This window comes from Planococcus citri, chromosome 3 (assembly GCF_950023065.1).
Source record: "Planococcus citri chromosome 3, ihPlaCitr1.1, whole genome shotgun sequence".
NCBI lineage: Eukaryota > Metazoa > Arthropoda > Insecta > Hemiptera > Pseudococcidae > Planococcus > Planococcus citri.
In genome coordinates, this window is record NC_088679.1 from 32,001,745 (window position 1) to 33,099,219 (window position 1,097,475).

The 1,097,475-nt window shown below is 34.2% G+C and overlaps 41 protein-coding genes and 5 long non-coding RNA genes across 69 annotated transcripts; 23 read left to right on the top strand and 23 right to left on the bottom strand.

Moving 5' to 3' along the window:
* Positions 1-2,866: 2,866 nt before the first annotated feature.
* LOC135841994 (inositol-tetrakisphosphate 1-kinase-like) lies at positions 2,867-15,445 on the bottom strand. 2 transcript variants are annotated; one of them, XM_065359254.1, is made up of 9 exons: positions 15,072-15,445; positions 14,912-14,936; positions 14,313-14,402; positions 13,781-13,925; positions 8,243-8,335; positions 7,495-7,538; positions 4,714-4,876; positions 4,375-4,608; positions 2,867-3,994 (listed from the first exon to the last, which is right to left on the bottom strand). In XM_065359254.1, exons 1-9 carry the CDS (start codon positions 15,167-15,169, stop codon positions 3,738-3,740), a joined length of 1,149 nt encoding a protein of 382 aa, XP_065215326.1. In that variant the 5' UTR covers positions 15,170-15,445; the 3' UTR covers positions 2,867-3,737. The 2 variants fall into 2 exon arrangements, with proteins under 2 accessions (XP_065215326.1, XP_065215327.1); XM_065359255.1 differs by having other exon boundaries at positions 4,714-4,873; positions 15,072-15,444.
* Positions 15,446-15,729: 284 nt separating this feature from the next.
* Positions 15,730-19,417, top strand: LOC135841993 (X-ray repair cross-complementing protein 5-like). The gene is made up of 12 exons (XM_065359253.1): positions 15,730-15,910; positions 16,095-16,208; positions 16,287-16,522; positions 16,599-16,721; positions 16,806-16,902; positions 16,981-17,577; positions 17,652-17,794; positions 17,865-18,098; positions 18,182-18,324; positions 18,399-18,596; positions 18,666-18,814; positions 18,901-19,417. Exons 1-12 carry the CDS (start codon positions 15,890-15,892, stop codon positions 18,913-18,915), a joined length of 2,070 nt encoding a protein of 689 aa, XP_065215325.1. The 5' UTR covers positions 15,730-15,889; the 3' UTR covers positions 18,916-19,417.
* Positions 19,418-20,021: 604 nt separating this feature from the next.
* On the top strand, positions 20,022-49,578 carry slpr (slipper). Of its 2 annotated transcripts, XM_065358210.1 has the most exons (13): positions 20,022-21,068; positions 21,160-21,340; positions 22,085-22,233; positions 22,312-22,487; positions 28,494-28,713; positions 28,801-28,917; positions 33,056-33,241; positions 38,965-39,196; positions 39,274-39,362; positions 39,553-39,719; positions 39,815-39,920; positions 40,001-40,429; positions 43,269-49,578. In XM_065358210.1, the coding sequence occupies exons 1-13, from the start codon at positions 20,384-20,386 to the stop codon at positions 43,499-43,501; spliced, it is 2,970 nt and encodes a 989-aa protein (XP_065214282.1). In that variant the 5' UTR covers positions 20,022-20,383; the 3' UTR covers positions 43,502-49,578. The 2 variants fall into 2 exon arrangements, with proteins under 2 accessions (XP_065214282.1, XP_065214283.1); XM_065358211.1 differs by lacking the exon at positions 33,056-33,241 and having other exon boundaries at positions 20,023-21,068.
* A 4,299-nt stretch (positions 49,579-53,877) lies between these two features.
* On the top strand, positions 53,878-56,306 carry LOC135839094 (uncharacterized). Its single transcript, XR_010557535.1, has 3 exons — positions 53,878-54,038; positions 55,858-55,989; positions 56,121-56,306. It is a non-coding gene; the product is annotated as an uncharacterized LOC135839094 (long non-coding RNA).
* Positions 56,307-58,097: 1,791 nt separating this feature from the next.
* LOC135839095 (uncharacterized) lies at positions 58,098-60,303 on the top strand. The gene is made up of 4 exons (XR_010557536.1): positions 58,098-58,112; positions 58,229-58,478; positions 59,854-59,985; positions 60,117-60,303. It is a non-coding gene; the product is annotated as an uncharacterized LOC135839095 (long non-coding RNA).
* Positions 60,304-110,062: 49,759 nt separating this feature from the next.
* LOC135841570 (fasciclin-2-like) lies at positions 110,063-304,447 on the top strand. Of its 4 annotated transcripts, XM_065358579.1 has the most exons (17): positions 110,063-110,459; positions 280,089-280,254; positions 280,329-280,489; positions 283,276-283,541; positions 283,663-284,033; positions 284,119-284,281; positions 284,410-284,640; positions 284,724-284,865; positions 288,422-288,550; positions 288,644-288,915; positions 289,022-289,214; positions 293,688-293,711; positions 298,784-298,912; positions 299,008-299,077; positions 300,706-300,771; positions 301,896-301,976; positions 302,624-304,447. In XM_065358579.1, exons 1-17 carry the CDS (start codon positions 110,405-110,407, stop codon positions 302,706-302,708), a joined length of 2,604 nt encoding a protein of 867 aa, XP_065214651.1. In that variant the 5' UTR covers positions 110,063-110,404; the 3' UTR covers positions 302,709-304,447. The 4 variants fall into 4 exon arrangements, with proteins under 4 accessions (XP_065214651.1, XP_065214654.1, XP_065214653.1 ...); XM_065358581.1 differs by lacking the exon at positions 300,706-300,771 and having other exon boundaries at positions 110,064-110,459; XM_065358580.1 differs by lacking the exon at positions 293,688-293,711 and having other exon boundaries at positions 110,064-110,459.
* LOC135841104 (uncharacterized) lies at positions 259,576-262,825 on the top strand. Its single transcript, XM_065357909.1, has 2 exons — positions 259,576-261,060; positions 261,147-262,825. Exons 1-2 carry the CDS (start codon positions 260,163-260,165, stop codon positions 261,482-261,484), a joined length of 1,236 nt encoding a protein of 411 aa, XP_065213981.1. The 5' UTR covers positions 259,576-260,162; the 3' UTR covers positions 261,485-262,825.
* Positions 304,448-307,596: 3,149 nt separating the features above from the next.
* On the top strand, positions 307,597-313,121 carry LOC135840977 (uncharacterized). Of its 2 annotated transcripts, none has more exons than XM_065357752.1 (17): positions 307,597-307,739; positions 307,850-308,013; positions 308,115-308,227; positions 308,303-308,457; positions 308,535-308,665; positions 308,746-309,068; positions 309,139-309,317; positions 309,394-309,571; positions 309,649-309,825; positions 309,907-310,016; positions 310,089-310,235; positions 310,324-310,516; positions 310,731-310,819; positions 310,910-311,096; positions 311,219-311,461; positions 312,630-312,868; positions 312,954-313,121. In XM_065357752.1, exons 2-17 carry the CDS (start codon positions 307,914-307,916, stop codon positions 313,087-313,089), a joined length of 2,700 nt encoding a protein of 899 aa, XP_065213824.1. In that variant the 5' UTR covers positions 307,597-307,739; positions 307,850-307,913; the 3' UTR covers positions 313,090-313,121. The 2 variants fall into 2 exon arrangements, with proteins under 2 accessions (XP_065213824.1, XP_065213825.1); XM_065357753.1 differs by having other exon boundaries at positions 307,622-307,739; positions 307,895-308,013.
* Positions 313,122-313,502: 381 nt separating this feature from the next.
* Positions 313,503-348,917, top strand: Klc (kinesin light chain). 3 transcript variants are annotated; one of them, XM_065357754.1, is made up of 15 exons: positions 313,503-313,756; positions 314,002-314,055; positions 325,162-325,828; positions 326,417-326,648; positions 330,166-330,390; positions 330,526-330,625; positions 330,727-330,955; positions 333,450-333,537; positions 333,675-333,845; positions 333,924-334,128; positions 338,121-338,347; positions 340,922-341,065; positions 347,536-347,658; positions 348,355-348,406; positions 348,520-348,917. In XM_065357754.1, the coding sequence occupies exons 3-14, from the start codon at positions 325,800-325,802 to the stop codon at positions 348,385-348,387; spliced, it is 1,806 nt and encodes a 601-aa protein (XP_065213826.1). In that variant the 5' UTR covers positions 313,503-313,756; positions 314,002-314,055; positions 325,162-325,799; the 3' UTR covers positions 348,388-348,406; positions 348,520-348,917. The 3 variants fall into 3 exon arrangements, with proteins under 3 accessions (XP_065213826.1, XP_065213827.1, XP_065213828.1); XM_065357755.1 differs by lacking the exons at positions 340,922-341,065; positions 347,536-347,658; XM_065357756.1 differs by lacking the exons at positions 347,536-347,658; positions 348,355-348,406; positions 348,520-348,917 and adding an exon at positions 341,696-347,189.
* A 154-nt stretch (positions 348,918-349,071) lies between these two features.
* On the bottom strand, positions 349,072-350,798 carry Hus1-like (Hus1-like checkpoint clamp component). 2 transcript variants are annotated; one of them, XM_065356883.1, is made up of 6 exons: positions 350,494-350,798; positions 350,210-350,413; positions 350,028-350,140; positions 349,827-349,934; positions 349,559-349,742; positions 349,072-349,463 (listed from the first exon to the last, which is right to left on the bottom strand). In XM_065356883.1, the coding sequence occupies exons 1-6, from the start codon at positions 350,543-350,545 to the stop codon at positions 349,294-349,296; spliced, it is 831 nt and encodes a 276-aa protein (XP_065212955.1). In that variant the 5' UTR covers positions 350,546-350,798; the 3' UTR covers positions 349,072-349,293. The 2 variants fall into 2 exon arrangements, with proteins under 2 accessions (XP_065212955.1, XP_065212954.1); XM_065356882.1 differs by having other exon boundaries at positions 349,072-349,466; positions 350,494-350,790.
* Positions 350,799-354,448: 3,650 nt separating this feature from the next.
* dup (double parked) lies at positions 354,449-358,325 on the bottom strand. Its single transcript, XM_065356880.1, has 12 exons — positions 358,070-358,325; positions 357,751-357,795; positions 357,570-357,641; positions 357,442-357,498; positions 357,184-357,368; positions 356,789-357,112; positions 356,583-356,719; positions 356,187-356,287; positions 355,960-356,119; positions 355,703-355,887; positions 355,435-355,636; positions 354,449-355,359 (listed from the first exon to the last, which is right to left on the bottom strand). The coding sequence occupies exons 1-12, from the start codon at positions 358,169-358,171 to the stop codon at positions 355,205-355,207; spliced, it is 1,725 nt and encodes a 574-aa protein (XP_065212952.1). The 5' UTR covers positions 358,172-358,325; the 3' UTR covers positions 354,449-355,204.
* Positions 358,326-359,089: 764 nt separating this feature from the next.
* LOC135840377 (uncharacterized) lies at positions 359,090-362,338 on the top strand. Of its 2 annotated transcripts, XM_065356879.1 has the most exons (12): positions 359,090-359,337; positions 359,400-359,567; positions 359,638-359,879; positions 359,946-360,133; positions 360,210-360,404; positions 360,471-360,734; positions 360,819-361,017; positions 361,097-361,255; positions 361,321-361,486; positions 361,553-361,781; positions 361,886-362,029; positions 362,110-362,338. In XM_065356879.1, the coding sequence occupies exons 2-12, from the start codon at positions 359,448-359,450 to the stop codon at positions 362,145-362,147; spliced, it is 1,944 nt and encodes a 647-aa protein (XP_065212951.1). In that variant the 5' UTR covers positions 359,090-359,337; positions 359,400-359,447; the 3' UTR covers positions 362,148-362,338. The 2 variants fall into 2 exon arrangements, with proteins under 2 accessions (XP_065212951.1, XP_065212950.1); XM_065356878.1 differs by having other exon boundaries at positions 359,324-359,567.
* A 108-nt stretch (positions 362,339-362,446) lies between these two features.
* LOC135840376 (neuroligin-4, X-linked-like) lies at positions 362,447-745,339 on the bottom strand. Of its 3 annotated transcripts, none has more exons than XM_065356875.1 (11): positions 744,687-745,339; positions 422,181-422,330; positions 403,566-403,763; positions 403,209-403,487; positions 395,092-395,362; positions 385,764-385,986; positions 374,660-374,811; positions 374,007-374,128; positions 367,995-368,125; positions 366,536-367,001; positions 362,447-363,011 (listed from the first exon to the last, which is right to left on the bottom strand). In XM_065356875.1, exons 1-11 carry the CDS (start codon positions 745,093-745,095, stop codon positions 362,632-362,634), a joined length of 2,781 nt encoding a protein of 926 aa, XP_065212947.1. In that variant the 5' UTR covers positions 745,096-745,339; the 3' UTR covers positions 362,447-362,631. The 3 variants fall into 3 exon arrangements, with proteins under 3 accessions (XP_065212947.1, XP_065212948.1, XP_065212949.1); XM_065356876.1 differs by lacking the exon at positions 744,687-745,339 and adding an exon at positions 707,396-707,697 and having other exon boundaries at positions 362,449-363,011; XM_065356877.1 differs by lacking the exon at positions 744,687-745,339 and adding an exon at positions 705,612-705,886 and having other exon boundaries at positions 362,449-363,011.
* Positions 413,665-417,325, top strand: LOC135841049 (uncharacterized). 2 transcript variants are annotated; one of them, XM_065357836.1, is made up of 2 exons: positions 413,665-413,859; positions 415,372-417,325. In XM_065357836.1, coding segments are annotated over exons 1-2 (1,212 nt in total). In that variant the 5' UTR covers positions 413,665-413,857; the 3' UTR covers positions 416,582-417,325. The 2 variants fall into 2 exon arrangements, with proteins under 2 accessions (XP_065213908.1, XP_065213907.1); XM_065357835.1 differs by lacking the exon at positions 413,665-413,859 and adding an exon at positions 414,523-414,772.
* On the top strand, positions 456,218-463,810 carry LOC135838952 (uncharacterized). 2 transcript variants are annotated; one of them, XM_065354780.1, is made up of 4 exons: positions 456,219-456,376; positions 456,865-456,998; positions 457,259-457,389; positions 457,972-463,810. In XM_065354780.1, the coding sequence occupies exon 4, from the start codon at positions 457,972-457,974 to the stop codon at positions 463,402-463,404; it is 5,433 nt and encodes a 1,810-aa protein (XP_065210852.1). In that variant the 5' UTR covers positions 456,219-456,376; positions 456,865-456,998; positions 457,259-457,389; the 3' UTR covers positions 463,405-463,810. The 2 variants fall into 2 exon arrangements, with proteins under 2 accessions (XP_065210851.1, XP_065210852.1); XM_065354779.1 differs by lacking the exon at positions 456,865-456,998 and having other exon boundaries at positions 456,218-456,376.
* A 12,373-nt stretch (positions 745,340-757,712) lies between the features above and the next one.
* clu (clustered mitochondria protein homolog) lies at positions 757,713-783,641 on the bottom strand. 4 transcript variants are annotated; one of them, XM_065358809.1, is made up of 25 exons: positions 783,563-783,641; positions 783,177-783,304; positions 768,880-769,346; positions 768,628-768,789; positions 768,348-768,501; positions 768,138-768,268; positions 767,922-768,058; positions 767,420-767,649; positions 765,314-765,450; positions 765,045-765,239; positions 764,742-764,954; positions 764,487-764,661; positions 764,305-764,410; positions 764,108-764,231; positions 763,615-763,744; positions 763,331-763,536; positions 763,055-763,261; positions 762,882-762,980; positions 762,598-762,812; positions 762,388-762,526; positions 761,995-762,267; positions 761,786-761,911; positions 761,480-761,695; positions 761,200-761,408; positions 757,713-759,405 (listed from the first exon to the last, which is right to left on the bottom strand). In XM_065358809.1, the coding sequence occupies exons 2-25, from the start codon at positions 783,253-783,255 to the stop codon at positions 759,300-759,302; spliced, it is 4,236 nt and encodes a 1,411-aa protein (XP_065214881.1). In that variant the 5' UTR covers positions 783,256-783,304; positions 783,563-783,641; the 3' UTR covers positions 757,713-759,299. The 4 variants fall into 4 exon arrangements, with proteins under 4 accessions (XP_065214881.1, XP_065214880.1, XP_065214879.1 ...); XM_065358808.1 differs by having other exon boundaries at positions 783,499-783,641; XM_065358807.1 differs by lacking the exon at positions 783,563-783,641 and having other exon boundaries at positions 783,177-783,490.
* A 2,197-nt stretch (positions 783,642-785,838) lies between these two features.
* On the top strand, positions 785,839-789,700 carry l(3)72Dn (UTP4 small subunit processome component l(3)72Dn). Its single transcript, XM_065356115.1, has 15 exons — positions 785,839-786,226; positions 786,319-786,493; positions 786,593-786,661; positions 786,764-786,848; positions 786,931-787,129; positions 787,215-787,333; positions 787,421-787,579; positions 787,667-787,737; positions 787,824-788,039; positions 788,140-788,338; positions 788,414-788,514; positions 788,597-788,692; positions 788,767-788,949; positions 789,026-789,169; positions 789,250-789,700. The coding sequence occupies exons 1-15, from the start codon at positions 786,117-786,119 to the stop codon at positions 789,370-789,372; spliced, it is 2,049 nt and encodes a 682-aa protein (XP_065212187.1). The 5' UTR covers positions 785,839-786,116; the 3' UTR covers positions 789,373-789,700.
* Positions 789,701-790,974: 1,274 nt separating this feature from the next.
* Positions 790,975-791,540, top strand: EMRE (Essential MCU regulator). Its single transcript, XM_065357776.1, has one exon. The coding sequence runs from the start codon at positions 791,096-791,098 to the stop codon at positions 791,345-791,347; it is 252 nt and encodes an 83-aa protein (XP_065213848.1). The 5' UTR covers positions 790,975-791,095; the 3' UTR covers positions 791,348-791,540.
* A 56-nt stretch (positions 791,541-791,596) lies between these two features.
* fliI (FLII actin remodeling protein) lies at positions 791,597-798,252 on the bottom strand. Its single transcript, XM_065357771.1, has 22 exons — positions 797,958-798,252; positions 797,782-797,889; positions 797,476-797,714; positions 797,242-797,403; positions 796,951-797,171; positions 796,662-796,878; positions 796,349-796,590; positions 796,166-796,263; positions 796,028-796,095; positions 795,699-795,945; positions 795,444-795,629; positions 794,222-794,397; positions 794,011-794,149; positions 793,770-793,942; positions 793,448-793,697; positions 793,225-793,378; positions 792,975-793,152; positions 792,650-792,910; positions 792,448-792,580; positions 792,180-792,362; positions 791,986-792,099; positions 791,597-791,913 (listed from the first exon to the last, which is right to left on the bottom strand). Exons 1-22 carry the CDS (start codon positions 798,018-798,020, stop codon positions 791,779-791,781), a joined length of 3,747 nt encoding a protein of 1,248 aa, XP_065213843.1. The 5' UTR covers positions 798,021-798,252; the 3' UTR covers positions 791,597-791,778.
* A 531-nt stretch (positions 798,253-798,783) lies between these two features.
* Lis-1 (LisH and WD40 domain-containing Lis-1) lies at positions 798,784-842,495 on the top strand. Its single transcript, XM_065357772.1, has 10 exons — positions 798,784-798,987; positions 817,143-817,333; positions 834,255-834,408; positions 837,277-837,423; positions 837,723-837,879; positions 838,128-838,305; positions 838,405-838,540; positions 838,627-838,782; positions 838,877-839,072; positions 842,091-842,495. The coding sequence occupies exons 2-10, from the start codon at positions 817,296-817,298 to the stop codon at positions 842,162-842,164; spliced, it is 1,236 nt and encodes a 411-aa protein (XP_065213844.1). The 5' UTR covers positions 798,784-798,987; positions 817,143-817,295; the 3' UTR covers positions 842,165-842,495.
* On the bottom strand, positions 842,482-843,443 carry Rrp40 (exosome complex component Rrp40). Its single transcript, XM_065357773.1, has one exon. It carries the CDS (start codon positions 843,289-843,291, stop codon positions 842,596-842,598), a length of 696 nt encoding a protein of 231 aa, XP_065213845.1. The 5' UTR covers positions 843,292-843,443; the 3' UTR covers positions 842,482-842,595.
* A 371-nt stretch (positions 843,444-843,814) lies between these two features.
* LOC135840994 (uncharacterized) lies at positions 843,815-845,800 on the top strand. The gene is made up of 3 exons (XM_065357775.1): positions 843,815-844,015; positions 844,923-844,960; positions 845,220-845,800. The coding sequence occupies exons 1-3, from the start codon at positions 843,955-843,957 to the stop codon at positions 845,646-845,648; spliced, it is 528 nt and encodes a 175-aa protein (XP_065213847.1). The 5' UTR covers positions 843,815-843,954; the 3' UTR covers positions 845,649-845,800.
* A 627-nt stretch (positions 845,801-846,427) lies between these two features.
* On the bottom strand, positions 846,428-851,466 carry Ube4A (Ubiquitination factor E4A). Its single transcript, XM_065354984.1, has 14 exons — positions 850,787-851,466; positions 850,483-850,719; positions 850,272-850,415; positions 849,865-850,191; positions 849,496-849,800; positions 849,221-849,412; positions 848,839-849,148; positions 848,616-848,761; positions 848,384-848,533; positions 848,215-848,298; positions 847,988-848,147; positions 847,741-847,903; positions 847,458-847,662; positions 846,428-847,389 (listed from the first exon to the last, which is right to left on the bottom strand). Exons 1-14 carry the CDS (start codon positions 851,246-851,248, stop codon positions 847,254-847,256), a joined length of 3,021 nt encoding a protein of 1,006 aa, XP_065211056.1. The 5' UTR covers positions 851,249-851,466; the 3' UTR covers positions 846,428-847,253.
* Positions 851,467-854,677: 3,211 nt separating this feature from the next.
* Positions 854,678-858,523, bottom strand: LOC135840381 (carboxylic ester hydrolase-like). 2 transcript variants are annotated; one of them, XM_065356885.1, is made up of 12 exons: positions 858,364-858,523; positions 858,081-858,200; positions 857,763-857,970; positions 857,539-857,682; positions 857,280-857,436; positions 856,975-857,214; positions 856,590-856,780; positions 856,332-856,497; positions 856,050-856,237; positions 855,486-855,633; positions 855,060-855,180; positions 854,678-854,972 (listed from the first exon to the last, which is right to left on the bottom strand). In XM_065356885.1, exons 3-12 carry the CDS (start codon positions 857,934-857,936, stop codon positions 854,792-854,794), a joined length of 1,710 nt encoding a protein of 569 aa, XP_065212957.1. In that variant the 5' UTR covers positions 857,937-857,970; positions 858,081-858,200; positions 858,364-858,523; the 3' UTR covers positions 854,678-854,791. The 2 variants fall into 2 exon arrangements, with proteins under 2 accessions (XP_065212957.1, XP_065212958.1); XM_065356886.1 differs by having other exon boundaries at positions 858,289-858,424.
* Positions 858,524-859,471: 948 nt separating this feature from the next.
* On the bottom strand, positions 859,472-863,208 carry LOC135840382 (esterase E4-like). The gene is made up of 10 exons (XM_065356887.1): positions 862,545-863,208; positions 862,285-862,428; positions 862,063-862,222; positions 861,775-861,960; positions 861,047-861,237; positions 860,775-860,940; positions 860,470-860,654; positions 860,161-860,311; positions 859,914-860,040; positions 859,472-859,823 (listed from the first exon to the last, which is right to left on the bottom strand). Exons 1-10 carry the CDS (start codon positions 862,722-862,724, stop codon positions 859,625-859,627), a joined length of 1,689 nt encoding a protein of 562 aa, XP_065212959.1. The 5' UTR covers positions 862,725-863,208; the 3' UTR covers positions 859,472-859,624.
* Positions 863,209-864,156: 948 nt separating this feature from the next.
* Positions 864,157-867,811, bottom strand: LOC135840383 (esterase E4-like). The gene is made up of 10 exons (XM_065356888.1): positions 867,503-867,811; positions 867,279-867,419; positions 867,021-867,180; positions 866,747-866,932; positions 865,716-865,906; positions 865,461-865,626; positions 865,181-865,365; positions 864,922-865,072; positions 864,660-864,786; positions 864,157-864,552 (listed from the first exon to the last, which is right to left on the bottom strand). Exons 1-10 carry the CDS (start codon positions 867,680-867,682, stop codon positions 864,354-864,356), a joined length of 1,686 nt encoding a protein of 561 aa, XP_065212960.1. The 5' UTR covers positions 867,683-867,811; the 3' UTR covers positions 864,157-864,353.
* A 1,033-nt stretch (positions 867,812-868,844) lies between these two features.
* Positions 868,845-872,261, bottom strand: LOC135840380 (esterase E4-like). Of its 2 annotated transcripts, none has more exons than XM_065356884.1 (9): positions 872,051-872,258; positions 871,638-871,947; positions 871,044-871,229; positions 870,753-870,937; positions 870,463-870,628; positions 870,188-870,372; positions 869,917-870,067; positions 869,676-869,802; positions 868,845-869,565 (listed from the first exon to the last, which is right to left on the bottom strand). In XM_065356884.1, the coding sequence occupies exons 1-9, from the start codon at positions 872,231-872,233 to the stop codon at positions 869,367-869,369; spliced, it is 1,692 nt and encodes a 563-aa protein (XP_065212956.1). In that variant the 5' UTR covers positions 872,234-872,258; the 3' UTR covers positions 868,845-869,366. The 2 variants fall into 2 exon arrangements, 1 of the variants encoding a protein (XP_065212956.1); XR_010557733.1 differs by having other exon boundaries at positions 869,496-869,565; positions 869,676-869,743; positions 872,051-872,261.
* A 2,396-nt stretch (positions 872,262-874,657) lies between these two features.
* On the bottom strand, positions 874,658-877,847 carry LOC135840385 (venom carboxylesterase-6-like). Its single transcript, XM_065356891.1, is given in 11 exon segments — positions 874,658-875,086; positions 875,198-875,324; positions 875,704-875,854; positions 875,972-876,156; positions 876,246-876,411; positions 876,499-876,689; positions 876,783-876,840; positions 876,842-876,969; positions 877,105-877,261; positions 877,343-877,483; positions 877,580-877,847. Coding segments are annotated over 9 exon segments (1,296 nt in total). The 5' UTR covers positions 877,235-877,261; positions 877,343-877,483; positions 877,580-877,847; the 3' UTR covers positions 874,658-874,926.
* A 15,308-nt stretch (positions 877,848-893,155) lies between these two features.
* LOC135840387 (uncharacterized) lies at positions 893,156-893,834 on the top strand. The gene is made up of 2 exons (XR_010557734.1): positions 893,156-893,254; positions 893,553-893,834. It is a non-coding gene; the product is annotated as an uncharacterized LOC135840387 (long non-coding RNA).
* Positions 893,796-897,487, bottom strand: LOC135840384 (esterase FE4-like). Its single transcript, XM_065356890.1, has 10 exons — positions 897,193-897,487; positions 896,694-896,834; positions 895,997-896,153; positions 895,678-895,863; positions 895,366-895,556; positions 895,046-895,211; positions 894,784-894,968; positions 894,545-894,695; positions 894,292-894,418; positions 893,796-894,183 (listed from the first exon to the last, which is right to left on the bottom strand). The coding sequence occupies exons 1-10, from the start codon at positions 897,370-897,372 to the stop codon at positions 894,000-894,002; spliced, it is 1,668 nt and encodes a 555-aa protein (XP_065212962.1). The 5' UTR covers positions 897,373-897,487; the 3' UTR covers positions 893,796-893,999.
* Positions 897,488-897,822: 335 nt separating this feature from the next.
* Positions 897,823-900,482, bottom strand: LOC135840386 (uncharacterized). The gene is made up of 8 exons (XM_065356892.1): positions 900,194-900,482; positions 900,047-900,113; positions 899,806-899,968; positions 899,603-899,725; positions 899,471-899,526; positions 899,316-899,394; positions 899,112-899,240; positions 897,823-899,042 (listed from the first exon to the last, which is right to left on the bottom strand). The coding sequence occupies exons 1-8, from the start codon at positions 900,297-900,299 to the stop codon at positions 898,827-898,829; spliced, it is 939 nt and encodes a 312-aa protein (XP_065212964.1). The 5' UTR covers positions 900,300-900,482; the 3' UTR covers positions 897,823-898,826.
* A 10,753-nt stretch (positions 900,483-911,235) lies between these two features.
* LOC135840460 (uncharacterized) lies at positions 911,236-913,714 on the top strand. Its single transcript, XR_010557749.1, has 3 exons — positions 911,236-913,075; positions 913,164-913,285; positions 913,375-913,714. It is a non-coding gene; the product is annotated as an uncharacterized LOC135840460 (long non-coding RNA).
* A 4,925-nt stretch (positions 913,715-918,639) lies between these two features.
* On the bottom strand, positions 918,640-920,373 carry LOC135840401 (uncharacterized). Its single transcript, XR_010557737.1, has 3 exons — positions 919,224-920,373; positions 918,974-919,140; positions 918,640-918,895 (listed from the first exon to the last, which is right to left on the bottom strand). It is a non-coding gene; the product is annotated as an uncharacterized LOC135840401 (long non-coding RNA).
* A 7,029-nt stretch (positions 920,374-927,402) lies between these two features.
* Positions 927,403-929,659, bottom strand: LOC135840684 (uncharacterized). Of its 2 annotated transcripts, none has more exons than XR_010557769.1 (3): positions 929,474-929,657; positions 929,286-929,338; positions 927,403-928,115 (listed from the first exon to the last, which is right to left on the bottom strand). XR_010557769.1 is itself a non-coding variant. In XM_065357310.1 (3 exons), exons 1-3 carry the CDS (start codon positions 929,535-929,537, stop codon positions 928,506-928,508), a joined length of 390 nt encoding a protein of 129 aa, XP_065213382.1. In that variant the 5' UTR covers positions 929,538-929,659; the 3' UTR covers positions 927,403-928,505. The 2 variants fall into 2 exon arrangements, 1 of the variants encoding a protein (XP_065213382.1); XM_065357310.1 differs by having other exon boundaries at positions 927,403-928,778; positions 929,474-929,659.
* An 829-nt stretch (positions 929,660-930,488) lies between these two features.
* On the top strand, positions 930,489-932,255 carry LOC135840521 (GILT-like protein 1). Its single transcript, XM_065357116.1, has 5 exons — positions 930,489-930,698; positions 930,944-931,078; positions 931,361-931,522; positions 931,592-931,729; positions 931,879-932,255. The coding sequence occupies exons 1-5, from the start codon at positions 930,570-930,572 to the stop codon at positions 932,134-932,136; spliced, it is 822 nt and encodes a 273-aa protein (XP_065213188.1). The 5' UTR covers positions 930,489-930,569; the 3' UTR covers positions 932,137-932,255.
* A 2,445-nt stretch (positions 932,256-934,700) lies between these two features.
* On the bottom strand, positions 934,701-936,301 carry LOC135839620 (uncharacterized). Its single transcript, XM_065355723.1, has 5 exons — positions 936,105-936,301; positions 935,954-936,007; positions 935,797-935,855; positions 935,498-935,698; positions 934,701-935,395 (listed from the first exon to the last, which is right to left on the bottom strand). Exons 1-5 carry the CDS (start codon positions 936,166-936,168, stop codon positions 935,183-935,185), a joined length of 591 nt encoding a protein of 196 aa, XP_065211795.1. The 5' UTR covers positions 936,169-936,301; the 3' UTR covers positions 934,701-935,182.
* Positions 936,302-936,558: 257 nt separating this feature from the next.
* Positions 936,559-940,438, bottom strand: Aasdh (Aminoadipate-semialdehyde dehydrogenase). Its single transcript, XM_065355722.1, has 10 exons — positions 940,066-940,438; positions 939,664-939,987; positions 939,110-939,591; positions 938,938-939,026; positions 938,583-938,868; positions 937,965-938,505; positions 937,741-937,886; positions 937,425-937,582; positions 937,086-937,343; positions 936,559-937,008 (listed from the first exon to the last, which is right to left on the bottom strand). Exons 1-10 carry the CDS (start codon positions 940,302-940,304, stop codon positions 936,604-936,606), a joined length of 2,928 nt encoding a protein of 975 aa, XP_065211794.1. The 5' UTR covers positions 940,305-940,438; the 3' UTR covers positions 936,559-936,603.
* Positions 940,439-940,732: 294 nt separating this feature from the next.
* Positions 940,733-944,646, bottom strand: LOC135838347 (uncharacterized). The gene is made up of 10 exons (XM_065353931.1): positions 944,453-944,646; positions 944,016-944,252; positions 943,778-943,946; positions 943,469-943,705; positions 943,175-943,389; positions 942,807-943,101; positions 942,531-942,722; positions 942,311-942,454; positions 942,044-942,236; positions 940,733-941,975 (listed from the first exon to the last, which is right to left on the bottom strand). Exons 2-10 carry the CDS (start codon positions 944,201-944,203, stop codon positions 941,929-941,931), a joined length of 1,680 nt encoding a protein of 559 aa, XP_065210003.1. The 5' UTR covers positions 944,204-944,252; positions 944,453-944,646; the 3' UTR covers positions 940,733-941,928.
* Positions 944,647-944,972: 326 nt separating this feature from the next.
* Slu7 (Pre-mRNA-splicing factor Slu7) lies at positions 944,973-947,526 on the bottom strand. Its single transcript, XM_065353929.1, has 8 exons — positions 947,200-947,526; positions 946,911-947,099; positions 946,533-946,826; positions 946,224-946,462; positions 945,842-946,148; positions 945,475-945,762; positions 945,291-945,398; positions 944,973-945,219 (listed from the first exon to the last, which is right to left on the bottom strand). Exons 1-8 carry the CDS (start codon positions 947,329-947,331, stop codon positions 945,070-945,072), a joined length of 1,707 nt encoding a protein of 568 aa, XP_065210001.1. The 5' UTR covers positions 947,332-947,526; the 3' UTR covers positions 944,973-945,069.
* A 184-nt stretch (positions 947,527-947,710) lies between these two features.
* Vps45 (vacuolar protein sorting 45) lies at positions 947,711-950,569 on the top strand. The gene is made up of 12 exons (XM_065353928.1): positions 947,711-947,934; positions 948,022-948,220; positions 948,314-948,463; positions 948,531-948,667; positions 948,744-948,851; positions 948,921-949,055; positions 949,125-949,265; positions 949,347-949,484; positions 949,554-949,715; positions 949,792-949,893; positions 949,969-950,102; positions 950,190-950,569. The coding sequence occupies exons 1-12, from the start codon at positions 947,842-947,844 to the stop codon at positions 950,413-950,415; spliced, it is 1,725 nt and encodes a 574-aa protein (XP_065210000.1). The 5' UTR covers positions 947,711-947,841; the 3' UTR covers positions 950,416-950,569.
* A 2,472-nt stretch (positions 950,570-953,041) lies between these two features.
* LOC135840517 (uncharacterized) lies at positions 953,042-956,090 on the top strand. The gene is made up of 6 exons (XM_065357112.1): positions 953,042-953,469; positions 953,542-953,753; positions 953,991-954,123; positions 954,554-954,681; positions 954,810-954,975; positions 955,929-956,090. The coding sequence occupies exons 1-6, from the start codon at positions 953,415-953,417 to the stop codon at positions 956,006-956,008; spliced, it is 774 nt and encodes a 257-aa protein (XP_065213184.1). The 5' UTR covers positions 953,042-953,414; the 3' UTR covers positions 956,009-956,090.
* Positions 956,091-963,311: 7,221 nt separating this feature from the next.
* On the top strand, positions 963,312-1,065,306 carry LOC135841511 (phospholipid-transporting ATPase ABCA3-like). Of its 3 annotated transcripts, none has more exons than XM_065358502.1 (29): positions 963,312-963,335; positions 1,025,068-1,025,170; positions 1,049,051-1,049,281; positions 1,049,431-1,049,543; positions 1,050,119-1,050,261; positions 1,051,546-1,051,699; positions 1,051,942-1,052,204; positions 1,052,283-1,052,517; positions 1,052,616-1,052,789; positions 1,052,877-1,053,058; positions 1,055,834-1,056,044; positions 1,056,204-1,056,358; positions 1,056,489-1,056,716; positions 1,058,713-1,059,098; positions 1,059,230-1,059,369; positions 1,059,460-1,059,656; positions 1,059,741-1,059,893; positions 1,060,008-1,060,232; positions 1,060,320-1,060,596; positions 1,061,784-1,061,909; positions 1,061,995-1,062,165; positions 1,062,258-1,062,449; positions 1,062,538-1,062,646; positions 1,062,739-1,062,937; positions 1,063,232-1,063,419; positions 1,063,506-1,063,676; positions 1,063,784-1,063,962; positions 1,064,069-1,064,217; positions 1,064,304-1,065,306. In XM_065358502.1, exons 3-29 carry the CDS (start codon positions 1,049,061-1,049,063, stop codon positions 1,064,334-1,064,336), a joined length of 4,974 nt encoding a protein of 1,657 aa, XP_065214574.1. In that variant the 5' UTR covers positions 963,312-963,335; positions 1,025,068-1,025,170; positions 1,049,051-1,049,060; the 3' UTR covers positions 1,064,337-1,065,306. The 3 variants fall into 3 exon arrangements, with proteins under 3 accessions (XP_065214574.1, XP_065214572.1, XP_065214573.1); XM_065358500.1 differs by lacking the exon at positions 963,312-963,335 and adding an exon at positions 974,903-975,217; XM_065358501.1 differs by lacking the exon at positions 963,312-963,335 and adding an exon at positions 1,003,720-1,004,071.
* A 424-nt stretch (positions 1,065,307-1,065,730) lies between these two features.
* LOC135841512 (esterase E4-like) lies at positions 1,065,731-1,072,413 on the bottom strand. Its single transcript, XM_065358504.1, has 10 exons — positions 1,072,132-1,072,413; positions 1,071,893-1,072,033; positions 1,071,609-1,071,768; positions 1,071,358-1,071,543; positions 1,067,736-1,067,926; positions 1,067,463-1,067,628; positions 1,067,191-1,067,372; positions 1,066,686-1,066,842; positions 1,066,460-1,066,592; positions 1,065,731-1,066,334 (listed from the first exon to the last, which is right to left on the bottom strand). The coding sequence occupies exons 1-10, from the start codon at positions 1,072,375-1,072,377 to the stop codon at positions 1,065,935-1,065,937; spliced, it is 1,962 nt and encodes a 653-aa protein (XP_065214576.1). The 5' UTR covers positions 1,072,378-1,072,413; the 3' UTR covers positions 1,065,731-1,065,934.
* Positions 1,072,414-1,075,562: 3,149 nt separating this feature from the next.
* On the bottom strand, positions 1,075,563-1,080,066 carry LOC135839930 (esterase E4-like). Its single transcript, XM_065356201.1, has 10 exons — positions 1,079,788-1,080,066; positions 1,079,545-1,079,685; positions 1,079,259-1,079,418; positions 1,079,008-1,079,193; positions 1,077,542-1,077,732; positions 1,077,269-1,077,434; positions 1,076,997-1,077,178; positions 1,076,501-1,076,657; positions 1,076,271-1,076,403; positions 1,075,563-1,076,145 (listed from the first exon to the last, which is right to left on the bottom strand). Exons 1-10 carry the CDS (start codon positions 1,080,031-1,080,033, stop codon positions 1,075,746-1,075,748), a joined length of 1,962 nt encoding a protein of 653 aa, XP_065212273.1. The 5' UTR covers positions 1,080,034-1,080,066; the 3' UTR covers positions 1,075,563-1,075,745.
* A 3,346-nt stretch (positions 1,080,067-1,083,412) lies between these two features.
* Positions 1,083,413-1,088,035, top strand: LOC135839400 (esterase E4-like). 2 transcript variants are annotated; one of them, XM_065355406.1, is made up of 9 exons: positions 1,083,413-1,083,782; positions 1,084,157-1,084,294; positions 1,084,382-1,084,721; positions 1,084,831-1,085,021; positions 1,085,112-1,085,211; positions 1,085,438-1,085,622; positions 1,085,712-1,085,862; positions 1,085,950-1,086,076; positions 1,087,536-1,088,035. In XM_065355406.1, the coding sequence occupies exons 1-9, from the start codon at positions 1,083,591-1,083,593 to the stop codon at positions 1,087,732-1,087,734; spliced, it is 1,623 nt and encodes a 540-aa protein (XP_065211478.1). In that variant the 5' UTR covers positions 1,083,413-1,083,590; the 3' UTR covers positions 1,087,735-1,088,035. The 2 variants fall into 2 exon arrangements, with proteins under 2 accessions (XP_065211478.1, XP_065211477.1); XM_065355405.1 differs by having other exon boundaries at positions 1,083,416-1,083,782; positions 1,085,112-1,085,277.
* Positions 1,088,036-1,088,616: 581 nt separating this feature from the next.
* LOC135839399 (esterase E4-like) lies at positions 1,088,617-1,092,395 on the top strand. Its single transcript, XM_065355404.1, has 10 exons — positions 1,088,617-1,088,835; positions 1,089,148-1,089,294; positions 1,089,366-1,089,522; positions 1,089,606-1,089,791; positions 1,089,887-1,090,080; positions 1,090,844-1,091,003; positions 1,091,091-1,091,278; positions 1,091,352-1,091,502; positions 1,091,795-1,091,930; positions 1,092,038-1,092,395. Exons 1-10 carry the CDS (start codon positions 1,088,641-1,088,643, stop codon positions 1,092,243-1,092,245), a joined length of 1,722 nt encoding a protein of 573 aa, XP_065211476.1. The 5' UTR covers positions 1,088,617-1,088,640; the 3' UTR covers positions 1,092,246-1,092,395.
* Positions 1,092,396-1,097,475: the final 5,080 nt, after the last annotated feature.

Below are 1,097,475 nucleotides of genomic sequence, written 5' to 3' on the forward strand. Positions count from 1 at the left end.
CACTAAAATTAATCAGGTATTTATACTAAAGCTTGAAAATTGGGAAGTGAAACGCACTAGTAACTCAAATCAGGCACATGTAGCTCTCGAACGTACGATGGAACTTTCGTCTACAAAACTTTGACACGCGTGTGTAAAATACAAGTTCACGTTTTGAAATCGGGTAATGAGCTTTTATCCAGAAAAGAATTATAAACACCATACGCTAACCATAACCAAATTTTGCTTAGACGAACTTTTACAAACTGCGTTTTCCACCACGTAAGAATGCACTTCAAATCAGGCTTTTGGCTGGAACTCTTTTAGAAATTCGGGAGCGGCTTAATGAAATCGGGACCGCTTAATTGGGTGCTTTCACGAACTCTTTTATTAAAACAAGGCATATCGTGCTCTAAAATGGTCGTATCTTGGACAGGAACTCTTTTATTTACGCCATGAGTCATCCAAAACTCTACTTAGCGTCCTTTGCACCACGTGTTGCGTCATCTTTCGCATTCGGCAGCCATTACGTAAGTTTGTAAGTAAAATCGGGAAAAACGTATATTCCGTGTACTCAGGCAGTCGTAAAGTCCGTCAAAAGCATGAAATCGGGTTAATTACAAGCACTTAATAGCTAATTAATGAAATGCGAGGTATTTCAGAGTACCGGCAACATGTGCCGGCCGCTCACGAAACCCATCGCTCTGCTTACCATAACAGCAGCCACTTCTATTTATAAAATAAATAGACGACGAACTTCAGGAACAAATAAACGATATATTCAAAAGAAACAAATAATATTAAATCATACAAATTCGCATCAATTAGCCATTAACAAGGAACACGCAAATAATACAGTACGTACAGTACAACGAACATCAAGCAAGTGCGGCGAGTTTAGAAAGCGCGAGACGCACGTAGTAGGCTTAAGGCCCGGTTTACACAGAACAAGTAGTTAAGCGGTAGGGAGCGCAGCCTAGCGGCCACCAACACTAAATGTACAAATTCATATAAAAATCTTTTAAATTTAAAATGGTTTGATGTGAGTTAGAATAATAAATCATGGCTCTTTTCAGTTTAGAATTTTTCATTTTTTCAACAAAAAAACAAACATCCGATTTGTATTTTGTTATTCACAATTTATACGCTTGCTTCATTTTCTCCACCACCTACCCCTCGAAGGTCTTGACCATAAAAATTCACTTTGAAATTAACGTAAGTAGTTACGTAACATAAGGTACCTACATGATACTCCATGAGATCTACACAAATCAATCGATACCTCAAATAAAATCCGATGTTCACATGAAAATAGATTTTCTTCCTAATGAATCGTTTATTAACAAATTTAACAAGTGGATCTGTTTTCAAACGAATTGTTTGCAGATAAATTGATTTAATTCTCAGTGAGTGAATTGATTGTGACTTGTGAAAGTATTAATATTCATTTAAGGGAATCATTCACCATGAATGAATTGATTAATGTTTGAAAGAACCATTCGCAAACGAATTGATCAATTCTTCGTTTTATGAATCAATTCGTTCGTTCACGAATGATTCACCAAAAATTATTCAAGTAACTGAATCGATTCGTTCGCGAACGAGTCACTTATGCGAATCAATTCGTTCGCGAACGAGTCACTTATTGGTACAAATCAATTCGTTCGCGAATGATTCACTAAAAAATTCAATTCGTTCGCGAATGATTCGTCAACTATTAATCAATTCGTTCGCGATTGATTCGCCTAGAAATCAATCAATTTGTTCAATCACGTAATCACCAATCGGTTGTGAATGATTCGATTCGATTCGATTCGATTCACTTCGCTTGAAAACAGATCAATTCCTGGTTTCACAAAAAAAAAAGACAAAAAAAACGAATCAATCATAAATTAATTGATTCGTTTGCGAATGATTCAACAAAAAATCAATCAATTTATTTGATCACCAAACGTTCGAAAATTATTCGATTCGATTGTAAACAGATCAATTGCTAATTATATGTACAAATGTTTTAAAAAAATGATTCAATCTGTTCGTAAAAAATCATCAATTTTAGATCATAAACAAAGGAATAACTTGGTAGATAAATACATTCTAACTTTATTCGACCCCCCCCCCACTTTAACCTGAAGTAGATATTTATATGGATTTCCTTCAGTTTTTCATTATTTATCAGAAAGGAAACCCTCTGACAAGGACACTGAATAGATTTCAAAATTTTCTCCTGTGATTATTTTTGACAAAAAAAGCTTACATTTGGTTTTTTGACCTGCCAAGTCGATTGGTGATGGTTTTGAAGCGTTATGGAGCCTCTAGTAGATTTTGATTTATTCATTTTCTTCAAAAATAATTGAAAAAAATTTTGGATTTGAACAGGTACTAAAGATTTTGATATAATGCGCGCATAAAGCGATCGCGAAATGGCCGAAAAATGATAAATCCGAGTTTATATAATATGCTAAATTTCATTTTCATCCCATACAGCGTTTTTTCGGTACCTGAAAAAACCGAAAATCCGCTGGAGGCTCTTTTTTTTTAATGAAAGGGGGGGGGGCTCATCAAATTCTTCATAAGATCAGTATGAAAAATTGAAAACGAGGGCGTTGAGTAAATTATCAAATATTAATATGCTTTGAAAGAACTTTTTTTGAATGTGGTGTGAAGTTGATAAAAATAATTATTTCGACTCCCCGAATCGATTATTATGAACAGGTTCAAGTCGATCTAGAGCTTTCAGAAAAAGCTGGCTTTTCTCCAGCGCACTTAAACCCGAAGATGAGTTCAATTCATTCATCCACGCACAGCACAGTACATAATATTAGACGTCAAAACAACATCTAATGATCTAAAACGACTACGAGTACTTCAATCATCACGCAGAAAATAAAAACAAATATATAAGATTTATTTAACAAATACAAAATTTCATACAAAAAAATGTTAATTTTAAGCGTTATTAAAATTTTCTTTTTAGAAATGTATTAAAAGTTTACGAAATTCAAATTTTTAATTCCCAGAGAGCTGAAATAAATCTCACAAAGACGTCGTTACTAGCGATAGGTACTTTAACGATAGAATTTTTATTAAAAATATACAATTTTCAAAAAAGAAAAAAAGAGGAAAAAAATTGCACAAAATTACACCTAGGTTTGGGTCAAACTTAATCGTAAAAGGAAACTCGAGTTAAACCGAATTACAAACTTTTCTTTTGGTAGCCAAAACAATAACAAAATAAATACCAATGAATAGCTTACATAATCAAACAACTACAAAAATCAGTAGAAAAAAAAAGTTTAAATGCAACAAGGAAAACAAAAAACAACTTAGTATCGATTCCAGCACCTCTCTATTCGTTAATTGACAAAGATGAAATTACTATCGTAGAATTTCTCTAGGTGTAAAGTAAATAGGTACGGTACAATTGAAACGTACAAAAATCACATTTAAGAAAAAAAAGATCACAACAACACTCGGCCGAAAAAAAAACAAAGAAATACAATTAATGGCGGGATTCAACGCGGGTAAAACAGCCATGCAAATACAAAAAACAACGCAAGAAGTGTGATGGGATTAATATTACTATAGTGTATAATATTACGTTAAAATAAATAAAAAATATTCTTTTTTTTTTTTGTAAAAAAAAAAAGAGGAATACCGTAAAATATTATCGAATACTCGCAATACAAATAAATAGAAAAAAAAGCCGGTACATTATGTCTTTAAAACTTGGTAACAATCTCAGAACGTTGTACAAATTATGTGCGATTAATAATACCTTTCTTGGAAGCGACATTAGTTTTACTGTTAATTGACGACGATGTAAATAACTGTCTATGTTTACGTTCATCGCTCGAGTCGCACGTATCGAATCCGGAATCGTCTTGTTCCGGTTTCGTCTCTTTGCCCTTTAATTTGAAACTTTTGTTCTCAGCATCGCCGCATCTCTTTTCTTCTATTTTATTCTTAATGCAGTTCATCAAAGTGGAGAAAAAATTCGGAAATCCGTCGTATCCTGTAAAAATAGGCGAACAAACAAATGATCGACTTATCGTAAAATTTGCATTTTTACATCATTAACCTAACCTGGCTGTATTGTCACAAAGGTGTTTAAAATGATAACGATAACGCGCTGCTGATAACGATTAATTAATTACTCGTACACCGTGCGCAACGGCATCGTTCGAATTTATTTATAAAGTTAATTAAATTTTGTAGTTGATTAATGTTGCCAGTCGAACATTGGGGCGTAGCAGATAATTCGCGCAATTACACGAACGCTTGTCGAAATTTTTTCTTTTACGTAGAGGTGCTCGTACAATAGGAAGGAAGGTAGAGCCGGTAGAGGTGAGTCTAATAATTCTATAGGTACTTCAAGACGATTATTTTACTCACCGGGATATACGTTGATATCAATAATCGCGTGTCTTCCGGTATGATTCTCGACAACAATATCGATACCGAATAAAGTCAAGTTTAATTCTTCTCTTAATGTTTTTACAATAATGTCTAATTTTTTACTGTCGCTGCACGGTACGTGGGACTGATCTTCGGGATCTAATACACTGAGCTGGCTACTAGAATCGGATTTCGATACGCTATGGCTATCGAAAAATATCGTCGGATGGTCTGCAAAAAAAAAAATTATTAAATAAAACAAAACGATAAAACATTTGTATTTTCTTCCAAATACATTGAATAATTGATTGGAGTTTGAAATAGAAAATCACCTACCCGAAGGAAAGAAATTTTTCAACGATGGTCGTTCGACTACTTGGTATTCTTCACCCACTATGAATATTTTAAATAATAAAGCATTATGGTTGACGAAAGATTGGGCTACACAGGGTGGTTTGCAATCGGCTACTCCTTCTTCGTTGAATATTATCGCCATCTGCTAACGAGAATAAAAAGTTATTTATAGAAATTCTGGTTACAATACAATAAAGAATACAGAGTGTCTAATAAAATTTCCAAATCAAGATGTACAATTTTTGTAGAAACTTTTCAAATTTTTTTGCAGTGTTTTATTCCCCGTATCAACTCGAAGTCAAAATGAAATCGGGGTTTCTTGTTTCACTCGCCTTTTTACAAATTTCTTTCAATGGTTGAAACCTTCGGGGAGGGGAGTATGAGAATTAAGTAGGGGCACTAGAGAGATTTTAGGGAGAAGACAGCCAATTGTTCCATCCTCTCCCAATATTTTTAGTTTTTGATGAAAATGGTACCAAATGATGCCAGATTATCTGAAATAAAGTCTAATAAACCTTTTTTTCTCCTGTTTGACCGGGTTTTGTTTCCAGAGGAGGGGAGCGGAGAGGGGCAATATACTCAGGAAGTACCATTATTTCAAACCGCAGGAGGAGAGAACAAAATCGAAAAATATGGTCAAAATGTAAATTGGACTCTTCCAAAATCATCCCTTAGGGCACAACCAGTTTCATAAGTCTGTTAGTCTGTTTTATAAATTTGTCCTCACTCTTCAAAGGGTATGAGGAGGGGGATGGGGTTGAAATTTTCATGCACTCGCGATTTCTCGTGAAACAGTCAAACTTTGACAGACTCATACCTCGGGACTGGTTGAACTTGGAGCGAATTTGTTTTTAAAGAGGATATAATGAAAAAGTTCAAAATTTGAAAATCCCAAAATTGAACTTTCATGATGAAAGCTCAACTAACTTGATTAAAAAATTACAGCAAAATTTTATTTTTTTGAGTCTTTTTAATAAACTGATCCTTAAAATAAAAGATGTAGGTACCAAGAAAACAAGATCGAAAAAAACTTTGAAAGCACAATAGATTTTCGATTATGGCTGATTCGAAAGCTTTCATTGTGCGTTTTATTGGCTTATGTTTTCGATCTGACCGTCGATTCTGACCTCCCCCCCTCCTTCCTCTCCTAAACACTGTCTCAAATGAGGTCAGTGTCACTTTTACACCCTCCCCCCTCCCGCCTCTTAAGCCATTGAAGTCGAAAATGACTAATTCACAATACTTACAGAATTCTTCATTAGTTTCCCTCTATGAATAAGCCCCCCCCCCCCCAAAAAAAAAAATTCAGAAAGAAGTGTATTGAAGAAGTTATTTCTGTTGAAGAAGTTTTCTCAAATACGAAGTTTCCTTCAAAATGAAAACTTCATTTTTGAAACTTGAAAAAAATGAACGAATTTTGTTGTGACAAACAATTTTTGAAAAGAAGTTTTTTCAAATTGTGGACATTTTTTTCTCAAGAAGGTTCTCACGAGAGACTTTTTGTAAAGGCGAAGTTTAATAAAGTGTTATGATTATAAATATGTAAGAGTAGCTTTTGTTTCAAGAAGTTTCCATTTTTCCTTCAAAAATGAAGTTTTCAAAGAAGTTGGTTCCTATTTTATTTTTAAAATCAAGTTTGCATGTTTCCCTCAAAAACGAAGTAAAGATTTCATGTTCTATTTGAAAATAATTTTTTTAATTTCATTTTCAAAAACTCGAACTCTGCGGAAAACGTAAACCTGGAGTAAATTGCTCAATTTGCCCCCCCCCCCCATCTTTTCGGTGGCACTGGATATGGTCAAAATACCAGAACATTGGAAATATCATGAGATACTAATTCTTCACGAGACCTTGACAGTTTCGGAAAAAGGCAAGGCTTTTTGGCAAATCGGAGGAAAAACCGCACTTTGGGGCAACTTTCACAAAAAGGACCTTTTTTAGATTTGTTGCTAAAAAACAAAATTTTTATCGAAAAACGAGCTTTCTCGACCATTTTTGACAAAAATGAGGCTGACTGAAAACCAAGTTTTTGAGGTTGTTCAATTCAAATATCCTCTTTTATTTTGCAGAAATTATTCAACTCTTTACCCTCTCAATGTTTTCACGCTCTGAATTAAAAAAAAAAAAATAAGGCTAAACGGACATCGAGGTGATCTAGTTCGAACAATGAGTAGATAACTGAAACACTCTTAGTTAGGGTCTAAAAAGAAAAAAACCACGACTTTTTTTCGAAAATGTCCCTTCTTTGAGGACCCATATTTCCCCTCCCGAGACATCTTCGGAACTAAAATTTTTTCTGAGTGACTTTCAAACTCAAAATGAAGGCTTCCACTGAATTTGGTCACAATCCTTCGACTTTTTTTTTCTGGCGATCTACCTCAATAGAGTTGATCTACAGAACCTTGGGCAGTGTTTTTTTTAGATAATTACTTCGCCTCTGCAGTCTGCACTCCATTATCTCTTTTACTTTTCACAAATACACTCTTGATATTTGAGTGTTTCTTTTTTCATTCGAACACCTTCTCTCCACTCATTTCTAAAATTGTTTTTCAAATTGAGTAGGGGGGGGGGTGGTGGTGGTTAATTTTCAACCAATTATTAAAACAAAATGCAGGATTTTTCATTCAGTTGGAGAAATTTTTCAATTTTCAGAACATCTATGTCAAATATTTGACTTTGTAAAGCTTGTAAGACTTTTAAGATGTATTATACACCCTGGAATACAGTTTGCAGTTAGATATGTAAAAGCAGAGCATACATTACCTTATGGCAGTCATTTGTTCCTTGCGCTACATATGGTTTACAAACTGAAATTAAATGAAATAATTATTAAAATTAATTTTTTACAAAATATTCGTATTTCGTATACTAATGACTAGAGCTCGGATTTTTATGATTTGTCATATTTTCATTCATCGCAGAAGATCGCGCATATCCTATGGATTTTTGTGGATCATACAATTCTGAGTAAAATGAGCCCAACTTGTTAGCGCATATTTTGCATATTTTGGGTATAAATGCATATTAATGCATATTTTAGACATTTTAACCGCATATTTGTCATATTTTAGCCATTTTTTCCATTTTTAAGTCATATTTTAGAAATTTTGGCTAAAAAATTCTTTTTTGATAGGTTTTTTCATAAAAAATAGAAAAACTTGAAAAAATGATTTTAAAATTTTTTTCCATCACGTTGTGGCGATTTGTATGTTAACCTACATTTGTTTATCAAAAGTGAAATTGGAGACTTCGACCTCTTTTTTTGAATTTCTTAATTTTCTAGCCATCCCTTCCACTTTGAAATGAAAAATCCTTTCTATACTAGATACCCATATTGATGTTGCATAAAAGTGCATATTTTGATGGATAAGGGCATATTTTGTCATAATTTGATCAAAATAAATGCATATTTTATGCGCATAAAATGATTTTTTCAGCGCATAAAAATCCGAGCTCTACTAATGACTATGAATCACGTCATGTTTTCACATGAACATTGCACAAAACTTACCAAAGGGATAGGTAACACCGTAAGACTGTAGCTTAGCTACGTTTTCAGCAACATTGTTTGATGTTAAAACAACATAAGTAGGAGTGAAGACATCTGAAACAAAAAAATAAACACATTGCTACATTATTTTGCTTATACATAGGTATATGTAATGCTATTTTTTTCATTAATTAATACACAATTTTTTTCAAACGTCAGTTTAGTTTCATTTTGTAATATTTCAATATAATTTTCCGAATGTTAATGAATAGTTTTTAATCGTTTTCGTTATCAATTCGCAAATTTCAACACATTAAAAGATGTAATTTCTTATCATACAGGAATACTGTAATCAGAAGGCTTCGCTTGGTAAAAATTAATCTAAAACATAAAATGATTCAATGGGTTTTTTTTGACAATTTTACGTTAAGATCACCAGATGAAATACATATTACATAATATACTTTTTATAAAACAATTTCGATGAATTCAAACGTGATATCAGAAAAATATTTGGGAGAAACCGTGACGAACCAAAAACCCTACTTTTTGAGAAATCGTATGTCATGAAATTTGTCAAAAATTAGGCTTCTGAGGCAAAAATTTAATTACATCATGTTTGTGAATCATAATTCATAATGAATATATCGACTGACTGAATTCTCAAAAAATCATCCACAAAAGTGGCTCATCTTTAGCTGTTGCAATATTTATGTTTGAATTCTAAATTACATATTTTACGCTCTCTTTCCAACTCAGCTTATTTTTCTTCGCTAAAGCTATGTCAGCACTACGTTTTGGCGGTTACAGAAATTGTCTACCTTTTTCCTGTCAGGCGCAAGAGTCAAAAGACGTGCCCTTCAAAGTTACCCAGCGTTTGGGGTAACTTTGAAGGCCCCAAATAATTCGCCACAATTTTAGGTGACAAAGGAGAGAAAGAGCCGAAGTCCAAACTTTTGTAGTATTGGTCTCAAAATCTACATTTAAAATTGTATACGCCATCAGCCAAAATTTCAGAGGCTAATATTCTTAGGGAATCTGAAAATCCACTGGAGGCTCTATAGCTCTTCGAAACCATCACCAATCGACTCGAGAGGTCAAAAATAGGATACAAATCAAATTTCGGCGTTCGAGGTCAACTTGGTAAAATTTTATTTTTTCCGTAGGGCCTATTTTTGGCCAAAATTTGATTTTTAAAAATTCACCAAAAATCGAAAAATGAATTTAAGCGCACGAAATTTCGGCAGGTGGTGTATTTTGGGATCCTTTATTACCTCCTCCCTTTTGTACGGTTCAAAAATTTCTGTGCCGGTTGGAAGGCTTACTATTCTTGTTAAATGAGACAGATAATTTTCATTAGTTTATTGGAGAATGTTTTACATCGTAAAAGAAAAGAGTTCGAAAATACCGTGATTTAATGGTCTTTTCAACTAATTTTGAAAAAAAAAACCCTTGGCTCAAATCTGATTGGGGCTCAAAATGTTGAAAAATACAATTGTATAAGACAAAACCTAGTTTCTCTGGGCACAGCTGAAATTAATCAAATCACCGCAGAAGAATTGTTAATTAAAAAAATGATCAAAAATTATACATAAAATAAATTTGTTGATTTTGAATTTCATTGTAAATTTTAAAAATCGGTATCCTGGTACAAGTCAGAGACCTAAAATTTTTCTCGATGTATTTCAAAGCACCTCTATATTATATATATCAACTTTTTTCAAATCCTGTTACCGATTTTCCAATTGGGGGGGGGGGCAGATCTTCAGGGATAAAGAAACAATGAATCGCAATGAAACATAAATCGTTGAAAAAAATGAATCGCGGATCAAAAAATCGTAACTCTGAATCGTGATTTGTTATTCTGATAAATCACGTTTAAAGCTAAAAACGATTCATCAATTTTTTGGAATCATCCATTAGGTAATTATCCAATATACATCCCTCTCTCCATGAAGTCTATCTCGAAGAAGCTCGCATGTAATCTAATCTAAATAAATGAGTTGAAATTCGAGATACTTGAGCATTTCTAAAAACTCAATAAATCATAGGCCATGCGAATTTTTATGTACCAAAAAATTGAATTGGAATTTGAAATCGGCGACATTTAAAATATAAATATATCAAACGATATGTCACATGATTTCATTTTTTTTCTGCAAAATTTGACTAAAATTCAGGTGAGTGTGATTATGAAAAATTATCGAGCACTTGCCAGTGTGGTTCAAATGAAAATTCTTCAATTTATTTAAAAAAATGTGCTTTTACACCTTTTTTTAGGGGGTGCCTAAAGTGGGGGGCTCTGGAAAAAGGGTTCAAAATTACGAATATACAGGGAGCTTAATTCAACTTTTTCATCAAGATAATTGAATATATACCTCAAAACGTTACGTTTGGCGCAAATCGCAGGTTTCTAGTTTTCCAGAGGTTCCCAAAATTTCGAAATTGCAAAACAATGGAAAACTGGATTTTTGAGTACCAGCGGAAAATTTTATTGACTCAAAAGTAGGTAGGATGAAGGTCTTTCAGATACTAATAAACTGTAAAAATCTTGTTAGGGGGGGGGGGTCAAAGGGGTAGGTTCAAAATGGTGGTTCCAAAATTTTCCAAAAATCAACCCCCCTCCCCATTTCTGCACACGAGGGTCGAAAATAGGAAAATCACCCCGCATAACGTTTATCAAGTTCAAACAGATATTTTACGCTAAAAAAGTTTTTGAAAATAATGCTCAGTGGTTCCCAAAATTCTTTTTGTAATCACAACTTTGGGTACCCCTGGAGCCCAAAAAATGGTCATTTTGGGTTAACCAACCACCGATTCGTATTTTGAATATTTATTACAATATTTTAAGAGTGGTCCAGTCGATAACTGTCGTGGGGCCAAAAAATGACCTTATCTAGTCCGGCATATGACAATAGGAGTAATTGCACCCCCCGCCGATCCACCGGGACAACTTTTTTCTTAAAGGGAACATCCTAAGGAACATTTTACAGCAAACTCGTCAAAAAAAAAGTTGGCCTTACTTACAAAATGGCGGCCATTTTGATTGACAGGTCAGCCGAAGTTAGATTTTGCGTTTTAACATAGGACTTGCACGAACTTTTTCAAACTTTACAAAGGTAGATCGAAAGATCATGCAAAAATTTATCACCTGACAAAATTTCAAGTGCTAAAGTGCGTTTTTCGATTTTTGGTGAATTTTTGAAAATCGAATTTAGGCCAAAAATGAGGGAAAAAAATCAAAATTTTACCAAATTGACTAAGAAAGCTGAAATTTGGGATATACCCTATTCTCGACATGCCAAATCGATTGGAAATGGTTTCAACCCGTTTTGAGCAGTTCTGGAGCCTCCAGCAGATTTTTGAAACTCGAAATTCCCACAAAATTCCATAAAATTGGAGTTGTAAAGCTAAAATTTATTCTAAAAACTAATTTCAATACGCTACGAAGTACTGCAAGTAAATTTCAAGTCGTTTTGGATCCTCCAACGACTTTTTAAAAATTTCAGAAGCCTCCAGCAGATTTTTGAAACTTTAAATTTTCACAAAATTTCATCAAATGGAGATGGAAAGCTGAAATTTACTCTACACTCCAATTTTAACACCTTCTGAAGACCAGTCGATCCGCCGTATTTCAAAACCCACATATCAGTGAAAATTTTTTTTTCCAAAATTGTGACTTGGTCCGTTTCTGTTCTCACCGATTCAAGTTGAGTCGGAAATTTAAATTTTTCAAGTGACTGCGATTAGAAAAATCAGTGAAATTCTTCGAAAAATACACGCAAAGATAGAATAATCAAACTAATAAACAAAATCATAAATAGCAATTTTTGAAAAAAAAAATTTACCAAAAAAAAGTAAGCAGATAATTTTATGCAATTGCGTAGTCTACAGTGAATGTCATCGAAATATAAATTTACGAGGGGCTGGTTGGGCACCAGGCAGGTAGCATGATCTCATACCTAGAATGTGTCCAGCAGGGAAACGTAAATTTATTAAAATATTCATTGTCAACCGGAAAGATTTTCATCGTATTTTTCATAGGTATTTTTACACGAATGAGATTGTCTGACTAGTAACCCTCTCCTCTCCTCTTCTCTCCCCAGCAACATTCATAATCATAAACCATTGATGAATTAGGAAACCGATTATGAGTAATACTTTCTCTGTACTATGCAGAGTAATCACTGGTTGAATAAAACGAGGACGAGATATCAGTTTCAAATAAACGTTTCCGATAAAATCAAACGGAAGATTAGCATATTTTTTAATTTTTATAATTTTTTTTTTTGCAAATCAGCTAAAATAAATCTCATAAGTAATATTCAAATGATGAGCAATTCTCAAAACAACAAATGAGTCAAAAAGGAGAAAAATCCACCAGACCACTTGCAGAATAGAAGGCTATCGCAAAATATTTTGCAAATTAGAACGACTTTTTTTTCAATCCTCACATCTCGCGTGACAAAATAATTACATTCATCGTAAATTTTCATTAAATTTCCAATCCGAAGAAGAACCCGAACAACAGTGATTAAATAAATCACTTCAACGCCACTCCATTACTCTGTACTCCCTGCAATTGTACCTCACGAACAAAAATTCTGCAACGTTACACCTGTAATTTATATTTAATTCAATTCTCTTCTCGCACGAAGGCCAAGCTACCTAAATACCAAAATACCATCGACGAAAGCGGCGAAAAATATCACCCAGCAGAACAGCGAAAAAAAAAGTAAAAAGAATGTACCAAGCAAGGCGAAGATTAATCGCACCAAATATATCAACTTTGCTGCGGGTCAGAAAATTATAGTCGAGAGGATATAAATTAGCACAAAAATTTAATACGTTCTCGGTGTTTAAATTCTGCGAAAAAAAACCACCTCGGTGAAAAAAAAATTCTGGGAACGCGAACGCGTAATTCAACGAGATAGCCTAAAAAGAAGGGAGAAAAACAAGCCTGCGACGTCAGAAGATAACGTGTTACTCGGATGGTTCTCGATTCTTGATATCGAGTCAAGACACGTTCTGGCGCTATTTAAGTGAAAGACGAACGAGCTTTGGGATAAAAATTAACGAAAAATAATTAAAACGTTCGACGATAAATAACCCTATTTGGGTATTCTATTGGCGACGATAAGAGTCGTATTTCAAAATTTAAACGAGTTCGATTAAAAAAACAACAAAGTGAATAATTCACCGATGATTAATATGGCTAAGAATTCATTTCGAGGAAAAAATACATTTCTCACGATGTGGTTGTTTTTTTTTTGCCAATTTACCAAGTTGAAGGTTTAATATTCCAATTTTTTTTCCAACTTCCCAGTTTGTAATTCATGTCGAACAAATTAGCTATTATTTCCTTTAAGTACATTCGTCGTAACACTAATGGTTTGATTCATGAATATTTTAAAACTTTAACGTTATCGCGTCACACGCATCTAAAACGCTTGTCGTAGACTGCTATTAATGAATGAAATCGTAATAAAAAATTTACAATTGGCTGATTCGATGCATATAACTAAATAAAAACATTTACGTAATTACGTGTATACGAACCGATAGCTTGGAGTCCACTTTTTGCAGTCACTTCGTAAGATAGAAATCTATCGAGTAAGATCCGTACACTTTGAATTGGATCGATGACAACTATTTCAGGATGCGATGTGAGAAAATTTTCTACCGATTTAATAAGCGATATGGCCTGAAAAAAAAATCAAATTGTCTTTTAAATATTCACGTGACGTACATTGATGAATACATACTATTATTTACGCACAGACATAAGTATACATAGATAAGATTAACCAATGCAGGAACACTTGGTCATTCACCTAATTGTTTAAATACTATATCGAAAAAGATAACTTTTTTACGTATTGAAGGAAATACGTATTATCATGAGGTCATTTTATGTACCTATCTTCACACCTGTCCAATTCACTTTCAAAATATAATCTGCATAAAGGGGTCGTATATTTAAACGAATACAAGTTCGCATTGAACATGACATTAAAATGCATACCAAGTAAACAAGGTAACAGTTGAGTCATTCATTCGATACGAAAATATATACGATGAAACGACCTACCTCTTGATCGTTTCTAGCTATGTATTCGGTTAGTTTATGAAGTATAACAGCGAATGGTCCTTGTTCTTCTAATGGCCTCTCCAAGTCGATCTGTAAAAAAAAAAGAGATACAATTACTACCATTCGGTCATCGCAACGGTCAATTTATCGATGCATAACTCATATACAGAATGACTAACGCGGGAGTTAAATGACGAATTTCTCAAATAACTCGAAAATTTCAAAGGACGAAGTGTTTTGGTAATCGTTTTAACCAAATTGCCCAGGAAACCATTAAAATTATCGTCTCATAAGCGATAAAAATTTTGTAAAACGTAGAAACAGCGGAGTAAATTATTACAGAAAGTGAAAAACACGGAGCTAACTTCATAAACAAATTGATAAAAAAAAGAATTATCATCGAGATTAAATTTTTTTTGGATATTTCGAACGACGTAAAGTTTCAGACTTTTGTAAATATCCATCACGATTAGATAAGTAATCAATAAAATAAACGAAATTGAAAAATTTTTCGACAGTATTTTTCATTTATTAGTTGAATCTCGATATTCCCAGTTACCATATGTTACGAATACTTTTTACTTAAAAACGAGCATTACCTTAACTAATTCAAATCCTTCGTTCCTGAAACAAGTAAACGAAAAAAGGAAACGAAATTAGAAAAGCGATACGAACAGAGTACTGAATAATATGGTTATAAAGATGATGAAAGTGAACACCAATTTAGATGAAAATAAAGCGAAAAATAGTTCAGTTTACCTGCAAACGTTGCCAAATTCTTGCCAATTAAGCTTTTGTCGCTTTCTTTCGGACATCCAATACCCAATAATAGGGCGTTTTGATTGCGAGTCAGACATATTACACGAAACTTAAAAGCTGCCGAAATTACAAAAACTCACTAATGAACTTCATCTATTGATAACGTGTTTAACGAGTACAACACACGGAAGAAGTACCATATTACAAGTGTATACAGTGTTAATAAGTGTATGCTCCGATGGACAACTTATAAATAATGAACAAAGCTTTGCCATCAACTCGACCGCTAATTAATTCCAACTTTATTGCTCAACACAACTTTGAAAAATTTGATAAGAATATCACAACACAAGAGGTAGCGAAATGAATGAAAAGCGAGAATTATTTTGTAAGCAGTGTGACCACGTAGGGAATTTCTGTTTTTTGCGAAGAATTTTACTGCATCTTGCTATTTTTACAACGCCATAGCGAAACCGAAATGATTCATGAACTGAAATTTCATGATTCAATTCAATAACTGTTATCGTTCAAGATGAGCGAACATGTATAAAGAATGATTTAAGCCAATTTAATTGAACGAAATAAGCCATAAGTAGACTTCCCGTAAAAAAACTGCGCAGTAGAGTCAAGGAGTGCGCAATTGCGCTAAATTGCGCAAAACACTTTTGAAAATTGAATTTTAAAAATAAATATTAAAATACTGATAAAAGATAAAAAATTAATTTAATTTTCCGAAGTTTTGGTTCGAATTGCTTTAAAATGTTCCGTAATTTATGTATTTCTGATCCTGAATGACGCAGTATTATTCCTAAGTCACCATGGGTTCAAGAAAGGAAAAGGTAAAAGATGTCTCATTTTAAAATAAAAATGAAGGTAACCGATGATGAAGACGAATTACCGCTTCAACACGTCTACATTTTGTTGTTAGCTAGCTTGTAAAAAGAGGAATGGGCCTACTCGAGATATTTACGTTATCTTTCACATTATTTCAGTCACTTCATAATGTAAAATTTTGTATTTCAGGAAGTTATAGCTATGCTATTGGATATCGGCAGGAACATGAAAAAACTGTACGATTCCCAGAAAACATATTTAGAATCTTCGAAAGAATGTATTTCAAGAATTGTGGAACGAAAAGTAATCTAACTTCCTATACCATACCTCTCAACGGTTTTAAGTCACCGATGTAATTTAATAATTTGAACGTTTCTGCAGCTTTTCAGCGAATCGGTGGACGAATTAGCGCTTATTGTGTTTGGAAGTGAAAAAACAAACAATAGATTAGCTTCACAAAATGGAGGATATGAAAATATCGATGTTTTATCGGCACACCTGTCGGTAGCAAGTTGGGATTTATTGAAATACGTAAAGGACCTTGAAACGTCTTCTGTTACTGCAGATTGGATGGATGCACTTCTCGTCGCTGCTGATTATATTAAAAATGAAACCGAGTGAGATATTTACGTTGATCTGCGATTCTAATGAGTTGTAACGGTTGATGTTAATTATTTCGTTTATAATACGCAGGAACCGAGTTTTCAGCAAGTACAAGATTGTCGTTTTCTCAAATTTCGATTCAGTTGTAGACGAGTTTAAATTCGAATCTGTTATTCAAGCTCTGAATGATAAAACAATTGAATTGGTTGTAATGTGAGTGATATGGATGAACTTCATGTCAGATCTATAATCACCTATGTGTAAAATATGTTTTAATTACATTCTTTTCATATTTAGAGGACCTGATGTTCAACAAGAAGAAAACACTCCTGGTGAACAAAAATCAGAATCGCAAGTTGACGGAGAAATATTAATTTCCAATGTTGTCGATAAAGTAAAGAACTACATGATGAGAATTTTATCTCTTGATCTACCTATTTAATTTACGTTATTAAATTATTTCCTTTTATAGGTCGAAGGCAGCCTTATCTGTTCATTCAGCGATGCTCTCGGCGAATTAATGCATGTACAGCGTAGAAGTGTAAAACCTACACCCTGGAACGCTTTATTTACCATTTCGAGTAAAATTAAAATACCCATCAGCGCTTTTAAAAAAACAGACGACATAAAACCGATGAAATGGACATCGAAAGCGGTAGATGATCCGAATGCTGGAGTTATTCGTGAACGCGCTCATATGAAATACGATAAACAAAACGATGTAGAAGTTGAAGTACCTCAGGAAGAGACCGTCAGAGGTTTTTTATTTGGTTCTACGGTTATACCGTTTGGAGAATCGGAAGAAAGCATGGGTTATAAAAGCGGTCCGAAAGGATTATATTTGATAGGCTGCACATCCCAACAGAGAGTTCCTTTACATTTACTGACCAGCAAATATTGCTATATTGTTGTGGCTAAATTAGGCGACGATGTTGCTAATAAAGCGTTGAATGCTTTTATCGAAGGATTAAAAGAGCAAGGCTCTGTGGGTATCGCGCGAAGAGTTTATAGTGAAAATTCTTCTGCTGCGGTTGGTGCTTTGTTTCCGGTGATTACTGAAGAACACCGAGTAAGTGCAAATGGAGAGGAAATTTGTGGTATTAATCGGAGTACCTAGTTATAACATTACACTGTTATTTTCAGTATTTAGTCTATTCGGAACTTCCCTTCGCTGAAGATGAACATATTTTCAAATTCCATAGTTTGTCAAATGTAGATCTTAGCGAAGAGCAGTTACGTGCTGTCGATGATTTAATCGATGGAATGGACTTGGATGAAACAGAAGAGTGAGTGCAATTACACATATTTTTTTCCATATTGTATGATTATTTCTTTCTAATCGGGCTTTTTTTACAGGCATTCAGAGCTGTATGAATTGACTAGCATTTACGATCCTCGCGAGCAACATGTTTTACGTTGTATCACTGAAAAAGCTATTCATCCGGATAGACCCCTCGATGATGATTTATCATCTGCCGATGTCATTAAACCATTACCTCAGATTATCAAAGTCGTAGAACCCACCTTGAAAAGAATCAAAGATTTATTCCCTTTGCAACTTGTTGAACCGAAGAAAAAGAAATTCAAGAAGTAAATCTCGATTTCCGCATCTTACTCTAATCGGTACCAAAAATAATCTAGGTACTAATTAGTTTTGTATTTATTCTGTACAGTTTTTCGTCAGACGATTCTAAACCACTGAATGGTGATGTAAAACCCGACGTTGCATCTTCAAGCTCTGCGATTAAAATTGATCCAGACAACGCAGCTGAAGAATTTACTGCTCTGTTGAACGAGAATAAACCGTTGCGTGAGGGTATGAATTTTTTAATTAGGTATCTCTACAACGTTGATTTATTACTTAATCATACCTCTTTGATTTTTTTTTAGTCAACGAGCAAATGCAGATTATTATTGAAAAATTAGTATCGAATTCGAATGATAATGGTCAGATTATAAAAGCTTTGAAAGCCTTCCGAGATAGTTGCATTTCTAAAGATTTTAAATCTTATAACGAATGCATTACTAACGTGAAAAACATCGTCGTTGAAAATGAAAATTCAGCATTATGGGAATTAATCGAGAAAGGTATATAGTATCTTTTTTTAAACGCAAATTGAAAACAATCGTATATTGAAACAAACGTGTGTTTTACAGAAACGTTAGGATTGATCCCCAAATCAGAAGCAGACAGTAGCGATGTAACAACCGAGGCAGCTGAAGAATTCATGAGAATTCCAAGTAAAGAAACAGATAGTTTAGGATATGGTTCACTAGATACTGGAACAGGCTCCACAATGGATTTGGTAACATAAAAATACCATTTGTTTTTCAAATTTTCGATTCCGTATTGGGTATGTATGTAACTAATTGGGATTATTTCTTTTTGCAGCTGGATGAATTGTGAGCGTTACTGCTGAAAACTGAACCTCGCAGTGATGTATTAATATTATTCAACCTCGCTTGAGTTTATACATATTCAGTCTTTGGATTTGGTTTTATTGTTTTTATCACATTTTTTTGTTTAATCAATTGGGTTTAATTTCAGTATTCAACTAACGTACCGAGTGGACAGAAATATCGTAAACCCCTAAAAAAGTTTTCTGCTAAATTAAGCTAAATATTTCGGTTGGTCACAGTGAATGATATTGATGAATGATGATAGCATATGATTGGTTGTTTGACTGGATTGAGATGATCACTTTCCACCAACCATAATATGCATAAATTTCACGTTGCCAATCCATTTTTAATGAAAAACTTTCTCTGAGGTTCACGATATTTCTGTCATTCTGTCCACCCTGTATTACATGAGTTTGTTTCCTACTAATAACGGTGTTCCTCCTATTCGTTCCTTTTTCAAGTTCATTGTTTTTGAAATAAATAATGATGTTTTAAAATCTTAAAAACTTTTATTGAATCAAATGAATGAGTGAATACTGAATAGTGATGGATGGATCATCTACGAATACCACGAATACGTACCTAAATCTATGCTGTAGGCTACTAAGAGTTTTTTTCAGCAGTCTAAGTCTATAGCGCTGATAGTACCATATTCTACAATACATACTTAGTAGATTTACATTACTTCTCCCCTCCCGATGAAAGGCAGAGTTCCACTGAAAATTCAAATTGCAAGCGCAGATTTTTTCCTGCATCAGCAGATGCTGAAATTGCAAGAAAAAAGTAAAAATAGAGAACAACACTTTTGGTTTTGGTAACAATGGTAACTCTGCTCATGAATTGAATCGAATAATGTTCAATTTCAAAGCTTTGTTTTTATCGCGTTTCTACCTGTTTAAACAAACAATATTTATTCAATTTCACAAGTGTTTAAGATTTGATGATGTTTTTTATAAAATGTTTCGATTTTATTCTCTCATAATTTGAAAATTTCTAGAAATTAGAAAACAAATTATTCTTTTGCCTATTCGACAATACGTCGTCCATGCTTCCTTTTATCGGTATTTTTACCATCGCATTATTGTCAACACTGTTTCGTGATTGCATTGTTGTTGCTTTTTGTTCTTCGAAAAGTTTTGAGAACTTGGGAAGAGAAATGTGAAAAACAAATTCGATAAAGTGTTTCAATTGCGGATGATAACGTATTTGCGCGAATAAATCGTCATAGTCAGGTGAAACTGTGTTCGAAAGGTCGTCGATGAAATTTCAGTGAAATTCGCCAGATCATTTTTATTCGCGTACGTTGACATGAATTTATTGGTATTCGAACGGATTTGCTCGGAAACTAAATACCAATAGAAAGGATCAAAAGATGAATAGAACTTGTATTCAATATTCACACGAGGTTTGCACTCTACTATAACGTTGCTTCGAGTAATTATCATCATAAAAAAATCCAAATCTCATGACGAATGCCTCCACTAACAAAATCCATGGACCCAGTTGATTCACCTTATGGAACCCGAGACCACGATATAAATTTCGATACCAGATCTCTATGGATAGTGTTTTACGATTACAAGGCTCAAAATGAAGACGAGCTCGACCTGCGCCGAGGAGAACAAGTCGAAGTGCTATCCAAAGATGCCAAGATATCCGGCGACGATGGCTGGTGGACTGGCAAAATCGGCGATAAAGTTGGAATTTTTCCTTCCAACTTTGTTACCAGAACTGGCACGCAGATACCTGTCATCGATGTAAACGAATTGAATTTGATCAAAGAGATCGGTGCCGGAGGTTTTGGACGTGTTTTCGGAGGATACTGGAATAACGAAGAAGTGGCTGTGAAAATAGCTAGACATGATCCTAGCGAAGATGTCGAAGTCGCGATTGAAAATGTGCGACAGGAAGCTAACTTATTTTGGTTCCTCGACCATGAAAATATAGTTCATTTATTAGGTGTTAGTTTAGAGTTTCCTAATTTATGTCTGATTATGGAGTACTGTCGCGGAGGTGCTTTAAATCGTATACTAGCTGGCAGGAAAATCAGACCTGATGTTTTACTAGATTGGGCTATACAGATCGCCCGAGGTATGGATTATCTTCATAATCGTGCTCGTATTCCTGTTATTCATCGAGATCTCAAGTCGTCCAATGGTGAGTGATTGTATCCTGTACTCGTATTCGATTTCTCTTTACTTTTCAAAGATAACGTCGGTCTTATCTTAATACCGTTTGTACTTTCTAGTTCTACTCAAGGAACCTATAGAAAATGACGATTTGCAATTCAAGACGTTGAAAATAACCGATTTTGGATTAGCCAGAGAGATGAACCATACGACAACCATGTCAGCTGCGGGCACTTATGCGTGGATGGCTCCCGAAGTTATTAGTAAATCGCAGTATTCGACTAGTAGCGACGTTTGGAGGTAATATTCGATTCGCCGATTGATAATCTCTAGTGAGAGTAATCACGTTAACCAAATGATACTATCGTTTAAAATAATTATTTTATTAACGATTCGATTAAATTATCAAAGGTGTTTGCGATACGATCAGTATAATTTGCCTTTAATTGGAGAATATAAATCAAGATAATTTCCCCTCTCGATTTGTTAATTCAAACTTATCTGTATAAAAATTGGCGTATGTGATGATTTTTTTTTTCTCAGAAAAACATTGTCAACGTTTTGATAATTTTATTCCTAATCGATAATTTTATCACCCAAATAATGAAGAATTATTATTTCGCTAAACGATAAAGAAAAAAAAATTAAATCGAAGTGCTCGACTGGCCTTCAGTTTCTTCTATCATAAGTGTACGTAAAATGATAATTTGGAAAAATCTAAAATAACTCTCTTGTTTCTTCGTCTACCATCAATTGAAAAATTTTGTAGAATTGCGCAGGTAACTAACGTTATCGCGTGTCGAGTTGAAAATACTCGCCTTGTATTCGGATACAAGTATATAAGTGAGCTTTCACTTAATGTACCTATTGGTTATTTTAGAGTTTCAAGTATGATAATAGATGAACGAACCTGAATTACTCATGCCGGATGTAACATAACATGAAATATAACGTTTGATACTATGGCAAAAACATTATACGTTAAGTTTTGATTGTTTTTCTTTTTTTCGACTATATGGTTAAACCGAGTACATTTATTTACAGTTATGGAGTGGTACTATGGGAATTGCTAACCGGCGAAACACCTTACAAAGATATAAATCCGTATGCGGTCGCATATGGAGTCGGTATGAATAAATTAACGTTACCTATTCCGACAACGTGTCCGCAAGCTTTCAGAGATCTTATGGAAGGTAAAAAAAAAAGTTATTTTTATGGCAGACTCGAGCGTTAATATCAAAGGGAAACTTAAAATGATGAAATTTTTACAGTGTGTTGGAGTCCCGACCCGCATAAAAGGCCGAAATTCGACGAAATATTGAAGCATTTAGACGTCATTGTACATTCCACGTTTCTACAAACTCCTCATGAATCATTCCATACCATGCAAGATGGCTGGAAAGCTGAGATCGAAGAAGTTCTGCTAGGTCTTCGCAATAAAGAAAAGGTTAGTACGTGGAACGTGCTCGAACGTGAAAGAAAAAAGTAGCTAATGGTTTTGAAAAATTCAACGACAGATAGAATTTACTTTTTACGACCGACATTTTGGCTCAGGTAGCGTACTACGAGTTACCAGACTGGTGGAATTTCTCGACAATTAATTACACGGTGTAGAACGAGTAAAACGATGCATTATTAATGAATCTCTCGGTCGGGGAAAAAATATTTTTATTTTGTCTGCGACCACGTATCGATTTATTGGTCCATTTACATAGCTTACTTTAGAGTCTACACATCCTATCGTGATGATAATTACGCGATTAAAAAAATCATACTTTTAACCCGATTCGATACATACGAGTACGTGAAAAATGTTACATAAATAAATCCTCCTTTTTTTTATCGATATCACAGCCCGTCCAATTATTCGACCGTATACCTACACGTAAAATGTCATTTTGATAATTTTATTGGTACACGCCGTTACGACGCTGATGTATATCGCTGCGAAAGGTAATAAATTTTTATTACTCCCTAACGCGAAACTTTTCTTTCCAATTCGCGTAGCAATAAAGTATACGTAAAGCTCGAAAAATCCTGAGCTTTTGTTACGATCACTCGTGTCGAAAATTTACTCGAGTTTTAAACACCGTAGTTTTGTGGTTAGTTGTTTTTTTTTTGCTTGAATAGTTACTTACGTAGTTGATAAGGTTTCGTTTTTCTTAGGCTTTTGTTGCAGACTCGAGAATTTCTCGTAAAGTGACCGAATCGAGGTCAAAATTTAACCTTTAGAATGAGATTGATTTTGAAATTCGATCAAGACGAGTACAATTTTACAAGTTGTTAATTTTTATTCGATGAAACTGGCAATTTTTTGAACAAACTTTTAATTTTCTCGTTTTTTTTTCTATATTATGTAAATGAAGTTCCTCGAATTACGAATCTATGTGTAGTTTCCTTCTCGGCTTCCCAAGTACCGGAAACTAATTAAAAATTTTTTATCATATTTATTCGAATTTATTTTTTCACAGATATCTAGACTAGATACTGTAAAAATATCTCATTAGAGCACATATGATAACTTGCAAAAAATTTACTCAATTACGATGAATTTTATATGTACTAAGTATTAACTAAATGCTGGGAATAGTGAAACGTCAACGATTCAAAAATTGAACCAATGTGATAATTCATCGCAACCTTGGCGACCTTTTGCGTATAGAGTCATATTCATTAAAAACTTTCATCTTCGTGGAACTATAACATTATTTTGATAAAGTTAAATGTTTCGGATTGTGAAAGTAAATCTCGTAGGTGTAATATTGTAGCTGTGATACTTTTTGATCTTGGGTTTTTACATTAATCAAAGCTCTTTGAAAATTCCTCGCTATGATGCGAGTTTCTAAAAATAGTATATTTAAGCGTGCGTTTGATTTTTTTATCATCTTATTAATAGGAAAGGTATTTGTAAATGAGGAATTTCCGTCCAATACAAGTCTCGGTATTAAATTTTGTCGGTGGAATCGATGACCGTTTCGCAATAATTGTCGCGAGTGAAATATGTAGGTCAAAATTCCGATGTTGTCAATTGAAAAAGTTCAAGGGTTTAGATCGTACAAATGCATGTCTTTTTAATTCAATTCCAAATTTGTGTTTTTGGTATTTTGAAAAAAAAAATTAATGATTTTTGAGTTACAATTTTATGAAAATAATCTGGGCAAATTTCTGTGAGCTTAATTTTTTTTGTTGCAAAATACATCTTTTGTACAAAAAGGTCGGGAAAAGTCTCAATTTTTCGACAGAAATTTCGAAAAAGTGTAATTTTTTTTGCCAGTAGGGGTAAACTGCCCTATTATGAGACCCTGCCTAATATGAGACCTTCGAATTTCTCAGCTGTTTATTAACGAACTTTAGCGCTGATTGCATGTACTAGTAGGTATTTGTCAATAACTAGGCCGCACCTTCAAACTGGAGAGTTTCTGTGCATTGTTTTTTTTTAATCCCTGAAAACGTGTTTTTGACATCGCCAATGTTTTGAAGAGGTGTTTTTGGATGAGTATTACAGCTGAACTAAGCAACGTAATTTCACTTTCTTTGCATAAATATGTAGCATAGATGTTATATTTTATGATTCTGGCATGTTTGGTGATTTATTTTATGATTTTATGGATTTAGAGGGAATCAAAAAAAAACACTGATTTCCTAATATGAGACCCTAGGAGTTGCCTAATATGAGACCCTGTCTCATAGTACAAATTACATTGAGCTTTTTTGGAACAGGTTGAAAATGGCCATAAAACACTTCAAAACGCAATAAAATCATTTCAAAGTATTAAAATTGGATGAAATTTGAATAATGGGCCTGTGAACTATGTACAGCTGAAGATTTAGACTTTATGTGCTCAATGAACACCAAAACTGATAAAAATGGCATATATACCCAATAAAAACAATTTGTATTGTTTATTAACCAAAATATAATGTTTTCCCGTCCTATTTCCATTTTTTTCCTATATTAAAAAAAAAAAAACATAGGGTCTCATATTAGGACCACTTTTTTTTTGGTCAAAATTTCATTTTTTTTTTAATTGAAAAAAAATTCATATAAATTTTTTTTTGTTTTTTAAATCAACACAAGGGGGTTGTACATTGGAGTTTTGAGTACGTTTTAGTGCAATCAGAACTTGAAAATATGCAGTAGGTCCTAAGAAATAGACGATTTAGCTAAGGGGTCTCATAATAGGGCAGTTTACCTTAATCGAATTACCAAAAAGTCCTGCTTTCTGCTAAAATTGTCAAAGTCTTGCTTGTTACCAAAATTTGACAAAAATTCTCGCTTTTTTGCAAAATTGCTGAAAAATTTCACTTTTTTTTCAAAAAATTAACCAAAAGTTTTGTTTTTTTGCTGGAACAAAAATTTGCAAAAAGTGTCGATTTTTCGACAAAAATTGGGAAATTGCAGAAAAATTTCACTTTTTTAGGAACTACCCGAAAGTCTCCCTTTTTCCAGGAATTAAGTATCACTTTTTGGCCCTTAATTCCCACAAAGTACAGTTTTTTCAAGAATTTTCAAAAATTAATAAAAATTGTTTTTTTTTGCAAAAAAGTTTTGTAAGAAACAATCTCAATTTTATTCCGTAAATTACCCAAAAGTATAGTTGTTTTGCTAAAAACTAATCAAAAATTGACAAAAATTTTCGCTTTTTAACAAAATTTTTAAAACATTTCTTTTTTTATCTAAAAATTATTCAAAAGTTGTTTTTTTTATGGCACAAAAAATTGCAAAAAAGCTCGATTCTTCCACGAAAGTTTCAATTTTTTCAAGAATTATCTTAAGGTGTCGCTTTTTGCCAGAAATTGTCCAAAAGTATCCTAAAAATTGTCGTTTTTTTCGGAAAAAAATGTTCCAGAAAAGTCTTATTTTTTTTCCTAAAATTTTAAAAGGGTCTTGCTTTGTTCACAGAAGTTGTGAGAAAATATCATTCTTTGCCAAAAATTAACAAAAAATCTGATTTTTTGCTAAAATTGTACAAAAGTGTTGTTTTTCCTACAGAAATTTACAAAAATTCTGAAAAGTCTCACTTCTTGAAAAAATTGTCCGAAAGTATCGCTTTTTTGCCAGAAATTGTCAAAAGATCCCTTTCTTTTACTAAAGTTGTCAAAATTTCGGTTTTTTGCATAAAATTGTTTTTTTTTTTTTTACAAAAAATTGCAAGAATTTTCATTTTAAAGTCAAAAATTCACAAAAAGTCTCGCTTTTTTCACCAAAAAGTTGCAAAATAGTCCAACTTTTTTTCTTCTTTTTTTTGGTCAGTTTTTTCTTGAGTGTTTTGCCCAATGCTCACGTTTGCCCATTTTATGGTTATTTTCTGGTTACCTTTTTACTCTTTCTTGGTCATTTGAGTTTTTTTTTCAGCAGTAGGTACGACTAGGCCAATGTGAGTAATTATTTATGTACTTTAGTTCAACCTTCCAGTTCAAAAATGTTTAGTTTCAAGCCATTTTGTAGCCACCTGCAAGCTTTCAATTTTTTCCAAAAATTTCAATAGCAGTTATTCATTTTTTTTTCAGTTTTCAGTGGGAGGAGGGATGAAAAAGATTTACTGGTTGGTCAAAAATTCACTTTTGAACTTATTTACCTGGAATTTTTCGATAATCGCCTAAAATGATCGAGAAAAATAGTGTCAAATAAGCTACATACCAAAATTGTAGGTGCTTAGTTTAATTTTTTGACCCTTTTAGAGAAATTCGAAATTTTCAGAGCAAGTTGAAAACTCGACGCTGAAGGCTCTAGAAAATGGCCTAAAACCAGAACTTTTCGAACTAAAGGAATGAAATAAAGCTGTTACTTGAACTGCTTGTTTCATTTTTTTTCAATTTGAAAACCCACCAAAAATCTAGAAATAAATTTGAGCTCCTGTAATTTTTGTTATTGGGGTGGGGGGCTGGCTTTAATGTCAGGATTCGGGAACATGTTGTTCGGTCTTCTGGGCCTCGTCTGATCTGAAGTCCTAACTTCTGTACTTTTCAGTGTAGATATATGTATATTTTTTTTTTGCGAAATCGATAGACAATTTTTTAGAAATGAGCTTGTAGTCATGTTTACCTACATTTTCAGAATATTTGAAAACTTTGCATGAATTTTTTCTTTTTAAACAAAAGGTTTCTAAAAATTGTAAACAAAAAGGCGAATCATCGTAAAAATTGACAGAATAACAACTCTTGCTTTGAACTGTAATTCGAAAAAATGTGAGACTCCTCGATAAGCTTAGGCCTACCTATGTATGTATTTTCAATATTTAGTTTTGTTTCAAGTTTTATCAATTTCGTAAAAACAATTTCACATCACGATTTTCATGTTCTGATATTCGTGGAAATAGAATTACAAAAAAAAGCTCCGGAACAATATTTGTACCTCAAACAAAAGGAATAATTCGCGTATCTTTCTTTCACCTTGAATAATGAAAAAACCGCGAGAGATACGTGACCGGAAAATACACGAGCGGATTTTATAGAGTAGCATTCGCATTTCAAGTGCTCATTTTAACGTGTGAGTTCAATTCAATTCAATTCAAGTTTATTCGTGCAATGGGCAGCTATGCTGCATTTACAAAAGTCATCTTAAGTTTAAGTAATGCAGGTACAGCAGTTCAAATAGATGTGGTTAAGGATAAATATAGATAAGTACTACTAATGATGCTAACATTAAAATTTAAATAGAATGAAAGTATACACATAAATTGGTATCCTCAACAACAACAAAAAAAAAAGTACACGTGCAAGAAAAAAATGAATCTAAAAGCTCTACACACGTAGCGAGAAATTCCACTTTTGGTGACATTTAGAACTTTGCCCTACTTAGTTTAGTGGTATAGTTATTATTTCGTTTAATTGCTGGTATTTTCGAATTTGGCTCGAGTAAAAAGTATCCATACATACGACGAGTATATGTACATAATTTGTTGTTTTTCCCTTTCTCTTCCTCTTCTTCTCAAAGCGATGATAATTATTCGATAATGTAGACGAGATTTTTTTGCTCGCCTGATCTAATTATAATATATGATTACAGGCTTTCAAATCGAAAGAGGAGGTTAGTTACATGTAAATTGTAATAGCTGAATTCGATTATTTTTTTCATTCGCTTTGTACTTAGTTGATAAAAAAAAGGAGCGGTATGGTACGGGTCATTATTTTGATCCGTAATATCTCAAAATAGCTCTTCGTAAAAGGCTATATTCGATTTGATGAGCTTAATTTTAGAGCTTTTGCGTGATTACACGTCGGCCGCAATCAATATTTTATTTATTCATAAACATTACTATATTATTAATGTCACCGCAGTTTGGAAAGTTATTCTTTTACTCTCACTGTGTTGGAAAATTTGTTCGCTTGGATTTTTCCTTTATTATGTCACGTGATGTGCATGTTTTTGGTTTTTTGAAAATTTGTTCACTTCTGTACTTACCGATTGCTACCTTGTTTGATTGAAATGTTTGCTTTGTACTCGATACAGGAATTGCAATGTCGCGAAGAAGAAGTTCTCAAAGTAGCCGAGAAGATCAAAATCAAAGAAAAAGAGCTGCAGTTGAGAGAATTCGAGCTAGTTCAACGAGAACTTAACTTAATGATCCAGCAACAAGCTCCGACGCCTAAAAAGCGTCGTGGCAATTTTAATCTTAATAAGTTGAGAAAAATAATGTCCAATAAGAAACCTATCGTCAGTTCGCCGATTAGTAAGTGATCAATTTTGAGTATTTATACTTTATCGTGAAAATGATAATGGTGATGGATTTTTAAGCTAATATTTAATACCCGCGTAGATTTTCGACACCAGATTACCGTACAAGAAACCGTAGTCGGCGAGCGAAAGTGTTTCAACATGAGTGTGCCGAATTCTCCGCCATCCTCACCTGGGGTTCCGAGACTCCACATAGCGAGTAAGTCTGTCGTTTTACCTACTTACAAATCATTTTAGAACGTGGAAATGATTTTTAAAAATAGGTATATTATGTACTCGTATTCGTGAATTTTTCTCTCGCTTCGTAGATAATTTGTCGAGTAGTTAGTCGTACAAGGAAATGTGTGATTTGCACGTCTAGTACGCTGTTTTTATTTAAGGAAAATTTTTATATTTTCAAATGCTGATCGCTCGTGAATTTTTTATTTTTATCTTTGAAATTCACGTTTACGCGGCCAAAAGCAGCACTGGCTGAGTTTTTATTATTTTAGCGACGAGAGCTGTTTAGTTTGTTGCGAATTTGCCATCGATTAGGTGAGGTTGACTCGATTTTATGAAAAGAGATGAATTCAACTATGTAAAGTATTATTTTGTTAAACCTATTTACTTGTTGATAATGTGTCCGATATTATCGATGAATGAAAAGGTGAACGTGTTTTGTTAAATGACCTATTCTTTTATCGTAATCGTGAGGGTTTCTCGAGTAATGCACGTCGTTTTCATTGTTTGATAAAATTAAGCCTTCATTCATTGAAAAGAACGCGGTGATGAGATTTGATTGCATAAAATCAACATCTAGTGTACTTTACAAAATGATAGTAGGGTAATCGTCGAAATACCGACACTATCTAAAATATTACTCATGGGTTTTAATACATAAAATGATTTACTCATGATAGACCTTTGATACTTATTTGATTTACTGTCTATAGTGACTTAGTGACGTTTACATGAATGGGAGAATCCTTCCGGAATTAGGAAACTCGAATGAATAATTTTTTTTTTTGCTTTTTGAGTAGAGAAAAAATGAATTGTAGATGCTTATGTTATTTTTCTCATTGTTTTGTTTCATGTTCCTTCCTTCGTAAATTGATTTTAAAGAAAATTGAATATGACTGATGTTTATTTTTACGTGTTTTGTTACGAAGAAATGCCAGAAATCGTGAAAATATTGTCGTTTAATTATTTAATTCAATCGATCGGATTGTTTTATTTCTAGTCCTTGATTCGAACGACTTTTGTAATATGGCAGAGACGAAGTGAAATTTGAGATTTTGTTTCTGGGGCATGGTGTCTACTTTCAAAATGTCAAATTCTCCAAAAAAATACGCATATGAAGTCTCCTCTGAGAGGAAATTTTACATCGTGGATGTGTTTTTTGCTTGAAAATTGGAAATTCGTTGTTTTTTTTTCAAAGTTTTCGAAAGAGTCTGCTGTCATCATTCGAAATGCTGGAATTGATTAATTTTTTTTTGAATGCATTTTTTAAAAATCCGACTTGATGTCAAGCGTTTGTGCAATTTTTCGAGTTCTTAAATTTGCTCGAAATTATAGTTTTGGCTTTTCATCGTATTCTACGTACGAAGAACGTCCTAAAACTATCGTCAGTTGACTTACTGCCCCCTCCACCTTCCCTCCACTGTTTACAATCACAAAAAGGGTGCCAGATTCTGGAAATTGAATGTTTTCTTTTTTAAACATAATTTTTTCAAGTTGATGGATGGGGGAGGGTGGTCAAAAAGTTTCATGATTACCCTACAAATTTTTCTTGATAGATCCTAAAAATGTCTCGCGATTCTTCGGAAGTTTTTTTTTCAATTCTATGAGAATGGTTCCATTCATTTTTTGGGTTCGACTCCTGGAGATATTCTTAGTTCCGGATTTTGATAGAAATTCGGGGCCAGAGGGTCTCACCAAGGTATTAAATCCACAAAATGAATAAATATTCGATCTAAACGCCCTCAAATTATTAGAATCTTCGTGTTACATTTCGTACATTTTCGCAATTTGCTCAACTTTACTTCAAATTTGAGAAGCTGGAGGGTGATTGAGGGTTTATAATATCCGAAAAATGAGTAGATAGGTATTCGAATTTGATACCTTCGAATACTCTAAAATCGACACCTCATGTGTCACTCATCGTTTTCAATTTTCTGGTATTTTGACCTCATTAAAAGACACCGGGTGAATGGAGGAGGAGTTGAAGGGTATGAGATCGAAAAAGTTTATTGACGTTCGAATCCGAAGTTTTTGAGTTGGTATAAATACGTGAGTCATTTTACATTTTCAGTTTCAAACTTTCAATTAGTTGAAAATTAGAATTAAAAGGGTCCTAAAAGGTCGCGTCCAAAAAAAAAAAAATTTCAAGCTGGAAAAGATGAACCAAAAAAATGAACCAATATTATCATACTATCAAATTAAAAACAATCGAAATATTGTTTTGATTTTTTTTTTTAAATTTCTAAATCAAATGAATACATTGTTTGCATTCCTCACCCCTTGCCCCACCATTAAAAAAATCTGGCTCTATCTGACACCATTTTATCACTGAAAAAGTGCAGTTCGGGTGTGGATGGGGGAGCATGGGAGATCAACTGGTTATTTTTATTCTAAAACATTCTTTGGAAAGCCTTGAATGATGAAAATTTCAGGATCACGAAATAAAAGTTTCGATGTACCGTAATAATCTGCACTTCGAAGCAAAAAGTATGGAAGTCTATTTTTTTCGATTTTGCGAGGTTTGCAAGAGCTTTCCAATGATGTAAAAATCTCACAATCCAATAAAAATGGACTTCCATCATTTTCGCTCTGGAGTACAGAACTTTGCTGTCCAATTTTTTGAATATCTCATATTTTTTTTAAAAGAAATGTGATCGTTGGTTTTCGTTTATTAAAATTAAATCATATTTTTTTTCTTGGAACGGATTTTTTTTGGCTTCATTGACTTGAAAAAAGTCACCGATGCATTCCTTAAAATATGTTTCCAAGCTCAGCAACTGAACCGTCGATCATCATTATTCTCTTTGAAGAATTGTAGGAAGTTGATTCTTAATTTCTCAAGTTTAATATCTGGATTCTTGAAGATAGAAGGGAGGGGAGGTTGTTAAAGTTTGCAAATCTTTTGATAGTTCAATTTGTTTGATTTGCTAGATTCCTCAGGTTATAAAATTTGATTTATTTGAATTGACTTGTAGACACCGTGTGAGTAACCGGTTTCAAAATTCCAATTTTTTTTTGTACAAATAGACCTACATTTAATTTACTGTTGTCAACTCCTGCTGTTGTTTTGTTTTTCTTTTACAAATTGTAATTTTATAGAAATTTTTAATGGCTGAAATTCGAATTTCTGTAGTTAACATTTTTTTGTACTTATATATTCTTGTAGAAAAAGTGTAGTTGATGAATGAAATTTGAGTGTTTAAAGGATTTTTAATATTTGTATTTAAATTTTTTTTATGTCGCATTTTTTTACTTTCAAAATTTTAATGCAAGTTCATTTTAAAATGATCATTTTTTTTAAATTATCAATTTTTTAAGAATGGCTGTTTTTAAATTATTTGATAAAATTTTCGGAATATTTTTCTAAACTTGTTTAGTGCTTCAATAATTTGAAATGTTCGTATTACTTTGACTGTAGTTTCAAAAATATTTCAATAAAAATCGATTTGCTTATAATTATTGAAATATTCTCGAGTCATTTCGAACAGCTGATTTCTAAAATTTCTATTTCATATTATTTCGACTTTGTATCAACGGTAAACGTTTTATGAACCAACTTTCTGAACCGGTTTAATTGCAACCAGTTTTACGAAAGTTGATTTGAAATGGTTGATGAAATTCCATAATCATGCTTGAACGATATTTATTTTTTGGCATATTATTCTATTTATATAAGTCTGTTCATTCATAGATGATACTTTGAAACCGGTTTTAAGTAAATTTGTTTGCCCTTATAAATGGAGAAAATTCATATGCTCGCTTATAGCTGTAGGAGGAGGGTTTGTTGTAAATGTATCTTTTGTGAAGGTACATACTAAGTACGTACATTGACGCGACATTTGTCAAATTTTTGTGAATTTTCTATACGAATGTTGCGAGATCCTTTTCAAATTTAAGAATTTAGGAAGACGGGTTGAGTCGATCCTAATACGCGTAACTCGAAGTGTGAGAAAAGCGAAACAAATTCGAATTAACTCTAGCCGATATAAGAACTCAAAATATTAGTCAGGGAACGAGAAAGAAGACAGGGGGGGAGAAATCAGACCACGAATTATTTTATTAACTACTAACATCTGTGCAAGAAAACGTTGATAATCAACCCAGGGATGGGTGTTTAGTGCCTGCGGACGGACTGAAAGGAAAAACATGGGGTCCGAGTACGTGCCATCAAAAAGAACGAGGACAAATAATCGACCTCAGAAGCACCGTACCGGTTACCGATAAAATTTGGTCCAAATCAGCGCCCAATTTGGAGAAACATCAAGCCCATTCGAGATCAAATTTCGGCGTCCTCAGTGAAATAGGTACGGTCGAAGAAGACGATAAAGAGTTACTCGCCTATATCTACTTGTAACCCAATTCTTTTTTTTTTGATCTCTATTTCCTTTTAATCCACAACTTGGTAACGTAAGGTTGCGGGTATATATTTTCCTGTAACGCACACCTACAAATTAACCGCCGGAAAATTTTTAAAATATTGTCTAGGCGGGTACAGGATCGCTTTTTTTTTACGCTAGCACACGCTTTTTTTTATATACCTTTCCCCCTAATTTTTATGAGTCAAGTTTTAACGTATTTCGTAGTTTTATTATGGGTGCTGGATTTTGTAAATATTATGTAAATTGCACGATTTTAGTCGTTAGCTTTTGTTTTAAAATCGTTTTATTTTTTATTTTTTCGTTTTGTAATTTTGTATAATTATCGATAATAAAATTTCATCTTTTTTCCCACTTGTCGTTTTGATGTGTCTGCGGATACCTGCGTATATTTGATGGTTTGCCATTGTCCTCGTAAACATTTATATTTGTATAGAATAGTGTGGTGTTCGTGATATGTGGCTATAAAAAGTATCAGAATTTTCGTAAGCTGCGAAAAATCGTGTCTACACGAGACGATAAAATTGGCGTAGACTGGCGTTATTATATTCTACGTTGTACATATAAGTTAATTTTAGCTGATATAAGATATTATGTATGTACTTACACTTACGATATTGTAAATTGATATTTTCATCGTTTCAATTTGCTGCTATTTTAAAGTATATCTGAATTAAGTTTTTCACGGCCTCAACGCGAAGTTCATCAAGTTGATTGGCTGGACTGTGCGTCGAATTTGATGTAGTGGTGAGTTTTTTTGTTTTTGTTTTTTTTAAAATTTTTCTCTAAACTGCTCCCTCTTTGAATTTTTTTTCTTTCTTTTTTTTATACGTGTTTCATGTATTTACTTTAATGTTGTCGTTAATCATGTGCATACGTTTTTATGTTCATCTAATTGTGTATGTAACATATCGATTAGATGCGTATAAAGATCAGCCTAAAGCGGGTGTAAAAATTGGCATTTCTCAAAGGTGGAACAGATGAGCATGATTGGTATTGCATGATTATGCTTTCTTTGGAGTGCAAGTGCAGTGCATACCCGAACCCAATCGATTAAAAAGCTTTGTAGTAAAAGGGCCCAGGTTGAGTAGCATTTGAACCTTGATGGTTGAAATTTGGAGTCGTATTTGTTAAGGGGTTCAAAATGGGATGTGGGTGCTTGGCCAATACGAGTATCAGTGCAAAAGCTGGGGAGCCAAGGTTTACGCGTATGATTAGTTTATTCGTAATGTAGAATTTCATGGTTTAGGAATGTATTTTCATGCGGTAATTTTGCGATGGATGACACGATCATATTATTATGAGCACATTTGGTTTTCATTATGTAGCATCACGTCATGACTGTCATGAGGTACGGAATTATTGTGTTTTGTAATCCTCCCACCCCACTTTTATTTAATTTTTTTTTGAAAAATGGTGTAAATAGCTTGCATATGTTTGGTATTGAAGGGACTCGAAGTATTATTCTACTTATTTTCGTAATTTTTGCACAGATGAATTGAAAAAAATATCGAACTGAGGTTTTCTTGTTGCTTTAGCAAATAATTCGGATAGTATTTATTTTTTCTGGAAAGGAACGGAAATGCCATGTATTTTGCTTGCGAACGAGTGATTCAAATTTTGAATCGAATTGTATGGTTCTTTGTTAGTTTTCACTTACGAGTAAAATTATATATGTAATTCGTTCGCGAATGATTCAATATTTTTCAAATTGCTTTTAAATCCAAGTATAAGATGAATACTTTGTAATAATGAACCAATGAACCATGCTTGCATTTTTGATTTTGGGCGTTTGGTTGTGTGTTAAGCTCGGTCATTTTTTCTTTTTGCTTTCGTTATGAATCGTTCACGAACGATTCAACTCTTTTTGTGACTTATTTATTTTCGAATAATTAACCTGGAAAACTATTGAGAATAAATATTAGTCGTTGGTCATTATATAATTGGTATTTGCCCATGAACGACCTAGGTTTTTTTATTAATGAACGATTTGTTCAAAACCGATGTTTGTCGTTTGCGAATGAATAATTTTCAGAATCACTTATTCGGAAGATAAACGCGAATAATTGTTTGAAAATGTTTTGGATTGCTGTATTCTTTTCTATATCATGTCAAATTTCTGTCTTACGAGTTTGTGAATCGTTCGCGAACGATTTTGACGACTCTTTTTTGGCATACTTGATCATTATTCATTTTCATTTCTAAATAATTTGGCTTTGAAAAATTGTCGGGTGTTTTATTTCTTGGTGTTTGATTTACCCATAAAATATGCTGTATTCATGAACGATTGGTTCAAGTATCATTTTCGTCGTTCGCGAATGATTCACTCTCAAAATGAAACAGTAATCCAATTTTATAAAACCACAGGAAGTTATTTTTTTCATGAATTTGCCTAAAATAATAATGAACATTGCTGCACCCTTCCAAAAGTCTTGCTGAATTTCGTTCTTCCAAGTTTATGACTTATGAGTTGTTCACGAACGATTCGATTCATTTTTCGATTCAGTTATTTCCGCATAATTCGGTCTAATAAATGATAAAATAGTTAAACTACTCTAATGTGAAATTTTTCGGTTAGTTGATCATGAAATTTGTTTTGTTATTTGTGAACAACTTGTTTAAAAACCATTCTGTCGTTCGCGAATGATTCACCCTCAAAATATGTAAATCAAAAGATTGATTCCAAAAATTGGAAAGTTTAATTTTATAATTAATGTTTTATGATTTTGAAAGTACTGCCAAATTTCTTTTTTCAAACTGTGAATCTTTCGCGAACGATGTACCTATTACCTACCTACCTAAATTTTTTTTATCTAATTATTTCCAAATGATTCGGCATTAAAAAATGGTTGAAAATATCATAATTCATTTATTAATATTTGAGGTTAAAAAAGTTTTGTTTTTGTCCGTATTCGTCGTTCGCGAATGATTCAATATCACTTTCAAATTCTCATTCTCAAAGACGTGAATCAGTGAATTAGCGAAACATTGGAATGATTTGTTTGAATAGGTAGATTAGTAGTTCGTTATAGATATTGCCTTATTTTTCTCAAAGTGGTGCCAAACTCTTCCTTTCAGGTTATGAGTCGTTCACGAACAATTTGATTCCTTATTTTTGATCCAAATAAAATACTCATTTTCAAATGTAGGTAGATAATTTACGTAGTTTTGAAAATTTGATAATTTCAACTATTTTATGGTTCGTTATAATATTTTGTTATTTGTGAACGATTCGTTCTAAAATAATTTTTGTCGTTCGCGAGTGATTCATCTTAAAACGAGTCGGTGGACCAACACTTACAGCGAAAAAAAATAAAGATTTCTTTTCAAATAAAATAATATTGATTTATCCTTTCAAGTTCTTATTTTCAAATTATGAATCGTTCACGAACGATATGACTCTTTTTTAACTTGAGTCATTTCCAAATGATTCACTTTTAAATAATGGTTGCATATTCCGTATTGTTATTATTTGACCACGATCCACGAATCACGTTTCGTTATTCGTGAAAGATTTATTCAGAATCCGTTTCAGTCGTTCGCGAATGATTCATTCTCAAGATGAATCTGCAAGCTGAGAAGGAAAGACTAATTTAATATCAATCAATTTACTCAATTGCGAATACCCATTGAGTGCGATTCGGAGGGAATTTTCTCATCGTTCGTGAACGATTCCCTCAAAGCTCATTTTAGTCGTTCACGAACGATTCATTGAAAGAATTAACCGAATTTCAAATGAACTGGGGTTTTCATCCGAAAAATGTGGTTAGAAATCAGCAAATACAGTCTAATTGTTGGGTGGTGTTTTTCTACCTCTGGTGATTTTCGGTAAATTTTCTCGTCGTTCGTGAACGATTTTCTCAAAACTCATTTTAGTCGTTCGCGAACGATTCATACAAAGAATTGACCAAATTACTAAATGGGATTTTTTTTGAGAAGATTAAGTCATAAATGAGAAATTAGCAAATGAAGTTTAATTATTGTGTGTGGTGTGTTTCTGGTTGCTAAAGCTGTATGTATTTCACGATGTTGCTTTTTCTCTTTTTTGTAGCACTGTTTGTGAATGGAAGGTTCACTGTGTTGATTAAGTAATTCACAAGATGACCGAATGAAATCGTTTATTTTTTTTCAATCATGCAATTTCGATAAAAAGTTCTGCTTTTATTGAGAATGTGTGTTTGTTTGATTCTTGAATACATCTCTGAGAAGAAATTTGACGTGAAATGTTTCAATTCTTGCTAGTTTTTTGATTGGAGAGGAGGGGGGAATGGTTAAGGAAGACGAACATTGCTCATCTGATCTTGATATAAAGCAGTACCTACTCTAGATTGCCAATTTTTTTATTTCATTGATAGTGAGTTGAGTCATAGTGAATAAAGGTAGAGGGAAGGGAACAGGAATTGTGTTACATTAAGCACATCATTTGTGTTTTTTCATATTTTTATCAATGTTGATATCTTTCTTATAAATTGACTGGCTAGTTTTAAAAACATATAACATCAATTCGGAATTAGGTGCTCGTTATTAGAAAATTAATTATTTCATGGGTAGTTTAGTTAAGAAAAGGAGATATTTTTGTAATTACGTGGGGCTTCGCTTACTCAAAAATTAAACTGTTTACGAATGATTCATCTGGTCTAGAATTTCGAGGTGGGGGGGGGGCATACACGGAAAAATAGATTATCGAACGCAAAAAAATGTAAGTACTAAAATATATAGAATTGATTTCGATATTGAATTTTTTTCGTCTCGTTGCCATTTTATCTACTTACTAAAATTGTGTTCGAATTTATCTACATAATTTTAAAACTCATTATGACTCATTTGGTCTACATATTTTTCCAAATACTTGATTATTGTGCAGAATATACTTCCAATGCCAAGGTAAAAAGACCTGCTGATGAAAAATGCAATATTTGAGAGCTTTTATGAAAATAATTGGTATCTTTTGCTGAAGATTTCGCTATCGGGGGATGCCATAATGAAAGCTATATTTGTTGTATGTTTAAATACTTACTTACGTGTGATTTAATTACATTTTCGTTGTTTAAAAAAAAAATCTGTATTAATTTGGTTAAAATTTTAATACGTAAATGTATCATTAATTATAATTAATTCAGCGATAACGCCTTTTTCTCATAGCTTTTACTTTGCTTTTGTACATACATTTATACCGAAGAATATGAAATCCATTTGTGTAAGCTGCTACACGTACGAGTGATTATAAATGGTGAACATTTTCCGTTTGTATATAATTTATTTGTACCTATCTATTACATATTTTAAGATTAACCTTGTACATGTTAGTTTTGCTTTTGTAAATTGTAAGGTATTTAGCTTGCCTACTTATCAAAATAATGTAACTCATTTTCGATAATAATTAATAATTAGCGACAATGGCTTGTTCAATTTACGCTTTGTGGATGCCGCTTTTTAGTATTAATTTTGATGCTTGAGTGCATTTATTTTATTTTTTGAGAACTTCATGCAAATTATATCGCTGATATGTCCGCTTTATTTACATAAAAGTTCGATAATAAGGATTGATTTGGGATACGTTGTATCGCTCTCTATTAATTGGTATTAATTTAATACGAAATTACAGTTACGTATTTATTTGCATATTAAAATAATTTTGTGCATTTTTATAGATTACCAATATACACCCGCTGATAACGAATGGCTGAGCGACGAGTCGAGTACTGCGAATTTATACCATAGCTCCAAAGAAGATAGCCTTTTAATTAATACGAAATCGCAAAAATGCTCAAACGTAGAAGTATTATTATGTAATATGGCCTCGATGTTAGCCAGCGTGGCTGCTGGATACGATATACGCTTATCAAATGTAACCAACGTGCATCCTAGATTTGTGCCGGAACGGTAATGTATTCAATTTTTCAATTTTGAAAACCACTTGATCGTTGAAATGCTCATAAGGTGTTTGGTTTTCTGTTTAGGGATGAACCATCGCATCAGAGGTACTGGCAGGGTGATCATGCAAGACCATATTTAAATACTGATTACGATTATTCGTCTAGTTCATCGAGTAAGTGTTTTTTTTTCTCTCTGAATAAATGTAATGAAGAGATTGGAGAAGACAGTGTTCGATTCTGCATTGTTTTTGAATCATTGTACTAAAATTTTGATCAAAAAATGTACCATATTTAATTGGATTGTGGTTTCTTTGGAGTATTTTTTTCTGGCTACCAGTCTAACAGAATGAATGTATTTTACAGGTTATGCTCGTAATACGTATCACGGACCAGTGAAACATTACCGACCGTCGTTAACCGATACCATAGATTTTAAACCGCTTAGATTTACCGATTCTCCGCAGCATAATGTCTCATCGAAGCATAGTACTCCTAGAAGAAAAATTAGTAATCCTGGTGTAGATATCGAGGTAAATTTTTATAATGAATCATTCTTAGTTTTTTTCTCGTTACCAAAAATCAAAATCAACACAAATATTCTAATTTTAACCGATTATTTTTTCAGACATCGTATCCTCCTCCTCCTGCACCTTCGGGAGGCTTGACAGCGTACAGCTCTACCGATTCTAGTTGCAGATCTGACTATTACCGAAGTCCAGAACATCATGCTAGTGAGTTGAATAATTATATAAATTCTCATCGAGATTAAATCTTGCATCGTGGGTTAATTACTTTGTTTAATTTTTCACAGCCCCTTCAGGTTACCAATACCAAAGCAATAACGATTACCCCGCTTACGGCGACGAACCAGCATATCACTCTTATTACGACAATCCGTCGACGATAGCTAGTAACGGTATACGAAGTCCGAGACGTTCCTCTCATCGAAGAACTCCATCGAACACATCGAATAGTATAGGTATCAGCAATAATAACCCGGCTTATCCTCTCGAAGGAGAAGAAGGAGCGGAGATGTTTTATTCGCCGTATACACGAAGAGCAGGCGACTACTCGGGGTACTTTTCGCGTCAAAATTCAGTCGAGTCGTCGTCCGGCGAAAGGCCTAGTTTCTTGGATGTGGGATCGACGACCAAGTTACGTTCTAGTTTAAAACGATCGAATTACCTGTCACCGGCGCTCAGGGCACAGAATACTGGTGGATCTTCGTCTTCTGGTCCTGGTAAGTAGACGTACTACACATTGTGCAGGATGTGTGGAGACTTGAGATTTTCGTGGTCAATATTTGAGAATTGGATATAACTGACGAGGGAAGTTCTCGATTATTCAGTCACCGATTTCGTCCTGTTTTTTTTCTCCAGAGAATGGAGACCTATATAAAGCAGATCAAACAAAATTTTTGATCGTTCAAATGAAAAATTTTGTATTTTTAAAAGTTCCAAAATTGCCTATATTTTTTTTTTGGATAATTTTGGGTTTTTAAAATATACTTCTTGGTACTCAGTAAAAGGCTATATGTATGACCAGAAATGTGGTTTTCTGAGACAAAAACCTGATCATTTTGATCTTTTCCAATCAATTGGTGTGATTTTTTTGTCCATTTTGAAAAATTCAAAATTTTGCAGGGCTCTTAATTTTTCATTTGGGTTGCTGAATAATTTGTTTTTCGTTTTTTGAGAGAGAGGGCTACCATCTTATGAAAAAAAAACTTTATAGAGCTCCAGGCATGTTGTTTATTTTTGAATTAAACCCGGAAAAGGAAGGACATTTTGAAAAAAAATTGATAAAAAATTTCAATTTTGAACGAAGTGTAAAAAAAATAACTAAATTACGTTTTTTGCTCCATATTTTACGGTTTTTGATTTCATTTTTATCGATTTTCATGTGAAAGTCAATTTGAATGATTTTCCAATAATTTTAAGCCATTTCTTGAATATTTAATGCCAGTTTTGCAAATTTTCTGTCAATTTTGGGAACATTTTTTGACATAATTTTTTTAATAAAATTATTTTCAACCTTTTTTCCAACTTTACCTAAGTGATTTTTGTGTGGATTTAGTCAATTTTTCTTGAAATTTTGGCAACTTACGCAGTTGTTAGTTTTGTAAATTTTCCATTAATCTTAGATGCAATTTTTGTATTCATTTTCATCCAGAATTTTTTATAAATTTCTGCATAATTTTACTCAAGTTAATTAGATTTTGACGAGAATTTTATCAAGTTTTTTGAGTTTTAGGGTGGAGGGGGGAGTGGAAAGGTCTATTAATTGGCGCCAATTTCACCAATTTTCTGGAATTTCCAAGCTATATTGTCCTATTATTGTGTTATCTTCACAAAATGTTTACAAAAGTATTGTAATTCAGAGTTTTTATGATTTTAAGCTTATTTGGTCTGTGATATTGCTTAACTCGTGATCTTATATAGAATTTTATCCATTTTTTGGTCAATTTTTGTTATGCTCGTATCAATTTTCAATTCATTTTCGGTCATTTTAATGTAATTTACTCGATTTTTCGTGATTTTTTAGTCTTTTTGCAATTTTTTACTCAATTTTGATGGCATTTTATAAACGTCTCTTTCATTTTCAACTGCTTTTACATCAATTATTGCTGGTTTTCCGGTAATTTCGAGCAGTTTTGTTCAGTATAATTTTTGTTGATTTGTTTCCAACTTTTGTAATTTTTTTCTCCAAACTTGGTATCTTTTCAATTATAGTTCTATTTTTTGGGAATTTTTTCCATTTTCACACTATTTCTCAATTTTTATCAGTTTTTGCTTCATTTTATTAATTTTTGAATATTTTTAGTCAACTTTTCATAAATTTTTGGAAATTTTTGTGTAATTCCAACTATTTTTATGACATTCTGTCAACTATTTCCTGGCTTTTAAATAATTTTGTGTTATTTGTTCAATTTCTTATGCAATATCTTCGCAAAATTTTGTAAATTTTTAATTTTTTTGTTCATGTTTTTGTTCAGCTGCTGATTTCAGAAAATTTTATTGATTTGTGATTTTGGCTATGTTTTATTATTGTTTAACTTACTATTTTCAGTCATTTTCGCGTAAATGGTCAATTTTTTATATATTTGAAGGCAGAGTTATTTTTATGCCGTTTTATCGATTTCTTTTTTGTATGAGTACCAAATTTTTTTCTCCAATGATTAATTTTGTATCAATTATGCTGATTTTCTGTTCATTTTAAATTTTGTAGACCTTCAAATTTAATTTCGTCGGTTTTTTTTTTTGAATTTTTACTTCTTTCTCAGTAATATTTGTGTCGAGTTCAGTTGATTTTATACATTTTTCACGAAATATCTACAGCATTTTACACAATTTTGATGGTATGATGGTATTTTATCAATTATTGTTTCTTAGTTTTCAATTTATTTTACGTCAGTTCTTTAAATTTTCAAATAATTTCGAGCAGTACCGCTGCTGATTTTTCGCTATTCCGAATGTTTGTTTTTTTTTTGCAAATTTTGCTGCTGCTTGGTTTTGGAAAATTTTATCATTTTAATCGATAATTATTTTGGTCCAATTTTAAATTTTTGCAATATTTTCTCAAGTTTTAATAAATTTTAAGTCATTTTCAGCGTATTTAATTTTTTTTATAAATTTTTTCTTCATTGAAAGTATTCTTCTAGTATTTTCGTGCATTTTTTTAATTCAATTTTTGTCTAATTTTCGAAAATTTTTACGAATTTTCCAATATTAATCTGTTGTTTTTAATAATTTTTGCGTGAGTTTTGTGAATTCGCTGATGATTTTTTAATTTTATAAAGTCTTGTATTTTCTCGTGCAATTTTTGCAATAATGGTACTATTTATTTAGTTAGTCATTTTTTTTCAAGATTAATTTTCTGTCTTTTCACGTTTCAAGCTTGACAAAAAGTCACATGAAAAAATGAAACATGCTCTGTAAAGCTTTTTTGTGGCACCTCGTTGAGTTAAAATCTCGCATATTGACTACGTCTCCACAAACTCCCCGTATAATTGTATTGAATTTAATCCAAATTATGGAATATCCGAGCAGAAATAAAACTCCTGGTTTCTTTTTTTACAGGGTCGCCGACGAATCCAACGCCTCCGGAAAGTGTTACTAGCGAGGATAGCAGCTACATGTCAGCTAGAGATAGCTCATCTAACTCTATATCGCGAGTAAGATTCTCTCCGAATACGTTAATGGATGTGCCATGTCATTCGCAAGACTCGAGTCATCGTCGACCATACAGCAGAGAGTCATCGAGGACGAGAAGACCGTCGTATTCGGACTACGATCGTGATTATTTATCTTAGTGCGTACTACCTTCATAGTTACAGGGTTTTTAATTTACGAGCTTCAGTATTATGTATTTTATCGTGTTTTATTTTTACCTAATCACCTAAAAAGCTGAGAGTAGAGTCACGTGATTTTGATTTTACTTCCTCTATATACGAAATTTGATCAGCTTTCGTGCTGCTTTTTTTTCTACGGTGCCATCGTTGGCTAAATAATGAAAAAAGCGTTGTATTTTTTTTTTGCCTGCCTAGAGGGAGGGAAGGGTTGGCTGATTTTAATGTTATTTTAAATTATTTCGATTTTGTTCCAGAGTTTATGTTAACTAATGGGACAGTTTTTTTAATTTTAACGACGAGTCCGGCGTCATGGAGACAATCAGGTGAATTTTTAATAATTAATAAATCAACGCTTTATTCGTTATGATAAATTAATAACGAATACATTCATTTCATACGTTAACGTATACTAGAGCGTTGTTGCTTTTAAATATTTGATTATACGTACGTCCGATGTGTTTCATTTTGCATGACGTATACGCGAATCAAGTACGACAATTTTTTCATGTGATACTTGAAAACACCACACATTGTTTAACTTTTTGCGGCATTATTGCGCGAGCGAGCTTTTAAAAGACTTGATAGGTATATAAATGAAATACCTATGTATGTATTTTACAAGCATTCGAGGAGTCTATAAAGTAGCAGTATTAACGGTGAAGAATTCCTGCGGAATATTTGTGTTTTATATTATTTAAAATTAAGGTGTTTTTTTGAATTTTTTTTTTTTACCTACTCGTGTACGCACAAACGACGAAGGATTTTTTTTTCAAAATGTACGCGTGGTTTGAGTTTAAACGCGTCAAAGAAAAAGCTCGAATGGAAAATTGGACGAATGTTCATACGACCGAGTCGTATAGTCGTTATATAGCAACATATTATCAACTTTTTTTTCGTTTTATTTTGTTTACTGATGAAAGCAATTTTTTATCAAGCTATTGCCGAGCAGAATATTCAAAGGAGTCGAGTTAGCATTTGTACGAGTGAAAATGAAAACAAATTTTCATTATATTCGCTGGTATTCGTTTTAGGTATTCTTTTTGCGTTTGATTTTGATTTCTGAAAAAAAAAATTGAAAACGCAGGTTTTATAGTTTTTAATGAGTGGGATGAAGAAATGCGATATGAAGAACGAATAATCTGTTTTTGTAGTTTTTCGAAGGGAAAAAATGTCCATCTGATTGTCGAATGAGTTGGGGGGAACCTCAAGAGATTGTAGGAACAATTTTGGATCTTTGATTTGAACCATCACTTTTCTACTGGGGTTTCAAATTTTTAAATTTACACCGAAAAACAAAAAAAAATTTCGAAATTTTTTTTTGTGTTAATTGATCATATTACATCTACTTAGAAGTAATAAGACCGTTTTTGAATTTTTTCCCACCATTTTCAAGGGTTTCGCATGACTTGCAAAAATGATATCTAGACCTAGGTATTCAAAAGTTGTGTAAAATGACTTAAAATGATGAAAAAATTTCAAAAATAGTTTTCTTGTAAGTCGATGTAATTAATAATGATCAATTGAACAAAAAAAAAAATGGAGTAACTTTTTTTTGATTTTTAATGTAAATTTCAGAATTTGAAATTAAAGTGGAAAAGTGATGGTTCAGATGTGAGGTCTAAAATTTTTCCTACAGTCTTTTGAGATCCCCCCCTCCACAATTTTTTATCGTATCCCTTCAACAATTTTACAAAAGAATCATCAAATTAAAAATTTTTTAGTCAAACCCCGAAGTTCTATGCTGCATTTTTTTTCTTTTTTTTTTGGTATTCTGTGCCTTATAATATGTACCTACTTATAGTGTTTTTTTTATCGTGGAATTCAATTCATTTTTTGAAATTAGGAAAATAGAAGCATTATTTGATAATTCCTTGCTTGTGTACGAAAATAAGATTGAGAGAAGGGGACGAACCCTTAAAAAAATGCCCACTTTGATCAAAGTTGAAAATATTTTTAAAAAATTCAAATTCAACTTTGAAAATTTTTGAACACTGAAAATTGCATGGAAAATTGAGTGTTTTCTTTGAAAGCTCACTTTCAACATTTCGTGATGAAAAAACATTGAGAATCTCATTTAAAAATTTGAAAAGCCATCAAGTTTGTATTATTAAGAGTAAAAATCGAGTGTGGTTTTCGTTTTAGGACCCATGAACTGGAGAAGGAAGAGGAGCAGGAGTGGGTGGAGTGGGAGGGGGGGGTTGGCAGGCTTTTCAAAAATTCACGTCCAACAAAAAAAGTCGTGTCCATCTTTCTATTGGTATGTTTTAATGCTGAGTTCGATTATCGAATTTTTTTGCATTTCAATCCCTTTTACCACCCCCTCTTCCTGACCCCTGCAGCGTACAAGTAAAGAAGGATCTTACCCGTGGAGGTGACGAAATCAGCCCTTGACTTGAATTGGCTCAAAAGTAATCCAAAATTTCACTCGTGAATGTCTCAATAATTTTTGAAAAACACCTCCTGACAAAAAATGAATGAAGATGTAATTCTAGACAAATTTTTCAAAGCTTCAGCTCTCGTTTTGCTCAAATTATTGTTCAAATTTTCAAACATTTTTGACGATAAAAAATAAACTCGAGGAATTAATTGAAAAAATGTTAATTCTTTGTTCCAACCCATAATTTTTTTCAAGTTTTGATTATTCGTAATTTTTTGAACTTTTATTTGAAATTGTTGTTTTTGATCACCCTCTCCCCCCCCAACCATTCGGTCGTATCACCCCTGATGAATCTCTCTGGTGTTTTTTTTTTTTTTTTTTTTTTGTTTCCTATTCGATTTATTTATTTATTTTTAGCTCACTTTGTTCTCGGTCAAATTTTTGTGATCCTAGTTTGAAAATAGAATTCAGAAAAGAGCGAATTTGATTTTCCAAATGTTATTCTACGAAGCTCACGATTCATATTTCAAAAAAAAAAAAAACACAAACATTTGCAGGAATTAGTTTCTTGCATTTGTAATTTTAATTTTTGATAAGCACGTTTACGTGTGTTAATTCTAAAATATCAAAGACGGACATTTTTCATGTAGCCAAACGAGCCAGGGTGTCAAATTGACGAAGAACTTGAGAAATAGTTGCATAAATAATTATTGAATGAGATGAAAATGAGAACAGAATCATGTTCGGTATTTCTTCTCCACACCTCTTCCCCCTCCTCCGTCCACAAAAAATTGATTTTTTATGAAATAGAAAATTATATTTTATTTAAATGATTTTATCGTAATAAGAAATTCTGATTTTTGGGCGGGGGGAGGGGAGACGAAGTGAAATTTACAAAACTGAAAAACTTGGAGGTGAAAAGATGTGGAATCAGTATTTTAATTCCAGTTTTAAAATTCTTTGCAATTATGTATACTTTTTTGCCTTGTTTGTGACCCCCCCCTCTTTCAGAAAATTGATTTTCAAAGTTGAAATAAGTGATTCAAACATTTCAGGTTTTCAACCAATTTTCAGCATTTTTCAAGCCTAAAAAACTGGCTGGCTCTAAAATAAAAATAAGAGTCCTCAAAAATGTGAAGGGCTAATTGTGAAAGTCGCTTTAGTCAGCAGTGATTTTTGTACAAATCAATGAAAACATTGTTGTCCTGCTTCAGTAATAATGTAAAAACTTCATGGTCAAGTATTAAAAAAACATCTTCAACTATCCCAGAATGTATTACAATACTCATTTTTCCCTTTAAAATTGATGAAATATGAAAAAAAAATGTTTAAAGTTGTGTGAACAAAAAAATGACTAAGGCGACTTTCACAATTAGCCCTTCATGTGTATTGCACCCAATTCCCAAGATGGAAACTAAGTAAGATCATGCGTTTGAAATATGGAATCATTCGTGGGAAAAAATCCACACCCCTCTCTCCTTTTTTAAACTTCTGACCAATTTCATTTTTTTTAAAAATCGATTTTCATTTATCTAGACCATTTCAATGTTATATTCACCCTTTCCTCCTCTTCTTCATCCTTTTTTCACGTTTTACCGCAGAAAACATTTTAAACACGTGTAAAATATCATTGAAAAAAAATTGCAAATGTAAAAAAAAAATTAATTCAACTGCGAATGCGAGTAGATTAATTGCGTGATGAATGAAGTACGTTCCCTGGCGAGTAATTTATCTATGGCTTTTGGACAGAGTTGTTTTTTTACGCACATGCGACACTCGAAATTACCTATGAACTTTTGTACATTATAATTTATAATACATATAAACACAATAATTTGAGTACTAGGAATTCTGTTTTCTCAATTCGCGTAATTTTTTGTGCGACGATGGGGTATTTTTAATTGACACACCCCTTTGTTCAGACTCCGACTGTTTTTGAATATTCTGCTCGATTTGAAAAATTTCCCTCGAGAAAGCTCGATGCATTGGTTAAAAATTTTGAAAGAGAAAAAAAACCGTCATACCAAATAATTAGACTGAAATTGACTTCAGTGAAACGGTACTTATGTTTTTTTTGAATTTAATCAAAGAGTTTAAGTACCTCGTGTGTCATAATTGCATAAGCAATGTAAAATGTATTTTTAATGTTTGTATAAATTAACGTTCACAACGTCTACCATTTTTTAAAAAATAAATATTGTGAATGTATTATGTATATATAGACTTTCTCGTTATATATGATTCTTAAAATGTGTAGATTAATCAAAAAACCCTCAAAAAAAAGGAAAAAAATATAAGCGCGTATTATAAGGGATAGCTTCACGTACTACCTACTTCGAAAGTACAGCCATTGCTCAGAGTTTAAAAGCTAGAATGGTAGATATCATTTTTCATAACTTACCATCGAAACTTTATAGGGTGTTATTTTAAACCTAAAAAGGTGGCCTTTGTTATATACGAGAGTATATGACGCTTTTATGTATAACCTTTGAAAAGCCTTGTTAAAAATGGCTCTTCAACGAGGTCTAGTCAAATTTCATCGAAGATTTATTTACATTTATTAAACCACCTCTATACCGCGCCGTTGTCATTTTAACATGTAAACGTATTTTCCATTCAATATGTGTAATGTGTTTGCTTGTGATGTGCATTTTCTTTCACCATAAGACACGTTTACGTTTAACGCTTCACTGATAACGTGTCTGTTGTGTTTAAACTCGTATTGCCCGAGTATTGATTTAATCAAAGTGACATTTCTTCGTATTAGATTTTGCAAATAGTATATGTATTAGAGTACTCCCCCTCCCCCCTGCAAACCACCTCATACTAATTGAATATTTCTACCCTAATGTTTTTGTTTTTCTCTCTAAAATAGGGAGAAATCTGGGAACATTCGATCGACAAGAAAAATAAAAAAAATACCAGCAACTTTGTAATTAAACGTCGTCGTTATATAAAGCAACATTTACACTGCCAATGTTTTTTTTTGTTTTTTTTTTTAGAAAGAAAAAAATCATTTTAAGAAGTTTTATTTATTTATTTTTTTTTTACTTAATCTTGGTTAACCATTCTGAGCGGATTAAGAAATGGCCGTACACTTTAAACGAGTATCAAGTTGAAACATTTCTAAAGAAATTATTTTTAAAGGCTGTGTTTAAAGCGATAGCATCGTGTTTTATTAGGTACTTTAATTATTTTAAATATTTTTTTGCATTTTTCTTCCCATCTGTATAATGTGCCTAAAAAATTAATTATTCTGGTCTTGCGTTTTTTCCCCTCCTTAATCCTTAAAAAAGTGCAATATAATTAATCGAAGCTTAAGTTTTGTTTTTGTGTAAATCGAGAGTTTTAAAACATTATAAACAAAAAAACGCGTAATACATACGAGAATTTTTAACTACTTAACTGACGATACCTACTATACTACATTATGATGTTGAATACGTGTAATTAGCTTTAATTTTATTTATATAAAAATAATTTAGGTTTTTTTTTCTCTAGAAAAAGTAAGCGAGACATTCCAAAAAACGTGTATTTTTTGTTTGTTTATTTGTTTTATTATTATTTTTTTTTTATCGCGAAATTATTCGAAGAAAAAAATGTGTCAACGAAATGCTCAAAGTGTAAAGTAACCAGAATACATTCCTTTTTTTCAATTTTACCATCGAGATTTTTTTCCGTGTTTGATCAAGACAACTTATTAAGGTGTACGTGTTGACTCAGAGGGTGAATCTAAACATTGCTGCGCCGGTTACAGATCGGAAATTTAAAAGCTGATTTTTATTTGAATTGGGATTTTTATTAAGTTTCCAACTCCAAGACGAGAGGTTTTAAGCTCTTTGCGGTATTTTGATTGTAGGATGTAATTTACTGCGTAGTATTATGATTTGGGTAGCTCTAGCTACCTCTATACTAGAAGTGAAAATTATATTATGGACGAGGATTTGTTGTGAGTATAAATAAAGGTTCGAATCGTGCGACATCGAGTTTATCGTTGAGAAGATGAGGGCGTGAGAAGAGAGGATCTGGAACTGGAAGGAGGAATATCCAGGTCAATGTTGTGTTGTTGGTTCATGTTCATTTGAAGTGGACCAAAACAAAAATCAGATATTTTTCGGGGATATTATTTGATGTATTGCAAATACAGGGTGTTACGCAAATCGTGTGTCAATATTCAACTGTAGGTAGTAGTACTCGAGGAGACGATTAAAAAACGTTATTATGGCAAATTGCCCATCTTGAAAATTGAAGAGACAAACTTTCCAAATTTGGGATGCTTCGAATTTTGAGGATTTCAAAATTTTCAAATTGTGTTTGCGCCTTCAATTTTGAAGATAGGCAATTTGTCATAATGACTTTTTTGTTCGTCCATTTGAGCGCTACGGGTTAGTGAAATTGATTTAATGATGCAAACATTTTCTTATCATCTGTAAATTGAAGAAGTTGCACCATTTTTGGGGAAAAATTTACCGGTTTTGAAAAATTTGCTAAAAATGAGAAAATGTTTGGATTATTCAAGTGACTTTACTAACTCGTATATTCAAGTAGACGAACAAGAAAAGCTATAATGATAAATTTGCCATCTTCAGGTTTGAAGGGGAAAACACGATTTCAAAATTTTCAAAATCTAGGGCGCAACAAATTTGAAAATTTTGAATCATCATTCGAACAATTCAAACATTTTTTTATTTTTGATGATTTATTCAAAATCAGTAAAGGCTATAGGTGGATAAGTATGGCGAATTCGCCCCCTAGAGCTTCAGGGTTGATATTTGCATGGAAGGTGGGTACCCTTGAGCACCTTCCGTCACGAAAGTTTCAGACCCCAGACCCCCCCCCGTTTTTGAGAAACCCCCCTTTTCTGAAATTGCAATAAAAAATTTTTCTCAGCCCCGTGTGAATCGATGTTTTCAATTTTTTAGTATGTTGTAAACATCCATCAGAGGTAACCCCACAAAAATGTTCACCCCCCTCCCCCCTTATTTTCCCCTCAAAATGGAGTTTTTTTTAGCTGTGTTTACCCGTTTTAGCGATGACCATGATTCGGCACAACAATTGGAATAGCATTTTTAAGTGTGTTTTTGTCCCCTAAAAAACATTATTTTTTTCAAAAGAAATTTGAGGTGGGCCGTGGTCAAAAATTGAAAAAACTTACAGAGGGGGTAAAAATGGATTCTGGTGTAAATTATTGTTTTTGGTAAACGAGGTGTCGTTTCCATATGAATCGAACCCCCCGAACACGAATATGACGTCCAATTTAATATTACCCTCATCCACACCCCTCCAGTGCCTCTGCCCCTACCTCAATTTTTACTATATTGAAAGTTGAGCTATTTTCATAACGTTGATGTCATTTCCATATGACTCGAACACCCCGAATACGAATTTGAAGTCCAATGTTATGCTACCCTCATCCACACCCCTCCAGTGCCTCTGCCCCCACCTCAATTTTTACTATACCCTATTGAAAGTTGAGCTATTTTCATAATGTTGATGTCATTTCCATATGACTCGAACACCCCGAATACGAGTATGAAGTCCAATTTTATGCTACCCTCATCCACACCCCTACAGTGCCTCTGCTCCCACATCAATTTTTACTATATTAAAAGTATGAGCTATTTTCATAATGTTGGTGTCGTTTCCATATGAATCGAACACCCCGAACACGAATATGAAGTCCAATTCAGCTCTACTCTCATCTATCGCCTTTCAGGCTACAGCCAGCTCGTCAATTTTTATTATTCGAAATGTGTAAACCCATTTTCATTATGTTGGGTGTCATTTTGGCACGAATGGAAACCTCGAAACTTGAATGTTGAAGTTTGAACCTTGCGATGGTCATTTTTTACTCGCATTTTTAGCAGTTTTTGAATATCGTTGAGTTTTAAACCTTCGCGAAACGTACTTTTAAAAGTAATAACAACCCAAGTAATTATTGGTAGAAGATTGATCAGAGTTGGTAAAAACATTTATGGTGAAGACACTGGGGGGTTGTGGTTGTGGTTAGCATAAAATTGGATTTCATATTCGTATTCGGGGAATCGGGGTGTTCCAGTCATATGGAAACGACACCAACATTATGAAAATACTAGTAGCTAAACGTTTAATACTTACAGTAAAAATTGAGGTGGGAGCAGAGGCACTGGAGGGGTGTGGATGAGGGTAGCATAAAATTGGACTTCATATTCGTATTCGGGGTGTTCGAGTCATATGGAAATGACACCAACATTATGAAAATAGCTTAACTTTCAATATAGTAAAAATTGAGGTGGGGGCAGAGGCATTGGAGGGGTGTGGATGAGGGTAATATTAAATTGGACGTCATATTCGTGTTCGGGGGGTTCGATTCATATAGAAACGACACCTCGTTTACCAAAAACAATAATTTACATCAGAATCCATTTTTACCCCCTCTCTGTACGTTTTTTCAATTTTTGACCACGGCCCACCTCAAATTTTTTTTTGAAAAAAATATATGTTTTTTAGGGATCAAAAACACTCTTAAAACTGGTATTCCCATTTTTGTGCCGAATCATGGTCATCGCTAAAACGGATAAACAAAGCTAAAAAAACTCCATTTTGAGGGGAAAATATGGGGGGGGGGTGAAAAGTTTTGTGAGGCTACTTCTTATGGATATTCATAACATACTAAAAAATTGAAAAAATCTGTTCACATGGGGCTGAGAAAATTTTTTTTATTGTAATTTCAGAAAAGGGGGGTTTCTCAAAAACGGGGGGGGGGGTTGTCTGGGGGTCTGAAACTTTCCTGATGGAAGGTACTTAAGGGTACCCACCTTCAACGCAAATATCAACCATGAAGCTCTCGGGGGCAAATTCGCCCTACTTATCCATCCACCTATAGCCTTTCGAGTTTTGCGAAGCACATGGCTCTTTCAATTTACAAGATGGGCAACCAGTCATAGTAACGTTTTTTGATAATCTCGAGTGCTCTCTAAATTGAATATTGGCAGTTGACTTCCACAACACCCTGTGTAAATCGCCGAAATTTGTCGATTTTAGATTTTTAAAAATTCGACAAAAATCAAAAAATTCAAAAGCAAACTTTTAAGCAATTTTTCATTTTCAGAAAAAGTAAAAAAAAAAAATTGAATACGAACCACTCGATCAAAAGTAAGGAAAAGCATTAAAACTTCAACGTTTAATGGAAAACTTTTTCAAAAAAAATGATTTTATGTCGTTTTTAAAATTATTTTTATGCATTTTTATGTATTTTTTTTGTTTTATTTTTCCTCTTTTTCTAATTAAAATTTTTTTGAAGAATAAATCTTTTCGAGTTGAGTAATTTTGCATAAAAAATATATCTATTTTTGGTACTGTTTTTGATTTTTTTTTTAGTGATTTTATTTTTGACATGCTTCATTTAAGAGTAAAATATTTCGATGAAACCTTATAAATATTTTCAAATCGCTTTGGAGAGGTCAAAAATGAACTCGAGGATCTGTAAATTTGATCGGTACTTATTGAACACCCGCTTACCAGGTGATTTCCTAAAAAAAAAAAATACCAATATAGACGAATTAAATTTAGACAAATTTTGAACTTGTCCGGTTTTTTTTTTTTTGTGAAATGTACCTTTCACGCGGATTATTTGCGATAATTTTGCATATCTTTATTAAACTGACCTCTAGTTTATTGGTACTTACCTAACGAGTTTATTGATAATAAAGGGGGAAAACAGAAATCCCACTGCTAAATTCAAGTCGCAAAACATTTACAAGAGTTTGCAAAAAAACTGGGAATCCCACTTTTATATTTATAGAGTACGTATTACAAAACACCTAGATACAGGCTACCAGTACCTATTTGAGAAAAGACAGACAGGAAAACAATCATTGGATAACCTTGTTATCTTAGTTCAAAATTCTGAGAATCAAAAAATAATATTATGCAACCAAAACAAGCTTCATGACGCTCATGTCATATGTTGCAGTACCTATGATGCTCATCCCTGAATAGTATATAATAGGAGATTACCTAGCATTAGTATCATTAATCGTCAATATACCTTACCGGTACCTGATATTAATTTTTGATTTTTTCAAAGTTCAAACTCAACCTTCTTGGAAATCATGAAGCCGATTGTTGCTGTATTTTTCGGTAAGTTTTTACATTTATTTTTAAAGCTGCTTATAAATTTTACAATATGGTTATTTTGAAGAATTTTTGCAAAATCCTGAAATCTGAATTAAGTCACATTTAAATCCAGATTTCAAAATATGTCCAAAAAACTTGATATCGCGAGAAATCCAACTAACCAATTTTTAATTGAGAAATAAAATTTGTCAATGTTAAAATAATCCTGCCAAATTCCTGCTTTTCAACAATTTTATCCGAAAGTTCTGCTTTTTTTCAATCAAACTTCAAATTATCAATTTAATTAATTTTTCTCCGAAATGAAAAAATTTCGTAGAAAAAGGCCCTTCTGTCTTTGTCAACTTTAAAAAAACTTGAAAAATACACGTTTGCTTTTCTTTTTTAATTTTGAATTTTCAAAAAAAAAATCATTCGAATTCTATTTTTTTTAATGTCATTTGGAATACTAATTTTCGAGAGCTTATTAATTTCAATTTTGAATTTTTCAAAAAAAATTATCATTTGGATTTAAATGTTTTGAAGCAAAATACCTAATAAATTTATTAATAATTCATCACAAAAAAAATCGTTTTTTATACGTATAATTATCCTATTTGAAATAGATATCGATTTTCGAGATCTTTTGCCATTGCTTCGCCGGGGCCTGTTTGTTTCTTTCCATAATTAAAAAATTCTAGACTTGAAGGCGAAATTAAAATTTTTATAAATTATATGAATGCAAAATTATACCTTTCACCTTTCCAATGGAAAAATTGTTATTTTATCTCTTACTTATTTTGATTTAAAACTCGTCGTTTTACTTTATAAAATTGGTGTATATTTTTTTCCGAAATGTCGTTCAAATTTTCCAATAAGTTTTTGTGTATTTTTTGAAAATTCGTTATGTTGAAAAAAGTTCTTTATTCGGCTGATTTCATTACATTAACAAGAACCTTATAGGTGAAAATAAAATCAAAAATAGAGGTGATCAAATTATATTTTCGACATCCGCTTGTTTGAAAAAAATCTTGGAATGTTTGAAGACATTGGAAAAGCCAAAAGTCTGCTTTTTTATTTTGAAATTTTGTTAGACACCTCGCTTAATCAAATAATCGCTGATTATCTAATTCCATTTCGTTTTCAAATTCATCATAACAAAAATCTAAAATCGATTTAAAATGTTATAAAAGTGGATTCTGGTTTTTCAAAAATTTACTACAAATCTGTTCAAAATTTGATAATACGAGTAAAAAGAACATAGGTACTTTTAAACAAAATATAAATTAAATTGTAAGATTTTCAAAATGTACAATCCTAATTTTATAAAATTTGTATTAAAATAAAATCGTGCTGGTTTCAAAAATTTGCTATCAACCACAGTTTGGGAGCAATTTTAAATTTTACCAAAAAATGTAAAATTAACAATTTTGAAATTGGGGTACACATATATGGACCCCTACAAAAAAGTCAGCTGAGTAAAATAAATTTTCCATCTAGCAATATCACTTTGGTTGTCTTCCTCTTTGGAAGTTTTTAAAAAAATTTTTAAATTTTTAATTTGATTGGTTTAGAATAACATTGAGGTTCGTTATCGCATAGGTCAACCAATGTTTTGCGAATTTTTCTGCATAATTTTCCGAACTCATCACTCGAATCAATAAAATACTAGTACCTAGTTTAGAAAGTGAAATACTTTTAAATTATACCTACTTATATACCCAATTTGAAGTGAAAAATCAACACACTCCCGCAATTCATTTTCGATAAAAATTTCGAATCCCCTGAAATGAATAAATTACTTACCTACCTACGTTATTAATTTGTTATTTTACCCAAATTCCAGCTCTGATGGCTCTCTGCGTCGCTGTCAATTTCGTCGAATCTACAATTTGCGCTAAGGATCTTCGTTCTGGTGGTCCCCAAAATTTCAACGACATTAACGCGATGTATGCTGAAAACAGTCGTGGAGGAGCATGTGAGTACATTTTTTTACTCAATTTTATTAAAATATTGAATTTTAATTTTCTCGTACAAAAAAAAATTGTACAATTATTTTGTTTATAAAAGAAATAAATTATAGCATAATGAATGATTTTTTCCCCGCAGATGTTTACCAGCACGATGGACCTTGCTAAACATCGTTGAAAAACACTCCGTTGCGTACCATTATTCACCAGCAAGTGAAAAAATAGAAATGAAACAGATTAGTTACCTTTAAACTTCAAACCATGCTACAGAAATTTTGTACAATGTAAAATTAAAATGAAATAATAAACTTAATTCTTCAATTAATCTGGTATTGATGTTTAACTTTTAATACTGTTTTGATGCGAAGAAAGTGTGATAATATCGCTAATTCTCCGTCGCAAAAAGCTGACAATACGTACGAGTTCCCGAAAAGGCAAATACATACAATTGGGGCTATTATAATAGTTCAAATCTTACAGATGTAATGCAAGTTCTACGAAAAAATTTACTGAAAGGTTCAAGAAAATTTGAAGAAGATTTTGTACAGTTGAATACTTGCAGCTAGACTACTTCCAGAACACCTTGTGTAAAGTAAATCGCCAAAATGTAGTCGATTTTAGTTGTTTTTTTTTTTAATTCGACATAAATCAAAAAATTTAATCTATGTCTCCGAAATTTGGAGTTTGCATATTTCAAATCATCGTCTTTTGAAAAATTGTGGTCCCGTTCAAATGTGAGGCAGGCATCTGCATGGAGTAGTTCCCTGCAAGTTTAATGTTTTGCCAAACTATCCAATCGTTCAAATTGAAGAGGCAGCAACCAAGCTTGATCGAAAAAGCATGCCCTCAAATCCCCGTAATCAAATCTCAGGTCCTTATGTTCATTTTTGGGTTTTTGGCATTTTTGAAAATTTAAAAAATTCAAAAAAGCTTTCTTTAGGGTGATTTTCGAACTTTTTCATGAAATGTGAATTTTTTGAGCAATGCTAACCAATATTGAATATTCTCTTTGGTCCCATTTCTACACTTCAACAGCTACTACATAGTTTGGAGACCATTCTGGAGCCTTTAGCAATTCTTCTGTTTTCTCTGGAAATTTCTAATAGCTCTGGAAGAGGCAAAAATGAAATAGAGCCTATGCCTATAAGTTAAATCAATGCTAACTGGGCATTCTTCGAGAGTTCGCGATCGTTTCAGGTGGGTATCGTGGAATTGCAAGAGTGTCAGTTCAGAGGTGAATTTTTGACCAATTTTTCATTTTTAGAAAAAGTGAAAAAATTTAATTTTACGAAAAGGGACCACTTGACCAAAGCTAAAATTTTTAGGAAAAGCGTATAACATTTTCCGAAATTTTTTTGTAAATAAAGAAAATGATTTTATGTCGTTTTTAAATTATTTTTTTGCATTTTTGAGTTCCTACGAAAATTTTCTGAACAGAAATTTCAAATCGCTCTACAGAGATCAAAAACGTACTCAACGATCTGCAAATTTGATCGGTGCTTATTGGGCAAATGGGCACCCTTTTACCACGCAATATCTTAACAAAAAACCCGTTCGTTGTATTTTTTGAAAATTTGATTTTTTTCACTTTTTCTGTAATTTACAAACTGGTTAAAAATTCACTTTTAAACTACATTTCTGAAATCTCACAGAGACACGAAGGAATGTATTCTTTTTTGATTTTGTGTATCTTCTATTTAACCTTTATCAGATGGAAAACTGTCAAAAATTTACGCAATGGACTTCCTCTGTTTTTCCTTAGATGTGAGTTTTCAAAGTAGTTTTTTTTAAAGTCCAAGCACTTTTTTGATTGAAAATGAATAAAGTATCTTGTACTTGCCTAGTCCTTATCGAGACGTATCCAAAAATACCAATGTACCATAATTCAAATTAAACAAATTTTGATCTGATCTGTTTTTTTTTTTCGTGTACCTTTCACCTTTCACATGAGCTACTTGTATTTGCGATAATTTTGCATCTCTTTTATCAAACTGACAACTGACCTCTAGTTTATCGGTACCTAGGTATCTTCCCTACCCAACGAGTTTATTGAGAATATAATTAAGGGAAAACGGAAACCCCACTCCTACATACAAGAGTTTTAACAAAACTGAGAATCCCACTTTTATATGTAAGTATTCATACTTATTAGGTACAAAATATCCACAGGTCACTATAGTATTTGATAAGAGCCAAATTAGCAGACAATCAATAGATAACCTTGTTTACTTTGTTCAAAATTCTCAGAATCAAAATGCTGCAGATAACACAAGATGTACATAAAAAAAAAAAAACAAGCTTCATGACGCTCATGTCATACGCTGCAGTACCTACGCTGACATCCCTGAATAGTATATAATAGGAGATTACCTAGCATTAGCATCATCAGTCGTCAATACTCTTACCTGTTCGGTACCTGATATTATTTTTGATTTTTTCAAAGTTCAAACTCAACTTTTTTTCGAAATCATGAAGCCGATTGTTGCTGTATTTTTCGGTAAGTTTTTACATTAATCTTTACGCTGCTTATAAATTTTACAATGGTTACCTTGAAGAATTTTTGCAAAATCCTGAAATCTGGATTTAGCCATTAAATCCAGGTTTCAAAATTTGTCCAAGAAATCTAATACGAAGTATCGCAAAAGAACCAACTAACCAATTTTTAATTGAGAAATAGAATTTGCCAATGTAAAAATAACCATTTTTCTTGATCCACTTTTAAAAAACTTGAATTACACGTTTGCTTTTCTTTTTCAATTTCTAATTTTCCAAGGAAAAATCATCATTCCAATTCTATTGTTTTTATGCCTCTCGGAATACTAATTTTTGAGAGCTATTTTAATTTCAATTTTTTGAAGCAAAATAATATATTATATTTATTAATAATTCATCACACAAAAAAAAACATTGCTTTTTATATTACTTATACCTTTTGAAGTACTGAATTTCGAGAGATTTTGCCCTCGCTTCGCAGAGGACATGTTTGTTTCTCTTTTCCGTAATTAATAAATTCCAGACTTGAAAGCGAAATTAAAATTTTTTGCGTTATATGAGTACAAAATTATACCTTTCGAATGGAAAAATTGTTATTTCATTTCTTACCCTACTTATTTCAATTTAAAGCAAAATTTGAATGTAAGATTTTGTCTCGCCCACCTCCCCTGTTAAAAATCTCGCTAAAGTCTTGCTTTTTTATTTTGAAATACTGTTAGACATCCTGCTAAATCTCTGATTACCTATCTAATTCCATTTCGTTTTCAAATTCATCACAAAACACTGATGCTTAAAAAAAATCTAAAATCCATTTGAAAAGCTATAAAAAAAGCATCCTGGTTTTTCAAAAATTCACTACAAATCTGTTTAAAATTTGATATGTACAAACCAGTAAAAAGAACATACTGTTACACAACATATCATTTATAAATTGTAAAAAGAAAAGATTTTCAAAATCTTTAATTCTAATCTTGTAAAATCCGCGTTAACGAATATACTCGTAGCTTCTACAATATACCTACAAAAAAAAATGTTGATAATAAAAAATGGAAATGTAATTAGACTAATCTTTCTGAAAGTTTTTTTTTCCATTTTTTTTATCTTTACTTGATTTTTAATTTTTATTGGTTTAGAACAACATTGAGGTTCATTATTTCATAGGTCAACAAAGTTTTGCAAATTTTTCTACATAATTTTCTGATCACTCGAATCAATGTGATACGAGTAGTTTAGAAAGTGAAATAATTTTAAATTATACTTACGCAATTCAAAGTGAAAAATTAACACATTCGCGCAATTCGTTTTCAATAAAAATTTCGAATTTCCTGAAATGAATAAATTACCTACGTTATTAATTTGTTATTTTACCCAAATTTCAGCTCTGATGGCTCTCTGCGTCGCTGTCAATTTCGTCGAATCTACAATTTGCGCAAAGGATCTTCGTTCTGGTGGTCCCCAAAATTTTAACGACATCAACGCGATGTATGCTGAAAACAGTCGTGGAGGAGCATGTGAGTGGATTTTTTTCCTCAATGTTTATTGAAATATTGAATTTCAATTTTCTCGTACAAAAAAAACTGTAAAATTATTTGGTTTTAAAAAAAAATAAATTATAGAATAATGAATGATTTTTTTTCCGCAGATGTTTACCAGCACGATGGACCTTGCTAAACATGGTTGAAAAACACTCCGTTGCGTACCATTATTCATCAGCAAGTAAAATAATTAAAATGAAACAGATTACCTGAAAAATTAAACTTCAAATCAGCTATAGAAATTTTGTACAATGTAAAATTAAAATAAAATAATAAACTCAATTTTTCAATTAATCTGGTATTAATTAATTTTTAATACGATTGTTCTGATGTGAAGAAGGTATGATAATTTGTCGACGTGTTGACGATAATAATACGATCGAATAAGTAGGTACTTACTCGAAAAGGCAGATACTGTAGGTAGCTAATGCAAGTTCTACGAAAAAATTTACAGAAATTAAAAAAAAAAAAATCATGAGAAGAATTTGTTTTTAGATAGTAAGTATATGAATTTCTATTCTTCTGATTCTTAAATTTTCTCAGAAATATGTTTATGTACTACCTACCTCCAAGATGTTTGAAAAAATTGAAACGAAACATATGATTAAATGAAAGTGTTTTTTTTTTAATTTTTTTATTTTAATAAAATGTTTGAAAGTTTGAAATTAAAAAAAAATTAACATTTTCATTGACTGTTACCAGTGGAAAAAATGTGATGAAATCGCTTGTTTTGATGCAGACAGCAGAAGGTGAGGGGCAAAGGAAGGGGTGTATTTGAAGCTTACCCACTGTTTTTGAGTTCTTATAGCGCACCATGTTCCCTCTCCCTCCTCAATAAACCATATTTGGACCTGAAAATCTTTGGATAATTTTTAAAAATGGTACATAGACCTACTTAGAATATATTTGTATTAGTCTGCCTTATCAGTTAGATGATGACTGATTCGTTCAAAAATAAAATACTCGTACAAAACTCCAACTTGATAGCGCTCACTTAGCACCTTTAATATTTCCGATGGCAACTTAGCCATCATAACTGCATCATCGTAACAGCAAACAGAATCAATTTGAAGTTCAAAGTATCCGGAATTCTTGATTAATTACTCCGAGAGAAGCGTTTTAATTTGTAGGGCATTTTTTGCCGAACCCTTTATCGTCATAATTTATTAAAATTATTGATAAACCAACCAAGCGTTTGAGATGGAATAAACTCGACGCGGCGCGGCGGCTTAAATTTATTTTCCACGTTTTCCACAACGATCGCTTTTCACTTTGCATAAATATTTAATTATTTTTTACACGTATAAAAAATTATTAAATAACGACGTTCTTTTCTAGAGCTGATATATTACTCGAATCATGAAAATGCCTACTGCCGGAGCGGCTCGGCGCAAAATAAGAGAAACGTTTTTGATATAGCGGATTTGATAACTACATTTATCATGCTTTATCAAGACATCTAGAATCTCGTTATTTTGTCGGTGTTTATAGCCTAAAAAAGTAAAAACTTCGGACGAGTTGGCGTTCTACATGATCTGATGGCGTTTTCAAATGCACGGATTCGAGTTTAGTAAAAAATAAAACCCCTGGCTGCGTATGCGATTCGTTTTATTTACCTGATATGTGGGTAGCATATCCGGGCAAAAAAAAGGCGTTCGGGGATTTTTTATAAAACGAAAAACCTGTTTTTGTTTTTTTTTAACGAATTAGATAGAGATAGAGGGTATAATACGAATACGATTTTTACTCTCAACACAAATCACAACGCGATGAAAAATAAATTAAAGCTCACCCAAAGTGAATATAAATTTCCTCCTTAAACGTTGCATCCAACTTATTCCACGATAAGTCAAAAAATCCTTGTTTATTTTCTAAACGAAGAAAAAAAAGGGCATATAATTTAAACGCGTCCTTCCCCATTTAATTTGCCACCAAAATCTCTCTGCAGCTATTTACCATTTTTATGATTAAAAATATGCCTACTACGAAACGCACAGTGCTGATTTAACAGTTGCAGTCCGGGTCGGTCGTCGGGTCCGCACGCAAACCTATTTACGCCGAGAAGTTTTTCAAAAGGGAGCATCGCACATGGTGGCGGTGGCGTCGGTGTATCGGAAAACGAAAATCTAAACAGTCCTAAGAACTATTAAACTTACATTAGGAAAACTAATCAAGAAGAAATGTAACTAGCATCTCTGGAGGGCTGTTATTTTATAAGATTTTTGATAATATACGCCCTACGTTAAATGCCCACGAGAATCAACAAATCACAACTTCCTTATATATCGTTAATGATTTGTATGTCTTTCGATTTTAACAACGTCTTGAGCCAGTCTCGGTAAACCACCCGAGGAGGCCCATCTTAAATGACTTATTTTTATAACTGTCCGACGCCCAGCCAACTTAAATAATAACAAAGTTCTTTCTTGTAAGGTGGGCATGAATGGTGTAGGTTTTTTCCTCCAGTTTGGTGTTTTATTCTTTTTCGATGTCTTTTTGTAACAATCGATCAGTTCCCTTTTTTTTTTCTAATCAAAACTTCAAAATAGATGTTAGGTACTGTACTCTCGGTCATCATTGGATAGTGTCTCAATCATAGAGAAGGACCACACAGTAGAAACCTTGTTCCATATCAATCAGGTGTAAACGAAACTCATAAGAGATTACAATTCTCAGATTTTATTAAAATTGCCAAATACTTAGTCTTATTTCTTGCTTAGAAGTGTCACTTTTTTGCAAAAAATTCCAAACAGTATTCGTTTTTTCCTAAAAATTACCTAGCCGAAAGTCCTGCTTTTTGCATAAAAAAATTCCAGAAAGTCTCACTTTTTAACCGAAAAGTTAAACGAAAAAAATTCCACAATTCTTAACATTTTTCTTTTTGCTAAAAAATTTCCAAAAGTCTTGCTCATTATATAGGTAAGTACCAAAAATTTGCAGCAGTTTAGCAGTTAGAAAGCATCGCATTTTTATTTATTACCTGAAATTCGAAAATTACAAAGAAGTCATGTTCTTTTTACCTTAAAAGTACAAAAAAAAGTCTTATTTTTCGGTTGTCAATTAATGCCCCAAAATTTCTAATTTTGATAAAATTGTCAACATTTTTCTTAAAAACTAAGAATTAAAATATCACCGAAGAGGGGAAAAACTTCCTTACAACCTCAAAAAAGCACGGAGAAAAGTAACTTTTGACATAATATGTAGGTAATTTGTAAAACAATTTTTTTTTTCAAAAATTATTTAAAAGCCTTACTTTTTTGCCAATGATTTCGGAGTCTTGCTTTTGTCAAAAATTGTAAAAAATTCTCGCTTTTTAACAAAATTATTGCTGAAAAAATTCGTTTTTGGCAAAAAATTCCAAAAAGTTTTTTTATTTACCTATTTATTTTTTTAAATTGTCTAAAAGTATCGCTTTTTGCCGGAAATTGTGATAAAAAACATTTCTTTTGTTAAAATTGTCAGCCTTGCAATAATTCATCAACGATTTACTTTTTTGCCAAAAGTTGCAAAAGGGTCTCAGGCGATGGAAGATCTCAACGCAGGGCTCAAGCTTGGTCCGGAAAAAAAGTCAAAAACTCACTTGGTGACTTCTGGTGAATTTGTCACCAAGAAGTCACCAGAATTCACCAAGGAGTCACCAGACATTCAAGAAAGTTTTCCAGGGTCATGAGAACATTCTGATGATTTTTTCATCAAAAATTCACCTTTAAAAAAGTCAAAAACTCACTTGGCGACTTCTGGTGAATCTGTCACCAAGAAGTCACCAGACGTTCAAAAAAATTTTCAAAGGCCATGAGAACATTCTCGTGATTTTTTCACTAACAATTCCCCATAAAAAAAAAACAAAAAGTCCACTTGGTGACTTCTGGTGAATCTGCCACCAAGAAGTACTATAGAATTCGTCGACGAATCACCAAATGTTCAAAAAAATTTTCAAGGGCCATGAGGACATTAGAGTGGTTTTTTCACCAACAATTCACTACAAAAAAAGACATTAGACCCTTTGTTGAGGTCTGATGAATCTATCACCAAGAATTCACCAGGGACTCACTAGACATTCAAAAATAATATCTAGGGCCATGAGGACATTCTGGTGGTTTTTTCGTCATAAATTAACCTAAAAAAAATTCAAAAACTCACTTGGTGTCTTCTGGTAAATCCGTCACCATGACGTCACCTCGTCACCAGAATGCACCAAGGAGTCACCTAGACATACGAGAAAGTTTTCCAGGTCATGAGAACATTCTGGTGATTTCTTCACCATCAATTCGTCATAGAAAATTAAAAAAGACAATTAACCCACTTGGTGACTTTTGGCGAATCTGTCACCAAGAAGTCTGGTGAATTCACCGCGGAGTCACCAGACGTTCAAAAAAATTTTCAAACGCCATGAGGACATTTTGGTGACTTTTTCTCCAACGATTCGCCATAAAAAAGACAGAAAACCTACTTGGTGACTTCTGGTGAAGCTGTCACCATGAAGTATCAGAATTCACCGAGGATTCACCAGACGTTCAAAAAATCGTTCAAGGGCCATGATATGAGGATATTGAGGTCGTTTTTTCTCCAACAATTCACCATAAAAAAGACATTAGACCCACTTGGTGAGTTCTGGTTAATCTATCATCAAGAAGTCGCCAGAATTCACCAAGGAGTCACTAAACATTCAAAAAAGAAATTCTAGATGGTCATGAGAACATTCTGGTGATTTTTTCTTCAACAAATCACCATAAAAGAGACATTAAACCCATGCACTTGGTGACTTCCGGTGAATCTGTCAAGAAGTCACCAGAATTCACCAAGAAGTCACCAGGCATTCAAAAAAAAAATTATAGGGTCATGAGGACATTCTGGTGATTTTTTTTAATCATAAATTCCCCTTTAAAAAAGTCCAAAACTCACTTGGTGACTTCTGGTGAATGTTTTCAAGAAAGTTTTTAAAAACCATGAGGACATTCTGGTGGTTTTTTCATCATAAATTCACCTAAAAAAATTCAAAAACTCACTTGGTGTCTTCTGGTGAATCTGACACCAAGAAGTCACCAAAATTAACCGAGGAGTCACCTGGCGTTCAAAAAAAATTTCAAAAGCCATGAGGACATTTTAAAAAAAAAGGCCAAAAACTCACTTGTTGACTTCTGGTGAATCTGTCACCAAGAAGTTACCAGAATTCACCAAGGAGTCACCAAGGAGTCACCAGAAATTCAAAAAAAAAAAATTCTAGCATTCTGGTGATTTTTTTCTGGATAATCAGATTTGATTGTACCTATACTTGGTCAGATGAAAGTTTGGTAAGATTGTTTGAGTGTTTACGAACACATTTGACGGATCCGGACATCAATGGCCGGAAAATCTCAACACTAGGCTGAAAACAGTGAAAACTCGGTCCGAGTGATCATGCCAGGACAGGCCAGACTTGATCAGATCAAATTTTGTTACCTACAATGTCAGGCTGCGGAAGATCTCAGCAATCAGCACAGAGCTCAGGCTTGGTCCGGATCAGATAGAAGATCTGATGCGGATGATCATGTCTGATTTTACCGGCCGGTTAGATCACATTTGGGTAACTTGAGAAACCTGACAAGCGGAAAGACGTGCTTGAGAGGCCAGACAGGAGAACAGGTAAGTGAGATGACTTTGAGAAGCCAGACAGGAATGCAGACGACCTCGAGAGACTAAATGGTCGAGGGAGGAGAGGGAGGTAGGCAGGCACTAGGCAAACAACTGTGAGAGGTCAGACAGCAGGGTTCAATGACCTCGAGTGGCCAGACAGTCACAAAGACAACTATGAAAAGTCAGACGGACAGACAGACAGACGATCAGACCACCAGAGGCTACAGCTAGACAGAGACTGACAGATAAGTGAGATAGGTCAGCAGATTAGCTTCAGAGGCCAGATAGACAGGTCAATGATTGCTACTTACATACAGGGTGGAAAGAAATATCGGGTACCCCTAAGAAAGTTTTTCATTGAAAATATAGGTTGGCAACGTGAAATAGATGCATATGATTGGTGAAATGTTATCTCTCCAGTCTAACAACCAATCATGTGCTACCATTATTATCATTCACTGTGACCAACCGAAGTATTTAGCAGAAAACTTTTTTAGGGGTACCCGATATTTCTGTCCACCCTGTATTAGCCATTAGGTTAATATGAGGCCAAAAGTGCCAGAACTCCTGCAGCAATTTCTGTATTCAAAGGTCATATTTCATATTCATACTTTCAGCCCTTTCCTAAACCCGTTCCGTTCCTTTCCTTTAGTTCCCCTTCCCTTCATGCAAATGCAAATTTCAACATGTTTCTACATTTATATTTTTTGTTTGCAAAAAAATAAAAAAACGATTTTATAATTATCAAAAAAACGTTGGTAACACTGTTTATGGAACCACAAACCACGTGTCACGTGATTGGTTTGATTTGATTTGATATTGACTCTTGAGTACTCTAATACTAATACTCTTGAGTAGTGCCAAGTGTGATAGTGAATGTGAATTATAACCAGTTATAATTATTGTTCGTAATTTGAAAGGACAATGAGCAATTATTGTGAATTAGTATAGTGGAAATTCCTTGTAGAATTCTGTGATCTGTGGAACTGGAAAGTGGAAAGCTATCAAATCAGAACACAACACATGATCTAATCTATGATTAAATCCATTAGCCACGACTCCACTGTAAGTATTGATGCGTTATAGGTAATACCCAATGAGTGTACATAATTGATATCAGTAAATGAATTTGCAGTTCTTGAATGTGTCCAGTGATGAAATACTCGCGAATTCGATTCCATTTTCCTTCTCTGTTAATCGACTATCATCATCATCGCTTGATCCATCCACACTAATCCAGATATATCGTACTCATACTCAATCAACATGGCAAGTATACCCAAAGTAAGTGTTGGTAAAATTCACTTTAATCTCTATACCGACTACCGTGCCCTTTTCACATGATTAAATTGATATATTGAAGTAAACCAGATATCTACAGCAATTTACCCATAAAACTATCAACTGTTTTACACCGAAGCCGAAGCCGAACCGACAGCAAATCAATCTGCTCGCTTGTAATGGAAAGAAAATTGAAATTCTTCGTAAGTTAATATCGTATCGTGATCGTAACTGAATTGTACTCAAGTGACGCTGCTTAAATGCCGAAGGAAGGGATACGATAAGGATAATGTAAAATATTGGGGAAATGAAAAATGTCAAAAACGTTCTCGCATCTTTATATCTAAATACGAATAATTTATTCCGCAGAAATCCCACATAGTTCTACGTTTCACTAATTACTCGGTTTATCGAATTCGTCGGTCTTGGTCGCGAACAAAACACCATTAGAACAGTCATAAACGAACGTCAACAGCATTTATAACGCCTTTGTAAATTAGTAAATTAATTATTGCCTGCTACACTTGGTTCTCTTTTTAACAACCCTCGCGTATAATAAAGTTCGCCGAGTACAATAGCATCGCCATTGTTTGCGAAAGAAACAAAGTAGCCCCCTATCGACTGGTTTGCCGTCGCGAGTAATCATCTTATGATAAATATAACTTGAGAAAAAAATCTTCCTAACGAAATTTAACAAGTTGATAATTTCACGCTAAGTATTTTTTTTTCTCTTTGAATGCAAAACAAGACGAAAATAGTTTTTAAAAAAAAGAGGAAAAGTAAATTTTATATAAACTTTTTTCACAAAAATAAGTATCTGCGTAGGTCTAGGTAGTCCAAAAATATATATAAGGGCTACGGTATCAAAAGTTTGAACTTAACGTCGAGAGAAATAATTTGTACGAATACAAAGAAGGGACTTAGCAGCGAAAGAAACGAAGCCGGAAGATTGCAGTAACTGAATCACGTAAAAGAGGGATTGCAACGAAAGTTTCTCATATAGAAGAAGAAAAAAAAAGAAAATAAACGAAAAAAAAATAATAAATATAAAAAGAAGGGTAAAATACGTGTTACAGTCGAAGAGATATCCCTTTTATGAAACGAATAGTGGTGAAAAGCTGCGAAGATAATAAAACCTTATAGAGTGTGTATGACATTGACCCTTAGAGTAAACTGTTCGCTACACAGTTTCGTTTATCAGAGAACATTTCCTTAAAAATAAGCCATACGATGGAACCGGCTATAAGAATTTATTCGTTCGCAAATAACCCAACTACGACAAATAGTCCTCAACAAACCCAACAGCGCGGTATTTTTAATCGTAGACTTCCCCATCGCATATACGCTTTTCAAAATTTCTATATCCGCCGTCGAATACCTTTGTCACGCATCGGAATTAAAGATAAAATTGGCTTATCGGGTAATCGAGGAATTCATATATAGACGTGACGCAAGTACATACAATATACTCGAAAATCCCACACGCTTATTTTTTCAATACACACAGAAGCGAAAAACGCAAAAATTTCGAATAAAAAAAAGGCTTAGCTGTGCTTTAAGAAATGAATTCCAAATCTTCGGTAAACTCGATCGCTGCCTTACGCCGCCTTTAAAACCATCTCGTATTTCTACGTTCACTTTTTTCCTCTTTATTTTGTTCGCGCGATGAAAAATGTGAAGTTTTTTTTCTCATTTGAATCGACAAATTTATCGCATTTCGTAGACTGTATTCGAATGAATTGAAATGAAATTTACTTGATAAATTTACCAAGCTATTGGCTTTCGTCAATTGAAAACTCATTATTAATGTTACCGTCGATGTTATTTACGAATTTATCAACTTTCGTTGACATTTTTACATGTCATCGTCGATTATGTGTAAATAAAACCGAAGGTACAGTGTAGGTACCTACGTAAAGATTTCATATGAATAAGATCGTATATTAGGTGAAAATAAATACTCGAGTAATTTACTCACGTGGTAGCTACCTAAGCCAGTAGCTGCCGGCAAAACGTGAAAACTTTCTGAATTATTTATTAATAATCAGAGTAAACAGCGTTACATAGTGTGCCTTCTAAGAGTGCTTATGCTATCAAAGGCACGTGAATGTGAAACTAAACTAACTAAACTACAAAGTGTAGTAAAGAAGCAACCACAGCATAATGATAACGCGTACTACAGCGTAAGAGATTGATGATATTATGTCTCGGTGAAAAAATTGAAAAGATGATTCATTTTGACGATGAGGATGAAAATACACAGTATCGTATCACGTATTCTTCGTACTGTGTATGGGACGAAGGAAACAATTACCGTGTTTTTTTTTTTATTCTATAGAGATTTTTCGAAAGGGAAAGTCTTCTGCTTTAGCCTGTGTGTTCATTTATGAGCTTTTTTTGATCTTAATGTCATAAATGAAACGCCTGTTCGAAGCAAAGATCTTGAATGAGTTATGAGCACGGAGAAGCATGTGTTTTTTTTCATAACTGTGGACGCAGTTTTGAAGCAATTTTTATTTACGAGGGTCGTATGGGGACCTGAATCTCTCTGTTGGTAATTATTTCTATTTTCTGTGATATTTAAAATTTTGGGAACGTTACCTACACCCCTACACCTAATCGTATGTCACTTTTTTTTTTTTTTTACAAATTATGCAAAAATAATTTTTTGAAACTTTTTTTTTTATGTAAGAAAATGATTGAAGTTCCGCTTTTTACCAAAAAATTGCCAGTCTTGCTTCTTTTTTAAAATTGTAAAAAATTGTGGTTGTTTCAAAAACTGACAGTCGTTTTTTCAAAAAAAAAAATCAAATCAATTTTTTTAGCTTTTAAAAAATTGAAAAAAATTGTTTTTTTTTGACAAAAATTGCAAAAAATACCATTCATCTCCCTCCAAAAATCCTCAAACATTGCTACATTTTCCTGGAATTGTCAAATTCTTGCTTTTTGGGGAAAATTCTCGTTTTTTCGCCTTTAATTGTCAAGAAATTATGACTTTTATGGTAACATTAGGTGTAAATTTGGTTGCTTCACCAGAAACCAATTCAAAGAAGATTCAAAACATTTTTTGAAAATTTCCAAAAATTGAAAGTTGAGCTTTTTGATTTGAAGTTGTAAGTACATATTTTTAATGATAAAAAAAACTCTCTGCCGAAAAAAAATGCATCAAATAGGTATAGGTAAAAATTTGGAAATATGTATTTTATCACTTTTCCTCCCTCAAGGCTCAATTTTGAAAAATTTGTGAACAAAATTTAGATTTTTTTTTTCAATTTAATAATTTTTGTACTTTTGCTAAGTACTTTTGTGATATTTTACAAAATTTTATCCTCAATTATTTCAATCAAATTTTTATGTAATTTTCATCTGGGTACCTAATTCTCAAAAAAAGGTAAAAGTCGTGTATATGGCGAATTTCTCAAAGGTTTTAGCATGAAATTCGTTTGTGTTTTTTTTTGGTCCATTCAAGGATCACCCTGTGGTGTAGGATTAGGAATTAAAGAGAATTTTTGAACTAGGAACAAATAATGAGGAAAATAGGTATTAGGAAAATTCACGATTAGGAAATATTGGGATGGGTTTGGATTAGGATAAGACAAACCTACCTAACCACATAATACAAAAATGCTCTAATTTAACTAAAATTCACGAAGATAATTTCCAATCAATATTTCACCAAAGAGAAGGGGAAACTATTTACATAGTAGGTCGAACCTACATCTTACACAATCATGGTTGGAACGTATCCCAGTGTAATAAAAACTCGAATTGTAATAAAATTACGTACATTTCTAGACATTGCAAGCAAGTCGAAATAGTTGGAAATCTACTAAATCTATACCTAGATTATTCAGATTGAATCACTGTTTAAATCCTTACCTAGATCATTCAGATGAATTCTAACTACTTTACCATTAACCTAATCATTACCTTGACCATATCAATAGTAGTTCGGACTGAATCTATTCATAGATTATATCGTAGCCCTTTACTTTGAAATAAGAACCTAAATGCTGACCAACATATTGGCTAGAGGATTTCCCTCAGCCTGCCGGTAACTCGACCAGGAAACTTACTCCATTTGAATTGAAGTCCAACTAATTAGTGAAATAAGTTCATAGCAACACAAATAACACTCGCGTTACCGGAGAATTAGTTCATTTAATTAATTCAAAAAATAGTTAAACAAAATACTCGAATACAGCCATGAAATGGCAGGAAAATTTAAAGATAAAAAATTGCATACAAAAAGCGAACGCACGTTCTTAATCGAGTTGAAAAAACATACTGAAGAATAGGTAGGTATTACCTATTGTCATAATCACTCGAGTTTCCCACCATAGATTTTAACCTTGAGCCGGGCTCATTGAATTTATGTACCAAGTTTTGCCTAACTATTTCTATTTAGGCTCGTCTATAGCACATAATTTCTCCCCCTGCCAAAGAGAAAATCTGTGGAAGGGAAAACTCGAATGCAAGACTGGAAAAAATTACGTTAAACTATTGAAAAATTAACAATTAACAAAAACTATTGAAAAAACGTAACAGCTAATCTAAACTCGAGTATGATTAACAATGAAAAGGTAAAAAACAGAGAAAAAACAATAACAAAAAGAACATCATGAAAAATAGGCCATCGCCAAAGAACACATTACCCATAAATAATAATCGAGATACATATAGAATATTCACGGTAATACTAATAATACAACTCGAAATGAAAAATTCCAAAAGAAAAAACCAAAAATTAACGAAAAGGAAAAAATTTTGAATATACAACTTAATTTTTACTCGTCTTACGGATGAGATATTCTTCGACCGGGTAGAAATTATCTCGTACCTTGAAGCGATCCATCGCTCGTAAGCTTCGAAGGAGACCGATCATGCGAACTCTAGGTACCTTCTCTTTACACCTGACCGTTCTCGAATAAGGGACTGCTGGCGGTCCTCGAAGGTTGATCGAAACAGCGACAGGATCGTAAGTTTTAATCAATGGTCCGATGTCTCGCACACCTAAGATTATCGTACCACGATGAGCCTCGATTTTCTTGGTAGTTTGGAAATTGGCAACATAGCACGGAAACCAATGGACATCGTTCTTGTTGCGCTCGATACCGGGAGTTAATTTCAATGGTACGTTCACTTTTCGACGTACAACTAGCCGGAACTCGTCCTTCCATGGTACGTACACAACTTTAGGATGGCGGAGGAACTCGAAATCGAACGATACGAAGGGATCGAAATACTCAAGTGCGGCGGTGTTGATCAACGATACTTGAAGCGTAGGATCGATGATTATCTCGACATTATCATTAGCTATTTTTCCGAGAACTGTGACAAGATGTTTCATGTTGGTCTGGTTATCGTATGACCATCTCGGACGAAAAACATGTTCTCGCGGGTAAACCTCACTGCGAAAAGTCGAGCGGACCAAGTTCAAATGATTTCGCCACGTAACCGCTTCAATATCTATTCTGGGCCATTCGAAGGACTGCCGCTTATCATAGTACTCGAATCTTGGTACCACGATTTTATAGTGGACATAGGTTCCTCGGATCAAAGCATCCCATAGATTCACGGCAAGTTGTTCAAATACTCGATCGGTTGGATCCCATTGGAATATGTAAGGTTGGTAACTAGCCGGCCACTCGGTTGGTATGTACGGTCGGAGAGTACATACCGGAATATCATCGTCGTCTATTAAATCATGGCAGAAAATCTGAATACCATCGATCTCGGCATAGTTCAATCGAGGAAACTTTGCTGTGACGTACGCTGGTTGAGGTGGTGGTAATACGACAGGAGCGATAACATTTTCGACAGGAACAGCAGCGGCGGCAGGAGCTGCTTGTTGAGAAACTTCAGCTAATGGAGCTGGTTGGACCGATTCTTCGATGTTCTCGGTGACATTTTCGATCTGCATCGCTTCGCCTGCTGATTGAGTTGCCGTAGCCGAAGCTAACGTTGAACTCGAATTTGTCGAATTTGTGACGTCCTTCTCGACAGTGGCAGCAGTGACTTTAGTTGAAGTCATCGTAGAGCTCGAGTTATCCTCACTGATAAGTGACATCGATGGTCGGTTCTGCGGTGGAATTAGATCACGAAGATTAAGATCTGCCATGAGCGAATTTTGGCGTAGCGCTGATAAAATACTATCCACGGATGGATCATCCTCACTCGGTTTCGGTTGTTGAAGTGGGAAAGTCTTTGGCTCTGGAAAACGAAAACAAACTGTCTTTTTTTCGCCATTCACATCTTCTTCGTAACTGAGTTTTTTCGCTGGCGGTAGACCTTCATCGGGGCTCTTTAGCGCGCTTTTAAGAGGTGCAGGTAATCGAGTTAGCGCAACGGACAGATTTTCGTATTCAGTAGAATGCGTTACTCGAGCAGCATCACCGAAGGAAGAAATCGATAGATTACGGTTTGTCCGGTTGAGAAGGTCAGCATTATTTTCAAACACATCGTCGCTACCGCTATCGGAGATGTTGATCGGTTCTTCATCTTGCGTCAAGTCGATAGCAGGTTCACTAGAGTTCGCTGCAACTGCTTCGGGCTGTCTTTCTATGTATTCAAAACTCGAGGGTGGCAAGACCAGATCACTTTCCGAAAATGCTCGTCGAATCGTTGTTGGTTCAGGTCGTTGAACTGGAGTTGGAGACGCAGACAAGATTGGACTGACGAGTGTGTCCATTTGCTCGAATAAAAACTCGCTTAATCCCTCGATTTCGACGGCGATGGTGGACGGTAATTCATTCATTTTAGGTGTCACAGCGGGAATCAGACACCGTCGACATGGCGAAATACGATCGAGTGTAAATACAGCGACAAGATATTCCCGGATATACAATTCTACTCGCTGGATTTCGGATTCCTTCATGTGTCTCGCCAACGGTTCGGGTAGATCGAGTGCATTGACCGAAATATCGATGATCGCAGCAATCGGACAAGGAACTTTTTGTTTTTTGATGGTCAGCGTGTCTTCCTGATCGTTTCGTATTACGAACACTCGAGTATCTAGATCTTCGGCGGAAAACGGTTTTTTCAGGTTCTCTGGACTCGAGTCGACGATGGGGTGAATGTGACCTTGGCGACAGGTCGCGTACAAATCATTCTGTGAACATTTTAAAATCATACACGAAAATAGGTTAGAATATTTCTAAGAGCGACTTGAAACTTTTTACAAACTATTGAAAAATAATAACTAGAATAAATTAAAAATAAAGAGAGAAAGACATAGAAGACTAAGACGAGTAGACAAAGGCTCCTATTCTATCGGTGGTTGGACAGTATCGTCGGTAGCTGGGTTGTACTTTCGAAGATGACGGATATTTTCTCGAATAATATATCCTGGATTTTTCTCATCTTCGAGTTCGTATACGTTGATGAAAGGTTTGTCGATAACTTTATAGGGACCTTTCCATTGATGTGATAGTTTAGCAGCTACTCCTTTCTCCTTCGACGATACAGGTCTATTTTTCACAAACACTCGTTCACCAATATCAAGTATCACAGGTTTGTGAACTTTATGGAAATAATTTTGTCGACGTTCATGACTCTTTTTCTGATTTTCGAGTATTCGCTGATTTATATCGAGTGGTAGTTTTCGTTGTTTAATTATATCAACTAGCGGATCAGGTACTAAGCGTTTACGAACTGCTTCATAAGGTATGCAACCCGTCACAGTACTTTCCGTATAGTTTAATTTACGCTCGATATCTGGTAGTATCCGACACCATGATTTTTGTTTATCGGCGATATACTTTCTCATACTCGAACCAATTGTGCTCATAACTCTTTCAGCCGGATTACTATTTGGTGTATATCTAGACGTGTATCGTATTTGGACTCCTCTTTTTAACCAAAATTTTCTCCAATAACGAGAAGTAAATTGAGGACCGTTATCACTAAGAACAATTTTAGGTAGTCCAAATTCATTAATCCAAAGAATCATTCGCTCGAGTATATTTGCAGAAGTCACGACTTTTAATGGGTATAACTTGACGAATTTGGTGAAATGGTCTTCGATCACAAATACAGTATCGACGCCAGCTGTACTGCTTGGAATTGGTCCAAAATTATCTAAACACAATATTTCATTGAAACGCTCAGAAGCGAGGGTTTGGATAGGACCATATAATCGAGTTGTTGATCGCATTGAAATTTGGCATGAAATACAATCATTCACAAATTGGCAGACTTGAGTTGTTAATCCAGGCCAATCAAAATGTCTTCGTATAATGCGAATCAATCGAGTAATTCCAACATGACCGTATTCATAATGATAGTGTTGAATTATCTCGCGTTGTAAATTTTTTGGAATAAATATTCGCCATTCTTGGTCATTATGATTCTGATAAATAACCAAGTTCAATTTTTTATCAACTCGAGTTCGTTCAGGGTATTTCTTGATGCAAGCTTGTACAATTTCATCGTCATTCTGTATAGATCGAAGTCGTCGAAATTCGGTGAATAAACATTTTGGTGTTTTGTAATCGAATAGAAAGATGGTAAAATTTTTATCGTTTTCGGTAATGTTAAAGGTGTATCTTGACAAAAAATCAGCAATCGAGTTATCTGCTCCAGCGATGTGTCGAATATCGATTCTGAAATTATCTAAATACAGCAACCATTTCATGATTCGATTAGGTAAAAGTTCATTTTTCTTGAGATATGTCACTGCGATGTTATCAGTGTACAAATGAACTTTATTCCCAGCCAAAAGATAGTAATTCTTGGCGAGAAGGTGAATAATTGCCAAAAGCTCGAGCTCCATTATTGAATAGGATTTTTCATATCCTTTCAACACTCGAGAGGTGAATGCGATAGGCATCATTAGATCTTTATCATTCTTGCGACTAGGCTGCATTACTACACCTGCGATAGCTTTCGTTGAAGCGTCAGTGTATATGTAGAATGGCTTCTCGAAGTCAGGATAGGTCAATAGTGTTTCATTCGCAAGTTCTTTTTTAAGTAATTCGAAATGTTTGATGTTTTCTTCAGTCCACACTATTGCACCCTTTCCAACTGTAGTCAATGCGTAAAGAGGAGCACACAGCACGCTGATTCTCGCCATGTATTCTCGGTAGTATTGAAACATACCGAGAAATTGCTGGAGGCTCTTTACGTCTTTTGGCAACTCGAAATTTAAGATTGGCTCAATCTTTTCGGGATCCACTTGGACACCTTCGTCGGAAAATATCATCCCAAGATATTTTATTCGAGTTTTACACCATTGGGTTTTCCGAAGATTGAGTGTCATTCCAGCAGCTTTCACCTTTTCAAGGAATATACGAATATGTTCGAGGTGTTCTTCGATCGTTCTCGAGTATATTATGACGTCATCAACATACACACCGGTGAAATCTTCGCAACCACGTAAAACCAATCGAAGTGCGTAAACAAAAGCTGCCAAACTGTCTTCGGTACCAAAACCTACAACCGTCATAACGAAAGGAATACCATCGATGGTGAATGATAGAACGCATTGTTGGTCTTCTGCTAACTTTATTTGGAGAAAGCCATTGTTGAAATCAAAAATCGTAAAATACTTCATGTCCTTAAACTTCATCCGCATATTGTTGATGTTAGGCGGTTCAGTCGAGTGTCTGTAAATGTATTCGTTTAACGGCCTTCCATCTAAACATATCCGGACTTTTCCACCTCCTTTATCAACATAGACGAGACCTAACTTATATGGTGATTGTCTTTCAACTACTTTTCCTTCTTCTTTCCACTTACGTATAATTTCATGGACACTATCTTCGTAGCGGTGTGGAATTGGTCTAGACTTACACCATATCTTATGTGGTGGGGGAAGTTTATTTCCTACAAATGCGAATCGGTGCTCATAACAATTGCACAAACCGATTCGATTCTCAAAAGGTTCATAATTATTATGTATATGTCGTCTTAACGTACCTTTGTCTTTCTTTGAAAGGTCTGTACCCTCGACTGCTTCTTCGATTTTATACAGCAACTCGGTACAGATGACATACGATGGATTTTCGCTGATTGAAAATATCTCTTCTGGTTTCGTCGACATTATATACTGGACCTCTTTTAATGGATATTGCTTTGGATCTCTTTTTAACTCGAAGTTCATAGTGTTTTTGGCAGAATCTTTGTAGTGTATCTTGAATGTTTTATTCTGGAGGGATGTAACTGTTGGATCTGTCAACTCGATGTAATTCTTGGAAGTATGAATTACTAACTCGAATGAACGCATCAGATTTCGACCCAAAATCAGCGGTGTATTCAGGTCTTTGACGATGAATGCCTGAATATTAAATACACTCTTGCTCGGTTTTTGTGTCGGAAAACTCATCGGTATGTAAGCCATTTTCGTGATTTTTGGATGAGCTTTGGTTGCAGCTAGCGAAAACTTTTGTCCCATACCGTCAGCTTTTACTTCACTTTTCTTCAGTTCTGGGTACGCTGCAACGATTCGTTCATAAACACTCTCATTCATGAGAACATGAGAGCAACCATTGTCAATAAGTGCATCGACATCGATTTTACCGAACTGGACTGTTATTTTCGGCGATACGTCTTTATTTGTGTATTCGATGTCGACTGGATCGAGTACATCGAGGATGCTGTGGTTTAGATTGAATACCACTGGCTCATCTGATTTACCATACATACTATCGAGTTTTTCATCTTTTTTCGTATTCTTATATGGTTGTGTTTTAAAAATATTGATTCCACAATATTTCTTGAAAAAGCTACACATATCGTACTCGAGTTTATTTAAATTGAGAATTTCCCAACTTGCGTAATCTGGTTTCGATCCATGAGATATTCCACCAGGCTTGTATAATTCTTTCTTGATATCGTAAAGAATTGCGCCATCAGATGTGTATTTGAACCATTTCTTCTCAGTTGGAACAAGCTCATTTCGTTTGACAAATGGAGAAAACGCATTCCAAAAAAGACAACCGTCTTGCTTCGTTGCAGTGAAATAAATTTTTTCATTCACTTCTTCTAAATTTTTCCAATAATCGAGACTTATATTTGGAAAATTTACAGGAGCAATCAGAGCGAAAACGATATGTTTAATACGATACATGTCTCGTAATGTAATGACCAATTTCTGCAACTCGTTCTGGAACTGTGAACTATCGAAATTCTTTAACATCGATTCTTGCAATCCAAGATGAATTAATGCATGTTCAGTTCCAAAAGGTATATCGAATGTGTTTTCTTCGAACATTTGATTCACCTTTTTTACAGTCAAAGTGTCACGAACTAATGGGAATTGAGTGTGGTCAGCGATATTTTTATGTTCGTGAAATCGAAGAAATTTGTACATAACGTTACTCCCGATATATGCGATTCCATCACAGAAAAGATACATTTTCTCTTTATTCGGAATCTCAGGAACTACCGGAGGAATAACTGGAGCTTCTTTATTGTGTATTATATTAGCTTCAAAGGTCGGCTGATCGGAATTAGAGGTAACACTGCGACCTTCGGTGTTACCTAATTCAAGTTTAAATCTTCGAGTGGAATGGAAATATCGCAAGCGGAAAATTCTTCAAGATTCGGTGGATTTTTTGGATCATATTTCTGTAGATTATGGTCCATATCGATATAATGAACTGTTAGACCCGGTTCGTTGAAGTCAATCTCATTTACACTTGCTACTTTGGTAAATTGAGCTTTTCCACCTCTGTCAAAACGTTTTAGAATTTGACCTTTATCGAATTTTGTAAACGGATTTCCTTTCTTCGGTGGAGGATTTGATCGATTTTCACCGGAACTATTGCTTCTACTCGAGTTGGAATCATTTTTTGAACTTGATGAAGATTTCGATGATGAAGATGATTTCACTTTATCCATCAAAGGTTTCGCAACTTGGTTATAGTACGATTTGGCATTCACACTTCGCTTCTTAGTTATTCCTGAGTTTTCCATTTCAGCAATCGCTTCAATAATCATTTCGATCGTATCGGTAGGCTCAGTTTCTTTGAAAACTTCACGATATTCTTTACCAATTTTATCGGTTAAAACTTGAGAAACCCATTTTGGCGTAACGGAAGTATTCCATCTCATTCTTCTCAACCAAAAGGTACAGAAATCGACTACACTTTGATGCTCATTTTTTACTTCATTCTTGAATTCTTCGATGTCAAGTTGATGGTTCATTATGGTAGAAAACTGTTTAACCAATTTTATCGCGTTCAAATGCCAAGGTTCGTCGATCTGCAACGCCTTTTTATAATTGATCAGCTCGGTATGCTCGAGAAAATAGTCAAGACAGAGATTGTATTCTTGATTTGTTTTTACTAATTGGCGGATTTCGTTTTCAAATTCGATGAGAAATTCTTCGACAGTTCGGTAATCGTCACTAGCTTTCCATTTCGTAACTCGAGCTCCTTCGCAGATTTGCTTTACGTTTTTCTTACTGCCAGAATTGTCAACACTCGAAAATTGTACCGGAGAAATTACTAGCAACGAACGGCAATCTTCAATCGGAAAAACTAGCTGTTCATTTTTTGCTTTTAGATTAAAATGTCGTTGAGGTATTGTTAAACACGATGGCTGAGGAACAAAATCACGATTTCCGTCACCTCCACCGCGACTTTGTCTTGCGTGTATAGCGAATTGCTTGGCAATATTTTCCGATAATGTTTCGTTATTTATTTCGATAACGTCCATTAACAAAGCAGCAGATACTCCGCTTGTACCTTGAGTTGCTCCTTCTGAAGTTGAAGCAGTGGTAGCATTAGCGAGAGACATTCGTTTTGTAACTTTCGATTGTAGCTCTTCATTCTTCTTTTTAATCGCGGCATTTTCGGCTAACAATCGTTCGTAATCAGCTTGAGAGAATGACATTGTTGGAGATGATTGATCGTCGTCGAAAACGTCAAATTCTTCAGTTGGAATCTCAACTTTAATACCAGCAACGTCGTCGTCTGTTGAATCGAAAGTTTTTGGAACTTTCGAACGAAAACGAGATTCTTTGAAGAAACCTTCTGGAAATCGAGGTGATCGTAGATAATACAACGGAGTTGGTCGAAAAAGTTTAGCTCGTCGACGTTCTTTTTTCTCTTCTGGATCTAACTCGAGTTCTGAAGATGAATCGGAATCGAAATGATCGAATTGTCGTGATGTCTCGTTTAATCGATCTCGTACACCGCTTAACTCGTTATCGATCGAATCGTCAGCTTCTTGATCAGAATTGTCGAAATCAATCAAATCGTCGAGAGAAATTTCGAGTGCAATGTTACTGCTATCGATAAAACTAATAACAGCTGGATCGTGAAAATGAGCACTCGCAGAAGACTCGTTGAGTTCAATATCTGGTTCGTTTGAATTATTCACTGTGAATAAGTTTGATTAATAAACACTCGAGTTACCATGTGGCAATGTTGAGTCAGCATTATGGTCCCTAACTGTCTAAAAAATCCCTAACTAAGGATCCCTAGATTCCCTACAGACCAAGGTAATGATCTTACAAGTAACACAAATAACACTAAATCGCTCGAAAACATTTGACTATGCATGAGAAAACCAAAGAAGAGTACATACCCACGCAGGCGCCAGGTTGCGAAATACAACCAATTTTGGCATGTCAAATATTTTTGAAAACGAGACACAATACAAACAAGAAGAATCAAATCAAAAAGTAAACAAAATAACTAGATCTAATTTTACCTCAAAAGATGCCATAATCGTAAATACAGAAACGAGAAAATAATACTCCAATAATATAATCAGCTACGTATTCGGCTGGAACTTTCAAAACAATCGAATCGACAAGCTCGCGAATTACTCGAACTTCACTTCACTAGCGAATTCATTAATTAATTAAATCAAAAGTTCGAAACAGAGATCGCAACAATCGAATCAATTTAGCAAAAAGTAAAAAAAAATACCGCACTAAAAAACCATACGCAAACGCAAATTACTCGAGAGAGATGTTTACAGTACGAAAGAAAAGATAATACTCAAACCGAATGCGTTTTTAGATTGCGATCGTAGACTCGACTAGAGAGATAAGAGAATAACAAAATGGCGATTTACAAGCATAATACAATAGCGACTAAAACTACGTACGATTCCTAGAAATTTTGTTCAGCCCGATGCTGATTCTTCTACACTAACACAAACACATATCTTTTTGTATTTTTATTAATTTTCTTAGAAAAACACGCATCTTAATTCTAAAGGCATAAGCTGAATATGTGGATATTCAGACATATGCGGGAAAGGGGGAAGGAAATTTAGCGGCCTTTATCAAAAACCTATCCTAGCCGAAGCTTTACATAGTACCATTCGTAAAACTAGTTACAACATGTTTTATTATATGTGAATAATATACTCGATCATTTTTCTGGTACACGGAGGTCTTGATGTAATTACTCGATGTCGTTATCTCGTTGATGATGGTACATTTTATTACATGTACAATACCAGAACGACTAGTACAATTCGAAGCTGGTTTCTTCGTGTCTAAAATATGCTTTCTAACAAACATTTCCCTAAGTGAAGTAGGTACCTACTACCTATTCGATACCTACCCACAGGCGGACCGTACTTCTCATCAGGCGAAAGCATAGCACAAAAGATAACGCGCTCGAGTTATTATTCTAACGGCCATATAATATTGATTGAAAGAAATCTTCGTGCCGAACATGAAACACATGTTGAAAATGGAATTTTGACACAAAATTTTCTGAAGATGAATTTTGAATAATTAATACCTAAACTCATTAAGCCCTAGCCCCACGTTGGGCGCCAATTTTTATATTATGTGGTGTAGGATTAGGAATTAAAGAGAATTTTTGAACTAGGAACAAATAATGAGGAAAATAGGTATTAGGAAAATTCACGATTAGGAAATATTGGGATGGGTTTGGATTAGGATAAGACAAACCTACCTAACCACATAATACAAAAATGCTCTAATTTAACTAAAATTCACGAAGATAATTTCCAATCAATATTTCACCAAAGAGAAGGGGAAACTATTTACATAGTAGGTCGAACCTACATCTTACACAATCATGGTTGGAACGTATCCCAGTGTAATAAAAACTCGAATTGTAATAAAATTACGTACATTTCTAGACATTGCAAGCAAGTCGAAATAGTTGGAAATCTACTAAATCTATACCTAGATTATTCAGATTGAATCACTGTTTAAATCCTTACCTAGATCATTCAGATGAATTCTAACTACTTTACCATTAACCTAATCATTACCTTGACCATATCAATAGTAGTTCGGACTGAATCTATTCATAGATTATATCGTAGCCCTTTACTTTGAAATAAGAACCTAAATGCTGACCAACATATTGGCTAGAGGATTTCCCTCAGCCTGCCGGTAACTCGACCAGGAAACTTACTCCATTTGAATTGAAGTCCAACTAATTAGTGAAATAAGTTCATAGCAACACAAATAACACTCGCGTTACCGGAGAATTAGTTCATTTAATTAATTCAAAAAATAGTTAAACAAAATACTCGAATACAGCCATGAAATGGCAGGAAAATTTAAAGATAAAAAATTGCATACAAAAAGCGAACGCACGTTCTTAATCGAGTTGAAAAAACATACTGAAGAATAGGTAGGTATTACCTATTGTCATAATCACTCGAGTTTCCCACCATAGATTTTAACCTTGAGCCGGGCTCATTGAATTTATGTACCAAGTTTTGCCTAACTATTTCTATTTAGGCTCGTCTATAGCACAACCCCCCACACATTACGCATATGGTATTGAGATTTTTAGTCCTCCCTTTCATTGGTGTACATTCGATTTTGTACCCCAAATGTCCTTCGACTTGGCTGTCACACGCCATGTTTTTGAAAATAAATGTTATAAAGTGTCATGAACTTCATTTTTTTGGGGAAAAATTGACACATTCTCATTATCATAAAACACGAAGGTCCATTATTGTGCAAATTGGAATTGCAATAAGTCCATAGGAAGCTCACATTTCACATTTGAAAACTGTCACGCACTTTTTGCGCAAATTTTAGAGCAATTTTCAAATTATTTTTGGTAGCTTCCCAATCCAACATTTTTTTCTGGTGAGTGGCTGCACTGGTTCACTGTTCTCATAAAAATGTTACCCCACAACGTTATTTTCAAAACCTACGCAATGGCTCGTTCTGATCATACTTATCTCTGAAAATTTGATATTTAGAAAAATCGGTGTCTTTCGGCTTGCCTTTTTATTTACCCTGGTGAACCCGCCAAAAACGATAGTAATTGAGAAAGGGAAGTTATTCTACATGATAAGTACACATTTATTTCGTGATTAAAATCGAATAATGTCCAGTAAGTAAGGCTAGACACGAAAAAACGTTTGACATTATCCTTCGGCTTGTCCAGCGCCCATTTGTCCTTCGACTTGGCCAAATTTCAGACAGCTGTACTTTTATCGCGCTATAGTCGAGATATTACACGATAATACAAGCAAAATTTGACATTTTCTCCCTCCCCACGCCTCACTTCTACCCCTTCCAAAAAAATAAGTCCAGATTCGAACTCTGCGGCCTGAAAAACATAAATCGACATATTACACGATAATATAAGCAAAATTTGACATTTTCCCCCTCCCCACGCCTCACCCTCCGCCTCTACTTAAAAAATAACTCCAGATTCGAATTCTACGACCTCGAAAACATATCAATCGACATATTACACATCGATGAGGGTCGAATCCTAATTTTCGCCGTTTTAGGAGGTTCAGGGCTCACAGGGGGGGGGGATTGAATTGAGGCCAACACTAGAAAAGGGATCTGGGACACCTATAATTATAAATGATTCCAATTTTGATTTTTTTGAGAATTACCCAACTATTGAATGTAATTCTGATTAGTAAGTTTTTTTGGGCAATTATGTACAATTTTTTAGATTAATTTTGTCGTATTTTGTCAATTTTGTTTCTATTTTCAACAATTAATTCTGCGTGACTTTTGCAACTTTTGCGGTTAGCTAAATTTCTAGTTACTTACCAGTTATGCTGATATTTTGTATACCTATTTGAATTTTAATAATATTTGACAGTATTTCACCACTATTTCAACAATTTTTCAAGCAAATTTCATCCATTTTAAACCGAAGTTTATGAATGATCGCAATGAATTTCCAACGTTCTAAAAACTTATGCCTATCTAGGTACCTATTGTGAATCGTATAATGGCCTACTTATCGCCCCAATGGATTTTCTCGGTGTAAAATTATTTTTCAGAGTTCCAAAATTATCCGCCTCTTTCATTTTGTATTCCTTAGTAATCTTTGTGTTAATTATGATTACAGAATACTCAGTACCTGCTCACATTTCAATTTTTCAATGAAATTGGAAAAAATTTCGTCACGGATTGTGATTAATAGTCAAAAACAATTCAGTGCAGCTCCAGCTTGAAACTCAGTTGATTTCAATATTTCTAGTCAAGTGGAACCTCACTTATGATAATCATTCAGTGGTACGTAACAATTCTGCATTAATTGATCCCTTTTGATATATACGAGTAATCAGGGCTGTATCGAAGGAGGGCAGGGGGAGCTTCCCTGCCTAGGCGTCCGGAAAATGGCGATTTCGACTCGTCAGCTGGCAAAACGCTCCTAACTGGGGGAAAAAAATGAAAATTTTGATAATTTCAACTTAAATTCCAACATGAATAGTTGCCAACTGGATTTTGAAATACCAACTGAAAAAATTCAAAGATTTTTCCAAATAATTTCGCGTCCTCGCGTATTTTTACCAATCTCAACTTGTCCTAGATACTTTTTTACACCATTTCACCACATATAGTTACGTACGTAACAAACACGTACATGATTCGCCGTATGGACGACTAGAAATACTCGTGATCTATTGTGGTGCATGTGCATTCAATCACCAGTAACCTGCACTGGTACGTGACTAATACAATAGTTCAGAAAAGTCAACGTCCACCAAAAGCCACCGCTTCTTTTTATTTTTTTGAATTCTAGAAATGCTGGCGCCGATACAGTCTACATACCTAATGGTAAAAAATGGTTTTAAGGGTGCTGCCTTTGAAAATGAGACATTTAGGTATAATAAAACTTTTTACACGACTCACTTTTGTTTTTTTTTTGCCTCTAACTTATAAAAAAATATAGACCTGTGCACAAACCCTGGTGAAAATAGTACCATTCAGTTGTTATCCTTCGACATACTTAATCTTTATTACTTGATCATGAATCAATCATGAAGACTACTAATATTAAAATGAAAAGTACATGTGCATTTTTAAAATTTTCTGTGTAGGTCTGTAATCACACCAGCAACAGTGGAATCTTCTGATTCGATTTCAGAATTTCGAACTCGTAATTATATTCCGAGACTGAAATATTCATATTCACATCGGAGTAAGTTTTTTCCAATTCAGAATTATTTATATTTATCACTCTTTTACTCGCAGCGTAGCCTAGGTATTCTCTCATTATAGAGACCATTAGCTCCTTAATTTTTACGGAAGATTTTATTTCGTAGGTTACTAACGTTATTATAGTCAACATGCTGAAATTTCGTGATAGAAGTACGCTTTTTCTTTGTTGATGTTTTGTTTTGCCCCGTTTCGAGTGTTTACATTTCTCTTCTTAATCTCAATTCTATTTAAAAGACAATGGGTACTTGCGCTTGGTATTTCAGATTTTTATTCAATTTCAAGTGCATTGTTGATTCGAAAAAATTTTGATTAAATTGCAATTTCTTTATCAAAACCTAACGAAAGAGTCATCCAGTTTTATCACAATATTGTCGAAGGTTTAAGGTTTTACAATACTTTATAGTTTTGATAACACTCGAATATCTACTTTCGATATTTTTAAACAATCTGAATGAAATAAACTCTTATAACAAATAACTCACAAGGAAGAGAACTGCACAATGAACTCAAGAATTTTAAAAACACTAACCAAAAAAAACACACAAATCTGAATCGAGGATAGTCTTCGGGAAGTGCCAATGAATAAACCATATTTATGAAGTAAAAAACTCGTATTTTTACAACGCAAATAAATTATATTTGAAAGTAATAGCTAACGTAAATTTGAATAATAATAGCAACAGGAAGATTAACACGTGCCATAGCACTAGATCTTTTGTGCATTGAAATGAAAAAGTATACCATTATCACGATTCTATAAATCATCTGCATAAAGCTCACAAAAAGCTAAACTTAGCCTATTTAAATATTCCAACGTGTGAGTATGTAAGATAATTCATAGAGTTAGAGAAGAAGAAAAAAATCAACTCCCAGAATAACTTGTTGCTCATTTAATCAGAATTATGTCATCGTAAACAGTACCTATATGAAATAAGATGTAGCTTGTCTTGTATGTAATTTAATAACCGAGAATCAATTAGGTATTATGTAGCCTATTTTGCTTATCTTGAGGAAATTTACATTCGATACTTTGGATATTGAAACGCAGCATAATCCATTGGTACGAGTACTTCGCGACTCGACGAATCGACTATTATATGGGATAGTTGTGCATATACAGAAGTTGCAGAATAAGCCGATTATTACATACAGTCGTCATCGTCGTCGTCTTGTGTCGTGAGAACAAAAATACACGTATTCTTCATAACTCATGTCGTTATCGTCTTGACCATTTCCATTTATCGACTATCGAGTCCTAAGGACAATAAACATTGATTTTCTCACTCGTGTTTATGCCACGACGTGCAACAACCAAACGAACACTTTTAATTTCATATTTTTCTACGAGGTTTATGGCTCGAATGTACGTATCCGCAGCTCTCAAACCAAACCCCACGAACAACCAATCGTAAAGTAAAATTTTCATTTTCTTCAAGTAGCTATAGTCAAGACAAACAGAGTGTTTTGTGGTAAAGTGTTAAAAGCGTAAAACCGGTTGAATCTGGACGGTATTTACATAACTAATGGTGCCCTTTTCAAGAGATCACTTCTACTAACGAATTCCCAATAATCGAAATCTTCTTTACGTAGCCTATAAGAAGATTGTTGGTATCGTTTTAGTAGGAAAAAAAATATATAGAAAAATATGTACTGGTAAGTAGAGGTATACTCCCAAGTTGTAATTTTTCATACGACATAAAATAAGTGAACGCGTTATACGATACGTCGAATGATAAACTGCCGTCCGTTGGTTAATGCATTGCACTCGGAATACAATAAAAGTGCCAGCGCAACAGCTAACGAGGGAAAACTATAAATTTTTGGGGGTTGATACCCCGAGATTGTGGCAAGTTTAAGCGTACTTTACTAGACAAGGGTACTGTACAGTTCTTATGGCGCCAAAGTATTTTTCGCGAATGTCTGTTACTATGACAACCTTTACACATGTATATAGTTTCAGCATCGTCAATCGTGACGTTAGATTATCGTCGGTGTCCTATGAAGGCTGCTACGAATATGAAATTAATAAAAAATATTGTCGTGTAAAATTTAATTTCATTATTTTTCGTCGATGTTAATTAAGATAATGGGGTAATTACATTAGATGTATCAACCAGGGTATTGGATTAATGTATAGGATGCTGGATCTTGAAACTTAACGAAGTTGCTTGGAAAGATTTAGAAATTATTTTTTGAAATATTGCACTTAGGTCGGCGTCCTCATTATGAAAATTGTTCAAAATGGGTACTTACTGAAAATTTTGTACAAAGTTGAAAATGAGGTTATATTTTTGAAAACTTTGAAATGCTAGAGACCTTGTATAAAATGTTGAGAAAAATGTGATGATTTTATAATTAACTCGACTGTCTAAGAATTTGGAAGGTACCTACCTGGGTTTCGCGGTATACATCGTCTGTTATAGTTTTTTGTGAGGTATTTTACTTTAAAATCACACAGGGTTATTTTTTTTTGAGAATTTTAGTATTTTGAGCAATTTTTATATGAAGCATACGTTTCCAAACGACACGAAGTCCAAAAACATATTGATAAGAAATTCATGGTACTTACAAATTAGTACAGTTTGGAAACGTAGAAACGGCCTAAATTGGCTGATTTTTTGATATGTTGTAGCCAAGGCCCTTGGGCACGACATATCAAAAAATCAGCCATTTTGGGCCTCGAATTTATGCTAGATGGGGATGGCGTTGCAACCTCAGAAACCTTGAAAATGGACTTACAATAGTGTCGTTTGGAAACGTATGCTTCATATAAAATGTCAGTAATAGGGCATTTAAAAGTGACGTCACACCCGTCTGATAATCGAAGTGGTGTGCAAACGATGCGAAATGTACTAGGTATTGTGCTCGCTGTTTAAACTAAAATTACTCAAAATTTTCAACGAACACATTGATATTTTAATACAGCAAAATGTTCGTAGTTTTATCCTCTTTAAATTAATTTTTTCCCGAAAGCTCTACCTTTTACCGTTCAAAAGTTTTCGTAGTTTAAAGTTGAGAAAACAAGGCTAAAACCAGCTGCGGGCGGCAAGTATTGAACTTTGAACTAAAATTACTCAAAATTTTCATCGAACACATAAGTATTTTAATACGGTAAAATGTTCGTAGTTTTATTCTCTTTAATTTGATTCTTTCCCGAAAGCTCTACCCTTGACCGTTCAAAAGTTCTTGCAGGTCAAAGTTGCCAAAAGAGTTCATTACTTGCCGTCCGCAGCTGGTTTTTGCCTTGTTTTCGCAACTTTTAACTTCAAGAACTTTTGAACGGTAAAAGGTAGAGCTTTCGGGAAAAAATCAATGTAAAGAGGATAAAACTACGAACATTTTGCAGTATTGAAATATCAATCTGTTCGTTGAACATTTTGAGTAATTTTAGTAAACAGCGAGCACAATACGATTCTCCATTCAGTACTGTATATTATTCGACTTGGTTTACACACCAGTTCGTTATCACGTGACTTGGATGACGTAGTTTGAAATGCCCTATACTTAAATAACTATTTTTTAATAAATTTTGATTTTGTGCGAATTTTTCGTATTTTTTGGAAACTTCAAACTTGTATCATTTTTTTCTCGAATTTATTGAAATTTTTTGTAATTTTTCAATTTAGGTAGCCTACTTAATGCTATTTTATCAACTCATACGTAATTCTCTGAATTTAACAAATTTTCAACACGTATTGCTTGAATTTGTAGTAATTTTTCTGACGATATTTTTAGCGATTTTTGTAATTAAAAAAATTTATATTATTTTATTTTATTTACCTTCCAGTGATTTTCAACCTTTTTCGCAGTTGATATAAAACATTTTTTCTGGCATATATTTCAAGTGCAGTTTTTCCTTTTTTTTTTTATGAATGGCAAATTAAAAACCAAAATTTTCGTTGCACTTGGGAAAATGTTCCAAATTGATGGGTGACCTGTATTTAAAAAACAAAAAAAAAACAAAAAAAACAACAACATTGGAATAAAACAATTAATTTTTTTTACTTCATTTATTTTTCAATTTGTATTACATTATCGTAATTTTTTGGGCAGTCGTGGTTTCAAAGATGTCTTTTGCAATTTTCTTGGCAAAATTTGTCAAATTTTACTGAAATTTCATCAAGTTTCGATAATTTTTAGTCACTTTAATGATTTTTTAAATGTGTTTGCATCATTTTAATGTGTTTTTCAATTTTTCTTCATAGATTTCAACGATTTTTGTCTGCTAATTCTTATAATTTTTTTTCAAATGTTTTTTTTTGGTAACTTACAGTGGCTCTGATGCTCTTTTTCAATGCTTTTTATATCATTTTAACACGTTTAGATTTTGAAAAGTATCTTATGCATTTTTGGAAAATTTCGGAGAAACCGCATCACTTTTTGGTAATTAATTCAGAGATTTCAATGTTTTTTTTTGGGGGGGGGGAATTTTACCAAAAGTTCATCAGTTTTTTGGTAATTTGCAGTGATTTTGACATATACATTTTTTTTAATGTTTATGGATCATTTTCCAATCTATGTATTTAATCCAACAATTTTCCATGAATCTATTTTTAGAGATGGATTCCTCCGACCCCAACAGATTTAGAAAGGGAGGGGGTACAAACCCCTTGAAGGGATAGAACATCGTTGGAGCAAGTTAGAGCACCCAGTTCGGTGTTTGAGCTCTGTCCTCTCCTCCCACCACATTTTTGATAAAATCCTTTGGTAAGGCTGGTGAAATGAAACCTCATATCTCCAGGAAGAAAAGTTACATGAGGCTGTTACTATAATCCAGGATCGAGCCTTGAACAAATGGAACAAAATGTGGTTGAAGTCACAGCACGCACGACTATGGACCAGAAAACTTTACTATTCATCTCCATGGCAGAAATAAAGAATGTGGATCTAGGTGAGAGGCTGGACAGGTAGGTCAGTGATCTCGAGGGGCTTGATAGGCAAAAAACCAACCTTGAGAGGCCAGAGAGATGGGCCAGTGACCTTAAGAGGTCAGACAAAACAGAAAGACAACCTTGGGATACTATGCTGACAGGTCAATAATCTTAAGAGGCCAGACAAGACAGGCAGACAGACGACCTTGGGAAGCGAGACCGGACATGTAGGTCAGTGACCGTAAGGTCCGACGACTTTCACCTTCAGAGGTCAAACAGACGGGTCAATGACCTGAAAAGACCAACCAGATGCACAGATAGACTGACGACCGACTTTACGAAGCCAGACAGACACACAGACAACCTCGAGTGGTCAGACAGGCAGACAGATAATCTTGGGTGGCCATCCTGGCGGGTCAATGACCTTAAGAGGTCGGACAGGCACCCGTGAGACGCTAGATAGGTGGCTCATTAACTTTAGGGTCCAAATACTCGGGTCAATGACCTAAATATGTCAGACAGACATACAGACCCACCGACAACCTTGAAAGACTAGACAGGCAGATCAATAATGACCTCGAGAGGCCAAAAAGCAGGGGTTGAAACTGTTAAAAAACCAAATATAAATCTGTTTTGAGCAAAACTCAAAACAAAAAATGAAAAATATGTGATCAAAACCAATTAGGTAACCAAAAACCAAATATAAAAAATTTAAAATTTAAATCATCAAAATATGTGTAATGTTTTGACTTTTATGCATTACATAATTGACTAGTAGAAATGAATACAAATACAATAATTTAATAATACTAATACTACCTAGAATTAGGCAGCATAATGCGATAATTGGCATAAAAAACCCTGAAAACTGAAACCAAAAACCCAAAACCAAATGTACCAAAAAACTATAACCCAAAAACCAATTGTGTACGTGAAAATAAAAAGGTCCCACTTTTGAGGGTACAGTTTAGGAGTTACAGCCGTTTTTAGGTAGAAAAGTCAAATTGTGCATATTTGGGATTGTTAACGTTTCTGATGGAGTTAACCCTGCTCTTTCGAATGCCAGCGAATGCCGCAAACCGCAAGTCGATCTGATGTTGTGTTCGTGTTCCACGAAACGAAATGTGAACAATGAACACTCTCCTTCCCCACCATTACACAGCCAGGGTAATACTCGCGCATGCGCCAGTGATACCACTCTAGCTTCGCTTTACACTACGTTGCCAAGCAACATGACTGGTTGTATGTGTGAGACAGCTGTTTATCATGTGATAGGAGCTGTTTGTTGCTTTCTTCATGTTAAAATGGAATTATACGACCTTGAAGAGAAAACATTTCAAATTTGGGAAACAATTTTTAGTTTTATTTTTTTATTGTTTCATTAAAATTGATCTGTAGACGAAAAGAAGCGTCCAAAAAAAATTTCATGTAAACAAAGTTGTAGAGAATTAAATTTCCAATCGACGTAATGTCGTTAGTTTTTTTCTAGAATGCTTACTTTTTGAATTATTCTCGAAAAACTAAAATTTTATGATTACGCAAATTTAATTTTTTTTGCAGTTTTTGATTTCTACTTTGAAGACCCGTTGATGATTGCTCATTTGGTTAAATACACCAAGAAACATTATTTTGAAGTATATTCAGGCCAACGGGGATCATTTCGAGCACCTACTGTAAAAATTTTCACGCTGTAATTGAATTACAAGTTGAATTTTGTAAAAAAAAAAAATTTAAAAATTTCAGTTTTTTGCAAAAACTTCAAAAATTGTTTCTTTAAAATTGATCTGGAGGCGAAAGGAAGCGTCCAAAAAAAATTTCATGTAAACAAAGTTGTAGAGAATTAAATTTCCAATCGACATAATGTCGTTAGTTTTTTTCTAGAATGCTTACTTTTTGAATTATTCTCGAAAAACTAAAATTTTATGATTGGTAAATTAAATTTTTTGGTAGTTTTTGATTTCTACTTTGCAGACCCCTTGATGATCGCTCATGTGGTGAAATACACCAAGATACATTATTTTGAAGTATATTCAGGCCAACGGTGACCATTTCAAGCACGTACTGTAAAAATTTTCGAGTAAAAATTGAAATTAAAAAAAAAAAAACATCAAAAATTTTTTGGTTTTTACAAAAACTTTGAACCCGTTTTTCTCAAAATGGGGTTTTTTGAAAGTTCAACTTCAAATGCGTCTTTCTCAGCGATTTATGGACTTGGGAGGCTCCTTGAGGTCTCAAATGATTGGAAATTTTATCTAGTATTAGGAACTGGTCTTAACTCAATACCTCAAAAGTGGGACCTAATTAATTTCACGTACACAATTATTAAAAGGTGAAAACTGAACTGAAACCAAAAACCAAAAATCAATTTATTTCAGTTTTCAACCCCTGCCAAAAAGGCAGATAGATGACCTTCACAGACATTTCTGAAAAAATACCTCATTAGCTGAATATAGTAGAATTTAATTTTAATCTTTTCTCGTTTTTTAGCATTTCTAGACGGTTTTAAGTTCTTTTTTTCTTCAAAAATGAAGCCATTTTTATTTCAATGAATAAAAAATGGCGAAATAAGCAATAAAATTTGATACTAGATTTAACACTTTCTAAAATTTTTCTGGTTTGAACATATACAGGGTGCCCAGAAATATCGAGTACCCCTAAAAAAGTTTTCTATTAAAATACTTGGGTTGGTCACAGTGAATGATAATAATGATAGCACATGATTGGTTGTTGGACTGGAGAGATAACATTCCACCAATCATATGCATCTATTTCACGTTGCCAACCTATATTTTTAATGAAAAACTTTCTTAGGGGTACTCGATATTTCTGGGCACCCTGTACCTATACCTACCTATATTTATTTGTATTTATGAAAGTATGTAGTAGGATTTTTTATTTGTTTCAAGCTAAATAACGTTTAGCAAAATGCTTATACGTTACAAACAATTTTCATTATGCTATAGTCGTATAGTTTACTTAACCCAAATCCCTATTTAATATCCCATAAGTACCTATAGCTAATACGTATCAAGCTATTTAAATCAAACCGAAACTTATACTCTCGGAATTCTACCGTTGACTTTATACAGGCGAATAACCTCTTCATTAAAATTTATAATCGTCGTCGCAGACGTAGACATAGGCCTTTGAAAGTATAAATTCGCTCAAAGGCATTTATACACTTGTTGCAGGCCAGCGCGCGCATTTCCAACATAAATTACCCAAACAATGTCTGCATTATAGCGAAATAATAAACAAGGGAATGGCAAAATTCCCTCGAGAATTTGTCGTCGATAAAATGTTTAGGTAAATCAAACACTTTATACACTTGCCTCGCTCTACCTTCTTGCTCGTTGAATTATTCGTAGGCAAATATACACGCGGTCAATGGGGTAGCGGAATTTTTCCGTTTGGTTTGGTGGGTAGCTTTTTCGTTCGAGTGACTGAGTGTTTTCTGTTTTTCTCGTCCTACTCAGTTCCAATGAAGTGCCAGTTAAAACATTCGATCGGTATAAATAAATTAAGACCTATTATTTAACTTTGGCCTTTTCTTGGAATATCAGCCTTAGTTGCTATACTATCAAAAGTGAACGATGTGACGCTGCAGGAAGTTAATTTAAAAAACGTTAAGAGTCCTTGGCATAAAGATATACGAGTTGGTATCTGTTTTCCTTATCGCGTAGAAAAATTTCATCAAAGATGAAATTCGAATGATGTCAGCCGAATTCGAATCTATACTGCCTACTCTTGTACCTATTTTAGGTTCAGGTTTTTTCTGCTGTCATTTCTTGGGAATCTGCTCTACTGGCCAGAATGTCGATTAATATTTGCCGATGGTGTAATCTGATTTGAAACTTTTTTCGATAAAATTAATACGAAGCAAATACGAAGACTCGACTTGGAGATAACGATTGAATTTCGCTGGAAAAAACAACCAATCTATTTTTTATATCAATTCAATAGATACTGCCGATATCATACCCACCATTTCCAAAACTGCATCTCTGAACAATTTTAGGCAAATACTCATTGCAACGAATCATCGTTGAATTCCAATTCCATTTTATAATTTAATTCTTTAAATATCTTTTTTAAAAAAAAGCTCCGGTACAGAGAATACGAGAATAAAAAAGAAAGCTTTCGCCGTAACAGGTTTTTGCATTTTATAAAAGAATCTAATTTTGAAAAATTTATCAAGGGTTAGTGTAATCGGGCATAAACCCTTGTTTATTTTAGGGTGAAATTCGAGATTGATATTTCAAAATAAAACGCTCGTTAACTAAACTGTATTCGGGAAAAGTTATTCGTCACTGTTGCCGTCTTACTCGCTAAAGCAAACTTCTGCCTTTGCCAATGTTTATGTTCGTAACGGCGGCCTTTCGCGCCGGCGACATTTATTTTAAAAACCATACCGTCACTCGTACACTGATTCATCATCTTTTGCAGGAAATGCCTACATCAGAGAGATACGAGTGGTGGCTTTTACAAATAACCATCAACGTTCGTTCGGAAATATGTTACCCTACGATTTTCTTTACGGTATTTAAACGTCGCGAGCACGTTTTTTTAAGCGATTTTTTTTTTTGCTACTCTTTTCGCCTTCATTCGTTCGCGTGTATTCGAAACAAGTAAAATAAATGGGTATATCGTCTTGGGAATTGTATAGTATAAAGTTTTGGTAAAGTTTTTGCTTAATTTTCTCAACTTTTACTTTCTTTTTTTTTTTTTTTGTACATTTTGGTAGTGTATTTTTATTCTGTGTTTTAGTCGAGTTCGATTGTGAAAAAGGATAAAAAGTTGAACTCGTATAATTTGTTCAAGGTGTATACATAAAGAAGGATACGGTTTTCTTTTTTTTTTTTAAAGCTTTTTTTGTATTCATAAGGGAAAATAAAAGGGTGATGGAAATTTTTTACATATAGGTACACGAACATGTGCTTAGTATGTATTTGTAACTACGTACCTAACAAGAGGGAATGTGTTGAAAAGTAACTTTTTCATCGAAATTTTAAAACGAAATTGATTTTGTATCACACGTTCTACTACGTGAACCGTTTTACATTTGGGTATGTAGTCGTAATTCGTTCGATAATATTACCTAGGTATGGTGCCTATCTATAGGTTTACTTCATTTCTTGTGTGTCACCTTTAGTTGCATTTCCGAAGCAAAATATTAACTATTGCGTGCGATACCCTGGGGTATAAAGTACCGGTGTGGTAGGCGTAGATATGTTATGTAATGGATACAAAAGCTACCGTATCAAAATCGAATCTCGGAAAGTCAGGACACGTTTGTTCAAAACATCCGGTATACTAAAGGTAATTTCCACAGAAGGGTAATACGTTCCAATTGAAATACATTTCGTATACGATGCAGCACTCGCTCTCGAGGTGTAGGTGTATTAAATAAATGTACTCGTATGTTGATTGAATGGACGAACCTGTACTATATACATTATTATCTATGAAAAGAACATTGGCTTAGAAAAAACAATCGCCTACGCGTACATAATTATAAAACTTCGGACCCGTTGCACTTTTTGAATCAGGCAGGTGAGACATATAGGATCGATTTTACATGTATTCTACTGTTGGATTGAGTCGAGGGGAGGGAGATAAGACGTGAAAAAAGAGGCAAAAAGTAGGAATTGAATTGGAGTATTGATTTTTAGGGAGGGGGTAAAAAATGTTCAAAGGTGAAGTGTAAATTTTGATACGGAAATTTGATTTGTGCATGAAAGACAACCTCTTGAATCGTGAAGTTAATTACCATATCTATCTATACTTTTTCAAACTACATTTCATGGTGCTTGAAAAAATTAATTTCTGCTCCAGCCAGCCCAAACATTTTGGAAAGTATTGAGAAAAATTGTGAAAATACCTATCGTGTGATTTGTCGATTTCCACTAATTCGAAGTTGCTAAATACAGACATCATATATTTTTTGGATTAGGCTCCTCGATGTTCTCCTCACTGCTGATTGTTTTTTTCAAAATTTTTGAGCAGGAAGGACACTTGGGAATCGGGTCGTATGTAAAAAATGACTGAATGTTTGAACTCAGTGCCCTCTAAAAGTCGACAATCGAAGCGTCACACGTGATGTTAAAATTTTTAGTAAATATTTCGACCATGTTTCAAGAGTGCTGGTGAGGGAGGAGGTGTCAGAGACTTGGAAAGAAACAAACAAGTCAATATTTGAACCTAGAACCTTCAAATTAATTACATGTCATGTCACATCACTTTCAAATTTTTTTATAAATTTCATCAAAATTAAGGACTCTGATTCCCCGTTTTTAGGGACGTATTTACGTACACGCAGTGTAGGCTGTTATGTAAGACTGCAGATTTTAAAGGGCGGAAATTACCAAGCTCACGTAAAAAAAATATATTTTGATTCGTTTGCAACAAAAAAAAATACTACTTCAATTTACATTGTCCCTTTTTTTAAAACTTCATTTCTATACGTTCAAATCCAGATTCATTTTTCATTTTCTGTTTTTTTTTTTTTTTTACATTATTGTTAGAGGAAAATAGACCAGTAACAATAAAAACGGCTTTATAGAAAATTGGTCCTATTTTGATGTTTTCAGAGTGTATACCTAATATTGAAATTTTATTTGAGCCATTTTAAAAATAGCTTGTTGGAACTACAAATTCAGAAATCCCATTGAGGCTCTAAGGCACCCCAAACTTGCTTTAGTTGCTTTCATTTAGTTTGGAAGGTCAATGATATTATGTAAATTCAAACATCAGCTTTCTACCTAGTGATTGGATCAAGTTTTGAAATTGATTAATGATTAAAACATATATAAAATAAACATGAGCAAAATTGAAATTTTCAAAAAATGAAGAAATAAAAAACAATCAAATTCAGTAACTCAACTCAAACATTTTTGAAAGCTTTTTGTGGAAAAATTACAATTAATTTCCAAATTGGGAGAGACACAGTCATTATAACTGAATCAGATCATCGAAAGATAATTTTTAAAATTAAAAAAATTGTTGGTGTAATTTTTAAATAAGTAGGTACTAATAATATGTAAATTTAAAAATGAGAAACCGCCCTGAAAAATCGGCCTTGAAACAGTTTTTTGCATCCCCCTCCCTCTTTCAAAAATACGTAGGAAAAACATCAGAAACTTTCCCATCAGTGTATTTTATTCAATGCATAACCTTAGTTCTTTTATTTTGTCTACTTCACTACCTGTTGTAAAAAGTTGAACTTATCCTCAAATTTGAGTTTTTTGTAAGTTTCATTTGCTGCTTTCTAATTTTATGGGTATTTAGGTAGGCACCTATTTACATTTTTTTTTTTTTTTGGTGTTTTAACCTTACAAGCAGGCTTTCTCTATAAAAATCAACCAATCTTAAGATATGAGCTTTCGAAGTCGGACAATTTTGCAAGAATACGTGAAAATTACGAGATCCACTTTACTCCACAATTCCCGGTAAGGGCAGGGACGATATTGGTAAAAATAGAAAGGTTACACTGTGAAATTTTAGTGCCTGAAAAATAATGAAATAAAACCTAAAATATTTGGTGATGAATGATGATAGTTCTGATAGTTTTTTGATCCTCGAAGTATCAAATCCCTTCTTCAACTCTGTCTTTTCTCCTCCACCAATTTCTTTTTCATCTCAATTTTTTTTTCAATTTTAAATTTCATTCTTTTTTCAACTTATGAAAAAATTGCTATCACTCAAGTAACTTAAATTGTTTGTATCGCCACTCCACGTGTAATGTTAATTGTTCAATTTCTTCTGAAAACAGTTGAATTTTCTTACAGCCTAAAGACTTTTTTCAAAAAGTCTGCCAAAAACTCCAATACAATCTTGAAATAATGAAAAATTTCTTTTATGTGCAGAAAAACTTCCATAAAATCAATTTAAAATGAAGAACTTTCAAAAACAAATTCTAAAATGTACATATAAAAATTTTTAAAAAATTGGTTGGAAACGCATTGAAAATAGAGGCAAGATAATTCACAGAAATAGAAAAAAAGTTATCCAAAATTGGTTTGAAACTTTGTTTAAATTTTTTTCAAAATTATGGTATTATTAGAAATTATTGTATTTTTTGTCAATTTATCTCTTTGATATCTTAATTTTCCTTCTTTTAAAAGACACTGATGATGCAGAGGCAGACAGTAGTAAGATTTGGTAAAAAATTTGAGTTAAGGGGGAAAAACTTCAGTTGCTGAACAAGGGTAGGGGAGAAGGGGGCAGAATGGCATATTTTGCTGAGTAAGTCTTTGAAAACGGAAAATGACTGACGTGAGTGCCACTTACAGAGTTTTAAAAAAATTGAATTTTTTTCTTTAATCGAAGAAAAAAACAACCCTTTTGTACTGTACAAGATTTAGTTTTCAGTAAAGAAATTCAGCAGAAAAAAGTGCAAATATTTAATAACCTTACATTCAGTTTTTTTGTGAACCCTTTTGAGCCCCTCCCCCGCCACTCTCTTCGTTGAGGGTAGTAATTTGAGATTTTTCTTAGCCTATTTTGGTTGTGTCACTAAACACACTACACATGAAGAAAAAATATCGATTTAAAAAAAATGCAAATTTCTCGTACTTTTTGGATCATATGATGAGGGGGAGAGGAGATGTTACCTTTTCAGAAAGAAAATACAAAACAAAGCTCACAACTGACGAAGTAAACACCTACCTACCTATACTTACATATAATTAAATTATCGTCAAAAACATACGTAAGGAGACAGTACTTTTCATCGAAGGACTCTCGTATAAGAGTTTGTTCATTCACAAGTGGTTCCATTTACGACCATATTAACGTAAAGAAATGAATAATGAAAGCTCATTTATTCCGTATAGATATAAGCATAAGTATGCATTTATGTTACCGAAATTACGAGCACGTTCCACCATTCAGCCTATTCTGCATTATTAATATTTGATAATAGCTTTTTATACGCTACTATATGGTACGCTAGCTCTCTTCAGCCAAACATACATTATTGTTCTTCAGAATTTCCACGCGCTGTTTGGAATTTATTGATCAGACCTATAGACGATAAGGTGTTGTATGCATTCGCTGTATGCATAGTTTCATACAATGACAATGGCATAATTGCCGTAAAGTTTACTAATTTAAAAATATCCAGATATCAATTTCCGTATGATGGAAAAAGTTTTTTAATTACGCGAACTACTTTCCTTTTTAAATTTAAATTTTTTCCTACATCTTTCGAATGAATAAGTGAGTAAATATTTTGATAAATGCAATAAAACCTAACACATTTGCGAGCTTATATTCTCATACACATGTAGTCTATGTTCTCCGTTAAATTGTTCATTAACCCAAAAGCGAAGCATTGCAGCTGCATTACGATGCATGAATTGAATTACTTAGTCAATTGGTTTTATTATACGGCAAGGAACTGCATTTTATAGCACAAGTGTGTGAATATTCAGCTTTTTACTTTACTTACCTACTCTTTCGTATATGTAGCCTATTCTGTTGGTGAAAACTTTGAATTCTTTGTGCAATGAACTGTTAAACTTGATTTGTTTTTTATACGAAAGTAGTTGAATAGACTTTATTCGCGCGACTTGTGCAAATAAGAGTTTGTTTTATTGGCTGACCAAATTGAAATGTCAAGTCATTCGATGACGATGTGAAAAATATTAATGTTTCTTTATCGAATGAAAGAAAAAAAAGGCTACATTCGAAATTGTAACAGGTTCCGTTCTAGTTTGCAAAACGATTTTTTTAGCTTCTTTCATTCAGTCGTAGGTACTTTTGTATTGATTCGATTCGTTTTCAGATTGGACGATTAAATTTGTGATTTGGTCATCAATTTCATTCATGAATCTTTATTGAGAGATTCAAAATTTACATGCTGTGTTATTCGCACAGATACTATGTACTTTGATGAAAATGATTTACTTACGGTCTTTTTTAAGTTTTATTTTCCAATAAAGGAGGAAGGGGGAAGAGGGTTGATTGTTGGATCATGGAGAAGAAGCATGAGCAGTCGATTGATAAGACAGTAGTACATACCTACAATTTTTATTTTTTTTTTTAATTTCAAATTTTTCATAAATTTTTAAAACATTTGAACTGTTTGAAACTGGGCAAAATGAAGTCTGATCGATTAAAAAAGCTGAAATGGAAGTAAAATCTCAGAATTTGACCCAAAAAAGTTCAATTATAAAAGTTACAGGAAAAATCAAATGAAAAATTATCGAGCACTTGCTAGTGTGTTTCAAATATAAATTCTTCAATTTATTTGAAAAAATAATGCAAAAACGCCTTTTTTAGTGGTGCCTTAAGTGGAGGGGCTTTAAAAAAGGGTTTAAAATTACGAATATACAGGAAGCTTCATTGAACTTTTTCATCTAGATAGTTGAATATATATCTCAAAACGTTACGTTTGGCGAAAATCGCAGGTTTCTAGTTTTCCAGGGGTTCCCAAAATATCGAAATTATGAAAAATTAGAAAACTGGATTTGAGTAGGTACCAGCGGAAATTTTTATCGAGCTCAAAATTTGGTAGGATAGAGGTCTTTCAGATACTAATAAACTGTAAAAAGCTTTTCAGCGGGGTTCACAAGAGTAGGTTCAAAATGGTAGTTCCAAAATTTTCCAAAAATTAAACCCCCCCCCCCAATTTCTGCCCCAGAGGGTAGTGCTGAAAAAGTTTTTGAAAATACTATTCAGTGGTTCCTAAAATTATTTTTTTATTCACAACTTTGGGAGCCCCTGCAGCCCGAAAAATGGTAATTTTGGGTCAACTGACCACGGATTCGTATTTGGGACATTTATTACAACATACCCTTTAAGAGTGGTTCAGTCGATAGCTGTCTGGGCACAAAAAATGATCTTATCGGGACTCCTCTTTTTCCAGTTCTACCGACATCGTTTTTTCTGAGGAAAAACACAAACGTAATTTTTGAAAATATTTGTAAAATAAAAACTTTTTTTTAAATGGAAAATGAAAATTTTATTTTGTTTTCGAAAAGAGAATGCAGGCCTCATTTTTGGTGAGAAACTATATATGTACTTCATCGATCAAAAGCTATTAAACTGAGTTTTTGAAAAAAAAAGTCTCTACAAAGAAAAAAAAACTCTCCAAAAAATGATTGTTGAGTAACAACTTTCAAAAACAAAAACTTCAAATTTGAGAAAATTTCTTTTTGAATGAACTTTTTTTTGAAAACGAAATTATCAATTTCTGTTTTTCTTTGAGAAGAAGGAGAAAATTCTCCATATAGGGGAAAACTTGTCGACATTTTTTTGAAAAAAAAACAACTTATTAGTTATTTGCTGTTGAAGAGGGAAAAGGCGTGAAAAATTTTCAGGAGGACCTTATTTTATTCATCCTAGGCTCACATTGGCTCTCAGTGGCACTAATTTTTATCATTTCTTTAGTTAAGGAGGAGGTTAGGGTTTAATGATCAATAATATTCTCATTTAATTGTATGAGTGTTGTACTGTTTCAAAAAATCCTTAGAATAATTTCTGGATATTGGAGAGGGAGAGGAGGTGGTCGACTTTATTTCATAAAACGATTTTAAAATTTATACTACGTATGTACAATCAAAGATTTTTTTTTGAGTACAAATAAATGGCTTTGCAGAAAATCACTCGAAACGTCTTCCTCTCCAAAAAGTCGACACCTCGAAATTGATTACGACCATTTTTGAAGCAATTTGGGAGTCTGCAAAACTTTCTACACTGAGAAAAAAAAGTATATTAGAAATTACTATATTTTATATGGCAAGTGTCCCCCATGTTTTTATTGTAAAAAATAACACAAATTATAGCAATAATTACTATTTATAGTGAAATTTACAATAATATGTAGTATTTTTTTTACTATATTTTGTAGCAATTGTTACAATTTCTAACAATATTGCCACTTGGGAGACACTTCGGATATAAAATATAGTAATTTATGATATATTTTTCTCTCAGTGTATTTTCCCCTGATACTAAAATTCCTTCATTTTATTCCGCCATTTTCAAAAATTTTACAAAAATCTAAAAATCAATTTTCGGTACCTGGTTCAAAATTTGATTTTTAGAAGGTAGGTGATATGCTCTTTCAATGCGCCAAAGTTTAGTTAGTATGATTGGGGTTTGGAGGGTGGGGGGGTTGTAGAAATTTTCTTATAAGTGTGGATGAAAAAAGCTATCACGAGTTGGCTATTTTTGAAATTGAAGGAGCAAGTACCTAGCCTACCATATAAACTAAAAATTTTTGAATTTCTGTTTTGAAAGTCGTTTTTTGTTTGTCTCTCATAATTGAATCATTTCTATGACTTTATGGGTAAACTGAACTTGTATTTTAAAAAAGGGAACCAACCTCCCCCCTCCAAAAAAATTTGTTTGAAACATTGAGTGAGAAAACAATTGTTGATCGGTGGTAGAGAAGTAGTTTAAAAAATAATTAAAATTACTCTAACAAACCGCAAACTTTTTTATAAATGAAGAACGTGCTTAAAATATTAGAAAAATTGATTAAAAGTAATGAAAAAGTGAATCAATATTTTCAAAATTGTTCAAAATGTTGAAAAAATTCGGCAAAATATCCACAACGGAGTTCATTTTGTAACTCCTGGTATGCTCGTTAGATTTTAGACATTTTTTCGAAAAATGCTTGGATTAAAATAATATGTATTTGGTCTAAATTTAGGCCCAAGTGAGCATCTGTTCGTACAGTTCGGAATTTTGAAACGTATCTTTCCCATCCCTCTTCTCATTTATGGAAAAATGCATTATAATAAGGTCACATTTGTATACAGTGCAAATCTGTTTTCAAAAAAGTTATGTGTACCTATTCTATAAAATCCTAAATTTATCTGCCGAAAAAATTGGCAACGTCGCCTTTTATCTCACCGAAAGTATTTTTTCACTTTCAGTCTTCTTATAAGTATCTAATATTTTAACTTTGAATTTAAAAATCTACTCTACCCAGCTATTTTCGAATTATCTTATTATAAAAATCTTAAAGAAATAAACATTCGAAACGTCTGCATTATACGAAGGGGGAAAAAGGCAACTGTGGAACATATGGCGATAAAGATTACAATTTAATACCAGGTAGATAGCCAAGAACTCGAAGTCATCGAGTGACATGTTAATATTAACAAATCAATGTTGGGCCACGAAATTAGGGGTTTCTACACCTTTTATAATATAGGTATTCGTTACGGTTTAAAAACGAAAAAAAAAAAAAAAATACTTCGTTATAAAGATGACCCTGCGAACCGTTATAGAAGTTGGGCAGAGTAGAAGAAAAATATGTTTATCAAGATTTCAGAAAACAATCCGCGTATATTTCAAAAAAAAAAAAAAAAAAAACTCGAGGAAAAAGTAATAAAAAAGTGCCATAACCGTATAAACCTCATACATATTAGAAAAAAGTACCAACCGACCGAAGAAAACCCTGATAAAAAGTGAAATACCTACATAGTTTATAATGTTTTCCATATCTGTATCTAAATGCCAAAAATATTAGTAAAAGCTCGTGCATAAGTACGAAGAGTGAGAGAAAATTTGCAAAAATAGTACGTCAAACTCGAAATGCTCCCAGTGCTCGGAATCCTTTCAATATGAAACAAGATTTTGTGCAGTCCACGAGCCAAAGCCACACAACCCTAAGGTTTATGCATCCTTGCCTTTATCAGAAATGACATCTCTCGATACTATTTATTATTGCAAGGGGACAAACTGTCGTTTCCAGTTGCCACTGCTGGAGGGAGATCGAATACGATATAAACAATTCGTCGATATCCAATCGACCGACAGTCCTATGACTGATTAAATGCCAAAACGCCTTCGCGAGGATGATTTTTATTTAGATAAGTTTTACTCGCGTTTGCTCGGCTGCATTTTGCAAGTAATAAAAATCTGCGTGCGTGGTTGAGTTTTGTTGTTGTTGTTGTTGTTACTTATTAAGGGAAAATCGCGTTTTCGTGCTTTTTTTTAGGTTATTGGAGGAAAAAAAAGTAGCGAATTTTGCATCTTACGGTGCGATATTTTAAACGTCGACACTCCCCTAGATATATTTAAAATTTACGCTTCGGTCGGTACATAATAATACATTATTCAGCCGAGTATGAACATCAAAACTAAACTTGTTTGATTTATGGAACATATAAATTATTAAGTAGGGTGCTTCGAAATGCATCCGATAAATTGCATTTAAATCGTACGCGCCCGTTTTATCTACGTCTGTTATCGTTTAATAAGACATAAAAATATCCAAATTACGATATAAAAATGCGTAAAATTTAACGCCACTTTTTCGTGCAGCTAATTGGTAAAGCTTAAGGATTACAATAGTGATTCTTTTATTTAAGAAACATACAAAAGCCAACGTCTTATATGTACCCGTTCTTATAGGCAGTGTATAAGTGCAAGAGAGGCCAGGAAAGGTAGAGAGGAAAAGAGCTCTTCAATTTACAGACTACTTGAATAGCGTAGTATTTCTTTGAATATGCACCTAAACGGTCGCTATACCTAAAATTAGTGCACCTGTCTTTTATATTCCAGTTCCACGCAAACAAAGAAGGAAGGTAGCAGATAGTTTGGATGGGTAGTGGAAACAGTTGCTCTTCGGTGTTCCATTGTCCAGCTAGATGCTGATCACGATAGGAAAACGATGTACTATAGAAATACTATAGCTTTCAGTTACCTTGAGAATAATTTATAGTATAAGCGTAAAGTTGAGCTGATAAACATTTCGAAGATAATATCTCTCTTTGAGAAATCCTCCACAGATGTCATCCATTCGTCCTACAAAAAACACGATTGCTCTCGTTGAGCTCGATAATCTTATTCACTTTTATGCAGTCTTGAAAATTCAAGTCATGAAATTACCATTGCAAAATTTTTACTTTGATTTAATGCATCAAGTGTATGACAAATTGGCACTTTTGTTCCTGTAGATTTTAATCATACGGATTCAATTTTTAGCCTCACATAGCCTCGCGATTCTAGAGTATTAATCTATAGTAGTAGGCTACATCATTAAAATATGTTCTCTTCGTATCTTTTATATCGACCCTTTTTCTTAATTAATAAAGAAAGAAAATACGAAACTCGATACTTATGTAGGTTCTCTGCGGGTAAAACAAAAATAAACTCGGGGAAGAAAGCCTGATATCCGATTTATGTTTTAATTTAGCGTTTAAAAATGACCTTAATTTTCATCGTTATTATAAAATTTTTGTTGGTGGAAATTTGACTTAGCTCGACTTGATTTACTTTATCTACCGATATCATTTCGTAATCTATTTTTATCACCCGATTCGCAAACTTCTTATGACAATATTAAGAAAGAATGAAAATTTCATCATGGTCTCGAGTGCTTTTCAAATAAAGTTCCGCAAACATACTCGTGAAAATATGTCCGTATTGAGCTTAATACCTTATTCGTAAGATTTTTATTAAATGGTCAACTCTGGTATAAAATTATAGGTATTTTTTGAAAAAGTTTTTTCATTTTGTTCTTTTAATATTGAATACCTATATCATTTTTTTTAAAACTTATTTATTGGATATTAAAAAAATGAAATATTTCATATTTGTAAAAATATTCTGAAAGATTTCAGTCATAAAAGGCATTATCTTGATTATAAATGAGAAAGCAAATATTCTGAAGGATTTCAGTCATTATAGGCATTATCTTGATTATAAATGAGAAAGCAACTAGGTACTCTTTGTATCAATTGTGGAAACAATACAAGTTCATTTTTATAGTCAGTAACAAATGGCTTACATGAACTATATAGCTACTTATTCTATTAAAGTGGATTTTACAGCAAATTTCTCAGCTAATATTGAATCTTTGGAGTGAATTTTTGTCTTAATTAAACACTTAATTGGATTCTCGAGACATTCATACAGTATTGATTTTGTGTCTCAAAAGTGTAAAATTTCCATACAGTAATTGGAAAAATTACCGAAGAGATTCGTTGAGGAATACTTGAGTTACACTTGAGTTCTCAAGGGAATTTTTTAAGTGCTTGTCATCGTATGGTTTAGCTTTAATGGTGATGCATGGAACTTGGAAGAGAAGTAAGGATGGGTTTCTTCCTAGTTGCACAAATTTAGGCGCATAGAGGCTCATAATTTTTAAATTTATGTAAGGTAGCTTATATGTGAGGCTCTATCCATTAAAAAATTGTTCTAAAAAAATCGAGCTTTGTAATGTTGCTTGCAATATCTTGAATAAAGGTCTCAAAAATGCGCATAACATTTTTTTATAAGAGTTTTAGTTTTTCTCAAAAATCAAAAACAAATTCTCCATTAAAAAACTACCTATTAATTCGAGTTCAGCTTTTCAACTTAATCTCGAAATATTTCAGAAGCAAAGCTTCGTTGAAAAAAATGAATTGCATTTCATTGGTGAAGAATTTTGTACTCCTCAAATTTTGGTTTAGGTACTTTTTTTCGAAAAATTCTTGGTTGATTTTTAAGAAAAACTATAATGGTCCTTAGAAAAAAAAAATGAAAGGAAATAACTTGTAGAACATGGGTCTCTCGTCTCCACGAAAATTTTCAAATATGTGATTTCAGACAGATGGGTTATCCAAAATGAGAAAATAGAGAAGTTGATATTTTTATTTGTAATTTAGGTGGGCTATAGGATTTTATCAAGGAGGGCGGAAAATTAGATTTTTAGACATCAAAAATCGACATTCGAGACAATTTTTTGAAAATTCTTCATATTATGCAATTATTTTATTGCAATGAAGGTAAAATTGCTGCAAAAGAGAAAATTTTTCGAAAATATTGATTCGAAAACCGAAAAAATCGAGCTTGTTTGTATGTATGTTCTAGTTCACTATTCTACCAGAAATGGCAGGAGGGGGGAGGGTAAGTAGAACCTGAAAAGCTCTTATGTAGATATGCCACTGATTTTAGAAGTACATATACAAAATATTATCTGAATTACAAATCCGAAATTTGAACATTGATTTTTTGTAATAGATTAGGTATTTTTATTATAAAATTTTTTTTAAAAAAATAAAATGAGTAGGTATTTACATTTTAATGAACCAATTTTTTGGTTTTAAAAGAATCCAGTTTTCTTTATTTTTCATTTTTTGCTTTTGTTTGGGGGGGGGGACTTGAAGTTTTTATTGTTCGAGAACGCTATGAATTTAAATTTTAGTTGTGGAAGTAGGTAGAGCTAATAAAATAGTTTGAAAATCTGCTTAAAAATCATAAAAAGTCGAGAAATTGTCCTAAGACGTTTTTTTGAATTCTTTAAAAATGTTGAGCTTTTCCTCTGCCTATTAAAAAAGAATAAAAAAATGTATCTTTTTGAATTAAAGGTATCTTTGGTCTATGTAATCCCCCCCCCCCCATAAAAAGGATCAATTTTTTGTTGAAGAAAACAGAGGAGGTACAACACTGGAAATTTATGAAGAAAAAAAAACAATAAATATTTAAATACGTTTTAAAAACCCCAAATTATGCCTTTTTTTTTTTTTTTTTTTTTTAAATAACCACCTTTATGGGTTTTTTCATTTAGAATTATTGAATTAGTTACAAAGATGTTTAAGTTCTTGTGATTGTGAAGGAAATTGAAATTATTTCCGCTGCATCTGTTTGTTTAACGGGGATCCCCTTTCCCATAAGTATAATTATTATTTAAATAAATCTGGTCCTCTGAGCGATGTATTATGATTCCATCATCTGATCATAATTACATACTACAATTATTATGTGTGCCATTTCATGTTTTGTCGCATCAAGTTTGTTTTCTGCGAGTAAAATCTTTTTTTTTTCACTTTACATGTCGAGTGATTAAATTCAACGATGTCCCAATGGAAATTCTTATCAATGAAGAGATGTCTTAGTTGAAGAATGTTTGCACTACATATCTTTGTATGTTCTTTCAACAAACACTCGAACAGAAAATTTCTAAAGGCGAAATTGGAACAACAGGTGTATCCTGTTCGGTGCCTTTGAATTAATGATGTTCATACTAAGTGTGTCAGTTTTGTTTCAAAATGTGTATTTAAGTATACGTATGTAGATGTAGGGTACTCGTACTTTTCTTTAAAATAAATGAAATTATCTGATGTGAGTGAGGAAGAAGACTCATTCAAAAAAAAAAAGTTACCTGTAGGTTTCCAGATCTTTTGCTACCTATTCTTTTCCTCGAGTTAAGGAAATCCTACTCGTATAATAATTCTAACCCTTTCTCCCTCATTATGTACCTATACTACCTATATTGTTGAAGTTGAGTTGGAGCAATTTTCAACGTCCATGTATCTAGAGAATCATTTAATTTTATTGGAAAATTGTGGCGATAAGAAAAATGAGTGCAGTTGATTCTGTGTAGCTAAGCTACGTAAGTCTAACTCACTCTGTGTTGATGTTTTTAAAAAATAAAAAATAAAATCACTAAACTATTCTTTTAGGTGTAAGTAATCTTAATAAATTAGATAAACACAGGAATAATTTCAAGATTTCAGTTTCCAACATTATTTTCAAATTCTTATCATCGTCGCTAAAAACACTTCGCTTCTTCTTGCTCGTTTGATTCTAACATCCGAGTTAATAAAATTATACCACTTTACTCGTCAAGAAATAAATAATTAAATCACCTAATGACGTTAACGTTCGTTGATATTTTTTCGTCAAATAAAACTGTTGACATCTTGTCAACCCGGTAACACCATCAATGTCGATTTTCGACGATGACGATTTATCAGTCTAGACGAGATGTTCAACTTGACATGATGCGGGCTCTCGTGGAAGTTATTTTTCATGATTATGATCGCGAGAGACGAATCATCTTTCGATCATAATCACTTTTGAGTTTTCAACACCTGCTTTTGCTTTTATTTTTATTTTCAGCCTCGGTGTTTATTCGGTTGTTATATAAAAATAAATATGCGTGCCTACCTATATCGAGTATCTATGTAATTATTCTACCCGTTTATTTTATATATGTATATTACTTAATCATTTTTTAGAATTGGAACATTTCTAATTTTATTTCATTTTAGTGTTCTTTGTTTCTTTTAATACTTGAAAATAAAATAATACAGAAATTAATTACATCAAGTAGATTCTTTCAACACGTAATGGGGAATAAGATACTCCCTTCGTGTTGGGATAGCTGAAAAAAAAAAGTTCAATTGGGGAAAACAGCTAATCTACGGAAATGAGAATTTCAAACTGAAAAACAAAGGCATAAAAATAGCGTTTTTTAAATACATTTTAATTACGTTTTTCATATAACACGAAACAGTTTGTCTTATTTTATGTTGAAATTAATTTATATATTAGATACTTCTTCATTAAATTCTTCGTAAAAATGAATTTTTTGTAAACTTGCCGTAGGTTTTTCGTATCTATATACTTTTTCTTGGGAAATTAAAAACGATGGGTACTAACGTCTCAAAAGAATAATAAAATCATCATTCTTCGTTGTTCAAGTATTGAGATGAATTTTCGAATCGAATTCGAAGTAAATTTCATTAATAATCCAATTAATATACCCAATAACATCGAAAATTTTAAACCTATAACAACAATCGATGAACGTTTACTCGTTCAGCATGAGAACACTCTTCTGTGTATTATCACCGGTAGGTACACTTGTCTACCAGGATCTCGTTCTCGTTGTTAATTAGATACAGGTAAATACACACACAGGTAGTAGAAGGCCCAGTAATATGTATTCACGCACATCACATCCACCTAACTTTAACATTAGTTTTTATTTTTTTTTCAAAAAGAGCATAGAGAATTCGTATGCATCGGTGTTATTGTGTGGGTAGCTCGTAGAGAAGCCGGCATCGGCACCGTAACCTAACGACCGGTACCGAAAACACTCGAACAAACACACACAATGTGGTTTTGTGGGTGAGGTATTATGAAGCAGAGGTGGGGGGAGTTATCCAACAAGTCTGAAGTCATCGTTGTCGCTTTATTACAGTTCGCGGCCTCTCGTTCTTCGTTTTGTTATTTCCATCAAGTGGAAGCTTAGTGTGACAGAAAAAGCTGCATGTAGCTTTGGTTCGTGTTTTACGTACTCGTATAGCCGGCGTTTGTGATCGTTTTCTGATGAGAATTTTCGTCAACGTGGTGCCAATTTTTTTCTTATTGTAATTTTTTTTTATTATTAATTTTAATTGTTTTATTCGTCGAGTAGTGTTTCGAAAATAGTGTTCCTATTACTGTGGTGTTTTTTTTCTCAAACCAAAACTTTGGCGCGTTTTTCTACGTCGTACATTTCAAGTGTGTGTTTGTTCATCGAATGGATTCAAAAATGAGGAGTATTCTTGGAATTTATTGTCTGATACTTTATACAGGTAATTTGAATATTATTATTATCCGTCGAATGGAGATTAAAAAAAAAAAATCAAGTGTTTGGTTTGAGATTTCGAGTGTTTGAATTTGTAAATGACAGCTTTCCGGTGGTGTTACGACGAAGATTATCGTCGAACGTCGAGTACGAAAGGGATGATTTTCATGTACATTGCACTTGATCTATTTACTCGTCTATTATTATGCTAACCCGTATTATACACGATTTTGCCTGCGTATTATTTCACGCTTAACTTAGCTCGGGTATAATAAGAATTTTTATTTCTATTATGCCTTCTGTGTACATGGCGGATGATGGAAGATGACACGATTACACGTGTTTTTATCCTCATTCCATTCGAATTTATTCATCGTGTAATAATTTCCCGAATTCGAAATAACGACTAATAGATTTCTGTACAAGCCAGTTTATTATGAATTCATTTCGATCGTATAGGAATAATTTGAAATTTTCAAGTTTAGAATTTCCATTTTATATTATCTTATCTGACTCCGGCTATTGACGTTCCTCATTCGAGCACCGAAGAATCGAATTCCAAAAAAGTGTTTCACGTTTTCGCGTGCTTGCTTTTTTTTTTGTTCGTCGTCTCACAGTCACAATCACAATACCAAGAATCTCGACGCCGGCTTTCGTCTTATTTTATACATTATATACGTGAGATTTGAAAAGTAGGTATTCTAAACGTTTGATGAATAGAATTCTTCTAAACTGGGTATTCGGTTGTTGGTATTGAATTTCTAATTCTTTTAAAAACCTACTATCGTTGCAGGAAATAGCGATATTTTTGCTAGAATAGCGTCGGATAGGTAATGATGTCGACTTGACTTTCATGTGCTAGGTAGGTTTGTTGGTACTTTGATTGATGTTCGCGTGTTTCACGCATTTACGACGTTCTGATTTGTTGTTTTTTAATTTGGTTCGAGGTGTGAATGATTTTTTGTAAGCGAGTGGGTGTTTTTATTACGCGAATGTGTAAGGTAATTAGAGGTAGGTGTTGTGTGTTTGTTTCAGTATGTCAAGTATGTCAACTGACTAGTTGTGTGAGAAATTGGTCCAAAATTTATGAAAATGATGTTTGATGGTGGTAGGATTGAGCCACGAATTCGTTTTAATTGAATTAAAAATTGAATCACATACAGGGTGCCCAGAAATATCGTGAACCCCGAAGAATGTTTTTTATTGAAAAATATAGGTTGACAACGTGAAATAGATGCATATGATTGGTGGAATGTTATCATCTCAGTCTAACAACCAATCATGTGCTATCATTATTATCATTCACTGTGACCTACCGAAATATTTAGCAGAAAACTTTGTTTGGGGTTCACGATATTTCTGGGCACCCTGTAGGTATGAGTTAGGTTTCGACTATCGAATCTTGTTTTCTTGCTTGATGTACACCTGTGTGCTGAAGTTTGATTACTTGAGAATTGCGAAAAGCTTCGTCGAAGTCCGAAATGATTAACGAATAGTAGGTAGGATCATTTTAGGCTACATATTTTCATATTTTTGAAATCGAAATTTCCTTTCAACTGATAATTTTCTCGTTCGGCGTACCTAAATAATGTTGAAATAACTAAAATTAGTATAGCTGTTTTGCTTATATTTTTAGCGTTTTTTCTATGTCAACCACTATACTTTAGAAAGTTCTTGTTGTTATCTTATCTTGTATGCAACTTTTCAACTTTATGATGTTCATTTCTAATCGTAAGTACAGTTGCATTTCTATCTTGGAAAAGTGTTTTTTTTCAGCCATGAACGGTGTGGTCTTGAACTTTTTTTTCAAATAAATGAATGTTTTTCCAAAATTCCTCCAGTATAGAATAGATTTTTGATTTTTTTTTCAATCAACAAAGAAATGTTCAGGAGTGTCCCCTCACCACCTGCTTACACGTGCGAAATTTTGCCTAAACGTAGTATTGGAAGGGGTCAAGTGCATCTCGTATTTCGTATAATTGGTTTTTCCTAAAACTTGCCTAATCTTTAAATTGAAGAAACAGGTGCCCCAATTTTTGACTGTTTGAATTTTATTGACTTTTGACGTTGAAGGTGAATTCCAAGCTAACTTCTTGAAAAACTGATACGAGTCAAAAAATTATCATGTGAGATCTCTTTCTTTGGAAATTCATGGAGCTGGAGGCAAAGTTATTGGAATTTTTTCTGAGTTCTTGATGTTTTATTTGTTCATTACTCCTTCAAATTTAGAGATGGAATATTTTGTATAAATAAAAGCATCTTTCTATTCGCATTGAAATGTAATGTCAGTATCCATGATTGAAAATTCGATTTCTGAAAATTTAGATAGGTAAATAATTGCACGTCCAATTTTCAGATTTTTAAAAATGATACTGTGTTTGTTCCATCTTCTTGATAACACGTTTTTTGGGGGGATGAGGGGGCAAAAATCTCTCCCTTTCTGCGGCACCAGAGTATGTGATCTCTTACAATTTTGGGGGGAGGGGTAGGGAGGGGAGGAGAGGAGCAAGAAACAAGCGATGTAACGTTTTACAATGACAGTGACTTCAAAATGAACTGATTTTTAGATTGATCTTCGTTTCCTAATAGAATTTTATTTTGGGAAATATGTACATGTAGGTAATTAGGGACCAAGTCCATTTTTGACAGTTTTCACTTTTTTACAAGTATTCATAATTATTGTATTGAAGCACAGTGGATCGACTGGCGTTATCAGTGCCGGGAAGGTGGTGTTTGGCAACATTACATCAGCGTATTGAGTTTAAAAGTGTTAACTACAATAACTACATATTTCAAAAAAATTGAAATTTGATGAATTTTTTGAAAAATTTGTGGTTTGCTAAAAAAATATCATACATACAACTTTCGAAAAGTATCATTGTTGACAATTTTTGTCCTGCTTTATTCGCTTTGTTTCTGAAATTCCGAAATGAAAATTCTGTTTTTTTGCAAAAAAAAATAATATTGTTTTCTGATAAAAATGCTACAAAAATCCTATTTTTCCTTCTCTATTCCCGAAAAAAGTCCTTTTTTTGGTCAAAATGGTCAAAGATTCCTATTTTGTGGCAAAAAGTTTTAATTTTTGACAAAATTTCCAAAAAATTCCTACTTATTTGCTGAATTATTCAAGAAGCAAACTTCAGCTTTTGGCTTTCAGATGGAAATTTCAAAATTGAAACTTTTAGGTTTAGATTTCGGCTATCTCGATTTTTAAGGCTTGCTTTAGCCAAACTTTCGGCTTCCAATGGCTTTCCCTTATATTTTCAATCTAACAGCTTTCAGCTATATTTCATTAAGCTTTTAGCTTTAAACTTTTGACTTTAAACTTTTAGCTGATACGTCATCAATTTACAAAAAAAGGGAATTAAAAATTAGATCAGGTACATTGATTTCATTATTAGTGATAGTGGAGGATATTCATTGCTTGAATTATTTTCCTTTTTTTTTCATTTCACTAAATCGCATTAAAATAAAATTGAATGAAATTTTTTTCATTTTTTTGTTTTTTCTGAATTTAGAGAATTCAATTCTGCAAAAAAGCCTTTGAAAAAAGCCCAAAAAAATGAAACTTGCAAACTTTTAGATTTTGGCTTAGTGTGAAAATCTGTTCAGCTTTTCGGCTAGCTTTTCATCCGCCCATACCTAGATTTTTTCTTATAATTTTCCCTGAACTGCCAGTCAAAAGTCTTGGTTCAGTGTTTTTCTCAAAATAACCGAAAAAGTTCAGTCTTTTTGCTAAAATTGTCATGCAATCCTGTTTTTCACCTAAACTGCCATAGAAATCCTGTCAAGACAAATGTTAACATTTTTCAATTTCATGTTAGGTTCAAGTTCAACCTTAGACATGGAAAGCAGCTTTTACCTCCTCCTCTTCACTCCTCCTTTTTTCAGCTTGAAAAATATATTCATTTCATTTTCATGCCAGAAAATTGGGGTTTAAATAAATACTTATTATTGCGAGTAGGTATGTTGATTTTTTAGTGGATTTTTCAGGCAAATTATATACTTAAGTGATGCGAATTTTTTTCGGTTCATCCCTGATTTTGTGTTTTGATAAATTCCATGGAGGATTTGGGAACGCCTTAGAATGGAAAGTTGTAGTTGGAATTTAAAATAATATTTTTTAACATCCTTGGAAGTGATGTCGTTTTGGAAAATTTAAGTACGTACGTAGTGTTTTAAAACATCTGCAAACCCGAGAAGAAGATGAAGGTTAAAATTACCACATATGGTCTCGTGGGGTAAAAAATGAACGATTTCAAGCGTTGATTATTTTATAATTTACGATGGGTTGTTGTTTTTGATACAGTTTTTATTATATATGAGAAAATAGCAGAAGTGAATGTTGAATTGGAGGGACGGGATTTGAATTGTTATCACGTTTTTATACTTTTCAAACTTTCCAGCCTCCTCACCCTTCTGGTTACATTGTCTAAAAATTCAAAATTTAATCGAGCTTTCAAATTTTTTTCATAAGAGAGAGAAATATTTGTCTGTGCCATTGGGGGGGGGGGGGGGTGGTAAAGTCGTCATCGTGGTATGATAGTGTTAGAGGTGCAAATCTAAAGCACTCTTCGCTGCGGATTTAATGGAATTTCTTATCCCTTTGGAAAAATTTAACCGATGTTAAAATTCTATCAGAACCAGGTAAACAGTGAGCCTCTTTGAATTTTCTGTTGATAAATTGTCTGCATTGGAAATGAAGTTAGACCCAAAGTTCTGTCTTAGGTAAAAATAGAGAAATTCAGACGTTTTTTCAAGCACGATTAAAAATTAGGCGAACACTTTGTTTATTTATAATACTTGAAAGTACTTTTTAATCGAAGTTATTCTCCTTCTAAATGAATTTTCTTCCTACATGAAAATAATTTACGGATATTTTCCTCAAGATAAAGCACTCTATCAAAACTAGAGATTATCGATAAGCGTACGTTTACATGGTAAGTTTTCAATATGTATAGCGAGTACATTACGAGTTATATGTACATTATATTATCGTAATTTGAAATGTTGTTTTGACGAATGTTTTCGTCCTAATGTGATGTACGAGTAGTATGATTCATGTACTGAAAATACCTTGTTAGAATACTAGAATTCCCTTATACAGTACATAAATTGGGTACAAAGAAGAAGTTGGGGGAAAAAAAAGTAGAACCGCGGAAGTGTCACGTTTTCGATTATACGACTCTACTTGACTGGTTCTTTTCGCCGAATATCTTTCTAGATAAGTAACAATGTGCTGGGACATTAGTCACTATCATCGTTTTTAATTGGTATGATGAAGCATATCGACGACCACGGTTAAAATTATACAATACTAAATACTTTACAAACGAATAAGTTACCAATTGATATCTTAAAAAAAACTGCTACACAATGAAATGCCAAACAAAATGACGTCATCGGAGTACCGAAATTGAAATGCAGTTGGTGTTTGTTTGTAGTATTTTTGTTGGTATTTCATCTGTGTGTGCGTTGCGGTTTGCCTTGCAGGCCTTGATACGGCGAAAGTTGAACTTTACCATACGTATCGAGTAAATTGAACTTGCCTTTATCATTCATCGGTCTATGGTATTTTTTCTCATTCATCCAAAAAAAAAAGATATTTTTGTTTCCACTACCCTCGGAATCGCAGATAGAAGTTTTCGATGAATAAACCCAAACCCAGGATTTTTTGTTAACTTTGCAATACGTATACCTAGTGGATTAGATAGCCTGGCGTTATAGTGGTGGAAAAATCAATTCTTCCGTGTTTGTTAATTTAGAATTTCGATTGATATCCGATATTATATGCGTATATTGAATAGTGAATACGGACTCAGGCCCTTTCGTTTTCATCTTTATTACGTACTACTCGTATGTACGAGTTTAAATCTCCTACGAGAATTACCTATGAAAATCCGTATTCGGCTCGTTGTATGGTATTGGAGGTTTTCTTTTATTCTTTCGTCTTTTTTCTGGTGTTTTTCTCCATGTCAATTGTTGATGTGAATTTATGTCTGGCTAAAGAGGTGCTTTGTATTTTGTGATTTGAGTTTTTTTTTACATTTTTTTTTGGCGAATTTAAGTTTTATTTTCTATTGTCAAAAATTACGAGAATTATGTTTTAGTTTTCTGCGTATAAATTAAGGTGCAGTTCATTTTGATGAATATATAAAAAAAAATATGTAATTCTTTTTTTTTCCAAACAACAAAGAGAGCACAATCTTACGTGATTAATCATAAATTAGTACTAGTTTTTAGGAGAAAATTTTACATGGGGGGGGGGTTCACAGCCCATTGCCCGGATCCCTAATACAAGTAGTTCTAACTATAATCCAAAGGGTTGCTTCTCCAAAGCTTCCGAGGGCCATGAGGATGCAGCAGCTGGATTGCTTCGGTGTTGATGTAGCTGTGTAGGCGCTTCTCATGGGCATCCTCATAACATTCGCGTACTTCATCCACATAGGGAATACTCAAATCTGCATGGATATTGTCATTACATGAGAATCTGCACGCATTCACAATCATTCTCAGTATGACATTTTGCCTTCTCTGTATCACATGTCGATTAGACCTTTTTGCAGAGCCCCATAGCACCAGACCATATGTCCAGATAGGTCGGATAATCTGCTTGTAGACCAGGATTTTGCAGCTCAGGTCCAGTTCCAAGTGCCTTCCAATTAGCCAATATAGTTGCCGCACCTTTTTCTTCATCTGGTTGGACTTCATTTTCACATGGACCTTCCATGATAATCTGGAGTCCAAGTGCATTCCCAGGTATTTAGCTGAGTCAGCCTGTGGTATTGACTCGCCTGCAAGATAAACCCTCATAGAGCTGTAGAGTACGTGCCTTGACGCCTGATCATTTAGGGTAATCCTCCACTTTCTTGTCCAATTGTAAATTTTTTCTAGTGACTTTTGCAGTATGTTGTTGGCACTGCTCTGGTCTCTGCTCACAGCCAAGACTGCAGTATCGTCTCAAGCGTTGCTGTGGTGGTAGTTTCATCAGTAGGGAGATCTTCAGTATATAGCAGGTATAGGAGGGGGCCGAGTACACTAACTTGTGGTACTCCAGCCTGGAACTCGCCAAATTGTGACAATGCCTCTTCATGGCTGACTCTAAATCGCCTCTCATTCAAGTATGACTCAATCAATTGACAAAGGTTGTCTGGAAGAATTTTTGATAACTTGTAAATCTGTCCTTTGTGCCAGACTGTGTCAAATGCCTTCGCAACATCCAAAAACACCGCCAAGCAAAACTTTTTCTCCTCCAACACATTTTTGATGATGGTAAATTATGTAATTCTGAGAAGTCTAGACTTCTTATAAACATGAAAAAGTCAGGGAATTTTTAAAATTTTGAGCAATTTTCCTCTAAAAATCAGGAAATTTTTTAGTATTCATCTGTAATTTTTTAGTAATTCTATGTAGTAGTTTTATTGTATTTATTTTGGAAAAAATTTCTCTCGCGTCATTCGGGTGATTTCGTTTAGTTCGGGCTTGGAACCGAACATATTGAAAAACGTGATTTTTTTAATGCAAAGGAGGGGTAATTTTAAAAATACGGTGTTTTTATTTTGAAAAAAAAGTCTGGAAAAATGGAAAAATTGGTCTGGAAACCCTGAAAAAGTCAGGAAAAATAATTTCCAGAAATAAGTGAGCACCCTGTAATTAGTCCAGTTGAGTTGAACAAATGCCTTCTTCTTCAAAGGTATGCAATTGAAGCATATATTATGATTATCTATCATCCTAATTCATATCACGTAATCTCTGTTTAAGATCTTTGCATTCTAATTTCCGTTCATTGGGTCATTCTCTCTACAGAGACAGACACATTTGGCATTAATATTGCGATGAAGTACAACTATTTCGCAGTGTTCAAAATTACATTGGTACTGACAATTAGAACTCGTTATCCATTTTAAAATTCATAAGTAGGAAATCATTAAAATCTTAGAAATAGATATCATTGTAGTTTTTGTTTTTCGAAGTGTGGGTTTATTCTAATTAAGCAGATTATTTGCAGAATTTGTATTAATTGAACATTTTTTTCTTTCTAACCCTGAATTTTGATTTTGTGATGATTAATATCTTTTTTTAAATGGGGGATTTTCATATGTAGTAGACTGATGTGTTGGGAATTCGTCCGAAATCTTTTGATCATTGAGAGTTAATTTAAACAATTTTTGGTTTTTATTCAAATTAAATGATGATTTTCCTCGTTAAAAGTTTTTGCTTCATATCCTGCTATCTTTTCTCTTCGGTGGCATATTGATTGCCTCATCATCGTTCATGTTTTCTTCAGATTATTAGACGAAAATTCCCAATCGACTTTTTAAGCAGTTCTGAAATCACGTGTGATTGATAAAGCAGAACTATTTTAAACGAATTATTATCTGCGTTAAGTGGTCGATTAATATTATCTAAGCTGAGTCAGTATATTGTAGATATATCGTAGCATGATCTAATATCGATACAATTATAAAATAAGCCCGCTTACGATACGTTGACCTGCAAGACCCAAACCTATCAATTAGTAAATATTGATACTTCATGAATTGGTTAATGAATTCGAAAAAGATACATGTACCATTTTACATGCTTAGCCTACTAACACGAACTCACACACGTGAAAGTAATCACAACAAGAATTTCATCTAGGTACGCGCATTTCGTAATGATTAACTTCCCGCCTCCGCGTCTTGTTATCTCGCAATACGCAGAGAGAAGAGTTTAGGCAATAAAAAAGAGATCTTTATACAACCCAACGTACTATAAGGTGTTATTTGGCTCTTTATATAGCCTTTTTTTTCAAGCCAAATTCACGAAACTCGTTCATCGTTGCGATGCTTCTCGAATTAAATTTCATCTGGAATTCGTTAGTTAATCTGGATGACTCGGGTCTTGGGATGTAAAGGTACAGAGAGAAAGAGCGAGAGAGAGAGGCTAATAAAATAATAACGTAGTGAATTTGCACGCACCCTTCTCTATTCTGAATTTTATTTTTACGATCGTCCGACCGAAGTGACTCATTAACGAACGGTAATTTAATTTATTTGGTTTATGTGTTTTTAACAGCCGCGGGTCATTACCACATTAAAAGCGCGTTCTCGCGATATCATATTCTAAGGGTGTTACAATTGTCGTCGACCGAATGGTAGGAACGGTAGGCTACGTATTGTGGAGTGTTTGCACACGCATATTTTGACGTCGTCGTCGGTTCGCATGCGATACATAGTTTTGGGAAATTCGTAGGTACTCGCGTATTAGAGCAGGTGAAACACGACGACAAGAAGAAAATATGTCATGTAGGGTTCGTTTTTGGCCGCAAAAGTACCTATGCCTGTATTGGATAAGTGGTTAGATGTTGTTTTGTTACGTGTATCTCTGATTCTCTCTGGTATATCGTATGTTTATGTACCTACGTTAACGTATGTGTTAGTTGAATACGAATCAATAAAGGCGGCGAGTATTATTCGTTTATTTATAAATTGTACGTGACATTAACATATTCGACAATAGTCTTCGAGCTCCGATGTTGCGTTCAATTAACGCCCTCTCGTTACGATAAAACACGTTTTTGTTCGACAAACTCGTACGAATAATTGTAAACAATTCGGAAATTAGCGCATGATTCGATCGTGTAAAATTTTCGAGATAGAATTACATACCTACGACGACGAGCAACAGGAAAACTAGCTCGATGAAGGGGTTTGAAAGTATTGAGAAACTTTTATGTAGCTACCAAACTATCTCAATTCTTTCGACGTTATAGTTGGTTCGAGTAATTGGGAAAATTTTTCTAATCGAATGCTGCAGCTAATTAAGCGAGCTTTCTGTCTCGATGTAGGTATACGAATGAAAGAAAACTTGTCCAGGAACTTGAAAACTTGAATTACTCTCGTTTCTCGTCTCAATTTTTATCGATTGGTATTTTTAACGATTTAGGTAGGTATTTGTTAAAAATTTGAAATACCAGACTTGTTAGAAACGTATCCCTTATTAAAATTACTAAAATAACTATTGATTATTTCTTTCAAGATTTTGATTACCAACAAGGGAACCCTCCCACATGATAATCTCCGACTTGAATAAAACTTGGACTGGATGGAAAGAGGACCTCAAACCCCCCCCATCCCCAATTTTCAGCTGCTGAAGTTGATTTTTCGATTTTTGGAAAACGTTTGAAGTTTTGTGCATTTTTAAACTCTATTGTAACCACTTTTTCATCGTCGTCAAGTAGGGTTTTAAAATGCTAAACAATATGCAAAAAAAAATTAGCTACGTTTATTTGTTTCTAAATTCTGATTTCAATTCAAAATTTTTGTAGATAATATTGATATGAAAATGAAGATAAAACAGCGAGGAAGTATGTAATAAGCCAAAACTGAAATTGTAGATATGTTATCTACTTTCATTTTTTTTTCAACAACGAAAAACAAATCGAATCGTAAAATTTAACGATATTTCGTGTAGCAAAATTCCACAGGTTATTTTGAATTCAATTTTATAAAAATCTGGCATCTTTCTAAGTATCTATACAAGAATTGAAACGGTAAATTCAGAAAAATTAATTCACGAGTTGATGGTAAATGTCTGAGGTGAGATTATACGTATTTAATTGATCATACCATCAAGATTTATTGAAGAAATACTTATTCAAAAGATATACAAAAAGTAGGTAAATGCAAAAACTCTCTTGCAATCAGCGAATAGCTGATGGCTTGTTTATTACTTTCTCATGTTATGTGAAAAAATTCGATTTTCTGATGATAATTCCATATTTGGCCAACGGTAGTACATATCGATTAGGTATCAAGCATAGACCCTATGGCCAAAATTTCAGCTGTTGAAGTTCATGTATTGGGGAGAAATGGTCATTTTTCGAATTCAATCGTAACATGAGAAAAAACAGTAAAAAATCCTTTTTCTGAATGGACGGCCGGATCTGGCCAATGATGGTATGAGTCGATTTGGTATTCGACACAGACTGTTCGGCCAAAATTTGAGCCCCTGAAGTTCATTAGATGAGCTTAATTCACTGGTTTTTCAAATTTTTCAATGGCATTTATTAACCACCAGATAGACAAAAAATTTTGATTTCTGATGATAATTTCTGATCCGGCCGGCGGTAGTATTAGTCGATTAGGTATCAAGCATAGATCCTTCGGCCAAAATTTTAGCTGCTGAAGTCCATGTGGTGTGGAGAAACGGCCATTTTTCGAATTTACAGAACAACTTTACCTGTGTGTACACAAAATTTTAAACGCTTGTCAAAAATCGAAAAATCAACTTCAGCAGCTGAAAATTGGAGTTTGGAAGTTTTTGAGGTCCTCTTTCCACCATTTCAAGTTTCATTCAAATCGGAGATTATCATGTGGGAGGGTTCCCTAGTCAGATAACTTGAAAAAAATCAAAAATTCAAATTGTCTTACTAGTTAGTCTCACTTTCTGCCGAAAATCGCGAAAAGTCTTCCCTTCGTTCAAATTTCCTGAAGAGTCTTGTTTCTTGCTATAATTTATTGAAAATTGTTGTCTTCTGAGAAAAACTCCAAAGAAGTTCGCACCTTTTTTTTTTTGTCAACAATTACCTAAAAATCTTATTTGTTTACGAATCTGACATACTGCATTAACACACAGATCACTTTACTGAAAAATCCCTCAAAAAATGTGACACATGTACAATTATTAGTATTACATAACATACATGAAGATGAAGATGAAGAAATGTGTGTAAAATTGTTCTTGTTCCTAATTCGTGCAGATTTATGATTTGTTATAACTTATGTTTGTTAAATTTTGATAATTTGCTCAATCTAAAAATTTGATGTACACATAAAAATGACGTCATTTTTGTAAATACCTACATAAACTAAAAATCTCAAAGTGAATGGTATGGTGGAATTAACTATAAAAAAAATGTCAAATCGAAGTACATATTCAGAAGTAAAAATTAGACAATTGACAAAGAGGCCCCTTCTCCATTGAACTCCTCAATTGTAAATTGAAAAATAATCGTGTAAAGTGAGAAATCACATATTTAAATGAATTGTGTTATTCTGAAATAGATTTCAGAATTCTGTGGGTTGGAGAACGAGGTTTAAAAAAAATCGAAAATCCCAGTTCAGCACCCTCTAAAACCATGTTCAACAACGTTGTATAGGGGCTCAGCGAGATGGAGTTGGAAAAAACTACTCTCTAAATTTAAAGCAGTCAAATTTCACTGCTTAGCAGTCACGATATTTTGCCTTTTTAAAGCAGTAGTTTTTTTTACTGCAAAACAGTGAAAAATTACTGAATTGGTCAGTCAAAATGATTTTTTACTGACCAATTCAGTAATTATTCACTGTTTTGCAGTAAAAAAAACTACTGCTTTAAAAAGGCAAAATGTCGTGACTGCTAAGCAGTGAAATTGACTGTTTCAAATTTAGAGAGTATACATACTTTTCTTGGAAGTTTTTCTGATACATACTTGAAGGTCCTTGTATTATGCCTCTTCAGAGTGTTGGAATCTGAGTTTTTATTTTGGAATTTTTCAAATTTTAATGGTTGATTTTAGATCTCAAATTTGTTCTGTTTGAAGCCTCGAAAACATGATGAGCTCCAAGTTCAGTCTTCTCGAATTTTGTGTTTAAATTGAAGGAGTAATATGGCTCGAAACTCGAATTTTCAAGGGAACGATAATTTCAGTTAGGTAAGTACTTCATTGCTCCAAGCATCTTCAATTTTGATGCTGGGCCACTTATTGCAAAGCTTTCATTCTCTGTCTTCAATAGTTAAGTACATCAGAAATAATGTTCAAAACCCTAAAAGTTCAATTTAGACATTTTTTTTTTGAAAACTTGAGATTTTTTGAATTTACTAAATAATTTTGAACTGTCGAACTTCTTCAATAGTTATGCCAAAATTAACCTCACTTTCAATGTACAGTCGGCTCCGCTTATTGTAGATTCGTTTAATAGAATCACCCTTTAATACGATCAAAATGACTCGGTCCCGATTTTTTGTACCGAATTAAACAGAAAATCGCTCGTTTAATGTAATCCAGATCCCCGCTTTGCAGAATCATTTTGTGAGACGTGTATCCTTTCATAACTGGTTATCTTCGCTATTTTTATCGAGATGTTTCGTAATTCATTCTCGTTTTTGTAGATTTATCACCTTATCCGTATTTTCATTCATCGATACTGATTAAGTGATTGTTCTCTTTTCAAAACTTGTCTAAATTTTGATTTTGATAATTCAGTCCTTGGACAGTCGGACACCCTGTACATTTATCGTAACCGCACGTGTGTGATCTTCGACAATATACACATAAATCTAGATACAATAAACTTACAGAAACACTTGACAAACATAAACAAACTTTTTAATGAGTGGCGCTCAAGTAGAGAAGAACAGAGTAGAGTATTTATTATGCGGAATTACCATCAAAGTACCACAGTTTACGTACCTAAAGTAAGGGTGAAAAAAAACAATAACGAGAAAGATTCATCGTAGTACCTACCTATTCGAGAGAGAGAATTTTTTAATATTTTACCATTACCCTCATCGTTCGATGAATATTTAAAACTAAAATTACACTCGAGATGTTAATTGCGTTGTTAATGTAATTTGATGGTTGTTTAGCGTTATTGTGAAGTGATTTTCTCTCTGTCTCTCGCTTGTCTTTGCGTTTGACTTTTATCGTTGTTTATTCACAAATGCACTTTTGTACGTTTTCTGCAAAATAACGAGATATAATTAAAAACTAATCGATGACGATCTTCGTTGTTTATACAAATTATTTTCGCCATTTATACGGATTCGCTTTCGTATCGTTCTGTATAGTTCTTTCGTTTACCAGGTGGGAGAATTTTTCGGGGTTGAATTAATTGAATTTTTTCAACGTCGAATGCTCGAATCGTCGTATTGTCGTATGTAATGACGTTTTTTTTGTTCTCTTTTAGCCTTTTTCGTTATAGTTTTGGTGGTGATTGGAGTCCTTTTGACTGTGTTTACGTTTAGTAATGTATTACCTAAGCATTGGGATGTTGAATGATGAGGGGCGGTGTCCACGAGGTGTGGTGTAGGTGGCAGTGGAAATTTGGCAAAAGGAAGAGGAGAAAGAAACGAAGATTTGTATTTTTAATGAGTCCTGAATTATTCAAGTTACTTATATAGTTGAATGTTTACAAAATTTCCATTCACGTTTGCATTCTGTTTCAATTTTTTTTGTCCAATTCTCTAATTGCTGTTCAACTATTGGAATTTTTCTCAATTTTTTACCAAGAGGATTGACCATTGTTGTTCAGTTCAATAGGTCTATGCATTTTTTTCTCTCCATTGGAGATAAACTAATAATGACCCCTTCCCCTCCGAATTGAATAAGGTGTTCAACAAATGCAAAAAAATGAAAATTTCCAAACAATATTTTTTCTTCTTTTTGAAATGTTTTATTGTGTTTTTTTTTCTACTAAAAAATCATTTTGTAATGTTGGATTTTTTTCATCTGAATCATTCACGAACGACTGATTATTATATTGTATTGTATAATATTTCTGAGTTTCATAATTCGTGAATATTAAAACTAGAAATAATGAGCCATTTGCTTGCAAATGGATGATTTGTAATTTTCAAGGTTGTTTCCCTACTTTGTATTCGAAATTAAATGCGTTAAAATGTCGTAAAAAATATGTTTCAAACAATTGCCCATCATTTTAAATAATTTTGAACAGAATGGATTATGATCGTTAATGCAGAAAATAATTTTATTGTAAGCAGTTTTTTATCAATCTACACAAGAAATTGTTTAAAACTTGTGTTTTTTTATGATGACGAGAGGGGGAGGGGTGTTCGAGAAATGCATTTCAAAACTCTAGTTGGGGGGGGGGGGTGTTTCGATAAATGTCTTTGAAAACTCTTTCGTCGCTTTCATTGTGACCCCGCCTGACAAAATCGACCATTTCGACAAAAAAAAGTGTCCAAAATAATGACGTTTAAAATGAATCTTAAGGGTTGAAAGATCAGATTTTTGAAAAAAAAAACATTTTTTGAAATTTTGTTGAAATGGTCGATTTTGTCAGGCGGGGTCAAAGTATTAATTTACTAAAAACATTCATTGCCATACACATCCAATGGAAAAACAATTACCCATTTTCTCTCTATGAAACATGTATTGTATGTCCTGCGATTAGGTTAGATTTTGTTTATGATTGACCTGCGGTTATCTGATTAATAATTTTTGTTTGTTTTTTGTTTCAGGTTAGTACACATTTTCAAACTAATAACAAGATATGTGCCTGCCTACTATCAGAATGAGTAAGTTGCATATAGGTACTTGATATAATCATTGAAAGAAGTTGATATTATTATTGATTGATGCAGTTCTTGGTGGTTTATAGGAGAGAGAAAAATCTGTATTTTTTTCGAAAAAATGTCGAAATTATGAAACGAAAAAGTCCTATAACAGAATAGCCTATCCTATCTTTGAAATTGAAGAAAGCACGATGAATAGGATTTTTGAAGTTAGTGCTGAAAAAAACAGCATGCTCTGGAAAGAGGTCAGACTTGAGTGGGTATTAAAAATCAAAAAGATATCTTACAAAAACCGAATAACAGAAGCAGTGATGAAATTCATGAGTAGAACGACGCGAGTGAAGTGCATTTTTCGGGTTTTGGAAAATTTTTGAAAATCAAATTTCGCCCAAAAATTGAGAAAAATCAAAATTTTTCCAAATTAACCTAGTCCGATGAAATTTAGTATGAGCTCTATTTTCGACCTTCCAAATTCATTGGAAACGTTTTTGATCCGTTTTGAAGATTTCGGGAGCCTCTAGCAGATTTTTAAAAGTTGAAATTTCCACTACATTTTACTCAATGAAGTTGAACTTTTCTTTCAAAATTGATTTCTGCCAGTTCGAAATCGTATTATTTCTGCAACAATTTCATAATTGAAAATATTTTTGTTTTCTGGGTTAATTTGATAAAATTTTGCTTCTCTACCCATTTTTAACCAAAATACATGTTGATTTTCGAAAATCCACTACAAATCAAAAAATTTACTCGAGCACCTGAAATTTCAGCTGATGATGTATTTTTGGATGTTCTTCCAATTTAGCTTTGTCCGGGTTTAAATTTCATCTGTCAGTTAGGAACCTCGCTTTTCGGTCTTTTCTCACCTATTTATGAAGAGGAAAATTAAGAGTATTTGTATGGAAAAATTATATCTCTAAGTTTCTTCAGAATGATTCCGAACCATTTACGGAATGGTAATAAATTCCTGGTCCATAGTTCACATGTAATAATTTTCTCTGAACATGCTTCGTTTATGCACGTTTCATTGAAAATATAAGCAATATGACACGGTTTATTGAAACGAAATTGAACATAAAAGCGATGAACCTAAAAAAAAGAGGCATGGAAGATGAAAAGAGCAAGGGAGGGGTAGAGGACCATCATAATAGGTTTTACGAGGTAAAATACGTTCGCACAAAAATACGCACATTTATCGTACGTAACGTACTACATAGGCAGTGAGGACTGAGGAGCGTGTACCTGTAATTTTTGTACTCGAATCGCTGTTGAATAAACGAATTAAAAGAAAAAAGAATGAAAAAAAAAGTATTCATTAATTAAATCAACATCCGGTAGGTAACGAATAAAGCGATCAAAGTAATTTAATTACGAGATCTTTATTATGCTACTTATTATCTCATTTGAACCACCTGAACCCTTGGCTACTTTTTTTTGGTTTCCGAAAGGGGTGCGAGGGAGGATAAAATTGAGGGTATTTTTTCCTACGTAATGAAACAGACGCAGCTATGGATGAATCGACGACGATATAATTATATCAACTGATACAGTGTAGCGTCGGAGAGAAATTATATTATTTTGGTGTATACTGTACGAGGTTTAAATAATTAGTATGATTTGTTTAGATGCCAAGTTGATGGGAAAAAATAGCTACAGACTTTTACTCTATCGACGAGTGAAAAAATGGCGACTTGTCGATAGATATTTGTAAGCTACGTAAGTCGCGTCAGTCTGTCCATCGGATTTCTCAATGACGACGATGGAGTGAAGAAATCATCGTACGATCACGATAGATCGAGAAAAATGTACTCGTAAATCTATCGAAGAAAGGTGGAAGGTGCATAGTGCATACGTTTACCTCGAGTCTGTTTACGTTTTCAGCACATTCACCATCTCTGAAAGCAGCACGTTTTGATGTATAGATATAATACTCGGGTTTTATTCAGCTTACCTTTGGGCATTGGCATGGCAATGGCGATGGCAGGATTTTTATATAAATGCGAAATTGTTCTATTTTTAAAACGGCCTGCAGTACGAGTTTTTTTCCTCTTCTTTTTACCTACCTATGTATACTCTTTGAACACGATTGTTCGTTTCGTTATGCTTTTTTAATGCGAGTTATTTATAATACGCTGCTGTGGCTTTGGCTGGTCGCTCGACCACCAGTGCTGGACTGCACCTACCTACCTGTTGGTTGAGATAACTCGGATAGGTAAAGGCGTACCTATACGAGAATAGCCGGTGAAAATTTCAACCATATAGGAGAGATTTCACCGCAAAACGTCTTTTAAATCGAGTACAGAAGGAATTTGTGTTCGGCTGCTGAGAAGTTTTTGACGGGTTGAACGAGCGAAAGCATCGGATGTGTAATCTACTTTATTATTACATTGAGAGTAGAAAAGGTGGTAAGCCTTTTGTGTGTGAAGTTGTCGGTATTAGTGTGGTAAAAAGGGGTAGCTTTTTGTTAGGCCCTACGCTAGGCGGTGTAGGTGTACTACTCGTATATGTACACTAATGGAAAAGTTCTTCGTTTGGAAGACGAGACAACACGCCCGCTACTCGTCTCCTGTCTTGTCGAGTCGCTCAGCATGTTGTGTTTCCTGAAATGACTTTTCGGTTAAGAAGAAAAAATTTACAACGTTCGTATGTGCATTCGGGTTTGTTCTTGTTGGCGAAACGAGCAGCGAAGAAGTGTAACCTAGACCTTGCGTGTGTTATATAAGGAGTATTTTTCTGGTCGACGATGAGCCCCGAGGTAGTCCAAGTTGGCGATACTTTTCGCCGGTTTGAATATACATAATATCGTATATATATTCTAAATAAAACTCGACGACCTTGGTTTTGATGCTTCGAGTTTTTGATGATGGTAGTGTACGAATGAGTGTACATCTACATACACATAGCATAGCTGAGGTTGGTTTTTTATTATCTATTCCGAACCCCCTCTTTGCCCCTGCCCCCCGGTATTCTTTTTTTTCTTCTCCAGCAGCCACTAATTTCTTGTCATTTTTTAATCTCGGACGATTATCTAATTCTTTTGTACGTGCGGTTGAAATGCTGGTTGTAGAATGCGATCAGGCGTTGCAAGAGCTGCGAGGCGCGCGAGATTATACCAACGATGACGTTTATGTACGAGATTTAGAGGAGGTTGTTTTTACAATAGAAAATTATCGCGCCTTTTTTCAATAATATACGGCTAAACGTATGTATAGCTGTTGAACGTACGTACGGTGTACGAGTTATGCCCGGAGAAAGTGTACAGTTTGAGCTTTTGTTTACGAGGTGCAAGTTATAAAAAGAGGTACGGCCTGTGGGCTTGGGTGACGGAGGTGGAGATGGAGTTGGTGTGGCGCGACGTTGTCTTTTCAACGCGGATGTGCTGGCTACAGCAGGCTTGGTCTGGTCATTGTCGAAGATACGTACTAAAAATTTGACCCCAGTCAGTATGTGAGTGAGTGAGTGTTGAATGCAGGGAATATGTTGATGTGTGCCCGAAATCAATATGCTATAGTGTTATGGTGTGTTGAAAGAGTCGATGGTCGTGCTTGATCAGAACGATGTGTGAGATTGCTGAAATCCAAGTTTTAAAGCTAGCTGAAAATATGATGTGGTCGTGGAAATTGAAATATTTTTCCATTTATTTGTGAATGCCTTAATGTGATGCATTTTGGAAAAATGGTTTATAAAACAACTATTTTTGTATATTTTTCTATTTTAAATTTTCATCTGCAAGGGGCAGGGGAATCTCCCCAGTCGCCTCCCTTGGCTACGCCTCTGATGTGGTGAACAGACTCTTCTTTTTGGCCCCCTTTAAAAAATGAGGAATAATGGGGGTGGCTAAGACAGAAGCTTGAAACATTAATTCGAATGTCAGTGTTGATTAATCAACATCAAATTGCAAAAATTTCAAAAAGTTTGACCATTTTGGTGTTTTGCTAATTTTACCACTGTTTTCAGAAAAATTAAAAACCACATTATTTGTTACTGCAGGTACAAAAGAGCAGGGAAATCAGAAAATTTTCTCTCTTGATTCAGTAAATTAAAGAAAAGAAAAATATGCTACGAATATGAGAAAATTCATGAAAAACTTCGCATGATTGAACAAAACTGCGAAAACTGCTTTAAAATGTGTTGAGATGTTATAAAAATCGTTTAATTAAAGTGGCTCCAAATTTATGAAACATTGTGAAAATTGAGCAGAATGTCGCAGAAATGTTTATTGTCTGTTATGGAAAAAAAAAACTGGAAAATCAGAAATAATTGAATTTTTTTGTTATTTTCACCGCCCAAAATTGAATCTCAAACCTACGCAGTTTTTTAATAGGGTCGTCCAAACGTGAAAATTTGGCCACCCATGACCCAAAAGTCATCAGGAGGTCATCCTTTTCCATTTCTTCGATCTACTAGACACCTTGGTACCCTAATTTCGATTCCGAACCCCCCCTCCCCCCACGAATTGATTGGAAACAGTTTCGAACACTTCTGAAGCCTTCAGTGAATTATTTATAAAACTAGAAATTTCCACAAAATGTTATCTAATGAAGTCGAACAGCTAAAATTCACATTTATACCTCATTTCAAAATGCTGAGTCAATTGGAATCGGTTCAAAGTCGTTCTGGATTCTCCAGCCACATTTTGTGAATCCCAGATGATCAAAAAGTGCTATAAAAATTTACCAAATCAAACTTTTACACGTATAGACGTGATTTGTGCTTGGAAATTTCGAGTTTAAATAATTCGCTAGAGACTTCAGAATTATTCAAAATGATTCGAAACCGATTTCTATGGATGCAGGAGTCGAAATGAAGATACTTCAAAATTTCAGATCTTTCTTGATCAATTTGGTAACATTTTTGATTTTTTGCATGTTTGGGCCAAATTTGATTTATGCACCTCAGCACATGAAATTTTTATCAGACAATGATGTATTTTTGCTCGCTTTTTTACGATATAATCAAAAGATCTCAAAAAATGAAAAAAGTTGAACATTTCCTAATGTTGAAAACTAATTAGGGGAGGAGGTGAAATATTGAGAACAAACTTAAACCTCGATAGTTGATTTTTTGAAGGGTGAGGGACGAAATAGGAAAATCATAGTGTTCAAGATCATCAGAAATTCACACATCTTGGTTATTTGATTTTGCTGGACACCCTTTTGTCATGAGAGCAAATTTAAAATTAAATTTAATTTTTGTAATTTCTTAAAAATTTTCAAAGTGTATTTGGATCTTGTAATGAAACCAACTTTGTCGTGAAGGGATAGGACGGAGGAAATCGTCTAGAAATACCTTTTGTTATCTTGGAATTCAGTCTCTAAATCAAGAATATGACACGTGCATTGAGAGTACCGGCCATCTCCTGCAGTGAAAATACAAACGTTCAAGGCACTACTTTCTTGACAAAAAATTTGTCTTCAAATCTAAATCTGCGACCCGCAGGTAAATCGCTCTAAATGATGTATAAAAATGAACGATAGATAATTTAACATCATTCTACTTAACTCGGCTTCTTACGTTTTCTGCTTTCGTTTTCATGAAGCACCGTCGACGTTATTTTAATGCAAATATTGCCAAAAAAAAATTTGTTTGGCACTGTTCCGCAACATTTTATCAGTCTTCTGTGCATTCCTCCTCCTTTCATGTTATGTAACACTTCCAAATTCATCTTCGTAAGTACTTTCCCGTCTTTCTCCTCCCGCCGACATACTACTCATGATCGTTATAAAATATTTCTGAAATTATTCTGATTATTGATTTCATACTGCGTTAGGCATAGAAATATTTCAACTCGAGTGGATATTATTCTTCCATTTATTTTAAAATCTTTGTCGAATGCTTATGTAGGTACTTCATTCGATGGGCCATATTTGGTGAATTTCTTTACATATTTGGTAATAGAAAAAACTAAAAAGCCTCTGGTAAAAAAGCACACCCACCAGTTGGGCCTTTTTCTAATATTAGGAAGGCATGGTAGGTAGTTAGGTACCACTTACAAATTCGATTCATTTATACTTATCCAAAGGTGAAAAGGAAGTACTCACATAAAAAGTACCTGCCATCACAACACTATACCAACCTAGAGCTCTTGTTTTCAACCTAAGAATCCATTCACACAGGTTTCTATTTTTTTAAGTGTTGGTACATTCTTCCAAAAAAAAAAAAAAATCTACACGGTCTGTGGATATAAGTTCAACAGCTCCATAATGACCGTATAAAGATAAACGTGCATGTATGTTCAGGTACGTAGAGACGAGTGTTGTGTGTAATACATAACCGAGTAGAGGACACGAGAGAGTTTTGTTAGGTAGGTACCTTTACCTTAGAGTTAGACCTACGTAAAACAGCGAGTCGCGGGAAGATTAAAAACTAGTGTACTTTAGCCATCGGTTATATAATTTAAGTAGTTACAGGCCGATGAGCATGCATTATTTCATTACATCCCGTAAACTAGATCGAATTGAGTTGAAAATGTCTAATTATAGCGAATCATCGTGTTTCGTACACTACACTGGTTTATACGGACCCGAGTCTTAAGACTCATTGAACCGACAGTCGAACTCGAAGCTGAACTTTTCAACGTGCGAAAGTTCTCTTAACCACTGTTGAGTTGTATAGGTATCTTGTCAAAATGGACATGATACTGGATCCTGTGTTGTTGCTGAAACTTTAACGGGTAATTTTTCACGCCCTGAAAACTATCGGCGTGTGTATTTTCCGCTGATATGAGCACGTGCGGCTCAAAATGCAGGTATTAAATATCGTGAGCGATTATTACGAAAACCAGCATAAGTTTTTAGCTTGGGAGTTGCGCTTTCATACTGGTAGGTTTTGCGTTTAATAGGGTGAATATTATTTTCAAGTTTTAGACGTTTGACAACTTGAGTAAATGTTTTTTGTGTATTTGAAGTCGCTCTTATTTTTTTTTGGAGGGGCTGAAATTTTTTTCTCATTTGAATGTAGTTGGTAGATATTTAAAGGGTCTCAAAAATTGAAAAAATTGGTCTAAAAAATCATAACTGGGAAAAATTAGGGAAAATCATTTCTTCGAAGGAATGGACACCTTAATCCATCATTTATTTTTAGAAGTAGTGTCCCAAGATAGCACAAGCATGTTCAATGCAGAACAGCTCTGGTACAAAGCTCTTTTTTCATAGAATAGCTTTGCAAGTTCTGCATCATGACGTCTTGATCATGCGATGTCTTCAAATTTGAGTCAACCTTTCAAGGGAAGTAATCCACTGCCAGAAAAGTCACCAGATCCAATACTTCTTGGTTCTTTTCTTCAGATCTTTGGCTTACCCGAATCAACTCTTATCATGTATGTTCACTTATACCTACGTAAATACTTTCTACGATAGATAGCCATATAAAAACAGGTTCAATTTAGATGATTTTCTCATCATAGTGCGGTTTTAACGATGGCGAGCATCACCTTAATAAACACATCACTAGAAAATACGAGTAGCTAACTTATACCTCGTGTGTGCATCACCGATACGGCGGCTCAGGCCTATTCACTAATAGTATCCATAATTAAAGGTCAATATACTCGTATGGTATTTCTTTCAACGTATATCTCTATACCTTCCAAATTATACCGGCGTAGGTTTATTTCACTCGGATTCGTGATGATGACGATGATTTAGACTCATCTCGTTTTCGTTGCAGCATTATGCTATGTGATGTGATGTGGTGGTGTTGTTGTGCTTGTGCTGAATTCACGAAATGAAAAAACCAATTCTGACTTTCTATGTATGAGGCATATCGTGAAAATACCCTCCGACCCTTGTATCCGCAGTACAAAAGTACATAACGCGACCAACACAGAAGTAAATTTTCAATCAGCCATGCGTGACAGCTTCCGGCGATACTTTACCAGTCATCAGACCGGAGCAAAGCCCAAACCTTGAAACACTTTACAATAGTGTAATAAAACCAACCATATCGTCCGATTTTTTATACCCATGGACTGACTATGGATGGTTGCTGGTCTTAAATTCACCCTAAAATCCTTTTATTATATACTCCAACTCGGTTCTGCGTGTACGATTTACTGTACTTATGTTTTTTTTTTCCAAATCTTAAATATTTATGTATAATATACCACACAGACAATGTGTTCGTATATCTTCTTGAGCGCCAGTAACCTTGAGAACAATTTACACATCGAAGGGGAGTTCGCATATAAACGAGTGTATTAGATAATTTTAGCGCCGATTTATGTTTATCGTATTAGTAATTGAACGTTTGTAAATATTTTGTCGATATTTATAATTTTTTTCTTTTTTCATTTTCCTTATTTATTCGATTCTTTTGCAGAGCAGTGTTACTTCTATGCAGTATAGTGTTAAGGTAGATAATACATAATGTGTACGGTAATTACGATAATTTACTTCTAATCTCGAATGCGTAACACTAGAATTTCTCGTTATAAAGCAGTCGTCTTAAATGGATAGATAATTACACAGCACTCCCAATGTAATACTACGTATTATACGTACTACAGAGACGACTCATATGTATCTAACTACCTACCTATCAATATACAGTACAAGATGTATGTATCTTCAGCACTGCATCTCACAGCTCTTCCAACTTGCCTCTTTTTATATGTACGTTGCTTCGACTGACTAGTTTACACGAGTCCTTATTCATTTCTAACCGAGTACAAACGATTATACGATTATAGGTTTCTGTATACCTAATTAAACGACCAACACGAAGATAGGATTTCAGATCTTCTCGCTGATATGTAGTGTTATCTGAATACGCAGGTATCTAATATCTATCATCTATCCCTCTAATCGAAAAGTACCTACTCGTTTTCTCGTCAATTCTGAAAGTAAAAATGAACGAATACGAAGAGGAGACTCGAATTAATTGAATTGGAGAGCTGATTTGGTGATTTTTTTTTCGATGAAAATTCTAAATTAAATTAACAGTGGGAAGAAATTCGATCTTTTACTGGACCATAAATTTTTGTAATGAGCAAGAAGTTATGGAGAATTTTTTCCTCTGTTTTTTCTTCTGATTATCTTTCCTTTTTCGTCGTTCGATTTTTAAAATCTCATGAGAAAGATGACAAATTCATTCATTTGCACTTGAATTTATGTTACTCCAATGCTTTGCTAAAACGAATAATTTTTTGGAAATAGAAGACTGGGAGGGGGAGGGGGTGATGGAAGTGTTTGTGGGCTTGATTGATAAAAACAGAAGGATTTCAATTTCTGTGCTAAAAGTTTCCACAAAAAAGTTACAAAGACACGATAATTTTAGAAAAACAATTTTCACCTTCTTTTCTCCTTTCGTTTGAAGCCCCTTTACTTGTGTGCTGTTCAATTTGAAAATCCTAATGGTATTTTGAAAAATTAAATAATAGAAAAAAGGATAATTTGTACATACAGATTTCATTTCCGGAGATCTGAGGCACTTCAGTCAGTTTGTCACTTTCTTGTTGATGTTTTCTTCATAATGGTAAACTTTTTATTAGAATTTTATTTTCAAATATGCTCAAGTGATTTAGAAATATGACTGAGGTATTGATATTACAAGGACTGATCGTCCCTTCAGGCCTCCAAATGGCTCCAATTCTGATTCCATCTAATATGTTCTTCGAGTAACAATTATACAAAAATGGTCTTGCTTTGCTGAGGTAGTACTTATATTTTTGATTTTCCCTATTTCAATCAAGAATTTCAGGATTACTTTTTTTAGCGTAGCCAACATGCATATGTCCCCTCTCTCTTCAGGAATAATTTTCATTCGTGCCTTTTAATTTTTGTGCACAATGATCAGACTTCATGTTATATTTATTTTTTATTATCAATTGTGACATTTTTGTTCTTATTTATAATTTTTAAAATATTTTTTTCTAAAACTTTATTCATTGTTTTGTTGCAGGTGAGTGATCATTTTCAAAAAATATGTGATTTTAACTTACCTACATCAAGTGATTGTGAAAGGTAATACATAACGGGCCAAGAAGTTGCAAAATGATCAAAAGACGAACTTCGAGAGTTTTTACAGGGGTATGAAATCATGTACAGTAATATTTACTATGTAGTACCTAATTTCAGAAAATTCGTCTATCGGAAAATTAATTGCCCGATGAGAGAAAAAAATGGATGGATTACAAAAAAAATCGATGAGTTTTTAGGTATTTTATTCTCTGAAATTGACAATACAATTATATTATGATGAAACAGAGGGAAAATATTCGCTGGAGTTCCAACGTTCCAAGCTATTTGATGTTTTACCCAACAAGCTAACAGCTATTGCTGATTGCAAGATGGTTTTTGCTTTTTGCTTATTGGTTGCTTTTAAATTTCTTTCTTCAAACGTTGGAAGTTTTCAAAATATGGCTGCAGACTCCAAAACAACTTACATAAAACCACCTGTAATTGACTCAGCAAGTCAGCATGTGAAATTAGTGTGAAAATTAAATATTGTCAGTTTTCTAACTTCATTATGGTAAACTCTTGTGAAAATCTCACTTTCAAAAATCTGCTGGAGATTCCACAGCTAAGACTTAGAGTGATTTGAAACCGTTTCCAGCAGATTGGAGGATTTTTGCTGTCTGTCAATTCGGTGAAGATTTTTCAAAAATTCATTAAAAATTGAAAAATGCACTTAGCATCTGAAATTTTGACTAGCGATGTATTTTTGCATGTTCTTACTTCTTTCGATTTAGCTGTATCTAGTTCAGAAATTGATCTGCTTTTGATAAGTACCTCTTCTGTAAATAGGTACATAGACATACAGTACATACTAGTAGTGACGACAGGGGGCAGGGGCTAAAATGGATGTAGATGATATTTTACAAAAGAACTCTTTTCTCGTGTGTTATCTCTCTGGCTTATAAAAAAATTGAGAGCTATGATTTGAAATGAGAAGCTAATTAGGTAATGTGGACTTGTGAACGTTGAGCAATCCTTCTATAACTGAGAGATGGGTTAATAGGTTTTTCAATTGATTATATAAATTTAATTAACCCATCACATGGTCTACGTGAGCTTATCAAAAAAATTTGTTTTTAATATCATTCGAACTACCTATTAATATCAATGATTGTGCATAGCTGATGAGTGATGAGTCAGACCACGATTGATAATGAAACTTAATTAACCCATCACATGATCGACGCGAGCTTATCAAAAAAAAAATTATTTTAATATCATTCGAACTACCTATTAATATCAATTATTGTGCATAGTTGATGAGTCATCAGACCACGATTGATCATGATTAGGGTTGTCCACATTTACACAGCAAAACTTATTTTGTTAAATATTCACTGTCTCACCCGCTCATTTTTTTCCTTTAGGTGTAGATAGTACACAAAAAAATTTCAGCCAAATCCGTGAAGATTAACCCGTGCCCCCGGGCCACTCAATGTCCTTATGGGAATTAACATAGGATTGTACCTGTAAAAAACACAAAACTTCAGTTTTGACCGAATTTCTTTGAAATTGATGGTTTGGAGCATAAAAAGCAATAGTGTGAACAACTTTAAAGTGTTTTGACAAATTTTCAACTCCAAGGGGTCCATTATTGAGGAACCACAAACCCCCAAAAAACGCCAAAAAACGCAATTTTCACGATATTTGGGGGTTTGTGGCTCCTCAATAATTGACCCCTTGGAGTTGAAAATTTGTCAAAACACTTTAAAGTTGTTCACACTATTGCTTTTTATGCTCCAAACCATCAATTTCAAAGAAATTCGGTCAAAACTGAAGTTTTGTGTTTTTTACAGGTACAATCCTATGTTAATTCCCATAAGGACATTGAGTGGCCCGGGGGCACGGGTTAATCTTCAAGGATTTGGCTGAAATTTTTTTTGTGTACTATCTACACCTAAAGGAAAAAAATGAGCGGGTGAGACAGTGAATATTTAACAAAATAAGTTTTGCTGTGTAAATGTGGACAACCCTAATCATGATACTTAATTAACCCATCACATGATCGACGTTTGTTTATCAAAAAGATTTGTTTTTAGTATCATTCGAACTATACCTATTAATATCAATGAATGTGCAAGTGCATAGCTGATGAGTCACACCACGAAAACGCAGATAGGTTAGTGAGTTTTCTTAAAACCCTTTTTGTTTCTCTCGTCTATTCGTCGTCTATTTCCTTCGGGCTTCTTCTTAGTCTCGCATCGTCAGCAGCATTCAAGCGAAACAACGACAATGGTCATTGAATGATGAACCGAATCGAATCTTTAATACCACAAATAATCGTAACAAATGTACAAACTTCAGAATAATACAGATTAACGAGATGAAAAATTGTGAATTCGAGACGACCCTCGAGTTATATGTACATAATTAGACGATAACCAGAGAGACAAATGAAATGGAATCTTGAAAAATTATACAAGTGGTGGCAGTAAGATAAGGCGGCCGCAGAGACGTAGCAGTATTAAAATCTCATGTAAGGAGGATGCTCGCGTCGATGCTGTGACAATCCCCTCAGTATTTTGTATTCTTCTTATCATATCCTTCAGATCGAAACTTCAAAGAGAGAGAGAAAGACGCATTTGCATTGCAAATAATATACATGTTTGTTGGAATATGGTACGTCGTCGTCGTCGTCGTCCGGGCCCCCTTGTCATTTGATAAAAGTTATTAAAGGGTGGTATCCATCAGCACGGTGAGATGTTTGAAGAAAACATCTCTGTGGCGTGAGGTACGAGTAAAATTTAAACAATATTTTTTCCAGCAGTCATCACGTATTGTGGAAGTAATTTCGTGCATTATGACGAGGATTCCGTGTGGTGTGATGATGATGGTGGTTGGTGTTTTGATGCTGGCTGTAGGTAGGCTTACAAAAGGTTGGTTATATTATGTACGAAGAGAAGCGAAAGAAAGGATCAAGAGTCGCGAAACGATGTGTATGCTGATTATTATGTTATCAAGTAGTAGTAATAGAGCGAAAAATGGAGAAAAAAAGAGCTCGTAAAGCGGATTACCTACAAAGGCCGAAGTAGGTAACAGGATTGAAACATTTGACTGGTCACTTGACGTGTCTGTAACATTTGTGTTCGTATCATCTGGCTAGGTTCCCTTTTCATGCAGCGAAGGAGAAAGGTTTTAGTGCAGAATTTTACCCCACGGTATGCTTATCATGCATTGTTGTGTGTGTATGGATAGAGTACGAATAGGTACAACATACTACACGGTACGATCGAATGAGAAATATCTAATTTTGTATGACTGATGTTTCCCTATGTGTGTATAATACTCAGACACACGTATAGATTGTGTACAGATTCCGCATACGCATATGACAATCAACCGAAACGTATCCAAAGTAAATCCTCTTGTTGGACTTGTTCACTCCGTGAACCCTTAAACTGCTTATAGAAAATGATTTAATATTCGACAAAGCCCCTGCTTGCCGACGAACACACAATGTTTCAAGAGATACATACAAGAGGGTGTGTAACCAACATTCGAATTCGCCAGCTTCGGACTATACCAAACCGACCCGGTGCAAGACTAATTATAAATTTTAATCCTTCGTGTAGTGTATTTTGCAAGCTCCTCTTTTTTTTAGGTGAAAATTTCCTCGCACATGGGTAAGAGTTGATGCAGAAAGAGACGTACGAGTAAGTATAAGCATTTGTGAGGTTGTCGATGAGATGAGCGGTGAGCAGAGTTTGCAGTACATACTGCTTACCTACGTAGTAATTTCGTATTCAACAGATGAAAGTTTATTCGGTCGAGCGTTAAAAATACCACCGTAGAGTAGCTTATGTGGTCTGCACAGCAAGCCACGAAGGCGCTAATAAGTTAATACTTTGCATAACACTCGGTGTTTCGTTTCGGACGCCGCCGCTGATGACGACGGTGGAACCAGGAACGCGTCCGGTGCGGTACCCGTCTTACCCTAAGCCAACTTTTATGCAAATCACGTTAAAGCAACCCCTTTTATCACTTCATTTCTTCTCCCCCTTATTGCTGCGCACACCTACTGATGGTATGTATATGTATACGAAATCAGCAGTTTATGAGTACAACCTTAACAGCGTGATTTGATTAGAAGCGATTGCGGAGGAGACAGCGGCGAGAATGGTTGAAGTGTGCGACGTACGATGACGACGACGACGACCGTAAATCGTATTAATCTAAATTATACCGAAATAGGTTCATCATTTGTCCATTTATATTCCATCAGCGTTTCGACGGCCGTCGTATTACATATTAATTCTGATTTCTGGCCGCGCTTTGCCATAGCTATCGCGACCGCGGCCTTTTTAATTCCTATAATTAAGTGTCACATTCTTGTTATCCGTTTTACCGCGCTAATTGTTTGTCGGTGATGGGATACTTGCGCCGTGGAAAATCAATATCGCGGTTTGAGGTCGGTTTCGATGACCTGAGGTTGATTCGCCAAGTAATAAGGGCTGAAAGGCGAAAGAGCACTTGTATTGTGGCGAATTGGTTTTGGCAGCCAAGTTTTGCTTCGGATGTGAGGATCGAATGTTGTTTGAATGATGTGGGTGGTGTTTTGAGTTGGGTTCTTGACTTGGAAGACGAATGGAAAAATTTTGACGTCAATTTTTATAATACACTGTCAAACCATTATTTTTTTAAAAACAAAATGATCAAAAAAGTGGTTGAAAATACCTGAACATTCGGATCAGAATTCACAATGTTTACTGGAGCAAAAATAATGAAATCAAATAACCACACAACTGTAAAAGATACTTGAAAACAAAACATGAAAAAAGGCCAAAAAATAAATTCTGAATAGTGAATACAGGGTTTTCAAAAATATTAGATGAATCAAGGATTTTGCTCAAAGATCGTATGTTCAGAAAAATTCATTGTAATTTTTCACTTTTCAAAAACTTGTCCTTTGCTTCCCTTGGCTACTTTACATTATTTTTTATTTTTCTGAAGTTTCTGTGACAAATTGGAATTTTTGTCACTTTTTTGAGTACCTAAATAACAGAAGGGGGGCGAAAATTGATAGTTTTGCAGAAGAAGTTTTTTTTAATGATTTTTTTCATTGTATAGGGGAGGGGGAGGAGGGTGCAAAATTGATAGTTTTGCGAAAGCTGTTTGTCGAGAATTTCGCTTTCTAAAATTCGTGGATTGTTTGAAGATTCGTTTAAAATGTTTTTCTCAAGCTGCTGTGTAGTGCGTTGCAGAGTGTTTAGCTGTTTACAGTCCTACGAATCGTACAAGTTCTGATTTCTGCTTGATGTGCGTTTTAATATCTTGTTTTTTTTTCCAAAAGCCCTTCTTTTTTTCTCAATCAAACTTTAACCTTTTCGGTTCATTACCCTCTTTGTAAAATTTTAAAAAAATTTCATAGCGAAATTCTCTGTTTGTCAACTCGAAACTCTGTTCAAAATTTGCCAATTTTTCAAAACTTCTCGTTTACAAAATGAAAAATTGCAAACATTTTCTGCCCAAGCGTCAACACGTTTATTATACTTAGATCATTTTCGAAGAAAAATATTGTATTTTATAAGATAAATCTGTTGAAAAATTAATGTTCTGAAGGAACCAAAAAGTCTTCCAAAAATGTTTTACCTCGCTTTTTCGGGGTGGACTTTTTTTTAGAATCAACACCCATTTGAAAAAGTATGATGAAAATTTCATTAAATCGTTCAATAATAATTTGGAAAATTGAAAATGATAATTTTAAAGATTTGGCCCTCCTCTTTCCCCCTCCAAAAAAAGTTTTGAAGTGTTTACAAAACATCCTGCCAATGAAAAATCGAATCAGTAAAAGGTATTTTTTGATGCCCCCCCCCCACCTGATCAGAAAAAAGTTTTAAAAAATATGTTGTGATGTGTTTGAAAAAATATATTGTGATGTGTTTGAAAAAATGTCCTGTCAAAAGTCCTGCTGAAGACTGAAATCCTGCTTCTTCATTTTAAAATTTGTTGAATATTTTTTATGCTAATTGAGCGATTAAGAAGTTTCTGACAGAATTTCAGTAATATTTATGTGTTTAATTTTCACTCTCTTATTGCATTATTTTCAATCAGTGTTTCTTTCATTTCTGACAATTTTCATCACGATTCATCGAGTTGCAAAAAATTCATAATTATTGCGTTTTATCAAGTTTAGAATGATCACTTTCAACAATTGGATTTTTTTTCTCATTTTAAACAATTTTCGTCTTTTTTTCACTGAATTTTATTGGGATTTTCCTAATTTTGATGTCAAGTCACTCGTCTTTCATGTTCATTCAAATGTACTTAGCATTTCATCAAATTTTGTTTCATTCAGGCCTTTTTTTGTATTTCCTTCTTTTTGAGGGGGGAGGGGGGCGTTAAATTGACGTTGCAAGTCCCTAATTTTCATTCTCCGTCCCTCCCTCCCCCCACTGTGCTGTGAGAATAAAATCAAAAGGCCCTGGTTTCATTTAAACCCATTTTCACATCCATTTTTGCGCCGAACAGACAAATTCTTCTTGTATTTTAAACATATCATTTTCTTATTACTCGATTTTGAAAGCATTTTTTATGAACTGTTCATTAGTTTTGAGCTATTTTTGTGTTCATTTCAGGATTTTTTGTATTTTTTTTTCTACATTTTAAAACTTTTTTGATTTCGTTTTTCTCAATTGCCTTATTTTCATTCAATTATTTCATAAACATTTTTTTGCGTTATTTTGTTTCAAATTTGACGTAATGTTCAATGATTTTTTCTGGATTCTAATCATTTTTTCTAGCATTTCGTGCAATTCTTGTAATGTTTAATTCAATTTTAAAGATATTTTTATGAATTTTTTCATCATTTTCTACGTTGTTTGAGTTGGTTCAACCTCGTAGCCAGCTTTCAAAAATCGTAAATATTGATCTTTTCTCACTATATTTCGGTCAATTTACAATTAAGTGTGTTTATTAACATTATTGTTTTTTCATTAATCTTCACCTCCTCTTCGCCTTAGCTTCAGTCTAGCACAGATTGTAAATTTTTCTCATACTTTATATTGTTTTTTTTGGTCAATTTCAGTACTTGTGAGTGTCGGAAACACAGTTTTTTTCCTTTCCACGCTGTCGTCTCACCTTCCCCCTCCACCTCAGAAATGCCAATGACGCATTCGCCAGAGTGTTGAAGTTTCTGGCATCAGCAAAAAAATATATATATTTCTCGGGATACCTTCGGACGCAGCCGCATCGAAACTCTAACCGAATTAAAGACTGTTTCGCTCTAGTGATTCGGCAATTCGACATCGTGAGTTAGGTACGAGTATTTTTGAGAAAATATCCGAACTGAAGGAAACAATCTTGGAAAAAATTCTCTACAGGAGAGATAACCAGGATAGATATCTACCTTCATCGTACATTCGTCCTGTGTGAGAGAACCTTGAGAGAATATTATATTCCCAAATTAATCCGTTACTTTACTCGTACTTCGGTATCATATGCTATTGATTTTATACACTTACACTTGGAATCGAGACGAGCCTATTTCGTCAATTTTATTCCTCGCAAGTCGTTTACCTACGTGTATCCGCTATCCACCCTCCGTAATATTTTTCAATTCGAGTCGTAAAAACAACTCAATTCTATCAGTGTACGTAAGGTAGTAGACTGGGGCATACGTGTAAATTTGGACAGGACACGATAGATGGGAAATAAAATAAGCTATATTTTAGCGCTAGCGTGGCAGATGCGAGAGTCGATGTCACAAATTGTCGTCGAAAAGATCAACTCGCAATAAAAACGTTTGTAATCGTGTCAACTCTGTCGAGTCGTTTTTGATACGAAACGATATTCATCTGGCATCGTTGTTCGTCGTCGCCTCTAACATTGTTGTAAACACGACGACGACGACGCCGTGCCGCAAAAGCATACAAAGTACAATTGTGAATTGTTATGCACAACTTAGCACCGACGCCGAGTGTAACTTAAGCTGAAGAAAAGCGCAATCTGCTCGAGTGGGAATACGAACGAGCTCGACACGAGAGAAGGAAGATGAGCGGGTATTAGTACATAGTGCTCGACACTTCATAATTACAATAAACAAAATCTCCGCTACCTCACTCGTTGCGCCCTCCTTAGATTATAATGGAGAGACGCGACTGAGGCGAGGGCACTGGATACCCGTGAATAAAACCATCGACCACGGAGATTACACCGACGGCACTAGCACGTTCATTGTTTCTATATCAAGGACATTTTCAGCGTAATATCTAGCCAACGGATAAAATTCCCGACACGATGGTTTTAAATATAACGCTCGACGTCGTCGTTTAGGGCAGCCAAAAAGAAAGAAAAAAAATGAAAAATATACCCTGCTTGCCCGCAGCAGACATTCTATACCCCCTTGTGCTTCGCTATCTCGATCTCGTCTTAAATTAAAATACGCGAAAAATCTGGGCGACGAAAATAGGTGCATGGTGAGTACCACCATGCTCTATGTGACCGGAAAACCCGCGTACGTGAGCACATCGGCGACTAAAGTAAAAGCCACAAATAAATTTCATACCAGTGGGGAAAGAGACAAACTTCCGCAGTATACGAATTACTCGCTAAAATAACATCGGTTTTAGGGTCCCATTTATCACGAGCTATAGCGTCAAAAATTTCGGCCAGACGATTCGCTTCGATCTTTATATATAGTCGACAAAGATGTCTCCTCTAGAAGGATCTCTTAATTTGCTACAATGTAAACTGCCATATATCACCTAGGACTATACATATACTGGATGCTGAGCCGGTGATGTGGTGATAGTTGTTTTATTTTCTCATCCAATATTGTACGGAGTCCTGAAGTCTGAACAGAATAGAATGGCCGATGTGATAAAACATAATACTCTGGCTATATTGACGCGACACGAGGGCGATGAGCAGAGCACAAAATGGTCACCGCAGCCATCACATAAAAACCGCAACGTTTTGTCATCATTTGTTCTGCTTCGTCGTAGTCGTAATATTAAGCCAAAAACCAATTGAACTCAACCTAATTGAAACGTTGACCACATTTTACCTACATTAGGATACCTAATGGTGAAAAATTATACTGTATCCATTAGTCTTCTTTGCAGATATACTCAAAACCTCCTTTAGTCCTCCTCCTTCCTGTCGAATCGTTTTATAATAATGTCTTGCTTGTTTTCCTTTCGTTTTTTTTTTCAACTCATTGAGATGAGGAAAAAAGTCGTATAAAGAGGGACCTGTATAAAGCGGTGTTTTTTTTTCAGCTGCGCTATTAATGTAAATATTTACTCGATATGTAAATAAAGTATACCAACAAGTACCCGTAGTACACTTCGAGAGACCCGTGACAAGTCAACCGCATAGTAATGAAGCATTTTGATAAACGCCCGATATAGTATACCAGCGAAACACTTCTAATTATTTTCCACGCGTCGTCGTCGTCATCGTACGACGACGAGTAGGTATATACTTTTCCTCTCGACTACGCCATTCGAGCTTTTCAATAAGGCAAAAAATTCTTCACCATTAGTACCGTTACTTACCTACTTGGGAATAAATTGACTCGTTATTCGTATTTTCAAAAGCTTAATGTTCTTTATAATCAACGTCTTATGTATTCTACAGGTTCCCAATTTTTTTTTTCACCTCGAATAATTTTCTTGTTCGTGAAAGTATTTGGAATGTAAAAAGTAAGCGAGGGGAGCAGGTGTACATAAATAGAAAAAATCTCATTTATAGGGTTGAATATTTATTCAGGATGGAGTATAATTTGTCCAATGAATAACTTGATTGTAGGTACTTTGGTTTATATGGAGTGTATAATGAGCTGCCAAAAAAAGGTTTTGTAGAATATATCTTCTGGGCTGGAGGTGTTGTTGAATTTCAAACACTGGTAACTCGTTGGATAGACGAAAGTTTGTGCTACATTGTATGTACCATCGTGTAGGTATTGAATAATTTCTAAGAAATTATTGTTCAAAAATCTGGAAAATGTCAAGCAATTTTTAGAACTGATACTGTTGTTCAAGTTTACGGGAAATATTGTGGAAAAAATTGCTTTAAAACTTGTGAAAAAACGTAAACTTCGAATCTCAGAAATACATGCCAACCTAAGTACCTTTGTGAAAAAAAATGTCAGTGGATTTTGAAAGTGAAGACCTTTACATATTTAAAGTTGAAAGTTACTCAGAAAAATGTATAGCTCTGCAAGTGCCCCTGGGGAGGAAATACGAGTCCTCAATCTATCTAACCTGCTTTGGGAAAAATAGCTCTCTTTCCTCCAAAAAATGATAGTTAAGATTCTGCGTCGACCAAGACAACTGCCATGCCATCAAGATCCATGACTACTTTTAGGGTTCTATTGAGTGGTTGAAGATTTGCAAAATGTTTTTTTTTCGATTAAAATTTTTACTTTGAAAATTTTTCTTCCAAAGTATTTCACATTAAGTATGCCAAAATATCGAAAGATATCATTTCTGAAAGTGGGGAAATGTTTTGGAACGCAGTGGTCCAATTTTTCGTTCATCAAAAACTTTTTTCGTTTTTTTTTTTTTTTTTGGTAATTGGCAATAATGATTGAAAAATTGGCACCGCTGCATTACAAAATATTTTCCCAGTTTCAGAAATAATATCTTTCGATATTTTTGCGTACCTACCTACCTACCTACCTACTTAATGCGAAATATTTGGGAAGAAAAAATTTTCAACCGCTCAGTAGACCCCTGAAAGTGGTTTTGGATTTTGATGGCAATGAAAAACGAAGTCAACGCAGAATCTCAAAATAATCTTTTGGAACTGAGCCATTTTTCTCAAAACAAATTGGGTAGGAGCCAAAAGGGGAAAACCACGATTTATTGAAAATGCTTTTTCTTTGAGGATCCATATTTCCCCTCCAGGGGCATACGGGCACTTATGGCACTAAAATTTTTTGAAATGGATGTATAATTTGCGCCACGCGCCAGGGGTCTGTCCAGAATAAATTAATTGATATTACTTTTTGACATTGATGTATGTTTTTTGCGCGGGGGTTCCCAAAATTTGCATCACTCTGACTTTTGAAAACTTTTCCTTGGGAGAAAAATTAGTTGGTTTTCTGACATTTTGACAAACTCTTGAAAGCTTGAAAAAAAAATCGATCGACTTTTAGAGATGCTGACTTTTGAAAACTTAGTAAACATTTTATTGCAGTCGAGTCCTGATATTATGATAGACGTTTTAAAAAACGCTGAATTACGTGACTCTGACTTTTGAAAACTTGAAAAAAATATTGTTGACTTTCTGACATTATGTCAGAACTTTCTTACAATATTTCAGACATTAAAAACTTGAAAACAAAATCCAGATCAAACAGAATGAGATTGACTTTTGAGAACGGAAAAAACTGTTGATTTTTTGACTTTGTCAGACTTCTGGTAAAAAATCATGAATTATTGAAACTATACCAAAAATCTTCCCTTTCCAAGAAAGTTTTATATCAGGGATATGTTTTTTTTCTGTAAGTTGATTAAGTACCATATAAAATCTTACAAACTGGAACCCAATAAATTTTTTTGAAAGTTTTAGATGATTTTAACAATTTATGGATTCTTTTCTTCAAGTTCTAAGAATCAATCTTGATGACTAACGGTCTAATGCAATGGAACAATAGTTGAAAATGTCAACAAGACAAGATATTGTAAAATCTGGTATACTCTTTCCAAGTTTTCAAACCATGTCAAAATATATCCGGCTACCATAAAATATTATTGCGTTTAATTGCGTTATTCAAAAGTTGAACGCCTTTTTTTTATTTTTATTTTTTACAGAATTTGTTGATGATTTTTTTTCTTTTTTTACCCCTGAGGATAATTATACCACATTAACACCCCCCTCCTTAAAACGCGTCTTGACTTCTCTAATTGATTCAGAAGAATGATGAACTTATGAAGTGATTAAATTTCAGCTACAAAACTGGATTACCTTGTCTTCTTAAACATTTTCAGGGTGTCTGAAGGTCATGAAAATCATGGAAATCATGATAAAGTCATGAATTTTGCTCGAAACACACTTGCAAATTTGTTTAAAAGCCTATAAAATAAAAAAAATTGTTTAAAAAATCATAAAAAATAAAAACCCGTGCCTAATTTTTGATACAGTAAAAAGTGGCAACCCTGATTTAATTTTTGGGGAGGAGGAGGGGGTATTTTTACTGCGAGTTTTGTTAGACACCTTGGGTTTGAAATTACTGGAGAAAAGTCAACTTTTGCTGGAAGCTTCAGATTGGCTTGAAAAGTGTTACAATTCATAATCGATTTGAGCGGTCGACTTTAGCATAGAAATCGACTTTCAGATTTTCAACTCATCTCTAGATTCAATCTTTTTATACTCACCAAAGATCGAAAGCTTGTGTTTGAATCTTTCATTCCTCGGGCTTCCAAAGAAACCACTCGTAATTACGGACCGTATTTGGATTTGTGTTTGTTTGAATCTTTCATTACTCAGGCCTCCAAAAATCAAAAACTTCACTTGGGCGTCTCAAAATATGGCTCTGAGGTGTGGATGAAATGCTCTTTCAATGAGCCAAATTTTAGCTCAAAGTAAGTTGACGGATTATAAAGATTTTCTTGCCAGTTACTTTTTCTGTGGACAATAAGAATATGCTTATCTACTGATGCAATGCTTTCGCTGTTTTCAAAATTCCTTTAAAATTGAAAAATTAACTTCAGTAAGCAATTGGAATTATAATCTGAAATATGTATGTATAGGTGACGTCGCATGCTTCTTCAGTGTACCAAATTTTAGGTTTTCTTGTGAAAAGTAGTGGTATTCGTTGTGCACAATTCTAATGAGTAATTCGATGCTAAATATCCAGTCACTCGTTTGCATTAGTGAGACTGGCTGGAATTGGAATTTAAATACCTAAGTATGTACCTGTCACTGGGTACGATCTTCTGAAAATCATTACAATCTCGTCTATGGAAGAACCTGCAAGCACGAATGTCCAACTTATACAAGCGTTTATTTACGATCCAAGAAGTAAGAACAGGAAAATAATTTCCATTCTATACGTGCAAGGCTGTGTGCAAAAAGCGGCGATCGTGGAGCAGGCACGCCATAACCCCCTTGAGTTATAAAAATCCGTGGCGAAGAGAAGCGTCTGAAGTGTATGAAGCAAGCCGATCATATTACGTCATGGATATGGAAGTTGTCCTACTTAGATGCATTTGTAGTTTACTGTACAGAGATCCAACGACCAAGACAGCAGCCGCAGCATAAACAAAGAATTCCACTGGAAACTGGTAGGATTGGGTGTGAAGAGTTGAATTTACTCTTGCATATACACATCTTGAGATCTCCGTCGGTCACGACGAGGAAGAAAAAAATATGAAGAACTCGTAGCATGTATCTATGTACACCGACCCATCTAATGTATCTCTTTATGCAGTTTTGTTTTTAATTACGTCGTGGTAAAGGGTTCTGATCGACGAAGGGGAGCAGGACGGAGACTTTGAAAAATTATAATTGTTTTAATTTTCATTTAACTACTGCATGTTATACATATTAAGATATGGTTCAATTAGAAACGTCGTTGGAAGTCATACACGCCAAGCGTGTGCAAGGTCATCGCTGTATGTGTACTTGTGAGATGGAAAATATTCTCGTAATTAGGTTTTTGTTTCTGTTTCAAAGAGACTTATAAGTTTATGTGTGTGTGTACGCGAGTCTCTGTTTCCCTTCTTCTTCTTGTCGATGAACAAGGAAGATGTAGGAAAAATGAAAAAAGAAACGAACATTTGTATAGCTAGTCTTTGGAGGTAGTGAGTATTGGGTACCTTTTGTCGAAAGAGAATATTTAATTAAACCGATGAAAAGAGTAACATCTGTAAAGAGTGAGAGAGGAAAGGAGCAGCGGAAGAAACGTTGCTTCGAGAAACATTTAAGCGCGCCAATTTGTACGCGACGTTGAAGAAAAGAAACTTATGATCGAGTTTTTTGAGAAATAATCCGACGAAGAAAAGATTCCCTTTTCGTGTACTCCTAATGAGGGTAACTTTACTTTGTGCAAAAATCTAGCTGTAAAAGAGGAGATGAAAAAACTCACGAGTAGAAATGTTCACTGTTCAGTGTTGGGAGTTTTACGTACAAAAATGCACTTTTCTCATCGTATTACACCGTTGTAAAATTCATTAGCGTTGTTAGGTATAAAAATGTTTCACTTCGGATTGCTGTGAGCAAAGTAGCAGCCTTAGAAAGGCGGCGAACTTCGATATAATAAATACTCGTATTTGTCGGCTGCTGCGTTATGTTTTATAACGAGTGATAAAATCAAATAGTTGCGAATAAGTGTCTTAACTTGTACTACTCGTCGTCTTGTATAAGAACTTTCCAATGCAAAAACGTCTACGTATAGAGCAATAATGTTGAAAGTAAAAGCAGACTGTCAACAATGCATTTCGTATTCTGATGTTTCTCATTAGTACTCCAGACATGAGCTGGATGCTGAACTTGGACTTGTTCTCGTATTATCATTTCAGCCGACTAAGAAACGATATCGATGAGACTGTAGTTGGAAGGCATTACATTGAAAGAGAAAAAAATATTCTCAAACACGTTAAAATTATTTCAAGGTTAGAACCGCCGTGCACATATTTTTTTCTCATACTAATTGTACTAATTCGACGATCGAAAGAAAATTCCTGTGTTGTGAGTAACACCCCAAGGCTTGAAATTGCGCGATAATTCATCGTCATCGACTACTCGAGTGTTTGTTGGGTGATAAGTTCCATGAATTTTTTACACGAAGTGCTAGTTTATGGGGATGGGTGTGTTTGGGATGGAAGTTGAGGTATGTATTTCATTGCGATTAGATTAGGCATCGACGTGGGAAAGAATGGGAGCACGAAGGGGGATTTTTTTAAATGGCAATGTTCGGTTTCAATAATGCGAAGTCAATAGAATTTGAATAAATTATCTATTTTATTCGAGTGGCAATTGATTATTTGGTGTCATAGACTTATAAAGGTTAGAAAACCGGTGAAATATGATCGGAAATTGGTAAAAAAAAAAATCGTAAAAAATTAGTGTTTCTGTTCGATGCTTAAAACTGCAGCCTGTGATCAAAGAAATTGAATTCATGAAAGTCAGTACCTAATTTATTAAATTACTGAGACGATCATAAAAATGGATAAAATACCTTAGTAACTTGAAATCGAGCCAAAAAATGAACAAGTGCCTCCAGAGTATTCCAGTTTGGCCATCTCTATCTTGCTGTGTAGGAAAACTAAGCATAAAAAAAACACAAAAGACCAATATATACGAAACGATTCGAAACCATTGGGTGTCTTAACGGTCATGAAAGTCATGAAAAAGTCATGAATTTAGCTCGAACCACACTTGAAAATTTTGTTTAAAAACCCATAAAATGAAAAAAAAAATTGGAAAATGAAAAATTTGTTCAAAAAATTTGAAAAATGAAAAAAATGAAATACCTACTTGCCTATAAATTGAAAAAAATTCCTCGCAGTTTTAAGTTATTCATGGGGGGGCAGGGGGGTTGTATTTTCATTTGGTAAAAATGTGAAAAATAAGACATGAAAAAGATCATGATTTTTTGTCTGGGAGTTTTGTTGGACACTCTGCTGATTTCCAAACGATTCAGGGGTTCGAAATTGGGTTATAAACCAAATTTCAGTTTTTGTAGGTCAATTCAGCAAAATTTTGATTTTTTTCTATTTTTGGATTAAAAATTTTCCACCAGAAATTGTAAAACAAGTTGTTGATGTGGAAAGGGTTTCAAACACAACGCTGATTTTAATTTCAAATTTGTTTTCTACATTATGTTAATTTTACAGAAAAAATTCAAGAAAATTTGACGAACTAGGAAGTTGAGCTAAAATATTTTTTAAAAAATGCGTCATAAGTGTTCAAACGATTCAAAACCTTCCCCTCCATCAACATTTTTCGGAAAAATTGGTTTAAATATTGGAAATTTTTTTTAAAAAATGGAAAACCGTGACCAACTTGTATATTGAGCAATTATTTGGAAAAATTGACCTGAATATCCGGAAAATTTTTGCAAAAACATCGGAATATCATAAAAATGTTGTAAAATTTGACAATTTTTTTACTTCTTTTCCTTGGTTTTGTTCCAAGTTGGAATAGTACATATTTTATTATGTATGTGTACGCTATGATGATATTGATGATTGCCTGTTCACTAATTGGCTGTTTTTTATGTTTTTTGTTTCAGGTGAGTTCACATTTTTTCCATAACAGTAAGAGATCAATAGATCATGATATCAAAGTGAGTGATTGATTTATTATTATGTTATAAGTTATAAGAGAGTCGATTATCGATTCGCAAAGTTCAAAATTCTTTTACTTAATTCAATTTTCACACCATTTCCGATGATTTTTACTCCAATTTAATAAACTTTTTGGCCTTTCAAATTATTTTTGTTACTTTTTTATTCAATTATAATGGAATTATTTCATGATTGATGTCATTTGATTAAAACAATTTGGTCACATTTTGAACAATTTTTGGTTTATTAGAATTTTATGAAATTTTACATCATTTTCCACTACTTTTACATTTTTACGACATTCTCCTCGATTTGTGTGACTTATTTCATCAATTTCTGATGCATTTTCGATCGTTTCTACTTTATTTAACAAATTTTTTTTCATTTCAAGTGATTTTTATTTTATTGTACATATTTTAAAGATATTAAATTTCAATTTTTTTGACATTTTCAACGATTTTTCGCTCGTATGATGAGAATGCCCCTCCATTTAATACCGTTTTTGGAACATTTTTCAACGATTTTCATACTTTCGTAACAATTTTTTCGATTTCTTTGAGATTTCACCTGTTTTCATGATTTTTTTCCTGAGTTTTGAAGGTATTTTCCCAAATTTTACGTGTTATTTAAAAAATTTTTAGGGGAGAAATTGGCTTTCAAAAATTTGTTTTTTCCCTTGTCGTTTGTTTGAAATTGCAAACACTGATTCCGCAGTTACAATCGAGTAAAAAGCAATCTGCGATAAATGCGCCCAATACCACACCCGGTGGATTAATTTTTTCGTCGAATTATTTGACAAAAGTCTTAAAATTTGACTTCCTGTCGCATATTGCTCGTCGTACGTATTTCGATGTTTCGTCGATAAACCTCGCCAGACCGCACCGCACACAAGTTCGGTTTACTTAAAACGAAACTCGAGCATCGTGGAATTCTCGCCACCTGAGGAAGCATTAAATCCTTTCCATTTTAGAGAGCTACTCCACTCAGGTTATACGACTTATTCAAAACCATCACTATTGCTACAGCAGCCACAAACACCTCATACCAAGAAGAAAGGGAATTGGCGTACACAACGTAGCCCATAAATAATAAACTCACGCTGCGAACTTTCTTCATTTCCCCTTACAACTTTATTCACCTAATGAAGCTAATGTCAAAACACATTTTAAACAACACGATGTACTTCAACTTGGCCTTCTTAATGGTTTAAGTAACGCGACTCGTCGTGGTACTAATGGGTAATGCATCCAACACCGAGGCAAGGGGCTGATTCGAGCCAAGGGTATTAATGGAATTAGCTATTTTTTAAATACTACTTGTTGCATTATCGCGTACACCTAGTTCATTATAGAACACGTGAGTATTTATGCGCATATTCTCACGATATATTAACATTACAACAATGAATTACGGTCTACGACTCGCCTAGGAATACCCACAGCCTATACAGGTTGAACGAAAAATTGAAAAAAAAATCATAAGTTGATAGAAAAATCATTTATAAATACGTACGTTTTAAATTACTTTCTCGTTTACCGTTTAATTTTGTACCGAATTACGTATGTAAATCCTATTACCGCGCAAATACAGCGTATTCTTTTATAATATGTAGTATGATACCTTTAAATAAATAAAATTACCTACCTAACGTTAAAATTGACGTTTTACCTTATTAAAGTGGAAAAAGAGGAAATAAGCTGCCAAAATATTTCCGTTGCCCGTTTCCATCGCGATGATAATTTTTTAATTAATTTTTTCTCTTTCGATACCTCCATCAGGCATATGGCTTTCGATACCTAACGTTTCTTTTTCGATGTAGGTAGGTACCTATAGATGTAGCCAGCGACGTTCCCCCTCCCCCTCACCGCCCTCGCACACGCATCGCACAACCACAGGTGTTTAATGGTAAAATCACGACGTGTACATCATTGTAGTAATAATGGATCTTATTTTAGGCGGTTTTTTTCATTTCTTCTCGACGTTCACCTCATGAATATTCGCGTCATACTTTTTCAAAGAGAAGTTTTACTCGATCGTGATTTTCGAGAATTCGACGGGTATCCCGCGCCCCTCAGGGGTTTGACTAGGGCACTTAGACCAGTTCTGTCTCCTCTTCCGAGAGGTCGGGTAATCGCGTTGAATATAAAATGTAGAACTCTGCCGGAGATGAACTTCAATTTTTTTTTAAATTTCCGAGATGAAGGCTGATATCTTTTTCTTTGAAAATTCCAGACTTTTGACCCAAGTTGTTACCCTTCTTTATACTTCAGTTCAGTTTGTGTCGATTGAAAAAATACACTTTGTAGGTAGCAGAGTTGAAGTCGAAGGAAATCGGTATCGATGCGTAGGTCGAGATACTTACTCATTCTACGCGGCAAAAAGCTTAATTTACATTTCAAAGAAATTTGGAAGAAAAAAATCACTTTTTCCCCTTTCAAAAAGACGATGACGAAAACGTAATTAAATCAAAGCATTTTAAAGATTTGTCTTTTTAAAAATTAACTAGAACGAAATTGAAATAATCGATCGTAAATTGAAAAGAGCTGCCGAGTGTTTACGAGAAATGGTTTAGAGAATATATTTTCGGGGGAAAAAGTCAATGCAATGGGAATTTTGATCGTTAAATAAAGTAGGTATCTTAAGGTATTGATTTTAAAACGACTGGGGGAATTCGGTGCAGAAGAATTCGAATTCGTGGAAATATTGTGTCAAACCCCCATGGATGATCTTGGTGATAAATTTTGGGGAAATTTTTGAAGAACAGCCAACTTCTTCGATGGTCTACTATAGCGAACCATTTTGGTACACAGCCATTGGTTGGCTACGTAAAGCTACTCGAAGGATGCCACCGCTGGCGCGGGAGATAGGATTAACGGTATTTTTTGATTATCGCCCAAGATCGCTGTACACCAAACCATCGAGGCATCGACAAAACCTGTTCGCAGCCCCACATCAGCTTCCATTACTTGGCTAGAAGCGTAAATCTCTATTCTCTATCTAGCTATAGCGTTCGTTAAATTCATGGATACCTGTGCGTATGCGTACATTACAAAGCATACACACGCGGTGGTGGTAATGGTAATTATTCAATAGCCTTTCGGAGATTTATTTTATCGTTGTGTATTTTAATGCGATTAATCGTACAGAACTTACGAACCATACGAAGGCTGCTCAAGCTGCCTTAGGGTCAATAGAGAATCCACGTTTGTCGTATACCTATGCTGTGGCTTGTGGGAGGTGGAAACTTATATACTTAACGTCCGAGTTGTAAGTTGGAAAATATATCGTTTAGAAGACGCTGGCCAGAGCTTATTACGCGAACATTTTTTTAACGAGTTTTTCAAAATACCATATTACGCGCCGTTATTCTGGTAATGGTAACGAAAGGGTACTTTCTACTTTCTTCCGAGAAACTGAAATTACGTACTACTCGAGTATTATGATGAAAATAGAAAACTTCATTGATAGTAAAAAATCTAATAAAAAGAAGTTACGCAGTTTTAATTATAATGAAACGTATAAAATATTAACGACTTTTCTTCATTTTTTTTCTCTTTTCTTTTTTGTTTTCTTTCGTCGCGAACACGAGCTTGTAACTTATTTGGCTTCGGTTCGTCTCTTGTTTTTTTTTGTTCAACTTGGAAAATCTCACATGTTAACTCACCAATATTGCTAATTACCATTATAAAAATTAAATATTTCACTATATTTTGGTGAAAAAATGACTGTTTGTTGGAAATTTTCGGATTCATTTGGGAATATATGGGGCACGAATCCAAGATTTTGTCGCATGATAGTCGTTATGAAGTTAGGTGGAGGGGGGGGACTATTCATTTTTTATCGATGGGTTGTTAGATGACGAAAGTACGTTATTTCAAGGTTCATTCAAGGAAATTCCAAAATGACCTATATTTTTGCCGACTCAAAACTTCCTCAAACCTCTCAAGTCAGTCGTCCCCCCTCCCCCCGTATAAATACAATCACTATTGAACTGATCTGTAACCTCCAGCTAAGGTACAACTTGGAGATTTTTCACTTGAGAAAGCATTTTCCTAATTGATTAATGTTGTCGAATTTATGATGAAATTAAATTTTGAGCGGTCAAGTTGATTACAAGCCCATCTGGACCGAATTGAAATGGCTGATGAAAAGTCAGCCATTCCTGGAGGCGCTCCATCGGCTCGAAAATGGTCTCAATTGATTCGAAGGATCGAATTTAGTACCTATTCAAATCGAGTTTCAGATTTTTACCTCATGATTCACTTCTTACTTTTTTTGTAGAAAATTAATTAATTTTCAAAAATTCATCAAAAATCAAAAGATCAATTTTGGCTGCTCAAACGTGACGCCCTTTCATGAATTTTTATTAGTAATTCATTTAGCACTGTATTGGTCAGTTTGACGATTCGTATTTCCTACATTTATGTAATTTTTGTTATTTTTTCCCAATTTTTTACGTAATTTTTACAGCATTCTTCAAGTATTTTTTCACAATGTTTCAGTATTTTTTGGCCAATTTTATAACATTTTTTTTTGTCATTGCAATAATGGTCAAATTTTCATAACATTTTGTGCAATTTTTGCGAATTTTTTGGTAGCTTAAATGAAATTTTACGAATTTGTTGCAATTTGACAAATTTTTTTCGGGTGAGGGGGGTAGAAGATTGAATTTAGATTTTTTTACATTTTCAAGTAGGTATTTTTGTGAATTTTAGGTGTAATATTTTTTTTGAGAACGTGAATGCCATTTCTGTAACTTGGACTTAAATTTTCAACTGTTTCTTCTTTTAAGAATTTTTTTGTCTTGTTGGGGGTTTTCTCCATTATTTATGCATTTTGAGCACTTTTTCGATTTTTTCAAATAAGAAATATCATTGTTAGTATCTAATTAGGTGGTGTTTAACGTTGCTGCTGTTGTTGTTGGTTTTTTCTGTCAGTTCTAAGTACAATTTTTGGAGTACCTGATCTCCTGAGTTCTCAAATGAAATTTTAATTTTATTCTATTCTAAATTGAAAATAATTTTAATTTTTTTATTCAGAAACTAAAAAAATGATGTTTTGAGTTGAGAAAATTGGGAACAAATCTGGGTTTGAAATTTCAATCCTCTTTTGGTTCATTTTATAAGTTGAGAAAAAATTTAAGTGTGGGTGTGAAAAAATAATGTTGAGAGTTGAGAAAAATGTAGCTCCAAGTTTGCTGTGTATATCTACTTAGTGTGTGAAGTCGAAGGTAATTTTGATTTTAAATTTTAATAAATAAAAGTCGGTGATTTTCCATCATCTTCTAATGTTGTGGCCTCTGATCGTTGATGTTGTTCGTTTCAATTTTTTAGCAATTTGAAATTAGTACAAAAAAAATGTGTCGAAAATATTCGAAAATTTTTCTGAACATTTTATTTTCACATTCTGTCTCAATCCCCAACTTCGCCCCCCCCCCCCCCCTCAAAGATGAAATAGTCTCGACGTTGATACGAAGAAGAAAAAAAGGAAAACCTTACTTCCAAATGATTTCTTCATCGTGTTTCGTCGTATAAATTATCATCTTTTTCAATTTTTGCGTCGAGAGCAACGAAAACGACGCCAATGACGAAGATGACTGGCGATGATAGTATCGGTAAATGTGTAGCAAACGGAGTGTGTACATTATGGAAACACCGCCTCGATGCCATTGCCATCGAGTGAGAATAACGTGCGAATTCGAATGGAACATGAAGCGTAGCGTAGGGCAATGATGACCGGGGTACAGGAGGAAAAAAATTACCCTAAAATCGTTGACGGAATTACAAGTAGTACTATATGTGTAGTATTCTATTCAGTTTCTTTGATCTTTATCATATAACCACGTTTACCGGCACAGGCACAGTTTTCCCTTTTTTTTTCTGCGACGAAATACACGTTAACGTACAGACGAAGTCGATCACGTATTTAGACTTTGGAGAGTAGAGACGATGTAATCTTTCGCAAAGCAATGGAGAAATGAGAACCCTTGTATTCATATTTACGAGAAATAGAAAGAAAAATCGTTTATACTTATGTACGGGGTGTTGTGGGAAAAGAAAGCCAAAATTCAACAATAGGTGGGATTCGAGGAGATGAATGAATAATGTTATTATGATTGGTTGCCTGTGTTGAGAATTGAAGGAGGTATGCCATTTATTTAATTTGAAAACTTATCAATTTGGAAAATATTGATACTGATCGCTCAATTAGACTACGGCGAGCAATGAGCAAATGAAGAATGTTTTACGACAATTTGTCTATTTTTAAAATATTTGTTCCTTCAAGTTATTTTCTGAATAATTCAATTTACATTTTTTCCCATGTTCGTCAATTTTTTTTTGTAATTTTAAAATTTTCAGTTTCATTAATGACATAGTAACTCATTTAATTCAAGTTCGTCTCCTCGAGCACCACCTACAATTCAATTTAAGCGGATGTTTTCTGAAACACCCTGTTGTTATGAATCATTTTCGTAGTCTTCGAATTCGAATAAGTATGTATATACATAATATGCACATTTGCTGCTCCCTGATCCGAAATTTCAATTATATGACTGGCGACAACCAAGTTAGAGACAACACGACCTCAGCCCGGACGCCAATGAAATGTGTTTGGATGGAAGAGAATACACGCATCGGTGTTACAAATCGGAAATCTCGTTAAGATGGAGGATGCTTTGTACACGCGAACAAATACGATATGTATGAGTGATAAAATACGACGACGCTGTAATAACTATTGTATGGATATGAGTCCAGAATATACGTACATTGTACCCCTTATGTGCGTATTGTTGATGGTGTATTAAAGGTATACACTCGCAGTACCATTGAGAGTACGTCAACACGCGAACTGTGTATAAGATGATAACGAGATCGCGTTGAGTCTGCACGTACTTGTACATATCATCGCAGCTCGATTCTCGTATATTAATTATTCATTGATTGATTGATTTGAAACAAAGTGAGATAGAGAGACACAGCGGATAAATGGTACGTGCCGATAATGTCACGCTATTATAGCGTATCGTAGATACATACTTATTTATTGGTTTATTTATATGGTATATGACAGTTGTTAGAAGAAGAAAAAATATTACACCCGTTGAGTCATACTGAGAAGTGAGAGCCCCCTTTCTTAATGTGTACACCGGACCCAGGTGAGTATGGACTGTCTGAGTCTATATATATAGGCGTTGCTCGTAGAATTGATTAGAATCTCGCGTGTGTGAGAAACGTTGTTTCTCCACAATGTTACTGCTGTTGTTTTGAATTCTTAAATTATGCTATTACGGTATAGGGTGCTCGTGAGAGTTTGATTGAAATTTTGGAAAGGATTGGATGGATGTGCTTCAGATTCGGTTAAGTGGAGCAGTATTTTTATACTATTGATACGATGAGTTTGAGGTGATCTGTTGAGCGAGGTGATTCTTGTCTATTACTAATTTTTTCAAAAAAGTGGCTGTAGATAATTCGAAACTTCGATGACCATTGAAGAGTCGGAGAATTTTGACCAAATTTAGTGGAAGTATTCATTTTGCATTAGAAGTCACTCAGAAATTTGTTTAGCTTGAAAAATGTTCCGAGAGGAGAGTAATGAGTCCTCAAAGCAAGAGAATTTCCAGTAAAATTGTGGGGGTATTGCTCTAGACTATACTCAACCTGTTTTGGCTAAAATGGCCCAATTCCAAAATAAATATTTGAGATTCTACTTGGACTTGAGAAATTCTCATCAAAATCCAGGACCACTTGGTTCTATGTACTATGAATGACGAGGGAGGTATCCCAACATAAAGAAACATTTTTGAACCAGACAAAGTTAGATCGAAAAAGCGTGCGAAAATATACCACCAACCGAAATTTCAGATGCTAAAACACATTTTTCGACTTTTTGTGAATTTTTGAAAATCAAATTTGTGCTGAAAATGGAAAAAAATTCAAAATTTTATCAATTTGATTTAGAAAGCTGAAATTTGACGTATACTCTATTTAATACCCTCCCAATTGAAATATTGATTTTTTTTTCATTTTGGGTCTGATTTTAACAAGTCGAAAAATGCACTTTAGCACTAGAAATTTTGGCTGGTGGTATATTTTTGCATTCTATTTCGATCTAGCTTTGACTAGTTCAAAAATTTTTCTGTTTGTTTGGATGATTCTAGTACGATTCCCCGAATCCATTATAACGACCGGACATTTCCCCGAACACTCATTTCCCCAATAGAGCAGGAAAATAAGGTAAGAAAGCGAAGGCGAAAAGGAAAAAATTGGCACATTAATTTTTTCTTCGGGAATGTGTTCAGATGAACCCCCTGAACTACCAAAAAAAAAACGACTTTTTAGACACCCCTCTTGAGGGATGGGTATCGAACGTACATAGTATCAAATTGTAGAGAATTTGAAGGGGAACATTTTTTGTCATGGTACTTTTTATCGTAAACCTAATATTTGCGGAGTAAAACGCGAAAAACATGAATCGCAACCGGTTTTAGTCCCCTAAAAAAATTAGCTCCAGGTGTAGGAGGGTCGGGTTTTTTTTTGGTAGCTCAGGGGGTTCATCTGAACACATTCCAGAAGAAAAAATTAATGTGCCAATTTTTTCCTTTTTAAAACCGCTATTTGCCTGCTCTACAAGTCAGATTCCCCGCATTAAAATTATCCGAACGACTCTTCTTCTGAATGGGGTTTTTCTCAATTCGTATGAATATTGCTAAGCTCTTCGTAGGTATAGCTTTTCCCTTCAAAATAAGAAACTTGCCTGATTTTTAAATATTCCAGGTACTTGATCCAAAAACTTGGAAATTTTTCAAAATTATGGGTGGGTCAAGGACCTATGTACTTTGTAGATGAATGCATAAAAATTGTGTCGATTTGTTTTTTGAAGTCGAGAATATCGAAAATGGATTGATTTTTGCCTCATAATTTTATTGAACCTTTTAAAATGAAAATATTTTTTCAGAACCAAAAAAAGATGCATCACACTTAATCGAAAAATTGAAATTGGTAAAAAATACGCCCTAAGTCGTTTTAATCCTTTTTTCCCCAGAGCTATTAGGAGAAAAATTTTGAATTTTATCATTTCAAAAAAAAAGTTAAGTCATGATCAAAAAATTGACCGTACCCAGAGAAATTTGATCAGATCTAATTAAATTTGAGCGGATTCAATTGAATCTTTCGAGTAGTTGAAAATATGCAAAATACCTACATGATTTATTTTAGGTTAATTTCCTGTTTTGGATTTTTTTCCCTCAAATATTTCGCATTAATTATGCAAAAAACATAGGAAGATTTATTTCTGAAACTGGGAAAATACTTATTTTGGAATACAGAAAATCTGGAAAAATAGCCAAAAATGTTTCTATTTTTTTTTGGTTTGTTGAAATTGACAATAGTGAACATAAAATTGGCATTCCTTTGTTACAAAATATTTTAACGAAGACATGATGTGCTATCTTATTCTTTCAAAACTGAGTTATTGCTCTCAAATCAGGTTGGATAGTATGTTTTTGCTTTGAGGATCCATATCTCCCTTCTAGGGGTATTTCCTAAACTAAAATTTTTTCTGAGTGACTTTCAACTCGAAATGAAGGTCTCCGCTGAATTTGGGTCAAAAATATCCTTCAATTTTTTTTCGCGATTCGCCCGCCTGCAACATGTAGCCCTATTACATATTCAATTAATTATTGTTCATCTCGATAAATGTTACAAAAAAGTTCGTGTGCAAAATTTGAAAAAGTTGCGTGTGAAACCAACTATCGAGCTTTGAATCTCACCACCAGTGGCCAAAAATTATTAATTTACTACTCATTTTGTAATTTCGTCTGATAGAGTAGATCTCATTAAAAAAGTAATGCAAATTAAAAATTATGGCTCGTGGAAAAATATAGGTTCAATTTCCGAAATTGGGTGTCGAGAAGTCCTAAGAAGAGGAGGAGGATTGATCGTCTAATCTGGAGCATTTGGATGTTAGACATTTATGCTGAATTGCTCATGGCTTTCGTGCTCTTGAACTTACATTTGCTCTATTTTGTTTTTTTTTTTTTTTGCAAAAAATGACTGCACAGCCTTAGACTATAGACCAAGATTTATTTATCATCTGCGATCATCTATGTACCTAATTGACAATTTATTTTGTTTTCTGTTCCAGGTTAGTACAAATTTTCTGTCCATTGAGAAGATACTATCAAATTAAGTAGGTAAGCCACCTATTAGATGTATAATCAATTTCATGTGATTGGGTAAGGAAAAAGGATTTTATGTGGTAATGTCCATTGTCCATTTCAACCTACCATGGCTGATTTTTTTTGGAGCTTGTCAAAGTCGAAGTATTAATTACTCTCGAGAAATAAAAATCAGCCATAATTTTCGCTCGAACAAGACGCCATTTCAAATATTCTGTAGAGGAAACTTAGTTGCATGAGAAAAATGACCCCTTTGTTGCGTTTACCCTTTAATGGTTATTTGATGTGTTGGTCGAATCACCTAGAGGTCGTATTTACGATATGTATACGTGCACACTACACAGAAAACGATATAAATAGGTGTAATAGGTATGGCAAGTGAGACTTTTTTCATCTTTCACACCACGTAGGCTACGGTGTTGGATTGTTGGAGAATAGGTTGAGATTTGATTACGCCATTAACATTTATCGCGCTTGCAATGTTTACCGTTTTCGATGGCTACGTATGTACAAGTACTTCAAATAAATGGCACGAATTAAAGATAAAGTCTTGTAAGTGTTACACTAGATGCCATTACAAACGGCCAAGAAGAGAATTTCCAATTTATACAGAGTCATTTTGAGAAGTGGATGAGACAGAGAGAGAGAGAAGTCGAAGACCAGGCAAAAGCTACCGCGGTTATGCATTGTTCATCGTGTCGGTTATTAATAGATTTGGCGAAGTGCGGTGGTCGAGTGGCACGATAAATCATAATTTTTAACGATTTTATTGTTTCGAATAAATTGCCGGACGTGTTATCATCTGCGCGATTATCACGAAACAAATTAAGGTGTTCTTTTGTTACCAGATGATCCGAAGCGAAAAAAACAAACGTACGAGGAATATTTTCATTATCTTAATCTTCGACGTTTTGCCCTCTTCGTCCAACCATGTATAAGAAACTATATCCCGTGGCATCGTCGTGTAAAATATGCCACAAATTCTTCACGTACTCGTTGTAACGAGCTTTTGAAAACTAACCGATAAACCGAAAAGGATATCGCATTAACTGACCGCTACGGAATCCGGAACCCTAAAGGGCGAACCCACCACTGGATATTTCCGGCTTAAGGGCGAACTTTCGGATAATTTTTTATCAATTACCAAAGTTTTATTTGACAACGAAATCGCCTCGAATCGAGCTTCCAGTTTATGAACGTTAATACACGAACAATGTAAGGGGGAAAGTAATGTGCAAGTCGCTCGTAAAAGAATTTTTATAATTCCGCTTTAGGCGGATTAAGCTTCACGATGCGGCGGAGGTGATGGTGGCGGGGCAAACTCGACCATTCATTCGGGTTCGCCAACGAGCAGCTCCGATCCTCGGCTGCGGCTATGCCCTATATAACAAAACCTAATAAAGACGCGCGTAATGAAATTTCAACCGGCAATAATCGCCATTAATTCACCTGAAAATTTAATAATACTTTCGAAAAAACGTACCTAATCTCGGAAAAACCGAGTCATTTTTACGGTAGAGAATTTTCCTTCCCTTGGCCCTCGCCCCGTTTCGTTATTACCTTTTCTGTGTGTTGAGTATATGTAATCGATTACGGCGACATTTTCTCTCCCCTGCTCCCTGCACCCTGCATGCATACTATTTTGTCATATTTTTCATAGTCACTGCATACCGCCGTCGGTCGCAATTGTACGACATAAGGTACCTTTGAGCGAGGCGAAGAATTAATTAATTAAAAGACAATACATTGTCCGCGTTAACGCGCCGGTTAATTTGTTGGCGTTTTATACACGTGAAATATTAGCGCTGTAGCGTGTGTTATACAACGCTGTTTGGTAATTGTTCCTCGCTGTTCGTGTGCACGGTGCAGGGTGTCTGGTCAAAAATGGCTGGCGAAAATTTATCAAAATGTAGTACACGTCGAGTAGATTAGATATACATGCAGCAGTTCCATAGGCAGAGACACGCATGAGTTGGTATTGAAACTGTAAGAAGACTACTGGTGTGCCTGTTTAGTTATACTTGCGTGAATTGTACGTATCATGTATCAATTCGAGTGGCAAATGAGTAATTTAATTCGCTCAAAATGTCCTGGAAATTCGACACGATTTTCAAAATATCATTAATTGGATGAATTTCTGCTGGAGTTCTGTGTGAATATTGGATATTTTTTCAGAAGATCACTGTATCCGATTAGTCGAGTTGATCTGGATTTTCGCAGCTGCACATAAGGACGAGAGAGGAGCGAAAAAACAGATAAATCATTAAACAGCTCAGGGGCAAATTTTTTCTATAGGTCAGTTGTGCACACTCCCCTCCCCACTCCGAATATATGTTTACTACGGAAGGGTGGATCGTGATAGAAAAAATTTCGGAGAATTTTGACTAAATTCAGTGGAAACTATGATTTTTAGTTGAAAGTCACTTGGAAAAAAGTTTAATCTCTGATGGAGAGAAGATTTAGATCTTCAGAAAGGTGGCATTTTCGAAAAAATCGTGGGTTTTCGCTCCAGCTCCTACTAAACCTGTTTCGACGAAATGGCTTAGTTTCAAAATCATCAAAATCCAAGTCCTTAGAGTTCTTCTGAGCGGTTGAAAGGGTAAATTCGTGTTTTATAAATATTTCGTATTAATTGAGCAAAAACATTGAAGGTGTACCACTGAAACTGGGGAAATATTTTGCAATGCAGTGGTGTCACTTTTGATCAGTATTGCAAATTTTAAAAAATCGAGAAAACTAGCCAAAAATTTACGTTTCTTCGATTTTTTAAAATTTGCAATTATGGCCAAAAAATGGGAACCACTGCATTCCAAAGTACTTCCCTAGTTTTAGAAATGTTGTATTTCAAAGTTTTGGATCAATCAACGCGAAATATTTCACGAATTCCCCCCCCCCAACCCCCCCCCCCCCCAAAAAACAATTTCCAGATTTTTAGTCGCGCAGTAGAACCCTAAAGGTATTGGATTTCAATGTCAATGACCTATAGGCCGACGCAGAATCTCAAGTACTATTTTTTAGTATTGGGCCATTTCCTCAAAAAAAGATGGGCAGGGGCTGGGGCGAAAAACTCACGATTTTTTTCGAAAATGTCTCGTCTTTGAGACTCATGTCTCCCTTCCAGAAGAATCTCCGGAGCTAAAAAATTTGTTGAGTGACTTTCAGCTCCAAATAGAACTTTCCACTAAATTTGGTGAAAATCCTCCTGGATTTTTTTGGTGATATGTTTACATCAGCTAAACAAAGTGATATTTAGGCAAATTCAGCGCAAAAATGATACATAAGCGTCACCTAGTCAGTGATGCAAAAAAAAATCATATCATAGTCGCCCCCCCCCCCATAGAATCATTCGAAAGTGACCTTGCGACCTATCAAAATAGGTTGAAATCTCGCGAGAAACACAAGTATTTCAACGATAATGCTGTTCGAGCAATTTTGAAAAATTTCAAGTATAGGTACAAAATTGGGTTTAATTATGATTTTTGGAATTTTTTAAAAAGTGTCATGTGACCTATCAAAATAGGTTAAAATTTCGTAAAAAATTCAAATATGACGACGAAAATTTTTTTTGAGCGATTCTTAGGATTTTGAGCCCAATTATGAGGCATAAATCGTGATTCTCCGCATTTTTGAAAAATTGTGGTGTGACCTATAGAAATAGGTTAAAATTTCGTGAAAAATTCAAATATTCCAACGAAACTTTTTTTGAGTAATTTTTAAGAATTTTGAGCCCAAATTGTGGGACAGAAATCTGATTCTCCGCATTTTTGAAAAAGTGTTGTGTAACCTATCGGCATAGGTTAAAATTTCGTAAAAAATTTAAATATCCCAACAAAAATTTTTTTGAGTGATTTTTAAGAATTTTGAGCCCAAAAATTCAAATATCCCAACGAACATTTTTTTGAGTGATTTTTAAGCATTTTGAGCCCAAAATATGGGTCATGAATCGTGATTCTCCGCTTTTTCGAAAAAGTGTCACGAAATGTATCAAAATTGGGTGAAATGTTGAGAGAAAATCGACAATTTCGTATCTAAACTTTTTTGTGCACTTTTCAAAAATCTTGACTTTTGAGCTTGAAATTCTGATGATTATCATTTTTACTCTACGATTTCTAAAATAGATGCTGTAAGTGGCAATGCATGTCACACTTGCCTCATTTCAAAATCAAATATAGGCCACTTCAGCTTCATATTCCGAAATTTTCAGGAACGTGTCGGGTAATTTGTTCGTAAGTGAGCCATTAGGTACGATTGGTTTACTAGTCGTCATCGCTTCATTACCCTCCTTCTCTGAATTCACCTGCTCCATAGAATGTATCATTTACTCGCTTCGCCAGTATCCTATTATCGCTGGTTTTGGGCACTTGATTGTGAAAGCTCGAAAATGTAAGTGTACACTTTGTACACAAATACATTGTACATACATTAATGTGGGTTAGGTACCTCTACCTATCTAGTATCTATATAGATATACGACCATGCTTATGTACTCGTAGATATTACGTGTACAATACGGATACACGATATCATCGAGTATGCGCTTTTGAATTTCACGCTTCGGTAAACTTTTTCAAAGAGTAATTTACTGCTTTTTTTTTTTGTAAATCTAGATTTAGTATTCTGTGCATAAGTGACATACAGAGTGAATGAGAGTAGGAAAGGTGATAGTACATTATCAGGAAGGGGCAAATGGAAATAAATCACCATCGGACAAGGTTGATGCAGCATGTATATTTTTCAAGGTCTTGGAAATCTTACTGTTAACCCTGGTGGTCCGAACCGGACCCACGATAGTGAATTTTTTTCACCGATAAAGGATTACGAATCTAGTGCAGAACGTATCGGGAAAAGAAATCGCGAATAATTAATCATTTTTTTTCCTGATATCACATGTACGAGGGTCTTACACTACAATGCAACTTGCAACGTGTACGAGTATTTTTTTTTTTCTACATGAAGCTATGGAAATTATTGTGGAAATTCCTACACAGGCTATTAGTACGTTTGAAAACTGTTAAACCATCGTCCCTTTTATCGAAAACGTAGGGGAAATACGCAGATATGTACTTGGCACGAGGGAGGCGAACGACGGCGCTAAATCCGTCTAAATCGCCTTATATACGCTCAGCCTGGTATATGATAATTTGCCCGGTAGAATTGCAATATAGGTAGGTTGGCAATAGGTACTTACTGCGTACTATACACTTTGGTAAATACACTCTGGAGCGAAATATAGATACGTATGGCAGAAAGAACCAAGGGCCCACAGATGCGAAGTAACGAAAGAGAGGAGGCTAAGTTGACGGATACAAATGGTCGAAAATATTACATATTCTATGCGCATACATTACATTTTATGGGCCAATAAGTTTCATAAAAAAAAAAAACTCATAGCTTCTCGATAGATATCGAGTAAACCATCACCAAGTCGATATGTGTTTGTAGTATGGTGCTCGATGTGGCGCGTCAACCCATCAAATTCGAATGCCTTCTTCCTCCTGGCGATCGTCTGGGTTCCAAAATGTATAGAAAGATAGTTTATCTTGGCAGAGGAGAAAGTAAATCGCAGTAGCAGATTCGATCTGGCGATAAATCGGCCATATAGTTCACAGATGAACGGCGAAATACAATATAACGCGCGGCGATAGGATTAAAAAATAATGAAAAAACAATGGCGGGCGAGAAGAGAAAAAAAATACAAGTAATTTATCTGTATAAGAAAAGAGGAGGAAAAAAAACAATAGATGGTAGAAAGCCGAAAGTTGATTCATTACTTTCGTTAAATTACTTTTCGGCGCGTTCGGTTCGGTTCGCGTTCGGTCAATATGGTGACAAGATAAAATTGTTTATGCGTTTAGATGGATAGATAAGGTAGGAGAAAGAGAAAGAGAACCCTGCGGGGTGGTGGAGCGAGGAAAAAAAAGAGCCCCCTTGGTAATCAATCGCCATCGTTGTTCGGGAAAACCTACTAATTTAAGCATATAACCATCGACTACCGACGTGAAAAGCAAATTGCTAGGTACGTATTACGCGCACGCACTGTAATAATACTAATTACTCGTCGTCCTGTGTATATTTGTGGCCTATAGCCCGGGCCCGGACCCGGCGTCACACCGCAGCGCTTCTTATAAACACAATATCTCCTCCAGACAATGCGACGTTAAAAAGCCAAATACATACAACGGTATAAATTTAAATCGATATACCATATAAATTATGAATCTTCCATGTTCATAAATACAAATTAACCGTCCCATTATAGTCTGAATGTTCTATTGCACGTTACGTAACCCGGCACGTATCACGTACCGTGCGTGTCAAAATATAAAAACACAACGAATACGAAGTGTACACTTACTAGTTTTTTACTTTATAAACCGGACTTTGATCGAAAATTATTTTTTACCAGATTTTCGTTCGTTTTTCAACAACGATGACGTGTAAAAATTATATACTTGGAAGAACAACCATTTGAATACATGGTTCTTCACTCTCTGCTCGTGTACTCGTCGTAAGTTGTGATATGGATGGCCTTTGAACTGGTTCCTTTTGCGGCATGTATACACCGTGTAAGTTCAAGTACTAAGTACCTACCTAATGCGGAGAATTAGTCAGATGCCAGAAGGGAATTGTGCTCAGAGCGGTGGGTTTTACAGAATGGTCAAATTTTAAGGCCCGTGTTCGCCGAACTAGTGAAGTCGTGATTTTTATCGTTGCTCGGAAGTTACCCATACCCATGCCATACCTGTAGATGGATATCTACGGGTATAATGGAGTTTATCGGAATTCAAAGATGATTGAAATGTCTAAAATGGTGAATCTCGTTCTTGTTGTCGAATTCAAACACGTGGTATGAGAAATGATGAGATAATTTTGCCTCGTTGTGATATTGAGAAGATATCACGTACGAATGTGGAAAATTGTATGGGTTAGAGTTTTATACAAATCTTCGTGCGACTCCGTGAAGATTAACGTGAAGTCGAGAATAGATGTGGTGTTACTGTGATTGAAGTAGAATTACGTAATTTTGCTTTAGAGAGGAATTTCTGGTAGTTTTTCTCGAATGTGGTGTATAAGTTTTGGTCGATAGAAGAAAAAAAAAGTTTACGTTTTCGAGTCTGTATTATTTTTTTCTCGGAGTGAAACCTTAATTTCCTAGTATTTTTTTGGTCCCAAATTTTTCAAAGTTATCTGCTGTGAGTTTCATCAATTAATCTAAAGTTTTCGCTGGATGTTTATGAAGGGAGGGGTAGGATCACTCTTATTTTGAAATTTTGAATTTTACATATTACCCCAATACTTGGAGTGTGTTATTAAAAAATTTCATTTTCAAACATTTTGTTGTCGCTTCGACTTTTTTAGCTCTAAGAAAATTCTACATAAAAATGAGAGTATTCAAACTCCCTTCACCATACTGAGTATTTCAAGTCTATCGTGCACAAAATGGAATACCTATTTACATGTTTCAATTTACAGATCAGCGATTTTTAAATTGGTTAAATTTTCAAATTTTTATTTTTATTTTTTTTATTTTATGGGCTTATTAAAAAAATTTCAAGTGTGTTTCGAGCAAAATTCATGACTTTCATGACCGTTAGACACCCTGATAATTCTCTGAAAATTATTACTTTTGAGAAAGGGGAGAGAGCTACACGAGGCGTAAAAATTTTTGGAGAATTTTTTGCTTAGAAAAACTCCACATCTGCTCTTGGGGTTCCAAGGTAGGAGGAGATTCGTGGAAATTTTTTGAAAATTTTTCAAGCGTTTCTTTTTAGTGAAATGAGCATTTTTAATTTTTCGATGGTACTTTGATCGATACTAATGTTCCATTTGATCTTTCTTCATCTCCCCTCTTCTGTAGTAATAATCGACATGGATCGTTTATTTCGTTTGCTTCACATTTTTCATGCGAATGTCAATTATTTACCTTTTTTAAATAATTAAGTATCATTGCGGTTAAAAGAGGTAGTAAATGAGCATATTTTATCGTAAAATATAGATGAAAATTGTGTTTTAGGGTAAATTTCCGTGTGTATTTAGGTCGATTTCAATTTTCCTCCTGTTTCGTATTTCGATACGCTTTTTATTTGATAAAAAAAACTTCTTTGATGGGATATATTTGACATTTACGCGAAATATAGTTACCTATTTCCCGAGTATAATTTTTTCCCTCAACTCATCGTTCTCTTTTTTCCGCAATTTGTGCTGTCTCCGCGCGTCTCCCGTATCCTCGCGCGTTTATCTCTGGGTATAAAATGAAATATCGAATTTGGCATTAAAAGCATCTCGCGTATAGATGTACTACACTTAATTGCGAAAAAAAAAATGGTAGGTAGGTAAAAGAGGCAAAAGATAGACATTTTGTTCACCGCCAGAGGCATATCTGGTTAGAGATAATATGGGACGGGCAGGGAAGGAGTAAAAAATACACCGAGACGCGATCTCGACGTGCAATTTAATTTACCGCCGATAAACAGTTAAATGAAAAAAAATAAAATAAAGAAGCGCTGCGTTGACAAGAGATCTGAACATCGAGATGAGAAGAACATCCCGATGATGACGATGAACGAAAAAAGAAGAGAGACTCACACGGCAGCTCCATTTCGCTCGGATGCATTAAAAAAGATAATGTGGTATTGATTCGAGTTTAAATTTTATTCCGCTTCGCCAAAGTAAACGCGAGCAAGGTTGGAAGAGAAAACTTGTGTTCGTATAAGATAATGCAGTGATTTTATTTACTAGCGTTTACACGCGGATAAACGATGGCTGGCGTGGCTGAGGAGATGAAAACGTAAGCTGGAAAAATTCCGCCGATATGCCTATAAGGAAAATGGCACATATCTAGCCTCATAGGTACGTGATACAGCGAACGAGAAGATGAAGAAACAGCACCAGCATTCGCAAAAATACGTATATACATCGGGGGTCTGTTTCTGACAAGCAGATAACGACTCGAAGAGTATTCCCGGCGAGTACATTTTATTTCATTTTATTCGGGTAGTTGGACTATTCGGTACGGTATTTTTTTCTACATTTTTTTTTAATTTCGCCATTCGCCTATACCTACACTCCTATACTGGAGATCGGTGTACAAGAGTTTATCGGACTTGTGAGATTTATTTGAAACGTGTGGAAGTGAGTGGTGTGAAATGTGCTATAACTTGGGGGTTCTTTGACTGTGCCGGAGAATTGAGTCGACCACGTTGAAACAATGGCTAACGAGTATTGATGAGCTGAGTCATTAGTATACCAACTTCGTGCTGGTTGATGATGACGAGAATCAAGTTGCATATAGATCGATACAAATGGAGTACGACGATATCAAACAGTGTTCCTGTGTGTTGTTTGTACGTATGATAAGGTAAAGGTGACAATGGAGGTGAAATTCACCTTCATCATCGTGTATGTGTAGGTGTAGACTAGGTGCAGAGTGTCGTGTGTACAAGGAAATGAAAATTGAGAAACGTTACCTCTCGATTTCGTGCACCTATACGACGAATACGTAGAAGACCCCCTCGTTATTTGGTAATTTCTCACACGTAGTATACGGTAGACAAGAGACCGAAATAATAGCCAGCCAAGTGTTACTTTGTAAAAAAAAATTATCTCGCGTGGTTTGTGTCGAAGAAAAAGCGTGTTTGAAATGATAAATCCTAAGCCAAAGTGTGGTGGCCATGAAAGCGAAAAAAAGAGCTCGCAATTGCCCGAGTTCTCTTTGGAGTGAGAGTGTAGTATATGGTTAGGTACTCTTCTTTGTTCAAGGGTAGTGAAAATATAACCACTTGTGTTCAGTTTCACATGGAACTTCTTCACGTCGTCGATTATTTTCTCATTTAAAGAGGTTTTTTTTCTCTCAGCTATATACGCTACTTCCCTATCGTTTAGGCAGTTAGACATTTTAAGAGCTAATTTTCGCAATCGATAAATTTCGTATTATGTCGGTCGGGAGTATAAGAAGAGAGACGATATCGTTATTGCAGAAAGCGCAGACAGTTGGTTATATTTATAGTAGTGTCGCCATCAATTTAGAAATGTGTAATTGGTATAAAGTGCGTCTAAATGTTTATAGGGATAGTTAGTTTTGCACCATTTCTCTTTATTATAGCCGTCGCAAACTTATACTACTGTGTTAGGTGCCCATCTGAATTCACACAGTGATACCTTCGGTTCGGTCGTATACACTCCTACTCCGGAGGATTCAGGGGGTTTGGGCGCGACTACTCCGCATATGTGGCGGCGATCGCTTTTCATTATCGTATGGTACCAGTTCTCTACGACTACTGCTATTTGCCGAAGAAAAACAACCCTAAGCGTTGAGTTCGTGCCCTAGCACAAATACAGTAACATTTAATGTCTTAATGGGTTCATTTATATGGGTTGGTTGGTGCTGTAGCTACATTGCATACAACAGTAACGAGGAGGGTTCGAGCCCTCTATTTATTAAATTGAATTTTAAATTTATGCCAACGAATTGTCTTCCGCGCTATAGGTAAACCTATATAGTACAATGTACAGAGTGTAAGTGTATATGGGAGAAAATGCTGCCAAAATCCATAAACGAGTATAATTTACCTATAAAATTAACCACCTGGTTTGCCGATTTATAGGTGATGATGATTATGCCGATGGGTGTAAGTAAATGGTACAAACGTTGCCAAGTTTTCCTCCTCGAAGGGAATTCGTTCATATTTTGGAATCGTTTATGGTATTTTAGGCTAATAAGGTGGTACTCTTTGGGAGTAAGAAGGATGGTATCTTCGGCGATGGCTTAACTGCTCCGAAGTGTTGAGCAAATAAATGGTACGAATGTATTAGCTTTAGTCTTTCTTGGTAGCGTATTTAATTTGTGGGGAGGTCATGTTCATACTTATCAAGCTCTATCTTTTGCTTCGAGTCGAAACGTGTTCTATGTATCTACGTAAGTTTTCAACCAATTCAGAGATCAAGATGCAGGATCATTTTCAGTGATTTAGGCTTTAAACAGACAATCTATTTTTCTGCTACTCTGACGACAAAGCAGGAATTGAAATTCTGCAACCTTTAGAACCTGTGACTGGTAGAACGAGGGAAAAGAGGGGGTTAGAAGGATTTGCCTTGAGAAATATTGGAATATTCAAAGACGTTGGAAAAGCAGAAATTGACGTATAAAATTCTTATCTTTCTTCCCCCTGAGGAAAAAAACAGTCGTCAAATGTTTGCTAATGCCCTGCATCAATGAAAAATGTAAATGATGAAGGTATTTTTAACACCCACTGCTCTAAAAAAAAAAAATCGCAGAATATCTAATTCTAAAGACATTGAAAAAGCAAAAAATTTACGTGTAAAATTTTGACTTCTCTCCCCCCTGTAATTAAATCTTCAAGTGTTTGAAATATGTCCTGTCGAAAGTTCTGTTTTTTCATTTTCAAATTTTGCTGGACACTTTGATATAATTAGGTATGTATTTTTTGAAGAGTCTGGGGCATGATGGCTAAAATTCAGGTGAACCGTAGAATCCCTCAGAGTAAGCTTTTAAAGTACATACCTAAAAAAAATGCTTTCCTTCTCGAAACTACAAATAGACCAGTAGTCATTTTCTCTTTATTAATTTACTGACTCAAAAATGCTCACTGCTCATAAGAAGTTGAGTATCACAAATTGATGCATTTTACATGTGGGTTATTTTTTGTACAAATTTTCAAAAATTTTATTTTATTGAAATAAACCTTTGTCTTATGTAAAAATTTTCAAAGTCTTGCTTTCTGCCAAAAATTCCAAAAAATCCCACGTAGGTATTGTCAAAATTGCGAAATAATCTCATTTCTTGCAAAAAATTCCAAAAATTTTATTTTTTGCTAAAATTGTCAAACTTCCTTTTTGACAAAAATTGTTAAAAATCCTCGCTTTTTCAAAAATTTGTAAAAAGTTTTGTTTGCTCTTTGCCAAAAATTTCCAGAAATCTAAATTTTTAGCAATTGAGCGATTTTCATCTCAAATTGCCAAAAAATTTACCGAAAAGTCTCGTTTTTTCATCTAAAACTACTGAAAAGATTTTTTTGAAAGAAAAATATGATATTTTCCCTTCTCCCTCTCACCCATCATTGCTAAAACCCCCACTTTGACGAATTTAGCATGATCAGTAGGTCATCAGTTCCCAATTCCCATACTTAAAAGTGGACTGAAATCCACGGCTTCAAAATCTAAAAAAATCGGCCATTTTTGGAATTTTTCAATTTTTTTCACTTTTTATCATCATTGCTAAAAAAAAAATCGAAGAAAAAACTATTTCAACCACCTGAAAAATGAAAATTGTCGAAAAAATTATTTATTGGTTCAACAAATGCGCAAATGAATTGATTATCCAGCCATGGCAAATTTTAAACTTTCAAGAGTGTTCAACTTTTTAGATTTTTTTACTTTTCAGTATTTTGAGCATTGGAGACTGGAGAGTGATTTTTATTCAAGTTTGCCGTTGATTCTAGCTTCCTTGAGACTATGAGGTCTGGAATTTTTTCAATGTTCATTTGAGCATATTTGGCCACTATCGAGACTCAAAATTCTAATTCAGAAAAAGAATGCAAAATCAACTCATCCCACTACGCATCCTTTCATCTACACGGTTTTACAATGATTCGAAAAATACCTGTGGGGAAGATCCCGTTTTGTATAGAATTTCACCAGGTCATGTTATCGTATAGTCATGAATGAATCCCCCTTTTAGCCCGCATTTGATGAAAGGGTCAACACATTGTTGTCCATGTCCTTTTTCTCGTTTACAAAAACTGATGTTCAAAAAAAGAAATGAAAAAGGTATTTATAATCAAATTCTCTCTCGTCTTCTTCACGTTTCTCATGAATAAACTGGCGGTCGCATGAATGGTACTACCTATTCGATTCATGAAAATTGGCTATTTTTTTTTTTTTTTTTCGATCTCGTTATAGTGTAAAATTACTATTTTCGGTCTGTTGGCTTTACATTCTATGGAATGTTGGTGTGTTACGGTAGCGAACATCTATTGTTTTGTTACTCCTTGACACATTATGGCGTTGAAAAAAAAAATTCCAGCTTCCGTCGTCGCGTCGCGTCGGTCGTTTAAATATGCCCACGACACACACGTATACTCGTCGTAATACCTACCAGAGTACGTGTAAATTCATTCATCTATCCTCTTATACACTTGGTGCTTTTTATCGCCAATTTATACTAACACTCTGCCTATTTGAAGATTATTTGTTCATTTGTGCGGTGATTTAAGCGGTTGTGTTTTGTACTCGTAGTATTAGCCCTCCTCATTGACTATATAGTATAAAGTCTCGACTTGGTTGGAAAAACAGACGATGTCTCGAAAGCTTCTCCCCTTTTGAAACAGAGAAGTAGGTACTACAAGCACAATGAATTAGAAGATTTGTTCGAACGAGATCAAAGGTTGAAAATTTGTCTGGTCTTGGATTCTGTGTGTACGAGATTAGTGCATATATGAATGTAAACGTACTGTTGCTATATAATAATATTGTTGTCGTGATTAATCGAACGTGGAAAAAGTTTTTCTATCTGTTGGATAGCTCTTTTTAGAGCCTCTATTAATTAATCCGCGCCGGTTAATTACACGTATATTCATTAATCTTACGCCTCTTTTACGCTTATTTATCATCTTAATACGATCGTACTTATATTTACGACGCTTATCTACAGTATTTTGATTATTGAATAGCGGGTGTCTTCTCTGCCTATTTACTGTGTATCTACGATTATTCTGTTTATGAGAACTAACGAACGAACGTACGGTATTATTATGAGTACATGCGGACAACGAGTGATATATTTTTCTAAATGGTCTATTCAATCGGAGCATATTAATTGAAAATACGTGTATTCAATTCATCTATAGCACTCGTTTAGATTTCAATTTACGATCAACTTTATGACTTGCTAGAACTATTGGATTCGTGTACCTACGTAAGATGAAGACAAACGCTTTCGGAGATGCTTTTGTATTAAAGTATTACGTACGGTACGCCCGGATAAACGACTATGGGAAATTGAACCGCAGAGAGCGTAATTTAATTCGAGGTTATGCGCAGAATTTGCCTATAAATGTAATTAAGGAGCTGCAAAACGGCGAATTTTACGACAATTTCGCTTCGAATGGTGGCAAATATGTCAGCGATGTTTTTGAAAATTTTCATAGGCTGGGTCTTTACGAGTTGGCGCGGGTTACTCTTCTTTAATGGTGTCGTTATTTTGTTTACGAAGTTCCAAATTTTTTCATCGAGGTTTTCGGTTTACGAATTCGGCGAGTTTTTCCTCCGTCGTTTGCTCGATTTTATGCGGAGAATTTTTATGTTATGGATGATATTGAATGAGTGTTGTGGTGGAAGGATAAAAAATAGATTTAGAATTTTTTTGTTTTGGATAATTTTTGGCTTTGGTTATCTGGAATTTTTTCATTGTGCAAGGTGTTTCATCATTTGTGTGACATATTTCAGTTGAATGTGAGAGATAATAACAAAATATTGCGGCTCTCGACTGCCTGTCCCCTCCTATCTCTTCTCTAGAATGAGATTTAAGTCTTAAAATTTCCAGAACTACAAAAAAAGAGGCATCAAAAAATAATTTTTATATTTTTTTGTTGTTTCTTCATCAAAAAAAAATTTCAGAATTTCTTCTTTAAACATTAATTTATTTGTAGGTCCTGAATTCGCAAGAATTCCGCATTTTTGGTACCCCAATGTGATTTTTCAAGTGATTTTTTCTATAAAAATTTTTTCCAATTTTTGAAGCTTGACAAAAAATTCAATTGCATTTTCTCACGAACTTTTCCATTAGAAAAAAAGTAAAATGAGAATAAAGTAAGAAACATTCATTTCTACATTTTCTACTGCTATTTTATCAACTTTTTTTTCATTTTAAAATATTTCGAGTTCATTTGATGAATTTTCTAATTATTTGAAGCAGTTTTATCTATGTTTTTGCCAATTTTTCATGATTGAATTTCGGGTAAAATTTGCGTCAGTTCGCTCTGTTTTGATGAAATTTTCAAATTTTTCTTTAATTTGAAATAATTTTTGATTCAATTTTTTCGATTTTATGGCAATTTTATACGAAATGTATTCATAGTTAAAATTTTTCGAAGTATCTAGATTTCTGTCTACCACTATTTGTTTTTTTCCTGAATTTTATGCAATTTTCGCATCATTTTCCACTCAATTTTGCTGATATTTTTTGAATATTTTTCTTTTAATTATATCATGCCAATTTTTTTCGGTAGTTTTAATCTACTTACATATTTCTTTCGTGGTCCATTTTGTGAATCTTATCAAATTCTCCCAATTTTTTTACATTTTTTTCAACACTTTTTTTGCAAACTTTTCTTGATTTGTGGCGCAATTTTCATTATATTTTTTGAATTTCCACTTCATTTTCAGTTCGTTTACAGTTTACCTCGTACCTAGACCTACATACTTATGTCGTGGAATTGATTTAAAAATGACTTCAATGTTGAATAATCATTAACCACGTGCTTCAATTCTTGAATACCTTGAACGAGTTTATTTTTGTTGGTATTGTTTGTTGTCATTATTTTTTTTAGGAAAGAAATTCACGTTCTTGGCCTTGTTTTTATCACCAATTATCACCGAGGTATCATAATTATAGGTTCTTTTTTTTTCAACGGATAGGCTGAATTATTTTTGAACATCGCTCGAATGCCCTTAAAATACAGTATAAATATAATTTCGACAGATGATCTTTTTCTGAAACAAGCTTGAGATTTGTGAGAAAAAAAAATGACAACAGTATAACAAACCATAGAGTTTCGTCTGTTCGCTAATTATGTTTCCGGAACATAGTTGAAAATACTTGACTTAATTTAAATAAGCACCAGGCCACTTGACCTGACAGTCTAAAGGCGTATGACTCTTTATTACGGAACGCTAACAAGATGCTTGGTTATGGTTACATTATGGTTTCCTCTTTTTGTTCGTCGTTCGCGTCTTCTTCCATGTACGTATAATAGAGGATGGATATTATATTTTTGGATAGTCTGCGACACTATAGGCACTATTATGATAAGAATGGCGTCTAAAATCACTGGGTGACCGATTTAATGACATCGTTGAAATTCACACGATGTCTTTAATCGACTTCACGAGTAAGTAAGAACATATAAGAGCGAGAACGTGGAAAAAAGTAAGAAGAACGACGACCTTAGCATTGTACCTCTTTGAATGAGGAACTCGACTCGTCGTACTTTTTTCGTAATCACGCAAACGCGCGTAACGCCGAATCATCTCGCAAATATGCCACGATCAATATTTTTAATCGACCAGAATTCGTACGTCGAACCGGTTCCGAAATGCGCCAACCATGATGATTCATTTTATACACTCGTATGTGTGTGACTTTCATTATCAAATAATCACGTTTTTCGGGTCTATTGGGTCTTTCATCTCGTACGAGATGTTGTATTATGTGCGATTTTTATTTACGCAGGTTTCCCTCCTCCTCCTCTTCTCACACTCCGCTGATTGTATGTTTTTGTTCCGGTTCCACGATATTCGAGCCAGAAAATTACTCTATTTATAAAAGATACCCGAATGCACACGATGCATCACTGCCATTGCCACTACGGCGATCGAAGCGAGAGAAAAAATTTCTATGGATGTGGTTTTATGTAGTGGGGGGCAAAGGGGAATGAGACAGTTAAAGGACGATCATCGCGATGGTCAGTGTAGCAATGATGCGATGCACATAAAAAATCAACTATCTAGACGAGGCGTCGTCTAAAATAAATAAAAATACTCGTTACGAGACGGTTACGTTTGCCAAAATTTGACCACATCGTCGAGTACGAAGTCAATGTTTTGTGAAAAAAATCGCGATAGACGTTATTTATTTTACCACTTTCAATTTATGTGACTAAATACTTGCTCGAGTATAGTACAATATACGAGTATAATTATTCAGAGATGGAAATATGTATTATGCGTTAAAATTATTACGATTGTTTGAATTTAATGACTGCGACACTCTTCTCCCCCCCCCAAAAATTTTAAGAAATTATGCGTCGTCGACGGTAAGCATTTTTGATGTTTTTTGTGTTTGTAGAGTTTGTCACGAGTGACCTAAAAATATTTTTCGATTGATCATTTTTGGCAGTGTTGACAACTGAAAATCGCGGAATAATTTCTACTTCATAAGAGTTTACAAAATTTAAATGATGACTTCATTCATATTTACGATTCGAAGGTTTTGTGACGACTGCTGCGGTGGAGGAGAAGGAGGCAGAGTGCTTTCAAAATTTGATCAGTGTTTTAGTCATTTTTGCACTGTCTGTATCATCGCGGTTATTGTTTGACTTTTAAACAAGAAATTACATCAAAAGCGAACCTAAGAAAATAATTTTTACCCCACAGAGACCCAGTTAGGAGTGTTTAAGTTCCTCGAATTACTTGAAATCTGCGGAAATTTTCCCAATTAAGGAATTTTTTTGACTGAAGAATGAAAACGAATGATTTGCAGGTATTTGAGGCTTGCGAGTCCTCCCTCAACCTCTCACAAAAAAATGAAAAGGAATAATTAGAATATTAATAATTATTTGTAATATCTCGATAAAAATTGAAAGTAGATGAATTATTTTTTCATTTTTGTTGATTGCCTTTTCAGCGTTCCGGTTATCAAGCCCTGCTTTTGGCTAAAATGTCGAAATCTCGCTTTCTATCAAAAGTAGCAAAAAGTAGTGTTTCTTGTCAAAAATTGCTAAAAATTGTTGTTATTTGACTAGTTTGCAAAAAAATTCAAAATGCCTCACTTTTTTTCCAACAATTGCTCAAAAGTCTCGCTTTGTTGCCAAAAGTTGTCAAGTCTTGCTTTTTTTCTAAAATTGTCAAAAGGTGCGTTCTTTTTACCGTCAACTGTTGGATAATTTTTCAACTAGTTTATGTTTAAAAAATTGAGTTGAAACAGCGACGACGTCACAATTATTAAATTTGACTTGGTTTCCAACAAAACTCCTTTCCAAAAAGAACAAAAAACACTAAACTGTTGACTTTCACTAGAGTGCTGAACAAAAATCACGAGGTAATACATCAGATAAACATAAACAAACTCCTCAACTGATTCAACTAAACTTTCTAAACTGCTCTGGAGCAGTTTACAAAGTTGAGTTAAACTGTTAAAATTTTACGTAAAAAGAACGCACTCAACAGAAATCTGTTGAAATCCGTGACGTCATCGTTGTCAACAACTTTTTCAACTGAGTAAAAAGAACGACCAAAACTCAACTTTTCTCAACTTTTCTCAACAGTTGAATAAGTTGAGGTAAAAAGAACGCACCTAAAGTTTCGTTTTTTGTCAATACTTTCCAAACAAATGATTTTTTTACTAAAAAGTTGCAAAAAAAGTCTCACTTTTTCGACGAAAAATGCAAAAAAGTAGGCATCTCTCAGTAATTTTCAAAAAGTCTTGCTTTTTTTCAAAAATTGATAAAAATGCTTACTTTTTACCAAATTAATAAAAAGTTTCGTTTTGCACCTTAAAACACCATATAAATGATCAAAAAGTCTCATTATTTTGCTAAAAATTGTTGAGAAGTTTCATTTTCGCGCCAAAAATTACGAAACATGAACAGTTATCAAGTTTTTCTAATTTTGAGCTCCCATTGGGGAGGGGGGGATTTTTGATGTCCTCGAGTCATTTGACAGTGTTTTTTGCTATAGACTACAAGTACATCAAATTCAAAAATAAAGATTGAAAAACGACTCACCTTAGTTTTCTACTTTCATGACCCCCCCCCCCCCACCCCACCCATGAGATTTTATTTCCATTTCGTTTTTAATTCATGTCGTGTTTTTTATGCCTCTGCAATGCCCCCCACCCCCCATGAGATATTCTATTTATTTTTTTCGCATCAAAATATACCGTTTTTGATCTCAAACCTCAAAGCAGATCTTCGATTGAAAAAGCTTTTCCCTTTAAGTACAGGTACTTACGTAACTTGACGCATTTTTGAATCGATCTCGCTCATAAAACTGGATCATATCCCAAGACAAGCGTATAAGTACATATAGAAGAGCACCGAGCTCATTACGCCGATAATTAATTATTAAAATTCGATTTTCAACGTACCCATGTTACACGTTCAATTCAGTTAAGTATGCAAAATGTACATACTCGTACGTAAGAGCATGTGAAACGACGACGAATATACGTAGAGGAGAGAAGAACGAAACCGACGTCGGCATCGTCGTCATCTTTGGAGGCAATTCGGGCGCCACTTTCAGTAATTGAATTTAATTACGCGGCCTCGTCTACTTTGAATGCAACGATCTACGTACGGTACAGCTATTAAATCTCGATTTAAACATATCAAAAGTTCCTTCTCTTTCTCCGCAATCCGCGAACACGACCAAAACAAAGCCCGCCACCTCACCCAGTCGTTTATCGAACGTAAATTTCGACGCTATAAGCTCGCTAGCTTTAAACCTACTACAATAACACGCGTAATTGAGCTACATATCTTTCGGGCGCGAAGGCAAAATCGAACAGCCTTCCTTAATGGCATACCCCTGAAAAACTAACCAGGGAAATGGGTAACATCCCCGAAGGGCCAATTCGCCAACATGCCTTTGTAGAAAGCGACCGCAAAGTGGCTACTAGTGTTAAAAACTCGGAATTACCGATAAATCTCGGCGAGAGATTTTCGCGATGTGGGACGCGGCGGAGGTGGCGTTAAAATTAAATAAACCGCTACGGGTGGTCGTATAAATTGTGTCCTGTAAATGGCCCCGTACACGATCGAGGAGTTGAGAAGTAAGTACGGCAACTGGCAAGAAAAAGGAGAACGTCGAACGTGTCACCGCACCACGTCGAATTATCGATACGTGCTCAATCTTTTTGAACGAGTTGTAAAAACTTTTTAAAAACTCGGACAAATATATACGCCACTGAAGCATTAACCAATTTACACTTCGCAGTTCGCCAACGCCAACGTGTAGGACTAAAGTGCGGATTACGTAATGTTCCGAAACGAATGGCCCAATACGGAATTGGTCGTCAGAAATTTGTTGAAAAATGTCCGGATTATGGAGCTACTGACTCGATGAGGAGATCGGAAGCGATGTTGATGTTGCCCACGGCTACGAAGTGGATTTTCTTCGTGTGAGGGAGCTGAGAAACTGAATTTATAGATTTTGATCAATTTTATGACGATTTTTTAAAATGTAGAAAATTTTAAAATTTTTCGAAGGTTTAAAAATAGCTTGAAACCATTATCAATCTATTCAGGAGATCAAAAATGAGGTATGAACCAAATTTCAACTTTCTTCGTCAATTTCAACAATTTTTAAAAATTTAATTTCATGGAAAACGGGTCTAATTTGAGTATCCACAAATTCTTGAAAAATCGACTAATGAATTTAGGCTTCTGAAATTTGACCTGGTATCTAGTGTATTTTTGAGTGTTTTTACGACTTTTCTTTGTGTGGTCTGAACATTTTCCCTGTTGAAACACCTTCTTTATAAGCAATTTCAAAATAGTCGAATTTCATCAAAAAATTGAAAATTTGGGAATTTTTTGCGGAAAAATTCAGCTGAAAATCGCCACAACTAATGCCCTACAAACTGTGGCTGATATTTTTCCACATAAACCGGACACTTACCTAAGAAGTGATAAGAATACGTTAACGTTAGGTTTTTTTATGACAACTGTGTAACAAATTACCTACCAAACAAGGTGCTGGTTTCTTTTTTATCATACCATATTTCCGATCAAAGTTTCCCTCTCGGACGCAAAATTGTCTCTTTCTATCTCCCTTCCTTCCTGCTTCCCGCACAGATCCGGCATTTTTCCAAAAAAAAGCAAAACTACACGAAAGAGAACCATTTAGCAAAAGTTCGACTCGCCCAGTTGCATTGTATAATTCGATTATGTAGCGGAAAGCTCGGTTCGACAATTTCGAGGGTACGTACGCGTTGTATGTGCCTTGCACTGCGCTGCGTACTCGTAGTCGTGTATATGCGACCGGCAAACATAATAAATATTTCTTTCGGACTCGCAATCATTGCCATTTTGCTCCCTACGCTGTCATTCACTTGTATTGCTTTCTGCGCTACTTTAATGACGTAATAAAAAGAAACGAGCCCGCTACCGTCGGCTAAAGTTTTTCTTTTGCGGACTTCTTGCTCGGTTGCCCTTTCTTAATAAAAGCCCACTGAATTTAACCCTGATTAAGTAAAGGCTCTTACAAGTGTAATACAACCTTATCAAATGGCTTTCTCTGCCAGATTTACCAACCTCTGATTAAATTTAATTCGTTGTTTTTTCTCGTCTACCTCTACATTTGCCAGTGCGGTAACCTCCGACCGGGTTTGTTTTCTATTTACCTAGCGACTAATTGCTTTAAATGCAGCAATCGCCGCCGTGCACCTAATGGAAGGCTATACCTTTGTCATTTGCTTGCCGATGCTGGAATAAGGGTGCGAGCCCGAGTCTATTGCGTCTGCTGTAAAACGTAACAATAAAAGTCAGCCGAACGATTATAGTACAAGGTATCCATGAATATGTTTTGAAACAAGAGCGACGCCGACATCGATCGCCGCCTTCGGGGTTTAAAATGTAGATAAGAAAATTGCATCTTTTATTAAACGGTTTACTGCAGCGAATCCCCTCGGTTTTTTTGCGACGAAATTTTTAACAAGTTTGAAGTCAAGTTGTAAGAGAATGTTCGAATCAAAAGTTTCAGGATACTGAGATCAAATCTTTGAGTGGCTGAGTTATCTCAAATCTTGACTGCGAAAAAAGGTGATAGATGGAAATATTACATAGCTGGAGAACATTTTCAAACGATAATAATAGTCATCAGAGTGCGACGGGATTGGAAGCTAGTAGGGGATGAAAATTTTCGTTGCATAATTATGCTCCGAAAAAACGTATTTTGAAAAAGTTGACCATGTTTTCTTATTTCTACGGATTGTGATGAAATAAATTGAATTCCCATCTCTTGCATTATGGATATTACATGGCTATTACATAAGAAGATGGAAAGAAAAATGAAAAAAATATTCCATGAAAATTTCAGTTCCAAGTCTGGGAAAAAATTGAAGAATTTGGAAACAAAACTTGGAAGCACATGGCTCGTAGTCGATTTTATTTTTCTCCCAAAAAACTAACTTTAGTAACCGAAAAAGTCCAAAAAAGTAGCCAAAGCAATTTTCAGCAAAAACGTGAGATTTTTTGGTAGGTACATATTTTCAATTTTTTTTTTAGTAGCTACAACACAAAAACGAAATCGTTTAGCAATTCAATACATATAAAAATTGAAACTTTCGAATTTTTTTCAAAAAAACGACAATTTTTAATGAAGAAAATACTTTTTTTTTGGTTCAGGTTATCTATTGTTTGATGACCTCAATTACGTATGAATGTAAAGTTGTTCAATTTCAACAAAATTATCACATTCTGAAGAAAAGAACAATTATTTTAAGAACTTCTGAACTTGTCAAAAATTGACCTCGAGCTTTTTTAATGGATTAAACACGGCGATACGGTAGTACCAAACACATCGAAAGACCAATTCAAACCAAAAACAATTGCAAAAAATAAAGGTTCCAAAAATTTTGAATTTTGACCTCTCTTCGAGAAAGTTGAACATTGACCTCATAATCTGACATTTTTGAAAGTTTTTCAACGTCTGGCTATGACTTTTTTGCTCGGTTCCATCGCATTTCGAAGGAAAAAAATGAAAAAAGGACCCGAAAACAGCAGAAGCTCCATAAAAGTACATTTCATTAATTTGAAATTTATAGAAAAATGTTTAATTGTTGCTAGAAGATTGAAAAATGAAGTGAGTAATTTTACTTTCTGAATCAAAATAAACCTAGTAAGTATTAGACTGTCCCATGTGAAGTTTCTGACTACAGGCTGGTAATATCTTGATAAAAAATAGCCAAGCTTTTGCTACATATTCCATGTTTTGAACTTTTTTCCCTTCTTGTCCCTCCCTTTCCCCTTTCACGATTTCTCGTTTTCGTGATATGAGTTGAGAGAAAATATTGGTCAAATTTCCAGGAATATGGATTTCGTTACTTTGAAAGATGATTTTGAAAATTGCTGGCGTCTTTGTTGTTAATTATGTCAGCATATTTTCGTGGATATTTTCCAACTGTCGACTGTTCGCGACGACTGCTTTTTATCACGTTTAATGGAACCAGACGTAAGTAGTACATAAGGAAAAAAACCTCGCCTTATTTATTGGTTCTGTGTATAATATGTACTCCGATATTTTCTTCTTTGAAATAAGCTAGCTCTAGAATATTAGAAATAAGATGTAGATATTTAATTGAACATTTTCACGTTATTAATTTTGCGATATGTATTTTTTCAGGTTGGTATTCTATTTTCTTTCGAAATGACGACAAGTTGTACTAGTCATTGGCAATTGTATCTGGAGTGGAATGATGACGATAATGTTTGAAAATTCGTATACTACAACGAAAAAGAACTGGTAATACAAAATTCGTTTTATTTAGAAATCGGTGGTGTATTATTATTATGTACGTTAAAATGCGACAAATGAAATTCAGAATTCAGAAATTCGCCAGATGTTACCCTCGCTCGTCCGCAAAACAACGCAACGGCTGTGTTATTTACGATAAACTTTTGTTTTTACACGAGTGTTTTTTGTTTTTCCTTTTCCATCGAGTATAAATATTATAGACGAATCTGTTTGGGAGGTTTCAATTGTGCACGTGAGTCGTAGGGTATGAGGTTCAAAAAGACGCGTGAAAAATTGAAATATATTTTTTCATCGGTATCGATGAAGCGTTGAAATATTTTTAACCTAGTTGGCTTTGCACAAAGGTTGGCGAATGGCGATTTTCAACGATACGCGTTAAATTTAGTCCAACGAACGTAGGAGAGACGATGCTGCGTGGTTTATTCACGGGTGCGATTAGCCGACATTATTCTAGGACACATTTGACATCATGTGAATGAAATTTGGTACCTGTCCAACGATGAAGCAGTGTACAGAGATGGCGTTCAGTTTGGGTTTTAGTGATAGTATGTATGAGTATGATTATATGTGCGGTATATGCATATGGATAGAATAGGGTAGGGTACATTTCTCTGTATGTATATCGAAATCTATACGAGTTGAGAATTTATTTGATAGAGCGAGAGAAAAAATACACCAACATCGTATAGCTGAACCAGAGGCAAAAACAACGAGCACAGGACGAGATTACGATAGAAATCGTTTCGCAGGTCAATGTTTCGTGGTTTCGGGTCAACTACTTCGAACAGCTACAAAAAGGTGGCGGCGACGAAGGGAATAATTTTTTATGCAAATATAATAACGTCATTTTACCCATCTCTTCTCCTTTCATCCGCATCGTGCGACAAGTATCCCGAAACAGCGCCAATTTGCCGCGAATCGTTTTGTTTGAGAAGAACGTACGAGTACGAGTATTATCGATACACGCCTGCTTTGCACACAAAATCATCGCGTAGTCGTAAAAGGTGAAGTATTTTTGCTCGTGTGCTGAGCCAATGCAACCAGTCTGGTTAAGTTTAAATATCGTATTTCCTTTCGTTTAGGTTATACTCGATGACCGAATAATAGTGTTTTTCTGATCAGAAACCAAATGCGGAGATGATCTCCGCTCTCCGGAGTAGGATGTGCGATTCGAAACGGATATGGAAATTTTGCTAGTTCGATTACGTACGAGTATGTAGATGTACCGAAATGTTTCGCGATGAGGTGTTGAAGTGAAAAGTTTTGAGAGTTGAAAGTACATATTATCGAAAGGATTTCTATCGTGCGAAATTTAGCGCGAGATGTGATACATACTATGGAAGGGCCCTGGACGGGGTGAATCTGGCACTTGAGCCATTATTTTTGGTAGATTCTACTTATTTTTTTTTCAAATCTGTTTTTCGATTTTGATGCTTTACGTCGGTGAAATTTTCATGAATAAATTTCAATTGAAATGCATAATTCGATTTTATTCCCTCCCTCTCTACCTTTCATGGAGAAAATTGTAAATGATGATTGTAAGATACTAAAACATTTTTGGAGCCAAAAATTAATATCAATCTCATTCGATCAAAAATTAAAAATTGCCTTTAAAACACTAGAATTTTTGTTGGCCTTGTAGATATTGAATTGAATTCATTTCTTTCGCATCTGTAGTGACAAGTTATGCGAAATATTTTTGGCAAATGTCTTCCATCTTATTCGTGAATGACCTTTATGAAATTACTAAAAATATGTCGGATTTTGAAAATTTCCGTATTGCAGGTGACAGTTCATGAGCCAGAGTTGTAGTGAGAAGAGAGAGTAATAACAGAGAGGTAAGAGAGATGAATGTTGTTAAAGTTGACGAAATGTTTTTTTTTCCTTCGAAAGTTGGATGGATAAGATATCTCGAGAGTTGCGTTCAATCACCAAAATGACGTTTTAAGAAGCCAGATTTTACTCAAGTTCATTAACCCATCAATATCATTCAAAATTCTAAAAACTCATAGTAAGAAACCTTTTGAGGTGTCCGCCTACAAATTTAAAGGGAATCGTGATTTTTGGAAAGAGCACGCGGTTAGATTGATTTTTCGGTTTTTGACGAGGTATTGAGAATTCAAAATTGGCCACTTTCGACGATTTTAGTGCTAATGCTTGAAAAAATGTATGCTTATTCAGTAAGAAAAGATGAAAAATGTCAAGGTTATAGAAGTTTCAAACCATGGTGTTTCCAAAGAATTTCGGTTCCCTTCGAATTGGAGGGGGACACCTCGCAGTGTTCCAAATGGTCATAAAGGTCATGAAAAGTCATGAATTTTGCTCGAAACACACTTATCATTTTTTTAAAAGCTCATAAAATAAAAAATAAAATGAAAAATTTGTTCAAAAAATCAGAAAAATTAGAAAACTGAAATGCCTAATTTTTGATCCTGTAAAAAATGACAGCCCTGTTCGACAAGTAAATTGTAGAGGAGAAGGTACAATTATGGACCCAGGTACAAATATGGACCCCCTATGGTTTAGTGTACAACCACTAGTGCTATGGTCATGCTGGGTACTAAAAATTATACTAGTAGTGTAGTATCGATGATCCATCCATGTACTTATTTCGGATCCATGCAAACTTGGGTGTCTCTCATCAGCAATTGTTTTTTTTTGCGCATTATTTTCTTGCCAATGGAAAATTTTACAAGTTTTTCATTTAGTAATTCATCAACTTCAAATAAAGTTTGGAAAAAAAATTATTAGCGAAGTAAGTAGCTTACAATGTGAACTTTCAAAATATACTTTCATATTTGTCTGTACTTCAACTGATTTGCATAATTTTTTTCATTTTTCATAAACTGAGCCGATTTTTTGCATGGGTATAAATATGGACCCCTAAATTTTTTTTACCTAATTCTGATTCAATATTTTTTAGAATGTCGAGAAAAGTGTTATTAACAAAGAAGACAAGTCCAAAGTGTCGAAAATGGAACCATGATTTTTTTCATTTTTCATAAACTTGGCCAATTTTTTGCATGGGTATAAATATGGACCCCTAAATTTTTTTTTCATCTAATTTTGATTCAATGGTTTTTAGAATACCGAGAAAAGTGTTATTAATAAAGAAGACAAGTCCAAAGCATCGAAAAACATCTTTAAATAAATTTGTGTTCAATTTTCTGACATTTTTATTCATTTTTTGAGGAGGGTCCATATTAGTACCCGAGTCCATATTTGTACCATTTTATGTCACTTTTCTAAATTTCAAATTTCTCCGTGAGTTTTCAACAAAAAAAATATTTTTTTACACAATATACTAGGGTCTTTGGCCTTTCGAATGGTATACTCGAAAAAAAAATTTGATAATTTTTTCTACCCTTTAAAGCCAAAAAGCTAGAGGGGGTCCATATTTGTACCTTTTCCTCTACCTATTTACTGGGTAAAAATGTGAAAAATAGGTCATGAATAGAGCTCGGATTTTTATGATTTGTCATATTTTCGTTCATCGCAGAACATCGGGCATATCCTATGGATTTTTGTGAATCATACAATTCTGAGTAAAATGAGCCCAACTTGTTGGCGCATATTTTGCATATTTTGAGTATAGGTAAATGCATATTTTAGACATTTTTAGCGCATATTCGTCATATTTTGGTCATTTTTTCCATTTTGCTGTCATATTTTGGAAGTTTTGGCCAAAGCATCCTTTTTTGGTAGTATTTTTCATTAAAAATCGAAAAACTCAAAAAAAATTGAAGAAAAAAACGTTTTTCAAATTTTTTTACCACGTTGAAGCGATTTGTATGTTGACCTAAAATGGATTATTCAAAGTCAAATTGAAGACTTGAACCTATTTTTTTTTGAATTTCTCAATTTTCTAGCCTTCTTTTCAACTTTAAAATGAAAAATCCTGTCTGTAGATACCCATATTGATATTGCATAAAAGTGCATATTTTGATGGATAAGGGCATATTTTGTCATTTGATCAAAATAAATGCATATTATTTTTAAGCGCATAAAATCAAGTCATGATTTTTTGTCTGGGAGTTTTGTTAGACACCCTGCCTCGAGAAGTTCCCTCATCAGAACAAATTATTTAAGATGGCGAAAAATTGTTGAAATTGTGTGAAATTGACGATGTTCGTTTTTTTCCTGGTGTCTGATAAGCGATTAAATTATTCTTCACTAAAAATCGAAATGTTCGAAAATGTTTAAGGGATGCCCTAGAACAATATTGGTTGTTGACTTCTCGTTCACCTGCACTGCTTTCTGATAATGAAGTTTGTACCAAATTCTTTAAAATTCAACCTTCCTCCTTTGGTGAATGTTTTCGAGATCGATCAGACCGAAAATGAGGTGGTGGGGGGGGGGCTGGTAATGGTTTTTATTTCACAAGTTCATTCAAAATTCATTTTTTTATTAAATGATATTTTGAAGGTGAAAAGGACCAGGAGATAAAATCGAAAAATTGAGTCGAAATTTAAATTCATGGCCTCCTAATACTTGACCTGGCTAATGGCAATAAGTATACCCATTTATTTTTGAATTTTTTCGAGTTTTCTGCACACTCCTTTGCCAGGAAAATTTTTTAAAGTAATTTTTCAAATGTAGACTTTCTGAGGAAAAAAGTCCTTAATTTAAGAAAAAATCGAAAAAAAAAGGTCAAAATCATGTGATTTATCGAATAGTGGGTTCTTTTTCAAGAGATCGTGAACACGAATAAGATCTCATTTTTTCGATTTTACTATTTTCATACCTCCTTTATTCGAGTTAATCAGGACTCGTATACTCGGTTGCTCTATATTTAAGTACTAAAGTTAGGTAGTATAGGTACTAGAAGTAATCTTTGGTTACTTTCTCAAAATTTTGGTTACTAAAGTAGCCCTAACTTTTTTTTCAAAATTTTCATAAAATTCGGTTTTCCAAAATCTCGGCCCTGCTTGAAGAAAACACGAAAAAATGTCAATAATATCAACTAGTGAACAATTGACAAAATTATTCATTTTTTCAATTTTTTTCCAACTGGTTACACTTCCTTTTCAGCGTACAAAGCCTCTGAAGTTTCAACAGTTTTGGGATCGCGATGATACGTATCAATAGAAAACATTTTTTTGACCTGATTTCTTATTCAGGAAATGCATATCTATCTACCTACTTTCTTAAAATATTTGACACCTTCTTGTCATCTTTGCACTTGAAATTACTCACACGATTGCATTGAACAACATGAATAACATTTTCAAAGAAATTCATGATGAATTCGCGGCATTCATCATAGGACAGGCGTTGTTTCGTAAGATATCAATAAATACATTATATTTGTGCTTCTGAGCTTCTGCAATTCTGCATATCATTGCGAGTTTTCGTAATGAATCTGGCCGCCCTCGCACCAGTCCCATAACTCTGGGTCCCTTTGATGCTTCATTACACTAGGCAACGGCATGCTTGTGTTCGGGTTGAAAATGGGCTTAATCGATAGTTTAGACCCTAAAACAAAAAACAGAGTGGGATTTTTCAATTTGAATTGTTTTTGTGGTCAGGAGAGATGATCAAAGTTTCAAAAATGGCCGTTTTTGCCCTATTTCACGAGTTTCTGGCGACACCAGTATTGTTTTTCGAAAAAAACCAAGGTCATATTCGGATTCTACGCACTTTTTTAAGTAAACATCTTTCCCGGATTTTCGATTTTCGAAGTTTCAAGCGCATACGGACGATTTTTGTTTGTAACATATTTTAAAACTTGGAGCGAGAGCCTCGCCCGCGCGAACACGGTTCCGAGCCACGATTACGTGGTGGAGTAACGCCAGCGTCGCGCGCTCCGAGTTTTAAAATATGTTACAAACAAAAATCGTCCGTATGCGCTTGAAACTTCGAAAATCGAAAATCCGGGAAAGATGTTTACTTAAAAAAGTGCGTAGAATCCGAATATGACCTTGGTTTTTTTCGAAAAACAATACTGGTGTCGCCAGAAACTCGTGAAATAGGGCAAAAACGGCCATTTTTGAAACTTTGATCATCTCTCCTGACCACAAAAACAATTCAAATTGAAAAATCCCACTCTGTTTTTTGTTTTAGGGTCTAAACTATCGATTAAGCCCATTTTCAACCCGAACACACGAAAAAAGTCAAAAATTGTTGCCTAGTGTTATAGAAGAAAATTCGTCATCGTTCCTTTAAAAAAAAAGAACATTTTTCGTTTCATTATTCGGCAATTGCACGCCAATTACACGCTTTAGTAGGTGATGGAGACGAGACAAGGGAATACACGAATTAAAAATAGGAATAGGTGTAATGTTTACACGATAAATTCAGTACACCTACTTACATACACTCGAAGAGGAAGTAACGATAAGATAGAGAGGTGTCTCCGTTATCGATACGTAATCGGTAATTTACACAGCTACGTCAATATTTATATTAGTCGAAAAATATCCAAGTTTGATTGTCATTCTGGTGCAATAAACCATATTGTGTTGTATGAGGATAGAGATAGAGAATACTCCATGCTTAGCTCGTTCCATCGTCTACGCCGAAGCACCGGTGCATTAAGCTATGTCCTCCATTAGAAAAAAAAAAAAAAGGAACCACCGGCAACGTACGGCGGTAGTATTTTCGCGCCACAAGTTACTTTAATTAATTCGATGTACGGGTCATTAACGCAGTCGGCGCGGTAGAGGCGGCAGAGGCTGCCGAAGCTTGCTCATATACGATGTTTTTAACGAAATTAAGTGTTCTCGTATAGTAAAAAAAAATAGGAAACTGAGGTGAAGAGGAGACGACCAACAAGAAATTTCAATTTTTTTCTCCCTACTTGTCGACCATCATCAAATAATAAATCACTCGGATGGTTTTGAATTTATTCCGTGCTGGAAGTCTCCGGGTTCTTTTAATATAATATTTCGTACGTGCCGTAATGAATTTTTACCTCTTCTCTCCTCCTGTCGTGTCTTTTCATCTGGTTTATCTAGCGTATTTTCCCCTCTATGGGTTGCAATAACATTGTACTGTTGTCGGATGAGCTGAAGAGAACACCATAATGGAATTGGAAAGGTCATATTGATACGTTTCGCCGAGCTGAGTTAAACATCAAGGTGAAAAATGAAAAAAGGTGATCGCTGGACGATGTGCATTGCAGAAGCACAGGGTGCAATTTAGACTACAACTGTTCATCTATCGTGATGAACTCATGAAGCTGACGTTCGAATTACCCATTCATTAAGTTAACCATTTTATTACAAACTCTTTTTATTTCGAGCTAACGTGTATCTCTCTTAACACGCACAAAACAGCTGACAGATGATCGTTTAGGTTGATTTTATGCGATAATCAAATGAAAACACTATAGGTAGACAGACACTGTGGAGGAGGCACCCCTCATCGTATCGTTCATTGACGCTGATGTGTTCGTAGCTTATTCGATAATGATAAACTTTTTAACTGACAGCAGTAACATTTACATTGTCTGCATTGGTTGCGGATAGATAAAGCGAAACGACGAAGAGAGAGAGACAGATACAGAGAAAAAGGAAGCATAATGGTTCCACATTTGGTATATATACACGAAGACGTAATACGCTGCACAATTCCACCCTCACTTCTGTCGACACGACGAAGTTAAAAAAAAAACTCTGTCGAACGACGATGAAAATCGAACTTACGCAAAGGACACAGTTGTATTTTGTAATTTTTTCCTCCTCTCATACCTCTCGAACCATATTTCGAAATGATTTTTTCTCTTGTAAGTCAGATGGAGTTGTGGAAGAAAAAAAACTTTCTTTTTCGTTTAATACTATTAAGTTTCTTTGACTGGTTTGAGAGACTAGAGAGGAGGGTTTTTTTTTCGCAACGAACGAGCAAACGAGTTCTAAAGCTTTGTATATGTGAAATATGAAAAGTTTCAATTTGCAGTTGACGAAAGAGAGAAAAAAGGTCATTTTGGAAATTCAAAGAAAAACACACGGAGGCTGGTTTTTTTCGAGGTTTGGCATGTGAAGGGTATTGTTTTAGACGTGAGAGTGATATTTTTATACGATTGTCGTCTGGGAAGTATCGAAAACTTGGGTGAAATGGTTGGAAATTAGTATAGTTGTTGGAAGGCTTATATTCTGTGGAAATCTACGTGTTGCCTTTTCAATGTGTTCGAGGTTTAATAGAGAGTTTTTGTAACGATTTAAAGTTCTAGCAATTATTTTCAGCCAATTGACTTATGTTTTCAGTTCGAAATTGTTTTTTATTCGAGTTTGGTAGGATTATTTATTTCTCAACTGCTGATTCAAAATTATTTTAAAATTCCAAAAAAATTTCTTTTAGTTATTTTGAGCAAATTCGTTTCTGTTTTTAGCCAAAATGTGTTTTTTGTTCAACGTAAAAGTACATTTAAATTTATACTCTCGAGGTTAAAAAATTGATTTTACCAAAAAATTGACAAATCATTGAGCACATATTTTATTTTTCCTTCCCCCTCTTCCCCCCCACAATTATCGATTGTAGGGTTAGAATATCGATGTAATTTTTTGTTCCGATTACGACCTCTGCTCGGGTAATTTGTATTCAATTCTTTGTCTTTTCAACTTACTAAACGAATCATTTTGGCTTCTCTTTCGTTTTGTTAATTTCGTTACATTTGAACTCGTATAAAGCTGAGCTGCGAAGTAATAGGAAGGGGGGAGGTGAGGAGAAAAGGGCGGATATTTGTACGTGTAATTTGTTTCAACGTATACAGTTCTGGCACGTGGTTGTATTTTGTTAATTCGATTTACTCGAGTTTTAAGGTTTAAATTTCACGTGTGTGTGTTTCACTATTACTTTACGTTTTCATTCTCATAGAGTGAAATTCACCAACAAGATTGGGGGATGTTGTGAGTTTTTTCTCGGGTAACGAAACGAAGGTCGAATAAGGGTGATGTTTGGTTTGTTTTTAGTTAAGCTTGTGTAAAACGTTACGAGTAAAGGAGGATTTAATGAGTTGATGGGAAGCCCTCTTTGTTTACGAAATTAATTCGATATCGTGTCGTTTGTTATGATTTTTTTTTCAGCCATTTATTTCGCGAGTGCCTTTTAAACGGAGCTAATTTTTTTTCTTCTGTGAGACAGTTTTGTAGCTTCGGGAATTTTTTTAAATCGTTGTTTTCCTTCTGTTGATTTATATACTACTTTTCGGGCACTTTGATTTTTCGCGAAACAGCCGAACTTTGAAAGCTCATATCTGAAGACTGGGTAAACTTGGAGACTGTCTGGTCGTGGAGGTTTTGAGAAAAAACAGATTTGAAATTAAAAATCAGTAAATGAAATTTTTAAAAGCTCTCAAGTTGAATTTTCTAGATGAAAGCTCGATTTTGGATGAAAATCCGAGTGTTCAAAGCTGTAGAAGATTTGGAGAAAATTATGTTGGGGACTTTTGTTCATTCTTTTTTCAACGAACTACATAATTCGAAAATGGGTCCTCGACATCTATGAGGGGAAGCAGAAGCTTCCAATTTTGATCAAAATGTAAAAAATTTAAATATCGAAACAGCATATTGGTTCTTACTAATATTTGAAGGCACTCAGTTCAAATTTTGATTCATTTTTTCGATTGAATCTTTCAGAACCCAACACTTCCCACCATTCTTGAAAAATTGTGAGTGACTTATTGTATAAGACGTGCATCGAGAGGTCTGAGTTCGAATGTATTTTGATTTCTTTGTTACGACTCCTCAGTGCACCTCTGTCCTCAATTTTGAAATTTATTGAAAATGAGATGTGAGATGTGACGTGTAGATTATCACTAATTTGAGGTTACTGAAAATATATTTGTGGTCTAGTCCTCCCAGTTGTTGCAAATTTGATGAAGTTAGTGAAATTTTACTCATTTTTTCGATGCATCAATTACCCATATGATCAGATATTTGTCCAAATTCTTTCCTACTTGAATGAATTATGGCCTAAAATTTCTCATTTGGTCCTTTCACCCGTCTTTTCGAAAATTTTAATTTTAATTTGGGGCAAGAGGGGAAAGAATTAATTAAACTATTACTTGCTTCACTTTTTTAAATTCCGAACTTGAAAAGTTTATAATTTGGATATAAAGAGTGAAACAACGAAGTGATCAATCTAAAAATAAATTCAAGCACCTAATCAATTCACGCTACGAAATAATATCTACAAAATTAATTAATTACTTTGAAGCTAATTCTTCAAGATAATCTGTTCTTTGTTACCATATCAAAAATTGTCATAAAAAAACAACGCAAAAATGACTAGAAAAATCGATACAGAGAAATAATTATAAAAAGCTCTGGAAGAAGGAAAAAGCTTCAAAAATCAAATTCAAGGTCTCGTCAGCAGTCTCGCACGTTTGTAACTTATTGTTTCCAACATTGATTGAATAAAGTGCCAATGTTAGTCGAAATTCGAAAGGCACGTTAATTAAATATTCATCGGATCGATAAGTAAGGTTTTTAAAGTGTGAAAACAACGAAAAAAAAAAAAAACGCTAAAAAACCTACGTCGGCGTGTTTCCATCCATCCATATAGCAATAGCTGTACAAAAACGCCAACTCATTTACGTCGAACTTGAACTTGAGAAAAATATATTCCAAACGCCATTCACCTGCTCGTATACCCACAGATACCATAACAACGTAAATACACCAACAAACCATTACAGTGTAACTCTTTCGTTGTCCATCAAACGATACCGCGTGTCCAGACTATTTCAGCGACCCCTGGAATACGCCGGAGGTGAAGAGGAGGCCGAGAGAAAAAACCAACGTAACACACAGACCGCCAGCGATATTCTTGTACTTGAAAGCTAAACCATTCATGTGGAAAACATGTTTCCTGAGGAGAAAAATTACTGGAATAATTCTCGTTGTGTTCGTCTCTTCTGTAGTATGTACACCGTACACATTAGGTATTAAGAGTGAGCTGGAAAAAAGTACTGCAAAAAACCGCATGTTGTAGGTATAGGTACTCATATAACTCATATACATAGGTAGTAGAGGTAGTGTAACGTTTGGAAAAAATTACTCTCGAAACGTCAAGCTGAGTTATATATCGGAATACCATTCCACGAACTGGGTCATTATAAATTCCGTACACTCGGTATACCATGTACATATTACATATACATATATTGTGTACTTTTACGTATACGTAAAACGTATGTAGCTCTTCTACGAAACAATGCTCGAAGCGCAAAGAAGAACTTAAATCATTCGGTAAAAATGCCACTTTCTCGAAAAAATTACAATTTATTTAACCCCAATAACGCATACGTGCGTACGTTTAGGTATATAACTGTATGTAGTAATTGGAAGGGAGAAAAACAACGATTTACCGAGCTAAAATTGGAATGGTTTTTTTTTCAGTGTTCCTTAGTTTTTCACTTAGATAAACACGTCACGAGCTCGTATATACTGAGGCTGAAATATCGATGAAGTAGATACGAGTACATCGTGTTGTTTTTAAAGACCTATTTGGGGTATTTGAGAAGTTAACGTATACTTCTGGATCAGTTATACTCGTAGCAGCGTATGGCAGGTTGAACAGTAGGACTTTGCATGTGAAATATGGTATTCCTATAATCCGAATTCGCGTTCGAATCCTGTTAAACCATGCTGAAGAAGGTTGCCGCCGCGCGTAATTCATTAAATCGGATAAATCACGTTATTCAAACAGGTGATGAGAATACTCGAATGAGCGACGATTCGTGAAAATAGTATATTGTGCGGTTTATTATGCCGTATGGTTAATCAGATGTCTGTCATATTTCGAATTTGGGCATAATCTGGCACGAGATGCGAAACCTTTCGTGTGAACCGAGTGTCCTACGTGGAATTTGAAGGGTCAAAATTGATGGATTCTAAAGGATTGTATTTGAAAAATTAACAGGTATTTGAACTCGGCGATTTTGAATTTTGAGAATCGATTGTCGCATCATATTTTTGTAATTTGTTGTGTTTTGCCGAAATGGGGGGGGGGGGCTTCAAGCACTAAGGGATGGAATTCAAGAAACGAAAGAAAGTTCGAACTCGTAATCGATGCTCCCTAAAATTTAAGCGAGGACGTGCTATGCGTCAATTTCATTTTTTTTGGGGATTTTGACTGTGATTAATCAGAGGCACTAGTGGAGGAGGTGTGGAGGTGTTTACAGAGAAAACTGGTTTTTCTAATTTGCATTCATGTTTGAGGAAGTTTTTGAAAAACTACATTGGCTTGATAGAAAATTATCTCTATAATATAATGAAGGTTGAGGCGAAAGTTCACTGAATTTTCATTTGGCTCCTATTAAAGCTTAGCTAGAATTTTTTTTTTTTTTCAATCGAAAGCTCTCGACAAGTAGTTGCTCCTTGAAATATAGCAAGGGGTCCTTTCGCGTAGATGGTCTCAAAATCAACATAAAAAAAATTGAAAAATTGTTTTCTTTGTCTATATTGCATTTTTATTTTTAAATCGAAAATTTGAACCAATTTGGTCCTATAGGGCCCAAGTTATGCCCCAAAACTATTTTTTTTGAATTTTTGGACCGTCTTCGTCAAAATTTTGAAAAAACTGAAGTACATACAACCACAGCATACTATATGTATTGTGAAAATTTGAGCCATTTGACTATCTTGGAAAGTAATTACAAATTGACAGAAACCAAAAATCCTCATGAGTGAGGGCAAAAGTCAAAACTTCTATGAATTTTCATTTGGCTTCAATCTAGGAAACTTTTTTTTTTTTTAATCGAAAGCTTTCAAAGAGTATATTACATGAAAAATATAATAGCGAAGGGCAAATTTTGATTTTAAGTGCTCCAAATTTGGGGTGAGAGGTTCTAAAATTAACGTTGAGAAATTTTGGGAAAAATATGTTTTTTTTTTTTCAGAATTACATTTTAACCTCAAATCCCAAATTCGAACGGATTTGGTTTCATAGGACAGAAGCTGAGATATGTCTCAAAACTCCAATTTTTGGCCCCCCTACAAAGTTTTATGAATTTTCATCTGGCTCCGATTGGCTATTAAAGCTGAAGAGCTGATTTTTTTCAAATTAAGAGCTCTTAACCAGCACCTACTTCGCCGGAATAATATATCGAAAGACCTTATCTTCATTTTAAGGGGACCTTTTTAGCGAAGGAGAACTACATGAAAAATTGTTAAAAGGAAAGTTTTTTCTGAATTGTGTTTTAATCATAAATCCAAGATTGGAACTGATTTGGTCCAATAGAGCCGAAATCAGTAAACTCTAAAACGGGTTCTTAACTCACCTTTTTATTCGATGGTACTTGGTTTTTGATAAACAACGTTAGCGAGATGAAGAATCATTGCTTATAGAGTGGTTTCCTTTAATTTTAGTTATTTATCTGAAGTAGTTTATGTAAAACAGCTTCAAGATGGAGAATCGTGGCAGCTTAGACGATTTTTAAAAATATGAACATATCGTCTATGTGAAGTTATTTTTCAGAAAACGACGTTAGCTTAATGGGAAATTTCTGCTCATAAGGTGGTTTTTTAAGCATACTTTCCTATTGGGGTAGTTTTTGAAAAACATGGGTAGTTTTGATGAAAAAATCATAAGACTTGAAACGGTCTTGTTACTTTGGATCATGTGGGTACTTACTTGATACTTTTTCAACTTTTGCAGGCGTTTTCATTGTGAGTTGATTTCATCCCGTTTTATCAAGTTTTAACGAGGTTCTGTGTTTTTTCTCAATTGGCCAATTTACTAAAATTTTATCAATTTTTGGTAATTTTGAAAAATTTGTGTATCGTGTAAGTATTCAGTTTTTAAAGGTGCTTAATAATGTTGAAATTACTTCATAATTATTTTATCAATTTTTAGGTGTTTTTAATTGTTTTTATGCCATTTTCACTGATTTCAACAATGTGTCATGCAATTTTGGCTCAATTTCGTTCAAAGTTTCTGAAATTCTATCAATTTTGAAGTTATTTTTTTCGTGTCGATTACGCAGTTTTTACGACACTTTATGTAATTTCTACAAATTTTCATTTCATATTGATTGATGGTATTTGAACAATTTTTCGTCATCTTCAACCATTTTTTGTGAGATTTTTCTCGAATTTCGCGCTGTTTTGTGATCTTTTAGCCACGTTCAACTGTTCGTAAAACATGTCAACAAATTTTCAAGCTGTTTTTGCTGAATTTTGCTTTTTATCTTTGAGCATATCTACCTTAATCCAAAATGTAAGTGAACGCTATGGTCATATATGCGAGATACGTATTTAGGTATAGTCTTGCTTCATATTTCCCCCTTGTTTTACCGAAAAACTACGTACACTCGAATATAGATACGTGTAAGAATGTATTGGCGAAGAAAACCGATATACCCGTATACATACCGCAGATATTGTTATTGAATTTCCATATCCGAAGAATAGATTTCTAATAGGAAAAACGTCGTTGTCAAAAGCCAATAGGGACACATTCTCGGAGAGCATTTTCTGGTCGTTATATTAGCTTAGTCGTCGTTTCACGTCTGCCAGAACGTACAATATGTACGCTTTTCATTTCAAACGCCGCATATGCATACTACTCTACATGTACGTACATTATAAAGAGCTACGCGATTTTATATCGTACGTACGTATATAAAACAACGAACGAGAAAATTCTAAATATGCATCTCATTTCGGTATTATTACGAATTCTCGCAGACTATTTGCCAGAATACAAATATCCGTTTATAATTTATATTTTAGTTAAACTGTCGTACAGTCGTACACTTGAACGTCATTAAAGCGACGCTGAGTAGAAATTTTTACATTATTTAAAATCGTTTAAACTTCGTGTCTTGGTCGTTTTAAAAAGATGCAAATTTCTGCCCGCCTTACTGTCAATTACTCCTGCTATAAAGCTCCTTGCTAGACGCCAAGAAGGTTTTATTGAAAGTTTGCAGCGTGTGAAGGCGAGAGGTAGCAATTTTCTGTAGACACGTTTTCTCGAACGGTATATTATAGAGCATTTAAAATGTGGTTTATATATCTTTCTACAAGTTCTTAAGAACGGCTATAGTACGTATAAAATCAGTGTATTAGTGGCCAGTTTCAGAGGTACTTGGATTTGTCTCTCGACTCTTCGCCTCGATCCAGGTTACCTATCTAATCTAGCTGGAAATATCGTCTACCAGGTGTTCAGGATATTGGAAAGGTTTCATGAACACGTAAGTATAGACTCTGCGGTAATATAAGATGAGAGCAGGAGGTAGATCTATGACTTCGGTGTTTTGTGTATTAATCTTGCGTGTTCATTTAGGCTTCTGTTGATGGATTTAAAGCTGGCTTGGTATATTAACTTGGCAGACGGCGTATAATTTAGGTGGATTTTCTATCGTGTACTCTTCTCAATGACGACGACGACGACGACCGTAGTGTATTACGATATGATTCTTTCAAAGGGTTTCGTTTGGAAAAGTTTTTCTGGGTGGTTGATGTTGTTGAGGGAACACGTTATTTACTGGCATTGGAATACACTAATTTTCACTCATTACTGTTGTAAGGATACATGTACCGGGACAATACAATTGTAGAATAGTTAGGGTGACAAGTCTGCGTAGAAAGTGTTTCAATTTTTGAAGAGAGGGCGAGAGGAGGGGTTTATTATGTTAGTTTTTCGGAGTTGTTGAACTGCTGGGGTAAACACTTACACATGAAATGGTAAAGTTTGCTCGAAAGGTAAATTTCATTATTGTGTAGTCGCAATTTTTGGGTCGAGGTTTATTATTTAAGAATCTGTAGCTGTTAATTTGGCAAATTGCGTTTTGCTGTTCTTCTTTTTGTGGAAGGTTGTACCGAATTATTGTTGATTGGTTGTAACGTGGTCATTTTTTGTAATTGACATTCTGGAGTTGTTACTTGGTTGGGGTTTAAAGTTCTTGGATCTCTGTAATGTTTTATTTTTATAATATTTTGTGCCTTTTTTTTTGAAAAACTTTTGTTTTAAAGCTGATGTTTGATGCTTGTTTATTTGAAGTTTGGTCTCATTTGATTGTGTGTGCATATTTTGTGGACGATGTTTTGGGGTCTTGGATGGATAAATTTTCAAGTTGGAAAGAATGAAGAAATCCAGATTCTAGTTTTTCTGTTATTCTTTGAAGTTCGTCTGTTTTAAAAGTACTACATAGAAACCATTTGAATTACATTAGTATCAGAGTGTTTCAAATCGTTTCAAAATATGGTTTCAAAACTGCAGCTTTTCTCATCTGTGAATTTCATTATAGTCTCACCTTCGGAGTTCGGAGATAGGGGTCTAGTCTCTTAAGGTCACTGAACCGTCCGTATGGCTTATCAAGATCGTCTGTCTGGTCTTTAAAGATCATTGACCCGTCACTCACCTCCCTGTTTAGCCTCTCGTAGTTGCCTGACTGGTTGTTCAAGGTCGTCAGTCTGCGTGCCCGGTTTTTTTTAGGCTATTGACACGTCTGCCTAGCCTCTCAAGGTCGTATGTATTCCTGTCTGGCCTCTTAAAGTCATTGACCCGTCTGTCTGGATTCTCAAGGTTACTGAACCACCTGTGTAGCTTCCCAAAGTTGACTGTTTAGCCTTTAAGGTCATTGACCCGTCGGTATGGGCTCCCAATGTTGTCTGTATGGCTCCGTAAGGTCATTGACTCGTCTGTCTGGCCTCTTAAGGTCACTGACCCAAGTGTTTCAAATCGTTTCAAAATATGGTTTCGAAACTGCAGCTCTGCTTCTCTGTTGAACGGTTTCATTATACATATTATGTAGTCTCAACTTCGTAGACCGGTACGTAAGATCTAAACCTGCTAGATATTGCTAGGTGATTGGTTGTTACTTGTTTTGGTGTAGTTGAAATTGTTGCCAGTTCATTGTGTGTAAGTTTGTTAATAATCTTTGTTTGAAGTTATCAGTTTTTCAGCAACATTTTTGTGGTTTCGAAATGAATATTGGTGGTTCTTATATTCGTTGGTTTTCATTTTAGTTCTTCGTATGGTTGAAATTTGTGGTTTGAATGGAAACTGAACTACTGAAAATTGTTTTGTTGTACTTGATGATGAAATCATGCTTCTTCGAGTTTACAATGAGTAATTTGAAGGTCTAGGATTGTCTCATTCTTAGCTATTGTTCTCTCGATCAATCTTCCATCAGAATAGCCAACGTCAGCGAATGTTTTTTCGTTTCACTTTTGCAATCGTCTGCAACATTTAACTCATTTCTTAGATGCTTAAACGTGCCTGGCTAAGTTCTCAGAGAGCATAAATACATGATATGATTTATTGCTTTAAAATTGCTTTGACATGCGAGAATAGAACTCTCGGGCTCATGAACGTTGTTGAAAAAAGTGCTCGCTTAGCTTTACACAGTAAAGATATTACAAAGCATGCTGCGTTAGTTAGTTCTACGAAAATTTCTCGAAGGTTGCATATGTAATATGAGGCAGAGAAAATAATATACAAACGTGAGATAAGATCGAAACAAAACGCGTTAATAAACTTCCGGTCTCATTGCGCGGCGATAAGGTAAGGTAGGTATGCGCGGTTATTTTACCCACACAAATGGTCAACAACGCTTTTCAATGTATGTGAAGTCAAAATTGGCGGAATTATTGGAAATGTTGGCCGTCGTCGTCGGTTGGATGTTTGTTGTATGCGGAGGTATTGCGAGAATTGGCGTGTGTTGTACCGAAGTAGGGTCAAACGATTAGGTAAAGCCATCATCAAAGAAATGGAAATTAATTGGAAAAGGGTACACAGGTTTCGCTGTGTTTGTTTAGCAGACATAGTAATTTCACAGCTGTGGAAATCAATCTTCGTATTATCATCGCAACGGTGTAAGGCCTCAGGAAACATCTCGATTGTGTGCTTTCGATGAGGTATTGTAAAGGGAGTCCCAAAACTACTTAGAGATGCTCTTGATAGAACGACATTTTTCGAATTAAATGTGTTGAGCAGGTTTTATTTTTATTTTCATTTTTTTTGTGAAATATCTTCAGATTTCGAGTTTATTGTTTTTCAAGCTCGTGAGATAAAAAATCGTCCAATTTTTTATGGTCGATAGATTCTGAAAACATTGGGTGTGCACTATTGGGAGAAGTTCTATTCAAGGTCTGTCGTTTGATTTATCGCAATGGAAGCTGATGATAATGTATTATCTCGTACAAAATGAATTCCTTGTAATTTTGGGACACCCTATATGTATGCTTCGGTAATAGTAATTTCACTAGGTACGTAATGGGCTACGTATCTGTATACAGAAGGCTTTATGAAATGTATGTATGTGTATACGAAGCATCTGGAGGCGAGTACATAAGTGAATTGGCTTCAGCTTCATGTAGCTGTAGTATGTGCAAACAACAGCAACTGTAGCTGCGAAGGAGGAGGAGGTCGAGGTGGCAGTAGCCTCAGCGCTACAGCAGCAATAACAGCGAGTACAAAACCGGCAACATCATTAAAATCGGCTCAGCCCGGTCGCCGCCATCCATCGGCACTGCCGCGGACATCGTCAAATGAAATTCCCACGATGTGTACGCCCGTTTAGCTTATTTATTTACGCATCACGCTTACTCGTTCGTATTAAAATAGGTAGATTCATTGTTCGTATCATAACCTTTTTTGAAGTTTTATCTGGTCGCATCAAAGCACGCGGAGTCTATATACAGATAGTCGACTCGCGGATGCGGATCAGCAGCCGGAGCGAGGAGAGGAGTGATGCTGTTCGACGTGGTGTAATTTTTTTTCAGCAACGTGTAAGCGATCGCGAAAACAACGGATGGTGGATATTTATGGTGTTTTCCGTCTTTCTGTGTGAGTAGGGTGTTTGATAAAGTTAATTTCCAGAATGGGAAAAATGGACTGAGGACTCTATAGAAATTGTAGGGGCACGTGTTTGCTTCAGGAAAACTGGTTTTAAATGAATTTTCAAATTTTTATGTTCATTAACGTCCACTCACGTGATTCAGATGTAGATGTACCTGAATTTTTGAATGCGAAAATTTTAATGTTGAAGATTTCTTTATTACTTTTTTTTTTTTTAGGAAATCATCAGCAATTATCTAATTTACAATTTTATTTTCTGTTCCAGGTTAGTACCAATTTTCGAACTAATTGCAAGATACGCGTATCAGCGAATCAAGTGAGTTACTCATTTGACATGGTTTCAGTTGAAAAAGTTAGATATGTACGTTGAAAATGATGGTTGGCTTTTGGCAACATTTTTTTTAGGTTAAGAAAAATGAGAAAAATTACATTTTTGACGGTAATGCTCGATTTTCTGCCACATTTCCTCGAAACTCTACTTCAGATTGTCTTTGAATGAATGAATTTTGCAAAATTGTCACCTTCACTTCTCTGAAATTAACAAGTATTCGTGGATGGGCGTGCAGATTGACTTGAACAGTTGAAGTACGAAGAAAAATTCCCCTCTCCCTGTCAGTGTATGTAATAACAGTTTAAATGCCAATTGTACATATTCAAGTTCAAAAATGTTTTTAAAAAAATCGATTTTAATAAAGTATGGTTTCATTGGTTTCTTAATTTTAACACTCACCCCTCAGCCAGAGATGGATAGAAATAGGAGAGGGGGCATAGAAGGATTTTCCACCTGAGCTTCGAGGTTTGGGGAGAGATATGGTATTTCTTCTCATTATTGATATTTTTGTGATTAGATAGCCTTACTTACTTTTTCTTATTCATTTTTTAAAAGTTTTTTCAAAAGTTCGTTTGGTGACTAATGTTCTTTATTTATCGAGGTGTTTAATGGTCATGAAAGTTATGAAAAGTCATGAATTTTGCTTGAAACACTTGAAAATTAATCAAAAAGCCCATAAAATTAAAAAAAAAACAATGAAAAAATGAAATAAAATTTTTGTTCAAAAAATCAGAAAAAAGAAAAAACCGAAGTAGGTACCTAATTTTTGATCTTGTAAAAAATGGCAGCCCTGTTCGATTTCCTCGCAGTTTCAAGTCAGTCAAATTATTATTTTTTTTAGGTACCTAGGGGAAGGGGGATATTTTCAAGCGGTAAAAATGTGAAAAATATATCATGAAAAAGTCATGATTTTTTGTCCGGGAGTTTTGTTAGACACCCTGGTTATGTTGCTAAATTATTTTTGAGAAAAATTCTCAACTTATATTCATTTGTTTTGCTGGAAATTGAAGATTTGAGCTTTTTCAAAACTCATTTTTCGACAAAATTCTTGTTCGGAAGCTCAACTTTTTTGTGATTTGGCTAATTGTGCAGGGTACCTATTACTCTCTTCAAAGCATTTAAATTCTCCCACATGGAAACCTAGTAGAATTTTGGATCCCAGCCTCTCAAGATCAGGATCCTTACTTTTGAATTATGCTCTTGACAAAATTTGTAAAAAACTACCATTTGCAGAGCGAAGCAATGTCACTTTTTTCAAAAAAATTTGCTGAAATTTCATTCATTTCATGTTGATGTTTTTTTGGGGTTTTTTGAAAATTGCAGTTATTGGAATTTTTGAGTCTAAAGTAGGTAGGTAAGGTACCTAATGTGTTGATTTTGTTTGGATTAAAAATCTAAAAAATGTTAATTATTGGATTTCTATAGGTTATCGAAAATACGTATTATTTTTAAGAATTTCGCCTTACTTCGCTTGGGTCATTTAATGTTGTTTTTTTTTTGTTTTTTTTATGTATGAGAGAAAATAATATTTTGAATTTTGTTGTAAAATTTTCAGAATCCAATTTTCTAATGACATTTTTTTTGTATAGCAGAGTATTTTTTTCGCTAAAACACTTCGACTTTTTAAGATGAATCGTTGATTCTTCTCTCGTGAAATTTTTAGGGAGAGGGGTTGGGTGAATATGAAAGGTCAATTAATCGAATGATGTCAAAAATTTGCCTTTTAATTTTTTTTCTGACGATTTTTCACAAAAAACTCTATAAAAAGGGGAGGAATGCTGGTGGGATGGGGGGGGGGTCATCTATTTCTACTTCTCAAAATATGGAAGTATCTCATGTTTCAAAATCTAAATGAACTTAGTGATGGATGGTCATGTTTGATGTTTGTGGTTTTGAAATTGAATAATTTCTTGGAGGATTTTTTTTTCAAGAATGAGAAATATGTTCATCTTACCCTATTTCATTTTTTTTTTTTTTGAGATTTGTGGGTGTCTCGCGATATGACATTCACTTACCAGACACCCTGTGTATTTCATTTTACGAGTACTATTCGTATACAGGTCTATTGGACCAAACTACAAACACGTGAAATGGTTGATTTTATTTGATTTTTTTTTTGGTCGTCAAATAACCCCTATATGAGATATGAAAGTAGGTACTACTGGTATATTCGTTTTTAGCACGTTTGTGTATTAAAAGTAAGGATGGTCGAGGTGCATCTCTGTGTATAGAGTTCTTATGTGATGTGTGGAATTCGTTATGGGATTCTTGATTTAAGAAGAAGACCACTACGACCGCACGACTTACTATCTATCTACTCGGATGACGACGTTAGTGTTGGTGTGGCGAATGAAATGCTATTCTTAGTTTCTTTCATCGCCTAATTCAATCAACGTTTTCTCGCTCACCCTTGATATTTACTTTCCCCTATTTTGCTTTTTTGACAAATTCTCTTCGACATCCCAGCACAGCACCCAGAGTGCTTCTTCGTTCGCGTCATATTCGAAGTTTAATTATATTTTCATTAATTATACGCGTTCGGTGCGTCGCTCGTTGCTTTCTCGTCCATTTGCTCCGGCGTAGCGTGTATAGTTTTATTGTAGTACGACTAGAATAGGCTTTGTGGCGTGTTAGTCTGCTCGTTCGGTGTTTTGGAACCCTTGGATTAGTGTAGGCAGCGACTTTCGTAATCGTTTTTTCACCCTTAGAACTTTTTAACATTTTAAAAAACAAAAGCAAATAAGAAAATTCGTTTTGAAGAGTTGTCTTCGATGGTGCTTCCTCTCCTGTTCCTCCTTTCGTCCTCGATTGAGTTGGTTGACTCTTACGTTGGGGATGGAAATAATTTCATATTTATGAACATCGATTAAAAAACCAACCAACTTGTCTGTCCTGGACCCCCCCCTTCGTTGTTGCGAAGTAAAATCGTATCGTAGTGTACGAATTAGTTGATTTTTTGGTATATTTTCTCGTTAATGTTTTGTATTTTTTTCGGTTTTGTTTACGTCCGAGTCACGATATTGGAATTTCTAAGTAACGAAATGTACTTACCTACTCTCGGTATATCTATAGGAAGGAAAAAAAATTGTTAATAGAAACAAGGTCGCGAGCCTATAATCGAAAAATACTACGGCATAGGCGATAAACGATATAGGCACGATGTATATAGCAAGTGTTGTTCGTATAGTGAGTACATAAAATTTTACTTGGCCATATTTCACGTTTATGATCGAAGATTGTTCACGACTACGGGTTCGGCAGGTCGTTAATGGCAACTATTAATTACGATGATCGACCAAGAAGCGTCAGTTCGATCGATATCGAACGCTTCATTAATCATGCGATATTGCTAAAGATCGCAGATACTGTATGAAAAAACGAGTACAGGTGGGGGGTATGTTTAGTCGAACTCGTAATGTATATCTTTACCTATATAAAACCGAGTCGATGAAAAAGAGAAGGAAAAATTACACGATGATTTTTTTTTTCATTCTTTTTCAAAATCGTGGCACATCGTTTAAAAATGGCGCATTGGAAATACTCGTAGGTACATTAGAAAGTTGGTGGTAATCGAAACGTGCTATTTGGATTCTCAAGTACCTATATCGACTCATTATCGAAATTATTTTATCGGATCGGATCAAATGGCTGAGCTATTGATGGAAAATTCGACGTTAAATTAATACCTGTGAATTTTCGATACGTGGTTTTAAAGTATACCGTGCCCGCAGCTCGGTTTATTGTTATTGTTATGGTTCGACTCTGTGTCGTGTTTTATTTGGCGGAGTTCGTTGATGATACCTTTACGTTTGGTCAATATCTCGATGTTATGAAGTTTTATAGCGATAAAGTTGTCGGTAATGAAGGGTTTCATTTCCACATTTGTACTATGGAATACGAATTAGAAGCCTGGTGGAACTCTCGACGTGTATATGGTGTAGTTTCGATAATCAACTGCTAATTGAGAGGTGAAAAAAAAAATTATCAAACTCGGTTGTCTTGTCTGTTTGAAGGAAAAAAAGGGTGAATTTCTTTCTACGAGTAAGTATTCGAGAATTACAAGAGAGCTGATTCGAATCACTAGATGTAATTGGAATGCAATAGCAGCTTGTCTTTTCAACTTGCTAACTAATCCGAGGCCTGTGTGTGGTTCGAAGTTTCGCTGGCTGGTATTGATTGGATTGACTTTGTCAGTTCTTTAAGCCTGTCCAATCGATACAAGCTGGTGGAGCTGTTGAACTTACGACTGTGATTATCCATCAAGAGGATTATGTGTGGTTCTTGGCCAAATTCAAGAACAATATCACGTTTTGGTGTTGGAAGTTGGGATCGCATTGTTGTGGAATTTGCTGAAATGGTAAGTTAAAAGACTAATTGAAGCAGATTGAAGTATGGGTCGAGAAAAAAGTACAAATACATTCATTATGTTCAGTTTTAACCTACACACAATTTGAAGGTACATATTCAAAAATAGTCCTTGGAGATGCTGAATTTGATTTTAAAGAAAGTAGTCTCCGATTTGCATCTTTTTGCATTAGGAAGATGTAAAAACTTGAAATGTTTCATTTCAGAGGAGGGGAATGGGGATTGTTGTTACGTCTTGCATAATGGAGTTATTTATGTGGTGAAATCGCAAAAAATGTGTTTTTCCCCCAAAAAGATAATGAAACAATTTTATCTATTGGAAATTTTTGATTTTTGCACCAATATTCTTCAATAATCATCTTTCTTAGACAAGACTTCACCCAGCCCCCTCCCATTTCCATCAAAATTTGTTAATCAAAGTCTGTTATATCCTGAATAACCCTCTTTTTAAATAAATGCTCGCTTTGGACCCTTAAATTTGACTGACCTGGTGTTCTAGTATACAAAGCTGTAAAAAGTTGAAAAACATTAACAGAAAAAAATGAAATGTAGGTAAGTATAAGTACCTAATTTTTTCCAATATTTCATTTCCTGTTGAATTGCTCCTCGAATAACCTTTTCAAAAGAAAATGTCTCCTGATCCTGTCATTTTCGAAAAATTTCTCTCAATTAATATTTGCCACCTTTTCCCAACTGTGAGAGGTTCTACAAAGAAGACCCAACTACGTTTATGGAGCCAGGAAGATTTTTTCTCAGAAATGGTTTCATTAGAGCAGTTTCAACACTCAACAGCAATGACACATCTAAAAAAATTCTATCTCTATATTTGTGACGCGGCCAGCGATACCATACCATATATCGGCAAAAATTTTTTTCGTTTTATTGTGGTTTCTGGTAGTGTTTTTCTTCCTCTTTTCAATGGTGCAAACAGATTTTCAAAATATTAAAATCTGACAAATTTTCAAAATTTCAAAGTTGCGTATTTTTTGAAATTCAAAAACCAAAATTCTGAGAAAAACGTGTTTGAAAGTTTGGGTTATTTTTGTAACATTTTTAAAAATTTTTTTTTTTTTTTTTTTGATTTTCTTCATCTTTTAATGGTTTTACATCATAATATTTTTTGTTTTTTTTTTTTTGACATTTTTTTATGAAAACCACTTTTGTAAAACCGGTTTTTCACCACTAAAACGACGTGTTTGAGATCGGTGGGTACACCCATTCCAAAGTATAGGCTTCATAGTATATGAATCGACAAAAAAATTTTTTTTGATATTTTCTGACTTTTTCCATGAAAACGCGATTATATCTCAAAAAAAAGTTTTCCGACATATGGTATAGTATCGCTGGCCGCGTCACATTTTGTAAATTTTTTTTTCAATTTTTGGGGCTTTATGAAAGTGGCCTACGGGCCATTCCACGTCAATTGGACCAAGAAGTGGTAGGGGGGGGGGGGTTCGGTGATTTTTTTGAAATTTTTCCTGTGGAAAGACCTTCCGAAGGGATGACCAATGGCGCAAATCGCAGCCCTCTAGCCCATTTTTAAAGGCAGCCAGGGGGTGTCAAAGTTTTCAGTGAACCAAAAATATCATCCATTTCAGCAGTGGATTACTCGATAACCGCGATACCTACCAAAATGGTACATTTTCCCATAGTTAGGGGTTTTGAAAAGCTTTTTGGTGATATCATAAAAATCAGTGTTGCCACTTTTTTTCGTACAAAAAATTAGCTCAAAAAGTTTCGAAACGTAGTTTTCACATCGTTCCGACTCTCAAAAATTCTGAAAAAAATATATTATGGACAACTTTTCATGCTGAACAACATATTAAAAAATTGGGATGGTAACATCTTGCAAAGTTGATTTAAAAAAATTAAAGTTTGCGAAAAAATGTGATTTTTTGATTTAAAACATGAAAAAAAGTTTTGATAGGTGAAGTTGACCCATTTTACCCCTATTTTCACGTATCTGTTGAAAAAGTTGAAAAAATCCTTTCACTCGATGAAATGAACTCCTCACAAAAAAATCAAAATGAAAAAATTCAAAAAATGAACGAATTTTTATTTTTTTGTTGTGAGTGTAATTTTTATCAACTTTTTCATGAAATACGTCAGAAAGAGGTCAAAATAAGACAACTGAACAAATTTAAAGTTTTTTCGATGTTTGAAATTAAAAATTGAATCTTTTCGAAGTTTGATTTTTTTGTGAGGAATTTATTTCATCGAGTGAAGGATTAGTTTGACAACCCCTGGCTGCCTTTAAAAATGGGCTAGAGGGCTGCGATTTGCGCCATTGGTCATCCCTTCGGAAGGTCTTTCCACAGGAAAAATTTCAAAAAAATCGCCGAACCCCCCTTGAGAATTTTCTAACATTTGTCATCAAGCTCTGCTTTACTTCATTTTTCGTTTTTTTTTTTTTTTTTTTTTTTTTTTTCATTCAACATTGGAGTAACTTTGGATGTGTTGGAAACCAATATTGTTTGGAGAGCCAAAGAGGTTTTTTTTTATTGAAAAAAATGGGTTATTTTAGAAGAATTCCGATGCAAAAATTAAAAATTTTTAATAGTATTTTTTTAAATTTTGGAGAGCATTCTGCAAGATTTTATCAGTTGGGAGGGGAGGGGGCAGTATTTTTAGAGATTTTTCCCCCATGAAAACCAACAGCTTGAAAATTCATCAAATTTTAATCTCAAGTTCAGTTTTGTAAAATCTGATGAGTATATTAATTACTAACTTGAATAATATTGAGAATTGGTCAAATAGTTGCTTTTTGAGATCTGACATACTTATAATTTGAGGAATTTAACCCATTTCCAAGTTTCCGAAAGTCTAAAAAAAATGTCAAGAATTATCGCAATTTTTTTCAAGTTTTTAAAAGTCAGACTTGACATTTATTATCATTACAGAGGACTCGATACAAAATTTAGAATATTACTTTCCTCTCTGTGTTCCTTTGCACCCTCTAATTTTGAATTTCTACTTCGAAGCTCCAAAAGTAAACTGCGATCGAGACTACAATCATGAAAATGCCAACTCCCACTGCAACTGCTCATCTACTTCCCTTCCCCTTCCTCTCCTTTTCCATAAACTTGATATTTTAATGGTATTTACTCATTCACCGGACTAATACTAGCACTTATGTAAAGAGATACACACAAAAAAAAAAACGGACCATCTTAATTAGTAAACAGAAACACGACTCGAGGAAAAATATGCTCATTCACGGTGCAGAATAAAGGTGGAGCTGGAATTAAAATGCTAAACATTGTAACGGGTCTATTATTCGGCCTATGTGTCCGGTACGTGTAAGTATATAAATAAAACCACACGTAACGTAGATAATTACTATATACGTTCGGAAAACCGCGCAGTTTGGTGGGATAACAGTGTCGAGTTACTACAGGGACATACGTACGGACTTCGCTTCGTGGTCCACTGTGCAGCCTACTCCTTTTTCTGTGTATTTTTTTTAGCACCGGAGGGGCCTTCCGTTTGCTCGTGTGGCACTTTTCACCTTTCGAGAAGCATAGAAAGATACACTACAGTGCGCTTGCAACGGCATGGGCATGGCAAGTGCATCCTAAGACTTGAGGCGAGGGGAGCGCAATCAACGGAAAAGCAACCCTCTTGACATAATAATACAGTTTGAACTCGTTGGTGTTTCTCTTTTAGTAGTTCGTTTAATTAAAACGAATAGGTATTTTTATGGTTGCGACGGGGCGACCGAGGCGACGCGACGCGGCAGTGGCGTCGAGGCCTTTGTAACGGCCAACGACCGAGCATTTTCGTACAGTAATTTAGTCTGTTTTGTGTAAATCGAAACGATTAAATTTACTCGATTTAACAAGGTTTTCCATCGAACTCGGTTTGGGTCTCATTTACTCGCAGAGTTGGGCAACATTTGAAGAGAGTATGGGTTCGATTTGGTGCATGTGAATTTATCAAGCCAACCAACGCGATTGGATTGGCTAAATGCGCTGAAACTTGCAAGTATGCAGCATATAAACGAGTTATAAATGTCGTATCGCGAATGAAAAAAATAAAAAAAACAGCGGTAAAAATGACGGTGCTTTTTGGTAATAAAACTCGAAACCTATAATGAGCGATTACGGAATCGTTGGAATCGTCGCTCGTCGAGTCGTATGTACTTTGCATTAATTAAAGTATTCGCGGTCCCGGCCCGGCCCTGCCCAGCTCCAGACCTATCTACACTTTGCGCCGGTGAAACAAAATCAGCAGAAATTGTCGTCGTATAATGAGAGAATTTAAGAGTACATCGAGTCGAACGAGTATAGGTAAAAGTACTACCTATAGTATAATTCAAAATAATGTGTGTGGTGTTTGGTGTAAGTATTATGACGGCAGTCTTGTTGAGCAATTCGTACACCACGCGAGCATTTATACCTACTCGTTCGCTAGATTATATTTTGATTCGTTAAAACATAGCTTTATTAATGATAAGAGATACAACAAACATGAAAATAGAACGAGCATGTACGATGACGAGGTGCGAGGTGTGACAACTCTTCATGAGGTGTGAAACAGACACAGACACATCGCATAGCACACATGCAACAACCGCAACCATCCAGCGCCAGGCCACGCCGTCGTCGTCGTATAGAGCTCAAATAAACGTCATAATGAAGTAATTTCAAATCGAACCGGAAAAATTATGCTTTCGAGAAATGCTCGAATAAGACAAAGAAAGCTCATTAGGTTTTTATATTACGTACACGATGTTATTTATGATGCAATTTCTAATGCTCTAGCTGTTCGGCTCGCGAAAGAGGCTTTCAAAAAGATATTATTTTGTGTACACAATGTTGATATCACAAAGTGTAAGTCGAAGTACTGTACCGGTAATGTACTTTTCTGATGTTTTACAGATGTCGTGTAATATATACGAGTGTGATGTAATACGTAAGTGTTTCAGTTCCGAAAGAGTCGTTGAGATGTGTAACAGTGATATAAATTTTTTTTTTTTGAAGTGATAGGTTTATGGAGCTTATTTTTTTGACCTTTCTCATTTGACTAGTCAAGTTTACGTAACGGGAGGTGATCTGAAATATTTTTTACTTCAATTAGCATTGAAAAATTTGATCATTTTTTTAACCTGACGAATATTTTCTTGGACGAAATTGAGAATATCCAGAAATTAATCACAAAGAGAGAAACAGAACCAGGGTGTGTACCAGGTAGTGAAAGTAGTGAAAAAGTAGTGATTTTCAGCAATTTTGTTCAAAAGGTAGTGAAAAATGAAAAAAAAACCAGAAAATCCGATTTTCCTCACAAGTGAAATTTTTTAGAAAATGGCTCATATGTTGACTTTTTTAGAACTTGAATTACATATTTTTGAAAGCTTTTGCCCTCGCTTTGCTCGGGCTATTTACACTTCTTTTTCAGTATAAAAAACTTATTGTTCAAATTCAAGAAATGTTCGAAGTTCCAATCAGAAAAAATAAAAAAAATTTTTTTTACTTCTTGAAATATGAATTTTTGAAAGCTTTTTTGGCCTCGCTTCACTCGGGACCGTTTGCTTTTTTTTCAAGTTTGAATTTTAAAAAAATAATCATTCAAGTTTTAGAATATTTTGAAGCAAAAGTAATAAACTTCTTCATTCGTCGCCCAATAAAACAACGTCTTTATACCCCTCGAAATACTAATTTTCGATAGATTTTTCGAAAATTGGTATATTGTTTTCCAAATGTTGTTCAAATTTTCCATTAATTTTTTTTTCAATTTTTCATTTTGAAAAATTTTTTTTATTGCCCCAATTTTATTACAGTAACAAGAATCTTAAAAGTGAAAATAAATTAGAACAAAAAATTTCTGAATTTTTCTGAAAAATTATAACAGGGGGGGAGAGGCACCTGCTTACAAATTTTTTGGGGCAAAATTAGAGGACCTCCGAGCAAAAATGTACTTGAAGTGACCATTAATCTTGATTTCAATTTGTGAAAAAGGACGATTGCAGATCAGATTATCTGAACAATCGACTGAAATTGAAAATGCAGAAGAATTCACTACGATTACAATGGCACAAAACTTTAATAAAAATTCGGTAAATTTCGCGTGTTTTTTAAAGAGTAGGACGGTAACTAATTTTCATCAAATTTTGCATTTTGAAGGCTTCACACTAATTCTTCACAAGATTTCACTTCAATATAACTTTTTTTTGCATTACCTACCTCAATTTTCATAGACAAAATTTTGTGCAACGTTTTCCTCACATTTTCCAGGTATTTCAAAATACTCCGATCAGTTTAGAGCAAGGTGACTAGAAATGAACTTACTAATTTTGTATTCAAAATCTACGTTTTATAAAACGAAGATTTCCACTCGACCATAAAATGAGCTCTTCAAGAGGGAGGAGGGAGATGAAGATTTTCAAAATTTTCAGAAGTTGCAGTAACATTGAAATGAAAAATAATGTAGATTTTCGAGCTTGCTGATTCCGATTTTTCATGTGGTTTTATCCTTGACTCTGAACTGAAGTCCCCAACCAGACCCTCATCTCACTCCACTCTCCTTTCCTCTGGAGAATTTGAAGCAGGGAGAAAAAATCTAGATTTCGTTTTCATCCGATAATTTTCAAATGTTAGATGAGGATATTCTTCCAAAAATTCATCAATAAGTTGTTAGCTCACATGTTTCTAATTTTGACCTAAAAAGTCGCTATTGAACGGCGAATGGAATACAATCGTACATCGACATCTCGACAAATTAGTAGGCAATTTAAAAAATCAATAGTACACTTGAATTTCGATGAATTTGTACTACACATATTTGTACGATGTAAATAAACACTAAATAAATACACGATTGAGAGGTCTTTCAGTCTTTACCTTTTCTAATGCAATTCATTTTCCAGTCTTTCCCTTTCCTTCAAACCTTACCCTACCGAAGGATATCTTGCCCTATTTCTTCAAAATAATTTTTGCATCTATCGATAAGCATGCTACCCTCTTATTTTTCAACCTCGTTTCATTTAATAGAATGAGGAGCTCGATTCGAAATTATGTATATTTGAGAATTAGGTATGAAACAGAAAGTGCATACATAAGGTACCTAATCGCCGTACAACGAGTAAACACGAACTGCATAAAATCGAAGAAAGTCGCCAGAATTACGAAACGAGTACACTTACTCTGGTAGATAACCGTTTTGTGAGCATGAACTCGGCATGTGTATGTCTATGTAATGTATTTTATACAAATAAATATAGTAAGTCAAGGTTTACGATTACAAACGAATATTTTGTGTTTATAAAGCACACTTTTAAGTACGTATCGTATACAAGCCAGACATATTTCAATTTTAAATGAGGATAATGACGATTCAACGCTGTTAAAAGTCAATAAAAATTTTTTCCAAGTTCCGAATCGTAAATCTTCCATTAATTATTACCGTAAACCGGTGATTTGAGGAGGAGAGTGAGACAGACGAGGAATAAGATTTAAGGTAATCATATTTGGTAGGTATTTTTTAATGCGTGAGCTGTGCTATTGATGCATGTTCAGTTTCATGTAGAATCATAATTCTATTTAGTGTTCTGTTAACCATGGGCGTATCCTAGCTCAAGAAATTCTCAATATTTCAACTCTTCGTCGTCGATTCGCGAGTCGAGTGCGATGAGAATGTGAAAATTTTCAATCAGCGTGGTAGTTTTTCAAACACTCGTACACGACTTATGTGTATACTGCTCACTGCTCGTATATTTGCTGGCTGATAATTAGCGTAGTGCAAACTATAAGCGTTCTGGTAGGTAATTAAGAGAATATATAAGTTTGCGAACGCGCCCAACTACAAAGTACACGCACCTAAACGGTGATGTGGTGAATTTTGAGCAACGAGCGAAATAAATATTTATGACGGAACAAATGAAACTAATGAGGGAGATCTTTTTAAGAACTGATGCGAGGAGAGGGGAGACAGAACAAGGTAGTGAGATGATAAGGTAGAAGTGTCTTGAAAAATAAAAAATATTTATTAGTAGACGTAATATCTACTCAGTCTGTTTGGCGGTCCAAAAAATGCTAAATTTAATATCGTTCAATGCACGTGTATACGAGTTACTCGCGCGACAACGACGATTATTTTGATTGGAATGATGAGGATGATGATGAAGATGCAGCGAGCGGCGTAGCGCGTGAACGCGTTTGATACATGGTGTGGTTTTTTTTTCTCTTTAAAACGACGCTAGCTTTGTTTTTAATTAAAATTTCACTAATTAGTAACTAATTTATACGTCCTTCGTAGCTAGTTAAAAATAAATTAATTTGTATTCCTATACGGTTGGCACATTTCGCGTATAGATCGTGCATTTCGATTGTTAGCCTACTCCAGAGTGAGTATACTGGGATGTGTAGCACTTGGGATGCTACTATAGGGTGTTCCTCGAAGTGATTAATGATCATCGTCGTGTAACTTTTTGATTAGCAGGGGGAGTTCCGGGGCATGGGGGTAAGTTGATTATAGAATGGAGATTGCAAGATATGAAATTGTATCTTTAATTGGTCCAGTTTGATCTAGTTTTTTTTATTCGAACAGAGGGGTGGTTTTGGATAAATTTGGAGGTGGAGATGGTCAAGATGATTGTTGTGCTTATGTCATATTGAGAAATTTTTGAGTGATTTTGGAAATGATGAGTGCATTTTCTATGGTATTGGCCTGAGTCAACTTTTGGGCCGCATGAAAAGTGAATGAGAGAGGAGTACCTATTGCTTTTTAAAATCGCACCTGTAGTCGTTGAAATCAGATCTGAAACGAGGTCGATGAACTCAACTTCACTCGCTGTACAATTTTTTTTTAATTCAAAAGTTGAATTTTGGATTTTAAAACTGGTGTAAAATAGTACAAAATACTGAAAAATCAACATCCAATCGACGAAAGTTGCATGAAAATTGTGGAAAATTACTCAAAAATCAATAAAACATCATCAATATCTAATGAAATATTTTTCAAAGTAGTTTGAAGTAAGGTAAAGTGGGGTAATTCCGATATGGGGTAATTCCGATAGCAAGCCCTAGCTTTGTTGCAAAACACATTTTGGCACAAATGATGAAGAAAGTAGGTAGTTTTAGTGCTAACCTACACCCATTAATGATCAGATGGTTCATCTGCTCTGTTTTGTTAAGTCTGTGCAGTGTTCAAAATCTGAATGCTCAAATCCTTTGCTGCAAAAAACAGTGCACTTTTGAAACTCATTTTTATCGTTCAAAACTTGTTGAAAAATTCTGTTTAGAAGCTGATATTTGATGAATACGTGTTAAAGTGTCAGTACCTCTTTTGATTTTGCTTTTATAATTATTTGTTTGGTGGCATTGCATTATTAAACATGTCGATCATTTTTCATGCTGCGGGGTAATTCCGATAGCCCCAGCAAAATTGTCCTGCAATGTTTTTTTCGCTGTTTTGATGTATTATAGTTTTAGGGGGTCGAAATTATCAAAGAAAATCCTCAAAACGGGGCATTTTTCTCTAGTTGGTCTAGTTTTCAAAAATTATGCCTCAAAAATGCATATTTGTAAAAAAAAATTAATTTTTGTTCTAATGATTCAATTTACATGAAATAAAAACCTAAATATGCAATAAATGGTATATTTCAACATTACTGGCTCGGAATTACCCTGGGAGAATTCCTTTCCTTATAAAACTCATTATCGGAATTACCCCATTTTTAGGGTAATTCTGATAACTCAACCTTCCAAAATGTTTTTTCAATTATATGTATGAAGCCTTCACACAAATCACTCTTCAATATAGTCAATGTGTAGCTGAAGGACGCAGGAATAAAGTTGTTACATCATTTTTGCCCCAAAATGTACAGGAAATCCAAAAAATGAGAAATTGCTAAAATTTTGAATTTTGCCATCGGAATTACCCCACTTTACCTTACCTACCTATTGAGAAAATTGCATAAAATTGTGAGAAAGTTGATGAAATAAGAACAAAAAGGTTGAAAATTGAAAAAAAGTTGTCAACAATGATAAAACATTGCGAAATTTGCGCAAAATAATCGTCAAAATTTTCTGCAATTGATTCAAATGATGATGAAACTTGCATAATTTGTACAACCATGGAAATTAGCCAAAAATTGGTAAAATATCATCAAAATTGTAAAAAAAAGTTTTTTTTTGCGAAAATTGTTCGAAGTAAGTGATAGAAAAAGTGTGCAAAATTAACGAAAAGTTTGCAGAAAGTACTGAAAAGTGAAAGTGGTAAAAAAATGATGCATATTTAAGTACTTACATTAATTTTTCAGAAGTATTGCGGAAACTGCATAAAATACCTACCGAAAGAATTGTTTGAAATAGCCAGAAAATGTCCTAAATTAAAATCAAGGAGATGTTGAAGAAATATCACTAAAATTGACCAAAATAATTCAAAAGTGGTCTAAAATTTTTGAACAGTTGAATTTTAAACAGGTTGTGTAATGGTTATGAAAGTCATGAAAAAGTCATGAATTTTGCTCGAAACACGCTTGACAATTTTTTTAAAGTCCATAAAATGGGGGAGAAATTGCTAAAAAAATCAGAAAAACGAAAAAACAGAAATACCTACTTGCCCAAGTTACAAATTGAAAAAATGTTCTCGCGACGCAGTTTCAAGTTATTTAATTATTTTTTTGGTGGGGGGGGGGGTATTTTCATGCGGTAAAAATCTGAAAAATAGGTCATGAAAAAGCCATGATTTTTTGTCTGAGAGTTTTGTTAGACACTCTGTTGAAGCATTGAAAACGAAGCGAAAATCCAAAAAATAGATATAGCAAAAATTCACAAAAAATCGACTAAATTATTCTGAAGTAACAAAAACGTTCACGAAATTCACACTGAAATTGTGAAAAAAAAATGTGTAAAAGTCAACCTATAAGAATAGGTATAACTAAATTCGTTAGTATAAAATATTGCAAAAATTGGTTGAAATGAAAAAAAAAATCTAAAAATGGATTTAAAAATAGCAAAATTGACTATTAAAAAATGACTGAAAATTGATCAATGTTAAAAATTTATTGAATCAAGTACACTACTTACCTACTAAGGAAATGAGTTTCTAGTTTTCTCTGAGAAAAAATGTGGCCAAAAGTTCCCAAAACTGAAAAATTTGGGGACCCATAGGTTTACCCTTCTTTCACGATGGAATATCAATTATCATTTTTTCCAAGAGACGCCGCGCCCCGAACTCAACGTGAACCACCTCACAAGGGAAGTATCCCAACGGGCACAAAAATTTTGAACCGAGCGAAGGGGAATCGAAAGATAACCCCAAAATATACCACCAGCCAGAATTTTGAATGCTGAAACTCATTTTTCTAATTTTGGCGAATTTTCAAAAATTCAAATTTGGGCAAAAATAATTTGAAAAATTCAAAATTTTAACAAAATGACCTAGAAAGCTGAAATTTGCTTTATATCTTAGAAAAACGCTGTGAATGAGGTGAATATAAAATTCAGCAACCTATAATCTCGGGTTAATCACCAATGCGACTTTTTCGATCTTTTTGCACGGGTTCAAGTGCAAAATTTTCTTCAATGATTATTTTTGAAGAATTCAAAAAAAAAAAAAAATCAAAATCCGATCGAGGCTCCAGTACGGTTTGAAACCGTCGCCAACCGACTCCTCAAGAAGTCAAATGTAGGTTACAAATCAAATTTCAGCCTTTTTTGTTCACGTGTTCGCAAACGAAAATTTTTTCATTTTTTTCAAAAATAATCACTGAAATTTTTTTTTGGATTTGAACCGTCAAAAAGAGATTTTGATAATAGTACGTGGCCAAAAATCCTAGTTTATAAGTGCTGAATTTCATTTTCACTCTTGAAGTATTTATAGCGTCCTTTTCAAAAACTGGAGAAACCAAAAATCCGCTGAAAGCTGCAAAACGGTTCGAAACCATCACCAATCGACTCAGGAGGTCGAAAATAGGGTATAAACCAAATTTCAGCTTTTTAGGTCTATTTGCTATAATTTTGATGTTTTCTTATTTTTGCCTGAACTTAAATTTTTAAAAATTCGCCAAAAACGCCTAAGCTTGAAAAATGAATTTCAACATCTGAAATTTTGGCTGGTGGTTTATTTTGGGGTCCTCTTTCAATTCCCTTTTGTCCGGTTCAAAAATTTTTGTGGCAGTTGGGATACTTTCCTCGTCAGTGAATTTGATCGAAATCCAAAGTACATAAGTATGGTTTTTTTTTCTCGAACAACCCTTCCAATTTCATCTTTTTGGAACACCGTGTGGCGTGTACTTACTAAATGCGCGTCGATCTGTTCGAGTATACTCCAACGCAACGTGCATACAGCGCACGTAATCGTTAAGGGAAAAAAAATTGAATTTTTAACGACGACGACATTGCAATAAGCGTGGTAACCTGGAAATCTATTTAACTCTAAACGGGTATTTAGACGGTATTACTCGGTAGAATGGTACCTCCGGAGACCATATATACGATTATCGTAATTATTATAATATTTTTCACACTGGCAATTGCAACGACCCAGCCACGGTTTCCGTAGGTAATCTGTTTCTGTATAGGGTACCTCTCTACCTTGCCATAAATTAACTATGTACAACGCACGATGGAATTGACGTGCGCGATTAATTCTTTTTTTTCGCCATCGTCGTCGTCGTCGTCGTGTTTTCCAGACAGTATGAAAATTTTAAAGCTCGGTTTTAGCGTTAACTTATGAACAATACCGGGGGAGCTTATCACGTCAATGCGAACCCTTTTGGTAATTAGAGTTTCACGTCTTGACGCGACGACGACGACGACATCGTCAGTGTGTACGAATCGAGGAGACTTGCAGAAGCTGAGGTGGTGAGGTGAGATCAGACAGGATGGGCAAACATCCGGGAGCGGGGGGTTGGGGGGTAAAAAACTATCGAAGGTATTTTGATTTTAATTAAAATGTCTATTACAAGCGCAATTTCATAGCGGCGTGTATTTTCATTTAGCAGCTACTTTACGGCTAAATATAAGGCGCCATTGTTGGAATGAAAATTTTTACAATATCCTGTTCGATCTGGGGATGTTTCCGTTCCACGTACATAAGCTCGGGACGACGACGCGGACGAGGACGAGGCCGCTCAGGCAATCTACCAGAGCGAGAATTTTTTCACCATTTTGATGGAAATCTCGGTTAACAGATGCACATCGAGCTACGGTACGGTTTTTAATGGTGTTTACGCCATGACCGCGGTGGAAGGCGAAACGAGGGGGGGTACTCATCACGGTGGATTTTTTTTTCGCGTTGCGAAGCTTTCGTGGCGGTTTTTTTTGTAGCTTTAATCTGTTTTTAAAATATGTAAAAGTTTTCGATTCGAAGGAACGCGAACGATGATGAAGGCGAGAACAAGAGAGGAGAAAAGCTCCCTTTATAGTGTTCCATTCCGCGGTAGTAATTTTATTGCCTCTCGTCGCGCGATGTTGCCTCCCTGCCTAAGCCTTTTTCTCGGCTTCGAGTTTTGTGTCAAATTAAAACAGTGTTTAAATTAGCAGCTGACGTGGAATGATGTGTTTCGGTGTTATAATTCTATCATCTGGTCTCGCTACCAAAGGGTGGTTTTTTCCCTTGACCGTTATGAATGGCTCGGCGAGCGTCAAATTCGTGAAAAATGTAATTCTTTGGCGGTGGTGGCGTCGTTCGCGGTGTGTTTTTTTTTCCTCCCTATATTTATACTGCATTGATGCTGTAATTACGAGGAAAAATTTAGCGAAATTATAAAGGCCCCGGTCGTCGTCGTTGAAAACAGTCTGTGATAATTAAAGCTGTCGAGATGCGGCTTGTTGACTGTTGCGATGAGTTTTGAGTTCATTGTACATTGTATACACTACACATAGCGTTATACGATGGTACTCTTTTTTCCTATTTTTTAAAGACCTTTCCGCTTTGAACCGAGAATCCGCTGTCCACTCGAAAAATTGCAACTGAAAACGTTTCCGGAGGCAGTGAACCTAGAATCCGAGACATATGCCGGGTACAAATATACAAACCAAATGGCATTTCTGTGGCGGTTTCTTCGTCAACTCCTACTTTTTATCTTTTTGTACTATTTATTTTTTGAGGGGTTCCTGCCTGTGTGTTTTATACGATGAGAAAAAAGTCGTGTTAGAATTTGGGACAATTGTTAAATCCTCCTCGAGTGTTGTATGGTCGATGAGATAATTTACAGCGTGTATTAAAGGATTGCTGTAGACGAAAATAGACTTCTCTGTTTTTCGTCGTCGTCGTCGTCGTCGCCGCCATACCGACAACACCGCTGGTGAAAAAAATGTCGTTTTTTCTTCCATTTGAAAATGACGTCATTTTTCTCAGAAGTAAATTTTGTCATCGGAGGGATTTTCACGTGTTAATTCGAAATGTTCGAAATAAACAATGGAATGTGTTACAGCTTTATGACAACTCGTGGCGTAGAAAGGTGTCCTTTTTTTAAAGCTTCATGTGTACGATGCCTTAAGCCGTCCAAAATTACTTGTATCAAATGTCAATGGAAAATTTTAAGGATTTGCGAAGGTAGAAAGACGACTGTGGAAAATTTTGCCTCGTGGAAGTTTTTTTTTTTTGCTTTTCGAAATGAAACAATTTAGAAAACGTGTCTGTTTGGGAAGTGGATTTTTTTTTCATTATAAAAGTAGGCGAAACAAAAATCTGATTTCTCAGAATATTTTGAAAATCTTCATTCATGAAAAAAAATTGTAATGATGAAATGGGTTTGATAAAAAATTAAATCCAAAGTGAAAATATGTTGAAAATTTTTTCCACCCTTACTCCATTTCTGAATTTTATCAAGTACTCGTATTTCAATTTTTCAATTTGTGGTTTCACTTATTGAGTTTTTTTTTTGCTAATTTGTAATTTTTTTCCATCTTTTTGAGTTCTTTGATCGTAATTTTCAATAATTTTCTGACATTTTGTACAATTTCATGAAAATGACGTATAGATTTTTAAATATTTTTGCTGGTGTTATTTTATTGTTTCAAAAATATTAATGATTTAGACTTCAAAACATGAAATATTGCCTCAGTTCCTTCTTTTAGACCTTGTTTTAAGATGATCCTATCTTGAAAATTGGATTTACAAGGTTCAGCGAGCAAAATTACCTCAATTTTCAATCAGGGTGTCGTAACAATCCTGCTTATCCTGTGTAGTTGAAAAATGAGAAATTGAGATGTTGAAAATATTGTTCATCCCCCTCCCCCTTCCTCCGGGGAAACTATTGGAATATCTCATAACACTGGAAAATTGAAAATTTAGGTGTAAAATTTTGACTCCTTTCATCCTTTTCACACCAAAAAAGGCTCCAAGTATTTGGAAAATGACTCGTCGATGAAAAATTGTTACGTATTTTTGACAGCCCAGTCCCCCCCCCACACCCCCTCCGTAAAAATCTTGGAATGTCCAAAGACATAAATTTACATGTGAAATGGTGACCCCGCCCTACCCACTTTCAAAAAGAGTCGAAAAGTGTTTGAAAAATGTCCTACCGAGAGTCCTGCTAAAATCCTGCTTTTTCATTTTGGAATTTTGTTTGACACCTGGTCCCTGTTTTCCGCGACGATTTATCAACATTTTAAAAATCCCCTTTTCAACTTTGAAATCCGCAATTTTCTCTCAAGATCTATAATAATGATTATAAAAAGTATGACTCTGGGACTAGCAGGATTCTTTTTCTGCATGGGGGATGAAGTTTTCCATTTCTCCCAACTTTTACCAATAAGCATAGAAAATTTATTCAAATTTTTAGTTTTCAAAAATTATCTGTGAAATTTTTCATTTTTTTGTACAAAAACGCTGAGTTGATTGTCAGATTTGGATTGAGTTGAATTGTGTGTCCTGATGAGTGATTGGGCTATTTTAAAAAAATTTTCGCTCAGTTTCGGAAATGATTTGGCTCACTAAGCTGAATCTAGATACGACGTTTGAAAAAAATTCGAACGAAAGGAGTTGTCTTTAGGTCTATGGCCCGTCTGCCCCATCTGGAATTTCCAAACTGTGGCTGGAGGTTCCAGAACGCCTTGAAACTAATTCCAATTGACTCAATGTACAAAGTAGGGTTTAGTGAATTTCAGCTTTCCAGCTTGGCTGGGTAAAATTCTGTGAAAATTTCAATTTCAAAAAATCTCATGGAGACTTCAAACCTGCTGAAAATGGTTTGAAGGGATGGGAGGGGAGAGGGTCTAAAATAGGGTACATACCAAATTTCAGCTTTTTTCACTAATGTGATAAAATTTCAATTTTTTCCCCATTTTTGGCCCAAATGTGATTTTTAGAAATTCACTCAAAATCAAAAAATATTCCTTAGCATGTGAAATTTTGGTTAGTGACGTATTTTGCAAGGTCTTTTTATTAACTTTTGCTCGGTTCAAACAATTTTCTGTCAGATATCTCCTCTGTTGTCAGTAGCTCAGTACATTTTGCGAGATGGGATTTCTTTCAGCGCATACGGTAGAGTGAGGTCATTTTCAGAATTTCAGGACCAATTTTGAAGGTTACAAAAGCCGAACGAATTTGATGTTCCCAATTTCGCACCATTTGATGAAGTTCCCAAAATTAAGCGTGATTGTAGGATCGTAAAAGTCGCAAATTTTTTGGTCACACCTTACCTCCTTGTGCTAAGATATTGTGATCTTGAAGTAATTATTGAATCTTCCATTTTTTTTGATTACTTCTTTTTCTTGTAAGTTTTTCTTAAAATGTTTGAAGTGAAGATGAAAAATCCTCGCTAAAAATACACACCATGATATTATTTGAGAGACACCCTATACATAAACGTTCTTTCGTTTGTCGAAAAAAATTCCACGGTGTATCAACGATGAGGAAAAAATAATAAAAATATTTATCACGCGACTACGATTACATTATTATTATTTTCTTGAAGACAAAATAAAGAAAAAAAGTTCCGAGAAAAACTTTGTAAGTTCGACTCGAACTCGTGCAAACAAACACTTCGCTTGGTTACTTTGGAAGAGATGAAAAATTACGTTATCGTTTTTCTAAAAGGAGCATTAATGCAGCGACGTCGACGTCCCAACTTTAAAGGAATATTTTTTGGCATCTGGTAATTTCGTCATGATGGCATACAAGGATTATATGCTTTTCACTTTTCGGTGAGGTGTTTCGTCTGGCGAGTGACGTTGACCAGTTTTCTTTTTGATGCTGTTTGTAAAAGAGACAGGGGTATAGAGAGTAAAAACACGAATTGAAAAAATACTCGAACGTACCTACTATGTGAGATGGAGAGTATCGATGGGAACGTGGAATAAAATCGAAGGTGGAAATGTAATTATGTAGTACTGTACGTTGCTAAATGGTGTGCGAAACGAATAAATGAACTGTTGGTAATTGTTCACGACATTGTAAAGTGATGGATGCATTTGCTCGAACTCGAAGTGAATTGAAAAACGAATTCAAGGTCGATTGACATCAATCGAATCAAAGATACGAGTACCTACGTACATAAAAACGCTCAATTTCATTCTGGCCAAATTTACTTCTCGTTTATCAAACGATAGGGTTTTGTTATTCTCCACGTGTTTTGGCTACGAGTCGTCATAGGAGATGTTTTCGAGTTCTAATGTTTAATACGAGCTACACAAATTGTATGTACAAATGCATATATGGTATAGTAACACAATAATTAGTCATTAAGACGCGATGACCTAATGGTATGCCTTGTGTATATTTTATACGGTTATAAGTAGACTAGTAGTCGTTTCTTGGTCTTTCAATATGTACCCTGCAGATGACTAATTGTACGGCGTTAGCGTTTTATTAGGATTAACAGTAAGCTAATGACATATAACCAGTGTTTGATGACTGCTCCGATGTGCACTAGTGGCTAATCTAATTATACTCAGCGCCAACCAAGAAACCGGTTTCAATTAACGTGTGTGTAAATTATACATAATAACCCCTTGTACGACATGCTATAGCCCATGAGGGTATACAGGAACTGAAATGAAAAAAATGAGGGCGAATCGAAGTACTCGTAACTGTGAACCCTTGCATCGCATCAGCGTTAAAGTTTATTCAAAAGATTCGGTGGCTAAGGCTGGCGAAATTCCTAAGATGCTACAAGTGGTAAAAAAGATACGAGCTTCGGTATAAATCACGCTCCGTTGAAGGACTCGATTCGTATATCAAATAACCGAAGCGTAATTTTTCACTATAGCTTGGCATTTCGCTGAGGAAGAAGAGAAAAATGGACGAGAAGGAGAAAAAAAAGTTTATTAGCTTCGGGAGTCGACTTTCGATTAAAATTCAAATGGTATATAGTAAATATATGTATCTGGATGTACTCTGTATACGTAGCTGCGGTTAAAGTTTGACGATGAAGGCGAAAAAGATGTAGCAGCAGAAGTGAAGAGGCGTTTGTAAGAAGACGGATACGGTAGTATAAGATGTTGAAGGAGAGAGAAAACCTCGTTCCAGGCATAAGGAAAAACTTAGCCCTTTCGGCTGAAAAAATAACCCGACGCATCGCTTTTTCCGCCTTCGTATCGTTATAATTGCTAATGCTTAAGTTTTACAATTGGGCGAATGTGTATAGTGAAGAAGGATGGCGAGGAGAGGCGCGAGTGAGAGGCGTAAGTGTAAACTGTTAAAACGTCAAGAAAGAAAAAAAAGATCGATCACCGAGCGCCGCGGTGACACACGAGCTGGTGATTAATGCTCCTGCATTTATGCTTATAGGCTACCCTTTTAGTGCGCAACATCATTTGTTACACGCCATTGTTGATAACAGCTCTACTGGATGCTTTCATTTTCAAATTAACAGTCATTTTTGTTTCATTTAAACCGAACCGGCGAACGGTTTTGTTAATTTATCGAATCAACGATGATGTGTCGTGTCGGCAAAGCGTCATCGCGTCGCGACGCAGACAATTGCCGAGGTCTGCCGACCACCGACCGACTCTTCCGTATGCTGCGAATTTTTTAAGCTGGGCTAGGGGGTGCATGTGTACACTATACAGGTCTTTCGCAATGCGTCCGCATGCGGCAACATACCATACAAGGATGAACTCCATTTCTATCGTATATCTTCATTTAGCAAATTACCACCCGCCCCCTCCCTCCTCTTGCCCCTCGGCCTACATCTGCGTTGTCTGCGTAATAGATTTGCCAAGTTCTGACACCGGTTTATAATCGACATTTATCAAAGGTGAATGCGAGAGCCCGGATTTGTGTCTGTTGGAATTACGCAGCGCGACGTGAGCGTGAGCCTTTGCACCCTGCCCCATTCCGACTGTGTGCTAAGAGAACGCGACCGTTTTTCATAATATCCTCGAAATGAGTGCTGTGAAAGATAACCGCGTATGGGAGAAGGCCGAAGGGATATAAGGTAACAATTTGCCCGGCTAAATTATCCCCCGAGAAGATGCGTGAAATGAAATAATAAAGATTGACTTTGCCATAGAAGAGTTGAGGGTGCGTTTTTATGGCGTATTTTTCTCAATTTTGTGTGCATTTTGGGGTAAACCGTGCTCGTATTATATTGGAGAAGGGTAGGATGTGGTGTAGTTTTATGTAGGTATGTTTTAATGACTTGATACACCTGCTAGTTGTTTGATCATGTAATTATGTCAGTGTATGGTAATTTGATAGTGATGTTAATTTGGGTCTGTCTTTTTTTGTTTGTTTCAGGTAAGAACTGAATTTCTTAATGACATCGAATAAAATCGACTTGTTCGTGCTGCCTATGTGCATCATTAGTGGTATTTTGATTGGTTTGTTACTTCCTATGGATTTGACTTGGGCGTATACTTCAATGCTGATCATTTCTCTCCTGAAGCTCTAAGCTAAGAGACAATGGTTTGATATTAAAATTGCTCTCAATTTAGATGTAGGAATAAGTACATTGTTCAATTAGAACAATTTTATAACCAAAAATTGAAATTGAAATATTTGCATCTGACAGCACCCTTAGACAACCAATTGTACATATTTACGACCTTTTTATAAATTTAAGCACAGTTTTCGAATATCAGACTATTTCTGCGTAAATTTAATTCATACACTTATTTTGTAAGCTGATTGTTGGTGAAAAATATGAATCTACGAGTAGGTCATTAAGCAATTAAGCATCAGTAAGTTAGGAATTTGAAATACCTAAATTAAAAGAGCGTACAAAAATACCTACATCAGCTGACAGAATTTTCAAAGCTTGAGCTAATTTTTCAATTTTGTGGCGAATTATTAAAAATCAAAGGTCCAAAATTTTGAAGAAATCTGAATTATTCCAAATTTACCCAAAAAGTTGAAAAAAGAAGTTGTGATAAAGTCATTTTTGGGCCCAGACAGTTATGAATACGGATCATTTTTTTGTCATTTTATTGCAGAGAGAAACTTGCCTAAAAAGATAATTTCTGATAATACTGCACAGTTTATTAAATTTAAATCATTCATTGATCACGGTTGGAGAGAAAATTTAAGAAGGAACAACGAATTTCTTTCCTTCCTGCTTGAAAGCTATATCAAATGAAAGTTTATTCCTGAAAATGCTCCCTGGATGGGAGACATCTACAAATGTTCAATTTTGTTAGTGATGAAATTTATCTTAAAATCAGTCCCTGGTATGCTCAATTTTAAAAAAACATCTTGCGCAGTTCGCAAGATCAACCGACTTTGCTCTAAATATACCTCAGTAATTTACCAACATTTATCTCAGTAATTTACCAACATTTATCTCAGTAATTTACCAGACATTACTTAAAAATTTACAAATTTATCAAAATGCGCGGAAGTACCCAAATTTACCGATTTAATGAATACGAAAAGTCGAAAACATCGACAAAATAAAATAGTCAATCATAAGTAGCAATCATATTACACTTTTATGAAATTGATTTTCAAATAAAAATTAGCGTACTTATGAAGACGTAACCGTCATATTACAAGTGGAATAATATATCAGGAAAATTGTTGACAAAAAACAAAATTATTACCAAAATTTAGCTATTTACCAAAATTTACCAATTTACCAACATTTACCAATTTACCAAAATTTACCAATTTACCAAAATTTACCAATTTACCAAAATTTACCAATTTACCTATTTCCCGATTTACCTATTTACTGAAATTTACCTATTTACTGAAATTTACCTATTTACTGAGATTTACCTATTTACCAAAATTTACCAATTTACCAATTTACTGAAATTTACCAATTTACCAAAATTTACCAATTTACCAAAATTTACCAATTTACCAAAATTTACCAATTTACCAAAATTTACCTATTTACCAAAATTTACCAATTTACCAAAATTTACCTACCTATTTACCAAAATTTACCTGTTTACCAAAATTTACCAAAATTTACCTATTACCAAAATTTACCACTTTACCAACATTTATGAATTTACCAAAAATTACCCTATCAATTTACTAACATTTACCTCAGTAATTTACCAGACATTACCCACTAATTTACCAATTTTCCAATTTACCAAAAATTTCCCCAGCAATTTACCAACATTCACCTCAGTAATTTACCACACATTTCCCCCAATAATTTACCATTTTTTTACCGAATTTTTACCGACTTTTACCGTTTTTGTTATTTTTAGTTACCCCAGTAATTTACTGCCAAAGGTTTTTTTTTACCAATTCACCAAACTTTACCAATTCACCAAAAATAACCCTAGCAATTTACGAAAATTTACCAATTGGAATACCAATTTACCAATAAAAATTACGCCATTAATTTACCGAAATAAAAATTACCTAAGCAATTTACCAAAATTTTCAACCAACTTTAATTACGAGTAATTCACCAAAAATAACTAATCATTTTATTTACTAAAAATTACTATTAATTCACCAAAAAAAAACAAAATTATCAAAATTTACTGGCTATTTACCAAAAAATTAATTTTTTTTGTTGAAACAAAAATTACACTAGAAATTTTTGAAAAATTTTGATTTTTTATAGCAAAAAAATTTTGGACCGATAAAATTAACAAACAAAAATAACAAAAAAATCAACAAAAAATTTTCTGCTCTTGACTCGCGCGGGATTCGAACTCCCGACCTCCGGCGCACCAATCCGTAACCTACACACCCTAACCACCCCATCTGTTTGTTGGGGGTGAGCCATTTGCGAGATATAAGGGTTTACACAAATTTCTGCTTATCCATAACGTTGAAACACGCTTAAACGTTCATATCTCGTAAACGGCTGAACCGATTTCGACCAAATTAAAAATTTCTCTAGTTCAGTATCAAAGCAATATTTTGCCATCATCAGTTTCGACTTAAAGTTCGGAGCTTTTGAGTTCAGCGTGACACAAATTTATACATAAATTGATATATAAATATATAAATAAATATATAAATAAATATTCTAGGGGGTAAACTCGTAACTTTTTTATAGATTAACCAGCAAACTCATAACGTTTTGACAAACTCGTAACCTTTTTAGGACGTGACTTTTCGATGAGGTGCCACATGAATCTACAAGGTGTGGGGAGTCTACTGGCAAAGTTTGAGCAGGGACGTGAGATTGCCTTTTATACACTTTCTCTTTTGACTCAATTTTCAAATGAGTGCCTATCCTAAGTATTATGTACAAGGACATGAGGAAAAGGTGTTTATTGCCAAGAATCATTTTTTACGTTTTTTACGTTCTTTTTGGTGATTTTGGTGGTTGAAGATGTCCTCTTTCACATGGCGTGGTCAAAAATCGTCTAAAATAAATTTTTGACTGCTCAATTTTAATTTAGAGTTGATTATACAGGTCCGAATTTTCGTGTTTTTCAGTCTAAACAGTGATTTTATGGGAAAAGTATGCATCCTAGGAAAAAAATGCAATGAAGGAAATTGTAGAGAATAAAATTTTCTTTCTGCTCAGAGCTGGTTATTTTTCTGTGGGATGCTTTGTTAAAAAGCTATTTGCGAAAAACAGAGACGTATGGGACTTTCAAAAAAAGCTTTTCTGAAAAATTGATGTTTCGGCAATGAGATACCTCTCCACAGGTCACCCAAAAATCAAGTTAACGAATATAACGCGGCCTAACATCGAGTACTATCAGGCCTATGGGGTGACGCGTCGAGCGCATGCACAGCAACGAAGTTATAGGTGGGACGTGAGTTTGTATTTTATACAAAACGTTATGAGTTTACCTGTATGCGGCTATATATAAATAAATATATATATAAACTTATCTCGTTTTGCGCCATATGTCTTATCGTGATCAGCACACTCCAAAACGTCAAGAAAACCCACCCCCACCCAAATCTTCAACCATCATGACAAATACAATACCTTACTTTTCCGTTTCACGGCAAAGTCGGTAAAACTTGAAAACAACGTTAAAAGAAATTGAAAATGTATTGAACTCAAGGCTGCTCACATACACACATATGTGTCTGCTGATCTCAAAGAAGTCATTACTCCAGCTCATTTCATTTGTGATTGAAGTAGTATTTCAGTTGACAATGAATTGGGCGTTATTGTTAATGCAAGATCCAAATTGTTCAACATTTGGAATTTTTGTAAAAAAGTTCTACAGTCATTTTGGACCATGTGGTATGAAGATTATTTATCAATTGTACATAAAAAAGACAATTTGATGCAGAGAAATGCTGTTTGTCATATACCTAGACCTAAAGTTGATGAAGCAGTACTGACAGAAGATGACTCACAGGAAACATGGAGATTGTGTGTTATTGATCAGATTAATGTTAGTAAAGATGGGAATATTAATTCAACCAATGTTAGAATTAAAACTGGTATTACAGTAAAAGCTTGTTATAACACTCTTCAAGGGACTGAAAAAAAGAGCGTTATAAGCAAAAGTCTCATTTTAACACTGATGAGCGTAATACCGCTAATTCTTGTTTTACAGCAAAAACAGCGTAATAAAAGAGTGGAAACTTGAACTTTATTTTGAATTTAAACTACAAAACTGTTTTCTGTGGTCAAAATTTTCAAAAAGCCTTGCTTTTTTGTTCCAAATTTTCCTAAAAGTAATCAGTTGCTTACCAAAATTTTGAAAAATTTCACTTTTCAGTTTTCTTCTCAAGATTATGAGGAATAATCTAGAACTCTACTCTTTTGTAAAAACTTCAGATACTTACCTGCCTTTTTTGTCAGAATTGTAATCAAGCTTCTATTCGGCGTTGACATCTCGTGGTGGCGGCACCATTGACTTGCTGAAAGGGGGACTTTTTGTTTTTGTAGAGAATTGCATTCATTCGCATCTCGACAAGTCGTGTGTATGCGTGTGGAAGCGTGCGTGAGTATGGAAATGTCCCCCTTTCAGCATGATAACATGTATTTCATGCATTCCACCACCAGAGTGCAACACTTGTTCGTCAAAGCCAAATTAAAGTTTGATAAGGTTATCAAAAAATCTTACTTTTTTGGCCAAAATCGGAAATAATTTTACTTGTTTGTATGAACTGAAACTGTTGAAAGTCGAAAAACATATTTTTTACCAAAATTTTGCCATAAAGTTATTTTTACTTTTTTAAAAATCAAAACTGCAAAAATTGCAAAAAAAAACTGTTGTTGTGGCCAAAATTTCCAGAAAGTGAGAAAATCATTTTAAAAATGTGATTTTTCCTGTATTTTAGGGCGTTGAAACGCGATTCATAATCGCTCATGAGCGTTATATCGCGATTAATTTTACATTGGTTTAAAATATAGGATTGTCTAGGGACCAGAGGAAATCAGTGTTATAACCGAAAGCGTTATAACAAGCTTTTACTGTATATTCCAATTTTCCAATTTTTCATAATTTTGATATTTTGGGAACCCCTGGAAAACTAACCTATGATTTGCACCAAACTTAACGTTTTGAAGTACATACATACTCTCTAAATTTGAAACAGTCAATTTCACTGCTTAGCAGTCACGACATTTTGCCTTTTTAAAGCAGTAGTTTTTTTTACTGCAAAACAGTGAACAATTACTGAATTAGTCAGTAAAAAATAATTTTGACTGACCAATTCAGTAATTTTTCACTGTTTTGCAGTAAAAAAAACTACTGCTTTAAAAAGGCAAAATGTCGTGACTGCTAAGCAGTGAAATTTGACTGCTTTAAATTTAGAGAGTATAAATGAGGAGCTGGATATCAAAACGCCGTAAGTCCATTTTTATGAAAATTGAGATAAGAGTGTTTTCCTATGTAAAATTCAACGGGGAATCGATTGCAGCCATCGTCGTAAATCCATCCGCCATGCTTCACCTCGAAAATCCCACTCAAAGTTGAGATTTACTTCAAAACGCAGTAAAAACCAGCAATTTTTCTTCAAAACGCAGTAACTACACTATTTTTAGCGTTTTTTGTGTTTTAAGGTTGGTAAACATTGATTTCAGAAGGTGGTTACTGTTGGTAATGCAACTACAGACTTTTAAAAAATTTCCAACATATTGTTCATCATAATCACACTTGGCCTGAACATAAAAAACAAAATCTTGTGTCATGACTCAGTCACTATGGCAAACGGCGCTTTAATTTTGAATATTTTTTTTACTATTTATTGATAATAATCATTAAAATGGTTCTCTACCCATGTGTTTTTATTTCAGTAAGAGAGTGCCGGTGTATTTACTGCGTTTTGATATAAAATGTGCGTGATTTTTGTAGCAAGTTTCAGATCAAAACGCAGTAACTGTCTTTTTTCAAATCAAAACGCAGTAACTTTTTTTCTCCCCCTTCCCACGTTCCCCCCGGTTCTCAAAAATTTGGGCACTTTCATGTTTTGAGGTCATGGTGACTTCCCCTTTCCTCTGATACCACATTTGACCCCCTTCGACTCCCCCCGACCCCCCCACAGTTTTTCCTCATTTCTGAAAATTTTGCAAAATGGACTTACGGCGTTTTGATATCCAGCTCCTCAAATACATATAATACATGAGAGGCGTTTCGCGATATGGGTCCTTGTGGTGATTCGATGTTTTTTTTTTTTTATTGGCGATTTCGCCTATCTCATCAACTTCTCGTTTTAAAAATTACTTGAACATGAATAATTGAATACTCAAAAACTCACATTTTTGGGAAATCGAAAAACAAAGTTTTTCGTTTGTTTTTGATTTTAAAAAAAAGAAAAAAAAGGTCGATGGAAAAATTATTTAATTGTTGTTACCTACGTAAAATTTCATGGCGAATCCGAATTTCTCGGTATTTTTTTGCGAGGTAGTCTGTAACGTTGTGTAAATTTGGCTGTTCACCACAAGGTCCCTTTTCTAAATCACGGATATCAGGCGATGATGAACGAATTTCGTCAAAATTTCCCATCCAACCTATGCGCAAGACAACACTGCACCCAAAAATCAAAAAAAAAAAATCGAAAAAATCGAAGCAATTCGATGTTTTCTCTCTCCTGAAAAAATCGAAATATCACCACAAGGGCCCTTATCGCAAAACCCCTCTCACATATTGTTAATTTGTTCAAAATGTCAGAAACCCTCGAATTTAAGACCTATCGCAACGGCTATCATTTTAAAAAAATTTTAATTCACTCGTAGATATTGAATAAAAATTTTGGTTACTTTTTTGCAAGATTTATGTTCATCAAAACAAAAAGTATAAGAACTCAATCTTGAAAAATCACTCTTGACGATTTCAGCAGCTTGAAAATAAAATAAAACGTCATCCCCCTCCCCCCCTCCCACCCAAAAAAATCATAAAAATCATTAATAGTGTCAACTTTTTTTTAGATACTTACTCGTATACTATAAAATTTTGTATGTACGAGTACGTATAGTACTATCTATCGAGTTCTCTAATTGAAAATCCATTATGTTCAAGATTTTTGTCGCAATAATGCTACGGTTGGTTGGTTTCTTTCCCTATTTCTATCGTGTTAGAAATTACTTGAAATCTCCCTTAAAGTAAATTTTCATAACTTAAGTACCATACATTCGAGTATTTAAACGGTTCCAAATGTGATAGAGAAGTCGCGACACATGTTATAATATATCCGGCCATTGTAATTACATACGATGTGGGCGTCCGGTCTGGTGGCAATTTTCACACTGTAATATCGTATTGACGATATTTAAACGACGCGACGTTGAAATTCAGATACACTTCAGCTCATTTCTAGCCCCGTTAAACATCCAAATCGTAGTAATATGTTTTTTTCGGGATATCTCAGCGAACTAACAAATCTTACACTCAAATCGACAAAAATATCTACTACCTTTCTCGTCAAGCTGAAATCGAATAACAAAACGAGTTCCATTCTTTTCTTTTTCTAAAAAGCATAAGAAAAACAGCCAAAAAAAGGTTAAACATTACCCGATGAGCGTATAAAAAAAACAGCGCGCGATTCGCGTAGTACACGCGCCCCCGTTTTAAGAAAAGGGCGAAGAAGAAAGAAGAAGCGTAAAAAATTGACGTGAGTAGAATATATAGCTTTGTAAATTTTATTTGCAATTGAAAAATTATCATATTATTTTCGCTGGGGTTGGCTTTTTTTTCTCCAAAGGCGACGAACGCTGTAGGTCTCTCATTAACGACGTTAAAAAGTGGGGGCACGAAGAAAACGAGGTAACGAATGCTTCGCGATAACGTCTTTAAAGTTTACTGCAGCTTTCAGTCGCGAGGTATATGGCAATGCGTACCATGAGACGAGACGAGACGAGACGAGATGACATTGAAGAGAGTAATTTCGATAGGAGCTTTTTGAGCATCCCGTATACTAAGTAGGTAGTGTTACTATTGCCAAACTCGACTCTCGAGCCTATACAGTAGAGAGATGTCGTCGCATCAGCATCAGCGATAACGCATAATATGCTGCAACGTCTGCGTCTTCGAGTGAATTTTAATAATAATTTCGGTTTATGTAAATTGGCGGTGTTGGAAACGAGCGACGTGCGCGTGGGCTGATTTCCTTTAATCCCTTTTACGAAAGCTGTGTAACCGATTGCGTTAGGTGAAAGTAAATTAACGAGTGGTGGCATCAATTATAAGCTTTTTACAAAATAAAAAGCTCGATTTGAGCGTCGTCGTTTTCGCGTCGGTAGAAGCCTGAGGTATGTTTGATGAATGCGAGAGAATACAGTTTATAGGGATGTAGCGTAGACGTTTGTCTGCTTACCACAATTCTAGACAGATTAGTAGGTACTCGTAGGTAGGAATTGTTAAAGCTTGAAAGTATCTGAATGCATCGTATTTATGTCGTTGAGGTTGAGTCAATCCTGGGTTAAGTGAACGTGTAGTGACATAATGTACATATGTAAAATGGGTATACGAAGTATATATTGGAGCGTATGATTCGACCTATTGCTAAAAAATAACAGTAATGAATGAACGTTATTACTCGTTTATGCTGGTGAAAAAGGAGTGAACCCAACACTAGCAATCGTAACACCTGTTAAATTACCTAAACAAAACGTGCACATTTTGTCGTGCTGGGTATATAACCTAAAAAAAAAAGCGACGTCGTCGTACTAGTATCAGAATTGTATTCAATAGTCAAATTTTCCGTTTTAAAGTTTTGTTGATTTTTGTATATCTAAATAATTGCTAGTGGAACACAATTTTTTTCCTTCATTCGCAAAAAAAATGATCCAAAAAAAATCTCTGAAAAACTATGTACAGTATCTTTGATTTCTGCCTCCTTCCTCTCGATGATCATTTCATTTCACGACCATTTGACCCTTAGAGTGGGCAGGGTCAAAGTTGAAAATCACAGGAAGGTCATTTTCTCAGAGTATCACAATGAGGACCCAAATTGATAAACATGAAATTATATGGTTATCTGGAATGCAGCAAGAAAAGAACTGCGTGCCCACAAAGTTCACTGCGACCAATACATAGATTCAAATTTCAGCATCTCAGATCATTTTCACCTCATTCAAGGTGGAGAAACTTCTTTTTTCCTCATTTTTGACCCTCAGCCATTCCAAATTGACAAAGGTGGTCCAAATTGGCCATAATTAGCGAGAAGATGTCATAGTAAGTGACTTTTACGGTTTCCAAACTTATTTGACCCCCTTTCCACGATTGTAAAAGAATTTATATTTGAACTATTTTTCCTACTTTTACGTTTTAACAGCCAGCAACCCCCCTCCCCTCCCCCCGGTAGGAGATACTACAGATGTGCCATTTTGCGGATTTCTTTCATCGTGGATTTACAGGGTTCATACTCAATTTTTTACGCTAACAGTAACTTCCGTAACCAAAATGTAACCGAAAAACTTACAAAACGTTAGCTAAATAGGTATTTTAATTCTGTGTAAAAAATTACCGAAAAGACAGAACTTATCTATTAAAAATTGAACATAGGATAGGTAGGTCAAAAAAAAAAATTGCGATAAGAAATATTCTAATTGGGCCATAGGTGGATAAGTAGGGTAAATTTGTCTCCGAGAGCTTCAGGGTTGATATTTGCATGGAAGGTGGGCACCATTGAGCACCCTTCGTCAGGAAAGTTTTAGACCCCTCAGACCCACCCTATTTGAGAAACCCCCCTTTTCTGAAATAACAATTAAAATTATTTTCTCAGCCCCATGTGCATCGATTTTTTTAAATTTTTTTTAGTACCTATGTTGTAAACATCTACAAGAGGTATATCCCCACAAAAATTTTCACCCCCCTCCCTTCATATTTATCCCTCAAAATGGAGTTTTTTAGCTTTGTTTCTCTGTTTTAGCAATGACGATGATTCGAGACAAAAATGGGAATAGCATTTTTAAATGTGTTTTGACCCCTAAAAAACGTATTTTTTTCAAAAAAAATTGAGGTGGGTCGTGGTTAATAATTGAAAAAACTTTCAGAGAGGGGGTAAAGTGGATTCTGGTATAAATTATTGTTTTTGGTAAACGAAGTGTCGTTTCCATATGAATCGAACCCCCTGAACGCGAATCAGAAAATGGTTTTTATTGTAATTTCAGAAAAAAAGAGGGAGGTTTCTCAAAAAAGGAGGGGTCTGTGGAACTGAAACTTTCCTGACGAAGGGTGTTCAATGGTGTCCACTGCCCACCTTCCATGCAAATATCAACCCTGAAGCTCTCAGTGGCAAATTTACCCTACTTATCTACCTGCGGCCAAAATGAAACTTGATCGTGGTTTTGGCAATGTTATCGAAAAGCAGGACTTTTTGACAATTTACTATTGGCAAATAAATGATATATTTTTATAGTTTTTTTTTTTTAAAAATTGAGACTACATACTATTTTTTATAATTTTTTGAGCAAAAACCGAGATTTTTGACAGTTTCTGGTAAAAAAAAAATGAGATTCTTTGGGACAATTTTTGAAAAAATTTGGAAAAAAAAGTCAAACTTTTTCGATTTTTTTTGTCAAAAATCGAGAAAATTAGCAAATTGTTGATAAAAAATTAGGCTTATGGCAATTAAGACAATTGACAGAACTTCCTGCTATTTTTGGCCGAACACGAGACTTAGCAATGTTTGGCAAAATAGCGAAACTTTTTAGCAAAAAAGTGAGATTTTGAAAAAGTGATTTGCTAAAAAAGTTTTACGAGAAGGTCTTCTCTGTAATTTTTTGAATTTACGAATAACATCTCGCAATTTTCGCAGCAAATTATGAGGCCTCCCTCAGCCTTCTACTGATGGGAAAGAACGGAGATGGTGGCGGTTACCTTAGCAGACCATTAGAAAAAGCTCTAAATTTTTTTTGAGCAAAATCTAAAGATCCGAACTTGAAACTGGACTATTCGACGTGGAATGACCCAGATTAGGTGGGTTAGAGGGGAGAGGGGACGACGAAAACTTGATGCATATTGTGAATGTTAGTCATATTGATTCTTGAAAATGTCAGTTTCGATTTCAGAACCGAAAATATTCATGACCTAAAATAGGGACTAAAAGATCTTAGGGAAGGGGACGAAAGTTCAAAATGTTAAAAAAGGAATCGCAGGTGTTTAATAATGGGTTTTTAATTTGAAGAAGTTAGTTCTGATTTGACGCAGGACTTCCACATCTGATCCTAAACTAAAGAGAGAAACAGAAATGAATTCGTTGGCATGATTGGAAATTTTTTTTAAAATACTAGAGTTCTTTTTATGATTTAAAGTTTACTGCGTTATCTGGGAATTAATATCTCCACTCTGAAGGTTCCTCGGTACGATAAAATGCATCCCCTCGTCCCATTTACTTCATCCTTAAAATGGTTTAGTAGTCCGTATTAGGTTAGGAATTTTTCCATTTGTCGAAAGGGTACCATATACGTAAAAATCCGTCTGAGAAATATTCATTTCGAGACGTATCCTCGTACATTTGGGCGTTTCAACAATTTGCATGCAGGATGAAATGAGATTTGGAGCAAATTTGATTTCTTCTTAGAGGGGCAGGACGCATTTGCTTTTGCTTATTCGTATCGTATATACGAGTACCAAGTAGGCTTCGACTTATGCATTCTTATATGTACATTGGTATACTATCGTTGTATACGAATGTATTGTAGTAAGTATTATAAGGAAGAAGGGAGAAAAAAAATATCAAATCCAATATATTAAAATGAGCTCGAAATAAAATGATGGGAGACGAGCGACGACGACAGAGAAGGAGAAGAAAAGTTTAAACGATCAAATGAAAATTATCGGTTTATTTTATACATTCGAGTTAATAAAGAGAGCTGAACGTACGCAATGAAATCCGAGTATATTGAACTCTTGCGGGAAACTCGACGTAAACGTACGTATATAAAAACATGACTATACAACGACGACAACGACGAGGACAAGGAGAGCGAAAAATGATGACGACGACGACGACGACTACGACTACATAGCAAGAAGACAAATAAATATAAGGGTGGAGCGGCGCGACGCGACGTTATGCGATCGTCGTAAGAGAAATATTGCGAGATTTTTAGGCTAACGCCAGCACAATTTCATTCCCTGGAGCAATTTTGCCCGCCTGAAGGTCCCCGCTTTTTATATACTAACTGATCGGGGCGCGCTGTTGAAATGGGCAACTAGAGAGAAAAGCGCTGAATTTATCCTTAAGGGAGATATTATCGTGTCCAGGCTTCATTTTACAACAATTACTCGCGTATGTAGCGTAGCGCCGTCTTCGGCACCCCATACAATTGGCTTCGGCTTAAGGCGCGGCGGCGGTGGACCATCAGGCAGCACATAACGAGGGGGCACATGAAGACGTAAACCAAGAACAGGGATATCAGCACGCGTATTAATTTCACGCGAAGATATTTTTATTACGAAGTTTTGCGAGATTTTTAATAAAAGAATAGCGAAATCTCGTAAAAAAGATATAAACCGGCGTAGTTTCATGTAATTTTTAAGATGATTTTGAAATTAACCGGATCTGTGGTGGTGTTCCTCTTCGTAATGATGTCGATGACGTACACAGATAGAGTTGAATTATCTATGAGATTAAATAACGACGATTTTTGCCCATAATGGCACCTACGCTTTATGTGTACTCGTCGGTCGTCGTTCGTCGTGTCTTCCTCATCGTTGTACCAACACAGGACACCACCTACCTGAGATGACTTGCTGGTGACACGGAGGACGAATTTTTAATCAATTTTTATACTTTGTTTGCCGTTATCTGCTGTGTAGGAGAGGTAAAACAGGGCAGGAGTATGGATATGTGTGTGCAATGTTGCCAGTGGAGATAGTTTTGGAGGTGTTGGGCAGTTTTCAACTGCTTAATCAGGATTTATTTCGTTATTGTGATGAAATTTCACCATATCTGATCAATAATTTGACATTTTAAAACCATTCTTCAGGGCACTGGATGAACCAATAGGTACTAAAATTTTAGGATGAAAAATCCCCCCCCCCCCTTAATAGAAAAAAATACAAATCATCTTAAAAAATTGATAATTGACCTTCGATTTAATCATCATGTTGATCAATACACTTTTGCCAATAATTTGGCAACAGAATACTCGCGATGTTTGGGTTTTTGAAGACGATGATGATAGTGAAATGGCGGGAAAAAGACGTAGGTAGGTATATCGCGAATTGAATCACATCTGCCTCCGTTGTGTTCGCTGTCGCGATTACGAGCGACGTCGGCGTCACGATACGATTCCACGCAATGTAACGTTATATAAAACGCAAATTACACCAATACCTACTCTAATAGCGACGACGACGACGACGACGAGGACGAAGGAGGCGATGATTCTTAAGCGTAGAATTAAATTAGATTTTTCGAGGATTATGTCGACGAGCCAGCAGGAAAAAAAACGTACAGTCAACTTAATCGGTTCGTCTAATTTTCTTAATTCTTGCTTTTCGTTCGGGCTTCGTTTTACGTGAACTGAATCAAATTAACGGCTAAGATTACAAAATTTTAGTACCGGTATTTGAAACCTCGACCGAGTCAGTGTCGCCGTAAAGCACGACGCGACGCGACGCGGTGAATTTAAGGTAATCCGAATCCGGTCGAGTTACACCGTATAACCATATAGCCGAGTAATCGTTGGGAAAATGCTAAATTATATCGTTTACCGAACGAATAGTGGCTCGTCGCCGTTATAAGAGTAATAACCTCTCTCTCTCTCGTTATAGCTTAGGTATAGCTGAAAAACCAAAAACCGTGGTATATGAAGTACTTCTCTATTACCACCTATTAATGGAGATTGCAGGATTCACGAATGTCGAATGGGTCATTAGTCGACCTGAACTGAGGTCGTGTTAATTTGACGATTATATAGGTACGATCCATTTATCAGTTCTTTTTTTGTATCGATAAGAGTGGTACCTATGAATTTGGAATGGACCATGTCTTTTATGGTGTTATTTTCTGGATGCTTATTGTTGTATGATGGCTGATGATGAGTCATTGGTGGAGTTTACGATCACGTAATTAATGTCGAAGAATAGGATGTATTATTTAGAGTAGACTACGTACAGTACTTACGATTGTGCTTTTATTGTTGTTATCTCGATTAGTTCAATGTTTTCGTCGCGAAGTAGGGGAGAAGATATGAGGGGTGTTTGGCAAATTACATGATATACAAATGTATTACTTGACAGGTCGAATCAAAAGATCATCAGCGAAGATAAGTACGTTTTTTATTTCGGTTGTCAGCGAAAAATTATTGTATACGGATATTGAGTTATATTATTACGAAGGGGAATACCATAAAAAAATCGTTGTGGAAAAATCTGAAAACAAATAGATGCAGTTACTTACCATAACTTATCCATAAAAATCTGGAAAGGAGAGATTTGTTTATCTGAAAACATAAAAATTCGTACGGAGAAACTCCAGCCTAGTAACACCACTGCCCACCTTCTCACGAATTTAGAATTGTAACAACCGTATTTGCATTAATGGGAGCTTTGAAGAAGTTGAATCAAAAAATAAGTTGATATTCCAAGTTCCATGATTTTTCTAATTTTTAGGATTTTTTTTTGGGGGGGGGGAGGGGCATGGAGCGCTCAAGTAAGTGAATGAATCAAAAAAGCCAATGCTCATATTCAACGCTCGCAAAAATCTATAAAACGACATCTCTCATAACCTTCGATGTTTTCATCTTTTGACTAATTTTTTAGGTGGAGGGGGGTGTACGTGCCTCTCTCCTACATAATTTTGCGACTCTTATCACGAAAAGTTGACAGTTATGAATCCATAGTTCTTATCTGGCTAATCCTGCTTCTGTCTCATTTTTTTTCAACAAAATGTCCTGCTTTTTAAAATCAGACTTTAAATTTTCAATTAATTTCCATTTTATTTTTTTTTTAAGTTTTGAAAAAATTTTGTTGTTTTTTTCACTGAAAAAAATTATTTTGAAAATTTTCCGTCCTCGTTTCGCTGTTTGTATTTTTTTTTTTCGGGCAATTACATTGAAAACGTATAATAGACAATAGTAGTTTCATTAAAAATGCTCAAAAGTCAAAACAAGTTGAAAAAGGAAAAATTGGGATAGTAAAAATGTTGTCAACACCCCCCCCCCCCCCTTCAACAAAATGTAAAATCCCATAATAATGGAAACGTGAAAAATGTAGGTGTAAAATGTATACCCTCTCTCTTCTTTCACCTAAGAAAGGTATTCTTGACCACTTCTTCTCTCCAGGCCTCCAAAAAACCTTAGGATGTCCAAAGATATTGATAAAAGAAAAATTGGCGTAGAAAAATTGGCGTAGAAAATGTGAACCCCCTTCCCCCCTCAGTTGTGAAGTTTTTGAAAATATTCGACTAGAAGTTCTGCTTTTTGATTTTGAAATTTTATTAGATGTCTTGTGTTTTCAGATTTTTCAATTATAATTCTCACAATATTTGGTAAGCTTTTAAAAATTAAGACTTTCAAAAATCCTTTTTTTTTGGGGGGGGTGTTTATAATTATTAGATTATTACACCCTACGTCAGATTATATTGAATTTGTCAGGTTTTGTTTTTTAACAAGAGTAATAAATTTTTCTATTTCGGAGGCGATGTCAGGAATGGAGAGAGAATTTTCATCTATTTGAAGAGATAATCGATCTTGGTGTAATTGGGGATAATAGAATAATAGGTGTTGAACAGATATGGGTTCAAAAGAGCAAAATTGACATGATGGTTTAGGGGCTTTTAGGTAAAGATGGTTATTTGTGATTTTGGTGTGTCCAATTCTCAGTCTTGTCAAGATAACTTCTTCAAGTCTATTTAAGTGGGAGAGGTTTTTCCAAGGATGAACTGATTTTTTATGTTGAAAGAGCTTGTTGGCTGTTTGTTGGGACCAGAAAGTTTGCCAATTCATGTATATATTTTGATTGAGAAAAGATTTGATGTCGTCAGCTGTGATGATGGTAAGGGGGGAAAGAGTAGTTGCAGATTTTGCATAAGTATCAACAATTTCGTTTCCAGTGATTCCAATGTGGCTGGGAACATATACATAAACTGAATAATAAAGTGGGAATTTTGTAGCTCAAATAGTTTTTTAAGAATATTTTGAACTATAGGGTGATCAGAAAACAGGTTTTGTATAGAAATCAATGAACTTAAGGAATGACTCTGGATCAAAAAATGTTTGTTATCTGGTTCAGAGGTGAGTAGGTATATCACAGAGGCAATGATAGATAGCAGTGAGTTTAGCAGAGTAAATAGATGAACAGTTTGGGAGTTTGAAATTTGAAATTTCACCATTTAAATCTTGAACTTTTGAAATTTTTGAAGAATACTTATTTTAAAAAATTCATTTAGTCATCTTCAAGTGCACTACAAATTGTACTGTAGCAGTCTTGCGATGAAAAATTTCAACTGCTGGCATAAAACAAATTCACCCTACCAGTCGTATAGAGAATTAAGATCGATTTTCCAAACTTTCTCGATGTAAGGAGCTCACGAGAAATGTTCAGTGAAATCGGAGGACCTAAATCAAAAACAGGCTGATTTTACATAGGGTCATGAGGGTCTTGGAACACTACTTGGTGAAAAAGAGACGAATATGATTTTCTAAAAAAATTCAAAAGTACTATTTTTTCAAACATTTCAGAGTATTTTAGGCTTTGTCCAATTTTTTAATCAAACGAACTCCTTGAATCAAAAGATTCGTCTATTGATGAGGTATAGTGAATTTGAACTTGAAAAAAAACCGCCCCCTCCCCCCTCCCCTTCCCATTACCATGAACATACGATCTTATATATTCAGCATAAATTTTGTGTAATAAGTAATTAGTATCTAGGTACAATGCATCATTGATAACGTTAGAAAAAGTGTACCTACCCTCCCTTCAATTGTTTCAATTGTAGTTGATACGTATTTGGGTGCAATATTTAGGATTATCGCTTGAAAATTATCAACACATGAAAAATATGTTTTTACATTGCAATCATTTGGCATTATTCTCACGCTATCGAGCAATAAGTCATTTCCTTCTGGAGTATTTTTTTCGCTGTCACACCTATTGCCAGTATAAATGCATTTTCTCAGAATAGTTCGTATATTGAAAAAAAAAATACAGCTACATGCCTTTATTCTTATCGTGATTACGAATATGATCTCAGCATAAATACGTACGATAGATCTGAAACGCATTATAAACACATTTACTTATAGAACTGTTGCATCTGTTCTTCGTATGATACAGTTAAGGCAAAGCCGACCGATTGGGGTGCGATAATAAAGCGCAGACAGAGATGGTGCAAGATTGCTCACGTTGGCATAATCTACAAGTGTATAGCTCGATTGAAATCTTCATTCGTTTTCGTATATCAAAAGAAAATAATAAAGCGAGAAAGAAAATGTCCAACATCAGCTAAATTTTATTCGTAGCGATGATCTGTCTATATCGCGGTCTCGTATTACTCATACGGTGGAGTTTTACTGCCTACAGTGCCTACTGCCTGCTTGTTTTTTTATCGTGTATCGAACCCAGTTGTACATTGTACATATACCAATAGTGTGGTAGATTTGTTCAAGATACTTATCTGATCCAGATATGCTGATAATGCAAATACGATTTCATGATTTAAGAGTTGGAGACTGGAGAGTCGCGTGATTTACTGGACATTCGGTAGAGCTTACGTTCACCCCGCAGATTGTTTTTTGTTTCTTGTTCGCTTACCGTCGTCGTCTATCTCAATACACGAAGACATTAAGGAAACTTTTTTTTTTGCGGTTTTTCTAACGACATGACCGTCGCCTTCGTCGCTTCGAGTGACAACATTCAAAAGTTATAGATACACGTCTCGTTTGATGCAACGAAAGAGTAGAGTAAGAGCATGTAGTCTGATAGCTTGGCTCTGCTTGGCGGACGACGAGACGTATACGAACGAGATAGTTTTTTCAAAAGACTCATTAGCGTTGGGGAAAATGAAAGGAGATAAATTAAATTGACGTAGATTGTAATAACGCGGAGGAAAAAAAAAACAATGACTTGTATAATGAAGAAAAGCGAGACTGCGAGACTATGGTGTCAAGTGTGTGGTTGGTGGGTTTTTTGAATTTTTATGTGTGAGTGATGTGCGGTGCCTGATACACGTACTTCTTTAGGTATAGCTATAGATACAGAGATGACTCGAGTTGAGAAATGTACCCACTTAAGGAGAGTCTGATTCCTCAATGCCGACTTTGAAAGGAGGCACTGGAAGCAAAATCGCGAAACACTCTATATAGTTTTCCTCCAGCAGGCCTCAATGGTCCCAGACAGGGGTGCCATGACAGGGAATGGCTCAAATTCAGTTGTTGTAGTGAAGCAAATATACTTAAGAGCCTAAGGCATAGTGTATTGGCTTAAACACATTACAAGTAGACAACCAACAAACCAAAAAAAAAAAAAAAAAAAAAAAAAAAAGGTGGGGTAGCTCAAAGTTTGCTAGATTTTGTATTGATGCAATTGTTGAGATTGAGTATCGTGGTCATTGAAATTATGTGCTTGTTGCTTTGTTTGGGCGAGTGGCAATACATTTTCAACGTTAAATTTTTTAAAGTAATAATTGTTTGTATTCACTTTTAAAATACAAAAACAGAAGCGGTTCTAACATCTGAGTGGGGGGGTGAGGGTTCCAAAAAAGAAAAAATTCCGAATTATCGAATGGGTGATTGAAAATTTTTGAAAATAAATTTCAAGTTGATCTTTTCATTAAAAACTGGTTTTAAAAACATTATTCTTGATACACGAGCAGTCGATTTTCATTGTTTCAAAATTTCAAAATTCTAACCATTTTTTGAAAATGTAATGATTAAAGAAGTAAAACAACATTATTTTTTATGTGAGAAGCCAATTTTTCTATTCGTAACATTTTTAAAAATTCGATCGTTTGAACGAATATTTTCCCAATATTGAAGTAAATTTATTCAGATTGAAAAATAAAAATGATTCAACTTGTGTGGGCGGAAGCTTTTGGAAATTTATTATTCAAGAAATGAAAAAGAATTATTTTGGGGTTGAAAAATTTTCGAAGCTTTGCAGTATCTTACTTATTTGGCTAAATTGCAGTTTGAAATATTCATCGTAGTACAAAAATAAGGGAGGGCGAGTGACATGAAAAAATCCAAAAATTTGTTCAAATTTCAAGTTTTATGGATTTGAGGTTCTGCAATAATGTTCAGTTTAATTATTTATCTAATTTTTCAATTAAAAAGATCGCTCAAAAAAAATTAATTCGAAAATTGAAATGAAAGAATCTGCTGAAGGAGTGAATTCCTCGGTATTTAATCGATTTTTACATTATTTTCACCGATTCCTTAGTAGGTACTTAAGGTAATGCTTCCCAAAAATATTAGTAATGCCTCATTCAGTTATGCTATTTTGGAGGTATTTAGTTGGACTTCACCAATTTTTTTTTTCAATTGTTAAAGACTATTAATCACGTTAGTTTTGAAATTGTTTTCATTTTCACATTTTTTCTTACAGTTTCAATGATTTTTAATGTTTTTTTTTTCGTAATTTTCCATTCATTCCATTTTTTTTTTGAGGAAAAATTTCACACAGTTTTGATATTTAGTTGATTTTCCAGGCAATTTTATCGATATTTTATGCAAATTTTTCAGAAGTTGAAAAAGTTTTAGCCATTTTTGGAAACAATTTTTTTCGTTGTTTTCAACTACTTTTTTGAGCGTTTGTCTTTTCATCATTTCACGTAGTTTTATGACAATCTATCAATTTTATTATAATTTTCAGCAATTTTTATAATCAGTTTGGATTATTTTCTGAAAAAAATATTTTTTTGGAACCGTTCCGTTTCATGTAACTATTTTCAGTTTTATTTCTATTTCGACATTTTTCTCTTTTTTTAAATCAAATGATACTGTCAAAATTTTATTTAGAGCAGCTTGTGCAATTACAAAATGTTAGTTCAACTTTATCAATTTTTCTGTTATTTTCAACTATTTTTATATTCATTCTGTTTTTTCTGAGTCAATTTTTTGATTTTCAACCTTCAAAAAAATTGACCGATTGGATGGATATTTTGCGATCATGTTTTTTAATTTGCCTACATTATGACTATTTCAGCAATTTCTTTGTCAGTTTTAATAGTTTTTATGTGAATTTAGCTGTGCTTTTGGCAATTTGATGAAATTCTATTAATTGGTTGACAATTGATTAAAATTTTTGAGGCTCTGCTGCAGGTGCTGCTGAAATTAAAAGAATGTTTTTCTTGATGAGAAACTGAGGAATATTGAGAAGGGGTGTCAGTAAAGTGAAAATTGATGTTTTGAAACAGTTTCCAAATCTTGGTGCTTCGATGGAATTTCATCTACTTTATGGGACACCTGGTATGCAAAGAGTCTTTAACCATCCACTGTATGAAAAAAAATTTATCATGTGATAAATGCTTTTATAAGCTTATAGTACGTAGCTACGTACGTCTACGTACCCTTAAAATAAAAAGATCATCACGGTACGTTCATGCAAGAAAGTCTGCTCCACATGTGTACCATTTTATACCCACACAATACTGTACGAATTCTTAGAGAAGACTAAAATATATGTACGTTAAATGTACGACATTCCTCTTGATAGTGATAACAACGTATTATAAAGTCGTTGTAAATTAATATTTGAAATATTCGTCATATATACTACATACAACAAATCTACATATTCTCTCATTTACAAGCCATGGCCCTTCTCTTCGCTTATATACTAAAGAGTATCTCGCGCAGAGCGTGTGGTATTGGCGCTGATGTTGATGATGATATCGTTTGTTCGCACTTGGTTAAGTTTTTTTCACACTCGAACAAATGCCTGACACTTTGACGTCGAAAACAGTCGTGAACGATGAAAAATAATACTCATGTGCGTAAATTTTCTCATAATCTAATGGACCGTGTTGTAGGTTTTTTAGCACATGTTTTGTTTTTACGAAATCTGTGAGAGGGAGGAGGGAACAGAATGGCAAATACGGGGATACTTTTTTCGTGGTGTGGAAAAAATGTGCCCGGTAATCTGGAAGGGAATTCTTGGAGTCAGATGTGATAATTTTCGAATTTTTTAACGAGCTAGATACTAATTTTAAAGATTCAAGAATCACTCTTTCACATGATGATGATGAGGTTTGAAATTAGGTAAAAATGAAAGAAACGCGAATCTATTCGGTGTAAAAGAGTTCAGGTAGCTCATTACATGATGTGAATTGAACAAAAATAATAATTTTTCCTTCGTATACACAGTGTAGCCAGGCTACCTTGTTACCAATCAGATAAACGGATTATTTCCGGTTGGCGATGTACTACAAGTCCACTATTTAGAAGGTACCGCGATTAGGTTAGGTTTTTCAGAGAGAATTACTTGGGCAAAAAGCCGGCCAGGGATGCTACGATGCCGGTTCGAGTGAAATTAACCGTGAGTGTTTTGAAATGAGCACGCGGTAACTCGTTGATTCGTTCGATGAAAAATAGGGCTGCCGAAGGAGGTTAAAAATGTAAATCCTTTAGGTTTAAAGGCCTAAATCGAATCAGTCAAAAATAGAGGGTTTAAACTACGTATAGGATAGGAGATCGTTTAATCGGTTGACCTTTAATGGCTAGCATAGAATTAGATGAACCCTCTCGCGGTAATAAGGTTACAATATGAACGATTACCATGCCTATTGTGTGTGAGAAGAAAATCGACGAAAATATCAGATTACTCGTCCTATGTATAGTAATATGATAGACAATACTCGCTTATGTTTATTCTATTACGAAATTAAATTCATTCGATCGAATCGAGCGTCGTCGCTCGTCGTCGTAGCAATTATTAGGTACGAGTATACGTAACCAAAGAAGCGTTTCGAACTCGATTCATCAAACGAGCTTTTTTGGACTTGTAGACTTTTGAACGTGATCTTACACTACGAGCTAGGTCTGGGTAGCACATTCAATAATGTCGGTTGTCGTTGTCATCGTAAAAAGAAGAAGAAAAAGAAACAATAAAATAGCAGCGGATAAAATTGCGCGAATAATCAAATCTCAACGCTGCTATGTTGCTCGGGGAATTACGAAGTAATAAAAATTTAACGTTTAAACGGTTTCTCTTTACAGTGTTTCAGAAAGCGTGCAATTCATTTAAAAGCAAAAGCGAAAGAAATGCTCCTTTTTTTCAATTTTCTACAACTCGTCTAGGTCTTTCTAGATCTCGCTAAATTGAACCGAAGTGGATACGAAATGATGTTATCCTGTGTTTCACTGCCGCGATGAAAATGTGGTAAATTTTTTATTAAGGAGGCAAATTTTGTTAGGTTTTAGTGCCTTGTTGTGGTGAAATATCGTTGGAACTTGGAAGAGTGGAATTTTTTGAACGAAGATGATCGTCTGAGATGAACGAGTATTGTTTTGAGTTTTTGGTGGAGAGGGAGAGGGGTGAAAAGTTTAGGTGAACGTGTTGATAATGTTCAATGGGCTGATGAGGGAGTTGAGAGGTTGAAATTCTCTGAATTTTGGTTGTCATTTTTAAACTGTTGATAACTTTAATTTTGGAAGTAAGCCATTCGCTGTTGTAGTTTTGGTTGTCTTTCCACTGTTACTTTTCTTCAGGATTATCCTTGAAATTGTCATTTTTGAAAAAAATTTAGAAAATGGCGATTTTTTTCAAATTTATGCAAAGGAAGCTGTAGGGACTAGGGTGGTTTTTTTCAATTTTTTTTTTATTTTTGAAATTTGATGGAGTTAAACGAAAAATTGCGACCAAATGACCTCAAAAAGACGTAGAGAGAAATTCAAATTTTTTGGTCAATGTCTGAGCCTTCTGTTAATTATTTCAACCTTTAGCAAGGACCTCGTCACCTCTGATTTATTTGAAATTAGGCTCTCTGAAAATTCATTGTCACCCACGCCTCAAAACTAAAATTTCAGCTTCGGAATTTTGGCAAATTTTTGAAAATTGCTGAGATAGCGTACTTTACTGACAATCTTTTCATGAAAATGGTAAACCACGAGATACAAATCTGAAATTTGGTTTGAATACTGAAGTCGACCTCCCAAATCGATTTGCGACGGTTTTCGATACAATCTGGAGCCTCCAGTAGAAGTTAGTTTTCCTCCAGCATACTGGAGTCGCTCCAGAAAGCGCCGTAATCAACTTCATCAGCTGAAAATTTGATTCTGAGGTGTGGGTGTGACAGAAACTTTCAATAATCCAAATTTCAGCCTAATCGGAGGTGGCAGACGAGTTGACAAGGTTCCTTTGTAAGAAAGCTCAAAATTTTAAAATTTTTCAAGCAAATCATTATTTTCTATTTACTTTTTGGTGACCTTTTGATGTTCATTATCAGGGTGAGTTTAAAATGTAAATTAGTTCAGTTGCAATAATCACAAAATTATAATATTTTGAAGGAATGAGTTTCTATCTTGAGAATTTCTGAATTTGACGAAATTAAACGTGGAGCTTTTCTTATGGTTGAAATGTGATAATACATATTAAATGAAAGACTAAAGGTCATCAAGAGACAATTCAAGCCAAAAAATCCAGGGAAAAAATTGAAACATTTTTGAATAATTTTCTGAACAGCTTTAGTCGGGGAAGTTGATTTTTGATTTGAAAAGCTGACTTTTTTCTCGAGTTTTGTTGGAATAAAATAATCGCCAAACCTCATCAAATTTCAAAAAAAAAAAATTGCTAGATTTATCAATAGGTTACTTTTCTTTTTTTTCATGTAAAGTAGCTTTAGAATTTAGATTAAAAGGTACCTATTTATGATCGACAGTTATCTAATTGACAATTTATTTTGTTTTCTGTTCCAGGTTGGTACCAATTTTCAGCTCTATTAACTGGATAACTTACTAAGAATCAGAATATGTAAGTTAATGTTATTAATTCGATAATACGAGTAATGCATAAGGAAGGAAATTTCAAATCAATTTCGAAAATTGAAAAAGTTGACTATGCATATTTCGAGAATTTTTGAAAAATTTTGAAAATTCAAACTGTTGAACGAAGTGGTATGGTTATTGAATGTATTTTCAAAGATGTTTATTCCGATTTTAAAAATCGTGTACCCTGAAAATCAAAAACTCTCCCAAAAACCCAAGCATTTTGAAAAATATTTTGGGGTGTCAAATTCTATACGTTTGTGGATGTGCTGTTAGTCAATCTTTTAACTGTTTCTTGATGGTACCCATCCTTCCCCAAAAGCTCTCGGGCACCATTTCACCCCTCTTGAATACCTATACCTATGGTCTTCAGAAGGTTTATTGTGGTGAGGGGTGAAGCAAAGATAAGGTGCACTGAAAATTCAAAAGAGGTAAACAAACTTCAACTACACTCCTTCCCTCACCCCCCCTCCCCAATCCTGCTACCTTTCTCACGCCTTTCCCTACTTTTTTTCTTCAGATTTTCAATTATTTTTACACTTGAAATTCGAGGAAACTTCTTAAATGTAATTTTTCGACAAGTTGTCATTTTTTTTGCAAAAATTTTCCCTCAAATTTACGACTACCTGAGCAAAAGTTTTTGATAATTATTCCATTTTACTGATTTTTTTAAAATTCAATAGGTACCTTGAATTTGATTTGATTTTGCACTTTACACTTGGTAGGTGTTTATTGGTAGAAATGTGTATTTCTCTATTTAAAACTGCCCAAATCACTCCCAGAACCCAGAACCCCTCAAACAAGGGAGAACTGTCTGTATTTTTGTAGGGGGAGGAGGATGCTCTAGCTCAGAGAATTTTCGAATCTCGCTCAAATATTCCATTGATTTCAAAGGTCGCGAAAATAAACACATTTCACCATACTACATCGCTTCATACTCCACACGTGTATTATGTTGCATAATTAACTCGACGCAGGAGTACACCACGATGCAATTTCATTCTTAATCCGTACCTACGATAATTCGCGGAGCGTTCAAGCAGCGCAAAAAAATGCTGAACCCGTCACCGTTTAAGCTAAATTCCGTCGTCCCGAAAAACCCAACTCCGTAATTTCGTGAAGTTTACAAGTTCATTTTATTAAAAAGGTAAATTTCTCTCGTAATTAGAATAGCTGAATATAAAATTAATTAAAAGTCTTTAGTCCGCCAAATACGACGTACGTATCGAATAAGCAAGGGTACCAAAACAGTATACACGTTGCTTGCTATAGTGAAAATCCGTGCACTATAAATTTCACAATCCCCCTTGTTTTCTCATGCAAAACTACCAGATTACTAAGTTTTTTCCCCTACGTTTTCCTCGATTCTATTCTCCTCCGTTTGCAATGAACGAAAGAGAAAAATCAGTTCGGTACTTGGCGTCGAGTCGGCTAATTTTTTGGGAAAATACTTGCAAAAGTTTGTTTCAAATAAGCTAATCCATTGTAATTACGCATCGAATTGGTTCTGGCGCGTTTACAAATACACAAACGAGACGACCTACTACGATGGTATCCAATTTCCTATTCTCGTCTGCGGAACAATTCTTTGTATTTTATAAGTATTCGGTATAAAGTTGGGTACGCCGAATGTAAGTTGGGAAATTTTCTCTTCATTTTTTCAAACCGAGAGAGTTGCTGGCAGGAGGTACAATAAATTAGGAAAATTTCTTCCGAGGGTTTCTGGGTATTTTTTTTCCGTTCTGGCTCGAGAAGTCTGTGTAGTACGAGTAATTTCGAAGAATATATTTTAGTACGTCGATAGCTCGACATGATGAAGAATTAGATTCTATGTCGACGAAAAGTGAGTGTATGGTACTAACACTTACTTTAAATGCGTGCATTAGCCGCAGAAAATAAAGTTTTATTCGAAGAAACCCATTAGTCGATAATGTAGTCCATTCGGTGTCGTCGTCATTGGAGATTTGTGTGTTAGTATAATAAGTGTAGAGAACCACTGACTTAATTTCATGATGTTACAGGTTTCGGTCTGTCAAAACATATCGCCTCCCCCTCCACAAAAAAATTTCAAACGAAACCATGTGCCAAAGACGCCAAAGTTCAGAAAATACGGTTTTTTTGTTTGTTTTTTTTAGCAGGTACCATGAAAGAAATGAACTTACTTATTAAAGAAATTAATCTTCGGAAAATTTGAAAAAATTCTAAACCAGTTTTTGAAACGAAGGAAGAAGATCGAGGGATTGAGCCAAACAAGGCTTTCGTCACCTTTTCGAACTTGTTTTCTAGTATTTCAGGTGTTTTTTTTTCAACTCGTACTTTCTCCTAATTTTAAAATTTCTTAGGTAGTCAGAATTTTGCAAATTTTCAAGGGTTTTTAGTTTTTAAGAAGGATCTGTAAAAATCAATAATTTAGAAACCTATTTGAAAATTATTTAAGCAAGGAAATTCATTGGGAAAAACACTATATTTATGTACTTACTTGGAGATTTTCATTTTTGAACGATTCAAACTTCCCTTCGTTGTTGAATGATTACCAAAAATTGAGGAATTGATTTAGATGATTGACATTTTTTACCTTTACTGACTTTTCTGCCTCTTTTTTCCTCTTTATACGTACGTAGCAACATTGAAGTGGATTTTCATGACGTTTTTGTGGATTCTATTTCTAATTTTTTCCACACTCTCCAAATTGACCGAGATGGCTGAAATTTGAAATGTACGTACATTCAGAAAATATCTTACATATTTGTGTCTTTTGGGGGGGTTCAGCTCTTCAGCTCCTTCGTAAAGTTGAATAAAATTTTTCAATTCTTGTTTCAGGGTGTTTCACAGTAACAGTCCATCTAATCATACAAGTCGATTTTGTCTTGGTGTTTTTTCAGTCAAACTTGGAATTTTTCCATTCATATCGCTCCTTTGAATAGAATTAAAAAAAATTTTTTTGCGAAATGAATGCCATTGAAACGCACAAAAGATGTTTGAAAATTCTAAAACAAAAATTTGAGATGGTAAAAGATGAATGTCCAAAGACGTTGTAGGAGCGAAAAATTTGCATGTAAAATTTCGACACCCCCCTCCCCCCTCTTAGAAAAAATTGTGGAGTTGAAAAAGTAAAGTGTTTGAAAACGTTGTGCCAAAAGTTCTGCTCAAGTCCTCTGCCTTTTCACTTTGAAATGTTGTTTGACACCTTGTTTTTATAGATTTGAAGGAACAAACCTGAGTGAAGGAAGAATAACTTCTACAAAAATTCCTTGAATTTTCGACCCCCCCCCCTTCCCTCATGAAAAATTGGAATTTGGTTTGTAGGTATTGTGTTTTAGACCCGACCTTTTCAAATTGATTGGTGGAATTTTCGACCGCCATTATAAGGTCTCTAGCAAATTTGTGAATTTTCTGATTTTTTTTCTCCCTAAAGATATTTTTATGGTAGGTATGGTTTTGAAGTTTGAAGAACGACCGTGATTGTGTCTAAATAATAAAGGTACGTTGAAGACTTCAGAATGAGAGTTGAGTACAAGAAAATTGAATATAAGTGTACAGAGCTTCAGCTTTCTCTGTCTCAGTTTGATCTTCATTATTTTGTGGTACAGAAAATAAAAGTTTGAATTTTTGAAAAATTCATCTTGGCCTCTTTCCATGAGAAGGTGAAATCGGTTTTTGACTTGAAATTGAGTCAAAAGTAATCCAAAAAGTTACCTCCAAGTAAAAAGTCTTCATACCAATTTTTGAACTCCTACCCCCTCTCCCGCCAGAGGTTTTACTCCTAAATATCAAAACTTGATAATTTATCTCTTTGAGATGGATGCATGAAAAATTTGTGGAATTTTCACCGATCGTAGAAATTATGTAAGACTAGAGTTGAGCAGTAATTTTTGTCATCCGCTGTTTTTCACTTTTTTTGTGAGTTGAAAATTTTGAAATTTTTTTCAAAGGAGGGGGGGGTGACATAAATACATTTTTGGGTAGAAATTCTCTTCTGATTATGACCCAGTCTCGTGTCTTTGTCCTTCATGAGGAAAAAAATTGCTGTATAATTTGTTTTGATTTAGTGTTTTTTCCCTCTGTCTGAAAATTGAAATAGATGAACCTTTTAATTTTTTTTTTTGGGTAGGGCTCGGCAGTCGGCTGGAGAAGAGAATATGAATTTATTTTCTCGCAACAAGAACAACTTTGAAGAATGGGAGAAAAAAAATTGTATTTGTATGTTTGAATGTAAAGACTGAATTTTACGGTGATCAAATATGTAATCTTATGTCAGAATTTTTTCAATATTTTTGCTAAACCAACGTAATGTATAATCGTAGGAGGGACCAGTAGCTGCGTCATAGGTACGTAGGCTGAAACCGGCGTCTTCTCTGCAATATTACTCGCGTAATTTATAACGAACAAGTTCACGTATAAATTTAAACTGATCGCCAAATAATCCAAGGTTATTGGAACCGTAGAAGGAGAACAGAGGAGTGTTCGATTAAACGAGGAAGCTTTAGGAATACGTTTGTAACGTACCTATCTATGTAGTATCGAGATACGAGTGAAATGTCGAGAAAAAAAACAATCAAGCGGAACAAATACAATATACGTATAGCTGGTAGAGTCTAACTTTAAAATTGTTCACACTTTTGATCAAAGAATCGTCGAGCCAATTACAAATATATGGAAAAAACCTTCTCGTCTTCTCGTCCACGTAGAATTCGAGAAGAAAAAAACCTCCATTCTGTGTTGGTCGATCAAGGGTGGTCTTCTGTAGAAGAAAAGGTCACTTTTACCGTCTCGTCGATGAAAACGAACGTTGTTATATGCACGAATTTTTACGACCAAGTTTTCGTATTCGTTACTTCTCTTCCTTTTCCTTATTCTGTGGGCTCTCTGCAGGAGTTCCATAAAAATTGAAAACCTTAAGGAGATCGACGTAGGTTCTATACTATACTAATGTCATACAAAACCACGTATATCGTAAATCTTGACTGGGAGTACCAACAGTCTGGCGAGTTCGGCGAGGTTTGATAATTAAGCGATGAAATCTGTGTCGTAAAAACGATTGACATATACCTGGTGTACGTGGTCCTTTGACTGCTAAGGAAAGACGAAGACCCGTAAAGGGATACAAATTAACATTCAGTTGTGGCAAGTTTATGTGTATACCTATTGTCGATTCGAGTGTCGTATCGTGTTGTTTTTCTAACCGATTTTACGCCCTGTACTGTGTCGTAACACCCTATAGTTCTAAATTGGTTTCAAGGGTTGAAGAGGTAGAGAAACGTGAGAGGTTAATTTCACTCGTGATGGCAATGACTTTATTTTCAAGGTTCGGGTTTCCTTTTAGGTATTTTTTTTTCCTTACTCGTTTAACGATTCGAGATGAAGATGAGAAGGAATTCGGACGAAAGATGGGGACCAGGAATGTGTCAAGACGACGAAAACAATTACGAATAAAATATGCAATGTAGGGCGTTGATAAAAGTCTTATTGAAATACGCAAAAGACGCACAGTATTAAAATTCCGCGAAATGTATTTTTTTTTCAGCTCTACCGCGAGATAAATATAAAAATGAATATAAAATATTGAGTGAATTGTAATGAGGATGGAATATTACGTTTTTTAAAAATATTATTTTACTCGTCTCATCCTTCTGTTCGAGTCAGCATCGGATTCCGTTATTATTATTTTTATAGAGTTACGAATGCTGAAATGCATAATATTTTTCTCAAATGCATCGTTTTAAGTATTTTAATCCCTCGTTTGAAATGCTTTGAATAGATATATTTTGTAATTAAAATGAAATATACGATGTAGTTAGAATTCTTCGACGTGGAAAAAAAATATAAAAAGTGGTCAAAAACATCAAATTTCTTGAATTTTTGGAAAAAATGGAAACAATGGGTGAGGAAATTCACGTTAATATGCATTTTTGTATTAATTGCATTTACGTGGAATTGAATTACATTTACATATAAAAGACTCCCTTCTTTCTGCTCTTGGAAAATTGTGGTATCATCATTGTTAATGGAAAAGTTATGAGGAATAAGGTAATTGAAGAGAATTTTAATTGAGATTTTTCTAATTATCTTGCTCGGTAAACGAATACGTACTTTGTATGTATTGTATTCCGTAATTGTGGGTGGGCATTAATAATTCTAATTTTAAAATGTATACGAAGGTAAGTAATGTGGAATATGTGTATCATGTTGAATACACCTCATAAAACTCAGCATGATACTTGGATAAGGAATCAGTAATGAAGAAAAATAATACTCAGGTCTGCGTACGATGAATTGCCAGTATCATACACGTTTAAGTAGGTAAATAGTATTGTATGAGCTGTTCAAACGTGACATTGAACACCAAGAAAATGAAACAGAAAATTACCCATAAATGTACGTAACGTACATAACTTAAAGTAGGCAGGTAGGTAATTGTGGGTAATTATGAGGTCACTATTTCTTGTCTTTATGCCCATAACACTTTGGCTCGTGATGTTAAAGAATAGGTAAATTGAAAAGGAGAATTTTTCGACAACTTATCTATTGTTTTATTTTTCTATGCTGCTTTTGAAAATTTGTAAATTCTTGAGATTTTTTGAAAATGTTTGTATCATTAAATTAGTTGTTGAAAATCGCCGCAAATTTATAAAAAATCAAACAATGGAGCAAACTTCGCCAAAATTGCTTAAAATATGTTACAATGTTATGAAAAAAGCTCAAATTTGTTGAAATATTTTGAAAGAGTGAAATATTACAAACTTACTTATGGAAAATATTGGTGTTAGAACTGCTAAAATTTTTCAAAAAAATTAATGAAATTCCGACATGAGTATTTGAACGAAACTGTGTAAGAATTGATGAAATTGATGGGATACGATCAAAGTGTAATGAAATTCGATACCTACGAATTGCACGAGGCATGATTTTAAAAAAACGAAAAATAGGTGTAAGAATTACTGAAAATTGTCAAAAATTTAAGGTGAACTTGTCAAAAATTGCTTGAAACATCATTTAAAGTCGATGAAGTGTCTCAAAATTGGAATAAAAAGTTCGGAAAATAAAAAAGAGATTGACGAGCAAAAAAAACTGATTCGCGAAAGTGATTCATTGGCTCATAATTTTCACGAATCACTTCTGAAAAAAATGTTTTGAATCATTCCCAAACCCTACTGCAAGCTCTGAAAAAGTTTTGCATTTTACAAAATGATTTTGGAAATTTTGACGCAAAAATTCTGTATTTTTAGTAAAAATTTTATTGAAGTGTCATGTTTTTCCTCCCATTGTTTTTTAGAGCAAAAAAAAAAGATCAAGTTTCATTTTGCTTCAAGCTGAAGATGGCAGACATTGATTTGGTGGCCACCAATTTCAAGAATGAGATGAGGAGAGAAGGAAGTAAATATGAGAAAAACTGCTCTGCATAGAGATCCCAATTTTCTGAGTTTTGATGTATTTTCCTATGGAGAGGAATCAAATCCTCCCCTATCTTTTTCCTTTGTCTCTTAATCCTGGGAAAAAGTGTTCAGGAAAATTTCCTGAAAAATGTTGATACAGAATTTTTCCATTTCAGGAAACCGAGTGATTGCACTCTCAGATGTCCCATCAAGAGAACAAATTAGCAAAGATACTATGCTTGTTGATCCCCTATCAATTTTTCGGACCATAATTTCGTCGAAAAAACATGGAAAGGATTTGAAAAATTACTTCAGCTATGAATTATCTCCAATTCCATTACCATTATTTTCACTAACAGGGATGAGAAAAACGTCAAAATCGAACTTATTCAAGTTCTTCCCAGCTCTAACCAAAGTACCAAATCTTGAAAATGCGACCTACGTCATCGATGGTGGATTTCTGCTACATCGTGTACTTTGGATTGGAAACTCAACATATGGCGAGTTGTGTGATAAATACGTAGAATATGTTCAAACTTTTGGATCAGATGTTATGGTTGTCTTTGATGGTTACGAGGATACAAAAAATAGCACCAAAAATGCGGAACATCTTCGTCGTCTCAAAAGAAAAGGATCGAGTCCTGACTTGATAATTGACCAAGATCTAATTTGCACAATCCCACAGGAAAATTTTTTGACCAATACGAATAACAAAGTTAATTTTATTCGATCGCTGTGTTCTCGTTTTCAAGAGAAGGGAATCGATTGGATATCTGCTAAAAATGATGCTGATAAATTGATCGTCAATACTGCCATTCAAAAATCACGTGATGGTGAAAACGCGGTGATAGTTGGAGAAGATACTGATCTATTATTACTAGCCGTTGTATTATCCGAATATCCCCTTTTAATGATGAAACCTGCTCAACCGAATACCGTCGATAAATATTTTTCAGTCTTGAAAATCAAGAAAAAAGTTCCTAGTGGCCTTTTGTTTCTTCATTTATTTACTGGTAGTGATACCACGAACGCTTTCTATGGTAAAGGTAAAGGTTTTCCGATATTTTTCGTTGAAATTGATCAATTTTTGAAGGCACCGCACGCTGATTTCTTGTTTGTTTTTTTGGTATAGATAAAGTTACGGCGATTAGTATTCTGATCAAGAAATCATACTTGAGCCACGAAATGGATAAATTTTATGACCCAAATGCTGATCCGAATGCCATCGTTCAAGCCGGAGAAATTATCGCTGCGGCACTTTATGGTGCTAATAAAGAAAGAAATTTAAACGAGTACCGTTATAAATGTTTTGAAAAATTGTCAAAAAATAAGCGAGAGTTTGATCTATCACAACTTCCACCTACGAAAGCTGCTTTAGAGCAGCATAGTAAACGAGTTTACTACGAGCTGCAAAATGTAATCGGGAATACTCTAGATCCAGTAAAATTTGGCTGGCATTGCCTGTTCTAACAACCATTCCTCCTGCTCCCGAAGACATACTTAATACAGTGTTTCCTGCGTGTAATAAAAGGAGAAAATGTGGTGAATTGTGCGGATGTAGAAAAATCGGGCTGTATTGCAATTTTACTTGTTCTGATTGGAAGATTGGAGACTGAAGGATTGACCATGACGACAAGGATGAAGATTACAATAACGATGATGAAGAAAAATGTCAACTGGACATATATTGTACAACTCCAAAAAATTGTGTAGTTAGGAAAAAGTTGAGCAGTTCCAAAAAGTTAAGGTTTTTGATATTGATGAAAAACTACAATTAATAATTTTATTCGATTGTATGTTCGTATATTTTCTTATACTATTGGTGTTTTACAAGTTCACCATTTTTGAGCCGATTTCCGGGTGGTCACTTCCAGTGTGTTTTTTTTTGGACCAGCATATTTTATGAGAAAAAAAAATTCGAAAAATCAGAAAAAATCGTGCTTGAGGAGTCCACCTGAAAATTAGCTCGAAGGTGGATAATCTCATTGAGCAGGTTAAACAATTTGTGAATATTTTTAACAAGTTCAGATATTTCCAATTTCGCTGGAAAATATGTCCAGTCAAATGTGCCAAACAGGATTGTGAATTTCTCAAAAATTGTATCATGAACCTTAAAATTACTCGTGGATGATGATTGAATGAAGCAGGGGCAATGGATACCAAAAAAAAAAGAAAAAACACGAAAAACTAAAAATTACGTTGAAAGTAAAATTTTAGGGGAAAAAACTGAAAATGAAAACTGAAGAACAAGAAAAATGTATCTGAAAAAAGCTAGAAAGAAAAACTAAAAAACAAAAACCTATACTTACATGAAAAAAGCATAATTTAAATTCGAATTTCGTACCAGCTGGCTGTGAAAATCGAAAATTGACGCGTAAACGAGATTTTAAGAAAATCAATAGGCCCTCGCTAAATCTTTCGTTGAAGCCTTGCGTCAAAGTCTTCGCCAGAGCCAACTCCAAAGCCTATAAAAATTCGCCAAAAATCATAAAATCAACTTCACAACCTAAAATTTAAAGGAAGATTGGGATTTTTCGATGTCCTCGTTTGAACTATCCAAATTTCGTTTCGTTTCAATCAGAAATTCTAGAATCAAGAAGTTCCCTTGTTCAGAAAAACATGCAAAGATTTCTTCACTTTTTGTACTAATTTTTTTTTAGAAATTTTTGCTTTTGCTTCCTTTGAGTGCCATCTTCAATTTTCTGAAGAATAATTTTAAAACATGAGAAGTTTTTTTCAAAAAAAAACATCTCAAGGTGTAATTATTGCTATTGAAGTTGATGAAAAAGTATCATATCCCTTAATCTTGAAGATACATATTCAACTATCATTTAAACAATTTTTGTTAAGAAATCTTAAATGTGACTTTTTTAAAATCAAGTATATAAATTTTTTGTAAGTTTAGCTGATTTTTTATAAATTTTAGAGAATTTCGTTAAAATATCACGTTACAAAATTTTTTTTGCTCACTTTAACAATTTTAGTAATTTTAAACCATTTTTGGAGTAGTTTTGCCATTTTTATCACGTTTTCCTCAATTTTCAATCGTTTTTAATTTACTAATGTTTCAACAATTTTTAATGTATGTATTTTTTTTTGCTGTATTTTAAGTAACTTGATATTCCACGACTTTCTGTGATTTTCATCAATTTTTGGATAAATTTTATTCGTGTCAATTTTATCAATATTTCAAAATACCGAATGCAAAATTATGTGAAGAGCCGGGGGGGGGGCTGTTGGTAAATTTATTCGAAGGCTGCAGAAAAGAATGGACATTATAGGTCCGATTCCTTTTGAGGTTACAAAAATTGAACATTTGTAAGGTATCTGTTATAAAATCCAATGTGGATTAATTTATTACCTATTGAACTTTTTTTTGCGCTCTGACAGGGTATCTAACAGGTAGTGAAAGTAGTGAAAAATTAGTGAATTCAGTCAAAAAGGTGTATTGAAAAAATGAAGAAATTCAAACGAGCAACGAAAACCTTCAAATCATTGAAAAAAAACCTATTTTTGATAAACTTGGTAACAGTGCTAAATTTTTTTGCAATTTAAATTTTTCTTAAAAATTTTTCTGTGAAAAATTCAACTTTGTTAATTTTTTGTGTGTGGGGAGAGGGGGGTTGGATGGACGCTTTCTGAAAATTTGGTTTAAAAAGGCAGTGAAAAAAGTGATGAAGAAGTAGTGATTTTTTCGAGAAAAAAATTTTGTTAGATACCATTGTCTGACTAATCCTCAAGAAGAATCAACTCAGATGGAAATTATTGGTGGGTTTGTTTTTCAAAACCATGTTCAATTGAAGAAATTTAGAACTAAATTGAAAAAAAAACTCCTTTAGTCCTTTCATTTCCAATCTTGTACAATTTCTTGTCTTTTTTCCTCATCTCATGACACATCACTGAGCTTAATAGTCAACGTGCAAATAATTCGGTATAGACGGATAAATTATCAAGCTCATTCCTTCCTCTCTCCTTTACCGTGCTCTCTAATGAAACGTATTTTTCAAAATCAAAATCATCAAACCTCCCCCTCGTGTTGCTTTTCCTCTTTGAACTATCTAGTATCTATATACGAACCACGAATACTTGATTATGCGAAAATCTCACCTTGAATGTGCTTACCCCTTCGTAAATTTGGCATCCCTTTATCGAATACCGCGCCGTTTGTCTGGTATTCGTATACCATATCGTCGAATTGTGTGTAATTATAAGGCTTCAAAAATTCGATCTAATTGACCTTTGGCTCGATGCGCGTTACGCGGTCCCGATCCCGATCCCTTTTGTGACAAGTGAAATGATACTCGTACAACCCTGATTTGATATCTCTTTTTGCATTGATATAGCTTTAGCATTTTCTGACGACTCTTCGTTTATGTACTATACGATACAATTCGATGGGGTATGGATGGAGTAACAAGTGTAATAATGAATAGATCGTCGAAATGACAATCAGGGCGAGGACCGAGGAGTAGAGGGTGAAATAGAACGAGAGAAACGATAGAGGAGAAAAAAGTCAGCTTATTTTGAAACCCATACACGCGGTTACACCTTAGCTCGACAGATTTATAGGAAAAGGGTTGCGTATAGCGTAGTCGACGTAAGTGATTAATACTCCCTTGTAATACACAACTGAGCTAGAAAGGCAGACGAAGTCGATAGAGTATGGCAGGCGGTTTAAGCGATCATTTTTTCCTGATTGGGGGACAAGTGCGGAGTAAAATGAACCAATAATTCGAAAATGTCGAGTTATTACTCGCGTACTTTGCTGAAAAAAAAAAAGGCTACGAGGAGACGTTTTGTTCAGTTGCGCGAGATTTATGGACTTATTCTTCCATTTTCGCGAACTACGAGAGGTATTGATTCGAGTATATCGTATCGTGCATGGAATCTGCATTGTAAATTGTACGAGCTAGGTCTACGATAGGATGGACTGTGTACGAATTTAGTAATTGATTTATTTCTATTTGTATGTATGTATATTTTTTCTAAAAATAATATTTAAAGTGCGGTTAACTTAGTGTTCTCTCGTGGCATTTCCGGGTACATTACATACGTATGTATACACAGCCTATGTGTAATTCGATCGTATTTTTTTTTATTCCCGTATCGAAATCGAAGGCGCAGAAGAGCAAGGGAACTCCGCGGAGAAGAAAAAACATTTGTGTGATTACTTGTGCGAGTCGGAGAGTGCATGGCGTTTTGTTGCCAACGAGGGGTTTTGAAAAAGACCCTATTGTCGAATAAATGTTGAAAGCACGAATCAATTTATCCTGTTATCATACTTTAATATTATTTCTCCTAGTGCATCGTATACTTTATGACAAGTTTTTCGGGCGCGTTTATCATCGACGACCATTGTGTTATTCATCGAGCCCCCCTACCCCCCTCCCGCCGTTATGAAGCTTTTCTTTTCCCTACAATCGCGACGATTTTATGAGCGGAAAATTTTCGCGATTGGTGAAGACGCGACGCGTGTGTGAGAGGGATTGAGACTCTCGTATAAATACTCGTATAAGCATTAGATTAATTAGACGCGTGTATTTTTATTGTATTATTGTTGTTATTGATAAATTAATCCGGGTGCACGAAGATACATACACGTATACGTATGTAGACTCTAATGGATAGGGGTGCGCGGTGCGATAGGTATTTACAAGACGAACTCGTGTACACACGTTTTCCCATATACTCCCATCGTACGAGTAATAATTACGTATTCTAAGGTAGTAACGTGTGTGAAGAACGTGGCTCGAATATAACAGCTCTAGATAATATGCGGTGTTCATAAATCACAATCGAAGGATGGTGGTTTTTTTCACTTTTTCTTGCTCTCTTCTGGAAGAATTTTTACCGTTGGTTGCGATGTTGGTTTCTTCGTATTTTTTGGACGAATTTTCTTTTATAGAAATGGATATTGTAATGTTATGGATTGAATTGGATTTGGGAGAGAGAGATCGTAAAATTTCTTGAAAAAAAAAATCGAAAAATATGAGAATTGAGAGCGTTAATATTCCTAAAAAAAATTTTGGAAAGTTGAAAATATTTGATACCTTTTTTAATCTTTGAAGAGATCAGATTTCATAGTAAAAAACTTATTGCTTCCACCAAGTGAGTGTACTAATACTTTTAGTTGAACCACAATTTTCATTTTGAAAATATTTTTCAGCTTTTGCTTTGAAGCAGGGAGAGGGGGGAGATGGTGGGGATGGTGGATTAATAAAAGAGTAGATTTTTTTTTGAAATTCTGTAGATACAATAGATACCTATCGATACCTAGGTAAACACCTTGTAATTTTACTCAAGTTTTTCGAACAAATTTGTTAATGCTAAGTCAACTTTAATATACGTATGCTATGTATATCCATTTTTTTGATCAAATTTCCTTAAATTATGTGTTAATTGATCATAGTCAACTAATCCATTTTTTTTTTTTTTTTGTTTCAGGTGAGCTTGAATTCTTTCCAAAAGAGTGATAGAAGATGTATGGGTAAAATGATAACTTACTAAAGTTGGTGCATTTAATTGTGTCAAAATGTACTCGATTGAAAAACGTTTTTTCGAAAATTAGGTATATTTGTTTCAATTTGTACTCAGAATATGTCAAAAACAATGGTGTCTGAAGAAAAAATGGAAATATGCTCCACAATATTGCTTCTCGGCTTCATTTTTTTTTTTTTAGTAAGAAATTTACTTTTTCCAAGAAATTAATTTTTTGTAATGAAACAGCACCTCTTGGAAATCCCAAATCTTTCATTTCGAGATAATTGATTTTTGAGCATAAGAGGGTCCTAAAGAAAACAATTTTTCTCTCAGAAACATTGATTTTTACCAAAAAAAAAAATGTCGACTTTGCGAACAAAAATCAACAGAAACAAAATTGTAGAGTATAAAAAAGCTCAGCCGGAATTTTGAAACTAACCCAAATTGTTACCTTCGCAATAAACCATTTCAATAAAAATAATTCAGAATTGTGAGAAAATTGACTAATTAAAATGAAAAATTGAAGGGGAAATCAAGGAAAAATATCATCATTTTTTGATGGTGCAAAAAAAATGGAATGGACGAACTTGAAACCTTTGGGTCACTCGTTTAGCGATCCCGTTCATTATTTTGATGTATAGCTCCTAAAAGTAAACTTGAGTTGTCCAAACAGAAAATTCAGAATCTCATGGGGTTCCAAATTTTGAAAAAAAATGTCCCCAAATTGCATAAATGAGGCTCGATTTAAATTTTCCAAGTCAATTTTGTAAAATTTTGATTTGTTCGCGTTTTTCACCCAAATCTGATTTTCAAAAATTCATCAAAATTGAAAAATGCGTTTCAAAATCTGATTCTTGGCTCGCTGAATCAAAAAACAGCGATTCTCAAAATATGGCTGGAGGCTCTAAAACGACTGAATTATCTTAAAATGTAGAAATTAGAGTTAGTGAATTTTAGTCTTCCGGCTTCAGTGCAGAAAATTTTGTGGAAATTTCAATTCCCAAAAATCCGCTGGAGGCTTCAGACTTGCTGAAAATTACTCGAAACTTTCCCCAATCGATTCAGGGAATCGAAAATAGGGTGCATATCACATTTCAGTTTCCTAGGCCGATTTTTAAATTTTTTTTGCATTTTTAGCACAAATTTGATTTTTTAAAATTCGCCAAAAATCGAAAAATATCCTCGACTTTTGGAGTTTTAACTGATGGTGTATTTTTGTCTGCTCTTCAACATTTATATTAGAAAAAAGTTCCAAAATTTTGAATTGTGCGATTGAAAAATTACATTTTTGGAAATCTTACCAATGCATCATTTTAAGGGCTGTTTCGACAAGATTGATAGCGCATTTTTGAGCTCAACCCCCTTCCCCTTCCACCATTATAAAATACCTTACAATCTTGAAAAGTGAGATTGAGCAGCTACATCTCTAAAAAAATTTTTCATGCCATATTCTGGGAACTAAGGCTTTTTGAGGACCACTTCTGAAATAAGTAAGAAAGACTTTTTTTTGGATTGCCAATTTTTCCTGAAAAGTGATTTAAAATTTTGGGATTCCATATTTTTTAAATCACGTAATTTTCTCAACAAATATCTGAATTTTTGACATGTTTAACCCTTAAATGCCACACTTATATTTTTTTCAAGATTTTCTTGCACTGGACTGACGAGAGACTTGATATCATGGCTACCTGATACATGTGCGTAAATGTTCAGCCTTTCATTTGGCATGTTTGACACATTGCCTACTTTCATATTTTAAGGGGCACAATTTTTTGAAAAAAAAATAAAATTTTTTCATATTTTTTGATAGTTTTTTGTAGCCAATCGACAGCGACTGGAATGAAACTACCGCCTGTTAAATATTTATGTATCCATGCTCTACTAATTTATGTACAACAACTTGCCTATTTTTCTCATTTAAGGGGCAAAAAATTCAAAAATAATTATCATTTCACTCGTTTTAAAAAATTTCTGCCCCTTAAAATGAAAAAGTATGCAATATGCTCAACAGCGGAATTGAAGCGCAAGACATACACACACATGTACCAATAGTCGTTCCCACCCGAGCACTCTTTCCTGCCAGCGTAACGCATCGAAAAAACTGATGTGGTGAAATTCACCACCTTGTGGCATTTAAGGGTTGGGTAGCTACAATTCTAGAAATCTTCTTTACAGTTCACATTCTAACTATTTACCTACGCTTTTTGAGGGCCCCTTTTACATAGGTAGGTAAAAAAAGTGTATTTTTTGAGCTCTATTTTTCCTTTAAAATGCCCTGAAATCTTGAAATGTGTGACTCAGCTACTCCTTACCTAAAAAAATCTTCCTATTGGTCATAATAATACTAAATATGTTTGTTTTGGATTGAGAGCCATTTTCGATTTGAGTGAGAAAATATGATTTTTGAGGTCAACTTTTTCAAAAAAAAAAAAATAATAATAAAACTAAAAACGCGTTTTTTATTACACTTGGCATGATGCATATGTTTAGCCAAGTTTTACATGTATTTTACCTGATCCATGGAGGTATACAAGGAGTTGTCGAAGTATTGACTGAGGTGAAGATGTGTTGTTTGTATGTAAAATGTGTAAGAGAGCGATACGATATCGACACCGTATCCTACCTTTCACCGTTCGATCATTCAACGTTGTAAGGCAGGCAATACGTCGATATCGACAAATGCAAATGTGACGACCGACAAGACCGGATACCAATTTAAAATTTATTTTCGATAATAAGATTGATGAGGAGTTTTGATAATGTCTACTCGAGTACCTAAACGAAAGTGTGTATACCTCTATAGACGATAATTAAAATACGTTTACGTAATGTTCTGGCGCTAAAAGGTGGCTAATCGCTAATTTATGATACGAGATGCCAAAATAACGGATTTTATCGGCTATAGCCCTTGGCCCCGGTATCGTAGCGCATGGCGTGTACAAATCAGCCAAATTTATACTTGGCAATTGGTTTATTTATGTAAAATCGTGCCGCTATATTCGAGAATGTTTACTCTTCGGAGTTCTTTCTCTCTTTTTGCTTTCCTTTTTCTTATACTCGTGTGCATTTCGTATGTACGAGTATGTATCCCTGGTGAGTATTTGAGACGAGATTTATCGTTTATTTTGTGTTATTAGGCTAAAGTAATGGGTAGTTTTTTCTTTTAAATAACCAAAAAAAAAAAGTACTTATGTACTTGCTGTAAAAGGGTTCAAGAGAAATGAGTCAATTTACGCGTAGTCGTGATGTAAAAATCTGTGGGCTCGTTTTCATTTCGATAAACAAAAACAAAAACGTGACGACAGGTGAAGGATTCGAGCGATGACAGGACTTGTGTTTTTACATATGTTCAATTCGAAAAGTGTAACGTTTATTAATTGGGTACTTTTTTCCATATGGGATTGGTGAATGAACAGCGAAACGTACACGGTGTTCCAAAAGTAATGATTTTGCTTTCTCTAACTTCAGTTTTTCTGTCAAATTATACACCTGTAGTTTCATAAACCAAACCCTATTCTTGAATAATATTCTCTCGTTCTTCTCACACCCATCCTCTTACTTTCATTAGGTATTCCCAACGATGAAAATATTTTCAAAATGATTACTCGTATATGTTTATGCATCCAAATCCACGAGTCTATTTTGTTTTTAAGAATTCACCCCAAAAAAATCCAAACATATCGCAGGCAGGGTTACGTAATACGCACTCCGAGCTTTTTTTTTCATAGGGATGGAGACAATATAAATCGTCAGCTATTCAAAATGTGCTTGTGCCTAGCTCTACAGTCTACACCCACAGCACTTGGAACTTGAGCAAACCCATTACACAGCAGTATAAGACCTGTACGTTGAAACAGGATTAAAAATACATCGTTTATAGCAAATGCTGCTATACGTACGACATGGCAAACAAATCATAAGTTAGCAACACTATGTATTATAGGAAGGTAGAAACACGTTTATGTACCTAGTACAACAAAAGGGAACCGAAGCGAGAAAAAACTACACGTGAATTACATTTATTCGACGATTCATTTTCGCGTACCATAAATGCATATTCGCGACTATAATATCATATACGATTCGCTGACGTACGTATAGGTCGTATGTAGGTGCTAGCGAAATCCCCCTCACTCCACTTTTTCCTCGTATTCGAGGAAATTCTCTGTATGGTACTCGGTGTTCGTATTATAAGATCAAATCATTTGTAAAATGCAAATTCTCCTTATTTATTCGAACAAAAAGATACGACCATGAGGCAGAGGTAGAGGTATACACGATACGCAATCTAAAAATAAAATTCCTCTCTCGTAATCGCGTATACGTATAGTACATAATGACATTCCTCCAAATCATCATCCTTTATCCCTCTCTACTCCTCCGTAGCGAATAGACTTTCTAATTATCTGTAATTCTATTTCTTTCTCTCTTACTCTCCCTTTCCTTCTCACTCTTTCCTTCCACAAATCATCAAAAGAGAACACTATTTCTACTTCCTTTCACATTCACAAATCATAATATACTTAATCGCAGACGTAATCTTTACCACACGCATCTTCTCGTATATATGATCTTCTATCTCAGCATCGCAACTCCTCCCTAACAATTGAACATCAATCGTGCCGTAGAACAAGGCGAAATTAAAACAATTATTCTGCGTAAGGGATGCTCTATACGTATAAGTATGCAATATGCATATATCTACGTCATCAAATAATATGGTGATTTTTCAACTCTCAAACGTCGCGTAAAATTTAATCATTTTTTTCATTGCTTTAAAATTGAAATGGAAAAAACTTTAACGTATATTTACAAGATTTTATGTCGGGTTTTTTCTGTTGCTGAGTTCTCTGAATAATGAGTAAAGGGGAAATAGTTCAAAAATCAAATCTAGAGATGATAGGATTTAGGAAACAGAGAAAGAAAATACATAAATTAGGCCGAAGGGAAAATTGGAAAACAAAAATTGTTCATGAGCATATATTCGGCTGCTGCAAATCTCAGGTTAGGCAAACATAGATACTTGTACTCAGAATGGGTTGACTAATCTACTCACCAGTTTGATGGAGGGTCATTCGTTACGATAGGTACACTCTGCATATCTTTCATTCTCTTTTCATGAGGATTACTTTACTTACTTCATTTCATGGATTGGCGTCTGTGCTAATGGGTCAAAAGAGGTTAAACTTGGAAATGGATTTTTGGAGTGATCTAGATTTTATGGTTGAGGTAGGATAGTCTAGTTGAAAATTGCAGAACAATCGTTTTTTTCTTTCAAACCAGTATAAAAAAATGTAAAAAAAAAAGAAAATGAAACATGAAAAAAGTTTTTTCCTCAAAAAATGCATAAACTAACCCTTTTGCCCATTGTATTTTTCGATTTTTTTCATTTTCAAAAAAATCGAGATGTCGTATCCGACTAATTCGAGGTAGCCAAGTCCGAATCTGGTGTTCATTTGAGACGTGGGTCGCTCCTTTAGTGAAAAATTTCGCCTATTTCACAAACTACGTACTAGTTCAATTGCAAAACAAATGTTATATTGTGTTCAGCGACTTCAAATTAGTTAGGAAAAGTCATTTCAAATGCTAAATTTGACAACTTTTCTCTAGCTCAAGCTCAAAAATGTCCCACTTTAAATGAGAGAAAGCTGTCTGGAGTCTTGTCTGGCCTCCTTAGGTCATGTACCTGGATGTCTGGCATCTGGTCTTGCCTTCTAAAGTCAGTCAGTGATCTGTCTGTCTGGATTTTGAGAGGCGGCTGGAGTCCTGTCTGGCCTCCTTAGGTCATTTACCTGGCTGTCTGGCATCTGGTCTTGTCTTCTAAAGTCAGTGACCTGTCTGTCTGGCTTTTGAGAGGTGGCTGGAGTTCTGTCTGGCCTCCTAAGGTCTAGATCTAGAATGCTGACTCTTTGAGTATATCTGTACCTCTACTTACTCGATAGTTGTAGTTTCTTTTCATGATTGTGACTGTGATTAATTGTGACAAACCCTGGATAACTCCTTTACGGGGCTCATATATGTACTTCAATCTCACATCAATCAAAAAAGCAGAAATACGAAAATGAAGCGTTTTCAAAGACATCTTTTTGTATACAAGTCTTATTAGGGTGGATCGCGAAAAAAAATTTCGGTGACTAAATTCATCAAAGATCTTAATTTTGAGTCGAAAGTGACTTGAAAAAAAATTAGCTCCGGAAGTGCTCCTGCAGGAAAATATAGGTTCTCACAGAAATGACATTTTTGAAATAATCGTTAATCGTAGTTTTTTTTGCTGTTGCTCCTGCCCAACCTGTTTGGAAAAAAAATGGTACAGTTCCAAAATATATGTAGTACCTATTGGATATTCTATGTCAACCTAAGCCATTTCCATCAAAATCCAATACCTCTTTTGGGGTTCTATTGAGCGGTTGAAAATGTAAAAATCGCTCATTTTGGCGTAAATTCGTGTTTTGTAAATTTTTTCTCCCAAAATATTTCGTAAATATTGCACGAGGGTTCTTCGATTTTTTTCCAAATCAGATCATGTGTAGAGGTCATCAAACGATGACGAATGAAGCAAACTGGACATTTTTTCGATTTTTTTGACGGAGCTGTAGCGCTTCAAAGTTCTCCAAAATGGCCGGAAATGGAAAATTTCAGTTGCAAATTGCTCAGGTTGTATGTGGTATAGAATTGTGAACTTTTTTTCAAATTGTAGTACTTTGAGAGGGTAATCGACGAATGATGTCAAAATCAGTGTTGCCACTTTCTGAAACCTAAAAAACTCGATTTAAAAACTTATAATTTAAATATAACTTTCGATGGGCCAGTAAAAATTCTGAAAAAATTCTCAGTTTTAGTCCTTTTCATGTAGAATAACATATCAAAAAATTGGAGGGGCATTTTTTTTTCATTTTCGAGAAAAAAAAATTACGAAGTTCTATTTTCATTGCAAAAATGCCATCAGAAACCTAAAAATGAAATTTTTTGCATTTTTGAAATATTTTATCAATATGTAGATGAATATGTGAAAAAAATCCCCCTCACCCCAATTTGTCAACGGCGGCGACATTTTTTCAAAATCCGCCGATTTGGCATGGAATGACCCAGATGTCATTTCTGAAACGGGGAGAATATTTTGAAACGCAGTGGTACCAATTTTTCAATCGTTATTGCAAATTTCAAAAAATCGAGAAAAAAATTCTAATTTTTTGGCTCTTTTCCTCGATTTTTTAAAGAAAAATTGGCACCAATGTATCCCAAAATATTTCCCCAGTTTCAAAACAAACAAGTTGAGCTATAGCGAAAACACTACGATTTTTTAAAAAATGTCCCCTCTTTGAGAACCCAATCTTCCCGTAACCTTCAATTCAAAATGAAGGTCAGCACCGAATTTGGTCGAAATCTTTGAGCATTTCTTTCCGCGATTCACCCTAAACGCCGATTAATTGAACGTTAGGCAAACATATGACCATAGATTTGGTAAGTATTGAATAGCTTTCACTTGAGAAGCCTTCTTTCTATTATTAAATTTATTTAACACTCAGTATAAAACTTTTCTTGTACCACAACAGTTTTTTTTTATCGCCAGCTAACAGCATGTTCAAGTCTCATACAACTTGAAATTCACGACACCCGTTAAAAGACCCCTTTCTCAACAATATTTGCTGTTTGCCCGTCAACGTAGTAATGGAACTCGATCTAATGGAATCATTTTTCATATCCTAATGCACGTATCGCAGCTAGCGTTGATTTCTTGCCCATCGTCCACATAGAATCATATAACCTTCTATACTGATTCTAAATAAGTGCACTTTTTTCTGCGACATGATAATGTATTGTTACATATCTACCTAGCCTAGCCCTATTACACACATTCGTCGTAATACACATGCAACATTTACTTATCGTAATCTTCCCCTCAGTTTCACTCTGATTTCATCTGATAATCAAATGAATACTCGCGACAATTAAATAAGATCGAGGGAGATGATCGGCGAAGGAGAACCCTGCTCTGCTATAGTCGTTGCTCACGATGGGTTTATTCTCCTCTTCCACGACGAGCATACCAATATAATAAATCACAATATCTTGGAAACAAGCACCGTGTACAATTTCCTATTCGCATTTCCCGCGCCTCTTTTCTTTCCTTTTCCTTCTTCCATCAACATACATGTAAACTTGCAACAAAACTTTACAGATATCTATAGTAATAACAACACAATCGTAACAAATTCTCGTATAAGTTGTCGTCGTCGTCGTAGTACATTTACAACGACGACGGTCTCTTTCGTCGTTTGTCTGCCTTTTGCTAGTCGTCGAGCTCGAGCTTGCGAAGCGCGGAGGTCTCTTTTCTAAAAACTCTAACCCCATGCTGAGCTCGTATATAACCAAATTAATGAACCATTAAATGCAACTATTAACTCTCGCTATCCTATCCTATACCCAGACCCTAGAACCGCTATGTAGAGTGCATCTCTACGCATACGAGTATTGGTATCGTGATAGAAAACAGAGCGCCGTTTCAATATTTTATCGTCGAGATGTTAATTTACACTAATATCTGCGCGAATAGCCAACCAGCAACCGTCCCTATATCCTATTAATTAGAATATCTTTCCATAGCCTCTCTCTCTCTCTCTCTCTCTCTATAACCTCTCGCCTCATTTCCATTCAATCATCAGTCTTCGCCAGAATATGCGACCGAGCACGTGTAATTTTCACGCATTATCGTTAAAACGACACAGGTTCCACGGAGGTCTGAATTCAGGACTTACTCTTCTTCAATCACTCATATTTTGCATCAATGCAATGACAATGATGACAGGTTAGGAAGCTTTTAATCGTTCAGAGATCATTCCAGCGTGACCCTTCTTCCCACATCTCATCTTCTGTTTTTCCACCTACTGCAGCACTCGACGTAGGGTGCAAGTTACGATAAATATGTTTGAACAGCGCGAAATTCAATTCGCCAAATCAAATGTGCAAAAGATACGCGTCATTCTACCCTCTTCTACCTCATGCGTATCCTGTTTCGCTTGCATATGCAAACATACACACATTTCTCAGCTGTGCGAACAAATCATTTACAATCAAAGGGTACGTGCGAAGCGTATCAATCAACCTGTAAGCAGCTATTTCGCAGACACATCGGTGAAATTTCATTCGCACGTAGGTATATTATTAGATGAGCTCGATATCAGCTTACGAGTTACGACTATGACTGCTGCTATGTAAGTGTAGGATGAACAATGTACCTACGGATGGATCAAAACTAGCTTATAGGTAGTTGCTGCAGTTATCATAGAACATGCGAGGTGTCGTCATAAAAAGCTCAATTCATTTCGACAGAGAAGAGAAGTCGTTTTTATTTTTTCTTGTTCTTTTCTCAAACCATTGTTACCTACCTATATTTTCTTTTGAAAATTGTCAAGATTGTACGAATATACGAAGGTATACCTGGTACATATAAGATTACAGGGGAATGAACTAGCGAAAGAACAGTGTCGAAAACACTTCGTTTATTTTTTTCTCTCGTCTAATTCAATTTTTTCAGCTTTTTTCCTGCTAAAATTAGATATCGACGAAAAAAAAAATGTTCGGCGTAATACCCATATCTGCCTGTTTGTGAACTTTTTGAATTTTCATTTCAAAAATTAATCTTGGAAAATTGAAATTGATTTATGAAACTTGAATTGCTTCATTCCTCTATCCTTATTCCGATCAACAGGGCTCGGATTTTTAAGCTCGAGAATATTTTTCAATTATCTCCACGATTCATAAAATTTCCTGTAAAATGAGCCTGATTCGTTGGAGCATAATATATTAGCATATTTCATTATTTCACCATGAACCCATAAAAAAAATGTTTAGGCATTTTTAAGGAAATTTTTTGCGTTATTAGAAATTATTAAAAATTTTGGAAGGCTTTTAAGGAATATTTCGTAAAATCAAAAATTTCTTCCAAAACTTTTTTGGGGTAGTTTTGAAAAATTACAGCTTGAAATCTGATTTATTTTTGGACTTTAACATGATAACTACTTGAAAACTTGACCTAATTCTGATTTCAAAATTCTCCAAAAGTGCTCAAAAACATTCTTGTTGAAAGCTTTGAATTCTTCGAGAAATTTTAATTCGTGTTGATGAGTCACGTGACCCTTTTTTTGAAAATCTGGATTATCATGATCCAATTTTGCGCTCAAGATTCTTCAAAGATACTCAAAAAACATTTTTGTTGAAACATTTGAATTTCTCGCGAAATTTCAACATATTTTGATAGGTCGCACAGTGGGCTGTGAGCACCCTCAAAACGGGCGTAATTCAAAAACTTACAATGAACCCAAAAACAATTGTAAGATGATATCCTCCCTTATGTTTTTGGGGTCGCAGAATACGAATTTGACAATATTTTTTTGTATGGGTATTGGGTGGGGGGGGGGGTCAAAAATTTAAAATTTAGCCATAATGACGTGTGATATGTCGAAATGTATGTTTTCGAGGGTGTAGATTACGAATCTGACAATATTTTTTTCGTAGGGGTGAATGGTGGCGGATGAAAGGGGTGAAAACGGTGAATAATTCAAAATTCGATTATAATGACGTGTGATATGTCGAAATGTAGGTAGGTATGTTTTCGAGGGTGTAGATCACGAATCTGGCAATATTTTTTTCGTAGGGGTGAATGGTGGGTGATGAAGGGGGTGAAAAATTCAAAATTTGACCATAATAATGTGTGATATGTTGAAATGTATGTTTTCGAGGGTGTAGATGACGAATTTGACAATATTTTTTTCGCAGGGGTGAATGGTGGGGGATGAAGGGGGTGAAAACAGCGAAAAATTCAAAATTTGACTATAATGACGTGTGATATGTCAAAATGTACGTTTTCGAGGGTGTAGGAGGGGTGAAGGGTGGGGGATGAAGAATTTTCTGTTGGGGAGCCGTCAAAGTCCCACTAAGACAAAAATTTGTAACTTTTTAACAAAATTCACTATGATTTTTCACTAAAATCGACTGTGGGGTTCGTTGGGTCACTTTCGGTCAAAAATGGCAATTGACATCTTGAAATACACTATCTGAAGTATTACCAGCCTTTGGAATTTCCCGGCATCTACGTGAGAAAATTTGTTCTATTCCAATTTGTGCAGCCGAGTAGGAGAAAAACGGGGTTTCAAGATGAATTTCATCTCTATAATTACTTTATAAAAACTAAAATCCATTAAATTGATGGAAAGTACTTACTTTCAGTTGAATTATTCATACTTGGTACATTTTGACCTATCACACATCATTATAATCAAATTTTGAATTTTCACAGTTTTTACGCCATTCATCCCTCACCATTCACCCCTACGAAAAAAATATTGTCAGATTCGTGATCTACGCCCTCGAAAACATACATTTCGACATATCACACGTCATTATGGTCAAATTTTGAATTTTTGACCCCCTCACCCCATACCCCTACAAAAAAAATATTGTCAAATTCGTATTCTGCGACCCCAAAAACATAAAAGAGGATATCATTTTACAGTTGTTTTTGGGTTTATTGTTAATTTTTGAATTACGCTCATTTTGAGGGTGCTCACAGCCCACTGTGGGTCGCATGATACATTTTTGAAAAGCTCAAAAATCAAGACCTGGCATCTTTTCGGTATGCATAGCGTGTGCAATTTAAAAAAGAAGAAAAAGAAATTACAATTTTGAGTTAAAAGTCCTTCAAAAATGCTATAAAAAAATGAAAATTCTTCGAACTATTGACCTGTAAAAAAATTTTTTGTCTCTGTCTATTTTGAAAGTTGGCGGTTTTCAAGCCCTCTCTCTCTCTCCTTTGCCACTGCGAAAATTCAAGATAATATGTATTTTCTGAAATTCAAGATACATTTTTTGCGACTCAATTGTCAGTCAAATTCGATGTCTCGAGGACATTTTGGTAGTTGGGCTGTTGACAGATCAAATGGATCAAGATGAAAAAAAACTGTTAACCTACGAAGTCAACAAAAGGGGAATGAAAAATTACTTAAAATGATCACTGGATATAAACGAAGTTATCACTTAAGCTTAATGATGAATTTCAGAACTATCCGATAATATCCATAATAATTCGTACTCCCTCTTGTCACGAAACGGGACTAAAAATTAAGAAAAGCTGTCAATATTTCGTGATATGAACTCATTTGGTAAATTAAAACCTTTCTAAATTCGTGGCATTTGTAACTGCTGCTCCATTAGGGAACACCCTGTACGTAGACGTACACAGGCTACTTGCTGTTTAACGCTGATAGAAAATTCCCCTTTCGAAGTCGATATCATCACACAGATACGTACGATTGATATTGGTTAGGCTTTAAGCATACAAGCGGAGCACCTTCATGTATAAGATATAGAATGGCTGATAAAAGACACGTCACGTCATCATGCTGTCATCACTCGTCAATCGTCGAAGTCGAAAATCGACACGTGCTGATGAACACTTTGGTTAATTCGATTGGTTTTGGAAACCATAGATGTGTGCATAGAATACATAGAGCACGAATGTGTAGCAGTGTTTTCAAACAACAGGATTCGGGTTTCGTATTTCCTCACAGTGAAGGAGTAAAAATTTTGCAACGAGGCGGAACTGGCGGAGAGGTGTTCAATGTACTCGTACATATCTGGTGAAATTATGGGGGCCAGCGACCAGGGTGTATTTGTCAGTAAAAGATGCACTATTGATACACCTATGGGTAAAAAGATAGAAATGAATGAGCGAGTAATTAAAAAAAGTGAGGGGTGGAGAAAAATAGAGCCCAATTAAACCACTATAAGTACGTAGACTGTAAGCCTGTATGTATATTGACTGGTGTACTGTACGTAGTACGTACGTATACGTCTACGTACAGTACACATTGATTAATCGAGTCGATTTCTGTGGCTTTTTAATTTGTTAAACCGCAACGAGGCATTTGCGTGCCTTTGACAGGCGCGTTATAACAAATAGGCTCGTTATATGTTGACACACCCTCTGTCGCAACTGTTGCTCTGCGGGAGTATTTGAAAAATTTACTAATTTGGTTGAAATTATATTACACCAGCAAAGTGAGGAGGCGGATGGAGTCGGAGTCGGAGCCGGTGTAAAAAAACCTTGTCGTAGAAGGATATGACGGTACAATACTCGTGTGCCAGCCAGTGTAGTGTATAGGGTGGATTATGTAATTGTAGCATACATCACCTTAGGTATTGAAACGATGTAAACCCGCTGCGATAAATTTAATGAAGATATGGAAATCAGTTGATGATATGCACCCCTTTTTCTGACGACGACTCTGGTCCTGCACGAACGATATCTTCGAACTATACATAGAGACAGACGGATTGCATTTGAGAGAATGACGAGCGACGACGACGTCAGCTTTCTCGCATGACACACGTCTAATGTCAATATTGTGAAGTTTTTTCACCATGTTTTACCACAATAGAGGTAGAAATTTTTCTCCCGAGTATTATAAGGGGGTATGATTACGAATACGTTAAGGATACTTGGCACTGTAGTCGTACATGATTTGTTTGCATTAATATCAATACATAGTACATAAGATGAGTTGGTATGGTTCTAATGTCGATGGTGTTTTTACAGTTGCTGTATTCAGTGCCGAGATCTCAATCAAACCGATCGAAAAAAGACAGCTGAAAGCTTTAGGACAAGATCATGTGTTCACTTGTGTAATAACCGGCGACCGAAGTAATATAGCGAATTTTAGATGGATAGATCCTCGTGGAAATCAAATAGATGCGAATTACAGGTGAGTTTTTGCTAGCATTGGTGCTAATTGGAGGTTCCGAGGGTGATTCTAAAATTAACGTCGTGTTTATGCAGGAAAGCGAATCCGAGGATTTTTTCGCCGTCTATAAGCAGCTCCGGAACTCAGCTGCAGTTACTCATTAATAAATTGACCAAAGAAGACGGAGGCCAGTATTCTTGCCGAGCTGATTATGGCGCCGAGGCTTTGGTGGCTAATGTTACCGTTGACCCATATCGTAAGTATTATTTTTAATGTTTTTCCAAATTTAACTTTTTTAGAATTTTTAAAATTCTGCTTTAAATAGATTTTTTAAAATTGTTTTTCTAAAATTAAATTGGTTCTCAATTTTTGAAAAAATTTGAGATTATTTTTTTTTGTATAATGTACTTACCGTCCTGCGTTTTTTGAAAAGAATTTCGACCTTTTTTTTTAAAAAAAAGTTAAATTTTAAATTATTCAGTTTTCTTTTTTGAAGCTCTCACAATTAAGAATTGGTTTTTTATTGATTTTTTTTTTTAGAAGTACATAAATGAACTTTTAATGTTTTTGGAATGAACATTTTGTGAAGTGTAGGTAACCACCTTTTTTCAACGTTTGTTTGAAAATTGTCAATATTTTTCGTTAAAAATGTAGACAGTTATTTTAAAAAATAATTTGGTCTAAAAATTGAAAACTGCAGGAATATTAGCGAAAAAAGCACGGAATTTTAAAAAATTAGCGATACTCATAAAAAATTAATATTTCTAGGTATGTACTTGAAGTTCACATTACAAACATTTTGAGTGCTAAAGTTTATTTTTGGATTTTTGACGAATTTTTAAAATTTTCAGAATTGAAAAAGTTGTTTTTATGATACCAATTGTTTTCTTCCCTCCCTAGTTTTCGACAACTAGCTGTACAGTTTTAACCCATTCTGGAACTTCCATTTCAATTTTTTCCAGGAATTTCAAGTTATTCTGGAAAAAAACGGCTTTATTTTATTTGAAATTTACAAATTGGTCAAAAATTAATTTTCGAACTGGACTCAGGGTTGATACTGGTGCAAAAAAAATGAAAAATCATGAAAAAAGTGAAAATTTTCATTCAAAAACATGAAAAAGCACGAAATTTTGGTGTTGAAATTTCTTACATTAAAATTTTTTTCTCAAAAGCTTTAGTCTTTCACTTTGCTAGGACAAAATTGAAAATTTTTTTAAAAATTTGCTCCCTCGCGTCGCTGGGGCAAAAAAATTTTTCATCTTTTTGAATTTAATTTTTTTTAAGGTATAAAATCGAAAAAAGCACGAAAAAAACGAAAAGTGCAAATTTTTGATTTTTGATTTCGGTACCGAACAGTAGAATTTTCGGTAACTGCTTGCAATGGTCGAAATGGTTCCCAATAAGCTCCAGTAAATGTTCTGTAGATCCCTAAATTCATTTTTAGGTAGTTCTGGTCAATTTAAAATTTCAGCAGCCAATCGAAATCTCACTAGAGGCTCCAGAATGGCCAAAAACTAGTGGTTTGTAACTTTCGCAGGGGGGGGGGATTGAAATTAAGTACATGATTATGTAATTTATTCACTTTGGTTCATTTTGTTTGAAAAAAAATGTATCCAAATACAACATACATAGTTGAAAAATCAGCATGAAAACAATTTTTTTGAAAATATTAAATTTTGGAAAATTCGTCAAAGAACTTTTCTAAGTGCAGTTTTTCATCTAAAATTTTGATTAAGGTAATTTGTTCTATTGGTTTCGTTCAACGGGGGGGGGGGGGTGTAAATTCAGAAGGTTTCTTTATTTGTCCAACTCGTAAATTGTAGAAGCTACGAATAATGATTTTTAGAAAAAATATCACTAAAATGAACAGGTTTTGTTGCGATAACCTTTTGCCTTTCATTGAAATTTAAAAAATTATCAACACGTACCTGATGCCTAATCTTCATGGGTTCGCGAATTTTTTGGAATTTTTTCTGAATTTCAGTCCTAGACAAAACGTCTTCTGTACAAAATTTGTTCACTTGTGAAAGTTTCGTATCTTAGATTATGATATTTTTTTCTTGTAATTTTTTCATAGCTCTTTCAATTTGCGAGTCAGGCAAAATGTCATTAAAAGGCAGTTTGCTCGTTTTTTGAGCGCTACCCAGTCTCATGGCTGAGAAAAATTTTGTTGTTTACTTTATTGAAACGTAATTTGCCCCTTGTATTTTAAAAATGGACAATTGGACAACACTTTTGTGTGATTTTTTTTCCAAATCTTAAGTATCTGCATTTCATTTCCTGGCACTCTGTAGTGTATATTTACCAAAAATTCGTATTTCGAGTCAGTTGTGTGCAATTTACGTAATCTAAAAAGTGGGTTGAGAGGGAAGAAATATCCAAGTACATATGTAGGTAGTAGGTATGTAAGTAAGTACCAGGTACTCACTACTCGATATAATTTCGTATAAAATGATGAATGCGGTTCAGTTTGAAAATATTCGACGAATTTTTACGACGTTGAAAATCAAATAAAGTAGCTATCGTTAGAACAAGAGAACCGCAATTACGTAATTCTACCTTCACCTTTATTGATAATAATTTTAATATGCACTCGTAGTACATATTTGGACGAGAGACGCAGAAAATAAATATGGGAACGATGCGTGAAATTTTTCAAAAATTTGTGAACTTTCGGCGTATGGTCGATGTCGTGTTTTGGTCGAATGAGTTTTTGGGAATTGTTCCGCGTTAAAGGACACACAAGGCGATGCCAGTGACTCTGCATAATGAATTAAAAATAATATTAGATGGTTCCGCTTGATCTATTTTTTTTTTTTTTTTTTTTTTTTTTGGTGAAATAAATTGTGTAATCTTGGAAATTACCTACTGTGTAGGCTGTATGCATCGTTTTTACGATAATCACACGCAAAAGTCCCATCTGTTTTAGAAATTGTAACGCTGCCAAAGTAGTTGATACATGATTATAAATCCTTATCACGTGTGCATCATGTTCGACTTATAAATCTAGACGAATAATGGTTCGTTTAATTATTATTACAGAAACAATTACTTTCACGAATGCACCGACCGATCAATCGGCGCAAATTGGAACCAGATACAAAGTCAAATGCCAAGTCGAAGCTATGCCCCCGCCAACGGTCGAGTGGACCAGGAACAACATGAAATTGCAAAACAATCAGCTATACGTTTTGGAAGCCGACGGTCTCGTTATTAATAATGTCGCCGAATCGGACGATGGAGAATACCGATGCGAAGTTATGGTCATCGATACCGGCGAAGTGAAGAGTAGAGTTATCAATTTAGAGGTGAGTGCTATAACGGTGTGGCAAATTCCCATACATGTAATGTCGAATGTGTATTCTAATTTGTAAGCTAGGCGAATCTCGCATAATAATCGAATATCTCAAATAATATCTTATTGCGTAGGTCGTCGCTCCACCTAAAATAACCAACAATCGCGATATTATATGGGTAACCGAAGGAGAAAAAGCTCAAATTGTTTGTAACGCAACTGGAAAACCGAAACCTACGATTACATGGACGAAAGCGAATACGAAACAAGAAGTCTCGAAAGGAACCGACGGAATTTTATATATTGAAAAAGTCATCAGAGACGATACTACCGATTACGACTGTAAAGCTGAGAATAAAGCCGGAGAACAAATATATCATTTTCATTTAAGCGTCAGATCTAAACCAGAAGTATTCGATGTAAAGAATGGCACCTCTCGTGTTGGTGAATTTGGTCAAATCCAATGTCACGTGTACGGTAACCCGAAACCTTCGGTTATTATTCGGTAAGCAAAGCTGTTCTTCGTCTCGTTAAACAAAAGAGAATTGTTGTTGGCGTTTGGTATTAATTTTCGTTCGATTCTTTTGCAGTAAATTCTCCGCTCCACGAACGACTAGAAGCGCAGAAGAATTACGTACGATTGTCGAAACCATTGATCATCCTACCAGAAAACACTCGGTTATCGCTACTATGAATTTTACCAAAGTTGAACTCATCGATGACGGATTATACGAATGTGCAGCTCAAAATGACGTATGTATTGTGCTACGTTGATTTAGAAATACGTACCTACTACGTTATTGTACTTTATAATTAGTGCGTACCGTACACCTCGAAGAAAATCATGGACATATTTCAAGTCGTCAATTTTCAATTTGTAGGTTGGCACCAGCGTTCGCAGCGTACATTTGACTGTCCAATACCCTCCAATCATAGATCCGGCTGTTAATATTAATCAGACGTTCAGCTGGGACAGAAGACCCGTTAATTTGACTTGTGTCGCCGAAGCTATTCCAAATGCCACCATCGCTTGGTACTTTAACAACAGAATTATCGAAAGAAACGATCAAACTTATCGTATTTACGGAAAAGGGTCTCCTTCTACGTTACAAGTGAGTGTTTTAGACTGCGTTTGGGGTGAAAACAATGCCGAGGATTAATTATTATACGTATTTTTTTTTTATTCGTTAAATAGGTCACTCCTTTAGATAGATCAGCCTACGGAATTTACAAATGCAGAGCTGATAATGAACTTGGCCAAAAGGAATGGACTATCAATTTGAAAGAAGCGTTCCCTCCTCAACCTGTAGACAATTTCGAAGTCAACACGACAACTGGTGAGTATTGACGATAAATAACTAGCGCAGTTATTGATTTGACCCGATTTTTTTTTTTCAAAAGTAAGAAAACCTCTGAGATATCTAGTCCACCGCAAAATTTATTGCTGCCCAGTCTCAAATTTACGTATCTTACGGGCATCTGAGGGTCTCAAAATTTTGATTTTATCCCAAATCCACCAATAAAAAATTTGCCTAAAACAATAAAATAGTAACTCTCAGAATAATTATAATATCGTCAAGCGGCAAAAAATCATAGAGCTCATGAGGTGTTTTTTGGGCTCCTAATTTTCAAAAAAGGAGGAGTATCGATAAAGCAATATTTGGCACCAGACAGTTATCGACTCGATCACTCTTAAAATGTTGTAATAAATGTCCCAAATACAAATCCGCGGTTAGTTAATCCAAAATGACCATTTTTGGTCTCCCAAGGGTTCCCAATGTTGTGAATAAAAAAAAACAATTTTGGAAACCATTGAGTATTGTTTTCAAGAACTTTTTTAGCGTAAAGTATCTGTTTGAACCCGATAAACGTTATGGAGGTGATTTTCCTATTTTAGACCCTCGGGGGCAGAAATTGGGGGTGAGGTGGGGTTAATTGTTGGAAAATTTTGGAACCACCATTTTGAACCTACTCCTTTGAACCCTGCTACAAAGCTTTTTACGATTTGTTAGCATCTAAAAGATCTCTATCTTATCAAATTTTAAGCTTAATAACATTTTCCGCGGTACTCAAAACTCCAAATTTCCAATTTTTCGTAATTTTGATATTTTGGGAAGCCCTGAACAACGAGAAATCTGCAATTTGCGTCAAACGTAACGTTTTGAGGTGTATTTTCAATTATCTGATGAAAAAGTTTAATTCAGTTTCTTCTATATTTGTAATTTTGAACCCTTTTTTTAGATCGCCTCACTTTAGACACCCCTAAAAAAGGCGTTTATGCATATGTTTTCAAATAAATTGAATAATTTACCTACTTACATTTGAAACACACTAAGAAGTGCTCGATAATTTTTCGTTTGATTTTTCCTGTAACTCTCATAATTCAGCTTTTTTGGGTCAAGTTCTGAGATCTTACTTTGTTGAAAACCTCCGAAAAAACGTTAAAATCACGTTTTCACGATTTCAACGATGTAAAATCTCAGCATTTGACTCTAAAAAACACAATAAAAGTTACAGAAAAAATCAAAATTCTCAAAAAAATTTCCAAAAAAGATCGAAAAACGAGATTGGGCAGCTACAACGTTGGGAGTCGTCTTTTCTAGTCATAAGTCAAGGTTCCTAATGTTTGAGCGCAATTTCGAGTATGCGCATCCAAATGGGTATTTTTTGGGCCCAAAATTTTCCTGAAGTGGTCAAAAAATTCTTGATTTTGCATACTCGACATTATACTCCCAAACATTAAAAAACAAGACTTGTGACTAGAAAAAATTATTCCCAAAGTTGTAGCTGTCCATCGCATTTTTTTGCAAAATTTTTTGAGGATTTTGGGCCCAAAAAATACCTTATTGAATAATTTTTTGAATATTTGGAGCTTATTCAAGGCATTTGAAAAAAATGATGTGGATATCCAAGTACAGGTTTTCGAGTGCATTAATTCCAATTCTGAAAGTGAATGATCCTTCACTCCAAAATCAAGATTGACCTATTTTTCAAGAGGAAGACTTGAAGTCCAAAATTTCAAAAAAATGTTGTCACTAGTTTGACCCAAAATCCAAATTCAGTCTAGCAGAGGGAAGATTGTGTTCAAAAAAATTCTCAAGATTTTTATTGTACATAGTACCTACATTTATTTTGGAATTAACGAATTTCAGAATGAGAATCAGCGATCTTGAAACCCTACATTTCAATACCCATATTGTATTTTTCAAAACTTTAGGCTCAAACTCTTCTCTTAATAATCAAATGTGGTTCAATTTCGTCCCCCCCCCCCCCAACAAAACTGATTTAGAATTAGAAATTTGAAATTCAAAACACATGTTGCATTATTCAAAATTTTCGGCATCAAGCCTTCTCCAGGAAGCTGTTTGGGGGGGAGGCAGGGAGGGACTGATTTCAGAATTGAAATCAGCGCCTTGGAAACCTGTAATTCAAAATCTATATTGCATGTTGCATTTTTAAAAATTTTTTGAGACTGTGGAGGTGGGTTCTGAAATACCAATAATTCGACATAGTTTTTTCTCCCATAACAATTGACATTGTCGAGTAATGGAATCACTTGCTCCCAAATTTCAATCTGGCACAATCTTAGACCAGGGTGTCTACCAGGTAGTGAAAGTAGTGAAAGTAGTGAAAAAGTAGTGATTTTGAAAGTCGGTAGTGAAAGTAGTGAAAAAGTAGTGATTTTCAGCAATTTTGCTTAAAAGGTAGTGAAAATGAAAAAAAGTGGAAAATCCGATTTTTCACACAAGAAAAATTTTTTAAAGAATGGATCATTTTTGTTGACTTTTTTAGAACTTATTGAATTACGTACTTTTGAAAAATTTGTCCCTCGCTTCGCTCGGGCTATTTACTCTTTTTTCGGTATCAATAACTTATTGTTCAAATTCAAGAAATGTTTGAAGTTTCAATCAGAAAAATACTCCCTTACCTCCATAAAAAAAACTTTTACTTTTTTAAAAATTAATCATTAATCATTCAAGTTTTTAAATTTTGAAGCAAAAATAATTATAACTTCTTCAGTCATCACCCAAGAAAACAACGTTTTTATACCCCTCAAAGTACTAATTTTCGATAGCTTTTTTGAAAATTTGTTATATTTTTTTCCAAATGTTGTTCAAATTTTCCATTAATTTTTTTTAAATTTTTATTTTGAAAAAAGTGTTTTATTCGCCCAATTTCATTATAGTAACAAGAACCTTAAAGGTGAAAATAAAATGAAAACTTGAAACGAGAAAATTATATTCTCGACATCCACTTGCTTTATAAAAACCTTGGAACGTTTGAAGACATTGGAAAAGCGAAAAATTTTAATGTAAAATTTTGCCTCGTCCACCCCCTTCCCCTCTTGAAAAATTCCAAGTGTTTAAAGAATGTCGTGCTAAAGTCCTGCTTTTTTATTTTGAAATTTTGTTAGACTAGACACCCTGAAAAATCACTGCTAAAAATAAAATAAAAACTTCATCTTTCATATTATTTGAAATTTCGAGTTCGCTCATTTTGTATTTTTAACATGTACACGTGAGAAATTGTACAACTTGAAAAAATGTAGCAATTGTTATAAAATCGTTGAATTGATTTCGAATTGATAAAAACGTGTACTTTACTCCAATGTAAAAAATTACAAAGTGCAAACCAAAAAAAAAAAAAAAGAAAAATCGCTCGTGTCTTGGGGGGGGGGGGGTAAAAATATTTTGGAAGACAGTGATTTTTTTGAAAGGTAGTGAAAAGGTAGTGATTTTCGGTCAAAAAATCCCGGTAGACACCCTGTAGACTGAAGGAGGACGGGTGGTAAAACGTTTCAAATCGCGACTGTAATTTTTTGTTTTTCATTCTTGTCATATTAGAAATTGAACCGAGTCAAGGATTGAAATTTATATGAATTTAATTTTGCAGCTACTAGCATCACTTTCAAAATCCAAGATCCGATGGAAACTGGAGGATTACCGGTCAAAGGCTACGTTGTTCAATACATAACGGAACCGCAACAATGGAACGAAGCTTCAAACGAAACCTGGGCTCGTGGTATGTTCATCGTTGAGCCCTATAATCTTCAAAAATACGGTTTCGATTCGAGATACACGACTCGAGTAACTTATCTATTTGCGAAATTTTCAGGCGCTTTATACTCGATCCATGATTTATTACCAGCTAGAAGATACACGTTCCGTTTCGCAGCTATTAACGAAGTAGGTTTGAGCAGATGGGGTAAACAGGAAACCAGACAGATGCCCGATCAATCTCCGCCCAGCGAACCGATCATAACGAACGCCATCGACGACGGAGCTAAATTCATTAAATTAGACACCGCCAAACAATTTGAACTTAAATGGAAAATTCCATCCAGTAACGGACTCGATATCGACAGCTACATGTTGAGATACTGCGTTGTAAGTAAAGTACATACATAAAAAGTACACCGAAATCTGCCAATTCTTGACCTACAAAAACGTGTTTTCGATCTGACTTCGATGTTTGTTTTTTCTCTGTTAAAAGGCTTCCGAAGATGAAAAAAATGATTTGTTCCCAATTACTTCGGCGTGTGTTGAAAAAACGTTGGGCGTTAATGAAGTACTATCGTCGTACACAATTAAAGACTTAACTCCCGATACTTATTACGTGGTGCAGTTAAGAGCCCACAATGGTATGGGAGACGGACCCCATAGCGAAAAATATTTCAAAACAAGCAGTGAGTATTGAACTTTATTTTCATTCTGCATGGTTACCTCTAATTATCTAATTAAAAATGCTTCGGTGTAGCGAGATTAAAGCGTACTGTTGTGGTATTGCCGGTGATTGGGGTATAATTTTCTTGACTGGTTGTTTCTTATTTCATGTTCCTTTTTTTAAAGCTATCTAAAGTGCCACTCTTTTTTTTAAATCTTCAAAATAGGAGTAGGTACAGTTAGTGTAGTTCGAATAGTGCTGTATACGCGTTTTTTTTTTATTTTTAGCTTTGTTTCTAGTTTAGTATTATTGGTACCTACCTATTTAATTAGGCGGGATGAAAAACGATCGAGGTTGGTTTGTGATCCATTTGCGACTGTGTTTTGCAAAGGTGAAAGAAGTAGAGCTTTGTGAATTGTATGCAATGTTCAGGGCTGTAAAAACGATATAATATCGGCATCTTTTTTATTTTTAGTTTCGGTTTCGGTTTTTCAGATTTTTAATGGGTAGAAGTGCATTCAGAAAATGAAATTTTCCATTTTTCATATTTTTTTTTGGCATTTTTACAAGTTTTGAGGCCATTGGATTTCCTTTTTAGGTAATTGAAATTCGTTATCAGTGTAATCACAAATTCGAAATAACAATGAAAATGAAAACAAAAATTCACTATTCACATTTTACAGAATGATTTAAATCGATTAGACTCGTAAAAATTATAAAAAAACACATGAAATGACAATGTAGCAAAAAAACGAAAACGTAACGTTATTTTAACGGTTTTGATTTTGGTTTCGGTTTCGGTTTCCAATTTTTATCGGTTTCGTTTTCGATTTTTGATTTTGTTTTTTCACCAAAAAAATATCGTTTGATTTCGTTTTGGTTTAGTTTTTACAGCCCTGGAGATATTGTTCTAATTGGTTACATATAGGTAACTATTTTACGTGCAACTTGGTTCGATGTTTTTTACTATCAAATCTGATACTTATACGATGATGAAGAAATCCGTTTCACTTCTACGTACCTGCAGTATCATGAATATTTATAAATACGAATTTTACGGTATTCATATAGCCAGCTAAATTGCATCTGATCGTGAATCAGATACAATCTTCCAGTATATTTTGGAAATGTCAAGTTGCATTCCTTGTCCGTGACCATGGTAATGTTTTCTCAAGGATTGGTTGACGAATCTTGTTCCGTATCTATGCATAATTTCTTACTCGTACTTCTTTTCGATAACCCCCACCATGATGCTGTCCACGAAAAATTAATACAGCAGTTTCGATGCACTTTTGATTGGTGGTTTTTCGTCGTCTTGATTTATCATTCTGAATGCACCTTGTTTTTCGGTTTGAAATGCACTCGTGTAATTTGACGATATGTAGTTGTTGTAGCTAAATTTCGTGTCCAGGTTTAATTCCGATTGAATTAAAATTAGAAATGAACTCGAGGTGTAGGGAATTTATGTACAGGTTGTTTTTTATATCACATACCTACGTGGGAGACTTTAGTTGTTTTCGTTATAGGGAATGAAATTAGGCAACAATGTACTGTACAGCATAGTTGCATAATTATTCTACTGTACGAATACGAATTTACCTAATTTGGGACGTTTATTCTACGCGATGATTTATTGTTTTTTTTTCTGTTTTTTTTTTGACAACTTAGGTATTTTTACGAGGATTTTATCCTTCAGAAGTGACTTCCTTTCACCTCTGCGTTCTTGATTTGCTTCGTCCGTATTATTTTGATTTAGCATTTTGGTGAATATTTTGAGATTCTAGATTTTTCGGAGAAATTTGGAATAATTTTGTCAATTTGAAAAAAAAAATCATATTTCCAACTTGAGATGGGATGTTTGATATCTGATGGTCATAAACTGGTCATTTTTGAGCTCAAAATTTGGTCATGATTTTTTTGAGTTTTGCAATAGTTTCAAGAATCCTATCAAATTGAGTCAAAATGTTGTAACAAATTCAAATATTTCTACGAAAATGTTTGTTTTTTGAACAATTTTTGAAGATTTTTGAGCCCAACAGTCCATGATTTTTAGGAGTTTTTCAACAGGCTCAAGCATTCTATCAAATTGAATCAAAATTTTGCAAAATATTTTTTCAAAAATGTTTGTTTTTTGAAGAATTTTAAAGAATTTTGAGCCCAAAATTTGGTCATGATTTTTGAGACTTCTGAAAAAGGTGCCATTCGATCGATCGCAATGAGTTAAAAGTTTGGGTGAAATTTAAAATTATAATTATGTATTTGGACGAAAATATGCATTTGAAGAACTTTAAACCGAAAAGTCACGATTTTGAGGTTCTTAAATAAGTGCCATGCAACCTATTAAAATGAGTCGAAATTTCGCGAGAAATTGAAAAATTTCTACAAAATGTCTTGTAGAACATTTTTGAATAATTTTTAACTCAAAATAGAGTCATGTTTTTGGGATTTTTGAAAATGGTGTCATTACCTATCAAAATGGGTTGGAATTTCGGAAAAAATTCAAATATTTTGACTAAAATGCTTTTTGAGCATTTTTGAAGAATTTTGAGTCCAAAATTTGGTCATGATTTTTGGGATTTTTGAAAAAGTGTCATGCAACCTATCAAAAAGGGTCAACATTTCGCGAAAAATTCAAATATTTCTGCCTACGAAATGTTTTGTAGAACAATTTTGAATAATTTTGAGCGCAAAATAGAATCATGTTTTCGGGATTTTTGAAAATGGTGTCATACAACCTATCAAAATGAGTTTAATTTGTAGGAAAAATTCAAATATTCTGACTAAATTGAATGCTTTTTGAGAATTTTTGAATTATTTTGAGCCCAAAATTCGGTCGTGATTTTTGTGATTTCTGAAAGTGTCATGCAACCTATCAAAATGGGTCAAAATTTTGTGAGAAATTCAAAAATTCTACGAAATGTTTTTTTGAAGAATTTTGAACCCGTAATTAAATTATAATTTTTGGGATTTTTGAAAAAGTGTCATGCAACTTATCTAAATGAGTATGTTTTTTTTTGAACATTTTTGAAGAATTTTGAGCTCGAAATTAAGGAATGATTTTTGGGAGTTTTGCAAAAGTCTCATGCATTCTATCAAATAATTGAGTCAAAATTGTGCCAGAAATTCAAATATTTCTACAAAAATGTTTGTTTTTTGAACAATTTTGAAGGATTTTAAACTCAAAATTGAGTGTTGGTTTTCGGGATTCTTGAAAAAGGTGTCGTGCAACCTATCAAAATGGGTAAAAATTTCTGAAGAAATTCGAGTAATTTTACAAAAATGTTTTTTAAACATTTTTGAAAGATTTTGAGCTCAAAATTGAATCATGATTGTTCGGTTTCTCATTAAAAGGGCAATGTGACTCATCAAAGAGAATTAAAATTTCCCAAAGAATTTTTTGAAGAACTTTGAGGCTAAAATTGGGTCAATTTTCCGGGCAGTTATCATTAATCATTATAATGTCTAGAAACCAATTAAACAAGCTGTTATTTTTCAAAAATACCCAAAGAAAATTTTGAAAGAAATTTTCAATTGCTGCAACTAGGACTTTCTTAGAGTTTTGTTTTTAACTTTCTGATTTCTATAATGCTCTCTCATTCTTGCTCCCTTATTTACGTTGTTGTCGAAATCCTTATGAATGAGTGATCTCTCTGAGAGTAGGAAGGAGTGTCATCGCTCATTTTTTCATAATTGAAAAATTTCACATACTTTCTTATCCCGTGCCTACCTAATCATGTAATCGTTGATAATGGTATATGAGAATAGTTTACAAAACGGCTGAATACCTTACCCACCCTTAAGTGTAATCTTTGTCGTTGAATTTCGTTCCCAACCAAAGAATGATTGATGGTTGAGTTTGTTATACGAAGTCGTGAAAGAAATTTTTCGGTATGATTGGTGTTCTGCATTGGTCGACCTCGACATTCGATATAATATGATTACGAGGTACCATTTCGTAGCATTGTATATAGCATTGGAGTTGGAAATATTGATACGCGATCAAATGACTTCAACATCTAACATTTAAAATACCTACCAAAATATTTCGAATAGTAGACTTAGAGCTATAGCTACCGCGTATACTTGGACGAATAACATTTTTCAATAATAATACACGTAATTGTAACATAATCGGGCTATTATAACACGATGGCCAGGTGTTTTCTTATTTTTCGCTTTGTCAAATTGTTCATCTATACCTTACTCTTGGATATTCTTAGACGATTTATGGTACATTTATTACATACCTATCTAATTTAATTGAATCAGTAATTACTTACATAGATCTACACTATAGATTACCTTCTGGGTATATTAGAAACTTGTTAACACGATTATTTTGGATCTTGTACATTTCAAAAAAAAAAAACAAAACAAAACAAAACAGTATTTAAAATTTCTACCTATTATGATATTTTTAATAAATTTAGCTTTTACGAGGTAGTTGCTTGATAGCTTATGTTTGTACGTGGTACGTGTTTTTTTTATGTTCTAGATGTTGATTCAATTGCTACAACTGGTAAGGCATCATCGACTTATCGATTGTTTGAAATTGTATTTGTTGTTGTGTCTTTTACTTTGGGTGTTACTTACATTTAATAATTGTGTAGTTAATGTTTTGGATTGACGAGTTTTTTCCTTTATTTTTTTCTTCTTAAATAATTTTTAATCGCCAGTGTTTTATGTTGACTTCTTGTTTTGCGCTTTACGACGAACTAAAGACCAAAAAAAAAAGCATAAAAAACGTACAAAAATACTTTCGTATTTAAAATACTCATTTGTGAATGTTTAAGGGAGGGATGAATCTAACGTTGATGAACGTTTAATACTATTACACGTTGGCAGCATTGACCAACGTGAGGTTACTTATCAAAATATCATTGCTGAGATTTAAAAATTAGTTTTTGTACGTTACCTATTTATTATTATAGTGTTTTTATATGTATTGTAAATTATTTATTGATACGTAACGTTATCGAAAGTTTTTTTTGTGTATACGCTTAACGTATTTAAAATGCCATTTTGTTTTTAAAATTACGATGTATGTTTTGTATTAAGGTACACGATGTTAAATGTAGTTTTAATGTATAGATTAATCTATTTTTTTTTCTAATTTTGAAAAAGAAAAAAATCAATAGTACAATGCACTATTTTATAGCATATCGAGATGAGTAAACTTTCAATACGTTTACTGTGATAAAACAAAAAATTATAAATCCATTTTAGGGCGGTTTTTTTTCTATAAAAAAATTATTTAGGGGTAGTTTGTACAGTATCTCATTTTTTTAGCGTTTTAGATTATTAAATAGGTAGTTTTTTTTAATACATTTTAATTGTACCTCATTAATGTTTAGTTACACACAAAAATAATTTAAAAAACGGTTGCTAAAATTGAACTGCCTTGAAAAAAAAATCACCAACTGGCGCTTTTGTAAATTTTTTAATATTGGCCGGAAAAATTTAGACGAAATGCAGTGTGTACTTAATTCGTGTGTTAGAATTTTAAGTTCTTTTTGCATCATTACGTGATATTATGATATAAGTTGCGTTTGAAAAAAAAATTAATAATAAACACATACGAGAAAATTTTTGCTTGCTTTTGTGTACGGTATTATTATTATATGATAAGTTGTGTATGTACGAAGAGTCTCGAAAGATTTGGCACATCACGCTCGTTATATAAAATGTCTTCATATTGTCATCGTTATACTATAACTTAATAACTGGGGTTTTTAGTACTTACGTTGGGTTGCACTCATCATTCATTTTTTTCCAAAATACTTCTACCTAAAAACGCGTTAAAACTTTTCTACTCGAAGATTGGTAAATATGAAATTTTCTAAAATACCTACGCACCACATAAGCATGGTACTATAGTGTCACAATTTTTTTTCATTTCATTTTTTATTTCTATTGTGTTTAATACGGTGGTAGATATGGATAAATGTGAAGCGTTATGTTGTGATAACGTCCTTTTATTTATACAGCTTTTAAAACGTCACAGCGATCGGGATTTACTCAGCTTCACGTGTTAATTACGTACGGGGTTAAGTTAAGATGTATAAGATTTAAGTGGCAGGCTTATCGTAATGTTTTGCAAAAGGGTTGATGTGTTTTGTATGTTTGCACGTTATTTCTGCATGGCTTTTCAAAAGCGTACTACTCGTAGATGTTTGGCATTTGCAATTTGCATGACGTGTGATTTTTTTTTTTGATTTTTTTTGCTGTGTTGAGCTTTTAATAGAAGTATAACCGGTGATGCTGATAATTTAGTGTGTTTTATTGTTGATAAGTGTGTTGTAATGGGTTGGTTTTTTTGTTCATCTGTTGCGGGTGTATCGTTTATATTTGGTATCTTTACCTTTTGTGTGCGATCTTGCATATTATCCTACTGTTGTATATATTGAACAGTTTTTTTCAATGTATGGCTACCTATAGTTTTGGAGAAAATGACGGACTTGATGTATTTAATCTAAATTACGTTGATTCAATTTTGAAACTAGATTTTTTTGATGATGTGAATCTGGCTAGCATCAGAGTTGGGGTTTTGCAGAAACAAATAAGTATTTGTATGGTCAAAATGATAAAAAATAGTCCTGAAAGTAATATCAGCCCGACTCCGAATCTGAATTTTACTCTTTCGATCTATTTTAGAGCCTCCAGCGCGATTTTGAATTTTGAAATGGCTCTGAAATGGCTTGAAATTGTAAAATTTGGATTCGGGGGTTGGTTTTAGTTCAGAAACAGCGATTTCTGCGATTAAAAAATTTTTTGCGAACAAGAGATTTTGATTTTTCCCCCCACTTTTTTCCTTGAATTAAATTCGAGGTATCCGACTGGAAATCGACCCAATTATGGATAAAATCGTTAACCAGACCGAGTACAGCCACATGCTCGATTTTTAGCCGCCCGAGGCTATTTTCACGCTTCTTGGAGATATCTAAAATCGCTCTAGAGGCTCCAGAATGGCTCGAATGTGTAAAATTCGGATTCAAGGGGGTTGATATTAGTTTCAAGACTAATTTTCGATCATTTTTTGACTGCTGAATGAATATTAATGATTATTTTTTAAGCGTAAATTGACTGAATGAGTCAAATTTGGATTTTCAAATACTCCCCAAAAATCGAAAAATCAACTTGAGATCTATAATAATTTTGGTTGTGGGGGCTTTGTTTGAATTTTCTTGAATGGTTCCAAAAATCGCAGAAATGTATAAAAATAATTAGATGAACTGCAGTGATTATCTTGGGATACATATCTACATCTTCTGTGCTCATAGCTCACCTGAAAAGAGGCTCTGAAGCCCAATTTTTATGCCATTGAAGAAAATAGTATTTTCAGGGTCCCAAAAATTTTGTAAAAAATATTATTATGACTTAGCAGTTACAGACTACAGTCCTGAAAATTTTCGATTTTAGTAATTTTTCAACTACTGTCGCGTCGCACTTGAAGGTTCACTCTGTCAATATTGCATAGTAAAAAAAAAATATTTTTATGGGATGAATTTTTGAAGAAAAAAAAAGTTTTTAATAATTAAGTAGGTGCATCGAAAGTAAACTAAAACATGGAATGAAAATCGAGATACATATTACTCATCAAGTAAATTAACCACTCCAGGTGTTGTCCTTTGATTTAAATGAGATAACGATTTTTGGAGAGAATGGTCCGAAAGCCCACCAACCCAAATTTCAGCTGCTCAAATTGGTTTTTCGAATTTTTGCGAATTTTTAAAAATCCAAAATTGAGTATTTTTGGCAATTTTTTCCTTAAAAAACAAACAAATAATACAGCATATTTTCTCTAAAAAAAAATGATGGAAATTAGTCCTAAAATTAATATTATATCCCCTAAAACCAAATTTTACCATTTAGAGTCATTTTAGAGCCTCCAACGCAATTTTCCATTTCTCCAGAATTTGCTAATTTCTTCAAAAAGTGAAAAAATTAATTTGTGGAAATAAAACTCAAGTTGTTGCTTATTCTGAACTTGTTCGAAGAGTTTATCTAGATTCTAGTCGATTTCCAGGCAAACTTGTCAAGCATTCTTTTTTTTTTTTTTGCCAGCATACCTAAATTTTTCAACTAAAGCGGGGGGGGGGGAATACAAAAAAAATAAAATTTCTATTTGTAGTGTCTGAGTGATCGTTTATTATCAGAAACAAACTCACTAAATCGGAATTTAATCATTTCGAACCATTCTGGAGCTTCTAGTGAGATTCTGAATTTCTCCAAAATTTTTGAATTTCCCTATAAGGCGAAAGGATTGATTTGGGCAGTTGAAAATGGAGTTCTGGCTTATTCTCGGCTTGATTATAATTACGAATTTATCCACATTTGGGCTGATTTCCAATACAAGTTGACACTTCGAGTGTGATTTTTTAACCAGTAAATTTTTGATTAGGTATTCTTTTTTTTCACGCCTGGAAATCGTTCCAAATGTAGAAAAACTCGATGGAAAGGTTTAGAATAATCCGCAACTCGATTTTTAGCTGCTGAAATCGATCTTTGTCTTTTCTGGAGAAATTCAAAAAGACGTGGAGGAATCGGAAATAATGCTGGAGGCTCCAATATGGCCCAAAATGATGAAATTCATTTTCAAGGGAGTTTGATATATTAGTGTTATGGGAATATTTTTATCATTTTCACGCATTTACCGAAAATAGCCAATTTTGGGGCTTCAAAAATTTTCGGAAACCAAAAATTAATTTGAGCTGTCGAAATTTTGATGGGAGGAGGAGGGTGCTTCAAATAATGCTCTATCCGAAAATCGTATTCGAGTCAAACACCTCAAGTTTTTTTTGAGATATTTTTTTAAACTTTGACTCGAAAACATCCCCCTTTTTCTCTCACATGTTGGAAATGAAATGAGTTTGAAAACATGTCAGTGAGTGGGGAAAATTGCAAAAGGCTATTAGTACATATTTCTACAGTTCTAGCTGCTTAATCACAACTTTTTATGCATTTTTCACTTCTTTTTGAGAAATTTAGGTGCGCTAGTTAATAATCGAGTTGAACAAATGAGTCGATTTTTGAACAAATTTGGCAAAATTGATTTTTAATTAGTATACAAATTCAAATATATGTACAAGTTAAACTCGTTGATTTTTCAACTATTTTGATTATCGATTTTTGCGTAGATTCGATTATCGATGTTTGTGAGTATTTTCTCAAATTTTAATCTGTGAAAAGAATTTCTCTTCAACGTCAAAATTTGATCATAATATCGAATCATTTCTGATTCAAATTCGACCATCGATATTGTCATTAAATTTCAACTGAACGACCGATACATTTGGCCAAGGTCAATAATCAAATTGCTGATTTTGATTTTCTTATTATTGATCAGATAATCTTGTAAAATTTGCGAGTATACTCGTCAATGTGGTAGCCATACAGTCGTACAATTTAGCATCATAATGACGTACCTGTTTATACATTATACACGACATTTAAAAAAAAGCATGCGATAAATAATTTCACTAACTTTTTTAAAAAAATTTATTTTGTTCACATTGTATTATATTTTACCAATACAACTAATAAACTCGAATAATTAAATTGTCTCTAATATCGGTATTGTTCTTATTTCAGTTTCAACCGAACCAGTTCCAGCTGGAGAAACGCGAATGAGCAGCGCTGTGCTCATTTACATCGTAGTAGCTATTTTAATAGCCGTTTTAGTCATCGTCGATGTTTTCTGTTTCTTCTTCGGAAAAACTGGTACGTTTCCTGAAATTGTAATCCAAATAAGGATACATTTTTATATACGAGTACCTACCTGCATTTTTAAATGACCTACTTTTGTGTTGTTCCAGGTGTTCTTTACCTAATCTGTGGAGCTTGTTGTGGCAAAAAGAATAAGAATTCCGATGATAAATTAGGAAGGTACGTTCAAGCCGATAATTTTCGACTTACTCTAATTTTGGAATTTTTTACTTTTTTTAATTCTTGCACGCGTTTTTATTCACGTTATTATTTATTCATTTAAATTTATATAGAACGTAGTTAGGTTTACTACTTGTTTATTTGGGAGAAAGCGATGCGATGGTGTTAATTTTTTTTTATTAGATGAATAATATTTAAACGCGTGTAATTGCATGATAATTAATTAGGCAGATTGCGGTGTTGAAGTAGGTATTTATTGTTATCATAGTATAAATGATGTAGAATTTTATTGAGATCATCGCAAATTTAACCATATATACGCGTCTTGAGCACTCCTTTGTTTAGAATTAGGTAGTATTTTATGGGTAGTGTAATAATTGTACTCGTAATTTTATTTACGGAGAAAAATTGCGATGAATTACGACTCGATTTTGAGTTTGGCTCTGAAGATGTGTTTGGCTCTTTCTCTTTTGCTTGCTTTGTGAAATGATGGATGATGGAGTGAGCTATTGGGTTATGAGTGGATGGAAAAAATTGAAGAATTTGGTTCAAAATTAATTTTGCAAAAAAAATATTTTCTAATTTGTGTAAAAATCGTGAAAAAATCAGTGTTTTGCATTTTTGAAGGTTTATAAATATTATCCGTAGAAAAATTCTGAAGGAAAATCTAGTGCTTTTAGACGAGATAGATACTCGTATATACGGTAAAAATTTTCGTAATTCTGCGTTAGAGGGAAGGAGGGACCTTCGTAACTGCTTAGTATCTTTGGCAGTTTGAAAATTTTTTGTTGAAAATCACAAAAGATCAAAATTTTGAGTCAGAAATTTCAATTTCGTTCTTGGGAAAGGGGTGGATAAGAATGGAATAGCAGATAAAAATTCTATGCTTTTTCTTTTTCGTTTTTTGAAAAACTTGATTAGGAAAAAATTGCTCTGGTGGGAGATTTTTTTGTAGTAAATTTCACTTCTTAAAACTCTTGGGAAAAATCCTCTTCTAAAGCAATTTTTTTAAAATCCGAATGAAAATATTTTTAAAAAAATTGAAGAGAACTTCTTCGGAAAAAATTCTTTCTGTGGAAACATTTTTTGGGAAAATTCATTTTCTGTTTTTAGAAAAATTTGAAGAAAAAAGCTCCAGTTTTGAAAAAAATTTCTGTACTCATTTTGTAAAAAAAATCTTGCTCAAAAAATGATTTGTCCCAATAAAAAAAAAAGTAGACCTTTTTTTTAACTGAAAAACTTGCATTTTTTTGAAAAATGAAAACTTCTTTTTCTGGAAAAAAAATTTTTTAAGCAGTCTATTTTTGTGAAAAAAATTTGAAAATGGTTCAGGAAAGAAACTGTTTTTTAAACACAGGGTTTAAAATTTTGTGGAAAAAAAAGATCTATTTTTACTAATTGAAAAAATTTGCTTCTTTCTAAGAGAACTTTTTCCCAAAAATTCCTTTTTTGCTGAAAGACGTTTTTAAAATAAAATATTTTGAATTCATTCAAAAGGGGCGATTGAAATTGCTTAATCGAAGCATCAATGAAAGAGCCAAATGCATCTCAAAAGGGTCAATTCATCGAGCAAACAATATAAATACGATAGTTAATATTTTTAATACCTATTGAAATTCTTGGTGTAGGTCTCAGTCTTCCGTAATGCTTGTACCCACAAACTATGTCACAGTTATGACATTATTAAGTGATTCGTGAGTTAATTGATTGGTTAAATTGTTGTTATTTTTTTGTGGTCTTGTGTTTTAAAGTGTCGTCTACCTCTACCTACTAATTTTTGAAGCCAACTAACTCAAATTGTTTGAAATTGCTGTACGCCTTTTTTGAACCAGTAAAAATATATAAATAAATATCGAACCGTACCTATCTCCATTATGAACTCAAACTTGAGGGAGAGAAAAATTCTACGCTGTGCAATTTTTTATTTGAATGTAATTAAAGCTCATTTCTTACACACCCACACGAGCGAGGGGCTAAAGACTTATTAAATAATTGTGTAGTTGTGTGTGGCTTTGTAATACCTACCTACCTATCTTAATTAATTAATTGCTATAGATGAAGTTACCCTATCTAATGGTGTGTTTCGATTACATTAACATTTTTATTATCTATATGTTAGTTTATATAGCTGGCGTTTTCCTTTGCCTTATTGCGGCAATATAAATGGCGAATCTAGCAGCCATGGCGGTAATAGCTCCGTTAATTCTGAAGTCGAAAAAGTTCCATTGTCTGAAATGACTTTTGTCTTGTAAGGAATACGTAATCATACTCCATTTTAGCTTGTTTGGCGCTACGTGTCTTTTAATATAGTTGTATGAAAAATTTGCTTGATATTTCGACTGTCGTTTCAAATTCTTTTTTTTGGATGTTTTTTTTGCACCTCCTTTTTATTTTGTTGTTTTTTCCTGTAGTTTGCGTATTTTTGTTTCAAATTTTGTAGTAGTATTTTATTTTATTCAGTTTATTGAAAGGGAATGTAAATTACGAGTATAGTTCTTGAGATGAGATGAGTTTATGGCCCTGTTTATACGAATGATGCCATCTGTAGGCTGGTGCAAGAAGTAGCTCTCTATGTTCCTGTTCCTTTTATGAAAGGCTGATATTGGAAATTCTATTTTACAGACGGGGATCGTATTTTTGAGTATGTTTTTTAATGGAGCGTGGAATTATGAAAATTTTTTATCGGTTTAAGTTCCCTATAGGGTTTCAGAATTAATCTTTTGCCCGTATCTCGCTCTGTAGTTGTACTATTATATGCCTGAACAGCTTGATTAATTTGTTGCTGGTTAATTAATTGAATTTTTCTTGTCGGTTGCAGCGAAACGAAAGATTTGATCTCAAATGGACATAAGAAAATTGATATCGAAGAACAGGCGCCAATGATCAACAATACCGATGGGTAGGTATTTTTTTTTTGAAAATTAAAGGTGTGATTTAAAAACAACAAAAAAACAAAATTCTTGATTGGCCAAAAAGTATACGGACAAAAATAGATGTTGCAGGCAGAATTTTTTCAAAGTTTTTCTAGAAAAGTTGAAAAATTTTCAAATATGAAATTTTTGAACGGAATTCTCTCTTGAGAGAAATGGTTTTTCACAAATGAAAAAATCCTTCAAAAATTTTCCTACACTTTTTTAAGATTTTCCATAAAAATCAAGTGAAAAAATTTTCTTTTTAAAAATTAATTGTAACAATTTTGGTTAAAAAAGTTTTTTTTTCAAAAAAGTAATTCTTTTTCAGAAGTTTTGGAAGGAAAATTTGACTAAAAAAATTTTCTCCAAAAATAAAAGATTTTCACAACATTTTTTGTATTATTTGAAACTTTCATAAATTTTTGTACATTTTCAAATTCATCATAAAATCTTCTCTTGCTTCTTCATTGTTTAAATAAATATTTCTTGTACATCTTCATTTGTTTTTGAATGCCTCCCTCTCCATCGTTGTCTAGAAAGTAGATACCCGAATGTACTTGAAATTAATTAATTATTTACATACGTTAATATGTTTTCTAATTGTAAACCTTTTTCTTTAATTTTCCACGTCTAGGTCCAAAAAAGACACAGCTGTCGAATACGACGTGAAAAAAGGCACATCGCGAACAGGTTTTGTCGGCAAAGACTCAGCAGTGTAGAAAATAAGAACGACGTGAAGAGAATTAATATCATAGATACTCGACTTTTACTTTTGTTTGAAATTTTTTTCTTTTATCTTTTTTCTTTTTTAAATCATCATTTTACTGAATATCAGTACGTACTTTTTTTTGTTTTGTTACCATTGAATATTTTAATTGAATTTTAGTTTGTTACGCGCGTTTAAACGCGCGTTTTTAATGGTACTTTTTATACGTTTTAACGACAATTAAGTATTTAATGGTATATTCGCAAATCGCGATGATTGCTTGGTGAGATGAGAACATCACTGACTGTGTGAGAGGTAATTCTTTGCAGTAGGTAACCTTTGTCCTCTACCTACTAAGTATATTGTTTTTAATCAAGATATCGCGTATATCTTCTTCCTTTTTGATTACTTAACATTCAGATTTTTATGTCTTTCTTTCCCACTCGTGTGGGATTTTACTTCTATTATTTTATCTTTCTCTTTCATCCTTTTTTTTGTAACGTGGTATCATCTTTATTATCATTTTATTGGAATTTTTATCATTTTTAAAATTTATTTTACCTCGTATTTTTATATAATGTATATTTTTGATTTGATTCGCTTTCATCAAAATTTATTCTTTCTGTATAATTTACGTAAAATGTGTTTAAAATTTTCGTTTCCCCTTTCTCCTCTATTTTCCTTCATCATTGGTGTTATATGCGTTGTAAATTTGCTAAGGTCCATGTCGGTGTTAAGTTTGTGAAGAAAATGAAAAATCCAACTCGGAGGATGATGATTTTTTTTTAAATGTACGACGAGTGTTTGAAATGCACGGATTCAGTGATGTGTTTTTATGAGGTAAACGGTTATATGTAAATGTTTTAAAGATTTTCTCAATTCTATAATATTGAAAATATGATCGTCAATTAAGCGAATGAAGAAATATAATTCGAATTGAATACGACAGTAAAGACATAATATCTGCATTTATTTTAAAAAATAATACGTTTACCCGTTAAATGTTGCACTTTTAGTATGTTATGAATTTTATTTTTATTTTATATTGTATTAAGTTTATAATTTTTTTTCTTTTCTTTTTTTTCGGTTACATTTACAAATAAATAGAAACAAATTTTTTTGTTGCTTAGTAATTGAAACGACAATATGAATTTATTTTGTAAATGTACTTTTCATGTATTTTTATACTCGAATATTTTATAAATTCTTCTTTTGTAATTTGATATTTACGACTAGTCTGATAAGAATATTTTGTGTTGTATTTTATTTTACTTTTTTTTAATTTTTTTTTTTTTAATTTCAACGAATGTTTGGACCGATACTGTAAAAGCTAAAAAAAGATACAATAATAATTCCGTGTACAATATCATAAAACAATAGTAAAAAGAAAAAAGGAATTCCCGCCTGTGATTTTTGTACGTGTTTGGCTTATTTTTAGTATATTTGATAATGCATTTAAGAATTTTATTTTTAGTTTGCCACCATGTTATCTTTTTAAGGGTTTTCATTTTACGTGATCTACCACCATTTTGCCGTAATTTAAAATGTAATCTCTACGCTAATTATTATGGTTTAATGAGTTGCAAGTTTGGAAACGTCGTGTCGCGTCATGTCAGTCATGTGCTTGTGATGTATGTAAAATGATAATGCTGAGAAGTGATGCTGTATTATGTTACTATACTGTTTATGCGTGTAAGGCTTGAACGAATGCTTATTTCGTGTAATATGTTTTAATAAAAAATTTTTGGTTAATTTTGTATGCTTATTTGAGAACTGAATTGGAGATTGAGAGGTTGTTTTGCACTTTGTCTCATATGTAGTTCCTTGGGGGTCTTTTACAAAAATCAAATTCGTGTTCAGCGGATTCAAAAACGTAACTTTTGATGTATCACATGTTCTAGGTTCTCATTTTAAATTTCTGCACCTCCTCTCTAGAAGCTCGTTCGGGGGGTTTCGCAAAAATATTATTAAATTCGTACTCGGCGGATTCAAAAACGTATATTTTGATATGTAGGTACTTCATTCGCTCGTACGACTTATTTTAGAGTTTCACTCTCTGGGAAGAATTCTTTTTGAATAATTCATAAAAACGATCTCAAAAATGAATTCAGCATTTTCAGAAACTCTCTTATGCCACATTTGGAGATTTTTATCTCGAGCTCCCCTGAACGACAAAACCGAAGGAAATTAAAAAAATAATGAGAAACTCCTGCAAAACTACCTGTAGTCAACTCAAAACACTATCAATAAATAAATAAACTAGCATATGATACTTATTAGAATTTGAAATGACAACCAAAATTGGAAACTAACGTGAAAAAATTTCAATTTTTTATAATGTAAGTTTTTCCCCAATTTACAACGAATATTATTAACATGTTGAAATGACATACCTACAAATACATAAAAGAAAGGGACATCAAAATCAACAGAAAGTACCGAAAACTGAAGAAAAATATTGGCAAAATAAAACATCAAACATCACTTAAAACGACTCGAAAACGAGAATAAAAAATTAAAATCACAAAAGACTACAAAACAGTGGAATTTTAGTAAAATTTAAAAAACATTCTAAAAATTTGCATTTGCATAATACATCGCTGGAACCTCTCATGAATGCAAGAAAAAACATTAAAAACCCAGTAAGTCTAAGTACCTACCTAATTCGTCAAGAAATGATGAAATTTGAGTGAAAGGAGGAGTCTCGATAAGGTCATTTTTTTGGGTCCCGCACAGTTATCGACTCGACTACTCTTAAAATGCTGTAATTAATGTCCCAAATACGAATCCATGCTTAGTTAGCTCAAAATTATAATTTTTTGGACTCCAGGAGTTCCCAAAGTTGTGAATAAAAAAATAATTTTAGGAACCACTGAGAATTATTTTCAAAAACTTTTCAAGCGTAATTTTGCGCTTGTTTTTCAAAAATCCAATTTTCCATTTTTTTGTAATTTCAATATTTTGGGAACCCCTGGAAAGCTGAAAATGCGCGATTTACGCCAAACGTAATGTTTTGAGGTATATATTCCATTATGTAGATGAAAAAGTTTAATTGAGCTCCCTCTATCTTTGTAACTTTGAACCCCTTTTTTAGAGGCCCCCACTTTAGGCACCCCTAAAAAAGGCGTTTATGCATATTTTTTTCTAATAAAATTGAATAATTTACATTAGAAAAACACTAGCAAGTGCTCGATAATTTTTCACTTGATTTTTCCTGTAACATTCATAATTGAGCTTTTTTGCGCCAAATTCTGAGATTTAACTCTTCGAAAAAAACATTTAAATCACGTTTTCACGATTTCAACAAAGTAAAATCTCAGAATTTGGCCCAAAAATCTCAATTTTCAAAGTTACAGGTAAAATCGAATGAAAAATTATCGAGCTCTTGCTAGAGTTTTTCAAACGCAAATTCTTCAATTTATTTGAAAAAATATGCATAAACGCCTTTTTTTTTAGAGGTGTCTAAAGTGGGGGGGGGGGCTCCAGAAAAATGGTTCAAAATTACAAACATACAGGGAGTTTAATTAAACTTTTTCACCTAGATAATTGATTATATTCCACAAAAAATTACGTTTGGCGCAAATCGCAGGTTTCTAGTTTTCCAGGGGTTCCCAAAATATTGAAATTACAAAAATGTGGAAAATTGGATTTTTGAATACCAGCGCAAAATTTTATTGAGCTCAAAATTTGGTAGGGTGGAGGTCTTTCAGATACTAATAAACTGTAAAAAGCTTTTTAGCGGGGTTCAAAGGGGTAAGGTAAAAATGGCGATTCCGGAATTTTCCAAAAATTGAAACCCCCCAATTTCTGCCCCTGAGGGTCGAAAATTAATGGGAAATCATCTCGCATAACGTTTATCGGGTTCAAACTGATATTTTACGCTTAAAAAGTTTTTGAAAATAATACTCAGTGGTTCCTTCCTAAAATTATTTTTTTATTCACAACTTTGGGAACTCCTGGAGCCCAAAAAATGATAATTTTGAGTCAACTAACCACGGATTCGTATTTGGGACATTTATTACAACATTTTAAGAGTAGTCGAGTCGATAACTGTGTGGGGCCCAAAAAATGGCCTTATCGAGACTCCTCCTTTTCAGAAAGTGTGTCAAAAACTCATTAAAATAAAATAATGTGTTAAACACTCAAAACATGGCATTAAAATATTGAAAATTTATCAAGAAGTAGGTAATGAAAATTCAGAATAATTTACCATCGATAGATGAAAAAAAAGTGTCAAAAACGTGTTGAATTGATGTAAAAAAATCGAAACAAAATCAAGTATCAAAACTCAAAAGTGCATGAAAAACAATAACTACATAATTATTTAAAATGTGTTGAAATTTCATATAATCACGATTAATATCTTCAAAATTCGTTGTTCTGAAGTTTAGCTATGTACTCGTGTCTGCAGTTTGAATTGAAATTTGAATCAAACAAAAACTTAAAACTAGAACTCGAGCTGATAAAGTGGAAAACGACCCAAAACCTGACGTAGCAAAGGAGGGTGAAGAGGGCTATCACGATCACCCCCCTCCCCACCTGAGAGCGAAAATTTAAAATAAAACATGCAAAAATAATACACGTTTTTTGAGATCCATTTTTTCAAACAATTTTCGCTGTCGCTTCCATTGATCAGTAATTTTTTTCAAATTCATATAATTATTATCCCACAGTACGAAAGCTCTCCGGAAAATTACATCTAAATTTCGATTTTAGGAGCTTAAAAAATCTGATTTTGCCCTCTCCTTAAAAAAAAAAAAAACTCCTTGCAACACAACTGATTTTCATCCTCTACTTTGAACGTTGACTCCTGATTCAACCTTTGAATTTTGATCCTTCCTATTATTTTTCAATTTTCAAGCGAATTCGGAATTTCGATTCGAAATCTCGAATGAAACGCGAACGTAGCCGAAGATACCCGATTCTAATCGGTCGAAGTTCGTGTTTTTGTTTTTGTACCGTTAGATAAAACATAAACAATAGATTGTGTGATAATTACAACCGGTTTCATCGATTTCGAAACCGAATAAATTCATTTTGATAGGTAAGTTAAGTTAAATATTGGCACTTTCAAATCAACAGTTTGATTCATTATTTATTAGTCGTATAAATTTAAAACCTATACTAATATGACCCCCTGTGTCGAACTGCAAGCATGGTCGTAGTTTGCACTTTGTACCATTATTTCTTCGATTCCAGCAAGTTTTCATGTTGATCAATGATAAAAAGTATGTACAGCGAAAATAAACTCTCAGAGGGTATCAAATCAGCGATTGTTTCTGGAAGATTAGAAGTCGTCGAGAAGTTATTGAATCGGGGTAAGTTGAATTTTCAGTTCGATGATTTAAATAACTCGTCTGCAATATTCTTCATGCAGTTTTGTTACAGTAAATTATATGTATTTTTCTATTCTAATTAGTCGACAAATGGAAGGCCAGATGTCAATTAGATGGCTGTGATTGTTCGAATGTTAACCACCTGTTGAATGAAGTAGGCCCTGATGGTGAAACTTTACTCGGATTGGCCACTAAAGTAAGTTGTAGATACATAACGTTTCGCATTGATAGGTACATTACATGATCTTACATTATTTCGTTCTTGTTTTAGCTAAATAAATGCGAGATTGTGAAATACCTGCTATCCAAAGGTGCTAGTCCTAATGCCATGAATAAACAATCATTAACAGCCTACAATTTGGTACCCTCTGATGCCATGAAACAGCTCTACATCGATGAACTATTTTGGGCAGTTTGTAAGAATAAGTAAGTCTATCGTGATTTACTTTTAACTCTGACCATGTTTCTCACCAAAATTTACTTAAATATGTATTTCTATTTAGTTTGAAAAAAGTCCAAGAATTGCTGCTATCCGGATTGCCTATAAATTGTACAGAAAACGATGATACCGAAAATACTCTATTACACGTTGCTGCTCGTTACAGTAATAAAAACACCGTTATGTATTTATTGCGTAAGTGTAATCTGATGGGTATTTAATTTTCGAAATATTCCGTTGCTAAAGTTACTAATTATGATTGATTTACTGTTCAGGCTGTGGAGCTGAAATTGATGCGCTCAATTCGTGCGGAGCTACACCACTTCACGAAGCTTTATGTTACTCGAACGCTGAAGTTGCTGAAGTTCTGATAAACTACGGGGCTAATTTGAATATTAGGCCACACATGGGCAAATTTGCCGAAAAATCGATCGCTGAATTGTTATCTGAACCTCACGTAGAAAAATTATTCAATAAGAACGAGTCCGAACCAAAGAACGAGCTACCTCCAATTCCTTCTCCGAGTACAACGAAAACACCCGAACAGCAACTCGCTCGTTCAAATACACCGGCTAAAGCCAGTCCTCCGATGGAAGAAGTTAGTTTCTAGATGATACGAGGTAAACGTCCGATGTTCATGGATTTTTAAAATTACTATTTTGTTTTAGATAATTAAGAAATTGAAGCATTGGAAAGTATCGAGTGATAATACGAAATCTTTTGTTCAAAGAAAGCTGAATTTATTGTGGCCTCGTCCTCAGAAAATTGACGAATTGTTAGGATCGCCGTTTATATTCTCCGAAGATTTGTTTATCTCAGTGAGAACTTCTTCGGTGTCGTTTCATAGGTAAAAGGATCAGAATTTTTGCTGTAAAGTACCTAATAGCGGAGAATATTTTCTGTACAGTTGATCTTTGTTTTAGAATTCTGGATATATGGAATTTATTTCGGGATAGTTTCGCATCGCTTGAGATAAACGTTGTTTTGAAGGATATTCATCCGAATTCAGTTCCTTGCAATGATTCGCTTCTAGAATGTAATATAAATAGAGATCTGTTTTCCGGCGACGATTGTTATCAAATTCATGTCGCTTCTGATAAGGTATTTTGTACAAAAATGCTGCTATGTATTAACTAAGTAATGTTGCTAATCAAAGATGCATTGAATAATTTGTTCAGATTCTCATACAATGTGGTGGACTTACTGGCCTATATTATGCATTGTCTACGTTTACTCAATTACTCAAGATTAACAATTCGCTTTCATTATCGCCAATTTTAATTCAAGATTACCCACAATTATCTCATAGAGCGGTGCTTTTAGATATTTCTAACGAAAGTAAAGTTCCTATAATGGTAAGTTTTTGAATTTTGATTAAACTATGTAGAAAAACGACGTTAAAAATCTCATCTTATATAATAACCTAAATTTTTCAGGATCGACTGCTGGATATAGTTGATACATTATCAGTGTTAAAGATCAATTATATTCATATTTATGCCAGATTTTCATCTAGCTCTACGTGGGATCATAGTTACAAACAGAGGTATTATTTTTGATATTTTTAAAAGCCATTGATTCGTGAAAATAACAATTTTCATTTCATTTTATCCAACAGTGAGATTGTTTATTTGGATCGTTACACTCAAGACAGATTTGTGAATTTAGTTCCGGTGCTAGAAATAGAATCTCAAATCACAGATGAAATTTTACTTAAAATGTGGCCGATATTTCAAAAATTTTTATCATCTTTTAGTAATTTGAGGCAAGGATATTCTTTTTTGTTGAAAAATTCATCATGATTTTTATATTTTTTTAGTGTGCATTTGTAACTTTTAATTTTCCTTTTTCAGGTATGTACATATAGGACCCTACTTGAGCATGAGACTGGTGAAGAATATCGACTCAGATCCATTAATCCACGAAATCTATCATTTATTAAATATTAATCCGAGTATTACTCTACTGCTTTGTACCAACGAATTGAATCATTGCAAGGTGGTTCCTAAATTAACGAATTTTTTGTTAATTAACTACGATTTTCAAGTGAGTATTCCTCCTACTAATTGCCTAATTGGCTCTTATTGTCTGATCTGAAGGATTCGTTGTTTAGCTTAAACGAATTCTCTACAACAGACATAAATTAAACCAAGTACTCGAGGGGTGTTTTTCAAGTTAATGAATACCTGCGATTTTACTCGAACATCGACAAACGAGTCTTGTTAAACTGTATTTGTAATGAAATTTTGTTACTTTTCAGAATGGCAATTCTTTTTTCGATTCGATCGAAGCTTACAACAAGAATGGTTTCTTATCGATGTTTTGTACCGGTACATCAGCTTGGAATTGGTAAATAGAATATATCTCTCGTTCACACGGATGCTTTCGCCACCTGTAGAATTTGTTCGCTCACTTATATGCGTAATTATCACTGTGTAGTTTAGCTGGTTGTCCGGAAGTGTGTTTGTTCAATATTTTTCAAGGAATACGCGCAGCTCGTAAAGTAAACTCGATCGGAGTAGTCGTTGCTAATTGGCCAGGACTATATTTAATCACTCCGGTAGCTTTTGCTTGGCCTGGTTTTCTAATTGCTTCTGGTTTCAGTTGGAATAGCGATATCAATTTGGTAGAGTATAATTTTTTCACATTTTTAACCTCGACTTTAATACTTATAGAGCTCGAACTTACTCACTTTTTTAGAGCAAAATGAAGTACATAAAGTGAAACTTATGAGAGATTGTTTTTCAGGATGATTTTAGCAGCACTCTGTCAAGTTTGTTGGATATGCATGTTTTCGAAGCGAATAATAAAGATCAAGGAGTCGGTCACGTGATCACTGGATTAGGATATCTGGAATGTGAAGCTTTAAGAATGAATGATCTTAATTTCAATATGAATCCATCGGTGCCTCCTTGTGGATCTATTTTTTATCAATTATTAACCGATATTAGTCACGTTAATTTTAATAACTTCATGTCGAATTTTTTCGAAGTGAGTGGTATAATTTTAATACCTAATTATTTCTTTGTTCTAGTGCCCAAAAGTCAGTTTACGCCATCAAAAATCACGTATATGTAATTCAAGAACTAAGCCTCCTAAAGAAAAACTAATGGCATTGATAGGAAATTTTATCCTTTACAATTTCCTTATTGTCATTTTTCTCTAGAATGCACCGTTCGCCGGAAAAATCAACTTTTATGTCAAAAAACGCGAATTTAAAAAAAAAATGAAGATAATCGGAGGAAAAAAATTTAAAATCAATTCAGCAGTTATAAGTTCAGCTATTTCCAACATAATTTTTTTTTTTTACAAAAACTCCAGACCCTTTGAGGGGGGAGGTGTTACCAAAATCAAATTTTGTAAAAATAAAAAAAAAATGGAGTGATACTGATACGTCAGAATGTAGGTTTTTTGGGTCGTGAAATACGAATCTGAAGTCTTTTTTTCACTCAGCCCCTATGAGGAGGTGCTACCGAAATAAAATTTTGAAAAAAATCACAAATATTCGAGTAGTGTATCAAAATCCAGGTTTTTTGGTTGGGGGTTTTATTTGTCAGTTTTTTAATCATTCGAGATATCTCAAGAATGGTAGCACCTCCTCAATGGCCCCCGAGGGGTCTGAGGAAAAAAAGGACTTCAGATTCGTGTTTCTCGACCCAAAAAACTTATATTTTGACATACAGATTTGTTTCTCGACCCAAAAAACCTACAGTTTGACATATCACTCGATTTTTTTTTCATTTTTACAAAATTTGATTTTGGTAGCCCCCCCCAGATTCTGGCGTTTTTGTAAAAAAAAAATTTTGACGTATTTTTAAAAAAAAAATAATTTATATTTCATCAAATTATGGGAATCACGTTAAAAATAGCTAAACTTATAACTGCTGAATTAATTGAAAAAAATGTTCTCCAATTTTTTTCATATATTTTTTTAATTTACGTTTTTTGACATTCAAGTTGATTTTTTCGGCGAATGGTGCATCTTAGAGAAAAATGTCTGCAAAGAAAATTGTAGAGGATAAAATTTCCTATCAGATCAATGTTATTAGTTTTTCTTTAGGAGGCTTTGTTCTTGAATTATATGTGATTTTTGATGGCGTAAACTGACTTTAGGGCACCCCAGTATATGAAAAATTATTACATTTGTTGAATTTTCCAGAATACCATTAAAACGTTGAAGAAAACGCAAGATTACCTTTCTCAAGTTTCGCTCAAAAGTGCCACTTCGGATCAAGTGATTACCGAACTGAGTAATACTGTCGAATTGTTGCTGTGTGCTTGTAAAATTGGGCAAGGACTCTACGTAATCAATTCCACGTCTAATAGAAATGTTGAAATAGTTTCCTCTCGTAGTATTATCCATTTACCATCTGTTTTGAAATCGGATTTAATTGATAGGTATACATAATATTAATATGATTCGCTGGAGAATATTCGATCTACGTGAATGTACATAAATTAATTTACCTTTTTTAATTTTCAGATTACATTCCATACGTGATATTTATTCGGAATTATGGTACCAACAAAATTTACCTTCCGGATTACACAAATCCCTGAACTTTTTTACAAATATTTTACAAAAGCTGTCTGCTGAAGGACAAACGAATAAAGTATAATGTTTTTAAATAAAATGTATTTTAGAATTTTATATTCCAGTATTTTTTTTCCATCATTGTTCATTTTGTACTTCGAAGTTCGAATTGAAAATTATTTTTTCATTTTAGTCGAGTAATTTTACTTACAATATTAATGGAATCGAGGATTTAAATTTAAAAATCAAGATTCGATTACTTGAAGATTAGGGAAAATAAATTCTGCTCAAAAAGGTGAAGCTGATGGCGTAAACTTCGATGCTCATGCTGGAATTTTGAAAGTTTTATAAAAAAATATTTTCAAATTCCCAGATTTTTTCAGTTTCAGTGGTTTCAGTTATAGTTTCTTAATAGTTTCTGTACTCGAAGCAGTGTTACCAAAGTAGATTTATTCAGCTAAATCAAGTGCAGGAAAGCAAGGCAACATTGTTTCCCCCACTTTGTTCTTTTTATGGATGGCGTATGATTCATTGAAAAGAAAATCGAAGTGATGTGACTTTTTTGAAAGCTTTTTTAACTTTGAACTTGAAAACAAGAAACTTTTTGAGGTTTTTGAACTAATTCATTGCTCTTCTACATATTTCACATCTCGAGCTTAGTATCCTGGTGATTCACGTACCTTTCCCCATCTTTAAATGTGCTGGCGTTCTTCGTAGAAGATAAATTTCATTCATCCAAACATAAGATACAGGTAAGAATATGAATACTAATTAATGCTTTCGTATTACGAATAATAGCCAACAACTTGATAAACCACATTTTGGCGTTGATTAAAAACTGCATAATAATCTCAAGTTCTCTTATATATTTCACGTACTCGAGCTTGTTACAGATGATTAAATCTTGGGTGATTTACGACTATGGCGTACTCGTTCTAATTCTAAGGTTAGCATTTGTTTTACTCTCACTAAAATAGTTGTGTGTTTTGTTTTCTAGCATGAAAAGGCCAATGGAGGCCCGTTGCTGAAATATGAGCGCATCTTTTAATCCGTAAGTATGGAAATCTTCTATCGATTCTTGTTTACACGTATGTCTTGCTAATTTACGCTACGTTTACTGCGATATGCATCCTTCTTGTAGAATGCATTATCTTTCTATCTGTGCTATGTAGTAATGAGCTAATTTCTTTGAACGTGTCTTGCTTAGGAATGATATAACAAATTGCTGATTGTCTTGTTAGTCTCTCAGTTTTGGTAAATTCTTCTTCATTATATTGCATCGTCGCTTTAAAGTTCAACTACATAATGTGGGAAGAGACCCGAAGATATGAACTGGAAAGCTTTGTATTTTTTAGTTACCGTGAACCGTGAAAAATTGGCTTGTGTTAATTCATCTCTCACTCTATGCGTAGTACGTACTGTTATTCCATGATACCTTGAATGCTTCAACCAATGAATGAGAAAGAAGGTTAAATGTTCCATTTTCCCTTTCAATCTTTCCTCTACGCCAATCAAAATTTTTTCATTCGCGGAAGATTTCAACGTTATAACCGGAGTATCGGAAACGAGACCCTGAGTATATAGGATGACATTTTTTTATATTGAAAAAAGTACCTATGTAGTATGTAATCTGTGTATGATTTTACGAAGGTCCTTTGATATTGTCTGGGGTATAATTATCGACGGTCGATTGATGGAATGGATTTTATTACTGATGGCGTCGCGTTGTCTCGACTCGTAATCGATATTTTCGTGTTTTTGGTCAGTTCTGTGTTGCGTTTCGCCGAACTTATGTTTCGTCAATTGTAATTCTTTTGAATAGTTAATCGACTGAATTTTTTCTGAATTTCTATTGTGTATTGAAATACGTATTTTCTCAGTCGAGTTGATTTTACTTGATTTTCTCATGTTTGAAAATCAATTTTATAATGATTGGTAAGTGAGTTATGGAGGTTTTTCATATGGGTTATGTGTTGGGGTGTTCAATTGATATTGTTAACAAAAGATAATTTTAATGTACTTCTTAACCCACATCTTATTTGGAGGACTTCCTTTTCGAAGTTCGAGTTTTCATGCGTTGAATAAGAATGGTGTGAATCTTTCTTGAACCTTTTTTTTGCCATTTTTTTTTCATCAGTTTTTTTTTCGCTTCTTTCTGAAAATAAGAAATGAATATGGTTCTCTTTCAGTGAAATGTTGCATTGCAGCTTCGATCTTCTGGAAGTATATTTATTTAAAGGGTAAAGAATTCGTATAAATGTGTTGCAGATTTCCTGTAGTCGTATTGAAAGTTGTTTATCAATTTATTGTGAAACATTTTCTAGAAGTTGGACCAGCTATGTAATATGTATACTTGATATGAATTTCACCATACGAGTATTATTTCAAATAAAACTCTGGTTTACTACGGTTCTAAAAACATTTCGAAATCACAGCTAAAAATTCATTGATTCGTGTTTAATGTATTCTACCTGTACAAAGCCTGTACATACGCTTTGTTATTTTTTATTCTGTTTACAAAATAATTTTTTTTTTGATAATTAAATTTTAAAGGTTAGAAAACGTTGGGATATTTTCTACTTTCTGTCGCTCTGATTTTAAAATATCAATTCATTTTCTCAATTGAACTCTCAAAAATTACCCTTCCTCCCCCTCTCGATCTTCTTTGAAAAAATATCACGAAATCGAAGAAGTTTCTGGCGTATTGTTCCTTGTTCGTTATGCTTTCGATAAAGCTGAATTACAATACCGTAAACTGGGGTAACATTGAAATCGCGGGGTAACATTGAAGGGTGCGGTTTTTCATCATATTATGCTCCATGGCGGTGGAACTATGAAGTATGGAACAATTCTGACACCGGGAATGGATAGAGTACACTTTGGCGATTATTTTTCCTATTTTATCATTTTCAACTAGTGGTTCCAACACCAGTGAAAAAGCAAGCGAAAAAAAGTGCTGTTTTTATCAATTTTAATTAACATGAAAAGCTTGGTGTCTGGAATTTTGAATTTTCAAAGAACGAGTCAAGTGACATTATAGATGTGTTGGTACATCTCCCGACTATAAATTAGCGCATTTGTTCATGTGCCAAAGTTGTTCCCTGAGGAGTAAAAAAATAATATTCAAACTGGGGTAACTTTGAAGTCTATAAAAAAATCATGAAATTTTGGTAAAATTGGACGAAAATGCATGAAAATGCTTGTAAACTTGTTAAAAACGATGTGAAAACTTGAAAAACAGCTCTAAAATCATTAAAAAATCATAAAATTGGATCAAATTGGCCAAAATGCATGAAAAACGCCTGAAAACTAGAAAAATTCCAAATTATCATTTTGGAGCACTCTTTCATAAATTCAATTGTGAATATGGATCATTTTGTAAGTACTTGACGCGTATAAAGTGACCAAAAAGTGAATACTCATGTTTTTGATAATTTTTGACCTTGATTGAAGCACATTTCAAGGGGTCTTCAAAGTTACCCCAAACGCTGGGTAACTTTGAAGGGCACTTCTTTTGGCTCTTGCGCTTGACAGGAAAAAGGTAGGCAACTTCTGTAACCGCCAAAACGTAGTGCTGACATAGCTTTATCAAAAGCACCACACACATTTCCCCTACCTCCGCCATTCATACCTCTAAACATAAAAAATACTGAAAAATCCTTCAATGTTACCCCAGTTTACGGTAATAATTTTTGAGATTTGAGGTTCGAAAAAAATTTGATTAAAATTCCTGGTTTTTGACAAATCAGCAAAATTTTAATGCTTTTGAACCGTTGAAAATTTTATTTCGAGCAAAAATTAAAATTTTTATCGCGAGCAAGAATGCTAATTTTTTCAAAATCTATTTAAATTCAGATGTAAATTTTTTCTCTTGGAGAAATCTTGATTCTTCTTTTTTCTGTATTTAGTAGAATAGTATGAAATCGAATTTTTGTGTAAAAAAATTTGAAAAAAAAATATCTGGTAAAGAAAATTTTGTATTAGTCAAAACTGAATCGAAAGAGCCTACCAAATTTATTATTTTTCGATTCCATTTTATGTATTGATGGATTTAAAAAAATCAAATTTTGGCAACAAACTTAATTTTACCCAACATAACTTGGAAAGCTGAAATTTGGTGGGGATGTGCCTTGTTTCACTCCTTGAATCAATTGGAAACAGTTTCGAACCATTTTGAACACTTCTCGAGCCTCCAGCAGATTTTTGAAAATCGAAATTCCTACAAAAGTATTATCCAATGAAGTTGAAAAACTAAAATTCACTTTATGCCTTGACTTTATCATGCTGAGTCGACTGGGGATGGTTTCAGGTCATTTTGAAGCATCCAGAAAATGTTTGAAAATTTCAGTTTTCGAAAAATTGGCCAAAAATCAGTCCGATTCAACTTTAGCACGTGTGCACATGTGTACAATGTACATAATTCGTTAAGTAGGCCACTAACCAATACTTAAGTGAATTTGGACTGTTTTTATGGTATACTTTATGAAAATCTGGAATTTTCAAAAACTTGCTGGAGATTCCAAAACATTGCAGAACCATTTCCTGTCGACTCAGCATGTTGAAATAGGAGTATGTGAGTAAATTTTAGCTTTCGAACGTCATGGGGTTAAAATTTGTGGAAATTTCAACTCCAAAAATTTTCGAGAGGCTTCAGAAAACTGCTCGAAATTATTCAAACCCGTTTCCAGCCGATTCGAGGAGAGGGGCTTGGTACCTGTCAAATTTTAGCTTCTCAGGTCTAATTTGTAAGATTTTAATTTTTTTCCATTTTTGGCCAATTTTGATTTTTTTAAAATTCAAAATACATTTGAGCTCCTCTAAAATTTTGACTAGGTTTGTCTGATTCAAAATTTTCTGTCCATTCAGCATTCGAGCTGTGCTTTTTGTTAAGAACCAAGGTTTTCTTTTAGATTTTCTCAGTTTTCAAAAATTTTAGTGTTGAAGTCGAAAGAATCAAAAAATTATTCAGATATTTAATTTCGTGGAACTTTCGTGATTTTTAACCTCATATTTTGAAATGACTTTTTTTTTGAAATCCAATTAGCTATTTAGGACAATTTTTGCATGGAAATTTTGTACGAAACATTGAAAGCTTGAAACGTAAACTGGTTCAAGGAAGCTGATTATGGAGGAGAACAGGGGGGGTCTGAAGCATCCAATTGAAAAAATAAGCCAATATTTCGAACCCGAACCGGTGTCCATTTTGCAATTTTTGGATTGAGCAGGCATGAAATTCGGTCACTTGAAAAGTGACAAAGTCACTATTTCGGCGAAAATGGTCAGAAAAAGTGACCAAAGATTTGTCGTGTGAAAAAGAAAAAGTGCAAAATTTCAGGAAATGATTAATATTTTTCATGAAAATCCTTCAGAATTGTTACCTAAAAAAAAATTGAAAATCAACTGTTCAACATTGAAAATGTAAGACGATGTGATTGGATAGAGACGATTTTTCTAAACCGTACAAAGGTAGATCGAAAGATCAGGCAAAAATTCGTCACCTGTCAAAATTTCAAATGGTAAAGTGCCTTTTTCGATTTTTAGTGAATTTTTGAAAATCAAGTTTAGGCCAAAAATGAGGGGAAAAAAATCAGAATTTTACCAAATTGACCAAAAAAACTGAAATTTGGGGTATACCCTATTTTCGACACGCCAGATCGATTAGAACCTGTTTCAACCCATTTTGAGCAGTTCTGGAGCCTCCAGCAGATTTTTGAAACTCTAAATTCCTTTTAAAATTTCATTAAATGGAGTTGGAAAGCCGAAATTCATTCTGAAAACTAATTTCGATACGCCACGAAGTCGCAGGTAGATTTCGCAAGTCGTTTTGGAGCCTCCAGCGACTTTTTGAAAATTACTGGAGCCTCCAGTAGATTTTTGAAACTTGAAATTTCCCAAAATTTCATCAAAATGGAGATTGAAAGCCGAAATTCATTCTGTAAACTAATTTCATACGCTACGAAGTCGACTGCTGGTGGGTTTAAAGTCGTTTTGGAGCCTCCAGCGACTTTTTGAAAGGTTGTATGGCGTTTTTTGGAAAATTAAAATTTCCAAAAAGTAACTGGAAACTCCAAAACCATTTGAAACCACCATGCAGTCGACTTCATCTCGTACTGAAATTAGTTTGCGAAGTAAATTTCAGCTTGCTAACTCCATTTGATAAAATGTTGAAGTTGTGGGAATTTCAAGTTTCAAAAAACTGATGACTCCAGTAATTTTCAAAAAGTCGCTGGAGACTCCAAAACGACTTGAAATCTACCTGCAGTCAACTTCGTAGCGTATTGAAATTAATTCACCGAATGAATTTCGGCTTTCCATCTCCATTTATTGATGAAATTTTAAAGGGAATTTCGAGTTTCAAAAATCTGCTGGAGGCTCCAGAACTGCTCAAAATGGGTCGAAACAGTTTCCAATCGATTTGGCGTGTCGAAAATAGGGTATATCCCAAATTTCAGCATTCTTGGTCAATTTGGTAAAATTCTGATTTTTCCCCTCATTTTTGGCCTAAATTTGATTTTCAAAAATTCACCAAAAATCGAAAAAGGCACTTCAGCACTTGAAATTTTGACAGGTGACATTTTCACCTGGTTTTATACGGTTTAAAAATTTTTGTGCAAGTCCTATGTTGGAACGCAAAATCTGCGATTTCGGCTGACCTGTCCCAAATTGGCCTTCATTTTGTAAGTAGGGCCACTTTTTTCTGAGGACAAGGGTTAGAAATGTTCCGCAGGACTCCCCCTATAAGGAAAAAGTTGTCCCGGAGGATCGACGGGGGTGGGGTGCAAGAGATCCTTATGCGGGTTCAAAATTTTGATCACTTTTTTGCTATTTTTCAGTCACTCAAGTCACTAAAAAAATTAAATAGTGGATTTCATGCCTGATTGAGAATACTCGGATTGAAATTTCAAGAAATATTGGAAACTTGAAGGACAAAAAATGGGTCAAATTCGCATTGAATATCTCGATTTGTTCTTCAGCCAGTTCAATATAAGTATGGCTGCGAGGCATATAGTCTACTCAGTCGTGTCGTAGTCGTAAAATAGTACTGTATCTGTGTTCTGTGCTTGGTACATCATCAAATTAGAAAAAAAATTCGCTTATATGTTCGATATGAGCGACATACTTCATCATGGTGTCGTGTTTCATGTCGAGATAACGAAATTATTACGTACAAATATTTACGATAGACTACGGTTTAGCTCTTCATCGTCGCCGTCGTCGGTGACATATGCGTCGTCGTCGGGTTCGCGTGTTAAGTTTTCTCGACCCTCGAGCTACGTTTTAGTGATGAAAAAACTACATATCTTCATCGGAAAAGAGAAAAAAAACGAAGATACGTTGTAGTGCATGTTTCTTTACTGGAGAGAATCTCGAATTCAGATAAATGTACATAACACACACGTAGATAAAATATGCACCTTCTTATGTACCTATTACCTTATTGCCGAGTGTTGTTGACGTCGATTTGTTCGAAGGCTATGGTAGATTTTATTTTTTTACGATAAAAAAAATTCAATCGGCTTAATTAAAAATTCTGCGGCGTTGTCGCGTATTGTATAGTATTTGTTGTGGTATTTTCATTAAGTAAAAAGTACGCTCGTTTGATGGAATAAAATGAGACAACGAGGGGCAGTCAAGGGGAACGACCAAGTACTTACGTACATTAAGTACGATTATAATATAGGAGTTTAGTAGGGAAAAAACCACCGCCACAGATGAAACGACGCGATGTGGAGGTGAGGTACGAGTAGGTACTTTTTATAGTACGGTTTGTCGATGGAAATAGGTTATCATCGGGTTATCGTTGAATTTATATAGGTACTATTTTTCCATTATTTTAATTCTTCTTTGTTTTACTTATACACATTATTCTGCTAAACGCCGCATCGCGATACGATAAATATAGGTACCCTATACCCATCCTATACCTATCTCAGCACATTGCTGATGGGTGTACAGTACACAAAGAACACCTTTACGGTTTTCCAATGAATGAGTATACGTATTACGTACCTAGTGTTGTGTAGGCGTTACTACGGTGGTGAAAAAAACCACCACGTCGGGTCTGAAGGGTTGGTGGATGGCGGATTGGCGGGTTAACGACGCCGACGACCGGCGAGGACGCTTGTACACCCTGCGCGCTGCTTTTCAAGCTTTTCCCGAGCAAAAAGAGCCGTGTCTGTGTCGTGGATTCGCGTATATTGCGGCAGTGGCTGAGTGGCGGATTTTTTCGATGCATATGCTTGTTTTTTGTGGTGCGGCATTTATGTACGCTTCTTAATTTTATATAGTCGCGAATGCAGTGCTCTTATTCGTGTGCACGAGTGTTTCAATTTTTTTTCAACAGGCGTCGTAGGTTTGGGGTGAGAATGGGCGATTTTTTCGTGGTATTTTTAACTGGATTTGGAATTTGATGTTTTTTTTTTAGAATTTTTTAGTCTTTTTTTTGAGATTTGATGAAAATTTGATATTTTTGAAGATTTGAAGAAAAATCTCATGTTTTCAATTTTGAAAATTGGGAATTTGAATTAGTTGACAGAAGAAAATTTGTTTGGAAAATTGTATATGCAACAAAATAATTACATGAGTGATTCGATCGATTTTTCATTTTCCCAAAATCAAGATTCTCTCCTGTCACGTGGCATAAATCTGAATCAATGCTTACCAAAAAATAAGAAAAAGGCTGAAAACTACACAAAAAAATTCTAGTTTTTTTTTCAATTCGTGAAATTTAGTTCGAAGCATCAAATGAGTCTCTATGGTAGCGTATTTACAAAATTATTTTTTCTGGGTTCAACAATCCTCTCTCTCCTCTTCCACTGACGCACAAATTATTTTGTCAAATGTATCGAAATTCAATTTTTTTTCATTGTCAAAGTTGGTTGGGAATACTTTTCCATGCAACATTAATTTTTTTTCAGAAAAATGACCAAATTACTTTGAAGAATTCGAGAAAAAACGTAGATTTTGATCCTTAAGACGGCACTAAGAAATTTTCTGCGGGAAAGCTTGACTAAACGAGGGATAAAATAACATGAAATACGCATCAAATGAAACGAGAAGTCGAATTTGCCAAAAGTTATTTTTCCTCGGGCTTGACCAGCCATTTTTGTCTTATACTTTTTTTTGCTTGATTTCCATTAGTGACGAGTTTTGAAAAAAAAAAAAAAAAATGGCTCAAGTAGTGGAAATTCAACGAATTTGTCCAAATTCCGATTAAAGGAGAAATTGAAAAAATGAAGTCTTGATTTTGAAAAAGAAAGATAATTTTGATTTGAAATCGACTTTTTTCTACAGTTTGGTTTTGAAATACATACATAAATGTAAGTGCTTTTGGAAGCAGTATTTTTTTCGTCCTTTTCAGGACGTTTAGCAGTCTTGATAACCCTACAAGTCCTGTTTTTGTCCTGCATTTCTTCTTTTTTTTTTCTAATCAAATGTTGGAATTTTTTAATTCGTATGTTCTTTTTGTAGAATTGAAAATTTTACTGTAAAATTCTCAATTTTCCAACTCCTGATTCTTTAATTCACTTTCAGAACTTCCTCTTCAGCGAATGGAATGCTACGAAAATTTTCTTGAAAAAAAAAAAAAATGTATTCCTTTCCCCTGTTTCATCTTCAACAAACTGAAGACTACATGGAATGAACCAGACAAGTCGAAAATTTTCAAAAGTGAGTTTAGGGTCGAATTAAATTCACACTGAGGAGGGGGAAAATGTAGCCCATTTAGATTTTGAAAAAATTCGATTTCTTGTGGTAAAAATGGGCTTTAAGAAATAGAGGAGGAGAGAGAAATGAGCCAAGACCAAATCTGAGGCAAAAGGAAGAAAATTTCGACTCACTATGCCTCGAGTTGTGTTTGTGGGATGTTGTGTGATATATTTCCAGTGATTACTTTGATGCAAAATTCTAAAAATAAACTCGTTTAGAAAGTACGGATAAAAACACTGAACTTGTTTTTATACTCTGACCAGAAAATTTTTCAAAAATGTTACGTCTTCGCTTAATTTGAGCAAAAACGTATTGTTCTCTCTTCCCTTTTTCAAAAGTAATTTTTGATTTTTTTTTTTAGAACAAAATAAGTAGGTTGAAGGAAGAGCGATGAAAACATGAGAAAAGTGAAAAAGTTGACATGTAGAATTTTGACCTCTTTCCTCCTTCCATGAAAAAAGTCGTAAAAATGTTGCAAAATATCCTGAAAACGAACAATTCAAATGGTAAAGACATTTTTCTCGATCCCTACCCTCGAAAATTGAGAAAGCGAAAAAATTACTTGTAAAATTTTGACTCCCTCCTTCCTCTCCCCATATCAAAAAAGTAGTCGTTAAGTATTTTGAAAAAATGCCTACGTCAAAAGTTCTGTTGAAGTCGTGTTTTTTTTTATTTTAAAATTTTGTTTGATATCTTGTTAGAAAAATTTTCGAATTGGTTTGAGCTGGAAAGAGAAAGAGGAGGTTCTTCTGAAATTTTTGCGGAAACATAATTTGAGAAGTATCAATTTTTTTATTGGTTTAAAATCGATGTTTTTTTTCAGAAAGGTTTCAATAATAAATGACCGTAAATGGGCGATTTTTTCTCTTATATCTGAAATTTTCAAAATTTAGATCATTTCTGAAACTGGAGAAGAGAAAAAAAACATTTTAGAATTACAGTGGTGCCAACTTTCTGGTCATTATTACTGATTTCAAAAAACCGATAAAAGTTGATAAATTATTGGCTATTTTCCTCTGGCAATAGTGACCCAAAAAAATTGGCTCTGGTGTATTCCAAAAGATTTCTTCAGTTTCGGAAATCACATGTTTCGATGTTTTGGCGTAATTGATGCGAATATTCAAAAGAAAATATTTTTTTCAAAACACGAATTAACCCAAAAATAAGCGATTTGCAAAGATATACCTTTACCTACCTAGTAGAGTAATTGAGGCGAAAATGACTTCTTCTCGAATTCTGGTTTTTATGCTATTTCTCGTTTAATAATACCAGATGATGGTTTTTGAGCCTGCGAGCGGTTTTCAATCTACATCGCGGGGGGGGGGGGGGCGATTCTCAAGGGTTTTACGCTATCTCCGGCTGTTTTAAACCGATTGATTTGAAATTTGGGAGTTCAAGTTAATTAAGGGTAATGACCCTGAATTTTTTCAAATTTCCAAAATTTGGAAAAAAGTCAAAAAATTATATATTTTTACATTTTTAAGGGTATTTTCTAGCATTGATGACCTTTTTTAAAAATCCTATAATTTTTTTATGAAAAAATTGGATTTTACCATTTTGGGAACCTCTCTTCGGGTGACCTATATTCCTAAAATTCATATTTAGACTAATATCAACTCGAACTAGGAACATCGTATATTAAAACTTCAACGAAATGAGAAATTTTTGATTTTTTTTCTGCCTCATTTTTAAAAGGCTGGGCAGGGGTTAGAGTGAAAAAACAAAGATTTTTTTTCAAGAATTTCGCTTTAGAAGGACCCGTATTTCCCTTCAAAGGGCACCTCCAGAGCTAAACTGCTTTCTGAGTGATATTCAACTTCAAATGAAGGTTTCCACTGAATTTGTTTGAATTCTTACGTCATTTTTTTTTCGATCATCTACTTTAAATAAAGAGCATAATTATAGGTAATTCCATCCCTCCCGAAAACATGCCATAGTTGACCGAATTGATTCATCTAAACGTCTCTGCACAGAGACGACAGAAAAGAGTTGAATTTTCCATGTAATCAAATTTGTAACGAATTGCTTCAAAAAAACTTCTATTCATTCTCATTGAATTTGGCCGAAATTTAGTCTATGGTTACAATATTACCATCCCTCCCTCCCTCATTTAAAATTCTGAAAAAAGTTGAAATTTCATTTTCGTTTTTTCTCATTAAAAATCCATGCAGGACGACAGCTGCTTCTTATCCTTCCATCTACGACGTCTTTGTTTCATGTTTCTTTTTTTGCGTTTTTCTTTATTTTTTGTTTTGTTGTTTCAAACGAGCCTAAATTTTTTTACAAAACTTTTGCGTGCGTTTGTGTGCGTGTCGTGTTGTTGTTGTTGTTGTTGTTGTTGTAGTAGGCGTACTCGAGATAACGAAAAGAAATGAAAATATGCGGATAGCGATGTTAAATTTGAAATAGCTACATGTATTTTTTTGGTGATTTTGTATTGTTGGTATAGGAGCTATAGCCCATACGGTACCTACTACATGTTCGTGTTGCTCTTCTTCTAAAATACATACGTACCTACGTAAGAGGACGACGACGCCGGCGGTGCGCCGCCGCTAATTGGATGTTGGTTGGTTCTTGTACGATGCACAGCACACCTGAACTGCTCTCTCGAGTCTCGATTCCGAGGTACCTCTAAATAAGCGCATCGTCGGCGCAGCGGCGGCGGCAGCGACGACGGCGGCGGCTTCTCTTCCTCGCTAGAGAGTTGGAAAGTTATTGTCGTATAGACTTAGAGTTACTTACCTATGCATCTTCCTGGTGTAGTGTAATTACAAGCGCGGATCGCTGGTCAAATCTATCCTCGTGTCGTGGTTGTTGTGTAGGAGTCGAAGAAAACGAAAAAGGAAAATGAAAAACTGAACGAAATTCGATAAAAAACCTTACAAGTTTTTTCGGTCGATCGCGTAATTACTGTCGACGTTCGCTTCTACCTATAAGTAAGATAACCTATCGGTTGTGTGTACTTGAAAAAAAAACCATTAGTTGTGGTTGTTTTTGGACTTTGTGACAAAGGTATGTGTCGAACGGTGCGTTTATGCTGGTTCGGGCTTCGGGTAAATTCGATTCGCGATCGTATGGTTTTTGGATATGTCAAAAACGTATAACAGTTATCGGATGTAAGTTATCAAATTTTGATTTGTTTCATGGTACGTTGATCTTCCAGTACTGGGAGATCTGCTTGGTGGATGTCTAGCTGCAAGATTTGGATGTAACCAGGAGCAATTTTTGAGAAAAGATTGAGCAAACGTGGGGACTATTCGTAGAATTACGAGTGGCAAATATTTTTTGGAGGCAATTTCTTGGGTGAATGGAAAAATATTCTTGTGCTCACGATCAAAGTGGATGAACATTCATTTTGAAACGCACTGTACGATTTTAAAGTCATGTTTCTGTGGCTTTTGGTTGTTTCCAAATCCTGTGGTCAAGAATCCACTGTCCAGACTTCCTGTGTGGTAGATTGAACCTGTTTGACTGTTTTTTTTTCTTCTTCAATATTTTATGTTTATTATTTTTTAAATAAATATGTGCACGTATTGCTGTGCTATTGCAAGTAAAATGCAAGTGCACCATTTCTATTTGTATGTTTTATACTCGTATCTAGTAAATTTCCAAATATCTCCGATATTGGAAAATACACTTTAAGAACCGATGACTCGATCAACTAATCCTCAACTTCGGACTGTTTTGCTTTTCTTATGTTTTAGAAGAAAAATCGAATCAATCGGCAAAATGACAGTGATGAGTCAAGAAGAGTTAATCGTGAACACGAAAACGGTCGTTCAGGGCTTGGAAGCCTTGAAGACCGAACACAATTCCATTCTGAGCGGTCTGCAAGAAATCTCGTCCCATGTGCAACCATCGCCTTTGGTCGAAGAGAAACAACACATGGTGAAAAAATCGCTAGATATGATCGAACTCGGTCTCGGCGAAGCTCAGGTAAATTTACCCTAAGACGTAATACGTACGTAAGAAAACTCTGCCCCATCTTCCAAGAATATAGTACGTAGGTACATTTTGTTAGCAAGCTGTTTTTCATGTGTATCTGCTATACTTTTACTGCGTAGTTGGTCGTGGTGTTTTCCCCCTTTTTATTTTTACTTATTTTACACGTGGTGAATTATAGAGGAGTATTGGTGACCTGTTTTTTTTTTTCTCAACCAAGGATCGATTGCCGAATGTGTAAGGCTTCTTTTGTAATGTGTGGTGTCGTGACGTTGGATGGAACTGTCCAGGGTGAAGGAAAGTAGGAGGGAGTCGATTAGGAAGTGAACTTGGAACTTGAAAATTAACACGTAGCTATTGCAAGGTTTCGAAACGCGATGTTTTGGCGATGTTTGTTCCGGAGTGAGCCGAAATATTATGAATTTAATGGGGTTGAATTTGTGGTTGGTTAACGTTGGGTTTTTGGAGGTTGTTTTTGGGGGCTAGGCTGATTATGGTGTTTAAAAGTTGAACTTTTTCGAAGAGTCCTCCTTTCGATCATCAAAGGAAAAATTCTGAGTATTCCCCAAGTATTTTTTTGAGTGTTGATTTGGAAAAATCAACTCACAGTTTGTGAAAATTGTTTTGAATTCACTTTCTTTCAGTGCAGAATTGAAGAATTTTTGGCTCCATGTGAACTTTTTTTTTTTACACCGGCGCTCACTCCTTCCTCCTCCCCCCTCCACACTTCAAAAAAGTGTCCCAAACTGCAGACAATTTTTATATCGAGATAAAAAAGACGCCAAAATCGCTTGCAAACATTGTACTACCGAGAAAATTTTCAGTTGTCGAATTTCATTTTTAAATTTTTTGTGGATTTTTAAAATTCAATATTGTCTAAGTTTTTATGGAAAAATCGAAATTTGATAAAATAGAGGTAGAAAGCCGAAATATGGTTTATACCTTCTTTTTGACCTTTCACATTGATTTGTGGTAGTTTTGAGCTGTTTTAGAGCCTCCAGCAGATTCTTCTTATTTTATTGTGTTGAAAAAATTCGGAATTTCACTTTGGTTCATTTTTACGATAATTTTACCGAAATTGCGCCGTCTGAAAAACTGCTGGAGCAGATTTATAGAAGGATTCAAACTATCACTAGTCTATTCGAGAGATCAGTGATAATGATAAGACATGGACCAGACCTGAGACCTCAATCTTTTTAGATTTTGATCTTTGTCGTGGAAAATAAATAGTACCTACATTTTAAATTTTCAAAAATTCGTCCAAAATCGAAAAATTCAATTTTTTGATGAATTTTGAACATTTAAATTTGCTCTTTTCCTTCGAAAAAACCGAAATTAGCTCAAATTGAGGTTAAAATCTGAAACTTGATGTAGCTACATCTTATTTACGACCCGCCAAATCGATAGAGATGATATTAAACCATCGAACTTCTGCAAATTTTTGGACTTTTCAATTTTAAAAAAATCCCCTCCCCCACCAAAAAAATGCGAATGAAATTTAAAACCTATGAAACAGAAATCTGGGTGTCTAACGGTCATGTCATGAAAGTCATGAAAAAGTCATGATCGTGAATTTCGCTCGATACGCATTTGAAAATTTTTTTAAAAGCCCACAAAATAAAAAAAATGAAAAATTTGTTCAAAAAATCAGAAAAATTTAAAAAAATCCTCGCAGTTTCAGGTAATTAATTTTTGGGGGGGGGGGGGATACTTTTGTATGCGGTAAAAATGTGAAAAATAAGGTCATGAAAAAGTTATGATTTTTTATCTGGGAAATGAATCTCACTAGTGGCCTTTTTGATAGATTAGGAAACAATTTTGAAACAACCACAAATTGATTCTGGAAATAAGAAGATGGCTATGAAGTTCAAATTTCGAATGGTTATCTTATACTTATCTCTATTTGATCAAATTTTGATTTTTTTTTTGTAAGAGGTTGGGTGAAAGTTTCAATTCTCTGAAATTCGTCAAAACTTGGTAGATTCAATTGAGTCTGTGAAATTTTTTGGGTCACTTTTTTTTGGTCTCTTGTTGATGAAATTTTTTTGTCGATCACGATACGTTCTTGGAGAAACTGAACCAATTGACGATTTTAGTAATTATTATAGATAGATATTAACTATTCAAGGTATCTGCTAGATCATCAAAATCATCAAAAAGATTATCCTTTTGGTCATAAATTGAACACAATTTTTGAAAATGAATCGAATATTACAAAAATTGAATAATAATTTGTCAAAAATGTATTGATGAAAAATGTAAATAATGGAGCAAAAAAATTTTCAAAAATTGTTTGAGAATTTGTTGAAATAAAATTTACTAAAAATTGATGAAACTAATTGAAAATTGAGCAAAATTTTGCAAAAATGATCAATAACAAAAAAAGGTATAGAAAATTACGAAAATATTGATCGAATATCGAAATGAAATGAAATTGTGAAAAATCACATAACTCTGAAATTCCTAACAATCCCGACATGATGGAATTTCTTCATTATTTTTTCAGTGATCTGCGCGAAAAATTCTATAAAAATCGCTCAAAGTGAAATTTCAAACCTGTGTAATTTTTTAAAAAGGTCGTCTAAAAGTGGAAATATGATTTTGATTATCCTAAAATCATCAAAAGGTCAACCTTTTCCATTTTTTTTTTGATTTGGTAGACACCTTGCTATTATTCCTGCGATTACTCTCAACTACCGAAATTGTTTCATCTTTGCTCTGAAAAAATATGAAGCATTGAAAAAATCTTACCTAAATACTAAAATACCTGAACGAATGTTTCTAAAAATGTAAGTATCGAAAAAGAAAAAAAGCAAAATTGAAGCATTCGGAAAAAAAACCAGTCAGATGTAGAATTGAAATTGAAAATTCGTCGTATCAACTCCACCACGCGTATAAAATAGTTATAGGGTCGAGCAAGCTGCTGGAATTCGATTAGGGTGTATAGAAGTAGGTGCCTTTTTTATTCGAGCAGGGAAAAAAAAGAGAACGTAATTATTTTACATGTCAAAAAATAGCTCAACGATTGAATAGAAACGAGCGAATTTCATTTGATTAATAATTCATAATTCATAGATGATTTTCGTAAGGTAAAATGGAATCTCTTCCCATCATTTATGAATACCTCTTGGTTGTTTTTTTTTAATCCTTGGGACTTTAGGGATGGCGGTCGTACGACGATTATAATGCGTAATATTTTTTTATGACCGTTTATTACGTATTATTATAATGTCGTATACGATTTATCGATTGTATCAACTGGTGCCGTTCCACGTGCAAAAAATAATTCTTTTTTTTTTGTTTCGAACTTTATCGAGAACATTTCCTGGTACCTAACTATATACAAATGCGACTAGCGTAAAAAAAAGCACAAACTAAGCAACACCCTCGATAAATGATACACATGAAAATGAACATGTTCAATTTGAAACTCAACCGTATGTCTATGCACATTAACCTACCTATAATTTTGATAATTAATAATCACATACTTTGTTTCTCGATGGCTTAGGTAATGATGGCGTTAGCATCGCATTTACAAATAGTCGAAGCGGAAAAACAAAAATTACGTACGCAAGTTCGTCGCCTATGTCAAGAGAACGCCTGGCTTCGAGACGAGTTAGCCAATACGCAGCAAAAACTACAAGCGTCTGAACAGAACGTCGCCCAGCTAGAAGAAGAAAAGAAACATTTGGAATTTATGGATTCGATTAAGAAATACGATAGTGATATAACGGTACGTGGTAAACGCAGACGTGATGTGTGAAAGGGAAATGAGAACTATATTTCTTCACATCTTTTTTTTTTTTTTTTTTAATTGCTCACCTTCCTGCGACTAACGACCTATGAAATATTTTTTTTTCGCACGTAGGGTGATAACGAGTCGTCGAACGAAGCGAAACAAGATAGACAGAAAAGCGACGATCCTGTAGTCGATCTGTTCCCCGAAGATGAAAATGAAGAAAGAAATAGTAAGATCCGACGTCGGGATTTTGGACGTTTTAGCCTATTTTGAAGGAATTGATAAATTTTGAACGATTTTTTAATCATCGATAATGTGCTGTTTGCGCAGATATGTCTCCTACACCTCCGTCACAGTTCGCTCAACAAGTAAATGCCGGTTACGAAATACCGGCTCGGTTACGCACGCTGCATAATTTGGTGATACAATATGCCTCGCAAGGTAGATACGAAGTCGCTGTTCCGTTGTGTAAACAGGCTTTGGAAGATTTAGAAAAAACCTCCGGTCACGATCATCCCGACGTGGCGACCATGTTGAATATTTTAGCGTTGGTTTATCGGTAAGTGTGCTGTTGAGCTTTGAGCCAAGTTCAGGTTGACATCGAGTTGTGTTCTTGAAGAGATGAAATGAAATGAGGAGTAAATGTTCCCAAAATTGGAAAACCCCACGTTTTTAAAAAAATTTTGAACATTTCATTGTTGCTTTCAGCTCCAAAAATGGATACCATAAGACAGTGAACCTCTTATAATAATTTTGTCGCCTCCCCTGCAGATGCTGTAGGAAGGTGGGAGGTTGTGTGTTTTAAAATTTTTGAAAACCATCAAAATTTGCCTAATTGAAATATTTTTAATTTGAAAATTGAACTAAACTCGTATGATCCTTTTTAGGGTATGAAGGGCATACGCTGGGTAATAAAGGAACTCCCTGTGCCCAAAATTTCGATGATCCATATTTTATTTTGAAATTTTGTCCACATGAACCCTTTCAAGTTAAGTACTAAAAATGTGATGATTTTATTCGTGATTCCAAACATTTTCTCGAGTACTCAGGCATCTTTTTTTTCAAGTGTAATTTGTAGTATTCCTTGGACTATTTTACAATTATTTTGAGATACTTTATCAACTTCTAATGATGTTTCTGGCATTTGCTGCCAAGTTCAACTCAATTTTTCTTTTTATAAATTTCAGTCATTTTCGTGCCCATTGTACTGTTTTTATGATCCTTTTTGTAATTTTTGCCAAAAATTTCACTTTGATTTGATCTACTTATTTTATTTGCAATGTTTGAAAATTTGCTCAATTTTCAAGAAATTTTGCTCTAATCCTGAGATACGTATTTTTCAATTTATAGCCATTTTGATTATTTTTATGTAACATTACAATAAGTTTTAACGTTATTTCGTCCAATTTTGATAATATTTCTATTTGACCAATTTTTCGTTATTTTTAAAATAATTTTTTAATATACCTATTTTGGGCATTTTTGCGGTATTACTCTCAAATGTTCAGATGGTTCATCAGTTTTCGGTCACCTCCAAGCTGGTCCTTTTTTGTCACTTTCTTTGGGGTGGGGGGGGGGAGAGCACTAATTCTCGAAAGTTGTAAATCCATAATTTTTTCTACTCCCCTCCCACCTCAAACATCCATAAAAAATTGAATTTCGCCTTACATATTTGTTCAAAAATCTTCTTTTTATTCCAAAATTATTGTCAAACAAAAAGTCCTGTTTTTTGTCAAACTTGCTTATAAAGTTCGTCTGTTTTTTTTTTTTTGGCCAAATTTGCCCAAGTCCTAAATTGTTAATTTTTGTAAAAGATTCCAAAATGCCTCAATTTTTTTAAAATAAAAAGAAGTGTTTTCGCATGATTGTCAAAATTTTCAAATCTGGTGAAATTGTGAAAAAAATAGTTTTTGTCAAAATTGTTAAACAGTCCTGTTCTTGCCAAACTTGAAAAAAATTTGGTTTTTATCAAAATTGTCAGAGAGCGTCAATTTTTGGCCCTGGAAGTAGTTTTTTCTCTTAAAATAGTCAAATGATCTCAACTTTTGCCAAAATTGCAAAGAAATAGTTATTTTGTTTTTTTTTTTTTCAAAAACGTTCAGAAAGCATTATTTTTTGCTTTGCCTGCCTAAAAAGACCTCTTTTTATTTCAAAGTTTGCCAAACAAAAGTCCACCTGTTTTTTTTACACAATTGCTTAAAAGCCTTTTTTTTGTCCAATTTCATATTTTTCCTAAACTCTTTTCATTTTTTTCAATTTTATAGAAAAAATTCTTCAATTTTTTTCAATTTTATGGAAATTTTTCGATATTTTTGAAAAATTTTTTGGGGCACTTTGAAGGCACTCCCACAAAAATTGCTTAGTCTCCTAGTATTTTTATGACATTTAAAATTTTATTGCTCTGTCGTGCTGATTTCTTATCAATTTATGGTAATTTTCAATAACTGAGGACTGAGGAGCCAGCTTCATAAATTTTATTATACTTCTACAGTTTTTAACAAATTTTCATTCAACTGAGAATATTTGACCTCAACATTTCTCTTACATTTTGAGACATTTCCGGCGGTTTTGGCAAGATTTTATGAACGAGACATTTCATCGAGTTTTAGTCCTTTTTAGGAAACAGATGTCGTTTTATAATCATTTACAAAATTTTGAAATTTGTTTGAAATTTTGTACAAATTTTTAAATTAGTAAGCGTGTAAAATTATGTAAAAAAAACTTGAGTTTTTGAAAATGTTCAATTAATGTTTTTTCAATTTTTGAAATTATTTTACCTACCAATTTTTTTGAAATCAACTTAACATTCTTGAGTAAATTTTAATCAATGTTTTGTCAAGTTTAATGAGGTTTCCTGACGTATTGATCTGTGATTGCCATAATTTTTGCTGCTAGAAGAAGTAAAATGATATCATATATGTATTGTTCAATTTTGATCCTCTGACTCTTCCTTGATACTCGTCGCTTACCGAACTTCAATTAATCATTAAGATATTCATTCTTACCAAGCCACATGACAACGTTGCTAATTTTCTTCATTGTATTGTTTCCAGTGATCAGAACAAGTACAAAGAAGCTGCTAATTTATTAAACGATGCATTGGCTATTAGAGAAAAGACTTTAGGAGAAAATCATCCTGCTGTAAGTATGCTTACGTAGAGCTGAAGTTGAGTAAATTATTCGAAAAATTTATCGTACGCTTATTCGAAACATTTATCAACTGCTAATGTGTATTTCACAGTGTCTAATTAGCTGATATTTATTGTTATTTTCGACAGGTGGCAGCGACATTAAACAATTTAGCCGTATTGTATGGTAAACGCGGAAAATACAAAGAAGCCGAGCCGCTTTGCAAAAGAGCGTTAGAAATACGCGAAAAAGTATTAGGAAAAGATCACCCGGATGTTGCGAAACAACTGAATAATCTGGCGTTATTGTGTCAGAATCAGGTACTGTACTATAATGTTGGTTTACGTCAGCTTTGATATGTTCGAAGAGACGAATGTCTAATTTCGATAATTTTCCAGGGCAAATACGAAGAAGTAGAAAGATATTATCAACGAGCGTTGGAAATATACGAAATAAAACTAGGACCAGACGATCCGAACGTGGCGAAAACCAAAAATAATTTAGCTTCGTGTTTCTTAAAACAAGGCAAATACAAAGAAGCCGAAATTCTTTACAAACAAGTATTGACCCGAGCTCACGAAAAAGAATTCGGAACCATCGACGGTAAGAGTCAAATTTACGCTTTGTAGTCCCCGAACATAGCTTTACACTTACCCCCCTTCAGCCTGCGGTAAAAGGGAAACGTTTTATATTTTTTTCTCGGCTAATCAGATGAAGGAAAACAAAAAAAGACGACCGACTGTGTATTCTGATTTTCTGTATAGTTTATAAACTTGACAATGTGCTGTATAAATGTATATAGTTTTTAAATGATTTTTTTTTTCTTCCTGGATGGACAAATTTAATGACGCTTAGCGAATATTTTGCCCCTTCTTTTACCTGTGTTTATTTTTTCATTTTTAATTTGACAACTTTTTTCTAAAAAAAGTGAAATATTTCTCAGGTGTTCATTCCTCGAACTGTGGTTAAAGAGAAAAAACATTCCATTGTGTGAATTTTTTGTAACTACATTTTTTACGGATGTGTTTTTTTTATCCTTTATTTATATTTTAAATATTTTTCTCTTTTTATTCGTCTTTTGAATGATTAATTTTTTTTTAACGCGATGAATACCTACATGTCATTCATTAAGTTACCTAGGCCGACTTGATTGGCTCGTGTTATTATACGTACCTACTACCTACGTTGCCTGAATGCCTTTTGAATGAGTTTTCAATAAGTAAGGGTTGTTAGTAGATAGAATACGTAGATCTGTTTTTTTTCCTGTGTATTTTACGTAGTAATCTCTGTTTTCGCAATCTTGGTTAGTTGTTTTTTTAAATGAGAGGTTTCGTTTTGGAAATTCGAACGTGATGATTTTTTTTTGAATGGGTGTATTTTAGAATTACCTGAAAAGTGTTCTGAATTTTTTAACTGGGGTGTGCTTTGTTGTGATCTGAGTTATCAGTATTAATAAATGTGTTTGTTTCATCGTGGTCTTGTTCCTTTAAAAAAAAAACTTGATTTGTTAAGTTGGGGCATTTTTTAAGAGAATTTACTTAAATTCATTCAAGCTTAGAAGCATAAAAAATGAATCAATTTTACAGCAAGATGAGTTGAATTATATTTTGAGATGAACATGCTGAAATGTAAAATGACAAAAATAGCAAAATAATTTTTTTTCTTCAAATCTTAGATAAGTATTATTTGTCCCTTAATAATTGAATTGAGTACATACATATATTCGTATATTGTCTTTAAAAATTGATTAGTGATTCTATAATCAAATTTTTTTTAAATTACTCGTCCAATAAATTCTGAATCTTGGAAAATAAAAATGAGATTCCACTAAACACTGTTCAGATTTTTCCGAGTTCAAGTGAAACGAACATTCCTGATTTGAGAATCTATTGATCTCACGCGTTCGATTTTCCAAAATAGATAATTCTTTTTTCATTTTTATTTCTAATTTAGGAAAATTGAATACTCGTTTTAGTATTGTATTTTTTTAGTTTCGTGTTTTATGAGTTTCTACCTGGTTTACATCTGAACTAAGTTGAGAAAATTGATGCAATAAGATGGGTTGATATCAATTAAAGACACTTGCATCGTTGATTGTTTTCTAACTTTGATTTTTTTTGAATTTCGTGGTCATTTAAAAAAAAATGAAATATAGAAAATGATAAGTATGCTACATATTTTTATTTCGATTCGAAAAAACTTGAGAACTTGTGAAAAGTAACCAATGAGGTGTTCAGCTGTTTTGAAATTTGAGCAAAAAATAATGGCCAAATTATTTCAGCAAGTCGCTGAAGTGTTATCAACTCTAAAAATGTGAAAAATCTTACGTGATGGAATTTTTTCATCATTTTTTTCAGATCAAAGTAGAATTTGAAACCTACGTACCTACCTATTTTTTTTTTTTTTTTTAAAGTTCATCCAAACGTGAGAATTTGGTCATCCTCATTCCTCAAGTGATTAAAAAGTCTTCATTTTTCATTTTTACGATTGACCAGGCACCTTGTAGTTAAAGTTTGAAAAATTGAAAAATTTCCTCAAATGTTTCAACATTTTTTTCACAGCATTAAATATATTTAAACTATTACAGACGCCCAAAATTCATTTTTGTCAGGTTCAGGAGTTCTCTAATTGATAAAATAATTAAAATAAAAATAATAAAAATGAAAAAAATCCGAGTAAGTAATAGTTTTTCCCTTAAAATAATATCGTTTTGTGATTTTTTGAACTTTTAATTACCTATCGCCAGAGGGTAGATTTCTAAAAAAATAAAAATAAAGACCTATCTTAATGTACTGCACTCTTTTTCACCTTTTTCAAGAAAATAAAAGTAACAGAATTTCAAGACTATCACTTTTCAAGACATACAATTTTCAATTTGGAAAAGAGAATAACAGAGTGTACAAAAAAGTTGTCATTAATAATCTCAAAGAGCGAAAATTTGAAATTTTTTATAACTATTTCCCCCTTTCTCTTCCCTCTTCCCACCAAAAATTTGAAAGTTTGAGTATTTTTGGCCCTCTTGGACATGCTGCATGTAAAATTTCATCGAAGTTCCAGGAATAATGATCTTTTATAAAAATTTTTGGAAGGAATAGATATCTTGAAAATTTGTTAGAATATATGTATCTACATACTTTCATTTTTTTGGATCAAAATTTCAAAAATTTGAACCTTTGTTTGATAGAAAATTGAGGGATGGGAGGGAGAGGGTCATGTACTTATTGAAAAATTTTGAATTTCTACTACGTTTTTTTGAGTTGATTTTACTGCATGTTCTTGCCAGACTCAGTCGTGCAATGTTTTTCAAAAAGCCTGAAAAAAGTACGAATGTTTTCAATTTTTACGATTTTTGATGGGATCTTGAAAGACAGTTCAGGATACCAGCTAATCAAATATTTTGAAAACATACTGAACCATCCTGTATAATATTTAGGTATTGAAAACGTTAGGATTACCCAAGGTATTCCTTTTGGAAAAAGACCCGTGCATTATGTGGTACAGAAACTTAGTTCAGGTGTAAACATTATTGCTTAAATTACATAAATTTTATCACCCCTGCCCTGAAATTCAAACATCATTTTCAACCGATATCTTTCTTAATCTCGGTATCGATTGTTTATAAAATGTCTGCTTTAAGTGATTGCCGATTATTATCGTATTTAGCACGATACACATAATTATAATATCGTCGATTTATTATATCTATTTTTTTCTTTTATCACTTACCTAATACCTAGCTAGTAAAAATAATGCGGAGTTCCTTGTATACGGTCTGTTAATGCGTAGGATAAATTCTAATTAATTAGGAAGTAAAGATTTTGGGTGGATGAGATGTTTTTTTTTTTTTTTTTTTTTTTTTTATTCCTTCGTTATTGGACTGTTTTTTTTTTTAATATGAATATATTATGCTTTCTTGGCTGTATTTTTTCTTATAATGGATTTATTTGTAAATTGGCACAAGAATGTTTTAGCCTGTGTATTTTTTGTGTAGGTACCTATATATTTTAGTTCATTATCGCCTATGCTTTTTTAAAAAATATTTTAATTATAAGCGCACATACGTGAAATATGTATGTATGTGTATTGTTTTCATTACTTTTTTTTTTGTTTTCATTTTCAATAAAAATTTTTATCTTATTTTGACTTTATTACGTTTTTGACCTGTGTACTGGATGTATGTATAAACATTGTAACGAGTAATGTGAAATTGACATCGAATTTGATAAATAATTATTGGTACGTGTAGAGCTTTTTATTTTTTTTGAAATTTTTTTGTAGAACATCACCACCGACTTGCTGTTGATTGTTTTCAGAGGTTGTTTTTTTTTTGTTTTAGTTGCATTTTTTTTTTTATTTCATTGTGCGCTTTAAAAGTGTAGTGTGTTTCCCTCGTGTATAATAAATTTAGATAGGAAAAAACAAGGACTTCGCTAGTGTTACGATTTATGTACAACTTTCTATCTGTGTAATTTAATAACATATTAGAGATTAAGTTGGTCGTCGCGAAAAGTTTTCCCTTAAATTGTCAGGCTTAACCTCTGAAAACAGTAACAGGTAATAGTTGGTGACTAACTTGTTGTGTTTTGTTTTTTTAGGTGACAACAAGCCTATATGGCAAGTGGCCGAAGAAAGAGAAGAGAATAAGAATCGTAGCGCCGGTAATGCCCCTTATGGCGAATATGGCGGTTGGCACAAGGCTGCGAAAGTAGACTCACCTACGGTCACAACGACGTTGAAAAATTTGGGTGCGTTGTATCGTCGACAAGGCAAATACGAAGCGGCCGAAACCTTAGAAGATTGCGCTCTGAGGTCTAGAAAAGAGGTAGGAAAATAAAGGATCGAGTCATTAGACGTATTATATACGACATGATACCATACCCGGAGTAGTAGCTTTTCTTTTGACGTGATGGCCTTTTATGGCTTGTATCTATCGATGCAGCGTAGTGCACGTGCGTGCGAGCGTGCGAGCTAAAGCATGAAAAATAATCGAGTTGCCAACCCGAATTTTTAAAAAAGTCCCTGAAATCTCCTTACAAAATTTAATTTTGGAATACAGTGGTCCCAATTTTATGGTCATTATTGTCAATTTTTAAAAAAAATCGAAATAATTTAGTAAATTTCTAGCTATTTTTCTAAATTTTTCAAAATAAAAATATTGAATCGTGATATTTTGGAACACCTGATCATTTTTTTTTGGGATTTTTACAATAGGTACACCCATTTTTGTCAAACTTGATTCTTTCAGGACTCGGACTAGGTTACTTTTCGTTTTCAAATAACTAAATTACCAAAGATACTAAAATTTTTTTTTTTAATTTACTTCCTAAAATAACACTTTTTCTTGAATTTTTAAAAATTAAATTTTTTCAAATCTCGAGTCTACTTCTTAGCGCTACAGTTACAAGAAGCCCTGTTTTTGACTGAAATTGTCGAAGTCTCACTTTTTCCCAAAAATAGTCAAAAGTTACGACTTTTGTCAAAATTACCAAAAGTGCTATTTCTTGGCAAAAATTGCTAAAAAATTCTTTGCAAAATTTCCAATGTCCAACTTTTTCCCCCAAAATTGCCCAAAATCATTAAAAAAAAGTCTTGCTTTGTTGAAAAGAATTGCCAAAAAAACCTTGATTTTTGCCAAATTATCAACGTCTCGCTCTTTGTCAATATTTTCCAAAAAAGTCACTATTTTTCAAACAAAAAGTGGCAAAAAAGTTTCAGTTTTTGATAGCAATTTCCAAAAAGTCTTAAAGATCTTACTTTTGCCAAAAATCATTGGCAAACTTTTTCGTTTTTTACTAAATTTCTAGAAAATTTTTTTTAAGAACTAAAACTGCTAAAAATTACTAGAAGGTTTCACTTTTTTGTAAAAAATTATTGCAAATTATCGCTTTGTTCAAATTATTTCAAGAAACCTCAAATTTTTTTCCCAGAAATTTGCTTGAAAGTTAAAAGTCCAACCAAAAGTGTTGTTTCTTGCCAAAAATGCTGAAAATTCTTTGCAAAATTTCCAATGCCTCACTTTTTTTTCCAAAAGTTGCCCAAAAATCTTGCTTTGTTTTAAAGAACTGCGAAGTCACTCTTCGTCAACGTTTTCCAAAAAAGTCACTGTTTTTACCAAAAAGTTGCAAAAAAGTCTCACTTTTTGACAGTAATTTCCAAAAAGTCTTAAAGAGCTTACTTTTTGCCAAAAATCATTGACATTCTTCCTGTACTTTTTTAGAAAAATTTTGTGTTTTGATTTCAATTTTTCAATATTTCTTGAGCCTTATATGTAGCTGCTTTATGACGTCACATCTTAAAAATTGATGACTGGATAACAGATATTTGAAAAATTCAATTCAAAACAAATGAATTTCTGTTTGAAACACATTTGTGGGGTTCCATGGAAAAGGGGCCTTAGTAATTTTTTTGTTTTTTTTCTTTTACAATTTTGAATGATCGTATTAAAATTTTTTTAAAAATTAATTTCACCATATTCAGTGATATTAAAGTGTTCTTCCGTTAAAAAAAAAAAAAAAAAAAAAAAAATTGGAAAATGTTTGCTGGTAGAAAAAAAATTGACCAAGACCCCTTTTCCATGAAGCCCCTCATTTTAAACATGTTTAAAACACGTTTTACCCCCCCCCCCCCCCACAGTTTTAAACAAGAAAAAAAACCTGCTTTAAAATGAAAAAAAGTTTTTTTTAAACATAGTTTTGTACAATTCTGGCTTTTTTGCCAACTTTTGGTAAAATATCTCTGGCTTTCACTAAAATGGTCAAATTTTTGCTTTTTTTGTCCGATATTGTCAAAAAATTCTCACATTTGTGTCAAAAACTGCCGAAAGTTGCGAAATAGTCTCATTTTTCTGACAACAATTCTTAATAAAATATTTTGGCTTTTTTGTAATTTTTTTTCTCGTGTATTGACACGTTTTGTTTACGTCTCATAATTTTTTTGGTTACTTATTTGTAGATTAACTTTTTTCTGAAAAAATTTGGTACGATTCTTCTTATTTTTCAGTTTGGAAAAATGTGTCAACCAAAAGTAGGGAAAAATTTCTCTCAAATTAGGAAGTGTAGGTACCTACAGGGAGGGGTACCTCTTCCATTAAAACTGTCCATTTTTGAAAATACGATATTTCAGAGTAGCATAAAATGTAACTTGGGCCCTACTGTACTCAATATTTTTCAGAATTTTAAACAATCGATGGCCTTATATGTATCAAGGTGCATTTCTCAAGTTAAATTTTCATTAAACCTGTAGATTCAAAAATGCACTAAATACGATATACAATTCAATCCCTATAAATGAAAATGATTGATAAAGAAGCCCCTGAATTATCCGAGGTTCTCCCTCACTCCCTCCGGGGTTGGCAACTCCGAAAAATGGCGCGTATTTAAACGAGGCTTATGTTTAGGCTTTGGATAATATCGTGAAACAGACTAAAGTCGCACAAATCTTGGGCGGCGGAGGTAATGCCGGAGATAGAAGGAGTATCAGATCGAGTAAACTGATCGGATCAAGGGAATCGTTAGAATATGAGACTGGTGCTAATGAAGAGGTACGTATTCATACAGCGAGATATTTCCCGCTCAGCTCCCTTTACCTATTTTTTCTCTTTCCTATTTTGCACTTTAACACTCCGATATGCCAATTGCACCATCATTAAAGCACATAGCCTTTTTTGTATACGTTGATGCTTTTTTATATAATATTCTGTATTGTTTTTTTTTTTACTTTTTTTTCTTTTACTTTGGTACACGATAGCGCTAACGCTTTGTTTTTTTGACCGAGTGGCGCTTGTAATGAAGTCTTGTCGCTTGGCCATGTTTTCTTGGTGTGACGTTCAAGACGTAGGCTGTTAATTTTTTTTTTTTCAATCGATTACGTATCAGTGATGCGAATCGATCACTGAATTTTATGGGTTCATTTTAACGTATGGAACTTAATGAATCTGTAAATCATTAACGTATGCGTTCGATGCTGCGTGTTTCGATGGTACTACATACCTATACTACTACTCGTATTACAGGCCTCTTATCTAATATTAGCCTCTATACAACTGCAATACCTTTCATTTTTTTCCTGTTTTGAAAAAAATATGTTTTTTTTCTTGTCATGATCTTGAAAGAAATTGACTTTTTGGCGGGCTTTTGTTATTTTTTTGTGTTGTTTTTCTTTTCTGTCACAGAACGAGGATGAGGTTAGTCGTGTGCAAAGAACACCGTCTGATGTGTTGCAAGCAAGTTTGAAAAAGAAATTGTTCAACGCGTTAGGAATCAACAACTAAAATATAGTTATTATATTGTGATAATGTGTAATTCTGAGGGTTTCCTCTTTTATAGGATTGTTGTGTTACGATGTCTTTTTTTTTTACATTTTATTTATTTTTATCTTCTCTTTTCCCTCTATATATTTTTAAAAATTTTTTTTGTAAAGTGGCTGTACCTACTTTGTATGTCGTTCGGTAAAACGAACGTTAAAATTTTTAGATTTTAATTTAAACTATGTAGTGTTACAGGAGCTCAGGGTGTCTGGTGAGTGGATCTGGATGTATTGCTTAGGATTTAGATGTGATTGGGTGCCATTTTAAGAAACCATGTTGAATGATTGAGTTGCCTTTCTCTAAAATTGGAGGAGTTCAATTTGACGTTGAAATGACAAAATTTCTGATATTTTGCGAATTGATTTTCTAACTTTTTTTGTGGTTTGATTTTCAATTTTTTTTTTTTTTGGAAAGTGAGATAACGCATGAAAAAATTGTTGTGAAATAGTGTCGAAAAAAGGGGATGAAAATTTGAGTCTGTCTCTGTCCCCCCCCCTCCCAGTGGCCAAAAATTTAATTATCATCAATTGGTGACGGTTTCAGTCCATTCTGGAGCCTAGTGGAATTTTTGATTTTCCAATTTTTAAAAAATTGCCATGAAAAAAGGTTAGAATGAAATTCGTTAGCTTCCTTAAAGTGTAGCTACACCTCTTCTTGGTCGTTTAGACACAAATTTTCAAAATCTGTTTCTGCCCATTTAAATTTAAAAATTTTCAGAACGATCGATCGACCCTCTTGAGCTATTCAGGAGCCTTCGACAAATGTTTTGAATTTCTTACATCTCGAAAAAAACAAAATGAAAATCGAAATTTGAACAGGTAGAAACAGTTTGGGAAAATTTGTGCAAAAATCAATCAAAAATGGCCGCAAAAATGTGTAATCCTGGTTCATAAGTGCTGATTTTCATTTTAGCCCTTTTCAAGTAGGACAATTTTCTCAAAATTGAAAAAATCCAGAACTTTGATGAAAGGCTCCAGAACCTTTTAAACTACCATCAATCGATTTTAGAGGTGGAAAACATGTAAAATAGAAATCAAACTTTTATATTACTCGCTCAATTTTGATCAAATTTTGATTTTTTTCAAAAAAATGTGCCTTTTGAAAATTTTTTTTTCATAAAATTTCAGCTTGTGTAAATTCTCAAATTTTTTTTGCAGGGCTATATCAAATTTTGAATGAAATTGAAATTGATCTATCTTAGTAGTCTAACCCCCCCCCCCATTTTCACCTCTGTTCATATTTGTAATAATTTTTTCAACTGCTAATAATTCCTCTAATTTTACTGACAAGAAACATGTTTTTCGAAATTTCTTTCGTCGTTAAAGGTAACACCGACCTATGACTGTACGCATCCAAATCTGAAAGCTCGTGATCCACTTAACAAACACCCTGTAGAAGGATAAATTTTGACTGTGTCGTTACCAGAATTTCATTTTAAATGATTTATGAAAAAAAAGTTCGGTATTTTTTGTTATCGATAAGCTTTTGTTGGCTTAATACTTTTTAAAATTCGTTTTAATCTCTTATCATGTTCTGATGACGTTTATCGACTGCGATTGATTATTTTATTTTATCATTTTTACCTTATTTGTCTCTTGAGGAGAGGATGAGTGAGGAATATTTTCAATAGACATACCGACTTATTGAGATCGATTATGAAAACCAATCAATTATTTTCTGTGATGAATTAAGTACCTATCGAGTATTCAATTTAGAAACTGATTGATCGACAATTCAATTTTGAATTTACCGTTTTATAATTCGATTTTTCAAGTCTAATTTTCGAGTCGATGATTCAATCGGTCTTAGGTAACTAATCGGAAATATTTTTCTTGTTGCTATTCAAATTTTTTCTGCAACTTGGGTATATACGTGCACTTTTTTGAGAAATCAAAAGTTTGTGCTGCACTAGTCAAAATTCGTTTAATTATGGACTGAGGTAGGGAGTATTTTCGAAATTTAGATTTGAGATTATTGCATATCAAAAATATGTTTTTGAGGAGATGAATTGAAGTATTTTTTTCTCAGCTTAGTTCTACGTAGTATCCTTTTGAGGTTATTCAAATTTATAGCGAGTTTATTTTCGTTGATCGATTTTTCTTTTCTTCGAATTCTCGAGTGAAAAAAAGTGTTTTAAATATCAAGATCTAGCTTTTGATCTAATTTTACTTCCAAAGTGTTTTTCTTTTTTTCACTTATTAAAAATGTAGATACCATATCAACTTACATAATAATTATTAACACGTCTGTGATTATTTGTGAAAATAATATCCAAACATATTTTTTTTTAACCATCGAAATAACGGTTATGCGAATTCTTCGAGCGTGATTTTCATCGTTAACATATTTTTTATTTCTGATTTATTTATTAATTTTTCTTTCTTTATTAAAGAAGCATGGAATTTTCTTCGATGTACAGTCACTCTACATTTACATAAGTATTTTTATGTTTGATTATTACCTTACCAGTGTGTATCGACGTGTAATTTTTATAGCGGATTTTCGATGTTTTCTTTAACGATTTTGTACGTATCTAGTATAGGTATATTTGATAGGTAATTTTGAAAGTGAGAATTTTATGTATAATTTCTTTCCTCTGTCGGTAAGTACTGGTATACGATTAGTGATTCCTGGTGAATTGAGTGTTCATGGTTGTGTAGTTTGCTGCCAAGTTCATTGGGTGATTAATGCTCATCGTATGTACAAGTGTAGATAATTTATGTATTGTCAAATTTGAGATTTTGAAAGGGCGATTTTGTCAAATTTTGGATTTTTTTTGGATTCAATTTTTGTGGGTTGAAATTTTTTTATTTTATTTTTTATTTTTATTTGAAAGTTGCTTGTGTAAAATTTCACCTTTTCTGTGTTTAACTTACTCGTATTTGAAATAAAGTCATGAAGTGAGAAAGCTTTGTGACTCGATTTCTTAAAAAATGAAGATTATTACTGATCAACGTTGATCCAGATATTCCTTAGAATTTTCATCGGATTAGATCTATTCAGATTTGATCAGATTCAATATTTTCCTCTTTAATTCAACACATCTAATCAAAGTTGAACAGACCTTTTTGACTTGATCGGATCTGGAGATCTGTACTGATCAGATCCGAACATTCCTCAGAATTTTGGGCTAGTTTTAGATCTGTTAAGTCATGATCTGATGCAATATTTCTCCCTTAGTTTGGCATTTCTAATCAGATCTGATAAGGTCTTCTTGACTTGATCAGGATGGATGAGATCAGATCTGATCAGATGCAATAAATATTTTCCTCCTTGGTTCACTATTTCTGATCAGATCTGATTAGACCTTCTCGATTTGATCAGGTCTGATCAGATCCAGTCATTTCTCAAAATTTTGGCCGGGTTAGATTTGCGACCTGATAAGATCTAATATTTTCACCTTCACCTCCCGGATTCTTAATTCCTATCGATAGGGTTTGTTACATTTTTCTCTTGGAAACTTGAGATTTTTGAGATATTTTTGCCTCAGTTTAAAAATTTTGTTTTTCATTTTTGGTTGCAAATATCTTGAAAATTTAATTTTTCAAACCTTCAGACAAAAACTAACCAACTTTGTATCTATTTTTTCAATTTTTTTTATGCAAAAAATTATGGCTCAATGATCTTAATGAAACATAATAAAAAAATTTCAAAATGTTCGAGTTATTCTATTTTTTTTTCATTTTCATGGTTTAAGATATTCAATACTTACCACTTGAATGAAAAAAAAATCAAATTTTTCAAACTTCAATCACTCAAGGGGATGAGGGGAAGAGGTTAAACATAAAACAAAAAAATCAAAAATTTTTCCTATACATTTTTTCCCAAGCTAAATCCTATTAAACTTTGAAAAAATGTTTAAAATAAATGAGAAACGACCCGTTTTGGTGTAAGTATTTTTTTGCCTCGCTTGTAGGAATTTTTTCATACAAAAATTTCGTTTCAGTTCATTTTTTTGGTAAGATCCTTCGTTTACCTGAAAAATTGATTGATTTTTTTGTCAAAAATTGATTTTTATGGAATAAAGCGAACATTACTTAATGTACAAAATTTGATTTTTTGGGCAATCAAAGGTCCAACGAAAAAAAAAATTGTAATGAGCGAATTTTCCATCAGAAAAGTTCTATCAAGTAGGTATTTCTCTAAAAAACTTGGTTTTCGAGATATTTTTGCTCAAAATCCAGACGATGAAGTTCAACTTCTACCTTCTATCACAAATATTTCAAAAACTTTACGTTTTAGTTGAAAACGAATTGGACGTAGATATAGATATGTAAGTACCTGATAAAAAATCTCATGAGTTGCAATTTTTCCTCATTAATTTTTTTCTTAAGACTCTTTGTTCGTCGTAGAAAGAAATTTTTTGAAAAATAATAATCACTTTTTATGAATAAAAAGTAAATTTTTTGGGTCAACAAACAATTCTAGGTAGTAGGTACCAAAAAAAAAAATGAAATTTTTTTAAGAAAGCAAAACTTATTTTTTGATATTCTCTCTGATTCAAGTTCAGAAGTTCAACTTTTATCCCCTGCCTCAAATTCTTCAAAAACTGAGCTTCTTTGTGAAAAAAAAAATATTGAAGTTCTTTGGTGGGAAATTTTACAATTTATAATTTTTCTCTACATAATTTTTTTCAATGCTTCTTCGAAATCTCAATTTGATAATTCTGTTCACATTTGTGTGTTGTGAGCTGCTGAATCACCCGATGAAAGGTATCAAACTATAGGTGCGTTTATGATTGTCCGTAACTCTTACGGCTTGTTACAGAAAAGTAAAAATTTTTTTACTTTTCTGTAATTTTCTTTGTTCTTTTCTGTAAAACAAAAAGTTACGGTTACGGACAACGTGAACTACGCCATAAGAATTCTTGTATTTTACTTTTCTGTAACAGACCGTAACTTTTATTACGGTTAGTTACAGACAATCATGAACGCACCTTATATCGTTGAAAAATTCGGTACTACCTGACAGTTTTTTTTTCTTCTTCTCATTGTATATAGAGTATTTATTTAACATGCTAAGAAATGTATCGTGTTCAATGACTTATGCTTAATAGCGATATGCTCTCACCAATCGCACAAATTTTTTCTCCCCCTAATTATTTACCACTCTCGATATACTCGATAAATGGACGATTAGTCAGCCTATGTTAAGATTTATTTTATTAAAACGCGTCTACATGACATTTTATTATAATTCTCGTTTTTTTTTTGTTTTTCTCATACTATTTCGAATAACGCTTTTATATTTACGAATTTTTGAAAAACGATCGATGAATTTGGAGAAATGTAATATAACGTTTTGAAAAAAAAAAAAATGATTTTTGTGTTATTACCTACCTACGTTAACCAGCCTGTATTGCACGATCACAATAATTGACCAGCTGCAACGTACTCGTAGTGTTGTATTTTACTCTAACGAAGAAGATGATTAACTATGATATTATGAGCTCATCTTCAATAACTATAGAGCTGTTTAGTACGTTTAATAATTAATGCGAGCCGCAGTTGCTGCTGCTGCTGATGCCGCCTCTCATACCTTTGAGCACCGATATATAGGCCTAGTGCTGTTGCGCGAACCTCCTGAAACGGTGGTAATACTATTTTGATTCAGATGCGTGTTCTTTGCACTGAACCGAACGCAAAAAAAAATCGGTATTAATTTTTCAATGTGTATATTTAAAGAGAATTTTCTTGTTTCTGTAGCGTGGGGGTGTTAAAAGAACCCCACCGTTATCAAAACTTAAAGCTCTAAAACAATCGGGCGAACAATTATTCCAGAGGTTTTCAACCCCTTCGTTGCAACTTGCAACGTCTTCAACGATACAGGTAATGAGCATGTTTTAACTTTTGTTATTATTTTTTTTTCTACGTACCTACGATACAAGTATTTGAAATTATTTCATTTCGAATGAGAAATTGATTAGATTTTTTTTTTAGTTAGCATGAATATGTTTTTTTCCTTTTTTTTTGTTTATTTTGCCGAAGTTATGTTGCGTATTGTGCTTTTGAGTTGCCAAGCTCTTTATATTTTACTTAGAAATGTAGTACGTTCTGGGCACTTGAGCTTGTGTGAATCACGTGTAATTGTTTCCTGCTCTTTGACGATATATAAGAGAAGAGTGAAATCCAAAATCATTTATCTTAGTGTTAAGGTCGTTTAAATTAAATGTAGAAATTAGGTTACGTAACCGAGACACCTGGGCAGTACAAATGTCAAAATAGTAGTGAAAATTTTAACCAGACTAGATCAGAATCAGAATGAACTATGTACACTATTTTCTGGTGGTTGTTTTCATCTTGTTTGGTGTAATGTACGTTACATTCGTTAGATATAGGTACCTAATACATTACATTGGTGTACTGTGAAACGATTAATGGTGGCTTAGGTGACGGTTATGAAAAAATAATCGAATTATTTACTAAATTATGGTGTTGAGGATACGATTAAGTTTAATTGTTATTTCCATGTTGTCGAAAGAATAGTATATTCAATTAATGATGTATTTTTATTTGTTGTTACAGTCTGAAAAGAGCAAGTTCTCGATGAGATCTTAAAGCTGATGTTCGAACAAAGGTATGATTTAAATAATTTTTATGTACTTTTTTATGTTTTTTTTTTTACTCTTAATTTTAAGAATCAAGCATGAATTTTCTGTTACTGAGGTTGTAATTTTTTTTTATTTACAGGTGAATGAATGATTTAACTTAACCAAAGCGTGTTAATATACCTGGTACCCAGAAAATTCCTCCAGCAGCGTGAACTTTTCCATGTGTTGTAGCTCTCGTATAATTACAAATTTATTTTACGACAAAAAAAAAAATATAAATAAAAATCAAAAGTCGGGATATTTTTTTTTTCTATTTTTGTACATTGGTTTTTAAGTGATAGCTGTCTATCATTTGCTTTTTAATTTTACTTACACAGTAGCCAACGAACAAGTTGAATTTGTATGAGTCAAGAAGCACATGAAACGTATCCTGTTTGGATTATTTATTTGTAAAGCTTTTATTTCTTTTGTGTAATTCCTTGATTAATGTATTAAACGTGTTTGTTGGAAAATTATATATTTTTTTAAAATTGCGAATTTGTCTGATTCATTTCATTTTATTTTTTATGCTGATGAGACGAGGAAGTTGGTTTGGAGCTTGGAAGGGAGTATTTTTCAAACCGTTGTTTTCTCAGAAACAGTTGATGTTTTTTCATAAACGAAAAAAATTTTTGAAAGGAAACACTGACTATTAAAACTGATTTTATTTGGTAACAATTTTTTTTTTAAAGTTTCAAATTATAGGAAAAAGAAACACCGAGCAAGTAATTAAAATACAATACATAAACAATATTCACAAGAGTACAAAAACAACTCGGATTTTGGAACAAACATTAGTTAGTACATACAAATAAATAATTTTTAATTTTGAACAAGAGATTATCACAGATAGAATGGAAAACAAACGTAATTCTCATTCATCAATTCCTAAAAGATAATATTTTAATTGGAATCCGGTATGGCTCAAACATAAATTCAGCATATGATTGGTGACAATGTTGCAAACCATTGTGCTGGGATTGATTGCATCGCACGTAAGGAATTGAGACAATTTTCTGATATCCACACAAACCGATGCTGAATCTTCTACAATCAGAATATCTAATTAGTAATTATTCACAACGGTCAACGATGGTATGATGTAGTAAAATTACGAGGACAGTTTTTCCAATAAGTACCTGAAGTATTAGATGATTGAACGTTCAAGTCTTTAAAATGTGTTTCAATCGTTGCAGTTGTAGCTTTAACCAGTAATGAAAGAGCACCATCGGTTGTAGCGTTGATGATGACTTTATTATTGATTTTTTTCAGCTTATCGACTATATTCTTGAGAACCCTCGTGTTTGGCATCTGTGTACTTATCTGTAAAAATACTAGATTAATTTACGTATATCGAAATTGAACGAATAATTTCAGTCTAAACTGCATCCACGAATAAATAATTACATTAAAGTTATCAATTTCTGGTTCTTGATAATCAACCCAGTCTTGTTTCGATACCAAAGTTACCGGAACATCGTAAATACACATTTGAGAATTTGAATTCGAAGACGCCTGCAAACAATGAAGATATATGTGAAAACTCAAGACTCTGATTAGGTACTACAAATGATCTTCAAAATGAATAATAAAACTAAACAGTCTTACCAGTTCCAATTCTAATGTAATACAAGGAGATACTTTATGAGTAAGTTTAATTTTCAACGAAACAACGCTACTGCCTCCTCCTCTGATTGAACCACAAGAAGCTGCCAACATATCTGAAAAATACCACAGAAGATGATAGAGAAACAAACCAAACCATCAATTCAGCGAAAAACCAATCGTACCCGAGTTGAAGTTCAAGTAAATTTCATTCTTGTCTGTATCTCCTACCATTTCGTACGCATTGAAGAATTCATTCTTGTGTAAAATACACCAGACTGATATTTTATAAGGAATACTGTGCTCTTCAGGGACAATAAAATATAAACGATCTGCACATATCCTGAGAACACAGTTTTTAGCCAATTTCGATAACGTTGTGATGATATCTGTAATGTAGGAAATAATGGTACAAAATGCTTTTTATACGAACAAATGCATGCTGAATTCGTAAAGATTTAATGCTCACTTGAAAACTGACGCATGGAACCGGCTTCCAACAGCTTAGCTCGAAACTTCATGATTTCAAGTTTTGAAAATTTGCAGTATTGATGTTTTAAAGTTGAGGTTTCGTGGTGATACTAAATTTTGTTCGATGGGTGTATCTATTTCTTGAAAAAACCATCGGCGAGTGGAGTTTTTTTTTTTGACAAGATCAGTAAAGTAATTATCAATTCAAATTCAAAATCAAAAATCAAAATGCTTTGTTTTTGTTTGTTTTTTTTTTCAAAGAATTGAAATCACTGTTGTAATCGGTAAGATGATAAATTACCAAGTGAAATGATTGGGTAATTTTGTCAGCTTCAGTTGCAGAGACTGCAGATGGAAAAGAACGGTGAAGGGAAAGGGAGGAAGAGGAAAGGGAGGAAGAGGAAAGGGAAATGAAAAATTTGAATTTTCAGACGCGAACGAACGAAATGACGTCCATTTTCATTTTTCTGATTTTTAACAAATTACCAACGGATGGGATGGCTACGAATGGCCATTTCAGATTTTAAAAAACGGTGGACCGGCGGAGGGCAGGTCCGTCATCATACTTCAAAAGTTCAAAAGCTTAGTTCAAAAGTAAAGTGGGTAATGTTTTTTATGTTTCCTGCATTCTGATTTGTAATATAATGTTATTTTTTCTTTTTTATTTGCAGTAGGTATCAAAAACGGAAAAAAAATTCTTCAGAAAGGGGCTACCTATTCCAATTCCACTCGAAAATTTGCCCAATAAAGGAAGTGACCAATCACCAAATTCATAATATCAAGATAAAAGCTTGGTAGGAAGACGAAGTATTGTAAAATATGTAGTTTCTTTGGTTTATTTATCACTAACAGTCAGTAGCACTTGTTTTAAATTTCCACTACAAAATTCAATGAAATCATAATTATATGAAACTGATGTCAGTGAATTTGAATAATGAATGGAAGTATAGGTATTGCACTTTTACTTATACAACAGGATCAAAAAGCAGTTTGCCTTCGTTTTTAAAATAAATTGACCAATGAACATGTTAATTATGGGAATTCAAAAATGTCTGTAAAATTAGCTGCTCAGCCATTGAGTTGTATACTGTAGCAGACGCTATCAATTTTCTCCGCATTCAAGGAGGTGCAGACTTTGAAAATTCTAGAGAGACTTTCCCCAAGGGAATGCAAAAAATCAAATGAAAATATAGAATATAAAATTTGAATCATCAATTAGAGATCAAAATTTGAATACGTCTCCAATTAAAATAATTGAAAATATTTTTAAAAAATTAAAAAATAGAAAATAATATTTAAAAGAAATGAAAACTCTCCAGCAAGCTTTTTTGGAATAGAAATGGACATTCGTGATTTTTGAAATGAGTTAAATTATAAAAATTGGAAATTAAAAATTAAAATTGATCCCTTTTAAAAAAACGTGGAAAACGAATATTTTAAACAAAAAACAATAATGAATAATTTGTAAGGCTTTGTATCAGGTAAAGCAGCTACATGAAGCATTGTAATTTGTAGGTACTTCTGAATGTCTGAATACATTTTTGGTGTTCTAGTATATGTTAGCGGATGTAAGTATGAAAAACAAAGATTGCCTACTGGATGAAAGAGTCGACATTGGCGTCATTGCCTTCTGAATTGTTGTCTGGTGGAATTGTCTCTTCTAGGCTGATAATTGCAGTTTCGAAGCACCCCTTCACATATTGTATCGTCGTCTTTTGCAGCAGCAAGAATGATTTGCATTGTAAATATCTCTGTGTACTTGTTGTTGAACTGGACAGTAATTAAAATTTAAAACCCATCTTCGAGCCTTAGTTTTGAACTTTGCTTTACTAAAGGGCATTGTCTTCAATTAACTTACAATTTTTCCATTTTGGAATCAGTCCACCTGCCTACCTTTCACAATTAATGTTGTTAAATAGAATAGTATTCGTGAGGGAAAAAGTAGATACAAAGAGTGGCGCTAAAGTTAGTATTGTGATTTTCTAATTAAAAAGTTTTAGTTTTTTGTAAAACAATCAAAAACATATAAGCATCCTAGAAAAAAAACCAACGACATTATGCGGATTAGAAATTAATTCTCTACAATTTTCATCGATCTCAATTTTCCATACAATGCTTCATTTCCCCTCCAGACGGATTTTTAATTTGCAAACTGCTTTTTATAAAAATTGGTCTGGAGGCGGAACGAACCATTCTAATATGGAAAAATGAGGTTGATGAAAATTGAAGAGAATTAAATTTCCAATCGACGTAATCTTAATGTTTTTTTTTCTAGTATGTTTAGTTTTTGATTTTTTTTACAAAAAAACTAAAACTTTTTGAAATTGAAATTTGAAAATCGGTATATGTACTAACTTTTACGCTACTCTGTATGTGTATTCTATTAGTACCTATACCATTAGAAGCTGTAACTTCTTCCACTTGTTAGCTGTTGTTGAGATTCTAATTCCTCAACAACCAATTCTAACTGAGATGGCAGCTGTGTAGATGCATTTTAAAGTTCTGATTCAGAATGTTGAGGTTTATGCCCAGTTCAGCCCCCTTCTATCTATCTCTGCATATTAGGTTAGAAATGATATGGTTTTGATCACCTTGTAATGTGGTACGTTTCTAAAATAATAGTTATTGGCTGAAATCGAATTTTATTCACATTAATTAAAACAAACTTATTATTTTAAAATTTAAATAAGTGAAAATTAAAATTATTAAAAATCTAATCAAATTTATTGAAATTTGAAAAACAAACGGCATGTACACCTCAATCACGAACATGATAAATTTCTGAAAAACTGTTTGGGGGTTGGTTACTAAATGTAAATTATAGAACCTAAATTATAGAACCTCTACACCTTTATAGAGAGTTAGAAGGCACCCGATCGAACTTGATAATTATCATTTTGGACAATTGGAATTTGTCTTGAGAATAGTATTCTCACTATAATAAAATGAATATTAATGGTGTCAACCTTGAATAAATGGACTAATATTTCCAGCTTTAAAAATAACAAATAAAATTATGAAACTTTGATAAAATAAAAAAACTTGATTGAAAAACATAACAAATCATGATGTTGAGCAGCAAATAAATGAATAGTTTGAGATATATCAATTAGAAGTAAGAAGAGATCTACATAGTTACCTATGTCAGTAGGTCTAGGTACATCTATGTAATACTAAAAACATTATGAAAATTATATAAAATTAAAAATAATAGATTTGTAAGAAGTATCTGAAAATTATGGATACCTATAATTTGACATTAATACTCGTATTGGATACTTTCATAGTTTTTGAATATTAGTATGTAAGTAAACTTGTGAACTTGAGTGTATGTATGTAGGTAATTATTATTATAGGTATGTGTCAAAAATGAAAAAATAAAATAACTTATGTAAATTAAGAAAATAATATTATGCGTAGGTACTTATGTTAAATTAATTCAATAAAATTCATCAATGATTTCTTTTGTCCTTGTTTATTAAATACATACACATATGACACAATTCAAGTGCAAATGCCGAATGCGGTTTTGCATTTTCACACAAAAACTCCCTTGTTCGACACATTGAAACTAATTTCAGCATAAGAAATTGCAAATAAGAAAGCGTAACTTATTGTTATTCATGAATTGTTTTTTCAAAATTTTGATTTTTCTCATTTCTCATTAATTGTGTACATTAGTTTTCTTACAGGTATCATGTTCCGAATACATAGGTATGTAATTTTAAAACTACAAGTTCATAAGTTCGGGAAATGTATTATAATTTCAGCTTCATGTAGGTGGACGCACAGTAATGACTAGCAAAATCCCCTTTTTTCGGAAGGGTCCAACTAATTTATATTCGTAAGGTGTCATGGCGAAATGAAAGTTCTTGGAGATTCATTTACTTGGATTTGAACATATTTTATTATTTCAGCTTTCTAATCTCATTTCAACGCAAAAAATCAAGACATTTTAGTCATCAAGCAAATACGTCTTTATTATTAGCGCATGCAAAAAATCCACAATCCGGTATAAAATAAATTTAAAACGAAATACTGCTAAAAAAATTTAAAGATAGGTATATCCGATAAACGATCCGAAACCAAAAGCACAGGAATAAACGCTGAAATGAACACAACAATGATCTTCAGCTCATGAGAATTCCGCAATAAAATGGAATTAAATAAATAAAAAAAATCATAAAAAAAACTTTAAAAACCTTATAAAATAGGATATAATAAATTCGAGATTGAACGCGCGTTTTTTCCCTCCAATTAAATATCATTCAAATTTAAATCGTATGAAATTTTTAAAAAAATGAAAAATTCAGAACTGTTTGCGTAAAAAATACACAAATGCTCGGAGAAAGAAAATTTCGAAATCAAAACTTCAACATTTACGCGTTAACAACAAACTATTTCTAGAAAAAAATTCAAGACATTATCGTTAACGATAAAATGTTAATAATTAGAAGATTTCAAATCAATATCTTATAAATTATGATACGAATTAACAAACGAAAAATATACTCGAAAAAATTTCAAACAGATTTAAATTTGCTTCGAACATGCACAGAAACGGAGATATAAAAACTTGGGAGAATAGATCACCAATACGTACAACCTAATTTATCGATACAGTCTTCGCCTTTTATATTTCTTATAAATATATTTTTAAAAAATTGTAAATTGAACGTGAATAAAATGACGTATAAAAGAAATCGAAATTACGACGGATTTGCTAATTTCTGTAGCTTGCCGATGACACGCGTCATATCGGCATCTTTCGACAGTCGAATATACGAAGCATTGCGAACAGTGCAGAAATTCATCCAGCCCGGAACGTGCTTGGATATCAGTTGCATGTGCTGCATAAGATCGTCTAAAAAAAAAAAATATTTCATAGAATAAAATATGTTATCAAATCACAGAAGGTCACTTTTTTCTTTCTACTCACTTTGTACTAATTTCTCTCGATAACTGTGGCCTATTTTCAGCATCACAACTTCCACCGGCAAAATACCTTTTTTCTCATTGACAAAAACATTACGCATTATACGAGCCAACTCCGGCAAACGTGACAGCATTATGGCTTCTTTAGCTTCAGCTGGCGTCTGAGTCATTGTTTCAGCCGCCTTTGCAGCTTGTTTAGCTCGAATCTAGGGGGAAAAACGTGGTTATTTGGAATGAACAAATCACACAATATGTAGTTAAAAATTTCTTACTTTTTCTAACAGAGATTTTGGAACATTTTTTAGAGCTTTTTTCAATCTTGGAATATCCGCTGTGCTGGTCGGAGTTGACGGTGTACTGGGTTCTGATACTTTGGTTTCTTTGTTCTCTTCTGCTGCCACCGCTGATACAGCTCGTTCCATACGTTTGTTAACTGAGGTCAAGTCGTGAGCTCTTGCTGTACGACAAAATTCAATAATGTTGAAAAACTGCGAAGTAAAACGAGGAGAGAATTTAAAAAACTTCGTACCTAGAACACTTTTGGCTGTGAATACTTCATATTGAACGGGAGGTTGAGGTAGTGGCTCAGGTACAACATCGGGGACATTATCAAGCTCAAACTCTGCATGCCATTGTTTCAATTTATCCGATTCTACGACGATAGGTGGGTCTAATTTTGAAAGGAATTCCTGTAAAAAAATACATCATGAGTCGAAAAGTTTCGAAACTGACATCGGAGCAAAAAGGTGAGCATACTTGATGATAAGTCTTCGTTTTAATCAGTAAACGTTCGTGGAAAATTTTCAATCTTTCGGAATTTGTCAATTCTATTGGCTCAGAGTCATCGTCTTTCTTAACTGAAAGAAAAAAAATCACAATAGAAACAGTTCTACGGTTTTAATAGTAGATTATGCAACTAGGGAGGTAATGTGATTTTCAACAAATTTTGAGATTTATTTCCCGAGCGAAGCGAGGGAAGTAACTCAAAATGGTTGAAGATCACAATATCTCCCTTGTTCCATAATATATTTTACGTTTTTAAGGGAGAAAATCGCTAGTTTGTCCACCGAGCGATTAGCGAGCGGGAGATAATGTAGCGGATTACCTCCCTAGAAACGTAAATATCAATTACAACTCCAAAAATGAAATTACCTGTGTGAGATAGTCTATTAATTACTAACTGGTATCTTTCTTCGGTCGAACAAGCAACTTTGACGCGCTCTCTCGAGAATTCGTACGATTCAGGATAAACAGCTTTTATTTGACCCAGCCGCGATTCTTCGAAATTTCTACCAAAAAAACGACCGTTAGAAAAAGAGAATTCGAAGCAAAAAATATCAAGAGAAAATGAATCGAACCTGCTCAACATTTTTTGAACGTCTCTCTTTAGTTTATCGAAAGTGATCATTTCACCTCGATCTGTTTTAATCTTGGTGATGATGTCCACGGAACGGAATACCTCTTTGAGGACTAAATATTTATGAGGTAGTATCAAAGCATCTTTTCCAGAAGCTAACAAATGATTGTATCTTTCGAATGCAGCAGGTTTAACCGGAGTTGTTTGTTTGGGACCTTCATTGAGAAGTTTCTTTGGTGATACGTAAGGTAGATCTTTAACTGGAGATCGAATAGGACTAGTCCAAAACAACCTTTTGGGTTTGAGCGTTCCACATTTAACCGGACTGTAAACACATCGTAAACGCAATCAGAAAAAGTTCAGGTAGAAACGTATAGTAGATAGATTGAGCATTACCTTGATGGTACTTCGAGCTCGACTTTATCAAATTTCTTCAATTCAGCGGTGCCTGGTCCGGTTAGAGAATCTTCAATTTTCTTTAATCGAGATGCGGTTGCGTTATACTTTTCTAATTTCTTCTTCAAAGTGGAGTACTTTTTATGTTGTCGAATAACGTTCTTAAATTCACCTAAATGTAGTTTCTGCAAATTCCACAGTGATTGTTTACAGTCATGTAATACCAAGAGTTGCGTACGTGCTGACGTGGATACTCACTCGTCGTAATGATTCTTGAGTAGCTGGTGACTGAGTTGGGGTGGTTGGTCTGTCAGACTGAAAAGCGAGATTTATTAATATGCATATTTGATAATTCAACTCAAACAAGTAGATGATACAATACTAACCTCAGGGGTGGATTCTGGATTCGGCGGAGGAGTTTTTTCTCTCTGACTTTCATTATTATCTGTACGTTCGGTCTGTAAAATTAATGAAATTAATATCAAGAATTACACGAAACATTCAGCGTGAACCCTTCGCCAGTACAAAAATACTTATTCAGGGTTTCATCTCATTCCTGAATCTTACTTCTTCATTCCGTTGTGTGCAAACGTTATCTGCAGCAGAATCACCCTAAAAACACAAAATTGTAACGGTTTACTCATCATCGAACATCGAATGAGATATATTTAATAAGAGTGAAATGAAAACAACGAATTGAAAAGTACGAACGAGAAACAAGTAGCTAGAATAGTTGGAATAGAAAGTGAAGTTCATTACGCCCAAAACTGCTACAAAAGTATCGAAAATTACATTTTTTGATAACAATATCGAGTTCATGTTGTGAAAGGAACTGCTAGGTGTTTATACAATAAGGAAAATAATAACCAACGGTTTTTATACTCACGTCGAATAATTTTCTGGCGACCAATTTTGAAGGAAAGCCAGGAAGTTCATCGGTGGCTGGACGCTTGCGGGCTTTGAAAAATGTATCTATGTTCGTCTGCATGGTTGAATTCGCAATGACTAGTGAATAATAATAGTACAACTGATTCCAGCATACAAGCAAATTAAATAATACAACGAATTTAATAAATTAAATCGGTACAACGCAACACAAAATTAACAAAAGCTTGATGGTAATGAGAAAAGCTATTTGGGACAAAAAAGGCGCAAAGAAACATATGTTCGAGCAATGACGTATTTTGTGAAATACAAAAAATGGCTGAAAAAAGTGAAAGTTTCATAATTTTTAATGGTATTGCGATTTTATTGATGATTAGCATTTTTAAAAATTCAGTTTCATCGTGATTAGAATTTTTTACAATGAAAAATGAATTAAAATTCGAAATTTATAAACTACAAAAAAATCAAAATTTTTTTTATGGAAGAAAATTATGAAAGAGAAATGATAATTCGTTGTTTTACTTAAACTGATTAATGCCACCGTATTTTTGAAGTGCAAGTTTTTTTTACCTATTCGTGGAACCTATAGGAGGGGCTATACTGATACTGAATTTAACCGTAAACTTAAACTTAACCCTAGAAGTTAAACAAAGGCAAATTTTAGGTTAACGTACGTTAAATTCAGTATAAACCAAGCTAAAGTATAAGTTAAGGGAATAAGTATCCCCTTAAATTCAGTATAGCCCATCCTTCACTCTTTATTTTTCTCGTTTTTTTTTAGAAATCAAAAAGATAAAGAAAGACTGAATTTTATCGAATTTGAATTTTAAAACTGAATTTTTATTTTTATTTTAGGAACTGAAAGCTGCAATTTGCTTAAATTAGGCTAAAAGTTCATTCGCTCTGGTGCTTCAGTTTCGTTTTCAAAAAATTGACAACACTGATTGTGCGCGCGTGCTTTCAAAACAAAAACAAAACGAGGTGTGATAAGTTGATACCGGGTGACCAAGAATAATGGGTTTTGAAATGTTCTGATAAGTCAAAAAGGGAAAAAAATTTCCCTAAGTAAAAATTGGAAAATGGAGTAATAATCGAGAAAAAGTGCTTTCGAATTATTGTTTCGATGCAAAATGAAAGATTATTTCGTGTTTCACTGAAACAATCATTCAAACGCACATTTTTTACATGATTATTTAATTTTCTAATTTTCATCGTGGGAATTTTCTCTCCCTTTTGATAACATCGAAATCCATTATTCTTGGTCACCCGGTAAGTGAAGAAAAAATTGTAAAATTTTCTTCAAAATTTCAATTTCTATCCGATTTTTAAAGTTTTGATCGCAGGAGTTTGATGATTTCTTGCTCGGTATTTCATTTTTTATGATGGAAATCACAGAACTAGAGCGTCACAAGCTTACCAGCGCTTATACTCTTGTAGGATCATGTATATCTGTGCAAAATCTACATGCTGTCATTATCCGAACCGGCATCCATATAATGGTAAATTTTTTTCTTAATAAATGAACTCATGCATAGATATAGAATGTAATACATGTTCTCGACTTTGCAGGAAATCGTGCCGAATTTATCCTCCTCTGATAAATGTGTTACTATGCACCGATCTCTGATCAAAACACCTAACGATTTTCCGATACCAGATATCAGCGTTGACTTGAAAAGTCTCAACAGAGAAGAATTTTGCATGCTTCACTTGGATCATAAATTAGTCCCACACGATGATAAAATTACTGCACCTGATGTCTTCGTAAAACAAATTTGTTGGATTCCTGTTCAAGATACAACCATACGCAAGTTAGTATAGTTTAAAAAACACCTGGAATTTAAAACGATGTTTAAATTTGCGTTTCTTTTGATTAGACCTGCTTTAGGAATACTAACCAATCGCACAGCTTTACATTTATATCTCAAATCCGGTTTGACATGGAAAAAATTCGCGGATGTGTCATCTATATGGAATGATTACTGTTTCAAGAAATGGTTTCCTAATCCAACTCTAGATGCTTATGCTGAAATCGAAAAGAAATTCAAATATATTCGTATCTCAAGTATTACTCGTTCTCTTTTTAGGAATCTCATATTTTACTCTTTTTTCCCTCAAATTTTAATTCGATATTTTTTCAGATTTCACCTCATGCGATGGATTTTTATACCAAGATGGTAGTTCTTCGTTAATCGCTACTGTTTCCGAAAGCGGTATTATTGCCTTGTGGAGCATCCCTGAAAATATGAAAGAGAAGTCTCCTCATGTTGTAACAATTTTGGAAACGAATCTTTCAGTGCAGTACCTGTACTGGCATAAATTATCTAATAAAAAAGGTATATACGATGAATTTTATATTCTAAAATGTTTACTTTTTCGAAAAATTCAACGGTATTTCTTAGGTTGGTTAATTGTCGCTTGCTACGATGGTCTATTGAAGTTGTATTCCTGCGAAGAACACGAAAAAGAAACGCTGACGGTTAAATTCGAATACGAAGTGTGGAAATATGCCGATCTCATGGCAATTATTAATTTAAAAATTAAAGATTCAGAAGATGGTAAATCTTTGATGGCTTTTTCCAAAGAGAACGTTGTTTTATTATTTTCACTTGGCAAGGAAAACATTCAGAACGAACATTTTTACGAATTTGAGCAGAAAGTTGCTGGTGAGTATCAATCAAGTACATTTTGACGAGTACTTTACTTTTCCAACGGTCTCGTTTTTTTTTTCACGAATTCTATTTTTTCAGGACTTGAGATTTTGGACGATCGCAGAATATTCGTTGTATTGTGTAATAATAAGACTTACGAATTATTTCTCGGGAAATCCGAATCTGTTTCTAAAGAATGCTGTCCTGTTACATTTAACCACGAAACTGAAGTGGAACAATTCACATGCTACGGAGTGTCTTTTTCAAAAAATAAGCTCTGGGCTGTGTTCTACTTGAAGTAGGTTTCTTATTTACCGAGTTTATTTCCAAAAATTAAAGAAAACGAAAATTGGTCCTAAACGCATTTTTGTTTATAGATTTTCTTTGCAGTACGACCACTTGATTCTCAGAGATCCTCATTGTTTGTTATTATGTACTGTTAATCCGAAAAATCGAGTGACACCTTCGACTTTGGAACCACTGATTAAAAATCCCATCACAATTTACGATTTACACGATTATATCGAATATCTGAGGTATGTCGATAGTCATTTTAGTTCTCTAATTATTTTGATTCTCACGCAATAATTTTTTTTTACAGAATACAATGCTTGAATGAACCCGAAATCGGCGAAACTGATAAAATAAATATCACTTGGGATTATTTAAACGGCGACATAGAAATTTGTCGTAAATTTTTCCAACTTTCGTATATCCTAATGAAATGCTACTGTTTGAGTAAATCCAGCTATTACGAAGAAAATAAAGTAAGTTATTCATCTTTAGTGTTTGACTGGGCAATTTCACTGAAATAATCATCGTTTTAATTACAGAGTCTGATTACTTCCGTTGAAATCATCTTCATGGTGTGCAATTTCTTATTTTACCAAGAAAAAATCACGGCTATCAGAAAACAGTATTTTTTCTACAAATGGCTCGCCGATAATGTATCTAAATTACCCGACACGGTTTTGGAATACCAACGATTCAAGAAGATCAAAGATATGATGAATAATTTCACCGATGTTTGTTTCGATGAAAAATGTGACTTGTGCACGAGCAGTATCCTTTGATTATTTTTTCATCAGAATTATTTTTTAGAAAATTTTTAGGTGATTTTATTAGTTTTGATTTTTATCAGTATTTTCCTTAATCGCGTAAATCAGGTGTCAAAGATTATGGTAATCTGAAATACGTGATTTGTGACAAAGGCCATCGAGTTTTACGATGTTCTTTTAGTTTCCTGCCGATTACCGATAAACCTACCAAAGAATGTACTTTGTGCTATTCCACAGTTCTGCAATCCGAAGGTAAAATTTCACTTTTATGGCATATAATCGTATCGTAATTTGTCAGTTCATTCAAAATTAATTATTGTAATGCATTTCAGGCACCAATCGTTGTATGATTTGTGATAATGTATTTTAAATCGATACAATGAATAGGCATCCACTGAAAAATGTTGTTCGTTTGAATTCAAAATGACAGGAGGAACATTTGATGTCGTTGACCTAATTCAATTAATTCTTTTCTTTTAATTTAATTCAAAATTTTCATTGAAATATTCTTTGTTTTTTATGTGTGTTTTTTTTTACGAAGAATTAAAATTATGCTATTGATTTTTTTTTTACTTCAAAAAAAGTGAGTGAGCATAATTGATTACGAATTAGTTGTGCTCTTTTTCACTTCAGGTATTTGAATTTCCTAACCGAAGAAAAAAAAATGAAAAAAAGTTGTATTTATTAAATGAAATTTACCAATTAAAAAAAAACAACAATAACGTTCGTTATGTACATACAATAAAAAAGGTATTAAATAAGGAAAAGATATTAATAACTGATAAAATTAATCACAGATATATAAAATTCTCTTAAAATTCGTTCCCAAGTAACACGTGGTACGTACGTAGAAACTAGACTCGAATTCTACTAAAATCGTCTGAGCATTTCGATAACCCCTCCGTATTGACGGACTGATGCTTAAGAATAGATTTAGGTTGACGTGGTACGGTGCCCAGTCCTAGTTCGCAAGGACTTCTCGCACTGTGAATATCGTCGTTTAATTTAGACGACCAATACGATGGACTAACTTCGGTCGATTTATTACTCGTATGAGTAGATAATTTAGGCAGTGTTGAACACGAACTGCAGCCTAAATCTGGCATCTCGCTGCGACGTTTGAATTGGTGATCGTAATCCGACTGCTTGAGCGGTTCTAGAACGAACATAACGGATTGGTCGACCATCGAAGTGTTGATTGTTTCGTTTTTCGTTCTGTGACGATCCGAAGGGTCTGAAATGGAAAGGAAGTTTTAATAAGATTGAAATTTTACTAGTGATAAATGAAAACGAAATAATGATTCTCTAATAAGAAACTGATGAACTTATTCGGTGAAAAAGTAAGTATCAATCTAGAACTGACAAATTCAATACTTTCGAGGGAGAAAATTATTGAACCTCATCTCATCCAAATTTTTAAAAAAAACATGAGAAATTTTTGAAAATTGAAAATAGTACTTTTTGGCTTGGTCAACAAGCCACTGAATTTCATCTTTTGATTTTTTAAAAATTTTCTAAAAATTCAAATTTGGTCCATTTTTTTGAGAAAAAAAATCGAAATTAATAAATGATAAAATTGAGGTAAAAGGCTAAACTTTTATTTCATGCGTCCCATTTTTGACTACGCAAATGGATTGATGATGATTTTAGGAGAATCTGAAGTCTCCAATAAATTTTTTATTGTCTTAGTTCTCAATGAAAAATTAAAATAAGTATGGGTTATGAAAATATACTTCCCATGCAATTTATTTAAATGGGTTGAAATGTCGACCGAAAATAAACAATGTTTCCCATTAAAACTTTTTTTTGAGCATTTTTAAAGAATTTTAAGCAGCAAATTTTAGATTATGATTTTTGAAATTTTTGAAAAAAATGTCATGCGATTTGTTTCAATAGCATTTTTTTTGAAAAATTTCGAGTTCATAATTGGATTATGATTTTTGGGATTTATAAAAAAGGTGTCATGAGACTTATCAAAAATCATTACAAAATTTTGACAGAAAATCAAACATTCCTATCAAAACTTTTTTTGAGCACGTGTGATCAATTTTTTTAACTCTACACTGAGCTATGATGGTTTTTGATAAAAATTCTAAATGAGCTAGAATTTTGACATGAAAATCAAAAATTTTCTATCAACATTTTCCTGAACAATTTTGAAGAATTTATAGCTTAAAATTGTGCTATGATTTTTGGGATTTTTGAAAACGTGTCATGCCACCTATCAAAATTGATTAAAATCACGCGAAAAATCCAAATATTTTAACGAAAATGGTTTTTGAAGATTTTTGAAGAATTTTGATCTTGAAATTGGCGGATTGTGATTTTTAGGACTTTCAAAAAGGTATCACGCGACCAACCTAAACAGATTAAAATGCTGTGAAAAATTCAAAAATTTCTGTGAAAACTTTTTAAAAGCACTTTTGAAGAATTTCCAGCCTAAAATTGGGTCATGATATAATTTCGTCGAGGTTTTCAAAAAAAACGGTCATCGTGCGACTTAAGTATCTATACGAGTTAAAATTTCGACAGAAAATCAAAAATTTTCCATAAAAACTTTTTTTGAAAAGTTTTAAAGAATTTTTCACACAAAATTTTGGTTTATGATTTTTGGAATTTTGGAAAAAGTGCTCGTGCAACCTATCAAAATAGCTCAAAATTTTGCGAAAAACTAAAATATTTCAACGAAAACGTTTTTTGAGAATTTTTAAAGAACTTTGACCCTAAAGTTGGATCGCATCGTGGTTTTCGGGATTTTCAGAAAAAAATCATTCGATAATCAAAATTGGTTTAGATTTTGACAAAAAAACAAACATATTCCAATCAAAAAGTTTTGAAGCACTTTTAAATGAACGTTTAGCCCGAACTTGGGTCATCATTTTTTGAAAAAATTCATGTGACTTCTCTTACTTATTAGGTTAAAATTTTGATCATAAATCCACAATTTTCCATCAAAACTTTTTTTTGAGCAGGTGTAACGAATTTTAAACATTTACAAAATTTTGGGACTCGATTTTTGGGTGTTTTAAAACAGTTTTTGCAAAAAACCCCAAAAAAATGTTTTGTGAGAATTTTTGAACAATTTCGAGCAGAAACTTCGGACATGATTTTCGAGATTTTTGAGATAAAGTTGGTACCATGCAACCTATCAAAAAAGAGTTGAAATTTTAAAAAATCCATCAAAGCTTTTTTGGGCACGTCATTTAAAGAATTTCGAGCCCAAAATAAAAATAATTTCTCGTATAATTATGATTCATGAAAAATTGTTTTGAGACCTATCAAAATGGGCCACATAAAGAGAAAATTCAGAGCTGTATTCGAAATCTTTAATTTTTCCTTCTTTTAATGGCGCAATCCAATTAAAATATATATATATATAAAACAGAAAAATAATTGAAGAATTCGGTTCAAATTTAAATTGATGGGGTAGTTTGGCATCTTCGATTTTCTTATTTTGTGTTCACTCATTTCACATTATTTTTTTCGCTGTTGTTCCATTTTTTGCTTTGTTCCAATGTTCTTATTTGTTTGTATTGTTTTTCGTTGTTCTTATTTTCCTATTTTCTCCTCATTTCATCTTGTAAGTGTTCAATTTCATAGTTAGCTTTATGGAGGGAGGAGGAAAACTCCTCCGAGGGGGTGGAAATGAAAAATGATTGCAATTTTCGAGCTCAGCGCAAAATTGTGTACCATTTCGATGGATCATGTCTAAGTTTTAAAATCTATGTTCTAACACAGTCTTGAAAGGGGAGGGGAGGGGGTGGAGATTGAATGAAAAATTTTGAAGCAAAAATTTTCTCAAATAAATTGCATACACATAAATTCTCACCATCAACGCGAAATGTGCAAAATGTGTTCAATATCATAGTTGGATTCAGTTTGGGGGGGCAAAACGTCATCATGCGGGGGTGGAAATGAAAAATGTCTGCGATTTTAGAGTTCAGCGCAAAATTTTATACCATTTTGATAGGTCGCATCGATATTATCGGATAGATAATGCATTGTTGAATTCCGGTGGTGGGGGGTAGCTGACAAACCCATTAGTGCGCATAAAATCGCGTTGTGCAATTTTTTTTCACCGTTTTTGCGCAGTTGGGCTTCAAATGTCCCCCTTTAACACACGTCCAAGAATCCGTTGGTTCCAGGCCATACTCTGGTCATAAGAGCCGTTTTATGGTCGAAATTGGCCAAAAACGCATAAAAATTGCATTCAAAATGCCATAATAATTATGCAGTTGTGCAGGGTATCACGGAAAAAATCACATATTTGGTATCGGGAGAAGTCCCCCAACACAACCCCGTCGAGTTTTTGTGGTTCCGACCATCCCCAAAATCACCTTTTTGAGGGTCCACCCCCCCCCCATTTGTGCGAGGGAAAAATGTCAAAATTGCACTTTTCTGAATGGGGCACATAGTACCTTCATTTTGGCAGCGCGTTTTTTTGGTTCCCGAAAAAAAAATACAAAATCAACTTCTAGAGCACTTTTTCGTGTATGGATTGTGGTCTATTAGGTACTTATTGAAAATTTCATATTTCCATTTTTTTTTAAATTTAAAAAATCCAAGTTTCGATGTGACCAAATGAGCTTGAATAAAAATCCAAAAATTTCAAACTTATCTGAGATCCACTTCAGTTCATAGCCCTATTTATTGTACATACTAAATACACCAATAATGTTTCATTGTTTATCAAATCGCAAGCCTTCTCAACTTCTTAAGTAGGTAGTCAAAAATTAACTAAGTAGGTATTTCCCTTACCTATCGTACTTTTGATATTCAACGATGGTCCGCCATTCTCGGTGATCTTCCTCGAACAATGTGGTCCTCCTTCTATTCCCAATATTAAACTATTGTTACTGCTAATGCTACCAATACTGCCGCTATTCTTATCGCTATTCGATCTGGTATTATCTTTTTTATGATAAACAATAATGAACACAAGTACGTTGAACGTCAACAAAACGCATCCTATTCCGATGGTGATGATCAATGCGAGCGAATAATTCGAGAATCCGTTCTCCTTGGAGGTTAATTGTTCGTCGTGGATTACAGTTTCGGCCGCATCGTTCGGCGTCATCGCGTTACGATCGGACGACGAAGACGCTATCATTACGACAGGTAAATCGAACGTCGAATTGAACGATTCGTTTCGAGCGATTACCTTATTCACCGTGTTGGTTGTATTGGCGCTGGAAACTTTGAAAGACTGTTGTGGGTACATTATCTGTAAGAGAAAGGATCTTTATAGTATAGTTTGTAGTTCTAGTTATGGTATCTCATCGATAGCATATGTACCATAAGTAATCGAACACGTGAATTTCCAACCAAACGAATTGAATTGTGTTTTTATTTTCCTTCACCCTTTTTTTTCATACCTATATACGCATTTCAATCAACGTCTTCGACAATCGTACCGCACATGTACGCCGATTATACAAAATTGTCACAAACACTCTCTCGTATATATAATTTTCAAATGGCTTGCGGGGCAGTGACGTCCATCCGAGTGTACGTAAACGATACCCAAATCAAATAGAGGTACACGTCAACTATAGCTACATGTGCCATGCCATGGCCTACGCTTATTACACCAAGAATTCAACCAGACGAGAATTTTTTCCACCAACACAACGACAAAGAAGCTTTTATAAACGACGCTTTATTAACTGCTCGGCCAGCTTTAGCGGTTATACTCTCGTATTTCGCAGAACGGAAACCGGCATTAGGCCAGTAGGTACAGCTTGTACTACTTTTCTCTTAATTCCAAACATAGGTAGGATGGGTAAGTATATATACTCGTAGTAGGAACAACTGTACGAGGAAGGCAGGTAATAGGTAGATACGCTATACGTTTTGCAAGATGCGGCATGGCAGTCGTATCGATTCACCGCTGACGACGGTGGCCCAAGACCCAAGCTTTGGAAAAACCGCAAACCTTAGTCGCGCGTATTACTTTGCGAGAATATCGTTTTCACAACCGCAATACCACCTCACTTGGCGCAGTAATACGCGATTTACGAGCTCTTGTTTTACACTATACACGTATTTTTGCAACTAGCTCGCCGGGTTTTTATTTCGGACCAACAACGATACACGAATAGGTATATAAAGGAGGCACGAGGGTTGTGAAAAAAAAAAAAAGGAAAAGGATGACGAGTACGCGTAGGCTAGGCAGGTGTATCGAGTTGATTAAGTGCGCTGTTAAAATGTTACCTACCTCTTCCGGTTGGAATTGGTGATGCGACGGTGGTACATCGTCTGAGCCAGGTTTATGTAGTTCCGGTATCAAATTCAACCAAAACGATAACTTGTGAGCTCTGTAGTGATTTTTCAATTTTAATTTCGTATCTGTACAAACAAATCAAACGTAAAGAGATAGGATTAAAAACCGATTGAATGAGATGAAAAAACAAGACTACCTATAGATATCTACGATGAGCATTTTTTTCGACGATTTTATAGCAAGAAACGTTTTACTCGTGTTCATCATGTTTGACAAGATGTTAGGGGTCGAGAAAGATAGAGGAAAATCTAGGATTTCTTTTATAAATTGAGTCGCATAAAGATGACAAAATGCATAAACTAGATGGCAAATTTTTCTTCGAGAAGTCTTAATGAAAATTCGATGGAATATTGGCAATAATATTTATTTTAGAAAATTAAAAATTACAGCTACGAGTAATAAGGTTATTGAGAAAGAGCTCCAAACGAATTGAAAAATTTTAGGTGTGAACAAACCATAAAACCATAAATGAATATAAAAATACCTCATAAGCGTAAATTTTAAGGACTCGAGTTAATTTTTCAAATGTTAGGCAATTTTTGAAAATGAATTTCGAGCCAAAAGTGAGAAAATCAAAAGTTTACATAACCTATTTGAATTTATAAAGCCAAATTTTAGTATGTAGGGTACTCAAAGTATTAGAGCAGGAAAATAACGTAAAAAAGCGAGGGCAAAAAGGAAAAAATTTGCACATAAATTTTTTCTTCGGGAATGTGTTCAGATGAACTCCCTGAACTACCAAAAAAAAACCGAACCTCCTAACCCTGGAACTAATTTTTTTAGGGGGGCTAAAAACGGTTCCGATTTACGTTTTTTGCGATTTACTCCGAAAATATTAGGTTTACGAGAAAAACTACGATGACTAAAAATGTTCCCCTTCAAATTCTCGAAAATTGGATACTACGCTCGATACCCATCCCTTAAGAGGGGTGTCTGAAAAAAGGGATGGAAAGAGTAGGTGTTTAAAAAAAAGTCAGTCCAATAAATTGATCAAAGTTACCACTTAATATCATTCGTTTTCACTCAAATTTTTTTTACAAAGTCTACTCACCCAACTATTGATCACACCACCATTGATTGGTCTTCAACCCTCCCAAGGGGTTGGTGGGGGATGCTTGGTTTTTCAAGTAACACACAACTGAATCATGTATTTTAAAAACGAATCTGGACATGCAATGTATTGAATGGTATGTTTTCGAAGTCGCTGAATACGAATACCAACTTATCGTCTGTGTCCAACTCCACAAAGTCCCTCTGTGCCCCAAAAAGGGGGTTAAAATTTTGAAAAATCATGAAAAAACGAGTGATATATCGAATGGTATGTTTTCGAGGTCGCTGAGTACGAATATGAACTTATTTTTTGTGTCCCCCACAATGTCTCTCTGTGCCCCAACAAGGGGGCCAAAATTTCAAAAACCATCAAGAAGTCGAGTGATGTATCAAATGGAATGTTTTTGGAATCGGTTTTATCCCCCTAAAAAAATTAGCTCCAGGGTTAGGAGGTTCGGTTTTTTTTTTGGTGGTTCAGGGGGTTCATCTGAACACATTCCCGAAGAAAAAATTTATGTGCCAATTTTTCCTTTTTAAAACCACTATTTGCCTGCTCTATATGTAGTTTCAAGCAATTTTTTTGAACAGTTCTGGAATTTTCAGGAAAATTGTTGGAATTGCGATTTCCTCTGAATTTTGTACGTATAATGTAGCCCGGTTGAAAAAATTAAAATTGGTATAAACATGCACTCTCAAACTTACAAATTGACTGGAGGTGTGTTCGAGCCGTTAGTTAAGCTACCAGCACATTTTTGGGCATTCTAAATTAGATATCCAGGGGGCAAAACCCAGATTTTTAAGAATGACAAATCGAAATTAGACTAATTAGAGGTAATATTCTGAACACCCTCCGAAATAAGTACAATATGGTCTTTTTTTTTTTTTTAAATTAAGGCAAAATTACTTCTCTAGCGAAACCAAAGCGAAAATTTTTCGAAAAATGGGTCCAAAAACAAAAACCGTCCATTTTCCTCCCATTTTCAAATTAACTCGTCAAGGGCTCAAAAATATTACAGTTTTAAAAATTTTCAATTTTTTTTGACGTTTTCCTTTTCAATTTCTTTTTGATTCAAGTGAGCTCCTGATTGATGTTAACTGTCAGCTAGTTTATTACCTATTTATCAATACAAATTTACCATCTTAAGGAGGCAACCACCAAATTATCATATTATGTTGAAGGAGAAAATTAATTGATACTTTATCTTAAGAACTCCAGAGCATGAAAAAAATGAGCTCTAAACTTTAAAACGGCAGATTTTTTTTGTTTGAAAAAACGTAAAAACATTGAAAATTGATCATTTGAAGGGGGGGGGGGGTTACACATTTTCCTGAAAATTAGGAATTTTTCCCATGATAATTTGACCACAATTTGTTTGCTATGCTCATGTTCCATCAAATAGTGGGGAGGGGAGAATGAGAAATGACTCGCTCAACTGTGCATTTTTTTTTTTTTAAATAGAGACTTTGTAATATTTTTATCAAAATTCAAAACTGAAGATTCCAGAACGACTTAAAATTGCCTCCAATCGAACCACGACTCAATGAGGTTGGAACGTTGGTACGAAACAAAATAATTTTATTAATTTTTTTACTGCATGATTCTACAATTAAAGCAGTTACTTACTCAAAACGCTTTGAAACCTTTTTACGATTGATTTGACCGGTGAGTGGGGGTTACATATAAAATACTGCCAAATTTCGGCTTTTTAGTTCGAATGAGTAAAATTTACTTTTTTTTTTCATCTAAATGACCCAAATTTGATTTCGAAAAACATATCTTGACGTTGAGATACAAATTTGGAAAATCCTATGGAAAAATCAGAACCACAATTTTAAAACTTTTGCCAAAATGTGGGCCTTTTAGTAAATATTCTCGCTGATTTGAAAAAAATCTCGATCCAAATTTTAACAATTTTCAATAGCTTAAAATCATGCGCTCACTGCATAAAAATCCAATTAGATGTTCAAAATAAAAAAAGAGCTTTAGCTTTAGTTACGAAAAATTTCAAGTAGGTACCTATTCTGAAATGCAACTTGGGTGCAAATCCACTTTTTTGTCAAACCACATCCTTCGCTTCCTCTTATAAGACCCATTTCTGATTTTCCAAAAAAAAAATAATTCTTAACGTCAGTCATAAAAAAGTTCTATTCATTTCTAGAATTTGAAAGAAAATTTTTGATTCTTTAAATCTGACGATGAGCGCTCATTTAAGGCCAAATTACTATGTCGAAGCCCGGGAAAAACAAACGCAAAAGTTCAAGTGAGTATTCTAGTGATTTCAAAAGAATGAATTAAGATTGGCAATCAAATTAAAATGTCCAAATTTTAGAATTGATAGGTACCTATTTTAGACCTAATTTAGAGTTGATTGATTATAAGTCCAAAGAGGACACTAAAAATAAACATGAAAACCAAAATCAGCAACCTCAAACATTTCCATATTATGCTATATAAAGTTTCAGTCTCAAATTCGTCAAATTCGATTTCTAACCCAGCAAATTTCCACATTTTTAAAAAAATTGAGAACGGTATGGTACCAAAAAAATAAAATGTTTATAAAAAACAAGGTCGAGAGTTCTCCTTCAGTATTTTATGTTCTTGAGGTTTTAAAAATCTTTAAATTAATTCAATACGTACGAGTACCTGATAATACTATTCAGGAAAAATTTTAAGAGCAAAATTGGATTCAAAGGGGATTGATTTTTTTGAGGAATGAATAGGAGAAGGGGAGGGGTAGAAGAAGGAGAGGGGTAGGAGAGGAGGAAATGTGGTGGGAGGAGGAAGGCATCACAGGTCCTCAAATGTCACCCTAAAAACATAATTTTCATTTTATGCGTATTCACGGCAAACTGGGTATGCAACTTATTTTACATATTTTTTTACACCACCCTCCGCCATCTACCGCACGAATTCAATGAAAACGTTCGATTTTAGTGACCTGACGTGAGTTGTATGCAAGACTTATGAATCGGGATTTTCTTCAAACGAAATTAGACATTGAAATTTTAAAAAAATTTAGAAAAACATTTGACCATGATTATTTCAAAATTACAACTCATCTTCTCACCCTATTATCTCATTAAGTGAAAGCCTGAAAGGTTGAAACCAGGAGAACATTTTTTGGACATTAAAAAACTAGAACAGGAACTTGAATACACTACTAGAGAAAAATTTGAATTACGAATAATTATACCTAAGTATATTTGTCGAGTTTTGGTGAATTTTTGAACATTTTTGACCTAATTCGGGTTAATTCTCACGAAGAAGCCAACCTGGAATGCAGTTAAATCACATTTTTCACCAAATAAATCGAGTGATAGAAATTTGGAACCAATTTGGCGCCATTCTGATGCACCTAGAAAATTTTTGAATTTCCAGTTTTCAAAAAATATCAACCGCTCAACTCAGAAGGTCAAAAATAGAACAGAAAGAAACAGAATTTTCATTTTTTTTTTCTTTTTCAGGTTTATAAAAGATGGATTTTCTGAAAAAGTTGGGAGATGCTGAATTTCATTTTGACACTGAATCGAAAAAACCAAAAATTTTCTGAAAGCCCAAAAATTTTGACTTTATTTTATATGTAGTGAATAGGAAAAATTTGACTTTTCAAAAATTCTTCACCAATCGAAAAAAATTAGCATCTGAAATTTAAGTTAGTAGAGTATATTTAGATGCTCGGCTCTTTTAATTTTTTTTAATGCAGTCAGAAATTTTTTACCCTTTGTAGATTTTTCAATAAATTTCGAGTGAGCATAAAAATTATAGATAGGTAAATACAAATATCTGCAAAAATCAAAAATAATAAAAAATCGAAAATTTCATTCACAAAATTTTCTAGACACCCTGTATCTACCAGATCGTTATTCTCTTTGACGTTCGAAATACAAAAGCGAACCCCATCGATCCTTCCCATCTTCCAGCAACGATGGGAAACTTTTCACGGTAAATTTATCAGTATCCTACTAAAATTTCAATTCGAACCGTTTACGCGGAATTGTTTCAGCAACTTCCTATCAAATAATTTGCAGCTCGTATAGATGAGCTATGCTAAAAAAAAAGTATAGGTAATTATGAAACGTTGTTTTGTTTCAGAAATTTTCGCTATGCAGTAAAAAAAAAAACTATTATAGAGAAAAACTTTTCGTCGAATAATTTTTTTCATTCAGGTATACGGAGGAAGTTTTGTTTTTTCGGCACCGATTCGTATAATTTTTCATCTTTATGCTTTTTCGCTAATAAACTATAAACAGCCGAAGCCCGTTTCTCGTTGATTTTTACACTATACATATTTCCCTTCAGTACCTTCCCTTTCCCAAATACAACTCGTTTAACTGAAAATATACCTATATTTTATGTTCAGATATAGCTACGAGAAGTCGGAGCTACTTACGTACATTTTACCCAAAGCGAAAAGTCCACCGACATATTGTTTATTTTTAAATGTTTCCGGCTCGCGAAAATTTTAATCAAAAAAATAACAAAAAAGGTAGAAATTAATCTGATTTTTTAATCCGAGCTTTGGCGAAAAACTGAGAAAAAGTTCGTTCATTTTATTCGAATTGTAAAAGTGTCTCGAATTTGTTCGGCGTTTATTTCCATTTTTTTTTCCAAGGTGGGTGAAATTTTCCAAAAACCTTGTCGTTTATTTACAGGATGTCCTAGTTTTGATGGGCGAGCCGAATGGAATTTTTTAAAGTTTTTTATCACGATATTTTGTGTCGCCTACCTACTGAAATATTTTTCTTTTTTTTCGCATTTACAAAATTATTAAATTGCTGAAATAGATATTTTATTTTTTGTTTGAGAATTTTATTATTTTTCTCACCAACGCATGAGCACTTTTCCTGGTAGTGGTAAAATGAACCGAAATATAAATTTGAAAAATAGATTCTTACCTAAACTAAGATACTTCTTATGAACGGATTCGTACGGAGTCCATTCGATATTCTTCAGTCGTGCTCTATCAGGTAAAGTACTCCTTTGCGATTCTTGATTCGGTCCTGGGTCATTTGGATTGCTGCAAGTAGGTATACAAATTTAGATGAAGAGATTATACAAACAGCCGGAGGACTACGATAATTAATTCGAATAACACGAAGATAAACGCCAGATTCTAGTTTATACACAGATATCCTAATAATAGAGAGATTGCGGCTGATCGATATGTATATTTGAATACCTTAGCCTACATCTATGTACCATTACCGAGCACTATATTATTATGTTCTAGTACTATACGACAGTCAATTGGTCACCATCGCCATATATACGAGTACCTATATAGCATCGAAATACAGATGGGCGATGAAGATGGGTACTCGATATAAAACAAATACTCATCTACGTAAGGAGATATCGAAAACGTAAACAGAGACGATGGATGAGAAGGAGGCTGAATGGCGTTTCCATCGGTTAAACATTTATCTCGCTAATTCCGAACGGCTTCTGAATTTATGTTTAACCAGCTCAAAACGCCTTGTATTCATTACGTGTAAAACCTCGTGTTGTCCGATTAGAAAACCGCAATATACTCTCTGACTGTACTTACCCGGTACGTGCGAAATTACTGATGTACAGCATAAACGCTTCTGAGAGCGAAATTTCGGATTTCGTATAATTTTGCGGAAAGTGCTTTAAACCGTTCATCAGCGGAGCTCCGAATAAATACGGCAATTCTTCACCGTGAATGCAGCCTTGTCTCTGCAACAAATACCAATATAAATTAACGTCGTAGGTCAACGTGTTGTGTCTTCGTTATCTAAATCTAGGTACGCGAACCTTTCCAGGTAGGCTCAAAAATTCACATAAGGGACTATAAAGGCAAATTTGGCTTCGAGGGGAAAAGTAAAAAAATGTGATTGAATGATCAGTTGAAACTATGTAGGTACCTTAAAAATTTGATCATTGAAGTCGATTTTATGGAGCTTATGATTTTAGAAAGGAACTGTAGCGTTTTAAAAAACTGCTGCATTGACCTGACGAGGGAACCTCTTGAGGTTTCCGAATCCCATTTGAAAGGGTTCACGATATTTGGAAACAGGCAACAGCACAGTTTGAACCTTCCGTAAGAAGAATTTTAACAGCCTAAATTGATTTTTCGATTTTCGACGAGTTTTTCAAAATCCAAAATTGATGATTTTCGGTGATTTACTTAAGTATGCACGCATTATGCGTGAGAAGACCGACTTTCCTTCAAATACAAATCTTTTACGAACAAATTGAGTCACCTTTTTTTAGAACATTTGTATAGTAATTGATCTGTTTACAATCGAATCGATAAATAAATTGAATGATTTCCTTGGTGAATCATTCGCAAACGGATCAATTAATTTACGATCGAATCGGTTTTGTGAAACTATTGTAGGAATTGATCTGTTTTCGAGCGAAGTGAATCGAATCGAATCGAATCATTCACAACCGATTGAACAAATTGATTGATTTCTAGGCGAATCATTCGCGAACGAGTTGATCAATAGTTACTGAATCATTCACGAACGAATTGATTCGTATGAGTGACTGGTTCGCGAACGAATCGATTCATTTACTCAAGTTTTGATGAATCATTCGCGAACGAATTGATTTGTATAAGTGACTCGTTCGTGAACGAATTGATTCGTATAAGTGACTTGTTCGTGAATGAATTGATTCATTTACTCAATTTTTGATGAATCATTCGCGAACGAATTGATTCGTATGAGTGACTGGTTTGCGAACGAATCGATTCATTTACTCAACTTTTGGTGAATCATTCACGAACGAATTGAATAATTTTTAGTGAATCATCCGCGAAAGAATTGAATAATTTTTGGTAAATCATTCGTGAACGAAGAATTGAATAATTTTTGGTGAATCATTCGCGAACGAATTAATTCATATAAGTGACTCGTTCGCGAACGTGTCGATTCGTATAAGTGACTCATTCGCGAACGAATTGATTCGTATAAGTGACTCATTCGCGAACGAATTGATTCGTATAAGTGATTTGTTCGTGAACGAACCGATTCATTTACTCAACTTTTGGTGAATCATTCACAAACGAATTGAATAACTTTTAGTGAATCATTCGCGAAAGAATTGAATAATTTTTGGTGAATCATTCGCGAATGCATTGAATCATTTTTAGTGAATCGTTCGCGAACGAATTAATTCATATAAGAGTGATATAAGTGACTTGTTCGCGAAAGTGTTGATCCGTATAAGGGACTCGTTCGCGAACGAATCGATTCATTTACTTAATTTTTGGCGAACCTGGGTCAATCATTCGTGAACGAATTGATTCCTAAATTGAAGAATTGATCAATTTGTTTGCGAACGGTTCTTTTAAAAAAAAATCAATCAATTCGTTCATGAATGATTCCCTGGAATGAATTAAATCAATTTATACGTGAACAATTCGTCAGATCCACTCGTTAATAAACGATTCGTTAGGAATGGTGGAGGCTTTGAGAGATTTCAAGTTTTATCGAAATCGGTTCAGCTGTTTTCTACGAGTAGGTAATGACTAATGATAAGTTTTAAAAAATTGTTTTCGCTCGATGAACTTGGAAACTTTGAGCTTTTGAAACATGATGATGACGACGAAATGCTCAGCTAGTGGCCTATTGTGATGAAATTTCAAATTTGATCAAAATCGACTCAAAGGTTCCTAAGAAATTAAATTTTAAATGAATCGAAAATTTCCAAGCTGAATTTTAAAAAGTGAAATTCTACATAAATCACTATGCAAAAATGTATTTTAAAAATAACCAAAAAAATGTATTAAAAATTGCTACAAAAAATTTTTATTTGAAATAATCACGAAAAAAGTTCCAAACTAAAATCATCATTGAACACTTCTAAATCACCACAAAAAATGTCCTTGAAATCATAAAAAAAAATTAATTAATTTGTTAAATCCTCGAAAAAAAGTCATTAGAATTCAACACTAAAAATCAATTTAAAATCACCACGAAAAGTTCTCAACTGAATTTTAAAAAATTCAATTCTGAATTATTAGGTGAAAATTTATTCATTTAAAAATAATCACGAAAAAATACCAAACTAAATCATCACAGAATAATTCGATCATTACGTGTAAAATCACCACGAAAAAATATGCATTTGTGACCATAATGAAAACACATTCAACCAATGATGAAATATCCCTGACAAAATACATATTTTTTTCAATTTCAAAACCAAACATGAGGGAAAGAAAGGTGTTCGTTCTTAAGTTTAATTACTTAATAATTACCTATCATTATTGGGTGGAAAAATCACCAGAATGTTTTCATAGACCTTTAAAATTTTTTTCAGTGTCTGGCGATCCCCTGGTGAATTCTGATGGCTTCACCAAGGATTCACCATGTAGATTTCATATTATGTTTGTTCTTTGTATTTGATTTTCGTATTGGGTAAACCGTTCACAACTTTCACGAATTGACTCGAGTAATTGATTTCAAATCCGTACTTAATTGCTTGGTTGGTCATCTCCTCAAATTGAGGTTTAAAAAATTGAAAAAATTCAGATCCATTACTTTCATTACTCCTCCCACTCCTATCCATCCATAACCCCCGCTTGCCTCTGAGCTTCGAATTTGAGATCTGTTTTTTCTAATTTCTTCTAAAAAGAATTCATCTCCCTTCTCCATATTATTTTACTCGTAGATGGCCCAAGATGGGAAATAATAATCTTAGTTTGCAATAACGTGAAAACGTTGTGCTTCCAAATGAAATAAACTGAGTGAAAATTTCCTCAAATTGAAATAGATTTTCAAAAGCTTATATCATTAAAACAATTGCCATATCCTAAGGTACGATACTGCACCTAGAATAAATACGACTCGACGCGTAAATAAACGTCAGTTATAAGTGAATAGATAGATAGTTTGGCATCATTCGACGAAAATCTCAACTTGTCTAGAGAGTCGTATTCCCAGTACCTACTTAAAATAATTGCATTATTAGCAACGGGCGACAACGACGACGCGCCGGATAAGGATACCCATCCTGAGCGAGTGACGCCTGAAATAAAAAATAATTTCTTATAGTATTGCCACCCGAAACGATTCTACGTATATAGAGACGTGTTGTACCATCCTCCTTATACTACATGTGGGGGATACGAATGAGTATACGTATAGTATATACTGCTCTGTGCCGGTAAAAAAAAAGAAGTAAAAATTGCTAGAAAAGAAAAAAAAAACACACAGCAAGAAAAAAAAATCGTAGCGCCGTAAGCTTATAAAATAAACCGGATAACTGTGAAATTTCAAATAGGTACACTTTTCAGTTTACTAATGGAAAAATCTTTTCGTAATGTTGTTACTTTTGAAATGTGCCAATGGCGAAGTCGAGTTACAAAACGAAATTGAAGTAATCCGCTCGAAAATTAAATATCCGCCGGGATAGCTAAAGTGCGCTTCTTGATCTTTACACACAAAATGACGAATTTCGGTCGGTAATGTAGCGTATACTTTTCGTCCGTTAAAAGCATTATAGTCGTATATTTGAAATGATGATGCTTCGCGCTCGTAGTAGTATCGTAAATTGACGAGTATCTTTTTTAAACGCCTATAAAAAATATTCACGTGTCTGAGTTACCTTTCTGGGCATTTCTCTATGTGAAGGCTCGATGGATAAATTGAGGCATGTACGTATGTTATTCATGTACAAAGATTCTTATTTACTCAAGTGCATATATTTGCATAAGCAGTTCGTCGCAAATACAAATTTTCATGTGACCTGATCAATTTTTCATCAACTTAGACCGGAAATGAGATCCGACTTTTCAATTTTGCTCAACATTTTTCATTTTACTGTCTTTTTTGGAGACTAGTTTTCAGGACACAATAACCATTTTTTGTCTTAATTAAAATTCCAAAAAATTCCAAAAATTATGAGGTACCCAACTACCCAGTTTGGTTTTATTCAAATTCGAGAGTTCCAGTTCAAAAATTTTCCAGATTAGTAAAAAAAAAACAAACAAAAAAAACCACGCACACAGAAGGACAAAAAGTGATCTTCGAGCAGGAATTTTGAGGTGGGAAATTTCATTTCGTCTTCCTCTCCCCCCTCTCTAATGATAATTTTTTCATGCTGAGAAAAGTATTTGGAGATGAATGTTTATTGTTTGGTCACAATTCATGAGTATGAAGAGTTTTGTCGGTTATATTGGTAAATTTTTGAATAGAAGGCAAGCGGCTTCTGCGCCAGGAATGATAATATTGAACTTTTGGTTGGTTTTGAAATTGAGAAAACTATTTTGAGAGGGATATTTACCTAATCATTGGTAGATTGCGACTGAAGAGTCACGATGAAAAATTTTGTGACCCCCTCCCCTTAAAAAAATGAAAATGACATCGATAATCACGTTTTGAGATACAATTTCAATTTCAGCAAATTAACGAGTAATATTTTCGAGGACCAAAATTTTTCAAAAAACTGTAAAATGCTGAAGAATGCAAACAGACAGGTGCGCTTTTCTGGGAATTTCCTGTTTCCATTTTTAATTGAAAGCAAGGCGGGTTTCTGCATACCTACCATTTTTTGATAAATTCGATCCCAATTTACTTTTTCAAAAATAGTCTGAAAACGTATCTACCATTTGCTGGAATGACCAGAACAAAAAACATTCAGAGTTGCAATTTTTCTGAAGCTGCTCCCTTCCTTCCCTCTATCGGAGCCCTCAATCGCAGTCAAAATACAAAAAAAAATTGAACAATTTTTCCAAAGCTCTGAGTTTAAATATCTGCTTGTTTTTTGAATACAACTTCTTGAGGCCGCTCCAGCCGCCCAATAACTAAACTCTGCAGTCGCTTAAGTATCTAATACATAAATTTTACAATTTTTGGAGAATTTTTAAAAATCCAAAAATGACGATTTTCTGAAATTTTCGGCTTTTCTATGTTTTTAATTTTTGGAATACTTAAAGATAATAAAAATCAGTTTTGAAGCTAATAACAACTCCTACAAACCAAATTCTACCATTTCCAGACCTTCAGGGGCCTCCATCATAATTTTAGATTTTTTTAGAATTTTTGAAGTTCTCCATGTAGACGTGTAAATTACTTTGTAACTATACCTACTTACAGTATGACACAAAAATAGTGCTCGGTGGCTTTTATTTCCAAGTGGAAAGAGTTGGCGAGATGAAAGAAGCGGCGTTGAGCAGGAAAAAATTTGTGGCTTTCAAAAGCGACCTCGAAAATTTCGGGTCCATGCACAGGGTGTCCACAAATTGAAAAATCGGTTTGGTCAAAAAATTCAGACTGGTTTTTATTGGCGCAATGTATTCTACACACTAAGGCGACAAAAACGTGATATGAATTTTTTGAAACCGGTTCATTAATTTGCAACCAGTTCACAAAAAATACCCAAAAGTTGTGGATCGGGAAAAAACTTTGAAACAAAGAGTTGTAGAGCGTGAAAAATTGAACTATTTTCGCTGATCGGATTTTGAAACCGGTTCACTATTTTGCAACCAGTCATCAAAAATTACCTAAGATTGGAGATTGAGAAAAAAGCTTTGAACAAAAGTTGTACGGCGTAAAAAATAACACAATTCTGTTCAACCACATTTTGAAACCGGTTTATTGGTTTGCATTTGAATGGTGCTTTTCAAGAAGGTCCTATCGACAAAAAACTGGTTTTGAGAAAAACGCATTTTTATATTTCAGTGTTTTGCCATTTTGGTTTAAAATGATATAGCGAGCTCCGGTTTTTTTTTGTTGAACAGAAGCATCTTTCCACTATTTATTTCCTGCGTAGTAATTTTTTTTCCACCACCACCATTTCCATGGGAGCGCTTTACAAAAGAGACCTCGATAGGACCTTCTTGAAACGACAGGACCTTCTTGCGGTTATTCACCTAAAAATCGATTTTATTCCTTCTCAAACCCACCAAAAACATGAAATAGTCACTCTTGAGTAGTAATTTTCAACGCAGAATTCAAATTTTGAGTCAATTTTGCCCCTCGACCCCCAGGGGGGGGGGGGGGTGGTACCAAATGAAAATTTGGGGAAAATGTGAAAAAATCGAGTATAGTGTCAAAATCTTGATACTTTGAGTTAAAAACCACGATTTTTGAGTCAATTTCCCTCGTAGCCCCCCAGGGGGGTGGTACCAAATGAAAATTTGGGAAAAATGTGAAAAAATCGAGTATAGTGTCGCAATCTTGATACTTTGGGTTAAAAACAACGATTTTTGAGTCAATTTCCCTCGTAGCCCCCCAGGGCCAGGGAGGAAGGGGGTGGTACCAAATCGAAATTTGGGGAAAACAGTGAAAAAATCGAGCTACGAGGGAAATTGACTCAAAAATCGTTGTTTTTAACCCAAAGTATCAAGATTTCGACACTATACTCGATTTTTTCACATTTTCCCCAAATTTTCATTTGGTACCACCCCCCCTTGGGGTCGAAGGGCAAAATTGACTCAAAATTTGAATTCTGCGTTGAAAATTACTACTCAAGAGTGCCTTCTGGTATAGTTGTGATCAACCATTTCGGAGAAGAAGGTAATGCGCGCATTTTCCAGTTGCGTTTCCTAGCCAACTTCATTATAGCTGCTGTTTGTGAACAACACCACATGGAGCGCTGCGGTTTGCACCATCTTGTGTAGAAAACGTCAGAGATTCAAATTTCATGAACTCCTCAAAAAGGTCCTATCGGTCGATAGGACCTTCTTGAAAAGCACCATTCATTTAGCAACCAGTTTTTGACAATCACTTAAAAATTGAAGATGAAGAAAAAAGCTTGAAACAAAAGTTGTAGAGCGTAAAAAATTGAACCATTTTTGCGGATCGGATTTTGAAAATGGCTAATTAATTTGCAACCTGGTAACTTTCGAGGGCTAGCCGCGAATTAATCAACCTTGTGATGAGCAGATATGCCCTGACTGCCGTAGGTGGTCACTATTGTAACTATTCCTATAGTGATACTTCATATAATAACTGGTTTAGAGGTAGTGGGGAAAGGTTACGTACGTAAATTACCGCGATCCTGGGTCTGGACCAGGATGGCGAAAAATACCTTCTTCACTACCTGTGCAAGATCTCGAGCTCTCGGTACAGTGGTCAACCATCTAGACTATTTTAGGCTTCGGCCTCCTTGCACTTTAACCCTAAGTATTACCCGCTTGTTCGGTGTGAATTTGTGTCAATTAACGTAAACGTGATTAAGATTCAATGAATTAGCGCGATTTATGGTATTTTGGATCATCTCTCATTTGTCGACCATGAGAGTATGTACCCAGTTTCAAAATGTATTACGATATAGAGTACAGAATCGTCGTAGGTACATGGACCCCTTAATTGCAGACGATTAACGCGAATAGTTGGGTATGAGTTGGAACACTCTCCACCAATCACATTATTTATGCTTTTATTGCTAATAATGTAGAAGCGTCTCGTAAGTAGAGAACCTTTTCATATATTTTAGATATATTACCTACTTACGAGCAGAGTAAGGATTAATATTTATGATTAGATAATTTTAATCTGGCCTAAATCTTTAATTTATTCTCATGTGTGCCAGGATTAATCATCCTGAGTAAATTCGTCCCCTGCATAATGTAATCTAGAGCTAATCATCTATTTTATGATACCGTATTAATTCACCTTGTGTATTTTAGAATTAATACCTTATGATATTCACGACGTATTATACAGTGCATTGATATTTACTTCATCAATAAATCTCTATAGTATTGTTGTCTCGTAACTAATTTATTGGTTATGGAGTTCAGAAAAAATCTAGTGTGTATAGTGAACCAAAGGTAATTATGGTTGCATAGTAATATGTAATCAGGTATAGGAGATTTCTCACCCCTTAGGAAAGTATTTCATGCCATCATTCTCTAAACCAAACAGTCTCATAATTCTTCCTAATACCACTAATTACCTATCTCACTATTACAACCTCAAAATCTGATTAGCGAAAATTCCACACTCTACAACACTTATGTTTCAAACTTTTTTTTTCGATCTCCAATTTTAGGTAATTTTTGACGACTGGTTGCAAATTAGTAAACTGGTTTCAAAATCCAATCAGTGAAAATGGTTCGATTTTTCACGCTCTACAACTTCTGTTTCGAGCTTTTTTTTCTATCTCCAATTTTTAGGTGATTGTCAAAAACTGGTTGCTAAATCCGAACCAATGAACTGGTTTCAAAATGTTATTAGACAGAATTGTGCAATTTTTCACACTCTACAACTTTTGTTTCAAGCTTTTTTTCTCTCATCTCCAATTTTAGGTAATTTTTGACGACTGGTTGCAAAATAGTGAACCGGTTTCAAAATCCGAGCAGCAAAAATATGTAGTTCAATTTTTCACGCTCTACAACTTTTGTTCCAAGCTTTTTTCTCTATCTTCAATTTTTAGGTGATTGTCAAAAACTGGTTGTTAAATGCAAACCAATAAACCGGTTTCAAAATGTGATTGAACAGAATTGTGTTATTTTTTACGCCCTACAACTTTTGTTTCAAGTTTTTTTCTCAATCTCCAATTTTTGGGTATTTTTTGTTAACTGGTTGCAAATTAATGAACCGGTTTCAAAAAATTCATATCACGTTTTTGTCACCTTAGTGTGTAGAATACATTGTGCCAATAACAACCAGTTTGAATTTTTTGACCAAACCGATTTTTCAATTTGTGGACACCCTGTGCATGGGCCTGAAATTTTTAAGGTCGCTTTTGAAAGCCCTTATTTTTCCCAGCTCAACGCCGCTTCATTCATCTCGCCAACTCTTTCCACATAGAAATGAAAGCCAACGAGCACTACTTTTGTGTCATACTGTATATCTAAAAACCTAGTAATTTTTTTTTTTTGAAAATCAAAGGGTCAAAAATAAGAAAAAATCAAAACTTTACCAAACTGAACTAGAAAGCTGAAATTCGAGATGCGCCATATTTTCGACCCGCCAAACGAATTGGAATCGGTTTCGAACTATTTTGATTAGTTCTGAAACCTTCAGCAGATTTTTAAAACTTGAAATTTCTACAAAAATAATAGGTACAATGGTACATATGTATTTTACGAACCTTAATTTCAACATACTGAGTCGACTATAGAGGTAGTTTCAAGTCGTTTTGGAGCCTCCATCGACTTTTTGGAAATTCCTGCGAATTATCAAAAATTGCTGGTCAAAAAACCACCCTGGAAGTGTTCGGTTGGAGATGGGCTCAAATGTAGATAAACTTGTTAAACAGGTCGAGAATAAGCCAGAACTCGATATCCAACTGCCCATACTTACTATTGATTTACAAAGCTTCAGGCGAAATCGAAAATCGCGTTTGAAATTCCAGAATGGTTCGAAATGTGAAATTTGTATCGGAAGGTTTAGTTCTAGACAAGTTACAGCCATTCGTGCGAATTTCAAAAGTATCTCTACAAATAGAAAATGTTTGTTTTTTTTTTTGAATTTTTCTCTTCAAGTATGCTGCTCTAGGTGTTCGCCTGAAAATCGCCTTAAATGTGGACCAACTCATTAAAAAATTTTCAAAATAAGCCACTATTCGATTTTTAGCGGCTGAAATGAAATTCTTCGCCATCTTCGGAAATCTGAAGAGGCACTGTAGGTTCAAAACATTCCCTCATCAGCAAACTTGGAAACAAAAAATTTTCCAATGAGCAGCACCTTCGAATTTCAAGTTAGGCAAACACGCATACTTATACACAGGATAAATTGCCTACTCATCAATTTGAAGGCGGCTCATTTGTTACGGTACACCCTGTATAAGTAAGTAGGTGGATATCGAAACTCGACGCGTCGCAAGCCACCTCAAAATTTCCGTCGCCTCGCAATGAAATAAAAAAAAAGTAACAAAACAACTTCCATAGGAACAAGCTCGAGAATTATTTCACATCCAAAATAGAATTTTTTTAACGCATTCCATCACCACCCGCACCCTCAAACGGTTGTTGGTTTTTGTCGCATAAACCAACCATTTCGTACAATCATAACCATACGTTATCTTTGAAATAATGGCGAAAACCGCCTCCGTTTTGAAATTCGATAGTAAGCTATTTCGCCGACTATAAAAATCGCTCTTTTGAATTCGTATTCGTACGTACGGTATTTATTTGTTTTATTTTTTTATTTTTAAATTCACGCACAACGCAACGCGGCCCAAGCTAAAACACTTAAACGGATGATTTGTATAAATTGGTGGAAAATTTAACGCCTATACTAAGGGTAAAAATGGCAGACAATAAGGGCTCGTGCGGTGGATCGGTAAATTTGAGTTATTTATCCGCGACGTAGTGCTTTTTGCCATTGCTTTACTATGCAGAAAAATAAATTGCTCTTTAAATAGAATAACTTATCGGTGTACGTTTATCTCGTCGATAATATATTGAGCAAAAATCTCCCCGAAATTCTCCCGGCCTTCATCGTCGCGATTCTCTTATATTGAAATGAGTAGGTATAAGGTACCTCTACCTATACGTTTTTCTCTGTGTACACACATAAAAATTCATAAGGGAATATGCATTCTCGTACGTATCCACTTTCGCATACGAATCGTACGATTAAAGTGCAAAATCGATACGTAAATATGCACCTATTATTACCATAACGGTTAATCCGAAGCCGGAGGCATTTTATTATTGAAGGTTTTGATTTAGGTACGTAAATCTAATACCGAGGATGTTTTGCATTTTTTTTTTTTTTTACCTGTTGATAATCTCCGTATTTGCTTTGGTACTCGAATACGTAAAAATACGAGTTTCGATGAGCGGACGAATGCAAATCGGCGGTTTGCGTTACTGGAGCTACGTACTGAGCATCTGAAATAGCTTCCAGAGTTTCGTCTCTTATATTGATCGGATGCTGGATCGGACGTTCCCATTCTGTATATTCGTTGACTACAGTTGCTAAAATTTCCGATAAATGATATCTGTGAAAAAAATATCATCGGTTACATATACTCTCAAGGAACAAATTTTTTACTCAATACAAGAAACATAGGTAGGTAGGTAGGTAGGTAGGTAGGTAGGTACTCAACGAAGAAACATATATACGGAACACGAGTCTTGGAATTTCTTCATAAGTAGGTTATAAAAATCGTTCAACGAGAGAAAAAAAAACAACAACCTACCGATATCTAAAACGAATAAATAAAAAACGAATTGTCAATATCGAGATCGACTGTTTTTATTTTCGTCTCGCGATTGAAATAACTCGTGTTTTGTCTTCGAGTTATTATTTTTTGTTTTGAAGGCTACGGAACGTGAAAAAATATAAATTGCTACGTCGAAATTCTTGACAGTGGAATTTTTCAAATATTTGACTCCTGTTTAACTTCCATACTGATTATTTATATTATTTTTTCATAACGATCTTATTCTTATAGGTTTACTTATACTAGACGTTTTGACAGTTTAGCTACCAACTTCTTCTCACCGTTTCATTGAAAGTACGTATTCCACCAACCAAAATGTTTTAGTCGTTAGAATGATAGAATTAAGAAAATAAAGGCGACGGAAATGTTAAACGTTCTCAAGGATAATGGAGATATTCATCATGAAATATTAGACAAGCAGCTTAATTATCTGTGTACAATATTTACCATTGGGAGTTCAATTAGAGAGTGAGAATGAAAATATTGGAATTATCGTGGCCCCATCTGGGAGTATTAAGGCAGTTCTCTATTCTGAGAGTATTGATGGAAGGCCCTTCACCTCAAACAACTTGACTAAAAATCGAAAATTCCAAATCAGCCATGTGACTAAAATTTAGTAACCAATGGATCATATTTGAACGACAAGTAGCTTATGAAAGAATATGCCTACCTAATGAATGAATATTTGGGTGTAAACTTATCAGGAAGATGTAAGATAAAATCAAAATCATACATATTTCCAGGCCTGTACAACACATTTACTCGAGAAGTTTTGATTTGGTGCTTTTTGGAGACCCTTTGGATTATTTTAGGTCGTTACTGTTTCACCAAATCGAACCACATCCTCAGGTAAAAAATGAAGTTGGAACACACTTTTTCGATCGTTTAGGGAAATGCCGCTACTTGAAGAGTTCTGAAAATTGATATGTACCTACTTGTGGCATAAATTTAGAAATATTTGCAAAAAAAGTCCTTACAAAACTCAGCTTTTAAAGTCTCAAAGGCCTTCTGTTGTCCTTTTTTCCATTCAACAGGAACTTCACCTTTTGTAAGATGGTAAATAGGATTGACAATTTGAGAGTACTCAGGAATGAAATCGCTATAAAGTCCAGTGTTACCGACTAATGCCGTAATGCTAGGATATCATTCTTTTTTGAAAGTGAAAATTTTCAATTTTCCACGTTTGGTGTGTTTCTTTTCAGTTTCCTCTAGTTTTCTAATTTTCTCGATTTGTTTCCAAACTCCTTTGTCAGAAATTACAAAGCCAAGATGGCTGGCACAGTTTCTGAAGAACTGCGTCTCAGTAGGATTCAACTTTAAACCGTGCTCACTTATCAAATAAAAAACTTTCTCAAGTCTCTCTATAGTTTCATCAAAATTTGTACCTGAGATTGTGATGTCATTGACGTATTTTGTAATACCATCTTCATTGTCAATTACTTGATTGATCATAGTATTATGTACAAAATCACCTGATGAAATCTTCAGGCCATAAGGTAGCCTAGTGAACTAATACACTTGACCTTCTACTTAGAATGCAGTAAATTTACGCTAAAATTCATTTTTTGACTTTAGGAAGATTTTTAAAAATTAGAATTTGGGCAATTTTTCATGAAAAAATCAAAATCTACATGAAAGACTGAAATTTGGTTTTCATCTTGTGGTTGACCTCCTGAGTAGTGAAGCCTCGAGCAGATTTTTAGATCAGCTAATTTTGAAAAAAAAACACCGTAAGTAGGGTAAAAATGAAATTCAGCACTTATCAACTCGGATTCACCACATTTATGACTCTTTCAATTAATCCAAGCACATATTTTCAAAATCTTTTTGTGTTATTGGTTCAAATTCTAAATTTTCTCCAGTAATGATGTTTACAAAAAAAAAAATCACCAAAATTTGTTAAATACTCCAGAACCATTTGAAAGCCTATACCTAACTAATCAACTTGAGGTTGAAAATGAGTTACAAACCAAGTTTCAGCCTTTTATGTCAATTTACACTCAGTGGCGTAGTGGGTTGAGCTACGGCTTTCTGAACAAGAGGTTGTGGGTTCAAATCCTGCTAGAGACGCAGGCGTTAACGTGTAATGTATACATTGTAGTGCATTTAACATCTATTACACGTTAAGCTCCGAGCACCAGAACAGCAGAGGCAACAGAAATGCACTCAATCTGTTGCCGGTATCAAAAAGCTGTAACTGGTTGAGCAACTATAGGTAGCGGTGATTATGGAACTCAGGGTTGTAAAAACCCAGCTAGTGATGTATGAGCTACTTTGTAGATAGCGTAGAAAGCAACGGGAAACTACTATGTGAAAGCTCAAAACAACGTCGATTCCCCAGAATAATTGCAGTGGCAATAGACATTCGCCTCACCCTGTTAGGGTACCACAAAAAAGTGATTTCCAATGTCTTATAAAGGACAAGGAACCACGACAACGATGTCAATTTGGTCAAATTTTGGTTTTTTAAAAAGAGAAATGGACCAAATCTGAATTTTTAATAATTCACCAAAAATTGAAAAATTGATTTCAGCATCTGAAATTTTTACTGGTGGTGTGTTTTGGGATCCTTTTTCGATTCCCTTCTGTTTAGTATGTATGTACCTGTACCTATGTACCATCCTGGATCAAGCAAGTGCAGTGGTGGTAATGGTTAATCAGACATCAAACAGACTCTCTTTGATCAAAATGTGAACTGCTGATGTCCACAGGGAGGGAAGATATGGCTAATTTTTAAAAACCATCGTATAAAACAGCATTAAGTATATACAATATACATAGGTACCTACCTGTGGAACAAAAACGTCAAAAGTTCGCCAAAACATGAACAATTATTTTCAGCAGCTGAAAATTGGGAGGATGGGGAGTTTTGAGATATTTTTTCGACCTGTCCTGCAAGTTTCGTTCCAATCAGAAATCATCCCTCGTTAACTGAATCTTTGATCGTGAGAAAATGAGAATAAAAGTTGCAAGAAAAATCTCTAGCAAGAAAGGTAGCTGAATGTCAGATCAATTTTTGGAATCAAAAAAATTGAAGTGAAAGAGTATGCAAAAATAAACCGTTAACCAAAATTTTAAATGCCAAGGTGCATTTCTCGATTTTTGATGAATTTTTAAAAATCAAATTAGAACCGAAATTGGGGGGGGGGAGTAAAAATTTTGCCAATTTGACCTAAAATCTGAAATTTGGTATGTACCTACCGTATTTTTGATTCCTTGAATAAATTGAAAACAGGTTTGAATCATTTCGATCGAGTAGTTTTGAGAGCTTTCAGCAGATTTATTTTGATTTTTTTAAATTTTATTCTGATTTTAATTTTGATGTTTAAAAAATTCACCAAAAATTGGAAAGTGCACCATATCGTTTAAAATTTTGGATAGTGATGTAGGGTACCCATTTTTGTACCTAGGTATGTTGATTTAGCTTCGTCCAATTCAAAATTTTTTGTTCTGTCAGTTAGGATACCTAAAAGCTTATAGCCTACATTCACCACAAAAGTTAGGATGAGAAAACTCAAAAATTTGAACAGGTTTGACAATTTGAAGATAATTTTATTGAAGTCTTAAATTTTGTATTGTTTCCCATCCCCTATAAACATGAAAATTTCAACTACATAATATTATGATTTATGAACACTTCTTGAGATAGAAGAGCGATACCATTGTTGAAAGATTTCTTTCAATCTTTCTCGGTAATTTTTTTTTACTCGAAATGTCAAAAAACCTGTGCACTTTTTTCCCTTCTACGTAACCCTAACAGACATCTGTACCCCTGTTATAAAATACATATGCTAAAATGATATAAAATATCAGCAAAGCTACACAGCGTACATCGCATTCGCATCATGTTACAAAACCCTGCAGGGTTGCTTTTTCGTCTTTCATCCTTAGCCTTATTCCTACATTTGCAAACATTTCTACGGCGGTATATTGTCCGAGAGACATGGACACGAATCCAAACATCAACAAAAAAACTCCATTACGTGAAATTTCTTTTCATTTATAGCTTTTTTAACGGAGAAGCGAATTTTTCATTCTTATGCGATACGTCGTCGGTCGCGTCGCTTTTGTACGGGTTACAATGTGAAGTAATACTTCCGTATTGTACAATGGGGATATATGTATGTAAAATTTCGCAAACTACTCGTACATAACTCGTATCTATCTCTTCTCTCTCACACACGCGTATTCCTCCTCCCTTTCGCTTTGTATAAATCGACATAAATATTCGGCAACAATTTATTAACCTGTAGATACGGTTTTAAAGTGAGCCAGCGAACAGATCCACCATCGCGTAGAGTAGGTAGTAGGTACAATCTACCTATACCAATACCTACGTAGAACTCGACATGCTTTGCCTCAGCTACAGCGTGCGCTTTTATTAGGTTACATTTTATCCATCGATAACACCGCCAATATCGCTCGTGTGGGACAAATTATCTTTTTTGTTGGGCTACATATTATACCACCGTATAGGTATGTGTACGCCTTTTTCCGCATCGTCGTACGTTCTAAAACGTATAGAAAATGCAACTGAAGCAGCCACCATCAGCTTGATAAATGTTTGCTACTTTCTAAGAATGTAAATTTTACTCAAAAATAGCCCATAATTCACCTCGAAGATAACCATTGCGCCCAAAAGAACACCGATCCGATTAATAATTCACAAAAAATGACAATTTCGCTTTTTCAAGTACCTTTAACTTGTCTACATTATACCTATGTAAACGTGTACCTACCTAGATGTAGACGATGGTAATCGTCTCGTGTCTAACTAAATATTTAGCCTAAAATTCGATTTTGAAACGGAATTTGTAATTATTTTACCAAATGCGCGGATATTTTCAGGACACTTCGCGTTGTGCCAACAAAAACGTTCTAATCCCACGAGGTATACTTTTTCCAATTCTAATGCATCTCGAGATTGTATTTTTGGCGAATTTTCTACAAAATTCTTAGCTTTTGTAGTAATCAACAGATTACGAATTTTTGAGCATTTTCAGAAAATTGACTTATAAAGATGAGGAAGGGGAGGAGCAGAAACAAAGGAAATGCCAAATCATGTAGAAAAAAATATATAAGTTATAGGTAGATATAGGATTTTAATTTTATCAGATTTTTTCGTAAAAAATGATTATTTTCGCTTAGCTCTGGTATTTATAATTTTCACTTAACTGAACGGACAGAATTTGTAAAATTTCCGTTTCGTTTGCCCTTCCAGTATTTTTTTTTACTTTGGGGTTTTTGGAAAGAGGCCAAAAAAAAGTTTCAGAATCGGTTTAAGAAACTATAGTCCAATGATAAAAAGCGGGAAAAAACTTGAAAATTGAAAAATAAAACATGTTTCAAGTAAAAAACTTCAAAATCCTGATTTTTTTCAAACGAATTATTACAAAACGGGTTTTTTTGATTAAAACGAAAATTGAATTTGATCAAATGCAACGAATCAGAAAAATATTCTGCCAGGAATTCTCTTTTCGGTAAAAGTATTTTTTTCGAGATGGTGAATACAAAAATTCATTTTTAGATTGGATTTTTTATTTTTTAAAAGGAAAGAGAACCCATAGAGTAATTCATCACAAAATTTGTAGCTGCTCAATCGCAAAACTACAAGTCTCACAGAGGTCCAAAAGTCTTGAAATTCCATCAAAAGATGAAAAAAGGTGCTAAAAATAGTAAAATAGTGATTCCCATCATTATATCAACCCTCGAAAAGTTGTGGGGTCCATAAGGTAATGCATATTTGAAGAGTCCAGGGAAAGAACCAGGTAAGTCATTTTTTCAAATTTTTGAGTTACGGCGTTTTGAAGTATCAGAATGCTCCAATTTTGTAGGGAATTTGAATTTCATCAAGGTAATGACTGGAAATACATCACACAACATCCCACAAACACAACTTGAGGCATTGTTGAAAAAAAATGAAGAGATGGGCCAGTCACGACTTGAAAAGTCACTCTTTTCGTGAAAAAATCAAGCAAAAAATCGAAAAATCAGTGTTTCGCAACTACTTGAATTCGATAAAAATCGATTATTATGATGACATAATGAAAAATTTTTGTATTCTAAATAGTTAACGATGTTGAAATTTTCTTCTTGTCGCCTCACATTTGGTCTCGGCTCATTTTTCTCATCTCCTCTTTTTTTTAAAGGCCATTTTAACCATGAAAAATCGATTTTTTTCAAAATCTAAATGGACTACATTTTTCTACTCCTCAGTGTGAATTTAATTCAACCCTAAACTCATTTTTGAAAAAAAGTGACTTACCTGGTTCTTTCCGTGGACTCTTCATTTAGATCCAGATTTTTTGAAAAAATACCTACTTGAAAATTGTCAAAAAATGAGTGGAGTACCCTGAATCAACTTGCCAATCTTCAAAATTAAATTGTAGCTGCCCAATAGCATTTTTCGACCATTTTCGGATAATTTTTCAATAACTTTGAGCTCAAATAATATTCTTTCGGATAGATGTGCAACCTCATAATCGGGCCCAAGTAGCTGCCCAATCAAATTTTTCAATCATTTCCCAACAATTTATCAAAAATTTAAGGGAAAAAATCCCCCATACGCTTGATACGTATGTCTTTCCAATGTCTTTTCGTTTTTCCATCCGCCCGTCTTTTAGTCTTTTCGTCTTTTCGTCGTTTTGTTGTTTCGTTGTTTTGTCGTTTAGTCATTTCGTTTTTTCATCTTGTCAACATTAGGTAAATGACCCGAGTGAAGTGAGACAAAAGCTCTGGAAAATTTACAATTCCAACAAAAGGGCGACTCCATGAAGGAATCTATTTATCTAATGTCAACATTACTCAAAATTTAGTCAATAGTTTTTTGAAATTCCAAGGCTCGTACATTTTTTTCCCGAAAAAAGCGACTTCAGTAACCTAAAACGCTCAAAAAAGTAACCAAAAAGTAACCAAAAAAGTGACAAAACATAGGAAATACAAAAAAAATTATCAAAAAAAAACCGTAGAAACTTGTTCAATGTCAGCAAAAGGCATGACATTTTGGCAATTCCTTTTTCCAATTTTTGCCGAAAAAGTTGAACTTGTAAGTACAAAATATTTGGCAACTTTTTGATTGAGAAAAAAGAGATTTTTGTGGTAATTTTAGACCAAAAATTGAGAAGTTTTGCGATTCATGGCAATGAATATAAAACTTTTGACAATTTCAGCAGAAGAAAAGTTTTTTTTTTTTTTTTAGCAATTTCTGTTGAAAAAACGACACATTAGAACTGAACTATTATTGTAAAAGAGTGGAAGTTTTCAGATGCAAAAAACAACACAATTCTTAGCATCTTTTTCGCAAAAAAAAAGAAAATTCTTGACAATCTAGGCTACATACAATCGAGACTTTTTGCTATTTTTGACAGAAAACCAGACTTTCACAATAATTTCATTTAAAGGCAGATTTTCTTGACCATTTTTATCAAAAAAGCGAAACATTTTGGAGCTAAAGAGCGAGATTTATAAATGATACTCATAACTCATAAGTAGTTGATAAAATGCAAGACTTCAACAATTTTTGCAAAAAACAAGACTTTCTGGGAATTCGGCAATTTATGACAAAACCAACTAACGAAAAAATTGCCTGAGCAAAGCGAAGGTGAATTTTTTCATTATGAGAAATGGAAAAATCTGTTTGAAGTAACGTTTCACAAAATTCCCTGACTTTTGAGCAAAAAATGCTGTAAACATTCAAAATTCCCTGACTTTTCCAGGTTTTCCTGGCTTGTGGACACCCTGGGCAATAGAACAGCAGTAACCGTCGCTTTCTAAAAAAAAAAAAAAAAACTATCAAAAGTAGAAACAAAACACTCAAAAATGGAAAATATTTTTTTTCATTTTTTTGTGAGGGTGGTGGGGGGGGGGTTCTGATTTTGGAGCTACTTCTTCATTGATTTGAATTTCTCAGAGCGGATTTCAAAGTCATTTATATTCGGGTCAACATTTTAAAAATAAATTCAGACTTCAGAGTTATTAACCTTGATGTACCTAATCATATCTTAGGCAAACTTGAATTTTTTTTCGCAATGGCCAAAAAAATTGTGTTTCTTGATCAATTTTTAGTGCTTCAAGCCATGTTTCGGACAATTTTTGGGTTTCGAAATTGAATCAGCTGTTTACTTCTCCTGGACTCTTGACTAATACAAGAGTTTCACTCTTTCAGTTTTTGGTTTCAATCTGCAACAATATCTCTAGCTGTTTTCGTTTTTTTTGGGGGGGGGGAGGTGATTAATAATATTGTTTTCGTTTAAACAGGTAACTACCCCAAAAAATTGAGAAAGGTAATTTACCATTTTTTTCTCACAAAAATCGATACATGACGTTTTTTTTAAGAGGGGAGGGGGTAACCAAAAAATTTCGAACTTTCACCATCATTGTGCGGCGATTTCAAAACAATTTCCACAGGCTTACTTCAAATTTCAAGCAAACGCAAAATCAACCCTACATATGTCCTTTCAATTAACTTCATTCTTCTCCAACACTGCCTGTGAAAAAATGGGAAAATTCGGCTCTTGCGCGGCAGTTCACCAGCTACGCGTTTCTTTCGTTCTCGATTTGAGATGAAAATTGGTTGATTTGAGGGTAAACCGTGTCACATATCGGAATAGGTGTACACAGAATAAAAATCCATAACAATTTACGGCGCGACAACGCGACTGAATAAACTAAAAATGACAAAATAAATTTAGAAAACCTATCAAATAAGAAATTCCAGACATGCGTACCGTCATTCCCACACGTGTTAAGAGTACATACGTTTTTTCTCTTCGCGAAATAAAAAGTCGCTTTGAAATAAAAGGGAGAAAAAAAATAAGCGAACACGTCAATATACACACTACGAAGTATACTAGTATAGAAATAAGAGAACGAGAAAAAAACCTGTATGTATTTTTCACAAACGTCTTCAATATTTTCGCTCTTCTTTCTGGTTCTATGCCGTATTGTACGTCTTCGTTTGTGAATATGAAAAAAGACTCGGCTGGTACAATTCCCGTCATCAAGTCGTACCGCGAATACTTAGAAATTAATTTTTGCTTGGTTGCCGGATTGTTTAACATTGTAGAGGCGTAGTCACCCAGAGGAAAGTGCCCGAAAAAAGGCCATTTCACGTTTTCATGAGTTGAATCAACATTCGCAACATGTGCAGAATCTGTAACAAGATATGAGCGAAATTAAAAATATTTTACCACTTGTTTACCGCTGCCACCGTCGTCGTCGTCGTCCTTATCTTTGTCGCAGAGTAGTCAACCACCAACATGCGTATTGTCTCGCAGCAATTTTTCCGGCAAGATGTACACCATGCACAGCCGCAATCAACCAGTAAAAATTGTATTTAGAAGACAGACTCGATAGCGTGCAATTTCAAACGGTGAAAATTTTTCCTTTTTACGTAAATTTTCAATCTCGTCTGCGGAGAATTTTTTTGCACAAGCGTTCAATATACATATTCGCTGTTTTGACGAAATGAAAAATTCTTTATCGTGTTCGAACTTCGATGGCTGCCATATCAAAAGCCAATATTTTCCAACGAGGTAATAACCGACAAATACGAGAAGAAATTTTACCTCCTACAGTTTATTCTACCAATAATTTTGTCGTCAATTTGCTACCTTTTTCCGGGTTTCATCGCAAAAGTTCATCTCGTTAAAATCTCGTCTTCTGCTTCTTTATTTTTTGCCGATGGAACTGGAAACAGGTAAATTTTTGGGTCGAAAATTTGTATTAAAAAAAAATCAAGTTAAGTGGTGTGTTTGAAACACGATTGAAAGAATCGTTTGATACAGAATTGTTATTATTTCAATTTTTTTTTTTTTTACAAAACAGAGATTGTTGGTTGAACTAAAGGCCATCTAGAAAAAACAAAAAAATATCTTGAAAAATAAGTTTTTTTTTTCGGGATGAAAGGTTACATTTGAAATTCACGAAGAAAATTAAAAACTCACTGACCCACAATGACGTAAAAAGCAGTGGCGTTCTTCAGTCTCCCTACATGAGAATTATTTCAACTGGCACATAATTTTTGAACATGACAAAATAGAATCGAAAGAGTATCCAAAAATACACCACAAGCGAAAATTTCAAGTGCTAAAATTTCATTCGTCAATTTTTGGCGAATTTTTGAAAATTTAAATTTGGCTCTTTATTTCTTACGAAAAAAATCAAAATCTGATCGAATAGACATAAAAAGGCTGAAATTTGATTTGTGCTCTATTTTCGACCACCTGAGTCGATTAGTGATGGTTTCAAACTATTTTGGAGCCTCCAGCGAATTTAGATGAAATGATTTTAAAAATATAAATCGACGGAAATGATCACAAAGATGGTAAAAAATCCAAGTTTACACTCGTATAGGTGCTGAATTTCATTTTCACCCCATTACCTTATATGATTTTTTTTCGAATTGTAGAATCTGAAAATCCGATGAAGGCTCCAGAACGTTTTGAAACCATCATCAATCGACTCGCAGGTTAAAAGAACGACATGAATCACATTTCAGCCGTTCATGTTAATTTGATAAAATTTTTATTTTTTTCACAAAAAATGAGCCAAATTGAAATTTTAAAAAAATATTCAAAAATCAAAAAATGGATTTCAGCATCTAAAATTTCTGCTGATAGTGTATTTCCAGGTCCTCTTTTGATTTTCTTCAGTCCAGTTCAAAAAATTGTGTGCCGGTTGGGATACTTCTTTTGCTAAGACGTGGGGAGATTGAGGGAGATACCCCAAATTCTGAAAATTTTGGATGTTTTCCTAATTATTACACATTCAGAGCAGGTAATAAGGATATCAAGAGAACCTCTCGAGATGTCTGCCTCAAAGGGTGGTCTGAAACTTCAATAACCAATATTTCAGCTATCCAAATTGATTTTTCAATGTTTAGCATTTTTTGCAGCTTTTTGTGCTTTCATTTTTTGTTGGGAGGGGGATATACGTATTTATTTAGTAGAAATAGCAAACTGAATTTCAACATTTCCGGTCACTGTGGACGCTCCAGCGTGATTTTCGATATCTCCAGAATTATTTCAAAATTTCTACAGAAAGCGAGCAAATTAATTTGGCCAGCAAAAAATCGAGTTGTGATTCATTTTCAACCTGTTTGAAATGATTATCTTCATTCCATCCAATTTTTAGGTGGACACCTCAAGGGGCGTTCTTTGACCAGCATTGATCATCATTAAAGGATGTTATGGTCAAAAAATGCAATTGAAGTGCTTTTCTGGAAATCGAGCCAAATGCTGATAAATTCATCATGTGGGTCTATAATAAGCCACAATTCGATTTTTAAGCTGCCCAAATTAATTTTCACACCTTCTGGAGAAATTTATAATCGCGCTGGAGGCTCCAAAATGAGTCGAAATGGTGAAATTTCGATTAGTGGGGGGGGGGGGTGGTGGTTTTGAACCAGACAAGGCTTTCAAAAACTTCCTTTCGAATTGAAAATGTTTAAACTTTTTAATTTTTTCTTCGGCCAGCTATAAATTCTTATTGTTGCATAAAAAAACAAACTTGAGGTGTCTGCCAGGAAATTGGGTCAAATGAAGATGAATTTTTTATTAAATATGTAGGTCAAGAATAAGCCACAACTCGGGTTTTAGTTGCCCAAGTTGATGTTCAAAATCAAAAATCGTAGATGACTAGAAATAGCGAAATTCGGATTTTGGAAGTTGATTTCAGACGACACAAAACTATTCGTGCAATTTTTAAAAATTCTCTATGAACAGAAAATGTTTGAATTTTTTCCTTATTTTTGGTCAAAGAAATGCACTTGAGGTGTCCACCTGAAAATGGAATAAGTTACAGCAGCTCAAGGTAATTTTCACGCCTTCTGTCTGTAGAAATTGAAAGTCGCACTGGAGGCTCCAGAATTGCCGGAAATAGTGAAATTCGGTTCGAGTGAGTTGATATTAGTTTCAGGATAAATTTACGTTGAGTCTATTAAATAAAGTACCCTTATAAAATTTTTAAGAAAATCAAAAATTGCCGAAAAATGATCATTGAATTTTCAAAAATTCGCTTTTGGAACAGATGCCCCTACATTTTGTGTGTCTTAGTCTCGTTCTTCTATTTTTTTCAGCACCAATAGCACCATAGATCACTTTTTTGTGCTATTACTTACTAGAATTTGAAAAAAAAGAACAAAAACAGAAAATTTCAAACATGTTATAAAAATTTTACGAGCATAGCCTACTACGAAGGTGAAAACATGGTTATTGTTTTGTTTTGATTCACTTTTGCAACATCTTCAATCCCCACGAAGGTATTTTTATTAATTCTTGCTTCGTTGCAGCATGAGATAAGGAATTTTCATAAAATGAAGATACCTAATAAAATGGAGGAGTGTTGAGAATCAAGTTTTTTTCAATTGCTTCGCAGAAATGTTCCTTTTTCACATTTTAACTACCAGGGTGAAAAATTGACAAAATTTGAACCCCACTGTTTTGGCTAAGTTTCAATAATTGCCATCAAACTTATTAAAGGCTTTCTGCAGCGCTCGAGTTTATTAAAAGCGCAGGAAATGACAGGCTTAAAAATCGTTTTAAAATATATCACCGTTATGGGGAAAATATGACGCGACGTTTTAGAATTTCATCGCAGAAACGAGACAAATTCTAGTATTTCCGATTGTTTTTATTTTTTCATTAAATCCACCCTACGTATGTATGTACGTATGTACTACGTACGTTGTAGATATACTACAAGAAATACCTACCCAAGGATACGAGAGAGGGGGGAGGAGGGAACACGGAGAAAAAAACCCAACACGCACACATATTGGAAAAACTTGAAGAACACGGGTAGGTAGGCTGTAGCTATATATAGGTAACATGTTTCTGTATAATAAATTTCCGCCATGCGTTGGAGGAAAAAAAAAGCACAGCACTTGCAATTTTTTACATTTTTTGCCAGAAATTTACGACGACGAGGGAGGTTGGCCAAATATAAATTTCATACCATCGACGATCACGATAACGGCGGTATGGTAAAAAAATTCCGTCTCTTGACGAGAACTACTACACTACAAAGCTTAAGCGATGCTTTCGAGTGTTTAAAATTCGAATGAAATTCCGCAATCGCGATTTAAATTCTTGCCGTTGCGTTCGCGGTGGATGAGACGAGATTTGTATGTGCGAGGGCGAGGGGACGAATGGAAGCGGGGGCAAAAAAACCTCATACAAACACCACGTACGTATATACGTACCGAGCGCAAGTGACGTTTATGAAAAGAATATAGGTACGAGTCGCTTTAGAGAGTCGTAAAACTCCATCAAAGGGAAACGAATAATTTCAAATAGCAGAAAATACGAGCCAGTGAATTTTCTGTATGCGAAAAACTGTGTACGTAACGAAATATGAGAGTCGCTAAGAGTGGCTCAATCGAGCCTACGAAAAGCAATAAAATATTTTAATATTGCACATATCGTCGTAGTAGGTATACCGGAGATGACGAATAGGATGCAATACGAATCATTATTTTTGAGAAAAACGTGGCGTATCAAAAAAATCTTTTTTTTTTGCATACATGGCTACGTAGTACGGACGTAAGTAGGCTTACGTAAAAATATGTAAAGGTGGTTGAATTTTTGCTCGAACTTCAACGAAATCATGCAATTCGATTAATAGGTAGGTACTCTAAATATTCAAGAAATCCCATTACTGCATTTCCTGCCAAGTACGAGAAGGGACCCAAATGACCCAATTCTTACAAATGATTTGAAACCATCTCAAAATTGACTTGGCATGATCAAAATTGTACAGCATAAACCAAATTTCAATTTTTTTTTGTCAAACGACACCGCAGTGCGATGATTTTTTGAAATTTCCAATTTGTGAAATATGCTGGATAAATTATGTATGTACTTATGGTTCCGAATTGGAAGTAATCTATTTTGGAAAAATGGAATGCAATCGATGCGCTATAGGTGAATGACCAGCACCTATCATACTTATACCTGCTAAAAGCTGATTTCATTGAAAATCGAGAATTTCCTAAATATGGCTGGGTCTCTAGAATGGCTTAAAACTACCTCCCAATCGACTCAGCACGTTGAAATCAGAATAATTATGAAATAAATTTCAGCTTTACAATTTTATTGAGCATACAATTTTGTGAAAATTCCAACTTTCAAAAACCTGCTGGAGCCTCCAGAACGGCTCAAGATGACTCGGAAGTTATATTCAATGGATTCGGGGTGGGGGACGAGAGGAGTAGTAATCATAAAACAAAACCAAATATTATTGACGTGAACAAACATTTTTCAAAAAAAAAAAAAAAAAACAGTAGATAAGTAAAACTTTCTATAAATTTTTAGTAATTTGGACTATTTATTTTGGAATTTCACAAAAGAAAATTTTTTCAAAAAATGGAAAACTTTTGACAGTTTTGTAAAAAGCAAAATTTATTTGATAATTCTGGAAAAAAGAAAGACTTTTTGAAATTTTTTGAAAATTTTGACCAAAAAAACGAAACGTTTCCACAATTTTAGCAACTAAGAAAAACTACTAGAATATCAAAAACAGTCGGCAAAAGTCAAGAGAAAGTCTAGGAAATTACAGAGAGAGAGAGAGCTATGAAAATTTCATCACATTCCTGGAGCATGACACATACAAGTTACGACCAAAGGTGTATAAGATCATACTGGAGAATTGACACAAATTTCAACGAAAGAGTAGGTTTGCCAAAAATTAAAATCAATGATGCAAAGCCTGCAAAGGAATATTTTGAAGAACTCTGGAGTAATGAAAATGCACAAGATACAAAGATAGAAGATGAAATTGGAGAAACAGAAGACAGAATTTCATTTAAAGAGCTACAAAGCTTTGAAAACAGCAAAAAATGCGAAAGCTCCAGGAGAAGCTGGCATACCAACAGAGTTGTACAAATACGCAAGTGGTGAATTTAAAAGAAGACTGCTGGAATTCATAAATAGAATGTACCAAGAAGAAAAGGTACCTGAATAATTCAAAACAGCAATATTGTAATACCACTGTTCAAGAAAGGTGATATGTCAAACCTGAAAAACTACCGAGGAATAAGTTTACTCATCATCATCACCTGCTACAAGATATATGCGCAAATACCTACTGGAAAAACAAACAACTGGCAGATCATGCAGAAGAAAAGTTGTCAGAAAGTCAAAACGGATTTAGAAAATGAAGATCATGCACTGATACAAGTTATACAGTAAAACTACTGATGGAAAAAAGGATCAAATGCAACCTAGAAACACACATGTGCTTTATAGACCTGGAAAAAGCATATGACAGGGTCAATAAAAAAAAAAACTGTTTGAAGTCCTAAAAAATGAAGAGATAACATATACAATGTGAAAGGTAATAAACATCATACGAGTATATAAGAACACTATAGAATAGAGTACGAATTGGAAATCAACTCTCAGAACAAGCAGAAATAAACAGAGGCGTTTGCCAAGGATGCCCACTGTCATGTGTTTTATTCAACATGTACATTGTACATACATGGATCACATGGTAAAAGAATGACAGAAAATGAAGCCAAAAGGAATCAAAACAGACAGAAGGCAGGAAATATCAACAGTACTATTCGCAGATGATTAAGCAGTACTAGCCGAAACAGAAGATGACCTACAGAGATCAATGTACAATCTAACAAAGACATCAGAAAAGTATGATATGAGAATATCATCAGAGAAAACAAAAACAATGGCCTTCAAAGGAAAGAAACCAGTAAGAAGCAAGATTGTAATTAATGGAAAAATCATTGAACATGATAATTTTTTTCATTACAAAATGAGGTAGTTTTTTGGAAAAAATGTTTTGGCGAGGAATCATTTATTTTTTTAAGCATAATTTTTTTTTGCGATCAAAATTTTTTTGGATGTGGATTTGTCGTTATATGAAATTGAATTGTCGTTTGTATTACCTAAATTTTCATGCTGAACAATCATTAACAATTGTCGACGTTAAAATACCATATTTTATTGTCATTCGAATGTCCTGTCGTTCAAATCACTTTTTCTGTCATGCCATTCGTGATCTTGGAGAGGAGGGAGGCATAATTGAAAATGGGGTGATTTACACATCAAATTTTGGCTTTCTATGTAGGTCATCATTTTAGTAAAATTTCAAATTTTTTCCATTTTTGGCCCTTTGATTTTCAAAAATTTACCAAAAATTGAAAAAAAATGCATGCAATTTAGAATCTGAAATTCTGAGTTGTGATGTACCTGTTTTTGAATATTCTTTCAATTTATTTTATTCAGAGTAAGCATTTTTTTTCTAATTCAGAAACTTAAAAATTTTGTTTACTCAAATTGTAAAAAATTTCAGTTTTTTTGACAATTTTTTTTTGAATTTCAAAATTATAAAAAAAATTATGAGAGGGAAATTGGGAAAAATTTTCAGGTAATGAAATTTTATAGTCAATTTCCATCAACTTGGCCAAGTGGTGTTTCATCTGCTTCTCTAAACGTGGCTTTAGGAATCAAAACTGGTAATTATTTTGAGGATATAGAGAGAGTTCTTCATTTTCAAAGTGATAATGGTCACTTGAATTCATTTTATTTTTTCAACGACCTAATTTCTCAGTTCAACTCCTAGCTTGGGAAATTTGCTTTTGTAATGTGATCAAATGACAAAATATGAAAATGAAAAAAGAGTCAAGAGAGTTTGACCAACCTCCTTTCGGGATAAAAGCAAGAATTTTCATCAAAGAAGCTAGGCAACACTTATCACGTGCATGTTTGCATGTTTGCCTAGTCTTCAAGCCACAGGAGTAACAGTTAGCTTTCTCTACAATTTTCAAAATTATAAAAATATAGTGAGCAATTTTCAAGTGGCTATTTGTCCTTTTAATTTCTCAGAAGAGCAAGATCAACTGGCATGGGTAGGTGTTTTTTTGAATAGATAATAGCTGCTTGAATATTCGTATGTTTGTGGTTGAGCCTGCTTTGAATACTTAGTGAAAAATTAGGTAGGTATTTGTAGGTCTAATTATGAGACACGTAAATTCTTACCAGAAGGCATCTTGCGCATATCGTTCATCACTAAGTCTATCACAACACCATCGACATTAGGTCCAAAAGCTGTATTAAATTCGGGCACTTGAACCTTCGCTCCGATTAACGTATGAAGTGGTCGATCCCTTAAGCATTTGAGCAATTGTAAATGTGGCAGTTGAAAGGAACAGTTTACCGATTGAGCTACTTGTTTCGCATACATCGACGGCTCTTTGACCAGTGCCCAAGGGCTCAGTGATGAACCACTCATTAGAATGGCTCGGTGAAACAAAAGCCCTGCAAACAATATCAATAGGTAATATTACGTTTCTATAAATTTATCAATATTTTTTAAAAAACAAAATATTCTCTTACCTTCAGGAACAGCCGTAGAAGACATGAGAAAATTGACACACGATGCACCAGTTCCATGCCCAGCCACCGTAACGTTCGTAGGATCTCCTCCAAAATAAGCTACGTTCTCTTGTAGCCAATGTAGGGCTGCGATTTGGTCCATTAAACCGTAATTTGATGGCGATTTTTGATGTACGTCTGTGTTTGTGTTCAGAAACCCTGAAACATACATTAGGAAAAAATCAACTATGGTCTTCAATCATGAGTTCTCTCAGCTTGACGTATCTATTTCTATGTTCTATGATAATATTATTGATTCGGAAATGGGGGAATTTTTATAATCAACCATATTGATGTTAAATTAAATATTTCATATTGTTGATAATGTATGTTTTCCTTTGTTAAAATATTACTGATTTTTAATTTTTTCGATACATCCATAATTTCTTTATTTTTTTTAAAAATTTTAATTAGGTGCCTAAACTGCGAATTAAAAATCAGCCCCCAGCAAAATATTTTGAAATAAAAATCACTAATTGCCAATTGTCACGAATGAACACGAACCATTTGGTTCTAAACGAGTCCAAAAAAAGCAGGAAGTTTCCCTTTGGTACCAGATTTTCAATTCTTAAAAGAGGGTGCTCAACGATAATAATCATAATCATAAAGCGATCCAGCACTGGCAATTTATTGGTTGATAATTCTTCTAGTTAATTGTAAAAATTCACAACATGTCTCTCGATGCGACCGAGGAGTTAATGAACAAATAAAAAAAAAAAAAGACTAAAACGATAAATTTTTCGCAAATGCGCCGCGAACCCGCACACGCATATGGACGATGGAGTTGAGAATCTGGGCTAACTCTCCGGCGACGATATAAAAACCTTCTAAATTATGAATGCAACTTGAAAAAGAACGTTAACAAGCGTAACTTAATTTTGAAGAAAACAACAAAAAAAAAACTGTGCGAGAGAGAGAAAAATGACTCCGACGAAAAGCCTATTTATGAAGCGAGCCTGTTCTAGATTATATAACGAACTGCTATTAAAAAAGGAAACACGCCGCGGCAGCCAGCGGTTATAGTATTTTTAGTTTTGTTTCGAAACATAGCTTTTAAAAAAAAAAGTACTCCAATTTTTGAATTTACGTTTTAGCTGTTTCGTTTTCAAATTTCAATGCATCGTAAAATAACTCGAATTAATTGTTTTATTCTCGCTATTTTACGTTAATTTTATTGTCTCGCGTTGCATTATTTCGTCGTCGCTAAAAGCATTAAGAAAACGTTTTGGTTATTGTTAAGTTTTTCTCTCGTCGAATATCAGGTACCAACACTACTGAACCCCCCAAGGTAACAGAGTTAAAATTCGTCTACGTGAAATCGTTTCACTGTCTTCGTACGTACGGCTTTTTGACTGCAGTTAATTAATTCTAATGAATTATTTTGCCATCGCCTCCATGTCTGTACTTATTAGGTGCGGGGTTTTCGATGCATGCGTGATGCGTAGCTATCTAAGACGATGTGTTATAATAATGATGTTGAAAACAAAGAAAAACAGGCAATCTGGCATGATTTCTTACGCAAAATATGACGAGAAAAGAGCAAAGCTTTCAGAAGGTTGAGAAGGTGCTTATATCTTGCTTATGCGGTGGCATAAATGTATTTATTAGTGAGCTACAAAAACGGAATTTTTAAATTTTTATCGGGCTAATGAAATCGTTTTTACAGTCAAAATGGCATAAATGAATTTGAGGAGGTGTACATTTTGCCTAAATGGAGAGAAAGGGTGTCTTGTAGAAGTGACTAACTTCACTTGTTATTCGGATTCAGCGCCTCAACAACCACGATAAATGATATGTTACATTGTATTTTAATTTTTTTCACCTCTGGATCAAGTAGAGGGACCTGTGGGAGGGTATAATCAAAAAAATGAGTCGAAAATCGGACTCGGCGCCCTAAAAAACCTAACAAACGATATGCCACAAGGTGTCATCATTTTTTTTTAATTTTTGAACCAAATTAGGGTACAGGGTAAGTGTGTTGAAAATCGGATTCAGCGTTTCGAAATCCTTAACAAACGATACTCACATGGAATCATTTTTTTTTCACCTTTGAAGCAAATTTGGCTGCATGTAGTAAAAGTTGGAAGGGTTGGATCAAAAAACGAAGTTGATATTCAAACTCAACCCCCCAAATACCATAACAAACGATATGCCGCAAGACATTATCATTTTTTCCATCTCTGGACGTCTGGACCATATTAGGTACCTGCAGTGGGAGTTGGAAGAATAAGTCAAAGGCAATAATCCAACTCAACGATTATTTTTCTCCGAATTTTCAAATCTTAGCGATCAAAGGCCTATTTCCCACTAATCACATACAAGTAGGTAATTGATTGAAAGTTTTTAGTAATTCACCAAGATGTTACCTGTTATTTACCAGTAAATTACCAGAAATTACCAGTAAATTACCAGAAATTACCAAAAATTACCAGAAATTTCCAGTAAATTACCAGAAATTACCAGTAAATGACCAGTAAATGACCAGTAATTTACCAAAAATTACAGGTAATTTTTCAAAAATTACCAGTAAATTACCAGAAATTACCAAAAATTGCCAGTAATTTCAAATTTAATTCAATTTATAGGCTTAGCTGTGATATGTATGAGACACTCTATTGCGAACACTTATTCCATCATTGCCATAGTTATTTTGTTAAGCAGAGCATCAATAATTACTCTATTTATTTCACATTTCTGAATTTCAGAGAATGTAAGTGAGAGCTCACCATACCAGTAATTATGTGAAATCAGATCAAATAATATGTACTTAGTACTTACTCTAAGTACCGGAAGATGTCTAAATTCACACGTTATCTTTACCACTCACTGAATAAGTAGGTATTCAAAAAATACTACAGGTAAATACTACCTAATAAGTCAAGTAGGTATGTTTTGAAATCATTTTTACTCGCCATGATTAATTGTGCTTTCCAGTTTCCATTAACAGTCAAGCAAAACTCATCTTATTTACGAAAAAAAAATCAAAAACATTACTCGCGTAAAAAATCAGACTAATTTTCTCAAAACAACTCCAAGCCCTTATTAGACTTTGACGTTTACAGTTGAGCTTGAAAAAAAAAATAATTTGAGAAAATTACCACGGGGAATAATATCAAAAAGGAGGTTCCATTGTCATTAGTGAGACACCATTCTTTGAAAAAATAATGGCCAACTTTCGTGGCAAAGAAAACCGAGAGGGTAAAAAAAGAAGAATTAATTGATCAGAAATCCTATTTTGCGATAAAATTTACTCGCTTGCCAAAAATACGAGTACAACTTTTCGTTTCTTTGTGTCTGCGATTGGTGTACGTTTTAATCCGAAGAACAAAAAAATTTAATTACGAAAATTTCCAATGAGGTGACTACACTACATTTATACTTTAAGAAAAACCTTGACTTTGATTGAAGTTTTATGTTTGTTCACAGATTCTAATGTATATTTTTTTCCTAATCTTCTTCAGAATGCTATTGTGCTTTTCTACGTTGTCTGGGTGATTTTTTGTACGCTATATAAGACTAGGTAGGTACCTATTTTAACTCGTGTACTAAAGATATGAGTATTCTCCAGGGTTACGTGCACATTCGGTGGTTTTTTATTACACGTATTTAGTTTTAGAGAATTAGATGTAAGTAATAAAATTTTATTCTAATAAGAAAGTATAAAAGTCACTCTTTGGGCCAACTTGGGATTTGTGTTAATTTGAATAAAACTTCGAGTCTGGGAATCGACCCCTTCAGTTGAAAGTTTTAGTCCTAATTTTCTCCTCGCATCTTAATATATACGATTCGGAATTAGGAAATTCTCGGTTCATGAAATCGGTTAAAAATGTTAGTCGTAGTGCATTTGCCTCCTGCTGTCTCTCATGTATACCCCTGCTCGAGCTTCTCCTTTCACCTCAAGAGTCGAACAGTATACGGAATTCCACGCTCGAGAACCGAAACACGGCGATAGTGAGTAAATAAAACGTTAAAGGAAACATTTTCAACTTTTAATTTCGAAAACTCGGTTAGTGTACTAGAGAATTTTAGTAATTCGCGCCGGTAAGCGGTAACTTTCATGTATCGATGCACGTCAATAGTGTAATTAAAAAAATCCCTGTTCTTTTGGCTCTTGTTACCGTGTAGATGAAAGTTGACTGGCATTTAGAATGGATACTTTGATGAAATAGCTGACTGAAATAGTAATACCGTCGAAGGCTTTGTGTTAATTTTACGCAAGTATTTTTTTTTCAATTTGCTAAATGGTTCGAACAACGTTTTTTCAGATCTTTCGATATTGAAAGCTTTCCTTCCGAGAGTCCGATTTTAATTAATACGTTAAATTTCTCGAATCCTTGAACGATGCGATGGCAAAGGTGGAAAAGTTGGAAATTTGCCTTTCACTCGGTGAATGCGGTCTCAATTTATATATAGCTATCTGCTTTTGAGTAAGTTGACCTAAGACCCCCACCCCATCCCCGTCTGCTTCAGTCTACCCATCAAGACTACCTACATAGGTATATCTTTTGGTTGGGTATTCTACAATTTATATCTTTGTAAAGAGTAAGTAACTTAGGTACCTGAATTCACTTTATTCAATAAGAAAAAATCTTTATACGTATTGATTAAATGGAATTTGAATCTTCTCAATAAACACTGATGAGCAAAATGAGTTAATATGATCACAAACGTACTGTTATTGCATCACCATCAACTTTTCTTACCTACTTTGACACGTGTCCATTTCTCTCAATTAGGTATTTCACTTCATTGTACTCAAAATAAAGTTAATCTTCGATCCACCTCCTTCCCCCGAATAATTTAGGAAAATAAAAAAGTTGTTGTTGACGAATGTGGAATGATATTTTAATAGTTCGACAAAATGACAAGATTTTCACAAATTTTTGAAAAAAAAGCTAGAAAACTTGATTTTAATTATTTTTGAAATGCTGAAAAATTGTATGTAGCATCCCTCTGAAACTTTTCACCAGTGTCCTGTATCGTCCTTTTGAACATGGACAAAAAAAAATTGAATGAGTCGTTTTTCAGGTTTAAGTGGGCGCATGGCACTAACTGTTCAATAGATGCCCAATTATATTTCAAGTGAAAATATTCAATGGCTCAATAACCACCCAATTTTGAAAAAAAAAAATGAAAAATGAAAAATATGGCCTTGATATGTTGATTTTCCCAATTTAAAGTCTTCAAGTCAAAACATCGATTTTTTCTTAAAATTTCAAACAATAGAAAATTTTTTGAACTTGATAGAAAAAAGTTGAGAGAGTATCCTTGAATACACCACCAGGTCAAATTTCAGATGTTGAGTTTCATTTTTTTGATTTTTGGTAAATTATTAAAAATTCAAATTGGTCTCTTTTTTTACGAAAAACCAAAATTTGATCAAATTGAGGTAGAAATATGAAATCAAATCACATATGCTTTATTTTTGATCCCTCGGATTGATATGCGGTGGTTTTGAATGATTCTGGAGCCTCCAGCAGATTTTTGGATTTCCCACTTTTGGAAAAGTTGTCACGAAAAAAAGCCAAAATAAAGTCCAGTTTTGTCTCTGCGATTTTTTCGATCAATTTAAGCGCAAATTTTCAAAAATCGTTTCTATCTGTTCAAATTTACATTTCATTCATTTTTTTCCGAGGGTTAAAAAATTCAAACATCTGCTAGAGCAGATGGAGGCCCCAAGAAGGCTAAAAAATATCACCTATATTGATTTCAAAGGTCAAAAAAGGCCCATAAAAAAATATTAGTTTCTAGTTTGTAGATGCTGAATTCCATGTTACCTTATTTAGGTATGTAATAACAATTTTTCCAAAATTTGAAATCTCAAAATTTCACTGAAAGTCCAGAATAGCTTAAAACTATCACCAATTATTGATTCTGGAGACCAGAACACAAGACAAATTTAGTTTTCTTCCTTGAAATTTTGATTTTTTTTTCATCAGAAATACTTCAGTCAAAATTGGGCGTTTAAAAATTTAATTTTCAAAAAATCTAAAAATGAAATTCAACACCTGAAATTTGGCCTGGTGGTGTATTTTGGATGTTCCTCCGATTTTCCTTTTTTCATTTAAAAATTAATGTTTCTATCGGTCAAAATATTTTCCTTGTCAGTGTCCTATATTATGTAGGTACCTACATATAATCTTTCATTTGGAAGAGATTAAGTTGCCTGAAAGGGGGAGGAGGGACCTACAGTGAATGTTAATGTGCTATTTTAAAATGAACTTTGACAATATTTTGGATCATGCATCTCTCTCTCGGACTGACTTTCGGTTTTGGAAAAGATTTTCGAAAAAAAAGATGTATTTAGATAAATGTTTTTGGAAACCCCTGTCACAATGATCTTGTGTCGATATTTTTTTTCTTTTAGCTCCTTCAAGAATCATGGATAATTTTCGGTCTGAAGCATTACAAATCAGCATTCCTTGAATTCTCATTTTGGAGGGTGTGATAATTTTTAAAAATTTTCCCTTTCTTCTGAAGTTGATTTTCGGTCAAAATTCGAATTACTACGAGCATTCTCGAAATCAGACTGAATTCGGTGTTGCCGAAGTAGATTACATCGCTCTATGGAACAATTCCAGTGCTTTGGGTAGAAGAGGCGAACTCCAATTAAAAGCTCTAGATTGCCTTGAAAACGATCTAAAAAAAAAAGTGGGGACGAACAGAATTTAATTCTAAAATAATCTAAAATTCGAGTCAATTGGCGTTAACGAAGTACGAGTATAAAGCTCTCCTAGTTGAGCTCCGCGTTTCTAATTTGATTTCTGATACGACTTTGAGAAAATAGAACTATACCCTCATGGCCCCACTGTACAGGAAGTGTATCTCTCTACATCAACATTCCATTATCATGATGTTTCAGTGCTTACTTACTCATCGTTTCATTAATTTATTTTCAATTTTTCATAAAATTAAAAAACCGAACAAGTCACATCGTTTTAAAAATAATGATTCGTAAAATTGTTTCTCGTTACAGCGCATTTCATATACATTGTATTATTCCGGTGACGTTAAATTTCCGGAGATATCGTGCAGCGCTCCCATCATTCCAAAAAATTATCCGATAGAAGCGTCATATCGCGAGTAAAATAAAATATGTAATCGACAATCCATGTACATGATTAAAAAATGACACAAGCGACAAATACGTTGTATATTTTCTGATTTCAGTGATTTCTGTACAGAAAAAAACCACACAACGAATTGGAAACACCGCACGTAATCAGAGCCACGAGACGATTCCGATTGTTGCCTCGAATTTTTGACCCGCCACTTGCCAGTTCTGAGATTCGAATTCGGCTTTTGTACACGACATAATGAATCCACACACGTGAACGCATTTTCACTAATATGATAAAGCGAAGCGTTTATCTCGATGACGTACTCTTCACTTCGATAGGCTACACGCTACACGCGCGGGTGGCTAAACTGTAACAATAAATCCGTTTTAATATTCCGCCCCTCATTAGCACCCGCACCTCCGAATGTTTTTCGGTTTCGCGTGCCACCCGAGACCGAGATTTATAATTCGCGCCGAAATTCTAACGTGGCGTAACAAATGATAACGCGAGCATTGATTAAACGAAGGAAATAAAACGTATTTTATAGGGCAAATATATCCCCAATGATCGTAAAATTTAATAAATAAAAATAAAACGCTATAAAACGGTAAATAGCTTATAGGATTGAAAAACACAGCGCGGAGTTTAATTATGCGCGATTTCGACTCGATTCGCCTTACCATCCCGAAGGGAACAAATAAACAATAAATTTGTTTAAAAATTTGTACACGTTTTGAAAAAAAAAAAACACAAAACAACAAAAAAATATTGAAAACATCGTATCCCCAAGTTGGTGGTTCACTATAATACAACAGATAATGAAAAATAAACGCCGAACTATTTTATATCTAGGCCTACATGCCTAAATACTGATTTGTAATTCTCCCCTTTTTACCCGTCGTATTCGAATAAACGCCAACATTTCCCAATCACATCGTTTGTTTCTACTGTCAAAATGAACATACAAAATGTAACATTGGAGAAGTGAAGAAAAAAGAGGATAACAAACAAATCAATTAATCTAATAGGTATTTACTTTCATGATGCATAGACAATGTCAGAAGATATACCTCGATGACAAATCTTGGCTTGATCTCAGCAATCAAAGTTTTTTGGGAATTTGTTTCGTGGTGCCAGATGTTTATTTTTGTCTATTTTGGACATTTCAGATTCCTAAGAACATAGGCTATGAGTCGAAGCTATATCAACTTAGATGATTCGATTTAGTTTGGAAGTGAAACTTGTTACTCCAGAAAACGTCTTGAGATCCACGCTTTTGAGGGGCCAAGGCCAGGATGTTCTTAATAGTAACTATGTATGTAATGTTAAAAGATGACCAATTACTAAGTATGTGTCCATTGAGGATTTAAACTTTTAAACTCCAACCAGCTTCTTTCTAGCTTATCCCTGGAGCTCACCTTAACTGGCCCTCTGAGTTAAAATTCGTCATGCATCTGGAGGTGATATGTAGGATTTGATAGTTGGTCAACATGTATCTTAAATATCTGCAACTTTCCACCTTGTCCCCAGCATTAAGATTTGATCATACCTATACTCTATAATTGTTAATGAAGTTCTAGTGAAACAATATAATTGGAGTTTTTATGAATTCTAGATCTTTTAGGAAACGTTTTACCGTCACATTTCAATAATTTTTATATGCTACGGAGTCTTCTGGATAAAAAAAAAAGGAAGTTTACATCATACATGACTACATCGTTTCTGGACGTTCACAGTTTTAAATTATTTCATGAAATTGTCGATTCCCATTCCGTTAGAAATGAATAACAACCTGAATCACCCGAATCAAAACTGATGTTATCAGATAATTTACTCTTTGCAACAATGAAACAGCCCATATTTTATTGAAAAAATTTATGAGTATTAGTTAGACTGTGATGTGCGATTGAGCTCGAGGCTGATGAAATGTGAACATTTTTCCAGCAGGAAACGCTCCAAAATGTAAGTAAATTTTTTAATACATACGTAGGTCGTAGGTACATACATTATGTGTTTGTACTAATATTTCACTCTTAGAGCATAGCTCATCACTGCGTACTTTTTAATATGCACGTGCACTTATTTATGTACTCTTTAAAATAACACAAATATTTATTTATTTTTTTTGGAATGAATTTAAATGAAAGATTTTTTGAGATATTGATTAAAAAATACGAAAATAAGAAATTCCTCAGTTGATTTTTTTAACCAAAAATGTGTGAATAAACGAGTCACTCAATAAATCCCAGAATGCACGAAATTCAGTTGAATCATCATAGGGACGACAGGATGAACATTTGGTGTAATTTTAGCAGGCTAAATAGTGAATACAAATATGAGGATAGAAAAATTGACTGAAAGGGACTATCTTTGCAAGGGAGAAGTATCCCAACCAAAAGAAAATTTAAAAAAATAGATTCAGAAAAATCAAACAACATCTAAAAATGCGCTACTAAGCTAAATTTTAAATGCTGAATTTCATTTTAGGATTTTTGAAGAATTTAAAAAAATTCAAATCAGCCTCATTTACCATGAAAAAGTCAAAAATCAAACTTGGCCAAAATTTAGTTGTATTCTATTTTTGACCTTCTCACTGAAAGACATATTGGCGAGCATTTCTTCCATTCAGTCTTCGACAGATCAAACTTTCTAGTTCCTGCCAAGCCAAAGTTCCATGATGATGGTGAAATTAGCTTCAAACTGTATCCACTTTCGACCTCTTGAATCGATTAAGGATAGTTTTTACGTCACTCTGCAGCTTTCAGTGTATTTTTGGATTCTTCAATTTAAAAAAAAAAATAATGAAAAGAGCAGAAATTTTTTAATTTTTTTTGTTGCTGGACAAAAAACACATTTGAGATACCAGCGAGGAAATCGGTTTAAGTAATATAATGTTGGGTACCCACTCATCTAATACCTACTACCTAGTACCTACATCATGAAAATGGAAATGGCTAAATATATCTAGATAGCATATCAAAATTATATCATCTTTATCGAAGTATTTCCGCTGAAAAAATGAATAATATCCTGCTCACTCGCATTAGGAAAGGAGTTAGGTATTACCATGCATCTGATATTTTGTAATAGTTAGACAGGTACATCAGTTTAAAATGTAAAGTTCGGTAAAGGTTGACGTTGGTGAAAATTGGCGAAAATTCTTCGAACAGATATCAATTCAAACAATTCAAAATGTGAGTGAATCAGACCTATTAGTATTCGTATCTACCTATAGCTACTTAGATATATAAGCATTAGGGCGGATCGCCAAAAAAAGGTGGCGGATTTTGACCAAATCCAGCAGAGACATTCATTTTTTTTAGCTCCGGAAGTGCCCTTGGAGGAAAGATTTGGGCCCCCAAAGAGGATGCATTTTCGAAAAAATTGTGTTTTTTCGCTCCTGTCGCTACACAACCTGTTTTGAGAAAAATGGCCAAGTCTCAAATGAGATTATTTGAGATTCTGCGTCGATCTATGCTATTGCCGTCAAAATCCAAGATCTTTTTTAGGGCTCTACTGATCGGTTGAAAATTTGCAAATCGCTTATTTTTAGATGAACTCGTGATTTGAAAATTTATTCTTGGCAAATATTTCGCATTAGTCATGTCAAAATATTGAAAGATATTATTATTCCTAAAATTAAGGAAACATTGCTCCCCTCCAGGAGCACCTCTGGAGCTAAAAAATTTTATGAGTAACTTTCAACTCAAATTGAAGATCACAGCTGAATTTGATCAAAATCTGTCAAATTTTTTTTTTTGACGATCCATCTTAATAAACATGCCTACGCTTCTCAAAGGTACTTGACATACTTTGATTTTTTTTTTGTATTCATTTACTCTAATGGGTAGTGAGTATTGTGCTTAGTTCGTCTGGCATTTCATAATGACGGAATTCCAGGAGCCATTTTCAAAAAAAGAAATTTTCAAAAGACATGGATTCCGATTTTTTTTGTAAAGACATCGAAAAAAGGAACAAAGGCACTAACCGTTTACCTATCCCATTTGAGCAGAAATTTGGCTCCTCACTCAGGACCAAATTCTGAATCACTGAAGCAGATTTTTCGATTTTTAGTGAATGCTTGAAAATGACAGAAATAGCCCATTGGTAGGTAATTCTCAACAGAAAAAGTAAATATAGGGATAAAGATCTGCAAGTGGATTTTTGTAAGAAAAATCATCTTTAAAATTGATTTCCACTATTTTTGAGCCGATCTGGAGCCTCCAGCAATTTCAAGTCGCTCAAGAGATGTGTTGGAATGAACTGTAGCAGCTGAAAATGTAATCTTGTCATAACATTTTGAATGAATTAGGATATGTGAATCTCTAGTTCGAGGTGACGCTGACGTTGACAATTTTGGATTTAAAAAAAATGTCCAGTTTCTAATTAGAGCGAAAATCAAAATACACTTCTTACCTATTCACACGCCTAAATCGATTCGGGATGTCCAACTCATGATAGGATTAAGTTTTACGCCGTCGAAGTTGATTGCAACGACTCCCTGAACGATTTGAAGTCGCTGGAGAAACGTCAACTTTTTCTGGAGGCTCCAAATCGTCTTGAAAATAGCTAATGGTAATCGATTGTTATGGGGGGGGGGCAATTTTAAGGGATAGAAAAACTTTTGACAGATTAATTGTCGGAAGACGTGTTGATCATTGATTTTTTTCTTCAAAATAGAGATGAACAAATCGAAATGATTACAGGAATCAACACGGAACGATTTTCCTATTACTGCTGATATCCTCATTATCGGGTGACAACTTACCAAACACAAGTGAAAGTTCATTGCAAAGCAATGTAAGTACTATCGCGTCTGATGGCACAATACTCTGTGATCCATCTGTAAACAATTCAACATGCGCCACGACGACATCTACTGCAGCTCCAACAGTTACAGTGATCCAGCAGGAGATCGATTCAATGAGATTATGCTTGGCTTTGATATTACTTCTATTGGCTTTAACTTCCTCAGGCTTCCTTATAGCCTACTTGAGAACCAGTTTTAAAAAAAAGGGACCGAAAACTTTACTGCTTAAGATCACAAGTTCATATTGTGTTACGTTGTTATTCTTGTACATTGCTTCTGTAATATCGTTTATCCTCTTGAATGTACCACCATTAGAGCGCAATACAGATATATATTCACGGGTAGCCAAAACAATCATAGAATATAGTGTTTATAGTTTATTCTTATGGTCGTGCTTCATAACGTACGAATGTTGGCAATGCTTCATCAGATTCAAAGATTACAAAGTTGATTCTAATCAGTCGAAGAGACGACGTCAGATGGACTACTTAATTCGATGCTGCTTCGCCTGGATTACGCCGATATTAATGCCGATTAATTCTTCTTTCTGTCCGTTCCCGAACGCAAACCAACCCGACATCACGCAGTCAACCAACAATGACACACTAATGAGTTTTCTACGTTGTCCTAAAATTAATAACACTAACATAAACGACACGTTGCTATATTGGGCTGATTTCGTGGTCGATCAAAATTCATCATCGCCAATAAATCTAACGGTTACAGTTGTCCTAGCCATGTGTATTATACTTCCATTTGTGCACATCTGCGTTCGTTTTCGATCACTTCTTATAGAAGTTGGCGATGCAGATATGAATAACTCGAAGAAGAAGAGACGTTATCGGTACATAGTTTATGCAAAATTATTATGTATTACTGGCGCATTCTGGGTTCTAAGCTCTTTCTTAATTTTCTTGGATAACCTTTGCCCTTCTATCGGTATAGTCGTATGCTTTTTGTTAACAGCATATGGTATATTGTTATGTATTAGTTTGGGTAAGAAAAACCACTCGTTTTACAACATTCTTCGGGGGCATATGAATCGAGTTTTTATTCGTCGTTTTCCTGATAGTGTTAGTATGTCCCAAGTGCGCATGACAAGATAATGATAAGTAAATAGTATCAAATCAAGTATAAGTTGTACTTTAACCAAGAAAACAATAAGCACTTTTTTTTTCATTTTCGCGTTGTAAAAATGTTTATTTTCATAAAATGTCTAATGTAATGGAGATGATTTGAATAAACAACATTCTTCTTTGCTTAGTTTACTACAGTTTTGTGTAGGCCTATTGAAATGTAAGCAAATATTAAATAGGTGAGTATTTCTTTTAAATTAGAACATATATAAAAAATGTATCACAGGCTATTAGGCCAAGTTCATACTGAAATGTGTAACTATTTGTAGAGATTTTATTTAAATACGAATATTAACTACCTTCTGTAAGATTTTAGAACATTTTTTAAAATTGGATTTTATTCTTTTATCTTTATTACCCCTCATTATGTTACAAGTTTTGTATTCCTTTCTTCCTACCTCAAAAGGGTTAGGTTTGATAATGAATCTTAGTGATGGGTTACTTTGTTAGTACCTATGTATATACATGTAGTGAGGTATTCATATTCCAGAATTTGTTTACCCACTTCAGTAATGACTAGAATTCTGAAGTCCATTATAAGTATTGCTCTTGTAATTTTTTGTAATTAATTAAGAGAATTTGTTCATAATGATGTAGAATAACTTTTGTTGTGTTGATTCAAAATGAATTTTTATAAGATGATTTAAAATTACATTTTTTAGTGATTAATTTAATTTTTTTCAATTTATAATTTTTTGTGATACCTAATTGATTTGTGTAGATTTCATTTTTTTTTTTTTTTTTTTTTTTTTTTTTAGTAATTTCATGTAAGTATTTATATGACTTTTTTTATGTGGTGATTCTGAATGAATTTTTTTACAATTATTTTTAGTGCATTTTTTATTTTTTCACTGTCATTTTGATTACCTACTTTTATGTGTACCTAGTAATTTTTATTGGGAGCTTTTTTTGTGATTTTGATGCATTAATAGAATTTGATTTTTGATTTAGTTGATTTCAAATGTTTTTTTTCTTGTAATTTCAAAATTTTTTGGGGAAAAAGGAATGTTTTTGTGTTTTATTTATATGAGTTCATTAGAGTTGAATTCAATGAATTTTTTGGGGGTGATTTCAGAATAGTGTAATTTTTTGTGATGAATGAACGATTAATGTTGCTTTCGAATAAGTTATTTTGTAGTAATCGAATGATCTTTTTTTCCTTTATATTTTCCTGCAATAATTTTGAATTTTATTTTTTAAATTCACTTTGAAACTTCTGTGATTTTAAATGAGTTTCTTCGTGGTGATTTTTTTCTTGCTAATTTTGGATTTGAAGAGTTTTTAGTGCTGAATTATATTTGTGGGTGGCTAATTGAAATTTTGTAGGTACAGATTAATTTTATCGCGTTTTTAAATGTTTTGGGTGGTGATCTAGAAAACGTTGGTTGACGATTACGTAAAAAAGATTTCAGATTAATTGTTGTATAGTGATTTTTAATGAGTTTTTTTTTCAAATTAAGCTACACACACTGTTACAGCTGCACGGGGTTTGCATTTTCTTTTGCTAAAAGCGCCATGAAGAAGTCCCTCAGAGGAAAATTTCTTTTACTAATCAGTTTACAAAAAAAAATTCTACGTCATAAAATATAATTATGCAACAAAATCGACTGATTTATATTTCTTGAGATTGAAAAAAAAGTCAGCAATACTCAAAATTTTCGCAACAGAATATTTCAACAATGCATTCGAAAACTTTGCAAAAATATCACAAATCACTAGTACTCCGTATGGTCATAAGCTTGGGAAAGACCTTCACACTAAATGGAAACAGCCGTAGGTAGACTAATGTTTCGCGTGATCCAACACGTTTCCAACGAGCCACCTGAACAACTGTGAAAAGCTTATTAATCGATTTTTTCTTTCATCTTAAGAGCATCTCTGTATTGAGACAGAAAAAAAAAGATACTATTTCACGCGTTTAAACGCAATTTCAAATTACACCGTCGACGACGTCCATTTATTAAAGTTCCCTTTTGACTCACTACATCATATAATTAAGCATGCTCGGGTAAATTTCATTACTCAAATACGCCGCGTGTCTGGGTGTACTTTTGTACTGGTTTGCAGAGTGTCCGGACCATAATTAAAATTCGTTTTGAAAACGTGATCTTTTTTCTTTTGATATTTACCTTATGGTTTTTTTTTTTACTTTTTACTTTTTATCCAATCAGATGGGAACCATATACCATATACCTATAAACTTCTTCTACTGAAAATTGAAATGTGATATTACTCTCGAAATACTCAATAAAGAAATGTGTTATTTGAGGTGTTACGTAGTAAAATACTGTGTTGTTTTGGCGTCGACGAATTTTATTTTGAACGTAGTATTAAAATGCCTTTTCTCTTTCTATTAATCACTGGTACCTATACAGGTAGATGCTGGAAATGATGGGTATGCTATAGGTAAGTCAATTTCAATTTGTCTCTGTGTTTTCGACTCCAGCCCCATCAAGACTGTTTTGCAGTCTTTGTGAACTTACACGTGCATAAGTGTATTTTTTAAATGAAAAGTAATATGAGAAGTTGTCACATAAGATAAGTATACAAAAACCGTTTATAAAAGGATTGGTTTCATTTATCGCACTTATTTTGTTTCACGAATAGGTAAGTGCTTATCGAATGTTCATTATGACTACATAAAATAATTTGTTTTTCATAGTTGTTATCAATACTTAGTACGGTATTTGAAAAATGATTATTTAATCGTCAGCAAACGAATTTTTACGTAATTACATCGTTTTTTTTTTTTTTATCAATTTTGATTAAATCATTTCCGCAGGAAATAGCGATGGTATCCACCGATTTTTTAGATCGTAGTTAGAAATATGAAAATAACAGAGAAAAACATTTTTGAGAGCAAAAAAATAAAGCCAATGAACGCAATGAGAGCTGGCAAGTGAAGTACATAAAATTTGAGTAAAAGAGAAAAAATTGAAACAATATTTTTGAAACTGCCTCCTCTATTCTTTCGATCTTTTAACTGTTTTGCTACTCTTAAAAAAATGTTTACGCCTCACTCTTTGCTTCATATGGGAGGCTCACCTATTTATAGCTTCCCTATCGTATTCGAAATCGATTTGAAACAGTTTTTTGGTCTTTTTCAACAGTTCTGGAGCTTCCAGTTCAGCTTCAAAAATAACTACTAACTGCTTTAGGGTTAAGAAATCAGAAATTACACCGAACAAAGTTAGATCGACATTAGATCATGCAAAAATATATCACCAGCCAAAATTTCCAGAGCTAATAAGCTGCATTTTTTGATTTTTGGCGCATCCTTGAAAACATTTGGGGAGAAAATTAGAAAATATCAAATTTCACGAAATCGACCCAGAAAATTGAAATTTGAGATATACCCTATTTTTGACCCTCCAAATCGATTGGGAACGGTTTCGAACCGAAATTTTACCCGATATGAAGTTGGAAAGTTGAAATTCACTCTTCACCATAATTTCAACATACTGACAAGGATACCTCTTGAGGTGTCACACTCCGATTTGAACGGGACCGCGATTTTCGGAAAGAGCATAGTCTAAAACCCCCAAAACCAAATTTTCAGCTGCCCAAGTTCCTTTTTCGATTTTTGGCGAATTTTTGAAAATTCAAATTAAACTGTTTTTGGCGATTTATGCTTATTTCTAAAAGTACTTACTTGATCAGTAAAACTGGTCAAAATAAGTCCCAAAATTAATATTAATTACCCAAATCCAAATTTTACCATTTCCAGCCATTCTGGAGCCTCCAGCACGATTTTCAATTTCTCCAGAATTTTGAATTTGCTCCAGAAGGCGTGAATATGAAGTTGGGCAGCTAAAAATCGAGTTGTATATTACACTCAATCTGTTGAACGAGTTTATCCACATTTGAGCCGATTTTGAGAGTGACACCTCAAGAGTGGTTATTTTAGGTGTCACTCTCGCTCCAAAACGGCTGGAAATGGTAGAATTTAGGGTTAGTTCTTCAAGAAATACAGTTATTCGCACAAATTTCACAAATTTCCTCACAAACGGTTATCTTTTGATTTTTTGATTTTTTTAATTTTGAAAAAAGCTGGTCAAAAAGCCACTCTTGAGGTGTTACTCCCAAAATCGGCTCAAATGTAAATAAACTCATTAAACAGGTCGAGTATAATACACAACTCGATTTTTAGCTGCCCAACTGCATATTCACGCCTTCTGGAGCAAATTCAAAATTCTGGAGAAATTGAAAAATCGCGCTGGAGGCTCCAAAATGGCGGGAAATAGTGAAATTTGGATGGGGGGTTAGTTTTGGACAAAATACAGCGATTCGCGTGAATTTCAAAAATTTCGACACAAACAGGAAACTTTTGATTTTTTGGATTTTTTAATTTTGAAAAAAGCTGGTCAAAAAGCCACTTTTGCGGTGTCACTCTCAAAATCAGCTCAAATGTGAATAAACTCGTTAAACAGGTCGAGTGTAACATACAACTCGACTTTTAGCCGCCCAACTTCATATTCACGCCTTCTGGAGCAAATTAAAATTTCTGGAGAAATTGAAAAATCGTGCTGGAGGCTCCAGAATGTCTGGAAATGGTAAAATTTGGATTTGGGTAATTAATATTAGTTTTGGGACTTATTTTGACCAGTGTTACTGGTCAAGAACGTACTTTTAAAAATAAGCATAAATCGCCAAAAACAGTCAATTTTGAATTTTCAAAAATTCGCCAAAAATCGAAAAATGAACTTGGGCAGCTGAAAATTTATTTTTGTAGGTTTTAGACTATGCTCTTTCCAAAAATCGCGGTCCCGCTCAAATCGGAGTGTGACGCCTAAAGAGGTTCCCTGAGTCAACTGGAGGACGGTGGTTTCAAGTCATTTTGCAGCCTCCAGCGGCTTTCTGGAAATTCCAGTTTTCCAAAAAAAAACCACCATTAAATCTGTCCAAATCAACTCTAGCACGTAAATCTATTCCGTCTCAAACTTTCAAAAATACGATTGGACCATGAACCTGTGGTAATCTCGCCCTCTAAAACTCTTTATTACAAATCATTAATTTCAACCGAAGAGCATCAGAGCCGAAATTTTCCAGATTTATGACCCAAATTCATGCTCAACTAAAACGGAAACGTTAAGTTTATGTAAACCATAAGCCAAGTAATTTTAATTTCTTTTGAAACGAGCTCCCAAACGAAGAAAGCTAGCTCTAACAACGAACGAAATTTTTAATTAAAAATTTATTACGTTTCAACTACCGGTTTAAAGTGTACTTCCTGGTGACATTTCTTTACATGTAGATCCCCTCCTCATGCTAATTTTCTTTCGAATACGACACTGTCTTTTTGCCTGCAGTCTCTCGCGAACAACACATTCGAATAAGACGATAGCATCTAAATATAAATTACCGCTCGCTATATTATAAGCCGTTTCAAAAATACATTTCGTTGTTCGATTAAAAAAAATTAATTAAATTTCGACTGTGTACGAAATTCTCTCCATAAATAACTCGGCGCGTTGTAGAGAAAACGGTACGAAAGTGAGGGGTTGGGGAGGGGACGAGGGGACGGTAGGTGGTATAGTATTTAATATTACAGGAAAAGTTAAACGCTTACCCAGTACTCCTAAACGATAATTAATGGTTACCACCACCAATCCGGCGAAACTCGCGAGTACGGTGCCGTCGTACGGATTTCCTGAATTCCATTCATATGATTCTCCATGAATGAAAACCAAAACAGGATACTTTTTCAGTTCATCTCCGTCTGAAAAATAAACATACAGAGAAAAAATTCATTAATTCGATATGCACCGTGGCAATACTTTATAAGGGTTGGGGAAAAAACCACCGGCGACAACGTACACCACAGCTAGGTAGGTACCTACCTCTTTACCCAACACACACCACGTACCTATTTATATGAAATTTTTTCAAATAACACCGCAAATCGTACTGTAACCGTGCACACCCTTTTAACTCACCACAATCGTTTTTTTTTTTTTTTGAACAAATCTCGCTAAAATCCACCCGCCATGAATATAAAATTCGCTTTATATTGAAAAATGTAATCCGATGACATTTTACAACTGCGTTTACATTTCAGAAATCGCGCTCGCGGTCACCTTATAACTTCGTAACACCAGTCGAATTTAACTCGACGAGTTTGAATAATCCGTAAATTCAATTAAAGCGACTTATCGCCAAATCTTCGTTTTCGTATTACGAATGAAATGGAAATGTAAAAAGTTGTTTTTTTTTTTGGCCGAGCTTTTCCCACAGCTCGAACATGCATCGAAAAAGTTTATACTTAGATGAACTTGACTATTTGTTTATTACGAAACTTTTCACGTCTGAGAATTTTCTTTCGCTATTTGTTTTGGGGTCTTTTTTTTCTATCACGGTTTGTTTCGTTCGAGTCTTAATTAATATTTTACTCTCATTTTAGCCTAATTTTCCTTAGAATAAAGGAAATGTAAGGCTTATACAGCCTATCATGATTCTGGGATTGGGGGTGTAATCAATCTCAAAATCCTTTTTGAGACTCCAGGAGTCCAAATCCATCGATACTTAGCATGTCTAATTTATATTTATACATCTTTGCTGGAACATAAGTTGATCTTAGCCTGAAAGATTTCAACAAGATTCACTCTGGTTGGGTATTTAGGCTTGGTTTGGTGTACAAATTTAGGGGTTTGAGTGGGGATGATCTTGGGTCAACATTCGCAGATGTCCACAATTTTGAAAGGGGGTAGAGAGGGGTTAAAAACACCAAAAAAAGGGAACGAAAATCCAATCAATAGGGAATCAAAAGTTGCACAACATATCCAAAAACCGGTCTTCTAGAATGATTTGGAGGAGGGGAAACCAGTTTTTGGTGTTTTTTTGGCATTGAAAAATCTTGTGTCACACCCCTCGCCCCTCCAAATTGACCTAGGAGGCTGAAATTTTCCATGTACATCTGGGAGGTGACCTAAATGTGCCGATTGGGGGGTTCGACTTTTCCACCCCTCCCCATTCCTTTACAGCAACAAAAAAGTGTATTTTCGCTCCCTTTTTCAACGGTTTTGATTTTGTATCATCGCTGGAGTCTTCCCAAATTGATCTAGGAGGCTGAAATTTCGTATGTAAATCCACAGGGTGTCCTAGATGTGCCTTTTGGCGGTTTTCATTCTTCAAGTCCTCCCCACCCCTTGACAGATGCAAAAAATACAACCATAAGACGAATGAAAGGGAAGAAATCATTCTTCTGGGCGAAGCTCAGAAGGGGAAACAGAAAAAAGTACATACTGTTGAAAAGCAAAGACCCCTTCAACTTGATAAAAACATTTGCTGGAAAAAAGTTTTGATAGTGAATTTTTGACTACTTTTGTAGTGTTTTGTCTGGGGAGCTGGGAAGAGGCTAGCTATTGGAGAGGTGTTCGGAGTGCAGCGAGGGACGACTCCAATAACCCATTCCGAATGTAGAGGCGAGCCCCGTAGGGGTGAGCCATTCGAACAAAGCGAGGGGGCGTTCTGAGCGAAGCTAGGAAACGACCTATGTAAGCCAGCGATAGGAAAATCAGGCTTGAAAAGCATTGCGAAGCGATGTTTTTTTTTCTTCTTATACTTACGATAGTTTTATCAAAGTATTTAAACTTTTACGACTTTTTTTTTACTTTCCAACTAAACGTTTCCTTCCTTTTTCGCTACGACAATTTCTGCTTTCGGTGTAAAAACCAACACTTTGTTATACGGAAATTTTCAAGACTGCTATTTTCCTAACTCGTTTATATATCTTGATAATTATTATTGTTTATGTTCTTTTTTTTACCCTTTTGGCTCGTGATTTTATATTGCATCGGAGTTGGAAGTTTTAAAAAATAGATACTTACTGAGGGAAAATGGAATGGACGATTCAATGCATTGCACAGAACTATTGTGGAAGAATGATTTTCTAAAGGGCGATGTCGTATATTGAAAGCGTGTAGATTTAAAAAAAATGCAACGACTTCAAATTTTATGCATGGCTTTTTCAATTTTTGTACCATTAAAAATTCTAATAAGGTTCATTCAGGATTCAAAATTCAGTCCACATGACGATAGGGAGCCTTCATTTTGAAAGTTCAAATTGTATCACTCTCATTTGCACATTTTGCTATAGTATTGACTTCTTTAAAACTTAAAGAAAAAAGGTGTAGAGGGAGGTAAGGTGTCCCAAAAATTATTAAAAATGCAAACATTCGCCAGGTGAGAATTGGTTTAGTTGGCGATTTTTTTTTTTTACTAAAAGAAAATCAATCATATGTGGAATGTGAGGGTTTTGGAACGGACTATAGAGTAGGTATTTCCTTCATTTTGGTATATTTTGCTGCCGCGTTAACTTTTGTAGCTTCAAAATTGAAAATTTTGGAAGCAGTGAACGTTACATCGGCTTTGTCGAAGAATTATTTGGATTTCATAGAATACCTACCTAAAAAGAAGATTGTGTACTCTGGAACTTTTGAAAACAGGGCCAGTCAGACGGGTCAATGACCTTAAGAGGCCAGACAACCTTAGGAAACTAGATAGTTAGGTAAGTGACCTTGAGAGTCTAGACACATAGGTCAATGACCCTATCAGAGCAGACATATGGGTCAATGACCTTAGAAGTCTAGCTATACACGGGTCAATGACCTTGACAAACCAGACACATGAGTCATCGACCTTAACATACCAGACATCCGGGTCAATGACCTTGACCGTCTAGCCATGTGGATCAATGACCTAAGGAGGCCAGACAAACGGGCAGGCTTTGGGCAGGCTTTGGGAAGGCAAACAGACGGGTCAGAGGCATGAAGGGTTAGCTAGCGGCCTTGGGAGGTCGATCAGAAAGAGCAATGAACTAAATGGCCATACCTTGGGAAGCCACGTTGACGGGTCAGTAAATATAAGAAAAATCACTTTTACGAAAAAACACTGCGTTTAATCGCGGACCAATGACTTTAAAGAGGCCTTCCAGACGACCTTGGGAAGCTACACAGGTAGGTCAGTGATTTGAAAGTCCGGACAGACGGGGGCAACGACCTAAAGAGGCCAGACAAGCTGACAGACGACCTTGAAAAGCTAGACAGGTAGGTCAGTGACCTTGAGAGTCTAGACAGATGGATCAATGACCTTAATAGACTAGATCCCATCTCCATAGATGATTCTACATAGTGAAACTGTCTCACAGAGGAGAAAAGCTGCAGTTTTGATACCATTTTGAAAGCATATTAGGTACGTAGTTTTGAAACGATTTGAAACACTTCTCATATTGACATGGTATTAAGTATTTTGAAACCGTCTTGAAACTGTTTTGAAATCATATTAAAGTCTTGTGCGATTCTGGAGCCTTCTGCAGATTTTTGATAGTTGAAATTTCTAGAAAATTTCAAATATTTAAGCAATGAAGTTGAAAAGCAAACATTTACTTCAGATGTAACCTAATTTCAACATACTGAGTTGATTTGAGGTGGTTTCAAGCCACTCTTGTCCAAATTAACTTCAGCTTTCTAATTTCATATGGTGAAATTTTGGGAAAATTTCAGCTTTTTCAGCTTTTAAAAAAGCACTGGTGGCTTCAGAAGACGTGCGTAAAATAGTTTAAAACTGTTTCTAAGGATGCCTTCCTTCCTTGTGAGTATAAATTAAGACTACTCTAGCCCATTGTTATTGGTACCGATGATGAAGGATGAGTTAAGTGAGTGAAGGGCGTCTTACACTTCACGAGAAGAATTTTTGCAAATAATGTGGAATGCTCTATTTCTTTTCCTCCCAAGTTTAGCTTTTCCATCAAAAGCCCCCGAAAATTTTTGGGATCGTACCCAGCTCTAAAAGTTGCTCTTCTTCAAAGTACTCCAACAATTCAAGCATAGAATATTAATACTCGATCGATCACACAGCTCCTACGTTCAAAATATCAATATTTTTCAACCACTCCAGTTCACCCTCTAAAAAAAAAATAAATCTTATAGTTTTCGGCCACTTTAAATTCACAAACGCGAGAAAAATTTCGCTATCGAATTTCACCTTGGAAAACCAGCATATTTCACAGCACGAAAAAATAAGTATAAGTAAAAAAAGAAACGCGTAATGTTGTTCAACAAAATAATGAAAAAAATCTCGACGTTATTTTATTTTTTAATAAAATATACAAACAAGGTTCTCTGTTGCACTTTCCTCTTCGGACTGCCAAATATCTAAGAGAAAAAAAAAATACCGACGAAAAAAACAAGCATAGAAAACTTAGAACATTGTTAAGTCGGTAAATTTCAAAACTTTCTAACAAAACTTTACTTCGTAAATTTAGAAGTTTTTGTTTTCTTTTTTGAGGGGTACGAGACGAACGCCGAAGTAAAATAAATAACGTGACACTGTTGTCAAATATAAGCGGAAAAATTTCAACCCTGATTTTAAAAGATGTTTACTTATGCATTTTAACGACGACGATGCTCAAGTGTGACGATGACGACGACGGCTATAAGATGATAAATAACCAGGTTTATTCTACCAGATAAATATATCCAGTCAATTTTCCCAGTTTTTGAATTAATTTTTCTTCTCGTTTTCGTATTATTTAGAACTCGTCTTCGTCCTTTAATTCTGTTTTGTATAATTAATTTAACGAAATTTTAAAATTTATTCGAGAAATGTTTTGTTTTCAGAGTTTGTTGTTTACTTTGAAAAATCATCGTCGAAATGGAGCTATAGATAGGTATAGAATATTGACAACTGATTTTTCAGAAAAAATTTCCATTTCAAGTTAATAAAATCAACATATATATGTACGTCATCAAATTTGATCATATTCAAAGTTATACTCGATGCAAACTCTAGATCTCAATTTGGATTTAAAAATGAAAGGAGGAAAGTCTCAGTTTATTTCAACACAGAGTAACGACTAATAAAGTACTTTAGCACTATCCAGATAAATTAAAACGTTGAGTAAAAAGGTAAGCAAGGTACACACGATGACGTTGAAAAACACAGCACAGCAGGTCGCCAGGTCGGATTTAAAATACTCGGATCAAAAATCTATTCGTAGTTAGCATTTTGAAAACGCACGCCAGCCATGACCCATTATACTTATTTAAACAAAAGAACGTATCAAATTCATCCTTTAATGCGATTTTCTGGACCTTTATACGATACTAATTATCGTTTGGTAAAATATCCGTAAAATATTATTCTACGCGGATTAAAAAGGAAAGGTTTAATTATACGTGGCCTTATAGCATACTTACTGGTAGTAAAAGTATAAGGCAAAGCAAGGCTCGTTCTCTGTGCGGCGATTGAAAAAAGCCAAATTTCCATTTCTCGCATGTCGCCTACTAATGGGTTCTTGACAGTTCGTCGCCCACTTGCCTACTTCAAAGATTTATTACGGTAGACAACGCACACACACAAATGCATTACCTACGTTGGTACGTACATTATAACAGGCAACTGGAGAGAGAGAAGAAAAAAAAATAGTACCAAGAATAACACACGATGACGCTCGCATGACATACAGTTCGTGACAAAATCCTTGATACGAGTGCCGGCAAACAAACGACTCGCTGCCCATTATTTGGCAACTTTATGCGAAAGAAGCGCCACTACACAACGACTTGTCAGCACGGTCGTCATCGCAATAATTGTTGCCTGTTTTTTTTGCCCACCAAGCAAAAAATACTTTTCGCCAGGCTTCAGCCGAGCAGAAGTATTAGCAAATTCGCACGTACCGTATAAGGTTATTTAGCAAAGTTTTTTGGGCGCATTTTAATTCGCACTTGTTTAGCTCACATAACCCGGATCCGGATATGTCTAAAAATAAAGGTTTTCAATTATTTCGCTCCAAAAGTCACGTCGAATTTATTTCTCGACGAATAGGTTATTTTCGAGGGTATTTTTACGCATAGCCTACAATTCTCTCTTTCTTTTCGTTTTTTTTTCCTATAGCATTTTGGCCGATCGCGCGCCCGTATTAAGAAGTAAAAACGAGCAGGTAATTTTGTTTACTCGGTTTACGTTTGCTTAACCACTTTATACCACGTTGAGTCAATAAACTAATCGAATGTTCTACCGCGGTCGCCCTCTTTGCCTGGACGATATGCTGTCATCGCTTTTTACCCTGGTAATCTATCTAACGCTTTTTCACCTTTGTGAGAGCGATTTAAACGCACGACGAGTTGTCGTTCAAATTTCAAATTACCCCGGAATAGGTATATACGTACGAGTATCATCCTTTTTTCGCTGCTGACTGATTCGACGATAGCATTCTAAATGTTTGTTGTGTAGGTATACGAATATAACGGAATAGGTCCCTATTACTTTTATTTTCTTCTTTTTTTTTCCTGGCTGGAAAATATCATAGGATCGTTCATCGTTAGGATCGTTCGAGCGATTTTTTAGATTAATTTGGTGAAGTCACAGACCCTTATACATATATTGCTGACATACATGAACTACCTACCTTTGTAATATGTATAAATAACAGGTACTTGCCTAAGAGAATAAAAAAGCGGCGAGGAAGGTATCAAAATTTGCACAAACATTTTTGAATCAGACAAGGGTATAAATCGAAAAAGCATGCAAAAAAATTCCACCAGTAAAAATTTCAGGTCCAAAAGTGCATTTTTTGGTGGATTTTTGAAAATCAGATTTGGATTAGAACAATTTAAAAATTACAAAATTTCACCAAATTGACTAAGAAAGCTAAAATTTGACAATTTCAACCTAAGAAGCACCCATAATTCATGGAGACTTCGGAGGTGATTTCGAAAAAAATTAAGATATCAACTTACATAGCACCCATGATTTTTTGAGACTTTGAAGGTGATTTTCAACAATAAAATGTAGGCCTATACCTGAATTTTGAAAACTGAAAAATTCAAATTATGAAGCACCCATGATTCATGGAGACTTCGTAGGTTATTTTCAAAAAAAAAAATTTCAACCTACGAAGCACCTACGATTTATGGAAACTTCGTAGGTGAATTTCAAATAAAATTAGAAACTTCAACCTACTAAGCACCCATGATTCATGGAGACTTCGTGTGTTATTTTCAAAAAAAAATATTAAAATTTCAACCTACGAAGCAACCATGATTCATGAAGAATTAGTCGGTGGTTTAAAAAAAAATCCAGTATACCTGAATTTAATGTGAGGATCTTAAATTTCAACCTACGAAGCACCCATGATTCATGGAGACTTCGTAGGTGAATTTCAAAAAAAAAATATTAAAATTTCAACCCAAAAAGCATCCGTGATGCATGGAGACTTTGAAGGTGATTTTCAACCAAAAAAAGTTTACCTAAATTGTGAAGACTGAAAATTTCAGCCTACAAAGCACCCATGATTCATGGAGACTTCGTCGGTGGTTTTCAAAAAAAATTAAAAGAGTCACCCTACGAAGCACCCATGATTCATGGAGACTTCGTAGGTCATTTTCAAAAAAAAAATTACATTTTCAACCTACGAAGCAACCATGATTCATGGAGAATTCGTCACTGGTTTTCAAAAAAAAAAAAACAAAACAGTATACCTGAATTGTGAAGACTGAAAATTTCAGCATACGAAGCATGATTCAGGAAGACTTCGCAGGTGAATTTCAAAAAAAAAATTGAAAATTTCAAACTATGAACCACCCATGATTCATGGTGACTTCTTAGGTTATTTTCAACAAAAAAAAAATTAAAATTTCATCCTACAAAGCAACCATGATTTATGGAGAATTAGTCGGTGGTTTTATATAAAAAAAAAAAACCAGAATACCTGAATTGAAGACGTCATAGCAAAAAGGACATATGTATGAAAGTTGTATTTTGAGAAAAAACTGTTTGAAAGTTTGAGTGCTTGTGAAGTTTAGAAATGTGCATATTTGAACATGGTGACGATTTTATCTTATTTTCCCACTATCTAACTATATGAAATGCTATGCACCATCAGTCTGGAGGAAACTGTGTGTTAGCGGTAAGCGCTCAAACATTTCGAATTATATGTCCTTTTTGAAGCGAAAAATTGGCCAATTTTTTTTTTGATTTAAAAATGTTTTTAAGCAAATTTTTGGATTTAAACCGGGTAAATAATGGTTGACAACACAAAATCGACCATGAGTAACCCATTATCTCTGAAAAAGTAAATTTTTAATCGACTTCCCAATTTTAAAATGGCGATATCTCACTGGTTTTTCGACTTTGTGAAGTGGGGGTGGTCTCATATGATAGAGGAAGGTCTGAAGAATAACAATATGGATTCGCCTCAAAAAGGACATATAGGTATGTCATATATATCCCTTTTTATTATGACGTCTTCAATTGTGAAGACTGAAAATTTCAGCCTACGAAGCACCCATGATTCATGGAGACTTCGTAGATTATTGTCAAAAAACATATTACAATTTCAACCTACGAAGCAACCATGATTTATGGAGACCTCGTAGGTTATTTTCAATAGAAAACTGTATACCTGAATTGTGAAGACCAAAAATTTCAACCTACGAAGCATCCATGATGCATGGAGACTTCGAAGGTAATTTTCAACAAAAAAACCGAAATTATGGAAACTTTGAAAATTTTGACTTATGATGCATCAATCAATAATGGAGACTTCGTAGGTAATTTTCAAAAAAACTGTAAGTACCTATATAGGTACCTGAATTGCGAAGACTGAAAATGTCTGCCTACGAAGTACCCATGATTCATGGAGACTTCGTAGGTGATTTTCAACAAAAAAGTTCTTTTTCTATTCCGCTTTGTTTAGTCTAAAAAATTTTCTGCCGATTAGGATATATACCTCACTTGAAAAACCCTGGCAACCTCTCCAAATTATAGAGATGAAATTCGAACTAATAGTCCTAATGGTTGGATTTATGTCAAGTAGAAATACATAAAATGAAAAATCAAGTATATGTACTTGTATCAAATGACATTTTCAGGTCACAGTAATAACTTATACGAGAGGTCAATGATCCTTTAATTTTTCGGCATTCTGTACCAACTTATTTATTAAGAAAGATGTTGACTTTTAACCTTCCTCGTGCACCCTCGAACCATTAAATCAGCCCTTAGATGTGACGTCGTCGTCGGTTATTGGACCAGTTAAAAGTTGGGATTTCAAATATGTACCTAGATTCTCAAATGACAAGTTAACTTATGACAGGGGGAAGCGTACCTATACAACAGTAATTTCACACTCGAGCCACTCGTATCGTCCTAGACAAGTTGTTGAGCACAAATTGAAACGGTACGTTAATTTTAAGGACACGCTACACATAAGGCGTTTTTCTAACTGCCTTCGGGAGAAGAAAAACAACGACGATGGTACACAATTGTCGGATAAATTTATAAAATATCTTCCTCGTAGACTATATCTTCTTCGGTGAAAATATTTTTCTTTTACCTTAAAGACAACCCTGCTGCAGAAGGAAACATTCTACGAGGTAACTTGATTCGCGTAATTTAAAATCTCTGTAACAAAGATTTGAACAAACTCGACGCAAATAAATAAAATATAAAATAAAAACAAAATGAAAAAAACAAAACTTAAAACTAGGTTAAAAATAAATTTCTCAGCGTAGATTTGTTTATCTTGAACATAGTTTTTCGTATTGTTTAAACAAAAATAAGGGGAACTTGACATTTTTTTTTCTCAAAGACAAATCTGTAAATATATGTATAACGTAAAGTATATATTATTATTTCACGATAAATGTTAGGAGAAAACACGTGCGAATAAAAATGTAAACAAGGAAAATAAAATGAAAGGACTTTACAACGTCTACAAGTTGACAAAAAAGCAAACGATTCTCTATAACCTTTACCTAATGCTACCCACGTAAAACTTTATTTAACAAATAAAGAAAATATCTGTAGTTTATTTTTCGTCGTCGGCTGTATCATAAAAACACACACAGCTGATGACACGTTCGACGATTTAAAGTCACTATTCGTCCACATTTCGTGTTTATGACGTAGAAGAATTGAATTCTTTTTTGAATTTTTATTGAGTTCATTTAGAAAACACGCTGCGCCAGGCTAAAAAGCAAAGGGCGTAAGATAACAAGACGAAGAAAAAGTGAAATCTCTTTTAAAAAATGATCCTCATAAATGGGTTCATTTGATACTGCTCGTCGCACGTTCGGTGTCATCTACGTAGAGACGTAGAGCTCTCTCTCTCTCTTTTGCCAGTTTTTTTTTTTTGCTTTTTCCTTATTTTTTTCCCTTTTATATAAATGATATTACGTATAAAAGCGTTTAATTTTCAAGACTGTAGACCTTTTTCAGGATATTGTTCGATTTGAAAGCTACTTGTGTTTTTACTTTTAACACGTTTCTCTTATTTTGTATTTTTTCAATTACGCCTTCCCTTATCTCTTTGTGAACTTCTTTTCGTCGTTTTATACGTAATATACCGACAAACTAACGATTTTACTAAAGCTTCACCGTGAGATGGTTTCTAACTGCAGAAAAATTCCCTTTTCTTTGGTTAAAAATAAAAGAAGAAAATTAAAAAAAATAACGAATGCAAAATTGTTAAAATGTCGAGCGCGTTTGGAATACCGTTCGATATGGCTTGGTGTTAGTTTCTTTTTAAAATTTTCTATTTTCTTTACCGAACCAGCTTATTTCTTTTATTTTTTTGAGTGGATATTGCCATAATTACCACGAGGCAAATGTTATGAAAATTATTCGGATGGGATTAATTCGATGTCGATTATACTTTAACATCAGAAGGATCGCCGCCTTGGGCTGCATGCTCTCGAATTTCGTCTTATTGCTTTGTCGTAGGGTTTTCTATTCGATTTTATTTTTGTTCATTTTATCTAATGCTCATCCTACCAAGGATGGAAATTTCAATATCTTCTGTAAAGAGTTCTGAGAGGATCGCACGAGCATCTGTGCCTCTCTCCCTTCCTCATCCATCACTTCAAAATACAGTAAATTCAGCTCATTCGCAATTGATACGAAATACAGTCACTTTCCATTTTGAAACCTTTATTATTATTATCCTTTGAAAATTCAAATACTTAGTTTTGAAGTAGGAATTGCCAAAAAATTGCGACTGATGTTTTTTATTTTTGAAAACCGCGAGATATTCACTCTATTTTGGGTAAAATTTCATCGAAAATTCTGAAAAAAAGTTTTGTTTAAAATTTCTGATTTTCTGCCAATATTTCAACTATTTTTGATACACAGTTTGCGAAACTTTTTTTTTTTTTTCAAATGTTTATTTGAGGAACTGAACATAATTCATTAACCTAAATGTATCACATTAGAACAACACTTTACAAATTTTACAATTAAATTGTTATCAGAATAGTAGTGCATTTAGAGACTCAGGAGATCCATTGTATGGAGTCTCTTCAGTCTCCTCCTGTCGTCACTTTGATCCAGAAGCATCAGAGCTTCACAGTTTGGATGTTTATGCAGCCGGTTGACGTACGCATTCGATTTATGGCAAATAATTGAGGAGTTTGGTTACAAAGTTAGACAAACGCCACAGGGTTGATTTTGAGAAAATTTATGTTTTTTGTTACAAAAATATACAGCATTGTAAAGGCGGGGGATATTTGACAAATTGTAGTGATGATACCAAGTAACAAAAATACAAAAAATATCCTTCCACCATCACCCTCCACCACTAATAAAAAGAACCTGAAAATGCACTTGTCTGATTTTGAAACCAAGATGAAGATAATTTAAAATTGAAGCTGTCTAGATCAGTTAGGTTTTGATATGTATAGGATTTTTAACCCTCTTTCCATTTCTGAGGTCCCTTAGTTTCAAAATAGTACTTAAAAGGTCAGAAAACGCGATCAAAGTTGCGCCTTAGTTTCAAACACGGACATGTGAACATTATCTTAGTTTCAAAATGAGACATATCCTATCATCTTAGTTTCAAAAACAGACATATCCTGGATATGTCTGTTTTTGAAACTAAGACAATTTGCACATGTCTGTGTTTGAAACTAAGGCGAAACTTTGAGCACGTTTTTTACCCTTTTACATACTATATTGAAAATAACAGACCTCGGCAATGAAAAGAGCGTTAAAAATCCTATAAGAATCAATATCTAACTCGATTTTTGTAGAAGTGACGTTTGTCTAACTTTGTAACCAACCTCCTCAGTTACGTTGATTGGATCGAGCTGAAGATCATTTCGAAGTTGTTCATTCAAGACAAACCAAGGTGCCTTTGTTATAGCTCTCATGAACTTGTTTTGGAAATGCTCGATGACAAGGCGATTAGCTTTTTTCGCGACGCCCCAAATTTCACATCCATATGACCATACAGGGAGGAATATAGTTGTAAATCAGCCTTTTGTTAGCTAAGCTCAACTTTGAATGACTACCAATTAGCCACTGAAATTTATGAAGTTGTAAATTTAAAAAGTCTTGTTTCCTTTTGATATGCTCTTGCCAATTGAGCTTGCAATCCAGGTGTAATCCTAAGTAACGGGCATGCTGTGCCACAGGGATTGGTTGGAACATATCCGTGTTTCCGGAGTGAAAAATCAACACGTACAGATTTATTTTTGTTCAGCTGGATTTTCCATTTTTTTGCCCATTTTTCGATATTGTTCACAGCTGTTTGCAGAAGACCTACAGCTTTCTCATAATTATCATCACATGCAATGATACCAGAATCATCAGCAAAGAGCATGTTGGTAGTGTCTTCAGTAACTGGGTAATCACTGGTGTAAAGAAGAAAGAGCGTAGGTCGAAATACACTTCCCTGGGGAACTCCGGCAGAAATTGATGCATTTTGAGATGAGTCACAGCCCCATTGAACACTAAACGAGCGGTTGTTTAAATAAGATTTCAGAAGATTACATAGACTGTTAGGAAAATGATCTTGAAGTTTACTGATAAGTCCCTCATGCCAGACCTTCTCAAAGGCACAACTAACATCGAGGAAGACAGCTGGTGCAAACTGCTTTCTCTGAATTTTTTCAAAAATCTTGACCCATTTTGATAGTTTGCATGACACTTTTTTAATTTTAAAAATAATTTCCAAATTTTGGGTTCAACAAAAAACATTTGTATTGAAATATTCGAATTTCTCCTGAAATTTTAACCCATCTTGATCAATTTTTAGAAATACTGGAATAATGTTTTTGTCAAAATAATTATTTGAATTTCTCTCAAAATTTTACTTATTTTGATGGGTTGCATGATACGCTTCGAAAAAATCTCAAGAATCATTTCCAAATGTTCAGCCGAAAATTCTTCAGAAATGTTCAAAAAGCATTAACGTCGTAACACACTTGAACCCATTTTAATGAGAGTCGCATGTCTTTCTGTCAAAAATCCCAAAAATAATTTCCAAATTTTGGGTTTCAAGCTCAAAAAACTCCATCCCATACCACCAAACAGAATTGATTTTCGCCTTATCTGTTCTAAAAGTCCTTTTTTTGTTTAAAAAGTTCTGTTTTTTGCCATACTTACTTCAAGGTTCTGTTTTTTTTTCTGTCGAATTTGCTAAGTCAAGAAGTGTCAATTTTTGGCAAAATGTTCAAAAAGTGTTCATTTTTGGTAAAATTGTCAAAGGGCCCAGTTTTTGGCAAAATTCTCAACCAATCCTGTTCTTGCCAAGATTGTTCAAAAAAACCGCTGCTTTTGCCAAAAAGTTCAAAAATATATCTACCTTTTTTTTTGTCAAATTGTTAGAAGGAGTCAATTTTTGGTGAGTTGACGAAAAGTTGTAACGTTTTTTCGTCAAAATTCTCAGCAAGTAACTTTTGATGAAATAGTTGCCAAAACGTCCAAAAAGCATTGATTTTTACCTTGCTTGCCTAAAAAATCCTCTTTTTGTTTCAAAGTTTACCAAGCAACAAAAGTCCTGTTTTTTCTTTTTTTTTTTTTTTTACAAAATTGCTTTAAAAGCTTCTTCGTGTAGTCAACTTTCATTTTCTTCCATCGTTTCATTTTTTTCTGTTTTTATGGCAATTTTTGACTCATTTATTCACCGAGGGAGATGACAATTTCGCGGTGTGATTTTCTCACCCGAAGTAACACCTTCAGAGTATAGGAGCAGAAAAAACGAAAAAAAATTTCCACCATGTACAAATAAGATACACCCTACTCCAGAACAACTCAAAAACGTGAAATTCGGATTCGAACTTGGAATCTAGTACGAAGAAAGAAAATCCGGCTAAAAAATACGTACAATTTTCACGATGGCAGCGTGCCGCAGGTTAACGCGGTGTGAAAAGCAACTATACGACGATGTCGCGTTATCAAATAAGCTATAAAACTAGACACGTTAAGCATTTCGCTTGCGATCTACGCTCCGCACCGGCGGCCCGGCCGGCCAGGCTGGGACGCGTTGCTTTGTAGTTTTCATCGCGTTCACTCAACCGAAGCGTAATTATGGGCGCTTTGAAAAAGCACGCCAAGGCTAAAAAAAAGCACCATGCTCATCGTGCCGTTTGTTTGGCAAATTATCGGTAATTTTATTAACACGTTTGTATCATTATTTCGGGTAAAGAGTATGCAAATTTTGAGTAAATTCAAATGTTTGTTAAGTTGCATAATAAAACCGCGCGCCTATGTAACGCGTATTTAAAAAGGGCGTCATCGTATGCAATTTATTTCGCCGCCGAGTTCTGATGTAAATTATTTTAAATAAATTGCCATAAGTTGATGCCGCACCGTGCCCGCCCTTAATTGTCGATGGTAATTTCAGGCGTTTAGCTATGCAATTTAATTAACGTTATATTTACGGGCCTATACTAACCTAAGTAACTGCCAACGAAGCTGCTACCATTCCCGCCTGTTTCGGCTCACCTTTTCCACTTTCTTCACGCGTATACCGCATCGTATAATCTTACAAAACCGTAACATTTTTCCACCTGACCTTGAAACTACAGCGACGTTATAGAGCGAGCGTGATATAAATGATGAAAATGCCCTCCTCGCTCCTCCTGTGATGCTCAAGTTGGCCGGTGGCTGGAAGGAATACCACAATTTTCTATCAAATTCGTAGAGTTGGTTAATTATGATTTGCAAATCTTTCGTGTAGAATTTTGACCTGTCGGTCGTAAAAAGTGAATCGATATCTTCATTAATTTTTTGATTAAGATTGCATAAATTTTAACCAATTAGAATCAAAAATTTCAAAATCGATGGAACTGATTCGAAAATAAGTCAAAATTTGGAAAAAAAATAGATGCCAAAACTTGTATCAATTTTTAAGTAAAAATGGTAATTTTCTGACATTCTGACCAATTTTAGAAAATTTGTAACATGGACTTTTCATGAATTTTTCCCCCATTTTCATGATGACTGACGAATCCTGAAAAATGATTCTTTCGCGAACGATTTGATCAGAGGTGAAAATTCGAAATACCTATCAGACTATCACCTATAAATTATACCTGATGAAAGATTAATTATAGGTACTTATTTGCCTCTAAACTTGCTACTACAAATGTATCAACAAAAATAAGAGCTCATATTTTCCCAAACGATTCTCTCAGAAATGATGAATCGTTCGAGAACGACTGAATCACTAGGAAACCAAATCAGGTTACTCATACACGACGATACAAAATTAAATATTCTTCAATCTATCAATGAAAATTGTGAATGATTCGTTCGCGAACGATTTCTTCAAGGGAAACAAATCGTTCGCGAACTAATGCGAATCACTGAAAAAATCAAATCAATTATATGTAGATGATAATTATGACAAAGTCGGTAGTAGTTTTAGTTTAATCATGTCATCAAAAATTGGTCCCGATTCGTTCGCGAACGATTTGCTCAGAATTGAATAATCGTTCGAGAACGACTGAATCTTTACTAAATCAAATCCAATGAAAGAGATCGAGGAGAGATTGGACTGTTTCAAATACAGCAATAATAATCAGAGAAGATTCGTTCGTGAATGATTTACTCAAAAGTAAAAACGTTCGCGAATGAAAGAATCGCCAATGAACCCGACCAGATGAAGAATCGTATCTCAACACTTGATATTACAAAATCAACAAAAATTCGAGGTGATTCGTTGCCAAAATATGATTCTCTTAGTAATGATGAATCGTTCGAGAGCGATTTGAATTAGGTAAATCATTCGAGAATGACTGAATCTCTATAAAATCAATCTGGTGAAACAGGTCGAGGTATAAACTTCAACTCTTTCAAACCATATTCTAAAAACGAAATATGTAGATGAAAGAATTCGGAAGTTACGGGCTCGCTGTCAAGTTTTTCATCGTTTTCCTGCATTTTTTTTTTTTTTTTTTTTTGATAATTATAATTCATTTTCAAACACATCTATAAATGTGTATTTCGACACCTTCATTAACTAAAAAGCATTCCGTATTTAATGAAAATTTTCCAATTGAAGAATCGCAATTTTTAAAATTAAAATTACACCTGGCTTCAGGTTTTCACCATCTTCTTTTATTTGTCGAGTATAATGAAAAGTATCCATCTTCTATGGAAATTATACCGAATTGATTTATTTTCACCGAGACCGACGAAAGAAACCCCGCATTGGGATGTAAAAATCAGTACCGCATTAAAAGTAGATTTTTCTCCCCGAAGCTATTAACTCCACAGAGGATACTCAATCATAAAAATGGATGATTCTAATCAACGTCTCTATACTTTTTCGTTCCGTTCTTACAAACACCTCAGCCGTAAAATTAGAAAAGCATTAAAATTCCAAGTTGCAAAACTTTTTCAACTGTGAAAACGCTACGTTTAAATTACCGAGAGTTGGCAGTTTCAACGCAGGCAGGCATTGATACGTTGGTACCATATTATCATTAAGGACTCTCGAACTGTCAACATCATAACTAAAAACAGTGAGAGTTCAATCGGTCAATTAAAGTTGGTGGAAATTCCCTTCGAAAAAGGTAGATATTTATTTCGGCAACTGCAGCACAGTGTACATATACGTCGCGTCGCGTTGTTGTTAACAATTCATTGGAATAGAATATCACCACAACTAGCACCATTAGGGTGTCCCTTATTTATACTTGGTGAAAAAAAAAAATTCGAATTTTTTTCGGGACCCCCCCTGAGTTGGTTCGTATACATGAGAAAATAATGCCCAAAAATTTTCAGCCAAATTGGAGTATATTAACCTGCCCCGCATCGCCCCTCTTTGTTGAAAAGAGGAGCGCGCCCGAGCTCCGCATTACTCCACCACGGCGCGTGGCACACGAAACGTAACGTACGGGGGTTGATACGCGCCAACATCTTTCTACTTCTTCTTGTTTTTGTTGGTGCTTGTAGGCTTTGAAACTTTTGTTCATAACTCCTCGGTGTCTCTGATGAACAATGTACCATTCTATAGTAAAAACTTTGATTTTTTTTCTGCAGGGAAGCGCCTGTGATTTCTAATTTATGAATAAATTTCGCACTTTTTGATAAAAAATGAATTGGAAACCTGAACATGACTGTAATTATTAGAGTTTAATACAGAAATGAAATGAATACGATTCAATTAAAGAGGGAGACAAATTATTTGTGAATGTATAAAAAAATTCATATTTGTATCATCAAAAAAGAAGAAAAAAAGTCTATTGGAAATAGCAAAAATCAGTTCTGAACAAACGACTTTTATTTTGATTCTGAAATGCATTTTTGAGCAAGATAATTTCAGGGAAACTATTTTTCAAGTTTTTTTCTTTTATTAGGTACTATTTTTTTTAGAAATACTTTTTCCAGTCACTAATTCTTTCCAAAAAAAAATTGAAAAATTGAAAAAAAGCAATTTTTACAAACTTTTAATTTTATTTTCATGGAAACTAATTGTGATTGAACTATTTTCAAACCCCATTTTTTTGTGTTGAAATATTTTGGTCTTTTTTCAAATTTACCCATAAATACATATTGTAATAATTTTTATCGAGAATAACAAAATCTTGATTGCATAAAAAAAAGTTCCTTGAAATTGCCACTTCTGATTTTTGTTTTCCTGATGGGGGTGGGGGGGGTGGAGGCGGGAAGGAAAGCGGAAAAATTTTAACTGCCTATGAGCACAAAAAGACTTAAATAATTTTGTAAATTACTTGTCAAAATGCATCACGTTCTTCTAAATCACTTGAAGGTACAACTTATTATAATTATGTTGTAGTATCAGTTCCAAAAAAGTGCATTAAAGGCAAGAATGTGCATAATGAACAAGCAAAAGTGATGGGGAGACACTGAAGAGTTATGAACAAAAGTTCCGAGGCCTACAAGCACCAACAAAAACAATAGGAAGTGAAAAGATGTTGTCCCGTATAAACCCCCGTATGTTGCGTTTCGTGTGCCACGCGGCGTGGTGGAGTGATTCGGAGCTCGGGCGCGCTCCTTTTTTCAACAAAGAGGGGCGATGCGGGGCAGGTTAATACACTCCGATTGGGCTAAAAATTTTTGGGCATCATTTTCTCATGTATACGAACCAAACTAGGGGGGGGGGTCCCGCAAAAAATTCAAAACTTTTTTTTAAGGGACACCCTAAGCACCATGCACTAGGCTGTACTCTACGATTGTCCACAGAATGTTTTTTCTACCGCCATTAACCTCGAAATGCGGGAATAGCTTGCTGTCTGCTTTTTGCCTTTTGATTATACCGCATCGTTTACTACATAAATATACACGTGTACAATGTTCATGTGAAAATAAAAGCCGCTACGAGCGACGAAAAATGGTTACACATCAAAACCATAACGCCGGAGGATGCCTGGCCAGATACTCGATGATACGAGTACAATTTCCTTTGGCTCTATTACAAAAGGCAGAGGCAAAGGCGCGTCGGTATCGGCAGCGAATCGATTATGGACATTTAAATGTATCTCGTTCTTCGTTCACGACGCCAAGTTCGTCGAACTACGTGAAAATATCGTCATCTTTTTTCAAACGTCAGCAATTATTTTTCGGTATTGTGCAATTCTGTTCCATAAAAAGAAACTCATATTTACTACACGCGACTGCCGAATATACGCTGCAAAATTATTATTTGTACTTTGCTATGCGATCGAAGAGCGAGGACAAAGTAACGGTAAATCATCTCTGTGGAAGATAACGCGTTCGAGGTATTTTTTTTATCATTTTTTGTTCTTCGCTTAAGCGCGAGATGATTTTTCCGCGATCTTGGCGTCTAGGTAGGTACTCTTTTTTTTTTTTACAGAATAAGGAAAAAAACATTTTAGTCAGCAACAGTGCATTTAGAAGCGAATTTTCCTTATTTTTTCAAGGCGACGATGTGTCTCGCGTTATTTTCAGTTTTTGGATGTTGTGATTTTTAATCAGGAGTCCAACTGTCATGAAGTATTCATTTGGTTAGCTTCTTTTTAATTTTAATAAAAATGTTTTTTGAGTTTTTTAGACGAATTTTGAGCACAAAATTAGATTATGATTTTTGAATTATTGTGTGGTGTGTTATGATTAAAACATGGAATTAATTTTGGACACGAGGTTGTCAGTTTCAATTGTGAGCAAGTATCAAAAGTTGGTAGGTAGGAAAATAGGTATCAAAAGGAGAATTTCTACACAGGTAGGTAGGATCAAATTACATAGGAACTATATACAGGGTGCCCAGAAATATTGGGTACCCCTAAAAAAGTTTTCTGCTAAATACTTCGGTTGGTCACAGTGAATGATAATAATGATAGTACATGATTGGTTGTTGGACTGGAGAGATAACAGTCCACCAATCATATGCATCTATTTCACATTGCCAACTTATATTTTTAATGAAAAACTTTCTTTGGGATACCCGATATTTCTGGGCACCCTGTATAACAAACCTTAACACACCACATAAGCTTCTCGATAATAGCAAAATTCATTCTCAAAAAAAAAAATAAAAAGATAACGTCTCCTTAGAATAATTTAGAGCAAAGCCAAGAGGGAGATGAGATTGAAGATCTCATCTCGATAAATTTGTTCACAAAATCTAAAAATTCAAACTCAAAAGAAAAACGAATTTATCTCACACAAACCAAATCATCTTGGTAATTCGAAGATAGGTAAAAAGTAAAATCTCATATATCGAGATATATCAATCAATTTAGAAAGAAAAATAAACTCGATTCATAATTGAACCATATCAATTTATAAAGCAAATAAAAAGCTAGTGTTGAGTCCTATTTGACTATATCATACTATACAAAATATACATTAAAACCATATAATCATGGTATATCTTATGGGACGTTTGTTTGCTCACCTACTTAGGTCATGGCAGAGCCATGCCTACACCGCAACTTAGGCTTCCATATTTAGCCTGATGAGCACTTTGAATAATATTTAAAAATCACGAACTCCGAACACAATTAAATTCTAGATTCAAATCATAATAAAGTTTAATCTTCTTCAAAACATAACATCAAAAATCATAGCAAAAATAGCAAAAATTTGAACACATAAAAAGCACACATCTTTCTCTAAACGCGGTCAAAATACAAGTTACTGAGAACATAGAAGTTTATCTCGAAAGTCTCATATTTTCCCCCTTTACCTCCTCCATTTATCTCATCCAAAGAAAATAATGATTTATCAGTAAAATGAGAAATTACGAGGTAATACCCATTTTACAATAATTGAAGAAGTTTATAGGTAAATAAGAAGAATCGTAAGTCGATACTGTAATACACAGACGTGCTATGTCCACGTTTTATGAAAAATGAGTTTTTGATATCGTTGGATTTGTTATCAAAAGCACTACAACCTGCAAAAAAGTGCTTGGTCCAATATTGTTATCATCATCGAGTAAAAGTCTGTTCCATTTTACCATTAATACAGGAGTAAAGCAAGGAGAAAAACTTGTAATAGCTGTCCTGTAAAATTTCAAAAACTGGACATAGCACACCTGTGTATTACAGTATCAAAGTGTAGTAAGGATAGAAATCATCACTAGGGTGGTTAAGATGAGAATTATTCCCTAGAGGGGGAATAATTGTCCATGTCCTAGCTAGCTCAGTAGCAGTGTGATCTTTGTAGATATACCTATACACATTCAAAGAAGATAAACAATAAATAAAACTCGAATTTACTTATTATGTATAAAATTGTATAGGTATTTACACTATTTACAAAACATCATTAACATAGTACATATATATCATTACCTAAGTACACATTTTTTTCAATATATGTAGTATGCAAGTGAATGAACTTACCTTAGTTAAATAAATGATCTATCTATTTGTAGATGGTAGATTTGCAGAGAAATGGTAATAAATAAGTATTGCAGGAGACTTCATCCCTCTACACCGCAGGTAGATAGGCTGAGTAAATTAAGTAGGTACAAATAAATCTATACACGTTGAAATTAATGTCTTATTCTAATTGAATCCATACATTTCAACACCTTGGTATGAGAATCTATGAGAAAAACTTATAATTAATTAAGTAGTAGTATTTCACCACTTACTTGAACATAATACGCGTTTTCCATCTCTTTCTGTGCCCCCTCCCCAATACTAATGGAACTAAAAATTTCCCCTGTTTGGAGCCATTCTGGAGAGTCTCCGGCGCAATTTTTGATGTCTCCAGAATTTCGAAATGTCTCCAGAAACCGCAGTGTCAAAATCAGCTTGGGCAGCTAAAGTTTATACCCGACCTGTTAACCGATTTTATCCACATTTTGACCGATTTCTAGGCGAAAACCTCGAGTGCATTTTTTTACCAGCATTTTTACAAGAAAAAAAAAAGTAAAAAAATCAAAAATTTCCTGTTCCTGCAAAAATCGTTGTTTCTAGAGCAAAATCAACCCTCTGAATCCGAATTTCATAATTTCTAGCCATTCTGGAGTCAGTTTGAAATTCTGGAGAAATCGAAAATCGTGCTGGAGGCTCCAGAATGACAAAAAAATTTGAAATTCCGATCTGAGAAATGTATATTAGTTTTGAGACTAATTTTTTTTTAAAGAAAAACATAAGATTGTATATTAAGTACTACCTACCTAAAATTTGGATTCTCAAAAATTCGCCAAAAATCGAAAAATCAACTTAGACAGCTGAAATTTTGACTGAGAGGTTTCAAGCCATGCTTATTCCAGAAATCGCGATCCTGCTTAAATCGAAGGCGAGAGGTCTCCTTGTGAGTTTCACTCCCCTGTCCAAATAAAATCCTAATTTCGCTCACGCTGTCCCTGACATCATCGACTGGATGGTGTTTTAGAAAACATGCCTGCCAGGTTCGAAAATTTTACACTTCCCGGCTCCTCTCATCCTTCTCATCTCTTGCCTTCGGTACAGTAGAGGTAGGCATACGCGAATACTTTTCAACTGCGCACCATCTTTCCATATTGTAGACGCGCGAGTACGATAAGTTATAACGGTATTTAGGCCTTTTACGACGCAAAGCCCCAATTTCCATTACAATTTATCGTTAAAGTCGTTAAAATATTTTAATCTGTTCGTTTTAATTTCGATAAGGCGAGGTGCGGGCGAGCGCCTCGGCAGCTTCTGCTGGCGCTGAATCGGGCGCGATAATACACAAGTATTCGCAATTTTGCCTTCTCTTTTCCCTGCCTGCTGCCTTTCATAACCTTTCCTCGGTCTATTGTTCTTTCTCTTTTCAATTTTTTCCATCGATGCATGTAAACGTCTCTCTCTTTCACTCACACTGTTTGCAAAGCCACGATCCTGGTAGCGGTTTTTTGAGAGTCGTTGCCACCGACTTTTACGACGACGACGACGATGCGAGACGCGAACGACGACAAAACATTTATAGAATTTTCGGATAATAAATGCGCGTTGTGCGAAATTTTGGTATTTTAATTTGAACTCTCGTTGCTTCTTGGAAATCGGAAAAATACGAATACGAACGAATTATTCTCGATTAATTATTTTAGTATTACGGGATAAAACGTACGAGATGCGCGGAATAAGGGGGGGGGAGGGCGAGGAAAAGGGAGACTGTAGCCGGTAACTGGAACAAGGTATGGGTGGCGAGGGGAAGGGTATAAAAAAGCACAGGCGATCGGATACCGCCGAAATGAAGCCCCTTCTTTTTATCATAATAACCGAATCGAACGTGGAACGATAGCAAGCTGCAAGTGGGAGGGGGGTATAACTAGCGGCGGCAAAATGAAAATAATAAATAACCAACCGCCCCTTTTCCGCCGCAAAGACAATAAATTTTCGCAAATAACAATTACCGGCGAATTTGATATTCAAACCGACCAAATACAAACGATAGAGAATATTCGCCCAGATAAATCTGAATTTCGCGCCTTCGCGGGTAAAAATTGCGCCGCGCCGACCGAATTAATAGCCGGTTATTTGTCGGATGCGGTTGCGGGGATAAGAAGACACGCTTCTGTGCTGGAAATTCGCTGTCGTTTACGTCTATAAAATTTATAATAAATTAACCGGTACGATGCTCCTGCTCGAGCTGGGACAGGGACAATTTTACGTGCACAGATTTGACGCGTGCATGGTTCGTTTCTGGCTGACTCGAGAGTACACGGTTTAATAATATCGTCGTCGTACTGCCATTGCCACAGCATAGCCGCAACTCTGCCGTCTTGTCTTGTACCAATTTCAAAGGCTCGGGTCACCGCACAATCGAAAGCATTTGTTCGAGTATTGGCGTTGGCGATGAAGAAAGATGATAGTGGCGGCCAAGGGATAAGGGTAGGTTAGGTTAGGATAGGATCAGAGTGAAAGTATACACAGAGAGGAAGATTTATGCCATCGAATTGACTCCACTTTAGAAGATTTTTTTCAAATGGTTTTCGCGCCGCAACATCTAGTATTCCTCCACGCACCCTTACTCCTGCGGACGTTTTAAACACAGAGAAGCGAAATACGACTCAAATTGAATATTAATGCGTCGATGAAAACGAGACCCGAGACGGTAACGTGTACTTACAACGAATCTTCTGCTTCTCCTCGGTATTTTTGGCAACAGTTTTAAATTTATACTGACGCATTTACCAGCGAACGTTTTTGCCTCGATGGGTATATCTCTCTTTTACTCGTCTTTTGTACCAGTGCCATGAAGACGCGAGCTCGAGTACAAGTTGCAATGTTTATTTTTTTTCTGTTGATTTTTTTTCTTATTTTTAATATCGAGTACTAGTAGGTACTGGGTGTGTCTGGCGAAAAGATGTTGAAGCTGGCGAATGGGTTTACCTAACTGGATTCTGAAGCAATTTGATACTAATAACTTTCAAATTTAAAAGAGTAGTTAATCATTTTAAAAATTTGTAAAAGCACAAAAAAAGCTTGAAATGATAAGAAATAGGATTTTAAATAATGTTTGAATATTTTTTGGACAAATTCCATCATTTTTTTTTTTTTTTTTTTGACAGCATGGGTAAAATTGGGAAAATACGAAACCTTTCTCAAACTTGATTTCTTCTAAGTAACTGTTGAAGAAAAAATTAAATAAAATTCGACGACTTGAGGGTGAGACAGCACAAAAAAAGAAGCTTCAAAATAAGCACTATTCTCACCGAAAGTTGAACCTTCACCTTGGAAATTTGATTTTGAGCTTCTCTTCTTCCCCTTTCAGAGAATTAGGACGAAAATGTTGCAAGAAATTATGGCAAGAGAAAGTACCCATTACAGTCGAAAGAATCACATACAAATTTTGAACCCTAAAACGCTAACTTGAAAGAGTAGATGGGTACACACTACACAAAAGTACATCGCCAGCCCAAATTCTATAGGAGCTGACGTGAATTTTTTGATTTTTTTTTGAATTTTTGAAAATAAAACCAGGATTGTTAAAAATTCGAAAAAATCCAAATTTAATTAAATGGACCCAGAAATCTGAAATTTGGAATGCATTTCCTATTTTAGACCATACAGAATCGATTAGGAACAGTTTCAAACTGTTCAAAAAAGTTCTGGAGTCTCCAGCAGATTTTTAAAAACTGAAATTTCAACAAAAATTTACTTAAATGGAGTTAGTTATCTAAAATTTACTTTGTTCTTCAATTTTAACACGCAGAGTCGATTGAAGACGGTTCTAAGCCGTTCTGGGGCCTCCAGCTATAGGTATTTTGAGAATCGCAGATTTTCGAAAAAGTGTTATGACAATGGTCTAAATCAACCAAAAAGTTGTGTGAAGATTCTTAAATGAGTTAAAACCATGTTTAGTTGAGTTGATACATATGTCAAAAACAGGATATTTCTGAAAACACCCACTGATTTGAACAGTGTCGTGTGGGTCTCAACCTCAGGTCCTTACTTGGGTCTGAACATACCCTTTGATTTGAACAGTGTCTGTCTCAACCACAGGTCCATACTTGGGTCTGAACACACCCACTGATTTGAACAGAGTCTGGCCCAACCACATGTCCTTACTTGGGTCTGAAAACACCCACTGATTGAAACAGTGTCTGACTCAACCACTACCACTAGTGTTCTTTCTGAGTTTGATTTTGGCAAAGAATGAATGGAAAAATGAATGGAAGAAAGTAAGAAAGAGAAACCAGAGAGAACAGGCGACAAGAGGACAAGATGACAAGACGACAAGACAACAAGACAACAAGACAACAAGACAACAAGATGACAAGACGAAAAGGCAAAAAGACAAGAAGACGAAAAGACAAAAATACAAAAAGACGAAAAGACAAAAAGATGAAAATTGAAAAGACGACAAGATGAAAAGACAACAAGATGAAAAGACAAAAAGACAAAAAGACAAAAAGACGAAAAGACGAAAAAACAAAAAGACAAAAAGATGAAAAGATGAAAAGACGACAAGACGAAAAGATGAAAAGATGACAAGACGAAAAAACGACAAGATGACAGCAGTGTCTGACTCAACCACTGGTGTTTTCAATTCTGATCGTTTGATTTTGGCTAGAAAGTGAAGTAGGTCTCTTGTTGGCTATACAGCCATACTTGGGTCTGAACACACCCACTGATTCAAATAGTGCCTGTCTCAACCACATGTCCTTGCTTGGGTCTGAACTCACCCACTGATTGAAAATTCCAATTGTTTGATTTTTTGTTGGTTTTTTGAAATTTTTGGAAATATTGAATTTGAAACTGTCACTGTGTTTGTCTCAACCACAGGTCCTCACATGAATCTGAATTTTTAGATTTTCGTTGTCAAACCTTTTGGGCAAATGGATACTGCGAATTTTTCAAATTTCCTAGAAATTGCTGGAGAAATAATACATATTTATGCAGGTACGGTTTCGAACTAGAAGAAATTGATTTAGGAAAATTTGTGCTCAAGTTGAATTGGGCAGATTTTGGGACATTTTCTTGAAAACTGGAATTTTAAAAAGGTTACCGGAGGCTCCAGCGTGACTTAAAACCGTCTAAAAAGGAATGGAAATTGTAATAGTAAACCCATAAGGGACGAAGCGGAGGAGGGGGCAAGGGGGCTAGGGGCAGCCAGTCCCCCAGGGTTCCACGAAACTTGGGAAAAGTTGGAAAATTGTGAGGAATTCAAGAAAGTTGGGAAAATACAAAAGTTCCAACAATATTTTAGTTCTAAAAGTTTTCAAAAATTCAAATTTTTTACAATCATCAAAGTTTACCTATTTATCTGAGCAATCACTATAAATTAACAACTTTCCCAACTTTTGAAGCCAAATCTGTGACTGTATCCATGATTTTGCCAACTTTTGATTTTCATATACCTACCTAGTCGGAAATCTGGAAGAATGTCTGAAATTTTATCCACATTCTAGTACAGAACCTGATGAAAATTCGGAATTAGTCAACAAAATCGTTAATTTGCCGACAAATTCGCCGATCTATTCTCAAAATTCTTATTTTTTTCGAAAGCTTTTGCCCTCGCTTTGAAAAATGTTGAGATCAGAAAAGCTGAATTATTTTATCAAAATTGATGTTCTATGTACTTTTCAATTTAAAATCACACATTTTCCAAAACTTTTGCTCTCGCTTCACTCGGCCTATTAAAAATACTGCTTTCAAACATTTTAAAAATATGAAAATTAAATATAGATAAATTCCAGGAATATTCACAATACTCAATAAAGCATATAAAAAAATGGCAAATTTTTCATTTTTTCCCGAACAGATTAACTAGCTTTTCAAAATTTGTTGATACCACAGTGCTCAGCAAGTTAAAATGTTGATTATTGTCGGCAAAATGTCGTGATACAACCCCTCCTCACTACCACCACTTTTAACTACTTAATACCAATATCCCATTTTTTCACCCAACAATTGGAAACTTTCAGTCAAATCAATTTGGAATTTTATGCGGTTTTACCCCCCGCCCCCGCTCCGTCAAAATCATTTCGATACGTCCCTGATTTACCCATTTTCAATGCTCTGGTTAATTATAAAGCTAACTGCGCATGTAAGTAGGTAGGTGCACCATTCTTCTTTTTTGATCAAGTGATCATTCAACCCGTGAAAAATGCTAATGAAAGGAATATTCTAGAAAGAGGAAAATATCGAGAGAGAAAATGTTCACCTTTTGTATGAATAAATATTGACAGATATTGATAGACCGATAATATCTCCGTCGGACGTGAGAAAAAAATTCACGTAGCTATACGAAGGCACGTACACGTAGCACCTTTTGCGCCCTCACAAAAGAAGAACGTGGTTAATAAACATGACATGGTATTCGGCAAGCGAATAGGAAGTTGGATTATTATTGTATATTTTTCAATACACATTACACAATGTGAAAAAGACCAGACCGATGGAAAAAGTTCGTACATAGGTAGGTATTGGATAGGTACCTTAGAACGAGTGCGAAGAAAAAGCCTCGATCAAACGTACACGAACCGAGTAAATTTCATTGTGGAGTAGAAAATTTTCCATCGTAAAGGCGGCAAAAAGAGTGCGAGCTTTAGATAATTACGTCGAGTTTACTGCGTACTTTTTGCCAACAAAAGTAGCTACTTCTTGGTGAATTTCCGCTGTAAAACGTTCACGCTTACCGCTTACGAATTTCCAGCGGGAGTGGTTTTACTTACGTATATACTTACTTACGGAGGCAGCTAGTATTGCGGAACAATTCGATAATAATTACGCGACCAGCGTAGGTTGAAAATGTTTCGTTCAAGCTACGTTTACGTACTATAGTCTAAAGTTACCTGAGAAAATTCGTTACTCGCTGCCTTTAATAGCATAACACGCGTTTGAAATGCGATAAAGTAATACAAGATACCAGTTTCGTGCGGTTATACGCGTTATACCTTTACCTACCTATAGCGACGTCGAAGAAAGAAAACTTTCGTCATAGATTTGCAAAAGTTAGCTAGGATGTTAATAATTGAAACCCGTATTCCCGGATGAATTGGTTCGATTGATTTTCATACTTGAGAATAATACAGAAACCGAATTACCTACTTCATCGAGGAGAGCTAATTCAATCGTAAATGATAGATGTCCGTTTTTTCCCCATCCTAATTTCAAATTCTTCGCGCAACGGTAGCGTTTTCCAATTAATTTTTTTCTTTCTTTAAAGAAGAAGATAAAAGGTAGAAAAAAATTTCGCTACGATTGCTGCAACAACGCCAACACAACAACCCGAACTTCCTCAATCTAAGTTATTTGATTAAAATTGTGCGAGGAGAAAAAAAATAGGTAGGTAGGTACCTACTCGTAGTGAGGAACTTGGTGTTTCGTGGCGCGTCTTGGATTTCTTATTATTAGGTATCCTACTTGGTTTATTCGTTTATATACTCGAAAAAAAGCGTGTTTTTTCTCACCATACTTACTCACTACTCATACAATATGTACAGTTAGTTTGAATAGTTTTCTAACGATGTTAGGACTTGTCATCAGAGCGCGTCGCGGAGTAAGTAAAAGTATAATAATTGCGTGCAAAAGTTTTAATGGCGTAGACGCGAACAGCTTGCGAGCCACGTCGAGTCGCGTCACAAATTTCACGCTGGAAATAATGCTGCTGCCTTCTTCACTCGAAACCAAAATTGAAGCAATGTGGTAAATTCCTAACTAGTCGCGAGTGAGAACTGAAGATTCGTGGAGACTGGAGAGTGATATACAGGGTGTCCTATATATTGAGCGTTTTGTAAGTGTTACCGGATACGAGCCCAGATATTCCACAACAAGGCAAACTACAGGGGTTGGCAAAAGTCAGCTTGCAAATTTGCAAAAATTGAAAAATAAAATTTTTACATTTTAAAAAGTGTTAATATTTTGAAAAAAATTTGAAAACTATGCATCCTAGAAAAAAACTAATGACATTATTTATGACGATTGAAAATTTAATTCTCTACAATTTTGGTCATTTATGATTTTTTTATAGGACGCTTCGTTTCGCCTCCAGATCGATTTTTATGAAATTGAAGGGTTTAATTCCAAGTCGGCCTAAGTCCATTTTTATCATTTTTGAGTTAGCAGCGCCATCTGGTGGTACAGGTCGGTTAACACCTTTATCACCTTGTCCCAACACCTGGCGTTAATTTTTTCGCTCAGGAGCGCTGTTTTGCTGGCTCAAAAAAACAGCTGATTATTCCAAAGTGGCCTAAATCATACATTTTTTAAGAGTATTTGTATACAAGTGCGGTTGTGCCGGTTTTTTTCAAGTTTTTCAACGATTTTCGAGAGACGAAATTTGAAGGTGCTTCGAATGAAATTGTTTCAGAAATGTATTAAATTAATGATTCGTGAATTTTTTTTTGAAAAAACGCGTTTTTCAGCTCTTTTTCGAAATTTTTAACATCAGATAATTCCAAATGGGCCTAAGTCCACTTTTTCTGACTGTTTGACGCGCTCTGGAGCTGAAAATACGCAAAATTAAAAAAATACCAATACGGTACTTTAAAGCAGAAAGATCAAGCTTCACAACCATATAATCACATCATTTATTATTGAAGCGGAAGGGCGAGAAAAACACTTATTTGTGTTTTTCTCGAAACGGAAAAAATGGACTTAGGCCGACTTGGAATTAAACCCTTCAATTCATCGTCAGTTTGCAAATTTTTCAAAAGTTCATTTCAAAAAGTTTTAATTTTTTGAACAAAAATAAAAAATTAAGCATCTCAGAAAAAAACTAATGACATTCTTACGATTGGAAAAATTCTCTACAATTTTGGTCAGGTGTAATTTTTTTGTAGGACGCTTTGTTTCGCCTCCAGGAGCGGTAATCTGACGCATTCGCGATTGTCGATAATGCAAGCTGACTTTCGTTCACCCCCCCCACCCCTGTATTTCATTGCAATGCTCATCTTCAATTCGGGGGATTGGTTTTGGCAAATTTAAAAAATGGCATCACGAACAGAAAATGATTGAATTTGCAATTTTTTTTCTTATAATTTTGTGGAAATTTCAAGTTTCAAAAATCTGCTGGAGGCTCCAGGAATTTTTAAAAAGTCACTGGAGGCTCCAAAACGACTTGAAATCCACCTGCAGTCGACTTCGTAGCCTATTGAAATTAGTTTACAGAATAAATTTCGGCTTACCAACTCTATTGATGAAAATTTGTGGGAATTTCAAGTTTCAAAAATCAGCTGCATGCTCCAGAACTACTCAGAACGGTTTGAAACAGTTTCCAGTCGATTTGGCTGGTCAAAAATAGGGTACATCCGAAATTCCAGCTTTCTAGGTTAATTTGGTAAAATTTTGATTTTTTCCCTCATTTTTGGACTGTCATAAACGTGGGTAAGTCCGTTAAACAGGTCGAGAATAAACCACAACTCGATTTTCAGCCTCTCAAATTAATTTTCGCACTTTCCGGAAAAATTCAAAATTCGGAAAAAAATATAAAAAAGTTCCAGAGGCTCCAGAATATCTCAAAACAGTGAAATCCGGCGCAGGAAAAATTTATATTAGTTTCAGGACCTATATTTGCACTATTTTTACTGAATAAATTCTTTTTTTTTTATTCAAAGAATGAATCATTAGAAAATGGCCCATTCTGGATTTTCAAAAAATTGCTCAAAATCTTAAAATCAGTTTGGACACTTCGAGAGATTCCTTTGTAAAGTGAGAGGGAATGGGATGAGATGGTTCAATGCTTGATGTAGGAAATTTTTAGATTTGTAGATAAAAATCAAGTACGTATTTTGATCGTGTTTGGAGCATTAGGGTTCGAATAAAGGTTCGGGCGGGCAAAGAACGATCAGTCAAAGATTTTCAATTCAATCAATTTTAATTGTTTTTAAAGATAGCGTGGCATACAAATCTTCCAAATGGGTTTCTAAATTCTATGAGATAAAAATGATTCTCTGAGGTTCGTTTTCAACATACTCCCTGGGGTTTAAATCAAAAAAGAAATACAGTGTCAAAGAAATGGAAAAATCTTGATATCTGATATATTAATTGAAGTTGTATCAGTTTTTCGATTTTCATAATTCCACTCGTAGCAAATTGTCAAATTTTGAAGCTCAATTCACTTGCAACTTCTCCCTGTCTCACGTCTTTATGACGGCAAAAATTGTTTCTGGATGCTCATATATCATGAAATTTCAAAATTCATGCATAGTTTAAATTTTTTGTACATATTATGAGCCTCCCGGGGGGGGGGCGTCCTGCTGACAACCCTTCTTATTCCAAAAATGCACTACAGGAAGTACACCATATTCAAGGTTCCTTTATTGCACCTACCTACATATAATGAATTTTGAAATTATTAATTTTGGAGAAACAACTTTGTTTTCACTAGGTTAATTTCTGAAAGAAGTGAGGGGGAGGGGAAGACTAAGTCAAGAGGTGTAAATTTTGTTATGCTGATACATATTTTCAAGATTTTTCAAAATTTCAAAAAAAAGGCCTTCATAACAACTTGATGCATTTTTGCCACCGAATATCCAGATTTGTGTACGATCTCACTACTACTGCTCAGTGCCTACTCATCTGCTGCTCTTTAAACTCAAACCAGAAAATTTTTGCAAATCGATAAATAAATTTTTACCATTCAATTGATGGAATGAACACAATTTTACCGCCAAAAGTGCAAAAAAATCACTGAATTAAAATCTAGATCAGTAGAGGTAATCATTTTCTTGTTCGGAATCACTGATTCGATCATAAATAGGTAAATATCTGTTCTTGTTTTGTTTTTTTTTTCAAGTAGTTTGGCAGCGATTAGAGAAATCTTATTGATTAGTTATAAGCAATGATTCAATGTCTTCCATCTTGTTAATAAACTGCAATTATCATAGATTCACATTCAAATAAAAAAAAAACTACCCATAATAAAAATGAAAGTGTACAAAACTAGCTCGAAACAGAATACTCGTGCATGCCTAATTAAGCATAATTCAACAAAAATGTACTCATTTTTAAAACTGAATTCGATACCGAAAAAACAATCCCCTAACTTCATTATGTATATTCACCCTCAGTTAAACACAAAAATGATGTTCGCAAAAAAGATACTAAAAAAAAGAACTAATTTCAACACAACAACGGTTGACATCTCTTAAAACTAATAGACTACAAGATAGAGAGGAAGGATACGCTTAAACATAAAACTAAATTAAGTGTTAAAAAGCTTCGAAGCTTTGTAAAAATAAACGAGTTGAAAAAAAATCACCAAAAACGATCATTTATAACGTACGAGAAAGAAGCGTCTTTTAACAGTAAATTAAACGGATAATCATCATTAATTAGGTTTTCGATTAATGACGACAAACTTTTTTACATATTCAACAACCCTACATGATATGTAAATGCACATCTTGTACATCTGATGCACTCATGTTATATACACTGCAAATTCGTTGTTTTGTTAAAAAAAAAAAAAAAAAAAAAAAAAAACACGAATCTAGGTACCTATGTACATTGCACATTTGACATTATATGCAAAAGATTCGAGTGTGACACTTGTTACCAACTTAGCCTATAGCATGTTGGTTTATTTAAATTACAGTGCAGTAAGTAGGTATAGGTACCTATGATTAAAATGTATACTTATTCACCTATATTGGAAAGAATATGTAAGCTTTTATAATCATATTAAGTATACGTATATTTTACAGTATAAAATACTACAAAACATGTAACACTTGTATGCCTACGTCATCTGCCCCAAAGTAGAAGTACACGACAGCGACGCTGCGCAAAACAGGGAAAAAATATTGTAATAAAATACCAAGACGACAAAACCTTTCCGCATATTTTAGCATTAATATAATATATTTAGCTCGGGTGCGACACAAACGAATGCGTGATTTAAAAAATTTGTTTTTTAAATGTTAAATTTAATGTAAAACGTTTCTTTGACGTTAGAGCAAGTTGTCAAAATTAGTTTTAATACAGTCTTTGGCGGTAGTCGTAGATTTGAAACGGAAAATTGATGCGATTTTCGTGGTGCGACGAAGAAGAGCGAAAGACGATGTTATCAAACGAGAAGAAATCAACATTAGTCTTAATTTTTATTATACGTTGCAGTAAGTAATATTTTTTCACAGTAAAATATTTCGAGGAAAACGTGCGATTTTATACGATTTTGACAGATATCGTTTCTCTGTGAACCCTCAAATCATATTTAAGAGGAGTTCTTTTGACGTCATGAGGCAGATTTTTTTTTCTTTTCTTGGGTATTACGTCATCATAATCGAATTTTTTTGGGCAATAATTTTCATCAAAATTTTCTCAAGTTTCTTTCAAAGGAGTTTTCGTTATAGATGTATGTATTTAAAACCTTAGATGAGAAAATTTCAAGCTCTTCATTTCGGAATAAAGTAAAAAGATTATTTACTTCTTTTCAACGCACATGTCAAGGTAACAGATCTAATAAGTTTCAATGTGCAAGCACAGATTAGTTTCATGTACCTATTAGGTACAATCTCTGCTCATACAATCTCTAGTTGATAAGTGCTCGAATTTCTTCACAGTCGTTTGTATAAACAGTAGCTTGCCGTACGCAACTGTGATAATGTACTTTCGTCTAATGATAAGTATATGGCCCATAGCTTGTGTTAATTAATGTAAATCAACAAATCGCCAAATATTTTACGTCGTAAGTAACATTAATAATTATTCATTTTCGTACAAATATTTTCTTGTTTTCTTCATACGAGTGCAACATTACAAATGGTTGTTAAATCAAATGCAGTTTAAAAAATTATCTGAGTTCCAAAATTTTCGAAGCATTAGTCCAGCGTGGTAATAAAGTAGTGATTCAAGTTTTTATTCGATGTTATTTCGTACATAGGTTTAGGGCACCTATTGAAGTTTACTGTAATGTGGAAAAATTTTCAAAAACCCCAGAATTTGATCCAAACCCAACTTAAAAAAAAATAAAAGCATGAAAATATTTTCCACGCGCCTTTCAATTGCAATAAAAAAATGAAAATGTTTGATTGTATTAGAATCTGTTACTCAACGATATTTTTCCTCCGGATTTTGATGGCACTCTAAGTGATATTTTCAAAATAAATACATGCTTACAGCATTAACCAAAAGTGAAAAAGACCAATATACGTAATATTTCATTTTTCCTATTAGGTACACATTTCTAAAAATATTGCTCAGAACTGCAGTGGATTGTTGGGAAGCCTTGCAGTTGCAGAAGACCTCGAGACCTTTGAAAATTTCCTCAAATTTAGCCACGAACGAAACCAACGAAAATTAAACCAGAAGTAAAAAAATGAGCATTAATGGGGGTTTTCAATCATTAGATGAAATTTCTACTAAATTCTCACATTTTTGGAAGCAATCAACTCAATTTTTTTTAGTATTCTTTCGAGACATTTTTTTCTTCAAAATTACATATTTTAGAATCATTTTTGAGCATCTTGCTGAGGTAATTTGGAAAATTTTTGAGAAATACTCGAGGGATTTTCTATCCAGGTGGACGTTCTGTTATGCTCGTGAATAATTACAAAATACCATTTTTCAGACGTATTTACATTACATGAATCGATAGAAAAATTGAAAAGATCGCCCACCATTTCGTAAACAGCCAGTACCTACCTTTCGTCCCAATACCTACTGAAGTGAGGTAGAGAAGAGTACAACGTCGATGTTAAGGTAAATAGAAACTTGATTTTTTGAAAATGCAAAACAGATCTTGCACATAAATGTATAGCTAGGTATAGGTAAGTGTAAGGTTTGAAAAACAAATTCATTAGCTACACGAATTTGTTTTGATATAATGGGATTCGTGATGTACAGTAGATACAGATAGTACCTAACAATGCACACGTCAACTTATATGTATAGGTATTATAGGTACCTAACTTACAAATAATTTCGATATTCGAGGTATACTGAACACTCACTAATGAACATAACTAATTTCTCACTTCAGCAAGTTTTTTTTTCAATCTTCGTGATTAACCTATAAGAGAAAAAAAACTAGCGCGGATGCGATTTGAATGCAAATGTATTCCGGACATAATCTAAGAATCATTCATTTTCAATTCATTTTTATGAACAGCTAATTATCTATAACCGAATATTAAGTAGGTAGGCACTAGTGTTTGGTTTTCTTTTAAATGGAATGGTCATCGTCTTTTTTTTTCTTTCCTATAATCACAAGCAATTTTGAAAAACACGTTCTGCATTCTTTTAACTGATATGCAAATTTCATATGAGCATTCATTGTTGCAGATGCCAAAAATTGGACTCACAATCAACGAATGGAACGATCACATTGGACAGAATTTGAATGATGCCAAAAATGTTTTACTTGATTACCTTGATAAGATAATGGAGAAACATGAAGCATGGATTTACTACGCAACACCTGAACAAATAATATCTCAGTTTGACAGTTTATTACCTAGTTTACGAAATTCAGCGAGTAACCTGCCTCTTTTTGGTGTTCCATTTGCTGTTAAAGATAATATAGACGTAGCAGGTTGGCCTACCACTGCCGCATGCCCATCTTTTAGCTACATAGCAGAAGCTGATGCTACTGTGGTCTCTAGGTTAAAAGCAGCAGGCGCTATTGTAGTAGGTAAAACGAACCTTGATCAATTTGCCACTGGATCTGTAGGTACTCGTTCCCCATTTGGCATTGTTAAAAACAGCTTCAACCCCCAATATATCAGTGGAGGATCTAGTTCAGGATCAGCATGGGTTGTGGCAAATGGACTTGTTCCATTTGCTCTGGGAACTGATACAGCGGGGTCGGGGCGTATTCCAGCTGCTTTCAACAATATTGTAGGTCTTAAGCCTACTAAGGGTTGGCTTTCAACTAAAGGTGTAGTTCCTGCTTGTTGTCTAAATGATACAGTTTCAGTGTTTGCTCTAACAGTTGAAGATGCGTTCACTGTTGCAACACTAGCAGCAGCACCTGACCCAGATGATTGTTACTCACGTACTCATCCTGCAACCACACCAGCAGCTTTCCAAAAAATACCTGTGCTGGCAATCCCAGACAAGCTGAAATTTTTTGGTGACCAGCTGGCTGAAGCAGCATGGCTGGCAGCATTACAGAAAATGAATACTTTGGGTGTTGAAATCAAAACCATTGATTTTTCCCCATTTTACCAGTTGGCTGAACAGCTGTATGGCGGAGCTTGGATTGCTGAACGCACTGCTGCCTTGGGTGACATTTTGAACCATGCAACACATATGGATCCCATTGTTCATAGTATTGTGATGGAGGGAACTAGATTTACTGCAGTTGAGGCATGGAAAGCAGAATATCAGCGAGCACAACTTGTTAAACATATTCAATCTATTTTGGCTGAAGTAGATGCGCTGCTGGTACCAACATCATCAACTATTCGAACCATCAAAGAGATACAAGAAGAGCCTATTCAGTATAGTTCTCAGCTAGGAATATATGCAAGCTGTACCAATCTAGCTGATCTGTCAGCACTTGCACTTCCAGCACCATTCCGAGCTGATGGTTTACCAGCTGGTATCTCTCTACTAGCATTACCTTGGCATGATCGCGCCCTTGCAAATTTTGGCCAACACTGGCAAAAACATTTGGCATTGCCCCTTGGAGCAATCTCTCGTTCTAATCAAATAAAATTTAATCCACTCATTCCTTCACTCCAGCACATACAAATAGCTATACCTGGCAACTATTCAGTTGGTACATCTTCACTGCACACTCTACTTCGCTCCAATTATGCAGTACTTATCAAAGAAACCACCACAGCTCCTCATTATAACCTTCATGCTGTATGTGATGGATTTAACAAAATACCTGCTCTAACACACTCTAATGTTGGTAGCACAATTGCTGTGGAATTATGGGAGATCCCTTTGGGACTCTTTGGTCAATTTGTAGCCGAGATCCCTCCTCCACTAGGCTTAGGCAGTGTGACATTATCTAATGGCGAAGTAGTAAAAGGCATCATATTTTGTCAATTGGAATTGCCAAGTGATGCAGTAGAAATCACTGAAGCTGGTAGCTGGAGTAACTGGCTGGCTTCTTGTAAAAGTTCCCCCAAGAAATTTACAACTGTTTTGATTGCTAATCGTGGGGAAATAGCTTGCCGAGCTATTCGCACCTTGAAGCATTTAGGAATTAGAAGTGTTGCAATCTATTCTGACAGTGACCGCAATGCATTGCATGTAAAAAACGCAGATGTAGCTATTGCACTTGCAGGTGATAAGGTTAATGATACTTACACAAATATTGAGAAAATATTAGCTGCTGCAAAAACCAGTGCAGCACAAGCAATTTGGCCAGGGTATGGTTTTCTATCAGAAAGTCAACCATTTGCTGATGCATGTGAGAAAGCAGGAATTGTTTTTATTGGACCTACCCCACAACAAATCAGAGAATTTGGGCTAAAACACAGAGCTCGTGAACTAGCTACTGAAGCAGGCCTGCCTATATCACCAGGCACCCCTCTACTTAATACAATAGAAGAAGCACTTGAAGCTGCTAAGAAGATAGGTTATCCAGTCATGCTAAAGAGTACTGCAGGTGGTGGTGGTATTGGTATGACTCGCTGTGCTAATGAGTCCGAACTTCAAAAAGCTTGGGAAAACGTACGACATCTTAGTGAACAGTTCTTTGGCAATGCAGATGTATTTATTGAACGTTGCATTGATCATGCCCGTCATATAGAGGTGCAAATTTTTGGAGATGGTAATGGTAAAGTTGTGGCACTTGGAGAGAGAGACTGTTCCCTACAACGTCGCAATCAGAAAGTAATTGAAGAGACACCTGCACCCAACTTACCAAAAGCAACACGTGATTTAATGCTTACTGCATCAGTGCAGCTTGGCAAATTAGTGAAATATCGCAGTGCTGGTACAGTGGAATACATCTATGATGCTTCTACTGATGTATTTTACTTCCTTGAGGTGAACACACGCCTTCAAGTGGAACATGCTGTAACAGAATATGTTACTGGAATTGATTTGGTTGCTTGTATGATACAAGTTGCAGCAGGTGATTCTATTGACTGGTCAAGTTTGCAAAAGACCCCAACAGGTGCATCAATCGAGGTTCGTCTGTATGCTGAGGATCCAATAAAAAATTTCCAACCTTGTCCAGGCTTACTGACTCAAGTAATATTCCCAAAAGGTGAGAATGTTCGCATTGATAGTGGTGTTGAGACTGGTAGTGATGTTTCGCCACATTATGATCCCATGATAGCAAAGCTGATAGTGTATGGGGAAACACGTGATACAGCATTACAGCAGCTACAGGATGCATTATCAGCAACTCAACTGCATGGCATTACCACTAACCTTGATTACTTGCGTCAGATTGTGGAAACTGATGAATTTCAAAGTGGTAATGTATGGACAGGTTTTTTAAATAATTTTACTGCAACTTCAGCAGCAATTGAGGTACTTCAACCTGGAACCTTGAGTACTATTCAGGACTATCCAGGCCGCATTGGCTATTGGGATGTTGGTGTACCACCTTCAGGACCAATGGATGATTTTGCCTTTCGTTTAGCCAATCGTATTGTTGGCAACCATGAATCAGCTGCTGGACTAGAATTTACTCTACAGGGACCTACATTGAAATTTCGAGAAGATGCCATCATCTCATTAACTGGTGGTTACTGTGCAGTAGAACTTGATGGAAATAAGGTCGAATACTGGCAGCCTATATCAATAAAAACTGGACAAACACTAAAAGTAGGGCGTGCACAGAGTGGATGCCGAACCTACCTCGCAATTCGTAATGGTTTTGATGTACCTGAGTATCTTGGTAGCCGTTCAACCTTCACTCTTGGGCAGTTTGGAGGTCATGCTGGGCGTACACTGCGTGTAGCTGATGTTTTACCCATCTCACAACCTCAGTTGACTGTTTGCACTACACCAGCACCAATCTCTTCACCTCAAGCATTGGATGAGGTGCTTATACCAATTTATGGAAATATCTGGACTATTAAAGTCTTATATGGGCCACATGGGGCCCCTGATTTTCTCACTCAAGATTCTATAGATGAATTCTTTGCCACTGATTGGCAAGTTCACTATAATTCCAATCGTCTTGGCATTCGTTTAATAGGTCCCAAGCCCTCCTGGACTCGCGCCAATGGTGGTGAGGCAGGATTACATCCATCTAACATTCATGACTGTATGTATGCAATGGGCAGTGTGAATTTCACAGGAGACTTCCCAGTCATTTTAACACATGATGGCCCTAGTCTTGGTGGTTTTGTGTGCCCAGTAACTATTGCAAAAGCAGAATTGTGGAAAGTTGGCCAAGTAAAACCAGGTGACCACATACGTTTTCATCCAATCAGTGTTGAGGAAGCATTAGCTCTTGAACAAGCACAGACTGAAACCATAGAAACACTACTTCCAGTACATATGCCATTATACCCATCACCTTCCCTGGCAAATACAGAATTTGGTTCAGCAGCAATTCTAGCATTGATACCTGGCACTGCAACCACTCCTAAAGCAGTGTATCGCCAGGCAGGTGATAACTACATTTTAATTGAGTATGGTGAATATTCTCTGGATTTGGCATTGCGTTTGCGTGTCTATTTGTTGATGAATGCACTTCATAAATGTAATGTGCCTGGTATAGCAGAACTCTCACCTGGAGTAATTTCACTCCAAGTGCACTACAACAGCAATGAATTGAGTCAGTCTAAATTAATGACACTGTTACTGGACCTAGAAAAAACACTGGGTGATGTTAGTCGGCTCAAAGTTCCATCTCGTATTCTCTGGATGCCGATGGCATTTGAAGATAGTGCAGCACTTGGCGCAGTGCAGCGTTATAGAGAATCAGTGCGTGCTACTGCTCCTTGGCTACCCAACAATGTTGATTTCTTACAACGCATAAATGGTCTGCCAAGACGTGAAATAGTCAGTGATATTATTTATGCTGCTAGTTGGCTAGTTCTGGGTCTGGGTGATGTTTATCTAGGTGCATCCTGTGCTGTACCAGTTGATCCGCGTCATAGGCTACTCAGTTCAAAATACAGTCCTGCTAGAACTTTTACTGCAGAAGGCACTGTTGGTGTTGGAGGCATGTACTTAAGTATCTATGGTATGGATTCTCCTGGAGGATATCAGTTGGTAGGACGTACTCTCCCTATTTGGAATCGTTTCATGCAAAATCCGCAATTTGTAGATGGAAAACCTTGGCTATTGCGCTTCTTTGATCAAATACGTTTTTATCCAGTCAGTGAAACAGAACTAACACAGTTACGAGAGGACTTCCGCCATGGACGCACAACAATCCGCATAGAAGAAACATTATTTGATTTTGTTGAATATCAACATTTGCTTAAAGACAATGCCAGTTCAATTGAAAAATTCCGACAATTCCAAGCTGTTGCATTTGAAGCAGAAGTTGCATTATGGGCACAAGAAGAGCAGAACAATCCTGAACCCACAGGGAAGGACAATTCTGTGCCAGAAGTTGAAGAAGATGAGAATGCATTACCAGTACAAGCAGATATGAATGGTAATATCTGGAAAGTACTGGTTAAATCTGGTGATATTGTTGAGGCAAGCCAGACATTGGTCATTGTTGAAGCAATGAAAATGGAACTGGCAATAAATGCTCCACAGAAGGGACGAGTGAAGCGTATTGTCTGTCAGCCTGGTCACTCTGTCAGTCCAGGCGATACTTTGCTTTGGTTAGAATAGAAAAATCTCCCCCCCTTCCCTCAAAAAGATGGTGGAATCTGCACAGAAACATTGGGTACTTGCCTTCATTTTCCTTAGAATTTAAAAGTGGCAAAACGAGCATGTCACTTTTTCGAAATGTAGGTAATGAATGGGAGAATTTAAAACTTGAAATTCCATTCATTTCAATCTCTGATATCTGAATTTCCCAACAATCAAATTCTTTTTCAATAAGATTACCTCAGTATTTTATAAATTTGTGAATATTATATTGATTTTAGATGATGCTCCTTCATTGAGACACCCATACCTTATTAAATACCTATATGAGTATGAGTAACTTTCGAGTTGATATAATTTTAATTAGATAATAGAAAATACACTGTAACATTTATTCGCCAATTACACCTCCCAATTGGAAATCATCTTCGATGCATTTTTTATTCAGGTGTAAACTTTTACCTACTCAAAAGTAGGTATATCTCACAAAGTGACAAGTGTAGTAGGTACGTCGAAAACAAATACGTCAAGCGGATGTTTAGTAGAATTATTTTGGGGTCTTCTCTGTAAGTCTCGACAGATAAACTTTAAAGGCTTTTACAATGTATTACAATTCAACGTCATAGTTCACGTTTTATTGACCAAGTATTCAGAAGTTTTCAAAACTATAGGAGATGCTTTTAGCTAAAAAGTTTCCCGACAATTTAAATTCCGTATGAGCCATTAATTTTTTTTCATTTTTGGAAAACTGCATTTAGGGCTTTGCGGTGGAAAAGCTAGGTGGTTGTTCTGAGTGTCAAATGTCAATGTTTTGAACCCACAAATTGAACACCTTCAGCAGTGAAAAGAACGTTTTCGACGAATTACCAACTAATTGCAATGCATTTTTTGAAAAACAAAAGTTTCTACACACTGAACCTAGTGGTAAATACACATATCAATTATCAACTCGCAAAAAAACATTAACCATTGATTCGAATTGATGAAATTCTTTTCCCATCTGCTGTTTATTTAATGCGATAGATGCAGAGACAGTGGTTAAAGAGTATCCCTTGTGTGTATGTACCTATATACTTACATGAAGTGTATTGCGTGTGTCTCTGTCTACCTAATGCATTTCTCGAGTTGTTTGATCGAGTTATCAATACTAATAAAGGAAAATACGAGTACGTTCACATGAATACTTTCGACTGAATTTAATTACATCACGATGCCAGTGTGGTCGCTTCTTGCGCATATGGTCTCCTTATATTCGTGTTAATACTCTTAAACTCAAAATTCCATTATTCAGTAATTACCTCTTCAGATAGAGAATACCTAGAGTACAGATTCAATTAATATTTGGTCTAAAACTAATCGAATAGTAGTACCGAAGTTTCCAATTTCTAAAGCTAATAGCAGCAGTAGAAGTTTTCAAGACCAAGTTTGCGAATTACCATGATTTCAAAGAGTGGTATCAAAAATGTGATGACGAAAAAGATATTTTTACGAAAGTACTCGCGAGAAACGTAATCAATGCTATAGATATCGAAATATACGTACAGGTTTTTGAGAACATTGAATACATTTTTTTGAATTCATGTTTCACCCTACCTAGGTACAAAAATCCTATAGAAAATAAGTATAGATAGGTATGTATTTCAAGTCTGTAAGCCCTGGCTACTAGTACTATAGCTATGATTAATTTTCAACTGGTTACAGTTAAAAACTTGATAATTTAAATCATCACTTCGCAAAATGACTCAACTCATTTCTCAGCTATTTTCATGGCTCAAATACGAACGAATAAAATCACCGATATTTTGCCAGAATTTTCAAACTCTAGCTTGAAACGTGCAGCGAAACGTCTCATTTCGCTCTTTAAAAACAATATAGTAGAAAATTCCCCTCAAGAAGTCCGAGTTTTTCCATCGTTAACGTTATAAAAAGGCGAAGCTCGCCTACAAACGATGAGATTTTTTATACGCTTCATCATCTTATTAAAGATTTTAGTAGGCGTAAAATACGACGAGTTAGTGGCGGGTTTGGCTCGAATACAAATAACACGAGAGAAGGGTTAAAATAAAAGGAGAAAGTTTTTGCGCGGACAAAAGAATGATTTTGGTAAAAAGTGCCATAGAGAAGTACGCGACTATAGCCTGCCTATAGTCCTACGCTTCGAAGTAAGTAGGTAGAGGTACGTAGAGAGGAGAAAATACACAGTACGTGTGAATGAAAATTTTCTCATTAAGTACCTCGCGTTCGTTGGTTGTATTGAGTATGAAAAAGCTATAAGCGAAATGGGCTGCCGGATAAGGCGCGACGGATATGAGAGAGCAAGTCACTTATAGTATAGTATCCGTTGTAGTGGTGTTGGTGCTGGTGTACTATATATTATGAGATGCAGAGTGCTGCGACGACGACTGCATCTGCTAGGCTATACGATGATGATGGCGATGGTGCGGTGGTGGTATTGTAAGGCATTAATGCGTTTTCAAGTACGCGTATCACTTATGGCAAGAGAAGAGCAGAGGACAAGTCTCAAATAAAAATATTAATTTAGGGCACAGAGTCTCGGTTAAATCGGCTCGTTCATTTCGTTATTACGCGATGGTCTGGCAATCGACGAACAAGGGGGGGTTTCCTATTACGATAAGGGTAGTAGTTGGCGAGAGGAGGGGGGCAGCTGAGGAGGCATATATACGAACGAGGCACGTATACACAACGCACATAAAAAGGGGCAACGCGTGAACGCCGCAAGAATTCAAACAATGTCGTAAGAAGGGCAATACCGAAATGAACATTGTCCTCAGCCGTTACAACATTATTTGGCAGTACGTTTTACATACGTATATCTGGCTGCGACGACCTTTCGATATATGTACACAATACTCACGACGACGACGTTTATTTCAAAACTTTCGTTTATCTACGGTCTACGTCAGAGTATACATAAAAGCACAAGCACAGCCGTCGGCTGGTCCTTTGCATGCAGACTCTCCGATTGCAGCCAAAGTAGTCAATGAAACCGAAGAAGCCAAAGTCGAGCTAGTTCTCAGCATCGAAGCGCGCGTTAACTTGGAACAAGATGCTAATGTGCCCAAATTTAACCCCGTTGTCGGCTTAATAACCGAGCCCAAGCTGAATCTACAAGTTAGCAGAAGAAAACCGAGGCAAGTTTACGCGCTCTTTGTGTAAGTTTCGCATCTAAACATTGCAATAATTAACGTCAACGAGAAAACCAAACTTTCTACGCTTTCGATGATTATTTAACTTTCAGCAAAGCAACCAGAGAAATGATACACTTTTAAAAGGGACGTTGCCGTTGTCGCGTCGGCCGCGCGCATTTCACGCAACACGCTAATTAAGATTCTCCAACAACGAGTAAGTGTACACCATCAACAAAGCCAGCCAGATGACCGAGATTGTGCTAAAAAGTCAACCCTCCTCTTCCTCTTTCCATAAATTTGCCTACAAACCTACCCCATAGCTGTACGCAGTGATTGTATCCGACCAGCAGTCTATGACCACGTCGCTATTATCACCAGCTCTCGCTTACGAGAACAATAATTAATGTATACGTGGTACGTACTACGTAAAGTACCTACGTTTTTGTTCTCTACCATACTCTATATTATTCATCATTTCCGCAGATTGATACAATTTTCATGTCATCCCCCTTTGATAGCTTTTCCTCTCTTTCTGTCAAAGCTGATCTCAATTTGAAATGATGTATTGACAAATGCAAAATAATAAACGGTGAAAACTGTTTCATCTTTGCCCTACCTGTACGTTGATATTTGAAATTTTGTAAGGCAAATTGGTTATAGGCGTGTTCGTTATGTTCTTCTGCATGATACATATTTATTATTAAATTCGTAAAGACATGTCATGTACTTAGTCGTCGACTCGTTTAAATGAGCTTTTAGTTTGGCAATGAAAGGCCTTGTTGTAAAATACGATTCTTTAAATTTAATTCATCGATTCAGAATCGAAATTATTGATGAGAAATTCATTAAAACATTTTACAAGAGAACCTTTACAACTTTTCAACTCTCATTGAGCTAAAATTTGGCTTACTAAAAGAACATTTCACCCAGACCTCAGAACCAAATTTTAAGCCGCCAAAGTTGATTTTTCGACTAGTAACGAATTTTTGAGAATGGCGAATATAACCAAATGGTAAATAAATTTTACAAAAAGAGTGAAAAATATACCTGGAGATAGAAAAAACTGAAGATCGGTTTATATACTGAAGTTGACCCCCTCTGGATTTTCTCCTGCAATCTTCGGAAGCTGAAAATTTAATCCTGTCACAAGTTTGACATCTCGAATCGTTTAGAGCAAGCAAATCGAAAATCCGAAGTGACGTGCGAAAAAATATACTTTTACAAGTTGGAAATATCAAATTTTCAGAAAATTCTAAAATCTTCAATTTTTGCATTAAATCTTGAGTATCCTACTCTTCCAGTGAGTCAAATTTTCACACAATTGGAGCTGAAGGGTTGTAAAGTTTTCTTTGTTAGAACAGTTTAATCCGACAAAGGAATACAACATACCCACAGTAAAACTATTTCGTCACATTTGAGACCTAGAGATCTCAATTTTACTTCGAAGTTTTGTTTTTATGCCCTTTCCACTGCTTTAAAAGTTGTTGGATCTTATAAGAAAATACAAGGCCCTATTTTTTGATTTTCCAACCAGTTTTGAAAAAAAAAGTGCCAGGAGTTGAAAAAAAGAATTGAAAAAATCCAATCATAAAAATGTCAATGAAGAAATTTTCGAGATAGAGTTTGTAAATTAAACACCATTTCAGGAATATATAAAGCCACCTCCTGCCCTTCAAGCAATTTTGGCTTCTCTGTACACAGCCCCCATTCCCTCCCCCCAAATAATTGAAAAACTAAAAACAATTAAATCAAACAGAAAAAAGGTTGATTCATAAATTCTCAGTTTCTGTGTTGGAATTCTTCGAAATAGTATTCGTAAGAAACAATTTCCTCAGTTCTTCAAGCAATGTTGATCCCTGAACAAAGTTCTCAGTATCAAAAAAATAAAATAAAATAAAATGAAAGTCAATGAATACCTAAGAGTAGGTACTTATTTTTCAACAAATTTCCAATTCATTAAAGTTCCTCAAAATACTCCTACTTTCGAAAAATCTCAGTGCTCCTTCAACAGAACTTTCAAAATTTTTATTTTTTCAATTTTTTTTGTTTTTTTGTTTCACAACTGAGAGGCTTTGAAAAAACACAACATTGTTTAATAGACCATTTTCCTGGATAAGAGGGTAATTAAAGTGATCATCACAGAATAATTGAAATGATTGAAAACGTTTTTCATTTTGATTTTTCCGCTGTGGGAGGGAGACTTGGCTCGTTGGGTCCAAAATTACTGAGGATCTGGAGAAATTTTTTTGAGATGGGGATCATTCAAAGAAATTCTAAAACAGAAATTTAAAATTTTTGAAATATTTTCATCCACTTCTCTTTTGATATTTGATTATATTTTTTCATGCTTTTCAATTTTGGGGAAGCGTGCAATAGGGTCGGTAGTGCTTGAGAAAGAGGAGAGAAGGAGAGGAGTAGGTAGAGGGGTTGTTTAGAAGAGCATAAATTGAGAATTTTTAATAAGGAAACATTTCATTAGGTACTTGCATTTTTTTTAAATTTTTCATCGGGTGGAAGGGGGTTTTCCTCGCAATCAGAACTAATGAGTACTAAAATGTTCAAGAATTCGAAATTTTCACTTCCTTTTTGAGGTCTAATTTCAGACTGGTGCTAAAAAATGAATGCCCAAAACTCAGATCAGTGACCTCAAAAATGTAATTTGTGAAACCAAAATTGAATTTCGAAATAACGAAACTTCCCTCCTCCTTTAGAAAAAAATTCAAGTTCCCATAAAGAAACATTTTTCGAGAGGCAACGTAAGAAAGAAGAGGGAGGTAGGGATGGTGGAAAGAAGGGTGGTACTGATACCAAAAATATATTTTCATCGTATTTTCCATGATAGATCAGTTATGTATAGGTAAGAGGCTAACTTTACTACGTATTTACGGCGAACTGAGTAGGCAACATTTACATCACTATTTTACATAAGATTTCTCATTAGGATAGATTGAATTTTTGCAAATTTTTCTCGCAGCATTAAACTTTGAAGTATTTCTTGAAAATTCCCCAAAAAGTTGACAAATGATCACCTGCGCACTCGAAGAAAATTTCATGACTTTTGTCTGATATTTCATCAAAATTTTACACGACGTAAACAAACTCAAAAATATTTTGGTTTTAGAATTCTTTCGTCAAAATTTGCGACGTTTTTTCACTCATTACATTAATATTCTTTTCCCTTCTACCTCCACGTTAGCAATTTTCCTCCTAAGAGAAAGTTCTTCGATACTTCCCATATAAGTTCTGAATTTACTTTCCCAGTATCTTGAAACCAAACAGTATAGTGACCATGAACACTAAATTAATCAGATAATGATAAAATGTATACTTTGTGAAACCCACGAAATCTAAAACTAAAAAGATCAAAGACACTTCGAAGTAACCCAGTCGAATGGCATCGTTAAGACAATTAAATCAGGGTGAAAAAGTTGAAGATAATATTAAACGTACAGATAGACATTACGAATCACCTTTCCGAGCAATAAAAGCTCATCTCATAAAACCGGCAGCACTTGAGGCGCAATAAAAATAACACCTGATAGGCTGAAAAATAAAACGCTAGAGCAAACACATTCTTAAACGGTGTAATTTTCACTCACGAGTCCGCGTATAAAATTCCTACGGCGTTGGCGAAATACGTAATAGAACGAGGTAAAAAATTGTTTTATTACGATCGAGCCTTTGGGTCGTTTTTGTTTGACCACATTGTAAACGTGGTTACTAGCAACGAGCACACGCGTTTCTCCGACATGCATTAAACTTCGCAAACTAGATAACACTATCCATATTCAACATTTCGTCCATCAGCCTCCATGCCATCTCCAGCCGCATGGCCCAAAATATATAGAGATAGACTTACCACACCACCATGTAACTCTACGGTGCGTATCTCCACCACTACATACTACTACTACTACCACTACTTCTACTACAGCGAAATGCTAAAATATTGAAAGAGCAAATTTATAAAGGTTAGCTTTTTCCTCGATTCGTTGCCAATTTTTGTCTTGTTTCGTATTTCAACAGATTTTCTAACAATGGCTCGAGTTCTTAAGAGCTTGCTTTTTAATCACTTTAACAAATTTGATTTATCGTTATCGGCCCCAAGTTGGCATTTTTTCACACTTCGGTTGCATAATTATATCGATAATGTATTTCTTTTCTCAGCTTCCTTCCAAGTTGAGAAAATACTGGAAACGATAACGTAACTGTTCTTATCTATTTTAATCTCGAAGAATTATCAAATACCCATACAGAAGCAAAGTAATTTTTTCCAATTATTTAGCTTCAAAAACGGATGTACGAGTAAGTAACAGGAAAATAGGAGGCATTGGTTATTAAAGAAAAAATACCCTTATGTGTAGCTTTGATAGGCATATCTGTTTGGAGATAATTTCTACTTGAAACAAATAGCTGTTTGATTCAATTACCTTCCAGCTTTTGCATTCACTTTTAATCACACGATGAAAGTTCATTTGGTACTCACCTGAAACAAATGAATAAGTAAATGGCGGATTAGTCTCAGTAAAATACGTAGGTAATACAAAAAATATGGCACAATTGGTACAAGCTACAAAATATTCTTGAAAATGAGAGAAAAACAATGGGTATAGAACTAACATTGAAAAACGAATAAAAAAAACATGCTAAAAGTCCACTCTGAGAAAAATCTATTTTTTTCATACGTTTCGATATTATTCTTTTCTTTGTTTCTCTCATTCTTCCTCCTCCAACTTCTAAAAAAATTATAATTCATTTTTTTCAACTTTAAAAAAAATCAAAGATGAAGAGGAAATCATCAAAGCGATGAATAGGGATAGGCAACAATATTATTAATGTTTTTTTTCTGAATTTATGGGTTCGAAGTAGGTATAGGTACCTAAACCTAGTCATAGAGCTGAAAATTTTCATCCTCCCCCCAGATAATTCAACATTCAAGGAATTTTATGAAAGGAAAGTGTCGGTCTTGAAATGAGATTCAAATTTTAAGTCAAAATTCTTGAAAATCCACACACATTACAAATCACACAAATTTTTCATTTTTTTTTCTTCAAATTTGAGGTGAAGAATTTGTAAAAATATAGGTTGGCAACGTGGAATAGATGCATAGGATTGGTGGAATGTTACCACCTCAGTCCAACAACCAATCATGCACCATAGTTATCATCATTCACTGTAACCAACTGAAGCATTCAAGTGGCAGAAAACTTTTTTAGGGGTATTTCATTGTTATGACTTATTTTTTAAATTTAAAAGTACAAGCAGGCATATCAAAAAAGTATTAGAATGAAAAAAAAAAATGCTAAATAAATGGTAATCAAGTTTTCAGTTGCCGGTATAATTTTCAATGCCTTTTGGACCGATTTGAAAATTCTAGTAGGCTCCAAATTGGCTCAAAAATGATGAAAATCAATTGGGAGGGCCAGCTTCAGAAAATTTGAAAAATTTATCATTTATTTGAAAAAATTTGATAAGAGTGAGAGGGGTAATTACTGGGACAGAGCAAAATTATTTTAATTCCCATTTATTCTGGTCAAGTCAATAATTATTCCTTCCGGAAGGAATAATTACCATATCTGGGATAGCTCAGATAATAAGAGAGGTATCAATAAATACCATAATTTACTCGCTATACATAAAGTTATTCAAAAGTACCAAATCAATAGACATATTTGACATATTCGACGAGGTATTCATTATGTGATTTATTAGTATTAAAGAACAACTCAAAAAATACACTTTAAAGGTTAGTCAATATAAAATAAGGACGAGTTTATTTTGTAATAGATAAAAACTCTGGCTTATATCTTACAACTCACATTATAAACTAGAATAATCTTAATAATAATGATAAGTGCGAGCTTATTAATTATTAATTAGCGATGCGATGAAATAATATTACACTAATAGAATTTGAAGTACATAAATACTTACTAATGACACTGTACACATTTTCTGCCTCTTTTGCAGGTGCCCATAATCATAGACAATGTCGACAGAAATGTAATACACGAAGCTTCTTTTTGACGAGAGATATTTCCAATGGCTAGCAGGATCGGAGAGATATCCAATGTACCGCCATAATTAGACATAATTGGAATAAAAATCACGTTGTCAGCACAAATTATCCACTTAATAAAGTGGGCTACGACAGGAAAGAGGGGTGGAGGGGAAAAGCTCCACTGCCTATGCGTCTATAAGTTGACGAAGAACCAGTCATTGCGAATAGCCAAAACCAAGTGAAGTTGCTGGTTAGAGATCCGATGCAGGAGCCTTCGAGCTACGAGCCACAGATCTATAAATAGTTTCCCATGTTACCATACTTCCAGTACATAGGGATAAGGTGGTTATGGGAGAGATGCCGCACTGTTTTTTAATCTTGATTAATTTTTTTTCTAATTAACTTCAGAAAATGGTGATTGGACTAATCAAAAGGTATCCACGAGTACTTTGATAGATGATGAGGAATTTTTTTTGGGCCATATTTTTTGAGTATTTTCCATTTTCAAAAAAATGCGGCATCTCTCCTCAAAAAAAAATTGAGGAGAGATGCCGCAGGTAAAACATAATTATAAGTACACTATGGGGGAGAGCGTCCGAATCCAGAGACTGCAACACACAAACTAAACCAGGTAACATGCCGCAGTAGCGGGTATGGTTTGTAATGTGTTGTGTCGTTGTAAACTGCTGCAACTTTTAAACAAGATCGAGGACCCCCTTATTTTCTTATGCCATTTTGTAGAGAATTTTCTCCTCTTTCCAATGGTGTAAATTTTTTTGAAATCCTCATAACTTTTAATGGAGAAAATTGCGATTTTTCGAGCTGTAAGAGGTAGCTAGACTGAGGTTACTGGTTTGTCTACTTTATACTTTGAGGCGCCGTAACTTTTGAACCAGATCGGGAACCCTATCATTTTATGGTGTCTTTTTGTAGAGAAATTTACGCCCTTTCCAATGATATAACAATTTTTAAAATCCCCAAAATTTTTCATCGAGAAAATTGCGATTTTACGAGATGAAAAATTTAGCTACTTGCTATGGACATGGTCTATTTTCTACTTCAAAGAATCAGAACTTTCAAACCAGATCGCGGACCTCATCATTTTATGGTGTCATTTTGTGCAGAATTTCATGTGCTTTCTGACGATATAAAATTTTTTGAAATCCTCAAAATTCCTCATCGAGAAAAATGCAATTTTACGAGTTGAAAAAGGCCATATGGCTTTTTTTCAAGCTTTTTCATCTCGTAAAATCGCAATTTTCTCGATGAAAAATTTTGGGGATTTTAAAAATTGTTATATCATTGGAAAGGGCGTAAATTTCTCTACAAAAAGACACCATAAAATGATAGGGTTCCCGATCTGGTTCGAAAGTTACGGCGCCTCAAAGTATAAAGTAGACAAACCAGTAACCTCAGTCTAGCTACCTCTTACAGCTCGAAAAATCGCAATTTTCTCCATTAAAAGTTATGAGGATTTCAAAAAAATTTACACCATTGGAAAGAGGAGAAAATTCTCTACAAAATGGCATAAGAAAATGAGGGGGTCCTCGATCTTGTTTAAAATTACAACGACACAACGCATTACAAACCATACCCGCAACCGCGGCATGTTACCTGGTTTAGTTTGTGTGTTGCAGTCTCTGGAATCCGACGCTCTACACTATGGGGTGAGAAGGTGCGGCATCTCTCCCATCTGAGGTGAGATGCCGCACCTGAAATGAAGCACTAAAACACATGACTTAAAGATGCTGCGCCTAAGAATAAAGTAAAAAATTAAAAATTGAAACATTCCAAAGCAGATAAGGAAGTATTTATTCTCTTTGAGCCGCTATTTTCAAATTACAAAATTCTACTTTTTTTGAGCTGCTATTTTCTTGATACAAAATTTGCAAGTACAAATATCAGCTGTTTCTACAATGCCGGCACAACACTATGTACCCAAATTGAGTAATTTTGGCATATGAAATACGAACATAATAGGTGCGGCATCTCTCCTCTTTGCAGTGTTGTTGAAAAAAAAATTTTTTCTCAAAGAAAAATTGACTCAAAATTTTCAACAATGCCTTAAAATTAATCTACAAACCTTACCCTTTCCATACATCAAGGTTTCATTTCGATATGTTGCTTTCGAGCCCAGAAAATAATTTTTCAAAAAACATGAAAAAAATTTAATTTTTTTTTTACAAAAATTGCGAATTTTTGAAAACTATCAATGGCAGCACTGTCAAAACTTGATAGGCTAATAAGTAGGTAGTAAATAATATTTTTTAATTTTTAGGGTTCCCCCACCAAGGGGAACCCTATTAAAATCGCTCAGTTTTCAGTTTTTCAGTTTTTCAACACTTCGATACTAGCGCTATCTGGAATACCAATGTCAAATCTGAGACTGATTTAGAATTCAATTTTTAATTTGTTTACATACGTATCAATGCTTTTATAAATTTGAATGTTTAAATCTAAAAGAAATTGATCCGACTTCATTTCAATAAAACCATGTATACTCTTTTTTGAAAATTATCAAATAATTCCCAAAGATTGCATTATCAAAAATCGAAATTAATTTCGAATACTTTAGAGAATAATATAAACATGGCCAAATATTTCTACTATGAATGTGCATGAAAATGAAATGTCAACACTTGACCAATCAGCGATTATTATTTTCAATACCAAATCCGAGACTCCGAGACTGATTTAAGAATTCTATTTTTTTAGGGTTCCCCCACCATGGGGAACCCTATTAAAATCGCTATGGAGAATTCAGCGCCCCGCGTTATTTAGAAAGGTGTCTGATGTGATGCGTATTACGCTACCCATAAGACACCTTTTTACGTGCTTAGTGTTTTTCAGTTTCTTCAACAACACTCGTTGCTACGCATTTTCAACTTCGTTTTTATCAGCCAACAATTATTACTGTTTATGCAATAAATTTTTCTATTAGCCGCACATTCCAATTCTACTTAAATTTTTTTTTTTAAATTTCAAATTAAATATTGAAAGATGGAAGTGTTTACAATGAAGGATTTCAAAAATTTGTAAATACCTAAATGGAAATTTAAGTTGTAGATGATGAATGGCATTTTCAAACTAACAGCTTTTCAAAATTAGTAGGTCCGCTGTTGACGCCCTGTTGTTACCAAAAATTTGTTTTTCAGTTTTGCTGAAAATTTAGAGTGCTTGAATGAACCTAATATAATGTCTATGTGTAATGTAAAAAAGAATCACCAGATCGTCATTTCATTACTATAAGTATGAAGTAGAACAAACATAATCCAATTCCCAAGCTTAAGTACATGAATGTAATTCCTAAATAATTACTTTTGTTAGATCATATGAAAATTAAAAAAGAGAAATTCTTTATCCAAAAATGGGGAACCCTGTTGCCAGGTCCCGAGGACCTCGCTTGTTTTAAAATTTTTTGGTGAATTACCAGCTGAGATATTGAAGGTGCGGCATCTCTCCCCATGCGGCATCTCTCCCTTAACGACCTTATATTAATTTTATCCATCTCTATGGCGATGAAGGCATATTTCTTCATATCATATTGACAATTTTGGAATTTTTTTGAAAAAATTGACAATTTTGGAATATAAAAAAAATGACAATTTTGGAACTACAAATATTTGCAATTTTAAAATTTAAAAAAAATTGACAATTTTGGAATTTTTCTAAAATTTAAGATTTCAAACTTGTTTAAAAATACCTTTTTAGCTTCCGAAGTTGATTACAACACCTTCTGGAATGATTTGAAATTTCTGAAGAAATTTAAAAACTCGCTGAAGGCTCCAAAAAGGTCAAATTGAGATTGTTTTTGAGTTATGATTGTATCGTTTAGACACATCAGACGATATTTTTCCAAAAAAACCACCCGTTATAATAGATGTACCTTCTTTGGAAATCTTTTTGAGGAATTTTCAAATGAATCATGTTCATTTTTGGCCTTTCCACAGTAGGTAATTTGAAGTACCAGAAGAAAATTGAAAAAAATCACTGGAAGCTTCAGAATAGCTCAAAGTCAGGATCTGAGAGAGTGCTGCATTAAATAAATCGTTCACATTGGTTCACTTTGCCGAAAAAAATTGATATTTCATAAAAAAAAGTGTGAAAGTCGCCCTTCAAACAGTTTTTTTGAATTTTATAAATTTTCAAAAAATCGTCAAACTTTTAAATAGGAACTTTAGCACCTGAAATTTTGGTTACGCGGGGTTTTTAGGGCATCATTCTCTTTTGATCTAAGGTGGTTTTGTTCAAAGCAGAAGCCCTTGGAAAATAAACTTTTCATCAAAATTTGAGCTTGAAATTCACGAAAAATTTTTTCATGGGGTAGCTAATGGATGTTTTAAAATGGTCTCCTTTCTCAATTCTTGTCGAGTGTTTACTTTCGGAATTAGACTACCTACCTATCGAAACATCATAATTTACAGTAGCGTGCAAATTAGTTTGGGACAGCAGCAAAATCACAACATTACACCATTTTTCAAAATCTCGCTACAACAATACTGCTAACAATTTTGAAAAAAAAATTACAGGGGGTGAAAGCCCTATCCTTTACGAAAATTTTGATGTGTTTGAACCAAAAAAAATAAGTTTCTAAAAGCTCATAAAAGCTCACTGAAATAAAAATCAAAAAATTTTCAGACTTTTAGTTTTCCGCATTTACCGGGCGAACCGTACGTCCTAGCAAAAATCTGATGGCATTATGCTGAAAGAGAATTAAATTCTCTACAATTTTGTTAATATGAAATTTGTGTAGGACGCTTGGTTTCAAAACTGTACACCTTTGAAGTTGGAGTAAAAAAATGTTGCTGCAACTTTTTTTTAGTAAAAAAACCAACTTTTTTTTACTAAAACTTCAAAGACATGCAGTTTTGAAACAGAGCGTCCTACAAAAATTTCATGTGAACGAACTTGTAGAGAATTTAATTCTCTTTCAGCATAATGCCGTCAGATTTTTGCTAGGACGTACGGTTCGTCCGGTAACTGCGGAAAACTATAGTAGCGTGCAAACGTTGATTTTTCTAGTTAAAAAAAGTTGCAGCAACATTATTTTACTCAAACTTTAAAGGCGTGCAGTTTGGAAACCGAGCGTCCTACAAAAATTTCATGTCAACGAAATTGTAGAGAATTTAACTCTCTTTCAGCATAATGTCATCAGATTTTTGCTAGGACGTACGGTTCGTCCGGTAAATGCGGAAAACTAAAAGTCTGAAAATTTTTTGATTTTTATTTCAGTAAGCTTTTATGAGCTTTTAGAAACTTATTTTTTTTGGTTCAAACACATCAAAATTTTTGTAAAGGATAGGGCTTTCACCCCCTGTAATTTTTTTTTCAAAATTGTTAGCGGTATTGTTGTAGCGAGGTTTTGAAAAATGGTGTAATGTTGTGATTTTGCTGCTGTCCCAAACTAATTTGCACGCTACTGTAAGTATGAAATAATTCGAATTAAAACGTTACTTTGGCAACGTTTGGTCGTCGTGTGAAAGGAATCGCTCCAGGATTATCTTCGAATCGGTCGAATTTTCGTCAAATTTGGCGAATAATTTCGATCGGCGTAGGTACAGGGATGCGGAGCGGAATGAATTTCGTTCCGGGTTCAGGGTTCAGCTCCGACATAAAAAATAATTCTGTTCCGGTTTCCTGTATCGTTCCGCTCCGATTAAAAATATCGTTCCGTTCCGGTTTAGCGTTCCGTTCCGCTCCGATTTTTCTTTTTTGTTTTAGAGAAGGTTGCATTCAAAGTACATCAGAATTTTCATGTTCTGAGCAAAAATTGAAGTTGAAAATGTTGAAATACCTGAAATTTTAAAAAAATGGTTGAATTAGGCGCGTTTTAATGAAATTTAAAGTCCACCTCACTGCTCACATAAGAAATTTGAATTTTGATCGCTGAAAATTGCAGCTTTGTTCCAAAAGTACATTGTATAAATGGTCTTTTTCATGTCATTTACCATGTCTTTTTACAATTTTCTAGTTTATTGAGGTAAAATTTCAGCAAAAACACTTTTTGTTCACACTATAATCTTGAAAATCGTTCATTAAAGGTCAAAAAATTTTGTTAGGTCGGAGCTTTAAAAACCCAAATTTTTATTCCGGTTCGGTTCCGGTTTTGCTCCTGCATATTTTTTGAAAGTTGCTCCAGGTTCCGTTCCGCTCCGCCAAAATTCTCCCAAAAGTTAGGGGTTTAGCGTTCCGGTTCGTTCCGGTTCAGTTCCGCTCCGCATCCCTGCGTAGGTATTATGGGAATTTGATTGTCGAGCCAAGTGTAGTTAAGGTAGGACTATTCGGATAAATAAAGATTTTCACATTGACACGATATTCAGGACTATAGGAAAAAGTTAATTATCCATCGGTAGGGTAATAATCGCCTGAAGATATCAGCGTCGTCATCGCTTTCATCATTATTACCATCGTTATTCGAGCTTGTCAAGACGATAGGGTAGAAAAAAACTTTTTTCTAGTGCGATTAGTCATAATGTCTTTCCTTTCCATTTTACTTCGCCATTTTCCTCAACATTTGCGGAAGCGTTTTATCAGCGTTTTCCCGCTAACAGCGAAAAGGTGATACCTCCGAACTCGTTCGCTCGTCCCCCTCCCCCTCGTCTATTTTTCAGACATCCGGAACAAAGCACTTTTTTGTTCATTCTGCCTTCAGACGAGATGCTTTACCTATACGCGTTTCCCAAAGGCCGACTTTTACCCCTTTTACCCGGGTTTTAAAACACCACAATGTTTCCCTGCAGGCTTCTGTAGTATATGCGGAACAATGATTTATCACCTTATTGCACCTCGTCCCGAATACTTATACTCCGAGCAGCCGAGACTAGTGATAAATATATTCTTCTTATCCGGTATTTATGAAACTGTGGTCTTTGCTGAAAGGAAATTGATAAATGATTGCGCAACAACGAAGACTCGATGGCATTTATTAAACTAGCTACACTCGTCTCGTATTTATACGAGTACTTTTTCAACGTTCTAGTCGTCGTCTTTGTTGTTCCTCATCGTTCACTTGAGCACAGAATACACTCGTACAGCTCTTAAGCAATTGCGCCACGTCGTCTTAACAAATTCATCCTACAGTGTAACTCGAGCAAGGTGAACAGACGTCTTCGTGTCTTTTTCGCCCGAAAACATTTGAGATGAACTTTCCAATTGACCGGTACGAGCCACGGGATACGACGCGACATACCGAGATTTTTTCCAAATCGGTTTGTACGTCTTTTTGAACCTCTCGTACCGTGAAAATAATAGCCTCGATTATATCTCCTTCTCTACAAAGGTGCGTAGGCACAAAAAATGTTCTTTTGAAGCCAGCACCATCAGGCATAGGATACTATATACGAGACTAACTCTTACGGACCTTGAGTTTTTAACAGTTATCCATTATCGTATATAAGCGTGAAAATATTACCGTCCACGTGCGAACTAAAAGTAAGAATGAAAAAATCGTACGAGTGTTTTTTCATCGTCTGCTATACGAGAAAAGAATTTCACGTTCTAACCGAGCGTTGAGGTACCATATCGAAGTAAAATTGGTATCCATTAGGTATAGGTAGCGCAGATTTTAGTAACATGCGAAATATTAGATGCGTTTTTTTCTGCATGTAATAATTATTGACTTCTGAAATAGGTAGGCTCAATTATTGCATACAGCAGTCTTTATTATGACTGACCAGAATAAGAAGGCCGTAAGAGCTTACGGTTTTAATTCAAGTTCATTCATCAAACACGACTTTTTAATTTTTTTTTGTCACAAAAATTGATAATAGCGTTTCTTACGTACCGTCAGGTGGGGTCACTTTGATTTCGCGAGGTGACATTGATAGCGCTTATTTTTCTGCACGTTTTGATTTGTGGAGCGAGTAAAACGTTGAATTACATTTTTTTTCGAGCGAAGTGGTTACACTGATGTTAAATTGATAGGAACGTGTAAAGAGCGACGAGAGGGTGTCTAGTTGTCACCGAATGTATTGCTGTTTTTAGTGTTGGGGGGCGTTGTGTCCGCTCACCTCGGCTTCGCCTCGGTTGCGCGGGTCGCTTTGTTGTTCATACTATGTCTGTTAACTTCCCTCGGCCTTCGGCCTCGGTGAGTACAGTTTTTTTATAAACAACCGCAAGTGCTACATACACGGTAAATGTCCAGCCTCCGTCTGAACTCACCAAGGGGAGTAATGCTCATCGAGTGAAATATAAATTTTAAACGGCTCGGCTTCGCCTCGCCTAATTTGGCATGCCATTAGATAAATAATATTAATAAATTTAATCATTGTTTGAAAACAAAAAAAAATAATTTCATTACTTTGTCTGTAAAAATTCAACTCGTAAAAATAAAAATCGCGAAAAAAAATTTTGAAAAAATTTGTGCCGTACGCAGGAATCGAACCCAAGACCTCTTGTACAGCAATCCTTTACCATAGCCAAGCCGCCACGGAGGCAGCTTGCCAGTTTGCGTTTTTTAACCGTTTACAAGTTGTGAAACATGGACGAAAACTACCCCCCCACGCGCGCGCACGTATACGCGTAGGTACGTACGTGTACTCGCGTTCCCTCTCGTCGGTCTTTACACACTCCTTAAATAAGGAATGATAACAGTGTTGAGTTGGTGAATAATTATTTTTGTCCCTGCTTTTAATCGAGTTTTTTAAAAGTGGTAATTTTTCAAGAATTTTCATCACTCAACAAAAGTTGATGTTATAGTATTTTCAGATATGTAATAGAACATTGGCGAATAGTCTATCATAAAGCTACACTCCTTGGGAAATATCTCCAAAAATTTTGAGTTTCTAGGTTGGGCAAATCATCGTTTGCGCTTCTAATTGTTATCATCGGAAGCGCAAACGATGTATTTTTTTCAATCGTTTGCGCTTTTTACTAAAATTTCGTCAGAGTAGCAGTGGTTCCCAAAACAGCATTTAAATATTAATTTTTTGAGAATTATTTTCTGAAAGTTTCAGCATTTTTTCGTAGTTGGTGCTTTTTGAAGGAAAAAATGATAATATGTACCTATAGTTAAGTTCATAAAAACAGTTCTGTATTTTACTTATTATCAATTAAAAAAGTGCAACAACACAACGAGTAAAAATAACCAATTAAAAACGCGAGAAGATATGAAAAGCGAATTAAAATTCGATATAAAAAACACAAAACTTCAATAAACGTACAACAAATAGAAAATTAGTTAAAAAGGAACATGAAAATAAGTACCTATGCACATTAAAAAATCCGAATCAAAATTTGATTAAAATCTAAAGTAGGTATACTTAATCATAGGTAACAAAAATAATTATTTGATATCAGAGGTCCTGTTCAAATAACCAACTCTTTTTGTAAATTCAAGGCGAGACATTCGATTTTCTTTATACTTCGAAAATACATTCAAAATTTTCTAGTTATTTATAAGGGAAGAAAAATGTGAGTAGGTACCTATTTATGGGACTCTGTTGAAGTGAAGAAATGCTTCTGTATGTGTATTGTGTACTTACACCTTCCAGTAGGTGCCTAGATGTTACTAACAAGTTTGGGAACCCCTGCTTTTCAAAAGCGCAAATGATGTATAAAAGCGCAAACGATTAAAAGCGCAAACGATTTACGAAAAGCGCAAACAGTTAACAGCCCTAGGTTGAGGTGCCTCCGATCCTTGGCCCTTTGTTCTCAGTGGGGATGTTATCAATTTTTCATTTTTGAGGCTAAAAATTTAAGTTTTGAGACTAAAGTGAAAATCAATGCCATTTTCGGATTCAGAGTGAAATTTCATCCCATTTTGATAGGTCGCAAAGGTATTTTATTAAATATCTAAAAATTTTGTTAAAAAACTGAATTATATAAAAAATTTAGGAAATATAGGGGCTTTTATCGCTTTTTCAATAATATGATGACTTCCTCTCGGCCAAAATTGATGAAATTTTGTATGGTAGGTCTAAAGGTGATGAGAAATCGTTTTTTGAAAAAAAAAGTACCCCTATCAAAGTGACCCCATCTTGTGGGTGACTTTGATACGGCCTTTGAGGGCAATTTTGAGGCACAAAAAAAACATAAATCAGAAAACAAAAAGGTCATTTGGTGCGTTTTGACGTACTTTACACGCTGAGTGGTGCAATTTTTTCAAAAACATCTTTCTATGGCGTACAGAACAGAAAACTTTTTTTTTTATCAAAGCAACCTCGCCTGACGGTACTACATATTTATAGGTAAAGGTAAGTATAAGTATCAGGTACCTAGTCTTTTTTCCTTGACAGAAACAATAGATAAGATCCGATTGGATCTTACCAAAGTTTGAATTGATCTGATCAGATCCGGTTATTCCATGGATCTAATTTGAGCTGACAAGATGTGATGAGTCAATCAAACTTTTGATCAGATTAAATCTGGTTAGATCTGGTCAGATCCAATATAGGGGAGGTCTGATTTGATCTAATCAAGCCTAAGATATCGACCTTTCTAAGTTTGCTTTTAAATATCAACTGCATGGGAGCTGATTTTTCATTTCTTGATCTTTTTTATACGTAGGTGGTACCTGTACCTACCTTCTTTATTATAAAATAGAAAATACTTATACTCACACTCGGTGGCATAGTGGGATAAGCCACGGCTTTCTGAACAAGAGGTCGTGGGTTCAAATCCTGCTAGAGACGCAGGTGTTAACGTGTAATGTATACATTATAGTGCATTTAACATCGAAGTATTACACATTAAGCTCCGAGCACCAGAACAGCAGAGGCAACAGAAATGCTCTCAATCTGTTGCTGGTATCAAAAAGCTGAAACTGGTTGAGCAACCATAGGTAGCGGTGATTACGGAACTCAGGGTTGTAAAAACCCGGCTAGTGATGTATGAGCTACTTTGTAGATAGCGTAGAAAGCAACGGGAAACTACTACGTGAAAGCTCAAAACAACGTCAATTCCCCAGAATAATCACAGTGGCAATAGGCATTCGCCTCACCCTGTTAGGGTACCACAAAAATGCAATTTCCAATGCCCTGTAAAAGACAAGGAACCACGACGACGACTTATACTCACAACTTTTATTAAAATGAAGTCAAATAAATTTCTCGTAAATTAATACATTCAATTAAATAAAATCATTCCTACATGAATAAAAAAATATTAAAAATTAAATTCCAAATCAGTCCCAAATTTGGTTTTGATGAATATTAATTGCTGATAACCGTTATGTTAAATTACTATTTGTTGATTGGCTATAAACTGAAAAGTTCATAAATTTATTGTCATTTAAAAATTGTGTAAAAATTTCTGATGAATATGGTGCTAAAATTTATATGCATCCCAAAAGTAAACAATTGCTCGTTACTTTTTCAATTTTGGCGCCAAAATAATATTGCTAAGCATTTATGAACATTAATCGTTGATTGGCTTATCAGAAATACTGTTCGCTGATTGGCTATGTGTTGATCTGAAGATAAAATTAATCGTGTTTCTCGAAAATCTGATCTGATTTGATTAAATTTATTCAGACTTGATCAGATCCAATGGAGTTTGAGAATCTTTATGAATTATGAACTATTTCCACAGTACCTATTTCAACACATTCCATGCGATTTACGCGTAGCACTTTCTACAATTTTAGCAAATTATACGATTTTGAGAATGTTTTAATTGACTTTTATTAATCTAGGTGACATTGTTTGCAAAATCTCACTCAAATCGTGAGACATTTCATCAAGTTTCGGATTAATTAAGTTTTCAGATATATATTTTCACATCTTTCTAAGAAGTTTTAATCATAGTTTTGAGCGATTTTTGCAAAATTTCATCAACTTTTGGGAATCTGCAGGCAATTTTTATGACAATTTCTCAGTTTTCGTGATACTTACTCGTAGCTCCTGTCATTTTTTTATAATTTCATTTAATTTATATACCTAATATTTTATCAAGTTTTCGTACTTTTCGGGATTTTTCAAAATTTTTGAGAATTTTCGTGGTATTTTGATGGTACTAATTTACATTTTTATTGTGAATGTCATTATTAAAGTGCTTTCTGCATTTATGACAGATTATCATTCAATTTCTAGAATATTTTGGTGAATTCTTCGTTACAGGCATCCATCTTTCAGATCACTTTGGATATTTAAATTTTGATTTTCTTCTGAGCCAAATTACTTACCTATTCATAATTTTTAAAACTTTTCTCGTTAGGGGGTGACTTGATGCTTCATTTTTTAATAGCTATCAATGAAAATTGGCGAAATTGGCTTTAAATTTTCAAAAACCTCTCGATCGATGTGAAACAACCTACGTACGAGAAATTTTCCAATTTAAAATGTTATCTTCATAAATAATAATTTATCATCAGAATGTATCATTCACGATTACCATTTGGAAATCAACTACGAGCCAATAATTTGAATAGGAATTGGTTCGTAAACAATGCAACTCGGCACGATGAAATTCAATCGCTCGTGTATAATTTACGACATCGAGAGCTCGTTTCGCAACGTAAGAAAAAATTCTCCCGACTAAGGTTACTATACCTAGTACCTAAAAAGCGAGAGAAAAAATTGCAAATTTCTCGATGCGAATATCTGCAGGCAAAGTAGCCAATACGTTTCGTGTCAAATAAAGGAAGACGATTCTACAGCATTAGAAAAACTGATATTCGAATCAATTGAACACAAAACATATTATTTATGCCATAACCGCTGAACTGAACCGATAAGCTCGCGTGTTTGAATGTTCCCAGAAGAAAGAAAGCATTAAAAAAAAGAACGACTCGCGTTAAAGAAGATATTAAAAGGCTACCGCCCGAATTTCGCGAGCATATACGAAAAAAAAAAAGAAGAAGAAAAGAACCGAAAGAAAAATATACGGAAAATAAAAATAAAATGAAAAAAAAGTAAACGAAAACGAAAGAAAAGTAAGAGAAAGAGGGGAGAAAAAAATACAAAAAAGAAACCGATACTTGTGACATTGTAAATCGATGTCGTTTCTTACGAAAATCCGTTGCCAATCCGTTTAAATCTTGTTGAACCACTTGTCACGGTTTCAAATCTCTCACGAGTTTTAAGTTGTTTGGCTACCAGAGAATGTTTGAATTACGATTTGGATGATTGAGGCCGAAGTAAATTCGAAAAATAACGCAGCTCTGTTATTGAGAAGCTATTTCGATAACGAACTTCGAACCCGGAGAGAAATTGAAAAATTGTTTCGAATTGCGGATGTGTTCAGAGTACATATACCAACGTACGAAGGATAGATATACTCGCGTGTATACTCCACCTACGAGTATTACCTAAGTTATTTCGTGTGCTGTGAAATTTTCTACACATTTTGACGATGGGTACCCCTCTCTACCTACCTATAGTATACAGACTGGTGTTTGGTAAGAGTATTATACTGTATATGGTATATTGTACTTTGCCAAATGCTAGCAGAACTTCTGACTGCATACGATCGATACACAACCGAAGAAAAAATTGAATTATTCGATGGAATTGTTATAGTATTCTTTATGCTGTTGAGCTACTACAATTTGAATGAAGCTAGAATTTCGCGTTTTCTTTTCCGATATGATAAAACTCTCCATATACTTACGTAAATTGAAAATGAGAATTATAAATTAACTTCTTGATGATATATATCTATAAAGCATTTCTCGTCGTATTTCTTCCTGGTTATTTTGAATTTTTGCCAATTTAAAAGCTGAAAATTTTTAGCAGATTTTAAATTCATTGTATCGATTATTTAGGTCGTATTTTTCACCCTCTTTTTCGTTTTTTTCTCTTATTTTATTTCACGGGTCGATTGGCTGATGCGTAAGAGTGTGTAAGTATACGTGTGCGTGTGTTTTATAAGTTTGGAAAAATTTTTCGAATGTGTGAAATTTGAAGCAGGGTATTACATGTACGAGATTTGCGCAGAGTAAGTATCTAATTAAGTATGTTAAGAAGAAAATGCGAAATATAATATTATTTGTCAATATTTATTTACTAGAAATTAGTATTATCGTGATTACCTATAGGCGAACGCTGGACACAAAAACGATTTTGAGATTGGTAGGTAAAATCGTAAAAATGTAATCAATCTACAAATTTGTAATAAAAACGTGAATATACGTTCTTTGATTTTTGCAAAATGACGTGGGAAAATTAGTCTGTCTGAAAAACTGCCCTTCAAAGATGGATTTGCATACCTACGTAACAATCGCATCTTTAATATCTACTTACCTATGTGACTACTAAGTACACCTAGGCTACGTATGCCACGATATTAAAAAAAAAAAAAACTTTTTCGCCGTTCCGTTAAACAGAAAAGTTTTGATGGAGTAAAGCATATGATGGGGGGGGGGGAATGAACAATAATAATACCTAATAATGAAAAGAGAAAAACGAAAAAAGCGGGAAGCGGGGGAAAAATCAGACATGAAACAAAAATCGATGAACCGTCGAAAAAAAAATATTGAACAATGAAACAGGTACCAAAGATGGAAAAAAATGAAATACATAAGTAAACAAAAACAAGAAAAAAACAATAAAGTAAAAAATTAAAAATAAAAGATGAAAAATACTTACGTAATAAAAATGAAAAAATGGAATAATAAGTTGGAAAAATTGAAAATAAAAGAATAAAATCAGGTTTGAAAAGATCTGATCCGATTAAAATATTGAACTGGCCAGATCTGATTAATTGGATTCAGGAAATGTCCGGATCTGATCATGCTTGATTACATCTGATTAGATCCAGTTCTTTTCTGTTGGGTTATCTGCTCTGAATAGATCTAATAAAATCCTATCAAAATCTGATCCAATTAGATTTCGTCAGATTTAATTGGAACCAGAGAATACTCATAATTTGAAGAGGTCTGATCACATCTATTCAGATCTGGCCAGATTCAATCAGGTATCCCCCATTGGATCTGATCATCTGATCATGTCTGACGAAGCTCTGAACCGAATTAATCCAATCAAAGCCCTAGCCCTGATCTTTTTAGATTGATCAGATTTAATTGAATCCTGATGTGGTAGGATATGATCAGATAAAATCTTTTTCCGCTGTAAACATCAAACAAGTGATAGAAAATTACCTTCTCTCATTTTAATAATATTAAAATATAATTTTATCAAAATAAACTGGTTGAACTCTTTATCCTCCTTTAATTAATCAAAATTTCATTACATTAAACTTTATTATTTTTTCTTTACATTTAAATGGAATTTCTTCAATTTTTAGATCAATTAATTTTTAAAACTTGATCAAATATTATCACAAAGAAACTCCAACGTTAGCATGAAAAATTCTGAAAATTACCAAAAAACTGAAGAAATTTTGACAAAAACAATAATTGCGAAAACATTGACTTAAAAACAATTAAAAATGGCTAAAAATTGATAAAATGTCTCAGAATTTGAGTGAAATTAGGTAAAAAGTGCAGAAATGATAAAACATCACCTATCGATAAAATTGAATCATCACATCTAAGTAAAAAGAGATATGTATCACAAAATTTGAGTAAAACTTTACAAAAATCAAATGTACATAATACATAGATAAGTATTGTCTAATGAAGAGAACACAAGGAGAAAAAAACGATTCCTGAACGTGATTCACGTGTCTCATTCAGAGAAAAAAAATTGTCAGGAAAGTTGGGCTTGATAAGAAACGGAAACATGAAAAAAAAATTCTAATTACGAGATAAATGATCTCCCAGAATTACAAAACATACTTAAGACACACGTATACAGACATTGTTTTCACTTCAAATGTTTCAAGTAAGAGATGGTAACATGCCTTTGGCAAAGTTTCAAAGAAACTCTTAACTAAAAAATTACCAAGAACGTCACTCTAGGTTTTAAAATTTTTATCCAAGGTCTAACATACCACATTAGAACCGCTTATATACTTAATAAGGTTACAAATTAGCAGCGGAAAATTCCTCATTTTACGCACTTAACCTTCAAACACACAAATAGGTTTAAAATGTGTCGTGTTTCAGCGCTAGAAAATCCTATGTCAACACATACTTAACCACTAGTCAATCTCAACGTGACGTCAATACCTCAAAATTATTCTACGCTGAGAAATTCGCTTACTTACGTCTACACTAACGAACAAAGATCATTGCTCAGTCACACTTGAAATAACCGCAACTGTCAACTAGTTGCTGAATCGGCCACAAAGGGATTTCAGCGATACAAGATACAACATCAAACAGCTTACGCACGTTAACTTAACGTTATATCGTAAACCTACCTAGAGTACCTCTACCTATACAGTACAAACAGTAAATACTTGTACCTGCTACCTACTTACTTTATCCCGCAAATACTCGCAGTCTAAAGTGACAAGTTTAAAAATTAAAGATTTTTCTCGACGTTAGGCAGCCCACGAAATAACTTGGGGAAAAAATTACCTACTCGAGTACTTGACTTTGTAACTTGTTAGGTACTTATTTGTATCACCACATATATAAGCTTGATAAAAATACAAGATAAAATTCGCTTTTTATATTAATTTTCACATAACAAAACATATTTACATTTTCGTAATCTCTGCTTATACCTATTGTATAAAATAGTCCTAGCGAAAAAAATAAAAAAATAAGGAAGAGGAAAAAAAACACTATACGTAAGTATAAGGATAAAACATACTAATAAAAGCTCTAATACCAGATAACAGATGATAAAGTATATTTTTTCTAGTAATTTAATTTTAATATTTTTCAAGAAAGTGATAAACTATCCGAGAAGCCGGAGCGTCTTTTATAGAAATATTTTTAAAAAGCCAAAAAAATTTGATTTATCACCAAAAGTTTTACAAAAATGTAATTTATTTATTTCCGTTGAATATGAAATAATATTAAAGGTAGCATTTTTTTCCCTTTCTAACGTCTGTATATACTATACCCAAGCTAGCAACTTCAGCTTTGGCGTTCTCTTTCCTTTCCCTGCATACTTATTTTCTGGGAAAAACCATGTTGATTTCGCTTCTTTTGAAAATCTTACTGCATAGCTCGCGTACGAGAAATTTTTTACTTAATTGTTTCGTTTCTTCTTACTTATTCCACGGTACACGAAAAAAAAACAAAAAAAAACTCACGACGATATATCCTGCTGTTTTGTTTCCTTCGTCTGGTGGCGCACGAACGACGAGTAATTTTCAAACAGTTGTCATATCATTGAAAAATACCAACTTGGGTAAAATATTTACATGAACGAGAGAAGAAAAAAACACGACGAGAAAGTGTAAAACACCTCTCGTAATGATTTTTAAACACGACGTATTCAGTTTTGGCTTTTTTAAAAGTCGGTTTGTACCTATATAGCGACAAAGCGATGTCATTTTTATCGCGCACACTTTACGCTCATTATGATGAAACGCGTGGCGTGTTCAAAGTTGAAACTTGTAAACACCGGAATAAAACTTGTACTTGGTGTAATTATTTCATCAAAGTCTCTAACTTTACGCTTATTAAAAGTCGACGTAGGGTTAAATTAAAATGAAAATTTCAATAAACTTCGCAACACGGAAATCTTTATGCAAGTATCCGTGCTGAGTTTTTATCTGGCTTAGGAACATTTTACTGTGTAAAATGATCATCACACCCTGATCAGGAGGGGAAGGCTGCATAGAAGGCTTTCTTTACAACGACTTTTTGAAAATTCCTGGAGCCTCCAGCAGTTTTTTTAAACTTTAAATTTTCACAAAATTTCATCAAATGGAGATGGAAAGTTGAAATATACCCTACACTCCAATTTTAACACCCTTTGAAGACAATTTAAGCTGGGTTCGAGTCATTTTGGAGCCTCCAGCGACTTTTTGAAAATTCCTGGAGTCTCCAGCAGATTTTTAAAACTTGAATTTCCACTAAATTTTATCAAATGCCGTTGGAAGACCGAACTTTATTCCGTAAACTAATTTCAATACGCTATGATGTTGACTGCAGGATTTTAAGTCGTTTTGGAGCTTCCAGCGACTTTTTAGAAAGTATGGAAGCTTCCGGTAGATTTTCGAAACTTCGAATTTCTACAAAATTTCATAAAATGGAGTTGGAAAGCCGAAATTTACTCTGCACAGTACGTGCTATTAGTTGATTCGGACAAATTTTGTAGCATTTTTAAAAAACCCGGAATTTTCCAAAAAGGTGCAGGAGGCTACAAAATACGGATTGAAACTGCCACAAATCCATTTCGGAATAATGTCAAAAATAGGGTGTCAACTGAATTTCGTCTTTGTACCTCAATCGGAGGCGGAAGCGTGAATTTAAAAAAAAATAAAAAATCAAACAAGTACTAGTATGAAATCGATGCACAAAAATAAGTTTCAAACTGGTGTAGGTACACCGATTTTAAAAACAATTTTCAGAAATTGTTGGCTGCATACAGTAGCTCTTTAATGTTTGGTACTTAGTTTTAAGCATTGGAATTTGATCAGTCGATCTGTGAAAACTGAACCAAATAAAATTGATTGATTGAAAAAAAAAATCATTACCTACAGTCGACTTCGTAGCGTATTGAAATCAGATTTCAGAATAAACTTCGGTTTTCCAACTCCATTAATGAAATTTTGTGGGAATTTCAACTTTCAAAAATCAGCTGGATGCTCCATGCACTACTCAGAACAATTTGAAACAGTTTCTAATCGATTTGACCAGTCAAAAATAGGGTATATCCCAAATTCCAGCTTTCTAGGTCAATTTTGTAAAATTTTGATTTTTCCCTTATTTTTGGCCTAAATTTGATTTTCAAAAATTCACCAAAAATCGAAAAAGTCACTTTAGCACTTCAAATTTTAACGGGTGGTGAATTTTTGCCTGCTCTTTCAATCTACCTTTGTGCGGTTTAAAAATTTTTGTGCAAGTCCTATGTTGAAATGCAAAATTTGTGATTTTGGCTGGCCTGTCAATAAAAATGGCTGCCCTTTTGTAAGTAGAGCCACTTTTTGTTTTTTAGGACAACTGCTAGAAATATTCCTTAAGCCTTTTTTTTTTTTTTGGCTCACCATAGTAACACCTTGTTTTATTTTGAATCGTTAACTATGGATCATCGCCACTCTTCTTATTTACAACTTAACTTTAATAACATAAAATGTAACATTCTTCTTCATAACTTGAAACTAAAAGGTAACATATCTGTCCAGTGGTTGGCAGCTTGGTTTCCTCTTTGTCCACTCTGCTGCCGTCATCCTCTTCGCTGCTATTGGGTATTCGACTTGTTTGGTGGTGTTGTCACATTTCGGGTTTCTGCCTTTGACTATATATACATGGACTACTATCTTCATTGTTGCCGATGAAGCCGAAGTAATAGAGGTACTAGATCGGGAGCATCGGGAATTTTCATGCGCGCGCAGGAATCCCACCCACCCTCGCACCTTCCAATCACGGTGAACCACGGAGCGACGAACACCCTCCTACGTTCCAACAACCGCTACGCTCGTTGCAACGAAATCTCGCGCATGCTCAGAGCCCATGTCCCGATCTAGTACCTCTATTGCTTTGGCTTCACGATTCCCATTCAACAACAATAGGAGATAGCAGTCCATGTATATATAGTCAAAGGTTTCTGCAAGCTCCACATCCTCTTCATCCGCTTCACTGCTTGATGTCATCTTCGGATTCAGTGTTGTTGACTGCTAGCTTGGCTTCCTCTTCATCCGCTTCACTGCTGGGTTCTTCTTTGCTGATTCGATGATTTGCAAGTCAGGGGTAGCATGTTTGGCCCATGCATCTATAGACACTTTGTGTCCTTGATAGGCCAGATCTCACTATTAGCTAGCTCCTGCTGCGTTCGGATGCTTGATCATGCAGCATCGCTTTTGCTTTGCTGGCGTGTCTTCATGGTCAATGCATCACTGGCGAAGACTGAGAATGGTGTCCCTCCTTGTCCGAGAAGTTCAGGCAGTTCACAGGGCCATTTGTCCAACACCAGGGCCTGCTTGAGCCAGTCTCTAGCTTTGTTGTGTCTAGGACACCTCCACACAATGTGAGGAGTATCTTCGGCTTCACCAGTATTGCATCTCAAGAAGGTACGGGAGTCCCTCTTCTTGGGCTTTTCAAATAGGTATTGACCTATATCCCCATGCTCCGTCAGCAACTGAGTCACATACGTATTAACTACCAGTCCATTTCAGGGTCTATCCCTGATGTTGGGTATGAATTGTCTGGTCTTCAGCGCTTCAGAGTCTGTCTAGTCTGCCTACCATAGATTGAGTGAGTACTCTTTTTGCTTTCTCTTCATGGCCTTTGGTGTGGCAGCTGGCAGCAGCGCGTTCTGTCTTTGCCAGTCTATCTCCAGTTCGATTGGCATGATGCCAGCGATGATGTGACATGACTCATGACAAGACTGCCTGTACGCACCAGTCATCGGTTCCTTAGGACTATCCCTTTAAGAAAAAAGTTGCCCCAGACGATCGGCGGGGCGGGGGGCGCGCAATAGATCCTTATGCGGGCCCGCCACTTTTATCATACCTTTGATAGTGCAGGAGGAATCATACTTGTGTTTTCATGAATAAGTAAATGCTCCTTTAGTATCTTTTTGAAATTGTTTACCCAGTTTATTGTTCTCATGGTGTTTCAGACCGCCTATTTGCTAAGTTCTGAACTTGTAAAGCCCCCCTCCCCCCGCTGTCAAGAGTTCTAATTTCTAAGTGTAAGTACCTACATATGTATGTACGTGGCGCGTCATGCAAATTGATCAAATTTTTTATTTTTTATTGTTGGAAATTAGGAATATCCAATATTATTCCTAAATACATATTATATATGTATCTATCCGACTTATTTTTCGTATGTATCTAAATGAGGGAAGAATACGGGAAATTCGGCTCGAAATTCATTTTCTCGTAGAAAGACAAAGAGAGATGAGACAAGTGGATGGAGTTCAAAGCGTACGCAGCGTCTTTTCATTACACATCAAATTAGCTCCGTTATTAATTTAGCTACATCATGTAAAAGCTCAAACGAAACCATTATTCGCCGCCAAAGGCGCCAAAACGTGTGAAATTTTTCCACGTTTATACCGCTAATTTGATGGTTACGTGGTAATTATCGGCTGGTAAATATTCGCATAGTGGTATTGAGTTTAAACACACGAGCATCATCTCGAGTAGAGGTTAAAGAGGACGCAGATATATGTATCTAGACGTTATACGTACATACAGAAGAGCATCAGATAAAAACACTCGGGGATGTGTGGTGGCAAGGAGCGGAGGAAAGTGGTTGGATTCGGTTCCAGTGTAGAGTAAACAGTATAACAAACTAACATAAATCCGAAAAAGCAATTAAAATGTTTAATAAGGAAATAATTCCACCTTCCGAATAAGATAACATACGAAATGGCAGCGGGGGGTAGGTATGGTGTGTGATAAGTTTTGGAAACGCGATTAAAAATACATAGCGCGAATTACAAAGGCGAAAGTAATAAAACTTGAGTTATGAGTTTTTGGCACGTGCAGCCTTCCAAGTTATATTTCAAAATCAGAACGTATAACGATAGAAAAAAAAAAGCTTTCCGATTACCTTCAATTTGCACCACGGTTCATTTTTCGAAATATTCTATTCCGTTCTCAAATCACGTTTTAACTTATCTACATCGTTAGAAGAGGGTAACCCCAAAGAAGACCCGTGTTACCGTCGTATACGCGTTTATACGTATACGCGTATATACGAGTATTTTTTAACTTCGTCCGTATACTTGTGGTGGTCTGTATATGGAGCACCGCTTACACAAAGCTTTTAAAAGCTACTCGTCTCGTCGATATATATTTTTGTACCATGCTATTCTCCCAACTCCGACGTGTGTATACCTACCTCTAACACCCTGCATTTTGAATGATTATACACCTTCTCACTATACTAATTTAGGAACCATTGAAGAACTTCTCGCACGTGTTTCGTTAATAAATGTAATTATAGCTAGAAATTTCGAATCGATTACTAACGCAGTAGATCAAGACCTAATTACAAATTAGCCTTTTTTAAAAATGTACTTTCTTCTCTCGAATAAGTGTTAATAGAAGTTTACTTTTTGCCCGTATTACCTTTAATGACGGTTGTTAATTATTTGCTAGCGTTTCTCGATAGGTTTTTTGTCGTAAAAAAATAAGGCTGTTGGTGGTAAATTTCAACAAATCTATACAAAATTACAAATTAACCCTATTGCGAATTGAAAAGTGTTGTAATTAGAGCGATATTTCACCTATTAAGGTTTGAAAGTGCTCATTTAATTAATACCATCACTGGTGATGATTTCAGTTCGACTCGAAGAGTTTTATTTTCAAGTTAACTTTATTTATCTTTTAATGTGGTGCCTGTGGTAGTTTTTGAAACAGAAGTTCGAAATAGTGGAAAGATACGTAGAAGGATGTTTAGCAGTCGCTTACTCATCTGTGAAGATGTTACAAGTAGGTATTTGGTGTTATAAATAGTGTCAGAAGTTTTCCAAGCAAGAACTAAAGATACCAGTAACCTTGAAAGTTATGATAATTTTTTGCAAGTTGCGAAAGTAATGTTTGAAAAATATGACGTAGCTGGTTTGGTAGAGTTCAAGATCAATGAACTAAGGAAGTAATCGTGTTCCTCGAATCTCGATGATTTATGGTTTATTGCTGTGGGAAATACATATAAAGAAATACATATCTGAAAGCTGCTGCAGAGTAGTATAAGTATATCTTCAATTGAGGTTTCAGTGCCTATGGGTCAATAAGTTTATGATCAGAAATATATTCCATAACTACATATTTGTGGATAATTACTAATTTTCTGCTCAAATCTAATTGAGTGAATTCCACATTTTATTTGAAATAATTTCAGATTACGCACTGCGACCACGAACAGCTAAATGTGGTTGATCATTGTGCTATTCAATTAGAAAAGACAACACAAAATGATAAGGTGGGTATATTTTTCAGCGTTGAAAACCGTTTGAAATTTTGAATTTGAATTGGTGGTGATGGTGGTGATTTTCAGGGCCTATAAAAATAAGTGGTTCCAGGTTCTGGTTTTCAAAAGGTTTTCAAATGTATGTAGTTTTGAAATGTTTTTTTTTCTGACTCCAAAAGATAACTTTCGGGTTATTGTTCCAAAGTGGTTTTCACCTTTTTCCGAATTCAAGTGTTTTAGTTGTTTGTTCCCTTTGACTTCATATTCGTGTTCGGGGTATTTGATTCATATGAAAACGACACCAATATTATTATAAATAGCCCAACTTTTAATATAATAATAAAAATTGAGGTGGGGGCAGAAGCACTGGAGGGGTGTGGTTGAGACTTGAGAGTAGCATAAAATTGAACGTCATATTCGTGTTCGGGGGGTTCGATTCATATGGAAACGACACCTCGTTTACCATTAAAAAAATGATTTACACCATAATCCATTTTTACCGCCTCTGTAAGTTTTTTCAATTTTTGACCGCGACCCACCACAATTTTTTTTTGAAAAAAATATGTTTTTTAGGGGTCAAAAACACACTTAAAAATGCTATTCTCATTTTTGTGCCAAATCATGGTCATCGCTAAAACAGGCAAACAAAGCTAAAAACCGCCATTTTGAGGGGAAAATATCGCACCTCGGGAGTAATAAGGTCACATCTCAAAAAAGCGAAATTTTACAGGAGAGTGATTTTCTTTTTTTTGAAAACTTGATTCATTATTTTTATCAACTTACAATTAATTGTGAGGAATGAATAGCACCTCATTTTAAAGATCTGGTATCCTACCCTACCTTCATTTAGCATAAGAACACTTTGAAAAATAAAATCTTAAAGAGGAAATATTTCAATGTTTGGAAAACATTTTGAGTTATAACCTTTCATTAAAGTTGATGTGGAGGCGAAAGGAAGCGTCTAAAAAAAATTTCATGTTAACAAAGTTGTAGAGAATTAAATTTTCAATCGACATAATGTCGTTAGTTTTTTTCTAGAGTGCTTAGTTTTTGAGTAATTCTCAAAAAACTAAAATTTCATGATATGTGCAAATTCATTTTTCTGAAAAGTGATCAATTTAAAAAAAATTTTCCATTTGGTACAAACCAATAAAAAATGCACTCCTTGTGACTATTTCTGACTGACAAACATTCAAAACAATCAAAACTATTTGTTAACACTTTGTATGTACGAAATTTGCTCAAAAAAGGTGGAGTTTTTTGAGATGTACCCTTATAACTCCAAACAACTTGCAATGTTTTTGAGATTTTGAGTTAGGCCATTTGCGTTTTTTACAAGATCCACATAATGTACCCAACTCAAAGTGTAATTTTTGGTTGAGGGGGGTCATACAAACCCCAAAAATGCAAAAACATCAAAATCAATTTTTTTTGAGATGTGACCTTATTACTCCCGAGGTGCGATATGAAGGGAGGGGAGTGAAAATTTTCGTGGGGATAATTCTTATGGATGTTTACAAAATACCAAAAAATTAAAAAAATCGGTTCACATGGGGCTGAAAAAGTAATTTTTATTGTAATTTCAGAAAAAAAGGGGGGTTTCTCAAAAACGGTGGCGGGTCTGGGGGTCTGAAACTTTCGTGACGGAAGGTGCTTAAGGGTACCCACCTTCCATGCAAATATCAACCCTGAAGCTCTCGGGGACAAATTCGCCATATTTATCCACCTATAGCATTTCAATGGTAAGGGAACCAAAAAGAGCCAAACCGATTTTTGAAAAGGGTTTTGACGGTTCTTTTTATTGAAATAAGTTGTTCCTTTCCTCAAAAACCCAATCAGTACCAAATAGTTCTAAATTTTTTTCAAAATCATTTTATTTGGTGGTTCTAAACAATGATTTGGTAACTTTGGATCAGTGTCGTAGCAAAGCGATTTTACAAGGGGGTAAATTCTAAAAAATTCCAACTTTGAAATGTTGAAAATGCCAACTCTAAAATCGACGAAGCAGCAAATTTGCCAAATTTTTTAGAAAAATGAAAATTTTACTTTCAAAATTGGTAATTTTTTAATCTTTCCACGAGAGTGCCATGAGAGGAAAAATGTGAGAAACAGAAGTTATGAATTTTCACATTACTACTAATAATTACTCGCATTGAAAAATTATTATTTGTATAATTATATGTATGTAGTTTAGTCTTCACCTACCGAAGTTATCATCAAATGCACCTACATGTACCTATTTTCCTCATTTTTCTTTGACAGTTTTTTAACTTGAACAATATTTTCCCGATGAGCTCGAATAAAAAGTAGAATGGAATTGGCACGAGGAAAGCGAGGGCAAAAGCTTACAAAAATTTATAACTTGAGAAGCTGAAAAATGAATAAAACCCAAGCAAAGTGAGAAAATTTCAGGTAAAACAACATTATTTTTAATGTGAGAAGTCAATTTTTCTATTCTTTAATTTTGGTCGGAAAAAGGAAAAGGAAAATGATCTGGCCCGAGCTAAGTGAGGGCGAAAACGTTTGAAGATTAATAATTCAAGAAGTACATAAAACGTAAGGTTTTTGCTGATTCTTTGATTTTCCCTGCTTACAAAATTTCTTCCTAAATTTACCAAGTTTTTCCAACTCGCTCAATTTTCCCACAAAATTCCAAACTTTTCCCCCTAATCTTTCCTTCGGTGGGGGGGAGGGGAGGTGAGACGCGTCCTCACCCCCTTCCCACCTTTGGCACGGCTCTGCCTGTATGACAAGAAATAAGTTAAATTTACGAATTTGAAAGACATCTTCTAGCTGAATAATTTACCTACATGCAATATCTAAGATGAGACACCAGTCAAGAGAGTATAAATCTACCTATCAAAATATTCCTACTTTTAAACTTTCTGATATGGTTTGTTATTCTTTTAAAGCTGTATTTACCCACACACTGCGAAGAAACTACGAGTACCTACACTGTAATTAAAAATTACACAACACCAGCAGATGAACTCGAATATTTAAAATTAAATTAACACCGTTACAAGAGCTACATACGTACAACAGTTTAAGCCGACGTGTAATAAATTAACAAGTAAATTGAACTGAAAAAATTTAAATTACAAGGGTTTAAATAAAGCTGCACGTGAAACGTGATAGTACACAAGCCAATTCATCTCGGCTACAAACGAAAGAAAAAAATACGCGCGGGTGCCTTTTCAACGCGTCCGTCGTCTCTTCATTGTATATAACTCGTATATATTATTAAAATTTACAAAATTTATAAACCGAGCTTTTTCCTACACCGTTTGCGTTACTAATAAGTAGTGGGAATATCCAAATTAGCCGAATTTATCGCTCGGATAAGAAATATTAACAGGCGAGGGTTCCTTTTGGAAATTTTATCGCTACACGTAACGCCTCTTCGCCACGAGAAGACGTTATGCGATGATAGAAAATTGAGATTCCTAAAATGGCAGTACCAACTTTCGAGATTTTTAATTTTAAGCTTCGCTTCATCGCAGTTAATTACTATGGAGGAAATTGATGATTGATATTCGAGATAATGCATGGGATATATATTTTTCTAACAGGTGCCATTCGCCTTATTAAAATCTTAAGACGAGGTTCGTCGTAGCTGGGTTTGCTTTCGTGAAAATGAAATTCAAAACCAGAATGGTAAAAAATTTATCGAAAGTTGATAAATTAACTTGCACAGTAAACAAAGTACATAGGTAATTGAATTCGTGGCACAGAATGACCCTATAGGAATGCCCAGTATCTCAAACACCCGTCTTTTTGGAACTGGTTCATTTCCCCCAGAACTATTAGTCCGGCATATGACCATAGGAGTAATTGCACCCCCCCCCCCCGCCGATCGTCCGAGACAACTTCTTTCTTAAAGGGGGACATCCTAAGGAACATTTTAAAGCAAACTTGCCCAAAAAAAAGTTGGCCTTACTTACAAAATGGCGGCCATTTTGATTGACAGGTCAGCCGAAATCGCAGATTTTGCGTTTTAACATAGGACTTGCACGAACTTTTTCAAACTTTACAAAGGTTGGTCGAAATATCATGCAAAAATTCATCACCAGTCAACATTTCAAGTGCTAAAGTGAGTTTTTCGATTTTTGGTGAATTTTTGAAAATCGAGGCCAAAAATGAGGGAAAAAATCAAAATTTTACCAAATTGATCAAGAAAGCTGAAATTTGAGATATTCCCTATTTTTGACATGCCAAATCGATTGGAAAAGGTTTCAGCCCGTTTTGAGCAGTTCTGGAGCCTCCAGTAGATTTTTGAAACTTGAAATTTCCCCAAAATTTCATCAAACTAAGATGGAGAGTCGAAATTCATTCTGCAAACTACTTTCAATACGCTACGAAGTTGACTACTGGTGAATTTCAAGTCGTTTTGGAGCCTCCAGCAACTTTTTGAAAGGTTGTATGACGTTTTTTTGGAAAATTGAAATTTCCTAAAAGTAGCTGGAAGCTTCAAAACCAGGCATTTGAAACCACCATGTAAGGTAAGACCGCCTATTAGTACGCGGTTAAGGTTTGAGACGCTCCAGCTCCCAGAGTTGTGCATAAAAATTTATGAAATTTTGTACACATAAACTTTGAACCCTTGGCTACATAACTGCTTACTCACTTTTGAGTTTCCCATTGCTGCTTTTTTGTAATAACGCAAAAATGAGGGCAACTCAAATGCGTACTAATAGGAAAGTACCTTCCTATTAGTACGCAAACGTCCGCCTATAAGTACTCATGAGTAAATACACGTTGAAAATGGTAAACAAATCCAACAAAAAGCACTGAAAAAGTGTAATGGCATATTTAGAGGGAATTACTGTGAAGAAAACCAAATTAGCAATTCAAATATCCGAAAAAGCAAAGTTTTCAGATTTTAAAAAAATACATTTTTTTGACATCATATTTTTTGTTCATTTTTTTGAAATTAGCGTCAGTATCATGATCAGACTTCATAATCTTGAACTTAGATGGACTAAATACCAATTTCAGCTAATTTTATTCATTTTAATGCAAAATGATCAAAAAAATGAAAATTTACATGCAAAAATGATGCGTACTAATAGGACTTAGGAGGTGCGTACTTATAGGAAGTTTTTTGTTCTGACATAAAATGATGTCTAGCTCTATAATAAAATAATATTTTCGAAATGCCTTTTTTTTCATATGAAACTACATAAAATTACGGATCGATTGGTATAAGATACTTACTAAATAACATTATTTTAATATGTTCAATCTCATTTCCCATTTTGATGAAAAAAAAAATCCAAAACACAGTTTTTCATTCAAATTGTTCTCAGAGACAGAGTTTTCAATCAAACTGCGTGATTTTTTCGGAGAAACTAGGGTCATTAGTCAGCTACGTCATGGTGTGGTCAAATTTTCGATCAGTGTTACCAATCGCGAGAAAAACGCAATGCGTACTAATAGGCGGTGCGTACTAATAGGCAGTTTTACCTTAGTGTGCAAAATAAATTTCAGCTTGCTAACTCCACTTGATAAATTAATGTTGGGGAAATTTCAAGTTTCAAAAATCTACTGGAGGCTCCAGTAATTTTCAAAAAAGTCGCCGGAGACCCTAAAATGCCTTGAACCCACCTGAAGTCGTCTTCAGAGGTTGTTAAAATTGGAGTGTAGAGAAAATTCCAGCTTTCCATCTCAGTTTGATGAAATTTTGTGAAAATTTAAAGTTTCAAAAATTAGCTGGAGGCTTCAGGAATTTTCAAAAAGTCGCTGGAGGATCCAAAACGACTTGAAATTCATCTGCAGTACTTCGCAGCGTATTGAAATTAGTTTTTAGAATAAATTTTAGCTTTACAACTCCAATTTGATGGAATTTTGAGGGAATTTCGAGTTTCAAAAATCTGCTGGAGGCTCCAGAAATCGGCGGGGGGGGGGGTGCAATTACTCCTATAAGGTAGTCCATTGAATTTGGTAAAAATTTTTCAACTTTTTTTTTTTTACAATTAACCCTCAAAATCCTTCTCAGTGATCACAATTGACAAAAAACTCAAATTTATTAATTCAAACCTAAAGTGCATAAAATACAAGCAGACTGTAATTTCAGCATCATATTTATATTTCATTGCTAAAAAAAACCTACCGGCGGATTTTCTTTCAAATTCAAACCTCGTTTAAAAAAATGACACAAAAAATGCTTAATATATTGAAATTTATGCTATAAATATTACTTCGGCAGTTGACTTTTTAGAGAAAATAAAATGAAAATAATACACAGTCGACGATTTGGAAAATATAACTAGAAGAAAATACAAGAATGATCTCTGGTTAAAAAAAAAATGCTCTTACAACCATAAAAAGCCAACTCGATGTAATTAGAAGTGCAGTTCGATGAGCAATACGCATTTAATTAATTTCCACGCGAATAAAAGTAGGTATATCTGCCACCGAAAAAAAAAAAAAATACCCGTAGGATTTACATATAGACGAAGAAGCGATTAGTATTCTGTGTTTTTGTTTAGATGAGAGAAATGGTACGGTAGGTTTATTTTTTCAAATCAAATGTTACGCTCGGTGTAGTGGCAAGAGACGAATTGATTTATTTTTCGGTCGCACGACGCGAATGATATTTTTTTAAACGGCTCTCTGAATTATCGTGCCGTGTAATTCTCAAAGTTCTGAAAGGTTGAAAAGCTTAAAGTACTGGTGGGAATCGACATCGCGTTATATGGATACCATCGAATATGTAAATTAAAAAGAATCGACGTGTGTGTATCATCGTATAGGTCTAGGTATCGCATTCTCGCACAATACATTCTATTAGACGTATAGTGGTGTACCTATACCTACCTACTACTTAGTTACCTATAATGTGCTACTGCTATATAATACCTAATGTAGACGCTAGACGATCTGCACCGGATGGATAAGCGCCGCCGTTGGCAGAAGTAAAGGCATAGCAGCGGAGAAAAAAAAGGGCAAAGGAATGCACACGGGAGTGTGTAATAGGTTATACGCAGACATACGAGTATATACCATACCTATACCTACCTACATATGCACACAGCATAGAATTCGTGAGTGAACGAAAACTTTTCACATATTCGTCGAAGCGTTAAAAGAAAGTTTTGATTGCGTTGCAGACTCTCCTCGCTATACACCATAGGATAGATACGAATACATTAAGATTTTATTCTTGGAAAAGATGCGTCTAACACCACACCTCGTACCACCTCATATTCCTATGCAGCTTGAGAAAAGTCAAGGTCGTCGGTGTTAATTGAAATTTTAAACAATGAAAATTTTCATTTACACGCGCGAACGCTCACCATAGGCTTTCCTTTCGCTCAACGTTAATTGATAAGCCGAAATTGCTCCCGAAGGTAGGAAAAACCCTATAGCAGCGAGTAAGTAACGACGCTTTCTTGATCGAATTTTCTCGATAGACTTTTGAAATTTATATTAAAGTTTGAAAAATGTTTACTTAATGAGCTTCCATTTTTTGATTATTATACTTACTTAACTTTGATACGTTGTGATGAGAAATAACGTACATGCGAGATTGCACATTTCTTAAATACTTGGGCAGAAACTTTAACAAGCATATAAACTCTGGATAAACAAGCTGTAGACAGCTGAATATTTCTCAGCCTCTATAATATGAAAAAAATGTTACAGCGTAAGTTGTGTAGGATCAAAAAAGTACAACTTTTGGTTGTCATTTTGACAGTTACATAAATCAATTTTGATCTAATTGGATACGCTAGCTTGGATCGCGAAAAAGAAAATGACAGAGGGTCATTCCAATGCCAAACGGCGGATTTTTGCACGAGGGGTCTTCGATTTTTTTTTCAAAATTAGATCATGTGTAGAGATCATCAAACGATGACGAATGACGCAAGCCAGACTTTTTTTCGATTTTTTCTGGCGGAGCTGTGGGGCTTCAAAGTTCTCCAAAATGGCCGAAAATGAAAATTTCAGTTGCAAATTGCTCCGGTTGTACGTGGCACAGTGGGCCACAGACCCCCCCCCCAAATGGCGATAATTCGGATTCAACCCTCATCGATGTGCAATACGTCGAATAATACGTTTTCGAGGTCGTAGAATTCGAATCTGCACTTAATTTTTTCGTAGGGGTGGGGGTGAGGCGTGGGGAGCGGGAAAATTTCAAATGTTGCTTGTATTATTGTGTAATATATCGATCAATATGCCTTCGAGATCGTAGAGTTCGAATCTGGCGTTATTTTTTTGGTAGTGGTTAGGGGTGAGGCGCGGGGAGGGGGGAATTTGAAATTTTGCTTATATTATTGTGTAATATGTCGATCGATATGTTTTCGAGGTCGTAGAATTTGAATCTGCACTTATTTTTTTTGTAGTGGTAGGGGGTGAGGAGCGGGGAGCGGGAAAATTTCAAATGTTGCTTATATTATTGTGTAATATATCGATTAATATGTTCTCAAAGTCGTAGAGTTCGAATATGGAGTTATTTTTTTGGTAGGGATTAAAAGTGAGACGTGGAGAGGTGAAAAATTCAAAATTTTGCTCATAGTATCGTTTAATATGCCGTTTGTTATGTTTTTGAGGTTGTTTATATCATTGATTTGAAAAAATCATTTTATATCTCAAAGAATGTATTTCAATTAAAATTTAATCGAGTACCTATATCATGTTTCGATCTTAAAATTGCGATATATCCGCAAAATTGTGAAGAAAATTGATGTATTTTTAATAGAAAAATGAACCTGCAGAGCTTGTATACACTACTCTCTAATACACATCACTATGCAGAAGAGAACACACGATATTGCGTGATTATATGAGTTTTGTTACAAAATGTGTTCTGATTTTGTGTAAAAAACTGTAAACTTTAAAAATCTGTGGTATAAGAAAACATCAAAAAGTAAATTTGGAATTTTTCACTTCCCCACGTCTCATTCCCCACCCCTACAAAAAAATAAGTGCAGATTCGAATTCTACGACCTCGAAAACATATCAATCGGCATATTACACAATGATATAAGCAAAATTTCAAATTCCCCCTCCCCGCGCCTCACCCTCCACCCCTACCAAAAAATAACGCCAGATTCGAACACTACGACCTCGAAAACATATTAATCGATATATTACATGATAATATAAGCAACATTTGAAATTTTCCCGCTCCCCACGCCTCACCCCCACCCCTACAAAAAATAAGTGCAGATTCGAATTCTACGACCTCGGAAATGTATTATTCGACGTATTGCACATCGATGAGGGTTGAATCCGAATTATCGCCATTTGGGGGGGGGGGGTCTGTGGCCCACTGTGCGTGGTAGGCTACGGAATTTCGAACTTTTTTAAAAATTGAAACACTTTGAAAGGGTAATCGAGGAAAGATGTCAAAATCAGTGTTGCCACTTTCAAAGACCTGAAAAATCAAACCACGATCTTGGCGAATAAAAATTCTGAAAAGTGGACGAACATGTGAAAAAATCCCCCTCCCCCAAATTTATTAACGAATTAGTGAGAAATACCATTTTTGTACTTCAATTTTAAGAGTGAAACAAACTGAAAAAATTTCACCGCCATTTTAAACAAAAGCAGGAACCTAAAAATGAATACGTATGGTATGAGGAAATATGCCTTAATCACCCTAGATAGTGGTTAGGCGGTTACTAACATAATCCCCCTGATAGACTGGAAGTATGGTAATGTGGGGAACTATTTATAGATCTGTGTCTTGTAGCTCAAATAAGGCTCGTGCATCGGATCTCTAACCATCAACTTTACTTGGTTTTGGTTACTCGCGATAGCTGGTTCCTCATCAATATACAAACGTAAAGGCAACTGAGTTTTTCCCCTCTGTCCCTCCTACCTAGCTTAGCCCACTGTCTAAGTGGATAATTTGTGCAATTTAATGTGGTTAATAATTATGTTTATTAATTATACATTGGATATTTCTCTGATCTTATCAGTCATCTGAGGTATCTCTCAAATAATAAGGACTTCGTGTAATCCATTCCTGACTCCTGTTGATGCTCTTAGCCTGTGTAGAGCCCGTGAAAGGGACAGAAGATAAGTACAGTGTCAGTAAGTAGTGAAATATGTTTATTTAGTTCAATTTATGCACTTTTTCCTTATAGGTGTAGATCTTATATCCACCCCTATAACTTAAGACTTAGATGAAAGGCATAACCTAACCATATCTCACTATAATTTTATATTATGTACTTCATCGCTAATTAATAATAATTAAGCTAATACTTGACATTATTACTAAGATTCTTCTATTAACTAACACGAGTCATAAGATGCGAGGAAAGGCTTGTGTCCATTATAAAATAATTCTACTATTATTTTATATATTGATTTATCCTTACGCGTATTTTCAAGTTGTTCTTAAATCGTAATAAATCACTAGGTAGTACTAATATTTAGTTGATCTTGTGTATTTATGTGATATTTTTGAATGATTCTGTGCATAGAGTTACTGTTTTTATTGTATTACTCTACCTACTCCAGCTATCCAGGACAAGGCAATTATTCCTTCCCCAAGGAATTTATTGACTAAACCATCATACAAAAGAATTAAAATGATTTCTCTCAATCCCAATAATCCCAAGTCCCACCCTATCAAATATTTTTGCATTTTTGAAATATTTCACCCATATAAGTAAGTATGTAAGGTAATGGCCCAGTCCAAAAATGTAGTATTTGAGACTATGAGTAGACTTAGGCCATTGCCATTGAAAATTCAAGACCACTTTTAGAGAGATAGTTTTCGCCGGCCGTACCAGTTCAGGAGGGGGGAGGAGAGGGGAAATCCCCTTGAAGGGATAGAACAATGTTGGAGCTGGAGTACCCAGTGCGGACATTAGAGAGAGAGAACAGAAAGACGAGTCAATGGCCTTAAGAGGCTACAAGAAGACAGACGACCTTGGGAAGCCAGACAGAGGGGCCAATAACCTTAAAAGGCGAGATATAAGCAGACAGACGACCTTAATCGAGAAGCTAGACAGTGACACAGACAACCTCGAGAGATCAGACAAGTAGACAGACAGACAACCATAAGAAGCTAGACAAGTAGATCAGTGACTTTAACAGGCCAGGTATGAGGATGAACGACTTTTGAGAAGTCATACTGACGGGTCAATGATTCTAAGAGGCCAGATAGGCAGACAGGTCAATGATCTTTAGAGGCTAGACTAGCAGACAGACAACCTTGAGAAGCTGGACAACCAGAGCAATGACCTTTAGAGACCAGACATACGACCTCACGACCTTGCGAAGACAAACAGGCATGCACACAACCTGAAGACACCAGACAGGTGGACAAACGACCATGAGAATAGGTCAGTGATCTATGGAAGCCAGACCTACGGATAAATGACCTTAAGAGGCTGGATGGACAACAAGACAGACAACATTTGGAAGTATGACAGACTGGTCAGTGACCTTAAGAGGCCGGACATGAAGACAGATAAACTTGAAAGGCTATAACGGTAATTATTTAGTTACCTTGAGAAGTCAGACAAACGAGCCAATTGGTACCACTGCATTCAACTTCTGACGTGAGCAGAACCCTAAAAGTGATCTTGGGATTTTGATGCCAATTGCCAATGACCTAGGTCGACCACAGAATCTCCAATTCATCGCAGCATTAAAGTTGATAACAATTTATCGTTTTGTATTTTCATTTCTAAAGTTTTATTTGAGATTTTATCAAAATTTGAGGGCTTTGCCTCCCTCAAGGTGATGGGATGAAATTTTTAAAATTTGTTTTCCACAAAAAAAAAAATGAAAATTGCTTTTAATGTATTTTTTTATTCAGATTTCGAAATTGTACGTTCCAACTGTGTCCTCATGAAAAGTTGAATTTTTTTCAAATCCGAGCTTTATCAAATTTTTATTATTCATCCTAAATAATCCATTCCCCCTCTAGCCATCCAATTCCGAAAAAAAATTATAAAATCATGAATTTCTAGTCTACGAGTTCGATAAGTATTATTTGTGACACATAAAATCAGCATAAATCTCTGAGAGAATAAAAAATTTTGCAATTGAAATTTAGATCATTCAAACAGCAACAAGAGGAACAGAATACCCCGTTTTAAAAAATTTATACAATTTGAATTTTCCAAGCGTAGGTATCATGCACCTGAAAGAGAAACAAAAAAAAAAAAAAAAACGAGTTTGATTACAACAAAGTGCCTCAGAGCAGACACGAAAAAGGTCGTAAAATTTCTGCTACGTTGATGTTGATGAACGAAACATGATGTTTAAAATTTCAATTAGGTAATTTTAAAAAGGCGCGAATTCTTAATCAAAGCGAGCGAAATTTTCTTCGTAGGTGGTTGAAATTTTCGCCACACTGATTTAATTAAATGTACCTAACCTACCGTAGTAGTCGTCGAGTCAATGAAAGATGCAAACGTCTCCTCCCCGCCTAGCCTATCTATACTATAATCTTATGAACACGTACATATAACGAACATAGACATCGTTTGATGGCAGCTACGTAGGTATTTTAAAGTGCCGTAAAAATTTTCGTCAACTCGAACAATTTTGCAGCAGTTTAAAAGTGCTGGTCGTTATTCAGGTATAAAATAAGCTCTTAAAGCATTTATCAAGCGAGGCGTTACGTCTGCTCGGTTATTCCCTATAGGCTTATTTATTGTGAAATTTTTGACCATGAAAAAGTATTCGTAAAAATACGTTGTAAAAACGGAAAGCATTCGGTAAGTTGAATGGGTTTTAGAATTAGAACGCGTGGTAGTGCTGGGTATATACTAGTATACGAAAGCACGTCAAGGGAACAGAAGACCGGGGGGGGGGGAGAGTACAAGGAAGATAGACGCTTACAGTCGACGCTTTTTATACGCATATACTAAAATTCAATTCCTGTTCTTCCGCTTTTAACGGTAGAGACTCTTGAATTGTAAATTATTTTAGCAATATGCTCTCGCGCGCCAGCCAAGCCAAGTCGGCTTGTAATGTTTAATTTAAATTTACAATTTTTATTAAAATTCTATACGAACGAAATCGATCTGTATTAAACAATCGAAAATAACGATAGTGAAAAGGGTGCGGCTCGTTCATGGTTTTCTTTAATGTATTTCGCCTATATAGCTACAAAGGCTACAAGATTCTGTTTTCTTTTTTTCTTTCTTTCTTCTTTTTTTTTTCGCACCGCGGCATCTTTTTCCGATGTTATTTTGTTAACAAAAACAACAACAACCAAGACGTATAAAGATGTTATTTTTGCATAATTTATTCCAGATCTTATGATGTCGTACATAAGTTTGGCTCCGTTTCGTTCATATAAATTCTTAGTGGAGAGTTTTTTTTTCAAATTCGAACATTGTAAAAAAAACTGTACACAAAAAAAAATGCTCCTTTAATACATTAAAATGGGTGCTGTGGACCTCAAAAACTACACTTGAAATAAAATTTTAGTTTTGTTCACTTTAGTGGAAAAATTTCAGCTCATGAATCAAAATTGATCAAACTACATGAAGAATGTTCGCTCAATTAGTAAATGGGATATACGAGTATAAGGACTTGTCCACAAGATAATGCATGACTTTGAAAATGTTCCCAAAGTATAAAAGGACTGAGGAAAGTTTCAGAATTTTTTTCATCATCACAGAATAGAAATCTACAAAAAAAAAAAAAAAAAAAAACTGAAAAAACTGGCCTGCACCTCCCCTCTCACCGACTAGAAGGTATAATTGGGATTTTATTTTCAAAACCTCAAATTAACCGAAGTTCAAAACTGGATCTATTAGGTATAGAAAATGAATTTTTTTTCTTGATTTTTCTACCCCATCACGTCATATTATTTTTGGAGCACGAAATTCTTAAAAAGTTTATATTGTTCGTACCTTAATTTTTTCAATTTTTTTCATATTTTGAACTCTTTTAATATGTATTAATTTTTCAAAAAATTTGCACAGAACTTTTGCTTTGATTTCTTATTTTCTTAAAACAAATTTCAGAGATTTCATTGATCCTCGTCTGTTAGCAAGAAATGGACAATCAACTTTAAAATCTGAATACCTATAGAGGTAAATGACTGCTCAGTCATTCTCATTCCTCTTTCAAATGCTTAAGATTGAATGAAATCTTTTTTTATATGTACCTTTCTTCGTTTTCACAAAGTTACGAGTATCATGCTTGAATCGTGAACGATCTGTCGTAATATACTGAAAAATTCTGAAAAGAATTGCTCATCTGTTCGATAAATTCGCAAATTTACTTCATAAAGGAGGTGAAAAGTAAATGGATTTTCTTTCATTCGTACTTCAAGGTCAATTTCGTTTGTGAAAGTCAAAGTTCCTATTAATTTTTTTATATTAATATAAGAATTAATTTTCGTTGTAAGAACTTTTTATTTTTCTTTCTGAAAAATTTTCGTTTTTAAATAAACCGGGCTACTTTTGGAAGGTCAAGTATAAGTAATTTCTTACGAAGAAGGTAACCACAGATGAAAAGAGATGTAGGTGTATTTTTTTAGCTCCCGATTTCCAGATCAAAGCGAGTTTTAAATTATTATTCGTGAAAGTTTAATCAAATTTTGATAGGTTTTTTGTTTTTTATTTCTATTTCTATTTATTTAACAGCCCAAATTTACCAAACAAATACTCCGAATTTGAAATAATTCTAAACAAAACGCCTTCGTCAAGTACTTCCAATATAATAATTATCGATTTAAAAAAAAAAAATGAAATAAAAACCCACAAAAGTTTATAAAAGAAAAAGTCTGCCCAAAAATTCCACGGTATCGGCTCGAAAAAAAAGAAACCATTAAGAGAGCATCAAACAGTTTTTAAAAAACTTTCTTTTCGTAAAACGTTCGCATGTTTTTTTTCGCTATTTTTTATTTCACGCAATATTATGTTTTAATGAAACGCAGCGCAAACAGAAAAAAAAATTTCGAGGGAAAAAAATATTTATTAAGTGAAACTCGTCGTTCCAAAGTAGATGAGAAAAAAATCTCGGACCAAGTTTCCGCGCGTACCAGAGAAGTTTTAATCGTTAATGAAAAAAAAATTTCTTCAAAAGACTACAATAAAGTTACAAATACGTGATTTTTTACCAAATATCTCGTTTCTCTTTTATCAAAAATGGCTTATCGATGTAACGGCGATCGTATAAATGGCGACAGTTGAATGGAAGAAAATTGCCATAGAAATTTTCACATTTCACGTCAACGCGAGTAGAGTAAAACAGAAAAACTATTTTTATACATGTATAGCATTTTCTTTATACGAGTTTTTATATCGTGTCTCGCAAATCGTTGATTGAATGGAAAATTCTAAATGGTATTACGATCGCAAATTTTTTCCTTCGTTATTCTACTTTTGCGAATTTTGCTCTCAAATGATTATTTTTTAAAATAAAAACACGTAGAAAATTTATTTATAGATGCATTCGAATGAATTTTCTCATATATAAGGAGACAAATATTATTCAAAAAGTGGTTTTGCTTTTGACTTCAAATTCAATAATTCATCATGTTCATAACATAGAATTTTCAATCAAGGTGAGCCTGTTCAATTTTCTCATTGACAATACCACATGAGCACTCCCTTTTTCCCAGCCTTTTGTATTTTCAAGACTGCTTTAATCTGATGACGAAGATTAATTCCAATTTGATTAGATTTATTTGCATATTTTGTTTAATGTTTATCTGACATTATTTGTCCCTATTTTTTTTTTTTTGAGAAGGGTGAGGGGAAGAAGGGGACTGAAAACTTTTACAATTGGATTTGAGAAATTTCCGAGTCTTTCTACTCTCCATAAATTCTCATTTTACCTATATGTTATCGCGTTTGTTCTTCGACTATTCCAGTTCTTTTATTTATAAACCGGTCAATTCGTATAAATTTCTCTAAAAACCCATCATTAAAATACTCCGAATGGACGCGAGCATTCGAAAAATAATTCCAAGAAGTTATTAAAATTTATATAAAACAGAATAAGTTGAAAAATTCACGCATGCATGGCTCATAAATACGGCTACATGTATTTTCCACGGTAAGAAAAAAAATAAGGGTACAGAAAAATACACAATAAAAGTTAATCTTGGCAGACTAAGATCGTATAAAAGAAAAAGAAAAAAATCATCTCTCTGTTTAGTCAAACTTTCCATCCATACTACACCCAAGACGATAAAATACGAAGCAAAAAATAAGACACACATGATAGGTATAAAGCAAAAGTAAACATACCGAAGCACTTGATGTCACATAAACTATATTTACTATTGAATTATATTTAGGAAGGAAAAAAGAAAAAAAGGAAAGTAGAAAAGAAACTGTGATACGCTAGCGGCGGTATACTCTTTTAGTAAGTTTAAAAACATAACCACAACAAAAAAGAGCTACCAAAAGGGAGGAAACCAATCTTGTAGAAAAAATTCACAACTTTTTTTCTTTACAAGTGAACCCCTCAATTTAAAACCGGTAATTTTCTAATTTAAACGATGAAAACGGCGAAGAATATTCCGCATAAAACGAGCTTCTTTGATCATAAGCCCACTTTTCATAAACCTTATAACCTTTTTGTCGAGAGGAACGGAGACAGCGGCGGCGTTTACTGCGCTCGGTGAATATTCTCGTGTATATGAAAACGTGCATACAGGGTGTCCTGTCATGAATTTACTGCAATTGGAATTCAGATTTGTTTATTTTTTCAATTACGAAATACCTCGTACAAGAGTTTCTAGTTCGTAAATGACTGTCAGGAAATTGATTAACATTTTTCAAGTGTTTAAAAGTGTGACAAAATATCAAGGTGTCAGAAATTGGTCATTTTAAAAAGTCTGACAAAGGCTGAACATTTTCCCTCAAGTTCTTACTTTAAAAAAGTCTGACAAATTAGTTTTATTTGCTCCGAAGATTGAAAATTAATCAATTTTTTCGTAACCTTCTGATGAAAAATCGATCATGATCGAAATTCAAGTAATCGAGCTCCAAAAAATCGATACTCTGGTATGTATTTTCAATTTGATAAAACCGATCGACAAGAAAAATCAATTTTCACCTCAGAAATAGGTTTTCTGACTAAAAGTCAGCCATGATCGAAAATCGATTAATCGAACGTCAGAATTCGATCTATTTGAGATTTTCGATTTCGAATTATCAATCATGTTTGAAATGAAAAATCAGTTTTAGCCTCATAAACGGACTTTTCGATCGAAAATCGATTATAATTGAAACCCAAAAATCGATTAATCGAAAGTCGAAAATCGATTATTTTGTGATTTTCAACTTCGCATGATCGTTAATGTTTGGAATGAAAAATCAATTTCTATCTTGGACCTCCTGATCAAAAATCGATTAATGATCGAAAATCGAGTAATCGAACCTCAAAAATCGATTCATTTGGTATTTTCAATTTGATGAAATCGATCGACAAAAAATCAATAATAACCTCAGAAATAGGGGTTCCGATTAAAAATCAACCATGATCGAAAATCGATTAATCGAATGCCAAAAATCGATTCATTTGCGATTTTCGATTTCGAATAATCGATCACGTTTGAAATGAAAAATCAGTTCTAGCCTCATAAATGGACCTCCCGATCGAAAATCGATCATGGTCGAAACCCAAAAATCGATTAATCGAAAGTCGAAAATCGATTATTTTGCGATATTCAACTTTGCACGATCGTTTATGTTTGGAATGAAAAATCAATTTCAATCTTGAACTTCCTCATCAAAAATCGATCGATTCTCGATTCCGTATGATCGATTACGTTTGGAATGAAAAATCAAATTCAACCTTGGACTCCCCAATAGAAAATCAATCAAGATGAAAAGTCGATAAATCAAACTCCTAAAATCGTTTTTTTCTGATTTTCGATTTCATGATTGATCATTTTGCATTGTTTTTATTTGATAACAACTAATCAGAATTACGCTTTTCTCCTCAGCTAAAAATATTTAAAAATCGATTTTTGGATTTTCGATTTCGATTACATAAAGATATTAATATTTTCACAGATGATCGAGAGGTTTAATTTTTTTCAAGTTCTTAAAGGTTTGATACAAAAAGTATAAAAATCAACAGTGCTTTTCTTTCAAAATTTTTAAGAGTACCTACATGACAATATTAGGAATTCAAAAAAAAAATCAATTAGGTAAGTAAGTACCTATTTAAAAATCAGCGTCGTTACATGGATCGACGTGACTCAAATTTCGGACAGACCACCGGTGCAAAAAAAATATCCATGTCAAAAATCATTCTCAAACTTCACTTTCAACCCCCTCTCCTGCCTCATCACTCCACCCTAAAATTTTTTGAACACAAGATTCGTAATCTACGACCTTGAAATCATATGTACTGGTACATCACATGCTAATGTAGTCGAATTTAATTTTCAACTGGCTGGATTCGACGATGAAAAAATAAAAAAATATACCAGCGTGTATGAAAAAATTGAGGAGGGGGGCGGGGAGTATTTCCAGGCTTTATAGTAACGAAAATCTAGTCTAGAAATTCTGAGCATGATCAAAGAGCTCAATCTTATGACAATCGCAATATGGAATCGAGGCAGACTGGCTTCGTGTTCCTAGCGTTGGTATTTACGGCAAACTAGTTATGCAATTTTATTAACACCAATGTCATCACGAAACAGGACATGCCTGCAAAGTGCAATTTCAAAGTTTGAACAATACGACGAAAGTCGAAAACTACGGCTCTTATTAGGTGAAAAATAGCTCAGCCGAAAATGAATCAACATGATATTTCACTACACATTGATATAGTTTTTTTTTTTTTTTTTTTTTGCAAAAAATGTGAAATTATCCTAGTTGATACCAATTTATGATTATAAACGATAATAAATTAATTTCAATCATCATCACCACCCCTTTTCCCCATCTCCTATACCTCTTCTTACATATATGAACTTCGTATGCTGGAATAAAATGTCTTAATTTCGGAGTGTCTTCTACTTTCGAGTGGGAATTGAATGCTGCACCGTTAACAAACCGCACATTTCCTCTCTCACCCTCTCTTCATAATTAAAATCAGAAAATAATAATTCATCTGTGAAAGTTTATTTTTAAAATTTTCAGTCAATTTCTCAGAAATCTAAATGGGACACCTTGTATGAAAAAAAAAGACAAACGACGAAACTCTCTTCAGTGTGTCTACCCTGGAGCACTAATCTATCATAACACGGTACAACGTCGTCAAACAGATCAAAACATAGCACACACGAATGAAACGAAACATTTAATCTATCATGTTTTTATATAACATGCAGTACCTTATACATTCTCGGGCGCTGAGATACGATTAATTACTACGAGCTCGTTTACCACCGAAGATTGCTACATGTGAGGGATTTATCGTCGCGACAGACGTACACGGTGATTAAAGCCGTTAGCTCGTCTAAATGACATACCTTATTCTTCATCAGCCATATGTGCTGTCTTATTTGAGAAAAAGCTCGCAGAAAAATACTACGCATCTCGTACCTACGTTTAAACCATAGTAAGCCTACACACTGTTATACATAGACTTATTATGAACACATTGAGAGTGCAAGAGACGATGTATGTTTATACTACCAACAACATACCCATCTGTTCTTGGAACAGATCCTCATCTCTTCTTATTGTAGAACCCCTTGATCAAAAGGCACTGGTACAATTACGCATTGCGTAAAGAAAATTTATAACATGCAAATGACAGTCGTTTGTTTCATCTTGCCATTTGCCAAACGACGAAGAAAATTTAACCACAGCAAAGTAAATCCTCGCTACTTCGTTATCGCCATCGAAAATTACACTATTGACTGTTGGGATATGGAAGTTTGTAGAGCGAACGAGAAATTTCACCCTCAAACCCCAACTCGACAAAAGTTCATCTCTAGTTACTTAACACTTTGGAAAATTCCCAGAACGGATGGTAAGAAAGACATTAGCGTAACCAGAATTTGAATTTTATGACCGTATCATATTAGCATCGAACAAAACAACAAAATTCCGCGCGTATCGGACCAACAACATGATGCCGCGCGTATCGTTTCACGTTTCCAGATAACGCTTCAATTTTTTCGTCATCAGCGAGTAGAAATTTATCTGTAATATATGTAAACCGAAAAGCGTGTAACCGAAACAAGAAAAAAATACAACCGACTCTGATTTGAAAATCATGTACCAAGAATGTGTTATATTTGCCAAACTTTCTACCAACTTTGCAACTCTAAAACTTAGTAGGTAATTGATGACGAATCGTATGGTAGGTACATCGTCGTTTGTTTTTATGTTAACGTTCATTTTCTTTTTTAGGTAGTGGGTACTTTTGTAAAAATGTATTTCTTACCTCAATGAAGAAATAACAATAAATTGATGCTATGGTGCATTCTTTACGCAGGTATATATTTATTTAACATTGATGATGTGTTTGACAAATATTCAGGTACATACCTGTAACAAACAAAAGTACAATAAACATAGGATTAGTATTTGAATTAAAACAGACGAATCAAATTAGGTACTTTAACTATAACTATATAGGTAGCAATGTATCCTTTTTTCGATAGCTCTGATTAGTGAGTAAATCATTCACGAACAAATCTCATTTGATTCTAATCTGTTAATGGGGATTTGAAGAAGTCAAATTTTATCAAGTACTTTTTCACCAGATTTGATTAAATTTCTGATTCGTCAACCGCATTCTCAAATAATTTGTCCATTCTGAGCAAATCGTTCGCGAACGAATCGAATCCAGTTTTTGATGATACGCTTGAAACTGTCAAGTTTTACCATGTCTTATCATCTATAGGCATAATTTGAGGTTTCAGAGATTCATGCGTTCGCGAACGATTTTTTCCCTCGGAGCAAATCGTTCGTGTACGAAAATTATCAGCCATTTTTATTTATAGATTGAACTTGAGGAATGTTTCATTTTGTCTAAACGAGTATTATCTGATTTGTTTTACAAACGATTCAGTCGTTCTTGAATGATTCACCATTTCTGAAAGAATCGTTTACATACTATTCAGCTCTAATTTTTATTGGTTCATAGAGTATTTTATCTGGTGTGAATTATTGGTGATTCATTTATTACCGAACAATCATTTCACCTCTTGGCAAATCATTTACGAACAAATCATCTCCAAATCTCATTGATGGATTTGAAATAGTTGGAAATAGAAATTGGCACGCTTTCTTTCATAGGTAAGATTTAATTTAGCAGCAAATGATTTTTCGATTCAATTTGAGCAAATCGTTCGCGAACGAATCAAGTCTAATTTTTGGTGTTAGAATTGAAACTGTCAAGGTCAAGATTATATCTTGATTTGAATTTTCAGTGATTCATTCGTTTGCGAATGATTTTTCTTCTCTGAGCAAATCATTCGCGAATTTGTTGTTTATGAGTGAATCGTTCGCGAACGCATGAAATTCAATTTTCGTGAACGATTTGTAATATCAAGTTTCAATGTATGTAATGTACCTATACTAACTTGATCTTTTATCTGCTCTGATTTATTAGTGATTCATTTAGTCGTGAACGATTTTGTCATCTCTGAGTGAATCATTTCACAAATCACCTTCAATCCATATCGATGGATTCGCAATACATAGTTACCTTTTGTCATTTCCTCTTTTACTAGATTCAATTTAAGAGAGATTCAAGATTCAGTTGTTTTCGAATGATTTGTCAACTCCAAGCAAATCGTTCGCGAACGAATTCAGATCGGTTTTTGATGATAGGATCAAAACTAAGTTTCATCATGTCATTTACACTTCTACAGGCACTTAAGGGCCGATTCCGCATACACGATTGCATACCCGATCCGCCTGATTTTCGAGTGTTGAGATCTCGAGATCTATCCGACGAAAATTGATGAAATTTGAAATATAGATACTATGAAGCAATTAGAAAAAAATGTCGGAGGGGATTTTTAATTACTTGAATAGTTTTGGAATGAACAACGATTGAAAAGTGTTCAAATTTCGTTGATTTTCAATTTCAAATTCTACGAAAAATATTCAATCAAATGGAAATCCCATCCGACATTTTCTTTTAATTGTTTCAAAGTATAAATATTTTAAATTTCATTCAATTCTGTTCAGTAGATCTCCAGATCTGAAGATGCAAGGTGACAACTGGAGTTTACACGTGGCTAGTTTATTCAATTCAAACAACCGCAAGTAACTTGACTTTTCAATTAATTGGCGGATTATCCATTCCATTTCACGATGAAAAATAATAAATACAAGTAAATTTATTTGATCAGACATGATCAAGTACTTGAAAGTAAATGTACTTGAATTAAGTAAACTTACAACGTGTGAATTTTAGCGCCTGCTGCTTATGCAAAAAAGTATGCGGAATCGGCCCTTAATTCAATTTTTCAGTGATTCATTCGTTCGCGAACGATTTTTACATTCTGAACAAAACGTTCGCGAACGATTCACTCACAATTTTTTTTGACAGATTAGACAGATAGAATAGAAATATTTTGTTTCGTCTTGTCGCGTATTTTCTGATTCATTTGTGATTCAGTCGTTCTCCAAATGACTCATCGTTTTTAAGCGAATCGTTCGCGAAGGGATTGAGATCAGTTTAGAATCAAAGAATTGAAACTGTCGAGCTTCGTCATGCGATTCATACTTCATTCAATATTTCAGTGATTCATTCGTTCGCGAATGATTTTCACTTTTCGAGCAAATCGTTCGCGAACGATTCCCTCATTATTTTTATTTGCAGGCGATAAAATGTATTGTTTTGTCTTTTTGTGTGATTCTAATTCTCAGTGATCCAGTCGTTCTCTAATGATTTATTGTTTCTGAGCAAATCGTTCACGAACGAGCTAAAAGACAGTTTTTGTCGATTGGGTTGAAACTTGAACGATTTTCCCCTTCTGAGCAAATCGTTTACTAATGAATAAATTTATAGCTGATCATGAATCTTATTAAGACATTCCTTGTATGTACGAAAATCATGCTTTTCAATATTTTGATAATTATTTCGATCATCAATTTTTTCACTCCGCCAATGTTTTTGACACAATTTCTCTCCAGTTAAGCCCTCAAAATGTTGAAATAGTGTCGAGATTTTTTTAAGCACTCGATACGACAGACTGTCAAACATGAAAGAATTAGCAACAAAGCAAAGGCAGAGCAAATGTTCAGCTTTTTTCATTTTCTTTCGCCGTTAGATTTTCCAAATCTCTCGTCTGTCCTTTCAATTTGAAAATTTTCTGCTAGAAGAGTAGAGCTATACCTAAAATGAATCGTATGAGATCAAAGTCGGATTTATCGAAAAATTCTCCATCTCGGTTGTTACTTTGGAGAAACGAAACGAAACTAAACGAAACGCGAAGTAAACGCCTACGTGCACGTTAACGTTAGTTTCCCAACATTAATTTGAAAAACACTTGGAAAAAATTTCAAAAACGAGAGAGATAAGCGTACAAATAGCGTAGCCATTAAAACTGACCTTTAATTAAAATTTGAGCGTTAAAACGAGCGCGCGGAATCTTTCCAACTTAACTGTACTCAACGTGGTTCACTCTGTTCACTCTTCGTCGGCATACAAGAATAATACATCACTAATCAACGAGAGCGCGAGGCAAAAAGAAAGATAATCCGATGAAAATAATTCATCAGCTGATACTAATACAGTACACACCAAGTTGTCAAAAAAGTTTCGTACGAAATTAAAAGAAAACGACCTTAGCTATACTGTCATTTAAAGGTTATAAAGATTTCTGTTCGCTGGTCGGACATTAGGAGTAGAAGTTTTTCGGTGCGAATTCCTATTTTCCAACATGATAACGTAAAAGTTTTTCTTTAGCTCGGGATTTATGGCGGTAAAAATTTCTCCTTTTTCAACTCGCAGTTTTTATTACCTTTCAAAGTTCAATAAACATTATAATGCATCGAACAAAAATATCCCTTATTTCAAATAAGCGAACGGCCACAGTTCAATGTTACGTATAAACTTTTAATTCGTCTTAGCGTAAAAATCAAATTTTCTTCGGATCGTTTTACTTTAGCGAACGAATTTCTGTAGCGAAAATTTAATCTGGCGACGTGACTTGGGAAAATTCTCCACACTGTAACTCGTGAAGCTTAGGTACTTTTAAACCACATAAATATCTATTTTCTCGTCACGTAATTGGGTAATAATCAAATTCAATATAACTCATTACTCATCGATAGATAGTTACAGAATTCTATTTTTACCTAGCGCATTAACGCAGCTAGAGTGTTTAATTTCTTTTAGGTTGAGTAAAATCAAACCAACAAGATGAATATCTCTCGAGTTATTAATCTTTCAAAAGGTGTAATTATTACTCTATTCTTGGAGGAAACCCCACGTAGAGGAATTAATAAACATGAAAATCAAACGAATTAAACACGGATCATTAATATTTCGTCGATTTCCCAAAAAATTTACATAAGAGTGCTGATTAGAAAACTTTTGGAACATTTCAGCTCAGATATCTACCTATACCTATATGTCTATACCTAATTTGATAAAATTGATCGGCCCTGGAAATGAAAATTTTATTCTCTCAATGACTAATAATAAGTAAGCTCGAATTTAATCATTGATTTTAGTTCGGATAAATTAGTTTCGCAAATAAATTAACCGTTAAATTCAAATTTATGCCGAACTCGTTGCGATGCGGTTAATCATTTAAGATTCTTGAATATTACGGAATAAGGACTGAGGCGCGAACCTCGAAAACTTAGTATCGTTATTTTTTTTCTCTTTACTTCCTTTTTGGCCCATGAATAAGAAGATGATAACCGCATTATTGATTTTATTACTTTAAGGTATGTATCTAACGAAGCGTCTTATAGAAGCTATATCGCCTATACAAACCGCTATTTCTTCGAAATTCCCAAACAACATAGAAACTTGGATTTTGTGCTCTTGCTCAGATACTCGAACTGTGTATTTTTGAATAAATTCCAAATAGGTCTTGTTTATACTGTACTGATTTTGTAGTGCCCAAATTTTGTTTCGGATATACCTAATTTCATCTGAAATTATCGCAAAGCATTATAAAATTTGATGGAAAAGTATTAAGAATTTTGGGCAGTCGAGTTTTTTCGCTCCACCCTTGACTTGACCTGTTTTGGGAAAAAAGACCTAGTTCCAATAGATGGTATTTGAAATTCTGTCACTAAAATCCAAAACCGCTTTCAGTATTCTACTGAGTGGTTGAAAATTTGCAAATCACTTATTATTGGATATAAATGCGTGTTTTGAAAATTTTTTCTTCTCAAATATGTATTTCCATTAGGTAATGCCAAAACACTGAGGAGAATCATTTCTGAAACTGGAAACATACAGGGTGCCCAGAAATATCGAGCACACCTAAAAAAGTTTCCTACTAAATTACTTTGGTTGGTCACAGTGAATGATAATAATGATAGCACATGATTGATTGTTGGACTGGAGAGATAACATTCCACCAATCATATGCATCTATTTCACGTTGCCAACCTATATTTTTAATGAAAAACTTTCTTTGGGGTGCTCGATATTTCTGGGCACCCTGTACCTATTTTGTAAGACAGTGGTTCCTAATTTTTTTGGTCATAAAAATACCTCGATCATGGAGGCAGACCCATGTCATTGCTATCCAGAAGCCAGGCAAAGATTCAGATGGCCCTAAAAGTTACCGCCCTATATTTATTACCATGTCATCTGTATAAGATATTTGAGCAAGTGGTTCTAAATCGTGTAGCTGAGCATATTGACAAGAACCTAATCAGTCAGCAGGCAGGTTTCAGACCTGGGAAATCTTGTACTGGTCAGTCAGGTCCTGAGTTTAACACAGCACATAGAGGATGGTTTTGAACAGAGGATTGTTTTGAACACCGCAAGGTCACTGGTGCTGCATTTGTGGACCTCATTGCAGTGTTTGACACAGTGTGTTATTGGATACTTCAGTACAAGATTGATGAACTCACCAATGACTACAAATTTACAGAAATCATCAGGACACTGCTTCCCTATTGACAAGAAATACGCGTTTTAGTCTCACTTTTCAGCTATTACACCCACGTTTTTTTTTCAAATCCACTCCCTTTATTCAAATCTGCTGTTACTCTGTTCTACCTAAAACTGGTTTTGTTGATGTAGACCATTTTTTTTTTTTTTTTTTTTTTTTAAATGCATCCGCACTGCGTTTATGCCATCTCACACTCCAGGGGGTCTTTCATAAAAGCAATTTAGTACTGCGTTTATGCGATTATGCCAGGCATAACACACCAAAAAAGCAGTCTCATTTTTATGAGTCTAACTGAGTTTTTCTTGTCAGTAGGGTTAAAGACTGGAGGTTCTATGTGACTTTAGATGGAAAGAACAGCGCTTGGAGAAAGTAAGAGAACAGCTTGCCGCAGGGAAGTGTCCTGTCACCCATCCTTTTTAATATCTATGTACACCAATATGACCAACTAATTGGAGGTCCTGCACGTCGCTTCGCTTATGCAGATGACTTGGCACTCACAGCACAGTGTGACACATTTGTAGAGGTGGAAGACACCCTGAATCAGGCAATAGAAGAACTCGACGTATACTATATAGCCAACTACTTTAGGCCAAATCCATCCAAGACAGAAAACCTGTTTGTTCCACCTGAGAAACCATGAGGTCAAGAGACAGCTCAACATTAGGGCGGGTCGAAAAAAAACGTAGGTCTCAGAATTTTCTGAAATTCACATATGTGGTTCCTTTTGAGTTGAAACCACCCCAAAAAAAATGTTAGCCCCCCGCGGCACCATAGGGCTGAGCCACGTGGCCTCAAAGTGGGGCCATTTTAGCTAAAAATTCACGTTTTTCAGGTTTTAAGCTCCAAAATCGATTTTTAAAATTTACGGGTAGCACTCAATTTGTAGAGTTTGAGATGCTGAATCTCCCTGTGGAGTTCATTTTGTTATCCGGTGGTCGCTTACATCGGCATAAATTCGTTGAAAGTATGAAAATTGCTGATTTTAAGGTGTCAGGAAAACGTTTCCGCGAATTTATGCCCAAATGGTGTTTTGTAGGGGGACATATCGATGTAGTAAGTTGTATATGTAGTCGAGGGGTTAAATTTAGAATCATCAATATGCCCTCAGATCGCTGATAGGGTACATGATTCAACTTTTGTACAACATTTTAGGATTTCATAAATTTGACAATTTCATCAGATTGCTTCTAGGTACCTACTTTTTTCATGTTTTCAAAAAAATTTTCATTTCATTTTTTAAAAATTCAATTTTGAATGAGAAATGTATCTTGGAAATACACAAAACCTTTTTTGAAAAATGTGAAAATCATTCAAAAATATGAAAAAATGATAAGACAATCAAAAAACGACAAAAATTTTAGAAAATGTCTCATTCGCGTAAAATTTTGCACAGACTGCTTGGTTTATTGAAAAGTACCTACCAAGAACTAATCGGAAATTCTCAAAATTGAATGATGATTTGTCAAAACTGCAGAAAGTGTCATAAAAATTGTCAAAATTGAGCCAAAAAAAAAGAGTTTATTTTCAAAATTCAAAGTACAAATTACCCTAAAAAAGTTGAAAAAAAAACTCAAAGACCACAAAAATCCTTTTTCGATTCCACTTTATGCATCGCGTTGATACTTCTCAATTCATTTTCGATTTTTGTCGTTTTTTGATTGTCTTATCATTTTTTCATATTTTTGAATGATTTTCACATTTTTCAAAAAAGGTTTTGTGTATTTCCAAGATACATTTCTCATTCAAAATTGAATTTTTAAAAAATGAAATGAAAATTTTTTTGAAAACATGAAAAAAGTAGGTAGAAGCAATCTGATGAAATTGTCAAGTTTATGAAATCCTAAAATGTTGTACAAAAGTTGAATCATGTACCCTATCAGCGATCTGAGGGCATATTGATGATTCTAAATTTAACCCCTCGACTACATATACAACTTACTACATCGATATGTCCCCCTACAAAACACCATTTGGGCATAAATTCGCGGAAACGTTTTCCTGACACCTTAAAATCAGCAATTTTCATACTTTCAACGAATTTATGCCGACGTAAGCGACCACCGGATAACAAAATGAACTCCACAGGGAGATTCAGCATCTCAAACTCTACAAATTGAGTGCTACCCGTAAATTTTAAAAATCGATTTTGGAGCTTAAAACCTGAAAAACGTGAATTTTTAGCTAAAATGGCCCCACTTTGAGGCCACGTGGCTCAGCCCTATGGTGCCGCGGGGGGCTAACATTTTTTTTGGGGTGGTTTCAACTCAAAAGGAACCACATATGTGAATTTCAGAAAATTCTGAGACCTACGTTTTTTTTCGACCCGCCCTACTCAACATCCAAGGGGGAACACTGCACTGAATCACAATGACCACCCCAAATATCTAGGAGTGGCACTGGATAGATCACTCACCTACCAACAACACTGTGAAAAAACCAAAATGAAAGTGGCTGCTAGAACAAACCTGATCCAAAAGCTGGTAGGTAGCAGATGGGGAGCTAAACCAAAGATCCTGCGTACATCAGCAGTAGCGCTGTGTTACTCAGTTGCAGAATACACTTGCCCAGCCAAAAAAGTAGATGTGCCCCTGAATGAAGCCTGTTGATTGGTGACACGATGCCTCAGACCAACTCCACTTACAGCTCTGCATTGTCTCACAGGGATTGCACCACCGGAGGTATGTAGGGAGGTGGCTGCCAAAGCAGAAAAAACTAAAGCAACACACAACCCCCTACATCCCATGCGTGGGTACAACAAATTACCAGAGAGCAGACTAAAATCTAGACACAGCTTCCTGAGAACAGTGAATGAATTAGTGCTCCTGCCGAGGTTAAACGCTGTCAAATCTGGAACACAGCATCAGGTAGCAATACTATGAGCGAATCATTGCCCCAAGACAACCAACTGAAGTACAGCATCTGGAAAATGCTGAATAGAATTAGAAGCAGAACAACACGCTAAAAATCCAATCTACCTATATGAATGGCACTTGGCTGATGATGATCTATGCGAATGTGGCGAGGTACAAGATGACCGAAACTTTTTCAAATGTTGATTATACGGTGGCTTCGGTGCGGACAAACTGCACTGGACAATTGATGATGAGGGGATGAAGTTCCTAAAATATTGGGAGGACAAGAAGGAAGTTTAGATAGTATTCCGACCGGACAAGAGGGAAAAAAATTCCCAATTTCAAAAATGTAAAAAATTAGGAACCACTGTAATCTATATTTAATACAATTTCTCCAGTGGTGAAATATTTGAGAAAAAAAAATTTCAAAACACGAATTTATCCAAAAATAGACAATTTACAAATTTTCAATCACTCAGAAGAACCCTAAAAGTGGTCTAGGATTTTGATGAATATCAAATTGGGAGAGGTGAGAGCGAAAAACATCGAAAAAATATTACTCCAACAAGTCAAAGGGTTAAGGAAAATCTATTCGTAATTCTGAAAATGTATCCAAAAAAGGGCGTACGTCTACGTTCATGTCATCGTCACACGTCGACTAGAGAAGAGTACACACACAAGACAAGTATGAAGGTACAAAAGGACGAAAAATAATACGTAATCATTTAGCGCGCCGAAGTACGAGAAAGTTTTCGTGCCGAGGATTATACCATTTAACATGAAGCCCCGGTTACGACTCGGAACTTATCACATGGCCGGGGTTAAAATTTCACTGGTGAAAACTCGTCTCGTTCGTGTAGGTACCTTGAAATAAAGCCTTTAAAGAGTCTAAAGAGGGAAAAAAGTTTACGTAATTTTGTCAATTTATCGAATACACGAGAATCCATAACAAATCGTTTAAAGATTCGAAAAGACGATTGGAAATTTACGAACGAGCTTTACCATTTCTTTTAAAAAGCGCGGGCGCTTTTCTATGGCGAAATTTATTTTTCACGCGAGAATGCTCTCGAAAAACGAAGAAAAATCAACACTTTTTCCAAACAGAGCTATAATTTCTAACCCTATTCTGTTGTTCTTGCTATCCTCTTTTATTGTAATATCACCGTATCGATAACATACACATAACAGTAAAAAAAAAAAGTTTCTATATACGCCTCATATTTTTCACTTTACTGTTCATGAAAACATTTATTGTTTTCGTCATTTTTTTTTCGGGGTACCTACTTTATTTTATTTTTATTTTTTCATAATAAAATCTAATTTATTGTTATATTTTTCCTAATGGCGTATTTTTTAATTTCGCCATTTTACCTGAGCCGGAAGTTGACCGATAATCGAGGGTGATTGTTTGCTTTTGCAGCTTCGTAGCGTCCTAGAAAATACCTATAGAGCCTACTCGTATTTTATGATGTTTGAATTAATTTTCTTGCGGTTCTCGGTTGTGTTTTTTTTTCGTGGCCATGTTTTTGTGGTCGTGTTTTTTCGATTCATAGAGGGGAAAAAAAGATTAAATGTGTTTTTATAAACGTTAAACGCAAGCCGCTCGTTATGGGACTTTTTTTTTTTTTAATTATAATGAATAATTTTTTCAAGCGTTTTCACAAAGAATTATGTTCGATACGAAAGAAAAAGATGGTGATTATAATTTCCCTGCTCGCTATATTTGAATATCGGAATTAGATTCGTATTAATTAGAAAAAAAATCCCCAGTTTTTAAAAGAGAAAAATATTATGCTGGTATTATCGGCGCGGGAAAAGAAGAGTAGCGTTAATTTGAAAAAAAGAAGAGAAACGGAAGAGGAAGTAGGGAGAATTTGATGTAGGTAATCGATACGTGTCATTCGGGTTGAATTTGTTCGTTCATTGTGATTCAGTTAAGGTGAACAGAAGAGCTCGAATGAGAAGAGACATTTTTATTTTTTCAACATATTTCTGCAGTATTGTCAGTGTACCTCCATCATCGGTTTTAGTTTTAGACTTGAGAATATAAAATTATGAGTAGAAAAAGCACACAAAAATACACTACCAAGGTGAAATGAATTTTAAAAAACTCAAAATTTCCTGGTTTTACATTATTGAAAACTCGAAATTCGATCAAATTGAGATAAAAGGTTAAAATTTGGTTAGAATCCTATTTTTGTCATTCAAATCGATTACTAGTGGTTTCGAATCTTTTTGGAGCCTCCAGCAGATTTTTATATTTTCCTGTGATGAAAACGATGCTATGTAAATTTCATTTTGATCCTTTTTCACCATTTTTCCAAAATACTGGACAATCTAATTCAGTTTTTTGCCAAAATTGCAGGAAATCCTTTTTTATTTATTTATTTTTTTTGTTACAATTGTCTCATAAAGTTCTGCACTTTTTTTGTCAAAGTTGCCAAAAAATCAGTTTCTTCATCAAGATCATCAATAAATCGTACTTTTTTTGCCACAATTGCAAAAAAAACAACTTTTTTGTAAAATTGCCAAAAAAAACTTGGAAAAAAAATCAAAATTGCCATGTAAAGTTCTTTTTTTCGCCAAAATTGTAGAAAAAAACTTATTTGAATCAACATTTTCAGAAAGTCTTGCTTCTTTCGTCAAAATTGCCCCCCCCCCCCTCAAAAACAGTTTTCTTCAAATTAAAATTAATAACAAAAAAATCTCACTTTCTTCTGCCAAAATTGCAAAAATTCCACTTATTTGTTAAAACCGTAAAAAAACATTTAATTTTTACTTTTTGTGGGCCAAAATTACAAAAAAATCTTACCTCCTTTTTCATCAAAGTAAGTACAGAAAAAACTAGTTTGTTGTCAACATTGCCTAAAAATTTTGCATTGAATTCTTACATTTTGAAATTCACTTTTGGTAAAAATTCATTTGGGGGAATGGTCGTTTGGAAAATATCTATTGGAGAAATTGGATTCGAGAATTCAGTAGTAACAAAAAAAGTTCACGAAAAATTTATTTGAGATTTGGTTATTTGGGGTGATGACAGTTAGGGATTAGGATTCGAGGAATCGTCCCAAAATCGTTTCATTTCCCTCCCCTCCCCTCTCCCACTTGGGACATTTTAAAAATTTCATTCGTTGAATTTCTTTCGGATGATGCAATCTTGAAGTACATATTAACGTTCGTAGCACAAGAACTCTTTGTCTAGTGTCTATACACTTACATATGTACATACATTACATAGGTACTTAGACTAACTCATTTCGATTTCTTTACAAAATTTACACGTGAATATCGGTCTCTTGGTACCATTTAAGCCACGTGGTTTGCTTTTCAACCAAATATTTATCTCGAAGTAAAAATAATAAACAGAAAAATTGGTTGGTAAATGTCGTGAAACACCGCACAACTATTTTCATCTGTTTGGCTGGAAGCGATTTATGTGCATAGAAAAAGAGATACACAGGCGAGGATGAAAAAAAAATTATAAATTGAATTCATACCGTACATTTAACTCAAAACAAAAAAAAAGCAAAACAATAACAATAAATAAGCGAAATACCTCCTTTCAAACCTCTGTGAAACCTCCATTTGCAAAAGGTTGATAATCGCATTGCCATTTTTATTCTTCAATTCGTTCGTATTTCACTCGGATGCGCGATGAAAGAAAAAAAAAACACCCATAAAACGATTTGCTGGTATCGCCGAGTACACGTATACATATATAGCATATTGAAAACAATTTACAAACAAATAATGCAATATTTGCGAGAATAGATTTTTATATTTCATTTGGAATAGTATTTTGTGTACATCGTAAATACATACAAACGATACTCGGATCGTTGTAAAGTGTCAAAAAACAATTTCACGCCAGTGATGAATAAGTTGGCCAAAATCTGCTCGGGCTCGCGAATGTGTACGAGGGGAAAAAATACATAAGCTGTAATCGAGTTAGTATATTTTACGATGTTCTCGAATCGTTTAAGAATTATCAAAAAATTACAACCGTCCCAATGGTACAATATTAAACTACGCGTTTATGTCAAATACAAAAATAAACTCGTAAAATAAACTAACGCTAAGATCGAGCGAAAGAGGAAGAAATACAGCGAGGATATAGAACCCTATAGTATAAAATACTTATTTCTATACACTCAATAAGTTGTGAGAGAAAGAGAGAATTTTGCGTATTAAAACTTCATCACGGAGTAAAAGTCTCGCGATAATTGTATAGTCTTAAAAATTTCCACTATACCAGACTTATATGTACGAGTATATCTTGGATACTTGTACTATAATACGAAGTTTGGAATAAATTTCAGTTTTATGTTTTTTTCAATAAATGTGAAAGTGATATCAAATATATAATCGTAATTATAATCGAATTCAATAAACAAAGAATCAACTTTTCTTAGGGGAAAAAAATTATTCCAGTTTTAAAATTTTACGACTTGTTCGACCATGCTAATAAAACCTTATGAATTTCCTTTCACTGTAGCTGCAGCAACAAGACGCTGTACAGCCAAAGCTGCTGAAAAATTATTATCGTGCTATTATCCGCCGGCAAAAACAACCTGAAAACAACGAGAGGCTTGTTTCGTTCCAACAGAAAGCAACGTAAGCATAATACACAACCAACACCCACCCGTATACCAGTTAATATCTTTTACAAGTGAATTCTTATACGCCTACCACAGTTTTAAAAACGAGACAGCACGAAAAAATAGAACATAAAAAACAATTGTTTTTGATTGTCGGATTTTTAACATCTTTATAAATATACCAGCAGGTACAATGGGTAAATGTGGAAGATACAAGGTGTTGCTTTGTTGTATAGGGTGTCCTACAATTGAAAGAAATTCTTCCGGTGGGAGGCAGAGTAAATTGAATTACACTAGTGTATGATCGTGTGTCTAACCTCGAGTAACAAGAGTAAGAAACAAGTCGATAAAAAGTTTTTTCTTCCTGCCTTTGATACAATTGTCCAATTAGCATTTATTTTTTCACTTGTGATGCCAGAAAGAAGAAAGCAAGTACTTCCTTTCTATTTCCAAGTTATCTTATCACCTTGACACTCTCTTTTCTTTAATGGAATCAAGTGCAAGTTCTTCTGATGATTGCAAACAACACCATGAATATATTTTTTGCTAGTAATTATAGGGGTAACCACCTATTTTTTACCCCCCCCCCCCACGGACATTTTTTGGATTTTTTTGATTCAATGAAACCAGAGAAAAACCAATAAGCTCGTTGAAATCAGCCTAAATTGCTTAACAAAATTCAGTATTTGTAAAAGCTTTAATTTAATTAGGTTGGCAGAAAAAATTATCAATTACAAAAAAATAAGTTTGCTACTTTTCACCCCCTCCCCTAATTTTTTGCTGTGGTATTAATTGTAAAAATATATAATTTGAGGTTTTCTTCCACTAAAAAGTGCTCATTGCATTAGCAATTGGGATTAGGTAATGTATTCATGGCTTTAAAAAAATTGAAAAATCAAATTGAGAGTTTATAAAGACTATTTGCTCAAATTTCCATCAAAAATTTTCATTAGACGCATTTTTGGGGTTCAAAATCCCTATACCACCAGATGAACACGTTTTCCCCTCAAAAAACTATTTTTTGGAAATTTTTTCCGGACGAAATTGATCAAAATTTGTTGTGAAAGTTCTTGCTCTGATTTTATATTTCTTCAATTTTTTCTTCTTGTGTTTAGTTTGTTTTCATAGAAAACCTACATTCAAGGGATATCATATCATTTATTCATTTTTTTTGGACAATTGTTTACATTGATGCCCATCAACATCACATGTAGCAAGTGTTTTTGGACATCACATTTGAAACAGTTCAAGGCCATACATTTAAATACTTCACAAAAAATAAAGGGTGCAATTTATCGTTACTTTAAAAAAGGGGGTTAGCACGATAACAGTAGTGGGTTATCACGATAAATAAGTATTCACGATAAAAAAGAGGATTGCACGATAAAAAAGTGTATTTCACAATAAAAAAATGTATTGCACGATTTCTTAAAAAACGAACGATAAATTAGGTGGTATCCACGATATATATGATAGTAAGAACAATAAAAGATGAACAATTTCCACGAGATGTTTCTGACAGAAGGAACGATAAATAAGTGTTGTCCACGATAAATAAGGATAAATGAACGACAAAAAGTATATGATTTTCGCGAGTGAATAAAAAATTAAGTGTTCTAGTAAGTACCAATTTCAATAAAGCTTTACGAGATAACGCCGGACTACCTCGTTTACGTTTTTGACCCAATAGGATGGATTTTGCTGCCAAGGGAGAGTTGAAATTCGGTAAATTTTCGCCTGAGCCTAATACGTTTTCTCGAAATGTCCAGATTCTCCCCTAATTGGACTTGGAAAAATCATAGATTTTCAATGAAATTATGAAAAAATACTATATTTTTACCTATTCAATGACCTTTGCATCCTCCTTCTGTGGCCTCACTTGAGTTTCGAACCAAAATAACGTCAAAATTGAATTTTGGAGCCCAAAAAACGTACATATCAATACCCTACTCGACTTTTTCATAAATTTACCCCTTTGCACCCCCCCCCTAGGGTCCCATTTGGGTTTCGAACCAAAATAACCTCAAAAATGAATTCTGGAGCCCAAAAACGTACATATCCATACCCGCCACTCAACTTTTCCAAAATATTTACCCCTTTGCACCCTCCTCCTGAGGTCCCCATTTGAGGTTCGAACCAAAATAATGGCAAAAATGAACTCAGTGCCTCAAAATACCTGTGTATCAAAAAGATTGACGTCCAAATTTGCATTCATTTCTGAAATATGATTTTTGACACCCTAAAAAATGAATCTGTCCCACTGTGTGCGAGCGTTTTCTTTTGCCAATGAAAAATATCGTGCTAATCAATGAAAAATATCGTGTTTATCAATGAAAATTATCGGGCTAACAACCTTTTTCAATGGTTGAAAAATGCTGTGCTTACCACCTAAACTATCGTTACCAAGCCACGTTTTATCGTTCAAATGGTTATCGTGCTAACCACCTTTTTTATCGTTCGATTATATATTTCCCAAAAATAAATAATGTTTATCATCACACCACAGCTAAAAATTCCCAAAATAGGAGGATAAAAAAATTAGAGAACGAAAATTAATATAGAGTTTCTATTTTTTACCTGGGTAAAAAAGATTTAAAAAACTGAGCTTCAGGCTCGACGAATAGTTTCCCATTCTTTTTACCCCATTCCCTCCCCTCTTTTCAAGTTTTTACCACACAGTTCTGATGAAAAATAACTAGCTCATCTTATAAACCATATTGTGTAGAATTCAGTGACGAGCTTTTTTACATTTTTTTTTCAAGAAAATCGACGAACCATAGATATAAATATTAAACTGGATCGGAAACATCCATTTAAAATGTACAGGAAAAAGTGAAGCTAAAAACCAACCAATCACAAATCGCGTAAAACGCGTGATTTTTGGGAGGTGAAGGCTCTGATAGGTCGGATTTTTGGGGAGGGGAAGAATTTTGGCGACATGAGTTTCTGATCCTGTTTAATATTTATATCTATGCGACAAATAACACACGTATCACATTCTTCTAAGTCTCCTGAACCATGAACATTGAACAGAAAATGAAGCTTTTCAAGGCCATTGTGTTCCAAAAGAAGCACAAAACATGTTTTATGATTTTCAAATCAATTCACGACTTTAGTGGCCTTTTTTCAAAAGTGAGAAAAAACGAGATGAAATGAAACTTGAACCTGAAAAGATGAACTGGTCCTTTGCACGTAAAGCTAAATTAAGTAACAAACTTCTATTTTACAAAACCATCATCAAACCTATTTGGACATATGGTTGCTAACTATGGGGCACTGCAAAACCATCCAAATATAGAAATAATTCAGCAGATGCAAAACAAATAGGTACCTTTGTCGAATCATCAATGCACCATGGTACAGCAGAAACAATTAAAGACCTCCATCGTGACTTATACATATACAACAATTTGCAACTAAGCATTCATACAGTCTTCAAAATCATCCTAACAATGAAATTGAACCTCTCCTTGTACCAGATGTAACAGGACGTTCAAAAAGAAAAAAATTCTTTGAATTAATTTAGAAATTTTATACTTACAATCAATACTCTGCTTTAGGTAGATGTTTTATTTTTAACAGTAAAAGAATTAAGTAGGTACCTAAACGAAAAAAAAAACTTCAAGAAATGTTGATTTTGTAAACTTTTGTGGAAACATTTCTTTAAACAGAACATCTGTTTTATATTTCTAATAATAATTAATGTCCTTCGAGCACTCATCCAGTTTGTATTCACACTGAGCGAGCTCGTCTTTTGAAAGCTCGATCATTGGTTTGACGATAGACATACTTACACAAGTAAACCTGTACTATAGTTTGCAGAATTAAGTGGCAGTGGTGTAAATACTTGAGTTACCTACATGAAAAATTTGTTGAAATTAACAAGATGTTTGCTTTGCAAAGATGAGGTATACCTACGTTAAGAAAATATCCTTTGGCTGAGCTGTAAAGTATTACCAAAGTCAATTTTGACGTTGCCTAAAACGAAAAAGTAAACATTTTTGACTTGTAAATATTCTACGTAAATACCTTCTCATATAGTACATAGATAAGATAGTTAACTGATATGCTTATTTGTGGTAAGTAGGTACGAGGTGTAGGTATAATACGCTGGGGTTACTCGAGCTTCAACCTTTCGTCTCCGTCTAAAGCCGTCTCAAGTGAGCGAACGTTATTTTTTTATTCGTAAAACTTGTTTGCAAAAAGTTACGTAGTTATCCAATGATATTCGTGTTTTTTTGAAAATGCATACAAACGAAAGAAAAAAACGAACAACCGACAGGTGAACAAGGTTTATACATAAATGTGTGTAGGTAACAGGTACATATATCTACCAACTAAATGTTTTCATGCATGATGTAAAAAGGAACTATCAGTTTCAGTACCCCATATTGATAAGTCATTACGTTACAGTTGAATAGGTATCGAGACCGATCGACCTTTTTAATGCTCATTTGTTTTCTTTACATGCATAATTAGGCGAGTTCTAATTGGCTAATTATCTCGTTGGTACTTTTTTTAAAAAATAGGTACAGTCTGTTGATTATAATTGAAAATGCAGTCTTTAATAGGTACGAAGACCATAGTGGATTTTTTTTATCGTTCTTGAAGTGCCTAGATAATTTTAAAAGGCATTTTGAAAAGTGTAAAAAGAACAGAGAACGATGTTACTTTTTTTTATTGAACATATGAGATGTTTTAATAAGGTTCGAGATAGCTCGTTCGAACGTTTAATTAATTCATCAGAGATGAGATACGAGCAATATTTTTTCTCTTTGTTGAAAATATAATGCAGTTTACCTGTTGAATTTATTAGCGATTCGTTGAACATCGCTCGCCTTTTTAACAAACTTGAGTTCAATTAAGATCATTTTTTGTGTTTTGAAGTAAAAATCTCCATCTAACCATTTCAAATTTTGAGATATGTACTTGAAAAAATCATGAAAACTGAAATAACTTATGCATTTTCCATGCCTGTAAGCATTGGATACATTAATTTCCCAATCGGGGGAAATGCTGAAAAATCTGCCATGCAATCTGCCAAATATCTCAAATATTTTTTGTTGTCACCTTTGAATTCCCAAAAAATTGTCGCTATTTGAGAAATATACGTATGTTCAGCTTCTGAAATTTTGCACCTGAATTTAAAAAAAAAATTGCTGGTTGAGATGCCTCCTTTGAGAATATTTCATAAAACATTGATTTTTGAGAAATTATAACCTTCAATGGAACATTCTGCTTGATTATTTATGGTCCCAATCACCCCTCTTCATAGTCTCCATACACTAATGATTCAACAAGTATTTCTCATTCTATGAAAAGGTAGCTTCTTACACGTATCATGTTCCTTTTTCGATAGGTAGGTACCTAGGTACCTTTTCATTAATAATTCAATTCGTTATTCGCAAACGATTTGCAATAAAATTAAACATCCCGATAAAATGAAACAAACGTTGTGGAAACTTCGAAAATATCTTCAACAAGAGTGATACGACTTGGTTGAACTTAAGCCATGCTACATGTACTTACATTCTATATACGATGTTATTCAACTCATGCAGGTATACGTATCGTATACATACGATGAGTATGGTAAAAGACCCTCGTAATTTTAACCTTTCTCGGTAAGGTCAGGTCTAAAAGTAAGTGCTCGGGTACGTATAGACTATATACAGTGTCAGTACTTACGTATACGATATATGTACCTATACATAGATAATATAGGTACCGAAAGTAATATGTAATTTTGCTAGTACGCGAATGAAAATCGTGCATAGAAATATTTGAGAAAATCGAAGGATTTGCTTATGCTAAACCTCGCTTAAAATATAGCCTCAATAACGTAGAATGTTATCGAATGGCATGGCATGGTATGGTATAAAATGTTATTCGTTGCGCCGCACCATCGCCGAAGAAGCTTGTAAATCAACGTTATTTATTCGTTAGTCGTCTCAATCACACAGTGTATTACGTTATACAATGGTTGATGGTGGAGCTGGAGCCTCGTCGGTATCGAAAATAATAAATTTCCCCTAAGGCCAGTTCTCGCGTAATAATTGGTTCAATGAGGTGGATATTCTTATTAATTTCTTTACAGCGATGGCGAATTTTACCACAGTCGATTTATCGAGTGCTCAACTATGTACTATACGAGAGATTTATTGCGAAAATCGTGTTTTTAATGGCACCAAATGAACTGTTTAGGTTTTTTCAGTCTTCGTCGTCATCTTATTCAAGTAAAGGCTCGCGAAAGAACTGTAGTTACCCTTGATGTGATGAGAAGCAAGAGGTGGTTTTTCCCAGATAAGGAAAAAAAATCTGGAATTTTAAATTATTAAGATATAATAAAGAAGGGAAGAAAATAACGTCGGACGTCGTTGGAGTGTTCAAAGAAAACGAATAGTTTGCACGTAATTTATCTACTTACTCTTTCTTTACGAATCTTCGAAATGTAAACATTTATGGTTTAATTAAAAGCGGATCGTATTTTTTAAATCACTCGGTTTTTTTTATTTGGCTAAAATAAGTAAGCGAGAAAAACTTGTTTGATGTTTTAGTACTTGGATATTCCAATAAGCCTATGAAAGTTGATTTTTTTCTGAAAGAAAAAAAAGTAATTTCCTTCCTATACAAACTCCACTTGAAAGCGTAGAATTAACCTACTTATTTTTTTCATTAGTTTTTTTCTCCACCAACAAATGGGTAGTTTATAGTTGAGAGCACCGTAAATTACTGAAAGATACGAGATATTGGTTATTATTACATGAATTTCCCAGAAGATATCAATGACGAAGGGGGGGGGGAGATGGTGGTCAACCAAAAATTTGCCAGTATTCTAAAAAATTTTAGTTTTCAATTTTCAGAAGCCTCAAATATAGAATTTTTTATTTTGTAAAATAATTTGAAAATGCCTATTTTAGATAAGTAACTGAAAGAATAAAATGTTTCTTTATGACAGAAGGTTGATTTTTTTGTTTTAAAAATTTCAGAATTTGAATGATTTTTTTTCAGAAATTTCAGTTTTGAAAAAGATCTCACAAAAAACCAAGGCAATGGATTTTTCAAAAATAAGAAACAATCCGTAAACGATTGGCATTGATATTGAAAACACTCGAGTTATTTTTTGCTTCGATACGAAGCTAAGTTGGATGAAATTTCATAGTCTCCCGAAGCGAAATATGGTTTTGTTTACAACACTTCGTCTGTATTTACATTTCGAAAACTTCCAACTCGAAGAATTCTTTCGCTTAAGAACCTTTGGCCATTTAAACTGTAGATAAAATTACTCCCAACATTTTGTTATTTTTAGGCAGAAAATTTTCAAAACGATGGGAAATCGGTCAACTTGCGAAGATTACTGAATACAGCAGTTCAGTAGAAAGTGCGAAATTTCGTTCATTATAAAAGTGTAAAATTTAGATATTCGCCCAAGTCTTCAAATTAGCTAATCTTTCACGTGAAAAAAATTTAATCGCAATAAAATGTTCTATTACACAGATTTGCACAAGACTTGGCGATGCTTGCGATATTATTATTTTTTCTTTATGCGTATTTTCCTGCGGAAAAACCTCGGATGTCTCTTGTAGACGTGATATCGTCATGTTGTTGGGTTTTTAAAAAAAAGACAGCCAGATAAGGGTAAAGAAAATTATCTAATGCACGAGAAATATATAAGAAATTGACGAGAAAAAGTGTAGCGTTAGAGTTGAAATATTAAAAAAAATAAAAGATAAAATAACAGACAAAGGAAAACAATTCAGGAAGATATAAAAATTGTAAAATGTTACACGGAACTGGGTATTATTTTTATCGTGAAAAAAAATAAATGATTCTGGTAGGCGGCCTTTCTTATATAATATCTGTATTGTAAAACTATACAATACTCGTATATAAGAATTTATATTCAGCCTGAATAAAAATTGTGAAATTCATGTGGAGGATATTCCAGACAAATTTTCAAAAGAAAAATTCAGGATGAATGTTACTTTAGGGTGGCAGCAGAGTCTTTCATTATTTTTGAGTTTAAAGTTACTCAAAACACATTTTAGCTCCAGATGTGCCCCTAGAGGAGAGATTTGGACTCTGAAGGAAGGGGCATTTTCGGAAATATCGTGGTTTTTTCGATCGAGCTCTACTCAACCTATTTTGAAAGAAATAGCCCTTTGGCCCAGTCCCTAATGAAAGTGTATTTGAGATTCTGCGTTGATCTGTGCTATTGCTGTCAAAATCCTGGACCACTTTTTGGATTCTACTGACTATGAGCAGTTGAACATTTGCAAAACTCTTACTTTAGGTACATTAGTGTTTTGAAAATTTTTTGCAAAGATTTCGCATGAATTATGCCAAAGTACTGAAAGATATCATTTCTGAAACTGGGGAAATATGTATATTGGAACATTTAATGCCAATTTTTAGTCATTATTACCATTTTGAACGATATTGTATGAGGGGAGCATGGCCAATGTACGAATTAATAGAGAAACAATGTTAGAGAAATTCCACCCAGAGAGAGGAGTGTGACAGGGCTGTATTCTATCCCCGCTCCTGTTTAATCTATATGGAAGGGCCGGACTCAAGAACACGGAAAATTTAGCGGCCCTGATTTTTGGCTCTACAATTATTCGACCAAATTTTGTTCTCCCATTTTTTGAAGTGCAGAACACTGAGTATAAAAATTCATTCAGGAATTTTTCAAGTGGACCAGTTTTTACCTCGTCAGCCCAAATACGTCGTGGCCCACCGAGATTTTCTTGGTAACTCTGTGGGTGGGTCCGGGCCTGAGAATATATAATTCATGAGACACAGCAGCTGATTGTATCAGAAAGTGCTAACGACGATGGCTCAGGTGAGTGGCAGGGAGGAGTATTGATCAAAGGTGTATGTATGTCAAATCTTTGCTACACTGACGACACCACCCTCATTGCCTCAAGTGTCAAAATATGACCAGTTTTCTGAAATGTCTGGAAGAGGTCAGTGCAAAATATGGCTTGTTGATAAATAAGGCAAAAACGAAGATCATGGTTGTGAATCAGTCTGAGAACAACTCACCTAAAATCCAGGAAATTGGGGGAATTGAAGTGGTGAATCAATTTGTATACCTGGGATCCATTGTTGATAACAAAGGAGGCAGTGAAGCCGAGATAAGATGCAGAGCACAAATCACACGAAACACCATTTATGTCATTGTCACGTCTAAAGAAGATATGGTCAGATGCAGCAGTGAGCCAGATTCTGAAGATAAGACTTGTAAATGCTCTAGTTTTCTTGGTTTTTCTCTACGCGTCAGAAACCTGGACAGTACATGAGGGAGACAGCAGAAAAATTGATGCGCTCAAGATGTGGTGCTGTTGGAGATTGCTTCCGACCTCATGGATGGAGGAAAGGACTAAATACATCGGCCTAGAGTCAAACACATGTAACTCCATTGGCACTAAGGACCCTGTGTAAAACAGTTTTTGCACTGTGGTGCTCCCTATTGCACTTGAACGCTCAACTAAAAGATAGGTAACATCGGGTTAACACCTTGAGTCATCAACTTTTATTAACCTAGACCGCTACTCATACGCAAAATAACTCCACTGGTTATGTCGCCAACTCTGAGTAATAAACAAACGCAACAGCGCATGCGTCAACAACTGATGATGTACTGTGTGTATATGTACATGTGTGTATATTGCTGATAGTAGTTGAGTTATGCATGTGCTGTTGCCTTTGTTTATTACTCAGAGTAGGTGACAAAACCAGTGGCGTTTTTTTTGCATATGATTAGCGGTCTAGGTTAACTAAAAGTCGATGCCCCAAGTGACCTACCTTTTAGTTGAGCATTCAAGTTCAATAGGGAATGTCACAAGGCAAAGACCGTTTTACACAGGGTCCTTAGTGCCAATGGAGTTAAGTGTGTTTGACTTTAGGCCGATGAAATGTGTCTGTCCTGGGGGAAATTGGTGTCCAGAAGAGGCTGTTAGCAGTGGTACTCAATTCTGAAGATAAGACTTGTAAATGCTCTAGTTTTCTCAGTTTTTCTCTACATGTCAGAAACCTGGACAGTACATACATGAGGGAGACAGCAGAAAAATTGATGCACTTGAGATGTGGTGCTGTTGGAGGATGCTTGGGATCCCATGGATGGAGGAAAGGACTAATGAGTCTGTCTTGGGGGAAATCGGTGCCCACCAAAGGCTGTCAGCAATGGTACTCAGCCGAATCCACAAATATTCTGGCATGTCACAAGGCAGACGCGATGGAGTACCTGTTCATTAAAGGCAAGGTAGAGGGAACAAGAGGTGGTGGATACTCCCCCAAGAGATGGACAGACTCCATACGGAAGGCTATTGGACGCAGCTTCCCAGCATGCGTCAGGAGCACCCTAGACCTAGAGACAGTTAGAGGGAGCTAGTGTATCGTGTCACAGAAACGGCGACCGGAGCATTGTAGTCCCAATACCCCTTGAGGGTGAAACTGCACCAAGAAGAAGAATTACCATTTTGAAAAAATAAAAAAAAAATAATCTTGAAGTTGGCAATGAGCAAAAAATTGGTTCCACTGCATTCCAAAATATTTCCCCAGTTTCAAAAACGACATAATTATTTTGATGTGTCGGTGTAACATATGCGAAATATTTGAAAAGAAAAAGTTTACAAAACACAAATTTACTCAAAAATAAACCTCTTGCAAACTTTCAACCGCTTAGGCCACTTTTCCCAAAACAGGTCAAGTCAGGAGTTGAGCAAAAAATCATAATTTTTTTTCAAAAATGCCTCCACTTTGAGGACCCAAATCTTCCCTCCAGGGGAACCTCTGGATCTAAAAATGTTTTCTGAGTGACTTTGAACTCGAAATAAAGATCTCCACGAATTCGGTCAAAATCTTCCAAAGTTTTTTCTCATAATTCACCCTACAGAACCCATAAATAGCCTAAAAACTTGCAGGTGAGATTTTCAGCCCCTTAGTTCACCTCTGACCTCTCAATGGCAAAAGTGTAATTTCTGTTAAAAATTTACATCTTTGGCAGTTTAAAACCAATTTTTTTTAATCTACTGGAATTAATTCTACTAAAATTGCATAATTCCGATGAAAAAAATTTAATATTCTTCGTTGCTTTGATAGAAAATCAACTCCAGTGAATTTTTCAAGAAATTGAGAAATGAAAATGAGCATCTGAAATTTGATCTTGTGTTAGCCTAATTTCGATTTTCCTACGGGCAGTTCTAAGCTTTTTTTATCAGGGCTGGGGAATTGAGTACAAATATTTTTCTTGCAAAAAAAAAATATATTTCACGACCAAGTCTTCACACAATAAGACCAAGGACATCATACTCTTAAATGGACCCAACCACTTATGATGGAACACTGGTCGAAAATATATTTCTTTTCTTAGGAAATATAAAACACATGTCAAGTTGTAGGTGTAAAAAAAATATTATTATAACGATATATCTTATTTGTATGAGATGGCTAGGGTTTTTTATCGGCGAAATTTTTCGTAGGTATCTATATAAAGGGGCTAGCAATGTTCCTTGGAAAGTGCGTAATTAATTTCCAGCTGGTTGTATGTGCTCGGTTGGTCGTTTAATATTTACGAAGCTTTGATGGCGTAATAATGAGTAGCCTCCATTTTGAACACGTCGTAAATAAACGGATGTAATTAAGGCTTGTTACAAATTTTTAGCTCGGATGAAAATTTCAGCTTGAAATTGAATATAGAGAATTGAAAAACTTTACTGGTATTATAGCTTCGTAGTATTTTGCATGAGAAGGCGCGCGCTATGTTTTGGAGAAGGTACCTGCATACCAAATTTCGCCCTATTAAATTTGACGTTTATGGTTGAATGTTTTTTTAGACATTTTAAGCAGAATGCGGAGGCCGGTTTGTTTTTCTGGCTTTATGGTAAAGCTTATTAGAATTTTTGTGCCATGAAAATTAGAGACGACGTTTAGCGTAGTTTCGGTAGCTAATTTTTAAATTGTTATCATTTGAATACGAGCTATACTCGTAGTACGTATAACGAGTTCGGATGTTAGGATCCGAGCAGCAATTTGAAAATGCTTATTTTCAGATTAAAAGGTATTTAATTTATACAATATAGCTGTGAAGTTGGCGTAAAGAAGCCTCGTTTAGCCCATCTTCTTGATGCCTATCCGCTCCGGGCTCGGAATTTGTTTGTAATTTAACTTTTGTAATTCGTTGGCCGTGTTCATAACATCAGTTACTACGTTCCTTCGGTTCGGTTTCGTTTACGAGAGTGTAAAAAAGACAAACGAAAAATCATTACGTAATTATCCTTAGCCTTTTGCCTCCATTCGCGACAGATTGTTTTGTCTTATTTACACGATATGCCCATTACACCTACCTTCTCGTATACTTATTATTTGCACCAAAATTAAACCGTTTCATCTTTCATTTCATTTTTTACCATTTTACTTCCCAAATTAATCCTACGAAGTAAAAATAGGTAGGTATCGAAAACACGACAAAAACAAAATCTTACCTACTTATACATAATATTGCGACAGTTAAACACTAAACAGAGCTGTGCAACGAGTAGCTATAAAATCGCATGCAGATTAACTCGAATTTGAACTCAGACCAAACGGCTGAAAGAAAAAAGAAAACTAAGATGCTGCGGATGATTAGAGAAAGTAAATTATAACCTGAATTAAGGTGAACTTATTTTGCATACAATCCTATTACAGAAATCTGTTTTCTACTATTCCCTATTACGTAATTCTTCACGTAATGCGTTCTTAAATCCGACCCCTAATTCAAACGGAATTCGAAACAGTTTATGAGAAGTGAAGAATTGAATGGAAATTTTTGTTAAACCAACTTGAGCGTTATTGCGAACAATAAAAAGAAATTTTCGTGGCGTGTTATTTAATCGTATTTCTTTCATTTCGCAAAAATCGTTCCTTATTGAAAATCTTATTTTATGTATTTCAGCCAATAAAACCTGAATGAGTTTGCTTTGTGACTTACTCTGCTTCAAATAAGTCAAATTTAACGTTGATTTAATAAACACTTTCATCGTATTTCTATTCTTTTTTTTCCTGCTTCTTTTTTTTGATGAGAGAAAAAAAATTGCATTTTTTAAAAACAAATACCTACTTCCTTATATAGGATAGAAAAAAATCAAATAAAATTTTGTAAAATAGGTAACAAAAAATTATTTAAATTATTGTAAAAATTTTTTGAAAAGAGCATGATTTGAATCCCGGGTACCCAAAATTTCAGCTGCCCATAAATTGATTCTGGATTTTTGGCGAAATTTTGAAAACTCAAAATTGACCATTAGATATTTTACATAGTCGATTGTGTTCTTTCCAGAAAAAGAAAATAACTCAGTAGGTTAAAATGATGGAAATTGCCCCTGAACTGATACCGACTCTCTCGAATCCGAATTTCACTATTTTCGGTCATTCTGGAGGCTCCAGAGTGATTTCCGATTTCTCCAGAATTTCAGAATTTCCCCAAAAAGCATGAAAATTAATTTAATTAGCTAAAAATCGAGTTGTGGCTTTATTCTCAAAATTCTTGAAGCGTTTATCCACATTTGAACCTATTCCGGGCCGACATCTCGAGGGTGCTTTTTGACCAGCATTCTTTGGTCATCATCAAAAATAAATCTGCCTGGAAATTAGGTCAAATAAGAATAAAATTATTAAATGGGTGCAGAATAAGCCACAACTCAATTTTTAGCATCCCAAGTTAATTTCCACGCCACCCGGAGAAATTTCAAAATTCTTGAGAAATCGGAAATAGGTATCGGTGGAGGACCCAGAATTGCTCGAAATATGGTGAAATTCGGTTATTAAGGGGGAGGGGATAATTTTAGACGAGATAAAGCCATTCGAGAAAATTTTTAAAAATTTCCCTATAGTCAAGATTCACTTTCGTCTCGTTTCTTGCGATTTCCAGCAGATTTTGATCGCCTCTGAAGAGCTGTATTCAAACTTTACCGTCAGCACAAACCGTTTCCTATGTCTCATGGGAAATCATACGATCAGGCGAATCACACAATTCTCATCGTCACTTTACAAATAGAAAATTTAGAATTTTTAGAATTTTTCCAATAGATACGTATTTAGGCCAAAAAAAAACATTTGAGCCGTGAGGTGTCTTCTTGGAAATCTGGCGAAATGTAGAAAAAATCATCACCAAGTCAATTTCCAAGTGTTCTGAAAAATTTTAAAATTTTGGTGAAATCGAAAATTGCGCATGGATATTTTAGAATGACTGGAAATGGTGAAATTTGGATTCGGGGGGGGGGGGAGGATCGGGTTTTAGCTGAAAACAAAATCAAATACCCATAAATGTCAAAAAATTCCCCACGAACAGAATATTTTGATTTTTTTTGAATTTTTTCCTTATGAGCCTAGGCAGATTAAAATATTTTGGTGTAAAAAAAACGCATTTTGAAGAGTCCAGATCAATTTGGATAGGTAGTTGAAATTTTGGTTATTGAGGGTTTTAGGCCACATTTCACACACTGTTGATTAATGGCAGAATTGATCACAAATTTTATATAATAACATTAAAATACCATAAAAATAGTGTAAATAATGTAAAATAATGATAAAATTGATCAAGAATTCGGAAAAAAAATTACCAAATTTTAACAAAAATTCAACGGGATAGACAAAAAAAATATATCTACTTGAGATGAAAAAAAAATAAAAATAAAAAAAAAACATCAAAAACGACGGAAGGTGATAAAACACTGTAAATTACTTCAATTGTGAAAAACACTGCTAAAAAATGAGCAAAAAAAGCAATATTATTTTGAATCGAAGCCAAGGAGAGAAAATGTTATCAAAACCGGGCAAATACTCGTAGGTAGGTACATACTGCCTCAGGTATTATAAATATACCTAAGCCTACCCACTAAATTATTCACCCAACTGAAAACACTTCAAAGACAATACTTCTACAATAATTCTTGAGAAACCTCAATAATTACCTATTCATCTTAAATTAGTCACTACTTGTATTCCTAATTCCAGAACCTAAGATCAAACCTGCAAGCCACACATATCTACCCTAGGACGATACCTTTCTGCGTAGTTTATAAGGGGATGAACACAATGAAGAAAAATCGTTTCCTACACTTTAATCATACCACAGCAATGATTCGGAATAAGACACAATGACAAATTAATATCCTTACCTATTGTCGTACAACCTATTTCATTAATACCTCCAGTCTAGAAAACAGAACTTGCTACACATCCTGCTCAGTGGGAGCTCGTATACGTCGACGACAGTGACACATACACTTCCAGCTCTAGCGTAATTTTCGCTAATTACGCACTTGACGCGACTAAATTCGACGCGCTGAAGGTGACATTAGCTTTTCAAGTCATTCCGACTCAGCTCCGGCCACATTCGTCACCAAGGTGTAAAATCGTTTGCGGGCATCGTGTTGTCATTTCATTGATTACAAAAGAGGTATACTCGTACAGCAGACTGCTACAATTACACGTCGAGCGAGGTGATACTTCACCTTAGCGTCGACTAAAGAAGTCATCGCGTTAACGAACATCTTCTTATCTCTAGAGATGCTGCGTACCTACCTCGTGTAAGAGTATACAGTGTGTAAAAGAGACAGGCGGGTACTGCGCCAGGAGCGGGATAAACTCGAGACCTGAAACGCCTAGCAACAATTTGTTGTCTGCGGTAATATGTATAGCGTGTGTAGGTACAGTATACAGTATTTTACGAGGCGGGAAATTGTACATACGATGGAGAGTGGGTGAAGAACGAAGAAACAAATCATCATTGTTCACATTTGATAGGTACCTAAAATAAACGTCATGCTTGAAAAAAAAAAAACAACAAACAAACAAACAAACAAATCCATTACCCTAGTTGAACTCATTTTATAGTCCATTACATGGGAAATTTTATTTCATCGCCACGTTTTTTTCATCTTAGATGGGTATTTTATATTATCGCGATGGTAGGAGAATTTTTTCAAATTTTTCATCTCAATCCTAGAAAAAAGAGCCTTTCTGTTAGCGCGAGAAAAGCGTTGAATTTTTCATTTTTTTTCGACTCCAACAACTACCTCAAAATTCATTTTGGAAAATTTGAAACGTCTTCTTAAATTTTTCATTTTTTTTTCGACTCCAACAACAACCTTAAAATTCATTTTGGAAAATTCAAATCAATGCGGAGGGGTGTTCAAAATTTGGAAGACCTGAAAAAAAATAGTTTTTCATCTTCAAATCAAGAAATTGCTGACAGAAAAATGCAGAATTAAAAAAAAAATCCGGACTAGAAAAACAGCACATATTGCAGCTCACTTTCACGCTTTTTTATTTTCTTCTCGTCGCGATAAAACACATTTCACGAAGCGTTACACACGTTGATACGAGAACAAATGTAGAAAAAGGCCGTCTGAGAAAACGGAAATTAATGCCGTATCGTTGTAAATTTAATTTTTCGCTTCGTCGTCGTCGCCAACAAACCGAACAGATAGGTTGATATAATCGAAAGCAAAAATAATACAACTAAATCAACTAAATTGGAAGAAAAGTGTTGAAAAGGAAATAAGGTTCATCTTTATTGACACTTTGTACAGAATATAGCGTACGAGAAAAAGAGCAACTTGGGACATAGAAGATGTGAAAAATTTTCCACCACATATGGAACGTTTTGGCGACATCACGTTGTAATTTTGAAAGAAGAAGAAAAAAACCTTCTCGTATCTGTTTGCGAGTCGAGCCGAACGAGTAAAAAACATTCCGTTATTAAAAACCTCAAGGATATATGAAATCTAAAATCAACAGGAAAAGAAATATACCACCGTACTGTACACACTGATGCGATCGTATGTATGAACATACAATAATGTAGGTACCTCTACCTACGAGTTTTGCTTGAATTTTCATATTGTAATATGACAACATCGAAACGACCGCTAAGTGCGCGATAACTGTAAAATTGTTTTTTCCCGTCTCTCTTTTCATTTCACTGGTATTCTTCGCGAAAGGCGGCACGACCGCGACGCGACTGTTTTCGATGATAAAAAATTCATGTTTTTAGCGAATAAACATCGCAATAAAATCACCGTCTTGGTATTCCTAATACTTAGTACCATACGTGATGATATTTAAATATACATCGAGCATTATAACAATAAAAGTTTTCTTTCGCTGAAAAAATTTTCCATAATATACGGCACACTTTTGACGTAATTTTTATACTCTGGTGTAGTTTGAAAGTTTGTGAAGAGCGCGAAAAATAGATTGGCGAATAATTTCAACTTTTTAATTCAATAGGTTCCTCGATGAGAATAAAGAGGTCAAAAGGAAAAAACGGATAAAACTTTTTCAAAAGTTAAAATAAGTCTAGAAACATTTTAATACAATTTTTTCCCCTCTTCTCTTTAATGATGTAAACGTAAGTTTTTTTTTTCGTATACTTATGAAGCATTAAATTATACGTGGCAAATTTATGACCCTTTGAAAATATTTTTTTTCCAGTGTGAAATTCGTTTCTTGAAAATTTACATTATATTCGAGTGTGTATTTTATGAGGGAAAAACGCGAACGATGTGGTCACAAACTTATAGATGTCCTCTTGTGTCGTTGGTTCCTTGATTTTTTTTTCACAATAATGACACGACTATTCTACAAAGTATAATATTTTGTCAAATATTAACTGGAGGTACCTATAGGATCATTGCAGTTGAATTTGTGAGTGGACTACATCGTAAAAGCTAATCTCTCACCCCGCTTTACGCAGATATAATTTCGTCAATATGCATATTCTTATAAATAAATACAGCTGACTTACTCGGGCATTGAATTCTCTCACTCCATACGACAAAAAGATTGAACTCACCTGAAACAGAAACACAAAATAAAAAGTTGATTAGTGTCTTGATAGTCAATTAACAGTGACGGTTAGGACAATTTAATTAAGTAATGTCCTACATACATATATGGCACATGGGGTGGAAAATCAAAATTATAAAATCATGTGCATATAATTTGAAAAGACGATATCTATTGTCTACAATCGTCCTACCTCTGTTTCTTCAGTTATATGTAGGGCTCAGAAATTCACATTTTCACCTTCTCCAATCATTTTCAAAGTATAAAAAAATTTAAGTACTCATGGTTACCTACCAAAATTTTGAAAGAAAAATCAAAAAATGAAGGCTAATGAAATAGTATCCCTCCCAATGCAGCCAAAATCTGTGAAAATTATGTATAGGGATTTAGTATCGATAGGGATAGGGCTGTTTAGAGTACTTAGTCCAGATGTTAGAACACTTCCCTTTCCCCCTTGACACAGAACAACCAGTTCAGCTAAGTTCTGCCCCTCAATGTCTTCTCGTTTGACCGCCCGTCGTCTCAGTAAGGTCATTGACCAATATAGATATAGCTTCCCAAGGTCGTTTGTTTGTCTGTCTGTCTGTCTGTCTAGCATGTCGATCAAAGGTCACTGACCCAGCTCACTGGCCTCTTAAGGTCACCAACCCAGTATAGCTTCTACCCAGTATAAGCATGCTGTGACATCAATATCACAGTGATGTCATTTTGTGATGTGTATAGGGACATTACAAAGTAATATTCCTGTGACATTTTTGGGGCTTTAGAGTGCAAAAAGAAATATTTGGCCGCAATGTCTCAAAAATATAACTTTGATGATATCACATAGACATCATTAAAAGATATTACAGTGACACTTTTGCCTCAAACTATACCATTTTTACTTCTCGCAGATACAGTATGTTGACAGATTTGAGGCTGTTGACTCCGCCACGTTCGGCAAAGTCTCCAGCGCCCATCATTAAGGAGGGCAAATTCGTATGAGGCAGTATCTTCCTTATATACTAATTGTCAACATACTTTATCTGCGAGAAGTAAAAATGGTATAGTTTGAGGCAGAAATGTCACTGTAATATCTTTTAGTGATGTCTATGTGATATCATCAAAGTTATATTTTTGAGACATTGCAGCCAAATATTTCTTTTTCCATTCCAAAGCAATGTCGCAAAAATGTCACAGAAATATTACTTTGTAATGTCCTATACACATCACAAAATTACATCACTGTGATATTAATGTCACAGCATGCTTACTGGGTGAGAATTTGCCCTCATTGATGATGGGCGCTGGAGACTTTTCCAAATGAGGCAGAGTCAACAGCCTGAATTCTCAACTCCAAACTTCAGGAGTTGAGAGAAGAGAATATTTTTGCAGAAAATACGTTTTGTATTTTACAACATCACTCTCAAGTCTCAATAGACAATTTCAATGAAACGTCACAGTGACATCACTTGACGGACAGCTGTGCTGTGATTGGTCGGTTTCATTATCAACAAACAAATTTGGCCCTCGATTAGCATTACGTTAAATGGGGAATTTGAATTCTATAAAGAAATGAGGAAAACGCTAGTTAAATTCGAATTCTGCGTTGAAAAAGACCCTAATATCATACAACCTTTCTCCTAATTTCTTTATAGATTTTAAATTCCCCATTCAACGTAATGTTAATCGAGGGCCAAAAACGTTGTCAAAAGCGCTCTCAAACAATTGTCGCTACACCATTGGCCAATCACGTTGCAGCTGTCCGTCAAGTGACGTCATTGTGACATTTCATTGAAATCGTCTATTTGCTAAACTACTTGTAAAATTGGTACCCTATCATTTTATGATTTTAATTTGTTTTTTCAAATATTTCAGTGTAATATTTACATGACATTGCAAAAATGTCCCTACACTGGGTTGGGTGATGTCTTGGTGGCCATTTTGTTGGGTACATTTTATATCACCAGTAAGTCACGGAGACATTACAATGCAATATTACATTGCATGATGTCATAGTGAAATTGCAATGCTTACTGGGTAATGGTTGCACATTTGCCTGTTTGGTCTCTCAAGGTCATTTGCCTATCTATCTGGCTTCCCACGGTCCTCTCTCTACCAGTTTGGCTTCTCAAGGCTTTTGACCTGCCTGTCTAGCCTCTCATGGTCGTCTGCAGGTGCGGACTGGGTCAGTTGGGGACCCTTCTCGGATGCACCAAATTGGGCTATCAAAATTTTATTCCACTCCCTTAAGAACTATTCTGGTTTAGATTTTTTCCTTGGGGTTCGGATACTTGAGTCTTGAATGCAAGTTATGCCATTGATTTTTGTTTTTATCTTTTTATTCAATTTTGCAAAAATTAGTCAGCATAACAGGAAGAAAACTAGAGGTTTTTGGGGGGAAGGAGATGACTAAAAATTTGCCATGATGAGAACAAAATTAAATTCTATTTTTCCGAATAAAATGAAGTTTTTTGAGTGAAATGAGAGATGAAAATAATGACAATTTTAATTTTTTCTGCTGTAAAAAAAAGATAGAAATTGATGCGAGCAAAGCAAGGGCAAAAGCTTTTGAAAATTCGAATTTTGATAAGTAAAAAAACAATGTTTTTTAAAAATTTGTTCACTTTTTTCTTCAAAATCAATTAATTTTAATTGACTTGACAAATACATATGATCTCAATAGTTTGATGAACTATACCTGTAATAATGACAAAGTAAACAATTACCTATAATGATGAGAATTTTACATTCATTTCAACACTTTCCCTAATTTGAGAATTATCGAGCAATATTCTAAAAACTTGAAGCGATGACATCAGTCCAGATTGTTCTCGTAAAATTGACAATCTTGGATTCAGTGAGGACTTTGTTAGAATATCTGCCAATTGCTCTGCAGTTCTAACATGATTCATGCTGATCATGTTTTCTCGAATTTGGTCACGAATAAAGAAGAACTCCCTCTGGATAAGCTTCTTTTGTAGAGGGTAACGGAGGACCGGAAGTGCTCAGGTAGCTAGGGAACTTTATGCCCAAGCTCGTGGCTGCACTGAGCTCCGGCTCAGCGCGATCTGGTGGATTTATTCCTCCAAGCCACGAGCGGATTTGGCTGCCACGTATGCTTTGCAGTTTCCTAGAGTCGTTGAGAGTAGTCGCTCCTTTCACGAGTACGTTATAGGGAACGCCCATAAGAGCAGAACGGCATACTTTGTATGTGTAGTAAAAGTATCAGGTATTACCTGTATATATTTTGTATGTCTTGTTTAATTGAGTATCAATAAATGGTTGAGACAATTTCTATTGTTCTTATTTGTTATATGAGGTTATATGAGACATACACCCTGTTTGAGAGATTGGGGGGAAGAAAGCCGGACCTTTCCCAGAGTAGCAGGAGGTATCGTTAGATATTCTCTCAACACTTTCTGCTATGGAATTTGATGTTCTCAGCAATCTTAATGGTGTTTTTGTTATCCACTAGTAATACAGGAACATCGAGCAGATTGATTAATTCTCAAAATAATCTCTGTATCCAGATAGCTTCTTTCGATGCTTTGTTAGTGGTGATATATTCGGCCTCACAACTCGAGTCAGCTACCAACTGCTGTTGTTTACTGATCTAGAATATCGCCATGTCACCATATTTAATCAGAACACCCGTTGTTGATCAAGACGTAGTTGGACATCCGGTGAAATCTGAGTTGCTAAAACATTTGAGCTGTTTGGCAATTGGACCGTGTTTATAAGCCAACTTTACTATCTGCCTATAGCCTTCCATGGTTGTCTGTTTGCTTGTTCCCTGATTTTGCAGCACATAGGTTGTGCTGCCATTTCCGCAGTTCTACGTGAACAACGTTTTTTTTTTAATGAGGCGAGAGGGAAATGGAACTGTTCTAACGTCAAGACTGAGTGCTGTAAACAGCTCTATCAATGCTCTTTCTTTCAACATAATTTTGGCTGATTTTGGATCATATCACAAGCCCTGCCAACGAGGTTTTTCAAAAAAAAGGGGGGAGAAGGGAACTGTTTTAATGTCCAGACAGTGTGCTCCAACGACGCTCTATCACGTCAAGGAGGTTCCTCTTCCCCCTCTGAAACTGGTAGGTCCGACAAAATCTATTTCATTAAATTAAAGAGAACCAGCCGATATAACGCTTTTACGTATGTAGGTATGTATTTTTAAAAAACTTTTCAGACTCCTCAAGTCTCAACTTCTCTGTGGTTGCGGTCGGTACAGCGACGTGTAGATAAAAAATGATACCTAAAGTTTTTTCAACATACCCTTGCGGTTAAGACATTTTGTTTTCACAAAAAAAGACCTTTTCTATTTATGATAAATGCTGAATCAACTTCAACGCAAAAAATATGGTCTGTAGTCAAAAAAGCCAACATACTGCATTTTTTTCATTACCATACCGGAGGCTATTGCCGTCCATACCGTGTCGCGTCGCTTTTGCATGGAAGGCCCACCTCACTCCTCCAGTGTACATACCTATCCGTTCGAGAGATATTATTTTAGATAGGGCCATTGGTTATACTCGTAGGAGAAAAAACACATTTTCTTCAAAGGTTCCCTATAGTAAGTATATTCGGTATCAATTTTTTCTCCTCGACCGAACCAAGAATTTATGGCGGCTTAAATGATAACAGATGTGTCCATTCGGTCGAACAAATATTTATTTAGAGCCGAAGCTCTAGATACGGATTTGGAGACGGCGACGTGGCCTACGATTAGGCTTCTGTCTAGTTTTGTCGAATCGCCACCACGCTATCTTGCGGGATCACCGCGTAGAGAAAATTTTAAAGATTAAAACTAGACACATCTACGCGCCATTTTGAATTATAGTCGATCCCTTCGTTACCCTTTCGCCTTCGTTATTAGGCTTTCTCGTAACAGAATAGTAAGATAGGTCTTCGACGCCAACGACGCCAATTCCGGATTACACGCGGTCTATATATACAACAACGTGTCGTCTGCGTGTGTTTGAGCTTTCTTTCTTGACAAAATTTATACCGCCTAGGTGTTTGTCGAAGAATCCAGCGTAGCTGTTTTTCCCCCCTCCTTTGCTGTTCGTTTTCAAGTGATAGCGTCAGTTCGACAGTTAAAAAAATACGGCCCATGTATCGGCGGCTTTACAACTAAATAAAACGTTGCTAGATGTTTTCCGAACGGATTTTCTCGTGTCGAAAAAAAAACCAACTCCGCTAACGCTTCCGCGTAAACGGACCGATTTTACGTGAATTGTAACCTTTAGCTTTTCACGCCCGAATTTATGGTAACACGTTAAAAAAAAAGCTCCGGCAAAACGTGTAATCTACTTTTTACAACCTTCACTTCGCTACACTATGTATACGCATTGGAGAGGGAAAAAACACACATATCGCGAAATCTAACTCGTATGCGAGGTAATTTTCGAAATTAACCAACGGTTTTGCGGTCCAAGCGTGAACTTTAATTGAAATTCAATAAAATGAGAGTAGAAAAAAATACACAGCAGGCAAACTTCGCCGAGCAATACACGAATAGTGTGTACTTGGGTAAAGTAACTATAATAGCGCGCAAGATGTCTTTAATGAGTGCACGATTAACAGACGAAGAGCCAAAGATGAAACTTTCATTAATGCGGTAACTTTTATAGGCCATTTTCATTCATTGGTTCGTCCAATGCGTGAGAAAAAACACCGTTACAGATACTGGCTGAATTTTCAACGTGTTGGTCGGCAAAAAAAAATCGGTAGATTTTAACCAAATTCAGCCGAACCCTTCATTTTGAGCTCAAAGTTACCCACAAGAATTTTAGTTTCGGAGGTGTCCCTGGAAAGGATATTTGGGCTCCCAAATAAGGGACATTTTGGAAAACATTGTAAAGAGAAGAGTGAAAAAGATCAGAGATCGTGTTCCCTAGGGAGGGAATATTACTCTTCTAACTGATTATAGCTCCAAGAGTAGACTTTTAGATCCTTAACAGTCTCAACTACATCAGAAAGGTTTCAAAGTGAAATAAAACACCTTGACAGAACAGTTTCTTACACGTTTAATAATGTAATTATTAATTATAAACAGTCCAGCAAAAGTAAACTAAATAAATATTGAATTATAATAAATATTTATCTCGTGTGTGGACAAGGCGAATACTACCTTGCCTTTATGGTCAGATGTCAATCTGACTAGGTAAATGGAAACGTTCATAGGAAAACCTGCCACCTAGCAATTGCACAAAAAAGGTATAGCAGATCAATCAGAGATACAATTAAAGCCATATCTCTCATCTAAAATAATGAATTAATGACTGTTACACTCACCATTTCATTATTTTTACAATTAATTGAAGATGGGTGAATGCAACCCGTAGGAAAGGCGTTTCAATCTCCCCCCTAACACTGTACACGTTGACTGCCTCTCCCTTGCATCCCCTAATACTAGGTGCGGTGGCAGCTATTGGTAGAAAGACGACATGTAGAAATTGGATACATCTCTTGATGCCCGGATGATAGAGAGATAATCCGAGAAACCATAAATTAAATTGACATCACGTTAATTTATGTTAATTCCAATCACATTTTAACCAATAAATGGTAACATCACTATTAGGGGACGAGGGGGTGGCCCTCGCCTGCCTTTGTATTTACACCATTGACAAAAAGCATTAGCTTACTCGAGTCGCTAAACTAGTGGTTCTTATTGGTTTCACATCTTCGCATCGGACCGACGATGTAAAGAATTTAACAGGTATACCTGTTTTCCCACTCTTATGGAACGTCATGAACCACCTATGGCAGTCAAGGCACAACTGCTCATCACAAAATCCATGTTTTTTTGCTCCCATCATTACATAACCTGTTTTGGGAAAAATGACCCAGCCTCAAATAAAAATATTTCAGATACTGACCAGATCTATGCTATTACTGTAAAAATTCAAGACCACTTTTAGGGTCCTACTGAGCGGTTGAAAATTTACACATTGCAGCTATCTTTGGATAAATTTGTGTTTTGAAAATTTTTTCTTGGAAAATGTTTTGCGTTAATCAATAATCATGTTAAAATAATTATTGAAAGATATCATTTCTGAAACAGAGAGAAAATATTTTGGAACACAGTGGTACCAATTTTTTGATTATTTTTGCCAACTTCAAAAAATTAAAAAAATAGTACCCAAAAACTAATGAATTTTTTTCAATGTGGTGCAACTTTTTCATCCGTTTTTGGCCATTTTTTTTGTAGCTGACAAAAGTACCTACTGAAAAAATTGGCAAAATAAATTCTCTCAGTTTCAGGAATAATAATAAGTATATCTTTCAATATTTTAACATGATTAGGTAAATGATTAATACATAGAAACTATTTGCCAAGAAAAGATTTTCAAAACACAAATTTCTCCAAAAATAAGCAACTTGCAAATTTTCAACCGCTCAATGAAGACCTTGAAATGGTCTGATCAAAATTGACCAATTTTTATGAAAACTTTGAAATAGTTTGATTAAAATTAAACTGAATGATTATTTTCAACCAAAATCTTAACATAATCTGATCATAGTTTTATTAACGGTGATCAATTTTGATCAAATTAAATAAAAATCCTGTTTTATGTACTGTGCTTAAAGCTGATCAATTTTGCAAAAATCTTGACATGGCTTGATCAAAATTGACTCATTTTTATAAAAACCTGAATACAGTTTGATCAAAGCTAATTTTAAAATGTATGTAATGATCTCAACGTAGGTGGTTTCTTTTTTTAAATGAAAAATAAACCTAATCAGAATTTGACAAATTGTAAGGTACCGCAAGCGGCATTTACATAGTCATTTACATCGATAGAGCTTACAGAGCAACTTCACAATGATTAACAATACAATAAAATGAAATGAATGATATAAAACAAAACAAAACAAAATAAAATAATAAATAAAAATAAATATAAAAAATAATTCAATGGAGGGTTATAGTTTGCCCAGGAACTCATCCACACAATAAAATGCCTCCTTGATTAGCCATTTTTGAAGGAATTTTTTAAATAACTTAGTATTATGAATATCTCTGATTTGAGGAGGGAGACTATTGAAGATTTTGACTGCCATAGTATCTATTCCTTCCCTGTTGACTTTAGTCCTCATCTGATCTGCAAAGATTGAGTGTATCCCTCGGGTATTATAGTTATGGGTCAGTACTGAAGGCTGAATAATATTCTTTTTTATCATTATTGATACCTGCAGTATGTATAGGGATGGTGTTGTAATAATTTTTTCATCAATGAAGGTTTGTTTACAGGATTGGGTAGGGGCTAAGTTGAACATTGTCCTAATTATTCTCTTTTGGATAAGGAATATCCTATCTAGAAGCGTTTTATTTCCTCCCCAGAATGCAAGTCCATATGACATATTAGAGTAAAACAACCCATAGTAAACTACTTTTAGTGTAGCGATTGATGCTGTTTTTTTCAATTGATAGAGAAGGTAGTTGTAAGATGATAGTTTTTTTGTAAGCTTATCTACATGGCTAGTCCACTTCAAGTTAGTTTCTACAGTAATGCCCAAAAATTTTGCAGTGTCCCTGAATTCTGGTAAAGAGGAATTTCTAGGATTGTCCAAAGTGTGCTGTATGCCAGAGGTGAAGGGGACTACTACAGTTTTTTGTAGGTTCAGGGCCATTTTATTCATTTCAAACCATGAGGTGATATCAGTTAGTGCCTCTTTAAGGATAGAGAGTTGGTTATTTTTATCTACTTTCAGGAGAACAGTGGAATCATCTGCAAATAACGTTGATGGGTAAGAGATACAATTGGGTAGATCATTTATGTATGTTATAAAAAAGAATGGACCTAATATCGTTCCTTGGGGGACACCCTGTTTTGTTTCCAGCTCATCTGAAAAAACAACTCCATTATCATCATTAATTTCAACTATTTGTAACCTATTAGCCAAGAAAGATTTTATCCATGGAAGTGCAACTCCCCTAATGCCATACCTCTCCAGTTTTCCAATTAGGATATCATGAACTACTCGATCAAAAGCTTTAGATAAGTCGCAAAAGAGGGCCATTATCTGCTCATGATTATTGATTTAATGCAATACTTGATGAATCACATTGTAAATGGCATCCATAGTGTTCATATGTTTTCTGAAACCATATTGAGATGGATTAAAAATGTTGTTTTTTTCAATCAGCTTTTGGAATTTGGCCAGGGAGGATGATCTTTCGGGTTTTCTCTGTCCCCCTTGTTAATAAACACATTATTGTTGAATTTTTTCCGAAATGAGGCACATTATTGAATGTAGTGGTGCAAAGTCCGATTTAGTGGGTTTGAGGCAAAATAACTATAAGATCCTCCTCCCTTTTTTCGCAGTAATACCAGACAGCTCTCCATTCGTAGAATTTAAAAAAGAAAAAAAAAACTGCGTTCAATTTTGAAAATAATTCATCCGAATGGGAAAAATTATTGTAAATTTGAAACATTATAATTTATGGCAAGTATTTTTGTACAAAGCCCTTACGATTAGGACGAGCTTAAAAGATTTCAGGATAACGTTTCCATACAACTTTTATTCCTATTATTTTCTTTTCGGTATAGTACATAGATACAAATACAGTACGAGGGAGAAAAAAAAAGACACGTAAAGATTCGAAGCTCGCAGACTGGATAAGCGCAATCGAAGAAAATAATTTCCGAGTACAAAGGCTCGAACAAGATGAGAAGGAAAAGTCCCTCATCGTCAGAGGGATATACTCGTAAAAAAGAAGGCGTAGTTTTTATTGAAAAGCTTTCGCAATAGTAGGCCGGATAAATGTATCTGTCTGCTCGGGTAAAAGGTTAATTAATGTATATTTATTACGTTTAAAGACGAGATAATGTAAAATTACTACCAACTACAATATCGCAACGATTTCTAAAACGTACACGTAGCCTGATAAGATCAAAGCATTTGGAATTGTGATACCTACAATAGTAAGAGGAGCTCGTATTTGTATCAGCAATGTAACCGTTCTCCGTCTCGTTCTTCCTCTTAAGACATCTTCAAAGGCAATTTTTTTTTCGTGCGTGAATTCGTTAGTCGAAGGGCGCGCGCGTATCATAAACTAGAAAAGCAATGGTATCAGAGCAAGATGGAGCGAGAGGAAAAAACACGAAGAAAATCGTCGCTGCTGTTGAAAACAGGAAACAATTGGAAGTTCGTTACATAGCGAAAACTCCTTTTTCTGAGGAGCTTCGCTCTAATCGACTCTTCCCGCGCTACCTTAATAAAGAAACTAAAAGCGGCTTTTTATTGTACAAACAGTAATACAATACGTGACTTTGCTCGATAATTTCGTCCGACTTTGTGGTAAAACGCATTTTAAAATCTTTCGTCGACGTCCTTAACTAACAGGCTACCTCTAATTTTATAGCTTTATGTCTACGCACGTTACGTCGGTTGGGTTTTTTATACGCCGGTGAGATTTTTTACTTCGAGTGAATTTACGCGGACACGTCGCGGCGGCTAAAAATTAATAAATTTTTCAACCGTATTATCCCCTTAAATGGATTAGTGATGAGGAATTATCATTTCTTACATTTATCGGATTTTTGTACGCTTGAGAGTGCAGAAAAAACCAGTAAGCTACGTATCTATTTGATAAAGGGTGTTTGAATTTTTGTGAATTTTTTGAACAGGTAAGCATTTATTAAGAACACCAGTTCTCTGAAACTTGATAGGCCATTTATGAGCTGGAGTTGATTAATGATTTGGGGGGAAATGTCTAGATTAAAAGTGGTCAAAGTCAAAATGGATGAGGTAGTAAACTAAAAATTTCATTAGAGGAATGTAAGACTATAAGGGACAACTTCCAGTAGTTAGTTTAAAGACTTTAAGATACTTGATTTTGGTTCACATCCTATTTTTGACCTCACGCATCAATTGGTGGTGATTTCGAATCGTTTTAGAGCCTCTGGTGAATTTTTAGGTTTTTAAGATTTGGAAAAAATTGCCATGATAAAACAAAATGAAATTCATGCAGCAATTTGACTCAAATTCATTATTTTTGTGACCCTTTCAGTCAATACCTAGGTATGTGTAAATTTTCAAAATTCGTTTGACCAGTTCAAATCCAAATTTTTCTTCGGTAGTTAATTTTTTGAGGAAAATGAAAGAATTTCTGATTTACAAATATGTAGGTCAACACAAAAACACGAAACAATGAAATGATCTCCAAAATTGGAAGTTGCTTTGGAAGCTTCAGTTAGTTTTTAAATTTTCCATTTTAGAACAAATTGTCATTAGAAGAGCCAAAGAAGTCATGTTATCTACTCATGTACATATTTCAATTCCACTCAATTTTTTTTATAAAACATGCCAACTCCGCAACTGAAAAAAACTAGACCTTCTGATCACCTTTTGACCTTTGAATACATTGATCAGTGATCACTCCTCATGATGGAAATCGAAAATAGAAAAATCGATTTTTTTAAAGATCGCTCTGAGAAGAAATAACTCAATTTTGGTCAGTTTTCGTTCAAAAAAAATGAAGATGAAACGAGACTGAGTAAAACAAATGATAATTTCTAATTTTCTATCATGATCGGTCATTTTCATCGAATTCAACAATGTATCGACTTTTGAAGTTTGAGCAATCGATTTTCGATCATTATCGATTTTTGATGAAGGAGACTATTGAAGAGGCTAAAACTGATTTTTCATGTCGAACACAATCGATTATATGGAATCGAAAATCGCAAACAAATCGATTTTTGGAATCGATTAATCGAAATTCAATCATGATCAATTTCTGATCAGAAACTACGAGAAGTTCATTTCAGAAACTGAAATTGGTTTTTCATTTCGAACACAATCGATTAATTGTATGAAATCGAAAATCGCAAACAAATCGATTTTAGAAATCGATTAATCGAAATTCAATCATGATCAATTTTTGGTTGGGTTTTCATTTTAAACGCGGTCGATTATACGGAATCGAAAATCGCAAATGAATCGATTTTTGGGGTTCGATTAATCGATAATCGAAATTTAAATATCATCAACTTCTGATCGGAAAGCCCATTTTTGATGCTAGAATTGGTTTTTCAATTTCGAAAACGATCGATCATATTATGAAATCGAAAATCGTAAATGAATCGATTTTGGGAATACGAACAATCGATTTTTGATCACGATCAATTTTTGATCGAGAAGTTCATTTTTAGGACTAACTAACACTGGTTTTTCATTCCGAACATAATCAATCATACGGAATCGAAAATCGTAAATGAATTGATTTTTGAGATTCGATTCGATCAATCGATTTTCAATTACAATCAATTTTTGATCAAGAAATCTAATTTCAGGAAAATGCTAATGTTGATTTTTCATTTCAAATATGATTGATCATATGAAATCGAAAATCATCCATAAATCGTCTTTTGGGGTTCGATTAATCGATTTTCGATAATGAAAATTGAAGCCGAATTTTTCTATTGGAAGCTCAAATTTCAAAATGGCTTCACGAATTGGGGACATCGATGCAAAAAGTAATGCCTTATTATTGGTTAATCTTGAAATAAAAATTTGCATAGCTAGTTCGTCGTAAAAACGTGGCTTGTGTCATCACTGGTGTTGATAAAATTGCATAACCAGTTTGCCGTAAATACTCGTAGGTATGTTTACAAGTGATTCAATACATTGCTTTCCATACACGCATCGTCGGTACTTTGTGAAATCATGTATGTACCTACGTACATAAGTATTTCTTGCGATTTAAAAAGTCCTGAAATATTTCTAAGCGCTGCAACACTGCAGCAAGATGGTCTATGATGGTTTCAAGTGAAAACACGAGTAGGTTCAACTTATAGGTACTGCAATCGTTTACCGATTTAAAAACCTTCATTGACAATAAAAAAAAAATCCTTTCAAACACTTTCGATGTTAAAAATTTAATTCGCGAAACAAATTTAAAGCAGTGTTACACTACTTCCATTTATTTCACACTTTGTATATGTACTACCTAACTTAACTTGAACTAATTCGATGATCAATTCGAAGAAACTTTACTGAATTAACTCGTGGAATTATTTATTAGCTCAACAACTTATACCGTAATTTAATTTCATTCATGATTCTAAAACGTTTCGTAAACCACAATGAGCATTCACCTAAGTAGCAAAATATGTTCAAAATTTTGGTCAGCCTTCAGATTCGTATTAACTACCTATTTATGTATATTTAATCATCCATTCGATGCAATAATTTCTGCAAGTTTTGAAGTAAAATGCAATTTGTAACTTTATAATCGTCGAATTGCTATAAAACAAATATGAAAATGCTTTCTCTCTGTTTCTCTAAATTTTCTACTTATTCAAATGTGTTAAATAACATTAGGTTTATGAGGAATGAAAGACTCTACATTACAGGATAGAAAAACCATCCGCTGAAATACAAAATGCACCATACCTAGTTTGAAAATTCGTAAAATTCAAGATAGCAACATTTCCATATAAATCGTTGAAATAATTAAAACATCATAAAAGAGAATATTTCTTTGTATGCAAATACTCAGATATAAGCATATCGAAAACGCTGAAATATTTCAAAACATCAGTTAGGTAGGTAGTTATTTTTTGAAAAAATAAATAGGCAGGTATAATTTCTAAAATACCGATCGAATAAGAATATTCGAAAAATCAAAAATAACACAGAAATAGGGTCAAAATAAATTCACAAACACGTTAGAATGTTAATAATGAACACAATATTAGACAGGTTTTTAGTTACAACGCGAACGATTCGCTACATAGTGTACTTAATTAAAGTAGATTTTTTCGTTTCAAATGGTAAAACCCTTTGCTACACGTAATACCCTTATCGTTGACTCTATTTCGTTGAAATATGCTGACTTTTAAATCTAAACCATTGATATGTCAGACGTGAACAGCTTTCATTCATTTTCTACGTACGCTAAAGTGACAAAATATATACGGAGATATAGTCCGTGATAATGATAAGGATGATAAATGATATCAGCCGACGTCAAAAGTACACACGAAAATAACTCTCACGTTGCGAATAAAACACGATGCTGAATAACTTTTTACATTTTTGATTGAAACATTAAAAAGATTTTTCCTTCTTTAATACACACATAAAAAAAAACAGCCAAGCTATGAGAAAAAAATTTTACGCTAATGGAACTCGATCTTTTTATCATTATCTTTTAATAATTAGTTTTACTTTTTATTATCGTTTTTTAATTTTTTTTTTAACATCGACGATAATATCGTCTTAATTTTTACGCGCGTATTTCAACATCGTTATAATTTTCTTCTTACATTCTTCCCCCAATGCTTCTAAGTAGCTATAATTTTTTTTTTTACCAAATTTCGCATCCGTGAAATTGAAATTCGGCGACTTAATCAAATATTTGCTCGACTTTGCGAAATAATTAAAATCAATGATAAATAAGCCCGAATCTCGGAATCGATCCGACGACGTTAGTGTAAGTACGTAAACACAAACGCTATCCTACGATACTAATTTTGACCGTTTCTGGTGAAATTTTCTTTATTCTCGGATAAAAACCGCAGCACGAACCGAGAGAACGGACATTATTAAAAATATGCCATAAAAATCGTAAACTATTACAGCCATACCAAGTCGGTATACTATATAAAATGTATAAAAGATGAGATGTTGCGAAAACGATGTTATTAAATAATACTCAGGGTGTCTCAAAATTTGCTTCGTCGTTCGTTAAATCACGGAACAGGAACAACGTGGACAGAAATCACTTTCGTGTACTCGTATAAGGGTTATATTATGACGACGACGAGTAGGTACCCAACTACCCACCCAGTACCCACGAAATAAACAATCTCATCATTGTCATAATAACTAACCACCATTATACCGATTATAGCATACAATGACTATTTAACAAACAACAATACGAACGACGAACCTGATACATTTCTACAGCATGTTAATCTATGTAGTACCATTAGCTCGAAATAGTTTAATCGACCTTAGCTGGCGTTGTTTAATCATTATTAATTCCAATTCGTTAGTGAATATACTTGTCTCCGGGTTATTCGCCATTAGTTAAATTAACAAACACAGGCTATACGTAAATTGAAACGTGAAGTAAGTGAAAAACTTTTACGACCATGTTTTCTCAATGTAGTCAGCTGGAGCAAGAAGTTCGGGGGGAAAAAATTTAAATTGTTTTTTTTTTTCAAAATGTATCAATTGATAACCCATTTTATTAGTACAGCAATAAAGAAGTAGGTATTTAGCAATAGGGTTGATTTTTTTCTGAATAAAAAATGGCACTGAGTTGAAAGTTAAGCTTTATGAAGATTGGAGGTACATACTACCATTCAACTAGAACAAAATATCAATCATCGATATTTTTGCATTTTTCAATTTTTTGTTGAGATATCGGAGAAACAAATTTAGATAATCAAGTTTGACCAGGAACCCAATAATGTCACTTTTCAAAAAAAATTAATTCATCTCATTTACCTACCTGATTAACTTTACATTTCTCAACTCGAATCAAGCTGAAAGTTGGCTCACTGGAAGAGCATAATTATTCACTTTGCCTCAGAAGCGAATTTCGAGCTGTCGAAGTTGATTTTTTGATTTTTGCCTCTGGGAGAATTTTTGAACGAAGCAAAGACAGACAATTGGTAAGTATCTCCTCCTCAATTTTTCTCAAGAAAAAGTAACCTGATTAGTATTAAAAAATGAAATCGATTTTTGAACAATAGTGGATCTCTGAATCAGATTGCAGCAACTTTCAAACTAATGGAGAAATGGAAAGCCTCCAGAAAGAGTTCATTCATCTCTAGGATACTCGATGAATTACTTCGAGATAATCAACTTTATTATTGTTTGTGGCTCTAGATTGGCTCGAAAATGGTTGCAATATTAATTCGAAAGAGAGAAGGATCGAGAATTTGAAGTGATTACCTAAAATCAGGAAAGTTTTGAAAAATTCGCTCAAGATTTCTTTGTTTGTTTGTTTGCTTTTTTTTTTTGGTTTAATATTCACAGATTTTCAAATTGTGAAAGAGGCACTTTTCTACAGATAACTTCAGATTTGTGATTCTAGAGCCCCAATTCACTCACATTGTCCAACTTACAACTAGAGCTGCATTTGAAGCGATTATGAATCGCTGGAGGAAAGTTGAAGTTCTGCTGGAAGTAGACATAAGATCGACACAAAAAAGTTTACTTTCAATCGAGAGCAGCAAAAGAAAAAAATATAGATACATTTCAACTCTAATAATATTGTAAATTGAAAATTTTGTCATAAAAATCAAAGAATAAAAAACATCTCATTTATTAACAACAATTTTTTATCAATTTTTATCACCGCATTCATCCTTTTCAGCTTCTTAATTGAGTTTTTGAAATTCGATCGATTCCAAAAAGGAATTTGCATGAAAGGCTTCAAAAAGTGACATGATTTCTTAAGAATTAATTTTGATATCTAACGTATAATTCCTAGCTCTCCTCTTCTCCGATCTTCCCCTCCCTCAAAACCATCTTTAATGGAATCTAGAACCGCTTGGAATCAAAACGGATCCACAAAAAATGTAATTTTGGTCTCATGTGGAAAAATAAATCAACTCCAAACTTGAAGTTAATTTTTTTAAATACTTACCCGTTAAAAGTTGAAGTTTACCGGTGAATGCCCCTCTCATGATGACATCAGAACCTCTCAGTACACTGATCTTACAATCATCCTCTCTCCTTCCCTCCCTCCCAGTCACTCTTCTTCTTCCCCTTGTGTCCCTTTCTCGTCCCTTTTCCATCCAAGAAATTGATGATCAAAATAGGGCACGGAGTTCAACAAAATCTCAAAAGAAATGCTACCTCATCTCACCCTCCAAAAAAAAAAAAAAATGATCCTTTCAACATACTTATAGATATAGGTAAATAAATTTCAAAAATCTATAATTTTCAAAAAAATAGGTATCTGGGTAACTATTCAAAAAATATTAAGATAACACAGAAATTACATTGGGATGTTAAAACAATGAAAACAATCAAGGCATTAGGTCTACTATTGATAGCTACAGCTAGGTAGTAGGTACTAACTACTTCATAAAATGGAACGTTCTAACCATTTTTCACACAACAGTATTCTTTTCATTCCAAATTTTGCTATTTTAACGTTCCAAAAATGAAAAAAATACGATTTTTTATTGCTCATTTTTTATTAAAATGCAGTTTGGAAATTCGGAAAAATTGGAAGAAACCTTTGAACAAAAAGAAGTACCTTACTTTTCATATGATCGGAAGGACCTGTTAGACAGCCTCCAAATGAGCACTTTCGGAGAAAAATTACAATTTTTTTGACAGCCCTATTCAACATACATTTTCCACCAATTTTGGAATTTTTCCCAAAAGTTTCCATAAAAATTGGTATTTTTTCAGACTTTTGTACTCCTGACAAAATTTGAAATTATTTCAATTTTTTGTTAGAACTCATTTTGCATCAGTTTTTTTACATTGTGGACATACATACTTGTCTTTTTAAAAAAATTACAAATTTTTCGCATAAAACGTATCTCCCCCTTCTCTTCCCTTCCCCTCCCGACTTCCCACCCCTCTTCCTATTCACTTCAGAAAACAGAATTTTATAAAAAATTAAAAATTTCGTCTTTTCAGAATAAGAAAAAAAGTAAAAAGTAGGTAAGGTAGGTTCCTATCCACTTTTTCAGTTTTAAGAAAAATAAAACGCAGTAAAATTGAATACAAATTATTGCAGTATTATTTTTTATGATTCAAAAAACAAAATCCTTCATTGAAAATGAATCTTGAAATATCTCAAACGTTTCCTTAAATTTTTCTTGTCGACCTTTCGAAGTTTTTCTCCTTTTTTCTCTTCAAGTGAAAACTCGTCAACTTTTTTTTGTTTCAGTTTATTAAATTTCGATTGCATATAATTTTTGGCTGTTAAGGTAAATACCTGCCTACAATTAACCAAAAAAATGACAACAAATCAAAAATTTACACACAAAAAAAAACAAAACAAAAATTCCACCAATAAATTACGCCGCCACGAAGCAAAGTAATCGCGAATTTTAGGTTGATTGAAATCCAAGAAATTTTTATAGCCGTATATTCAATATTTTATACTGGTTCTTATGCTAAAAACTACTTGAGCCTATAAAGCGAATTTTACGACAGTGTCGGATACACTATGCTTTTAAACTTCCAAAATGAGTTCATCTTTTCAATTTAAGCTTTATCCAGCTTAATTTTACATTAGAATTTTCTTACGCTTTATATCGTCGTTTAATCGCAAGCCATTAATTCAGATATAGTTTTAAATTACAAATCTTTACACTAAAAAGAAGAAAAATCAACAACAAACTACTCGTAGCATATACCTTTTCGAAATACGTCGTTAAAAATACTTCAACCGTGTTTACTGTGCAGAGGTACTATACATATCTACATCTGCATACTTTACATTTTCTCTTCGATAAACAGTTTTAATTAAATGATAACAGTATGGGTAGCTAAACCAAACATTTCTCAAATTGGCAATAGGTATTTTCGAGGAACCTTATTGGAAACAAATTTCATTTTAATAAATTTTCCACAAAAAAGGTTTACTCATCGTTTTAGCCATAGGTAATCGACTAATCGTTGAATTCCGTTTCAACGAATTTTTTTAGTCCATTTTTTTTTTAATTTGAAAATTTAATTTCTCCAGTTTTGAAGGGGCAACTTACAGCCTCCAACTTCTCATAAAAGTTGTCGGCTCCTTCCTCAGAAATTCCATATTTTTCACAACATCTGCCGAGTCTCCTTATTTTTTAATCATAATATACTTAAATTTGATAAGTTCTTTCTGAGTATCGGTGCTTGCTTTCAAATCCATAATTCAACTATAGTCTCATTCTATGAAAAACTGACGTAATTCGAGTCGAAATTTCTTTATTTTTTCCCAATTTTCGCTACTGTAAAGTTTAGGAACAAAAAGATGAAGGGTGGAAAACAAAACACCTCGTAAAATCTCTTCATAATCGTTAATTTTTTTTTCCTATGAGAACCCCCATATCAACAATTAGGAAAAAGCTACTTATATCACGTCTGTAAAAATACCGCCATTCGATAATACAAATACTACTCGCAGTTTCCTCTATATAACTTTTCTTCGGCACTTGTAAAAACCATATTTTCAAACGAAATCGATTTTTAAAAAGGCTCGAACACTTTTGATTTCAAAATACGAGTACATAAGGTGAAAAAGGAAACGAGTCGAGTCAAGTGTTAAGAAAAATTCTAAAAGAGCCGAAGCATAGGTCTACGTAGGTAAGGTACGCGGGAGGAAAATAAACGGTGGAAATTTCGAACCCGGAAGAATTTTCATGGTTCATGAAATTGGCGCACAAACGCCAACGTCGCTATTTCTTCTTTTAGCTAGCCTGTTACACACACACGTATACGGGGGTATATGTTTATAAATTCATCTAGATACATCGTGTCACGCTCTCAACGTGTTGATGTCTGGTAACTTATGAAAATTTGACGCGAATATGAACTTTATAATGGTCACAAATACAGTGTAGATTTATGAACAAAGTTACAAAATGTGAAATTTATGGTTAACAGGCGGCGTTCTCCACATACGTACAGACCGCAAAATATACTCGGGGTACGTCTTCGAAGCACCTAAATGTACGTACCACTGCAATCTTGACACGATTCGAGTTCACATAGACTATATTCTCAGTACACACAACGTACCTTGTCGTAATAAGTTACCCCAGTCAAGTTACGAGTAAATTATATTCGGAAATTTCCTAATTAAACTTACTCTTTTGTAATATTTACTTATTCTTGGGTCAAAAGTTGCGAGTGAATTTTGAATATTTTTTCTTTCAAGTCGAGTAAAGCCTCTAGCACAACACGACGCCATTCCCCACACCGAACACAAGAAAAATACCAGCCAGCTACTTATACAAGTCAAATTACACAACGCACCCGAAAAGCCTGAAAGTTGTAGCTTATTATACTTTGAAATTACGGTCATTTAAAGGCTGCCGAACGATTTCATAACCGCGTTAGAAAAAAAAAAGTACACCGCCTCGAGCAGTATACGTAGTATCTCGATCGTGGAAAAAAATTTCCGCGCCTACGATACAGCTACCAAGAGATGAGAGAGGTTTTCGAATTATTATAGACTGGAGAAAAACGCCAGAGAATCGGCGAGAATCACAAAACAGCGAATTTCTTTACCTCCTTCAACGCCGATCTAATTTTTATCCTAAAGCGTGAGAACATACGCGTGAAACGATACGCCAAAAAGATGGCGTAAAAGCGAATACACGAGCACGAGGCGAGGTGTTGGGTGGCAATGGGGGGAGGAAAAAAGAACGAAAGAAACCCTTTTTTTTTTGGATCTACTCCATTAAACACTTTAAATTACCGCGTTACCTCGCTATATTGACTTTTCTACATTAAACAGCTATATACTTAATCGCGTTGTTGAAGAGTTGAAAGAAAAATTAAAAAAAGACAGAGAAGGAAGGTAGAGTGCGAGAGAGAGGGGGCGAAAGGTTAGCTATATTGAATTTGCTACGTATCGTACCTACATAATAATATAAGTTGAGTACGTATAGCATGAACGAATACGAGTAAATTTGTATTCTTTGAATAGTAGAAGGCCATAGCAGAGGAGAGGTTTTGAACGCGTATGAACGATACTTCGAGATAGCTTTTCAGTGAAGGAATTTTTCCATATAAGGTTTCACGTACTAATTTACAAAAATATATACCGAGTGTTTCGTTCGAGGTGACGAAAAATTCTCCTAACAATATAGCAACCCAGGATACACAGATGTAAATTAGGTTGCACGATTCAATAAACTGAAGGGGCGAAGTTAAGGAGTTTTGTGCCGGTTTTTTGGTATTGCATATTGTTGATTCTATAAGTTTGCATAACTTCATTTTCAATCGATTTGGAAGTCGATTTGGTAAAAGGGTATTTCTATTCCCATGGTATAATAGGTGAAATGCCCCTGTCCCAGATTTGGGCAATAATGATTATTATTTTGTTATAATTATAATTTTTTTTGGTGATTGTAATTGCATGATTAAGTATTATACACCCATCGTTGAGTACCTTAAACAAATTTTCGAGCTTAAATTCCGCACCCATCTCACTTCCTTAAAACCGGTAAAAAACAATCACGCATATGCGTGAGAAGATCGACTTTTCTTCAAATAAAAATCTTTTACGAACGAATTGATTCACTTTTTGTGAAACATTTGTATAGCAATTGATCTGTTTACAATCGAATTGAATCATCCACAAACGATTGGTGATTAAATAAATTGATTGATTTCCTGGTGAATCATTCGCAAACGGATCGATTAATTTTGAGTGAATCATTCACGAACGTATATTGATCAACTATTGGTGCATCATTCGCGAACAAATTGAATAATTTTTTGGTGAATCATTCGCGAACGAGTTGAATAATTTTTGGTGAATCATTCGTGAACGAAATAATAAGTAGATATAAGTGACTCGTTCGCGAACGAATCGATTCATTTGATTAATTTTTGGCGAATCATTCTCGAACTAATTGAATAAATTTTAGTGAAACATTCGCGAACAAATTGATTCGTATAAGTGAATCATTCGCGAACAAATTGATTCATACTCGTTCGCGAACGAATCAATTCATTCAATCAATTTTGGTGAATAATTCACGAACGAATTAAATAATTTTTGATGAATCATTCGCGAACGAATTGAGTAACTTTTGGAAAATCATTTCATTCACGAACGAATTGAATAATTTTTGATGAATCATTCGCGAACGAATTGAGTAACTTTTGGTGAATCATTTCATTCGCGAGAACGAATAGAATAATTTTTGGTGAATCATTCGTAAACGAATTAATACGTATAAGTGACTCGTTCGCGACCGAATCGATTCGTTTAATTAATTTTTGGTGATGTGAATCATTTACGAAAGAATGGAACAGTTTTTGGTGAATTATTCGTGAACGAATCAAATAACTTTTGGCGAATCATTCACGAATGAATCGGATATTTTTTGGTGAGTCATTTGCGAATGAATCGGATATTTTTTGGTGAGTAATTCGCGAATGAATTGATTCGTATAATTAACTCATTCGTAAACAAATTGAATAATTTTTGGTGAAAAGTGACTCCTTTTGCGAATGAATTGATTCGTACAAGTGACGCCTTCGCGAACGAATTAATTCCTAAATAAATAAATTATTCAATTCATTCGCGAATGATTCACCAAAAATAAATCTACTCGTATGCGAATAGTTCTTTCAAAAAATTACCCAATTCGTTCCTGAATGGTTCCCTTGAATGAATTGAAACTCTCACGAATAATTCACCTCAAAAAAGTTTTGACAGATATTCTCAATTTTCTGTCGAAATTTTGACCCATTTTATAGGTCACATTCACACCTTTTTCAGAAATTCTGGAAATCATGGCCCAAATTTGGGCTCAAAATTCTTCAAAAATACTCACAAACACTTTTGTTGAAATATTAGATTTTTTTTGTGAAATTTTAACATGATTGCATGGGAATTGCATGACATTTTTTCAAAAATCTTGAAAATCATGACCCAATTTTGAGCTCAAAATTCTTCAAAAGTATTCAACAAATATTTTCGGGGATATCTATGAATTTCTGGTGATAACTGATAAGTAGGTAGTAGGCTACCTGGTTTACTTTTCCTCTCGAAATCGGAAAGAGGTGTATCACTTTAAAATTCGACTGTGTCTTATTGTGCTAGTCGTTTTTTGTGAACTATGCTTCAATGGTCTTGGGACGAACCCTTTATGCCATGGAAATGGATTTTCTCAGGTACTCAACTTGATGACGCCTGCGTAATTTTTTAGTGCTGAATTTACAAAAATCAGTTAACAAATTTTGGGCCTGGACCATTTTTAAAGTTGTCGGTTTTTAGGTTCTAAATCCTCCTGTTGTGGAACTGCAAAAATTTGAAATAGGTACATCCTACTTCTAACATTTTAGACCCGGATCTACCAAAAACAATCTAAATTTTAAAAACACCTATTGGAGCAAACAGCAGACAGTGCAGGGTAGGTAATTGAATTACCTGCCTAGTTAGTAGTTTTCAATCAAAATATAGTCTGAATATTCGTGTTTTATGTAAATTGTTACAAGTAGAAGAATAGTTCTATCTACATTTCGACACGACATTCCAACTTAATCAACTTCGCTTTGCAACTCATTAATTTCTGGCTTGTTTTCTAATCTATATACGTAGTGTAGATATATTCCCTCGTGTGTAAAATGGCGTATTTTAATTATTACGCTTAGTTTGCTTCAATTATAGGAATTTCGTCGAGTCGTTCGCGATAAGGTCTTATATAAGTTTGAAAAATTCTTCCTCTTCGTGCTTTCTGTTGCAGACTGTACCGAGCCAAAGCACGTAGTTCGTGTTAATCTTGAAAAATACAATGAGCTATGCGACATTTTCATATCGTGGTCGTCTGCTCGATGTCCATTTTACTCGTCTTTTAATCGTAGTTTATTAAAGGTGTCGCTGTCGTCTAATTCCCACACCAATATCACTCTGTTGAGATTTCATTTTCTTCCCGGCTGGACTTCGTTGTCGGTCGTTTGACAAGTCGAACGAGTTTGCAGCTTCTTTGATTCTCGTAATTGCACATTTTTTCTTACTGAGTTTATACTCGTGTACGAGTATTTCTGCTTGCGTACTTCTACTTATACCCCTCCTATACCATTTTTCGCACTTGGTTATTTGCGATTTTTTTTCATGTGTCTAAACCTTTCAAACAGCCCATGAAAGTAAAACGATCTCACTCCACCTCTTCCACAAGAGTTTTCCTCCATAAAAAAAAAACAAACACTGAATTTTAAAATTAAGAAATATCGATCGCTGAAAGTCTTTCAAGTTACTGTACCGCTTTTTATGTTTTCTATTAATTTTTCGCGTTTAATTTCACTTCAGTTCAGATTGGCTGTAGGCATAACACGCTCTACTGAAAGTGTCCTGTACTTGAACACCACGAAAAAGAGGGGGGGAAATAAGAAAAAAATGTCCAGATATAATTCATCGACGGAATGAGCGTTTAATTTGGCCAACATTTGTAATAGAACAGGAGTTTAATTGGGTTGGTAAACAAAAGTTGAAATTTAATTAAATCGACGATGAGGGAGAAAAAATGAAGATATTTTAGTCATCCGATAGATTAGCGCCTAGCGTAGCGCTGCTGTACGCATCACAGAGCGCAGCCGGTACCTGCAGGCTGAGAAGAAGAGTTGTAGTGCGGGTATCCCGAATGTTGTGGTCTTTATGCTGATAAGGAAGTATATTTCATAAACAAGGAATGAGAAATGAATACTAAATATTCCGTTTGACCTCATTTCCGGGTAGGATTTGCTCTCGATTTGAGGAATTATTTATTATCTTTTTACATAAATAATCATTTTGATATAGAGAATCTCGAAATTACGAGTATGAAGAAATTCGTTTCTTACTTCTACCTTCTGGAAGAAAATCGAGTCACAATGGCGATAGATTACGTAGATGTAGAAGTTGTAAAATGACGAGGAGAGTTTTTCGTAACCATGAACAATGATGAAGAACATGACAATGTCATGCAAGGAAGATACATGTAAGTCTAAATACCTAGGGAGGAATATCATCTCAACTATAGCAGAAAAATATTTGAATTAGAGGTGGCTAAATCGAAAGAGCATTATGAAAAAAAGGCCGGAGTACATTTTTAAAAGTCAAATTGGGGTCAAAAATACAAAAAAATTCAAAAGAATACTCCTAGATAAAATAGGTGAAGTGCTCCTGCTCCCAGATTTAAAAAATTATCATGCATTATTGTTGAATGTAGTCTACACTTTTTTCAGAAATTACCGAAATCGTCTCTGAATTTTGAGTTCAAAAACGAAATTTTAACCCGTTTTGATTGGTTGCATTGCACCGATCACAAAAATTTGAAATCATGACTCAATTTCGAGCTCTCAATTCTTCTAAAATGTCCAAAAAACATTTTTGTAAGAAATACCTACTTATGTATATGAAGGAGTATCGATAATACCATTTTTTGACACCAGACAGTTAACGACTCGACCACTCTTAAAATGTTGTAATAAATGTCCCAAATACGAATCCGTGGTTAGTTAACCCAAAATGACCATTTTTTTGGGCTCCAGGGGTTCCTAAAGTTGTGAATAAAAAAAAATTTTTAGGAACTACTGAGTATTATTTTCAAACACTTTTTCAGCGTAAAGTATCTGTTTGAACCCGATAATCGTTATGCGAGGTTATTTTCCTATTTTTGACCCTCGGAGGCAGGAATGGGGGGGGGGTTCAATTTTTGGAAAATTTTGGAACCACCATAGTAGGTTGCATTAGGCACACCTTTTTCAAAAATTCTCAAAAATTGTAACCCAATTCTGGGCTCAAAATTCTGAAAAAATTTTCATAAAACATTCAGGTTTGATAAATATGAGGAAATATGCCTCGATCTCCCTAGTGGTTAATAAAATAATCCCCCTTATAGACTGGAAGTATGGTAACATGGGAAACTATTTATAGATCCGTGTCTCATAGCTCAAGGGCTTGTGCATCGGATCTCTAACCATCAACTTTACTTGGTTTTGGCTACTCGTGATGGCTGGTTCTTCGTCAACATAAAGATGTAAAAGCAACGGAGTTTTTCCCCTCCATCCCTCCTTCCTGGCTTAGCCTACTGTCTAAGTGGATAATTCATGCTATCTAATGTGGTTCATAATTATGTTTATTAATTATGGAACAATGGATATTTCTCCGACCTTGCCAGTCATTGGAGGTATCTTTAGTGTAATAAGGACTTCGTGTAATCCATTTCTGTCGATGCTCTTAGTCTGAGTAGAGCCCGCGAAAGAGACAGAAAATAAGTAGGTATAGTGTCAGTAAGTGGTGAAATATGCTTGTTTAGTTTAATTTATGCACTTTTTCCCTATGGGTGTAGATCATCATAGGTATCTATCTATATCTATAGCTTCCCTACTGACAAGAAATATGCTGTCAATCATGTAAATCTGAGACTGCGTTTTTTGGTGCGCTTACATCCGGTGTAATTGTGTAAACGCAGTGTGGAATTGTATTTTTGAAAGACCACCTGGAGTGTGAGCAATACCACCTATAGTACATAGAAGGCCTGAGCACTGTTTTGTGATGTCATCACTATAAGGGATTACTTACGTATCTATTGTATCTAAATACACTATGATATGAATGAAAAATACACTCAAACGAATTAATTCCTGTGAACATTTTTATTTTTCATATTTTATTCACATGAATAATGAATTTAAGATTACTAAGGAATGATTTAAATGAAAAAAAAAATGAAAAAATGAGGTGATAAACAACACTGTTTTTTAACATTAAAGATGAAAGTTATGCATAGACATGACAAAATTATACCTTCTGGAAGATATTATAAAACTCACTGGTGAAATATAATGAATACCGTCATTGGGGGTGAATCGGACAACGCGGGGTGATTCGGATTTTTGCGGGGTGATTCGGATGAATGTTTCCAGTGCCCTTATCGGTGAAAAAAAAAAGTATCTGAAGGTTCACAGGGAATGGTTGATTACCAGGCAACAGTTTTCACCCGCGAACGCGAAATTTTTTAATGTTTTCAAGGTACAGTGATAAGACAAATGTGAGGTGAAAATTTTTCGCAAATTTTTTTAGCCAAAAACAGAAGAATAAGTTATTTATGCAGCTTACATCAAATTAAAGGGAATTTTTTCAACTATGTACATCTATAGTGGTATCATTTAGCTTCAATTTGCCATAATAACATTTTATGTAGCTGCATTATTGAGTGCCCTAGGGCACATACAATCAAAACATCGAAAAACGCGGGGTGATTCGGATTTTCTGATTATTAATTTTTTCTCAACTTTTCAGATGCGTAACTATAAACAGGTCCTCTTTTCGTGTTTTTTTTTAAATTTTCGACTGATTCGTTGACTAATTTGTTCTTAATAATTTCTATTTTAGTCTATTTTCGTGTTTTTTTTAAATTTTCGACTGATTTGTTGTTAAATTCTATTTTAGTCTATTTTCGTGTTTTTTTGTCAGATTTTCGACTGAATTGTTGACTATTTTGTTCTTAATAAATTTCCATTTTCGTACATTTTCGTGTTTTGCATTTACAATATTTTTACCTACAGCAAAATACATTTTGAAAAAAAATTTTTTTGATTTTTTTTTTGAATTTTTTGAAGTATTTTTCAAGTTTTTTTGTTTTTTTTTTCATTAGTTCTTCCAAGTATTTCGTACAGAGAAATTCGCAATGCGTTTCCAATGTTTTTACAACAAAAAAAATTTTTTTTTTTGAAATTTTTTTCAACTTTTTTTTGAATTTTTTCAAGTTTTTTTTGATTTTTTTTTTTTTTTTTTCGGAATTTCTTACTGGCAATTATCCGAATCATCTCATTTGTTTTCCAGAATTTTTTATTGAGAAATCGCGATTATCCGATTCGCCCCAAAATCGGGGGTGAATCGGATAATTTTTGGGGGGCTCTGGGAGGAAGACGAGGGGGTGGGGGAAAATTTCAACATCGGGAATGGGTAGTGGTTGAACCGAAGTTAACTAGAAAAATTATACAAAAAATTTAGGAGGTCAATTAATATGCTTAAATGTCAAAAAACCACGATTTTTCATCCAATTCACCCCCGTTGACGGTAATTGTCGAATTTGACCAAATCCCACTAAATTAAAATGATATCAACTCTAATTCCAATGTGTGTATTCCATTTCCATTTTCAACTACAGGTAAAAAACCACAGGACAGGTATAACTGTTTAGTTTCTTCAAGTGATATGATCGATAAAAACGATTTCTCTGATTTTGCTGACCAACTTGAGTGATAAAATTGATGATTCGAACACTTTCAGCAAATTGGTTTGAGATTTTGATGGTTTCTTCAGATATCCATTGTAGTTGGATGGTTGTATTCACTATGCAGGTTTAAAACTCATTGTAGATTTTATGGTGCACTATTCATTTCACTGCAACGTTATTCAAGTAAAACACAGTCATTAGTACACATCAGTTTTCATTTTTATTCACTTCACAAGATATCTAGATCTACACATCCAAATCACACAACAGTCACAACACAGACAACAGATCGCAAAAAATTCACTTTTGTACAAAAATAAAGTAATCCAACACCACCAGTAGTTGAAAACAACAATATTTCATCACTGTACCACATTTTAGAACGAATATTAATTAAAATGACATCATTTTAATAACTTTTTCAACGAAAGGTTTACTCAATTTCACTTTGTCATTTAAAGATACGTTAAAATTCAAATGGTAAACACAATCGAGTCCCTTTTAGGTGCGACGTCACAAGGTGATAACGATTCAGCGCTCAGGACTTCTACTGTAGGTGGTGTTGGTGTGAGATGGCATAAATGCAGTGCAGATGGAGTAAAAAAACGCGGTCTACTTCAACAAAACTGGTTTTAGGGAGAACATAGTGATAGCGGATTTAAAAAAACGTGGGCATACTAGCTCAAAAGTGAGACTAAAACACGTATTTCTTATCAATAGGGTTAAGACTTAGATGAAAGGCACAACCTAACCATGTCTTATTAATTTTACATTAGTTCATCACTAATTAGTAATACTTAAGTTAATACTTACTTGACATTATTATTAAGATTTTTCTATTCACTAACACAAGTCGTAAGATGCGAGTAATTCTATTCTTATTTTATATCGTTTATCCTTACGTTTATTTTCAAGTTGTTCTTAACCCTCAACAGTCACATGCTATTTTTGACCCACCCTGGTCAAAAGTACTAAAATTAATTTTTTTTCGATTCACCCAGGTCTAAAATACCAAAATCAATTTTTTTTGACCTATCCGAATGGATAGTGTCTAAAAAATGTTTACTGAAATCAAAATCAAGTTCAATTTGTGAAATGTACCTAACCGGAATTTATTAATTTACAATTTTTCAGTACTTTTGACTGTGCGCCAGAAAGCGTTCAAAATCAGCATGTCGTGTCCGCGTACTTTCGACCAGGGTGGGCCAGAAAATGTTTGAAATCGGACTTAAGTAAATTCATATGCATTCGGTACTTTCGACCAGGGTGCGCTGGAAATCCCTTCGCGGAACTTTTGACCAATTTGCGCCTACAGAAGGGTTAAGTATTAATAAATCACTAGTATTAACATGTCGTCAATCTTGTGTATTTATTTGGTACTTTCAAATGGTTCTGTGCATAGGGTGACTGGTTTTACTGTATTACTCTATCATCTATCCACTCCGAGCTATCCAGAACAAGGTAATTATTATTCCTTCCCTTAGGAATAATTATTGACTAAACCACCTTACCAAAGAATTAAAATAATTTCCCTCAATCTCAATAATCCCAAGTCTCACTCTATCAAGTTGAAATATTTCAATTTCTCACAAAATTTCAACCCATTTTGATGATTGCATCTTTCTTTTACAAAAATTTGAGATTACGTCCCAATTTTTTGCTTAAAATTTTTGATCCAAATTCTAGGAGGCAAGACTTTGAACTTCATGGGTGTAAGATTAACTGTTTTATGCTATGGATATGATTTTTTTTAGCACCCCGAACTTAATGACTAGGTCTAAAAATCACACCTAAGGCACATTAGCGCCCCATTGTGCAATGTTCAACTTGCAAAGCTGAAGTACACGTACTGTACATTCGGAGTAAAAAAATTGTCGAGTACTAACCTGAAAAAAATGTTTGAGCCCGAGCCATTTTGAAAATTGAGGGTTTTAGGCTCCCCACCTCTTTTGGTTCATTTTTTTCAACCCTAGTATCTCTATCTACCTGCTTTTCTGAATATTTTCTTGGATAATTTTTTTCCCGAAGTATTATTCAAATTGAGGAAATGAGGATAGCTATCTGCTGTCTAAAACCCGAAAAGAAGCACGCAAAAGAGCACAGACGAAGAGGGTAAAAACGTAACGTATGTCGCAACGGGGGAATACGAGAAGATGGGAAATTTATGATGAAACTTTTCGATTAAATGTCTCGCTGGTTTAAAAATGAGTGAAAAGTTTTACAAATTGGATCAATAATTGATTCGTGTAGTAAGTATACTTTTGTTTCAACATATTTTATTCGATATCGTTCACAATTTATTGACGATATATAGCGCGATGCTAATACGACGGCCGCGACGACGACAATATTTTATGACGAAAAAGTGAAAAATGTGTTTTAAGCGTTTAGCACACGGCCGCGCCGCTCTCCCTGGTCCCTGCGCCGCGCAGATCGGTTCGGCATTAATTCAAATTCAACCGTCTGTTGCAAAATTTATGCGGCGTGATACGCATATTAAAAATATAAGGAGAACGACGGCGGAAAAGCGTTTTCTCGCTGGGCGGAAAAAAAAATTCCACCTAAACGGTTATAATTATAGCGGGTATATTTTCGTTGCTTTCTCTCGCAGTTCTGCTGTTCTTGTATAAGACGCGCGTAATTAAAATTTCGCCGTGTCGGTGATATCGAGCAGAGAATACCACCGAATAGGGTAGCGGCGAAACGATTAAAAATGAATTATGAAAATAAGCTTTTCATTTCGTTTGCCTGCTAGTGTCATTTCGATTGAATTATGCGCTCTATCGATTAAAAATGTTAAAATATATACCTTCGGGCGATCTGCGAATTTGGAATAATTGCACCGCGAAGAAATAGGTATATCCAAGTAGTAGGTAGGTATACCTATATACTCAGTATTGGTTGGATTTTTTCTGTGAGGGAATTAAAACGTGGATCATATTTTGGGGTGGGAAATTTTCAAGATCACTTTTGCTTAAGTAATTCACATGACACTTCATCAAATTTCTTTTAGATTTTGGCTGAAATGTGAGGGTGAGAAGCTTTATTTCTCCGTTACTTACTCGATTTGAAAACTGAGACGTCTTGGAAGGACGTAAAATATCTTGTAATCATTTTTATTTTAATTTCAATACACTTGTGTTAAGTGTTTGAATTTTTTCATTTTTTTACTGCCTTCTTGACAAAACTCACTACTCTTTTAGAACTCTTGCTACCCATTTTTTAAATCACTACTTTTTCACTACTTTTATTACCTGTTAGATAATAGATACCCCGTATTTTGAAAAAAAATGACGCTTAAGTTAATTTGGGCAGTTTTTAGACAACTTTTTGGAAAATCTGAAATTTCTAAAATATACCTGAAGGCTCCAGAACAGCCTGAAACCACCTCCAATCGACTCAGCATATTAAAAATGGGGTACTAAGTAAATCAAGGCACACGCCAAATTTCAGCTATCTTGGTCTTATTTGGGATTTTTTTCCATTTTTGACCTAAGTTTGATTTTTTTAAAATTCATTAAAAATGAAAATCGTTTGTGAATTTAAAAATTTGATCTACCGTCTCCAAATTCGTATTCGGAAAATCAGATCGCCTCAATTCAAACCTGCCGGACAATTATTTCAGCTGATTTTCAGATTCCGTAATTTTAGAATTTTTTTTTTTTTTTTTGATTTGCCATCGAAAATAAAAAGACAGAGATGTAGAAGTGACTTACACAACTTTTCTCCTAAGGATTATAAAATTACTTACTCATTCTCATACGCGAATTTGTATTCTATCATTTCTGGAAAAAAATTCGTACTCACCTGAAACAAAAAAAAATCAAGGTGGATTAGTTAGTTATAAAATTATTGATCAATCAACAGATAATATTCACAAAGAGAGTATCATAAAAATTGTAAAATTGATCGTACAAATCACTCAAAAATATCAAAAATTGATGGACCATTAAAAAACGACCAAAATTTGAGAAAATGTCTCATATTTGGGTAAAATTTTGCACAGGTTGCTTAAGTACTTGAATAATTGAAAAATACCAAGAATTAATCGGAAATTCTCAAAATTGAATGATGATTTGTGTCATAAAATTTGTCAACTTGCCCCCCTCCCCATATTTGAACTAACGGATTTTTTTTGAAAAAAATCACTACCTTTTCTCAACCAAATTTTTCAGAAAGCTCTCCACCAGACCCCCCCCTCTTTCCACATACATTAAAAAAATTGACAATGTGAAATTTTTCGGAAGAAAATTTGTATACTAAATTCACTACTTTTTCACTACTTACACTACCGGTTAGATACCCTATTTTTTTGATTCCAGATCAAAATACTGTGGATCTTCGTACGTCCTTTAGGGATCTCAAGATCTAATTTTGATAAATCACGTACCTAGTTTGTTAAAAAAAGGATAAAACAGTGTCAATTCTGATTTTTTTTTAAATTTCTTGAGCATTTACAGTTGAAGTTGAAAACGAAAATTTTGTTTTCAAGTGTACGCCTACATAAATTGTTAGAAAAATCTAATTTTGACATTTTTACGATTGAGTTATTCTAAAAATAACAAGACAGCAGTAAAAGTGTAACAAAACGATCCCCAGCTCTCCTGCCACTCAGGGTTGAGTATGGCGTTTTTTTTTCAACTCCAACTTTGAGTCAACTATTTTATTTAATGCTGTTCAAAAATGAGTTGAAAAGACCGTTGAGTCAGCGGTTTTGATTTTCAAAGAGTTTGGTCAAACTTGCTTCAATTCTTTCGACTGCTTTTCTACCAACAAATAAATACCTACTCATACGTACATATTTTGTGATTAAAATCGCCGAAAAACTTGGAGGTGCTGTCAATTTATAAGGAAAGTTGATAAGCGTTAAAACCGAAGTGATAATTTATTAGGGCTAAAATTTCAGAAACAAGTTTCCAGATTCAAATTAAAATAATACACAGACAGGTACCTGCAAAGTTTAAGGTGTTAAGTTCGGCGACACTTTCGACTTCAAGTTGAGATAGGATTTACACTAATCTTCTAAGTGCTTGATGAGTTTGACAAATTAAGTTTGAAAAACAAACCTTGTTCGTCTACTTATTAAAATAGAATAAGAAACTGTGTAAGTACGCGGTTCACATAATTCTGAGCCAGGATTTTCAATTTTGGTAGAGTAGTTGAAAAGAATTCTCATTGTGGTAGTCACACAGAAATTTTGGGGGAAAAATCGTTCGCATGAGTGTGAGATGGTTTGCCGAGCTTGAAAATTGAAGGGGTGACATTAAGTATAAAGTATAGAAATGTTATCAGAGTTCTGCCAATTTTTTAACATTGCCCTTTCACTTTCGAAATCTAGCAAACCAATTTACTGATATTATGCACTGTAGTTCAAGTTGCTATAATTATCATTTTATCAGACGAATTTTTCTACATCTCGAGCGGATACCGGGTATAACGTATTGAAAATGGAAGAGGGTTCGAATCACCGAATAAAATCCCTTTTTCATATGTATGCAATTTTGAAATCAATGACTGACCTTCACCTTCTCGTATATACGAGTACCTACCTTTTTATGTAAATATCGTTAAACAATAAACATTTTTATTAGAAAGTTATCATCTCTATGAGAAAAGAACCCATTCAAAAATGGTACCTATTCGCAATGAAACGTTCTTGCCTACATATGCTCTAAATAAACCAACCCATCTTTGAAAACTAACCAAAAAATATTTTTATCCATAAATTAACAATTGCCATTGCCTGCTTTCCTCGTGCAAAAAGTCCGAAGAAAAACATCAATTTTTGGCAAAATTTAACTGCTTTTGTTATACGCGGTTCAGCCGAAGGAATATTTTTAATACTGTGGAATTTATCCGGTATTAATACAAGAGACAGGAAAATGGTACTTTTCAGGGGTATCCAAGTGTATTCAAAAGATTGCACGATTTATGAGCGTGGCAAAAATTTTAATATAAATTTTGTAATTTTTGTTCGCCAGTGGCCTTTTATCGGCAATACCGCTCGGCGGCGTGTTCTTGATGGTGGTATTTTTGTGAAATCGCATCCTTTGTAAATTTCTAATTGGTTCCTAAATTTTAAGCTGGTTCGACGCTGGCCGGATATACGAGCACTAGTACTTGGCCGAATAATGAACCTTCTGTTGGTACGAATTATTTATATCGGACTGTGGATTAATTTTTAGGTGTGGAGCGATTTTGACCAGCGAATTCGATGTTTATGAATTTTTTATTCGCAGTGTTTTCTACCTTTATTATTGTATGAATAATACGAAGACGGATTATACGTCGAATGAAAGAACCAAGCTACCAAGCTACCAAGCTGCCAACAATCAAACGTTTTTTATAATTCAACAAGTCGACGATTTTTAATCAAATTGTTCGCGATGTGAAAAAATTTCCAGCTGTGGTGTCGATATCGAGGAGTGCTGCGAATTTCGATGGAAAGTAAATTACGCAAAATCAACTTTTCGGTTTCTAAAACTAATGTTTTATTTAAAAGTAATTCGTTTCATTCGTGTTTCTGCTTTTTTCCTTTTTCTTTTTTTTTTTAGTTTTTCGTTGTCTTTCGAAAGGATAGCTCGCGATATGAAATTTAAATATTTTAGGGGTTCATTTAAATAGCGCGCGAGTTCGATTGTGCAGCTTTTCAGAAGAATTTGTTTGTAAATGAGAAACAGAAAGACGGCAGAATGAAATAATTTAGCAACTGTTTTATACACGATCGCGTTTAGGTATTCGCGACCCTCGTCAGGTTCTGCTGGAATAAGAACGAGAGGGCGATGCGAAGCCGAGTCTTGTCGAGTCTTTGTACAGCATTTGATACTGCATTGCGAGCTCAGTCAGAACGCACTCAGCAATGGCATTATTTAGAAAGAATATGCAAGAATGCAACCTTACTACAATCGAGTATGTACGTACAGTTTTACTGTAATTTTAATTATCTACTCGGCATTTAGTAGGTAAACATACTCGAATGTCAGGTCATCATAATAAAAAAAAAGGCAGAAATTTCGAATAAAATATTGCCTACAATTTTTTCTCGCGCGTATTACTCGAGTTGATGTTTCAAAAAGATAAATAATATGCTCCAAGTGTCGCTGCAGTTTTCCTCAAAGGTAAAAACTCGTTACGTAATAAAACCGAGTAGTTGGTCGTTTGTTTAGTATTATTGTATTCGGTGTACGAGGTACGAAGTAAGTATTACGATGAACAGGGCACGTTCGCGAAGAGCCAGCCACGGTATGCTATGGATTTGCGTTATGGCTGTTTATATACCAACGAGTTTCGCTAACTATTGTAATCTCTACAGTCCGCGTGTTTAATTAGCCTTTTAATTACGTAATCCACCCTTAGGTAAACTTCAATTATGTGTAATTGTTCGTTAATTGATATCGTGATGGGATTTGAAGATAGTGCTGCTTTAAGAGATCTTTGCAATATTTGCTGCTACTCGACGTGCTTTATGAAATATAATTAGCATTATTGTCGCTGTGTGAAAAAGGCTCCCTATTAAAAAAAAAAAAAAAAAAAAAAAATGTTGCGAGTGGTTTTTTTTCACACAAATTCCAGCTCAAATGGGATTTACAAGCGCTTGTACCTATAAAAAGAAACGTTAAAATTCATTAGCAAAGCTCAAGAGCGAAATGTTTTCGGGTCTGAATTTTAAAAAATCACTCGCGTTCTTGTGCAATTTATTTTTCGATTCCAGTGGATTTTGTTAAAAAATTTTAGTATCTGTTTGTGGTCTAGTTGAAAAAATGTTTTTTGAGCTTTATTTCCTGGTTTTAGACCATCGTTTAGAAACGCTAAACCTCCAAAACCACTCGGCTGCTCTGTAAAGTTATAATTTCTGAAGAAGAGTGTCTTTTATTTGTGTCATATTTACTGATTTGAAATTAAAAAGTTCAAGTTTGGGAACCACTGAAATGTTGAGTATCACTAAAATGAGGATGGTTGAGGGTAGATATTTCATGATCATGAGTGATCCAATACGAGTTATTTGAGAACACAACCAGCTCCCTACTCCCGTTTTTGTCAAAATTCATTGGCTGAAACAGATGACAACAGAGGTGCTCAATTTTCACTACTTTGGGAACCCCTGAATCGGTTTTGCAATTCTATCTCAAAAATGTAATGGTGGTTTCAGGGTCGAGAAATGGTCCCCTTTCGAGGAAATACTTATCGCGAAAATTTTATATCTTTTAGATTCCATTGTTTTGAAAATTTATAATTTGGTACCCCTACTATATTGCTTGTGACTAATAGATGTAGATGCAAGAGTACTGCTAGTAAGAACAACATATGACCATACAGAAAGACCAACTCTCAAGGACAACCCAATCAGCCCCCAGTCAATACTGGGCAAAATACATGTACTTCTCTGACATCGAATACCAACATGTGGCAAGCAGGACCGTGGACAGGGCCATGGACCAGTTAGTTATCTCAAATGATCTGGGACATCCCCACTCATTGATCTTTGCAAACCACAAATACTCCAACTCCATGAAGTACCTTGTACTTAGGGGGATACAGGAGAGGTTTTATTGACAGGTGGGACCTGCTGTCGTGGCTCCCTATTACCATACACAGAATATCTGTGAATGAGTGCGCAACATGGTGGCGAATGAACTCCGGCTTAAGTCCAAAGAATACCAAAGTATCTAGAAGAGGAAAGAGAGATGTTGATCCAAAGGGCAAATTGGGACAGAATAATGGTTAAATCAAACAGAAAGCTAACAATGCAGGAAATAGAAGAGGACCTGATAATACAAGCCCCGGAGTACGCCTTGGCTCATTGTGTCAGCCAAGACTTTGAGATGAGTAAGAGCATTGCGCTCAAATTCATAAGAGCCTTCGGCAATGTCAACACATTGAAGTCAAGGAGTGCTAAAGTTGGGGATGTTGTTGAAATACACACAAAAGGATAAAAGGAAACTATGTATTAGTTCGTTTCACCTAAGAAGTGCAAACTTTTTTAAGGAGCAAAACATATGGTCCATACAAACAAGCAAGGATGAGCACTATGCTAAACCAAAGAAATTGATAACCAGTTTGCTTTTCATTGCTGCTTAGTGTTGTCTACCTCACTGTCAGTTCCCCAGAACATCACTCCTCTTCGTGTATTGTGTGTTTGCAGCTTGCACTTCTAACGTGAAACAGACTATAATTACAAAGCTCATTATAACACTCTTCAAGGGACTGAAAAAAAAGAGCGTTATAAGCAAAAGTCTTGTTTTAACGCTGATGAGCGTAATACCACAAATTCTCGTTTTAAAGCAAAAAGAGCGTAATAAAAGAAGTGGAATCGTGAACTTTATTTTGAATTTGAACAACTGTTCCAGTTGGAAATGAGAAAATCTGAAATTTTACTTCGATTTTGAGGTCTGCTATTATAATATAAATGCTTTTTTGGCACGCTTTTTTAAAAATCAAAACTGCAAAAATTGCAAAAAAACCTGTTGTTGCGGCCAACTTTTTCAGAAAGTGAGAATTTTTTACACAAAAATAAGCTTTTTTCGCAAAAAATTCGTTTTTTTTGGTTAAAATTATGAAAAAAAAAGATTTTTCCAGAATTTTAGAGCGTTAAAAAGCAATTTATAATCGCTCGTGAGCGTTATATCGCGATTAATTTTGCATTACTTTAAATGTGGTTGTCTAGGGACCGGAGGAAATCAGCGTTATAACGAAATCAGCGTTATATCCGGAAGCATTATAACAAGCTTTTACTGATGTCCTACATGCTGTTATGAAAGAAAACTACTACTATAAACCAACAGTTGAAGATTTTGTTTGTGCTATGAAGGTGCTAGCCACGAAATGTACAGAACATTGTGTCAAAAAACTGGCAGTCCCAAGGCTAGGATGCGCACTGGATGAACTTGATTGGCCTCTAGTACAGCAAGCTCTACTGGAGTGCTTCAAGGATGTTCCAATCACGCTGAGAGTATGCACTCCACCACCAGGGCTGTAAACATAACCTGATGAACCCAAAGAAGTCCAATGTATATATGTATGTAGCATAAGATTGTAAATAAGTTAGCCTATCACTCTTTACCTTTATTCTTCTCAGAATTAATAATCCCAATTCTATAAATTTAAATCTTCTCTATTTTTCATTTCTATATTAATTTACATATACAAAAATAAATCAAGCCGCAAGACACCTAATCCAGAATTTCCACGGACTTAGGATAAGCAAGAAAATCTTTCAGAATAGCTGTAAATAAGTATGTATAATAGATAAGATAATTGTAGCATAAGAACAATCTAACCCTATGGGCAGTTGGTGAGAAACCAAAAGCAAGTGCACCAACTGCCCCACATGTATCCCTATAAATCTCATGACAATAAGCTAGGGGCCCTAAATTGTTAGGATCACCCCTAGGCGAAATCACTCCCCTTTAAACTTCATCCCAAGACGAGTTGGGGGCTCAGTCGTGATCTGAACAGGCATGCGTGCAAATGATGCCTGGGAAGTGACAACTGGGCCTTAGGCAAACCCCTAGGGGTTATGGGTCGCAGTGGCAATCCGTCTCACCTCCCCCCTTTCCCCTCCCCTCCCCTCCCTGCTTACGCTTGTGGTGAAGCTACATATAATCATATTTAGATACTTACATATTTTTATTCTAGTAACCCCAAGTCTAAGATTGCTTTCTTAATTTTTTCAAAAAACCCCGGCGCCTAGTGCGATCAAGGTAAATAAATTTTTTAAAAAAATTTGAAAACACTGAATTTGAATATTGGCTCATTGTTTCCATCCGATGATCATTCCCTTCCAAGCCCCCAACAATGTTTAAACGTTGCGTTATCATAATAGCTTAATCTGAAATGCCACTTTTACCAAGCAACTTGCAAAACAAGACCACGATAATTTCTAGTGCACAGATATATACCTCGACTTTAACTTTTTTTTGCTAGAAAAAGGTAGTTAACAGAGGATCAAGAGAGTAGTAGTAACAACGCGGAAATAAATATTCTCATGTACCTCTAAAATGGCTAAACTGCGGTATAGCGAAGAAATTCATCTTGAAAAAGAAGAGGGTGAAAAAAAAGGGGGCAATAAAACACGAGTTTGTACGTTGGAAATTTCTTAAAGTAGGTGTGGTTTATCAGGTAATAAATATACGAGGAAAGATAAAGCGAAGGGAAAATTTCGAAAACAAGACCACAGGGTACGGCTGCTCACGGTGACCAATCACCGGATACCTACGCGAGGAATTGTCTCGTCTGAATTAATAAATGAACAAAGTTGAAACATTACACCTCCCACGGACCTGTATTAAGTGGCTCAGTTGCCTTCTCGAGTACAAGTTGATCAAATTTTCGCTGCTTTTTCTTCTTGTAAGACATCCGCAATAATAATAAATCTGGATTGTGTTTTTTTTTCTGGCTGCCTCATTATTCGAACAAATTATACGCCTAGAAAGTTTGTCCAAGATAAATAATTACTTTAAAAATTTTAACCGGCATGAAATTTGAAACGTGATTGACGTCGTATTAAGTATCACCTTTTAACGAAATGGAAAACTAAAATTACGAAATTTTTCCAAACTTTTATTTATAACCATAACAAAACGAGCAAAGAAATGGCGAGCAGCAGGCTAGCAAAATATTTACGTTTAAAACTTTCGTACGAGAAAATGAAAGAAAAGCTGAAAAATTACATAGATAGGTAGGTAGCTTAGTGCCTCGTCACGTCGCACGGCTGCGAACAAATTGAAATAATTTGGTTTTTAGATGTTAAATAAAGAAACGAATGATACTTCGTTAATTAATTTTTAGTATTTATGCTTCGAGAGGGTAAAATTTTTCCATCCCGAAGAAAATTTCCCTTCGTGTAGCTTTTCTGTACACGTAGGAAAAAGTTTCCAGTCGAAAGATGAAAAAAATGGAGAAAAAATTAAAAAAGTTCTAGGCACTAGTGGTAAAATACACATAATGTATCATCTTTGGGAAAAATGATATCCTTTAGAAGAAAACCAATTTTTCTCATTTTACCTATTTTTCGAGTGTGTTTTTTCTGCTTTCTTGTTCGATGTATTGAGAACGGGTTATACGCGTTACCTACGTGAAAAGAAAAAGAGAACAAAAAAAGGGATAGAAAAGGTGAACAAATGTATACAAAGAGCATTACAAAAAACCCCTTTCTAAATTTAAAATTTATCGAACTTATCCGAATAAGTTTTAGGGTATAAAGAAGCAATAAAATTTTGATAGCTTTCAATATGTAACTACGTACATTACAAATATATTTTTGTTATACGAGTATTACAAACCTTATAATGCTGGGAAAGATATACCTAATCTGTATTTTTTTAAAAAAATGAGCAGCATTGAAAATAAAACGAAATTGAAAATAAATTGGAAATTTTATAAATATAATAAACAAGGAAGATATAACTGAAATTTTACGCTTAATTTATCGTGCTTATTTTTTAACGTAAAATTTAATTAATCTGTTTTATTATTATAATAATAATCGAGTTTGTTTTATTTTTCTGTTCCAGGTAAAAGAAGTTTTTCGTAGGTATTTGAAACAGAGAGAAGATGAATTCTTCGCAGAAGGCAGCACGAAAAATATTCGTATAATCACAAATGACATTTTTATTGATACCCGAGCCGGTGTGATATAAAATTTAAACGTATAATTAGAATAATTAGCGGAATAATTTTCGCTTAAGAAGGGTTCTCGGCGTTTCCTCGTATAACGGCGCGTTTAGGTACTCGCAGAAAGATAACTCGCCAATTTATAAACGTATTCAATATAGTGGAAATATTTTCTCGGTACCGTTTTGAGTGCTTTCGTTTTAATGATTACAAAGAGAATATTTTATTATTTTGCTATTTTATTCCGAGATAAAAGTTTCATCTTGAAAGGAAAGTTGACAATGACGAACGCGATTTAATTATGAACGGTGAAATATATTTTGTAAAATTAAATTACCAAAGATATTTAAAGGTGGCGCTTTTTTGCGCAATTTTCCAACTGAAATTTAGATTTTTCTTTCGCGCTATTTCTATCCGGCTATAAAGTCGTATTTATTTTGCATAATTCTTTAACCCGAAGCCCGAAGCCGTCGCTTCGTTCTCGTTAATTTTTAAATAAAAATCGAGTTTTTCCAGTTTCCAAGATGGTTTTTGGGGAATTGCGAGATTTCATTAGGAATTTTTCTCCTTTTTCCGGGGGTGTAGTTTTACGTTAGAGAATATGGTAAAGGTGTAAATTATATGGTGATGAAAATTTAGCTACGCTTTTTTGCCAGCCAAGTACGAAAAATTAGCGGGAAGTTTTACCAGCGGTGAGTAGGTGTAATTTTTTCTTTTATGGACTTCAAGAGCTAAGGAACTTTCTGAAGAAATTATTTCGTGGATATTAAACGAATGTATTGATTAGCTTTCGTTTTATTTTACACGTGGTAATTTTTTTTTCAACCGAATCGAAGTGTGGGCAGATGTATGAAATTTTAAATATAGGTATAGTCGACTGCGATGAATATTCATGAAATTATACCGAGGCCCTGCTTCGTTTTGGAAAATTAATTTGAATATTCAAAATTTTTCAAATTCAAACCTGCCTGAAGCAAATCTGTAGGTAACATTATCCCTTGGGAGAGCAGACCACTGCGATGGCAAATTTTAATGTTGACATTTTCAAGAGTTGGCTTTTTGTAAAAAATTAAATTGAAGATTCAGTACCTGCCTAATACTCTTTATACTTAGTTTTAACTTGAGTGATGATCTGAAAATTTATGAAATTGATTTTAGTAATTTGAAAAATATTGAGGTATGAGAGGTGTCAAATGCCAATTTGTGATTTTATCATTGTGATTCATTTATTGACTCTCACAGGTATAGAAACTTCAGAAAGCTGCGAGTTATGTGAATTGTGTTGTTGTTTTTAGAATGATTCGTTTACCTTACGCAGACTTTTGAAAACTTGGAAAAAATCCCGTCCAGATTTGAGCTCTTGAAATTTTGTAAGCTTGAAAAAAATCGATGTAAAGTCTCCCCTCCAAGGAAAGTTTTGAATCATGGATGTGTTAGACTTGATAGTCGATCAGACATGATCATCCGGACGAGGTCTGTAGCCTATTGATTTGTCTGCGTGGTTTCACAAGGTCATCTGTCAGTCAGTCTGTCCATTTGTTTGACCTCTTAAGATCATTGACGCGCTTGTCCGAACTCTCAAGGTCGCTAATCCTGCCTGTCTAGTCTTCTAAGGTCGTCTGTCTGCCTGCCTGGCTTCTCAAAGTTGTCTGGTTTTTTTTCTGACTTCTTAAGGTCATTGACTCATGTGACTGGATTCTCAAGGTCACTGTCCTACCTGTCTAGTCACTCAAGGTCGTCTGTCCGCTCGTCTGGTTTCTCAAGATCATTGACCCGTGCATTCAAACTCTCGAGGTCACTGGCCCATCATTTTAGCCTCTCAAGGTCGTTTGTCCGCCTGTCCTCTTAAGGCCATTGACCTGTTTGTGTGGTCCCTTGAGGTCACTGACTTACCTCTCCATCATTTCAGGGTTGGTTGTCGGCCTGTCTGGCCTCTCGAGGTTGTCTGTGTGCCTTTCTGGCTTCCCAAGGTCGTCTCTCTGCTTGTCTGGTTGTCTGACCTCTTATTAAAATCATTGACCCGTCTGCCTCGTCTCTTAAACTAGAGCTTTTAGAAATTTATGACAAAAACAAAATTTTTTATACTTACCTAATGAATTATAAAAAATTTTCATTTTAAATGAAATTAAAATCTATGTTGAGGTTAAAAGTGCAAAATTGTCTAAAATTCGATGATATTTCATTTTAGAATTAGAGGGAGAAAATGAGAAATTATAGAATTTTCAGAATCAAATTCCAAAAATACCTAAATTAAGTATACAAAATCGAGAAAAAATGTCGATGCACGTTTTTTCCAAACAGGTACCTAGACCTACCTGTACTTACTTACATTTTTTACACAACTCGTAGAATAAATTTATTCGATGTTGATTTGGGTAGTTTGAAGTTTTTTTTTGTGATTTTAGTTAATAGAGCAGGCAAATAGGTTTTAAAAAATTGGCACATACATTTTTTCTTCGGGAAAGTGTTCAGATAAACCCTCTGAACTATCAAAAAAACCTGACCCTCCTAACCCTGGAGCTAATTTTTTTTAGGGGGCTAAAACCGGTTCCAATTCACGTTTTTTGCGATTTACTCCTAAAATATTATATTTACAAGAAAAACTACCATGACTAAAAATGTTCCCCTTCAAATTATCGATAATTTGATTCTACGCTCGATACCCATCCCTCAAGAGGGGTGTCCAATAAAAGGGGTGGAAAGAATAGGTGTTTCAAAAAAAGTCAGTCCAATAAATTGATCAAAGTTACCACTTAATATCATTCGTTTTCGCTAAAATTTTTTTTACAAAGTCTACTCACCCAACTATCAATCACACCACCATTGATTAGTTTTCAACCCCCCCCCCCCAGGGGTTGGTGAGGGATGCTTGATTTTTTAAGTAACACACAACTGAATCATATATGTATTTGAAAAACGAATCTGGGCATGCGGCATATAACGAATAGCATGTTTTCGAGGTCGCTGAGTACGAATATGAACTCATTTTTTGTGTCCCACACCAATGTCCCTCTGTGCCCCAACAAGGGGGCCGAAATTTCAAAAAATCATCAAAAAGTCGAGTGATATATCAAATGGAATGTTTTTGAGATCACCAAGCACAAATATGAACTCATTTTTTGGTCCCACCCCACAATGTCCCTCTGTGCTTCAAGAAAGGGGCCAAATTTCGAAAAATCGTGAAAAGTTGAGTGATATAGGTATCGGCACAAAAAAAAACAAATATGTATTTACAGGGGTGCGGTGAACCCCCTACGTCAACGACGAGCGCCCCCCCTGTTTTCACTTGGACGCCCCCCCCCAGTTTACAGAGACCCCCCCCTCCTACTGAGTTTTGCTCATTAAATGTAACAACATTTTTGCCCCACAGAATTTTAATTTTATAGATTTGAAAAAAAAATTTTTTTCAAAACGAAATACTACGTATTGCTGGAAATGCTTCGCCCATCAAAGCGATTTCGAACCAAGAAATTATTGAAAAGTTGACAATTAAATCTAACAAGGCAACCTCTTGAGGTGTCCGCCTCCGATTTGAATGGGACCGCGATTTTTGGAAAGAGCATGGTCTAAAACCCCCAAAACCAAATTTTCAGCTGCCCAACATCATACTTACAAGGTGTCTAACAGGTCCTACAGGTCCTATTAGTCCTACTGAAGTCCTACTTTTTCTCAAAAGTCCTTTTAGTCCTATCAAAGTCCTATTTTACAACAATTTTATCTAAAAGTCCTACTATATTTTCAATAAGACTTCTTCAAATTTTCAATTTTTCCCCTTTTTCCAAATGTAGAAAAAGGCTCCATTTGTCGACTTTTTTAGATTTTGAAAAGAATGGTTTTTTGACCAGCTTTTTTTCAAAATAAAAATATCCAAAAATCAAAAATTTCTCGTTTGCGAGAAAATTATCGGGTGAATTTCCCCATTTCCAGCCTTTCTGAAGCCTATGGAGAAATTGAAAAATCGCGCTGGCGGCTCCAGAGTGGCTGGAAATGGCGAGATTTGCTCTCGTGGGGTTAGTTCATGACAAAATACTGCAATTCGCGCAAATTTCGATAATTTTCTCGCAAACGAGAAATTTTTGATTTTTGGATATTTTTATTTTGAAAAAAAGCTGGTCAAAAAACCATTCTTGAGGTGTCCTCTCCAGAATCGGCTGAAATGTGGATAAATTCGTTAAACAGGTCGAGTATGACGCACAACTCGATTTTCAGCTGCCCAACTTCATATTCACGTCTTTTGGAGCAAATTTAAAATTCTGGAGAAATTGAAAAATCGCGCTGGAGGCTCCAGAATGTCTGGAAATGGTTAAATTTGGATTTGGGGACTTGACAGCAGTTTTAGGACTTATTTTGATCATTTTTACTGATCAAATACTTGCGTTTTTGAAGAAGGCATAAATCACCAAAAACAGTCAATTTTGAATTTTCAAACGTTCGCCAAATATCGAGATATGATGTTGGGCAGCTGAAAATTTGGTTTTGGGGGTTTCAGACCATGCGCTTTCCAAAAATCGCGGTCCCGTTCAAATCGGAGGCGGACACCTCAAGAGATTCCCTAAGTAAAGCTTATTCGCGTATCTTGTTAAAACAATGATTAGGTATATGAATACTTCTGTACACGTGTTCAATTTTTTGTCAATTTTTTTACTTTTGGTTTTGACTTTTGTATGAAAAGTAATGACATTCGGTATTGAAAAAATGTAAAAAAATTGAGTGATGGGGGGGGGTCTATTCTGAATTGGGGGGGGGCTCATTCTGATCAGGGGGGGCCTTACACTTTTGGCACAAATATCAAAATAATAAATTGAATAATTTCAAGGAAAGTTCCAAGTTAAGAAGTTGAAGTTTTTTAAAGCAGCGATGTGATATAAAAAATGGGTGAGTGTGGGGTGGAAGAGGGCTATTTTGATTGGGTGGGCCTCAATTTGATTAGGGGGGGGGCTAACATTTTTGCCTCAAATATTAATATATCACCGATTTTGAGTTGAAAGTTCTGAGAACTACATTTTTTAGTAAAACAATATAATTAAAAAAAAAAAAAATCGGCCCCCCCTAAATCGTCAACGACGAATCGCTCGTCAAGAATACCCCATCACCGCACCCCTGTGTATTTACAATATTGTGAGATGATTTTTTTATTTTAAAATTCAAATTCTTCCTTTATTCCCCGTCCATTTTAAAAGTAAGTACCTACCTACGTAAATAACGAGCACACACAACCGAAAAAAATCACCATATCAAAACGTAGTAATCTTTTTGACAAAATGCAAAGCATAAAGACATTAAGAAGAGTAAAATCCATTCTTGAAAACGAAAGATATATACCTACTTGAAACTTCTCAAACATCGTGATACATATTCTTACATAGTTGAACAAAGGAAAGCTCTCCCTCAATGGGGTAAATTTACGCAGCTGAGCCAATGACCGAACGCAAAACGCAATCGGTTAAATTACAGTCATCAAAAATATCGCGGAGACGTGTAAGTTTTAAAGCGTAGTACATTCTGCCTGCTAAAACGGTACATTTCGAATTCGGCTAACACTCGAGTTGAAAGGATGAATATGGAAATTCTGACCGACGATCTCGACGTGTAGTTTCGGTTACTGATAATTTTGGCAAGAATTTCGTATTTGAAATGACACTCGAGAAAAGGACGGGCCAAAATGCTTCAAAATCTTGTTATTTATTTGCCCCGTATCATATATAACATGGTAGGTAGGCTTTTCGTATATACGAGTACTAGTAATATTTTCGTAGAAAGCGGATTAATTTCTAGTACACACCGGGCGTATACTCGTAGTACATATCTTTATAACAACCGAAGTAGGTATCCAAAGATAAACTAAAAACTGCACCTTATCATAACATTTACGTATTTTGTGTAAAGCGTAAAATTGAATTCACCGAGTGTTTTTCATTCGTCTTTCTCTGTTTTGCGGCTAGATGGGTGGGTAGTTTACCTATCCTTAGGTATACCTTTACCTACCTACGTAACTAGTTGTGTTTCCTCAATATGCATTTCCATTTCGCGCATCATTCATAACACGGTTTACTGTACGTTAAAGGTACTGTATTTTTATACGTGAACGTAGACGTCGGCTTCTAAAAATAGGTACCGACGTTTATTTCAATTTGGAAAACGTATTAAAAAAAGAGCTGCGAATCGTTTTACCTAGTCAAAATACATGAATATTTGCGAAATATATCTACGATGTACTCGTATGTGTATAGCTGCGGTACGTTTTTTATTCCACCTGAAAACCCTGTCTTGCCAACGCAGCTTCACATCGGTATTTTTCAATCGCCGATAATAATGGAATTTTCAAAAACAAATGTGTTCCGAAAATATCGTACTCGCAACGAAGAAGAATTTTTTCCATTTCCTGAATTGTGTCTTAGGTGTATTTAAACTTTTAATGAGATATTTTTGAAAAAAAAAAGTTTTTTGATTCGGTATTACTAAAGTTCACCGGTCATCGAAACGAGTTTTCCTGTATGAAAGTTGGGTAGAACTTTGGTAACCTTCTTCAGACTAGACGTGTGAAAAAGTCGTCATATACTTTTTCCAATTTTGTAAAAATATTTCACGAAATTTACCTTCCAAGACTGATTTGTTTGCTTTTCGAAGAATTAATTATTTTTAGTAACGATTCATCTAGCCCAGTGATTCATGATTTTTCAAAATTTGGCGCATTTTTCAGGTTTTTTATGTGTATTTGACACAAAAAATTCGTTTTTCAAGACTCCCTACCTTCTCATATAAATGTACAATGGTTGCACAAAATATTTTATTTTACCAAACACGAAATTGAATCTTGAACAAATATTAACTGAGATATTTTGATCTTAAAATAAAACCGAATTGAGTAAATGTGAAAACCCGTTTTTTTTGGGGGGGGGAGAAGGAGTGGGGTGGACTTTCGATAAAAAGATTAGCATGCTATGGAGGGGGGGGGTTAATTTTTAGGAGTTATTTAGGGGACCACTCGTCTCTCTACAATTTTATGCAATAAAATTTTTGCTGGCAGAAAATGTTTTTGATTTTTCAAAACATATTCTGATTTTCCTAGGTCCCTACACTAGATGTCATCCCCTTATCCCCTTGGAAAAAAAACTTTCTCATCTTTGAAATTTTCTAAACTGAATTTTTAGAATTTCAAAAATAAATTTTGAATCGACCGCATATAAACATTCGAAAATGCAAAACACCCGAAACTTTACGACAAACGCGTAAGCTGAAAAGAAAAAAATACAGAACGATAAAACTTTTAGAAACATCCTATAACCCAGATAACGAAACGATTCAACTCGTAACGGAATATTGTACCTAGTACCTACGTGAAAACCTTGTAACGAAATTTTTAATAATTTATCTAAACGGTGAACCTCGAAATCATTGAATTCGAGAATAACTCTTGAAAATTGACAGCTCGGGGGAATTTCCTTTTCACATTCGTGGCGAAAAAAATTGATTCTTATAACGTCCATATTCGTATATAGAATATGGCGGTTGAAGCTATTTAAAAAGTATACCGAATCAACTGGCAGTTTGTACGATTCCGTTTGACAGATGGAAAAAGAAAGGTGTGACCGGACCGACGAATATGGTAAATCCCATAAGGGCGCGAGAGAAACTTGAACATTCGTGAAGAAACCGGAAAAGGTCAGAAAGAATTATTCTACACCGGGATATACGAGTATTTGTTAAAAGCGAATACCGACGAAATTTGTACTTTTTAGATTAAGAAATGAATACGATGTTTTGACGTAAGTAATTAAAAACAACGCGCGGAGCGAGGAAAATATTCGAATAATGCCAAGAGGATTAAATTTTTAAAAAGATATTTTTAAAAAAGCTGTCATTTTTATACGTAGGCTACTTCCCTTGTTATTTAAAATAGAATAGATACTTACAGCATAAGCCCCGACAACTATCACAGGATTATATACAATTACAAAAAAATAAATTAACTAACGCAAGTTTTCCCTTGATGAGAAAATTTTTCAAATCATGTGATCTAAAAAAGAACCAACTGCAGGGAGCTTTAGGTTACTGATCTCGAATCTAGTGTATCGATAGATTCGAGTCATAAAATTTTCAGTCCTCTCGGTTAAAAAATAAGTAGCAACAATGAGCCCCCTCCCCTCAATTTTACAAAATGTGAAAAATTTGAAGTATTTTTAGCAACACTTTTGAATTGAAATTTGTAGATTTTAAGCAAAACATTCGCGAACGAAGAAAGTCCAGTTTTCGATAATAGGATAAAACTATCAAATGTAAAATTTGATTTTTCAGTGATTAGTTCATTTGTGAACGATTTTTTTCACCTCTGAGTAAATCATTCACGAATACATCATCTTCGAAATTCTTATTGATGGTTTGAAAAAATCAATTTTTGCCACATTCTCTTTCACTCGATTTCATTCATGTACTGTGAGGCAGTCGTTTTCGAATGATTTATTGATACAGAGCAAATCGTTCGCGATCGGATTGAGACCGGTTTGTGACCATAGGATAAAATTGTCTAGTTTCGTTGTGTCATCCATACTTTGGTAATTTGATTTTTCAATTATTTATTCGTTCGTGAACGAATTTTGCCTCTGAACAAACGTTCGCGAACGAATAATTCAGCATACCTAAGTGTTCATCGATACATTGGAGAATGATTCGTTTTGTGCGTATTGTCGTGCTTCATCTGATTTGATTTTCAAGAGATTCAATCGTTCTCGAATGATTCATCGTTTTAAAGCGAATCATTCGCAAATGAAATCAACTTTAAATTTTGTTGATGCACCGTGCACGTACGTCAGTACGTGAAATGTTAAGTTTTCAGGTACATATATTAATCTTTTTCTGGTCTGATTTATTGGTGATTCATTCATTCAAGAACGTTTTTTTTTCTTCTGAATGAATCGTTCACGAACAAATCATTTTCAATTTTTATAGATTAGATGGGTTTGAAAAGTCATGACTGTTCTCTCTCACCTACTGGATTTCAGAAGGGATTCTTTGGTTGAGACAAACACAGTGTGTATTTCCAATTCAATCTTTCAAACATTTTTAAAAACCAACAAGAGATGGAGAAACATAATTTTTAAAAATTTTTTTGTCATTCATTTATTCACCCAGTGTTTCCATCTTTCAGTCTTTTCGTGTTTTTGTCTAATTGTCCTTTCTTCCTTTTGTCTTTTCGTCTTTCCACCTTTTTGTCTTTTCGTCTATTCGTCTTTTTGCCTTTTCTTCTTTTTTTTGTCTTTTACTTCTCTTTGTCTTTTTGTCTTTCATCATTTCATCTTTTTGTCTTTTTGTCTATTCGTCTTTTTGCCTTTTCTTCTTTTCATCTTTTTGTCTCTTTGTCTTTTTGTCTATTTGTCTTTTCATCTTTTTATCTTTTTGTCTTTTGGTCTATTCACCTACCTATTTGTCTTTTCTTCTTTTCGTCTTTTTGTCTCTTTGTCTTTTCATCTCTTTGCCTTTTCGTCTTTTCGTCTATTCATCTATTTGTCTTTACTTATTTTTGTCTTTTCATGTCTTTGTCTTTTCGTCTTTTCATCTGTTTGTCTATTCGTCTATTCGTCTTTTCACCTTTTCTTCTTTTCATCTTTTCGTCTTTTTGCCTTTCATGCCAACATCGAACAATCAAAAGTGAAAACACCTGTGGATTAAGACAGACACTATTTGAATCAGTGAGTGTTTTCAGACACATGTATGGACCTGTAGTTGAGACAAACACAGTGGGTGTTTCAAATGCAATATTTCAAAATTTTTTAAAAACCAACGAGGCAACATACTTCATTTTCTAGCCAAAATCAAACAATCAGAATTGAAAACACCAGTGGTTGAGACAGCACTGTTTCAATCAGTGGGTATGTTCAGACCCAACTTAGGACCTGTGGTTGAGACAGACACTGTTTCAATCAGTGGGTGTGTTCAGACCCATTTTTGTGGTTGAGACTTGAGACAGACACTGTCTTAATCAGAGGGTGTTTTCAGACCCAAGTATGGACCTGTGGTTGAGTCAGACTGTTTCAATCTGTGGGTGTTTTCAGACCTAAGTATGGACCTGTGGTTGAGACAGACACTGTTTCAATTCTTAGTGAGTATGCTCAGACCCAAGTAAGGACCTGTGGTTGAGACAGACACTGTTTCAATCTGTGGGTGTTTTCAGACCCAAGTATGGACCTCTGGTTGAGACAGACTGTTTCAATCCGTGGGTGTTTTCAGACCCAAGTATGGACCTGTGGTTGAGACAGACACCGTTTCAATCAGTGGGTGAGTTCACACCCAAGTATGGACCTTTGGAATTCAGTTGCTCTGTGATGATTCATAGAGACAAAAATTCAAGTTATCAAAAAATTAGTAAAACAAAACAGAAGGAAAAAAGGAGTGAAAATCTTGTAAAAAATATTCGGAAATTTCAAAAAATGCATAGAATGTAAAACTAAACTTGGGGAAAATGTCTTGAACATAATGTAAAATTTAATGAATCATTGTAGGTAAAAACCATTGATTTTTTACGTATACAGATAGCCCGTTCAAATGGATCCAAACATAACAGTTAAATAGTTATGCATCCGACTACTAGACATCGCTGCGATGTCCATTGGTACTTTTTCATCATTCTAAACATAAGATTTCTTTTAAACGTTCTCTTTTTAGCGTTTTCATCATTAGGAATTACAACAATAGCAATATGCATCCGAGAATGAATACATAATGCATCCAGGGTATTTTTTTTAAAACAACATTCAGAAGAGTACATCTCGAACGACAGCGACTTGAATGGTTAGGAGAGGGCATGACGGGGGGTGCGGAGCTGCGGACAATAGAGAGTACCTGTTGTTCGATGTGGTTAAGAATTTGTCCCATCTGTCTGTTCAGTTTACACTTTCTTCTAATTTTTGGCCTTTCATTTTGGAAAAGAGATATAAATATAGGAGTAGGTACCTATCTGAGCGAAGTGAAGACATAGGCTTTCAAAAATTTGTGTTTCAAAAAGTAAAAAACTATATAGGTAATTATGTGAGAAATTTTTTGGCTTCAAAATTAGAATGTGAATGAAAGGGGTTTTTCAGAAATTTCAAAAGAGAAAAAAAGCAAGCAAGCAATGCTATAAGTATCGAAAATTCGTATTTTCAGAATAAAAAAACTATATTTATTGTTTGAGGATATTACGTTGTTCCTTCACGATTTTAGACCTTGAATGAATGTTTCTTTTAAAAATTTATTTGAAAAGGAAAAACGAATGGGCCCAAACGAAGCGAGGGTGAATACTTTCGAAAATTCGTATATTGAGAATTAAAAAACAATGTTTTGTATTCAAAACTTCATTTTCTCAAAATTCAATACTTGTTAATTTGAATTATCGATTTTTAGAAATTTCAATTAAATTCATAAATTTGTCAACTTCAACATTTGACAATTTTTTTTCAAAAATTAGGTCAATTTTTAAACTTTCTTCTCAACATTTGACAATTTTTCAAAATTTTGGCAAAACTTCATCAAAATCATAAAATTTGATTTTTGATGTAAATTTTTAAAATTTTTTGCATAAATGTCACCGCAGACATCTTTTGGAGAAGTGAAAAATGGCAGGCGTGGGGAGGGGGGATGAAAGCTATTGGAATTTTTTATTTCATCGTGAAATAACCATAACCAACTTTGGGTCACACTAGTTCAAGAAAAAAGTTTGAGAAGTTGAAATTGAAGGATTAACACTAACAAGGGATGTATCCATAACTGGAAGAACGTAATTTTGAACCCGTTAAAGCTACATTGAAGAAGCATTCCAAAATATACCACACCACCACTCAAAATTTCAAGGGCTGAAATGCATTTTTCGATTTTTGATGAATTTTTGAAAATTAAAGGGCTTGATCAAAATAGAAGAAATCAAATTACCCGAGAGAGCTGAATTTTAAGGTACCAGTGCCTATACCCTAATGGTATGGCCTGCCTAATCGATTAGAAACAGTTTTGAACTTCTTAAAGGAGTTACTGGAGTTTCCAACAAATCTTTGAAAAACTAGAAATTGCATATTATATTATAACTAAACTTCAGAATACGAAGATGGAAAGCTGAAATTCGCGTACATTTTTTTCACTTCAAAATTTTAAAATTCAAAATAATGACTTATAGTTTTCTTTTAATTCAAATTCGAAAAACAAAATCGAAGATGCCCGAGCGAAGCGAGGGCGAAGGCTTTTGAAAATTAGTATTTTGATAAGTAAAAAACAATGTTTTTTATCCAAAAACTTCATTTTCTTGTGAAGTAGAGGCAGAAGCTTTTAAAAATTTACGTAATTTCAACATCTCTACCTACTTCAGCAAAATTTCCAACCTATTGAATTTTCTTTAATTTTCATATTATCAAATTCAGAATGATGTTTAAATTCATGAATTTGCCGACTACAACATTTGAAGTTAAAAAAAAAATTCAGCCAATTCTTGAACTTTCTTCTCAACATTTGGACAATTTTTCAAAATTTTTGCAAAACTTCGTCAAAATCATGAAATTTGAGGATTTTTATAGAGAATTTTTCAAATTTTTTGGAAAAATTAACCGCAGTTGTCGAAATTAAAAGATTTACCGATTTTTGTAGTCAATAATTCTTCAATTTTTTCGGAATATTTTACCCAAACGTATTGTGATCAATTTTTGAAAAATTGTCGACATTTTGACTAGTTTTTGAGTGGGTAGTGGCCCTCCCTCACCTCTCCCCACGGTAGTTTTGTCTCTTGATTCTGGAGGCTCCAGCGACTTTTGGAAAATCCAGTAATCAATACCATCTATTTTTTGTTCAGCACTTTTATATGTAACCTAATTGAAAATTTGGAAAATTCGAATTTCCAAAATGCTGCTGGAGTGCTGGAGCCTTCAAAACTGTTCAAAAGCACAGCACCACCATTCCACCCAGCAATTTACATACAATTACGGTATAATGTAAATTTCAGCTTTCCTTCTTCATAATGTTAGAATTTATAGAAATTTTGAATTTCAAAACTTTGCTAGAGGCTCCAGAACTGCTCGAATCGGCTCGAAGCCGCTTCCAGTTGGTTCGACGAGTCATACGAGTAAATAATATATTAGGTCAATTTCAGCTTTCTAGGTTAATTTGGTGAATTTTGTTGTTATTTTTTTAATTTTCAGTCCAAATTTGATTTTCAAAAATTCACCAAAAATCAAAAAATGCACTCTCGTACCTGGAATTTTTGGTGCCGGTATTTTTACACAAAATTCGTCAGTTCCTGAGTCGGAATTGCATCTCCCTTGCAAGACTTGATTGTTAACATAAGTGTTTTACAAATTAGGTTACTAATTTCTGTGTAAGATGATAACAGTAAAACGAAAGAGATCTTCTGCCTTTTGTATTTTTCCCACCTCTGGAGAACAATGTTCTGTACTCTGTAGCATCGTCGACCCTGCATTTACTACACCCTCATCTCCTACCCATGGCACGCAATGTATTCGCAATGGTCTATTCATTTAGGTATAGGTACATCGTTTTTGACTACTCGCTACACTTAAACACCACACGGCAGTCACCACTACAGAGAATATCTTTACACATTCACACACTCACACAAATTCACTTTTTCAAAAACGCCATCTTTCGCACTAGATCTGAAGTATGCTGCATCCGAAGATTGTTCTGTTGGATGCAGCGACTGTAGCGCGGCAATGTGGTCGGATGCATAAGGGCTGTTCGTTTTAAAACCATTACATGGACTATCTGTATACGTAAAAAATCAATGGTAAAAACTTTTCAAAAATAAGGAATATAAAAAATATTCGAAAATCAACAACAAAGAAAATGATACGAATTTTAGGAAAATTTAGCAACATCTCGCCCAATTTTGAAGATATTTAACAATTTTTTCTCAATTCTCAACAATTTTTACCTGAGTTTTGTAGATTTTATAATGAGTTTACGCTATATGTTTATATATGTATTAAGAATGTGCAATTTTTTTTGCCAATTTTGAATCAACTCTGTTGAGTAGGTAGGTAGGTACCTACTCTGCTGATTTTTCGTCAACTTGAACCATTATTGTGGCAATGTCCTGAAATTTTCGCACAATTTTTTAAAATTCACTTTCCCATTTTTTGTATTTTTTATAACCTACTTTGGAATTCATTTTGGCTTTTTATCACATTTTCAATTTTCACCCAGTTGTAAGCCAATTTTAACCGCCAATTTTTTCACATTTTCGCTGAACATCTTTTAAAATATTCTACCATTTTTTGTCATTTTCAACAACTTTTTCGCTGCTTTAGCTTATAATATTGTAGATTGAAAAAAAAAATGAAAAACAAACTACAGAATAACAAACAGTCCAATTTTTTGTTTACTATCCAGGTTCTTCATTTATTGTTTACATGAAAATGGAAACTCAAAGAAAACTGAAATTAGAAGCCAATGAAAAAAGAGCGAACGGTGCAGGGTATGGGTAACATGAAAATTCGTAAAATTTTAAATTAGAATTGAAATATCCTTTCAAAAAACTACCTCTGTACAATCTTTTAACTCGAATCGAGCCGAGTTTACTTTAGCTGCGAGTATTTTCAATTCGGAACGAAACGGAACGTTTGTTTCACGTAAAAACAGCACACGCAGCGCAGTGAAAAAAGTCTACCAATTCGAACAATATTCAGGTCGTAAAACAAACACGCCTATTGTAATTCTCACGGTGGAAGAAAAATTTTCTTTAAATAGGAAATTTTATATATTTCAAAGACTATAGTACATTCGCCTTCGCGTTTCGGGTTTATACAAGCGCATCGTCGTCGTGTATATGTGTGTCTGGTATATTGAAAAATGGAGCCGGAATTTTATAATTTTTCATTCGGTCGCACGCTGGGACCAACCTTTTCGTAGTACGGTCGTATATACATTGAATGTAACGCCATCGGCACCGACTCCCTGTGCGAGTACCGCGTACCAATTCCCCCAACACGGAATTAGAAACTTGTCTTGTGGAAACTGATTCATACTCTTTTCTTACAGCGGCTTTCATTTTCGCAGTGAAAGTTAATCCTTTGAGCCATAATTTATTGGCTAAATTATCTGCCAGCCAAAGGGGACATCGTTTAACCTGAAATCAATTTTCTCGTTCCTTAGCTCGGGCCTCTTTATCTGCTGCTAACTCTCTCGTATAGATTATTTCTAATCGTTTTCGTTTCATTCCTTAGGTAGTTGTATAAATGTTACCAAAATATATTACTTCCTCATCAAAATGATTATAATACCTATCCTTATTCCGCAAGACGTAAACGTTTCTAAATATTAAATATCGTACCGTTCGAGAGAACAGACCGCTTTATACCGAGCAAAAAAGCCCACCAGCTTGTAATAAAAACTGTCAAAACGAGAAAAACCTCTCCACTTCGTCGTCCTAAGTAATTGAAAGTTGAAACAAAAAATTTGTAAAATAAAACTGAATTTCGTTTAGCTTTAAAAGCTGCCACATCGACGTGGTTGTTTTTCCTACACCACGACCACGTCACAACTGTTATTTTCTAATTGTTTGTTGGAATGGTAGAAAAAAAACTAAGGCCAAATCCGACTAGCAGTTTTTTTTTGGACGGTGTTAAGTCTTTTTTCTCGTGAAATCCTCGCCATTTCGCGCTCATTGCCTGGCGAATTTTCATACAATTTTTACGTATGTTCAACGGTCGCTTTATTACGAATTAAATCTACCTTCTATGATGACGCAGGGCAAAGGTAGGAATATTCCATTCTGATTTAATCTTGACGAATTACCCATCATATGGTTTTTTTTTTTCATCCGCAATTTTTCAAATAATGTAATACGTGTGTTATAGTAAAGAGAGAGAGAGAGGGAGAGAAAAAAAAGCAAAAACATGCCTTAAATTCGTAAGTATATACGTATATTCGAAGCTTAGGTACCAATGAACGCGCATATGAATTTTTGCAACAGCCTTCAACGTCATTTTTTTGGGTAAAAAAATACTTCCCCGTTAACTATTACGATAATCAGCACAGTAAACAAATACATTTTTGTTTGCCTAAACCCGATGACTTTTGTAAATAGACATTTACCTATTTATCATAAAAACAAACGAGTATGTAAATATTAGTTCATTTTTTCCCTCAAATTTTCGTTTTCTGTCGTTCTTTTTTTATTTCAGAGAGCGAAAGGTTTACATTTCCCAAAGGATGATAAACTCAGCATTATAAGTACCTACCTACATATACTGAAGAAACAGCCAATTGGTCCAGTTTTCTTTTCAAGGGTAGAAAATTTCAAGACTGGTGGAAAATAAATGGAATTTTGACAGATTTTATGATAGTTAAAAAGGGAAAAAGAGGGAAAGGTAATGATAATGATAAATACTGGGTAGAAGGCATTCCAGAAAATATCTCCTATGGGGTGAGAATTTCCTGGATCTAGTTGCCTACGAATGATGTAGTTTGTAATAAAATCTAATTAAATCATTGTGCTAATCACAATAAATTACTTATCATAAAAGATAATTAATCTATTATCATAAAATAGACGATTAGATCTACATTACATTATGGGAGATTAAAAGCTACACTCAGGACGAATCCTGGCAATTGGTTATTTAGGTAGGACTAGAGTTAGAGTACACTAATCTATATTATTCTAACTCGAAAAAGCTCAACACAGATAGGTGCAAATGCTCCACTGTGTTGAATAAATCACCATTAAAACTGGGTACACACTCCCATGTCCAGATAATGGGAGGTGATCCAAAATTCCATAATTCACGACGATCTATACAATATTCGCGGATCACGTTTGAGAAACACAATTTAACCAAACTAAGTGGTGAATAATGTAATAAAAGGGCGCGGAGGCACACAGCCTTGGATGAAACACACAGTACTGAGAGCTTGAGATCAGAGCTGAAAATGGTGCGCATTGACAGCAGGTAACTACTGTACCCGTACCATAAATTCGCGCTTCTCACTAGTAGCTCATAGCGAGTTGAAAAAATTTCACATCGATTCACATTATAACTTGTAGCACATTGAGAGCCAGTAGCACAATGCAAGTTTAAATTTTGGTTTAGCTGAACTTAGTTTAAATCTTGAACCAGGTTCAACTTCTGTAGCGTTGCACAACATTGGTTCAGGTTTAGATTAACTAATCCTTCAATAACACATCATTTAACCAAATTTTGTGGCAATTATTGTTGGTTATGTCTGTGATATCAATGTCTTGGAGTGATTTTTGATTACATATTTTTAATGATTAGAAATATCTTACAATTGGAAAGGAAAGTTCTAATTTTTGAATAAAAATAAATAAATATTCCTGAACGAATAATTGACTATATAGATTTGATTTTTTTGCTACAGGAAATTAATTTGTTTGAGGTAAAATGTCCAATTTTGAACAATAGCCATCAAATTTTTCAGTATAATGGCGGTAATGTGATTCAAAATTTTACATTCAACAATATTCTTGTTTTTTGTCATTCAATGTAAGTAATTATACTTCATCTTTGTCAAAAGTTGGTATTATTTGAAGTTATTTGTCTCCATTTGCAAAATAATCAGTACCTAATCACCAGGGCTCGGATTTTTATGCTGGAGCATATTTTTTGTATGCATAGAGGATAGGGAATTTTTCAATCATCTCCACGATTCATGAAATTTCAAGTAAATTGAGCTTAATTTGTTAGAGCATATTTTAGCATATTTCACCATAAAAGCATATAAAAGCATACTCGTATTTTGACATTTTTTAGGGAATATTTTGCGTTTTGAGAGCATATTTTACGTTTTCAGCAATTTTTAGGGAATATTTTGCTCAATTTCAAATTTTTGCATAAAATTAGTATTTGGCTATTTTTCATTTTTTCCCCTCAAAATTTGTGAAACTGGCAATAGCTCTCTTGTACCTTCCTATTTTATTTTTTGTTCATTTTATTTGTTTTTTATTCCTTTAATAATGGAATTGGAATTACCTTTTTGTGATTTTAAAATGTTCTGTTTTGCATTTTTGTTCGTGAATTCTTGGTATTACACAACGGTATTAGAAAAATCGTATAGGAATTGATTTTTCCTGTAAAACAAAGCCCATATCTTTAGGGAATATTTTGACTTTTTAGAGCATATTTTGGCATTTTTTAGGGAATATTTAAGCGCATATTTTGGGTTTTTTAGGGAAAGAATATCCGAGCCCTGCTAATCACACAACTTGAATCAACCAATGAACACACGCCGATTTGTTAATCCTAGGTTAACCTCCAAAAATTGTCGAGTTAAGTTGAACCTGGTTTAAGCTGTAAAAACAGTTTAATCGTCTATTGCACTACTCTGCATTTTAGTTAAATCCGAGTTAACCTACAACTCTGGTTTAAACCTGCATTGTGCTACTAGCCCTGAATGTGTAGACTGTGTACTGGCATGACGTCATCATTGTCATCAATCACTGTCAAACGTCAATCACACATATAAACTACAGGTGTCAAAGTGTAACTCCTCCCACTTATGCATTATCAAGTTTTGGGGCGCGTGCGCAGACTAAGTGAGAAAACAATCAGGTTGTGCTCGCTATACGCTACTATCTATACCGGAATCAACTCGATACCAGCCACTAGCGGGTTCAGCCAGTATTTTAACCAGATACCAGTTAGCGGGTAGTGTAACCATTTTCAGCTCTGCTCAAGATCTTGTACAGGTAGTGAAGAGAAGATTTTTCCAATCCTGGTCCAGACCTATAGGATCAGAGAATTTAGCATGTAACCTTGCATCCCTACCCTGAAACGAGTTATTACTTTAATAACCACCACTAGAGATGTGCAGTCTGAAAAGTGAAAAGTGAAAAGTACTTTTCTTTCAATGAAAAGTTGAAATGAAAAGTTCCTACTTTTCACTTCACTTTTCAGTTTTCACTGAAAAAAAAAGCGAGTGACCAATCAATTTACTCATCAGAGATCACTGACCTCATTGATGAAGTCAAATATCAAGTTTCACCCTCCACCTTCGCAATTCAGCACCCATTTTTGATATTTTTCAGTACATTTTTTTCAAAACTAAAAACCCCAAAAATGTTAGAGGCTTTAGAAAGGCTTAAAACTACCACTATTCGATTAATTAGGTGTAAAAAAATGATTTTTCATTTCGTGTGTTTTAGATAGGCAAAAAATACCTATATCAATTTGAAGCTCTTGCAGAGACCATTAAAATGAGACTCACATGATTTACTTTTCACACTTTTCACAACTTTTCACACTTTTCAATGAACTTTTCACTTTTCATTTCACCAAAATTACTTTTCAGAAAAGTGCACATCTCTAACCACCACAGGCAGTCAGTGCATGTCCGCTCATCACAATTTTCAAAGAGTTTCAAGTTATTGTTTCCAAAAAAAATTGAACGTAATCGTTTTTTGTTTTTAGAAATTGTTTAAACGTTTGAACAATTTTTTCAGGATTTACTTCCGTGTTTGGTGTTTTTAGTAGATTTGAAACATTAAAGAGTAAGTATACTGGGTGTCCTGTTTTTAGTGGCAGTATCAAAAAATTCACTAGGTAAACCTAAACTACACAAGTGTTGATTGGGTTGCCTTAACATTAAACGAAAAGGGCCAGTCATTGAAGATTTGAGCCATAGTTATTGCAGAAAAAAAAATAGCCAATCAGAATTTTGATTTAGCCAAATTGATAAACAGCTCAGAGTAGTTTGAGCAAGCAATACTCCACCCACCTCGTTGAAAAATCTACCAATTCGCTGCTAATTTCCAATAACTCGGCTAAAAAAAAATTGAAATAACGATAGGTACTTGAAGAAAACGTTTTCGAAAAAATTTCAAAGCCGTGAAAATGGGGCATTTTTTGTTCGACAATTTTTCATCCATCTAACGATGAGAAGAAATCAAGTGAAATTCAACTAAATTTAGATACGAGCAGCTCTTGACACTTCATCAATTCCGATTGAACGCCGAAGCCCCTTAAATTACTCGAGCACATCCAATAAAAAGCTTAAGGTGCGGATATAAGACAATTTAAAAATTAATATCGTTAAAATCCCATTCATCGGTACCGCCATTCGGATAATCTGAGCGATGTTTTTTTTTCTTTTCCTTTCACACGCCCGGTATAAAAGACTGAGAGACACTTCTCGCCTCGTTTTTATTCAACGGCTGTATTCTTCGGGTAGAAAATACGAGAGTCGATTCCAAGTTAGCTATAGCATTGGTGAAATTTCTATAATGGCATTTGGCCACTTGCGATACAATTCAACAACAGTACAAATAATGGCTAATGGGATTTAAACTTGTAACGTTGCGCTTAGAAAGTTTTTTTTTCTTTTTTTTTTCGCAGCACGCAATTCAAAACTTATTCATGGGTCGTTGCCCATTGAATGCTGTGAAATCGGCATTTTTATTTTAATTAAATTTTCAATATTAGTTTATTTTTATCTGGCAAAACAAAAAATTATTTTCAAAGTTTATATTCCAAACGCATCAAAGTTAAGAGTGAAAAACTTTCGGCTTAAAAGGAAATGTAAAGTAATGTCGGAATAAGAATTTTTCCTGTTGTTTTTTTCCTTCTTCCATCAACTTGATGAAATAAGTTTTACCCTATTCTACATAAAAATTAAACTTGGACAGATTGTCGTGTGTTTTTTTTTGTTTTATTTTTATAACAATTTATTTCGAAAATTTGAGTTACTTACTCATGTATGTTTTAAGGTTACATAATTTTTCGCTTTGAGGATATAGGAGCTAGGTATGCGTTGAAGTTTTTGAAGATCATCATATACAAAAACGCTGGGTAAACTACTAAAATACGTATAACAAATCGTTGGTGTTTTCCCACTACATGATGGGCTAAATTTTGTAAGTTTTCCAAAATCGAAAAACGAAATTCAGTGTTTGGAAGTTGGTTTGATAATCCACTTTTGCGATAGCTCTTTTAATGAATCAAAATTTTATTGTGAGTTGAGAAAAATTTATTAAATTGAAATTTTTTTTGTTTATTTTAATATTACCTAACGGATTTTAGGATTTTTGTAAAATGAATGCTGTGAATTAAATTCAACACGACACGACAGCAAACCTATAATAAGTTCGAAACACAATTTCGAAAAAAATGACCAGCTTTTGCGAATTTGCGTGGTTCTATGTACGAAAACAATAATATAAGCGTGAAGAAGAGTAGGTAGGTAGGGTACATACTACATAGCGCAATACGCCACGGATTGCAGCAAAAGGGTCAAATTTCTTTTAACCTTCGAAGACGGAGCTGAAGAAGCTCGGTGATGTTCTTATTAATAGTATAAAAACCAGAATTCTCTCGGTGTTTTATTCGACCCCTGTTTCATCACTTTGGTTAAAAGCAATTTCGTAAAATTCTCTCATACCGTATTAAGCGTTATTAATTCAATAACATCGCTATTTTACCGCCATTATAATCGTCGTCTATATAATCTCATTAAAAATTATCACGACTGGTCTGGATTTCCTTTTTTTCTCCTTTCGTCTGCTGCATTCCGCGGCAATACGAGTACACGATGATGATAACGTTACTTCGATACGCCTGCATCCTTCGCCATAATATATTTCCTATCAACTCGCAATTCTGTAACCCCGTTAATTATCGTAGTAGTACTCGCGACCCGAAGAAAATGTAAACATTTCAACGTCATTTGGAATGTTTCAACATTGAAGATAATCCCTTCTATGTAGCTTTTCATTAACGATGTCGAGTTAATTTCGCTGTTCGGTGCGGTAAACGTTACCTACACGAAGTGCCGAGGTATAAGCGTTAATATTATACATGGAGGCCTCGTCGTCGTCGTTGTCGTCGTCCGTACCACACTTCGTCGCTGGCGCTTCTCTTCGTTTATTATACCTAGACCTACGTGAACTATGTATATCGAGGAAAAAAATTGATAAAGGTCTGCGCACCGCACGCACACAATTTCGCGACGCAGTCACCGAAATGACATGTTCTATCTATCGGAGATTTTTTCAACTCGAAATAATTCGCTGGACACCGAGTTTTATTAAAAATCATCAACATGATAAATTTCTTCGTTGACACGTAAACAAACATAAGCCTCTCTTTTTTTTCAAGATACGTATTTCACGTTGTTGTTCGATGTTGAATAGCTTTTGTGCTTTTTTTAGGCGCGCCTGCCGCGTTGCTATCGATTTCGCGCGTTAAAAAAAAAGTCACCGTGGACCGGAGCTTACTATTAGAGCCATCCAGTTGCGGTCGATTAGTGCAGAGGTGTGCTGAACGAATGAGCTTTGGTTGTTAATTCAGTTTTTCATTTCGCACAATTTCACGCTCGCTTTTTTCTCGTTGGCATGCGAAACGAAAATGATTTGTGACAATGTAGGTATACGAGTAGTTTAACTACAGGTAGTGGGTTTTCAAAAAGTCGAGGTTGCTCTAGATATTGAAATCAATGAAACCGTAGAGCGATTCGTAGTCTCCTTGTTGACTTTGGGGATGGAGTGTCTTTCCTAAACCATTCGTGGTCCCCAGCACCTCCCCAAAGGATAATACCTACCTATGTTTTCGATATCGCTATGGCCCGCAGAACCTCCCCAAATACATAGGTAAAAAAAAGTCTAACAAATAGGTAATGATTTCCATATATGGGGTCCAATAAAAAATCTGACGTCATATTCGTGTTCAGCGTCACAAAAAACATACTATTTCATGTGTTGCACGAACAAAACACTTTTTCGAACTTTTACCCTGTTTGGGGAGGTGCTGGGGGGTGTGGATGGGGTGAAATAAAAAATCTGACGTCGTATTCGTGTTCAGCGTCACCAAAAACATACAATTCCATATATCACATGCCCCAGCTATTTTTTTTGAAAGTTTTGCCCAAATTTGGAGGAGGAGGTGCCCCCCTTCATTAAAAGATCCCATCTCGAAAATTAAATATTTCGAAAAAGCATCAAAGGTACATTGAATTTATGGAAATTTTTTCAGAATTTTAAATGGTAGCTCCCACTTACAGCCAGGGTTGTTATACCATACCACAGTATGTACTGCAGTCCTGCAGTAACCTGGTACTTATACCAAAAAAAAAAAATTGTGGTACTGGGATTGGTACACAGTATTGGTAAAATTTAATTGTGGTATTGGGATCGGTATATGGTATTGGTATTGTTGAATAGTGGTATTGGGGATTGGTAGGAGTATACGGTATGGGTATAGATAAATAGTGGTATTGGTATTTGTATTTGGTACCCTTATTATAGAACTTGGTACGCAGTATTGGTACACTGGGAAACATCCAATCGTTCCATGTACATGGTATTGGTATACCAGGAAAATGAACCATTTTTTACTGGTAATTTTTTTTTCCGGCTCACCATAGTAACGCACCTTGTTTTATTTTCAATTGTTAACTATGGATCTTTGCCAGTCTTCTTATTTACAACTTAACTCAACTTTAACAACATAAATATAACAATCTTCTTATAACTTAAAAACTAAAAGGTAACTTCTGTCAGGTAGTTGGCAGCTCAGTTTCCTCTTTGTTCACTCTGCTGCCAGCATCCTCTTTGCTGGTATTTGGTTTTGACTAGATCAGTGGTGTTTACTAGTTCGGTAGTTTCGCAAGATCAGCTTCCTCTTCATCCACTCTGCTGCTGGTGACTTCTTTGGCTTTGGTGATTCTCACTACTGTAAGCTTGGCATCCTCACTGCTGGGATCTTCTTCAATGGTGCGTTTTGATTGCAAGTAAGGGGTAGCATCCCTGACCCATGGTTCTACGAAAATTCATCCTGCGAAATTCATCCTGCGAAATTCATCCCGCGAAATTCATTCTGTGAAAATTAATATTGCCGAAAATTCATATTGGGGAAAATTAATATCGCGAAATTCATCTTGTGAAAATTAATATTGCGGAAAATTCATATTGGAGAAAATTAATATCGCGAAATTAATACCTAGGTACCCAGGTGTTAAGACACATTGGTAGCATTTATATTGTACACATAGTTAAATTAAGTGAATATCTACGCTAACATATAGTTTTGTGGCTGATAAGTATAGGATCTCATTCCAGCGAAGAAGAGCTCAGCGTTATCCATTGAAATTATGGAATTGAAGCATATGTTTCCAAAATGCACTAAGTCCAAAAAAATATTGATAAGAAATTCATGGTACTTAGTACAATTTGGAAACATAGAAATGGCCCAAATTGGCTGATTTTTTGATATGTTGTAGCCAAGACCCTTGGGCACAACATATAAAAAAATCAGCCATTTTGGGCCACTACTTTATGACAACGCCATTAGGCTGCAAAATATTGTTTTAAGTTATGATGAGGATGAAGTAAATGTTATTGAATATATTCGCGGCATGGCGCATAATATTGCCTACTAAGGCACCTGTGTATCTACCTACTTGAAATTTTTACTCTGGCAACGACTATAATCTCAATTGATTGATTTTTGTGACATTTGTAATGAATGCTTAAGTTTTGTACAATATGAATTTCGCAATATTAATTTTCCCCAATATGAATTTTCCACAGTATTAATTTTCACAAGATGAATTTCGCGATATTAATTTTCCCCAATATGAATTTTTGGCAATAATAATTTTCACATGATGAATTTCGCGGGATGAATTTTGCGAGATGAATTTCGCAGGATGAATTTTCCGGTCACCCTGACCCATGCACCTATAGACACTATGTGTCCTTGATAGGCCAGATCTCACTACTAGCTAGCTCCAGCTGCATTTGGATACTTGATCATGCAGCATTGCTTTTGCTTTGCTGGTGTGTCTTCATAGTTAATGCTTCACTGGTGAAGACTGAAAATGGTCTGCCTCCCCTCCTGGTATAGGGTTAAAAAGTACTTTTTTTTCTTGGCTATATGGTCTAAAATGGTAACACTACATCCCAAAAGTGGTAACACTATTTTCTAAACAGGACTTTCTTATCAGTCACGAAATTGCATGATTAAATGAATTTAAAGTTGTGTAAAAGAGTTATTTTGATTCGCCACAACATTTACATGATAGCAAGAATGCAAAACAACTCACTTCACGTAAATTTAGTTCTATTTAATGTGAAATTAGTGGAAATATAGCATCGAATTTTTCGTGATAAGAAAGTCCTGTTTAGAAAATAGTGTTACCATTTTAGACCATATAGCCAAGAAAAAAAAAGTACTTTTTAACCCTATTGGGAATACTATCCCAATACTGCTGCAGATCCCAGGTTTTGGGGTATCCTGTTTGGTAATAGCAGGGTTGTTATACTGTACCATGGTATGTACTGCGGTAACCTGGTATACCAAAAGAAAATTGTGGTATGGGGATTGGTACACAGTAGCAGTAAAATATAATTGTGGTATTGGGATCGGTATATGGTATTGGTATTGCTGAATTGTGGTATTGGGGATTGGTATATGGTATCAGTATAAGAGTAGATTAATAGTGGTATTGTTATTGGTATTGGTATTTGGTATTTGGTATTTGGTACCCTCATTATAGAACTTGGTACGCGATATTGGTACACTGGGAAACATCCAATTTTTCCCAGTACATGGTATGGTATTGGTATACTGGGAAGATAAACCATTTTGTACTGGTATCTCCTGGTATTGTGAATGCCATCCCAATACCATGGCAAATCCTCGGTTTTTGAGTATCTGGTAATACTGGTGTAACAACCCTGCTTACAGCGCCATTCTGAAGTTTGAACATTCAATTTGAAAGTTCAACTTTCAACTTTTGAAAATTTCAAAATGCTTAAGAAGTTCAGAATAAATACAATGCGTTTTCGAACTGTGAAATCAGTTTTGATCGAAGTATTATAACTTTGGAGGCATGCGCTGCTGAAGTTGAGTACCTCAAGACAATGTGAAAATAATTGAAGCCCTCTTCTCACCTGCCCCCTGAAGGAGCTGGGACCAAACTGATAACGGGTTTTTTACTTATTGGGCGGGTAGACATTGAAAAAAATTTTTTTTGTAGCCTAAATAATGAATTAATTTGCGATCTTTTTTTGAAATTTCCTACAGCAATTTTGCATTTAGGTACTCACAATCATTTAACAATTATTTTCTCAAAAATATCAAAGAACATCATCGCAGCTTTTAGATATGTCATTCTACATAAAAAGGGCTGTTTGAATTCTTACCTTCATAATTTAATTTTAATTACAAGCTGTTAAACTGATTTTTTTACACCATCATAAATGGAAACGCTGATTTTGACACCATCAAAGAAAACCTCTCGATCCCCCAACCAAGCTTGCATATTAGATGAAAGGAGCTACCTATCTAGCTCAGTTATGAAACACACTGTGCACAATGTGTAGGTGTAATCCGCACGTTAACGCGTATATACGTTGAAAATTAAGTCACCGATGATACCTATGGTGAAAAATAAGAAAAAAAGCCTCGATCTCTGGCCTCATATAACGAACTTATTGTTGATACAACCCTTGCTGCGAAGAGTTAATATATAAAGAATTATTAATGACAGCCTTGCTATTAGTAAATGTCTATGTTCGTGTTAAAGGCGTATATAAAATTATCAAGAATAGAAAGGCGATAGAGGATTTTTTTGCCTCGTGATATTGGAAAGGTTATGATTTATGTTTATCCGCACCCGTTTGCTATATTGTTACGATGAAGAAAAAAAATGCGAACCGTTTACACGAAGAAAAGAATTTCAGCATTACGCTGCGTAAGCTCTTAACGTTATTTTCTCTGCTCTTTTTTTTCTTCTTTTCGTTTCACAACTAGAACACGTTGCGATATGGTTTAGCTTTTAAACGAGTATAACCAAAACCTTAAACGTCATTTTTGGCACTATATAAAAAAATATATACCAGATTATTAATTTCGTTCCAATGTCGACGCGCGTACGTATTTATCCTTGAGGCGACGATTTACCCAGTGAAGGATTAACTTCGCCTGTTTTCCCTCATCGTACTCGTATCTAGCTTGACCAAATTCTATGTACTCTTTGGGTGAACTGAAAATGTTGTAGGCGAGTTTGTAGTATCTATCGAGTCGTATAAAATGTGGTATTCGATGGTGGTTCGTGGTGCTGTGTATTGTACATGTCTGCAGGGTGTTTTGGTTAAAGAAGGCGGCCATACCGTAGCGACGATGAGATGATTTTTGGAATGATATTTTTGTTTATTCGGCTGTTTTCGCAGGATTAAAATTTACCACTTCGAGTCGATTATTGTTATATGTGGCATGAAACAACCGACGCTGCTGGCCGCTGGGTGATGAAATAGCCACCACAGTTTGGATTGTATACGAATGATCACCATGAAACTTATCTATTGTGGAAACGAGAAACCTATTTTCAGAGTGTTTGAGGCCGATTCGAATATTTATACTGCTTGTTACATCAATAATTTAAATATGGACTCGGTTCGAGTAGACTACTACCTTATAAGTCATGATTAAGGAAAACATTTTCAATCAGCCCTCAACCCCCTAATCCCCTAAAAAGAGAATTCGAGAGCCTTATATCTTTTGAACAAGTACATATCCATACAAAGGAACCTACTGCCGGCATTTTTTTAAAAAATGATTTTTTGTACTATCAACTATTGGGGAAAATCGTCAATTTCCAAAATCAGTTATCACTTAAATTTATTTTTTTTCCAAATACCACAACCTGGTTGTTCGGTCCAACTTCTCTAATGAAATGAAAATTCTTGTTTATCGCTCGAACTTCTCTCGTGCGTTGAAGGGTTGAACAATTTCAGGGATGATTCCTCTCTCATTTTTTTCTACAAGGTTTGAAATTTCAAACCCCTCCCATCACCACTGAATATGCGAAATTTTTTTCAAAAGCAATATTTTTTGAAAAGGTTTCAACTTTTTTAGATTAACATCCTCCATCCCTCGCTTACAGAAAATATTGGATTTTGGGGGCACACTTATGACCATATTGGTTGAAATGGGGTGGGGGATCAACCAAGTAACTTGCCAAATTGAGCAAATCACAAAAAAAGTTAAATTTTCAAAGAAAAATCATATTAGAACATGAAAATTTTCAAGAGGCTCAAATCTTTTATTCTTAACAAAACAAATTAGGAAATAGGTATATAAATTGCAATTTTTTTCAAAAATAATTCAACAATATGAGTAAAAAACAATACCTAGTCGAGAGTACTTTTTGAAAATATCTTTAAAAAATTATAAGAAAAAAAAATCGTAATAACAGTAGTAAAAAAATGTCACCAAGAAGTCACCAAAATTTTCCAGAGAGTCGACAGACATTTGAAAAAAATTTCTAGGGTCATGAGGACATTCTGGTGATTTTTCATCATAAATTCACCTAAAAATAGTCAAAAACTCACTTGGTGGCTTCTGGTGAATCTGTCACCAAGAATTCACAAGAATTCACCAAGGAGTCACCGGACATTCAAAAAAAATTTTCAAAGGCTTTGAGGACATTTTGGTGGGGGTTTCACCAACAATTTGCCATAAAGACAAAAAACCAACTTGGTGACTTCTGGTGAATCTGTCACCAAGAAGTCACCAGAATTCACCAAGGAGTCCCAGACCTAAAAAAATTTCCAGGGTCATGAGAACATTCGGGTGGGTTTTTCACCTTAAATTCACCTAAAAAAAAAGACAAAAACTCACTATGCGACTTCTGGTGAATCTGTCACCAAGAAGTCACCAGAATTCATCAAGGAGTCCCAGACATTCTAAAAAAATTTCCAGGGTCATGAGGACATTTTGGTGGTTTTTCACCTTAAATTCACCTTAAAAAACGTGAAAAACTCACTAGGTGACTTCTGATGAATCTGTCACCAAGAAGTCACCAGGATTCACCAAGGAGTCCCAGACGTTCTAAAAAATTTTCTAGAATCATGAGGACATTCTGATGGTTTTTTTCTCCATAAATTCACATAAAAAAAAGTCAAAAACTCAATTGACGACTTCTGGTGAATCTGTCACCAAAAAGTCACCAGGATGCAACAAGGAATCAAATATTCAAAAAAAATTTGAGATGCCCTGAGAACATTCTGGTGGGGTTTTCACCAATAATTCGTCTTGAAAAAGGCAATAAACTCACTCGGTGACTTCTGGTGAATCAAGGTCATCTGACAATTCCCAAGTGAGCAAAAAGATAGGAGGTCACAAAGAGAGGATTTTTTATCAATTTATAAAATCTTGTCGGAAATCGAGCCAAGATATGACGCAAAATTTGGCGAAATTACAAACTTTGTAGCTTTAGTGGGGGCAACTAATGATAAAAATATTTTTGCTTTGGAGCATGTACCTATGTACTTCACATGCCGGTAGAGGTAATCAAAAGATGAGAAATGGCGCAAACCGGAGGTCTCAACGATTTTTTTTGTGGTCAGGTGCAGCATTTGAAAATTTCTGGGGGTGGTTCTAAGTAATGTTTGGAGATTATTATTTTCCCGAAATTATTTAAAAACATAATCGCAGTTTTTCAATCATGTTGTTGTACATAAAAAGGGCAATTTTTGAGAATCTTTTAAATTCGTTCCTTCATACTTTTATTTTACGTAATTACAAGATTTTAAACTAAGTTGTTTACATCAACGAAAAAGTAAACACTGATTTTGGCAACATGACCAAACAGCCCTTTGAATAATGTATCTACTTACCTACGTAGAACAAAATGAAAAAAAAGTTCGAACCACAAAGTTGATCAGAACCATCGCCTCAGTTAAATTTCTCGAGCCATTATTGTTCACCACTATAGATTTCAATTTATAGGTACAAAAAAGAGTTGAATGATTCACTCAACGTGAAAAAGACTCGGTCTAAATTTCAAAAGCTTACATCGCCAAGAACCAGCTAATTAATTGACGTTTTGAAACCAACTATTGCATATCAGGTACCTCTTTTCAAGCATTTCATTAACCGATACGAATTCCTGGAGCAAAATCCGCATCAACCAATATCAATTCATGGCAACCGCGTTGTTTTCGCATATAAGCCATTATCACAGCGATAATATTTAACCGTTCGAATGCACCAATAAATATTTCACAATTCAAGCGTGTCCAAAATGTGAAAAAATTAATAAAAAACCTAAAAATCGCGATAAATGTTTGCATAAATAGGTAGGTACGTATATGTACGAGTACATCGCAGCATCACTTATGAAACTCGATAATGGTAGATATATATAAAATGTCGGTGCTAGTTCGCTTTAAAAATTACGATAAAAAATACGAGTATACCCTGGCATCTTTTTGGGTCAGTAACAACAACCAACGTGACGTTTAAAATTCATCCCGTCGCTGTTCAAATTTCAATTAAATTCTATTTACATTGAAATATAAAAAAAATGCTTTACCCGTCACGCGAGATGTCAAAAACCTAGCGAAGTTTCCATTCGGCGTGTTTTTTTTTGCCTCGAATCTCTTTCTCTCTCGTATAAAACAACTCTTATAATTGGATTCGATTCCGTAAATACTATTATACCATTTCCTCCTGCGGGTAGAGAGCCGAATAGAAGGCAAAAAACGCTGCGAAAAATTAAACGCCATACAAGAAGAAAAAGCAAAAGAAGTCATCGGACGGGCGAAACTTATACTCATTCAATGCCGCCTTCGAAAAATATAATGATTAAAATGAGAGAAAAATTCACTTACAACAAACTCGCGTCGCGTCGTCAGTAATCAAAAAACGACTACGAATTTACAGTTCTAAAGCAGCGAAATCATAATAAAACCAACAATGAAAAAGCAACTTCCGTTCTTGGTTATATTAAAAAGAGAAAAAAAATCTACGCCGACAAAATAAAACATTGAAAATATTCCCTTCACAACTGACACTGACGATGGTAACGAAATATTACAAATATTACGAATTGAAGTTCGGATTCAATGGAAAACCCATCTCTCGTGTATTTGCAACTGTGTAAAGCGAGTCTTCTGTATGGCCATTATAGGTTTTAAATCATTTCCCTTCCTAGTACATACATATATACACGAAAATATATTTAAAAAACATTGTCACGACACGTTGGAAAAAAAATTTACCAACGACGCGTCACACCACGACCACACGCTGCATAAACGATGTTTTGGAAAATCGCTCTTCGCACAAAATCAGCAATAAAAGCTCGACAATTTTTAATATTTTATTTAGTGAAAATATTGACTCTATATTCTATGGTGTTGTCGTAACGCAGCCAACCTTAAAGATTACTTCAAAAATAAACACCGCCAGTATATAAATCAAACCTCCCTCGCAGCACGTTGTGGCACACTGATCTTTGTATATGTAGTACTTTGGCGATGAAAATACGGAAACAAATATCTCGTAATAAACCTCGGTTTACATGTAAACAAATGATTCCGAGGTATTTTTCCCCTTTACGACGTTGTAGCATAACTTACGTCTCATAAGTTGAAATGTAAATTTTTCATCGCCATCGTAATACACTGACTGAAAAATAGCAACAACCGAGCAAACGTATATCGCCGCAGGGTTTTTTTTGCATTGCTCTTTAATGAAATGTAAGCAGTAGATATGTATCGACCAAGCAGCATGAAAAGTGATGTGGAAATGATACAATATTATTCTGCATGGAATTTGTGAAAATTTCCTCCAATCAATTCCACACTCGTCGATGAATGGCTACAAGCGATAAAAATCACCAATCACGAAACCCACGGTAACGAAAAATTTCAAACTTGATAGTTATTCCGATGAAATTTCCTGTTTTTTTTTTTTTTTTTGTCAACAATTGCTGGAAAAAAGCAAAACAGACGTGTACATGTGTCTGTGAATGGCGTTGCTCGTCGTCGACGACAACGACCTGACGTATCTTCTCTCACCTTTTGAATTCGTACACGCAGTCGAATATACGTACCTACATACCTACCTTCGTTTATATATAATTTTCAAAAGAAAAATTTACTCTTCGCAGATTGTTCGAAATTCTTACGAAGAATTACAAGTTTACAGAGAGTCCTTTGAAACTATCAACCTACGTGTATAGTACATAGGCAGAGGCACTGTATGTATACTCGTACCTATCTATATACACTTGGCGAAACGCTAATTTATTTCACTCGGGCTGAGATACTCACACAGCAACGCGATTCGCGGCAGAATCTACGTCTACATGGTAAATTTATACAAGATTCTTGCTCAATTTACTCGTTGCGCGATGTTTCTTCCACCAGCATAACGAAACTTCTCACTTTGATCTTTTCGCAAAATGCAATCAACCGACGTAATTTCTCAATTTCGAAAATTCTCTATTGAGAAATCTTATCGTCTTTTGGGGGCCCTGCTCTTCAACACTCGTGTATATTCCAAAACGCTTTCGGCTTCATCAATTGATACCGTATAGGTTGCTCTCTATATAACAATAATATCTTTACACGTCGAGTGTAATTATACGAACGCAATCTACAACACGCGATATAGGTAGCTATAGGTACTCGTTTACGTCGAACGTTCGCCTTGTCACAGCTTCCGAAACTCGAGCAGTCGATTTTCACTTTCATCTCGTATGCGAATCTATTGTGCGTTTGACTGATTCGTATCAAGCTGGCTGATAACGAGTTGAATTTTCCTATATAACTGATGTTACTGTCGTTTTGTTTGAGATTATTACAGTGATTCCCTTTTGCAACTAACAGGTATGTATGCGGGGGGGGGGGGGGGTCCTGATGAAGGGATCGTTTGACCTGGCGAAAAGCTAGTGTAACGAATTAGATACAAATCTACAAGAACATCCAACCTCACAAACCAAATATAAAAACTCTCGTACTCATTCCCTCTTTTTCATCAGAAAAATTTTAGTCGAAGGGCCCCATTTCGGGACCATTTTTTTAAAGGGGGAGTCCTAAAGAACATTTCTAGCCCTTAAACTAAAAAAAAAAAAACATAGTCCCACTAACAAAATGGCGGCCATTTTGATCGCCAGGTCAGCGGAAATCGCAGATTTTGCGTTCCAACATTGGACTTGTACGAAAATTTTTTAAACCTTACAAAGATAGATCGAAAGAGCAGGCAAAAATTCATCATTTGACAAAATTTCAAAATTTAGCCCAAAAATGAGGTGAAAAATTACCTTATTTTCGACCTGCCAAATCGACTAGAAACTGTTTCAGACTGTTTGGAGTAGTACCGGAGCCTCAAGCAGATTTCTGAAACTTGAAATTACCATAAAATTTCTTCAAATGGAGTTGGAACGACGAAATTAATTCTGCAAACTAATTTCAATACACTATGAAGTCGACTACATATGAATTTCAAGTCGTTTTGGAGTCTCCAGCGACTTTTTGAAAATTACTGGAGCCTCCAGTAGATTTTCAAAACTATCAAAATGCAGATTGAAAGTGGAAATTTACTCTGCACTCCAATTTTAGCACTCTCCGAAGAGTTCTTCACGTGGGTTCAAGTCATTTTGGAGCCTCCAGTAACTTTTTGAAAATTCCTGGAGTCTCCAGCAGATTTTTGAAACTTGAAACTTCAATAAAATTTCATCAAAAAGACGAACCTTGTTATGAGGTTGCGTGAAATGTTTTAAATAACGAAATGCACTGGGAGGAGAGGTGGGGAGAAGAGGATGAATCTTGAAATCGTACCTATGTACCTCCAACGAGAAAAATACCAAAAAAAATCTTCTATTAGAATATTCTAAAATTTGGGAACACACCTTGAAGACTTGGTTTGGGGGGGGGGGCAGGAGAGGGGAGCGGAGGGAGGGGTTGACTATGGAGATTATAAGTTTTTTTAATAAAATCAGGTTTAATCATAAAAAAAAAAATTAAAATTTTTCTCAAATGAAGGTGTAAAATCACAATTCAGTTTATATCCTATCTCTAACCTTTCAAATCGATGGTGATGGTTTTAGCCTTTATAGAACCTTTAGTGGATTTTTGTGTTTACCAATTTCAGGAAAATTATTACAAAAAAGTGTCGAAATAAAATTCAGCCCCTACGAGTAAAAACTCAGATCTACCTTATTGAAGACCCATTTGACCGATTACAGTGAAAAATAAGTTGAAATACGTTTCTGCTGATCAAATCCAGCTCCAAAAATTTTCTTAAGTGATTATTTTTGAAAACAGAAACAAAATGAGCTATTCTGGAGTCTCCAACGGATGTTCAATTTTTTTTTAGTTCTGGAAGAAAAAAAATTATCGAAATATGAGTTTTTACACCCGTTATTTATTGCGTTTCGATCCGAAAAAATGCATTTTTATGCCAGCCCTTAACAGTCTACAGTAGGTATGAAAAACGTATCATATTTACGGCGAACGGAGTATGCAATTTTATTAACACGTTCGTCTGAAGGCATCTTGCACGATCGATTTTGTTACATTTTCTGACATTTTTTCCTATCCTTCTCTCCTGAATACGACTTTATAAAAGGCGAATCTTCAGCAGTTAGATTTGAAGAAGCTAACCTAATTTTTTCAATTTTGACGCATTTGCGTTTAGGGTGAAGAAAACGAAAAAAAAGAAGTTCACTTCGACTTCCAAAAGAAACCAACCAATTTGTATGAAACTTTCAGGGTATTTTTTTGGAATAAGTATTTTGGGCAGCATATCGAAAGGAGAGTGCTCTAACATTTTTCAAATTGGAATACGAATTGATTCAATTTTTTTAAATTTTAATTTTGCATATACCCCTAGGCTGGGTTAAGTGCAAAATATGAGAGGTCACTTTTGTGGAAAATTGATTTTTTGTATTTTCGCACAATATTCGTATTTTTCGGAACATATCTTCATTTTACAAAAAAAAAAATTGACGAATTGTGGGACTTTGGAAAAAAATTCTCGAAATTAAAAATAATCGAAATCTAATTTTTTGAATTTTTAGCTAAAAAATTGTTTTTTAGCACTTTCAAAAGGTCTTCAATTTTGATAAAAAGTTGGAAAAATGTTGACAGAAGTGGTATATTTTGATTATGACTGACTTTAAAGTACTGAGTTTGAATTGTTTTTTTTTTATTGGCCGTTCGATCATCTGCGAAATGAAAACGTAAATGAATAATACCTCGTAGGTATTTCAAACGCTCAAAATTTGTTTAAAAATTTCAAGTTGTTTTCAAAAAAAAAACGATTGTTTAAAAAATTGTAATTTATTATTCTTCTCAAATGAATTTTGCATTAGAGAGAGGAAGAACGAGATTTTCTGTGGACTCGTTTCGTTTCTCAATGGTTCTGCGAGAACATTCTAGCAATAGCTCAACACAAAAATCTTATCTTTCTATGAAGCTCCTCAGAAAAAATTTCAAGTTAGCCTCAGTCGAAACGCAAGCAATGATTCTATCACTGAGAACTTACATAAGTTGGAGAGTCCCTCCGTCACCTTTCCTGAAATACTCTATACACTTACACAAATACCATCGAGTTCGACGATAGCGATCTTAGCGTAATACATATTTCTCGAACGTAGAAATTTTTCCAAATCGTATTATCTAAAACTTACGCGGATTATTTACTTAAAACTTTTGTTATACGGTAAGTACAAAAATTAATCAAATAAAATGCCAAAAAAAAGCATAACCGGAACTCGATTGAATTGCTTTTCATCCGCGAGTGGTGCTTTTGTAAATCTGATCAAAGACTTAGCTGAGTTGCACAAACCACAACTGGATATCTTGTACTTTCGTACCGGTAAACCTACAATAACATTAAACGATAAAGAGAAAAATTTTATCGTTTTTTTCACCTCCACGTCTGCAATCCGCGTACACAGACACACCGCTCCAAACGATAAAATAAACGTACCAGGTAGAAAGTTTTCACAAGTTGGGAGCTCGTTATCTATTATTAACGTTGCTCCAGGGAAAATAACTGTACGCAGTCCCCTTGTTTTTTGGTAATGTACCTACCTTTTTACCAATCACGTCGTAGGTACAATATGACGACGAGTAAACATACCTATACTCACTACAATCAACTCATTATACCAGAACACTGACAATGAGACCAAAAGACCGCCGATTCTCTTCATATTGACTCGATTCGTCGTAATTTAAGCTGTAATCTCCATCCAGGTAATCACACATAACACGAAACACGTGTATACTAAATTCCAATTTCACCAACACAATAGTGTTTTTTACATTCGAAACCGCAAATAAGCTTATTCCACGTGTCTTCGCGGTGATACGAAAAAGTTGAGATGTTTGTCACGTCGTCGTCGAAGGCAAAAAAATTCTTTGATTCGAATTAAACTCGAAGACGACATCGAGAGACTTTGCTTTCGCGCAGAAATCTCACTTATACAAGTATATACATACAAAAAATTCTGCGAATTTTTCGTAAAGTAAGTTATACTTTGAAAGGATAACATTTGAACATATCTGAGAATTTCAACACATGTTGCCGCCTAAGCCTGGAAAAATTTATAGCGAAATAAGACATCTGGGGTAGGAAGAGACCGCAGGGCGGCGTACGAGGCAATTTAAAAATAAAATGAAAACAGAAATTTTACACAGGCACGAAATTTTTGTCGTTAAAAAAATAATGACAAATTCGGAACATAAATCAGTAGTCAACGGATGAAATTTTATAGAGCACGAGAAAAGCACCTTGTGGTGACGTAAAATTTACTCGAATTTTGTTAAGATACGAAATTTCGAATCATCTTGCAAAGTTACGAACTTTCGAGTATAATGCGCGGCGTGGAATTTTGAAATAGGCATGAAAAAATAACAAAATTAGATTGAATAAATCATCGTTATTTTTACTTTGAAATTAAAACTTTTAAACGTTGAAATTTCAAGTACGAGTAATTTATTTTCAATTAATATCCGACAAACTTTGATAATTTAAATTAAGAGCCAGGTAATGGAATTTCCCAATTCACAATTAACATCGTACCGTAGTAAAGGTCGGAATTAATGTTTCCTCGAGTTGAGGAAACGAAATTTTTTCATTTTTTAAGAAATGATAATGGTAAACAAAAAATGAAACAAAAAAATTGCCGGTGGAAATAAATGTTGAAGTTATTTTTTCCACGTGAGAAGGTGTTTACTTTTATTTCCGCGTAATTATGGGACCAAAGAAAAAGCAGTGACAGAAAAAGAACACATTATTTGATGAAAAAAATATATGACGTATTAGGTACAATTATTCAATGGCAATGCTTCGTACATCTTGGTAGGTATAATCATCTCTTTTTGCTCACAGCCCCAACAGATTATGAATCAAAGTTCAGAATGAATGGGAAATTATGAATAAACGTCAGAGTTTGCATAAATCATAAAAAAGTTGCCTCACTTACTCTTCTATATGTTCTCTAATATTTATGACGAAAATTGACACTCACCTGAAACAAAACAAGAAAACAAAATATATCGATTAAAATGCGTAGATTAGAATTGGTTCTTTACCTATGCGTAGACTATCGTTTTTTTTTTGTTTTTTTTTGTTTTGGAAAACTGAAATATTCAAAAAGTAGCTGGAAGCTTCAAAACCACATGAAACCACCTGTAGTCTTTTACATATCATATTGAAACCACTTTGCGGAGTAAATTTCGGCTTTTTAACTCCATTTGATGAAATTTTGTGAAAATTTAAAACTTCAAAAATCTGCTGGAGGCTCCAAAACGACTTGAAATCCACCTGCAGTCGACTTCGTAGCGTATTGAAATTAGCTTGCAGAATAAATTTAGGCTTTTAAACCTCATTGGATGAAATTTTGTGGGAATTTAAAACTTCAAAAATCTGCTGGAGGCTCCAGGAATTTTCAAAAAGTCACTGGGGGCTCCAAAACGACTTGAAATCCACCTGCAGTCGACTTCGTAGCGTATTAAAATTAGTTTGCAGAATAGATTTCGGCTTTCCAACTCCATTTGATGAAATTTTGTGGGAACTGCAAGTTTCAAAAGTCTGCTGGAGGCTCCAGAACTACTCAAAATGGTTTTAAACAGTTTCCGATCGATTTTTCAGGTCAAAAATAGAGTATATCCCAAATTTCAGCTTTCCAGGTGAATTTGGTACAATTTTGATTTTTTCCCTTATTTTTTTACCTTTTGATTTACAAAAATTCATCAAAAATCGAAAAAGACACTTTAGCACTTGAAATTTTGCCTGCTCTTTCGATATACCTCTGTACGGTTTAAAAAATGTCGTGCAAGTTCTATGATGGAACGCAAAATCTGTGGTTTCGGCTGACCTGTCAATCAAAATGGCCGCCATTTTGTAGTAAGTAGGGTCACTTTTTCTTTTGAGGACAACGGCTAGAAATGCTCCTTAGGACTACCCCTTTAAGGAAAAAGTTGCCCCCGAAATCTACGGCGAGGGGGGCAATAAATCCCTATCGCCCTCCCCGGCTATAAGTACATCCACATCATTTTTTTCTCATTTTTTAATGTTGAAAGATAGTTTGGTAACAAAATTTCGGCTCTAAAATTCTTTTTTGGCCCTCTAAAGGATACCTTGTGATATCGAATATTTTCAAAACCTGAGCCAAGGGCCGATTTGCCTATCATACCCAATTGGGAACGTAAACGAAGCATATTTTTTTCAAACCCAATTTACATTCTTTAATCGTGGCATGAGCTCATTTTGGTTAGGTAGAACAAAAAAACACATATCCACGTTGTATACTCTTAACATACGTCACATTGTAGTGTAGCACTCTTCTCTCTATATTTGAATTTCTTTGCCATCGTGAACGAATTTGATACGTACTATGTATATGTATACTTGTGCTTTGTAGTATGTGCGGTATGGTAGTACATACAACGTCTACGTATACTCGTATATGGAAGATAATCTGCGTGTAGCATCTACCACAACAGTCGGAATTACTTTCAATATTTACCGTTGAAAATTTCAAGAACGAGAAATTTAATAAGAATATGTTCTTCCGTATAGTATTTTCACTGTTTTGTGTAATATTTTTAAGATGATATATCGTTTAGGGTTTTGAAAATGTCTAATCATGATAGATTGCTTACTTTACTTAGTCATATATCCCAGTAGGCGTTTAATTCCTTCTTAGTTGCGATAATGCGCGCAACATGAAACGAAATACATATATTTTTTATCCTACTCGTGAACAGTTCACACAACACAATTGGGTCTGGCTCGAATTACATTATGATCTCGTATATAGTATCTTTATTCGTCTATAGTAGGTATACAGGATACACAACATAGTATAAAGATACCTATCTATTTACTTTTTCTGCATACCATATACAGGGCTCATCTATACCATACTTGGTTTGGCGACTTGGTGATAATGAAATTTACACAGTTTATAATGTTACGCGTATTACGAATAATAATTTTAATCGATCCTTCGAGTCCCTTATATCGTGTTGACCGCAATTTGAAAACCAGCCCATGAACAAATAAAGGCATCCAGTTAACGTTCTCTGGCGAGCAGTAAATTTACGCATATGTACCATTAAAACGTTATATGTGTGTATGTTTATCGTATCAAAGCGAAATAATTAATTTTTCCTATACCATTATCCTACTGTTCCGCACCCTTTCCCTCATTTTTTAAAAAATTCCTTTTTTGGTAAACTAAAAACCGTTCAATATACGATACCGCTTCAGATTCGGCAATATAATCAGCGCAACAGTTTGAAGCTTTTCGAATACGTATCTACGATGAGGCAACGTTTTGCCTGCTGTGAAAATTAATTTTTAGATACGTGCAACGTTTCATTCGGCCAGATATACTGAGTTGTTACATCATCCTCTTGATGCCCATATTGGATTGGTGGACTAACCACTGAGATGGAGAAACTCATCATCATATAAATTGAATTGAAAATTTTACTTGTACATGTATCTACATCTACATAGGATAGACAGGCCTATGCTGCACTCTAATAATAGTCTATGTTGTTGGCATTCTAAAACCGAAAACTTGATAATTATTACTATATAGGTACTACATCGGTTATCGATGTAGCTTCGATGGTGGTCATCATAGATGATGTAAAGCTTTCAGCTTCAGCATGTAAACAATCGACGCGATTTTTCTTCTTTCGACCCTCTTTGATACAGAATCGAATGATAATACTACGAACAACACAATAACTCGTTAATCAACTGTAACGATAATATTTCGTAAGCGTCGATCCGCGATGAATGTGCCAATATTGTAAATTATTACTGTTTTTATTATGCTAGAACGGGCGCATAACATTTTGCAACGGTATGTACGCCGAATAAACGTACACTCGCTGCAGATTGTATATCTGTAGATATACCTACACAGAGACGATGAACGGAATTGTTAACCCCTAAAATACGGCTCGACATTAACGTTCATTTTTCCCACCGACGGATTATAGAATAATGATAACGTTGTCTGCGAATCAACTTTTAATTTATGGACGTGTATCCATTCAAAAGGTAATAAGTGCCGAAGATTCGCTGACGTTGTAATTTCTATCATCAAGTTGAAATTGAAAATCGTGCACGCAAGAGATTGTCGTGCCATTGCCATGCCGCCGCTCTCGCCTGCTGAATAAATACAATCGAAAGCTTGCACTCGGATGAAGAAATTTCAATTTGTTTGAAATGACAACTCCCCTGTATGCAGATGTGTAATTACTCATGCTACCAAGAGTTCAACGTTTAGTGGAATTATTCATATTAGAAGTGTGTGCTCTGTTTGGTATTTGGGCAGGTAGAGGTACAAATTTGTTTTTACAAATGATTGTAGTAAGGTACCTAGTTGGATTTAACGTTTTGATCACGTTTTCAAACGCTGTCATCTTCCTGATCTTTTCAATTTGTACGAAGAGAGGAAGATTTAGGCAGGGTTCACGCTAATCTTCCATTTACTTTGAACATTTCTAAGCATGATGTACCAGTCCACAATTATCACTGTCTCTTTGTGCTAATACACGTATGTAACCACCATCCAAAATAACTCAATTTCCTTTTCTATCACACAGCAGTCAGTATTTGCGGCTCACTCAGAAGAAGCTGAATTGCCGCTGTGTTTAGATGTTTATGTAGACGGTCTTCATGAGCTTTGGCTACCTTTTTGGTATCTCATCAGCAGAAGAAATCCTCCAGTCAGCTCTTAGTGATTCGTTATACTCACATACCAGGGAGCATTTGCCATTAAACGTAACATTCTATCTTGAAAGCGCTGGATAATGTCACAATTTCACTTTTTGGCACAGCCCCGTAGCTAGACCCCACAAGGGCCTAATCATCATCATAGATGAGTTTCTTGTTTTCCAGACTGAGTTTGGACTGTTCTCCAATCAGCCAGTAAAGACTTTCAACTTGAAGGTCTAGCTCTTTTTTCTTTTGTTGAACAGAAATTGATTTCAGAAATCAATTTGTGAAACAACTTCTCATTCCAAAAAAATTTGTTCATAAAAAATCAATCCCAAAAAATTGATCCCATAAGATTGTTTTTTTTTTCTTATCTACTGTGCCTATATTTTTTTAACATTGACTGCACTAATTTCAATGTACCTAAATGTCAACACATCCACATCAGTTGTTTTTGAATCCCTCACGTTGATGTGAATCTCGATGGTGTTTTGATCTTTTGAGCAAATTGTTGAGGTAAATGTCCATCAATGTTGATCAACTTTTCCATTGACACTTGGCTCAAAAGAGCATCGAAATTCATATTGACATGATTGTTAGATCCAAAAGTGACAGTTATTGTGGATGTGGTCAACATTCACATTGAAATTTACATACTTCAATCTTCCGCCATGCAATTTATGTAATACAGTAAAAGTCGCTTACTATTATAACCAATGGCTAATGTCACAAATTGCTTAATATTATAAAAATTGTTTGGTCCCTATCTTTTATAGGAATCTCCATTATGACATACTACCTCTCGAGGGTGTATCACTGTATCACGTACAAATTAGTGCGTACCCATACACCAAATTGGGTACTTGGGCTAACATCCATTATGTCGGTGCTGCCTCCTTCACATTGATTATGTTCATGGAAATTTATTTTCAAGCTTCCACTAATACTCTCCCACTTGCTTACTAGTGACATCTCTGTATAGACACTTGAACCAGTTTTAGCTGTTAGATTCTGCTAATAGATAGCGTGCATGGTCTGCTAGCTCGGCTAATAATTGGTGGTCCCTGGTACTTGACATGTAATGTGGATAAGTACACGTAAGATTTTTAATTACATGCTTAAGCTTGCCTCTGTAGCTGGATTTGAACTGGGTACCTAATAAAGCCTGGAACAATGGCGTTAGTCGTTACAACGGCATTGCCAAAAACTGTTAACGATACTGTTGACAACAGGTTTTTGTTATCAGTGTATTATTCATATAGTTTTCTAACAAGTTTATTTGAAACAATGTCTTTAATAAAACTGTTGCCATTGGCATCACTTTTGGATACTGACTCACACACAGACACACTGGTGCTCATATAAGCGTGCGCTGCATTCACACAACACATAAGGATTTCTTTGTCAATGCGTAAGCGATACAGAAGTAATTGTTTTATGAAAAGTGATTGTAACAACTAACAGGTATGGGTTTTATTTAGCGATACAGATTGTTAACCCGCCGCCCTCAACATGGTGACAATAGGGCAGAAATTTTTGAACAATTTTTGTACAGACCAGAAGCTTGAAATTTTTTGCCCCTTAAATTAAAAGGTTAGGCAAATTGCTGTGCACAAGCAAGTTGGACATGGACACACAATTGTCTGTGAGGAGTCAAAATGATTCCACCTAACTTTTAACTTGAAAATAATAAAATATCAGTAAATGTGGAAAATACAATTTTTTTTCTAAAATGTTTGCCCCTTAAAATAAAAAAGTAGGCAAAATGCCCAACATGAGAAATTAATGGTGCAACCTTTACGCACCCCCTCTAGATATCACAATGCCATACCATATTTTGTTCTGGCACAGGAAAATTAATTAGTCGATGGCATTTTTTCATGTTGAGGGTGGCGGGTTAACAGTTAGATGCTGAAACTGTTACAACAACATCACCAATGCCATCATTCTGGGCTTTAGTACCTACCTTGTTAACAGAGGTCTGCGGCTCTATGTACCTACTACACCACCAAGGGACTACTCTCATTATGGTGCAGCAGGGTAAGTTAGAAAACCTGCTCTAGCGCCTAGAGGTTTATATCTGCCAAAGTGCTACCTAAAGGTGACATGAGAGTACTACCCCTACTTCATCACAGCATTAAAATGTTCGAGATCCTGTTTTATTTTACATGTCATTGGCTCAATTGTATTTTGTTGTTGTTCTGAATTTGTTTTCAAAAACAGACTTTCAATCTTTTAAGTTTTTCGCATACCTATAGTGGACAAACTGTACGTCTAAGTAAAAATCTGATGACAGTAGTCTGAAAGAGAATTAAATTCTCTATAATTTTGTAAATATGCAATTTTTGTAGGACGCTCTGTTTGAGAACCACACCCCTGCAAAGTTCAGCCTGTTCTGACTTCCCCCCAAAATGGGGTAAGTCAGAACAATTTATATTTCATTCCACTGAGAGAAAGCTACTGTGACAATCACGCTCAAATTTTTACCATAGGATTTGCGAAAAGCGAGTATGTCCATGAGTATGTCCATAACACGAAACCAATGTAAAATTTTGTTTGATTAAGTTGTTCAACATCAAGTTTCTTTGTATACGTAGATAAGTAGGCAATATTGTGTAGTTTTTACAGTAGGTACACCTTTCAGACTGACGTCACATTGGTTCCAAATTAGTTTTTTTGCATTCAGTTGATAGCAATGATTTTTTTTCTAAATTTGGAACTGCACAATTTTTTTTTCAACATGCACATCGATTTTTTGGAACTACACAATATGTGTGGAACTTTTCGTTAAAATAGGGACTGTTTTATTGCACAGTTGATTAATTTTAATTCATGAAATATGGACATACTCGTTAATTACCTCTTGACATCATGGACATACTCAAAATAATATGAGTATGTCCATCTTTCACAAATAAAAGTTAATTTTACTGCACAATAAACATCGTTTTTCTCAAAAGTGGTCCAGGCATATTGCTCTGAGTTAGTTCAGCTGCAAAAGTTCAAAATTTCATCGCTTGATATCACCTTATGACTTAATAATCACCATTCAAAGTTTAAAATTGCTATAACTCAAAAAGTGCTTTTTTGGACATACACGCCGTTGCCTTTAAGGTGACGATGTGTTTTTTTTTGTGTTTTTAGGTATGTAGTTTTGAAATGTTATCAACACTTCTTCACCCTGTTTTTGGCCAATTTTTCTTGAAATTGCAGAAGTATTTTCTGATTGACATCATTTTTAATACTTTTTGAAGTTTTAACCCATTTTCAACACTTTTTCTCACAATTTTTGGAATTTTTCGCATGAAAAACATGATTTTTCCAGATAAGGGATAAGGGAGGAGGGTTGGTAAAATGTTTTCATCTCTAAAATTCTTTTTCGGCCCTCCAAAGATACACAGAGAATATTTTCAAAATCTGAGCCAACGGTCGATTCACTTTTCTCTAAACTTGAGCACCCCTATCTCCCCTACAAATACACGTTGAGAACTGCGGTTTGCCGGCTTACGCCATTCGTCATCTCTCAACGAGGTCTAACCACTTTAAAAATGTTTAAAAATCTCCAACCCCATGTACAAAAAGCTCGGAGATTTGACATGAAATGACCCTTTTGTAGCTACAAACTCAAAATACGTGAAACAAATAGTGTTCAGGCTCACTTTTGATGTATTTTTTTAATGATGACAAATAAATAAATTGAAATCACTTTTAAAATGTCACGAAATATTGTAATTTGCCAAAGTACGTACTACTGTATGTAGTACCTACATACTCGCGTTCCATGACGTGCCTAGTTAAAGTGATTTCTATTTTACTAACGAGATGGTTGTGTTTTCGTGCGTTCTTAAAAACTGGTTTTTGAACGAGCTGTAGTGTATTGTGAAGTGTAATATCATACGTGATACAGTGTAACTGCTACGAGTGTTTGCGGGTAATCTCTGTGTAATTTTTCGTATAGTTGCTACATGCATATTATCATCTCGGCAGCAACATGAGTATGGATTCAAAATTTTTGGAAAAGTTCGATGCTTTAGCCGAAAATGTTGGACAGATCAAGGAAATCGTATCAGATACCAAGACTAGAGTAGGTACTTTAGCGGGAAACGTCGAAGATATCAAGAAAGAAAATAAAGTACTACAAACCAAGGTAAAAAATTTATCAAATGCGAACGCTATGCTCAGAAGAGACGTTAATAATTTGGAACAATATTCAAGAAAATGTAATGTAATTATCAATGGAGTACCATATAACAGAGATGAAGATGTCGTTAGAATTGTGTACAAAGTTGCAGATCGGTTAGAGATTGAACTACATGATTACAATATCTGTGCAGTGCATCGTCTACCTTCAAAACCAGATAAAATACCAGCGATAATCGTACGCTTGAACAGTATGATAAAGAAGAACGATCTGATTAGGAACTCGAAGCGATGTAAATTACATGGTCAGGATTTTGGTTTCAATCCGGCAGTACCCATCTTCATAAATGAGCACCTAATCAAGGAAACACTCTCCCTCCTAAATAAAGCAAATGACCAAAAAAAGCAGGGAGTAATTACTAGTGCTTGGACTCGAGATGGAAAAATATTCTGTCGTGTGAAACAGGATGGTCCATCAATGCGTATTTCCAGCGAAGCTGATTTATTAAAACTCGCAAATGTGTCTCAAAACGACGAAGATAGAGCCATTGAAGACGTTGATAAATTCTCAGAAAAAAGTCAATCAAGTAGCAGGCAAGATGACCAGCATAAACGTACAAGGAGCAAATCTAGGCAGCTCACTTTGGATGGGAACGAACTGAAGAATGATAAAAAACCAAAGCCATCACGCACCGGAAACAAGCAAAAGATCTAGGATAAGGTAAGGCCGAACCCAGTTGAGTACCCAGTAAAGCCTTGTCAGCAAGGGTACTTGAGACTTTCTACTCAGTCAACCATAGTAAAACATCAAAAAGTAAAACTTCGTAAATCAAAAATTTTAAAAATTGGAACATTAAATGTTAGGACGTTAAAAGACAAGCACAAACTCCTGGAATTGGAGTCAGCCTTTGAAAATTCAGATCTTGGTATACTAGGGATATCGGAGGTTAGAAGACAGGGGGAGCATATGATTACAACCAGTAAGGGAAATCTATTTTGTTTTATTGGCAATGAAGTGGGACAAAGGGGAGTAGGTTTCCTTATAAAAAGAAACTGGGTAGATAAGATGCTTGAATTCGAAGGCATAAATGATAGGCTAGCTCGAATCAAAATGGAAACAGTAATGGGAGAATTTATAACAATTTTTCAAGTGTATGCACCTACCTCTTTTGCACCTTTCGAAGAAAATGAAAATTTTTTGAATACCTTGGAGGAAAATTTGGATAAAAGTAAGCAAGGCTCAAAAAACCAAGTAATAATTATGGGGGATTTCAATAGTCAAATTGGCGAAAGAGAGCAGGGAGAGGAAGAAATAATGGGACCATACAGCTATGGCATAAGAAATGAGAGGGGGGAAAGACTTGTAGACTTTTGTGTGGAAAACCACCTTAAAATTACCAATACCCTTTTCAAACGTCGCATGGGAAGAAGATGGACATGGCTGGCTCCAAACCAGGAGTATAAATCGCAAATTGATTACATTTTAATCTCAGCCTCTTCTAAAAGAATAAAAAAATTCAATACTGCAAAATTCCCTTTCTATACTGATCACAGAATGATCTTTTGTGAGCTGATCCTGACTGGCTGGCGCCATTCCAGTGGTAAACCCACAGAAAAAAAATCAGCTATAACACTAGAAAATGCGGGGCCCTATGAAAGAGAAATAGATAGGTTATATCCCAATTTCAAAGACAAAACCGATAAAAGCAATAGTAACGATACCAATATCACTTATGGTGGAATCATACGAGTAATAAAGGAAGCTTCTGGGAACATAGGGGAACATGGAGACAGCAGGGGGAACACAGGGCAGAGGATACCTGAAGAAATAGTGAAGTTGATAAAGCAGAGAGAAGCACTAAGGAGCAAAACCAATAAGCAAAGTCAGGAACGAGTTGAACTAAATCTGTTATGTAAACTAATTAAATGTAAACTTAAGGATTTCAGTAGAACTAAGGAAGAAGCTTATATTAAAGAAATTCTAGATACAACAAAAAGCACCAAAAATATAAAAAAATCTTTAAGTGTAGGAAAGGAAAAATTGACATATCTGGAAAATGAAAAAGGAGAGAAAATTTATGATCGGAAGGGGATAAACATTGTAGCAACTGACTTTTATAAAAAGCTTTATGGAAATTTAGGAGGATATTGTATGAGGGATATTGAAATTGAAACTGATGATGACCAGGTGCCAGTGCCACTGTTCCTCTCTTCTGAAATTAGATATGTGCTACGAAGCTTAAAAAATAACAAGGCTACAGGACACGATGGTATAACTAATGAGCAGTTGAAATATGGAGGGGAGGGTATGGTGAATATGATGACAAAATTATTCAATGAAATTCTTGAGAGACAAGAGGTACCAGTAGAATGGAATAAATCTGACATTATTTTAATCTTTAAGAAAGGTAAAAGAAGTCGAATTGAAAATTATAGGCCAATTACTCTGAATAGTGCAGTTGCGAAGACGTTCTCTTCTGTGCTAGCAAATAGAATTAAGCTTTCGGTTAATAGCCAGCAACCATGTGAGCAGGCGGGTTTTCGCGCTGGGTTCTCCACAATAGACCACTTGCAAGCAATAAACCAACTCATTGAAAAATGTAACGAATATCAGTTAAATTTGGTCTTAATTTTTGTTGATTTTGAAAAAGCTTTCGATTCTGTAGATCACAACTTTATTATTACTGCTCTGCTAAACCAAGCCATTCCACCTAGAATAGTCAATATCATTGCAAAGCTGTATAAAGATACTTACGCTAGAATTATAACAGATCAAGAAGGGGAATACTTCAAAATTAATAATGGTGTAAAGCAGGGGGATCCCCTGTCAACAATCTTATTTATTGCATTGCTGGAAGAAGTTTTTAGAAATCTAGAATGGGAAAATAAGGGGTTAAAAATAGAGGGAGAATTTTTGAGCAACCTTCGCTTTGCAGATGATTTGGTCTTGGTAGCAGAAAGCAGGGATGAAGCAATAAAAATGTTGAAGGAACTCAGGACAGCAGGGGGGCTGGCAGGCTTAAAAATTAATTTTTCTAAAACAAAAATGTTAATGAAGGGGACTTCCGATCCAATAGAAATAGATAATAGAAAAATAGAGATGGTGGATAACATCGTGTACCTGGGGCAGTTAATTGATCTAGAGAGTGGCAAATGTAGGGAAATCGAGAGGAGAATAAAAATAGGATGGAGCAAGTATTGGTCCCTGAGGAGAGTATTTAAAGGGCCTTTCAGTAAAAAATCGAAGAGCGAAATCTTCAATGCCTGTGTGGTACCTGCTGTCACCTATGGTGCTCAAACCTGGACACTTACAAAAAAATATGAAAACAAACTTAGGGTAATGCAAAATTCAATGGAACGCTCAATTTTGAAGGTAAAAAAAATGGATAGAATAAAAACTTCAAGCATAAAAAACTCATTAAAGTCAAATCTAGATGTACTCAAAGTGATAAAAAAGTTGAAATGGGATTGGGCGGGACATTTGGCAAGAAAAAAAGACAAAAGCTGGGCAAAAAAATTAACCTTTTGGCAACCTTTTGGGAAAAGAAAAGCGGGAAAGCAACGGGCAAGGTGGAGAGATAGTATCTCTAACATGCTGAGAAACAGTCTCTTTCATAGGGTTGCGCAAGACAGACTTGAATGGGAAAGACTGGGTAAAGCCTTCGTCCTTTTATAAGGACCTCAATGTGTAAATGGTGTTGCATATTATGTATTAGTTATCTTTTTATATTATGTATTTATACACGCAATAAAGGCTTTTTTGAATTTTGAATTTGTCTATCAAAATATTGTCCGTCTAACATAGCTTGAGCTGAATTGTGTCAGTCGCATTTTGTGGAAGTCAAAAAGGAATAACAGAAGGGTTTCCCAAATTGATTTGCTCTTATCTTGATTTTTTTTCAATAAATCTTTGTTCAGCAAATCAGCCATAAATAAACATGCAAAAAATACATAGCCAATAATTTTTACTTTCTAAAAAATGTTGGGAACCACAAAAATTTGGAAAAATTAATGAAAAATTTTTTGGAATTCGGCTTATGCAAATGACACAATTCAGCTCAAGCTATGTTAGACGGACAATACATATCCATCGAATGTTTCTGAAATCTGAAATAATAGCCTCTATGTGCACTAGGTGTAGGTAGTAGGTATAGGTAAATGTACGACTACATATTACTGTTGTTGAATTTTTTTCTCATTGAACATCAGTTTAATACTACTTTTCCTGGCCAATCGTTTATTCTTACACATACACTTCGACTCGTCAAACGATGCTACTTTTAGAGGTACCTACAATGAAAAAATGTGTAAGCAAAAAAATGCCTTTTAGCGAAAAATTTTTCGCCTTCGAAGCTGAAAATGAAGTGTCATTTTTCGCACGTTTGGCTGACGTTTGTCAGCGTAGCGAGTTGGTAAAGGGTTGACGACGACGAAGAGAAAAAGAGGAAAAAAGTGAACAATAGGGTGTTGCGTGGGAGACCAGCAAGTGAAAAGAATTCAGTCACAAGGTCGCTTGAAAAAAAAAACCATTGAAATTCGCGATTTTCGCACGTTTTCTATCGAAAACTATACCACTTGGCGATAGCGTTTATTACGAGCGAATTTATTTGTATGAACTACGAAGTGAGAAAACCTCCACTTCACCGTGTAAACGGCACAGCAATCTCCGGCAGGAAACTTTTAAAGCTCGTTTGAGGAAAAAAATAAGCAGGCAGAGTGGGCAGACTATATAAATTGAAAATAATTTACATCGCAATCGAGCATCTCGTTGAGTAAACTGTACGTTTGACCTTCGTTGCGAATTTTTAACAGTTGATATTTTCTATTTACTTACACTCTGCGCAGAGTTTAATTTACTAATTTTGAAAATTTTTTGCTTCTTTTTTTCGTTCATCATTGTTTGAATATACACGTATATTTTTTTCAACGAATAGAAAAAGAACTTAGGTAAATTATTTACGTAGGTAGTTGACGACGACCTACGACGTTGCACTGTACTCGTAAAACTGAAATAATGTTTGCGTAATTAACATAAAAATTTCGCTAGTTTACTTTTAATTTTTTACAGCGATTTTTTTGCACTTTACCGTTCGAGAAATGAGAATAAATATCAAACATTAACAACGTCATTAGTATACACAACCCTGACTGATACCACGTTGCCTTTTTTTCCCTCCTCTGTTGAGATTACAACTGCAAAGCTCGGTACTAATTTGTCCTGTAAAATTTTTTTTTCGTACATTATACCGCATTTCTTTTGTTCGCCAGTTGAATTGCGAAGCTTTCGAGACGAGAAATTTATAAGCGTAATTTAAATAGTACATGAAACTTTAAAACGGAAGTTATAAAAACGAAGAGTATGAAGGATTTTTTCCCATTTTACGTTTTTACTTCTTCTCCACTATTTTATAGAAGCCTCTTTATACCTTTTCCTCTTGTAAAAAAAAAAAAAAAAAGGTAAACGAATTTCTAGAATGTTTTATATTTTGTATTTTCTTTTCTTCATAATGAAGAGGAAATGACAAAATAGGGCTCCTTAAAGTATTGTTTTTTTTATTCATTTTTTTTTTATTTTCGATTCATCTCGACAAAAGGTAAACTGAATTTTGTCTTTTAATAGCTGCCAAATGAATATTTCATCACCATTGTAATAAGTAAGACATTTCAACTCGGAAACATTTATACATCGTTTTATAGACGTTTTTATCGTCTCGTAAGTATAGTTATTTTAATAAAAACTCGCGTTTTCTCTCGTGTCCTGTCCGTGAATAGCTCAGTTTGGCGTTTCTTCGCTCTTGAAAAACATTCGAAATGTATTTTAATTGCGTAAATTAAAATAAATATTTGTTCGTTACTCGAAAACGGGAACGACGACGGCAAGTTTTCTTACATTAGACGAAAGTTCGTTTTTAAGAAACGAATAAATTATTTCGTCGTCGTAATGACCTGTCCGGGCGCGCGTTTAAAGGTGAAAAATTTAACTTCATTAACGAGGCGAATTCGAAAACGAGGCACGAATCGATGTGGTAAGTCGGTGGTGTGATGTTAAATTTACGTATTTACTGGAGCAAGCGAAAAGGGCTGTTTTTTTGTCGCGGTTGATGAACGTGTTAGCTCCAGGGTATTTATGCGATTTGCTGTACAGCTTTTGGCATTTGCGAGAAAAAAATCTCGCAATTGTTGCGGATGTCGAGGACTGGCATGGCAGAGCCGGGTATAATGTTGTATCTTCGCGAATTTCCCGAGGAGGTATAAAGTGACAGTTATATATTCGTAAAATTTCCAACTTTTTAGGGTAAAAAAATTTACAGTTGTTAAGTTTTTTCTTCTTCATTTTCGTACTTCTCTTTACTCGAGAATGTTTTTCTGAAATTTGCAAATATTCTCTCGAATTCTAAATTGGATGTTTTTCTCGAATATTTTATCGATTTTTTTTTTTTTTTTATTCACTTTAGATTGGAACGTTGGATGAAAAATTTTCGCTGTCTGGTAATTTTTTTTCTTTTTTGTTCTACTTTGTATCGGATATTTGCATCGAGGTAGAAATTTATTTTCTATGCGAGCCAAAAACCTACTCAAGATGTTTATTTTAGACATTGTTTGAAATTTTAAGGCAAAAATTTTACATTTCTGCGATTTTTTGCGACTGTTTATCTGACAATAAGAAAGTGAAATTGGAATTTTTTTCACATTTTCTTTTGTAATTTTTTGAATTTGGATTAAAATATGAATTTTAATTTGGGAAATTTCCATAAAGGTTCTAATTTCATTCCAGTTGCGTTGATGTTCAAAATAATTGATGCACCTATAAGTATATTTTCTTTGCTCTGTTGCCAAATTAGACAAGTTCAGCTTGCATGCATTATGCACTCGTAAATTGAGCACTTGAATAATTTTGTCGAAAAAAAGGACCCATCAATTACAATATTCAGTAAAACTTGACGAAATTTAGCGGAAATTGCATAAAAAATTGTTGACCAATTCTTAACACACATAAAAGCATTTAAATCAATGAAAATCACCAAAAATAGAATAAATTTCCACAAAATTTGGCAAGAAGAACTGAATTAGATGTCGACAAAAGACTGTTGGACTGAAATACTCAATTTCAATGGAATCGCAGAAAATAATGAGGGATGTGAAAACAAAATTTTTGGATTATCGTTCTGTTCTGTTGCCAAGAACCTATTTCGTTCTCAGTTTTTGTTCTTCATTTTTAGGTCTTATCCAGTTATTTTTTATTTTTTTTTGTTTTTATAGCATTAATTTTGTCTCTTTTCAATGTTTCAAGTTTTTTGCTTCTTTCAGAATAATTATACGTTAGCTTAGAGTTGCCTATGATCCTATATTTTGAACATCAGTTTTTCAATATTCCAAGAAAATAATCAAAGATATGCCTTCACATTTATAGTATTATTGTATTCGTTGCACGCATGTTAATAAAATTGCCTACTCCGTTTGCCGTGAATACGACATGAACAAAAATTCCAGCGAACGGATTCACTGGGCCCCCTGAATATGCCTAGAGACGAATTTAGCACTATTGTGCTCGTGGGGATCCACTAGGCATCTTATTTTCGATCTTCTAAACCGATTGATGGGAATATTGCGGTCTGCGGAGAACAAACGAAAGGATCTTAGAAAGTCACCCAGAATAAATTCCTGCTCGGGAGATCCGCCTGAAGGAGAGATAAGCTGATGTGGATTTTTAAGGGGGGAAATTTTGAAAGAATCGTGGTTTTTTCGTTCTAACCCCCACTTAACCTCTTTTGGAAGAAATGGCCAAATTTCGTAACATAGTATTCAATATTCTGGGTTGACCTAGGTCATTGCCATCAAAATCCAAGATCTTTTTTGGAAGGATATTGTTTCTGAAACTGAAGGAATATTTTGGACTCTGGAGGTGCCAATTTTTCGGTCATTATTGTCAATTTCAAAAAGAAAAAATGTGGTAAGTTTTTTGATATTTTTTTTAATTTTCTGAAATGGGAAATAATGACCAAAAAATTGGCACCACTGCGTTCCAAAATATTCCATTAATTTCAGAAATGATATCATTCAAATGCTTTGCCATAAAGTTTAATACTTGAGAAGAGAGAATTTTCGAAACACGAGTTCACCAAAAATATATTAGCAATTTTTAAATTTTTAACCGCTCATTAGGTAAGTAGTACATCTCTAGAAATGGTCTTGGATTTTGATGTGAAAACCTAGGTCGAAATAAAATCTCAAATACTTATGGTACTTTTTGGAACTGGTTCAAATTTTACTAGTGTTTCAATTTTTAAACTTTCAGTGTAAGTTGAATTGAATTGAATGTACGTATTTGGTATCATTTTAGAAAAAATGGCCAACAAAAATCAAAAAAAAAAAATTGGGAGTTGAAATTTCAGGGAGTGAAACTCGAATAGTTGGTTGTAATTTTGAGCTCCTGCCGACTTCTCTAAAATGAACAGGGCATAAACTAGACGACGATATCAAAAAAACCAAAACAAAAGTACACATTATAGCCCATAAAATCTGCAGGAAAATGGCGTATTCAAACTTACAGTGCAAGGGTATTACTACAGAAGTAAAGTCTTCAATGCATGTGTCCTGCCTGCTCTGACATACGGTTCTCAAACCAGGACTTTGAGTGTAAGAAAATCATGAAGAAAATTGAAACTACTCAGAACTCAATAGAAAGATCAATGCTACATATCAAAAAATCAGATAGAATGGGGATTAAAACAATAAAATCAAAACTAAAAAATAATTTGATCTGCAAACACTGGGTTAGAAGAAACAAATGCAGATGGGCAGGGCATGTGAGTAGGTTGACAGACAATAGATGGGCATACGTATGACACAGAAGTATGTAGTGCCCGGTATAGTTTTTCTTTTCAAGTGGAAAGAGCTAGAGAGATGAATGAAGCAGCGTTGAGTAGGGAAAAATAAGGGCTTTCAAAAGCAACCTTGAAAATTTCAGGCCCATGCACAGGGTGTCCACAAATTGAAAAACCGGTTTGGTCAAAAAATTCATACTGGTTTTTATTAGCGCAATGTATTCTACACACTAAGACGACAAAAACGTGATATGAATTTTTTAAAACCGGTTCGTTAATTTGCAACCGGTTAACAAAAAATATCCAAAAATTGTAGATAGAGAAAAAAGTTTGAAACGAAAGTTGTAGAGCGTGAAAAATTACACAATTCTGTTTAATCACATTTTGAAACCGGTTCATTGGTTCGCATTCAGCAACCAGTTTTTGACAATCACCTAAAAATTGAAGATATAGAAAAATAAGTTAATTAGCCATTTTCAAAATCCGGTCAGCAAAAATGGTTCAATTTTTCACACTCTACAACTTTTATTTCAAGCATTTTTCTCTATCTTCAATTTTTTGGTGATTGTCAAAAACGGTTGCTAAATGCGAACCAATGAACCGGTTTCAAAATGTGATTAGACAGAATTGTATATTTTTTTTACACTCTACAACTTTTGTTTCAAGCTTTTTTCTCGATCTTCAATTTTTAGGTAATTTCGATAACTGGTTGCAAATTAATGAACCGGTTTCAAAATCCGATCAGCGAAAATGGTTCAATTTTTCACGCTCTACAACTTTTGTTCCAAGCATTTTTCTCTATCTTCAATTTTTAGGTGATTGTCAAAAACTGGTTGCTGAATGCGAACCAATGAACCATGTTTCAAAACGTGATTAGACAGACTTGTGTAATTTATCACGCTCTACAACTTTTGTTTCAAACTTTTTTCTCTATCTACAATTTTTGGGTATTTTTTGTTAACCGGTTGCAAATTAACGAACCGGTTTCAAAAAATTTCATATCACGTTTTTGTCGCCTTAGTGTGTAGAATACATTGCGCCAATAAAAACCAGTTCGAATTTTTTGACCAAACTGGTTTTTCAATTTGTGGACACCCTGTGCATGGGCCTGACATTTTCAGGGTTGCTTTTGAAAGCCCTTATTTTTCTCTACTCAACGCTGCTTCATTCATCTCTCTAGCTCTTTCCACTTGAAAATGAAAGCCATCGGGCACTACTTCTGTGTCATACTGTACACACAGAATTACCTTCTGGTTTTTAGGGCACAGACATAGAAAGCAAGGTAGACAGAGGACGAGGTGGACCGATGACCTTGATGAATTTTTAAAGCACAAGAATGATGTATCATAGGGTACCTAGCTCAAGACAGAAATGAATGGGGTAGGCTACAAAAATCTCTTATGGTAAGATGGGGCAACTATACTACCTACTACAACTGAACACGAATAATATGGCCTTATTCTTTGATGCAACCCCCTTCTGCTCCCATTTTTATGGGAGATATTAATTGGGCAGACCATAGAGACCACGACAGGAGAATTTAATTATATCACACGATATCATTCCACAATATTTTCTGGTAAGAATCCAAAAAATCATATCAAGTCTTCAATCATGGATTTCAACTTCATTTTACCCAGAAACGGAAAGTAAACATCGAAGAAGACTGCGTCCTTATCTGAAAATCTACTTTAAGGCAAAAGTGTTCCGTTTTCAATTTCCTTTCTAGGTCACAGCTTACAGCTGACAACAAACTATGAATTCAATATCATTCCATTCCATTTAATTGCGAGAGTGAAAAATGATGAAATTTACACCATATTTGGTAAATGTATTAAGTAAATACCTAATTTGCCCATAAACTTATGCATGTTGGTAATATGCAAAACGAACCATTCTTTTTAGTATTATTCGACGAATTAGCGTCGAGACTCGATGGGGAATATCGTTTCATAAAAGAAAAGACACATCATTCGCAAATAAAGACGAAATATTTTCATTTGTTCGCTTCACATACCATAATACCTCCTACTAACCTATTTACAAATCAATTGTGACATATTAAGCTGCACCATAAGATTGAAGATGAATCTTAGATCTTGGATGAAATGAACAAAGCAAAGAAATCGCATTTGTGAAAATTAAAACAGTCATAAATGCTGGCTGTATTACGTTAAAATGAGTGAACGAATGATCCCTCGGTTATGTACTTTTAACGAGTTGGTTCTTTTTTCCTCTCTTACTCTTATTTTTTTTCAAAACAAGGTCCGCTATTCTCGTATCAACTACTATTACGACTTATGGTTCATATAGTATAATACCCGACTCGTATCAAGCGTACCTTTGCACTTATCGTAAAAAGATTCATTCCATTGTACAGCTCTTGACCCCTAAGCCGTTTTTAAATTCGTATACCACGCATAACATCGTCGTCAAATTATCGCAACTGCAAGGACGAGAAAGTCAGAACGACTGCTGCTGGAGTAAAAGTGAGTAAGTAGGTATAACAAATTAAGTGCCATTTTCCATCTACGTTAATTTTAAAACTTAGCCGTACACGTAATATTATTGCGCACACAAGACGCCTCCTGCTCCAGCGAGAGGGCTTTTTGTGTGCGAAACTATATAGTAGGTCTAGGTATAGCGTATTTGCATAAATGTGTAAACATTTTTAAATGTAAATTTGTACACACCTTTGTAGTAAGGAGAATAGCAACTCAGATGAATTAGTACACTCGAATGCGAGTGTGCGTATGTGAGAAACATGCAGCGGCTTCGAAACCGTCGAGAAGCTGAAACTTTCGACGTGTCGACGTGAAACTTGGCGCAGGAAGTGAACTGCGAGGTCGAAGAAAAACTACCATATTAATTTAGTTCGTTTTAGCGCATATTTTCTCCCTTATAGTATATCCTCGAACATAAACCTTTCTACTTTTTTTTCCCCTCGCTGGCAGATATTCGAGACTTGATTTCATCTTCATTTGGAAAATATCTTAATTAGAGATTTTCAATTGCGAGAAAAACTCATTATAATACCGTCCTTTTTAATTTGGCCATTCGACCAGGAGTGAAAATTTTTCGCTATCGTGTTCACTGTTCACGGTGGTTATTTTTAATTCAATTTAAATTCTACCGACAATCTGCAGATCGCGCTCTCTCTCTCTCTCTCCAGTCTCCATACCCTTGCTTGTTCATCATTCGTTCGTCGTGAAATACTCGTATTTTCTCTCTCACTTTCTCTGGCGCGCGCCACGCTAATAAAATTACACGCTGAGAAATCCCTTACACTACATCTCGTCTTCCCTTCTTCTGTTCAAGATCTCTCTAAGAATACCGCATCTTGACGTCGTATAGCTAGCTCCTTTTCTCGCGAACAAATAAAATAATCGCGCTTATCTGATTTCAAATATATGCTCATATATATAAGCTAAGTCAACAAATTTACAATTTACCATCGCTTTATATATTATACTATACGTATGTACCATATATACGTACATTTCCTTTGTAAAAATAATTTATTACGTTAAGACTTCTAATTTAAAATATAATGTTTTCTAAAATGGCAAAGACTATTTTCAAAGTGAATTTCAAAGCTTCGTGTTTACTCTTGTTAAATAAAACACGGCGAACGCGCTTAGCCAAATTTCCACCCAAAAAAGCCGACCTTTTAAAATACCAATAAATTATTCAATCTTGTGTTTGTATACACAGAAAAATTCCTAGAATGGTTACATTGTGACGCGAGAGCGAAGCAAAAAAAAATAAAAGCTTTTTTTCAACGCCAAACATAAAAGTCGAACGCAATACGATATTTTTATTTCAACGTATACGTACACCGAAAAAAAAAAGAAAAAAAAATCGCAAAATAACGCAAAACTCGCTACCATACCTTTGTTATACGTCACACGTGATACATGATGGCAGATTTGCATAGTTCATTTTAATCTGTACATTTTGTGTGCAAATGAATGAGTGAAATTCTTGCAATCTTCAAGAGAAAAGCACATACAACGAAATACTTTTTAGACGAATTTTCATCGCGTATGAGAGCTTTTGAGGTCGAGCCAATTTTATGTAAAAGCTGCAGTTAGAGTCATTTTTCACGTCGTTGGAGTTTCTGAAGCGAGCAAAATGGTCCATTTTATAAACGTAACGCGATCTAGACATACTTATGAATTACATTTGTGGAATTTCAACGGGTGAAATTAGGTCGAATTTGTTACATGAAGCTATTTGTTTAGTAAGTAACGTGATTATTATAGGATGAATTGCCAAAAAAAATGAACGAGGATTTCGACAAAAATTTAGTGCAGACTTTCATTCTGAGTTGAAAATCAGTCAGAATGTTGACCTCGGAAGTGCACCTGAAGGAGAGATATGGGTTCTCAGAAAGGAGGAATTTTTTTCCCCGTCAAAATTTAAGACCATTTTTGAAGTATGGTTTGAGTTGAATTTTAGGTCGCTTTTTTCCGAGACCAGAATTGTTTTCCAACAAATTCACTAATTTAGAAAAGTAGACATATCAAGGAATAACATACTGAAAATATGTCTAATTCGATGATAAGGAAGAATCTGAAAAACTGATTTTACTGCACCCATATTTGACCGGTTATACAATCACTAGTGTTGAAATCGGGGCAGTGTAATTTTCATTAAGTAGATATAACAAACGACTTGTCTTTGAGAAAAACGAGTGATCCAAATGCAAAACACCAGTAAACAAGATATTCATAATGAAAAATAAAAAACTCAAAAATGGGTCGACTCAAATTCGAGAACTTTTTGGTTCAAAATTTTTACTATCATCTCTCATTTTGGAAAAAAAAGTGATCAATTTCAGGTCACCTCAATTTTGGGTCAGAAATTAACATCGCCAAATTGATATTATTTGATTGTAAATGAATTTCACATAGTTCAAAATCCACAATTTACCCTTCAAAAACGCACAAAAGTTGAAAAAAAGATGAAAATTTTGACATTTTGAAAATGTGCTGATGCATTTTTCAAACACGCCGGAAACACCATAAATGCATTGAATACGTCATATGAAAAAGGTAGATATATTCAGAACATTAATAATGCTATTTATTTGGTTTCAATCTAATTTTCTAAAAATAAACATTAAATGGTGTCAGTCTCGACCGCTTGTCCTAACTTCGGTCTGAACACACCCAATGATTTAAATAGTGTCTGTCTCAACCACTGGTTCTCACTTAGGGGTCTGAGCACACCCACTGATTTAAAAGGCATATCTGTCTCAAACACAGGTCCTTACTTGGGTCTGAACACACCCACTGATTTGAACGGAATCTGTCTCAACCACAGGTCCTTACATGGGACTGAACACACCCACTGATTTGAATAGCATCTGTCTCGACCACTTGTCCTAACTTCGGTCTGAACACACCCAATGATTTAAATAGTGTCTGTCTCAACCACTGGTTCTCACTTAGGGGTCTGAGCACACCCACCGATTTGAATGGTGTCTGTCTCAACCACAGGCCCTTACATGGGACTGAACACACCCACTGATTTGAATAGCATCTGTCTCAACCACAGATCCTTACTTGGGTCTGAACACATCCACTGATTTGAATGGTGTCTGTCTCAACCACTGGTCCTTACTTGGGTCTGAATTCACACCCACTGATTTGAATGGTGTCTGTTTCAACCACAAGCCCTTACATGGGTCTGAACACACCCAATGACTTGAATAGCACCTGTCTAGACTACAGGTCCTAACTTGGGTCTGAACACTTTCACTGATTTAAAAGGCATCTGTCTCAACCACAGGTCCATACTTGGGTCTGAACACTCCCACTGATTTAAGTGGTGTCAGTCTCAACCACTGGTCCTTACTTGAGTCTGAACCCACCCACTGATTTAAATGCTATCAATCTCAACCACAGGTCCATACTTGGGTCTGAAAACACCCACCGATTTGAATGGTGTCTGTCTCAACCACTGGTCTTTACTTGGATCTGAACTCACACCCACTGATTTGAATGGTGTCTGTTTCAACCACAAGCCCTTACATAGGTCTGAACACACCTAATGACTTGAATAGCATCTGTCTCGACTACAGGTCCTTACTTGGGTCTGAACACACCCACTGATTTAAATGTTATCAATCTCAACCACAGGTCCATACTTGGGTCTGAACACACCCACCGATTTGAATGGTGTCTGTCTCAACCACTGGTCCTTACTTGGATCTGAACTCACACCCACTGATTTGAATGGTGTCTGTTTCAACCACAAGCCCTTACATAGGTCTGAACACACCTAATGACTTGAATAGCATCTGTCTCGACTACAGGTCCTTACTTGGGTCTGAACACACCCACTGATTTAAAAGGCATCTGTCTCAACCACAGGTCCTTACTTGGGTCTGAGCACACCCACTGATGGTGTATGTCTCAACCACAGGTCCATACTTGGGTCTGAACACACCGAGTTATTCAAATGGTGTCTGTCTCAACCACAACCACAGGCCCTTACATGGGTCTGAACACACCCACTGATTTAAATGGTGTCAATCTCAACCAGAATTTTGAATATGCTCCAGAAGGTGTCAATATGAAGTTGGGCACCTAGAAATCGATTTGTGTGTTATGCTCGACCTGTTTAACGAGTTCATTCACATTTGAGTCGATTCTGGAGGAGACACCTCAAGATCCAAAAATGGAAAAATTCCCATATGCGAGGGAATTTTTGATCACAAAATACAGCGGTTCGCGAAAATTTCGAGAATTTTCTCGCAGATGGGAAACTTTTGATTTTTTGGATATTTTTATTATGAAAAGAGCTGGTCAAAAAACTACTCTTGAGGTGTTCCCTCCAGAATCGACTGAAATGTGAATAAACTCGTTAAATAGGTCGAGCATAACACACAACTCGATTTTTAGCTGCCTAACTTCTGGTTAAATTTGGATATGGGGAATTAATATCAGTGTTAGGATTTATGTATTTTGATCATTTTTACTAATCAAATAGGTACATAATTTTTTTTAATAAAACATAGGGTAATTTACCAAAAACAGTCGATTTTGAATTTTCAAACGTTCGCCAAATATCGAGATATGAAGTTGGGCAGCTGAAAATTTGGTTTTGGGGGTTTCAGACCAAATCACGATCCCATATTCTAATCGGAGGCGGACACCTCAAGAGGTTCCCTTGTTACATATAGATTTACGTATCTTCGACTCCAAGGCTTGTTGTAGTACTGTACTGTTAATGAAATAGTTTGCTCTCTGAGATGAAAAAAAAATTAAAATAGAAAACTACCAAAAGGGAATTTTTCAATCAAAACTCCGATTTTCGCGTGGGCTTTGGCACGTGTTATTTTTCTCACGGATACGTACACGTGTACATATCTGAATCGTTTTAGACTTTATAACTTGAAATTAATACTCGGAATAAAATTATTAAATTGGAAAACTTTTCTAGTCAAGGGAGGACCGGGGAAAACACCAAATCACGAACGTTTTGTATTCCCTGGAGAAAACTTTTTTTCCAGTGGAATAAATTTTTTCACGTTGAAACGCCTCGTTGCTTGAATTTTACATCTTTGATCTGCATAGTTATCTTGGCAAATACGCTGACATACTTATTTTACGACAATTCGATGAAAACTTTGATTTCCAAATACCTCCAGTATGCTCATCTCAGGAAGAAAAAAAAAACAGAGAACATAAAAATCAATGTTAGCGCAAAAGAAACCTCCAATACAACCGATTGTACGTATTAAGATTTACGCACACATACTCGCATACAGTAGAGTAAAAACGCATCAGCTAGACTTCTTATTGCTCTTGTTCGCGTTTCCAATTTTATTATTTAATTTAAACAACCTTCTATGTATACGAATGGAAATGGAAAATTACATACCTAGTTTAATTTCAACTGCCGGATATTAGTATCGATTTGGGGGGATACTTCTTTTTATACCGGATCGAGAAAAAAGTAAGTATGTATTCACCTGACAAAGGTTTTAGAAACGTTTACGTCAGCGAATTGAACGCGCGTCTTATTCTCGCATTGTATTATTCATCACGCTGCTGCCGGAGAATACAAGTAAAATCTTAAGGATAAAGTAGCATTTGGAATTTACAGATTTTTTCCCCTATATAATACCTACACATCTACGTAGTATACTCTTTCTAACCGATATAGTATTTCTTGATTAATGGAGTAAATGCTGAAAGATTTCTTTCATGGTATCTCTATACTACATATACCCTTCGCTTATACCATACTTGTATAGTACCCTACGTAGTATTTATACTAAATGGAATCTTATAGTAAACCAAGAGTGGAAGAAGCAGGGTAGCTGTGTAGTGTGTACACATATACGTTAGGTAGGTATAGGCACCTTAGAATCCAATAAAATAACCCATAGATGGAATCTAGTACACTATATGGCCCTAAGAATTGCACTTTTTCCTTCAATATATTTTACTTGCACGTCAAAGAATATGTACTGTAGATATACTACCCACTATAGGAGAGAACACGACGACGACCCGACTCGACCCGACCCGAGAATTTGTTATCTATTACGCATAGAGCAGTAGTAGATCCCGAGCTGGGCGATTTTTCGCGTATTTATTCAAAAGCAGCAACCTATAACTCGGCACTTTTTCCGCATAATCTTTGCATCGGATCGTTTTATAGTATACGAGTACATCAACACGTTGGGATTTTATGCCGCCTCGACACGTTCGTATCTCTATACAGCTTTTATAATGTACGTGTGTATCTGTTCGGGTAAGTTTGCAGCCTCTGAAATACGAGTGCGAGTATTTCGAATGATTGAATATGCGGGACATGCTGCCATTTACTGAATACCATGCTTAATCAAGTCTATTTTTATAACTATATTGTCGCCGTTGAGCCGAACGTTAATTAAATTAAAAACGTCCCGAGAGAAGGGTGATTTTTTTTCACAAGTTTTGCTCAGACTAATTTCGTTTTATACGTCGTGTACTCTTTAGGACGTGAGAGTCATTCAATCGGCAGATATTGACGTTGATTTTAATTTTCTCTGTAATTTCCAACACAAATATACGTCCGTAGGAACTGGGAACATAATAAAGATCCGTTTCGATTTCATCCTAATATCTTTTTTAATACCGAATTGAAAGGGGGAAAATTTGAAAGAAGTAATTTCGCGAACGATTTATCAAAAGTGCAAATTTTTTTCATCTGTCGCGGAAATTTAAAGGGTCTGTGAAATCGTGGGAATTGAAATTTGAATTTTTTACAATTTTTTTCCCCAAGATAATTCATTTTTCTTTTTTACTCCTCACACACAGAAAAATTAAAACAAACAAATGGCACTGGTATCAAATTTTTAAAAAATTTCATCAAGATTACAATTTTACAAGAGACAAAAATGAAAAAGAAATCAATCACATGATAACTCGAGTTGAAAAATTGTGTTGGAGATGTTGATATAAAAACGTTTTGTTGACTGATACGCCTTTTTCACAAGGACTCAATAGATCGAATCTGTATAAATGTACAGTAGGTATAGATAAATTTTCGACCAACAGAGCCTGAAAATTACCTAATACGTACATTTAGCATTCGTGTTAATAAAATTGCATAACCAGTTTGCCGTAAATATGCTATTGAGCTATTCCATGTCCATTATCGTATTGTAACATTGACTAGCCATGGGCTCTCAATAAACCATGTTTGTTTTTTTTCAAAAATGACCCTACTTTGAGGACCACTGGCTCAGCCCCCACACGGCTAGGAGGCTCAAAATTTTTCTGGCTAGTCTGTCACTTCGACGAAATCCAGGATATGTTTTTACGGTCCACCCTAATGTGCAAAAATGATGTTGGTTGTTTTGGTGCAGCAATTTTAGGGGTGCAGAATTTTCAATAGTGTAAGGTGGTTCATCAATAAAATACCAATTTCGAAAAAGTTCAGTCACGTTGAGCTTTTTTACTCAAAAATCAAAATTAAAGCCTAAAAAAAGTTATCAAATTCTACAAGCGAGAAATTTTATGCTCTACGATTTTAATTGTTTTCTTCTTTGTTCGTGAATCTTTTTTCAAAAAATAAATAAATTTTTTGTGATAAAAAAACTAAAAAATTTTTACATTTTCTTTCAAAAACGAATTTTGTGGGATCTTAGTTTTTAAACGTCAGTTTCCTGTAATGAAAAAATTGAAAGACTACAGCAGAAGAGAGGGGTAGGTAAATCGACTTACTTGAGTCAACTTTTCAAAAATTTTTGCAGCCTCATATTTGTGATGGTATAAGATGATTTCAAAACTTATCAGCACAATCACACCACCCTATATGGGGAGTAAAAAGATGGGGATGGGTTGAAAAGTCGAACTACCAAAAAAAAAAAAAACATTTCTAGGGAGCCCTGCAGATGTACATACCAAATTTCAGCCTGCCAGGTCAATTAGGGGAGGCTCCAACAATGCCACAAAATCAAAACCACTCTTAAAAAAGGTGCGAAAATCCATTTTTCATTAGTGGAAAAGGATGAGGAAAGGTTGAAAAGTCAAAACTCCCAAAAAAAACGCATTCAGGTCGCACCCGGATGTATACACAATACACATATGCCAGATTTCAGATTCTTAGGTCAATTTGGAGGGGGTGGGGAGCGTAATTCAAAAAACATGAAAAACCCTGTTTTCTCCCTTCCAAATTGCTGCAGGAGGCTGATTTTTGGATATGTTATGAAACTTTTGATTTTCTATCGATTGATTTTTATAGTTCAACTTTATTACTCTTCTTTGCCCTTCTCTATCCTTTCTCAAAAATTAGATCACCTGCGAATTTTGACTCGAGCTCATCCTCATTCAAAGTTCTTAATTCATACGCCAAACCAAGTCTAAATACTGAATTTGAGCAAATTTTGTTGAAATTTCTTCGACTGAGGTGATTTTATATTCCAGGAAAAAATGTGTACGTAACAGACATGCAAAAAATCGATGGAAATGCACTCCTGGGATCCCAAAACAGATTTCGTGAGTAGTCCCACCCCCCTCTTACAGCATTGTTTTTCCTTTGTTCTTGAAAAAAAAATGTGAAAAATTCATTGAAAAATGCACTCCTAAAATTTTAGCTGGCGATGTTTTTTTTATTTGCATGTTCATTTGATTTAGCTTTGATGGGTTCAAGAAATTTATTGTCTATCAGGTTGGGATACCTCCCATGTCGATTTTTTCTTACAGGTTTGAACGGCTATTTTGAAATACGAGTATTACATCTTAAGTAGGTGCATCCATTTTGAATAAAATTTCTTCAAAAAATTAAGCTTATTTGCTTACCATAATTTGCTTCAGAAAATATTCAATCATGTACATCGAATTCAAAGCTTTTTATAAATAATAAATAGGCACACATACCTGAAACAAAAATAAAAATACAATTTACTAATTAGTCTCAATTTTTGAATAGATTATGGATCTAAACTTAAGACAGTAAAATACTAGAAATTTTCACCAAACAAAACAATACAAAATACAGATCGATAAATTTGGCAATTAATAATTTTCAAGGGCGTTATCACTGCTGAAAAAATTTTTAATTATAAAAATTTGAAAAGTTTACAACACGAGGTGAATACTTGTACCTACGTGGTTAAGTTATAACGTAGGATGAAGTTGTTTACAGATAACTTTTTTCATTCGTTTGGTACATAGGAAATCTATCCTCCGTGGAAACCTCATCGGGGGGATTTCGCTCTCCAAATAAGGTTTAATTTTAAAAAATAAAGCAACATCTTCCGGACATTTTCGACTACTATAGCTATACCTACGTAGGTATTTTGCAGACATAGTGAACTTTAATTTCTCGTTCATTTCGTTAATAACGAACGAAAGGGTGTTTTTGATAGGCCAATCTCTCATTCGATATAACACGATGAAAATAATGAAAAAATACGTTTCATCGCATCTTATATTATACCTACTATAGCCCACATATTACGAAAATTTTCAACATTACTAGAATTTTCAATCATCTCGTGTACCCGTATCCTTATCCTACTTATACCAACCAACTTATCGATAAATTCATCAAAAACGTAACGTTTATCGAAAACTTTATTAAAATGCGGTATTCCGCGAACAAAAAGAGAGCAAAACGATAGAACGCCTTCTTGCTGTACAGAAAGTACCCTATCTACTCTTACACGTAGTACCTCTACCTACAACAAGAAAAGTATATTTTAATTTCATTCCGAAGGTCTCTAATCGATACTTCCTTTTTCACAATTAGCATCAATCCTTTGGTCGAGGAGGAGAAAAAAAAAAGGTGAAACTGTTTGAAAATCGAGCATTTGAAAAGAAAATACCTCGTTAGAAAAAGCTGTAAAATGAATATCGAAGAGGCAGAAAAAAAACGCTAACGAAACTTAGCGAACTTTTTAAGTACTTCTCAATAAGAAAAACGTACGGTGTATAACCATTTGGAAAATTTTTACGTCGAGCTTAACAATCGCACTTGCCATAAGGTTAGCCATGGACGAACGTGGCCGTACAACAGGCTCTATGCCCTCGTGAGAAATTCCACGTCAGAACAGAAGTTAATCGAACAGGAAAACTTTTTTTCTGCAGCTTGAAAGACATCGACAACAAGGCGCAAGGTGCGAGGTGGATTTTTTTCACTACGCGTGATTTTTCACCATCTTCAAACGTCGCCGTCAAGTTGCAAGCGAAAAAAAAATACTAAAAGAGGTAAAAAATGGAAAACTAAAGCATTTCACGCGCGATTCCGTTTTTTTGAAAAATTTTAAACTTTTCGCACTTGTAAATCCATACACTGCATGTATACTTTTAGAGCACAGAAATCGTGGAAACGAAGCAGGGGCATGGCAGGGAGAAAAGAAAAATTATCTCGCGCGAATTACAATTCATAAAACCGCACGTTAGCTCGGCTGTGTACTCGTTTCACGGTTCTTTTCTTTTTAGCGCGCGTTAATCATGTAACGCCTGTCGAAGAATGCAAAATTGCGTACTAACGAACCTCAACAAATGGTTAAATGTCAACAATTCGACGCATCTTGCGTATCTCCTATTTCTTCGTTCGTTTCGTCGCGTTTAGAAAAATGAAAGACAAAAAAAAGAGGTAGGTAAGTAGAAAAAAGAAGTTGTGAGAAAAAAAAATCGCAAAAATTTACATTTAACGTTATAATAATAATAAAGGATAAATTATTCAACGATTTAATTTGATTTTTATATTTTTTTTCGAAAATAAATTTTTAAAAGCCCATTAAGAAGTCGCTCGTGCTTTTGATTTTTTCTACTTCTGCGTCGTGGAATGTGTTTTTTTTTTTCGCAATTTAGGTTTGTTTTTTCTTTCTTTTTTAAATTTTATTTTTGTTCGAGAAAAAACTTTACGAAATTGCTGCCGGCCTTTTGTATATCAAAGTTACAACTTAATTTAAAACCTATCCGAACTCTATCTGAGGTGAAATTTATTCGCGGTTGTACGGTTTTTTTATCCGGCAAAAACATATGTCTTGGGCACTATTTTCTTTTTACTTCCTTTCTTATACATTGTTCCGTTACGAGATTATTGCTATTGTACTGTTTAAATGAATCACATCCGAGAAGTTTATCGATTAAATTTTCATAAATGATTTACGAATTACGGGTAGAGGTCTGCGCCGACGGAAAAACAGCGGCGGCGGCGTAATGGGTAAAATTGGTCGGCGGCGGCGGCGTGAATCGGCGCGCCGGCGTGATCCACTACGCCGATGAAACAAGCCTTAAAGTATGCTGAAAAATGAAAACACTGAATTTTCTTCATTTAATGTTATGTGAGCCCTAAAAAGTGAATTTTTTGAGGATAAGAAATATTCTTCTAAAAACATTGATTTCTAATTTTTCTATAAAATACAGAAAAGTGACTAAAATCAATGAAAAAGACTAAAATTAACGAAAAAAGAGCCCAACGCCGACTCACGCCGCCGGAAAATCGTCGGCGGCGGCGGCCGGCGGCGCGTCATTATGAATTTTTTTCGGCGGCGGCGAGTCAGTCCCTCAGGAATTCATCGGCGGCGGCGGCGTGAGTCGGCGGCGCAGACCTCTAATTACGGGTGATCGAACAATCACCTATAGGTACCTACGTTTCAGAATTATTTTCATTCAATTGATAAAATTCCAATTCCAAATTCGATAAAATAGTATGAACATTGAAAAATACACGGAAAACTTGAAAATACTGTAGAAACTCGAAATTTATATTTACCTAAGTATATCGAGGTAAAATGACGGAGTATTCGCGTCAAATGTGCATTTTAAGCTGAAAACGACTATGAAGACACGAAAGACCAATATGACGTAAGAAAATGCATTATGTACGTGAACTTTTACTCAACACACTGCACAAAAATTTTAAATCAATTCCTAGTTGATTTATAAAAATTTTTCGGTCAAAATTCAAAATTGCATTGTTTGGCCACTCTAAGAGGTATCGAAAAAAATTAGCAAAAAATTTATTTACCTTCAATTTCATAGATTTTATAAAATTTGCAACACTGACTGATAAATTTTCATTGCTTCGGGTACTCCACAAGTTATAACCCTTCTCAAGTTTCAAAAATTATTTCTTTCGATGATTTTGGGTGATGAATGCGTAAAGAAAGAAATTCTAGCTCCAATGACAAAAAATTATCCATTAATAAGCAATTTTCTCATTTTCAACCGTCCGATGCAACTCTGAAAATGGACTTGCATTCTGACCTCAATGGCTTGCATCTGTATAGCCTACTTGGAATATTGAATGAATACTATCTTTACGACTTGAGTGATTTCTCCTCGAAGCCTCGAAACAGGTTGGGTAAGAAGGAGAAAAAATTCCAAGAATTTTTCATAGAATCTATAGAAGCGCTTCCCCCTCAGGGACACCCTTGAAACTTTTTTTTTTTGGATCACTCTTTCAACTCATGAAGAAAATTAACATGAAATTTGCTCAACATCCTTTGACTTTCTGTGTGAGTAGCAAAAAAATTGTGAGAAATTCAGAGTACCTCGAACAATGTGAGTTTCAATCAATTTTTCTCGTGAAATTGAATTCCTACGAAATTTAAAAAAATAAACGAATACTCGAACTCAGTGCCCTCAAATAAATACGCTTTAATAAAATTGCATAGGTATTTTGTTCGCTGTAAATAGTAGATACAATTATCCGTCTTCTACACACAGGAATTCATTCAGTGAATTTTTCTTGAACCTTAGATCTTTCGATTTTTATTAAAAGTTTTTCATGAGTTCCTCTTAATGAATAATTTAGTGAAAACCAGTATGATCAGCTCCAATAATTATAATTTTTCGTTTCGATAAGTAACATATCCAACTTTGAAGTCATCATCTCAGTTTATCACACCGCTTACTCTCACAAATTTATTGATCTCAAGTGTTATGCATCGACTTCTCCTTCATATGATAGCTCACATCAGAGATATTTAAAGCTTTTAACTTGTTCCACTGGCAGTCCATTTACAACGATTTTACCGTGTATTGGCTCTTTCCCCTCAAAGACCATCACTTTTGTTTTTGACGACGAGATTCTCATTCCGTATTTATCAGCTACTTTCTGAAGGTTGTGCATCGCTCTCTGCAAGTCATCTTCGTTGTCAGCAAAGACCACCTGATCATCAGCAAATAGCAGGGTATTGACATGGGTGTCATTGATGTGTAGCCCTTTTGGCTTGGTTTTCAGTCATTCTTTAATCATGTCGTCAAAGTAGATGTTGAACAGGCTACATGACATTGGGCATCCCTGTCTTACTCCTCTTCCTATCTTCTTTGCTTCCGACATGTTTCCAGATCTCACTCTTATTACATTATCCATGTATATTTCTTCAATTAAGCATACTATTTGTGAGTTCACTTCGATTTTCCTCAGGATTTCAAACAGCTTCTTCCTTCGTACTCGATCGTATGCCTTCTCCACATCAACAAAGCACATGTGGGTTTCTAGGTTACATTCTTGTCTCCTCTCCATCAGCAGCTTTGTTGCGTATACCCCATATATGCATGATCTTCCCTTTTGAAATCCATTTTGGCATTCCAATATTATTGGCTCCGCATGGCTCTCAATTCTTCTTGCTAGCATCTTTGCAAGTATTTTGTAAGCAGCATTAAGTAGGCTAATTCCACGGTAGTTTCCTGGGTCATTTCGGTCTCCTTTTTTGAAAATGGGTATTACAAATTGCAATACAGAAGTCTTTGAGTATGGTAGCACCTGATAGAATTTAATTGTAGAAAGCTAGCAGTCTCTTCTTAACAGTTACTGTGGCGTTCTTGAATAAGTCTGTTGGTAACTAGAATATTGTCATCAATATCTAAGTATATTTTCTAAAACCTGAGAAATTATTTGGAAAACAGTATTGCCAATTTTATGGCCACTATTGCTAATTTCAAAAAATTAAGAAGGATTCTGGAACCAAAAACTAATGTATGTATATCAAATTTTTTCAGTTTTTTGAAATTGGCTACACTCATCGATCAAAAAATTCTCACCTATGTTTTCTGAAATATTTTTCAGATACCATATCCTTCGATTTATGTAGTACATATACCTAGCATAATTAATGTGACAAATTTAACTTGAAATAAGCGATTCACAAATTTTAATACCAAGCTCAAAAGAACCTAAAATAAGTCTCGGCCTAGATCAATGCAGAATCTCAAATTCCGTCTTTTGGAAACGGACCATTTTCCTCAAAATCAGGTTAGACAGAGGCTAGAGCGAAAAAAACACATTTTTTTCAAAAAAAAGTACTCTTTTTGAGAACCTATATCTCCCCCCCAGAAGCACCTCTAAAATTGAAATTTTTTCTGAACGACATAGGTACTCAAAATGAATGTCTCCTCTTCCTTCGACTTTTCTTTTCATAATCCACTCTAATTTACACATTTCAAGCAAAGCTGATTTCATGAGCAACTATTTTTCAAGAATTTTGTCCGCCACTCTCTCTTTTTCAAAAAATCTAGGAAAAAATTCCGAAGTAAGTATAACCAATATTTTTCAACAATTTTTCGCTGTCTTACGTTCAATTTCAGAAAATCAACTTGCTCATTTCTTAGATAACAAACAAGTGCCAAAAAATAAACAGTATTTTTACTCTCGACTCGATCGTGTCAAACCTTCCAGCAATATTACCAAACTGATTCTCATTACATCGATGAAGATTCAACGCCATCTATGCACCTGTAGGTAATAGGTAAACGTATGCATTGAAATTTCAATTGAATTTTGTATCTGAATGAGAAGCTCGATACCTATCTTATTTTGAAACAAGTTTCATCCAACGATTGATTCAAGTTTGGATATTTTCACGTCTTCGGTACGTACTCGTATCTGTATCTACTCTGGGCAATTTGCTGTTATCGTCAGGTGCGTGAAAAGCCGAAATACAACGAGTTCAATTTCTCACAACGCTCTGTATATGATACTGATGCCCGGGTTATAGGTTATCACTTGGCGTTTTATATGTTTTAGCATAAAGTTTTTTATTTTCTTTGCATTTACTTATTACATAGGTTACGTTTATATGTAGAAACGATACGAAGCCCGAAGTGATACGGGCTCGCGCTGTAGAGTGTATCTTACATACGTGTGTATACGTACAACTTTAATATATCCTATACGTATATGTAGGATAACTTTTCGCGTAGGTACCGACAACGCGGAAAACTCATTTTCTTGTAGGAAAACGAGCTCGTGTTTGGAGTCGAGTAGCGCCGCTTATATGTAGATACACCTAAGCTAAGTCTAAAGTAATCGCGAACGTGAGAATTCTTACGCTATATAATTCATCGACGCGAAAATATTCTTTTAATACAAGCGGATTAATTGCGCGAATGAAAGGTGTAGGAAAATACAAAGAGGTGAAGAGGAAGAAATTGCACTGTAAAGTATTCTCATCGTCGCGTCGTCGTCGTATGCCTATAAACTGTCAACACGACGATATGTGTATAATTTTCCCAAGATAGAGGGGTTCTGGTTCGGTTCGGGGATCGGTAGCGTCTTTTCTTTGAATAATCCGCGCATTAGGATACACTCAGAGTCAATATTTTTTCATACGAAAACTCGCGAATTTCCTGCAAAATTTTCAATAAATCAGAAAACTTGAACCGTTCGGTGGCAAACTTTGGTCGTATGATAAAAACTTGTGTAATAAACTTTAAACAATATAAAGACTCGCATGTGCGTTATGAATGTGTGAGAAGCGGAGACACATCGTACACAAGGCCCTGTTTTCCATCTCTTTAGCCCCCTTCGCCCCAATGTGTACCCGCACATAAGTATAAGAATATAAGATGCAGGCGCTAGTATACTACTACACACGTGTTTTAAAACTTGGCGGCAAAATTTTGCTTTTCTAAGCGATTGTTGAATGTTAGACGCGGCGAATTTTCGGGGCGACGAAATATATAAAGTTTTGTTCAAAGCGCGAGAAAATTCCCCATTCCTAGCACGCATTATGCAGCTTATATATCCGCCAAGTTTTCTAACTTTTAATGTCGGCTATAATAATTAAGAAAAATTAACTCTTTGTCTTTGATTTTTCTCTTTAAAGTCCTCCTCTGTTTTTAAAGTCCGTCAATTTGTCTTCTATAATGGCAGTGATAATTTTATATACGTTATACTTTTGCATTCTATCTCGCATATAGTGAGTAATTCGCATTCTCGCGCTATGCTATGCCATTATTTTGGTACGTATGTGTATGTATACGTATAGGGGTTGCGTCGCGGTTGACGCGAATTTTCCCATTGTTATATGCGACGACCGAGTCGAAAAACATCCAAAAGTTACGCCAACTTCAAGGTTATTTACAGACAGACCTCGCTGTGTGTACGTTAACTTTACGTTTACACCCTTCCGTATCATCGCCCTCGATATCCATTCCATAATAGTGGCCGAATTCTGTTGCAGCTCGTCCTCGTAGTATATACGTTTGCGTATACCCATTATACGAGTAGTATACTATGCAATGCTTTTACTATCTCTATATGTACTATCTACCTACCGCATTTGTGTATTTGTATATCTGTATACCACGTTCGACAAAAGGTGTCTGTATGACCTGACCTTTGAACCGGCCGTTCATTTGTCATTCTATTCGGTCTCTATTTCCCTTCGATGCTTTATCTCTCCGACTGCCGAGTGAATTTATTCTGTTATCTAACATGCACGGTTGACGTATTTGTTCGTGTATCCTAGAGTCATTTTTTCATTTTTTTTTCGTTTTGCCATCGATGGACAATGGTAGGTAGGTTGGTTATCGAAGCACTGGAATACCTACATTATTCGACACTAACGAGAAAACTAAGAATCCTGTTTTTCTTTACACGAGAGCTTGGTGGTTAAGAGAGTAGGGCTGAGTTTCTTCAGTGTGCACTTCTATTCATTTCGAAGAGAGCAAAAGCCATCTCAAAATTCCGCTTGAAATCTCTGAAATGCATTACCCAAAAATTCCGATTTTGTGCTAAAGTTGACCGTAGGCATCACTTCTTATTTTTCCTTCGTCTTAAACCACCTTTCTTAAATGAGGGTGTAGGTGAGAAGTAAGAAGAAAATATGGAGATGCAGGACCATAGGTAATTGTGTACAAATAATTTCACAATAATTTTTAAAAAAAATGAAATTTCAGTATTTTGGGTTGTTCAAGACCTGAAGTACATACATACCAGAAACTGCAAAAATCTCATTTTTTTAAAAAAACTTGTGAGCTGCTTACATGGTTCTTCATAGTCTATACACTCATTTTATCAATACTTTTTTAAAATTTGATATACCGAGCAAGAATATCAAAGTATCAACAATACATTTTTCAAACGTATCAAAATTTTATATTTTGAAGTACCTATTTTTTGGCATTTTGGATTGGCGAGTCCTCATTTTCTGGCCATAAGACGTTGAGAAAATTGTCATTCTATGTCAAATCACTGAGCTTTTGAGCAGGACCAACTTGAAAACAACAACTGGTACACTTTTGTAACTTTCATACCACTTTGTGGGCCTACAGAAAAACTTTCTGGAGATATGAAAATCAGTATTGCCACCTTCTTGAGCGTCAAAAATTACCCCAAAAAATTGAAAAATTGTATTCCTTCATGACATCTATGCTCAAAAGTCCTGAAAAAGACCGGTAAATAATCGAGAACGTATGCTGTATCAAAGCACAACAGGATGTCCACTCATTTCTGGAAAGGATTTTCCCTGACTTTTCCAGGTTTTCCAGACCAATTTCTCCAATTTTCCAGATTCTTGAAAAATAATTACACATGCGATCAGTAGGGCGGTGGGTGTCAAATTTTTTCTAACATCATGAGCACCAAATATCGTTAATAGATCTACAGTTGAGCCCTTTTTTTCCAAGCATGACTGTATGCTCAATAGGGTGGCTCTTATTTAAATTTTATAGGAAATTTTTTTTGGTTTTTTAGTGGGAAAAATCAAGATTTTAATGTGCTGAACTTAATCGATGGTATCAAAATTTTTGAAAAGAGAGGCATTCTGTTGAAAGAACAAAAATTAAGTATATTAATAATTTGCATTCAAGCATAGACAGAACACCATTTTTCAAAAACTTTTTAAAATTTAATTCTTATTTGAACCCTCAAACATCTTTCATTTGAACTTGAAACGAATGATGAACTCGACAGAATACTGAACTGAACTGAATGCTAAACAAGATACTGAAATGAATACTGAAATTTTATTTTATTTTATGTATTTCAGTACTGAAATTTTATTTTTATTCTACTTCATGTTTTCATCCAGTCTTTCTGTCTTTCCATCCTTCCGCCGCATCCTAGTGAAAAAATACCAATGGTTTTTAAAATACCATAAGTTATCAATGGTCTATGGTGAACCACAAGTAACTATGAAGAAAATACCAAATGTTTGTTTTAAAACTATTGGTATTTTTTCACATGGGTGTGTTTTCTGTCTTTCCATCTGTCCGTCTTTTTGTATTTTTCGTCTTTTTCATCTTTTCATCTTTTTGTCTTTTTATCTTTCTATCTTTTCATCTTTCTGTCTTTTCTATCTTTCTATCTTTCTGTCCTTCATCTTTCCGTCCTTCCGTCCTTCCGTCCTTCCATCCTTCCGTCTTTCCATCTATTCGTCTTTTCGTCTTTTTGTCTTTTTGTCTTCTGGTCTTTTGGTCTGTTGGTCTTTTTGATGTTGAATGGCCCAAGAGAAGCGAGGGCAAAAGCTCGAGAAAATTTACAGCTCGAAAAAAAGGGACGACTTCATAAAGAAATATATTTTTTAATGTCAACATTACATACTCAAAAATCAATAGTTTTTTGAAATTCCAGGGCTTAAACATTTTTTCTAAAAAAGTGACTTCAGTAACCTAAAACGCTCAAAAAAGTAACTAAAAAAGTAACAAAACATAGACAAAACATTTTTAATGCAAAAAAAAATTATGAAAAAAACAGAAATTTGTTTTTAATTAAAATCTAAAAATGAAACTCAATGGAAACTTGTTTAATTTCAGCATAAAGCAGGACATTTTGACAATTCCTTTTTCCAATTTTTGCTGAAAAAGTCGAACTACAAAATATTTGGCAACTTTTTAATTGAAAAAAAGTGATTTTTTTTTGGTAATTTTAGACCAAAAATTGAAAATGTTTGCGATTTTTGGCAATGAATACAAGACTTTTGACAATTTCAACAAAAGAAAATTTTTTAGATATTTCGGGTGAAAAAACGACACATTAGAACTATTATTGGAAAAGAGTGGGAGTTTTTGGATGCAAAAATCAACACAATTCTTAGCATCTTTTTCACAAAAAAAAAAAATCTTGACAATTTAGGCTAAAAGTGAGACGTTTTGGTATTTTTGACAGAAAAGCAGACTTCCACAATAATTTCAGTAAAAGATAGATATTCTCAACCATTTTTATCAAAAAAGCAAAACATTTTAGCGCTAAAGAGCGAGATTTATTAATGATAGACTACTCATAACTCATAAGTTGATAAAATGCAACACTTCAACAATTTTTGCAAAAAACAAGACTTTGTGGGAATTTAGCAATTTATGACAAAACCGACCAGCGAAAAAATTGCCTGAGCAAAGTGAAGGTGAATTCATTAGTCTGTACATTTGAAAGCACTAAAGGTTGAACTAATTCTCTGTGTTCGTGGTAGAATAAATTAATCAGACTAGAATCATACAACCAGCCAATAATTACAAAACAACAACCATGTTCGCGATTAAGTCAAATGAACATCAAACATAGGTATGTACAATTATTATGACACAACCAAAACAGGGCTCAAGAGGTGATCAGCCTAGTGAGTACCTACTCTGACTTTTGCTTGATGTTAGATTACCTAAGTCGATGAGGACATACACAAGTCCAACAACGTGAACAAAGTTGATCAGTTGAAGCTAACTAGTGCAGTGACGAGAGCTTTTCTCAGTATTATACAAGGAGCCTCGTACTTCGAGTGCATAGTTAGACATAATACGTATAAGTACTGAGGGGATTCATCACATAAACACAGACAGAGATCGTACTAGAAGCAACACGTAAATGATATGTATAAGGCATGATGCTACCTCACAATCCCCAAAAATTATACCTACTTTTACAAAAAAAAAAAAAAAAAAAACATTGCCAAAAACACAAGTTTTTGACTTTTTTAAATCTGTTTGGAGGGGAGGAGGTGATAGCGAAGTTCCTTGGCTTGCATTCACTCTTGAATCCAGCTCTCCAAGGGGCTCATATTCGTTATTTATACCTTATTGACACTTGATAATTAATTTGAATATCGTTTTTGAAATTCATTTTCAATTCCAACGACTCTCACTGATTTTCCAAATTAATATACCTAAATGAAGAAATGTTACATTGTCATGTTACTTTCATTTTCTCCTTTACTATAAAGACTATGAAACGGAAACTGAAAACGCACAATTTAAACAATATGTAACCTTAATTTCGCCTACTCACGCGAATCCACCTGTTTTACTCGTACATTCCACATTGGGTAGTAAGTAAACAAAGCCAGATTTGAGATTCCTGTAACACAATCGACTCCGGTACACCTGGCGTATTGAAAAACAACCCCTTGACGATTCAGGAAGTTTCTTGAAAAAGTATTTTTACGAGCCATCTCTCCAAAGGTCGTACTGCAGTCAACTAGGGAGGAGGTATTGTTTGAAAAACTAATGGAAATAAAATTACGGACGAAATTACTCACAAAGGTAATAAATAGAGCGCGGGGAGTGTTATACGTATAAAAGTGTACAAAAAGCCGAGTTTCGCCTTTTATGCGCTAATACGACCAGAATGGGGAGGACGAGAGCGACGAGTAAATACGAGAATTTCGAATTAACGACGGATTATACCGCGTTCGTGAACCTCGAAACTTGGCAAATTTACTATACACTTCCTTTAAAATAATGAACAAACGATGAATCACGCCGGGTTAAAAATAAAGGTGAAACTTTACAAAGCTCTCGTAATCCACCAAGTTAGACCACATTCAACGGTGTGCATACGGTTCATTAAAAATTAGCAAAGAGAACTCATCCCGCGATTAAATACCCAGTATAGCGGTGAAAATGCAACCGTGTGCTTTCATAACCGGGCTAACGCTGCTGATAAATTAGTAATACGAAAATATTATGATACGACGGAATCCATTTCGTTGCGGCGTTAGCCTATCTATCGTCTCTCCTTTCGTCAAGAGTTAAATATCGTGTAAAAAAAATCTCATCGCAGGTTCGAGTTTATCGTCGTACCCAAATGACAAGATCTCCTTTCTCGCTTCTGTACGGTACGTTCTTTGTGCCAACAGTCGAATTTCTTTTTCGAAATTTTAGATGATAAATACAACGTGGGGTAATTTTTCAAAGTGTTTCGTTTCCATTTAGTAAATTTGTTGCTTGATCTTGTTTTAAAAAGCCCCCTTAATCAAAAGCCTCCATAATGTTTCTAGATTACACGTAGGAAAAAAAAAGCGAGTCGACTTGGTAAAAGCTAAACGAGAGCTTCTTAATTAAAGCTCAAACTTTTTGGAAAGAGATTGGTGCGATGGTGATACCTGCTACAACGTTCAGTTTTGTACGTGACATTAACAGCATTGTATTTTTCTACACAAAATGTACAAAGAATTAACACAGCTTGTTTGAGAGTAAAAAGCGCACTTTTTCCGCTTCAGCTCTCATTCCTGCATATACACCAGCTCGCAGTCTCTTAGAGGCATTCTCCTTCCATTTTCTCTTTTTTTTTACTCGTCTTTTTCTCGTAGGATACGTACATTTCTATCATTAAGTCGAATCGCACGTGGCGTATAAGTTCCATAGGTACATGGAATTTTGTCTACGAGGTTATACAGGGTGTTTCACAAGAATCCATAGTATGTATGTATTACTTTAATTCATACTTTCATGAAATTACTCCAAACTTTAATTTTAACACTGATTAAGTTATTTTTTAATTTTTTTTCCAGTTCAAAATGTTTATTTATTTTTTTTTGGTTCCCAGGACACACAAGGTGCCGGGGGTTTTTTCAAATAAACATATTTATTTACATCTTAAATCTAAGACTAAATCTAAAAAAAATGTATTATCTCAATTTATCCCTAATCCTAGATCTAAGATGCGGGGGGGAGGGGGAGGGGGAAAGAAGGGTTGTCCACCACGACCCATACCCTAGGCGGTTGCCAAGGACCCAATCACCCTACCAGGCTTCGTTATTCACGCATGCCTATCAGGTATTCGGAGTCCCCCAACCCATCTTGGGAAAAGGATTCTAGGGAGCAAAATTCTGTGCCTAGGGGGGAGGGGGTCAACAAGTGTTGGTCTCCCCTTTGCATTACATGAATTTCGGATATGGAGGGGGGGCATTTGCGAGGAAGCTGGTGCACTTCCTAAGGGCTTCACACCAGCCTCTCACATTGGACCTAAGAGTTCAATACTAGATATGGCTAATTATTATTGGCTGAAAAATGTAGGAAAATAGGTACGATTAGTTAACTTGGTCTACTTTGCAAATATGTACAGCATTATAATACAAAAAAGAAATTAAGTATAATACAAGAATGAAGCCCACACTAAATTAGTGTAAGTTTATGGTTTTGAGAAAAATATATTTAGGGCATGCATAGGTTTTGAAAAATCTAACTATAGTTATTTACAGCTTGAGGTAGCGCATTTTAATGGGTTATTTACAGGGCTTCTACTGGTCGATGTTTGGTTGATAGCTCAGGATTGAAGCTGTTACTCCTTCAGGGTGCATACTCTGACAGTAACTGGGTGGTCCCTGAAGCATTCGATGATGGATTATTTCACTGTTGGCCACTTCAGTTTATCCAGACCACACCCTAGTCGTGTACTTCTATCTTTTTGATCTTGAGTTGGTCGCATTTGGCAGCAAGTGCCTTCATTGTTGTTACAAAGTCGTTGATTGACAGCTTATCATTGTACTGTTCTTTGGTGATGGCATAGAGTATGTAATTTCCACCTTTTTTGAGCTCAACTACTTCACCAACCTTAGCACCCCTTGACTTCAGAGAGTCCTGGTTGCCGAAGGCTTGTTTAAATAGGAGCGCAATGCCCTTGGACATCCTGAAATCTCTGCTTACACAATGGGCCAGGGCAAACTGTGGGTATTGTCTAAACAGATCGTCCTCTTAATTCCTCCAGGGTGAAGATCCCATTTGATTTGGTCTCTATCTTTCCCCAGTTGGAGTGTTGGATTTTCTTTTCTAGTTCCTTCTCAGCTTGTTTGAGAATTTTCTCCACCCCAGCCGGGGTTGTTTGGCCCATCTGAAGGTAATCGATGTATGGCAGTAGATAATCCACATCAGCCGGCCCAACTAGGCGGTAGAATCTCTCTTTTATCTCTCTTAGTACAAGGTACTGCATTGTGGGTTGGATTGATAACTCAAAAACAACTTAGGTGTGAGCTTATTTGCCGATACTACAGCTCGAAGGAGCAAAATGGGGTACTTATGCATTCAGTGCTGATTTTTTCAAGATTCGAAAACTCCTCAAATGCTACGAACAGGTTACAAGTATCGTGTTTCAGAACTTTCAAACAAGCACAAAAAATCCTTTATATTTCCCAACATCATGATTGAAAGCTCCACAGCGCTGGAAAATATCAACAAACAGCTCACCTCGCTTTCTGGAGCAATTTCAAGTTGCTGGAGAAAATTCAACTTTTGCCGGAGGCTCCAGATCGGTCCGAAAATGGTGTCAATCGATTAAGTGTAAAACTACAAAAAGCACTGATTCGTGAAATCTGGAATTTATTCAACTTCAAACTTCAATATTATTGATAACTTTATCGTGGGATTTCGGAGGAGGGGGAAGGGAAGCACTAAAATATAAAATATCATCCGAAATTTTTTTTTTAATTTCAAAAATATATCTAGCTCTGAAACTGAAGTCTTCGAGTAATCACTTACGAAACACCCAGTAAGATGTAGCAACATACGTATCTCTCCTCACAGGTTAATGAAATTTACAAAACGGCTGCTAACGTTTGAATTAAAATTTTCTATATGTACCTACCAGCGTCAAAGAATATAGAAAACGTAAACCCAGGTATGTTTCTTTTCAGTTTTGTTAAATGGTTTTTAATTTAATGCGCTGTACGAAAATATAGCAGCACGAATGCACGACATTTAGTCGGAGACGCTTTTAATGTCGACTTTGAGACCTAGACGACGGAAATTTGTATTTACCTGCGTTTTTCTATACAACAACGTAGGTAAGGTATACAGTAACCAGTAACGAGAAATAGAGTGGTAAAAATACGTAGAGCGTTTTTCCGAATTAGAACGATTTTGGAAAAATAGCGTCGAATGAAAGCATTTCGCCTCTTTTCCATTAAGTTTCATTTCTAAAACATTTCATCCGAGGTAAAAATTACATTTCACGTTGGGTGGCGTCGCCAACGAGCACCGTGCGATCTTCGCTACATCCACGAACCTTTTAACTTTGCGAAATTTACACATTGCTTTCTCCGAAATGTCTACGTAATTATTTCACTTAATATACGCGAAAGTTTATACGCAGAAATCATTTTAATGATGACGAGAGCCCGTATCCGTGCTTCTTTTTTCCCCTTTCATCGTGACGACGACGTGTTATCTCTCTTTTTGAAGCTATACCTCGATAGGTATTCGAAACATGGCGTTCATGACAGTGCTTTACAAAAGCACCACCATTTCACCTATTCAAATGTTAAACTCGAATTCGAGTCATCTCTCGCTTCTTGCTTTTCGTGCTGCCTAGTTATACGTACGTACGTTTGACTGCTGGTGTACTTTCATCGATAAATATCGCCATTTTCGATTTCTCTTACAGTTACGACCGTATATTAGGCCAAATGAACACGTCAACCAAATTGACTCCGATGAAAGCACCCCACCACCATTTGCGAAACCCCCTCGTAAACTTATACGTCCGTACGCAGGACGTTTATGTACATATATGCATACGGGTCGACGAGCGACGCCGTAAATACATGCTAGTTATGCAATTTTATTAACATATTCTATTTTTACGAGTGAAAAAAAATATTAGAAACATTTTTTACGCCGTTGAGAGCGATATAATACGCATCGAAGTGATCGCCTTACCACTCATTATTCAAAAGTACGAGGCAATTTTTCAGATGAGTAAAATTTTTACGAGTACATTCGGTAAGCATTTTTTTAGCGCTATAAAACCTATACTTGGTAACGTGCAACCCTATGTAGTCTGATCACAAAAATGTCGCTCATTTCATATACCTCTACCCACTCATTCGAGGGACGATAGTCGACAGCATTACTTGAAGATGTGTATTACTTGTAGAGGCCTCGTAAAAAAGATCTTAGTCGGAAAATATAAGATCCCGGCTATCAAAATTATTTCGGTTCCATGAGCATAAAATAAAAAAATTCAAAATTTTACCACATTGCGACTGTTCCTGGCAATGGGTTTTTAAAATTTAAATTTTTTGGGCATGAAATTTATGTTTTGATCACTTTGGAACTTTGCCAGATAGCTCTTGAAGGCATAGAAGAGTTTTTTGAAGATGCGGTGAAAATCTGTGTTGCCACATTTATGAAATTTGAAAATTAGTGAAAAAAGTTTAAAACTGATGTTTCTCCATGGCATCCGCACTCAAAAATTTGGAAAAATTACCACAGGTACGTCAACAACGTTTTATGTTGATGAAGGTAACCTGCAAAAAAATAAAGCGACGTTTTTTCATACTCTCGATTTGAAAAATTCCAAAAATTACCAAAAAAATACAATTTTTTTCCTCAAAAGGCCAAAATTGTACAAAGTAACATAATTATTTTTAGTTTCATCCATTTTTAAACCACATTCAAAGGGAAAAGTTTTATGATTTGCTATCAATTTTCAAAATGTAGTAGAAAGACGTAGGTAGACAATATTTTTACATACTTTTCTGGATCGGTGATTTTGTCAGAAAATTAACGATTTTGCCGACAAATTCCGAATTTTCGCCAGGTTTTGTATTGAAATCTGGATAAAATTTCAGACATTCTTCCAAATTTCCAACTACATATTTCAATATCAAAAATTGGGAAAATCATGGATACAGATACAGATTTGGTTTCAAAAGTTGGGAAAGTGGTTAATCTATTAAGAGTGATTGCCCTGATAAATAAACTTCTATGATTGTAAAAAATTGAATTTTTAAAATATTGTTGGCATTCTTGTATTTTCCCAACTTTCTTGAATTTCTCACATTTCCCAGCTTTTCCCAACCTTCGCGGAACACTGGGGGCGGAAATTTAATTTTGAACAATTGTACCGATTACGAATTTTTTGTTACTTATTGTCTATGTTTCATCAACCATGTAAAAATTGTAACCGTGACTTTTTGAGTTTTTGGACATTTTGAGGCGCAAAGATTGCTCGAAGTCGAAACTCAATTTTGCAAAAAAACTTATGTTTGAAAAATTTTCACGTACAGTCCATTAGATGGGTCGGAAAAAGAGGGAGGGGGTGGGTCCTCAAGGAGGGGGGAGAGGGTGATCCTGATATAGCTCATTTGAAAGGAAATTTCATTTCGAACACTTACAGCGTTCAAGCTTTTCATTTTTTTCGATATTTTCCCACAAAAATATGAAAAACGTGATTTTGACTTTTCTTAGAAATGAGTTTTGTGTTTTGGAGGGGTAAGGGTTGCTCCAAACTGAATTTTGCTAATAAATAAAATTGTAGAAAATACATCAAGGAACAACTTTTGTTCGAAAAATTTTTTCGTACAGCACATAGATAAGGAGATAGAGCGATTTTTAAGTTAGGGTGGTGGATCCTCGGAAAGGGCGGAGGGGGAAAATAGGCATACAAGCTAAATTTATTCATTCATAGGTGTAGAACAATAATCAATCATAAAATCGCTTTCAACATTCCAATTGAGCGGATCGCCTTTTTTCGGGCAATTGAGACCCTATATGGTTAGTGATATTTCTAAAAAAAAATGTTGGTTAAGGTTAATTTTTTTTCAGTTAATTTGCAGTTACGGTTAATGATTAAATTTTATTTTTTTGGAATTGCCCACAGATATACAAAATTTTTTCATTTATGTATTAGCAATTTGATTGGTTCTTACAGGATCTTGCAGCTTTATTGTTATTGGCAACATACCATGATATGGAAAGCTTACATTTTTGTTTTATGATACCAGTAAAAGAAAATTCTCAACCTAACTTTTGTTTACTTTTGTTCTATGATAGCAAATTTTACTTAGGACTTGAGAAAATCTCATAGTTGAGTCAAGTATAAGTTGTGTTCTGTGATATGGCCCTGAAAACTTAGGAACTTATTGAATAACATACCTAGGACACAGTTTTGAATTATGTCCCATGAAATTTGAATCATTATGTTAAGAATTATTATTACTGTTTAACAATATTAAATACAAATGATAATTACTTTTTTTGAAAGTTGGTCATATGTGCAATTTGTATATTGCGATGATGTCCCTACGGGTGTCTGGTAAACGTGATTCTTGAAAAAAGAAATTGAGATACCAAAAATCATTTTTTTTTTTTTTACTGTTAATCGAGTAATGTGGCTCGCGGGATGGAATTTTGAAATACAGACCTTGAGTCCATATTAGGCACTTTTACCTCAAAGCTATCAAAAAATTTTGTGACGAGAAAAATTAAACCTTTATAAATTGAACATTCTAGCAAATTTTTCAAAACATTGTACAGCAAAATACTTCTTCATTCATTCAAACAGATGACACAGTGTCGAAGCCATCTCCAGCAAACGAAATGAAATTGAATCAAATCAAATCAAACCAAACCTGCACCCTTGAGCTCTGTGAAAACAGCACAGCTAAAATCTTTTGGCAGCTGGAACCTTTAACGCACCCTTGCTACGTGAAACTACACCAACAAATCCCAAAGAAACGCGTAAACTGGGAAGAAGAATATTTTGGTAAAATGATATTCAAATCGTACCCACTTCCTTGATCAGTTTACGGTATGCAATTTTATTAACATTTCGCCGTAAATCTAATACGATAGGCAATTTACATAACGTCGAATACGCGGCTGGCTGACTGCGGCTGCGGCTGTGGCTGTGTGGCTGGTTGAATGAGTTATGTATAACTATGGGGATTAGTCGAACAAGGGTATTTGTAGAATTACTATATAATTTCTTTACGTAATATGAATATTGATAAGCGATTTTGTATTAACCGCTGCACCATTAGTAAAAAGGATGCGATGAATTTCCGGTACGAATACGTCGAGTTTTGGTGAACGTGGCGATGGCGGTGCATGGCTGGATGGCGTGGGTGTAATTAATTTGATTTCGCATGTTAGTTTTGAAAATGTGTTTGAAAGATCGTTACGTTAAGGTCGCAAGAACATCCTTAGGGTGAATTTTGAATTTGATAAGCCTGGGTTTTGAATTTACGTATCTTTGACGTTGCGTGTGGTGTGTGTATAGAGAAGGCTCGAAGGTATGCGCGGATTTTAGATTCGTTTTTCTTGTCGTTATACTTATTATTTCCACCGAGGTAAATTTAGTAGCGGAAAAAAATTCATTTCGCGAGATACCAACTCAACCTGAAGAGCAATTTTCGCTAAGAAAGATAGGTATAGCTAGCTAAACAAGGAAATATTTAGCTGAAATACTCGTTGTTCAATTCATTTTGGACTTTGATTAGTGTCTGCGTTATTTGTAAATCGCCTAATGGTGAGCCGCAATTGAAATAAGGTTTTACGCTTGATGGTTTATATAAAAGGCTTCTCACGTGGGAAAATTTAAACTCTTCGCTAATGCCTGGGTGATTTTCTTTGGGGAATTGTTAACATTAGAAGTATAAGGTCCCTTCGAAGCAGTGTTCTTTTGTAGTATTAGACCATTCCGATGGGATTGATGGTTTCTCTTTTAATGTTGTATGATTATATAGGTATTCCCCTTTCTCTATTTACCCGGGCCATTCTTTTGCGACTTCTCAAAAACGAATAGGTACCAACCCAGCGACCCATTTAACTGGTGCAGATTACATCGCGCAGCAATAAAATGTACGCGTTTTCCTTTCGACTAAATTATTCGTCATTTTTACCTTCTCTTTTTAGTATTAAGATTTCTAAAAGACTTTCCCAACGAGCGGCTTTTTTCCTTATGGAAGTTTTTTGGCGAGATTACCGAGATTTTGTAAATTACATTTACCCTAATTTCGGCAGCAGCGAGTCGACTTAATAACCACGTCCGGCTTTACCGGAGTTTTAGCCGAGCTGCGAACGCCAACGCGAACGGTTCCATTATCGAGGAAAACAGTGCTGATTTTAATTCCTCATCGTAGCGGATAATTTTTCGCTTTGGTACAGATTTCGAATTTGACATTCGTCAAAATAGAGTATTATCTAACTGTCGAGTATTGAAAACTTGTCATTTGGTTTAATGAATATTTTAATGGTACGATATGAATGACAACACGAGTTGTATAGGTAGGTACATATTTGATTTTACTCGTATTTCAACGAAAATTACACCTATATAGCGAGTTTGACTGAAAATCCACGTTGATTGTATAGAGAAGTGGAAAACTATTACCTGTTTGATTGAATACTCGAAAATGTAGGTACATAGTTGGACCGACGGATTTGAAAGGTCGACATTTGAAGGCGTTAACGCGTGCTATAAGCGTACCTAACAACAGGGTGTCGATTTGTTTTAAGTTAGATTCGCATTCGTCGAAATTTGCTACGAGGAAATGCCGCTTCGAATGGTGAATTAATTTAAATGCCGCATCAACGTAGAAACGTCCCTTCGAATTATGACAATTACTTTCCAAAGCCGAATGATGAAGATTTTCGTAGGTTTTGGTAGAGTATAAAAAAACGAGTTGCTTATTTACATGTTGTTTTTTTTACAGAAGAAGAATGTAACAACAATCTACCTACGGTTCTGTGATTTTTTTTTTCAAGCCTCTTTTAAATTTTTTTAGGAAAAAAGTAACTACCAAAAAAAATTTTACATGAGAAATTTTATTGAAGAAGAAACAAGCTAGGCCTATATAGGTAGGTATGTACAGTCAATCAACATTGACAAGATCACCAAAAAAAAAAAATGTCATTATAGCTTTCCAATTTTTGAAATTTGATGGGCGTAAAATCTTGAAAAATGTCATAAAAATTTTCTTTGAACATTTGAAAAGAGAAATACATTTTTAATGTGTTGACCTTGAATGTTTTTTGTTTTTTTTTTTCTTAGATAAATGCAACTTTGCTATAGGTGGATCACATTTACCTACTCGCTTGAAAACCATATCAATCGAAAGTAGAAAAAATCGCTTATATACGAGTACTTATGTATTGAACAACTTACAAGTACATATTTTTGAAAAATAAATTAAAATTTACAAACGAAACTTCTTTTTGAAAATTGAAATTTTTTTGGCCAAAAAAGTTCAAAAGTAGCCATTTGAAAAATACATAGTCAAATTTCAATAAATCGACCTAGAAAGCTGAGTTTTGGTAAAATATCTACCCTATTTTCGATCCACTGAATTCGATTGAAAATGGTTTCATCTCGTATTTAAGCAACTGGAGGCTCCAGAACTTCCCAGAACGGTTCGAAACAGTTTTCAATTGAATTCGAGGCGCTCAAAAATAGTGTGTATAGCAAAATTCAGCTTTGTAAGTCAATTTGGTAAATTAATTTCGTTCTTTTACTCTCAATTTAGAAAATCGTGCCAAAATAACTTACTCGTGAAAATTCGTCAAGGATCTCTAGAAATTCTATTCGAATACCTACCTGTGAAAAATGTTCACGATTCTGTGAAGATCCAAATTTAAATTCAGACTTTTTCAAATTATTTGAGAATCCATTTCAAAATAAAATCCAACAAACGATGTAGGTGCCAATAGATCTCCGTAAATTTCATTCAGTTTTCAAAATTTCTTCAGACATCTCAAAACGTTATAAATAATAAATAAAAATACACACATATTATTAATGTTTCCAAGGGTATCTGAAAAATTATACAAAAATGTAACCCCTTGAAAACTGCTTAGAAATCGCATTAAATTCAGAAGATTCACACAATACCACCAAAACCTCATTCAAATCGAAAAATATTTTTTAAAAAACTACATAATATCAGGAGTCAAAATTGTTCAGAAATTCATTCAAAATCAGCGTAATTTGTTGAAAACTGTTTCGAGATCAATTCAGTCTCGGAAAATCCTGCAAAAAATTTCATGAAGTGAGTAATCTACGAGTATGTATCTGAGAATCGTCTCGAAATCTATTCAAAATTATAATACTATCTCCAATTTTTTTGAAATGCCTGCATACTAGCAGAACCATCGAGAGGGGGGAGTGAAAGGGACAGTTTGCCCCGTGCCCGCGCTTTCTGGAGGGCCAACCTGTTTTTTTACTTCTCAAAATACAAATTTTCGCAAGCTTTTGACTTTGCTTCGCTGATGCTTGTTTTCTTTTTTTTTTCAAAATTTAAATTAAAAAAAAATACATAGATCCCCAAAAATCCAAAACAGAAAATGAAAATTTTTTGAAGTCCAATGGATGTGGTGTCAATTGGCAAAATTGGTATTTAGGTGCAGTATTTGTTGATCCAACTGCCAGACATTTTCTGTATGCAGATGACCTAGCAGCAACTGCTCAGGGGGATACATACATAGAGGTACAAGGAATGTTGCAGGAAACCCTGAATTAACTAGAGACTTACTATGTGGATAATGCCCTCAGACCAAATTCATCCAAAAGTCAAGTGTGTAGCTTCCACCTGAAGAATGCAAAGGCAAAGTGCACATTGAAGCTGGTACGGGGAGGAGTGCAGCTGGAGAATTGTGAAAATCCCAAGTACCTAGGAATCACGCTAGATGGAACCCTCACTTATAAGAGACATTTTGAGAACACCGAAATGATGGTGGAAGCAAGAAACAACCTAATGCAGAAACTGGTATCAACAAGATGGGGAGCAAATCTAAAGATACTGAGGACAACAGCCATGACACTGTGCTACTCTACAGCAGAGTAGGGATGCGCTGCCTGAGGCCAATCAGCACACACTAAGAAGATCGACATAGCTCTCAACAACACCATGAGAATTGTGTCTGGTTGCCTCCAACCAACCAGTGTTAAATACCTACCAAGAATATGTGGCATTGCGCCCACTGACTTTTTAGATATGGACTGCTAGCGGCCCATAAGCTTAACATACGGCTATTGTCTTAAACATAGTAAATCAAGGGTTGCAATCTGCGCATGCGCCAGCTCTGTTGTGACGTTATACCACCCAGATACCATTACACGGAGGTGCGGGAGGTGTAACATTGTCACGTGGTACAACGTCATTTTTCAGATTCTGGCATGTGCAGAAGCCAAACCTCGACTAACTGATGAACTATGTTCAAGACCATTGGCTTATGTACCGCTAGCAGTCCATATCTAAAAGGTCAATGATTGTGCCTCCTGGGATACGACGGTGTGTGGCAGCAGATCCCTCACGGAAAAATACTACTAGTATTTGCAAAAACTACTAGTATACTTGTAATTCACTAGTAGTATTTCAAAAATACTACTAGTAAAATTTCAAAAATACTACTAGTAAATTACTTCACTTGTAGTATTTGGCAAAAACTACTAGTTTAAATTCATGTTCACTAGTAGTATTTTAGAAGTACTAGTAGTAAGTGAAATCACTTTTATTTTACTAGTAGTATTTCGCAAAAACTACAAGTGTAAATTTATGTTCACTAGTAGTATTTTGGAAGTACTAGTAGTAAGTGAAATCACTTTTATTTCACTAGTAGAATTCTGCAAAAACTACAAATTCAAATTTACTAGTAGTTATTAGAAGTACTAATAGTATTCAAAAAACCAACTAGTTTTCTGGGAGCAAAAATTTGTCAATTTTGTTTGAAAAGCCAAAAAACCACAAGTCAAAAAATTATAAATGTGGAAACACTGTACCTATTGAAATTTTTTTTTATTATTATTCTATCACATAATAGATAACTACCTATTTACTGAACTTTTTAAAAATTGTTATTCAAGTCACCCCTTTTTAAAATTTCAAATGTCTTCGATCTTTCTTTTTTTCTTTTTTTTGATTTGGACAGGTCTGATTTTTTTGATGATACTAGGTATAGCTTTTACTTTTTAAATATGTACCTACTTATTACAAAAATTTCAATTGTGGTCCTGTCAGAATTATCTAGTTATGGGTAAATGATTGAAATCAATCTGAAAATTGATTACAACTTCATTTCTGGGAGCTCAATAAATACCAAAAAAAAAATGAATAAATAAATAAATAAACAAATAAGTAGATAAAAAAAAATTTCGAGGCACCAGCCCCCTCCGAGGGGGGAGGGGAGAGAAGAGGACCGGAAAAAAGTTCATTTTTAAAAATAAAACTCAAATTCCAGTTGAAAAATGAAAAAAAAATTTTCGAGGCACCAGCCCCCTCCGAGAGGGGAAGGGAGGGGAGATGAACGGGGGAAAAAATGAGTACTTAATAGAAAAAAAATCGCTTTGCCAATTGTTATTTAAAAATTTTTTCATAATCAAGTATGAAATTAGTTACAATCAAAGTTTGGGTAATCATGAGTAAAATATTATTAATTTATTAGCCTATGCACTAAATTTGAAAAAAATTGAAAAAATTCATTTTAAAAAATGAAAAACATTAATAAATCATCGTTCTTGTTTATTCCTGTTCAAATACATTGCAAAAAAATTTTAAAAATTGAAAAAAAATTTTTTGATCAAACTTAATATTTTACTTCAAACCCCTTGTAGTCAACCACGAGTGGTGGCGTGCTCCTCTAATCCTTGAAATAAACTACTAGTATGATATGATGATACTACTAGTGATAATACTAGTAGTACATGTATGTACTAGTAGTAATTTTTACTAGTATGTATTTTCGTATTACTAGTTTTCTACTACTAGTTGGAAACTACTAGTACTACTAGTGGTTTAACTAGTAGTAGAAAACTAGTAATACGAAAATACATACTAGTGAAAAAAAAACTAGTAGTATTTTTCTGTGAGGGATGTAGAGAGGACAAAAAAGGAACAAGACCCCTGTCATGTTATGTTCAACCAGAAAGAGATGACCCCAAGGCTGAGGTCCAGGAGGAGTTTTATGAAAGAGAAGCATGTGATGAAAGTAGACCCAGTCGAGGGGAGAGAGAAAATATGGTCGGATCTGGAGAAGGCCACATGTAATAAGAACTTGGCAAGTGGACACGAATTGCCATATGCAGAGTGGCTCACACTGAACCGGATCGGAGCTGGATGCGCCCGGATGGCAGTTAACTTTACTAGATGGGGGATCCAGGATGATGTGAAGTGTCTGGATTGCGGACAAAGACAGAATGACGACCACCTCCACGTATGTGGCACAGGCACTGCATACACTAGAGAGGAGCTGTGGGGAGAAATGAACAACCACACTTAAGACCTGGTGCAGAGATGGAAGGGGAGAGTTTAAGGTAATCCGAATGTCCCGGACACGAGAAGAAGAAAAAGAAGTCAGAAAATTTCCCGTCGGACTCCCTCCTCCCTCTTCCTCTATAAAAAACCTGAACACAGTTTCGTCAATACCACATTGGCTCTCGATGGCCTTACATATGTACTAGTAAGAACCAGAAACCACTCCTAAAATTGACGTTAGTATTCCAGTGTTTTCTAGAACCATCCTAAAGTACATTTCAGGATCGAGAATTCCTACAAAAATTTTACAATAATATTATGTATAAGGTACTCCCCTTGAGACGAAATTATCTACCTACCAAACTGTGAGGTGAGTTTCTATCAGAAACAACACAAATCTAACTAGTAGGTAAATACAATCAAACATCATTTCATTCAAAAATAAAATAATTAGGTACCTATTCTAAAATCATATTCTCTAGTCTCTACTCAACACATTACACACATTGTTAATCCCCATCCCCATCGAATACTTTTTTCCTCACTTGCTCATTACGCGAACAATCTACATCCGCGTATATTCGACTAATTCAACTTCAACAGGTGAACGTATATAGCACCATCCAAGTACTCACTAGCGTACTTTTTACCATTATATAGCAAAACAACTCTGGTAATTTCACCATCCATCAAAACTAAAGTAACCTACAATGGAACAAATAACAAGACGACGAAAAAAAGAACTACCACGTAAGTGCCGAAAGTTCTCTCTCTTTGTGCAAATTGTACGTACAACTGCAGCACTACATCCTTCGAACGAAGCTTCGCCATACATTACCTCACATACACAATTACATATTCCCAAATGCCTTCACGTTTGCGACTTGAAATTTGCACTACAATTTAGCAGCAACGATAAAGTACCTCGGCGAAAAGGCAACCCACCGTTACACTTCTACCGCAATATAATGATTTTATTTCACAAATAAAATTAACAACGAGGAAGCTCTCGCAAGACTCAGACATCCTTCTGAAACTCTTCCTTTTTCTCTCGTCGTCGTCTTTCGCGTATTCCTACGAGAATAACAACTTATAAAAGCACGAAAATTATCGTTTTATTATCTTCTTATATACAGACAGTATACGAGTAAAACGTATCATAATACACGAGAACAGCCTATACCATTACCACAACATAACAAAGGACACCAGTAAGACGTATAGGAGTATATTAAGTATACCGGGCAATAATACATATAACAATTCGGCATATTATATTATAAGTAAGTATAAGTGTTCTCCGGCATCAGAGTCTTATAAACTTTCAAGACGATATACGTGTAAGATTTTTACCTAAATACTTTGCCAGTTTTATTACTTCCATTAGGTATGTATTTGCTTGTATTTCACCTAAAACGTCTCCGAGAAAAGAAATCCGATTACGATAAAAACATTTTACAATCGTACAAAACTTCGGAGGATTTTGAAATCTTGCAGCTGCATTTTGTACCTCATCGTTCAACCACGTAAAACTTTCGAACCACTTTATTTTTTTTTTCTTCTTATGCATATGCTTGATTAAATTTCAAACGAAAAAAAAACTGGGGTAAAGAATGAAAAAAAAAACACGACAGGGAAAAGAAAACGCGAAGCTAGAATTAGAACTACGCGTACAGATAGGTAGGTATAAGCGGAGAAAGTTTCATTAAAAGATAAAATCTGGGATGAATTTCGTTGCTCGCGAGCACTAATTTGTTAGGAGTATTTTCCGCAGAAATAATCGCTTTCGCCAATTCGCTTTTTAGTTATCTGGTAAAAAAATAAAAGGATAAAATTTATCGAAAATATTCGCAATACTTTAATATCACTATATACGAAACATCTTGCAACGGAATAAAGGGAAAAAAATATATCCCCTGCTACAATAAACCACATACATCAATTATATCGCAATTTCCAGATTTATTTTTAGCCTCGAGAGTAAAAATAAAAAAAAAAAGAAACCAAGAAAGAGGAAACCGTTTCGTTATTTATACGCGATGATTTTCATGTTTTCGCCAAAAACACACACACAAATGCCCTAAAGATAACAAAAAGTATCCGCCGTATGGGGACCAAATCGTAATACAAGGTAAATCTATCATAAACGATATAGCCACTAAAGTCTCGTCTCGGGCTAAAGCTGAAGAAAAACATTCAACATAAACTTCACAACCGCATATACACATAGGCTACACGCGTTACACATTTTTTTCTCTCTCTTTTTTCTTCCGCCTAATAATCTCGCAAGATTTATATTTAATAGAATATTTCGCCGCTAGTTACACATACGCAATCTTTCGACGCATAAATTTAAACTTTAATCGGTATAAATCAAAAAATACTCCCAAGTGTCGAGTATTTTATTCGCCGTGAAAAAACCACCCCCGTCGTATTTTTCTTTTCTCGCGGATTCGAAAGTTGTATGCCGCGAAGGTGGAGAAGGGGGAGGTGGGAGAGAACACCATCATCATTATCATCATCCACCATCAACCATCACGACACACAGTGCAAGAAACTAGGTACTCTGAACGGCAGGAAGTAGGTATAATTTTAATAAACGCCCCGGCGCTTCTTACGAGTATATAGCGTCATAAAACGTTATATCGAGCTCGGTATAATCGTTGTGGGTTAAATATATAGGACGATTGTAACCCTCGTCGTCGCTCTCGGTATGTGTGTGTGGTACTGCTGGTAATTACACATACTCCAAATCGGATGTGTTACAATTATTAATATGGTTATACTGCTCGTACGAGTAGCATTATTGCCAGGTCTACCTAGCTACATTGTATAGGGTTGCTTTTACACCATGTATGTCCATTAATTTGCCATATCGAAGATGTTAATTTTACTCATCAACGAACCTTATTGTCCATTTGTAAAGTACCTTCAGAGTCTTTTCATACACATTCTTGTGAGAGTGCATTCAATATGGTTTTATCTTGTTTGAAAATCGCTACTTCTATTACACATTTATTACTTTATACGAGCCAGAATCATCCGCACGAACTGACTACAATTATCGCCGAGTCTCGTATCCGCGGGCGTGCTTCTTCGTTGAACAAGACGATTACGCGCGAGTTTCGCCTCAGTAAAAAAAATTTTAAACCCGAAAATTTGTGCGGCGAAAAAAAAATTCATAATTTATATATCCCAGATCTAGCACGTTGTTTAAGCATCACTTGAACCTAAAACGTAAATTTTCCCCATGTATAAAAAGAAAGAGGCATAGAAGAGGAAACGGCTCAACACAACGAATGCGCGAAATTTCCCAAGGCATAAATAACGTCACTATACCGACATTGTAAAAAGAAACAAAAAACAATAACCTCTCAACTTGTTCTTACATCTAGTGATTTTTCTATCTCTGTTTTGCTGCAGGTTTTTGTTTTCTTTTTCTTGGGCGTTTTTATTTATATTAATTTCGACCTCGATTTTTTATTCTTTTTTTTTGTCGTCTTGGTTTTCTTAATTTTTTACTTCTCGGTTTTTTTATTCATTAAGAGAACTGTTGTCCTTATAATGTATCTGTTTACGTCAGAGTTTATGTGTAGGTATGGTAAGTTGTACCTACTCGTACTTTCAATATGGCATATGGGCAACATTCATGTAGAACGTTTTTTTTTTACAGTTGGTACTCGACTGCGTAGAAGCACAAAAAAGATTTTATACCCAAATTTCGCTAACATGTCATATTAAAGGCGTTACAAGGCTTATAAATGTTCCAAGCGCTGAAACGTCTAAACTACTACAATAGAGAGATGGAATTAGTGCGCAACCTTTTCGATAAGTATCGTTAAATACTGCTGAAAAGTTCCAATACAAATTTTGCCTGCCGGCTGTATTAAAGGTGTTACAAGCCTTACAAGTGTTCGTAAAGTTTCGAAACGCCTTCAACGTTGTAACAGATAATACGTACTTGGATGAATTTCGTGTATTTTTTAAACCAACAGAATAATTTTGAATGAAAATTTTACCAGCTAGGGATGTTTTCAAGGGCACCCTGAAAGCCACGAGAACGAGATGTGGAACAAAACGTGGAATAAGGTACCTATGAAGTTTTTGACGAACCTATATATTTTTTTGGGATGATGGTCTAGGTATATCGAGCTTATTTAGAATATTTGGGTAACTCATCACTCATTTCAATTGAATGGTGCTATTCAAGAAGGTCCTATCGCCAAAAAACTGGTTTTGAGAAAAACACATTTTTATATTTCAGTGTTTTGCTATTTTGGTTTACAATGATATAGCGAGCTCCGGTTTTTTTTGTTGAACAGAAGCATCTTTCCACTATTTATTTCCTGCTTAGTAATTTTTTTTCCACCACCAATATTTCCATGGGAGCGCTTTACAAAAGAGACCTTGATAGGATCTTCTTGAAACGACAGGACCTTCTTGCGGTTATTCCACCTAAAAATCGATTTTATTCCTTTTCAAACCCACCAAAAACATGAAATAGTTCAGACAACTTGTTAGGTACGTAATTTACAAGTTTAAAACACCAACTCTTGAGGAAAAAATTAAATTCAGAATCACTCGATTTTTTTCATTTTTACAAAATTTGACTTCCGTCGCACCCCACTCCCCCTCCCCCAAGGGGTCGGGCAAAAAAAGGACATCGGATTCGAATTCCTCGTTGAAAATTACTACGAAATCACTACTTCCAACTCTTGAGTTTTGTTGTAAAACCCCATGCGCCCTTTTTTTTGCCATCCAAGTCACTGTGGTGAGCCGTCCTCACCAAATTCATATGGCTGCTGTTTGTGAAAAACACCACATGGTGAGCTGCGGTTTGCACCATTGTGTGCAGAAAATGTCAGAGATTCAAATTTCATGAACTCCTCAAAAAGGTCCTATCGGTCGATAGGACCTTCTTGAATAGCACCATTCAATTTATAGACGAAAAAATTCTTGAATTAGCGAATTTTCAACATTTTTAAAAAGGTTTGGGCGTATCTATTCACCATCTCATGGACCTCAATGTGATCAAAATTACTCGTATTTTCTGAGGCTCAGTTTTTACATTTAGGCTATGTATTTTATGATTTTAGACCCAGAAAAGTCAACGCAACGACAAAACCTGCCAAAATAATTGGAATAATGATTTTAAAAATTTTGAAGGCATTTTCTACCCCGTCTTAAGATCCTTCGCATCTAAAGTATGATTGGAATACTTAATGTATTTCTGGATGGACTGAAAAAACAAAAATTTCAGAGGATTTCAGGAGTTGAAAATCACCCAGAAAAAATGCCAGTCTCCGAAGTATCCCTGGAGGCAAAATGTAAGTTCTGAAAAAATTTGGTCTCTGCCTGAAATTTGTTTTGGAAAAAATGATCCAGCTTCAAAAGATAAAAGTAGTTCTCATTTGAGATTCTGCTTCGATCTGAGCGATTGCAGTCAACATCCAAAATTTTTAGCTCTGGAGGTGCCCATAAAAGGGGGATATGGGTCCTCAAAGAAAGGGAATCGCTCTGTAGCTCCCAGGGTGTCCACTCATTTCTAGAAATGATTTTCCCTGACTTTTCCAGGTTCTCCAGATCAATTTCTCCAATTTTCCAGATTCTTGAAAAATGAATTACACACGGATCAGGTGGAGAGGGGGGATGTCAAATTTTTTCGAACATCATGAGCTTCAAATATCGTTAATAGATCTACAGTTGTGCCCTTTTTTTCCAAGCATGAGTAGTATGACTGTGTGTTCAATAAGATGGCCCTTATTTAAACTTGGTGGGCAAATTTTTTTTGGTTTTTTAGTGGGGAAAATCAAGATTTTAACGTGCTGAGCTCAATCGATCGCATTAATTATCCCAAAATATTGAAAGATATCATTCTTGAAAATGGGGAAATATTTTGGAATGCAGTGGTGCCAATTTTTTGGTCATTTGTGCCAATTATAAAAATTGATAAAAACGGCCAAAAACTTATAAAATTTTTTCGAGTTTCTGAAGTGGGCAACAATGACCAAAAAATTGATACCACTGTGTCATAAAACATTCAAGAATGATGTCTTTCAATATGTTGTCATAATTAATGCGATATATTTGCGAAGAAAAAATTTTTCAAGACAGAAATTTATCCAAAATAACCGATTTGCAGATTTTTAAGAGTTCAATAGAACCCTAAAAGTGGTCTTGGATTTCGACGACAACAGCATAGATCGATGCGCAGAATCTCAAATATGTACTTTCATTTAAGGACCGGGTCAGCCCCCGAAGCAGGTTGGGTTGCGAATAGAGCGAAAAAACTACGATTTGTTCAAAAATGCCCCCTTTTTGAAGATCTGAGTATCTTCTTGAAGGATACTTACCTCCTGTACTAAAATTTTTTCTAGGTTACTTCAACCTAAAAATAAAAGTCTTCGTTTTATTTTGTCAAAATCCTTCAACACATTATTTTTTCAATGGTCCATCTTGATGATCGTATATTCACTTCAATTTCAATTAACAATTTTCGAATTGGACAACTAATCACTGTATTTTGATGAATTTTGGACACATGAATCTTCGTTCGTCCAACAGACTACCTAGGACCAGAATTATTTCTCAAAATTCACCTCACACGAAGCCAATTGTTTATATTTTAGGGTTGCGAAAATTAATGAGATCAGAATATGTAATATGATTTTTTCTATGTACTTTGCCCATAATTTTGGAAGTTCCGTCAGATCCCCCTCCCTCGCACTACAATCCTTCCCAGTGGATTCAAAATACGTCGTAATAAAGCAAGTACTCGTATACGTATGTTTCAGGTCTTCAAAGTACCTACCTAAATAAAACAGGTAATTTTGGAATGATTGCGTTGAAAATAAAATGCAGTTATTGCAGTTTCTAGTTTCTACTTCCTTTGTTTGATTTTACTGAACTTTGTACGGTACGAAAATGCGAGGAAAGGGGGTATTGAAACACAAATTAAAATCAATTTTACAAACTTTAATTTTAAATTTAGGCATTTTTTAGTCCAAATGAACCGATTTAGCAGTTTGAAGCGATAAATTCAAAGTTTTGTTTATTAATTTTTCTCTCCCCATCAACATAAATTTTCATTACAGGGCTACTTGGAGCTCGAACTTTGAGGCGGCGTTCTGAAGCTTGAGGTGACACGAAGCTTTTATCTCAAAATTATTGAATAGACCAAAGTCGTAAAAAATGTATGCACACACACATTCAGCTCCTTCAGGAACTTTTTGGTAGTACAAATGTCTCAAAATTTTTCTAGGGTTTTTTATTTAGTTTTTTTGACTTTCAAAATCAATTTTGAAATTTTGAAAATGACATCCACACAGTCCACACCCACAGTTACATTCATAGGACCACATACCTGCTAACAAAAATTTTCATTTTTCAAAATATTGTAACATTTTCCATCTTTGTGCCAATTTTCTGCTCTTTTCAACAACGAAACAACAAACTGTTGTCGTGATGACATTCGTTCTTTTTTCCACGAACAATCCAGTACCTATTTTCTACATGACTTTTCAAATGACTGCATTTTTTGAAAAATCTGTTCGTAACTCTCTAAATTTTCTATTTAGGCAAACATTCATTTCATCAATTTTTTTTCACTTTTTATGTCCCATATAAATATCTTTATGCCTCATATATAATCATTTAGACAACTGTTCAATCTAAGGTATTTTTCAATAGTATACACGGTTCCATGCAAATTTTCAGTTCGGGCACTGCGTCTCTGGACACCTTATTTATATTGTATTGTAGGCAACATACGTAACTTCATATTCACCAATCGAATTACTAAATATCCGCTCAAGTTGATCAACACTTTACGAAAGCAGACAACAAACACGTTAAAAAAGTTATAACATGGGTCATTGTGAGTTTTTCCCTTTTCTCAATCCCCTTCAACACGCTATACACACACAAGGATAACGGAAACGTTCTTATGTTCTTTAATCTTTAGGATTTTTTTTTCTTATCCTTTATCGTTCGCTAGGCTTTTTTTTTATAGCTTCGCACATACACTGTCGTGCCGAGTGTATAACTATATAATATGTGTAGTAGGACTCGTATACATACGTGAAACAATTCATAAAACGTCATTCGTTGCGTTTAAATTGAATAAAACGCTGAAAAATCAATTTGCCTTCAGTGCAAATCAAATTTTCAAAATGGCACATCACGTTTTCTTGGCAAAAGCGAAAACATAACTGTCTAGTGAAAAGTTTCTTTTCAGATATCGTTGGCATTTTATGCGTCACCGTAATAGGCGGTTTTTACGTGTCTACTCGGCAACGAAATGCTCTACACAAAGCATCAGCAAAACGAGTACGAGTACAAGACAGAGAGCGACAGTCGAGCAGCGCTAGAAAACCGCACGCTGCTGATTCAACATAGAGATGAGATTTTTTCCTATAAAAGTAAACTATATACTTACATACGAGTACATGCATATATGTATAGCACACGCACACACGGACGCGTCCGCGTATATTTTGTTAAACCAAAATCGTGTCCTATATTTGCGCATAATCAAATAGCAAATAAGACAACCATCGGTATAAATTACTATCTGGTGTGCCGAGGATGAGGACGATGAGGAATCCCCTCGCTGCAAACCTAACCCATCTTATGGCTGGTGCGCGTTCACTGTACCACAAAACGTTGTGTACAGTTTTACGCTTTGCCTTTAAACGAGCGAATAGCATTAATAGCTTTCGCATTAGCTTTATTAAACGTAATAGTACGAGCTTTTTTCACACAGATAAGGAAAATCTTGCGGAAAGTGACGGCGGCGTAACGTGAACCAACCACACTGCAGTATGTTTTTCCCATCACAATACAATAACCCTTAAGCTAGCCAACGCGAAGCGTGAGAGCGCAAAAAAACCCTTCAAGAGTAACTCTATACTGTATTGTGAGTACCTACTGTAAGTATACAACGTCGAAATAAATTTCAAAAAAGCCAATACATAATTGAATTTATTTTACCAGCATACCAGCCGGTACGTTAGTCGTTACCGAACGTAAATGTACGCTTTTTAATCGCCACTAAACTCGTACAATGACGTTTTTTCTTCCCTGTGTGTGCAGATAACGCATTCACACGTCCCACAGATGATAGAACTAATCTGCTAAAAAAATTAGCTAAACGTGATAGATAATACGAAAAAAAAACGCAGCATAGCTCGTTTTTCCGCTATCTAGTTAATTAAAAATATGTACGTATAATAACACAAGCATTCAGAAATGACGACGATCTGCAGGTTACTGCCATTTAAAAAAAATTCCAGGTCACATTATGTAGTTATATTCTTGCAACATTGTATCCTATAAAAATACCGTTGATTAAGAGGGGTGCTCGGGGTTTGAGGAACCCATATCTTTACATATTACGAGCCCCCCGCAAAAACGTAACAAAGAACTATTTTCCGAAAGAAGGGGAAGGGGATATAAATCACACAATTATCGACTGATACTCCGCCAAAATGCCATAATGCCCAACATGGGTGTCTTAATTGCTCGGAATTACTGCATGGTCATTCCACGTCAAATCGACCAAGAAGTGGTAAGGGGGAGGGGTGGGCGATTTTTTGACATTTTTCCTGTGGAAAGGCTTTTTGAAGGGATGACCAATGGCGCAAATCGCAGCCCTCTGATCCTTTTTTAAAGGCTGCTAGGGGGGTACTAAAGTTTTCAGTGAACTTAAAATATCATCCATTTCAGCAGTGGATTACTCGATAACCGCGATACTTACCAAAATGAAACTTTTTCCAATAGTTAGGGGTTTTAAAAGGCTTTTTAGTGATATCATAAAAATCAGAGTTGCTACTTTTTTTCATACGAAAAATTGACTCGAAAAAGTTTCAAAACGTAGTTTTCATATCGTTTCGACTCTCAAAAATTCTCAAAAAAATATATTATGGACAACTTTTCATGCTGAACACCGTATTAAAAAATTGAGATGGCGTTATTTCGTAAAGTCGGTTTAAAAAAATTGAAAGTTGGAGAAAAAAAGCGATTTTTTGATTTAAAACATTAAACAAAAAATTGATTGGTGAAGTTTACCCATTTGACCCCTATTTTTACGTATCCATTGAAGAAGCTGAAAAAAAACCTTCACTTGATGAAATAAACTCATCACAAAAAAAATCAAAATTCGAAAAAATTCAAAAAATAAACGGATTTCAACTTTTTTGCTACGAGTGTAATTTATATCAACTTGTTCATGAAATACGTCAGAAAGATGTCAAAATAAGACAACTGAATAAATTTCAACTTTTTTTGATGTTTGGAATTGAAAATTGAATTTTTTCAAATTTTGATTTTTTTGTGATGAGTGTGTGAAATATTGATTACCTGCGTAGACGTAGCGCGTGACCCACAATTTTTCAAAAATGAATTTTTGTTTTGTTTTTCTGTTTGCTTAGGACCTACAATACCATGAAACTGCAAAAAAATCATTTTCGAAAGAATTAGGCTATAGGTTACAAGATTCTGCATCTACGCAGTTTACATGGTGTATTCGATTATCTGGGGTTCTGGATTCGAAGATCAACTATTTTTTCGATTTGGTCCCTCCAACGCTTTCATTGGCACCAAAAATTTGCTGAAAATGGAAAAAATCATGTGACATGCGGTTTATTAGGGTTTTTTGGAGTCACTGAATATGAATATATCAGCTCGTTTATTTTTATTCAACTTCTGAAACGTTGGGAAGAGACAACTTTGACTTTTTTTCATCTCGATGGACCCTATGATGTTTTCAAATTTCAAAAAAAAAAACCTTCCCTACCAAAAAAGTTTGAAAAAGTAACCAAGAAACTTATAAAACGTGTGTAAAACATCTTAATGTAGAAAACAATTACAAAAACATAAACTTTTCAATTAAAAATTTAAAAAAATTACAAAACAAAACATTCCAATTAAAATCTGATAATGAAACTCCAAAAGGAATCTAGCAATTTTAGCAAAAAGCAAGTCTTTTTGACCACTACTTATTGGCAAAAAAGTGAGTCAATTTTACAACTTTTTGCAGAAAAGTGAAAATTTTTACCAAATCTTTATCAAAAAACGAGGCTTTATGACAATTTTTATGAATGTTGGGACTTTTTGCAATTAATTTATTGCTGAACGCGAGACTAATAAAAAATGTTGTTCAAGACTAGGCTTTTCAGCAAGTTTTAGCAATGCAAATTTGAGCAAAAAACTGAAACATTGGCAATTTTTATGGAAGAAAGTGAAAATTTTTCCCAATTTCAACCCGCAAAAAGAAAAATTTTCAAATTGTTGACAAAACGCAGGAACTTTTGGCTGTTATTATTGGCCAAAAAAAAGTAAAGCTTTCTCGTAATTTTAGTCAAAAAATTGCTTTGACAAAAGGTGGATCTGTAGCAATTTTTGGTAAAAGTAACTGAGCAAATTGGTTACTTGAAAAGTAACTGAATACTTACGGGCCTTGTGTTGAAGGAATTGAATCAAAAAAATGATAGGTATTTGTAATCAGCGATCTCGAAAACGTATGGGACGATATATGTATCACAAAATATTTGACATTTTTCAACGTTTTGACTAGAATTTGAGGGCTTCGTACCTACCTCCCCCACCTCCGCCTTTAGCAATTTTTTGAAAACTGAGTTTTCAAAAAATCTCAACTTTGAACTTTTGATATTTTTAACAGTTTTTTATGAGTCTTTTAAAAAGTGTGGGAATCTCAAAAATGCCTGGATACTCCAGAATAGCATAAAACTTCGGAGTACAAAATAAATTTTAGCTTTCAAACTTTATCGAAAAACAAAAAAAAAACTATGTTAATCTCAGAAACGCTCAAAAAAGTTCGAAACTGTTTCCAATCGATTTAGACGGTTAAAAATAGGCAATGTTCCAACTTTAAGCCTTTCAAGTCAATTTAGTAAAATTTTGATTTTTTTTCTACATTTTTGGCTCACATTTGATTTTCAAAAATTAACAAAAAATCGAAAGATACACTTCAGCCTGCTTTTTCTATTAAGCCTTGTCTGGTTCAAAAATATTTCTGCCAGTTTAACTCCTCTTAAAAAACAGACAATTGTTATATGTAATAGAATTTCATCAATCTTCAAAGTACTATACGTAATAAGTATGCATTTCCTCGATCATGTTTCAAGTGTTAATTTTCAAACAAAATCTTCTCGTAACCCCTTCAATTTGGCAAAAACTTATTTCATCAAATTCTGTCCAATTTTCGATTTACCACCCATTTCCACAATCAAAAAACAATTGAACTTCTTTTTTCTTCGCAAGACATTTTTCTAATTCAATTTTCAAGATGGGCAGTACATTCACCTGAAGTATTTTCAGCCATACTCGATTGTATTTAAATTTTCCTGAACACCTTGAACATATGTGTGAGTGGAAAATGGGAGAAAATGAAAGACACAGAGAGAGAGAGAGAGAGAGTGGTAGATGAAGAAAGAAAGAAAGATGTAGGGAATTTTCAATATGGCGTATTTGATAACCACTAAATAAAATTACGAGATTTATATATGCGTTGCTGGTTATTCGGGTACCCCTGCAGATTCCTACCCATTGAATAATATTACCATATTTCACTGACTGTGAGTAACACGATGCAGTGTTTAAGGCTTAGCCTGTCCTGAAAGTTTCCAAGTTCGCCCCATGTGCTCTCGGTTATCGTTTCTTAGTAATCCGAGAAAATTATATTTTGAGGTTGAAGTGAAGGCACAGTGTTACACTACTAGTTTATGTAAATACGTCGCGAAATTTTTTTCCACTCTTTTTTTTTCAAGAGTGGATTTTTTCTCGTAGTTTTCCTTTTTTTTTACGATCTCTGTGTCGCGAGTATTATCATATCTTCGTTGTCATCTTTAATCTGGTCTCGTAGAATAGAAATCTGACGGATAAAGTTTTACAGCTTTTTGGCCATGTGGTATTCTTCTATGTTTTTTATACTGTGTAGTGTGTATAGCCTACTTTTTTAGTCTAAAAGTGACGATGTCGGCTGACAGATTACACTCGAGGGTATTCGAAACGTTACAGTTGGTGGTCTGTTCTCCTCTTGTTTTTCGGTCATACGCTTTGTTAGGAAATTGTTTAGCCAGAAGGTAGACCCTGATGTGCGACGCCGCGCAGAGGATATGAAGTGAGAGCTTTTTTCTCATTTGGAAAAATTATAATAAAGGGTTGAAGAATCAACGTGAAAAATAATTTATTGTCGGGAATGAAAACGCGATGTTCTTTTCCACTTCTCTCGTTCTCGAGCCTGAATAATAAAAAAGAACGATTAAAATTTTTTATACGGTATTTTTGACTTGGTTTCCTTCTTCGTTGCGAGCGTGCTGTTGCATTATTTTCGGTATTTTGTTTCAAATTCTTTTTTTTTCACGATAAGATGACTTTTTAGAAGAATGATATCAGAAATGCAAATGCAAGATTTTCATCTCTACTCCATTCTCTAATTGAAGATGTATCAATGCGATTGTAAATTAAAATAGTGAGTATGCCATTCGATTCGAGTCCCTTGGTACGTAATACAGCAACCCAAAATACGCGAGAGTGAAGTAATTTGCCGAATATAGAAATTGAAGGAGCCAAAATGATCTTCAATATGTTGGCACAAAGTTTTTTCAAAACTCATTAAAACGGCTCACCTGAATTTAAATAAATTCTGTTACTTCAATAGTCGAAATTTCGTACTCACCTGAAACAAAAAAAAAGTAAATTAATTAATTTTAATTAATCATTTCAAGATTCAATTCATCATTACACTAGAAAACAAGTACATAGTAGATATCTAAAGATACATTACTCGAGAAAATAACACCGTCTAGAGTCCTTATTACTACAAATATAAAGACCCGCTAAAATATGTGGTTAAGGTCATTTCAGTGGCACATTAGGATCCTACGATTCTTTAAAATGAACAAAACCTCTCCATGTCCATGTATAATAGATTTTTCAATTTTTTTTCAAGCACAACAGGCACGTTACGTAGCTTGAAAATGTTTCCAATTACAAATTCTGGCAATTTGTACAAAACGAGAAAATTTCCAAACAATTATCACTCGAGAACGAGCCAGCCAGCTCATGAGCTCAGCGAAAATGATTTTTTTCCTCGGCACATTTCGATACAAATAATACACCAGCCAAAGGAACTACAAACCTACTTTATTTCGTGGCCGAAAAAAAAGGGGGTTTATAATCTCATTTCGAGCTCAAGAAACACCATCCAAAGATATAAATATTTTACTTTCCGGGCCGAGTGTGGACGATGTTGCGGTATTATCGATATTAAATTTAAAATTCACTCTCTTTCCTTAATGGAGTAATAAAGACCGTACACTGAACCAGTGCTCAACCTAAAGGGACACTTAAATGGTTCCTTATCGTTATTTTTACGCTCGTTTACAACACCCAAATAACAATATGCAATGACTTGGCGATTTTTTTTTTTATATTATCGAAGATGGTCTGGAAAATAAGCCGTATGGGCGCGTTTCTGTTCTCTTCGAATTCTCATCGTAAGATGCCCGACTGAGAAAATTACCTCACTTTTGTTATACTACGATCGCCTTACAATCATCTATTATGTACCTTTACCTATATTGTGGAAAAACGCAAAATTATTTTCCCATTTCATACTCGCTTATCTCCACTTCGTGCTCATTTTCCGACATAAAAATTAATTTAATATTTCACAAGTTACAAATTACATTTCACAGAAGATCTCATTAGTAAACCGATTTCGATCTTTAGCAGAATAATTATAATGAAGATTATTTTCTAAAATACAGTAAATCTTTTTTGATAGTGTATATTTTCGTTTTGTCGTCTTCTCGTAGAATATTACCTCAACAATGGAAATATAAACAGGAAGAGAAATATTACGTCAGAAGCTAATTTCTAATTACGATAACGATTACAATTGCTGAGAAAAGCAGAACAAGAAATATTACCTTTTTCCTGGAATTTTCAATTCCATGTTCTAATAAACGCATTCAAAATAATTTCACCCTTATGAGTTTTAAATATTCATCTCCCCTGCTTTTTCATACTCTCGCCAAAGGAATACTGCCAGGCAAAATTTCAAGAAATGAATTTCATCTTTAAGTTCGAACCAGAAATGATTTCAAATTATTTCATTTCGTTAAAAAAATTGTTAAAAATTTTCTTCTATGTACAATCCAAGAGTTACCACCATTTTTGCCTAAATTCTTTAAAAAAAAAAAAAATTTAAAAAAACTTGTTGATGTTTTGTACATAAATATATTATTTGAAGAAAACGAAAATGCGTTTCAAAAAAATAGTCATCATACTTTGAGGACCCCTGGCTTCACTCCACTTTCACCTAAGACGTTGAAAGTTGCCATGACTCATGAGACATCTCCTCATATCAAAGTGAACACTTCTGCAGGGTTTTGGAAGGTGAGACAAATTCAACTTACTCGTATAAAAATTATAAATTTTCCCAATTTTATACTCAATCTTCAACTATTCCTAATGATGATGATGATGATGATTTTATTATTATTTGGATCAGTTCTTTTGGACTACACACAAAGGACTAAAAATACTCTCGAATTTTGATCGCTATGCACCTGGGAGAGGGAAAAACTCAAATAGTAGCTTTTAAGGGAGGGATGTGCGTCATCCTACTCAACGTTTTATAGGGTAAAACCGCAAAAAATTGAATTTTTTCTGAAAATGACTTCACATTGAGTATCTCTAGCTCCAACTTCCGTTCACCTGGGGAGCTCAAATTTTTTATGGGACACTTTCAACTAAAAGTAAATTACCTCCGTGAATTTGGTCAAAATCCAAGATATGTTTTTTTTCGATCCACCCTAATGAATAATTTTTTCATTTTTTGAACATTTGCTGGGCTTCTATTTATTTATTTTGCATTTTCCAGCCATTTTAACAGTATTTTACACAAGTTTTTCAATATTTTTCCTAATTTAGGGGCGCTATTTTTCAAATATTTTGAATTTTTTCGCATCCTCTATTTTTAATCATAGAGGAGAAGGTACAATTATGGACCCAGGTACAAATATGGACCCCCCCCCCCCCATGGTTTAGTGTACAACCACTAGCGCTACGGTCATGCTGGGTACTAAAAATTATACTAGTAGTGTAGTGTAGTATTGATGATCCATGTACATACTTATTTCGGATCCATGCAAACTTGGGTGTCTCTCATCAGCGATTGTTTTTTTTTGCGCATTATTTTCTTCCCAATGGAAAATTTTACAAGTTTTTCATTCGGTAATTCATCAACTTCAAATAAAGTTTGGAAAAAAAATTATTAGCGAAGTAATGTAGCTTACAATGTGTACTTTCAAAATATACTTTCATATTTGTCTGTACTTCAACTGATTTTCATAATTTTTTTCATTTTTCATAAACTGCGTCGATTTTTTTCATGGGTAGGTATAAATATGGACCCCTAAATTTTTTTACCTAATTTTGATTCAATATTTTTTAGAATGTTGAGAAAAGTGTTATTAACAAAGAAGACAAGTCCAAAGTGTCGAAAATGGAACCATGATTTTTTCATTTTTCATAAACTTACCCAATTTTTTGCATGGGGACACTTAAATATGGACCCCTAAATTTTTTTTCATCTAATTTTGATTCAATGGTTTTTAGAATACCGAGAAAAATGTTATCAATAAAAAAGACAAGTCCAAAGCATCAAAAAACATCTTTAAATAAATTTTTGTTCAATTTTCTGAAATTTTTATTCATTTTTTGAGGGGGTCCATATTTGGTTTTCTGGATTTTTTTCCATATTTTGACGAATTGTTCTGATGAAATTTCATCACACGTATTATAGTGATTTTCAATGATTATAATGTCTCATTCGCATCTTCAAGCTATTTCAACTGTTTTTTCATGATGTTTTATGGAAATTTTTTCGCATGTTGCATAACTAGTTTTACCAAAAAAGTTTAGTTTTTGATGATTGTAATTGATTTTAATGCTTCTTTTGGCGTTTTAGAGGTGGGGGAGGGGGTTCAAAATTTTCTGAAAAGCGGTTTATTCATTAAATGCGTCATCTGAAGACATAAGGAAGAGAACCTGAGGTGTAGTCCATTTCACCTCTTTATTCGGCTAGACCACTCGACCTTTCTCTCCCAAAAGATCAAATTTTAAAAACTAAAAATTCACCAAAAAATCTGGAAATGAAATTCAGTACTTGAAAATCCAGAGTCATACTATACACATTGAAAATCGAGACGGTAGTGCCAGAAAAATTTGAACTACCCCGCCCCCTCCCCCACCGGGTTGCTGAAAATTTCTCTGTCAGTCTGAATACCCTCTTTCCGGTCAACCTCATTGACTTGCAAAAAAAATAAATTGAACATGAAATGTGTTTCGAATTTTTACCTCCTCTATAAGATCCAGTCATCTTCCCACGCTTATTGATCTGCAGCATTTTTCGAAAATTGAACCTAATAAGGTATTCACAGCCACATCTGCCTATCTACATATATGTATCTCTGACACTATGCCTACTTCTCCTCTCCGTATAAAACTCTTCGTTTAACCTCGTTCTCGCGTTAAGAATCTATCCATCACAATCGAACAATCCTCTTGCCACTTGAAGAATTTTATTTCACCATATTCACGAATCACTTCATCCACCCACAACTCTTGCTACACATAAATTCGCCCATTTAAAATCAACTTTGTCTTCTTTCAGCCTTCGCAAACCCACACGAGCACATTGAACCAATTCCAATTCGCTGACTTCTTGATTTTTCACACAACCATATGTGTATGCACAAATGACACTTCACAGAGATAGCATCAAACAACCTCGCATCATCTCAAGGTCCTCGAATATAAATGCTTTATTTCGGCTTTAAAATGCCACTAAAATAACGACAATAGTCGACATGGCGTTGGCGTGTATAGGCAAAAAAGACACACAGCACATATCTCGGTACACCTCGTATAGTGTATACGAGTATATCGCGTACGAAATCGCAGCAGCGAAATGATAAACTGTTCATTTTTACGTTATTTTTAAGCTATTCAAATAAATGCGAAAGTTTTTTTTTTTCAAGCGTGCCATTCGAAAGGATGAAAATAAAAGAGGAAAGATTGTTTCAGTAATACCCTCAGAGCTCTCTTTATATTCCAAATGATTTACATATCTAGACTATATCTGTAGACCTCTTTGTTTTTATCATCGCTTTGAAAATTAGGTCGTATTAACCAGTCCTCGATGCTCGTACTCGCGCGTATACCGCGTTAAGCCTAATTTCCCATCAAAAGGCGTACATTTTGTGGAATTTCCTGCCACATTTAAATCAACTACACTCTCTCGTCGTCGTCGGCCTGCTGCTGGCGCATTATTTTCAATACTAATCACCATCATCGCGGTATCTCTTTCAATTAACACATCATGTACGATAATACCGTTCATCGTGAAACCTTCCTCGTATAGGTAGGTATAACATTTTATTTTCCGCTTAATAAAAGGCGAACCGTATACGTGGAAAAAATTTTCTCGCCGTTTTATTTACTTAATATTATTATAATTTGCATCGAAAGCATCCCCAGAAATAACGTACACATTTGTGAAAGCATCAGGCTTCCGCCAGCCATAAGCGAAAGCTGTGTGTGCTTGCTTATGTAAACATGTAAACACTATTAAACTCGTCGATTCGGCGCTGCTTAAATCCGCATTTCAGTTAATTCAAGATACTGCCTCGACGCAAGAGGCATGCAAAAAATCATCCTATAATACAATCGTACAAAATATGTACCTACACTGTTTACATTGCATATAAACGTATACACACAAACACAACCACAGGCTAAAATTATAAACTGCTATATAAGGTAGGTAACTTTGAACTTTCAATATAGCAGCAGCATAAAGTCAAGAAAGACCATTGCGGTAACGATTCGTACGTGCTTTGAATAAATATCCAGTCAAGGTAAATTGGAGCACTTTTTTTTACGTAGGTACTCTCCTCAACCTGGTAACTATTCGCTTACCCAGTTACAAATATATTTCGAGAGAAAAAAAAATCCACCAAAAGGGTTAAAAAGTGTACACGATTGCGGTCATACAAACATCACGAAGTTACACGAATGGGTCATATGCATTATGGCGGCGTCGTCGTCGTCGTCGTCGTCGTGATTTTTGTAGCAAAAAAGCCTACTCGTATAGTATACGAGGACGACGTATACAATAAAGTATAGTACAAGTATCTTGGCCACGTCGTCGATTTGATCGGCGGTAGTACGTAAGTATATTCAAACGGCGTATAATTTTACTACGTACTATATCTCGACGGGGTTAAATCGTCGCATCATTTTGCCAAAGCGAAACTCAACTCATCGTGCAATACAGTGTCCTATTTGTTTTATAGTATAAGAGGGCGAACAAGAGAACGAGCGCACGCCTTCGCCAAAAATAGTGCACAAACCCATAAGAGAGATAGCGAACTCTGAACAAGATCTGTTGAGCTGACGACCTAACGTGGTACCTACATAGTACAAGGCAGAAAGCAGGATGCTGCGATGCCGAGGCTGCGAGTCGAGGGGTGTTTTAAATAAAAACTGGATCTGTGGTAAATGTTGCGGTTTTCGGATGCTATGTAATAATAGAAAACGGGTAACGTTTTTGGCCATTTGCCACCCTGAATAAGAGGAGGAGCCCAGCCAATGGTTTCGTTCGTTTTCTCAATTTTTGCTTTTGCTTCGCGACCAGCAGCCGGGGTTAGTGGAAAAAAAAACTAGAACAGTGTAGGGTTTCCTAAATCATCTCGACTGCATGTACCTGAATGTGTACACTGCTACGCAGATCCACGCGAATGCTCTTTCGGTATCTCCGGAGGAATTATTGCGAAATATTGAGCCGTATAGGGTAAATCATTAATAAAGGGCTCGTATTGCCAAATTTTTTTTAATATTTCGAAACTATTTTAATCGAATGATTTACACGGTAGAATATACCGATACCGTTAAGTCCTCTGTGGGTCTCGCTCGTTCGCTCTCTTTGCGCGCTGTTTAAGGTGAGTTATTCCTCGTGTAGATGCGATTTTGAATTAAAGCCAATTCGTATGTACTCTATAATTTGTATTGTAGAATTATTATCTGCTGCACCATTCCTTCGACGACGTTATAATATGGGTACTTGTATCGATTTTTTTAACGACCACCGACAATAAAGAGTTCCGGAGGAAAGGGATTTGTATTCGGCGATTAGATTTTCATTAGTGGATGGAATAATAAAACAACAAGAGTTCTGTTTTAGAAAAATCAAAAAACTCGTGAAGAGATTGAGCGGTACTCAGAACCTGAATTCGAATAAAACTAGATTCATACAAAGAAGGCATCCCAACTGACTGGAGATTTTTTGAATCAGATCAAGCTAAATCGAAAAAACACGTAAAAGTACGTATATCACTGCTTAAAATTTCAAATGCAAAAGTGCATTTTTTGATTTTGAAGAATTTTTAAAAATCAAATTTAGGCCCAAAATGGAGAAAGAAATCAAAATGTTGCTAAATTAATCTATAATCTAGACAGATGAAATTTGGTATATGCCCCATTCATGAGACGTCAAATGGACTAGAAGAGCAGTTCTGGAGCCTCCGCAGTAGTTTTATGAAACTCGAGGTTTCTACTAAAATTTGTATGTACCAAATAAAGATGGAAAGCTTAAATTCACACTTGAGTCGACTGGCAGTGATTTCGAACCCTTTTAGTGGCTTCAAGCGATTCTTAGGAAATCTATGGCATTTTTTTTTTTTTTTTGGAAAACTGGAGTTTCCAAAAAGTCGATGTAGCCTCCAAAATGGCTTGAAACCACCTGCAATCGACTCAGTATAAACTGAATTTCAGCTTTTTACAAAAGAGGGTAGGGGAAATGTAAATTTTTAAAATTTTCAATAATTTAATGTACTTACCTAAAATCGCTGGACAAAAATACACATTATGGTTCCGTACAGACAGGCCCAGATTTTGGAAAAATGGTTGATTTACTATAGTAAACACCAATCTCGAGCAGTATGTGCTGGAGTCAACTTGGACGGATTCTATAATGGCGTTTTTTTGTTGTTTTTTTTTGAAAAATAAGATTTCCAAAATGCTGCTAAAGCCTCCAAAACAGTTCGAAACCATCATCAGCCGACTCAGCACGCACATGTGACTCAGATGGCGAAAAAAGGCGCGCATGGCGTTTTACAACAAAACTATGACCATATCCAGAGTTGAAAGTAGTAATTTCATAGTCATTTTCAACGAGGAATTCGAATCTGATGCCCTTTTTTTTGCCAGACCCCTCGGGGGGGGGGGGGGTACCAAAATCAAATTTTGTAAAAATGAATAAAAAATCGAGTGATATATCAAAATGTATGTTTTTTTCGTCGAGAAACACGAATCTGAGGTCCTTTTTCCCCTCAGACCCCTTGGGGGCCCTTGGGGAGGTTCTACCAAAATCAAATTTTCAAAAATTAAAAAAATCGAGTGACATGTCAAAATATAGGTTTTTTGGGTCGAGAAACACAAATCTGAGGTCTTTTTTTCTCTCAGACCCCTTGGGGGCCCTTGAGGAGGTGCTACCAAAATCAAATTTTGTAAAAATAAAAAAAATCGAGTGATATGTTAGAATATAGGTTTTTTGGGTCGAGAAACACGAATCTGAGGTACTTTTTTCTCAGTCCCCTCGAGGGCCCTTGGGGAGGTGCTACCGAAATCAAATTTTGTAAAAATAGAAAAAAATCGAGTGATACGTCAAAATGTAGGTTTTTTGGGTCGAGAAACACGAATCTGAAGTCCTTTTTTTAATTCAGCCCGTGGGGGAGGTGCTACCGAAATCAAATTTTGAAAAAATCACAAAAATTTGAATAGCTTATCAAAATTTAGATTTTTTTGGTTGAGAGGTTTTATTAGTCAGTTTTTCAAACACTTGGCCTGATATCTTCGGTTATTTTGTATCATTACTAGCAGCGCACCGTAAGGAACCACACTCAAATTTTACACACTTCAACACACATTTTCCCGCAAACGCGATTTTGAAGGGAGTTGAATGAAAAAACTTATGCCATATCCAATTACAATTATTTCGCGTTAATTTAGTTAAAATGTAGTCGCATTTGAGACGAGATATCTCAAGAATGGTAGCACCTCTCCAAGAGCCCCCGAAGGGTCTGAGGGAAAAAAGGACCTCAGATTCGTGTTCCTCGATCCAAAAAACCTATATTTTAACATATCACTCGATTTTTTTCATTTTTACAAAATTTGATTTTGGTAGAACTTCTCCATGGACTCTGGCGAAAAAAAGGGCATCGGATTCGAATTCCTCGTTGAAAATTACTACGAAATCACTACTTTCAACTCTTGATATGGTCATAGTTTTATTGTAAAACGCTATGCGCGCCTTTTTTCGCCATCCGAGTCACTGTGGCACGTTGCAATCAGGGTACAGAAGAAATTTCAGCTTCTCATGTTCATATTTTGATAAAATTCAATGGTAATTTCAAATTTCAAAAAAAATTATGGAGCTTCAAGAACTGCTCAAAACGGCTCAAGACTTTCTCCAATCAATTTGGCGAGTCACAAATAGGGTAAGTATAAAATTTCAGCTTTCTAGATTAATTTGGTAAAATTTTGATTTTTTTTTTAAATTTTGGCTCCAAATTTGATTTTAAAATTCATCAAGAATCAAAAAATGCACTTCAGCATCTGAAATTTTGGGGAGTGGTGTAGTATATTTGCATTCTCTTTCGATCTAGCGTTGCCCGGTTCAAAAATTTGTCTGCTAGTTGATATATCTCCCATGTTAGAAGAAGGTTGAAAATGGAACATTTTTCTTATTATATACTCGTAGCCAAAAAAAGTTCATTTTTATGAAAATTTGAGAGAAATAACAAAAAAATTGAAAAAGTAAGTAGGTACCCATACAAATTGACAAAAATTTGACGAAAGCCAACATCAAACGATGATTACAAAAAAAGCTATCCGTATGGGAATTATCTTTTTAAAAAATCCTACAGAAATTACGTAGGTATTTAAAATTGAAATACGTCTAAATTTTTTATTTTACGTCTAAATATGGAATTTTACTTGAAATCCAAACATTCCGTATTTCAAAATTATGTAAGAGTAGGAATCGACATACTACGCTAAATAGTCATAGTAAATTTTTCAATAATTCATTGTTCTTTTTTTCAAAAAATTGATAGGCTGAAGGGCCTATCGAGGGTTCAAATCTCAAGTAGGTAAGTTGCCCAATATTTGTACACGAATTTCCTTCAAACGTTTCAATTTTTGAAGGAGCTGGAGGTGAGTTGATTAATATTTATTAAAAACGACATTCTTCAGAGAAAAAATCTACTTAGGTTTTTTTTCATAATTTTGAATCCTGACTGAAAAATGTAAACGTAATTGTCGACAGAAAATGTTTTCAAATGTTTCAGGGAGGGGGTGAAAATTTATTCGAGTCATAAATTTCTTCATTTTCAATAAAAACTACATAAGTACAAAAAATAAATAAAATTTAAAAAAAATATACATGAAAATAAATGATGACTTGAAAATTTGCTTAAAAACATGAAAAAAGCAGGATTTTTTTCAATTTTGACAAAAAAAGTAAGACTTTTTGGCATTACTGACAAAAAACTGTAGATACTTCAAGTAGGAATTTTCTTTAATGTTTCAATGTGAGGAAAAAAGAGGGGACGATCAAAATTTTTCCATTAAAAAAAAAAAACAAGAAAGAAAAACACCTCTGGCTTATTATAATTTTTAAAAAAGTTTGAAATTAGAATTTTGCCTACATTTATCTAGCCTTACTCGTAACTTGAAATATGAATGTATACTGTGAGTTTGTGAATAATAAATTATGACGTTCAGAACTTCAGTTTTTCAGCTTGCTCTTGATTTCTTTCTATCCTGCAAAAGTTTGGTTTTACGTACGCAGCTTTTAAAAAGTGATTTTATAAATACTTCAGTTCATCCTTAAAGTGTCCGCATAATAGACAGATAGCCCAAGAAGCTGTAACAATTCAAGATCAAGAGTGAATGTGGTAGATATAGAAGTACACGTTGATGCCATGTATGCGGATATGACTTTCTGTATTTTCGACTTTTCAACGCATCCTTAGCTTTTCTTTTCATCGTAACTAGGTACACCAAAAGAATTGAGCTGGAAAAGATTTAGCTATACGATGATGCTTTTCTTATATTTTTTAATATTTTTTAAACCCCCATTTACAATTGAGAATTTATAAGCAATGGCCAAAAATTCGTTCGGATTAAACGAGGAAAGCACTCGGTTTAATTTACCAAATTTCTTAAATTGTAATCTTTGTTCTTTTTTAAATAGACTTTTGACTGATCCTTAAATACGGCTTTTCAAGTCTTTCAAGAGCTACTTTAGGCTTTGTGCAAAATGAAATAAAATGGTTACGTCGCGTTTTCCCTTTTTTTCTCCTTTTTTAAATGAATGAAGAGTTTCTAAAAATTCTTGTTCGGTAAAGTTTTCTACGTTTTTGCCAGAAAATAATAATAGAAAAAAAAAGCTGAAAATGAGCGGCTGTATTTTTCGTGTTTTTTTTTTTTTTTTTTTTTGAAATACCTGCTATTTTTTCAATCGCAAGAAGCTGTTTTCAAGATGGACTAAATATGTATTTAAATTTGAATAGAAGTCTATTATTAGTTAAATCGGTCGAACTATTTCATTTGCATTTTATTCGCTATGCTATAGAAATTTCAAGTCTGAAAGTTTAAGATCGAGATCGTCGTACACGATGGTAGGTATTTTTTTTGCCTTTTTAGTTGAAAAATTAAACGTTTATCGGTTATTGTTATCGGACTTTTGGTAAAGCTGCTCTGTCGATAGGTTCGAGCAAATTAACCTTTTTTCCCCTTTTGAGATTGTATTGATACGAATTCGAGTTTAAATATTTCATAAAACTGAGCTGAAGTCTGAAGAAAAACTGATTGAAATGTTTTTCTCATCTCAACAAAAATGAAAAAAAAAATAAAATAAAATCCGAATGAAAAAAAATCAACTTTGTGAACATTGGATTGAATTTTTTTCTCATCGAGATTAAGTAAAATAGAATGTAACGTCTAAGCTGGGATTTTCGAGCTAAAATATTTAGTGAGAATGATTTCTCGTCGTCTGAACATGTGCGAACGTGTATTTTGTAAATAGTGTTTGATGAATTTTCATTTTATTGACGTTTTAATCGGCAGATTTTCTAATAAATCAGGTTGGTTTTTCAACGACGAAGCTCGCTTTGAGGATTTTTATAATATTTGTATCTAGCTGAAAGCTACGTGTCATTTGGGCTTTATCAGTTTTCTCGTATTATTTAATAATGTATCGTTTCTTGACGAGATGCCTCGTACACAGTTTTACGAGCTATGTTCACCTCGCAGCAGATTAATTTTTAATCATAAATCTAGCGCTAACTTTTTACTCGCGCTGTGTCTCTCCTCGAAAACGCCGGCGATGAGATTTATCGCAAAGTTTTGTTCGTTTTACTAAACGAATGTTGGACCCGTGGTACTGAATTTTTTTTGTGTGAAATATGTATTATGCAAAAACCGTGGTAACACTGGTTTTGATGTTAAGTAGGTATAACGTTGTAAAAATGTATTCCAATTTTTTTTTGCTGTCAAAATTTCACTGGAAAAAATTTTCAAAGCTCGCGTGTACCTAACTGAACTTGGAAATTCGTGTAAAGTGAACATCGAGTCTCAAAGAATAATTTTTACCACATAAGGATCTATTAGGTAGGAAAGGAGTACGTTTTACTACAGAATTAAAGTCACCCAATTTTGAATTCTTCGCAGTCATTCAGAAACTAATTTAAAATGGACGCATTCCGTCTCGTTTTATCAAATTGCGACTCCTCCGTGGGGTGGGGGGGGGGGGGTAATGTAATCGCCGCATGCTGCTATTAAAATATAGATTTCCAATTTTGTATGTATGTACCATTGCAGTATGCAAAGTGAAATTTTGTACCACGTCTACTCGAGCCATAGTTCCTACACCCCCCTCCACTAAAAAAACACAAGTCTTCAAGATGTCTTCAAAGTTTTTAAAATTCTAAATATCGGCAATTTTTCGAGATAAGTAAAAGTTCCATTATTGAGATCACATCCTCCTGAAGGATGGTAAAATTGTGATTAAAATTATCTTTTAATACGAGTAAGTATGTACCAACTAGGTACAAAATGAAACCCTATCAAAAAGAAAAAAAACTTAAGAATAGCTGAAAAATCCACTTTTCTCATCCCGGAGAAGAGTCAAATAGGGTTGGAAGGTTGAAACCTTCAAAATGCACTTCGAGTACGTCCTCCCAACGTAATGTGAAAATTTGGACTCTCCAGGTTAATTTGAAGGGGCTGTAGGCTTTCCTAAACGTTGAATAACACGTGAAAATGACCAAAAAATCTACTTTTTTGACTCTGAAAAGGGGTCAAATAGGGTTAGAAGGTTGAAACCTGCAAAAGGCACTTCGGATACATCCTCCCAATCTACTGTGAAAAATTTGGACGACCTTCTAGATTAATTTGGCGGGGGGGGGGGGGCTATAGGCTTTGCTAAACGCCGAAAAACACGTAAAATAGGCAAAACCCACTTTTTTGATCCTGGAAAGGAGTCAAATAGAGTTGGAAGGTTGAAACCTGCAAAAGGCACTCAAGTGGCCACATCCCATTGTATGATGGACATTGGAGCTCCTTAGGTCAATTTTACGAGAGAGGAGGGGTCAAAAATCGGGTAAAATAGGGTCAAAATCAGGTTTTTTCCACATTAAATAGGATGGGCATGACCTAGGAATCTGAAATTTGGATATGTTGTTTACAATGGCGGTTCTCACCAATGGTATGAATTTGGACTCTTTTAATCAATTTGGGGCAAAATTATGCTTCTCCAAAAAAATGACCTTTCTGTAATTTTCAACTTTGACCCTCCCAACTCCAGGAGTCAAATATACCTTGCGAGTAAACCCTATTTCCTAAGTTTGAGCTTATTTTATCAAAAAGAACAGGTTCCAGGTCATAAAATGTTTGTGCTGAAACTTATAAATATAAATAGCATACGTTTCCAAAACGCACTAAGTCCATTTTCAAAGATTCTGAGGTTGCAAAGCCATCTAGCATAAAGTTGCGGCCCAAAATAGCTGATTTTTTGATATGTTGTGCCCAAGTGTCTTGGCTACAACATATCAAAAAATCAGCTAATTTGGGTCATTTCTACGTTTCCAAATTGTACTAAGTACCATGAATTTCTTATCAATATTTTTTTGGACTTAGTGCGTTTTGGAAACGTATGCTTATTAATGTCTAACCTACCGCAAATAGCCCAATTTTTCACAGAAATTTGACTAAAAAATAATCGAGCTCATTCACCTATCTTACCTTGCTACAGACAGAGTGCGCAAAAATTTCAAGTAACCAATGCCACACCCCAAGGAAAGTATTTTGTTAAAAATATATAGGTTGGCAACATGAATTACATAAGTATTAGAAACACGTGATTAATGGAATGTTATCACCTCAGCTCAACAACCAATCATATGCAATCATTATTATCATTCACTGTGACCAACTGAAACATTTGGCAGAAAACTATTTTGGGGGTATTTCTTTGTTACACTTGTTTTTTAAATTTAAAAGTATCAGTACCTACCTATTTTTTTTTATCCAATTGACAATACAAGCCCACTCATATCCATGTTCACAAAAATTGATCAACGAGAAAATCAAATATTCACGAATGTAATACGCATAACTAATTAAATTCGGATTTTTTCCATCGAATTTTTGATAAAACTGATTACAAACTACACAGCGTACTTCTCGTATTAAAATAATTTTACATAAATTCAATTACTTATCCACCCACCATGACTTTATGGTTTTGTGTGATAAAATAATGCAAACAGAACGAACCGTAATAATACGTTGATTGACACAAAAATTAATAATTTTTTCAGACGAACGTTGGCCATGAAAAATATTGGAATTCTGTGTATGGTAATTTTTCAACGTATTTAATATTCACATCACATTGCTCACTTGTGACGGGATATTGGAAAATTTTTTAAAAACCAGTAACGCTGTTATCGAGACCTTAACGCTCGAGTTGATTTTTACATGAAACCGTAGTTGGTTCGTTAATACACCCTAAGTACGTACCTACGTATTTCAACAATAACAAAAAAAAATTATTAATATTTCTAAAAACATGGTTGAGTTTGAAATATTTTTTAATAAAAAAAATTCCAAACCAAGATAGGTAGATAGATATTTGATATGATGTGGAAGTATATGATGATACAAATCGATGCAATAATAGTCGACGATACTACATAGAACAACATGTTTCGTATGATAAGTAACAGACATGTTAGGATACAAATTTACTATTCGAGCGAACGTTAAAAATTCGTTTAGGAGTACGTCATTCATTCAGAAAGTCTGGACTTAAGTCCTTTATTTGTACGTTTCGCATGGCTTGAGCCCTTTCTTTTCCGGAACAGTAATTCTGCGAATGCGTTTCACAGGCGTTAGGGCTTTTTTCTGCTATTTTTTTTTTCCTTTAGCGAGTTGCGAGTTCATATTGCAACAACATTGTTAACTCATTTTGCCAAAAGATATATTTCACTTTTTTCTTCACGGCGTTTTTATGCGAAACGATAAAAGTACGGAAATGGAAAAAATAATGAATAAATTGGTTAAGTTATGTTCTGCTAAAACAAGCCGTAGCCCAGGTTTTAAACTTTGTATATCTACGTAAGTTAAATGGCGGATAACCTAGATGCTGCGAAGTATTAAATTTTCTACGCCATGTGTGCCCTGCCTGTGCACTCTTTGTCGCGCGATATATTAAATTAAAATAGACCTAGTTTTGTTCTACACCTTGTAGGTGAATATATATAGTATGGATTACTATAAATCTGAAATTCAGAGCTATGTATAATTATACTAAAGCCTGCTGCTATTACCGTAGCCAAAATTCTGCGAAGGTCTGCAGCAATGGATAGATATTTACTGACAAGTTTAATGGAATCGTGTTAATCGAAATCGACGAATATCAAGTAACTCTGGCGTGAAATCTTTGAGAAATGGAATACTTCATTTCATCGATACTTCAACGTTAATGAGATTGTATTCATCATTGCCGAGCACCAGCACGTACTAAACAGCAATTTATTCATTACAAACTGTTGCTCGAAATATTTCAAATTACCTATAGCTACCTGCAACCAGACAAATGTTCCCTTGTCAGGACGATTAAGTAATTCACGCGTATGCACGTGTGCGAATTAATTTGACAAAATGTTCAACTTATCAGTTACGTTGATGGTACAAATCTTGAATACGATACGACTGTTTTATGCGCAATTAATCAAGCATTTCTATATAAATGGAACTAATGGAAGTGTAATACAAGTAGGTACTCCAACTTACCATGAAATGAACTGAAGCAAGTAGTCAGATATTATGCTAGTGATAAGGATGAAGAAATTGAAGATAAGAATAAGACCGGTGGAAGAAATCGCCTTCCAAAAATGCCAACCAACACGAACAACAAGGAATTACAAATGACGCCATAAACAAACACAAACAATAACGATAATAAAAGATCCCATACTTATTCATATTTAATTTTTACGTTAATTAAGTATTAACTAAAATTAATGTTTCGATTATTTCACAAAAAATACGACCAGTTTCAATATACCCGACGCAACCGACGCGTAGACTAAACTAAGGAACTAACTAAACTAAATCAGATGGTCACTGGTCACATTTTACATTAGATAAGATAAGACTCGACAACGACAATACAATACAAAGGAAAAATGAAATGGCCGCCAATGAGTCATGTGATCACCTCGTAGACACTGCGATCGCCGATCTTTCCAGTCTTGCTTCTGCTAGTTCTGCTCGATAATTCGAATTCGATTCGAGCTGGTGTCCAAGTGAAATTGGCATCAATTGAAAAACAATCAAAAAATTGTGTGCATAGAGAAAAATGTATCGCACTTTTTACTATAAAGTACATATAAACTAGGTATAAACAATGAGATTTTGCATGGACTCTGAAAATTTAACGATTTTTACTATCTTATACTTATACGAGTAATCAGGGTTGTCATTTTACATGTAGAATAAGTTATTCTACGTCTACGTGTAAAATAAGTAGAATAAGTAGAATATCGACGTAGACTATACGTAGAATGTAGAATGTAGAAAAAGTTCTGATTGGCTGTTTACCTGATAAGAAATGACGAAACGTGATAATGCTTACTATCTACAGCTTTGAGCTTACAACAACTTACAATAAAATTTAACAAATTGACCAAAAGTTCATCAATTTTTTTTGGTGAGCTTGAAAGCTGAATGCATGAGAAAAAATGAACAAACGAATAAAGCAGGGTTGTACAAAAACGTGTTTTTTTTAAAAAAAACAAAAAAAACGTTTTTTTTTGTTTAAAACGTTTTTTTTGTTTTAAAACAGTTTTTTTTACTTGTTTAAAACTATGCGTTTAAGACAGGGATGTGCCTTTACCGTAAAGTATTATTTTTTACATAGTTTACTTTACACGTAAAGTAAAATGTAATGTAAATTGAATACCTATGTAAAGTAAAAGTAAAGTAAACTATTCTTTGTTTTTTTTCATTGGAAAATCAAAATTTGGATCAATTTCTCTTCGTTTTCGCGTTCTCCGCTTTTTTCTTTGCTTTATTTCGGTTCTAATGATGGCATGATTACCTATTTTGTGTGATTATTGTTATTTTAACTCTAAATCGAGTGTCAGCGGGTCAAAAGCGAAATCTGGCATTCAAAACCCTAGGGTTTTGTACTTTGTTTACATGAGGAGCTTGGTGACAAAGTTAGACAAACGCCACGGAGGGCGCATACGGAAAGGGACCTAACGACCAAAAAAAAAAAAGTTCTCCGAAATTGTTGTAGGAACCTTTACAGAGTTCCTACAACAATTTCGGAGAACTTTTTTTTTTTTTTTTTTTTGGTCGTTAGGTCCCTTTCCGTATGCGCCCTCCGTGGCGTTTGTCTAACTTTGTCACCAAGCTCCTCACATTATTTTTTACTAAATTTTTATTTGTTTCGTCTTTGTGCAAATTCATTTCATTTTTCATTGATTATGAACACAGAGATATTCAAAATGTGTTTTTAGGAACTCAAAACGTCAAAACAGTACAAAAACTGACCAAAAACACGAAAATTTACAAAGTTTACCTTTTAGTTTACTTTACAGTAAAATAAAAATATTTTACTTTACAATTTTACATTACATTTTACTGTAAACTATGTAAAGTATTTAGTTTACGGCCAACCCTGGTTTAAGACGCGTTTTAAACACGTTTAAAATGTGTTTTAAACACGTTTAAAATGTGTTTTAAACACAAATACATTCGTTTTGGGTTCATCAGACATCAATTTTTAAGATGTGACGTCATAAAATGATAGACCATAGAGTCCGAACGGCTCCCGTGTGCCCGTACGTATGTATGTACGCGTATACGTGCGCGCGCGTGGGGGGGTAGTTTTCGTCCATGTTTCACAACTTGTAAACGGTTAAAAAACGCAAACCGGCAAGCTGCCTCCGTGGCGGCATAGCTATGGTAACGGATTGCTGTGCAAGAGGTCTTGGGTTCGATTCCCGCGTCCGGCACAAATTTTTTCAAAATTTTTTTTCGTGATTTTTATTTTTACAAGTTGAATTTTTACAGAAAAAGTAATTAAATTATTTTTTTTTGCTTTCAAACAATGAATAAATTTATCAATATTATTTTTTGAATGATATGCCGAATTAGGCGAGGCGAAGCCGAGCCGTTTAAAATTTATATTTCATTCGATGAGCATTACTCCCCTTGGTGAGTTCAGACGGAGGCTGGACATTTACCGTGTATGTAGCACTTGCGGTTGTTTATAAAAAAATTGTACTCACCGAGGCCGAAGGCCGAGGGAAGTTAACAGACATAGTATGAACAACAAAGCGACCCGCGCAACCGAGGCGAAGCCGAGGTGAGCGGACACAACGCCCCCCAACACTAAGGCCAACACTAAAATTTTACTCAAAAAAAAAAACTCATCAATAGGCTAAATCGTAAGATACGACGTAGGACGTATTCAATTGTACTCGCGTCGCGCGCTTTGGGAGCCGTTCGGACTCTATGGTCGAGCTCATAAAATAGCTATACAGCTCAAGAAATATTGAAAAATTGGAATCAAAACACAAAATTTGTCTCTAAAAATACTGTTTGTTCAATTTCACTTTTTTTCAACAAGAAATTAAAAAAAACGTGTTTTTTTTTAGGAAATTGGAGTTGAAAAAAAACACGTTTAAAACAAAAAAAAACACTGTTTTAAACGGTTTTAAATGGCCTTTTTTGTTTAAAACATCGTTCTGTTTTTTTTTCAGTTGTTTTAAACGTGTTTTAAACATGTTTAAAACATTTTTGTTTTAAACATGTACAACCCTGGAATAAAGTAACCTTGAAAGTTGAAACCTATCAAAATGTGTTAAAATTTTACCATTAACGAGAAATTCCAATTTTTCAACAAATTTAATGTATTTTTTTTAGCATTTCTGAAGAATTTTGAGCTCAAAATTGAGTTATAAATTTGAGATAATAATTCATAATTGAAAAAAAGTCATGCAATGCAACCTGTTGGCTGCAATGGGTCAAAATTATGCGAGGAGTTTTTCAATTATTTTAAATATTTTGAATTCTATTAAAATATGTTTTGAAATTTTTTAATTTTTAGAGAATTTTGAGTTCAAAATTGAGTCCTGATTTTAAGAGATAGGTAATTGAAAAAAACTTAAACAGTCATAGGTAGGTACAACCTATTGAAATGGATCAAAATTACATGAGGAATTTGAATTTGAATATTATGACGAAAATATGTTTTGATTGAATTTGAACATATTTGGAAAATTTTGAGCTCATGAATCATGATTTTGGGATAATTGAAAAAGTGTCAGGTGACCTATCAAAATGAGGTGAAATTACATGAGAAATAGAAATTCAGCTTCTACTAAACTTTTTTCAGCATTTTTGAAGAATTTCAGCATTACAATGGTGAAAACATAATTAATTAATCATCCAAAAGCTTAGCAAAGTACAATTTTCCAGCAAATTAGAACATTTTTTGCATTTTTTCAATTTATTCTACTTATTCTACTTATTCTACATATTCTACGTAGAATAAAAATTTATTCTACTTTACATATTCTACATTTATTCTACATGTTATTCTACGTTTTACATTCTACGCTGACAACCCTGCGAGTAATGTAACAATTAACTATTTCTAATTACCTACGTACAGGGTGCCCAGAAATATCGAGTACCCCAAAGAAAGTTTTTCATTAAAAATATAGGTTGGCAACGTGAAATAGATGCATGTGATTGGTGGAATGTTATCTCTCCAGTCCAACAACCAATCATGTGCTATCATTATTATCATTCACTGTGACTGTGACCAGGGTTGTCAGCGTAGAATGTAAAACGTAGAATAACATGTAGAATAAATGTAGAATATGTAAAGTAGAATAAATTTTTATTCTACGTAGAATATGTAGAATAAGTAGAATAAGTAGAATAAATTGAAAAAATGCAAAAAATGTTCTAATTTGCTGGAAAATTGTACTTTGCTAAGCTTTTGGATGATTAATTAATTATGTTTTCACCATTGTAATGCTGAAATTCTTCAAAAATGCTGAAAAAAGTTTAGTAGAAGCTGAATTTCTATTTCTCATGTAATTTCACCTCATTTTGATAGGTCACCTGACACTTTTTCAATTATCCCAAAATCATGATTCATGAGCTCAAAATTTTCCAAATATGTTCAAATTCAATCAAAACATATTTTCGTCATAATATTCAAATTCAAATTCCTCATGTAATTTTGATCCATTTCAATAGGTTGTACCTACCTATGACTGTTTAAGTTTTTTTCAATTACCTATCTCTTAAAATCAGGACTCAATTTTGAACTCAAAATTCTCTAAAAATTAAAAAATTTCAAAACATATTTTAATAGAATTCAAAATATTTAAAATAATTGAAAAACTCCTCGCATAATTTTGACCCATTGCAGCCAACAGGTTGCATTGCATGACTTTTTTTCAATTATGAATTATTATCTCAAATTTATAACTCAATTTTGAGCTCAAAATTCTTCAGAAATGCTAAAAAAAATACATTAAATTTGTTGAAAAATTGGAATTTCTCGTTAATGGTAAAATTTTAACACATTTTGATAGGTTTCAACTTTCAAGGTTACTTTATTCGTTTGTTCATTTTTTCTCATGCATTCAGCTTTCAAGCTCACCAAAAAAAATTGATGAACTTTTGGTCAATTTGTTAAATTTTATTGTAAGTTGTTGTAAGCTCAAAGCTGTAGATAGTAAGCATTATCACGTTTCGTCATTTCTTATCAGGTAAACAGCCAATCAGAACTTTTTCTACATTCTACATTCTACGTATAGTCTACGTCGATATTCTACTTATTCTACTTATTTTACACGTAGACGTAGAATAACTTATTCTACATGTAAAATGACAACCCTGACTGTGACCAACCAAAGTATTTTAATAGAAAACTTTTTTAGGGGTACTCGATATTTCTGGGCACCCTGTACACTTGGTACCTAATTTTTAAAATTCACGTTACTACCTATATTTTATAGAAAAAATCAAAAATTACTATTTATAGAAAAAATAATCGTCAACATCCAAAATGTCATGATTTAAAAATGAAATTGAACGTTTTGTTTACGTTTTGAAGGGAAAGGGAGTATTTTAAAATGAACTTTTGTTTACCTATATTAAAATAAAATTTTCAATTTGTTCCACCATTATTTTCTCTTACACGGTCCATTTCACGTGGACAGGACGTGAATCGCGGAAAAAATGTCGAAGAATCTTGGCCAAATTCAATGAAAACCTTCATTTTGAGTTATTGATCACTCAGAAAAAATTTTAGCTCTAGACAGAGATAACCCTGGAGGAGAAAATATGGGTCTTTACTCCTCAAAAAACCTGTTTTTGGGGGAAAATGGCACAAGTTCCAAAAGATAAGTAGTAAGTATTTGAGATTCTGCATTTCTGCGTCATGGCATGGTTTTTAAAGGGTTATTAAATGATCAATTTTCTACATAGGTATTCGTATTTTTCGTGTTTTCAATGGTTTTATTGTTTCATTTGTTTCTTTTTTTTTAACAAGAACTCATTATTTCCAAAACAAAAACGAAAACGAAAAGATTATGTTTTCACAACTGGAAATTTCCGAATTGCTTATTTTTGAGTGAATAAGTGTTTTGAAAATATGTTTTTCTCAAATATGTAATACCTATATAGGTATTCGTATTAATTAGTAATGCAAAAATATTGAAAAAAAGTTATCATTTCTAACGTGGTGAAACATTTTATTGCATTGAAGTAGTGCCATCATTATCGCCAATTTCAAAAAATTGCTAAAAACGTATCAATTTCCCCTGGTTTCAGAAATGACATCGTTCAACGTATTCGCATACCTAAATTTAAAGTAACTAATATAGCAATATTTGAAAAGAAAGTATTTTTTTAAAACGGGAATTTAATCAAAAATACTTAATAATTGCTATTTTCAAATTCTCAACTAAGCAGGACTCCTAAAAAATGATATTCTCTTGGATTTTTACGTAAACAGCCTAGATCGACGCAGAATCTCGAATAGGTGCTATTTTTTGGAATTTGTAATGGACAAATATGCCCTGACCACCTTACGTGGTTAATATCGTACTCATTGCCCTAGGTAATGATATTTTGCATACTCTTGTTTTAAAAATAGTATTAGACCACATACCTAACTTTAAAGTATTCAATAGCTGTAACAAATTTATGAATTACATCAATTAAAGGGATATAAATTTGTTCACCCAAGTGTTCTTTTTATCACTTTTATTAATTTAAATGAATAATGTTGGTAGGAAGGGTGAAACTCTCCGAATTCGAGCTATCATGGTTTAAGGGAAAATCTCCTTCTCTAAGGAGTATTTTTCATCATAGTTTCCCTAGTGATGTAATTACTATTTATTTCACCTAATACCAATAATTCCTAGGTATCTTCACTATTACAAATTGACCCATTTTGCCCAAAAATGCGTTAGGTAAGGGCTCAAACGAAAAACTACAATTTTTCCAGAAATTCTCGCTCTCTGAAAACCCAATCTCTCCTTCAGGGGCACCTCCGGAGCTAAAATTTCACACTTTACAATAACTTTTTTGTGGGTCATTTATTAGCCCTTTTCAGACATGTGTTTTGGGCGATTTCAATAGGTATTTTTCATCCCAAATCAATTTTTAAGAAATATACTGACAAATTAAACTAAAAAAAAAAAAAAAAAAAAAAAATGGAGGGACTAAAGTGGTTTTTTTCAGAAGGCTTTGTTTCTTTTTTTTTACATTTTTTTATACTGGGCATGTATAATTGCCAGGATTTTTAATCCCAGTTCTGATATCGTCCATTGAATAGCGTTTCATCAATTTTTAGGTGTTGTCAATCATTTTTGTACCGTTTCTAATTCGTTTTTTTTTGCAATTTTTTTCACATTTGAGTACTGATTTGTAATTTTACTCAAACTATAGTTTTTATAAGACTTTTTGTAAACTTTGCAAAATTTGTTTTGATAATACTTATTTGATCGATTTTTTGCGATTTACCAGAATATTTTTGTCATTTAGGTCTGCAGCTTGCGAGATTTTTCCATGAGTTTGCAATGTATCACCAACCACATATTTTGGTGATTTTCAATTGTTTCCACGATATTATTACAAAGCTTCGAGTAATTTTCACAAAGTGCTCAATTTCATCAATTTTTTACAAAATAAATAAATTTTTTTTTTTGATTTTCTAGCAATTTTTGCAAAATTACATTCAATTTTGATAATTTTTTTGCAGTCTCGTAGGTAACTAAGAATTATGTTTCCCTTGTAAACTATATCATGATGAACATCTCTAAAAACAAGTAATTAAAAAGTAATTAAGTTTTAAAGTGTTAACAGAGCTTTAGATCAATGTAACGTTAATATTATTCAAATGAGTGTTAATGACACGAAAATTATCGAGTCAAAAAGTGCACTAGAGGCACTTAAATCATTGAAAAACCAGACATTGACGTTCGGATAAACTATAATTTATCTCCTTATATATTTCCAACTGACAATAGTGGTAAATGAGCAGGGCACTTTGACACACTTTCAAGTACCTATATTTTGTAATTTTAAATAATAAATTAAAATTTTAAAAAAGTTCCGCAAAAAAACACTTTGAAAAGAAAACAAAGATTCGAGTAATAACGCTAGAACCATAACGTACACTATAACGATAACACCGAAAGCACGTTTCGAACATCAACTAGTTAAAGAACTCGAACAAAAAGTAAAAAATGTCGGAGAAAAACGACAAAGCTACGAGGAAAATTCGTAATATATCTTTGCCAAAGTATAAGTAGGTATGTATTCGATAGAAGGAAAAAATAGTCGGTCGGAGTCAGAATGTCTTATTAACATTGCAAAAGTCAGTTGAGAAAGTTTAATGTAATGATCATTTTTCTAAAATTAAAATTATACATTCTATCTTTGATGTTTGCATTAATTCATATTTGTCAAACTCAAAATTTCAAACAGATGTTCACTTCCAAGTTTTCAGAGCTGTTTCCATTATTATAAACGAGTTACCGAGTACCTGCGAAAGTTGATTTTTATCAAAATATACAGAATAATTAAATGTAAAAAGATAGTACGTACCTACAGCGCAGTTTTTAATTTTAAATAAGTGTAGTATAAAAAGATATATTCAAAGCTTATGTTGGTTAGAAATGTAGGTATGTAGATTTCATCTTTTTTTTTTCTTTCGTTAGAATATACCGTGTTGGTAGATCGGTGTTGTATAACATGGAAGATATGTTAAATACCCGGAAAAGTGTTTTCTGGTAATATTTAATATGGAGACATAGCCATTTAAACTGTCTGAATTAAAAGTTTTACCTGCAAGGGTAACGAATGTTGCAAATACACACGTTGCTTTACATCTTCAGTAGGTAGGTTAAAATCAGGATAGCCAGATTACAAAACTGTGTTTATCTATGTGTAGTATCTCTGTGCGAGCTTTACGTACCTACTTGGGTATGTTTACATATTAAACTATTTTTTATCACAATAATTGTAAATGAAAATTAAATAGAAAATGTATTTTTGATGCATTATTCAAAGAGAATACCAAACTCTTCCATAAAAAATTTCAATCCTTGTATCAAAATCCATAAAATTCGCATAGATTTTATAAAAATAATCAGCTGATAATAACGTACTAGGTAACTCGAATGATCTCGTAGAAATCGTCGAATCGAATACCTGGTAAATGTATTTTTATTTTACTCGAGCAATTTTGAAACCAGGTCAGCATTTTTTTATATTTTTATTGTTACAACAGGTCTGTTTCGTAGTTAACTTTCATTTAATGCAGCGTTTCAAACAAGGCTTTTTACTCAACGAAAAAACAAAAACAAAAACAAAAAAATACCATTCATTTGAAAAATGCTTCCTTGTGCAGAGAAAATGGCAACCATTATTACATTTGCTTATATGTGGTTGCTTATTTTCCTTAATATAAAGTTCAAATGATGACGCTTTGTGAATTTATGAATAAGCCAGTAAAATAAAGAATACTCCAGATACCTACATTCTTTAAGTAGCATTTCTCTTAATTAAAAAATTTCCCGGTACTTCAACACGTCTCGCCTCTCGTTGTTCGCCAGCGCAGTGTGTTATTAAAATAATGGCGATTTAAAAAAATTTTAGGCAGTAAAAATTTCTTACACTTTCTACACGGGCTATAAAAATTTGTTTTTCTGAATAAAACCAACAATGGGAGACCGCAACAAGGTTTCATTAAAAAGAACAAATATCGCAAATGTTCTCTCTAAAATAAAGACCGTTATTAAAACAAGGCTAAAGTACCGCATATATAAACATTATCGAAATACTTGTGCCAGTGCGTAACATTATCGTAGTTTGAACTTGAAGCTTTGTCAATAGTCTTAATTTCGCAGGCTGCATGTACCGACTTAAAGATCACTAATCTTGGTAATAACTAAAATAAATATCGCCCTATTCTGCTACAATATAGCATAGGAATAGGATAAGTATAGTTTCCCTCCATTGAACATAATCTCTATGTCACTTTGAAATTGCTGCGTTAAAGCATTATAGGTACTATGGTACCGCGCAGCATAGAGTAGTTCAATGGTGAAAATTCAACGTTGCAAACTTCAAACTAAGTAAAAATTACAAGTCGAAGAGAAAATTGTATTTTTATTTAAAGCCAAAGGATGAAGAGAAAAAAATAACGAAACAGAGAGAATATTTTTTCTATCGGAATTATCATTTCTTATCAAATACCCATAGTAAAAATATCATTTTTACGATAATGTCTATATATGGTGCATTTATGTACGTAAGTATATATAGGCTATGGGTATAGCCTATAGTAGGTATGTGGTATAAGGCATATAAGGCATATAATTTATACATATATGGAAAAGTTAATGTACACTGGAGCTTCATCTTAACTTTAAAACGATCATATCTACAAGCAATGGCTGCAAAATATAGATATATCAGGTGGATATAAATTTTGTTTTCATGAAAATAAGTTTAAAAACTTCAAAGTACCTAATTCAATTTTGAGATTTAATTCCATACTAAGGCTAGAGACACACAGATACCTTCATATGTACTTACTCAAATCAAAGAAGAAAGTCAGGTTTTTACTTTAATTTGGATAATGTTGCATCTACTACGTAGCCTACTTACACATATTCTATGTCAACTAATTCGATCGTGCCAGAAAAAGTGCAGTACTTATATCTTAGTCTTATTCCCAGCAGAAAAAATACCATAAGTTACTACCTTTGAAAAAAAGTACATAGGTACTATAATAGTTCAGTTTTGCTAGAAATTCAGAATCTTTAAATAGGTAGGTACCTGATGCTAGCCAAATATTGAAATAATATAGCAAAACTCCAGAAAATCGACATCTGCCTTTTCAATTGGATGGGTTCAGAATGATATTAAAAAAATGAATTGAAAGAGTTCGAAATGTGAAGATTTAGATAATTTAGGGCACTTGCTCGAGTTTTCAAAAATATTTGCCAATTTTCCCTCTTTTTTAAAAGTACCTACCTAGCTAATTTTTGGAATAAAATGTCACTTCTGGAGTTCTGGTTCTGGAGGAAAATTTCAATTTTTGGCATAAAATGTTATTTTTGACAGAGAACTCTAATTTTTGACAGAAAATATTGATTTTTAGCAGAAAATGCCAATTCTTGACAAAAATGGCAATTTTGACAGAATTAACCATTTTAATTTTTGGCAGAATATTTGTATCTTGGCCGAAAATGGCAATTAGGCAGAGTAGGTAGGTACCTAATATCATGTTTTGGTAGAAAAAGTCGAATGTTGGGGGAAAATGCTTTTGGGATAAGTGATTTTCTGAGAGAGAATTTCAAACAATTTTTGGCAGAAAATTTATTTATACATTTTTTGACAGTAAATGTCGAAGGGTTGGTACCTGTGCAAAAAAGTGCAAAAAAGTGCAAAATAATGAAAAAATGTGCAAAGTTTCATTCAAAAAGCACACCATTTTGGCGTTGTAAAGGGAGGAATTGCATTTTCTATCACTTAGGTGAAAGAAAATTGTTCTGTATTCAGCTGTTTCTTATCTTAGTTATGTATAAGCGCATTCTGGTGGTTTAGTTATGTGAAAGCGCCATCTGGTGGATTAGTTCTCTCTTGATGAACATGTTGTGGGTTGTGGGAGCTCCGAGCCACACTTCAGTCATCCATGGACTCACCATGCGTAGCACAGGTATTTCATCCATTCACCAAGATTTGGCATTAACATCTCGTGGCGGTGCCACCATCGACTTGCTGAAAGGGGGACTTTTTGCAGAGAATTGCATTCATTCGCATCTCGACACGTCGTGTGTGCGCATGTGTAAGCATGCGTGAGTATGGAAATGTCCCCCTTTCAACATGATAACATGATTATATTTCATGCATTTCACCGCCAGAGTGCAACACATGTTTGTTGACTCCGAATAGGTCTACATCAGGCTTCCTATCTGAGAAGATACGACAAGTTGAAGTGTGGAGCCTTGTCTTTATGGACATCATATTTAGGTAATATGAACTATTCACTTGTGATCTGTTGGGTAAATATGTATAATTGGGAATTGGGATTCAAATTGTACATGAAGTTCAAAGTGGCTCAGGTGTTACGTATACTATCGTCCTTATTGAAAAGCTCCAAGTAGAGTCATGGACAATGAACCTGCCCTATTCGTTGACCTTGCGCTTCATCACTGGGTAGTGCATTCTACACATTATCTAGAATACTTTGTATTCATTCCTAATTATAAATTATATATAGGTACTTAGTAAGTATTATGTAACCAGCTAACCACACAAAGATTATATTTCTATTGTAAGTGCTTAATAAATAAAGCTGGTGAAATATAATCGACTGAGTTTTATCTTTTATTATCATGCATTTATGTGCATTAAATGATTGATATCAATTTACTGAATAGTAGGTATCAAGGCGGTAAATCACCAGTGCCTATGTGTGTAGAACTAGGTAAAGGTTCACTTCCTTGAAGTAGGGTAGAATGTGAACCATGTAAGAGTATTTGGCATAAAGTGCCAAAACTATCTTTACAGCGTTGAAAATGATTTTTTTGTACCTCACAAATTGTAAATTTTCTGAAGCTTTTGCCTTTGCAACTTTTTGGAATTGATTTTCAAAAACCAAAAGGCTAAAAAAAAGGCAAAAAAAATGCGAATTATTGACTTTGGATTTCAGTACTGTGATGAGCGGATATGCCCTGCTCGCCTATGTAGTTATTCGTGTAATTCTTTCATGAGTGTGGCTTATGGTAATAAATCCGATGGGAGGAGCCATAAGCCACTAATGTACTCCCGATCCGAGCCTCGCTGCTGGGATCGTGATGCTAGAAAAATCACTTGGTCTACGACACTCGAGCTCTCTAGATCAATGTCGCTCTCGGTAAATATGTACAAGGCTTATACAGCTTGCGATTCGCGATATACCTATCTATGGATAGTTCTTTTGATTTCTTTCTATAACGCTTACTTCGTTAAATCCTGCGTAAGTTCGCGGTACTTTCTTAGTCACTGGCCAAGTTACTCCGGACACTTGAGCCTTTGTCTCTACAAAAATGGGTCTTCGACGCGTCCTGCCGATGCGACTAATATTTGGGGTCAGCACAGGAGAGGCAGGTAACATGTACATTGACAATGCGTACTTACTTATCTAAGGTAACTGTTTAATTCTTTTACCGGGGTTGCGTTCGCCCTTACATAGTGCCCTTTTAGTAATTATTGAGATGACGTCATAAATGTCATCTGAGTGCTTGCTATTTTATATGTCACGAATCTTGCACTTGTGCATTGCTTACCTTGCATTTTATATTAACCCATTATAACGAGTGCTAGGTGATGATGTGTTAATCACCTCAGCATTTGATATAGAAAGGATGCAACTACATCGTATTCTTTCCTATTATACTCGCTTATTTGTAAATGTCTTGGGCTATACCCATGTGTATTTGAAGTCACCTATTCGAAAGAGTTAGAAGATAGGTAATTTTATGTATTCGGTACCTATCTCACGAACAGATTAATTATAAGTTTACTTATAATTAGTTGGTATAATATGCTCAATTACTTGTTTTACACTAACATCTGTAAATAAAAACCATAAGTAATTGGTACGAGAAGGCTTTCTTTATTTATAGTATAGTAACTTCTCACTGTGTACATTGAAGTAGAAAGGATTGCCTATTTAGAGCTAGCCAGGTATTTATGTGGAAAATGTTCCATTCCGATGGAATATTTCTCAGAAAAACCACCTTAGGAGAAAATAATTATAATTACTTCTTCTAGCAGTCCCTCCTGCCCTCACTGTTACATATTGGCGCTCAACATGTGGGGCCTGTGATTCGATGTGCATTTGCAAGTCGAATACATGGGCCTGTCACGTAACCCTCCTCCTAAATTAATCTTTAAACATTTTGATCTTTTCTTGAACCCAAAAGGCTCAGAAACGAGCATGTTCAAGTCAAAATTACATTTCGCCAAGTTTTTGATTATCACCTTGGCACCTAAAATGAACTTTTTAAGCTAAATTTTCGATCTATTTTGAACTGAAAAAGCTCAAAAAATGAGCATGTTCATACAAAATCTTAATAAAAAATGTCCAAACTCGTCAGTCTAAGTGGTAAGAAAAAATTGCAAAACATTTCTGCTGGCGAGTATAAAGTTTTTGGATCTCTTCTGTGTCACTTTTATAACCTAGAAGTGGGGCAGAAGAGTCCAAAAATGGATAAGTATTGTGTAATTTGTTGTGAAATAAATTACATAACCTGGTGGCTGGGATGGTTTGATTGCAACAGACCAGCCAGGCATCTAATTCATTACACGTTTTTGGGCATTTCAAGTTGAAAAATTTGGAATAGCTTGAAAATGTGTAAGTATTTTTTGAGAAGAATCATGGCAGTAGTCAACCTTCACCTTGGTGAGCTGGGGCTAGTTGATGATTTCGACTCGAAAAGTATGATGAAACTGGAATTTATTCACGGCATTGACCACAAAACTATCAAAAAACTACACCCTTTTCAGACTTTGGCATTCTGAAAAGTGCTTCCAAAATTATCGTTTTCTTGTGACAATCATGGGAAATAAATTACACACGTTGGTATCTAGGATGGTAAAGTCGACAGTATCATTCCCTGACCAACACACTGTATATTTTTGAACAACTCGTGAGTGAAAACTTCCGAGGAAATTCAAAAATATTCATGAAATATGGAGCAATCATGGCAGTAGCCAACCTTCGCTTTGGCGAGCTGGGGCTAGTTGATGATTTCGAAGTATTTTCTACAGTGAACTCGTAATTTATGAACCTTGAGAGTCACAGAAGACACCCAAAAAATTAAAGTTTTCCCTCTTAAAAACGTCTTTGTTCTATAGTCATTTCATGTTGAAAAATTATGATTTGATGACTGGAATGAAAACGTCATCTTTTGAGTTAGTTTAAGATCCAAATTTCACTATTTTTGGACCCATAAATCAATGCTTCATGTTCTGAAATTTCCTATGACAATTTCAGAACGTCATAGCATTAATTCAGATGTATCTAGAATGCATTTTGGAAACAGCATTCTCAGTACACTGCCAAAATTTTCTATTTTTTCTGTAACAGATTTGTACTTTACTCTGCTCTGAAAATTGCGTTTTTCATGCTTTGAATTTTTTGAAAAACGTGATTGCTGTAGGCTAGGATGTTTCGTAGAAAGAAAGCTAAAACTCCGAGCATATTTAAGATCGTTATTTGTCCATGACTTTGAGGTACTCCAAAGGTCAAAATTAACACAGCCAGTTGAAAAATTGGCGCGAATTTTTTCTCCTCCAACTGCACAGATGAGCTAAAATCCATCTGTGTATGTGGCGTGATATTTCCAGAAATCACCTCCTATGAGCCCCAAGGAGAAAAAATAATGTTTCGCATGATCTTGAGAGGTGTTTTCAAGGCAACGCCTCGGCATATTTCAAAGCTAGAGTTGAAAAATATTCTTCTAGTTGGCATTGAAACTACTTTTCAAGGCAACGCCTCGGAAGATTTCAAAGCCAAGAGCAAGGTTTAAACTATAATTCTGGCTATAAAATTGTCAGTTATTACATTGCTGAAGAGTATTTTTCTCATAGAAGGCTTTGATAGACAACTCTCAGGGCTATACCTGCGGCAAATTTCAAAAGAATGGACTGAACAACAATCTTTTTAGCTATTAGATTTAAGATGTACATAGGTAGATTTAGAATTACTTTAACCTCCCTTACCCCTCCGCCACCCGGCAGAAGAGTATTTATCCGCGAGACATGGTCACTATGGACATAAAATAATTGTTCTTTTCTGACAAACAGAACTATTAAACTGCTTTATTACCAAAATTCTCTCAATTTCGATTGTAATAAAATCTGTTTTGAAATTATTTTTTCCATTTAGAAGACTCTTAAATATCTCTTCTGCAACTCTTTTTGGTAAACAAAGTAATTAATTTCAAGGACAACACATCCGTTGAAACCATTTTTTCAATAAATACTCACAAAATTAATCCATGTGAATCTATAAAATCTTATTTTTTATCCTCTAAACAAGGCCAAGTTCACCATAAAAACTCCGATTCACATGGCGCAAATTTTTGTCAAAAGATGCCGAAATTACTCTATAAAAATATTAAAATTATTCAAGGCTTTTCCTCTCGCATTTGGCTATAAAATCTATTTGTTAACCTTCATCCAAGGCTAATATCTTAAAATCCAGCTAAAAAACAAAGTTATAAAATTCATCTTCTCATTCACTTTGATATAATAAAACCTATTTTTTCTAAATTTTACAGCTCATTAAAACTCAGCGGATGTAGTTAAAAATTGCCCTTGAAAATTTTAACAAACAACTTCAAGGACTATTCTACCTATCCTTAAGATAGGTACCTAAATTCACTCTTTTTTCACGAATTTCCGATCTCTATTCTTCTCGAAAATTCAAGCAGTGTAATAAAAGTTGTTTGTCAAAAAATACAGCAGTTGTTTTGGAGGACATTTTAGCCATATAATCCGTTCATTGTCAAAACAACATCTTTGACAATTGCCGACTGACATCCGGCAAGAGGCTACATAAAGGAGTTCCAGCAACTTGCCAAGGTTTTCAACTTGAACTTGTTGATCAAGTTCAGCATGTGTTTTGGAAGGTCAACCATCAAGACCTCTCCAGCACCCAGCTTCACTGGAAGTTACAACTTAGTACTGTGACTTCTTTCGTGTGATAAACATCTCAGCTTTTTCGCAACTTCGTGAGTGAATGTGAACATCTTTTGAGACACCCATCTGTACTAGATAAAACTACACAGATTTTGAAATTACGAAAATTCGTTATCGTGATTCCTTTTTTATTCTGTCCGAGTGAAAAGTGCGAAGTTCTTTTTTCGAAAATGAGTGTCAAACCTGAACCTATTGATGACACCTGGGTGATAGTTTCCGCATCCCCAGCCAAGGATAATTCCAACTCATTCTTGAATATGAAGCTGAAAAAGGATATCAAAGAAGAAACTAGTGAAGATAACGAGCTGAATACACCTACACTTGACGACAACTCTGAAGCCTTGGAAAAAGTGAATCCTTTTCATTTTAATCCTGAACTCTTGAAGAAAAAATCAGAAGAAGTAATCGAGTCAATGCTGAAAGATATGACTGGCTCAACATCAACCAATAAAATTCCTCCATTCTCAACTGTAAAATCTCAACGTAATGCAATTCACAATCAACTGAACCTGGTGACTAGAAACTTCTCAATTCCACCACCAAAATTGGAACCCGAACCAGAAATAAATATACCAACTACCAATAGTTCGAATGAAAACAATAAAATTCCTCAGATGTCCATTTCAGAAGCTTTGGAGGTAATAACAACTGAATCTGAGGAACCTGAAACCAATCCAACTCCGCTCAATATGATGAGAACTGAAATACTTCCTTACTCAGACGAAAAATCAAGACTTGAGAAGTTAAAAGAACCAATGGAACCGCTATGTCAACATTCAACCGATACCAGTGATTACATCTTTATCGGGGATGGTTTAGTACATTTCCTCGGGAGAGGGGAGGTGCTAATGACAACAGCCCTTCCAAATTACTTACGCGACCAAATTCGAATTGCTGAATTATACCATCGAGTAAAATCCACCTTCTTTCCACGAAAATTCAGAGTCGTCCTCTCAGCCTGCCAATTGGAGTTGAATTATACACGAAAACCACATCACGTTGTTGAAGAGCAGCTCCGATTATTAATTAATGTGTTATTTCAAAAAGGGGCAGAACACATCATACTGCTCTTTCCATTGGTCAAACCACGAGCACCAGGAGAATCATCGTTAAAAATCTTTCGTTACATCGATTATAAAAATATGTTCATGAAAATCGCCATTGATCCAAGGATAACTTTTCTAAGAAGTCCTTCGATGAAATACCTGGAAGTGGTTACGACTGTTCGACATGGAACCTTACACATCAGGCCAAAAAGGGATGCTAATGATGGAGTTATTCCAATTGCAGAGAAATTTCATTATGCGCCAAATCTAGACAGATATTTCCCTTCCATTCTAACATACCGTGAAATCTACAATATGCTCGCAGATGAAATTACCAGATTGGAAAACTCGTGGAAAGAGGACCCGGAAAAACTCAGACTCAGTGTGTGTGGTGAGTTAAAACAACTATTCGACCCCCACACTGCGAAATATATTGACCCAGGTTGGCCAGAACCAGAACTCGACGCATTTGAAGGAAAAACTGCACGAGTAATACCTAACATTCACCGCCAACCCGAATACCACGAATCTTTCGAAAACTTGCAGTCAGAGTTGCCTATCGAAGGTGTTTTAGGCACCCTAGCTATGGAAGATGAAGTCGTACCTCCACAGCAAGATGACATTCGATCAACGTCATCACAGACACCTGACTCAAGGTTCGAAGCTCAAAATATTGAGAAACAAAATGACTTCAAAGGCCCTTCTAACATCACCTTTGAGACAGAAATGTTGCCTTCAACTGCAGCTCAACTGTTGAACGAAAACACGGATGATCCTGCGTGTATTATTCCCATTCGTGTTGGAGAAAAACATTTTGCACTTCAGTTGGATACCGGGGCACTCCCCAATATAATATCACGACCAATGGCCAATTCATTATTCGAAGATGCACCTGAATGGCTACGTTACATTACGCTACAGAGCAGAGTGCAATTGAATATGGCCAATAATACAATGGTGACAACGTCAGATTATGCCTTAGAAGTCAAAATGGTATTGGGTCAAGCTACCGTCAGAGTTCCGTTCTACATTATTGAATCATCCGAGAAAACCTTCATCCTGGGCAGACTCACAATGAGTCAATTTCGATTCATCATTGACATCCCAAATCGATTAATGAGATGTCAACCTCCCGCATACAAAAAGTTTGTGGTACATTTTTTGCCGCCCAAAGAACCAACTAACTTCTATAAGTTACATGTATTCTCAATGGATACTCAGTTGGAAGAAATTCTCGAAAATCAACTTACACCATCCCTGCTAAACGAACTAGATTCAAATTACTCGTTTAAAGGTTTTCCACTCGACGAAGCAGCTTATATAACAGAAGCCCGAAAAAGGATAAATGGAAAGCTCACTAAATCGAAACCTCTGAAACATCGTTATTTAAATGACATTCCAGCTGCTCAAAATTTACTTTCAAAAATGTCAAAAACTAAAGTGTTACAAGCTAGAATTGCCCGTGAGAGAAGAGCATTGGATAGACGATTTCCGTTTAACAATAGAAACCGCCCCTTCTACAATCGTGACCTCACGGGGTCATTCTTCTGTACGGTATTCCATACACCACCCAGTTCGCCAACCAACGAATTTCCCAGTGAAAGAGAAATACAAGAGCAAATCGCCGATGCACTGGAAATCATCAGAATTGACCTAAATAACAATGTCAATAAAGAGGAGCCAAAAATGAACGGATTACCTCGCGGATAATTTGAATAAACCCACCCAGTAGTTGTAAAAATATAAGTACTAAATTTTAAGGCGAATTAGTTTACAAATAAGTGTTTTAAGCATTAGGCTTAAATAGAATTAAGTATACGCTCTAACCTGCACCGCTTTGATTATTTTTAGTGCATATTTTTAGATTTTTGCTTTACCCCTCTACTTATTTGTCACTATGACACATTGGTGTCAGCTAATAGCAGATGAAATAATCTGCCATTCACTCAAAATTTTCAGATGCCAGCACTCCTCGTCGTTGTTTAACTATTAACTAACGAGAACGAACCATAATAACTTAACCATAACCAACAAATGTTCTGATTAGAAGCTTACAAGGTAGGTTACATGTCAAAATTGACTACTCATGTAGTCTGGCGCCTGACGTGGTATGAACCCTCTTTCGGAAAAAACTCATACATGTCACCCATCTTCGAAGTTTTAGAGCATTTGTGCTTAACTGTAACGGATGATTTTAACTATAAAAACCTACAGATCTATTGAATACCAACAATCAATGCTGAGAAAGTGTTTCATTATGCTTTCTCACTGAGGTTAGGCAACCAGTTCAACTCGTGTGATTAGACGAGGAAAGTTTGCTTGAGAACGCCTACGATATTCCAAATAGGCAACTACCTCATCGTGACTGTTGATAATTTTCCATAAATTACAATAGTTAGGAAAAATTCAGTTAGATACCCCTTCAAATTTAAAATTCTGTAATTCCATAGTCAGTTAGGTTGATAGGATATAGGTCTATAAAAGTTTAGGCTCAGGAGAGGGGCATCTAATTTTCGCCCCCAGGTTCTATGTGAAAATTCGTTATTAAATGAATTTCTCACCATAATTACCCAATTTTCTAAAATTCTTCATTTCAGAATCGTGATTGTTAAAATTCTGAATTCATTCTTATAACACCCCTATATCACGATTCATCCATTCCCAATTCACTTGCTTGTATTTCAGGATAAGCAAAACGCCCCATTTTTCAATAAAAATCCCATTTGACGTTGACTTGAAAAAATTTGAAAATATTTTCAAATTTATCAAGTCATAGTCAGTCATCCCAAAATTAGTCAATAGAATTGAATCTTCCCTCCTTCAGTTGTTTGCCTTGCTCTTTGAGCTTGCTAAATTTCAATTAAAAAATTCACTTTTACTCCAAGGCAACCACAACTTTTCAAAATTCCCCTTCATATCGCCAAATAGGCAACTATACTCGCATACAAGTATTTGCAGCGAGTGTAGTAGTTGAAAGGCACGATTTTTCCATACCCAATAAAACACCCAACGAAGTGATCGTTTATTTACACGATACAAAGTTTGCAAAAACTTACCAGTCTTCGTTGATACCCATTTCTTCCCTCTTCGGTTGTGATGGAACCTGAAAAAATAAAAATCCATCACAAAGTATTCTCCTCTACTCATGCGTGCAAAATAGCGATAAAATTTCGGCTTGTTTATACTTATCTAAGTCAAAACATCCGATTGGAACCGGCTCACGTCGATCTTCCACATCATCCATCCGATACTTTGTCCAAATCCACGCTCATGTTTCTAGGAACTGAAAGTAGAGGGAAAAGATAAGGACCAACTCTTTCCAACGCACGCACTTTAAATGTAACACGAGACATTATATTGGTGCGACTTTCATAACAATCACTGATTGATATTTCAATAATATATTGCCAAAGTTGGTTCTTAAGTTGTCTTTTCGCTGTATTTTCGTCAGTTATCCAGTCAATTATCAAGTAAGTGAAAGTTTCCAATTACATCGGAAACGTTTTCTAAACCATTCCTAGAAGCATGAGTAGGAATTTTCATAAAATCTCGCCTTCTCATACTAGCCTTATTCAATTTCTTTTCCCTAGCATGTTTTCTAAACCAGTTAAACCGCCGATGGAAGTCATTGTTTTGAGTAAAGCCGAATGGAAGGCATGGAAGAAAGCTTTGAGGCCATCGACGACGAAACCACCTCAAGAAGCCGTTAATCAGCCTACACAATTGATTACTCGGAAAAAATCATCGTCATATTCAAACGTCGATAAAAAGCGTGATAATGATAATTCTACGGCTAAGTAATGTTGTAATATTCCAATAAACTTATTCGTTCTTGTCTACCATCATCGCGTTCTCTATTTCTAAATCAACGTCGCGATGAATCAAGTATTATTGGTATCTTAGGTATCGCTACTGATCACAAATACGATCAGTGATCAGAAATGATCAGTTTTACGAAAGTAAAAGGTAATCAAAAACACTTACCCAAAGTAAAAGCAAACGTTCTTCTTCTCATCTCGAACTGGTTTCCTCGGTATTCGGTGGTATCTGTGCAACTGTACAACGTTGCTTCTGAAATATTCAAAAATATAAATAAATTTAACTAAGAACTAAATTACTATGACTAAAAAACAACGATTAAAAGTGTTTGAGTATTTAGGCTACGCTGAGTCGGATTATATCTACCTTACAAAGTAGAAGTGTAAAATTATTTAAAGTAAGGAGTAGTGAAAATTACTCAGGTAAACTGAATGATGCGTAATGAGATTCAATCAGGTAATGATCAAAACATCGATCAGTTTTATTGAAAGCTAATTCTAAAAGCACCGGTTAAAACGCTCGTACGATTACTTTCGATCAAACGTAATAATAAGAAGAAGTTCTGTCAAAAATTATCACGATCGTACGAGCTCCTTTTGGCAAAACTTAGGCTAAAATCTCAGTATCGTTGTTAAGAGATACTACAGAAAACTTTGAGCGTTATATCTACCAACACTCGAAGCTACCGTTGCGATCACTAGTACTACTCTTTCAGTAAAAAAACTCAATAAAGAAAACCACTCACCGATTAACGTTGACTGTTACGATGACTGCTACACTTCTGGCTAATTCAAATGGTTGACAGCAGCTTTCAAATCTTCTGCAAACAAAAAACAAACTAAATTAGTTCATGATAAGGAACTTTCAAACGTTTGTACGGTTTCAAAATTAGCCTAACTCTCTGATTAATAACACAAATTACACCGTACAAACACTATTTGGCAATTAGTAATAAAACTAACGTAATTATCGATCACTTTGCGTTTTAAAAGCAAAACAATTGACATATATTTAAAGTAACGTTCAAAACATCGAACGAATTCACCTTTCTAGCTTCTAAATTATTCTAAATTCTAATTAACGAAGCACTTTCGAACACTAAATTACTCACCTTTGAAAATTATCGATAAATTAGTCCAAAATTCGCTTCGTTAATTTTTTCTTGGCCATTCTTCAACACAAACGATTACATTTTGAATTCCTGTAATCAAACTGAATGGATTAGCCAGAGTTTAGAAAGCTAGTACGGTTTCATTTGAAACTAATCGTACGAACTAGCGAAGTCAGGTAACAGCTAACAAATATAATAACTAGTAATGAACCAACGTTATTGATGCTGATCACTACATCTTTCTACGGTGATATTATTTGATACATCGTAGAAAGTATCGAAATAACAAAGCAAAAGTTCTAGCAAACTAAACTTACGAAACAAAAACTAAACTGAAACTTAACTTATCTCTATCAGTCTGCTAGAATACTCATAACTCCATCCATGTGATCTCTACGCATCGTAATCGTTCGTTCATCCTTCTGGTTACTTCCTTTGATCCATTCTCTGAAAAGAAAAATCAAAATCTATCAATAGAATATCTATATTCACTCCTCTGTTTCACAATACTCGAAATCTATTCTATTCCAAACTAAAATAACCTAACGATCAACTACACAATAACAGTATCGTAACGGTGAGCTCATATTTGACGTTCTGAATATCAAAATCAAGCTCAATGAAAGAATTCTTTCGAGAAAGTGAAAAGAATTCAATTCTAAATTAGCTATACACATAACAAGTAAAAATTCCCAATTATTTTCAATAAAAAGCTTAATAGATGTAATAAAATTTGTAGCTCACCTTATAATAAATCTATTCCAATGAGTAACGATCCATTCTTTTGGCAATTTCTTCAAAATTTGAGCAAATCTTTCGATCCATCCTGATTTCCTTTCATCCATTTCGCATCTACGATTCAAAAAACATTCAAAATTAATAAAATAATGCAGATCCACTGTTCATGGCTCAAAATTATTAAACGTGAGGCGTTATAATATACCTCACACCGTTCAGACACTAAAATTCTAAACTATTTTGATCATTTTAAGCTAAATTAAACTGAAAATTAATTACCTAAATGAAATTCTCCAAGTTTCGATCGTATTTTCCAAATTTCTTCGCGATTTTTCATCTCTTGATATTCAGCAATCACTCGTTCGAACCGTTGGCAATTCTACTACTGGATCTGTAACATAAAACAAATGAAAAGTCATTAATTAAACAGTAATTAGAAAAATTCATACTCTAAATCTACAACTACGACTAATTAATCCAAAAATCTTCCATCTTGTTGTTTGTTTACAAAAATTTTCAATTATCACCAAAAATCCTGATTTTAACTAGCACTCCTACTGGCGTCGTTTTGAACTAAGACACCATCTTGGAGCTCTCTAAAATTTTTTTTGATATTTATTTTCGATTCTATTATCAAAACTGAATTTAACCGGTTGCGTATTAGCGTTCTATTCTCAGCAAAAATATAAAAATTATTAAAATTCTGCTATTAAATGACCTTTATTTTCTCGCAAACAGAATCCATTACGCGTCAGGTAACCTCTTTAATATGATTTCCTATAAAAATCCAGTTTGAATATAGCTAATCGATATGTTATTCTGCGTTATTAGATACAGAAAACAACATGTCTGACCCGACCTGCGTTTATTGCGGCCTTTCAGTAAATCACCAGCAAACGAACGACAATATTGGGATTTCGAGTTGCAAGCACTATTACCACTGGAAATGTATATACACATTATTCCAGAAATCCACGGAAATGAATAACATACGACAAAAAATAGTAAAGTGCACTGCACTCGCGTGCATGCAAACCTTAGCGCCGGGCGATTTCGAACAAACGCCAGCTCCGGCTCCAATCCCAATACCAACCGTGTCGTTCGATCCTGTTAACACCCAAGCTCCAAGCTTGACGAATGAGCTAGACAGACTCAATGCAACGATCGGTAAACTCACAATACTGGTAGAAGATCTGCGTGCCGAAAATACTCTACTTAAAAAACAATATGCCGAAGTCCTGAAAACGATCGAAAACTCTTCTGTGACGAAAAACCCAACGCCGATAATACCGCAGAATACGAACATAAATCTGCCGGATAGAGTAACGTTTCATTATAACCATCCCAAGACGATCCGAAATCTGGAAACCTGTCGAGTACCAGCGCAACATCGTGCCCAGGGGCAAGCTTATCACAGCCCGAACGTGATTAACTTTCGAAGTGATCATCGATGTCATAACCCTTGCGCTCAAAACCGTGGAATAAACGACCCACGTCTACAACAACAACCGGTACTACGAAATCCCAACGAGGACCGACCCAGTTATCATCGTCGTTACCGACACCGTTTCGGCACAGACTCGTCTGAATTGAAACCCTACTACCCTCTAAACAGCTACCCGCACTTCTTCACGACCGCAGGTTATAAACTGGGATCGGAAGAGTACGTGAGCGCGTTCTTTGCATTTGATGTACTATTGATAGGCGACGGCCATATCTATGCATTGGCGCGATACCTAGAAGACGGCAAGCCGCATGAAGGGATGCTGGACCGGCGAATGTATGCACACAACCTTCTATTACGAAATTTGGTCAACTACCTAGCATCGTTCGATAAACTCCCCCCTCGCCTCATGGTGTCAATAGGCAATTTTGATGTTCATTGCCGTACCTCGTACGACGAGTTTTACGCCCAAATGAACGACTTATGTTTAATATTACAAGAGCAGCACGTTCGCGAGCTAATTATTATACCGCTCCTTCCGCACCCGACGGAATACCAAAGTTCGTACGAAGACATCATGAGAGCGTTAAACCAGAACTGGGGGCCGGCATTCGGAGGCGCTGTCACTCGTATATCAATCATTTTTCGAGAATTGAACGAACGAACACCCGAATTGGACCAACACGGGCCATTTTTTTCACCTCTGAACTATATTGGTGTCGCCCGAAGCATTAAGAACCGCTTCATTCCTGAAGTTCAAAGAGGAATCGAATATCCGCCAACGACTGATCAGACTACGTTGACCACTACTTCGTCGACAACTCAAACCTCGCCACCGATTACGACGACTCCAGCCGCGAATAATGCTAGCACCGCTTCTACCCTTACTTCGACTTCTTCCTCATTTACCGGCGTTATAAGTACCAGTGTGATCAGTTCTGCTACAACAACTACGGCGGTAACCTCACAAACTCAATCAACACCTACGCCAACGCAGGCTGAAAACATTACACCTGGTACCTCGCAATCGACGACTCAAACCAACGAAAGTTCAGTACCTGGCAAGTCAACCTCAACAAACGAAACTGAAAACTTTGACGACAACTCTACAACGCCGCCTCGTACTGAAAATCCGCATAACACCTCGCACAATCTCGTACTGGTAAAATCAACAGCTCGTACACCAACATACGCTGAACTCGTAAAGCGCCGCCAGATAGAGGCGTTGAAAAGATCAAAATCATGGATGAAGATCTTACCGAAAAATAAGACGATTGATTTGACCAAACCGTCAGTACGAGCAAAATTAACTCCGAATCTGAAAATACCAAGAGTTAGCCCGCCGGTGAAAACGACACCGTTAAAAGCAAAAAATAAACCGAAAACTCTCGAAAAACCAACAAAAGTCGTAGCAGATAAACAAATGTTGGAAAAAATTTTGGCTGTGTTGCATAACAGCGAGGAAGAAGAAGAAGAAACCGAAGAAGAAGAAAAAATCGTTGACGAAGAAGAAACCGAATATGACGATATGAGTGAATGATTTTTTTTTACGTTAACTGGCAAACTATTTGCCGAGGGTGTAATTTATTTTTGTATTTAGATTAACGTTATTATTACTAATTTGTTTTTTGCCACGAAAAATGTAATTTTGGCATGACGATGCTAAGAGTCAATTATATACCCAATTTTTCTTTATTATTAATATTATTTTTCTCGCTATTTAATAATTGCACATACGTTATATTTATATATTTTTCCAGTCGTTGTTGCAGCGTTATTAGTGTATTATACTGCATTCATATTTTCTTTGTTTTTTGACGTAATAATGTGATATTTTTTATGATTTACATCACTGTTTATGTACACTATTATCGTTCGAAGAACAAATGTATATTATTGTTTTGATGAATTGTACGTTATGGCAAATACAAGCAATAGCATTTTTTCGATTGCTAAAACTTTTGTGTGATTTTATTACTAATCCTATTCTGCTTATTTTCGAAATACAGCACACTATTTACAACAGTGTCAATGCAAAATCCACAAAACTTGCGAGTACGTTATGAGTATACTCAATGCGCAAATTCGCTGACGTTAGACCTTGCTGAGCCACGTACGATGATGGATACGAGTTCGAAATTTTTATTTTTTCTCTCTAATTTACCTACGCTAATTAGTATATAATAATGCTAATTTGGTTTACACAAAATTTCTATAATTACGTGTTTACTTACCTCTTTGGGTTTCTTTTGCAACTAGCTTCCCTGAACTGATTGTGAATTGATCCATGTAACGATTACTGAGTACCGAGCTGCTTAAAATTACAACGCAGACGTCATCTTGAGTACCTGTAAAAATGCAAAGAGAAATAATATTCGATATCGTCAATCTAAAATCATCAATTCATCATCTACCTATAATGACCTGCGACAACATCTACCTATATAATAATCTGCACCTTAGTTTTAAGAAATTATTGTTTAGTTTGCACATTTTAATAAAGCGCACTAAATTGATGCATCTTTTACCTCGCCTTTGTAAATATTTTTCTGTCAAGTTTGTTAAACCTTTATGCTACGTTTAACCTTTGCGATGCACAATTTTACTAGATTTAATTTCAGCGTGTCACGCTTGCACTTTCTTTTTTGAAAAAATCCAATAACAGGGTGACGTTAAACTCGAAATTGATTGCACTTATTTTAAAATCTATTGCACTTATATTTTAAACTTGCACCTATCACTTAAGAAAATATATTGTAAAATATCATACATACCTAGTATTAAGACTTACTTTTAAGAATTCTTTGATTTTGGTTCAAGTTTTTCATTTTTTCATCCCTTTGGTCGTCACCCTGAAACAAAAATTACATCATCATTAAAAATATTGTAGGTACCTACAAAAAGCAGTTACAGCAAAATTAAGAACGTTTTTTCATACCTGTAACTGAAAAGATTCCGGATTCCTGATCTTGTACCTGCAACAGAAAAAATTATAATTAAAATTCTATTAAAAATTCTAAATTTCTAAATTAAGTATCAGCCATTGTACACTTACCAGATGTCGATACCTACCTAGCTCGCTCATACGCACTTTCATAGCGTATTTCAAGTGATTTTCTTGTCTAAAACCACCCCTTCATGACACAAAATTCATCTTTCATGGAAGGTATTCAAAATTCACTTTTTCAAAATTATTTTCACCTTTATATAACTACCTCAAAATTGTTTCTCTCTCTTTTCTCTCGAACCTGTCAAGATGCTGTCCGCATACTGCTGTCTCTTTGGACCATTAATGGCTTATCAGTAATGTAATTTCTTTGAAGTTGCGCACTGATGGTTTATTATTGTAAAAAGGGGCAAATTCAGTGCTGATATCATCTCCTTGGGCAAAATTCTATGCCTCCTATCCATTTTTCGATAGCCATCTTATCATCGGTATGCTTATCACATACTTTCGGCTACTCTGGCTGTGGACAAAGCAGTCAAGTATGGATGGGGCAGTAGGGGTCCCTAGGGGGACTGGGTACGTTAGGGGGGGCGCTGGGGCATATCTTTAGTTCATCTTTTTCGTGATCCATGCTTACCTCCTATGTCCAGACTTCAGAGTTAACCCATGAAGGGGCATTTGTGATGAGCGGATATGCCCTGCTCGCCTATGTAGTTATTCGTGTAATTCTTTCATGAGTGTGGCTTATGGTAATAAATCCGATGGGAGGAGCCATAAGCCACTAATGTACTCGCGATCCGAGCCTCGCTGCTGGGATCGTGATGCTAGAAAAATCACTTGGTCTACGACACTCGAGCTCTCTAGATCAATGTCGCTCTCGGTAAATATGTACAAGGCTTATACAGCTTGCGATTCGCGATATACCTATCTATGGATAGTTCTTTTGATTTCTTTCTATAACGCTTACTTCGTTAAATCCTGCGTAAGTTCGCGGTACTTTCTTAGTCACTGGCCAAGTTACTCCGGACACTTGAGCCTTTGTCTCTACAAAAATGGGTCTTCGACGCGTCCTGCCGATGCGACTAATATTTGGGGTCAGCACAGGAGAGGCAGGTAACATGTACATTGACAATGCGTACTTACTTATCTAAGGTAACTGTTTAATTCTTTTACCGGGGTTGCGTTCGCCCTTACATAGTGCCCTTTTAGTAATTATTGAGATGACGTCATAAATGTCATCTGAGTGCTTGCTATTTTATATGTCACGAATCTTGCACTTGTGCATTGCTTACCTTGCATTTTATATTAACCCATTATAACGAGTGCTAGGTGATGATGTGTTAATCACCTCAGCATTTGATATAGAAAGGATGCAACTACATCGTATTCTTTCCTATTATACTCGCTTATTTGTAAATGTCTTGGGCTATACCCATGTGTATTTGAAGTCACCTATTCGAAAGAGTTAGAAGATAGGTAATTTTATGTATTCGGTACCTATCTCACGAACAGATTAATTATAAGTTTACTTATAATTAGTTGGTATAATATGCTCAATTACTTGTTTTACACTAACATCTGTAAATAAAAACCATAAGTAATTGGTACGAGAAGGCTTTCTTTATTTATAGTATAGTAACTTCTCACTGTGTACATTGAAGTAGAAAGGATTGCCTATTTAGAGCTAGCCAGGTATTTATGTGGAAAATGTTCCATTCCGATGGAATATTTCTCAGAAAAACCACCTTAGGAGAAAATAATTATAATTACTTCTTCTAGCAGTCCCTCCTGCCCTCACTGTTACAGTACCAACCTTGCAATAAGTAGAATACCTATTTCAGATTATTCAACATTTTTGTTTCCAATTCTCCCTTACAAAAATTTTTTGAACCACATCTGGCTAATGGCATAAAAATGCTGACGGGAGGGAGGGCAGGAAATCAAGGGTAAATGAAAAATTAACATCATAAATTCAACGCTGGGGCAAAATCAAAAATTTCTACACGATTTTCAAAGTCCAAAAAGCTAAAAAAAAAAACACAAAAAATTGCGAATTTTGGATTTTGGATTTCAGTACCAACCTTGAAATAGAATATTTCAAATTTTTTGTCAAGTTTAAAAGCACAGTTTTTGAACATTTAAAATTATTCAACGTTTTCATTTCCAACTCCTACCCCTTCCAAAATTTGTTCGAACTACATCTGGTTAATTGGTATGAAAAATCCTGGAGAAACGGGGGGGGGGTCTGATGGAGAATCTGGGTAAGAAGTTGGGATACTTCAAGTTTCACCCCCCTCCCCTCACCCACTCCATCCCTTCGTCATGCTACTGTGCAAAATATACATACTTACAATAATTATCAAAAGTTGAATTTTTCGAGCAATTCCACTGCCTCAAAAATATCCTTTTTTATAAAAATGAAAATAATATTAACTCATCGGCCATATAAACGTCTCATCGTACACAACGTCGTCGCTCATATTGGTATTTACATCACACAAATAATATGTCTACTAAACAACTTGATTTTTATTCCAATTGCTCGAAATTCGCGCCGAATTAAAATCTGTCGTCGTCGCTCGAAAACAGCACGTGGCTCATATATTCTTTCATTTCGGTTGGTTAAATTCTTTTCTAACATACAGGACAAATTTTAATCATGATTTACGCGATCAATTCTATTTTTTTTTTCTTCTTTATAAAATGTACAGCGATATTATTAAGATGTGATAATTTATAGATCTCTTCTTTTTATATAAAGTATGTGCTATAAGTTTATGCTATAAAACGACGCACGAGCTACACAAATAAATAACTAGAGGCGTGGTTTTAGTTGGATTATCGCAGTTTTATGACTTTTTTGTCGCGGTCATCTGATATACGTACTTTGGCACCTAATATTTTTCTCGATCTCGATGATTCTTAATTGTTGAAAATTTAAGAAAAATGTGAAAGTATATCTACTGTTTATTCTATGCCTATTTTTTTAAAAACAAATACCTACATGCTGAAAAAATCCATTGAAATTCTCATTTTTCATTATCGAGACTTTTTAAGTATTTTTTGGGACATTTTCAATGCCCAGCACAAGTTTTCAAAATTGAGCACAATTTTTTTTTTAATTGGGGAATTTTATTACTCAAATTTTCTAATAACCCCGAGATGATGAAATTTGAAAGATCACAGCTCCAGAGAGTGGTATGAGGAGGAATAAAGCTCATTTAGTCGTCAAAATATTACGAGGGCATCCGATATTTCTGAAGACCCTGCGGATTGCACCTGCCAATTTTAAGATACTGTCTAATAATTAAAATTTTCACTTTCCAGCAGTTTAAATTTCAACAAAGTCAACCTATTACATCTTTGGTAAAATTGATTCGATTGAAATTCAAGCCGCAAAGATCGATTAACACATTTGTATTGATGCATCGTCGTACAACACAGATTATAGTGTAAAGCATTGTTGATAGGTATTGAGTGCTTTTAAATGTTCAGCCACCAACCGCAAACCAATCACGTAAAAACCAATTTCTCGTAAATCATTAAATAACAATGGACTATGCTTCGGTAACACCGCGATACCACGTTGGAAAAATTTCATTTATAATCACTCTCTCTCACATTCCAAAAACGGATGTTTCTGAATAACGTGCTTCAAAGGAATTCATTGTTCAAGTTTCCTTATTCTTCGCAGATGTGATGCCTTCGATCCTTGACGTTTCCTCATGTCTAACCAACACCACGTGCCTGGCAATTTATTCGACCTACACGTTACATGTATATCCGTCATTTATAAATGACAACCAAATACCTACTAATTTATACATCGTGTTTTCCCTATTATTGGCAAGTGATGGATCAAGAAATGTTTCACGTTTTCATCTATTCAGATACATAGAAGTTCGGTTCAATGATACCTATTTACGAATTGATAACGTGACTGTTTATTCGTCAAGTCAGTATAGGTATAGGTATTATGTTTCGTATGTTTAGGAACTAGGATGAAGAGATAGTGAGAGATAACTATCTGTACAAAGACTTTTAGCTTACTTTTAGCATATTTTTTTATCGCAACTTTTACCGCTTTAATGTGAAACCTTCTACTAGGTAAATAATTTCAAATTCAGGTACACCAGATTTTATATCTTTGAATTTAAATAGAGCTCATTTAATATTAAATCATTTCTGGTATCCTGCTTTAAATGTAAATCTCGCACAAAAGAATATTATTATACGAATAATTTAACGCGATAGATATTCAAATAATAATCAAACAACATCTATACGATAGTCTAGTTCAAGTATCGAATCATTTTTAGTTGATTTTGGTGAAAACATCTTTATTAATTCAATTTATCAGACTGTTACAATAATGTTTATTTACATTGTCGTTTCGTAGACATCTCAATTTATCGTATTATTACGAAAATTTAGTTACCATAATGACGTCTCTCATTACACTATTTTCGATACATTTTTTTACGAATTTGATATAAAAAAAAATATTTACGTGAAATTATGCTCAATATAGAACGTTATTATAAACTTGACGTTTGCTCTACTTACGTTAAGTATAGAAGCAAGAACCTTATAGTTAGGTTGTAACATTGAAGCTCACAATAAAAGGTATTGTGGGCAGTAAACAATAAGTAGATTATGTATAAGTGAAGTTTTATTGTTTCGGTAATGGAAAGATATAGTAATCGTAATGGAAAATTTGTTAGTTACTGCTCGTTCGTTGAATTATATAATAATACAAAACCTTCAGATATTGCTAGATGGTGGTAGCCCTTTGCACTGTCTTTCCTTTCTCATGGGATACTAGCGAGCAGTCTTTCACTTAGGCTTACACCTTTCTTGACGATGAAACGTCTCTCAATGAAAATGACTATAGGTACCTGGTTATATAACGATTAAAATAGGTAGGCGAGAGTTTATTGTCGAGGTAATTAAATGAAAATGCCTACCTGCGTCCCCAAAGAATATTTTTTTCACGTTGGGTATGTATTTTTTATTTTATCTTAGAGATGCTCGCTATTTTGTAAATTGGAAAAAATTTCCAAAACGAATGAAAATCATTTACGATTCTCGCTGAAATCCAATTTAAGACCACGAAACGAGTGAGAATTTGTAAGTGTTGTTCATTTATACTACAAAGTTCACGTTTAATATTGCCTAATTTTTCACAACAATTTTTGGTATTTTTACTGTTCTACTTTCACCCAGGGTACAAAATTACAAGCGGATGTCATTAATTTGAAAGTTAAAGCTGAGATAATCTCGTAAATTTCATTTTAGACTGACAGAAGAGCTTAATTTTGCGAAATCTCGTCGCTCGACCGTCCAATGATTACCTGAAATAAAACGCGTTCAAGAGTTCGGTTTAAATTTTATTTAATCGTAAATTTTCCTAAGATTAGGTTGGTGGAAAAATTTTTATCGCGTGTGTTCTCTTAATTAATGTTGGTATAAGTGGATGTGATGCTGCAACTGCAACCTGAATTGCACTTAGGTACCTATTTTAAAATGCTTAACGAGAAAATTATTTGAACTTAATTTGACCTAGATCGAGAGAAGATGTCTTGAAAAACAATGTGACCAAAATTTTGAGTGCTGGAGTTCATTTTCGGATTTTTGGAAATTTTAATTTTTTTCTTCAAACGAAATAAACAATATATGAATTATGTAATTATTACCTACTTACTTTATTTCAACCCTTCAATTCGAAAACAACGATTTTTGGGTTGTTCCAGAGCATTCAGCGAGTCTTCAATTTTCTCCAGGAACTACAAATTATCGCTCTGGAGAGGGTCATATGTTACCTAACGCATTTAAACTTAAGTATCAAACTGTTGGTGTAAAAAATCAATAGCCATCCAGGGAACTTTTCTGGCAGCCTTCAATTTAAGCGAAACCGATTGCTATGATCAAAAGAGCATGCTCTGACATCCCCACCCCCCGCTCCTCATAAAACATTTTGAGGAGCTCGATTTAACTTTTTTAAATTTTTGAACATATAAAAATTTTTTTTTGAAGTTTCTTTCAAATTTTTCCATAATTTTTTCAAAAGAAAAATGAGTCAGCATGGTGTGAATGTGGAAATTGATTTATTAAAATCCCTTCTTCCTCTTCTCTCTAATTTGAAACCCATCAGTTTTAGGAAGTTCTGAAGCCTCCAGTAAAATTTAAATTTTTTCCAGCAATTTGGAATTGCTCTGAAAGAACCAAAAATGAACTGGAGCACCTGCAACTTTGGTTGGTGCTTACTAAGCACTCTCTCAGATATTTTAGGTGGTTACCGTCAAATTCCAGCAGTACCAGTCCAATTTACATAATTTTTTGATAAATTTGCCAGTTCCACAAAAAATAAAATTCTCAAAAAAAGCATACCTATAGCACAAAGGCTTGGCCAGTTTTTTCGCTATGATATCATCAGGTGAATCCACATATTCGACCGATTTGAAAACAATCACTTTCAGATCATTCTGGAGCATCTAGCCTTATTTCAAATTTCTACAATACTTTCAAATTGCTCCAAGTGGCTCTTAAATGGCAACATTGCAAATGCTTTCGCGGCAGATGGTCACGTTACTCAAACAATTTTTTCTTGGAATTTGACCCTTTAGGGGGTGCGGGGGTGGGGTGGATGAAGCTCAATCGAAAAACTGAGGCCATATTCGTATTTAGTACCTCCGAAAACATACCAGTTGATATGTCGCATGGTCATACTTTTTTTCAAAGTTTCAGTCCAAATTTAAGAGGAGGAATACCACTCCCTATCGAAAGTGCCAGTTTTGAAAATATTATATCTTGAATTCTTGAAACAAAAAAGAAGTTACATCTATGGTCATTTTTGGGTAATTTTAAATTTTATAGTTGGCTCTCAGTGCTCTCACAACGTCATTTTGAAATTTGAACATTTAATTTGAAAGTTCAACTTTCAACTTTTGAAAGTTTTAATGAACGTTTTTAAATTAGATTTGGTTACCCTTTTAGAACTGTGAAATCAGTTTTGAGCCAAGTTTCAAAGGGGCGAAATAAGAAGCCTCCAAAGTGAAGTAGGTACAGAAATGTTACAAACAAAAAGAGCCCCCCCCCCTCATCCACTCCTCAAGAGAGCTGGGGGCGAACTAGTGGTGTTTTTGTGAGTTGTTGGGCGGGTAAATTATGTGAAAAAAATTGAACAAAATCGAAAGACATGAGGTCAAAAACCTCAGTCGAATTGACATAGAATGACCAAAAGGTGACCCTGCTACTCATCAAAATAGATTAAAATGTCGCTAGAAATTCAAAAATATTTCAACAAAAATGTTTTTGATAATTTTTGAAGAATTTTGAGCCCAAAATTGTGCCATGGAATCTATCAAAATAAGTAAACTAAAATTTTGCCAAATAAAAAAAAATACAAAAATTTGTATCAAAACTCTTTTTGAGCAATTCTGAAGAATTTTTTTGAGTCCAAAATTGGTCTTGATTTTTCGGATACCTCGTACCTATTTTGTACAAAAATCAGGTAAAATGTGGAAAGTGAGCGAGTAAAGGGGGTAAATATGGCTCGATTTCTCAAAAATTTAATAATGAACTCCGTTTTGTTGTTATCTGATCGTAGGCAATGTTTCTTTGGTAGAAGAACTCATTAGGTATAACAGCTAAAAGTGAATGTTCCTCTTCAAATTCTTGAATCTTGATGTAATTTGATTTTACGCTCGATACCCATCCTTAAAGGGGGGGGGTCTAAAAAAAGGGGATGGAAAGAGTACCTAGGTGTTTCAAAAAAGCTCAGTCGAATAAATTAATTAAAGTTACCACTTAATATTATTAGTTTTCGCTCAATTTTTTTTTTTTACGAAGTCTACTTACTCAACTACTAATCAAACCACCGTCGATTGGTCTTCAACGCTCCTCAGTGGTTTGGGGGGGGGGAGTGCTTCATTTTTCAAGTAACACACAACTGAATCATGTATTTAAAAAATGAATCTGGATGTGCGATATATCATGTGGTATGTTTTCGAGGTTGCTGAATACGAGTATATTAAGCTTATTTTCTGGGTCCAACCCCTCAAAAAGCCCCTCTGTGCCCCAAAAAAGGGGCCAAAATTTCGAAAAATGAAAAAGTCGAGTAGTATATCGAATGGTATGTTTTTGAGGTCGCTGAGTACGAATCTGAACTTATTTTTTGGGTCTAACCCCTCAATGTCCCTCTGTGCCTCAAAAAGGGGACCAACATTTTGAAAATCGTGAAAAGTCGAGTGATATATCGAATGGTATGTTTTCGAGGTCGCTAAATACGAATATGAACTTATTTTCTGGGTCAAACCCCTCAAAGCCCATCTGTTCCCCAAAAAAGGGGCTAAAATTTCGAAAAATGAAAAAGTCGAGTAATATATCGAATGGTATGTTTTTGAGATCGCTGAGTGCGAATCTGAACTTATTTTTTGGGTCTAACCCCTCAATGTCCCTCTGTGCCTCAAAAAGGGGACCAACATTTTGAAAATCGTGAAAAGTCGAGTGATATATCGAATGGTATGTTTTCGAGGTCGCTGAACCCGGAAAAACAGTCCAAGTCTCAAATCTTCACAACTGTGTTAATTTATTTGCACGATACTGCAAAACAATCGAACAAGACCATACGGAGTAAATCGAATACCTACCTACTCGTATCAAACACTCGGCTAATCAACCAGGAAGAAGGATGACGTATACTTACCCTACATACGCATGGACTTAAAACCTACATCTGATCGCACCTCAGAGCATAATCTAAATTCACAAAAGGTGTTTTGGCAAAAATCTCCAAATTATATCCATCATCTGAGACCTGAGACCCGGAAACAGTATATAAGCAGCTAGAATCAAATCTTGGCCAACAAATTAACGCAACGCAACAACACAAACGTAGCCCATTAATTTTGATCCTTTTAAATCGCTTCTCGATTACGTATTTATAAGAAGTGGAAGTGAACCTCGGCGCAATACTACCGTATAATTTTTGAGATGAAATTCAGATAAGGCCTCAAAGGATTGTAAGCCGGAGCCGGACTTGTAAGCAGAAAGCTGTAAGCTTCTGCAGTGTACAAAGAAGATTACTAGTCCGGCGGGGATAAATGCACAAGTTTCGCGCATCAGTAGGCAATTCAACTTTTATACTCGACCTGTGAAACACTGAAGGTTGTAGAAAGAGATGCGTAGACTATGGTATGGTACCTATATAGGTATGTTCTGTGCGAATAATTAGAAATAACGTGGGCATAAGAGAGAAGAAAATATTTCGCATCAATGAGCAAGTTTGTAAAACAATGAACGACGAACAGAGTGTGTGAAAGGATGAAGACGCTTTTTGGAATAATATCCTGGTCTTTAGGAAAGATTACCTACCTATTACCTAGTTACTCGTCGTACACGTATATATAGCTACGCAGGTAAGTATGGCAATTATTTTTTTTGTAAAAGAATGAGGGTAAAACCTGTCGAAGTTAAAATTTAACACAGACTCAAATCCAAGCTGTTCAGCAAGTTCGAACAAGTAAAAAGCACGACGCCGCGAAAAGACGCCTTATAAAAAATTGAAATCTAACGTGCTATAGTATCTCTTTGAATGCTCGACATGCATTTTTATTCGGCGGATGAGTCGAGTGTGTGTCGAATATGCAAATAGATTCAACCTCTTCACCTACCTTGAGTCGGAGCGTAAATATTCAAATACAAGCAATCCTCGCTTTGATCTCTTAAATACGGCAATAATCGTTTCAAGTATTCTAGTCTTCCTTTAGACATGTGCTTCAGCGCTATTGTCTCGTTGGCTATATCGGGGAAATTTTGAGGACACACCGGGGCAAATTTATCAGCCATTTTTACACCGGTCCATAGGGCCCCGCTGACCGGAGGCATAAATCTCAGATTACCGACCGGCGGTGCCGCGTACGGAATACCTTTATAGACTTCGACGGCGTCTAAAAAACGCACATTAGGAGTAACTATCGCGCCGGTAATATCGCCATATTTTGTCCTCACGACGCGCGTGATGATCGAACCTTCACAAAAAATAAAAATACTAAAAAAATTCAAAACTAAACGAATTATCATGGTGAACCTTTGCGATAAAAATTACCACTCGGCGATTTCGTCAACGACGCGCATAAGGCAGCTAGTTATATACAAGCACCTGTAGTTCTTAAAAGTATATACAACTTGACCAAAAAAAAATCACTCGGATGAGAATTTTTTTAAACGAAATTTACATTTCTAAAACACGAAACATGAACACGAATGTAGAGATTTTCGAAACATACATCGCGAATCCTGCCGTCAGAAGAATATGCCCGCTTCAACGCCGATACAATACTACTTTCGAATTTGTCGGCGAGACCGTTACCCAAAAATTATACAAACACGCGTGCGCCCTAACGGTGGTGCTTTTTCTTTTAATTTGATTTACTCGATTCGTATACCATGTATAGAGAGAAGGCCTACGAAAGGGGATGAAGAGAGGGGTTTCTTGTAGTTTTTTTCATCTTATACGAGTGCACGAGAGAGGAGCTACGAGGTATGTGTTCCATTCATATGAGGTTTAAAAAATTACTCCGACCCAGCCAAATCGCTCATGCAGCTTGTGCGAGGTATCTTTATTAGATTCAAGGTAAATTATACCTACACGTACTCGGTGTACTAGCTTCAAAGGTGTCTAGGGACGAGCGAGTATCTAGGGAGATAAGCGATATCGTGGCTGTAACAAATTATCGAGTGAAAAATCAGCGAGCGAATTGAACGATAGTATAAAGTCAATTGTCAAAAAGTAACGATTGGCGAAATTTTATTCAAAATGAAAAATAGGTGCTTTGTTATTAGCTGTGACTATGGAATTATACGATACATATTTTTAAATTAGTAGACAACGTTAGTACACGAAATGAAAGCATATTTTGTTCGTGTGCAAAATTGTGGCATTTTTTTTTTTTTGAAACTCGGTTTCAAATGCAGACGTCAACGTCGCGTCGAGAGAAACGAAATACCTACTTATAAGCAACATGAATTACTACTTACCATAAATTTCGAGCTTTTGAATGCTGTCGAGGAATATTGAACTGCTTTACTATGTAGTTACTAGTTTAGCATTCTCATTTTCTTTCAAAAAAAAAGTACAATTATTGGTACAGAATAATGGGGGCTCATTATAAAAATTGGCATTTAATGCTTCCAGATGAAATCTGAAAATATATCATGATTCATGATAACAAAGATCAGATGGGTCGGATGGGTCATTTCGTAGAAAAATTAACCATTTTTAGTTTTAGATCTTTTGATTTGGCAGAAATGTTTTCAATGAATTCCTTCTTGTAGGTAGATTGATTTTGCAACCTCTTCAAATACAATTACTCAAGGACCGCCTTATATTAGGTCGAATGTGGTGCGAGAGAGGAGAAAAAGAAGATGAAAATATCAAACATTTGAACAACAGCGAATTGTAGAAATTCGCCACTGTTTAAAAATGCTCAATATTAATCTTACAAAATGCCTACTATTTTTTTGGCATGTAATTGTTGTAGAAGTGCTACACCCATGTAAATGAAATTGCATACTCGGTTTGCCGTAAATACGCGTACCTTCTTCGAAAATTCGTATACGACTTCTCCCACGTACGAGTACATACATCGACGTATTTTTTCAAAAACCTTGGACTGGATGAATAATTTATGATTTCCCTCCTGATCCAACCTTTTAATCGTCGAATGAAGAGAGTCTCAATATTATTGTTTAACTTCCTTTTTTTTTGTAGGTACTTTAAATACGTAGGGAGTAGGTACTAGGTACCTAGTTTTGGAGCCCTATGAAATGGATTCACATTGAGGTTGGAGTATATGTACTTACTACATCTTGTTTAAACAATTCAAGTAGTTCGTTTTGAAGGAGGGAGGGGAGTCTTACAAGGGATTACTGAGGGGCTTCATGGAAAAGGGCTCTTACTTAATTTTTTTCACTGATTTTTACAAGTTCAAATAGACTAGAAAAATTTTTCTACAAGCATACATTTTCCAATTTGTTTGTTTTTTTTTTCATGGAAGAACACACTTCACTATCACTAAATATGGTGAAATTATTTTTAAAAAAATTCACAATTGTAAAAAAAAAAAAATGACTAAGGCCCCTTTTCCATGGAATCTCTCACTTAGGGAACTGGAAGTTTTTATTTGAGAAGGCGTCGTTTAGAAAAATATTTTGTGACAAAGAGTAGGTAGTAGTGTTTATCCCACATAATCTGTATTTATTATTTTAGTGTAGGTAGGTATTCGAAATGTAAATTTTTAAACCGGAGGACCCATCAAGATTTTGTGATAGATTTCCCCAGCCCTACCATTTTTAAGAGGAGGTCGCAACAAGTTAGAGCTCCTAGTCTGAACGTTAGAGCACTTCCCTGTTCCCCTCACCCCATTAAAACAATGTTTGGTTAGGGTGGGTGAAGTGGTAGCCCTACCAATGCTACCAAAAAATGTGGAAATTAAAGTTAAACAATCGAGCATCGATAGAGCTGTTTAGAGTACCTACTCAGTCCCGGTGTTGGAGCACTTCCCTTCCTCCCCTCATCCCAGAACAACCTGATTTAGACTCTCAGGGTCGTCTGTCTGCCTGTCGGGCCTCTCGAGGTCACTAACCTACCTGTCTAGCTTTTTAAGGTCATTGATCCGTCAGTATGGCATCCCAAATTCAACTGCCTAACTGTTGTGGCTTCTTAAGGCCACTAACCTTTAGAGATTGTCTATCTATCTGTCTGTCTGTCTGTCTGTCTGTCTGTCTGTCTGTCTGTCTGTCTGTCTGTCTGCCCTTTTAAGGTCATTCACCCGTTTGATTGGCTTTCCGAGGTGGTCTTTATGCCTATACTTGTCTGACCTCTTGAAGTCATTGATCAGTATGTCCTGCCTCTCAAGGTCATCTGTCATCCTGTCTAGCCTATAAAGTGTAATGGGAGAAAATAATCACATTTATGTCACCTATACTGGGAGAAAACTAACCGATTTCTCCCACTTATAGTGACAGAAAGCTGTTAGAAACCAGTCGTCTATACTGGGAGAAAACATTTTATGCCATCTTATACTGGGAGAAAAATATCATTTTTCTTACGTCTATACTGGGAGAAAAAATCGACCTGAAATATATGCAATTACCCCGATTTTATATCACCTAAGTGGGAGAAATATTACGACATATCCATCAGCTTATAAATGGGAGAAAATATGATCGATGAGAGTTTTTTCTATCACTGGAATTATACGACTTTAATGACCACTCGTCTGTACATCGACCCTACCTACCACCCTGCATACCTACCTAATCGATCATACCTATTTATCATCGAATATGACGCAACTTCCGGAAATATTACTTCCGTAGATGATGCAATCGACTAAATATTACGTCATATTCTCGACTTCCTATTCGTCCTTCAGTACTTCCGGGGGTAACGCTTAGCCAATCACAATTCGTGGCGCGCGCACAACTTACCCTTTCTTTTTCCTAAAAAAACACAATTTCTAGAGAAGCGATCCGAGTAACATCTCTGCATCGGTCAGCGTCGGTCGATCGATGTTCGTGTAAATAAGTGGTGCTGTTCGCTGGTGTGGTTCCTGTGTTAAGTACGATATCGATTTTCGTTTATAGGCTTGGGACTTGTTCCCAATCCACTGGCCGTTTTATTCAGTTCGTTTTCGATGCCGTTATTTTTCTAAGTGTCGCCTTTCGGACTTGGAAATTTTTTCAATTTCTGGACTAGTAATGTTTCCAGTCTAGGTCAACTTGGCGACCTTTCATCTAATAATCATCTCATATGGACCAGCGAAATGACCCCCAGACACACCGTGGGATCGTAATTATATAATTACGTATCCTTAGTACGCGTCCCCTAGGGGACAGTTGGAGATTTCTCATCAACCTCGGATCGCCTTCTGTAAGTTTACCGTGGAGATCGACTTATTATTTTATTTCGTATCCTTTTCGTTCCTTATTATTTTCCTTATTGACCTAAGCATCCTCGAGTTTATTGACCTAAGTTTTATTCTGATAAGTAACCTGTGAATCTTTTATTCTGATAAGCAACCCGTGTATCCAACAGTCCTAGGTTTATTCTGATAAGTACCCTCGTGTTATTGACCTAAGTTTCCAAAATCTATTCTTTCCTCGAAATAATAGTCAAATAACCTTCAATTTCATCCCTTAATTGGTTACTAAAGATTGGTATTGCGATGCGTTTCAATCCAATATAAACATGTGCTACGAAGTTATTTGTGTGTTCTCGATTTATTTCCGATCTATAATAGTTCCAGTGTATAAGTCGAGTTTTTAAAATGATCAAAGTACATTTTGATCATTGAATCGTCGAAGTATTTTCATCTTATAACATATCGATTAATAAGTATTCAAGTCGAAAATTCCCATTTTCGACCACAATTCAACTTATCGATCAAAAATCGATCCATTTTTTCATCTTATAGCTGTTCCAGGAAATAAGTCCTCCGCCTCATCTTATATTCCAGCGGGAGTTGGCGCCCAAATGTTACCACTGTGGATTCATCTGATACGACCCCGCGTTAAATTTAAACTGTTATGATTTATCATAAGGTGCACTGGGGCAAGTCAGAATGATTTTTCACAATTTCAACTTTGACCAGCTGTTACTCCCCTTCTAATGAACCAATATGGATCAAATTTATTATGTAGGTTCCCATAAGGGTTCTTAACATATGTGACGCGGCATACGAAAAGGTTACCCCGACCAAAAAATGGATTTTTTTTTCATTTGCTATTTTCATGTAAAATTGACAGTAGAACACTTAAAACGCATTTTTATCGAAAACTACTTTTTTGATTTTTTTGCTTGGGGTAACCTTTTCGTATGCCGCGTCACATATGGTAAAAATTTTAGCGCTATTGACACAGTAGCTTTCGCTCAGTGGAATAAAATATAAACTGTCCTGACTTACCCCAATTGGGGGAAGTCAGAACAGGCTAAACTTTGCAGAGGCGTAGATCACAAACCGAGCGTCCTAGAAAAATTGTGCAAACACATAATAGTAGAGAATTTAATTCTCTTTGAGATCACTCTCATCAGATTTTCACTAGGACGCACGGTTCGTCCGCTATATGCGAAAAACTACGAAATAGAAAGTCTGTATTTTAGACCAAATTCAAAATAAGTTCAAAACAACAACAAAATACAATTGAACCAAAAACATCTAAAATGAAACTGAATCGCGAAAATTTTTATGCCATGATGAAGTAGGGGTAGTACTCTCAAGTCACCTTTAGTGGCACTTCGCCAGATATAAACCTCTAGGCGCTAGAACAAGTTTTCTAACTTACCCCGAATTCCAACTTCCCCCGGTGCACCTTAACTGAATTTTGTTCCAGGAGGGAACCCCCAAATTCGTCCGCGATCTATCACGACCCTGAAGATTCTCTGAGCTAACAACCAGATCACGAGAGATCATCTTAAAATTAATCACATCTATAATTGACCAACCCAGTGCTTAAAAAGATATCCAGACAACAAAGTTAATATGGATTAGTCTATTCTACGTTTCCATATTTTCATAGATCCAGATTTCGTAAACCATAAATCTATGATTTTTGGTAATTTTCGAAATTAACTCGTAATTACGATGGACCTTCCCTTAAATTCTCCCGGTACAAAAGGTCACTGACCCACCCGTCTTTAGCCTCTCATGGTTGTCCATCTGTCAGGTTGGCCTCTCAAGGTCATTGCCCTCGTCTGTGTGGCCTCTCAAGTTCGTCTCGAGGTCACTGACCCACCTGTCTAGCTTCTCAAATTTGTCTGCGTGCCTGTCTAGCTTCCCAATGAAAAAATTTTTAAATTCTTTTTTAATAGCTCAGTTTTAGGTAACTGATTTTGATATTTATGAAAATTTTATTTTCAACTGTATGGCTAGAGAAGATATAAAACAGATTTGGAAACTGTTCTGGAAATTTCTGAAAATTTGGAAGCTGGATGCTCCAATTTTCTGCAAATGAAGCTGTGAAGCAAATTTTAATTTTTTTTATCGCTTTACGTCTCCAAGAAGTAATTTTTTGAAAACCCAATTCTGAAATAATTAAGTAAAGAAACACACGAATAAACTTTAAAATTTTAAAATCACATCCTATACTGTTTTAAAATCGGATTTCAAACATTCATATTGCAAAACCAAATCTACAAAATTATGAAAAATTCGGTAGAAAAATAATTTGAATTCCGATCATAGCATTTCTCGTGACAAAATTTTAAAGCCAAATTTTTGAAATTATTGTTGGGGAGCAGCACTGCTTGAGAGACCAAAGAAATTTCGGAAAAAGTAATATTTCTGAAAAATGAGTACATTTTTTAGCAGAGTACCTATTTTATACTAAGTGCGTTAAAAGACATAAAACTGTGAAAAAGCACTTCCACCAAAACTTTGATTCCCCTACTTCTTCAGTAGGGCGAGTACCCCTTCGCTTCCGCACTGATGGCTAGTGCTTTCTGGGGATCTTACCATTTTGAAATATTTGAAAACTCATGAAAAAAATTTGAGTGGGTGACTTGGCTGAAAATACGTATTTTATAATTTTCATGTATTTTGACTTTGAGGCTCAAAATTTTGATTTTTTTCGAAAATATTGACGGTCTATGCAAGATAAAAAACATATGTGATTCGTTAAAAAAAAAAAAAACGTGTACCTAAAATTTTTTGAGCATTTTGCGCCAACTTCGTAATCACAAAATAGAAAATAGTTTTTTTACAAATTTTTTAAAATTTTCAACTCTACCCAAAATCTTTAAACGTTTAGAAAAAAATTGAAAAGTTTTTCAATGCAGGCACTTGATTTATTTTGTTGACGAGATAGAAAATATTGAATTTTAGGCTTCCAAGGCCATAGGCATTACTCGAGTTGAGGTGGGAGGATGGACTCCAGAAAAAATTTTTAGATGGTTTTAAATCAAATTCGATTCTTTGGACGAGTTTCGTGCAATTTGGTGAGAGTGGTGTTTTCACCCATTTTAATCCTTGATGGATCTTTCACTACTGCTAGAGTATACAATACATTAGATCTACTCGTACTAATGTCTCCGGTTTTATTTTACCATAACTTATGAATCCTCTTTGCCCTCTTCCCAAATGTGACTTGCGTGTACCTACATAAAGCGTAGACCGTTTAAAATAGTAAAACGTCAAAAATACGATGTTTTATTTTCTCCACTGGTAATGATGAATTGATGGCTGAAATTCTTAAAAAGTAAAACTTTTCAAACGTTTCTTCTCTCAATTGGCCATGAGAACTTATTTTCGAGGGTCGAAGGGTCGAGTCGATAGTTTAGTACAAAGTTCTAAGTGTAGTGGTCTTACTTTAACATTGAGATTTGATGAACTGAATTTTTTCAGCCAAAAGTGTGGGTAGACGTACTACCTTCAAGACATATTAATTATTTCACCGCTGGTCGTCCTCGTTTTTTTTTGTTTTGAAATAAAATGATAGCTCTTGAAAGTGGCTTACATCTGCACAGGTGATAAAAAAAAAGGTATACTTGTAAACCTACACTGTACCTATACAAAGGATGAAGATTTAAGCCACGTTTAATTTTTCCTTCCCATTTCATCTACATACTTAGCGGTTTCTTAATTATCATTTTTTTCTTTATTACAAATTGAAATAAACCCCGGGTCTTTTGTGCTTAAAAAATTAAAATTCCGCAAAGGGTATAAAAAACATTTTCAAAAGCGACAATGCGGAATTAAAAAGGACGCGAAAATTTAAAAATCAAGTAATAAATCTGTTAATAAATTAAAAACAGAATAAAGGTAATCCTGGGAAGTCGTTTAATTGCAGTCTTCGTGGCATAAATAATTCGTAATATGGAATGCTAGCGACAACAATTTAAAGGGATTTTCAACGAATTCCCTTTCTTACTTTTTACGTTCAATGTATGTCAACTTTTTTTTTTCAAATTTACATTTCGATGTTTATTTACCGGCCATATTTTGCCATATTATTATTTCTTTTTCAACCTACCAACCAACCAGCTCGTAGGAATTGTGTCTTTTGGGGGTTTTTCTCACTTTAACGTTTCCTACCTGCGGAATATATTTTTTAGAATTTATATTAATTTGGGTTTCACGAGGTAGGTAAACGCTTTTTGCAACAAAAAAAAAAAAAAAAAAAAAATCCAACGAATAATAGCAGGTATTCTCACATCATCTAATACCTAAAGTTATTTGCATAATTATTCGCTTTTAAAAATCATGACGCTGTAAATTTTTTTTATTGTGCATGCGGCTTATCGGTAAAATATTTCATAAGTGTGAGATACGTTCGAAGTAGAATTTTCATATTAAAATCGTAATATCTACCGTTCACTTGCTGGAAATAAAACGTGTAGTTTGAAATGAATTTATTTTCAGTACCTACCTACCGAACTAGGCGGACGCGTAATAAAAACTAGGTACCTAGTTTTACTTTTTCGAATTTCATTTTTTTAACCGCCACTGTCATCGTAAGTATTCGTGTTGTTGAATAATTCGCGTTTTTTTTTTCATCGGTCGTTTCCTTATTCTCTTTCTGCGAATAAAGCACCAGAGCAGCATTACGAATCAAAGAGAGTTGATTGAATTATCCCTAATTAACCATTTTAATGTGAAACTCGCTCGAAGTGATTCTAAATAATTCATAAATTCGTCGAGAATCGCGCCTGCGAATTTTCTTTTAGTACGAAAAAGCCCTTAGAATTTTAATCTGTCAACTTTCGCTTTGCGATGTGACATTATAGAAGTTACTTACAGTTCTGTTCACCTTTTTCAATCTACTATACCTTTATAATATATATACTTACACAATGGCAAAGTTGAACTTTTTCGTCAAATGTAAAAGCGCCAGAAGGGGATTTAAAATTCTAGACACTCGGCTGCCAACACAGTGCGTACAAAAAGTCAAAAAAGTCACGCGGAAAGGTATGCTAATAAGCTAGATTGTAAATTAAGACAGGGCGAAAAATTTCCGCAGCGTTAGTAATTCGACAAAAATTTACCAAAAGAATACATTTTCAAGATATCTCCATCACGCTGGCGTCTCTCTCTGTGTGTTGATTTAATGCACGACATAGCCAGAAAACGTAACGATGTCACAGCGAAAAAAAAAAGCGAGCGAAAAAAAACAACAAAAACACGACAATGTTTTTACGTGATTACAACTCCTATTAAAGTAAAAAATGAGCTTCAATGTCATGTAGCGAAATTATTAAATTTTTATTACGCGCCGCAAGCTGAACCCGCGATAATAATACAAATTCGCGTGTTAATAATCATGAATTCAAATATATTCATATTTCAAACTCCAAGTGCTTTTCGTATTTGCAAACAGCATTTGTTGAAAAAAAAAAGCATCGACGATATATTTCTAGGTGTATATTAAAATAAATGTTAGTATAGCGAAAGTATGGAGGATCATATGTGCTGCATCTATTACATTCGTCTACATTTTTCAAAAAATCTCAAAATGCACTTGAAAAATATATTTTGTTTACGTTACCAAGATGAAAAGCTAGGAAGACAGTAAGTAAGAGGTTAAATTAAAAAAAAAAAAAAAAAAAAAAAAAATGAATAAATATTTTAACTCGGTGACTATTAATCAATAGTGATCATATATCACATCACATTTTCATTTTTTTTTTTAAATTTTTTATGTGATAGAGAAGCTAGAAGGGGGCGAAGGTAAAAAATAAGTATCTAGATATTACACTCACGATTTTTTCAGTTTTTCGGTACTTGAGGTTGAGAAAGGGAGGGGTACGGGTGACTAAAAAATAAGCCAACATTCGAACTTGAAACTTACAAAGTAGTCAAAAAGTCAACGTGTCACTTTACTTTTTAATTTTTAATTGAAATTTTAATCAAAATTGAGGGTCCTGTGTCTCCTCAAGGGCATTGAGATCCCATTTTAGAAATTAGTTTGTTGAAGAGAAAGTAAAAATATATATATATCTTTACTTTACCGTAATTCTATTAAATTAGCAAATGGGCTTCAACTTTTGTATCCATTATGGAAAGTCAAGCTTTCATCTTGAGAGTTCACTTTTGAGTTTTGCAAAGTTTGATGACTGATTTTGAATTTATTATGCCTATTTTCTTACAATGCTCGCGAACGTAGGTACATATTTGCTATACAAGTTTAATTTGTCCTGAGATAGAAGTCTTCAAAGTTCAACTGTTTAACAAAAAAATTTAGATACGCGTGAGAATTACGAGATTTAGGTATACTTAGTTACTTACTTATTGGATTTTGACCTAATTCAGAGGATATCTTCATATTTTTGAATTGGAAGTTATCTAGAAAAAATTTTAGCTTTGGAAGTGCCCCTGGAAAGGTTCTCAATGAAAAGGAATTTTCGTAAAAATCATCGTTTTTTCGCTCTAGCCCACGACTAATTCTTTTTGAGTAAAATGGCACTGTTTACAAACCTATAATCTACAAATCTAAGTTTATCTATGGAATGTAAGAGAAGAAAAAAGTCAATGAATAAAACAAAACCTAAATTGAAATAAAAAAAATTATAAGAATAAGAATAACAGTAAAAACAATCACAGAAAATTCAAAGACCTTAAAACAAAAACCATGAAAATAATTTACTTAAGCGTAAAAAAAAAATTAAAAACGAAATCAATTGTGAAAAAACTGAATTGAAATTCAAAAAGTGAAAAAAAAACTGAAATAGATTCAAAAACCAAAAGCAAGAAAAATTGCACAAATAAAACCGAAAACAAAAAATTGAAAATGAAAACATAAAATATTTTAAAACGGGAACTAACAAAAAAAACAAAAACAAAAAACAAACAATGAGAGTTGAAAACCCTCAAAATGAAAAGGTACCAAAATCAAAAGTGAGAAAACAAGGTGGTACCTAAAACAAGACTTGAAATTCTAAAAATGAAATCAATCTTGAAAAAACTGAATGGAAACAAAAGAAATCAAATAAAATCGAAACCAAAACCAAAACCAGGAAACATATTGTAAGATAAGAAGAAAATGCAGAAACAAAAATTTAGTCAACACTTTAGAAACAAACTCGATCGTTGGAAAACAAAAAAAGAAATGGAGGAAATTAAAATATTTGAAAATTGGAATAAAAACTGAGAAAAAAATTGATGCCTTCCCCCTCCCAAAAAAAGGAAAAATGTATTGAAGTGAAATAAAACGAATATGGTTGAAAAGGAATAAAAAATGAGCAAAAAAATCAATAAAAAATAAAAACAGATTTCAAACATTTTTTTGACGTTTTTCAAAAATTGCTTTGAAGTTTTATGTATCATTTTCTATCAATAAAATTTAAAAAACTGTTGATGTTCGAAATTGAAATTACATCAGGTGTACGAAATTAGGGCAGTTGATGATACCTACTAAAATTTAGACTATTGCTTTTAAAAACTTTAGTAGGTATAAAACGATTTTTAAGGTTCCATTGAGGGGTCAAATATATGCGAATAACTTACTTACAAGACGTACATATTTTAGGCTAAATTTCCTGTTTTGAAAATATTTTCTTCTCAAATATTTCTCTCATTTCTGAAACCATGGAAATGTTTCTTGGCCATTATTGCTAAATTCAAAAAATCAATAAAGGGAGTTGGGTCGGGGCAAGAGCAAAACCCACGATTTTCTCAAGAATGCCCTATCTGTGGACCTATATCTACCCTCCAAGGACACCTCTGGAGCAAAAATTTCTTTGAGTGACTTGATTTGTAATTTATCCCAAACTTGTGTTTAATTTGTTTTCATTTAAGTTTTCATCTCAATAGAAAGCAGTGTTGCCATATCAAAAAATGCAAAAATTGAGTTTTTATTCGCTCATCGGTATTGATTGTAGGACCAAGGAAGCAGGGAATATTTTAATGTGTAGCTAGGCACATTTTGTGTAGTTCCAAAAATTTGTTGTGTACTCGTAGTACCAAAAACTGGGGGGGGGAGGATTTGGAAAAATTTTGATATTGAAAATTATGCTGGTTTTGTAGCTCCAAAACAATCCTTAAAATAATCTCTGCAAGGAAGGTTCTATTTTCAAGAAGGGGATTATTTAGAAGAATTATGACATAGATAAAGAAATTTTCAAGCATTTGATTTACATTCATTTCATTTTTCTTGATTTTTCTCAACATTGGAAAGCTTCAATGCTTCATACTAGGGGAAGAAAAATAACTAAGAGACTAGAGAAGTTTTTTTTTTTTAAAATAAAAGGGGGGTCGTTTGAATCAGATTTTAATTAATTGTTTTTCAATTTTTGGATACATTTCGGCACGAATTAATTTAGAGTTGGAGGGCTAAAATTTCTAGGGGATTTTTTCTGTTGAAACCCGAAAATTTTGAGGGATGAGAAGCAAAAAAAAAAAAACAAACCTACTATGTCTTTGTTCGTTGCCCATTGGAGATTTGAGAATTGAAAAATCATCACTCTCATGTCTTTCGATGTGAGTTACTCAAAATTCAGATTTTTTGAAAATATCAAATTGCAGGTCTAAATACGACGAAAAACGACCAACGTTTTTCATTCCTGTGAACATGTTGCAACGACTTTTGAGCTCAAAAAAAAAAAAATAGAAAAATACATGGTGTCAAAGTATTGGACGCCCTGAATGAAATCAACCACACAGAATCTACATCTACAACGTAACAATGAACACATTACAACAAACTGATCTATAATTTTATATTTTTTTAATTTTTCACAATTTCGTTACAAAACAAAACATTATTAACAATGAACCATCAACATTTTGAATTATAAATAACTATCATCATCAACATGACTAATAATCAGCACATAATTTACGTTTCGTTCAGGCAGTCAGTAAATTCATAACCAAAAAAAAGAGAAAAATTAACGAACTTCGTACCGATTACTTATACGAAAAAATTCACTTGTATCACTATTATTCCTTTATCGTCAAAAATCACTTTAATAATATGAAACCGATATAGTAAAATATCGTATAAGGGGGCATTAGGCACACTCTCAGCCAGATAGCGTTCTTTTCTTCTTCTTCGTCTCTAAAACAGTGGCGGATAATAAGCGAAATATTAACAGCATTAAACAGGCTTCGAAAAATATGAATTTTAAAAAATAAAGCACCTACGCTAACAATTTGAATACGTCACCGGTGTACGTACGTATTTCAAGCTGCCCAAACTTACGATTACTTATAGGAATATCACTTTCCTGCTTAAAATACATATTATTTTGAGCCAGCATTACGTCTTACTGCACGAATTTACATACCTATTTTTAAGAAGCGTCTCACTATTAAACCTATATATGTAAAATGTATTAAGTAAACAAAACAGCGTCAGGAAAAAATCTCTACAAACCGTACAAATAGAAAGAGGCTATAGCGGATAACTACTATATAATTATAAAGTTAGACGTTAATCATTAAATAAACTATCAATTTTGGTAACACTACCTAAACTACAAAAGGCTACAGAACACGCATAATTCACTACAACGAATTAAGTATTAAAACTTCTCTTATATGGTATAAAACTAAACGAGCAATTTTTCAAAATGTCCACCACTGCTTTCTTAAAAATTACGTAACTACATTAATAAGTCTTTTGTTTCGTCATCACGAACTAAAGTATGTATAAAACAATTAAAACAAACAAACAGAAGGGGAAAAACAATTCGTACAGTAAAATAATCGCAATTCGATATAAAGGAGGATCTCGGCTCCGTGAAGGCGGATTTGCGAAATTTATAATTTAAAAATGGCTTATTTTTAGTGAAATCTACGTCCATACATCGATTTAAAATTTTGATTTGAATCTTTTTTATAAAATAATCGTTCATAAAAAAGAGAAAAAAAATCGTCGTTAAAACAACATAAAAACACGGGTGATAAAAACACTTAAAATTAAAAAAGAAAATAAAACTATCACGATTTCTTCAACGTGCAAACTAAAAAGGAAAATAAAACAGAAAATGGTTCTCAGACTATCACTACTACGTTATAATCAATGACTACCAATGTTTATTTTGACAAAAATTCAGACTAATATGGAGAACTTATATAAAAAAATATATATAATTATTATTATGTTCCATACAACGACATCTAAATCAATAACAAACAAACAAAAAAAAAAAAAAGGACTAAAAACTAAATGCCGAAATTCTCTACAAAACTCCTCTCCTACAAATCGACAAATCGCCCGAATCAAGTCGGTACGCAAACTGTAAATTAATTTCAATGATTTTTGCCCAAATATTTCTCTTTTTTTCTTCATAGTTCAGCCTTTTCTTCAATACTTTTCTGTTTCTTCGAGTCTACTTCAACGGCGCTGGCTTGTTTTTCCATTTCCGCTTTGAGATTTTCGATATCCTGCGAGCTGTTGGCAAAACACAAAAGGCAAATGTGAATGGTCGTTTGAAAGGTAGGTACTGATTATTTTCATTTCAAAAGTTTTCATGAAAATTGGAAAACTTATACTCAAATCTCGTAATTTAATAGGTAAGTTTTTCTTGTTGTTTTTTTTTTAAATCAGTATTTTGAAAACGAAGAAAAATTGAATGCACTAAGTACACAGGTAAAGTATAGATACCACAGGAAAAAAGGACGGTGTCTCAATATTTTTGATTTTTTTTTTCAAATGATATCGAAGTCCCCCCTCCTCTTCATCAATTAATAAAATGCCAACATTATTTCCCTCATTCTTATCTTAGCAAAAACACTCGATTGTCAAAAATATACTTTTCAATATTTTTCGAGTTTGGTTTGACTGAAATACTTGAAAAGAAAGTTTCAGAAATTGAAATGTTGGACGTTCTTTAAATTAATGAAAAAATTAATCTTTCGAAAAATTTCCAATAAAAAGTGCAGGACTTTAAAACCAAATTGAGAACTTTTTCCAGCACTTTTGGATTTTCAGCACTACTTCCAAGTACATTACCAGAACTCGTACTAAATTTTGTCAACAAAAAAAAATCAACTATAGTAACTAAAAATTAACCAAAAAGTTATAAAACATTTTAATACAATAAAAACTTGATCGAAATGCTGACAACGTTGGCAAAAAGTGAGACTTTTTGAGTTTTGGCACTTTGGCAGAGAGGGGGAGACGTTGACAATTTTAGCAACAAAAAAACAAGACTTTTCGTCAATTACCTACCATTGTCGAAAACATGAGGCTTCTAAGTAACATTGTAGTGAAACAGGAAGATTTTTGACAAAAAAAAGTGAGAATTTTTAGCAAATTTATGATGAAAAGAAGAAACTTTTTGAGAAATTTTTGAAATAAAGCGAAGGTTTTAAGCAATTTTTGGCAAAAACGAAACTTTTTGGCCACATTGACAAAAAATAAAACTTTTAGCTTTTTGCAATAAAGTGAAGCTTTTTAGAATTTGCTGGTGAAAAAGTGAAAATTTTGGTCAATTTTTGATCAAAAAAATGTTTTTTTTTTGCAATTTCTAGCAAAAAGTGGACTTTCTCGCAGGTATCGTCAAAGAAGTAAAACTTTTTTGAATTTGATTTTGTTGGTGAAAAACACGACTTTATGGCAATTTTTGGTAAAAAATGATGACTTGACAGTTTTTGGAAATTTTTTACAAGTAGTAAAACTTTTGGGAAATTTTTAGATGAAAATGACTTGGGAAATTCTTTTAAAAAAACGAATTTTTTTTGCAAAGTTGGCAAAAAAAAACCATGCTAACTTATTGGAAAACCTGAAAATTTTTGGTAATTTTTGATTTTAAGCATGTCGTTGAAAATGTGAGCAAAAATCAGATTTTTCTGGCAATTGTCGGCAAAAAAGTGACTTTCATTTTTTTTGCAATTTTAGGTAAAAATCAAGACGGAAAATATAAACAAAAGACATTTTCGGCAATTTCCGGCACAAAAACGAGTTGTGTAGACGATATTCCAGTACCTATATTGATCACATATTTTACAAGTTGAGCCTAACTCCTAACCAAAGCCAAGTTTCTATCTATACTTAGACTGCAATTTCTGTACTGGAATGAGAATTTAATGACACATATCAAAATGTTGGCCTCCGTCAATTCAATATTTAGAATTTTTTATCAGAATTCATAAATGAAATTTCATTTAGCAAATTTTTACATCTTAATTCGCACTGAGGTAAAATGAAAAATAAAATGAAATAAATTTCTGAATAACAACTCACCTTATTTGAACGAACAGAATACCATTGATTGCATTGAGCATATCTAGCACATTGCCCATAGACGGAGGCTGGATTTGGATCGGCGGCAACGAAAATCCAGTCTTACCGTTACAAATCTCGTTCATTTTCTTTTGCAGTATAACCGCTTGGTGCGTAAGATGACGCAGGCATTCTGACGATTCTTTAGTTTTATCGTGATTTTCACCTAACTGCAAAACAAACGTATATTTTCAATATTTTCGATTCGATAGACACAGGTTTTCTAAACCGAATAATTTACCTGATGCTTGTAAATAGAGTATGTTTCTTTTTCATTGGACAAAGCAGCTCGAAAATCACCCATACAGCTCAACGTTCTGGCGATTAGATGATAACTAACGGCCACCTTCAATGATTTCGCGCCGTAGAAACGTTTATTAAGGGCTAGAGAACTATGTAAGAATTTCAACGACAGATCGTATTCTCCGACCGCGTGTAAAATTAAACTTATATTACTCTGTAAAAAAAAAATAACAAAAAATATATCAATTAGAGGCTTCATAGGAATCCTAAAACTAATGAGATTGACGCTTCTATGGCTACTTACATCTAATAAGGCAACTTCTGGGTGGTTTTCACCGCACGTCAACAACAATAAGTACCTAGCGCGATACAGTAACTTCAACGCGATAATAATTTGACTGTTGGCGAAACAATATAAAGCCAAGTGCGTCTAAAACAACGAGAAAAACTCCATCATTAAAACCAGTCACGTTAAGTATGTAGATGATGCTTCATGCGTGATAGTCAACTTACATATTCGGTGATTGTAGAAGGATGATCGATACCATTAACTCGTTCAGACATTAACACAGCTTTTTGTTGGAAAGACATCGCTTCGGCGTGATCACCCATAATGTAGTTCAATCTGGCCAGCATTCTCAGACATTGTGCGATTTCTGGGTGCATTGCTCCGTACACGTTGTTCAATAAATTCAACGCCTCGCTGATCAATTCGTAACCTTCTTTCAGATATCCGTGTTGGATTTTGTTTTGGCCTGTTGTGTAGAAGTTGTACGCGTCGCTGGCCTGAAAAAAATTCGAAAATCGAAATTATACAGAACTCGAAGAGAGAATAAATTTTCGAGTAATTTGCCACTATTTTTTCATAAATATTGACGAATACTTGATAATTTTACAATCTCGTACCGTACTTACTCTCGGATTGATGTGTTTCACGACAGGGAAAATATTGACGATATCTTCTTCGAAAAAGGTCAAACGGTTCTTCGCGTCAAAGTTGTATTCTCTGAGTAAAATCTGAACACCATTTTTCATACAAAACGATCTACAACGAGACAGATTCTTCCAATAAATACATTCTAGTCGAGGCGAGATCAACGTCAAACTTCTGCATACCTCAATAACGATATTCTTTGAAGCGAATACTGAGTACAAACAGCTTCAATATTATCGCCAATCAGCTCAAAATCGTAATATTTTTTGATTTCGTGTTTGATTTGAATCCATAACACTTTGGGTGTCATGTTGGCCCACTGGTTGTTATCGACAGCGATCAGACGATTAATTCTACCCTTTCGTTTATTTCTTCGTTTAGCGCATTTAGTTTGGAGCTGTACAAGAGAAGAATGATTGTTGGAAAATGGGTCAACACTTCGGCAAATAGATTTTTGAAAACTCACATCTTCCATGCTAGTTTGAGGATGTGGTACTGGACACGAGGACAGGAAACAATTCAGAAAATGACTAACGGCCGTAGCTAAACTCATCATTTCGGTATTCTGCGATAAAAACCACCAGATTACTAATGACGATTACATTTTTATAAAAATTCATCGCATTAGGTACTACGTACTTGCAAATAGGTGGTAAAAACGTGTTTCGCAGATCTGGTAACCAGTTCGCTGATGGCGATACTGTGCAGATAGTTCAGCTGATCAATCGACGACAACTTTTGGGCGATTTTACCCAAATAACGCACATTTATGCCCCGAGCATGCAAGCTTTCGACCAAAGTAACGCCGTCCATCGGCGATATCGAATGCTCTAAACATTCTCGGATCTACGCAGAAGGAAAAAATAAGTACAACGTGGTCTTATTTTGGAGAAAACTACTTCGAAGATCACTCACATAAGAGGGAATCTGCGCAGTAACCAAAAAACAGGCAGCATCTTTGACCAACTGTTTTTCTTTTTTGAACCGTTCGCTGTCCGGATTTACATGTCGAACACCGGGTGAAAATACATCTGGATTGAATCTCACATCGAATTCGGTTTCCTTCAGCGATCCAACCGCAAGAGCTGCTTTTTTCACTACTTCTTTTGTACTTTCTTCTACTAAAAAATAATACGTAAACGAACGATTAATACTTGAGATGAAAAATATTATTCTTCAGATCATTACGATTGACGTACGTTCTTGTTTTTCTCCGTTTGTTATCGAATCTGTAATACTTTCGACAATTTTCTTCGCTTCGTCAGTTTCTATAGAGCTATCTTCGGTGACTTTTTCAACGTCGATTTCTTCGTTTGATTCTTCGATTGTCTACAAAAATTGATATAGAATTTATTAAAAACTAATGTGTTATTTCACAATGACAACGTGATCTAGTTTCTTGGGGAAAAAAACTAGGTAACATAATTTGATTACTTTGTTGATTAGATAATCAACTACCTACGATCATGGCACGATTCATTTTTTCAAAATGATAAGCAATCAAATAACAAAAATTAATTAAAACTTGTTATTTATTATGAAATTGAAAAATTAGGTTAATCGACCAAACATTTTTGAAAACAGAAAATTTGAAAAAATTTGAATGATGAACGCCCTCAAAATCGATTAAAATCATCAGAACCATGCCGAATCCCCAAACAAACTTACGTTATTCTTGAAATAAATCCATACCTTTTCTTTTTTCTCTTCGTCCTTTTCTGTTTCAGGAGCAGTAATAGCCTTTTCTTCGAATTTCTTCGATCCAAGTTGTTGTAAATGAGCAGCAGCGTATTTAATAAACATTACGTATCTAGATCTGCAATATTATCAGCGTTAGCTTGCAATTCACAACGAGAACATCATAAATTGCAACTTGAAGCTGAACTTACTCCACAAACGCGTCAATCAATTCTTGTCTCAAACAGCACAACTTGTGTTTATGTATGACGGGGAAACCCAAAGCTAGCACTTCTTCGCTGAGTTCTTCTCCTTCAACTGAATCAATAAATACGTAAAAAAATTTACACTCTGAACGTAAACCTCTTTACAGAAATTCAGGATGAAGACTTACGTTTAAGGAAATTCACATCTGGCGGGAAGGTTCTGAGAAGATCTAGAATATAATGACGTCCATCGTTACCAATGATACCTTTGCATTCGACAGATGAGCATAGCTCAACTTCTTCGTTTTTGTCGTTGATTACTTTATGAGGTAGAATTTTCAAATGTTGAGCAGCTTTACTGAGCTGTAATAAAAATACACAACCATATTAATACTTAAAACAACCTACTCGAATCAAGAAATAACTCTCATTGTGATCCTTACCAGGATAATGTATTGTTCGTGGCTTATGGCCGTTTTGCCAAAATCGATCGAACCGTATACAACTGATTGTTCTTGTTCTCTTTCTAAAATACCAGGAATAATGGACTGAGCAGTAACACGATATCCGCGATAATCTATCACCACAGTACCGAGAGTATACAAGCCTTGTAAATCGACAGCATTATAGACTCTGACACCTTGCAGGTCGTTTCTCTATTTCAACATAAATTCGCAACATGAATAAAATACGCGAGGGTTACCTACATAATTTGCGACAGATTTTTCATCGTTTTGAAAACTTACCGGAGCTACGAATGCGGCCGCATCTCCGCCTAATTCTTTGTAATGGTCTCTAACATCGAAACCCAACGAGAAAAATATATTGTTCCAAATAAACATTTGCATTTTAGCCTCTTCGCCTGGATTGATTGCCATCACATTACCATCGATGACTGCGACAGCACCTCGGGTCGCTGCAGCAACAAAATCACTATGAACCTGTGACAAAATAAAGAAATTATTTCGACGCTCTTTTTTCGTTTATAGCTACTTTAAGCCATTTTGAAACCAACCTTAAAAATAGCTCTTTCGCGGAGCAACCTTTCCGGTAAATTTTTACGCGGAAGCTCTCGAGTAGTTTGTAGTTCTTCGTTCCAGTCTCTAGTCTGGCCTGGTATATGTTCTTCGTAGCCGAGTTTCGAGGAAAACGCTAGAATAAAATCGAATAAAATTAATACTCATTTCGATATCAATTTTCAACGTGATTTGATTAATGAACTTAAAATGGTATAATTTGCTGACATTTCAATTCATTTGGGGGGGGGGGGGATTTGAAAAGGAACTTTATCTGGTGGTAAGTGAGGGAGGAGAGGGGAGTGAGGGAATAATTTTTTTTGCAAAATTGTAGCTCATCTCACTTAAAATAAACGAAATGAAACGTTTTGAAAAATCAAGTTTCAAACACCAAAAATTTTGAGAACTCATCAACTATTTCAATTTTGATACCTACTTTCGTGTAAATTATTCTTTGAAAATTTACAACAACAAAAATCATGCAAAACGCTGAATGGGTTCGTTCTTATGGGCTGAAAACTATGAGATGAACATTTTATCCTTTTGTGCCTCTTTCTTACTTTTTAAAGCCTTTCTATGAAAAAAATTTAGTTTTGCAAGTTCTTGACAAGTTTTTTTCTTCAACTTAAACTCGAAGAAAAACTCTGCAGAGCGGTTGGGAAATTTTTTTGGACACATCCAAAAATACAGAAAAACAAAATTTCAAGAGCAAAAATTAATTTTTCGATTTCTTGTGAATTTTTGAAAATTCAATTCTATTTTCTCGTTCCATACCAAAATTTGGATGGAATTCCGGTCAAAAGCTGGAATTTGGTTCACATTTCATTTTCGATTAGTGATGATTTCGAATTTTGATCCATGCAGGAGCATTTGGCAGATTTTTAAATTTTATGTTTCCAAAAATTGTGCATAAAAAATGTTAAAATGTTGATGGAACTTTCGTTGACAATTTCTAGAAGTCTACTCTTCATTTTCAGCGTTTCAAATCGATAGATAGAGATTTTGTTTCGTTTTGAAGCCTCCAATGGACTTTTGAAAAATTCAATTCTAGAAGTCATCGGGACGATTAAATCGAGTGTTCGAGGGACAGAATTTCATTAGGGCTTTTTCTGGAAATTTTCAAAACACCAGAAAATAAATTCTCCACAGGCTTTCAAAATTAATCAAAATTGCCACTGATTGATTCGAAAGCTCAAAAATAGGACAAAAACTGTATCAAATTTTGATTTTTTTTCATAAAAAATGAGGTTCTGAATTTACACAAATCTACCCAAATTCAAAAAAATGGAACTTCGCATCGGATACATTTTTGGATGCTCTCTTCAATTTTTTTCATTCATTCGAGAAATTGGGAGTTACATCAACAGAAGATTGAAAAAAATGACTGTAGGTGATGTTGATTCCCAAATGATTTTGTAGGAATCAGGAGTAGTCGAATTGATTCACATGGTCATACTCCTTGATAGTTGATTTTTTCTGTTGAGTGGCACTGAAGAGCCACAATCTGAACCTTGGGAATCAATTCGTACATCATTATTCATTAAAAACGAGGTATGAATCAATTCGTACATGAGTACAAAACAAACAAGGTGAAAATCAATTCGACTATTTTTTCGTGTTTTGGGGATCAACTCACACCTAATGGAAAAATATATCAAAAATTTGTGAGCTGAAAGGCAACGAATTTTCAAATTTTTCTGTGAAATTTTTTCAATAACCAGTTCAACATCGTACTTGAATAATCTTGTCTCACGATTCATTTCAAGATGATAACTGTCACTATCAATCTCAAGAGGGCAAAACTATTTAAACTGAAGTCGGTAAATCTCAAATTTAATTTTCTTACCACTCAAAAAAAATTCAAAATAGGCTGATTCAATTTCTATCAGATTGAGGGTAACATTTGACAGAAATTATGGGGAGAAGCCGAGGGCGAAAAAATCTGAGCACAACGATTACAAAAACCTAATTCACAACGAACGAGCAACGAATTTATCAACAAGAGGATGCGAACAACGTTATAATTTTTCGCCTTTTTCTTGAGAATTTATCGCATCTAAAACCATTTTCGTTTCATCAATACGTGATCTATAAGTTGCACTCACCATCTTCGGCACGAATAGCATCGACGGTGTGTTCGACATTAGGCGAAGCCCACGAATACAGTTGATAAGGCGTAGCGACTCTTTCGAAAGGATGCCTTTGATTGCGTTTCTTCTGCAAATACGAAAAATTACGCTTGAACGAGGGACTGATTTGACTCAAAAGCTCGATCAACGAATGGTAAAGATGGTGCGGTATCTGCGGTTTCGGATCGAACAATTCTTCGGTCGACCTGTAAAGAATTACACGAATTAAAATTCGCCACGGTTCTATCTTTACGTACGTAAATTCTCTTATCTTCGCGTATTCTGGATTGATAATAATATACGCCAGATTTAACCTGGTACTGGGATCGTTCAAGACCGTAACGAGAAGTGAAGATGACGTACGTGCACCACTTCACTTCTCGCCGTACCGTATTCGACGCACATTTAACATAACGCAATTACATGCTCGTGTGATAGTGTATTATCTTAAATATATACCGACTATACATATACGTACTGATTAACGAAAAATCCGCGGGTACAGGCGGTAATATGATAATGTTTGTCTTCTAACGTAATAGCGTATAAATACAAGAGATCTCCGTGCATTTTTCTAAAACCCGGCGGCGGATTCCATCCGGATGTGGTTAAAACCTGCGGGAGCAAAATAACCAGTCATTTTTCTCCATAAGGAACTCGTTCAGCAGCTGATTTACCGGCTCGAGTTACTCACTTTTATACATTGTGGTCCTTTGTAATCTTTACCCAACGGATGTAAAGGAAGTAGAGGTCGTTCGCGATTGTTTGGCATAATGTGAGAAGGAGGAGTGCAATCGACGCTTTCGACGCGAGATTTCTTTTTCTCTGCACAATCGAAGTAATCGATGAAATAAAGTAAGCTCGAAATGACCGCGCTGATATTTGAGAGGATTAAATTACTTACCTAAAACGTCGCCTTGCGTGATTGCATTTAGGAACGCCAGCGAGCTGCAATCTACACCGTTATAAGCATCGGCCGGGTCTAAGGATTTCAATACGTCTCGAACGTGACGCACGTGAATTCTAGCTTCACGCATGGTATAAGGTTCTTCTACCACCTATCAAATGAAAATCAGTCGATTTAGAAAAAAAAATCAGTAATTTCAATTACCCAAAAGGCAAAAGATGACCGACTGAAGAACGAAATAAAAGCTCGTTTAAATTTTATGAGAAGAGATTTTCACCTTGATAACAGATCCTTCTTTGAGTCCTTCGATACTCTTCAATTCGGCAAAATTATCCAACGTGTTGCCATCCAACTGCAACGAAAAGCACGTCCTGTGACACGTATCTTCTCTATTCATAAGCAACTGATGGATCTCCTGCACCAATTCCATACTGGAAACCTAAACACAGGCAAACCAAACACCATATTACCATCAACTTCTCATCTTAATTCATTGATACCATCATATTGTAATTCCAATCGTGCTTACTTGAATTTCAAAAATCTCGGTACCGGGGCTTTGGATTTTCACGTTGAATCCGACATCTTGTATGAAAACAACATCCTGCTCATCTCCTTTTTTCTCGCCACTTTTCTCATTCGCGTCGAGTTCGCCTTTTTCAGCACTTACGTCCGGATCGCTTTCTTCGCTGTCGCCATTCGCGATGCCATTTTGGTGCGAACACTTCGTCTCCGGTTCTTTTTGGTCGTTGGTTTGTTCATCGTTATTTTTGGACGATTTATCCGGACGGTTTTTTTTTGCAACGGTTTTCACCACAGGAGTCGGTGCGGTTTTATCGATGATTAGCGAGTTGTTTTCGGGCACCGTCGAGATATCGGTATGATTGCCCAACTTCAAGGTGGATATTTCATATACGCCATCGTTCGAGACACCGTTTGTCGCTGGTTTTGGGCAAATATCGCCATTTGAATATACCTTATTCTCTACTGGTTTATCTGCAAAAAGAATAAGAGAAGCGGAGACGATTAAATTAGTGTTGTTTGGTTTATTAAATTATATTTGAAGCTTAATTTACATTTTTTTTTTTTTTTTACACATAAGAATATTTCAACAGATGATCATTAATCAAAGCTCAAAACACGAAAGTTTTCAAGTCTGAACTCATACATTCTCCCCTCCCCATCAAAATGCTAGTATTAATATAACATACCCAATCTCACAACAACGCAAGCCCCCTGATCATGAAGCTACAACTGAACATGATCAAGTACCACGTGGGTTAAAGTTGATACTGTACGTGATTCGTCATCGAAAAAATCTATACAGATGGTACCACACATGACCTTTACCTACCAATACATTGTCTGATCAGTTCAACCCATTTCGCTTATAAAATAAAGTAGGTTAAAATGTAAATAAATACACGAACTATTGAAATTGAAGGAAAAACAATGCTAATAACATTCGGAAGTAGTCAAAGTTCAAATTCAGACAATAATAAAGAAACACGTAAATTAGATAAGTAACGCTAAAGACAGCAATATGGTACCAAATGTTGGCATTTTTGAGAGGAAAAGGATGCGAAATAGAAAAATTGAAAAGACGTTGCTGATAACAACTCCATTTTACCGCAAAATGGTATTCAAAAATTTTCAAATTATTGTAAGTACCTTTAGCAATTTTTTATCGAAGGTTATACTCGTCACTATACGGTTCTTTCGATGGGTTCCATATACACATAAAATTATTGATAATGTTCCATTGAAAAAGCGCAATAATCGTTTAAAGGAGTATAAACATGGTTCGAAGAAACAAAAAAATTCAGACAACTTTCACCAAATTTTGTACTTAATATTGCACACCATTTTACAAGTTCACGAAAAAAATGAAACCACTTTTGAAATCTTTCAAAAAATTTATTCTCAATTTTTCATTGGAATTTATACGCATTTTTGGCTTTTTCTGAATAAAATGTATCAAGAATTATTATTAATTTCGTCAATGAACGAATACTCGTAGCATGGCTAGCATGCCTTTTTAGTGTCTTTCTCACCTCCTCAAACCTACGTCACAACGTATGTGGGGTTTCATTCTGAAATACGTACTACAGCGAGTCAGCGACTTCTCATCAACATCGTACCTATTTGAAATTTCGTGCGAAGTTGAAAAATCACTCGTATTTTTATTATGTATTTCTGTCAAGTTCAACCCCAAATAATAAGGAGCTGAGAGTAAAAAAGTGGATAAATTCATATTCCGTACAAAAATATAGAAGATGTTTTATCAGATGGAAAATATTTTCATAATGTTACGGGATATTATTGGCAACACTGCTTTATTTTTCTCTCCTTACAACTATTGCATCACCTTTTCTCGTCTCGATCGTGTTTGAATGCTCATGTTTTTGATTCTGCGTTTTATACTTTTTCTTGGTTTTATTCTATCAACATGTAATTATTAAATTATTAGCAAAAAAAGCTTTTCTCCTCGTTTAATCCATTTTCGCCAAATCTACTACACAAATTTTTCGATCCTAAAAATTATAACGAAAAATTTGCTTGAGATGGTTTACTTAAAAGTTTCAAAAAAAAAAAGAACGACGAAAAAATATTTAAAAATTGTAATTTTTTGCGTTTTTCTCCGAAAATACATATAACTTTTGAGAGGAAAATGCCCATGAACAAAATTCCTCCGAATAAAGTTTGCAATCAGACCAACCACAAAAAAAATGCTTGGATATCACCTTTCATATTGGACGAAACATATTTTATTGTTGCACTTTTTAACCATTTGAAGTTTTATTCTGAAAAATCAATGCTAGATTCGTGCTCAGAGAGTTGAAATGTACCGATAACCTGCGCTTGAATTGAATAGTTGTAAATACAATACTTCATCCTACATGAACAATGATACAATGATAAGAACTATCTTTGTTGCGCATTCTACGTACAGTACAGCAATTTTTTTCATGATTATTCTCTTTTCAAAAACTATATTTTTTGAGAAAAATACGAAACTGTAATTTTTGGAGGTCTTACAGCCCCCCCCTCCTGAGCGATCCTCACCATCCGCTTTCGGTTTGTTACTCAGGTCGGTAATCTTAGCATTTGAAAAAAGACCACTGTTGAGGTTTTTTTGGGGTGGGGTGGGGGGGGGGGGTTGAGATGTCCAGAATGGCTGCCTTAAATGCCAAAATAACGAGAGATTCGAGCATCAAAAATTACCTTAATTAACCAACTACCTCTCCTCTCCGACTACAACTCTTCGTTTGACCATAAAGTATTCATTTTCAACAATCTTTCCAGAAATCATAAAACCCAACTACGCTGAAAAAATGTTCAAAAATTGCTTCTTCTCCATTAAAATTTTGTAAAAAAAAAACAGCAAACAAAAGTAAACGATCAAGCTCATTAAACTGAAATTCATTTCAATAGGAAAAACAATCACAATGTACATAGGTAGGTATATAGGTAAGGTACACAATAACCATAATAAGTTACCGTAAGACCAAGATGCTCGTAAAAAAAACCATACCTCGCATCTGTCTCTCGAAGATCGACAAGATTTCAATGTCAGAACTCAGAAGTAATAACGGCTTGGCATAGCGTACTATTTTCCAAACACCGGGTACACTACACTCATCTCTACACACACTGACAGGAAACATTCATATACGAGTACGCGCGCGTTTATAAATCCATTAAACGTCATAAATCGTATACATATGTCTACCACGTTCGCGTCAATTTTTTAATTGACCGCTTTGCAAAATGCACATCGTAACATAAAAACACCATAACCTAAACAAACGCATGCACGCATCTCGTAACTTGGGTAATTAATTAACTCGACTCTCGGTACTCGTAACGAGTCATTGTCTCAATCATCAGTCTTAACGTATAAGCCTACTAGAAAAGTACAGGGATTGATTTCTCATCCTACACAGTATACGTCCGTTAGTTTTCCAATACGTATCTTCACGTGTTCAGATTCGTTGACAGAAGCATCTGACGAAATCTAGCATAAAGGTAGAAATTTCGCACATATTTGCTATTTGGCTGATGAAACATGTGCAAGTGCAAGGGTAATCCGTACACCCTATAACGTGTAGTCCAAGGTCGACATCTTGGTATCTTCTCAGACAAAACTCACCCCGGGAGATCACTTTGAAAGGCGACCTGTTTATTGCATCAGACTCGAAAAATGCCATGCTGTGGTGGTCCACCAGACAGCTGACAGAGGTCCACAATGCACATGACACGAAGAATGATTAACCAGTCCAATACCTAGGCAAGTTTGGCTTCAGAAGGAACAGCAAGAAATATAATAGCCCCGAAGAAAAATAGAAGCTACACTAGAATGGGCTTTATTTTGAAATTTAGAATTTAATTGCTCTACTTGCTCGATTTCAATGCATTCTGGATCCGGAGAAGATGTTGAAGAGAGAAGAATCTAGCTGGGATTCTTCAACAAGTGAGGTTAAAAGGCAAAAATTCAACATTCGATCTAGTTGACTCTTTTTCGACTAGAAAACTCGATTTGACGTGAGATCGCCACCATGGAGTAATTTGACTCGATTGTGCTCATTGAGGGAAGGGAATAAGTGATCCGAATTTTTGAAAATAGTACCAAGTGATTTACCTGGTTCAAGAGTGTTGTTGAGTAAAAAATCAAGATAAATACCCCAATCATATCTCAGCTGAGAAGGTCTTGGTACACACTATGGGAGGTCTCATGCCACCAAAATCTTGAGAATCACGCAAAATCGGAAAACGAGTAAGTGGGAAGGAGGTTACATACCTCAAGCTTTTTAAAATTCATAGTGGTAGAACAATTTTATCAAATGAACAGTGTTCAAAAAAATATTTCAGTCATATTTGAGGCATGAATATTTTGGGATGGACTCTGATGAGGGGGGGGGGGGATTAAAACGTCTCCAATATTTTGAAAATCAGCATTTCATTAATCTTCAAACATTTCTCACATGTCTATCTTTTTGGCACTACAAGTAGATATCATCGCAGAAAAGTGAACCTTGAAAAATAATTCAATTTTGACTCCAGGAGGGGTGCTGAGTTGAGACTAGAAGAAGAGAGGATTCGTTGGGGGGGGGGAGGCATGAGGCACTGAGATGGGGTGCGAGCGTCAATGCTTTGAAATTTGTTTCACTAAAAGACTGAAAACCACACCTCGGAATCAGATTTCAAGTTGCCGAAGTTGATTTTTCAATTTTTGACAGATTCTTGAAAATTGTGGAAATAACCTATTGACGTTTTTTCTCTAAAAGGAGTAAATGTGGCGATAAAAATCTGAAACGTCGGTTTATAGGACAAAATCGACTCTCCGAATCCATTGACATTATTTTCAAAGTCGATCTGGAGCCTCTTAGAAAAGTTGACTTTTCTCTAGCAATTTCAAATCGCTTCAGAAGGTACATAAAAGTATCATAAGTTCGACTTTTAATTTTTTTTCAAAGAGATTTTCATTTTTTAAAATAGTACACTTCTCACCTCGAATTCACAATTCACTCAGCATAATCGATTCGGAATATAAAATTTACGACAAAATTGGATTTTCAGCTGCCGAAGTTGATAACAAAGGAATCTCTGGAGCAATTTGAAATAGGTAGTTGGGAGAGAAATACAAATTGCTGAAAACTCCAGATCCGCTCGAAAATGGAAGAAATCAATTTGGGGGATTGATTTATAATAGAATACGAACTGATTTTGGAAGGGGGATTGATACGCCATCACACCATTTCCGACATCTTCGAGAAATCACCTAAAATTGAAAAATCAGCTTCGGCAGCTCAAAATTTGGTTCTGAAATCTGATGGTGACATGCTCTTTTAGCAAGCAGAATTTCAGCTCAATTGGAGTAGACGGGTTGTGAAGATTCTCTTGTGGGTGACAAAATGTGTAGAGATTACTAAGATTGAAAATACTGGTTTTTAAAATCTCGAGGGGTAGGTCGTTTTTAAACTTGTTTTTTCCAATTTTGATCGAGAACAGCAAAAAAATCATAGTCAAATTAACTAATACAGTCGTCGGAAAAATTTCAAATTTTTTGGTCAACTTCAACGACCCCCCCCCTTCCCCCTCCTCTTCTCTCCCGGCTAAACCTCCTAGTTTTGAAAATTCAAAAATTTTTATATGCGTCGAAATAAAATTGATTTTTTTTAGCTTAGATTCTAATTTTATCTTTTCAAGGAGATTGATTACAAAATTATCATATTTCAAAGGAAAAATGAAATATTTCGATAACTCTTGCATTTGGCAAAAATGAACTTCGAACTTTTCTAATGGCCTAAATGCGATCATATGCAAGTACCAAAAACGTCAAGAGACCACTTGACTAGAAAAAATTGAAACAATTGAAAACTTTGGCTTGAGTGGAGACAGGAAGGGCTCAAACATTGACCAAAACATTTGAAATTTTTCCTGCGTCTTATTACGGTCATTTCGCCATAATGTTTTGCTAGACTCCGTAAAAATCCGAAAAAAATTGAAAAATGACTCATCCTAACCCTTGAGAGCTGACATCACTGAGGAAACCTCCGGGTCCATCTCAGCACCCGGAGGTTTCCTCAGTGATGTCAGTATTTTAATTTTACTTGTTAACTTAACATAACCCGGAGGTTTCCTTAGCGATGTCAGCATAAAATTAAGTCATCGCTTAAGGGGTATTCAACTTCCTCCTGCTCACACTTTTTACTCGCTTCAACTCCCTCATGCCCCGAATAATATGAATGATCGGAGAATTCATTTAAACTTCGTCGTCGTATCCTTATCAGTGTTAGGTCGGCTGTCTTGTCTGCTGCGGTATGTGGAACATGCTGAGGAGGGCCTGAGGTGCTGTTGAGGTCCTTCTTTGGTCTTTCTCTTGCTTCTCCTGCCTAAAAGATCATACTGGAGAGGACCTGGTTCAGTGATCTTTCCTTCAATTCATTCATCCTCTGATCGACTGATCACTTCTGACCGTTCGTGTTCCTAAACTCGCACAGGCCTGATAGATCAAGAAGGAAGTTAATTTCATCGAACAGCCGGAAAAGGAAGACCGGAGCCGCTCAGCAATCCAAATTTTTCGTCCGCGTCAAAGTGGGGATTCGCGGTCAGACATTTCCGCGTGGTCACACAAATCGTCATCGCACATCGAGCGTTAGAAAATTTTAAATAGATTAAAAAAACCTCGCTCGCGTTGCCAAATTAACAACGCACAGATAAAAAATTCGTTCGCGTTGCATGTGCAATTTTTCCTCCACACGAGGGGCAACCTTTGATCGAATATTTTTCATTCTTAATAACTCGCGGAAATCATTTTTTCTTGCATCGTATCTTCTGAAATCATACGAGTAATGACGATTACACCCATCACAATCATCGTCATAATCGTCTTGTATTCCTTTTTATCATCTCGAACGTCGCAAAACGCTACTACCTTTTAACAAATTACGATATACGAATCGTCTAAGAAGCCAATGACATTAGACATATTGTAGAGTATTTCGTTTTGTTTCAACGAATCGGTGCGGGCCGGGCCGATAACAGCCAAAACTAGATTATTAACGAGGCGACTGTCACCGTACCGAAGATCTCTTGCCAACAATATGTAATGCTTTCGTAGCATACAACACGTATACACACGAAGGTAGGTAATCTACATCTTACGTTAGTCTTTTTTATTTTACTAGTATTCCAACCGTGTACATTTGTATGTACTCGGACGAGCATGTGTGAGTAAATACACGTTCACCGAGATCTTCTACTGGAACCGAATTTGTCAAAAATAACGTTACACGAACCCTACCTATAAATTCTACGAGCATCGCGAACGAAATAGGTAGGTACTTCGGAGTTGAGAGAAGATGTCGAACATGGTATTTAAATTTTAATACATTTTGCAAAGTATATACGACCGTGTTACTTTTTCTTCTTTCTTCATTTTTTTTTTCAACGACATGATAATAATTACAACGCAGGGAGGCGGGAGGCCTAAAAGCAAGCCAATATAGTCGCATCTACGAGTACATAATTATTTTATCGCCGTTCTCACGAAAAATTCGTCGCATATGTTGCACAAGCAACGGTAAATATTGGCACTTCAAATTTCAGAAACGATCTCAAAAAGAAGAAGAGAAAATACATCCGACTAATTTGTTGCCATTTTCGCGCATTTATTCCAATTACGCAAATCGTACGTCGTTTTTAATCGAATCAAACACGCGAACTCGATTGACAAATGAATCGATAATTTCAATTTTGCGTAATCGATGATAATTCACGACTTTCATCACATGGTAACACTGTCGAACTGTCGAATGCATTATTCTATCGAGGGGAAAACTGAAAAAAAGGAAGGGCAAATTGTTAAATTATAACTGGAAATTTCTGGACTAGAATAACGAATGCAGTTATCTATTTTGAAACAGCGAACAAGATCATTGTATAGAATTGAACGAATTTCGTCTTGAAAAAATTCAAGGTCGCTGAATGAAAATTTGCAGGTAGTAGATAACTAGAATACGTATAGCGTATAAGTATACATTATGAAGTTCAAGCTTGCATTTTGCAACGCAATAATTAATTGAAAAAAAAACACACACACGAAATGAACATAGCAACTACAAACAACGTAAGATAGAAACTTGAACACACAAATGATAATACCGAAAACTGATTTCGTATCGCTTTTCCAAGTTTGAAATTGAACTTTTTTGAAAAAAATGTAAACCTAATCAATCAATTACTTGTGCTATCCTCCACACTGAACTACATATGTATTTTAAACCATGAAGCATGAACCTTCAGCTTACAAGACGAGAGAGGGCAGAGAGAAGGATTCAGTTCGCAGTAATATGGAGCGAGTCGTTCACGAACAGATAATTGAGAAGGATGGAATTTTTCATCAAACGAGAAAAATGTCAGAAGTAATCATACACTGTTGATAGAACGAAACTTTCCCCATGATGTGTACTCAAAGGGCCAAAGGGTGACATGTGCCAGCTTTATTTGTGTTTTCCGATATTGTTTGGTCAAAAATTGAAAGGCCTACTGTTTCCTACTTCAAAATATATACTTTCAAGTAAAAATTTGTAGGCGAAACCTGGCATACCTAAGGCAGTTACAAAAAAATTGCTCACAAAAATTCCCAGAATTGACACTTGAAAAACAGAAGAAAAAAATAAATAGGTAAATTTTCTTCGTAAGCTGTCGAAACTAATTTTTCCTTTGATTGTCTTGAAAAAAAATTGCGAAAAAATGTTCAGCTGAAAAAAGATTACAGCGAAGTTTGGAAAATCAACATAATCTTTTGAGGGAAATTGAAGAAAAACTTCGATTTTCAAAAGGAATGATCACTCAAATTCAGTGTTGCCTACATCGACTTCTCAAGTTTTTAAAATAGGCAAGACGTCCACCTGGAGCTTTCTTCAGTCAATTATATCCAAAAATTTTAATTAGGTCACTCATACTCTGAACATTCTGTAAAATTATGAACCAAATTGTTTCTATCATAACGTAATAACTTATCCCATAACCAAAACTCGAACTAAAAAAACACTGATGATCCGTTTCAAACAATTCATTTTATTTTCAAAAATTGACTCATTATTCAATGGCCAAAGAATCCCAGAAAAGATGAACTACCACACGATCAACGAATCATTTGCGAACGATCAGTACAAAAGGGTTAAACGACGTAAGTAAAAGAAATTATGGAGTATATTTTCTAAATAAAAGTGTGATACTCCATGATGAAGAGATCTCCATATTTTGTATCAACTAAATACTATGTAATACTATGTAAGTACATGAATGGATTTCATAAAAAGTGATCGATGAAAATGAGGGGTTTCATGGAAAAGGGGCCTTGGTCAAATTTTTTTTTTTTTTTTGATTTTTACAAGTCTGAATAAGTACATATAATTTTTTTAAAAATTAATTCCACCATATTCAGTAATATTGAAGTGTTCTTCCATGGAAAAAAAATAAAACAAAACAAAACGAATTGGAAAATGTTTGCTTACACTCGTACAAAAAAATGTCAAGTCCATTAGAACTTGTAAAAGTCAGTGAAAAAAAATTCACTAAAGCCCCTTTTCCATGAAGCCCCTCAAATGTTGCTCAAATGCGTTCAAGGAAGAATATTCACAAATTTTTCAGGGTTTCGACTTTCGAGATTTTTGTTGTTGGAATACTCGAGAGAAGAGAGACAAGGGTGAGTAAAATTGTTCAAGACCATATCATTATCTCCTCGCTGAAAGATTCTAGAATGGAGTGAAAATCAAAAAATGCAATATACAAGATCATTTTGATGAAGCTGATGTTGATCAATTTTTAAATTTTCAAACAAATGGTAACCTGGAAACGTGTTTCATAAATCAGCATAAAAAATTGTATAAACCGACAAATTTTGATCATTTTAAGAATTGCTTGAAAGAATGAATCATATTCATACTCGTATGTATTACACAATGTAAATGAAATCGATTCAGTTCAAAATTGAATATCGAAATGACTCTTTTGAGACCAAATCGTTCACTGAAATTCATTGAATAACATAAAAAAACTCGAGAAAAAATCATGCATAATAAGATTCCGCTTTTCATTACTTGGCGCGACTCTAAAGATGGAAGAAAATCGTTTGCTAATCTCCTAACAAGGTAACCCTCCCACATGATAATCTCGGATTTGAATGAAACTTGGACTGATGGAAAGAGTTCCTCAAAAAAACCTTCCCCCAATTTTTAGACTGCTGATTTTTCGATTTTTGACGAGCGTTTGAAGTTTTGTGTACACAGGTAAGGTTGTTCTGTAAATTCGAAAAATGACCGTTTCTCCACACCACATGAACTTCAGCAGCTGAAATTTTGGCCGAAGGGTCTATGCTTGAACCTATTCGACTAATACTACCGTCGGCCGGATCAGGAATTATCATCAGAAATCGAATTTTTTGTCCATCTGATGGTTTATAGTAAATGCCATTGAAAAATTTGAAAAACCAGTACGCTCATGTAATGAATTTCAGGGGCTCAAATTTTGGTCAAACAGTCTGTGCCGAATATCAAATTGACTCATACCATCATTTGCCGGATCTGGCCGTCCGTTCAGAAAACAGGATTTTTTACTGTTTTTTCTCATGTAATGTGTGAATTTGAAAAATGGCCGTTTCTCCCCACCACATGAACTTCAGCAGCTGAAATTTTGGCCAAAGAGTCAATGCTTGACACCTAATCGATAAATACTACTGTCGGGAAAATCTGGAATTATCATCAGAAATCGAATTTTTTGACATAACATGAGAAAAAGTAGGTATAAAAAGTACACAAAACTTCAAACGCTCGCCAAAAATTGAAAAATCAACTTCAGCAGCTGAAAATTTGGGAATGGGTTTTTTGAGGTCCTCTTTCCACCGTCTAAGTTTCATTCAAATCGGAAATTATCATGTGGGAGGGTTCCCTTGTAAGCAATGAATTCAGCAAAAGATTCAAAAGAATCGATCGATACTTCAAGATAACGATGATTAGCCAATTCTACCATAATATTGATTTAAAATCGAAATCCGCAAAGGAAAATAAGGAAATCCATCACAAAGCCAAATACACTCATTGAGTCGTTCACGAACGAATCACTCAAAGTCTCATTTCAGAAAAAATGCCCTTAATGATGAACAAATGATAGTTATTTCAGAAGATTGATACTCGGTAACAATCAACAAGTTTTTGAATCAGTCGGTCACAAACGAATCGTTCTAGATTATTGAGCCGTTCAGAAACAATTTTGCACAGTGCCTCTGCAAGAGAAAATACTAGAAGCATAATGCGAGCAAATTGAAAAAATCATTAAACCTGTGCTAAAACTACACTGAATTCACTAACGAACGACATAAATGATTCATTAACGTTCGTCGTTCAATTCGTTCGTGAATGATTAGAGTCAGATAGATTGTTTATAGATTTTGATGATCTGATCTGATCCGATTTTTACTTTAGATATAAAAATATTAATCTGAATCGGAAACTTCCATTTAAAATGTACACTGTACAGGAAAAAGTGAAGCCAAAAAATCAACCAATCACAAACCGCGTAGACCACGTGTTTTTCGGGAGCTGAAGGCTCTGATTGGTCAGTTGCCGCGAGGTGAAAACTCTGATTGGTCGAATTTTTCAGGAGGTGAAGAATTTTAGCGACACGAGTTTCCGATTTTGTCTAATATTTATACCTATGAATCTACCTGATCTGATTAGTTAACTTTTGAGATGGATTTTGCGATTTTGCGTTCCGATATTCTTGTAACAATCTTCTAGCTCGCAGAAATATTTGTAATCAGAACTAATTAGTAAAAAGATCAATCTTAATTAATTTTGAAATGTACTAACAATCAAACATGCTGAATTACTGATCACACATTCAGTCTCATTAATTTTGAATCGAGAAATGAGTACAGTATAATGGAATACCTTAACGAATCATCGTTCATACGTTTAAAAAAAATTCACACTTCACACATGAAACATGATCGACATTAAATCATAATGGGAATCGTTCTTCAGACTTCAAAAATACCAAGCACGGAATCGTTTCAGGAGAATGAGCGAATTCAAAGAATAGCCAATCAAATTATCCAGTACACCTCCTCACGACAGTCGACTACAAAAAATGAAACACTTACGAGCATATATCGCCTCAATATTTTGTCAATCCTTTAACAAATGAACGAACTACTAAACACTGAAACAAATTCATTCGCGAACGATTAAATTCAAAATTACTTCGAAGTTCGATCGTTTGCATAAGATTCACATAACTCCGAAAAACCCCTCGTAAAGCAAACAAACACAATGCACGATAACAAATAATGCGATAATTCCATTACACAAAAATTAACACCAATTCATTCACATCTCTTTCCATACCCAGCTCCTCTACCACTCTCTTCCCGCACAACCAACAAGACATCGGTGGTGGCGTTGAGAAAAAGGGGGTAAAATGAAATATCGTTAATACTAATAATTTATCGTAGAAACGAGACTAATTAAATCGTAATTGTCGAGTACACAAGAGTAAAAAAGAATAAATAAAAACGACGACGAGACAATCTCATTAATAAATAACCAGTTTATTTGGATGAAATAAATCCACGCTTGTACAGGTTACTGGATTCGAATACCGTCATCACGAGGACTCCAATCGACCATATATACCGGCGTCGACAAGTATATCAGTGATATCCAATATGAAACGAACGTGAAATTGCGAAAATTATTATCGTCGACGTATAAACGACAATCAGTCACAGAAGAGCGTTTTTTTTTTCAATGAGTAAAGTACGTCAGGTGGTCTGGTATTGATAAAAATGCCAATAAATTTCGACATAGTACGAACCGCCAATGATACGAGGAAAAATTCAAGCAGTAAGTAGGTAATTTTCTTCGTCGTTCGCACTGAAAATACATGGTTCAATACAGGGAAAAAATTGGCAATTTCGACGTGAATAATTAGAACAATTATAACCACTTTTTGGAGAAATATTTCCTGAAAAAACCCGAGAGACAAAATTACTCGAATGGAAACAGGTGTTTTATGTTTTGTTTTGCAGAATGTGCATGCTTATAAAATGATAGGACAGATTACTCGTTCATTTTCGAGTAAGTACATAGGTACGTTGAAAATAGAAGAGTATAATCTTTGAGAATTATAACATTTATTTTGTTAACCGAAGATGAAAAGATAACAATGATACGATAAGACATATACGGAAATAACGAACAAAGTCTAAATGCACGAAAGCATTTCATCAAAGTGGGTTTCTGATTAATTAAAAGTGGTAGGTACGTTACGAGCTAATTTTTATTCGAGATTTCTTTCTGTCTTTTTTGGACCATACTGCGCGCAATTTTCTTCCAATCCAGACGAATTTTTCGTAAAAAAAAAATAGCCGTTGAAATGATTCAAAGATACACACATCGGTATTCATTCTTACACAACGGCCTGAGTAAAATTAAACTCAATATAAGAAGAGGACGGGGGATACGCGAGTGGAGATGACATTGAAGCCACAGGAGCTATTTTAGTTTGCCAATAAATACCTATGTACAACGAATTTTCTTCTTACACATCTCTCATTCATTCTTCGCAGACCGACAACACTTTTGTTCGACGAACTGATAATTTTTTTCAAAGCCTACAACAGTAAAATAAACTTTGACAAGTATCCAGGTAAAACGACGAAATTTCATACTTCGATACCTCTCGAAAACATTTTCTACGCTTACGATTAACGAATGTGATAAGTTCGAGGCTGAAAAAGAAAAATTCACAGAGATTTTTATTCGCACAAATAGGCGTCAGAAATTATCACGTTGTAACGTAAAATTAGGTACGCCGAGCGGTACTTTTCGGCGAAAATTTCACGATCAGGTGTTCGAGATCAAGCATGACCGGATTTATTTCACTTATCGATACTTGCAACTTTGCAAGACGAGCCGCATGTAGTATTATCAATGATGTAACCTTAGCAACAATATTACATTTTCGTCCATCTACACTGAAATTCAAGTCCACCCTGAGGCACCTTAACGACTACGAATAAACGCAATAAGCTAGATTTAATCATCTTTTTTCCTATCTAAAAAACTGAAATTTAATCTCGCTACTCCAGATTAGATAAAAAAAAAAAAGGAGAGAAAACACCGAAATCTCCAAAACACGTTTCTGTTTTTCACAAGACAGAACTGTTTTCTTCGAGGTAAAATTAAGATTATGCTGCGAAATATTACATGAATTATTACGGAATCGAAATAATGATAACGAAACGGAAAAACTTACTCGATTTTTTCTCGGTGTGGTAGTCGGGTGAATTTTTCTCATCTTTAACCTCTTTTTCGACCGAAGATCCGAGAGCCATTTCAAGATCACAAGACACTAGCGGTTTGGCAATTCGAGTTTCACATTTACTTAAAAAGAATACAAAAAAATGTCAATTAAAATTTGAAAAATTACACGAATTTAAATTCGGCACAAGCATGCTTTTTATTGCATCACACGAAACACCGTTCCTCCCAATGAAACACGGTCATGTGAGATACCGAACGTTTCAATTAAAATGACAGCGGGAGGGCAAATTTCCGGCGATTATCAGTGTACACACCTTTAACCAAACTTCAACTTGTAAAATGAAGCTGAATCGCTCGAGTTGTACTTACTGTACTTACTATTAAAATAATTAAAGAAAAAGAAGCATTCGACAACTATCAACTAGGATTCAACTTGTAAATATCCTGAATTTCTTGCGCGAACTGTAGGCAAAAAATTAGACAAAAATTAATACAAAATTTGACATCTGAACGAGAGAATTTAATATTTGTTGATGCGCAACATTGATAAGAAAAGAAAAACATGCACTCGCGATTTTGCAATACCACTAGTTAGTACTACCACCACAATCCACATCAAACAAAATCAAAAATTTTAACTTTTTTTAATTTTTCAATTTTTTTTTTGTGAAAAAATCAAAAATGGAAAATTTGAATTTTGAATATTGAAGCCATGAAGCGTAACGTTTAACGTTTCAATTTCAGATTATTGTAATTGTACACATTATTGAATCTGTAGTAGTACGCAGACTACTCACAATAAATAATGCAGAAGTGGTTCAAGTGGTTGCCAGGAAGAAAAATATTTGCAACAAGACGAGTACGAGTACGAGTACGCTATTATTTTTCAAAAAATTAAAAAATACATAAAAAAATGATATTACTTAGTTTTTAAAAAAATACTGTTCACCAGCACATCAATAAGATTTTCATTTAATTCAGTTGAAGTATGCTTGAAGATGGAATTTCTTTATGTTTCGTTTTACTTTCAATTAAAGTAGCATTCTAGTTTCAATTCAAATATCAAATTCAATATCTTCGGGCTTCTCGAAGTTCTGATGCAACGGATGCGACTACGAGTCGGCGAACCTACTTAAATCTTAATTAATATTAAAGAAAAGTAAAAGACTTTCGTTGACTATGTAGTTCTGTTTTGACTTATTGGTGAATAATTTCAGTTGAAGTGGAGTTGAAAGGTCAATGCAATAATTATTATTTACCTATGAATACGTTAAACGTTTCATATATACTCACCTATGTCTACGTAGGTACGTTGAAATGCTCGAATTGAAAAAGTTCAAACTTGACACGTCTAGTTTTAGAAATTGTCGCACCATGCAGCAAATATTGTAATTGTAGCATCTTAGTCATGGATCATTCGTTAAATGAGATTTTCTAGATTGCATAAATATTTTCTATCTAAAAAATAAATACCTTCTAATGTTCTAATACCTTTCTTGTGATACAGTTACAGAAATAGAAATTGCTATCAACTTGGAAAATGAAAAAAAGATCAGTTCGTGTAGCCTAATAAAATCATTAAAATCTTCGAATAAGTGTTTACCTATTTTATACTTTTATTTTATCTAGAGCACTAGAGCCAACATTGTAAGTTTTGTTCTGCCCTACGACATAATAATAATGTCGTTGTTTACAGAATATTTCGCATTAAATTCACAGATTGTTGGACAAAATGATTTACAAGAAAATTGAATACCATTTTCACCAGTGGCGTAGCCAAGGGGGGGGCGAAGGGGGCCATGGCCCCCCCTTGAGAGCAAAAATTTGAAAGAAAACATGCAAAAATGGACGTTTTTTCGTTTTTTGGACCCATTTTTTCCGAAAATTTTCGCTCTCGCTTCGCTCGAGCAGTAATTTTGCCTTTATTTTCATGAAATCACCACACATTACAATAGATTTCCAGAAAATTACCCCTCATTTCGATTTTTCATGAATCATGACTATAAATCTGGTTTTGCCCCCTCCTTGAGAAAATCCTGGCTACGCCAGACGCCACTGATTTTCACTGCATACGAACAATGAAGCAAAAATAAAATGCCTACCCGATTCCGATGCATTCAACTCAAGAGTCAAGAGAACAAGAAGAACTTCAAAGCTCAAAATGATTTATGAAGTGCATAGGTACGTATTGCATTACTTATAAAATTGATTCTTCATTCATCATGATTTATGAAAATAATAATTTTTGAGCATACTTGTCCTTCATTGTTCATACATATATTGTACTGTTTCCTCCCAGAGGTGTGAAAGGTGAAAGTGTTTGAGATCAACAAGATGCATGAGTTTGGTTAGATTGGATCATAGAACTAAAGTGCTTTACATTTTAATTTAACGCGTGCAAAACAAAACCATCAGGTACCTATTCAATCACAAGTTGATTTTACGATAATATGAAATAAAAAAAAATGTACAAATTTTCAAAATATGTGATTCATTAATTCGGTATCATTGCAAAGGTCTTCAACTTCAAGTTCAACTTTCCAATTTTAAAAAGGGAAAAGGGGAAATTTAGGGAAATCCATCGCATTACTTTTTTTTGAGCGTTGTAACACTGCCATAACCACGTCTCACCTTCCCCCTTCTCCTACATCTTTCAATTGATAAAAACAGAAAACATGTGGCGATAAAAATACGTGAAGTTTTCACCGACCGAGAATAATTATTGCGATTTTCATTGAAAATTGTGATTCTAATCCATTTTATGAGATATCTACCTATCGAGAAACAGTTAAAATTTATAAAAACAGGAGTAAATGTTTTTATAAGATTACGAATTCTTCGTAGTGCATCTCTCAAGTGTAGGAATCTGTAGTGTTTCGTGTGGTGTTTTTGGAGTTCTTATCTTCGTGTTTTGCTGCACTTTTTTGAGAAAATGGAAATTGCTACTTATCAGATCAAAAAGTTCAATCATTATGCGCCCTCTCCCAAAGCTATTCATTGTTTGTGTTACAATTCAGATTTAAGCTTGCTAGCTTTATCGAGGTACGTAGTCCACATTCATTCCCTTGCTAGAAAATTCACTTGGTCCGACTTTCGGAATTTGAATTGATTTTAATGACTCGGATGAATTTCAGGTCGAACAATACCGTTGAAATTTGGGATGTACGACATACACCGCATATAGATCGAGTCTTCATCGGCGATCCGAATAATTCCGTTCAAAGTATTGCGTGGTTGAACAATCGATTATTTTGTAGTGGATTAGCTGGCAGTGTTTCAGAAATTGATTTACCTACTTTACAAGCAAAAGTAAAATCTCAATACTTTTCGAACTCTTAATCATAGCTAATCATTAAACCATCGATAATCTGTTTACTTGATACTTACGGTTGTTGTATTTCTTTTCAGCACGAAATACCTGTCACTTCGGGACCTTGTTGGTGCATTGATACGAATAGCAAAGATTCTTTGATTGCTGTAAGTTATCATCAGTTTATTCGTATATACATAAATGTTATTCCGACGCAATGTTGTAAATGAGTGGCAATTGTTCAATGATTCTAATTTTTAAATTTTCAGGCCGGAACCGAAGAAGGTTACATAAACATTATCAACGTACATGACGATAGTATATTACACGAAAAACTTTTAGATAAACAACAAGGTATTTACCTATACCTATTCTGTTGCTGTTCATCTCTTAGAATTAATAATATGTGATAATTTCCTGGGATTTGTGTATTTAGGCAGAATCCTGTGTATCGCTTGGGAGCCAAATGGAGAGTTTTTAGCTACTGGTTCTGTGGATGCAGTTCGAGTATGGAATGTTACTACTGGCCACGCAATTCATAAATTATTTCCTGGTCGAAGTGAAGCTCACAAAGAGACGGTAGTTTGGTGTATCGCTGTTACCGAAGATTTTACCATTATTTCGGGAGACTCGAGGTATTATATTCACGTACCTAAATGAATCACGTAGTCTTCTCATCTATTTATTCGTTCAAGCTCATATTCTTTTCTAATTTGTCAGAGGAAAAATTGTATTTTGGGATGGACAAAGAGGTTTACAGATCGATTCTCATCAGTCTCACAAAGCTGATATACTCGCATTATGCCTAAATCAAGAACAGAATAAACTATATTGTGCCGGTACGTTGTATCTGTTCTGTTCTAATCTCTGCATCAGAGGAAATTTTCATTGTAAATTTATTGTATTCAATAATCGATTAATTACAGGCGTTGATCCGCTAATTTCGTCTCTTGAAAAAATCAGCGTTAAAAGTTCATCGTTAAATTCCGGCAATAATTACAAATGGATTAAATCCATACAGCGAGCTATTCATGATCATGACGTTAGAGCTCTGGCAATGGTTGAAGAAAAATTATTTTCTGGCGGTAATGATGATTTGAATTGTATTCATATTTGTACAGTGATTGTGATTATATGTAGATTTCTTAATTTTGTTTTTTATACTTTCTCAGGACTTGACGGATACTTGGCCGCAAGTAGCTACCCACCGAAGACACTCATCAAATATTCTCCTTTGCTACAGGTTAATTTTCAATCCACACTCTGTACTACATTATTTCACTTGCTAGCTTCTCTGAATTCTAAAGGTTCAACTTTCTTGCATTTCAGTCAAGAAAAATTTGTTTAGCTTACAAAGCAAAATTAGTACTTATCCTTTATGAAGAGCATATGGAGTTGTATCACTGGACGAACGATGTTTTATCCCACGTAGCTATGATAAAATCATACAAAAATGCGCCGATACGATGTTCTGCAATTTCTTCTGATGCTAATTGGATTGCCTATTCTACAGATTCGGTTGTGAGATTACTACGGTTCTGCTTGGTAAGAGAAATTGATAGATCAATCACTACTACGTATTTTCCCAAGTACTCTTCGTACGTTGTAATAATGATCTGTTGAGTAAAAAATTGTAATATTTCAGGTTGAAGATTACTCAAAGTCTGAAATCAGAAGAATTAGCGGATTACCTGCTGCGTTTAAATCGGCTTCGGTGTGCTTTAGCTTTTCTCCTGATTGTAAATACCTGACTTCAGCGGGTAAAAATAGAATTATATCTGTAGTAGAACTGTCTCCTGATGAAAGTGTACGGTTGTTGTATCAGTTAAATGCTGATAGTTCCGGTAAGGATATAATTTTATTAATTTTTTTTTTTTGCATTATATTTAAAGCTAAACTAATCTGGTTTCCTGTTTCAGTATTAACCGATATCACATTCTTATTACGTGTATCTGAAGACTGTGAACGAATAGTAGCTGCTGATAGGTCAAGTAATATCGCTGTGTGGACCAAGTCACAAGTTAGTAGCTGACTCTTTAATTCCTCCCTCCACCCCAAACTTCATCTGAAACTTGTAAGTAATTAAATTTGTACTTTTACAGTTTCATTGCTGTTTACCGAAGCATAGTAGCGCTCCGACAGCTTTAACTATTAATGAAGCTAATGATACCATTGTAGTTTCCTACGCTGACCACAAGGTAAATTAAATTTTGTATTATCGGGTAAATTTCTTCGACTTGGTCAACGAAATTATTGTATTAATTTGTCGTAGATCGTCGAGTATGATATGAGTAAAAAGATGTACACACCGTTTTCTCGAGCGTTAGATCAAAAACACCCGAAACAGTGGCTAAATCGTCAGTTTCCGGTTGAAGGAATTATCTGCGATCCTCGCAATAAAGATGTTATACTGTTTTACGACGATAGTACCATTTGTGTTGTTGATAAATCCAAGGTGAATAGATATTCTTAATACTTGAACCATTACCAATCACTATTTATAATTTGTCGTGTTGAATTTTCATTTACAGAATTTACCAGACTCAAGCTGTAAAATACCTCGACTCGATCGAGTAAAATCGCCCGATAGCAGCGACAACAGCGAAAGTGGCAACAGTCAGTTTTCTTTAAATCGATCCGATAATGTAGCATTTCAGATAATGAAAACTTTTAAGGTAAATCACTCGATGGAATAGGGATTTTGAGCATAGGCAATAATTCTAATTCTGTGCATTATGTGTGTTTGTCTGTGCAGCATTTAGTGTTTTTGAGCGATTTCGGTGACGATAATCAACTTATGGCCGTGGTCGTTGATCCTGATACGTTAACCAGTAAATTACCGACTGCCGTGTTGAAGAAACGTTTCGGAACGAAGTAGATGTTGAAATGCATCTATATGAAGATTGTTCACTAACGTGTCAGGCTCACGTTTGGCGTCTCTTTGTTTTCGTAAATAAAATCGTGAATTATATTACATTCGATTGTATGCCTACGATTGTATTTGCAACTTTTAAGAAGTAAAATTAACAATTCTGTATTTAACAACATTAAAGTCTCGCAAATTAGCCATTGGTCGTTATGATGCGAAAGCTGTTACATTTCTGTCCGATAACTAACTGATACTACGTCAATCTGATTTTTGTGAATAAAGTAAGAATTATTTGTTTTTGTAAAATTTATGTAATATACTCGTAAATATTTCGTTTCATTGTTGTAATTCTTTACAATGTGTCTGTGTCCTATCGCTTCGCAGACGCACCAATTTAGGAAGATAATGGAAGTACTATTTTTGAACTAGTGGCATAAAATGCTATTAATCCACATTCTTAAAATTCTGGGTTTTTATTACTTGGTTATGCGTACGAAAAAATTATTGTTTTTCGATCGAATTGAACGTTTTGATGTCTTTTTGAAAACGCGCGTTAGCATTTCAGCAACAGATTTGAGGAGAGATCGAAAAAAAACGGGCAGTTTTTTTGTTTAAAAGATGAAAACTGAAGATTTTATATTTTTATCACTTTTTTCCAATACAAATACAAAAACTGGCTGAAAAATTTGTAAAAAAAACCCAACTCGGTATAAAAAACACCTTTTCAATTTTCATAATACCTATGCAACTATACTCTGTTCCAAATAAGAAACGCCAACTGACAACCCGCAACACACGACGAGGCGTGATGTTCGGGGAACTGACGGGGAGGTAAACCATTTTACACAGCAATGAAAAGCAAACCGGTTATCATTCTCGTTGGCTTAGCGTAGTGCTCAACCTTGCTTGTTCCTGTGGACCCTATGTTTTACTCCTTAAAAAAGTTGGCGTTTCTTATTTGGAACAGACTATAGCCAACTACGACTACTACGCAGGGCTGCATTTAGCCAATCGCATTGGCTAAGCTAAAGGCTAAAGCTAAAAAAAATTTTCATTAGCTAAAAGCTAAAGCTAATGGCTAACAACTTCTGATTGGCTAGCTAACGTTTAGCTAATGGCTAATTTTTTTAAAATGAAGTTGTACCTCAAAACATTCGTTGAAAAAAGACCAATTACATGGTACTCCCAGAAATTGTTTATTGACATATTAATCATATGTAAAAAGGAGTAAAAAGTAAAAAAAAAAAAAAAATTACTCAAAATCAGGTTTAAAAATCAAATTTACATAAAATTAAGAGTCTAATAGGAGGCAGGAGGATAGGAGCAAAAAAAAATCAACCAGCTATGGAAATGAAAAATGATTGGCTAAAAACTAGCTACTAGCTAATGCTTCGGAGAGTTAGCCAGCTAATGGCTAAAGCTAAAAAAGCATTGGCTACCCTCGGCTAATGGCTAATGGCTAAAAGCTAATGGCTAGCTAAGCAGCCCTGCTACTACGAGCCTAAAAATATCCGTCTTGTGACGTAATCATGCCGTCATTCCAGAATAAATTTTTGTTTGTGAACTTTGGTTTTCGTTCAACCTTGATAATCAAATAAACTTGATGTGTTTATTTTCCTTCCCCTCCACCCCTGTTTTATCAGCAATCCGTTTGGTGTTTTATTGATAAAATCAAAATTTGGAATATTTTTTAGTAAATTAGTTTCAATTTCCCATCTTTTGCATCTGCACAATGCTTAGTCGAGTATCGAATATGCTGAAAACTCAACTAAGACCTCATCCAGTTCTCAAACGAACGGTCACAACCACACCAACCGGAGCTTTATTGCCAGCACCTGAACAGACATCATTTGGATTGATCAAGGTATGCTTAGCTGTAATTCCAGGACTTCTGATCGGGGCGACTATAAGTAAATACATGGCAAACTTCTTAGAAGAGAATGAACTCTTCGTACCATCGGATGATGACGACGATGACGACTAAGTACCGCCTCGCTTCAAGTTCGCTTTGTGATATCATTACCTTTTAAGTTATATCTGTTCATGAACAAAAACTACCATTACTTATATTTTACCAATGTTAATGTTTTGTTGCTTTAATTCGAGCATTTGTAATAGTTAATACTTGCTTCAATGTACAACGCCTATACTGCAATATAAGTTTTCTAAAATTTAAATGACTGTGTTGAAGGATTGATTGACCGAACTCGTAACAAATTAAAGTACACATTCGTCGAATTACAAACGTTTATATTGAAACTATGGTAACATTTATATACATATCACAAAATAAAAAAATAAATATTGCCATTTAATAATAATAAATAATACTTCGTTAATTGTTTATAAATAAATTTCAAAATGTACAAAACGATGATAAATGTTGATGAATATTTTGAGTAAGAAAATATCAAATTAATCTAGGCACTTTCTATGAGCACTCCAGCCATGAAAGCATTTCGTAAAACGTTTTGATTCTTTATTTTTCAGTGTTAAAAACAAATTTCGAGGTCTGTCCGGTTGCTTAACTCGAAGATGTTGAATGTAAACCTACGAACAAAAAAATGAGCGTTGATATTTGTAAGCTTCAAAAAATTTAAGAAACAAAAAAATTATATTTACTTGAGCGGATTTATAAGCTAATTTGATTTCAACTTCGGAACATCTAGCTCCTAACCAAAGGAAAACTTGTTCCCCGTTGTCCAGTATCATAATATCATCATCAGCGAGATCATCCTACAAACGAATCGAAATAATAACTTTTGTAGTGTTTGGCAAAAGAGAGAAATGTTAAATATTTTTTGTACAGTACATACCTGACAAAAATCTGTACACTTTTCCGAAACTGTGAAATACCCTCTTTCATTAGAGCACCGGAAGAGTCTCGTGTAGTTCATGAAATCAGCTGATTCATCGTAAGGTTTCTGGCCTCCCAACGCGTACCAGAAGAAATTATCAGGTTCTTCGCCTTCATTAATGACTTGCAAAGTAATCCAAGGCTGCGAGAATAATTGTGAAATTAAAGTTCTATTAAAAAGTTCATGTTGATCAACGTAGTTAATTGAATTAGAAACTTTTAATTACGTTGTTAAACATATCGTCGGATATTTCTTGTATGAGTTTGATATCTTCCGCATCGGCCTTTGAGCCAATCCATACGTAAATCAGTCCCGATCCGGAAGAACCTTCATTTCCGAATGGAACTTTCAAAATATAACTGAAATAATAAAATCAAAAATAAGAATGTGGAAAATCCATGACAGATTATTTTCTTTCGAATACTTACCAGAAGCAAGAGTTCAGAGAAGTAGCATCGGCTTTGACTTGAATGACTCGAGTACAAAGAGCGCTACCGTTAGCCCTCAATTGATACAACTGAGCTGGTGGTTGTTCCAAACGTTCATTTTCATGTTCTTCTTTTCGACTTCCTTGATGAATAACGAAACGTCTTTCGAAATGAGCCAAGAATTTGATATTTTCCTGCTGCTGATGCATTCTTATAACTTCTAATTTTTCACCAAACAATAACTTGAATTTTTTTTGCAATCTGATGGGAAAAGATCTCATTAACATTTCATACCATTCGTGAATTTTATAACAGAAATACCAACCCGAATGTGAACGTTAACCAGCCCATGTTTGAAGCATCTCTACCCTGCCAGAAATAAACAATGCACTGGAAGTCTTCTTCGATGGGACCTTCGCCATCAGTTTCATCTTCACCGCAATCGTCAACGGGAACCCAATATCGACATAAGAATACGTAGCACTCTTTGCTGTAAAAATGACCTGAAAAAATTCATTGCAATAAATACATTGAAAACGAAAAATTATATTTAAGTCTGAATGAGAAAAAACTACCTTTTTCTTCTTCGGGCAGTTTGACGAATTTTTTTCCTTCCAAAACAAAGCATTCCATTCCTTCTAAATCTTCATTGCATTCTTCCATCAGCTGCATTGCTTCTTGGAATGGAACGGTGGGTTGTCGAGTGGTAAATAATGCTCCCAGATCGGTCTAAACATTAACAAAATCAGTATGTACTCTCAAAAACCTGTTGAAGAAATTATCTGAAGGATTCCTTACCTTGGTTTCTTGTTGTTTAGCCCATTTGACTAAATCTGCTCCGGTTCTTTGAACAGATTCGGCGGTTCGTGTAAAATCTACAGCAATTACTTCGTCCCAATCGGAAAATTTGAGTTTGAAAATCTGTGGTTCAGTGCCTTGTTGAATACGAGTGATCAAAGCATGAGGAGGTCTTTTTAACATGGAGAATAATTCATGTGATAATTTCACAGCCGCTGCCCGTACTAGTTTGGTTGATTTTTTACCAAACCTAAAAAAAATTCGTACGATTAAAATATCATTTTCATTTGGGTAGGATTAGATTCGAACCAATCAAACTTACCATACGAATAAATCCAAAAAGCAGTCTAATATGTACACGTTATCAGTGTCTAATAAAGTTTTGACTAATTTATTATGAGGTAATTCAACCTGCGGAAGCTCCAAGTAGCCCATTCCTAACTTAACTTCGTATAATTTCGGCGGTATTGGTTTAAAATCATTGCTCACATATTCCTATTAATCAAATAATGTCAGTTAGCAGAAAATAAGAAAAACACTTTTCAACTAATGAAAAAATTTACTTTGAATGGATCCTCGGGTTTCTCATCACTTTCTTCTCCCAATAATTGCCATAATTCTGACGTCTTACAGCTATCAATATCAGTGATAATTTCAGCTTTATTTTTTCTTTCATTTTTATTTATTTTTTCAGCTACTAATCTAAAATATAACCGAACAAATGAATAACAACGAATATAAAAGCATTTAAAATTAGGATAAAAAATTATTTACCTGGCTTTCGACTTCAAAGTATTTTTTGATTTAGAACAATACCATATGAATATTTTCAAACCGACATCTAGAATAAAGGTGTACCTCGGGTCAAGTGACTCGATGGAAATAGGCACCGGTTCCAAATGTATAGATGCGCCATTACTGTGCACTCGATAAAATCGAGTTGTATAAATCTAGGCAAAAATGAGAGCACGATGATGACTCCATTAAGAAAACAGGCTCGAACGAACCGAGGACAAAAGTTTTCGAAACATGGCTATGCTCAAGGTAAATAAATACTATCGTAATAGGTAGTCTGGATCGGCGCTTGTGTTAGTGCGCGTTGCGTTTGTGTTGAATTGTGACGTCAGTGGTTCTAGAAAATCCGCAACTGTATACGCTTTGTGCAGTGTAGCTACTTTTTACTACTTTGAGCTTTATTAACTTTTGAACGGCAAGTGCTAGCGCTTTGGGTTGAAAACTATTCGAAAGAGGATAAAATGCTGAACATTTTGGTTGTATAAAATACCTATGTGTCCACTGAAAATTTCGTGTAATTTTAATTTAAAGTGGGATTTTTATCGCGAGTGGCTACTTTTTACAACTTTGAGCTTTAGTAACTTTTGAACGATGAATGCTAGCGCTTTCGGCAAAAAACCATTCGAAAGAGGATACAATTCTGAACGTTTTGGTTAAATAAAATATTCAAAGTTGGAATTTTTTCCGCGAGTTATTATTATTTTACAACTTTGAGCTTTAAAAACTTTTGAACGGTAAGCGCTAGCATTTTCGGTAATAACCCATTTGAAAGAGGATAAAAATCTGAACATTTTGATGTATTAAAATACCTATGTGTCCACTGAAAATTTCGCGTAATTTCAATTTTAAAGTTGGATTTTTACTGCAAGGGCTTCTTTTTACAACTTTGAGCTTTAAAAACTTTTGAACGGTAAACGCTAGCGCTTTCGATAAACAACCATTTGAAAGAGCATTAAATTCTGAACATTTTGACCTATTAAAATACCTATGTGTTCATTGAAAATTTCGCGTAATTTTAATTTGAAGTTGTTTTTTTACTGTGAAATTTGAAATGCAACGTGAAGTGATGAAAAATCAGAACCACTGACGTCACAATTCCACTCCCTACCGCAGCACCCAGTGTGTTATACAGTAATCCAGACTACCTATTACGATAGTATTTATTTACCTTGGCTATGCTACTGTTGTTTTGAAACCTTACCACATCTTCTACTGTGTAGAATCCACTGGAAGTTCTGCCTCCTTCCAAGTATTCGATATTGGAATCAAATAAACTTAAAAATTCTTCAGATTCGTCATTTTGTTCTTCTCGTATAGTTCTACACTGTGCGCCAAGATAATTTCGAAGATTGACAGCATGCATCGCAGCGCAGGCTTTTTTATCGAGCTGTAAACAATTTCAATTTTTAACAGTGATCTTTTTCATTCGTAAGGTTTCATTCGATTGACCGCTTACCGGTGATTTTTCGCCGATCCAAAAATAAATACTATACGTTGTTCCTCCATTCTCATCGTAATATGTTTTCAAAATGATGTAGCAATCAGCTTCATAAAATTTCCCGTGTAAAGATTCATCGACTAAATTAGGCAAAAAGTTTTCGATCTCCCAAATAGTTAAGCCCAACATTTGGCCAATTTCATCGTCAAATATTTCCGAATAATCTAAAGGAGGCTTTTCTAGAGATTCATCCCACCTCTTTGGTCTGTAAAATGTAGAAACGTACACATCAGAGGTCATTACCTCATTCAAATATTTGTAAATACATACTAATACGAAATAATTACTTCAATGATTGCACTTCGTCATCAATAGATGTTTGTCTATTTTTATCTTTGGCTATATCTTTCATTCCCTAAAAAAACGTACATGCGCTCAGTAAAATGAATTTCTATTTTCAAATTCTCCTAACATTCATCACTTACTTTGAGAATTTTGGCTTGATCTTGATCAGCGCTATTCTCAGTATCGCGCCTACCTCTGCGAAGTCTCAACTTTCTAGCAATTGGATCTTTACTAGCACCTGCAAGATCAAACACCATTAAAAAATCATGAATGATACTTTCTTAATCAGAGTGAAACATATTATACATATCACGATAACGTACTGGTATTTAATTGAGGCTGTGGAATCGAAGCTCCAGCTAATCTTAATTGATGCTGAAGCGAAAAATCGATATTATAGTACTCCACTCCGGAGCCTTGCTGCATCGAAGTGGGACGGGGAGGAATAACCAGATCTGGATTATTTTTTAAATCTAATACTTCTAAATCACTAAGTAAATGAATCGTATCCGGAACCGTTACGAGACAATTCGAACTGAGAATTAGTTTCTTCAATGAACCGCACCTGAATCCGAGAATTATCATTAGTACATAATTTAATTTCCGTAATTTACTCCACAAAAGGATCATACAAACCGGCATAAACTCTCTGGGATCATTTCCAATTCATTTCCAGCAGCTGCAAATATTTCTAGAGAGGACAGCTTCCCAATACCAGAAGGAATACCGTCGAAATTCAATTTATTATTGTTTAAATACAATTGCCGAAGACTGCTTAATTTACATAGAGCGGTTGGCAACGCGGTTAGCAAGTTATTGGATAAATTGAGTACAACTAGTTTTTGCCAAACATCTGAAAAATTATTAAAAACACTTGATATTGTTTTTTTTTCATAAGTTTCCATAAATGAAAAAAAATATTTACCTAAAGCTAAGGATAATTCAGTAATCGAATTGTTCGATAAATTCAACCTCCTTAAATTGGTGAGAGTATAGAGAGCATCTGGAACTCGAGGTAGTTCATTTCTACTTAAATCTAGATCTGTTAGAGAAGTTAACATCTCCAAGCTACTGGGCATATTATTTAGTGTTCTTTGAGTGTCTCTCATATGAAGTGTTTCTAAACTTGTTAGCGATGGTAACTGTCTGAAATCAGAAATTAGAAAAGTAACATACGAGATGTAGGATCAGCCTGTAGTATAAAAATATTGCTTACCTTAGTTGGAAATGTCCCAGTGGATTATGATTTAGAATAAGCGTTTGTATATTAGTCAGTCTTCTCATTTGAGGTGGTAAAGTTTCCAAACTGTTGTTACTCAAATCCAAAAATAGCAAATCGGTCAGATGTATGAATAATATATTTGGTATGTTAGTAATTCTGCAGGAAAAAAAAAGGTAATTAAAATTCATCTCTTCTTTGTGAGATTACGAGCATTTCTGAAATACTAACTTATTATGACTTAAATTCAATACTAATAAGGAACGAGCTCTCTCCAATCCTTCTGGAACCTCTTTCAAATTATTATGACTAAAATCCAAAGTAGTTAATTCTTCCAATTTAAATAAATCAGGAGGAACACCGGATGACTTGAGAGCATTTTGGCGAACGTTCAAAGTTCTCAAACTTGTTAATTCGGTCAGCTCACCGTGCAGTTTCTCCAATTTATTTCTCTTCAAGGATAAATGCTCCTGCGGATAAAATAACATTATATTCTTCGTACACGTACAAGGTAGAGAAAAAGATTGAAAATCGAACCAATTTTAGCAAATTTCCCAATTCCGAAGGAATTTCTTCTAATTTGGTATTGTTCAGTCTTAGCCATTGCACACTGGACATAAGTTTCACCGAATGTGGAAAATTTCCCTGTAAAGATGATTCAATACTGTAAAACTGTAGCATAAATACTGATCAAATATTATTCATCTACTTACGCTGAAATCGTTGGTGCTAAAATCAACACCTCGGACAAAAGGCAGAACTCCTGTGTTAGCCATTCTAAGCGGAATTAGGTAACACACTTGAGAATAAAAAATGAGCGTCGAGTTAACAAGCTACGTTTAAATCACCCATTGCACAAGTAAATTAACCCATCTTATGCATTACACAATCACTTCATAAAATAGTTTATTTGTATTTACATTTTTTTCATCAACCATTTGCTCATAAAATTTCCAGAAATTCGAATGAATAATTTTCTTCTTCGAGAACTTCGTTTTCATTCGGAATTTGTGATAACAAAACTTCGCTGGGTGAGAATTTCACGTTGCTACTGAAATTGTAGTTTTAAAATATTTCTCATAAAAACCGTTGAAATAAATCAAATTTGAAATCACTGAAATATTGTATTTTAATTAAATACTTAATTAATTCGTTGAATTAGTAATTATCGGTGAAAAATTGATTATTAAAAATCTGTACCATTTTTCTAAAGAAGTTTTGATTTCTCAAAAAAGCAATCTTGATTCTGTTCTTTTTTGTGTTTATCACCAAAGCCTAGCAAGCAGTTTTATTTTAATTGAGTAGGTGTTGATTTTTTATTTTTTTTTATATAAAAGTTTTCAGCTCAAAATTTTTAATTTTGAATATTTACTTTGCTTATTATGATTGTTTAAAAGTAATACAGATAATTATTTTCAAGTTATTAGGCGTTTCACTTGAAAAAAAGCTGAAAAGAAATTTATTCTTCATCTTACCTACACAGAAAAAGTTTTCAAAAAAGTGGGGATAAAGGAATGAGCGTTCCACAGACATTTTATTTTTAATTGATGGCAGATACGCAACTTTACTTTTAATTATCTGTATTTTGTGTGTTCGTTGATACAATTTTTAACATTTCATATTTCAATTTTATTAAAGTAATTGCGAATTTTTATAAAGTGTAACTCGTGAACCTAGTTTTAATATTGAACCCGTTCGAATCTCCGTTGGCGGATATCGATTGTTTGATCGTTGCGTTTCTAGGTATGTAAACATATTCCTCTTGTATTGTAAGCTTCAGTGCTTCACGTAGTGATATTGCAATAAGGAAATTGAAAATAGTGCAAATCAGCTTCGATACATTCTAAAATCTTATCAACAGTCAGCACGCACCTAATAATATCTGTTCCACATTCCTGGATATACATTGTTCGATATATAGCTTTGCTCTAATTAGATCCTCTGTTCGAATGGAAATCCTACTTACGAATGCTATGAATCATAACTTCGTTTAGATCACCTAATCAGCTATTTTACGACTTCTTTCACATCTTTTGTTCGTCCAATCAATCGTATACATTGTTTTATTTATGAAATTTTCATCCCTCCGATTAATTTATTTTGCAGTTTATTTTATGTTATAGGCAATTCTCGTTTTTCAAATGTTGACATCGAATGACATTTTGAAAATTCTCACTTTTCCAATTATGTATACTAGTAGTACCACCAGTTAAGGTTGACATTGAACATACGATTGAACGATTTCTTTCATATTTATTTTCATTATGAAATTTTCGTGTAATTGTATTGAAATTTAAACTCGAATTCGTTAATTGTTTAATTTAAGGACTGCTAAGTGATTGTTACTTTGTTACATACATTGAGTTTTCTTTTCTACAAGGGAACTTGCGTTTTTCTGAGCGTTTAAATGAATTTTCCTCTTCGTTATTTGCATTTTTCTGAAGCTACTACTGTTATCAGTTTTGAGACCGAAGAAAGTTCCTTCTTATGTTGATTAATGGGTTTCCTGTTCTGTGGGAATGTACTCTAATTACTCGTGTAATTATGTACTAGCGCCGGTATGTAGTTGTATTCTTTAATTACAGGTATTATTGTTGAAGAGATTTTTGACTTTTAAATTAATACTTGTCGTAATGTTTATGTTTTTTTTTTGTTCGAGTCGTGATAAAGTAGTTTTGGGATGTTCTAAGTGATATTTTTCATATGTTACTGTAATCGATTTGAAATTGAAACAAAAAGAGCTTAACATCGAACATGATTATTTTATCGGTATAAATAATTACCCCTCGAGATACAACTTGTAACGTTATAAAATGTATGAAAGAAAGTATGTAATGCACATCAGAATACAGTCGTTTGTTATCGACTACTCATCGACGACGCCAGGTTTCATTTCGAACCAGATTAGATTTTATAGTTTACAGTGAAAGTGACTCGCCGCTGGTGCGTTGGTTTGGTTGGAAGCGATGAATACTTGTTTCTTGTTTTGCGGCAATTAACTGTTCAATACGGTAGTAGGTACTTTGCTATATTCGAGCTTCTTTTTATATGCAAAGGTCAATACTTTATTTTTCTACTTGCTCGAGTAAACGTTTAACGACATATTTTGTATAGAATGTAAACTTAATGAGGCCTGAAATGTTATGCAGCTCATGAGATAAACAAGAATTGCATTCATTAACGCCGACCCGGACTCGGATAGCTGATTTTTTTCTCATTTTTATCGATCTGCAGGTGAAATTTATTCAAAAAAGTAACCACCTCGCGTGATTTCATGACAATGCTACGAGCTTTGAAATTTGTTTACTTATTTGTGGAATTTTTAATGATTTATCGACCTTTACAGTGCTTTTACCCCTGAATTGAAACGATCCCGACTCATTCTTAACCCTTTGCTTGGTTTTAAACGACGTCGATGAGTCATCCTTTCACAAATGGAATAAATTTACACAAATTAGTCCGGCGTGCCATTTCGTAATGAGAAAAAATACTCGTAATTTTTTTTATCGATTTATTCCTACAATGGCTGTGTATGTAAACTGTAATGTTGACCTTTGAATAAAGCACAATCAGAACAGTTATTTTGTCTACGAACTTATTCGAGAGACGATTTATCTGCCAAGTCATTCATCAGGTGAATAGAAAAAGTCTGGCGAAATAGTATAAATTCGGTCATAATAAACGTCAAAATGAGATAAATTTCTTGTAGTGCTATTGTAACTTGAATTTTATTCCCCATTTTTTTCCGCTTTTATATGCGAACTTATTTAAACGCCATTACATTCATAATGGACGATTATTCGTCCATTAGTACTCTTTTTTCTTGGTTTTTCGTTTAATTTATGCGAGTATTTGTATGGTTTTAAGAGGCCAAATAGGCTACTTGTAGTTGGAAAAAGGTTTCAAATGGTATAACATGTATTAGTCGTCGGTATTGTTTATTTTTTTCTCATTTTATTCGTCAAAAGTATTGCGTTGCTATGAAATTTAATATCTAATCGGTTACTATTACGAGTCGAGTCATCCAGCTAAGTAATTTGTTTGACGGATGTGGAAACTCGACGGCTCAAAGAAAAGGGAAAAAAATCATTCACAAAGTTGTTAATTGAGATATAATAAACGGGTCCAGGTTTATGGATTTTTCGATCCAAGAATAACGCACTAAAGTACTAAATTACACGTTGAAAATTTTTTTCCTCCCAGTGTGCACGCGTATACCGAGGAAAAAAAATGTAATATGTTGGTCTCTGAAGGGAAGAAAAAAAACCAAAAACTCGTTATAAGACAGATAGCTTTAAAAGAAGTGTGGTTTTTAATAGCCCGAAGTGGAAAATATGTGTGTGTGTAGGTTAATGCATAACGGATCCAGATAACAGATGTTATAAATCGTGAGATATTGCGCAGTGGACATGACCCGCGATCGTGCTACGTACAATGAAAGGTAAAAATTTATGACTTTTGTCTGGCTTTGATTGAAATTATGTAGCCTATAAGCCGCAGCCGCAGCCGTCGACTGCCTGCAAATGTATCAGCATCTGAGTAATTGCAGGCTACGATGCAGACAAGCCGATATATGCGGTCGTTTAATTTACCCAGTATAATGTTTCCAGCGTATAGGTGAATTGTGTACAGTTTAAAGTTTCCTGGCTTCTTTCTTCGTCTTCGGTTTTTTTTTTCATGTGCGAAGAGATGTATGGTCTTGACTTTGACATTGATGAGTTGGTTGGAAATGTGATATGGAAAAATACGAGTTTATTGATTGATGGAAAGAAGAAATATTAATGCGGGAGATTACGGCCCTTTTTATGAAAGAACAAGGTTGCTTGATAAAGGGAGGTAGAGGGGATTCCCTGGGAAATCCTCGTGGTGGAAAATTGCTAGAAAATAATGGTGAATTTTAGTTTCCATATTTTTGTTGTTTCAGTTTCCAATGCCGATTCGAATCAATGAGAATTTACAGTTTAAAAAAATGTTCAAAAAATCCAGAAAATTCGTCTGGTCAGGGCATCTAAATAGGTCTCGAAAGTGAATTCTAAAAACCCCGAATTTGACTGAGTAATTCAAGATATTATGAAAAATTGGTTGAATTTTCATTGAAATCCTTAATTTTTGTATCAATTTTTCGTTTTCGGAAAAAATGCGCAAAATTTTGAAAAAATTGAAAAAAATGTGAGTTATGTCATTTGACTGAAAAAAAATTAAACATGAAGGAACATTGTAAAAAACATATCTAATTATTTTCCTGCTGGTAAACTTTGACCCTGACATCGAAGCATGCCATTTTTATGAAGACCAATCATTCATGCCCAGTCTACTTCAACGTACCTACATTTTTGTTGCGAAAAAAATATTACATTGTAATTGAAAAATATCGGACCTTTTTTTTTTTTTGAAGAATAATTGAAATAATTATTATAAATTGAAACACAGACGTTGAAAAAGTAATCAAACGTGTGATTAGTTTGGTGATAGCGAACGTGCCATCGATACGAATTAATATCACTTTATCGTTTCCTGTGTAACTGTTCGTATAGTCATTATTGAAGTATGACGTTAATTTGAAATGGAATCAAGTAGGTGTTGCGAGAATTTATTACAGTATATTAGATGCTCGATCGACATTAATAGAGATGTTACACGGACTCTTGACCTTTTACCTGCGTTTAGTGTAATTTTATCGCGTATTTTAAAAGTTCGCTATTGATTCATGTAAGATTTAAAATTGCGTATTGTGTTATCGCAGGCCTTCGTATTCGTAGACTGTGAATAAAATTTTGGTGTCTGAAAACCAAGCATCAAGTATGGGGGAAAGAAGCCGAAAAACACGAGCTCGATTATAAAAATTCGATCGAAATAAATAATTAAAACAGTAATTTCAAATCGATACGAAGTTTTCGCTTTTTATATCCTTCGAAATTCGAGCAAAAGCTCGCATCAAGGTTCATGGCCCAGTGAAAGAAAAAAGTGTCCTGGGAATTTCGACGGGACGACAGAATTGGGGTATAACTATATGCCGACGTCAGCAACTTGCAACGACAACGAGCAAGTCGATGTTTTTACTAGAATTCGTTCAATGTCATGATTGTGGGTGTTGCGTAAATTACCTACCTACTCGTTTACTTTACCAGCTATAAGCCATCAGTTCTCACTGCGCTACTGGAATTTTTCTTTCGCAATCACCATTCACAACGCGTCTTGGTTCGATACGTGTAAAAAAGTAATGAAGAGAGGGTTTGGGGGTGGAAGATATACGAAAGAAGGTAAAAATTCGAAACTGACATGCTTAACCCTCTGCATTACTTTTTTTTGGGGCGTTGAAAAAATTTTTTGTGATAGTTTTTCGGCTACTAATGACCGGGAAAATACTAAAAAAAAATCAACAATCAAAATTGGGGCTCTGGGGGTGAAAAAATGGGGTTGGCCCGAAAGGAACAGTCATGCAATTCTGTCAATAGAAAATATGATGAGTAATAAGTGCAACAATGCAGTATGCAAGTGAATAAAAATGCTTCCTTCGGTGAAAAAAAATCAATTTTAGATAAATGGAAAAAATTCAACGAAGTACGAAAAAAAATCAACAAAAAATATTACACAAAATGGCACGAAAATTTGAAAAAAGTACAAAAATTTGTGAGAAATGGCACATGTATCAAATAAATTATCAAAAAAAATGATATAAAAAACCGCAATAATCAATAATGACATAAAAAAGTGAAAAAAATCGTGCAAAAGAGCTTCAAAATTGATTAAAAGTGAAAAGTCGATAGAAAATTGATAGGTAAATCGAGTGAAAATGGTCTGAAAATCAAAAATGTATAAAAAAATTGCTAAAAAAATACCATTAAAGCAGCTAAGAAAGCAAAAAAAAAATTACGAAAAAATAGTGAAAAGCAACATTTTTTCCCATGACCGGCCCTTTTTGGTATGCTTATTAAAATCAATTTTACTATGTATGGTAATTAATTAAATTTTTCATTTCAAATTGCTCTGTTTTTTTTTGATAAATTTAAAAACCGAACCAAAGTCAACAAATTTCCAAGCCAGTAAAACCATCGGTCCTAAAGGTGGGTTCGTGCGTCAGAAGGATAATTTTTACGAAACGAAAAACAGAAAGTAGGAGCATCTGATCGATAGATAATCTGGTACGGAGCCGGGTACAACTTTTACGAGCTTTTTCGTCTGCCAAAGGCAAATATAATTGGAAAATCTACTCGTATCCTTGCAAGTGTAAGTGTACAATGTACATAAGAAAGAACTGGAATTGAACTTACAATATTTCACTCGTGCGTACTTGGTAAGACTTATGTGTAAAAGAAAATTTCATTTTGGTGCGTGAAGTCAAAGTTGTTTCAAACTCTCTACGCTAAATAAATTTTTCATTTTACGCTGAGATTTTTTGAAAAGGTTATATCAAGGTGGTATTTTGCATTTTGGAAAGAACATGCGTTATAAGCTCGGATTCTTTTTTTATGGTTGTGTGAAAAGTCTGACATTCGCATTTGACTTTACAACGTACATTTTTTTTTTTTTTAGTAGTAACTAACTGACTATGTAAGTATGTTCTACGAATTGCGAATTATTCTAAAAATTTGTTGTTGGGTATTTTTCTTGTTTTGTAATTTAAAAAATGATGAGCTCCTGATTCAATAATTTGTAGATATTTCATTTCGAAAATTTTTCACCCAAACAGAATAATGATGGCAGATTTCAGGATTTTTTTCAAAAAGAATCATCCGTCTTGAAAATTGTCCAACCTAAAATTAAATTTTGAAAATTTTGAAGGAACAAGCTGCCCCTCTTTATCTAGTCGCCCTCTATTGAAAGCTGAAAATATTACGATTTTTTTTTCAGTAATTTTTTTAAAAGTGCTTCTGACCAATGTTTTTTACTCATGTTGTTGAATTATTTTTGAAAAAAATGTCCAATTCTTATTCATTTACTTTGTTGGAAATTAAGGATTTGAGCTTTTTCAAAACTTTCATTTTCTAAAATGAATTTTCTTTGAAAGCTCAACTTTTTTGTGATTTGGGCAGTCGGGCAGGGTACCCTATACACTCTTCAAAGCAAGTTATTCCCCCAACATGGTAACCTAGAGAACCTTCAAATGGTAAATTGAAACTTTATTCAATAAATTTTTCACCCTCGTGTAAAAAAAATTGTGAACAATTTTCATAAATTTGAATTTTTATGGAGTACATATCTTCTTTCTCGCAACCTTCTAATTTTGTGGCATGTTGCTGAATTAAATTTCCTGAAATAAGTTACCAGATTGTGTGCCCCTCCCTTTCCCCACATGCCTGAAAATTTGATTTTAAATTCATAAAAATGGGCGCGTTTTTGCTTTTTTAGGGTGTCTAACAGGTACTGCAGGTACTGCAAGTACTGTAAAAGTACTGCATTGAAATCCTCGGTACTGCAAGTACTGTAAAGTACTGCATTTTGCCTGAAAAGTACTGTATTTTTTCTCAAAATCATTGATTTAAAATTTTTTCAAAAACCTCAAAATGAATTAATTGGTGAAAATTTAAAAAAAATGTTCATTTTGTACCTCAAAAGATGCAGGGTGTCCACAAGCCTGGAAAACCTGGAAAAGTCAGGGAATTTCGTAATTTTCACGCAAAACCCCTGGAATTTTGAAAAAACGATCAATTGCAAATTTCAGATAAGGACCTGTTATGAAAGGAAAACATTATTTTTTAATTCTCGAACCACAAATTTTCAAAAGCTTTTGCCCTCGCTTCGCTCGGGCTTGTTTTCTTTTCTTTTTAAAGGACCAGATGAACATTTCTGGATAATAAAAATTAAAGTTTTAAAGTCAAAAAATGAACTCACGAAAAAAAAAAACATCGTTTTTATGCAACTCGAAATACAAATTTACAAGAGCTTTCGCCCTCACTTGGGCCTGTTCTGTTTTCTTTTTCAAAATCAACTTCCTTTAAAAAAGCATTATTCAAATTCTAAAGTTTTAAAAGCCAAAAAAAACCTACTCGTTCTCACATAAAAAAAACCTTGTTTTTATGCCTTTCGAAATGCAAATTTTCGGAAGCTTTCGCCCTCGCTTCGCTCGACCTTGTTCTCTTTTTTTTCAAAAGTAGTTAACTTCCTTCAAAAAAACATCATTCCAATATTAAAATTTGAAAAGTCAAAAAATAAACTCTTCTCATTAAAAAAAACCTCGTTTTTAAGCATCTAGAAATGAAATTTTCAAAAGTTCTCGCTTCGCTCGGACCAATTTGTTTCTCAATTTTAAGATGAACAAATTTCACATTTTGATGCCTCCAAAAAACCATAAAAGAAAAGATCGAAACATTTTCAAAAGTTATTATGAATATTGTAATCAATTGGCCAAACTTGATGCATGTTTTATTCATTTATTTACTTATTTTTAATTTAAAAAGTTAATAATCAAAGTTGAGCTGTTTTTTATATCCGAAGAAGTGTCCAGTTCGAAGAGAAGCTTATAAAAAAAATACACCCCCCCAAAAAAAAAATTTTTTTCTTTAACCAAAGTATGCGGTAAGCATAGAAAATTGAAAAAAAATGGTCTGGAAAAATGAAAAAATTGGTCTGGAAAACCTGGAAAAGCCAGGGAAAATCATTTCCAGAAATTGTTTCGATTGAAATACTTACAATTTTATCGACGAATTCCAACTGGTTCAAAAATATAATTTTTTTTCTTGGGGGGGGGGGGGGTTTAAGCTGGATAAAAAAATATATAAGGTACTGCAAAAGGTACTGTAAAAGTACTGCATTTCTTCGGAGAAATTTTGTTAGACACCCTGTTTTTGTGTCAATTTTTCGTGCAATTTTCACTCGAAAAGGAATTTCTTCTGTATTTTCATGGAATAATCGTATATTGAAAGAATTTTAGAAAATCATTTCATTTTGTGTTTCTCATGCCTAAAAATCTTGTTTTGCTTCCTCTTGGTGAAATCCTTGACTGATTAAGTGACTACTGTAATTTTCATTAATTTTCCGATATTAAATATTCTTTGAAAGGAAGTGTATTACACTTTGCTCCGTGAAAAACTCATTTTTCAAAAATTTTCCTTCTTACTCGTTTTAGTTAGTTCATCTTATTACGAATATTCTGCGATAAGTTTGAGGTTGACTATTTTTCTCTTGAAACGTATTGGAGCTTAGAGACTCTCCTCCAAAATTATACACCTCCGGCTAGTTCAGAGCCTACAAATATTGATCATATCCTGTGCAAAAATCTGAGAATGAGACACCAAAAAATCGAAATTTACATATTTTCATTTGTTGTGAAACGAAAGTAAAACCAAGTATCATGAATATAATTTTCTGGCCCAAAAAAGGCCATTAAGAAAGTCCAAAAGTTTATTCCTGTGATATAGTAAGCCTGTTTGTTTTAGTTCTCACTGTTCAAGGTTTAACATAGAACTGGAAATCTGGGATCTTTTATAGCCCGAACTGAGTAAGGACTATCTTGATACTGTCAGATGAGCTATCCACATCCACAAACCATTTTCTGGTTCTTTTCTCCCACACATTACATTATTTAGATGCTGTCAAAGATCATACAAATTTTGTTTTTTGACTTTTAATGAATATTTTTTCGAGCCCTGCCCTCTTCAGTGCCCCTTATACTTTCACCTCAATAAATGAAAATTACGTACGTATAATTCCAACGTGCGTGGGAGGATTCCGAATCTTTCGTAAATTGAATTTTGTATTTGTTGTGTGAACTAATCATCTTAAGTGGGTTTCTATTCTGTCAGTCTTAAATGTGATTGAGTTAGTAGTCGAGGAATCGTCTTGGCTTCGTCGTCGTCGTCTTCAAATACATACATAAATTCTGTTTAATCGAAAATAGGTTTTTTTTTATCATTATTTTACGAATTTATTCCCATAAGTATACTTAAAAGGTAAATCTCGTAATTTGACGGAAATTGAAAAGGAAGGAAATAAGTACAATAAGTCGAAGACACGAATAAAAAAACGTCATGTTTATGGTCGAGTTTACAGTATGTGGAAGTACGCATCGTATACATTGTGTATTTTATGAGCTCGTTAATATACGTATGTATTATACGCACCATTATTTGTGAAAAAAGTTTTAATATATTTACGTGGGTATGTATTATAATTGTCGGACCAAGTGCATACTTTTTTCGCTCTTCTTTTCACTTTACTTTGGTTCGTGACATTTGCCTCGGGTTATGTTTCCGAGAGTAGATAAAAGTTATGTGTATGACGAATGGCACGACTTTTATTTGATGGATGATAGGTGTAGTGTGCTTGTGTCGGTGCGTTTACGCCGAAGATAATATTAATATTGTTTTCGTGGCGAAAGAAAGACCATTAGGTACAATTTACGAATAAATTCAGGTGAAAATTTTTCCATTTCGCGAAAGGTGCCTTGAGTGAGCTTATAGGCTATGCCAAGCCGCAAAAAAGTACACAGCGTGGGTTCGACTTTCGCGATGTACGAGTACGCTCGTGACATGGTAGGAGGCTATGCGGAAATATGTATAAGATGTGGTATTTGCAAATTTATAATGCGCTACGTTCATTGCGTTGGTTGCGGAATGCGGGCGCGAAAGCGGCATGCTGCCGAATAGATAAGATTTCAAAATATGAAGAAGGCGATCGCGATATTTGAAAAATTTTGTTCATCTATATGGTCGTCATTGTCCTAGGTCGTATCGTAGTTGAAAGAACTTGAGGCTGTTCTAGGTTCTGCTCGAGATAATGTCGTCGGTGGTACGTACTTATAGGTATAATTTCGTGCAAATATGACGAGTATTTAAATGATTTATACGCCATCGTGTCGTACATATGTGTTGAGTTTTGGACCGGTTTCCGCGCTCGCGTGTAAAATTGTAATTGGAAAAAATTAACGAATAAACGCGTCATGTCAATAATTTGTTGCTGAATTTGGAGTCTCGTATACGTAGGTACATTTTGTGTTGCATGTTAGCGATTAAATACATTCAAAAAGAGCAAAATAAACATACAACACGACGAATCAGCCGCTGAACAAGGTACACGTGTAAAGAGATATTATAATTAGCGGCTGTGCTCTGGGACCGCGAGATTATTCGCTTTTTAAAGCGTACTTAACTTTTACGTATAAAGTACGCGGCGCGTTTAATGCCAAGGAAGGCGGCAGAGTGTAGAGAAGCGGGGTGCAGGGCGAAGTCGGCGTAATTGATATGACAGGTATGAGACTTTGATTAATTTTATTGTTACATTGTATGCCCGATGAACCCCGATCCGATGTAATGGTGACCTACACGAGACGATGATTTTGATAAGTATCATTTGTGTTCTGAGTGTTGTTGTTTTTCAGCGGTTGAATGATTGAGGAAGTGTATGAGTGCTTTTCAAGCTGAATTTTTTCACTCTGTAAGGAAAAAGTAGTAGAAATTGATGTTTTCATGAATAAAAACGTAGAATTGTAGACAAAAGCTGATCAAAGAAAATATTGTTCGAGACCAAAAAAAAATGGAAAAATGAATCATTACTCATTGTATAATTCGGATTTTCCTCAAGAATTGAAATTATCTTAGAATTTCTTATTCAGGGTGATTTCTTTGATTTTTTTTGGATGAAAACAATTTCCAAGATTTTTAAATTGAGACCTCAAAACATAGGTAATTGTAGTTTTCAACTTGAAATATGACTAAGAAAATGGCTCTTGCAGGCACCGTTGCGGGTCACTTTTAAAAGTGACTTGGTCACTTTTTTCACGAAAAGTCACTTTTGGTTACTTTTTTCATCAAAAGGTCACTATTGGTTACTTTTCTTCCACAAAAGTCACTTTTTATCGTTTTTCATCCGAATTATCTTTTTTTTACTCATTTTCAAAGGATTTTATGCGAATTTTCTTCATTAAACAATTTCAGAATTTTATTTTTAAAAAAACACAAATTTTCACTTTTCGAAACATCATTTTTCAAAAGCTTTTGCCCTCGCTTCGCTCGGGCTTGTTTTTTTTTCTTTTTAAAAAAATCAAGTTTTGAAGCCAAAAAATAAACTTACAAAAAATGTCGTTTTTATGCCTCTCGAAATACAAATTTTCAAGAGCTTTCACCCTCGCTTAGGCATATTCCGTTTTCATTTTCAAAATCAACTTCCTTCAAAAAAACATCATTCAAAATCTAAAATATTAAAAGTTTAAACGAACTACTCGTTCTCATATTTAAAAAAAAAAAAGGATTTTCCTGTGGGGCTAGTGAGAATAAAGTAAAGTTTTCGGGTGAGATATGTATTATGTCGGTTCGTGATTTCATTGAATACAGTACCGATTTCTTATTGAACGGTTTTTACTTTTGTTTTTCGATTTTTTGCTCTCCTGAACGCTGGAATAAAAAAAAATGGTCACTTTTTTCACTGCTGAAAGTCACTAAAGTCACTTTTTTAAAGAAAAATTTTGCTACGATGCCTGCTCTTGGAGTAATTTACAGCAACCCAATCGCACCTGGTTTTTATTTTCTAAATCTCAGCAATCCAATCGTGCGTTTAAAGATTTCGTTGCAATTTTTCGAAAAATTTGAGCCCTCTCACTCATGTAAAAACAATAGTGGTGGGATATTATCGATATTTATCAATATATATCTATATGGAACTTGCTTACTATCTGAGACCCGGTACATCGTACTGACGATCCGAGGCCCGCGTCTTTGACACTTAGAAAAATTTTAAAGAGTGCCTAGTAAATTCGTTCGCGCATGCGCCTCGATAGCGGCTAATAAGCGGAGTCTAGAGCCGTTTGGTGCGATCTCTAACGGGTGATTTTTATAGGAATGGCGCGAGTGTGAAGTTTCTGTGTGGGGTGAAGTAAGGTAAGCTGTATATACTGTAGAGTGTAGGTATGATACCTACTTTGTGAGTCCCAGACAAAAATTTGTCTATAGCATCCCTAAGGTGCGTACATCATAAAAATATAGTTTTTAATCGAAAGACGTTCCGAGACCCGCTAACGGGCCTCGGAACGTCGCGTCGGGTCTCGGATAGTCGATGTCACTTCCAGAAACGGGTCTGTATAAGCTGTAGCAAGCCTGTATCGATATTTGCCGCCGTCGATATATATCGATATTTTGAAGCCGATAATCGATTATCGGAAAATTTTTAAAAATTATGCAAAAATCCCGCAAATAAATTGTGCGAGGTATTTTTTTGATCTTTTTGAGCATTTTCAGACTCTTTTAGAGTAAAATAGTGATTATCACGGCTATTAATGGTAGCCATGGGCCACATCTGTAGAATGATGAAATGTTGACAATTACGTCATCAATGTCATCAGTATTTTAAAAAGCGCCAAATAGGTAGCTAGATACTGAAAAGGCAAAAAAATAAGGAATAGAAACAGCTTAGAGATGATTCAGTTTCTCTTTTCATCAAAAATCAGCTGTTTTATGGTCTTTTTATGAACATCAGAAACATCCGATATATATCGATATTATCGATATCAGACCTCCGATATTTTGACGATATCGATATCCCGAAATATCGATAATATCCCATCACTAAAAAACAAGGTCTCAAAACGTGATGTTCTATAGCTGCCTAGTCACATTTTTTTGGCATCTTGCGTAGTTTTTTTTGTTGACAATTTTAGGTGTTATTTTATTCGCTGATGTCATTTTTCAATTTTTTTTGGAGATTTTTTTATTAGTTTTTTTGAGCGTTCACAAGTATTTACTTAGTTCTTTGAAATTATTTTTGACTTTTTTAAGCTTTAAAACAGAGACGACTGCCTTCGAGTGAATGTTTTGCTATTTTTTTCCCGTCGCATTAAATTTTTTTAAAATGTTTCATTTTATCATCATCTTTGTTTTTGTCTGATACTTACTTTGTTATACAGAAAAATGCTTCAATTTATTACAATTTCAAAAATATTTTATTAAATACCTTTTTTGTTTTGGAGAATTGTGTTCTCATTGCTCATCATCAGTTTAGAGATTTTTTTGGAAATATTTCTTGGAAATTTCATTGAGTTTTTCAAATTTCTCATTTTTCTTGTTTTTTTATTCATTGTTGTTGTTGTTGTTTTTTTTTCAAAAAAAATGGTTCAATTTTCTTATGATATTGCATCAAGTGTTTTTTTAAAACTTTTCTTCGAATATACCTCTTTGTTCGGAAAATTTTTCACGTTCAAGAGGTCATCCAATTTGCCTTGAAAATTGTTTAAATTAGCTAAAAATTTATCAAACATTGTAAAAATTGAGCAAAATGTCGCAAAAAGCCCTGTTATGAATAAAAAATGTCTAAAAATCACAAAAAATTGAGGAAAAGGTTGAAATTGAATGAAATCGTGAAAAAATTACATGAAGCATAGTAAAAACCGTAAAGTCATCATAAAAATTACTTGAAAGTTACCAGAAATTGATAAAACAGTGAATAGTGTTATTATAACTCTGAAATTATAAAAAATTCTGACCTGATGGAATTTTTCAAATTATTAGTATTTTTCCAGTGATCAGCGTGACAAATTCTGTAAAAATCGACCGTTATAAAGTTGAATTTTATACCTACCTACGTAATTTTCAAAAAATAACGCCCAAACGTGGAAATTTGGTCATACAAAAGTCATCAAAAGGTCATCTTTTTTAATATTTTCGATGAAATATACACCTTGGAATATTTCCAGAATTTGGTCACGTGTCACTAAAAAAAATTGTATCCTGATTGCTGAGAAATTTTTTTGTGATTTGATAGGTTCATTTTGAGCAATGGTCTACTCTTTTACTGACCTCCTTTGCAGTTATTACAATCATATATTCTTCTGCATAAACGTCCTCCCCTTTAGATTAATTTTGCTGCTTGGGCTTCAATTGCTACAAGTCGTGTTCTAATACGGGCAGTTGTATTTTTTGCTTAAAATTCAGCCAATCAATTGTTCCAAAGACCAATGCAATATTTAATTAATGTTGAAGGAAATGTTATCATCATGTCATGGACTCAAAGATATATACACATGTCCCTTTCCTAGACCTAGACCTAGACCTGTCAAACTGCATTAGGTGTTATTTCTATCTTTTATGACTTTTTATTCAAGGTTATTGGGGTAAAAATGTGTTTTGTCAAGTGGTGTTTCGTGATTATTCTCCCTATTTCGTTATCAACGTAATTGTTCTGAAATTACAAAAAGGAATATAGGTGATATGCTTTTTGTTTTGGCGCGTTTTTGCGTGATTTATCATCTTGGTCTGAAACATAAACTCAGCCTGAACTGATGAAAATGTTTGGCGATAAAGACGAGTAAAACCTGAGTATACGTACGTGTGTGATGATAATTTTGTATACAACTTTTACATACGATATACTTGGAATTTTTTTGCGATAAATAAAGTAATAACAAATACGTAGTATTACGAATAATCGCAATGGATAATGGTGTTATGGTATATTGTGTTTAATATATTCGAATATAAGTCGTTTTATATTTACGATGTCAATACGGGATGGAGACGCTGCGGTATGTGTTTGACTTGAAATGTACTTACATATTTGCATAGGTAGATATTAATTTTTTCCTCATTTTAAAGTTTTTTTTTTCTTTCTTGTAATGGCATCGTAAATATTTACCATTTCACTTGTCAAACTTATACAAATTGCTGCTGTTCGTCGTGAAAATGATAACGAAAGAGGTAATTATTGGTGAATGTTGAGTCGTTGAGGATTTCCTTTTCTTAATTAACTTGTTTTTTGTTTTGAGTGATGGAGGAAAAGTTTTGAATATGTAGAATTGAGGGTATTCGGATGAATGAACGAATTATACAAATAAACCTACTTTAGGAGAATTTATTATGACAATGCACGTGGATTAGTGATAAAATAAGACTGTTAAATTGATAAGGCCCTTGTTTTCTTTTTTCTTGAAATTTTTTTCATACTGTGGTATTTTTCTTTACCTGTTATCGACTGTATAAACAACAAAACCAACAGCTCGTAGAAAAGGAAGAAGTACGATATGGTGCAGAAAACAATGCAGTGATAAACCAGAAACTCGACAGAAATATGCACTGAACTTGCGCTGTGATGAATTATCTTCGCTAATTAAAGAGATTCACGGTAAATTATACGCTGATTGACCGTTTTATGCGATCTAAGCGACATGATTGTGTCACCCTCCACCTTTCTATTATTCTATTCACAAGTTTCGACACGAAAACGAACAAGCGTTCATCGTTTATGCATATTTCTGTGGTGATTTCGTCTTTGATATAATGCGCGTGTGGCCAAGTCATTTTTTTAATAATCTATGCATTTTTGTGAAAATGTAAAAACAGTAGTTTTTTCTAAGTTTTTTGTCATTTTGCTTAATTTTTTCCATCATGTTTCAATACGGTTTTCTGAATAACTGTTGAACAGGAATAAATTCAAATCTGGGTCGGTTATTTTCAATTTTAAATAAAACAAAATTTGATCCGATTGAGGTGAAAACTGAAAACCTGAAATTTAGTTTGTATCATATTTTCGATCTCCCTCCGGTAATGAAAGTAGGTAGTCCAGGGTGTCTAACGATCATGAAAGTCATGAACAAGAATCATGAATTTTGGTAGGTGGTCATAAAAGTCATGAAAAGTCATAAATTTTGCTAGAAACACTTGAAATTTTTTTAAAAAGCCATTAAAAAAAATTGTTTAAAAAAATGAAAAAAATTGAAATATCTACTTACCTACAAATTAAAAAAAAAAAAATCTCGGGGGGATTTTCATGCGGTAAAAATGTGAAAAATAGGTCATGAAAAAGTAATTTTTTTCCGGGGAGTTTTGTTAGACACCCTGTAGTCGAAAATGGAAAATTCTGTCGAAACTCAAAAATGAGTGATAAAAAAAAATGAAGAAATCCGTAGGCGCGAAACATTTTTGAAGAAATTACAAGAATTGCTTCTACTATTTGAAAAATAGGTAGAAATTTTTCATGGATTGGCAGCACTGTCGAAATAATGTGACCGAATACTTTTGTTATTTTGACCTCATCAATTTTATTTTCGAGCTGAAGGGTGTGCCCCTTTTGAATTTTTGAACGAATTAATCTCAGATTCGGATTTTGGGTATCAAATTACATGCATTTTTTATTGAACATGAAAAATTTGAAAATTTTGAGTTTTTCTTTCCCTCCACCGCAACTTTTTTTGAATTTGAGGTCATAAATGATCAATAAAAAAAAGGCACTTTTGAAAACATTCCTCTTAATCAGCTTCCTAATTCAAAATTATGTCGTCCTGAACCTTAATTTTCATAGGTTCCTATTGAGTCTGAGAGGGGGGGGGGTGAGGAAAGGATATTCGAGTTGAGTTGATTTTTGAACATTCTGTAAAAAAGTGGTGAAAAAGTAATGGCTCTTTTTAACAACAAGAACCCGTTACATACCCTCAGAATGAAGCCTTCGAACATGCTTATTTTTTATACAGAATACAAGTTAGGTAAAATAATAGCTAAGTGAAACATGAATAGAGAATGGAATTTTAGTGCAAGAGTTGTTGGAGGGTGAAAGGATTCTACAGGAGAATAATTTATTGTTGTAAGTGCAGTAAAAGATGCAGTGAAAGCATATAAGAATTGACGAACAATGGAAGATGATGAATAAAGGAAGACACCAGTAACACAAAACGATTGAGTTGGTGGTTTTAAGCAGTTCTGGAGCCTATATAGAGGTATTTTTAAACAATCTACTAGTTCAAATTCTCATCAGGTACCTATTAATATAAATTTGATCGGATTTTTAAAATTTGTGTCGAAATCAATTTGAAGGAGTCATGAGAACAGGTACCTCAATCATACAACTGTCATATGTATGTCCATTAACTGAAAATTTTGAAAATTCGTCAGAAACTGTAACTTTAAAAGGGCTCGAAATTGCGAGCAAACGATTTAAGAGGTCTAAAGCAAGATGTCAGTTGAATTTCAGTTTTCTGATGTAATTTGGATGAAATTTTGATTTAATTTCGATCATAAATAAGCCAAATTTAATTTTTCAAAAATGATCTGAAATTCAAGTCATGAAACTCAACTCTCGATTTTTACCTGTAGATGTACATATTTTAGGCTCGTGTTTCAATTTTTCTTCATTTAATTCAAAAAATCTTTCTGCTCGTTGGAATACTTCCCTTGAAAAGTAATTAAATCAAGAAAAGGGGACCAGAGTGAAGGTTAATACAATGTATCGGTCGGGTCGAATAAGGATAATATACGACTTTGACTCGTAAATTTTCGGCATTGGTATACGTTATGTTATACGATATCGCACTTGATACGAGCACAGTAGCAGCCAGCAGGTAACGGGGATTAGACATTATGGCAGGTTTTGTTTATGTTATGACGAGAGGAAGACAAAGATGTGACGTTGACATGTTGTAGGTCTAGGTATATTACATACATACATGTATGCAAATGATTCATCGATTCATCGTCGTGTATATAGCATAGCACGTTGTTCTTGTTATATTGTAGTACTACGAGTAGGTATAGTTCTCTTACGTATGTCGTTGTTTATGTCGTAGTAGGTCTAGTGATGTACTATGTAAATTAGGGCGTGATATATAGCACATGAAAGGTGTACCGACATATAGGAGGGATTTTCGCTGGTTTATTACTATAAAGGTAGAAGGTACCATTAATATTTTACACATACGAGTATACGACAGAGTACAGTACACCACAACACTTATGTACGTTGTAATTGCAACCGATCGATATGTTGACTTCTTGGCTGTATTCGTATCAGCTGTTGAACTATACGTCTTGTACGAATATCAGACATGTATGGAGTAATTACCCGCTTTATTATTTTATGTGCAAGTGCAAATTACGTATATTTTGAGTACCTACTTACGAGTAGATGCCTATTTTTAGAGTACATACACATATTTGAGTGAATTTGAAGACTCTAGATTAACGATACGATTATTCATTATGTTTCAGCCGAAGATACACGTTTGAATCGAAAAAATACCACGACGAAGAATAGTGATGATTTTATAAAAATCCATCTCGGTCGGTTTCGACTTAGCCGAGAGGAACGCTCATCTCAATAAGCGTTCGGTACCGGGCGCTTCTGATTAAAAAGAAGACGAAATGAAAATGGTATTGTCTCAACGTCAGAGAGAGGAGCTGTAAGTATCCAGAATGATATTTAGTACATTGTATACCTAGTTATTGCGTATCGAAGTGCGTAAATAGTAGATACGTAGAAATATTCGTAATACGAGTTGAACGTAACCATGAGTCATGACGATATTTATGCTCGAAACGAGTTAGTGGATTTTTCAATTACCTGGATGAAATTAGATTGATAAAAGTACATTAGATTAGAGAAGTTAAGCTATACATACACATAGTCTTCAGGCTTATAAGTAGCGAGTACGAGTACCTGTGCTTCGATAATGTAATTAGAGCTACAGTACCTACAAATGGTATCCTAAGAATGTTGCGAATGAAGGGAACTTGCCATGGGTGTAATGAGCTGCCGAAGTGGCGCTACGTATCTTCGCCTGTGATCTCGATTTACGAGTCAGATTGGTCTACGAAAGGTGCCGCGAATCGGTATGGTCGCGTGTCCGACTCGTTTTCCCATCCGCAAAGGTACACGTTGGTATGGAAATTAGTCGGGTATTTTTGACGTAGATTTAACTATCCTGCTGTCCCCCTCTTCGTAGTTGGAGTCGTACACTGCTGTAAAATAAAAATGTAGATAAGAAATTCACTGGCTGAAATGCCCTTTTCTCTTTTTTTAAAGGCTAATTATTCTGTGAAGATTCCAACCCTCCCGTATTCCCAAAACTCTCTAGTTTCTGCATGAAACACTAATTTGAAAATTTTTCTTCACCTGTTTCCCCCCTCCCGTATTTCCGAGATTCACTCGTCCCTGCATGAAATACTGATGTTTGAAAAAATTTTCCAACAGAAAATTATTTTTGATTTTTTCCCCGAATTTTAAACAAACCGATTCATTTGTTGACAAGTCGGAATACACAAATACCCATAACATGTAAACTTTAGGGAAACCATAAGTTCAAAAAAATGGTCTAATCGAGATCCTTGACTTTGATGCTTGAAATGCAAAATAAAAAACACTATATCCCACTTTTCCTTCATCAAAACAAAAACAATGCCTGACTTTTCTAATATTTGAGAAAAACATTTGAAATAATGAAAAGTCTACGTTTAGAATTCAGAAAAAAATTATAAAAATCGGGAAATCGATTAAAATTATAAACTTGTTCAATTTATAAATGAGTAGTAAAATTTTTACGTGTCATAATTTTTTTTAGATGTCGTAAAAAAACAGCATAAATCGTTGAAAAATCGTTCTTTAACTCATGATAATTGTAAAAATCGTGAAAATGGTCGATGGAAATTAAAATCAATCTTTAGGTCACCATTTTTCTCTAAATCGTCAATTTTAGTCGTCAATTTCAAGTCCTCAGATTTTGCTGAATTTAGAATGGTAGCCAATAAAATTGACCAAGTGTGAATATTAAAAATATAGTAGCACTGTAAAATTTTTGCTCGAAAATTGTGAAAACTTTGAAAATAATCTCTGTAAAAATACTAAAGTATGGGAAATTTTGATAGAATTGATCGCAAGCTTTTGCGTTTGTAAACGATTTCCCTGCTTTTCATTGCTGGGTATAGTTTTGCCTCATTCCATTTATGCAGAAATAATTATAAAAATCATTGTTGAATTAACCTCTTAGTTACTCGAAATAACCAAATTAGTGAAAAAATTAGCATACCTAATTAAGCAAAATTTTGCGAAAATTTCTTGCAAATTGGATGAAAATTCCATAAAAACTGTACAAATTGGCTGAAAATTCACGAAACAATGTAAAAAATTCAGCAAACTATCGCAAAAATTCTCAAGTTATGAAAAAAATTAGTGGAAAATTACGAAAAATTGATCAAGTATTGAAATGAAAATGAAATCAGGGAAAAAATCACATGAAAGAATATAACAAAAACCGTAAATTTACATATTATGGAATTTCAGTGAGAGTAGTGTCAACTCTGAAAATGCGAAAAATTCTAATGTGATGATGATGAAGTTTTTTCATCATTTTTTCAGTGATCAGCACGAAAAATTCTGTAAAAATCACCCATCAAAGTTAAATTTGAAACCTTCGTGATTTTGAAAAAAGCTCGTCCAAATGTGGAAATTCGGTCTTCGAAAAATCATCAATAGGTCATCCTTTTTCATTTTTTCGATTTAGTTGACACGTATTTGAAAAAATTCTTGAAAATGTAATTTTTTCGTCCCTAAGTTTTTGTATGTTCAATTTTTTAAAAAACTGAGAAACGTTTGGTGAGCTAATTTTGACGTTTTTGTTCTAAAAGTATTGAAATCTTTCTCCCCACCCCTCCCAAAAAAAACTTTCAAGTCTCCATATTTGAAAATATTGAATTTTTTAATAAAATCAATTTTAGGATAAGTTTTATAAAAAACTTCTGCAATAAGGAATTAAATTTAGATGACAATTTAGAAAAATTGGTTCTTTAATAAAATGTGGTTTTCAAAGTTACGCGTATTTTTATAAAAAAAGCTCCCTCTGAGATAAATTTTTGAAATTTTTGAAATTTTGCTCTATTTTTTGATAATTTTTAATCTTTTTTCCCCAGCTTTTTGAGAAATATGAAATTTTGAAAACCTTTTATCATTAAATTCATGACTTCATGAAAATGATTGAAATTAAATACTCAATTAATTCCGTTTTTTTTTTTGGTAATATTTTTTTTTGTGATTCTTGAAAATTTAGGAAATATGTACTTGTCCATTTAAATACAAAACGCATCATTGAACGAAGTCTACTTTTATAGTAGATCGCTGTAAATACACTAATGAAGCGTAAATACGAGAAAGAGAGAGATAGAGAAACAACTACAACTACGTGAACGACATTGTACGCTTGTTAATATTTATACACATAAGCGGAAAATCTATCCGGTATTATCCCTCCTTTCGAGTAATTTTTTCAGAAAATTTCACGCGTTTTATTGGGGTCAAATTGAACAAGTCGAAAGGTTTTTTCATCAGGCATCGTATATGCATAGAGGCTTGCGAGTTGATATACTGTTCGTAGGGTTTCGTGAGAGACCTTCTAATGTTAATAAAATAACATATTAATACATGTAAGATGAAAAAGGAGGAAAAAATGACCGACAATCGGGCACTCATATACTCGTAGATAGAGATAGACGTTATAAAAGCGAGAAAGAAGACGCGGACGATATAGACTTATTACTTGCACTCGTATAATACATGTTGTATTCATTTCAATATTTACCTTATGTACCTAAGCACATGACTAATTTGTTCGTGGATCTAGTTTGAGTTGTGAGTTGTGTAGGTGTGTGGATCTGTTTTTAAGGACGCCGAGTTGTAGGAAAAATTCACGTGTATCGGTGTACGTATCTGTAGAGTTATCAGAAGGATTTTTGTAATGTGTACAAATTTACGCAGATCGTCAACTAAGTATGGTAATATAATGTACTTGGCATGAAGACAGAGAGCAGAAAAAAAAGAGGTGTTTATGTACATAGTTGGAGTTAATTATATGGACACCACGACTCCATAGAACAAGCGTCGAATAGCGAATGCGAATGATGGCTAATTTGAATCGAATTAAGGTTAGAAATGTCCATAATACATATACGCTGTGTACCTCGACATAGAAAGAAATTGTATAGGAATTAGGTATTAGTACAGGTACTGTGTAAATATACTCGTACTAATGTAAAAGCGAGAAAGAAATGAGAGATGTACGCCGCCATTTAGAGAAATATACGTACAAAAGCGACGAGAATATTTTTCACCAATTTAACGACTACGTTTCTAAATTATCGATAAACGACAATAATAACTTAATTGCTGTAATTATCAACGCTGTAATTATGCTACGACGCGGTATTATTACAATTTTTTTTGTTTCGTGAAATTATACAGCTAAAAGTTACATATAGATACACATTGCTGTAGACATTTTTGTAATTTTCATTTGTCGCGCGATGTTCTTTAATGAGTTGGTATTTGGTAAAAATGTTACGTATGATGATCACTGATGAGCTGTAAGAGCTAGAGGGGACTTTTACCAGTGGAAGTTACAGCGAGCGGAGGTGAAAGAAGAAATAATGCTATACTGTGTGTAAATTAAAATGATCTAAGTAGGTAATAACTGAATTTTAAATTTTAGGTTTTACGACTAATTGTAATCTTTTTCATTGTGAGGAAGTTGAGGGTTTTATTTTATTTTCGACGTAGGAAGAGGGAACTACATATACATATGATGATACTTATTTTGTAAATAAAGCGCTGGAATGTAGAGGATTTCGGTTGGAGTTGTAATTCATTGATTTTCATTAGAAAGAATTTCAGTGAAAATGTGAACTGGTTTAGTAAATTGGGCATTTCAATTTCATGAGTAATTTTTAATGTTAATTTTTTCACCGAATTTTCAAAATGAGTTTTGGTTGGATCTTGGATTTTTTTTTGGGGGGGGGGGGGTCTAATTGAATTAACACCTTGAAAATAGTTCACACGAAATCCAGTCGTTTTTTCCCCTAAATAGTAATAGGACGTTGTAAAAAAATTTAGTGTTTTGCTCAAATACGTGTTTTGCTGTTTTCTTAGAGTAGAGAATTTATAAAAAATCCATTTTTTCCATAACTGATTGCTGATGAGAAAAAAAAATAGATTTTAGCAACTAACTTTTAAAATTCAAAGCAAATTCAACAGTGGGTTGCTTAAGTTGTAAAAAAATGCGCAATTCATCCGGAATTGCGAATTTTCCCTTTGGCTTTCTCAATTTTTTTGCCATAATGGAAAAAAATACAGGAAAACCTTTTTTAAATCACAAGTTTACGTTTGCCCTCGCTTCGCTGGGCTACTTGGCTTTTTTTCAAACTCAAATAAGTAGTTCAAAAATCACAAAAATTGTACGAGCCTTGTTAGAGGTTGCCTGAAATTTTTTTGACAATTCTCTCGTTTTCTTTTTGTTTGTTTCAAAATGATGAAATGGGCAGAGAGAGGTGGCGAGAAGAAAGTGAATCTTGAACTCTTATGTACCTTCGTCCTTCATGGAGAAAAATGTCAAAGAATCTCTTATTAGAATATTTTTAAAATCTGGGGGCACCTTGAAGACTTGATTGGCTGTTTGGGGGGGGGGGTTGGAGAGGGTTAACTATGAATAGATTTGACGACATTTGACGCGGTGCGAAATTTTATTTTGCGAGTACGAAAAAAGCACCAAAAAAGCACGAATTTAGCTTTTTGGATTTTAGTAAACACCTTGCTTTTTCAAAATTTGGGGGAAATTTTTTTTGAATTTTTTGAGTAATCAACAATTTGAAAACCAATCAAAATGCCTTGAAATAAATTTAAACCCCTCTCCTTACTTACTCCTGCCTCAATACAATTTCATCGTGTCATATCATCCTAATTTTTGGACTCCCCCCCCCCTCTATCAACTATTTGATCGGTCATTAAACGTTTGTAAAAAAAAAAAAAAAGTAGCCGTCTTTTAGGTTGACAGAACGTTCAAAATTTCGGAAAACTCAGTGTTTTCTGGAGAGTCCGAATTTTGAATCGAGAAGTCGAAAAATATAAAAATTCAAAATTTATTGAAGAAGCCCCCAGAAGTATTTTCAAAAGTGGTCATTTTTATTGAAATTTGAACAAAATTGAAATTTCGTGTTTAGTGCCCTTTTTTCTCTAATACTCGATAATTCGAATTTTTCGAAAAGGAGATTTGTATCGATTAATTGTTTGTAGTGTGCTAAATATAATGGCGGAGATTTAAATTGAGAAAAATATTGAATAAGAATAAAAATTCAATCTCTTCATGAATAATGCAGCGGAACTGAAAAATGACGCATTGAAATTCGAAAAATGGCTCAAAATTTTTTGCGTGTCTTATTTCCACAAATACGTACGAGTATAATATTTTATCTTTATAGTGTAAGCATAACTTCGGAAAAATCCAAGTACCACTAATAAAATTTACTGGCACAGCAGTAGTACTGTACATATAGGTGATTTAGCTTGTACGTGTTTCTTGGAAAAATAGTAAAAAATATTCTTTCGATTAGTTCAACAACGATGACGTTGCGGTCGTTACACACGTAAAGGCCAAATCGCGTAGTCTAGTCGGCGACAACTGTATCGATCACCGCGTTGCACCCTTACTTATGCTAAAAGTGAAATTTCCCACACCCTTGTTTCAGCCCTTTCCTTTTATTATTATTTTTTTTTTTATTACGATTTACTACACACATCCATTCGTCGAATAAATCCAAGCACAAGGGTAGATTTAAACGTAGACATAATATACTCCTACACGTACGTATTATAGCGTGCATAATATAAACAGGTGAACTATTTTTTTCGACGAGACTTTGTTTTCGACGTACAAAAATCTGCGTTGTTTTTTTTCTCGTCTTTTTTGATGCGTAAAAGGGTATTTCAATTCGCTGGGGAAATGCTCAAATGTGAATAAAATGATTTGAATGGAACCTATAGGTGGTGGAAAATCAGAGGAAATGTCAGCATTTTTTATTGGTGACAGCTTTTCAGCCATAAGAAAGTTGGGTTTTGAAGTTTCTATCGATTTTTGGAGAAGATTAGTCAATAATAATTATTATACCATGTAGAAAGCTAAAAATACTTTCAAATGTAAAACATGTTACACTTGAGAATTGAATGTTTTTGATAACTACGTAGGTAATTCTGACCTCGTGAATCGATCGAATATTTTCCAGCCATTTTGGAACCATTCATCCGAATCGTAATGCTATGGAATTGGAAGGCTCATTTGAATAAAATGCTTTGAAAGTTATTCAAAATATAGAGAAAACTGTCAAAATACGTTCTATAAATTTCTGGATACCAATTTTTTTTTTTTTTTTTTGAAAATTCTTAAACAGAAATTGGCGAGAAAATAATATTAAAGTTTTGAAAAAGTTTGATTTCCGAACATTTTTCTTGATGTTTCAATTTATTTTTACATTCCTGAGATGCATTTTCAACATAATTTTTCCTCTGCATCTTTCTTTCATGATTACAAAGCAAAAAAGATTGAAATCTTCTGTCCGATCTTCAATCGTTGACTATAGCCAATCCCAAAATATATGTAATATATGGCCCAATGAAGAAGAAACGCGTGCAATTGTCTCAGCGAAGCATATGCTTAGGAAACTTCAATTTCCTACATTCCAGCCCAACCTATGGTCCACCAATATAGGATGCTACGTGTCCACCATATGCAATAACAATCACAATCATAATACTTAATGTGGTAGTAGGTACGAGTGAGTCGGTTAATTCGATTGCATCTTCGTCATAATACATTACAAAATCACATATAAATACACGTATCTGTATAGTAGTGTATACTCCTACGCTTCTGAATAATATGTACATCAGACGTAAGTATGTACTTCTCGCAATATGTGCTACGTCAATTACGACGTATTATCTATTCACACACTCTAACCAAAAAATATACGAAAGAGAAAGAAAGAGCGAGAGGTAGAGTAAAAAACCACGTCCTTATTTTCACTTGGTCTATTAAAGTTACTCGGCATAGGTACGTTGCTTTGGCCGCGAGAAAACAATACCTACGTAAAGAGTAAACCGTGCGAGCATCGTTCAACTAACGGATTTCCCATCTGTTTGTTGGCGCAGATTCTTCTGCCACCGACCAACCAAGCGGTACCTTTACGTATATAATTTTGATAATTTGGCCAAAGTAGCCGCGCTGCCTTCTCCGCCTTCGTTTTGATTCAATTTTTCGAGTTCTTTGGCGAAATTGCCCGAATGGAAGAGATGAACGATGCTCGTCACGTTCCGAAGAAGAGAATGAGAACCACGTATTTATTTTTATGTGGGGGGGGGGGATCTCGAACTTCATGTGCTTCGAAATGAAACTTAAGTTGGTGGCTCAAATTAGGAAATGGTGACAGTTTGCAATCGGATCCTTGGTCAAGATTTTGTTCAGTCGATGAAAAGGAAATTCCAGCCGAGGCAAGAAAATTACTTGGAGTCAATTATAAAATGAGGGGAGAAGATTCCCAGAAGTTGAACTGCATATTTTTCAATCACGCCACGTTCTTTCTTCCCCTTTAATAAAAAACGAAGATTCTGTCCGTAAATGTGGTTCATATGATTGAAATTCAAATTCAAATCTATTTATTGCAGTTGACAGCTTTTGCTATATTTACAATGTCAATGCAACAACAATTTGAACATAAAAAAAGGATTGATAGATAAAATTGAATGAGTACGAAATACATATAACATTAAGGGGGTCGGGTAGCTTATTATGGTTTTTTTGATTACCTCATTTTCTGAAGTGATATGGGTTCTAAACTTGATACATATAAGCCATCAGGGGCTGTAAAAACATAAAATTGTAGTAGGAAAATTAAGCTTCTCAAAATGCTACTTTTATAGTGTGAATTGGCAGTGTACAAAAAATACTTCATGTTAGACCTGTTTATCCCACATAATGATAGATCACTTTTATCGAGGTCATAATGCCTCAAGTTGAGTAAGAAAGAGTAATAATATCAGTAGGAAAATTATATCTTTGAGAAATTTGAAAAAAAATTAAATCAAAATTTCTCAGCATCATAATATTTGCACATTTTCCTACTGACCAAATGTACTAATTCAGCCAAACTCTTCAAATACTTTCTCAGTACCTTGCGATTTATTATTTCATTCTTTATCATAATACTCATTTGAAGTATGTACTCACCGGGAGCTGGCAGTATGTTATTTTCAATAAAGACTGATTTAAGTACATGATTCAGAGCTGTGGGTCCGAAATGATTTTGGGATTGGTTTCAAGATTGAAAAAATTGTTTCGGTTCTAGTTTCAGGATTTTCATTTCAACCAATTTTGAGCCTGCAAGCGGTCTACAAAATGGGAGGTTTTGACTTGGGAATCCGATAGTGTAATTAATTTAATGTTTTAAATGCATATTTTGTTCAATTAGGTGAGTAATTTCTATTATAAACCGGATGAATGATAAATGATGTGAAATGACAATTTATCAAAATCAAATCGAAGAAAAAATCAAAAATTTGAAACCCTGAAACTGAAACTATTTCGTTTCAGTTCCAGGATTGTTTTGGGTTTAAAATTATATCAGTTTTGGGACCAAGAAAAATTATGATATCGGTTTTGGGATAGGTTTTGAATCAGGATTTAATCGGTTTTCGTTTTGGGATCATTTCAGACCCACAGCTCTGTCAGGATTCTCTTGGATGTTTTCGAAACATCATTCTTAGAACTCTTTTTTATATTAGTAGTACATGTTGAAGTAGACTGCAATTACCATCCCCAAAGTGCTATTACATTGCTCAGATTATAATGAAATAGGTCAAAATATGCAATTTATTTTTAAAGTATGTGAGTGTGTAATTTCACCGAGTTGCCTTATGAAGTAGGTATAGGTGGGAAGTTTTTTGATTAAATGGTCCACTTGGTTATTTCATTTCAAGGTCAAGAGTCTACTATAACTCCCAAAAATTTAGTAGATTTGGACAGGAACTCTTATCATCAAATGTAACAAGAAACTCTCAATTAATTTAATTTTTAAAAGAAGGCAAAATTTGACGAAGGCTTTCGTACCGCTTGAACTCTATGTATGTAGGAGTAAAGATTCCTTCAAATTCAAATCCATGACCAGCTCAACAAGGAGGAATTTTCAAATCTGATGACTTTTTTTTTCAAAAATCAATGTTAGAGATATACGTGACAAATCTATGGATTTAGGTTGCTGCAAAAATCCTCGAAAGTGACTCTGTTGAGAACTAGATCTCCAAGTGGGGCCAAAAAAAAATTAACTAAAAATACAGCACTCAAATGGTGTGTTTTTCAAGAATTGCAATTTTTTTTCAGGAAGAATTTTTCCCAATCTAATACCAAACCTTGTACGAATCAGGGCAATGCCCTTGCTGTCCGGGTGCTGACTGCAGCTCTGGATTGTTTATCTGATGTATACGATTCTATATTCAATTACATAACTCGATCATATCCGCTGAAGTAACTACGAGCTCTGCGCGATAACGACGATCGCGAGGGAGATGATGCATTAACAAGCGACGACGACTACACATTGGCCTTCTTTGGTTTCGCTCGTCTAATCTTATCGTCAAGCGAACATGGTGCATTGTTATGGTAGCATCGAATGCTGAGACTGTCAATTGACTTGATCTATTACAGCATCTTATTGTAATTGTGTGCAGAGATCTTGTCGATGCATTATGAGAGATGTACGGATGCAGATAGAGAGATTGAAAGAAAGCTCATTGTTGGTGAACTTGGTCTTGGGAGCTCAGAATATCCATACGAGTACATTACTTACTTGTGCGTTTATGGTTCAAATACACTACTGACTGGTTGCCGCTGCGATGCCTTGTTCATCGTGACTCGATGTTTGTGATCTGTTTATCTATCTTGTGTATTTGCTGATGAAGAGAGATAAATAGAGTGTTGTGAGAGAGAGGACGAAGGCACTTACTAAAATATAATACCGTATGTAATGTGTACTATGTAAAGGTGAAATGGCATAGATCTGCATAAGCGAGTACTACAGATCTACGCACGATGGACGACCGCACTCGTTGTCGGTTCATTAATTTAAAATATATATTTTTCTTTCTTTTTTTTGAACGCATGAATGTGGTATAGCTGCAGATACATACTACAAGTGCTGTGTATTCGTTTTCATTCCATTATGCGACTTACGTCAGCCTCTTGTGATGCTGCCGTATGTATTCTTGTTACCCATAGAATGAGTTCACTGTGCATGGTCGTATAGTCGTCTCTCGACTCTTGGTACTCTGTTTTGGTTCAAGTCCACATATTACTATACGGTTCACCCGATCCTCTTCCTCTTTCACTTGTACATGAGAGATGTTCGTCGTGCTATTTGAAACGCTGCGGGTACCTTTGTGTACATCGCAATGCGATTACCAGACGAAAAGATTGTTGAGCTGCAGTAGAAAATGGTGTAGGTTAAGGTATAGTGAGTTATCACTCGTATACTATAATGTTAATGTATGGTATGTGATCGATTTAACCGTGGAAAATTACGCTAGCATTGATTAGTGCAGGATGAAAAGGGCAGTACGATTTGGTTGAATCGCATCGAGGTATTTATTTTATACGAAATCGATCGTGATTTCACTCGTAGACGGACGAATTCATTTTTTTATGATTGAGAAGTTTTTGTTGGAGATATTGTAGTGTAGTAGAATTGAATTCGAAAATATTTTTCATTTTTATTTAGTTTTGAAAAAAGATTGAGATGTAATGCCCTGACAATCAGCCTAAGTTTTCGTTTCATGGCTCCAGAAGTACAGTTCATCATTTTTGGGTTTGTTTGATTTGGATTTTGCCAGCTACCTTTCGTCATTCGGAGGACCATATCGAAGTAAAAAAATTGTGTCCTGAAGTTGATATGGGGCCAAGTTATTCGTATTTTTGCGTTTTCTTGAAAAATCGTTGGGTGAAAATGAAAAACCACTCCTAAATGTATCACGCCGATTCCAATGACGACCCCGCCATTCGGAGGACCATTTCAAAGCACGTTCATGACGAATAAATTGGGCCCTGTATTTTATATGGGGCCGAATTATTGGTATTTTTGTGTTCTCTTGAAAAATCGGTGGGTAAAAATCTACTTCAAGTGTGACATGCAGATTCCAACGACAAATCGGCCATTCGGAGGACCATATCGAAGTATAAGTAAAAAGTTGTGTCCTGCAGTTGATATGGGGCCAAGTTATTTGTAGTTTTGAGTTTTATTGAAAAATCGTTGAATTTATAATGAAAAACTACTCCTAAGTGTATCACGCAGATTCCAATGGAGACCCCGCCATTCGGAGGACCATTTCAAAGCATGTTCATGTCGAAAAAATGGTGTCCTGAAGTTGATATGGGGCCGAATTATTTGTATTGTTGTACTCTCTTGGAAAATCGGCGGGTAAAAATCCACCTCTAGTGTGACATGCAGATTTCAACGACAGCCTTGCCATTCAGAGGACCATATCGAAGTAAAAAATTGTGTCCTGATGTTGACCTGAGGCCGAGTTCTTCGCATTTACTTTAAAATGTTGGGATTTTGCTCATCATGTTTTTTTTTTCAATTCAATGTTCAATAACTCCTCTCCACATCAACTTCAGGACCTGGAAATTTGGCTTTGTGGGTTCCTTGCGATGCTCTACAAGCCTGTGCTAAAAAATTTTTCACCTGCATAGTCAACTCGGGGTAGCTCCCAGAGTCCTGCACGGTATAGTTAAAATAGCCGAATAACCGCCGGAGCTATCGGCTAATTCAACTACACGTTACGAACTGTAGTTAGTTTTGTCGGCGCGCGCAACCGACAAATAACTAACTATAACTACCTGCCGATGCAGCGGTAAGTTAGCTTCGGTTCTGTTGATGTCTCATCAATACATTTTGGTGACTCATCAAACAGATAAGAAAGAAGCAAACGTTATTTTTCCGATAAGAACGCGGTATAATCGCAGGTAGTGTAGTTATTTCAACTACAAGTTAGTCAATGGTTACGTTATCTGAGTTACAAATATTAATCGCACTGGCCGGTGCGGTTATAACCTGCCGTTAGGATGACTACTAACTATAGCTATCCGCCCTCGACGCGCAACTAACGCAGATAACTTTTAACTATACCGTGCAGGACTCTGGTAGCTCCCTTGTAAAAAAAATAGCTATCCGCCCTCGACGCGCAACTAACGCAGATAACTTTTAACTATACCGTGCAGGACTCTGGTAGCTCCCTTGTAAAAAAAATCTTCAGGTTTGAGCATATGAAGGTTTCCTCAGGATATGCCAACGTGAAATGAAGTTAGCTATGAAAGCTGTGTTGGTAACAATAATGGACGACAGTGATGATGATGAGGAGGAGGTATGTGTTCTTTCATTTAGAGCTTCATCTGCTCTAGTCAAACCGCCTCCTCATCCTCAAATCATCGGTCCAAGTCCTGAAAGTTTCACAGCATGAGAGAAAATGTAACCCTTTCTACACTGAAAGAAATAAACAGTAATAGTTACATTAAAACGATGCACTCAGTGCATTAAAACGCGGTAATTTTGGTATAGGAATGAAACGCATTAATCAGTACAAATTTAGAGAAGTAACTATTACACAGGAGTGCAGTAACCATTCCATCGTTTTTATCCAGCAGTATTTAAATTTTAAAAAGTGGGGTTAGGTATTTTTTTTTTTTTTTTTCAATCAATTTCAAGTTTCTCCGCACATTTAAATGTTTTTCACTGCACCGAATTTTTCATTTTTCAAGACCTAATATCCCTACGAAAATTTTCCTACCTAACCGGGATTCGAACCTGCGACCTCTCGTTCTAACTGCCTGCACTTAACGACATGGCCGCGAGTAGAATGTTTAATTCAGGCCCTCGAAGTATTTATAAGTTTTTCATTGTTTGGAAATGTTTACCACTGACGATGTACTCAGTACATCGTTTACTGTATTCAGCAAATCACTACATGGTTCTCAGCCATGTTTAAGGAATGTAATCATTGCTTACTATACGATGTAACTATTACCCACCAAATGATGTTCTGAATACCATGTCTGCAGGACTGAGTCCCCAAAGAAATGTAATGAGAACATAGAAATGAATTTTGGAAGGTGATGCAATAAATCCATCCTGGCGATGTACTCATTCCATTATTTGATGCATTCTCTGATTTGAACTATGTAATCATTATATCAAAATGAGGTAATTTGAAAATTACTGTACTGTGCAGTAACCATTGCATCAATTTCGGGACTGAATACAGCGTTTTGAAAATCATTTCTTTCAGTGTAACGAGTCAAAATCTATTTCTGCCCCTCGAGTTTTTCACATGGCGAAATCATCTACTATTTTGAATTAAGAAAGAAAAGTTCATTTTCAAGCAGCAAAAGAGGATGCTTATGTGGTTGATCGGACATTTGCGCCAACTTTGAATAATTTTCACGTTACCAAACACTGAACTTCAAAGACATCTGAAATTACTCTGATTCAAGCTGTACTATGTACTATACCCGAAATTTCATGTGTTTTCCTTTTTGGGAAAATCTACTCTACTTAACTGCTCATATACAACTTGAACTGGGTGCAAAATAATCTAGTTAACATTAATCTGTACGATACCACAATCTCAAGGCCGACATGACACATACTCTCGCACACTTATCTATGTATATTATTCGTATCACAGAACACAACGACCCACATATTCAGCGTGTGTCTCGGCCATTATAGTAACTTGTAACTTTGTACTTTAGGTTAATACGGTAGGTACTGGGTACATGGTGGAAAGGTGCGGGGTAGATGGCGCAGCGTCGGCGTTTAAAAAAAATCAGAGAAAAATCCGACCTCGGCGCCTCACCTCCGATTATAACATTTGTACGAATTCCCTCGCTTGGAAAGAACATGCTGGCGGGAAACAGATGAAAGAAGAAAATAGAAAAAAAACCACTTATATTGACCATAACACCTACCTAAGGTAATATTTGTAGGCTTTCAGAGAAATTGAATTTATTCTCAGTTGGTCGTCGACGTTGCTGCCAAATTAGCTCGATATCAGAATAGTTCAATGAATCGTAAGGTTACTTAAAGCAGTGCTTTTCCACTTCATCTCATGAACGCTTCATTTCTCTCAGTGGACTTCCACTCCACCGAAATTGCTCTTTAATTTAGAAAATCAGTCAATGGAAGCTCCTAGATTCGCTTCAAAAAAGTTCTACAACGATTTGATTTAAGCATGTGGGTCACTCCACGTCAATTGGACCAAGAAGTGGTAGGGGGGTTCGGCGATTTTTTTGAAATTTTTCCTGTGAAAAGACCTTTTGAAGGTATGACCAATGGCGCAAATCGCAGCCCTCTGGCCCAATTTTAAATGCAGCCAAGGGGTGTCAAAGTTTTCAGTGAACCTAAAATATCATCCATTTCAGCAGTGGACTACTCGATAACCGCGATACCTACCAAAATGGAACATTTTCCCATAGTTAGGGGTTTTGAAAGGCTTTTTGGTGATATCATAAAAATCAGTGTTGCCACTTTTTTTCGTACAAAAAATTAGCTCAAAAAGTTTCGAAACGTAGTTTCCATATCGTTCCGACTCTCAAAAATTCTGAAAAAAATATATTATGGACAACTTTTCATGCTGAACAACATATTAAAAAATTGGGATGGTACCATGTTGCAAAGTTGATTTTAAAAAATTTAAAGTTTGCGAAAAAATGTGATTTTTTGGTTTAAAACATGAAAAAAAGTTTTGATAGGTAAAGTTGACCCATTTGACTCCAATTTTTACGTATCTGTTGAAAAAGTTGAAAAAATCCTTTCACTCGATGAAATGAACTCCTCACAAAAAAATCAAAATTCGAAAAAATTCAATTTTCAATTTCAAACATCAAAAATAGTTTCAATTTATTCAGTCGTCTTATTTTGACCGCTTTCTGACGTATTTCATGAAAAAAGTGATAAAAATTACACTCAAAACAAAAAAATAAAAATTCGTTCATTTTTTGAATTTTTTCGAATTTTGATTTTCTGCATTTAAAAATGGACTAGAGAGCTGCAATTTGCGCCATTGGTCATACCTTCGGAAGGTCTTTTCACAGGAAAAATTTCAAAAAAATCGCCGAACCCCCCTACCACTTCTTAGTCCAATTGACGTGGAATGACCCATGTAAAGCTATTTCAAAATTTCAGTCGCTCATAATTTTACTGTATTTTTATCAAACCATTTTCAGTCTGATTTGCGATGATTGGCTGTGAAATGATCTTTTTGGGGCAAATATTCTTCAAACACCTATGAAAGAAAATTGAGATTTCAAACTTTATTTAAATGCTTTTAATTTCCTATCAGAAATCCCCCCTTCTTATTCATTCCAAAAATTAAAAATTATCAATTAATTATTTCTTCGGCTGAAAATTGGCTGTTGCGAGCAAAATTTTAGAACGTGTTTTTTCTTCATATCCGTCGCGAATCTCGGGTAAATGAGTTTATGTTCGAGTATTTTTCCTGTTGATATAAAATTACAAAATATTTATACTTATTTGAAAGAAGATGCCATAATATTACCAACGAATAGCGCGCTGTGGATGGCGTTGGGAATATATTTCATCTTCTGACTCATATGAGAGCAGTCATTCTCACAGCGTGATGAATAATCCTCAGTTCACCTGAAGAGTCATCCGATGACCTTACATCAATGTCGGATAACTCGTCCCAGTGTTGTCAATACCATTAATTAGTTTGAAATATTCCTATGCAAACATCCTGCTGAACTTTTCACAAGCACGTGCTTTTATTAGATAAAGCACTGACTCGAATTTCACTTGAAAATGTTTGAACCAAAGACGAAAGTGGTGGTAAACTTGGATTGATCCTTCGTTCAGATTTTTTTTCACTCGAGTGTATTTTAGGCTCGGGTAACTCGTTTCGCAACTACAATTAATCGTACTGATACCCGATTGCCGAATATTGTAAAGGTGAAAATCGTGCATAAATATCGAAAACGTCACATTGACAAATTATCTGAAACGGTTTTCGATATGTTTTTTCTCTCTTTCTTGCTTGCTAAAAGATGTTAAGACGATTAGCGCCGGGTACTCCGTACTCGTACTTGTATATGCGAAGTCGTGATTTATGCGATGGACCGTTATAAAAGAAGAGGTTAAATTCGGCCAATATTGATCTTTTCATAAAATATAAGATACATAATATACTATATACAACAACGACGACGACGACGACGCCATCCACGATTACTCTCGTCACTCGCGTGTAATGTATGAAGAGTGTTATGACGTCGATCGTGATTCTGTCCGCCTGTCTGGCGAAAAATTTCTCTTCGAGATGCATCTCAGTATCATGTTGGTCGATTTTAGCATGTATTTTTATTTCTACTCGTACTACCGATACCGCGATAGCACCGCAGTTGATTGAACAGTGAATAATGCAATGAATTTATTTTCGTTTGTTTACAGGAATAAAGCGGTAGCCGATTATTTGCGCAGCAATGGTTACATGACCGCTTTAGAAGGCTTAAAAAAAGACGCAGATATGCCGGGCGAGGTTGAGAAAAAATACGGAGGTCTTTTGGAGAAAAAATGGACTTCAGTCATTAGATTACAGAAAAAAGTAAGCGTTCTACCATAAATTAACAATTGATTGCGAAATGAGCGAAAAACACACACTGTTGTTTGAATAATGTTGAACAAATTTCGCTATAAACTACTAGACTGTGTATTGTCTCACGTGTTTGGGAAAAAATAGGGGTGAAATTTTGCCCGGTGTTTTTTCCTTCGTAGAGCTACGCTTGGATGAGTTTTGAATGAAAAAGTCCTAAGATCGATGATCGTCGTAGGTTTTTTTCTAGATCAATACGTTTACTCGAAAGTGGAGGGTAAGAGTGCGTATGTTTGACGTAGAGTGAAAGCTATACGAGGAGGGTGCCTGGAACCCTTCTTAATGCAGCCAGGTGGCGAATAATCGATAATTTTCACGGTGATTAATAAAACAATACGAGAAATGAACCATTTTTTTTAAATCGGAAAGTACTTGATATCACGAATACAGAATTAATCATTTTTATTCGATTTAATTTATTTTACGAAGAATTTTCTGAAATTGAAAATTAATGAATTGAACTTTTTGGGGAAAATAATGATCGGGTACCTGCCGATTTCGTCTTCACTCCATCGCTAAATAAAACTTGTTAAATTTATTGAGAAACTTCTTGAAGCCCCCAGCAGAATTTTGGAAGTTGAAATTGTCATCAAATTGCACCCTATCAAGTCGACGAAGCTGAAATTCATTTTATACATAATTCTCGACATGCTGAGTCAACTAGAAAAGTTTATTAAGATGGGTTATTTTTTTTTTTTAAATTAGTGGATCTTGGGAAAAATTATGGTCAAATTACTTCAACAAGACGTAGAAAGAATTTCAATTTTTAACCCCACCAACGAAAACTCAAACTTTGAAAAATTGGAAATTTTTCTTGCTTCGAAGTTTTTTCCCAATTTTATGGGTTCGGATGATCTTTTGATGTCTACTCCACCATAACATAGCGTAATATAAATTAGTTTTTCAATTCTAACCATACCATCTTGAAGAGATATTCGCAAAATTATAATTATTTTGAAGGAAAGAAGTAAGAACTACCATTTGGAGAATCCCTGGACTCAAAAGAAATAAACTTTGAGCTTCACCAAAAAAAAAGTTCAAAATTTTCAATTTCTCGTGCTTTGAGCTCTCGTTGGAGACTTGAAAACATTCATTTGAAAATTTGGAATTTTTCTCATGACTTGTTGAAGTCAATTGAACATAATTTCTTGCTTGGCTTCATCAAATTTCCAACAAAAAAAAAATGAAAAATGACCCACCACAATGTTTATAATAATGTAGGTGCTCACGTTCATAATACCAATATTTTGAACGTATTTTTGGGCATTTTTTGAAAAAATGAAATTTCTAAACAGCCTTAAACCACCTACAGTCGACTTAGCATGTCAAAAGTAGAGAAGTAACACAATTTCAAATTTCCAACTTACTAGGGTAAAGTTTTGTGGAAATTTTTCATTTCCAAAAATCTGCTGGAGGCTCCAGAAGTGGTCATAATGGCTCAGAATTGATTAAATCGATTGAAAAGGTCAAAATTGAAGGTATAGATTGGGGTTGATCGCTCAAAAAAAAGTCGGCAGATTCTGATTAAATTCAGCGGAGATCTTCATTTTGATTTGAATGTTACTCAGAAAAATTTTAGATCTAGAGTTGCCTTTAAAAGATTGAGAAAAATAGCCAAAAACTTGAGAAAACTTTTTACGATTTTTCCAAGTTTGCAATAATGATCAAAAAATTGGCACCAATGATTTTCAAAATATTTTCCCAGTTTTAGGGATGATTTCTTTGAATATTTTGGCATAATTAATGCGAAGAGTATTCACGAAGAAAAAATTTTCAAAAACACTAGACCATTTTCCTCAGAACAGGTTGGGCAGAGTCTAGAGCGAAAAAAATCACAATTTTTCTGAAAATGTCCTTTTTTTGAGGATACATATCTCACCACCAGGGGCACCTCCAGAGCTGACATTTTTTCTGAGTAACTTTCAACTCGAAATGAAGGTCTCTACTAAATTTGGCCAAAATCCGCTGCCTTTTTTTCAAGATCCACCCTAGTAGTATTAATTTACATACTGAATGTCAGAATGTCCTAAAGCTGCAAAAAAGAACTTTGACGCTGGAATATTTTTGCATTTTAATTTATTTTTTTCATCCAACTTTTTCTGGTTCCAAAATTTTTCTGCCAGTCGAGATACTTCCCTTGTAAGACGAAACTTTTTTCTAAAATTAATGAGTTTTTGAATTTTTTTGAAATTTTTGTCTGCGATTAAAAGGAGCAAAAATCCACCAAAAAATAATTTTATCTGCAATTTTTTGCAATCTTAAAAACCATATTCTTTGAATTACTGAAAAAAAAAGGAAAGGTCTTCCACTCTGTTTTGTGATTTTGTCTCTGCACCTTTCATAAAGAAAATGAGAAGGGGTAATTTATCGTATTTTGTGAAGTGCTCTTTGTGTCAAATTTTCATTTTCGAAAAAAATTGTGCATATTCGATAATATTGAACGGATTATTTTTTTTTTGTAAGTTTGAATATTTTTTTATATAATTATATTTTAGTGGAGATATCATAGTCAGGATTCTTCCGAGTGAAGCCAGGGCAAAACAAGATTTGTTTGGGCACGAGACAGTCGAAATTTGAATTAAAAAGTGACAAAAACCTGTAAAAATTTGTCAATATTTTAGAAATTGGTGACTTTTTGAATTAAATTTCTGCCATCAAAATAATAAACCTCTTGGAACTGGAAAGAGGCATCAACTATCCCAGAATTCTTGAAAATGAATGATTTGGAGGCGCACTCATTATAATATGTAGTTTTATTCTATTTTATTATTCATTAAAAATGTGTTCCTTAGCTAATGTTATACTTGTTTTTCTGCTCAGGTTATGGAATTAGAAACGAAATTATCTGAAGCCGAAAAGGAATATATCGAGGGAGCTCCCACAAGGGGTAAACGATTACCTACAGAATGGATACCAAGACCTCCAGAAAAATTCAGTCTGACTGGACACAGAGCACCTGTGACTAAAGTTAGTACATTGCTCGTATTACGAGTAATTTAACAAAAATGCTCACACTCACACCTTTAGTTAGATGATAATAAAACATTAGGTACATTACGTACGTCTACTTGTAGATGCACATACGAGCTATCGATGTTACTAAATTTAATATACTCGTCGTACACGATGAGAAGAAAGGTGTTTCCTTCGATTTTTATTATCACTCATACGTGTATTTCTTTCTCATACAAGTACTCGACACTTATTTCTTATATATTAACACGTCTTAATGCTGTTTTTTTTCTCTTTTCTTCTGTACTCGGCAGGTTATATTTCATCCTGTGTTTAATGTTATGGTGTCAGCGAGCGAAGACGCCACAATTAAAGTATGGGATTACGAGACCGGTGATTACGAGAAATCACTTAAAGGTCATACCGATTCAGTACAAGATATCGCATTCGATAATCAAGGCAAATTATTAGGTTGGTCATCGTCATCATCATCATCATCATCATCATTATCACCGTTGTCGTAATGTTTATAGAATATTACGCGACACGTGTTTTAATTATATAGGTGAAATTTTGTCGCCTGCTACCACACAACCAGCGTCTACTTCGCACGATGTGCGGGTGTATGTAATTTGAGAAAAAGAAAGGATGCTGGTGGTAGCAGATGCGTCGATATTAACTTTTAGATGGTGAAAAATTTTTTGTTTTTCTTCTCGCAGTTTCATGTAGTGCCGATATGACTGTTAAATTATGGGATTTTACCCAAGGATACCAATGTTTGAAAACTATGCACGGCCACGATCATAATGTAACCGGTGTCGCTTTTATGCCAAATGGAGATTTTGTGATTTCTGCTTCTAGAGATAAGACAATTAAAATGTGGGAAGTTACAACCGGGTAAGAACAGCGTGCAGTGCAGATGCACTTGCCACTTGCCAGCGTAACCGTTCGAACGAAGCCGAAGAATATTTTTCTAATCGTCGGTATTTTTTCCAGATATTGTGTTAAAACATTCTCTGGCCATAGAGAGTGGGTTAGACAAGTCAAAGTGTCACCGGATGGCTCACTAATCGCGTCATGTTCTAATGATCATACCGTTCGAGTGTGGTTAACTAGTACGAGGGAATGCAAGGTAAATTGCGGCGGTATTCTCGAGTTGAGATTTTATAAAAAATACGTAGTAGTTGACTTTGGTGTTTGTGTTTCTGAATGTGTCAGGCTGAACTCCGTGACCACGAACATGTAGTAGAATGTATCGCCTGGGCTACGGATTCTTGTCGAGCTGCCATTAACGAGGCTGTATCGACTGAAAATAAAAAAGGAAATCAAGAAGGCCCATTTTTGGTTTCTGGCTCAAGAGATAAAACACTCAAAGTAAGATACATACACCATGCCGATGTTATAGGTGACCTATCGATGAGCTGAGATTTTATACTATTGACGTTACGGTATTGATTTGTTCGTCTAGTTATGGGATGTAGGCAGTGGAGTTTGTTTATTCACATTACACGGCCACGACAATTGGGTAAGAGGTGTGATTTTCCATCCTGCCGGTAAATATATATTATCTGCTAGTGACGATAAAACCATTAGAATATGGGATATCAGCAATAAACGTAATATGAAAACTATCGAAGCGCATTCTCATTTTTGTACTTCTATCGGTAAGTATACTGTGTTTAGATTGTTTAGATCGTCGACGTGATAGAGGCAGCCGTAAGGATTTGTTTTTTGGGGGAAGGGGGAGGGGGATAGTTGCAATAATGGTTTGAATACATTACCCATACCCACGTTTTCGTTATCCCATAGAAAATGATTTTCATGGAAGGAAAAACGGGAGAGAGAGAGAGATGTCGTTGCAAATTTTTCTGTGCTGATTTGAAAGTCGTTCATTCGTTCGAATGTCAATGATTTGTCAACTCAATTTTCTATTATTTTTCCCATATTTTCTGCTATTTAAATTGGTGTATTTCATTATTGCATTCGATATTGATTTTTTTAATTTTTTTGTTATTTACAAGATGTTCAAAAAATTGAAAAATTTGTAGGTTTTTTCTCTTGAGAAATTTGAACAAATAATATGATCACTGTTTGTCTTCGAACAACTTACGTTTAGTATAAAATGCCGATGAAACGTGCACTTTTGAAATGGTAGAAATTTTGGTGGAGAATATTCATCGTGTTAGATCAGCAAAAAATGATATGGTTACTGAAATAATGCATTTGAAAAAAATTTGGAACCTCCTTCTATTATTATTACTCATAGTACTTTTAAATTATAAAAATTGACTCAATGGATTTATTTTTTTTTTAAGCAATAATCCGGAAACATGTTTTAACCAAAAAATTTGGGTCTCGATTTCATTTTGTGATTTTTGGCGCATTTTTGAAAATTTCAAATTTCAAAAAAGCTGTTTTTATGACGATTTTTAAAACTAGTGTGAGTAGTTAATCACTTTATTTCAACTCCCGAAAACTGGATGAGGTCTGGAAAAATCATAAATGTTCTCATGAGGGTTGTTTTCGAGTCGAGATGTCATGAGACACAGACAGACAGGGTGCCCAATAAGCACCGACCATCTTCACAAAAAAATTCGGTCGTAATATGTCGTTTTTTAAATTTTTTTAAAAATTTTTTCTGGAATTCATACTAGGTTGGATCAAGAATTAATTTTTTCAATTCTAATCATCATTTTTGCCCTTCCAAAGCAATTTGGAATTTCTGAAGGAAATTGAAAACTCGTTGGAGGTTCCAGAATAGCCTAAATTTACTTGGTTTGCAAAGAGGGATGAGGAATGAAATGACTTAGTTACTCTCTGTAATGCATTTTATTTGAAAAAAAAAATCAAAACATTTTTAAAAACGTCATAAAAACGGATTTTTAGGTATTTTTTTAATTTTTAAAAATTTGTCAAAAATCCGAAGATGAATTTAGGCTTTTGATATTTTCGTAAGCTATTTTTGGAGTTGCCCAAAGTGGAAAATTGACGTTATTTTCGTCCTTTTTTTCACCTTCCCTTTCCTTTTCCAAAGAATTCACAATCTTAACCTAACTTTCAGCTACCTGAATTCAATTTTCAATTTTTGAGTAATTTTCAAAAAGTTTATTTTTTGTAAAATTTATAAACATTTGTTTACAACGATTTCCCAAAACTGATTTAATCATTCCTTATTCAATTTGGAAGCTCCAGTCAATGTTTAGAAATTGATTGGATTTGAAGCTGAGCTAATAATTATTGATTTTCGAAATTGGGCAAATCAAATGCGATTTTTTAAATCTCAAGTATCTAGTAATTTTATTATGAAAATGGATTAGCTTTCAAAATCAAATTTCAGCATTTTTGCGTCCATCAATTTCAAATTTATTTCTGAAGAGTTTGACATTTGATTGAAACAGCTAAAGATTTAGCTTACAACACCTTCTAACGAACTCCTCTCGAAAATCATGTTTCAGGAAATTACAGCCGTACAATTCAGAACTTACGAGTATTAGGAGGAAAAAAATTGAAAATTATAAAATGTGAAATTCTTTGGGTTAATAAGTATTGCAATAATTTTTTCAGAATTTATTCTGAAATGAATAGTTAGGCTGAGGACCTCAAAGTCTGTGAAAATCTACTTTTCACCTGCACAAACTAATTTCCAAAATGGAAAATCATTGTGAAAAATCAAAATTTCACCATAGATAGGTATCTTATCAGTTTTCTGGGAAATACTCAGGGTTTTAAAAAAAATTACATTTTTGCGTTTAAAATCAACATTTATTGTGAACCCTGTTTTGTTTGTTGAACTGTTTTCAGAAAACCAAGCCTAAACCAAAAGTGATCAATTTTTCATTTTTTTTTAGTACTTTTGAAACTTTTTCTCATTGTATTTTATTCTATACTCGCTGATTTGACATGAACATGATATTGTCGATTTAGTTTAAAAGGTTAAGAATCATTGAACAGATGACAAAAATGTTGGTGTTTGAAATTTCATCAGTTTTTACAAAATTGTAGCTCGAATCAGTACAGAAATCCTCGTTTCGAGCTTTTGGATGAAAAACAAGTTTAATGGTTTTTCTGGACACCCTGTTGGCAGAACTGAAATCCAGGAAAATCCATTTATCAAAAAACGTTTTGAACCATAAAAAACTTGAATTTTATAGAAAAAATAAAACTGTGTCTTCTCAAGTTGATTTCACGGTTTTTGTAAAATTTTTGAAAATTCAAAATACATAATTAGGTGATTTTAAAATTTGTTATTTTTCAACTGAAGCTGATAAAGTACACTTTTAAATTCATTTCAATCTCCTCTGGAGCGATATTTGAAAGTTTCAAGTTGTTCTGGATTACTGAAGTTCAGTGACAACAAAATAGTTCGGTTATCAGTTTGAACTTCACCTCTTGCAATATTTGCCCATTCGAGTCATTCTGAAGCCTCACCCTTAGTATTATTTTTTTTTTGCAATTTTCAGGCTCTTGCTTCACATATTCCTCAATAACTGAAAGTGTGTAAATAATCGACTTCGACATCAAACCAGTGAACGGAAATGGAAGGATTTCTAATGGTCAATTTCAACTCCCTCTAAACCCTCTTAACTTTGCGTCTGCCTCTCTCACGACCCTAATCTAATAAACTATTTTTAGATTATACACTGAGATTTTAAACTTATTATGTGCAACTTTTATTTTTACAGATTTTCACAAATCTCAACCCTTCGTTGTGAGTGGTAGCGTGGATAAAACAGTCAAAGTTTGGGAATGTCGTTGAACGAACTTGAAACAGAACAGAATTCAATTACAGAAAAGAAAAAAAATCTCTACGGCTTTTTACAATTTATATTATTTCGCTGGCTGCCTCCCGTCACCGTTATTAGTGCTCTAATGTGTCACGCCTGAAAAAAACCGCGTTTTTATGTTTATTTATTACTTTATAACTTTTAATCGAACACAGCAGTGAAGTTTCATTTTTACGACGTTTTATTTCGATGTTTGTATAATTGGCTGCTGAACACAAAATGTAAAACGCCTTATAAATGTATTACATTTTGTATAATTTTCTAAAAACAAAAACAAATAAATATTAAATTAATGTAGTAAAATTTTTTATTTGTAAAAATATTGTACATACATGATTTGTGGACGAATGGACGTGAAATGAAGGAAAGCGAAGGGAAACATCAACATAGAACGATAATTTATTCACGATTTGTTGTAAAATTGAGCGACTAATTTATCACATAGGGACTGTATTTCTTTGAAGGAAAGGAACTCTGAAGCGAGCATGGCTTTCGAAAGAGCTAGCGTACGTTTGATTTGATGAGAACGAATGTATATCCTGCCGTTCATACCGATGGCGTATTCAAACTGAAGAGCTTCGCCGAGTTTATCGAACGGGCAATTTGGATGGAGTAATTTACGAACTAAATCTATACTGCATTGGAACAGATATCCGTCTAGTGGCAGAACACCCATCACGTCGCTTTTACCTTTGGAATTAATGCATACGAGTTCCGGTTCCATGTCACGATTCGCTGTGAGTAAACGACCATAGATTATGTCTCCAATTTCAACTTTTGTTCTTAGCTTTTTAGTAGCGCCTTCGAAAGCTTGATACGATAAAACGGCCAATTCGCTGGAACCGATGTCAACTCTGAAGTAATCTCCTTGCTTGGCTGTAACGATGCCGATTACGAGTTCGTCTCTTTGAGGAATATACCGTTTTCGATGGCTGTCAATCCAGTACGTATTGGGAGCTTTTTTACGTAAAATACCACCGTGACATGTGTAAACTTTTTCGGCGACTCGGCGTAAACCTGGACCCAGGATTATTTTCGTTTGCTTACCACTGTGTAGTAGACGAGTTATGTCTTCACCTGGTACTACGACGTCGTTCATGGTGGTTTAAATGATGGAGGTGGTACGAATACGTTGATTACATTTAGAAATTCACGAATAATTCAATAAAACTTGAAAAAATAAAAGAAGAAAAATATTTTGAAAAATTTTGATTAATTTTGATTGTTCGGCGTTCGCAGTGATAACGCATGGTAATGTGATAAGAATTTACTTACATTTTTTTTTTCGCAAAAAGTTCGGGCATTTTACTGTTTTTGCTCTGTTTGACGCTTTGACTATATAGATATTAGATGTGTTCTTTTAGCACAGATTTTGACAGATTTTCGAGAATCTGGATTTTGGACGTTTTTTTAAATCTCTTTTTTTAAACATTTCTGAGAATACTTTCACCAATCTTTGAAAACCTTAAGTCTTCTTTAACTAACTAAAATCCAAAATCCATTTTCAAAAGCTGCTACCCAAGCAGATTCTTGTGGATTTATAAATCTGCCAAAATCCAGATTCTCAAAAATCTGCCAAAATCCGTGTAAAAAGAACACATCTATTATAGTCAATGGTTTGACGTGTTGACGAGTATGTTTGTTTTAGAAAATTTTCAATTTTTTTTAAATAGGTAAATTGTTTGGTTTTGCATTTGAAGTGTAATAATACTGTTTTATATAAATTTTCTTGTTCCTTGCCTTTATAATCGCCCGACATATAATGTCAGACAACATTCTTGTCAGTGAAGATGCTTGGGGTAGTTTACTTTCATCCAGAGATGAATTGGCAAGTCCGCTACCAAAGTACGCGCTCTACAGGTGTTGGTTGCAGGCTGTTGGTTATGGGATATGATACAATAAACATTAGGATAACAATGGGTTTATTGTAAAAGTTGGCATACATCTCGAGAACGGAGCCTCTTAGCGACTACTGATGACCTTATCTGAAAGGGAATTTTATCCCCTACAATTTTGTTCATAACCATTTTTTCCCTGGGATTCACCGTTCGTCGGGAAAGTCAACTTTTATGTCAAAAAACGTGAATTTCACAAAAAAAGAACAATGTTGAATTCATGCATTTTGACATCAATGTTGATTTTCTGGACAAACAGTACATCCTACGATAATAATAGTTATGAACAAAATTGTAGAAGCTGAAATTTTCTTTTAGCAGAGTGTCATTATCTTTCCCTCGGATGCTTGGTTCTTGAGATACACGCACATAAACAGTGTTTTTCATATTTCGGCATTTGTATGTTTTGGCATAAAAGTTGAATTTCTTTGGAAAACGGTACATCCTAAGATGAAAAATGTTATGAACAAAATTGTAGAGAATTAAATTCACTTTCAGATCAATATCATCAGTTTTTTAATAAGAAGCTCCGTTCTCGAGATGTACGCGAATTTTGATAGCGTAAACTAACTTTTGGACACCCCAGTATCCCAGTGATAGTATCATTTCTCATGAAAAATATGATTTTTGAGAATAATGTACACTTTGTAATATATGGCATCATATGCCTCCACATTACAATCATCCATTTTTGGTAAAACAATATTATAATTTAATAATTAATCGAAAAAACGTCTTACATCTGTACACCACCATAATCAACAATGGTGTGTGATAACCTCCTATCCCATAATCAACATGCGACAGTAGCGCTCCTGGTGATAGCGGACTCGCCAATTGTTGAAAGAGAATGTCAAGCTAAAACTGGAATTAGTAAGTGAATTATCAGTTTATCACTGGACTTTTTTACTTTCTACCCCTTTCAGGTTATTAATTGATTAGTGCATGCTTTCATTTGCTGTTTGCTGTTGATTTGAATCATTTAATTTGTTTCTAATGACGTTTGTTTCTGCATTTCGGTTTTGATGATCACAGTTTCCAGAAAGCATCCACTGATCATGATGAAATAAAAACCATAATAGGTACCTACTTATTTGTTTCTGACAATTAATATTCCTGATTCGTTTTCTAGGAAGAAAAAGAAATCGAGATGAAAAAGATGAAACCTATGCTCAGTATTCAGAGAAAAATTGAAATTTATGAGATGATACTTGCGCCGGAATTGAAAGATCCTACATCCGTATTTAACCATAGTGTCATTAAGGGTACACACCAGTTAATGGAGTATCATGAAGCAAAATGGGCGATTATTCTAACCAAAATCAGTGACCCGAGAGTAGTACGACTCAACGGCTTAATTGCGAGCGCAAATATAACATCGTTAATGTTTTGTCACACGATAGGCAGATTTTTCACAATAGCTTTAGGATTAGGAGGAATTCATGTGCCGGACCTCAATAGCTATGGTAAACAAGAGATGGTGGATATACTTGAAAGTGACTTTCATATCTACGATAATTCGACCATTAGATGCATCACCGATATTTTAATGGTCATGTAATAAAAATGTAACAAATTATTTGCATAATCATTTTTTGTCTTCCATGATAGATAATATGTAATCATTTTTTTTTCCTACGAGGAATATCCATGTACAGTTATACAACTATCTTAATTTCTTGTCATTACGAATACAATTGTTTATTGTTTAAATTGATGTTTTTCTTTTTTTTATGATTTCTTTGTACACATCCCTCACGGAAAAAAAATAGTAGTTTTCACGTAGTAGTACTAAGTAGTACTTGGCTTAATTTACTACTAGTTTCGAAGTACTACTCCAGAACTATACCAATGCAAATTGCAAACTAACATAACAACTCCTGAAAGTTATAATTATTCAAAAATAAAAGTTCACTTGTACTACGAAGATCTAAAGATTATGTGTAGTCATTGACGTTACAAATGGGTTTTTACCGAAAATGCTAGCGTTTACCGTTACCTTGTTCAAAATTCAAAAATAAAATAGAAAATTGAATTAATTGCAAGAGGGTTGTCAAGTTATTTTTTTCTGCGAAGCTGCATAAAATCTTATTCAATTCAGTTTTTTAAATACTCAACATCAACATCTCGTGAAAGAAAGAACCTATTAAAAATTCAAACTACGATTACCTTTTTTTGAATTTTGATGTTCGAGAATACGTCAAATTTGCTCTGAAGTCACAACAATGAATTCGAACGCTACACAATAAAAAACTGAAAAAGAAAATTCAAAGTCACTTTTCAGATATTCAAAAGAGCTCAACAATAGGAGAGTTCCTAGCGAAAAATAAAACACGACGCTTTACTCAAAACGTTTACTTCTCTAAGTATTTAAAAATGACAACTCAAAGAAACTTCAATGTAAAAATACGATAACGATAATGGTAGTAAAACTTCGAAATCTAATCAAATCTACACGACGTATATGGTCTTTTTCATTTAATGTCCGAAAAACTTAGAAATACGTAACACAAGTAAAAAAAATCTCATTGTCGTACAGGTATTGATTAATTACAAAAAAAAACAACCATCGAGCAATATGATTTCAGGGTTGATGAAATTATCCATCATTATTTCTATTCATGTTTCTTGTGATACTATATGGTTCTCAAACGGCCAAAATATGTAGTAAGGGAGAGAATTGGAAATCGTTTAAAGGCTACAATCGAATAAAAATAATCCAAATCACACATAAATACTTCTTACATCATCCCACGAACTAAAATGATGTAGAAATTGAATCCAAAACAACAATACAACTCGAGAATACTTCCATACACTTTCTCAATCGGGAAATTCTCAATAGAGGGAGAAGAATTACCACCAAAAAAAAAAAAAAACTAAACAAAAAATAGTAGGAAAATTGCTACGTAATTTAAAACAAAGGGGGAAAAAATGAAACATTGATACACCATCATCATCAATGTACAAAATACAGATACACGCTTATAGAGTAAGATTTACGATAACGTTGAACTGAACAAGAGCAAAGATAACCGAAACTGCGGCAGTCTTTTGCATCCGGTTAATAGAATATAGGTGGAAATGTGGAATTTGTAAGATCGACTCGCGATCAGAATCAGAACTCAAGTCTGGAGGGGGAAAAAAGACGAGTTTGCCAAAGAAATTACGTTTCTTTGGTTTTAGCACGTTTTTCTTGTATCCACTCGTCTATTTTACGTTTTAGGTCGGTGTTTGGTTGCACCATATCCATCGTGAGGGGTGATCGGTTGAACGGATCGGTCTGATCACTCAATAAGTGTCTAGAAAAAATAAATTGATTAGTAAAATAGTTTGGGCGAAAGGAAACCAGTTTAGAATAAATTATTACCTAGCTATGGTAGATCTGTCAACGGTTTTTCGCGAAGAAGGTAATAAAACCGGATCGGTCATCAGTGTGGACATAATCGGATCTAAGTAATCATCCGGAGCTTCGGCTAGAATCTCTTCTTCGGTCATTTGTTGACTAGCTAATTCTGCTACTCGTTTACTCAATGTGTTTAAATCTTGAACCAATTCCAGGCCACGGATACGTACTGTAAAATATATGTATTTGGATAAATGAATAAACAGTTTCATAGGATGCGATCACAACAGACGTAAAATACACTCACCTAAGACATTGGCAGCTTGTTCGAATAACTGAGGACTGTAGGAACGTCCATCGCGACTCACAGCTGCACAGAATACATCGCTGCTACCGAGATGTACATAAATCGAACATATTTTTCGTACTATGGTACCCGGTTCGAATTTATACTCATCTTTGTTGTTAACCTAGTTAACAGAAAGCAGCCAAAATTAGATAAATGGTTCAAAATAGGAATAATCGAGTAAAAATATTCGTGTAATTGAACGTACTTTCAACGTTTTCTTTTTTGGGCCTACTAAATGGTGCAAGAAGTAATTCAACATGGCTGCTACTCGATCGACCATCGTTGAATGGCAAAATATCGTTTTTATTTCTTCGGTCAGGTATTCCAAAGTGTTGATGGTATTCATTCCTAGAATATTGTCGAATCTGTAACATGGAAAAAAATCGTGAGTCAGAAAAATTTTTTTAAACAAATGATTTTCAACTGACGTACCTGGCAATCATTCCAGTGTGCTGTAATTGTTGTATATTTTGCTCTCTTTCATTACTAGGTAAACGATCCCATTCGTTATTTTCTCTAAAAAACACAAAATAATCAGAAATTAAAATCAATAAAAAACTCATCCACCATTAATTCAACTTTACCGACGAAATAAACTTACAAAGCTGTTTGCATTTGCCTTAATTGAGCCATATTCGATAAAGCTTCGTCCAATAAAAATATAGCATCGTTGATCAATATGTTTATAAAACGTAAGAACAGCGGAGGATTTACAGCTTCCATATTTTGTTCAGCATCAATAGCTAATTCCCTGCACAAACGAACAACGAATTACTCATAAGTGAATAACGTAAACCAAACAATACAATAATGTTGTTAAGACAAGAACTCACTTGAAAACTTCTTTTTGTTCTGGTAATGTCCACAAGTAATCCATAATATTGTACATCGGCCTTCTATAGTTGAACTTCTGCTCAAACTGTACACTTTGACCGGTCATTTCGATACCGACAAATACCTCCAATAAAGACGAAATAATCTGATCGTGTAAAATAACCAAATTAGATTCAATCTTACACATGTTAAAATTCTAAATGTTCTTTTATTTTTACGCACATTTCTTCTCAAAGGATGCTCATTGAATAACTTAGTTCGATAGAAGAAGTTCAAAGGACTGCTACTTCCGTACGACATTTCAGGCATATCGGTTTCAACAGCCGTAGGTAAAAGACATTCCAGGCATTCTGCTAGACGAGCTCTCAAATGAGGGTTTCGAACAAGTTTATTCGAACCCATATAAACTACCAACGCAGTAAGAACCGCGTCGAGTAATTCGGTACCTTTTTCTTCTAAAGCTGTGGGTTTAAAACGACGTACGAGGACTAAATACGAGCAAAGATTTTCGAATACGAACTCCGGAACGCATCTGGAAACAAATATAGGTCAATTCTACCAGTTTTTGGGCGTAATATTAAATTAAACAACGATATCAACTTACTTTAAAGTATTCGGTGGATCAGGAAGGGGGAAACTTAACGGTCTATATTTCAAAGGAGCGAACGTTTCGCGTTCAGTTGATTGATCATTGTCTAATAACAATTGCACTAGCCATGTACAGCTCGCTCGGTGAAAATCTCCCAGGTATGAGATGAACGAAGGTTCGATTAAGGCAGTTTTCAAAGAAATGTATCTACAGATGAAAACACAACGAGAAATTAATACATACGTTAAATATAATGTAAATATCTAGTTTAATTCGAAGTAACTAATTACTTGATTAGTTGCGATTGCATTTTATCCTCCAATATTCCCCTGATGTTTTCATTCGCAGTGAATCTATCAGTTTGTAGAAGTTCTTGCATACGACCAATTTCTTGATTCAGATTCATCAGCCTGTCCAAGCAAGCTTTTACTCCAAGTTCCAATGCACTATGAGTCATAAAGAAGCATTCCGTAATGAACGAATATTCTCCTTTGGCGATCAAACGTTTTTCGTTTTCTTCCACAGGAATAAGACATGTTTCGGAATGAACGTTTTTTAAATGAACCTTTTTTGATTCGAAATCTACCGCAGATTCCTAAAATAAAACGACCAATAAGAATACGTTCGATATAAAGGGTGGAAATCACCTGAATACTTACCACAACGCAATAAGTGGGATCGATTTTTAATAACTTGGGATTATTGGCAGATTTCATAAACGGTTCGCAAAGTCTTATCAATACAGAACACAAATTTAGAGCAAAACCATCGGATATGTGTGTATGCTCCATTGGTAACAATTGCTGCATCATGTTGCCCCATAACTGCTTCCTCGACGTGTTGTTTTCGATACATTCGCCAAACCATGCGAGTAAATCGTTACGTACTTCGGGACATCTGAGGAAACATAGCATAATACGATGTAATCGTATGCTCAGGTTTTCTAAACCTACCCAAAGGTTTTTGAAAATCAACATCGCGTCACTCTGCGGCAGAAAATAGAACGAAATTAGATATACCAGGAATAGAATTCAGTCAATTGATGATAAAATAGAAAAATATTTACTCGGATGGTTATTTTATCGAAATATTCATCTCTGCTGTCTGGTTTTTTAGGTAAAGATGATATGCAGAATATAGCACCCAATAGCCTATCGGCGTAATTCTTGCCTACTCTTCTATTTTGTGGCATACTGTGTTTAACTACAGCCTGAAAAAGTTACTAGATTAATTACACAGTCGTTGAAAACGATCGCTGTAAATTTTTAGATACGTACTTTAGCAAATTCAGGAATCCTTGAAAAAGCTTCCAACGTATCTAAACATACGACTGGTAAAATAAGTATACTGCCTTCTTGAATATCTTTCTCAATTATACTCAGAACTGGTTGTAAAAATGAATATATCGTATTGCTACCAGCTTCTTCATCTTTCATTTCTTCGGCTATATCTTTAAAGAATTTGATTAATTCTTCACCGTGTGAAATATTGTTACTGGAGAATACACCGATGAACTGAAATTACAAATCAACGTAAGTACTTCCTTTCGCAGATATCATTCCAGTAGCGAAGCTGACGTACCTGAGCGTGAATATCCTGCGAAGAATACAGTTCCGGTTGTTTGAGCGCTGTCGCGGCATTTCTAATGATAAGTCTCATCACATGGTTAATGATATTCTTCCATTCTTCGGGTTCGTTTTGAATATTACGGCTGTACTGGCTTAGATCTTTAAAACATTCGAACAAATACGTAATACATTCGTTCAAAGTAGCTCGAATATCGACTTGTCTGTCGCGTTCTGTTTTCAATAAATGTGGCGTTGGGTCTTCCAGCAATAAGCGTTCGAATAAAGCGTGCTCCAGTACTTCTAGATCTATGACAGGTTTTTCGGTCGTCGCAGCTACCTCGTCCAAATATACCAGGGTTTGTTTGTCGGATGTGGCGTTGTTGCGATTCTTATTTATGGTGAATTTAAACACGTTTTCGATTAACGAATTGATTCGAAAATCTAAAGAATTACTTGTCGATGGTAAATGACTCATAGCTGAGGGAGTTACTGCGATTTTAGTTCATCAACTACGAAACGTAAAGCGAAACGTGCTTTAAACATTTACTAATGCGAATTAACACTTTTTCAATATCTAGTAATAATTGCGATGTGTAAAACAGTAAATCGTTACGAAGGCAAAAATTCTAGTAATTATCTGTTCAACATTACTTGCAAAAATTAGATAGTGTGATAATGATGATTGTTTGACAACATCACAAGAAGATTCGACCAGGAAAAATGAATTTCTCACCACGAATAAACTGCTGGTCGAACAGTGTTACCAATCTTCAGAGAAATGCTTCGTTACCAACAGGGCTGCATTTAGCCAATCGCATTGGCTAAGCTAAAGGCTAAAGCTAAAAAAAATTTTCATTAGCTAAAAGCTAAAGCTAATGGCTAACAACTTCTGATTGGCTAGCTACAGGGCTTGCAAACCGAAACCAAAACCGAAACCGAAACCCCCAAAAACCGATTAAAATTGCTCAAAACCGAAACCAAAACCGAAACCAGGAGCGTTATTTTCCCACAACTAAAACCAAAACCGAAACCGGGAGCGTTATTTTCTCAAATTCAAAACCGAAACCGAGAGCGTAACCAATTGAAAACTGAATTGGTTTTGGTTTTGGAATTTTTCAGGTAATTAGCCCAATTAATACTGCATTTTTGGTAAAAATGAAGTGAAAACTGATGCTAAAGGTAAAAAGGCTTGAAAACTAAAAAAAATGACAAATTTGGCACTGCCAAAGTGCAGCTTTCTACTAGTCACATACACAAAGTACTTGAAAAAAAAAAATGATCACTTTCTTGGCCTTCTTCCTTCTAAATAGTGTTGGCCTGAGAATATTCTCAATGCGCATAATCTGAGAATATTCGCGAATATTCGCGAATATTCTCGAATGCTTGGAGAATATTCTCTCAAAAAAATAAAAATCATGATTTTTTTCAAAAAAGTTGAAGATTTTTCTTCAATTTTCCACAGTTTACAAGTTTTACCACTACTTTTCTTTAAAAATTTCCAATTTTCCTTGATAATTTGAAACTTTTTCATGGAAAGTTTCCTATTATCTCTAAACTAAGCAATAATGTTCTATTTTTTGAAAAGAATCTGCGGAATATGCGCAGGAAAATGCGCATATTCTTGCGCATGCGCAAGCAAAAAAAGAATATTCGCGAATTTGCCCAACACTACTTCTAAAAAAAGGAGAAAATAGGAAAAAACCGAAACCAAAACCAAAACCGAAACCGATTCCTTTGAAATCAAACCCTTTAGGCAAAACCGGAACGAGAGAGATATTATTTTTGAAAACCTAAACCAAAACCAAAACCGAAACCTTTACTTTTTCAAAAAACATAAAACCGAAACCAAAACCGAGAGTGATATCTATCCGGTTTTCAAGCCCTGGCTAGCTAACGTTTAGCTAATGGCTAATTTTTTTAAAATGAAGTTGTACCTCAAAACACTCGTTAAAAAAAGACCAATTACATGGTACTCCCAGAAATTGTTTATTGACATATTAATCATTATGTAAAAAGGAGTAAAAAGTAAAAAAAAAAAAAAATTACTCAAAATCAGGTTTAAAAATCAAATTTACATAAAATTAAGAGTCTAATAGGAGCAAAAATCAGCCAGCCATGGAAATGAAAAATGATTGGCTAAAAGCTAGCTACTAGCTAATGCTTCGGAGAGTTAGCCAGCTAATGGCTAAAGCTAAAAAAGCATTGGCTACCCTCGGCTAACGGCTAATGGCTAAAAGCTAATGGCTAGCTAAGCAGCCCTGGTTACCAATTCTTCTGCCGAAGAATTTGCCTAATTTTCTTCTCGTAGGAAAAAATTGCCAAGCAGATTTTTTTTAAAAAAAAGCTACAGAAAGTGAAAACTAATAATATTTGTACAAGTAATCAACATGAATGAAGAAATATTATCAAAACCGAAGAAAAAATTCAAAGGTTTTACTCCGATATTTCAAAACCCGAAGAAAAAAAATGTAAAAAAAGAACCCACCAAGAAACCATTTACCGGATTCTCAGAATTTTACAAAAAAATAAAAGATTATGAAATCTACGACGAAGATGACGATTACGATAGCTTGTTCGATGCCTACTTACCAAGAAAAGAAGCACCTAAGATCCAAGAGAAAAAAGAAGAACCTTCTCCACCTCCGGATAAACACTTCAAACCTCAAAAGTACTTCGCATGGTGTAAAGAACGATCAAAAGAAGCTTTCGACAGATGCGCCGAAGAAGAGGGAGATATTGTACATAACGAAGAAAATGATGAAAATGAAAGAGCCGGATCAATTAAAGCTGATTCGCTGGTAATGGATATAAAAAGATCATCTGGAATGAAGAAATACGACGAGTATCGAAAACCCTATGACCAAAGTACGCTTGATAATTCATCGCAAACGAAAGACGATCACGATATTAATCCGTGGTTTCGTTCAATGCTAAATAAATGGCAAAACGTAGACACCTTGGGTGAAAATCGTGTACAACTTGAAGTACCTGAAGTTGACGATGGCTTAAGAAATATTTATGAAAAACTCAACGCTAGAGAAAAGTTGAAATTTAACGACGAATTGACTCGTAAAGTGAACACTTACCCGTATGATTTTCAATTCAAATTTTTAAATAAAAGGATGAAAAACTTTTTACAAAGAACAACACGTGCTGGGAATTTAGATGATGCCAGGTCAGATCATACATCAACGAATGGATCAGAAATTCCTAATCCGTGGAATTTCAACGATGAGTTACCTTGTCAGAAAAAAGAATTGGAGATTTATTTTAATAAATTAACGAAGCCTAAACGTGAAATCAATTTTCAACCAGAAGATTTTAAATCGTGGTATACGAAGATGACGTTTAATTACGATCGTCGATTTAAAGATTTTGATGAAATGAATATTACCCCCGAACAAGAAGATTTTAGTGTCTGGATGACCAAAAATATCGAAAAATTGAATAAAAAATATAACGAAGAGTTTTCCAAAGCTATGATGGATCTTGAACAAAGATGTCCCCTCAAAAATAATGTGCGTAAAGACAGATCTCAAGATCGTTTAAAAGAGGATTTTCCATCTGATATATCGAAATGTAATTGGTCTACTTCTAATGTAAGTAGTTGTAGAAGTATGATTGAAAAGTTGCAATGAATTTGTAAATTCTGACCTAGATGCAAACGTGGTATCCATGTTTTAAGAATAGAAAGTGATTGAACAACCCAATTGATAGGTAATGACAAAAAAAAAAAACAATTTAAAATAAATTTTTTATCATTTGGATGGAAAATGGGCAATGTATTAGTACATATAAGTAGAGATTTGAAAACCTAACCTGAGTACCTCTACCTACCTCATTTTTTGTGATAATGTTTTTGAATTTTAGTCGACATTAAAAAAATATATACCTATATATTGAATTATTTTGATACATTTTTGCTTTATATACTTTATAAGTCTACACTTGATAGAAAAATTTATATAAAATTATAACCTACTGTACAATGCTGAATTGCTGATACTTAATTAAATACTTAAAAATTAATGGGCCCACGGTTTCCAGCCTTTTTTCTTAAAATATTTTCCCAAAATTGTAACATGGTTTTATTCTCAAAATTTTCCATTTTTTGGTCCGTGGGCGAGTAGATATTCAAACAACGCATTTCATCATCCTTAGAAACAGGTTCCCAATTCACTAATGGAGTACTAGGATTTCTGCGCAAATAAAAATTAGGTAAATGGTTTTAGGTTTTATGAAATTTGGTCACATACTTAGCTTATAAATACACAGACACAACATACCCTGTTTTCATGAAAGCGATAATACTGGATGATAAAAATTTAGCCATTTGGTCATCGAGTTGATTTTTTCTTCTACCGTTCCAACTCACGATATAAAATTGATCGTCACAATGACAAACACCTTAAAAAAAGAAATTGGTAAATTGATTTTAAATGAGGAAAAATACAACTTTTTAAAAATCTGTAATACTACATTGTGAGTTAAACATAATTCACTGTTTTCAATTTCATATTGTAATAACAACTCAAACAAAGCGAGTTGGTTTGCAGTCTTTGAATTTCCGAAAAAGCAAGCAAAGCTACTCCATAACTTAGTTGTTGTTTGAGTTGCAGCGTTAAATTAAGGAAGGCAAAACATTATTTTAAATCAAGAACTTTACTACTTACTTACCTGTGTATTTTTTAATTTTTTTAAAAGCAACTTACCGTAATTTTCTTTACCGGGATGATAATCAGAGAAACTTTCAGATCCTCTGTACTTGAATCGGTAGCAATAGACATTATTTTTTACCACAGAATTGTGTAATTTGGTGACCTTTGTTACAGGATGGTAGAATAACCGGTCCCCTAATGCCTGGAAATAATTTACCAAGAATACTTACTGCTTTATGGTTCAATAATATCTACTTTTATTAAAATATAATGTGGAGTGTTCCCGGGTACGATCAAGTGAGCATTTTCGTAAAGTGCCAATTTTTTCATGATTTTTGATTCATTTTTAGAAGGAATTATCTTTGCGAATCATGATAAACATACCTATAGTCAACGAGGGGAAGTTTTTAATTAGTTCATAGTGAGATTTATGAATCATAGAATCTCATTGTTTTTTCACCCTTCTGATTTGAACTCACAGAGAGATCGAATCCAAAAAATAAATGGCCCATTAAATTCGTAGTTGCTGGCTCAAGGTGGAACGAACTTCCTTTTTTTTATCAACCCGAAATGCCTACAATAGGTAATAATGTATTCCACACCAATATTAATACTCACCCGGAATAATTCGTCAATAGTGTCATTAGATATTTTCCTGTCTCCAAAATAATGTTTCTTTATCAAAGAACCGATTTCACTTCCTGGTTTTTCCAATAGGCTGTTGTTATTATACAGAAACATGTCGGGTGCTAATTCATCCCATTTTTCATCCAGACTGTTGAAAAAGGTTGAATTGGAAACGATCGCTATAATATAATGAGACATATTCCATTACAGAATTTTTCAAATACAAAATGTTGATACTAATTTGAATAAAATTATAACCAAATTAGCACGTACCGATTCCAGGAACTGTGCCTTCTCTATCGACTACACTAATCATCCAAGGTATATCGTTTACATGACTATCTTCCAATTCATAAATTGGATTATGACTTAAGAACGAATTATGGTGAAAAGGTTCAAGGACAGGACCGAATGGTATATCGGTATCATGTTTTCCCTCCTGAAAATGAAAATTACGTATCTATGAAAATAAGTATAACTGCGAATACTCACTTCTTGTGTCATTATTGTATTACGAATGAAAGATATTACCAATAAAATACATGTGGCTCGATATATTTCCTCGATAGTTTTGTTTCTTAAACAGTTCAAAATGTATGATGAATCTCCGTTTTCACATTTGAGTATTTCGGCCAATTCCAATGATTTTGACCACGTGTAAGGACGTAAGGACCAAGGAAAACCAGCTGCGCCACTGGCAGATATTGCTTTTTGAAAAAGATCTGTAATTTTCCGAAGAAAAATCACATTCAATTTATCAATATTTGAGCGAAAATTCGTCATTTTAGAATTTGGAAAATCATTTGTAACATTTAGGGCGAGTTGTAAACCAAGATTGTCATCTTTCTTAGCACCAGTCATTACCAATTTAATGGCCTATAGCTTGATTTATGTATGTAGGATTGTAGGTACCTACCTGGATTTGCCATCGTCCTGTTAATCGGATGGTGCGAGCGAAACAGCATTTCATTATAGAAAATACGAGTAATCATATGATAATGCACGCAGGCAGCTCCCGCAGATACTCCATAAATAGTGACGCTTTTAGGATCACCTCCGAAATTCCGGATATTTTTGTGGATCCACTCGAGAGCAACGACTTGATCTTTCAGTCCATTGTTTCCAGGCACAATTAAATCACTAGTGCTGAGAAATCCTGCGAAATGAAATCGTTAAAAGTCACAGCTGGGTGCTGGCGAAGTTTTATTCGGAGTAACCTACCTAGAGGTCCGAGTCGATAATTAATGCTGACAAATACGATATCGTCGTTTTGCATAATGTAATCAGGATTCATGTTTTTACCACTTCCGTACATGAATGCTCCACCGTGTATGTAAACTAACACGTTCATCAGTTCTGATGAATTGGCTGCTAATATCTAAATAGGTAGGTAAATATAATTACATAAATTTTTTTAATGTACCTATCGTGAGTATGGTCAGAGATTAACTGGGTAGGTAAATGTAAATAATCACCTTACCTTAGGAGTGAAAACGTTCAAATAAAGACAGTCTTCATCACCTTTCACTGGAGTCTCTTCTGATTTGCGTATAAATTGAACACATTCTGGCCCTCGCACTGTAGCATTTCTAACTCCATTCCAACCTACTACTGGCTGAGGATTCTTGAAAAATTAAAACATAATATAAGACAACTTGCCTACGTACTGATGAGCAAATCGATATAAAAAATAGATCGGTTTACTTTAAATCTGTTTTCTCCAATAGGTGGAGCAGCAAAAGGTATCCCATAATATACGAATACTTGTCGATTATTCGGCAAAGTGTACGTTGTTCCGCATAATTCACCTTCTGTTATTTTTACGCAAGGTTGGCAATGAGCCAAGGTGCAAACGCAGATCACTAGGAGCAATTTCATTGTAGTAGTAATTCAATATTTGTGGTTTGAATAACTGAAAATACGTATCAATGAATTTTTGTTCATATTAATTAGAAAGAGGCACCATTTACCTATAATAATTGAAGATAGTAAATTTTTCTAAAAACTTTAAGGTAGATTTACCATTAGAGCTGTTTTATCGATGTTTCTATCGAATTAAATTTTTACGTTTCCCAAATTGAAATTTCTTTGTCAACAGCTTTCCACGTTAATAATTAAACAGACTTCATTTTCCCGATTTAACTGAAAAGTTTTTCAAAAAATGAATTAAATTTTTTCACTAAACAATGAGAATAGTTCTTTGAAAAAAAAAAAAACTTGCGTAACTTACCTTTTAATTTTTACAAAACATAATGAGTAGATAATTGCAATTCAAAAATGTTTAATTATGTGCTTATTTACTTACCAGAAGGATAACTTGAAATAAAAATCTTCAATCTTTTGAGAAAAGTTTCTTCCGATCACTTCAAATTCGTAATGATCACGTAATAATTTTCATTTTAAGTTGTCGATAAATGTTGGTGATAATTGATAAGGTTTTTAATTTGATTAACAATATACTTTAATGGGTTTTGATGAGAGCCTAAATTCAATACTTACGATAAGAAAATATTCTATTGCAGTCAATTTAAAAATAATTCGGCCAAAAGCTATTAAATATAGGTACATATCACTGAAATAATCACAAAAATTATTTCTTTCCTAATCACTCTTATTGAAAAAATTTGCTACCAGAAAAATATTTTGGTTGATCAGAGAAATATAGCGTGATACGTTTTTTTCCAAAATATTTCCCAGTCATCAAGATGGCAATTGGGGAAAAGTATAGTGAGTCGTGAAACAATCGATGGGTCTGTTCTATCATTCATTCAATAAATTTCAAAAAGTCGTTCCCACATAAAACAGCCATTTTTATATTCAACATAATTTCAAACTTCAAAAAATGGAAAAATGACTCTTGCAATAAACGGATAGGTATAATAAAAATAATTTTTGAAGCAAGTGATAATTATTGAAGTTTTAATAGACAATCAAATTAAATAAAGAGTAAAACTGCAGAATTCTTTGTGGAAATGTTCTTTGATGAAATGAAGCTAAACTTCAGGTAAAACTAAATTTAAAAACAAATTATAGGTGTACCTATCTATGCTCTCAAAACTATCGAGACCTAAAATGGGTCCAGAGCGAATATATTTCAGCCTTTTTCATTGAAACTTATTTTGCTAAAGAGTCATTAAACTGAAAGATCTACTTGGAAATTTTTTTTCAAAAAAAGATCAGCATTCAGTTGCTCAAATAATTAAAATTAAAAACAGGTATAAAATTAAAATTGACATTTTTCAATGAATTTCGAAAATTCAACGCCTAAAATCCTGAATATTACATTATTTTTAATCTCAAATTATTATCTCTTCATTAGGAACTAAGTAGGTAAGTAGGTACATAAGCTATACTTATCGAACACCTAATTGAAAATCAAATTGTAATTTTATCTCATAGATAAAATAAGCAAATTTGTACTCGTTTTCCGTCATTTATTTTGGTACATTTAATCATTAAAATTAATGACAAACTTTATGCATTTTTTAATTCAAATGATCAGGTGATTCAAATTTCATTCTCCAAATGTCCCATATAGTACCTACGTCTTTTGATAACAGTTTTTGTCAAAGTTCATCTCTTCGCATTACTGCTAAATTAGATGAATATTCATGAGATAAAATATTTTTCCAAAATTTACTAGTAGCTGGATTCGTTATGTCTTTATACACCATATCGTCTGCTGAATTGATATTCAAACACATCAAACTGGGAGTTTGATCTTTGGCAACTGGTTTCCAGGCATTTATTCCAATACCAGGATTTCTAAAACATGTATTAAACAAAAAAATGGGTATACAATCAGTGCAATTTATTGAATTTTTTTGAAGAAAAAAAGTTGGAAATAATCTCTACCCTGTATTAATGAAATTCGCATAGATAGATGATATTAATTTGGTCATTGCTTTATCTGCTTCAGTTTCTTCAGAGCTTGTTGGAAGATATCGTAAAAAGTACAAAATATCATCCGCATGACTAGTTCCTTGATGAAAACGAGAAATGAAGAAATAATAATTATTATCAGAAAGTATAGGTAATACTCGTAATACTCTACGAAGCGATAATAATTTTAATCATGAGAATTAAACCGAAATAAACTCACCATAATTATCGAAATTTTTCGTATATACATTGGTAAGACTATATTTTCCTCGATAATTAAATTTATAACAGTAAACATTGCTTTTAGTAGCCGAACTGTGCAGTTTTGTAATATCGAATATTTCATTATAGAAAAATCGATCTCCCAGCATCTGGAAAATTGCGATTTGAAAATTGAATGCCAGAGTAATCTTTTGATTTTGCATGCTATTCAATTATGTCTTGGGTGCAGTCTAAATAAATAGGTACCTAACTACATACATAGGTAGTCAATGCAAATATGCTCCATAGAAATACAGTAATTTCTTACTTGAATTAGCTGATTTATGGTTTCTTTAGAAATGGGCTTGTTCCCGAGGTAGAATTTTTTTATAGCTTCGCTTATTGCATCTTTCTCCTTTTCTGGTACACTGTAATTATACATGAGTAAATTCGGCGCTAGTTTATACCAATTATCGTTCAATTCTTTCAATAAATTATCATGAGCAATGAATTCTGAAATTCAAAGTCAAAAAAGGAATTAATTTGTCTCACTTGTTCATAGAAATATTCGTAGATAAAAAATAAACGTTAAGAATAATCAATCATATTATTAGGTAGGTATATATGTAGTACCTGCACTTGGAAACAACCCTTCTTTTTCAGTAACACCTGTCATCCAAGGTAAATCTTTCACTTTTCCTCTCGCCACCAACTCAAGAGGATGTGATGATAAAAATGCATTCGGACTTTCTGGCTCTACCACTGGACCAAATGGTGAAAATGGACAATACCTCCATTCCTAAAATTAATAATCAGTACAAAATTTTCGATCATAAAATCATACATATTTCACAAATACATTCACCTTATGATCTTTAAAAGTGGATAGAAACTTGATCAGTCACCATAAAATTCCTCGATTGTTCTACAACAGCTCTAGCTGGCCTTTTTTGCAAACATTTCACCATATCCACGTTATTATCGGTAGGGCAACCAACAAGGGTAGCCAAATGAGTAGATTTTTGGGTAACGTTTCGTGGTAAAGTCCATGGATGGAATACATTTGCACTCAATGAAGCGCCTTTATGGAAAAGTCCTGGTAGAATAGAAGGTAAAAAACATGAATGGAGTTTCGGACGAAGAAAAATTAAAGTGCAACCAAAAACAACACCAGTAAAAATTTCAGGAGCTAAATTTCATTTTTTTTGTCATCATCGGTAATTTTTTAAATTTTAATCATGGTTTTTTTGGGGGGGAAATATTCAAATTTTAGTAAGACTGCTAGGTAGGTATTATAGACAACTGAAATTTATGTTTATGCCCTATTTTTGCCTTTTCTAATCGATTACTGGTGGTTTTGAGCAGCTATGAAGCCTTCAGCATTTTAGGGTTTCTAGTTCTAGACCAGAATGAAATTATTTATTTAGCACCTAATTTCAATTTTCAAATGATTTTTTTCCTTAAATTACGAATTCTGAAAATCCTGCAACTCTTTAATAAAGACCTCACAATATCTTTTCTCCCTTACACGGTCGATCGACTCTAAATTTTTTTTTAAATCATAATGAAAAGGTAGGTAGGTAGGTAAGTAGGTAAGTACATATGTCGTCTACAGTCATGTTTAATTTATTACCTTCGCTCAACGGTGAAATAAAATGATAATGAACACTGGCACCGCCAGCAGAAGATCCAGCAATCGTAACGCTAGAGGGATTGCCACCAAAATGAATAATATTTCGCTTAATCCACTTTAACGCAGCTACTTGATCTTTCATTCCAAAATTACCAGGAGCAACGTTATCAGCAGTGCTGAAGAATCCTATAATTAAAAACGATCGCTCAAGTATTATGTAAAGTTTAATACATACAAGCTTATCAAAACTACTGCGAATATACCTATTGATTAAATTTTTATTTTTACCTAACGCTCCCACACGATAATTAATGTTAACAAAAACAATATCGTTCGTCTGCAAAATATAATCAGGATAATAAATTCCTCCACTGCCGAACATGAAAGCTCCACCGTGAATGTACACCAAAACATTCATCAAAGGATTATCAACTCCATCAACAGGTAGCTGTAGGTAATGAAATTAAAAATAAATCCACCGAACGAGAGAATCAACATGAAATTACCTACTTTAGGAGTGTAGATATTCAAATAAAGGCAATCCTCCTCCCCTGAAATTTCATACAGTCTAGGACGATGTGCAATTTGTAAACACGAGCTTGGGAGTTTTGTCGCATTCCATACTCCAACCCATGGTTCCAATTGTTGAGGATCCTATTGAAATATGAAACAGGTAGGTAGGTATTTTAGGTGACCACGTGAATCAAGTACCGTACCTACCTAATAAAAGTGTTTACATATATGTACCTAACTAAATAAATGACTATTACCTTGAATCTATTTTCGAAAATTGGGGGAGCCGCATAAGGAATTCCCAAAAATGCATGCACAATACGCCCATTAGGTAATTCATAAAAAGTCCCAGCAAGCTCACCTTCTTCGACCCTAACAACAGGTGATGAACTCGAAACAAATTTTAAACAGCAAACGATAAAGATTAAAAGCATCATTTTTACGAATGTTCAAGTCGCGAATTGTTTTGAACCGAGCGGTAGCAACACGTAGTAAACATACTGGGGATTTTGTAACACAGCAATGAGAGATAAGATAAGTACTGCTAAAGACAATTGATGAATAGTGATGGTTAAATCAGGTTACCTTTAATATTCTCATACTATACAGGCCACAGGGTGTTCCGGAAATCGTCTGCCAAAATTCAATTGTAGGTAGCTTACTAAGAGGAGACGAACAAAAAACGTTTTATGACTTTGAATAAATCATTTAAAATTGCCCATCTTCAAAATTGAAGGGGCAAACTTGATTCAGAATTTCCAAATTTGTTGTGGGTGCCCTAGATTTTGAAAATTTTGAATTTCCGAATTATGGTTGTGCCTTCAATTTTTAAGATAGGCAATTTGTTACGACAGCATTTTTTGTTCGTTCGTTTGAGCACTTCGGGTTATTGAAGTCATTTTAATGATGCAAACATTTTCATTGTAAATTCAAAATTGAAGAAGTTACACCATTTTTGAGTAAAAATTTACCAATTTTGAAAAATTTGCCAAAAATGAGAAAATGTTTGAATCATTTAAGTGACTTCACCAACCCGGATAGTATTCGAGTGGTCAAACAAAAAAAAAGCTATCATGGCGAATTGCCCATCTTCAAAATTTAAGGCACAAACACTATTTGAGAATTCAAAATTTTCAAAATTTAGGGCACAAAAATTTGGAAATTTTGAGTCAAATTTGCCCCTTCAATTTTGAAGATGGGCAATTTATAGCGTTTTTTGTTCGTCTCCTCAAGTACTACATATCTATATAGGTAGTTGAATTTTGGCAGACGATTTCCGGAACACCCTGTATGTATAGTCTTTCGTTGTGCTTGAAAAATTTGAATCTATGTTGCTTTCAGAAAGAATATACGAAAAATTATCTTCAAGGTTTCACTAATTAGCTGATTTTTGTGATGGTAAATCTTTTATTCAAATAATGACTACAGAAAATTTTAGTAGGTATATATTTCTTCATGTAGTGCGTTGACATTTAAACGTATCGGCTGTTCATATATGAGATGTTCAACTACCTATATATAAACTAGGAGCGAATTTGTTGATTCACTCGAAGTACCTAGATCAAGATCTTTCATGCATGTACGAAATGTGCGAATTCCTACCTGTTTAAATAGGTACCTACCTATATCATTGGCTGCTGTGTGGAATCAGTAGGTAGGTAATAGGTATATTTCACTAGATAGAGATACCTACTTGATGCGGAGTATTTGGAATTAGCAAATTACATATCATTGTACCAAGTAAGTAATAGGAACTTAAATATACCTATCAGACACTTTTGAGCGTTTTAGTAGGTATCTCTTTAAAACATTCTGCACATTTTTTTCATTGTTTAAAAAAAATTACAGATATTTAAAAAGAAATAAGGCTATGATTTGCAAACAATTTATAATTTCATTTAGACCTAATGATTGAGCTCGATAAATTGTAAAGTACACGTAGGTACTTACGTACCTACACTTATAACAGTTATAACGAACCTAGATTATTAAATTTATAATGACTCAGTTTTTTATGTAAGTACCTATTTGAAATATCTACTCCTTGAATTGACAATTTGTATTCTTCAAAGCTCATCTCTTCGCACTACATCCAGATTGGACGAGTATTCGTCAGATAAAACATTTTTCCAGAATTTACTCGTAGCTGCATTCGTTATGTCGCTGTACACTAAATCATCTGCTGAATTGATATTCAAACACATTAAACTGGGATTTTGATCTTTGGCAACTGGTTTCCAGGCATCTACTCCAATAGCAGGATTTCTAAAACATACATCGAGCAAATAGGATGTGAAAGTAGACAAGGCAATCTTATGATCAGTTCGATCGAATAAGTAATTTCTTAAAGAGAAGTGCAAAATTAAACTTACCCAGTTTTCATGAAATTCACATAAATGGATGATACTAATTTGGTCATCGCTTTATCTGCTTTGGTTTCTTCAGAGCTTGATGGAAGGTATCGCAAGAAGTATGATATATCATCCGAATGGCTGCTTCCTGGATTTGAACCAGAAATTTAAAAAAAATAATTATTGTATATCAAGTTGGTAATATGTATAAGCAATTAATGCTTCTTTTCCACCATACATATTTTAACCGTGTAAAGTAGGCTGAAAAGTGAACTGAACGTACCATAATTTTCGGAATTTTTCGCATACACATTAGTAAGGCTATATTTTCCTCGATAATTGAATTTGTAACAGTACACTTCGTTTTTAGTAGCCGAACTGTGTAGTTTTGTAATATCGAATATTTCATTATAGAAAAATCGATCTCCCAGCATCTGAAAAATAGTAAATTGAATAAATACCTATCTAGTGGGGGAATCTGGTGCTTATTTTTTTGGTTTAAATTGTTTTCTCATCTCCTCGAATTTTAAAATTATTCTCACTTGAACTAGTTGATCCCTAGTTTCTTTGCAAATAGGTTTGTCTCCGAAATAAAAGTTTCTGATGGCATCGCTTACTGCGTCTCTTTCTTTTTCTGGTACGCTGTAATTATACATGAGTAAATTTGGCGCTATTTCGTACCAATTATCGTTCAATTCTTTTAACAGATGATCATGAGCCATAAACTCTGAAACCCAAATTGAAAAAAAAAACAATAAAATATTATGCATCATAAGTAGGTATTTAAATTACCTATCTAAAATAGACAATAAAAGTGTATACCTGCTCCTGGATACAATCCTTCTTTTTCAGTAACACCAGTCATCCAGGGTAAATCTTTCACTTTTCCACTTGCCACCAATTCAAGAGGATGTGATGATAAAAATGCATTTGGACTTTCTGGTTCTACCGTTGGCCCAAATGGTGAAAATGGACAATATCTCCATACCTATGATTCAAAATCGCATACTTAGCTATATCGCGTTCTAAAAATTCACCTTATGATTTTCGCAATTGAATGGAAACTAGGACACCTACCATAAAATTCCTCAATTGCTCTACAATAGCTCTAGCTGGCCTCTTTTGCAAACATTTCACCATTTCTCGATTGTTATCAATGGGGCAACCAACAAGAGCAGCCAAATGAGTAGATTTTTGGGGAACGTTTCTTGGTAAAGTCCATGGATGGAATACATTTGCACTTAACGAAGCTCCTTTGTGGAAAAGACCTGATAGGAAAAAAGGATAAAAATGAATGGCGTTTCGTGCTGAGTGCACAATTTTTGAACGAGTTGAAGTCAAATAGGTGAAAAAAGACGTTTCATCGAATTTCGATGAATAAAAAAATGAATAAGTAAGTATTTCAGCAAAAAAATGATGAGGTATGGCAGGCTTTTGGTAGAAATATTTTTCACTCTAGACGACTTTTTTGCCATCATTCTCCTTCTACTCTTCTTCTTGGAAAAATTATACTACACAGTAGACGATTTTTGGATCAAACAACAAAAAGTCGAGATGAATGTGTCAGTTTCCATGGATTTAATTTTTCAATTTTTGGCGAATTTTTAAAAATTCGAAATTGCTAAAATGTTTACAGAAAGTTCAAAATTTGATAAGATCAAGATAGAGAGCTGAAATTTGGTTCGTAGGTACTTCATGTTTGTCCTTCCAAATCAACCGGTGGTTATTTTAAGCCTTTTTAGAGCCCCGGCAGTTTTTTTATATATATTTTTTTGTATTGAAAAGCAAAAATCTAGCTGGAACATCTCATTTTCATCCTCTCCTGTTTTTTTATCAACCAAAAAACCATTAAAATGACACCATTTTTATCATTTTTCCTCCTTCAATATTTTGCCATTTTAGTCGGACCTTATCTCTCCCTCTCACCTATCAAGAAATCTCTGGTTCAGTTATTACCTTTTTGGAAATAAATTTTTAAACTGTCTATAGGTAGCTACTTACTAGCATCTATACCCAACCGAATGTCGAAATGTGATAATCATTTTAAGCACACTGAAGTAATTTATCACTTTCAAAAATTATGTAAGCAGTAGCCATGTTTAATTTACCTTTACTCAACGGAGAAATAAAGTGATAATGGACGCTAGCGCCTCCAGCTGAAGATCCAGCTATCGTAACACTGTCAGGATTACCACCAAAATGAATAATATTTCTTTGAATCCATTTCAACGCAGCCACTTGATCTTTCAATCCAAAATTTCCAGGGGCAACGTTATCACCAGTGCTAAAGAATCCTATAAGAAAATCACATAAGTACCACCCTTTATGTATGTACCTATCTAACTTTCATAATCTCCTCAAAAATTTCTTGCTTGTTTTTACCTAATGCTCCGAGACGATAATTAATATTGACGAAAACAATATCATGATCCTGTTGGATATAATCTGGGTAGTAAATTCCTCCACTAGCAAACATAAAAGCTCCTCCGTGAAAGTAAACCAAAACGTTCATCAAAGGATTATCAACTCCATCAACAGGCAACTACACGCATGGAATTAAGAATAAGTCCATAAATTTATATCAGCTAGGATTAAAGACTGAATAAATTTACCTTATGCTACCTTATAGATTATACCTACTTTAGGAGTGTAGATATTCAAATAAAGGCAGTCTTCCTCCCCTGAAATTTCATACAGTCTACGATGCTCGATTTGTAAACACCAGCTCTGGAGTTTGGTCGCATTCCATACACCAACCCATGGTTTCAATTGTTGCGGTTCCTGAACATGAAAAAAAAAAAAAGAACAAAACATAGGTAGGTATCAAGTCAGGAAAAATGTTTGTGGAGGTGTGTGATTTTTACCTTGAATCGGTTCTTGAAAATTGGCGGAGCCGCATAAGGAATTCCCAAAAATGCATTTACAATACGTCCATTAGGTAATTCGTAAAAAGTTCCGGCAAGTTCGCCTTGTTCCACCCTAACAATAGGCGATGAGCACGATATAAAGGTTAAACAGCACACACTAAAGATTAAGAGCATCATCTTTACGACTGCGACTGTTTCAGTTTGCGTACTTACTTGATTGTATCGCAATACAGCAATGAAATGTGAATGTACGTATCGACGATTTTGTAATATTACTGTTATAGAGATAAAGTACCTATCTATAAGCGCTTGAGGTGCGGCCGTGCGGGCTTAAGGTACCAATTTGAAAATCTCAACGGTTAAATAAAGTTATACCGTCATAATCTTATCCTATTTTCAAAAAATTGCAGTCTGCTTATTCGCATTTAGTAACAATATAAAGTTATCTTCAAGATTTGACCAATTTAATTTTTGATAAGTGAAAATATTCTGTCGATAGAAAGTATATCTACCTACTTATTTAAAATCTCGAGTATAATCAATATCATGAATTACTAACGTGTATTGAAGATGCGATATAGGTAATTGATTCGAATTAATTGCCTGTACAATACATGTTTGATATTATCTCAGGATCGTTTTATTCGCGAGTGTCGTTGATGTGATCGGCAATCTAAAAGCACGTGGGTATCTACCTACCAACCAATTTTTTAAAGAATAATTCTACTTGTATGTACAAGTACAATGAGTAGGCAACTTTATTTACACTCCTGTAAATAAAATTGACTAGACTGGATGATATTCAGATGAAACATATAATTTTCAGAAGTTGTGAGTGCTGATCTGATTTTATAATGCTTACTTGGTTGCGTTAGTTGTTGCAACTCCCAAGACTGAACAAATGGAAATGTATCCTCAATTTTCAAAACCATCAACAAAAAATGGACAGGTTTCTATGTTTTATAAAAGAAGAGTGATATTCCAAAACTCGCTTTGTCCATTTTTATCGAAGTTGGGTTTTCAGCAGTACCTGGTAGATGAAGTACTAACTCACATTCCTACATCATCAACCTACCAAAATGAGGTGTTAAACTCACCTAAATAGCCAATTCACTAAAAAATTAAAAAAAAATAATGTTCCAAAACGCGCTTTGTCCATTTTTATTGAAATTTTTCTCAGCAGAATTTAGTGGATGAAGTGTATACCTACACTCCTACATCATAAATCCACCCAAGAAAGTGCTAAACTCACCTAAAAACCCAATTTACCCGTTTAAAGGGAAACTGTTTTTCCTCTTTCCTGAAAAGATCACTCTTCAAAAGAATTCCAATAATCCAATTAAAATTACAACGCTTTATTTTCATAAAAAGTCCATTGTTAATGTTCCATGATTCATGATAGGTAATACTCGTATATACCTTTTCATCGGCTAGATAATACATATTTCCAAAATTTCGAATTAGGTAGTTATGACTTCAAATTTAACCTCGCTTGGTGATTTTTATATTACTCGTAAGTATGAATATTTTACGTAAGTCTCTATTCTGAAAATTGCAAGTCATATGAGCTAAGTATAGGAAATCCCTATTTGCACTTACCATTTCAAGCCTCCTGTTTAGTATTTTTACTATAACTTGTATAGAACAAAAGAGTTCTTAATAAGTACGTTCCAAAAAATGAATTATAGAAAATGTATCTTTCAAAAGTTTGCAAACATTTTCAAAAATTTTAAAATAAAAATACCGTACACATAAAATATTGAAATATGCATTTTTGAAATCTTGAAAACAAATTACAAAATTTAAATTGATAGGTACGTAGGTGTCGTAGGTAGATACAACACCTGATTTTATATTATACTTATAGCTCATCTTTTTTTAAGGAAACACGACTCATAAGATGTTCATCAGGTAACGTATTTTTCCAAAATTTGCTTGTAGGTTCATTTGAGATATCCTCAAATTCAACGCGGCTCGGAGAATAAATATTTAAACAAGATAAATTGGTGTTTTGGTCTTTCGCAACTGGTTTCCAGACTTCTATTCCGAGATTAGGATATCTAAAGATGAAATAATCTCATAAATTTATAGTAGACACATGTAGGTAGGTACCAGAGTACCTATTTACAATGATGCAAGTAGTTTAAAGGAAATTAAATCATTTACTCACCCAGTTTTCATAAAATTAATAAAAATGGCGGATATGAATTTGGTCATCGCTTTATCCGTTTCAGTCTCCTGGGAACCCGTAGGAAGATGCCGTATAAAATATGAAATATCATCACCATGACTGGTCCCTATAAGTAATGAACACCAACAATAAAAGCTTTTCTATCACTTCTATCAGTAAAAATCAAAATTCACTTGAAGATGCCTCTTGAAAATAAAGTTAGGTAAATATGTATAGGTACCATAATTTTCATAATTTCCTGCAATGTAGTTTGTTAAGCTATATTTCCCACGGTAAGCGAATTTATAACAATATACATTTGATTTGGTTGCCCGGCTATGTAATTTCACAGCTTCGTATATCTCGTTGTAAAATAATCTATCGCCTAGCATCTGAAATTTATGTAGGTAGGCAATTAGGAATAAGGTAGACGTGCATAAATAAGTACATACAAAATTTAAGTTTTTTGTAGGTTGTGCATTAATTTCCGCTTTTGGTCGTTTGATTCTCACCTGAATCAGTTGGTTTACAGTTTCTTTTGAAATAGGTTTTTCGTTGAAGTAGAATTTTTTAATTTCACTACTAACTGCATCCCTTTTTTGCTCTGGTACACTAAAATTGTACATGAGTAAATTTGGCGATATCTCATTCCATTTATCGTCTAGTTCTTTGAGCACGTCATCATGAGGAATGTATTCTGAAAACAGAAGTAGGAGTTGAATAATAGTACCATACCAAATTAAATTTTATTTCACCCGTTGATCAAAGTCCCAACAAATGATACAACCTGCCCCTGGATACAATCCTTCTTTCTCCATAACACTAGCCATCCAAGGTAAATTTTTCACTTTGCCGTTTCTCAATAACTCAAGGGGATGTTTCGATAAAAATGCATTTGAACTCTCAGGTTCTACAACTGGACCAAATGATGTAAACGGACAATATTTCCAGATCTATTGATAGTGCCATAAGTATTTTTATTAGGTAGGTACTTCATTTGAGTATTAAATCCACTTACCTATACCTACTTATCTATGTACGAAACAAGAATTCATCACAATACATAGGTATACCTACCATAAAATTTCTCATTTGCTCAACAATCGCTCTAGCTGGTCTCTTTTGCAAACAGGTCACCGTGTCCTTGGAGGTCGGACAACCTACTAATGCTGCTAGTTGGACCGATTTTTGAGTAATATTTTTTGGTAATGTCCACTCAGGTAATGCAGTTCCACTTAATGAAGCAGCTTTATGGAAAAGCCCTGATGAAGAAATGTGAAAGTAGGTAAGTACCTAAGTTAAAAAAAAACTCGTACTTGATATTCTAATCGTATACTAATTCTAAGTAGGTAAATAAGTGATAGGTACCTTCACTCAAAGGTGAGATCAAATGATAGTGGACACTAGCTCCACCAGCAGAGCAGCCAACAATCGTAACGCTGGCAGGATTGCCACCAAAGTTTAAAATATTACGTTGAATCCATTTTAACGCAGCTACCTGGTCCTTCAGTCCAAAATTTCCGGGTGCTACTGCATCACCAGTGCTGAAAAATCCTATTTAGATACGAATCAAGATTAACATGTTTACCAACTTGGATGGCAGTTGTGAGCATACGTGCTTGTATTGTGCTGGGGAAAAAATAGTTCAAAGTCCCAACTCGCCGGTAAAAGATTTTTGTAAAAAAGATAAACTACCTACTTATCTAATAAAAGTTATGAAAAATCCTACATTTAATTTTTCTACTGCGCTAGCCAAATCAATTAGTGAAATCTGATTTTTCACATAGGTAGGTACTAGGTAGTTTTAAATAATCCGAAATACCTATTACTACACCTACCTAAGTATAGCATTTCTAATTTTTATCTAAAATTAGGTAGGTACTTCATTCAGATAATTATTATTATGTAGATGAGCGCACATTGCACATTGATACTCATAGTACAGCATTGCTTAATGCTTACCTAAAACTCCCAGTCGATAGTTGATACTGACATAAACGATATCATCATTTTGTAAAATATAATCCGGATAAAATATGCCACCGCTACCGTACATAAAAGCTCCAGGGTGTATGAAGACCATAACATCCATCAAAGAAGCATCTCCATCAAGAGAGATATTGGTTTTTACTTTAGGTTTGTAGATATTTAAATAAAGACAATCTTCTTCGCCGGAAATTGAATATGGTTTTACAGGTTCTATTTGCAAACAATGACTCGAAAATTTTGTCGCGTTCCATACACCCTTCCATGAATTCAATTTTTGAGGTTCCTATTTACGAAAAAAACAACTTCTCTGTAAGAATTCGTATACCTTGTTGTTTAAATTAAGTACCTATGTATGAAAATATTGCAATAAGAAATTACACCCTTACCTTAAATCTGTGCTCAAAAATGGGGGGAGCTGCGTATGGAACTCCTAAATATGCGTCAACAATGCGTCCATTAGGCAGCTCGTAAGAAGTGCCTACAAGCTCACCTTCTTCAACCCTTACCATGGGAGAAAAACATAATATCATTGAGTTAAAATAACATACAAAGATAACTAAACGCATCATCTTCGCAATTGTCACTTTGAAAATAGATAATCTGAAAGAAGAAAACGTCGATTCGAACAATTTAAGCATTTTTACATTTTTCTACGATTAGATAAGATGAAATGAAAATCATTCTCTCAATAAAATAATTAATGTTCATAGGGTACTTCGTTCTTAATCTCTAAAGTTTTGAAGTGTATGTTGATCCGTTGATCTCCTTGTGACGCAATGAGTTTTTCGTATGTGTAGACACACAATGGAGATTTGATAAACGTATATTCTCTAGTAGTAGGCTAATCAAAAGCCTTGAAAATTAGCCCAATTTACAATATTTACACATCCTAATGAGATTAATTTTTTAAAAACTTAAAGACCTGTATGAACATTTTTATGTTTACCTACAGTTGATTATTGTAGGTGGATTTGTTTGTGCAATCGTCGCTACTATACAGGTACTTACTTACCTATACTGAGAATTTGCCTATACCTATCAAAAATCGCAAATTAAAAGTAAACATGAGTTAAGGAATATACATATTATTATGAATTAATTACTATATGTAAGTAGGTACCATTTAATTAACACACCATAGAATAGAATTATCAGTCGGCACTTAATTGAGCCAATTAATTGGTTATATTGAATGATTACATACCTGCCACAAAATATTTAGCCAATTTGGTTGAATATCATGCAATTTTTATATGTAGGTGATTGTGAACTGACAAACTTACATTTTGATGAACTTTACTATAATAGGGGTGTTCGAGCGCTTCCAGAGACTTACAATTTCCAGAATTTACAGCAAAGCAGTTTTACAGCATACTGCAAAACTGCAAGTTGAGCGCTAGAACACTTTTTGACAATTCTGTAAAAGCATATTGCTGATAAAAAGCTATAATGCTGTAAATAAATTTATACGACTTTCTACTGATAATTTATCACAAAATTTTGAAAAAAATTTCATAAAATACGGCATTTTATCATTAATAAAAAATTTTAAAAAACGAAAATGAAAACTTTATAAAGTGGGAGAATGAAATTACGTAATTACACCTTTAAAATTATCATTCAAAAAAGAAAAGAAATCAACACTTTGAAAAATAAGGACAAGAAAACAATTAAAGAACCATCTAACTGCTATTACAGCATTTACAGTACCTCTCGAGCTGCTGTAAAAAAGTAAGCAGAAACTTACAGTTTCTGTAAAACTGCAATTTACAGAAAACCGCTCGAACAGCATGCTGCAATTACAGCAAAACCGCTCGAACACTTTTTTACGTTTTCTGTAATTTTCTGGAGGATTCTGTAACTTGCTGGAGAGCGCTCGAACACCCCTAATTAGTGTAGCGCTACCAACAGGAATGGTAAAAATAAATGAGGTACAAAGGTGCCAAAGAAACGTATAGATACACATAGATAGGTATATGTAGGTATTATGAATAATTAGATGCTATAATCAAATGATTTTAAGGATATGTTTTCTAGAAGAGGGAACCGAAATAATTTTTCGTAATGAGTCATAATCATAAATTATTTAATGACAGGTATCAATCGTAGCAGATGTGTGACGAACTGATGTGTCCGGGGGAGGGGGGAGGGCAAGACTGAAATTTTCCCAACTTTTTTCGCCAGATTTTCTCTACTTTTTTACCACATCTTTCCTCCTGGAATTTTCTTGCTGATTAGGCAGATATGTACCTATGATTGTATGGTTCGAACACATTTTTGAAAGGGAGAAACAAAAATGATAAATATTTTAACATTTTCAAAAACGATGCTTAACTATTACAAAAAATTGAAAAAGTAGAATTGTTCTATTGTAAGGGATCTTACTGAAATCCAAATTCAAAAATTCGCACCTTCCTTTTTTGTTACCCACCTACCTACATACCTGCCTATTTTTCAAATATTTTTTTAGGCTTTTGATTATTTTTTTTCAATGTGAGAAGTTAATTTTTTCATTTTCCAACGTTTTTGATAAAAACTTATTTCGTTTTTAAAAGATGGATGCAAACGTTATTTTTGCACGAAAAATGCAACTTTCATTTTTGCAATGAAAAAACTAAAAACTTTATTTTTTAAAGGAAAATGGAAACTTCATGAAACAAAAGTTATCAAGCTTTGTTTGCAAAAAAAAAAGTTTCTTGTGGGAAATTTTCTCGAAGAAAAACTTCTATACAAAAGAAAATCCACCTATTTTTAAAATAAAGCTTTCATTTTTGAAGAAAACTTCTTTTTGAAAAAAAAATCTTTGGAAGAAACTATTCCAATGGGTAATATTTTTGTTAAAAATGAAATCATCATTTTTACTAAGGGAAGAAGATTCTTCATGGAGGAAAACTTGTGGGAAAATTCTGTTTGGAAAACAATTCATTTTCGACCTCAATTTTCCACAAAAAATACCTGAAAATTTGCTTAGAAGAGTTTCACGTAGGTCCCATGTTCTAAAAATTGCAAGTGATATGTGAGAAAATCCCTATTTGCACTCACCATTTCAAGTCTCTCTGTTCAGTAATATTTTTTCTTCAACTTATATGGAACACAATCAGTTCTTAATGTGTACATACGCGTTTTATAAAATACCGAGAGATTAAGTATATTAGATGTAGGAAACAAATTTCAAAATTCAAATTATTACATACAACACCTCATTTTTATTACATAGGTACTTAAAGCTCATTTTTGTAATGAAACACTATTCATAAGATATTTATCTGGTACCTAACGTATTTTTCCAAAATTTACTCGTAGATTCATTTGAGATATCCTCGAATTTAACTTGGCTCGGGGAATAAATATGTAAACAAGATAAATTGGTGGTTTGGTCTTTAGCAACTGGTTTCCAGGATTCAATTCCGAGATTGGGATATCTGAAAATGAAATATTCCCATAGTAGACACATGTGGAATGTGGATAGGTAGGTACCAGGGCACCTACAATAATGCAAGTTGTTAAAGGACTAAACTAAGGTATTCACTCACCCTGTTTTCATAAAATTAATAAAAATTGCGGACATAAATTTGGTCATCGCTTTATCTGTTTCAGTCTCTTGGGAACCTTTAGAAAGATACCGTGCAAAATATGAAACATCATCAGCATGACTGGTTCCTAAATAATGAACACCAACAACAAAAGCTTTTCTATAAGTGAATACAAATCCCAATTGATTTGTTCATGTTCCTATTATAAGAAGATGCCTCTTAAAAACGAACATAATTATGTACATCCAAGTAGGTATGGTATACAGGTGCCCAGAAATATCGAGCACCCCTAAGAAAGTTTTTCATTAAAAATATAGGTTGGCAACGTGAAATAGATGCATATGGTTGGTGGAATGTTATCTCTCCAGTCCAACAACCAATCATGACGTGCTATCATTATTATCATTCACTGTGACCAACCAAAGTATTTTAGTAGAAAACTTTCTTAGGGGTGCTCGATATTTCTGGGCACCCTGTAGGTAGGTAATGACATGATGTAGGTATACCATAATTTTCGTAATTTCCTGCAATGTAGTTTGTTAAGCTATATTTCCCACGGTAAGCGAATTTATAACAATATACATTTGATTTGGTTGCCCGGCTATGTAATTTCACAGCTTCGTATATCTCGTTGTAAAATAATCTATCGCCTAGCATCTGAAATTTATGTAGGTAGGCAATTAGGAATAAAGTAGACGTGCATAAATAAGTACATACAAAATTTAAGTTTTTTGTAGGTGCATTAATTTCCGCTTTTGGTCATTTGATTCTCACCTGAATCAGTTGGTTTACAGTTTCTTTTGAAATAGGTTTTTCGTTGAAGTAGAATTTTTTTATTTCACTACTAACTGCATCCCTTTTTTGCTTTGGTACACTAAAATTGTACATGAGTAAATTTGGCGATATTTCATTCCATTTATCGTCTAGTCCTTTCAGCACGTCATCATGAGGAATGTATTCTGAAAACAGGAGTAGGAGCTAAGGTACATATCTACCATATTAAATTTTATTGCACATTGATTAGAGTCCCAACTAATGATACACGTACCTGCCCCTGGATACAATCCTTCTTTCTCCACAACACTCGCCATCCAAGGTAAATTTTTCATTTTGCCGTTTTTCAATAACTCGAGGGGATGTGTCGATAAAAATGCATTTGAATTCTCAAGTTCCACAACTGGACCGAACGCTGTGAACGGGCAATATTTCCAAATCTGTTGATAGTCCCATAAGTATTTTCATTACTTCATTTGTGTATTTAATGCACTCATCTACTGAAACAAGGATTCATCACATTATACCATAAAATTTCTCATTTGCTCAATAAGCGCTCTAGCTGGTCTCTTTTGCAAACATGTCACCATGTCCTTGGTATTATTAGTGGGACAACCTTCTAATGCAGCTAGTTGAATCGATTTTTCAGTATTATTCTTGGGTAATGTCCACTCAGGTAATGCAGTTCCACTTAATGAAGCAGCTTTATGGAAAAGTCCTGATGAAGGGATGTGGAAGTAAGTTGAAAAACCTTCGTACTTACTATTTTTATCGTATATTTATTCTAAGTAGGTAAATAAGCGATAGGTACCTTCACTCAAAGGTGAGATCAAATGGTAGTGGACACTAGCTCCACCAGCAGAGCAGCCCAACAATCGTAACGCTGGCAGGATTTCCACCAAATTTGAAAATATTACGTTGAATCCATTTTAACGCGGCGACCTGATCCTTTAATCCCAAATTTCCGGGTGCTGCTTCATCACCAGTGCTAAGAAATCCTATTTAGGTACGAAGCGAATCATTGATTAACGTATGATTTTTTATCTAAAACTACCTACTTCATTCAAATATTAAATCTAATGAACGCAATTTTGTACACAGCTGATACTCGTAGTAAAGCATCGCTTACCTACCTAAAACTCCCAGTCGATAGTTAATACTGACATAAACCAAGTCATCATTTTGTAAAATATAATCTGGATAATATATTCTCCTGCTACCGTACATAAAAGCTCCAGGGTGTATGAAGACCATAACATCCATCAAAGAAGCATTCCCATCAACTGGTAACTGATGTCGAGTAAAGAATTCACTATAAAACTATTATTTTATTTGCCTTTTGCTCCAAATGCGAGAAATGTTGGTTTTTACTTTAGGTGTGTAAATATTTAAATAAAGACAATCTTCTTCTCCGTAAATTGAATATGGTTTTATAGGTTCTATTTGCAAACAACGATACGAATTTTTTGTCGCGTTCCATACTCCCTTCCATGAATTCAATTTTTGAGGTTCCTGTATACAAAACAAGCAATTTGTATGTGAAAATTCGAACCCCGTTGTTTAAATTATGTATGAAATACCACGCAATAAGAAATTATACACCCTTACCTTAAATCTATGCTCAAAAATGGGGGGGAGCAGCGTATGGAACTCCTAAAAATGCGTCAACAATACGTCCATTAGGCAGCTCGTAAGAAGTGCCAACAAGCTCACCTTCTTCGACCCTTACGATGGGAGAAAAACATAATATCGTAGAATTTAAGCAACATACGAATATAACTAAACGCATCATGTTCTCAATCGTCACTTTAAAAATAATCCAAAGGAAGACTACTTCGAATCGAACTATTTTTTATACTTAGTTTTCTACATTTATACGATAAGATAAGATGAAACGTGGACTTAGCCCACATCCCAAATTCTCCGACAAAAATATCGGGAATTTAACGTGAGAAGTTTACATTTTCAATTTTTTTACAATCAATAATACATTTTTAAAAGGAAGGCATAGCCTACCTACCGGTATCATACCTAGTGATGTCGTTGATTTCGAGCTTGATGTATGTATCAACTATACGCACTGCATCTATAATTGCCAACTGATGAACCTACATTTTGATGAACTTTACAGTTAGTTGTAGAGAGTATTCGAGGACCAAAGTTACTCGCTATAGTAGGGAACTTTATGCCCTAAAGCCGAGGCTGCACTGCGTAGCAGCGCGCTCTGGACGGATTAGTTCGGACAGAGTGCAGGACGAACATCTCGGACGTCTGTGGCCTTATTATATGTTTTTACTATGGTCGTAGTCGCAAGTGTGCAGAAGTGCTTAGGTTAAACTTTGTACAAACCGCCGTTCTAGTTATTTAATTAGGATAGAACTAGTACTCTGTATAGTTTAACGTCATCCAATAAACATTGCGCATTGAATGAGTTATAATTGAGTACTAGATAGCTAAAGGTGACTCTGACGAATCTCCGTGAGATCGGAAGGGTGGGTCGTTTTATACCCTACTACAGACTTGTCCTGTCTTGGACGACAAGTTTGTAGTACGATTTACCTTTACATTGGCGCTCTTAGACGTGGGTCTTGGACGAAAAAGCATCGCTTTTTCGAGCTGGTCGTGGATTTTTAATCCAAAGCACTGACGTTAATCTTGCCGTAAGTCTTTGGACTGGACGAATTACAAGCTTAGTCTTGATGGTCGTGTTCGTATGACGAAGCGAAGTTCCAGCCAATGCTGCAGAGAAATGTTCAGGTTAGTGTTATTTTATATCATTTATTCGTTCGTTCAGTTAAAATCGTCGAGAAATTCGTAAATTCGCGTTCAGTGGCCGTTTTCGCAAGGGTGTGTAAACGTGTGCAGGTTGCGCTATGCACGACGTTATCTAGTCGAGGTCACGTTCGTTCATTGCTTCGTTTCGGCAGGCTTGGACGGGCGATAGTACCTACCTGCGGACAAAGAGTTTTTGTTTCACGTCAGGACGCGCTTTATTGTCTTTTCTCTCGATAACTATGAACGGTTGCGATAATTCGGAACTCCGAAGTGGTAGTGTTAGTCGAACCCTGACGCCTACCAACCAAAACGAAAGTTTGTCTGAATGTAGACGTAATTTTGGTAGTCCTAGTTCTGATAGAAGTCTGTCAGGGACTAGGCAAACTGGTCCGAGTGTCCGTGGTACACTGAATTGTCGAAGACGACAGGCTGAAGTCAATGGCGAGGCCACAAGACAAGAAGCCTCAGTACCGAAACGTAGGAGCACTGGGTCGAATAACGGTTCGAGCAGTGTCTTGGATTCGGTCGGACATAGTCAGACACGTCGGAATATGAACTTGGACGATATTAGACCCTTGCCTAATCCCAACAATAGGAATGTTAGTAAAACGCAATGTGCGGTAGACGATCCGTTTCAGAGAGCGATTGACGCCCTGGGCGACGTAACACCTCTACAACCTGCTCAACAAAAGCAAAGCAGGACAGGCACGACGGAGGCTAGGTCGGTAACGTTCCAAGGAACAAATGGTAATGGTCCGCAGTCGTACGGACAAAATCCCCAAACTAGTCGAACGTCAGGTACTCAAGAAGTACCCGACGTTAATAACCAAAATAGTCAAGTGTTCGGTACCCAGTTGGTGTCAGACACAAACACCCGAAACGGACACGCGTCCGAAGCAAATGCGACGGACGCTATAAACCTAATGAGACGTGTCCGCGTACCAGACGATTTCTCATCGTCTGAAACCGAAAACGATTCGGACTCAACAGTTGTAAGCAACCCATGGGGCAACAGGTTCAGTCAAGATACCTTTACACGCGGCGTATGGGAACCACCTCAGGTATTGTTGGCAACGCCACGCCATGGCATGCCGGACACACGAGCCAGACATGATTTCCGCCCAGTCGATCTTAGTGTGATATATGAACTAATGCCGATAGCGGAAGACGGTCCAGCAAGTGTGCTGCGAGATAACTTATACATAATGGATGACAGAATGCAAGGCATAGAGCATCATCTCTCGCACACTCGCAGTGATTTGCAAGAAATCTACACTGAACTGGACGAAGGTAGGCAGGTAGATTACGCTAGTCTAAATAGGCGCCTGCTAGATCTGGTGGAAACGTTCGGCACGCGTATGCGTGAAACTACTGCTCGTTTAGACGAGTACACCCAAACTATGGAACACAGGACGTCGTGCGCGATCAAAGGGCTTAGGACGCTGTCTGACCAATTTGTGGCAGACAGAGATGATAGAGCCCATGATTGTGCTATAATAGGCGAATTTGGTCGTAGGATAGAAGCACTCGAAAGAGCGTTAAATATCCGCCAAGACCGCGAACGCGAGGATGTTAATGTACCCGGACACGCGTCTGGTGTCGGACACAACAACGAGTCGGACACCGAAGACGAGACCCGGCCACAACACGAAACTACAGGTCGGGCCCGTAGAGGAGACGAATATGGGAGGCAATTCGAACAATTGCTGAACAGTGAAAGGGTCGTTGAAGCTCAAGAAAGAGAAAGCGTACCGCACGGACGTTCTGAAACAAACCCGTCTGAAGACAGACTCGAAGAACCCCTATCGAATAGGACGGGGGCAAGATTCGAATTTAACAGACTCAATAGTGGCCGTGGTGACCGTGCAAACAGCCGAGCAGGGTCAACTGTCCGATTCGAACAGGACAGCCTCCAGGCCAACCGACTTAGTCGTGAGGGTAGCCGTCCGGACAGCCGTTTTGGTCAAGACAACAGACCCGAACAGGATGTAAATCCTGGTAGGTTTAGCCGGATGGACAGCCGATTTGAAGAAAGGCCGACTAGAGCTCAGGCATACCCAACGCCAACACCAACACAACCTGTGCCTTTAAATTTCGATAGTAGACAATCCGAGCCCGACACGGTCGAGTTTAGACTGGCTAGCAAACCCAGACGCTACAACATTGTCTACAGGTCTGGACAGACCAATTTCAAGCAGACAATGGTACCGTCGTTTGATATAGCGTTCGACCACAACAGACAGTTCGAACCTCATCTCTTCGTGAAGGAGTTTGAGGAAACGATGGACGAGTACGTCGCGTCTGAAATCGCCTATTGCAAAGCGTTCAGACAGCTGATCAAGCACCCGTCCGCGGACGTCTGGAAAATGAGGAACGAGAGTAACAACAGTTATTACAAGTTGAGAGACTCCTTCCTAGCGACGATGTGGAACCAACGACGACAGAAAGACGCTATGGAATATTTCGAAGAAGTCGATATGCAACAAAGTTCGTCGGCGTCGCAAATAACTGTAGCGATGAAATGGCTTAGGATATTGTCCAGTGTGGACTCCACGGATTGGCAAATCATAAACCCGATTTACGAGCGACTGGATGAAAGAATCCAGATACGTATCCCAGAAGACGATAGGGAAGATATAGAGACGTTTGCATTAAGACTGGAAAGACTCACTAGAAATGAGCTATTTATACGGACACGTAGAACTCAGCTCAGGCAAAACTGGGGTCAACGCAGTCGCTCGGCAGACGATTATAGGCCGAATAATAACAGTAGTAGCAACAACAACGCTACAAATCGGTCAAATAATACATCTGGACGTAACGAAAACCGAAGTCGTTCCAACGACATCCGGATGAACACCGGACGTGACACGAACGCTGAGAATTCTCAGAACAGACGTAATACCACCGGAAATAGGCAGCCTGCGGCTGGCGCGAATTCAGGTAATACAAATACCGCACCTGAACGAAGAGAAAGGCGTCAGGACTCGCACCCAGTTAGGCATACGGACGCGGATGTAGGAGAGATCCCACCGGACACGAGCATGTCCGAAAGCGACCAGGAAAGCCAACACTCCGAAGGGTCGTCTTTAAACGACGATCAGACGTCTGCACCTCAGCAGTAGAGGCCGAAAAAAGGCTACCCTTTGACGAGTACGAAATTGTCGGTGACGCAATGGCGCGATACATTGCGGAACAGTGGTCGAAGGGAGCTGGCCAAGCAACCGAATTTGACAAAACCCTAGGTGATAGGGCGACGATAAGTAAAATTTTAAATTACATACGTAATAAGTCGTTTACAAAGGATAAAGTCATCATATCCTTTGGCATGTCCGAACTAAACTACGGTACTGTAAGAGACTCGCAGATGCGAAGGAATGTCCGTGACATAATTTACACATTGAAGGAGAAAGGGATAAAAGATATTAAAATCCTCTTTCCTCCAATATGTCCACATCAAGAAGGTGAAAAGCGGGTGTCATCAGCGAGATATTTCGCATTTAAAAGAATATTCAACGAGGTATGCGATAATCGGACGACCACTTTGTGGTGGACGCCAGCCGCGGTTTTTATCAGGTTGAAAAAGCTTGAAGATGGACGTTTGAAATTTGCTCCGGACGCGAATAAGAATGTTATTCCCAGGGATAACAAATTCCGCAAGGCGAAAGGACAGAAGCGGTTCCAGCCTACGAATGGGGCAAAAGACGAATTGTTCCACGAATTAGACAAGTGTTACAACTTCGTATTCAAGCCGAAACCGTCCTCCTTAGGGCCGGACGAACAGGTGATTGAGAAATCCACCGACACTTCGGCGGACATCGTCACAGGTTCAGACGGAGAGGACTATTTAGTCACCACTAGGGACGAACGTGAGGTCATCAAGGCCAAGATACCGAAACACAAAAGCCGTCCGATTGCCAAAATAATCGAAGAACTAACGCCGATGGAAGTCAAGCTAATGCCGGAATGGCAAAAGCAAGTAAGCCAGGCTTGTAAACAATGGACGAAAATGAAAGAACGGACGTCCGACAAAACTAGTGCCGGACAAGGTTCGGACACATCACCTACTATGCCGAATAATGGGGCGAGTCCCAGTCGATTCCCCACTATTGCCGAAGTAAACCAGATAACAGCAAGCGTCCCAGAGCCGAAGGAATCCAATGTCGCACAGCCAAAACCAGTGTCCGAAGAAGAAACGGACTTGGACAAAGTCGATCAGGACGTGTCTGTGCAAATCACGGAATTACATCAAGCTAAAACTTGCGTTATACCTCTGGGATTTGTGGATATCAAGTTATTAATACAACTTGATTCGGGCGCCACGCCAAATGCTATATCTGAAGGTACTGCTAACTTCTTGATAAATAATTACGACGAACATATTGAGCGGATTCATTTAAAAGAGCCCATAAAATGCACTCTAGCAGACAATAGTTCGGTAAAGACGTGGAAGACAGTACTGGTCTTACCTTTGAAGTTCGGCAGACACAGACTGAAAATCCCTTTCTTCGTCCTACCAGGTGACAATAATGTGCTATTATTGGGCACTAACTCGATCGAGAAGTTGGGTATAACGTTAGATTTTCCTAAGGGAAAGGCGACTTGTACCCCTAGAGGGTCGAAAATCACCGAGGAGTTAGCATTCCTAACAAAAGACGAGTGTAGGAATGAGAAGTGTATAAATAAGGTAACTATGGACGAAGAGAGCATACCCAAAATTGTGGAAATAGTAAACAGAGCTGCTCTCGCGGACTTATTCCGCAAAGAAAAGTCGCCTGAAGACGATGGCCCGGCCATCTTCGAAAGAAATCTGAAAAGATACTTGGCCGAAGCGGTAAGAGAGAGACGGATTACGCAAAAAGAGTCGGACGAAGCCTTAGACGAGCTGTTGGAGTTCAAAGACATTTTCAGCCGATATCCAGGGACGTTTAAAGGGGCACCTGTGAAATTAAAATTTGCAGACCCAGACAATATTCCGAAGTTCAGAGGTCCGAACTATACACCCTCGAACCATCAATTGGGTAAAATAAGGAGGGCTCTAGTCGAAATGCTTGAACATGGCATTGCCGAGGAGTCGGACACCCCCTACATAAATCCCCTGGTTCCTAATGAAAAAAAGGACGGTAGCATCAGACTGTGTCTGAATCCGGTCGAATTGAATCCGATTTTGGAGATCAATTATAATGAAGCCGGACTGATGGATAGAATTGTGCCGTCGGACGAGGACGCTAAGCTTTTTAGCACCCTCGATTTTGTCGCCGGATTTTGGCAGTTGCTGCTAGACGAAGAGTCTCGCAAATACTGCGGATTCCAGGTCGACGGACGCGTCTATCAGATGCTCAGACTGCCGTACGGACTAAAAGTGTCTTCGGCCGAATTTGTCCGAATGATCAACTCGATCATCCCGGACATGGCCGGCGTAATTAAATACGTGGACAATCTGCTTCTAAGAGCAACGACGTTTAAGGAAATGCTTAGATTGCTGGTCCTAATCTTCTCTACGTTGCGGGAGCACGGACTCCGTTTAAACCCAAACAAATGTAAATTTTTTGCTGGAAAGACTGACCATCTTGGTTATACCCTATCACCAGGCCGGATAGGGAATCAAAGCAAAAAAATCGAAGCTTATATGGATTTCTTAAAGAAGCACACCTGGAAACAGACGGGCAAAGTACGCCTGGGTAACGTGAAACAGGTCCTCGCTCTGATAGGTCTAACTGGAATTTACAGTCGTTTCATTCCTAACTATCAGGACATAGTTAAGCCGTTATACGAGCTGACGAAAAAGGGCGTAAAGTTTCACTGGGGTCCGGAACAGGAAAAGGCCGTTGAAGAACTCACTGTCGAGTTCGTTAAAGACTTTGAAGTAATTGCGCCAAAAGCCGGATATGACCTGTACTTGGACACGGTCGCGACGGAGGACACCATTAATGGTGTACTCTACCAGAACATTGATGGCGAAGATAAGATCGTTATGTTCGCAAGCTGCGCGTTGAAAGACTACCAGACAAGGTACACGGCGATTGAGAAAGAGATGTACGCACTGGTCCGAATAATCGATAAGCTGCAACTCTGGGTGCACGGACGCCGGATGCACGTCCGAAGCGATATCAAATCCATCGTGCATAAATTTACGACGCTTGCGAAAGTACACCGCAAGGCTGCCGGATGGATAACCCAGTTGAATTGCTATGAGCTCATTTACGATCTTAAGCATAAAGTCAGGGGTGCTTGGTATGGTATCAGGGCTCCGGAACTGACCATATACAAGTGCAAATGGACGAATATGCTACCCGAGAAGGTATCACTGGTGGACCTGATTAAGGACGAAATTATCGATCACCTGAGACGAATTGATATTTTCCAGAAGAAGGACCGGATGTGTTCGAAAATCATCCGAAAGTTGTTAGCCGATGAAGTCGATATGACTGCTAAGCAATTGAACTCCAAGAGGAAAATTCAACAAAAGTACGCACTAGTCCGTGAAAAAGACATAGACGTATTGTTCCGAAAGTTTCGGGATGGGTCGAGAGTGCCTGTGATGCCGGACGAGTTGTTCCGAGACACGGTAGTGTACCTACACGAGATGTACGGACACATCGGAGCGAATAAGGTCGAAATGGTCTTTAAGAGGCTGTATTACTCGCCGAATATTGTCAAGATTACGAGAGTAATCACGAGCGAGTGCCTGACGTGTAAGAACAACAAAGGATACAGCGAAAAGAAAAGACTGCAGTTTGCTCAAATTGAGGCTTACACAATCGCGGACGTCTTGTCCGCCGATTTATGCGGACCAATCGCCAACGAGAGCGGCGAGCCACGGTACATGCTGGTAGTGAAGGACGTGTTCACTGGGAAGGTGTGGATCCAGCCACTCGAAAGTGTCCCTGCCGATAAAGTAGTGAGAGCTATGGAGATCGTGCTCAAAGACGTTGAGGACAGAGGCTATAAAGTCCGAAAAGTAATCACGGACAACGGGTCGCAATTCACGAGTTCTAGTTGGAATGAACTCTTACTCGGACATGACATTAAGGTCGGACACACGACCACCTATAACCCTCAGTCGAGTTTGGTCGAAAGGACCATGAGGATAATAGGGGATAGGTTACGAGTTAAGATCAATGAGAAGCCTGAAAATGACGATTACAGCCATCATGGCTGGCATATACACGCTAAAAAGATCGAAGACGAGATCAATAACACCCCTACCGAGTTGGGCATAAAACCTAACGAGGTATGGGGCATCGAAGATCCATTTTCAGCAAATCTACCGGTTAAGACGAATCAGACCAACGCTAAATTCTTGCTAAAGAAGTTACAGCAAGACATGATTGCAAATAACCCGCAATCTGTGCCGAGTAGTTTACTACTTGAACACCCAATGGACGTTGGTCAACTAATTAAAGACAAAGATAGCTATTACTGGGCCGCCGTGGACGGAGCCTGTTCAAATAACGGGTCCGCGGATGCTGTAGCCGGAATTGGAATAGCATGGACGCCGTCAGGAGAACTAAATGTGTCCGAACGCGTCCGACACCCTAACTATAGAGCGACGAATAACCTGGCCGAAATCATGGCGCTTGTCAAAGCCATGGAGATATTTTTAAAAGCCGGCGTCCGCAGGGGCAAGATCTTTTCCGATTCTTGCTACCTAACGACTGCCATAAATTATAATGTCGAGAAATGGCGTTCAAACGGATGGAAGAATGCCGGACGCAAGCCGGTGTGTCACCGTGAGATATTCCAGCAAATACTGGAATTGAAGAACAAGTTTGAACGTTTCGAGTTGAAATACACTCCGGCTAGGAGTTTCGATCGAAACAACTATACGGCCGATAAGCTTGCGAGAAAGGCCGTGTACACGCAGGAATTACTCGAACTGTGTATAGACGAAATGGACGATAGACAGGCGTTACTGAATTTTATTCGTGAAAAACGTAAGATACAAAGGTCAAAAGACGAAGTCGAGTTTTATAAAATACACGGAGATCCTATCTGCTATCAAGAAGGCGATATGGTAATGTTAACAGACCACCGACAATCGTCGTACGATAAGGGCGTCTCGAAGAAACTTTTCCCGAAGAGATACGGTCCGTATCTGGTGAAAAAGCACGTCGGACATAATGCCTATCGTGTCCGAAGCGTCTCGGACGAATCGGACGAACACATTGTCAACGCGAGACAGATGTCGATATATCTTACGGTCGAGCAACAAAAACAGCTCGAAGAGGATCCGAAGCTTCAGTCGAAATCGGACACGCGTCCTCTCATAGAAAAGATAATAGAAAAGGTAACGCCGAAGGAACGTCCGCGACACGAATTAGACGAAGAGGAGGACGAAGACATCCTCGATCTGGAAATTCACGACCAAGTCGCTGAGAGAGCCGCGAGGCAACTTGCACGTGAGAAAAGACGGAAAGAGTCCGAAAAGGACTCGAAAGACCAAAGACTCAAGGAGTTCGATAAATTAAAGAAGAGAGCCAGACGCGAATTGGACCAGAAAGAACAAGAAAAAATTCGGAAATGCATTCGAAGGGCCGTTGGTACTAATCAGGAAGCGGACAAGATATTACAGGACGCGGAGGAAAAGTACCAGAAAAGAGCTCGTAAAAAAGTGTCGAATTCGGACAAAGAAAATACAAGTCCGGACGCTGAACCAAGCCCAAAAAGACGAAAAAAGAAGACGATTAATTATCTGGCGATGGATAAATTAGAAGGACACCATCGGATATCTTTCGTACATTTTTACAACCGGTACGAAGACTTGGTCGAATAAAAACTTGCTATAAGTTGGTCCAATTTGAAAATCGGAAATTTTTTCCTGGCCGAGACAAGTTGAATTTTGTCGAACTCCACGTTACTAGGTAACGAAAATATCTTGTCGTTTTATGTGTGTGTATTTGTTTTGTGTGTGTAAATATATTTTATTCTTGTGAGTGTGAATTTTAGCCGCTTTTGGCAAGTATTTTTATTCGTGGATCGAGAGATTCATATTTTAATCGCATGTTTTATTCTATGCATAGGTACAGAGACGTGTATAGACGTGAAAAGGTTCGATACCTACTTAGTTAGCCGAGATTACCTACCTACACGTAGTAGAAGGAAAAAATATGCCGTGTTGGTAGTGATAAATTCGTTGGAATCAGATAACAAAAGGCAAGCGAGCGTTGCTAGAGATAACAACGAGCTGCAGTACAATGGGCTTCGGCCGCAGCCGCCATTTTTATTTTTTCAAAGGAGATAATACTCGATACATCAAACGTTTTGATGATTGAGCTCAGTTCATGTTATTTCGTGCTCGTGCAAGAAGGTTGTTATTTCTGTGCGGTCATTTGATGGTATTTAATTGATGTTATTTTTTCAAGGCAGCCGTGGGCTTTTTGTTTGCGTGTTGTCGTTGCGTTTTGCTTTTCGCGAAATATTTAGTGTCGTGTTATTGGTGGTATAAATAGAAGAAATTCTCCTGCTAAAGATAGCCGATTCTCATTGGACGTCCGAGGTATCTGGATCATTGGTAAGACGTAATTCCATTTCTAACCGTATAAATGTGTCGAATTATTCGTTAAATGTCTTATGTCACGATATATTGATCGATGTCGGTTTGTTTGTTTCGTGTCGGACGCAGATCCGCTGGTTTAGTCGAGACCTAGAGAAAAGCATAGGACGTTCCGTTGACGGAGAAGGCTAGTCGGCGGATGGACGTATTTGGAGTTGTGTCCTAGACAAAGTTAAGGTGTCTCTTGTTCGATTGCTATCTGACACAAATGCTGGTATTAAACTGTGTCAAACGTCTGACCAGACGGAAACTCGATTCCTGCAATTGGAAGATAAAGATTAGGTGTTATCGGACGTTAGCGTAAGACACGGACGCTGAAAACGTTTGAGGATAGGTCTGCGACCGGACGTTTTGTGTGTTGGTCGAAGAACCTAGAAGATTCAGGTTTCCTTCTCGGACGTGGTTGAAGTCGGACGTTGCTAAGATCGATAGACGTGTAAAATATGGACGCTTCTAGCGGAAAGACGCAGTATGAACCGGTGCTGAAGAGACAGGTCTTAGTGTCGGTTGGATTGTTGTACAAATGTCGGACGTCTGGTCGATCTGCCACTTGGTAGAAAAGGGTTTTGCCATCATGCCGCTTGGTATTCTTTGTATTGGCCTTAGTTACCACGTGTTCTCTGTACTTATTTATCATTTTTCTTCTATTTGTTTTTTTTTTTACTATTATAATACCCTATCCGAAGCTCTTTACCGGAAGGGATAAGTTTTTTTTCCTTTTTCTTTTGCATGAGTCGGTTTAGACTGACGTATAATAGTCGTGACGCGTGTCTTGTCGTATTCGTTCTTCGTATATCTTTTTCTTCATGTGTTACACCGATTACGGTGATGCTGTTAGAACGGACGGACACAGCGTGAGACGTACAGAGAGATTGAGGGAGCTTGAGACGGAAGGTCTGGTTGACCGAAGTCGCCGGACGCCGGAACATCTGAAAGACAGAAAGGTTTCACAAAGTAAAGTGGAACATAAAAAACGTCGTAAAAGAGAGTGCGAGTAAAGACTTCCCGTGGCGGTTTGAGTAGAATGACTGATACCCACGGACGACTGCGAGAGTAAACGGACGCAGTTACCGGACAACATAACCGGACTCGGACGGTGTAACGGACGTTGGGTAACGGACGGTGGACGACATAGACGGCACAGGACGCAAACCTGTAAATAAAAAACAAGACGTTGAGAAAAGACGGCACAAACGTGCAAGACGTAGATTTTTTCTCACTCTAGCTAGCAAGAAGACGCCAGCCAAAAGTCCAGCCAGAAGCAGTCCACGGATAGAAGGAAGGACGTCCGACTCCAGCGGCGCAGGACGCGTCCGCGCGAATTGTTTCACCGTCGGTATTCCAGAGGTTTCGTACTCTCTCTCTTTTTATTTACTCATTATTCGCGATGTTTTTATGTATCTTTCGTATGTACTAGTATTAAGCTCGCATTCTCTGTCGTTAGTTTTAGAAAGCCTTCTGCCAGACGTAGCCGTTTTGGCCACAGAGGACATCTCTGTTCGGACGAAGCGGGGCAGCGGTCCTCGATGCTCTCTGGACGAACGTGTCGTTCCTCTTTTTGAGGCTTCGACGCCCAGACGCGCCCTCTGGCACGCGGGACTCCGCAGCCGGGGCATATGTAGAGAGTATTCGAGGACCAAAGTTACTCGCTATAGTAGGGAACTTTATGCCCTAAAGCCGAGGCTGCACTGCGTAGCAGCGCGCTCTGGACGGATTAGTTCGGACAGAGTGCAGGACGAACATCTCGGACGTCTGTGGCCTTATTATATGTTTTTACTATGGTCGTAGTCGCAAGTGTGCAGAAGTGCTTAGGTTAAACTTTGTACAAACCGCCGTTCTAGTTATTTAATTAGGATAGAACTAGTACTCTGTATAGTTTAACGTCATCCAATAAACATTGCGCATTGAATGAGTTATAATTGAGTACTAGATAGCTAAAGGTGACTCTGACGAATCTCCGTGAGATCGGAAGGGTGGGTCGTTTTATACCCTACTACAGACTTGTCCTGTCTTGGACGACAAGTTTGTAGTACGATTTACCTTTACATAGTGTGACGCTATGACAAGGAGGAATCGCAAAAATAAATGAGGTACAAAGGTGCCAAAGAAACACATACCTACGTACGAGTATACTTATGAATAAATATTTATTGGATGCTATAAACAAATGATAAAAAATATGCTATCTACGTAGTAGAGAGAACCGAAATAATTTTTCGTAATGAGTAACTAATAATAAATTATTGATAGGTAGGTAATAATTCTCCATGTGAAGATAGGATGATTGCAGAAATGTGACGAAGTGATGTGTCGTGGGGGAGGAGAGTGAGACTAAAAACTTCCCAACTGTTTACCCCAGATGACCCCTCCCAGATTTTTCAAGATAATTAGCCAGATGTTGTTCGAACAAATTTTGGAAGGTGTGGTAGATAGGAAACAAAAATGTTGAACTTAATTCAAAATTTTCAAAATCGATGATTAACTATAGATACGAGTACATATAATAATCTAGTCAAATTAGCTCATATAAGAACTCAACCTGGAATAAATTGGGGGAAAATTTTTTTTTGCGCCAAAATGCTCAGGATGGTGTCCTAAATGACATACTAAACCCCCCCCCCCCCGAAATCCGCTCGGTGCTTCGCCCCCCAGACCCACATTTGTGCCCCCAAAATCAGTTTTTCGCGATTTTCTCCGCCGCATTGCATTTTAGCGAAAAATATATTGAAGATAAAATAATCTACGTCAAATTTCCGATCTAATGATGTATCAACTTTCCTTGTATGTTCAAGGGGGGCGGAACCATAGCCATTCAAAAAAGGGGGGTTTCCTGAAAAATACATCAAGTATATAGGCGCCTAAGGGTGGTGAAATGGTCGCCAAAAGCGTTCGAGTTGATATCAGCATGGAAGGTGGGTACGATGGAGAAACTTGCGCGTGAAAAATTTCAGATCCACACCCTCACCCTTTTTTGGGGACCCCCCCTTTCCTGAAATTTCGATAACGCTTTTCTCAGCCCCATGTTGATAGATTTTGAAAATTTTTCTGGAGGTTATGTATATCCTTAGTAGGTATCCCCTCAAAAATTTTTAACCCCCTCCCCTCATATTTAGTCCTCAAAATGGTGTAAAAATGTGTCATAGGGAGGGTTGGGGTAAAATGGGAATTTTGGGGAAAATACCCAAATATTAATGAGTAGGGTGTTCTTTTCTTATGATTCGATACCACTGAGCACGAATATGACGTCAGATTTTTTGCTACCCTCGTCTAGCTCTCTCCAGAGCACTTAGTCCCTTCAATTTTCACTATTGTTAAAAAGCATAAAAAAATGAAAAATCGCTATTTTGAGGGGGGGAGGGGGTTGAAAATTTTTGTGGGGATACCTACTAAGGATATAGGTACATAACCTCCAGAAAAATTTTCAAAATCTATCAACATGGGGCTGAGAAAAGCGTTATCGAAATTTCAGGAAAGGGGGGGTCCCCAAAAAAGGGTGAGGGTGTGGATCTGAAATTTTTCACGCGCAAGTTTCTCCATCGTACCCACCTTCCATGCTGATATCAACTCGAACGCTTTTGGCGACCATTTCACCACCCTTAGGCGCCTATATACGTACTTGATGTATTTTTCAGGAAACCCCCCTTTTTTGAATGGCTATGGTTCCGCCCCCTTGAACATACAAGGAAAGTTGATACATCATTAGATCGGAAATTTGACGTAGATTATTTTATCTTCAATATATTTTTCGCTAAAATGCAATGCGGCGGAGAAAATCGCGAAAAACTGATTTTGGGGGCACAAATGTGGGTCTGGGGGGCGAAGCACCGAGCGGATTTCGGGGGGGTTTTAGTATGTCATTTAGGACACCGTCCTGAGCATTTTGGCGCAAAAAAAATTTTCCCCTAATTTATTCCAGGTGAAATTCCTATTTGACTGTATTATAAGTAGGTAGGTACTTATTATAAAAATTTAAATTGTTCTATTGCAAGATTGATCTTACAGAAATCAAAAATCAAAAATTCGCAACTTTGTTTTGTTAGGTACCTACTTATTTTTTGTGTGTGTTACGCCAAAATTTTGTGATTTTTCGTATATGTATTTGAATGAATTTTCACATTTTGAATTTGATTTTTCATTCTTGAAAATTAATTGAAAAAATTATTAATTTGAAAAGTAAAATAGGTGACTGTTGTAAAAAGTTGATTTTTATTGCTTCAACATAAACCTCCATTCAAGACGAGACTCTCAAAACATTAAGGAATTGGAGAATAATAATGCACAGGTATGTACATTTATGTAATACCTGAATTCGTGGTACCAATAAGTATCTACCTACATATGTGTATAGGTATTAGGTATCTAATGTGAAATCATTTATTTACACAAATGTACCGTTCATTATTTGATAGATGGACAGCAGGACAGGAAACATTCCATACTTCCCAATGGTACTGAAAATTCTGTCCTTTTTAGTACCTATACCTAGATAAATATTGGGAAAATTATTGCCATTTACTGACGTCCTCACAAGCATTAAAAGATCAATTCAGCAATAAAGGTCGTATAGAGATAACATACTTCTGTTACCTCTGCGCAAGCTATTAAATATTTCGAACAGCTGCTTGTGTTTGAACAATTTTGAAATGATGAACTTGCAATACATACCTACTTACCTTTAAATCATTCGAACGTAAAACAACGGGTACAAAAATCCATTTTTTCGGAAAATTAATTTTTTCAAAAAATTCTTTTTATTTGTACGTAGGTATGTACTTGCAAATGCAAACGCAGCGCGACGAGTACCTACATTCAATCCAAATAGTTTTCAGTTTGATTATCTTTCACGAGGAACTTTGGCGTAGGTGTCTTCAGTTACAATGATTTTGAAATTGATATTAGTGGCAGTAATGCTGATAGCAAAAATTATTAGCGATGTTGACGGAAGCTTGGTAGTAAGTTTTAAATTATGAATAATTATTTGTATCGGTATTGCCAACATGAAGTTTTCATCTGTGATTTTTGCGAGCTAATTTTTGACCTACTTATCAAATTATTGAACAATTATTTTTTATAGTTCAATAGAGTCGAAAATTACCTACCTAGCTGAAAATGCAAACGAAAACTTGACACAGGTTTTTCTCAAACCCATCTTTTCTACATCACGCATTGTCACGCTCTCTTTGTCCACTTATAATCCTCAATATTATAGATATATGTTTGAAGGTAGATGTGATTGTTTTGAATTTTCAGAACTTCAAAGATGGAGTAGGAGAAAAAGGAGACGGATCGCTTATCGAAGCACCCCCTGGAACTCCAAACTTTAAATTGTTCGATAATGGCAAATATTACAGTTATAATGGGTATCTCTTGCCTAATCATACGGGCAAGGCCTACTGACGAGGATACTGTCGTTTGTTCTCTGAATGTCTATCGTTGCACCAGGCAAAAAGCAACATTTTGTAATTTTAAATAAGTAATAAAGTTGCAATGCGATAATGTATACTGATATCTTATTAAAATTTTATAAAATTACTTTTCTTTAAACATATGTACAAAAAAGTGTAATACATTTTTTTTTTACTTCTTTATCAAATTTGGCCTTTGGGCACTGCTTCACAGTAATTTGAAAGTTTGGAACGTAGTTTTTTTCGACGAGTTATTGATAAGATACCTACGATACGAATCTATTCGTTGAATTTAATACTCAGGATTCTTCATGCTATATTCATAAGACAGTGTCCTTTCCCAGAATTTACTTATGGCTGGATTTGATATGTCTCCAAAATCTATCTCATTAGGGAAATTAATACTTGAACAAGTCAAATTACCGTCTTGATTTTTTGAAATTGGCTTCCATGCATCGATTCCAAACGCAGGGTTCCTAATAACAAGAATGATCATTATGAATAAATTTAGGTAGGTAGACAATAACGTGGGTTTAGGTACCTAAACAATAAATTTTGTAAGTAAATAGGTAGGTAAACATTACCCAGTTTTCATAAAGTTTAGATAAATAGACGACATGAATTTGGTCATTGACTTATCATCTTCGTTTTCTTCGGAACTTGTAGGAAGATATTTCAACACGTACAATAGATCATCAGAATGAGCTGTTCCTAAACACAAATAATATGAAAAGAGTCAGGTGTTGCATTTGATACAATTTCATTACCTACCTATGTACTTCAAGTTTCTACAAATGATTCTTTTATTTGGGGAATAGGCGCGAACTTACTACTAACCATAGTTCTCATAGTTGCTTGAAAATATATTTGTAATGCTGTATTTTCCTCGATAATTAAATTTATAACAATATACATTCGTTGAAACGGCTAAATTGTGTATTTTAGCTGCTGTGAAAATTTCATTATAAAACAATCTATCTCCGAGCATCTGCAAGATTCAAAACAGGGGGAAAAAATAAAAATAAAAAGTAGGTAGATAAATATTTATTTTTTAAATGATGTAGTTGGAAATTTACTTGAATCAGCTTATTCGTTGTTTCTCTGGAAATCGACTCATCTTCAAAGTAGAATTTTTTAATTGCATCACTAATTATATTTTTTTCCTGCTCTGGCACACTGTAATTATACATGAGTAAATTTGGCGATATTTCATGCCATTTTTCGTCCAGTTCTTTCAGAACAGCATCATTAGGAATGTACTCTAAAAACAAGAGTTCAAATCATTAACCTCTTTTTTTTTACATTTCTCTCAAGTGAACTCTGAACAAGTTGTTCAACCTGATCCTGGATACAACCCTTCTTTTTCTGTAACACTTGTCATCCAAGGTAAGTTCTTAACTTTGCCATTTTTCAATAAGTCTAGAGGATGTGTGGATAAAAATGCATTTGGACTATCTGGTTCCACTGTGGGTCCAAATGGAGTAAATGGGCAGAATCTCCAAACCTTTGAAAAATATTATAAATCTTGTATTGTACTGTACCTATTGTCTATTTTTTTTTTGGTTTCACAATTATATAGGTACACCAAAATCTAACGTAACCTACTTTTATCAGTCAAATATTACTCGATGAAAAAATGTAAAAATATAGGTACTTACCATAAAGTTCCTCATTTGCTCTGTTATAGCTCTCGCTGGTCTGCTTCGTAAACATTTCACCATATCTTTCGTGCTATTGGTTGGACAGCCAACCAAATTTGCTAAATGGGTGGATTTTTGAGTCACATTTCTAGGCAATGTCCATGGAGGCAATAGAGTACCGCCTACTGAAACTCCTTTTTGGAAAAGTCCTTGAAAAATTGAAATCACAGCCGAGGTATAGGTGCAGGTCCCTCTATTAGTTTATTTTGCAATTTTCGATGCCAGAAAAAAAAAACTACAAAAATCATGTAAATTTCACGATCAATTTACCTTCACTCATCGGAGAAACGAAGTGATAATGCACACTGGCGCCACCAGCAGATAATCCAACAATTGTAACACTGGAAGGATTGCCACCAAAGTGAATAACATTACGCTGAATCCATTTTAACGCGGCTACTTGATCCTTAAGTCCATAATTTCCAGGAGCAACGTTATCGTCAGTGCTAAAAAACCCTATAGGTAAGTATAAAAATATCTTGTGAGTATATTCGAACTATCTAGGTATAGGTATGTATGTACAGTATAATAAATCCATGTGCATGATGCACATCTGGATTCTAGAGATGATAGGTAGCTAGGTACTAGCCTAAAACTCCCAGTCGATAATTAATGCTGATGTATACAATATCGCCATTTTGTAAAATGTAGTCAGGGTAAAAGATATCTCCACCGCCGTACATGAAAGCTCCTCCATGTATAAAGACCATGACATCCATTAAAGGATCAACATCGTTAACAGGAATCTGACAAAAATTAATTCTTCAGTAAAATCACATCTCAAAAGATTACCTTGGTTACAATTTTATGCGCATAGTTTTCTCTACTCCTTATTTGACTCCTCACTCCTCATGAATTGAAAAAAACTCTGCCTCTATGGCTCTGATTAAGTTCGCCGGCAAAAAAAAAAAAAAAAGAATACCTCGTAATACATGAATATGACCCTGCAGGCTGCAACAGTTACTGAGTCTACATGAGTATGTTTGCCTAACCCCCAGTTTGCAGGAATAATGCAAGTTCATCAAAAAAATCACATAGGTAATTATTATTTCTTCAATACTATCGTCAATGTTTATAATTTTGATACCTGTATAATGGCTTGTGACTGGTAGAACAAAATTGGAATTATAATAATTACAGAACAAAGTAATTCATTTTCATTTATATCATAATAAATAGCCAACATTCGTGTTTCATTCTTCAGTCAATGTTCACTGAGAAAAAATGATAAGTACATAATCCTCTGGCAAGCAAAAGCAGTGAGAAGTTGTTTAAAAATTGCGTACCTTCGGTGTGAAGATATTCAAATAAAGGCAATCTTCTTCCCCAAGAATTGAGTAAGGCTCCAGAGCGTCAATTTGCAAACAACGACTGAGTGGTTTTGTTGCATTCCATACACCAAGCCACGGTTTCAATTTTTGTGGCTCCTGTTCAATAAAATAAATTAGGTGGGTTAAAGAGTTTCTGTTAAGTTGAAGATGTTTGGGATTTCTACTCACTTCTTTGTTTTCTAAAAAAAAAATTTTATTGGCACGTAGGATTTTTTTGAATATTACCTACATATAGGTACCTACTTACTTATTGTCAATGTCAATATCGTTTGAAAAGTTTTTTTTTTTTTTTTTTGTGAGCACTCATTTTCTGTTTACAGTTTTTTTCTCACCTCCATTGCATAAAATTAAAAAATGCTCTTAGCACTAATTTCTCCAAAAGGAATATTTTTATCGTTTTTCAAACAATATATGAATCTCAATTTGAAAAGGTTGAAAAAAATGTTAGACCTACCTTGAATCTATGCTTGAAAATTGGTGGAGCTGCGTATGGAACTCCCAAAAATGCGTTAACAATACGTCCATTAGGTAACTCATGAGAAGTTCCTGCAAGTTCACCTTCTTCAACCCTTACAACTGGGGTGTAACACAATAAACATTTGAAAAAACAAATTATAATAAGCAAACGATTCATGTCTTTGATCAACGATCACAAAATATTTCGGAATATTACTTTACAAGTTTAGCAAACTGCGCAAAATAAATGACTTCAGATTTTGCTTTCTTCACTTAGATAAGATGATTTAAATTGAAGATGTAGGATAGGTTGAACGGATAAACAGGTATTTATTGTGCGTATAAAGAAACTCGAGATAACTGCCTAAAATAAGCTTTATACAAAGTTAATGAGTTCATTAAGGTAGGCATAAGCCTATACATCAGATAATAGGTGGTGAATATTTCAGATAGCATAACTAACCATACTTAACACGAGCTTCGCTTTATTGTTTAGGTATGATTTTTATCTCCTCTTGACGGCAATGATTTCGAAATTTACTTTTTTTTAAATCATTCCACCTGATTATAAAAAGCCATAGGTGAGCAGGGTGAAACTGCCATGACTATTGACTACACAACGAAAAAATTACAAAAATGAATATTTTTTATTTCATAGAGGAACAGGCAAACAAAAGAAATCAAAAATTAAATTCAAGTACCGATATTAAACCATAATAAGTACCTACCTATGGTATTTTTTTTTACGCGGATTTTGCACAATCTGGATTACATACTTATGAATTGTAAAAATCCTTCAAAATTTTGTTTGATTTAGGAATCCAAAATCGGTTTCTGAAAATCTGGTTGTTCGTTTTCCCAGATTGTGAATGGATTAAATCTGGATTATTGAAAATCCACAATCTGCTAGGTTGGCAGCTTTTGGGAATGGATTTTGGACTTTACTTAAGTATGCTAAATTTTCAAATCTTATGTTTTCAACCGAAATTCTTTCAACTCTATCTCTCTGAGTTGAAATAAACTGATTTCTTTTCCAATAAGAGAAATCAGAAGATTTAGCGGATGTGAGAGACGTGAAGAATTTCGGTGAAAAACATCATCTAACGATGATGATGAAAAAAAATTGTCGATCGTGGTGCATTCGAAGTTGTTTCTGTTGACAATCATTTTTGAAAAGAGAGAAAACCATCCAAATTTCAATCCCAGAAATAGGTACCTAAAATCCGGAATTTAAACTAGTTCTTTTAGGGAAATAGATTTTAGTTTTTTGGATTTTCCAACAAAATCCATGAACAATCCAAATTTCAGATTCTTGTAAAATCAGTGTAAAAAAAATTAATTGCTAGCCCATGGCCGTAACGCCGTAAGGTAATATACTACATATTCGTAATACCGCGAATTTATAACAACACGTACCTAATTCATTATATCATAATCTGACAACGAAAAAAATCACAAAAAAGCACGTTGAAAATAAAATAATACATAAAACAGGTCGACTTAGAATAAGTACATCGAATGTAAGTACAATATAAAATGCAACAAGTTATTAAAAAACAAAAAAAAAAAATGGAATTTCAATTTCAAATCTTTGGAAGAGAAGAGATTTTCATCTAGGAATGTATTCGTATTTTAATCCCTAGGGAAAGTAGGAAGAGGAGGACAAATTACAGAGTCACTTGGGTAAGAAACATGCTCGGCACCTTTGAGCAATAAATGATCATATTTTCCATCAGTTGCTATGTCTTCTGGACCTTGTAGGGCGTTTTGTTTAATAAACTTCGTCACGGTATCGTAATCAACAACACTCATGCTTAAGTATTTTCCCCAAGCATAGAGGGCCAACGGCTGTAACAAAATTTACAATCATAAAGAATTTCAGATATTGAGCGATATTTGTAAAAAAATTTAACGTACTCGTTCGACAGGTAAATGAGCATACGGAGTTATGATGTGTCTTCTTAAACACGAAGTGACTAGTTTTCGTAATTGATCTACAACCAGGGGATGGGCACAAGGATGGTATAACATTACCACAGCGCCATGCTGTAAATAATTGATCAGTTTTTAAAAAATGTTTTTCATAACAAACTAGTAAATTACATCGATAGAAAGCATTACTTCGAGATTATGCATCCAACGCTGTTTTGGTAAATATTCGTATTCTCCGTACCGACCCCATAAAGGTCTATGAGCACCACTATACATACAAAAAAATGGCACGTTGAAATGTTCAAAAAATTAGAATAACTTGTAGCTAAAAGGACGATACTCACAATGTAATCATAGGATCTGGATATTCTATTGATGTTTCCATACACATATGCGGAGGCTAAAAATGAAGCGAATGTTAAAAGATGATCCGATCAATAAAATTAATAGTCAGAATGTTAAAAATGAAGATTTACAAAATATGTCTTGGGAATCAAATCTTCATGAAGAAGTGGAGCCACACTAGCATGGGGAAGGAATGTCTTCGTAAAACAGATTGTACTAATATCTAAATCTTGCAAGTCCAAAGTTAGATTTGTCTGTAATTAATGAGAAAAATTAAACTCGAATATTACGGATTCACTACAAATTTAATTAAACGTAAAGGAACAAGATTTACTTTTGCATCGTCACATTGCACATCCACAGTAAACATATCATTTCTGTCAGCGAAAAGGAAACGATGCTGGTGCGATTCATCTGGAAAACTTGGCATAGTCCATTCCTTCTTTTTTTTCTCTGGAAAATTCTCCGAGGGCCATTCTCCCTCCTGATCGATAGAACTAAGAATATAAAATTGACAGATTAATTCAAAATGATGTTCTGTCGGAAAAATATGTATTGTAATGCGATATTCTTACTTCGAATGGATATTTATTACTTCATTGTTGAGACTCTCCACTGTACCTGTTGCGCTCGAGTAATCATCTGTAATGAAAGTTACGTAAAATATATTAATGCAAAGAACTTTTGGATAACAAGTACATACATTGAGAATTTATAATTACCTCTCACTATAGTGCTTAAACATTGATCAAAAATAAAAAGTCCGGCAATGAATGTTACTTCAAACGAAAACATTTTACTCCATGTAAGACGTACTGAGATGATCATGGCTGTGATGCACAATTTTTCATTTTAAAAATACCTCAGAATTGAAATTACGTTTCATACATTCCATATAAGTTTCTTGGCATATTTAAGAGTCGCTCAAAAATTTCTAACAGAATTGAGAACTCGAAATCTGTTACAATTTTTTTGAAAAAGTTGTTATCTATTTTTCACACGTTGCAAAATATTGATAAAATCAGTGTTACCATTACGGCGGCTGCTGTTTCAGTCGTAAAACAATCCCCCTTCCCCTCCATTTACTCCTTTAATTAAACAGATAGGCAACATATTTATCATCAATGCAGTATTTTTATTTAATTTTTTTTCATTTTATTAGGTACCTAGGTATTATTTGAAAAGTTTATTTTTATTTTTTGAATATTATTGGGTTACTTGCATTACTCTTTTCTTCCGGACTTCGCCTTACTCAAACTCAACTACATGATTTGAATTTTTAACTTAAATGAAGCCAAAATGATTTCAATTTTGAAATAAACAAACAGTTGAAATGAAATGTCTAGATTCAGAAGACAGGAGTAGGGCGTAGGGCTATATCAAACATCTGAGCAATTCTGATGAGAAAGTAAGCAAAAGCAGGCACCCAGTTGCTCATCCCACAAATACTGCAGTAATAATTTTAACTGTACTTTTATAATGATTCATTTTCTATTTTTTTTTTTGTATTATGTTGATTACCAACTTAAATTATTACAGAAATTGGGAAAATAATGAAAATATAGATCACGGATCACTTTCTTACTTAATACCTAAGTAAAAATGAATATCATTACTCACTTGAAACGAAAATTACCCACATTTATAATGAACATCTCACAAAACATTCCTTCAAAATAGCTAAACTAAGTATTATGCTATGATATGAAGCATATGTGCTGATTTTTCAGTGAAAAACTCCAATAATAAATGGTTAATAATTTTCAATTAAGCATCTACTCATTTGTTTTATATTATGAAGGTAAGTAATTGGTATTGTGAGTAGGACTATTGGTGCGGTGGGAAGGGGCACTTCATAATCAACAGTAAAACAATAAATTAAACCTATAATACGAAATAGGTAGGTTAGGTGCGTGTAATTTAGTCAATGAAATTCTATGGACCTACAATTTTTATTCGTCCACGTAAGCTACCAACGTAGGTAGAGGTACCTTAAATATCGTTTAATCTTCTATTAGGTATTTATTTTCTAGTCGGACTAAATTGTTCGTTTTTCTTTTGCGGGAACTTATCATCATTTCTGAAACGATCGTTTTCGATTTCTTCTTTCGATAGTGCCTCTAATTCTCTTCGAAAATTATCTTGTAAGTTTGTTACCAAGCGTCTCAATTCCTATATATTCGAGCACAAATAAACGAAATAAAATATTATGAATAAACCAGGATTTGAAATTTAAATAGCAATGTAGTTTTAATTTTGAATCTGAAGACACGACATAGGTATTAATTAGGTACCTAGGTCCCTTTCTGCTAACATGGCTCTTAAATTCAAAAGTAACGAGAAATGAAATTTAGACTGAATGTATTAAACGGTGAATTGACCTCAGGTGCAGCCTTCAAATGATGTACCTAGTACCTATACCTATTGTAAATTTGTTCCCTATTTAAAGCAATAATGAAATCGTAAAAATAGTAAATCTTAATTAAACGGTAATTTCCAAATGAACTTTCTTTTTTCTTTCTTTCTTTTTATCACGTACATTCAGCATTTTGACTTTATAAGCTTTCAGTTTGCTCATTTCTGTTGCTTAATAAGCTAATCTGGCGTTAAAATAAAGAACTTTAGTAGGTATAGTCGGGTCAAAACGACCATTTCTATATTTTTAGATGTGAATTTTTCATTGCAGCTTCAAACACGTCGCGCAGTGATGGTAGGGTAACTCTGCTGTGTGTGTTGTTTAATACGTCTTGCTCCTATACAGGGTGCCCAGAAATATCGAGTACCCCTAAACAAGTTTTCTACTAAAGTACTTCGGTTGGTCACAGTGAATGATAATAATGATAGCACATGATTGGTTGTTGGACTGGAGAGATAACATTCCACCAATCATATGCATCTATTTCACGTTGCCAACCTATTTTTTTAATGAAAAACTTTCTTAGGGGTACTCGATATTTCTGGGTACCCTGTACAGTAAATTAAATACCAAATAGGTACAATCAAAATTTAGGTCTGACGTGAGTTAGTCAAACTCGAAAGTGAATTTATGAATATTTTTATGAGATTCTAAAAAGATTTAACAGTAAACTTGAAGCCATGTGCACATTAAGAATAAAAAATACCCATAAGCTTATATGCCTATTGATACACTGCCAAATTGAATGAATCGATTTTAACCTTCTTTCAAAATTGAAGAAATGCACGAAAAAAATCAGTGAGATATGACCTCAAAAACTCATAAGGACATGGAGAAAATTTTATATTTTATCCCACAATCCCACCTTCCCTTGTGCAAAGATTAAACCTTATGGTCCGATCATTTCATTTTAATTTTTGGACAATGAGGAAATGTTTTCCATAAAAAATACTTCTTGGAATGAAATATGAGAAATCTGCAAACTTATTGTTAGATATTGAATAACCTTATCACGCCAATGTGTACTTGGTCCTTGGTCAGATAGTACACATCAACTTGAAAATTAACTTACAGCTTGGTATTCTGGAGACCCTTTACCGAATATATTCTTTTCTTCACATCCAACTACAAATCATATTAAAACGGGAGTTATTTTCAAAAAATTGTGTCAAAAATTCCAATGACGTCGCGTAGGGTATGAAAAAAAACAAGGTGATGTAATACCATAATACAATATTAATAGGTATACATACCTACTTAGAATTAATATTTACCAAAAACTGAATTAAAGAAAATGCTAAATTCAAAAGATATGGGTAAAATAATAAGGCGATCATTGGGTACCTATATTTGACCTTCGTTATTACAATGTAGATGATTCTGTTATACCTAATCATTTAGAAACCACAGGATAATATGTACCTAGTATTGAATTACTTTTTTTATGGGGGCACACTTAAATTTCTACCGGGAAGGTCCTTAAATCTAAGTATACATCTTAAATAATCAGTATTATAGGTATTGGTAAAATTGGGTATGTACTATGTAGGTAGGGTAGGTAATACCTGAATTTTGAATTTGTGAACCTTGTACCACAATGTGTTACTGTTTGTTTGGCCAATTGCACCATTCATTATTTTGATAAATAGACTTACGAGTATTAGTAGGGCTCGGAATTATATGTGAGTAAAAAGGCCGAAATATGCATTAAATATGCGGATCTTTTTTACCCTAAATGTGGCCAAAATATGCGTTTTTGTTAAAATATGTACCTAACTTTGATGTAGCTGTTCGAAAACCGCGTTCAGAATTGTTGTCCAAATTTTACTCCGAGCTGAAACACCAAAGAAAAATGAAAAAAAAAACAACAAAAATTCAGATGCGTAGAGAAAACGTTTTAAATTCAGATAACATAATACACGACCCTCTTCATTTAACAGGCCAGAACCGCGAAATCTGGCAACAATGCTATCAGGCCCAAATCACGCCAAAGATAACATGCGTTTAAATGGGCCTGATACAATTTTAAACTGTTTTTCGTTAAATAATATTTTTGACAGCGATTTTATGACAATTTTGTTGTATAAGATCGAAAGAGAATAACATTTGCAATCGAATGGTGTACTCATTGTTGAATTTTAGTCAATTTACTATTAATCAACTCGGAATGTGTGTAAAATGATTGTTGGGTGTCCTCTTATTATCACTAATTGCACCGAATATTTTCATTCAAATTATATAAAACTATATATCATTGGAAAGAGGATAAAAAACGCTACATTTTGAAGAATACGAGTTTCAAGTAATCTGTCATAGTTTTGAGAAAATCTTCGATTGAAAATTTGAATTCAAATATTTCAAATACGGTAACAAGTGACTCAACACTTATAGTGCTCAAAAGGTAGCATTTTTTATGCTCTTTCCAACGATATATAGATTTGTATAATTTACATGAAAATAATTGCTACAATCAGTGATAATAGCGGACTTTCAACAATTGTTGTACACATTTTCCCTACTTATTAGCTTACTTACGAAGTGAAATTCATAAGTACATATACCATTCGATAGAATAATTAATTTTCTTTCGACCATGCTAAAGAAAATTTTAGTTTAATGTACCCCATAAAAAGAAATTAACGAAAAACGTGAAAAATGTACATTTCGCCATAACAACAATGCGTTATCTGGGCCTGATAATCGTAAAAATGCGGCGTTGCCGTTAGCAGCGGTTCCGGCCTGTTAAATGAAGAGGGTCGTGCATAATATAATACAAGGTGGTGTTTCAGTGCTACCAAATTATCCATGAAAAAATATTTTAAACTTTTTTTTAAATTAAAATTTTTTTCAATACAATTTTTACAAGATTAAGAGGGTGCTCTACACATTGCGTTTTTTAAATATTAGGTATAGCATAACCAAAACATACAAGGCAGAGTACTGATTAGAGGCAATGCATTTTTCGATTGCGTATAAATCGAATAATTGTGAAGGTATTTAACGAAATTTTTTTTGCATAATATTTTAATTTGAAGTTTGTTTTAACGAGTGAAACCATTCAACACTTCAAACAAACATTATTATCGAAGTATTTGCCATTTTAGAAAGTTATCAAAATTATGAGAGTTGATGTATGTAGTTGACAGAAGATTGCTCCAACACTACTGAATGAAATTCGCTGAAATTTGAATATGTTATACTTGTATTCCTAACAAGTTAACGTTGCCCATTTTTCGATTTTTCATTTTGAATGAAAATATGTATAACAATTGAAAAATACCCTCAGATGATGCAGACCCAAATAATTTGAAAAACAATTCGAAGTACCTAATAACTTAATTTTCTTTCTTTTTCTTCTTTTTCATCGTGGAAAAGAAAATAAAACCAAAAACCTAATGTTCAAACTTGAATAGATATCGATTTTTCATTTTCAATTTTTGCTTTCAAATTTTTGAATTGATTTTGAAATTTATAAAAAATCTTTTCAACAAATTTTGGATTTATATTTATTCCAGTGTAGAGTAAAACAGAAATATCCACCTCAACATTGCTACAAATACATATTTTGAGCACACCGGAACATTTGAAACAAGAAACAACATTTCCAAACGAGAAACAAAACTTCCTCATTCCGTTTATTGCTTGTTTTTTTTTGGTATCACGTTTATGGGTAACCCCTTTGCCAGATCGCCTGCGACCTAGCTTGTTTCTGTATTAGAATGTTTTGTTCGCATTTTGTTACTTTTTTGACTACTTTTCAATATTACCTTATGTTTACTTTTTCGAGCTTTTTCAGTTATAGAATTATTTGGGGGGGGGGGGGATTGAATACGAGCTCTGCCCTCGTTTCAGTCGGGTCTTTTGACTTTTCATTTTCAAAAATAAAATTTTTACACATCTATTGATTTTCAACATTCCCTGGAGAGGAAGGAGACCTGACTCTCATCACCCAAAAACGGCCAATGATTTTGATTTTTCTGACTACTGGTAGGTATAATGTACACAAATGAAAAAACACAATTGAAAAGTGATTTATGTACAAAAGTGAGTTTAACAACAGGTAAATAGTAAAATTAGGAGTAGGTAATCTACATAGAAACATTTCTGTGTGAATAAAATATATCTATACATACCTAGGTATACCTAGTAACTCAATTAACAGCATATATACGTACATACACATAAAATAGGTATCAAAAATGACATCAACTCTACTCCCACTGGTCCCACTTCCTTTCATCGGTAAGAGCTTAAATACATCAGAAAATACATTTCAACTCTTTAATTAGCAATAATGTGAAAAAGTATTTTCCGATATCTTCTCTCAATAAGTTACAAGTTTGAAATTTTTTTTATATTCTGTGAAAATTTCATGGTTTAGATTAGGATATCTTTTTATATTCACTACTGTGTGGAAAAAAACGAAAATTAGCCATTCAATTACTTATCATATGGAAATAATATAAAAATTATCATTATATTTTGAAGAGAAAAATTGGTAGGATTAAGTATTCTATAAAGTCATGAACTTGGCAAAAATAAACTTTGAATTTTTCTCCAAATACTGAACTTGAATATTTACCTACATCAAAAGATCATCCACACCAATAAATTGATTAAAAAAGTTATGAAAATTTTTAAAAATTGTATAAAATTGAGATCATATATAAAGGGAAGGGGATAAAAAGCAATCAATATTCACTTAAAATTTGAAATTTTCTCCAAGTTTTATTGATAGCAGTTAGTCAAACCTAATTTTTTACCAAGCTTCATCAAATTTCCAAAAAAAAAAAAAAAAAAAAACCTAATACACATGACCCACACTCACTTATACGTTCTCATTCCTTAAGAAATATTTATAAAATAAATATTTTCAAAAAATTCCACAATGAAGGTATGTAGGTAGGTCTAGGTACCTATATCGAATTCTTTTTAAGTGTTTATCGAAATCTCCATGCCCCATATCCATTTTTTGCAGGATTCCACTACTTTCTCTAACAAAAGTCCCGAGTTTATTGTTTGATGATAAGTAATAAAGTGTTTTTTTTTGTTTTTTTTTAATTATCAAAAAAATCAATTTTTGGAAAATCCTGACCTCTAAAATCGAAGAAGAGAATTCTGAAATAATTTTCAAGTCACCGAAAAAAATTGAGTTTTTGATGGAACCAAATTCTGATTCTAAACAATTTTCAATTCCACAAAATCGAAAGTAGGCCTTTTACAAAGGAGGAAATTGGATTCTAAAATTTTGGAAAATGAAATAGGGTGTTGAAGAAGTGATTTTTAAAAAAGTTTATCGGTTTCTCAGTCACAAATTTTACTCATTTTTTTTCCAATAATCAAAGTACAGAAGAAATATGACCCGATTGGCACATTTCTTGTGATGTCTGACTAATCATTTCTGCAGTCAGAAATTGCCGTTTTGACAGTCAGATTCGCAGTCTGACTACAATCAACCAATCAGAAACAAGTATTTTTTTGAAATTCCAAGATGGCGGTGACTCGTCAGAAGACTGAGTGGAGATCTGAGCGTGGATCTGACTAGTCAGATCCACACTCAGAATCACAGTCAGATATTGCCGTTTTGACAGTCAGAAAATACATTCTGACTGATATGTAGTCAGATCCCTATTCAGATGCACTGTCTAAAAAATGCCGTTTTGCCAACCGGGGAGGACCTAAGAGTAACTCCCGAAAAAATTTCAGGAGCGCAAACGAAGCCCAATTTCAACTTGTAGGTATTTTTCGGGTAAGTGCTCTTTTCTTTGAAAAAAAATCGTAAAATGACAAAAAAAAACAGTTTCTCTCTGCTCGGGAGCCAAACGGTGGCCTTCAAAAAATAAGGGCAGTGAGACTAAAAATTGACCTAATTGATCCAAAAGGAAAATGATACGTTTTCTAGAATCTACGAGTAGAATTGTAGCTACTCAATTACATTTTCTTTTTTTTCGCTAAAAAAATTGTGGTCCTAAAAATTATACAATTTGTGCAGATACTAATACCTGTATAGGTAATCGTAGCATGAGTTCTATTCTCCGGTGAATTATATATTTTTCACCCGATAAAAATAAACATCAATGACATCAACCTAGCATGATTGATTACCGATCCACCTCTTCAAATTTTTCTATTCGAAACAAAAACAGAATTCACAAATCACAAATTTGACCAGTTTTTGCGCCTGTTTATTGGTTACTTATTTGAACATAATATAATCATCTTCGTTATAGACAAGTAGGTATTTCCTGGACTTTATCCCACATCTTTCTACTTGCATGCTTGTAGATGTAGGTATATGTGTACTTATATGAATCATAATTTTTGAAAGTAATCATGATTCTCTAATGTTATGTGTAATCTTAATAGTGAAGAATTTGCTGATCATTTTGAAAATTTCACTGCATTTGAAATTATGTACCATGTACCAACAATAGTAATGTCTGAAGTTCATTCAGATGTAGGTATGTACTTTAGAAATTTGTAAAGCTATAGGAGCATAAAGTTCTGAAAAGGCTCAGGCATGCTCATATAGGTAGGTATTCCTATATAGTTTATAATTTTTTTATGTGCATTGTTATGTTACTCGCGATTAGTACTTTTGAGTACATATTTCTCTGGTGCTTTTTATTAATACCTATCTAAGAAAATACCCGAAACCAGTGAAAAAATTCACCACCATGAATCACATAAATACGAGTACCTATGACCCTCATTGTAAGAGGAATAATCGAATCGAAGTTGGTATTGATGTGTCGTAAGTATATACTCACCAATACTAGGGTAAGTAGATAGGACATGTAAAAATTTATGATGGCTAATGAAAAATTTATTGGGAATAATTTAAGTTGATAATTGTGAAAGTGTAAGAGTTCAATGAAAAGTATATACACATTTTTATTTCAGAAAATATTTAATCTTGAAGTACGTACCTAATATTGATTAGGTTGGCGTGTTCCTCTAGAATAGAGTCTCACATGTTACTGTGATTTCATTCAATATTGTTCTCAATTCTCATTTTAGTACAGAGGCCATAGGGTAAAACACTCAGTCATTAACGAACAGTAGCGTAACTTAACACCCCTTCTGGCGGGGGGGGGAGTTGAAATTGAGATATGTACATGTACTAGATATCGTACAAAAAAAGTGTATTTTTAAGCAACGGCATGGCCGACTGCGAGCGAAAAATGAATTTTCTCAGGGTTTCTGGTGGGGGGGGGGGGGTGTTCCCAACACCCCCGAATTGTTTCAGTTAAACTAGGTACATGAAAGATGAAGTGTACCGACTACAGTACGCTACATCCACGAAGACTGAACTCGATTAGATCTGGTAGATGTATGGAAGAAGACTGAAGAAAGTAGTACCTAATGAGAAATTTTAAGACTGGTCTTTCAATACACAAATTAGCTTTGACAACCCGTATTCGTATAAATTCCAATTTGAAATTGATACCATGGCTCAGATGTTTCGTGCTCCAGATCCCTATAATATTCCAACCACTGGCAATGGCACCGTGAGTCTCCACAATGGGCACGATTTAAGTACCTAGCAGTAGGAAGTTTTAAGACTGGTTTTATATATGTACCTACACGAACATGGATCAATCTCTCTACCATGTCTGCTCAAGATTGAAGAAACCATGCTGGTAAAAAATAAAATGGTATACCATAGTGGTATTTTCAGCGACGATGACGATGGAAATCAAAAGAGCAATTCCGAACGACGTCCTCCAAAAGATTTTTCAAGATCTTCAACTGGTGTAGAGATAGGACGAGGACATCATCTACTTTCTGCCCTACAAAAGATATCAAATCCATCAGCCGCAGCGATGGACCAAGATCTGGTACGATGATCAAAAATTTGAGTGATTTGTTCCGATGGAAACGCTCCAGTATATTTTTCAAATTTTTAACATCGACGATTCGACCCAAAAGTCAGTGATGTTAGATTTATTTCGGTACTATTTTTCTCATTGTTCAGCCGTAAAATTCCAATTTTAGGTAGTTTTGATTTTTTTTTACCATCTTCTGATTTAAATTAAGTAACTACAAGTTACCCTAATCGTTCGTTTTATTTGTCCTACATTAGATATATATGTAGGTAGTTATAATATAATATTGACAGTTTTCTAAACTGGTACTACTTATTTTAGGGGTGTTCGAGCGCTTCCAGAGACTTACAATTTCCAGAATTTACAGCAAAGCAGTTTTACAGCATACTGCAAAACTGCAAGTTGAGCGCTAGAACACTTTTTGACAATTCTGTAAAAGCATATTGCTGATAAAAAGCTATAATGCTGTAAATAAATTTATACGACTTTCTACTGATAATTTATCACAAAATTTTGAAAAAAATTTCATAAAATACGGCATTTTATCATTAATAAAAAATTTTAAAAAACGAAAATGAAAACTTTATAAAGTGGGAGAATGAAATTACGTAATTACACCTTTAAAATTATCATTCAAAAAAGAAAAGAAATCAACACTTTGAAAAATAAGGACAAGAAAACAATTAAAGAACCATCTAACTGCTATTACAGCATTTACAGTACCTCTCGAGCTGCTGTAAAAAAGTAAGCAGAAACTTACAGTTTCTGTAAAACTGCAATTTACAGAAAACCGCTCGAACAGCATGCTGCAATTACAGCAAAACCGCTCGAACACTTTTTTACGTTTTCTGTAATTTTCTGGAGGATTCTGTAACTTGCTGGAGAGCGCTCGAACACCCCTTTTGTATATTTTATTTTAAAATAGAAGAAAAACATATAGGTACCTACTCTAAAGTCGAATAGGCGTACATACATAAAATTACCTACTTAGGATTCGATTGGTATCCACAATAACCAGTTAACTGGTTTTAATTTAATCTAAAAATTCAGTAAGTAGATGAGTTCTTTTTGCAAAATAGTACTCTAGTTAGTAAAATGATCAATTGTTTCGTCATATTAGTTCAAGTATGTCTGATTCTGTGGCTATTATTAAATATTTCCTCTTTTAGATTTTATTTTTCAAAGTGTTCTAATGCTAAATGAAGGTACAATACCCGATATTTAAAATGAGGTGCTATTCAATCCTCGTCCTCCCGATTGATTATAAGTTGATAAAAATAATGAATTAAGTTTAAAAAAAAAAAGAAAATCACTCTCCTGTAAAATTTTACTTTTTTGAGACATAACCTTATTACAGTTATTACTCCAAAGGTGCGATATGTAAAAATCTATGATGACTAATGAAAAATTTATTACAAATAATTCAAGTTGATAATCGTGAAAGTGTGAAAGTTACAATGAAAAATATTTGAAAAAATGTTCAATGTTAAAGTCTTTAATAAATAATTGATTAGGTTGGTGTGTTCCTCTAGAATAGTCTCACATTTTAGGTGTGATTTCTTTCAATATTGTTCTCATTTTAGTTCAGAGGGTCGATCACCTTTCTTATAGTTGCATTACAGCAGAAATTCAGAAAAATAACCCAGTAGGTACCTACCTACATATCTATGTACCTACCTCGTTTTTTTCTTATTGCTGCAGTTTGCTATCGAGTCAAATTTAATATCGGTTTAGTGATTGGTAGGGCTAGGATTTTTATGATAATGTTTTTTTTTTTTTTTTGTAGCAACACCCTATACAGCATAAATATATTTTCTTTGCATTTCATTCCATTCTGAAACGAATGGTGAAAGTTGATAGTGCTTTTTTTTTGTGTAAATGCTTTAAAATGCTTATTTTGGGCCAAAAAGGTGAAAATTTTGCTTTTTTGGGGCTTTTTTTCATCGTTAGCGCTTTTTTTGGTAAAAAATTGGTAAAATTGAAGAAATTAGTTCCAAAAATACAAAAATTTACGAACTTTTTGCACATTTTTGGAAAAAAATAATTGTTAAAAAAAGATCAGTTTAAAAAAACAAGGGCGGAAAAACGGAAAAATAACAGATTCAGTTTTCATTTTTCAATTTTTATTATTTTTTTTTTATGTATGAAATTTTTAGTTTTAGTTTTTTTCCTTTTTTTTCATTTTCTTCTTTTCGTTAATTTTGGTTCAAGTTGTACATACTCGTATATTTAAGGGAGGTATCATTGCTAGCTTTGAAAAAAAACTTTATTTTGATACGTAACATGGTAGGATTTGATAGCGCTTTTTTTTTTGCTTTTTTATTACATTTTTATTGCTTTTTTATAGCGCTTAAAACGTGTTTGATAGCGCTTAAAAATCCTAGCCCTAGTGATTGATTACTGTTCTTCCTATGCTATTCAAAGTCTCATCACATTTTACTAGATATTGACACTACTCCTTAGTATCTCTACACATTCTCTCATGAGATATTTCAATTCCGGTCCACTTCTATCTTGAATTACCCCATTTTCATTTCATTAAATAGTGTAAGGGATATCAAGGCTGCAAAGTAGGTACGCAAATTATTTGACTCATCCTATAAAATGAATTTCATGCAATGTTTTTATACAGCAGGCATAATTACAGTGTTACAGTATAGCTATTTTCCAACTCGAAAAGCGGTTGTATAATGTTTAACAGATGTGTTAGAGTGACTTGGCATCGTTTTCATTATCTGACAGAATAATGCTCGGTTCTGCTGATGAGTGTGAATTTCTCTGAGAAAGTGTTTCTAATGCTGCAGAATGCATGCTAACTTCTCCCAGATGGTAATTTACTAACAAATTAAAACTTTTCATTTAGAAATGCTTCGAAAGGTTCGATTAGGCAACTTCTCTAACATACGTGAGTAAGGAAAATCTGACCCAATCATATGTTCCAACAAACTGATACATTTTCTAATAAAAGATAGAATTTTCTTTAAAAATTGAAATGCCTATGAAATGGCCAAAGTATGCAATTCTTTCAACACACATTTTCAGCTAATCCATAAGCCTATGACGTCACATGAACACTTAAAAATCCGTTCAAGCAAACGCGATATCAAAGTTTGCTTGCTAGGACAAAATTACCCGAAAAAAGATAAACAGGTACCTACACAATAAGTCTTATCTCAAAACAAGAAAATAGAGGAATGAGTGTGGGCAAAAATAAAATTACCCACCTCATTTCCAAAGCGAAGTTCAATAAAGTTGGTTGGAGAACATAAAATAGGCTTCCTTTGTTACGCAGACATCGACGATCCAACTACAAATACATCAAAAATGAATTATAGAACGTTATTCGATATACCTAACAAGTAAGTGTACCTATTGTAAATATATTTATATTATTTTACCAATTAATTGTCAACAAAATAAAAATAATATTATTTCATATTTTTTCAGTTTTTCTTACTATCGACGATATTGCCTATGCTACCATCGTTGTGCCGCTACCCGTTGCAGTGGTAATCATGGCGATAATATTCGTAATAATCTATTTACGGTTCTACTAAGAACAATTAAATGTAAGTAGTTTTTTATTTTACATATTTTTAGAGTTTTTGGTGTTAGCACCGCGATTGATTCTAATCAAAACTTTTTTTCCAATTTATAGCAATCATGGGTACGAGTACCCTCCAACCTCTAAAAAGCAAATGAAGCAGAATATTCCTATCCCTAGCGCGGACATTAATTTCATTTGACAGTTGAAAAATTATATTTGTAATAACAATTAGTAACCATTTATGGCTTAATTACAATAGAAAATCAATTCATCTTATATGTACTCGTAGTTATCATTTGGTCGAAAATTCCTTTTATTTCCAAGTTGAAGGAGCTAGAGAGATGAATGAAGCGACGTTGACTAGGGAAAAATGAGGGCTTTCAAAAGTGACCTTGAAAATTTCAGGCCCATGCACAGGGTATCCACAAATTAAAAAACATAATGCCATCCCAATTTTTTTATATGTTGTTCAGCATGAAAAGTTGTCTATCGCCGTCGTCGTGGAACGATATGAAAACTACGCTTTGAAACTTTTCGAGTTAATTTTTTGTACAAAAAAAAGTGGCAATATGCATACTGATTTCCATGATATCACCAAAAAGCCTTTCAGAATCCTTGACTATTGGGAAAAGTTCCATTTTGGTTGGTATCGCGGTTATCGAGTAGGTAATCCACTGCTGATAAGGATGATATTTCAAGTTCACTGGAAACTTTGACACCCCCTAGCATTCACTAACTGACTGACTGACTGCCTGACTGCCTGCTTGTCTGTATGACGTTCCACTTACTATCACCTCGAAACATTTTATCGTTTTTGTTCCTCTTTACCATTGCGATAGCACTCCTTCATTAAGTTGCTAGTTATTAATTAGGTATCTGTTTATATTTTTATCTGTATTTTTTTTGTTTTGTTTTTTTCTCTTTTTTTTCGCGTCGTTTTAATTGGTTTTGTGTACCTGCAGCCTCCTCGCTCACCTTTATTTGGTATAGAGGGGCTTTTATTTTATCTTAAAAATTTTGTTAATAAAAAGAAGCTAAAATATACATATATGTATAGGTACCTATTCTGTAAAATAAATAAATAAATGTTATAAAGTGTTATGAAATCCTTTTTTTTTTTGTTGGAAAAATTGACACATTCTCATTCTTATTATCATAGAACGCGAAGGTATAATATTATTGTGCACATTGCAATCTCAATAAGTCCATAGGAAGCTTCATTTCTCATTTGAAAACTGTCTCACAGTTTTTGCGTCAATTTTAGGGCAATTTTTAATTATTTTTGCTGACATTCCCAATCCAACATTTTTTTCTGGTGAGTGGCTGCACTGGTTCACTGTTTTCATAGAAATGTTACCCCGCACCGTTTTTTTTCAAAACCTACATAACAGCTCGTTCTGATCGTATTTATTTGTCAAGTTTTGATGTGTGGAAAAAAATGTGTCCTTCGGCTTGTGTTTTTATTTATGTTAATGAAGCCCCCAAAAACTTTCTATGTACATGATAAGTGCACATTTATTGTGTGTTAAAAATGAAATAATGTCCAGTAAGTGAGGCTAGAAACAAAAAAAAAACGTTGAGATTGTCCTTCGACTTGTGCAAATTCCAGACAGCTGTACTTTTATCGCGCTAGTCGACATATGTGAGGGCGCATACGGAAAGGGTCCAAATGACCAAAAAAAAAAAGAAAAAAGTTCTCTGAAATTGTTGTAGGAACCCTTTACAGAGTTCCTACAACAATTTTAGAGATCTTTTTTTTTTTTTTTGGTCGTACGGTCCCTTTTCGTATGCCCCCTCACATATGTATTACATGATGGGCAAAATTTGGTATTTCCCCCCTCCCACACCTCACCAACACCCATACCAAAAAAATAGACCAGATTCGGACTCAGTGACCTCGAAAACATATCTCGACATATTACACGATAATATATGCAAAATTTGACATTTTCCCCCTACCCAAGCCTCACCCTCCACCTCTACAAAAAAATAACTCCAGATTCGAATTCTACGACCTCGAAAACATATCAATCGACATATTAATACACATCGGTGAGGGTCGAATCCCAATTATTTCCGTTTTAGGGGTGGTCAGGGCCCACTGTTTGGGGGGGGGGGGGTTGAATTGAGGCCAACACTAGAAAAGTGATCTGGGGCATCTATATAAATGATTCCCACTTGAAATTTTTCAAAAAAATGATTTTTGTTTTTCCAAATTAGGTATGCATATCAAAATCAACTTTTTTTTGAGAATTACCCATGTAGAAGCTAACCACAACATTTTGAAAAGTACCTAGATATTTCAAAAGGAAATTCAAATTAAGGATAGAAGCTCTCTTGGATGAACTTTATAAAAATGAAGGTAGACTTTTGGTTCAACATTCAAAAAATGTTGTGTGGGAAAAATCAGCTGTGGATTCGACTTGTATAATGACTGAGGATGAATTTTGGAAAGACACTAACGCGGTATTAAAATCTCTTCAAGCGATGTGAAAATAATTTTCGATGGTAAAATTAGGTACATATTGGCAGTGCTGTTCGCAATAATCTGACGAGTCAAAGTTTTACACAATTATTAAGAGAAATGAGCGCTGCAATGTGGCTGATCATTGTTACGTAGTTACCTATTTCAAATGTGCTGAGTCTGCATGCGTTGATTTATGTTTGCATTTATATTCGTGTGACTGCACAGATAGGTCTCCAGTATGTAAACACAAGAAAAAGTACCCGCCCTTCGGGCGATGAATATACTTCCTTAGTTGAACATTTGCCTATACTGAAGTAAGGATCAAATTTTTAAAATAATAATTGAGGGATAAGTACAATAAGATTTGAATTTCAAATTCTAAAATCTTAAACGCCAAAAATAAACTCCTTGCATAAGAATCGTGGTTTTTAGTTCTCTCAAAATACAAATTTTCAAAAGTTTCTTTCCTGGCTTGGCTCGAGCCTGTTGTGTTTCCTTGATTTTAGACTTCGTCTTCTAAATTAAAAAAAATAACATGCCCCAAAAAATCCAAAACGGATAATGTAAACTGTTATGATTCATATGAATAGTTATGATATGAATAGGAAAAATTGGTATTTTCCCCCACATCAGTCGAACTCCATCCCCTTTCCCCTATCAAAAAACTTCTATTATATAGTTTCATCCCTAGAAATAGTGTCAAATTATATGTACGTATTTGCCCCGGGCGGGTCCGCATTGGCTCTCGACGGCCCTGGTTATAACTGCAGAACGAATCACCTACATCACTAAATTTCTTGTAATTTTCACCGACACAGTATCGCAATTATAAAGTACATACAGATTTTTCTGAGGTTTCGTTCTCAACTTTAGTCTTTTCTCTTTTCTTTTTCAAATTACCATCCTAAAAAAAACTTTCAAATTCTAAAATTTTAAAAGCCAAAAAATAAACTTCTTGCATTAAAAAAAACATGATGGTTTTTAGTTCTCTCAAAATACAAATGTTCAAAATTTCCACCCTCGCTTGGATCAAACCTCTCCCCTTTCTTTTTTCAAAACCAATTTCCTAAAAAAAAAACATTGTATTTAGGTCTCTCGAAATCAAATTTTCAAAAAAACTTTCACCCTTGCTTCTTTCGGGTCAGTTTGTTTCTCGTTTCAAAATCACATTTGGGCCTAAAACCGAAAAACGAAAATAAAAACTTTTATATGTCATGAAAATCTTTCAAATTCTAAACTCTTAGAAACCAAAAAATAATAAACTCTTTGCATAAAAAAACCTGGTACAATTTTTCAAACGTTTCCATCGATCGCTTCGCTCGAGTCTGTCCGCTTTTTTTTAAAACCAACTTCCTAATAAAATATTGTTTTTAGGCCTCTCGAAATCAATTTTTTTTTAAATTTTCACCTTTGCTTCGTTCGGGCTAATAATCCATACCTACAGTATCGCAATCTTATCCTATAAAAAGCGTCGTTTTTACGCTTCTCAAAGTACAAATTTTCAAGAACTTTTGCCCTCAACTTAGGCTTGTTCTCTTTTCTTTTTCAGAATTAGCATCCTAAAAAAATCTTTTAAATTCTGAAATTTCAAAACCCAAAAAGTTAACTCATTACATAAAAAACATGGCTTTTAGTTTTCTCAAAATACAAATGTTCAAAAGTTTCCACCCTCGCTTCACTTGGGTCTGCAGTACGCTTTTTCTTCAAAACCAACTTCCTTATAAAAACATGTGGTTTTAGGCCTTTTGAAATCAAATATTCAAAAACTTTCACACTTGTTCTACTCGGGTCAATTTGTTCTTGTTTCAAATTTTAAAAAAATTACATTTGGACCCCAAAAAATCCAAAACAGAAAATGAAAACTTTTATTAGTCATGTATGAATTGAATCAGTATAAAATAGGCAAAATTGGTATTTTCAACCTATATCAGTCGGCCAATGTTGTAGACGAACCCCCTCCCCCTCCCCATAAAAAAACCTCTACCTATAATTTCATTCTTAGAAATGGGGCCAAATTATATGTGCCCGAGGTCTGCATTAACTCTCGATTAATATACTGAAATGAAAAAAAAAAGTGATATATGATATAAAATTGAACTCAGTGGCGTATGCTGAAATCATTGGGGAGAGGGTTATATTTTTATTTGTGATGGAGAGGGGAGCAAAACAAGATTTTTGGTCATAAAAAATCAAAATTGTAGGTAATTTTCTGAAAACTCTTTAAAAAGAATGATTATTGAAAAGAAGGTAAAATTACTGCTCGAGCGAAGTTTTTTCGAAAAAATTTCTTCAAAAAACTAAAAAACGACCATTTTTGTATGTTTTTGAACAATCTTTGTTCAGAAAAAATTAAAAATTCGCCTATTTCAAATGGTTTGGGTACTACGAGTATTTCAGGAATTTTCCTTTTAATTTTTGAATTCACATCAATTTTAATGAAGGAATTTGTTTTTTTTTATCTCAACATTTTTCAAATTCAATCAAAGATTTCGTGAAAAAGTTTTTGAAAATTTGTAATTCTCAAAGGAGAACAACGTCATTTTTAATTTAAGAATTCGATTTTTCCGATCTCAACTTTTTAAAAATTTTATCAATAGTTTCTTGAAATTTTAAGCGGGAGCGAAGAGAACCAAATTGGCCCGAGCGAAGCGAGGGCAAACGCTTTTTAAAAAATTGAGAATTTTGAGGATACTTTGCTAATTTTGTCGGCAAATTAACGATTTTTGTCGACAAATTAACAATTTTGCCGACAAATTCCGAATTTTCAAATTATTGGGGAGGAGAGGGGGTGTACATCCCCATACTCCCCTTAAATCTGCCCCTGCATACTGGCGATAATTTTCAAATCCAATAACAACTATTCATACAATAACTCACGAGTGATCGCAAAGAAACTTGAAATGCAGTGCAAGGTACTTAATAATATATATATGTAGTTCGCAAAAAATTACATGTAAAATTTCCGGGAATTTTTACTCATCATGCAACGTAAGCGACGTACTCCTCCGGGCGATGAATAGGTAATGAAAATTCAAGATTCAGTTTGACCTCGTTAATCTTCCTAAACCCAAAACTGTGGATTCTATTGAAACGATTATTTTCATTTGACCAAATTCATTAAATTGAATAGTGGAAGCCAGTTTTCCATGTTACTGAGATGTCTTGCTGAAAGAAACGTCAAAATAAAATACAAGCTTCAAATTCGATGCAAATGTATAATGTATAATATGTAAATTAGTGCACCTTTTACAAGCATTGCTTTTTTTTTTTAAAGATATCTTGATCTTGAAACTGCGAAGACGACAGTAAAATAGCTACATGCTCCAGGAATCCGCCATTCGACGTGGCAACATCCATCACGCAGCGCTGCCATCTTTTAAAAAAATTCTTCACTTTTTCTGAGTAGGTACCTATGTGTATCGTAGGGTGTAAATAAAAGTTTGCCATATTAAAGTAATAATAAATAATTTTACTCTTTAAAGATGAGCAATACCTTCATCTAACATTTTCCCGTCGCGGTCACTCCTCTTTAAAAAAAAAAAAGGAAATAAGTATACCTACTCATTCAGAACCCGAAAAAAAAAACACGAAAATATTGAAACATTGATACACATTAACAGTTCATACAATTACATAGTACTAACTAATTCTCAAATTAATTAACTCAACTTGACAGCCACGACCACAGGGATGCATATTCGCGCATACGAACCGGTTCCCCCTTCCAGTTGACGTTGTCCCTTGCCAACAAGGTTATCCACCATCTCCACTCTAATCCTACTCTATACGAACGTAAACTGCAAAGATATATATTTTTGTACCCACTTACAAATGCGCAGGTAGGAATGATATTATTTTGATCCACACTTCCACACATCATGGATACGCATAGTTAGGAGCCATACCATAGTACATACATTATACAGCTCTCAAATCGAATTATTTGATTTGATATGAAGAGACGGAGACGAGCAGGAAGGGCTTCGATAGGTATCGATACTTTTGAAAATCTACTTTTCAATGGTAGGTAGCTAAGTACCTACCTACTACGTTAACTGGATGTATCTATTCGTTTGTACATTTTTTGAAACAAAAATTCATTAAGTATCCGTCGCCTTTTATTGAGCTAACTCAAGAACATGAAAATTCTGGAGATGTAATAAATAATCTTGGTCTGATACCTCTAGGTACAACGCTCACATGTGACAGATTGATTTCTTTGATGAATCTAAGAATGTTTTCCATCTGTTTGATGTCAGGAATTGTAGGGTCAATGTCTGAAATGTTTAAGGAAGGGTAGGCGTTTTGATTATCGTTTATTTGCCGACAAAATGGCCGATCTATCATCAAAATTTTAATTTTTTTCCAAAGCTTTTGCCATCGCTTAGCTTGGGCCAATTTGGTTCTCTTTTACTGAGTTACAATATTTCACTCACATTTTTTGTGAAAGAAACTCTCATTTGATTTTTTGTTGAAATTTGTACAAAATATAACAAATTGTAAAGTCTGTACCTTACCTACCTACACTAACACTAACCATAATCGAACTGATAATCCGTCACACCTCCCCTCCCTGCTTAGGCTTGGGGAGAAGCTGTAATCATATTTAGATACATATTTTTATTCTAGTAACGCTTAGTCTACGATTGTTTTCTTTATATTTTCAAAAACCCTCGGCGCCTAGTGCGACCGAGGTAAATACGTAATACGTAAATGCAAATACAAAATCGAACTGATAATGTCCTAGCTGTCGTGCACGAAATTATTTTAGCATGAATAGGTACTGCTTATCTCGTTACTAAAATAGGTACATACTTATGGTAGTCGTTCATTCATCTTTTTATGAATGTAAAAACGCTTGTCGTGATGACGCCCTTTTTTGTCCTCTGTAATCTTCAAAAATTATCAAAATTAAATAAATGCAAATAGGTAATTCATTTTAGCCCATAACATTTTGCATCATCGCGGTCAAAGTTCATAAATGAGAAAGAAATGGCGAAAAATCATCCGTACTAATTTACTAATTTTGTCAAAATATACCTACCCTCTAAATTTGAAACAGTGAATTTCACTGCTTATAGCAGTCTCACGACATTTTGCCTTTTAGAAAGCAGTAGTTTTTTACTGCAAACCAGTGAAAAATTTACTGAATTGGTCAGTAAAAAATCATTTTGACTGACCAATTCAGTAGATTTTCTACTAGTTTGCAGTCAAAAACTACTGCTTTTAAAAGGGCAAAATGTCGTGACTGCTAAGCAGTGAAACACTGTTTCAAATTTAGAGAGAACTACCCAATGTCAGTGTAAAATACCTCTTACACATTAAAATTTCTGTAGTTCAGTTTAGTTTAGTTGTAGGTACATATTGTTTTAAAAATATGAAAGATGAAAGAAAAATTTGAAAAAAAAACAATATCTAATGCTCCGCTTAAAAAGAAATTGGGACGGTTATGTGGCAGTTTTTATTTTATCTGTCAAGAGAGCGTAAAAATGCTACATTTGCTTTTGACCAAAGGAATGAAATCTATCTGTGGAGTACAAAATTGTTTCTCAAAAAAAAAAGTTGGAAAATGTGTTAAAATGAAAAACCAAAATTATTGAAAATAAAAAGCAAATAACTACATGCCTACGATAATCGGTCACACCGACGACAATCGCCAGTATTATCGCTAGTGTTATGATGTGTGTTGTGGCGATAACGGTTGCCTTCACCTAGACACCTACGATATCCAATTCTAACCGCCAACATTCGTTGTTACTGATTATTGCCATCATATCACTAGGTAACCCTATCCATGAGAAAATTTTATTCGATCATTTGTTGCCAAGTTCCTGCTCCTGCCCCTTATCCACCCAGTTCGCGTAATCATACTTTCCATGTTATGCCTATGCATTCAACAATCACACCTCAACTTTTTCCATGTTTAATCATTTTTATTAAAAATAAATTGAATTGCGCAAATTTGAGGACCCCATGCTCGGACTAATATGAACTCCAAATAAATACATATGTATGTACATAAAATGTATCGCAATTTCATCAAAATTAGAAATCTTTGCCATTTCTTTGGTTTTTTCCTACTTGACCCTTTTGACAACAAGATAAACTAACATAAAATTTGAAGTGCTTTAAAACTGAATAAGGTTGGTTGCTGTTTAGAACCCAAAATTTGCTGGAAATCGCACATTCAGAAAGTATTCATGTCACAAAATGGCAATAAACCTTAAATTGTCTATTTTTCCATTTATGACAATTATAAATCAAAATCAAGCCTTCTGAGGTATCTGATATTTCAAGACGAAAATATTGATAAGTATAGGTAACAAGCATTTTTTAAACTAGAAAAAAAGACAAAATAAGTTTGTGTACGAAAAAGAAATTAAATTACCTATTAAAGAAAAACAAGGCATGAGACTTCAGATGGTAATTTAAATTGCAAATGTTTGAATTGATGGAAAAATGTTTGCGTTATAGAGAGAATTTCTTGAAATTTTGAAAACCCATGTCTGATGTCACAATTCAACGATCATTTTCAATGAAATTCTGAGAAGTATGATATCATTTTCATTTTTTGACACATACATCTCTCTTGAGATAATTTGCTTGGGCGAGTAAGTTATCTCAGAAGATTTCTGGGTAAACGTTTGCGAGCATTTGACTGTCATGATGGATACTGTGTCATAAAGATTGCGCTTAATCAATTCATTATCTGCGAGATAACTTCTAAAAAGTATGTACCAAATTCCAGTAATTCCACAACATGACATATGTGTACCTACGTAAGGTATTGTATGGTTTTTCACTTTTATTATCTCATAATGACGAACAGATTGAGCGATATTATTATCGCACAGTATCCATCATAAAATTCAAATGCTCGCAAAAGTTCACCAAGTGCCTAATCTTCTGAGGTAGGTAACTTATCTGCTCACCCAAGCAATAAATCACCTCAAGAGAAATGTAGGTATGTGTCAGAAAATGAAAATGATATCATAATTCATACTGTTCAGGTTGAATTGTGACATGAGTTTTCAAAATTTCAAAATTGCTCTCTAAGTATAACACGAAGATTTTTCCATTAATTTTCATCCTTCCAAAAGCAATTATGTACCTTTAAAAATTTGCAGTTTGAATAACTATCTGAAGTCGCGTGCCTTGTTTTTTTTTTCAATAATTTCTTTTTTTGCACAAACTTATTTTATTTTAGCATGTCTTTTTTCTAGTTTCAAAAATGCTGGTTATCAATATTTTCATCTTGGAATATCAGACGCCTCAGAATGTCAGAAGGTTTGATTTTGATTTATAATGCTAAGATTTGGTGTCATAAATGGAAAAATAGATAATATAAGGTTTACTGCCATTCGTGACATGAATACTCTCTGAATGTGCGATTTCCAGCAAATTTTGAGTTCTATCTTACTCAATTTAAAGCCCTTCAAATTTTATCCATCAGTTTGTCTCGTTGTCGAAAGGGTTAAAATAGGTAGGTAAGGTAAAGTGCTAAACCAAAAGTCCAAAAGTTACCCAAAAAGTGGCCACTTCATAAAAAAGTTTAAAATTTCAAAAAGTTATCCTAGTAAGTTAAAATTTCAAAAAGTTATCCTAGTAAGCTGAATTTTAGTACGTACTACCTACCCCATTTTCGACACATCGAATAGATTAAAAACAATTGTAATCTGTTTTGAGCAGTTTTGGAGCCACCAACAGATTTTTTAACGTTGCAATTCCCACAAAATTTTACGAAAATTCACTTTCAACCACCGTTTCAAATTGAATTGGTTGTGATGGTGGTGGTTCTTAGAGCCTTAGAATATTAGTGGTTCTCGGTTTCGGTTCCCAAAAGGTTCTCAGACATGGCTTGGTAATGGTTTTGTTTTGGTTCCAAAAGGTACTTTTCACATTGTTCTTCCAAAATGGTTCTCAGTTTTTTTTAAAGTCAAATGGTTCTGGTGGTTCTTTCTACTTCTCCTTTGAGTTTGATGTTTTGCTGGTGGTGCTGGTTGTTCCACCAATTAAAAAATGGTTCCAAATGGTTCTAGGTCCAAAAAATGGCAAAAAATTGAAAATTTAAAAAAAATCCCCCCATACCTCGCTTATTTTGCATGGAAAACACGAATTCTTATTTCACTTTGGTAAAAAAAAAAAGAAGTTTCAATGATGAGGGAACCAAAAAGAACCGATTCCTGAATAGGGTTCTGATGGTTCTTCTTATTTGAAACTTGTTCTGGTTCTTGTTCTGGTTGTTCTTTCCTTAAAAAACTCAATCGGTTCTAAATGATTCTAAATTGTTTCAAAATCATTTTATATGGTTGTTCTTTTGGTACTTCTCTTTTCCAAATTTTGAAACGGTTCTGATGGTTCTGGTTCCCGTTTCACCTGACCTAAAAAAGCGGTTGTGGTGGTTCCAAACGGTTGTGGTTCCAAACGGTTTTCAACCCTGCTTTAAACCTCGATTTCAACATACTCAATCTACTGAAGGTGACTTCAAGCCCTATGGAACCACCAGGGATATTTTGGAAATCTGCTGGAGACTTAAGAGCTGATCAAAACGATTCGAAACCATTTTCAATCGATTCGGGGGGATTGAAAATAGGGTAGGTACATACCAAATTTAAGCTTTCTGAATTAATTTGGTGAAATTTTGTTCCTTCAATTTTTAAGTGGCCCGCCCAGTTTTGAGCAAAGTGGGAAAATTTGTGCCACAATTGGCCTCCAAAATCATTTAATCTAAATGTCATATTCACCACAAGTATTGTAAGTATTACTTTATATGTACTTACACAATCTTACAAGAAAAATAGTTAGAAACTTATGAATTTTTTTGAAATTTTCAATAATGACTAAAAAATTGGCATCGTTGCGTTCCAAAATATTCCCCCCGTTTTACGAATGATACTGAACATTCCGATGTTTTGGCTTAATCAATGCGAAATAGTTATTGGAGAAGAACAGAATTTTCAAAACACGAATTTATCCGAAAATAAGCAAATTTCAAATTGTCACCTACTCAGTAGAACCCTAGAAGTCGCCAAATAGGTTGGATAGCGACAGGAATGAAAATACCACGATTTTTTCAAAACCTCTTTCTCCTTGATGGCTCATTTTTCTCTTCCAAGGGCACCTCCGGACCCGGAGCTGAAATGTTCCCTGAGTAGGCAACTTTCAACTCAAAATGAAAGTCTCTGCTGAATTTGGTCAAAATCTGCTGACTTTTTTTGGGGGGAGGTTCATCCTAAAATAGGTAGCCTTTTTTTTTAAAAATCGAAAGCCATAACGAACTCGTCAAGCTCAAGCTCGTACACATTTATGTAAAAATACCTAGGATTTTATCAGGACCCCGGAAGGGGCAACTTCGCATTGGAGTTATCGCGACACTGATATCGCGCTATCCATTGTAGGTATGATGACGTCAATGGAAGGTCAATAGCCTTACAGATAGGAAAGTACAAAGCAAAATTTTTACCCACGAAACAGTAGAGAATGATAGTACACATTTATGTATTATCGCAATTAGAGACGGAAGTATAACATTCACTAAAATAAAGATATTTTCAAGGTGTAAGGCCAATGCCAAACCTTACATACGCATATACTCGTATATGACGTTCAAATGGTTATAGGAATACCTTATCGATAGGTGCCGTAAATTTTTATGTTTGTGGAACTACGAGGTGTTAAATTATATAGCATCTAGCTATTCTGGCATATGACTTTTTTTTTCAGGAGACCCCAGTACCAACGTCCTGTGGGTGGGCTAAAATAAATTTTTTGAAGTGGATATTCTAAGGAACATTTTTAATGCAAACTTTCCAAAAAAAAAAGTAGGCCTTACTAGCGAAATGGCAGCCATTTTGATTGTCAGGTCAGCCGAAATCACAGATTTTGCTTACCAACATACTTAGGACTCGTGCGAAATTTTTTGAACTATGGACAGAGCTAGATCGAAGAAGCATGTAAAAATGTATCACCCGCCAAAATTTAAAGTGCTAAAGCGCATTTTTCGATTTTTTGTTAATTTTTGATAATCAAATAGGTACCTACATATTTAGTCCTACTCTCTAAATTTGAAACAGTCAATTTCACTGCTTTAAATTTAGAGAGTAAAATGAGAAAAATCCAAAGTTTACTAAATTGACCAAGAAAGTTGTACTTTGGGATATGCCCTATGTTTGATCTGTTAAATTGATTGGAAATAATTTCAAACTGTTTTGAGCATGTTGTGGAGCCTCCACCAGATTTTTAAGACTTGATATTTCCACAAAATATTATCAAATGAGGTTGGAAAGCCGAAATTAGCTCTACAAACTAATTTCAATACCTACGCTATGAAGTCGACTGCAGCTGTGGATTACAAGTTGTTTTGGAAATTACTGGAGTACATTTTTGAAACTTATTATTTACCTATACAAAATTTCATCAAGTGGAGTTGGAAAGCCGAAATGCAAAAGTTGACTCGGGTAGACTTTGTGTAATTTTTCGAAAAACAAAAGTTCCTAAAAAGCCGCTGAAGGCTCCAAAACGGATTGAAATTGCCTGTAATCCGTCTCAGAATAATGTCAAGAAAAGGGTGTAGACTGAATTTCATCTTTCTACCTCAAACGGAGGTGAAAAAGAGATTTTCTAAATTATCAAAGAAATATGAAATCGATGGACAAAAATATGTTTCAGACTGGAATACGTATGTACACCGATTTTGAAAAAAAATAATAATAACGGGTAGATACCTTATTGACCATGAAGGTTCAAAAATTAGTTGAAAGCTTAAAAACTCTTCATAGCGACAGCGTATTGAAATTAAATTAGTTTGCAGAGTTAATTTTGGCTTTTTAACTCCATTTGACGAAATTTTGTGGAAATTTCAGGTTTCAAAAACCTGCTGAAGGCTCTAGGCATTTTCAAAAATCCACTAGAGGCTTCAAAATGACTTGAACCCTCATGCAGTTGACTTGATAAGCGTGTTTAAATTAAAGTGCAGCGTGAATTTCGGATTTTCAATTCTGTTCGATAAAGTTTTATGAGAATTTCGATCATTGAAAATCTGCTAAAGGCTCCACTCCAGTAGTTTCCAAAAAGTCGCATGAGGCTCTAAAACGACTTGAAATCTATCTGAAGTCGACTTCGTGGCGTATTTAAATTAGTTTACGGAGTAAATTTCGGCTTTCCAACTGCATTTGATGAAATTTTCACCAAAAGTCTGCTGGAGGCTCTAATAATTTTTTTCAAAAAGTCGCTGAAGTCTCCTAAATGATTTAGACCCAGTGCTGTTGAGGAAGGGGGGACAAAGGGGGCGATTTCCCCATGGCCCACGCTTTCTGGAGGGCTCGGCAAAAGAAACGTAGGTATGTTTGAAAATTGTGAATATTCGTTTCGTCAACATTTTAAAAAACATTTGTGAAAAAGTTGCCACAATGCGAACCCAAATAATTAGGAAAATAATTCGAATATTCGTGATCACAAATAACTTTTTTTTATTTCTTTTTTTTCTTCCTTTTTCCATCATGAAAATGTGGAAAAGAAAAGAAAACTCAAAAAGTTTTGATGTTCGAGTTAATTTTTTTTTTCAAATTTTTGAATTAGGTAAGTATATCAACAATTTTGGATTTATATATTTTATTCCAGTGTAGTGTCAAACAGAGAAATAACCTGCTCAACATTGCTTCAAAAATACGAAGTCGAACAAAAGTATTTATTCATTCATTTTCTAGTTGTTTTTTTTGCACAAGTTGATCAGGTTTTTAAATTATCACAGAAATTTGGAAAGCGTAGATCATATGTAGATTACTTACTGACTATGTAAATATACCTAAGTAAGAATAAATATCACTAAAGAAAATTAGGCACCAACACTCATGATGACCATTTCACAAAATATTCCTTTAAAATACCTAAACTAAGTACATATCATGCTATGAAGCATATGTGCTGATTTCTCAGTGAAAAACTCCAATTACAAATTGGGTCCATAATTTTCAATTAAGCATCTACTCATTTGTTTTATATAGGTAGGTAAGTAATTGGTATTGTAAGTGAGGGACTATTGGACATTGGTGCAGTGGGAGGGGGCACTTCATAATCAACAGTAAAACAATAAATTAAACCTTTAATACGAAAAAGGTAGGTTTGGTGCGTGTAATTAGTCAATGAAATTCTATGGACCTGCAATTTTTATTCGTCCACGTAAGCTACCAGTACCAACGTAGGTAGAGGTACCTTACACATCGTTTAATCTTCTTATTCATTTTCTAGTTGGACTAAATTGTTCGTTTTTCTTTTGCGGGAACTTATCATCATTTCTGAAACGATCGTTTTCGATTTCTTCTTTCGATAGTGCCTCTAATTCTCTTCGAAAATTATCTTGTAAGTTTGTTACCAAGCGTCTCAATTCCTATATATTCGAGCACAAATAAACGAAATAAAATATTATGAATAAACCAGGATTTGAAATTTAAATAGCAATGTAGTTTTAATTTTGAATCTGGAGACACGACATAGGTATTAATTAGGTACCTAGGTCCCATTATGCTAACATGGCTCTTAAATTCAAAAGTAACGAGAAATGAAATTTAGACTGAATGTATTAAACGGTGAATTGACCTCAGGTGCAGCCTTCAAATGATGTACCTAGTATGTACCTACCTATTGTATGTGTGAAGCAGATAGACCAGAACAAACATATTTTATAGTAGGTATATAGGTAATTAGGTACTTAATAATGACACGAAAATTTGTTCCCTATTTAAAGCAATAATGAAATCGTAAAAATAGTAAATCTTAATTAATCGGTAATTTCCAAATGAATTTTCTTTTTTCTTTCTTTCTTCTTATCACGTACATTCAGCATTTTGACTTTATAAGCTTTCAGTTTGCTCATTTCTGTTGCTTGATAAGCTAATCTGGCGTTAAAATAAAGAACTTTATTAGGTATGGTCGGGTCAAAACGACCGTTTGGTCCGTATCTAATTTTTAGATGTGAATTATTCATTGCAGCTTCAAACACGTCGCGCAGTGATGGCAGGGTAACTCTGTGTGTGTTGTTTAATACTTGCTCCTACACAATAAATAAAATACCAAATAGGAACAATCAAAATTTAGGTCTAACGTGAGTTAGTCGAGCTCGAAAGTAAATTTATAAATATTTCTATGGGATTCTAAAAAGATTTGGAAGTATGTCAAACTTGATTGAAAAGTAAATTTTGATCCACAAAATGTTGGGTTAGTAAACCCTACACATTATACGTAAGAATAAAAGTTTATGCCTATTGATACACATCCGAACAGGATGAATCGATTTTAACCTTTTTTCAAAATTGAGGGTATGCTTGAAAAAAATCAGTAAGATTGATCTCAAAAACTCATAAAGACATGGAGAATATTTTATATTTCATCCCACCTTCCCTCGTGCAAAGATTAAATAACCTTAAGATCTAATTATTTCATTTTAATTTTTGGAAAATGAGGAAAAGTTTTCCATAAAAATACTTTCTGGGAATGAAATATTATAAGTAGCTAGAAATCTGCAATTTTACGTACACAATCAATTTGAAAATTAACTTACAGCTTGGTATTCCGGAGACCCTTTATCGAATATATTCTTTTCTTCACATCCAACTACAAATCATATTAAAACGAGAGTTATTTTTTGAAAAGCTGTGCCAAAAATTCCGATGACATCGCATAGGGTATGAAAAAAACAGAAGCGGTGTAATATACCATACCTAATACAATTATAAAATTAATATTTACCAAAAACTGAATTAAAGAAAATGCTACCAGCACAGATCAGCATGAAACAGTACAGCATTTTCATGATACCTAATTACAATTTTATTAATTTGAAAAAATCTTTACATGGAACCACTAAAAGTATAAATTCCGAATGTAAATGTGAAACAGCCTATCTCATGTTTTTAAGTGAGCAAAATTTTAAGATCATTTTTTATCATAAATTTTAAGCAACTCATATCGCTTTAGATTATCATTATTAATGTGTAAATAGGTAAGAGAAGTAGCATATTCCATTTCAACAGGAGAACAGCGTCTTACGCGATAAATTTATTGATATTTAACTTATTACTGTTGAAATGTTGAAAACAAAAAGAAATTAAATTCAAAAGATAGGGGTAAAATAATCCGGCGATCATTATAGGTACGGTACCTATTTGACCTTCAATTACCTATACAATTTAGATGATTTAGTTATACCTACCTAATTATTTAGAAACCAGAGGATAATAGTACTGAATTACCTATGGGTATAGGTATAGGTATTTTCCCTTCACCAATAAATGTTCAAAAAAATGAGTATGTAGGTAGGTAGGTACTTGAATTTGTGTATCACTATAGTACCTAATGTGTTATTGTTTGTTTGCCCAATTGCGCCATTCATATATGTTGATAGATAGACTTATTATTGCGGTAAACTATGAACCATGTTTTTTCCAATGATGTTGAAAATTCTGTTTTTTCGGTATAAGTATTATAAAAACTGACGTTCTCGCTAGTAAAAAAAAAATTGAGCGATGAAAGATGAAACAATTATTTTTATGGAATTTTCCAAAGATCACAAAAATGCATGTTACCTACTTGAAATACTCCAGTTTGAACGATTTTGAAATTGTTTTTCGGTTGTTTTGAACTTGAAATAAAGTAGGTACCTACCTTTAAATCACTCGCGGGTAATGCATTACCAGAGACAAATTAAATAATGTTTTGAAAACAAGTTGCACGAATAAATACTCATGAGCACAAACTCAGCATATGGATGCTTGTGACGAATTAGAAAATCAGTTGTATATTTTGTGATCTACTCGTAGCTTTGGTGTATGTACTTTTGAGCACGATGATTTTAAAATTGTCAACTATAGGTATAATGTTGTTACTGGCCTTTAAAATGACCGACGTTGAGGGTATAGTTGACTTGGGAGGAGGTAGTGGCAGTAATGATGGCAGTTGCAATGGAGAAAATTCTGTAAGTTTTGATTTTGAATGATCGGTGATTATTTGCTCGCTATACCTAAACATAAATTTATATTTTTCAACTTAAATTTTGGTAAGTTTTTGGTTATACTTACTTACTTACTTACTTACTTACGTATCCGTCTGCATCATGCAAGTACATTATCAGATCAGTACGAATCATATCACAGTTCACACGTATGCAGGTACTACTAAAATGTACCTATACATACGAGTATAACTGTTTTGAATTTTCAGAAATTGAAAGTATCCATTTCAATTGATAGTTTGAATCAAGATACCATTACTTTCATGAAAAATTCAGTTCAACCAATATTTGAGGAGCTTTCTAGCTGCATTTTGTGGGATTTTATACCGTGTTCGACATCGTGTGTAAGAATTATCTCACAATACCTATTAAATACATATTTTAGTCTACTTCTACATAGCCACATTCAGTCTTTAAGGCACATTTTGTTGCATTTTATTCTGAAAGTCGTACATTATTCCAAGCCTCTTATAGAATTTTGGAATACTTGAGGTGTATATTAGGTAGAGGTACATCTCTGATTTTAACAAAAATTAAATTTTTATGAAAAGTCTTGATACTCACAATCTCATGCATTTAGATTAGATTAATTGATTTTTCGATTTTATGACTTTGCAAATTGACAGATCGTTCAAGATGTATTGCAATGCAAAAGTACCATCCAAGAATGTAGAGTAGATGCTCTCTACGCCTGTGCTTCTAACTACTTCAAGGATCAACCAAATAACGCAGCTAAATTCCTCCTTTGTATGATGACTAGTGAAAACCAAATGGCAGCAGGTCAAGAGGTAACAGAGCCGTTTGTTTTTTTTTTCTTTGAAGGTCATTAGATAACAAAATTACCAGTATGTTTTCAGTGTGCAAATCAAGCAGGCATAGACTGGACTCAACTGCAAGGATGCAAACCATGTGAAGCAGGGCAGTTATGTGAAAATCGATATAATTTATTGGTTCAAATCAATCAACCAAACATACCCAAAGTGATGTTTAATTTGGTAAGAATCTCCCTAACTTATATTTTGTTAAAATAGAATCGATCATATGTATCAAACAGGTACCTGCTTATTCGTCTTCTGCACAATTTTAGAATATCTCACAGTCACAGCTCATCTTATTTTATTTGCTGATAATATCTCATTTGCAGAAATATGATTGTGAAGTGGAGCAAAATGCTATTAAAAATTTAAAGGGAACGATATGTGATCAAATAAAGCAAAACAATATGCAGTGTCTCGCTTGTAATGGTAGTGGCAGTGGTGGCGGTACAGAAGGAGGAGGAAAAAAAGACGATGGACCCATTGAAGCACCTCCTGGCACTCCGAACTTTCAATTCTTCGACAATGGCAAATATTTCAGCTATAATGGGTTTCTTTTGCCCAACACTTCCGTCCAATTGGATTGACCCAGATTTTTGTCTGTTCTTTGGATGTTCCATAGTTGTATCCGGCAAAAGCAACGTTTTGTGATTCAAATACCTACCTGTACCTACATATAACGTTTAATTAAAACTTCATGCATTTACACTGTTTTAAACACATACCCAAACTATATAGGTAGGTACCTATCTTGAGTCACTGTGTATCACAAAGATCTTAGGATACAGAAAACGAACATGAACTCGATTAATTTTTCCATACGTTGACACCAAAAGCATTGTGGGATTAGTGAATAACAATGCATATACCTTACTCGTTAGGTAGGTTGGTACCAGAATTCATGTAGGTCGTATCTACCTTAATGTGAAATCATTTGTTTACACAAATGCGCCGTGTTCATTGTACGATTGTACTACCTACAGAAAACCGTCATATTTTCCTATGGTACCAAAAATTCTGTCTTTTTGGTATAAATATTCACATAAGTAGGTACCTTTAAATCGGTCGAAGACAGACAGCCGACTTTGGGAAGCTGGCATACGGGTCAATGACTACAAGAGGCCTCACAGACGACAGACGACCTTAAATGGCTAGACAGCGAAATTTCAATTTGGTTTTTAGAGTTTGCATGTCCTCCAGATTACAAAATTTCAATTTTATTTTTGAACCTTGCATAGCTTCCAAATTACAAAATTTCAATTTGTACTCTGGAGTTTACACGGCCTAAAACTATGAAAAATCAAATCATTTTTTTGGAGTTTGTAATAGAAAACGTCTTGAGAGAAGTAAGAGTGATTTTTTATGGTCTTTTTTCAAAATTTGGACCCACCTCCACACGAGGATTCAACCTTTCAAAAAAAAAAAAAAATGTAACATCGTTCCTGAAGTTCAAAAAATTTGAAAAAATTCAGGTGCATTTCCCTCTTGTAAGTGCTTTACTTTCGTGCTATATTTCAAGGCATTGGGGGACACTTTCTCCTCTCAAGTGCGGATGCAAAACTCTTTCTATGCTCAAAAACTATCATTCAGTAGAGTAGGTATTAAACCATAAATTAAATAAAAATTAGGATCCAAAGCTCAAAACACTTGATGATGGTTTTGAATTATTCATATTAAAAGCTTTCATCAAATTTCTCAATTTTTTAATAGGTACCTAACTAAGTAGAAAAGTTTCATGATTCAAGTTCTAAAGGAGTTACAAGTATATGTATAGGTAGTTGGTTTTACTAGAATTTTAAAGTGCCGAATTTTTTCAGGGATCTTCTTACAGTACCAATGATCTTCAAACTGTAAAATTTAAAACCCACGAAGAGTTCTACCTTAAGTATAGAAAATCCGTAATAGTCCAAAAGCAAGATTCACCGATAGGTTCCGGAGATCAGAAACAGAATTACATAATATAGGTAGATTAAATTTTAAATTGCTCGGTACCACTTTTAGATTAAATTTCAATATCATTTCAAAGAGTTAGATATTTTATTATTATTCATACTAAAATTGGTGAGCATTCCAAAATGTGAAATTCTGCCCCTAAAACTTAGCATTTGTGTGTATTATTATTTTCATGAATGCGTTGAAAACTGTCCAATGCCAAATGAAATAAAAATTGACTTTCACAAAAAACGCGGCGATTGAATAAGCTTTTTTGCCTTCAGAAAAAAATCACGCTATTCGAACATAACTTTAGGTAGGTAGGCTGTTTTGTTTTTACATAAAAAGTGCGAAATATTTTAAAATAATTTGACAAAGCATTTTGATAGATATTCATGTTTTTTTATTCAGTAATTTCACTACGTAGGTACTACCTATTTACCTATCATTCTATCGTAGTCACAATTTTTTCAAAAACACATTAACAGTTCTATTTTTTTTGAAATTTAAACTTGAACAACCTTGTGATGTTTTTTTTAGATGATTTTCCACTCACTATACTGAGTTATCAAACATGTACGAAACCTTTATTTGAACAATTTATATTTTTTTCATGTGTTTCATACCGTCAGTATTCTAAAACGATGTACGGTTTGGATCATAAATTATCAATGATGATTCGATATAGGCACACAGTTCGAATGTAGGTAGGTAAAGGTATGTGAATTCAGCATATAAATATAACCACGTTCGAGGTTTCATTTTAGTATATGATTCGATGTTCAAAAAAACCATAACAACGTAGGTACGTACTTATTTTTGTACGTCATGATTCCAAAATTTTTAGTTATACCTAGATAGGTGTAACATTGATGTTATACGAGTATGTAATTTGAAAAAGCCGATTACGGAGATGAATGCGGTGACCTCAATAATAGAAGAAATACTACCTACCAAGAGTAAGTTTGAAGATACAGAAAAACGTTATCTACACCAATATTTTTATTGATTCAAATCCTCATGTCATGTGTCATTGAAGATTCATGAAATTATTTTCGATCTTATTTATGTACGACTCCAATGCATAACACATTTTTGAGAAGATTCTAGATATAGGTACCTACATAATCAGAGTTTATTCGAACATAAGTATATTTACTTACTTCTTGTATTTTCATTCCAGTGTTGTGTGTACCCATCTATGCAAAGAATACATGCCTTTTTATTCATATGAACTGAAATTCGTAATTTTATTTTATTATTGTTTTCACAGGGGTAAATGGTAGAAAATGCAAGGATGCGATTTTTTACCAATCTATTGCTATAAATTAACCGCATTTCCTATTTGTACTTGAGCTTGTGTTATTCAAGTTCTCATTTTTTCAAAGGTGTACTTGACGTTTACTCATAAAACTCTTCATTTCGAATTGACGCACAGACTGACGGAGATTGAATAGGTACCTATTTTATACTTAAGTAAAAAAATTGAGGTAAAACTAATAATATAAATGTCTTCATGTACCTAACATTAAAATTTTTTGAATTTATAAAACAACATAATTGAGCATTTAAAAATTTCCAAATCGTCCGCCAACTTCGATTGTAGGTACCTACTATACCTAATGGTTTTCGCGAATCTACGACCAATAACATAATATTCACAATACGACGATATTTTGAATTCCAAATAAAAGGGTCCTTTCAAATTTCCCATGATGGTTCGCCTATTCCCATAGGGCCGTAAGTAGCTATCTTTGGATTTTGTCGTACGCGCCTTTGTAATGCTACGGTATTTTCTTTTTCTTTGAGCAATTCCGTCAGCAGATAAATTTGACAGTTTTTTTCTTTGATAATATCGTTGAGTTCCTTTTCGAAAACATTTCTCAATCTTTTTTTCACGAAATCTTTCAAAGCCTGCGCATATTATTCAACAAAAGTAATATAGGCTTTGTAATGCTAATTATATGTACCTAATAATAATTTAGCCTACATCCTATGACCGATATTTGGACTTACCCAAGATTCTAAATGATTCAAAGGAGGCGAACCATTCGTAGTTTTTGTAGAAGTAGAAGGTTGAAATTGTTGAATTATTTTATCCTTTTCTACAATTTGTTCGTTCAAAGATCGAATTTCTTCGTTTTTATTCTTCATAATCAAGCTGAACTCTTTCAAAAATGAATCTTGCAACATTTTAGATATGAACGGATGCAATTCCTAAAGGAGAAAATGAAGTGAAACGCATTAAACTAGGCACCTGTACCTAAAAATAATTGCTAATGAGTCTAATAAAGGGTTTTGAAAAATCAACTTACGATATGATAGTCAGTGGCATCTTGATTAGTAAGAATATTCGTGTCATTTTTGCCTTTTTCTGCAAATGAAATTGTACAACAGCATTAATCAATAGGTAATCATATTCAACTTTATTTGTTTTTTTTTAATTAAAAATATTGAGTAGAAAACATTTACCAAAAGTTGCATTAGATGAAATATTGTGATCACTCGTGTTATTTTCACTCTTGACTGTAAATCAGATTGCATTACAGTATAGGTAAGACGACAGTCTATTAATGGTAATCAATGAAAAAAAATGTAAATTAAGTACAAAAAATTTACCTACCAAAAACAACATTCGTTGAAATGCAAATACTGTAAGCTAAAACAATACAATTTGATAATTTCATTATAGTGATTTTATAAATCGTAGAAACTGCGAAAATAAAAATAAAATACTGTTTAAAATGTCGTAGTTATTCGATATAGGTAAGTTAGATCGTATTTTGCCAAATACTTGATTAGAAATGTTCAGAATGTAAACTTACTTTTTAATCTCGTAAAGGCGCGTATAGATTATTATCATCATAGATTATCGTAAAAATCATTGCTCTATGATTTGTTTTCAAATAAAAATTAATCTTCAAAAACTTTACAAATGATTTTTTCAATTTATCGAATCGTTTGTTAATGAATATATCACAGTCAATTTGCAGTATTTTACGAGAAAGGAAATTATAGGAGATAGTACATACGTGTATAAAATGAAGCATTTGTTAAAATCATAATTAGATATCAAATCGAAAAGGAAAATTAAAAAATGTATTTTAAACGGAATTTTTAAATCATTCGTCAAATTTAAAACAGTACAGATAATTATCCCTACATCCAACAATCAGATAAGAATCGTGAACCACAGGAGATGAAAATATAGGTCCAAAAGTATCAAAGCTAATTATACAGTTTCCGTTTTCTGCTTCAATTACATGGACACTACCAGTAATACATGTTACTGCCAGATATCGATACTGCCAAGGACTAGTTTCAGGTTGGGAATTTTCAAAGGCGAAAGGAGTAGAATAAATATTCGCTTCTAGTTCTTTTTTCCACGTCAAACTCAAAGATTCGTCGAATATTTCAAAACAGTAAACATTTTTATCGTAGCATCCGAAAGTGATTTTACAATTAGACGAATAATCCACGATGGCAATAGATGAAAATACATTTCCGTTGATACGATGCTCCCATATCTGAAAGAAAATATTGAAATTTAAATCAAAACAGTCCTGCTTGTGGGTCATAAAGAAGATAAGAAAGTGGGACGAACTTTGTAACCAGTGTTTAATTTGATTAGACGCATAACTCCGGTAACATCGATGACAATAAATTCTTCTTCGGTGGGTAATTTCAAAGGATTAGAAAAAAATGGCTTCCCATAAGATGCGCTGTGTTTAATGGTTCCAGTGTGGTTTAAAGCTGCGACCGTTCCGCCTAATGTAGCAATAATAATATATTCGTCAGTTACGATTGGAGTAGCGTATATGGAAGACTTATCTATATCTTGTTTCCACATCAGGGAACCAGTCTGCAAAGAATAAAGAATAAAATATAATGATTGGCGAATGAGAAATATTTGTATGCATTTTGTCATAACATAGTTTCTTACCTCGGATGATAAGCAGTAAAAATTATGATCGTATGAGCCAAAATATACTCGATTTTTGAATAAAATAGGAGTACTTTTGATTATGTCGTTTGTTTCGTATGACCATTGGATAGAATTCTTCTTTATATCGATGCAGTATAATTTTTTATCGTAGCAACCTGAAAGTTGGAAATCAAAATTACTCATAAAATTCATGTTTACAGATCGGTATGTTTATATCATAAATATTTTTTAGTGGCAATTATTTTGATTACTGAGGGATAATTTTGGATCATAGTAATACATTTTTGGGATAACTTATTTTAAACTTTCATACCGATGAATAGAAACTTTCCGCAATCAGAAATTGAAGCAGATGATTCAATTCTATCTGGTAAACGTATTTTCAAATTAGAATTTCCCGATGGCACATCTATCATCGCCAGCTGACCAGAATGAGAACCACAAATTACAAAAACGTCACTGAAAATAATGACAAAATATTAAATATGAGTATGACTGTTTCTATCACTAAAATTAAACTATTTTTTAAAAACATACTTTTCAAAAACTACTAAAGTAGGAGACGCGTCAACACATTTTTCCAAATCATATTTCCAGCTGAGTTTTAAATCGGTAAGTGAACGAATTATATTCTCAGGATAGGGGAGATTTTCTGGAAAATTTTTACCTTTTATTCGAACGAATTCAGAGTTATTAGACGTTTTCAGTTTTTTCATTGATGATGACTCTTCCAGGGGATCGACACGTTTGGTTGCAACTTGATGAGTTCCGGTAAAAGTATTTTTCACTTGCGCGTACGATCGGTTCTCGATGAGCTTGAGACAGTCGAGATAACTTTTATTTGATAATAAAAAGGCAATAAAATCTTCCGGAACTGGACACAAGCTCGCTAATGTGGTTGTAAATTGTAAAGCAAGAACGGAATTTCCACCAGAGTCGAGAAATCCTCGATCGTGATCAATAACTGTGCCTTTGGTGGTGAATTTTTTCCATAAGCTTTCAAATCCACTGGAGAAATTTTTTATTTTCGTTTTCATAGCGGAATATAATTCATGACAAGATTTTTCGCAAATCTTACCTGAAAATTGAACAATTTGATTAAAATTATTATTTTTTTCTTCATGAAATATATTTTCAGTAATTTTCAATTCTTACCATGATTGTTTATGGGGATTTTGGCTACATAAATATTAGTAGGTATCATAACAGATGATAATTTAGCTCGAAGAAATGTTTCCAATTCATTCAAGTCATAATTTTCACTTCTCAACTCGACAAATGCAACGATTTTGTTTTCCTCTTGGATGAAAATGCAACAGCAACGTTCGATATCGTTCTTTCTTGAAATCACAGCCTCAATTTCTGAAAGATCCACAATATGTCCATACAGTTTAACTCTACGATCTTTCCTTCCGATATAATAATATTCTTCATTCATGATCTGAAAAGTAGATATTTTGAATAACAACTGTGATCATATGTTTGCATGAAATCGCTGTGATTCACCTACCTTGACTAAATCTCCAGTAGGTCTGAAAAGTATTTCTTGGGTAAGCACATCGAAATCATCGTTAACCACACATTTTCTACGTCTACTACCTGAAATTGAAAAGTTAAAAATGAGATAAAATTTTGAAACTGGTTTTTAATACATAATATATTTACTTTTTTTACTCTCTCACCAATGAACAGTTCACCGACAGAATTGGAATTTTCACCTCCTTCAGATCTGAGCTGAAAAATCGTATCAGATAACACAGTTCCCAAAGGCACAGGTCTGCTCAAATCTTCGACCAAGTGAATCGAAGCCCAACAAGATACTTCAGTGATGCCATAAATATTGAATATTTTCAAGTTTCGCAAACAAGGCCACATTTGATAATTCAAACTAGGGAACTGTTCACCACCTAATATTAAAATTCTTAAATTGTTTCGCTCCATGTTTTTAGGAAAACATTTCATAAAAAGCGAAGGAGTAGTGTACCAAATTGAAACACGAGTGAAAATATCCGATAAAAAAGTCGAATCGAATCGATGTTCACGAGAAGGTAACAAAATAGAAGCACCGGTATAAAAAGCTAGAAAAATATCGACAATACAAGGATCAAATGTTAAAGGAGTGGTTGAGTATATTACATCTTCAGGTACTGTTTCATAAATGTTTCTGTAACATAAAAACAAAACTTAAGTAATTTCAAAATGAGCTACGACTGGTACCTTATTAAATTGAACGTACTTTAAATCTTGAATATTAGGAACAATGGAATCATGTGGAACTTTGATGATTTTCGGTTCACCAGTAGATCCAGATGACATCACAGCAAATGCAAATTTACATTCTGTATTTGAAAGTTCATTATCACAAGTAGATTTATAAATACAATAATCCTTTTCTAAAATCTTGAACGTTTCTACGAATTTGAACGAAGTATACGAGTTTGATTTCTCCATTAAGTGTTTTTCGCCAATAATCCATTTAATGTTCAAACGATTTATTACTTCCGGTAGCTTTGAAGATGATATATCAAGAAACACAAATGCATTCTCTGTATCCATGATTCTGAAAAATTACACACCATTCAAATTATAGCACGGTTATAATGGAGTATACAATGGACAGCATCAGTGATTTCCTTACCCTATTAAAAGAGCGATCATCTCGATAGATAGTCCCCTTCCAGTAATACCGATGAACTGATTCTTTTGCTGCGGAATTCCACATTTTTTCAGCAATTCAAGAATTTCTACGATAAGAGTTTTCGTCTGACCATAACTGATGGAGATTTGCGAACGTTCAGAAACACTAAGAATGCATTGTTTGTCTCCAAACTGTTCGCAAGTATCGTGGAAAAACTTATTCAAGGTGTGATTATTCATTACCGTAACTTAAAATGAGTGAATTGTTTCGAAAATAATAATTCGAATGGCATTACATTCCACATTTCTGATACTCTGATAAAAGAAAGAATTGAGTGATAAGAAACACGTTTGTTGTTGTTTAGCACGGTGAAGTCAGGTCAATGATCCCGTCGCGTCATACTGTCTACATTTTTCTCATTTTCTGAAATGCGTCTAAAAAGTAAAATGCGCTTATTTATCGAATATTTTCCTTTTCCATTATGAAAAATCTTTTACATCGGGACCGGCGAAAACGTTCAAGATTTGAAATCAAGTTAGAAAGAAAGATTAGAGAGTGCCAGACTGCCCAGAGTGGTTAAAAAAGTCGGCAGGTTTTCAGCATTCTCTCTTCAAAAAATGTTCATTAGTTTTTTTTTAATTCAATCATTGAAATAAATAATTCAAAACTCTTGCAAAATTGTAATATACTGGATTAAAATTTAAAATTCTACAAAAAAAAAAGAAGTAAAATGAAAAAAGAAAAAAGTTAGGTAATAGTAAATTGTACAATTAAATACAACAATTTCAAGAATATAAACACTTAACTAAAAATGTCCTTTATAAACCTACTTAACAAAAATAATTATCAATAATTATAAATACCTATAACATGAAAAAACATAAAAGTATTACGTTAACCAAAAATATAAACATAATAGACAAAAATATCACTTATTTTAAATTCAGTCTTTGTAAAATTCGATTAAAACTATACATAACTAAATTTACTAAAAACTAATAAAAATGAAAGAAAAAAACAAGTATTTACATAGGAAAAATAAATAAAAGGTAATACATTCAAATAAGGCAACTTCTCAGCTTTTAAAAAGCGTTCAAAGGAAATGCAAATTAAAAAATATTTTAAGGCCACTTCAATACGAATGCAGGCACATCTTTACAATTAAAAAAGAAAAAAATATTATAGAAATTAAACTAATCCGAAACACATTGAAAATTATCAATTTTTTTTCAAAAAAGAAAAGAAACAGCACCGTTAATAAACGAAAGTATTCTTCAACCCTACTCAATGTGAGATTCGGCTGTAAAAGTTGATGATGAAAAATTATCATCTAAAATAGGTGAAAGATTTAATAAATAAATAAAAATGTCGATGCGAAAATAAATTCCATGAGATCTTTGTTTCATTAATACCATTAAAAAAATTCATTGTTAAGTGTTTCGTAATTTCTATCAAAATATTTTTTTACAAAAATGAGATCTATGATTATCTATTACTTTTCACCTACAAGAATTTTAGCCAACAGCTACTTCTTGAAATAAAAAACTACTAAAAATAAAGGTCAACTCAAAAAAGCTCAGCTTTTCAGAGAAAAAGTCTAATTTTTTTTCGAAGATTAGATTGCTTTTAGTAATTAAAAAAATACTAATTTAAATGTTGCTTTAAAAGAACACACTAACGTAGAAATGAATTCTAAGTCTGCTTTGGTTGAAAGGGAGTAGCACAAGGGAAAAATGCGTTTAAAATATAAATGTAATTGAAAAATTTACATTTTGTCATATTTATAGGGAGCTTAGAATCATTTTTCTTGAGGCTATCATATTCGTACTGAAAAATGCTAACAATGTGTTAAATTTAAATGGCTCATAGCATTTTGTACGATTTATACGGATCCTTGAGAGCATTGAATTCTGCAAAAGAAAAAGAACATTAAAAATATAACCAAGACGTATGAAATTTCATATAAAAATTGATATACCTTTTATATTTTGCATTGTGATATAAGGCACGAGATCACTTTTATAAAGAATATTCACATCAAGGTTCCTATCTTTCAAAGCGGATCGTAATCCATTCAACCCTTTTATTGGAACAGCCCACGTATGAAAATCTCCGACGTGTTTCAATTTTTGGCACTCCAAGATGAATTTTAAAACTGTTTTCTGCTTGAACTGTGAATAAAATAATTACACTTACAAATCGTAATTAGAAAAAAATATTTGATTGAAAATTATTTGAAACTTACAGTTCGAGATTCAGAACTATTCAGTATGAAATATTTTAACGAATTCAAAGATTGTGGTTTTCTTTCTATCAAATCTTTCAACCAACCATTATCAAATACTACAGTGTAATTAGTAAAGAATTCTCTGTGATAATTTAGTTCGACCTGAAACAATCGAACAACTTGTAGTAAATAAGAAACGATAGGCGCAGTTGTATTACTTATCGATTACAATGCTTACCTCAAAATGCTCCAAATTTGGTGTATGATCAAATATCCATTCCACTACATCGATTTCGGTGGTTTTAATATTGGCTTTGATCAAACGCAGAGCCTGAATACTTTTCGCAGCACTGTCCATTTTAACTGCGCAATTAATTTCGATTAAATTTGGGCATGATTCTAATATTTTAGGAAGATCAATATATCCCGCCTGTAACGAAAAAAATAATGAATTAAAATTAAAAATTGCCACACATTGAGTACTCAGGCCTAAAATTTTTATCAATTTCTTTACCTGATCTTTTAACGTAATTGTTCTCAGTTGTTTTCCGCTCGACGCGAGGAAATTAAAAAATACATCTTCGTAATGATTAAAATCAAAATCGATGATTATCTCGCTTAATTTAGAGAATCTTGTAACCAACTGTAAATGCATGCATCTGGTATAAATCGAAGATAAATTAGGCAACACAGCTGATAAATGCTGAAGTTTAGAATCCGTTAAATGCGTATCCCACAATTCGGTTAGATTTAATTTTAGTTTCTCTTGAGCTAATCGAGACAAATATACAATATTATCGCCGACACTCCTGTAATGAAGAGAATAGTTTCGTTAATAATCGGAAAAAAAATGTGTATAGACACGCTAATTTTCATATTTACCTAAAATAAATAAAACCTCCCAAGGTTTTTAAATTTCTAATGAAAATTAATAGCATTAATACAGCGATATCCGAAGTATTCGTATCCTGTATTCTGATATCGCATAATGTAAAACAACACTGGTTTAGAGTCTCCGGTTTCATCGACATCATATTCAGCAAGAGTTGAGGTGTATGTGTATCTCCTTCAACGATATCCGGAATACAATCTGGATCCTATAAAAAGACACAATATGAATCTTACATATTTTTCTTCACTTGAGAAGGCTAATGAATATTATGAGTCTAGGCTTACCTTAAGACATAAATATTTACATCCGTTATCGTTAACGGACCACGAATTAGTGACGTTGAGTTTTGTCAAATGCATACAATTTTGTCCTAATAATTTGAGTATTTCGTTATCGCAGCATGTTTCTAAGACTAATACGGTCAAATTTTTCGCTAATCCTTTTACTAATAAAGAATAAAATAATTTATTCGCTTTCGAAATGATTTCTTCTTCTTTGTTTTTTGGACGATCGTGTCCAACCTACAAACATACCAACATTTGAAAACACGTTGCAAAATCAGAATACCTACAGAATATACTCTAAATAAATACCTTGATATATAAAGATTTCAATCCTGTACATTCTCTATTTCTTAGATGATGTATTAGAGTTGAATAATGATCAGCTAACAGATAACCGGTTCCAGAAACTGGACACAGATACCCAACACTGGAGTCAATTAATAAGTTGATTAACTGAAGTAGAACGTGGATACGATTTCTGAAAAGAATAAGAATAAGGTATCAACCGAATCATTTAAAAATATTGAATCGCCGATGAAATAATTACTTGTCTTTGAGCACAGCTAATTTTAAAATATGTTCTCTAATTCCTCCATGAAGATTTGTGACAAAGTGTTTTCTCATACGTTCGAGTGTTTTTGAATCCACGCCATTTGAAACCACTTCGTAGAGACTTTCGAAGATACAATTTAAACATTGGAAATACAACGAGTGAACTTGTTTCACGTGAGGCATCTTTCAATCAATACAAAACGCTTTGAATTTATCAGTTTGAGAAGATAATCTGTAACGCAGAAAAAAGTTGAAGGTGTTTGCATTATATGTACGAAAATAGAAGAAAATTATATGTATTAGTAAGAAACATGCCGCATGCAAACAAAGGTCTAGTATTTCTTTGTGCGGAAGAAAAACAGGTCATTAAAACATAACTTTAATGATTAGATGAACCACAATGAACGGAGTAAAATGTAATTTTAGACTTACTTCATGTATGAGTAGTTATCGAGGTTAGTTTAAAATTGAATAATTAATCAACTATACGAGTTCCATTGCACAGGAAAGGGTTAATTTGAACTGAAAATAAGTAATACAGGCAATGGCAATAATCAAAACTTGTAAATAATCTTCACCAGCTGATCACAAGTTTTGCCACCTGGAAGAAAAGTTGAAATGAAAAACAAAACAGAATCGAATCAACTACGTTATCACTGAATGCCTCCGCCTCTATTTTTGATTCACGAATGATGATTGAGGAAAGACTTGTTTTCATGGTGAGGTGCATTATTTTAACGTACTTTCAATTTTCACTCTGCTGAGAAAAAAAAGCTGAGGATTTTTGATTTTGATTTTCAACGTCATTCAAGACGTTGACGTATCGTTAAATGCATTGAAATGAAATCTTAAGCATTTTTTGCAAATAATTCCCTGATCTCAGCTCAGCCATCTTCGGCCTCTGACTGTGTAGGCGCCAAGTGGCATTTAAATGAAAAAGAATCATAGCCACTCAATTTAAAGTCAATTTAATTCCTTAACAACGAATCATAATAATAGATTATTTACAATACAAATAAAATCGAAAAAAACTCGATTAGTAACGAATTTTAAGCCATGGGATCGAAATCCCTACTTCTTTTCATGTAATAAGCTTCCATTTCTTCTTCCGAAGGTTTCTTCACTTCGTACATACTGTTGTATTTTCGTTTACGGTCATCAATTTCTGTATACTTCGACTTTTCTTCTTTCAGCAAGGCCTAGAAAATTCAATTCACATTATAAAAATATTTTTTATAAATTACGAGAGTTAAAAAATATATATATTTACCGTTTTCAATTTCTTATCATCAATTCCTTCTTTAGATTCTTTCGTTTTCTTTTTCTTCATTTTCTTCTGCTTCTTCTTCTTCTTCTTTTTACTTGTATCTTCTTCAGACTGCGAAAATATGAATAAATTATATTCAGTTCATTAGAAAAGAAAAACATACTACAAATCGATTAAGATTACTTACATCAGATGAAGACGACGACGAAGATGATGAAGAACCCGAAGAAGACGACGATGACGATTCGCTAGACGGCTTCGTTTCTTTTTTCGAAAAAGCAGAAGAAGACGGATCGGTAGTAATGGCGGGAGCATTTTTACCAGCTTCTCCAGTGCAGTACGAATTTTTAATAAGGCTGTGGCAACATTTGTATCCCCATTCACCATTTGACCAAAATGAGCCCCAGACAGATGTGTGGTTAAGAGGATGAACATCTTCTTCGTATCTCGAGACAACTTTAAGTTTTTCTTCTCCCTGAATTTAATACGAAATATAAATTAAGTAAAAATATCTCAAGCGTGATTGATTACTTCTGATTAAAAGAATAACTTACTTTCACTAATTTCCCGTATCTGGTATACTCTCTGTATTCTTCGGTTTGCGCTAACAACAGTTCTTTCGGTGGAACTTTCAAATGTTCTTCACCACCATATTTTTCTAGGACCTTTTCTTGTACTCGGTGCTTAAATTCGTTTTTCTTTTCTTCGTATTCTTTTTTGAGAAGTTCCAATTTGGTTGGTTCAGCTAGTAAATGTACATCGACACCTTTTTCAAAAGCTTCCCAAGCGAATAGTTGAGCGGTTGCGTGTTTCTGAGTATCTCCGGTAAAACGGACAAAATTTTCGCCAGCGTAGTCCACTCTGCGAATGAATTTCATTAGAAATTGCACATATGTACATAGGTAAAGGAGCTACACTAGGTTTAGTAATACTCACTCTTCGGGATCTTTGTTAATATGAGGATTATCTCTCATAGATCTCGTCTTAGGATCATAAAAGGCAGAACCGAGGTCCAGATTACGGAGATATTTCGCCGTATCTTCTCGTATTCTCAAGTTACGAACGGTAATTCGCTGTTTACTGTCTACTTTCGTACCAGGCATATCGAAATCATCTACATATTTATCTTCATCTTCTTCTTCATCGTCAACCTCCTCTTCTTCGTTATTTTCACCCTGTATTAAAACGAACGATGAGTAAAGTATGTAAAATGGGTCAACGGATGTGTTAACAAGTCGTACGTACTTCTTTAGTTTCTTTACTTAATTTTTCAGCTCTGAGTTGTCGTTTGGCTTCTTCTATCTTTTGATAATGTTCGACGATGGTTTTATGTTGAGATGGATCGTAACCAGCCCAACGATCTCGTTTTCCATCATAACTTTGATTCAATACAGGTTGGACGAATTCGTCAGGAGCGATTTGAGAATTGGTGAATCTGGCTGGTCTAGCTCGAGGTCTTTCCATACAGTCTTTACGTTTATGCGTCATTGCACCGCAATTTTCACACGCACCTTTGCGCCATTTCTTAGCTTTGGACTCCTAGAAAATAATTAGTCACAAATATTCAGTAAGTTATGTCAATACCTATTTACGTGAAATGAAACTTTGTTTACAAACACATACTTCATTAACGCCACGTTTGTACCATTCATCGATACCAGCGTATTGGGGTACATTGTCGGGTTGAATACGTTGATGTTTAAGCGTTGGTCCTCTGGAACCATAATACCATGGAGTAGACGATATATACTGTGGAATATGTGGATTGATGTCTTTTCCTTCTTCATCGACGGCAGCTGGAGCTGTACCCGCCTAAAGCACAATAAACGTAAAGTTACAGATTAAGATACCAACATAAAACATAAATTTCACATCTTCTGAAGATGGAATGAAATGGTGCTTCAAAGCTTACCTTACGAGCTTCCTCTAATTCTTTAGCTTTTCTCCAATCTTCGCGAGATTTTTTCTTAGGTTCATCTTCAGCTATTTCTGATTTTGATTTGATAACTTCGGAAACAATCACGTTTTTATGGAATGATGCCATGCTTGGAAGTTTATATTTAAAACACTTACTACTTGGGCATTATATCTACGACTAATAGGCAAACTTTAAACGAATTTAATTAGATTTTACGTTGGAAATGACAACTAATGGCACAATTTTCCATAAATTTATCAATTTCTACTGTGCTTATCACAGGATTTCACCATTGACGAAATTTTGAGTGTTTACAAGTTCCTGAATGATTCGACGCATATTTCGAAAAAAAACAGCAGCTGATGAATTAAAATTGCCATCCTTATTGCACCTCATCACGAAAATTCACCACACCAAAAGAGATAAATAAAACAAAAATGCCACGAAAAACACGTAAAAACACAAACAAGACTCGGTGGGGGTGTTTTCTAGTGTTTTCCAAACAAATGGAGAACCCATTGTTGTTTCGTTATCAAAAATTCTGTTGTTAATTTGATAATAATGTTTCGCTTCGCGATATTCACTTTTTTTGTTCAATTTTAATTATTTAAGTAAGTTTTTAATTAAAGAAGAAAGATGAACGTGATTACAGCTGTCAAGAATTACATATCGATGATGACCGAAGACAGTGGACCCGGCATGAAAGTACTTTTAATGGATAAAGAAACTGTAACGTATCCTTTTTATCAGAGCTTCTGACCATTTAGCAGATGGTTTCCGATCATTTTGAATAAATATGATGATGTTCTTTTACAGACCAGTATCGTCAGCATGGTTTACAGCCAGTCTGAAATTTTACAAAGAGAAATATATTTATTCGAGAGGATCGACATGATAGCAAATAGTGAAACGATGAAACATCTCAAATGCATCGTGTTTCTTCGACCGACTCGAGAAAATATTACGTTATTGTCCAGGGAGCTACGAAGTCCTCGTTACGGAGTGTATTATATATGTAAGTTGAACTTCAACGTTTGACAAATCTAAATTTTATCGTCACATCCTCGCTATATGTGTTTTCAATAACTTTCGAATGCTCAAATTGCAGATATGAGTAATATAATCGCCAAAGCTGATGTTAAAGTTTTAGCTGAAAACGACGAACAAGAGGTTGTCCGAGAATTACAGGAGTTTTACGCTGATTATTTAGCTGTTTCGCCACATTTATTTTCATTCAACATACCAGTTTGCGTACAAGGTACATCGAAAAATAATTACACTTCGAGTGTTTTTATGGCTCAACTAACGATCATGATATCCATTAGGTAACAGCTGGGATCCTGTTCAGCTTCAACGTTGCACCCAAGGATTAATAGCTGTTCTATTATCGTTGGAAAAAGTACCTGTTATTCGTTATCAAGGGTTTTCCGAACTAGCACGAAGATTAGCGGAAAGAGTTAATGTAATACCGGAAATTCATACGTATTCATTTTGATTCATCATTTTTCAAGCGTTTAAACACTGACTTGATATTTCAGGACGTAGTTCATAAAGAAGACCGTCTTTTTAGTTTGAGAAATGAAGTCCCTACCGTCCTACTGATTCTAGACAGACGCGAAGATCCTATTACTCCTTTACTTACGCAGGTGAAAATCATCTCGTTTGATATCGCCGTGTCTCGAGTATTATTGGTAATATTTTGGTCATTTTTATAGTGGACTTATCAAGCAATGGTTCACGAACTTTTTACCATCAATAATAACCGAGTGGATTTACGCCACGTTGAAGGCATATCGAAAGAATTACAAGAAGTTCTATTATCGCCCTTACAAGATGAATTTTATGCACAAGTGAGCTAATGTTTTTAATTGGTGATTTGTATTTGCAAAATTATATATTCTTACGTATTCCGGTTACAGAATATGTTTAAAAATTACGGAGAAATAGGCCAAACCATTAAAGGTCTAATGGACGAATATCAAGTGAAAGCAAAAAGTCACCAAAAGCTAGAAAGTATCGGAGATATGAAAAATTTCATCGAAAATTATCCCCAGTTCAAGGTATTTACGAGCCAAGTTCAACTTTTTGTCAACTTTTCACGAGTTTTGTTCACTTGTAAAATAAATATACCCATGTTGCAGAAAATGTCCGGTACCGTAGCAAAACACGTTACTATTGTCGGTGAATTATCAAACGCCGTAGCGAAACATCATCTATTAGAAGTTTCCGAAATAGAACAACAAATCACGTGTCAAAATCAACACGCGCAGCAATTACAAGTATGTAGATGATATTTCTGCTAACGTGACCGAATTTCATTTAATCTATACGATGTTTTACCTCGTTAGAAAATCAAGACGATATTGTCCGCTGGTAAAATTCGTCATGAAGAAGCTGCCAAATTGGTCATGTTATACGCATTAAGGTACGGAACACATCCAAATAACCATATCAATGGTTTATTAACCATGTTATCTAATGAATTGGGAGTTTCCCAGCGTTGGATTCAGGTAAATTTCTCAATTCTCGGTATTAGCCTACGATTCGTTATCCGCGTTTTTATTAATTGGACTTTCATTGATACAGTTGATTCATAAAGTTATCGAATATGGTAGTAAACAATCCCATCTGAATGATAATTTTGGCACACAAGAAGCAGTTATACAAATTACCAAACGGATTTTTAAAGTGAGTATGCAATACATGGGAGAAGAATTGCCGCTTGATTATTTGAATAAAATGATAAAAATGTAACAATTTCAGGATCTACAAGGCGTTGAAAATATTTACACTCAGCATACTCCATTACTGAAAGAAACGGTCGAAGATCTTCTCAGAGGAAAGCTGAAAGAGAACAATTTTCCATTTCTTAATTCATTTGACATTCCTAACACTAGGTAAAATTGAATGATGATTTTCATTCGATGATGAATTGCAAAATTTTTGTAACTGTTAGGTTCTTATTTTATTATTTTTTTTTACAGACCGTCTGATGTTATAGTGTTTATTGTTGGTGGCACTACGTACGAAGAATCTTTAGCAATACACCAGTTAAATTGTACATTCCCTAACGCTAGAATAATTCTGGGTGGATCAATGATACATAACTCGACTTCATTTTTGAAAGAAGTAGAATCGGCCATCGTCGATACTTCGCAATCTAGTTCTACGAGTAGATCTCATATTCTTCGTAACATAAAGCGTTCCTAATATTTACGGTTTAATCATCGTATTATTTGAATATATATATACCATGCTGTTTTATTCGAACAATGTTTTAGCCTGTAGCTGTATTTTTATTTTTGCTTTGTTATTTATTGTTTTTTTCTTTTGTACGCTTATGAAATACAGTTTTTCTTTTGAATTTGCGTGTTGAAATTTCCAGAGATTTCAAAGCATAAGTTCGTTGTAGGAGTAATAATTTTTGGAATACGTTTACGTACATACTCGTAATTATGTCGATTGATCTAGTCTGCTGGGCTATCTTATCTTATGAGACAAGTAGGTGTCTGTTCAGTTTCCAATGATAGGTACGTCGCGTCGTCGTTGAAACGAGCCCTTTCCTGAAACTAGTCAGAGCACAACCCAGAATAATGTTCGTTTCAGAGAGAATCTTTTCATCGCATCTTTCAAGGGAACCTCTTGAGGTGTAACACTCCGATTTGAACGGGACTGCGATTTTTGGAAAGAGCATAGTCTAAAACCCCCAAAACCAAATTTTCAGCTGCCCAAGTTCATTTTTCGATTTTTGGCGAATTTTTGAAAATTCAAAATTGACTGTTTTTGGCGATTTATGCTTTTTTAAAAAAAGTATGTACTTGATCAATAAAAATGGTTAAAATAAGTCCCACAACAAATATTAATTACCAAATCCAAATTTCACCATTTCCAACCATTCGGGAGCCTCCAGCGCGATTTTTCAATTTCTCCAGAATTTTGAATTTGCTCCAGAAGGCGTGAATATGAAGTTGGGCAGCTAAAAATCGAGTTGTATATTACACTCGACTTGTTTAACGAGTTTATCCACATTTGAGCTGATTTTGAAAGTGACACCTCAACAGTGGTTTTTTGACCAGATTTTTTCAAAATTAAAAAATCCAAATATTCAAAAGATAACCGTTTGTGAGGAAATTTTTGAAGTTTGCGTCATCGTTGTATTTCTTTTAGAACTAACCCCCCGAGCGCAAATTCTACCATTTCCAGCCGTTTTGGAGCGAGAGTGACACCTCAAAAAACCACTCTTGAGGTGTCACTCTCAAAATCGGCTCAAACGTGGATAAACTCGTTAAACAAGTCGAGTGTAATTATACAACTCGATTTTTAGCTGCCCAACTTCATATTCACGCCTTCTGGAGCAAATTCAAAATTCTGGAGAAATTGAAAAATCGCGCTGAAGGCTCCCGAATGGCTGGAAATGGTGAAATTTGTATTTGGTAATTAATATTTATTTTGTTTTGGAACTTATTTTGACCATTTTTATTGATCAAGTACATACTTTTTTTAAAAACAGCATAAATCGCCAAAAACAGTCAATTTTGAATTTTCAAAAATTCGCCAAAAATCGAAAAATGAACTTGGGCAGCTGAAAATTTGGTTTTGGGGGTTTTAGACTATGCTATTTCCAAAAATCGCGGCTCCGTTCAAATCGGAGTGTGACACTTCAAGAGGTTCCCTAGCTCAGTACTCACAGTCAAAACATCTCATTTGAAAATTTTCAAAGTCCAGAGCAACTCTCTTATCAGCTTTGGTAGACTGGAAGGTAAGTTGGTTGGAAAATCGAGGGATGTACAGGAGGTCCTGGGTTCAATTCTGACCTCAAGTGGAAAATTTGTTTAGGTGTTTCAAAATTTTTTGCAAAGAATTTCTCAATTCTTATCCTGCAGCTTGCAGGGAAGCATGCTAAATTCAATCGTCAAGTCACATAATGTATTATATTTTAATTTTTTATATTCACTGCTAAGAAAACCAGTAACAAGTAGGTAGGTACAATGGTACATTTTGTTATTTGACGCAAGGGATGTGAACTGCATGGTCAGTTAGTCACCCACTGGGCATTGGTATAACCTTTGAGGAAGGAGATTTTGAAGCTCACCAGAGTTCTTTGTTCTCTGGGAAATTTTCTCATTAAAACAATTGAGGGGTGGATAAACGTAACTGTCAGACTTCCTTTGTACTCTAAAACTCAAAAAATTCCCCCTTTTTTCAGGTAAGTTTCTTCATACTTACGAAGGAGAAATATTGAAAAAAATCAACTTTATTAAGTGTAATTATTGCCTATAAGAAGTTAGGTAGGTGTATTTTCTTCAATTAATATTTTTGTATCTACCTATTATTCTTTTCATGTTCGAGTAGGTATAACTTCATGTAGAATACCTACATAAATCGCTTAACTATGGCCTATCCCTGTAATGTGTTCCTTTATTAACCGATTTTTTCACTTGGAAACAGAAAGGTTACAACCTACAATAATTTTAGACTCAAAAATCAACTCAGACACCAATTTAAGTAGCTACATTCCATCTGGATGCTGCAATTAAACCGTAAACACTCGTTAATTATGCGCATAAACTACTCACTTAAAGCATCGTACACCTACGTAGGTACTCGAATCAGCTCGTTATAATTTATTGTTTCCATTTCAAATGCTGCAAAAGCCATATCACTATAATACGTTCACCTTCAGCTTCATCATTCATTCATTTTATTTTAAAGTTGGTAAACATCGTACCTATATACATGTATACGTTTAACTCTGAGTAGGTAGGCTACTTTTTGGCATGCATACGAGCTTCTCGATTGTTTAGATAACAATAGATGAAAGAAAATGTATCAAGATGTCATTCTTTTACTGTTTCTCGCTTTTATTTAAACACAAAGATATACGTAGTATGTGTTACTGGATGCTATATTTAGGCTCTTTACTCCCAAATATCACTTAACTGGTCGTTAAAACTTGAAAGTGTAACACCCTCGCTTTATTGTTTCTTTATTCTCATCTCGTCATATGCACATGGTTAACAAGGAACACGTAAAATCATGAAGGAGTAGTTCGATCGTCTTATTGTAAAAGTGCGTTTTGTTATTCTGATTTTTGAGATATTTTTTCATCTTAAAAGTTAAATAAAATGTGTAATTGCCCGAAAAAATGTGATTTTTAAAATTTAATACAAGTTTGAAAATGTGATCTGTAAAGCTTTAAAAAAATTAGCATGAATTTTATTATTAAATTCTTCGCGTTTGTAATATGTTTCCTAATCAACTTAGGTAAGTTTTTTTCCTGCCTATTTGTTAATTTTTTTCGGATGTTTATCTCCATCATGTAAAAATTTGCTTCAGTCTATGTGAATTTATTGGAAGTGGATGTGCAAATTTCCGAGAATGTGGAAGCTGGAGGAAATGCAACATTACGTTGCCTATTCAACTGCGACGTCAAAGAGATTGTTACCCTGAAATGGTACCGAGGCAATCGTGAATTTTATCGATATATGCCCAGTACTTACCCATCAGTTAGTGTGTTTCCTTTTACGGTCGGTGGAATAGACGTAGACGTGAGTAAGATAATTTTTCACCTATATTGTCATTAGGTAACTGAATCATCGTGCAAAATTTACTCAATACCTGCCTAAGTGCCTTTAAAATCGTCGTGTGAAATATCTCAATTAGATATAGTCTTAATAGAGTTGTAAAAATTAAAATAATAACTGCTCCGAATGTTACCCAAGTTATAACACGTTATAATTAATTATTGCTCGATTACAATTGTTTCAAAATTTTTCGAAATTTAGCTACGAAATTCCAATGCTACTCAAGTAACTCTACGTAACGTATCCGAACTTTTATCCGGCCAATTTACTTGCGAAGTTACCGCCGGACAAAATTTAACAACTGTGTCCGCTTACTCGACTTTGCACGTTTATGGTGAGTGACTCATCAGAGTATCATACTTAGTTCTAAATAAGTTTTTATATTATAATTATAATACACGTATTATTAATTATCACGTATTCGTAAATAGCACCGAATAAAAATTGTATTATTCTATATAAGAAGAAGAACTCGTTTACTTACACGCGTTTTAATCAACTCGTAATTAATTTGCGAGTAAAAAATAATGTATTTTTATTCGTTTAAATTAAGGGTAATTAAAAACACATTTATAAATTATCGCGTACCATGTCATAGGCTGCATGCGATCTTACTAATTAAATGCCTACTTGTTTTAAATGAGTTGCATAAGCGTCAGTTGTCTGGGGGAGAAGTCAGTTGACCTATGCAGAATGCAAATGAACGAATGTTTTTGATATTCGAGTTTAAATTCAATTTTTTGAAATTTCATTTCACTCTGTAGATCATGCAGTATATGCGAAACCGATAATCAAATACGATGTTGCTCGACAACAGATATCTTGTTCCGGTATCCAAGTTCGCCATCCGGTTAAGAGATTCTCGACTGTATTTTACGTTGATAACGATAAAGTAATTATTATTTTTTTCGAGATAAGTTCTTATTAATTGAAACGCATTCCTCTTCTCTCTCGAATGAGAAATTAAACAGTGTAAACAATTTTATACATGCGCATATATAAACTTTTTATTGTTCGCAGATTAGCCAAAGCAATGTTACATATGATAATAATAGCACGGTAATATTAAATACGCAAAGTTTATTAGACTGGAACAATGGAAAATCAAAAGTGATTCGATGCGAAGTAGATTTACCAGGAACTACTCCAACCAGTAGTGATGAAGTAATCGTGCAGACTGATACGAGTACGAGTAAATTTTTCTCCGTTAATTTGCAATTTTATTTTTAATAGGAAGTTCGGTGACTTGCTCGGAAGCTTAGTCATAGTGTTGGTGTAGGAAGAAGTAGGAATCAGAATTGAGGGTGGAATATGAGTTGGACATTTATCAGGTGCAGGGCAAATGGCTGTAAATGAACTATCCCTCAGGGATTTTTATGAAAAGTGATCTAGATTGCAGTCTTTGGGCCACATTCTCGTACACCAAAATTTCAGCTGCCTAGCTGTTTTGAGTTTGAAGCTTGTACCTACTTTTTAAACAAGGGTTGGGAATTTTAAAACTACGAAAATATTCGAGAATTCGCAGCTGCTTTCGAAAGACTTGGATGTAAAAAATAATAGCACCGTCGGATCCATCAAATCCACGCTGAGTGTACAGAGTGTTCCGTAACGTTTGTTGAATAATTTGTCTGATATCACAGCAACTCGAGCTACTTGAATGTAAATGGGCTTGCCAATCGTAAACTTTGAAGGGGAAAAAGATATCTAGAATCGATTCCAATTTCTTAAAGAACCACTCAGCACTCACGATTATTGAGGTCCAAAACTTACGGAATAAATGTATCTCAGGGGTACCAACACACCACCCAAAGTTCATTCCAAGATGCCTCGAGGGTCGATTCACTCACTTTATCCACCTTATGGCCTTTTAAGAAAAAGTTACTTATGCCTTTTTTCAAGACGAATTTCTGCTGATTTTCCATCCCTTTCTCTTTCTATTCATGAATTGAAAATTTTAATTACTGCCCCCCACCCTCGCCAGCGATAAACTTCATCACAAGAAAAATTTCATTGGTTGTAAAATCACAACTTTACGTTGTTCCGAGCTAGTTGCCTAATCATACTATCATTTAAAAAGTTCACCTCGCACGAGATGTTGAGGTTATGAATGATAATTAATTTCATTTTTTGTATTTTCAGGTGATACCATTGCTGTACTACCGTCCACAGTTTTTATTTTCATTGGGTGTATTTTAAGAAATTCATTCAGCTTATTTTAATCGAGTTGTTTACTGTATCTAATTAATGAATTTTTGGTACGTAAGTAAATTTTGTGATAATAAATGATGCATTTTATATACATTCCTAGCTACTTTGATTAGATCTACATATCATCGATGCATAATAATTTTTTCAATTATAAAGATTACCTGTGCAATTTTTATGAAAATCACTTTTTCAATAAAAAAAAAATGCCTCATTGGTAAGGTAATGCTTATCCCAGAATAAGAAGTACGACGACGACTGAATTGTGAATAAATGTCAATATAACAATACCTACCTATACCTATTTACAATTTTACATATTCCAACTAATGGCTTTGAAGCGTCCAAATAATACTAAAGTTATTTAATTCAGATTTTAAAATACACAAGTTACGAATGAGTTTAGCTCAAATGATTTTCATAGCCTTCAATATAATTCAAAAAAAAAAACAAAAATAGAAATAAAATTCGTTTTATTATTATTTACCTACCATTACCACATTGAAAAATAATATCTAGTTTGGTAAATGTAACCAGAAACATAAAATTTAGCAAAAGGCGAGTCTGTCTGGTACAATTATAATATTTTATGGAACAAATTATTAACAATCTATTATTTCTGTCGGCGACACATTGTCTTTGAAAAAAATAAATTCTCAAAAAGTAGGTAGATAATTTGGCAAGCATCCATTCCTTTTGGAGTCACTTGTTTAGACGGCAGTTAAGAATTGTCATTGTTAATTAAGTATTTAAACTGTCTTTTTATAGAAATACTAAATTAAAAACGAAAGTAAAAATGTCGTAGTAAAAATGTTATTTTCAAGTATACCTTATCTAGTTAAGTAAACTGAATTTGGAAACTTTTTCTATAGTATTATGTAGAAGGACTGTAAGTGAGGGAAAAAATCAGAAAATTTTTGGCAAATTTCGAATGCTCTGCATACTTTTAGATTTATATTGTCCTAAGAGTACAATGTTTATAATTTAAAATCCGACTTTTAATGGGTTTCAAATTATTAAAACGAAATTTATTGGAAAAAACATCAAAATAACATGCGTTACAAATTTTGAATTAATTTCCGAGTGATTTTTAATTAATTTTCTGACAGATTTGAGTTGAATTATGATAATACCTTAATACCTACTGAAAAATTTCAGGAGGGGAATTTCTCCATAGGTACTTTGAGTGTATTTACAGACAATTTTTGCATCTCATTGTCGTTTTGAATTCGTAGAGTAATTTAAAATAAATTTTCAGCCGATTTTCTGGAGAATTTTCACTTTATTGAAACAGTTTTTGAACCATTTTAACTCGATTTTAAAATAATTTTACATTTGTTCCTTTCCAAATAATGGGAGGTTTTACCATTTTTAAACAATTTTGTTCGTATTTAATCATTTTAAATTAATTTTTTGAGCACTTTATAATTCGCATTAATTTCTTCATAATTGGAAGAATATTTCATAATTTTTTATTTATTTTTGAATCGGTTCCTAATTTTGAATCGATTTTAAATGATTTTATACACACAAAGAATTCCATATGTACATATAGGTACTCGTAGTCGTAAGTTTAAGAATTTCTTCTGATTTTGAGCAGGGGATTTCAGAAAGATTTTTCAATTTCATACAAAATTCTATAAAAATCTTGTAAGTACATATTCATTTTTGACCATTTTTGAAATAATTTTCCAAATTTAAATATGATTTTTATTTTATTTTTATGTGATACTTCGAACCGATTTTTTTCGCGATTACTGAAATATTTTCGATGTTGAATAGATCTTCACATCGTTTTCAGGTTCTATAAAAATTTTTTGTGAGATTTTAGATCATGTTTCCTCAATTTTGAATGGTAATACAGATATATAGGTACGTGTTAGTCAGCGATTCACTTTTCTCAACTTTACCTATTTACTTTTTGAATTTCTACATAAAATGGATCAAATCAATAGATCAACGTACCATATATCCGCATATGAATAACAATAATTAACACTTTGTGTATGAGTACCTATTTTTCTAATCAATCCATATCATCAGGAAAACAAACTAATCACTTATTTCATGCACGTTTGATTTGTTTGGGTATATCGTATTGGGAGCAATGAGAAATTATGAAATTAATATCGATTAACGGTTCTCAGAAGATAATAATTGAGATGACACGTGTTTCATTTATTGACCACTTTACACGATACGATTACCTTGTAAATAGCAATTCAATGAACCACGACGACTAATATTTAAATTATTATCAACCATTTACGTCAATGCACCTACCTCGGATACGTACATTCACTCTTTAGTGTGATAAATCATATACGTAGAGAAGGCCTTCTTCCAGGAAATCTGCCATCCTCAAAGAATTTAACCAAACTAATTCTGTTCTGATAAACAAGGTTCATATACTGAAGCCCAATGTACCAATGTTTCAGTAATTGGTGGTACCTATTGCATAAAATGGCTAATTCTACCTGTTAAGAATATCAACATAATGCTGCTAAATTACAGAGTAAACTTGCGAATGTTTGTGGTTACACAGAAGCCGTCCACTCGTTGAACGTGTGCGTCGCTCAACGAGCACACGATCTCAATCTTAATTTATTTACATAGGTTTATAGGTATACTAACTAATAAGACCTACCATCAATGAACTTTCTATTTAACGCGTCAACAGAGTTTATTTACCTACGTGTTATAAATATGCCTATTATAGGTACTCGATAGTTTCTTATATATCTGCTTATATCATACAAAATTTTCATATCTTTCTTTATTTTACCCATTATAGGTACGTTGATCGCTTATTTTTTTTACTTTTAAATGCATTATTCATTTTCTAGCAGTTTGATTCATTCAAATATCTTTGCTGTGGTTCAATTACAATTCTTCCAAGATTAATTCGAGATACGCATCTGTTATCTCAATAGAAAAGTAATTTTACGCGAAATGATCATCATTACAAATTTCATTACTTACATTATACGTACATATTTATTATGTAAAACATGAAATCGGTCCATTTTTGCATAATACGAAAACTGCCTTGAACGCGTAAAGTAGGCAAATTTATTTACATCAATTTTCATCAACGAGCAACTCAGCTTTGACGTGGGGTAACGTTCGGAAGAAACATAATTTTTTACGTAGGTACCTATGTTGAAAAGTCAGTACAATGGTAAGTTGATACTCGGTTCAATTTTAAAAATAAAAATGATTCTTAATTTCAAGAATGATTGTAATATCTTAACAATGTTTCATTATTGTTTCTTTAATCGATATAAATGATATACAAGAAACTGAAACATGTTCGTGGTACTGGTATTGTTAATCCTAAAAAGTATCAATATTTTCGATCACTCTTGGGAACAAATTCATCGTGAAAAGAATAAGCTGACTAATATTTGTACGTGAAAAAGAAAAACAAGACTTTAGGAATTTTAATTAATAATAACCACGATTGGTAGATATCAATTACTTGAGCAGAGTTATCAATAAACTGAAAAATTTTCAATGTAGATATTGAAAGGAACTTACTTATGTGTATAGGTACCTACATAAAAGTAATAGTAAAGGTTCTTGGTATTTTATTATCAAGAGTAAGTGTATAAATTTCAATTTCTTCTACAGCTGCTATGAAAAGCAGGTCTAGGTAGTGAGTACTGATCGTGAGTACGCAAGGCCGAAGAAATGTTTTCATTAGAATAATACGATCATTTAAAATATGAGCATAATAAAATAAATAGATAACTTATACCATGTTTTATCTTTCGTGAACTTCCTCTAAAAATGTTTTTCACCAAAGCTTCTTTTGTGTATCATAAACATCCTGCATACGAGTTTGTTTGCGGCTTATTATAGTATGGTTATTCGTTTGATTTCTTTCGATGCATAATACGATAATAATCTGCAACAAATTGATAATTCGTCTCCTTGAAGCGATTCTTGTATTTTTGAGCATTCATTGGCACAAACAGGTGCACTAAATGATTGCTTTACGTGGTTATACAAATTATTTATGCATTTCACGCTCGAATTGGTAGGTACTCAAGCTATGATTTTTTGATTTTTTTTTGCAACGAATTTTGTTACTTACTTACCTCCCAACTTACCTGTACCTATATGCTTAGTTTTTTGATCGAATTTCCTGAAGAAAAGATTGTTTTACTCTGGAAGAAGAGAAATTGCTCATTTTAAAATTTTATTGTACAGGTAGGTAATCCTTTTTTGGGAGAGGGGAAGAGGAGATGGATGATGATTAATGCATATGTAACGGATGTTAAGTTGAAAGATTCAAACTTACTCATAGACCAACTTCCTCAATTTTAAGGAAGAGCTTTCTTTTCTTAGGAAATTCTAAAAATTGGGTGTTTGTAATGTACCTAACTGTAAGCGATCTGGGTTGAGCTTCAACAGTTTTTTTGTTTTGAAAAATTGAAGAGCTCAATTTGGAAAAAAACTGTCAAATAATGTTGAAGAATCTGTCACAGACGGAGATTTCAAAAATCACCCAATTTCTTGTCCTACTTTCAAGTATGTATACTTACCTATATTATTCAAAAAAAAAAAAAATGGAAATACGAAGTTGATGAAAATGAGAACAATTACATAGCTATTTTTACAAGAGAAAAAAATTAGTTTAAAAAATCGTTCATAGCAATTTTTTTTCAAATAGGTACCTATAAGGGTGAAAAATTGAAAGTTTTTACATTTTTTAAGTAGGCACCTACTTTGTCGTTGTTATTGTTGCTTTTTAAACTGAATCCAACGACGAAGGGATAATATGTACAAAACATTGTATACAGTAGTTTTTTAAGTGCTGTTAATACATTTTCATTTGTGATAGTTTTTGAAAATCGACGTTGACTAGATGCAGAATATTGATTGGTCGCTATAAGGTGGTTTTTTAAATACGTATACATACTTTATCATCTATCTCAGGCGGTTTTTGAAAAACCTTGGATAAGTAGATGGCGAATCACAGCCATTAAATGGATTTATAAAATGTTTCAAATGTTCATAAAATTTGATTGAAAAACTTTCATAACTCATAATGTTGTTGTTGTCATTTTATACAGAATTAGATATGCATTTAAAGTAATTTTTGTAAAAAGACCTTAACTGTTTGGATGATCAAGCTCCCTAAAGCGGTTTTTCAAATACATATAAATAGTACCTACATTTATTTGTAGTCGTTTTTGACAAATAACGTTAGCTAAGTGGATAATCATGACTCATAACGTGGTTTTTGATAATTTTAGTTAGGTAGTAGGTACCTGTATCCCCACCTTATTTGATCATTTTTTTTTTTTTTAGTAATTTTTAGCCAGTTTTTTTTGTTATTGTATCTTTCTTAAAAGAAATTTTTTTCAATGTTTCATCAGTTTTTATGCGATTTTAACAAATTTTCGTACAACTTTTAAAGAATTTTATTCAATTTTGAACTAAGAATTGATACATTTCTAATTTAAAAGAAATAACCCGTAATTGCAATTTGCAGGAATGATCGTACCAATAACTTCATCCAATTGTTTGAAATATGTTTCGGTATTGTTATTAATAAATTCATTAAAATTAGAAAATTTGTGCATTAAAATGGTTATTAAAGATGAATCGAAAAATCCTAGTTCGTTGATGCTGATTTAAAATTTGTAAAAACATCAAGTTTTCCATCTCCTTTTTTTGAAATTTTGATTTGAATTAATCATTTTGAAAGCTCTAGGTAATTGAGCATGAATTGTTAAAATTGAAAAAGTGATCAGGCGTTTTTTTTGAACCAGAAAAAATGTTATCTCAAAATTTCCAACTTGCAAAATTGTTTGAACTGAACTAGTATTGATTTTTTTTAAATTACTCATCTGAAAAAAATGCTTTATATTTCAAAAAAATTTGATTGAAGCCGGTATTTTGAAAATTACTTTCGAAGAGTTCTATTGTGAAACTGTCGAAATTAAAGGCTCATTTTTATTTCAAAGCTGAACATTCAAGGTGGAAGTACCTACACCTGTTTGATCTGTTCACATTACAAAAAACTTTTAAAATGTCCCAAATATAAGTTAAAAATTTGAAAAAATTCCATCACTCAAAATCTTCTTTACTCTTCTCTTCTACATAAACTCAAAATGGGATCTCTACTTCGCTTGGGTTTAGGGAGGAACATAAACTGAAAATACAATTACCTATGTCAATATAACGCTTTTGCCAATTTTGAAAATGTCAGCAACTGGGGTGGACACCGAGAGCTAAAATTCATTTTCATTTAAGCAAAATAATACTTACATACAAAAAACAGTGATTACGTAGGTATTCTATGTAGAAGTACTTACCTACGTACCTAAAATAGCACAATTTCCTTGAAGGAAACTCGACTTTTAAAAAACGAGTGGGTAATGATGAGGATAAAATTTCGTTCAAATAAGTAGCCAAGTAATTACTTACCCATTTGTTTCAACGAAAAATAATTTCAAGTGTGCAAATATTGAACAAGACAGATGTCAAATAGGTACCTATTATTCAAATATTGCAAAACTCGCTGGTTTTAAAGAATGGCATAAACTACGTCAATGCTACCTGTGTAATGTCTGAGGAAGTGAGGATACCATATTTATGTATTTTTCATTGCGAATTTGTTCACTTGAAATTATTACAATCATCAATGAGAGTTTTCCTGTTATTTGAAGAATATTTTTGGTTGATTTGAGGAAATATACTTACTTACACCATACAAATATCTAGGTACTCGTACCTATGAAATCAATTTTTTTTTTAAATTACCCCTACCCTATCAAAAGAGCAAGATTTACCTTACGTTAGCGTTGCAGGTATTAGGTACTTAGATACCTACCAAGGAATTAAGCTAGAGGATGCGCCAAAAATAGAATAATGGAAATGTAATATTGTCGAATCAGATACATGTATTTTATATGAATATTCCTGCGTGTCATGTAATCGTATCGTGTACAAAGAAACTGATAACAAAATTGATAGAAAATTATGTCAATATTGTCCATTTAGTCATCATTTTTCTTTTGATAAACCCACAATTTCGTTTAAACTCTTCGTGATTATGTCTGAATCGTGTAATAAAAAATCATCGTTGAATTAAATTATTACGGGTTTAAAACTTATTTTATTAGTTGATTTTTTCCCTTGAAATTGTAAAAATACCCTATTATAGGTGCTTAATTTTTATTGTAAATGGAAATGCAAGTAAAAGATTAACTTTTGAACTTGCAGTTGGACCTTGTTGCCAAGTATAACTACTTAGGCACCTTTTCGTGAATTTGTGAATTTTCGTGATTGTGAAGTAAACTGGAAGAAAAAAACTTCAACATTTTGGTAACAAGACTATTAATTTTTTATTTTGTATTCTTATTATTAGTCAGAAGTAATTATAGTTATTCGTAGGTAGTAATAATTTTTTGTATGAAAATTTTAAAACAAAGATCTAAAAGATTTACGTAATTAAAAAAAAAAAAAAAAAAAAAAGCATCCATCTATTATTGGTATAGGTCAAAGAACAAAGTACACCTACCAACCTACAATACATGATTCTCTACCCTACTTCTTATTATCATCCCTCGAAAATCATCACCTACTTACCTGTATACACCTTCCTAAATAATAACGTGTTTCTATTGTGTTCGCACAAAAAAAAAAAAAAAAAATACATCACACATCACAAAAAACCATATTGATTGGTAAACCCTGAACTAGACCTTGAAATTCTTAACATATGGAGTTAATCCACCATCAAAGGGGTTGTTTATGAGTATATTAATATAAATTCGGATAGGCGCGGTAATACGCTATGTGAATATATAAGGGAACCGGTTTTTGAACTGGTTACAAGGATTTAATATCCTTTTCACTTATTCTCACTCATTTGTACACAATGTACCCGGTTACGTGTTTATGAAATGCTTTCTTTTTAACAAATAGTGCATAGCGTTGTGTATTTGGTTTAAGGACATCGGCAAAATTGGTAAGTAGCATTTAAAAATTTTTCTTACCCGTTGAGTGGTTCTTTAACCTGCTCGTATCGGAGAGGTTATATATTATAGAAATACGAAAATAACAATGTACTTTTCCCGGTTCTTATATCATAAGTTTGATGCATAAAATCTGCCACTGCCACACCGTTGTTGTCGTCGTCGCACTTCCTCGTTATAAATTTGTGTCATTGCGTTTGCAAGTGCTCTCGAACAGATAATATTATTATCGGTGAAAAAAAAGTCACAGTTTTTATATGGGGCGACTCGACTGTATTAATGAATTATAAATAATACCTCGCGTAAGTTTAATAAGAAGTTTAAATATTGCGGTTAGTATAAGTATAAAATTATTTAATATTCGCTCCAATGATTTGTTACATAAGATTTTCTGCTGTTTTATTCTTTTATCATAATATGTGAAGGAGAATTGCTCAACGAAAAGATGTAAGGATTTGTTTTATGAATATGTAATAACGTATATTTTAAATACCGCGCGTTACATACTTTTTTTCAATATTATCGCGAAATTCGTGTTTGAAAAAAATTTAATTGAAGGCGGTACGGGTATATACAATTTGTATTATCTGGGTTTGTTTTAAAAATACATGTACGATGAGGTGGTATTACTTACTAAGTAGCGTTATCAGTGAAGTAGGTAATTCTTAATTTGTGCGAGATGAACTGACGAAGAAGGTTACTCATTCCCATTCGCGAACTCGAACTTGATTTTTTTAATGAAGAAAAATTTCGATAATTTGGTAGAAAGATAATAAAGTGACTAGGTGTTCGATAGAGTAGGTAGATCATTTTGCAATTTTTTTTCATGAGCTGGAGCACCTTATGTGATAAAATATTAGTTAACTATGCACTTTTGACTTGATACTACCATATCTGGTGTGAAATACATAGTTCTGTAGTTTTATTTTAACTAGAATTCGAATTTTTTCTGAAACATTCATCGTGCCATAAAATATACTCGTAGGTATTGAGGAAAAACGCGAAAAATGTTTCATCCGAGAGGAGGGGAAAGGAGAAAAAGCGGAAACAGTTGGTTCGATGAAAGATGATTTCATTATTGTATAATTTTCACTTTTGATTCAAATGTTATCAGAATTTAATTTGGAAACAGTATCTTTGGAATTCATGAGCATTGGAAAATGCATGTGAGTTGCTCATTAAAAACTTTAAACCATTTTTACATATATTTTTTTTGAATTTTCCTCCCAACTACCTCTCTTCCCTCCTTAAAGTCTAAAACTCCAATAAATGTGTCAAAAAAATCAAAACTTTCAGAAAAATGTGATTTTGTTCAAAGAAATTAGCATTTTCCAAATGATTTATGCATTTTTTTAGAGTCTCTCAGATCAGTTTTTTTTTGAAAAATTTAGGTGCTTAAAAATATTTTTTATTATTGCGGTTTTAAAAGGCTTCAAAACGTGACTTTTTCTGATGGCTATAGGTGGATAAGTTTGGCGAATTCGCCCCCGAGAACTTCAGGGTTGATATTAGACCCCCCCCCCCCGTTTTTAAGACCCCCCTGTTATGAAATTACAATAAAAAAAAATTCTCAGCTCCATGAGAACCGATTTTTTCAATTTTTTAGTATGTTGTAAACATCCATCAGAGGTAGCTCCACAACAATTTTCACCTCCTCCCTCATATTTTTCCCTCAAAATGGAGTTTTTTCAGCTTTGTTTACCCGTCTTAGCGATGACCATGATTCGGCACAAAAATGGGAATAGAATTTTTAAGTGTGTTTTTGACTCCTAAAAACATTATATTTTTTTCAAAAAAAAATTTGAGGTGGGCCGTGGTCAAAAATTGAAAAAACTTACAGAGGGGGTAAAAATGGATTCTGGTGTAAATTATTGTTTTTGGTAAACGTAAACGAGGTGTCGTTTCCATAAGAATCGAACCCCCCGAACACGAATATGACGTCCAATTTAATATTACCCTCATCTACGCCCCTCCAGTACCTCTGCCCCCACCTCAATTTTTACTATATGGAAAGTTCAGATATTTTCATAATGTTGGTGTCGTTTCCATATGAGTCGAACTCCCCGAACACGAATATGACGTCCAATTTAATGTTACCCTCATCTACGCCCCTCCAGTGCCTCTGCCCCCACCTCAATTTTTACTATATTAAAAGTTGAGCTATTTTCATAATGTTGGTGACGCTGATGAATGTTTATAACATACTTAAAAATCGGTTCACATGGGGCTGAGAAAATTTTTTTATTGTAATTTCAGAAAAGGGAGGGTTTCTCAAAAACGGGAGGGGGGTCTGGGGATCTGAAACTTTCCTGACGGAAGGTGCTCAAGGGTACCCACCTTCCATGCAAATATCAATCCTGAAGCTCTCGGGGGAAAATTCACCATACTTATCCACCTATAGCCAACCTGAAATGGCCTTTTTTAGACTGAATTACTAACCAACTGATTTTTTTTAAAACCAAATTAATATATTTACAATTTTGTAGTCATTTTGAGAAATCCAACCCTTCTCAGGACCTTCTGCATTTTTCAATTTGCACAGCTGAAATTTTTTGTGAGCTGCTCGGAGAATCTTTCATACTTATCTACTCCTATCCTATGAAACAGCCTGCAAATAATGGATTGCTGAGTTATTGAAAAGTCCTTCTATAAATTAAAGCACATTACATTACATTACATTCTCATTTTTTTTTCAAGAGTACCTACCTGTACCTAGCTTATTGAAAAAAGACACAGGATACCTAATGTAAAGAGAACCAGATAAAAAATGCATAAAAATTTTGAAATTTTAGAATAGGAAGTAGGGGAAGATTGAGAATGAGATCCAGCTATATTTGCAAAGTTCCAGATTGAGTAGATTTGTTCAATTGAAATTTTTCGACTGGAGTAGGATTGAAAAAATTGCAAAATTTTGTTCGAGGTGCCACCCTCCTCCTCTACGCCTCTTTTCCTCTACCTACAATACTTGCTAACAAAAGCTCTCAGGTCATTCCATGTCAACTCAACCACAAAAAGGCGATTTTGAAAGTCATGTCTTTCGATTTCGCTCAAATTTTTTCTACAGTATAAACCCACCCAGTTTATAATTAAGAACGCAGCAATTAGTTTGGTCCCAGCCCCCTCAGGGTGCGGGTGGGGGCTTCCATTATTTTCACATTGTCTCAATGTATACTCAAATTCAGCAGCCCCTTCCTCCAAAACTATGATACTTTGATCAAAACTGATTTCACAGTTCGAATGGGTATTGCATTTAGAACTTTTTAAGCATTTCGAAGGGAGCTACCATTTAAAATTTTTTAAAAATTTCCATAGATGTACCTTTTGATGCTTTTTCGAAATATTCAAGTTTCGAGATGGGATCTCCTGATGGAGAGGGAGCACCCCCACTCCCCCCAATTTTGGGCAAAACTTTCGAAAGAAAATCTGGGGCATATGATATATTGAATTGTATGTTTTTGGTAACGCTGAACGCGAATATGACGTCAGATTTTTGATAGGACCCCATCCACGACCCCCAGCGCCTCCCCAAAGGGAGTGACCCCCAAAAAAATGGTTACATTCGTGTGACACATGAAATAGTAGGTTTTCGATATTGCTGAACAAGAATATAGCCATAGTTTTTTAAATCCACTTCACCCAGGGCCCCCAGAACCTCCCCTAATAGGTAAAAGTCAAAAAAATTGGTGGGGGTCGTGGATGGGGCCCAATCAAAAATCTCACGTCATATTCGTGTTTAGCGTCACCAAAAACATACTATTCAATGTGTCGCACGAACAAAACATTTTTTTTGAACTTTTACCCCCTTTGGGGAGGTGCTGGGGGCCATGAATGGGGTCCTATCAATAATCTGACGTCATATTCGTGTTCAGCGTTACCAAAAACATACAATTCGATGTATCACATGCTTCAGATTCTCTTTCGAAAGTTTCGCCCAAAATTGGGGGGGTGGGTGCTCCCTCTCCATCAAGAGATCCCATCTCAAAACTTGAATATTTCGAAAAAGCATCAAAAGGTACATCTATGGAAATTTTTTCAAAATTTTAAATGGTAGTTCCCACTTACAGCGCCATTTTGAAATTTGAACTTTCAATTTAAAAGTTCAATTTTCAACTTTTGAAAATTTCAAAATTCTTAAAAAGTTTTAAATGCAATGCCCATTCGAACTGTGAAATTAGTTTTGATCAAAGTATCATAGTTTTGGAGGAATGGGCTGCTGAAGTTGAGTACCTCGAGACACTTCAAAGTATCAACTTTATCCGAATAAGTACTTCCTTTCCTGTAAGTTTTATCCATTATATATGTACTTCTTCTTCGAGCTTGAAATTTGAAAAGTATTTCTTATCACGCTCGAAACATAGAGTACGTTTTACGGAACACCCTGTGTATAAACTGGGTACGATCTAATTGAGTGCCTGAATCTAAAATCGGTAATTGGAACTCAATTGATAATTTCGCACGTGAATTTTTGATAAAAATTAATCACCTTTGCAGCCCAACTCGGGAAATTTTTTCCACCGTATAGTTGCTTGACCAGCAAAAAATAGAATAAGCGATTAAAAAAAATTATTATCCATATACGATATCGCACTCGGTGAAAAATGAGTTCATGGCTCAAATGAATTCGATAAGCTTTAAGTATTATTAATGCTTGCATTTACCTTAGCGAAGAGAACAAAAACCGATAAAATTCGTTATCAATTGAACTTGCACAATTGGAAAATTGCTCTTAAAATTTCATTGTTGCATGAAAAATATCGAGGAAGAATTTCAACGGAGCGTTTTGAAAAATTTTAAGCATTCATTTTATTTGTCTTTGGAGTTTGGAAATCATTCGTAGGCTACATGTTGATGAATTTTTGCTTTTTTTCGCATGCCAATCAACGTGGAATTTTTATCTGATGAACGATTACGTACCTATTAGATACGTTAAAAATGGGTATGGTATAGGTAATTACCTACGTAAAAAGGATATGCAGTAATGATTGTAATCAAAATGCAAGTATGAGGCTAATTATTGATTTGAAAATCACACGAGTGTTAATCTCTATCAATCCTTTCTTGTGCTATTGTCTACTGTGTAGGTAACCCATTGATTAGAATTTTATTAAACGCGCATAGGTATTTAAATCCTTTTCCGTTTCATCTTGACATTTTCTTTCACCGCGTAGATACAATGAATATAAGAACGTATTAACGCCGATACTATGTATGTTTATAATTAAATGCATCGCGTTTAACCCTGACCAAATATTTCTACCGAAAAATTTAGGTACAAGTTTAAGGCCAAAGTTGTGCGCAATACCAACTACCTCTACCTGTAAGTAACTATAACTACCTTCTGGAAACCATCTAAAATAAAACAATCTTCCTTTAATAATATTCAAATCTCCTCATCTCACCACCACGAAACAGGTAACAGGTTAGGTACGTAAATATGTTTGACGACATTAAATTTAATTAATTAGTAAGGTAGGTATCGTATACAACGAAGATGTCCCCTATACCAATGAACTTGCCTAGGTCAATACGAAATGATACTTCAATAATTTCAAACTAACATATCCTCGATTAAAGATGTAACCGGACCAAAAAGTTTTAGCAGTAAAATACCTTGAATGACCTTGACACGATTTTGAACTATTACTCGGTCAGACGACCAGCTAATAGTACATATAAAACAACTGCAATATGTATTTTATACCTACCTGTATTTAATACAATAGGATGATACTTACTGATCGATATCTGTATCTCGATATCGTCAACTCTCCTGTCGAGTATTTGTTTATTAGTATGAGTAATAAGTATAATTTACGCAGTGAACTGACGATGATCTCAATTGATGGGCTTCTTGAGAATGAAACATACGAAAGTTAAAATAGGTAAGCACCAGGCCATGTTCGTTGTTCGCGTAAGATGAGTAGGTCTAGGTACATTGTATCTGATGCTGATGATTTGCGGAAGATTACTTATGGAAATCAACTATATGTAGTGTGTAGATTTACAAGTGCTATTGACTGATTGCATTCTAATGTAGAATACATGCAGCAAGTGTATGCTATATTGGTAGAGGTACCTCATGTTCTTATCAGAAAACCAACACTGTATTATCATTTTATTCGAGATAAAATATACGGCTCAGGATCACGTTTTACAATCATCGAATACATTGTATGGCCTAAGTACCACATTATTAAGGTAGGTATTCGAAAAATATTATTTCGTTCAATCATTTACGGACTGTTTCCTTGGAGAATTAAAACTACATTTATTTCATTTTTTGAAATATTCATGAAAAAGTAAATTATTATTCGATACATGGTCAATCGATGGAACATCGTTCAAATATAATTTCAAGGTTACATTTTCTAGGAACAAGGATTTCAGAGATGAATGTACTCTCCCCCCTCCCCCAAACTTATGGAACAAGGGTCCGAAAATTGCCAAATACGGATAATTGTCCCAGGAACGGGGTAGGGGGTGGGGGGGGGGTAATATTCTATACCTATCCTCTTCAGAATGGACAGATTTCAACTTTAACTTTACTACAAGCCGATTTTCTGACAGTTTCACTTCAGTCCCCTGTTTTTCAAGTTTTTTAGAACTTTTCCTGAACATCTCTAGATCGAAATTTTGAAGATTTTATCAAGGAAGGAGTGAAGCAAAGAGCACCTTATGAGAATTCAAATGATGTTGGAGTATAAGCTGTGTAATTATAGTTCTTAACGTACTCGTATTTTTTCAACATAATAAATTGTACTTACCTATTCAGTAGGTATTCATTGTAAGAAAATGAAAATGCACAATATTTAACTTTGAAACATAACTCGTCTTTAGAAAGGGAGATTTTAAATGTATATTTATCTGTCCAAATATGAAAAAACATGACAAAAGCAGGACATTTTCTCAAATATTACTTGAATGGAAGTGGGAGGGGTTACTAATTATTACTACATACCTATCGATTTTTTCACCAACTATACACTTAAGAAAACATTTTGATTTTTTTTGCAATTTTATTATTACTCGAGAGAAAATTTTTAGAAATTCAAACTTTCAAAGAGGGAAGAATACGATAAGTAAATGAAAAATTTAGAAAGTTTGATTCAAAATATGGAAAATTCTGTAATGAAAAAAATAGCTTAAATCACTTTATTTGTTGACTTTAGAAAAGGAAAGTTGAGTTTATATGTATAGCGTTTTTATGAGTTTATTTGGCACCAGCGACCTCAGGCACGTATTTTGATAAAAATTACGAATTTAACAGAGCATCGCTTCTTTTTTCGAAGCAATTTTACAAAAAAATCTAAATTTCGTAACTTTCACGCTTTGTTTTTTAAACTGCTACCTATTTTTAAAAATGTTTATTTTTTTGAATAATCTAAGAGAAACCAAATTACCTGATAAGCTTGGAGCTCGGCCAATTCATAGTTTTTTCCAGGATAAGTAAGTATTGAGAAAAAATATTATGAATTTCATTTTTTAAAATCTAATGCCTGAGGATGATTTTTTTTTAAAAAAATGGTAAGAATATTTTTCACTCAAACACTTTTATTTTTTAATATTTTCAAGGGAATGGGGAAAGAGAGAGGAAATACTTGAAAGAAATGGCTAATTTATTCGGCATTTCCACAAATCACTCAAACAATCATTCTCAGTTGAAAAAATCTATATAAGTACAAGTGAATATGAACTTCTAACTTCTATATAGGAAAAAAAAGTCATCTATTCGTCCCAGAGTGAGGAGACGTTACATCATTTTTGAAAAATTTAGCACAAAGAAAGTGTTTTTTATCGCATATTTTTTTTACACATGTATTCATTTTTAAAAAAAAAGTGTGAAATTTTTTTAAACGTCATTGAGAGGGGAAAAGTACTTGGATAAAAACACTTTATGATAGCCTACCTACTTATTTTATCATAATTTTTTCGGTTGACAAACACGAAAATATCGTGATTCGGACCACAAATTTAACATTTTTGTAAGAAGTCATTAAAAATTTGCAATGTTTTGAATCTATAATGTAATCTAAACATGAAAACTCGTAATTCTGCAGGCCTCTAATTAATTTTTTGTGAACATTCATAGTGCTAATTCAAAAGTTCTGGAATAATAATTAATCAGGATTTCTCCATTCCATTCAAAACTAACATGGGTAGGTATAGCTATTGAAAAACTCTGACAAACTTGAAGATCCAAAAGTTCTGCGATTTTATTCCAAAGGTAATGGAAAAAGTAGTAGTTTTGAATAAAAAATCATGTAAAATTATGCGTTCTCTACAAATTACCCAGAAGTGGAAGAAAAAAACAACAGAGATCAAGATTCTCACCGTAATAGGCAGGTACTTAGGTATGCCTTTTTTCTTTTCTTTCCTTCTTTTTTTTTTTTTTTTTTTTTTTTTTTTGGAAAATTCTAAGTAAAAAATTTTGATATTGATTCAACTGATTCTTCAATTTTTGGAATTTGGTGTTGATTTGGTATAGAACTGCGCAGATTACTTTCAGAATTACTCGCAAATAAGGCAGAATTTTCTGTTCGAATATTGCGTGGAAGAATTCTAAAGAGTCCAACATCACCATCCTACCATCGTCTTGAAGAAGGAAAGGGGAGGGGGATCGTTAATAGGTATCTGGTATGTGCTTCAAAAGATAGAATTTTTGGTCTTAATATCTCTATCTAGAATATTTTTTGGTTAAATGTGGTATAAAATTGTATATTTAAGCAAGGATTAGGTATTTTGGTGTTTTTTGTACCAATTTTGAAATTTTGAAAGATATTACTCATCATTAGGTAGCATAAATTGATTTTTTTTGCAAAAATTTGTGATAAAAATCAGAAAATCAGTTTTTGGACCAATGTTTTTCTCTCCTAAATTAATTTCAGCTGCTTTTGAATCCATCAGCTTTCGGTGAAAGTTCATTGTCTTTTGTCCAGAAATTCGGAAAAATATGTATCTGTACTGTGCTGCAATAATTTTTGGCAGCTAAATGTTCAGTGTTCATCTATTTCTGCAGCAAAGCAATCAAATCTTTCAGCTTTTCCTAATACATCTTGAATTTTACCTCCTTCCCCTCCAAACCGTTTGCGATCAGTTTCTACCAAGCCAGTCTTTAGCTCATAATAAAGCGAAAGAATTAAATAGGGAAAACAAACGTTTCAACTAGGCTACTAGCCGCATATTTCACCATCATCATCAAAGTTCCAAAAACTCAAAGCTTCCAAGTTTATCGAGCGACAAAATTTTTTGCGACATTTTTTAAAACTCATCATTTAGAAATCGGCTGAACTAATTTTGATCAAATTTGAAATCTCATTTTAGGCCTGCACGATTTCTACAAAGTACTAATACGACCCTCAATTTTTGATGAATCGTTCATGAACGAATTGATCAATTTTTTGAAATAACCTTAACCCCATTCGCCAAACACCAACGAATTGATCAATGTTTTAATTTATGAATCGATTCGTTCACGAACGAGTCACTTATACGAATCGATTCGTTCGCGAACGAGTCACTTATAAGAATCGATTCGTTCGCGAACGAGTCACTTATAAGAATCGATTCGTTCGCGAACGAGTCACTTATACAAATACAAATCAATTTGATTGCGAATGATTCACAAAAAATAATTCAATCCGTTCGTGAATGATTCGCTCACCAAAAATGGAGCAAATGAATCGATTTGTTCGCAAATGAGTCACTAATACGAATCGATTCGCTCGCGAATGAATCACTAATACGAATCAATTCATTCGTTCGCGAATGATTCATCAACAATTGAGTAAATGAATCGATTAGTTCGCGAACGAGTCACTTGTCGAATCGATTTGTTCGCGAATGATTTAGTAACTATTGATCAACTCGTTCGCGAATGATTCATCAACAATTGAGTAAATGAATCGATTCGTTCGTGAAAGAGTCACTTGTCGAATCGATTTGTTCGCGAATGATTCAGTAACTATTGATCAACTCGTTCGCGAATGATTCACCTACAAATCAATCGAATGATTCACCAAGAAATCAATCAATTTATTTATGTACTTGATCGCCAATTGTTCGAAAATTATTCGATTCGATTGTAAACAGATCAATTGCTGCACAAATGTTTCAAAAAAAAAAGTGAATCAATTCGTTCATAAAAAATTTTTATTTAAAGAAAAGTCGGTCATCTCACGCTAAATGCGTGAGTGTTTTTCAATTTTTAAAAAATTATCTCAGTCTCCCAAATTAGGGGGTTCCTTTTCAGTTTTGAGGATAGATATTAAACATTAGACAACTCATCATAACAAGGAACTTTTTTTCTCCCATTCAAGCGGTTTCTAATAAAGATAGGTACATCTATACATACTTATCTATAATTTCAAAACTTTGGAGTCCTAACTAAAATTTCCTTTCAATAATTTTTGACATTGAACTCAATAGTCAGCGGATTTAGGTACCTACCTAGTACCTACTTAACTTACTGTAGATGAATTTTCACATGAATTGTAAAATTGAACATCTGGTACGTAAGTAAATAATTAGAAAACTCTCGTAAACTTGCATACCACTGAAAAATGCATTATTATTGCCTTATCTAAGAACGAATTATCTGTAATGCTGATAATGGCGTTAGAACGGAATTATTTCGTCGTTTGTCGAACCCAGAATTTATTACATTTCAACATCTTCAATACGTATCGTGTATCATTCAACCAAGTTTTATTTAGTAAATACTGTACATTAACCACTTGTGAAAGTGTAATAAGGCGTATAGGCCTGTGATGTGAATTGTGAATTTTCAAATCATCTATACACTTCATGTGTCTATAGATACGAGTAGGTATCTAAAACTGAACCAACGCGTGTACGACGAAGTAACCTATACGATTGCGTGTGTTTTATAAATATACGAGTAAGTTCCTTATAAAATCGTAAAAATCTTTTAAAAATATTAATTTTTGAGATGTTATCGCGAGTACAAATATCAATTGATTCGTTCGAATCGAATATCAGTAATGATTTACTCTTCGGCATGAATGGTTGCTCAAGTTACTCGTCTAATTTTCAAGTACTGCGTCGATTTGATTCAATTTCGTAATCGATTCGCGATCTCTCGATTACGCTTGGTAATTTTTCGCTGTTAAAAATTGGCCGAATAAAAGTGTTAGACGTGTGTAAATGGTGTAATCTCATCATTCATCATTCTGTCCACTGGTTCACAAATAATACTGCAAGCGCGCGCAGGTATGACAATTTTTTTTCTCTTTAAAATTATAATTAAAGGATGTAGTACGTAGATATCTCTTTATACTAATTACGAGTGACTACTACGAATAGCAGATAATTTTGAATAAGTAACGAACTCGAATCGAGCATTTCTTAGAACGCATGAAATGAAAAATTTGTAAACACTCGTAGATAGGTACTGTATTACCTACAACACGTTAATTGGTTTATAATTTGGGTGCTTCACCTCCGTTCTTAGGTGCCCTTACTTATACATATATCTATGTACCTATCTCTTTTAAATACTCGTACGTGTACTTCTGTCTTCTACCTATAAGTATAGGAATAATACCTACCACTGTATGTACGGAGAACAACGTCGTAATTTTACGAATAATGAAGTACCATACCTACGCGTATTGCACGAATAATTACATAATAATGTTTCTTTTTGTCTTAGTCAGCTAAAGTCTTTATTTACTTTTTGGCATTTTCAAGTTCGTCAAAATATTTTACCGTTAATGAACTTCGTTAGGATGAATTATGAGCTAAGAATTTCATGACTTTTTTTTCTCTTCGCGCAGAGAACTGATTGCGGGGTTCTTATTTTATAATTTTTTGTTAATGAGCTTGTATTTGCGATGTAGCAGTCTCATCAGACGCAGACGGTTCCAAGTAAATGACCGCGAGCTGATTTTACTTAATGCAACAATGTTTTTTATTTTTACTCGCGATATTTTGACTTTCGCAGTTTATCGAGTTTTTCGAGTGAGCGTGTGGGATGTTTGTAAATCGAGTGATTGAAATTTTCTTTCGAGACTGAATTAAATATATACGTCTGATCGATGATTTGTTTGCTAACACTAGAAATCGAAAATGTGTTCTTTTGATTGGTTCACGAGATCACTGGTATTTATACTAGCTTACAGTTTTAAGTAAATATGTACTTATTTGCTCGCATCCGATTCCGATAGTATCTACATCATAGCCTGTGAGATAAGATTAAGTTGGAGGGGGAGGGCGAAGTGTTTACTAATTTTAAGTGGGGATTAGAATTAATATTAAATAAAATATTATTGATCTGTTTCTCGAGTTCGTACATAAGTTCATATGTTATGTTCGTGGAGTACATAATTATTTTTTACTGCCTTAAATAGAAAATTACCACCAACTCGAGTTGATTATTTTCGATTGGGTTGGTATACTGATAACGAACATTAGATAGATCTGTCTCACATTGAAATTGAGGAAATGACTGTCTAATCATTGATGGTATCTTCTTTTTGAAAAAAACTAGATGGTTGAACCACGAAGTAATTTCCCTCTCCCCAGCTCCCTTTCCCCACCTAAAAAAACTTAAGAAGGTCACGTGATGTATAGTCTCGTTTCTAGCAGAAAAATTAAACATTTTAAATTTCATTTTCTTCAGATAAACTTCAGTATTTTTAGTATCGTTCGATTTTTTTCAATTTTAAAATAAATAAAACTATTTTTTCTCACATACATATTGAAAAAAATTGACGATTTTGTTCACTTTATCTTTACTCTACTCACAGGCTTATTACACACTTCTTTAAGAAATATAAGTAGGTAAATACGTAAACTGGTACATTATTTTGAGTGGCGTAAAATATCGCGAGATTAGGATGTTTTAAGATTTTTAAAAAATGATAATATTGCCATATTGCAAAATACAGTTTGAACGAAACAAAATAAATGATTCAAGAATTTTTGAAAAATTGTTATACGACATATCAAAATACCTAGGTTAAAATTTCGCAACAAAATCAAATTTTCCCAAAACATGTTTTTTGAGCATTTCTGAAGAATTTTGGGGCCAGAATTGGGCCACGATCTCAGAGATTTTCGAAATAGATGTTATAAAAACCATTGAAATGAGTCAAAATTTTAGGAAAAATTAAAAAATTTCCATCAAACATTTTTGAGCTCTTTTGAACAATTTTGAGTCTAAAATTGAGTCAATTTTTTTGAAGCTTGTCTATTGTTTTGAAAATTATATGTTTTGGTATAACATCTACTTATTATTTTGTTTGCCTCCATGAGAAGAATTTCTTTGATTTTTAGTAAAATTCCAAAGCATTATAAATAAATGATTTTCTTCTATATTATAATTTTCACTAACTTTGATAAGGTATCCAAAAAATGCTCAAAAAAATTTGTGGTCCAAAATTTTGATATTTTTCTGAAAATAAAACCATTTTTAAAACTCGTTAGTCACTTTTTCAAAAAATCTTACAATTAGTCTAATTTTGGAGTCAAAATTTTTCAAAAGTGCTATAAAAAGTTTTGATGAAAATTCTCGATTTTTTGTTGAAATTTAGACCTATTTTAATAAGGTTCATGACATCTTTTACGGAAATTTCCGAAATAACGACACCATTTTGGGCTCAGAATTCTTCAAAAATGTGCAAAAAAAATATTTGTAGAAATATTTGACTTTCTCGCAAAATTTCAACTTATTTTGATTGGTCGCGTTATATTTTTTCAAAAATGTCAAAAATCATGACCCAATTTTGGGCTGCAAATTTTTCAAAAATGCTCAAGAAGTATGTATGTGAAAACATTTGATTTTTTTGACAAAAATTTAACCTATTGTGATGGGCTGCGTAATGCGTTACCGCGTTTTTGAAATATCCCAAAAATCACGAACCTACTTTGGATTCAAAATTCTTCAAACTGGCTTAAAAACATTTTCGTGGAAATATTTGAATTTTACCCTATTTTGAGGGGTCGCGTTATACTTTTTCAAAAATACCAAAAATAATGACTCAATTTTGGGCTCAAAATTATTCAAAAGTGCTCAAATGACATTTTCGTGGAAATATTTGAATTTCTCACGAAATTTTATCTTATTTTGATAGGTCGCAACATCACTTCTGAATAATTCTACAAAAGTTCATTTCTATTCGAAATTTTTTTTTTTTGGGGGGGGGGGGTAAGACTTCAAAATTCCACTGCACCCTATTAATCTAATCCTTTATGTTATATGTAGATACGACATCTTTAGCTTGCATGATGCTTGTGTAACCATTTTTGTGCCAAATATTGCCCAAAATAACACTTGAGGGACCCTAGCGCCCTAATATGCAACTAATAAGTTGACGTAAACATATATTCGGAATAAGGAGAGTGTCCAGAATTAGTTTTGCGTCCGAGTCATTTTGAAAATTGGGATTTGTAGGTTTCACCCTCCCCCAGAGGTTCCAATGTTTTGACTATTATTGACAATTTTAAAAAAACTTAGATAGGTATGATTTTTTTTTTTTGATTTTTCGAAGTTGGAAAAAATATTGGTTTAAAAGTTGGCAGTTTGACTCCACAGCGTTCCAAAATATTTCCCCAGTTTCAGAAATGATATTTTTCAATATTTTGGCATAAATTAATGGGAAATACATTTTTGTGAAGAGAAAATTATCAAAATACGAGTTTATCCAAAAATAAGACGTGATTTGCAAATTCTCATCCGCCGAGTAGAACCCTAAAAGTGGTTTTGGATTTCGATGGCAATAGCACAGATCGACGCAGAATCTCAAATACTTTCGTTTGGGACTAGGTCTTTTGCCCCAAAACAGGTTTGATAGCAACAGGAGTGAAAAAAACCACAATTTTTTTGAAAATTCCTTTTCTTCGAGAGCTAATATCTCTCCTCCAGAAACACCTTGAGGACTTAAATTTTTTGCGGGCAGCTTTAACTCAAAATGAAGATCGGATTTGATTAAAATCCAACGCCTTTTTTTTTGAGCGATCCACACCCTGAATTTTTAAAATTATCCCTCAATATTTGAACATAATTTTTACGCCCCTGCTACTAACAATGAGTGAAAACCTGACAAAATTGTTCTGCTCGGCTCACAGAGACATTCTTTCCATATCCGGAGTCAATTAGAGCTCCTTTCATTCCCACAAAAAATATGAATCGTAGCGTGCCTACCTATACTTTTGATTCAAAAGTTCAATGACTAGGTAGGTATCTTACATCTACTTACTTTTCTTCCGTTTTCCATTCATATAAAAATAGTCAATCGAATACCTTCGGGCGCATTTTTCTCTTATTCAATTAGAAAAATATCGCATCTATTTATCCCAAGCGAATCTCACTACAATCTCTACATTTCCACTAACACATGTTCAATTAACAAACACTTCCATATCATGTAATAATTTACAGTTATATTCTAGGACATTATTTCTGAACTAGTTTAGTCGACACGAAGCGACCTTAACAATAACGATTTCCTTTTTATATGTAAGTTTAGTTTCAAAGCTGTGTAATGATAAAGACCAAAGTTTAATCGCGATACCATTACTATTCTGACGCATCTATTGTAAATGTGACTTTGGAAAACATATAAAAATCATCGCACAACTATAGCAAAGTTAGTTATCTCACAGTCTCGTGTGCTTTAATTAATTACACAATAATGAACTTTAGTCTCGTTTGCTGAAACTTTTCGATCATTAAAACCACTCTTCTTCGTCACCCATCAATATATCTAATCTAGAAAATGTCAATTTTTCCTGCTGTAAAAATAAAATACGAGAGCTATAGGTCTCTAAGTTTATATGGAATATTACTCGTACCTACCTACGAATAATATAACAGCGTAATAATTAATACGATTACGTGATAGGTACTTCGTATAGACGTAGGTACCTCTACCAAGTCAGCTGTCTACGTAACACAACTTCATTCATCGTTCGCATCAGTTTCTGTTAATTAGTTCGGTGCCTTAGCTTACTCATATTGCATGCTGTAGGTATTAGATTAGGTATTAGACTTGGGTGTATAATAATAGAATGCGTACGAGTAAGCGGTATATTTCGAAGCCCTGAGCATGAAGCTCCTATATACAGTGACACTTTGTATACAGGTAACATTGACGCTGATGAAATGACCACATGTTTGGGTAGGTAATGATAATTTACAGTACACACCATATCGTGTCGTCGTAAAACGATCTTATAAAGGTCAAACATGTAAAATTTATTTTATTACGATAAGAAAAGTAATAATTTACCGATATTCGTCGGAAAACAGTAGCACACGCCTTCCGGTATATACTTATGTGTGAGTATATACCTCTTACCTACTCATATATGCGAAAAATCGTCAAAGCGTGAAATTCATTTAACCATCGTGTTTATTTTTCTCGACGAGACTTTCACGCTGATATATTGTAGCCCTATATAAAACTAGATACATAGATGTCAGGTACCTATATAAGCTGTGTGTATATACAAATTGGCGAACTCTAGGTATGCACGCGTTCTTATCCAATAACAACGATAATTGGTAAAATTACACAATTCCAACAGTAAACTGTTAAACTTTAATAACGAGTTGAGTAATATTTGAATATGTAATTACGCCTAAGTATGCATCACGAAAAGATTAAAGAGAGAAAAAAAAAAGAAAGAAAAAACCAGTTGTCAAAGTCCTTCGTCGGTCTTTACTGGCGATGCATTTTGCACTTTAACGCATTTCGCGTTTGTTAATTGCTGGAAACTATTTAACAGGGAGTTGACACGTCGTCGAAGTATTAGCCGGGAAAAAGGTTTTCCTTTTTAGTAATAGTTTAATAGGTCAGTGGGGATGTTTAGATCTCGGAATACAGGCGCAATGGCATTGATATTTATATGAAAGTTCTGAAAACAAATGTTAGTTTTGTATTTTTACCATCGTATCATCTCGTATATCTGTATCCATCTCCTTTCTGACAACATGTTTTGTACTTCTGTCATCTGTAAATGGATCGAACCTGTTACACGTGTTGTTTCATGTAGGTACAGCCATGTATACAGAAGGTGAACGAAAATGCTCAGAAATATACGTATAATTTACTCGTATAGTTGTGTTATGTACCTATCTACCTTAATTGAATACTTACCTATGAATGCTAAGATAGGTACCTATACTCAACTCACAGGGATTAACGTTTACAAGACGTCAATTTTAATCAAATCTAAGATGAGCTCGATAGAAAAATTTGAAAAAAAATAAAAACGAATTTTTGGAAATAGCAGAAACATTCTATCGGTTAGTAGGTAAGTATCTGGGACATTACATGCGATGTACTATTTAAAAATAATTTTCGGGGATTTTGACCAAGTTCAGTGGAGCTGGAGACCTTAATTTTGAGTTGAATGTCACTCAGAAAACATTTTAGTTTTGTAAGGTGGCCCTAGAGAAGAGGTAATGGGTCCTCAAAGAAAGTATTTTCGAAAAAAATTCTGTTTTTTTTTTTGCTCTGGCCACTATACACAACCTGTTTTGGGGAATATGGCCCAATTTGAAAGAGAATTGGCAACAATGGCCAAAAATTGGCACCGCTGTATTTCAAAATATTTATTTTCCCAGTTTTGGAAATGATATCTTTCGACGTTTTGGTATAAATAATACGAAATATTTGAGAAGAAAATATTTTTAAAACACGAATTCACTCCAAAGTTAGCAATTTGTAAATTTCCAGACGCTAGGTAGATTTTCCTCGATGTTCTGAAATTGGATTAGCACCACTATGTTCCAAAAAATTTTCTCATTTTCAGATATAATAACTTTCTATTTTTAGAACAGAAAAAATTTTCAAAACAAAAATTTAAACAAAAATATAAGCGATTTGCAAATTTTAAAGCTACTTAGCAAAACCCTGAAAGTAGTCTTGGATTTTGACAGCACTAGCCTAGGTCGACGCAGAATCTATACCTACATACTATTTTTTGGAACTGAGCCATTTTTGCAAAGTTGGACAGGGGGGGGTCTAGATCAGAAAAAATACGATTTTTTAAAAAATGTTTTCTTTTTGAGGATCTACGTATATCTCCCCTCCAGCGACATCTCCGAGGCTAAAAATTTTTTTGAGTGACTTTCAAATCAAAATGAAGGTTTTTTCTGAATTTGAGTAAAATCCTCTGAAATTTTCTCTTGTTCAATTCACCCTAAAATAGGTAGAATTCATTGGTTTACATACGATGTATGTAAAATCGAACCACTTTCCAGTTCATCTAGAACTTCTAACGAAAGTGAACTTTTTTCCTGTGAAGAATTTTCCTCACTATATCTTATGTTTTGAATTTGGACAAATGTTTGGCAAAAGTAGGTAGTACAAAATCTGAAAGTATCCAAGCACAATAAATTATTCAGATTTTGACTTTTATGCCATTTTTTGTTTAGGACTACCTACATACCAATGATTTTTCAGCGCATAAACGAGTTCCTATCCACACTCAAGGAGTGATCTTATCTACCCCAAAATGCGTTTTTCAGGGATTCTAATTCCAGGCTATTTTCATCAAATAATATGATTTACAACTTGGCCATTCAATCAAAATTTACAATTTTCCAGGAAAAGCGTTTCAAGTTTTCCGGAAACGTTTTTTTCAAAAAAAAAAAATGATTTTTATGTCACTTTTAAAATCATATTTTTGCATTTTGCTTATCCAAATACATAAACTTCTGTGCCTGGAATGAACAGATTAATAGGTAATGGTGGAAAATACACCAAAAAATATAAGTAAAATAAGTTTTTTGAATTTCCTCTTAAATTCGAACCATCCTCCAAGTGATTTGAAAATTTAAAAATGGATTCCAAGGCGTTGTTGGGGGTCGATAAAAAATTCAAAGTTATTTACCCTGTAATACTTACGTTCACTTTCATGCCAAATTTCAAATCAATCGGTTGATAACAACCTCCTAAAATGAAATTAAAACACCCGAAAACACTATTTTGGTGAAACCATCCGCACTCGATAGAAAATTGCTTATTAGCTCAAAAATCATCATTCGGTAGAACTAAGTCAGATAAATAGTATAAAAGTCAAATTCTGAGTCATTTGATCCAAGTTCAATCAGCATACCCATTCACATTACTACCTATACTTACTAGAATCTTTGGTAGTGACTCTGTCCCTGTCACACTCCTTCCAAACAGACTAAGTCCTGATTTGTAGTCATTGAATTTCAAAAACATAATTATTTGAATTTGAAAGTAAAAATTAGTAAATAAATCTTCAAAACCATCGTCAAACTAGTCACACGTCGTGGTAGGTAATTCAAAAATTTCACTCCCAATTTGGGAGGGCAAGCTATAATTTTTCAAAAAACAACTAAGTAAACAATTATTGTTTTCAAAATAGGTAGGTACTCGATTTAGTGTGATAACTGACAATGCTGGTCAAAGTAATGTCGAGTCCTCCAAAGAAAGTGATATTGAATAATATGTTGAGCTATAGTTAGAATTGACATCATTGAATTATTTATACCTACTTAATTACTATTAGGTAGGTACGTTGAATTTATTCCAAGAAGCAAGTACTAATCAAACGATAAATCATTTCCGAGAGCATTTAATCGAGTATTTAATTGTAACGATCACTTAACGACTAATCCTCGAGTGTGCCTATAATGAAATATTTAATTTTTTCTTCTTCACTAGTCACACCTCGTGTGCAAATCTTAGATACAACCATTACAACAGGTAGCATGTATACAACTCAAATACAATTTATTAACATCAGTGTAATGTTCAGTTCGCCTTTATTACAAGTACATAGGTACGTAATAACTTCCGCGAGGATTTGAATTCATTTAGGTGCATGGTAGGAAGGTATATGGGTAACCTATCTCATACTGTACGAGCACAGGTACATATAATCCACACTCCACAGGTACATAGCACCCATAACGACTTCCTCTTCGCCTTTTTCGCCTTTACATCATTATTAATCGTATAAGAATGTATGCATTTCTAAACAATAGATTTAATTCGTTTTTAAATAACTAATCTCAGGTTATATAAGGGACTCGATACGACGACGTAATAACTAATAGGCAGAGGCATATTGCTCGTATCTTTACAATGGTTGGTAGGTATTTAAATGGCTCTGGCTCTAGTTTGAAAAAATGCAATGAGAATTATTAGTTCGTGGATTATAAGTTAGCTACTTATTCACTTACTGAGGTATATATCTGCGAAATGTCCACTACAAACATGAGCCTACACGTAGATTTTTTTTTCATTTTTCGTTTTTTATTGAAATAAATTCGTTATGCACGTTCATCAGTTATGTATAAAGAAAGTAATAACCGAGCGCGGTTAAGTAAAATAATTCGACATTGTATTGGTATAGGGTATCTATAAAATGAATACATTTTCGACGCATGAAGTATTGCTTTGCTGCTGAACTGTTAGCTGTTCGCGGTTTTTACTGGCGTGTGTTTTTTTTCTCTCTCTCCAGCAATAATCATCTAGCTGCTGGCTTTTGTCTACTCGACACCTATATTGTGGATATATCAACCTTCAAATTTACAACGTTCATCTGGAGAATTCGTTGAACTTGTTTAAATGGGGCTTTGTTTGTGAATAAATGGAATGTGTACCAGTTCACAGGTGAAATATTGGATTGAACTTTTGATGATGGAGGTTTCAGGATCAGAGATACTGAAAGTCATCAAAGATCGAACGAATAAGTTGAATGACAGAATATGTGTATTGTGTGTTGAGAAATGGAAACTTGAATCTGAATGAAATATACATAGATACCTATTTTGAAACACGAAAAAAATGTATTTTCGTTCGCAACTTTCAGGTACCTAAATTTGTACAAAAAGTAAAGATGTGCCCTACATAGTTTTTAAAATTTGAGGAATCTGAGAAAAAAGTTGGAAGTAAAGTTAAGGAAAAAATTAAGATAAAATTGAGATCTTTATTTTTTTGAGCATCAGTTTTGATATCCTGTAACGTAGTATGTATATCACCAAACATTAAAGAGTTCAAAACGTTAAACGTCGACAAGAAAAAAACAGATATTAAATGTTTGTGAGAAAAATGAGTTCAAACCTTTTTTTGGTCCATAATCACGGGTTTTCAACTCCGATCTTATTAAAAATTTTAGATGCAGGTATAACTATTTTTTTGAAAAAAAAAACAGTCCAATCTTTAAAATTGAATGAATTGTTCCTAGATAAGTAAATACATATTTTATTCCTTTTTTTTTTTTTTTTTGATAAATTTAGAATATTTTTATGGGTACTGTCAAGTTTTAATTTTAAAGAAAAACTTGAAGCGGAAAGAATGCAATTTGTGTAAATCAATCAATCTCAGAAAAAGTCCAAGTGGGTAATACATAAAACTTGAGTAATTTCAAATTTCTGGTTAAAAATTTTCAAGTCTTAATATAAAATTGCAGCAAATATACAATTTTTGTGATTTTTTTTTAAATGTTTAAAACATCCAGAATTTCTTGAAAAAAAAATGGCAACTCTTGGCTAGAGACAGAGATTTATCAGAAATCTTGCCACTCCACGCTGAGTTGTTTTTTGCGTGGAGAGGAGGGGGGGGGATTTACAACAGAAGTTGGCAATCTCAATTTTTCTAAAATATGGGTTGCTTTCAGTTGGAAATCATATAGCTTAAAAAAATTTCAAAAAGCTTGTGTGAAAGCGACCATTATTAAGTTTAACTTTTTTCAAGTTGAATGGCGAAAAATTGCGAAGAATTCAGTTGGGCAGTTACAATAACTGAAGCTCACTTTTAATAAAGTACCTAATCAAATAAATATTCCAGGAATTCAATTTTTTATGGGAAATAACAGGCAAAAAATTTAATCTTTCGATGTTATTAGTAGATAAACCTATAAACGCTAGAAAAATTGAAATAAATTTTGATTAGGAAAGTATGGCTGATTCTAATCAAACTTTTCGCCATTTTCAATTTTTTTTTTAGAAAAATATAATCTTGAAAAATAAGTAAGTATAGATATTTCAACTCGCCAGAAAAACTATAGGTAGGCTCTAATTTGATTAGGAAAGCCTAGGTACTTATTTATAAATTTTAGTTATCTAGATAAATATTCAGTTGAATTTTCATTTGTTTTTTGGTTTTTATTTTACCTTTGTCCAAAACCCTGGACTTTTTTTTTCTGGGTGTTTATAATTACAAGATTATTACACCCGTAGGGGGGGTTAGATTTGGTTTGTGAGGTGGACTTGTGTGCTAGAGTTACTGAAACATTGGTTCCTTAGATTCCTGGGGGGGGGGTTTATGGTTACTATTAGACAATGAAATTTCATTATACTTACTACTTACAAACGAATTTTTTGAGCTGTATATTTTTGAAAAAAAATTACAAAGCTTTTAAAAATATTAGTTTTTATAGAGAACTCATGTAGGTTTAGGTACCTACGTAGGATGTTATCAATTTTCATATTTTCTCAAAAATCAAAAATGCTGCAGGGTTTCATCATCTGACTTGAAAGCTCCCAATTTCACACCAAATTTTAAGAAGTTACGATGAGCTTTAAAAGTGCTCAGTCCTTTTATATCATCTAATAAAATTAATATCTTTCTGACTCATCGCTCGGTTCCCAAGACACTTTTTAATACTCTCCGACACTTCTACTTTCGCAATTAAGAGCATCGAATTCATACCGTATCTAAATACTAACCCTATAAAATTGTTTTAAAATTTTGAAATTCGACCTTGAACATAAAACAATATTCAGTCAACAGATTAAATGTTTATTATTAATTTAGCAGATATTGTGTTCAAAATACTACACCCAGTAGTAAAAATATTTCAAATTTTCGTCTCGTGTTTTCAAACTTGCTACTTACACTCGTACTTTGGTGATGTCGCTTTATCATATTCGTTTATTAAGAGTTATTTCCGCTTATAACACGGTTAGCATTTCGTACAATTGGCTCATTTGTTGCAATTGCTCGCTTGTCGTATACTTAGGTACATATGTCATTGGCGTCAGGAAGTGCTTTCCATAGGGGAGAATCGGGTAAATGTCCTTTTTAGCAGCGAAACTACGAATCTACGAATTTTATTTATCGAGGGAATAGTTTCTTTATATCATACAGACGATATTTAAGTTGAAATAGGTTTAGTTTGTTTTGTTAAATATAGGTAATTCTAGGGGTATTTCTCAACTCGTTTAGCCATGATACGAGATGTATTCGAATAAAGATAACTACTATATTTTGTATGCCGTCGACCTAACTGTCTAGTGTCTAACTGTCTACCCGAGTATTATAGAGAATAAACCCTAACAAAAAGTATATTGTGAAGTGAACCCTTGCTCGGGTTAGGTCAATGTAAAAACGAGGGTTGATGAACGAAGGTAAAAAAATAACAGGTGTTTTTGAACCTGTCTGGCTAGAAAATCAACGCACAATATTCCAACGATGGTAAAAGATTAACCTAACCGCTAGATACTAAAATGCTTACGGTTTCCTTAGTACCTGCTTATTTTATTCTTCATCGGTTGGGTGGTTTTCGTATTTTATAAGATTTAAATCAAGTTAAAACATTCGAAATCATACCTACGAACTTGAATCTTAATCTTAAACTTCTCACCAATTATCAAGTACCTATTTTATTCGCTACCTATCACGTTACGATTCGATTAGATCAAATATGTACCTGTTCGAATGTTACGCAAATTATAGGTTTGTATTTATCTTAGACACGATCATCTAGTTAGATGCTGAAATTATACCTACTTTAGTCGATGTGAAATTCGCGATGAATCAGTTGACAACGCTCGAGGGAATACTTTGCTTATGCCTATAAAGTATGAATCATGCGAGAATACCTACCTACGTATCGAAAGAACACAAATTATTTACGCAAGTTCGCGGAATTGGTGTTATTTTACCATAATGTACCAACGAGAGATGTTACTATTCAGCCACATAACCTAGTAGACAAACGTGTAAATTAATTTGCATAATTAGCAAAGGTGAGATTTTTCAAGTACCTTATAGGTTTTTTTTATTTTTTTTATTTTAATATGTTGTGATCCGTGAACTATACCTATACTTGAGTAAGGTTATTGATTTGAAATGCAGTTTTATGCATATCTATACAATATACAGAGGAGACTGTATCGTCAACTAAATTGCTCCGGGTGCAGCTAAAATTGATAAACGTTTGTCGTAATAATACGAGTATTTCAATCGGAAATAATTCCACCGATGAGGATGATTGATTGGTCCACACAGTTTGATATATATAGAATCATAATCGTATAAGTAATTGTATCGTTTTCAACGCCATGTAACAACGTGTTTACATATCCGAAAGATGGTCGTATTTATATGGGACGATATGGTAATTAAGTTTATTTACGTTTTAATGAGAAAATCCCAATGAAAAGCGACGTCGTTAGATTAAAATTAATTGTTTCTTTTTTTCCATCCGCGAATGTTGTTTTCTTCGAGTTTGAAAAATTACTCGTAATCGTACCTACGTACAATCGAGAGCTTATACCCGAGACGATTAAAAAGTATAATATAATATGGTAACAGGTGAAAGGACTTGGTATGCACTTTCAATGTCGACCATATACACACGTGAACTTATTTCATAATTTCCAATTGACCACTTCGATCTGCGAGTATATCGAAAATACGAGTATACCAGTACCAAATGAAAAAATAATGGCAACGAGTCGACCAAACGGGCATTCTTTTTCGGAAAATGATACAGTTTACCGCATCGTTGTGCAAACGTTGACTACTGTGTTTGAACTTTTTATGCCTGTAATTCAGTTGAGGTTTGGTACACAGTACGAGATCCGAGTAATTGCAAAAATTGACTACTTTATGCAATGATAGAATATCACCAGTATGATCTTGAAGCAAATTACGAAACGCGATTTAACGTAACTGGTTCCAAAATCGATAATCGAACGAATTAATATATAGCCAAAGGTTCATTAGCCAGTGCAAGTACATACGTACTTATTAATTGGATTGGTGAAATTCACACGCACACGGGAGTACCCACCAAATATAGAACAATACTCGGGTACCTACCTATAGCTACAGTTGTTATTTTTTTTGACAAAAATGTCATGGCTGAGTAGATCAATATTGCAAAGTGTATCGCTGCCGCCATAAAGAATGTTTTCGGTTCATCTTAGCCTTCACTTTACACCGAACCAGTCAGTCGTCCATGAATTGTATGATATACGTCATGGCTAATAGATATGCTAAGGTCAATTTCGTTAGATGAGTTGATCTTGTCAAATTTCCGCTAATGCTTTATGCGATTAAGTGCATTTTTTTTTTGCCCAAGGGGTAGGTGTGAACGTCTTTTAGATTTGTGCCATTTGTCTGACTACCTATACCTAGTACATACCTTCCAACCTCATCCGTAATCGTAATAAAAAGGGTGTCGTTCATCTCGTGGTAACAAAAACCAAAGTAGAGACCATACGAATCTATTAGGTTAAAAATGATTGTGAGATTGATGAATGGTCTGTCACTTTGCTGACTTGAACGTGTGAGTCACGTTACATAAGATATATTGAAATTTGAATGTCAATAAGGAATAATTTTGCATTGATCGTGAAGTGATGAGGTAAATGTACTCTTGGCTTTTGAGAGATTCGATGGACGCGTTTTCGATCGAATATATTTTGTGCTCAGAGCTCAGACTTTTTTTTGAAACTACTGAAGAATCATTTTGAGATCGAGAAAATACTCAAAGTGAAGAACCGAAAAAATGAAATCAGTTTTTTTTTTGTAACACGTTATGTCACAATGAAGGTATGAAAAAGTTCCCTACATCTTCATTCCGCTCCTAGTAAAGCTAGAAAGTTATTTTTTTTTAATTTGTCAACTCTCGACGAGTACTACGATTTAACGAAGGCCCAATTTAATTTTAAAAAGTCTCAAATTTGGAAGAAGTTGCCCAAAAATTAACATAAGCATTTTTTGAAAAAGTTTCTTTTTACAAATGTATGGTGAATTTCATTCCAACCACAAATCCAAAATTTGGTCCAATCCGGTCTCATAAGGGCTTAGATATACCCCAAAAATCAATTTTTTGGCATTTTTGGACCCCCTACCCCAAAATTTTGAGAAAACTGAAATACAATCACAGCGTATTTCAGCATGAATATTATCCTTAGAAGTCTGGTGAAAATTTGAACCATTTGGCTTTCTTTAGGGAAAATTTCCAACAGAAATGTCAATTTCACCCCTGGGGGAAGGGGGTCAAGGTCGTCAAGGGTGAACTAGTGACCTGAAAATTTTAATTTCAGAATCCCAGCCAATATCTGATTCGCCCTACTTACCCAGCTATGCTCTTTATGGGGCAATAAAAGTGGAGAAAAAATTTAAATTTTACCAAATTGACCAAGAATGCTATAATTAGGCATGTAGTACCCCATATTTAACCTCTCGTCGAATGGATTGAAACCCCGTTCTGAACCGTTCTGAGACTGAGTAGTTCTGGAGCCTCCAGCAGATTTTTGAAAGTTTGACACCAACATATTTGATTTTCACAAATTTTTGATGGAAAGGTGCAATTTACTTTATTCTCTAATTTTAACATTTTGAGTCGATTAGAGATGATTTCAAATCATTCTGGAACCTCCATCAAATCAACCTCCTGGAAATTCCAGTTTTCATAAAAACACCTAAAAATTCCTCCAATTCGACTTCAACTGCACAGCTTGTATGACGAAACAGAATAGGTGTTTGTTATTGACCTATAGGTACTTAACCAATGACAACCCAATTTTACGAAATTGGTTTCTGCTAGTTCGGAGCCATGATAATTCTCTTTGACACGTTTCGGCAAACTGGAAATTCCAAAAAAATTGCTGAAATTGAATTTTAGATTTCTTGGGTATGTATAGTCAAGTACCTAGGTCATTGACAACAAAAATTGCCTTTGTACATGTAAAAGTTCAATTAAACAGATAGTTATTCAGCTTTTTTTATTTTTTTTTATTTTTTTTTTTGTTGAAAAATCTGGAATATCCAAAACGTTATTGGAGCCACCAAAACATCCTAAAATAATTTCCATTCAACTCAGCATGTGAAATTAGGATATACCTAAACTAATTTTCAGCATGCAAACTTCACTGAGTAAAATTTTATCGAAATTTCAATTTTCAAAAATCTGCTAGAGGCTCTAGAACTTTTCAAAACGGTTCGAAACTGTTTTCAATCGATTCGTGTGATGAAAAAATAGGGTGCATACCACATTTCAGCTTTCCAAGTCAATTTGGTGAAATTTTAATTTTTATACATTTTTGGCCCAATGAAGTAAGTACCTAATACCTATAGGTAATTTTCAAACACCAAAAATAGAAAAATGCACTTCAGCACCTGAAATTTTAGCCGATGATGTATTTTTGTATATTCTTTTGATTCACCACTGCCTGGTTCGAAAATTTCCTTACCAGTTGGAGAACCTTCCTTGTGAACTTATCTCAAAATCAGACCATGGCCTTTAGCTGTAGGAAAATTATATTATGCTCTATTATTTTTCTTGTGATGTTCTGAATATTCTCTGAATAATTTCAATATAATCATGCTAGTTTAAATTGAAGCGATGGTGGGGCTTTTACATTTGGTATGGTTATTTTAATTTTATAGTTTATGCTTATGATTAGGCTGCGTTATGAGATGATTACCAATTCAATGATTCATAATAATCAGTTTATTTTGTGTTTCTGTTTCAGGTGAGTTCAGTTTTCATCATCCGGTAACAGATCATTATTTATAGGTAGAGTAAGTTATAGGTTATCCTTTATTCTTTATGAATTATGATTAACAAGTTATGCAAGAAGCTACCTATCATCAATTCATTAATTGAAATTAGTATGTACAATCATCCAAGTTTTGAGTGTTTATCTAACCTCATAAAATTGGCAGTCCACATTTTGTACTTACCTTATATTCGGCCGTTATCAAGATTAAAATTTTCAAACTGTTTTTTTTTCTTTAAAATTTTAAGTTTTGTTTAACAACTTGGAATGAGAGAAAAACACTAGCGTTGAGCACTAATACTTATCTACCTACTTATTTTTCATTACCATCATCTTACTCCTTACTGAAATCTGTAGGTAAACAATTAAACATCTCTTCCAACACCTGAATATTTCTAGGCAATGAAATCATCTTGCTAGACGTGGACATATTCAAACGATTCTCTCAGTCTTTCTCATGCTTCTCATGCGACTCATTAATTTTATCATTACCCTATACCTACTGAAATTCCTGCACTAGATATTGAGGTAACTTGGGGAATTTTTAGGTATCCAGCCTATCGTCAAGATTTTAGAATAACAGCCTCACTCAACTACACCACTTAAAACATTTATTGGTCACATTAAAGGTTGGTAAAACCGTTTCAATGTTAGTTAGGTGCATTAACACATTATCTCGAAACACGTGTAATATTTTTTTAAAAGATTGTGATACGCGTCGTTGGCGATACCTACGTTTAAAAATAGCATTAAAAAATTGAATATTTTCAAAAAAAAAAAAAAAACAATGAGGTGTGAGTATAACGAATTCTAGGAAGTTCAATGAAACGTCCCATACCTTTACCTACATATAAGTGTACATACTTATGATGAGATAAAACACGTACATATAGGTAAAGATATTACCTCCAGATAACGTACGAGTTGGAGTGTAACGACCTAACGTCTGTGTAAAACAATAGGAGAAATTTACTAAAAGAATTTTTGTCTCATCAACCGACACGCTAATTCATGTTAAGGTATTCTAGGGGTAATACTATGGGTCATTCTAACAAAAAAAGAACGATTCGACAAAATAGTAAAAATATTCCAAAGGAAACGGTCACAAGTAGGTACTCGATGTTTATTGAATTATTAAAATTTGAACTAGAAATTATACAGTTTGAATAACGAGTTCATTGGAACACGTTAGGTACCTACTCATCGTGTAGATGACAGGTTGCGACCGCCGATTACGAGATAATACCTGTGCAGTGTGCACTGTGCAGTTTGTCTTTCCAGCAAAGATTCTTTCATAACTTGCGCGCGTATAGAGACGTCGGAAGTAATGCGAAACCGGTTCTACAATTGCTACCAGTTAGAATTTGAATCATTTGGTGCGGCTTGTATTCTTGTATTCTTGTAGTAGAATCGTATATTATCCTATATCATATTGTATCGGAAATAGGTACTTAGTTATTTACCGCAATGTGTAAATTTTTGTGGTTTTCATCAACCGGTTTCCATATGTGCGAGGTTATCGTAAGGGTTGTTGAATTATTGTCACAATGTCACGTGTCGATGAAAACCATATTCTACCCTTTTGTTCTGATTGAATTAATAGGTAGGTATTTATTGTGTAGTCACAGCTGAATTAACCAGTACTTGGGCCGAAGTGATGCACTAAAAAGCCGTCTCAAAGTGTACAATAGTTGATTGACTCGCCAGAAAATAATTCAAGTCATATCTCCAAATTTTAAACCAGTTCATGTCAGGCACTAGGGTGTCAAGCACTGAAAATGTATATCAATAATGGGGAGGGGGACGTTTTTTTGAATTGATTTTATAATTGGAGGAAGAAGATCGTTTTTTTTAATATTATTATTATTAGAAATCTCACGGAATGGCAATTTGATGAATTTGGGCGAAATGTGGGTCACAATGTCGCAGAGAGTAAGTTCCAAAATCTTCTATGTACTAAATTTTTAATTTCTCGTATTTAACAAAGTTTATTATGTATGTACAATCTTAAGGAGACCTTAAATAAGTAATATATCTGACTTTCAACAAGTTAGTTACATGACATGTGAAGGATATTTCTCCAGTGAGAGTACCTACTTTGCTATTTTATAAAGTATCTCTCCACTCTCTAGTGAGAGTACTCTATTTATTTTTTATAATATCTATAACCAAGTTATGAGGTTTTAAATGATGGAAGTTTCTTTGCTTTGAGCTCGTTTTGTGAGTTTTCAACTATTGATAAATTCTTTCATCATCCATTTTTTGAAGCAGTCCCGAATGTCACTTAAGCTTGGCTGCTCTTTTAGTTCCACTGATTCGACTGATTCTTTAGTGTTATTCTTTGGAAGATTAGATTTCTGTTGATAATTTTGGCTTATTCTGGGTTTTTAGTTGGTTCATATCTGCTTCTGGCCTTGAGTGGTCCTTTGTTTGACACAATCAGTTATTGCTGTCATAAAAACTGTTGGGTAGGTTACATTTGGAAATGATATCAAAATGGCGATTTTTGGCCAATTGTATCAGTAACAAGATGAAAACATGTGCTTAAAACAGGACGTACTAATATTTAAGCGTCAAAAAATCATAGGGCCCATTAGGTATTTTTTGGGCTTTGGGCTTTAAATTTTCAAAAAAAAATTCTCGGAAATGGTCGGAAAATGTGATTGGACGACTACAACACTTTAGGAATCACCTTTTCTAATAACAAGTCAAGTTTCTGGAGTTTGGACACAATTTCAAATCTGCACACCTAAAAAAGGTACCTACTCGTAATTTTTGAACCTGCAATTGTCAAAAAATTGTTCAAAAATGATCTATAACTTTGCGAATCATCTTCTCTAGTCAAAAGTAGAGATTTTTAAAGGAGTGTTCAACCTAAAATTAAAAAAAAAAAAACAAAAACAAAAAATACCCAAAAATGGTCAAAAAATTGTTATCTTAAAGCTGAAACCGAGTACATCCATTAAAAAAATTGTCTCTTTCTTGCATCACAGATAAGACTCTTGGATACCCCTGAAATGGAAAATTTGCATGTGGGTGCAGTAAAAGTGCACCATGGAAGATGCACGAAGCTAACCAATGTTCAATCAGGACTCAATGAACCCTTCTGAGCACATCCAAACCTGAGTAAACACGTTTTTTTTTTTATGGACATACTCGGTTTCAGCTTTAAGGTAACAAAATGTGATTAGGCAGCTATAACTTTGGGAACATTTTCTCTAGTTTAAAGTAGAATTAGGTATTTATAGTTTGGGTGCAATTTGAATCCGCGCTTACAAAAAAATATTTTTCGTGTCTAATTTTTTAAAACAGTGCCCGAAAAAATTCAAAAATTCAATTGGGCTCCTACAGCTCTTGGAACCATACAAAGCTTGACTTGGGATCAGAAAATATGATTCCCAAAATTTTACCTGTCTAATCTCATTTTTTTGACTATTTCTAACTAAATTTTTTATAGTACATATGTACTTCGGTGTTCAAAAACTCCCTTTTGGATGCCAGCACAAAAGTAAATTAGACTTTAAAAAATAAAAATGACCAATTTCTGGAATTTTGATATTAAGTATTTCATATATCCTCTGACGTTTTAATATTACTTATTGGAAACTTAAAAAATATATACCTACAGTAAAAGCTCGTTATAACACTCTTCAAGGGACCTGAAAAAAAGAGCGTTATAAGCAAAAGTCTCGTTTTAACACTGATGAGTGTAATACTGCGAATTCTCGTTTTAAAGCAAAAAGAGCGTAATAAAAGAATAGGAAACGTGAACTTTATTCTGAATTTTGAACAACTGGGGTGAGTGGGGTACATACATAGAATAAAATCCTTCTTAAATGCAGAGAACTGATGAAAAATAAAACTTTTGGTGACATTAAAAAGTTCAATCATTTACCTGCAGTTGTTTGAAACAATTCAATTTCCATTCTTTGAATAATTACAATTATTTCTTCTTTTTAAAAAACCCGTTCCTCAGTCACTTATACCTGCCTTTTTTGTTAGAATTGTAATCAAGTTTCTATTAAAGTTTCATAAGATTATCAAAAAATCTAACTTTTTTTGGCCAAAATCGAAAACAATTTTACTTGTTTGTATGAACTGAAACTGTTGAAAGTTAAAAAACAGATTTTTAGGCAAAATTTTGCCATAAAAGCTTTTTTTTACTTTTTTTAAAATCAAAACTGCAAAAATTGCAAACAAAAACTGTTGTTGCGGCCAAAGTTTTCAGAAACTGAGAATTTTTTACATGAAAGTAAGCTTTTTTGTCGCAAATTTATAATTGCTCATGCTAGCGTTATATCGCGATTAATTTTACATTGGTTTAAATGGGGTTGTTGAGGGACCAGAGGAAATCAGCGTTATAACGAAATCAGTGTTATAACCAAAAGCATTATAACGAGCTTTTACTGTATATTAAGTTCACAAGGTTTAGACGTAGAGCATCACCTACCTAACTTAACCTAACTATCTAATTTTTCAATTATCTGACTTATAAGAGCTTGAAACAACATTACTAAATTGGTTAGAGGCCATGGCAGGAAGAGAGACGACCTTAAGGATGCTAGGTAGACGGACCAATGACCTTAAGGCGCCGAGCAGGCAGACAGACAACCTCGAGAGGCCAGACAGGCAGACAGACGGCCATGAGAGGCTCGACAGGTAGGTCATTGACCTTAAGAGGCCAGCCAGATAGGTCAATGACCTTAAGCGATTAGACCGAAGACCTTGGAAAGCCATACGTGCTGACTGGTCAATGACCTTAAGAGACCGGGAAGGCAGACAGACGACCTTTGGTGACTAGATAGGCGGGTCAGTGACTTTAAGAGGTCAGACATAGGGATCAATGACCTAAAGAGGCAAGACAGGCAAACAGACGGCCTTGGAAAACCATACTGACAGGCCATAGTCACCTTAAGGAGACCAGACAGGCGGACAGGGGACCTATGGAGGCCAGCCACATGGGTTAGCAATCTTGAGATTCTAGACACACGGGTCAGTGATTTCAAAAGCCAAGGCAGATAGGCAGGCAGGCTGACGACTATGAGAAGCTAGACAAGTACTCGTAAGTCAATAACCTACCTACCTACCTACTTACCTATCCATGTCAAATTTTAGCACCATCAAAGCAACATTTTTCAGTTCTAATTTTTTTTTTTTTTTGAAAATTTTATAAATTAATTTCTAGGTATGTGTTTGGTTTTTTTCACATTGTTGAATTTCAAAAAAACTACTATTACCATCAAAAACAATTTTTCATTTTTGCAAGAATGGGATTCTGCTGCAAAAGCATCCCGGTCAATTATACGATAATGAGATCTACCTATCGAAAACCTCACCGCAGCTTCATCATAATTAACATACAAAGTAGGTACTTGCGTCGAAAGAAAAAGAGGTGCCTGGTTAAACGAATTAAAATAATATTCGTAATGATTACAAAACTCGTGTCGTTTAATTAAGATGCATTGAACTACTCGACGACGACGTTACGCTTGACACTGTCGATTATCTAGGTAATTGTTGAATTTTTATCGTAATTTGCGGTTTTATTGTTGCGCAATTTTTGTTTTGGATATTGAATGGAGAACCTATTGTTGTAGACGTTCGCGACGTCGCGATCATACGTATTAACAATTATTATTTAGGACATTTGTGTCCCAGCATCGATTGGTCATTTATACTGTGTACAAGCTCAGGTCGCGTGCCCAGTATCCATTCGTCCAGCCGTACTGGATATTATACATAGTAGGTCTAGGTACCTATAAGCACCTGTAAATTCTTTGTTAGGTACGCCTGCCTTTACGCAAACAATGTATTCAGCTGTATAAATACTTACCTATACATTATACGAGTATTATGCGGGAGCGTTTTTACGACACCGTTCAAATTTGTCTTTAAAACCGTGATTGGTGCTTCTGCGAGCAACGAGAGACGACGGTGCAAATTAAAAGATAAATTGCACATTGAAGTCGTGACGAGTTGTGGGTCATTTAACATTGCTATATTATAACATAGTGGCAGTCTATGGAGCTGTATAAATAATGTGAAAAAGTTTATAAAACGATTTATAGAGCTATCTAAAATCCTAATTTGTAAGTTGTTTTACACCTTGTGAAGATGAAAATTTCATTAAAATTGACCTTGATTTTGAACGCAACCGAAACGTTCATCTTCAACTAACCGTAGGTAGGTAGGCTAGGTACCTATTATTTTGATATTCGTATGATGAATCAGTAAAATTACGTGGAACCTACTCATACCTAGTATGTGGATCCATGTCGGTTTCATTTGATATCAGGAGCTTGCCGATCACTCACATATGAGTCAAATGGACCAAAACAAAATAGAAAAATAATTATATTGTCACATTGATTTTGTGCTCGGCAGGCTTCTACACTATTGTTGAACGTGAGAATACGCAGCATCATCTTTGGCGACGATGACAGAAGAGAGTTACTTATTCGTTCCAAATAATCGATCATCATATATGTCAAACTAGCCGCGAAATTTGTCACAGCCTATGGATGGGGATAATAATTGCTGTCGAGTGTGAATTTGGAAATTTTCTAACACCGCGAATCGTGCCAAAGAAAAGGGATCCGTTATAATTGGATAACAATATAACCATACATAAGCTACGGTTGCATATATGTTCATACGTTTATGAGCACTCTATAATCATTATCAATTGGCCGAGCACCAGTAATAACAACGATATAGACCTACATGTAAACTTGCTTAATTATACGCGATGTAACGTTATCAAATTTACAGACATTATAACAAAAGTAAACACGTCACCGCTAATATAATGGCTTTCTGCGACTATAAACTTTCCCTAGCAAAAATGGATACCTATCAGCGAATTAGAAAATCCTACGTTGACGCTGAGCTGCGATTCCTATACACTTGTAACATTTGGTGATGTCCTTTCACTAGATTCCGTTCGTTTATATCCTTTGGCTGTTTGACCTTGACTTTGTGCACTTGAAATGTGCGTATTTGACGAAGGCTCGTTTTTGCTGATTGACTGCGATGGATCAGATCGAATGAGAAGGGTGTTGGCGGAGGATGTTTTTGGAAAGTACCTAAGCGATTAGGTACCTGATTAGGCGAAGTACCTACAGACGAAAATGTTGCGTAGAAAGAAGTAGATATAAGCGAATTATTGAGTCGTTTAGGTAGCCTATAGAGCTCATTTTTATGGTAGAAATTCAAGAATAATGGTTTAGATTTAAAATAATTTCAATTTTAAGAATTGAAAATATGAAAATATTGAAAAAAATGCCCGATAAATTCAGACTGTTTTTGAAAATTTTCAAATTTTAATAGATTTTTAACTCAATCTTATTTAACAAAAACAGAATTATTTTTAAGCTCCTATAGTTATTCGTCTCGTAAAAAATGCAAAAAAAAAAATGATAGAATACCTAAAGCGAGGGAAAATTTACATTTTGGAAAAATATATTTCAGACAAAAAAATTAAGTAGGAAATATGAGAATAGGTAGAGGTAATAGGTATTTTAAAGATTCGAACTCGAAAATGAACTCTGCGATTCATTTGCGAGTCTCATTTGCGAGCAGACTCGCGTCATCACTGTTCTTATAAATATGAATGATATGATTCAAAAATTGAAAAAAATAGTCAATTTTTGAAAAATTACATTTAAACCCTGGTTGCCAGATGGATGATTGGGATAAAATCAAAGCCTAAAATTTTCAACATTAAAAATCCGTTTTGCTTTTTTGTAAGGAACCAATGAAAAATGCAAAGATTTGGGTAAAAAGACAAATAAAATTTTGGGAAAAAATTCAAAACGTTGGCAATTGGCATTTTAAACACGTTTAAACTAAAAAAAATTGAAAAATACAACACCCAGGTTTTAAACAAACAAACAAAAATCAAACATTTCAGGGGTTTGTTTAAAAAACTACAAACGTTTCCAAATGAAAATTTGACAAGAAAAGCAGTAAGGAAATGAATTAATAAAATCACGTTTTCGTTATTTTTTTTTAACTTAAAAAGTTGGCATTTCAACTGGATTCGTGAAAAAAAATCCGCCATATTCAACATTTTAACAGGGAAAATGAGAAAAAAATTGTGGAAAATGATTTTTTGTTTTGCATTTTCTGAAAGTTGACCTTTGATGAACAACAGTCTCAAAATCAGATTTTCATTCCACGACCAAATTTAATTGATGTCAATGTCACTTTGTCCTCTAATAATTTGATGTTTTTGATTTTGACATACTAGGTAGTTCTTTAAACGAGCCCTTCATTTCATTTCAAGTTGAACTTTGGGGTTTGGGCAGGTACTAGGTAGGTAGGTAAAATGAATTTCCAACATATTAAAAGACTAAAATAATTACATGAAACTCTAATTCGTCATGTACTTATTGCTATTGGCTGATCAACTCATTTTCATTTTCAAGCTGCCCAACATTTTTTTGTTAAAATTTTGAAGATTAATAACATTAACAAAAAGTGCTGAGTGAGCCGAAAATTCAGTATTTTAAGCAGAAAAACTTGAAATTGTCGCATTTTTTGAAGAATCCGTATAAAATTCGTTTTTATATTTTTCAAACCGTCAAATTTTCGTACAAATACGGATTTTTCCGTACCTACATATTCTGGCAACCCTGAATTTTAAACTGATTTTGCTCTTATTTTTTGCAGGTATTTTTCATAAAAAATTGCTTAAAAATTGAAATTACAGTGTAGACACTTTTTCAATTCATTTATGCAGCATCAATTTTAACATCGACGCTGTTGAAAAGGCATGTCAATGAAGTTTTAAATAGACAAATATTAAAAAAATTCTCAACTTTTTGAAACGAGTGTTCTTCACTTATGAAGATTTACTGTTCATTTTAATTGTTCAATGCATTTTTTATTCGTGTATTAAGGGGGAAAATGATTATAAATCTGTCGACATAAATTTCTATGTCGACGAAAATTTAAAATATGACTTGAGTCAATTTTTGAGTAATAATTCAAAATATAATGCAATTATCGTAAAACTATCTAAGTACCTAGGTAAATGTAATAATACTGAAAAATTATTTTAAAAATTAAATTAGACGTAAGATTTGCTATAAAACCGGTAATACGTAATGTTAAAAAACACATTAAATAAATCTTCATCTTCATATTTTTTTGGTCAAAATAAATACCTAAGTACCTACATGTTTTATGTGCATATTTCGAAGTTTTTTTTAGCACATTAAAATCAGCACTTTAATTATCACATGGAAATTTATTGATTTGTTTCAAGTTTTTAAAAATCATATTTGAGATCTAAAAGTCTACTTCAATATTACTCGAAATGTCAGAATTCGAAATTAGTCTGAAATTTTGTCCAAAGATCAGCGTCTCAAGGATCAGGGAGGAGAGCTACAGCCCCTCCCAAAAATATAAATTTTCAACTTCTCAGAGAAGCCTAAAAATGGTCTTGGATTTCGATGGTAATGGGCTAGGTTGAAATACGAGTAGAATCTCAAAATATACAGTGTGACACAAACGTAGTGCTCGTTGGCTTTCATTTCGAAGTGGAAAGAGCTAACGAGATTAATGAAGCGGCGTTGAGTAGGAAAAAATAAGGGCTTTCAAAAGCGGCCTTGAAAATTTCAGGCCCATGCACAGGGTGTCCACAAATTGTAAAACCAGTTTGGTCAAAAAATTCAAACTGGTTTTTATTGGCGCAAAGATAGAGAAAAAAGCTTGAAACAGAAGTTGTAGAGCGTGAAAAATTACACAATTCTGTCTAATCACATTTTGAAACCGGTTCATTGATTCACATTTAGCAACCAGTTTTTGACAATCGCCTAAAAATTGGAGATAGAGAAAAAAGCTTAAAACGAAGGTTGTGGAGCGTGAAAAATTGAACTATTTTCGCTGATTAGATTTTGAAACCGGTTCATTAATTTGCAACCAGTTATCAAAAACTACATAAAAATTGAAGATCGAGGAAAAAGCTTGAAACAAAAGTTGTAGTCTGTGAAAAATTACACAATTCTGTTCAATTACCTACTTTTTGAAACCGGTTAATTGGTTCGCATTTAGCAACCAGTTTTTGATAACCACCTAAAAATTGAAGATAGAGAAAAAACGTAGAACAAAAGCTGTAGAGAGTGAAAAATTGAACCATTTTAGCTTATCGGATTTTGAAAATGGCTAATTAATTTGCAACCAGGAAACTTCCAATGGCTTGCTGCGAATTAATGAACTGGTTTCAAAATCTGATTAGCGAAAATAGTTCAATTTTTTACACACTCCGACTTATGTTTCAAACTTTTCTCTCTATCTCCAATTTTTAGGTGATAGTCAAAAACTGGTTGCTATAAAAATGTGAACCAATGAACCGGTTTCAAAATGTGATTAGACAGAATTGTGTAATTTTTCACTATTTCACTCTCTACAACTTTTGTTCCAAGCTTTTTTCTCTATCTACAATTTTTAGGTATGTTTTGTTAACTGGTTGCAAATTAATGAACCGGTTTCAAAAAATTCATATCACGTTTTTGTCGCCTTAGTGTGTAGAATACATTGCACCAATAAAAAGCAGTTTGAATTTTTTGACCAAACCGGTTTTACAATTTGTGGACACCCTGTGCATGGGCCTGAAATTTTCAAGGCCGCTTTTGAAAGCCCTTATTTTTCCCTACTCAACGCCGCTTCATTCATCTCGATAGCTCTTTCCACTTGAAAATAAAAGCCACCGAGCACTACTTTTGTGTCATACTGTACACTGTACAATGTACATACTGCTATATCTTTTGAAACTGCACGGATGGACCATTTTTCCCAAGACAAGTCGAGTGAAGGCTACAGCGAAAAAACCACGATTTTTTTCACAACAATTCTCAACATTTTCAATATTTTCTAGCAAAATCATTTTTCATACAGATTCCAAACAAATCTGAGGAAATCACGATCCGAAGCGAAAATCTTATCATTTAACTTCAGTATTGAAAATGTGTGAAAATTGACTCTAAAATATTATTTTTGACCAATAGCCTATCTGAATCAATAAACGCGACTAAAACATTTTATCAGCTCAAAAAGGCAATATACCTACTTATTTCACAAATTAGCCTATCGTTTTGAAAATGAAATAAAAACTGAAGAATTACCAATACATCGTGGTGGAAATTCCGCTATAAAACGTGGTTGAAATGAAATCCAAAATTATAATTCTTTATCACGTCTCCAACAGCTATAGTCTCTGTTGATTTAAAATTCTCACGATTTTACGATAACAAAAGGCTATTCTTGTATTTAACTGCGGATCAACGACATTCAACGTTTACACATATCGCACGCGAAAGGTTTCTCTCTCGCCTCGAAACAAACACCCAGATAGATATTGAATTTTTTTCATTATTATTTTTTTGTTATTGCTACCGCTACCTAAGTCCTATTAAATGGAAACACAAATGCAGAAAAGGAAAACGTTCGATCGTATGTATTTGGTATAATCACGAGAGAGCTTTTAATTACGATAGCGTGTTGCGGCTGTGCCGACATCAGCATCAGCCGAAGAAGAAACAAAGCGATGCTAAATTTCTTTTTCGTTTCATTGTCGTATTCATCATCATCGAAAGAAGACAACTTAATGGTTCACTTTCGCTAAGACTAAAGGTATTAATAATCTATAGAGGAGTCGGTATTGGAATTCGTCTCTATTGAAAACGAGGTCAGTACTTGACGTTACAAAATTTGGCATCCTGTACGATTTTCTCGGCCATTATAATTAAAAACACGTACGAGATATGGTGTGAAAATCATCACCACCGTCGTCGTCGGATCGAAACGAAACGAAACGATCGCGAAAAAAATGATATAATTTTTCTCATCGTCGTCATCGACATCGACATCGACGTCGTCGACGCGATCACGATCCCTTTCGTGGATTTATCCGGTTCTCTCGTGGCCTTACGCTGGAGGGGAAGTGGTGTACCTTTTTGGGGGATACACGCGTATTCGGTTTCAAGTCGAGAACGCGTATCTTCAGTTTGTTATCAGGTTCGAACGCGTCTCTATGTGCAGGTTTACGTGCTGCTGTGTCACTCATTCGAGAGCTCGTGGTTATTTTTCATTTTCGTTTTTACGCTGTACGATCATGTTCTTCTGTGTCGGTTCTTGAAGATTTATCGTGTGTACGGTTAATTTTCTCAATTTTTTTCGCGTATTTAACGTAAATATAATATCTGGTGTTTTTATCGCACTGCCGAATATTTTTCGAGTGGAATAATTTTATTTTACTTTTTTTCTTCAAATGGAGTGGTGAATCATTTTGCAACCTATCTATTCGTCGATGGAATATGAATTCTAAATATAAAGTGAGTTTTTGAATCGATTTTTAATCAAATTAGATTACGTCGAGATAATTTTTAAGTCAATTTTTTGCATTGAAATTGTGAAATTTACCTGACTTGTTCTAAAAAGCTTGACTTATGTGGCCTGGTTACTCTTTTGATTGATATGTGAATATTGTCTCAACTTGATCGAATGACGTATTGTATTATAGGTTGACTTATGTGAACTTACTGTAATTCGAATGTACAGTTCCTCGATAAAAATCACCGTCTTATTCCGTTTCTTCGTCGTCATAATAATCAAATCGAATGGCAAAACTTCCTTCATTCGTCAGAATAAACGTGTTCGTTAATTTCCAACTGATACCTACCTAGTGCGTAGGTGAATCTCGAAAATGAATTCAGGAAAAAAATTGATTTAATGTACATTTTTTAACGTTGGAAATAAAAATTTCAACTCTTGGATGATTTCCAATAAATTACCTAATTTTAAAGAAAATATAGTAAAATATAAGCAATTTACGTCAATAAGTGACGAACTGACGAACTCGCTGTGTCTCCACAGCTCGTGGTGCTTATTCGTAGAATTTCTCCTCACGTCACCTTCTCTCTAATTATTATTCTTCGAGTTGAATTCATCTCTATAGTTATATAGAAGCTTCTATGCCCAAAAATGTCACAAAACGTATCCATAAGAAAGGAGGTCAGCCGGCTTCATTCGCAAAGCTGCAAGGTAGCAAGGGTAAAGTGCCCGGAGTTACACTGATTGCAATTCTCTAATCGTATTAAATATTAATCGTTGAAAAAATTTATAATTTTATGGTCTCGATGAAGTTGAGAGAAGAAAAAATTGTAGATTGGGTATGCTAACCTTGAATCGAGAGATTTATTGAACTATGAGTCGGTACTCGGTCTGCCTGTAAGGGTGATTTGAAGTGATGCTAGGGGAGTGGGAGGAGGGGAGTACGGTTCAGTGACAGGGAACGTGTTCGTGAGAGGATTTCTTAAATCGAAGTGAAAAATTAAATTAATTTTACGAAAATCTAAATTCTAGAAGAATATTTTTTCGATATTTTATTGTTCCATTTTTGGCTGCAGTTATACGTAAGATCGTAAGAATGCCCTGAAGTTGAAACGAGGTTAGATATTTCTCTATCTATGTAATAAAATTGTGAGTTGTGTCAGTCAAGTGCTTCTCTTACGTTCGCGAATAACTTCAATCAAAGATGAATGATCACAGACCAATCTATTTCTGCTTATGTATTTAATGGTCAATTTTTACTAGAGCTCTACTTTGTTCTTTATTAGGTTCAGTCACGTTTAAGCGTGGAAAAAAATTTCTTGTGTGATGAGGTAACACTAAAGAGGAAGAAGAAGAAGAATTTAGAATTTAATGACCTTTCTAATGTTGGATTATTTAATTACAAACCCATAGTAACACTTCTCTTATCTTTAGAATATTTTTTTCAATCCATTTCTACTCAAAAACGAACAAAAAAACATTACCTAAAAGTGAAATGTTGAATATTGGAAATTTAGGAAACAGAAAGTGAAATGTTCGAAATTGAGTCGTGAACTTGAACTTGAAAGTTGAAACTGAATTTTGAAACTCGAAATAATGAAAAGTATAAAATGAAAAATGCAAAAAATTGAAATCTAAAATTAAAAAAGTTGATAATCGCGAGTTAAATTTCTTCGTAAATGCAGATGAACATTGACCCCAAACTAAGTAACATTTGAGAGTTGAACGTGAATTTCTTGGAGATGAAATGTACCAATATTTGTTCTCGGAATTGGCGAAAAGAAATAAACAAATTACACAAGAAAGTGAAAGTAAAATTGTAAACTACGAGTATGAACTGGTTTCTTAAATTTTGACGAAACTAGTTGAAATTCGTAGAAAAAGAGAAGAGTTTGAAGCCTAAAAATTGTACTTAAGTAATTGACTTCGAAACTTTTTAAAACAGACGCTTAGGTAGGTATACCTTCTTGCCTATATGTATAAAGTTGAAAATTGAAAAAAATTGTGAAACGCATATGAACTGTGAAATTTAAATACTCTGCTCTGTCCTTGAAATTTTCAGAAAAAGGAGAAGGAAAATTTACGCAATAGATTGAAAAATTGCCAGAAAAATTGAATCTGAAATTTAAAAAATTTGCCAAGTATAGGTACAGGATATTGAAATTTAAATCGAAAAATTGGCAAAATTTTGAACTGCTTATTAATTCTTCGATTTCCTAAAACAAATACGTAAGTAAATAAAACTCATTAGGATGTAAAAAATCAGTTTAAAAATGCACAAAAGTGAAAATGAAATTGAAAAATATGAAAAATGCAACATGAGCTGCAAAATTTAAAAATTATAATCATGTAGAACTGACAAAATTTTGAGCTAAAATAGATAAAAAATTAAAATTTGAGAAAAAAAAAACGAAAAAATACCGTTGCTAAAATTCTTTTCAGGAAAATAATTTGCATTCATTAAAAATTACTGCACAAATGGAGCAAAAATCCAAAATTAAGTAGTATCTATTAATTCTTTAATGATCAAGAAGAATCGGAGGATTAAACTTGAGAATGGTATTACACTTTGAAGACTTCGTGCAAGTTTGGAGTAAAAATAATTTTTTCTTCATGAGTAAGATTTTACGTAGGAAATGAGTAAAATTTTGCCAAACTAACCTCCTTCAAATTTCCTGTGTTAAATTTATGTTGGCTCGAGGTGAAGTGCTCGAAATGACTTTTTCGTTGAAAAAATAAATCGAAACAGTGCAATTTTTCTTTCTTTTTTCCGCGAGTTTTCATTTTAATTGCTGTAAAATTCTGAGTAATTCATTTCGTAGTTCTTTTATTGTATTTTTATTTTTATTTTTTTTAGATAGAAATTTTAAAATGCTGAATAAATCGAGAATAATGTTTAAGGCTCCAAAATGCTATGGAACGGTGAAATTCGTATGGTGGGAGGAGAGAGAGGGGAGAGGGTGACCAGGTCTAGGAATTGGCCCAATTTTGAATAAAAAACTCGTTAAATTAGTCGATAATGCCAGAACTAGATTTTTAGCATCCCAAATTACAAAAATTTCTGAGTCTTGTGGAAAAATTTGATAAATTCTGGAGAATTCTGAATTCGCACTGGAGGCTCCAGAATGCTGGAAATGGTGAAATTAGCGTCGAGAAAGTAAATACTTATTAGATTCAAAAGTAATTTTTATCATATTTTTATTGAAAAAGTACATTCAAGTACCTAAAAGAAATTTTAGAAAATCGTCATTATTTAGATTTTCAAAAATTTGTTAAAATTCGAAAAATCAGCTTGGACAGTGACACTTTAGACGATGCTCTTCATTAAATCGGAAGCAGGCACCTCAAGAAGTTTCTTTGTTAGGTTTAACTCGTCAGGGGTTCGGAGTCGAAAGTGGAGCCTCGAGAACCCTCTCCAGAGAAAGTTCAGAAGTTTGGTTTAGTTGGAATTGAGGAGCCAGAGAGAAGGAAGAACTTTAAAGGATTCATGGAGAGATTCCCGGAGGCAGGCTCCAGAAAGCCCTTTTGAAGCCTTTGGAGGAACCTTCCGAAAGTTCATTGAAAAAGGAGCTTGGATGCAGAGAGGGTTTAAATCAGCGTTTAAGCATCTTCAGAGCCAGAGCTGTGAGTAGAGGTACTCGTCTGATCAAAAATCGAGGAACTAGAGGCATGATCATTTAACCTTGATTTCTGGACTCTTTGCTTCGACTTTCAACTCCTCGTGAATTTTCTGGCACGTTCTTTTCTCATAAATGCATATTTTTTTCCAATTACTACCTAAGTACTTATACTAAACATTGTCCAAAATAGAATTTTTAAAGAAAAAGCATCAAAAATTTGTGATAAAATTGTTCTAAAATCTTCAATACCTACCTAGCCTATTTAGATCCACCATTGTCACTGCTCGTTCGTTTACTTTTCTTCTGGGAGGGCGGGCGGGGTTAGGAGCGTAACTTTGGTGTATGAAACTATTCACCACATCACATCTGCTTCTTCTTTATCAATGATGAATGGTTCCTCGTAGCTTGTTCGTTGTTCTTAATTAACAAAAAAATTCACGTGGGAAATCAAAAATAGATAATTTTGAGTCGATCTTATTTTGTGTATGAGATTTCAATTCTTATCATCATCTAATTTTAAATGGTAATACTGCAGTTCAGTACGTAAATACGTGTATGTATTTGTAAAATGTATAAATTCTCATCTTGTCTATCTCTTTCATTCCGTATCCTTATCACATATCTATTAATGATGATTGCGGACGACTGTTGGAATTTTCTTTAGAATAATCCCACAAATGTGCTTCTGCAATGTACCACTAAACTTCTGTATTTTCCCACTTCTTTAGTGTTCTTCCTTATCAATGAGATCATCATTCACGTGAAGAATCCAAAAATCAATGTGGCGAGTAATTAAAATTTCAACATAGGCACTTTTAATGTAGATATATTTGTAAATACATTCTGTACAAACGAACTTCTCCGAATAAGATAAAATACCAAAATTCAAATTACAAACAAGGCTCCGATTCATTTATAATTTTCAGTTCCAAATCGATAGATATTTTATTAGTTATTATTGTATAAACGTTCGTTCAATTGCGATGAACCTGTATCATCTTTGAAAGATTGTTGCGCGTGTCTGCAAAGAATTATACTTACCTACTGCAAGTAAGAAAATTAAAAGCTTAAAAATAAAATACGTGCGGTTATCATCGACAATAACAGTGATTTGCATTTTTTTTTCGAAAATATTTTCAGTTCTGTTGAAATTTCCCCATCATTATCTTCCAATATTTTGAAGTACCTAATTGTGATTAATGGATCTTACAGTCCTCCGTACCCAATATGTTTAATGGCCAATTGATTTCATTATTTGTAGGTATTAGTATATGTACTTTAGTACTTCGCTTGCATTGCATTAGACTGACTTACCTATATACCTACCAATACTTACCTTACGTACTTATATGCTAAAAGGTTGCAAAACTTGCGTTTTATTTTATTCTTAATTTCATCGTGTGGTTAAATGGACTCGTTTGGTTATTTTTAAAAAGTCGTTATTTTATCGATGGTGTTTTTTTTTCTCGTCGTTCTTCGAAGCTGGAAGGTTTAATGATAACGTTCGAAGACATTGATTAAATTAAACACCGCCATGACATATAATTTCAACGCCATCGCCATTGTAGTTTGTTTTGCAGCATGCAGAATTGTCAGGTATCGTGAGAGACGATTTACTACTACTAGCACTAGTGCGCAGTACTTTTGGAAAATTTCATCACTAGAGGTACCTTGAAGTGCTCATTAATCAAATGGAAATTGAGAGAAAAACATATATTTGTGTTCGTAGGTACCTTTTTATAAATATCCACGCTTCAGTTATATGCGAATGATTCATCTTCTATTTGTAGGGTTAAATTTAAACGTTATCGGCGCGTTTAAAAAAAGTCGTCGAGTCGTCGAAAATTAAACTAAATTGGTCCAATTAATATTTATGTACTACATATATACTGGCAAAAGTGGATGCTCGCAAATCCATCGTCGTATAATCTCGTACGCTCCCTCGCGTGGGCTCGTAAATTTTCATCGCGCGAATAAGTACCTAGACCTACACATGTGCCGGTAGATTTATTCGAATCCATGCTCGCAAAATTTTCGCCAGCGATGGTGCGCGAATTATAATAGGTACTCGCTCGTAATACGAATAACAAAGACGATTGTACCGAGATTTATGTTAATCAACGTTATCCGTAAGTCGTTCGACTAAATTAAACGTTCTACTGAAAAACAAATAATGTTAATTGAAGTATAATGAGTCGGAAATGTGTCAAATCATTGGACGAATTTTTTCACTTGACCAATTTTGAATGCTAGTGGAGGTTTTTTTTTTCGACTTCGAGAAAGAGAAAATTACCTTGACCACATAAATTCTGTGATGAAAATTTTCACGAAAGTGTGTAACGAAGAGGGATGATGGTTTTGCGATTTGTCATTTTGTGTCAAAATTAGCCCAATGTTATTATTATTATTTTTTTTTACAAGAAAATGGAAGAATTTTTCTGCACAGTGTTGAGTGTACGCCCAAATCATCGTATATAAACCATTCATATCAATATTTTTATTTGGATTGATCTGTTCACAGTGAGAATTTCTGAAAAATTAGATGCTTGTTTAATCCTTTAGTTTTTAATCACGATTAGACTAAAATCAGATAATATGGACGGGTGATTTGAATCTAACTAAATTTTAATTTTCTTCTTCCTGGAAGGTAATTAATATCAGCAAGATTATTGATCTGATCTTTGCGAAACACTTCCTCGCAAGATCAAATCTAAAGTAGTGACTTTAATCGACGAGAGAAATGTACATACTCACATTATCGAAGTAGCAAAATAGTGATAAATAAATACGAAATTTGTGAACTACGATTGCCCCAGTTGTTCCCCTAAACATATTGGTATACCTAAGCATATTTTTCTTTCTCTTAAAGAAACTTTTGCAACCCGTCAATTTTCATTGAGCTGGAATTTGGCACACTGAAAAAACATGTCTTCCCGATCTCAGACTAATTTTGAGCGGCTGAAGTTGATTTATCGATTTTTGTCGATTTTTGGAAGTCTCTTGATATAGGTAGGTAAGGTATATTAATCCTCAATAAAAAGAGTGCCTAAATAAAAACGCAAAAATCTGAAGTTCTGTTTATGTACAAAAGTCAGCCCTCCGATTCGATTGCTACAATTTTCGAGCCGATCCGGAGCTTACAGTGAAAGTTGACTTTTCTCTATAGCAATTTCAAATCACTCCTGGAGGCGTTCTAATCAACTTCAGCTGCTGAAAATGTAATCCTGTCATAAGTTGAATATTTCAAATCGATTAGGGCAGGTGAATCTAGATTTAAAAAATGTTTTTTTTTCTCAAGTTGAGGATCTGAATTGAAAAAAAATTCAAAATTGTCAATTTTGCAACACATCATTCAAAACTTAATCTTCTACCTCCTAAAATCAACTTCCCAAATCGATTTCTAAGATTTTTGAGCTGATGTGGATCGAACCTTCAGCAAGTTCAGCAGAAGTTGAATTTTCTTTAGTACATAATTTGAGGAGCGTTTTTCCAAAGTCAGCTATGTTCTTTTTCAAATCACCAAAAACCAATAGATGTGAATCCATCGTACATAGCTGGATTTGGAAAACCGGTGTTTGCGCATACATTTTTCCTTTGCCTAGAGTATACATATAGAGGAACGAGACTGGCAATCCATTAGCGAAATCTGATGCGAACACCTCCAAACTACGCGAAACCGTAACTAACTCGACAAAATTTCAAAATGAACATAGCTGACTTTGGAAAAACGCTCCTCATTCAAATTGCTCCAGATGAAAGTGTTGTAATAACCTTCAGTACCTGAAAATTCAATCCTATCATAAGTTGGGCATCCCGAATCCATTAAGCAGTGTAAATCGAAAATTCTAAAGGTGTTGAAAAGTGTATGTACTTAGGTAGGTACTTCCATTGGTAGTTTTTGTACATGCTGGGAATTTTACACTTCAAAAAAAAAAAAAAAAAAACAGTTATCAATTTTTGCAATAAATTACCCAAAACTTCTCTCCTCCGCCCTCCTAAATTCACCTCGGATTTGCGGTTCTGTGAAATTATGTATTTTGAAAAGACGTGATGAAAATTTGAGAATCCAGAAGTTGATATTTCAGTTCTTCAGCTGCAGCTCAAAATTTACAAATTGCGAAAAAATTTCAAAAAAATCTTTCAAATGAATTTAACTTGAAATTTTAAATTCGTTTTCATTTTCAGTTTGTGCGTTTTCTTTGGAAGAGAAATTTTCCAATATTTCTTCGAGCTAACAAATCACTTCTGTTTTTCAGGAATCATAAAAATAGAAAAAAAATGAAGTTTCCAGTTTGGAAAAAATAAAGAATGTTCCTCTTTCAGTGATCAAATTTTTCTGGTAATTTCAATTTGCCATTTCATGCCTCATCCACCTTTCTTCTTCTAAAAAAAGTACGTACTGAAAATTAATGGAGTATTTCGAAACGCGCAAATGAGCTCTGCTACAAGAAGGAGAGAATTCAATGTTTAGGGAAAGCGATTCTGGAATCTATAGCGGATTTTTGGATTTCCAGTTTTGAAAAAATTTGAATGAAAGAGAGCCGAATAAAATTCAGTCTGCACGAATTTGAATCGGTCGACCTTGTTATCTCTTCAATTTTTTCAAGCACCAATTTTCAAAATCTATTGCTACCGGTCCAAATTTGAAATTTTCTCCACTGATATTTTTGTCAAAAATTGGTAGGTATGTATATTTACGAAACAAATGTGTTGGGAAATTCGTCGATTAAAATCAATTTTCATCAGTTTTAATTCGTTTTTCAATACCTAAGTATGGTTTGTTTTTCGAGAACTGAAGAATTGAAAGATACACTGGAGGCTTCCAGGTAGGTTGAAAAGACCACCTATGGATTTTGGAGGTCAAAATTTCAGCTCCTCACGTACAAAAATTGACTGGAATCTCCAGAAAAGTTTTTTGACTACCTATTGCGAATCGACCTGGGAGGTCGAAATTAAGGTACCTACCTATTGAAGTGATTTGAGGTTCCTGCCTTAATTTGATCAAATTTTGATTTTTTTAAATGAAAAATCTATCAAATTTGAAATCTGAATTAGGTAAGTAGTAAGTACGTATCTTCAAAATTAGGAAAATAGAAATTTAGCATTTAAAAACCTGGTAAGGTATTTTTGCCTGCTTTTACTGATTTTTTTCTTTGCCGAATTCCAAAAAATTCCCACTGGATGGGATACCTCCCTTGTCAATATTTTTGAGTTGAATGGGTGTTTTCCTCAATTTTGAGTTGGCCAATTGATTTCTAGGATCAGTGATACATTGGCCTTCAAGAGAACAAAGTTGCAATAATGAATCAGTTTTTAATTTTTCAGCATTTTTCAAATTGATAGGCTACCAGAATTTGTATCGAAATGAGTTTAGATTTATTTTTCTATCCAAATTCCAAATTGACCCAAGAAGCTCAGAATGTACTTGGTTATTTAGAATTTATTTCAAAACCATGATCGAAAATTTTGTAAAATTAAGTATTTACTTGTAAATTATTTTTCCTCAAATTTGCATTTTCTTCTTAGGGGATTCATTTTATGAATTGTAGGTACCTGAAAATGATAAAAATTAGGTACATTAAATTTTTGACACTCCATTAAAGAATAATATTCATGTCGTGCTATCATTTTGAAATTTCGGATTTTAAATAGGTAGGTGTTTTTCAGGGTGAAGAAAAACGAAGTGAAGTGCTCTCGTACCATAAAATTCAAAGTCCAGTACCTATTTCAATAGAGATATACTCGACAGTCAACGCATATTCGCCACCTCCAAATATGCCTTTAATGACAGAAGAATGTCGTTCACGTTTTGTGAAAGTAGATACCTAATAGTGTAAAGAATGATAAAATTTTCCATAAAAATATGCATTCAACGCGTGAACCTAATGCAAATACGAATAGACGTAGGAGAGAAAATTACATAAACAATCGTCCACCGACTGAATTGCCTGTTATACGAGTAGATACATTTTTTATGAATGAAATTTTCACGACACAGTATCATCTTAATTCACCATATTTTCTCATCCGTTCTAATAGCAACATTAACACTTTAGAGGATATTAAATAATACGTCGTTTAATAGCGAAGCTTCTTAAATATGTAGGCACCTAGTTTAGTCTATCCTGTCATTTTTTCGTTTAGGTATGATAATAATAATCAAAACAAAGGTTCAATATTGTTCCTTTTTTTTGGCGGATATTTAATTGTAAACGAAATTGGAATCGTGTCAGTGGACATCGTGATGATATAACCCATCTTTAACCCATTTAAAATCGAGTAAAATTACGAAATTTCGACCAACACCAAAAATTTTATGGTTAATTGTTTTATTTTAATTTGTATTTGATACAAGTATGCCTACTTTGGTGAATAATTTGTAGAAACCTTTATATTATTGCATTTTCAAGTGTACTTATCTCGTGTATTTTGGAATTTCAATCATTAACATTCGTATAAGTAAATTTTTACTCCCTGCTTCTCTACACGAGCTCGTGTCTGTTTAGCAATAATGATCGAGCAGCGAACTCCAAGTGGAGAATGTTATGGACGCGGATCTCGCTTCTCGGTTTCATTTGTTATGTCTACCGTATTCAATTATCAGGTCGAACAAGTTCCTCATCTTTTTATAATGGCCGGTAATTAGGTTAGTTTTATACGGTAAAGCAGAAATCATTATTACTCGTATGTAGTATATAGTACCTACTACCTACCTATGTACCTGTGGTGGTGCGGTCTGGTGTGATTTTGCTATTTGCTTTTGAACAGAATAACGACGGAAAACTCTAGCGGCGTCTAGATCATCATGAATCTTTCATCATGTTCATAGAAGCGCAGAAAGTTAACGAAAGCGATTTTTTTCTCGCAGTTTGCGCGAATACGTCAGCCAATCGTGTGATAAGGGAAAGTGACTAAAAAGTTAGGGAATTAGTGCCAGGTTCCTATACGTATTCTTATGGCTAGGATAGGACGCGGTATAGGCTATTTATTTTGTAAGTCTAATTACGACTGGACTAGTGGCTTAATAAGGTACATTGATCGCATCACTCGTACGAGTATTTATCATTTTACCGTTGGACGAGGGAATTTTCGAGAAAAGTATTATTGGAACCTGTTTGATGATGATCATGTTATATTATGTGAAGGTACTTTTACGTAGGTATAGGTATAGGTATGTGGGGTTTTCATTGTAATGATGCAACTTGTTCATGTTCACCCATTCGAGCGTGATTTCCACAAGTGCAGGTAGATTTTTCGTCTAAATTACGTGATGGAAATGACTATGAAATGAGACCATACCGTAATAATATTTTATCGATCGGTTTTTAAAATTGCCAATTGGATTAGCGAATCGAATATCTTTACGTTATTATATCTACCACCTGTATATTTATAGGCAACATCTTCTCTACTACTGTTATGACTATACTGTCATTTGTGTTTCCTAAGATGAAAATTATTAGGTGTTCGATTTTAGGTGCTAAACGCTGATTCAGATGTCGTCGAGTTGTTTTGCTAGCAGAAACATAAAGCTGAAATAAAAACATAAAAATGAAACTCGTTAAAAAATAAATCGTTCTTGAATCAAAATGTCAACTAAGTAGTAGGTATTCTATTGCCAAATTTTCTATCGAGTATATCAACAATTATAGGTATTGAAATCTGTACGATTTTTTTTTAATGGTCCATCTATAGACTACATATTTCTTTCGAGGAGGATAGATCATCGAATCTAGGGCACAATTATGAACATGATCCAATTTTCCTCAAACTGAAATTTGATTTATCAATGTGTTCTGATATTTTGAAAAAAGCGTGCAAAATCAACAGTACAACTAGATAGGTACATGCATTATCTGTGCAAGATTTACGTTAGGTAGGATGCTAATGAGAAGAAAATAGACAGGATCGAACAAAATTATCTACTGCAAATCTCCTTCGAAAGTTGATTGTAAGGTTGAAGTGCATTTTTCAATTTTCAGTGAATTTTTGAAAATCAAATAAGGATCAAAAATTTTCAAAAAAATAAAAATGTTACCAAATTGACTTGAAGAATTAAAATTTGGGATTTGCCTTATTTTCGGTCTTTCAAATCGATTGGACATAGTCTCGAACCGTTTTGAGCGATTCTGGTGCCTCCAGCAGATTTTTTCAACTTGAAATATCCTCAGAATTTTAGCAAAAGAAGTTGGAAAGGCGAAATATTACTCTACACCTTAATTTAAACTTGCCGGGTCAACTAGAGGTGGTTTTAAATAATTTTAGAGTCTTCAGAAAATGTTTGGAATTCACCGATTACACGCTATTTTTTTCAAAATCGGGACGTTCCAGTTTAAAACCATAATTTTACTCATTGTCAGTGATTTTTTTGAAACTTCACCGTTTGATGTAAAAAGCTCAAATTCATTTGAAATTCAGCTTACATCCTATTTTTGTAGTTTTGATTCAATTGAAAGTGATTTCAAACCGTTTTTGGAGTCTTTATAGTGACTTTTTAAAAATCTTAGTTTTCCAAAAAATTCCATAAAATCTGTTAATTTGGACAGATTTTTTATACTGTTCTCACGATTGGTGCTGGTTAGTAACCGCTTTGACTGCTTTCACAGTTCACACCCAGTTTGGAACCATATTTTTGTCCGTCAATTTTATAATTAAAAATGTAAAAAAATTTGGCTAAAAATTCCGTTTCCCCACTTGTTTGACATAACCCGCATAGCACAAGCGATGGCAAAGTCGATGGAAAAGACAAGATCTCTAATCCGTCACTTGTCGACACGACGACATTTGTTGACACCAATGTCGATAAATGACGAATGAGAAGTTGATATCGAAGTCGACTGTCGTCTCCCTTCAATTTTGGTCTCGACATTGCTGTCATTTTTTTGAGTCTAAAAGAAGTAAATTTTGATTGAAAATGTGCGAAATGTGCCCAAAACTCTTTTTTTGATACAAGTAAAATTATTCTCAAAAATATTTCACCCTAGAAAATTTTTTTGAAAGAAAAAAATTTGCCACTCTCTTCTATCATGTTCTCTAACCACTACACCATTGCAGTTGTTGAGTGGAGAGGCCTTAAAAGAATATTCAGTCCATCTTATTCTGGACTTGGAAAATTTTTCTTATTGTATTGTCGACTCAGACATCGACAAACGAGTCGGCAACACTTCGAAATTTCTAAAAATATTTTATAGATCTTGTAATTCGACATCAACTTCCTCATCAATATCAACTAGATGGTTGATGTCAATTACAAGATCTACAGAAGTATCTACTTACTAGATGACCACATTTTGTAGATACTTTTGTAGACCCCATTATCGATATTGAGATTCAGGTTGTCTTGCTGATGCCAAAATTGATGACAATTATTAGATTGACAAAATTAACATTTTTTAGATGCTTTTGACGATCTTATAGTCGACAATCGACATCAACTTCGGATCAACAAGACGACCTGAATTTTGATATCGATCATGGGTCTACAAAGGTATCTACAATATATTGAAATCTCGCACATGACTGTAGATAAAAATGTAGGCAGCAATGACAACCATCAGCATTTTCATCATAGTTTTTGAAAATAGTGTCAATTTTTAATCAATCATCTTAAACGTAGTTAGATTAACCCCTTTGTGGATAATGTTCTGACTTTTTTCAATCAACAATCATATAAAATCATGTCGACACTTTTGTCGAGGCCACTGACGATCTCATCAGTGCTACGCGGGAAAAAACTGAAATATAGTTTAAACGTCTTATTTTTGATATTCTGTTTTTGAGAAGGCAAAAAAAATGCTGAAAAGCAGTTTGATATTTTCATTTTTTTTTTTTTTTTTTTGCAAAATGCGTTGGTTTTTCCTACATGCAGTTGATGTGGGACTTACCTTCAAATATCAGTAATATCACATTAATACTGTGTTAGCGAAGGCAAGGAGGATGGCCTATTTTGTTGTCAGAAATTCGGTGCTCTTCAAGAGGATAAGTACACTCAAAGTCCTATACTTCTCATTCATAAGATCAGTACTTGAGTGTGGTGTACTATAATTTGGTTCCCTCATACTAAAAAATTTATAAAATAGCTTGAAAAAATTCAAAACAGATTTCTGAAATATATTTTAAAACTTTTGAATATTATCCCCATCATCTAACGCAAAAAGAGCTAGGGTTTAAAGTAGATTTGTTAGTAAAGAGAAGAGAGCAGACTGCATTAATGTTCTTATACGATCTCAACCACTGCAACGTAAAAGATAGTAGGTAACCTTTTGGGGAAAATTAATTTCTGGGCCCCAAAAATCCACTCCAGGCAAAAAAAAATATTCTCTCTACACAATTACAATACATCTAGGATGAAGTTGTCTCCTATGAAGGCTATGAATAATGTCATGGGTATCTCTGACACTCTCCTCTGTGTAGGTGTGCGGATGCAGACATCTATAGTATGGGTAGGTCTGCTTTTAGGCGTGTGGTGGGGAAGGCATGGGAATAGGAGCGTGGGTGCAATAGGAGCTGTTTATGAGCCATTTCATATCTCAGTTTTTTTTTTCTTTTTATGCCCTTACTCTTACTAACGAGGTATGCCCATTCCAACTGATGAACAATTTTTAGACTGAATAAAGGAAAATTTGAAAGAGCATCTCTATAAATACACCACCAAATCAAATTTCATGTGTTGATTTTAACTTTTTGATTTTGAACCAATTTTTGAGTATTCAAATGGTGCATTTTCCATGAAAAATATTAATATTTGACAAAATTGAAATAAAGTGCTGAAATTCGGCTTATGTTCTATTTCTCATTTTCTGAATCGATTGGTGATGGTTTACTTTGAGTGTAATAAGGTTACCCAGAAAAATGTTGAGTTCGTTAACCATGCTCAGAGCTACAGGGGTACTCAAATTGAGGTAATTTTTAAAAAAACTCGTGTTTTTTGCCATTTTATGGGTAAACTTTGTCCTGATTACCCCCAAGAAGGTGCGAATTGAGCCGCTGAACCTACCTGACTCATTGACTTTGAAATTCAATACCACTTTAAATCTGCTGTGAATGACTTGAGGATCGATGGATCGCAAAAATTACGATTTCTCATCAATTTTATGGAACTTTTCGACCATTAAAACTTCCTGGCTACACTTCATTCGGTTATTTCGATCAAATTATCCAAATTAATTTTTTTGATCTGATTTTTTTTCAGTATAATATCCTCCATTCCAAAATAAATAAAAAAATATGAATTTCTGTAAAATATAATTTTTAATAGTGGAACCGTATTCCGCCGAATTGATGAAAAATCAAGAATTTCCTATCAACTAATCTTCAAGTCGCTCGTAGCGGACCAAAAGTGATTCCTATTGAATTTTAAAGTCATCGGGTTAATGGTTCAGAAACTGAAATCACATCTCAAAGGAGGGACGTTTTTTCAAAAATGACCCTAGGTACACTTTGAAGATTTCTGACTAAGTACCTTGTGCGGCTTGAGCTCAAAATTTTTCCGGATGGTCTCCCACTCAAAGTGAACTTATTTCCCACCAATTTTGGTCAAAATCCAAGACGTGTTTTTTTCACATTTGTTCTTTCTGTAATTTTTCTCGAACAAAGCAGCCTTTTGAGACTTTAGAATTTCTAAAAAAGGAAGCATGTTAATCTCACATTTTTAAATTCAACTTCTTCAGATTTTTTTAAACGTGAAAAAAAGTCAAAAATTTCAAATGAATGACGTACATAAATGCTGACTCGCCTGAAGAATTCAGAAGGGAAGTTTTTGCGTTTCGCGTGGCGTCGTAGAAAATATGCGCTCTCATTTCTTCCGCAACGTGATCAATCATTTGATAATCATACTCAACGGAACCTTGAAATTCAACCTCATTGTCGTTATCGATAACGATTGACAATTAAACTCGACAAAATGTCGAATGCATAACTCGAATAAGTATAGGCATTCTTATTACTTAAAGCCTAAGAAGTAAGCCCTATAAGCACTAGATAAGCAGGCACTTAGCAGCCTATATACTGTTTCACTTACATACAATTTTATTCGTTGAAAAATACTTATGTGATCTGTGATTCGTCGATATTTCTACGATTCTACGCACTATACGAGTATCATATCAATGTGCGTTGTTTTTATTTTAAATTAAAATTCTCGAACTCGTAAAGTTTTACAGATTATTGTACGAGTATAATACTCGTATCATAATGGCATCTGTCTACTGATGCTGTATCGTTTGCCGTCTGGTTTGTCTCAAATTCAGAAAATACGTCAGTAGATATAATATTTCTATTTTGTGATTTTGGCAATTTCATTGAAAAAAAAAATAAGTGATCGAAAATCTATGTTTTTGACGGGTGTTTATACGTAGCTGTCACAAAAAGACACGTTTTCCCAACGTTCTTATTAAAAAGTCTTCCTCATTTTCAAATATAACAACCGGGTATTGCTAAATACCTACGTCACTTAATGACGTAAAAGTACGCATACCTGCGTAGGAATATTTCAAATTCGTATCTGTATTTTGCACTCAGCAGGTGACTCAATTTATCCTCACTTTTTTGTTCATAATATTGGAAAAGTGGATATGAAAGATTTTTCCTTACTTAAAATACAACCTTTGTTATGCAAAATCTCAAACGAAGTTTACAAAACGAAATTTTATCTTCAATTTTGTTAGTGAATTCATTTCCATCGAGTAAGATCTTCAAAGGTTCCTCAATTCGTAATTTCTTTTTTGAATAGGTACCTATTTTTCTCGTTTTCGCCAACTTTATAGAGAAGTTTTTTTTTTAACCATGAATGAATAGTACCTAACCTTGACGGCAAGAAACCGTTAAATGCACTTTTTTTTCAATTATTCGCGTGCCTAAGTATTTTAATGAATTTACTATCGCAAGCCAACGAACGAAGATGTGTATATCTTGATCACGTGTATCAAAAATCACAAACTTACACGATGTTGTGTTTATACAGAGGTATCATTGACTCGTTCGGAAATATTTAAAAAGAAAGAAAGAAAAAAACTTCATTTACATTATGTCTGGAGTAGAATAAGTATGTGTGCAGTGTGTAGAACTCGTACTGGTTTAAAGATACTAAACCAGTAACATGATTCATTTATGGTGTTATGTAATACTATACCTACCTACCTACACAAGCGCATATTATCAAAACAAAATTCAACTCTTCTTTTCATTAGTTCATTGGCCCAGCATAATTATAATCATTAGACGTAATCGAAATTCTAGAAAGAAATGAAAATTCAATCGCAAACTAGTTTCATTTTTTGAGGATAGGTAATTTTTAGTAAAAAAATTGAACTTCAATACTAGTAGATTCTTGTACCTATTTATTTCAGGTATCTGGAAATATTGCTTGAGGTTTGAGTGTGTTTTTTCTTTACTTATAGGTAGCTTTAAGTAAGATTTTGTTCTTGTATGAACAATTTCAAGTTCATGTATATAAATTTATTGCTGGGCCCAGCTGTAATGAAGGTAATTTTGCAACATAAAATGCATATTATTATACTAAAATAATAGGTACTGAAATTAAATTTTTTTAGCTTCAAAAACTTACAATTATTTTTCTCAGAGTTCTTTAAAATAAACTTTTCGCATTTTTGAAATTGAAAATGACTTTTTTCGGCGATTTCTGCATCTTTTGATCTCGAATTACTTCTATTTGATTCCCCACAGTCTATTGTATGTACTACTACCCCAGTCCCCATGGCAAATAAAACTTAGTTTCGACCATATGGGCCCTTTGCTAGCAGAATGTCACCTATTGTGAAATCCGAATCTCTTATCAAAGTGTAAAATTAAACATGCCCATTTATTCTATTGTAATTTGTACAAAACGTGTTGCGTTCGTTCACACATTTTGTGCTCGCGGTCTCTCTTTCTGACTCTATGACTCTCTCTCTCTTCGTCTGGCTTGTCTGTTTACGCGCCTTATTATTTGCACGTTTTTTAGGTCTGAAAGTCAAGGTACATGGAATTAGATAATTTCAACAATAACAGTTCTCTCTTTCTGTGACATAAGGTGTTCGATTTGTTTGTCGTGTGTGTTGTATAGAATAGACATACTCTATACTTATACGTGCGTATAGTACTTGCGTGGTAATTTTGTGTGGCAATTCGATTTTTTTCACAAGAGTGAAGTCGAACTGCGAAAAATTTGTGGTAACACGTAAGTTGAGCTTTGATAGAGAATTTCACATTTATTGCGATAGAGATATAGCAAAGTCAAGTACACGTGACATCGAGTTTTATGATTTACTCCTCGAGTGTTCGATGTCGTATTTGTTCAATTTTTTTTCTTATTTTATTATAGATTGACCCAAATAATTTTTTTGATGATTTTGCCTCATTATTATTGTGATTTGCTCACTGGTAGATTTTGAGATTTGGATATTTTTAGTTTGATATTTGTTGCACTTGAAATTTTTGACAATGAGGCTCTAATTTTCTTTCAATTTATCACGAATTAAAATGGTGTCTCTAATCAACAGTAATGTAGGTAAGTTTTATTCAATGTTGTTGAAATTTTTTTCTCAATGAATATAAAATATCTCGAAAATATAATTTGAGAAATGTTAAAATTTTCGTGAAGAGGCCTTCAATTTTGACATATTGAAGTATTCAAATGGAAGGGAAGTTCGTGAAGTAGATGTGGGTTTTTTGCATCGAAAAATGATGAAAATTCGTGGAATTGACAAACTTTATCGATTAATGAAATGAATAAGTTATCTCATTCAACATTTGATGGATCCAAATCAAATCATTTTTTTAAATTCAACTCGAAGATAAAATGTTTGATATGCAGTTGGTAATGTTCGAGCTTGTTTACCAATCCCTCCTTCTCTTCCTCTCCCTTCTTCTAATAATTTATTTTCGATTGGTTGCGTTCCACGTGGTTCGAATTTAATTTAGGTAATAGACATAGGTACCTAACAACCGGGACATATTCTAAAATTTCAAGTTCTAAAATTATATGTACCTAAAATTTGAAATTTTCATAAAATGTACTTGTTTTTTTTTTTTTTTTTTTGTTGAATATTCCAACGCTTTTGAAGAAATTGTCATCTAATGAAGCAATATAAAGAACAAGGGCGAAGAAAAAAAACACCATCGTATAGTAAAGAAAATGTAATGATTACGTAGATTTTAAATTCAAATCGTACAAAATATTTCGAATTTTCTTGCTAGGGTATATTTACCTGTCACATGTTTGAAACTTCTTTTCCTTGTTTTGTTTTGTGTTTTCACGAAAGTTACGTAGTGTGTTATTTTATTTAGAAGAAGAAAAAGAAGGAGTATCTGTGAATGGCCTTCGCGTTTTATAATTCCTGAATCGAAGTCTATATTTTTCTTCAACTTGATTCAAAACCTAAGTTGGTAATTGATTAGGAAAATTTTTTTCGATTTTAAATATTTTTTAATTTTGTAGTGTACAACTGAATTTTCTCTCGTAGGTAGGTAGTGTAAATCTTTTTTCCTTCTTTTTTTTTTAGTGGACCATAACAAACAATAGATATCTATTTATTCTTTCGAATAAAGAAAACAAGAGCTATTTCTGGAATTGTATTACCTCAAAAAACTTGTAAACCTAATTTTAACTTGCAAAGCTTATTTTCCCTTCACCATTTTTGCCAAATTTCTGAAAGTTCGAACCTACCTATTATTAAAAGAGTATGCAAAAATACCCCTTCGAGTCAAATCTTAAGCGCCTGAAATTCGTTTTTTGATTTTTGAAAAATTCTTGAAAATTCAAACGGTCCATTTTCCATGAAAAAGATCAAAATTTAATGAAATTATAGTTTGGGTTAGATATGTCACATTTTTGCTTCTCGAATTGATTGGGGATAGTTTTGAGTCCTTTTGAAGACTCCTCCAGCAGATCTGTAGATTTTCCAGTTTTGGAAAAAAATTTGTAAAAAGAACCAAAAATAAAAATCAGCATTTTTTTATCGCAGGAAAATACAAAACTCTACTGGAAGCTCTAAAGACGCTCAAAATCATCGCCGATCAATTTATATAAAGTCGTTTTCTTTTCTCTCATTCATTTCCAAAGCATTCTTGACTTTCTGAAATTGAAGAAAAAATAATAAAAAAATGTAATTCAAAATTTTGATCACGAACAATTCACTTTTAGGAAAACTAAACGCTCCAAAAAAATTGTAAAATACCCAAGTCTTGAATCCCATTTGTATGGTTTCATCATAGGTTTCATTTTTTCAATGAGGCTTCGTTTTCAAGACATAATTTTCAACAAAAGAAGCATTTTTTAAAAAAATTTCATCGCTAGAAATAAATTTTTTGGGGGGAAATAAATCTGAGACTTTTTATCAATCGCTATAAAAATTGAATCGTCTTTTTAAAAACTCACTGGAAAGAAAAACAAAAGAATGAATAGGTAGGTAGTGGTATTTTCTCGTATCGATAAAAAGCTCTCAATTTGATCACCTCACGTCACATTTCGACCCTTTCAACATATTTCTCACATGTTCAGAGATTTTGAATTTTATACTTACAGGAATACTGGCAACACTGTTTTCTGCATTTGTTTGCTTTGCGAATAGATTATGAATCATTGTAAAATGGATTCCCTATCGAAGTCTTATGCTAAGGGATAGGAACGAGAAGGAGAGGGAAAATGAGAGATGGAAGTAATGGATGGAATGATACACGAGAACGAGATACTTACCATTAACTTACGTCAAATACACGAATCGATGTTGGTAAAAGATAAACTTCGAGATACCGATTCGGATAAAAAGTAGCACGTGATGAAAATCCATTCGAGCATTATCACAGCGTAAAAAAAAAATAAGAAAAACAAGTTCATTACTCCAAGTTTTTGTACATTATTTTGTATGAACGATCAAATAATACTACGACATTCATTCGCCAAACATACACAAAATTTTCAATCGACTGGAAATTCAAAAAAAAAAACTATAAACGTGTTGGTATAAATAGGTGTGCGATGGGTTATAGACGTTATTTTTCGTGCGATAAAATCGAGACGAAAATTCTCTCCGCAGTACTTTTTCTGTACTCGTATATCGCAACGAAGAACGAACGAACCAAGAACTGAGCTTTAAAAGTTATATTCAATGTGTTCACAATACCTATACGTCGTCGATCGAACCCAAAAGCACGACGCGATCTTTGTGTGAATTACGAATAAAACCACGATAACGTGCAGTGATAAAACCAAGCTGATATGTAATTTAATGAAAGTTCTAATAGCCAATCATTTAGTAGTGCTAATCATTTCAAGTTGAAATAATTTATCGACGTTTTGATATGTATAATATTATTTTCACGATTAAGTTGAGTGGGTTTCATCAAGTATGTGTATTCTTTTTTTCTTTTTTATATTACAGACGTGGAATTATAAATTCGCGGAACAAATAACGAGATGATTTAGAATGCCAGTGAAGCGCCGCTATAATTTTTGTTTCATTTGATCATCGACATTTTTTTCAAGTAAGAATTTTTTCAATAATTTTTATTCCTAATCTTATAGACTATATAAGTACATATTTATATATTACGATTTTCGTCTTGATATACGTGGACTTGTATAACTAAACACGTAGGTACCTATTTTGTGTTACGACAGTGAATACCAACCTAGAATAATTCTGCACGTAAAAAGGTCCTTAGATTATAGGCCTTTATTAAAGAGCAAAAAAAAAAAATTCGAATCAGTTTGAGAGCTACGTTGACGAAATTGATCGCATGATGAAATTATGCTTCGGCCATTAGAATGATTAAATTTAAAATGATAATTGTAAAATAACAAGCACGTGTGCTTTATGCATCAGTTATACCCATTACTACTTACTTACTCGTGGGTTACGCCAATAATGTTGTAGAATAATAAATAGGATTTTTTATGTAATATTACATAAATTATGAGGCGAGCACTTGCATGTGCTCTGGCCAAGACAAGATGTGTGCACTAAGTTTATAGTTATAACTGAAGTTAGGTGGTTGAAAGGAATGTATAAAATTCATGGGCTGCTATAGAGGATTCAGGTTTATTGAAAATTCACCATTTACCTATACAGATAGGTGCATTTTCATCTGCTCGACAGAGTACGACTGAGTCGGGTAGGTAAAAGGTGAATGTGATAGTAACCCAGAGAGTTGTGAGTTGTAATGGTGATTTCATCTCGTTATGACATAATATTGCAAAAACAAGTGTCACGGCTTTCACTTTTGTGAAGAATTCTGAATGTCAAGTTATATTAAAAGCGCGATCGATTATTATAAATTTTTTTAAAGATGCATTGTGCCGAGTTGTTGATCGATCGAGATCACGAGAAGGGAGGACGAGTCGAAGAGAAGAATTTTAACGCGTGTCGAAGAAGCGTGTGTGAGATCACGAGACGGTGCAAGGATGGGGGAGGAGGAGAAGAGTTGGAAAAAGATGCATAAGCGCGAACGAGCTCGCGTCTCGTCTCTTCTTCTACGAGAGTAGGTAAACTGAAAAAACAAGCTAGTGAGATGCATTTTACGTAGTGTATAAACTCTATGTATAGATACGAAGACGTAATGACGGTAATTAATAAAGTGTTTGAAATATACGAAGTAAATGTTAACAATTTACTTTTCAATAATATGCACTTCATCGATAATACTGGTTTTGTGCCAAAGCATCATAATAACCTTTAAAGAATGATCCAACAGCCATCATAGAGTAGCAGAAAATTACCGCTAAAGGCGATCCGCTAAGGTCGTACGAACTAAGACTAAGAAATCTCAATAAAACTAGCTGTTGACATACTTTCAACGTAAAATATATTCACTTCCAGTTGTGTTTGTATTTCCCATTTTTTTTTTGTCTTCTTCTTCTTTTTATTAGGTACAAAGTACCTACACAAGTACCTACTTACCTATCAGCGTAGGTAGCTTCAGTAGCTTATGTACTTACTACTTACACAGGTTCTGTGTGATCTTCCACATCCAGCTAACTTTATCGTTGCCTCACGTACTTAGTATGTACCTACGAAGGTATCGTTGATGATTTTTTTCTCTCAATTTTTCACTCATGTCATGATCTCTTCTGTTGTTTTTCAAATCATCATTGTCGTTGTTGTTTGGTTCAGTATACACTGGCGAGAAGGAGAAGAGAACAGACAGATGAGAGAGTGAGTGAAGATGACGATGCGACTCAGTGTGTCAGTGACGTTCGAGTATCGATATTATTGGATATGGATACTTCGCATACTGTTTCGAGGTTAAATTTTACGACCATGAATGAATACAGATTATCGCCAGCCAAGCATCGATTTGTTGTACGTGGGTCTGCGTTTGGATACCGCCGGGTACTTACCTGTTGATTCTTTCGATGCGACGTGGAAATATTACGTACACAGTATGAACCAAGTACCTACCTATTTACATGTTGAATTCGATCAAGTGTCAAGAAATTTGTCCATGGATGAAGACTACCTATAATACTTTATCATAGAAATAGGATATGAGATTCGTTTTGAGCGAGATTCAACTTTCAAGGAGGATCGTAGGTTCTTGAGATATTTACGTTTTTTTTTTCGAACGATTATTTGTTGACAATTTTTTGAAAAACTGAAGTAGACTACATCTACTTTTATGGCAAAAAATTCAGAAAATACTATGTAAACTTCTAAAAAAAAACCATCAACATTTTTTTGAAAAATCTAAGCTTCATAATTGGGCACTTGAAGGATTAATTTCAAAAGAAAGGTTTCAACTCATCATTATTGAAAAACTCATTTTCTCAAAGAGACGAGACTAGAAAATGAACTCTTTGGAGGTTCTCTAGGTTTCCAGAGATATTTTCCTTTTTTTCAAACGATTATTTATTGCCAATTTTTTGAGATAGTGAAGTAGAAGATTATGTAGTTTTTAGGCAGAAAAATTGCTAGAAAATATTATGTAAACTTCTAAAAAAAATTATTAAGAATTTTCTAAAAAATTTAAACTTTATAGTTTAGCTTTTGAAGGATTAATTTCAAAAGAAGGTTTCAACTCATCAATATTGGAAAACTCACTTTCCCGAAGAGACGAGACTATGGAAAAATAACCCTTTTGAGGATCTCTATAGGTTTCCATGTTATGGAAAGTAATTGCTTAGAGGAGTGTAATAGGTGACCTATACCCAATTGACCAAATCACAAAAAAAGTTGAGCTGTCAAAGAAAAATCATTTTGGAAAATGAATTGGATTTTTTTTTTCAAAAATAATTTTAAAAAAAGTAGGTAAGAGACAATAGTCAGAAGCGTTTTTTGAAAAGATTTTTAAAAAATTATTAAGAAAGAAAATCGTAATAACGACAGTAAACAGGTTATTGGTATTTCCCAAGCTGAGCAAAAATGAAAACTTGGTGAAAGAAATGCCTTTGTCCAAAAAATGAATAAAACAAAAATCTAGCCACAAGGAGAGAATTTTTTGTCAAGTCATAAAATCTTGTTGGAAATCGGACTGAAATATGACACAAGACTTGGAAAGATTGAGAGCTTTGTGGGAGGGGGAGGGGGGTAAAGAATGATAGAAACATTTTTACTTTGAAGCAGGGCATGTAGCATAGAACTTTCTTTCATTTTGGAAAAAAGGCATACTTTTTCACTTAATCAGATGTTAGAATAATTAGTATGAAGATGAACATAAAGAGAAATACCTGGTAAAAATGGTAAATAAAAATAAAAATTAATTTGTGAGTTCAGTCTTCCATTTCGTTTATGGTACGGATCTGTGTTTTTTTCCACTATTTCTCTCTATGCTCATCTTCATATTTCAACATTTGATTCAGTGGTAAAACACTTATATTTTTCCAAAATGAAAGAAAGTTCTATTTTATGTATTTAAATACTGGTGACTACTTGACTTCAAAATCAAAGCTAGTTGAGCCCCGATCTCCCTTGGAGGATTCAATTTTGGTTTTAGTGAGGATCAGAGAATTGAAAACTTTTATTTTTATATCCATTAGAGTGCTTTGTTTTGATTTTGAAGTTAATTTTGGTGCATTAGACTACTATAAATCAGCTCCTTTAAAAACAATTCTATGCTCATATTATTGTTTTGATAGTTTAAAATTTTTTCAGCCCTCTCCCCTCTCCTTCTTCTTCAGCAGACAATTTTTCGAAAATACGCTAAGAAACTGTAAAATGAAATAAAAACTCAAAAAGTAAGTACGAGAAACTATAACTCTGCAACGTTTTTTTTCTGGTACAGTGGTTTTTGGTGTTGTTCCCAAATTTTAAAATTTTTCAAAAAGCTGCGTAAAATGTGAAAAAAGTGATTGGGCACTGGCAACTAGAAATCTGACGTTCTTTTATTCTTGTGATACCTGATTTATCATTTACCTTTGAGATATACCTACTTCAGACATAAGTAGGTATTATTAAGAAGTGTTTTTGAGCTCAATGGATTTTTTTTGTTTTGTAGGTAGGTATCTACATTTTTTCTTATTTGTATCTTGTACATTTCATTTTTTTTTTTTTTGAAAATTTTAGAATTGCTAATTTGGAGATTTTGTGATATTTTTTGAGAAATTCAGAGTCGCAAAAAAAAGTTTTCACTTATGTCAAAAATGTCATTCAAAAAGCCTTGGTATTGTTGGAATATGGTCTAGAAATAAAGTTGCTATCACAGCTTTTAAAAATTTAGTGCCCTCTATAATCTGTTTCTTCAAGCTGTGGTCTCAAAATTGGGCTTCGAAATTGAAATGTAGTTAGAAACGTCTTTTTCCAAAATATTATTACGTTGGTACCATTTGATTTTTTTCGTTTTGCAAACTTTCCTTCGAATTCTATATTTTAGAGAAAATCCGAGATAGGTATTTCATCATCGGCTGGCTGAGCTCAAATTTTGAAGAGAAAAGGTTTATTTTCCAACAACAAAGTTTTTATTTGAAATTAAAGCTTCATTTTGTAAAGTTGAACGATAAAGTATTGGTCTAACAATAAGTCCTTACGTAGGTACTTTGTAAAAAAAAAAAAAAAAAAAAAATGTTGCATTGGATAAAATAAGAAAGTCATTCACTAACCTCTTCACAATTCATGTTTTGAAATTAGATTATTTTAATTTGTAAACTTCCTTTCATTTTAACATCATTAATTGACTATAAACAAAACTTATTAACAAAACGTCATTTTCAGACTCACGTTCGACATATTTTCTTATACATATCTACTCATACTTTATACTCTTTAAAAATAAAAAAGTACACGAATTCTCAATGTTACAGGTAGTCAAATGCATTTTGAATATTTTCATCAAACACAAAAGATACCTACTTACTTACTGCTGAAATGTTTATGCAACATTTGTTTGTTTTCTTAGACATCTATAAATGAATTGCTATTGTGTGACAGAAGGAAATTAATTTCGATTGTTTTTACGTGTCGGTTATTTTTCTCTTTTGATTTCACGTAATTATTTCAAGTATAAAGTTCACACGTAAAAGAGGGTTAAACTCGCTGTTTTGATTGGATTTTTCACTATACGTATTTACGTATATGTGACCGTCCGCGATAAAACCGACCATCCGTCGCAAAAAAATCGAAAATTTTTTTTCGCGAATTTTTGTTCCCTAAACCATTTGAGACCCAAAAATAGGCGAAAAAACGTTTTCAATTTTTTGCGACGGATGGTCGGTTTTATCGCGGACGGTCACATATAGTCTCAAAGGAAAGATGTCACAAGTTTCAGCATTTCTGCTAACAAAACAAAACAGTCTGGTAGTGGCGACACGATAAATTAGACATTTTTAAATACCGTACTTGAAATTGAAATAAAAATTGATCTTTTCAATTATTGTTTCAATGTTCGAGTATATTTAAAAACGATATTACCTACCATATAATACATATATTGCTATTATCTACTATTAGGGTATCATTACCTAGAAACATATGGCACAACAAACAGCTCGCAGCGAATTTCTCAGTTCAGCTTAATTACAATGTTGAATTTTGTTTTTAAAAAAAAAATCTCGCACTCGTAGGTCTAGGTACGTAGTACGTACATTGAAAGAGGACAACATCGAAACGAAATCATCATTGCTACATCGTCGTCGCATAGTATTCGCGTGGCACCGCGCCGCCCCTACTTGTTTAAATACTCTTACATATGCATTACAAATACGCGTACCTACGAGTGAGTAAATCGAAAGAAAAACACACATAGGTACTTATATGTATCGAAAACTAACTAATAAAATACATAGATAGTTGCACAATCAATTTCGTAAATACCTTTGGCTGGCCGATTGCTAGAAGTCAACAAACTTGCGAGAAGGTTGTTGCACACTGTACAGAGATACGCGTCTTTGGTAGACGTTTCGACGAAATGATCACCTTGAACTTCGGCTTCATCGCGCCGTCTCTTCGCCCAAAAATAATGATCGTTTTTTACCCTATAAAAGTAGAAGTATTTTTAGCCTCCTAGTACACACGATTGTGGTCCATTTGGTGTTGAAAAACGGAGGAGAGGGGTTTTTCATCAGGCGAAGTGTGAGAGAAGAGTTTTCACGAATGTAGCGAACAATATGAAGACTAATCAATTTTAATTGGAGATTGAAGAGTGGGATCTGAATTACATACGTACGTATGTTAATGGAATGGAATGTATGATGATTTTCGAATTTCAGTATGGTATTTTAGTACCTATTTCGCTTTTCTCGGTTGATTGAACATTAATTGTTCGTTAGGAAGTATTTTTTTAGATTCTGACTTCAGAGATTTTACTATATGAAAATTAAATATCAATCTCAAACAGGCTAAAATTAATTTTGGGATGCCAGGGTCTTGAAGTAGACTCGGAAGGAGAGTTTTGGAAATTAGCTGCATTTCCTCTATTTTTGATCATTTTATAGCAACTTGGATTTTTTGAACGGTAAAACTAGGTGGGAGGTTGCTGTGCCCCAAAATTTTTGAAACCCCTGAAAATTCACCCAATTCGAAGATTATTGGTTTACAAATTGAAATAAATACGGTGATGATATTTCAATTGTAAATTAGGAAAAGAAGTTTGAATGCTTTCACATTTTGAAAAAAAATGATAAAAATGAATTAGCTGAATTCTGTTTTTAAAATTTGTTGGACAATTTTGAAATCCCTGCTCTCAGAACTCACCTTGATGGGTTCCAAGTGTTATTACTGCCTCCAGATTATCTATTTCACTTTCAAAATAAAACCCTAACCATCCTTTTCGAATCTTACAGTTTCGTTGAACGTTGGCAAAACTTTGTGAATGAAATACAATTTTATATATTATGTAGATGATGTTTGAAAAATCTCATCTTTCCACTATTTAATCTTCAGATAATTGAAATTTGGAAGACCTGGAAAATGTTAAAAAATGACCAGAAGAATCAAGAAAATCTGAGAAAAATCATCTCACATGAAAGGCTCTGAATCTAGAGTGGCTTTATTTATGTACTTATTATATGTATATCAACTTGGGAACATTTTTTTACGTTTTTATTGCTCCCGCGCCTCCTAAAGTTAGTAGCTTTTTTTAAAAAAAATCTCTGACTTTAATTGAGAATAAAAAAAATGTAAAATTTAATTTATGCATCAAAATTATTCTAAGGAACTCCTTTTTTTGAGCATGGGTAGGTAGGTACGTTTTTTTTTGTGCTGAGGATCAGTTCAAAATTTGCGTGACGTTGATTCATGTATACGAAGCTGGAGTTTTGGGAAAAAAGAATCAGATGAATTTTCGACATTTTGACTTCTCTCTATGATTTTTAGGTAGGTATTATGTACAGCTTTTTAAACTTGAAATAAAATCTCAACAAATCTTCAGAAAGTTATTTTCAAGTTCTCCAATTTTTGGTGAATTAGGTAGGTAGGTACTGGTGATTTTTCGGTAGATTACCAACTGGTAATTTTTGGTAAATTACCAACTGGTAATTTTTGGTAGATTACCAACTGGTAATTTTTGGTAAATTACCAACTGGTAATTTTTGGTAAATTACCAACTGGTAATTTTTGGTAGATTACCAACTGGTCATTTTTGGTAAATTACCAACTGGTCATTTTTGGTAAATTACCAACTGGTAATTTTTGGTAAATTACCAACTGGTAATTTTTGGTAAATTACCAACTGGTAATTTTTGGTAAATTACCAACTGGTAATTTTTGGTAAATTACCAACTTGAATTACTAACTGGTAATTTTTAATAAATTACTGCACGGAAATTTTGAGTAAATAACCTTATGCTAATTTTTGGTAAATTACTCGTAATTTTTCAATTTCTGATTAGTTAATAGTTATTGGTCATTTTTGCTGTATTACTGGTAATCTTTGGATAATTTATAAATTTATGTGCTAAACATTTAAAAGTATATATGGTATAGCTTTCTGATATCTACACAGTTCCTATCAAAAATATTTCACTATTAAATTGAAAGCAAAAAACATATCCGTGATTTTAAAATTTACTGGCAATAAGAGAGACTTCCCCCGCCCCGTTTCGAGAAAAGTGCCTCGGTCCTCCTGGCATAATACATATTAAACCGTTTGTACAAAGCTATCCAAAATTCAAAATTTAGATTTGGTTTATTAGATTGGTGTTTTTTAGTATGGTTATGAATTTTTGGATTTCACCTCTTTGTCTGAGATAGTCATAGAATTTGGGTTTATTTGGAGAGATAGTCTTTGAATAAAAAAGTTGAAATGTTTTATAAGTTTTTAATTTTTGTCAAAATTGTAGACTCTAATTTCATGAAATAGCATTCCCCATTCCATGATTCCCCAAGAAATTTTTCCTCCTTTGTACAGAATTCTCTACCTAAGTATAACTACATGTTGAAAAAAAATAAAATGATCAGTTTTCCAACAATTTTCAATTGGTTTATTTTCAACAAAAAATCCCCCACTGATCTCTAAAACAATGTTGTGTTTCTGTATGCAGCTTCTCAGAGTTGAAAAATTTTTTTATATGAATTTGAGAAAATGGTTCAAAATAAGGGGGGGGGTAGATATTCCTAAAAAAAAAAAAAAAAAATAGTTCAGTTGGAGGAATTCTGAATTTTTGTCATAAATAGGTAGGTATACTTGATAGAAAAATGTTGAAAATTTTTTATCAACTTTTAAATAAGTAGACTAGGTATTTATTTACCTATTCATTATTTGTGTATTGATAAATTTAATATTTTTTAGACTGGGGAGGTTTTTTATCAGAATGGAAGTTATTTAGATGAGTTCTAAAGCGGAAATTGCAAAGTTTTCAAGAATTTATTTATTAGATATTTTTTATTTTTTTCAACTTGGGATGGGGAGGGGGACACCACTAAAGACCTCATACAGTATACACCCTATTATTTCTCTCATCATCAGTAGATAATATTTTTTTAAAATTTTCTCGATTATTTGTTGCTATGAAATCCGGAAACTAGATATAAGATACATAAATCTGCTCATATGAACTAGGTATTGTAATTTCGTAATAGTTTGAACTATTTTGCCTCCATTCCAACCCTGCGGCTGTCAACTACAAACGTAATAAGCATTGCTCTCGGGTACATTTAGGAATTATTCTTAGACACGATTTTTTCCCTTTTTACCGAGAAACGTTCGGACTCGGTAGATTATTTCCTGTAACGAAAGGGCCGGATTATTTAACCATTAAACCAGTGCAGTAGATAAGCAGGCTATATGAATAATAATCAAGACTGCTGATAATCTACGAGAGAAATAATGGTACCTACCTAAACTAGTTTTCAATACGATCTGTTCGCTGCATCCAGTATATCCACATAGATGTGCCATATGCAACCTACTCCAAAATTCGTTCAAAAAAGCATATGGTGGTCGTTATATAGTGGATTGCCCAACGTATGCCTTAAAAAAATTGCTAACGTCAATATTGCTTTGTAATCGAGTTCTTCAAGCGCAAAGATGCCGAAATAACTAAATAATCCTTTTTCGAGTGTCTCGTAATAAGCTATAATAATTATCGCCCTAAAATGAGAGTGCAAAAATAAAATATACCTACAGGTGCTAGTGCTCGAAAAGTAAACACGAATGGTTGCGTTTTTGGCTTTTGCAGTAATTCCTTAATCGATTACGCTGACGTTGGCGTTAACTTTGGACGACGAAATCGTTCGCAAACGATGATAAAAGTAAAATTACGTTACGCCATTCCACCGCTCTGTACGAGCTACGAGTATACGATGGTATAACTCGATTACGACATATTATGTGTGTTCCTTCCTGGAGATGGCAAGTTGAACCATTTGCCACCGAATAAATTAACGAATTAATATAGGTATCTACCTAATGTTTCGGTTTCATTTTTTAATATGTCTATAAATTCTGAGACTGCAGAGAGAGAGATACGAGTAAAGGCGTGATTACTGTGTTCACTTTCTTTCTGAACGTAGCGTTCAATGGACAGGTATAGGTATAGGTAGGCTATTTCTCGGTCTTTACTGCCTGCCTCTTAGAACTTGGAACAGATCGCATATTAATTAAATGTTTCGCATCTCGTTAACTATATTATCTTGAAACGAGAACTCGTCTGCATTTTTAGTACAATATAATACGATGCGGTATAAAAATACTCTACCAACTAGCTCGTGGTACGAGTAATAATATAAACGCATCTTCTTCGTCGGTTCTACTTCTATGTCATGGTACACAATATTACAGGGTCATCGAAAACGAAATGTTTATGCAGTCGCTAGGAAGTTTCCTATTTATCGTATAGTGAAAAATACCCATCCTACGCGTTCTTTCCTTTCAGTGATTAATTTCGGTGTCGCTGTCGTAGTCATACTTACTTACCTATAGGGATAAAAAAAAATCTCGAAATAATGCATAATCGAGGAGAGCTAGTTGCTAAGGTCGTCCAAATACTAGTACTAGTTTAGTTTACCGCGAATTCTTAGTATATATAGATTTACACATCAAATAGGTGGAGAGAAATTTCCGAAAATTAAAACGGCATAGAAAATAGGAAAACAACGTAATAAATAGATCTCGGATTGCATACTCTTATATGTTTACGTGACATATTAAAATGACAATGACATCGGCAACGTCGCCTTTAAATTTTCAACGTCGTTGTAATTCGTATACATTAAATAGATGCTAAATTAAATTATACTCTTTGACCAACTTTTTTATAAATCGTAAATACGCGTGAATGCATGCACCCTACGTGTACATACGTGGTGATTATCGTAACTGATAATTTTAAATTTTGTCTCTCGTGTAGTGATAAAACAACGTTGCCAAGTTGTTCGCTTAATTTAGGCAATTTTTTTCGGCGTAACAATGCGAACTGCGAAGAGTTATTTTGAAATTTCAAATTCAACAAGATAATGCCAAAAGTCGCCAAATTTTTATTTATGAGAGTTGGCGAGATTTTTTTTTTGATACGATGCTGGTTTGTTTACGAGTCGTTTACAATTAAATGTAAGATCTATTTAATAACTACCTACCGGATGTCTTGAATGTAGTTGCGAACTCTTAACTAATTTTCCTATTTCATTTTTTTGTAATAAAAGAGCAAATTAGGTGAATTACGATACATTTATTTTATCGCTTAGTAAATAATTTGTTGGAATAGGTAAACGCAATGTACAGGTTGCCCAGAAATATCGAGCACCCCAAAGAAAGTTTTTCATTAAAAAATAGGTTGGCAACGTGAAATAGATGCATATGATTGGTGGAATGTTATCTCTCCAGTCCAACAACCAATCATGTGCTATCATTATTATCATTCACTGTGACCAACCAAAGTATTTTAGTAGAAAACTTTTTTAGGGGTGCTCGATATTTCTGGGCACCCTGTACCTTGTACCTACCGGCTACCTATAATGCACATGACTCATTTTTCTTCGGAGTAAAAATAAAACTTATGAGTGAAAATGGTTAAAAACTAGGAGTCCGCAATTTTATTAATCAGACACTCGGTATACGTTGAGTTTTGAAATTTGACGAACATCGAAATCATTGAATTGAACATTAGCAATTAAATTTTATTAGAGCATTAATGATGATACTTACCTACTAATGGGAGAGATTACGACTAATTTTGGTGTTGATTGGTGATTTGTGTTGAGTGTGTTTCTTAGTTTCGTGTTTTCAAAAAAATCAGTCGGTAAAATACATACTTTTTCGGGAGAGGAGGGGGGGAATGAAGGTTTGAGAAACAAATTATGTACTTTACAAAATAGGAAATTCCATGTATACCTACTCTACAGTTTTTATTCTCTGCATTTCTTTAGCGAAATTCTTGCATTTGCCTATAAATTCATTTTCTGTGATGAAAAAAATATGAATATCAAATAAATTGAACTTTATTCACAAATTTTGTGTAAAATAATTTTTGGTCATCAGGAAAAATGTTTTCCCGGGCTAAATGAAAAACTATTCTTAAAGTATGTACCTACCTGCCTGTACTTTGAATTCAGAATGACAAATTTTTGTATAATTTGGATCTACACTCAAAAATTAACGCTTCTGCAGTTTTTATATTATATTTTTCAATGTCATACCTATTATTATGTTCCGATGAAGAAAATTTTGGAAATTTATTTTTCGATATTGAATAAGTTGGCTTGGGTGGCTGTTGCCTGACGCCATAGGTATGTAAAATGAATATTTTTGTTCCTTCCTTCATCAAATGCACCGTGTTTTCAAAATTTTGATTGGAAAAATTCCCAAAATTTTCATTATGATGAAAAATTGAAAGCCAAGTTTTTAGCTTCTTGAACTAATATTTTCTTTCATTTTTTGTAAAAGAATATGTTTGAGTCTTTCTGTCACTAATATCGCAAAGCAAGGAGACCAGAGGTGGCTCAAAAAAAAAAACACTGACCAGATAAAAAATCGAGTACCTTGTTATGGCCCTTTGATTTTTCAAAATTGACTAAAAATTGCATAAACTGTGATGAGAAAATTGGAGTGCCAGTAATTCCCCTTGAGGACATGACTTATTAGTCAACTTATTACTAGTACGGGAAGAGGGAGGATGTTTTGAACACTTTTCTTTGATTTGAAATTGCAAGCGATAGGAAACGCTTAGAAAGGTGGGGTTGGTCTCATTTGAAAGAGGATCTCAATGCGCACATTTTGACTTTCTAGAAAAAATTTTAAGTTGCAAACTGAACAAACCATTGGACTTTGAAAAAACACCATTTTGGGTGGATGTGTTGGACAGCAGTGTGATGTTTTGTACACGATAGGTGGATGTTTTGGACATGCTGAGAAAAGACGTTTTTTTGAATGTTTATTTTTGGAAATCCCAAGTTTCAATACATTAGAAATCAATTGTCAGTACCTGTCCACAATTTCACACAATTTCAGTAGACTCGGATTGTTTTTAATATTAGTGAGGCAATGTTAAAGAGTCGTCTTTTTTATGCCATATTTTTCAGCCAGTGCTGGCCTGCTCGAATCGACATATTTTCAGGAGGCAACTTCAAATCGTTCTTGATTAGCATTTATCATTTCAGACTCATTAAAAGTCTTTCCTGGATTTGTCGGATAAAACTGAGGCATTCTTACACCCAAACATAACAAATTAACATGAATTTATCGCGGTGTCCAAAACATCCCCACTATGCCATTTCTACTTAAACTGGCTGTGGGAAAAAAATATCAGCTTTTCAAGAAAAGGTAATTAGTGATTATTGACGAGAAGGAATCAGAGATTTCATTTTACTTGGGCTCTTGACAAAATTCCTCACGGTTATTTATCAGGAACTCAAAATGTGAGACGAAAATTTTTTCCAAAAACAGCACTTCAAACCAAAAGCTGAAATATTTTTATCACACGAGTTGGTATCCGGTAAATGTTATCAAATATCAGTTGTGGTACGACATTGCCACATAATAGTGAAAACCCCGTCAAAAAAAATCAAACCAACTCGTCAAACCAGCAACTGTCCAAAACATCCCCTCTCTCGTCTCCCCTAGGTACAAATTTTTAAAATGTCATGGCAAAAAATAAATAAAGTACACAATTTTTTGTATGCTGTGAAAAAATCCGAAATTTGTGATTTTTTTATTGAAAAAATTAGTCGCTTTATTTTTTTATCAATTCGTGCAATTTTTGGACTAAGTAGGTAAGTATTTAGTTTGGAAAATTCAAATCCTAGAACCATCAATTTTTCGTTTGAGCTGCTGAAATATTTTAGAAACTCCTTTAAGTAGATATTAATTTCCATGCGTTGGTAAAAAAAAGTTTAAATTTTTTAATTTTGAGTGAAAGCTCACTACGATATATCCTCTTTAATTTGATGAAATTTTAAAGATTTCTCAATTCTTTGAAATACTTTCTTCGATATTCATTTTAAAAATATTGATGGCTCTAAAAACCGAATTTCTGAATCAGATTTTGTCCAATTCGAAAAAGCTAATTTCGTACCTAATTTATAGGAAACATTTTTGATCGTTCAGGGTTGAAATCACAAAATGTTTATTTTCAAAAATAAAATCCTTGAAGAAGGGGAAACTTTTGAACTTTTGACATCAGCAATGTATTTTCATTCCATTTTTCATTGAACACTTTTTTTATGGGCTCTCGAACTTTCCTTTTTTCAAAAATAAGGATTTTTATTCCAAGTTCTATTTTGAAAGGAAAACACCTTGTTTGAAAAGAAGTTTGAGTATATTCAAGTATTCGGCAGATGTCTATTCTTACTTTATAAAGTTTCTATGTAAGCTATTCTGCCCAAGAAGAAATATTTTTCAGGTGTTTTTTTTCGTGGGAGTATTGGCATTTTTTTTTTGTTGGATTTCGAGGTTATATCCCCTAAGGAAAGTAAAAAAAAAGGTAAGGTATGTAATGAAACCGATTCTAAATCGCCTTTCTTTTTTTGAAAAACTCCATAACAAGAAAGATTTGAAAAATTGTTGTAATTATGTTTTGGAAAAATTGAGCTTCTATATCACTCAAAATTTTTCAAAAATTCCAAAAAATGAAATTGTTTACCAAGTTGGAAATTATTTGAAGTAATCTCCAACTTTTCTGTCTTTGAAGATAAGGAGCTATTCAACTTCCGAAAAACTGACGTAATTCGTTATCCAGCTGTGTGCACTAATTTTTTTTACCCACTACCTACATTCTTTTGACGTCATACCTACAATTTTTTCCATTTTACGATCCATCCTATTAGCCATTGTATTGTACATATCTTTTACGAAAGGGTATATTTTTTCGAAGCTCTATGTATACTTTATACTTACCTAATATACGTATAAGAATACGTAAGTATTAACACCTACGTGCTCTCGTGTTGGAGATTTTTTATTGAATAAAATAAAATTACGTATAGGTATTCGACGTGGTTTTTGTACTAAAAAGAATCCTGTAGGTTGGCTTGATATCTATTCTAAACTTTTTTATCGGTTGATCCGTGATTTGTATTTATTGTTTAATTAGGGTGGCATAGAAAATTCGTTTGTGGTTTTCATTCAAATAGGCTCATGCCAGGCAAAACTACGTAATACTTTGGCATTTGATAGCTTATTCGTTTTTTGAATTTCAAAATGGATACATTTTTCGTATTTGATTCGATGCTCTCCTGCTGCGAGCAGATATATGGGAATTGAAAAAAGGATCAGATTTATTGACTCTGTAGATGCCTGGCTTGCAATTTTTCAAAATACCTAAAATACACACTATTTCAAATCATTTGTTACCAATACACAATACACTATGTATGTACCTACCTAGTTTTTTAAAAGAAAAAATAAACGAAAATTGAAGTCTTGATCCAAAGTGGCGCTTAGTATTGAAATGAAGTGATGAGAGCGGTAAATGGTTCGAAAATTGGAAAAGAAACTGGCCTGCAAAAGTGTGGTCGTTGACATTTCTTATCGTTGGATTGAAAAAAGTTAATCCATTTTGGCTTGTTAGGTTACATAAATTTTTGATTTTTTCAGAGAAAACGTACTTACCAAATTTTCATTTTCAAAACGTTACCAGAAATGAAAAAAAAAAGTAATTAATTTTCCATTTAAAATTTGACGTAGGTACCTAAATTTTTCTGTCGGAATTGTAGGTACCTCCCTTGTTGGTATTATTTTTATTTTAGGAGGAGTATCAAATTTTCAAAAATGAAAATAATACCTAATAAAAAAATAAATAAGTAGGTACATAAGTAATTAGGTACATAAATAAATTTTCAAAAAATGGAGTCTCTTAGTAAAAAAATAATACTTATTTTCTAATTGTGAGAACGTGATTCGGGAAACGTTTGGGAAATTTTCTAACAAAATTTATAGCATTTCTGATGAATAGGTCCTGTACTTACTACTTATCATCAAGTATAGGTACTTTTACGACAAGTTTGCTTAAATAATTTATGGCTTGGTTGATTTTCCACGCCGATAGTAAAAAAAAAATCTGCAAATCCGACAGAGATATTCACTTTCTTAGCATGCAGTCCATCAGTAGGTTTCAAATTCGTGAACTTCTTTTATAAATTTTACAATTTTTTTCACGACTTACGTGAACATTGCTTGGACTTGATGATGGGAGATCTTCAACAAAACGAATTTGCTAATGAATTATCGGTGTATAGGTATGAGTTGAAATTCAAATAAATACCTACTCGGTTACTTTACCACCGTGGTGTCGGCTCTTCCTTCATACTCCTCGTTAATATTATTTAATAGCTGCTGTTTTATTTCTTTTACACGCATTATTATTTTATTTTTTTTATCTGCATCGGCTATTATTACGTTAGGTTATTATTTTACGCAACGTAATAAGTATTTAAAAGATCTAAGAACGTCATCCGATGTTACCAATACAAAAGTAGGTACCTATCTAGGTTGTAGGCAATAGGCATAGTCTTTTGTCGATTGGTTCGTTTATTTCCTAGGTAGAAAAATTACAATTCTCTAAAATTATCGCGGCAATGATCTTTTCTCATTGACAATACTTACAATACGTATCATCTTTTTTTTATGAACGTGTATTGGCGCATCCTATCGACATTTAAATTAGGTTTTATTTCACGAAACAGTTCCTCAACATACTTATACACTCGCGATATTACCAAGTATGATAATAATATTAACAATGTAGCTAATATAGAGACGATAGATCTTTGATGGTTAAAATTAACGTAATTGCCTTAACTAGTAGGTAGGTAGAATGATTGCCATAGTGACACCCCTCGGTGAAATTCAATGTAATTACGGGTACGGTACCCTTGAAAAGTACCTACCAGTTTCCTGGATCTTTATATATGGTACCGTTACATTTACTATATTTTGATGTTGATGTTGTTGTTGTTTTTTTTTTTGGTACATTTAACACTAATGTAAGTCAAGTGCTGGTGTTTTGGGATCACGTTTTGTATATTGGACTTGATATCTTACTTACCTACCTATATGTGTGGATTTATAATAATCTCTAAGTACTCGAGACAGAGAAGAGGAAACATAACAAAATAAAATTCTGTGAGGCGCATTTACCTAATGGCTATATATGAGCTCGTTCGGCAAAAACATCCACATGGTCGAAAAACATGACCAAAAAATTAATCAACGTCGTGATACGCATGCTGAAAATGATGATGATCGATACATCATGTATACTTCGCTTCTCATCCGGTTGTGATCTTTGTGATTTTTTTTTTTTTGATTACCGCTTAGCGATCGCGAAGAATCTTAGAGCCTGTCTTAGTCCATTAATCATTTCGTCACCGAGTGGTTCGATTTAATAATGGTGGGTATATCTGGAAGATGATCGCGTAGATGCTTGATTATTAGACAGCTCTACGTACAGCAGCTGATTTAAATTGGGAATTCATTTTTACGTATTGACTTCACCTATCTATATAGTCAGGATACCTGAGTGGATATTTTTGGCGTCATACGTGTGTGTGATTTTCATGCAGTTTTTTCCCTCTATACCCTCTCCTTCTGAACATCCTATTAGGTAGGCTTCTTAATTTATATAGCTACCTATATGCTTTATTGTCTATGAACCAATAGGTACGATGTATGTACACGTTTTTATAACTTTCCATAATGAATTGCAAAATATCGTATTACTATTCGACGTAGGTTCCAAACTTATACATGTCTTCGTAATATTGCTCATATTGCGCGTACTGAATATTGTATGTGTAGGTATGAATTAGTTGATGAGCCACCAATACATACATAATGTGCAAGAGCCTTTAACTGTACTGTGCTTTGTTGTCCTTTTCATCTTTCCTGCAATGCCATCCAAAATAGATGATATTAGAAGTAATGATGAATGATGATGAATTTGATATGTTTTGGCAAACTTTAAATTCTTCATATAATTGCACGTTTCCGAAATCCCCATCAATTACTCATTATTATTTACCGAGATAATATTAATTGTTCACGGTCATTCGCGATGATTTGAACTTTGCACCGAATATGTACCATACGTAGTAGAATCATTCATGAAGTAAACATGCACGTAGTGTGTATTGTGTGCTTATTTCCTTTGCTTCGAGTATTACCTACTCGAGCTTTGCGGATACGTACCTATATCTATATCACTTACTCATCTGTAGGTAAGTCTTACAAGGGAACCTTTACAACTCGTCTACTCCTATTGATCTGAAATTTGGATCACTGGAAGACCATGTCACCCCCAGACCTTAAAACTGAATTTTCAGTGGTGACCTTTTAAAAATGGCAGAAATGGCGTATTGGCATAATAGGGTACTTATTAATTTTCTACAAAAAGAGCAAGCATTGAGATAAAAATCTGACACTCGGTTTGTGTACTAAAGTTGAATCCCTGAATCGATTGGCACCATTTTCCAGCCGATCTGGAGGCTTCGGTAAAAGTTAGCTTTTCTCCAGCAACTCCAAATTGCTCCAGAAAGCGTTGAGAACTTGTAGAAAAATATTATATTTACGTTTCAACTCATCACCTCGAATTTCGATTCACCGACTTTAATCGATTTGGAACACCGAACATACAACAGGACTGAATTTTCAGCTGCCGAAGTTGATTACCCAACTTCTTTTGGAGTGATTTGAAATTGCTAGAGAAAAATCAACTTTTGTTGGAGGCTCCAGATCAGTACAAAAATGGTGACAATCTATTCGAGGAGTCAACTTTAGGGGAATAGGCGAAGTTTCGGACAATTTATTTCAAAAATTGGCAATTCTGGAATTTTTTGAAAATTTGAGTTTTTTTTCAACTTGTAAAAAAAATACACTTTTCAACTCGTCACCTCGGATTTTCGATTCACCGACCCTAATCGATTTGGAACGTCGAACATATGACAGGATTAAATTTTTAGCTGCCGAAGTTGATTACAACTCTTTCTGGAGTGATTTGTAATTGCTGGAGAAAGGGCAACTTTTGCTGGAGGCTCCAGATCAGTACAAAAATGGTGACAATCTATTCGAGGAGTCAACTTTTGAGTTTTTTTTCAACTTGTAAAAAAATACACTTTTCAACTCGTCACCTCAGATTATTGATTCTCCGACCCTAATCGATTTGGAACGTCGAACATATGACAGGATTAAATTTTTAGCTGCCGAAGTTGATTACAACTCTTTCTGGAGTGATTTGAAATTGCTGGAGAAAAGGCAACTTTTGCTGGAAGCTCCAGATCAGTACAAAAATGGTGACAATCTATTCGGGGGATGAAATTTAGGGGGATAGGCGAAGTTTCGGGCAATTTATTTGTAAAAATTGACAATTTTGAAATTTTTTAAGAATTTGAGATTTTTCAACTTGTAAAAAAAAATACATTTTTCAACTCGTCACCTCGAATTTTCGATTCACTGATTCAATCGATTTGGAATACCGAACTTATGACAGGATTAAATTTTCAACTGCCGAAGTTGATTACCCAACTTCTTTTGGAGTGATTTGAAATTGCTGGAGAAAAGTCAACTGTTGCTGGAGGCTCCAGATCGGTACAAAAATTGTGACAATCTATTCGAGGGGTCAATTTTAGGGAATAGACGAAGTTTGGGAGAATTTATTGCAAATTCACAATTTTGGAATTTTTTGAAAATTTGAGATTTTTTAATTTGTAAAAAAATACACTTTTTAACTCGTCTCCTCGGATTTTCAATACACTGGTCCTTATCGATTTGGAATATCGAACTTATGACAGGATTACAATTTTCAGCTGCCGAAGTTGATTACAACGACTTCAGGAGTGATTTGAAATTGCTGGAGAAAATTCAACTTTTGCTAGAGGCTCTAGATCAGCTGAAAAATGATGTCAATCGATTTGGGGTGTCAACTTTAGTATACAAACCAAGTTTCAGATTTTTATCTCAATGCTTGCTCTTTTTGTAGGAAATTGTATCAATATGCGATTTCCGCCATTTTCAAAAAATGCAACTTTCGCAGCTGAAAATTTGGTTCTGAGGTCTGGGTGACATGATGATCTTCTATTAAGCCAAATTTCAGCTCGATCGGAGTTGACGAGTTGTATAGGTTCCCTTGTCAGTAGTAGGTAAATTAAATTAGCTCGATGTCTATTGAAAAATCGTATAGTGCTGAGAAATACAAGGTTAAAGGTATATAGACACTTCGTGGAAGGTAGATGACCAGCTGAGTTGTGGAGTCGTTTTTATTTTTTATTTTTGGTGGTACTAGAGTATGTTATATCTGTATTTATGTTCATAAACATATTTTGTACATAATAGTAGGTACGTAATGTACCTAGTGTTTTGACTATCAATATCGTACCTAATATTTCAATGAGTTCCGTCTGCGATAAATGCTAATCTTTCTCGGACAAACCTTCGAGGAACCTTGTTTGTTTTTTATTCCATGTGCAATAATTATTCTTCGAAGTTGGCAACATTTTTCCTCGTCTGAGTTGAAAAATTTTTGATATGAGGATTGATTAATTGTGAGTAGATTAATAGTCGCATATACGTATCTGATAATTGAAAGCAGCTGGTTGCCTTTTTAAAAATATTTGAAATTTTAGGCAGAACGAGATAAATTTTAAAAATGAAGTTTGCCTGGTCGGTTTCCTATTTCTTGAAGTTTAATATCAAATCTGTATCCATATCATTTTTTTCGCCAAAAATAAATGAAATGACTTCAGATTTCAACTCTTAGGATTATTTTTCACTTTTTACACAATTTTTTTTTTAATTTATCAATTTTTAGTTGTTTTTCATTACTTTTTTGTAATTTTAAAATTTTTCTGACTTATTCTGAAATTGTTCCATTTTTGTATGATTTACTCGTACTTATAGTGAATTTTATGCCCGTTATTCATTTCTTATAATTTACGAAATTTTTGCAAAATTCAATTTTATTTCGACTGTGATTCAATATTTCTTAAAACAATTTTCAACGACTTTGTTATTATTCTAGACATTTTTAAAATACTATTAATTATCAACTTCTATTTACCTATTTTTAAATATTTTAGTTAGATTCTAACAAATTTTGAATAGCAATTTTTGTCAAGTTTTACAGTTTTTTTTTTACTGTGCTATTTGCAATTATCACTCATCAGTCATTATTCAGAAAGTACACCTACGCATGTGATAAACAATTATATTCCTATAGAGTGTGTATCGAGTTGAAATAAAGAATCCCGTGTCGATATGAAGCTTCATTCTGAATATATAATAGTGTAAAACAATAAAATGAATCATATTATGACGCCTAATGTCTTATCATCGCAGTTGATTCATCTTTCTGAACAAGTAACTTCAATGAGGTGGGTTTACGACTGATGTAAATGAAAAGAGATTACCCAATTTGAATTTTTGATCGACAGTTGGTATGACGAGAATGTCTAATGTTAATGTAATGAAAAGTAAATGCTTAACTTTTTCAAAAATTTCCAAGATTTAGGGTGCGTTTGAAAATTGAAGTGGAATATTGACAGCAGTCGTATCATTTATGGTTCTTCATGGTCTATAATTAACAACAAAATAATGTAAGTAAAGTACCTACCTTCATATTTAATTTTTTATTCGTGTATAAAAATTTTACTAATATTATCATTCAGTTACCAATTTTTCTTACCTTTTTTTTTTTTTTTTTTTTTTTTTTTGCCAAAGAATATTAAGCAATATAATATGAACCCTTAGGGTGGATAGCTCCCAAAAAAAATTCCGTATGACCCTGAATTTTCCGTTTAGACAGCTGAAATTTCAGTTCAAAAATTGTATTACTTATAACTTACGTATAACTGATGAAAAAAATCGAATGACGAGTTATTATCCTAGTAAATAAACCTCTAATTTCTCGTCACATTTATTTACAGAAGCTCAATTAATTTTGACACACGTAATCCGAGGAAATAATACCAAAATTTAAATTAAAAATTAAAAAAAAAATTGAAAAACTCTTTTATAAACTACGACGATAGAATAGAAAAAAAATACGAAAAAAATGTTTAAAAACAATTTTTCCCCAAGGATTATTGCATTAGGAATGTCCAAGTGTTTATTCTTCATGGAAATGATATACTTATTCACTTAGGTCAGGTACTCGTGTGTTTATCGAACTAAAATAGATCGTGCTTGGCGCAATGTCAGCAACCTAGATTTAGTGGTAAACCTAGGGAAGAGTATTTAAGGTTGAATATTACCATCTTCGATTCTTAAGATCAAGGTCTGAATATTCAAATACATGTACGAGTGTGTAGATAGTCAGTAGGTAGTTTAGGTGTATCTCATACCCATAACACATAAAATGTCCCTAAAAATAGTTACCCAGCTCGGTAGATAGGCTGACGTTCGACAACAGAGATGTAATTAGTGTTCGGTATTAACTACACACTATAGAGTGACGCATTGTGAATAATTTTTATTTATCTCGCTTAGAAACGTATTGTGTTTAAAGTGGAAATTGTCTTATGAACAGAATACCTACGCGTGTAGCTTTTACACGAAAAAATGAAAAATAAATAAATAAATAAACAATTACTCGGATAAAAAGAGAATTTTATACTACGTATGTGATTCTTGACCTATATTTTAAGAAGAAATCGACGTCATATTATAATCGTGATAATTTAAGTCTAATGTTATCTCGAAAATAATAAAAATAATTTCGAAAAAAACCACGTACTTACCTCTCTACCTATTGAAATAAACAAAGGAAATGAAAGTCAACGGTGAAGAGGAAGGTAGGTACCTATAGGAAAGGCATTTAAATCGATAAACATTTTTACGTAGGTATTTACCTCCGCCGTATCCGTCGCTTCTTCACTCTTCATCGTTTGGAAATACCGAATAAAACATCGCAGAGGATAAAGGACAACAACATTTTATACGATAAAGTTTTTTTAACAGTGGTAGAATTTTTTTTTATTAATGTTTAGTACAAACATCCGGAGCTGTAGAGCAAGTAATCGTGTCAATTATGAGAGAAGGACGGTGTGTGGGGCAGCGTATGTATTAACATCATAATCTACAGGCGAAGGGAGCAAAACAGTATGAGATACAGACAAGGCGAGATTTATATGCTAAAATAAGTGTGAAAAGTGAAAGATCATCGTTTACTATTTAATAAATTAATCGCCGACGAAGAGAGCGGGAAAAAACCCTAATCGGTGATGTAATTGATGCTGTGTACATGTGTGGACTTTCTCTGACGTCACGTTGTGCTAATACGCTTTTTTTTCTTCGTATATAAACGAACCGGAACAAAAAGTTTTTGTCTCGGACCCGCCGTCTTCTTGGTAGCTCTTGCCACCACGTACACAGGAAGAATACCTTGAGTCTGGTTAAAGGCATATACATATTTGACATTATGGTTACAAAACAGCACGACGATGGCGATTGCCGATTGGCGACCGTATATACTTATTTGAACTCTGAAATTTGTTTTGTTTAAATTACACGCGCAATATACATAATGAATGGCTAATTTCATGCGTAAAAATACAAATCATCAGCTGTGGGATAATTTAAAAGGTATACATTGTATTGTATTTTATTATGTAACGCGCCGTGTTTGCTGCAATGGTAGGCAACTTTATTAACGCTAGGCGAAGTGTCATAATTTGTTGCTCGATATTTTGGGGACTCTGGGTGTAATTTTTCGATGCCCTGGTAGCAGGCTAGTCAGTCTCCTGATTGATCATCGCTAAATCCTGTCATTTTTAGTACAGTTTTTTCGAGCTTCAGAAATAATTCGGTCAGACCCTTTTCTTAAAATATGGAGGGAAGGACGGAGCACAAAAAAAATAAACATACTACAACAAAAGAGCACAAACGATTGACACCATTATAACACTCCTCTACCTGAAAATGGTCGACCTGGGAAATTGGACCTTGTACTTTGATCCTCGTTGAATTACTACCTATAGATTTCAGCATTATTTTTTAGTGTACGCTGATACGAGTAGATAGATACCTATACCTATACATGTATTTTATTCGATGAATTTTCTTTATTTGTTACAGAGGCCATACGATGGGTAAATTAAGGAAAATCATCCTGCTACTATGGAAAAATTACTTAATGCAGAAAAAACAGCCAATTCACACCTTAGTCGAAATACTACTACCTTTAGCTATATCGTGTCTATTAGTATGGTTAAGATTTTATGTAAATACCGAAGAAGTTCCAAATCCTACTAAATTTAATTCATTTTCATTAAAAGACTGCTTAGATACGTCGTTAATAATGTCAAAGTGAGTATACGCGGCTATTCTCGATTATGTATGGTAAATAGCGTAAAATCATATACCTAGTAGTATACGAGTACATTACGGCCATTACCCTCGATTCGAGTCGAGCAGGCGAAAGTGTTATTTTAATAAATCCTTTTGTGTTATTATAGGACATGGTCTATAGCCTGGTCACCGAATACCAGTCCCTTTGCGACCGAAGTTATGAAAAAATTTAGTTTTGAAAAATTAACAGCAAGTAGACCGCATCATCCGGGTATTTTTAGTAAGTATCATCACTGTGCTCGAATTAATTGAATATTATATGTATCTACCTACTCGTAGGTTAATTTTCTGGAAAAATGGTAAAATTTTTTCACCAAGAGGATTATGCATTTTTATTTTTTTATGAATTTATGGAGCGAAAAATTGTGTGCGATTACTTTCTATTGTGAGCGATTAGTTTGTGAAAGAAGAAGTAGGTAATACATGTTGGTACCTAGTTTGTTGATTCTATGAAGTTTTTTTTTTTCAGTAAAATGAGAATTTTTTTCAAAAAAATGACAGTTTTTGAATGACGAGATCTTCTCGTTCAGTTATCATTAAAATTATTTCTCTGAATACTCGATAATTTTTTTCGCACGGTTCTATCATTTGAAATACCTACTTAAATTAGGTACCCACTTACTCTTGTGAAAAACTTCTTGAATATTGTAGAGACTATTGTCTTGAAAATATTGATTAGATAAATTTCAAATTCCAAATTTCAAGTGATCAATTTTCATTTATGCACTTTAAAAACTTTTTTAAAGAGTTTTTTTTATTTTCTTATTTGTAGTAATCTTTGCATTCTTTTTCCAGTGGAACCTTTTGCCGATGAAACCGAAATGCAGCGCGCACTTTTGGTCGCCAATAATACTAAAGTAGTCTTGGTTGGTATTTCATTTGACGATTCAGTCGAGGATATCGATCAAGAAGAGATGACCATTCCACAAAATTTACAAGTAAATTGATCAATATTATTCTAATTAAATATAACTTAGCTTTATAGCGTTTGCACCTCCCCCCTCCCCCACCCAAAACAGATCTATCGACCTAGGTACATCAAGTCGATGTTCTTGAAATGTAAAATGTTATAAAAAAAATCTTTTTGAAGTAATTTTTGCTGCATTTTAAAGGAACATGACAGTAGAGGATTTTTTCATTTTAGTATTTTGACCTTGATCATGAAAGATGATCTTTATCCATTTGAATTGTAGAGAAATAGGTTAAATATGGAAATTTTCCGAAATAGGTAATCAAATTAGGAGTGCTTAAGTGTACGTTTTTGAACTAAAAATTTCAAATTTTTTTTCTCAAGTCACTTTATAATGTAATCTCGTCAAATATTTTTTTATAGAAAAAAAAACAAAAACGATTTGATCTGTAAAGATGGAAAAATATTGAAAATTGAATGAAATTATAAATTTTTGTTTTTAGTAAGTGCTCAATAATTTTAAAAATATGGGATTTGTTCTCATCCTTTATTATCTGTAGGCTTTGAAGACTTAAAAAACATGTGAATGCGATTCAATTCAATAATATCTGCGTTATTTAGAAAATTATGAAATATTTTTTCATTTTTTCCTTTCTTTTGTCTGCTGACAGCCCTCATATGAGTGATTTTTGTACGTAGGTAGGTATTTTATTCATTTCGAAATAAGTAGGTACATTTAGAATTATCATGGATATAAGTGTCGTTGAAAAAATAAAAATTTGAAAATTGCGTGCAAAAATATGGTAAAATAGCGAAGGCAATAATTTAAATTTTTAAATAAAAAAGTAATCGAAAAAAATGAAACATAGATCATAGGTATTGATGATGTCGTTTTGAAATGCCAGGGAATTGAAGTAACTATTTTCAAGGATTTTAAATAATATGATAGGTATATTTTTTTAAATCATATTGATATCTAATAAAATGCTGAGAAACTAAAAACTTTTTTTTTTGAGAAGAAAAAATAGAAAAAAAGCCTAAAAATTGGGTCGAAAATGATCCCAAACAAATTTTGTTCTAGTTAAAAAAAAAAAAAATGATTCCATTTGACAAGATATTTTTTGATAAAACTATCAGAAAAAAAATAAACAATTTTCCCATCGAAAAATTCTACTCTAAAGCCTCTTATTTTTTGGTGTCATAACTTGAAATTCTGCTAATTCTAAATAATCCACCATGTACTCATTTCGATTGCCCACCTACACGATATTTCTGCACTTCGTGATTGAGTATTCAAATACTCGTATTTCAGGTACGAATTCGATTTCCAGGACTATCGAGGTATATAGACAACCAGTCGACGACATTTGATACTCAGTTCCCTAATTGGAGAACACACACAGCATTCCCACTTTATCAGCCATTCGGTCCTCGAGATGGATATTCTATTTTCGGAGGGCAACCAGGTAATTATTTTCGAGCACTTATGAATAATAGAATTATTCTCAGAAAAAATCAGTTGGCTCTCAATATTGAGCGTTGAGTAGGTACTTCTGCTCACCTATCGATAATCAAAAACAGAAAATTTATTTTCATTGATATAGTTATATTTTTTTTTGTCAGATAAGTTCGAGTACCTACCTGTTGTAGATATAGCTATGTAATTAGTCAAATAATAGGTACTTACTTGTATTTTATTTTTCAACAGGGTATTGTAAAGAAGGATTCATATCGGTACAACATGCAGTTTTCGAATCCATTTTCGACATATACAATACAGAATTTCGGCCAAATAATACAATCAGGGCTCCTGAATTCCTATTCCAACGATTCGCTTACCCGTCATATGTCCAAGACAGGCTATTGCCGGCATTGATCTCATTCATATCTATTTTCATTATATTTAGTTACACGTATTCCGCTGTTAGGACCATTAAATTAGTAACTGTCGAGAAAGAGACGCAAATGAAGGTTCGTATCGCGTTTTTTTGAAATTAATATTCCGCCAGTTTGTACGTTATTATTAATCGATATTTAATTCACGTGTAGGAAGTTATGAAATTGATGGGACTAAGTAGCTGGATGCACTGGACTGCCTGGTTGATTAAAGAGTTCATCCAGTGGTTTATACTTAGTCTACTGATAACCATCGCGTTGACGATCGAATGGAAAAACGGATGCGTTATTAAAAATACAAATTCTGTGATAGTCTTATTAATTCTAATGGTTTTTTCTTTCACTAGTATCTGTTTTTGTTTCCTTATAACTTCGTTTTTCAATAAAGGTACGTATTATACAATAAAAGTAGGTAGTCGAGCAGGCACTTATCAAGTACCTACTTATAATGTAATCCTATTTTGACAATCGCCTTCTTTTTTACAGCCAATTCTGCCGCTACTGTCGGAGCAGCCTTATGGTTCCTGAGTTATTCGCCATATCTAATATATCAACCTTCGTACGAAAGTATGTCTTGGTTGCAAATCGTATCTTGGAGTTCTTTATCCAATACCAATATGGGATATATTTTCCAAATGATCGTCATGTATGAAGGAATAGGTATAAAATTTGCTTTAATCTATGATTATTAATTCCTATTATTAATGCTTTTTTAAAAATCTAACTCGATTAATTTCTTTCAATCAGGTACGGGAATCCAGTGGGATAACTTTTTTACACCTGTATCACCTAGTGATAAAGTTAGTCCAGGAGAATTGACCGTTTACTTATTCGTCGATGCCATTATTTACCTTTTGGCTGCTGTCTACAAAGAAGAAGCTTGGCCAGGAGCTTACGGAATGCCTAAACCGTGGTATTTCCCCTTTCAGGTATGTGAATTTTAGGTATTATTGATCGACGTACTGATTTATGGTCCTCTTCAGCTTTGAGAATAGAATTGTTAAAAATTGTAGATCGCAATTTCTTGGAGTTTTTGATTATTTTTTGAAATGAATAATAGGTACATATTAACACGTCATAATCATTTTCTGTAAAAAAAGAAAAAAAAACATTTTTGATTTTTTGCACGTAGTTGACGTGATTGATCAGTGTAGTAATAGAAGATCTCTATGATTACAATGACCAGACCACTTTATAAAAGCAATTATTTCAATTAGGTACATAAATATAAAATGAAACAGGCCCATTTGCGTGGAAGGTATTCCTTTTCCTGAAAGGACATTTTAGGTAACTGAATTTTTCAAAACATATATTTGAGAGTTTTTTCCATAAAACAATTTAACAATTTGTGTGGTGTGGTTTGATGGTGATAACGTTTATTTTTTTCCTCAATTGTATTGTATTGAACTTGAGTGTTGCAATTTTTTCGTTTTTATGCCTGAAACAAATCACTAATTTCCAAGTCGATTTTTGTTCTCATCAATTTGTAAAATCCGTTTTGAAATTTTTCAAAAACACAATTTTATTGATTTTCAAAACATGTTATATGAAGGTGAGGTAGGGTAAAAAATGAAGGTCCAAATAATCAGTTTTAAACTTTCAAAATTCATTAAAAAAAAAAAGTTTCAATTTTGCTGTGATAATTTTTCTACGAATCAATTTTTTGTAGAGAAAGGTCAGGCTCGCTCTGATTATTGATGGCTCTACAGATAAATACTCAGGTAGATAGGTATATTTACAGTTCATTCAAATTAATTGATTCAATAATTGAAAAAAAAGGGTCCACAATGGTCGATAATAAAGAATAATAAATCGAGTAATTCGAATTTAATAACAGAGCTAAACACTTTCATTATATGAAAAAAGAAAGCAATGAAGGTATTTTATGACAAAATAGAAGGTCAAATAAAAATAACATTTTATTTATTATCGAAGCTATTAACGTACCGGTAATTATTCAAATACAGTTTGGAAAATCTAGAAACATTCGATCAAGCTTCACTTTTAGAATAGTTTGATTCAATGACGATGATAGAAGGAAATAATGTAAATATTGATAGGTATGTAGGTACTTATTAATTTTTTTTATTTCGATCTACGTAATAATAATATTTAAATTAATGGAATAATTTTTCTTTACAATCCTTTGGACTTGTAATATTTTTCAGTGTTGAAAACTAAAAGAACAAACAAAAAATTGAGAGTTTGAAAAATCACCCAACAATAATTTGGCTCTCTTTCTTTTTTTAGGCTGAGACACTTCAGGATTAAAAATTAAAAAAAAAACACTTAAAATTTTAATCATCGGTATATTCGCTGTATTTATTTTGCACAATATAAAATACTACGGTGGTAACTAAACAAATTAATCCAGTAAAAATATAAATAATAGCTAGAAAATAATTACTCGTACCGAAAATCGAAGTATTAGCGATGACTAAACTTTTAGTGCCATTAAAAATAGCCGTCGGAAAAGAATAATTGACCTTCAAGACGTATTCTCCTTTGGGTAACCCGTCAGTATACCCGTTAGTATGATTAACCCTTCTATAGATCTTCTTAAAGCTGGACAAAGTAGCCGGCTGCATCCACACGATGAAGTCTTCGTTTTCAAATCCGTTGTTACTCGGATCCTCTAGATCCAACTCCCAAATATTCTTCTGCCAGTTTTTAGGTTTGGCGAATGTCGCAAACGCGTCGGTCAAGTTTCCCGGAGGATTTCGAAATTTATTCATTTTCATTATCGGCCAAGTGATATTCTTTTTGATTAGTGGCACTTTGGTGCCGTTTCTCATCTCGAAATCGAGTTGATCGTTGAACATGGAGTTGGCTATGGCTCCGCACGGAGCTATTGGTGTTCGAACGCCGTCTTTCGTATAGTAAGCGAACGGTTCGCAATCCACCGAAACGTTGGGTTTTAACTGACCAAGGAGTTGTTTGTTATCTTTGGATGAAATGTAGCTGCGATGATTTTGGTAAAATCTTGTCAGCGCGTAGTAGACGAATACCGGACCTGCGATATCTGTATCTATGGTAAAATTTACCTCGCAATAGCAAGTCATCAACGTACTCGAACCTATTATATCGGCGCATGTTTTATTTTGGGTATTATTCTTCGAATAGCAATATGTGTAGTCGACAGATACTTCGTGAACATTGCGAAATATAAATATGATTACTATACCGATTGCGAGCAGGAGCACTCCGCTGACGAGGAATACTGGTATGGTGTTTTTGATCGTCAGATTCGGATGCCAACTTGGTAGAGTTTGATGAAAAAATTTATGAAAAGGGTTTTCGTAATCGCTCATCTTGAGATTATTTATGTGAAACAAAACACCACTGTTTAACGATTTATGAAATTGTTGTTTTGGGTGGTTGTTGATGAATATAGAAAATGATAGATTTGAGTCAAGTTGCTGCAAGAAGCCAGTTATATGTTGTGAAAAAGGACTGTTGGAGAAGTGTGGTTGGGTCAAGTAATCGAAAAATTGTCATTAATTTTGAGATTTTTTTGATACTATTATGGCTTGCTATTTTCAACTTGAGTCCTTGAAGTACCATGAGTCTGAATTTCTCGTGAGAAAAAAGTAGAATAGACTTTCCCATTTCTTACTATTACTTATTACCTATCTATCTAGGCCCATCAAATGAATTAGAAAATAGAGTAAATCTAATCGTCGGTTAATTTTTATTGTTTTCAGGCATCGTATTGGTGCGGTTATAAGAAAACTTCGCAAAATACTCAAGCTCCGAAAGGAATACAAATAAGAGATCTCACTAAGATTTATAAAAATGGTCTGAAGGTTAAAAAGGCTGTGAAAGAATTAACCCTCGACATGTATCCAAATCAGATCACCGTCTTATTAGGACACAACGGAGCTGGGAAATCATCATCCATGTCCATGTTAATAGGTAAATATAACCAACGAATTTCATTACCTTGTCAATTATTATGGACTTATTTGTACCTATGTGATCTTGAAAATATAATAAAATCAGGATTACCTAATTTAGGATATCAACTCTTAAGCTTTAAATTATAATGACCGATTCCAATTAACAATATTTCAGGTTTAACCAGACCAACATCTGGAACAGCCACTATAAATGGTTACGATATTTGGTCAGAAATGGAAAAAATTCGTGAAAGTTTAGGTCTGTGTCCACAATTTGATCTTTTATTCGAAGAATTGACCGTCGAAGAACACTTACTATTCTTTGGAAAGGTACTTATATATTCAGATTACCTTTACCTTCCTATATCGTAGTATAGTAATAATAGATATAACTTATTTAGCTAGGTACCTACTTATTTATGAACTATAATGCTATAATCTTTTCCTTGATCTGTATCAGTTGAAAGGATGTTACGGGGAAGACCTGAAAAAGGAGATAAATAAATACGTTACCAAATTAGAAATGGAGAAGAAATTGTATAGCAGAGCTGGTGGCCTAAGTGGAGGATATAAGAGGAAATTATCTGTGGCTATCGCATTAGTCGGACATTCTGAAGTGGTCTTGTTGGATGAACCTACATCTCGGATGGATCCAACTGCTCGACGTTGTCTGTGGGATTTGCTGCAGGTGTGTTTGCTTTTTTTAATCATTTTTTGATGATTGGTAATTAATCCTGCGTAGTATAATGATACGGCAACCTAAATAACACCAGTGTAGACTTGTTCGTTGACTCTTGAAAAACTTGCTGACAAAAATCTTCTCACAAGGGAACCTCTTGAGGTGTCACACTCCGATTTGAACAAGGCCGCGATTTTTGGAAAGAGCATTTTTCGATTTTCGGCGAATTTTTGAAAATTCAAAATTGACTGTTTTTGGCGATTTGTGCTTTTTTTCAAAGTATGTACTTGATCAATAAAAATGGTCAAAATAAGTCCCAAAACTAATATTAATTACCCAAACCAAAATTTCACCATTTCCAGCCATTCTGGAGCCTCCAGCGCGATTTTTAAATTTCTCCAGAATTTTGAATTTGCTCCAGAAGGCGTGAATATGAAGTTGGGCAGCTAAAAATCGAGTTGTATATTACACTCGACCTGTTTAACGAGTTTATCCACATTTGAACCAATTTTGAGAGTGACACCGCAAGAGTGGTTTTTTGAGGTGTCACTCTCGCTCCAAAACGGCTGGAAATGATAGAATTTGCGCTCCAGCGGTTAGTTCTACAGCGATTCGTGCAAATTTCAAAAATTTCCTCACAAACAGTTATCTTTTGATTTTTTTTGTTTTTTAAATTATTTTTGAAAAAAGCTGGTCAAAAAACCACTCTTGAGGTGTCACTCCCAAAATCGTCTCAAATTTAGATAAACTCGTTAAACAGGTCGAGTATAATACACAAGTCGATTTTTAGCTGCCCAACTGCAAATTCAAAATTCTGGAGAAATTGGAAAATCCCGCTGGAGGCTCCAGAATGGCTGGAAATTGTGAAATTTGGATTTGGGGGGTTAGTTACGGACAAAATACAGCGATTTGCGTGAATTTCAAAAATTTCCACGCAAACGGGAAACTTTTGATTTTTTGGATTTTTTAATCTTGAAAAATGCTGGTCAAAAAGCCACTTTTGAGGTGTCGCTCTCAAAATCGGCTCAAATGTGAATAAACTCGTTAAACAGGTCGAGTGTAATATACAACTCAATTTTTAGCTGCCCAACTTCATATTCACGCCATCTGGAGCAAATTCAAAATTCTGGAGAAATTGAAAAATCGCGCTGGAGGCTCCAGAATGGCTGGAAATGGTGAAATTTGGATTTGGGTAATTAATATTAGTTTTGGGACTCATTTTGACCATTTTTATTGACCAAGTACGTACTTACTTTTTTAAAAAAAGCATAAATCGCCAAAAACAGTCAATTTTGAATTTTCAAAAATTCGCCAAAAATCGAAAAATGAACTTGGGCAGCTGAAAATTTGGTTTTGGAGGTTTTAGACTATGCTATTTTCAAACAAACTCAAGAGGTTCCCTTGTTAGTTGAACATTTTTGCCAAGCTAGATTTTCTATATCCATTTATAAGTATTTCTTCCTTTTTTGAACCCCTTGAGCGTGTGATTTTATAATTTACAGAAGAATTAATTACCTACGAAGTTGAAAATTTCTGTTAGCGTAATTCTTTTCATGTCATATGTATGTCAGATTAGGAAATTGAATGGAAAAAATCTATGTTTTTTTTTTAATCGGACGGAGCTTAGAAAATAATTCCTCTTAATTGAAGGTATTTAAGCTTCTGATTCTGCTCCAAAGAAAAACTAAAAGCTTCAACTTGAAAAAAAAAATATTCAACATTTTTTGTAACAATATGGCATGCTTTTTCCCAAAAAAATTTCTTCGCTTATTTTATTTTATTTTATTTTTTTGAGGGAACAGATGCCATTAAAATGTCATTTTTAGTGTAGGTATTTTTTAAATTCTAGCAATGATGGAGCTTTTTTGAGAAATGTTTTCTATTGCTCCCACTTTTGTCAAATAACATTCCACTTTTTTGTGAAATACCTATCTACCACTCACCTCCTTCACCTCCTTCCTCCATCAATTTTTTGGGTGATTAATCTCTTCGTTTAATTTCACAGGAAGAAAGAAATAACCGCACGATGATGATGACAACTCATCTTATGGATGAAGCGGACTTGCTCGGTGATCGAGTGGCTATCCTCAGTAATGGTCAATTGAAATGCGTAGGCACGCCATTCATGTTGAAGAAACAGTACGGCTACGGTTACACGCTGAGCTTGGTTAAAAAGATACCAGATTTAAATCTGGATAAAGTGACCTCATTCTTGAAAGCTCACAACAACGGTGTTGAATTAGTTGCAAATATGGAAACCGAAGTTAAATTCAAGTTGGACGACTCGGATAAAATGTCCATGTTGTTGAGCGAATTATCAAATAAACATAACGATTTAGGAATTAAAGAATATGGCATTTCGTTGACCACTTTAGAAGATGTTTATATGAGGTAAATAATAAATTAATTATTTAGAGTAGGTTGAAGTTTTTTTATACATGTGATAGGTTCATTTGTAGGCTTAGACCTATTACTTTATCGTCAATTGTTCGCATAATTTTATGTTTTGTTTTTTTTTCTAGGGTTATCAACATGGAAGATGAACTAGATCGCGTGAAAATCGGTAACGTAGATGAAGGCTACGTCAACCCTTGTAATATAAGTGATAAAATACCAGATTCTCGGATCGATTTACCAGAATCATTGAAACCTACCTCGAAAAGTAATTATTATCATTAGTAATTAGCAAGTTATATGTAGTTTTTTTTTTCAAATTGCAATTAATATTTCAATTTTTAATTTTTTTTCAAAGGTACCGTTGATACTCATGTCAAATGGACCAAACAATTCGGAGCGATGGTTCATAAAAAATATATTATATCTAGAAAAGGCTGGCGATTGCATTTGATTCAGCTGTTAACCACGTTCGTCTTTCTATTAATTGCCACCGCTGTTACGGAAGCTTGGAGAGGAAGTACTGACTTGCCACCGTTGAATTTAACATTGAAAGTAAGAAGATTAAGTTATAAAATTAGTTTTTTTTTAATGACTAATCTGTGTGTATACTAATTATGCGTTCGATTGACTCGAAAGAATTACAGAAATCCGGTTATTATCGCTAGTGAAAATACGGGTAATGGACATCAGATTTTCGAATCGATAAAAAACACAGCTCGACGAGAGAATGCTGAAGTGATTCTTAAACAAAATGCATCAGAATCTTTCGACGACTACTTATTAGATATGGTAAGCTGGGTTCAAAAGTGATACCTATACTTGCTAGGGTACTGGCTGTGTAGGGTTCCTATTGTCGAAATTCTCTACGAAATATTTCTAATCCTAAACCTAATTTTATTCTAGTACAAAGATCGATTAGAAGTGATCAACGAACGTTACATATTCGGAGCCGAAATCGATAACAAATTCAATAATAATTTAATCAGACTTCATTTCAACAACCAACCATTTCACTCATTTGCAACGGCCTTATCTACCATCCAAAACGCGATCATAAAAACAGTCAGTGGCGAAAAATATTCGCTCACTTTTGTCAATCAACCTTTACCATACGTGCCGGAAGAAAAAGTAAGTATTTTTTTTACCTTCTTCTAACGAAAGTACAAGTAAGACGTAAGTTGACTAATATTTTAAAATATTCGTTCTGTTACACAGATCAAGAAATTAGAAGGCGGTAGTAATTTCGGATTCCAAATGGGTTTCAATACCGGTTTCGCGCACGCCTTCATCTGCGCTACGTTCATCGTGCTTATTATGAAAGAACAAGAAACCGGAGCTAAGCATTTGCAATTTATTTCCGGTGTCAAGCCGTCTGCGTACTGGAGTGCTTCGGTGTTATGGGATTCGTTCATGTATATGATATCGATGTTCATCATCATAGCGTATTTGTTCTATCATCAAGATGCCGCATTCTCCGACAACGAACAGCTTGGTACTGAACCCGTATGTTCGTTTTATGCATGTATCGTTACAATGTTCCGTACTTTGTGTAATCATTTGCACGAAAATTATCAGCGGAACAGGCTCACTAGGGGATTGAGTAGGCAATTTTATCAACGTGGGGATATTTTGGTCGTTGGTGGTCTCCTCGTAGTGATAGATAGGCAACTTGATTCACGTAAATGTAGAAAAATTGGAGGATTTGGACCAAATTCAGTAGAGATCTTCATTTTGAATTGTGAATTTCAAGAAACATACTGATAAAATTCGAGATATTTTTGGCTATTTTTCTTAATTTTTTAAAATTGGCAATAATGACCAAACAATTGGCATCACTGCATTCCAAAATATTTATTATTTACCCACTTTCAGAAATTATATCTTTTGATGTTTCTGCTTGATAAATTAAATGTAAAATATTTCAAAAGAGAACATTTTCAAAAAACCATTTCCCCCACAAATAAGAAATTTTCAAATTTTTCAACCACACAATGGAATCCTAAAAGTGGTCTTGGATTTCGTTGGCAATGGTCTAGTTCGGCGCAGAATCTCAAATACATACAATGTTTCGGAACCAGACAATTTTTCCCAAAATTAGTGGTGTAAAGATTAAAGCGAAAAAACCACGAATTTTTAAAAAATGTCCCCTTTTTTGAGGACCCATGTTTCCCCCCCCCCCTCAGAAGCATGTCCAGAGCTACAAAAATTTTTGAGTAAATTTCAACTCAGAATGAAGTTCTCGATCCCCTAAATTTGATCAAAATTTTCAAACGTTTTTATTTCGTGATCCATTCCAATGCGACGTTGTCAAGTTTAGGTTTTGTTTGAAAATTTCAAATTTGTCGTAGAATGTGCGCAGTTTGATTTAATTTGAGTGATTTGTTTGCAAAAATTTTATCTGTTTTGATTCTACATTTTGGTATAAAAAAGGTGTCGAATACTGTAAGGAATTTGGGCGACTCCAGTGACTCGTGAAAAAGTACATATAATACGCATATATACATACAACGTTGCCAAGTATAATTTTTGAATGAAAAATTGGAACAAAATATTTAGATACCTAGTTAGTTACTCACTCATATAGTTTATATCATTTTTAAAATATCAGCTGGATACTTGGAACTATTGACTCCTCGTCCAGACCAATATTTTAAAACATATTTTTTTATGTTATTTCAGTTCAAGTTGCTGTATTGTTGGCATCATACGTTTGGGCAATCATTCCTGTGGTGAATTTGGCTTCGTATTTATTTACTAAACCTTCCATTGCTTTTATGAAGACTTCTTTGCTCGGAATTTTAACTGGTATGGCCGTAACTTTGAAGTAAATAATATAAAAATACAACAATATATGTATAGTTAGGCCATAATTTTTTTATTTTTTGTTCAGGATGCAGTATATTTGTGATTGTGTTAATCCTGGAAATCAGGCCTTTGTTTTTGGTGGACGAGGCGAACAGTGTGGAATCTGTGATGACGTGGTTCCCACATTACATTTTATGCCAAGGGTTGAAAAACATTTACCTGAATCATGGTCAAAAAGCAATTTACAGAAATAAAGGTAGATACTTCCCTAATTTATATTATTCTCCATTGATGAAGTAATGCTAATAAAACACGAGTATCTTGTAATTGTTTGATGTATTTTTAAAGGTCTCGATTATCCTGGAAATTTTGCTTGGAAAAAACCTGGAATTGGGAGGAATTTATTCACACTTTTCATCATCGGTTTAGTGTTCAATCTCACGCTTTTGAGTTTAGAAAATATAAAACATAAATTGAAAAAGTTATATAGCATCATATATAAATATTGGACACATAATATGAGAAAGAATCCTGGCACGAGTAAGTACCCTACTGCTTCATTTTGGCTTATTTTATCGAAGTATAATTATTAGCTGGAACATTTTTTGAAAAATTCAATCGATTTCAGATATTGAAACTGAACTCAAACTGTGCACCATGTTCGATGACGCAGATGTAACGTCTGAGAAAATTATCGTCGAAAAATCCTCTAAATTGGATCATATTGTGATAATGAAGTAAGTGTGCCCATTTCGTTCAATTCTAAGTACCTATAAGTACCTACTACTGTATATAGTTTATTGATTTTTAATCTTTTTTTTTTCAATAGAAATGTTACCAAAAAATATGGCAACTTTACCGCCGTGAAATCGTTGAATTTAGCTTTACATACTCACGAATGTTTTGCCCTTCTTGGATCCAATGGAGCTGGTAAAACTACGACGTTTAAAATGTTGACTACTAAAATTGATATGACAAGCGGATCAATTGACATTTGCTCGATGGATATTGTACGAGAAAGATCGAAGGTACCCAAAATGATTAACATTTTAACTTGACTTACCTATTAATATTAGAGAAGTAAAAATTAAAATCGTAAATTGGCATCGAGTTTTTCAGAAGAAAAAAAAAATTAAAAATATGAGTCTCTTGCTATTTATAAATTGTAGAAAAAAGTTCTCGAGTAAAGACCTGTTATTTTTTCCCATTACGAGTAATTTTTCATGAAATTTGCAAATTATGAGGAATTAATTTCAGCTTTCTTCTTTATTTTCTTCAAATTTTCACAAACAATTAAAAATAATATGAATACTTTGATCCAGGTACGAAAAGTAATCGGTTATTGTCCGCAACAAGACGCTTTACTAGAAAAACTAACTTGTCGAGAAACTATGAAAATGTTCTGTACCCTTCGAGGAATACCAAAAGACGAGCACGACTTAGTCATTTCGCAGCTCTCGCAGCGATTAGTTTTTTATAAATTTTTAGACGTTGAAGCTGGTAGAAACAGGTGAGCAGCAAAATATTTTCAATTGCTAAATTTCTCAATTCGTGTATGAAAATTTAATCTCAAAATACGAATTATTCGAATAATAGTGGTGGAAATCAGCGAAAATTAAGCACTGCCATTGCGATGATCGGCGACCCGCCGGTTATATTATTAGACGAGCCTACGTCCGGTATGGATCCAGAAGCTCGAAGGCATTTGTGGAATGTAATAAAAGAAGAACGAGAAAGAGGGAAATGTATCATCATTACTACCCACAGGTAAATGAAACGAAATAATAGGATACTGTAAATGTCTAAGCACATTTAAACATCTCTCTAAAGGCCTAACGACGTAAAAGTTAACACGTTCGTTTTAATTATTACAGTTTAGAAGAATGCGAAGTCTTATGTACCAGATTAGCCATTATGGTTGAAGGTGAAATACGGTGTTTAGGCTCGGTTCAACATCTTAAAAATAAATTCGCTTCCGGTTACAAATTACACGTCAAATTTCCTCCCAATAAACAACAAAATATCAAAGTTTTCATATCTAGTAATTTAACAGGTACGTGCGTGTGATTTCGGTTGCAGATTTATTCGATAGTAGGCATTTACGACTAAATCATTTGTTATTTCTCGTACATTTTCATTTCTTTTTTGTAAATTTGTAGGAAGTTCAGTTCACGAAGAATTCGAAGGTATGATACTGTTCCACATTCCAATAAATATTTCATGTTCGAGTGTTTTCTCGGCCATGGAAACGGCCAAAAAATTAGCTTTAATCGAAGATTACTCTATTCAACAGACCAGTTTAGAACAGGTGAGGTCTCCAGAGATATTCAATTTGTGTTTTTTTTTTCAATCAGATCTTAAATTGACTCTTTTTTTATTATTATTCATTTCCAGGTTTTCACTAAAGTGACGAAGAAAGTTTGTTGACAGTCTAAGTCTGTTTTTTTGTAACAATTTGTGATCGCGTTCAAGTCTACGTGTTTTTTTTTCTAAGCTTAAATGACAATTCGAAAGAGGGATTTTTAATCGAACGAAACCAGAAAACGACTCTACTGGCATTTATTTAATGTAATTTTTATAAGTTTTTTTTTCATTTTTTTCAGTACTTCGTGAATTTATAAGTAAATTGAGATTCATATTTTCAGACGTTTTGTTAATATTATAGTTACCAGATATTTTTATACTGAAACGAACGAATTTTTCGAAGCATTTTAAGTGTATTTGTAAGATTACCTATGTCGATTTATAATGTGTTTTTTTTCTATTTTTTATAATTTTTTTTTTCATTCGAATGTGATTGTGTTTAAAATAATATTAATTACCGACATGTATGAAAATCAACGGCGATGCGTTTCACATTTTGTAAATCGTGTTCCAACTTCATAAATAGTCAATTATTTTTAATATCTTGTAAATATGAAAAGAAAGAACGAAACGCATATGTTTTTTTAGACTGATTTTCTTTCATTTTCAAGTCCTAAGTTTTTAATTTTTTTTTTTTAATTCTTCTTATTTATTTACTTATTTATTTCATTTTTATATTTCGAGTCTTTTTTTGATCGCGCGAATACCGGTAAAGTGTAAAAAAAATGGTAATTACGCGAATTATGTTTTTTTATTCATTTTTTGTACCTATCGAACGAAATCATTTTGATTATTTCTATTATAATGTGACAACACCGAATCGTATGTTTGGTGAGATATTCTGTTACGAATTTCGTTTGCTCAATGTTTCTTTTTTTTTGTCCTCATACCATATTTTTCATGTGTGTTATTTTTTTTATTTTATTTTATTGTGTAATTAGAATTATGCGTTTTAATAATCATGTATTTATTTTTTGTGTCATTTAGTTTGGTAATGAAAAACTAAATAAATTGTTTGTGTGTATTGTTTGTACTTTGCATTGATTTTAATTTTGAACAGATTGTTATTTTTTCGTTGATAAATTGATAATGAATGCCCCTGCAAAAACATACCATGGGCTATCCGAGAAAAAATTTTCAATCCGAATCCGGCTATAAAACAATGAAACAAGTCGTTTTTAAAATACACAATTGTTTGGTCTTTAATACCCCTACCTACTCATTTTAGACAATTTTTTTACATTTTACAAAAAAAAATCTGAAAGCTGCAGCATAGACTTGAAAAAAGATTTTTAATGCAGCTGTTTTATTAGACTATTAAGTATTTTTTTAAAGAAAAAAATAAACCAGCTTATAAAAAATTCATTTCTGATGATAGAATACCTCAAGTTAGGTACATACTTATTAATTTAAAACAAAAAAACAAGAAAACAAACAAACAAACAGAAACATTCAAATCGTGTGCAGGTTTATAATAATTGTTATTTTTCAGCTATGTATTTTTCAAAAAGTATGTAGGTACCTACTTTTTTGAATCGATTGAGGATAGTAAAAATACATTTTTATGCCTTCGAATGAGGTTTCTCGTAAGATTTTTTCCATTCTTTCAAATGTTTCAAATTCTGCTAATCTTGCTGGTGATGTATTTGGTACACCTGTACTTATTGTTGGTGCAACTCATCTTCTTTACTATGATGATTCTGCCACTTCTCTTGGTTATGTAGACGTTGCATTTTTTCTTCTTGGTTTCTATCACATGATACTTGCTGATCGTATTGCTCTTTTTCTTTTTCATCTTGTTTCAGTTCAGGTTTCTTGTTCTCGTTGTTTTTATCTCGTCCATTATTCGTACTCGCCGTTTTTGTACTCTCAAGTTCGCAAAAGTCATCCGGGAATCCGTAATATTTCTGAATTGGCAGCGAGTGCCAAAATTTACGGTTACCGTAGTTGTCATTTTTTTTCAAATACATACGATAAGGATTTTCAAACTGCAAATAATAAGCCTCATCTCCGGTTTTGGGTTGTGGCAACCAGCCTAACTTATCAGCAACTGAAGGTTTACTGAAACAGATGAAAAATTATTCATAATCTTGAGGTAGTGTTTATACAGTAGGTAGGTCTTATGATGAATTTCAATCTGTCTGTAATCAAATTTTGTAAAAATTTTAAAAGTTTACTATACCAACCCATCAACCATGAAGGAATAGTACAATTCTGTCATGAAATCTACCATGGCTTTATCTTTTTTACTTAAACGTATTTTCTTATCAAACGCACTATCGAAAATAACATATAAACTGGCATCGGTGTGAGAAGCGCCTACAAAAAACAAAGGATAAAATTATTATAGATAGGTATATTTCCATTAAATGGATAGATTTCGTTGGATGGTTTCACAACAAAATCACTTACCATAATCTTTATTCGACTGTACAAGTGAAAGAAATATGCTGGTGCTGAACACGCCTCGGTAGCAATCGCGAAAATTATACACTGGCATATTAGAATGTTTGGCAAATTGTAGCCATTGTGTGTATGATCCTTCAGAAATAAGCGCATCAGTTACCATCTAAAAGACATTTTTGAAATATTCAATCAATTCTTTTTTTTAATGAATTTCCAAACGATTTATGCAGTTAAATTTCATGATTTTTGATTATTAATATTTTAATAAAAAGATAGATAGGTATAGGTACGTATCTGATTTTGAATTTTAAAATTCATATTATTCGATCAACGAAATGTCAGACTTGAGTTATGAAAAATGATGGACAATTCATGTTATAAGCAACAATACTTACCTACCATTGACGATTCGTTCAAACAACAAATCAAAACACATATGTACTTAAGTACATACAACCAATAACCTGTTTTGATTTTTAATTCAATTAGCTATATGTACTTAGGTACTTACAGACTTGAAACCACGTTCATTAAGTGACATTAAGCCATCTCCAAAATACTCTTGTTTAATTGCTTCGGAAGTGTTTTTAAAAAGATGAGGTGGCATCGTATGATAAAAATCCAACATGTATTTCAAATTTTTTCTGTAAGTCAAGTCCATAACTTCCATCAAGCCAGGAACAGCCATGAAATCTAAAAAGAAAACCAACTTTGTAAATTCGAGTTATTAAACATCAATAATTTTAAAATAGGTGACGTCATTTTCGATACATGTTTACATACAAGCCAATATATTCCCTTCATACTCCGTTTCTATATGGAGAATTGGCACATTCTGAGCTAAGTCTCCATCAGCAAGAGCTTTTATAGGTGTTTTTGACAACAATGCACCTTTGTGGCATATTTCTATAGTACTTCCGTAGACTTCAAGCGGTAAAATAAATAATTTCTAGAAATACAAAATAAGAGTAGTAGATACAGCTATTCTATTAGAAATGTTCTGAGCAAATCAATAGGTTAAAAAATAGGCTAGGTGTTATATGTATATATACTCACTCGAAACTGCAATTCAAGGTCAAAAAATATGTACGAATTTTTTAGTTTTAAACATTCAACCATTTCTTTGGAATTTTTAGTTGGGCAATTTAACTGATTAGCGACCGTCTTAGCAAGTTCCTTTCCTTCAGCGTGAAAAGCGATGATAGTGAAACTATTGAAACTGGACGCAATTACACGATGAAATAGGCCTGAGAATAAATCATATTAGACGTATAATTTTTTCCTGTTCAGGAACAGCTGTCAGGTGGAATTAAATTAAGGAATAACTATTTATTTTGAAAAATAATAAAATACTTACCTCCTCTCCTCCTTTCCATACAGCCCAGTGGCCAATTGCAATTTTTGGGGTATAAAAATTTGGTACAATGCATAAGGATCCCCCCCTTCCCAATTTGAATATGAGGGTCATTCGCCAAACCCCATAGGAGAGGCACAGGACTCACAAGAGGGTTCGAAGAGGGATTCCCCCCACCCATTTTTTAAAAATTTGGTCACGAGACCATTCATCGGTGTTATTTTCATATTATTCAACCCCGGTGAGTTGAAGATGTCATTGCTTTCAAGATCCAAGGGAGGGGGTGTCTTAAATTTGAGTTTTTTCAACTCAGGATTTTGCATTTTTTTCTCCCTCAAAAATACCCCAAGAAAGCCTAGCGAGGGCACAGGTTGTTTTTGCTATAGAGGTAGTCTCTAGGTAGTAGCTCGGGTCATCAAGAGGAGCCAGTCCCAGCTGTATTCTGCGCGTCCATCGTTGGGCGGGGTGGTAACATGTTGCTGTTTGATGAACTTGGAATTGATAAACATGGCAAAAGCAGAATTCTCCAGTTAGTGGAATGACGGGGAGGAGTGGCAAGCCGAAGGCCACACCATCTACATAAATATGGATTAAGAACAAGAATGCATAAGAGCTGCAGAACACCAACAACTCACTCATTCCAGCCCCAGACAAGCACAAGAGCTTCAGAGTGAGAAGGCAAACACCAGCGCCTCAAAACTGGAAAATTTGGCTAAGGGAGTAAACCCTAACACCATTACATTTCCCTAGAATTATATGGACATCAATTTAGCAATGGCCCTATATCTCTGTCATCAGGCTGATCCTCATCCGCCAAGAGAGCCGGATAGGGTGCAAAGAATATGCGGAGTCAAAACAAGGTGGAACAACATCAACATCGCAACCTGGAATGTAAGGCCTTTGTAATGGCAAGAGGGAGGAAACGATCAGAACTGTTAACAAAAAACTCACCAGCCAATTTTCCCTGTACCTACCTAAGAGCTAAGACCCTGAAAGAAACTATCAGATACAGATATGCTAGAAACTGGCTAATATAGTAGATGGAAGTATATTACGCTGAGCTGAGGGTAAGTAAGGGCACCAATTATGGACCAGTCCGCAATATGGACCACTCTGCAATATTGACCAGCGTCTGTTCTCGTCAGTAATTAGCGCAATCTGTTAGGAAAAAAGTTTTCTGATGTATTTTTCACCAAAAAAAACAAATGAGACAAAAATTACAACTGTAAAGTCAAAACTCGCTGAGAAATTTACAAAAAACTGTTTTGAGAAACTGAAAATCTTTTTCAGTGTGTTTTTCAACTTTTATTAAAATATACCTATGTTACTGTTAATGTGTTCACTCCAGGTAATGTATGAAATAGCTAGATATTTCATACATCAACGAAAATGTACTTGATGCAAGTAAATTGTTCATACTTCATCTAGGTAATGTATGAAGAATCTAGTTACCTATTCTATGAAATAGCGAGGTGTGATCAGTTAAATCATTAAATGAACTGTTAAAAATTGAGGTTTGCTGGGCTAGATAGCAAATTTCTTGTAGAACTTTTCAATGTGGCTAATAACTGCAACAGATCTTTAAATGAGAGTTTTAAAAAAATGAAATTTTTAAATTTTTCCAAGTTTTTGTTCAGCATTGAAAGTGGTGAAACTTTTTTACAAATTGAGATAGAGAGGAGGCGGGGGGGGAGGTTTGCAGTACCAAAAATATCACACTTTTTCAATTCAAGGTAATTGATGAAAAGGATATGTCATAATGAAAATTTTTTTTAGGTTTTTTACAAAAACAAAAAAATGCCAATTCTTGAACACGTTTTTCCAATTATTTTGCTTGGTACAACTCTTCCTATTCATCTGGTGCAGTTATTAGCCATATCAAAAAATTTAACGTTGAATTTGCTATCGAGCCCTGCAAACCTCAACACTCTACCTATCACAGTTGCTCAATGGTGTAATGTTGAAAGTAACGTACAAAATGAAAAAAGGATGTACTCGTAGTTTCTGCTGGAGTGATCAGTTTTTGCTAGAAATGAGGGTATATACAGAAATTTTTAGTGCAAAGTTTTTTTTTATGAGGTGCGCTAATATATAGTCCGTCCAAAATAAGATCGTCAAAATAATCAAACTGCAGTAGACAATTCGGCATACCGAGGGGAAAAGCGATTACCTCGATTCACACTGCGCAACGAAAAAGTGCGTGACAAAATACAGGCATCAAATGAACGAAGTTCTGCGTGGCGATGAGCAAATGTGTGAACGTCTCTTTGATTGTTTTGACGATCTTATTTTGGACGGACTATAGATCACCTATGATATTGAATTTTTTTTACCTACTCATTTTCGTAATTTCTTACAGTCGCTAAAAAGGGGAATGCTTGAAATATGTACTTCTTTTTGTTCATTTCCACAAATAAATATGATATTTTGAAACGTAAAAATGTGTTTATTTTGAAATTCATTAGGTGCTCCATACTAGTCATCCAAAATTTTGATCTGTCATTTTGACACTTGTCATTCAACAATTTAAAAAAATATTCAAAATTGACGTGAACTGCTTAGAATATGTTTTTTTGTTCATTTCTAGGTACAAATAAATATGACGTTTTAAAAAATAAGTATGTTTATTTTAAAATTTTATAGGTGGTCCATATTAGGTGTCCAAAATTTTGACCTGTCATTTTGACACTTGTCACTCTCAACAATAAAAAAAACATAGGTACATACTTGAAGTTGACCTTCACCACTGAAGTTTTAAGCCTTTGTGGAGGTTTCTACCCCCAACAGTTTTCAAGTGGCAATCCTAAAAAAAAAGTGGTCCATGTTTGGTGCCTCTACCCTTATCTCCCTACCCTCATCTCCTGCAAAGGAGTGCAACTACAACAACGACCCCAAAAATGCTGTTTCTTGGACTTACTTATACAACTTATGTTTCTTCAGACAAGATTTTCATGGGGTCAAGTTTGATAGTAGTTTATTATGATCCATTTTGCAGCCTTCTATAAATGTTGGCCAAAACAGATGTTCTAAAGTCAATTTTTGAGTAGGTATAGCTCGAGTTCGCAACAGTATATTTATACAGTCACTTCCTGTACCCCTCTGCCGAAGGGGATGTTATTTGACCAATATTTCACCGATTTTTAATCATTTGATGAGGTTGGGAGAGGGAAGCATGAAATTTTGACGAAAAATCTGCGTAATAGTATATAGGTACGTATCAAATCCATGATTTTATGGGACACCCGTTTCAAATATCAACGAGGCAGGAACTGAGGAGGGGGGATGAAGGGAGTCCGGTTACAGGGCTATACTATTGCATCTTACCTTTGCCAAGTGGAGAAAGCATGAGTAATGATGCACCCTTAGCCCCTTCCGATATTCCTTCTGCAGTTACCAAGTTTGGATCACCACAAAATGATCTAATGTTTTCTTGCACCCATTTCAGCGACATGACCTGGTCTTTAAATGCGTTATTCCCAGGGACGACATCGTCACCAGTTGTAAGATAACCTAAAAATTAATTCGATCAGGTTGGTTTGCATTCGAATGAAAAATGACTTCAGAAGCATGATTACCAAAAATGCCCAGCCTGTAATTAATTGTTACAAATACAGCGTCATGTTTATCTAACAAGTAGTAAGCTTCCTGCGGGGTTCCAGAAAAGAAAAATGCTGAGCTGGAGTGAAAATGAACCAAAACTGGGAGTAGTTTATCACATTTTCCATCTTTTGGAACCTTGATATGCCCAAACACATAACGAAAAAAAAACGATGAAATAGGTAGGTACTTACTATTACCATTTTTTAAAAAAATCATCCACAACGCTAAAAATATGCTTAAGTATAAATTACAGACTTACTTTTGGCGTGTAAACATCCAAATAAAGGCAGTCTTCGTTACCAGTGGAAACAGCTGGGGCTGCAAATTCTAACTGAACGCAGAAATCTGATTTGTTGGTTGCAATTTTGGGCTTATCCCATGGTTCGGGTGGATAAGGAGGCTATGGATAATTTAATTATTTTTATCAAGTAGGCTGTAAACACTTTGAAACCTTATTATATCTATACTTATTGGTGTTATAACGATCGTTATAATTACTTCGAAACGGCGTTCTTTTACAGGAGGTGCAGCGAAAGGTAATCCATAAAATCCCCACACTTTTCTACCAGAATACGTTAAATAAGTTGTTCCTATAATTTCTCCCTGCTTTATTTTTGTTCTCGGTGCTTCTGATTCATTACTAGCAACATCCCCTGCAATGCCTATCAACACGAATAACACATAATAAAGCATTTTATTTTCACGCAGAAATTCTAAAAACTGACTGCAGTTCACATCCTTCATTCAGGTTACCTACTTATTTGGAATGGACTGATTTTTTTTTTTTATTACGTTGATGGCAGTAACTTTAAAAGTTGTTGGTTTTATTGTTATCTACATAAAAACGTTGGGTACCTAATTTAAAGGATGCTTTTTTTTATGACCTAATGCAACAGCACTTATTATAGAATAGGCCATAACTCGGCACTGGGTATATCTTTCTGGTTTGTTGGATAAATTTATGTAATTAAGCTAGGCACCTATGTTTTATTTAGAACTTCCCGCTCAAGTTTTACGTCCTTTATGGGTATTGGATAGGTACCTGTATGAATTTGAGAAGCAGGTTTAAATATTTTATAATTTGAAAATTGAAGCAATAAGAAATGAAGTACCTTTTGTACCTTTTGTACCTTCTAAACTTTAATCTATTTTGATAATTCACGGGATAATTTTTTGAAAAAAATGAAAAAAATGACCTAATTTTGGGCTCAACACTCTTTTAAATTCCACAAATAAGTACCTAAGATTTTCGTTGAGATATTTGAATTTCTTTCGAAATAAACTTGATAGATTGCGTAAGATTTTTTTTAAAATTCTGAAACTCATGACTCAGTCTTGAGCTCAAAATTTTTCAGAAATACTCAAAAAAACACTTCGGTCAAAAAATTTGAAATTCTCGCAAAACTTTAGGTTACAAGGTCACTTTCGAATAATTCTAGAACAATTAATTTTTACTCAAAGGGGGGGGGGGGATTTCGCTTTTTCTCGGTGCTGATTGAAATGCCTTTTTTGAAATACGTAGGTACCTACCTAAACAGATCCCAAAAATGTTATCCGTTAAATTTCTTATTTAGGTAAGTATTTAAGGAGCTTACATAAAACATCTCAATAAATATAAGACTACCTATTTCAAATATTATTGTTACTTCATATTTTTCTATTTAATTGCATAAATTTTGTAACATCTTCTAAATTTTTCGAAGTAACAAAAAATGTGAAAAGGAACCCATAACATTTATCCCTTTAGTTTATAGTAAATAGGCAACTTATACAGATTTTGAATGCATGCCACGAAAAGCTAGTTGTGAATTTCATCCAATAAACGAGTACCGGGACCGGTTTTAAGGGGGGATTAAGGTGAGAATCCTCCCTCGTCCCTCAAGTCCGGTTTTTACTTTGAAACCCTATTTTTTTATGGCAAAAATTAATAATTTTCTAAGCTTATATTCGTGCTCTTATTGTGTCCTTCTTTCATTTGGGCACATATCACTTCATTATTTTTTTTTAGTGGAAGAGGCTTTTTTTCTCCTTTTCAAGCATATTTATGTGTTATGGACTAAGTCCGAAATTGTACAATTCGGAGATGGTACAGCTGATTTTGTACCATCTCCGAAGTGTCCGGACCAAACGTGAATATTCCTTTTTCATCGGGCTTGGTTTGTACCATGATCCGGAGGGTTCGGACAAAGTGGTCGACTTGGTACAGATTGTGTTGTGCAAAGTCCGAAAGATAGTTTTATAATGAATGAATTCGAATTTAACATCCCTTTATTCCATATATTGAACCAAATAAAAGGAAATTTGAAGATGACTCCAAAATACACCACCAGCGAAATTTTTAGGTGCTGAAATTCATTTGTCGATTTTTGGGGAATTTTTAAAGATTGCTATGCTCACTTATCAAGAAAATGATAAAAATATCAAATTAACGTACTAAAATGCTAAAGTTTGGTTTTTACTCTCTATTTTCAACTTCTCGAGTCGTGAAATTTTCATACCTTACTCATTTGAAAACTATGCTCTAAAACTTAGATTCCAAATTCATTTTTTAAATGAATTTTTGAAAGTCAAAATTTTACCAAATTGACGTAAAAGGCTGAAATTTGGTTTGTACTATATTTTCCATTTCCTGTGTCAGTAGCTGATTTCTCCAGTAATTTTTGAAAAAAATTTAAAAATTTTGGATTTGAACTGACACATGGTTTTGAAAATATATGCCTAAATCGATCGAAAAGGTCATAAAAATCGATGGCTAATCCGAGTTTATGCTAAATTTTAATTTTACACTGAATACTTAGTGTACCTACTTACAGCATTTTTTCTAAAACAAGAGAATCTGAAAATTTGCCGAAGGCTCTACAACGATTCAAAACCATCAACAAACAACTTTCAGCACCTGAAAGTTTTGCTGGTGGTCTATTTTGGAGTCACCTTTAAATTTCCTTTTATTTGGTTCAATATATGGAATAAAGGGATGTGAAATTCGAATTCATTCATTACAAAACTATATTTCGGACTTAGCACAACACAATCTGTACCAAGTCGAACACTTTGTCCGGACCCTCCGTGCATAGTACAAACCAAGCCCGATGAAAAAGAAATATTCACGCTTTATGTACATTATAGCTGTATTCGTACACTATAGTTACCTACTCGAAATACTTAATACTACCTTCCAGACAAACTTCAGTCGCTGAAGTCCCTCCTTTTCAAATAAACAAATGACATAGTTATTTGGTTTATGCCCTCTGCACCCCCCTCCCCCCGGGTAAGATGGCCAACAGGGTAAGATGGCCAGGTGGCCATTACACGAATATGGGATGGAAAATCGCGCTGCAAAAAATATATTTTATTCCTCATAAGAAAAGAACTTACCAGGCATAAAAACAATTTTCAGTACTTCATTTGTGTCTGTTTGAGAAGTGTTTATAACATTTAAAGGCTGATTTTTTAGCAAAAGAAGAATTTCAGATTTTCATTTTGCAAAAAAAAAGGTAAGTATTTATTTTCTGTGTCATTTAGTTTGGTAATGAAAAACTAGATGAATTGTTTGTACCTACTTTGCAGTTTGCATTGATTTTAATTTTGAACAGATTGTTATTTTTTCGAAAAACATACCATAATAGGGTATCTGAGAAAAAATTTTCAATCGAATCCGGCTACAAGACGATAAAACAAGTCATTTCTAAAATACACAACTGTTTGGTCTTTAATACCCCTACCTACTCATTTTAGACAATTTTTTTACATTTTACAAAAAAAAAATCTGAAAGCTGCAGCATAGACTTGAAAAAAGATTTTTTCAATGCAGCTGTTTTATTAGACTAAGTATTATTTTTTAAAAGAAAAAAATAACCCAGCTTATAAAAAATTCATTTCTGATGATAGATTACCTTAAGTTACTTATTAATTTAAAACAAAAAAACAAGTTGTTATTTTTCAGCTATGTATTTTTCAAAAAGTATGTAGGTACCTACTTTTTTGAATCAGTTGAGGATAGTAAAAATACATTTTTATGCCTTCGAATGAGGTTTCTCGTAAGATTTTTTCCATTCTTTCAAATATTTCAAGTTCTACTAATCTTGCTGGTGATGTATTTGGTACACCTGTACTTATTGTCGATGCAACTCATCTTCTTTACCATGATGATTCTGCCACTTCTCTTGATTATGTAAACGTTGCATTTTTTCTTCTTGGTTTCTATCACATGCTACTTGCTGATCGTATTGCTCTTTTTCTTTCTCATCTTGTTTCAATTCAGGTTTCTTGTTCTCGTTGTTTTTATCTCGTCCATTATTCGTACTCGCCGTTTTTGTACTCTCAAGCTCGCAAAAGTCATCCGGGAATCCGTAATATTTCTGAATTGGCAGCGAGTGCCAAAATTTACGGTTACCGTAGTTGTCATTTTTTTTCAAATACATACGATAAGGATTTTCAAACTGCAAATAATAAGCTTCATCTCCGGTTTTGGGTTGTGGCAACCAGCCTACCTTATCAGCAACTGAAGGTTTACTGAAACAGATGGAAAATTATTCATAATCTTGAGGTGGTGTTTATACAGTAGGTAGGTCTTATGATGAATTTCAATCAGTCTGTAATCAAATTTTGTAAAAATTTTAAAAGTTTACTATACCAACCCATCAACCATGAAAGAATAGTACAATTCTGTCATGAAATCTACCATGGCTTTATCTTTTTTCTTTAAACGTATTTTCCTATCAAACGTACTATCGAAAAGAGCATATAAACTGGCATCGGTGTGAGAAGCGCCTTCAAAAAACAAAGGATAAAATTATAGGTAGGTAATAGGTATATTTCCAATAAATGGATAGATTTCGTTAGATGGTTTCACAACAAAATCACTTACCATAATTTTTATTCGACATTACAAGTGAAAGGAATATGCTAGTGCTGAACACGCCTCGGTAGCAATCGCGAAAATTATACACTGGCATATTAGAATGTTTCGCAAATTGTAGCCATTGTGTGTATGATCCTTCAGAAAAAAGCGCATCAGTTACCATCTAACAGACATTTTTGAAATATTCAATCAATTCTTTTTTTAAATGAATTTCTAAACGATTTATACAGTTAAATTTCATAATTTGATTATTAATATTTTAATAAATAGATAGATAGATAGGTACGTATCTGATTTTGAATTTTGAAATTCATATTATTCGATCAACGAAATGTCAGACTTAAGTTATGAAAAATGATAGACAATTAATGTTATAAGCAACAATACTTACCTACCATTGACGATTCGTTCAAACAACAAATCAAAACACATAATATGTACTTACAACCAATAACCTGTTTTGATTTTTAATTCAATTAGCTATATGTACTTAGGTACTTACAGACTTGAAACCACGTTCATTAAGTGACATTAAGCCATCTCCAAAATACTCTTGTTTAATTGCTTCGGAAGTGTTTTTAAAAAGATGAGCTGGCATCGTATGATAAAAATCCAACATGTATTTCAAATTTTTTCTGTAAGTCAAGTCCATAACTTCCATCAAGCCAGGAATAGCCATGAAAACTAAAAAGAAAACCAACTTTGTAAATTCGAGTTATTAAACATCAATAATTTAAAAATAGATGACGTCATTTTCGATAGATGTTTACATACAAGCCAATATATTCCCTTCATACTCCGTTTCTATATGGAGAATTGGCACATTCTGAGCTAAGTCTCCATCAGCAAGAGCTTTTATAGGTGTTTTTGACAACAATGCACCTTTGTGGCATATTTCTATAGTACTTCCGTAGACTTCAAGCGGTAAAATAAATAATTTCTAGAAATACAAAATAAGAGTAGTAGATACAGCTATTCTATTAGAAATGTTCTGAGCAAATCAATAGGTTAAAAAATAGGCTAGGTGTTATATGTATATATACTCACTCGAAACTGCAATTCAAGGTCAAAAAATATGTACGAATTTTTTAGTTTTAAACATTCAACCATTTCTTTGGAATTTTTAGTTGGGCAATTTAACTGATTGGCGACCGTCTTAGCAAGTTCCTTTCCTTCAGCGTGAAAAGCGACGATAGTGAAACTATTGAAACTGGCCGCAATTACACGATGAAATAGGCCTGAGAATAAATCATATTAGACGTATAATTTTTTCCTGTTCAGGAACTGCTGTCAGGTGGAATTAAATTAAGGAATAACTACTTATTTTAAAAAATAATAAAATACGTACCTCCTCTCCTCCTTTCCATACAGCCCAGTGGCCAATTGCAATTTTTGGGGTATAAAAATTTGGTACAATGCATAAGGATCCCCCCCAATTTGAACACCGGGGGTCATTCGCCAAACCCCATAGGAGAGGCACAGGACTCACAGGAGGGCTCGAAGAGGGATTCGCCCCCCCCCCCATTTTTTAAAAATTTGGTCACCAGACTATTCATCGGTTCGTAAAAACGTTAAAAATACAATTTTGACTTTTTTTGGAAATGGTTTTTGGGAATTAGGGCTCATGGGTGGCGCCAAATTACATTTTTGTTAGAACCAAAACGTAGAAAATTTTTCAAGAAACAACTTTTATTTCGTGATTTTTCTTGTTGGAACGGTATTCAAGGTCGTAGGAAAGTTTTTAATGTGTGGGATCGGATGCTCGTGAAAGGGGGAGGGGTAGCGATTGGAATACGAGCTAGATTCACTTGTTTCAATGTGAAAAGTAATAATCAATCATAAAATCGCGCTCGACATCCAAATCGGCTGTATTTTTATTCAAAATAGCACAAAAACGCCGATGAAATCGCAACTTTTGAGTGTTACCCGTTTTCGGAAAAATTAGGTATTGGTACTTTAAAATTAAAAAAACAGCGTTTTCCCCCCAAAATGGCCCTACTTTGGGGAGCCACAGTTCCACCGCAGGGGCACGTGGGAGGCTGAAAATTTTTCTGGGGTCATTTCAACTCAAAATCTCCATCATACTTCAATTTCAGCGAAATCGAAGACTTTGTGGCGCCCAAATCGGGCACCACAAGGTCTTTTTATATAAAACGATGCAGAATCGAGTGAAATGCACTCTAAGGTGAAAAAAAATTTTTTGAGGCGGGCACCACGAGTACCAAGTTTATGTATCGGGCACCTCTATGACTAACTATGATGAAAAATCCAAACTGCACCAAAACACCTTTATCATATGTACATATAGTATGTGATCCTCTATGTACGCGGGCACCACAATTACCATAAAAGACCCGCGGGCACCACAAGGTACTAGGTACGTGTATTCATAGATATATCTACATATCAAATCCATGATTTTTTGGGACACCAGTTTCGAATATCGACGAGGCAGGAACTGATGAGGGGGGATGAAGGGAGTCTGGTTACAGGGCTATACTATTGCATCTTACCTTTGCCAAGTGGAGAAAGCATGAGTAAAGATGCACCCTTAGCCCCCTCCGATATTCCTTCTGCAGTTACCAAGTTTGGATCGCCACAAAATGATCTAATGTTTTCTTGCACCCATTTCAGCGACATGACCTGGTCTTTAAATGCGTTATTCCCAGGGACGACATCGTCACCAGTTGTAAGATAACCTAAAAATTAATTCGATCAGGTTGGTTTGCATTCGAATGAAAAACGACTTCAGAAGCATGATTACCAAAAATGCCCAGCCTGTAATTAATTGTTACAAATACAGCGTCATGTTTATCTAACAAGTAGTAAGCTTCCTGCGGGGTTCCAGAAAAGAAAAATGCTGAGCTGGAGTGAAAATGAACCAAAACTGGGAGTAGTTTATCACATTTTCCATCTTTTGGAACCTTGATATGCCCAAACACATAACGAAAAAAACCGATGAAATAGGTAGGTACTTACTATTACTATTTTTTAAAAAAATCATCCACAACGCTAAAAATAGGGTATGCAAGTATAAATCACAGACTTACTTTTGGCGTGTAAACATCCAAATAAAGGCAGTCTTCGTTACCAGTGGAAAGAGCTGGGACTGCGAATTCTAACTGAACGCAGAAATCTGATTTGTTGGTTGCAATTTTGGGCTTATCCCATGGTTCGGGTGGATAAGGAGGCTATGGATAATTTAATTATTTTTATCAAGTAGGCTGTAAACACTTTGAAACCTTATTATATCTATACTTATTGGTGTTACATATAACGATCGTTATAATTACTTCGAAACGGCGTTCTTTTACAGGAGGTGCAGCGAAAGGTAATCCATAAAATCCCCACACTTTTCTACCAGAATACGTTAAATAAGTTGTTCCTATAATTTCTCCCTGCTTTATTTTTGTTCTCGGTGCTTCCGATTCATTACTAGCAACATCTCCTGTAATGCCTATCAACACGAATAACACATAATAAAGCATTTTATTTTCACGCAGAAATTCTAAAAACTGACTGCAGTTCACATCCTTCATTCAGGTTACCTACTTATTTAGAATGGATTGTTTTTTTTTTATTACGTTGATGGCGGTAACTTTAAAAGTTGATGGTTTTATTGTTATCTAAAAACGTTGAGTAATAAAGGATGCATTTTTTTATGACCGAATGCAACTGCACTTATTATAAAATAGGCCATAACTCGGTACTGGGTATATCTTTCTAGTTTGTTGGATAAATTTATGTACCTACTTAGGCTAGGTACCTAGTTTTGTTTAGAACTTCCCGCTCAAGTTTGATGTCCTTTTTGGATATTGGGTAGGTACCAGTATGAATTTGAGAAGTAGGTTCAAATATTTCATGATTTGAAAATTGAAGCAATAAGAAAAATGAAGTAAAAAACCTTTATTTGTACCTTCTAAACTTTAATCCATTTTGATCAGTCACGAGATAACTTTTCAATAACTATGAAAATCATGACCTAATTTTGGGATTAACACTTTTTAAATTCCCCAAATAAGTACCTAGCATTTTCGTTGAGATATTTGAATTTCTTCCGAAATGAACTTGATAGATTGCGTGAGACTTTTTTAAAAATTCTAAAACTCATGACTCAGTCTTGAGCTCAAAATTTTTCAGAGATACCTACTCAAAAAAAACACTTTGGTCAAAAAATTTTAACTTCTCGCGAAATTTCAGGTTTTAAGGTCACTTTTGAGTAATTCTACAATAATTAATTTTTACTCAAAGAGGGGGGGGGATTATGTTAAAATTTCATTGTGCCCTACCAGGCTACCATGCGAGGCGTTTTTCGCAGACTTTAGTTAATACATACGACATACGTATGAATTGTATTGCACCCCTAAGTATGTGTTTATGACGCCAGTGTGTGGTATAGCCATTTTTATTGTATTTGAATCTAAAGCACACTATGGCTCCTTTGTGCAACTGGATAGTTGAAATAAACACACATTTGACACATTCGGAATCGGAGTGAGAGTGGTGTTCCTTGCCAACCTGTAAAAAAAACTTCGCATCAAAAAATTTTTGGAAATTGGAAGTTTCAAGCTTCACTTTTGTATTGTATACCGCAGAAAAAATTCAAAATACACCTTTTCTAAAATTATAGACCCCTGTGTGGAAAAAACTGAATTTTTTATGCCGCAAAAATTCCGGCCTTTAATTTCTAGATCACTTTTTGCCAGTTAAACGGTAGACTACGATGGAAAAAATGCACTTCGAGACCTATCAAGACATCAAATTTTAGACAATTCGGTATTTTTGCATGCCCTTTTTGATCTGATTTTGTTTGCACCAATAATTTTTACTGGTTCAGATATTTTTCTTGTTGATGAAGCTTGCTAACAATGCTTGCTAAACATTTAAGCGTTCATAGAAAACACATTTTAAGAGTTAATTCCTTTCTTTTATTCCATATTTTCTATTCAAGTTTTTGGATATTTAAAAAAAAACTTGAATTTTCGAATCTTTATACTTTTTTTATTAATTGGTTGTTCGTTATGATTAGGTAGCTATCTTTTTAAAAAAATGAAAAAAAAAATGACTAAGTACAAAGAACTGAATAAGTATTAACAAAAAAATTTGTAGGTAATAAGTAGGTAGATAATATTCGAGTGTGCTGTATATCATTTTTTCTACTTTTGCTTCTTTTTAATTTTGTCAATTGTTTCTGAACCATCACCAATCAGTTCGGTAGATCAAAAGTAGAGCAGTTACAGACCAAAGTTCAGCTTTCTACGAGTATAATCAAAAATATTGTATTATCTACATACATACCTATTTCGTTTTGCAAAAGTAGGCAAGTTTGAATTTTCGAAAATTCGTCAAAAAATCAAAGAATGAAATACAGTTTGAATTTTTTTTGAAAATTTTTGTAGGTACAATATTTTTAGATATTCTTTCGCTTTTTCTCGGTGCTGAGTGAAATGCCATTTTTGAAAGCACCTAAACAGATCTCAAAAATGTTATCCATTAAATTTCTTATTTAGGTATTTAAGGAGCTTACATGAAACATCTAAATAAATATAAGACTACCTATTTCAAATATTATTGTGACTTCATATTTTTCTATTTCAGTGCATAAATTTTGTAAAATTTTCTAAATTTTTCGAAGTAACAAATGTAAAAAAGAACCCATAACATTTATCCCTTTAGTTTATAAATAGGCAACTTGTACAGAATTTGAAAACATGCCAAGAAAAGTTGGTTGTGAATTTCATCCAACCAGGACCGGTTTTAAGGGGGGATTGAGGTGAACCGTGAAAATCCTCCCTCGTCCATCGAGCCCAATTTTTATTTTGAAAAACCATTTTTGATGACAAAAATTAATTATTTCCCAAGCATATTGGCGCTCTTATTGTGTCTTTCTTTTATTTGGGCACATATCACTTCATTTTTTCATCTTTTTTGAGTGGAAGAGGTTTTTTTTTCTTTCTCAAGCCTATACATTATAGCTGTATTCATACGCTATTTACTCGAAAGCAGTTTTTTGCCAACAGGTGTACAATGGCAAACAATTCGAGCTCCATAATACAATTTTTCATAGCCTTTGAGCACTCGAGAGGAAAAAGCGATGGGCATCATTAATTTCTGACCATTTTTGATTTTCCTCTTGCTCTTGCATAACTACCCCGGCGATAGCTTTCATCCTGGCATCTGTGTAAACAAAACACGGTTTCGAGAAGTTAGGGTAGGTCAGCATTGTTTCTTGAGCATGTTCTTGTTTGAGAGAGCTTCAAAATTTCTTTCTCGTTCAAGAATCCAGAAAAAATCTTTCGTTGATGAGGTTATCTGGTACAAAATGATGCACACAATTCGCTGATCTTGGATATGAAGTCACAGTACGTAGTATTGAAACATACCCAAGAAAGATTGAAGACCGTGAATATCTCGAAGTATCTCAAAATTGAGTCAGGATCAACTTGAACACCTTCTTCAGAGAAAATCATCCCAAGATACTTGATTTTTGAGTTTAGCACCACTTGGATTTTCGCAAATTGAGAGTCATTCCAGCTTTTTTGACTTTCTTGAGAAAAATATGAATGTGTTCTAGATGTTCACGAAGTGTTTGAGAATATTTATGATGATATCATCGACGTAAACACCAGCAAATTCTTCGCAGCATTTCAATACCAATAATAGTGCACAGATGAACGCAGCTAACGAATCAAAAGAGATGGCAAAATTACTAGCATGCTTTTTGACCCAATTATCCCCCTTCAAAGAAAAATCTTGGTACCGGCACTGATATGTAGGTACCTAAGTACCTATCTATAGCCAAACTATATAATTATGTTTTTAATGAAAACGAATTAGTAGGTATTTACTCGTTAAGAAACTTATCTATTTAATTTTGTTGTTCTTTTTCTATAACTTGACTGATAATACTTGTTTGTTACCGAATAAGTAAATAAAACACGATTTTTATGAAATATAAAAATGCAAATAGATAAGAATTGAATACCTCTGCATACAGATAGTGTCAAAATTATTGTGTAATATTGTTCAGTGTAGTGTGGATTTACAAACTAGAACCATATAGGCCTACAAGTGATTTTGGAAGTAGTGCATCATAATGAACAGATTTTTAGTTTTGATTTTGTTAGCAGAAAGTTTCATCGGTTCCGATTCAAATAATATTCCCAAAGTTCACTTGAATGATGGCGTAGTAACTGGAACGATTTACCAGACTGTTTATGGACGCAGTATTTACGGATTTTTCGGTGTACCATACGCTGCCCCTCCAATAGGTGATAATCGATTCGAGGTATCGTATTTTTTAAAATAATTCTCAGATTTTGGGAATACTCCTACCAATGAATTATTCTCTGTAACTAATTGAAGGGGAAAATCCATTTGAAAAAATCTCAGTCGCGTTTTCAACTAGGAAAATGGATGTCAACACTTCTTAAAATGAGATAAATTTCGGTTTGATCATTTTTTTTTATAAACGTAACATTTGAATAGCCAGGCTACAAGATACTTACCTATTGAATTTTTTTTTTTTTTTTTCAAATGAAAATATAATTCGGGATAAGGATAGGATACTCCTAATAAACCCTACTCAACTGTAAAATCACAAGTATGTAATAAAAGCTGCCGAATTCTATTCGAAGGCGTAAAATTGTTTACCTGTTCCAGTCGCCTAAATCGGTGAAACCCTGGATCGGCGAATGGAATGCTACAATTCTACCGACTCTTTGCTTACAATATACTCACATTAATTATGCCATTGTAGGAGAAGAAGATTGCTTATATTTGAATATTTACACTCCTGAAGTAAGCAAAATTTCTCCTCAACTGATTACTAACACCTTAAGCTATCTGAATAATATTTTCACATCTGTTTTACATTTGATGTATCAGTTACCCAGTGAAAAATCAAAATTACTCAATGTCGTTGTATATTTTCACGGCGGAGCCTTCATGTTTGGAAGTGGAAACGAAAAAAAAGCAGATCATTTACTCAAACAAAATGATATCGTTTACGTAAGCGTCAATTATCGCGTTGGAACTTTAGGTTTCCTCAGCACCGGAGACGAAATAATTCCAGGAAATTTCGGTTTGAAAGATCAAAGTAAAGCTTTACAATGGATCAGATCGAATATCGCTAATTTTGGCGGCAACCCTTCTCAAGTCACCATTACTGGAATGTCAGCCGGAGGTGCCAGCGTCCATTATCATTTTCTGTCACCGATGAGCGAAGGTAGCTGTATATTAATCCATTCATCTCGCATATGAATTTTACATCGTTTTAAGAATAGGTACCTTATTGGATTTTTACTCGCTCGTACGTACAATTTGAATTATAATAGGTTTATTTCAACGAGGCGTATCTCAAAGTGGATGTACTCTGGTATCGTGGGCGCAACCTAAAAATGTCCCAGAAAAAAGTAAACGTTTGGCTAATTTACTCGGTTGTCCCACTCATTGCACCAAACAAATGCTTAAATGCTTGAAAGCGAGACCGGCTAGAAGAATCGTCGAAAGCGTCAAAGAATTTATGGTAATGAGGAAATTCGTTATATTTGTACCTTCTTCGTGAGAGGTTTCAAGTCATGATAAACACATTCATCATATCGTACTTGTACTATAGCCTTGGCGGTATAACCCATATTCACCTTTTGGGCCTGTTGTCGAACCACCTGGACCAAAAAGTTTCCTATCGGAAAAACCGATCGATATAATTCGTCAAGGTAAAGTGAAAAATATCCCTTGGTTGATCAGTGTAACCGAAGATGAAGGACTATACCCAGTTGCAGGTATATATACTTTTAATACATGATATTTTATAAGTTGGATGACAGACTTTTGAAAAAGTTCAATAAAAATTAAAAAGTTACCTATGTTTAGAAACGAGTAAAAAGATTTAAAATAAACATCCCTGATGGCTTTTGATATGTACTTATAATCTATCCACAGATTTTCTTTATGATGACCAGCTAATGAAGGAAGTGGATGAAAACTGGAATAACATAGCTCCTCACTTAATGGATTATAATTATACAGTTGCTCCAGAACTTATAAATTCAGTCAACGAACAAATTCGTCAACACTTCTTAGGAAATGAAAAAATTTCACCAGCTAATTACAAACCTTTAACAAAAGTAAATTAATTCATGTCGTTTTCTAAAGACTTGAAACGTTTCCCGACACCGACCTATTTTACATTGTAATTTTTTGTTAAATGTTACAGCTGGTGGGAGACAGGCTATTCACTGCTTACATTGAATTTGCTATTCGAGAACAAGCAAAATTTAATTCTGCTCCAATTTATTATTATAAATTTAATTACAGGGGCAAATATAGTCTTTCTGAATTTTATTCCAACAGACGTGAAAATTGTGGTCCGTATTAAATCCACAAGTAATTTCATGTAGGTACCTACCTAATTTAAGGATGAAAAATATTTAATTCTTATGGGGTTTTTGCAGGAGTCAGTCATGGAGACGACCTGCAGTATGTTTTAAAGGTATCTTATGGACATCCTCATGAAGAAGCTACCGATCAGAAAATGGTGGATTTTATGCTTAATCTTTGGTTATCGTTCATCGATTCCGGGTAATAATTACATATTCATTATTTATTACCTACCTAATCAGTACCTAATCATTATGGGTAGCATTCTTTCATCGAAAGTAACATTTCTAAATTTAAATTTGGAATATTTCAATTTTTTTAAAAATTGTACCTACCTACCTACCTCCGTTCCAAATTTTCAAGTATGAAAAATGTGAGGAGGTAAACGGACATCAATGTGTAGAATCCGAAGAAAAAAATATGGCACACAAGTTTTGATTAAGGAGAAGACTGAGGAGTTATGAGATCGAATTTAAATGCGCTAGGTCTACGATTTTATTACTAATCTACTTTATAAATTTTGAATTCTGGTAAAAATTAGTAGCGCTTTTGCTCTCAGGGGTATTGAGAAGCAATTTAGTAAATCAATCTGTTTAAAAATTAATAAATAAATACCATTTTAAAAAAAAAACAGTGAAAAAGGTCTCTATGATTTTTTTTATATTTTTAAATGATGGCTTTCAACTTTATACTCATTGTTAGCTGAACTCTTCGTCATATTTTGAGCTTTTCAAATTTTGATGATTGATTTTTTATTCTTTATTAATTATTTTCTTCGAAATTTAAAACAATAATTAGCCATCATTTTTTACAAAAATTTGGCTAAAAAAAACAATTTTTTCAATTTTAGCCAGTTTGGAAAGTAAGAGGATTTTCAAACTGACATCCTCTGATTTGAACAAAGACAAAATGGACCAGAAGAGTACGTCCTGAAACTCCTATATCCAAAACTTTAAATGTTGAAGTTCATTTTTGGATTTTTGGAGAATTTTAAAAATTTTAGAAATTAAAAAAAAACTGCTTTTATGGCGATTTTTCAACTTTTTTTATTGTCACATGGACTTTTGTTTTCAAATAAAACGACTGAAACAGGCTTCAGTAAGTTTATAAAAGATGTAGGTAAAAAAAATGGTTGAAAAAACTACCTCGATTTTTAATCAATCAACCCTTTCATCTCCTCAAAAAAAATATCGAAAAATAAAATGTAAAATTTCTTGAAAAGTCAACTGACAACCAACTCCTTTCGCAACGATTATGGTGAAAATTTGAGTAAAACTCAAGTAGGATCCAATCGATCAAAATCTGAACCAACAAAATTTGACTCGACAGGACAAGTTTACATACTTCATGCAAAAATTGAGTAAAACATAGTAAGACTCGACTTCCTTCATCATTTTTTTTTCAATTTTTTGTCGTTTTTAAAGTTTTTTTTTAGTTTGGTTGACTTTCAGCGATTTTTTAAAAAAATACACTAATTTTTGTTATTTTTAGATTGACTCCCAGGCCTCATCCCTCAGCCTAAAATAAGATATCAATTTTAAAAAATTGATTTTTTTCTCATCTTTTTTTGTATTTACCTACCCTCAACTTAAAAACATTCTCATAGAGAAAATAAAAAAGGACCATTTAATAATTCAACATCTGAATTTTTTCATTTCAGGAAACCTCAAATAGAAAATATCTCGTGGTCTCCGGTTTCAAAAACTCCGGCAAAAGATGGAATCACGTATTTGCAAATAAATTCTCCTTTCGATGCGAGAATAGAAAATAGCAAAGATACGAGCGTATTTGACTTTTGGAATTCTTTATTGCACGAATATGATGTACAAGACGAACCTCTACGAGGAGACGAATTATGAATCATGGGTTATTGACTCAATTTTTCGTACTGACAAAATAAATTATACTCAATTTAAATTACATTATACCTATTATTGTTGAATTCTTCGCAAATAATCCGGATTATTTCATTATTCTTTTATAAAACCTAATTTAGATGCAATGCAATGTGGTGAATAAATAAACTAAGTATTAGATAAAGTTGTACTCAATTTAGCTAGTTAATTCGACCATTTATGGTGTCCAAAGATTATCTTTCCATTATTTCAGACAAATAATACTGTGTTTGGATTTAGTTACCTTAATAAATAGAAAAAAATACTTCTTTTTTATTGATATCTTTATTCACCATACCTACTTATCATTTGAAAATTGGTTCCATTTGAATACATGTTTTTTATACGATAAGGATTTATTTTTCTCTTTGATTAAAATCTATGACATTAAAAAATAAAACCAGATTTTTGAAATTCTATTCTAATCCTTCAAACAATAGTTCGGTATTCATCACATATTCCACAAAAAAATATATATATAGGAACCTTTCAAGTTTCAACATTTATCCAATAAAATTTGCGTACTTTCCTACAACTAACTATCTCATCATTTATCCTTAAATATGAGTCATATTTTAATTTATTGCTGACTAGTCGAGTCTCCATAATTCAAAATTTTCAAATAGAACGTCTTTTATATGCATATCTTAATAGCGACAGATAAGGGTCAAATAATTTACGAAAAACTATACTCGTAAGTTCGATAGCATATAGGTACCTATTCAATTTTTATCTCTACAAGCAACAAGGTTGCGAAATTATCCATCTGTATCACAACTTATTTACCTAGGTATCTACAGCTTACGGTGATATAAGGTTTTGTCGTAGAAAAAAGACCACCAGTAGTAAAAAACCAAACATATTCCAACCATGTTTGTTTCGTTGTACAGTATAATATCGCTGCTGTGTTTTATCAATTTGGTAATTTGCAATTCCCAACCACAAGTTACCATTCCTTCAGGAACTGTAAGTGGAATTGATATAACTTTATCAAATGGCAAAATAATCCAAGCGTTTCTTGGAATACCATATGCACTTCCGCCTGTGGGAGAAAATAGATTTGAAGTAAGTGAATAGGTACCTATACTTATCTACACGTGTAGTATCAATTCAGGGACACAGGTGACTGGTAGGAACAGGAAAATATCAACATATAAAAACTATTCACACAAAATGGGAGCTAAAAAGATGAAGCAATAATGAAGCTCCTGGCTGTGTACCTTTAATGTTGAATATACCTTGAGAACTTTCCAACTGAAACCATTCAAAATGTGATTCAATCAATTCAATAAAGGCTACAAATCGTCTTGCTCTTAGTTGAACTCTATAAAAATAAAGCAGTTGACGATTTTCAATAAAAATATTTTTCAAATTCAGGAACCAAAACCGTACGATAAATGGGAAGGCATATGGAATGGATCAACATTTTCAAGATCCTGTATGCAATTCTCTTTACTAAGCGATCCATTGGAAGCTGTAACAGGAGAAGAAGATTGCCTTTACCTGAATATCTTTACACCAAAGGTAGGCTCACCTGATCTTCTTGGACCTGAAATTGCCTAATCCTCACCCTATTCAAAAATCTCTTTCACTAGTTACCTCAAAGTTCGACTCAACCTTTGAACGACGTAATTGTATTCCTTCATGGTGGTAGTTTCATGTTCGGAAGTGGTAACTACGTCATACCAGATTATTTGCTCGCGATGCACGATGTAGTCTTCGTTTATATAAATTACCGATTAGCTATGTTTGGTAAAATAAACTTAAAAAGATTATAAAAAATCGTATTCAGATGAAGCTACTCGCGATCAACGAGCTTAATAAAATTTAAAAAGGATTTTATAGCACCGACGACGACGTGGTACCTGGTAATAATGGATTGAAAGATCAAATAATGGCGCTTCGATGGATACAGCGAAATATAAATAAATTTGGTGGTAACCCTAGAAGTGTGACTTTGGCAGGAAATTCGGCTGGATCAGCGAGCGTGCATTTTTTGCTATTATCAGAGCTAGGAAAAGGTCAAGTTTGTGTGGTTTACTCGTAATTACTTGTACAATGCCCGTGAAATTAATCGAATTAAATTTTTTTGTTCGTAAATTGACTTATTTTGCAGATTTATTTCATAAGGCAATAATGACCAGTGGAACGGTTCTACAACCTTGGCTGTTATTAGGTAAAAGCGTATCTGCTATCAGTAGAAAACTAGCGTCGATAGCTGGCTGCCCTACGAAATCTACAAGGTCAATGGTGGATTGCTTGAAGACTAGACCGTCTATGAAACTTGCCGATTCGTTTAGAAATTTTCAGGTAGGGGTTCTTTTGAATGACCTTGATTGATTCCTCTATCAAAAAAAAGTAACTTAATCCAGAGCAATGCTTTAAAATTTAAAAAATGAAAATTTCAGCAGATTCTAATTTAACTTTTGAAGTTTTGAAGGTAGGTAGGTAAGTATTAAAAATTCCCTACCAAAATGGGCTATCTGTGAAGTTAATTTAGCAAAAAATATATCATTTTTGTTATGTCTTATAGTTATACCAAATTGAAAGTTTTTTTTGTTCTTCGTCAAAAGTTACACCAGAAGTAATGTTCAAAGCCAAAAAAAGATCAATTAAAATGTTTTTCGAAAAAATTTGTAATTTTTTGATTTTTTTCCCCAAAATTTTTACTTTTTTGTAATTCCTTTAATTTTTGAAATAGACCATTTTGGTAGGTTAATATGTATCTTTTTTCGTTTAAATATCACAAAATTTTTAAAAATTTATACCTACGCATGAATCTGTAGAAAAAAAGTATTTCATTCTACAAAATAATATTCACAATTCAGCTATTTTATATTTTTCAAATATCGATAAAAATTAAAACGTCAACATGTTTTTTTTTATTTAAGTATTTTTATTTTTTGTAGCGAAAACAAATTTTGAACTAGCTAATAGCACATTGAAATTCAAAAAAAGTAGTGAACAAGGATAAGTAGATACTTACCTAGGGAAATCATGCAGCTTAATTCAATTTTTAAAAATTGAGTGAATGATGAACAGCTTCCATTGTTTTGATTACCTATATTTTCAGATTTGGAGACATTTAGGATATTTATTTGGACCAGTCATTGAACCTCCAGGAAGAAACAGAGTACTTCAAGACGATCCTTTGGTATTGATAAGAAATAAAAAGGATACCATACCTTGTTTAGTCAGTGTTGTTCAAGATGAAGGATTTGTTGGACTGAACAGTAATGTTTTTATCATCCCGAAAATTTTGAGGTACAAGCAGGTATTTATAAAAATGGATATCGTGCTTAAATTTGAAATTATTTCAGATTTTATAAATAATGAACGGATACTCGAAGAATTAGACAATAACTTCAACGCGATTGCTCCTTATATGTTGTTTTACTTCCACAAATTACCTGAAAATCAGTATTCTAAATTTGCTGATAAAATACGTCAACACTTTTTCCATAATCAGTCCATCATTTCGGATGAAAATTACCCAAAATTGATTCAAGTAAAGAAAATTCTCATTTTTTTGTTTTTTATTAGAAGGCAAATAGCTTTAATTTACGTGAAGTAAATTTCAGATGCTCGGAAATCGTTTAATAACTTCAAATGTTGAATTTGTTATTAGAGAACATACTGAACATAATTTTGGGCCAATTTACTATTCTGTATTCAATTACAGTGGTGAACATAGTATACTAAAATTATATGCTGAACCTACATCCAAAAGAGGTTAGTGAATTCCCAGGGGAAAATATTGCATAGATCTGTTAGATAATGATAAGGAAATATTCCCTCTTTGAGCACATCTTGGAGCAAATGCACGAATTTTGGCAACGCTATTCGTCTGACCTGTTTGATTGATTTTGAGTAGACCTATTTAAATCTGTTTAATTAGATCTGATGAGCTCAAAATTTTGATCTCACCAAGACCGGATCAGATCTAATCATTTTCCCTTGGTGATTCGATGGGTTGTATTGTATGTACTTATTTCTATGAAATTAATCAACGATGGAATTACAGTTTTAGGAGTGAGTCACAGTGACGATATGATATACCTCATGAGAAGTACTTTTCTTGATAATAAATTGAGAAGGCCGGAAGACATGAACGTTAGCAAATTGATGGCAAATATTTGGGCATCGTTTGCTAAATCGGGGTAAATTATCTGCTAATTATGTACAATGTTTTTTATTGGTATATTTTGTAAGGAGTCATAAAATGATTTTATTATAATAATCGAATAATTTTCTTATTTTATTACAGCAAACCTGAAATTAATACGACGAATTTGACTTGGCCAGCTGTTTCCCATGTTCATAAAAAGGGTATAGCGTATCTTAGAATAAACTCAGCTGACGATTTGAAAATTCAGTACCGGTACTCAAATGATCAGAAAGCATTCAATTTCTGGAACAACAGTTTGAATGAATTTACAAGTTCAAGTCAGAAAAGAATCAACGACGAATTTTAATTTCAGGAAATTCTATGAATATACTAACTTTCTGTGATACCATTTATTATATGTACCTCTACCTACCTATAAATTTATTTATCTGTACCTTGCTACTGTTACCTGTTTTATGCTATCCTATTAATCTAATTAAAAGAAGTAGGCATTCAATATCGATTTTTAAAAACTGAAATGCTTTTGAGCATAAGAATGATTTTCAATTTGCCTTCCAAAATTTCGTTTGGTGACAACTTTTTAAAATATAGGTACCTATCTCATTTTGACGATCAGCTGCAATATTACCTACCTAGGTACCTACCTGAAACGACAGCGACGTAAAAAAACGACAGCACGTAGAATGGTGATTTAATCACTATAACGTTTGAAAATTGTCATCCACGTACTCAATTTAATTATTTTCAGTGATAGGTAAGTTACATATGCTTCGCTATATATGTATAGGTACTTGAAGTATGAATGAAGACACAAATGACAAGAGATTTTTGAGCTTTGTATTGTACGTCTACGTATACCACGTAGTGTGATGGAGGAGCAACAAGTAGGTATATTATAACATGCGTTCATTGTGAAAATAATAAACCCTGACAACTGTTATCGCAGATGTTTGCGAGTGTTATTTAACACCAGATAGAATTCAACGTCAGAGCTGCTACCTTTCGGCTTGTTGCTGTTGTTGTTGTTTTTCAAACATTACAACTACCTATACCTACGAAACAGGACGGAAATTTTATACGCTTGCTTCAAAGAAAAAAAATTCGCGACAGCGTTTCTCGTCAATTTTTGAAATTTTCATTGCTGAGTCGCTGGGACTTGCAAAAAATCATATTTTTGAGTTCTTTTTTAATGGTCGAATACGAGTAGGTACTTGATCTTTGCTTTGGTGTGTATGTATTAATATTTTAAAACTGACTGATAGCAGATCAGAAGTGACCATTTAATATTTTAAAAACATAGAAATCATAATTAAGTTATGCCTATGCGTATTAATTTGGTGCCAATTGTTCATTTAAAACATGGTTGATTTAGGCACTTACTCGTATTTCATTATTTACAGTATTTAGTAAACATTTACGTCACGCTGTATCGATAATTAATCCTGACAAATTACTTAGGTACCTAACTATAGATAATACAAATACAAAAAAGTTATTATTACCAATGATTTAAGTTCTCTTATCAGTGAATATTACTCGTATTCTTCCTTCCCAACTCCTAAATACAAAGTAATCGTGTTCGTGTTCTCACGTAAAACATATGAGTACCTACCTACGTATTTAATAAAATTAATCAACGAGCTTTTTATTCGTTCCCCTTCCCTGGGGTCACGTAAATGTATTCGTGATACAAGAAAAAAATATTTCCCCGATTCTGTTTCAATCACCTATTCACCTATGGCGTGAAATTGCACTCGAATGAAGTTATAAACCAAACCTTAGTTTTTTTTTTTAAATGAATATGAAACTTTATCCATGAACTACACGAATAGACACGAACGTCGTATTGCAGCCAAAAAACCATGTGCATTATCGGATAACAACATCCGGTACCGGATTTCCACTTCTTTGGTCAAATTCACCTATATATTGTAGTGAGGTATAGGTGCCTGCCTAGGTACTAATAATGAACGCGTTATCTCACAAATATTTTAAACTGGTTTAGTTTGTTTGGTGCACGGAGATGTACCAAGACTGGCCACCGAGTATTCATCTACGTGATTGCGCAGTTGGTAGTCTAAACATAGATAATAATTATTAATTTAGAATAATTATAAGAAAATTAGAGATTTTGGAATTCGGAGAAAATCATGGTAAGAAATGCTCGCATGGCATAGAGATATTCCACTGAGAAGTTGAACTGGTTCACGAAACTTTTTTAAATGAAAGTATGTGTTACGAAGAAATTTTTTATGAAATTAACTCGTCATGGCCGATTGGTAGGTAAAGGAATGAATTCAGTTTAAAAAAAAAAGTACCTATACCTACTTTTAAGAATTCAATGGTTTTCTTTGAACATTTTTTGATAGATTCTCACATTACAAAGAACAGCTTTGTTCAACTTTCTTTCCAATTCGAAAGAAGTCAATTTTATCTATGTATTGTAAAAAGAGTGAGAAACAATCAGATGGATTCGCTGGCCAGCCAGTTTCTGGAGATGAGGGGGAAATCCCCTTGAAGAGATTATAGAGCATCGTTGGAGCAAGTTGAAGCACCCAGTCTACCCAGTCCAGACGTTAAAGCAGCCCTCCTCCTCCTCCTTCTTTTCAGTCCCATCCCTCCTCATGGCAGAACAACCTGTTTAGCATCTCAAGGTCGTCTGTCTGCCAGTCTGACCATTCAAAGTTATCCTTGCCCGTCACGCCTATCGAGATCATTGACCCATCTGTCTGACCTCTCAAGGTCATCTGTCTGTCTGCCTGACGCCACAAGGTCACTGACCCTGCTGTCTAGCCTGGTAGTTGTTTACGAGTTGTTCCCTTTCAGAGTTCAGTAATAAATTAACCATCGTAATTTCTATCTTGACCTTTCAGTTAATTTGGCCTATTTTCTTTTCGCCAATTAGAAACTGCCAAACATTGAAATTTATACTTCTGAAAACTGGTTAAACTTGAAAAAAATCAGTTTGTGGAATTTCAAAAAAAAAAATCAAAATTCAAAATCAGCAGGTACCTAATTGAAATAATTTTCAAAATGAAAGCTCAACTCTGAACTCATGCTAAGTAAACACAAAAATCGAACATTGAAATTATTTGCCGGATTTTCCGACCATCTAAAATGACTGGGGGTGTTACACCCCCCCACCCCCCCTTAGTTTCGTCCCTACCCCCGCCTCTTCCCCGGTGCTCAATTTGAATATTTATTTGATGCAAGGCTATTCATTCTTCGTGCACAACCCCCTCAATGCCCCCTTTCTCAATCTTTTTGAAAAACTACAAATATATAAAAGTGGTGTAATACAATCAATTTTTATGCATTCTATGTCACTCGTGCAGTTCGAACATCTATTTTTTTTTTTTTTTTTAATCAAATTTTTCGGTATTCTTTTTTATGCTCCAACCCTCTGATTTGAAAAAAGTGGATGACTTGTGGACATTGAAAAATCTATCCAAATAGTTGGGTAGGTAGGTAAAACTCAGAACCCTCCGATTATAGGTTTTGTAAGAATCAATATATGTAAGTAAACTTACCCTGGGCTCTTTTTCATAATTTCTAAATTTTTTTTGTTTTTTCAAAAATTGGAGAGCTAGAATGCTTTATTTTTTGGAGCACTGATGAAAGATAAGAAGGGAGAGAGGGTTCAGATACAAAAAATTAATCAATATTCCAGCTACTTATCTCTAAATAAATAATAATAATGTGTCGTTATTTTTTTTTTTTTTTTGAAGGCTACATTATTCTGCCCTTTATTGAGGATCGTGATCCCATTTGAGGGTTAGTGGGCTCTTATTGACCACCAGTTTCTTTGTTCTTACTGCATAAGTCCATTATTTATTTATTTTTTTACTTACGAAATACTCACGCATAAACATACTCGTAGTTAGACTTACCGGAGTTAATGCCAGTACAGTTTAGTATAACACGTACCTAAAGCGTTCTATGCCTACCAGCAATTTACCTGTATTTAATTACTTATTTACAAAGAAGATAATATTCAACGAAACAAGGTGTAGGTACCTAATAGAATTACCTACCCGTATCAGTGAATTACATTAACCCTGAATATGCCACATAGCCCTCATATCATCACTTAACCAACACTCTTTATCATTTCCAAGCTCCAAGAGCTATGAATATGTATGAAGATGCAGCGTTCAGTCTGTTGTAGGTGCAGGTCGGTTTATATTACTTACTTCACGAAACCGAATCACTTGCCTATTTACTAAGAATATTAAAATATATGGTACCTGTGCCATCAATATGTGAATTGAAACAAACATAAAAGCGAAGCCTTGAGAAATTATTATATAAATTATGAAACTTTCCGTCTTCCTCTGGTTATTCGTTACATATACATACTTACTTACTGAAACAGAAGAGAAATTTATTTGACTTTTTTCTTTGACAAGATGCACCAAATGTACCTACCATACCGTTGATGAGGAGCGTTATTTATGCATATGATGACAACGTTGAAAGTACCCAACGTTTTCCGACTTGAAGATGAAGATGAAGCTGACTTCTATAGAATATTGTTTATTAACGTACGATGATGGAAGAAACATGTCATGTATAAGTACACTTTTGAAAAGCACTGCGCATCGTTTACCGTATTAACATTTACATATGTAGAAAGTACATACATATACAGTACACGGCAACGTATAGAAAGCAAAGCGTGCCATAAAGAATTACAGATGACTTCAACAAATCGTCTAAATTTTTTATTACTCCAACATAATAAGTAAGTAAATAAATAAATTTTCAAATCATGATTCATCTCATGCTGCGGAATAAGTTGATAGATGGGCACCCAGGCAGCTTATCTATTCTTTGGTTGAAAGTTCAATTTCTACAGACTGCTTAGTTTTGATGAAATTTTACTTCATTTGATAAAATTGAACTCGTAAAGTGGATTTTCACTCGTACTTACCTCCGCATATGTCTCATCATGACTCATGTGGTATAATTCAATGAGTTTCGTAAAGTGTTTGCGAATCGAAGGTGATTCGTTATCACTCTTTGGATGAATATCTATACGCTGCTGTTGTGATGGCATTACTCAATAATGTGTTATAAGTATTTAGGTAGGTGCCTGTGCCTACAGACAGAATAAACGTACTATACCTACCTACGTTGATGATATGAAAATTCCAGGTCATTTCAAAACCATTTTACACATACGTGTGATAAGAATAATAAGAATAATTAAGTAAAAAGGTCATATTCCAGTGAGAATGTAACATTTTAAATGTTTGAACTGTGTGGTTATATTATGTAAACGTATTCTTTGTTCGAAAGTGAGTATATAAATCATTTGTTCGTCGCAATTCTTTCTGAATGATTGAATATGCCCGTGAAATAGAAACAGAATAGATTTCTTTATGCAGAACATAAACACTGTGAAGAATACTATGTGTAAAATCGTATTATCTGCGGTATTTCTCTTTTATTCGCCAATATAAACACTGAAAAGTTTTTGTATTTTTCAAACAAAAATTACCGCTGTAGGTATCCTTGGATTAAATAGGTATGCCGATAATATACAAGTAGATTGATCTTTTTTTTATTGATGA

Bases quoted from the DNA above. Each gene is read 5' to 3' on its own strand.
- LOC135841994 (XM_065359254.1), bottom strand. From the start codon at position 15,169: ATGTCTGACTCGCAATCAAAACGCCCTATTATTGGGTATTGGATGTCC. The intron at 8,336-13,780 runs GTTCGTATACAC...TTTTTGTTTCAG, and splicing joins AAGTGGACTCCAAGCTATCG to ATGTCTTCACTCCTACTTAT. The intron at 3,995-4,374 runs GTGAGTAAAATA...CTATTTTTACAG, and splicing joins TGATATCAACGTATATCCCG to GATACGACGGATTTCCGAAT.
- LOC135841993 (XM_065359253.1), top strand. From the start codon at position 15,890: ATGGGTTCAAGAAAGGAAAAG. The intron at 15,911-16,094 runs GTAAAAGATGTC...TTTGTATTTCAG, and splicing joins TGGGTTCAAGAAAGGAAAAG to GAAGTTATAGCTATGCTATT. The intron at 16,903-16,980 runs GTAAAGAACTAC...TTCCTTTTATAG, and splicing joins TTTCCAATGTTGTCGATAAA to GTCGAAGGCAGCCTTATCTG.
- slpr (XM_065358210.1), top strand. From the start codon at position 20,384: ATGCCTCCACTAACAAAATCCATGGACCCAGTTGATTCACCTTATGGA. The intron at 21,341-22,084 runs GTAATATTCGAT...ATTTATTTACAG, and splicing joins ACTAGTAGCGACGTTTGGAG to TTATGGAGTGGTACTATGGG. The intron at 22,234-22,311 runs GTAAAAAAAAAA...AAATTTTTACAG, and splicing joins TTTCAGAGATCTTATGGAAG to TGTGTTGGAGTCCCGACCCG.
- LOC135841570 (XM_065358579.1), top strand. From the start codon at position 110,405: ATGGATTCAAAAATGAGGAGTATTCTTGGAATTTATTGTCTGATACTT. The intron at 280,255-280,328 runs GTGAGTTTTTGC...GTGTTTATGCAG, and splicing joins CAAATAGATGCGAATTACAG to GAAAGCGAATCCGAGGATTT. The intron at 299,078-300,705 runs GTACGTTCAAGC...TTCTTGGTGTAG, and splicing joins TCCGATGATAAATTAGGAAG to GTCTCAGTCTTCCGTAATGC.
- LOC135841104 (XM_065357909.1), top strand. From the start codon at position 260,163: ATGTTGATACAGAATTTTTCCATTTCAGGAAACCGAGTGATTGCACTC. The intron at 261,061-261,146 runs GTAAAGGTTTTC...TTTTTGGTATAG, and splicing joins GAACGCTTTCTATGGTAAAG to ATAAAGTTACGGCGATTAGT.
- LOC135840977 (XM_065357752.1), top strand. From the start codon at position 307,914: ATGATAAAAAGTATGTACAGCGAAAATAAACTCTCAGAGGGTATCAAA. The intron at 309,318-309,393 runs GTAAAAGGATCA...TCTTTGTTTTAG, and splicing joins TCTTCGGTGTCGTTTCATAG to AATTCTGGATATATGGAATT. The intron at 310,820-310,909 runs GTAAATAGAATA...ATCACTGTGTAG, and splicing joins GGTACATCAGCTTGGAATTG to TTTAGCTGGTTGTCCGGAAG.
- Klc (XM_065357754.1), top strand. From the start codon at position 325,800: ATGTCAAAAACGTATAACAGTTATCGGAT. The intron at 338,348-340,921 runs GTAGGAAAATAA...GCTTATGTTTAG, and splicing joins CTCTGAGGTCTAGAAAAGAG to GCTTTGGATAATATCGTGAA. The intron at 347,659-348,354 runs GTAATGAGCATG...TTGTTGTTACAG, and splicing joins CAACGTCTTCAACGATACAG to TCTGAAAAGAGCAAGTTCTC.
- Hus1-like (XM_065356882.1), bottom strand. From the start codon at position 350,545: ATGAAGTTTCGAGCTAAGCTGTTGGAAGCCGGTTCCATGCGTCAGTTT. The intron at 350,141-350,209 runs GTACGATTGGTT...GGTATTTTTCAG, and splicing joins TTACTTGAACTTCAACTCGG to ATATGTTGGCAGCTTCTTGT. The intron at 349,743-349,826 runs GTAATTATTTAT...GTATTTTTACAG, and splicing joins CAGAAATTGATAACTTTAAT to ATAAGTACACAGATGCCAAA.
- dup (XM_065356880.1), bottom strand. From the start codon at position 358,171: ATGCAGACGAACATAGATACATTTTTCAAAGCCCGCAAGCGTCCAGCC. The intron at 357,499-357,569 runs GTTAGTATTGTA...CTCGCTTTTCAG, and splicing joins ATCCAGAATCCACCCCTGAG to TCTGACAGACCAACCACCCC. The intron at 355,888-355,959 runs GTACGAAGTTTT...TTTGTCGTACAG, and splicing joins CACAGCCAAAAGTGTTCTAG to CAAGAGCTCACGACTTGACC.
- LOC135840377 (XM_065356879.1), top strand. From the start codon at position 359,448: ATGATGGAAATCACAGAACTAGAGCGTCACAAGCTTACCAGCGCTTAT. The intron at 359,880-359,945 runs GTTAGTATAGTT...TCTTTTGATTAG, and splicing joins CAAGATACAACCATACGCAA to ACCTGCTTTAGGAATACTAA. The intron at 361,018-361,096 runs GTAGGTTTCTTA...TTTTGTTTATAG, and splicing joins TGGGCTGTGTTCTACTTGAA to ATTTTCTTTGCAGTACGACC.
- LOC135841049 (XM_065357835.1), top strand. From the start codon at position 414,753: ATGACAGAAATAGCCCATTG. The intron at 414,773-415,371 runs GTAGGTAATTCT...AAATGATTACAG, and splicing joins ATGACAGAAATAGCCCATTG to GAATCAACACGGAACGATTT.
- LOC135838952 (XM_065354779.1), top strand. From the start codon at position 457,972: ATGCCAAAAATTGGACTCACAATCAACGAATGGAACGATCACATTGGA.
- LOC135840376 (XM_065356875.1), bottom strand. From the start codon at position 745,095: ATGATAATTCGTTTAGTTTTGAATTTTTTTAGTATTTTTATTTTTTGT. The intron at 403,488-403,565 runs GTAAGAGAATAT...TATTGTTTGCAG, and splicing joins TTCTACGGCTGTTCCTGAAG to GGCTTTTGTTTCACCGAGCC. The intron at 363,012-366,535 runs GTAAGGGAAATA...TTTCCATTTCAG, and splicing joins GAATATCAAAAGTACGATAG to ACCCTTCGGATCGTCACAGA.
- clu (XM_065358809.1), bottom strand. From the start codon at position 783,255: ATGGCTCTCGGATCTTCGGTCGAAAAAGAGGTTAAAGATGAGAAAAAT. The intron at 768,790-768,879 runs GTAAGCACGATT...GCCTGTGTTTAG, and splicing joins CCGAGATTTTTGAAATTCAA to GTTTCCAGTATGGAATTGGT. The intron at 768,502-768,627 runs GTGAAAATCTCT...TTCATTTGATAG, and splicing joins AAGAAGGATCTGTTATCAAG to GTGGTAGAAGAACCTTATAC.
- EMRE (XM_065357776.1), top strand. From the start codon at position 791,096: ATGCTTAGTCGAGTATCGAATATGCTGAAAACTCAACTAAGACCTCAT.
- fliI (XM_065357771.1), bottom strand. From the start codon at position 798,020: ATGGCTAACACAGGAGTTCTGCCTTTTGTCCGAGGTGTTGATTTTAGC. The intron at 793,153-793,224 runs GTAGTTTTTTCT...GAATTTTTTCAG, and splicing joins ACTGCCCGAAGAAGAAAAAG to GTCATTTTTACAGCAAAGAG. The intron at 792,100-792,179 runs GTATGTACTGTA...ATTCGTTTGTAG, and splicing joins AGTGTACAGATTTTTGTCAG to GATGATCTCGCTGATGATGA.
- Lis-1 (XM_065357772.1), top strand. From the start codon at position 817,296: ATGAAAATGGTATTGTCTCAACGTCAGAGAGAGGAGCT. The intron at 837,424-837,722 runs GTTAGTACATTG...TGTACTCGGCAG, and splicing joins ACAGAGCACCTGTGACTAAA to GTTATATTTCATCCTGTGTT. The intron at 838,783-838,876 runs GTAAGATACATA...TTGTTCGTCTAG, and splicing joins CAAGAGATAAAACACTCAAA to TTATGGGATGTAGGCAGTGG.
- Rrp40 (XM_065357773.1), bottom strand. From the start codon at position 843,291: ATGAACGACGTCGTAGTACCAGGTGAAGACATAACTCGTCTACTACAC.
- LOC135840994 (XM_065357775.1), top strand. From the start codon at position 843,955: ATGTCAGACAACATTCTTGTCAGTGAAGATGCTTGGGGTAGTTTACTT. The intron at 844,016-844,922 runs AATTGGCAAGTC...AGCGGACTCGCC, and splicing joins TTTACTTTCATCCAGAGATG to AATTGTTGAAAGAGAATGTC. The intron at 844,961-845,219 runs GTAAGTGAATTA...TTCGTTTTCTAG, and splicing joins TCAAGCTAAAACTGGAATTA to GAAGAAAAAGAAATCGAGAT.
- Ube4A (XM_065354984.1), bottom strand. From the start codon at position 851,248: ATGAGTCATTTACCATCGACAAGTAATTCTTTAGATTTTCGAATCAAT. The intron at 850,416-850,482 runs GTACGTATCTAA...TAACTTTTTCAG, and splicing joins GGATTCCTGAATTTGCTAAA to GCTGTAGTTAAACACAGTAT. The intron at 847,904-847,987 runs GTACGTTCAATT...TCTGTTAACTAG, and splicing joins CAAAAAAGAAAACGTTGAAA to GTTAACAACAAAGATGAGTA.
- LOC135840381 (XM_065356885.1), bottom strand. From the start codon at position 857,936: ATGAAATTGCTCCTAGTGATCTGCGTTTGCACCTTGGCTCATTGCCAA. The intron at 856,498-856,589 runs GTAATATCTTTC...TTTCATTTTCAG, and splicing joins GAGCCACATGTATTTTATTG to GAGGGAAAACATGATACCGA. The intron at 856,238-856,331 runs GTACGTGCTAAT...ATTATATTATAG, and splicing joins AGGCACAGTTCCTGGAATCG to CGATCGTTTCCAATTCAACC.
- LOC135840382 (XM_065356887.1), bottom strand. From the start codon at position 862,724: ATGATGCTTTTAATCTTTATCGTTTGCTGTTTAAAATTTGTTTCGAGT. The intron at 862,429-862,544 runs GTAATAGTCATT...ATATTTCAATAG, and splicing joins TTTTCGAAAATAGATTCAAG to GATCCTCAACAATTGGAACC. The intron at 862,223-862,284 runs GTAGGTAATTTC...CATTACCTACAG, and splicing joins TGAATATCTACACTCCTAAA to CTACCTGTTGATGGAGTTGA.
- LOC135840383 (XM_065356888.1), bottom strand. From the start codon at position 867,682: ATGATGCTCTTAATCTTTAGTGTGTGCTGTTTAACCTTTATATCGTGC. The intron at 865,627-865,715 runs GTAGGTGTCCTA...TTTGAATCATAG, and splicing joins AGCAATTGAGGAATTTTATG to GTATGGAGATATTGTCCATT. The intron at 864,787-864,921 runs GTACGTTCAGTT...GTTCAAATCCAG, and splicing joins GAAAAATTCCGAAAATTATG to GAAGCAGCCATTCGGATGAT.
- LOC135840380 (XM_065356884.1), bottom strand. From the start codon at position 872,233: ATGATGCGTTTAGTTATCTTTGTATGTTATTTTAACTCAATGATATTA. The intron at 871,230-871,637 runs GTAAGCATTAAG...GTATCTAAATAG, and splicing joins CTATCGACTGGGAGTTTTAG to GATTTTTCAGCACTGGTGAT. The intron at 869,803-869,916 runs GTACCTATACAT...CATTACTTATAG, and splicing joins AGGAAATTATGAAAATTATG to GGACCAGTCATGGTGATGAT.
- LOC135840384 (XM_065356890.1), bottom strand. From the start codon at position 897,372: ATGAATCGTTTGCTTATTATAATTTGTTTTTTCAAATGTTTATTGTGT. The intron at 895,864-895,996 runs GCTAGTACCTAG...ACTTACCTATAG, and splicing joins TTATCGACTGGGAGTTTTAG to GGTTTTTTAGCACTGACGAT. The intron at 894,184-894,291 runs GTAATGTTTACC...TCTTGTTATTAG, and splicing joins CTAAACTTTATGAAAACTGG to GAACCCTGCGTTTGGAATCG.
- LOC135840386 (XM_065356892.1), bottom strand. From the start codon at position 900,299: ATGATCATCTCAGTACGTCTTACATGGAGTAAAATGTTTTCGTTTGAA. The intron at 899,527-899,602 runs GTAAATCTTCAT...CTTCATTTTTAG, and splicing joins TGATTCCCAAGACATATTTT to CCTCCGCATATGTGTATGGA. The intron at 899,241-899,315 runs GTAATGCTTTCT...AATTATTTACAG, and splicing joins GTTGGATGCATAATCTCGAA to CATGGCGCTGTGGTAATGTT.
- LOC135840684 (XM_065357310.1), bottom strand. From the start codon at position 929,537: ATGAAAATGCTGTACTGTTTCATGCTGATCTGTGCTGGTAGCATTTTC. The intron at 929,339-929,473 runs GTAAATATTAAT...TATGATTTGTAG, and splicing joins TTTCTTTAATTCAGTTTTTG to TTGGATGTGAAGAAAAGAAT. The intron at 928,779-929,285 runs GTAAGTTAATTT...TTTATTGTGTAG, and splicing joins GGTCTCCGGAATACCAAGCT to GAGCAAGTATTAAACAACAC.
- LOC135840521 (XM_065357116.1), top strand. From the start codon at position 930,570: ATGATTTTAAAATTGTCAACTATAGGTATAATGTTGTTACTGGCCTTT. The intron at 930,699-930,943 runs GTAAGTTTTGAT...TTGAATTTTCAG, and splicing joins GTTGCAATGGAGAAAATTCT to AAATTGAAAGTATCCATTTC. The intron at 931,079-931,360 runs GTAAGAATTATC...GCAAATTGACAG, and splicing joins TACCGTGTTCGACATCGTGT to ATCGTTCAAGATGTATTGCA.
- LOC135839620 (XM_065355723.1), bottom strand. From the start codon at position 936,168: ATGAAATTATCAAATTGTATTGTTTTAGCTTACAGTATTTGCATTTCA. The intron at 936,008-936,104 runs GTAGGTAAATTT...TCTGATTTACAG, and splicing joins TTCAACGAATGTTGTTTTTG to TCAAGAGTGAAAATAACACG. The intron at 935,856-935,953 runs GTAAATGTTTTC...TTTCATTTGCAG, and splicing joins TTCATCTAATGCAACTTTTG to AAAAAGGCAAAAATGACACG.
- Aasdh (XM_065355722.1), bottom strand. From the start codon at position 940,304: ATGAATAATCACACCTTGAATAAGTTTTTCCACGATACTTGCGAACAG. The intron at 937,344-937,424 runs GTAAGAAACTAT...TATTCTTTGCAG, and splicing joins TTTACTGCTTATCATCCGAG to ACTGGTTCCCTGATGTGGAA. The intron at 937,009-937,085 runs GTTCGTCCCACT...ATTTTCTTTCAG, and splicing joins AATTAAACACTGGTTACAAA to ATATGGGAGCATCGTATCAA.
- LOC135838347 (XM_065353931.1), bottom strand. From the start codon at position 944,203: ATGCCTCACGTGAAACAAGTTCACTCGTTGTATTTCCAATGTTTAAAT. The intron at 942,237-942,310 runs GTAAGTTTCAAA...TTTTATTCACAG, and splicing joins ATAGTTCTGAATCTCGAACT to TTCAAGCAGAAAACAGTTTT. The intron at 941,976-942,043 runs GTATATCAATTT...TTTCTTTTGCAG, and splicing joins CACAATGCAAAATATAAAAG to AATTCAATGCTCTCAAGGAT.
- Slu7 (XM_065353929.1), bottom strand. From the start codon at position 947,331: ATGGCATCATTCCATAAAAACGTGATTGTTTCCGAAGTTATCAAATCA. The intron at 946,463-946,532 runs GTACGTACGACT...GTTTTAATACAG, and splicing joins TAAGTAAAGAAACTAAAGAA to GGTGAAAATAACGAAGAAGA. The intron at 946,149-946,223 runs GTGAGTATTACT...ATTCATTCGCAG, and splicing joins ATTAACAAAGATCCCGAAGA to AGTGGACTACGCTGGCGAAA.
- Vps45 (XM_065353928.1), top strand. From the start codon at position 947,842: ATGAACGTGATTACAGCTGTCAAGAATTACATATCGATGATGACCGAA. The intron at 949,056-949,124 runs GTGAGCTAATGT...TTCCGGTTACAG, and splicing joins AAGATGAATTTTATGCACAA to AATATGTTTAAAAATTACGG. The intron at 949,266-949,346 runs GTATTTACGAGC...CCCATGTTGCAG, and splicing joins AAAATTATCCCCAGTTCAAG to AAAATGTCCGGTACCGTAGC.
- LOC135840517 (XM_065357112.1), top strand. From the start codon at position 953,415: ATGAATTTTATTATTAAATTCTTCGCGTTTGTAATATGTTTCCTAATC. The intron at 954,124-954,553 runs GTGAGTGACTCA...TTCACTCTGTAG, and splicing joins CTCGACTTTGCACGTTTATG to ATCATGCAGTATATGCGAAA. The intron at 954,976-955,928 runs GTACGAGTAAAT...TTGTATTTTCAG, and splicing joins AATCGTGCAGACTGATACGA to GTGATACCATTGCTGTACTA.
- LOC135841511 (XM_065358502.1), top strand. From the start codon at position 1,049,061: ATGGGTAAATTAAGGAAAATCATCCTGCTACTATGGAAAAATTACTTA. The intron at 1,051,700-1,051,941 runs GTAATTATTTTC...ATTTTTCAACAG, and splicing joins TATTTTCGGAGGGCAACCAG to GGTATTGTAAAGAAGGATTC. The intron at 1,063,420-1,063,505 runs GTGAGCAGCAAA...TTCGAATAATAG, and splicing joins GTTGAAGCTGGTAGAAACAG to TGGTGGAAATCAGCGAAAAT.
- LOC135841512 (XM_065358504.1), bottom strand. From the start codon at position 1,072,377: ATGAAGGATGTGAACTGCAGTCAGTTTTTAGAATTTCTGCGTGAAAAT. The intron at 1,067,629-1,067,735 runs GTGAGTATATAT...TTGTATTTCTAG, and splicing joins ACCTTGAATTGCAGTTTCGA to AAATTATTTATTTTACCGCT. The intron at 1,066,335-1,066,459 runs GTTGGTATAGTA...CATCTGTTTCAG, and splicing joins TATTCCTTCATGGTTGATGG to TAAACCTTCAGTTGCTGATA.
- LOC135839930 (XM_065356201.1), bottom strand. From the start codon at position 1,080,033: ATGAAGGATGTGAACTGCAGTCAGTTTTTAGAATTTCTGCGTGAAAAT. The intron at 1,079,419-1,079,544 runs GTAAGTCTGTGA...GGGCATATCAAG, and splicing joins TGGATGTTTACACGCCAAAA to GTTCCAAAAGATGGAAAATG. The intron at 1,076,658-1,076,996 runs GTAAGTACCTAA...AATGTCTGTTAG, and splicing joins ATGAACGTGGTTTCAAGTCT to ATGGTAACTGATGCGCTTTT.
- LOC135839400 (XM_065355405.1), top strand. From the start codon at position 1,083,591: ATGAACAGATTTTTAGTTTTGATTTTGTTAGCAGAAAGTTTCATCGGT. The intron at 1,085,022-1,085,111 runs GTAATGAGGAAA...CTTGTACTATAG, and splicing joins AAAGCGTCAAAGAATTTATG to CCTTGGCGGTATAACCCATA. The intron at 1,085,863-1,085,949 runs GTCCGTATTAAA...GGGTTTTTGCAG, and splicing joins CAACAGACGTGAAAATTGTG to GAGTCAGTCATGGAGACGAC.
- LOC135839399 (XM_065355404.1), top strand. From the start codon at position 1,088,641: ATGTTTGTTTCGTTGTACAGTATAATATCGCTGCTGTGTTTTATCAAT. The intron at 1,088,836-1,089,147 runs GTAAGTGAATAG...TTTCAAATTCAG, and splicing joins TGGGAGAAAATAGATTTGAA to GAACCAAAACCGTACGATAA. The intron at 1,089,295-1,089,365 runs GTAGGCTCACCT...CTCTTTCACTAG, and splicing joins TGAATATCTTTACACCAAAG to TTACCTCAAAGTTCGACTCA.